Source organism: Oncorhynchus mykiss, chromosome 16, assembly GCF_013265735.2.
Source record: "Oncorhynchus mykiss isolate Arlee chromosome 16, USDA_OmykA_1.1, whole genome shotgun sequence".
NCBI lineage: Eukaryota > Metazoa > Chordata > Actinopteri > Salmoniformes > Salmonidae > Oncorhynchus > Oncorhynchus mykiss.
This window is the reverse complement of record NC_048580.1, coordinates 29629320-30782752: the sequence shown is the minus strand read 5'-3', so window position 1 is coordinate 30782752 and position 1153433 is coordinate 29629320. Positions and strand designations below refer to the sequence as shown.

The window sequence follows — 1153433 nt, the reverse complement described above, 5'->3', positions numbered from 1 at the left end:
ACAATGACATACTGTTAAAAATAATACACCTGGTCTGCGGAGGGCCTGTTTCCAAACCCCATGGTGAATAGGAGAACAAACATTAGTGGGATCACACACACAATACACACCTAATCAAAACATCCGTGACCTCCCAGGCATCCATTTCCACCCCATCCTTGCTGCCTGTCTGCTGACCTCACTGTCCCAACAACCCAATGTCCAAATGGAACAATTATTCCCAATTTATCACTCCGACCATATGACATCTAGCATTAAGAAAAGCAACAAGACGGAGGAGATAAGAGTGGTGAATAGTCTGCACCTTAGCGGAAAACGATCAATTATGCAGTATTCTTTTTGTATTATCAACAGTAACATACTGTGAAACGTTTTACTGCGGCATACTGTAAATTATGATGCATTGTGGGAAAAAGTGGGTGGGGACAGAATTGCTGTATTTTGAATGGTACTGTAATTCCACCCCACAGAATGCAGTACTGTACCGCCAAAAACCTTTTTCCCAATAGTTGGTGCATGGTATTGTTGATTCTGGCTCATTAACGTATTTTGAGGCGTGCCTTGTAAGAGGCCATATTTGTTGAGAGAGTGATGAACAAATGTAACTCTTATGTGGTTATAGTGACTACTCAGTTACATATGTGTGAAGTGGCAGCAATTCCTAAACCTTTTAAGGTTGAGCATTTTGCCATGTACTTTTGGCCTGTTTTTTGCCGTGTAGTTTCAGCCAATGTTGAAGCCTTTATTAAGTTCTCTAGAGACGCAAGTGATATGAAATGCCTAATATGAATTAATATGTTGCAGCACTTTACCTAACAGCTAACCTGCCTGCACCAAACCCTTGTAATCATAGTAAAATACTGTGAAATACAAACCCCTCCCCTCAATGAATTGAATTCATTCATTACGATAGCATTACCAATCTTTTTTACAGTACGATAGTACATTTACGGTATTGTACTGTGTGTCATTACACAGTACTTGCTTTAATACCATATTTACGGTACCAGTCAAAAGTTCGGACATGTACTCAATCCAGGGTTTTCATTTATTTTTAATATTTTCAATATTTTAGAATAATAGTGAAGACATAAACTATGAAATAACACTCATGTAGTAACCAAAAAAGTGTTATATTTGACATTCTTCAAAGTAACCACCCTTTGCCTTGATGGCAGCTTTGCGCACTTGGCATTCTCCCAAACAGCTTCTTGAGGTAGTCACCTGGAATGCATTTAAATTAACAGGTGTGCCTTGTTAAAAGTACATTTGTGGAATTTCTTTCCTTAATGTATTTGAGACCATCCGTTGTGTTGTGAAAAGGTAGGGGTGGTACACAGAAGATAGCCCTATTTGGTAAAAGACCAAGTCCATATTAATGGCAAGAACCGCTCAAATAAGCAAAGAGAAACGACAGTGAACTATTTTAAGACATGAAGGTCAGTCGATCCTGAAAATTGCAGTTGCAAAAACCAACAGGCACTATGATGAAACTCGCAATCATGAGGACCGCCAGAGGAAAGGAAGACCCAGAGTTACCTCTGCTGCAGAGGATAAGTTAATTAGAGTTAACTGCCCCTCGGATTGCAACCCAAATTCACAGAGTTCAAATAACAGACACGTAACATCAACTGTTCAGAGGAGACTGCGTGACTCAGGCCTTCATGGTCAAATTGCTGCAAATAAACAACTACTAAAGGACACCAATAAGAAGAAGAGACTTGATTGGGACAAGAAACACAAGCAATGGACATTAGACTGGTGGAAATCTCTCCTTTGGTCTGATGAGTACGAATTTGAGATTTTTGGTTCCAACCGTCGTGACTTTGTGAGACGCAGAGTAGGTGAACAGATGATCTCTGCATGTGTGGTTCCCACCATGAAGCATAGAGGTGTGATGGTGTGGGGGGGGTGCTTTGCTGGTGACACTGTCTGTAATTTATTTATAATTCAAGGAACACTTAACCAGCATGGCTACCACAATATTCTGCAGTGATACGCCATCCCATCTGGTTTGCGCTCATTTGTTTTTCAACGGGACAGTGACCCAAAACACACCTCCAGGCTGTGTAAGTGCTATTTGACTGAGAATGGAGTGCTGCATCAGATGACCTGGCCTGCACAATCACCCGATCTCAACCCAATTGAGATGGTTTGGGATGAGTTGGACATCAGAGTGAAGGAAAAGCAGCCAACAAGTGCTCAGCATATGTGGGATCTCATTCAAGACTGTTTGGAAGAGCATTAGAGCATTCCTCATGAAGTTGGTTGAGAGAATGCCAAGAGTGTGCAATGCTGTCATCTAGGTAAAGGGTGGCTACTTTGAAGAATCTCAAATAAACGCAGTTGACAGAGGACGTTTATTTGTTTTAATATATATAGAAAAAAGTAAAAATAAAGAAAAACCCTTGAATGAGTAGGTGTGTCCAAACATTTGACTGATACTATATATTACAGTAGGTAACTCTAATGTATAATACAGAATTTTACTTGCCACATTAACACCTTTACTTACCACACTAACACATTTACAGTGTGTCAGTAGAGCAGCCCTGGGTTCAAATACTCAAAATGTTTCAAATACTTAGTTTGCTGCAACCTGCCTGGAGTGACAGATGGGCGGGGGTTGTAGTTTTGGGACTATCCTATTGGTCCATTAAGCCAGACAAGCTCAATAAAGCACAGATTAAGTGTTTGAAATGATTTGCAATAATATTTGAACGCAGGTCTGTATTGGAGCGCACAGTGCATGCCTGGAGTGGGAGTCAGTTAGTCAATCTCTTGGTCCCAGACATATCCACCATACCAATGCATTGATGTGGCATTGTTATGATCGCTTGGGAAAACTTTTTGTTGCAAATTACTGTCACTATCTCCTTCTTTATTAGAATTCATTCACAGGGATCAGGTGGCTAGGATTTTTCAAATTTCTCCTCTTGTAAGAGCCCACAGTCCTCGGTAGCGGGCCGCGTCGGTGGCACTGTATTATCCTCAAAGCGGGGAAAGAAGGTGTTGAGTTTGTCTGGAAGCAAGACATCGGTGTCCGTGACATGGCTGATTTTATTTTTGTAGTTCGGAATTGCCTGTCGACCCTGGCACATACAGTACCTCTCATGTCTGAGACGTTGAATTGCGACTCCACTTTGTCCCTATACCGACATTTCGATTGTTTGAATAACTACACTGTTTATATTCGGGCATATTCCCACTCATCTTTCCATGGTTAAATGAGGTGGTTTGCGCTTTCAGTTTTGCGCGTATACCGCCATCTATCCACGGTTTCTGGTTAAGGTAGGTTTGAATAGTCACAGTGAGTACAACATCTACAATGCACTTCCTTATAAACTCACTCCCCCGAATCAGCGAATAAATCAATGTTATTCTCTGAGGCTGTCCGGAACATTTCCCAGTAGGATAAATGGTTTCCAGTAATCAAAACAATCTTGAAGAGTGGATTCCGATTGGTCAGAACAGCGTAGATTAGTTCTTGTCACGGGAATATCCTGTTTGAGTTTCTGCCTGTAGGACGGTAGGAGCAAAATGGAGTCGTGGTCAGATTTGCTGAAGGGATGGCCTTGTATGCATCGCGGAAGTTAGAGTAGCAGTGATCCAGTGCATTGCCCGCACGAGTGCTACAATCAATATTCTGAGAGAAAAAAGGTAGCTGTGTCCTCAAATTTGCTTTGATAAAATCCCCAGCTAAAATAAATTTGATTAGATTTTAAATAAATAGGATAAATAGGATAAATGGTTTCCAGTTTGCATTGAGTCCAGTGAAGTTCCTTGAGGACCGTCGTGGTATCGGCTTGTGGGGGGATATACAGTTGAAGTCGGAAGTTTACATTCACATACAGTGGGGCAAAAAAGTATTTAGTCAGCCACCAATTGTGCAAGTTCTCCCACTTAAAGATGAGAGAGGCCTGTAATTTTCATCATAGGTACACTTCAACTATGACAGACAAAATGAGAAAAAAAATCCAGAAAATCACATTGTAGGAGTTTTAATGAATTTATTTGCAAATTATGGTGGAAAATAAGTATTTGGTCACCTACAAACAAGCTAGATTTCTGTCATTTCCTGTAACTTTTTCTTTAAGAGGCTCCTCTGTCCTCCACTTGTTACCTGTATTAATGGCACCTGTTTGAACTTGATATAAGTATTAAAGACACCTGTCCGCAACCTCAAACAGTCACACTCCAAACTCCACTATGGCCAAGACCAAAGAGCTGTCAAAGGACACCAGAAACAAAATTGTAGACCTGCACCAGGCTGGGAAGACTGAAACTGCAATAGGTAAGCAGCTTGGTTTGAAGAAATCAACTGTGGGAGCAATTATTCGGAAATGGAAGACATACAAGACCACTGATAATCTCCCTCGATCTGGGGCTCCACGCAAGATCTCACTCCGTGGGGTCAAAATGATCACAAGAACGGTGAGCAAAAATCCCAGAACCACACGGGGGGTGAATGACCTGCAGAGAGCTGGGACCAAAGTAACAAAGCCTACCATCAGTAACACACTATGCCGCCAGGGACTCAAATCCTGCAGTACCAGACGTGTCCCCCTGCTTAAGCCAGTACATGTCCTGGCCCGTCTGAAGTTTGCTAGAGAGCATTTGGATGATCCAGAAGAAGATTTGGAGAATGTCATATGGTTAGATGAAACCAAAATATAACTTTTTGGTAAAAACTCAACTCGTTGTGTTTGGAGGACAAAGAATGCTGAGTTGCATCCAAAGGTCACCATACCTACTGTGAAGCATGGGGGTGGAAACTTCATGCTTTGGGGCTGTTTTCTGCAAAGGGACCAGGACGACTGATCCGTGTAAAGGAACGAATGAATGGGGCCATGTATCGTGAGATTTTGAGTGAAAACCTCCTTCCATCAGCAAGGGCATTAAAGATGAAACTCGGCTGGGTCTTCCAGCATGACAATGATCCCAAACACACCGCCCGGGCAAAGAAGGGGTGGCTTCGTAAGAAGCATTTCAAGGTCCTGGAGTGGCCTAGCCAGTCTCCAGATTTCAACCCCATAGAAAATCTTTGAAGGGAGTTGAAAGTCCATGTTGCCCAGCAACAGCCCCAAAACATCACTGCTCTAGAGGAGATCTGCATGGAGGAATGGGCCAAAATACCAGCAACAGTGTGTGAAAACCTTGTGAAGACTTACAGAAAACGTTTGACCTCTGTCATTGCCAACAAAGGGTATATAACAAAGTATTGAGATAAACTTTTGTTATTGACCAAATACTTATTTTCCACCATAATTTGCAAATAAATTCATTAAAAGTCCTACAATGTGATTTTCTGGAATTTTTCTCATTTTGTCTGTCATAGTTGAAGTGTACCTATGATGAAAATTACAGGCCTCTCTCATCTTTTTTAAGTGGTAGAACTTGCACAATTGGTGGCTGACTAAATACTTTTTTGCCCCACTGTAGGTTGTAGTCATTAAAACTCGTTTTTCAACCACTCCACAAATGTCTCGTTTACAAACTAAACTTCTTTGTCCATAACACAAGTTATTCCAAAGATTGTTTACAGACAGATTATTTCACTGTTTCACAATTCCAGTGGGTTAGAACTTTACATACACTAAATTGACTGTGCTTTTAAACAGCTTGGACATTTTCAGAAAATGATGTCATAGCTTTAGAAGCTTCTGGTAGGTTAATTGACATAATTTGAGTAAATTGGAGGTGTACCTGGGAATGTATTGCAAGGTCTACCTTCAAATTCAGTGCACTTTTGCTTGACATCATGGGAAAATCAAATGAAATCAGACAAGACCTCATAAAAAATTCTAGACCTCCACATATCTAGTTAATCCTTGCGAGCCATTTCCAAATGCCTGAAGGTACCACGTACAAACAATTGTACGTAAGTAGAAACACCATGGGACCATGCAGCTGTCAAACCGCTCAGGATGGAGACTCGTTCTGTCTTCTAGAGAGGAACATACTTTTTAGCAAAAAGTGCAAATCAAAGTTTTAAGGAAAAAGGGGGAGGCTTGCAAGCCGAAGAACACCATCCTAACTGTGAAGTACGGGGGTGGCAGCATCATGTTGTGGGGGTGCTTTGCTCCGGGAGGGACTGATGCACTTCACAAAATAGATGGCATCATGAGGGAGAAAAATTATGTGGATATATTGAAGCAATATCTCAAGACATCAGTCAGGAAGTTTAAGCTTGGTCGCAGATGGGTCTTCCAAATGGACAATGATCCCAAAGCATACTTCCAAAGTTGTGGCAAAATGGCTTAAGGACAACACAGACAAGGTATTGGATTGGCCATCACTAAGCCCTGACCTCAGTCCCATAGAAAATTTGTGTGCAGAACTGGAAAAGTGTTTGTGAGCAAGGAGGCCTACAAATCAGTTACACCAGCTCTGTCCAGAGTAATGGACCAAAATTCACCCAATTTATTGTGGGAAGCTTGTGGAAGGCTACCCGAAATGTTTGACCCAAGCTAAACAAATTAAAGACAATGCTACCAAATATTAATTGAGTGTATGTAAACTTCTGACCCACTGGGACTGTGATGTAAGAAAAAACAGCTGGAATAAATAATTCTGACATTTCACATTCTTAAAATAAAGTGGTAATCCTAACTGACATGGATTTTTTTACGAGGAATTACATGTCAGGAAATGTGAAACTGAGTTTAAATGTTTGTAAACTTCCGACTTCAACTGTACACGGCTGTGACGGTGACTGACAATAATTATCTTGGGAGCTAATATGTTTGGCATTTGATTGTAAGGAATGCTAGGTCAACAAAAGGACTTGAGTTCCTGTATGTTGTTTTCGATTACACCACGAGGCGTTAATCATGACGCATTTACCCCCGCCCTTCTTCTGCCCTTAAAGATGAGATGCTTATTTCTGTCGCATGAAGAATCCCAGGTGGCTGTACCGACTCCGACAACATATCCCGAGGGAGCCATGTTACCATGAAACAGAGAATGTTACAATCTCTGACGCCTCTCTGGAAAGCAACACTTGTCCTAATTGTGTCTACCTTGTTGTCTAGAGACTGGACATTGGCGGGTAATATACTCTGAAGCGGTGGGTGGTGTGCACACATTCGAAGTCTGACCAGGAGGCTGCTCCGTCTCTTCTGCAGCGACATTGGATCTAATTCCAGAAGCCGACACAAAAACAATGTCCTGGAGGTGGTGCGAACAAAGGATCCACTTCGGGAAAGTCGTATTCCTGGTCGCTCTGATGTTCAATAGTACTTCCCGGCTGAATGTAATAACATCTTGAGATTGTCTGGGCTAACAATGTAAGAAATAACACATACAAAAATCTAAATACTGCTTAGTTTCCTAGGGACTAGAAGAGAGGCGACCATCTCTATTGGCGCCATCTTGAGTTTTCCTTTGTAATCGTCTGCAAGCCCTGCCACATACGACGAGCTTTGGTGCTGGTGTAATAGGATTCAAACTTCCTCTTACATTGTCCTTCTGCATGTTTGATGTCTCGTCGGAGGTTGTAGCAGGCAGTGATTTGGATGGTACAATGATTCTCTACACTATACGGCTTGTTTTTCATATTAACAGAAATTAGGATTACTGTTAGAATTTTAGCAACCAGGAAATGACGGCGCAATTTCTGCATAGTGCAGCTTTAATCGTGTGGATTTACATTTGTCATTCTCTCTCTCTTTCACACACTCTTTGTAGACATACACAAGTATACGCATTAATTTCTTCATTCCAACAGACACTCACTGATGCACACAAAAAACACACTGTGACGCATGCACAGGCGCAAGCAAGCACACATGCACACACATACACAATATCTGTGCACGTGTCACTGTCCACACACTCTGAAGGTCACGTTTCTCTCAAAGACAGAATTAAAAAGTTTAATAAATGAATGGCATGTCCAGTTCTCATAGTTTATCTGTCATCACTGTTCATTAAGTTTCCTGGGTCTGCCAAGGGGAAGCAGCCCTCTCTGCTCTCGTTCTGTCTGGTCTGGAGACCCTTACAGAAAAACCATGTAATTTTCGACAAGTGACATCATGTGGTATTTCTGGAAGGGGAGACTGTGCATGGCCTCCACGCTATGTACACACTATTCATGTGTACACACACACACACACACACACACACAGACACACACACACACACACACGCACACACACACACACACACACACAGCCCCTGTAACTTCACAGGTGTCCCACAAGACCAGGTAAGGGAAGAATCTTTACTCAGGTCACAGGTGTCATCTCAAAACCTTTAATTAAACGGTGTTGAGATAAGGGCCCATTGACTGGGTTGATTCTGGGTCATGGGACATCTTACTTTCTGTGTGTGTGTGTGTTTGTTTGCATGCATCTGTGCATGCTTGTTAGTGTGCACGTGTATGCCCACATGCACAGTAACTGAGGTCGTCCACCCTGTGTAAACACAACATCCCTCCCTGACTGAGCAAAAGCCAGGACCAGAGAACCCAAGGCTACGTCTCACATGGCACCCTACTCCATATATAGTGCACTACTTCTGACCAGGGCCTATTGGACACAGCCAAAGACAAGAGCCAGACCCTCTAATGTCACCTCGGAGACAGGCGCCATGATACAGTGACAGACGGATTCCGCTCAGGAAAACCCCAGGAACACGGATGCTGGAAGTGTTTAGTTTAGACTTCTTCATTTCCCATCTATAACTCACCAAGATTCTTCCGTCCATCCCCTTCCTCTAATAATTCTTCACCTCCACCACCCCATGAGTGTGTGTGCCAGAGGAGGCTACTCAGGAGGAAGGGGAGGACCATCCTACTCAGTGAATTTCATAAAAATAGTGAATGTTATCCTTTTTTACATTAAAGTATACAAAATATATTCACATAACCAAATAACTAATTTAAAACACACTGTCTATAGTAACCTCAACAACACTCTGTATGGTTTCACTGTGTACATTGACTTCAATACAAAACCTAAGAGGCTTAGGGTTCTCACCCCCTTCCATCAACTTACACAGTATTATGATGACTTCCAGAGGACGTCCTCCAACCTATCACAGCTCTTGCAGAATGAACTGACATGTTGTCCATCCAATCAAAGGATCAGAGAATGAATCTAGCACTGAAAGCAAAACCTACAGCTAGCTAGCAATGCAGTGCATAACATGTAGCGAGTAATTGACTCAAAGAGAGAGAAAGACAATAGTTGAACAGTTATGAACAAATGTATTTCTTAAATTAAGAAGAAGCAGAGAGAGAGAGTTTTTTTCATCCAGTTTCACTTTCACTAGCTATTTCAGCAATGTTAGACTACTCAACAACCTGATTTCAACAGAGGAATTACAGTTGGAATTGGAAGTTTATATACATCTAGTTTGGAGTCATTAAAACTCATTTTCAACCATTCCACACATTTTTGTTAACAAACTACAGTTTTGGCAAGTCGGTTAGGACATCTACTTTGTGCATGACACAAGTAATTTTTCCAACAATTGTTTACTGACAGATTATTTCACTTATAATTCACTGTATCACATTTCCAGTGGATCAGAAGTTTACATACACTAAGTTGACTGTGCCTTTAACTTCTTATGGCTGGGGGGCAGTATTGAGTAGCTTGGATGAATAAGTTGCCCAAAGTAAACGGCCTGCTCCTCAGTCTTAGTTGCTAATATATGCATATTATTATTAGTATTGGATAGAAAACACTCTAAAATTTCGAAAACTGTTTGAACGATGTCTGTGAGTATAACAGAACTCATATGGCAGGCAAAATTCTGAGGAGAAATCAAAACAGGAAGTGAGAAATCCGAGCTTCGTATGTGTTCACCACAGTTCCCAATGAAATCCCCTTGAGATATTAATGATGTTGCACTTCCAGGGGTTCCACTAGATGTCAACCATCTATAGAAATGTGAATGAGACTTCTACTGTGTTGTGGGACTGAATGAGAGCAGAATCTATCAGGTGACTGGCAGTCAGCAATTTTCTGATCACGCTCATTCCGCAAGGTATCCACTTGCGTTCCATTGCTCATCAAGACACAAAGGAATACTCCGGTTGGAACTTTATTGAAGCTATATGTTAAAAACATCCTAATGATTGATTCTGTACTTAGTTTGAAATGTTTCTTTGACCTGTAATATAACATTTTGAAGATTTTGTCCGACGTAACGCTGACCAGAATGAGCGTTTGGACATGTATACCAAATGCGCTAACAAACGGAGGTATTTGGACATAAATAACGGACAATATTGAACAAAACAAACATTTATTGTGGACCTGGGATTCCTGGAGTCCTTTCTGATAAATGTCATAAAAGGTAAGGGAATATTTATCATGTCATTTGTTGTTTATGTTGACGCCAACACGGCGGCTATTGTGACTATTTCTTCTGAGCGCCGTCTCTTATTGCATGGTTTGCTTATTCCGTAAGTTGTTTTGAAATCAGACACAGCGGTTGCATTAAGGAGAGGTATATCTATAATTCCATGTGTATAACTTGTATTATCATCTACATTTGTGATGAGTATTTCTGTTGAATAATGTGGCTATGCAAAATCACTGGATGTTTTTGGAACTAGTGAATGTAATGCTCCAATGTAAACTCATATTTTGATAAATATGAACTTTATCAAACAAAACATACTTGTATTGTGTAACATGAAGTCCTATGAGTGTCATCTGATGAAGATCATCAGAGGTTAGGGATTCATTTTATCTTTATTTGTGCTTTTTGTGACTCCTCTTTGGCTGGGAAAATGGCTGTTTTTATTGTGGTTTGGTGGTCACCTAACATAAACGTTTGTGGTGCTTTCACTGTAAAGCCAATTTGAAATCAGACACTGTGGTGGGATTAACAACAAGACTACCTTTAAAACGGTATAAGTTACATGTATGTTTGAGGAGGTTTAAGTTTGAGATTTTTGATGTTTTTGAATTTGGCGCCCTGCACTTTCACTGGCAGTTGTCATATGATCCCGTTAACGGGATTTCAGCCATGAGAATTAAACAGCTTGAAAATTCCAGAAAATTATATAATGGCTTTAGAAGCTTCTGATAGGCTAACTGACTTCATTTGAGTCAATTGGAGGTGTACCTCTGGATGTAGTTCAAGGCCTACCTTCAAACTCAGTGCCTCTTTGCTTGACATCAAGGGAAAATCAAATGAAATCAGCCAAGACCTCAGAAAGAAATTGTAGACCTGCACAAGTCTGTTTTATCCTTGGGAGCAATCCCAAAAGCCTCTAGGTGCCACACTCATCTGTACAAACAATAGTATAAGTAAGTAATAAACACCATGGGACCACGCAGCCGCCATACCGCTCAGGAGGGAGACGTGTTCTGTCTCCTAGAGATGAACGTACTTTGGTGTGAAAAGTGCAAATCAATCCCAGAACAACAGCAAAGGACCTTGTGAAGATGCTCGAGGAAACAGGTACAAAAGTATCTATATCCACAGTAAAACAAGTCCTATATTGACATAACCTGAAAGACCGCTCAACAAGGAAGAAGCCACTCTTCCAAAACCTCCATAAAAAAGCCAGACTAAGGTTTGCAACTGCATATGGGGACTAAGATCATACTTTTTGGAGGAATGTCCTCTGGTCTGATGAAACAAAAATAGAACTGTTTGGCCATAATGACCATCGTTATGTTTGGAGGAATAAGGGGGAGGCTTGCAAGCCGAAGAACACCATCCCAACCGTGAAGCACGGGGGTGGCAGCATCATGTTGTGGTGGTGCTTTGCTGCAGAAGGGGCTGCGGGACTTCACAAAATAGATGGCTTCATGAGCGAGGAAAATTATGTGGATATGTTTAAGCAACGTCTCAAGACATCAGTCAGGAAATTAAGGCTTGGTTACAAATGCGTCTTCCAAATGGAAATGGACCCCAAGCATACTTCCAACGTTATGGCAAAATGGCTTAAGGACAACAAAGTCAAGGTATTGGAGTGGCCATCACAAATCCCTGAACTCAATACCATAGAAAATTTGTGGGCAGAACTGAAAAAGTGTGTGAGTGCAAGGAGGCCTACAAACCTGACTCAGTTACACCAGCTCTGTCAGGAGGAATGGGCCAAAATCCTCCCAACTTATTGTCGGAAGCTTTTGGAAGGCTACCCGAAAGTTTGACCCAAGTTAAACAATTTAAAGGCAATGCTACCAAATACTAATTGAGTGTATGTAAACTTCTGGCCCACTGGGAATGTGATGAAAAATAAAAGCTGAAATAAATCATTCTCTCTACATTATTCTGACATTTCACATTCTGAAAAAAAAGTGGTGATCCTAACTGACCTAAATCAGGGAATTTGTGATCAGGGTTTTATTCATTCTGCCAATTCTGTTGCGAAACATTTAACGGGATGATATGACAACAGCCAGTGAAAGTAAACATCCGGTGATATTGTAGAGAGCCACATCATTTTACAGAAGTACTCATTATAAATGTCGATAAATACAATTGTTAGACATGGAAATATACAGTGCCTTGCGAAAGTATTCGGCCCCCTTGAACTTTGCGACCTTTTGCCACATTTCAGGCTTCAAACATAAAAATATAAAACTGTATTTGTTTGTGAAGAATCAACAACAAGTGGGACACAATCATGAAGTGGAACGATAATTTTGGATATTTCAAACTTTTTTAACAAATCAAAAACTGAAAAATTGGGCGTGCAAAATTATTCAGCCCCCTTAAGTTAATACTTTGTAGCGCCACCTTTTGCTGCGATTACAGCTGTAAGTCGCTTGGGGTATGCCTCTATCAGTTTTGCACATCGAGAGACTGAAATGTTTTCCCATTCCTCCTTGCAAACAGCTCGAGCTCAGTGAGGTTGGATGGAGAGCATTTGTGAACAGCAGTTTTCAGTTCTTTCCACAGATTCTCGATTGGATTCAGGTCTGGACTTTGACTTGGCCATTCTAACACCTGGATATGTTTATTTTTGAACCATTCCATTGTAGATTTTACGTTATGTTTTGGATCATTGTCTTGTTGGAAGACAAATCTCCGTCCCAGTCTCAGGTCTTTTGCAGACTCCATCAGGTTTTCTTCCAGAATGGTCCTGTATTTGGCTCCATCCATCTTCCCATCAATTTTAACCATCTTCCCTGTCCCTGCTGAAGAAAAGCAGGCCCAAACCATGATGCTGCCACCACCATGTTTGACAGTGGGGATGGTGTGTTCAGGGTGATGAGCTGTGTTGCTTTTACGCCAAACATAACGTTTTGCATTGTTGCCAAAAAGTTCAATTTTGGTTTCATCTGACCAGAGCACCTTCTTCCACATGTTTGGTGTGTCTCCCAGGTGGCCTGTGGCAAACTTTTTATGGATATCTTTAAGAAATGGCTTTCTTCTTGCCACTCTTCCATAAAGGCCAGATTAGTGCAATATACGACTGATTGTTGTCCTATGGACAGAGTCTCCCACCTCAGCTGTAGATCTCTGCAGTTCATCCAGAGTGATCATGGGCCTCTTGGCTGCATCTCTGATCAGTCTTCTCCTTGTATGAGCTGAAAGTTTAGAGGGACGGCCAGGTCTTGGTAGATTTGCAGTGGTCTGATACTCCTTCCATTTCAATATTATCGCTTGCACAGTGCTCCTTGGGATGTTTAAAGCTTGGGAAATCTTTTTGTATCCAAATCCGGCTTTAAACTTCTTCACAACAGTATCTCGGACCTGCCTGGTGTGTTCCTTGTTCTTCATGATGCTCTCTACGCTTTTAACGGACCTCTGAGACTATCACAGTGCAGGTGCATTTATACTGAGACTTGATTACACACAGGTGGATTGTATTTATCATCATTAGTCATTTAGGTCAACATTGGATCATTCAGAGATCCTCACTGAACTTCTGGAGAGAGTTTGCTGCACTGAAAGTAAAGGGGCTGAATAATTTTGCACGCCCAATTTTTCAGTTTTTGATTTGTTAAAAAAGTTTGAAATATCCAATAAATGTCGTTCCACTTCATGATTGTGTCCCACTTGTTGTTGATTCTTCACAAAAAAATACAGTTTTATTTCTTTATGTTTGAAGCCTGAAATGTGGCAAAAGGTTGCAAAGTTCAAGGGGGCCGAATACTTTCGTAAGGCACTGTAGATATACCTCTCCTTAATGCAACCTCTGTGTCAGATTTCAAAAAAACTTTACGGAAAAAGCAAACCATGCAATAATCTGAGACGGTGCTCAGAAAATAAATAAAATTATCCGCCATGTTGGAGTCAACATAAACAAGAAATTGCATTATAAATATTCCCTTACCTTTGATGATCTTCATCAGAATGCACTCACAGGAATCCTAGTTCCACAATAAATGCATGATTTGTTCGATAATGTCCATTATTTATGTCCAAGTAGCTACTTTTGTAAGCGTGTTTAGTACACAAATCCAAACGGTCGTGCAGGTCCACCCAAATGTCGGACGAAAACTTAAAAAATTATATTACAGGTCAAAGAAACTTGTCAAACTAAGTATAGAATCAATCTTTAGGATGCTGTTATCGTAAATCTTCAATAAAGTTCCAACGGGAGAATTCCTATGTCTGCAGAGAAGCCATGGAACGCAGGTTACTATCATGTGTAATGCGCATGACCAGGACCTGGCTCTCTGCCAGACCACTGACTCAAAGAGCTCCCATCCGGCTCCACAAAACAGTAGAAGCCTCATTCAAGTTTCTAAAGACAGTTAGAAGCCCTAGGAAGTGCAACTTTATCCATATCCCACTGTGGATTCTATAGGGGCTGGGTTGAAAATCGACCAACCTCAGATTTTCCACTTCCTGTTTGGATTTCTTCTCAGGTTTTTGCCTGCCACATGAGTTCTGTTATACTCACAGACATCATTCAAACAGTTTTAGAAACTTCAGAGTGTTTTCTATCCAATTAATAATAATATGCATATATTAGCAACTGGGACTGAGGAGCATATGTGTAGGTATGTTCAGCAGGACCAAATCAGAAAGATAAGTAGGAGCAAGTCCATGTAATGCTTTGTAGGTTAGCAGTAAAACCTTGAAATCAGCCCTTGGCTTTAACAGGAAGCCAGTGTAATATGATCAAATGTTTTGGTTCTAGTCAGGATTTTAGCAGCCGTATTTAGCACTAACTGAAGTTTATTTAGTGCTTTATCCGGGTAGCCCGAAAGTAGAGCTTTGCAGTAGTCAAACCTAGAAGTTACAAAAGCATGGATTAATTTTTCTGCATCATTTATGAACACAACGTTTCTGATTTTTGCAATGTTACGTAGATAGAAAAAAGCTGTCCTTGAAACAGTCTTGATATGTTTGTCAAAAGAGAGATCAGGGTCCAGAGTAACGCTGAGGTCCTTCACAGTTTTATTTGAGAAGACTGTACATCCATAAAGATTAATTGTCGGATTCAACAGAAGATCTCTTTGTTTCTTGGGACCTAGAACAAGCATCTCTGTTTTGTCCGAGTTTAAAAGTAGAACGTTTGCAGCCATCCACTTCCTTATGTCTGAAACACAGGCTTCTAGCGAGGGCAATTCTGTGACTTCACCATGTTTCATTGAAATGTACAGCTTTGTGTCATCCGCATAGCAGTGAAAGTTAACATTATATTTTCGAATGACATCCCCAAGAGGTAAAATATATAGTGAAAACAATAGTGGTCCTAAAACAGAACCTCGAGGAACACCCAAATTTAGAGCTGATTTGTCAGAGGACAAACCATTCACAGAGACAAACTGATATATATTTTTTATATTCAAACACAAGCTTAGCCTTTTGTTAACAACACTGTCATCTCAGATTTTCAAAATATGCGCTACAGCCAACGCTAGACAAGTATTTGTGTAAGTTTATCATGGCATAATGCTATGCTAGGCTCTGCTGGCAGCAGGCAACATTTTCACGAAAATAAGAAAAGCAACCAAATTAAATCATTTACCTTCGAAGAACTTCAGATGCTTTCACTCAGGAGACTCCCAGTTAGATAGCAAATGTTCCTTTTTTCCCAAAATATTATTTTTGTAGGTGAAATAGCTCCCGTTTCTTCATCATGCTTGGCTGAGAAATCGACCGGAAAATGCTGCAACTATAACGCCAAACTTTTTTCAAAATTTGCTCCATAATATCGACAAAAACACGGCAAACGTTGTTTAGGATCCATCCTCAAGGTGTTTTTAACATATATATTCGATAATATATCGTTGAGGCAATTGGTTTCTCATAAGAAGCGATTGGAAAAATGGCTACCTCAGTATTTTACGCAAGATTTTCTGCGGTAGACACCATGTGACCACATGCTATATATGGTCCCTTATAGCCATTCTTCAACGGAAATGCCTAAAAAGACGTCACAATGCTGTGGACACCTTTGGGAATATGTGGAAAACGTAAGCTCATTCGTAGCTCATTCACAGCCATATAAGGAGACATTGGCATGAGGCGGTTTAAAAAATGCGGCACTTCCTGGTTGGATTTTTATCTGGGTTTCGCCTGTAACATCAGTTCTGTGGCACTCACAGACAATATCTTTGCAGTTTTGGAAACGTCAGAGAGTTTTCTTTCCAAAGCTTTCAATTATATGCATAGTCGAGCATCTTTTCGTGACAAAATATCTTGTTTAAAACGGGAACGTTTTTAATCCAAAATGTTTAATAGCGCCCCCTAATGCATAATTGGTTAAAGCTCAGGGAGTCTACTTATATTTAAGTACATTTTGATGTATTAAATATACACTGAACAAAAATATAAACTTAACATGCAACATTTACAGTTCATATAAGGAAATCAGTCAATTTAAATACATTCATTAGGTACTAATCTATGGATTTCACATTACTGGGAATACAGATATACATCTGTTGGTCACAGATACCCTAAACAAAAAGTAGGGGGGTGGATCAGAAAACCAGGCAGTTTCTGGTGTGACCACCATTTGCCTCATGCAGCACGACACATCTCCTTTGCAAAGAGTTGATCATGCTGTTGATTGTGGCCTGTGGAATGTTGTCCGACTTCTCTTCAATGGCTGTGCGAAGTTGCTGGATATTGGCGGGGACGGGAACATGTGTTATACAAGTCAATCCAATGCATCCCACACATGCTCTACAGATGACATGTTTGTTCACTGAGTATGCAGGCGATGGAAGAACTCCGACATTTTCAGCTTCCAGGAATTGAGTACAGAACCTTGTGACATCGAGCCGTGCATTATCATGCTGAAACATGAGGTGATGGAGGCGGATGAATGGCATGACAATGTGCCTCAGGATTTCGTCATGATATCTCTGTGCATTTAACTTTCCGTCAATAAAATGCAATTGTGTTTATTAGCTTATGCCTGCCCATACCATAACCCCACCACCACTATCAGCTTTTTGATATGCCACACCTGTCAGGTGGATGGATTATCTTGGCAAAGGAGAAATGCTCACTAACAAATTGAAAGAAGTTAGATTGTTGTGCATATGAAACATTTCTGGGATATTTTCTTTCAGCTCATGAAACATGGGACCAACACTTCACATGTTGCATTCATATTTTTGTTCGGCCTACATAACGAAAATATGAAACGGGTATAAGGGCATTTCTATCAGTTCTGAACAGAGATATTAATACTGCAGTGGGCTAAATCAGGTCACACAGAGTGATTCTAGGTGGTGTTAAACAAATCTACTTTGAAACAAAATAATACACCTCGCACACATGGTCATGGGCTTAAAAAAGAAAACACCTGTACCATGTCTAATATAGAGCTGAAATGTACAGTATTCAATTTTGAATTTTGCATCCCAATATTACACTTAATATACATCACAGACAACTGAAATAACTGTTTGGCATAGAAACACTGTATTTCTGTCCCCAAAGTTTTTTTATTAATTGTGAAATTATGATAAATATTGGTAACATTCCACCCATGAGGTCAAAGAGGACACTTATGGTCATTGACTAAAGGAAAGGGCTACTTAAACATTAATGCCTTGTGCAAACATTCAAAATAAATTACCTTGTTTATAGCAAACCAAAAAATATATTCCCTGATATCATCTGTCTTAAGTGAGTATAACCTTAAGTGTTTCATATGAGCAACACCCATCAAAATAGCTCAGCGTTAACCTGAGGAGGAAAAAAAGAACAAAAGACGAGAAATAACAAAGCTTGAGCTAATATGCTCCCAATTCCAAGAACATGCCTTTCATTGCACGGTAAGCAAGCCATATGAGCTACATTTCCTATGAGTGCTGTGACCATGCTGAATGAGAGCAGCAATAACAGTGGTTGCTCTCCAGTAGGGCCCCGGGATGTCTTTTTTCAGTGACGTTATGTTTGTGCTCTCAGGTCCTCGCAGCCACCTTGAACGCTCCCCTTATCTGAGGCCCAGGCCTGGGTTGGTCTGGGCCAACATAGCACAGACCTAATTCTGAACTCCAGCTATGCAGATACAGGCAAATAACGGAAACACATGAGTAAATGAGGGAATCAACGTTTATTGAAAGCAGGTGCTTCTACACAGGTGTGGTTCCTCAGTTAACTAAGCAATTTATATCCCATCATTCTTAGGGTCATGTATAAAAATGCTGGGCCAGTCATCAGTTTGGCTAACATTGCCATGTCCACATAGGATGACAACGCCCCTATCCACAGGGCACGAGTGGTCACTGAAGCTTTTGATGAGCATGACAACGATCTCACCAAATCTCAACCCAACTGAACACTTATGGGAGATTCTGGAGTGGAACCTGAGACAGAGTTTTACATCACCATCAACAAAACACCAAATTATGGAATTTCTCGTGGAAGAATGGTGTCACATCCATCCAATAGAGTTCCAGACACTTGTAGAATCTATGCCAAGGTGCACTGAAGCTGTTCTGACTGATGGTGGCCCAATGTTCTATTATGACACTTTATATTGGTGTTTTCTTTATTTTGGCAGTTACCTTACCTTAATGGGGGAGGATGGGCTCATAGTAATGGCTGAAACGGAATAAATGGAATGGTGTCAAACACATCCAACCATGGTTTCTATGTGTTTGAGAAAATTAAATTCACTCAATTCCAGACATTATTATGAGCCATTCTCCCCTCAGCAGGCTCCTGTGGTGTACACTACCACTGCAAATAAGCCTCACACAAAGGAACAAGACAGAGAGAGACAGTGGAGGTGAAAAAGAGGGAAGAAAACAGATAAGAGGCTAAAAAGGGCTGGGGTCTTGCTTTCCATTTGGGACCTCCATCTCTCTGTGAGAGGGAGTGGTGTGGAGAGGAAGGTGGGTGTGCATTCCTGTCTGTGTGCTCGGGAGGGGAGAGGACTATGGCTGCAGCCTGGGAATGGAGGCAGACCTAAGTCTCTAGGATGTTTAGCAGGTTCTGGGGCCACCTTATCTGCAGGCTGCAGAGCCTCCAGACTGACTCCTGCTGAGGTGGCTGGCTAGAGTCCATCTTCGCTGACTCCTGATCAATCTAAGTATACCAGAGCAGCAAGACAAAACCATAACACCAATCGGAAGCATGAGACAATTGCCATAATCTGACCATTTAAGGAGTAAAACGTGTAAGAGGGAGATCCGACTGGATACAGAGAAAAAAGTGTAAGAGGGAGATGGTGTCTCACCCTGATCTGGTTCACCTGTCTTGTGCATGTCTCCACCCCCACCAGGTGTCTCCCATTTGCCTGCCTTGCCCTAGCGATTGCCTGCCTTACTGCGAATTGCGACCCTTTGCCTGCCTTGCCCTGCCATCCTGTACCTGCCTGACTCTGATTTTGATTAGGACTCTTTGCCTGCCCTGACTTAGCTTTGGCCTGCCACTTGTACTGTAATCAACTCTCATACTATTCGCCTCCTGTGTCTGCATCAGGGTCTTAGCCTGAGCAGTGATAGTAAAAACTGACCATGACTGACCCAGCAGACTCGGACGGACTCCGCAACGCTGTCTCCTCCCAAGTAGCCACCATTGGAAGACACGAGGAGTTACTGAAAATCCGTATGGAGTGACTCCATACCCTGGCAGAACACCATGACCATGCAATCAATACATTACTGGAGGAATTCCGCAGATTCCCTACTTGGCAGCAAGCCACAACAGTAATCTCCCAGACTCTCAGCAATCCCGCCACCAGCGGCGCTTTTCCCCAACCTAACCCAGTGTCCCGAGAACCTTGCTTACTTCCTCCGGAGCGCTACGCTGGAGATTCTGGAACCTGCAGGGCTTTTCTCTCCTAGTGCTCCCTCATCTACGAGCTGCAGCCTTCTTCGTTCCCCTCGGACTGCTCGTAGATAGCGTACCTCATAAAGTTGATGTCCGAGATGGCGCCTGCCTGGGCTACAGCGGTGTGGGAGCAACAGTCCACCATTTGCCTCAGTGTGGAGGAGTTTGTGGCGGAGGTAAGAAAAGTGTATGATTTGCCGTTGTCCGGGAGAGAGTCAGCTCGTAAACTGCTCCAACTATGTCAAGACTCCCGAAGTGTGGCAGACTTACCGGTGGATTTCCGCACATGCCTGGAACCCAGAAGCCCTGTTCGACATGTTCCTTCATGGATTATTGGAGGTGATTAAAGACGACCTCGCAGCCTGGGAGCTGCCCATGAACCTCGACTCCCTCATAGCCCTGACCATTCGGATTGATGTGCGGCTACGGGAACATAGGAGGGAGTCTGTTTCCTGTTGCCTTTGCTCGTCCTCGATTTCCACCTTACCTCCGAGGAATTCCGGAAATCCCCGAAGTCTACATTTCCGAGTGAATCCGATGTCACCCAAGGTCTCTCGTAATTCACCGAGGGTTGTCGACTCGCCACCTCCGGAGCCCATGCATCTGGGCAGGGCTAGGTTGTCTCCAGCTGGGTGCTTACATTGGGTGCTTACTCAGATTAAACAACAAGAGCTGTCTGTATTGTGGAGCTACGGGACATTTCTTATCTACCTACACATTAAAAGACCAGGCTCATCAGTAGGTATGAGTACACTGGTGAGCCGTATGGGGAGTTTCCAATCTCTCACTTCTTGTAACACCCTCTATGCTAACTTGTTGTGGTGAGGCTAGTCCAAATCCATCCGGGTGCTCATTGACTCTGGGGCCGTCGAGAGTTGTATGGATGGAACTGGGTATCTCCACTCAACCCCTTTCCATCCCAATGAATGTCAGAGCGCCCATCCAGCGCTCTATCGGCAGAGTCACCCACAATACGGTTCCTATCAACCTGTTTGTGTCATGCAACCAGAGTGAGTCTATGCTCCTGGAGTTTAGGTACCCATGGTTTTGGGGTTTTCATGGCTCCAGAGGCACAATCCCCTAATTGACTGGGCTACGGATTCCATCATGGGTTGGAGTCAATTTTGCCATCCACATTGTCTGAAGTCGGCACAGCCTGCCCCTGGATTTCTCCCTACTGGCTTGGGTTAAGCCTTGGATCTCTCCTCTGTTCCCACAGAGACCAGGATTTACGGGAGGTTTTCAACTCTGCCTGTGCCACATCTCTTCCTCTTCATCAGCCCTACGACTGTGCTATCGACCTTCTCCCGGGCACCGCACCGCCTTGGAGGCTACTTTATACCCTGTCGGGTCCCGAGAACACAGCGATGAAAGGGTATATTGAGAACTCTCTTGCTGCAGGGATTATGCATCCATGTATCGACTACTGGGGTCTTAATGACATTACGGTTAAAAAACATTTCCCGCTACCAATCATCTAAGCTTTCAAGCCTCTCCAGCGGGCGGTCATCTTCTCCAATTTGGACCTTCAAAACGTCTCTTGGAGAGCCAGCTTATCTTGAAGGTGGAGAAATATGTGTTCCATCGCTCCACTATCTCTTTCCTAGGATACGTCATCGCTGCAGCTAATTTTCAGATTGACCCTGACAAGGTGAGAGTGGTGGTGGATTGGCCTCAACCCACATCCAGAGTGCAGCTGCAACGTTTCCTTCTACCGTCATTTAGTCCGGCGTTACAGAACCCTTTGGTGCTCACCTCTCCCAAAGTTCCGTTCATATGGTCTCCAGCAGCTGACCGGGCATTCTCAAACCTCAAACAGTGATTCACTAAAGCTCCCAGCTCCCATCCCACTACAGCTCCATCCGAAACTGTCCAGTCAGTTCGTGGTGGAGGTCGACGCCTCTGACGTCCAAGTGGGGGCTGTCCTGTCCCCTTGTTCTGCCAAGCACCTTCCTTTCCCATCGTGGAACTATCCATCCCAGATCCGGGAGAATTGTCATTAACTACACTAATTAGCATAGCGCAACGGTCAAAAAATGTTACTAGAAAATATTCATATTCATTAAATCACAAGTGAAATATAGTGGAAACACAGTTTAGCCTTTTGTTAATCACCCTGTCATCTCATATTTTGAAATTATGCTTTACAGCCAAAGCAAGACAAGCATTTGTGTAAGTTTATCGCTAGCCTAGCATAGCATTATGTCCAGTTAGCAGCAGGAAGCTTGGTCACAAATCAGAAAAGCAATCAAATTAACCGTTTACCTTTGATCTTCGGATGTTTTCACTGACGAGACTCCCAGTTAGACAGAAAAAGTTCCTTTTGTTCCATAAAGATTATTTTTATACCCAAAATACCTCCTTTTGACGGTCACCTTATGTTGAGAAATACACCGGAAATAGCGGTCATGACAAATTGTGTCAATAATATCGACAGAAACATGGCAAACGTTTTTTTAAATCAAGGTGTTTTTCAAATATCTATTCAATAATATATCAACCGGGACAATTGGCTTTTCAATAGGAGCGAGAGGAAAAATTACTACCTCTGTCTTTTACGCAAGAATCACTCTGAGAGCCCTCAGCTGGCCACTGACGCAATGTAGTCTTTTACACTCATTCTTCAAAGTAAAGGACTGAAACTAAGTCTAAAGGCTGTAGACACCTCAGGGAAGCCACAGAAAAAGGGATCTGGTTGATATCCCTTTCAATTGGTAATAGGGATGCATAGAAAGACGTTTCAAAATTAGAGTCACTTCCTGATTGGATTTTTCTCAGGATTTTGGCTACAATACCAGTTCTGTTATACTCACAGACAATATTTTTATTATATGCATGTTCTAGCATCTGGTCCTGAGAAATAGGCAGTTTACTTTGGGAACGTTATTTTTCCAACAATAAAAATAGTGCCTCCTAGCTTCGAGAGGTTAATTCCACCTCCAACACATTCAGTGACATCACCTGGTTTAAATTATATTCCTAGAGACAATTTATCTTTCATCGTCACTCTATGCACAGGTTTACCCCCACTGTATTCTGTACATTATGCATTGAATCTTTTCTACCCCGCCCAGAAATCTGTTTCTTTTACTCTCTGTTCTGAACGTACTAGGCGTACAGTTCTTTTAGCTTAGGAAAACCATTATCTTACTCCTCCTCTGTTCCTCTGGTGATGTGGAGGTTAATCCAGGACCTGTAGTGCCTAGCTCCACTCCTACTCCCAACGTGATCTCATTTGTTGACTTCTGTAACCATAAAAGCCTTGGTTTCATGCATGTTAGCATGAGACGCCCCCTCCCAAGTTTGTTTTATTCACTGACCTAGCACACTCTGCCAACCCGGATGTCCTAGCCGTATCTGAATCCTAGCTCAGGAAGACAACCAAAAACCCTGAAATTTCCATCCCTAACTATAAAATTTTCAGACAAAATAGAACTGCCAAAGGGGGAGGAGTTGCAATCTACTGTAGAGATAGCATGCAGAGATCTGTCTTACTATCCAGGTCTGTACCCAAACAATTCGAGCTTCTACTTTTAAAAATCCACCTTTCCAGAGACAAGTCTCTCACCGTTGTCGCTTTTTATAGGCCACCCTCTGCCCCCAGCTGTGCCCTGGACACCATATGTGACCTGATTTCCCCCCATTTATCTTCAGAGCTCGTGCTGCTAGGTGACCTAAACTGGGACATGCATAACCTCTCTGAATACGGAACCCACTAGCGGGATGAAATTCCACAACATACGGTGATCGCTACATAAATAGTCATATTAAGCATTCATGAAAATACAAGTGTCTCACATGTATCGAAAGCCTAAAATCTTGCTAATCCAACTGCGTTGTCAGATATAAAAAAGGATTTACTGCGAAATAATACGATACGATTATCTGAGCATAGAGCCCCATAAAAATCAACTATTTCAACCAGCACAGACGTAACATAATCACAAACTGCATTAAAATAAATCGTTTACCTATGACAATCTTCGTCTGTTTGCAATTCCAATGCTCATTGTTACACAATGAATGAACTTTTGTTTGATAAAATCCGTTTTTATAGCCTAACACGAAACATTTTGGGAACAGCTTGTGTCGTGAATTCCGTCTCATTCCATTTTTGACGACACATTCCAGGTATATAACCCACACAGAACGTGACTTTTCCAGTCATGTTTGGTTTCACTGCAATCAACTGGATTGTTTGTAACACAATCAAACCTGATGGGTCATTTTACGGGACGTATTGACTGAAAGAATCCGATTTGAAAACAACAAGTAATGACATCATTGTGCACCAATGATTTGCCCGCTGTTTCGTTGATTGACTGTCTTTTAACCCAATGACCACTGATCGTCTTGAAATCTAGCTGGGTAGATAGCCAATGAGCTGAGGTAAACGGCAATAGGTCATGTTTATGTGTTGCAAGACCAGCCCATGTAGTAAGCTCCAGCATAAAGAGAGTAATTCGCTATTGAAGTTTCATACCGGAAGGAGAAACACATATTACGCACTGCATTGTTTGGTAAACGAGCAGATTCAGCTGTTTATACAAGTATATCAATCATTATGGCGACGACGTCAGGGAAAGCTAAATCTAAGTCTAGATATACAGATGTACACACAATTTTAGAATAAATTGATTGGGAAGGTGAGACAGATTGTTGTAGGACGATTCATTTAGCGATTGAGGAGGAATATTTTTTGAACGGGAGAGGACATTGTTTTGGACTGGTAAGTTCTTATCATGCTAATGCCCTTGTTTGAAATTAATCATATAAAATATTATTTGTGATTTTATTTTAATTTTAGAAGCAATATATAAACATGTAATGTCATGAAATGTGAGATGCGTGTGTCTGCCGCCCCACCCCACCCCCAAATGAAATAGCCTATTTGAGACTGTTGAGGGGAGGGCAGGCCCACAACAATGGCCAAAGTGAAATGCAGACAGTAGATACAGCTGGTCTGTTGTAATATAATAAAGACAGTAGATCTAACTGGTCTGTCATAATATAAAAGAGACAGTAGATCTAGCAGGTCATAATAATACATTCAACCTTATGCTCCCTGTACTCTATATACAGTACATATCTGTTTATTATACCTGTTGATACAGGGCTCATATGTGAAACTATTCTAACTGAACATTTTCTTTGACAGTGACACTGACTCCGAATGGCAGCCCCCAGGGCCAAGGTTTCCATCCCCCACTGAAGCTGGTTCATCCAGCTCCTGCCACAAGTGGTGTTCATCTGCCCAAATGTATTTATGCAGAAATAGATGTGCCTCAGGGCCAAAAGGGCACAGCATGGAGGCGTCGCTGTGTTCTTTGCTAAATTAAGTCCCCAATCACCTGCGCCACTGTTCATATTTACTCTTGAGGTGCTGTCCTGTTGCATCCTCTACAACTGCTGTGATTATTATTATTTTACCCTGCTGGTCATCTATGAACGTTTGACAATCTCGGCCATGTTCTGTTATAATCTCCACCTGACACAGCCAGAAGAGGACTGGCCACCCCTCATAGCCTGGTTCCTCTCTAGGTTTCTTAGTAGGTTTTGGCCTTTCTAGGGAGTTTTTCCTAGCCACCGTGCTTCTACACACCTGCATTGCTTGCTGTTTGGGGTTTTAGGCTGGGTTTCTGTACAGCACTTTGAGATATTAGCTGATGTACGAAGGGTTATATAAATACATTTTATTTGATAGAGGACTTGAGGATCTTCCAAATATTGAAAATGTGTAAATGTATATATTTTTTTCATCATATGGAAAAAAAAAAAAAAAATTCTCCATTTTTTGGGGGGGGGGGGGGGTGTTAGAATACCATTTTGGTATTTTGTATATAGTTATTTGTTTCAAAATGTATACCCTCACCAATTTGGCCACTTGGGTACATTTGGGCTACTTGTGTGGGTCACTTGGGTGACTTCATGATAAATATCATGTAGCACACACATTTTGGAAGTTATCATTCTGAAACTTTGCACAAGTACTGTTGCCCTCTTATGTTTTTCACTGAAATGGTCCCCATCATCCTATCTGAATGTTTGTTTTATCTTGTTCATTTTAAAGATGATGATACAAAAATAAAAAACGTTTTTTTATTTTTTATTATCTAAACCAGATCTGTTGTGATATATTCTCCTACATTCAATTCACATTTACACAAACTTCAGAATGTTTTTGTTCAAATAAGAATATGCATATCCTTGGTTCTGTGCCTGAGCTACAGGCTGTTAGATTTGGGTATGTCTTCAGGCGGAAATTTTAAAAAGTAGGGGGTAGCTGTAAGAGGTTATTAATAAACATCACGGCCATCCCATAATCTAAGCTTGATGCCCTCAGTCTCACACAAATTATCAATGAATCTATCAGGCACAACCCCAAATCTATAAACACGGGCACCCTCATAGATATCATCCTAACCAACTTGCCCTCCAAATACACCTCTGCTGTTTTCAACCAAGATCTCAGCAATCACTGCCTCATTGCCTGCATCCGTAATCGGTCCACGGTCAAACGACCACCCCTCATCACTGTGAAATGCTCCTTTAAACACTTCAGTGAGCAGGCCTTTCTAAATCGACATGTCCTGGGTATCCTGGAAGAATATTGACCTCATCCCGTCAGTAGAGGATGCCTGGTCATTCTTTAAAAGTGCCTTCCTCACCATCTTAAATAAGCTTGCTCCTTTCAGAAAATGTTGAACCAGGAACAGATATAGCCCTCTCTCCAGACCTGACTGCCCTTGACCAGCACAAAAACATCCTGTGGCGTTCCGCATTAGCATCGAATAGCCCCCGTGATGTGCAACTTTTCAGTGAAGTTAGAAACCAATATACATAGGCAGTTGGGAAAGCTAAGGTTAGCTTTATCAAGCAGAAATTTGTATCCTGTAGCACGAACTCAAAAAAGTTCTATGACACTGTAAAGTCCATGGAGAATAAGAGCACCTCGTCCTAGCTGCCCACTGCACTGAGGCTAGGAAACACTGTCACCACCGATAAATCCACTATAATTGAGAATTTCAGTAAGCATTTTTCTATGGCTGGCCATGCTTTCCACCTGGCAACCTCTACCCCGGTCAACTGCCCTGCACTCCCCACAGCAACTCGCCCAAGCCTCCCCGATTTCTCCTTCACCCAAATCCAGATAGCTGATGTTTTGAAAGAGCTGTAAAATCTGTACCCCTACAAATCAGCCAAGCTAGACAATCTGGACCCTCTCTTTCAAAATTTTCTGCCGAAATTGTTGCAATCCCTATCACTAGCCTGTTCAACATCTCTTTCTTATCGTCTGAGATTCACAAAGATTGGAAAGCTGCCGTGGTCATCCCCCTCTTCAAAGGGGGATACACTCTAGACCCAGACTGCTACAGACCTATATCTAGCCTACCCTGCCTTTCTAAAGTCTTCCAAAGCCAAGTTCGAATCCCACCTTACCTTCTCCGCTATGCAATCTGGTTTTAATCTGGTCATGGGTGCACCTCAGCCAAGCTCAAGGTCCTAAATGATATCATAACCGCCATCGATAAGAGACATTACTGTGCAGCCTTCTTCATCGACCTGGCCAAGGCTTTCGACTCTGTCAGTCACCACATACTTATTGGCAGACTCAACAGCTTCTAAAGTTATTGCCTCGCCTGGTTCACCAACTACTTCTCTGATATAGTTTAGTGTGTCAAATCGGAGGGCCTGTTGTCCGGACCTCTAGCAGTCTCTATGGGGATGCCACAGGGTTCAAATCTCGGGCCGACTCTCTTCTCTGTATACATCAATGATGTCTCTGATCGACCTCTACGCAGACGACACTATTCTGTATTCTTCTGGCCCTTCGTTGGACACTGTGTTAACTAACCTCCAGACGAGCTTCAATGCCATACAACTCTTCTTCCGTGGCCTCCAACTGCTCTTAAATGCAAGTAAAACTAAATGCATGCTCTTCAACCAATCACTGGCGCACCTGCCCGCCCGTCCAGCATCACTACTCTGGACGGCTCTGACTTAGAATATGTGGATAACTACAAATACCTAGGTGTCTGGTTAGACTGTAAACTCTAAATAAAATAGGCTATGCTACACATCGAAACACAATGTATAGTCTTTTTGTAAATTGTTTTAGGCTGTTTTTAATTTTTATAGGCTGTTTATTGATGGCTGGCTGTGCCAGGTCGGATCTGAATGCATACGGATGTTTGGTAAATTTCTGGTAAATTAAAATCTTCCTTGTCATGTGGTCCTGTGCCAAACTTTCCTAAAGGAAACTCTGAATTGGTAAATTGTTTTCATGACAATTTTAGAATATTCTCATGAAAATCTGTTGCCAATTGGATGGAAACTTAGCTAGTGCAGTAGTCCAGTGCCACAAAGATTATGCCTGCACATCATGGTTCAACAGCATCCCCAAACATCTAAAGAATAAGCTACCAGCCAAAAAAGCCATGATCAGCCTGTTGCATGATGACAAGGAACATCATGGCCCGGTCCTAAAAGACTGTAGAGTGGTGTGAGGAATCACTCTTGGTCCTCAATACCAACAATATCAAAGAGATGTGCATAGACTTCAGGAAGTGTACAACACCTACCTCTGCAACATCTATCAGAGGTCAGAATATGGAGATTGTAGAGGAATACAAATACCTGGGTGTCCTCTTGGACAATAAGCTTCAGTGGAGTAAATGTTCAGACCTGATATACAAAACTGTATCTTTTAATGTAGACTGTACTATACTGACTCTGTTTTACAAATCTTTCATTGAGAGTATTTTAACCTTTTGTATTGTTTGTTGGTTTGGCAATGCTACTGTCAGCCAGAGAAATATGCTGAGAAGGATTATCACCACAGCAAGCAAGGTACTTGGAGTCAAACAGACAGGCCTGAATGAGATCTTTAAGGTCAAGGCCCTCCGTAAGGCTCACAAAATAATTTTAGACCCAAGCCACCCCCTGTACCCAGACTTTGAACTACTACCCTCTGGGCATAGGTATAGGGAACCCCCCAGCAGGAAAAACAGAACTAGACAATAATTTGTGCCAGGTGTGATATCCCTCCTAAATAGCTCAGGCTAATGTTCCTATCGACTCAGGAAGGCCAGCAGGCTAGTCTTTAAAAAAAAATGTTTTATTGGTATGTAACTGTTATGAAAGTTGTATTGTCAATTTTGTTTCGTATTTAAACGCCACTTTAAACGTGTACATGACACTGCAACAACATTTCCCCATGGGGACAATGAGTAAGTAAGCTTGTATGAATTGTACTTTTTTCATCTCTATCTCTGTAATGCATCTGTATCTATGTAATTGTAAGTGTATTTATGTAAGAAAATAGGAACCACAATGGAAATAAGTCCCTGAATTTATTGTGTAATCCCGGTCACTTCAAAAAATATTTGTGTATATGTTAGTTTTTTTACTGACAAATTAATTTCAATCAATCCAAACTGTGCACGGCCAATTGATGAATGGAAAGAGACATGTTTCAAAACACCAACAAGTTTAATGAAATTCAGAGATTGTCAAGCCAAGCCTTCTATACTGGGCAAGTGTAGAAGGTAGGGAGGGATGTATTTTCTGCTTGTTGAGATTGACAGTCTATTTATAGTGGTGTTTGAAAAGCTTTAAAAAACGTAACAATCACTCACTCCTACTGTGCATTGTGGACATAAATACAAGGTGCAGGCATGCATGGAGACACACAGGGGTATACAGGGTGTAAGGGTATTGTACATGCTCGTGCATAAATGCACCCCCCCCACCCCACACACACACACATTCTGTTTGACAGTCTATGTCCTCTTCAGTTTTACAGTTGTACTCAATGTATGCTTTTCTCACACTTTTATCAGCGAGAGTCACTCTGCCTCTGTAGAAACACAATCTCAAAATCAATCATTCATTCAGCATTTACATGGATGGGTACATGAGCTGTAGATTCATGGCAAAGACATTATGTGGTGGAACAAAAAGTTAAAATAAATTATACAAAGAGAGAATATAATTCATGTACCAATACTTTCATACTGTTTTTTTTTATCATTGTGCTTTTTAATTTCCTTTTCCCTACCTTTGTGTACAATGCTAGATGTGAATTTGTGAACATAATTTTATTGGTTCTCTGCCTTCTGGAAAGTATTAATGTAAGCCGCTGCTTGCCAAGAGGGTTGTAGGCATAAACATGTATGGCTCTTTATCAAAACAAATTAGGCCATCCGGAGCGAAACATTAACGGTATGTTGTTTGTGAAATAAAAATAATTGTCTCAGATACGGGGCAGGTTGCAGAGGGTGTGCAATTAGTGTCCAGCACAGTCTCAGGGGGTAGGCAAGGCAAAGTATTGCGATTTACCCAATTAGTAGAGTACAGTACAGTATTACCGATTATCTTGCCAACAACAAACTACCTCCATCCACCACAAGCCTCATATCACTAAAATCCATGCCTTGCTTGCTTTACTATGTACACTACTGTTCAAAAGTTTGGGGTCACTTAGACATTTTCTTGTTTTTGGTCCATTAAAATAACATCAAATTGATCAGAAATACAGTGTAGACATAGTAAATGTTGAAAATTACTATTGTAGCTGGAAACAACAGATTTTTTATGGAATATCTACATAAGCATTCAGAGGCCCATTATCAGCAACCATCACTCCTGTGTTCCAATGGCACATTGTGTAGGCTAATCCAAGTTTATAATTTTAAAAGGCTAATTGATCATTAGAAAACCCTTTTGCAAGTATGTTAACACAGCTGAAAGCTGTTGTCCTGATTATAGAAACAAAAAAAATGGCCTTTAGACTAGTTGAGTATCTGGAACATCAACATTTGTGGGTTCGATTACAGGCTCACAATGGCCAGAAACAAAGCACTTTCTTCTGAAACTTGTCAGTCTATTCTTGTTCTGAGAAATGAAGGCTAGAAATTGCCAAGAAACTGACGATCTCGTACAAAGCTGTGTACTACTCCCTTCACAGAACAGCGCAAACTGGCGCTAACCAGAATAGAAAGAAGAGTGGGAGGCCCCGGTGCACAACTGAGCAAGAGGACAAGTACATCAGAGTGTCTAGTTTGAGAAACAGATGCCTCACGTCCTCAAATGGCAGCTTCATTAAATAGTTACCACAAAACACCAGTCTCAACGTCAACAGTGAAGAGGCGACTCCTGGATGCTGGTCTTCTAGGCAGAGTTCCTCTGTCCTGTCTGTGTTCTTTTGCCAATCTTAATCTTTTATTTTTATTGGCCAGCCTGAGATATGGCTTTTTCTTTGCAACTCTGCCTAGAAGGCCAATATCCCAGAGTCGCCTCTTCACTGTTGACGTTGAGACTGGTGTTTTGCGGGAACTATTTAATGAAGCTGCCAGTTGAGGACGTGAGGCATCTGTTTCTCAAACTAGACACTCTCGCCGTAAAGCATTTTTGAAATCTGTCACTGTGGTTGGATTCACAAGAAGTTTATCTTTAAACCTATGTAAAATAGTTGTATCTTTTATGAATTTCTATAATTAGTATTTCTGTATTTGAATTTGGCGCTCTGCAATCTCGCTGGATGTTGGCCAGGCATACACTAGAGAGGTTAATCAACACAACAGTTTTCAGCTGTGCTAACATAATTGCAAATGGGTTTTCCCAATGATCAATTAGCCTTTTAAAATGATAAACTTGGATTTGCTAACACAACGTGCCATTGGAACACAGGAGTGATGGCCTCTGTACGCCTATGTAGATATTCCATAAAAAAATCAGCCGTTTCCAGCTACAATAGTAATTTACAACATTAAGGTCTACACTGTATTTCTGATCAATTTGATGTTATTTTAACGGACCAAAAAATGTGCTTTTCTTTCAAACCCAAGGACATTTCAAACTGACCCCAATGTTTTGAACGGTATTGTACGTTAAAACTTCTTATGGCTAGGGGTAGTATTGAGTAGCTTGGATGAATAAGGTGCCCAGAGTAAACTGCCTGCTACTCAGTCCCAGAAGCTAAGATATGCATAGTATTAGTAGATTTGGATAGAAAACACTCTGACGTTTCTAAAACTGTTTGAATGATGTATGTGAGTATAACAGAACTAATATGGCAGGCAAAAATCTGAGAAAAAATCCAACCAGGAAGTGGGAAATCTGAGGTTTGTCGGTTTGTCGGTTGCATCTAAAGTTCCATGTATAATACTTGTATTATCATCAACAATTATGATGAGTATTTCTGTAAATTGATGTGTCTCTCCGCAAAATCACCGGATGTTTTTGGAACTACTGAACATAACGCACCAATGTATACTGAGATTTTTGATATAAATATGAACTTTATCGAACAAAACTTACATGTATTGTGTAACATGAAGTCCTATGAGTGTCATCTGATGAAGATCATCGAAGGTTAGTGATTAATTCTATCTTTATTTCAGATTTTTGTGACTCTTCTCTTTGCCTGGAAAAATGGCTGTGTTTTTCTGTGACTTGGCTCTGACCTAACATAATCGTTTGTTGTGCTTTCGCCGTAAAGCCTATATAAAATCGGATACTGTGGTGGGATTAACAAGAAGTGTATCTTTAAAATTGTGTGAAATACTTGTATGTTTGAGGAATTTTAATTATGAGATTTCTGTTGTTTGAATTTAGCGCCCTGCACTTTCACTAGCTGTTGTCATATCGATCCCGTTAGCGGGATCTCAGCCCAAAGAGGTTTTAAGTGATCTGACGTGCCACATTTTTTTATTATTTATTTCACCTTTATGGATGGTAGGCTAGTTGAGAACAACCTGGCCAAGATAAAGCAAAGCAATTCGACACATACAACAACACAGAGTTTCATATGGAATAAACAAACACACAATCAAAAATACAGTCGAAAAATCTATAAACGTCATGTGCAAATGTGGTAGGATAAGAGAGGTAAGGCAATAAATAGGCCATGGGGGCGAAGTAATTACAATATAGCAATTAAACACTGGAATGTGTGCAGAAGATGAATGTGCAAGTAGAGATCCTGGGGTGAAATTGAGCAAGATAAATAAATAAATACAGTATGGGGATGAGGTAGATTGGATGGGCTATTTACAGTTGAGCTATGTACAGGTGCAGTGATCTGTGAGCTGCTCTGACATCTGGTGCTTAAAGCTAGTGAGGGGGGTAAGAGTCCAGCTTCAGAGATTTTTGCAGTTCGTTCCAGTCATTGGCAGCAGAGAACTGGAAGGAGAGGCGGCCAAAGAAGGAATTGGCTTTGGGGGTGACCAGTGAGATATACCTGCTGGAGCACGTGCTACGGGTGGGTGCTGCTATGGTGACCAGTGAGCTGAGATAAGGCGGGCTTTACCTAGCAGAGACTTGTAGATGACCTGGATCCAGTGGGTTTGGCGATGAATTTGAAGCGAGGGCCAGCCAACGAGAGCATACAGGTCGCAGTGGTGGGTAGTATATGGGGCTTTGGTGACAAAACCCATGGCACTGTGATAGACTGCATCCAATTTGTTGAGTAGAGTGTTGGAGGCTATTTTGTAAATGACATCGCTGAAGTTGAGGATCGGTAGGATAGTCAGTTTTACGAGGGTATGTTTGGCAGCATGATTGAAGGATGCTTTGTTGCGAAATAGGAAACCGATTCTAGATTTAATTTTGGATTGGAGATGTTTAATATGAGACTTGACCGAGAGTTTTCAGTCTAACCAGACACCTAGGTATTTGTAATTGTCCACATATTCTAAGTCAAAACCTTCCAGAGTAGTGATGCTGGACGGGCGGGCATGTGCGGGCAGCAAACGGTTGAAGAGCATGCATTTAGTTTTACTTGTATTTAAGAGCAGTTGGAGGCCACGGAAGGAGAGTTGTAATGGCATTGAAGCTCATCTGGTGGTTAGTTTACACAGTGTCCAATGAACGGACAGATGTTTTCAGAATGGTGTCGTCTACATAGAGGTGGATCAAAGAATCATCAGCAGCGAGAGCGACATAATTTATGTATACATCATACATTTACAATTTGTTTTAAATGTATACATTTAAAACATTCATTAAAGCAAACTGACTGCCCCGCAACTTATTTTGTATAAAATTTTGGGATGGGTTAGATTCCCATATCCCAGACTGTAGCTTTAATGTATTCCCCTATAGATACACTCCAACCAACCACAGAAAGACAAATTGTTTCCTCAGGTATATAAAAGCATAAGGAAGCACAAAGAGTACAGCCATCCAGGTCTGTGTTTGCTCAGATTGAGGCAAGGCCAGCCCTGAAGTGGAGAGGACTGTAGGTACATGTCATGAGAAGTACATACACCTGGGTAGAGGAGAATGATTCAGAGTCCTTGCACACCTGCTCTCTGTTTGGTCAATAGTGCCATGTTTCTCCTGGAAACCACAGGCACAATGCTATCGCTACCCTGGCAAAAAGTCCCAATCCTTATCTCTTATTGGCTCTGATTGCACCCATTCGGGTCAATTAGGAGTTATTTCCATCTTGGAGTGTGCGGTTCCTGCTCGGCAGAAGCAGACCACTGAATGGCTGCTCCGGTTCCTGTGATGTTCAGGCAGGGTTAAGAGTTCAGCAAATATCACGAGGCATGTTGTGCTGTGGGCTCACTCCCACACATGGCTGGTTGGATGGTGTGTGTGTGTGTGTTGGGAGGGGGGGGGGGGTATTGTTGGACATGGCATAATGTGACCTAAAAACTGAAATGTGGATAGATACTGTATTACAATACATAACTGTGATACGATGATAGTGAATATGTACATTCTCACTATGTCACGCCTGCTCCTGCTCTCTGTCGCTCGAGTTTGCCAGCCTGCCCTTCATTACCCACACCTGTTACCATCATTAAGCACAGCAGCACTTATTGGATGCACCTGGACTCCTTCCCGTTGTTGATTGCCCAGTCTAATTGTCTGCTCCCCTGGTTGTTCCCGCTGTCTGCATTGGTGCCGTTATTTTTCCCATCCAGACGTTATTCCTGTCCTGTTCATGAAATGTTCTCCCTGTACCTGCTTCCTGTCTCCAGCATCAATCCTCACACTATGACTGCAGTGCCACTTACAAAACAGTTATTTTCATACAGTATATTGTTATAGTTTTGTATGAGACCTGTGCACTGCCTACATCACCAATACCCATCCTGTGTAAGCACATTTTTCAGAGGAGAGGCAGCCTGGCCCTGTTTGCCACAGTGGACCCTGCCATGTATCAGCTCTAGCCCCACTGAGGCTTACTATTGTGGGTGAGAGAAGGCCCTGTATGTGCGCACACCTGCACGCACACACACGTACACACACCTCCAATGTGTTTTCCTTGGACGGGTTCACTGCGCACCAGGGCTTCACCATCGTGGCCGCTGGAAACACTGCCAAACCAGGACACGGCCCTGTCCTCGGTTACCTGAACACATATCATACACACACACATACATTCCATATGAAACCTCTTATTTTCAATTTCTCAAAAAGTTGTATTGATCTATTCATTGCTAGAATTTCGCTCAATGCCAGTTTGAGAGCATTCTACCCTACTCAACTTTGTATGACCTTTTCTTTATCCCATACCCACCTGAGAGGGAGTGAGAAAAATAAATAAAATTGAGACATTTTTAGTTTTAAAAAGTCACATGAATGATGCAGACTTTTGCTGGAAAAAGTACTTTTCACTATTTAAACAGGTGTGCCGTGCACTGTCTCAAGTTGACCTAACGAAGATCGTATGCAGTGGGATCAAAATATTGTCTGTTTTGTGCATATTGAATTAATCACTAGGGAGCTTTACGGACTTCATTCATCCAAGACAATATTCGATCTCATAAGGGATTTTAACAAAGGAGTTGAGAAATAACAGTCTTCCCTTGATGTAACATGTAAGCAAGAGAGGAGAGGGTGTGTCCGAGGTCTGGAGATTACTGTAGGTGCCATATAAATCAGAGAGGTGTTAATGAATAGGAAGCGAATTCATGTGCGTGTGTGTGTGTGTATGTGTATGTCATACTCCGCCTCATCTCCCCCAGCACTGTGGAGTGTCATTCCCTGACATGCCCGGGAACAAGGAGCGTTCCAGAAGAATCCTGGAAAACCAGGACACTAACCAGTGGCACTAGCCAGAGGGATGACTGGCCACAGAGGCCTCGGTAATAACATCTATTTTGTGAAAGACCTGGTCAAGATTGAAGTTCTTCTCTTTCCTGCAGCAGTAGTTGTGTGGTATGATGTGGATGTGTGTTAGCGTCTTGAGTTGTGTCTACACTTGACACTTTTGCTATCAGAATACGAAGATCGCATTGAAAAGATGAGTCTAGATGCACAAAAGTTGCTTTGTGGTCTGATTGTGTTCAGATCTGGCTGACCACTACAGGAGGTTGTCAGGGACTGTCTGGACTCAATCAGGCGACCGAAAGTACATACAGTGGGCGACATCATCAGCACTCTCCAGAAAACGTATGTTTTTTTCATTATAGCGTGTGAGGAACATGTTTGCTGGCCTCATAAATGCTAGGCAGTTAGCTAATATTTAGAATATTTTTTTGTTGGGCGTGCATATTTTTTGTTTGGATAGAGTTATGCAAACACGTAGCAGGGTAGTATCGTCTTGAGTTGTGTTACGTGTTTGATCTTACTATTCGTATCTCAGACCCATTTGCTTGGCTAACTAACATTGAACCAAGTTAGTTTGGTTACTTGACTGAGTTGGGATTATGGTTAATTGTTTAGCTAGCTACCTAGCTAAATATTTTAACAAAATACTCCACGATGCAAGTATCCATTTCAATAGAATATCACTGCGACAACTGTTGATAGACATTGGTTAGCTACCTGCAGAGTCATGTAGGGCAGTAATGTCATGAGTTGTGATTATGGTTTGTTGTTTAGCTAGCTATCTAGGTACATGTCTTAAAAAAAGACTCCACTATGCAAGTAACCATTCCGGGTGCGTCCATAAATTCAGTCTGGCAAACTACTCCGATTTCAGAGCACTCTGGTCTGAGTGTGCCCGAGCACAGAATATTTGACTAATTTACAATCACTCAGCACCAGTTGAATATGGATGGTCTCAGTAAATAAACGTCTGCAAAAAAACTGTCAATAAATTGTTGCCAGCAGCACAGTTTCACCAGCTCTGCTAGGGCGAGTAAAATGGTCAGAGTGGGGTGTTCTCTCATTATCCTGTTTTGGAGACTAGTTTTTGTTCGGAATAAAAAGATGACTGACGTGCCCAAAGTAAACAGGCCCAGAAGCTAGGATATGCATATACTTGGTAGCCTTGGATAGAAAACATGCTGAAGTTTCTAAAACTGTTAAAATAATGTCTGTGTATAACAGAACTGATATGGCAGGTGACATTTTTTTGAGGTCACATGCCATTTCTGTGCTAGCCTATGGGATATACAAATAGATAGGACCCAGATTGCAATTCCTATGGCTTCCACTAGATGTCAAGTCTTTAGAAAGGGTTTCAGACTTGTTTTTTGAAAAATGAGCAAGTAGTTGGAAGAACTACAAGGTGTCTCTCATTAGAAAAGTAGTCTTGTTGGCGCGTGAATGAGGTGCGCACTCTTCGTTATTTATCTTCCCTATTGAACGTAATATTCTCCGTCACAAATTTAATCATTTATTTAGATATTAGAGTACCTAAAGACTAATTAGAAACATTGTTTGACTTGTTTGGATTAACTTCACCAGTAACTCTTTAGATTTGTTTCTATGCATGTTAAACGCATGGATTACGGAGATCATTGGCGCCAACTAAACTTACTTTTTTGGATATAAAGAAGGAATTATCGAACAAAACGACCATTCATTGTATAGCTGGGACCCTTGGGATTGCAAACAGAGGAAGATCTTCAAAGGTAAGTGATTTATTTAATCGCTGTTTGTGATTTTGTGACGCCTGTGCTGGTTGAAAAAGTATTTTGGTGTGGGGCGCTGTCCTCAGATAATCGCATGGTATGATTTCGCCATAAAGCCTTTTTGAAATCTGACAACGTGGTTGGATTAACAAGAAATGTATCTTTAAATTATATATGTGTATTGTCATGAATGTTTAATTTTATGATTTTTGTATTTTGAATTTCACGCTCTGCAATTTCACAGGATGTTCTCGTAGGTGTCTCGCTAGCGGTTCACGCGTCAAAAGAGGTTGTGTCTGGAAGTAGCTAGCCAGTTAGCTTGGGTGCTTGTCTGCCGTTTTGAGGTCAGAATGTTCGGATCGATCCTACTCATCGGAAAGAGCATCCAGTGTGCACTCTGAATACATGGAGAGGGAAACGTCAGTCAAGCACCCAAGCTAACTGGCTAGCTTGCTAGCTACTTCCAGACTCAAAATGAGAGAACAATCTGACAGCACAGTTGGAGTCACCAATGCTCTGGATCAGTGGCAGATTTAGGTATAGGTGACATGGGCAGCTGCCCAGGACGGCATCTTAGTGGGGCGGCCCTGGGCACCCGCAGAATTTTTTGGGGGAATGGTAACATTTGCGCAATCAGTTTTCTATCGCTCATTTTGCACGTCACGTTAAAGATATCATGTCACTGTGTGGGACGGTGGGTCGATTAACCTTGTCAGAGTGGGCGCCCTGATTCTAGTTTGTGACCTAGGCAGACTACTGCCTGGGAAGGTCTCCCACTCAGAAGTACGAGATAGGGATGGGGGCGAGGGTTGTTTGACCTCAGGTTTCCCCACTGGAAGCCTGAGGTAGGGGGAGCAGGGGAATCTATCAAATAGCTTACCTCTAATTTCACTAATGCAATTTGTAAAATCAATCACACTACGAAATGCTACCAAATAAACCACAATTCATTCATAATACTGTGAATATATAGCTTCACAGACATTGTTGCATTTTTTTCTGGTTTGTGCCAAATTGTTTGGTTTTATATTATTCTTCACTCTTGGTTGACAGTGTTGGGGGATGCATTGATGCTTGAGTGCGAACACATACTTATTTTTGAAATGTATGAGTCTTATTTTTTATATATATATATATATATATATATATTTATATAGTTTTAAATGTTATGATTATTTATTTGTGTTGTTCTAAATGTCTGAATAAAAAATTACAGTTAGTGCAGAATGGTGCTTTTTTATTAGGGGGGGGAAGCGGGGGGCTGAAAGGGGGGTTCGCCCAGGGAGCCATTCAAGCTAGAACTGCCACTGCTCTGGACAACATAACAGCCTAACCAGCTCTGCTATGGCGAGTAATGTTCAGTGAGCTGTTCTCTCATTTGTGTCTGGAAGCTGCTAGCAAGTTAGCTTGGATACTTGACCGCTATATATTTTATATTTGTATTATTGTTATTATTATTATGAACAAAACAAATGCAAAAAACTGAAATATACAAACAAGAGTACAGTGGTTGCTCAACTAAAAGTTTTACGATTATGCTGCGGGATTTGGAGGTACAGTGCCTTGCGAAAGTATTCGGCCCCCTTGAACTTTGCGACCTTTTGCCACATTTCAGGCTTCAAAGATAAAGATATAAAACTGTATTTTTTTGTGAAGAATCAACAACAAGTGGGACACAATCATGAAGTGGAACGACATTTTAACAAATCAAAAACTGAAAAATTGGGCGTGCAAAATTATTCAGCCCCTTTACTTTCAGTGCAGCTAACTCTCTCCATAGCTAGCTACGGTAAAATGCAAATAATAACTCCAGTTTGTTATGGAAATAGTGGGGTTAGACTATTTTAATGCTCAGAGTCATCGGACGTTACTTTGATAACCTGTGTCAGTGTCAAAACACCAGTTTACTAACACGTTAGATAGCGTTCCTACACTGTAGATATTACAGTAGCCTAATACACTGATCTTACCTGCTAGATATTCTGATTGATGATGATTAATGAAAACAGCAGACAACAATAAATTGTAGCTAACGTTACTTCAGAAAAGAAAAATAACTCGCCAAAATTACCTGAGAGGAAATTTATTTTTCCATGGTCCTCTTCTAGTGTTTAAAGGTCCCGCCATAGCTATATCCTCATTGGTTAATTCTTGGTAACTTCTTGGTTGCACTGGCATCTCGGTTTGATTGGTGAGAACCATACTTGGTTACTTCTTGGTTGCAGAATTAAACATGCCTATTTATATAATGAATACGACTTTTGGGGGCTAAAATTATTAAAGCTTTAAACCTCTCACAAAGCTTCACTCATACATATATTATAATTAAATACAAAATGGTTCTCCAGTAGATTATTTAGAAAAGCTCATCCTTTGTTGAAAAATTGCTTTTTTTGCCTTCATATACTGTACCTCTACTCGTATACCATCAAGCCTTGGTGTATTTCCAGACTGAAAATATTTTATTATCTCAAAGTTTCTCTTCTGTAAGTTGGCCTTCACACTGGTCTTTCTGTAAATGTGTTCATTTTACATTATTATTATTGTGAGGAAAGAAATCCTGACAGTTAACATTCAGTCGAAATGTAGGAGACTGAAAAGAAAACATGCTTAAAATATTTTGCTTCCTCTTTCAAAATATAATTTGGTTGTATCATGGATAACTACATAATTTGTAACAAGTTTCTGTACATGATTTTTGGTAGAATTTCTGTTCTGAAGATTCAAAAAAAATGTAGAGCATTTTTCCCCATTTTCCATCCAATTCATTTTAATTTTGATCGTTCTTGAATAAGTACCTCCAGTTCTTTTTGTTTTTCCTCCAACCTATTTTGTGCCTCTATAGTACAGTTTCCATTACCATCTACCTGCGCTGTTACTTTCTCTATTTCCTTTATTAGTCTAATCTCTTTTGACCTAATGTAACGCTTGTCGTCTGTGGAAGGAGAGGAGGACCAATGCTCAGCGTGGTAAATGTTCATATTTTAAATATTTGAATGAACACTGAAAACAAAACAATAAACAACCACCGAACAGTCCTGTAAGGTGCAAACCAACACTAAACAGAAAATAACCACCCACAAAACACAATGGAAAACAGGCTACCTAAATATGGTTCTCAATCAGGGACAACGATTGACAGCTGCCTCTGATTGAGAACCATAGCAGGTCAAACACAGAAATAGAAAATCATAGACAAACTAACATAGACAACCCACCCAACTCACACTCTGACCGTACTAAAACAAAAGACAAAATAAAGGAACTAAGGTCAGAACGTGACACCTAAACTGCTTTTGTTTTAATAATGAGTATTGGATTGAATGGCCTCTAAAAGTACATTTGAAAGTATCCCATACAATAAGGGGATCTGTACAAAAAAAGTAAATTATGATTTATTAAGTTAAGACCATATTGTCATCCAATAGGCTTTGATTAAATGTTCAATATCCCCGTGGCAATTCTGTATGAGTTACAGTGCCTTGCAAAAGTATTCATCCCCCTTGGCGTTTTTCTTATTTTGTTGCTCCATTTCATGTAATGGAGACAAAATAGTCCAAATTGGTGAAGTGAAATAAAAAAATAACGGAAAAGTGGTGCGTGCATATGTATTCAACCCTTTTGCTATGAAGCCCCTAAATAAGATCTGGTGCAACCAATTATCTTCAAAAGTCACATAATTAGTTAGATTGCACACAGGTGGACTTTATTTAAGTGTCACATGATCTGTCACATGAGCTCAGTATATATACACCTGTTCTGAAAGGCCCCAGACTCTGCAACACCACAAAGCAAGGGGCACCACAAGGAAGTGGCACCATGAAGACCAAGGAGCTCACCAAACAGGTCAGGGACAAAGTTGCGGAGAAGTACAGATCAGGGTTGGGGTATAAAAAATATCCGAAACTTTAAACATCACACGGAGAACTGTTAACTCCGTCATTAAAAACGGAAAGAATATGGCACCTGCCAAACCAGTGTAAATTAAATGATACAAACCCCCCAAAAATCTATTTTAAATCCAGGTTGTAAGGCAACAATATAGGCAACAAAAAATGCCAAGGGGGTAAATAGTTTCGCAAGCCACTGTTTATGGAGGCCAATTAGATGGTGGTCCGATCGCATTTGGTCTCCTATTAATATTTTTTTTTAATTATTTTTTTTATTTTTGATGCCAGCAAAAACGAGACTAGGAATTCATCAAGACGGCTAGCTTGATTAAGCCTCTGTATATCTCACTAGGTCAGGGTTTTTCAACCTTCATATGTCCACTAGTTGTAATGTATCCATGATCTTTGTAATCTCCTTAAGTGTTTGAGGGTGATAGTTTGTAGAATGATTTTGTTTCCGATCCATTGAGGTACATAAAACCGTACTATAATCTCCCATCATAATAATAGATTATTTTGTTGCTAGGGAGCTCAATAGATTCATATATACATGTATACTACCATTCAAAAGGGGATGCTGCCGTCAGAGACGGGGTCAATCAACCCTTCATAAGTTTCGCTGTGCATACTTTGCAAACAGGCTTCCACATGATTTTAGGCTATAGTTCTGTTGAAAGAAAGGAGAAATCCACACACTGCTCTTGCTGGTATTGCTGCTTTTTAAAAATTTAAGCTCTCGTGTCTGCCTCTGGGACAGGCTCTGATGAAGGCCAATAAGCTTTAATAAAAAAAGTGATACTTTCAAGAGCAGTGTGCAGGTTTTTCTTTTATTTCTAGATCTCATTGTTACCTGGAACAAGATTGATCAGATGTGTGAGCCTTTTTGAATTTTGAGGCTACATGGCGACACTGAGCTTAACAATAATTGATCATTTGAAAAAACAATGTGTTCCTGAGTGCAGGTACATCAGCGTTTCTGCAGATATGTGACCAACACATTTGTACACTCATCATGGGTGGGTCTCCATGTTCCGCCACGCACTGTACTTCTATTTTATCCAGGTAATTCAGATGTCATCATACTCTTCAAAGGACAAAAGACCACCTGATTCCCTGCACATTGCAGCTCTTGCTAGACAGTGATCTCTATCTGATTGCTGGCTGGATGGGTACTCACTCCTTCATGGTGGTCCTGCTCTGGCAGGAATCGGTCCCGCATTCATATATTTGCTGTTGGGGGGCACCATTAAGACTACAACCATTGCGTTGGAGGATTGTCCTGATGTTGAGCAACGGAAAACAATTGAGCTTCTATGTATTACAATAAAAGATGTAGTTATGTCATCATTCTGGAATTATCTCTAAAAATTAAAGTTAATGGAAGTAATTCTTGGCATATGTTTATTTGCTGAAGCTGGAGGGTGATACAGCTGTCTGAAGACCAAAAGGCTGCAATCAGGTGTTTGGCTGACATTTGGGACCTCCCTGGTCTCACAGCTAAGAACAGAAAATGGCTGTAAAACCGTCTATTACAGCATGCGATAATCAACCTTTTCCAGAGATCATTATCTGAACGACTGTTTCCCTAGCTTATTTTTTTTATCTAGTTATGTACACTGTACCTTATTCCTGCTTTTGTTTAAGTTTTGTGAAGATAGATTGTGTTTGAAATGTCTAATTGTGTCACAGCCTACTAGGAGTGGTGGGTTGGAATTAGGCGCAGAGAGCAGGGTTCAGTAAATCGTGATTTATTCTCCGGCCAAAAAACGGTCACGCCAACATACAGCATAAAACAGACCAGCCCAAACACTGGACCAAACAGTCCGGAGAATACAAACATGAAAACCACAACCAACAGAGTAACAAAAAACAATCCCGCACAAAACAAGGGCGGGTCAAACTACTACATATAGGGAAGCTAATTCAACCAAAATACACACAGGTGTATCTAATAAGACAAAACCAACAGACAAACGAAAAAGGGATCGGTAGCGGCTAGTAGGACGGTGACGACGACCGCCGAGCACCGCCCAAACAGGCAGGGGAGCCAACTTGTGACAGTACCGCCACCGGCCTCGAGGACGACCCAGAGGACGAGGCGCCGGGCGATCCGGGTGGAGGCGGTGGAAATCTCTCAGGAGAAAAGGGTCCAAAATGTCCCCCAACGGAACCCAGCATCTCTCCTCCGGACCGTACCCCTCCTACGTCCACGAGTCCACGAGGTACTGTAGGCCCCCCACCCGGCATCTCGAATCCAGAATGCCACGAACCGTGTACACCGGGGACCCCTCGATGTCCAGAGGGGGCGGAGGGACCTCAGGCACCTTACCTTCTTGCAGGGGACCAGCCACCATCGGCCTGAGGAGAGACACATGAAACGAGGGGTTAATACGGTAATACCTAGGAAGTTGTAACCTGTAACACACCTCGTTTATTCTCCTCAGGACCTTGAACGGCCCCACACACTGCGGCCCCAGCTTCCGAAAGGGCAGGCGGAGGGGCAGGTTTCGGGTCGAGAGCCAGACCCTGTCCCCCGGTGCAAACACTGGGGCCTCACTGCGGTGCTGGTCAGCGCTCCTCTTCTGCCGTTCTCCCGCTAACCTTAGCGAGTCCTGGACGGCTTTCCAGGTGTCCTTGGAGTGCTGTACCCATTCCTCAACCGCAGGAGCCTCGGTCTGGCTCTGATGCCATGGGGCATGGACCGGCTGGTAACCTAACACACACTCAAAAGGGGACAAGTTAGTTGAGGAGTGGCGTAGGGAGTTCTGAGCGAGTTCAGCCCAAGGAACATACCGTGCTCACTCACCAGGCCGGTCCCGGCATTAGGACCACAGAAACCTGCACACATCCTGGTTTATGCGCTCCACCTGCCCATTACTCTCGGGGTGAAAACCTGAGGTTAAGCTGACCGAGACCCCCAGTCTCTCCATAAATGCCCTCCACACTCTGGACGTGAATTGGGGACCCCGATCAGAAACTATGTCCTCAGGCACCCCATAGTGCCAGAAGACATGGGTAAACAAGGCCTCCGCAGTCTGCAGGGCCGTAGGGAGACCGGGCAACGGGATTAGACGACAGGACTTAGAAAACCGATCCACAACGACCAGGATCGTAGTACTTCCCTGGGACGGGGGAAGGTCGGTAAGAAAGTCCATCGATAAGTGTGTCCACGGCCGTTGTGGAACGGGGAGGGGTTGTAACTTCCCTCTAGGCAGGTGCCGAGGAGCCTTGCTCTGAGCGCACACTGAGCAGGAGGAGACATAAAATCCCACGTCCTTAGCCTGCGTGGGCCACCAGTATCTCCCTCTAAGACTCCGCACTGTCCTCTCGATGCCAGGATGACCCGAGGAGGGGAGAGTATGAGCCCACCGGATCAGCTTATCCCGGACCCCCCTCGGCACGTACTGAGTCCCGGGTGGACAGTTAGGGGGGGCCGGCTCTAACCGTGAGGCCCTCTCTATCTCCGCGTCCACCTCCCATACCACCAGTGCCACGAGACATGAAGGTGGAATGATGGGAGTTGGCTCAACGGACCGCTCCTTGGTATCATAGAGGCGGGACAGCGCGTCGGCTTTGGTGTTTTGGGAGCCTGGCCGGTATGAGATGGAAAACCGAAACCTGGTGAAAAACATGGCCCATCTAGCCTGACGTGGATTTAGTCTCCTCGCTGCCCGGATATACTCGAGATTACGATGGTCAGTCCAGATGAGAAAACGGTGTTTCGCCCCCTCAAGCCAATGTCTCCACACCTCAGAGCCTTGACTACAGCTAACAACTCCCGGTCCCCCACGTCATAGTTTCGCTCCGCTGGACCGAGCTTTCTCGAAAAGAAGGCACAACTGCGGCGCTTGGGTGGTGCGCCCGAGCGCTGGGACAGCACGGCCCCGACCCCCGCCTCGGATGCGTCCACCTCCACTATGAACGCTAAAGAGAGATCCGGATGTGCCAACACGGGCGCATTGGTGAACAGCTCCTTCAAACGAATGAAAGCTCTGCCCACCTCTGCTGACCAACGCAAGCGCACCGGTCCTCCCTTCAGCAGTGAAGAAGCGCGCCCCGTGAAATGATTCCACCGCCGTAGCGATGAGAGGTAGTGGGTAACTAAACCCCACTGTGATGGAATTTAGACCTCTATAATCAATGCACGGACGCAGACCTCCATCCTTCTTCTTCACAAAAAAGAAGCTCGAGGAGACGGGTGATGCGGAGGGCCGAATGTACCCCTGTCCCAGCGATTTAGTAACATATGTTTCCATCGCCACTGTCTCCTTCTGGGACAATGGATACACGTGACTTCTAGGAAGTGCAGCGTTCTCCAGAAGGTTTATCGCGCAGTCCTCTCGACGATGGGGTGGTAATTGGGTCGCTTTTTACTGAAGGCGATAGCCAAATCGGCATATTCAGAGGGAATGCGCACGGTGGAAACCTGGTCTGGACTCTCCACCGTAGTCGCACCAACGGCAACTCCTATACACTTGCCTGAACACTCCTCTGACCACCCCTTAAGAGCCATTTGTCGCCAGGAAATCACCGGGTTGTGTTGAGCTAGCCAGGGAATTCCCAACACCACTGGAAACGCAGGTGAATCTATGAGGAACAGACTAATCTGCTCCTTATGACCCCCCTGCGTTACCATGTCCAGCGGCACCGTAGCCTCCCTAACTACTCCTGACCCTAATGGTCGGCTATCTAAGGAGTGCACGGGGAAAGGTAGGTCTAACGACACCAGGGGAATCCCTAGCCTTAACGCGAGCCCACGATCCATGAAATTCCCAGCTGCGCCTGAATCGACTAGCGCCTTATGCTGTAGAGAGGGAAGAAACCCAGGGAAAGAAGTTAACACATACATATGACCGACAGGAAGCTCTGGGTGAGTCTGGTGCTTACTCACCTGGGGTGATCGAGTAGTGCTCCGCCTGCCCTCCCGACTCCCAGAGACTCCCAGAGTTCCTCCAGCATCGGTCGGCCGTGTGCCCTCGCCAACCACAACTGGTGCAGGAGGACACTCCTCCTCCGGTCCCCCTCGAAGCCGCCCCTCCTAACTCCATAGGGAAAGGGGCAGGAGGGCTGGGAAGTGGAAACGACAGGACCTGATCCGAACGCCCGCGGGCAGCCAGCAGGTTGTCGAGACGGATAGCCAAGTCAATGAGTTCATCCAGTGTGAAGGTGGTGTCCCGACATGCTAGCTCCCTGCGGACGTCCTCCCTGAGACTGCATCGGAAATGATCTATCAGGGCCCTGTTGTTCCACCCTGCTCCCGCGGCCAAGGTCCTGAACTCCAGGGCAAAGTCCTGCACGCTCCTCGACTCCTGACACAGGTGGAACAGCCGTTCACCCGCCGCACGACCCTCTGGTGGATGGTCAAACACAGCTCGGAATCGGCAGGTGAACTCGGGGTAATGATCGCTTGCCGAGTCCAGACCATTCCACACTGCGTTGGCCCACTTGAGGGCTCGCCCAGTCAAAAAGGAGACGAGGGCGCTCACGCTCTCCTCTCCGGAGGGAGCAGGACGCACGGTAGCCAGGTACAGTTCCAGTTGTAGAAGGAAACCCTGGCACCCGGCCACCGTTCCATCATACTCCCGTGGGAGCGTCAGTCGAAGAGCCCCGGAGCCAGATGTGGTAGCAGGAACAGGAGGTGCTGGAGGAGGGGGTGCTGGAGATGAGGTGGGAAGGCCACTCCTCTCCCATCGATCCATCCTCTCCATCATTTGGTCCATGGCCAAATCAATCCTATGAAGAACGCTGGTATGATGGAGGACCCTTTCCTCCATCGATGGGAGAGGAGATGCGGCTGCTCCTGCTGATTCCATGTTTTTGGTGCGGGATTCTGTCACAGCCTACTAGGAGTTTGGGGTTGGAATCAGGCGCAGAGAGCAGGGTTCAGTAAATCGTGATTTATTCTCCGGCCAAAAAACGGTCTCGCCAACATACGCATAAAACAGACCAGCCCAAACACAGGACCAAACAGTCCGGAGAATACAAACATGAAAACCACAACCAACAGAGTAACAAAAAACAATCCCGCAAAAAACAAGGGTGGGTCAAAATACTACATATAGGGAAGCTAATTAAACCAAAATACACACAGGTGAAACTAATAAGACAAAACCAACAGACAAACGAAAAAGGGATCGGTAGCGGCTAGTAGGACGGTGACGACGACCGCCGAGCACCGCCCGAACAGGCAGGGGAGCCAACTTCGGCGGAAGTCATGACAAATAGTGTGTGTTTGTTTTGCAGGTCTTGGGAAGAACCATTCGACAAATAAAACAGTTGCGATGGGGCATCAAAGTGTGGCTCCTGCTGACCGAAAGAAAATATGTTGTTCCACTAATGTTCCCCTGTGAGGCAAACATTGTGTGCAGCCCTGCGCTAAACAACCTAATGCCACATGTTATCAAAAGGTCAATGTTCCTTTTGATATTTCAAAACGGTTATTCATGAAGCGTACTTGTTTAGTATAAAGCATTAACTGCCTCTACGTGCTTCTGCATTTCATACATTCAGTACATCTCAAATGTTGAACACAGCTCTTCATTCTCCAATGAATTAAACTGGAACTGTGGAGTATGTTTGAAAAAACGTATTTTAATTCAACCAGGCTAATGACTGTTTGTATTAATCATTTCTGTATTAAATGTTTGTCTCTGGACTATGTTTATCTATTCATTTGTTTAAACTAGATCATCTTTGATGACAGTATCTGGCCTGGGTTGACAGAAAATAAGGATGAAGAGAATGATGAAGCGTACCCTGTCCAAATGAGGTGTCGCATTGTGGGATACCTCTGGCTATTTGTTGAGACAGGTATTGTCACATCTGCCTATTATTGTCCTTTTTCTATCCCAAGGATTGTGCACCTGGGCTCCAAAAGGCTAGTTCGATAGTTATTGTGCTTGCGGAAAGCAAAATAACTGTTGTCATTCAATTTCTTATTTTACTTTGATTTCCACAATGTGGAATAGTGGAAAAGTAACAAGCTGTTTGAACTTTCAAAAATGTCTACACGTGACTATCTCACAACATACATCCTACTCCCTGTGGATCTCCAGCTTGTTAGCTTTCAGTTGATCTCGGATTTCTCTCACTCACAATAGAGAGAGACATGGTCCTCTTGCATAAGTATAATTTAGTTCTAAGGATGAACAAGGGTTTAGTTATTTATTAGAGGGAATATGTCTAAAACATGTTATGGGGACTAGGGTATAATTATTTCAATGAACAATTTAGAGCCTGTTAGTGTTCAATGAAAAACTTTGTGTCAAACAAGACTGCTTTGAGCAAGCCTACTATTTTTGTTTCATGTCCTCAGTAGGGGCCTTTCAGTAATTTACCTTTACTGCTCAGCATTATTGCAATACCCATACAGTACAGAAGTCATTTTTAAATTTTCTTCTCTTTTAGCATCAACGATACTCGTGCAACTCTTTAAGTTCTGGAAGGGATGGGAGATCCTCACAGGAGATTTGGAGATGGTGTGTGAAGATCTCCGGAGGTCGTCTACTTGTTTCCAGTCAATTCGTCAGCCAGGGCACTACACTGAATTTGGGGAGTCCTGCGTCGCACTTGAGGCATGCATAGCCACTAGTGACACAGGCTTTGGGCTAGTCTACTGTTGCCACATTCAAGCACTTCTACGTGCCTCTATCCTGACTGTGTAGTTTGGTTTTGTGTTCATAGATACTGAGAGAGAAATCATTGGGAGACATTTCCAACAATCTATATTCAAGTTCAACTTTGATATAATCACGAACATCATGGTTTATATTTTTTTCGTGGGCAAACTAATAATCCTGGAATGTGTCTTAGAGGGGCAGTCAACAGTTTAAACAGTGTTCTCCCTGTTTTGGTAAAAAGATGAGGGAGGGCTCAGGAGTAATATAACCGCTTGCCAGTACGTAGACCGAGCTATGTATGCAAGGACTGGCCATCAATGATATCCAAATTACAGTTTTAACAACGTTTTGAAGCTATATAGTGTCTTTACATTTACTTCGTTTATAAGGATTTGGGTAACACAACCTTTTTGGATTCAGATGGGGGTAAGATAGTAGTTGAATTAATGAAGCATTTACTGTTAGTCTTTAAGAATCCATTGGTACATAATGTATAAGCCCAAAAATGTATGTAGCAACTGCAGACTGGCCATTTAAGTCAGTAAAATTGCATTATGTACCCTCAGCTTTATGCTCCTGTTAATTATATTATTTTTGTTTTGTTTAAATGGGTAAATAATTTAACTGTGCACCAGGGGTACTTGTGACTGATTGCTGAAATAAAGAGCCTGTTGGAGTATTTCAATAATTAATATGATTGCAGCGGGTGTTGGACATATAGATCATGTCCGTGTGACTCTGAAGGGGATAGGGGGTCAACCACTGACAGAAGCGCTGTCATTTCTAGCTCAGAGTGGGCATTCATCTTGGGGACTATAAGTCCTCTTTCTGAGGCCTCATAGGTCATCACTTCACTCTCTCAGTCAATGTTTGGGTCTAGAAGGTCCTAGAAAGGAAAACATCTTAGATATACTGTAGATGTCTTTGGCAGCAATAGTATATTTTTGTAGGCACTAACTCCGCCACGGTTGTTGGACAAAGCCTGTAGGAAAATTAGGCTTTTTGGATAATGACCTAAAATAAGGTCTATGGTAAACAGGCTTAGGAGATCTTATATGTTTTGTTCTATGATAATCTTTATCAGCTAACATCAATTTTGAAGCATTTATGTAATAAGAACAATAATTTTAAAAAGCACAAACAAGGCTTCATAATGGTCATGTTAGCTGACTGATATCTCATAGAACAAAACGTATTAAGAGCGTGTTAACTTCAGACCTTATTTTTGGTGTTTATCCCAAAACTCTATTCTTTCCACATTCATTATGTACAATGACTGAACGAACCAGGTAACTCATTTCCACTTTTTAGGTCAAAAGTAGTGCGTCGACAGACATGGAAGCTCTGTTCCTAGCTCCTAAGCAACTATGCAGTAGTTTGTTTTATTTCCTGTACTGTTAATGTGCTCTCTCCCCCTTTTATTCTCTCCCTCCCTCCATTTGTCCTCTGGGTTGTATAAATCCTCTTAGCTAACGGATCCCGTTAACGGGATCAAAACATGCGATTATCTGAGGAGAGCGCCCCGCATACAAAAGCATTAAAATAATTTTCCAAACCAGCAGAGGCGTCACAAAAGTCAGAAATAGCGATAAAAGTATTACATACCTTTGAAGATCTTCCTCTGTTTGCAATCCGAAGTGTCCCAGCTACACAACAAATGGTCGTTTTGTTTGATGAAGTCCTTCTTTATATCCCAAAAAAGTCAGTTTAGTTGGCGCTTTTGATTAAGTTATCCAATAGTTCAACATGCATCCGAAGGAATCCCAAAAGTTACCAATAAACTTTGTCCAAACAAGTCAATGTTTCTAATCAATCCTCAGGTACCTTTTAATATGTTAATAAACTATAACATTTAAGATTTAAGAATGTAGTATGTTCAATACCAGAGATAAATAACGAGGTGCGGGCCCTCATTCACATGCGCCACAGAATATGAAAGCCACCTTGAAAAACTACAACTACTAATTCATTTTTACAAAAACAAGCCTGAAACCCTATCTAAAGACTGTTGACATCTAGTGGAAGCCATAGGAACTGGAATCTGTGAGTTATTTATTTGTATTTCCCATGGACAAGCGTTGAGATGGACAGTGATCCCAAAAACAAAAAATATTCTGGATGGATTTTTTTCTGGTTTTTGCCTGTAATATAAGTTCTATTATACTCAGACATTATCTTAACCGTTTTAGAAACGTCAGAGTGTTTTTTATCCAATGCTACCAATTATATGCATATCCTAGCTTCTGCCCCCTAGCCCTAAGAGGATCTTATAAGTTCTGTGGTTTTTGTAGAGACCCCAGTATTTTCTGTTGTGGTAAGCACTACTATTACATCCTCTCAATGCTGCATTTCACAGAACAATTATTACAATTATTATTTTTCACAAAATTGAGATGTACAGGAGGGTTTTAAATGGATGGTGTTTGATTTGGCTGATATGGTTTTACTTTGCTTTCTGTCTCTCCTTGTTTTTTGAACATGTGCGTTTAATAATAGGAAACACTGACAAGGTCCCCTAGAGTGGCTATGAATTTGTCAGTGGATGAGTGGATAACTACAGCAATAGGTTTATAATCAAGTGGCAATGGCCTCCAGTCTGTCGTTGGGCGAGGAACAGAGGGTCAGGGTTCTGGGCCATTATTCATAAAGCGTCTCAGAGTAGGAATGCTAATCTAAGATCAGGTTCACCCTGTTCATACATCATAGTCCAAAAGTCAAACCTAGATCAGCACTCCATCTCTGAGATCCTTTGCTAATACGGGGCCTGGTGCCCCATGTATTCTTCCGTCTAGCCGTCTCCTGAAAGTTGAGCCTGTGTTGAAGTTTTGCTCCCGAGTGGCGCAGCGGTATAAGGCACTGCATTGCACTGCTAGAGGCGTCACCACAGACCCTAGTTCGATCCCGGGCTGTTTCAACAAAAGATTTGCTGTGATATTTATTCTCATTAGCTAGGTTTCCATCCAATTGGCGACAGATTTTTATGTGAATATTCTAAAATCTGCATCGAACAATATGTGCATTTTTGCACCAGAGATTTGTTTACATCAAATTGACTTGTGAATAAAAGGTTGTGTGTGATGATGTAGTGCACATAAATTACTTTTGCTGTTAAATTCCCATTGGGTTTCCATCACATTTTTAACTCTACTGATGTTTTTGTCACCCAAAATGTTTTATATAGCGAATGCATAGCACGTGCACTCTACCCAACAGATGCCATATACAGTGCAGGTATAGCCTTCATGATGAGATTATTATGGACAAAAGAGCAAGATAATTTTTATTTGTCAAATAGCAGCAAATCATTCATCATCATGTCACCAGAATAAGACACTCAATATTTATTGGAAAGGAGTATCAAGTTTTTTGCACTTTAACCACCCCGTGAAGTTCATCAGTGTCACACCCTGACCTCAGAGAGCCGTTTTATTTCTCTATTTGGTTAGGTCAGGGTGTGCTGTGAGGTAGGCATTCTATGCTTTGTTTTCTGTTTCTTTATTTCTATGTTTTGGCCAGGTATGGTTCTCAATCAGGGACAGCTTTGTCTCTTTGTCTCTGATTGGGAATCATATATAGGTAGCCCTTTTTCCCTCCTTTCAGTTTGCATAGTTGACTTTTGTTAGTGGCACTATAGCCCTGTAGGCTTCACGGTTGTTTCTTTGTTATTATGTTGGGGACATTTTAAATAAAAGGAAAATGTACGCTCACCACACTGCACTTTTTGGACCACTTCTTTTGACGGCGTGACAATCAGATAATTTATTTCATCTGTAGCTTAATAAAGGCATGCTTTCCCTAGTTGTAGTTACATCAATATTTGTTCATAAAACCATTTCTTGCATCATTTATTTTTACAGACACAAAAATATCCAGCTTGTCTAGCATATTTTGTTTTGTAAATATGTGGAAAGTTTACTCACAAATTTGATGTTTCCATCAGGCATGTCGTGACATTTTTTATCCGATGTACAGTCCCAGTCAAAGGTTGGGACACACCTTATCTTTCAAGGATTTTTCTTTATTTAGCTATATTCTACATTGTAGAATAATGACGAAGTATCAAAACCATGACATAAAATATATGGAAACATGTAACCAAAAAAGCATTAAACAAATCTACATATATTTTAGAGAATCTTCAAAGAAGCCACCTTTTGCCATGATGACGGCTTGCACACTCTTGGCCTACTCTCAACCAGCTTCACCTGGAATGCTTTTCCAACAGTCTTGAAGGAGTTCCCACATACGCTGAGCACTTGTTAGCTGCTTTTCCTTCACTCCACGGTCCAACTCATACCAAACAATTGGGTTGAGGTTGGGTGATTGTGGAGGTCGGGTCATCTGATGCAGCACTCCATCAGTCTCCTTCTTGGTCAAATAGCCCTTACACAGCCTGGAAATGTGTTGGTTCATTGTCCTGTTGAAAGATAAATGATTGTCCCACTAAGCGCAAACCAGATGGGATGGCTTATCGCAGCAGAATGCTGGTTAACCTGTTGAGTGTAGGGGGCAGTATTTTGATGTTTGGATGAACATCATTTGACATGTTTCTGAAGGACTGTAACGGAACTTTTCAAGAGCGCCGTTCTCAGATTATGCTTTTTCCGTAAAGTTTTTTTTTAAAATCTGACACAGCGGTTGCAGTAAGGAGAAGTCTATCTTTAATTCTGTGAATAACACTAGTATCTTTTATCAATGTTTATTATTAGTACTTCTGCAAAATCATTGTTGGTTGGTTGCAAGCATGGATCCCCCGAGCTGACAAGGTGAAAATCTGTCGTTCTGCCCCTGAACAAGGCAGTTAACCCACCGTTCCTAGGCCATCATTGAAAATAAGAACGTGTTCTTACCTGACTTGCCTAGTTAAATAAAGGTATATAAAAAAAATTTACAAATCGGAGCCCAGAAATACAGATTCCTGGTTGTCATAAAAACTTGAAATCGGCCCTAATTAATCGGCCGACCTCTAGAACCAACTACTGTATTTAAGGACATCATTTTAGCAAACTTCTACTCAACCTTTCTCCCTTGCTAGATATTCAGTTGAGAATACTGATTTAGCATGCTTATTGTCCAGAATAAACTACATCCATCTTTATCTTGGACTGCAGAGCAAAAATCAGGACCATACATTATACTCAATACTAGGTATGGCCGATAATACCTAACTACTGGGTAGGTTTGGTCAGAAATAATAGGTTTGGTCGCAAATGGGTCTTGCAAAGGGACAATGACCCCAAGCATACTTCCAAAGTTGTGGCAAAATGACTTAAGGACAACAAAGTCAAGGTATTGGAGTGGCCATCACAAAGCGCTGATCTCAATCCTATAGAACATTTGTGGGCAGAAGTGAAAAAGCTTGTGTGAGCAAGGGAGGCCTACAAATCTGACCCAGTTACACCAGCTCTGTCAGGAGGAATGGAGCAAAGTAGATTGGTCACGAAAGCAATAAAATGAATCGCTTGCCTTTGATGATCTTCGGATGTTTGCACTCACGAGACTCTCAGTTACACAATAAATGTTCCTTTTGTTAGATTATTTCTATATCCAAAAACCTCCATTTGGTTGGCGAGTTTTGTTCAGAAATCCACAGGCTCGTGCAGGTCATGACGGGCAGACGAAAATTCAAAATAGTATCTATAAAGTTCGTAGAGACATGTCAAACGTTTTTGACGTTGATATCCCTTTAAATGGAGGAATGCAATGGAACAGAGGTTTCAGGAAAAACAGCACTTCCTGGTTGGATTTTCCTAGGGTTTTTGCCTGCAAAATCAGTTCTGTTATACTCACAGACAATATTTTGACAGTTTTAGAAACTTTAGAGTGTTTTCTATCATAATCTGACAAGTATATTCATATTCTAGATTCTTGGTCTGAGAAATAGGCAGTTTGATTTGGGTACGTTTTCATCCAAGCATCAAAATACTGCCCCCTACACGCAACAGGTTTTGTGTGCCTTGAATTCTATTGAAATCATCGACAGTGTCACCAGCAAAGCACCCCCACACCTCATCCATGCTTCACGGTGGGAACCAGAAATGCGGAGAACATCCTTTCACCTACTCTGCGGTAGCGGAGCGTCGCTAGCGTCCCACCTGGCCAAAAGCCAGGGAAAATGCAGAGCGACAAATTAAAATAAACTACTATAAAAGTCAAACTTTCATTAAATCACACATGTAAGATACCAAATTAAAGCTACACGTGTTGTGAATCCAGCCAAAATGTCAGATTTCAAAAAGGCTTTTCGGCGAAAGCAAACGATGCTATTATCTGAGGATATCACCTCCGTAAACTAAAGAGAGAAAGCATATTTCAACACAAAATGCGTGACACAAAATGCAGAAATAAAAACATAATTCACGTCTTACCTTTGACGAGCTTCTTTTGTTGTCACTCCAATATGTCCCATAAACATCACAAATGGTCATTTTGTTCGATTAATTCCATCAATATATATCCAAAATGTCTATTTATTTGGCGCATTTGATCGAGAAAAACACTGAGCAACGTGACTACAAAATATCTCAAAGGTTACCTGTAAACTTTGCCAAAACATTTCAAACTACGTTTGTAATACAACTTTAGGTAATTTTTTACGTAAATAATCGATAAAATTGAAGACAGGATGATCTGTGTTCAATACAGGGAGAAAACAAACTGAAGCTACCTTTCTGGTCACGCGCCTCTAACAAACAATACACTTCAAGATGGCCGTACTTCTTCATTACACAAAGGAATAACCTCAACCAATTTCTAAAGACTGTTGACATCCAGTAGAAGCGATAGGAACTACAAGAAGGTCCCTTAGCAATCTGGATTCCCAATGAAACCCCATTGAAAACAGAGTGACCCCAAAAAAACTACAATCTGAATGGTTTGTCCTTCGGGGTTTCGCCTGCTAAATAAGTTCTGTTTTACTCACAGACATGATTCAAACAGTTTTAGAAACGTCAGAGTGTTTTCTATCCAAATATATTAATACTATGCATATCTTATCTTCTGGGGAGGAATAGCAGGCAGTTGAATGTGGGCATGCATTTCATCTGGATGTGAAAATACTGCCCCCTGTCACCAGGAAGTTAAAGTAATGATGGACTGAAATGAGTAGGTGTGTCCAAACTTTTGACTGGTGGTACTTAATGAATATGATGTCAATTCAGTTGTCATCTGGGACATTCTCATCAATGACAAACTCTACAGTGGAACGTCTACACATCAGAGTTATCGGATTCACATGGAATTGTTGTTCAATTGAAATGTTTGAATATGAAATTATTCATGATAGGATAAAATGTGAGATTTTGGTTTTCATAAGGTTAGGGCTCCGCTCAATCAGAGGCCCGCCCCAGTGGCCCGGCCCCTGGGACATGGGTTATAAAACTTTTCAAACCTCTCCCTTCCTATATAAAGCCTTGACGACAATATAACCTCCTGTTCCGAGGATGTGAGGATGACAGTCTGATGTCAGAATGGTTCCAATAATCACTACAGAACGAAGCCAACATCAGCATGAGCTTTGGTTGCGAATGGTATGAACTCTGAACTCTTATTCACTACAGAAGTGATACCTCCTAGCCGTTGAATTAGCAACAGCAGCTGAAAACGAGGGTTAGGAAGGAACAGACAGAGTATTCCGTCTATCACACAACGACGTTACTACAACATATCCAATTGACCACCAGAGACATTCTTCAAAGGATAAAGGACTCGGTTTGGCAATACGGACTTCCAACCTACTGAAGCGCAGCTCAGAATAAATATTTATTGCATTTTCCTTTTCCAAATGGGCGGTAATTTAGAATGCATAACATTTTGTGACTAGGGGGCAGTATTTTCATTTTTGGAAAAATAACTGGCTATGCCAGATTAAGTGATATGACATGCTATTCTATAAAATAATTTCTCCATAATGAATATTACCTGATTGAGCTAATCATGTAAATGTAATTAACTAGAGAGTCAGGGCACCACAAAACAATATTTATAGAGCTGTTACCTTCTGATTAAACTCTTAAAGACATAGTAATATTTTACATCAATAGCAGTTAATCGTCACCTTAATTAAGTCTCATCTTCACGAACCCTGAGTAACAAGCTGAATCAGCAATACAAAATTGGGTTTAATTATTTATTTACTAAATACCTAACTAATCACACAGAACAACACATACACATAATTAATCATAACTTGATTACAAATTACGTCATAAAGGAAAATGTCCCTGGCGGGCAGAACAGATATGACAGCTTTTTACACAAAAGAAAAAGGGCTGGGTTTGAGTGAAAGACCGGGAAGACTGAGTAACAAATGAAGAAGCTGTGATATCGTAAATACAGTATTTCTTATCCTCTAGTGACTCTCCATCCCGGATCTGGGAGCGTAATCATCGACTGACACTAATTAGCATAACGCAACGGACATAAATATTCCTAGAAAATATTCCTATTCATGAAAATCATAAGTGAAATATATTGAGACACAGCTTAGCCTTTTGTTAATCACCCTGTCATCTCAGATTTTCAAAATATGCTTTACAGCCAAAGCTAGACAAGCATTTGTGTAAGTTTATCGATAGCCTAGCATAGCATTTTGTCCAGCTAGCAGCAGGTAACTTGGTCACGAAAATCAGAAAAGCAATCAAATTAAATCGTTTACCTTTGATGAGCTTTAGCAAATGTTCCTTTTTTCCAAAAATATTATTTTTGTAGGTGAAATAGCTCTGTTTGTTCTTCTCGTTTGGCTGAGAAATCGCCCGGAAATTGCGGTCACGAAAACGGCGAAAAATATTCCAAATGAACTCCATAATCTTGACAGAAACATGGCAAACGTTGTTTATAATCAAAGGTGTTTTTTAAATATCTATTCGATAATATATCAACTGGGACTGGTGGCTTCTTAGTAGGAGAGAGAGAAACAATGGCCGCATTTGTCCTTTACGCACCAAACACTATGAGAGACTTCAGCTGACCACTGACGCAACGTTGACGTTCAGGCTCATTTTTCTAAATAAAAGCCTGAAACTATGTATTGTGACACTAGACACACTAGGGAAGCCATAGAAAAAGTAATATGGTTGATAGCCCATTCACTGCTCAATAGGGACGCATAGGAACGCAGAGCCTTCAAAATAAGAGTCCCTTCCTGTTTGGATTTTTCTCAGGCTTTCACCTGCAACATCAGTTCTGTTAAACTCACAGATAATATTTTTACAGTTTTGGAAACTTTAGAGTGTTTTCTATCCTACGCTGTCAATTATATGCATATTCTAGCATCTTTTCCTGACAAAATATCCCGTTTACTACGGGAATGTTATTTTTCCAAAAATGAAAATACTGCCCCCTAGTCACAAAAGGTTAAAATTGAAAATCGGATAGCAAACTTATTCTTGGTATGACCTTCTTTAACTTCTTGGATATAGGGGGCACTATTTTAATTTTTGGATGAAAAACGTTCCCGTTTTAAACAAGATATTTTGTCATGAAAAGATGCTCGAATATGCATATAATTGACAGCTTTGGAAAGAAAACACTCTGACGTTTCCAAAACTGCAAAGATATTGTCTGTGAGTGCCACAGAACTGATGTTACTGAAAAAAAACAGATACAAATCCAATCAGGAAGTGCCGCATTTTTTAAACCGCCTCATGCCAATGACTCCTTATATGGCTGTGAATGGGCCACGAATGAGCTTAGGCTTTCTGTCGCTTCCCCAAGGTGTCGACAGCATTGTGACGTATTTGTAGGCATATCATTGGAAGATTGACCATAAGAGACTACATCTACCAGGTGGTCGCTTGGTGTCCTCCATCGCAATTAATGCGTAATCTCCAGCTGCAGTATTTTTCCCGTTTGCTTCTGATGAGAAGCCAACTGCCACCACTGATAGATTATCGAATAGATATGTGAAAAACACCTTGAGGATTGATTCTAAACAACGTTTGCCATGTTTCTGTCGATATTACGGAGCTAATTTGGAAAAAAGTTCGGCGTTGTAAGTGACTGCAATTTCCGGTCTTTTTCTTAGCCAAACATGATGAACAAAACGGAGCTATTTCGTCTACACATAATATTTTGGGAAAATGAACATTTGCTATCTAACTAAGAGTCTTGTCATTGAAAACATCCGAAGTTCTTCAAAGGTAAATTATTTTATTTGAATGCTTTTCTTGTTTTTGTGAAAATGTTGCCTGCTGAATGCTAGGCTTAATGCTAGGCTATCAATATTCTTACACAAATGCTTTGGTTGAAAAGCATATTTTGAAAATCTGAGATGACAGTGTTGTTAACAAAAGGCTGAGCTTGTGTTTGAATATTTATTTCATTTAATTTGCGATTTTCATGAATAGGAAACGTTGCGTTATGGTAATGAGCTTCAGGCTATGATTACGCTCCCGGATACGGGATTGCTCGTCGCTAGAGGTTAAACAATTCCATATAATTTAGCAGAACCCCACACCCATCTCCCTCAGTTTAGACAGGTCTTAGACTGTTAAGTGCCAAAAATAAAGGGGGTTTATTAAAATCCTTTAGTAACCATAGCAGCCGTTGACAGCCTTTCTTTAAATTCACTAATTTCTTTAGTGGCCACGAACTGCCTTGAAATTCTAACAATAATATATTTGTAAATATCGCAAAATGAACTAGCTAAAAACCTGTTGTCGTATTCGCTTGGCTGTTGTCCTCTACCAGAAACCGAAAACAGTGTATGCTGTCATCTGACTTTTCAACGTTTTTTTTAACTTCATTACTCAAAATGACAGCGCTGAAGCAAGTGAAATAAGGAAAGAGCAGATATATGTCTGGTGTTGCCGTCAAACTTGGAATAGCTCACAGATTAGCAAGTCCCGTCATGTCATGATTACTTGGTTGGTACAGGCCAGCACATCAGCGGTGGAGCTTGAATGATTGTGCTCCGTCTCATGGGAAAAGTTGCAGTGTTTAGTTTGATATAGTCAGCTAACTAGATGGTTATTTTGTCTTGTTTCTACCGATGTAATTCATATGGCAATGGCCATTGCTATAGCTAGCTAGCTAACTAGTTAGTCTGTCAGACAAGAACGTTGTGTGTAGCAGTAAACCCTGCCAGCTCCTATCAGTTCTATTGAGCACCGTGGCACCAAATTGTCTTTTGAATGTTCTATTCCAAAACCATTGCTCTGCATCACAATGTCAACTTCGCTATTGCTGGCAATGAGACCTGACCATATTAACCTTGTAGGCTTACCTCAGGTAACTTACTATTAACAAGGTAACAGCTACTTGGTGACTAATCTCCTGTGTACACATTGTGGTGATCCACAGTGCTAGAGATGGCTGGTGCCTAGCCATAAAACGGTAAACATTTTCTGGTCTTGGTTAACCACATTTATTTTCAGATCAATGTGTAAAACCGGTAAACATTTTCTGGTCTTGGTTAACCATATTTATTTTCAGAAAAATGTGTAAAACCTAAACAAAACCCATGTCCCTGTCCTCTTTTTCAAGATGTGGCCGATTTAAACGCCCAGAATATATTTATTTAATTAAGAAACAACCTTTTTTTGACCATTTGTTTCTAAATGCCTGCTGGGTAATTTGATATGTGTCGAAATCTGTTTGTTGTTGTAACGGTTGTCTTGTGGTGAAGGAGAGTCGGACCAAAATGCAGCGTGGTATTCTTGATACATGTTTAATAAAGATGAAACACAAACAGTACAAAAAACAACAAACGTAACGCGAAAACCTAAACAGCCTATCTGGTGCAAACTAACACAGAGACAGGAACAATCACCCACGAAACACTCAAAGAATATGGCTGCCTAAATATGGTTCCCAATCAGAGACAACAATAAACACCTGCCTCTGGTTGAGAACCACTCCAAACAGCCATAGACTTACCTAGAAAACCCCACTAAGCCACAATCCCAATATGTACGAAAAAACCCCAAGACAAAACACACCACATACAAAACCCATGTCACACCCTGGCCTGACCAAATTAATAAAGAAAACACAAAATACTAAGACCAGGGCGTGACAGTTGTTAGGCCTTGAAATGAGCAAATGCTGCACAGGTTCACTGAGTTGCAAACCAAATGGATAGGTCTATCTCATTGATATGAAGATCTGACGCAGTTGCTACCTCAGAATGTAGTATTCTCAGAAGGCCACAGGGAGAAGCATGAGAGCTATTAACCCATATGTTTTTTTCCCTTAAAAACCTTAACCCTAACCCTAGGTGAAGCTTATTTTAGCTCATTGTTTAAAAAAAAACATATATATATATATATAATGTGGTTTGAACTGTTTGTGACCTAGTAACCTCTATGTGAAAGTACATTAATTGGCGTAGGGCAGGTTTGAGACTGATCTCAAGAATTAATTATGAAAAATACACTTTCTCAGCTGCCTCACCAATGTCCTTATGTGAATTAATATCTTTCAATTGCTAATTATTTCCAATAGTTGGCAGCATAAGACCACGAAGCATCAGTTATAAGCTACAAGCAGCAGTGTGATTGATAGCAACCAAAGACTATATGTCCCATGATTTTCGAAAATGGTCACTCATTACTTTAGTAAGCTATAGCTAGACAGATTATCTCTATCTTGTATTAGGGCCGTGTTGCTTTTGGGAGAGCAAACCATTTACTGTAGCAGGTATTCAACCCTGGCCAAATTATTACCAGTCAGATGCACTGACCTCAACACTAGTATACACCCCTTACAAAATCTTCTTAATATCTTATATAGTGCGAGTGAACAGCCTTAGAATAGGAAAGACAAAGAGTGCATCTGCCATAGCCCAGCAAGAGATTTCATCATGCAAATTTACCCCAACATGCCCCTCCCTCGCTTGTGCAAGAAGATAGAGTGCTCGCTGCCACTGAGAGAATGAGCTTGTTGAGTTGGCTACTGTACAAGAAAGCAGAGCGGCTTGATGCTGGTTTATGAATTTGACAATGAATGAACCCATTAAAATACATTTTTGGTCAACCAGAGGTGACTGAATTAATGTTCAGTATTATTGATAATCATTATACTGCCCTCCCAAGCAAAAAGGCAGTAACTGCTCCTTTGGTCGAAAATTAGTTAATGTCATTTTCTTTACATTAAATGCATGCTTAATCATGTGGATAAGTATCCTGCCTCTATTGTATTGTGTTTTGGAGAAAATGGGGGTCGTATTAGCAGTAACTGCAAAAAGTTGCTGTGAAACTAAGGTAACCAGTAACCGAATTTACTGCCTTTTAGATTGGTTTCAACCTGCCCTTGGCTGCAGTTACTGCGTTCTACCTTTGTATCATATCATTTTATTCTGATAGTGATGCAATTGAACCTGTATGACACTGACTGACAGCTACACACACATATATTGCCAATCTAGGGATACAACACCATGGCACAGCATTCCCGGGGGAAATGATGGTTGAACTGGCTCTGAAATGCAGACATCCAGACACTGGTAAGAACTAGCTAGCTAAGTAGATCTAACATCAAAATTAATTAGCTAGCTAGCTTACTAGCAATGCTACCTGCTCTCATAGGAGATCTGCAATTGATACTAACGTCAATCTATTAGCCATATAATTAATTATATTCTGAAATTTCATCTGATGGTTTCTTTGCATCAGAACACCATGCACAGGATTTCTAGCCAGTGACAGCCACCCAGCTACTGACGCACCCCTACCAAAACCTACCTAGCTAGCATTAGCAATGAAGCAATAGATTTGTGCTACATGTTCCCATAAGAGACGCTCAGCAGTTTATACTAGCTTCAATCTATTATACCTAGAGTTAATATAATCCCTATAGTTGAATTCTGACATTCAATGGGTTATTTGAATCATTAATGTTACACCACACACACGATCTCTAGCCAACTGACGGTCAGTTGGACGTTCACCCCATACTGAATTGTCAAAAGCCACGCCCACTCGTTTTCCGGATGAGTGCACACACAGCATTAATTAATAATATATCTACTCACATGTTCAGGGTTTCTGGTTTTATTTTATATTCCAGTATTGCGAGACTGTCCTGTTCAGGAAAGTTAAAATCCCAAATTGTATCCATCACCTTTGTTGGTGGCATATGTAATTAGTACAACAAGCTTTGACATGCCAAACGTGTGCTCAATGTGTCTGCTTCAGTGCCATCATTACATGAATGCGGGAAAAAAATGTTTTGCATGACTTCCAACAATCCCTGTGGTCTAGATGATTAGTATCTATGCGGATCAAAGTTGCCATGTGAGGGTGTATTAGGACAGTACAACCACGTCAATACTAGGTTTTGTTCCTGTCAATGTTCATCAATGCATTTTTTTTGTATTTGTAAATAAAAATGAAAATGTAAGAGCCTTTTTGGGAGCAGGTATGAAATTAATAGATGAACTGAGTTATTACAGTGAAAATTATTATGATAATGTTTGAACACGATAAAATCAATATTAATTATATCCTATATTAAAAAATAACAAAAGGATTCTGATCATATGTTTGCACACCAGAAAATGTCAGTATTAAAAATTAAATGTAACTATTCAGCATTTTATCAATTGTAGCTAAATGTCATTTGGGTCTTCTTGTGAATATGAACATATAAATATGTTTAAAATGTATTCTTAAAGCTGTTATTTATTCATTCAAAAGTGTTATTTGAAAAAATAAAAATAAAATGTTCTTATTAGCAATCTCATGGTCATTTGTTATCATTTGTATTACCCTACATATTACTTCGATCATGTTCCATCATTACACGACTGTCACGTTCTGACCTTTATTTCCTTTGTTTTGTCTTTATTTAGTATGGTCAGGGCGTGAGTTGGGGTGGGCAGTCTATGTTTGTTTTTCTATGTTTGCTTTCTCCACCGTGTTATGCGGTGGAGCGCACAGTTTCCCCAGTGAGAGTGCATAGCCCGGTGTGGTACATTCCAGCTCCTCGGATCGGCCGGGCTAGAGTGGGCATCGAGCCAGGTGGGCATGAAGCCGGCTTACGCATCTGGTCTCCAGTGCGTCTCCTTGGGCCAGCGTACATGGCATCAGCCTTACGCATGGTGTCCCTGATTCGCCAGCAAAGCCCAGTGCGGGCTATTCAACCTCGCCGCACTGGCCTGGCTACGGGGAGCATTCAACCAGGTAAGGTTGAGCAGGCTCGGTACTCAAGAGCTCCAGTGTGCCTGCACGGTCTGGTCTACCCAGTGCCACCTCCACGCACCAGCCCTCCGGTGGCAGCCCCCCGCACCAGGCTGTCTCTCCGTCTCATCCCTACAGGTGCTCCCGCCTGTCCAGCGCTGCCAGAGCTTTCCTCCTGCCCAGCGCCGCCAGAGTCTCCCGTCTGTCCTGAGCCGCCAGAGTCTCCCGTCTGTCCTGAGCCGCCAGAGTCTCCCGTCTGTCCTGAGCCGCCAGAGTCTCCCGTCTGTCCTGAGCCGCCAGAGTCTCCCGTCTGTCCTGAGCCGCCAGAGTCTCCCGTCTGTCCTGAGCCGCCAGAGTCTCCCGTCTGTCCTGAGCCGCCGGAGTCTCCCGTCTGTCCTGAGCCGCCGGAGTCTCCCGTCTGTCCTGAGCCGCCGGAGTCTCCCGTCTGTCCTGAGCCGCCAGAGTCTCCCGTCTGTCCTGAGCCGCCAGAGTCTCCCGTCTGTCCTGAGCCGCCAGAGCCGTCAGAGCCGTCAGCCAGCCAGGAGCCGCCAGAGCCGTCAGCCAGCCAGGAGCCGCCAGAGCCCTCAGCCAGCAAGGAGCCGCCGTAGCCACCCTTCACTCCGGAGCTGCCTGAGTCTCCCGCCTGTAAGGCGCTGCCGGAGTCTCCCGTCCGTCCGGCGCTGCCGGAGTCTCCCGTCCATTTGGGACTCATGCCTAGAGTTCCAAGTCGGAGGTCGGCGGCGAGGTTCGCCGCTCATAGGAGGCCACGGGGGCGGTTGAGGAGGCGGACAAAAACTGTGGTGAAGTGGGGTCCACGTCCCGCGCCAGAGCCGCCACCGCGGACAGACGCCCACCCAGACCCTCCCCTATAGGTTCAGATTTTGCGGACCTTTGTATTACCCTACATCATACTTCGATCATGTTCCATCGTTATATATTACACGACTGTCACATTCTGACCTTTGTTTTGTCTTTATTTAGTATGGTCAGGGCGTGAGTTGGGGTGGGCAGTCTGTTTGTTTTTCTATGTTTGGTTTCTGTTTCGGCCTAGTATGGTTCTCAATCAGAGGCAGGTGTCGTTAGTTGTCTCTGATTGAGAATCATACTTAGGTAGCCTGAGTTTCACTGTTGGTTTGTGGGTGTTTGTTTCCGTGTGAGTGTTTGTCACCACACGGTACTGTTTCGGTTTCGTTCATGTTCACATTTATTGTTTTGTATTTTATAATGTTCAGTTTATTTATTAAAGTAATCATCACGAACACTTACCACACTGCATCTTGGTCCGATCCTTACTCCTCTTCAGACGAATAGGAGATCTGCCGTTACAACGACAGGTAATAATTTCATGTAATTCAAACAACTTCAGTGCTGTTTTTCACATTTATTCTTATAACAAGACATGGGCCACTTGTCAAACACAGTATGTAATGTGACTGATACAGAACCTACATCTCAATGTAAATGCAACTGGTATCTTAGTGGAAGACACACAAAGGATGCAGTTTCAACTCTGTTACACTGTCAGTAATTACACTGCTCTAGTATTAATAACATAAATGAGAAGTAGAGTAAACTAACAAATTAAAATGGCAGATACTGCTCTTTGCTTTGGTATTACCCTCCAATTTATAACAAATAAAGGAAGAAGGCAGTAACTGCCGTTTAAGGGTCAAAGGTCATGTCAGGGTCATCATGAATAAAAAATTTACTCATAGTAAGGCAACAGATCATTATATCTCCAATGATCACCCTATAATTAATTTGGCTGGACAATTAAAAAACTTTGAAGCCATTTTTCTCGGTTCCACTATGAGCAGTTACTGCCTTTTTGCTTGGGAGGGCAGTATAGTAATCAAGTATAATTTCAAAACATGAGCATAAAAAAGGTAATAAATAACATTAATCATTATATTACTTCACAGTAATCAGTTAAATGCTTTTTCAATCCTTCATCTTGTGTTAGCTGTGCGGAAAGGGACAGAAAAAAGCTCACACAGGGGTATTCCTGGGAGGAAAAGTGGTGTATCCAGGGAGAAAACTTAACTAATCCTCTGAAATTTAATTTGTGGTTTAATACTGCAATCTATTGGAATTATTTAGCAATTGCAGTGGTACTGAATGAAGTGTATATCATTACTAAGTGTATATCCTATCCCTAAAGTAGTATTTACTCTGAATTGCAAAATATAAAATGTTCTAGTTCTTCACTTCTTCACTTAAAATAACCATTAATAGCATAACAATAAACAATGAAACTGACATAAACCCAAATAGGTGTCCATTTTGTTAAATATAAAATATATAAAATATTTACATAAGCCAAATACATTTAAACTCTTTTCACAATTGCTGACATTTAATCCTTGTAAAAATTCCCTGTTTTAGGTCAGTTAGGATCACCACTTTATTTCAAGAATGTGAAATGTCAGAATAATAGTAGAGAGTGATTTATTTCAGCTTGTATTCCTTTCATCAAATTTCCCGTGGGTCAGAAGTTTACATGCACTCAATTAGTATTTGGTAGTATTGCTTTTAAATTGTTTAACTACACAGAACCCAAACCGGCTGAGCGTGTGCGCCATCGTGCATGATAAAAAAAAAGCATTAAACATTTATGGCAATTTAGCTAGATAGCTTGCTCTTGCTAGCTAATTTGTGCTATTTAGCTAGCTTGCTGTTGCTAGCTAATTTGTCCTGGGATATAAACATTGAGTTGTTATTTTACCTGAAATGCACAGGGTCCTACAATTTATCCACACATAAAACGGTCAACCGAATCGTTTCATCTCTCCTCCTTCCAGGCTGTTTAATCTTTGAACTTATATGGTGATTGGCATCTAAACTTTCATAGTATTACCATGACAACCAGCAACATAGTTAATCTTTCAATCACCCACGTGGGGATAACCAATGAGTAGATGGCACATGGGTACCTGCTAAACCAATGAGGAGATGGGAGATGGGAGACGGGAGAGGCAGGACTTGCCGCGCGATCTGCGTAAGAAATAGAAAGGACTTCTATTTTAGCCCTTGGCAACGCAGACGCTCATTGACACGCGCGAGCAGTGTGGGTGCAATAAATGAATAACAGATTTCTAAAATGTATTTGCAACGCTCGCGCACACGAGCGACGCAGTCAGGGTATTAGGTCAAAAACGTTTTGGGAAGCCTTCCACAAGCTTCCCACAATAAGTTGGGTGAATTTTGGCCTATTCCTCCTGACAGAGCTGGTGTAACTGAGTCAGGTTGGTAGGCCTCCTTGCTCCCACACACTTTTTCAGTTCTAACCACAAATTTTCTATGGAATTGAGGTCAGGGATTAGTGATGGCCACTCCAATACCTTGATTTTGTTGTCCTTAAGCCATTTTGCCACAACTTTGGAAGTATGCTTGGGGTCTTGTCCATTTGGAAAACCCATTTGCGACCAAGCTTTAACTTCCTAACCAATGTCTTGATGTTGCTTCAATATATTCACGTAATTTCCCTTTCTCATGAAGCCATCTATTTTGTGAAGTGCACCAGTCCCTCCTGCAGCAAAGCACCCCCACAACATGATGCTGCCACCCCCGTGCTTTGCAGTTAGGATGGTTTTCTTCGGCTTGCAAGCCTCTCCCTTTTTCACACCAAAGTACGTTCATCTCTAGGACACAGAATGCGTCTCCTTCCTGAGCGGTATGATGACTGCGTGGTACCTTCAGGCGTTTGGAAATTGCTCCCAAGGATGAACCAGACCTGTGGAGGTCTACAATTCAAACCAGAAATATTTCAGTTGCTACCCAACGCTCTTATCTGCTTGACTAAAAATCACAAAATGTTCAACACAAAAAGGAAAATGTTAGTAAGTTTGGGCAGCGTACATTGCTGTGACCAATTGCGTGTGATTAAAACATAAAAAATGTATAATGTACTCATGGAACTCTTAGGTTGTCCCATTGTTTCTTATAGGGGAAATATACAGTGCATACAGGAAATAATTGTTCAAATGTTCTTGCATTACAGCCTTATTCTAAATCTACAAACATTACCCCATAATGACAAAGAGAAAAAACAGTTTTTTTTCTGATTCCTCCAGCATCTTAACAAGGTCCTTTGCTGTTGTTCTGGGATTGATTTGCACTTTTCACCACCAAAGTACTTTCATCTCTAGGACACAGAATGGGTCTTCTTCCTGAGCGGTATGAAGGCTGCATGGTCCCATGGTGTTTATTCTTGCGTACTATTGTTTGTACAGATGAACGTGGTAATTGCTCACAAGCATGAACCAGACTTGTGGAGGTCTACAATGTTTTTTCTGAGGTCTTGGCTGATTTCTTTTGATTTTTCCCATGATGTCAAGCAAAGAGGCACTGAGTTTGAAGGCAGAATTTAAAATACATCCACAGGTACGCCTCCAATTGACTCAAATGATCAATTAGCCTATCAGAAGCTTCTAAAGCTGTGACATAATTGTCTGAGATTTTCCAAGCTGGAACTCTGGGATGCTCCCATGGGGATTTAATCAGACACTCAGAAAAAGACAACGTTTCGATCCAAGTTGGATCTTCGTCAGGTCAACATGTCTTTACAGCCAGTGAGGCTTCAGCCCTGTACTCTGTAGCGTAATTATGGAAGCATAGCTAACCATTTCTCCAAATGAAGTCAAACATATTACCTTTTTTGCTCCTTGTCATATTTTACAGCGCCACTGTATCTGTGGATCCTTGGCTTTGAAGGAGGCATGTATCAATGTAGGAAAGTGTTTTAACCCTGATTCCATCGCCATTTTCCTGGTTCCCACAAACTGGAAGCAATCACTTGGCAGTGGGTTGCACGGTCAACAGTTGCAGTGTACATTGAATCTACTGTAACATACCATATATAATAGATGATATATGCAAAACTCAGAAATACAGAATGTGATTCAGCCATGTAGGGTATATTTTCTATATTGCTGAATGTGTCTTTGTATGGGCATGCATGTACATTCTAGTACATAATGTACTTGTCTGATAATCATGTCACCCCAGTCTCACTCCTAGTTAGTCTGATTAAACCCCATTTGTAAAGAAAAAACAGGTTTGCTGGAGAATACTGCTTCTAACTTACTAGCAACCTTGGTTTGGTCACACCACTGTAACAGCCCACTCCTCCAAAATGTGTCTTTGAATGGGCATGTGCAGTATGGAATGTACATGCAGTACAGATTTGATTTGACTCCCAGGCTGGACTCCAGGAGGTGTCTGGCCTGATAACCCCACTCCATCAGTGAATGATAGAGGTTGAGGAGGAGGGAGGTGGAGTAATCTGTTTAGTTGAGGATGTTTGACAGTCACTCTCTCTCCCGCCCACTCTGCCACGTAATGTCAGTGGTCCTGTGGCGCCAAGATGTTATCAGGCCTGCAGGGGCCAGTCATTCTGAGTCTCTGTGCGTCTGTGTAAATTGGGTTGTCAGAGAAGAGCAGTACTGCATTATTTTAGGCTGGGCTGTGGTCAGAGAAGAGTGCAAGAGTATTATACCTCATACTGTATGGTCATTTTTCAGTTAGGGTTGCAACTACAATTACTAGGGGTGAAATGTCATTGTTTTTCATTACCTTGTGGTTGTTTAACTTCATTTTTTAAATTCAATTTGGGAAGGGTCTTTACGTAATTCTTATTTTATGCACAAAAATCAATATAATGATTTTTACTGAATAGCCCCTCCCTCCCCAGCACACCCATCCCTCTAATGGCACAGCACCCTGACCCGGCCTGGGACAATAGTTATGTAGCTAGTTACTTAAGCCTTCATCAACAATTGCCTGCCCAAACAACCATCCCACAGCCCTCCTACTTCCCCACACATCCAACCACACAGCACCCCCACATTGTACTTGCCGGCGAGGAATGACAGCCTCATGCTGGTCCCAGCCCTGCACAAATAAACAGAGGCCAAGGGCTGAGCATGGAGAAACATTATCTATCATTCCCCCAGATCCGCCCTGTCAGGGAGAAGGAGGGATGGAGGAGGTGTGAGCTGTGATGGAACCCAGGCTAGTCACATGATACATTTTACTGCAGGGAATGAGGAAATACCCTTAATGAGTAGCAGCCATGCCGGGGCCTCTGTGCTTGTACAGCTGTACTGACCGCCATAGCCTCAGCTTCAGCCTCAGCTTTACAAAGGCTGCCACCGTGGCCAGAGGCAGGGCTACTTCTTCCATATGCTGAGAGTTGGGGTGCGCTAGAGGGCCAGTAAATGATCAGTGCCTTGGATTCTGCTCTTATGTAGTGTTTGATATTTGGAACCCCAGTAAGAACTCAATGGGCACTTTGAAAGCTTAAACCAAATTTATTCATCCCAAATGATCGAACAGCTGAACCGACAAAGACATTCACACAAGCACTGATATTTAACCCTTTCTCCTATGCTGAGTCTCCTCCTACACATCTGAACAGCCAATGCATCTCTGTTGCAAGACATAACCTTAGTGATATCTGTTATTCCTCACTTCATCTGACCTCTGCCCCAAAGTGCTCACTCAAACTTGTGGCTGTCATGGTGACTGGTACCAGACTGTCTCTTCTACTTCCAGAGGATCCCTCCCATAGGATCCCTGATTGCTAACAAAAACATATACTGACATAATGTTAACGTCATACATTACCCTCTCTCCCTCCGTGACACGAATAAGTATATTTCATATTCTCCAAACCCAACAGTAGCTAAATGTTTGAGTGACGGACGTCACACTGCTTGCTTAATAGTATGTATTTCTTGCTCACAAGCCAACTATTGGGATTGGTCTCGCATCCTCTGCCTTTGAAAAACACGTGACCACTCTCTTGACAACAACATAGCCAGCGCCACCACCTAGAAACTAGCAATTCGATGGCATGGGTGGAGGCATTTTAAGCTTAGGAGTGGAGTCACCAATTGAACTCAGCAAAGAGACACACACTGTTTGAATCAACATTGTTTCCACATAATTTTTATTAAATGATGTTTGACCAATGTGGAATAGAAGTTGAATTGACATCTGTGCCCAGTGTTCAGTTACACTTGGAGCTGTACCATGTTGTAACATAAAGAATTAATAAGTATGATGTGGCATTATCTATCTATAAAGCATCTTCACATATGAATCTTTATTATTGAGTGCTTATTGGTGTACTGTAAACCTTTGGTACCACAATGTGCTGCTTTCTTTTTTATTGCAACCCAAGCAAAAGTAGAGTGCCACATCCTCATAATCAAATCCCAAGAGCAACTCTTCCAGCTGAGACTAGTAAACCCATCCATTATAGTGAAATGTGTTTGTCTTGTGTAGTACAACGTTTACACAAGGAGTTGAGCAAGGCTCTTGAAAATGAAAGGTCTTGAAATTATCTGGCTGCTTTAAGAGCTAACTGATTTCACACTTTGTTTTATAATGCATCTGTAATCCTCCCCCTATAGAGGCTTGGACCTATAAGGAGGAACTGTTCCATTCTGTGCATATTTTGTACAGCCTCCACTACGCAAGAGGAATGAACAATATACTTTTGACAATTGTGCGTACAGTAGAGAGTGTGTGTGTGCGACTTGTTTGTGTGCAATTGCATGTGAGTGTCTATTGTGTGTGAGTGTGTGTGTGCACACAAAGACGCGTGAATATGAAAAGACATAGGTCTGTCGATTTGACAAGCTGGTTGCGTTTGTTTGCAGATGTATACTGCATCGCATGCACTGCCATATCTCTCCCTGTCCATGTGGCGGGCTACGGAAAAGTCTCAAGACAAGATGAACGGGAACTGATTCAATGCGATTTTAGATTAAACAAGCATTTATTTCTCAGACTGAATGTGCTTCTCATTGCAAATACACAGCCTATTAATCACAAATAAAGTAAATAGGACATGACAGGTGCACTGTAATGGTCTCCTGGCATCGGACTCAGTCACTGAACACACACACAGAGATGCTTAAAGATTGTTTTGATCACGTTGACTGGGGTATGTTCCGGTTTGCATCTGAGAATAGTATTGATGTATACACTGACTTGGTGACTGAGTTAATCAGGAAGTGCATAGAGGATGTTGTTCCCACTGAGTATTAGAACTTATCCAATCCAAAAACCATAGATGGATGGAAAACTGAAAGCGCAAACCACTGCATAAAACCAATGCAAGGTGACTGGGAACATTGATGTGTACAAGCAGACCAGCTGTGCAAACAGGCAAAACGACAGTACAGGGACAAAGTGGAGTCGCAATTGAACGACTCAGACGTATGTGGCATGGACTCCAACATTGGTCATTAACATGAGGAAATATCTACCATCACAGTAAAGGACTGATAGGAGATATGATTTGGAGAATTTCAACCATGAGAGATCTTTTTAAATAATAGGAGACAAGAATTTGTCTCTTTTAATAACAGCAAACTATTTTTTTTAAATAGTTTTCAACTAACATGGTCTAAAATCTCGGTTGAGGCATTTTCCACCATTTGGCACATTCCAGACAGTCACGGAAGGGATTCGGAAAGCCAGCCACCGATATCTCAAATAAAATCCAATCAAATGTTGGATGTTATTGGTAACATACACGTATTTAGCAATGTTATTGCTCAGATGTTGCTCTGATTTTATTGATCTTGCTCCCAGGCAAGCTAAAATTCTTCTTCGCCACCGGAGTTTGATGGCACCTTAATTGAGGTGGATGGACCCGTGGTAATGGTGGAGCAGAATGGTATCAAACAAATCAAATCAAATCACATTTTATTTGTGACATACACATGGTTAGCAGATGTTAATGCGAGTGTAGCGAAATGCTTGTGCTTCTAGTTCCGACAAAGCAGTAATAACCAACAAGTAATCTAGCTAACAATTCCAAAACTACTACCTTATAGACACAAGTGTAAGGGGATAAAGAATATGTACATAAATATATATGAATGAGTGATGGTACAGAGCGGCATAGGCAAGATACAGTAGATGATATTGAGTGCAGTATATACATATGAGATGAGTATGTAAACAAAGTGGCATAGTTAAAGTGGCTAGTGATACATGTATTACATGAAGATGCAGTAGATGATAGAGTACAGTATATATGTATACATATGAGATGAATAATGTAGGGTATGTAAACATTATATTAGGTAGCATTGTTTAAAGTGGATAGTGATATATTTGACATAATTTCCCATCAATTCCCATTATTAAAGTGGCTGGAGTTGAGTCAGTGTGTTTCCATGTGTTTGATGTGATGCCATTCCATTCGCTCCGTTCCAGCCATTATTATGAGCCGTCCTCCGTTCAGCTGCCTCCACGGATATTTAAGTGTGTTAACCCTCCGACCAAGACGGCGTCCCAAGCTGCGTCCTCAGAGTATGTGCTGACCAACTGACTGGAGTGTTTACGAACATAATTAATCTCTGTCTGTTGTCCCCACTTGCTTCAAGATGTCCACCATTGTTCCTGTAACCAAGAAAGCGAAAGCAACTGAACTAAATTACTATTATTATTATTATTATTATTATTATTATTATTATTATGTAGCATTACTGTCATTCTGAAGTTAAGGATCATATTTACCGGCACCTTACCTGACACCCTAGACACACCACAATTTGCAGACCGCCCCAACAGATCCATGGATGCCACAATTGCCATCGCACTGAACACTGCATTATCCCATCTGGACAAGACAAATACCTATGTAAGAACGCTGTGCATTGACTACAGCTCGGCCTTCAACGCTATAGTGCCCTGCAAGCTCAACACTAAGCTCTGGGCCCTGAGACTGAACCCTTCCCTGTGCAACTGGGTCCTGGACTTCCTGACCGGCCGACCCCAGGTGGTGAAGGTAGGCAGCAACACCTATGCTCGCTGATCATTAACACGGGGGCCCCACAAGGGTGCATGCTCAGTCCCCTCCTGTACTCCCTGTTCACCCATGACTGCTTGGCCACGCACATCTCCAACTCAATCATCAAGTTTGCAGACGACACAACGCTGATTACCTCCAATGTCGATTAGGCCTACAGGGATGAGATGAGGGGACTGGCGGAGTGATGCCAGGAAAATAACCTCTCCCTCAAAGTCAACAAAGTGAAGGAGCTGACTCTGGACTTCAGGAGACAGCAGAGAGAACACGCCCCCATCCACATCGACAGGGCTGCATTGGAGAGGGTAAAAAGCTTCAAGTTCCTCGAAGTACACATCACTGACAACCTGAAATGGTCCATTCACACAGACAGTGTGGTGAAGTCACAACAGCACCTCTTCAATCTCAGGAAGCTGAATAAATTTTGCTTGGCCCTTAAGACCCTAACAAGCTGCTACATTGATTGATTGATTCTATACCATTGAGAGCATCCTGTTGGACTGGATCACCGACCTGGTACAGCAATTGCAGCATCCACAACCTCAGTGCTCTCCAGAGGGTGGTGAGGTCAGCCCAAAGTATCACCGGGGTCACACTGCCTGCCCTCCAGGACGTCTACTGCACCTGGTGCCACAGGAAGGCCAAAAATATCATCAAGGACTTCAGCCACCCGAGCCATGGCCTGTTCTCCCCGTTACAATCTAGAAGAAGGAGACAGTACAGGTGCATCAAAGCTGGGACCGAGAGACTGAAAAACAGCTTCTATCTCCAGGCCATCAGACTGTTAAATAGTCACCACAAGTACCCTGAACTTAGTCACTGTTACTAGCTGGCTACCACCTGGTACTCTACCCTGCACCTTAGAGACTGCTTCCAGATGTACAGTGCATTCGGGAAAGTATTCAGACGTCTTAACTTCTTCCAAATGTTCCACATTTTATTCTAAAATTGATAAATTGAAAAAAAGGATCCTCATCAATCCACACACAATAACCCATAATGACAATGCAAAAACAGTTTTTTAGACATTTTTGAAAATGTATTAAAAACAGAAATAACTTATATTATACTTGAATATTATCGAACATCTCTGGAGAAACCTGAAAATAGCTGTGCAGCGACGCCCCCCATCCAACCTGACAGAGCTTGAGAGGATCTGCAGAGAAGAATGGGAGAAACACCCCAAATATAGGCGTGCCAAGCTTGTAGCGTCAAACACAATAAGAATCGAGGCTGTAATTCCTGCAAAAATGCTTCAACAAAGTACTGAATAAAGGGTCTGAATACTTATATAAATGGGATATATATATGTTTTGATTTTTAATTAATTTGGGTTATTGTTTGTAAGATTGAGATTTTATTTATTATTTTAGAATAGGGCTGTAACGTAAGAAAATGTGGAAAAAGTCAAGGGGTCTGAATATTTTATGAATACACTGAATACAGTATGTTATCCCTTGGCAGCATTATCAGAAAACACACCATTGATTTTCTCTGCTTTGCATTTTTGTCTTACCAGAGGATTTTAGCTCCCTGGATAAATTATTAGACTGTATTAGTGATTTAAATACTTGGATGGCTCACAACTTCTTCCAGCTAATTCAAGACAAGACCGAGGTACTTATTGTTGGAGCCGAAGCACAGCGAGCGAATCTAGCTGCACATTTTAATTCACGGGCAATAAAGTTAAAACACAAGTTAAAAAACCTAGGTGTTATTTTAGATTCTGAACTCAATTTCGAATCACACATTAGGAATGTGACCAAAATAGCTTTTTACCACCTGAGGAACATTGCAGAGGTGTGGCAATTTCTCTCAGGCTGATACAGAGAGACTCATCCATGCTTTTATTACAAGCAGGCATGACTACTTTAATTCTCTCCTGTCTTTAAGATTATTTTGGTTTTTAATCAATCCACAATTGTGCACCCCAAGACATGTCAGACATGCTTTTAAGTTATGTACCCAGTAGGTCCCTCAGCTCCACTGGCACTGGACTTTTAACTATCCCAAAGCCTAGGACCAAGAGGCATGGAAGAGGCAGCTTTTAGTTATTATGTCTCTAGCCTCTGGAATAGCCTGCCAGATAAACTGATGGGGGCTGAAACTGTGGATATATTTAAAAGAGATCTTAAAACATCATTACTTTAAGACATGAAGGTGGGTCAATATGGACAATATTAAAAAAATGGAAAGTTTCTTAAAGTGCAGTCGCAAAACCATTAACCTCCCCTGCGACTTGGTCTCCCTCAAACAACGAACGTTACATGAACATAATATAATTCTCCTCAGAGGAGGAATGGGAGGACTATCCTACTAAGTGAATTATATAAAATAATAATAATTTGGTATGTTGATGAGTTAAACAGAAGGTGCTGTGAATGTTCTGCCTGCTCTGAAATATGTGATAGTTGGCTTCTAAATGAGTTGGAAAAAGTGGGTGCTGTGTCAGTTTGTATCTTTTTGGTGTCAGAATGATATCTAATTGACTGATGGATGCTGACTTGCTGGCTGACTTTTGTCCATTTGCAATATGTTTAAACAGTGATAGACCATCACCAAATTGACATTGTGAAATCAACACCAACGAGTGATGGAGAGGAACCAGAATCCCTGCCCGGCCATCCCGTGTTCATCGGGCCAGTCAATTTCGAATTCCTGCAGTATTTTTTAGCATGTCAAATTCGTAATGGTAAATGCCCATTGAAACATATGGACAGCCGTGCGCCTGGTGATTGGAATGGGTTACCAGGAGCACATTTTAAAACGTTTTTTAATGCCTTTAGGGGGGTGCAAGGGGTCCCACTTCTCCCTCATCATACTTGACAAATAGACCATCTAGGTTGATTCATGGCTTAACATAGTGCTATATATCATTTAGGCAGAATAAATACCATTTGGACATGGTTCACTGACTTTTGGGTTTGGAAACCGATTTCCTATGATCGTACATGGCAAATGGACAAAAACATCCTTATTGGCACTTTCAATACGTTTATATTGCATTTGGCAATGGTTCACTGACTTTTGATTTAGACTTTTGACTTCCTATGAAATCATATTGCAAATGGACACAACATCCTGATTTGGCACTTTCCATACTTTCATATTCCATTTGGACATTTCTTATGGCATTTGGCAATGGTTCACTGACTTTTGACTATTGACTTCCTATGAAATCATATTGCAAATGGACATAACATATTACTTATGGAGTTTAAAAAATATGACAAAAGTATGTTCATACAGTTCTTATACATGTATAATTGACAACAAAAAAAAACAAAAGAATTTCGAAAAACAGTCATGAAAGCACTTTTTTAAGGGGCAATATTTTTTTCACATTTTCTAAATTTGACCCATGTGTCTTGACTTGATTTGCATTTGTAATATGAAAATGTATTGTGGAGCGTGCTCGCCATCTATTGTATTTTTGCTGTGTGACACTTGGCAGTTGTCATATGACATTTGTCATAAGCTTTGAATGAAATGCCGTCCATTTGAGTGGATTGGACATCATGTACATGTATATGTTTCATATGGTGCCAATATGTTCCCATTCATTTTTGTCAATTTCTGGGGGCTCTTCCCTTACTTTCATAAATAGCAGAAAATCAATCCTTTAGTCAACATTCATTCCGGTTATTGACTATGGTAATATCGTCTATATGAATGCAGCTGCCACTGTATTGGAGCCATTAGACGCAGTTTATCATTACGCAGTGTGCTTTATTTTGGGTGATAGGTTCAGTGCACATCATATTTAAATACACAGTAGGAAAACCCCATTACTTGTTTTATCCAGGAATTTAAAATCAACTTATTTACACCATTACACATTCATTCATTTTTAGTTATGTGGCCTTAACCCTCCCGTTGTCCTGGTATTGTGTCTAGTCCCCGCGTCCTCCGGGTCACCCTGTCCCGTCCTGGCTAAAGGCCCAATGTGCGCAAGTGTGACAGTAGGCGTGTGAACAGCCTTTGTAGATGTATTTCTTACACCTGCAGCACACCTAGTGTGTCTTGGAGTCCTTCTTGGCTGGGCAGAGCTGACACCTCTTCCTCTTACTTGCCCCGGTGGCCGGGCGGGGCAGCGGCCGTGCCAGCGGCGGGGCCCTCGTGCTGTTGATCATGACGCCGCTTCGGTGCGGGGCAGATGCTGCCTTCTTTGGATCAGCGGCTTCACGAGTGCCTTTCCCAGCTGCTCGAGGAACACCCTGCGCTTGTTCCGCTTGCCAGGCATCCAGTCAGGCTTGATCTCTCGCCATATGACAAAGGCGTTGTAGGAGGACACGTCAAGGATGTTGTGGAAGACGACCAGGGGCCAGCGGGCAGTCATCCGTCTGCAGCTGTAGGTGCCCACCACCTTGTCTAGGTTGTCCACGCCGCCCTTGTTGCAGTTGTAGTCTAGGATGAGGGCCGGCTTCCTGTCGCGGCGATCGCTAATGTGGCCCTTTGTGTGCAGCGTGCTCAAAAGTAGCACGTTCTTGTTTCTCTTTGCCAGGTAGGACACCAGAGTGGCGGTGGGCGTGAAGGCGAACCTGGAGGACAGGACCTGTCTGCCCCTGGACTCGAGCAGCGCGGGCGGGAGCTCGGCCTTGTTCTTTCTCACCGTGCCCACCATGGTGAGGTTCCTCTCGAGGAGCCGCTGGCCCAGGTCGTAGGAGGTGAAGAAGTTGTCGCAGGTGATGTTGCGACCGCTCAGGCCCGTTGTCAGATCGAGGACGACGCGCATCCCCTGGTTCTTCTCGGGGCCTCCGCCGGCCGCCTTGCCGGTGTACACTTGCATCTTCCAAGCGTAGCTGGACTTGGCGTCGCAGGCCACCCACGACTTGATGCCGTATTTGGCCGGCTTGCTGGGGATGTACTGACGGAAAGGACAGCGGCCTTTCGGAAAGGGGACAAGACATTAGTGTGGTTACTGTGTCACGGGGGCCAAGGGCCAAATTTTGTGTTACACACGCTGCCAGCGCTGCTAGAGCCGCTGCTTGTACCACTGCTACGGCAGCACTGCCTCTCTGTATAGACATATAAGCACATGTGCGCACGCACGCGCACGCAGAGTACCTCTGAACGGGACCAGTTAATCGTCCACCGTCACGTCGGGCCCCGGGTTGTAGAGGGCCGGCAGCCGCGCCTCCCACAGGTCCCAGACCTCCCATATGGCTGCGAGTTTGTCCGTGGCGAGTCTGGCGGGTCTCGACTGGCGGTCGTCGAATCGCAGCAGCCTCAAGTACCTGTGAAAGACCTCTCGGTGTCCCACAGGCTTGCCGCGGCCTCGCCCCGGGACCTGTAGACGCCCGCTAGGATCAGCAGCCCTACATAGGCGCGCAGGTCCGTGGCGTCCATGGGTCACCAGCCGTCGCCGTATTTTCTGGCCCTGTGCAGGTTCGTCATTTCAACAATTATCCTTTCTATCGCCGGTGTGACAAACAGGTGGAAGGCGGACGCGATGTCGCAGGCCTGTGTCGCGGCATAGACCGTGGGGCCCGGAGTCTGGTCCGGCCCGGCGTGGCAGATCGTGAGGGGCCCGCGGCGGCGGCCGTAGGCCACGGGGGACCACTCGATTTTGCCGTTTTTCGACAACAACGGCTGCTCCCGTTGGTCCGGGGCCGAGGAGATCTCTTCCTCGCCGCGGTCCTCGCGCTCGTCCTCGTCCTCGGGCGGCTCTTCCTCGGGCTGCTCTTCCTCAGAAGAGGGAGAAGAGGCATCGTCGACCTTGCAGCGCTCGGGGTTGTATTCCTCCCCCCCCCCGCCTTCATCTTCCAAAACCTCTTCCTCCTCCTCCTCCTCCTGGCAATCCGAGTAGTCTTCTTGGTCCACACTGGACAAGATCTGGAGACTGAGACCCGAAAATGCACGAGGCTCGCTTGCGCGCTCGTGTGTAGCCGTGTGCAGTCGACCCACCCAGCCGTGCAACAATAACACTCGGCTGCTCTCTAGCTCACAACGGAGCACGTCTGGACCTGTGCAGCGGCTGGCTGGGTCGCTCTGAGCCACGAGCGCAACAAGAACACTCAGTTGCTCTCTAGCACACAGTGGCGCACGTCCGGAGCTGTGCAGCTGCTGGCTGGGTCGCTCTGACCCGCGAGCGCACAACCTCGCCACGCTCGCAGACACTCTAGTACGCTCCACGGCATACGCCTCGCTAGTGGCTGACAGGGTCGCTCTGATTCGCAGAGCACAGAGCGGAGAGCGCCAGCCCTGGAAACACAGGGCCTGGGTTGCACTGACCCACGAGCGCAGAGCGCAGATCGCAACAAGAACACTCGGCTGCTCTCTAGCACACAGCGGAGCACGTCCGGACCTGTGCAGCGGCTGGCTGGGTCGCTCTGACCCACGAGCGCAGAGCGGGGAGCCGGGGACAGCCTCGCCACACTCGCAGACACTCTACTACGCTCGACAGCATACGCCTCGCCAGTGGCTGGCAGGGTTGCTCTGAGCCACGAGCGCGACTCTAACACTTGGCTGCTCTCTAGCACACAGCGAGGCACGTCCGGACCTGTGTAGCGGCTTGCAGCGGTGAGGCCAGAGCACAGAGCGCAGAGCGGGGAGCCGGGCACAGCCTCGCCACACTCGCAGACTCTCTACTATGCTCGAAGGCACACGCCTCGACAGTGGCTGGCACGGTCGCTCTGACCCGCCAGCGCAAGAGCGCCAGCCCTCCACACACAGGGCCTGGGTTGCTCTGACCCGCGAGCGCAGAGCACAGAAAGGGGAGCCCTCCACACACAGGACCTGGGTCACCCTGACCCCAGGACCACGGGAGGGTTAAACAACTGAGATCGTAAGCGAATATGTTATCATTCAACTTAAATTCTTTAAGACAATACAATAAATATTTCATAGGGCTTTATTTCAAGTTTTACCCAAATACTGGCCTGAACTAATGGTGTCAGACCACATCAGGCCTGCAAGTCACATTATACTGGCTTGCAAAGCGATGTGTAATTTCTATTGGAACCAGCCAAAGTGGGGATATCCAAAGTTTGGAGAAAAATTCAAACGCAACCGGCATCCAAAATGAATGCCAGGGTTGGACAGATTAAGATATGAGACTACTTTTAAAGCATCTAAACTGGAACAAATCAAATTGTGTTTGTCACATGCGCCGAATACAACAGGTGCCTTACCGTGAAATGCTTACTTAAAATCCCTTAACCAACAACGAAGTTTTAAGGAAAATGAGTTTACTAAATAAACTAAAGTAAAAAAGTAATACAAATGTGTTTTACTGCTTAAAGAATATTGTTATATGTTAGTGTTTTTTCTAACCTGATACACACTTGTCTTGGTGTGACATAGTCATTTAACTCGGCTTACAGCTAAGAGACGTTAGGGTGAAACCGCAGCATGTGAAATCCTGTGGGTTTACTATCTACAGAAAGTATGGAACCTTGCAGAAAGGGGTACAATATAATGTTTGTTGTTGTGAATGCAGTTAGTCCGAGGGCTAAACCGTCTATCAACCTCGTGGTATCTTAAAGTCTGCACAGACAACCAGTTACCTTTTACACACTATCTGCTGACTGGCACATACACGGAAAGGAGTTGCATTTTCTCTCTAAAAGCAGAGACCTGGCTATGTTTGTTAACCTCTCTGGGAGCGGATCCCTGTTCCGCTAGCGGAACCCCTCGTCAACAGCCAGTGGAATTGCAGGGTGCCAAATTCAAACAACAGAAATCTCATGAATCAAATTTCTCAAACATACAACTATTAGGCACCATTTTAAAGATAACATTCTCGTTAATCCAGCCACAGTGTCTGATTTCAAAAAGGCTTTACAGCGAAAGCTCCACAAATGATTATGTTAGGTCACCACCAAGTCACAGAAATACACAGACATTTTTCCAGCCAAAGAGAGGAGTAACAAAAAGCAGAAACATAGATAAAATGAATCACTAACCTTTGATAATCTTCATCACATGACACTCATAGGACTTCATGTTACACAATACATGTACGTTTTGTTCATATGACACTCATGTTACACAATACATGTTTCATAATGTGCATATTTATATCCAAAAATCTCAGTTTACATTGGCGCCTTACGTGCAGTAATGTTTTGATTCCAAAACATCCGGTGATTTTGCAGAAATACTAATAATAAACATTGATAAAAGATACAAGTGTTATTCACAGAATTAAAGATAGACTTCTCCTTAATGCAACCGCTGTGTCAGATTTCGAAAAAACTTTATGGAAAAAGCATAATCTGAGAACGGCGCTCAGAACCCAAAACGGCCAGAGGAATATCCGCCATTTTGGAATCAACAAAGTTAGAACCAACACCATAAATATTCACTTACCTTTGATGTTCTTCATCAGAAGGCACTCCCAGGAATCCCAGTTTGACAATAAATGACAGATTTTTTCCATAAAGTTCCATCATTTATGTCCAAATAGCCACTTGTTGTTAGCATGTTCAGCCCAGTAATCCATCTTCATGAGGCGCAGGCACTTCATCCAGACAAAAACTCGAAAGGGTCCGTTACAGTCCTTTAGAAACATGCCAAACGATGTATGGAATCAATCGTTAGGATGTTTTTAACATAAAACATCAATAATGTTCCAACCGGAACATTTGTCTTCAGAAAAGCATTGGAACGAGAGGTAACTCTGTCGGGTGCGCGCGTCATGAGACCGAGGCTCTCTGCCATACCAGTGACTCAAAGAGGTCTCATGAGCCCCTCCTTTATACTATAATCCTCAAACCAGTTTCTAAAGATGGTTGAGATCTAGTGGAAGCCCTAGGAAGTGCAACTTCATCCATATCTCAATGTGTATTCGGTAGGCTAAGCTTTGGAAAACTACAAACCTCAGATGTCCCACTTCCTGTTTGGATTTTTCTGAGGTTTTCGCCTGCCATATGAGTTCTGTTTTAAACTCACAGACGTCATTCAAACAGTTTAGAAACGTCAGAGTGTTTTCTATCCAATACTACTAATAATATGCATATATTAGCATCTGGGACTGAGTAGCAGGCAGTTTACTCTGGGCACGCTTTTCATCCAAAAGTGAAAATTCTGCCCCCTATCCAAATGAAGTTATGCTTTCAACTCTGAACCATTCTTGGTGATGTTGATTGCTTCGTTATTGCAAATCTTATAATAAAGCTGTTGTTGGAAGAATTTACAGTCTCTCTCTTCCTCTAGAATTTCTCTGACACCCGTTTCCCGGAAACTAGGCATATGTTGCGGGTCACTACTTCACAGGAGAGCCGTTTTAACATCGTTTTTTGGGATGGCAGAAATGCCTACTGAAACGTGAACTTTCATATGCCTTAATAAAAAACTTGTATGCCTACTGTAAATACGAATAAAATTGTTAAATTACGAGCCGATTTGGTTTAGCAATAGAAAAGCTGGTCAGTATGTCTAGGTAATCATGTCTAGCGCAGATTGTTTTGAAAGGTATCATGTATTAAAACTGCATAAGTGTTGAGCTCCACTTTCTGGAGGACTGAGTTTTGAAATCAGGGAAATTTGAGTATGATAGCTAAGGAGATGGAGAAAACACCTGCCTCTGGATTACGACTTCAAACTAAGGCAAACATAGCATCCGACAGGAGACGCGTCCAACCATGAATTATGTAAATGGGTAAGATAGTCTAGCTAGCTACATTTTCAGATATTACATGTTAATAATTTTGACAGAAAGATACATTTTCTTGGCTAGCTATAATGATAGCTAGCAAATATTGAACCTGGTTGGTTACCTACCTGCAGATTCATGCAGGATAGTAACGTCATGAGTTGTGATTAGGGTTCATTGTTAACCTAGCTAAGTTAGCTGGATGGCTCGCTAGATAACGTTACGTGTAGACATTATTATTCGTATTTCAAATCCATTTGCTTAGCTAGCTATAGCCTAATATTAGCTAGCTAGATACATGTCGGGTTTGTTTGTAAATTCAGTCTGGCCATCTACTCCAATTTCAGAGTAATCTCGTCTATGTGACAAAGAGCGCTGAATAACCGATGAATTTACAAATGCTCAACACCCATTCAATATGGCTGGTGTCAGTAGATGTCAGCAAAAAAAGTGTAATTAAATTGTTGCCAGCAGCACAGTTACAGTCACCAAGTCAAATCAAATCAAATGTATTTATATAGCCCTTCGTACAGCTGATATCTCAAAGTGCTGTACAGAAACCCAGCCTAAAACCCCGAACAGCAAGCAATGCAGGTGTAGAAGCACGGTGGCTAGGAAAAACTCCCTAGAAAGGACAAAACCTAGGAAGAAACCTAGAGAGGAACCAGGCTATGTGGGGTGGCCAGTCCTCTACTGGCTGTGCCGGGTGGAGATTGTAACAGAACATGGCCAAGATGTTCAACTGTTCATAAATTACCAGCATGGTCAAATAATAATAATCACAGGCAGAACAGTTGAAACTGGAGCAGCTGCACGGCCAGGTGGACTGGGGACAGCAAGGAGTCATCATGTCAGGTAGTCTTGAGGCATGGTCCTAGGGCTCAGGTCCTCCGAGAGAGAGAGAGAATTAGAGAGAGCATAATTAAATTCACACAGGACACCGGATAGGACAGGAGAAGTACTCCAGATATAACAAACTGACCCTAGCCCCCCGACACATAAACTACTGCAGCATAAATACTGGAGGCAGAGACAGGAGGGGTCAGGAGACACTGTGGCTCCATCCGAGTACACCCCCGGACAGGGCCAAACAGGAAGGATATAACCCCACCCACTTTGCCAAAGCACAGCCCCCACACCACTAGAGGGATATCTTCAACCACCAATTTACCATCCTGAGACAAGGCCGAGTATAGCCCACAAAGATCTCCGCCACGCCAACCCAGACAGGAAGATCACATCAGTGACTCAACCCACTCAAGTGACGCACCCCTCCTAGGGACGGTATGAAAGAGCCCTAGTAAGCCAGTGACTCCCCTGTAATAGGGTTAGAGGCAGAGAATCCCAGTGGAAAGAGGGGAACCGGCCAGGCAGAGACAGCAAGGGCTGTTCGTTACTCCAGAGCCTTTCCGTTCACCTTCACACTCCTGGGCCAGACTACACTCAATCATATGACCCACTGAAGAGATAGGTCTTCAGTAAAGACTTAAAGGTTGAGACCGAGTTTGCGTCTCTCACATGAAAGCTCTGGATAACATGAAAACAGCCTAATCAGCTCTGCTAGGGCAAGTAAAATGGTCAGAGTGGGGTGTTCTCTCATTATGGCCTGGGTAAGCCGTCATTGTAAATAAGAATTTCTTCTTAACTGACTTGCCTAGTTAAATAAAAAACATATAATAATATGGAGATGGTACCCCTTTTGTTGCTATTACATCCTACACACTTATGGGAAGGCTTTCTACTAGATGTTGGAATATTGCTGCAGGGACTTGCTTACGTTCAGCCACAAGAGCATTAGTGAGGTTGGACACTAATGTTGGGCGATGGCTCGCAGTCAACGTTCCAATTCATCCCAGAGGTGTTTGATGGGGTTGAAGTCAGGGCTCTGTGCAGGCCAGTCAAGTTCTTCCACACCGATCTTGACAAACCATTTCTGTATGGACCTCGCTTTGTGCTCGAGGGCATTGTCATGCTGAAACAGAAAAGGGCCTTCCCCAAACTGTTGCCACAAAGTTGGAAATACAGAGTTGTGTAGAAATTCATTGTATACTGTAGCGTTAAGGTTTCCCTTCACTAGAACTAAGGGGCCTAGCCTGAACCAGCCCCAGACTATTATTCCTCCTCGACCAAACTTTACAGTTGGCACTATGCAGTGGGGTAGGTAGCGTTCTCCTGGCATCCGCTAAACCCAGATATGTCCGCGGGGCTGCCAGATGGTGAAGTGGGATTTATCACTCCAGAGAACGTGTTTCCACTGCTCCAGAGTCCAAATGCGGCGAGCTTTACACCATTCCAACCGATGCTTGACATTGTGCATGGTGATCTTAAGCTTGTGTGTGGCTGCTCGGCCATGGAAACCCATTTCATGGAGCTCGCGACTAACAGTTCTTGTGCTGATATGATTCACAATAACAGCACTTACAGTTGACCAGGGCAGCTCTAGCAGGGCAGAAATTTGAAGATCTGACTTGTTGGAAAGGTGTCATCTTACAACAGTGCCACGTTTAAAGTCACTGAGCTCTTCAGTAAGGCCATTCTACTGCCAATGTTTTTTATGGAGAATGCATGGGTCTGTGCTCAATGTTATACACCTGTCAGCAACAGGTGTGACTGAAGTAGCCTCATCCACTAATTTGAAAGGGGTGTCCACGTACATTTATATATATATTGTAGAAGGGGTAAGGATGCCAAAATGACACCTAAGCTGCAGAAGGAAATAAAATGAAAAATACAAGAAATACTTAAAAAACTCAGAGGAATAATTATTTTTCTGCAGGGGGAAGCAGGCTTAGACCTGTGTTACCTGGATAAAGCTGTCTGTCACCACCAGTAGTGAGATAATCTCCCCCTAGGAGAGGGTCCAACCATATTTTACTGCAGTACAGAGTACGCCTCAGTTGCAGAGAGCTACTTTTATATTCCTCAGCAAGTCACCACCTGAGGGCCTATTGGATCAGTCACCACTTGTATAGATGATTGAACATGCTTTAACACTAGGGTATCAATCATGGTTGTTGATTAATCATCTTTGTAACACTGCATTCACCATGGTAATGGTCATGGCAGACATTCAATTGCCTTGATTTGTCTGAGAAAGTATTGAAAAAATACTGTAAATACATGATATCTGGCACAATGACTGTATACAGCTGAGCAAATTACACTTGAATTATTGGATCTGCTAGTCTTTGTAGAAAGATAGAGGCATGGAAAGGTGAATTGGGAGAGGAGGAAAAGAAAAGGAGAGGGAGGAAGGGTGTAATATTCTTACTTTTGATTTCTGAAACTGAACAAGTCTTCCAGGAAACCAACTAAGAAAAACACAAAACCAATTCAAGGTGTTGTTTGGTGCAGGAGTGGGCTCTGTGCTTTACAGTTGTCCTCGGGTAAAGGGGGACAGCATAAAGGGAGAGAAAGAAGGAAAGAGCGAGAAAGAAAGAAAGTGAAAGAAGGACCACATCCAGGGTGGTAGAGGGATGCGAGATGGATCTAAGCAGTACTGAATAATGCTGTGGGATGGTGTACCGGGGATGTCGGGTCAATACAGGACCAGTCTGGTTGGCTGGGGGTACAGAGGAACAGAGGAGAGAATAGATTAGCTGTGGCTTAGGCCCATACTCGTTTGGCCCTACAGCATGATGTTCCAGGAGTGTATCCCAAATGGCACCCTATTCCCTACAAATTGTATTACTTTGTAGAGAATAGGGTGTCATTTATATAGTGCACTATATAGGGAATTTGGGACTAAGCCCAGGTGTAATGGATGGGACCATACCCAGCCACTCATTCATTAAAGCATTAAACAATAGCACACATTTAGGCAGTTTGTGTTGGCCAAAGACCTTCTGTTTTGGACTGTTTTTCTTTTTTGTTACATTTCACAAGAAAGAGGCAACAGAATGCGTGTGACAGAATACATTTAGGTAAGGAGAGGGAAATAGAAAAGGGGAGAGCGAGATAGAGAAGGAAACAGTACACACTTGACAGTGTTCAGCTCTGCACTTGTCAGGAAGAGGAACAATAATTATTTTGAAATGTGTATGTGGGGGGGGTCAATCAACTCAACTACAGCAAGATCATCTAATGAATGAATTAACATTTGTTTTGATGTACTTGGTCAATAATTAAGATTTAAAGGGCTTCCAAAAAGTATGCTATCCAGTATGTCCATGGCAGTTTGATACAATGCTTTTCCACTCAGTTTGCCTCTCTTATAGTGCAACAGTGCCCTCCTGTGTTCAGAAAGAGACAGAAACTCAAGACATACAGTGGGGCAAAAAAGTATTTAGTCAGCCACCAATTGTACAAGTTCTCCCACTTAAAAAGATGAGAGAGGCCTGTAATTTTCATCATAGGTACACTTCAATTGGCAAAATGAGAAAAAGAAATCCAGAAAATCACATTGTAGGATTTTTAATGAATTTATTTGCAAATTATGGTGGAAAATAAGTATTTGGTCACCTACAAACAAGCAAGATTTCTGGCTCTCACAGACCTGTAACTTCTTCTTTAGAGGCTACTCTGTCCTCCACTCGTTACCTGTATTAATGGCACCTGTTTGAACTTGTTATCAGTATAAAAGACACCTGTCCACAACCTCAAACAGTCACACTCCAAACTCCACTATGGCCAAGACCAAAGAGCTGTCAAAGGACACCAGAAACAAAATTGTAGACCTGCACCAGGCTGGGAAGACTGAATCTGTAATAGGTAAGCAGCTTGGTTTGAAGAAATCAACTGTGGGTGCAATTATTAGGAAATGGAAGACATACAAGACCACAGATAATCTCCCTCGATCTGGGGCTCCACGCAAGATATCACCCCGTGGTGTCAAAATGATCACAAGAACAGTGAGCAAAAATCCCAGAACCACACGGGGGGACCTAGTGAATGACCTGCAGAGAGCTGGGACCAAAGTAACAAAGCCTACCATCATTAACACACTACGCCGCCAGGGACTCAAATCCTGCAGTGCCAGACGTGTCCCCCTGCTTAAGCCAGTACACGTCCAGGCCCGTCTGAAGTTTGCTAGAGAGCATTTGGATGATCCAGAAGAAGATTGGGAGAATGTCATATTGTCAGATGAAACCAAAATATAACTTTTTGGTAAAAACTCAACTCGTCGTGTTTGGAGGACAAAGAATGCTGAGTTGCATCCTAAGAACACCATACCTACTGTGAAGCATGGGGGTGGAAACATCATGCTTTGGGTCTGTTTTTCTGCAAAGGGACCAGGGCGACTGATTCGTGTAAAGGAAAGAATGAATGGGGCCATGTATCATGAGATTTTGAGTGAAAACCTCCTTCCATCAGCAAGGGCATTGAAGATTAAACGTGGCTGGGTCTTTCAGCATGACAATGATCCCAAACACACTGCCCGGGCAAAGAAGGAGTGGCTTCGTAAGAAGCATTTCAAGGTCCTGGAGTGGCCTAGCCAGTCTCAAGATCTCAACCCCATAGAAAATCTTTGGAGGGAGTTGAAAGTCCGTGTTGCCCAGCAACAGCCCTAAAACATCACTGCTCTAGAGGAGATCTGCATGAATGGGCCAAAATACCAGCAACAAATACCAGTGTGTGAAAACCTTGTGGAGACTTGCAGAAAACGTTTTACCTCTGTCATTGCCAACAAAGGGTATATAACAAAGTATTGAGATAAACTTTTGTTATTGACCAAATACTTATTTTCCACCATAATCTGCAAATAAATTCAATAAAAATCCTACAATGTGATTTTCTGGAGAAAAAAAATCTAATTTTGTCTGTCATAGTTGAAGTGTACCTATGATGAACATTTTACTGGCCTCTCTCATCTTTTTAATTGGGAGAACTTGCACAATTGGTGGCTGACTAAATACTTTTTTGCCCCACTGTATCTAAATACTTTAAAGGTAGACTCAGCGATAAGACGTAGAGGCAGAAAATAAACAGCATAGTAGGTCAATTTACGCAATAACCAAGAGCGTTGAAGCGCGAGGCTCAACTAATCCATTGTTTTGGTCTTGTGGAGCATGAAGCCAACCCGTGCACATGCATCTCACTCATCTCAATATTTACATTTTTCTCATTTAGCAGACACTTAAGATAGCTAGGTGGGAGGACAACCACATATCACTGGCACAGCACGTAGACTTTTCCTCAATAAAGTAGCTATCAGTAAAATCCGAGCTGGTGGAGAGGGCGGGTCGGTGTGAGGAGGGGGATTATTTAACCAACATCTCCAATCTCATCTCATTGATTGGACTCCAGGTTAACTAACTCGCGACTCCAATTAGCTTTTGGAGAAGTCATTAGGGGTTCACATACTTTTTCCAACCTACACTGCGAATGTTTAAATGATGTATTCAATATAAACAAGAAAAATACAAAAATGTGTGTTATTAGTTTAAGCACATTATGTTTGTCTATTGTGACTTAGATGCAGATCAGGTCAAATTTGATGACCAATTTATGCAGAAATCCAGGTATTTCAAAAGGCTCACACACATTTTTCTTGCCACTGAATTTCCATATTAAGTATGAGTGAGAATTATGGAGTGGGTGTTTCTATTGGAGTTACAGTGTGTGTGTGTGTGTGTGTGTGTGTGTGTGTGTGTGTGTGTGTGTGTGTGTGTGTGTGTAGGGTCCAGTGAATACCTATAGATCCTGAAATAAAAGGCCAATAAAGATAGAAGGTAAACTCTGTCCATTTAGCTATTTGGTTAGACATTTATCAGTTGTGTTCCAGAGCCTATTGGTGTCAGACTTGATGGACCGGTACCTCTTAACGAGAAGCAGCAGAGAAAATATTCTATGGCTTGGGTGGTTGGGGTCATTGACAATTTTCCAGGCCTTCTTTTCATACTGCCTGATATAGAGGTCATTGTTGTCATGGAGCGAGGCCCCATGGAGCGAGGCCCCAGTGAGGTACTAGAATGGCGCTATTGGCATACCAAGCAAATCAAATTTGTCACATACACATGGTTAGCAGTTGTTAGTGGCACCCCATCCCGGATCTGGGAGCGTAATCATCGACTGACACTAATTAGCATAGCGCAACGGACATAAATATTACTAGAAAATATTCCTATTCATGAAAATCACAAGTGAAATATGTTGAGACATAGCTTAGCCTTTTGTTAATCACCTTGTCATCTCAGATTTTCTAAATATGCTTTACAGCCAAAGGAAGACAAGCATTTGTGTAAGTTTATCGATAGCCTAGCATAGCATTATGTCCAGCTAGCAGCAGGTAACTTGATCACGAAAATCAGAAAAGCAATCAAATTAAATCGTTTACCTTTGATGAGCTTCGGATGTTTTCACTCACGAGACTCCCAGTTAGATAGCCAATGTTCTTATTTTCCAAAAATATAATTTTTGTAGGCGAAATAGCGCCGTTTGTTCTTCACGTTTGGCTGAGAAATCGACCGGAAATTGCGGTCACGAAAACGCCGAAAAATATTCCAAATTAGCTCCATAATATTGACAGAAACATGGCAAACGTTGTTTAATCCTCAAGGTGTTTTTCAAACATCTATTCAATAACATATCCACCGGGACAATTGGTTTTTCAGTAGGACCGCATGGTCAAATAATAATAATCACAGGCAGAACAGTTGAAACTGGAGCAGCTGCACGGCCAGGTGGACTGGGGACAGCAAGGAGTCATCATGTCAGGTAGTCTTGAGGCATGGTCCTAGGGCTCAGGTCCTCCGAGAGAGAGAGAGAATTAGAGAGAGCATAATTAAATTCACACAGGACACCGGATAGGACAGGAGAAGTACTCCAGATATAACAAACTGACCCTAGCCCCCCGACACATAAACTACTGCAGCATAAATACTGGAGGCAGAGACAGGAGGGGTCAGGAGACACTGTGGCTCCATCCGAGTACACCCCCGGACAGGGCCAAACAGGAAGGATATAACCCCACCCACTTTGCCAAAGCACAGCCCCCACACCACTAGAGGGATATCTTCAACCACCAATTTACCATCCTGAGACAAGGCCGAGTATAGCCCACAAAGATCTCCGCCACGCCAACCCAGACAGGAAGATCACATCAGTGACTCAACCCACTCAAGTGACGCACCCCTCCTAGGGACGGTATGAAAGAGCCCTAGTAAGCCAGTGACTCCCCTGTAATAGGGTTAGAGGCAGAGAATCCCAGTGGAAAGAGGGGAACCGGCCAGGCAGAGACAGCAAGGGCTGTTCGTTACTCCAGAGCCTTTCCGTTCACCTTCACACTCCTGGGCCAGACTACACTCAATCATATGACCCACTGAAGAGATAGGTCTTCAGTAAAGACTTAAAGGTTGAGACCGAGTTTGCGTCTCTCACATGAAAGCTCTGGATAACATGAAAACAGCCTAATCAGCTCTGCTAGGGCAAGTAAAATGGTCAGAGTGGGGTGTTCTCTCATTATGGCCTGGGTAAGCCGTCATTGTAAATAAGAATTTCTTCTTAACTGACTTGCCTAGTTAAATAAAAAACATATAATAATATGGAGATGGTACCCCTTTTGTTGCTATTACATCCTACACACTTATGGGAAGGCTTTCTACTAGATGTTGGAATATTGCTGCAGGGACTTGCTTACGTTCAGCCACAAGAGCATTAGTGAGGTTGGACACTAATGTTGGGCGATGGCTCGCAGTCAACGTTCCAATTCATCCCAGAGGTGTTTGATGGGGTTGAAGTCAGGGCTCTGTGCAGGCCAGTCAAGTTCTTCCACACCGATCTTGACAAACCATTTCTGTATGGACCTCGCTTTGTGCTCGAGGGCATTGTCATGCTGAAACAGAAAAGGGCCTTCCCCAAACTGTTGCCACAAAGTTGGAAATACAGAGTTGTGTAGAAATTCATTGTATACTGTAGCGTTAAGGTTTCCCTTCACTAGAACTAAGGGGCCTAGCCTGAACCAGCCCCAGACTATTATTCCTCCTCGACCAAACTTTACAGTTGGCACTATGCAGTGGGGTAGGTAGCGTTCTCCTGGCATCCGCTAAACCCAGATATGTCCGCGGGGCTGCCAGATGGTGAAGTGGGATTTATCACTCCAGAGAACGTGTTTCCACTGCTCCAGAGTCCAAATGCGGCGAGCTTTACACCATTCCAACCGATGCTTGACATTGTGCATGGTGATCTTAAGCTTGTGTGTGGCTGCTCGGCCATGGAAACCCATTTCATGGAGCTCGCGACTAACAGTTCTTGTGCTGATATGATTCACAATAACAGCACTTACAGTTGACCAGGGCAGCTCTAGCAGGGCAGAAATTTGAAGATCTGACTTGTTGGAAAGGTGTCATCTTACAACAGTGCCACGTTTAAAGTCACTGAGCTCTTCAGTAAGGCCATTCTACTGCCAATGTTTTTTATGGAGAATGCATGGGTCTGTGCTCAATGTTATACACCTGTCAGCAACAGGTGTGACTGAAGTAGCCTCATCCACTAATTTGAAAGGGGTGTCCACGTACATTTATATATATATTGTAGAAGGGGTAAGGATGCCAAAATGACACCTAAGCTGCAGAAGGAAATAAAATGAAAAATACAAGAAATACTTAAAAAACTCAGAGGAATAATTATTTTTCTGCAGGGGGAAGCAGGCTTAGACCTGTGTTACCTGGATAAAGCTGTCTGTCACCACCAGTAGTGAGATAATCTCCCCCTAGGAGAGGGTCCAACCATATTTTACTGCAGTACAGAGTACGCCTCAGTTGCAGAGAGCTACTTTTATATTCCTCAGCAAGTCACCACCTGAGGGCCTATTGGATCAGTCACCACTTGTATAGATGATTGAACATGCTTTAACACTAGGGTATCAATCATGGTTGTTGATTAATCATCTTTGTAACACTGCATTCACCATGGTAATGGTCATGGCAGACATTCAATTGCCTTGATTTGTCTGAGAAAGTATTGAAAAAATACTGTAAATACATGATATCTGGCACAATGACTGTATACAGCTGAGCAAATTACACTTGAATTATTGGATCTGCTAGTCTTTGTAGAAAGATAGAGGCATGGAAAGGTGAATTGGGAGAGGAGGAAAAGAAAAGGAGAGGGAGGAAGGGTGTAATATTCTTACTTTTGATTTCTGAAACTGAACAAGTCTTCCAGGAAACCAACTAAGAAAAACACAAAACCAATTCAAGGTGTTGTTTGGTGCAGGAGTGGGCTCTGTGCTTTACAGTTGTCCTCGGGTAAAGGGGGACAGCATAAAGGGAGAGAAAGAAGGAAAGAGCGAGAAAGAAAGAAAGTGAAAGAAGGACCACATCCAGGGTGGTAGAGGGATGCGAGATGGATCTAAGCAGTACTGAATAATGCTGTGGGATGGTGTACCGGGGATGTCGGGTCAATACAGGACCAGTCTGGTTGGCTGGGGGTACAGAGGAACAGAGGAGAGAATAGATTAGCTGTGGCTTAGGCCCATACTCGTTTGGCCCTACAGCATGATGTTCCAGGAGTGTATCCCAAATGGCACCCTATTCCCTACAAATTGTATTACTTTGTAGAGAATAGGGTGTCATTTATATAGTGCACTATATAGGGAATTTGGGACTAAGCCCAGGTGTAATGGATGGGACCATACCCAGCCACTCATTCATTAAAGCATTAAACAATAGCACACATTTAGGCAGTTTGTGTTGGCCAAAGACCTTCTGTTTTGGACTGTTTTTCTTTTTTGTTACATTTCACAAGAAAGAGGCAACAGAATGCGTGTGACAGAATACATTTAGGTAAGGAGAGGGAAATAGAAAAGGGGAGAGCGAGATAGAGAAGGAAACAGTACACACTTGACAGTGTTCAGCTCTGCACTTGTCAGGAAGAGGAACAATAATTATTTTGAAATGTGTATGTGGGGGGGGTCAATCAACTCAACTACAGCAAGATCATCTAATGAATGAATTAACATTTGTTTTGATGTACTTGGTCAATAATTAAGATTTAAAGGGCTTCCAAAAAGTATGCTATCCAGTATGTCCATGGCAGTTTGATACAATGCTTTTCCACTCAGTTTGCCTCTCTTATAGTGCAACAGTGCCCTCCTGTGTTCAGAAAGAGACAGAAACTCAAGACATACAGTGGGGCAAAAAAGTATTTAGTCAGCCACCAATTGTACAAGTTCTCCCACTTAAAAAGATGAGAGAGGCCTGTAATTTTCATCATAGGTACACTTCAATTGGCAAAATGAGAAAAAGAAATCCAGAAAATCACATTGTAGGATTTTTAATGAATTTATTTGCAAATTATGGTGGAAAATAAGTATTTGGTCACCTACAAACAAGCAAGATTTCTGGCTCTCACAGACCTGTAACTTCTTCTTTAGAGGCTACTCTGTCCTCCACTCGTTACCTGTATTAATGGCACCTGTTTGAACTTGTTATCAGTATAAAAGACACCTGTCCACAACCTCAAACAGTCACACTCCAAACTCCACTATGGCCAAGACCAAAGAGCTGTCAAAGGACACCAGAAACAAAATTGTAGACCTGCACCAGGCTGGGAAGACTGAATCTGTAATAGGTAAGCAGCTTGGTTTGAAGAAATCAACTGTGGGTGCAATTATTAGGAAATGGAAGACATACAAGACCACAGATAATCTCCCTCGATCTGGGGCTCCACGCAAGATATCACCCCGTGGTGTCAAAATGATCACAAGAACAGTGAGCAAAAATCCCAGAACCACACGGGGGGACCTAGTGAATGACCTGCAGAGAGCTGGGACCAAAGTAACAAAGCCTACCATCATTAACACACTACGCCGCCAGGGACTCAAATCCTGCAGTGCCAGACGTGTCCCCCTGCTTAAGCCAGTACACGTCCAGGCCCGTCTGAAGTTTGCTAGAGAGCATTTGGATGATCCAGAAGAAGATTGGGAGAATGTCATATTGTCAGATGAAACCAAAATATAACTTTTTGGTAAAAACTCAACTCGTCGTGTTTGGAGGACAAAGAATGCTGAGTTGCATCCTAAGAACACCATACCTACTGTGAAGCATGGGGGTGGAAACATCATGCTTTGGGTCTGTTTTTCTGCAAAGGGACCAGGGCGACTGATTCGTGTAAAGGAAAGAATGAATGGGGCCATGTATCATGAGATTTTGAGTGAAAACCTCCTTCCATCAGCAAGGGCATTGAAGATTAAACGTGGCTGGGTCTTTCAGCATGACAATGATCCCAAACACACTGCCCGGGCAAAGAAGGAGTGGCTTCGTAAGAAGCATTTCAAGGTCCTGGAGTGGCCTAGCCAGTCTCAAGATCTCAACCCCATAGAAAATCTTTGGAGGGAGTTGAAAGTCCGTGTTGCCCAGCAACAGCCCTAAAACATCACTGCTCTAGAGGAGATCTGCATGAATGGGCCAAAATACCAGCAACAAATACCAGTGTGTGAAAACCTTGTGGAGACTTGCAGAAAACGTTTTACCTCTGTCATTGCCAACAAAGGGTATATAACAAAGTATTGAGATAAACTTTTGTTATTGACCAAATACTTATTTTCCACCATAATCTGCAAATAAATTCAATAAAAATCCTACAATGTGATTTTCTGGAGAAAAAAAATCTAATTTTGTCTGTCATAGTTGAAGTGTACCTATGATGAACATTTTACTGGCCTCTCTCATCTTTTTAATTGGGAGAACTTGCACAATTGGTGGCTGACTAAATACTTTTTTGCCCCACTGTATCTAAATACTTTAAAGGTAGACTCAGCGATAAGACGTAGAGGCAGAAAATAAACAGCATAGTAGGTCAATTTACGCAATAACCAAGAGCGTTGAAGCGCGAGGCTCAACTAATCCATTGTTTTGGTCTTGTGGAGCATGAAGCCAACCCGTGCACATGCATCTCACTCATCTCAATATTTACATTTTTCTCATTTAGCAGACACTTAAGATAGCTAGGTGGGAGGACAACCACATATCACTGGCACAGCACGTAGACTTTTCCTCAATAAAGTAGCTATCAGTAAAATCCGAGCTGGTGGAGAGGGCGGGTCGGTGTGAGGAGGGGGATTATTTAACCAACATCTCCAATCTCATCTCATTGATTGGACTCCAGGTTAACTAACTCGCGACTCCAATTAGCTTTTGGAGAAGTCATTAGGGGTTCACATACTTTTTCCAACCTACACTGCGAATGTTTAAATGATGTATTCAATATAAACAAGAAAAATACAAAAATGTGTGTTATTAGTTTAAGCACATTATGTTTGTCTATTGTGACTTAGATGCAGATCAGGTCAAATTTGATGACCAATTTATGCAGAAATCCAGGTATTTCAAAAGGCTCACACACATTTTTCTTGCCACTGAATTTCCATATTAAGTATGAGTGAGAATTATGGAGTGGGTGTTTCTATTGGAGTTACAGTGTGTGTGTGTGTGTGTGTGTGTGTGTGTGTGTGTGTGTGTGTGTGTGTGTGTGTGTGTAGGGTCCAGTGAATACCTATAGATCCTGAAATAAAAGGCCAATAAAGATAGAAGGTAAACTCTGTCCATTTAGCTATTTGGTTAGACATTTATCAGTTGTGTTCCAGAGCCTATTGGTGTCAGACTTGATGGACCGGTACCTCTTAACGAGAAGCAGCAGAGAAAATATTCTATGGCTTGGGTGGTTGGGGTCATTGACAATTTTCCAGGCCTTCTTTTCATACTGCCTGATATAGAGGTCATTGTTGTCATGGAGCGAGGCCCCATGGAGCGAGGCCCCAGTGAGGTACTAGAATGGCGCTATTGGCATACCAAGCAAATCAAATTTGTCACATACACATGGTTAGCAGTTGTTAGTGGCACCCCATCCCGGATCTGGGAGCGTAATCATCGACTGACACTAATTAGCATAGCGCAACGGACATAAATATTACTAGAAAATATTCCTATTCATGAAAATCACAAGTGAAATATGTTGAGACATAGCTTAGCCTTTTGTTAATCACCTTGTCATCTCAGATTTTCTAAATATGCTTTACAGCCAAAGGAAGACAAGCATTTGTGTAAGTTTATCGATAGCCTAGCATAGCATTATGTCCAGCTAGCAGCAGGTAACTTGATCACGAAAATCAGAAAAGCAATCAAATTAAATCGTTTACCTTTGATGAGCTTCGGATGTTTTCACTCACGAGACTCCCAGTTAGATAGCCAATGTTCTTATTTTCCAAAAATATAATTTTTGTAGGCGAAATAGCGCCGTTTGTTCTTCACGTTTGGCTGAGAAATCGACCGGAAATTGCGGTCACGAAAACGCCGAAAAATATTCCAAATTAGCTCCATAATATTGACAGAAACATGGCAAACGTTGTTTAATCCTCAAGGTGTTTTTCAAACATCTATTCAATAACATATCCACCGGGACAATTGGTTTTTCAGTAGGACCGATTGGAAAAATGGCTACCTCTGTATTTTACGCGAGAAACACTCTGAGAGCCATCAGGTGACCACTTACATAATGTAGCCGCTTAAGGGTATTCTTCAACATAAATGCGTAAAACTACGTCACAATATTGTAGACACCTTGGGGAATACGTTGACAAAGTAATATGGTTGATAGCCCATTCACTGCTCAATAGGGACGCATTGGAACGCAAAGCTTTGAAAACATGAGGCACTTCCGGATTGGATTTTTCTCAGGCTTTCGCCTGCAATATCAGTTCTGTTATACTCACAGACAATATTTTTAGTTTTGGAAAATTTTGAATGTTTTCTATCCTAAGCTGTCAATTATATGCATATTCTAGCATATTGTCCTGACAAAATATCCCGTTTACTTTGGGTATGTTATTTTTCCAAAAATGAAAATACTGCCCCCTAGTCACAATAGGTTAATGCGAGTGTAGCGAAATGCTTGTGCTTCTAGTTCTGACAATGCAGTAATAACCAACGAGTAATCTAACCTAACAATTACAAAACTACTACCTTATACACACAAGTGTAAAGGGGTAAAGAATATGTACATAAAGATATTTGAATGAGTGATGGTACAGAACGGCATAGGCAAGATGCAGTAGATGGTATCGAGTACAATATATACATATGAGATGAGTAATGTAGGGTATGTAAACATTATATTAAGTAGCATTGTTTAAAGGGGCTAGTGATATATTTTCCATCAATTCACATTATTAAAGTGGCTGGAGTTGAGTCAGTGTGTTGGCAGCAGCCAATCAATGTTAGTGGTGGCTGTTTAACAGTCTGATGGCCTTGAGATAGAAGCTGTTTCTCAGTCTCTCGGTCCCTGCTTTGATGCACCTGTACTGACCTCGCATTCTGGATGATAGCGGGGTGAACAGGCAGTGGCTCGGGTGGTTGTTGTCCTTGATGATCTTTATGGCCTTCCTGTGACATCGGGTGGCGTAGGTTTCCTGGAGGGCAGGTAGTTTGCCCCCGGTGATGCGTTGTGCAGACCTCAGTACACTCTGGAGAGCCTTATGGTTGTGGGCGGAGCAGTTGCCGTACCAGGCGGTGATACAGCCCGACAGGATGCTCTCGATTGTGCATCTGTAGAAGTTTGTGTGCTTTTGGTGACGAGCCAAATTTCTTCAGCCTACTGAGGTTGAAGAGGCGCTGCTGCGCCTTCTTCACGACACTGTCTGTGTGGGTAGAGCAATTCAGTTTGTCCGTGATGTGTAAGCCGAGGAATTTAAAACTTACTACCCTCTCCACTACTGTCCCATCGATGTGGATAGGGGTGTGCTCCTTCTGCTGTTTCCTGAAGTCCACAATCATCTCCTTTGTTTTGTTGACATTGAGTGTGAGATTATTTTCCTGACACCACACTCCGAGGGCCCTCACCTCCTCCCTGTAGGCCGCCACGTCGTTGTTGGTAATCAAGCCTACCACTGTAGTGTCGTCCGCAAACTTGATGATTGAGTTGGAGGGGTGCATGGCCACGCAGTCGTGGGTGAACAGGGAGTACAGGAGAGGGCTCAGAACGCATCCTTGTGGGGCCCCAGTGTTGAGGATCAGCGGGGTGGAGATGTTGTTACCTACCCTCACCACCTGGGGGCGGCCCGTCAGGATGTCCAATACCCAGTTGCACAAGGCGGCGTCGAGACCCAGGAGCTCAAGCTTGATGACGAGTTTGGAGGGTACTATGGTGTTAAATGCTGAGCTGTAGTCGATGAACAGCATTCTCACATAGGTAGTCCTCTTGTCCAGATGGGTTAGGGCAGTGTGGTTACGATTGCGTCGTCTGTGGACCTATTTGGGCGGTAAGCAAATTGAAGTGGGTCTAGGGTGTCAGGTAGGGTGGAGGTGATATTGTCCTTCACTAGTCTCTCAAAGCACCTCATGATGACGGGGCGGTAGTAATTTAGCTCAGTTACCTTGGCTTTCTTGGAAACAGGGACAATGGTGGCCCTCTTGAAGCATGTGGGAACAGCAGACTGGTATAAGGATTGATTGAATATGTCCGTAAAAATTCTCATTCATCGCAGCTCTAAATAAGAGGCATAAACATAGTCATCATTTATACCTTTCATCAGGTAAAGAATGGTGGCCATGCACTACAGACTAGTGAGGATGATCTCATAGAGGGACACATACAGTGGGGAGAACAAGTATTTGATACACGTTCGATTTTGCAGGTTTTCCTACTTACAAAGCATGTAGAGGTCTAATTTTTATCGATACACTTCAATGGTGAGAGACGGAATCTAAAACAAAAATCCAGAAAATCACATTGTATGATTTTTAAGTAATTCATTTGCATTTTATTGCATGGCATAAGTATTTGATCACCTACCAACCAGTTCGAATTCCGGCTCTTACAGACCTGTTCATTTTTCTTTAAGAATCCCCCGTTCTCCACTCATTACCTGTATTAACTGCACCTGTTTGAACTCGTTACCTGATTAAAAGACACCTGTCCACACACTCAATCAAACAGACTCCAACCTCTCCACAATGGCCAAGACCAGAGAGCTGTGTAAGGACATCAGGGGTAAAATTGTAGACCTGCACAAGGCTGGGATGGGGTACAGGACAATAGGCAAGCAGCTTGGTGAGAAGGCAACAACTGTTGGCGCAATTATTAGAAAATGGAAGAAGTTCAAGATGATGGACAACAACCCTCGGTCTGGGGCTCCATGCAAGATCTCACCTCGTGAGGAATCAACGATCATGAGGAAGGTGAGGGATCAGCCCAGAACTACAAGGCAGGACCTGGTCAATGACCTGAAGAGAGCTGGGACCACAGTCTCAAAGAAAACCATTAGTAACACACTACGCCGTCATGGATTAAAATCCTGCAGCGCATGCAAGGTCCCCCTGCTCAAGCCAGCGCATGTCCAGGCCCATCTGAAATACTTTGCCAATTACCATCTGGATGATCCAGAGGAGGAATGGGAGAAGGTCATGTGGTCTGATGAGACAAAAATAGAGCTTTTTGGTCTAAACTCCACTCGCCGTGTTTGGAGGAAGACGGATGAGTACAACCCCAAGAACACCATCCCAACCGCAAAGCATGGAGGTGGAAACATCATGCTTTGGGGATGCTTTTCTGCAAAGGGGACAGGATGACTGCACCGTATTGAGGGGAGGATGGATGGGGCCATGTATCGCGAGATCTTGGCCAACAACCTCCTTCCCTCATTAAGAGCATTGAAGATGGGTCGTGGCTGAGTCTTCCAGCATGACAACGACCCGAAACACACAGCCAGGGCAACTAAGGAGTCGCTCCGAAAGAAGCATCTCAAGGTCCTGGAGTGGCCTAGCCAGTCTCCAGACCTGAACCCAATAGAAAATCTTTGGAGGGAGCTGAAAGTCCGTATTGCCCAGCAACAGCCCCAAAACCTGAAGGATCTGGAGAAGGTCTGTATGGAGGAGTGGGCCAAAATCCCTGCTGCAGTGTGTGCAAACCAGGTCAAGAACTACAGGAAACATATTATCTCTGTAATTGCAAACACAGGTTTCTGTGCCAAATATTAAGTTCTGCTTTTCTGATGTATCAAATACTTATGTCATGCAATAAAATACAAATTAATTACTTAAAAATCATACAATGTAATTTTCTGGATTTTTGTTTTAGACTCCGTCTCTCACAGTTGAAGTGTACCTTTGATAAAAATTACAGACCTCTACATGGTTTGTAAGTAGGAAACACTGCCGATTTTGCAGGTTATCAAATACTTGTTCTCTCCACTGTATGCATACTGTCCTCTATATGGCTTGCTATTAGAGCTACAATTCACTGTATGGCCTGGTCTGCCTTAGAAATGGAGTGCTCGGAGTCAGGAGAGGAGAAAGGCTGCTGATTGCAGAGGATGATTGGAGAGGGAATAGTGTTGTTGTTGAGATGAGACTGATGGAGAGGGGGAAAAAGTGGGTATGGAGAGAGGGAGAAAGAGAGCGGCTGATTGGGGAGAAGTGCTCAGATTGGTGTAAAAATGGGACAGAGTGATGGTGAGAGGGAGAAATGGAGAGAGGGAAGGGAGAGGTGACATATCCATCCTCCATTGACAGGCAGAGTGGAGGCTGGGAGAGAGGGGGCTGGGAGAGAGGGATAGAGTGAACAAGGGAAGAGAAGAACAGTGTTTGTGTTGTAAATGTTGTGTATGAAAGACAGAATGCAGTATGTTTTGTGTGGCACGTGTGTGTGTTTTACTTTGTGTGTAAAAGACAGATTTAGTCTGAAAGAAGAATGCAGTATATTGTTTTTGTGAGTGTGTACTGTCGTGGAAATTCAGTGCTGAGAGAGACTTGGTCATTTCTTCAAACAATCTTTATTTAACCTCACTAGGGTACGGGGCACTATTTTCACTTCTGGATGAAAAGCGTTCCCAAAGTAAACTGCCTCTTACTCAGGCCCAGAAGCTAGGATATGCATATAATTGGTTTGGATAGACAACACTAAAGTTTCAAACTGTTAAAATAATGTTGGAGTATAACAGAACCGATATGGCAGGTGAAAACCTGAGTAAAATCCATCCACAAAGTGGGATATCTTTGTGGGTGCTTTTCTCTTGCCTGCCTATACAGTATGTCAATGGTTAGGACCTAGATTGTTGACATCTAGTGGAAGCCATAAGAACTGCAGTCTTTAGAAATTGTTTCAGGCTTGTAGTCTGAAAAATGAGGGAGTAAGACCACTCTAAGTCAGTGGATAGTGGGAAGTCCCCAGAGCTGTTTGCTACGCGCGACCGAGAGTGCACCTCTATTCTTTTATATTGACGAAGCTATTGTCCGGTTGAAATATTATGACTAAAAACAACCCGAGGAGTGATTATAAACATTGTTTGACATGTTTCTACGAACTTTACTGATAGTATTTTGATTTTTTTGTCTGCCTGTTGTGACTGCCTTTGAGCCATTATATTACTGAACAAAACGCGCCAACAAAACTGAGGTTTTTGGATATAAAGAGGGACTTTATCGAACAAAACCAACATTTATTGTGTAACTGGGAGTCTTGTGAGTGCAACCATACGAAGATCATCAAAGGTAAGGGATTAATTGTATGCTATTTCTGACTTTTGTGACTAATCTACTTGGCTGGTATGTAAGGTTTTTGCTGGGCTCTGTCCTCAGATAATCGCATGGTATGCCTTTGCCGTAAAGCCTTTTTGAAATCTGACACAACGGTTGGATTAACAAGAAGTTCATCAATTACAGGCACAGTTGACCAACCGCCTCCCATCTCCGGCACTCAATCTTCTGGCATTTCTTCATTAATCTTCTTCAGATAGCTTCACAGTTCAAAATGGATAGCCCACGATAATGTCCCAATGTCTCACCTGAAACCCACAACAACATTTGCCAACCTGTATACCAGCAAAATGAGAAGTATTGGAACGGATTTCTCTCCATGCTCACTCCACTTGGACTTCTGTTGCACTACAGAGAGAAAAGCCCAAATTTCACTAGCCCCTCTCCGAAGACCATAGCCTCAGGAAACATATGACTGAAGTATTTAGTCAGCCACCAATTGTGCAAGTTCTCCGACTTAATGGGTACACTTCACCTATGACAGAGAAGATGAGAAAAAAAAATACAGAAAATCACATTGTTGGATTTTTTATGAATTTATTTGCAAATTATGGTGGGAAATAAGTATTTGGTCACCTACAAACAAGCAAGATTTCTGGCTCTCACAGACCTGTAATTTCTTATTTAAGAGGCTACTCTGTCCTCCACTTGTTACATTCATTAATGGCACCTGTTTGAACTTGTTATCAGTGTAAAAGACACCTGTCCACAACCTCAAACAGTCACACTCCAAACTCCACTATGGCCAAGACCAAAGAGCTGTCAAAGAACACCAGAAACAAAATTGTAGACTTGTACCAGGCTGGGAAGACTGAATCTGCAATAGGTAAGCAGCTTGGTTTGAATAAATCAACTGTGGGAGCAATTATTAGGAAATGGAATACATACAAGACCACTGATAATCTCCCTCGATCTGGGGCTCCAACCCAAGATCCCACCCCGTGGGGTCAAAATGATCAGAAGAACGGTGAACAAAAATCCCAGAACCACATGGGGGGACCTAGTGAATGACCTGCAGAGAGCTGGGACCAAAGTAACAAAGCCTACCATCAGTAACACACTACGCCGCCAGGGACTCAAATCCTGCAGTGCCAGACGTGTCCCCCTGCTTAAGCCAGTACATGTCCAGGCCCGTCTGAAGTTTGCTAGAGAGCATTTGGATGATCCAGAAGGAGATTGGGAGAATGTAATATGGTCAGATAAAACCAAAATATTACTTTTTGGTAAAAACTCAACTCGTCGTGTTTGGAGGACAAAGAATGCTGAGTTGCATCCAAAGAACACCATACCTACTGTGAAGCATGACAATGATCCAAAAACACCCCGCGGGCAACGAAGGAGTGGCTTCGTAAAAAAGCATTTCAAGGTCCTGGAGTGGCCTAGCCAGTCTCCAGATTTCAACCCCATAGAAAATCTTTGAAGGGAGTTGAAAGTCCATGTTGCCCAGCAACAGCCCCAAAACATCACTGCTCTAGAGGAGATCTGCATGGAGGAATGGGCCAAAATACCAGCAACAGTGTGTGAAAACCTTGTGAAGACTTACAGAAAACGTTTGACCTCTGTCATTGCCAACAAAGGGTATATAACAAAGTATTGAGAAACCTTTGTTATTGACCAAATACTTATTTTCCACCATAATTTGCAAATAAATTCATAAAAAATCCTACCATGTGATTTTCTGGATTTTTTAAAATAATTTTGTCTGTCATAGTTGAAGTGTACCTATGATGAAAATTACAGGCCTCTCTCATCTTTTTAAGTAGGAGAACTTGCACAATTGGTGGCTGACTAAATACTTTTTTGCCCCACTCTACCCCGCCAATCTCCGACGACGCTGGGCCCATTGTGCGCCACCCTATGGGACTCTATCACTGCCAGATGTGATTTCGCCTGGATTCAAACCAGGGACTACAGTGATGGCTCTTACACTGAGATGCAGTGCCTTAGACCACTGTGCCACTTGGAAGCCCGAATACAGTGTTTCAATTAAGTGGAATCCACACTGTCTAAAATATACAAACCAATAACCCCTTTCCGGTAACCTAAGCATTGCAACCTGTTGCATTAATTTAGTAAAAATAAAAAAATGTTTAACCTTCAAAGTTAGTCCTGTTTTGTCAGCTTAGTATTCAATACTTATTTTATCTACTTTAATTACTGGTCACTGTTCCACGTAATGGTTATAATTTTTATAAAGATTATAATTTTAGAATACATTAACTTCCTACTTAAATTCAACGGTGTCTCCTAACTATAACCAAGCAACAATAATCAGAAACTGTCAAAATGTTTCTCATACCTTTACTTCAAATGTCCCACTGCCTGCTCACTTTCAACAGCAGCTTATCTTTTTTTATAATCTCAAGGCTCTACTCATCATTTAACCTTGTACCTTCTATTACAAAATTATTGCATCATTAGAGTGCTATCAAAAAACCCACTAATAACATACTACCATTCACATACTGTCAACACTCATTAAGTTTACATCAATCCTCCTTTTCAATGTCTTTATCACTGTCACACATCGTAAGGTTTAGAAAATAAAAGAAACCAAACATTGATAATTAAAATGTTTACATGTAGTCTATCCTAACAATATTACTCTATATTTTTATACCAACCTCTGCTTCACACTCATTGAACGTGTGTTTTAAGATTAACCTGTAATGTGCCAAATGTAGAAAATTCATCAAACAATTCAAAATTCTTACTTTCCAATTTACTTACTATCCTTTGTCTCCTTCACTAGACTACAACTCTTCCATTAAACTCAGAAAGCACTCTACAATCTCTACTTTGTCTCGTCGTCTAACATTATGTTACCAGGTGAACATAAAAAAAAAAAAAATAGTCAAAACAAACACCTGTTCACAGGGAGGCCACCTTTAATTGCTCTGTTATCTCTTCCTCCCTTTCGTCAATTCAATAAATATATTTTAAAATAAAACAAGTGTCAAGTTTAAAACCCCTAGGTTTTCCTGAGTCATGTTCTTTCTTGATTCGCCGGTTGTACTTTACTGTATAATACCTTGTGACCCTGCTCTACCACATAGAGTTGAAGTTTACAGTCCACATGCTGAAATGGTTAAGAAATCTACAAAACTAAAGACCAGAGAGAATGGATCTGTAGCTATGTTAAAATGGCTACCACTCTATAGGCCAGGGAGACAGACAGCGTGAGCTGAAATGTATGGAATGGCTAGACACTCTGAAACATTCTTGAGTGAAGAAGATGAAGACTACACAGGAACATTCAGTCTGCAGCTGTTTAAATACTTTAGTCTCGTAACCTCGACCGAGAACCACCGGGTGGTACTCTGAAAGATACATTCTAAAGAACATTTCCCTATCAAACAACCATTGGTATGTCTGACGTAAACCATTATAACACAGCTCCAACTACGAAAGACTTTGATCTCTGGTGGACAAACCAGAGACTTTCTGTTGAATTACTTCCCAGACGGATCGAGTGTATGCGCGTTAAAGTACATAGTATACAGTATGTTAGTATGGGTATTCAAATACGTCTCTATGCTTGCTTCGATTTTGACCATACGCTGACTAAGATAAGCAGAGTAAGCTGTTTGTATTACTAATTCCATACTCTGCTTTTTGCCATAATCAGTTTAATATCGAATTAGTTGTCAAAGTTAGCTAGCCAGCTAGTGCTATAGCTGGACTGCTCGGACGAGACGTGAACCCGGGGCTGTATTGCATTAGTGGGAACCAAGACTGTTCTCCGGGCTGGTTTGGCATTTTTTGTAGCAGTGTTTAGTGTTTAAGCAGCAGTTTAGAGGAATTAACGTAACAGCTTAGGAGAATTAGATTAAGGTTAGGAAAAGGGTTAGGGTTAGCTAAAATGCTTACAATTGCTTACAATTGTCCCGATGCGACTCCGAACATATCTAGCTAAATCCAGGCATGCCCTGAGAACAGTCGTGGTTACACTAGTGCGATGCTGCTAACCCGCGAGCCTTGCTAGATAGCTAGCTAGCTAGCTAGCTAGCAACTAACTTTACATGGTATACAAAATAGATACAATTTCAATATAGACTATCTGGCTTGAATTCAATTTTGAATATGGCTTAGATATGGCTGAAAACAAAAATATATTAAGCGTCAACGTTGTCAGGATATAACATTAGCTAGCTAGCTAAAAACTTGTGTAGGTAGCTAGCTATCCAACTATTGTTGCTAAGATATGAGAGTGGCTAGGTTTCAGCTCGGTACCTAGAACAGAACTCCAATGTGGACATGCTGCATTTCTCACTTTGAATGAGACGAATGGTCTGAATCGTAATTCTGTCAATGAAATGTAATTAAATACAATATGTAAAGTTTTAGGTTCCAAGAGCTCGGAAATGTTCTATATGCACAAAAAACGTATTTCTCTCAAATTTAGTTTCAATCCCTGTTAGTGAACAATTCTCCTTTGCCAAGATAATCCATCCACCTGATAGTTGTGGCATAGCAAGAAGCAGATTACACAGATGCACCTTGTGCTGGGGGCCATTAAAGGACACTCTAAAATGTGCAGTTTTGGGGAGTATTTCTGTCAATAATAAAGCCCTTTTGTGTGGAAACTTATTCTGATTGGCTGAGGCTGGCTTCCCAATGGGTGGGTCTGGCTGGCTGCGACCCCTGCCCAGTCATGTGAAATCCATAGATTGGGGCCTAATGAATTTATTTAAATTGACTGATTTCCATATGAACTGTAACTCAGCAAATTGTTGCCTGTTGTGTTTTTTCTGTGTTTTTGTTCAGTATAGTTATCTTTCCCTCTTTGTTTGCTGTAAAATATAGAACATATTAGTTTTATTTAAATCAGCAACACCTTTCTCGAAGATTCAAGCAGAAGGAAGTGGTCATAATGAAGCTTTTTCTGTGATCTGACTGTCACTGACAACTTTGGAGTTTGTAGAGGCAAATCTGGGATGCTGTCCTTCTAGGCAGTCTGTTTCTCAAACTAGACACTCCCATGTACTTGTCCTCTTGCTCAGTTGTGCACAGGGGCCTCCCACTCCGCTTTCTATTCTGTTTAGAGACAGTTTGTGCTGTTCTGTGAAGGGAGTAGTACACAGCGTTGTATGAGATTCAGTTTCTTGGCAATTTCTCGCTTGGAATAGCCTTGATTTCTCAGAACAAGAATAGACTGACGAGTTTCAAAAGGTCTTTGTTTCTGGCCATTTTGAGCCTGTAATCGAACCCACAAATGCTGATGCTCCAGATACTCAACTAGTCTAAAGAAGGTCAGTTTGAGCTGTGCTAACATAATTGCAAAATGGTTTCCACTTGATCAATTAGCCTTTTTAAAATGCTTTTCTTTCAAAAACAAGGACATTTCTAAGAGACCCCAAACTTCTGATTGGTAGTGTATTTTTTTAAATCACAAGAATACTGTTGAATCTATCGTGGCACCATCTGTTGATCATTTAGGGAATGGAGTTCTCAGCTGAGGTGGCAAATTTTGTTCAGGAATATGGAGTATTGACGGAAAAAAGAGTGGGAAAACTCACTAACATGCATTGGCTAATCAAAACTGTGTGAATATATATACACTGAGTGTACAAAACATTATTACAACACCTGCTTTTTCCATGACAGACTGACCAGGTGAATCCAGGTGAAAGCCATGATCCCCTATCGATGTCATCTGTTTAATCCACTTTAATCAGTGTAGATGAAGTGGAGAAAGGTTAAATAAGGAGGAATTTTAAGCCCTGGGACAATTGAGGCAAGGATTGTGTGTGTGCCATTCAGAGGGTGAATAGGCACAACAAAATATTTTAGTGCATTTGAAAGGGGTATGGCACCAGGCGCACCGGTTTGTGTCAAGAACTGTAACGCTGCTGGGTTTTTCACGCTCAACAGTTTCCCATGTGTATCAAGAATGGTCCACCACCCAAAAGACATCACCAGCCAAAGGACATCCAGTCAGCTTGACATAACTGTGGGAAGCATGGGCCAGCATCCCTGTGGAACGCTTTCAACACCCTGTAGAGTCCATGCTCCAATGAATTGGGGCTGTTCTGAGGGCAAAAGAAGGGAGAGAAACTCAATATTAGGAAGGAGTTCTTCATGTTTGGTATACTCAGTGTATTTTAATGGTTTGGCCATAAAACTTAAACATGCTAAAATAGGTTTTGAAGTTGCGGGTATCTTGTTGTATGCTGATGAAATAGTTATCCTTGCTGAGAGAGAAGATGACCTCCAGAATATTATGAATATTGTTCATTTATGGTGTACTAACGATAAATAAAGAGGGTATGGTGCCAGGCGCAACCCAGATGGTTACTGAGCTTATTCCCAGCTGTCTATTTCCTGTGTGTGTCCAGTCGTTGACTATGCTGCTGGGGTATGGGGATCTACAGTGCCTTCGGAAAGTATTCAGACCCCTTGAATTCTTTCAGCATTTTGTTACGTTACAGCCATATTCTAAAATTGATTAAATCATTTTTCCCCTCATCAATCTACACACAATGACAATCTAACATAATGACAAAGCAAAAACAGTTTTCGAAAAACTATTTGTTTTATTTAAAAAAAATGAATATATTACATTTACATAAGTATTCAGACTCTTTAATCAGTACAAACACAAGCACTCTTCATGCCATAGTCCTCTGCACTATTTTGTTGCATTACAACCCAATTTAATACACCTGTTCTGAAAGGCCCTAGAGTCTGCAACACCACTAAGCAAGGGGACCCATTAAGCAAGTGGCACCATGAAGACCAAGGAGCTCTCCAAACAGGTCAGGGACAAAGTTGTGGAGAAGTACAGATCAGGGATTGTTAATAAAAATATCTGAAACTTTTAACATCCCACGGAGCACCGTTAAATCCATTATTAAAAAATGGAAAGAATATGGCACCACAACAAACCTGCCAAGAGAGGGCCACCCACTAAAACTCACGGACCAGGCAAGGAGGGATTTAATCATAGAGGCAACAAACAGACAAAAGATAACCTTGAAGGAGCTACAAAGCTCCACAGCGGAGATTGGAGTATCTTTCCAAATAACCACTTTAAGCCGTACACTCCACAGAACTGGGCTTTATGGAAGAGTGTCCAGAAAAAAAGCCATTGCTTAAAGAAAAAAATAAGCAAACACATTTGGTGTTAGCCAAAAGGCATGTGAGAGACTCCCCAAACATATGGAAGATAGTACTCTTGTCAGATGAGACTAAAATTGAGCTTTTTGGCCATCAAGGAAAATGCTATGTCTGGCGCAAACCCAACACCTCTCACCACCCGAGAACAACATCTCCACAGTGAAGCATGGTGGTGGCAGCATAATTCTGTGGGGATGTTTTTCATCAGCAGGGACTGGGAAACTGGTCAGAATTGAATGAATGATGGAGGGCATTAAATACAGGGAAATTCTTGAGGGAACCTGTTTCAGTCTTCCATTTGAGACTGGGACTGAGGTTCACCTCCAGCTGGACAATGACCCTAAACATACTGTTAAAACAACACTTGAGTGGTTTAAGGGGAAACATTTAAATGTCTTGCCAACGGGTTTCTCCATGCATCGCGCCGACAGAAACAAACTTCTTTCTGGTAAGAAGAGGGGCGGGGGCGTATGCCTTATGGCTAACGTGACATGGTGTGATGAAAGAAACATACAGGAACTCAAATCCTTCTGTTCACCTGATTTAGAATTCCTCACACTCGAATGTAGACCGCATTATCTACCAAGAGAATTCTCTTCGATTATAATCACAGCCGTATATATCCCCCCCCAAGCAGACACATTGATGGCTCTGGACAAACTTTATATAACCCTTTGCAAACTGGAAACCATTTATCCGGAGGCTGCATTCATTGTAGCTGAGGATTTTAACAAGGCTAATCTGAAAACAAGACTCCCTTTTATCAGCATATCGATTGCGCAACCAGGGGTGGAAAGACCTTGGATCATTGTTACTCTAACTTCCGCGACGCATATAAGGCCCTGCCCTGCCCCCCTTTCAGAAAAGCTGACCACGACTCCATTTTGTTGATCCCTGCCTACAGACAGAAACTAAAACAAGAGGCTCCCACGCTGAGGTCTGTCCAACGCTGGTCCGACCAAGCTGACTCCACACTCCAAGACTGCTTCCATCACGTGGACTGCGTCAGATAACAATATTGACGAATACGCTGATTCGGTGTGTGAGTTCATTAGAACGTGCGTTGAAGATGTCGTTCCCATAGCAACGATTAAAACATTCCCTAACCAGAAACCGTGGATTGATGGCAGCATTCGCGTGAAACTGAAAGCGCGAACCACTGCTTTTAATCAGGGCAAGGTGTCTGGTAACATGACCGAATACAAACAGTGCAGCTATTCCCTCCGCAAGGCTATCAAACAAGCTAAGCGTCAGTACAGAGACAAAGTAGAATCTCAATTCAACGGCAACGGCTCAGACACAAGAGACATGTGGCAGGGTCTACAGACAATCACGGACTACAGGAAGAAATCCAGCCCAGTCACGGACCAGGATGTCTTGCTCCCAGGCAGACTAAATAACTTTTTTGCCTGCTTTGAGGACAATACAGTGCCACTGACACGGCCTGCAACGAAAACATGCGGTCTCTCCTTCACTGCAGCCGAGGTGAGTAAGACATTTAAACGTGTTAATCCTCGCAAGGCTGCAGGCCCAGACGGCATCCCCAGCCGCGCCCTCAGACCATGCGCAGACCAGCTGGCCGGTGTGTTTACGGACATATTCAATCAATCCCTATACCAGTCTGCTGTTCCCACATGCTTCAAGAGGGCCACATTGTTCCTGTTCCCAAGAAAGCTAAGGTAGCTGAGCTAAACGACTACCGCCCCGTAGCACTCACTTCCGTCATCATGAAGTGCTTTGAGAGACTAGTCAAGGACCATATCACCTCCACCCTACCTGACACCCTAGACCCACTCCAATTTGCTTACCGCCCAAATAGGTCCACAGACGATGCAATCTCAACCACACTGCACACTGCCCTAACCCATCTGGACAAGAGGAATACCTATGTGAGAATGCTGTTCATTGACTACAGCTCGGCATTCAACACCATAGTACCCTCCAAGCTCGTCATCAAGCTCGAGACCCTGGGTCTCGACCCCGCCCTGTGCAACTGGGTACTGGACTTCCTGACGGGTGGTTCCCCAGGTGGTGAGGGTAGGCAACAACATCTCCTCCCCGCTGATCCTCAACACTGGGGCCCCACAAGGGTGCGTTCTGAGCCCTCTCCTGTACTCCCTGTTCACCCACGACTGCGTGGCCCCGCACGCCTCCAACTCAATCATCAAGTTTGCGGACGACACAACAGTGGTAGGCTTGATTACCAACAACGACGAGACGGCCTACAGGGAGGAGGTGAGGGCCCTCGGAGTGTGGTGTCAGGAAAATAACCTCACACTCAACGTCAACAAAACTAAGGAGATGATTGTGGACTTCAGGAAACAGCAGAGGGAACACCCCCCTATCCACATCGATGGAACAGTAGTGGAGAGGGTAGCAAGTTTTAAGTTCCTCGGCATACACATCACAGACAAACTGAATTGGTCCACTCACACAGACAGCATTGTGAAGAAGGCGCAGCAGCGCCTCTTCAACCTCAGGAGGCTGAAGAAATTTGGCTTGTCACCAAAAGCACTCACAAACTTCTACAGATGCACAATCGAGAGCATCCTGGCGGGCTGTATCACCGCCTGGTACGGCAACTGCTCCGCCCTCAACCGTAAGGCTCTCCAGAGGGTAGTGAGGTCTGCACAACGCATCACTGGGGGCAAACTACCTGCCCTCCAGGACACCTACACCACCCGATGTTACAGGAAGGCCATAAAGATCATCAAGGACATCAACCACCCGAGCCACTGCCTGTTCACCCCGCTATCATCCAGAAGGCGAGGTCAGTACAGGTGCATCAAAGCTGGGACCGAGAGACTGAAAAACAGCTTCTATCTCAAGGCCATCAGACTGTTAAACAGCCACCACTAACATTGAGTGGCTGCTGCCAACACACTGACACTGACTCAACTCCAGTCACTTTAATAATGGGAATTGATGGGAAATGATGTAAATATATCACTAGCCACTTTAAACAATGCTACCTTATATAATGTTACTTACCCTACATTATTCATCTCATATGCATACGTTTATACTGTACTCTATATCATCGACTGTATCCTTATGTAATACATGTATCACTAGCCACTTTAACTATGCCACTTTGTTTACATACTCATCTCATATGTATATACTGTACTCGATACCATCTACTGTATCTTGCCTATGCTGCTCTGTACCATCACTCATTCATATATCCTTATGTACATATTCTTTATCGCCTTACACTGTGTACAAGACAGTAGTTTTGGAATTGTTAGTTAGATTACTTGTTGGTTATTACTGAATTGTCGGAACTAGAAGCACAAGCGTTTCGCTACACTCGCATTAACATCTGCTAACCATGTGTATGTGACAAATAAAATTTGATTTGATTTGAATGGCCAAGTCAAATCCCAGACCTCAATTCAGTTGAGAATCTGTGGTATGACCTAAAGATTGCTGTACACCAGCGGAACCCATCCAACTTGAAGGAACTGGTGCAGTTTTGCCTTGAAGAATGGGAAAAAATCCCAGTGACTGGATGTGCCAAGCTTATAGAGACATACTCCAAGAGACTTGCAGCTGTAATTTCTGCAAAAGGTAGCTCTACAAAGTAGGGGGGGGGTGAATAGTTATGCACGCTCAAAAGTTCTTTTTTTGTCTTATTTCTTGTTTGTTTCACAATAAAAATATCTTGCATCTTCAAAGTGTTGTGTAAATCAAATGATACAAACCCCCCCAAAATACATTTTAATTCTAGTTTGTAAGGCAACAAAATAGGAAAAATTCCAAGGGCAGTGAAAACTTTCGCAAGCCACTCTACCTGCCCTGCCTCACTCACTACTCATGCCACTTACACAAATACTTCTAACACAGTATACTCACACCCATTCCAAAACACACTGCAAAAATTCCTACATTTTACACTTGACATGTGAACACAAAATCGAAGAGACCACATTCATGAGCATGTTATCATGTTTATTGGAAACACCCCAAATAAGAGGGCAGCTGTACTGATGTAGAACAACACAACACACACACACACCTTCACTGAGAACAGAGATTAACACACACAAGTAACCTTCTCATCTGACAGTGAGTCCATTGAAAAATATTATAACATATCTAACCAGGTTAGAACTGACAAGAACACATTCTATTTCAAATGTGGACATGCAGTATACAATTGTTCAGTTGCAAATGATATAGTATAATATATTGTAATAATATTCAGTGCCTTTGAAAAGTATTCAGACCCCTTGACTTTTTCCACATTTTGTTAATCATAATCCTCCTTAATCTTCACACAATACCCCATAGTGACAAAGTGAAAACAGGTTTTAGATGTATTTTGTCACATTTATTATAAATAAAAAACAGAGATACCTTATTTACATAAGTATTCAGACCCTTTGCTATGAGCCTCAGATTTGAACTCAGGTGCATTCTCTTTCCATTGATCATCCTTGAGATGTTTCTACAACTTGATTGGAGTCCACCTGTGGCAAATTCAATTGATTGGACATGATTTCGAAAGGCACACACCTGTCTATCTAAGGTCCCTCAGTTGACAGTGCATGTCAGATTAAAAATCAAGCCATGAGGTTGAAGGAATTGTCTGTAGAGCGCAGAACAGGATTGTGTTGAGGCCAAGATCTGGGGAAGGATAACAAAACATTTCTGCAGCATTGAAGGTCCCCAAGAACACAGTGGCCTCCATCATTCTTAAATGGAAGAAGTTTCAAACCACCAAGACACTTCCTAGAGCTGGCCGGCCCGACCAAACTGAGCAATCGGGGGAAAATGGCCTTGGTCAGGGACAACGACCCTAAGCACACAGCCAAGACAAAGCAAGAGTGAGTGTCTTCGGTATAAGTCTCTGAATGTCGTTAAGTGGCCCAGCCAGAGCACGGACTTGAACCTGTTCGAACATCTCTGGAGAGACCTGAAAATAGCTGTGCAACAACGCTCCCCATCCAACCTGACAGAGCTTGAGAGGATCTGCAGAGAAGAATGGGAGAAACTCCCCAAATACAGGTGTGCCAAGCTTGTAGTGTCATACCAAAGAAGACTCGAGGCTGTAATTGCTGTAAGGGGTCTGAAGAGTTATGTAAACGTGATATTTCCGTTATGGGGTATTGTGTGTAGATTGATGAGGGAAAAAAAAGATTACATTTTTTTTTAGAATAAGGCTGTAACGTAACAAAATGTGTAAAAAGTCAAGGGCTTTGAATACTTTCCGAAGGCACTGTATATTATAAAATCTATATAGTCTAAGTATAGTTTCTATTAACATCCTAAAACATTGGGGTTTCTCTCTGTTTTCAAAATGGCTGCTTGTTGATGTTGTAACACTAAAAGCTTCCTTAGCCACAAATGGAAGGTCTGTAGAGTCCCACTTATAAACAAAAGAAGCGCACATGAGCATATTTTTCCGATCTCTGTTCATAGATGATTTTCACACAGCGGCAGATGGTCCATTGTTGCACATAAAGTATATAAACAGGAAAACACATTTTCAAAGTGCTCTCAAGGCCAGACATGCTTATCCATATACAATTTTATTTTCATGCCATGGTCAATAATGATACTTTTTTCCACATAGATGGCTATTCAACATCAGTTTGGTTACCTTTTCAAAATGAAAATGTTTTTTTTTTAAATACAAAATTCAGATTAGAAGTAATTTATAAATAAAATGTTGGTGAAACGAAGCAAACATAATTCTACTCTAATTAACAGCAATTTCACCCTTGAATATTTATCCACAATCACTACTTTCAGTTACCTACTTTTTTCCAACTTGATATATATATTTTCAAGCCACAGACTTTTTTGCTGCAAATAATAAATGTTACATTAAGAAAATAAGTTGCAGTACTTTGTGGCTCCAACAGGCAGTCCATAGTCCATACATCACTTTAACAATCCAAACACATTTCTGATATGTCATGACAATGCTCCCAGCAGCATCAACAAATTGTAACTTGACTAAATGCTTCAGGTCTCAAAAGTCCTCAATCAAGGATACTCATACCTGCAAAAACTTTCAATGCAATCAGTGGTGCAAAGACAAACTTGATGTTACAGAAAAGTTCTAGACTGTTGTGCATTAGCTGGGTCAACGTTTAGCATGGCTGATGACTAGCATCAAGACGTGCTCAGAACTCCACATGGATTGGCTGATGGTGTCCACTGTTTAGCACCTATACACAGTCCTATCCATCATGGGACGTAAGGATAGGCTCATGCCTAAATTGGTTAGCTTTGTGTTGTAATGTTATTGGACAAAAAGCAAAGTCCAAGTCCAACATGCTGGTGGACTCTTTCAACACACACAATTAGACACACATGCACACCGTGCCTTGCAAACAAATTCATCCCCCTTGGTGTTTTTCCTATTTTGTTGTATTACACCCTGTAATTTAAATTGATTTTTATTTGGATTTAATGTAATGGACATACACAAAATAGTCCAAATTGGTGATGTGAAATGAAAAAAAAATTACTTGTTTAAAAAGATAATAAAAAAATTAAAAGTGGTGCATGCATATATATTCACCCCCTTTGCTATGAAGCCCCTAAATAAGATCTGGTGCCATCAATTGCCTTCAGAAGACACATAATTAGTTGAATAAAGTTCACCTGTGTGCAATCTAAGTGTCACATGATCTGTCACATGATCTCAGTATATATACACTTGTTCTGAAAGGCCCCAGAGTCTGCAACACCACTAAGCAAAGGGCACCACCAAGACCAAGGAGCTGTCCAAACAGGTCAGGGACAAAGTTGTGGAGAAGTCCAGATCAGGGTTGGGTTAGAAAAACATATCCGAAACTTTGAACATCCCACAGAGCACCATTAAATCCTTTATTAAAAAATGGAAAGAAAATGGCACCACAACAAACCTGCCAAGGGCCGCCCACCAAAACTCACGGACCAGGCAAGGAGGGATTTAATCAGAGAGGCAACAAAGAGACAAAATATAACATTGAAGAAGCTACAAAGCTCCACAGCGGAGATTGGAGTAGCTGTCCATAGAACCACTTTAAGCCATACACTCCACAGAGCTGGGCTTCACAGAAGAGTGGCCAGAAAAAAAGTAATTGCTGACAGAAAAAATTAAGCAAACAAGTTTGGTGTTCACCAAAAGGCATATGGGAGACTCCCCAAACATACAGTGCCTTGCGAAAGTATTCGGCCCTCTTGAACTTTGCGACCTTTTTGCCACATTTCAGGCTTCAAACAAAGATATAAAACTGTATTTTTTGTGAAGAATCAACAACAAGTGGGACACAATCATGAAGTGGAACGACATTTATTGGATATTTCAAACTTTTTTAACAAATCAAAAACTAAAAAATTGGGCGTTAATACTTTGTAGCGCCACCTTTTGCTGCGATTACAGCTGTAAGAATACAGTTTTATATCTTTATGTTTGAAGCCTGAAATGTGGCAAAAGGTCGCAAAGTTCAAAGGGGCCGAATACTTTCGCAAGGCACTGTATGGAAGAAGGTACTCCGGCCAGATGAGACTAAAATTGAGGTTTTTAGCCAACAAGTCTGGCGCAAATCCAACACTTCTCATCACTCCGAGAATAACAGGGCAGGGCAGGGACTGGGAAACGGGTCAGAATTGAATGAATGATGGATGGCACTAAGTACAGGGAAATTCTTGAGGGAACCTGTTTCAGTCTTCCAGAGATTTGAGACTGGGATGGAGTTTCACCTCCAGCAGGACAATGAACCTAAGCATACTGCTAAAGCAACACTCGAGTGGTTTAAGGGGAAACATTTAAATGTCTTGGAATGGGCTAGTCAAATCCCAGACGTCAATCCAATTGAGAATCTGTGGTATGACTTAAACATTGCTGTACACCAGCGGAACCCATCCAACTTGAAGGAGCTGGAGCAGTTTTTCCTTGATGAATGGGTAAGAATCCCAGTGGCTAGATGTGCCAAGATTATAGAGACATACCCCAAGAGACTTGCAGCTGTAATTGCTGCAAAAGGTGACTTTGGTGGGGGAGTGAATAGAAAACTCAAGTTTTCCTTTTTTGTCTTATTTCTTGTTTGTTTCACAATAAAAAATATTATGCATCTTCAAAGTGGTAGGCATTTTGTGTACATCAATTGATACAAAAGGCAACAAAAGAGGAAAAATGGCAAGAGTGTGAATAGTTTCGCAAGCCACTGTACACAGTCATACACTTTAACCTGTTTGGGATAGGCGGCAGCATTTTCACGGATGAAAAGCATGCCCAGAGTAAATTGCCTGCTTTCTAAAGCCCAGAAGCCAAAATATCCATACTATTAGTAGATTTGGATAGAAAGCATTCTGAAGTTTCTAAAACTGTTTGAATGATGTCTGTGAGCATAACAGAACTCATATGGCAGGCAAAAGCCTCATTGCCTATCCAATACACAGGGACATATTGCACTTCCTAAGGCTTCCAATAGATGTCAACAGTCTTTAGAACCTTGAACCCTGTCTGGCAGAAGATCACGCGCGTGGCCGTGAGAGCGACCTGCATTCCATTGCATTTTGGTTGAAACATTATTGAAGATTTCTGATAAAAACATCCTAAAGATTGATTCTATACATCGTTTGAAATGTTTCTACGAACTGTAATATAACTTCTTGGACTTTTCGTCTGAACTTTCTCCTGGAAATGCCCGCGCATTGTGAGTTTGGATTTGTGAACCAAAAGCGCTAACAAAAGGAGGTATTTGGACATAAATGATGGACTTTATCGAACAAAACAAACATTTATTGTAGAACTGGGATTCCTGTGAGTTCAATCTGATGAAGATTCATCAGTGAATATTTATAAAGCTATTTCTGACTTTCACTGACTCCACAACATGGCAGGTATGGCTTGTTTTTGTGTCTCAGCACTTTTTTTTTTGTGTACCCAGATTATTGCATGGTGTGCTTTTTCCATAAAGCTTTTTTGAAATCTGACACCGCGGTTGCACTGTCGATAACACTTGTATCTTATTTCAAAGTTTATATGATAAGTAAATTGATGTGGCTCTCTGCAAATTCGCCAGATGTTTTTGAGGCACAACATTACTGAACATAACGTGCCAATTAAAACTTTTTTGATATAAATTTGAACTTTATCGAACAAAACATACATGTATTGTGTAACATGAAGTCCTATGAGTGCCATCTGATGAAGATCATCAAAGGTTAGTGATTAATTTTATCTCTATTTCTGCTTTTTGTGACTCCTCTCTTTGTCTGGAAAATGGCTGTATGTTTTTTTTGTCACTAGGCTCTGACCTAACATAATCATATGGTGTGCTTTCGCTGTAAAGTCTTTTTGAAATCGGACACGATGGGTAGATTAACAGGAAGTTAAGATTTAATTTGGTGTATTGTACTTGTGAAAGTTCAATATTTCTTTAAAATATTTTTGAATTTTGCGCACTGCCTTTTCAGCGGCTGTTGTTGAGGGGTTCCCGCTTCCAGCATGTGTCAGATTGTTCACCATGTATGTGATTCTTATCTTGCCCTCAAAGCCAAAATGGAAAATAACCCAGCTCTCTCTTACAGTATGTAGCTTCAGGACAAGAGATACACTTTCAGGACAATGCAAACCATTGACTAATCATTGCAGAACAGAGTCAGACTGGTTTGGGGCTGCAGAGACTAACACTCTTATAAAAGTATGTGCCACTTAGAACCATAGGATTCTTTAATTTTCACCATAGGAGGATCCTCTAAAACATTCTATAAAACATTTTGGTTCTAAGTGGAAACCTTTCACCATTAAAAGGTTCTAAGTAGAACCTTTTTCAACGACAAAGGGTTCTCCTATGGGGACAAACAAATAACCCTTTTTGTGTTTTGTTTTCCTATTTTGGTGGACTTGGGTGCACGATTGGTATCCCTCGCTCTGCGTTATGGTTAATAGGGCTGGATGGGGCATCAAGTAGGTTACATAAGATGCAGAAGTCCAGCTCAGCTCACCCTATAATGCCACAGCAATGGTACAGTATGCTTCAGCAGTAAAGCAGTAAAGGAAATATACCAATTATATACCAATTATTCTTAGTTTGACGATTAACAATGGGGAATAGTGTATGTTATCTCACTTAAAAAGATCGCAGAATAGGGCCTCCCGGGTGGCACAGTGGTTAAGGGCGCTGTACTGCAGCGCTGTACTGCAGCGCCAGCTGCCCAGGCTCTGTCGTAACCGGCCGAGACCCTCCCGGTGGGGCGACGCACAATTGGCCTAGAGTCACCCGGGTTAGGGAGGGCTTGGTCGGTAGGGGTGTCCATGTCTCATCGCGCACCAGCGACTCCTGTGGCGGGCTGGGCGCAGTGTGCGCTAACCAGGGTGGCCAGGTGCACGGTGTTTCCTCCGGCGCATTGGTGCGGCTGGCTTCCGGGTTGGATGCGCGCTGTGTTAAGAAGCAGTGCGGCTTGGTTAGGTTGTGTATCGGAGGACGCATGACTTTCAACCTTCTTCTCTCCCGAGCCCGTAAGGGAGTTGTAGCAATGAGACAAGATAGTAGCTACTACAACAATTGGATACCACGAAATTGGGGAGAAAAAGAGGTAAAAATTAAAAAAGATAAATATAAAAAAAGATCGCAGAATTCGTTTGTATAATTTGGCATGAAATCAGGCTTGGCACAATTCAAGACACAATAATGAGCAATGGCTGCTCCTTCTAAGGGCCCTACCATAATTCTAAATTACAATTCATTTTGTGAGGCAATAATCCATTTGCAATGCTTGGCTTGTCCTGAGGATTAATGCAGAATCAGATTGGTATACATGCCTGGTTCAATGCACGTCCACTATGCCTGTTATTGATTTCCCTCAATGAGCTTTAATTTGTATTCAAATCTAAGATCAACCTTAGTGCAGGAAATGTTAACCTCTACTGGATCGGTGGGTCGCACGCAGACAGTTGAGCTAACGTAGGCTAATGAGATTAGCATGAGGTCATAAGTAACAAGAACATTTCCCAGGACGTAGACATATCTGATATTGGCAGAAAGCTTAAATTGGTGTTAATCTAACTGCACTGTCCAATTTACAGTAGCTATTACAGTGAAACAATACCATGCTATTGTTTGAGGAGAGTGCACAATTATGAACTTGAACATGTATTAATAAACCAATTAGGCACATTTAGGTAGTCTTGATACAACATTTTCGACAGAAATGCAATGGTTCATTGGATCAGTCTAAAACTTTGCACGTAGACTGCTGCCATCTAGTGGCCAAAATCAACATTTTGTCTGGGCTGGAATTCTCTTGCATTTCAAAGGTGATGGTACAAAAAATAAAACAAAACGTTTGGTGTTTTCTTTGTATTATCTTTTACCAGATCTAATGTGTTATATTCTCCTACATTGATTTAACATTTTCACAAACTTCAAGGCGTTTATTTCCAGATTTTATCAAGAATATGCATATCCCTGCTTCAGGTCCTGAGCTACAGGCAGTTAGGGTATGTCATTTTAGGGGAAAAAAGGGTCTCATCCTTCAGAGGTTTAAAACACACAGTCAGCCAGGGCAAGGGGGAGATATTACTAAGTGAGAGAGCGTGCAGGAAAGGGAGCAGGTGGAGATGGAGGGAGAGAGAGAGATAAAGAAAAGTGAGAAGTGTCATGGAGGGATGAAATATGACATGAGAACAATGTGAAAAATAGAGCAACTGGATGTTAATTAAGAAACACAGACAGAATGGGAGGAGTTGAGAAAAGAGAAAGAAACGGAACTGGGAATAAGATTAGCTTTGTCATCAAAAAGCGCTTCTCGCCATGAATGTAAAGCTCGTTATCAATAAACATCACAATAAGGTGTTGAGTGTTCCATTTGCCTGCTGGGGAGCAAGGAGACCCACAGCTCCACTAAAACCATTGACAACTGCATGTTGTTTTCAAGGGATTGTGAAATAAATGTAATATCATCACCTCCTGAAGAGCAAATATCAAATTACTCCATTCAGAACAATTGTGCACATTTAGTTTATCATTAGAGTTATAAACCTACAGCAAGTACCTGCATGCTTTTCATGATCATTAAACATAAATTGATCATGTAATTTTAAATACACTACATGACCAAAAGTACTTGGACAACTGCTCGTCGAACATCTCATTCCAAAATCCTGGGCATTAAGTTGGGCTAGTCCCCCTTTTGCTGCTATTACATCCTTCACTCTTCTGGAAAAGCTTTCTACTTGATGTTGGAACATTGCTGTGGGAACTTGCTTCCATATTCAGCCACAAGAGTATTAGTGAGGTCGGGCTCTGAAGTTGTTAGGTCCAAGTCATCCCAAAGGTGTTCGATGAGGTTGAGATCTCGACAATCCATTTCTGTATGGACTTCGCTTTGTCCACAGGGGCATTTTCATCCTTCCCCAAACTGTTGCCACAAAGCTGGAAGCACAGAATCGTCTAGAATGTCATTGTATGCAGTAGTGTAAATATTTCCCTTCACTGGAACTCAGGTGCCTAGCCCGAACCATGAAAAACAGCCCCAGACCATTATTCCTCCTCCGCCAAACTTTACAGTTGGAACTATGCATTCGGGCAGGTAGCATCCTCCTGGCATCTGCCGAACCCACATTCGTCCGTCAAACTTCAGTTTGGAACTCAGTAGTGAGTGTTGCGACAGAGGACAGATGATTTTTACTCGCTTCAGCACTTGGTGGTCCCATTCTGTGAGCTTGTGTGGCCTACCACTTTGTGGCTGAGCCATTGTTGCTCCTAGACGTTTCCACTTCACATTAACAGCACTTACAGTTGATCGGGGCAGCTCTAGCAGGGCAGAAATTTGACGAACTGACTTGTTGGAGAGGTGGCAACCTATGACGGTACCACATTGAAAGTCTCTTCAGTAAAGGCCAATATTTGTCTATGGAGATTGCATGGCTGTGTGCTCAGTTTTATACACCTGTCAGCCACTTGTTTTTTCCTGAAATATCTGAATGCACTAATTTGAACGGGTGTCCACATACTTTTGTATATATAGTGTATGTAAGGGTAGACTCACGATATCTCTCAATATTGGTCACTATTAGTTGGATGTTTGAAGTGATATAAATTAAAAGTAAATTATACCTGACGAGTAATGAGGTTAGTTTCCCATGGTTTGTGGCGTCTGCCTGTCAAGCAGCAGATGGGTGCATATGCCGATGTAATGTTACTGTTAGCTGATAATGTTTATTTTGTAAGCTACAGATAGAAACTTTGTACATTTGGCTAAACATAGCGGTAAGTAGACCTAATGTACTTTTTCACCAACTAACGTAGGCCTACTTTGCAAAGTAGCTAACATTATCCCTTTTAAATAATGTTTAATCACGTTTGCTGCTGACAGACATGATAGGCTATATTGATTGATGGGACCACATTAAATTGGCTAGCTAACTAATAACAAATCACGTCAATATGGCTAGTTAACAAAATAACTTTCAGGGGATAAATTAGGTGGCTATTTCCAAATATTGTTTGATTTTGCTTTCCTTCTATAGTGGTGATGACAGTAGTCTGACTGACAACTTTACCAGTGTGATGTCAAGCTCTTTCCAAAAGCCTAATCTCCGATGAAGAAAGCTAAATGACACGTTGTTTGCTTTAGCTATTTAGCTAAATGCCAAATGGATCTGGCTACCCTCACGTGTCTGAAAATACATACATTTTATTTTATTTAACTTCACTGAATTGCCTAGTTAACCTTTATTTAAGAACAAATTCTTATTTACAATGACAACCTACCCCGGATAAACCCTAACCCGGACGACTCTGGGCCAATTGTGCGCAGTCCTATGGGACTCCCAATCACGGCCAGTTGTGATACAGCCTGGAATCAAACAGTGCCTTAGACCGCTGTGCCACTCGGGAGCCCTTGATGTTGTTGAAATTATGTCTACTGATTGCTGTAAACCTCTGATGATAGAGCTAAGTGTGATATTAAAACCAAATAGCAATAACATTTATTTAACAATTCCTTGAAAACGGCACATAGTTGTCAATGGTTTTAGCGGAACTGGGAGTCTCCTTTCCCCCCCAGCAGCCAAGTCGGTTGCTATTGTGACGTTTTATTGATAATGACCTATTGGTGTTATATTTATCATTCTGTTTCCATGGAAAACCAGCAGTAGGAGAGATGTGAACAATGCAAAAACAACGTCTGTGGGTGTAAGACCAAGGCTAATTGAATAATAATAGAATACAGTTTGGACAACATTAGTGACCATACATCTGGCCATTATAGTTGATGTGTTCTCTCAAAGTAAGAAATGTGTGAGCTATCAGATTTTGTAGTGTGAATTCCATCACTGACAAAGCGATTAGATATCTCATAAATCAAATTGGGGAGCTGTGTGACATCTAACACACCTCATTGCTGTGACATTTAATGGCATTTACCACCAGGCGCTCTGCTTTCCATCCAACTCTACATCAAATTGATACCAACCGCTATACCAGCTAACTCCATTCTCCTAAAGTGAGCAGTAAATAAAATGTCGAGCAACAACTTGTAATGAGCATCCTAGCCATTTAATGTTGGGTTAGGGCTTTGCCTTTTTGCTCCAGCAGTGTTGTCCTATATTCCCAGATGCCATACATACACAGCCTCTCTAAATAAAGACCACTGAAAGGGTGCTGATTCCGGCAGGCAAAACAAACAAAGGGTGAGGATGGAGGGAGGTGAGAGACAGGGAGAAAGACTGAGAGAGGGAGGGGGGGTACAGCACTGTCCACTGGTATATGTAAGTGCTAGCTAGTCATCTACAGTTAGTGAGAGGGGGAGCGGGTTGGGTGGTCCTGGGGTGAGGGTGGGGTTAGAGACTGTCTGGAGGTAGGGGTGGGCAGGAGTCATACAGGCCCCTCCGTCATTCCCTTCAGAGGCAGGCTGGTGGCGTTCTCAGTGGGCAGGACCCGAGGATCGCCCTGGGCAGAAATGAGGTGGGGGGCTTTGTCCAGACTGGCATAAGGCAGGTGGCAGTCCATGTGCAGGAACGGAGGGTAGTGCTGTCGGTAGCAGATGTAGGCAAAAAGCAGGCCGATCGCCCCTCCAACAAAGGCATCTAGGGAATAATAGTAATAATATATTAATACTGTAGATATAATATATGCCACTTGGCAGACATTGGTATTATTAGTTCCACACTCTTACTTTGGGTCTAACTTACCTACAGTATATCTCAGAAATCTACAATAGGAAATGAACTTGAGTACTTAGTTATTTATACAGGGCATTAATTATTGATATGTTACTTCATTATTGGTGATATTGGAAATGTCAGCTAATTTAGATTATAAATAGCTAAGAAAAATGGTGGTACACTCATGTTGAATTAGTTACAGCCCAACAACAGACTTCAGAGAGGTATTGCAGGTAGACAGATATGAAAAGAAGAGGAAAGGTCAGCCTTTGAGTTTGGTCTAGATAGGTGCTGGGAGCAGTTTGTTTCAAGGTCCAATGCAGCTGTTTTTTTCTCAATATCAAATAATTTCTCAGTAAGTACCTTATGTTGATTGTTTTTTAAATAAAATGGTCAAATATAAACAAAAACAGCTTCTTAGCAAAGAGCATTTTTCTCAAGCAGGAAAATCAAAACTCCATCCCACCAAAACAGGCAGAAAACAGGCAGTCTTTTCAAACAGCACTAAAAGGGCATTATCATAATTTTCACAATTTCACAGTATAATTCCAACCTCAAAGTATGGAAATATATATAAAACACGGGAAAATCATGTTTTTGACTGCACTAGGCCGTACAGCTTTCGTGAATGTTGGGCTGACGTCACTGCTGGGGCAGGCTATATTAGAAATGTCAGATAATTTAGTTTATCAGTAGCTAGGTAAAACGGTGGTGGCATGGTCATGGAGGTGAAACACATTTGCAAATGCTCAAAAACAGACTTCAGGGAGGTATTCCTAGAGTCTTGCTGGTAGACAGATAGGAAAAACAAGTGGAAGGGTTTGAGTTTTCTCTGTGAGAATAACATGTTGGATTGGTGCAGGGTAACAATTTGTTTCAGGTCTTGTGAACGTTGGGCTAATATTGGGCTGATGTTGGTCTGACATTGTGTTGACTTCATTACTGGTGCTGGCTGAGTCTCAACATGTCCCTGGTTTGGACAAACCATATCTGTCACTTTGTCACCATAGCTGAGAACATGTCACCTCACAGTGACCACAACCCTATAACATGCTAAATCATTGCCTTCTCATGATCAATGATCTGAAAAAAAAGGCAAAAGTGTTGTAGAGAGAATGACTAGCTTGTGCAGTAGTTGGACCGGCTGAACTAGACTCAAAGATTTTGGAAACATTCATCTGTCCTGCTGGAGGAAATGAATTAGCTTACCGCCCCAATAGGTCCACAGACTACGCAATCACACTGCCCTAACCCATCTGGACAAGAGGAATACCTATGTAAGAACGCTGTTCATCGACCACAGCATTTAACACCCTCCAAACTCGTCATTAAGCTCGAGACCCTGGGTCTCAACCCCGCCCTGTGCAACTGGGTCCTGGACTTTCTGACGGGATGCCCCCGGTGGTGAGGGTAGGAAACAACATCTCCACCCCGCTGATCCTCAACACTGGGGCCCCACTAGGGTGTGTTCTCAGCCCTTTCCTGTACTCCCTGTTCACCCATGACTGCGTGGCCATGCACGCCTCCAACTCAATCATCAAGTTTGCAGATGACACTACAGTGGTAGGCTTGATTACCAACAACGATGAGATGGCCTACAGGGAGGAGATGAGGGCCCTCGGAGTGTGGTGTCAGGAAAATAACCTCACACTCAACATCAACAAAACAAATGAGATGATCGTGGACTTCAGGAAACAGCAGAGGGAGCACCCCCCTGTCCACATCGACGGGACAGTAGTTGAGAAGGTGGAAAGTTTAAGTTCCTAGGCGTACACATCACCGACAAACTGAAATGGTCCACCCACACAGACAGCATGGTGAAGAAGGCACAACAATAAACACTCATAAACTTTTACAGGTGCACAATCGAGAGCATCCTGTCGAGCTGTATCACCACCTGGTACGGCAACTGCTCCGGCCCACAACCTTAAGGATCTCCAGAGGGTAGTGAGGTCTGCACAACTCATCACAGGGCGCAAACTACCTGCCCACCTTCACCACCCAATGTCACAGGAAGGCCAAAAATATCATCAAGGACAAAACCACCCGAGCCACTGCCTGTTCACCCCGCTATCATCCAGAAGGCGAGGTCAGTACAGGTGCATCAAAGCTGGGACCGAGAGACTGAAAAACAACTTCTATCTCAAGACCATCAGACTGTTTAAACAGCCATCACTAACATTGAGTGGCTGCTGCCAACATACTGATTCAATTCTGTAGCCACTTTAATAATAAAAAATTGGATGTAATAAATGTATCACTAGTTACTTTAAACAATGCCACTTTATATAATGTTTACACACCCTACATTATTCATATCATATGTATATACTGTACTCTATATACCATCTACTGCATCTTTGCCTATGCCGTTCGGCCATCGCTCATACATATTTGCATATTCTTATTCATTCGTTTAAACTTGTGTAACAGGCAGTTGTTGAAAAATTGTTAGATTACTTGTTAGATATTACTGCATGGTCGGAACTAGAAGCACAAGCTTGCTGCTACACTCGCATTAACATCTGCTAACCATGTGTATGTGACCAATAAAATGTATACACAGTGTACAAAACATTAGGAACACCTTAATATTGTGTTGCACCCCCTTTTGTCCTCAGAACTGCCTCCATTTGTCATGGCATGGACTCTTTAAGGTGTCGAAAGAGTTCCACAGGGATGCTGGCCCATGTTGACTTTAATGCTTCCCACAATTGTGTCACGTTGGCTGGATGTCCTTTGGATAGTGGACCATTCTTGATACATTCTTGTTGAGTGTGAAAAGCCCAGTAGCGTTGCTGTTCTTGACACACCTAAAATGGTGTGCCTAATACCATAGCCCTTTAAAAGGTACTTAACCTGTTAGATCTCTAGGGGCGCTATTTCATTTTTGGATAAAAAACGTTCCCGTTTTAAGCGCGATATTTTGTCACGAAAAGATGCTCGACTATGCATATTCTTGACAGTTTTGGAAAGAAAACACTCTGAAGTTTCAGAATCTGCAAAGATTTTGTCTGTAAGTGCCCCAGAACTCATTCTACAGGCGAAACCAAGATGATGCATCAACCAGGAATTAGCAGAATTTCTGAAGCTCTGTTTTCCATTGTCTCCTTATATGGCTGTGATTGCGCAAGGAATGAGCCTACACTTTCTGTCGTTCGCCCAAGGTCTTAGCAGCATTGTGACGTATTTGTAGGCATATCATTGGAAGATTGACCATAAGAGACTACATTTTCCAAGTGTCCGCCTGGTGTCCTGCGTGGAATTCGGTGCGCAATTGCCAGCTGCTCGTACTTTTCCATTTGATATAGGGGAGAAACCATGTGTCCAAGAACGATGTATCAATGAAGAGATATGTGAAAAACACCTTGATGATTGATTCTAAACAACGTTTGCCATGTTTTCAGTCGATATTATGGAGTTAATTTGGAAAAAAGTTCGCGTTTTGAGGACTGAATTTTCGGATTTTTTTTGGTAGCCAAATGTGATGTATAAAACGGAGCTATTTCTAATACACAAATAATCTTTTTGGAAAAACTGAGCATCTGCTATCTAACTGAGAGTATCCTCATTGAAAACATCAGAAGTTCTTCAAAGGTAAATGATTTTATTTGAAGGCTTTTATGTTTTTGTTGAAATGTTGCGTGCTGGATGCTAACGCTAATGCTAACGCTAAATGCTAACGCTAAATGCTAACGCTAAATGCTAACGCTAAATGCTAACGCTAAATGCTAACGCTAAATGCTAACGCTAAATGCTAACGCTAAATGCTAACGCTAAATGCTAACGCTAAATGCTAACGCTAAATGCTAACGCTAAATGCTAACGCTAGCTAGCTACTTTTACACAAATGATTGTTTTCCTATGGTTGAGAAGCATATTTTGAAAATCTGAGATGACAGTGTTGTTTACAAAAGGCTAAGCTTGAGAGATGGCATATTTATTTCATTTCATTTGCGATTTTCATGAATAGTTAACGTTGTGTTATGCTAATGAGCTTGCTGATAGATTTACACAATCCTGGATACAGGGTTTTTTTCATAGCTAAACGTGACGCAGAAAACGGAGCGATTTGTCCTAAACAAATAATCTTTCAGGAAAAACTGAACATTTGCTATCTGAGAGTCTCCTCATTGAAAACATCTGAAGTTCTTCAAAGGTAAATTATTTTATTTGAATGCTTTTCTGTTTTTTTGTGTAAATGTTGCCAGCTGAATGCTAATGCTAAATGCTACGTTAGCCATCAATACTGTTACACAAATGCTTGTTTTGCAATGGTTGAGAAGCATATTTTGAAAATCTGAGATGACAGTGTTGTTAACAAAAGGCTAAGCTTGAGAGCTAGCATATTTATTTCATTTCATTTGCGATTTTCATGAATAGTTAACGTTGCGTTATGGTAATGAGCTTGAGTCTGTATTCACGATCCCGGATCCGGGATGGGGAGATCAGAAAGGTTAAATATTTTTGTCTTGTCCATTCACCCTCTGAATGCCACAAATACATAGTGCCAACTGTAAAACTTGGTGGAGTTGGAATGATAGTCTGTGGCTGTTTTTCATGGTTCGGGCTAGGCCCCTTCGTTCCAGTGAAGGGAAGTCTTAACGCTACAGCATACAATGACATTCTAGACAATTCTGTGCTTCCAACTTGTTGGCAACAGTTTGGGGAAGGCCCTTTCCTGTTTCAGCATGACAATGCCCCTGCACAAAGCGAGGTCCATACAGAAATGGTTATACTTTTACTCACATACTTTTACTCATTTGATGACTTTCCTGGAATGACCACAACATTAGAAAAAGTGAAGCATCGCCTTTCTTCATATTTTCATGAAAGCTGTTACCCCACCAGGGTACAAAGATTGTCCTAGGATCATTTTTGACCCGGCAGTAGTATTAAAATCATTTACACACCACAAAAACCACAAAGAAACACACACACACACACACACACATTATTTGTGCTAGTGATTGAACTCAGACAAAACTAAAACTTTTTTGTGCATGTACAGCATCTCCTCTCCACGAAGCCACACGACTAAAGTTCACTGACAAAATAAACATGTCTTGAAAGCATTGTTTATATGGGGAATGCAGTCGGAGGCTATAAAGTTGCTGCAGATGACAGTCCCCCCAGTTCTCTCATTGCTGAATCCATGATTGCACGTTTCAGTGCCAAACAGGTCGTAGATCAGATTTTATCAGATGTCCAGGAGGAACAAGTTAACAATGATTTAGAAGAGGAGGAGGTATCTCAAGAAGATGGGGAAGAATTACAACCCAGAGCACGATGCATCATCTTCAGATGATGAAGAAGAAATCCCCCAAGCTGAAAGAGAGACATTTTTGTCAAAGAACAGTAAAATAACATGGTCCTTGTCACCATATGACAACCAGGGCAGGATGGCAGTAAAAAATGTCATAAGGATGACCCCAGGGCCCACAATACATGCAGTTGCCCATATCCAGGACATCGCCTTAACATTCATCACAACAGCCATCAAAAAAATAATCCTGGAGATAACAAATTTGGAGGGTTTCTGTAAATATGGAGACAACTGGAAAAGGATGGTTGAGATCGACCTGCGTGCCTACATAGGGCTAATAATCTTAGCAGGTGTGTATAAGGTCCCGCCCGAGGTGAGGATACCTGTAGTCTCTGTGATGCAGAGTGGAATGGCGATTTTCCATGCCACGATTTTCCATGCCACAGAATGTTAAGACTACACACAGGTTAAACATTTCAAAAGAAGTCTGAACTCCATCATATAGACCATAAACCTTTCCAGTCGCAGCCGCTGTTATCCCATATAAGGGTTGAAGTAGCATGTTGTCATTGAATAGGTGCCCAAATTGAAATGCAGTGGCTGGACAGTAACATGCTATACATGACATCAGAGATCTGGTTCTCCACTTCATAGAAGTGACTGACTGACAGACATTTTAAACTTGAGCACTACGGGCTACAAGAAGTTGCCCCCATCCCTTCCGCTAATTGCCTACTTTTGCACATTTGTTGCGGTCTGAGTGAGGAAAATCCCTAAAGTCGATGTGTTCTGAAAAGATGAAACATGGAGGATTATAATAAATACGACTTTGATGTCACACAATACACATTTTATATAGGCCTACATTCATGGGGATTGTTTTTTTAATGTTTTCTAGTTCAAAGATTCTTAGAATTAACAAAGAATATGCAGGAGGTCCACGGATCCTCCAACCAGGATTTCTGGAAAACCAGGGAATTTGGGGAAAATTACCAGAATGTTGCAACCCTGGTGAAGACCAAATTCATTTCTGCATGTATGATAATACAGGTAGCTGAATTGAACAGCCATTAAGTCATGTGGTCAGAAAAAACTCCTAGACCTAAATGGCATATCTGTTGATTTATTTTGATGTGGCCATAACTGACCTTGCCAGTGGTGTTTGTAGTCGCAGGTGCGGGACAGGGCGATCATCAAAGCGCTGTAGAGAGGCAGCAACATGGCACACAGACGCCAGCTGCACCCGCGGCCCCCGTCTGTGAAGCACTGCAGCTTCCCAGCCAGATAGAAGGAGGTGAAGCCCAAGCCAGAGAACGCAACTGAGGGATGGGGGAAAGAGGAAGAGACAAAAACGTATTCCTCTTTTAATTATATCATAACCTTGCAGGCCCCGCTTTATATGATGTGCAATGTATAAGTGTTTCATAAAACCTACTCATTTAAGGATTTTTCTTTATTTTTACTGTTTTCTACATTGTATAATAATAGTGAAGGCATCGAGGCATGAAATAACACATATTGCATGTAGCAATGAAAAAAAGTGTTTTTATATTTGATATTCTTCAAATTGCCACCCTTTGCCTTGATGACAACTTTGCAAACGCTTGGCATTCTCTCAAATAGCTTCATGAGGTAGTCACTTGGAATGCATTTCAATTAACAGGTGTGCTTTCTTAAAAGTTCAATTGTGGAATTTCTTTCCTTCTTTATGCATTTGAGCCAATCAGTTGTGTTGTGATAAGGTAGGGGAAGTGTACAGAAGATAGCCCTAATTTGGTGAAAGATCAAGTCCATATTATGGCAAGAACAGCTAAAATAAACAAAGAGAAATGACAGTCCATCATTACTTTATGACATGAAGGTCAGTCAATACGGAAAATTTCAAGAACTTTGAAAGTTTCTTCAAAGTACAGTTGAACCATCAACTGCTATGATAAAACTAGTTCTCATGAGGACCGCTAAAGGAATGGCAGACCCAAAATGTCCCCTGCTGCAGAGGATACGTTCATTACAGTTAACTGCACCTCAGAAATTGCAGCCCAATTAAAATGCTTCACATAGTTTAGTAACAGACACATCTCAACATCAACTGTTCAGAGGAAACTGCGTGAATCAGGCCTTCGAGGTTGAATTGCTGCAAAGAAACCACTACTAAAGGACATCCAATAATAAGAAGAGACGTGCTTGGGCCAAGAAACACAACCAATGGAGATATTTGGCTCCAACCGCCGTGGCTTTGTGAGACGCATTGTGGGTGAACGGATGATCTCCGCATGTGTATTACCCACCGTATAGCATGGAGGATGAGGTAGCGATACTCCATCCCATCTGGTTTGGGCTTAGTGGGACTATCATTTGTTTTTCAACAGGATGACCCAAAACACACCTCCAGGTTGTGTAAGGGCTATTTGACCAAGAAGGAGCGTGATGGAGAGCTGCATCAGATGACTTGGCCTCCACAATCACCCAACCTCAACCCAATTGAGATCATTTGGTATGAATTGGACCACAGAGTGAAGAAAAAACTGCCAACAATGCTCAGCATAATGTGGGAACTCCTTCAAGATTGTTGGAAAACCATTCCATGTGAAGCTGATTGAGAAGAATGCCAAGAGTGTGCAAAGCTGTCATCGGGGCAAGGGGTGGCGATTTGAAGAATCTCAAACATAAAATATATTTTTGGTTACTACATGATTCCATATGTGTAATTTCGGTGTTTTGATGACTTCACTATTATTATACAGTGTAGAAAATAGTACAAATAAAGAGATACCCTTGAATGAGCAGGTGTTCTAAAACTTTTGACCGGTAGTCTATACAATTTAAAAACATTACATTTATTCCAGAATTCACAACGCACTATATTCCACGACAACACAAAATCCATGTGTGTGTAGTGTGTATGTTATCATATGTGTGTATGCATGTGTCTGTGCCTATGTTTGTGTTTCTTCAAAGTCCCCGCTATTGAATAAGGTGTATCTTTATGTTTTTTAAATCATATTATACTGCTTGCATCAGTTACCTGATGTGGAATAGAGTTCCATGTAGTCATTGCTCTATTTAGTACTGTGCGCCTCCCATAGTCTGGTCTGGACTTGGGGACTGTTAAGAGACCTCTGGTGGCATGTCTTGTGGGGTATGCATGGATGTCTGTGCTGTGTGCTAGTCATTTAAATAGACAGCTCTGTGCTTTCAAGATGTCCTCTCACAAATACAAGATGTGATGAAGTCAATCTCCCCTCTATTTTGAGCTCTATATGTTTGCTCTAAGTGTACATCCAAGGGACAGCCGTGCTTGCCCTGTTCTGGGCCAATTCCAATTATCCTAAGTCCCTCTTTGTGGCACCTGACCACATGACTGAACAAATCAAATCAAATCAAATCCAATCAAATTTTATTTGTCACATACACATGGTTAGCAGATGTTAGTGCGAGTGTAGCGAAATGCGTGTGCTTCTAGTTCCGACAATGCAGTAATAACAAGTAATCTAACTAACAATTCCAAAACTACTGTCTTGTACACAGTGTAAGGGGATAAAGAATATGTACATAAGGATATATGAATGAGTGATGGTACAGAGCAGCATAGGCAAGATACAGTAGATGGTATCGAGTACAGTATGTACAAATGAGATGAGTATGTAAACAAAGTGGCATAGTATAGTATAAAGTGGCTAGTGATACATGTATTACATAAGGATACCGTCGATGATATAGAGTACAGTATATACGTATGCATATGAGATGAATAATGTAGGGTAAGTAACATTTATATAAGGTAGCATTGTTTAAAGTGGCTAGTGATATATTTACGTCATTTCCCATCAATTCCCATTATTAAAGTGGCTGGAGTTGAGTCAGTGTCAGTGTGTTGGCAGCAGCCACTCAGTGTTAGTGGTGGCTGTTTAACAGTCTGATGGCCTTGAGATAGAAGCTGTTTTTCAGTCTCTCGGTCCCAGCTTTGATGCACCTGTACTGACCTCGCCTTCTGGATGATAGCGGGGTGAACAGGCAGTGGCTCGGGTGGTTGATGTCCTTGATGATCTTTATGGCCTTCCTGTGACATCGGGTGGTGTAGGTGTCCTGGAGGGCAGGTAGTTTGCCCCCGGTGATGCGTTGTGCAGACCTCACTACCCTCTGGAGAGCCTTACGGTTGAGGGCGGTGTAGTTGCCATACCAGGCGGTGATACAGCCCGCCAGGATGCTCTCGATTGTGCATCTGTAGAAGTTTGTGAGTGCTTTTGGTGACAAGCCGAATTTCTTCAGCCTCCTGAGGTTGAAGAGGCGCTGCTGCGCCTTCTTCACGATGCTGTCTGTGTGAGTGGACCAATTCAGTTTGTCTGTGATGTGTATGCCGAGGAACTTAAAACTTGCTACCCTCTCCACTACTGTTCCATCGATGTGGATAGGGGGGTGTTCCCTCTGCTGTTTCCTGAAGTCCACAATCATCTCCTTAGTTTTGTTGACGTTGAGTGTGAGGTTATTTTCCTGACACCACACTCCGAGGGCCCTCACCTCCTCCCTGTAGGCCGTCTCATCGTTGTTGGTAATCAAGCCTACCACTGTTGTGTCGTCCGCAAACTTGATGATTGAGTTGGAGGCGTGCGTGGCCACGCAGTCGTGGGTGAACAGGGAGTACAGGAGAGGGCTCAGAACGCACCCTTGTGGGGCCCCAGTGTTGAGGATCAGCGGGGAGGAGATGTTGTTGCCTACCCTCACCACCTGGGGGCGGCCCGTCAGGAAGTTGAGTACCCAGTTGCACAGGGCGGGGTCGAGACCCAGGGTCTCGAGCTTGATGACGAGCTTGGAGGGTACTATGGTGTTGAATGCCGAGCTGTAGTCGATGAACAGCATTCTCACATAGGTATTCCTCTTGTCCAGATGGGTTAGGGCAGTGTGGTTGAGATTGCATCGTCTGTGGACCTATTTGGGCGGTAAGCAAATTGGAGTGGGTCTAGGGTGTCAGGTAGGGTGGAGGTGATATGGTCCTTGACTAGTCTCTCAAAGCACTTCATGATGACGGATGTGAGTGCTACGGGGCGGTAGTCGTTTAGCTCAGTTACCTTAGCTTTCTTGGGAACAGGAACAATGGTGGCCCTCTTGAAGCATGTGGGAACAGCAGACTGGTATAGGGATTGATTGAATATGTCCGTAAACACACCGGCCAGCTGGTCTGCGCATGCTCTGAGGGCGCGGCTGGGGATGCCGTCTGGGCCTGCAGCCTTGCGAGGGTTAACACGTTTAAATGTCTTACTCACCTCGGCTGCAGTGAAGGAGAGACCGCATGTTTTCGTTGCAGGCCGTGTCAGTTGCACTGTATTGTCCTCAAAGCGGGCAAAAAAGTTATTTAGTCTGCCTGGGAGCAAGACATCCTGGTCCGTGACTGGGCTGGATTTCTTCCTGTAGTCCGTGATTGACTGTAGACCCTGCCACATGCCTCTTGTGTCTGAGCCGTTGAATTGAGATTCTACTTTGTCTCTGTACTGGCGCTTAGCTTGTTTGATAGCCTTGCGGAGGGAATAGCTGCACTGTTTGTATTCGGTCATGTTACCAGACACCTTGCCCTGATTAAAAGCAGTGGTTCGCGCTTTCAGTTTCACACGAATGCTGCCATCAATCCACGGTTTCTGGTTAGGGAATGTTTTAATCGTTGCTATGGGAACGACATCTTCAACGCAAGTTCTAATGAACTCGCACACCGAATCAGCGTATTCGTCAATGTTGTTATCTGACGCAATACGAAACATCTCCCAGTCCACGTGATGGAAGCAGTCTTGGAGTGTGGAGTCAGCTTGGTCGGACCAGCGTTGGACAGACCTCAGCGTGGGAGCCTCTTGTTTTAGTTTCTGTCTGTAGGCAGGGATCAACAAAATGGAGTCGTGGTCAGCTTTTCCGAAAGGGGGGCGGGGCAGGGCCTTATATGCGTCGCGGAAGTTAGAGTAACAATGATCCAAGGTCTTTCCTCCCCTGGTTGCGCAATCGATATGCTGATAAAATTTGGGGAGTCTTTTTTTCAGATTAGCCTTGTTAAAATCCCCAGCTACAATGAATGCAGCCTCCGGATAAATTGTTTCCAGTCATCGATGTGTCTGCTTGGGGGGGGATATATACGGCTGTGATTATAATCGAAGAGAATTCTCTTGGTAGATAATGCGGTCTACATTTGATTGTGAGGAATTCTAAATCAGGTGAACAGAAGGATTTGAGTTCCTGTATGTTTCTTTCATCACACCATGTCACGTTGGCCATGAGGCATACGCCCCCGCCCCTCTTCTTCCCAGAAAGATGTTTGTTTCTGTCAGCGCGATGTGTGGAGAAACCCGTTGGCTGCACCGCTTCGGATAGCGTCTCTCCAGTGAGCCATGTTTCAGTGAAGCAAAGGACGTTACAGTCTCTGATGTCCCTCTGGAATGCTACCCTTGCTCGGATTTCATCAACCTTGTTGTCAAGAGACTGGACATTGGCAAGAAGAATGCTAGGGAGTGGTGCGCGCTGTGCCCGTCTCCGGAGTCTGACCAGAAGACCGCCTCGTTTCCCTCTCTTTCGGAGTCGTTTTTTTGGGTCGCTGCATAGGATCCACTCCGTTGTCCTGTTTGTAAGGCAGAACACAGGATCCGCGTCGCGAAAAACATATTCTTGGTCGTACTGATGGTGAGTTGATGCTGATCTTATATTCAGTAGTTCTTTTCGACTGTATGTAATGAAACCTAAGATGACCTGGGGTACTAATGTAAGAAATAACACGTAAAAAAACAAAAAACTGCATAGTTTCCTAGGAACGCGAAGCGAGGCGGCCATCTCTGTCGGCGAACAGTAGTCCAGGCGCGACAAAACTAGAGCCTGTAGAGGGCCTGCCTTGTTGATAGGTGCTGTTAAGAGAGTAGAACAGCTCTTTATTATGGACAGACTTGTCCCTATTTTAGCTACTGTTGTGTCAATATATTTTTACAATGACAGTTTACAATCCAGGGTTACTCCAAGCAGTTTAGTCATCTCAACATGCTCAATTTCCACATTATTTATTACAAGATTTAGTTGGGGTTTAGGGTTGAGTGAATGATATGTCCCAAATACAGCACTGTTAGATGTTTAAATATTTTATTCCTTTGCCACTCATTCTGAAACTAACTGCAGCAGTCATTTCAGTTGCTGTAATAGCTTACGTGTATAGTGGTGGGTCATCCCCATACATAGGCTTTACTCAATGCCAGAGACATGTTGCTTTTTTATTTCACCTTTATTTAACCAGGTAGGCTAGTTGAGAACAAGTTCTCATTTGCAACTGCGACCTGGCCAAGATAAAGCATAGCAGTGTGAATAGACAGCAACACAGAGTCACACATGGAGTAAACAATAAACAAGTCAATAACACAGTAGAAAAAAAAGGGGGAGTCTATATACAATGTGTGCAAAAGGCATGAGGAGGTAGGCGAATAATTACAATTTTGCAGATTAACACTGGAGTGATAAATGATCAGATGGTCATGTACAGGTAGAGATATTGGTGTGCAAAAGAGCAGAAAAGTAAATAAATAAAAACAGTATGGGAATGAGGTAGGTGAAAATGGGTGGGCTATTTACCAATAGACTATGTACAGCTGCAGCGATCGGTTAGCTGCTCAGATAGCTGATGTTTGAAGTTGGTGAGGGAGATAAAAGTCTCCAACTTCAGCGATTTTTGCAGTTCGTTCCAGTCACAGGCAACAGAGTACTGGAACGAAAGGCGGCCAAATGAGGTGTTGGCTTTAGGGATGATCAGTGAGATACACCTGCTGGAGCGAGTGCTACGGATGGGTGTTGCCATTGTGACCAGTGAACTGAGATAAGGCGGAGCTTTACCTAGCAAGGACTTGTAGATGACCTGGAGCCAGTGGGTCTGGCGACGAATATGTAGCGAAGGCCAGCCGACTAGAGCATACAAGTCGCAGTGGTGGGTGGTATAAGGTGCTTTAGTGACAAAACGGATGGCACTGTGATAGACTGCATCCAGTTTGCTGAGTAGAGTGTTCGAAGCTATTTTGTAGATGACATCGCCGAAGTCGAGGATCGGTAGGATAGTCAGTTTTACTAGGGTAAGCTTGGCGGCGTGAGTGAAGGAGGCTTTGTTGCGGAATAGAAAGCCGACTCTTGATTTGATTTTCGATTGGAGATGTTTGATATGAGTCTGGAAGGAGAGTTTGCAGTCTAGCCAGACACCTAGGTACTTAGAGATGTCCACATATTCAAGGTCGGAACCATCCAGGGTGGTGATGCTAGTTGGGCATGCGGGTGCAGGCAGCGATCGGTTGAAAAGCATGCATTTGGTTTTACTAGCGTTTAAGAGCAGTTGGAGGCCGCGGAAGGAGTGTTGTATGGCATTGAAGCTCGTTTGGAGGTTAGATAGCACAGTGTCCAATGACGGGCCGAAAGTATATAGAAAGTTGTCGTCTGCGTAGAGGTGGATCAGGGAATCGCCCGCAGCAAGAGCAACATCATTGATATATACAGAGAAAAGAGTCGGCCCGAGAATTTAACCCTGTGGCACCCCCATAGAGACTGCCAGAGGACCGGACAGCATGCCCTCCGATTTGACACACTGAACTCTGTCTGCAAAGTAATTGGTGATCCAGGCAAGGCAGTCATCCGAAAAACCGAGGCTACTGAGTCTGCCGATAAGAATATGGGGATTGACAGAGTCGAAAGCCTTGGCAAGGTCGATGAAGACGGCTGCACAGTACTGTCTTTTATCGATGGCGGTTATGATATCGTTTAGTACCTTGAGTGTGGCTGAGGTGCACCCGTGACCGGCTCGGTAACCAGATTGCACAGCGGAGAAGGTACGGTGGGATTCTAGATGGTCAGTGACCTGTTTGTTGACTTGGCTTTCGAAGACCTTAGATAGGCAGGGCAGGATGGATATAGGTCTGTAACAGTTTGGGTCCAGGGTGTCTCCCCCTTTGAAGAGGGGGATGACTGCGGCAGCTTTCCAATCCTTGGGGATCTCAGACGATATGAAAGAGAGGTTGAACAGGCTGGTAATAGGGGTTGCGACAATGGCGGCGGATAGTTTCAGAAATAGAGGGTCCAGATTGTCAAGCCCAGCTGATTTGTACGGGTCCAGGTTTTGCAGCTCTTTCAGAACATCTGCTATCTGGATTTGGGTAAAGGAGAACCTGGAGAGGCTTGGGCGAGGAGCTGCGGGGGGGGGGGGGGGCGGAGCTGTTGGCCGAGGTTGGAGTAGCCAGGCGGAAGGCATGTCCAGCCGTTGAGAAATGCTTATTGAAGTTTTCGATAATCATGGATTTATCGTGGTGACCGTGTTACCTAGCCTCAGTGCAGTGGGCAGCTGGGAGGAGGCGCTCTTGTTCTCCATGGACTTCACAGTGTCCCAGAACTTTTTGGAGTTGGAGCTACAGGATGCAAACTTCTGCCTGAAGAAGCTGGCCTTAGCTTTCCTGACTGACTGCGTGTATTGGTTCCTGACTTCCCTGAACAGTTGCATATCACGGGGACTATTCGATGCTATTGCAGTCCGCCACAGGATGTTTTTGTGCTGGTCGAGAGCAGTCAGGTCTGGAGTGAACCAAGGGCTGTATCTGTTCTTAGTTCTGCATTTTTTGAACGGAGCATGCTTATCTAAAATGGTGAGGAAGTTACTTTTAAAGAATGACCAGGCATCCTCAACTGACGGGATGAGGTCAATGTCCTTCCAGGATACCCGTGCCAGGTCGATTAGAAAGGCCTGCTCACAGAAGTGTTTTAGGGAGCGTTTGACAGTGATGAGGGGTGGTCGTTTGACTGCGGCTCCGTGGCGGATACAGGCAATGAGGCAGTGATCGCTGAAATTGAAGACAGCGGAGGTGTATTTGGAGGGCCAGTTGGTCAGGATGACGTCTATGAGGGTGCCCTTGTTTACAGAGTTAGGGTTGTACCTGGTGGGTTCCTTGATGATTTGTGTGAGATTGAGGGCATCTAGCTTAGATTGTAGGACTGCCGGGGTGTTAAGCATATCCCAGTTTAGGTCACCTAACAGTTAGTAATGATTTTAAAAAGTAAGGGGCCTGGATAGCTGCCCTGGGGAATTCCTGATTCTACCTGGATTATGTTGGAGAGGCCACTTAAGGTATGAATTATATTTTTATTTCTGCGTCCACAGGGTTGAAATATGGTTTATCTCTGTTTACTGTGGTGCTTTCCTCAGATAATAGCATCGTTTGCTTTAGCCGAAAAACCTTTTTCAAATCTGACATGTTGGCTGGATTCACAACAAGTATAGCTTTAATTTGCTATCTTGCATGTGTGATTTAATGAAAGTTTGATTTTTATAGTAATTTATTTTAATTTGGCGCTAGCGTCCCACATATCCCAGAGAGGTTAATGACTATACACCTGTGGAACGGTCGTTAAGACACTAACAGTTTACAGACGGTAGGCCACAGTTATGAAAATGTAAGACTCTAAAGAGGCCTTTCTACTGACTCTGGATAACACCAACATAAAGATCCCCAGGGTCCCTGCTCATCTGTGTGAACGTACCTTAGGCATGCTGCAAGGAGGCATGAGGACTGCAAATGTAGCCAGGGTAATAAATTGCAATATCTGTACTGTGAGACGCCTAAGACAGCGCTAAAAGGAGACAAGACGGACAGCTGATCGTTCTCGCAGTGGCAGACCATGTGTAATAACACCTATACAGGATTGTTACAGCCGAACATCACACCTGCGGGACAGGATGGCAACAACAACTGCCTGAGTTACACCAGGAATGCACAATCCATCAGTGCTCAGATTGTCTGCAATAGAAAGAGAGAAGCTGGACTGAGGGGTTGTAGGAATGAGCATTACACTGTACTCTGGAGGGGATCGATTTGGAGGTGGATGGTCCGTCATGGTCTGGGGCAGTGTGTCACAGCATCATCGGACTGAGCTTGTTGTCATTGCAGGCCATCTCAATGCTGTGCGTTACAGGGAAGACATCCTCCTCCCTCATGTGGTACCCTTCCTGCAGGCTCATCCAGACATGACCCTCCACAGCATGACAATGCCACCAGCCATACTGCTCGTTCTGTGAGTGGTTTCCTGCAAGACAGGAAGTCAGCGTTCTTCCATGGCCAGCGATGAGCCTGGATCTCAATTGAGCACATCTGGGACCTGTTGGATTGTCGGGTGAGGGCTAGGGCCATTCCCCCCTCCCTGTAAATATCCGGGAACTTGCAGGTGCCTTGGTGGAAGAGTGGGGTAACATCTCACAGCTTGAACTGGCAAATCTGGTGCAATCCAGAAGAGTGCACTGCAGTACTTAATGCAGCTGGTGGCAACACCAGATACTGACTGTTACTTTTGATTTTTACCCCCCCAACCCCCCTTTGTTCTGGGACACATTATTCAATTTCTGTTTGTCACGTCTGTGGAACTTGTTCAGTTTATGTCTCAGTTGTTGAATCTTGTTATGTTCATACAAATATTTACACGTGAAGTTTGCTGAAAATAAACACAGTTGACAGTGAGAAGACGTTTCTCTTTTCGCTAAGTTTATATTGTGTTCACTACATCCAATGGATTTCTGCAGCATTTTAGTACATATATGATCAATACATGTTGATGATTTAATTCCTGTGCTGTTTGCAACTACCCTGGTAGATTGACTGATAACCTGAACCAGGGTACAGGCACTGGTAACAGTCTGAAGCTTTTTCTTGAGTGGGCAGCTTGATGGAAGTCAATATTTAAATCCTCAGAAATTATACCTCTCTGTTGATATCACATAAATGTTCAAGCATTTTACACATTATACAGATACTGACTGTTAGCACTTGGGGATCTATAGCAGCTTCCCAGAATTATGGGCTTTAGGTGAGGCAGATGAACTTGTAGAGATATTACTTGAACAGTATTTAACACAAGATAATCTCTAATCTTTACAGGAATGTGGTTCTGAATATTGACAGCAACACCTCCACCACTGTCTTTTCTGTAGGGTGTAAAGTACTGAGGGAAATGTTTTCTGTTTGTGTTTCAAATCAATGCTTTGTGTCTCAAATCGATGCTACCTTTCTTAATAACCACTTAGATGGTTCATGCAGGTGACTGACTGATCGTGTATGGAGGAATTCTCAACATCACTGATAAGCAACTTGGCAGTACGCCCAGAATGTTGCTTTAGAACCGAGGTATCTCAGTTTTAAAGTCTCAACTTGGAGAGAGGAAGCCTTTGTGAGGTATTGGTCAGTCACATGCAGGATCCAACGTTAATGATGAGTAATATAAGTCATGCAAATATTTCTGTGTAAGCAGTATATAAGAGAACTGAAGGGAACACACAGAGAGAGCTGCTGACAGACGTTCACTATAGTGCATCACGCTTGTTGGAACCTTTCAGCTTGCTGACAAAATAGTGATTCATTTAATATTGACTTCAGGTGTCCTTGGTGTTGAATTTCCTCTAGAATCTTGGCGTCACGAAGGTATCAGGGATTCCACTTGTGGAGCATCCCAGTGAAGTTCTGTGAGGGAACACCGATGGTGCATTCCGTGTGAAGGCATGCAAAAGGGAAATTCCTGTCTGACCAAAGACGATGTGGAACCGCTCAGATTATTATTTTACTGTGAGCTGCCTGGGGGAAGATACCTGATCTGTAAACCTCTGAGTGAAACGGCTACTGAATATCAATAAGTAGCCTTAAGAGGTTAAATTAATTTGTATAATAATAAATTAAAAATTGTAAAACCAATAAAATTGAACAAAAAGATCTAGAAGAAGGCTAGAACTAGTCTTAGGAGAAGGCTAGAGTGAGGGAAGGAGAGACCCCACTGACAGTTGTCTGTAGGCATTTATATGAGACGTGTCTACGTGGTCTGGTAATAGCATGAGGTGCTATTTTTGACATTTATTTAGAAGAAGCAGCAAGACTATAGAGTGTATGGAGACCATAACTATATAAACTATTATACTATGGATTCAGAGGGACTGTAGATGCTGAGGGACTATAGATGCTGTAGGGACAATAGATGCTATAACTATAGGGACTAGGGATGCTATTGGGACTATTGATGCTCAGTGGAGACTATGGTGACTATGGAGACTATAGAGTTACCACAGAAGACACATATGTATGCATAGGAGGTAACAACAAGTAATACAGGGGATTACTGAGTGTGTTTGGGAATAGTACTAAGTGAATGAGAGTATTGTGTGTTTGACTAATTAACTGAACAGGGGTTTAGCCCCGGTGTGAGAGTTGTGTGAGTGTGGGATGACGTTTTAAGCAGGACGTTTTTGAGTATGGAAAAGGGAAATAGTAAGAGTAGGATGAGGGATCTTTGCTAGAAACCAAAAGGGTCGTGTAGTGTAATAGCGAAAAAAATGGTAGGTGAGTCTGTGAGAGGCCAACTTGAAAGAAAACACAAGAAAAGTGAAGTGGGACGATTTCAGAAAGTGGGAGAGAGAAAGCAGAAAATGCAAAAGATAAATCTGTAAGATGCTTAAGCAAGTGGAACCAGAGAAGAGAGAGGAGAAAGGAGAAGGAGAAAAAGAAGAGACAAGCTCTGAAGACAGCTGTAAAACAACAACTTGTATTTGCATGGGAAACAAAACCACTGTCTGATGTAAAGCCATATATCACTCATGCGGAAAGACAGTTGAAGGAAATGAAAGTAAGGATGGAAAGACACTAAAGAAGGTACAGCTGGACTTCTTTTCTGGAGGAGGAAAAGGACATCGAGAAAATGGTGACAGCTGCTGGAGCTGACAGAGTGAGAGACTGGAGTTGCTACAACTGTGGGAAGGTAGTGCATCTTTCAAGACACTGTCCTGGAGTGGACCCTGGAGCTGACTGAGGGAGAGACTGGAGCTATTACAACTGTGGGAAGGCAGGGCATCTTTCAAGGCACTGTCCTGGATCAGGAAAAGTCCAAGGAGAGTGGCCGTCCCCGCCTGTGGGTGTGCAGGCGAACAACCCATTTGGAAGAGGATGTGGACGAGTGTGCTACCAACCATAGAATGAGGCAGAAACAGAATAAGAACCTAATGAAGAAAACAATGAAGAACAGAAGGAACCTGTAATATGCTAAAATGGACCACCTTTGTCTACCCAAAACCCCCTTATTGACATTTTAGTAAATAAACATACAATTCAATTTTTGCTGGACACTGGGGCCGCGGTCTCAGTGTTGAAAATGTCTGCCCTGTCTGTCTCGACTTCAAAGAAGTTGGATATAAAGTTTGGAACGTAGGATAAGGTAACCAGTCCATCCAATACTCATAATAATACAGTCCACACTCAAAAGTGATTACTAGAATGTGTTTAATTTTGGAGTATAGAATAGACCAATTATGTACCAAAGACATCTTAAATCCTTTTATTTTTATTCTGCCATATGTAATAAAGCGGGAAGCTATGTATTGTATAACGGCACAATCCTTATTTTAATCAAGTTTTAATCTCCATTATGGGTGTTTTGAATCAATCATCACCTTAGAAAGTGCTATAAATTTTGTTGTATTAGGCTTATCCATATGCATCCACAATGACCATGGCTTCCAATCAATTTCAACCTGTTGTTGAACGTCTTTCTTCAAATTGATCAATCACAGTGACGTAAGTTTTAAAAGCAAGATACTGTTTTGATGATGTGTTTGATGTGATTTTCGATTGAATTTGTATTGATGTCAGAGTGGTTAGATGAACAATAGAGCCCTGAGGAGCAGGCCATTGGCAACTTGATGGTCATTAGCGAGTTGGGTATGTCTAATGAAAGCCTAATGAAATGGAAGGTTTTTTCCTCCCCAATTATCTAATAATCCTGTGAATGCTTCTAGTTAGGATCAATGCCAACAATGGCACCCTATTTCCTATAGTGCACTTCTTTTGACCAGAGCCCATAGGGGCCCAGCTAGCAAAGTGGACTCGGCCCAATCGCGGCCCTATTCCGGTTTGCCGGACCTGATTTAAATCAGCCAGAGACCGGATGCCGGGCTCAGCTCAATATATTTAATGACTGCCCAGATTTTTACAAAATAATTATGTAACTAGGCTAGTCAGTTAAGAACAAATTATTATTTACAATGACAGCCTACCAGGGAACAGTGGGTTAACTGCCTTATTCAGGGGACAGAACGTAATTTTACCATGTCAGCTTGGGATTCAATCCAGCAACCTTTTGGTTACTGGCCAAACACTCTAACCACTAGGTTACCTGTCATCCCAGTACAATCAGTACACTGCCGGTGTAGTGTCAGAATCCTACCAGAAGTGGCCTGATGCAAATTCGTATTAATATTACCTATAGTGTTCAATTCAGTTGCATTATACTATATCAAAATACAAACAATGAACAAGTAGACATTTAGTCATAGCTATGTTATTATTTTAACAGGAATTGTATTATATATATTTTTTTTTAATTCACATAGGGAAGAGTCCACATAAACAACATCAACTACAGTCTCCTGCTGCAGCATGGCCTGTGACTGGCTTGTCACTAAAATTTCACTACAACCAATACCATTTTGGCCAGTTTTATGGTAAAGAGATGAAGTGTATAATGTGTATGGCCTTTAAGTGATGACTGAATACTAGACTGAATACTATCTCAGGGATTCCTTTTGAAAACTTCTTAGGTACAATCATTTTTTGTTGTTATAAGACTGATGTCAGAGTTTGAACATGCAACCTCTGATGGTTGTAGTGAAGTACCATGTGAAAAAAGTATCACAGTGATTGTCTTATCCACAACATGTCCAGACAGTGAATATAAGGAAATATATCCAGCAAAATTCTGCATCAAGTTTTTCAGTGGGGAGAATTCATCAAAAGCAAAGACAGCATAGTCTTATAGCAACCAAATGAAGTTGCAGCTGTGTAAAAACATCATACCTCAACAATTGCGATGGTACCGTGTAAATAAGAATTGGTTCTTAATTGATTTGCCTAGTTAAATAGAAGGTTACATTTTTTTAAATAAAAAATCAATAAAAAATAGCCATATCTAAATGAACAAGCCTACAGCCTATGGCATGGCACATAGCCAGAAAACAGAATGTAGGCCACCTCATATTCTGTTATTTTTTTTAATAAATTTTCTTCATATTGTGTTTCTTTAGACCTGCCTAAAATACATAGTGGATTTATTGTGATGGTGTATTAAATTGATCTATTTAGACTTTTTAAAATGTATATGTTGCAAAGACCTGTATCAGCGGCATGTATATGCGTTGACAACTGGAGAAGATAAACGTGTATTCAATTACCGCGAGACCCTTAGTATTTTGCATGACAATAATCGTCTGACAAAATTAAATGACCACCACAGCCCTAATCAAGATTGTGCCTCGACTGGCTCAAGCTGATCCCTAAAACATACTGATTAACTTAAATGTAATGTCAAAATGTTGATTTCCAGCTAAAAATAAATACCTAAAAGTAATTGCTATTCATGTGTAGTTACATGATTCTGACATTCCGAAACGTGGTATATTTGGAAAGAAGACATCTGGGAAATTAGGAAGAAATGATCAGAAGATAGGAGGTACATAGTTCGGAACACACACGATCAAACACACACAAAATAACCATTTTTTTAGTTTTTTTATTTTGAAAGTAATCTTTCAATTGACAAGCTGTAAGTGAATTATTGTGAATTATTGATGCCTAGAGCTGGAAACACATCAGATGGCTTCCACAACATGTGAACAACATCAGAAATAATGGTATTGATAGACCTAACAACTAGAAATTGGCAGATGTTTTAGTAAGTGCTGTCAGGTGTGATCACGGGACGTTTTCATCATGTTATACATAATCAGATAACATTGCAATAGGAACATTGTGATTTGTTCCTACCAAGCTAAGGATTCATTTTCTTCCCCCATGTAGCTATAGCTCAAACATAGACTAAATCTAAGCTTACCTTGTAAGATGTTTGCCGTTTGGTGAAAACGTGTAAAATAAAAATTTTAACTTTCGGGGCTGGTGATCAATTATGGTAGGTTACAGGCAGGCAAATAAGACATCCTCATGATCTGTGGAGTCCCGGCTTTCGTTGTGAAATCAACCTATTCTGGGTTTATTTCATTTATGCTGTGCAATGCTAACCGGAATCTAGTTATACATTTTTATGCCCCATATGCTCGTAAGTCACACCAAAGAATTTAAGACACAGATTAATAGCCAAGATACTCAGCTTTCGGCAGATACTCTGATTTTGCAGGATGGGGCTACTGTTCTCATACCAGACTGAATTGAATTTAAAAATCAAATATGGGGCCCTTAATTTTAGAGGTTTCAGTGTTGTGGCTAGTGACTGACTGGTACTCACAGGAGGAGTGGCTGCTGGGGAAACTCTTGCGTCCCTCTGACACTAGGTCTGGTTCTCCGGTGCACAGCATCTTAATATTCACCTGTCCATCTGGGAAACAGCGCTGATAGTAGTCTGGCCTGGGCCTGTAGAGAATGGAAAAAATACACTTAAATCAATCGCTCTCTTAATTAATAACCTCTTCGGGATCGGTGCCCCCACCCCAACCACCCCACTCCACGGGCCGGTTGCGCTAATGTAGGCTAATGTGATTAACATGATGTTGTAAATAACAAGAACATTTCCCAGGACATAGACATACAGTATCTGATATGGGAAGAAAGCTTAAATTCTTGTTAATCTAACTGCACTGTCCAATTTACAGTAGCTTTTACTGTGAAAGAATATTAATAAACCAATTAGGCACATTTGGGCAGTATTGATACAACATTTTGAACAGAATTGCAATAGTTAATTGAATCAGTCTAAAACGTTGCACATACACTGCACCTAACCTTGATTAGTACATTGTGACCTTTCCCTTGCATTTCAAAGATAAAAAAAATGTGCATTTTTATATTTTACCGAGATTTAATGTGTGATATTCTCCTACATTAATTTCACATTTCCACAAACTGTTTCCTTTCAAATTGTATCAAGAATATGCATTATCCTTGCTTCAGGTCCTGAGCTTTAGGCAGTTAGATTCGGTTTTGTAATTTTAGGCAAAAATTGAAAATAAGGGTCGGATCCTGAAGAGAAAGTGGTTTGTTATTGCTTATGCCAACTGAAGTTAACTTTCAATACTGTAAGGGGTGCGTAAACTGGTGGCAGTGAAGTCAAACGCAGAGCAGAACTTGGTGAGTAGCTGGAGCCGTTTTAGCATACAAAACAACAAACACATGGGTACAAAACACGTAGCGCACCAGTAACACATAGCACGAGTACTTACAAATAAACAATTCCAGACAAGGACATGGGGGGAAATAGAGGGAAAATATACAACATGTAATTAGTTAATTGAAACCAGGTGTGTGCGAAAAACAAATGGAACATGAAAAATGGATCGGCGATGGCTAGAAGACCGGTGACACCGCCCCGAACAAGGACCTCTCCGCAGAAGTCGTGACAAATATACGAAAAAGGCATTTAGTTAGTTTAGTTAATGCTGACACCCAGCATAACTGAATGTTATGCAATCAATCAAGATAAGGTACAGTACTCTGCTTGACATATAATCAAACCTTTTCCCAAACAGTGTTTGAGTCTAGTTAGTGTATTGCATTATTTATTTACCTGCCAACTATCAACTTGATAGTGTTTGTGAAGACTCCATTCAAAGCCAGAGCAAGTGAGACAGCTGTAGGACAGAGAAAAACAATTGATTTATTAATGATTCATACGCACTGATTCTTAAAAGTTTTTTTATGAATATTATTTTTGTGAAATATTAGCGTATGTCTGAAGCCAAAAAAGACAGGAAATTCAAAAGCTAATTTGACTTATGCACTAATAAGGCTTTTGATGGAGAAGTAGGTTTACCCCATTACTGTCCTTAGACATTATATAGATGTTTTCATGTACAAAGATGAAGGCTAATCCTGGACAAAAAAGCAAGGTCAATGGAAAATCTCCAGCCACATTCCGTGAAACCACTCCTTAACCTTACATTTGACCTAGCCTAATACATAAACCTACTCAGATGGGACATGTAGAAGGTAAAGTTGAGAGTTTTTGAACATATTTTGAAGCTGTACATGTTTTATGTTCTTGTTATAAACAATGGCGTAATGCAGCCTTATATTTTGGGTTATGATAGGGTTTGGGTTAAAATAAGAATTTGTTCTTAACTGACTTTTCTAATTAAACAAAGGTTCAAATAAAAAACCCAGTTGCTCTTGAGGCATTTCTGGTTAGTTATTTTTGTCTTATTTCACTGTAGAGCTCCCAGCCCTGTCCAACATGCCTTAGATATCCCCTTTGTCCCACCCCCCACCGATGCGGTGACCTCACCTGGTTTAACTGGTGCCTCTAGAGACAAAACCTCTCTCATCGTCACTCGCCTAGGTTTACCTCCACTGTACTCACATCCCACCATACCCTTGTCTGTACATTATGCCTTGAATCTATTCTTCCACGCCCAGAAATCTGCTCCTTTTACTCTCTATCCCGAACGCACTAGAGGACCAGTTCTTATAGCCTTTAGCCATACCCTTATCCTAGACCTAGTCTGTTCCTCTGGTGATGTAGAGGTAATTCCAGGCCCTGCAGCCCCCAGCACCACTCCTATTCCCCAGGAGCTCTCATTTGTTGACTTCTGTAACCGTAAAAGCCTTGGCTTCATGCATGTTAACATCAGAAGCCTCCTTCCTGAGTTTGTTTTATTCACTGCTTTAGTACACTCCGCCAATCTGGATGTCCAAGCCGTATCTGAATACTGGTTTAGGAAGTCCACCAAAAATAGGAAGTCCACCAAAAATGTGAAAATGTCCATCCCCAACTACAACATTTTCCGACAAGATAGTCCTACCAAAGGTGGCAACCAAAAGAGTTGCAATCTACTGCAGAGATAGCCTGCAGAGTACTGTCATACTATCCAAGTCTGTGCCCAAACAATTTGAGCTTCTACTTTGAATAATCCACCTGTACAGAAAAGTCTCTCACCGTTGCCGCTTGATATAGACCCCCTTCAGCCCCCCGCTGTGCCCTGGACATCATATATGTGAATTGATCGCCCCCATCTAGCTTCAGAGTTCGTACTTTTAGGTGACCTAAACTGGGATTTGCTTAACACCCCGGCAGTCCTACAATCTAAGCTAGATGCCCTCAATCTCACACAAATGATTAAGGAACCTACCAGGTACAACCCTAAATCCGTAACCATGGGCACCCTCTTAGATATCATCCTAACCAACTTGCCCTCTACATACACCACTGTTGTCTTCAACCAGGATCTCAGAGATCACTGCCTCATTGTCTGCGTCCGTAATGGGTCACGGTCAAACGACCACCCCTCATCACTGTCAAAAGCTCTGGACAGTTCTGACTTATATGTGGACAACTACAAATATCTAGGATATGTGAATAGAATATGTGGACAACTACAAATACCTGGTGTCTGTAAACACTTATTCCAGACGCACACATCTCCAATCCAAAATTAAATCTATAATCGGCTGCCTATTTCGCAACAAGGCCTCCTTCACTCATGCTGCTGAACATACCTTCATAAAACTGACTGTCCTACTAATCCTTGTCTTTGGCGATGTCATTTACAAAATAGCTCCAACACTCTACTCAGCAAACTGGATGTAGTCTATCACAGTGCCATCCGTTTTGTCACCAATATACTACCTACCACTACGACCTGTATGCTCTCATTTTCTGGCCCTCAATACATTTTCATTCCCAAACCCACTGGCTCCAGGTCATCTAATAAGTCTTTGCTAGGTAAAGCCCCACCTTATCTCAGCTCACTGTTCACCATAGCAATGCCCGCTCCAAGCAGGTAAATTTCACTGGTCATCCCCAAAGCGAACACTTCCTTTGGCCGCCTTTCATTCCAGTTCTCTGCTGCCAATGACTGGAACAAATTGCAAAAATCATTGAAGCTGGAGACTTATATCTCCCTGTCTAACTTCAAGCATCAGCTGTCAGAGCAGCTTACCGATCACTGTACCTGTACACAGCAAATCTGTAAATAGCACACCAAACTAGCTCATCCACATATTGTTATTTATCTTTTAGCTCTTTTGCACCCCAGTATCTCTACTTGCACATCATCATCTGCACATCTATCACTCCAGTGTTATGCTAAATTGTAATTATTTCGCCTCTTGAATATTTATTTCCTTACCTGCCTAAATCTTCTACATTTGCACACACTGTACATAGATTGTTATATTGTGCTATTGACTGTACGTTTGTTTATGTGTAACTCTGTGTTGTTGTTTTTTCGCACTGCTTTACTTTATCTTGTCCAGCTCACAGTTGTAAATGAGAACTTGTTCTCAACTGGCCTAACTGGTTAAATAAAGGTGAAATAAAATACAAATAAATGTATAAGTTATAGTTATTTAATGTGTCAGTCTTTGATTACTTCATACATTTCTTTACTTTTACATTATTTACACACTCCCATTGATTCTTGAGACATATTTCTTATATAAGAAATGCCTCTTGAGCTTAGTCAATTGTCAAACCCAATCAGAACCCAAAATAGATGTTTGTTCTATGCTATTTTAAACACTGTTTAGACTTATGGTGGAAATTGTCAGTTTGTATCCATAGCTCTATCGATTAATTAGAGAGAGGTTACAGTTCTCCACGCCCCCCCATCATTTACCAAAATAGTGGCGAGGTACTGGCTTAGTTGCTGTTTGAACTGCAGAATGCCCCTCTAAGAACCAATGGTTGCCTTCGGAAAGTATTCAGACCCCTTGACTTTTTCCACATTTTGTTACGTTAGTCTTATTCTAAAAATGATTAAATATTTTTTTCTCTCAATCTACACACAATACCACATAATGCAAAGCAAAAACAGGTTACTAGACATTTTTGATAATTTATATTTAAAAAAAAACTTATCACATTTACATAAGTATTCAAACCCTTTACTCAGTACTTTGTTGATGCACCTCTGGCATTAATTACAGCCTCGAGTCTTCTTGGGAATGACGTTACAAGCATGGCACATCTGTATTTGGGGAGTTTCTCCCATTCTTCTCTGCAGATCCTCGCAATATCTGTCAGGTTGGATGGGAAGCATCGCTGCCCAGCTATTTTCAGGTCTCTACATACAGTGCCTTGCGAAAGTATTCGGCCCCCTTGAACTTTGCGACCTTTTGCCACATTTCAGGCTTCAAACATAAAGATATAAAACTGTATTTTTTTGTAAAGAATCAACAACAAGTGGGACACAATCATGAAGTGGAACGACATTTATTGGATATTTCAAACTTTTTTAACAAATCAAAAACTGAAAAATTGGGCGTGCAAAATTATTCAGCCCCCTTAAGTTAATACTTTGCAGCGCCACCTTTTGCTGCGATTACAGCTGTAAGTCGCTTCGGGTATGTCTCTATCAGTTTTGCACATCGAGAGACTGACATTTTTTCCCATTCCTCCTTGCAAAACAGCTCGAGCTCAGTGAGGTTGGATGGAGAGCATTTGTGAACAGCGGTTTTCAGTTCTTTCCACAGATTCTCGATTGGATTCAGGTCTGGACTTTGACTTGGCCATTCTAACACCTGGATATGTTTATTTTTGAACCATTCCATTGTAGATTTTGCTTTATGTTTTGGATCATTGTCTTGTTGGAAGACAAATCTCCGTCCCAGTCTCAGGTCTTTTGCAGACTCCATCAGGTTTTCTTCCAGAATGGTCCTGTATTTGGCTCCATCCATCTTCCCATCAATTTTAACCATCTTCCCTGTCCCTGCTGAAGAAAAGCAGGCCCAAACCATGATCCTGCCACCACCATGTTTGACAGTGGGGATGGTGTGTTCAGCTGTGTTGCTTTTACGCCAAACATAACGCTTTGGTTTCATCTGACCAGAGCACCTTCTTCCACATGTTTGGTGTGTCTCCCAGGTGGCTTGTGGCAAACTTTAAACGACACTTTTTATGGATATCTTTAAGAAATCTTCCATAAAGGCCAGATTTGTGCAATATACGACTGATTGTTGTCCTATGGACAGAGTCTCCCACCTCAGCTGTAGATCTCTGCAGTTCATCCAGAGTGATCATGGGCCTCTTGGCTGCATCTCTGATCAGTCTTCTCCTTGTATGAGCTGAAAGTTTAGAGGGACGGCCAGGTCTTGGTAGATTTGCAATGGTCTGATACTCCTTCCATTTCAATATTATCGCTTGCACAGTGCTCCTTGGGATGTTTAAAGCTTGGGAAATCTTTTTGTATCCAAATCCGGCTTTAAACTTCTTCACAACAGTATCTCGGACCTGCCTGGTGTGTTCCTTGTTCTTCATGATGCTCTCTGCGCTTTTAACGGACCTCTGAGACTATCACTGTGCAGATGCATTTATACGGAGACTTGATTACACACAGGTGGATTGTATTTATCATCATTAGTCATTTAGGTCAACATTGGATCATTCAGAGATCCTCACTGAACTTCTGGAGAGAGTTTGCTGCACTGAAAGTAAAGGGGCTGAATAATTTTGCACGCCCAATTTTTCAGTTTTTGATTTGTTAAAAAAGTTTTAAATATCCAATAAATGTTGTTCCACTTCATGATTGTGTCCCACTTGTTGTTGATTCTTAACAAAAAATTACAGTTTTATATCTTTATGTTTGAAGCCTGAAATGTGGCAAAAGGTCGCAAAGTTCAAGGGGGCCGAATACTTTCGCAAGGCACTGTAGATGTTCAAGTCCGGAATCTGGCTGGGCCACTCAAGGACATTCAGAAACTTGTCCCGAAGCCACTCCTGCGTTGTCTTCAAATCAAATGTTATTTGTCACATGTGCCGAATACATCAGCTGTAGACCTTATCGTGAAACGCTTACTTACAAGCCCTTAACCAACAATGCAGTTTAAAAAAAAACAAGTGTTTCGTAAAAATATTAAATAAAAGTAACAAATAATTAAAGAGCATCGGTAAAATAACAGTAGCGAGGGGATACAGGGGATACCGGAACAGAGTCAATGTATGGAGGCACCGTTTGGTGGAGGTAATATTTACATGTAGGTAGAGTTAAAGTGACTATGCATAGATAATAAACAGATAGTAGCAGCAGCATAAAAGAGGGGGTCAATGCAAATAGTCATTTGATTAGCTGTTCAGGAGTCTTAAGACTTGGAGATAGACCCAAACTTCCTCCATTTGGGAATGATGGAGGCCACTGTGTTCTTGGTACCCTTCCCTAGATCTGTGCCTTGACAGATCTGGGGACAGTTCCTTTGACCTCATTGCTTGGTTTTTGCTCTGACATGTACTGTCAAACTGTGGGGCCTCATATAGACAGGTGTGTGCCTTTTCAAATACTATCGAATCAATAGAAAGGGGGTCTCCAATCAAGTTGTAAAAAGATCTCATGGATGATCTCATGGATGATCAATGAAAAGAGTCTCATAGCAAAGGGTCTGAATAATTATGTAAATAGGGTATCTGTTTTTATTTTATATCAATGTGCAAAAATGTCATCTGTTTTTGCTTTGTCATGGGGTATTGTGTGTAGATTGATGAGGATTTATTTGTATTTAATCCATTTAATAATAAGGTTGTAATGTAACAAAATGTGGAAAAAGGAAGTGGTCTAAATACTTTCTGAGTGCACTGTATATCATTCAGGGCTCATTTGTAAAATAGACTTTAGTCTCAGTATGACTTCCTGGTAAAATAAAGGTAAAGTAAATTAAAATATTACATTCATGGGCAAACAGAGAGTAGCCCTACTAAAGCAAATGACCATTCCCCTTGCAGCAGAAGAACTTGCATTACGTGTTGATACAATGTTGAAATCAGTTTTAGATTCAACTGGAAAAAATCAGTCTTCTGGACTGAAAGCACATCTGTGTTGTGCTATATAGCCATCAAAACAAGAAAGTTCCACATATTTTTGGCAAAAAGTCTCAGTCATCAGAGGTTTGACTTCAGTGGCGGAATGAGAGCTCCAAAGTCAATCCAGTTGAATGCATCACGTTGCAAAACTGAATAATCTTTCCTAAAATCCAAGAGATGGATTGAAGGTCCAGACTTTCTGCTGAGGGCGGAGTCTCAGTAGAGACTAGAGCTGCCTGAGGACCTGAGCCGCAATTCCTTCTGATGACCCTGAGGTAAAGAAACTTAGACCAATTTGTAATGATATAGTCCTTTATGACCATATGTACCTCTGTGATTAATTATTATTGACTATGTGCAAAAGTTAATTTAATTGTTTCCACACCCAGCGTGCGTAATGGTCATGTGAGGTGAAACGTGTATATTTTGGGATGCGAGCACTCTGTTTCGGATCGAAATGTCAATGAAGCGGTGAATTGGGAGCATAAACAGTGTGAGGGTCTTCATGTTCTTCCTGACGTAAAGACATCACTGTTAATTGCATAGTGGTGAAATAAGAAAATAACCCTAAAAGTCAACTAATTGAACACTTTTCATAGTGGAGTAATTTGAAAAGGGCAGCAGCTTGGAAGCTGAAAGTCAAGACGACACTGCAGCAAGTGATAAAATAAAATAACCCAAGAACAGTAAGAACAAAGAAAAAGTTGAAGAACAGATGAAGACATTCAAGACATCACTGAGTGGCCAAATTCTCTCTGTGGACTAGATGATGCAGGCTGAGAAAGCAATCCTAAATTTCAGAGGAAATGGCTGATTTGGAAAGAGGCACAAATCTGAAGAGAAACAGCACGGTCTTCAGGCTTGATCCAGTTATGAAGAGTGGCTTGTTGAGAGTTGAAGGAAGGCTAGCCTTGTACGAACTTTCCTAATCTCGAGTGCTCACATTATGTTTTGCTACAGTCTGGCCACGTCCAGATTCAAACCATTTGAGCCCTCCCTCTCCTTCCATCAAATGAACGGACCAATCACCGTCCTCTGATAATCTGTGGAGAGGGTTAAATTGATGACGACAACGAGAATAAACTGTAGTGGGCGCTGTCTATGGCTGCTCTTGAGGAGGTTGGTGTTGATTCTGCTATAGCATCAGTTATATCAGAACAGGACGGCATAACCTAATTGAAAGCACAGCAAATAACTGCATTGAATGCTTTTAGAGAGAGAGCGAGAGAGAAGATTCTGTCTTAGTCCTGTAATGACGCTTTGCCTGTTTGATGGTTCGTTGGAGGACATAGCGGGATATCATATAAACTTCTCCCGCTCCTTGAAAGCGGCAGCTCTACTATATCTCAGTGCAGATGTTGCCTGTAATCCATGGCATCTGGTGGGGGTTAATACAGTTGAAGTCATAAATTGACATACAACTTAGCCAAATACATTTAAAAACTCAGTTTCTCACAATTCCTGACATTTTACTTCTTATGGCTGGGGGGCAGTATTGAGAAGCTTGGATGAAAAAGGTGCCCAGCGTAAACTGTCTGCTAGTTCAGTGTGTCAAATCGGAGGGCATGCTGTCCGGTCCTCTGGCAGTCTCTATGGGGGTGCCACAGGGTTCAATCCTCGGGCCGACTCTTTTCTCTGTATATATCAATGATGTTGCTCTTGCTGCGGGCGATTCCCTGATCCACCTCTACGCAGACGACACCATTCTACATACTTCCGGCCCGTCCTTGGACACTGTGCTATCTAACCTCCAAACGAGCTTCAATGCCATACAACACTCCTTCCGTGGCCTCCAACTGCTCTTAAACGCTAGTAAAACCAAATGCATGCTTTTCAACCGTTCGCTGCCTGCACCCGCACGCCTGACCAGCATCACCACCCTGGATGGTTCCGACCTTGAATATGTGGACATCTATAAGTACCTAGGTGTCTGGCTAGACTGCAAACTCTCCTTCCAGACTCATATCAAACATCTCCAATCGAAAATCAAATCAAGAGTAGGCTTTCTATTCCGCAACAAAGCCTCCTTCACTCACGCTGCCAAACTTACCCTAGTAAAACTGACCATCCTACCGATCCCCGACTTCGGCGATGTCATCTACAAAATTGCTTCCAACACTCTACTCAGCAAACTGGATGCAGTTTATCACAGTGCCATCCATTTTGTCACTAAAGCACCTTATACCACCCACCACTGCGACTTGTATGCTCTAGTCGGCTGGCACTCGCTACATATTCGTCGCCAGGCCCTCTGGCTCCAGGTCATCTACAAGTCCATGCTAGGTAAAGCTCCGCCTTATCTCAGTTCACTGGTCACGATGAACAGTTGAAACTGTAGCAGCACCACAACCAGGTAGTCCTGAGGCATGGTTCCAGGGCTCAGGTCCTCCGGGAGGGGAGGGAAAGGGAGAGAATTAGAGGGAGCATACTTCAATTTACACAGGACACCGGATAAGACAGGAGAAATACTCCAGACATAACAGACTGACCCTAGCCCCCGACACAAACTATTGCCGAATAAATACTGGAGGCTGAGACAGGAGGGGTCGGGAGACACTGTGGCCTCATCCGACAATAACCCCGGACAGGGCAAAACAGGCAGGATATAACCCCACCCACTTTGCCAAAGCACAGCCCCCACACCACTAGAGGGATATCTTCAAACCACCAATGTACTACACTGAGACATGGTTGAGTATAGCCCACGAAAATCTCCCCCACGGCACACACCCGAGGGGGGCGCCAAACCCGGACAGGAAGATCACGTCAGTGACTCAACCCACTCAAGTGACGCACCCTCCTAGGGACGGGATGGAAGAGCACAAATAAGCCAGTGACTCAGCCCCCGTAATAGGGTTAGAGGCAGAGAATCCCGGTTGAGAGAGGGGAGCTGGCTAGGCAGAGACAGCAAGGGCGGTTCGTTGGTCCAGTGCCTTTCCATTCAGCTTCACACCCCTGGGCCAGACTACACACAATCATAGGACCTCCTGAAGAGATGAGTCTTCAATAAATACTTAAAGTTGAGACCGAGTCTGCGTCTCATGTGGATAAGCAGACCATTCCATAAAAATGTTGCTCTATAGGAGACAGCCCTGCCTCCAGCTGTTTGCTCAGAAATTCTAGGGACAATACGGAGGCCTGTGTCTTGTTACCGTAGCGTACTATATAGGTATGCAGCACCAAATCAGAGATAGGTAGAAGCAAGCCCATGTAAGGCTTTGTAGGTTAGCAGTAAAACCTTGAAATCAGCCCTAGCCTTTACAAGAAGCCAGTGTAGAGAGGCTAGCACTGGAGTAATATGAATAAATGTTTGACTCTCAGTCAAGATTCTAGCAGCTGTGTTTAGCACTAACTAAAGTTTATTTAGACTTTATCTGGGTAGCCGGAAAGTAGAGCATTGCAGTAGTAGTAGTAGTAATCTAGAATGACAAAAGCATGGATTAACTTTTCTGGACAGAAGGTTTCATATTTTTGCAATGTTACGAAGATGTACACAAGCTGTCCTTGAAATAGAGAGTAATGCCGAGGACCTTCACATTTTTATTTGAGACGACTGTACAACCATCAAGATTAATTGTCAGATCCAACAGAAGATCTCTTTGTTTCTTGGGACCTAAGAACTAGCATCTCTGTTTTGTCGGATTTTAAAAGTAAAACATTTGCCGCCATCCACTGCCTTATGTCTGAAACTCAGGCTTCCAGGGAGGGCAATTTTCGGGCTTCACCATGTTTCATCTAAAAAGAACAGCTGTGTGTCATCCACACAGCAGTGAAAGTCAACATTGTGTTTCCGAATGATATCACCAAGAGGTAAAATATATAGTGAATACAATAGTGGTCCTAAAACTGAACATAGAGGAACACCGAAACTTACAGTTGAGGACAAACCGACAGTCTTTCCGACAGATAAGCCTAAATCAGGCCAGAACCTGTCCGTGTAGACCAATTCAGGTTTCCAATCTCTCCAAAAGAATGTCATGATCGATGGTGTCAAAAGCAGCATTAAGGTCTAGGAGTACGAGGACAGGTGCAGAGCCTTGGTCTGACGCCATTAAAAGATAATTTAGCAACATCACGAGTGCGGTCTCAGTGCTATGATGGGGTCTAAAACCAGACTGAAACGTTTTGTATACATTGTCTTCAGGAAGGCAGTGAGTTACTGCAACAGCTTTTTCAACAAAAAAATTGAGAAATTGAAGATCTTAGTTTTTAATATTTTCTGGGTCAAGATTTGGCTTTTTCAAGAGAGGCTTTATTACTGCCAGTTTTAGTGAGTTTGGTACACATCCGGTGGATAGGGATACGTGTATTACTGTCAACATAGGAGGGCCAAGCACAGGAAGCAGCTCTTTCAGTAGTTTAGTTGGAATTAGGATCCTTGAAGAGGCCATCACTAGTTTCATGAAAAAAGTTTCATAAAAAATCTCGAGTGTCTCCCTTGATCCTAGGTCCTGGCAGAGTTGTGCAGACTCAGGACAAACGTTTGACCTAACAAAGGGTATAATATTGCCTAAAATAGAATAAAGTATTGAGATAAACTTTTGTTATTGACCAAATACTTATTTTCCACCATAATTTGCAAATAAATTCATAAAAAATCCTACAATGTGATTTTCTGGATTTTTTTTCTCATTTTGTCTGTCATAGTTGAAGTGTACCTATGATGGAAATTACAGGCCTCTCTCATCTTTTTAAGTGGGAGAACTTGTACAATTGGTGGCTGACTAAATACTTTTTTTGCTCCACTGTAGGTTACAGAAGAATCGGCATGCATTCATTCAATGCATTCAGTGCAGTCAAGTTCACATTATTGTCACATATTTTAGAATTTAATCATTTCTATATTCTATTTTAGGCAATATTATACTATTGTTCAACATGTAGGTCCTTAAATGACAATTAAGTACTTAGAAAAAGTCCCTGAAACTCCTTGAATATGACGTGCCATTGTCTGTTTGAACCCTGCTTTCACTAAGTATAATCCGATGTTGTTGTATGGAGTTATTAGACAATTTGCATACACACACACACACACACACATACAATGAGGAGAACAAGTATTTGATACACTGCAGGTTTTGCAGGGTTTCCTACTTACAAAGCATGTAGCGGTCTGTAATTTTTTTTATCATAGGTACACTTCAACTGTAAGAGATGGAAACAACTGTAAGTAGGAAACAAAAATCCTGAAAATCACATTGTATGATTTTTAACTTCTTGAATCTACTTGAGACGCACATGTCCCAAGTAGGCACCTGGAAATGCAAATGCGCTACGCTAAATGCTAAATGTACTCGTTAAAACTCAAACCTTGATCAAAATTCACAAGCAGGGTATTAAATTAAAGCTACACTCGTTGTGAACCTAGCCAGCAAGTCAGATTTTTAAAATGCTTTTCGGCGAAAGCATCAGAAGCTATTATCTGATAGCATGCACCCCCCAAAATGCCAGCTCGACACGTAAACAACAGATTTTGCGATAGACGGCGCTACCCAAAACGCAGAAATAAAATATAAAACATTCATTACCTTAGACGAGCTTCTTTCTTGGCACTCCTATATGCCCCATAAACATCACTATTGGGTCTTTTTTTCGTTTAAATCGGTCCATATATACCCAAAATAGCTTTGTATTGAAGTAGTGTCATTCAGAAAAATTCATCGTTTTTAAACGCTGCGTAATTTTTTAAAATTAAAAAAGTCGACGATAAACTTTCACAAAACACTTCGAAATCCTTTTGTAATCCAACTTTAGGTATTAGTAAACGTTTATAATCTATCAAAACGATTACAGGGCGATGTCTCTTCAATAGGTCCTCACTTCAAAAACAATGCAATCTGATCTCTCCTTGAACTGCATCCGGGTGAAGACTTGAAAACTTGGGGTCAGACAGATGGATTTTCCAACAATTAATTCGATTGAAAATTAGTACAATGGCGCCATCGTGCGGAATTTGTATGAAGTGCAGGCAAATTTCCATTAAATTCTGTTGTCCTTTAACAACTGGTGGAAGTGACTTATGGAAATTATTTTTTGCTTTCAGAGAGCAGTTTTTCTTGCGTTTTTCAATGAAACACACGCTCTGTTATAGTCACAGCCGTGATTTAACCAGTTTTATAAACTTCAGAGTGTTTTCTATCCACACATACTAATCATATGCATATACTATATTCCTGGCATGAGTAGCAGGACGCTGAAAAGTTGCGCGATTTTTAACAGAATTTTCAAAAAAGGGGGGGGTAGATCTAACAGGTTTTAAGTAATTCATTTGCATTTTATTACATGACATAAGTATTTTTAATACATCAGAAAAGCAGAACTTAATATTTGGTACAGAAACCTTTTGCAATTACAGAGATCACAATGTTTCCTGTAGTTCTTGACCAGGTTTGCACACACTGCAGCAAGGATTTTGGCCCACTCCTCCATACAGTCCTTCTCCAGATCCTTCAGGTTTCGGGGCTGTCGCTGGGCAATACAGACTTTCAACTCCTTCCAAAGATTTTCTATTGGGTTCAGGTCTGAGGACTGGCTATGCCACTCCAGGACCTTGAGATGCTTCTTACGGAGCCACTTCTTAGTTGCCCTGGCTGTGTGTTTCGGGTTGTTGTCATGCTGGAAGTCCCAGCGACGACCCATCTTCAATGCTCTTACTGAGGGAAGGAGGTTGTTGGCCAAGATCTCGCGATATATGGCCCCATCCATCCTCCCCTCAATACGGTGCAGGCGTCATGTCCCCTTTACAGAAAAGCATCCACAAAGAATTATGTTTCCACCTCCATGCTTCACGGTTGGGATGGTTTTCTTGGGGTTGTACTCATCCTTCTTCTTCCTCCAAACACGGCGAGTGGAGTTTAGACCAAAAAGTTATATTTTTGTCTCATCAGACCACATGACCTTCTCACATTCCTCCCCTGGATCATCCAGATGGTCATTGGTAAACTTCAGACGGGCCTGGACATGCGTTGGCTTGAGCAGGGGGACCTTGTGTGCTTTGCAGGTTTTTAATCCATGATGGTGTAGTGTGTTACTAATGGTTTTCTTTGAGACTGTGGTCCCAGCTCTCTTCAGGTCATTGACCAGGTCCTGATGTGTAGTTCTGGGCTGATCCATCACCTTCCTCATGATCATTGATGCCCCACGAGTTGAGATCTTGCATGGAGCCCCAGCCGAGGGTGATTGACCATCATCTTGAACTTCTTCCATTTTCTAATAATTGCGCCAACAGTTGTTGCCTCCTCTAGTCTTGGCCATTGTGGAGAGGTTGGAGTCTGTTTGATTGAGTGTGTGGACAGGTGTCTTTTAAACAGGTAACAAGTTCAAACAGGTGCAGTTAATACAGGTAATGAGTGGAGAACGGGGGATTCTTAAAGAAAAACTAACAGGTCTGTGAGAGCCGGAATTCTTAATAGTAGGTAGGTGATGTACTTATGTCATGCAATAAAATGCAAATGAATGTGATTTTCTGGATTTTTGTTTTAGATTCCGTCTCTCACAGTTGAAGTTATGATAAAAATGACAGACCTCTGCATGCTTTGTAAGTAGGAAAACCTGCAAAATCGGCAGTGTATCAAATACTTGTTCTCCCCACTGTATCTGTGAAACTGCATACAAATATGTTTGATTTGTTTCAAACCATTTTAAAATGTTTAGCGCAATATCACACTTTTGCCCCATTATTTATAGAAAGAACCACTTGTATCTCTCAAATCAGCTGTGGATGTGAGTCAAGGAGATTGTCCAGTGATAGTTTAAGATTAGGAAAATTCTTCTCACTGTCAGTGGTGAAATCTGCTAAAGTGGCTGAGGGTGAAATATATTGAAGGCTGGACCCATCTGCTGAGCTACACCTCAGGAGGGGGATGGCTGCAGATACCCTTTATCAACTGGATGTTGAACTTGCTGTGGGTAAGCCTGGTAGAATAGCTCTGGAATTTGCTGCGAGTAAGATGTGCACTTTGACTGAAGAGCTGGGTATGGAATGTGTTGTGGGTACTCTGGAGCAGGGTGAGGAACTTGCTGCAGTTCCAAAGTACCCAAAAGTGCTATAAGTAGAAGTACTGAAATGGCAGTAAGAATTGAAATGGACAATATGGACATTCTAAAGGCTAAGTAGCAGTAGGCAAACAATAGGGCAGTAAAGCATAAAAAATAAGGTTCAAACATCTGATAAGAACCTATAGAACAATTCAAAGTACATTCAGTAGCAACAACATAAATCAGAAAAATAACTCCCTTCAATCACTGATGCATACTGGAGTGTCATAGGATGATGGCTGCCATACAACACATTTTTTGGTGTGGTGCCCATCTTAATATGGTCAGCTGCTGTCTCCCTAACTTGTCAGGTGACTTAGCAGCTATCTTGGATAAGCACTTTGCCACTTTGATAGTGAACTTGGTATTTACATGAGAAAATCCAAAACACCCATGATTACATGCTGACCAAACTGCAGCCGTGTGTGCGCATGTTGATTTTGTCTATCCCCACCAGACCCGTTCAAATACTAAAACCAACTGTGAACCAACTATATTATTTGTGTATAGGTCAAAACACGTATGAAACATTCGTTAACATTTAGCTAGCTTGCTGTTGCTAGATAATTTTTTTCTTGGAGATAAACATTGGGTTGTTATTTTACCTGAAATGCGTATGGTTCGTTCTTTTGTTGGATCTTTGTAGAATTGTGACCCATTTTGAGTTACACTAAAATGTGTTTTCTCTATTCCAACAATTAATACACAGACATAAGGGGAAACATTGTTTTTAGTTGGTCTTCTTTGATTAATCGTGTTTCATTCATTCTTCTTCTTCTGTGGATTTTATATGGCGTTTGGCAACCAATGTTGTGTATGCTAAGAAGTAGTTTGGAGGTAGATCACGATATTGTGATATACCTTACTGATATTTATATCAAACAATGTCATATCAAATGATAAATATTGGTTCTTAAATACAGTAATAGTAAGTTGCTGAAGCCAACACAGTAATAATAAAACATATATCAGTTTACAGTAGTGTCCACAAAGTTTTCCTTGATGATATCAGAAACTTGTTATGCAACCATCATACCTGGTCTAGACTGTGTTCTTGCCTGTGGCAATGGTTACAGTGCCTTGCAAAAGTATTCATCCCCCCTGGTGTTTTTTCTACTTGTTGCATTAAAACCTGTAATTTAAATGGATTTTAATTTGAATTTCATGTAATGGACATACACAAAATAGTCCAAATTGATGAAGTGAAATGAAAAAAATTAAAAAAATAATTTTAAACTGAAAAGTGTTGCATGCATATGTATTCACCCCCTTTGCTATGAAGACCCTAAATAAGATCTGGTGCAACCAATTACCTTCAGAAGTCACATAAATAGTGAAATAAAGTCCACCTGTGTGCAATCTAAGTGTCACATGATCTGTCACATGATCTCAGTATACAGTGCCTTGCGAAAGTATTCGGCCCCCTTGAACTTTGCGACCTTTTGCCACATTTCAGGCTTCAAACATAAAGATATAAAACTGTATTTTTTTGTGAAGAATCAACAACAAGTGGGACACAATCATGAAGTGGAACGACATTTATTGGATATTTCAAACTTTTTTAACAAATCAAAAACTGAAAAATTGGGCCTGCAAAATTATTCAGCCCCTTTACTTTCAGTGCAGCAAACTCTCCCCAGAAGTTCAGTGAGGATCTCTGAATGATCCAATGTTGACCTAAATGACTAATTATGATAAATACAATCCACCTGTGTGTAATCAAGTCTCAGTATAAATGCACCTGCACTGTGATAGTCTCAGAGGTCAGTTGAAAGCGCAGAGAGCATCATGAAGAACAAGGAACACACCAGGCAGGTCCGAGATACTGTTGTGAAGAAGTTTAAAGCCGGATTTGGATACAAAAAGATTTCCCAAGCTTTAAACATCCCAAGGAGCACTGTGCATGCGATAATATTGAAATGGAAGGAGTATCAGACCACTGCAAATCTACCAAGACCTGGCCGTCCCTCTAAACTTTCAGCTCATACAAGGAGAAGACTGATCAGAGATGCAGCCAAGAGGCCCATGATCACTCTGGATGAACTGCAGAGATCTACAGCTGAGGTGGGAGACTCTGTCCATAGGACAACAATCAGTCGTATATTGCACAAATCTGGCCTTTATGGAAGAGTGGCAAGAAGAAAGCCATTTCTTAAAGATATCCATAAAAAGTGTCGTTTAAAGTTTGCCACAAGCCACCTGGGAGACACACCAAACATGTGGAAGAAGGTGCTCTGGTCAGATGAAACCAAAATTGAACTTTTTGGCAACAATGCAAAATGTTATGTTTGGCGTAAAAGCAACACAGCTCATCACCCTGAACACACCATCCCCACTGTCAAACATGGTGGTGGCAGCATCATGGTTTGGGCCTGCTTTTCTTCAGCAGGGACAGGGAAGATGGTTAAAATTGATGGGAAGATGGATGGAGCCAAATACAGGACCATTCTGGAAGAAAACCTGATGGAGTCTGCAAAAGACCTGAGACTGGGACGGAGATTTGTCTTCCAACAAGACAATGATCCAAAACATAAAGCAAAATCTACAATGGAATGGTTCAAAAATAAACATATCCAGGTGTTAGAATGGCCAAGTCAAAGTCCAGACCTGAATCCAATCGAGAATCTGTGGAAAGAACTGAAAACTGCTGTTCACAAATGCTCACCATTCCACCTTACTGAGCTTGAGCTGTTTTGCAAGTAGGAATGGGAAAAAAATTCAGTCAGTACAGATCAGGGTTGGGTTCTAAAAAATATCATAATCTTTGAACGTCCCACGGAGCACCGTTAAATCCATTATAAAAAAATGGAAAGAATATGGCACCACAACAAACCTGCCAGGAGAGGGCCGTCCACCAAAACTCACGGACCAGGCAAGGAGGGCATTAATCAGAGAGGCAACAAAGAGACCAAAGATAACCCTGAAGGAGCTACAATGCTCCACAACGGAGATTGGAGTGTCCATCCATAGAACCACTTAAAGCAGTACACTCCACATAGCTTAGCTTTAAGGAAGAGTGGCCAGAGAAAAAGCCATTGCTTAAAGAAAAAAATAAGCAAACACGTTTGGTGTTCTCCAGAAGGCATGTGCGAAAGTACCCAAACATCTGGTCAGATGAGACAAAAATGTAGCTTTTTGGCCATCAATGAAAATGCTATGTCTGGCACAAACCCAACACCTCTCATCACCCGAGAACACCATCCCCACAGTGAAAGCATGGTGGTGGCAGCATCATGCTGTGGGGACTTTTTTCAGTGGCAAGGACTGGGAAATTGGTCAGAATTGAATGAATGTTGGATGGTGCTAAATACAGGAATATTCTTGAGGGAAACCTGTTTCAGTCTTCCAGAGATTTGAGACTGGGACGGAGGTTCACCTTCCAGCAGGACAATGACCCTAAGCATACTGCTAAAGCAACACCCGAGTGGTTTAAGGGGAAACATTTAAATGTCTTGGAATTGCCTTGTCAAAGCCCAGACCCCAATCCAATTGAGAATCTCTGGTATGACTTAAAGATTGCTGTACACCAGCCAACTTGAAGGAGCTGGAGCAGTTTTGCCTCGATGAATGGGCAAAAATCCCAGTGACTAGATGTGCCAAGCCAAGAGACTTGCTGCTGTAATTGCTGCAAAATGTGACTTTGGTGGGGGAGTGAATACACTCTCAAGTTTTCCGTTTTTTTGTTTTATTTCTTGTTTGTTTCACAATAAAAACATATTTTGCCTCTACAATGTAGTTGGCATGTTGTGGAAATCAAATGATACAAGCCCCCCAAAAATCAATTTTAATTCCAGGCTGTAAGGCTTGCGAATACTTTACCTGTTGTGTCATGAGCACAAATAAAGATAGCTGTAAACCGTATTACTTTGTTTATTCACCACTGTCTTAATTTAGCTGGTCAGTTTTTTAAGAGCTTGTGTTATTGTCTTAGCATAAAACATGCTGTATGCCTCACATGACAATTTCATCTGACCTGCTAATGTGGCTCCTTTCACCTAAAAGTGACCATGGCTCTTTATTAAAAAAATACCAAACTAATAACGTAAAGCCTAAAAAGTAGCATATCGTTACGTCAGAAGGTGGAATGTGATCAGGAATAAATGTTTACCCGACAAAAAGATTGCTTATATTTTGGTCGGTTAAAAAACATTATGCTATTAGTAATAACTTTATGTCACCAGATAATATAGCTTACATGAAAATGCCTGCAAAAATGCATATCTGCAGTAAATGCATTTTCAAATGCACAACTATGCATTTCAGACTTCAATTAAATAGTTGCACTGGCAAACTGAGAAAAAGTGAAAAAATAAATTAAACAGATGTGTGGTAAATGTGAGTGAGTCATATAGTTGGAGGCAAAAATGCTGACTTACTGCACTTGAGCCGATTTTAATGATTGTTTATTGAGGACTTTTTTCTTTGTTTAAAGCTTATTTTCTGTAACTCTACATAGTGTAACTTGACGCATGGCATATTTTGTTCAGGCTTTTTCATGATAATATTGATTGGGAAAATAAAGGAGAATATTTTCACAAATGTTTATCCGCTAAGAAATACTGTATGTTGTAATATTGTAATTTATTTGACCCATTATTTATCATTTACATATTTCTCAGAAAATTATTGACATTCAGCAGCTGAGCTACTTCCCAAGCAGTCTTTTTTTGACTCCTTAACTATAGAATGTTGTAGCTTAGCCACTGAATGTCATAAAGACGAACAATATCCTCATGTGCATCAGAATCACGTCTCTCTTGTGGAATTTGCATTTGTTTCTAGCCTAAATCATCGCAGAGTTAATCGCAGAGTCGTTATAGATTGCTTCATATGATCAAGATACATATTTGCCCCTTCAAAATCTGAAAGTAACAAGAGGTATGCTTTTGCCCTTTTCTTTAACAAGAGGTAGGGCATACCCTGACATAGCCCCTCAATTCAAGCACTGATGATAACAATAAAAGGATGAGTCAATGTAAGGGTCCATACAATACATACCTAGACACGCCTCCTTGATTTCTGTCTTATCTGTCCGCTGAATGATCTTCACCACAAATATCACAGCCAACGGAGTGAGAAATGAAATCGCCTGGGAAGAAAACAAGAAGAAAACACAATCTAGACACATACAACACACATTGCTGTTAATTACAGAAACTCTTAATCATTTCACAAAGAGGTCCCCTAAAGCATTATCTTTCCACTGGGAGTGTGCAGTGTGATATCTTCAATGGAAAGTTTTATTCCAAATATTGATAAATGAGCTGCCACCAACAAGGTTCTTTATTGTGCTCTGGAGTCTCCTGCACTAAAGGAATAGTTCTGTTTGGTGTTCAGTGACTTGGGCCATCGCAGCTCCCAAGTAATTATTTCTGCCTCAAAATGTGTTAATTACTTTCGGCCCCAAATCAATAATCCTTCAGGTTCTGCAGTGTTCAGTGTTCTGCAGGGTTATGTTTGTTTCTTAAGATGTGTAGCACATTGATGTGCACAGCGCATTTAATTTCCCTTGAGATAGAGATCCTTGGACTTTCGACTCTCATTCATCGTATCAGTTTAGCAATCTGTGTCAAAATGACTATCGCTCTCTGCCAATAATAACCTCACCAGGGAGATCATAGCAGGTCTATGAGAGGACAGACTGAGTAGGGCTCTTTAAATTCTGGGATGATGGATAACTATGTGCAGCACAAAAGTGATAGAGGGAGAAGCAGAGAGTGTGTATTGTTGCTTGGAAACAGCGCTTCCCAGCCATAAGAAGTTAAGGATAACAAAGTCAAGGTATTGGAGTGGCCATCACAAATTATTGTGGGACGCTTGTGGAAGGCTACCCGAAACGTTTGACCCAAGTTAAAGAATTTAAAGGCAATGCTACCAAATACTAATTGAGTGTATGTAAACTTCTGACCCACTGGGAATGTGATTGAAGAAATATAAAATGAAATATATCATTCTCTCTACTATTATTCTGACATTTCAGATTCTTAAAATAAAGTGGTGATCCTAACTGACCTTAAACAAGGAATTTTTATTTGGATTAAATGTCAGGAATTGTGATAAACTGATATTAAATGTATTTGGCTAAGGTGTATGTAAATGTCAGACTTCAACTGTATATAAAACATTTAAATCTTTAAAAAATATATAACTGTCCATTTAGCCCATCTGGGAATTTGGAAAAAAATGTCAAGGACACAATAGTTTGGGTAGCAAAATCCTAAAGGTTACAAAAGCAAACTAACTGCTCCTTGTCATCATTACGTTTCTCAATTTCTGTAAGAATTATAGTCACATTCAAATTCTCTGCAGCACAAACATTCCTCATTGACAGCATTGGAGCGCATTTTCCACAACTGCATCACCAGTCTGTGTTGATTCTGGGGATGGGTTGGAGCTGTGGTCCAGCTACTGCTGCGGCTTCAATGGCTAGTGAAGCAGTGGCCACCTGAGGCTCAATTTGCCTAAGTTCTTCATCTGAATACTTACATGCTGACCAGACCGGACACGTCGGGTGTGCGAGCGTTGCAAAGAAAATTTAGAAATCCATGTTATTCAATTATTGCACCCACACTGCTCGCGCGCGCCAACGATCTTCTGTGATGCCAGGGGCTAAAATAGATATCCTTTCTATTTCTGATATTACTGAAAGTCCTGCCTCTCCCATCTCCTCATTGTGTTTTAGAAGCAGGTACCCACGTGCCATCTCCTCATTGGTTATACCCACGTGGGGGATTGAGGCTTCTTGTTCATGGGTAAAATGGATGGAGTCCTGCATCCTTGCATCGATTACCCCTGATGTCCTCTGCATTGGAGTTGGCCCAAGTGGCCCAATTCTTCACCAATCTGGATCTCCGTAACGTTTACAATCTGGTGAGAATTAGGGAGGGAGATATTTGGGATACTGCCTTTAACACACCTACTCACTATGAGTATTTAGTCATGCCCTTCATATTATGGAACTCACCAGTAGTCTTTCATGCATTGGTCAATGACAGTCTTAGGGATATGTTGAATCGGTTCGTGTTTGTTATTTCAAAGATATCCGGATCTTCTTCAAATCGCTTCCAGAACACACATTGCACTTCCGCCAAGTACTGAGAAGCTTCCTGCAGTGCCAACTATATGTCCCGATAGAGAAGTGTGATTTCCAAGTATAACAATTGTCCTTCCTGGGTCACAATATCTCTACCGTAGGCATGCAAATAGACCCCGTAAAGGTTGAGGTGGTCGCCGACTGGCCCCGTCCCACCTCACTCAAGCAGGTCCAGCAGTTCCCATTTTTACAGGTGTTTTATACGCAAGTTTGGTGAAAGTGGCAGTGCCTCGCACGGTCCTAAACCGTAAGTCCCAGAGCTGTTTTTGCTGTACTCCCGAGGCTGACAGGGCCTTCATGGAGCTCAAGGGACATTTCATCTCTGGACCCATCCTCATTCATCCTGATCCTACTCGTCCCTTTGTGGTAGAGGTGGACACCTTGGACACTGGAGCAGGGGCGGTCCATTCACAGCGGAACGAGGACGACAAGAAACTGCACCCATGCTCCTTTCTCTCCAAACTGTTCTCGCTTGGAACCCAAATACGATGTAGGCAACCGGGAGCTCTTGGCTGTTAAGTGGGCCCTTGAGGGGTTGAGACACTGGTTGGAGAGGGTAACTCATCCGTTCGTGATCTGGACAGACCACAAGAACTTGGTCTCAATTCAAGAAGCCAATAGTTTTTTTTTAACAGTTTCGTTTTCATACTAGCCTATCGCCCGGGATCCAAGAATGAGAAAGCAGATGCCTTGTCCTGCCAACACGATGTCTCTAACGAGAAGATGGACTCTGAGCCCATCATCTCCAGCTCCCGCATTGTTGCCCCTGTGATATGGAGTATTGAGACCATGGTCCGACAAGCCCAGACCCAAGAACCTGACCCCTTCGGGGTACCCACTACCAGCCCGTTCCCGAGTTCTACAATGGGGACACTCCTCTAAATTAACTGGTCATCCAGGGGTTAATCGGACACTGGAGTTCCTGAGGCAGAAATTCTGGTGGCCCAAAATAATTGAGGATGTGAGATCCTTTATTGCGACCTGTTCCACCTCTGCCCAAAGGAAGTCTTCCCAATGCGGGGCCACAATGTGGGATTTGCTCCCACCTCTGCCCATCCCCAACTGGCCCTGGTCCCACCTGTCCTAAGACTTTATCACAGGGGTACCTCCATCCCAAGGGCTTACCACTATCCCGGTGGTCGTTGATAGGTTTTCCAAGGCAGCCCATTTCATTGCCTTACCCAAGTTTCTCTCAAGGAAGGAGACCGCTGATCTCATGATTACCCATGTATTTCGACTACATGGACTTCCCCAGGACATTGTCTCGGATCGTGGGTCCCAGTTCATCGTACTGTATTGGAAAGCCTTCTGCTCCATGTTCGGGGTCGGTGAGTCTCTCCTCGGGTGGGATTCCACCCACAGTCGAATGGGCAAACGGAGCGGGTCAACCAGGAGCTAATGAAGCTCCTCCGCTGTTTTGCTCCGCTTATCTGCCCAACACAAGGCAAACCGGCACTGAAGGCCTCTTCGGCTCCTCTGACCGGATCAACGGGTGTGGCTGTTCACCCGTGATCTTCTCAACTTTTTGGGGACTTGAGGGCAGTATCAAGTAGCTTGGATAAAAAGGTGCCCAGAGTAAACTGCCTGCTACTCAGTCTTAAAAGCTAGAATATGCATATAATTAGTAGATTTGGATAGAAAACACTCTGACATTTCAAAAACTGTTTGAATGATGTCTGTGAGTATAACAGAACTCATATGGCAGGTGAAAACCTGATAAATATCCAAACAGGAAGTGGGAAATCTGAGGTTCTAGCTTTTATGGCTGAGTAGCAGGCAGCTTATTTAGGGCACGTTTTTCATCCAAGCTACCCAATACTGCCCCCTACCCCAACCTGTTAAGGATATGGCAGACATATGCCCCCTTTGGAGAGATTGGGTACCCCTAGTAAACTGAAAAGAAAATCTGTCAAAAATTGCTAATATATGCATATACTAATTATTATTGGATTGAAAACACTCTAAAGCTTCTAAAACCGTTGGAATTATGTCTGTAAGTATAGCAGAACTCACAGGGCAGGCATTCTTCCAAACTAGTTTTTGTGGTCATGAAAGTTGGAGCAACTTTGACGTCATCGCCCCCACCCTTCCCAACCAGTTATGATTCTGGGGAGACTTTCTATGTCTTCCACTAGATGTCCTCATTCAGTAGAGCTTTAAATCGTTCAAATCCCGCGAGAATTGGCCCTATGGGAGTGAAATTAGTGCGTGCCACGAGAAAATAGGTTGTGCGTTGTGGCGCGAATTGGTCCCAGCCATTCCTTTGTTCCAGCACTCAAGAGAAGGACAGACGATGGCCGATTGAATTGAAGTTTGTTTTGTGTGTTTAAAACATCATAAAGCTTGCTTCTGCACTTAGTTTGACCTGTTTAGTCGACATATAATATGTAATTTTGAAGTTTTGATGAGCAACTTTTCTGGACCAGAGGACATTTTGGGTGCATTTCAGCTGATGTTATTAGCAGTAGCTAATACAAAGACGCAAGACTTGAAACCAAACGATGTATTGGGTAAGTATGAAGCCTTCCAGAACATTCTGAACGAAGACCATCGAAGGTAAGGGAATATTTATGTTGAAATCTGTGTTTCTGTTGACTCCAACATTACGGAGAAATGTAGCTTGTATCTGAGCGCCGTCTCAGCATATTGAATAGTGTGCGATTTCTGTAACGTTAAAAATAAATCTAACAAAGCGGTTGCATAAAGAAGCAGTGTATCTTTCTAACTATATGTAGAACATGTATATTTAGTCAAAGTTTATGATGTCTATTTACGTTATCTTGCCGCGCTACCTAGATTTCCTGCGGACATTTTTGAGTAATTTCTGAACGTGAACTCAATGTAAATGGACATTTATGGATATAAATGGCATATTATTGGAAAAAAAAAATGTACTGTGTAACATGTCCTATTACTGTCATCTGATGAAGATTTTCAAAAGGTTAGTGAACAATTTATTTTTTAATCCTGCGTTTGTTGATTGCATGTTTTGGCTATTCAAATGAGCTGTGTCTGGTGGTGGTTTGACATATATATGTGCTATGTTTTCGCCGTAAAACATTTTAGAAATCTGACTTGCTGGCTAGATGAACAAGGTGTTTATCTTTCATTTGAGCTATTGGACTTGTTAATGTGTGGAGGTTAAATATTTCTAAGAATATTTTTGCGTTCCATGCGCCACCGTTTCAGCTGAATGTGGGAGGGTTGATTCCCAAATGGGAACCAATATCTTTAACAAGTTTAAGCCATTTTGCCACAAATTTTGAATTATGCTTGGGGTCTTTGTCCATTTCGAAGACCAAGCTTTAACTTCCTGACTAATGTCTTGCGATGTTGCTTCGATATATCCACATCATTTTCCCACCTCATGAAGCCATCTATTTTGTGAAGTGCACCAGTCCCTCCTGCAGCAAAGCACCCGCACAACATGATGCTGCCACCCCCTTGCGTCACAGTTGGGATGGTGTTCTTCGGTTTGCAAGCCTCCACATTTTTCCTCCAAACATAACGATAGTCATTATGGCCAAACATTTCTAATTTTTTTTAATCAGACCAGAGGACATTTCTCCAAAAAGTACAATCTTTTTCCCCATATGCAGTTGCAAACCGTAGTCTGGCTTTTTTTATGGCAGTTTTGGAGCAGTGGCTTCTTCCTTGCTGAGCGGCCTTTCAGGGTATGTGGATATAGAACTAGTTTTACTGTGGATATATATACTTTTGTACCTGTTTTCTCCAGGTTCCTCCAGCACCTTTGATGTTGTTCTGGGATTGATTTTCACATTTTACACCAAAGTACGTTAATCTCTAGGAAACAGAACATGTTTCCTTCCTGAGTGGTATGATGGCTGTGTGGTCCCATGGTTTTTATACTTGCATACTATTGTTTGTACAGATGAACGTGGTACCTTCAGGCATTTGGAAAATGGTTCCAAGGATGAACCAGACTTGTGGGGGTTGGCTGATTTCTTTAGATCTTCCGATGATGTAAAGCAAAGAGACATTGGGTTTGAAGGTATGCCTTGAAATAAATCCACAGGTACACCTCTAATTGATTCAAATTATGTCAATTAGCCTATAAGAAGCTTCTAAAGCCATGACATTTTCTGGAATTTTCCAAGCTGTTTAAAGGCACAGTCAACTTAGTGTATGTAAACTTCTGACCCACTGGAATGTTTGATACAGTGAGTTATAAGTGAAATAATCGGTCTGTTAACAATTTTGGGAAAAATGACTTGTGTCTTGCACAATGTAGATGTCCTAACCGACTTACCAAAACTATAGTTTGTTAACAAGAAACTTGTGGAGTGGATGAAAAACAAATTTGAATGACTCCAACCTCAGTGTATGTAAGCTTCCAACTTCCACTGTATTTTATTTGAAATTATTTTATTTTGCAATTTTGTACAAAATAAAAGCACATAAGATCATTTCAAAAATTTGGCTAACAGACATATGAAATTAAGTATTGCTTTGGCAAGGCTTGGAACAAGAATAGAGCAACAATGACAGTTACAACAATAAGTTTTCCTAGTCAGTTTTCACAGTCAGTCTCTGTCCAGATGGTCCAGAAACGGACCTCAAACCTGTTGAGAAAGCTGCTGGAGGAGTTGGTCCTAAAAGGAAATTAATATTTTCCAAGTTAATGGTTTTTATGATTTCTGCTAGCCATCTACTGAAGCAAGGGGCAGAAAAAAATGATTGAGTAAGGGGCAGAGCCAAAAAAAGATGAGTTAAGGAACCCTCTGAGAATTTTACAACTGTCACACAGTGGGGAGACCTGGGTTAAATCTTATGTAATTTGGTTTTGGAGTCTACTAGTCATCCTTGAGATTTTCCGGGGGTGGAAGGGTAGTGTAGTGGTTAGAGCGTTGGACTAGTAACCAGAAGGTTGCAAGTTCAAACCCCCTGACAAGGTACAAATCTGTCATTTTGCCCCTGAACAGGCAGTCAACCCACTGTTCCTAGGCCGTCATTGAAAATAAGAATTTGTTCTTAACAAGTTTTAACTAGGCAAGTCAGTTAAGGCGAGGGGTACCCCACCCCACCACCCCCGTTCAGCTGAAAAGGTGGCGCAGGGAATGCAAAAATATTCTTTAGAAATATTTAACCTCCACACATTAACAAGTCCAATACCTCAAATGAAAGATAAACACCTTGTTCATCCACCAAGCGTGTCAGATTTTTTACATGTTTTACGGCGAAAACACAACATATATTTATGTTAGACCACCACCAAACCAAAGAAAAAACGTAGCCAATTTTTCCAGCAAAAGATAAAAATCACAAAAGCAGGATTAAAAAAAAAATCAATCACTAACCTCTTGAAAATCTTCATCAGATGACAGTCATATGACATGTTACACAGTACATTTATGTTTTGTTTGAGTAATTCTAGAAAGCTACACCAGATAACAGAAATACTCATCATAAACTTTGACTAAAGATACATGTTCTACATATAATTAAAGATACACTGGTTCTTAATGCAACCGCTGTGTCACATTTATTTTTTGAACGTTACGGAAAAAGCCTAACATTGCAATAATCTGAGACGGCGCTCAGACGTAACAATATTTCTCCGCCATGTTGGAGTCAACAGAAATACAAAATTACAACATAAATATTCCCTTACCTTTGAGGATCTTTCATCAGAATGTAGTGCAAGGAGTTCTAGTTCAACAATAAATTGTTTTGTTTCATAATGTTCAATTCTAGTGTCCAAGTAGCAGCATTTGCTATCACTTTCAGCTCACATGGCCAAAAAATGACTTCTGGTCCAGGATAACTTTGTATGAAAACTTCCAAAACTTCCAAAAGACATATTGCAGGTCGAAGAAACTGGTCAAACTAAGTGCAGAATCAATCTTCAGGATGTTATAATCATATATATCCAATAGCATTCCAACCGCATCATTCGTTTTCATCTGGGGCTGATTGGAACAGCCGTAGCAATCAAAGACAAACGCGCCACAACAAAATGGCATTCTTTTGCGACACCGAATACTTTCCTTCCCATTAGGTCAAAGTTCACAGCAAATGCTACTGAATGAAATTCTACTGAATGAGGACATCTAGTGGAAGACGTAGGAAGTGTTTCCAGATCCATAACTTATTGGGAAGGGAGGGGCGATGACGTCAAAGTTGTCCCAACCTTCAGGATTTCAAAACTTGTTTGGAAGATTGCCTGCCCTGTGAGTTCTGTTACACTCACAGACATAATTCAAACGGTTTTAGACACTTCATAGTGTTTTCTATCCAATATTAATAATAATATGCATTTTGAGAGATTTTGATGCAGTTCACGTCTTTGTATTTTAGCACTGCGCTAAATCCAGTCCATGGAAATACAGGTTTATTTACATCTTATTTACTATTCCGAATTGCTACTCACCATATTCTGCATCTCTTCTTATCATTTATCAGAAAACAGTGGAATTGTTGTGCCTTCTTCACTTGATTTAGTGTGTAACATTCAGGCAGGGGACGGACACCAGCACCAGCTCCTTCTCTCCCTAAAAAAACTTGAATATGTGTCATCATTCTCCATATTAGGGCATATGGTGACGTCTTTATGCGCAGTTGTGACCAATCTCCACTGCTGTGGCAGTCGGCTACATAAAATAATGATATAATCGCTAATGTTTGAGGTGAAAAAGTACATATTTCCTGACTTAAAACAAATAGTACATTTGACAAAAATAGCTAATTCGGCAGTACGCTTTCACTAAAACAACGAGTTTGTCCACAGTTTTCAGATTTCTGAATGATGAATTCACTGGCAACAGAGCAGAACGAGGCTTGCATCCAGCAACATCATGAGTCACATGTCCTGTTTTTGCAGCTGTTTCAGAACAGCACTACAGGAAGTGCGAGGAGGGAGGGCAAACTCCACGGAACTAGTTTCAATATATGGAATCACTTTGAAGTTCCCGGATTTTGGGTAAACGTCTCCTTTAAATAACTATCAAAACAGCATAATTTGGCATCTAATGAGATTTATTTATCAAAAATAACTGACAGCTTAAACTGTTTTTGGCAACAGCTTGGCATAAAACATTGCTTCAGATGGGAGTTACACCATATATACAAAAGTTTGTGGACACTCTTTCAAATGAGTGGATTCTGACATTACAGCAACACTCGTTGCTGACAGGTGTATAAAATCGAGCACACAACCATGCAATCTCCAATAGGCCACGATCAAAAAGAACAGATTTGAGATCTTACATCTAGACAAAAAGGAAATCTTCACTTGAGTATTCCACACAGAAACAAACCCTCTTCCCCTCCTTCTTGTGGCATTATGATATGTGATTAAGTTCTTCCGACTGGCTAGACTTCAGAGGTGTAATGATAATTAGGAGTCTGAAAATAGGGTATTTGGCACAGTGTTCGACGTGGACAAAACTGACAGGGAAACATAGGAATTATCAGAGCATTATCAGAGTATTCGACAATTCACATTTTATTGCAAAAGTAACACCATTCTCGTGACGAAGAAAACGTGGACAGGTTCTTTGCATAGTGACGCTAGTGTGAAGTGTTTTTGAAGAAGTTGCGGCTTGCAGTGCAGCTTTACTAACATCGGATCGGCTCTTTCCACTCCTGAGAACTGACAATGCGAATATGCTAACTCTAGGCTATAGCCAGAAGTAACTAATGGATTATTGTGGATTCTGTCGCCATGGGCCTTCAGACACATCTCTAGGTAAGGGTAATTTGACCCAAATATAAACTTTGAAATTGAAAGGAAATTCACAAGCACCACAATGCCTACTTCACCAATGATATACCAAGGTTTTCCAGCACACCGCTTTGGCCTGCAACAGTAACTATGTTGCCTATATAGTACTTCAAATAATGTATAGGCAGTTTTCTTAGGATTCAAACCCTCTCAAACAGCCTGATTCCTACTCTTAGAGGAGTTGCTCACACAATGTGAATTGTACTGCATACAAGTTAAAATAATGATTTCTTCACACACACAACACTAAGACATTATCCCATTCCACTACCTTAAGCTTTTTTTTATAATAAGAAAGCAGCTTTTATACTTACATGACAATCATCAGGCTTAAATTCACCTTTTACAATAAAGCATTACATGCATAATCGCATTTGCGGTCACTTTTGATAATCGTGTTTTTCCGCTAATGGAACATTTGTTCTAATGTGCGATGTGCACATTGCTGTGCTTATAATGTGAAGAAATAGCCTAATAGTTTATCAACATTTTAAGCTAAACATTTTGATCTGTTATGTAATCCACATTGCGTAATAAAAGGTGTTTTGATGCTACTGGTTGTATTAATTTGGGATCTATTGCATCCCACAACTGTCCCAGACAATGTTTTGAAATATTTATTTTGCGCACAGAACAGGTCAACTTTTATACTATGGGGGATAGTAGTTTGACATAGGCTGCTGTTTTTGGTGTACACCTAGCGGCAGGTAACTTGGTCACGAAAATCAGAAAAGCAATCAAATTAATTGTTTACCTTTGATGAGCTTCGGATGTTTTCACTCACGAGACTCCCAGTTAGACAGCAAATGTTCCTTTTGTCCCAAAAATATATTTTTTATATCCAAATACCTCCGTTAGTTTGATGCGTTATGCCTAGGAATCCACCGGAAATAGTGGTCACGACAACGCAGACAAAAATTCCAAATTTTATCCACAATATCGACAGAAACATGGCAAACGTTTTTTATAATCAATCCTCAAGGTGGTTTTCAAATATCTATTTGATAATATATCAACCGGGACAGTTGGCTTTTCACTAGGACCGGGAGGAAAAATGGCTACCTCTGTTTAGCGCAAAAATCACACTGAGAGCCAACAACTGACCAATTACGCAATGTGGACGTTTAAGCTCATTCTTCAAAATAAAGGCCTGAAACTACATCTAAAGGCTGTAGACACCTTAGGGAAGCCACAGAAAAAGGAATCTGGTTAATATCCCTTTCAATGGGCAATAGGGATGCATAGAAAGACTGGGCTTTCAAAATAAGAGTCACTTCCTGATTGGATTTTTCTCAGGATTTCGACTGCAATATCAGTTCTGTTATACTCACAGATAATATTTTTACAGTTTTGGAAACTTTAGAATGTTTTCTATCCTAAGCTGTCAATTATATGCATATTCTAGCATCTGGTCCTGAGAAATAGGCAATTTACTTTGGGAACGTTATTTTTCCAAAAATACAAATACAAATAGTGCTTATGTATGCCAGTTAGGCTCTATTACACCCCTTCTAAAGCGGATTAACGTGCTTAATTTGAACTTCTCTAGGGTAGGGGCAGCATTCGGAATTTTGGATGAAAAGCATGCCCAAATTAAACGGCCTGCTACTCGGGCCCAGAAGATATGCTATGCATGTAACTGGAAGATTTGGATAGAAAACACTATAAAGTTTCCAAAACGGTTAAAATAGTGTCTGTGAGTATAACAGAACTGATTTGGCAGGATAAAACTCCATTCAGGAAGTATTTCTTTTTTTGGTTTTGTAGTTTTCTATTCAATGCCATTACAGAATCCCTTGACTTAGGACTCAATTTGCAGTGGGTTAAAGATGTCACGTAGTAGAACTGTGCAAGTGTTGCTCTCCACTTGAAATCAATGGAATTAGAGTATGATAACTAAGGAGATGGAGAATATTCTGGTGTTTGTTTGCAAATATGCAGACCTAAACACCCGTCTCCGGATTACATCTCAAACTAAGGGCAACCATGGCATCTGTGACAGAGGGAGAAGCGTCAATCATTGTATATGGGTAAGAGTCTAGCTAGCTAGATATTACACATTTCAAATGTTGTCAGTCATTTTCATTTCAAGTTTCTGTACTCTTAGCTATCTGAAAATAATAATAAAATAATAAAAATCCAAATAATTGTTTCTACATGACCTTACATACCTGAAGGAAACATTTTGACATTTGCCGTATGGTTGATGAGAAACTCCATATTGCAAATGTACGGTCCCTTACTAGATGTCAAATTTCTAAGAAAAACTCTCACACACATACACAGCTAGGACAGAGGGACACAGTGTGGGGCTTAGAGACACACAGAGCCTGCAATAGTTACCTTTGTTCGAACTATTAAAGAACCATCACACCTAGAGCTCTGAAACTTTAGAAACCTGTTCTAGAGCTCAGGTTGATAGTGCATGGTGAGTTATGTGGCACTAGAAGGTCCTCGAACCGAGAAACAGCCTTGTACATTTGCAATAACTTCAATTCATTTTGACCATTACGAAAATGACATCATTTAGAAAAGTCCCATAGTCGCAAGACTAGAGGCATTGAAACCGGCTCGACCCATAGAGACAGACCCCAACGTTTCTTTCCGATAGCTCATTCAAGGACCCCGTAGCAAGGCATGGAAAACAAATGATTTTCAGCACCAATTAAGATCGTTGCTCGGGCACCGAATAACCTATCGAGCCGCACCTCGGGATTCAGGGTCGCCTCACATAGGTCTACACATAAAGTCAGAGCTGAAACCACAGCTAGAACATAACAAATTTTTTAATGGTTTTATTATGGTTTAAACTAAAGGCACAGTGAATTATGGGCCTGCTCTGAAATATGTGATAGCTTCTAAACGAGTTGAAAAAAGTGGGTTTGTTGTCAGATGGTATCAGTTTGGTGTCAGAATGATGTCTAATTGACTGATGGACACTGACTTGCTACTTGACTTTTGTACATTTGCAATACAGTAAGGAACCATCACCAAAATGACATTCTGAAATTAACACCAACAAGCGCTGGAGTGGAACCAGAATCACTGCCCGGCCATCCCGAGTTCACCGGGCTAGTCAATTTTGCATTCCTGCAGTTTTTTTGAGCATGTCAAATTCGTAATGGTAAATGCCCATTGAAACATATTGCAAATGGATAGCCGTGTGCCTGGTGATTGGAACGGGTTACCAGGATAACATTTTTATAATGGTTTTAAATGCCTTTAGGGGTGTGCAAGGGGTCCACAGTTGGGTAGGGAGCATCCCCATCCGTGCCCATCAAATAGGGGGCGCCCCTAGTCATTTTGGACATTTTTCAAAAAACGTTAAAAAAAACGAGTCCCACTTCTCTCATGGCACCATCGAGCGATGGAGAGGAACCACTAGCACTGCCAGGAGTTTTGATCATGGTAAATGCCCATTGAAACATATTGCAAATGCACAGTACATTTGCAATATGATTCAACAGTGAAAAAACATCACCAAATGGACATGATGAAATCAACACAACGAGCGATGGAGAGGAACCACTATCACTGCCCGGCCATCACGAGTTCATCAGGCCAGTCAATTTTGCATTTCTGCAGTATTTTTGAGCATGTCAAATTCGTTATGGTAATTGCCCATTGAAACATATTGCAAATGGACAGCCGTGCACCTGGTGATTGGAATGTGTTACCAGAAACACATTTTTAAAATGGTTTTAATGCTTAAAGGGGGGAGCAAGGGGTCCACGGTTGGGTAGGGAGCAACCCCCACCTGTGCCCATCCAACCTGTGCCCCTAGTCATTTTGGATGTTTTTCAAAAAATCGTTACAAACGAAGAGAGAGAGAGCCATATGGAGGTGTGGATGGCTCATATATTTCCTTCAATGATACACACACACATACATTTAGGACTGTACCAATCGGCAGTCTTCCAAACTTTTTTATGGGCCGTTTTTCTGGTTTGTCTCATCATACATGACAAATAGACCATCTAGGTTGATTCATGGTGTAACATATTGCTATACATAATTTGGCAGTATAAAGGCCTTTTGGACATGGTTCACTGACTTTTGGGTTTGTAAACCGACTTCCTATGATCGTACATGGCAAATGGACATAACATCCTGATTTGGCACTTTCAAATAATTCAAATTGGATTTGGACATTTCTTATGGGATTTGGCAAATATATTAAAAAGTGAATTTTAACTTCGACTTTTGACTTCCTATGAAATCAAATTGCAAATGGACAAAACATATGTCTTATGGACAAGTTAAAAAAAATGTTTGAAAGATAATAAAATTTGACAAAAGTATGTTCATACAGGTCATGTGTAATTGACAAAACAAAAAAAAAAACGTAAGATTTTCGAAAAATGGTCCAGAAAGCACTGTGGTAAATTTTCAAAATGTTACTCTTGGGTCTTCACTTGTGTTACATTTGCAATATGAAAAATGTCAATTTCAGAGGGGTGTTCCCTTACAGTATAACATCATTCTCATCAACTCAGTGGCCTTGTGGTTAGTGTGTGTCTGTGTCACTTACGAACATGACCCTCTTGGGGATGTGGTCCGACTCCACCAAGGGATTTTTGTAGAGCCACAGCTCCTCTGGCTGGATCACTCTCTCAAAGGGCTGAAGGAACTCTGTGAATCTGAGGAAGCGACACAAAAACCGCCGCATTAGCCCTGTCTTTCACAATACATTAATTTTCATATGGGTGGCCCCAGCTGGAATCAATCCCACAATCCTAGTGATGCAAGCCTCATGTTCTACAGGACCACAAGGATCTAGTTACAGTAATACTATGATTTAAGTTATTATTTTATGGTTTGGACAGCAAACTAGCACTCCAACACTATGTTTAGAACATTGAAGAGGATTTTTGCTACTGGACTTAACAGGCGATAACAGCCCAGGACTAAGCTTCTGCACGAAGCACAATGTTCCTATATTAAAAATGCTTTCAGATTTTTCCAGATTTCCTCATACAAATTCTTATGTATAATGCCAACACTAAAAATCACACATTACAACGACAATTAATAATCAGTCACCTGGAAAGGTAATTCTGAGGCCATATTGATAACTAAATCATCAGCACTTCTCAAACAAAAGCTGTACAAGAGAGACAGTCTGCAGCATGTGCTGACGTGAACATCAGGACAAGTGCTTGGTCTGACAGGCAGACCCCGAGGCTCTGACAACAATGTGGCCAGCTCTGCCTAGACCAGCCCAGCACTGTCTCACACACACGCTTGGACGCACACAAACATACACTCATGTAAACACACACACACACAAACAACCACCGCCACTTGAGTGGCTGTCACTCCGGGCTGGGGTCTTGGGGTTTCGAGTAACGGGACTGGGGATGGAGGGTCGCTTCTATTATTTCACCATGCAGCTCCTTTTCTCATTGATCTTGCCTTCACTCAGAGAAGGGAGCAATAGGGTGGCAACATGGCATAGTTGGAGTAAAGGAGAGAGAAAAAGAGCATGGAATGACAGTAAGGAAGCGTGAAAGATTGAGCAAGAGATTAACTATGAAGTGAGAAAGGGAGAGCGTAGACATAGACGAGAGAGTACATTTGGGTAGGTAAAGGATCTCCCTTTTAGCACCATCCTCTGCACTGACAGTTCCATTCCCCACACTCACAACACATCTCTAATCTCTACCTGACTGGAACAGTTCCAGAGCTCCAATTCCCTCTGAACGCAACACTCAACCGTTAGTAACACTCATAAAGCTGCCTGTGGATGTCCCTTCACATTATGAGAAATATACTTACACACCCAAAAATAAAAATAAATAAAAATGTATTAGCTGGTTTATTTTGGGGTGTGTAAGTATATTTCTCATAATGTGAAGGGATTATCTCAGCAATAATTTAAGTAATAATTTAATTTAATCTGGTGATAATATTAGTACCTGCACAATCACATCTTATCACTCATTTACGTAAAAATACAACAACAAAAAATATTGAGAACATGTTAACTGTATTTCTGGGATTACTTGAAAACATTTTGGACTTCAAGAATGCATCTTTGAATGTGGAGTCAACAAAAGTAACTGAATATCTATAATTCAAATATTTTTTTTAGAAAGCTGCATTCTTTATGATTCTGGAAACTCAGTCACTGTTTTGAGTAAATAGCTATATATTTACAGGTGAAGTCGGAAGTTTACATACACCTTAGCCAAATACATTTAAACTCTGTTTTTCACAATTCCTGACATTTAATCCTAATAAAAAGTCCCTTTTTTAGGTCAGTTAGGATCACCACTTAAATTTAAGAATGTGAAATGTCAGAATAATAGTAGAGAGAATGATTTATTTGAGTTATTATTTGTTTCTTTACATTCCCAGTCGGTCAGGAGTTTACATACTAATTGAGTGCATTTGGTAGCACTGCCTTTGAATTGTTTAACTTGGGTCAAAGGTTTCATGTAGCCTTCCACAAGCTTCCCACAATATGTTTGGTGAATTTTGTCCCATTCCTCCTGACAGAGCTGGTGTAACTGAGTAAGTTTTGTAGGCCTCCTTGCTTGCACAAGCTTTTTCAGTTCTGCCCAAAAATGTTCTATAGTATTGTGGTCAGAGCTTTGTAATGACCACTCCAATACCTTGACTTTGTCGTCCTTAAGCAATTTTTCCACAACGTTGGAAGTATGCTTGAGGTCATTGTCCATTTGGAAGAGCCATTTGCGACCTAGCTTTAACTGATGTCTTGAGATGTTGCTTCAAAATATCCACATAATTTTCCTCCCTCATGATGCCATCTATTTTGTGAAGTGCACCAGTCCCTCCTGCAGCAAAGCACCCCCACAACATGATGCTGCCACCCCCGTGTTTCACAGTTGAGATTGTGTTCTTCAAATTGCAAGCCTCCCCTTTTTCCTTCAAATATAACAATAGTCATTATGGCTAAACAGTTCCAGACCAGAAAGTATGATCTTTGTCCGCATGTGCAGTTGCAAACCGTAGTCTGGCTTTTTTACGGCAGTTTTGAGCAGTGGCTTCTTCCTTGCTGAGCGGCCTTTCAGGTTATATCAATATAGGACTCCTTTTACTGTGGATATTGATACTTTTGTACCTGTTTCCTCCAGAATCTTCACAATGTCCATTGTTGTTTTGGGATTGATTAGCACTTTCGCACCAAACTACGTTCATCTCTGAAAGACAGAACGTGTCTCCTTCCTGAGTGGTATGACAGCTGCGTGGTCCCATGGTGTTTATACTTGTGAACATTGTTTGTACAGATGAATGTGGTACCTTCAGGCATTTGGAAATTACTCCCAAGGATGAACCAAACTTGTGGAGGTCTACAATTTTTCTTCTGAGGTCTTGGCTGATTTCTTTTGATTTTCCCATGATGTCAAGCAAAGAGGCACTGAGTTTGAAGGTAGGCCTTGAAATACATCCACAGGTACACCTCCAATTGACTCAAATGATGTCAATTAGCCAATCAGAACCTTCTAAAGCCATGACATAATTTTCTGGAAGTTTCCAAGCTGTTTAAAAGTTACAGTCAACTTAGTGTATGTAAACTTCTGACCCACTGGAATTGTGATACAGTGAATTAATCTGTCTGTAAAACAATTTATCTAAAAATCACTTGTGTCATGCACAAAGTAGATGTCCTAACCGACTTGCCAAAGCTATAGTTTTATTGTTGACAATGTGTGGAATGGTTGAAAATGAGTTTTAAATGACTCCAACATAAGTGTATGTAAACTTCCGACTTCAACTGTATATAATTATGCATAGCTTACCTCATTGTTAAAAGTGTTATGTTTCGTGTTTTTCACTGCTTTCCAAGTCTTATGCTATCACTCTCTTAGGAACCAGAAGGAGAAAGTGGAGGTGTGATGAGAGATGTAATTAAGATTGGTGAATGATATGGTGTAATCATAGAACAGAGGCCATAAGTCTCTGAGTTTGAAAACCTCATGAAAAAAGGCAACAACCTGAACAAGGACCAGAGGTTCCAAGTGCGGTGATCCCAGGGGACCAGGTCTACATCCAAGTGTTTTCCAGAGGAAGTGGAATGAGCCAAGGCGAGAGGGTCCCTACAAAGTGTTCCTAGCAACACCAACAGCCGTCGAGGTGAAAGGAAGTTGCTAAGGATTAAGAGTGGCAGGTTGTCTCCTTGGAAACATAGGTGCTTCCCATCTCACTTATACAGGGACATACTTGAATGTTTGGGACTTAAGCTTTAGAGGAGGGTTATATTGCGAATTTTCCAGAACATGTGTGTTCATTTCTGAGGAGTTAGCGAGAATAGTGCTCTTTATATGTGTATCTGTGTCATTAGACACCATTAGACATGCAACTGTCTGGGGAGTGGACATGACTGTTTATTTCTGTACCAGTGCTATGGCCTAATATTTACTGTTGCTATGGTTGGTTATGCCTATTGCGAATTTTCTAGAACATGTGTGTTCATTTCAGAGGAGTCAGCAAGAATAATGCACTCTATATGTGCATCTGTGTCATTAGACACCATTACGTGCACCTGTCTGGGGAGTAGACATGACTGTTTATTTTTTAACCATTGCTATGGCTCTAAAGTTTCCATGCCCTAATGTGAAACTAAACTAAAATTAGTGCAAGGCAAGAAGATAACGGTGGTTAAATGCCAGAGGGGATGAGTCATTAAGAGTCATTGAGAGGAGTTACTAGTTACTAAACAAAATAGATGGCATCATGAGATAGGAAAATTACGTGGATATTTTGAAGCAACATCTCAAGACATCAGTCAGGGAAGTTAAAGCTTGGTCGCAAATGGGTCTTCCAAATGGACATGACCCCAATGACCCCAAGCATACTTCCAAAGTTGTGGCAAAATGGCTTAAGGACACAACGTCAAGCTATTGGAGTGGCTATCACAAAGCCCTGACCTCATTCCTATCAAAAATTTGTGGGCAGAACTGAAAAAGCGTGTGCGAGCAAGGAGGCCTACAAACCTGATTCAGTTACAACGTGACAAAATTCACCCAACTTGTGGACGGCTACCTGAAACATTTGACCCAATTTAAACAATTCAAAGGCAATGCTACCAAATACTAATTGTGTATGTAAACATCTGACCCACTGGGAATGTGATGAAAGAAATAAAAGCTGAAATAAATCACTCTATTAATATACTGACATTTTTACATTCTTAAAATAAAGTGGTGATCCTTACTTACCTAAGACATGGACTTTTTACTAGGATTAAATGTCAGGAATTGTGAAAATTGAGCTTAAATATATTTGGCTAAGGTGTATGTAAACTTCCGACTTCAACTGTAATTGAAAAACACATGAACAACGCACAGACATAAAACTGAAACAGAACAGTAACGCCTGTGGAAGGAACCAAAGGGAGTGACATATACTGTATATATAGAGTACAGGGAACATAAGGTTGAATATATCATTATAGACCTGCTAGATCTACTCTCTCATTTATATTATGACATTTCAGCAAGATCTACTGTCTCTATTATATTATGACAGACAAGCTAGATCTACTGTCTTTATTATATTGTAACAGACCAGCTGTATCTACTGTCTCCATTTCACTTTGGCCATTGTTGTGGGCCTGCCCTCCCCTTAACAGCCTCAAATAGGCTATTTCATTTCACAAATAATATTTTATATTATTAATTTCAAACAACGGCATTAGCATGAGAAGAACTTACTAGTCCAAAACGATGTCCTCTCCGTTCAAAAAATATTCTTCCATTTGGGAATCGCTAAATGAATCGTCCTCGATCAATTTCTTCTAAAATTGTGTGTACATCTGTATATCTAGACTTAGATTTAGCTTTCCCTGACTTAAGGAAAAGTATCAGCCATATATATATATATATATATATATATATATATATATATATATATATATCAGCCATACTGACTGATATATAAACAGCTGAATATGCGATTTACCAAAACAATACTGTGTGCAACATGCGTGGCTCCTTCCGGTATGCATGGTCAATGGTGAATGAACCTCTTACGCCGGAGTTTACTACATGGGTTGGTCTTCCAACACAAACATTACATATTGCCGTTTACCTCAGCTCGTTGGCTATCTACCCAGCTAGATCTTAAGACGATCAGTGGTCATTGGGTTAAAATACGGTCAATCAACAAAACAGCGGGCAAATCATTGGTGCACAATGATGTCAGTACTTGTTGTCTTCAAATCGGTTTCTTTCAGTCAATACGTCCCGCGAAATGACCCATCAGGTGTGGTTGTGTTACAAACAAATCTGTTGATTGCAATGAAACCAAACATGACTGGAAAAGTCACGTTTTGTGTGTGTATTTACCTCAAATGTGTAGTCGAAAATGGAATCAGACGGGATTCACGACACAAGCGGTTCGTGTTAGGCTATAAACATTTATTTTATCAAACAAAAGACCATTCATTGTGTAACAATGAGCATTGGGATTGCAAACAGAGGAAGATCGTCAAAGTTAAACTATTTATTTTATTGCAGTTTGATTTTGTTACGCCTGTGCTGGTTGAAAGTTGTTTTTTTATGGGGCTTTATCCTCAGATAATCGCATTGTGTTCTTTTGCAGTAAATCCTTTTTTAACTCTGACAACGCAGTTGGATTAGCAAGATTCTAGGCTTTCGAAACATGTGAGACACTTGTATTTTCATGAATGTTTAATATGACTATTTATGTAGCGATCACCGTATGTTGTCGAATTTCATCCCGCTACCGGGTTCTGTGCACAGAGAGGTTAATAAAGCTACAGCACTCTAGCAGTAGTCAGGCTGCTTATGAAGCCTTGTTAGTGTATAGGTGAAATTAGCTTTTGAATTTTGTGTCTTCTTCGGCTTCAGACAAAAGATAATATTTCAGTGAAATGTTTTGTTGTTGTATTAATATAGAGAGGCATTGAGTGATAAGAAGCATATGGAGGAATAGAGAGCAGAGGCCTACCAAGCGCTTCCTGGTGTCACTGTCAGATGGTGCTGGCAGGGGATCCCTGGCTGTCCTGGAGTCCTCAGGTGATAGGCAGACCACACGCTCTTATCAGGCACATATCTCTCACAGCCAGGACACCACTGTCTATCTATCATTCTACTACATCTATCTCTACATCATATCTATCTCTAAATCTCTTGCGACATTTATTTTTTCCATCTCTTCACCTCTTTATCCGCAACTGTCTCCAAATCTTATCTTTCCATCTCTCAGCCATGTTCAGACTCCATTCACACATCAGTCTCTCTCACTCCTCAGAGACAGTGAAATGACCATGCTGGTTAATCAAATCATGCTTCAGCCAGGCAACTACATTTTCTTTGAAGTGCATCAGACAAGCAGCAGAACGCCCTAATCCGGCACAATTTGTGTCCTTAATAAGATCCAAAGGCTCATTCTGTTTCAGTTGTGTGTCTGACTGTCTCTGTGTCTGGCTCACCATCAAATCTGCCATAATTCATATGTAAACATGCAAGCAGGTGGTGGCACGACAAAACCGATTCCCCCTCAGGAGACTGAAAATATTTGGCATGGGTCCTCAGATCCTCAAAAGGTTCTACAGCTGCACCACTGCCTGGTATGGCAACTGCTCGGCCTCCGACCGCAAAGCACTGCAGAGGGTAGTGTGAACGGCCCAGTACATCACTGGGGCCAAGCTTCTTGCCATCCAGGACCTCTATACCAGGCGGTGTCAGAGGAAGGCCCTAAAAATTGTCAAAGACTCCAGCCACCCTAGTCATAGACTGTTCTCCCTGCTACCACACGCAAGCGGTACCGGAGCACCAAGTCTAGGTCCAAAGAGGCTTCTAAACAGCTTCTACCCCAAGCCCTAAGACTCCTGAACATCTAGTCAAATGGCTACCCAGACTATTCTCATTGCCCCCCCCCCCTCCCACACCACTGCCACTCTCTGTCATCTATGCATAGTCATTTTAATTAACTCTACCTACAAGTACATACTACCTCAACTAACCTCAACTAACTAGCACATTGACTCTGAACCGGCAATCCCCTGTATATGTAATGTTTTTTTCCTGCTGCTCTTTAATTACTTGTTACTTTTATTCTTGTTTGTATTTTTTGAAACTGCACAGTCCGGTAGGGGCTCGTAAGGTCACCCGTTGTATTCGGAGCATGTGACTTATAAAATGTGATTTGATTTGAAAACAGGCCGTGCCGACGAACGGTTAAAAGCAGCAAGCAGGTGGCAGTCATATTGCTTCTGATCTCAAAACATTGGTTTTTATTTTCTATACATTTTCAGACGATTCTACATTTTGAATCGCAACCGTTCATTGACATTCAGCAGGTGATCTACTGCACACTGCTGATGTTTTATGTCCTTAAGACTTGTCATTCTTATGGGAATGGATCTTGCAGCTTAATGGAAATCCAAACCTTTTGTCAAATAGGATGAGATTACACCTGTCGGAGAGCTGTGACGTCTGCATGGCAGTCATATCCAATCTGTGACATCAACGGTAGTGGACAATGTGGAGTGGCCTCTCCTCTTGTCCGAGGCAGAACCATAACAGTATTTTCCTATATAAGAGGCTTCCTTGTTGCTTACATAACCTTTCTAGGAAAGCAAGAACAATGGACTTCGATGACTCAGCACTACAGACAGACCCCTGTAAATAGATTTCCCTGAACTGGAGTACAAGGAGATGCATAATTCAAAGTGCAAGCTAGACAAACATGAACAATGAAGGATAAACTCCAATGTAATTTGGGATTAGCCCTGAATTTGTTCACCTCTCTGTTAATCAACTTTAGGAAAATGTGCCTTACTTTAAAATGTAAGTTCTGGAAAAGGCTAAACAATTTTCTTTATTAACTAACCTGAAGGTATTTGTTACAGTAATCAATTTCGGGTTGAAAGAGTCGCTCATCAGAAATGCCAGTGTTCATTCCACAAAGATCCTTTTAAATTAGTTATAATTCTATAGTTCATCCATCCATCAGCCACCCACCCATCCATTCCTTCATTCAGACAATGTCCATTCATTCATTCATCCATCTATCCCTCCCTCCCTTTCTTCATCCCTCCATCTATCCAATTCAATCACAAATGTATTCATCTATTTACTTGTTGAGGATAGGGGGCAGTATTTTCACTTTGGATGAATTGCGTGCCCATAGTGAACTGCATCAAACTCTGTCCTAAATTGCTAAATAAGCATATTATTATTACTATTGGATAGGAAACACTCTGAAGTTTCTAAAACTGTTTGAATTATGTCTGTGAGTATAACAGAACTCATAGGGCAGGCAATCTTCCAAACAAGTTTTGAAATTCTGAAAGTTGGGGCAACTTTGACGTCATCGCCCCCTCCCTTCCCAACAAGTTATGGATCTGGAAACACTTCCTACGCCTTCCACTAGATGTCCTCATTCAGTAGAAAGTGTAATGGAGCATTTGCTGTGAACTTTGACCTAATGGGAGGGAAAATAGTCGGTGTCGCAAGAGAATGCCATTTTGTTGTGGCGCATTTCTCTGTGAGTGCTACGGCTGTTCCAATCAGCCCCAGATGAAAACTAATGATCCGGTTGGAACGTTATTGGATACATATGATTATAACATCCTGATGATTGATTCTGTAGTTAGTTTGACCAGTTTTTTCGACCTAGAATATATCTTTCGGAAGTTTTCATGCAAGTTATCCTGGACCAGAAGTCAGTTTTTTGGCACGTGAGCTGAAAGTGATAGCAAATGCTTCTACTTGGACACTGTATTGGAGATTATGGAACAAAACAAAATTATTGTGGAACTAGGACTCCTTGGACTACATTCTGATGAAAGATCATCAAAGGTAAGAGAATATTTATGTTGTAATTTTGTATTTCTGTTGACTCCAACATGGCGGAGAAATATTGTTACGGCTGAGCGCCGTCTCAGATTATTGCAATGTTAGGCTTTTTCCGTAACATAAAAACAAAATCGGACACAGCGGTTGCATTAAGAACCAGTGTATCTTTAATTATATGTAGAACATGTATCTTTAGTCAAAGTTTATGATGAGTATTTCTGTTATCTGGCGTAGCTTTCTATAATTCCTCCGGATATTTTGGAGGAATTTCTGAACATGGCGTCAATGTAAACCGAGATTTGTGGATATAAAATGCATATTATCGAACAAAACATAAGTGTACTGTGTAACATGTCATATGACTGTCATCTGATGAAGATTTTGAAGTTGTTAGTGATTGATTTTATTTCTAATCCTGCTTTTGTGATTTTATCTTTGGCTGGAAAAAATGGCTACTTTTTTTCTTTGGTTTGGTGGTGGTCTAACATAAATATATGTTGTGTTTTCGCTGTAAAACATTTTAGAAATCTGACATGATGGGTAGATGAACAAGGTGTTTATCTTTCATTTGAGGTATTGGACTTGTTAATGTGTGGAGGTTAAATATTTCGAAAGAATATTGCGCCACCTTTTCAGCTGAACGGGGGTTTGGTGGAGTTCCCTGGGGGGAACGCTTCGCCTCAACAGGTTTTAACAAGGTATACAGTGCATTTGGAAAGTATTCAGACCCCTTGACATTTGACTTTGTTCAAACAAGTCAAACTACATTTCTGTCTAATCCTTGGGTATCCTAAAATGTAAATAAACTTTAATATTTCAAAAGAAGAAAGCAGTATGTTCAATAGAAAAGTAAAATTAATAAGGGCACATCCTCTTCCTCGCGTGCCAACAGACTACTAATTGTACTGGAAAACTCTAAATTCTTGCTAGTTTTTGAAGAAACAAGCCTGAAACAATGAACAAAGACTGTTGACATCTAGTGGAAGCCATAGGAATTGCAAACTGGTAGCCGGAATTACATGGAACCCATAGCTTTCCATTATAAGAGCCTGGGAGCTAAAAAAAAAAATGGATATCAATTGTGTTATAGTCTCATACATTATTTGAACATTTCTAGAAACTTCAAAGTGTTTTCTATTCAATGCTACTAATTATATGCATGTCCTGGCTTCTGGGCCTGAGTAACAAGCAGATTACTTTAGGAACATCAGTAAGGCGGAAATGGAGAATAATAGATCCTATCCAAATACTAATCAGTGGTAATAGGGAACAGGTGTGCGTGATGAAAGTTCCCGGAGGGATCCGTGACACAGTTAAGCAAACTTGCAGTTTCTTCACAATTCTCACATTCCATCTAAAATAAATAAGTACTTGAGCAATACTTCCCAACTTGACGGAATTCCACTGTACACTATTGTGAATATGAATGACTCAAATATGATCCATGTGCTGAGTAACCAGTAGACTGAAAACACGACAACAGCACATGACTCTGGCTCAACACTGTGAATGTGTTGATTGATTGAGGCCTCAGAGAGCGTCTTCACAGTCACTCAAGTGAGAAATCTTTTCTAGTCTTTCACTTGTTTTCCTTTGTCATCAACACTGAAATGGCGGCAAACTCATTATTCCCTCCTCATATGAGCATGGGCAAACAACATCAATAATTCATAATCTTTCTATTTGTTTGTTGTTTTCCTTTGTTTTTTGGGAAATTTCTTAATTACCCCAAGTCCGAAAAACCCATGGATACCATTTTTATGTCTCTGCATGCAGTTTGAAGGAAGTTGAAGGTAGTATATTGTTATCTTAGCTCAATTGCTGGAAGTCTATTGGTATCTACTAGCCCGCTCCTTGCAATCAATAAATGGGGAGCTCTGGACGAGGGTTAATAAAGCAATTTTACAAAATAGGCTTTAATTACAAACTGACCAAGTATGCATGCAGCCACCAATTCAAAAGATCCATTCATATAATTCCAATAAAATAAATAAATTAAATAAATATTAATAATTGAGAGATGTTATCTACAGGTAAATAGAAAAAGATCAGTGCAGCCATGATCAAAGCTCGTGCGAGAAACTAACAATATATGGATCATAGCAAATTATTTATACCTAGTGTGCGCACACTGGCAAGGCTCAGAATTATTTGAACATTGGTTTGCCTGTTGACAGTAACGTAATCTAGTCGTTGAAGCTGAAGAGGATAATGTCAAATTAAGTAATTATCTATTATTATTACATCTAATTATCACTGAATTTAACTTTGTTAATTTCACCATTAACCAGATAGGCCAGTTGAGAACAAGTTCTCATTTACAACTGCGACCTGGCCAAGATAAAGCAAAGCAATGCGACACAAACAACACAATATTAAACATGGAATAAACAAACATACAGTCAATAACAAAATAGAAAATTATATATACAGTGTGTGCAAATGAGGTAAGATAAGGAAGGTAAGGCAATAAATAGGCCATAGTGGCGAAATAATTACAATTTAGCAATTAAACACTGGAGTGATAGATGTGCAGAAAATAAATGTGCAAGTAAAGATACTGGGGTGCAAAGGAACAAAAAAATAACAGTATAGGGATGAGGTAGTTGGATTTACAGATGGGCTATGTACAGGTGCAGTGATCTGTGAGCTGCTCTGACAGCTGGTGCTTAAAGTTAGTGAGGGAGATATGGGTCTCCAGCTTCAGTGATTTTTGCAATTCGTACCAGTCATTGGTAGCATAGAACTGGAAGGAAAGGCGGCCAAAGGAGGAATTGGTTTTGGGGGGGACCAGTGAAATATACCTGCTGGAGCACGTGCTACAGGTGGGTGCTGCTATGGTGACCAGTGAGCTGTGATAGGGTGGGCTTTACCTAGAAAATACTTATAGATGACCTGGAGCCAGTGGGTTTGGTGATGAATATGAATCGAGGGCCAGCCAACAAGAGCATGCAGGTCAATGGTGGGTAGTATATGGGGCTTTGGTGACAAAACGGATGGCATTGTGATAGACTCCATCCAATTTGCTGAGTAGAGTGTTGGAGGCTATTTTGTAAATGACATCGCCAAAGTCAAGGATTGGTAGGATAGTCAGTTTTACGAGGGTATGTTTGGCAACATGAGTGAAGGATGATTTGTTGCTAAATAGGAAGCCGATTCTAGATTTAATTTGGATTGGAGATGCTTAAAATTTCTTATGGATGGGGGCAGTATTGAGTAGCTTGGATGAATAAGGTGCCCAGAGTAAACTGCCTGCTACTCAGGCCCAGAAGCTAAGATATGCATATTATTAGTAGATATGGATAGAAAACACTCAGAAGTTTCTAAAACTGTTTGAATGATGTCCGGGAGTAAAACACAACTCATATAGCAGGCAAAAACCTGAGAAGAAATCCAACCAGGAAGTGGGAACTCTGAGGTTTGTAGTTTTTCAACTCTTTGCCTATCCAAGATACAGTGCAAATTTGGTCCGATTGCACTTCCTAAGGCTTTCACTAGATGTCAAGTCTTTAGAACCTTGTTTGACACTTCTACTGAGAAGGGGGAGAGAAAGAGAGCTGTTTCAACCAGAGGTCTGGCAGAGTGGCATGAGCTCAGTCTCGTGTGCACCCGTGAGAGTTAGCTTGAGTTCCATTGCATTTCTAAAGACAAAGGAATTCTCCAGTTGAAACATTATTGAAGATTTGTTAAACCTCTTAAAGAATAGGGGGCAGAATTTTCACTTTTGGATAAATAGCGTGCCCAATTTCAACTTCCTGCTACTCATGCCAAGAATATAAGATATGCATATTATTCATAGACTTGGATAGAAAACACTCTGAAGTTTCTAAAACTGTTTGAATCACGTCTGAGTATAACAGAATTTATGTAGCAGGCAAAACTCTGAGGACTAACTGTTCAGATTATTTTTTCCCATCTCTCTTCCCTATATTGTCTTTCCCATTGGATATTTAATAGGAACCTAATTTTCAGTTCCTACCGCTTCCACACGAAGTCACCAGTCTTTGGAATATGGCTGAGGTTATCCCTTTGTCTTATCAGGAAGTAGGCCAACTCGGAACAGGGGACACTTTTGTGAGTTGCGCAAGACGTGAAGAGCAGAGCTTTTTTCTTTTTGTTCATGTATTGAATACAGATTGCCCCGTCTACAATTTGATCGATTATTAACGTTTAAAAATACCTAACGTTGTATTACAAAAGTAGTTTGAAATATTTTGGCAAAGTTTATAGGCAACTTTTGAAATATTTTGTAGTGACGTTGCATTTTTCTAAGCTGTTTTTTTCTGGATCAAACGTGCTTTATAAATTGACATTTTCGATATATATGGACAGAATTAATCGTAAAATAGGACCAATTGTGATGTTTATGGGACATAGCGTCTCCCCTTTCCATAAGAGGTTTTAAAAACATCCTAAAGATTGATTCTATACTTCTTTGATATGTTTCTACGGACTGTAGCTGAACTTTATGACTTTGTCTGGACCTAGGACTCGCGCCTCATGAATTTGGATTTGTGAACTAAACGCGTGAACAAAAAGGAGGTATTTGGACATGAATGTTGGACTTTATCGAACAAAACAAACATTTGTGGAACTGGGATTCCTGGGAGTGCATTCTGATGAAGATCATCAAAGGTAAGTGAATATTTATAATGCTATTTCTGGCTTTGTTGACTCCACAACATGGCGGGTATCTGTATGGCTTGTTTTTGTGTCTGAGCGCTGCACTCAGATTATTGCATGGTGTGCTTTTTCCGTTAATTATTTTTGACTGACACAGCGGTTGCATTAAGGAGAAGTGGATTTGTTTTTCCATGGATAACACTTGCTTCTTTTATCAATGTTAATTTGGGGGATTTCTGTAAATTGATGTGGCTCTCTGCAAAAGCACTGGATGTTTTGGAAGCAAAGCATTACTGAACATAACGCGCCAATGTAAACAGATTTTTTGACATAAATATGAACTTTATCAAACAAAACATACATGTATTGTGTAACATGAAGTCCTATGAGTGTCATCTGACTAATTTTATCAATATTTCTGCTTTTTGTGACTCCTCTCTTTGGCTGGAAACATGGCTGTCTTTTTCTGCGACTAGGTGCTGACGTAACATAATCGTTTGGTATGCTTTCGTCGTAAAGCCTTATTCAAATCGGACACGGTGGTGGAATTAACAACAAGTTTTCTTTAAAATGGTGTAAAATACTTGTATGTTTGAGGAATTTTAATTATGAGATTTCTGTTGTTTGAATTTGGCGCCCTGCACTTTCACTGGCTGTTGTCATATCGATCCCGTTAGCGGGAGTCTGGAAGTAGAGTTTACAGTCTAACCAGACACCTAGGTATTTGTAGTTGTCCACATATTCTAAGTCAGAACGGTCCAGAGTTGTGATGCTGGACGGGCGGGCAGGGACAGCGATCAGTTGAAAAGCAAGTATTTAATTGTACTTGTATTGAAGAGCAGTTGGAGGCCACGGAAGGAGAGTTGTATGGCATTGAAGCTCGTCTGGAGGTCAGTTAACAGTATCCAAAGAAGGGCCAGAAGTATTCAGAATGGTGTCATCTGCGTAAAGGTGGATCAGAGAATCACCAGCAGCAAGAGCGACATTTATGTATCATTGATCATTGATGTATACTGAGAAAATATTCGGCCTGAGAATTGAACCCTGTGGCACCCCCATAGACTGCCAGAGGTCCGGACAACAGGCCCTCCAATTTGATACACTGAACTCTGTCTGAGAAGTAGTTGGTGAACCAGGCGAGGCAATCAATTGAGAAACCAAGGCTGTTGAGTCTGCCAATAAGAATGTGGTGATTGACAGAGTCGAAAGCCATGGCCAGGTCGATGAATGCAGCTGCACAGTAACGTCTCTTATCGATGGCGGCTATGATATCGTTTAGGACCTTGAGCGTGGCTGAGGTGCACCCATGACCAGCTTGGAAACCAGATTGGTTTTGGTGGGATTCGAAATGGTCAGTGATTTGTTTGTTAATCTGGCTTTCGAAGACCTTAGAAAGGCAGGGTAGTAACAGTTTGGGTCTAGAGTGTCTCCCCCTTTGAAGAGAGGGATGACCGCGGCAGCTTTCCAATCTTTGGGGATCTCCGGGCGATACGAAAGAGAGGTTGAACAGGTTAGTAATAGGGTTTGCAACAATTGCGGCATATCATTTTAGAAAGAGAGGGTCCAGATTGTCTAGCCCGGCTGATTTGTAGAGATCCAGATTTTTCAGCTCTTTCAGAACATCAGCTGTCTGGATTTGGGTGAAGGAGAAATGGGGGAGGCTTAGGAAAGCTCCTGTGGGGGATGCAGGGCTGTTGACAGGGGTAGGGGTAGCCAGGTGGAAAGCATGGCCAGCCGTAGAAAAATGCTTTTTGAAATTCTCAATTATCGTAGATTAAATCAGTGGAAACAGAGTTTCCTAGCCTCAGTGCAGTGGGCTGCTGGGAGGAGGTGCTCTTATTCTCCATGGACTTTACAGTGTGCTAGAACTTCTTGGAGTTTGTGCTACAGGATGCAAATTTATTTTTGAAAAAGCTAGCCTTTGCTTTCATAACTGCCTGTGTGTATTGATTGGTTCCTAACTTCCTGAAAAGTTGCATATCGTGGGGGCTATTCGATGCTAATGCAGAAAGCCACAGGATGTTTTTGTGCTGGTAAAGGGCATTGAGGTCTGGAGTGAACCAAGGGCTATATCTGTTCCTTGTTCAATTTAGATTTTTCTGGGGCATGCTTATTTAAATGCTGACTAACATTAACATTATATCCCCTATTGTAGCTAGCTAGATAATGTTACGGTGCCGTCGGTCGCCTATAGGTAACGGTAACGCGTTAGCTATCGCTATAGTTTAGCTATAGCTGCAAATTAATCTCACGCGGTAGCTAGCTAACAAACTATTTGATGGAGTTGTAATGGTAACATTAACGTTAAATTAAGGACGGTTGCTAGCTAACATTGGTAACGTCAGATATCTAACATTTTGGACTGGAGAGCAGTTATTGTTGCTAGTTATTGAATTTACTCACCACGCATGACAAGCTCATATTGTCATCGTTCATTCCATTGAATAACTAGCTAGCTATCCGTAGCTACAATTAGGTTCCGGAAGAGATTGATCGAAATGTCTCAGTTTGAGGGGTAAAACCCAAAGCAGATGAGACAACGAGTCTCCTGCTCACACAATGTTATCCATCACAGATTACTATCTTTCTGATTACGATGTTCTACCCTATTCTCCGTATAGTACATCTTTTTTGACCAGGGTCTATAGGTTGCTGGTCTAAAGTAGATTACTATGTAGGGAATATGTTACCATTTGGGATGTAACCTCTGTATTCATGTAGTCTTCTAATGTAAGTGGGTGTAGTGCACATGAAGGGTTATTCAAAACTAGCCCTGCCTGCCACTCCATATACTTTCACTTTGTCCTCTATATCATATCATATAATGATTTCCATTAAACTAAAATAATATCATCACTGGATATAGGCTTGCTTCCAGTAGGTATTCTATATGTATTCATGTGTTTTTCTCTCTCTTTCTTCTCTCCATTCCTTCAAGTAGCGACCATCATCCCTCTGATTCCAACCCTTGGTCATTCAAACCTGTTCCTGAAGGTTAATGGTATTGCGAGCACCCACCTCGCTTGGCCATCCATAGATCTGGAAAACATTTAACCAAAACTTGAGCTTTTTTGGTTCCATACCTAACATGTTGTAACAGCGTGAACCCCTAACACATCCACAAATACTTTCAATTTTCCTAATGGTTGTCAATTTCATCTTCAGGCACAGAGACAATGGATGTGTCGAATCCAAGAGGCCATCTTTACGTGTATGCCAAATGCAAGGCATGGGATATTCAAAGAAATACTCTGATTCTGATTAGACCAGATGTGCGTTGAGAGTTTATTTCAACAGTAACAGTACCGTACTGAACGACCACAGGGCGATTGTGTATGGTGTGCTGAACACCTTTTGCTATTTCTAATGACCACACCCATATTAAATCAGGCCACACCCACCAAACGGGATCAAGCATACTTCAAAATGTGCAAATGGGTCTCTTGTTACCTCATGCAAGTCTATTTCACAAGTTTAGACAATTAACATAATTTGAGTCAATTGGAGGTGTACCTGTGGATGTATTTCAAGGCCTACCTTCAAACTCAGTGCTTCTTTGCTTGACATTATGGGAAAATCTAAAGAAAATCAGCCAAGACCTCAGAAAAAAATAGAAGACCTCCACAAGTCTGGTTCATCCTTGGGAGCAATTTCCAAACGCCTGAAGGTACCACATTCATCTGTACAAACAGTACACTAGTATAAACACCATTAAACCCCGCAGGCGTCAAACCGCTGAGGAAGGAGACACGCTCTGTCTGCTGGTGATGAAAGTACTTTGATATGTAAATCCTTCAACCAGGGATACATTGACAGTTTAAGTTTCGTACCCAGGAATTGGCTCAAATGCCTGAGGCCTTGGGTTTTATAAACTGTGAAAGGTTAGTTTCCTAATTTCTTCAAATCTGAGGAGAATCTACATTATATTGGATCTTATTCCAGCCCCGAAATGTATGGGTGTGATCAAATGTCTCCCAAAGAGCGAGAGCTTCATGACATGGTACGAGACAGTATGTCACAGCACTTTTGATTTCCACAAAGAGATGGAGTCGTACTGTCACAACGATGTAGTTATACTTCGTGAAGGATGCCTCAGATTCAGAGAAGAGGTAATCAAAGATGCCGGCATTGACCCCTGGAGTTGTACAACTATTGCATCGGCATGCATGAAAACCTATTGTACATACTTTTTACCTCCAGCATCTATAGCTATTCCATCACCTGACAACTACCGACGCCAATTCAAGTCATACTCTAGCAGGTCCATTCAATGGTTGGAGGACTTGGCCCAGGATAAAAACATTTTTATTCAACATGCTTTGAATAGTGGGGAGAAGGCGTTTGGGGCGTATCACGTAGATGGATACACACAGATTGACGGTGGTGAGACAGTGTTTGAGTACAACTGTTGTTTCTTCCACGGTTGTAAATCTTGCTTGGTGCCCCAGGCCATGTGTGTCCTAACCCAAAATACATTTGGGGATATGTACCAGGAGTTCCAAGACAAATTGCAATCTTTACAGGCTATTTACGGATTGAAAGTGAATGTGATGCATGAGTGGACCGAACTCAAAAAGTCTGATCCTCATGTTCGAGCTTTCCTTTCCAGCTTTGACACACCAGAACCGCTGGAACCACAACAGGCCTCGTATGGAGGCCGTACCAATGCTTTGACATTGAGGTATGTAGCGCAACCCGACGAGACAATAGGATATGTAGATTTTACATCCCTTTATCGTCATGTAATGAGTTCCTCATGCTATCCTATGGGGCATCCTGAAATTATTCACCGTGACTTTGACTTACCTCAAAAATATTTTGGTCTGATTAACCTCTCTAGGGGGCACTATTTTCATTTTTGGAAAAATAATGTTCCCAAAGTAAACGGGCTATTTTGTCAGGACAAGATGCTAGAATATGCATAGAATTGACAGCTTAGGATAGAAAACCCTAACGTTTCCAAAACTGTAAAAATATTGTCTGTGAGTATAACAGAAGTAATATTGCAGGCGAAAGCCTGAGAAAAATCCAATCAGGAAGGGACTCTTATTTAGAAAGCTCTGCGTTCCTATGCATCCCTATTGAGCAGTGAATGGGATATCAACCAGATTCCTTTTTCATGGCTTCCCTAATGTGTCTAGTGTCACAAGACAGTTTCAGGCTTTTATTTTGAAAAATAAGCGTGAAGGACAACATTGCGTCAGTGGTCACCTGGTGGCTCAGAGTGATTTGTGCGTAATAGACAAAGGCGGCCATTGTGCCTCTCGCTCCTACTGGGAAGCCAACTGTCCCGGTTGATATATTATCGAATAGATATTTGAAAAACACCTTGAGGATTGATTATATAAAACGTTTGCCATGTTTCTGTCGATATTATGGATCTAATTTGGAATATTTTTCGGCATTGTCGTGACCACAGTTTCAGGTGGATTTCTCAACCAAACGTGAAGTACAAACTGAGGTATTTCGGCTATAAAAATAATCTTTATGGGACAAAATGAACGTTTGCTGTCTAACTGGAAGTCTCGTGAGTGAAAACATCCGAAGCTCATCAAAGGTAAACGATTTAATTTGATTGCTTTTCTGATTTGTGACCAAGTTGCCTAATGCTAGCTGGACATAATGCTATAATAGGCTATCAATAAACTTACACAAATGCTTGTCTTGCTTTGGCTGTAAAGCATAATTTCAAAATATGAGATGACTGGGTGATCAACAAAAGGCTAAGCTGTGTTTCACTATATTTCACTTGTGATTTCATGAATATGAATATTTTCTAGTTATATTTTTTATCTGTTGCGTTATGCTAATTAGTGTCAGTTGATGACAATTCTCCTGGATCCGGGAGGGGTAGATCTAAGAGGTTATTAAAGCAACTGTTTACCCTCCCCGGGGTTTGTTTCTGCCGGTGTTGCCCTACAAGGGACCTCAAGGAAAACTTCTCTCCCCTTTGTCGCACCTGCAGTAAAAACAACAACTAGGAAAAGCCTTGTGATCCTTCAGATCAAGAAAAAGCCCTGACAGGTGTATGGGTCACCTTTGAATTCTCTAAGGCTCTAGAGATGGGGTATCGTGTTGCCAAAATCTTTGAAGTGTGGAACTTTTCCAGGAAATCAGACACTCTTTTTAAACAGTACATTAAGACCTTCTTGAGATGCAAGCAAATGGCTCCGGGGTATTCTGCATCGGTCACAGATCAAGAGAGCAAAGACAAGTCCATTCAGGACTATCACGACAGAGAAGGCATACTTCTTGACCCTGACAGAAAAGAGGTCAACAAAACCAAAATAAAACTTTTTAAAACTAATTTTGGTGCAAACCTTCCCAGAGAAGCAATATGCTAACAACGTCAATCATTAAAGACTCCCAAGAATTTGGAGAATGTTTTTTCGGACCAATACGAAATTTCACATTTTTCATTTGAGTCAAGACATTGCCCTGGTGCAATGGAGATGTAACAAGAAGTGGGTTCTACCCCTGGGTAATGGAAATGTGTTTCTTGCAGCATTTACTTAGAATTGTACACGCTCATGGAACAGTTGCAGAGGCGTGTTCTTTATCATGACACAGACTCTGTGGTCCATATAATCAAACAGGGCGATTGGAACCCCCCTCCTAGCAACTATCTGGGTGGTTTAACCTGTCTAGGACACACATTCCGCTAGCGGAACTCCCCCCAACATTCCGCTGAAAAGAAAGCACGGGAAATTCAAAAATATATTTTTTGAAATATTTAACTTTTACACATTAACAAGTCCAATACAGCAAAATCTTGTTAATCTACCCATCGTGTCCGATTTTTTAAAATGTTTTCCAGTGAAAACACAACATATATTTATGTTAGGTCACCACCAAATCCCCCAAAAAACACAGCCATTTTTCACAGCCAAAGATAGTCACAAAAGCAGAAATAGAGATGAAATTAATCACTAACCTTTGATAATCTTTATCAGATGACACTAATAGGACATCATGTTACACAATACACTTATGTTTTGTTCAATAATGTGCATATTTATATTGACAAATCTCGGTTTACATTGGCGCCATGTTCAGAAATGCCTCCAAAATATCCAGAGTAATTACAGAGAGCCACGTCATATAACAGAAATACTCATCATAAACTTTGATGAAAGATACATGTTTTACATATGATTAAAGATACACTTGTTTTTAATGCAACCGCTGTCAGATTTAAATAAATAAAAAACTTTACAGAAAAAGCATACCATGCAATAATCTGAGATGGCACTCAGAGGTACACAACATTTCTCTGCCATGTTGGAGTCAACAGAAATACGAAATTACATCATAAATATTCCCTTACCTTTGATGATCTTTCATCAGAATGCAGTGCCAGGAATGCTAGATCCGCAATAAATCGTTGTTTTGTTCGATAATGTCCATTACTAGTGTCAGATTAGCTACTAGCACGTGCTAGCACGTTTAGTTCACGTCCAAACGCTGGCGCCGGTCCAGGTGAACTCGGACGAAAACTTCAAAAAGTTACATTCCAGGTCGAATAAACTGGTCAAACTAAGTAGAGAATCAATCTTCAGGATGTTATTATCATATATATCCAATAACGTTCCAACCGGAGCATTTGTTTTTGTCTACAGAGTAATGGAACGCATGGCGATATCATGAGAAATGCGCCTGACCAGGAACTGGCATTCTGCCAGACCACTGACTCAAATAGCTGCCATCCGCCCCACATCACAATAGAGGCTTCATTCCACGTTCTACTGACTGTTGACATCTAGTGGAAGGCGTAGGAAGTGCGAACAGATCCATATCTTACTGGGATGTGAATAGGCGATGAGTTGAAAATCATCCAGCCCCAGAATTTCCACTTCCTCTTTGGAAGTTTGCCTGCCATATGAGTAGTTCTGTTATACTCAGACATAATTCAAACAGTTTTAGAAACTTGTGTGTTTTCTATCCTATAGTAATAATATGCATATAATAGCATCTAGGACAGAGTAGGAGGCAGTTCACTATGGTCACGCAATTCATCCAAAGTGAAAATGCTGTCCCCTATCCCTAAAAAGTTAACGAGTGAACTCGAAGATGGTGACCATATCAAAGATTGGCCTTCTTGTTGGTCCCAAAAGCTATGCTTTTAGGACTAAAAGACAATCACGTGGTGTTGAAAGCCAAAGGCGTGACCCAAAACTATGAAAATTCCCTGCATGTAAACTTGGAATCAATCACACGCTTGGTCTAGGGGTTCATTAACGACCGGAATAGTGAATTTGACATTATGAACTACATAAAAAGGGTTTCCATCTAGGGAATGTCCCACTTACTAAAAGATTCCGGGTAGTCTATGACAAGAGATTGATTTTACCTGACGGGACCACCTTGACCTTTGGCTAGTGACTTATGTTACAAGCCCCATGTGTGCGGAACACCGACAACATTCCGCTGAAAAGGCAGCGTGCAAAATTCTAACATATTTTTTTGAAATATGTAATTTTCACACATTAACATGAAAGATTAACAAGATGTTTATCTACCCATCGTGTCTGATTTAAAAAATGCTTAACAGCTAAAGCACAACATATGATTATGTAGGTCATAGCCAAGTCGAAAAAACACAGCCATTTTTCCAGCCAAAGATAGGAGTCACAAAAAGCAGAAATATAGATAAAATTAATCACCAACCCTTGATGATCTTCATCAGATGACACTCATAGGACATCATGTTACACAATACATGTATATTTTGTTCGATAATGTGCATATTTACATCCAAAAATCTCAGTTTACATTGGCGCCTTACTTGCAGTAATGTTTTGATTCCAAAACATCTGCCGATTTTGCAGAAATTACTCATAATAAACATTGATAAAAGATAAATGTTATTCACAGAATTAAAGATAGACTTCTCCTTAATGCAACCTCTGTCACATTTCAAAAAAACTTTACCGAAAAAGCATAATCTGAGAACGGCGCTCAGAGCCCAAAACAGCCAGAGGAATATCCGCCATGTTGTGGAGTCAACAAAGTCAGAAATAGCATTAGAAATATTCCCTTACCTTTAATGATCTTCATCAGAATGCACTCCCAGGAATCCCAGTTCCACAATAAATGACTGATTTGTTCCATAAAGTTCCATCATTTATGTCCAAATACCTCCTTTTTGTTCACGCGTTTAGTACACAATCCAAACTCACGACGCACGGGCAAGTCCAGGTGAAAGTTTAGACAAAGTCATTACAGTTCGTAGAAACATGTCAAACGAAGTATAGAATCAATCTTTAGGATGTTTATATCATAAATCTTCAGTAATGTTCCAACCGGAGAATTCCTTTGTCTGTAGAAATGCAATGGAATGCAAGCTAACTCTCACATGAGCACGCGTGATCAGCTCATGCCACTCTGCCAGACACTTGGCTCAATCCCCTCTCATTCTCTCCCCTTCATAGTAGAAGCCTGAAACAAAGTTATAAAGACTGTTGACATCTAGTGGAAGCCTTGGGAAGTGCAATATGACCCCATTTACACTGTATATTGGAATGGCAAAGAGTTGAAAAACTACAAAACCTCAGATTTCCCACTTCCTGGTTGGGTTTTTCTCAGGTTTTCACCTGCCATATGAGTTCTGTTATGCTCACAGACATCATTCAAACAGCTTTAGAAACTTCAGAGTGTTTTCTATCCAATACTAATAATAAGCATATATTAGCATCTGGGACAGAGTAGCAGGCCGTTTACCCTGGGCACCCTATTCATCCAAGCTACTCAATACTGCCCCCCTGTCACCAAGAATGAACATAGCAGCTGCGTACTTAGTTTTCTTCGGGAGCTGACCCTAATGAGGATGACCCTTCTTGGGGTTCCTTTGAATCATAATCCTTAGGATTTGTACATATCATGCACTTCCTTAGCTCTGCCATTGATGGCTCTGTACAAAAAGAGCATCCACTAACTAACATTTTCAATTCCATTATATCCCAACTTTTAAAAGGAATAAGAATATGCAACCTAAAATCCCCAGTCAGGCCACCATCCCTGTTGTTGCCGTTGCGGATTTTCTCGTTGCTGATATAGAACTCCACGCACCCACATGGAAGTCCAATCTTTCTTTGTATTTTCACCCTATGAAATATTCTTCCTGAGGACTCCTACCCAATGGGTCTCGTAGCCCGTGAACAAGCTATACCCCTTTGTGATAACTCTGTTCGGAACACACCACCTTGCGAAACACCTGCCAGTCTTCAAGCTTGTAGTCCACTCCTAAAGTCTGGTCTGTATATTCTTCGGCTACGGTATAGAGTTTCACTCTACAGGCTGGGTAATCAAGCCCCATAGCTGTCCATTAGACATCGCTTGATCTTTCAGCGCAGTTGCGGGCAGTATTTGGGTTCCATACATATTTAGAAACTGCTTTTTTGGCGCACTGTATATTGATGCGCACTGTATATTGATGCTTTATACTCAGACCTTTCTCTGTTTCAACCGATCACAAAATCAATTTTTAATTTCTTTAGTGGTTTGTCGTGTTCGCTTGTGGTGTTCTGGGGTTTATTTATAATGAGTCTGCCCCCCAATACCCCTGGACATTCCTGTTTCATAGACAACAGCCCTGAGGTCACTACAACAGGGTGGGGGCCATAACATTTTAAATGTTCACACACATCCCCCAGTTCAACGAGGTCCCTACACATCAATCATCATGACAGCTTCAAAGGGACAGGTGCACTATATGCTTAAATAAACACTCACTCTAAAGCGTGAGAACCGAATGACAGGATGCCCATATATGGGCACTCCCTAGAGCACGTGAGAACATCCTGTCAGGAAGTTATGGGCATACACATGTGACCATTGACATAAGGTCATAAATCTCACGTTTGACGTGTGCCGTCTACTGTATTCTCTCGTTTACTTTTTTAATTGTCAAATTAATTAAATCAATCAATTCCTCCACCCACAACAATTCAATGCATTTAAAAATCATGAGAAGGAGTGTACAAATGAATACTTTTGGAAAAGTGTTGAGAGTTGGGATGCAGCCCAGCATCACTCTTGTTTAATAGAAATGTACTGACAGTTTTTTGCTTAATATTTTCCCTTCTAGTGTCAGTTCTTAGAAATGCAGCTCTTGTTAGAAATGACAGAGGCTGATGTAGAGAAACACATTCAAAATTGTCTCAGGCTGAGCCAAGACAGAGCAAAAGGGAGGTGAATAAGGCCCAGTAGACTAGTGGAAGAGAGAGCAGAACAAGAAAGTGGTTAAAGGTAGGCCTACTGATCAAGCAACAGCAGAGATGGAGCTTCTCATATACCCATCTACAATAAGTTATTGTTTGTCTCCCTCTCTCAAACAGGCTGTCATTTCAAGTCTGCCAGGAGAATCTTGTTGAATCCCAAACGAACACCTTGCCCCTACCAACTTGCTCGGAGGGCACTGTTAACCAACATTATCGTCTTGAATCTGTCGACATAGGCAAGGCAGGGTTGTTAAGATCAAATGGTCACAAGAACGGAGAGAAAGGGCAGTGCCAAATTTTTTAACTAGGCAAGTCAGTTAACAAATTCTCATTTACATTGATTTTGGCTAACCAAACGGCAAAAGGCCTCCTGCGGGGATGGGGGCTGGGATTAAATAGAAATATACGACAAACACACATCACAACAAGAGAGACAACACTACATAAAGAGCGACCTAAGATGACAACATAGCATGGCAGAAATGCATGGCAACATGGTAGCAGCACAAAACAGGGTACAAACATTGTTGGGCACAGACAACAGCACAAAGGGCAAGAAGGTAGAGACAACAATACATCACGCAAAGCAGCCACAACTGTCAGTAAGAGAGTCCATGATTGAGACTTTGAATGAAGAGATTGAGATAAAACTGTCCAGTTTTATGAGTGTTTGTTGCAGCTTGTTCCAGTCGCTAGCTGCAGCAAACTGAAAAGATGAGCGACCCAGGGATGTGTTTGCTTTGGGGACCTTTAACAAAACGTGACTGGCAGAACGGGAGTTGTATGTGGAGGATGAGGTCTGTAGCCATCTGCAGTGTGTGATTGCTGAGTTTGTAGTGTGAATAAATAATAAACATTTTGATCGTTTGTATCTGCCCTGTGGGCGTGGCTTTTTAATTACAGTGTTTGTATATATCATCTCAGAACTGGCCCAGTCTGTTTTGAACAGCCCATTACATATTTTTTTCTCTTACCCGGGATGGCGGGATGCCTATTATTTCGAGCCCTGAGTCACTGTAGAAATTGTTGTTAGGTTATCATGTTGAATCCTGTCTATTGTACTTTGTCTAAAACAATTATTGATGTGCCTGTTTAAAGTGCGCATTTAAGTTTACTAATTTGCCTGTGCCTCATCTCATTCTTAACCATAGGACTGCTTGGAGAATATAAGTTCAAAGTAATTCTTAATTGTGCGAGTTGTCTAGGCATCTTTACAGACGTTTTGCCAATATTATTTGGTATATTGCTATTTATTTGGACATAGACAAAAATAATTACATTTATTGTATGAGTTCTTGAACTCAAACGTTAGTTTTTTTTGTAATTATATTAACATATTCACTGCTCTTAGCCTATAATAAAACCTTACTTCCATCTTTATCGAACCAACTACACACCCTCTGCATAAGCAATATTTTTGTTAAATGTGATGCTTATGTTTCTCTGTTCCTTGTTTCTCTTCTCTGTGCTGGAGTTATTTTAAGAGCTTGATGGTATAGCAGTATCCTAATAAACCTGACATTAACTTGAATCTTCTTGTCACGCCCTGACCTTAGAGATCCTTATTATTCTCTATGTTTGGTTAGGTCAGTGTGTGGCTCGGATGGGAAAGTCTGTTTTCTATTTGTGGTTCCCAATCAGAGGCAGCTGTCTATCGTTGTCTCTGATTGGGGATCATATATAAAGTTGTCATTTTCTCTTTAGGATTTGTGGGATCTTGTTTTCTGTTTAGTGTCTGTATTCGTTTTCACTTTGGTTATTTTGTTTGACTGTTTAAAAAAAAATCTAAATATCATTAACACTTTCCACGCTGCGCTTTGGTCCCCTCCTTTCGACGAGAGCCATTACACTTCTCTCTTCATTTTACCCACAAACAAGTTCACCTATAGTCAAGTAAAGCATATTGTTTTTTTTATTTTTGCCAGTATAATTTAGCTAATAATCTACTAATTTGGTAAGGGTAATTCAAACCGTGTAGTGAAACATTATTTGCTGTTGGATTGAAACATTATTTGCTGTTGGATTGAAGTCAAATAAAGGTATTTTTTATGTTGTATGTAGAGCGGCCAGGCAGCATGCAGCTTTGACGTGCATCGTCCAAACAGCAGCTGAAAGGCGAATGCGATCTAATGCCAACATCTCGCCGACATCTTGCGCACTACATCTTCTTCATGTATCATGTATACATCGGGCCGACGTTGGAGAGATGTATGTGTGCTGTCTGGGATGTACATACCTACCAAGTGGTACAGTATTTGGAAATTCAGTACAGAAGAAAGAGCATTGGTATTGTGGTAAAAATTGGTCAGCTATAGAGCTAAGGGTAAAACAGAGTTAGTCTGAATGCTTTGGAAGGTTTCAGCCTGTATGACAGACTGTTTTTGTGTTCAGTATCACTACATGGCTGCTATCTATGTGGCTACATGACATCAATATATAATTCAGGAATGACCTGATGGAGCACTTCCTGCAGATACGCATGGACAAATACTGGGAGCCCAAATCCTGTGGAAGAGGCCTTAAGTTGGCTGCCAACATAGCCCCATCCCAAAACAGAGCAAGGAGGTCATTGCAACACACCCATCAAGATCAAGGACACTTGAGGGCTATTCTGACTCCCCTTGTATCCATGATATGGTCCTCCTTGCACTACTACAAATACACTCAAATGTAACAATTTGTTATCACTCTGCATCTGCAGCATTTTATGAAAATCCATTCACTGTATGATACTACTGAACACAGAAGCTCTCAGTATACAGAAGCTCTCAGCTACTTTGTGCTGTTTATTTGACCTTTTATTAATGTAGATCAAATAAAATTGTACCGTGAAATGCTTACTTACAAGCCCTTAAACAATGCAGTTCAAGAAATAGAATTAAGAAAATATTTTCTAAATAAACTAAAGGAAAAAATAAAAAGTAACACAAAAAAATAACAATAATGAGGCTTTATACAGGGGGTACCGGAACCAAGTCAATGTGCGAGGGTACAGGTTATCGAGGTCATTTGTACATGAAAGTAGGGGTAAAGTGACTGAATAGATAATAAACAACGAGTAGCAGCAGTGTAAAAACAAATCAATATAAATAGTCAGGTCCTACCAAGAACCCTTGATGGGTTCTTCCTAGAACCCTAGATGACTGGTCAACACCAGCCTTATTAGCCTTTAAAATGTAATTCTTTATGACAATACATTACATATATCACACAGCCTTTGAGGGCCTAGTTACACCCTAACAGTGGTGTTAGGAAACCCCTGGTTTACAGGCCACATCAGGCCTGTAGTTCACATTATGCTGGCTTCCAAAGTGATGTGAAAGTCCTATTGCCAGAGTGAGAATATCCAACAATTGGAACTTTTAAATCACCCACAATCTGCATTCAGAATGACCCGAGATTAGGAATATTGATTAATGGGACTACCTAAATTATCTAAACTAGGACAACTCAGTAAGAGCTACAATAACTACAACTACTAACAGATTGGATTAGTTTATAAATCTATGTAGCATAAGTTTAAGCAACCAATCAATATGCATGCAAAAAACAGACATTGAAAAAATTCTGAACATTAGCCTGCAATAGAGCATGCTGAGAAATATGATAATTACGCAATAGTTGAGTGTTTTACACCACACAAAGGAAAAATGACAGTCACACTCTGGTTATTGACACTAATGCAATGGTTATTTTACACCTCTGAGTGTTGAATTGAACTCCTAAATCAACACGAGATGTTAAACTGAAACATCAACACTAAGGAATACCAGATACATGCATAAATATTCCCATATATATTTCTCAAACTCCTGAAATGACAGTTTAAACACTGAGGTAAACATTCAAGCTCAGGCAAAATATACGATAAAGCTTATTCAGATTCTGAAGGTTTCTACCTAGAATCCAAAAACGGTTCTAAAGATGAAAAATGTTGAACTCTTTGCCTAAAAAAGAACCCTTGTCTTCCAAAAAGGGTTCTTCAGATGAAAACAGTTCTTGGTAGAACCTTATCCCTCCTCAAATAACAGTTTTTTTAAAGAGTGTATATGGAACTAACCGGGGCAGAGGCAAGGGCCAAGCTCGACTGCTAGTTAGACCTCATACACTCTCCACAAGGCTGACACACTCCCAGACCAAGGTCTCCCTAGGGAAAGAGGTACTCTGACCTTAATGGGACTTCCTGGTTAAATAAAATAAAGGAAAAGACCTCACTCTTCACAAGGCTCTGGTCAGGAATAACTCTGGAGGCTTGAACCAGAAGGAGAGCAGGACAGACAAGGTTTCCCAGAAACACAGGTATTCTTAAGGTATGTACGGATATGATTACTGCTGGCCATCACTGTTTGGCAGTAGCCAAGACAGAGTCCATCTACAAATTTTACTGGCAGTCAGACCTCACACTCACTCACAATGTGATACGGAATCGCTATTATTTTTAATTTTTAGAACACCCTCAAGAACCTCCAGAAGGTAACCAGCTAACTAGCTACAAGCTATTTAGTCATTGTTAGCCACTGCTAGCGGCTTTTACCTTATACCTTCTGCACAGCCAGCCAGTTTTTTAACCTGAATAATACTCGCCAGTCCAGCTTCCCTGCCCCATCCACCGCTGCCCCCTGGACACTGATCACTTGGCTACATAGCTGATGCATGCTGGACTGTCCATTAATCACGGTACTCCATTCTGCTTGTTTATGTTTTATCTGTCGGCCCCAGCCGCACTCAGGCTCTGTGTGTAGTTAATCCGACCCTCCCTGCCTAGTCAACGCCATTTTACCTGCTGTTGTTGTGCTAGCTGATTAGCTGTTGTTGTCTCACCTACTGTTTTAGCTACTGTTTTAGCTAGCTCTCCCAATTCAACACCTGTGATTACTGTATGCCTCGCTGTATGTCTCTCTTAAATGTCAATATGCCTTGTATACTGTTGTTCAGGTTAGTTATCATTGTTTTAGTTTACAATGGAGCCCCTAGTTTCACTCTTCATACCCCTGATACCTCCTTTGTCCCACCTCCCACACATGCGGTGACCTCACCCATTACAACCAGCAAGTCCAGTGATACAACCTCTCTCATCATCACCCAGTGCCTGGGCTTACCTCCGCTGTACCCGCACCCCACCATACCCCTGTCTGCGCATTATGCCCTGAATAAATTCTACCATGCCCAGAAACCTGCTCCTCTTATTCTCTGTCCCCAACGCTCTAGGCGACCAGTTTTGATAGCCTTTAGCCGCACCCTCATTCTACTCCTCCTCTGTTCCGCGGGTGATGTGGAGGTAAACCCAGGCCCTGCATGTCCCCAGGCACCCTCGCATGTCAACATCAGAAGCCTCCTCCCTAAGTTTGTTTTACTCACTGCTTTAGCACACTCTGCTAACCCTGATGTCCTTGCCGTGTCTGAATCTTGGCTCAGGAAGGTCACCAAAAATTCTGAGATTTCCATACCCAACTATAACATTTTCCGTCAAGATAGAACTGCCAAAGGGGGAGGAGTTGCAGTCTACTGCAGAGATAGCCTGCAAAGTAATGTCATACTTTCCAGGTCCATACCCAAACAGTTCAAACTACTAATTTTGAAAATGACTCTCTCCAGAAATAAGTCTCTCACTGTTGCCGCCTGCTACCGACCCCCCTCAGCTCCCAGCTGTGCCCTGGACACAATTTGTGAATTGATCGCCCCCCATCTAGCTTCAGACTTTGTTCTGTTAGGTGACCTAAACTGGGATATGCTTAACTCCTCGGCAGTCATACAATCTAAGCTAGATGCCCTCAATCTCACACAAATCATCAAGGAACCCACCAGGTACAACCCTAAATCTGTAAACAAGGGCACCCTCATAGACGTCCTCCTGACCAACTGGCCCTCCAAATACACCTCCGCTGTCTTCAACCAGGATCTCAGCGATCACTGCCTCATTGCCTGTATCCGCTACGGAGCCGCAGTCAAACGACCACCCCTCATCACTGTCAAACGCTCCCTAAAACACTTCTGTGAGCAGGCCTTTCTAATCGACCTGGCCCGGGTATCCTGGAAGGACATTGACCTCATCCCGTCAGTTGAGGATGCCTGGTCATTCTTTAAAAGTAACTTCCTCACCATTTTAGATAAGCATGCTCCGTTCAAAAAATGCAGAACTAAGAACAGATATAGCCCTTGGTTTACTCCAGACCTGACTGCCCTCGACCAGCACAAAAACATCCTGTGGCGGACTGCAATAGCATCGAATAGTCCCCGCGATATGCAACTGTTCAGGGAAGTCAGGAACCAATACACGCAGTCAGTCAGGAAAGCTAAGGCCAGCTTCTTCAGGCAGAAGTTTGCATCCTGTAGCTCCAACTCCAAAAAGTTCTGGGACACTGTGAAGTCCATGGAGAACAAGAGCACCTCCTCCCAGCTGCCCACTGCACTGAGGCTAGGTAACACGGTCACCACCGATAAATCCATGATTATCGAAAACTTCAACAAGCATTTCTCAACGGCTGGGCATGCCTTCCGCCTGGCTACTCCAACCTCGGCCAACAGCTCTGCCCCCCCCCGCAGCTACTCGCTCAAGCCTCTCCAGGTTCTCCTTTACCCAAATCCAGATAGCAGATGTCCTGAAAGAGCTGCAAAACCTGGACCCGTACAAATCAGCTGGGCTTGACAATATGGACCCTTTAGTTCTGAAACTATCCGCTGCCATTGTCGCAAACCCTATTACCAGCCTGTTCAACCTCTCTTTCATATCGTCTGAGATCCCCAAGGATTGGAAAGCTGCCGCAGTCATCCCCCTCTTCAAAGGGAGAGACACCCTGGACACAAACTGTTACAGACCTATATCCATCCTGCCCTGCCTATCTAAGGTCTTCGAAAGCCAAGTCAACAAACAGGTCACTGACCATCTCGAATCCCACCGTACCTTCTCCGCTGTGCAATCTGGTTTCCGAGCCGGTCACGGGTGCACCTCAGCCACGCTCAAGGTACTAAACGATATCATAACCGACATCGATAAAAGACAGTACTGTGCAGCCGTCTTCATCGACCTTGCCAAGTCTTTCGACTCAGTCAATCACCATATTCTTATCGGCAGACTCAGTAGCCTCGGTTTTTCGGATGACTGCCTTGCCTGGTTCACCAATTACTTTTCAGACAGAGTTCAGTGTGTCAAATCGGAGGGCCTGTTGTCCGGTCCTCTGGCAGTCTCTATGGGGGTGCCACAGGGTTCAATCCTCGGGCCGACTCTTTTCTCTGTATATATCAATGATGTTGCTCTTGCTGCGGGCGATTCCCTGATCCACCTCTACGCAGACGACACCATTCTATATACTTCCGGCCCGTCCTTGGACACTGTGCTATCTAACCTCCAAACGAGCTTCAATGCCATACAACACTCCTTCCGTGGCCTCCAACTGCTCTTAAACGGTAGTAAAACCAAATGCATGCTTTTCAACCGTTCGCTGCCTGCACCCGCACGCCTGACCAGCATCACCACCCTGGATGGTTCCAACCTTGAATATGTGGACATCTATAAGTACCTAGGTGTCTGGCTAGACTGTAAACTCTCCTTCCAGACTCATATCAAACATCTCCAATCGAAAATCAAATCAAGAGTCGGCTTTCTATTCCGAAACAAAGCCTACTTCACTCACGCCGCCAAACTTACCCTAGTAAAACAGACTATCCTACCGATCCTCGACTTCGGCGATGTCATCTACAAAATTGCTTCCAACACTCTACTCAGCAAACTGGATGCAGTTTATCACAGTGCATCCGTTTTGTCACTAAAGCACCTTATACCACCCACCACTGCGACTTGTATGCTCTAGTCGGCTGGCCCTCGCTACATATTCGTCGCCAGACCCACTGGCTCCAGGTCATCTACAAGTCCATGCTAGGTAAAGCTCCGCCTTATCTCAGTTCACTGGTCACGATGGCAACACCCATCCGTAGCACGCGCTCCAGCAGGTGTATCTCACTGATCATCCCTAAAGCCAACACCTCATTTGGCCGCCTTTCGTTCCAGTTCTCTGCTGCCTGTGACTGGAACGAATTGCAAAAATCGCTGAAGTTGGAGACTTTTATCTCCCTCACCAACTTCAAACATCTGCTATCTGAGCAGCTAACCGATCGCTGCAGCTGTACATAGTCTATCGGTAAACAGCCCACCCATTTTTACCTACCTCATCCCCATACTGTTTATATTTATTTACTTTTCTGCTCTTTTGCACACCAATATCTCTACCTGTACATGACCATCTGATAATTTATCACTCCAGTGTTAATCTGCAAAATTGTAATTGTTCGCCTACCTCCTCATGCCTTTTGCACACAATGTATATAGACTCCCCTTTTTTTTCTACTGTGTTACTGACTTGTTAATTGTTTACTCCATGTGTAACTCTGTGTTGTCTGTTCACACTGCTATGCTTTATCTTGGCCAGGTCGCAGTTGCAAATGAGAACTTGTTCTCAACTAGCCTACCTGGTTAAATAAAGGTGAAATAAAAAAATACAAAAATTTAAAAAACTCCACATGGCTCTTGTCATGGACACTGGAGGCTTGAGCCAGAAAGACAGACAAACAAGTCAGTACCAGAGAAAACAGGAAAATTATCCATGTTATGTCATCGTCCTTCTTACAAATGCTTTGCGTGGACAATAAATCCCTCTTCATGATGCATTTGGTGCAATCCATCACTTTCAAAAAACAAGAGGAACACAGCATGCATGCATTTCCTCTTAATCAATTTGTGATCACTGATCAAAGATTCATTGTACTGTACATGTTTTATTCTATCCATTTATTTAATTTGAATCCCTTGGTACATGTTCAAATATAAAAGTTCTAATTTGAGCTACAAAATTAGCAAAAATGCTACTATAGCGTTAAAAAAAATATCCCCAGGAGACCAAGAAAGTTTAAAACTATTTTTCCTATCTAATGTGAGCGATATGCATGTCCACTTTCCTTGTCCCTCGTACAGTAAATATACTATTAACTGAATAATGGACGTTTACTGCCCGCTGGCTTGTGTTGCTGAAGTGATTAATAATGGGGCCTGCGCCCCAAATGGCACTTTTCACTACTCTTAAAATAACAGGTTCTAGATGGAGGGACATTTACCTGAGATGCAGGCTGAGGGGCCACTAAATAATATATCCTGTGTGTGTGTGTGTGTGTGTGTGTGTGTGTGCGTGTGTGTGTGTGTGTATATACGCATGTTTGTGTGTGAATGTGATTTAACTGAATTCTCAAGATATACTCAGAAAAACAGAAAGCCTTTATTTTTTTCCAGCAGAAAATAGACATACAGAGCCCCATCTGTAGTAACAAAATAGTCTATTAGGCTTATCCATCTCATACTAAGAGGGAATAGCTTGTAAAATTGGATTCATTCGAAGTCTGGACTTTGGACCACAGGGGTTGCCCAAGTTAAATATATGAAGCCATGTGATAATGTCGACCGGGAAGAACAGTCAATTAATAATTGAATCAAAAAGTGGGTTAGATGGTTCAGTCTCTATGACACAATTTCACAAGGCACACACATGCACAGACACAAATACACAAACAGCACGTCAAGTAACAAGGAGTAACAGAAGTATGCCTCCAGGATGCTCTCTACCAAGACCCTTGAAAACTCAGCTAATACGCATCGACTTCTGCTGTCAAATTAAGCCTGCATAACCGCATTACCACATTATTTCATTATATACCGTTAGTCAAACCTCTTCAACCGAATGTTGCTAACATAGCCCCAATCACTGTAGAATCTGATAGTTGGAGATCTTATGAATGAACATGAGTCTTCAGGATGACAGCATACATGGGTTATTTCCCAAATGGCACCCTATTCCCTATATAGTGCACTACTTGTGACTAGGGCCCTATTCCCATTAAATAGGGAATAGGGTGCCTTTTGGGATGCAGAATTGAGGAAGGCTAGCTCCCCCAAGGAGAGAGATGTATAGACCCAGACAGACAGGCGTAGTTGCTTAGGCTAAAATCTCCAAACCTGAGATGTCATTTAATTTCCGCCTGAATGACAGATGGACACTGCTAGGTGAGTCATTAGAGACCAAACCTGAGGCAACAGGGATAATTTCAAGCAGAAAATTATCAAATAAGATTAAACAAGAGTAGATGTGGGCTGTTGCAATTCAGGTTAGAGTCCTGTAGACAAGTACAATGAAGTACTCATTACAATGTTGCATGTGGGTTTCCTCCCTTCTCTTGGGTTTTTTATATCCATGTACCCATTTATGCTAAACATGTTTAAAAATATTTACTCTAAAGCGCTAACATGCATGAAAATTCTCTCTCACAAACACACACCAGCCTCAAATGGGGTTGAATGTAGCCTAATTGCCTTTTGTCGTTGCAACATGATGAAATTCAATGAAACTAATTAATCAATTTGTTAAAGCAACATGTTAACAGTCAATGGAACCAGCTTTGGAAAGAGGCAGTATCCATGGTGCTAAAATATGAGGGAAGACGAGGAGCTGTCCTTTCAGCACTGTGGCATACACTCAAGCGACAAGTCGCCTTTGAATTGCAATCGCCCAGTCAACCACATAATTCATTATAGGACTAATAATGAAGTAACAGCTATGAGACTTTACATTCTACATCGAACCACACTTATGTGATGATAAATAACATTATTTCTATGTTTGAAGCATATCATGGTCCATCGTTTATCTCAATCTAAAATTATGGATGGGGACATAATCACTGAATAGAAATCGAAGCTCAGCACTGTTCATAGAGCATTAGATGTATGGTCCTGCCTAACTGACTTTGAGTCATAAATCTATAACACGATGGATAATACAAGTGGAACTGAAAGATCGCTACTGTATCCTCAGCCATTTCAAGAGCTCCGGAAGGAGAGCAGTGGTAAGACTACTCAATAGACTCATTTTTTTGAGGAGGAATACACATTTGTTTATCAAAATGAGAGTTGAAATGTGAATACACATTTTTTTACTATCACACTCCTTGCATATGAATGGTGTACTTACACAAAAACTCCGAAAAGAAGAACTCGTACGCCAATCTCTAATGCCAGCTCTCGTATATTTTTCCTCAGGTCGGGGGGTGACATATTCATGATTCTTGAGACAATCCGCCAGGTAGAATTGACAAGCAGGAGTGGTCAGTCTATAAAATAATCCCTCTTTTGACTGGGGCTTTTTCGGTGTCAGGCGCGTCGGCAACCAATCGTCGTGCCCATCTGTCGCGACTCAATTACCTGAAACAGAATCTTCCCTCCCCTCCTCGCTGCTGAGGCTCCACTGTCTGATGTCGCACCTCGTCTGATGAAAAATACTACTTCATTGCATGAAAGTCTCCTTTCTCCGTTCCACCCAGTTAGGTGAGAGACGGGAGAGAACGTTGGGCACAAAACTATAAGAGCATCGAGGGAGGGAGGCAGACTCTCCTGAAAGGCGGGAGATGGTGAGAGGAGGAGACAAGGGGAGTACAGGAGGAAGAAAGTGAACAGGGATATGATGCTGAGTGGCACAAAGTGCATGTGGGGAGTTGAGCGAACACGTGAACTCTCGCTCTCCCCCTTTTTCTCCCTCTGTTTCTCATACCCTCACTCTACCAGAAGGAGCAGGTGACTTTTTAAACTGGTTTATCGGATAACCAAGGCGGCTACACTGTAAAGGGGTTGCCTTGAATTTGACTAACTTACAGACGGCTCAGTGGCAAGTAAAATTATGTATTTCATATTACAGTATACATACTTTAATATAAATTCAGTATCAAAGCAAGTACTGCGTAATGACACTATACAATACCGTAAAATGTACTGTATTACACTGTAATTTGTTTTTAATGCTACCATAAATGGAATGAATGAATGAAATTCATTGAGGGGAGGGACTTGTATTTCCAAGTATTTTACTGTAATTTCAGGGGATTGGTACAAGCAGGTTGGCTGCTAGGTAAAGTGTTTATACATTACAGCATATTAATGAATATTTGGTGTTTAATATGACTTACACTTTTAGAGGCCATGTCAAAAGCTTCCAAACTGGCAGTGACTACAGGGCGAAACAGACCATAAGGACATGGCAAAATTCTCAACCATTTAAGGTTTTCCCTGACTAAATGTCCCAAAGCTTCTGCGCATGTTTTGGTTTCCACTGGATAACACACCCACAGTCAGATTCCACAGCCACACTCTCAAAATTGGCAAATATGATTTAATTTAAGGTTAGCAGAGTTAATAGACCATTTTTTTATGCTGCTGATACTCGCTGCGTTTTATCAATGCATAGTCACTTTACCCCTACCTACATGTACATGTTTCCTCAATCACCTAGCCTAACCTGTACCCCTAAACATTGGCTCGGTACCAGTACCCCCTGTATATAGCCTCATTGTTACTTTGTGTATTATTATTTTTTTTTACAAAGCCCATTCATAAACATCAACATCCTGCCAGGCAGGATCTAATCTACATTTGCCTTGCATTTTAGTTATCGATGTGATGTTTGGCAGAAACTATTCAGTCAGTTCTATACCTGCCTGGCTCAGTAGCAGTGTGGGTGGAATGAGCGACCTCGCCTTGCAACCAGAGTGTGAAACACGTGACGAAATAAAACGTGGGAATCTGTCTTGAAATGAATTGGCAAAAACAATACATTTTTCATATATATACTGTGTAACATTTTATGATTTTCTGTTCTCCTCATTTTATTTCAAGAGTGCCAAATTCAAGTACTGTTAAGCACCTCAAGCGAACCCTGGGTTAGGGATAGGCATAAGGTTAGCAGTTTGGTTAAGGTTTAAAATCCAATTTTAAGAAGAGCAATTGTAGAAATGGGCGGGATTTAGCAATAAGTATGACTTTGTGGTGATGTTAACTAGTATGTGACCTTGTGTTTACTACTTTACGCAGGGGCACAACTTTACTGGAGGGGACTGGGGATCATGTCCCCTCCAGTTTTATCATTGCAATGTGTGTCACGCCCTGACCTTAGAGATCCTTTTTATTCTCTATGTTTGGTTGGGTCAGGGTGGGAATGTTTTTGGCTGTGTGTGGTTCCCAATCAGAGTCTATCGTTGTCTCTGATTGGGGATCATATATAAGTTGTCATTATCCTTTTGGGTTTTGTGGAATCTTGTTTTCTGTTTAGTGTTTTTTCATGACAGAACTGTGCGCTTTCATTTTCACTTTTGTTATTTTGTTTAAGTGTTTTTTTAAAATAAAAATCATGAACACTTTCCACGCTGCGCTTTGGTCCACTCCTTCGATGAGAGGCGTTACAATGTGGCTGTGTGAAGACAAAGCTTCTAGAAGGCTGGAGAGTTGAGCATAGTTCAGCGTATACAGTGAGGGAAAAAAGTATTTGATCCCCTGCTGATTTTGTACGTTTGCCCACTGACAAAGAAAATATCAGTTTTATTTGAACAGTGAGAGACAGAATAACTAAAAAAATCCCGAAAAACGCATGTCAAAAATGTTATAAATTGAGTTGCATTTTAATGAGGGAAATAAGTATTTGACCCCCTGTAAATCAGAAAGATTTCTGGCTCCCAGGTGTCTTTTATACGGGTAACGAGCTGAGATTAGGAGCACACTCTTAAACGGAGTGCTCCTAATCTCAGTTTGTTACCTGTATAAAAAGACACCTGTCCACAGAAGCAATCAATCAGATTCCAAACTCTCCACCATGGCCAAGACCAAAGAGCTCTCCAAGGATGTGTAGCAAAAACCAAAAGAGATCGGACTCCTCCCCCAGTGGTCAATCCAGAATTAGAACCACATCAGTGGACGCTGGGACCACTCTTGGACTGGGAACTGCAGGAAGAGACTGCAGGGACAGAAGACAACCAGCAGGCGGAGCCAAAAGAACAAGATCCAATAGAACTGGAGATGAAACAAGAATCAACCTACGTAGGTGCTGAGAAGGAGTGGTATGAACACCTCCATAAAGCCAACATGTCAACGGAAGAAGATTTATGGGCATCCGTGCTGAGAGACCTAAAACTGGATTGAGTAATAATGACCTTTGCACTCACAGGCAAAGTGAGTTGCACTCACAGGCAAAGTGAATTGCACTCCCAGGCAAAGTGAATTGCACTCCCAGGCAAAGTGAATTGCACTCCCAAGCGGCTCTCCCCAAACTAAGTCTCTAAGGGAGTATAAAAGAAGGAGAAATCAGTACCTAAGGCACGATCCTCATACCATTATGATTTAAACATCAGAGAATCGTTTGGCAAGGTAAATTACTTTTTACTATACTCTACCTGGTTTGACTACTTAAACATTTCTGCACGAGCTAAAAGTTGACTGGTGTATTTTGAAACCTATTTAAACTACTGGAAGATCGCCCCACCTAGAAAGAGTAAGAGAACGCGAGCTAAAAGGGAGAGACTTTTTCACTCAAGGCTTATTTGCAAATAGATCCTTATTGGAGGTCTAAGAAGAAGCATTAAGAAACGTTGAAAACTCCTGAAAAAAGAATTAGTTCCATCTTTGGGGTGCCAGAGGTTTACATAGGTGGGAGATAACATAAGACTCATAGAAAGCAGAAGGATTAAGAATACATTGGTCGAACACTAGGTAGGAGGAAGTATTAAGTGTTACTATAAAGAATTTGGCAATATTAAGAGATACTCAGTTAAGCTGATTATATTTGCAATATTATCTGGCATAGCATAACGCATTAAGGATTGATTGAGCATTATTGATGTATTAGGACTGTATAACCATTTAACTGTAATAACGTGTATACGACAAAAAACAGTGACTTAATAAAACTTTGACAACTAGGCCAGAGTAACGATCTGGAGAGCAAACGCCTCTGACAATCTCACTGAACGGAATGTGACCCTGGTTATAGGTTAAAGTGATTGCACTAAATAATATTTCATTGTGTGGACAATAATATATCTTTGGAAAAGTCAAACATATAATACTAGTTTCCAAGTGACTACTAGCTGACGAGCATAATAACTAACGGAAGATTCGTTTTTAGGTATTGATATATAGAGAGGAAGGCACAAGGTAAGGGAGTATAGGAAGAATCTATAAACATAAAGTAATAAAGTACTCATCTATCCAAGGCCCCACAATAGACCGGGAAATAAGGGAGTGACAAAGTGAACAAAGGAACAAACCCAACTCACGCGAAGGGCCAGTACGAATAAATAGAAGGGTTGGTAGGACCGCACGGCTAGGCCCTTGTTACACCGAAGTAACTAAAATCCTAAAGTACTCTGCCTAGCCAGAGGACGGGATAGAGGCTTTTGCTGCAGGCGACGGGCAAAAGTCAGCACCGTGACAGATGTCAGGGACAAGATTGTAGACCTACACAAGGCTGGAATGGGCTACAAGACCATCGCCAAGCAGCTTGGTGAGAAGGTGACAACAGCTGGTGCAATTATTCGCAAATGGAAGAAACACAAAAGAACTGTCAATCTCCCCCGTCCTAGGGCTCCATGCAAGATCTCACCTTGTGGAGTTGCAATGATCATGAGAACAGTGAGGAATCAGTCCAGAACTACATGGGAGGATCTTGTCAATGATCTGAAGGCAGCTGGGACCATAGTCACCAAGAAAACAATTGGTAACACACTACGCTGTGAAGGACTGAAATCCTGCAGTTTCCGCAAGGTCCCCCTGCTCAAGAAAGCACATATACATGCCCGTCTGAAGTTTGCCAATGAACATCTGAATGATTCAGAGGACAACTGGGTGAAAGTGTTGTGGTCAGATGAGACAAAATGGAGTTCTTTGGCATCAACTCAACTCGCCGTGTTTGGAGGAGGAGGAATGCTGCCTATGACCCAAGAACACCATCCCCACCGTCAAACATGGAGGTGGAAACATTATGCTTTGGGGGTGGTTTTCTGCTAAGGGGACAGGCATCAAAGGGACGATGGACGGGGCCATGTACCGTCAAATCTTGGGTGAGAACCTCCTTCCCTCAGCCAGGGCATTGAAAATGAAAAGAGGAGTGGGAGGCCCCGGTGCACAACTGAGCAAGAGGACGAGTACATTAGAGTGTCTAGTTTGAGAAACAGACTCCTCACAAGTCCTCGACTGGCAGCTTCATTAAATAGTAATCGCAAAACACCAGTCTCAACAGTGAAGAGGTGACTCCGGGATGCTGGCCTTCTAGGTTGTGTTGCAAAGAAAAAAGCCATATCTCAGACTGGCCAATAAAAATAAAAGATTAAGATGGAAAAAGAACACGGACACAAAATACCCAAGAGGTGTAACCATATCACCAGTATATATTAGGCCAGAGACCTGTTACATAAATAACCAGTCATGTCCACTCGCATGTCTAATGACCCAGAGCACATACAGAGAGCACTAGTTTTGCTGACTATCCTGAAATGTATAATGGTCACACATGTTCTGGAAAATTCTCAATATATCCCTCTTCTGGGACTAAAAAGCCACACACACTTCCAAATTAAACCCAGTACAAGTGAGAAGGGAAGCACCTCAGCCCACCCCTTTCTCATTCGTACTGAGGCAGGACCAAAAATATCCCCTCACATAGCTAAAAATAATTAAAAGATCCCTCCTCATGCCAATCATCCTTCAACATAGTGTAAACGCATGTGCATGCATTTCTCAGCCTTGCCTGAGTGTCAGTTATGTAAAGGAAAAGAGAAACAAAAAAATACCCTTATAACGTCGTTCTCAATATGACACCTAAACAACTCTAACAACTATTTGGTCATAAGTGAAAAAACCTCTTAGAGGATTAAGGGCATGTTCCGTGGACTCTTGTAACTGGAAAACCCTTATATCTAAGCAAACAGAAAATAACTGAAGGTCCAACATTATTTATCATTCAGCCTATGTGTATACTCTAAACATATTCATAAGGGGCAGTCCCCCTTTTTGCACATGGCACAGAAAATTGAGTCAGCATATTCGATAGGCAATGACTTGAAAAACTACAAACCTCAGATTTCCCACTTCCTGGTGGATTTCTTCTCAGGTTTTCGCCTGCCGTATGGGTTCTGTTATACTCACAGACATCATTCAAACAGTTTTAGAAACTTCAGAGTGTTTGCTATCCAAATCTACTATTTATATGCATATTCTAGCTTTTCGGCCTGAGTAGCAGGAAGTTTACTCTGGGCACCTTATTATCCAAGCTACTCAATACTGCCCCCCAGTCCCAAAGAAGTTCAATTTGATTGTTTATTTGCGTATTGATTGACTTGTTTGGATAAGTTTATTGGTATTGTTTGGGATTCATTTTGTATGCATTGACCAATGGAAACCGAGTGGATTATTGACTGGAGCGCACCAGCTAAACTGAGTTATGGATATAAAGAAGAAATGTATTGAACAAAAGGACCATTTGTAATGTAACAGACCTTTGAGTGCCAACAGAAGAAGATCTTCAAATGTAAGGAATATATTATATCGCAATTTCTGACTTTCGTGTCGCAAATCCCTGGTTAAATGATTTGTCATGCATTTGTGTGCTGGACGCTGTTCTCAGATAATCACATGGTTTGCTTGTAAATCCTTTTTGAAATCTGACACCTTGGCTGGATTAACAACAAGTTGAGCTTTATTTTGATGTATTACACTTGTGATTTCATGAAGGTTTAATATTTATAGTAATTTAATTTGAATTTGGCACTGCCATTTCACCAGATGTTGGCCAGATGGGATGCTACCGTCCCACCTATCCCAAAGAAGTTTAGGGATAGGGGGCAGCATTTCCAGTTTTGGATAAATAGCGTGCACAATTTCAACTTCCTGCTACTCATGCCAGGAATATATTATATGCATATGATTAGTAGGTGTGGATAGAAAACACTTTGAAGTTTCTAAAACTGGTTCAATCATGTCTGTGACTATAACAGAACTTATGTAGCAGGCAAAACCCGGAGGAAAAACTGTTCCGAATTTATTATTTTTTGCCTCTGACCGTTCCCTCAGTTGTCTTTGCCAAGGGATATTTGATAGCGACCATTTTACAGTTCCTACGTTTTCCACAGGATGTCACCAGTCTTTGGAATTGGGTTGAAGTTAATCATTGGTGCAACGAAGAAGAAGCACATCCTGGAACAACATTACACTGTTGAGAGTTACACAAGAGGAAAAAAGGTGCATGTTTTGTTTACTTGCTCTATTGAATACAGATTGCCCCATCTACAATTTGATCGATTATTAACGTTTAAAAAAGTTGTATTACAAAAGTAGTTTGAAATATTTTGGCAAAGTTTATAGGCAACTTTTGAAATGTTTTGTAGTGACGTTGTGTTTTGGCAAGCTGTTTTTTTCCGGATCAAACCTGCTTTATAAATGGACATGTTGGGTATACATGGACAGAATTAATTTTAAAAAAAGGACCAATTGTGATGTTTATGGGACATATTGGAGTGCCAACAAAGAAGCTCGTCAAAGGTAATGCATGTTTTATATTTTATTTCAGCGTTTTGTGTAGCGCCTACGCTAGTTCTTTTGTTTACAACTGGTTCAGGTGGGTGCATGCTATCAGATAATAGCTTCTCATGCTTTCGCCGAAAAGCATTTTTAAAATCTGACATGTTGGTTGGATTCACAACGAGTGTAGCTTTATTTGAGTATCCTGCATGTGTGATTTAATGAAAGTTTGAGTTTTAAAGTGTTTTATTTGAATTTGGCGCTCTGCATTTCCCGGGGAAATTGACCACTTGAGACGCTAGCGTCTCACTATCCCCAAGAGGTTTTAACCATCATAGCTACCACAGCATTCTGCAGTAATACACCATCCCATCTGGTTTGCACTTAGTGGGACTATCATTTGTTTTTCAACAGGACATCCAGGCTGTGTAACGGCTATTTTATCGAAAAAGTCAGTGATGGAGTGCTGCATCAAATGACCTGGCCTCTACATTCACCCAAGCTCAATCCAATTGAGATGGTGTGGGATGTTTTGGACAGCAGAGTGAAGGAAAAGCAGCCAACAAGTGCTCAGTATATGCTAGAACTCCTTCAAGAATGTTGGAAAAGCATTCCAGATGAAGCTGGTTGAGAGATACCAAGAGTGTGCAAAGCTGTCATCAAGAAAAAGGGTGGCTACTTTCATTTGTTTAACACGTTTTTGGTTACAATATGATTCCATATGTGTTATTTCATAGTTTTTATGTCTTCACTATTATTCTACAATGTAGAAAATAGTAAAAATTAAGAAAACCCCTAAAATGAGTAGGTGTGTTCACACTTTTGAGTAGTACTGCATGCCTCATCACAGTTCTATGTCGGAGAGCTACGGACAGTTCATTGGATTTCGTGGTATAGTTTTTGCTCTGACATGCTCTGTCAACTGTGGGAGCATGTACAGTGGCTTGCAAAAGTATTCACCCCCCTTGGCATTTTTCCTATTTTGTTCCATCCACATCAACGGGACAGTAGTTGGTGGAAGAAGGTGGAAAGAAGGTGGAAAGTCTTATGTTCCTCAGCGTACACATCAAGGACAAACTGAAATGTTCCACCCCCACAGACAGCATGGTGAAGAAGGCACAACAGTTCCTCCTCAACCGCAGGAGGCTGAAGAAATGTGGCTTGTCACCTAAAACACTCACAATCGAGAGCATCCTGTTGGGCTGTATCACCGCCTGGTACTGCAACTTCACCGCCCTTAACCGCAAGGCGGAGGATGATGAGAAATTGGCTAAATTTGCCACAGGAAAACGTATTTTGGGTTGAAGAATCTAGGCGAAATGCCAGGGGAATGGATTCTAAAGGTAACAATATATATATTTTTTTATATATTTTTTATTTTTTTTAAACTTTTTTTTTAGTTTAAAATACATTTTTTAACCCTTTTTCTCCCCAATTTCGTGGTATCCAATTGTTGTAGTAGCTACTATCTTGTCTCATCGCTACAACTCCCGTACGGGCTTGGGAGAGACGAAGGTTGAAAGTCATGCGTCCTCCGATACACAACCCACCAAGCCGCACTGCTTCTTAACACAGCGCATCCAACCCGGAAGCCAGCCGCACCAATGTGTCAGAGGAAACACCGTGTACCTGGCCACCTTGGTTAGCGCGCACTATGCCCGGCCCGCCACAGGAGTCACTGGTGCGCGATGAGACAAGGACACCCCTACCGACCAAGCCCTCCCTAACCCGGACGACGCTAGGCCAATTGTGCGTCGCCCCACGGATATCCCGGTCGTGGCCGGTTACGACAGAGCCTGGGCGCAAACCCAGGGACTCTGATGGCACAGCTGGTGCTGCAGTACAGCGCCCTTAACCACTGCGCCACACGGGAAGCCCAAGGTAACAATTTTAAATGATCTGGCCAAACACTCCTTGCAAACGCAGAAAGCCTGTTTTTTTATCTCATGAGGAATGTTATGTGGTCTTATTCTGAAATAGGTTTCTAGTTAGTGGGTTAGTGAGGAATGTGAATGCTAGTGCATAGTGAATGCTAACAAAATGTACACTTTCTTTTCCAGAAGAGGGGGTTTCATTCTCTTGTTAGAATGTCCCTGGAGACTGTGGTATTGGGGAGAGCAGTTAGTGATTTTCGGCAGTTTTAAGTATAAAAGTATCTGGATTAGGTCATAAACGAAGTTCCAAATAAGTGAAGTCTGTTCATGTGTGTTTTAGACCTATGGTTCACCAGCACACACACACACAATTTAACGGTTACGAACATGCGTTAGTGGTGTTGATACTGTATGATCTATTTTGGAAGGGGTCTTTTCAATTCAGTTTTAAATTGGATATGCAAAAGGATGGACATGTTTGGAAGGATTTTAAATGGTTTCTGAAGGTCAGGGAAAGAAAAGGGAGAGGAAATATTTAATGGTGTCGAATGCCCTGTATCCTGACTTTCTGGTGAGACCTGATCAATCTCACTAGAAATGATAGAAACAGATGGGACCAGTTTCTCTTCTATTTTACCATTGCTTTATGAGATAAGTTGACTGGTTATTCGAATGTGTTTATTTTTTATTGAACATGTTGTTTTTGAATCATGGATTCGAAGGGGAAATTACCAGATCCCTGGGGTCCTAGTCTTTGGGTAAATATACAAATGTACTTTGTTCAGTTTTCATATAGAAGGAAAAATCCATGTTAAATAGGGAGGACAGTTACTCCAAATGGATTGTGATATGTGAATTGTTGATTTCATATTGTGTTCTTGTTTCGATACAAATTCCACCAGATAGCGATACTGGAGTGTGGGATTCTGTGAGTGGTTAGGGTGTTAACTTCCTGATCTGGTTAACTCTTCCGAGAGGTTGCCAGTAAAAAAAAGGAGCACAAACTCATTTTTAAAATGATTTTAGCAGTAACAGTATGTTGTTATGCTCTTTGACATTAGTCGTAAAGATAATGTTATGAAGAAAATACTAATTTAATAATTTGTCATACAGTGGGGCAAAAAAGTATTTAGTCAGCCACCAATTGTGCACGTTCTCCCACTTAAAAAGATGAGAGGCCTGTAATTTTCATCATAGGTACACTTCAACTATGATAGACAAAATGAGAAAAAAAATCCAGAAAATCACATTGTAGGATTTTTTATGAATTTATTTGCAAATTACGGTGGAAAATAAGTATTTGGTCACCTACAAACAAGCAAGATTTCTGGCTCTCACAGACCTGTAACTTCTTCTTGAAGAGGCTCCTCTGTCCTCCACTCGTTACCTGTATTAATGGCACCTGTTTGAACTTGTTATCAGTATAAAAGACACCTGTCCACAACCTCAAACAATCACACTCCAAACTCCACTATGGCCAAGATCAAAGAAACAAAATTGTAGACCTGCACCAGGCTGGAAATACTGAATCTGCAATAGGTAAGTAGCTTGGTTTGAAGAAATCAACTGTGGGAGCAATTATTAGGAAATGGAAGACATACAAGACCACTGATAATCTCCCTCGATCTGGGGCTCCACGCAAGATCTCACCCCGTGGGGTCAAAATGATCACAAGAACGGTAAGCAAAAATCCCAGAACCACACAGGGGGACCTAGTGAAGGACCTGCAGAGAGCTGGGACCAAAGTAACAAAGCCTACCATCAGTAACACACTACACACTACACGCCGTCGTGTTTGGAGGACAAAGAATGCTGAGTTGCATCCAAAGAACACCATCCCTACTGTGAAGCATGGTGGTGGAAACATCATGCTTTGGGGTTGTTTTTCTGCAAAGGGACCAGGACGACTGATCCGTGTAAAGGAAAGAATGAATGGGGCCATGTATCGTGAGATTTTGAGTGAAAATCAAGGGCATTGAAGATGAAACGTGGCTGGGTCTTTCAGCATGACAATGATCCCAAACACACCGCCCGGGCAATGAAGGAGTGGCTTCGTAAGAAGCATTTCAAGGTCCTGGAGTGGCCTAGCCAGTCTCCAGATCTCAACCCCATAGAAAATCTTTGGAGGGAGTTGAAAGTCCGTGTTGCCCAGCAACAGCCCCAAAACATAATTTCTCTAGAGGAGATCTGCATGGAGGAATGGGCCAAAATACCAGCAACAGTGTGTGAAAACCTTGTGAAGACTTACAGAAAATGTTTGACCTATGTCATTGCCAACAAAGGGTATATAACAAAGTATTGAGATTAAACTTTTAATAAATAAATTAAAAATCCTAGAATGTGATTTTCTGGAATTTTCTAATTTGGTCTGTCATAGTTTAAGTGTACCTATGATGAAAATTACAGGCCTCTCTCATCTTTTTAAGTAGGAGAACTTGCACAATTGGTGGCTGACTAAATACTTTTTTGCCCCACAGTAGAGTCAATGCTTGTTTGGATTTCCTGAAACAGAAAATAATTGAACTGTTGTTCTGATCTTTTTTTGTTGAGGTTATCATGGAAGGTGACGTCAGATCGTGTCTTAATGCATGGTAGGAATAATTTGACCACAAACAGTGTGTGTGAACCTCAAAACCGTCCCTAAACAGACTGAAGAGAGAGCGACAAAGGCGTGCAATGCGACAGTGACTTTTATCACTTCTATCTGGGTCCGAACCATAAACCAGGGTGCGGGTGGCAGGAGTGATGAGAGCATGTGTGGAGTGAGAGAACAGCTCAGGTGAGAGATATGTGTACGTGGGAGAAACAGAGGTATCTATTTGGATATTGAAATTGGGAAATTATCAAGGGCCATCAAATGGGACAGGCAAGAGTTACATGTGCCATTGGGACGATGAACTGTAAACGATATCTAAAAAAGACACGCTAGAATGATAAGTGCCGGGAGAAGGACGGGGGTGGTCTACACACTGCGAACAATTTAGACTAAGGATGCATGAGATACTGATCTTTCATTACCAGGCTACTCATGACAGGAACACAGGGACAAAGGGGGCTGTAACGAGAATAAGTTATTACCGGCAATTAAAGCTTCAGTTTTCAAATGTATATTCTAATCGGGATGTGTACTAAGTTGAGAAGCTGGAATTCGATTCATAGACTCAAAATAAGCACTAACGACTGTCTGTCGGAATTTGGGTTGGATAATTTATAAAATGTTTAAGTTATGATTCAGATACAGCGAGAGATGGTTGCTTTCAAACTTTGAGGAGTGGGGCACTGCTAAAATGTATTAGGTCTAGGAAGGCTCTAGAAACCTTATCTCTAAGTATCCTCCGAGACGGAGGTTGTTAGAGAACTCACTGGATGAAAGCTTGGGTCAACCATGAAGGTTTTATTGTTCTCTTTTGTTTTACCATGTCATCAGAATTGTAATGTTAAATTGCATCGATATATAGAGATGGCTGGATGACACGGTACAATGAATTGCATACAAGGCTCATAGTCTGTGTTTTGCGATAACACTCAAGGATGAAAATGAAGGAGAGGGCATGGAGACCAGCATAACATGGGCAGAAAACGTAATGGATGGACTGTTCTTTCCCCAGTTTAAATCGCATCAAGGGTGGCGTGAAGTTATTAAACATGTACTTTTTTTCTCTTTCTGTTTCAAGTCAATATGTTTCGTGGAACATAACAGTGATCATTGTTCCAGAGGGACTGATGTATATTGACTAATTGATTTGAGAATGTTTATAACTGTAGAAGTGCATTAGGCGTAGTGACTAGGATGGTATGGGTTAGATGGAATGATATACTGGTCCATACCCACTACTCCTTACAGCACCTGCAGTGGTAAAGATCGTCATGTCTCTCCTCGGTGGGTGCATAGTGCACGTGAAGTGAGGTCCAGATGCATAATGGGTGAGCTTGAAGACACCATGACAGAGGAAGCGGAGATAAAGCGAGAGAGAGAGAGAGAGAGAGAGAGAGAGAGAGAGAGACTAGAGTCCACTGTAGACATGCAGATGGGTTGGGTCTGGGAGATACTTTAAACATCATAGTTGGGTTGGGTTAGCTGCTTTATTGGTTAATGCATCATATAAAAGTGGATAGATGTTGGGGTAATTGTACTCTGAAAAACATTTTGAAGGCAATGATGTGAAAGAATATACAGTGCTGAGTTATCTCAAGAGGATGTAGCTTTGATTAGGGATACACACTTGCCTTTCAGGTGGCAATGGAGGAGATTGGGAACAAAGCGAAAATGACAACGCTTGGGAACACCTTTCGGAACCTGGGGCCAGAAAGGGGAAGACTGGGCAAAAGCATGAGGAGGCTTTATAGGGCTTTAATTTTTGTGGAATCCAGCAGAAAAGTATCCTGAAGGCATAGAGTCAGGTGAAGAGAGAGTGGGAATTGTCATGTTATCAGAATTTGGTTTTCTTGTATACTATGATTAACCCATGTGCATGTCCAGTAGCCTTCACAAGATCAGATGTGGCCCAGACCAGTCAAGTCTGTGTTGGTCTACCTTGCCTCATCCATATGGATTCTGCTTACGTTCTGTTTTTACATGTCTAGTGGTTAATTGAATGTTGATCCAGCTTTGTACATTGACATGGGCTCAGCCTTCATTCTGCTTACACATGTCTAATATTTAACGTCATATTGATTCTACTTTCTACTTCAAAGAAAACAGTATAGGTACTGGAAAATCTCCAACACTAGGCAGGAAGTTAAGTGGCGTGGGTAATAAACTTATAAGGGCACAAGGTGTGACCCACCTTCAATGCCATCCAACTCTCCTTCCGTGGCCTCCAACTGCTCTTAAATGCAAGTAAAACCAAATGCATGCTCTTCAAACGATCGCTGCCCGCACCTGCCCGCCCATTTACTCTGGAAGGTTCTGACTTAGAATATGTGGACAACTACAAATACCTAGGTGTCTGGTTAGACTGTAAAACTCTCCTTCCTGACTCACATTAAGAATCTCCAATCCCAAATTCAGCTTCCAATTTCGCAACAAAGCATCCTTCACTCATGCTGCCAAACATACCCTCGTAAAACTGACTATCCTACCGATCCTAGCGATGTAATTTACAAAATAGCCTCCAACACTCTACTCAGCAAATTGATGCAGTCTATCACAGTGCCACCCGTTTTGTCACCAAAGCCCCGTATACTACCCACCACTGCGACCTGTATGCTCTCGTTGGCTGGCCCTCGCTTCATATTCGTCGCCAAACCCACTGGCTCCAGTTCATCTATAAGTGTAATGAGTCCTGTGCGTTGCTGGTGAGAGAGTCAGGCGCAGGACAGCAGATATGAGTAAAAAAACATGCTTTACTCAAAAAAAGACAAATATACAAAGTAACATCTTGAGCACACACAGACGGACCAAAATTACAATAAACAATCACTCACAAAAGCCATGTGGGGAACAGAGGGTTAAATAATGAACAAGTGATTGTGGGATTGACAGCAGGTGTGTGAAACAAAGATAAAACAAATGGAAATGGAAAAGTGGATCGGCAGCAGCTAGAAAGCCGGTGATGTCGACGCTGAACGCCGCCCGAACAAGGAGAGGGACCGACCACTGCGGAAGTCATGACAATAAGTCTTTGCTAGGTAAAGCCCCACCATATCCCAGCTCACTGGTCACCATAGCAGCACCCACCCGTAGCACGCGCTCCAGCAGGTATATTTTACTGGTCCCCCCAAAACCAATTCCTCCAGTCCTTTCCTTCCAGTTCTCTGCTGCCAATGACTGGAACGAATTGCAAAAATCACTGAATATGGAGACTCATGTCTCCCTCACTAACTTTAAGCATCAGCTGTCACTGAAGCTCACAGATCATTGCACCTGTACATAGCCCATCCAACTCATCCTCATATTGTCATTTATTTTTTTTGCTCCTTTGCACACCAGTATCTCGACTTGCACATTCTTCTGCACATCTATCACACCAGTGTTAATTGCAAAATTGTAATTACTTCGCCACTACGGCCTATTTATTGCCTTACCTCCCTAATCTTGTGTGAACAATGCTAAATGGGTGTAGACAAAGGAGAGCTCTCCAGTAGATACCAAAATATTCAAAGGCCATTTTCTCAAGTTTATCAACTTTCAAAACAGAATTACTTTCCCATTGTTCCTCAAATGCAGTGTATGGCATACCATTTTGTAGCTCTGAGTAACTACTTTTATCCAATGTAAAAAACACCATTGCAAATTTTGCTACATAAGACCGATTTCAGCCAGTCGGTCACATACTTCATTGAGTACAGACATTTGTAGCTGCCTTAACTTACACTGTCCCATGGTTCAATTTACCCCATACCTGGGGCAAGTTGTGCCAAGAGACCACCTTTTTTGGACAAGCTATGTTTTCAATACTGTAATGTTCTCCTGGATTCTGATTATTTCCAGGGATACACAACATCCTGAAATATATGTATATACTTTTTTAAAGAATACTATATTTCTCTATAGCTCTTTTTTTCATCTCTGTGCTTTGGTCCCAACTACAGGAGACCATTATTTCACACTAGTATAACCTTTCACTTAGGCTATTGCTCTGACGAGGATGGTGAATATTGGTCACATTCTGCATTGGAGGTGAAGCCACAGTTTTAAGACACTTATCAGCAGTGTCAATTTAGCATTCTGTAAAGAAAGATAAAAACAAACCTAGCAGAGGCCGTTAGCATGGATTCAGAGAGCAACATTGATATACCTTTTTCCCACTTCCTTAAAACCAGTTAACTGTAACTAAATATAATTGAAAATGTGTAACGATGTACGCTGGGAGTTGGGAAGCAAGTTCAGGGAGTGAATACATTTAATAAATAAATGACCAAAACAAGAAACACAAACAGCAACAGAAACAATGACGACTGGGGAAGAAACCAAAGTGAGTGACATATAAAGGGCAGGTAATCAATGAGGTTATGGAGCCCATGTGAGTGTCATTATGCGCAAATGTGCATAATGCTGGTGACAGGTGTGCGCCATAAACGAGCAGCCTGCTGACCTCGAGGCCAGAGAGGGAGCACACGTGACAAAATGTAATCTATGTAATCCCCAAAAGTAATTATTTGTCATAAGAGTTCCTTAAATAATAACTAGTATGCATACCCCAAGAAACGTTAAAATCTCACCTTTCCGGTAAAAAAATCATAAAATGCTGAGGTGTAGTCATTTTTGAGGACACAAGCTCAAGTACAAGCTCAAGTGAAAAATGTTATCATGTATTTCCTTCAACAAAACAGTTTGAATAAGGCTTGAAATGACTTACAGTGAGTGGGGAGAACAAGTATTTGAAACACTGATGATTTTTCAGGTTTTCCTACTTACAAAGCATGTAGAGGTCTGTAATTTTTATCATAGGTACACTTCAACTGTGAGAGACGGAATCTAAAACAAAAATGCAGAAAATCAGATTGTATGATTTTTAAGTAATAAATTTGCATTTTATTGCATGACATAAGTATTTGATACATCAGAAAAACAGAACTTAATATTTGGTACAGAAACCTTTGTTTGCAATTACAGAGATCATACGTTTCCTGTAGTTCTTGACCAGGTTTGCACACACTGCAGCAGGGATTTTGGCCCACTCTTCCATACAGACCTTCTCCAGATCCTTCAGGTTTCGGGGCTGTCGCTGGGCAATACGGACTTTCAGCTCCCTCCAAAGATTTTCTATTGGGTTCAGGACTGGAGACTGGCTAGGCCACTCCAGGACCTTGAGACACACATATTTTTATGTTTAGTGTTAGAGAAAATGTGCATATTTTCTAAAGGTCTCTCTTGATCACTCACAAGGTCTCTCTGCCCACATCGCTGTAAATGTTTCACAGAGCTCTAGTTTGGATTCCTGAACTTATTATGAGCTCTTCTTTCATCTCATATTAATATTGTCTGTCTATGACAAAGTGTTTTTTGTGTTTAAAATCTATAAATTAATTTAGATTAATGGCTATAAATCGATCTCTGAATGTGCTACCGTGATGATGCAGGCATGTGCTTTGTCAGTGGCTGTGACATAGGGTTCAGCCAGGAGTTGATGGACAGTCGGAAGAGCAAATGCAATGGTAGGCGGGACATCCCAGTTTCAAGTGGTTTCAGATTTCACATCCTACTTCACACAGGCTCAAACAATATGCTACTGAATAAGAATTGTTGTAACCAATGTAGGAAGAGCGTTTATAAACTGAAAGTCTACTATAAACCAGTGCACTCTGGAGTAAGGCCGTACAGCTGCACTGACTATGGGAAGGCATTCAGTCATCCTGCGGTGGCAGGTAGCCTAGTGGTTAGAGCGTTGACTAGTACCCGAAAGATCGAATCCCCAAGCTGACAACATAAAAATCTGTAATTCTGCCCCTGAACAAGGCAGTTAACCCACTGTTCCTAGGCCATCATTGAAAATAAGGATTTGTTCTTAACTGACTTAGTTAAATAAAATAAAAAACTCTGAGCCTTTCAAACGACATGGTGGATTCAATCTGGAGAGAGGCCTTACAGCTGCTCAGTGTGCTACAGTGTGCTCAGTGGGCTACACAATGCTACAAGAGCTTCAAAACAGTATGATACTTCAGGACACACCAGTGCACACTCGGGAGAGAAACCCTATTGTTGCTCACACTGTGGCAGAGAATCCGGTCACTTGAATAAGCTCAGAATGCATGAGAAGCCTTTCAAGTGTAAGCATTGTGAAAATAGCTTCAGTTTGGCTGCTTACCTCAAGAAACATGAGAAGGTGACTGTAGCCAAAGTTTTGGTGACTATGGAATCCAGAGAATTCACAGGGGAGAGAAACCATACAGTTGCAAAACCTTCGGGCACTTGTCTTCATTAAAACAGCACACAATGTGTCACTAAGTACTAGGCCTATATTGATTAATAAGTTAAGACTTTACTTTGAGAGAGACTGCATGTGTTGTTTTGCTGTTAAAAAAACATGTTTTTACAATTTATAAAATATTATTTTAAAGCACTGTAGTTTGTTTATTTGAATTTGGCCATAGGGGATTATAAATAAGCATACAAGACAGGCATTTTGTTATCAAGTTTAAGGGCCCAATAATGATTGTTATTGGGCTCAAAAGTTTTGGTATGCCTATTTGTTTTTTGTGATCAGAAGAGTGACATTATGTGAGTCTAATTTCAGCTCTCTTAACCAAACATAAGCCTATGAATATTACTTTAATGTGTGGTGCTTTCATGTGATCAGAAATGTGCACTTATAAATGATAACATACTAAATTACACATCAAATTGTAGAACATAGTCTATATGCATCACTAGTTTTTCATGCATTGATTGTTAAATTAGGCCCATCAAATTGTTTCAAAGTCGCAATACTTGTTTTATACACTAGATGGAAATACTATACAGTCATTGAATAGACCAGGGTACTTCAACCTTTTCTTTTGCAAACTGGAGACCCAGGACCAATAGAAATAAATGGTAAATAATGTATTGTGTAATTTTGGAGTCACTTTTATTGTAAATAAGAATATAATATGTTTCTAGATACTTCAACATGAATGGGGATGCTACCATGATTACAGATAGCCCTGAATGAATTTTGAATAATGATGAGTGCAAAAAATACAGACACACAAATATCATACCCCCCAGACATGCTAACCTCTGACCATTACAATTACAGGGGAGGTTAGGGGGTTAGGATATGTATGCCTATGTAACGTTCTCACTCATCATTGTTCACGAATCATTCAGGATTATATGAAATCATGTTAGCACCCACATTAATGTAGAAGCCTTTAGAAAGATTATTCTTATTTACAATAAAAGTGACTCCAAAATGAAATAATACATTATTTACCATTCATTTCTATTGGGCACAAAATAACCTGAAACACAACCAAAACAAACAGCAAATCCACAAGCTTGGTGTAATTAATCATTGCAATTTCAGTTTTTCTCTTGTTATTTTGGTCACTGCCAGTCACTCAATTAGCCATGTCAGCTAACACATTTGTTTTTTAGTAAATTAGTCTAGCCAGCTTTCATTTTAGGAGCCTAATCATGGCCAAATTCCCCATTGATTTTGTTAGCCACTGTCAATCAGATATCATTAACATGGCATAAATCTTGGCAAAATGTGTAGAATTGTAGAACATTTGCTTTGAAATGGCAAAAAATGGTCTCCACCCCATGGAAAAATGGGTAGAACTGCAGGAATTTAGCAATACAACTGCAAAAAAGCCTCTAACCCAAACGACCATTCCCGGCACTGCATCCAGTTGTTATATTATGCTACAGCATGGATAAGCGACACCGGGAGTTGGAACCGGAAAATAGTCAAAGGCAAGTTCGCGCTGAACAGAGCATTTGCTCGTTTCCGTATCATAGACATTAAAACCAGGGTCCGATTTAGCTGTAATCTATGCTGAGGTGAAGTTGAAGTGAACAGCCAAAGTCAGGAGCCGACCTTTTCGACTGGAGATGGAAAAAGTGTTGTCGTGAGCGGGAGAGAAGAAGAGAAGAGAATTGAAGAGAGAGAGAAAGGGAGAAAAAAAAAGAAACTAACCTACCTATAGCCTTTACTTAGTGACGCCTCACAGCAGGACATTTGACAGAATCTAAAATCATTCAACCCAAGACGGACACGGACGAGGCAGGTAAGATTGGATGATTAATATATGATTTTCTACATTTGGTGGTGCAAAAGCAATAGCGGTAGAGCGATGAGCACATTGCATGGACGAAATTAGCCTTTTATGTTTTTTACTTTTCACTTAACCGATTGATGGAGGGTATAGTTTTTAGGCTACTAGCATACTAGGCTGTTTATAGCTGGATTTGCTCCGGCTACTATCTAGCAAACATGTAGTGTTCGATATCTAGCAGGGTCTTATTTATAAGTGCACATACAGCCAATGCCAAGTAGGACGAACACTTCAGTCGATATAGCCTACTATATGTTTCGCACAGACGGGAATTAGTTAAACTTATCACAAACGTAGCCTATTTGAAAAAAAAAACTCAGCCTAGCCTGTATGGCAGGTTTCACATAGGGCGTCTGGGAAAAGGTATATATGCACATCGTGATTCCAGAAAAAGGGAATATGTTTGTCGGGATGTATTGCAATTCTTTAGGCTATATCACATTCTAAACTGTAGCCAACGCAAGCAAGACTATTACACATTTACGGGCAATGACACTAACTAAATAGAAGCACATACTCATACTGTCTTGTGCATGCAGCTTCGGGGGTATCAGGTGCGTGGACTTGTCTCAGGTAGCTCCGAAGATTTAAAAGGTGCACCTGCTGGTAAGCGCCGTATCGCGCTCGCGCCGTTATTTATTTATGTGTTGCCTGAACCCACTGCTGTGCCATTGTCGCGCGAGGTTAAGCTTCGACTCTGTAATTTGTCCCTGGCCTTGGATCAGCTCCACTAATGCGGCACATTGTCGGATGAGCTGACTACACGGTTGCCGAGGGCCATGTGGTGCTGGTGCTATCTAGTGATATGATTATGGTAATAGTTTGTAAACTCCGGATAACCTCAATCACTCCCTGTAATTTGCAGGGTAGAAAATAAAAACAAGACTGTTTCTTTTTCAGTTTTTAAACCACTATCAAACTTTAGCCGTCCAAGAGGGATTTCATGCAACATGCTGAGCATGTAAAGTGCCTATAGAGCAGAGGTCTCCAACCTTTTCTAGCGTGAGAGCTACTTTTAAAAACGAAACATGTCGTGAGCTATTAATTATTTTCTAGCTTTCAAATAGGCAAATTAATAATCAACTCTAAGGGGGCCCCTATAAAATCTGTGATTTTTACCCCCTAAATGATGTTTTATATTTTCCCAAATTAAGTTCTCAGTTTTATTTATTTTTTCACTCTCAAAATTACAACTGTTCATAATGAAATTGGTTTTTCTGAGTTGATGTCAATGGTTAAATCACATCAGAAGACCATTTATTTTAGGCCTGGAAGAAAAACTTAATCATTTATTACGTCAACAATAGTTGTTGAGTTATCATAGCTAAAGCAACATTTAAATCCACTTCATCATGTCAGTATAACAAACCATTTGTACATTTTGTTAAGTCAACTTTCAATTAAGTTATTGTAACTAGTAGTATAGTTATCATAACTACATTTAAAGTTTACATAACATAATTGTCTAAGCCAGGATAACGTGACATGTTAAGTGCTCTGAGCTTCAAAAAGGCCACGCAACTAGTAACAGTTATGATAACTAATCTCAGCAAAAAAAAGAAATGTCCCCTTTTCAGGACCCTGTCTTTCAAAGACAATTCATAAAAATGCAAATAACTTCACAGAGCTTCATTGTAAAGGGTTTAAACACTGTTTTCCATGCTTGTTCAATGAACCATAAATAATTAATGAACATACACCTGTGGAACGGTCGTTAAGGCACTAACAGCTTACAGACAGTAGGCAATTAAGGTCACAGTTATGAAAACTTAGGACATAGATGATAGAAAATGAATGGTCTCTAACAAAAGATGGTTGTAGTTTGTAGACTGAATGTCACATGTAAAAATAGGGTAACTTAAGTCTTCCCAAAACTGAGATTTGTAAGATTTAGGCAGATAACAGCATCATTGTCTGAGGAATTAACTCAACTACTGCGAGTAAAACAAAAACACACCAATTAGTTGTTGTAACAAAGAAGATGGTTTTTCAGCCCATGCACTTTTGCTGTACCAATCTTCAAGAACATCCTTCAATACAATTTTTCTGTCAAACCCTCTGCAAATGAGGTGGCGCAGTGGTCTAGGGCACAGTGCAGTGCTAGTTGTGCCACCAGAGACTCTGGGTTTGAGCCCAGGCTCTGTCGCAGCCGGCCACGACCGGGAGGCCCATGGGGTGATGCACAATTGGCCTAGCGCCGTCTAGGTTACAGAGGGCTTGGCCGGTAGGGATATCCTTGTCTCATCGCGCACTAGCGACTCCTGTAGTGGGCCGGGCACAGAATACGCAAAACAGGTCGCCAGTGTTTCCTCCAACACATTGGTGCGGCTGGCTTCCAGGTTGGATGCGCGCTGTGTTAAGAAGCAGGCGGGTTGGTTGAGTTGTGTTTCGGAGGACGCATGGCTTTCGACCTTCGTCTCTCCCGAGCCCGTACGAGTGTTGTAGCGATGACACAAGATAGTAACTACTAATAATTGGACACTACGAAATTGGGGAGAAAAGGGGGTATATTCAAAAAAATAAAAAATAAATATGTCTGCAAATGTACTGGTGCATATTGATGCAGGCAAGTGGGGTGGCAGGTAGCCTAGTGGTCAAGAGTGTTGCACCAGTAAACAAGCATGGTCCTTAAGCACGTCATGATTGCTACTAGGTCTAGATAGAATCCGTTCTTCGTTGAGGTAAAACATGATCTGATCTTTTCCTATTTGCAAAAAGCTATTGATTGTCCGCTATAGTGCAGCAAAGGCCCATGGTCATCCAACACTAAAAATGAGGGGGAAAACCATGTAAAGCCTCATCTATCATTCAGTGGTGTCAGCTCTTTTTACAACATTCATTATATTAAATGTGCACTGTGTAGAATTCCGCCTCTTCTACTTTCTTTTTAAATGACCAGCTTACAAAAACTTTAAAACTATATTTCTATATATTTAAAAAATAGAAAAAGTTATTTAGATAGGACAATGATTCCCTATAATAAGCAATTCATTTGTTACCCAAAAGCACAGCCTAAAATGCAAAGTTCATATTGAAGGCGGACTGACAAACAATGTTGATGCAAAACTGATTGCAATTCCTGTTCAAATTGCAAAATCAGTATTGCATGGTGTGGGGATTAATTGTCATATCAATATCTTTTTATATTTTTTAAATAACAAGAAATATTGTTTTTACAGCATTTGTATAGAATTTAGAATTCCTCACAGTGCCACTTTAATTCTGTTAATTGTCTAACAATATGTAATTCTCACTATTCACTAAGGGCACTGCAGTATTGTGTGCTGCCATACACCGGGGATGTGCGATACGTTCACATATGCTAAAACTTGAGCATACAGTACTTACAGTTGAAGTCGGAAGTTTACATACAGTTTAGCCAAATATATTTAAAATCAGTTTTTCACAATTCCTGACATTTAATCCTAGTAAACATTCCCTGTTTTAGGTCAGTTAGGATCACCACTTTATTTTAAGAATGTGAAATGTAAGTAGAGAGAATTATTTATTTCAGCTTTTATTTCTTTCATCACATTCCCAGTGGGTCAGAAGTTTACATGCACTCAATTAGTATTTGGTAGTATTGCCTTTAAATAGTTTAACTTGGGTCAAATGTTTCAGGTATCCTTCCATAAATTTCCCACAATAAGTTGGGTGAATTTTGGCCCATTCCTCCTGACAGAGCTTGTGTAACTGAGTCAGGTTTGTAGGCCTCCCTTGCTCGCACAAGCTTTTTCAGTTCTGCCCACAAATGTTCTATAGGATTGAGTTCAGCGCTTTGTGATGGCCACTCTAATACCTTGACTTTGTTGTCCTTAAGCCATTTTGCCACAAATGTCTTGAGATGTTTCTTCAATATATCCACATGATTTACCTTCCTTGTGATGCCATCTATTTTATGAAGTGCACCAGTCCTTCTTGCAGCAAAGCAGCCCCACAACATGATGCTGCCAGCCCCGTGCTTCACGGTTGAAATGGTGTTCTTCGGCTTGCATGCCTCCCCCTTTTTCCTCCAAACATAACGATGGTCATAATGGAAAACAGTTATATTTTTGTTTCATCAGACCAGAGGACATTTCTCCAAAAAGTACGATCTTTGTCCCCATGTGCAGTTGCAAACCGTAGTCTGGCTTTTTAATGGTGGGTGTGGAGCAGTGGCTTCTTCCTTGCTGAGCGGCCTTTCAGGTTATGTCGATATAGGACTCGTTTTACTGTGGATATAGATACTTTTGTATCTGTTTCCACCAGCATCTTCACAAGGTTCTTTGCTGTTGTTCTGGGATAGATTTTCACTTTTCGCACTAAAGTACGTTCATCTCTAGGAGACAGAACGTGACTCCTTGCTGAGTGGTACGACGGCTGCGTGGTCCCATGGTGTTTATACTTGTGTAATAATCTGCAATAATCTGTCTGTAAACAATTGTTGGAAAAATTACTTGTGCCATGTGTAACAGTATAACTTTAGACCGTCCCCTCGCCCATACCCGGATGCAAACCAGGGACCCTCTGCACACATCAACAACAGTCACGTATCGTTACCCATCGCTCCACAAAAGCTGCCGCAGTCATCCCCCTCTTTAAAGGGGGAGACCCTGGACCCAAACTGTTACAGACCTATATCCATCCTGCCCTGCCTTTCTAAGGTATTTGAAAGCATAGTCAACAAACAGATCACTGACCATCTCGAATCCCACCGTACCTTCTCCGCTGTCCAATCTGGTTTCCGAACCGGTCACGGGTGCACCTCAGCCACGCTTAAGGTACTAAACAATATCATAACCGCCATCGATAAAAGACAGTACTGCACCATTCTGTATACTTCTGGCCCTTCCTTGGACACTGCTATCTAACCTCCAAACGAGCTTCAATGCCACACAACACTCCTTCCGTGGCCTCCAACTACTCTTAAACACTAGTAAAACCAAATGCTTGCTTTTCAACCGTTCGCTGCCTGCACCCGCACGCCCGACTAGCATCACCACCCTGGATGGTTCCGACCAAGAATATGTGGACATCTATAAGTACCTAGGTTTCTGGCTAGACTGTAAACTCTCCTTCCAGACTCATATCAAACATTGGCCTCATGGTGAAATCCCTGATTGGTTTACTTCCTCTCCAGCAACTGAGTTAGGAAGGACACCTGTATCTTTGTAGTGATTGGTATTGATACACCATCCAAAGTGTAATTAATAATTGGGGTACAGAGATGAGGTAGTCAAATTTTTACTCTTGAATTTATTTAGTCTTGTTGAAGTGTACCTATGATGAAAATTACAGGCCTCTCTCATCTTTTTAAGTGGGAGAACTTGCACAATTGGTGGCTGACTAAATACTTTTTTGCCCCACTGTATACATTTACTCTTCTGGCTGTGCCGGGTGGAGATCAGTGGTTGTAGAGGGTTCAACAGGACAGCACCTCAAGAGTAAAAATGAACAGTTTAGGGTTCCATAGCCGCAGGCAGAACAGTTGAAACTGGAACAGCGGCAAGGCCAGGTGGACTGGGGACAGCAAGGAGTCATCATGCCAGGTAGTCCTGACGCATGGTCCTAGGGCTCAGGTCCTCCTCAGAGAATTAGAGAATTCACACAGGACACCGGATAAGACTCCCATTCGGAGTCGGTGTCACTGTGAAAGAAAAATGTTCAGTTAGAATAGTTTCACATATGTGCCCTGGATCAACAGGTATAATAAACAGATATATAAAGAGAGTACAGGGAACATACACTGCTCAAAAAAATAAAAGGAACACTAAAATAACACATCCTAGATCTGAATGAATGAAATATTCTTATTAAATACTTTTTTCTTTACATAGTTGAATGTGCTGACAACAAAAATCACAAAAATATCAATGGAAATCAAATTTATCAACCCATGGAGGTCTGGATTTGGAGTCACACTCAAAATTAAAGTGGAAAACCACACTACAGGCTGATCCAACTTTGATGTAATGTCCTCCACGTGCCTGTATGACCTCCCTACAACGCCTGGGCATGCTCCTGATTAGGTGGCGGATGGTCTCCTGAGGGATCTCCTCCCAGACCTGGACTAAAGCATCCGCCAACTCCTGGATAGTCTGTGGTGTGACGTTGGTGGATGGAGTGAGACATGATGTCCCAGATGTGCTCAATTGGATTCAGGTCTGGGGAACGGGCGGGCCAGTCCATAGCATCAATGCATTCCTCTTGCAGGAACTACTGACACACTCCAGCCACATGAGGTCTAGCATTGTCTTGCATTAGGAGGAACCCAGGGCCAACCGCACCAGCATATGGTCTCACAAGGGGTCTGAGGATCTCATCTCGGTACCTAATGGCAGTCAGGCTACCTCTGCCGAGCACATGGAGGGCTGTGCGGCCTCCCAAATAAATGCCACCCCACACCATGACTGACCCACCGCCAAACCGGTCATGCTGGAGGATGTTGCAGGCAGCAGAACGTTCTCCACGGCGTCTCCAGACTGTCACGTCTGTCACATGTGCTCAGTGTGAACCTGCTTTCATCTGTGAAGAGCACAGGGCGCCAGTGGCGAATTTGCCAATCTTGGTGTTCTCTGGCAAATGCCAAACGTCCTGCACGGTGTTGGGCTGTAAAGCACAACCCCCACCTGTGGACGTCGGGCCCTCATACCACCCTCATGGAGTCTGTTTCTGACCATTTGAGCAGACATGCACATTTGTGGCCTGCTGGAGTTCATTTTGCAGGGCTCTGGCAGTGCTCCTCCTGCTCCTCCTTGCACAAAGGCGGAGGTAGCGGTCCTGCTGTTGGGTTGTTGCCCTCCTATGGCCTCCTCCACGTCTCCTGATGTACTGGCCTGCCTCCTGGTAGCGCCTCCATGCTCTGGACACAATGCTGACAGACACAGCAAACCTTCTTGCCACAGCTCGCATTGATGTGCCATCCTGGATGAGCTGCACTTACCTGAGCCACTTGTGTAGGTTGTAGACTCCGTCTCATGCTACCACTAGAGTGAAAGCACCGCCAGCATTCAAAAGTGACCAAAACATCAGCCAGGAAGCATAGGAACTGAGAAGTGGTCTGTGGTCCCCACCTGCAGAACCACTCCTTTATTGGGGTGTCTCGCTAATTGCCTATAATTTCCACCTGTTGTCTATTCCATTTGCACAACAGCATGTGAAATTTATTGTCAATCAGTGTTGCTTCCTAAGTGGACAGTTTGATTTCACAGAAGTGTGATTGACTTGGAGTTACATTGTGTTGTTTAAGTGTTCCCTTTATTTTTTTCAGCAGTGTCTTATTATGACCTGCTAGATCTATTGTCTCTTTTATATTATGACATTTCAGCTAGATCTACTGTCTCTATTATTTTATGACAGACCAGCTAGATCTACTGTCTTTATTATATTACAACAGACCAGCTGTATCTACTGTCTCCATTTCACTTTGGCCATTGATGTGGTCCTGCCCTCTCCTCAACAGCCTCAAATAGGCTATTTCATGTGGGTTGGGGGGGGCGGCAGACACACGCATCTCACATTTCATGACATTACATGTTTATATATTGCTTCTAAAATTAAAAAAAAATCACAAATAATATTTTATATTATTAATTTCAAACAAGGGCATTAGCATGATAAGAACTTACCAGTCCAAAACGATGTCCTCTCCCGTTCAAAAAATATTCCTCCACAATCGCTAAATGAAGCGTCCTCCTACCATCTCTGTCTCACCTTCCCAATCAATTTATTCTAAAATTGTGTGTACATCTGTATATCTAGACTTAGATTTAGCTTTCCCTGACTTAGTCGCCATAATGATTGATATATAAACAGCTGAATCTGCGCGTTCACCAAACAATGCAGTGCGTAATATGTGCTTCTCCTTCCGGTATGAAACTTCAATAGCGCATGACTATCGTTATGCTGGAGTTTACTACATGGGTTGGTCTTGCAACACATAAACATGGCCTATTGCCGTTTAGCTCAGCTCATTGGCTATCTACCCAGCTAGATTTCAAGACGATCAGTGGTCATTGGGTTAAAAGACAGTCAATCAATGAAACAGCGGGCAAATCATTGGTGCACAATGATGTCATGACTTGTTGTCTTCAAATCGGTTTCTTTCAGTCAATACGTCCCGCGAAATGGCCCATCAGGTTTGATTGTGTTACAAACAAACAAGTTGATTGCAGTGAAACCAAACATGACTGGAAAAGTCACGTCCTGTGTGGGTTATTTACCTGGAATGTGTCGTCAAATGGAATGAGACGGAATTCACGACACAAGCGGTTCACAAAATGTTTCGTGTTAGGCTATAAAAACTGATTTTATCGAACAAAATAATTTATTGTGTAACAATGAGCATTGGAATTGCAAACAGATGAAGATCTGTTTGTGATTATGTTACGCCTGTGCTGGTTACATTTTTTGTATCAGTTTGTGATTATGTTACGCCTGTGCTGGTTACATTTTTTGTATTTTTATGGGGCTCTGTACTCAGATAATCGCATCGTATTCTTTCGCAGTAAATCCTTTTTTAAATCTGACAACGCAGTTGGATTAGCAAGATTCTAGACTTTCGATACACTTGTATTTTCATGAATGTTTAATATGACTATTTATGTAGCGATCACTGTATGTTGTGGAATTTCAGCCCGCTAGCGGGCTCCGTGCGCAGAGAGGTTAACAAGTGACTATCTCCCGACTTAAACTCTAAAGATATATTAATATCTCTTACATCAATAACAGTCAATTATTACCTGTAACGGTCGTCGGTGGAAGAAAGTGAGGACCAATGCGCAGGGTGGTAAGTGTTCATATATTTTTAATAAAGTAATTGAACACTGACCAAAACAAATAAAACGACAAATACTGAAACAAATACATAACAAAAGAACTAAGGTCAGAACGTGACATTACTTCATCAGTCTCATTCTGATCGTCGCATAATTCTTGGATATCTGCAAGAACCTTAACCTAATTGATGATTTAGCAACACACAAATTGGCTTAATTATTAACAGGTCCCTAGTGGACTAACAAAAGCATGATTGTTTTGTTACACAATGGAAAGGGAGGGGTAGGTAAGGAGAGGGAGAGATTAAGAGAGTCAACTTATTGTACATACATTTGGAAGCTACACTCAAAGGAATATGAATACTTTGCACATGAATGACTGCTCATTCGGATAAGAAATGCAATGTATTTATTTTTGTGTAAGATGTCTTTGTCGTCTCTCTGAACTGCCCTTTGTAGTAGAGCTTCTCTGGTCTTGGAGTGTTCGTTTGAGTAGGTACTTCAGATGTACCACATGGTGGTGAGAGGGATATGTTCACCCTCGTGTCTTTTGGTACAAATGTCCTAGACCACTTTACATGCGCAGCTGCAGACTGAATGTTCTGGTCTTTACCTTCTTCACTTGTGTTGAGAGTTTCAGAGCTTCTGACCATTTCAACGTGTGGACCACATCCTCACGTCTTTTTGGTCTTGTAGTTATGCATTAGGGGGGACTATTAAAAATGTTGTATGAAAAAATTCCCTTTTTAAACAAGATATTTTGTCACGAAAAGATGCTCGACTATGCATATAATTGACAGCTTTGGAAAGAAAACACTCTGACGTTTCCAAAACTGCAAAGATATTGTCTGTGAGTGCCACAGAACTGGTGTTACAGGCGAAACCCAGATAAAAATCCAACCAGGAAGTGCCGCATTTTTTTAAACCGCCTCATGCCAATGACTCCTTATATGGCTTTGAATGAGCTACGAAGGAGCTTACGTTTTCCACGTATTCCCCAAGGTGTCTACAGCATTGTGACGTCTTTTTAGGCATTTCCATTGAAGAATGGCTGTAAGGGACCATATATAGCATGTGGTCACATGGTGTCTCATGCAGAAAATCTTGCGTAAAATACTGAGGTAGCCATTTTTCCAGTCGCTTCTTATGAGAAACCAATTGCCTTAACGGATATATTATCGAATATATATGTTAAAAACACCTTGAGGATGGATCCTAAACAACATTTGCCGTGTTTCTGTCGACATTATGGAGCAAATTTTGAAAAAATTTTGGCGTTATAGTTGTAGCATTTTCCGGTCGATTTCTCAGCCAAGCATGATGAAGAAACGGGAGCTATTTCGCTTACAAAAATAATATTTTTGGAAAAAAGGAACATTTGCTATCTAACTGGGAGTCTCCTGAGTGAAAGCATCCGAAGTTCTTCAAAGAAGAAATTAAATGATTTAATTTGGTTGCTTTTCTTATTTTCGTGAAAATGTTGCCTGCTGCCAGCAGAGCTAGCATAGCATTATGCCATGATAAACTTACACAAATGCTTGTCTAGCGTTGGCTGTAACGCATATTTTGAAAATCTGAGATGACAGTGTTGTTAACAAAAGGCTAAGCTTGTGTTTGAATATATTTATTTCATTTCATTTGCGATTTTCATGAATAGGAAAAGTTTCTAGGGGTATTTATGTCCGCTGCGTTATGCTAATGCATTTGAGGCTATGATTACGCTCCCGGATACGGGATTGCTCGTCGCAAGAGGTTTTAACCATTCTTGACATCCGGCTTACACCGTCCGTCTGCTTGGTCTTACCATTTTCCGCCGTGTAGCCACCGCTCCATGCTGTGTGGTCTGATATGTTAATTCTTAGCGTGTCCTTTTAAGCACTCTGGTCAGAAAGGCGGTTCCATCACACAGACACGCTCTTGTGACCTCATTAGGGCTATCTGTCAGCCATGTTCCAAGCCCATCTGGCACTTTGATCCTCACCAAGGAGAGAGCGTCATGACAAGGCCTACCACTGTTGTGTCATCGGCAAACTTGATGACGGTGTTGGCGTCGTGCCTGCCATGCAGTCATGAGTGAACAGGGATTACAGGAGGGTACTGAGCACGTACCCCTGAGGGGCACCCATGTTGAGGATCCGTGTGGCGGATGTGTTGTTACCTACCCCTACCACCTAGGGGCAGTCCGTTCAGGACCAGTTGCAGAGGGAGGTGTTTAGTCCCAGGCTCCTTAGCTTAGTGATTAGCTTTGAGAGCACTATAGAATTGAACGCTGAGCTGTAAGTCAATGAATAGCATTCTCACATTGGTGTTCCTTTTCTCCAGGTGTGAAAGGGCAGTGTTGAGTGCAGTAGAGATTGCATCATCTGTGGATCTGTGGGAGCGGTATGCAAATTGGAGTGGGTCTAGGGTTTCTGGGATGATGGTGTTGATGTGAGCCATAACCATCCTTTCATAGCACTTCATGGCTACAGACATTACATAAAAACAAGTAGCACAATCAACAGATGGTGCCGCAAACTATTGGTTGTGTCATTGCCATTGTTATCAACATTCCACAGACGCTGTAGCCACATTGATGTCCAAAAGTAGAGCAGGGGCTAATTACTTTTTAGCCTCGTTGATGTAGTCGAGTCACTAAACTAAACGAGTCAGAAGTCTCCTGTGCTCAATTCCGAGTGACCAACGGTCAAATCACGAGCCCCTATTTTTTTTTTAAACCTTTATTTAACTAGGCAAGTCAATTAAGAACAAATTCTTATTTACAATGACGGCCTACCCAGGCCAAACCCTAACGACACTGGGCCAATTGTGCGCTGCCCTATGGAACTTCCAATCATGGCCAGTTGTTATACAGCCTGGAATCGAACCAGGGTCTGTAGAGACACCTCTAGCACTGAGATACAGTGCCTTAGACCACTGCACCACTTGGGAGCCCTATGGCTGGAGTCCCAGAGCTCGAGTCCTGGTCCAAGTGCTCAAGTCTGAGTCACTGGGTCCACATTAATTCAAAGTAAGGTTATTTACCCAGTCAGATATAGTGTAGTGGCAAGAGCAATTTTCTCAATAAATTGTTTGCTATCATTTTTCCTTGCTTTCTGTGCCACCAAATGTTTGCATATAAGTCTGGTAATGTTACCAGAGCCACGTTCAGTTGCAAAATGTTGCAGATAGAAATTCCACGAATAGAGTCATCGTTATTCCTTATTCAAAATGTCAGAGAGGCATGCTTGTTCTACATAGCATATTTCTATCTGAACATTCCAAGACATTGCGTCCTGCTGAAGGTTTAGCTATGAGCTATGAGCTCTGAGCTCATGAGCTATGAGCTCATGAGGTAACAGGACTGTAACATGACTTATGAATGTAAAATGCGGCCCACAAATGCACAATAGAAAGAAAAAAACGTATTAGCTGGTATTATGTGTAGTTTCTGTTGAATTGTAATCTATATACTCTTTTATAAAATCTTTTTTATATTCTCAAGGGAGAGAAAAACATAGCTAGACTGTTGTTTTACTATTACATTCAATGCTGCTATCGTTTTTAATTTTGTAAAGCAGCTTGTGTTTCTTAACCAGGCAAAGGGTAGCTAATAGAAGGCTGGTGGTGACTGCTTAGCTACTGGGAAGCAAGACAGTCGCCTGCTCAATGTGTATAATTAAAGGCGGAGACGAAGTGGAGCCTGTCTGCCCACACTCACCCCTTCCTCACCCGGAGCTCACCAGCTGATGTAGGCTGTGTGTGCTGGGTATGATGTGTCCTTCCCACTAATGAACAGAACTGCTCTGCGTATCTGTGCTGCTAATATTAATTGTGCTCATCATTGAAAAGCATTCAATCTCTCCAAAAACTCTTGTCCAGTCCACTTAGTAGTCAGATTTTACTCACAGAGAATTGTCTCGTCTCGTTTTAGTCAACTGAAATGAAAAATAATTTTTGTTTGGTTATAGTTTTTTTCTATTTCGTCAGTTATAGTCTCATCAATTGCCACTGAAAAATAGGTGTTTGACGAATATTTTTGTTGAATAAATGAACACTGATTTCTGGGCCAATGTGCTGAACGATATTGCACTGAACTTATGGCCTGTATCAGCCCTCTGCTTTGGGGTCGCAACCTTCAATACGGTGGTTGGCCAGTGCATGGAGTTGGAATTCCAAGTCTTATTGTGTTACTGCCACCCTATACTGAGGGGGCATACAGTCACAGAAGACAACTATCTCCAACACTATTTGGGGTTATCATTTCCCTCTCTCCCTCGCTTTTGCTCCTGCAGTGTGGAAACGGCAAACCTCGGAGTGTCTGTCACTCTCCCTGAATCCACCCAGAATACGAGAGGGGGAGAAAAAATATAATTTGAAATGAAGGGGCCCATATCTGACAGGCTCTGTGAGTGACAGGCTCAAATGAAAAGCAATATGAGGGATATAGTAGCAATGAATTGCAGATACAGTGACTCCACAGTGCTGTTCTAAGAGTAATAGGGGAGGGAGCATGGTAGGGAATACTGTATAACGAGGAAAAAACATGGAATAACGGGAGAGTGTCGTAAAAGAGAGGGACAGAGAAAGATGATGCAAAACAGAAGAAGTAAGGACAGAAAGGAGGGAGGAAGGAAAGAGATTAGAGGTTCCTCTCACCCCACAAACTTGGTTGACAAACATTGTTACCTAGGCCTGATGTGTGACGACATTTGGTGTGAGCTCCGATGCTGGTGGTGCCAGGTATAGAGACATGAGGAATGCATTGGAAATTGCTCTTGGAACTGCCTTGGAACTGCCCCGGACCATGACTGTCCATTGTGTGGCCAAGTGTAAACCCATCCCATTCTCTCTCTCCCTCTATCTACCTCCCTCTCTCTGGCCCAGCTGTGTGAGGTCATTAAATCAAGCAGGGCAACCAGGCAGAACAGTGGGAAAGAGGTTGAGAAGGAGAGAGGAGGGCTCAGAAGATGGGTGTGCTCAGCCAATCGTATTACAGGTTGCCCATCTAAACCTGCAGGGCCACCTGTAATAACGATTTGCTGAGTAGACCCATCTTCCCGAGCCTTGCTCTCTCTTTCTCAACCCCTCTCCATCCCTCTCTTCCTCTGTTTTTCCTGGCTGCTCCGTCCTCTTGGAAGTCACCCTTTCTGAGAGAGAGGATGGTGGAGTATAGTGTTTCATCCCAAATGGCACCCTGTTCCCTTTATTGTGCTCTGTTCCCTTTTATAGTGTATAAAGGGAACAGAGTCCTGGTCAAAATAGGGATGCATCCAAATCCACGTGCCCTCAAATAGAAGCAGGTTAAAAGTAGGTTGAAAGCGTTCATGGCACACTCTCTAGAAGTAATTGTCTATGTCAAGTAGTCCACCTGGTCTATGATCCAAATAGATTGACCTTTTGTCTAGATATAGACTACAGATATACACTGAGTGTACAACACATTGAGAACACCTTCCTTATACTGAGTTGCAACCACCCCCCCATAAGTTGGCTATTTTTATCTGTTGATTGTGAGACTGATATAGACTGCACACTACACAGCTACATGCACTTGATCAAATAGACCGGGGAGGCCCTAATAGAAAGAGACAAAGGTTATGTCCACAAAGGCACCCTATTTCTTATTTAGTGCAGTACCTTTCTCCATGGGCCCTAGTCAAAAGTAGTGCACTACATAAGGAATTAGGGTGCCTTTGGGGATACGTACAAATATATTAATTAATCTGGTGCACTCTGACACAGTTGTGTTTATGTTGTCTGATATACACACACAGCCCTCTGGCAGGTATTTTAAGTGCTGTGTTTAGATGTACAGTATTGGTGTTGTGTTAATTGAAGTAAGGCAGAGGGTTATGGAGAACAGAGCAATTTAATAATGACATCAATAATGATGTTTGGTATACTTCGCACAACAAGCATGTCAAGGGGAACCTTGTTGAGTGGGTCTATATTTTCTTGTCTCTGCTTTGTGTAAATAATTGCTATCATGGGCCTTTAGGAATGAGAACAAGTTTGTTTTTTTGTGAAATGGTAGACAAACAAAAGTACTCCCCACTGAGCAGACGTCAGTTCAACGTTTTAGTTTTACATTTGATTGAGTTATCAGCAAATGTGAAATCAACAACAAATGTCATTTGATTTAGGTGCCTATAAATTCTGCATGCTTTTCCATGTTGTGGTGGTAGTACAAAGTACGTTGTGGTGGTAGTACAACGTAACATACAATATCATCGCATGACTTCAAGTATACTGCGACATGATGGGGCCATACTTGCGAACATCAAAAAAAGTTTAAGTTTAAGCATCAGCCAATTAACCATCTTGACGTGTTTCAGGTGATCAAAGGCTACATCTCCCTGGGCACAAACTGGTTAAATGAATCTGTCAATGTATTGTGACGTGGAATCTACGTGGAAAATGCATTTGACTTTGGAAAGTAATCAATGTAAACTATTGTTTTGAGTGTAAAATTTCAACCACAGAATTATGTCAACATGGTAACCAATTTTGAACATGTACAAATTCAACATATTTTATACAAGGTTTGTCTCTTTTGAAACAACGTCAGATTTTCAAACGTAAAATACACTATAAGAATACAATACAGGGATGCAATACAGGGATAGCATTTTGAATCCAAAAAAGGTGACTTATGTGATTTGTGTAGATCCGATGAGAAAAGTTTGGGCGAGAGGGGTTGGGGCTTTGGATGACTGCTGGCTGTATGCGAACGAGTGATGCGCGTTTGGACCAATACTGGCTGTATCCAAGGCTCAGCCAATCTTTCACATAACAACAGAATGCAGCACGCGACTGAAGAGAGAACAGACAACCAATTTGCTAGTTACATCATCAGCGCTCGCTCTGGAAAGACAACGGGAGAGTGGAAGAGCAGTTTGCCAGTTAACTTACAGCAGCGCCACCTCTGAACAATGACGAAGAGGTAGGTGAAAAGCCTGACCAGGGAGACAGGGGTGAAAAGGTGATGAAGTGTACTTCATGAGCTGTAACTTGAAAAACAACTGGCATTTGGAAAGTCTGAGGTGAGGGAGAAAGTGTGGTGGACCAAGCATTGTTAAGTAGCTCACTCAACAGTCCACTCTATTCAGTAAATTGGATGTAGTCTATCACAGTGCCATCGTTATGTCATCAAAGCCCCATATACTACCCACCACTGCGACCTGTATGCTCTCGTTGGCTGGCCCTCGCTTCATATTCGTCGCCAAACCCACCGGCTCCAGGTCATCTATCAATCTTTGCTAGGATAAGCCCCGCCCAATCTCAGCTCTCTGGTCACCATAGCAGCACTCCCTTATCTTACCTCATTTGCACACACTGTATATAGACTTTTTTTCTCTCTATTGTGTTATTGACTGTAGATTTGTTTACTCCACGTGTAACACTGTGTTGTTTGTGTCGCACTGCTTTGCTTTATCTTGGCCAGGTCACAGTTGTAAATCAGAACTTGTTCTCAACTAGTCTATCTGGTTAAATAAAGGTGAAAAATAAATTAAAAATGTAATCTTGCTAGCTGGATCAAATGATCTGTTATATAGCCAGAGAAATGTTGAGCATTAGCCAACTTAACTGATCAAATAATTGAGTTTATGGTGTGAAAATTAGCTGGCTAATAAAGTCAGACAGCTAACGTTACAACATCAGATGAGCTAACGTCAGTAACCTAACTAGTTCGCTATAGTATTAACTGGTAACGTTATACGACTCTTTGCCGTTCTTCAAGTTATTAACGCGTTATTTGCTTATGGGACCCTGGCAATCTGTGTGAAATTTTAGCTAACGAACTAACTACTATCTGTGAACTAATGTTTTCCCTCTACAGTATGTGGTTAATTTTCAAAATGAGAGAATTAGGTGAAAATGAGGCATTGCTTGTTAAACCAGTGTAGCTGGTGCTTGGACTGGCTTAAGCTGGATGCCACTATAGAGGTGAAACGAACTTTTCCTCGTTTTAACTTTTTTCAATACAGTGAATAAAAAGAGGTATGCCAGGGGTACTCTCTGCCTCAATTATGCCAACAAAGGGTATCATGCTCTGCTGGCACATTGTAGAACAGATGTCCACAGGCAGAACGTGTACAATTATCACGACTTCCGCCGAAGTCGGCTCCTCTCCTTGTTCGGGCGGCATTCAGCGGTCTTGTTCCCTGCACACCTGGTTTTCGTGGCAATGCTACATCTCAGTACCTTGATGGATTACGTTGTCCAGACCATGGACCGCTGGGAGAGACAGGAAGTCTCTCCAGCGCCTCGACCAGTGCAACCGGGGTTACCTCTACCCGTCCCGTCCGAATCCAGCTCCAGTGGGATGCGTCTCTCCCTTCCCTGGGAGACTGATGGGACGGCCGCACAGTGCCATGGGTTCCTTTTACACCTGGTCCTATACCTGGCTCACCCAGCTCCCACAGGAAGGGAGAGAGTATCTGCCCTCGTCTCATGCCTCTCGGGGAGAGTTCTGGAGAGGGCAAACGCCGTGTGGAGAGAGGAAGACGCGGCTTTGGACCATTTCGAGGAGTTCACCTGCCGCTTCCGGGCCATCTTTGACCATCCGCCCGAAGGTAGAGCAGCGGGAGCAGGATGGAACGATAGGGCCTTCATCGACCACTATCGATGCAGCCTGCGTGAGGACGTCCGACGGGAGTTGGCCTGCAGGGATGCCACTATCACCTTTGACCAACTGGTGGATCTGTCCATCCGGTTGGATAACCTGCTGGTCATCCGTGGACATCCTGAGGGGGCTCTCCATCCCCCAGCACTCCCGCTCCGGTGCCCATGGAGTTGAGAGGGGCTGCGCGTAGGGAGGCAGGAGGAGGGGCCTACACGTGCAAAATCTGTGGCTGCAGAGGGCACACTGCCGGTCGGTGCCGGGTTGGTCCCTCTGGGAGTCGAGGCAGCAGCAGGGCACTCTGGCGTCACCCCAGGTGAGTCTGTACCACTCTCATCCAGAGTCCTCTGTTGTCCACCTGTTTGTACTGGTTTGTTTCCCTGAGTTCTCCCCGCATTCCCAGCATAAGGCGCTCGTCGATTCAGGCGCAGCTGGGAATTTTATTGACCGAGTGTTAGCTCTTAGTTTAGGGGTCCCCATTATTCCTGTGGATAGACCTTTCCCGGTTCACGAACTTGATAGTCAACCATTAGGGTCCGGGCTAATCAGGGAAGCCACCATCTCCCTGGCCATGGAGACGCACGGGGGTCACGAGGAGAGAATCAGTCTCTTTCTCATTGACTCTCCTGCGTTTCCCGTGGTACTAGGCCTTCCCTGGTTGGCTTGTCATAACCCCACCATTTCCTGGCAACAGATGGCTCTCACGGGGTGGTCGCGAGAGTGCTCGGGGAGGTGTGTAGGGGTTTCCGTTGGTGCTACCATGGTGGAAAGTCCAGACCAGGTCTCCACCTTGCGCATTCCCCCCGACTATGCCGATTTGGCTCTCGCCTTCTGTAAAAAGAAGGCGACTCAATTACCACCCCATGATTGTGGTATTGTGCGATAAATCTCCTGGTAGACGCTGCACTTCCCAGGAGTCACGTGTATTCCCTGTGCTTCTTCATTAAACTGGATCTCAGGGGTGTGTACAATCTGGTGCGTATCCGGGAGAGAGACGAGTGGAAGACGCCGTTTAGTACCACCTCAGGGCATTATGAGTACCTCGTCATGCCGTACGTGTTGATGAATTCTCCATCAGTCTTCCAATCCTTCGTAGACGAGATTTTCAGGGACCTGCACGGGCAGGGTGTAGTGGTGTATATCGATGATATTCTGATATACTCCGCTACACTCACCGAGCATGTGTCCTTGGTGTGCAAAGTACTTGGACGATTGTTGGAGCGTGACCTGTACGTCAAGGCTGAGAAATGCCTGTTCTTTCAACAGGCTGTCTCCTTACTAGGGTATCGCATTTCCACATCAGGGGTGGAGCTGGAGAGTGACCGCATTGCAGCCATACGTAATTGGCCGACTCCCACCACGGTAAAGAAGGTGCAGCGATTTTATTGGTTTTGGCCAGGTGGCTGCTCCCATTACCCCACTGCTGAAGGGGGGTCCTGTATGTCTGCAGTGGTCGGATGAGGCGGACAGGGCTTTTGGGCACCGAAGAGCTCCGTTTACCTTGGCTCCCGACAGGGTCGGGCCCATCCTGATCCCTCTTTGGCATTCATAGTTGGTTGGACGTGTCCGAGGCTGGGATCGGAGCTGTGCTCTCTCAGCGCTCGGGCACGCCACCGAATCTCCGCCCCTGTGCTTTCTTCTCGAAGAGGCTCAGCAGAACAATGATGTGGGGGACTGGGAGCTGTTGGCTGTGGTTAAGGCTTTGAAGGCGTGGAGACATTGGCTTCAGGGGGTTAACACCCTTTCGTCATCTGGACTGACCACCGCAACCTGGAGTACATCCGGGCAGCTAGGAGACTGAATCCTCGTCAGGCAAGGCCATGTTCTTTACCCGTTTTGTGTTTACCCTGTCCTACAGACCAGGTTCCCAGAATGTGAAGGCAGACGCACTGTCCCGGCTGTATGACACAGAGGAGCGGCCTATGGATCAGACTCCCATTCTTCCGGCCTCCTGCCTGGTAGTGCCGGTCTTGTGGGAGCTGGACGCGGACATTGAGCAGGCATTGCATACAGAGCCCGCTCCCCTCCAGTGTCCCGTCGGGCGTCAGTACGTTCACCCTCCTCTGGTCATCCAGGATCGGTCAGACGGTGCGCTGTCTGACTGGGATGTACTGGTGGCCCACCTTGGCTCAGGACGTGAGGGTTTATGTTTCCTCCTGCTCGATGTGTGCTCAGTGTAAGGATCCTAGACACCTGCCCAGAGGTAAGCTACATCCCTTACCCGTTCCACAACGGCCTTGGTCACACCTGTCGGTTGATTTTCTAACGTATCTTCCTCCCTCACAGGGAAACACCACGATCGTTGTGGATCGTTTTTCTAATTCCTGTCATCTCCTCCCTCTGCTCGTTCTCCCTACGGCCCTATAAACTGCTGAGGCCCTGTTTACACACATCTTCCGGCACTACGGGGTGCCTGAGGATATAGTGTCTGAGGTCCTCAGTTCACTTCGAGAGTCTGGAGGGCGTTCATGGAACATTTGGGGGTCTCGATCTCGAATGGGCAGGTGGAGAATGAACCAGGATGTGGGCAGGTTTCTGCGGTCCTATTGCCAGGACCGGCCAGGGGAGTGGGCGGTGTTCGTGCCCTGGGCAGAGATGGAGCAGAACTCGCTCCACCACTCCGCCACTCCTCCACTAACCTCACCCCCTTTCAGTGTGTATTGGGGTACCATCAGAGTCAGACCGAGGCTCCTGCGGTGGACGATTGGTTCAGATGCGCGGAGGAGACCTGGGAAGCCGCCCATGGTCACCTCCAGCAGGGCGCGCTGCACCAGAAGACCAGTGCAGACCATCACCGCAGTGAGTCCCCGGTGGACAGGGGGACAGGGTCGGGCTCTCGACCTGAAACCCGCCCCTCCGCCTGCCCTGCTGGAAGCTGGGCCTGCGGTTTGTGGGGCCATTTCAAGTCCTGAGGAGAGTGAATGAGGTATGTTACAGGTGTTCTATTATAAAGGCTGTCAGGGCTAACTGCAATATTAGTATATTGTTCTTTCTCATTTGCAGTAAAGTCTAGGCAGCAAATAACATTGGATTGCTTTCTTTACATTTTTTAGATGTGCGTTTTTATTTTACACACAGAGACTGATCATGTAGATCATTATTTTTTGTTTAATTAGTTAAAATTTGTTTCCCCCTTACAGGGATTTTTTACATGTTTCAATGCAAACAAAAAAAAGTGTTACCTTTTTGGGCCCTCAGCAGTTTGCATCCCTGACAATAGGCTGGGCAGCACCTCCTACTGGAGAGTTGATCTATCTACAATTATTCTTTTTTTATTTTTAAATGAACCTATATTTAACATGGCGAGTCAGTTAACAACAAATTACAATGACATCCAACAAAACGTAAAAGGCCTCCTGCAGGGATGGGGGCTGGAATTAAAAATAAAAATATAGGACAAAACACAAATCACGAGATCGAGAGAGACACCAAAACACTACATAAAGAGAGAGCTAAGACAACAACATAGTATGGCAACAACACATGATAACACACCATGATAACAACACCACATGACAACAACATGGTAGCAGTACAAACATGGTACAAACATTATTGGGCACAGAAAGCAGCACAAAGGCAAGAAGGTAGAGACAACAATCCATCACGCAAAGCAGCCACAACTGTCAGTAAGAGTGTCCATGATTGAGTCTTTGAATGAAGAGATGGAGATAAAACTGAGTAGTTTGAGGCTTTTTGCAGCTCATTCCAGTCGCTAGCTGCAGCGAACTGAAAAGAGGAGTGACACAGAGTGTGTGCTTTGGAGATCTTGTGACTGGCAGAACGGGTGTTGTATGTGGAGGATGAAGGCTGCAGTAGGTATCAGATAGGGGGGATTGAGGCCTTTTATAAATAAGGGTTTTTATAAATAAGCATCAACCAGTGGGTCATGATGATGGGTATACAGAGATGACCAGTTTATAGAAGAGTGTAGAGTGCAGTGATGTCTTATAAGGAGTATTGGTGCCAAATCGGATGGCTTATGGTAAAGAACATCTAGCCACTCGAGAGCATCCTTACCTGACGATGTATAAGTTACGTCTCCGTAATCTAGCATGGACAGGATGGCCATCTTAATCAAGGTTAGTTTGGCAGATGGGGTGGAAGAGGCGCGATTATGATAGAGGAAACCAAGTCTAAATTTAACCTAAGCCTGCAGGATTGATATGTGCTGAGAGAAGGAAAGTGTACCGTCTAGCCATACTCCCAAGTACTTGTATGAGGTGACTGCTCTAAACCCTAAGATGTAGTAATCACACCGGTGGGGAAAGGGGCATTCTTCTTCCCAAACCAGATTACCTTTGTTTTGGAAGTGTTCAGAAAAAGGTTAAGGGCAAAGAAAGCTTTGTTGTTGAGCGTTTAACACAAAATCTGGGGAGGGGCCAACTGAGTATAAGACTGTATAATCTGCATATAAATGGATGAGAGAGCTTCCTACTGCCTGAGCTATGTTTTGATGTAAATTGAGAAGAGCGTGGGTCCTAGGATCGAGCCTTGGGGTACCTCCTTGATGACAGGCAGTGGCTGAGATAAATAAAATCAAATTGTATTTGTCACAATCGCTGAATATTACCATTAAATGCTTACTTACAAGCCCTTAACCAACAGTGCACTTCAAGAAATAGTTATATAAAAAAAAATATATATATAATATATATATAAAATATATATATAAAAAAAAAAGTAACACAGTAGAATTACATAGCAATAAGGAGGCTATATATAGGGGGCCCGGTACCTAGTGAATTTTGGGGGGGTACAGGTTAGTCGAGGTACATGTAGGTAGGGTTAAAGTGGCTATACATCGAGGATAAACGGCGAGCAGCAGTGTAAAAACAAAGTGTGTGTGTGGGGGGTGGGGGGGTCAATGTAAATGGTCCGGGTGAACATTGTTCAGCAGTCTTATAGCTTGGGGTAGAAGCTGTTAAGGAGCCTTTTGGAACTAGACTTGGCGCTACGGTACCGCTTGCCGTGCGGTAGCACAGAGAATGGTCTATGACTTGGGTGACTGGAGTCTTTGACCATTTTTTGGGCCTTCCTCTGACACCACCTGATATATAAAAAGAAACGTCCCTTTTTCAGGACCCTGTCTTTCAAAGATTATTTGTAAAAATCCAAATAACTTCATAGATCTTCATTGTAAAGGGTTTAACCACTGTTTCCCATGCTTGTTCAATGAACCATAAACAATTATTGAACATGCACCTGTGGAACGGACTTCAGCCACATTGCGTAAGTGGTCACATGGTGGCTCCAAGAGAGATTCTCGCGTAAAATACAGAGTTAGCCATTACTCCAATCGGTCCTAGTGAAAAACGAATTGTCCCGACGGATATATTATCGAATAGATATTAGAAAAACACCTTGAGGATGGATTCTAAACAACGTTTGCCATGTTTCTGTCAATATTATGGAGCTAATTTGGAATATTTTTCGGCGTTGTGGTGACCGCAATTTCCGGGTGATTTCTCAGCCAAACGTGAAGAACAAACGGAGCTATTTCGCCTACAAAAATAATATTTTGTGAAAAAATGAACTTTGGCTATCTACATGGGAGTCTCGTGAGTGAAAACATCCGAAGTTCATCAAAGGTAAACGATTTAATTTGATTGCTTTTCTGATTTCCGTGACAAGGTTGCCTGCTGCTAGCAAGGCATAATGCTATGCTATGATAAACTTACACAAATGCTTGTCTAGCGTTGGCTGTAAAGCATATTTTGAAAATCTGAGATGACAGGGTGATTAACAAAAGGCTGTGTTCCAATATATTTCACTTGTGATTTTCATGAATAGGAATATTTTCTAGGAAGATTTATGTCCGTTGCGTTATGCTAATTCGTGTCAGGCGGATCTGGGTTTGAGAGTCACAAGAAGTTTTAAGCGGGATAATTGTCATCAGCAACCGCTGAATAGCATAGCGCCACAGTCAAATACTATTACTAAAAATATTCATATTCATGAAATCACAAGTGCAATATTGCAAAACATAGTTTAGCCTTTTGTTAATCCGTTGTCGGTCACGACAACGCAGACAAATTCCAAATAATATCCGTAATGTCCACAGAAACATGTCAAACGTTTTTTATAATCAATCCTGAGGTTGTTTTTAAAATATATAATCGATAATATATCAATATATCAAAGATTCGCGTTTATCGTCGAAGAATGAGCGTTACACCGAGGCCTGTTCTCTGCAGCGGGATTGATTTGGAGGTGGAGGATCTGTCATGGTCTGGGGCAGTGTGTCACAGCATCATTGGACTGGGCTTGATGTCATTGCACGCAATCTCAATGCTGTGCGTTACAGGGAAGACATCCTCCTCCCTCATGTGGTACCCTTCCTGCAGGCTCATCCTGACATGACCCTCCAGCATGACAATGCCACCAACCATACTGCTCGTTGTGTGCGTGATTTCCTGCAAGACAGGAATGTCAGTGTTCTGCCAGGGCCAGCGAAGAGCCCGGATCTCAATCCCATTGAGCATGTCTGGTAGCTGTTGGATCGGAGGGTGAAGGATAGGGCTATTCCCCCCCAGAAATGTCCGGTAACTTGCAGGTGCCTTGGTGGAAGAGTGGTGTAACATCTCACAGCAAGAACTTGCACATCGGGTGCAGTCCATGAGGAGGAGATGCACTGCAGTTCTTAATGCAGCTGGTGGCCACACCAGATTCTGAGTGTTAGTTTTGATTTCCACTCCCAATTTGTTCAGGGACATTATTATTCAATTTATTTTAGTCACATGTCTGTGGAAAATGTTCAGTTTATGTCTCAGTTGTTGAATCGAGTTATGCTCATACAAATATTTACAAATGTTAAGTTTGCTGAAAATAAACGTAGTTGACAGTGACTTTTTTTGCTGAGTTTATGTCCTGGATGGTAGGAAGCTTGGCCCCAGTGATGTATTGGGCCATACTCACCACCCTCTGCAGCGGCTTACAGTCTGATACTGAGCAGTTGCCGTTCCAGGCAGGGATGCAACCGGTCAGGATGCTCTCGATGGTGCAGCTTTAGAACTTTTTGAGGACCTGGGGTCCTATGCCAAATGGTTTCAGTCTCTTGAGGGGGAAAAGGTGTTCTGGCTTTATACACTGCCTTCTTTGAGAGAGGTAATTAGCAAACCAGGCCAAAGACCCCTCAGAGACAACTATACTCCTTAGTCGGCCCACAAGAATGGCATGGTCTTCCATATCAAAGCTTTGGACAGGTCAATACAAATAGCAGCACACCATTGATTAGAATCAAGGGCAATGGTGACATCATTTCGGACCTTTAAGGTTGTAGTGACGCATGCATAACCTGAGTGGAAACCAGATTGCATGCCAGAGAGAATACTATGTAAAATGGTGCATATTTGTAAACAGCAGCTGGTGCATAAAGTAAGTCTCTAGATTTTGCTCGCCTGAAGTAGGCCACACTACTTGCCTAGAGGTTTCAGCTATACTTTTCGTGGCTGTTTATTTACCACCACAGACAGATGCTGGCACTAAGACCGCACTCAGTCAGCTGTATAAGGAAATAAGCAAACATTAAACCACACACCCAGAGGCGGCGCTCCTAGTGGCTGGAGACTTTAATGCAAGGAGACTTAAATAAGTTCTACCAAATTTTCATCAACATGTTAAATGTGCAACCAGAGGGAAAAAAATTCTAGATCACCTGTACTCCACACACAGAGACGCGCACTACACTCTCCCTCGCCCTCCATTTGGTAAATCCGACCACAACTCTGTCCTCCTGATTCCTCCTTACAAGCAAAAATTAAAGCAGGAAGAACCAGTGACCACATCAGTCACTGGCTTTATCAATAAGTGCATCGAGGACGTCATCCCCACAGTGACTGTATGTACATACCTCAACCAGAAGCCATGGATTACAGGCAACATTTGCACTGAGCTAAAGGGTAGAGCTGCCGCTTTCAAGGTGCGGGACTCTAACCCGGAAGCTTACAAGAAATCCTGCTATGCCCTGCGATGAACTATCAAACAGGCAAAGCTTCAATACAGCGCTAAGATTGAATCATACCACACCGGCTCCGACGCTTGTCTTATTTGGCAGGGCTTGCAAACTATTACAGACTACAAGGGGAAGCACAGCCGTGAGTTGCACAGTGACACGAGCCTCGAGGCAAGTAATACTGAGGCATGCATGAGAGCATCAGCTGGTCCGGACGACTGTGTGATCACGCTCTCCGTAGCCGACGTGAGTAAGACCTTTAAACAGGTCAACATTCACAAGGCTGCGGGGCCAGATGAATTAGTACGTGAACTGGCAGGTGTCTTCACTGACATTTTCAAAATGTCCCTGATTGAGTCTGTAATACCAACATGTTTCAAGCAGACCACCATAGTCCCTGTGCCCAAGGACACAAAGGCAACCTGCCTAAATGACTACAGATCCGTAGCACTCACATCTGTAGCCATGAAGTTCTTTGAAAGGTTGGTAATGGCTCACATCAACACCATTATCCCAGAAACCCTAGACCCACTCCAATTTGCACACGGCCCAAACAGATCCAAAGATGATGCAATCTCTTTTGCACTCCACACTGCCCTTTCCCAACTGGACAAAATAAACACTTATGTAAGAATGCTATTTAATTGACTACAGCTCAGCGTTCAACACCATAGTACCCTCAAAGCTCATCACTAAGCTAAGGATCCTGGGACTAAACACCTCCCTCTGCAACTGGATCCTGGACTTCCTGACGTGCCACCCACAGGTGGTAAGGGTAGGTAGCAGCACATCTGTCACGCTTATCCTGAACACTGGAGCTCCCCAGGGGTGCGTTGTCAGTCCCCTCCTGTACTCCCTGTTCACCCACGACTGCATCGCCAGGAATGACTCTTACACCATCATTAAGTTTGCAGACGTCACTGACAATGACGAGAGCTTGTAGGGAGGAGGTCAGAGACCTGGCCGGGTGGTGCCAGAATAACAACCTGTCCCTCAACGTAACCAAGACTAAGGAGATGATTGTGGACTACAGGAAAAAGGGGACCGAGCACACCCCCATTCTCTTCAACGGGGCTGAGGTGGAGCAGGTTCTGAGCTTCAAGTTCCTTGGTGTCCACATCAACAAGGAACTAGAATTGTCCAAACACACCAAGACAGTCGTGAAGAGGGCACGACAAAGCCTATTCCCCCTAAGAAACTAAAAATATTTGGCATGGGTCCTGAGATCATCACAAGGTTCTACAGCTGCAACACCGAGAGCATCCTGACTGGTTGCAATCACTGCCTGGTACGGGAATTACTCAACCTCTGACCGCAAGGCACTACAGAGGGTAGTGCGTATGGCCCAGTACATCATTGAGTCTAAGCTGCCTGCCATCCAGGACCTCTACACCAGGCGGTGTCAGAGGAAGGCCCTAAAAATTGTCCAAGACCCCAGCCACCCCAGTCATAGATTGTTCTCTCTACTACCGCATGGCAATTGGTACCGGAGTGCCAAGTCTAGGATAAAAAGGCTTCTCAACAGTTTTTACCCCCAAGCCATAAGACTCCTGAACAGGTAATCAAATGGCTACCCGGACTATTTGCATTGTGTGGCCCCTCCCAACCCCTCTTTTTTATGCTGCTTCTACTTTCTGTTTATCGCATAAGCATAGTCACTAACTAACTATACATTCATGTACATATTACCTCAATTGGGCCGACCAAGCAGTGCTCCCACACATTGGCTAACCGGGCTATCTGCATTGTGTCCCACCCACCACCCTCCAACCCCTCTATATGCTACTCCTACTCTCTATTCATCATATATGCATAATCACTAACCTCTTACAGCTCCCCCCCTTCTTTGTGCAATTTCCACCTGAAGACATACCCAAATCTAACAGCCTGTAGCTCAAGCACAGAACCAGGGATATGCATATTCTTGGTACCATTTGAAAGAAAACACTCTGAAGTTAGTGTACATGTGAATTGAATGTAGGAGAATATAACACAATAGATCTGGTTTAGATAAAACAATGAAAAAAAACATACTTTTTTATTTTTATTTTTGTATCATCATCTTTAAAATGAACAAGATAAAACAAACATTCAGGTAGGATGATGGGGACAATTTCTATTAGAGGGCAACAGTACTTGTGCAAAGTTTCAGAATGATAACTTCCAAAATGAGTGTGCTACATGACATTTATCATGAAGTCACCCAGGTGTCCCACACAAGTAGCCCAAATGTACCCAAGTGGCCAAATTGGTGAAGGTATACATTTTGAAACAAATAACTATTTACAAAATACCAAAATGGTATTCTAACACATCCCCCCCCAAAAAAATAAAAATTTTTGAGAAAAATAAATGAAAAAAAAGAAGGGCAAAAACATAATTATTGATTAAAAATAAATGAAACATTTACAAAATAACATGGAAAAAAAAATGGAAAAAAAGAATTATTGATTAAAAAATATATATATATATATATACATTTACAAAATAACATGGGTAACTATTTACACACTTTCAATATTTGGAAGACCCTCAGTCCTCTATCAAATCAAATCTATTTATATAGCCCCAGCCTAAAACCCCAAACAGCAAGCAATGCAGGTGTAGAAGCACGGTGGCTAGGAAAAACTCCCTAGAGAGGCAAAAACCTAGGAAGAAACCTAGGAAGAAACCTAGAGAGGAACCAGGCTATGAGGGGTTGCCAGTCCTCTTCTGGCTGTGCTGGGTGGAGATCACAGTGGTTGTAGAGGGTGCAACAGGACAGCACCTCAAGAGTAAAAATGAACAGTTTAGTGTTCCATAGCCGCAGGCAGAACAGTTGAAACTGGAACAGCGGCAAGGCCAGGTGGAATGGGGACAGCAAGGAGTCATCATGCCAGGTAGTCCTGACGCATGGTCCTAGGGCTCAGGTCCTCCTCCGAAAGAAAGAGAGAATTAGAGAGAGCATACTTAAATTCATACAGGACACCGGATAAGACTCCCATTCGGAGTCAGTGTCACTGTGAAAGAAAATGTTCAGTTCGAATAGTTTCACATATGAACCCTGTATCAACAGGTATAATAAGCATATATATATAGAGAGTTTAACCTTTCTGATCTCCCCATCCCGGATCCGGGATCGTGAATACAGACTCAAGCTCATTACCGTAACGCAACGTTAACTATTCATGAAAATCGCAAATGAAATGAAATAAATATGCTAGCTCTCAAGCTTAGCCTTTTGTTAACAACACTGTCATCTCAGATTTTCAAAATATGCTTCTCAACCATTGCAAAACAAGCATTTGTGTAACAGTATTGATGGCTAGCGTAGCATTTAGCATTAGCATTCAGCTGGCAACATTTACACAAAAAAACAGAAAAGCATTCAAATAAAATAATTTACCTTTGAAGAACTTCAGATGTTTTCAATGAGGAGACTCTCAGATAGCAAATGTTCAGTTTTTCCTGAAAGATTATTTGTTTAGGACAAATCGCTCCGTTTTCTGCGTCACGTTTAGCTATGAAAAAACCCCTGTATCCAGGATTGTGTAAATCTATCAGCAAGCTCATTAGCATAACACAACGTTAACTATTCATGAAAATGGCTAATGAAATTAAATTAATCTATTTGCTCTCAAGCTTAGCCTTTTGTTAACAACACTGTCATCTCAGATTTTCAAAATATGCTTTTGAACCATAGCTAAACAAGCATTTGTGTAAGAGTATTGATAGCCTAGCATTGCATTAAGCCTAGCATTCAGCATGCAACATTTTCCACAAAAAAACATAAAAGCATTCAAATAAAATAATTTACCTTTGAAGAACTTCAGATGTTTTCAATGAGGAGACTCTGTTAGATAGCAAATGTTCCGTTTTTACAAAAAATATTATTTGTGTCGACTAATCACTCCGTTTTGTTCATCACGTTTGGGTAAGGAAAAAATATAAATAAAAAAATAAAATAAAATAAAAAGTCATTAAAACTTTTTTCCAAATTAACTCCATAATATCGACAGAAACATGGCAAACAATGTTTAGAATCAATTCTCAAGGTGTTTTTCACATATCTATCGACGATAAAATCCATCGTGGCAGTTTACTTTCAATTCTGAAGAAATGGAACGCGCATGGACTTACTGATTACGCACACAGGACACCGGGCGGGACACCAGGTAAATGTAGTCTCTTATGGTCAATCTTCCAATGATATGCCTACAATACGTCACAATGCTGCAGACACCTCGGGGAATATACAGAAAGCGCAGGCTCATTCCTGGCGCATTCACAGCCATATAAGGAGACATTGGAACACAGCGCCTTCAGAATCCGGGGCATTTCCTGTATGACACATCATCTTGGTTTCGCCTGTTGCATTAGTTCTGGGGCACGCACAGATAATATCTTTGCAGTTTTGGAGACGTCAGAGTTGTCTTTCCAAGGCTGTCAATTCCATGCATAGTCGAGCATCTTTTCGTGACAAAATATTGCGCTTAAAACGGGCACGTCTTTTTATCCAATAATGACACAGCGCCCCTATAGGTTCAAGAGGTTAATATATTATTATATTATTATTACCTGCTAGATCTACTGTCTCATTTATATTATGACATTTCAGCTAGATCTACTGTCTCTTTTATATTATGACATTTTAGCTAGATCTACTGTCTTTATTATATTAGTATTTTATTATATTACTGTCTTTATTATATTACAACAGACCAGCTGTATCTACTGCCTCCATTTCACTTTGGCCATTGATGTGGTCCTGCCCTCCTCAACAGCCTCAAATAGGCTATTTCATGTGGGTTGGGGGGGGGGGGGGGGGGGCGGCAGACACACGCATCTCACATTTCATGACATTACATGTTTATATATTGCTTCTAAAATAAATAAAAAAAATCACAAATAATATTTTATATTATTAATTTCAAACAAGGGCATTAGCATGATAAAGAGTCCAAAACTGTAGTCCAAACGATGTCCTCTCCCGTTCAAAAAATATTCCTCCACAATCACTAAATGAAGCATCCTCCTACCATCTCTGTCTCACCTTCCCAATCAATTTATTCTAAAATTGTGTGTACATCTGTATATCTAGACTTAGATTTAGCTTTCCCTGACTTAGTCGCCATAATGATTGATATATAAACAGCTGAATCTGCGCGTTCACCAAACAATGCAGTGCGTAATATGTGCTTCTCCTTCCGGTATGAAACTTCAATAGCGCATGACTATCGTTATGCTGGAGTTTACTACATGGGTTGGTCTTGCTACACATAAACATGGCGTATTGCAGTTTAGCTCAGCTCATTGGCTATCCACCCAGCTAGATTTCAAGACGATCAGTGGTCATTGGGTTAAAAGACAGCCAAACAACGAAACAGCGGGCAAATCATTGGTGCACAATGATGTCATGACTTGTTGTCTTCAAATAAAGAAAATTCTGTCAATTCGTCCCGCGAAATGGCCCATCACGTTTGATTGTGTTACAAACAAACCAGTTCATTGCAGTGAAACCAAACATGACTGGAAAAGTCACGTTCTGTGTTGGTTATTTACCTGGAATGTGTCGTCGAAAATGGAATGAGACGGAATTCACGACACAAGCGGTTCACAAAATGTTTCGTGTTAGGCTATAAAAACTGATTTTATCAAACAAAAGATCATTCATTGTGTAACATTGAGTATTGGAATTGCAAACAGACGAAGATTGTCAAAAGTAAACCATTTATTTGAATGCAGTTTGACTATGTTACTCCTGTGCTGGTTAATTTTTTTATGGGGCTCTATGCTCAGATAATCGCATCGTATTCTTTCGCAGTAAATCCTTTTTTAAATCTGACAACGCAGTTGGATTAGCAAGATTCTAGGCTTTCGAAACATGTGAGACACTTCTATTTTCATTGTATTTTCACTTGTATTTTCATGAATGTTTAATATGACTATTTATGAAAATATGCTTTACAGCCAAAGCAAGACAAGCATTTGTGTAAGTGTATCGATAGCATGGCGTATTGCCGTTTAGCAATATGTAGCCTGCATTATGACTAGCTAGCAGCAGGCAACCTGGTCACGAAAATCAGAAAAGCAATCGAATGAAATCGTTTACCTTTGATGAACTTCGGATGTTTTCACTCACGAGACTCCCAGTTAGATAGCAAATGTTCCTTTTTTCCAAAAATATTATTTTTGTAGGCGAAATAGCTCCGTTTGTTCTTCACGTTTGGCTGAAGAATCGACTGGAAATTGCGGTCACTACAACGCCAATATTCCAAATTAGCTCCATAATATCGACAGAAACATGGCAAACGTTGTTTATAATCAATCCTCAAGGTGTTTTTCAAATATCTATTCGATAATATATCAACCGGGACAGATGGCTTCTTAGTAGGAAAGAGGGAAACAATGGCCGCATTTGTCTCTTACGCACAAAACACTATGAGAGACTTCAGCTGACCACTGACGCAATGTTGACGTTCAGGCTCATTTTTCAAAATAAAAGCCTGAAACTATGTATTTTGACACTAGACACATTAGGTAAGCCATAGAAAAAGGAATCTGGTTGATATCTCATTCACTGCTCAATAGGGACGCAGTGCTTTCTAAATAAGAGTCCCTTCCTGATTGGATTTTTCTCAGGCTTTCGCCTGCAATATCAGTTCTGTTATACTCACAGACAATATTTTTACAGTTTTGGAAACTTTAGTGTTGTCTATCCTAAGCTGTCAATTATATGCATATTCTAGCATCTTGTCCTGACAAAATAGCAGTTTACTTTTGGGGATGTTATTTTTCCAAAAATGAAAATAGTGCCCCCTAGATTCAAGAGGTTAACCCTAGCGTGAGTTGTTTATTGCACGTGATGTAAGAATGCACTCACTGTTCCAAAATGTTATTGTTACGCAACAGGACGATTAACCCGCGCTCTCTACTAATTATCTATGGGCTATGTTAAAACTTGACAACTTCAAATGATTTTTTAACAAGTTTTTAATTTTCTAAAACAGTTTGAATTGAGGTGTTTTCCGCCTCCTCATTAATTCACATAGATGTAGCCCATTTCACTGTTGTGGACAATTCATGTTTGAGGCTTTACTGAGCCGGACAAACTTCTCTCTTCAAGGAGAACCCAAGAACTTCCTCAGTGTTTCCGCAGATCAAGTATGCAGATATTTGTGCAGTGTTGCGCAAACGTTTTCCCCCTGGCACATTTTCTGGATGGCACGCTCATTGCCTTCATTGTTGTTTTCCTTACAAATAATAACTATGTGTTCCTTTGTAATAACTTTGCATTCCTATCAAAGTAAGTGCCTTATTTTCTGAATATCGTGTTGTCGTTTCTACTGTAGCATAATGTATTCACAGTTTTATTCACAGGTTCTAAAGCACTGGTGACAAATCATGCATTCTGATTATTGCATAGATTGTAATGGACACCTATGATGTGTGTAAAATACTTTTTTGAAGGTTGTACTGATTATGATGAGCTAATGCTAAGCTATTTTCCAGCTATATGTGGCGCCATGTTTGTTGACATTATACTATTCATTCTGGGTGTCACGTAAACGTCTGTTAGACCAAAGATGTTATGATGAGGTGAAGGAATGGTTCACTCATCTTTCAAGTAAACTTCCGGAAGTGAATGAAGGGAAGTGAATGATCGTAGACGACACACCCCCTTCACATGCATACTGGTTGACGTGAAAAAAAAACAACGTGGTGGCGTGCACAAACTATTCATCATCGGATTACTTTCGATTTTTATAAAGTATTTTACTCAATTATTTAGATCAATGGTGAGCTCACCCTTATGATGAATTGTACATAATAATTGCTACTAGCTAATTCAAATTGTGGTTTCTGTCTGCCAAGAGTTTGCTAAATACGTGTTATGTCAATCTTTCCTCAGTTAGCGCTAGGACTAATGTAGCCTACAATTTCCGGTTTGGATGATTGTGTTATGCTGTCGCTACTTTTGTGAATGTCTGAACATTGCATCCAAAAATAAATTGGTTCCATTCAGGACATAACTTTGTAAGGACTGTGTTTGTGCAAAATGTTTCCGTGAAAAAACAGTGTGGCCAGTTCAAATGCTGACTGTTGCGTCACTCGAAACTGGACATTCTAAATAAGCATTCTAATCACACCGGTTTGAGCTAATGCTGCAGGGGCCAATGATCACACCCATTTGTTGGTATGTGTCAAAGGGTTAAGATGGTTGAAAGCATAGTGATAACACATTGGGAACTCGGCAACCTTTTGGCTGTCTTTTTGAGCATGTGAAAATAGGTTGGAATCTCATTGACCAACGTATCTACAAAATATTACCCAATTTCCCACGTTGAAATGACGTGGTATGCCCAGTAGGTTGTTAGCTGTTCCCATCACATAACCTGGTACATTTAGCCCTATGCTAAAGTCACCAGGTGGCCGTGACTATTTATGGTTCAAATTCCGTATCTTCCAATTAAAAATGTTCACTTAATTGGACATGGTAGAACACTTTTCCATGAGTCAAATGGACGTGATAGAAAACAGTCAAAGGACACCATATGCTAATCAAAGTTATTAAAACACACACAATTTTCAGTTGGGCAATTAGCTCACAGTGTTGCGAGCTTGGCTTCTGGGGAATTTTGCCATTTGCGGCAGGTTCGAATCCCAGCTGAGTTATTGTTTTTTCATTTCAAATGTAAAATTACGTTTATTGTCCTAGCATGTTGTGAAAAGAAGGGAAGTGCAGCCAAAACCTTATAAATGAAAATTCCGAATACATTTAATGAGGAACTTCTTGTTGGAGTCCCTCTTGCAGGCCATCACATACCATTAGGTCACTGGCACTACTGCATAAATAATCATCGCTACTGTAGGCTTTATTACATAGAGGCGTAGGCCAACATTTTATTATGCATTATTATAATCATCCACTTCGTGGCCTTGTTGATCAATTTTAAGAAATGCCATTGGTTTGTGGAAAAAAAGTTTAAGATCTTTGATAGGCTGTTGTGGAATTTGTTACAGGAAATAATCCCGGCCTCGTAATGTTAACCTGGTACATTTAGCCTTATGCTGTATGATGGGAACAGTGAACATCTATCCTTCGATCAAATGCAATGCGTCTTCAATTTTAATTGGCTGATGCTTAAAACGTGATCTAAAACTTGAACTTTTTCTAATGTTTGCACATATGGCCCACGTTTTTATATCAATATTTGATAAAAGTGTTTCCACTGCAATTGACGTATAATCAATTTCACTGACCAAAAAATTGCCACCCTTGTCTAGAGTATTTGGTTTTATCGCTATTGGAAAATCTTACCAATAATTTTGCTGTTGCCTTCAGGCCTGTTTTAGTGTCTGGTAATTCATTTGCATGAAATGGTTGGATGGAAACCTGGTTATTCTCAGATAGTGTGAACTTGAGTGGATTCTCAGTCTGATCTTATTTTTATTTTTTTTACTATTTTTGAATTGGGTGTCTATTTCCCTGTATAGTGCACTACTTTTGACTATAGGGAATTGTGTTCCATTTGGGACTCAATCAATGTTATTTTCTTATGTTCAAGTTCTTTTTGGTATAACATTCATCTTTTTAAGCTATCAGCTGGTGTTGCTATGACATACACCTTTTTGTTGTGTCTGACTATTTGAACGGGTGTAGTAGCACAATCCCTCTTAGGAGGATTTGCAACTATTGCTCTTCCTATTGAGTGTGTCAGAGTATCAGAGTGAAACCTTGCACAGTGATAGGATGTGTTGTGGAGTAGTGAACTACATGTAGTTCAACTAGTAATTTAACTACGTTTTGCAGTAGCTAGGTGGTAGTTGCCATGTAGTGGTGTAACTATTGGAACTGCACACTACATTTTTTTGCTAAAATAAAATAAAATCTGGGTGAAGTAGGCAAGAATTTCCTTTCTTTTCCGGCATCATACCTGCCTATTTTGCATTTAAAACATTGTTTTTATGTTTGATAGGCTAAATTACACATTTTTACATCTGACTCCAGAGTGATCTGTTCTTGCAATTTTTACAGTTCATATAGTTACAGTTCAAAAAGAAACCAGTACATTTAAGGGTAGCCTAGTGGTTAGAGCGTTGGACTAATAACCAAAAGGTTGCAAGTTCAAATCCCTGAGCTGACAAGGTACAAATCTCACATTCTGCCCCTGAACAGGCAGTTAACCCTAGGCCATCATTGAAAATAAGATTTTGTTCTTTACTGACTTGCCTAGTAAAAAGAAAAAAAAAAATATATATATATGGATTTCACATGACTGGGCAGGGGTGCAGCCATGAGTGGGCCCAGGCCCACCCACTTGGGAGCCAGGCCCAGCCAATCGGATTGAGTTTTTTTTCCCCACAGGGCTTTAGCACAGACCGACCGGTTGGCTGGTCTCAGACGATTCCACAGGTGAAGAACTGGATGTGGAGGTTCTGGGCGAGTATTGTTACCAATGCTCAGTGGTTGTGAGGCCGGTTGGATGTACTGCTAAATTGGCTAAAATGATGTTGGAGGCGGCTTATGGTAGAGAAATTAACATAAAATTATCTGGCAACCGCTCTGGTGGACATTCATGCAGTCAGCGTGCTTATTGCATGCTCTCTCTACGTGAGACATCTGTGGCATTGTGTTGTGTGACAAAACTGCACCCACTGAGCCCCAACGCAGACGGTCATGTGTCGTCGCAATCTTAACTCTCTTTGTCTTCCATTACTCACTCGTTTTCTATCCTATCATCTATCCTTTCTGCTATATCCCTCTCTCTCCTTTCTCCTCACTCTGCCTCTTCGACCCTACTCTCCTCCCTTTCCGCATCCTTTGGTTGACGACAGCCACTCCTCATTCACACAGCTTATTGAGTCCACTGGTCCAACTCACACAGAACTCCTGCAACTAGTGATGCCCGGGCCGACCGACAACCTGCCTCCTCGACCCCATCAAGGGGACCATCTCTGGAGACGTTCTCCCATTTCTCACTTCCCTCATCAACTCATCCTTGACCACTGGTTGCGTCGCTTCTGACTTCAAGATGTCCAGAATCGCTCCCCACATCAAAAACGACAGACCATTATCCGTTCTTTCGGACCAACTCTCGCGTTCTCTCTCAGAACAATCACTCAACCGAGACCACTCCCCTCTGTGTCACAGAGGCTCTCCGTACTGCCAGAGCTCTCCTCGGTTTTCATCCTCCTAGATCAATCCACTGCCTCCGAGACTGTGAACCATCAGATCCTCCTGTCCACCCTCTCAGGGCCATGCATTTCAAGCTCCTGGATCTGTGTCTGCACCACATGCTCTCACTACTGGTGTCCCCCAGGGCTCGGTTCTAGGCCCTCTTCTCCTTTTCTCTCTAAACTAAGTCACTCAGCTCTGTCATATCCTCACATGGTCTCTCCTATCATTGCTATGCAGATGACGCTCAACTACTTTTCTCATTTCCCCTTCTGACACCCAGGTTGCGACATCTCTCTGTGTGCCTGGAAGACATCTCAGCTTGGATGTTTGCCCACCACATCCAGGGAAGGCCTGCCCATTCCAAAACCTCTCCATCACGGTGGACCCCACTTGTGCCATCAAATCCCTGCATCTTATCCAGAACGCCTCAGTCAGCATGGTGTTCAACCTTCCCAACCTTCCCCTGCTCCTCTGCACAGCCCTCTAGCTTCCAGTCAAAGCTCGCATCCACTATAAGACCATGGTGATTGCCTACTGAGCAGCAGGAGGAACTGCCCCTCCCTACCTTCAGGCTATGTTCACACCCTATATCCCAACCCAACCACTCCGGTCTGCCACCTCTGGTCTTTTTTCCATCCCACCCCTACGGGAGGTCAGCACCCGCTCAGTCCAGTCAAAGCTCTTCTCTGTCCTGGCACTCCAATGGTGGAACCAGTTTCCCCCTGATGCTAGGACAGCGGAGTCCCTGCCCATCTTCCAAAAACGTCTGAAACCTTACCTCTTCAAAGAGTATCTTAAATAAGACGTCTCAGTCAGTCTAATCCGTATCCTCCACAAAAATGTATAAAAATGTACTGTATTTTACTATTAGCTCTAACTTTGCTGATAATAACTTATTTTTTGAGAGAAAAATGTACTTATTACAACTGTGATATGTGGTTGTCTCACCTAGCTACCTTAAGTTGAATGCACTAACTGTAAGTAGCTCTGGATAAGTGTGTGATAAATGACTGAAATGTAAAATAAAATGTAAAAATTAAATAGGGTCTTCATTATTCGCTTGGAAATCGTGCGACAAATGGATGGAAACTTAGCTACTGTCTGCGTCCCATTTACAGATACAGCAAACACTCAAGTATTCACCTGACAAGTACTGTTGACTGGCTCAACCCACTGTGACTCACTGTTTCTCAATGGGAGCAGTCAGTAGTAGAAGAAGAAGGCATCTATTGGAGTATTTATTGTGGGAACTGTGTGTGGGTTCTGCAATCTGTGACAGAGCTAGAAGGCTAGAACACACAGGACGATGGGTGGCGGGGGAGGCGACTGCTGAGCGATACTGACAGGGCGAGGGGGACCAGGCGCAACCCCTTGCAGCGCTCCCATCCTGTCCCGTTAATTACCCTCTCCCCAGGTCCCGGTTTCTCCCCAACCCCTAAACCTCCAGCCCCCCTCTCGGCCTGTTTTGGAGCTGTCCGTCCCACGCCATCCCGCAGGATCAAATGGGCCTCAGGGAGTTACTGGAGCCGAGGAGAGGAGAGTTTATCTTGGACTCTATCCTGTGCCCACCCTCACCCCTCCATCTCCTCTGTGTACTCTGGCTGATGTGACTGATGAGTTTCAGAAGAAAGGTCTTTCTGACCATTTTGAGCCTGTAATCGAACCCACAAATGCTGTTGCACCAGATACCCAACTAGTCTAAAGACAATCAGTTTTATTGCTTCTTTAATCAGCACTACAGTTTTCAGCTGTGCTAACATAATTTCAAAAGAGTTTTCTAATGATCAATTAGCCTTTTAAAATTATAAACTTGGATTAGCTAACACAACGTGCCATTAGAACACAGGATTGATGGTTGCTGATAATGGGCCCCTGTACAACTATGTAGATATTCCATGAACAATCAGCTGTTTCCAGCTACAATAGTAATTTACAACATTAACAATGTCTACACTGTGTTTCTGATCAATTTGCTGTTATTTTAATGGGCAAAAAACATGCTATTCTTTTAAAAACAGGGACATTTCTATTTGACCCCAAACTTTTGAACGGTAGTGTATGTCATACACTGGACTGCAGTGTGCTATGAAATAGGGTTTCACGCCTTAAAAAGTATGATTTCAAACATGTCATTCTGAATTACATGAGTGAAGAAACATGAAGGGGAGTTTCTGTCTCAGAGCATGCAATGTGCATAGTTTCAACATAGCACTATAAAAACACACACACATACACACACAAACAAACATAGACCTTCATTATTCCTATGTGTGGACTATTGTACAGTGCCTTGCAAAAGTATTCATTCCCCTTGGCATTTTTCCTATTTTGTTGCATTACAACCTGTAATTTAGATGCATTTTTATTTGGATGTCATGTAATGAACATACACAACATAGTCGAAATTGGTGAAATGAAAGAAATAACTTGTTTCAAAAAATGCAAAAAAAACGGAAAAGTTGTGCATGCATATGTTTGCTATGAAGCCCCTAAATAAAATCTGGTGCAACCAATTACCTTCAGAAGTCACATAAATAGTTAAATAAAGTACACCTGTGTGCAATCTAAGTGTTACATGATCTGTCACATGAACTCAGTATACAGTGGGGCAAAAAAGTATTTAGTCAGCCACCAATTGTGCAAGTTCTCCCACTTAAAAAGATGAGAGAGGCCTGTAATTTTCATCATAGGTACACTTCAACTATGACAGACAAAATGAGAAAAAAATCAGAAAATCACATTGTAGGATTTATAATGAATTTATTTGCAAATTATGGTGGAAAATAAGTATTTGGTCACCTACAAACAAGCTAGATTTCTGGCACTCACAGACCTGTAACTTCTTCTTTAAGAGGCTCCTCTGTCCTCCACTCGTTACCTGTATTAATGGCACCTGTTTGAACTTGTTATCAGTATAAAAGACACATGTCCACAACCTCAAACAGTCACACTCCAAACTCCACTATGGCCAAGACCAAAGAGCTGTGAAAGGACACCAGAAACACAATTTTAGACCTGCACCAGGCTGGGAAGACTGAATCTGCAATAGGTAAGCAGCTTGGTTTGAAGAAATCAACTGTGGGAGCAGTTATTAGGAAATGGAAGACATACAAGACCACTGATAATCTCCCTCGATCTGGGGCTCCACGCAAGACCTCACCCCGTGGGGTCAAAATGATCACAAGAACGGTGAGCAAAAATCCCAGAACCACACGGGGGGGACCTAGTGAATGACCTGCAGAGAGCTGGGACCAAAGTAACAAAGCCTACCATTAGTAACACACTACGCCGCCAGGGACTCAAATCCTGCAGTGCCAGACGTGTCCCCCTGCTTAAGCCAGTAAATGTCCAGGCCCGTCTGAAGTTTGCTAGAGAGCATTTGGATGATCCAGAAGAAGTTTGGAAGAATGTCATATGGTCAGATGAAACAAAAATATAACTTTTTGTTAACTCAACTCATCTTCTTTGGAGGACAAAGAACACCATACCTACTGTGAAGCATGGGGGTGGAAACATCATGCTTTGGGGCTGTTTTGCAAAGGGACCAGGACGACTGATCCGTGTATAGAAAATAATGAATGGGGTCATGTATTGTGAGATTTTGAGTGAAATACTCCTTCCATCAGCAAAGGCATTGAAGATGAAACGTGGCTGGGTCTTTCAGCATGAGTGGAGTGGCTTCGTAAGAAGCATTTCAAGGTCCTGGAGTGGCCTAGCCAGTCTCCAGATCTCAACCCCATAGAAAATCTTTGGAGGGAGTTGAAAGTCCGTGTTGCCCAGCAACAGCCCCAAAACATCAATGCTCTAGAGGAGATCTGCATGGAGGAATGGGCCAAAATACCAGTAACAGTGTGTGAAAACCTTGTGACTTACAGAAAACGTTTGACCTCTGTTATATACCCTTTGTTAGCAATGACAAAGTATTGAGGTAAACTTTTGTTATTGACCAAATACTTATTTTCCACCATAATTTGCAAATAAATCCATAAAAAATACTACAATGTGATTTTCTGGATTATTTTTCTCATTTTGTCTGTCACAGTTGAAGTGTACCTATGATGAAAATTACAGGCCTCTCTCATCTTTTTAAGTGGGAGAACTTGCACAATTGGTGACTGACTAAATACTTTTTTGCTCCACTGTCCACCTGTTCTGAAAGGACCCAGAGTCTGCAACACCACAAAGGGGCACCATGACGACCAATGAGCTCCCCAAACAGGTCAGGGACTAAGTTGTGGAGAAGTACAGATCAGGGTTGGGTTATTAAAAAGATATCCGTAACTTTGAACATCCCACAGAGCACCGTTAAATCCATGATTAAAAAATTGAAATAATATGGCACCACAACAAACCTGCCATGAGAGGGCCGCCCACCAACACTCACGGACCAGGCAAGGAGGGCATTAATCAGAGAGGCAACAAAGAGAACAACGATAACCCTGAAGGAGCTGCAAAGTGATTTTTTGAAGGAATAATGGGTGGCCTTAAATACAGCGGAATTCTTGAGGGAAACATGTTTGTCTTCCAGAGATTTGAGGCTGGGACAGAGGTTCACCTTCCAGCAGGACAATGACCCTAAGCATACTGCTAAAGCAACACTCATGTGGTTTAAGGGGGAAAATGTATTGGAATGGCCTAGTCAAAGCCCAGACATCAATCCAATTGAGAATCTGTGGTATGACTCAAAGATTGTTGAATTGTTATGCACGCTCAAGTTTTCAGTGTTTTTGTCTAATTTGTTGTTTGTTTCATAATAAAACATATTTTGCATCTTCAAAGTGGTAGGCATGCTGTGTAAATGAAATGATACAACCCCCCCCAAAAATCAATTTCAATTCTAGGTTGTAATGCAACAAAATAGGAAAAATGCCAAGGGGGGAATATTTTCGCAAACCACTGTACCTACAGTACGATCCAGATGCCCTCGTATTATCCCACTGTTGTCATACAGTACTCAGGAATGCTGAGTCAAGGGACAGCCTTTCTATTCCCACTGGAGTGAGACTACACAGATTAAAATATAAGAGAGATGGCATTACTCAGCTCATCAGAGTAACAATGTCTCGCCATCCTTCCTCCCTCCATTCCTCCCTCCCTCTATCCCTGACACAGCCAAACGTCCCCTAATCACTTTTGGATCACTCGGCTAATGAGCAATTATTTTTTTCATGGCAAGCAGGGGAGAGACGTATGTATCTATCTATCATTGATTGATGTGATAATCCACAGATCTGCCCAGGAGGCTCCAGGCTACAGCCAGAGCCCTAGCTGGTGCTGGCTTCGAGAGGGGTTTTCACCATTGTTCCCTCAAATGTTGGGGTGTACTGAGCTAATCTTTGGTATTGTGAGCGGAAACATTATCATTTATACTGAACTCTGAGGCTGTACCCTCACAGTTTTAGACAGTAGCCAATAGGCTATTGTGGCTATTTGAGCATAATGTAAGCCTACCAAACAAAAACAATGTAGCAAATCCCATAACATTTTCACATGGAAATAGCTTTGATTTCTATGATATAGCCTACGGTAGCCTATATGTGGTGTTCAATGCAGGCCTACAGTGCATGAGACTTTTAAAAAGTTTTTACATTATGAAGAGCTTGACATTAATTAATGTTTTACATGGTCTGTAACACTATGGGCCAAATATGTGACTTTAAATTGCATTGTATTATGTTGTATGATGCAAGAAACCACTTTACAAAATAAAATTAATTATTATTACCATACAGAGAATTAGATAATGTAGACTATCCCTCTGTCTATTGGCTTATTTGCATATTCAAGCCTGTCTTAAATTACAACACTGCCCCTTTAATTAAGACATTAAGGCTTTTTACCTGACATGCTTTTCAAAGACAGCCTGAAATGTAGCCTTGTAGGAAGTAGTAACTCCTCATTGCTGACCTATACTTATCAATAACTGGGCTAATAACTTGCTAACTAGCAAAGAATATCAGCAAATGTTCACTCAGGGGTGATGTGATTGAAAGACCGCTTGTGGGCTACCCCTGCCAAGATATTTATACTCTGTTTCGCTTTGGCTTTGCCTACAACAAAATCACAGACTCAATCTTGCAAAGTTAGATTTGTTTTGGTTTGTTACATAGAAAAGGGGATGATATAATGTTGATTTGGTCATAGAAAAAAATATCTATATAGTGGAAACTAATGGGGCGAACTCAGTGAAGTTCAATCTCTTGCGTCTCTGCTCCGCATAGTATTTCTTCTGTGTGACAGTCCTGGAACAAGTGTGTGGCTGTGCTTGCACGCAGCTTAGAAGGGACATTGGTTGTCACCAAGGTTAAGTTAAGTCGGACACAATTGTCATGTAATCAATAGTATCTGGTGCTGTGGGCCGGGTGGGAGTCAGAGAGATACTGTTGGACAAGGGGGCCTCTCTGGAACCAACCCAGAGGGTCTAGATATTATTACGCTTCACTTTACAATCATTTTTTGGTCTTAATCACACATTACCAAGAGATAAACGAGAAAAGATCCCAAAACTTTCCCCCCAGTAATTAAACAGTAGTACATTTTTGTGGGCTGAAAGCAGGAGAAAACTATAAAGCAATTTTAATGGGCTCTGGTTATTAGCCAAATTACCAGGAGTGACTCGTTTCTGCGGTGTAGCCTATCCTGACTTTGATTGAAGACCTAATGTTACAGTGAAATAGTGTAGTAGATTTTATGTAGCTCATATAACATTTTTATGTATAGTACTACATGGGCTAAATCGGCTGAACTATTCTACTATTTCAATGTGAAGTAGTAGTGAATATGAACCATTTGGAAATGTGTTCTGTGTGTTACAGTGGACTTTAGAATGGCTTAACTTTACACTTCCACGGTAAAAATGATTTAGACTGAGTGTATGGGTAGTATGGAACTTGGTCTTGAACCATCAAGTGAGTTTGTGAGAAACTCTTAAATAGCACAGTGTTGGAAGTGGGGGAAATGCGTTGTAATGTGCCATGGGTTGCAATGAGGTTGTGGATTGCTTTCCACGGTAGTAGTGCTTTAATAGTACTCTTTTTTTACTCTCCAGTAACCCAGTGTATTAGTGTATTGAAGCGAAAGGGAACGAGATGAGACCCGACGCAGACAATACCAGGAACAGACAGAGCCAACGGATGGAAAGAGGGAAAGATTGTCCAAGAGAGGCGAAAAGTGAAGGGAAGCAAGAGAGGAAGAGACATGCCTGGAGATGGAGAGAGGAGCGGAGGAGAAGAGGAGAGCAAGTGAGGGGGTGGTGGTGAGAGACCAGGAGATGAGCAGTGACTTTGACAGAGGGAGTCAGGGAAAGAGAGAGAGACAGGGAGATTGAGATATGGATAGTGACAATGGGGATGAGGGGGGTGGGAAGCTGCGGTAGAGAGGACAGTGTGTAGCGTTGGGGCCCGCCTCACTGCTCTCTACGTCTTCTGCAGGACTTTATCTTTTGCCTTATTCGGTCTGTGCCTTGTAGAACCAAACCTGTACAGGGGTGAGTCTTATCCACTCATCCATCCGTCATCTCAGAGATGTCCTTAACGTTTGGCAGAGGGATTAGAGATGAGACTGTGGTAGCAGAGGTGTGTGTCATTTTGTGTGTTTTGTGGGTGCACCTTTCAGTATGTGAGTGATTGATTGGGTTAGGACAACGTTGTGTCAAAGCAATAGAGCACTCTTTTGTTTTGCCAAAAATAGAAATTAGATAATTGTTTGTGTCCACATATGAAACATATAACTATGCTTTTAAATGCTGCTTAATCCAGGTCCCATTGAACCACTAGGGCTATGTCCCGAATTCACCGTATTCCCTACATAGGGCACTACTTTTGACCAGAGCCTTATGGACCCTGGTCAAAAGTAGTGCACTACATAGGGAATAGCGTACCATTTAAACGCAATCAAACCCCTTTGTGTTTTTAAGTAATGATAAACACTGGTCTGGAAGTGTGTTGTTATTGACTATTCCTGCTCTACACCATGGCTACACCCTTTGGGCCCTGGTCAAATGTAGAGCACTAAATATGGAATAAGGTGCTATTTGGGACAAAGCTCTTCTCTTCCTGTAGCTTTTTAAATCTGCAATATGTAACTTCTTGGTCGACCTGACCAAATTCATTATAGAAATGTGAGCTATAGATCTGTCTTTCTCATTGAAAGCAAGACTTTGAAGCAGTGAAACGGTTCTTTGTGCGCTATTTCTATGCATCCCATTCTTTTTTTTTTGTAAATTATTTTACTCCCCAGTTACTCCCCTTTTCTCCCCAATTTCAGGGTATCCAATTAGTAGTTACAGTCTATGCGTTTATGCGCCCGGCCCGCCACAGGAGTCGCTAGAGCTCAATGGGACAAGGACATCCCTGCCGGACAAACCCTCCCCTACTGGACGACGCTGGGCCAATTGTGCGCCGCCCCATCGGTCTCCCTGTCGAGAGCCTAGACTCAAACCAGGATCTCTAGTGACACAGCTAGCACTGCGATGCAGTGCCTTAGACCACTGCGCCACTCAGGAGGCCCAAGTTTTTTATTTTGGGGTCTTTTACTTTTGGTTTTGTACACCATCTTCAAACAGCTGAAAATACAATATTTTGGTTTATTGAAAATATATTTCACTGCGGTTTAGATGGTACAATGATTCTCTACACTATACATTGCTTGTTTTGTCACAAACGATTAGAATTTTAGCAACCAGGAAATGGCGGATTTCTGCTTATTGCACCTTTAACACAGCTCTAATGACTCTATCATTATTTACTTCCACTGCTTTATAGCACTAATTTGTGTTTGGCTAGATTGGATCAGTTTAACATTGCTCCAGGATTTGCAGCTAATACTAGCTAATACTGCCTCAGGCATTTTATGCTTTACTGATAAGCACTGCTGAAGTAGAGGATTATATAACACATGAACTGCTCCCCGGGTCACTCAGGTTCTGTGTGGAGCATTCCTCGGCACACACAGACACACACACACAATCACACGCACTTGCCCGCACACACACTGAGGCGTGATGCTAAGGCCCTCTCTGTGCACCCACTGAGTGGACATAATCTCCCCTGCTACAGCACCACAGCCATGGGGGAGAGAGGGGGAGAAGAGGGACCCAGGGCCCAGCAGGGAATGGAGGGAAAGGGGGAAGTGAAAGAGGCTGGGATAGGGGAGGTAGAGGGTATGAGGGGAGAGAGATGGTGGAGAGCAGGGTCTCTAGGGTCTCCAGGGCACAGCAGGGAAAGGATGTAAAGAGGGTAAGAGAGAAGGAGAGAAAGGCTATAGAGGGCTACAGGAAACCGCAGTGGAGAGGAGACAAGGGTGTTGAACGCTATCTGCAATAATGCTGAGGAAACAGGAAACCAAATGAAAACAAATGTCCCCATTTGCACTGACACACATGCACTGACACACCACTACTATTATCTTCTCTACCTTTCCAGTCTCTTTCTGCCTCACCTGAACATTTCTCTTTATTTGGCTGAATTGAATCCACCGTGTGCCGTATCTCAAACAGCATACCAGAGACTGAATGGGAACTGCATGTTTATTTTACTGTATTTCACACAGGTTTTTAGGCTGTTTATTTTCCTTTGGATTATACCTTCCAGCTTTGCTGTTGGATTCCTGAGAGACAGGCTGGTTTCCCTCTCTGCCTCTCCTTTTCTACTGAAGGGAATAAATTAGGACTGGGCGGTATACCGTTTTTTGCGATATACCTGTATTGATGCACGGACCGGTTTGGGTTTTTACTTTACCTTTTATAACGGTATTTTAAAGTTTGGTTTGTTAAATGTGATACGGAGTGTGTAACAACCATTTTTATATGTAGTTTACTTCGCTACTTGAGTCGTCTCTCTCCTCTCTCTCTCCATGCCGCTTTCCACACAGACCTAGCCCCGGTTCCTGTCACTCAAGGAGCGCATTTGTTGTTCCTCGACCACGAGACACTTGCGTTCAGTCTGCATGGTCAATGCAGCATATGCAACAATGTTGATGACAACGATGCAGTTGTCACTTAGCCTTTTAATATACATCTATTAGCATTCTATAATTACACTATTAGCTTGTGTTTCTTACGTCTGCAAACAGCTAGTTTGTCTTTTCTTTTCTTTTAGCAAGTTGTTCCTAAATCTTGTTAGCCACTGATTGTTAGCCGCTAATGCTAATTGCTAGCTAGCTAATACATGTACTGAGTAAGAGCAAGCTTAACTAGCTATACAGCCTGATAATACCAATGATGGTATAGACCTAAATCAGCATGTTGTTTGTGCAACAGTATCTTCTAAATTAGAGGAATACGCAAACCAAGAATATGTTAGCTACATGAAGTAGCTAAGAGAAATCAGTCAATGTAGCCAAAGAGTATAGGGTCCCCTAGGAAACACCTATCAACACCTATCTTACCCTGTCAAAATAATTCCTCCCTGGCATTTTCATTCGTTGTCATGTCAAACAACACTATTAAAAGTGCCCACTATTATATTCTAACTATTTAATTAGAATAGACATTCTATTTCCATGATTCCAACAGTTATCCCAAGTGTTTTGCTCTAAATCACAAGTCAAATTGCAACATTTGGTTAAAAATAAGGCCCAAATTGCTTGCCCATATCGTGCAGTCCTACGTGGTAGCCCTACGTAATGATCTCAAATGCAGAAATTGATGAAGATTATTACTCTTTGTGGGTTGAAGTTGAATTGAACAGTATTAAAAAAACGTAAAATACGTAATTTAAAAAAAAATACCATGATATAATATTTTGGCCATTATCGCTCAGCCCTAGAGTAAATACAGTGTGAAGCAAAACAAAGTGGGTTAGAGGGGAATAATGCAAAAAAAGATACACGCTGGAAATGGAATTGTAAGCAAATTAATTTAACAGACAAGTGAGGCCTTGTTAGGGTAGGACAGAGAGAGAGAGAGAGAGAAGGGGGTGTGTGTAAGTGTAATCAATTATGAAAGGCCCGATCTCTGAGAAGTCAGGTAGGGTTTCGGCATTGTCTGAGCTGTCCACTGACGGGCCTCACTCGCTCACTGACTCACACACTTATCTCATTAGAAAATCAAAATCGTAATAATATCTTAACAAAAATACTTTCATCTGTCAAAACTTGACAGCTAAAGGGGGTTTCCTTCCTAAGTTACAGTATTTGCTTCTTACAGTTTTTAATAACATCACAAAATGACAAACAATATGACCTTATTATTCTTTAGGTCCCCAATGACCATTTCCCACATAATTTATGATAGAATTATTGTTCCATTATCCACTTTTTGGATGTTAGAGTTTAGAGCGGGCAAAAGTCTGTGAACAAAGATATTCCTTTGGCTGATACTAGAGAGCCAGAGAGTCCTCTGCTGCATAACATTTATGACCGGGTGTGAGGTGTCAAAAAGCGGCCCAGCACCCCCCTCCCCTCTTCTGTGGGTGAGAGAGGGCCTGGTTATTTGTCAACCATTGCCAAGCTGATCATTGGATCCTCACAGGAGAGTTATGACAAAAGTGTTAGTCTCATGTTTCATGAGCTGAAATAAAAGATCCCAGAAAAGTGTATTACGCACAAAATATTGTTTTTCTATTTTAGTGAGCATTGTTTCTCTTTTAATGAGCATTTCACTCTGCAAAGATATGCCATACCTGTCAGGTGGATGGGTTATCAAGAAGCTGATTAAATATGATCATTACACAGGTGCACCCTGTGCTGGGGACAATAAAAGGTTACTGTAAAATGTGTAGTTTTGTCACTCAACACAATGCCACAGATGTGTCAAATTTTGAGGGTGTGTGCAATTGGCATGCTGACTGCAGGAATGTCCACCAGAGCTGTTGCCAGATAATTTAATGTTTATTTCTCTACCATAAGCTGCCTCCAACATTGTTTTAGAGAATTTGGCAGTATGTCCAACCTATGTCCTCCCAGGTACACCCATGGCTGTTCCCCTGCCCAGTCATGTGAAATCCATAGATTAGGTCCTAATGCATACAGTGCCTTGCGAAAGTATTCGGCCCCCTTGAACTTTGCGACCTTTTGCCACATTTCAGGCTTCAAACATAAAGATATAAAACTGCCCAATGGAATGAGATGTTCGACGAGCAGGTGTCCACATACTTTTGGTCATGTAGTGTATCTATTTGAATATTCAATGTTTGGTAACTGAACATTGCCCAGGGGCAGCACAGGTTTATGCTGTCATGTTCATGTTGTTTTAACTTTTTTTGTGGTGACCATAATATAGAGAGGACCAGTTGAAAATAGTTTTTTTTACCCAGAATAACATCATTTGTTCTTCCTTGACCTTGCCTTCTGTTCATTATTAATTGACATTAAGCTATACATTTACACATGTTATTTGAAGGGTAAGAAGTAAAATCCAGATTTAGGGACTGTGACATCTCCCTAACGTACAGTGTATCAGCGGTGTATCCACTGGAAACCAAAAGGAAACAAACAGGCCGAAACAGGGAGGTATCTACTTGAAAAATAAACTCATTTTAGTTGCAAAATGTTTTGCAACAGTCCTCTACGATGTGCACAAATGAAATACACCCCAGTCCTTGAGATGAGATGTGGATAGAATGTAAGTGTCGAGTCATGTTCCCTTGTGGCACCCCACTAGACTCAACACTCAACTCGGTGACATTAACAGTAAATACCAGTAAACAAACACTGCAATTAGCAAGAAGCTTAATTATGCCCTCCTCATATTAAGTGTGATTATGCCTAATTAATATCAACCTTACAGTTGGCCTAATGACGCTGTGCTAACAGATATGCTCTCTCTCTCTAAATATAATTAACACTTCCCTCCTTTATTTAAATATTTTCCCAGACAGACAGTGAGTTTCACGAGGTCATTAACACCTAGATATCCTGATTATGAGGCATTAAAGAGTGTGTAAATGAGCAGTTCATGTTAAATTCCCCATCCATTAGTCTGTCTGTCCCCCAACTCTGTTCCCCGCTTCCGCATTAACATCCGTATGCCGTTTTGTCACCCATGTGCTGACACTGTTCCTGTCTTGTTCCTTGTCTGTTCCTCATTAAATGTTTGACTCCCCGTACCTGCTTCTCGACTTCAGCGGCGGTCCTTATGCGGAAGAATGCGGAAGCCATCAAACGGTGCATCAGGGAGTGCTGGCGTTTCGGTTGGTGGTGACATCGGGTCCAGGGGCCGCCGCCGATAGAACCAGGGGTGCCTAAGCCAGCTCATCGGAATTCCTAACTGGCTCGAGAGGTTTCCTTGCCCTGGATGGCTCGGCAGGCACCCATCCCACGTCAGCACCCACCTCAGCCAGATCGCCAGGGTTTTACACCTCAGCCGGCTCGCCAGGCTACCACGCCTCTGCCAGCTGGTCAAGATTTTACCCCCAGCCGGCTTGCCCAGCGCCCGTGCCTCGGCCAGCCCGTCAGGCCCACCCAGGTGGGACGCCGGGTGTTGCCCCCTAGGGGAGGGGGGAGTACTGTCACACCTGCTCCCCAGCATTACGCACTCTTGCCACCATCATTACGCACACCTGCTTCATTCGTCATGTGCATCAGCGATCATTTGGACTCACCTGGACTCAATCACCTGTTATTTCCTTCCCCTGTCCAGACAGATATGTCTGTCAAATAATGTTATATCAACTGTAGCTTTGATTGGACTGATCATGTCAACGTCATACTTTTAAAATCTTAGCTAGACAAGGAGTCATCATCATGACTCAACAATCTACTGGCAAATCCTTGTCATATTGTTGTAACTTTAATGTGTTACAGTTAATGTTTAAGTTAGTTCATGGAGCTGTTTCTAAAGATATTTCTTTACAGTTATTTACATATTTTTTTTTGAGTTCCCAGTTCTCTTGAAAACCCCATAAATCCAGAGAATGCCAGAATTTGACGACAAAGTTTGGCCTCAAGAAGGACCACCTTTCTGTTCAAGTGAGCACAGCACAGCGGTCCAAAAATATGTATTGTATGCTGCTGTATAAATTATGTAATATGGCAGGGAGATAAGTATAAAGTAATACTAATTGTACATTGTGTAGTAAGCTATTAGTTACCCAGTAGCTCACCCTAAGAATTTGGTCCCTCTTCCCATCAGAACTACTGTTCTGACTTGGTGGTGCACATGCAGCCTAAAGCCTGTTTAACCTCTAGTGACTCCCCATCCCGCGTGCGGGAGCGTAATCATCGACTGACACTAATTAGCATAATGCAACGGACATAAATATTCCTAGAAAATATTCCTATTCATGAAAATCACAAGTGAAATATATTGAGACACAGCTTAGCCTTTTGTTAATCACCCTGTCATCTCAGATTTTCAAAATAGGCTTTACAGCCAAAGCTAGACAAGCATTTGTGTAAGTTTATCGATAGCCTAGCATAGCATTTTGTCCAGCTAGCAGCAGGTAACTTGGTCACGGAAATCAGAAAAGCAATCAAATTAAATTGTTTACCTTTGATGAGCTTCGGATGTTTTCACTCACGAGACTCCCAGTTAGATAGCCAATCTTCCTTCCAAAAATATTATTTTTGTAGGCGAAATAGCTCCGTTTGTTCTTCACGTTTGGCAAAATAGCTCCGTTTGTTCTTCACGTTTGGCTGTGAAATCGCCCGGAAATTGCAGTCACGAAAACGCCTAAAAATATTCCAAATTTGCTCCATAATATCGACAGAAACATGGCAAACGTTGTTTATAATCAATCCTCAAGGTGTTTTTCAAATATCTATTCGATAATATATCCACCGGGACAATTGGTTTTTCAGTAGGACCGATTGGAATAATGGCTACCTCTGTATTTTACACGAGAATCACTCTGGGAGCCATCAGGTGACCAGTTGCGCAATGTAGCCTCTTACGGCTATTCTTCAACATAAATGCGTAAAACTACGTCACAATGCTGTAGACACCTTGGGGAATACGGAGAAAAAGTAATCTGGTTGATAGCCCATTCACTGCTCAATAGGGACGCATTGGAACGCAGAGCTTTCAAAAGATGAGTCACTTCCGGATTGGATTTTTCTCAGGCTTTCGCCTGCAATATCAGTTCTGTTATACTCACAGACAATATTTTTACAGTTTTGGAACATTTTGAGTGTTTTCTATCCTAAGCTGTCAATTATATGTATATTCTAGCATATTGTCCTGACAAAATATCATGTTTACTACGGGAACATTATTTTTCCAAAAATGAAAATACTGCCCCCTAGTCACAAATGAAGGGAAATGTCATCATCAAATATTGTAAAAGCTTTCATTGTCTGCTGTTATTTATCCTACGGTTCTAACTTGGTGTACAGGGAGAATACTGTATTCTGAATTTAAAGTGCTTACCAAGATTTATATGCTAAAACCGCCACTGTCTAGATGTGTTGTTTGGCAGTAACGATTGACAAGGGTTCGTAGCCATCAGATCGCAAGCATCATTGTGAAGGTCTTTCCTTAGATCTGGGTCGGAGCAATGACGGAAGTGGATGTTCTGTTTGAAACTGATTGCAAGAAAGGAAAGGTAAAGTTGTGGTGAAATCTAGTATAACCAAGCCTAGTTCAAACTCGTTTTTAGTCTGAGTGAGGGTTTTGGACTGATGGAGTTACCTGATAGATTCATTTGACTTCTCGATAAAAATCATGGATGTGTTGGATAATGATATTCCAACGTCCACAGGTGTCCGGAATTAAACTATACTATACTCTAGTGTACTGTATGTAGTCTATTCTATTAAATAAATTCTACTGTCCTGTACAGTAACATACCATATCGTACTCTACTGTACTAAACTATGCCTTACTGTACTGTGATGTTCAAACTTGTGAAACAGCCTAGACATCTATGATTCGTTCTAATCCAGAGTGATTTACAGTCAGTGCATTCAGGTAGAAAAAACATATCACATCCATAGAAACTAAAAAAATATTCTGTAACCGTTACTGAAAATGTTATTGGAGTGGTCTGTTGGTTTATTCTGTAGGTTGGACTACTTTGAACATAATATTTGCCAGTTTTAGAGCTTTTGAAAAAGTTAACATAGGTGCATGTGACAGATGGGAGCAATAATAAATATTCTGTTGGACTCTTCAGTTGGCTCCTCTTTCCTATATTAAGAGGCTTGAACAAGAGCAGTACTGAATTCAATGAATTAATCCATACCTCGGGTTTATCACCTTTGGAAGGCGGGGCTTGGTGTTCATTGGTCGTGTCAGGCGTGATTCTAATGTTCTTCAGTAGAGGGCCCTTACGTGCAAATTCCCCATAGCTGTGTTGTACCTCATTTCCCTCCTTCAGAGAACAGTACTTACAGTCATAAATGTGCATTTTCTTAAAACACACACACACTGAATGTGTCCTATGTGTGTGTATGTTGCAGTGTGGAGCAGGCAATGTTGTGGAGTGTGGGTTTCGGTGGCAGGATGACGGTGGCCAAGCTTCTCCTATCCTTCTTCATCCTAAACTCCTTTTGCGAAGGTGAGTCCCCACTATTTACTACTTACTCTCCATGTTATCCCTCTCTCATATCCTTCCATGAAATCACATTCCACTCCTACATTCCCTTTGTTCTCCTCCCTCTCCTCTTATACTTAAACTCTTCTCTGAACCCAAATTTTCCTCCCTTATAATTATTTTTGTTTTGTTTTACATATCTATCTATCAATCGCCAATCCCTCTTATCACTTCTTGTCTCTTTAGTCTAGCTTTCTTCATCTATACCTGGTGATCCATCTTGAACAATTTGTCTGCCTGAACTGTCAGGACCCGGTTACGAACTCAGGTCTCCGGTGTGAGAAACAGTCACTTAGTAAACTGAGCCACTAATAGTCGGCAGAACCCAGAAGATGAGCTAGACACAGCAGTACTAGAGACGGTGATTTAATAAAGAAAAAAGGAAAAGATCTTCAGGCAAAAATATAAATCCACAACATCATGTTGCCCAGCAACAGCCCCAAAACATCACTGCTCTAGAGGAGATCTGCATGGAGGAATGGGCCAAAATACCAGCAACAGTGTGTGAAAACCTTGTGAAGACTTACAGAAAACGTTTGACCTCTGTCATTGCCAACAAATGGTATATAACAAAGTATTGAGAAACTTTTGTTATTGACCAAATACTTATTTTCCACCTTAATTTGTAAATAAATTCATAAAAAATCCAGAATGTGATTTTCTGGATTTCTTTTTCTCATTTTGTCTGTCATAGTTGAAGTGTACCTATGATGAAAATTACAGACCTCTCATCTTTTTAAGTGGGAGAACTTGCACAATTGGTGGCTGACTAAATACTTTTTTGCCCCACTGTATATGGATGAGCGATGGCCGAGCAGCATAGGCAGATGTAATAGATGGTATAAGATAGAGTATATACATGATATGAGTAATGTAGGATATTTAATCATTGTTAAAGTGTCGTCATTTAACGTGACTAGTGATCCATTTATTAAAGTGTCAATGATTTGAGTCTATATCTAGTCAGCAGCCTCTCTGAGTTAGTGATTGCTATTTAACAGTCTGATAGCCTTTAGATAGAAGCTGTTTTTCAGTCTCTCGGTCCCAGCTTTGATGCACCTGTACTGACCTCGCCTTCTGGATGGCAGCAGGGTGAACAGGCACTTTTTGTCCTTCCTGTGACATCACTAGTTGTAAGTGTCCTGGAAGACAGGTAGTTTCCCCCCGGTGATGTATTGTGCAGACCACACCACCCTCTGGAGAGCCTTGCGGTTGAGGGTGGTGCAGTTGCCGTACCAGGCGGTGATATTGTGCATCTGTAAAAGTTTGTCAGGTTTTTAGGTGACAAAACAAATGTATTCAGCATCCTGAGGTTGAAGAGGAGCTGTTGCACCTTCTTCACCACACTGTCTGTGTGTGTGGCCCATTTACGTTTGTCTGTGATGTGCAAGGCGAGGAACTTAAAACTTTCCACCTTCTCCACTACTTTCCCGTCGATGTTGTGTAAATGCGGTGGTTCACGCTTTCAGTTTTGCACGAAAGCCGCCATCTATTCATGGTTTCTGCACTTCCTAATAAACTCATTCACAGAGTCAGCGTATACATTGATGTTATTCTCTGAAGCTGCCTGGAACATTTCCCAGTCCGCGTGATCAAAATAATCTTGAAGCGTGGATTGGTCAGACCAGCGTTGAATGGTTCTAGTCGCAGGTACATCCTGTTTGAGTTTCTGCCTATAGGACGGTAGGAGCAAAATGTCGTGGTCTGATTTGCCGAAGGGAAGGTGGGGGAGGGAGGGCCTTGTATGCATCGCAGAAGTTAAAGTAGCGGCCTGTGTATTGTCCGCATGAGTGCCGCAATCGACATGTTGACAGAATTTAGGTAGCCTTGTTCTCAAATTTGCTTTGTTAAAATCATAGATGTACGCAAGCACGCACACACACATATCCGTATTCCTGCAGTGTATGCCTATGCCTCCAGGTACTTAAACATTTATTATTTCACATTTCTCACATCTGTATAGGGATATCACAAGACCCTATAGTGCCTAATCTAATCCCACTCTTCTCTCTTTCTCTCCTCTTCCACAGCCTCCAACCAGCCTCCACGCTTCCAGAACTACTTTTTCCACTCCTATCTTCTCATCTACGAGAACACACCAGTCGGTGAGTCTTAGTGTGTGTGACCATATTTGATTTGTGTGTCAGCAGACGGTCCAGTTTTCATTTACAGAGATATGGAGGACCAGAGCAATATAGAACATTAACCTCTCTAGGGTAGGGGGGAGCATTCAGAATTTTGGATGAAAAGCATGCCCAAATTAAACGGCCTGCTACTCGGGCCCAGAAGATATGACATGCATATGACTGGTAGATTTGGATAGAAAACACTAACATTTCCAAAACTGTTAAAATAGTGTCTGTGAGTATAACAGAACTGATTTAGCAGGCGAAAACCTGCGAAAATCCATTCAGGAAGTACTTTTTTTGTTGGTTTTGTAGTTTTCTGTTCAATGCCATTACAGTATCCATTGACTTAGGACTCCATTTGCAGTTCCTATGCCTTCCACTAGATGTCAACAGTATTTAGAAATCGTTTCAGGCTTGTATTCTCATAAATGAGGGAGTAAGACTGAGGGAGTAAGACAGTCTGAACGAGTGGACCCTAACGTGTCGCAGAGCTTTTTCAGGCGCATGTGCATTTCTTGTTTACCTTTTATATTGACAAGGTTATTGTCCGGTTGAAATATTATAGATCATTTAGGCTAAAGAACAACCTGAGAATGGAATATAAACATCGTTTGACATGTTTCTATGAACTTTACGGATACAATTTGGATTTTTTGTCTGATTGTTTTGACTGAGTTTGAGCCTGTGGATTACTGAAGAAAACGCGCTAATAAAACTGAGATTTTTGGATATAAAGAGACTTCATCGAACAAAAGGAACATTTATTGAGTAATGTCTTCTGATTGCCACCATATGAAGATCATCAAAGATAAGGGAATCATTTTGTCTCTACTTCTGAGTTTTGTAACGCTTCTGCTTGGCTGGTTACTGTTTGTAATGATTTGTCAACTGGGCTATGTTCTGGGCTAGGTATGTTCTGGACTAGGTATGCTTTCGCCGAAAAGCATTTTATAAATATGACACTGTGGTTGGTTTAACAAGAAGTTCATCTTTAAACCTATGTAAAATATATTTTGTTTTATGAATTTTTATAATTAGCATTTCTGTAATTGAATTTGGCGCTCTACAACCTCACTGGATGTTGGCCAGATGGGACGCTAGCGTTCATTCATGTATACGGGTAAAAGTCTAGCTATATTTTCAGATATCATACATTCCTAATTTTGTCAAAGTAATTTTCATTGCAAGTTAAAGCGTACTGTTAGCTAGCTAGTGACCGTTAGATTGCTGCCTCGCTAGCAAACATTACATTTATGATCTGTGTGATAATATTATTCGAATCAGAAAATATTTGCATTGCTAGTTAAAACTTCTAATGGCTTGGGGGCAGTATTTTGACGTCTGGATGAGAACGTGTCCAATGTATACTGCCTGTTACTCAGGCCCAGAAGCTAGGATATGCATGCAATTGGTAGATTTGGATAGATTGGTAGATTTGGATAGAAACACAGTTTCCAGAATTGTTAAAATAATGTCTGGTGAGTATAATAGAACTGATATGGCATGTGAAAACCTGAGGAAAATCCAACCCGGAAAGTGGGATTTTTTTTGATGTGGGTATTTTCAATTGGATGCCTATAGAGTATCTAATGGGTTAGGACCCAGATTGCAGTTCCTATGGCTTCCACTAGATGTCAACAGTCTGTTGTCAACAGACATTGTTTCAAGCTTGTTTTCTGCTGGTTTTGCGCATGAACGAGTGCGCGGTCTTCGTTGTTTTTCCTTTCTATTCAATACGCTATTGTCAGAATGCCCGAATATTTAGATAATTGACAACCTGAGGATTAATTATAAACATCGTTTGACATGTTTCAATGAACTTTACCGGTACTATTAGGATGTATTCATCTGCATCTTTTGGCCGCCTTTGAGGCAGTGTATAACTGAACAACACACGCCAACAAAACTGAGTTTTTGGGATATAAACAGGGACTTTATAGAACAAAACAAACATTTATTGTGTAGCTGAGACTCTTGTGACTGCAACCATATGAAGATCTTCAAAGGTAAATGATTAATTTTCTCGCTATTCTCGCTATTTTGGTTGTAAAATGTTTGTATGCTTTTGTAAGCAGGGCGCTGTCCTCAGATAATCACATGGTATGCTTTCGCCGTAAAGCCTTTTTGAAATCTGACAAAGCGGCTGGATTAACAAGAAGTTCATCTTTAATCTGATGTACAGCGATTGTATTTTTTATGAATGTTTATTATGACTATTTCTGTATTTTGAATTTGGCGCTCTGCAATTTCACCGGATGCTGTCGAGGTGGGTCTCTAGCAGAATGCTTGCGCCAGAAATGTTAAAGCCTAATGTTAGCTAGCTAACATTGAACATAGTTGGTTAGCTCTTCAGCTACAATAGCTTGCGAAAGTATTCACACTCTTGGCATTTTTCCTATTTTATTGCCTTACAACCTGGAATTAAAATAGATTTTTTAGGGGGTGTTCATATCATTTGATTTACACAACATGCCTACCACTTTGAAGATACAAAATATTTTTTATTGTGAAACGAACAAGAAATATAACAAAAAACTGAATTTGAGCGTGCAGTAATTCACCCCTCCCCCCAAAGTCAATACTTTGTAGAGCCACCTTTTGCAGCAATTACAGGGGTATGTCTCTATCAGCGTGGCACATCTAGCCACTGGGATTTTTGCCCATTCTTCAAGGAAAAACTGCTCCAGCTCCTTCAAGTTGGATGGGTTCCGCTGGTGTATAGCAATCTTTAAGTAAAACCACAGATTCTCAATTGGATTGAGGTCTGGGCTTTGACGAGGCCATTCCAAGACATTTAAATGTTTCCTCTTATATCACTCAAGTGTTGCTTTAGCAGTATGTTTAGGGTCATTGTCCTGCTGGAAGGTGAACCTCCGTCCCAGTCTCAAATCTCTGGAAGACTGAAACAGGTTTCCCTCAATAATTCCCCTGTATTTAGCGCCATCCATCTTTCCTTCAATTCTGACCAGTTTTCCAGTTGCTGCCGATGAAAAACATCCCCACAGCATGATGCTTCCACCACCATGCTTCACTGTTGGGATGAGGTTCTCAGGGGTATGTGAAGTGTTGGGTTTTCCCCAGACATAGCCTTTTCCTTGATGGCCAAAAAGCTCAATTTTAGTCTCATCTGACCAAAGTACCTTCTTCCAAATGTTTGGGGAGTCTCCCACATGCCTTTGGCAAACATCAAATGTGTTAGCTTATTTTTTTCTTTAAGCAATGGCTTTTTTTCTTGCCACTCTCTGTGGAGTGTACGGATTAAAATGGTTCTAAAATGGTTAATGGTTCTATGGACATATACAATCTCCGCTGTGGAGCTTTGCAGCTCCTTCAGGCTTATCTTTGATCTCTTTGTTGCCTCTCTGATTAATGCCCTCCTTGCCTGGTCCATGAGTTTTGGTGGGCGGCCCTCTCTTGACAGGTTTGTTGAGGTGCCATATTCTTTCCATTTTTAATAATGAATTTAATGGTGCTCGGTGGGATGTTCAAAGTTTCTGCTTTTTTTTTAACCCAACCCTGATCTGTATTTCTCCACAACTTTGTCCCTGAGCAGTTTGGAGAGCTCCTTGGTGTATTGGTGCCACTTGCTTGGTGTCCTGGAAAAAAAACTTAGTCGAACCGAAAGTCGTCTGTTCTTTCAACCAATCGATTGGTCGAACTTTTAAAATGCATATTTTTCCATATATATATATATATATACACTTTGTTTCAATAAAATCAACTATATGTAGGCTACTGAGCTTGTCTGATGCTTTAAGCACTGTGATTAAAAATGAAGACATAGAAATGACTAAAGACGGAGCCTAACAAGAAGACAAAAACCTGTTCCCGACCCGACCCCTCCCGCTGTTGCTGGCCTTCGCTTATTCTGGCTTTATGCTCCTGAAGTTGCCGGTAATAGGCTAGACCAGCGGTCGGCAACCATTTCTACTGACCTGTGTGCCAGTTATGATTTTCATATGCATATTTTCATGGAACAGTTTCATTTAATTTATAATAAAAAGTCTTCATGTCTCAAAATCAATGCCATGTGGTTCATCAAAATTCTATATAAATGAAAATGATACAAATCTAAAAGTAGCTTCTATTGACATTGCCTATATGTAAAAATAGCCTACATAAAGCCAACAAATAAAAACATTGCAGCCCACAGGTAGAAAATATCCTGATGAAAATAAATATCCTATAAATCACATTGGCTGTGTGTGATACCTAGTCAGTTGTACAACTGAATGCATTCAAATGAAATATGTTTTCTGCATTTAACCAAACCCCTCTGAATCAGAGAGGTGCTGGGGGCTGCCTTAATCAACATCCATGTCATTGGTGCCGGTGGAACAGTGGTTTTACTGCTTTGCCCAGGTGCAGAACAACAGATTTTTTCCTTATCAGTTTGGGAATTCAACCCAGCTACCATTTGGTTACTGGCCCAACACTTTTACCCGCCAGGCTACCTGCCACATGGCCTGTCTGCAAGGAACTTGAAACATTGTATCAACTATTAACTTGGTCAGGCCCAGAAGCTGGTGTGGACAAAATTGCAACATTGTATAAAATATTATGTTGGTTATTTGCGCAAGGGATATGAAGTCATCAGGTAGGCCTATTTTATGACATTATAAACCTGATCAGAGCATGACATTTTTTCCCCTCTCATGCTGAGTTGTTATCGAAAGAGACAGCAGGAAATATTTTTTAAATAGGCTACGTTGAGGAACTTGTTGTTCCTCAACATTGTTATTCTCAATGGATGTAAAAACAGACTTTGTTTACTTACTGTTGGAGGCGAAGAAAACATTACTTTGAGAAGCTGGTGATGGTGAGTTAAGACAATCAGAAATAGTATCAGATCTCCTTTCATAAGCCTACATATGCGTGCAGGCCAGGTAGTCTAGGCCTACTTCTATGCGTAATCAGGTGCGTGTCCTTACTCAATATTGACTAGAGCGCTCCATCATTAACTGTCACCTTAAGTTCCTTTTTATGTCTCTATTTTGGTTTGGTCAGGGCGTGAGTTGGGGTGGGCATTCTATGTTTTTTCATTCTATGTTTTGTTCTGTGTGTTGTATTTCTATGTGTTTGGCCTGGCATGGTTCCCAATCAGAGGCAGCTGTCAATCGTTGTCTCTGATTGAGAACCATACTTAGGTAGCCTCGTTCCCACCTGTGTTTGTGGGTAGTTATTTTCTGTTTTGTGTATTGCACCTTGCAGAACTGTTTGTTTGTTGTTTTTGTTCAAGTGTTTGTATTTATTAAACGTATTATGAATACTTACCACACTGCACCTTGGTCCTCTTCTCCTTCTCCCGATGACATTCGTTACATTAAGCAAAACCCTTTTCCTCAAATGTAGACTATGGTTGTGCGCTCTGCAAACAATGTTTCCATTCCTACAATGACAACAATAAGACTGTAATACTAATATATTGAATGCATTAACAGAAATTAGCGTAACCAAATAAACATTGTAAATTAGAACTCATGTCGAGCTGAATGAGGCAAATGGTGGTCACACTAGATACTGACTGGTTTTCTGATCCACTCCCCTATTTTTTTTGACCAACAGATGCATTTCTGTATTCCCAGTCATCTGAAATCCATAGATTAGGGTCTAATTAATTCATTTCAATAAACTGATTTCCTGATATGAACTGTAACTCAGTGAAATTGTTGCATGATGCCTTCATATTTTTGTTCAGTATATATTGGATTCATTTGCTTTATATACTATATATATTTGTATTAGAGGTTGACCGGAATGGCCGATTTAATTAGGGCCGATTTCAAGTTTTCATAACAATCGGAAATTGGTATTTTTAGACACCGATTTGGCTGGTTTTTTTGACACCTTTATTTAATCTTTATTTAACTAGGCAAGTCAGTTAAGAACACATTCTTCTTTTCAATGATGGCCTAGGAACGGTGGGTTAACGTTTTATGGCTGCAGGGGCAGTATTGAGTAGCTTGGATGACAAGGTGCCCATATGAAACGGCCTGTTCCTCAGTCATAGTTGCTAATATTTGCATATTAGTATTGGACAGAAAACACTCTGAAGTTTCTAAAACTGTTTGAATGATGTCTGTGAGTATAACAGAACTCATATTGGCAGGCAAAATCCTGAGTTGAAATCAAAACACGATTTCAGAAATCTGAGCTTGTATGTATTCACCAGAGTCCCCAATGAAATCCCCTTGAGATATGAATGATGTTGCACTGCCTAGGAGTTCCACTAGATGTCAACCATCAATATAAATTATAATGAGGCTTCTATGTTGTTGTGGGAGTGAATGAGAGCCGAATATATCAGCTGTCCATCAAGCAGCCATTTTGTGATCCCACTTGCGTTCCATTGCTCACGAAGACAAGGAGGAATACTCCGGTTGGAACTTTATTGAAGCTATATGTTAAAAACATCCTAATGATTGAATCTGTATTTAGTTTGAAATGTTTCTTCGACCGGTAATATCACTTTTTGAAGTATTTGTCCAATATAACTCTGACCAGAATTAGCGTTTGTATACCAAACGCTCTAACAAAAGAAGGTATTTGGACATAAATAACGGACATTTTCGAACAAAACAAACATTTATTGTGGACCTGGGATTCCTGGAGTGCTTTCTGATGTAGATCATCAAAGGTAAGGGAATATTTATCATGTAATTAATTGTTTATGTTGACGCCATCTTTGCGGCTGTGGTGTTTTTAAAATAAGTGCCGTCTCAGATTATTGCATGCATTTCTTTTTCCGGAAAGTTTTTTTGAAATCTGACACAGCGGTTGCATTAAAAGGAGAGTTATATCTACAATTCCATGTGTATAACTAACTATATTATCATCTACATTTATGATGAGTATTTCTGTTGAATGATGTGGCTATGCAAAATCACTTGATGTTTTTGGAACTAGTGAATCTAAAGAGCCAATGTAAACTCTGATTTTTTTTATATAAATATGAACTTTATCAAACAACATGCATGTATTGTGTAACATGAAGTCCTATGAGTGTCATCTGATGAAGATAATTCAAGGTTAGTGATAACATTTATCTTTATTTCTGTTTTTTGTGAAGGCTATATTTTGAGAGAGAGAGAAGTAATTTACATGTCTTTATCTACCACATGATACAAACCAACATCACACTACCCACTCCTATAACTGTATATCCAAAACATCTTCCCCAGCTATACAGACAGCATCCCCAACACACCACATATCCTCAAACATCTCTACACATTTTATAGAACACAAACATTATGAACATCCCAACAGAAAAAAACACCCCCAACCTCTCACACAGACATTCCAACAGAGACATTAAAGGCATTAACCTGGTGCACACAGAAAACACATGTTTCTTTAATTTGACAGAAAAGACACCCCTGTCCGATTCCCGGTTCAACCCGTGCCAACCAGCTGTTAGTGGCCAGGGCTCCATGAAGGTCCCCTGACCTCTTTGGTACTGGGGGTTTGTAGAGCCACCTCCACCTAAAACCCACCATACTCTCCGCCCCACATACCCCCTGCCACTGATGTGCCTTCACTCCTGTTAGGCTCCTAATGTTCCTAACCTTAACGCAGAGGTTGTAGAGGGCTTTACCTCCCACATCCTCAAACTCCCCCAGGCTCAGAGTGTTAAAATCCTCCAGACCCCCTTGCCAGTCTCCAGTCTCTGCCGTCACCTGCAGTGGTGGTAACATTGGTGGCCCCTCTCCCTTTGGCCACTCAAACATCCCCCTTACCGGCTCAGACAGTGCCTCCTGGACCTCCTCCAGGAATCTCTCCAGCAGCCTAAGAGACGTTATTCCTGTTTGTTGTGCCAAGACTTCCCAGGGTTTTCCACCCCTCCTCTCCCAGCAGTCAGGTCACCCAGCCTTTGTAAACCCCCTGCCATCAGTTGCCTCTGCAGGGTGGCCGACTGAACCGATCTCAAAGGGATGGCTGGGTTGTGGAAGATAGGCTCCTCCCACACCCATAGCCCAGGCCCTCAGCATTGCAGAGTAAAAACCTGAGAGACCTGCTGTACTCAGCCTCTCCAATTTCATGAGGAACAGCTGCTGGTCCAACCCTAATCCGCCAGCTCTCCTCAGCAGCACGCATTCTGGCTCCCTCCAGCCAACATCAGCATGGTACAGCAGTCTCTGCACCGCCTTTAGCCATCCTGCTCTCCAGTTCCACCAGGCCCTGTCCTCCTTCGTGAACGGTCATGTACAACACTGCTGCCTTCAGCCAGTGATGGCCCGACCAGAAAAAGTCCACCAGCTTGCGTTGCAGGTCTGCGAACAAACCGTCGTCGGGATTGAGGACAACCAGTTTATGCCACAGGGAAGATGCTACCAGGTTGTTAATTATCAGCACCCTCCCTCTATATGACACTTGGGACAGGAGCCACCTCCACCTGGCCAGTCTTGTCACCACTGCCTGTGACAGCCCCTCCCAGTTCTTCCTTACCCACTTCTCCGAGCCCTGGTACACCCCCAACACTTTAAGCCCTTCACAACCCCATTGCAAACCCCCCGGAAGCATAGGAGGAGCCCTATCCCCCCCATGCCCCACATAACAGAGCTTTGCTCTTGCCCCAGTTTACTTTAGCTGATGAAGCTCCCTCGTACACCTTCAGACTGGTCTCTAGTACCTGCATATCCTGATCATCCCTGACCATCACAGAAACATCATCTGCATATGCTGACACTGCTATGCCTGTCACCACATCCATTCCTGTCCAGCACACTCCCTGCAGTCTCCTGCGTAGCAGTCCTAAAAAAGGCTCAATGGCTAATGTGTATAACTGCCCAGATCGAGGGCATCCTTGTCTAATTCCCCGTCTCACCCAGACTGGCCTACTGAGCCCACCTTGACCATACATGACGCCCCAGCATACAACAGCTTCACACATGTCAAAAAACTCTTTCCAAACCAAAGAAGAAGGAGCTGGGAGCATCCATCTCCTTGAGCATGGAGAACCTAGCTCTTACAAGTGCTCCCTTTGCTTTAACCTGGAAAAAACTGCCTAGGTCCCTACGTAATTCGGCTAAATTAGCCTGGAGGCCTACATTGCCTTGCCCCACCATCTCTACCTCTATCTCACTAATACAACGCTCTAGTTCCCCCAATACTCTCCTAGCCTCTGAGGATGAGAGAGCTGTGTACTGTTGACAGAAAAGCCGAATTTTGACTTTCCCCACATCCCACCATTGACTCAGACTCATACTCCTCTCTTCGCTGCCCCCACCTTTCCCAAAAGGTCTGGAAAACTTTATATTGAACTTCCAATAAGATGCCTACCGGGGCCCTGGTGAAATAGAAAACCCCACCGGGAGAATGGTAGCGCCCAGCAGCCTATTGCTCCGATTCCTAGACATGTAAAACCGATCAAGTCGGGCTGCACTCACCCAAGCCCCAAAAACCTTCACCCATGTATACTGTCTTGTGTTTGGATGTTTAGTTCTCCAAACATCCACTAGGTCAAACTGATTAATGATGTCCCTTAACACTCCCACTGACACTGAATGAGGCTCTTCCCCATTTCTGTTTTTTGTAAAAATCCATTGTACAGTTCCAGTCCCCTCCGACCACCAGCGTCTCCTCAGAGGCTACCTGTTTAAGACTCCAAAATAGAACCCCTCTTCCTATCCCTGTTTTAGGCGCATGCACATTTATAAAGACAAAACCCATGTTGTTAATTTCTGCTTTAACAACAAGCAGCCTACCTTTACACACCTCCTTTGAGGAGCAAAGTTTTACAGACAGCGCCGGTGCAAAAAGGACTGCCACCCCTGCACTAAGATTTGTCCCATGGCTCAACACACTTGCCCCTTTCCACCAGAGCCCCCAATCGACTTCATTCAACACATCACTATGCGTCTCCTGCAGAAACAACACCTGTACTTTTTTGTTGTTTTACATATTCACCCAACACACTCCTCTTTCCCGCATCTCTGGCGCCATTTATATTGAGCAAGCCTACCCGAAGAGTCTCCATAAGAAGTGGGAGAAAAGCCAGCAGAGAAAGAGACCAATAGCAAAGCTCAAAAAGCCCCAGTGTCAGAAAGGAAATATACATCTAAACAGTGTCTGAAGGTAAACCTTTACGCACTGTTGTGACCCACTTTCTCAACCTAAACCGTTTCCTGGGTGAGAGGACACCATGCCCCTCATTTTTCATAGCATGTTGTACTGATCTTACAAACTTTCTAGGATCAGAATAACTTTTTTCCCCTTAGTCTCATTCAGGAACCTTATCAATTCTCTCAACGTGTACTTAGACCCCTCTGCTTGACTGGCTGTCAGCTCTGGGCCCATTGAAGAGGAGTCTGAAAAAAATAACTCCTCATCCTCCTCCTCAGACTCACTTTCCTCCTCATCTCTATCTCCCACCCTGACCACCTGCCCTTCCTCTCTGGTCAGGGCATCACCCACAGCAACAGGCAAAATTTCCATGGTGCCTTTGTCCACATCCTTTTTCCTTTTCCGCTTGACACCCTCCTCCTCCCCCCAATCTCTTACACTTCCCCACTATACTCTCCTCATCCACTAGAATAACCTGACTAGACCCAGCATCATCTACACGACCCTCCATAATATGACTAGGCCCAGAATCATCTACACCGCCCAGCCTCAACTATCCCACCATCTCTAGCCTGACTAGACCTAGCCTCAGCTACCCCACCATCTCTAGCCTGACTAGACCCGGCCTCTACTACACCACCATTCATAGCCTGACTATACCCAGCCTCCGCTACCCCATCATCCATAGCCTGACTAGGCCCAGCCTCATCTACACCACCTTCCCTGGCATGACTAGGCCCAGCTTCTGTGGCAGAAGCATCTCCTTACCCCCTGCACTTTGACCTTGATTTCCCCCACCAACGCTTGTACCCTCACCTTGTCTACGGGCTTTATGTGGGCACGCAAAGTTCGTATGCCCCAAATCCCCACACTCAAAACACCATAGACTATCTGTGCTGGCAAGCCCTGCATAGAGCCCCTCTCCGTGCCTCACTTTAAAATGCGCATTTAGTTGTTGCTCATTGTTGTTCAGAAATATAAACACTTGCCTCAAGAACGAAACAACGTGCTTAACGGCATCTGCCTGAAAGCCTGCTGACGGTACACGAAAACCTCTAGCAAACTTACCAAAACGACTCAGCTCTTTCCTGATTTGGTCATCCGTAATAAACGGAGACAAATTTGCAACAACCAAATTTGCAACAACTTCTTCTTGGTAAGCAACTCCAGTGACCATTTGGCCCTGTGCTTTAGATTATTGTCCTGCTGAAAGGTAATATTTGTCTCCCAGTGTCTGGTGGAAAGCAGACTGAACTTTGTTTTTCTGTAAGATTTTGCCTGTTCTTAGCTCCATTCCATTTATTTTTTTATCCTGAAAAACTCCCCAGTCCTTAACGATTAGAAGCATACCCATTATCCATCTACCAATAGATCCATTCTTTGCGAAGCATTGGAAAACCTCCCTGGTCTTTGTGGTTGAATCTGTGTTTGAAATTCAATGCTCGAAACAGATAATTCAACATATTGGGTACAGAGATTTGGGAGTCATGTTAAACACTGGTATTGCAAACAAAGTGAGTCCATGCAACTTATTACGTGACGCGTTAAGCACATGTTTACTCCTGAACTTATATAGGCTTGCCATAACAAAGGGGTAAAATACTTGTTAACTAAAGACATTTCAGCTTTTCATTTTTTATTAATTTGTGAAAACGTAATTCCGCTTCGACATTATGAGGTTTTGTTTATAGGCCAGTGACAAGAAATACTTCCCGAAGGCACTGTAACTTTTATAAAACAACATAGGGATTTGTTCATTAGAATTTCATACAATTCATGGTCCACTTTAATAATAAAATTTGTATCAGGGTTTATTGATCCCCTCGCCTCTCTGGAAGTCACCCTCTGAGTTTCATCAGCAACATGTAACAACGGAGGACCCTCTGAGCGAGTTGGTAGGGGCGAGGGTGTGGTTTGGGAGTAATCGCCAGTTAGTTATGAGTTGAGGGCATGACAGGCTGAAGGGTAGGAGGACCTCACTACACTAGGGTCTGTGTTTTTACCACACACAAACAAGTAAATAAATTTGTCTCATTAGTTTTTGAAGAATTTGTCTAATTAATGTACTCGCTGAGCATACTAATCACTCCGAATGACAAAAATATGCATAAAGGGCATATTTTAAATAATTATAAATGTATTCCCTATAAGCCTTCTTGAGGTTTAGTTAGGCCTAAGTTTGTGCACAGAGAGTGAGAAATGTGCATGATTATAATATTGCACTTTACTGTACATTACCTTAATATCATGAAAGCTGCATGTTTATGGGTAGGCTACATTGTGTGCATCTTTTTATCTGTATCTAAAGAGCCATACTTTTTGAAATCCTTCTTTCTTTTGGGTGGCAGGTAGCCTAGGGTTAGAGCGTTGGGCCGGTAACCAAAAGGTTGCTGGATCGAATCCCCGAGCTGACAAGGTAAAAATCTGACGTTCTACCCACTGTTCCCCGGTAGGCCTTCATTGTAAATAAGATTTTCTTCTTAACTGACTTGCCTAGTTAAATAAAGGTTAAATACATTTAATGTGCAGTATACAGTCTGACAGACAAATTATATGATATTAAATTTAGCAGACACTTTTGTTCAAAGCAACTCATGTGCAAATATTTTTCTATGGGTGGCCCCAGCGGGATTCAAACCCACGACCCTAGCATTGCAAGTGCCATGCTCTACTTACTAAGCCGCACAGGACCAAAGTATTCAATAGATTTACCGACTTTGAGAAGGGACTCTGCATTACTTGATCCTTGACGATCAGGTATCCGCAATAGCTCGGATTGGTCTGTTTAAGGTACCATGCAGTTTGCTGTGTGTCCTGGTGATGATGCAACAGTGTGGGGCACACGTTGGGCCAGGTGAGGACGGGGTGTCACTGGGTGTCAGCCGATACCCTGTCCCGTGGCCCTTGTGATGGCCTGACACACACACACACACTGGCCACAACAGGCACGGGTAGATCATGTTCTTCAGACGTCTTCATGATCAGACGTGTGTGTGAGTGGCGTACAGGAGCATTGTTTTCCTTTGTGTATGGCCCCTACCTACTCCACCATCCCTACCCACCATTTCCTCACTGTCCTCTCCCCTCTCCTCCTGGGCAGAGGATCAGTAACTAGGCTGCATCCACCACCCTGCTGCTTCTAGTCCTGGCCCTAGCCAGCCTCAGCCAGATGGGGCCCATTTGTATTTATGAAGGAACATCCTTCACTACATGGATATTTGATCTGAGGCTGAAGCGTCTCTTCTTTGCTCCTTCACCGGCCGAGCACCCTCTGAGCGAGTTGGTACAGGCATGTGAAGAAGTTCCTTTGTCCCCATCGAAGACGTTTCACATGCACAGTGTAGTGGTAGTGTTCACAGGTTGTCATGGTGTTTGGGAATAAACTTTAGAGGCATGGTATCTGAAAACAAAAAGCTGAAGTCTAGGTTGTTTGTCAAACACCAGGTTGCTTTAGTATAAATGTTCTCCTGAAGAGTTTCTTATTTCAGGGACATTTTTCCCCAATGAATCAGTTCTCACAGAGTGACTTAAATCACAGCCTTGTGATTTTCATGACACAAACAGATGTTTTAAATGTATCTTCTCACACAGATGGTGTGTGTGTGTGCGTGTGTGGGGGGCACAAGTGCGGGGGGATAATGTGCTTACCTGGGGGTTACACCTCTATTTTAAGTAGTTGTTAATTGTGTTCATTGTGGCAGGAAATGCAATGTGTAATTAGGGAGAGTGCAGTCTTTGATTAAGCACTCATCTTTTAATCCACGTTGCCCTGATCTGGTAGATTAACCCCTCTGCCGGGTAATTACGTGTGCATGCACAAGCACGTGTGCGTGCACAGAGCAGATCACAACATTTGTTTAGAAAATGCTACTTTCTTACTCTGCTCTGGCGATTCTTGCTGTATGTCTCATGGTTTATGCCCAGTAAGTGGTATCAGCTTTTAGTTTAGTAGAAAACATGGATTTATACACCTAATAAAAGCCTAACTCTAACCCCATTTAAGAACACAATATCATTAACTATGGTACAGAATTAAGTGGTGTGGGGAAGCTAATCTCTCCCCATATCAAATTGGAGTCACTGTAGTGTACTGTTAGACTCAAACACAGACTTATTTACAACATGGTGCACATAATTTACACTGAACCACACAGTAACCTGCAAAATAAAAATACAAAAAAAAAAATCATGAAGTTACTCAATGTAGTAATTTGGACAATTAAGCTAAAGTTGAAGTCGGAAGTTTACATACACCTTAGCCAAATACATTTAAATTCTGTTTTTCACAATTTCTGACATTTAATCCTCGTAAAAATTCCCTGTTTTAGGTCATTGATGGCCACTCCAATTCTTTGACTTTGTTGTCCTTAAGCCATTTTGCCACAACTTTAGAAGTATGCTTGGGGTCATTGTCCATTTGGAAGACCCATTTGCGACTAAGCTTTAACTTACTGACTGATGTCTTGAGGTGTTGCTTCAATATATCCACATAATTTATCTGCCTCATGATGCCATCTATTTTGTGAAGTGCATCAGTCCCTCCTGCAGCAAAGGACCCCCACAACATGATGCTGCTACCCCCGTGCCTCACGGTTGGGATGGTGTTCTTCGGCTTGCAAGCTTCCCCCTTTTTCTTCCAAACATAACAATGGTCATTATGGCCAAACAGTTATATTTTTGTTTCATCAGACCAGAGGACATTTCTCCAAAAAGTATGATCTTTGTCCCCATGTGCAAACCATAGTCTGGATTTTTTACGGCGGGTCATGGAGCAGTGGCTTCTTCCTTGCTGAGCAGCCTTTCAGGTTATGTCGATATAGAACTCATTTTACTGTGGATATAGATACTTCTGTACCTGTTTCCTCCAGCATATTCAGAAGGTCCTTTGCTGTCCTGGAATTGATTTTCACTTTTCACACGAAAGTACGTTCATCTCTAGGAGACAGAATGCGTCTCCTTCCTCAACAGTATGACTGCTGCGTGGTCCCATGGTGTTTATACTTGCATACTATTGTTTGTACAGATGAACGTGATACCTTCAGGTGTTTGGAAATTGCTCCCAAGGATGACCCAAACTTGTGGAGGCCTACAATTGTTTTCTTCTGTGGTCTTGGCTGATATCTTTTGATTTTCCCAGGATGTCAAGCAAAGAGGCACTGAGTTTGAAGGTAGGCCTGGAAATACATCCACAGGTACACCTCCAATTGACACAAATTATGTCAATTAGCCTATCAGAAGCTTCTAAAGCCATGACATCATTTTCTTGAATTTTCCAAGCTGTTTAAAGGCACAGTCAACTTAGCGTATGTAAACTTCTGACCCACTGGAATTGTGATACATTGAATTATAAGTGAAATAATATTTCTGTAAACAATTGTTGGAAAAATTACTTGTGTCATGCACAAAGTAGATTTCCAAACCATCTTGCCAAAACTATAGTTTGTTAACAAGAAATTTGTGGAGTGGTTGAAAAACGAGTTTTAATGACTCCAACCTAAGTGTATGTAAACTTAACACTTCAACTGTATGTTCATGGATCATTTGCACAGTACTTATGATATTAAGACCAAAAATATCAAAACTCAATATCAATATCTTCCATATGAAAAGCTGAGAAAAGTAATGTATGTAATTAAAAATCAAATAGCAAATCCCAAAGAGAATATAAAGGAGGATAGGATGTACATGAACAAAAATGGTTACATAATCCTGTATACAGTAAAAGATTAATCAACATGTATAATGATCACTTCAAGGAAAGTAGTCAAATGGAAAACATCACAGCTAGGTCAGTACGATACACTTGTGCTGCAGATGCTTTTGTTGAGGTTATGTTTTTCTTGTACCAGGTGTACAGTGGTTCGTCCTTTAAAATGTCCAGCGTACTGCAGCACAGCTTTGCGTGGTGCCACAGAATTTTATGGCACGTGCCATCCACTGGTACCATTCATGCTAGTTAGTGCTAGTTTGACCACCAGAGGGCATCTTTGAGAAGCATTTGATAGCCTTCAATAGTGGCTGTACTAGAGCATTTAAAACTTTTTTGGTAAGAACATAGTATATGTGACTGATTTTAAGAAATTTTGCTTAAATAATGTAATTAATATTATAGTGTTTCTACTCCAAGAAAAACGAAAAACCCTCAGGGTTTCCGTTAGGATGGAACAGAAAATATGGCACTGTACAACGTGACGGTCGGGAGTAGGCTACAGTGATGGGCTATTTAGCTAAAGAATTCCTGTGTCGTGCGGGCACTTGGTAGACCCGGGTTCAGTTCACTGATGGGGAGGAAGGAGTTGGCTGTCCTTGTAAATAAGAATGTGTTCTTAACTGATTTCATATGTGGTATTTCATAGTTGTGATGTCTTCACTATTATTCTACAATGTAGAAAAATATTTTAAAAAATTAAGAAACTGTGGAATGAGTTGTGTCCAAACCTTTGAAGCCATCAAGATGTATTGACAATACTACAATGCAACAAATACATTGATCATCTTAGCAAGGTTTTTACCCGTGGAAGTGCAACTAAAATGTAGTTTAAATAACCATCTACATTTTGAATGTCTTCAAGTTATTTTATGAACAAAATCCTAAAGTTGTTGATGAAGAAACACTGTACCGCTGTTTTGAGTTTGAAATGTAACACTTCAGAGTAATTAAGCATTGAATACATTGCAGGTAGGGGGTTGTTCACACATACAGTAACACGGCTATAACAAGTCTATTGTCCTGATAATCTGGCTACAAGTGTTTGAAAGCCTGTTTTCAAAATGCCACCAGCTTTCCATCACTAATGTAAATAAAATCACAGCATCTTGGTCACATTCTTTATTGTAACCTACCTTTCCAACTACTTTCAGAGTTTGGGATTAATTTGATTAATATTATGGTGTTTATATTCCAAGAAAAATGAGAACCTGGGTTTAATGAGAACCTGGAAATTATGGAGCTGTACACTGTGATGGTCGGGAGTAGGCTACAGTACTGGGCTATTTAGCTAAATAATCCCCATGTCATGCGCGGGCACGCGGGAGACCGTGGTTCATTTCCCCAATGGGGAGGAAGGAGTAGGCTGTCCTTGTGAATAAGAATTTGTTCTTAACTGACTTGCCTAGGTAACTTCTCTAGGATAGGGGGCAGCATTCGGAATTTTGGATGAAAAGCATGCCCATATTCAACTGCCTGCTACTCATCACCAGAAGATAAGATATGCATATTATTAGTAGATTTGGATAGAAAACTCTGAATTTTCTAAAACCTGTTTTGAATCATGTCTGTGAGTATAACGGAACTTATTTAGCAGGCGAAACCCCGAGGACAAACCATTCAGATTTTTTGAGGTCACCCTCTTTTCAATGGTATTTCATTGGGAATACATATTTCTAAGGGACCTTCTTGCAGTTCCTACCACTTCCACTGGATGTCAACAGTCTTTAGAAATTGGTTGAGGTTTTTCCTTTGTGTGATGAAGATGTACGGCCATCCAGAACGAGGGTAACTTGAAGTGTACTCTTAGAGGCGCGTGACCAGAAAGCTGGCTACAGTTTGTTTTCCTCCTGTATTGAACACAGATCAGCCCGTCTTCAATTGTATCAATTATTTACATTAACAATACCTAAAGTTGTATAACAAAAGTAGGTTGAAATGTTTTGGCAAAGTTTACAGGTAACTTTTGTGATATTTTGTGGTCACGAAAGTTGGAAGAGGGGTTGGAACCAGTTTTTTTTTTTGGATCAAACGCGCCAAATAAATTGACATTTTGGATATATATCGACGGAATTAGTCGGAACAAAATGACCATTTGTGATGTTTATGGGACATATTGGAGTGTCAAAAGAAGCTCGTCAAAGGTAAGGCATGAATTATATTTGTATTTCTGCGTTTTGTGTCACACCTGCAGGGTTGAAATATGCCTCTCTCTTTTTGTTTACTATGGTGCTATCCTCAGATAATAGCATCGTTTGCTTTTGCCGAAAAGCCTTTTTGAAATCTGACATGTTGGATGCATTCACAACAAGTGTAGCTTTAATTTGCTCTCTTGCAACTGTGATTTCATGAAAGTTTGATTTTTATAGTAATTTTTTTGAATTTGACGCTCTGCATTTTCACTTGCTTTTGGCCAGGTGGGATGCTAGCGTCCCACATATCCCAGATAGGTTACACTAAGAGCATAACATTTCTACACCATAATTTTAGTCTACCCAAACGGCTAATGCTTCAAATCCTATTGTTTCTAACTTCAATATGCTCTTTAAATAAATAAGACCTACACCACAAAAAATATGATGTGACTCTCTGCCAATAATTACATATAGAAGATTGGAGGATTCTAAATTAAAACCAAAAGCCGCCTCATAGGTCTCCCGGTGGTGGCCGTCATGGGCATCTGTAGTAGCAACACATTTCGCATTGCAATGCGGTGATTTAGACAGCTACGCCACTCAGGAGGCCCCATCCTCAAAGTTATAAAATACAGAGAGGTGTTGGTAAAGATATATTGTCCTGCTAATAGCCCATAATGTACCCATGTCCAGGTCAGGATAACCAAAACATTTATTGATTTAGTATGTAGCACGCTACTATGGGTATTTGGGCACAACCATTGTCCTTTCTGTACCAGATGAAGGTAGGATTGTCACTCAGAGTGCAGGTGGTGCTGTATGCCAATGTCACACTCTGTTCCTCTGTCACTGTGGCTGGAGTGGCCATGTTCACCTACAGGTCTGTGACAGACAGAGTTGATCCATGGAGGCTATAACCCCATTCTAAACTGGATCTTGTACTCCGCTTAGTCCTCCTTTCCCAGGTCAGTGATTCTCAGGGTGGAATTTTTGTTGTGGTCCCATAGTACTCCACATGACCCTCATACTGTGGCTTCAAAGTCAGATTTTGAGTCACACCAGACTCCCATTGATTAACCTGTTAAACTCTGAGCAAGTTTGGGGGGGTACCCCCTTCAAGAAAATAGAAAGTGACATTTAATGGTTCCTCCTTTAAAAGTTGTGTCATACTGCGGCACACCTTGCGGGCTGCTGCAGCATTCTGTGGCACATTATCTATTTGTCAGCCATTTTGGCTGTTAATGCAAGTTATTGCTAGTTTGACCACCAGAGGGCATCTTTGAGAAGCATTTGACAGTCTTCCATTTTGCAGGCAAGCAATAGACCAGGGTTCAATTCCCTGATGGGGAAGGAGGAGTTCAGTGGTCCCTCCTTTAAAAGTTGTCATACAGCGGCACACCCTGAGTGCTGCTGCAGCATTCTGCGGCATGTCTTTTAATTCTCAGCCATTTCTTCTGTTACTGCAAGTTATTGCTAATTTGACCACCAGAGGGCATCTTTGAGATGCATTTGATAGTATTCTGTATTGGCATTACCTGAGAATTTAAAACCTTTTTTTGTAATAACATAGTATAAGGGATTTATTTTAAGACATTTTGCTTAATTAATTTGATTAATATTATGGTGTTTCCATTCAGAGAAACAAAAAACGAAACCCTAAGGGTTTCCGTTAGGATGGGATGGAAAATATGGCGCTGTACAACGTGATTCTCGGGAGTAGGCCTCAGGATTGGAGGATTCTAAATTGTTTGCCTTCATTAGACATCTTTGTTCCAATATTTCTGTAAATCAGTTATATTCCCATGATAATTTGTTATGGATCCATAACTAAATCAACATCTGCATTTTTCACCCTGCCAGCTCCTTTTAGTTCTATTAAGCTGTCACGACTTCTACCGAAGTCGTTGCCTCTCCTTGTTCGGGCGGTGCTCGGCGTTCGACGTCACCGGTCTTCTAGCCATCATTGATCTATTTTTCATTTTCCATTGGTTTTGTCTTGTCTTCCCACACACCTGTTTTCAATCCCATTCATTAACTGTTGTGTACTTAACCCTCTGTTTCCCCTCATGTCTTTGTCAGAGATGGTTTTAATGTCAGTGTTGTTTATTTGTTGTATTGGTGCGCGACGGGTCCTCGTACCCATGTTTTTTCATGTCTGTACTATTTAGTGTTATGGAGCATGTTCTGTGGACAGTTATTAAAAGACTCCATTTACACTCGATTTCGACTCTCCTGCGCCTCACTTCCTTGCCACCTATACACACGGCGCTGACATAAGCACCATGGCACCAACTCACTTTCGAATGTTCTATTCCCAGCTTATTGTTCAATGTCACAATTCCTGCTTCGCTATTGTTGGCAATGAGACCTGCTCACGTTGTTTTATAGTTAAAATGTAAACAACAAAAATAATATTGGAACTCTGTGGTCTTCCCATTTTTGCCTATGGGAGAAATATAGGCATGTCTGTCTATTTCACCAAATATCTCGCAATGTGTATATTTAGATTTTTTTTCAATTTGGACGCCATTTTAATCATGAGAATCTCTTCTTTCTAATTATGTAAGAGTGGGCAGCTAGCTCCGTTGTTGTAAGATGATGTTCAGCTCTGTTTTTGTTGTATTCCCAAACTCACAATGTATCCCTTTTTCTGCACACCAGTCAGTGAAGCAGGTAAGTACACACTTAGATTGTTTCACAATGTTATTTTCGTTTCAGTATCTCTCAAATTCATCTTAACGCTTCTTTTCTACATTGGCATGTCAAACTATTGTTGATGTATCTATTTTATCGAGGTGAAAAGGCTCAATGATATCAAGGTGAAAAGCCAGAGTCAGAGTCATGGTATACGGTCTCACATACACATGGCTAAATTATGTCTTAGCGATTCATCATCCAGTATCGTACGCACACACACACGCAAGCACAGTAGCGCACACACACTCCGAGTCAGTAGAGGCTGCTGATGGGAGGTCAGCTCATAATAATGTCTGGAACGGAGCAAAAGGAATGGCACCAACCATGTGTTTGATGTATTTCATACCATTCCACTTATTCCAATCCAGCCATTACCACTAACCCGTCCTCCCCAATTAAGGTGCCACCAACCTCCTGTGTGACATGTGCACATGGTTTTGAATGGGAGTATGAGTGTATTACATGTTATTTGATGTATTATTTAAAGATGCAAAACGAAAATTAAGAACAGAAACAACTCAAAAGGTTAAGTTTAAATGTTAATTCAGAGTGGTTAAGGTTAGGGCAATGGTTTGGAGAAGGCTTAAAACAAAAATGACGCACTGCGCTATTACCATCAAGTATCATTAGCGCGCTCTGGCTCCGAGCATCATGAGTTAGCGTCCAGTGCTGGGCAATTGTGTATCTTTCTTATTTGTGAGCGCAGAGGAAGGCATATATCAACGTTCTGGGAACATTTTTAAACGTCCGAAATCAGTCTATTTGTAGGAATCAGGCTGGTGGCACAGGGTGACAAATTTAGTTTCCAGCTCAGCTGGCTTTTCATCCTCTCCAACAGGATGGTAAGTTAATGTAAATCAGGGATCTGTCTAAAGTTTGGTATATATTTTTCTAAATGTCTGTAGTTTTTCCCTTATGTTGTAATATTTTGGTCAGGAACACAGGAAGTACCTCTCAGTTTCTACCTCCTATAAATGTCAATTTCTACGTAGTCTCTGATCTTTTGGCAGCCATGATTTAAGGTGTCTTCCTCTTTCAATTTCCAGACTGGTATCTCAGGGTTTTTCTTCCTTTTACATCATGGAGGCTTAGATATTCTGCAAAATCCAGAATTTAAAATGCTTGTCTGCATTTATATTGGTCTGCATTGTATTTAAGTGTTGTTTGCATCCCTCTCCTTGCCCCAACCTGGGCTTAAACCGGGACACTCTGAACACGTTGTCAACTGCCACCCAAGGAAGCATCGTTACCTATCGCTCCACAAAAGCCCTTGGTGTCAGAGCAAGTGACGTCACTGATTGAACGCTACTAGTGTGTGCGCGCACACACACACACACACACCTCCCGAACGTAGCCTCACTCTAGCTTGTCTGCATTGCGGGTATCAGCTGGTCAACTGTTGAGCAAATCTTCTGGCGGCATCAGCTCTTCTCCTCAGAGAGTAACCACTAGACCCAGCCTGCTCTTCTTCATCCATATCTATCTGTCATTCTCTTGCACTCTCTCTATTTCTCTCTCTGTATCCATCTCCTCTCTCTCTTCCTCTCTCTCTTTCTCTCTGGGGACAGTGGGTCACTACTATCCTGTCTGCCTGTGTAAGTGTGGTTAGTGATAACATCACCTCAAAGAGACACGTGTGTGTGTGTGTGTGTGTGAAAGTGTGCAGAATGAGTTGAACTGTAGAGAAAGAGAGAACAGGAGAATGATAGAGTAAAATTGGAAACGTAACCGATGGACATACAGAGAGGTGAAGGGAGAGATTGGCAGAAAGGAGGAGAGAAGGGAGAGAGGGTGGGATGGCAACAGATGGATGGGATGCTTCAGGAAGCAGCAATGTTTGAAAAAAGGAAATAGACAGGAAAGAGAGCGAGAGAGGTGGGAAAGACAGAGATGTGATGGTCAGTCTGTCTACAGAGATAATGACCAGCTGTCCGACCGACCTAGGGTCGTTGTCCTTTTGGAAGGTGAACATTCGCCCCAGTCTGAGCTCCTGAGCGCTCTGCAGAAGGTTTTCATCAAGAGTCTCTCTGTACTTTGCTCAGTTCATCTTTCCCTCAATCTTGTCTAGTCTCACAGTCCTTGTTGCTGAAAACATCCCCACAGCATGATGCTGCCACCACCATGCTTCACCGTAGGGATGGTGACGGTTTATTCCAGACGTGACGCTTGGCACTCAGGGCAAAGAGTTCAATCTTGGTTTCATCAGACCAGAGAATCTTGTTTCTCATGGTCTGAGTCCCAGCTGGGCCTTTTTTACTGAGGAGTTGCTTCCGTCTGGCCACTCTACCATAAAGGCCTGATTGGTGGAGTGTTGCAGAGATGGTTGTCCTTCTGGAAGGTTCTCTCATCTCCACAGAGGAACTCTGGAGCTCTGTCAGAGTGGCCATTGGGTTCTTGGTTACCTCCCTAATCAAGGCCCTCCTCCCCCGATTGCTCAGTTTGGCCGGGAATCTAGGAAGAGTCTTGGTGGTTCCAGACTTCTTTCATTTAAGACTGATGGAGGCCACTGTGTTCTTGGGGACCTTCAATGCTACAGACATTTTTTGGTTCTCTGCCTCGACACAATCCTGTTTCAGAGCTCTACAGACAATTTCTTCGACCTCATGGCTTGGTTTTTGCCCTGACATGCACTGTCAACCGTTGGACCATTTTATAGACAGGTGTGTCTTTACAAATCTTGTCCAATCACTTGAATTTACCATAGGTGGACTCCATCTCAAGGATGATCAATGGAAACAGGATGTATCTGTTAGGGAATGATCAGAATTAGTTGGGTAACATAGATAAGATGTTTTATTTCCATGATATGCTTAAGAGTTATTTCTCATAAGAATGTATTTTGTTGTACTATAGTGGTGGCCATTGGCAGTTATCTGTTCTATGTCAGGACTAAGTTGCATGGGCCGCATAGAGGGGAGAGGTCAAGGGGTCATCATGTGTAAACATATATTTTCTGTGTGCCAGTGACTCCCTAATTTTCTCATCGGGAAAAGGAGGGTGACAGTGTCTGGAATCATTCTATGCTCCCTCTTTGTTGACCTATAGGGTCACTCTCCTCTCTGTGAGTTTGTCCTCTGATTGGTCGTATTTAGAATTGGTTCTATCTAAATGACAATTTGATATATATCATAGGGTGGGGGTAATGTCTTGGTACCATTTTGTACCAAGGAGGAGATAAGAGCTTTGTTTAGGAGACCAAACTGAACGATAATTTATAGCCCACTCTGTCTGACTAGGGGATATTCTCTCTGAAGTAAGGTTTTTTCTTTGTGTAAGTTCCTAAGACCTGTGTTTTGTCATGTCTCTTGAGAGGGGGTGGATCTTTGCTATAAAGGAACCCATTTGCCATTATGTTGGGACTCTCAACTTTTCATTTAGAGATAATGAACTGTTGAAAGTCAAAATGCTATTGCAAAAGCTTAATTATTATTAAAGGTGAAAATTAAGCATAACTCTGACTCGTGTGTGATTTGCTCTCTCATCATTTGGTAATTAAGGAAATTTCCACGACAGTATCTGAGCTCAATTTCGAGTCTCACAGCAAAGGGTCTGAATACTTAAGTAAATAAAGTATTTGTTTTTATTTGTAATACATTTGCAAAAAATATCTACTAACCTGTTTTTGATTTGTCATTATGGGTTAGTGTGTAGATTGATGAGCATTTAAAAAAAATCAATTTTAGAATAAGGCTATAATGGAACAAACTGTGAAGGGTCTGAATACTTTCTGAATGCACTGTATGTGTTCCAACAAGTTACCACAACCACAAAGTCGAAATTGGTATTGATTTAAGTTTAGGGTTAGGCATAAGGTTAACAGTGTTAGGGTTAGGTTTAAAATCAGATTTTTAAGAAGCAAAATTGTAGAAACAAGCAGTGTTTATGATTTTGTGGCTGTGGTAACAATTGTTAGTGACGACCCTAGTTTGCGAACAGCTAGTGGCATTTAGAATTGTTTACCCCCCTTAACATAGACAGGTTCCACACTGAAAATATGCTAAAACATTTGTATTCGTATTTATTATGGATCCCCATTAGCCGCTGCCAAGGGGTTCAGCATAATTAAGGCCGTTATACATTTTTCTCACAACAGATTTCACAATACATATCTATAACACAAAATCCATATGTATGTGGGTATAGTAAGTATGTAATCGTGTGTGTATACATGTGTCTGCGCCTGTGTTTGTTGTTTCAAAGTCCCCTCTGTTGCATAAGGTGTATTTTTTTTATGTTTTTTTTTTTAAATCTAAATTTACTGCTTGCATGAGTTACTTGATGTGGAATACAGTTCCATGTAGTCATGGCTCTATGTTGTACTGTGTGCATCCCATAGTTTGTTCTGGGGACTATGAAGAGACCTCTGGTGTAATGTCTAATTGGGTATGCTTGGGTGTCCGAGCTGTTTGCCTGTAGTTCAAGCAGACAGCTCGGTGCATTCAACATGTTAATACCTCTCACAAACACAAGTACTGATGAAGTCAATCTCTCATCCACTTTGAGCCAGCAGAGATTGATATATTAATGTTAGCTCTCTGTGTACATCCAAGGGCCAACCGTGCTGCCTTGTTCTAAGTCCCTCTTTGTCGCACCTGACAACAAACTAGGGACTTTAGGACCTGCCTGGTTGATAGTGCTGTTAAAAAGCCAGAGTAGTGATTTATTATGGACATACTTCTACCCATCTTAGCTACTGCTGTATCAATATGTTTTGACTATGACAGTTTACAATCCAGGGTTACACCAAGCAGTTCAGTCACCTCAATTTGCTAAATTTCCACATTATTAATTCCAAGATTTAGTTAGGGTTTTGTGAATGATTTGTCCCAAATTTGATTTGTCTGAAACTACCTGAAGCTCTTTGTTAAGTGTTGCGGTCATTTCAGTTGCTGTATTAGCTGACTGATATAGAGTTGAGTCATCTGCATACATAGACACACTGGCTTTACTTTTTTTTTGTTAATCTCTCCTGGCTCAAAGTTAAGGAGAGATCGACTGTATCACTATTGGTCTTTGCAAGGTGTTGATGTGATGAAGGTACTGAACTTTGTTCAAGCAGTTGGCACACAGAACATTCACCGGTATCACACAACACGTGCAACCAGAGGTCTCTTAACAGTCCCCAGGTCCAGAACAGAGGCTGGGAAACACACATTATTAAATAGAGTCATGACTAAATGGAACTCTCTACCACCCCCGGTAACCTAAGCTATCAATAAAACCAGACATCAACAAAATGAAGGAGCTGATCGTGAACTACAGGAGACGGCATCGACGGGCCGCAGTGGAGAGGGTCAAAAGTTCCTTGCGTGCACATCACTGACGACCTGAAATGGTCCCTTCACACAGTGTGGTGAAGAAGGAGCAACAGTGCCCTCAGGAGGCTGAATCAATTTGACCCTCACAAACTTCTACAGATGCACCATTAAGAGCATCCTGTTGGGCTGTATCACCGCTGTATCACCGCTATCTAGACGGTGGTGCTGTCAGCCCAACGCATCATCGGGGGCACATTGCCTGCCCTCCAGGACATCTAGAGCACCTGGTGTCACAGGAAGGCCAAGATCATACACAGCATCAGCCACCCGAGCCAAGGCCTGTTCACACCGCTATCACCTACAAGGGGACAGTACAGCTGCATTAAAGCTGGGGCTATAGAGACTGATAAACAGCTTCTATCTCAGGCCATCAGACTGTTAAACACTTACCACTAGCCATCCTCCGCCCAGTACCTTGCCCTGAATCTAAGTCACTGTTACTAGCCGGCTACCACTCTGTACTCTACTCTGCACCTTAGAGACTGCTTTGCCCTATATACATAGAGTCATTGAACACTGGTCACTTTAATAATGTTTACATTCTAGCTATGTTCGTACATACTGTATACTACATACTTAATGAGTATATACTACATACTATACAGTGCATTCAGAAAGTATTCAGTTACAGCCTTATTCTAAAATTGATCAAATAAATGTTTATCCTACACACAATACCACATAATGACAAAGCCAAAACAAAGTGATGTTTGAATATGTTTAAAAAAAAAAAAAACGTACCTTATTTACATAAGTATTCATACTCTTTGCTATGAGACTCGAAATTGATCTCAGATGCATCCTGTTTCCATTCATCATCCTTGAGATGTTTCTACAACTTGATTGGAGTCCAACTGTGGTAAATTCAATTGATTGGACGATTTGGAAAGTCACACACCTGTCTATACAAGGTCCCACAGTTGACAGTGCATGTCAGAGCAAAAACCAAGCTATGAGGTCGAAAGAATTGTCCGTAGAGCTCCGAAACAGGATCTGGGGAAGGGTACCAAAACATTGAACACAGTGGCCTTCATCATTCTTAAATGGAAGAAGTTTGGAACCACCAAGACTCTACCTAGAGCTGGCCGCCCGGCCAAACTGATTAGGCCTTTATGGTAGAGTGGCCAGACGGAAGCCACTCCTCAGTACATGACACCCTGCTTGGAGGCATCTAAAGGACTTTCAGACCATTTGGCCTGAATGCCAAGCGTCACATCTGGAGGAAATCAGGCACAGCTAATCACCTGGCCAATACCATCCCCACGGTAAAGCATGGTGGTGGCAGAATCATGCTGTGGGGATGTTTTTCAGTGGTAGGGACTAATGGCGCAAAGTACAGAAATATCCTTGATGAAAACCTGCTCCAGAGTGCTCAGGACCTCAGCCTGGAACGAAGGTTCACCTTCCAACAGGAGAACGACCGTAAGCACACATCATACCCAAGAAGACTTGAGGCTGTAATTGCTGCCAAAGGTGCTTCAACAAAGGACTGAGTAAAGGGTCTGCATACTTAAAACCTCTTACAGCTCCCCCCTCTTTGTGCAATTTCCGCCTGAAGATATATACCCAAATCTAACAGCCTGTAGCTCAGGCACAGGACCAAGGATATGCATATTCTTGGTACCATTTGAAAGAAAACACTCTGAAGTTTGTGCAAATGTGAATTGAATGTTGGAGAATATAACACAATAGATCTGGTTTAGATAAAACAATTTTAAAAAACATACAAAAATAAAAAACGTATCATCTTCAAAATGAACAAGATAAAACAAACATTCAGATAGGATGATGGGGACAATTTCAGTGAAAAATATAAGAGGGCAACAGTACCTGTGCAAAGTTTCAGAATGATAACTTCTAAAATGATTGTGCTACATGACATTTATCATGAAGTCACCCAGGTGTCCCACACAAGTAGCCCAAATGTACCCAAGTGGCCAAATTGGTGAAGGTATACATTTTGAAACAAATAACTATATACAAAATACCAAAATGGTATTCTAACAACCCCCCCCCAAAAAAAAATTGAGAAAAGAAAAAAGAATGTGTGTGTGTATATATATATATATATATGTGTGTGTATATATATATATATATAATATATATATATATATATATATATATATATGTATGTGTATACAGTGCCTTGCGAAAGTATTTGGCCCCCTTGAACTTTGCGACCTTTTGCCACATTTCAGGCTTCAAACATAAAGATATAAAACTGTATTTTTTTGTGAAGAATCAACAACAAGTGGGACACAATCATGAAGTGGTACGACATTTATTGGATATTTCAAACTTTTTTAACAAATCAAAAACTGAAAAATTGGGCGTGCAAAATTATTCAGCCCCCTTAAGTTAATACTTTGTAGCGCCACCTTTTGCTGCGATTACAGCTGTAAGTTGCTTGGGGTATGTCTCTATCAGTTTTGCACATCGAGAGACTGAAATTCTTTCCCATTCCTCCTTGCAAAACAGCTCGAGCTCAGTGAGGTTGGATGGAGAGCATTTGTGAACAGCAGTTTTCAGTTCTTTCCACAGATTCTCGATTGGATTCAGGTCTGGACTTTGACTTGGCCATTCTAACACCTGGATATGTTTATTTTTGAACCATTCCATTGTAGATTTTGCTTTATGTTTTGGATCATTGTCTTGTTGGAAGACAAATCTCCGTCCCAGTCTCAGGTCTTTTGCAGACTCCATCAGGTTTTCTTCCAGAATGGTCCTGTATTTGGCTCCATCCATCTTCCCATCAATTTTAACCATCTTCCCTGTCCCTGCTGAAGAAAAGCAGGCCCAAACCATGATGCTGCCACCACCATGTTTGACAGTGGGGATGGTGTGTTCAGGGTGATGAGCTGTGTTTTTACGCCAAACATAACGTTTTGCATTGTTGCCAAAAAGTTCAATTTTGGTTTCATCTGACCAGAGCACCTTCTTCCACATGTTTGGTGTGTCTCCCAGGTGGCTTGTGGCAAACTTTAAACAACACTGTTTATGGATATCTTTAAGAAATGGCTTTCTTCTTGCCACTCTTCCATAAAGGCCAGATTTTTGCAATATACGACTGATTGTTGTCCTATGGACAGAGTCTCCCACCTCAGCTGTATATCTCTGCAGTTCATCCAGAGTGATCATGGGCCTCTTGGCTGCATCTCTGATCAGTCTTCTCCTTGTATGAGCTGAAAGTTTAGAGGGACGGCCAGGTCTTGGTAGATTTGCAGTGGTCTGATACTCCTTCCATTTCAATATTATCGCTTGCACAGTGCTCCTTGGGATGTTTAAAGCTTGGGAAATCTTTTTGTATCCAAATCCGGCTTTAAACTTCTTCACAACAGTATCTCGGACCTGCCTGGTGTGTTCCTTGTTCTTCATGATGCTCTCTGCGCTTTTAACGGACCTCTGAGACTATCACAGTGCAGGTGCATTTATACGGAGACTTGATTACACACAGGTGGATTGTATTTATAATCATTAGTCATTTAGGTCAACATTGGATCATTCAGAGATCCTCACTGAACTTCTGGAGAGAGTTTGCTGCACTGAAAGTAAAGGGGCTGAATAATTTTGCACGCCCAATTTTTCAGTTTTTGATTTGTTAAAAAAGTTTGAAATATCCAATAAATGTCGTTCCACTTCATGATTGTGTCCCACTTGTTGATTCTTCACAAAAAAATACAGTTTTATATCTTTATGTTTGAAGCCTGAAATGTGGCAAAAGGTCGCAAAGTTCAAGGGGGCCGAATACTTTCGCAAGGCACTATATATATATATATATATATATATATATATATATATATATATATATATATATATATATATACACACACACACACAAAATAACATGGGTAACTATTTACACTATCCTTGAAGTGTATTTGGACAACCTGGACCTCAAGCCCCACTTCCGAATGATCCAACCCTCTTTTGACAGCCTGGTAGAGGCCTTGCAGTAAGAAGACCAGGACTATGGCTGGGGCAAGCACCCTGCAGTGGACCAGCAGGATTACCTGAACAGAACATAACACTTCTACATTAATCATGGTAGTATCCACATTAATGTAGAAGTGTTTAAAAACTTATTCTATTCTTATTTACAATAAAAGTGACTCCGAAATTACACCATACATTATTTAACATAGAATAGAACTAAGCAGCATTTTTACGAAACAACCAAAATAAACAGCAAACGCATCCAACAAAGAGTCACAAGCTTGATGTAACATTTTTATATTTTAATACATTTATAAGTGAATTTGTCCCAATACCTTTTCTGTCATTTCTAAACGGGTCACCCGATATAGATGAAGATGAAATTTAAGCTGACAGTCATTTTAACCTCATTGTCAATGTATAATTTCATATCCAATGTGCTAGAGTACAGAGCCCCCCAAAAATTTACTTTTTGAGATCACTGTGTGTGTGTATGCTTGCTTCTGTGCGTGCTTGTGTGTGTGAGTCTGTGTGTTTACACAGTACCTAAATGCCACCCAACACAATTATTTGTGCCATAGGTCCTTTTGTAAAGCTGGCTGCATTATGTCCTTCTTTTCTAATTGACTTCCCTGGGGACTGGCTTTACTGTCTGTCTCGATGTGCCTCTGTCGCTCCCATAATAAATAAAGTGTCTGCTACCTCCCTCCATGCCACCCTATTAAGCCGAAAGCACACAGATATACATCATCGACTGTATTAAAATTTACGTGCGAGAATAGAGAGCGTCAATTCACATATGCTGCATAGCACATGCTAACATAATTTTCAGGAGAATCCATATAAACAATATTATTGTTGTGTGCTCCTTTTGACTCACCTTATGTCCTACGGGAGCCACCTGCCTGCACTAAACAGTTATGTTAGAAAAGGAGGACTCACACACAAACACTAACAAGCCACTCTTTGTATGTAAATTGGCAACAAGGCGGCAGGTAACTGGCCACCACAGTGGATTGTTTGTCATGCCAGGTAAATGTTTAGCCAGGTTAATTTCTATGTCTGATTGGTTCCCCTGATGTGATGCAGGGTTGTAGATAGGTATGGTATAAACACATAACCCCGGGTTGGAGAGTGATAGAAAATAACTATTTTCAACAAAAAAAATCATCTCATTTCTATAGAAGGAGCAGACAAACAGTGTTATTTATTGCACAGGGGATGAGGTTGGGGGTTGGAGGAGATAGCTAATGTTTGGTCCTCAGGGGTCCGTTAAAAATGAAACCTGAAATTGTGACTTCAGTCTCCCTCCGGAATCGTACTCATAAATTACATTAAAAAGGCAATTTAGATGACTGGGTCTAAATGAAGCAGCTGGGGCAGTGGGTCTGTATAGTACTATTTGGATTCAGGGATGACCCCAAATTATTTTGACTGACCCATAGCCTTTGACCTATTAAATAAAAATGTAGCACGCTGTATAAACTGGGTGGTTGGAGCACTGAATTCTGATTGGCTGACAGCTGTATACCACGGGTATGACACAACATTTATTTTTACTGCTCTAATTATGTTGGTAACCAGTTTATAATAGCAATAAGGCTCCTTGGGGGTTTGTGGTATATGGCCAATATACCATGGCTAAGGGCTGTATCAAGGCATTCGCGTCGTGCATAAGAACAGCCCTTAGCCGTGGTATATTCGCCATGTACCACACCCCCTCTGGCCTTATTGCTTAATTATACTACACTATTATATTTTTACTGTAGTATACTATACGGGGCGGCAGGTAGCCTAGTGGTTAGAGCGTTGGGCCAGTAACCGAAAGGTTGCTCGATTTGAATCCTTGAGCTGACAAGGTAAAAATCTGTCATTATACCCCTGAACAAGGCAGTTAAGTTAACCCACTATTCCTAGGCTGTCATTGTAAATAAGAATTTGTTCTTAACGGACTTGCCTACTTAAAAAAAATAAAAATAGTGTATACAATACAGTCGGTACATTATCTGGAAATAATACACTACGTGGTAGGTACGACTCCCTCCGTGGAGTTCATTACTTCCAGATAATGTACAGAGCGGATGCCTTTATCCTGAGAAGCACACTGGTTGTTCATTCTATTTGTTTCATTGCTATGCAGGCTGGCAATATTCTTATCCCTTGATTGCCAGCTAGCCAACTAGCCAATTACGGCTAACACAGTCACATCAAATTCTGCAGCTAGAATTAACAGCAAATTAGCTGCATTTGCGTTCATTTAAGATGTTTTCTAGTGACATTAATTTGGATACATGCACCTATAACAATGTTGAAGATGATTTCACCTGGCAAAGAAAAGTTGTTGTCTCATCATGATACTGTTCATGAAAGAGATTGCGTTGATAATCAAACACTATGGTAGAACCTAGCTACTAAATATATTGTTGCTAGCCAATCTGCCAATATGACAGACGCTGAAAACAGCTGGTTAAACGAGAAACATGTGGGATTATTTGACAACACTAGCACCACTACTGCAACATAGATGCATCACACCTGCTGATGCTGCAAAAAAAGACATCTGCACAAACATGAATGATAGCTATCTAGTTATGTTTTTCCTCGTCGGACCTGCATTTACAATGTAACCAATTTTAGTTTGTGTGGTTGTTGGTTTAGCTTTCTGTAACGTTGTAGCAAGTAAGGTCTGCATGGTGCATTGATTTAAAACGGTAGTAAGGCGCCTATTGTTGGAACTACATCAAGCATCAAGAGATTTCCAATATCTTTTCCTACTCTCCGTATATCTAGTATTAATACCCACTTTAGAATGCCCTTTTAGCCAATCAGAATAGAGTATTCAACAATCATGTGGTATGATATACTGTATCTTTCTGACATGGACATTGTCCGAGGAGTGTCCATATGTTTAGTGAATGAGTGAATCAGCGTTAGTAGCTGAATTGGTGGTGCATGCATTAACACAGAGAGGAAACACACATTATGTCCTTGTGTTGAGCAACAGCCATGTCCCCTGATTGACACAGCCAATTATCCATATGTGTGATTTACTGTAGCATGCATTTGCTTTAACAAGCCATGTTGTGTGCGCTCATACACAAGCACACACATGCACACGCACGCACAAACACACTTACACACACACACAACCCCCTCACACACACACACACTCACCAACTAGATTGATCACTAGCTCCTTAGTTTGTTGTCCTTGGTGTTAGAGATAATGCAAGGACAATCGTCAGTGGAGAAGGTGTAGTAACATGATCGACAGTGACACACACACAGAATCATCAACTCATGGATTACATGACAGATCAGCACTGACACTACCTCTGCTCAAGACAGCCCATCAAGTATTTATAAAGGCCAGGTGTAGCTCATGGTGTTCAGTGCTCAGCTGTCCTCTCTATTACCTGGTAGTAGCTAGCCTCCTCCAGTTTAGCCTCTAGAGAATTCCCCCTGTCTTGTTTACAGACTACTTTGAAATAACCCTGAAATAAACAGACATACTGTACACACACAAAAGCAGGCACACATACAGGTGCATACGCGCGCGCGCACACACACACACACACACACATATATATACACATATACACACACACACACAAATACACAGACCTCAGATACCCGCTCCCCTTCCTAGCATGGGCACTGTGAGAGTTGTTTGAGATACTTCTCAAAGAGGTAGGGTTTCAAAATGCTTTCAGAAGATGGGTAGGAACTCGGCTGTCCTGACTTCCGGGGGAAGCTTGTTCCACTATTGGGGTGCCAGGACAGCGAAGAGCTTTAACTGAGTGACTTAGTGTTAAGGGAAAAGAGGGGAGAGCCTAGAACTGAGCCCTGGGGGACACCAGGTGGTTCACGGTGTCAAAGGCAGTGGATATATCTAGGAGGATGAGAACAGAGGAAAGAGTCAGCTTTGGCAGAGCGGCAAGCCTCTGTCTCAGTGGAATGAGCCTCATTGAAGCCTGACTGGTTAGGGTCAAGAAGAATATTCTGAGAGAGAAAATTAGAGAATTGGTCAGAAAGCATGCTCAAATGTTTTGGATAGAAAAGAAAAAAGGCATATCGGCCTGTAGTTTTTAATGTCAGAGGGGTCGATTGTTGTTTTTTTTGAAGAGGGGAGCGACTCTGGCCATCTAGATGTCAGAGGGGAGGCAGCCAGTGGTCCCTGCGCACTCTGTTCATGGTGGCTCTGGGTCTGTGAGTATCCATAGCAATGGTTCCGCTTGGGCTGCTATGCTCAATGATGAGACATGAGGGAGCAGTTAGCTACTTTTTGTCACTCTAAACTCTGACAAAACTCCAGGAACATTATTATTTTCTGTGAAATAATCTCTCCTGTGTTATATTTGACGAGGTTCAAGCACTTCTGACAGAGATATGACTGTACTGCGCAGCAGAGCACAAGTAAATGGCTCAGCTTCAAAATGTTAGAGATCAATTTAGTGATGCCCGAGCCCTGCCCGTACCCTAGTGTAACAGTAGTCTGCTTGCGTTGTGTACAATCAGTCATCGACACGGAACTCCAACGTGTAGCACCAGTCATGGAGATTTATTCTGATAGGAACAGCACAAAATTGCACGTCGTGCAATGCACGGCTCACCATCCTTCTCCCGTCCAGTGGAGCTGTTCTGAATCTTAAAAGTGTGACTGTCAGCATTCAATCCAGTGACAAGGCAGACAGTATCCTCCCAACGGTCAGCGATCTTCCGCTTTCCCCGCTCCCCCTTGTTAGCCAGTAATACTCAATCCCCACTGGTGCTCCTCTGACTCTTCTATCCATAAAGGTCAGCATGCCTCTTCAACTGCTTCGCTGCAGATGCCTGTGCTGCATTCATGGCTTCTTTCAGATCTCTCCTCAAAGCTTTTCCACAATCCAACTTGTGCCTGGAAAAAATGGACTGGTACTCAGCTATGAGCTGGATGAGTTTCTTCTTACCAGCAGGAGAAGCTTGACAGGAGGAGACATCAATATCAGTCAAACCTAAGTCACATAAGACCTCAGGATCTCTTGAACTGTCAGGTCTGTCAGTATCGTGAAGTTGGCTGTAACCGTCATCAGTCAGTGTCAAGTCATCTTGGCATTCAGTGAGTATATCAGCCGTTCTCTGCACTTGCTGCTCTAAAGCTGCTGATGAATCATCATTCACACGTGAACAGTCAAAGTCCTCTAGAGCCATGCAAGGAAAGACATCGGCTAGTGTGGCGTTTCGTCTCAATGTCACTGTCTTCTGAAAAGGGTTTATCACTCTAACAGGGAGCCACCCATCCCCCCGCAATAGAGCTACTGTCCTCCCTACCAGTATTGACCTTGGTGTTGACCTTGAACTGCTGGGCTCTGACAACAGCACTGCCAGCTGATAGATTCTGAGTGTTTCGAAGTCTGCCCCAGACTAAGTGCTCCTGCATAGGCTCTAGAGTCACAGCCCCTTTTAGTCTCACAGTTCCAACTTTGTCAGGTACTTCACTGTCTCTCCATCTCTCCACATTAGCCATCATACTGATTAGCTTGCTCTCCTCACCCCCGTCAGACACAGGAGTATAAACCCTCTTCCAGAGATCTCCATCCGTCTTCAGGTGGTGAATCAAGTGCTTTAGGAGATTGCTGCCCAAGATGAGCTCATCACTCTGGCCTTCAACCACCAGTGTAGGCACGGCAACTCTACATCCGTACACCTCCATCTCCAGCTCACATACTCACAAAGGTCTCGTCTTCAACCCACCACAACCAACCAAGACTACCTCTGTAGGACTCAATGATGGACTTTTCAACACTCCTGCATGCAACAGTTCAGGTAAGAGCCTAGAGCTCAAGGTGCAAGCCATGGATCCACTGTCAAGCATAGCTCTCACTTCTACTTCTCCTCCTATTAACACCTTGGCATAGAATAAATCATCATATGGGGAAAGTCTCTGTGTTCTGCATTATGATACTCTTCTCAGTCTCCATTTCGTCACAAACACTTTTATATACAGACTCCAAATCAACAGCTCTCACTGATGGGGACTCTACAAAAGTTCCAACACTTTCCCCTTCTACATGCAGGCCTACTAGTTTTCCGGGAGCTGAGCAGTGATTACTGTAGGGACTCCACCAGCTGTGCTCAGCCTTGGGGCCCTGAGGGGCCCTGCTCGGCCTTGGGGCCCTGAGAGCGTGCGTGGCCAGCTACATGACAAAGAAAGCAGAGGTGATTGGCCCTGCAGTGAAAGTAAGTATCATGTCCAGCATCCCCGCACACGTTACATGGCCCATTAGACTTCACTTTGCTCCTATTCCCTTTTTGGAACTTATGGTCAGACTGTTGTGGCCTCTGCTCCAGCACACGCTCCAGCATTGCAAGGATACGTTCCATCGGCTCAGCTGAGCCCTGAATAGTCTGGGCTGGGTAAGGCAACGTATTGGGTACTTCCATGTGGGGCCTCACAGCAGGCATGGTGATCGGCATGACAGCACCAACTTCCTGCTTCATTGTTGCTATGGCTGGGGTCAACTTAAATAAGTGAGAGTACCTCCGCTCCCTCCTGTATTTATCCAACCTCTCATGAACATCTGCAGCGGTCCACTGCTGTAATGGCGTGCACTTAAAGATAAAGGGCAGTTCAGCGTTAGGGCAATATCTGAACATGACTGTGAGCTCACGAGATGGGTCTTCAACACTTTTTTTCTGTCTCTTCAGCAACCTCCATAGCCCTGTTCAGTCAGAGCCAATATTCAAATGGTTGTTCATCAATCAGGTAATGTGGCATAAAAGTCAGCAAGGGGCATGCTTGAAAAAAGTGTCACTAAAATGTTGTTTCAGTATGTCAAAGATGGGACTCGGGCCTTTAGATAAATCAATGGAGAGATTGCTGCATATGCTAACTTTAACAACATCGCGGGCCCTTCCCATAAGCCTGCCCATAACCTTAACTGCTTGGTCCATCACAGATACGCCCCTCTTACGCATGTAAACCATGACCATATCCTCCCACTCATGCACTGTGCACTTTTCAGAGCCACCCCCCGGAAAGTACACCGGTTCCCTCATATCAGACTTCAATACCAGGTTCAGGCCTGACACATCCATACCCTCGAGCTGCATACACTCCCCATAACATTGTCCCCAACTTGTCCAACATTTGCCTTTGACTCCAAACAGGAGGCAATGTTCTCCCCAATGGAATGACCAATCTGCTGTACTATGTCTGCTATCAAATCCATGGAGACCTCCCCACTCCCTGTATTTGGCTAAACTCTTTCATACACATCCCTGGGCGTGTCCATGGGTAAACTATCATCAAAACCCTCCAGTTTAGGCATAGGTGTAGAAGTAACTGGAATTTTGGCAGAACCCCTACCAACAGATGTTGACAGATTAAATGACAGGAAACCCCTACCTCTCCCAACACCTTCCATTTTAACAATGGGAAATCAACACACTAATAAAAATGTAGTAAAAAATGTGTGTGTGTGTGTATATATATATATATATAACCCCGGATGATTACTCCTGGCTAGCGTTTCCACCCACTTAGCTTGAAGCTAGCCCGGCCAGCGCACCTGTGCTACCACCGTAGCATACTCCTGGGCTACAATACCCGGGCCCACGACCGGTCTATCGATGTCACCGCATGAAGAGGAATAAACAGACTCACCCCATCGCGACGTCCCCCAAAGGCTAACTCTCTAGCCCTCGCTATCTCCCTGCTTGCTAATTCGGCCTGCTAACTGCTAGCTTGTCCAGCTCCGGTCCGCTAACTGCTACCTTGTTTAGCCCGGGCCTACAAACTGTTAGCTTGTTAGCACAGGCCTGCTAACCGTCTGAATCGCCGCGTCCCAAACACTCACTGGATCCATATTTAAATCTCTTTTTGATTTTTAACTTGTTTATACCTTCCGGAAACCTGCCTCACCCAATGTGATACGGAATCGCTATTATTTTTAATTTTTAGAACACACTCAAGAACCCCCAGAAGCTAACCAGCTAACTAGCTACAAGCTATTTAGTCATTGTTAGTTTTTTTAACCTGGATAACACTCGCCAGTCCAGCTTCCCTGCCCCATCCACCGCTGCCCCCTGGACACTGATCTCTTGGCTACATAGCTGATGCACGCTGGACTGTCCATTAATCACGGTACTCCATTCTGCTTGTTTGTTTTATCTGTTGGCCCCGTTGCCTAGTCAACACCATTTTACCTGCTGTTGTTGTGCTAGCTGATTAGCTGTTGTCTCACCTACTGTTTTAGCTAGCTTTCCCAACTCAACACCTGTGATTACTGTATGCCTCGCTGTATGTCTCTCTCAAATGTCAATATGCCTTGTATACTGTTGTTCAGGTTAGTTATCATTGTTTTAGTTCACAATGGAGCCCCTAGTTCCACTCTTCATACCTCTGATAACTCCTTTGTCCCACCTCCCACACGTGGTGACATCACCCATTACAACCAGCATGTCCAGAGATACAACCTCTCATCATCACCCAGTGCCTGGGCTTACCTCCGCTGTACCCGCACCCCACCATACCCCTGTCTGCGCATTATGCCCTGAATAAATTCTACCATGCCCAGAAACCTGCTCCTCTTATTCTCTGTCCCCAACGCTCTAGGCGACCAGTTTTGATAGCCTTTAGCCGCACCCTCATACTACTCCTTCTCTGTTCCGCGGGTGATGTGGAGGTAAACCCAGGCCCTGCATGTCCCCAGGCACCCTCATTTGTTGACTTCTGTGATTGAAAAAGCCTTGGTTTCATGCATGTCAAGATCAGAAGCCTCCTCCCTAAGTTTGTTTTACTCACTGCTTTAGCACACTCTGCTAACCCTGATGTCCTTGCTGTGTCTGAATCCTGGCTCAGGAAGGCCACCAAAAATTCAGAGATTTCCATACCCAACTATAACATTTTCCGTCAAGATAGAACTGCCAAAGGGGGAGGAGTTGCAGTCTACTGCAGAGATAGCCTGCAAAGTAATGTCATACTTTCCAGGTCCATACCCAAGCAGTTCGAACTACTAATTTTGAAAATGATTCTCTCCAGAAATAAGTCTCTCACTGTTGCCGCCTGCTACCGACCCCCCCTCAGCTCCCAGCTGTGCCCTGGACACCATTTGTGAATTGATCGCCCCCCATCTAGCTTCAGACTTTGTTCTGTTAGGTGACCTAAACTGGGATATGCTTAACACCCCGCCAGTCCTACAATCTAAGCTAGATGCCCTCAATCTCACACAAATCATCAAGGAACCCACCAGGGACAACCCTAACTCTGTAAACAAGGGCACCCTTATAGACGTCATCCTGACCAACTGGCCCTCCAAATACACCTCCGCTGTCTTCAACCAGGATCTCAGCGATCACTGCCTCATTGCCTGTATCCGCTACGGAGCCGCAGTCAAACGACCACCCCTCATCACTGTCAAACGCTCCCTAAAACACTTCTGTGAGCAGGCCTTTCTAATCGACCTGGCCCGGGTATCCTGGAAGGACATTGACCTCATCCCGTCAGTTGAGGATGCCTGGTCATTCTTTAAAAGTAACTTCCTCACCATTTTAGATAAGCATGCTCCGTTCAAAAAATGCAGAACTAAGAACAGATACAGCCCTTGGTTCACTCCAGACCTGACTGCTCTCGACCAGCACAAAAACATCCTGTGGCGGACTGCAATAGCATCGAATAGTCCCCGTGATATGCAACTGTTCAGGGAAGTCCGGAACCAATACACGCAGTCAGTCAGGAAAGCTAAGGCCAGCTTCTTCAGGCAGAAGTTTGCATCCTGTAGCTCCAACTCCAAAAAGTTCTGGGACACTGTGAAGTCCATGGAGAACGAGCACCTCCTCCCAGCTGCCCACTGCACTGAGGCTAGGTAACACGGTCACCACCGATAAATCCATGATTATCGAAAACTTCAATAAGCATTTCTCAACGGCTTGCCATGCCTTCCGCCTGGCTACTTCAACCTCGGCCAACAGTCCCGCCCCCCCCGCTGCTCCTCGCCCAAGCCTCTCCAGGTTCTCCTTTACCCAAATCCAGATAGCAGATGTTCTGAAAGAGCTGCAAAACCTTGGACCCGTACAAATCAGCTGGGCTTGACAATCTGGACCCTCTATTTCTGAAACTATCCGCCACCATTGTCGCAACCCCTATTACCAGCCTGTTCAACCTCTCTTTCATATCGTCTGAGATCCCCAAGGATTGGAAAGCTGCCGCAGTCATCCCCCTCTTCAAAGGGGGAGACACCCTGGACCCAAACTGTTACAGACCTATATCCATCCTGCCCTGCCTATCTAAGGTCTTCGAAAGCCAAGTCAACAAACAGGTCACTGACCATCTCGAATCCCACTGTACCTTCTCCGCTGTGCAATCTGGTTTCCGAGCCGGTCACGGGTGCACCTCAGCCACACTCAAGGTACTAAACAATATCATAACCGCCATCGATAAAAGACAGTACTGTGCAGCCGTCTTCATCGACCTTGCCAAGGCTTTCGACTCTGTCAATCACCATATTCTTATCGGCAGACTCAGTAGCCTCGGTTTTTCGGATGACTGCCTTGCCTGGTTCACCAATTACTTTTCAGACAGAGTTCAGTGTGTCAAATCGGAGGGCATGCTGTCCGGTCCTCTGGCAGTCTCTATGGGGGTGCCACAGGGTTCAATTCTCGGGCCGATTCTTTTCTCTGTATACATCAATGATGTTGCTCTTGCTGCGGGCGATTCCCTGATCCACCTCTACGCAGACGACACCATTCTATATACTTTCGGCCCGTCATTGGACACTGTGCTATCTAACCTCCAAACAAGCTTCAATGCCATACAACACTCCTTCCGTGGCCTCCAAATGCTCTTAAACGCTAGTAAAACCAAATGCATGCTTTTCAACCGATCGCTGCCTGCACCCGCATGCCCGACTAGCATCACCACCCTGGATGGTTCCGACCTAGAATATGTGGACATCTATAATTACCTAGGTGTCTGGCTAGACTGCAAACTCTCCTTCCAGACTCATATCAAACATCTCCAATCTAAAATCAAATCAAGAGTCGGCTTTCTATTCCGCAACAAAGCCTCCTTCACTCACGCCGCCAAGCTTACCCTAGTAAAACTGACTATCCTACCGATCCTCGACTTCGGCGATGTCATCTACAAAATGGCTTCCAACACTCTACTCAGCAAACTGGATGCAGTCTATCACAGTGCCATCCGTTTTGTCACTAAAGCACCTTATACCACCCACCACTGCGACTTGTATGCTCTAGTCGGCTGGCCCTCGCTACATATTCGTCGCCAGACCCACTGGCTCCAGGTCATCTACAAGTCCATGCTAGGTAAAGCTCCGCCTTATCTCAGCTCACTGGTCACGATGGCAACACCCATCCGTAGCACGCGCTCCAGCAGGTGTATCTCACTGATCATCCCTAAAGCCAACACCTCATTTGGCCGCCTTTCGTTCCAGTACTCTGCTGCCTGTGACTGGAACGAATTGCAAAAATCGCTGAAGTTGGAGACTTTTATCTCCCTCACCAACTTCAAACATCAGTTATCTGAGCAGCTAACCGATCGCTGCAGCTGTACATAGTCTATTGGTAAATAGCCCACCCATTTTCACCTACCTCATCCCCATACTGTTTATATTTATTTACTTTTCTGCTCTTTTGCACACCAATATCTCTACCTGTACATGACCATCTGATCATTTATCACTCCAGTGTTAATCTGCAAAATTGTAATTATTCGCCTACCTCCTCATGCCTTTTGCACACATTGTATATAGACTCCCCCTTTGTTTTCTACTGTGTTATTGACTTGTTAATTGTTTACTCCATGTGTAACTCTGTGTTGTCTGCTCACACTGCTATGCTTTATCTTGGCCAGGTCGCAGTTGCAAATGAGAACTTGTTCTCAACTAGCCTACCTGTTTAAATAAAGGTGAAATAAAATTTAAAAAATAAATATATATATATATATATATATTTTTTTTTTATAACATCACGTCAAAATCTAACCTATATCTAGTACACTGGTAACTCACATCAGATATACATTAGAATTGCAAATAAACAAGTAACACAAAAGTTATTGTTTCTGTGAAGAGCCTCAGCCAGAGAAATCATCAATTCCGGGCGCCAGTGGCGAATCATCAATTTCGCCCTCTTGTGGCGAAATGCGATATTGCCATAAACTGCACCTGCAACGTCTTATCTGATTCTTCAACGGCAACCACGGCGAAGTTCTGAGATGGAAATCCAGCGGAGGATGATCCGATCCAGAAGAACGGTAACGACACCACTGTAACAGTACTCTGCTTGCGTTGTGTACAATCAGTCATCGACACGGAACTCCAACGTGTAGCAGCAGTCATGGAGATTTATTTTGATAGGAACAGCACAAAATTGCACGTCGTGCAATGCACGGCTCACCATCCAACTCTGCACTCACGCACTGTACAAAATATATGAACCCCCCCCCACCAGACACAGTAAATTGCTAGCTAGTACTGGCGGGAATTCTTTACAACAAAATGCACAACAAATATTATCCAAAAACCGCTGCATCTTATGCGTGATGTTTGAATAACATTTACAAACAAATTGATATAAATTGTACATTTAAATCATCACTTGGGATTATAAAAATCACTTTTGACGTACAGTGCTTTGCAACCAACAACTTACCGCTGGTTTGGTGCTTGTTCACTGGGACGATTCTAACTGGAACATCCCCCCTCATAAGCAAGCTATGCAACTCAGCCAATAAGATGTCATGTTGAGTAGGTGAAGGCAAGACAAAACTCAAACCAAAAACCCATTGGTAAGGGGAATCACCAATATAACCCTGTTACACTAGTTATTGATGAAAACCCATGCCCTAACCCGATTTGTATAATGTCGAGGCCCATCGGACTCGGTTCGGGTAGCAGAGCTCTAACTCATATTGCATATTTTTTTGTCATAAAGTTAATTCACGGAAATCGCTATTTTTTTTTTTTTCTGTCATATCCAATACCAGGTATATCAAACTCCATTGTGTGAATGGTGCTGTGTCTGCATGTACAGTGGGGCAAAAAAAGTATTTAGTCAGCCACCAATTGTGCAAGTTCTCCCAATTAAAAAGATGAGAGGCCTGTAATTTTCATTATAGGTACTCTTCAACTATGACAGACAAAATGAGAAAAAACATGCAGAAAATCACATTGTAGGACTTTTTATGAATTTATTTGCAAATTATGGTGGACAATAACAACAGTTTCTCAATACTTTGTTATATACCCTTTGTTGGTAATGACAGAGGTCAAACATTTTCTGCAAGTCTTCACAAGATTTTCACACACTTTTGCTGGTAATTTGGCCCATTCCTCCATGCAGATCTCCTCTAGAGCAGTAATGTTTTGGGGCTGTTGCTGGGCAACACAGACTTTCAACTCCCTCCAAAGATTTTCTATGGGGTTGAGATCTGGAGACTGGCTAGGCCACTCCAGGTCCTTGAAATGCTTCTTACGAAGCCACTCTTTTGTTGCCCGGGCGGTGTGTTTGGGATCATTGTCATGCTGAAAGACTCAGCCACGTTTCATCTTCAATGCCCTTGCTGTTGGAAGGAGGTTTTCACCACATTATTTTAAGAATGTGAAATGTCAGAATAATAGTAGAGAAAATTATTTTATTTGAGCTTTTATTTCTTTCATCACTTTCCCAGTGGGTCAGAAGATTATATGCACTCAATTAGTATTTGGTAGCATTGCCTTTAAATTGTTTAACTTGGATCAAACATGTTGGGTAGCCTTCCATAAGCTTCCCACACTAAGTTGGGTGAATTTTGGCCCATTCCTCCTGACCGAGCTGGTGTAACTGAGTCAGGTTTGTAGTTACCCTTGCTCGCACATGATTTTTCAGTTCTTCCCACAATTGTCTATGTGATTGAGGTCAGGGCTTTGTGATGGCCACTTCAAGACCTTGACTCTGTTGTCCTTAAGCCATTTTGCCACAACTTTAGAAGTATGCTTGGGGTCATTGTCCATTTGGAAGACCCATTTGCGACCAAGCTTTAACTTTCTGACTGATATCTTGAGATGTTGCTTCAATATATCCACATAATTTATCTGCCTCATGATGTCATCTATTTTGTGAAGTGGACCAGTCCCTCCTGCAGCAAAGCACCCCCACAACATGATTCTTCCACCCCCGTGCTTCACTGTTGGGATAGTGTTCTTCGGCTTGCAATCCTCCCCCTTTTTCCTCCAAAAATAACGATGGTCATTATGGCCAAACAGTTATAACTCTGCTCAAAAAAATAAAGAGAACACTTAAAAAACACAATGTAACTCCAAGTCAATCACACTTCTGTGAAATCAAACTGTCCACTTAGGAAGCAACACTGATTGACAATAAATGTCACATGCTGTTGTGCAAATGGAATAGCCAATAGGTGGAAATTATAGGCATTTAGCAAGACACCCCCAATAAAGGAGTGGTTCTGCAGGTGGGGACCACAGACCACTTCTCAGTTCCTATGCTTCCTGGCTGATGTTTTGGTCACTTTTGAATGCTGGCGGTGCTTTCACTCTAGTGGTAGCATTAGACGGAGTCTACAACCCACACAAGTGGCTCAAGTAGTGCAGCTCATCCAGGATGGCACATCAATGCGAGATGTGGCATGAAGGTTTGCTGTGTCTGTCAGTGTAGTGTCCAGAGCATGGAGGCGCTACCAGGAGACAGGCCAGTACATCAGGAGACGTGGAGGGCAACAACCCAGCAGCAGGACCGCTACCTTCGCCTTTGTGCAAGGAGGAGCACTGCCAGAGCCCTGCAAAATGACCTCCAGCAGGCCACAAATGTGCATGTGTCTGCTCAAACGGTCAGAAACAGACTCCATGAGGGTGGTATGAGGGTCCGACGTCCACAGGTGGGGGTTGTGCTTACAGCCCAACATCGTGCAGGACGTTTGGCATTTGCCAGAGAACACCAAGATTGGCAAATTCGCCACTGGCGCCCTGTGCTCTTCACAGATGAAAGCAGGTTCACACTGAGCACATGTGACAGACGTGACAGTCTGGAGACGCCGTGGAGAACGTTCTGCTGCCTGCAACATCCTCCAGCATGACCGGTTTGGCAGTGGGTCAGTCATGGTGTGGGGTGGCATTTCTTTGGGGGGCCGCACAGCCCTCCATGTGCCCGCCAGAGGTAGCCTGACTGCCATTAGGTACCGAGATGAGATCCTCAGACCCCTTGTGAGACCATATGCATGTGTGGTTGACACTGGGTTCCTCCTACTGCAAGACAATGCTAGACCTCATGTGGCTGGAGTGTGTCAGCAGTTCCTGCAAGAGGAAGGCATTGATGCTATGGACTGGCCCGCCCGTTCCCCAGACCTGAATCCAATTGGGACATCATGTCTCGCTCCATCCACCAACGCCACGTTGCACCACAGACTGTCCAGGAGTTGGCGGATGCTTTAGTCCAGGTCTGGGAGGAGATCCCTCAGGAGACCATCCGCCACCTCATCAGGAGCATGCCCAGGCGTTGTAGGGAGGTCATACAGGCACGTGGAGGCCACACACACTACTGAGCCTCATTTTGACTTGTTTTAAGGACATTACATCAAAGTTGGATCAGCCTGTAGTGTGGTTTTCCACTTTGATTTTGAGTGTGACTCCAAATCCAGACCTCCATGGGTTGATAAATTTGATTTCCATTGTAATTTTTGTATGATTTTCTTGTCAGCACATTCAACTATGTAAAGAAGAAAAATTATTTAATAAGCATATTTCATTCATTCAGATCTAGGATGTGTTATTTTAGTGTTCCCTTTATTTTTTTGAGCAGTGTATTTTTATTTCATCAGACCAGAGGACATTTCTCCAAAAAGTACGATCTTTGACCCCATGTGCAGTTGCAAACCGTAGTCTGGCATTTTTATGACGGTTGTGGAGCAGTGGCTTCTTCCTTGCTGAGCAGACTTTCAGGTTATGTCGATATTGGACTCGTTTTACTGTGAATATAGATACCTTTTTACCTGTTTACCTGTGAACCAGCATCTTCACAAGGTCCTTTGCTGTTGTTTTGGAATTGATTTGCACTTTTCGCACCAAAGTACGTTCATCTCTAGGATACAGAACGCGTCTCCTTCCTGAGCGGTATGACGGCTACATAGTCCCATGGTGTTTATACTTGCATACTATTGTTCGTTCAGATGAACGTGGTACCTCCAGGCGTTTTGAAATTGCTCCCAAGGATGAACCGGACGTGTGGAGGTCTACAATTTTTTTATTTTTATTTTCCCATGATGTCAAGCAAAGAGGCACTGAGTATGAAGGTAGGCCTTGAAATACATCCACAGGTGCACTTCTAATTGACTCAAGTTATGTCAATTAGCCCATCAGAAGCTTCTAAAGCCATGAAATAATTTTCTTGTTTAAAGGCACAGTCAACTTAGTGTATGTAAACTTCTGACCCACTGGAATTGTGATACAGTGAATTAATCTGTCTGTAAACAATTACTTGTGTCATGCACAAAGTAGATGTCCTAACCGACTTGCCAAAACCATACTTTCATAACAAGACATTTGTGGAGTGGTTGAAAAATGAGTTTTAATGACGCCAACCTAAGTTTACGTAAACTTTTCAAAATCAGGCTGTATCACATCCGACCGTGACTGGGAGTGCCATATGACGGTGCACAATTGTCCCACCGGATTTTGCCGGGGTTAGGCCTTCATTGGCCGGGGTTGAATGTTGCTGAAAATATAGCAGGCTTGTTATGCAAATGTTGCACACCAGATGGAGTGAACCTTCACCAGTCGAGCAATTCATTTAAACAATAATCTTCTCTTTAATTTGACTTTACAAACAACAAGAGATCTTAATTGGAGTCTATTTCTTCGGAGCCTAGACCTATATAAAATTACTTAACTTGCTGAGGTAGGTTATGAGGCTTTATTAGGTCTACTTACTATTGCAACTGGTCAAAAATGTAGTATCCTACATAAAACATTAATTGAAAGAAAAGAAAAGTCTGCACGTTCGATCTAAACAGTGTAACTAATAATTAAAGCACAATTGTAAATCCAAAACTCTAAAAGTAATTGGAAAGGTACAAATTGTGTGACACAATACATTTTCTGTAGTGATGGACAACTGGAGGCATTTTGAAAACAGGTTCACACAACTGTAGCAGGTGTAGCCCATCATGCAAATGTTTCCTATTAGCAGGACAATAGACTTTTTGTTTCCCAATCAGAGGCAGCTGTTTATCGTTGTCTCTGATTGGGAATCATATTTAGGCAGCCATTTCCTACTGTGTTTTGTGGGATCTTGTTTTTGTGTAGCTGCCTGTGAGCACGCCAATGCTTCATGAGTCGTGTATGCTTTATTGCTTTTTGTTCGGTTCTCTTATAATAAAAAGATGTCGAACCGATTCCACGCTGCGCTTTGGTCTGAGTATGATTACAACGACGATCGTGACAAGTCCAGCATATCTCTTGAAGATTTCTTCCTCAAAGAAATCTCAAGCCATGATACCTGAAAAAGGAGGCAAGAGTGAATTATTGTTGAACACGTAACAGTCTGTGAGTTGTAGGCTACAATTTTGTATGTACCTTTTGCTTTGTAAATAGCCATACTTACCATCAAATATCAAATATGGGCCTGGTCCCTGGCGAGAAAATGTGCAGCATACAGTAAAGACCAGCAGTCAATTTATTTAAGAATTATTTCTAGCATTATTAGGCCTACATTAAAGTATGGTAGCCTACTGTACCTGTTCATTTTGCTGGGCTCAAAACAGGTATCTGATGATAGTGTTTGCGAATAGCACTGTCTGTGACCAAAATCCTCAAGTCGACCAGTATTTTTGAAATGTCTCCAGTAGATTTTCCGTTCCTCCTGAAAGCCCTAATCTGCTCCCTTAAATGTATAGAGATCCTGGTCATGGTGCTACAATTTAATCAAAGTGAGGACAATCCGCATTCTGCTGTATACTTATAGCCTATTGTAACCTGAAAGTCACGCCTTTCCTCACCCCCCCCCCAACATTCCGCTGAAAAGGCAGCGCGGGAAATTCAAAAATAGTTTTTAGAAATATCTAACTTTCACACATTAACAAGTCCAATACAGAAAATTAAAGATAAACATCTTGTTAATCTACCCATCATGTCCGATTCTTAAAATGTTTTATTGCGAAAACAAATCAAATCAAATCAAATTTTATTTGTCACATACACATGGTTAGCAGATGTTAATGGGAGTGTAGCGAAATGCTTGTGCTTCTAGTTCCGTCAATGCAGTAATAACAAGTAATCTAACTAACAATTCCAAAACTACTGTCTTGTACACAGTGTAAGGGGATAAAGAATATGTACATAAGGATATATGAATGAGTGATGGTACAGAGCAGCATAGGCAAGATACAGTAGATGGTATCGAGTACAGTATGTACAAATGAGATGAGTATGTAAACAAAGTGGCATAGTTTAAAGTGGCTAGTGATACATGTATTACATAAGGATACAGTCGATGATATAGAGTACAGTATATACGTATGCATATGAGATGAATAATGTAGGGTAAGTGACATTATATAAGGTAGCATTGTTTAAAGTGGCTAGTGATATATTTACATCATTTCCCATCAATTCCCATTATTAAAGTGGCTGGAGTTGAGTCAGTGTCAGTGTGTTGGCAGCAGCCACTCAGTGTTAGTGGTGGCTGTTTAACAGTCTGATGGCCTTGAGATAGAAGCTGTTTTTCAGTCTCTCGGTCCCAGCTTTGATGCACCTGTACTGACCTCGCCTTCTGGATGATAGCGGGGTGAACAGGCAGTGGCTCGGGTGGTTGATGTCCTTGATGATCTTTATGGCCTTCCTGTGACATCGGGTGGTGTAGGTGTCCTGGAGGGCAGGTAGTTTGCCCCCGGTGATGCGTTGTGCAGACCTCACTACCCTCTGGAGAGCCTTACGGTTGAGGGCGGTGCAGTTGCCATACCAGGCGGTGATACAGCCCGCCAGGATGCTCTCGATTGTGCGTCTGTAGAAGTTTGTGAGTGCTTTTGGTGACAAGCCTAATTTCTTCAGCCTCCTGAGGTTGAAGAGGCGCTGCTGCGCCTTCTTCACGATGCTGTCTGTGTGAGTGGACCAATTCAGTTTGTCTGTGATGTGTATGCCGAGGAACTTAAAACTTGCTACCCTCTCCACTACTGTTCCATCGATGTGGATAGGGGGGTGTTCCCTCTGCTGTTTCCTGAAGTCCACAATCATCTCCTTAGTTTTGTTGACGTTGAGTGTGAGGTTATTTTCCTGACACCACACTCCGAGGGCCCTCACCTCCTCCCTGTAGGCCATCTCGTCGTTGTTGGTAATCAAGCCTACCACTGTTGTGTCGTCCGCAAACTTGATGATTGAGTTGGAGGCGTGCGTGGCCACGCAGTCGTGGGTGAACAGGGAGTACAGGAGAGGGCTCAGAATGCACCCTTGTGGGGCCCCAGTGTTGAGGATCAGCGGGGAGAAGATGTTGTTGCCTACCCTCACCACCTGGGGTCAGAAAGTCCAGTACCCAGTTGCACAGGGCGGGGTCGAGAGACCCAGGGTCTCGAGCTTGATGACGAGCTTGGAGGGTACTATGGTGTTGAATGCCGAGCTGTAGTCGATGAACAGCATTCTCACATAGGTATTCCTCTTGTCCAGATGGGTTAGGGCAGTGTGCAGTGTGGTTGAGATTGCATCGTCTGTGGACCTATTTGGGCGGTAAGCAAATTGGAGTGGGTCTAGGGTGTCAGGTAGGGTGGAGGTGATATGGTCCTTGACTAGTCTCTCAAAGCACTTCATGATGACGGATGTGAGTGCTACGGGGCGGTAGTCGTTTAGCTCAGTTACCTTAGCTTTCTTGGGAACAGGAACAATGGTGGCCCTCTTGAAGCATGTGGGAACAGCAGACTGGTATAGGGATTGATTGAATATGTCCGTAAACACACCGGCCAGCTGGTCTGCGCATGCTCTGAGGGCGCGGCTGGGGATGCCGTCTGGGCCTGCAGCCTTGCGAGGGTTAACACGTTTAAATGTCTTACTCACCTCGGCTGCAGTGAAGGAGAGACCGCATGTTTTCGGTGCAGGCCGTGTCAGTGGCACTGTATTGTCCTCAAAGCGGGCAAAAAAGTTATTTCGTCTGCCTGGGAGCAAGACATCCTGGTCCGTGACTGGGCTGGATTTCTTCCTGTAGTCCGTGATTGACTGTAGACCCTGCCACATGCCTCTTGTGTCTGAGCCGTTGAATTGAGATTCTACTTTGTCTCTGTACTGGCGCTTAGCTTGTTTGATAGCCTTGCGGAGGGAATAGCTGCACTGTTTGTATTCGGTCATGTTACCAGACACCTTGCCCTGATTAAAAGCAGTGGTTCGCGCTTTCAGTTTCACACGAATGCTGCCATCAATCCACGGTTTCTGGTTAGGGAATGTTTTAATCGTTGCTATGGGAACGACATCTTCAACGCACGTTCTAATGAACTCGCACACCGAATCAGCGTATTCGTCAATGTTGTTATCTGAGGCAATACGAAACATCTCCCAGTCCACGTGATGGAAGCAGTCTTGGAGTGTGGAGTCAGCTTGGTCGGACCAGCGTTGGACAGACCTCAGCGTGGGAGCCTCTTGTTTTAGTTTCTGTCTGTAGGCAGGGATCAACAAAATGGAGTCGTGGTCAGCTTTTCCGAAAGGGGGGCGGGGCAGGGCCTTATATGCGTCGCGGAAGTTAGAGTAACAATGATCCAAGGTCTTTCCACCCCTGGTTGCGCAATCGATATGCTGATAAAATTTAGGGAGTCTTGTTTTCAGATTAGCCTTGTTAAAATCCCCAGCTACAATGAATGCAGCCTCCGGATAAATCGTTTCCAGTTTGCAGAGAGTTAAATGAAGTTCGTTCAGAGCCATCGATGTGTCTGCTTGGGGGGGGGGATATATACGGCTGTGATTATAATCGAAGAGAATTATCTTGGTAGATAATGCGGTCTACATTTGATTGTGAGGAATTCTAAATCAGGTGAACAGAAGGATTTGAGTTCCTGTATGTTTCTTTCATCACACCATGTCACGTTGGCCATGAGGCATACGCCCCCGCCCCTCTTCTTACCAGAAAGATGTTTGTTTCTGTCAGCGCGATGCATGGAGAAACCCGTTGGCTGCACCGCTTCGGATAGAGTCTCTCCAGTGAGCCATGTTTCAGTGAAGCAAAGGACGTTACAGTCTCTGATGTCCCTCTGGAATGCTACCCTTGCTCGGATTTCATCAACCTTGTTGTCAAGAGACTGGACATTGGCAAGAAGAATGCTAGGGAGTGGTGCACGGTGCGCCCGTCTCCGGAGTCTGACCAGAAGACCGCCTCGTTTCCCTCTCTTTCGGAGTCGTTTTTTTGGGTCGCTGCATAGGATCCACTCCGTTGTCCTGTTTGTAAGGCAGAACACAGGATCCGCGTCGCGAAAAACATATTCTTGGCCGTACTGATGGTGAGTAGACGCTGATCTTATAAACACAACACATATTTATGTTAGATAACCACCAAATCCCCAAAAACACACAGCCATTTTTCCCAGACAAAGAGAGGAGTCGCAAAAAGCAGAAATAGAGATGAAATGAATCACTAACCTTTGATAATTTTCATCAGATGGCACTCATAAGACATCGTGTTACACATTACATTCATGTTTTGTTCGATAATATGCATATTTATATCCACAAATCTCGTTTTAAATTGGCGCCATGTTCAGAAATGCCTCCAAAATATCCGGAGTAATTACAGAGAGCCACGTCATAACAGAAATACTCATCATAAACTTTGATGAAAGATACATGTTTTACATATAATTAAAGATACACTTGTTCTTAATGCAACCGCTGTGTCAGATTTAAGAAAAACTTTACGAAAAAAGCATACCATGCAATAATCTGAGACGCACTCAGAAATACACAACATTTCTCCACCATGTTGGAGTCAACAGAAATAAATTGCATCATAAATATTCCCTTACCTTTGATGATCTTTCATCAGAATGCAGTGCCAGGAATCCTAGTTCCGCAATAAATTATTGTTTTGTTCGATAATGTCCATTACTAGTGTCCAATTAGCTACTTTTGCTAGCACGTTTAGTTCACATGTCCAAAAGCTGGCACCAGTCCAGGTGAACTCGGACGAAAACTTCAAAAAGTTTTATTCCAGGTCGAATAAACTGGTCAAACTAAGTAGAGAATCAATCTTCAGGATGTTATTATCATATATATCCAATAACATTCCAACCGGAGCATTCGTTTTTGTCTACAGAGTAATGGAACGCATGGCGATATCATGAGAGATACGCCTGACCAGGAACTGGCATTCTGCCAGACCACTGACTCAAATAGCTGCCACCCGGTCCCACATCACACTAGAGGCTTCATTCTACGTTCTACTGACTGTGGACATGGAGATGAACTCAGCCTTATTGAGCGCAGATCGGCAATTCCAAACGCTGCCGGAGACTAGGAATTCCTAATGGGTGGGCAGGGCTGGTACAATAAATTAGAAGAGTTGCGGCCACGGGGTTCTGTAAAACTTACAGGGAGAGAAGTGAATTTGGAAATAAAACACACATACTTGCCAAAGCCACAAAAGAGCAAAATGAGATCAGAAAATAACTAGGTAAGATACTCAAGTGAATGAGTGGTGTGGTGGCTTCCTCTCTTTCCTTCCTTGAACAACTCCACAGAAGTCCGGTATGCCTTCTTTCTACAACATCATCGCTTGATAATAATGCCGCTTGCAGCTGCTGCTCTCCTTGCTGGTTCATGATATGGCATTCTCAACAACTCCACTCATCCTGTGTGCTTTTCTAAAATAAAATTGTCTTCTGGTTTTAGAGATGCATGTATTTGTTTTTTATCAATGTGTTTATTGAGTACATTGTTTTTTAAGTCTATGTTCATGCTTATTGTAGTGAAGCATATTTGTCACATTCTTCAGTGACCCCCCCGGGGGGTCTGACAATCTGGGTGGAAAATTACTGAGGATGATAGCGGACGATATTGCCACTCCTATTTTCCACATCTTCAATTTAAGCCTACTAGAAAGTGTGTGCCCTCAGGCCTGGAGGGAAGCTAAAGTCATTCCGCTACTCAAGAATAGTAAAGCCCCCCTTACTGGCTCAAATAGCCGACCAATTAGTCTGTTGCCAACCCTTAGTAAACTTCTGGAAAAAATTGTGTTTGACCAGATACAAAGCTATTAAACAGTAACCAAATTGACAACATACTTTCAGCACGCATATAGGGAAAGATACTCAACAAAAATGGCACTTACACAAATCACTGATGAAATTGATGATACAATGATTGTGGGGACTGTCTTGTAAGAACTCAGTGAAGCTTTTGACATTATCAATCATAATCTGCTGCTAGAAAAACGTATATGTTATGGCTTTACACCCCCTACTTTCATGTGGATGAAGACTTACTTGTCTAACATAACACAGAGGGTGTTCTTTAATGGAAGCCTCTCACACATAATCCAGGTAGAAGCAGGAAATCCCCAGGGTAGCTGTTTAGGCCCCTTTACTTTGAGTAAGGCCAGTGTGTCTATTTATGCGGATGACTCAACAAAGAGCTGCAGTTAGTTTCGGAATGGGTAGCAAGGAATAAGTTAGTCCTAAATATTTCCAAAATTGTATTTGGGACTACATCTCGTAATGAATAATGTGGAAATTGAGGAAGTTGAGGTGACTAAACTGCTTGGAGTAACCCTGGATTGTAAACTGTCATGGTAAAAACAGTGATACAACAGTAGCTAAGATGGGTAGAAGTCTGTCCATAATAAAGCGCTGCTCTGCCTTCTTAACAACACTATCAACAAGGCAGGTCCTACAGGCCCTGGTTTTGTCACACCTGGACTACTGTTCAGTGGACCAATTCTCATTGCGTTTAGCCGTACCCTTATCCTACTCCGCCTCTCTTCCTCTGGTGATGTAGAGGTGAATCCAGGCCCTGCAGTGCCTAGCTCCACTCCTATTCCCCAGGCGCTCTCATTTGATGACTTCTGTAACCGTAAAAGCCTTGGTTTCATGCATGTTAACATTAGAAGCCTCCTCCCTAAGTTTGTTTTATTCACTGCTTTAGCACACTCTGCCAACCCGGATGTTCTAGCTGTGTCTGAATCCTGGCTTAAAAAATTATGACATTTTCATCCCTAACTACAACATTTTCAGACAAGATAGAACTGTCAAAGGGGGCGGTGTTGCAATCTACTGCAAAGATAGCCTGCAGAGTTCTGTCCTACTATCCAGGTCTGTACCCAAACTATTTGAACTTCTACTTTTAAAAATCCACCTCTCTAAAAACAAGTCTCTCACTGTTGCCGCCTGCTATAGACCACCCTCTGCCCCCAGCTGTGCTCTGGTCACCATATGTGAACTGATTGCCCCCCATCTATCTTCGGAGCTCGTGCTGCTAGGCGACCTAAACTGGAACATGCTTAACACCCCAGCCATCCTACAATCTAAGCTTGATGCCCTCAATCTCACATAAATTATCAATGAACCTACCATGTACCTCACCAAAGCGGTAAACACGGGCACCCTTATAGATATCATCCTAACCAACTTGCCCTCTAAATACACCTCTGCTGTCTTCAACCAAGATCTCAGCAATCACTGCGTCATTGCCTGCGTCCGTAATGGGTCAGAGGTCAAACGACCTCCACTCATCAGTGTCAAACGCTCCCTGAAACACTTCAGCGAGCAGGCCTTTCTAATCGACCTGGCCGGGGTATCCTGGAAGGATATTGATCTCATCCCGTCAGTAGAGGATGCCTGGTTATTTTTTTTAAATGCTTTCCTAACCATCTTAAATACGCATGCCCCATTCAAGAAATTTAGAACCAGGAACAGATATAGCCCTTGGTTCTCCCCAGACCTGACTGCCCTTAACCAACACAAAAACATCCTATGGCGTTCTGCATTAGCATCGAACAGCCCCCGTGATATGCAGCTTTTCAGGGAAGCTAGAAACCATTATACACATGCAGTTAGAAAAGCCAAGGCTAGCTTTTTCAAGCAGAAATTTGCTTCCTGCAACACTAACTCAAAAAAGTTCTGGGACACTGTAAAGTCCATGGAGAATATGAATACCTCCTCCCAGCTGCCCACAAGATAGGAAACACTGTAACCACTGATAAATCCACTATAATTGAGAATTTCAACAAGCATTTTTCTACGGCTGGCCATGCTTTCCAACTGGCTACCCCTACCCCGGGCCAACAGCAATGCACCCCCACAGCAACTCGCCCAAGCCTTCCCCATTTCTCCTTCTCCCAAATCCAGTCAGATGATGTTCTGAACGAGCTGCAAAATCTGGACCCCTACAAATCAGCCAGGCTAGACAATCTGGACCGTTTCTTTCTAAAATGATCTGCTGAAATTGTTGCCACCCCTATTACTAGCCTGTTCAACCTCTCTTTCGTGTCATCTGAGATTCCCAAAAATTGGAAAGCAGCTGCGGTCATCCCCCTCTTCAAAGGGGGGGACACTCTTGACCCAAACTGCTACAGACCTATATCTATCCTACCCTGCCTTTCTAAGGTCTTCAAAATCCAAGTCAACAAACAGATTACCGACCATTTAGAATCTCACCATACCCTCTCTGCTATGCAATCTGGTTTCAGAGCTGGTCATGGGTGCACCTCAGCCACGCTCAAGGTCCTAAACGATATCTTAACCGTCATCGATAAGAAACATTACTGTGCAGCCATATTCATTGATCTGGCCAAGGCTTTCGACTCTGTCAATCACCACATCCTCATCGGCAGACTCGACAGCCTTGGTTTCTCAAATGATTGCCTCGGCTGGTTCACCAACTACTTCTCTGATAGATTTCAGTGTGTCAAATCGGAGGGTCTGTTGTCCAGACCTCTGGCAGTCTCTTTGGGGGTGCCACAGGGTTCAATTCTTGGACCGACTCTCTTCTCTGTATACATCAATGATGTCGCTCTTGCTGCTCTGATCCACCTCTACGCAGACGACACCATTCTGTATACTTCTGGCCCTTCTTTGGACACTTAACAACCCTCCAGACGAGCTTCAGTGCCATACAACTCTCCTTCCGGGTCCTCCAATTGCTCTTAAATACAAGTAAAACTAAATGCATGCTCTTCAACTGATCGCTGCCTGCACCTGCCCGCCTGTAAACATCACTACTCTGGATGGCTCTGACTTAGAATACGTGGACAACTACAAATACCTAGGTTTCTGGTTAGACTGTAAACTCTCCTTCTAGACCCACATCAAACATCTCCAATACAAAGTTAAATCTAGAATTGGCTTCCTATTTCCCAACAAAGCATCCTTCACTCATGCTGCCAAACATACCATTGTAAAACTGACCATCCCACCAATCCTCGACTTCGGCGATGTCATTTACAAAATAGCCTCCAATACCCTACTCAACAAATTGGATGCACTCTATCACAGAGCCATCCGTTTTGTCGCCATTGCCCCATATACTACCCACCATTGCGACCTATACGCTCTCGTTGGCTGGCCCTCGCTTCATACTCGTCGCCAAACCCACTGGCTCCATGTCATCTACAAGACCCTGCTAGGTAAAGTCCCCCCTTATCTGAGCTCGCTGGTCACCATAGCATCACCCACCTGTAGCACGCGCTCCAGCAGGTATATCTCTCTGGTCACCCCCAAAACCAATTCTTTCTTTGGCCGCCTCTCCTTCCAGTTCTCTGCTGCCAATGACTGGAACGAACTACAAAAATCTCTGAAACTGGAAACACTTATCTCCCTCACTAGCTTTAAGCACCAGCTGTCAGAGCAGCTCACAGATTACTGGACCTGTACATAGCCCATCTATAATTTAGCCCAAACAACTACCTCTTTCCCTACTGTATTTGTTTTATTTATTTATTTTGCTCCTTTGCACCCCATTATTTTTATTTCTACGTTGCACATTCTTCCACTGAAAATCTACCATTCAAGTGTTTTACTTTTTTTGCCTTTACCTCCCTTATCTCACCTCATTTGCTCACATCGTATATAGACTTGTTTCTACTGTATTATTGACTGTATGTTTGTTTTACTCCATGTGTAACTCTGTGTTGTTGTATGTGTCGATAAATGATTCGCTTTATCTTGGCCAGGTCGCAATTGTAAATGAGAACTTGTTCTCAGCTTGCCTACCTGGTTAAATAAAGGTGAAATAAAAACAATTAAAAAGTGTGGACAGGTGTCACGAAGAGTGACTCGGGAAAATTGCAGTTGGCTCAGAACAGGGCAGCACGGCTGGCACTTAAAAGTACACGGAGAGCTAACATTAATGACATGCATGGCTCAAAGTGGAAGAGATATTGACTTTAAAATTGTATAACTGCCTTAATTTATCCTTGGCAGCAGCTAATGGGGAGCCATAGTAAATACAAACAGTAGAAACGTAAACAAACTATCAGTGACGACAAATCATCAGTATCATAACACCAGCATAGGCCACTTTTATCAATGAATCACTATCAGAAAATGGTTTGAATGGAAATAATTGATTTATTAACTGTTTTATTCATGTTTTTAAGTACTACTGATAAATTATGCATTCCGATTCCTACATAGATTGTAATTGACACATGATGTGTGTAAAATACTTTTTTGAAGGTTGTACTGATTATGATGAGCTAATGCTAAGCTATTTGCTGGCTGTGTGGAGCCATGTTTGTTGACATCATTCAATTCATTCTGAGTGTCATGTAAATGTCTGTCAGACCAAAGATGTTACAGTAAAACAAGGTGAAGGGATGGTTCCACACTGCATACAGTACAGACCCAACGCGTCTTGTCACCTATCCTTATCTTTGGTTGACGCAGAAAATAATGGCATCGCGCACAAACTCTACCCTCTAGCAAAAATTGTTTTACTAAATTATTTTGATCACTGGTGAGCTCACACATGATGTGATGAATTGTTAATAGTAATTCATATTAGCTAATTCATATTATGGTTTCTATCAGATAAAAGTTGGCTAAATATGACTGCTTTGTGTTAGCGCACTCTTTACTTAGCCCTAGGACTAATGTAGAATACATTTTTGGATGAGAATTGTGTTATGCTTTTGCTCCTTCTGTGAATGTCTGAACATTACATCTAAAAAATAAACTGCTCACATTGACAACATAAAGTTGGCTATGAAGACTATTTATGCTAAATGTTTATGTAAAAAAACAGTGTGGGCAGTTTAAACACAAGTGTTCTAATCACACCGGTTTGAGCGCATGCTGCAGGGACCACAGTAGAATGGCCACTGTAGAATGCATCAAAGGATTATTTCAATGTATTCTGTTTTTTTGTCACACTGGTTTGCTTTATCTTGGCCAGGTCGCAGTTGTAAATAAGAACTTGTTCTCAACTGGCGTATCTGGTTAAATAAAGGTTAAATAAAAACTTTTTTTTTTTTTAATCTAGCAAAGGGCTCCTGGAGGGCATATTTTGCTATTGGATTTATTTTGCTATTGGATTTGTTGCCCTACTAGATTCCGAAGAAGATGAAAAAATTTGGTTTTAGGCGATGGCTTTAAGTGATAGCTAGCAACTTGTAAACAATTACCCATTCCTAAGTATTATTGAAATAGCAATGTTAAATAATATCTTCAACCTAGTATCTTCAACCTAGCCTACACTCTTAAAAATGATTGGTTGTTTGGATGTCACAACTGCTGGGTTGCAGGCATTGGGTCACTTAGTTGGGCTGTTTTCTTTAAAAAGAGTCAGGTTGGGTTGTTGATGCTGTGTTATTAAGATATGACCAGAAGACTGGAGGTGTGGCTTAGTAGGGGCATTGCTTTCAGATAATGTTAAGTGCCTCCTTGAAGGAGGGAGGTGCAGGAATCAGGAGCAGGAGAGCAAGTGGCACAATAGTTTATTCCGAAAGTCCCAACTCAACAACATGGGGGGATACACCCAAACGAGGTCGCCACACACAGGGAAAAATAAACGATACACACGGGGGAGAATCCTCTACTCCTGCACGCATAACAAACCAGCACACAGTAACCACAGCAAAACATTCCCGCACAAAGACTAACAGGCAGCGGAAGAAAATAAACCCACCAAAATCAACTAATAGGACACAGGTGTAAACAATACAGACAGACAGACACAAACTAAAAGGAAAAATGGATCGGTAGCAGCTAGTAGGCTGGCAACGATGACCGCTGAGCACCGCCCAAACATGGAGAGGAGCCACCTTCGGTGGAAGTTATTGTTGGCCACTTGAGAGAGAGAGTAAATGTCATTCCCATTCATCTGTTGTGTTGTCATAACATGTTAAGGTTTAACACTGACAGTTTTGTAGCTTCAATTAGTTTTTACATAGAATTCCTCAAGAGCCTATGCAAATCCCAATGTTGGAATAGTTACCTCTTTATTACAATATGTAATAAGCAATGTTTTTTTATTTCACCTTTATTTAACCAGGTAGGCTAGTTGAGAAGTTCTCATTTACAACTGTGACCTGGCCAAGAGAAAGCAAAGCAGTTGGACACATACAACAACACAGAGTTACACATGGAATAAACAAACAGAGTCAATAATACAGTACAAAAAAAAGTATAGATAGTGTGTGCAAATGAGGTAAGATAAGGCAATATAATAGGCCATAGTGGCGAGGTAATTATGATATAGCAATTAAACACTGGAGTGGTAGATGTGCAGAAGATTAATGTGCAAGTAGAGATACTGTCTATTTAAATAAATAAATAAATGCAGTATGGGGATGAGGGAGTTGGATGAGCTATTTACAGATGGGCTATGTACAGGTGCAATGATCTGTGAGCTGCTCTGACAGCTGGTGCTTGAAGTTAGTGAGTGAGAAGAGTCTTCAGCTTCAGCCATTTTTGCAGTTCGTTCCAGTCATTGGCAGCAGATAACTGAAAGGAAAGGCAGCCAGAGGAGGAATTAGCTTTGGGGGTGACCTGTGAAATATACCTGCTGGAGTGCGTGCTGCGGGTGGGTGCTGCTATGGTGACCAGTGAACTGAGATAAGGTGGGGCTTTACCTAGCAAAGACTTGTAGATGACCTGGAGCCAGTGGGTTTGGCGACGAGTATGAAGCGAGGGCAAGCCAAAGAGTGTTTGCAGGTCGCAGTGGTGGGTAGTATATGGGGCTTTGGTGACGAAATGGATGGCACTGTGATAGACTGCATCCAATTTGTTGAGTAGAGTGTTGGAGGCTATTTTGTAAATGACATCGCCGATGTCGAGGATCGGTAGGATAGTCAGTTTTACGAGGGTATGTTTGGCAACATGAGTGAAGGTTGCTTTGTTGCGAAATAGGAAGCCGATTCCCTATTTAATTTTGGATCGGAGATGCTTAATGTGGGTCTGGAAGGAGAGTTTACAGTCTAACCAGACACCTAGGTATTTGTAGTTGTCCACATATTCTAGGTCAGAACCGTCCAGAGTAGTGATGCTGGACGGGCGGGCGGGCAGATGCGGGCGGGCAGATGTGGGCAGCGATCGGTTGAAGAGCATGCATTTAGTTTTACTTGCATTTAACAGCAGTTGGAGGCCCCGGAAGGAGAGTTGTATGACACTGAAGTTCATCTGGAGGTTAGTTAGCACAGTGTCCAAAGAAGTGCCAGAAGTATAGAGAATGGTGTCGTCTTTATAGAGGTGGATCAGAGAATCACCAGCAGCAAGAGCGACATCATTGATGTATAGAGAGAAGAGTCGGGCCTAGAATTGAACCCTGTGGCACCACCATAGAGACTGCCAGAAGTCCGGACAACAGGCCCTCCAATTTGACACACTGATCTCTATCAGAGAAGTAGTTGGTGAACCAGGCGAGGCAGACATTTGAGAAACCAAGGCTGTTGAGTCTGCCGATAAGAATGTGGTAATTGACAGAGTCAAAATCCCTGGCCAGGTCGATGAAAACGGCTGCACAGTATTGTCTCTAATCGATGGCAGTTATGATATTGTTTAGGACCTTGAGCTTAGCTGATGTGTACCCATGACCAGCTCGGAAGCCAGATTGCATAGCGGAGAAGGTACGGTGGGATTCGAAATGGTCGGGGATTTGTTTGTTAACTTGTTTTTCTAAGACCTTAGAAAGGCAGGGTAGGATAGATATAGGTCTGTAGCAGTTTGGGTCTAGAGTGTCTCCACTTCTGACAAGGGGGATGACCGCTGCAGCTTTCCAATTTTTGGGGATCGAAAGAGGGGTTGCAACAATTCTCAATTATCATGTATTTATCAGTGGTGACAGTGTTTCCTAGCCTCAGTGCAGTGGGCAGTTGGGAGGAAGTGCTCTTATTCTCCATGGACTTTACAGTGTCCCAGAACTTTTGAGTTTGTGCTACAGAATGCACATTTCTGTTAGGAAAGCTAAGGCTAACTTTTTCAAACTGCTTGTGTATGTTGGTTCCTAACTTCCCTGAAAAGTTGCATATTGCGGGGGCTATTTGATGCTAATGCAGTACGCCACATTTGTGCTGGTCAAGGGCAGTCAGGTCTGGAGTGAACCAAGGGCTTTATCTGTTATTGGTTCTACATTTTTTTGAATGGGGCATGCTTATTTAAGATGGTGAGGAAGGCACTTTTAAAGAATAACCAGGCATCCTCTACTGACGGGATGAGTTCAATATCCTTCTAGGATACCCGGGCCAGGTCAATTTGAAAGGCCTGCTCGCTGAAGTGTTTTAGGGAGCGTTTGACAGTGTTGAGGGGTGGTCGTTTGACCGCAGACCCATTACGGACGCAGGCAATGAGGCAGTGATTGCTGAGATCTTGGTTGAAGACAGCAGAGGTGTTTTTGGAGGGCAAGTTGGTTAGGATGATATCGGTGAGGGAGCCCATGTTTACGGATTTGGGGTTGTACCCGGTAGGTTCATTAATAATTTGTGTGAGATTGAGGGCATCAAGCTTGTAGGATGGATGGGGTGTTAAGCATGTCCCAGTTTTGGTCAGCTATCAGCACTAGCTCTGAAGATAGATGGGGGGCAATCAATTCACATATGGTGTCCAGGGCACACCTGGGGCAGAGGGTGGTCTATAAACAAGCAGCAACGTTGAGAGACTTGTATCTGGAAAGGTGGATTTTTAGAAGTAGAAACTCAAATTTTTGGGGCACAGACCTGGATAGTATGACAGAAATCTGCAGGCTCTCTCTGCAGTAGATTTCCTTTCCGACCCCTTTGGCAGTTCTCTTGTTGGAAAATGTTATAGATAGGGATGGAAATGTAAGAGTTTTGATGGTCTTCCTAAGCCAGGATTCAGACATGGCTAGGACATCCGGGTTGGCAGAGTGTGCTGAGGCAGTGAATAAAACAAACTTGGGGTAGAGGCTTCTGATGTTAACATGCATGGCTTTTACGGTTACAGAAGTCAACAAATGAGAGCCCCTGTGGAATGGGAGTGGAGCTAGGCACTGCTGGGCCTGGATTAACCTCTACATCACCAGAGGAACAAAGAAAGAGTAGGATAAGGGTATGGCTAAAGGCTTTAAGAACTGGTCGTCTATTACGTTCGGAACAGAGTGTAAAGGGATCAGGTTTCTGGGCACGATAGAATAGATTCAAGGCATAATATACAGACAAAGGTATGGTAGGATGAGAATACAGTGGTGATATGTGGGAGGTGGAACTGAAGGGTTAGCTAAGGCATATTGAGCAGGGCTAGAGGCTCTACAGTGAAATTAGACAATAATCACTAAACAGAACAGCAATGGACAAGGCAATTTGACATTAGGGAGAGGCATGCATTGCCGAGTGACCATAGGGTTCCAGTTAGTAGTTAAGCTGGCTGGAAATACGGCGATTCAGACAGCTAGCAGGCTGGGAGTAGCAAGCTAGCAGAAGGGCCTTAGAGGTACGTCGTGACGGAAGAAGTCTGTTCTCATGCGGAGCCTCGTCGTGATCAATTAGTAGGGTTCCGTGTAGTAAAGGTGCCCAGTCCAATTGGCAAAATAGGTATAGTGACTCAAGAAAATTGCAGATGGACCTATTCAGCTAACAGTCTGATATGCTCTAGACAGCTAGTGGGCCGCGGTTAGCAGGCTAGCAGATGGGCATTCAGTTGACGTCACGACAGAGGGACCTGTTGCAAAAATAACTTTCAGGCAGATTACGTCGGTAGTCCAGTCGCAATGGATTAGCAGGACTTTGTGAAGTGAAAGGGTTCCAGGCCAATTGGCAAAATAGGTATTGTAGCCCAATGAGTGGCTGATTGACCTCTTCAGCTAGCCGGGAGATGGGCCTAGCATGGGCTAGCTTCAAGCTAATTGGTGCTTGCTTCGGGACAGAGACGTTAGCCAGGAGTAGCAACTCGGATTGCAGTTACCTAGCTGCGGTGATCCAGGTTAAAAGGTTCAGAGCTTGGGAATCCGGGGATATGGGGAGAAAATAAGTCCAGTATGCTCTGGTTTGAATTGCGTTGTGCAAACTGGCGAGCGATTTCCGAGCTAGAGGTTCACTGATGACCGCTAGCAGTGGTTAGCTGACTACTAGCTCGTAGCTGGCTAGCTTCTGTTGGGGAATCTGATTCGAAAGTAAAGACAAATAGTAAATCCATACCACATTGGGTGAGGCGGGTTGCAGGAGAGTATATTGAAGCTGAGGTTTAGGAAAAATATAAAAAATATATAAACACGGGACACGACGAGGACAAAGACGTCTGACTGCTACGCCATCTTGGATGTTAATATTATACAGTGTCTTCTGAAAGTATTCACACCCGTTGACTTTTACACTTTTACACATTACACATCACAGCCTTATACTAAAATGTATTAAAATCCTCAGCAATCTACACACAATGCCCCAGTGCGAAAACGGGTTTGTAGAAATTTTTGCAAATGTATTAATAATTAAAAGCAAAACTACCTTATTTACATAAGTATTCAGGCCCTTTGCTATGAGAATTGAAATTGAGCTCAGGTGCATCCTGTTTCCATGGATCATCCTTGAGTTTCTATAACTTGACTGGAGTCCACTTGGGGTAAATTTAATTGATTGGACATGATTTTAAAGTCACACACCTGTCTATATAAGGTCCCACAGTTGACAGTGCAAAAACCAAGCAATGAGGTCGAAAGAATTGACCATAGAAATCCAAGACAGAATTGTGTGGAGGCAAAGATCTGGGGAAGGGTATCAAGAAATATCTGCAGCATTGAAGGTCCCCCAGAACACAGTGTCTTCCATCGTTCTTAAATGGAAGAAGTTTGGAACCACCAAAATTCTTCCTACCTTTGGCCGCCGGGCCAAACTGAGAAATCGGGAGAGAATGGCCGTGATCAGGGGAGGTAACCAAGAACCGATGGTCACTCTAACAGAGCTCTGGAGTTCCTCTGTGGAGATGGGAGAACAGTCCAGGATAACCATCACTCCACCAATCAGGCCTTTATGGTAGAGTGGCCAGATGGAAGTCACTCCTCAGTAAAAGGAACATGACAGCCCGCTTGGAGTTTGCCAAAAGGATCCTAAAGACTCTCAGAAAATGAGAAACAAGATTCTCTGGTCTGATGAAACCAAGATTGAGCTCTTTGGCCTTGCTAAGCTTGAAGTCGGGAGGAAACTTGGCACCATCACTAGAGTGAAGCATGGTTGTGGCAGTATCAATCTGTGGGGATGTTTTTCAGTGGCAGCGACGGTGAGACTAGTCAGGATTGAGGGATAGCATTTACATTTTAGAATAAGGTTGTAACCTAACAAAATGTAGAAGAAGTCAATACTTTACAAAAGCATTGTATATACAATTATTCAAGGACATTTTTTATTTGTATTGTACAAACTTAATATGATGAACAGGAATTACATTTTCTCTCAGCGGTGGCAAAAAAATAACTTCCTGAAAGCCACGCCTCCAATCTTCTGATACGGTGCTACCGCACAATATATTATTAAAAAGGTAAACAATCGAAGCCCTTCCTTTACATAGGCAGCCCAGTATCAGCATATAAGCATCAATCTATAAAGCATTTACAAAGAAAAGATATGCATAATGTAAATGTGTTGAACCCCAAAAGGTTCTTCCAGTCTCCTGAGAGTGTAGTTGCTAGAACTGTGCAGGAAAGGACAATGAGAAAATAAAATATCAGAGCCAGCTCAGTTTGTCTTGTGTTTGCTCTATAGTGTGAATTAGGCATTTGTATTACAGATTCTCTCTCTATGGCCCAATCATGTCTTCTCTAACCCTCTGTTTCTGCCCTGGTTTGGCCTCTCCATACAGTGTCAGAAAGTTGCAGACGGCAGAAAGATAAAAAAAAGGGAAAGAGAGAGAAATGGATGATTCCACCAGCCCATCGCTCTTGTCAGAGTAGCAGGACTGGGGAGTGGAGGAGAGAGGGAGAAGGCGAACTGTTAACATGCACTGTATAATTCATAATGGTAATACTGTCACACACAAGAATGTGCAAACACACGCACATGCATGCAAAAAGTGTGCGTGCACACACATATAGACATACACACAACCAGCGTCATGACACCCAGCGTCATAACCATGTCATAATATGGTCATAGCATTGTCATGACACATATATTTAAACCTGTTGTGAAATATTGTGTTATTTTATGGCTGGTTATGAAACCTACAAAAGAGTGTCAAAACCTACCACGGTAGTTATTTTATGGCTGGTTATGACACCTACATAAGAGTGTCAAAACCCACAAAACCTATCACATAAGCAAACCATTCCATTACACCATAGCCTACTTGTCAACAGTATGTTTATGTTATTTACATTTTCTGAAATGTACCATATTAAATTGTCATTGTAATTGCACACATATTGATGTGAGACATGCACCCACCCCAATGCTCTGTTTCTGATGACTGGGATGAATGCAGCTGCAGATTTCAGGAACAGGACAAGACACCCTCTTTTTGATTGATCACTGACTTAAGGGCATGTAAACCCCATAAAAAAAGAAACGTCCGCTCACTGTCAACTGCTTTTATTTTCAGCAAACTTAACATGTGTAAATATTTGTATGAACATAAGATTCAACCACTGAGACATAAACTGAACAAGTTCCACAACATGTGACTAACATAAATTGAATAATGTGTCCCAGAACAAAGGGGGGGGGGGGGTCAAAATGAAAAGTAACAGTCAGTATCTGGTGTGGCCACCAGCTGCATTAACTTCTTGACGCTATCCATCCCTTAAGCTGGATAATTTTCATCAGCATCCGCTGAATAGCATAGCGCCCCAGTCAAATAATATTACTAAAAATATTCATATTCCTGAAATCACAAGTACAATATTGCAAAACACAGCTTAGCCTTTTGTTAATCCACCTGTCATCTCAGATTTTGAAATGACGCTTTACAGCGAAAGCAATCCAAGCGTTTGTGTAAGTTTATCAATCGCATGACAAAACCTTAATTACACTTATTATCAGGAAGCTTGGTCAAGAATCAGAAAAACAATCAAATGAATTGTTTACCTTTGATGATCCTCAGATGTTTTCACTCACAAGACACACAGTTACACTCACAGTGAGACTCACAGTTACACAACAAATGTTCCTTTTGTTCCATAAAGATTATTTTTATATCCAAAATACCTCCGTTTGTTTGTTGCGTTATGTTCAGAAATCCACAGGAAAGAGCGGTCACAACAACGCAGACGAAAATTCCAAATAATATCCATCATGTCCACAGAAACATGTCTAACGTTTTTTATAATCAATCCTCAGGCTGTTTTTAAAATATATATTTGATAATATATCAATTGGGAGTGTAGGTTTTTCAATAGGACAGGGAGAAAAAATGGCCGCTTTACTCTGTTGCGCAAAACTCACTCTGAGAGCCCCCACCTATCCACTTACGCAATGTGATCTTTCTCGCTAATTTTTCAAAATAAAAGCCTGAAACTGTCTAAAGACTGACATCTTAAGGAAGCCATATAAAAAGGAATCTGGTTGATATCCCTTTAAATGGAGGATAGGCATGCATAGGAACAGAGGTTTCAAAATAAGAGGCACTACCTGATTGGATTTTCTTCAGGTTTCGCCTGCAATATCAGTTCTGTTATACTCACAGACAATATTTTGACAGTTTTGGAAACTTTAGAGTGTTTTCTATCCTAATCTGACAATTATATGCATATTCTAGTTTCTGGGGCTGAGAAATAGGCAGTTTCAAATGTGTACGTTTTTTTTAGCCAAAAATGAATATACTGCCCCCTACACGCAAAAGGTTATGTACTGCAGTGCATCTCCTCCTCATGGACTGCACCAGATGTGCCAGTTCTTGCTGTGAGATGTTAACCCACTCTTCCACCAAGGCACCTGCAAGTTCCTGGATATTTCCGGGGGAAATGGTCCTCACCCTCCGATCCAACAGACGTGCTCAATGGGATTGAGATCCGGGCTCTTCGCTGGCCATGGCAGAACTGGCATTCCTGTCTTGCAGGAAATCATGCACAGAACGAGCAGTATGGCTGGTGGCATCGTCATGCTGGAGGGTCATGTCAGGATGAGCCTGCAGGAAGGTTACTACATGATGGAGGAGGATGTCTTTATCTGTAACGCACAGCTTTGAGATTGCCTGCAATGACAACAAGCTCAGTCCGATGATGCTGTGACACACTGCCCCAGACCATGACGGACCCTCCACCTGCACATCGATCCCGCTCCAGAGTACAGGCCTTGGTGTAACACTCATTCCTTCGACGATAAACGCAAATCCGACCATCACCCCTGGTAAGACAAAACCATGACTCGTCAGTGAAGAGCACTTTTGCCAGTCCTGTCTGGTCCAGTTTTTTTTTTTATTTTTTTTATTTCACCTTTATTTAACCAGGTAGGCTAGTTGAGAACAAGTTCTCATTTGCAACTGCGACCTGGCCAAGATAAGGCATAGCAGTGTGAACAGACAACACAGAGTTACACATGGAGTAAACAATTAACAAGTCAATAACACAGTAGAAAAAAGGGGAGTCTATATATACATTGTGTGCAAAAGGCATGAGAAGGTAGGCAAATAATTACAATTATGCAGATTAACACTGGAGTGATAAATGATCAGATGGTTATGTACAGGTAGAGATTGGTGTGCAAAAGAGCAGAAAAATAAAAATAAATAAATAAAAACAGTATGGGGATGAGGTAGGTGAAAATGGGTGGGCTATTTACCAATAGACTATGTACAGCTGCAGCGATCGGTTAGCTGCTCGGATAGCAGATGTTTGAAGTTGGTGAGGGAGATAAAAGTCTCCAACTTCAGCGATTTTTGCAATTCGTTCCAGTCACAGGCAGCAGAGAACTGGAACGAAAGGCGGCCAAATGAGGTGTTGGCTTTAGGGATGATCAGTGAGATACACCTGCTGGAGCGCGTGCTACGGATGGGTGTTGCCATCATAACCAGTGAACTGAGATAAGGCGGAGCTTTACCTAGCATGGACTTGTAGATGACCTGGAGCCAGTGGGTCTGGCGACGAATATGTAGCGAGGGCCAGCCGACTAGAGCATACAAGTCGCAGTGGTGGGTGGTATAAGGTGCTTTAGTGACAAAACGGATGGCACTGTGATAAACTGCATCCAGTTTGCTGAGTAGAGTGTTGGAAGCAATTTTGTAGATGACGTCGCCGAAGTCGAGGATCGGTAGGATAGTCAGTTTTACTAGGGTAAGTTTGGCGGCGTGAATGAAGGAGGCTTTGTTGCGGAATAGAAAGCCGACTCTTGATTTGATTTTCGATTGGAGATGTTTGATATGGGTCTGGAAGGAGAGTTTAGAGTCTAGCCAGACACCTAGGTACTTATAGATGTCCACATATTCAAGGTCGGAACCATCCAGGGTGGTGATGCTGGTCAGGCGTGCGGGTGCAGGCAGCGAACGGTTGAAAAGCATGCATTTGGTTTTACTAGCGTTTAAGAGCAGTTGGAGGCCACGGAAGGAGTGCTGTATGGCATTGAAGCTCGTTTGGAGGTTAGATAGCACAGTGTCCAAGGACGGGCCGGAAGTATATAGAATGGTGTCGTCTGCGTAGAGGTGGATCAGGGAATCGCCCGCAGCATGAGAAACATCATTGATATATACAGAGAAAAGAGTCGGCCCGAGAATTGAACCCTGTGGCACCCCCATAGAGACTGCCAGAGGACCGGACAGCATGCCCTCCGATTTGACACACTGAACTCTGTCTGCAAAGTAATTGGTGAACCAGGCAAGGCAGTCATCCGAAAAACCGAGGCTACTGAGTCTGCCGATAAGAATACGGTGATTGACAGAGTCGAAAGCCTTGGCAAGGTCTATGAAGACGGCTGCACAGTACTGTCTTTTATCGATGGCGGTTATGATATCGTTTAGTACCTTGAGCGTGGCTGAGGTACACCCGTGACCGGCTCGGAAACCAGATTGCACAGCGGAGAAGGTACGGTGGGATTCAAGATGGTCAGTGACCTGTTTGTTGACTTGGCTTTCGAAGACCTTAGATAGGCAGGGCAGGATGGATATAGGTCTGTAACAGTTTGGGTCCAGGGTGTCGCCCCCTTTGAAGAGGGGGATGACTGCGGCAGCTTTCCAATCCTTGGGGATCTCAGACGATATGAAAGAGAGGTTGAACAGGCTGGTAATAGGGGTTGCGACAATGGCGGCGGATAGTTTCAGGAATAGAGGGTCCAGATTGTCCAGCCCAGCTGATTTGTACGGGTCCAGGTTTTGCAGCTCTTTCAGGACATCTGCTATCTGGATTTGGGTAAAGGAGAACCTGGAGAGGCTTGGGCGAGTAGCTGCGGGGGGGGGGGAGCTGTTGTCCGAGGTTGGAGTAGCCAGGCGGAAGGCATGGCCAGCCGTTGAGAAATGCTTGTTGAAGTTTTCGATAATCATGGATTTATCGGTGGTGACCATGTTACCTAGTCTCAGTGCAGTGGGCAGCTGGGAGGAGGTGCTCTTGTTCTCCATGGACTTCACAGTGTCCCAGAACTTTTTGGAGTTGGAGCTACAGGATGCAAACTTCTGCCTGAAGAAGTTGGCTTTAGCTTTCCTGACTGACTGTGTGTATTGGTTCCTGACTTCCCTGAACAGTTGCATATCGCGGGGACTATTCGATGTTAGCGCAGTCCGCCACAGGATGTTTTTGTGCTGGTCGAGGGCAGTCAGGTCTGGAGTGAACCAGGGGCTATATCTGTTCTTAGTTCTGCATTTTTTGAACGGAGCATGCTTATCTAAAATGGTGAGGAAGTTACTTTTAAAGAAAGACGGTGGGTTTGTGCCAATAGGCGAAGTTGTTGCCGGTGATGTCTGGTGCGGACCTGTCTTACAACAGGCCTACAAGCCCTCAGTCCAGCCTCTCTCAGCCTATTGCGGAGCACTGATGGAGGGATTGTGCGTTCCTGGTACATCTTGTACCTGTCCCGCAGGTGTGATGTTTGGATGTACCGATCCTGTGCAGGTGTTGTTACACGTGGTCTGCCACTGCGAGGACGATCAGCTTTCTGTCCGGTCTCCCTGTGGCGCTGTCTTAGGCATCACAGTATGGACATTGCAATTTATTGCCCTGGCCACATCTGCAGTCCTCATGCCTCTTTGCAGCATGCCTAAGACACGTTGACGCAGATGAGCAGGGTTTTCATAACTGTGACCTTAATTGCCTACCGTCTGTATGCTGTAAGTGTCTTAAATTAACGACTGTTCCACAGGTGCTGTCACGCCCTGACCATAGAGAGCCCTTGGGGTTCTCAATGGTGTAATAGGTCAGAGCGTGACTAGCGGGGGGTTTCTAGTTATTATAGTTCTATGTTGGTGTGTGAGTATGGTTCCCAATTGGAGGCAGCTGACATTCGTTGCCTCAAATTGGGGTGTTCCTTTTCCCTCCTGTGTTGTGGGATATTGGTCCACTTATTTATGTAACGATCGTTACAGGTGCATGTTCATTAATTGTTTATGGTTTATTGAACAAGCATGCAAAACAGTGTTTAAACCCTTTACAATGAAGATCTGTGAAGATATTTGAATTCATAAAAATAATCTTTGAAAGAAATAGGGACGTTTCTTTTTTGCTGAGTTTACATGATAGGCCTATCTAGCTTAAATGATTATGATGGTCATAATGCTTCTTGACAGTGTCATAAAGTGTATTTTCTACACGTTTTTAAAGATATGATAAAGAATTCATTACAGCAACAACAAAGGACTTAAGAAACAAACTTTTAATTGAAAGGAAACTTCTTGGCAGAGAAAACATTTGAATAAATGTGGGTTTTGACACTTATGTATGTCACAACAGCAGCAAATATGGGTAATGACAGTATTATGACCATATTATGAAAAGATTATGACCGTGTTATGGAACTGAGTTTCAAGTTGAGTATTATGGAACCAGCAAACACACACACACACACACACACACACACAAACACACACACCACTCGAGTGAATGTCAACAAACATATGTACATCCCTGTGCAGTCATACATGCACATAACACTCAAATCAATGAATACATCCTTTAGCCCAGACGAGCACACATGAGACCTCCCACTCATACACAATGTCACTTCTACTCGCAGCAAAAAGCCCTCTACACTTAATGTTCTACACTCAATCACACTCTCTTTCCCTATGTAGGAGTTGGGGATAGGCGTTCCGCCAGGATAGGCGTTCCGCCAACGGGACTTCAACAAGCATTTCTCAACGGCTGGCCATGCCTTCCTCCTGGCTACTCCAACCTCGGCCAACAGCTCCAACCTAGAATATGTGGACATCTATAAGTACCTAGGTGTCTGGCTAGACTGTAATCTCTACTTCCAGACTCATATCAAACATCTCCAATCTAAAATCAAATCTAGAGTCGGCTTTCTATTCCGCAACAAAGTCTCTTTCACTCACGCCACCAAACTTACCCTAGTAAAACTGACTATCCTACCGATCCTCGACTTCGTCGATGTCATCTACAAAATAGCTTCCAATACTCTACTCAGCAAACTGGATGCAGTTTATCATAGTGCCATCTGTTTTGTTATTAAAGCACCTTATACCACCCACCACTGCCGGCTGGTCCTCGCTACATATTTGTCGCCAGACCCATTGGCTCCAGGTTATCTACAAGTCCATGCTAGGTGAAGCTCCACCTTATCTCAGTTCACTGGTCACGATGGCAACACCCACCCGTAGCACCCGCTCCAGCAGATGTATCTCACTGATCATCCCTAAAGCCAACACCTCATTTGGCCGCCTTTCCTTCCAGTTCTCTGCTGCTTGTGACTGGAATGATTTGCAAAAAATGTTGAAGTTGGAGACTTTTATCTCCCTCACCAACTTTAATCATCTGCTATCTGAGCAGCTAACCGATCGCTGCAGCTGTACATAGTCCATCGGTAAATAGCCCACCCAATTTACCTACCTCATCCCCATACTGTTTTTATTTATTTACTTTTCTGCTCTTTTGCACACCAGTATCTCTACCTGTACATGACCATCTGATCATTTATCACTCCAGTGTTATTCTGCTAAATTGTGATTATTTGCCTACCTCCTCATGCCTTTTGCACACAATGTATATAGACTAATTTTTTTCTACTGTGTTATTGACTTGTTTATTGTTTACTCCATGTGTAACTCTGTGTTGTTGTCTGTTCACACTGATATGCTTTATCTTGGCCAGGTCGCAGTTGTAAATGAGAACTTGTTCTCAACTTGCCCACCTGGTTAAATAAAGGTGAAATAAAAAAAAAATACAATCAATCATGTTGCGCTGTATGTCATGATCGCAGATTTTAGAGAAACAACAAATGTCATATACAGTTGAAGTCAGAAGTTTACATACAAGTTCACAACCACTCCACACATTTATTGTTAACAAACTATAGTTTTGGCAAGCCATTTAGGACATCTACTTTGTGCATGACGCAAGTCATTTTTCCAACAATTGTTTACTGACAGATTATTTCACTTATAATTCACTGTATCACAATTTCAGTGGGTCAGAACTTTGCTTACACTAAGTTGACTGTGCCTTTAAATAGCTTGGGAAATTCCAGAAAATGATGTCATGGCTTTAGAAGCTTCTGATAGGCTAATTGACATCATTCGAGTCAATTGGAGGTGTATCTCTGGATGTATTTGAAGGCCAACCTTCAAACTCTTTGCCTCTTATCTTGACATCATGGGAAAATCTAAATAAATCAACCAAGACCTCAGAAATAAAATTGTAGACCACCAGAAGTTTGGTTAATCCTTAGGAGCAATTTCCAAACACCTTAAGGTACGGCGTTCATCTGTACAAACAATAGTACGCAAGTATAAACACCATGGGACCATACATCCGTCATACCACTCAGGAAGGAAACGCGTTCTGTCTCCTAGAAATGAATGTACTTTGGTGCGAAAAGTGAAAATCAGTCCTAGAATGACAGCAAAGGATCTTGTGAAGATGCTGGAGGAAACAGATACAAAAGTATCTATATCCACAGTAAAACTAGTCCTATATCGACATAACCTGAAAGGTTCAGCAAGGAAGATGCCACTGCTCCAAAACCTCCATAAAAAAGCCAGACTACTGTTTGCAACTGCACATGGGGACAAAGATCATACTTTTTGGAGAAATGTCCTCTGGTCTGATGAAACAAAAATATAACTGTTTGGCCATAAGGACCATCGGAGGTCTTGCAAGCCGAAGAACACCATCCCAACACTGAAGCAAGGGGGTGGCAGCAACATGTTGTAGGGGTGCTTTGCTGCAGGAGGGACTGGTGCAATTCACAAAATAGATGGCATCCCGAGGAAGGAAAATTATGTGGATATATTGAAGCAACATCTCAAGACATCAGTCAGGAAGTTAATGCACAAATCGGTTTTCCAAATGGACAATGACCCCATGCATACATGCATACAGCTTGTGGAAAGCTGGAAACATTTGACCCAAGTTAAACAATTTAAAGGCAATGCTACCAAATAATAAGTGAGTGTATGCAAACCTGTGACCCACGGGGAATGTGATGAAATAAATAAAAGCTGAAATAAATCATTCTCTCTTCTATTATTCTGAAATTTCGCATTCTTAAAATAAAGTGGTGATCCTAACTGACCTAAAACATGGCATTTTTACTTGGATTAAATGCCAGGAATTGTGAAAAACTGAGTTTAAATGTATTTGGCTAAGGTGTATGTAAACTTCCGACTTCAACTGTAAGTGTCATATATCGGCTGAAAGCTTAAATTGTTGTTAATATAACTGCACTGTCCAATTTACAGTAGCTATTACTGCGAAAAAATGCCATGCTATTGTTTGAGGAGAGCTCAAAACAACAAAACACTTTTTTCACCGTGACAGGTTTGATAAATTCACCTCTGAAGGTGAAATGTGTACTTACATTCTGATATCTTGCTCTGATTCATCATCCCAAGGTTCCCAGAGATAACATGACATAACAAAACACGACAAGTGTCGTTTTGTTAGATTAAATCATTTTTCACGTCCTAAAAAGTTCCATATAGCATGCACGATCGATTTTGTATTTCCACTCATTCAATTTGCAAAAAAAGGAATCTATGAAAATCTATCCCTAAACATTGTTTCAACCAGTCAAATTACATTAGTATTTATTCCTCAGCGATCCTAGAACGTAACCAGATTTCACTATATCATTAGGAGTGTAGTATATCCTATAGGACACCAAATTTGGTCAGAGAGCGCCTTCATGGCGCGCCGATGACACAGGCGGTCTTCACTTGATTGACTGTAACTTTGTCAAACAAGCACCAATTGGGGTCAAACAAAGCTAGCTCGATTGCCAATGAGCTGGGCTTTACGTTATCTGTCTCACAAATTTGCTGCTAACCTTGTGCGACAGCAAGCCTTTTCCTTTTGGACAAAAATGGCAAGAATATGGAGAGTTATGAAAACTGGGTGTTTTGCTAATGTTGAACTTACAATATGGCTACTAATACTGGAAAAGCTAAATCAAAGTCCAAGTATACATATGACGATATTCTTGCAGAAAAAAATGTAATGTAAATGTACATTTGGGCAAGTCGTGAAGGACACCTGGGTGACTTCACACTAAATGTCATGTAGCTTGCTAATACTTCAAGTTATCAGTCTGAAACTTTGCACATACACTGCTGCCCTCTTGTGGGCACCATCGGAATTACAACCATAGTGATCGCTAGATTTGGGACATTTCTGTTGGATTTCAAAGATGGTGGTAGAAAAAAAATGCAAAAAAAAACAGTTTTTTCTTTGTATTTTGTTCTACCAGATCTATTGTGTTATATTTTCCTACATTCAATCCACATTTCCACACTTCAAAGTGTTTCCTTTCAAATGGTACCAAGAATATGCATATCCTTGCTACAGGCAGTGTAGTGTGTGTGTATGTCATTTTTTTTTAAAGGAGGCTATCCCTAATTAATCTTCCACATTACTGTGGCTTGTAGAGACAGAATCCTGGCATGAACGTACAATTTCTTACACTCATAACTGTATCTCAAATGACACCCTGTTCCCTATGTAGTGCACTACTTTTGAAGTTGTTCACGATATAGTGAATAGGGTGCCATTTGAACCATGTATTTCCACATGCAGTGGACATTTCCTTTTCAATGGAGGAGAGCAAGAGGGAGAGTGTGCGAGATAGGGTGACTTACGCAGTTATTATTGATGAGTGTGAGAAAGTGCTTAATTTGCACGGTCTTCAACCAAATTCATATTGAAAGCAGCATAATTTGCATAAATCTCATTAGATGCAATGAGAAGGGTTCATAAATTGTAATATTAATTAGTCATTTTTGCCTCCCTTTCATGGTGAAAATGGGTTATATTAATAAAAAGAGGGGGGGGAGAGCCTAATTGGTCTTTGTGTTATCAGCCGGGGCCTGGAAGTGACAGGCTTGATTTAGTTTGGCTTCAACTCTACAGTAGTCTAATGGAGAGAGAGCGAGGCGATGGAGAGGATACTAAATGTTAGTGTGCCTGTGCTTGTGTGTGCTTGCCTATGTGTGTGTTTGCCTGCCTGTGTTTGCATGTGTGTTAGTGCGTGTGTGTGAATGTGTGTGTGTGTGCCATGCTGGTAAATACACTACACAGCAACACTTTAATGGCCCTCCATATTCTTTGTGTGGGTGACTTATCACTCTACCAGAACCTCAATTTAAATCTACCATAAAGAACCTCTAGCCCCCATCCTCCATTTTCACGAATTATGGCATAGCAAGGAGTAATACAGCTGGCTGCCTTTTTTGTTTCTTGATATATTAACGTTGCAGCCGAAATGGAACCCTATTCCCTATTTATAGTGCAGCCGGCCAAAAAAGTAGTGCACTAAATGGAGATTAGAGAGCCAAATGTGGAATAGGGTGCCATTTCACCCAAAGCAATACACGGAATAGAGAATAGGGTGCCATTTTGGACACAACCAATGTTTCCTGGGATTGACCTATTACCCCTGTCTTCTCCTATGCATGTCAGGCACATCTGTAACCCAGCTGCAGGCGGAAGACCCAGACCAGGAGCCCCTCATTTTCGGGGTAGTGGGAGAGGAGGCCATGAGGTACTTTGCAGTGGAGAGAGACACTGGAGTAGTGTGGCTACGACAGCCCCTGGACCGCGAGGTTAGAAGACACAGGCACACACACAACCACCCACACGTGCATGCGCACACCCACACAAACGCACACACCCTGTCTCCATTCCCTCCCCACACTTCCTCCCTCCCTTATGAAGGGTTTTGCTGACATCTCTCTCCATCTCTTCCAGACCAAGTCGGAGATGCAGGTGGAGTTCTTTGTGAGTGACAGCCAAGGGGTAAGAGCCAAGAGTCAACACTGTTACACATCCTGGATGTCAAGCAGCTCACACACTGTAGATACAACTCCACCTGACCAACTATTATTCACTCTGACACCTGTCCCACACGCAACGTTCAAATGCTAAAACACACTGACATTTCAACCTACACAACCCTATGGGTAATGGTTAAGACACTAAATTCATACACTCATTCTATGCATAGAGTGTGTGTAATATTTGTATGTGTCAGGGAGTTGATTGATTGTGTATGTTACTCACTCTGACACCTGTCTAACATGTACTGTTCTGATTTTGTACATTACCTTCATTTAATTAGGCAAGTCAGTTAAGAACAAATTCTTATTTTCAAAGACGGCCTAGGAACAGTGGGTTAACTGCCTTGTTCAGGGGCAGAACGACAGATTTTTACCTTGTCAGCTCAGGGATTTGATCTTGCAACCTCTCGGTTACTAGTCCAACACTCTAACCACTGCCTGATGCACTAAAACACAATGACATTTCAACCAACACATTCCTATGGGTTAAGACACCACCCTCATTCTGTACATAGAGTAAGTGTATTGTGTGTCTGTGTTTCTCTCGGTCTGTGTGTTTGTGTATTAAACATTAGGACCTCTTGTGCTTTCGCAGGTGGTCAAAGACACAGTGAATATTCAGATAGGAGATGTGAATGACAACTCCCCTACTTTCCATGGCCAGCCATACACAGTACACATTGCAGAGGTAGGCTACAGTCATGTATATGGAATGTGTAATAGCTACTGTATATAACTGTCCTCCCTAACTTGTCCCACTGTCCTTCTGGGGAACACTATCATTGTCCTCTGCAGTCACTGCGGGATGAAGTCTCCCCTTGGTATAGATCTAGGATCAGTTTCCCTCTTACAATCCTAACCTTAACCATTGCTGGGGGGAATGTAAAACTGAAACAAGAAGTCTTGTGTTGTGTGTGTGTGACAGTTTTCTACTGATTTATGAGAAAAAGCATAGTTTCTCTTGCTCGATATAATACACAGACAGTGAGAATCTTTGAGTCAATGTCTCTCTATAATTGGTTGACTTATCAGACATGGAACTTTACAACAAGTTGGCAGTGCAAATGGCTGTAGACCTGCATGATAACCAACCACTGGTTTGGGAGTCCTCTTCTTTCTCATATTTGGAGAGAGTAATCCAAATGGCCATACAAATATAACACAACTCTCCCTCTGCAGTGGTCCTCAATCACTCCCACTACAGCTTTTCTTTCTCTCTCTCAGGCTACTACCTCCACTAAGTCTCTCCCTCCTATTTCAGTCTCTCTCTCCCACCTCTCATTCTCTCCCTCCCTCCCTCTCCCTCTGTTAGTCTATCTCCCTCTTACAGTTTCCCTCACTCTCTGGTCTGAAGGAGGAGAGGAAGGGGGGCAGGCTCACTCCCCTTCTCGCTCTCTCAAAATCCCCCTCTCCCTCCCTCTCTCCCCCCTCCCTTCTTTTTGCCCTCTCCCCCATCTGATTGTTGATATGAAGTAATTGCCAGAGTAGAGTAGAATGTTGAAGTCTGGAACTTCAAACAGAGGCTGAAATCTATCTCAGCCACGCACACACATATATTGTGTTGTGTTTATATTGAGTGCATAGCCTATCTCCAGTCTTCTTCAAATCTTCAAAGCCACTGGGATTTTTCCCCTCTTCAATCCATAAAGTCAAGCAAATAAATTCAGAGAAAGAGGGGGCTGTTTAGCCTGCCCCCTTTACCTTCTCCTATGAGTGGAGTGAAGAGTTGTCTCAGGTCTCTCTCTGTGTTTTTTCAGGGTTCTCTCAGGATTGTCTGAGGGTTCTATCAGGGTTTTCTCTGCATTATTTGAGGTTCTCTGGGTTCTAGTTACAAAGAGCTGCTAAGCTTACATTTTTTATTTGAACCTTTATTTAATTAGGCAAATCAGTTAAGAACAAATTATTATTTACAATGATGGCCTACCCCGGACAACGCTGGGCCAATTGTGTGCCTCCCTATGGGACTCCCAATCACAGCCAGATGTGATACAGCCTGGATATGAATCAGGGATTGTAGTGACGCCGCTTGCGCTGAGATACAGTGCCTTAGACCACTGCGTCACTCGGGAGCCCACAAATTGCTGCAATTATACCTTTGAATAGATAGAGGCCTTTAGGGCAGGCAAGGCAGGTTGTCCTTGCTGTAGGTACAGCATAACAACATTTTCATAGACTGTTCCGGTCTTGGATGCTGATTGCCTAAAATCCAAGCCATGATTTATTTAATGATAAACCATGGCAAATGCCTGTTTACTGAAGTGTCACTATTGCATCCATAAGAGTGTTTCCACTGTTCTTTTCACATTTCTACTGTCCCAGCCAGGCAATTCATGAACATTATCTGAGGCCATGTTTGTGTATGATACATGTACTCCGGGCACCAGCTGTAGCTCACCGAATACTCAGTACTAAGCCATGGGGAAGCTGAGGACGAGATGATGCAGTGAGGGTGTTGTGACTTCGTTCCCTGTTCTATCTTGTTTCCTCCATCCCCTCCCTCCCTCCCTCTCATCCTCTTCCTACAACAACTTTCTGTCCTCTGCATTTTTATGGCCTCATTACCTCTGTGACTTCCGGTGACCTCCGTTGGGCAAAGCAAATACGCTGCGACATCACTCCATCAACCTGTCACTCACCGTATGTGCCACAGTAGCCGGCCAATCACAGATTATGACTTCCATCAGCAACTCTGAGACGATAAGCTAGTTCCTGAAGTTGAATGCAGAGAAAAACAGACAGGCAGAGAAGGAGGGGGATGGACAGAGACGGAACCAGTTTGACGGAGAGGAAAAATAACAGAAAGGAGTGGAAAGAGATGTGAGTGAGAAAGAGAGAGATGTGGTATGTAGAGAGATACATATACAGAGACAGAGGAGGACATTGAGGAAAAAAGTAACAATGGAAGGAATGGGAAAGAGCTGGAAGAGGGAGTGGGAAAGTGAGAAAACAGGAATACAGAAAACAGCTCAACGTGACCTGTGGATGGGTAGCTGTAGAGTAGTAAAGACGAGAGGAATGTGTGTAATTGAGGAGTTGTAAAAGAGGAGTGTGTGCGCACGTGCGCTGGCATGCGTACCGTAATTGTGGGTTTAATTTGTGGTGCTATAAAGAGTGTGAAGGGGAGCAGGTGGGCAGCTAGCATTCCCTGTGTCAGCGCTAATGAGCTGGACAGATTTACAGCAAGCAGCCATGGCACAGTGTGTGGAGACCGAGATAACTGTACGTTGCTCTGGATAAGAGTGTCTGCTAAATGACTCAAATATAAATGAGACCTAATGCATCTCAAATGGCACCCTATTCCCTATTTAGTACACTACTTTTGATTATGGCCCATCAGATCCTCCCATAGGGCTCTGGTCAAAAGTAGTGTACTATATAGGACATAAGGTGCCGTTTGGGACACATTCAGAGAATATTACCCAAACACAATGTTCGACTAAAACAACAGATGGGCTTCAGCCAAATTCCCCATTTAATGTAATGGTGGTAATAGTGCAGGAGTGCTACATACTGTGTTTTTTTGTTTTTCACATTTTAGAGTAAATTGTATCCCTATTAGTTTACTATTTGGTATGAGCCCAAGAAAGGTGGTAATACTGTCTTTCAGCCCTATGATTCTTGCTCTAAATTTAGCATAACACCTTAAAGTACAATGTACATTAGAAATGTAGTCTGTGTGTGTCTGTGTCTGTCCGTTTGTGTGTGCATGCTTTATTGTGTGCTTTTGTGCATGTTTGTGTCTGTATGTATAACTCACTAGTTGAACAGTTTTTAATAACACCAGTCGCCCCAGGGAGTCCCAATCCATTCCCCAGCCTTTACTCCCATGCTTCCTGGCCCTAAACCCTCTCCCACTGCGAGCTAGTCTCTGTGTCATTGACACGCCGCCACCATCAAATGCCACTACTAATGACTTTTCTGAGACTCACCCAGTGTTTTCTGTGTCCTGCTGCTCACCCCAGACCCACCCCGATCCCACAAACACACTATTTCTCTTGCTCTGTCTGTCTTTTATTTTTTATTTATCTGACTTCCCCTCTTTCTTTCTTTGAATTCCACTCTCTCCCATTCATGACTTATACTGTATAGTCAGACAGACAGATGGAGTAATGGACATGGAATGCATGGACAGACAGACAGGCACGCGCTCACACACAAACCCCCAAAAACGTCTACATTTTATGTACTATATCTCGCTCTGCTTATTTTACCAACGCCATAACTCATCAATTATTTATTTATCGTGTTGTAGAATATTGAACACAGATAAGGCAATAGTGATGCAGAGGGAGATAGTACAGCCATGCCAAGTCTGGCCCTGAAAGGCACTATACAGATGGATTGAATATATTAGCAGACAGACAAGCAGACATCCACTGCACTGCTGGATAGCTAACATTGAGCTTATCTGTTTACTCCCCCCCCCCCCCCCCCCCCCCCACACACACACACACACACACACACACACTCTGTCAGGCAGCAGGTGAAGGAAAATCCGTCCTCAGCCTATTTCTGTATTTTCTATCAGCCCTATCTCAGTGTCCCTCGCGGTGCTGATAGCTCTTACATTGGCTGCTATTTTAAACCGGTCTTCATTTTAGCTGGGGGTGGACAGGCCACACCCTAGAAATATAATTACTAGAATCTGGGTGCACTCAATATGGCCACCAGAATTTACAGTAAATGTAATCAAGGAATATTGACTTGAATGGGAATGTCCGTTTTAATCAATCTATTCAATGGAGGACACAAGTTACTTAAACAATGATAGACCATAGAAAGTCAAACAGGATCAAAGCTTGAGAGTGGTCAGGTCATCATACCTGTGCAGTATCCATCTAGCTACACTGTACTGACTGCCACAGCATCCATGTGAGCTGATATTTCATTAATGTTACATTGATGTCACAATGATGTTGAAATCACAAGAGGTTCGAAGGATGGCTGGAGGGTTTGGCTGGGGCAGGGAGCATGGTTGGCAGACAGACAGACAGGCACGCAGACAGGCAGGCAGACAGACACATGTACGCACACACTGATCTCTCAGATTGGTTTGGCAAAGTGTATCAGAGAGTGTTCATTATGCCTGTGAATGAGATGTTTAGAGCTTGATGTTGGATTGGGCAGAACAACAGAGGACTTCCACTATTTGATGTGCCCTGTGTCACTATAAAGTAGAAATCAGATTCATGTGATCTAGTCCCTTTTTCTCTTTCTCTTTGTACAATTCCAATTATTATGAAAGCATAACTTAAGCCCTAATAATTTACACCTCTGTGTATCACATTATCCTGCCTGAAGTTATTATACACATATTACATTAATTGTATTAAAACCATTATTTTACATATGACCTATAAGCAATGACATTCTGAAACAATCCTATTAATTTAAGAATCTGTTAAACTAAGTAATTAATGTTGGCATAAAGAAATGGTTTGTACTGTTGTTATCATAACTGCCCTAACAATCAAACACTCCCACCACATATACCATAGCACGCACACACACACACACACACATTACTGTGATTTGCTCTATGCGTAATGGTTTCTGTATCGTCTCCGAAAGATGAAATTGAATGGGGTGGTTAGTGAGAAGTGACTGGGTGACACTAATACCAAGAGCCATGGAGAGAAGGGTGGAAGGAAGGAAGGATAGATTGAGAGAGGGAGATGGGAGGGAGAGAGAGAAAGGATGGACAGAGAGAGAGTGTAAATGAGGAATAGACGGAGAGATAAGGGAGGAGGAAGGTTGAATGGAAAGTAGTCAATATGAGATCCACCCTATAGTTGAGATTAGTTTTGGTACAACTTTTATTTTCAAGGCTTACGGTATATTAATGTCTAGAGGTCTCCATCTGTCCCTATGCATATATCTGAGAGCATTGATTAATGCTCAATATCTTGATGTCTACCATGTGTAATACCTATTTCATCTTATACATTTGGTATTTTTATGTCTATGAACTATAAAAAAGACAACTTAACCAATTGCTTACACAGTGTTATTATGTGAGTTGAGTGGACTTTAAAAGGACAATAATTTGAGCTTGTGTGCTAAAGTCTTCAAAAACACAAATGAATACTGTATTATTTACAGTTAACTATAGTATAACTACTGTAGTATGTATGTATATGTATGTGTATATATATATATATATATATATATATATATATGTGTATATATATGTATATGTGTGTGTATATATATATATATATATGTGTGTGTATATATATATATATATATATATATATATATATGTGTGTGTGTATATATATATATATATATATATATGTGTGTGTATATATATATATATATATATATATATATATATATATATATATATATATGTATATGTGTATATATATATATATATATATATATGTGTATATGTATATATGTATATATATGTTTTTATAAATGAAAATGTGTTGTTTTATTAGGTCAGCCATAGTAGTGTGACACACCTGGAAGAAATTAGTGATAAAACTAGTAATTGATGTAGTGTTTTTGCAGATTGTAGTATTTATTGTAGTGTTTTGCGGAAATTACTGTCGTATTTACTATTCTGTTTTTGTTTTATTATCTTTGACATAGAAGTGGAGGCTTTTTCCTTGAGGAAACCTACTGGAGAAATACTAAAATAGCAAATTGTCTGTAACCTGTAGGTAGGTAGGACTGGGGTCTGAATGGACAGTTCAACGCTTGTGCTCTTTTCTATAACCTGGTCTATACTTGGAATGTAGGTTTCTCACTTATGAGTGGCACAGATTGGGATATGGGGCAGGGGAATGGGCATGGTATGTGCAAATGAAATATAGTATTTACTATGGTTAAAAAAAAAAATGCTTGTGTTTTTGAAGACATTACTGTAGTATTTACTATAGTATTCTATAGTAAGTACTGGGGTATTTTATAGTAAACTGAAATATTTTTTAATGTGGGAACCAATTGCTTAATAAGTGTTATGTGAGTTGAGTGGACTTAAAAAGGACATGAATTTGAGCTAATGTGTTAAAAGACTAGGCATAATACTGCCCCCCCCCCATGAATTGCGTGCCCATAGTAAACAGAAAAAAACTCTGTCCAAAATTGCTAATATATGCATATAATAATTATTATTGGATAGAAAACACTCTAAAGCTTCTAAAACCGTTTGAATTATGTCTGTAAGTATAGCAGAACTCACAGGGCAGGCAATCTCCCCAACTAGTTTTGGAATACTGAAAGTTGGGGCAACTTTGACGTCATCGCCCCCACCCTTCCCAACCAGCTATGGATCTAGAGACACTTTCTATGTCTTCCACTAGATGGCCTCATTCAGTAGAGCGTTTAATTGTGCAAGTCCTGCGAGTTTTGACCCTTTGGGAGGTGAAAGAGTGGGTGTCGCGAGAAAATACATGTGCGTTAGGGTGCGCTTTGGGCACAGAGCTTCCTTTGTTCCAGCTCGCCTGAGAAGAAGTGTGATTGTCCGGTTGAATTGAGAATTGTTTTGTACGTTTATAACATCCTAAAGCTTGATTCTGCACTTAGTTTGACCAGTTTAGTCGACATATAATATGTAATTTTGAAGTTTTGATGCGCAACTGTTCGGGACCAGAAGTCATTTTGGATGCATTTCAGCTGAAAGTGGTAGCATATGCTAATACAAAGACACACGACTTGAAACCAAACGATGTATTGGGTAAGTATGACTCCTTCCACTACATTCTGATCGAAGACATCAAAGGTAAGAGAATATTTATGTTGTAATTTTGTATTTCTGTTGACTCCAACATAGCGGAGAAATATTGCTTACGTCTGAGCGCCGCCTCAGATTATTGCCTAGTGAGCGATTTCTGTAACGTTAAAAATAAATGTAACACAGCGGTTGCATTAAGAAGCAGTGATTTAAAGTTTGTTTACTCAACAAACTCTGCTTGAAGTGAGCTGAATTTGAACAAGCTTGTTGAGTAAAATTAGAAATCCACTTTTACTTAAAACCACACCCATCATTATCACATATGCTCTACTGCAGGTTGATTAAACATTTTTTTTATTTCAATACCTGTGTTTTTGTATGTACATTGTTTGGTTAATGAATGTTATGATACATAAACATAAAACATAATTTTCTAAACTAATGCAATCTGTTAATAGTTGGACTTATTCACTCAATGTTGAGCGAACATAGCATTCAACTTGAGAATGTAGATTGCTTCAGCTATACAATGCATTCGGAAAGTAATCAGACCCCCTCACCTTTTCCACATTTTGTTACGTTGTAGCCTTATTCTTAAATGTATTACATTATTTTTTTTCCTCATCAATTTACACACTATACCCCATAATGACAAAGCAAAAACACGTTTGTAAAAATGTTTGCTAATTTATAAAATAAAAAAATGGAAATATCACATTTACATAAGTATTCAGACCCTTTAATCAGTACTTTGTTGAGGCAGCGATTACAGCCTCAAGTCTTCTTGGGTACGACGCTACAAGCTTGGCACACCTGTATTTGGGGATTTTCTCCCATTCCTCTCTGCAGATCCTCTCAAGCGCTGTCAGGTTGGATGGGGAGCGTCGCTGCACAGCTATTTTCAGGTCTCTCCAGAGATATTCGATCGAGTTCAAGTCCGGGCTCTGGCTGAGACACTCAAGGACATTCAGAGATTTGTCTTGTCTTGATTGACTTGGCTGTGTGCTTAGGGTCTTTGTCCTGTTGGAAGGTCAGAATGATGATGCCACCACCATGCTTCACCATAGGGATGGTGGCAAGTTTCCTCCAGACGTGACGCTTGGCATTCAGGCCAAAGAGTTCAATCTTGGTTTCATCAGACCAGAGAATCTTGTTTCTCATGGTCTGAGGGTCTTTAGGTGCCTTTTGGCAAACTCCAAGCGGGCTCTCATGTGCCTTTTACAGAGGAGTTCCTTCCGTCTGGCCAATACCATAAAGGCCTGATTGGTGGAGTGCTGCAGAAATTGTTGTGCTTCTGGAAGGTTCTCCCATCTCCACAGAGGTGCTCTGGAGCTCTGTTAGAGTTACCATCAGGTTCTTGGTCACCTCCTTGACGAAGGCCCTTCTCACCCAATTGCTCATCTGTAGGAAGAGTCTTGGTGGTTCCAAACTTCTTCCATTTAGGAATGATAGAGGCCACTGTGTTCTTAGGGACCTTCAATGCTGCAAACATTTTTTTGTACCCTTCCCCAGATATGTGCTTCGACACAATCCTGTCTCGGAGCTCTGCAGACAATTCCTTTCGACGTCATGGCTTGGTTTTTGCTCTGACATGCACAGTCAACTGTGGGATGTTATATAGACCTGTGTGTGCCTTTCCAAATCATGTCTAATTAATTGAATGTACCACAGGTACAAGTTGTAGAAACAAGTTGTAGAAACAACTCAAGGATGATCAATGGAAACAGGATGCCCCTGAGCTCAATTTTGAGTTTGAATGCACTTTATCTGATTGCCTTACATTTTTTTTTCAGTGTGGCTGAACTTTGGAACACACACAAAAATAGAATAAGCTCCAAACAACCATTTTGTCTGTCAATGTATTTAGGTGATTGTTTCTGATTTAAGTGTTGTGCGGAGACCTAATTTTTCCATTGTTCAATCTATTACCGTAACTTGACACTAAAATATAGACTTGGACGTGTGTGTATGTACTTGCGTCATGTGTGCATGGGCATGTGTGTCTATTGTCGTTTGTTTCCATCCGTGTTGATTTCTGGGTCATTCCACGCAAAGAGTGCCTTTTGCGTTGTTTGTTATTTTATTTAGAAATTGTGCACCAATATTGAATATTAAAAGCATGTTATATTAATAAGTGAAGTGATCGTAATATAGACCATATGGAGAATTTAAAAAAATCTGATTGTTAATATGAATAAAGGCTTGCTAAAGTGCAAAAATTTGGTATTTTGACATGTCCCTCCGTCAACCCTGTTGGACTTCTAGGAAGATTTTAACCCACTTAATCCCTATTTTTCTGAAAGTTTCACCATCATTGTGAATACTTATTTTTATTTATTAACCCATCCACCACTCTCCCTCTTCTGAGGACACACAGCTTTTCTGCTACATACAGTTGAAGTCGGAAGTTTACATACACTTTAGCCAAATACATTTATACTCAGTTTTTCACAATTCCTGACATTTAATCCTAGTAAAAATTAGGATTAACACTTTATTTTAAGAATGTGAAATGTCAGAATAATAGTAGAGAGAGTGATTAATTTCAGCTTTTATTTCTTTCATCACATTCCCAGTGGGTCAGAAGTTTACATACACTCAATTAGTATTTGGTAGCATTGCCTTTAAATCGTTTAACTTTGGTCAAATGTTTCGGGTAGCCTTCCACAAGCTTCACACAACAAATTGGGTGGATTTTGGCCCATTCCTCCTGACAGAGCGGGCGGTGTTCGGCGGTCGACGTCACCAGCCTTCTACCCATCACTGATCAATTTTTAATTTTCCATTGGTTTTGTCTTGTCTTCCTTCACACCTGGTTCCAATCCCATCAATTACATGTTGTGTATTTAACTCTCTTTTTTTCCTTCATGTCCTTGACGGAGATTGTTTGATTGTATGTTATGTGCATGTGTTATGTTGGTGTGCGACATTTTTTTTTATCCACTTTTGTTATTTTGTACATTTTGGTTTTTGGAGTTTTATCAGCATTTATTAAACAACTCTGTTTTTACAAAGTTTGTTCTCCTGCGCCTGACTTCCCTGTCACCAACACGCACCCCTTTCACCATGCTTCACGGTTGGGATGGTGTTCTTCGGCTTGTAAGCCTCCCCTTTTTTCCTCCAAACATAACGATGGTCATTATGGCCAAACGGTTCTATTTTTGCTCAGGCCAGAGGACATTTCTCCAAAAAGTACCATCTTTGTCCCCATGTGCAGTGGCAAATCGGAGTATGGCTTTTTCATGGAGGTTTTGGACCAGTGGCTTCTTCCTTGCTGAGCTGCCTTTCAGGTTATGTCGATATAAGATGAGTTTTACAGTGGCTATAAATACTTTTGTACCCGTTTCCTCCAGCATCTTCACAAGGTCCTTTGCTGTTGTTCTGGGATTGATTTGCACTTTTTGCACCAAAGTATGTTCATCTCTAGGAGACAGAACGTGACTCCTTCCTGAGCGGTATGACGACTGCATAGTCCTATGGTGTTTATACTTGCGTACAATTGTTTGTACAGATGAACGTGGTACCTTTAGGTTTTTGGATATTGCTCCCAAGGTTGAACCAAACTTGTTGTAGGTCTACAACTTTTTTCTGAGGTCTTGGCTGATTTCTTTTGATTTTCCTATGAGGTCAAGCAAAGAAGCACTGAATTTGAAGGTAGGCCTTTAAATACATCTACAGGTACACCTCCAATTGACTCAAATGATGTCCATTAGCCTATCAGAAGCTTCTAAAGCCATGACATCATTTTCTGGAAAACTGAACAATCAAATAATGGGTACATAACCCGACTCACACCAGGACAGGCGTGCACAAGCACTTACAATAAACAATCACCGACAAGAACATGAGGGGGAACAGAGCGTTAAATACACATGTAATTGATGGGATTGGAACCAGGTGTGATGGAAGACAAGACAAAACCAATGGAGGATGAAAAGAGGGTCAGCGATGGCTAGAACGTCGCCCAACAAGAAGGGGGACCAACTTCGGAGGAAGTCGTGACATGAAAACTGTTGTTTTTTTATTAAAGAAGCAATAAAATGGGCCATCTTTAGACTAGTCAAATATCTAGAAAATCAGCATTTGTGGGTTTGATTACAGGCTCAAAATGGCCAGAAACAAAGACCTTTCTTCTGAAACTCGTCAGTCTATTCTTGTTCTGGGAAATGAATGCTATTCCATGCGAGAAATTTCCAAGAAACTGCAGATCTAGTCATATTTTATCAAATGCATTTTCAATCTGCTATGAATACCAGGCTTGGTATATTGGAGGTCTCATAATTTTCAATTGTTCCAAGTAATTGTGAAATATTATCCGCAATATGTCTTTGTTGTATTTTTTTTGTATTTTATTAGGATCTCCATTAGCTGTGCAAAAACAGCAGCTAATCTTCCTGGTGTCCACACAAAACATGTCATAATACAGAATATTAATAGACAAGAACAGCTCAAGGACAGAACTACATCAATAAAAAAAAAATTAAAAAATGCACATGTAGCCTACATATTGTAAGGCTCTGCTTTTCTTTTCTTAGTCAACCTTCTGTTCTTTTTCTTTGTGTTCTGGAACGTAGCCCTGTCTTTTATTTTTGTTTGTTTCTCACCTGGTCTCATCAATTCTCTATTTTTTTTAAGATCTTTCTGTTTGTATGGTTGTGAGGTATTGCTTGTTTTTGACTGTTTACCTGTGTTTGACCATTGCTAGCCTGTGACAACGATTCCTGCCTTCTGCGAAGATAAACGTGTGCCACGCTCTGCACGTGAATCTACACTTTTTTTCTCCATGAGCATTCATTACACATATCAGTACATACACACAAACTATCTAGGTCAAGTAGGGGAGAGGGGTTGTGCCGTGAGGTGTTGCATTATCTGTTTTTTAAAACAAGGTTTGCTGTTCATTTCAGCAATATGAGATGGAACGAAGTTCCATGAAATAATGGCTCTATATAATACTGTACGCTTTCTTGAATTTGTTCTGCATTTCGGGACTGTGAACACACCCCTGGTTGCATGTTTGGTGGGGTAAAATTGTGTGTCTCAGGAGCTGTGTGTAAGTTGATTATGCAAACAATTTGGGATTTTCAACGCAAATGTTTCTTAAAAAAAATTATTGTGACAGAGACTGGCATGTAGTAGTAGATTTGGATAGAAAACACTCTGAAGTTTCTAAAACTGTTTGAATGATGTCTGTGAGTATAACAGAACTCATATGGCAGGCGAAACCCTGAGAAAAATCCAACCAGGAAGTGGGAAATCTGAGGTTTGTAGTTTTTCAACTCTTTGCCATTCCAATATACAGTTTAAATGGGGTCATATTGCTTCCACTAGATGCCAACAGTCTTTAGAACTTTGAGGCTTCTACTGTGAAGTGAGGGCGAATGAGAGGGGATTGAGTCAGGTGTCTGGCAGAGTGCCACAGCTCATGATTATTGAAGATTTATGATACAACATCCTAAAGATTGATTCTATACTTAGTTTGACAAGTTTCTACGACCTGTAATATAACTTTTTGAACTTTTCGTCCGACGTTCGGCTGGACCTGAACACGCGTTTGGATTTCTTTAGCAGTAGTACAGTACAATCAGACCTTCTTGTTGAGTATACCATTTTTATAGGAGTAATTAAAACATGCTTATAATGAATCTTTGAGTACATCAAATAAGGTCTGAAATACCTCTACTGGTATACCATAAAGCCCTGGTGTTTTTCCAGACTGAAAAGATTTAATTCCCTCAAAAATGTCATTTTCTCTAAGTTGGCCTTCACATAGGTCTTGCTGTACATGTGTTAATTTTACATTATTATTATTAAGAAAGAAATCCTTACAGTTTACATCATTCAGCTGAAATGAAGGAGACTGAAAATAAAACATATGATTAAAATATTTTGTTCCTCTTTCAAAATATAATTTGGTGAATCATGGATAACTGTCATTTGTTACAAGTTTATGTAAATTATTTTTGGTAGCATTTCTATGTTGAAGATTCACAGATTTTTGTTTTTGCACAATTTTACATCCAATTTGCTTTATTTTTGTAATACATTACACTTGATCGTTCTTGAATAATCATTCTTGAATATCTCCAATTATTTTTGTTTTTCCTCTGACCTATTTTGTGCCGCTATGTACAGTTTCCATTACCAACTACATGTGCTGTTATCTATTTCCTTTATTGGTCTAATCTCTTTTAAGCACCATGATTATTACAGTGGTTCGTCCTTTAAAAGTTGCATGATGCCGCAGAATTCTATGGTACATTATTTAATTGTCAGCCATTTCTACCATTAAAGCTAGATAGTGCTAGTTTGAACACCAGAGGGCATCTTTGAGAAGCATTTGAAAGTCTTAAAAAACTTTTTTGTTAGAACATAGTATATGGGACTGATTTTAAGAAATGTTGCTTAATTCATTGGATTAATATTATGGTGTTTCTAGTCCAAGAAAAACAAAAACCTTCATGGTTTCCGTTAAGATGGAACGGAAAATGTGGTGCTGTACAACGTCAGGAGTAGGCTACAGTACTAACCACATAACATTTCTACACCCTAATTGTATTATTGTAGTCTAACCAATACCCAAATGGAGATTCAGTGAAAATAAAAATCTCAAGACCAGTCCCCATGCTTGTCTTAGAACAGCACGAAACAATGCTAAAATAGTTGACCACAGCTATTGCTTCAAATCCTATTGTTTCTAACTTTAATATACTCTTTAAATAAACAAGTCCTACACCACTTTTAACAGCGCATTACTCAACGCTAGTGAGACTCGTGTTGCCTACAGTATATCGTGACAGGGTTAATAATATATCTGTGAGAATATCCAAGGGGCTTTTATACAATTCTAAATGAATAATTATTGTTTGTTTAAAAAAATAACAATATTTTGGAGATTATTTCATTTTCTAATTAAGTAAAATAAGCGAGAAAAATGCCATTCTTGAACAAGGGGTGAGACATTGTTACTTATTGTAAATAAAGGCTGTTTGTTATTTAGAATTTTTTTTTCTGTTTTTAGTGAGAGAGAAACCTTAAACCTAGTCATCTCATGGGTCTCCCAGTTGAGGATGGCATGGGTATTGAACCATCATCTGCAGTGTTTTAGGCACTGTACAACGTGACCGGTCAGGAGTAGGCTAAAGTACTAAAGTAAGAGCAAAATAATCCTAACATTTCCACACCCTAATTGTAGTCTAGGTTTCTCTTAGAATAAAAACCTTAGTGTATCACCAGTTTTTGTAAGTAATACTGAAGTCGTGCACAATTATCAGTTTCTATTTTGGTTCATGTCGTCAGTAAGTCACAGTAGCGCCTTGGGACCCAAAAGCATAATCATTGCTCTAACTCCCCCTTGTGCTGGTCTGGAGCAATGAAGTAGTGACGCAGGGTACCGTACTAAACCACAAATTACTCTTAAGTCCCGCAGCATGATCACAAAACTTTTAGTTGAGCAACGTCTGTAAGTGTCCATATAGCTGTACCATAATATTTGCATAGTTAAGCACACTGTAGCTGCAACTTTGTAAACCTCCAGTTGTCCTAATGTTCCACCCACTAAAACCTCCCCCCATGTCTAGGTCTGTTGTCACTAAGACTATCAGACCATCTCCTTGACTCATGACGCACCTTTGCGTCCTAAGGCAAACCCTTGGCCGCCAAATGACGTAGGCCAGAGGGAAATTTGCGCAGTCCCATGATGATAACATAATTAAATACTGCCACCCTTCACTAACACATTCAAAGCCCCATAGGTCTATTGCATATCTATGAGGATGCTTTTTAAGAAAACAAATCAAATAACATGGAAAACAGTCAGAAAAAAATCTATAATAACAATAATAGATCATGTTAATAGAAATAATAATAGCACAATATTATAAATTCATGCTCATATTTAGAAAGTCATAGCAAGGCTATTAGCATGTCAGTCCAGCCTGCTCAGTTCATTGGATCCAATTATTTTATTTCTTTTTTTAAATTAAGAGATAATTACCTATATCGCAAGACCAGTTCTTTATGTCCATTACATGCCAAACATATTTAATGTAGTCCTCATTATATCCTTTTTTATTCCAAGAAAAACAAAGAAGGAAAAAGGAACAGATTCTGGCGGTCTTAAGCATCACACTACCCATAAAGGAATGCCTAAATTTAACTTACAATCAACCCTGACACAGTCATGGCAAGATAGCCAAGAATACATGCAGTACTGACAATCCAGAGCGAGTAAACCTGACTTGCCTACTGACTAAATACTTTTTTGCCCCAATGTACCTATCACTCGACTCCTTGAACATTTGGTTGTTTACATACAATTTTTCGACAAACATTCTGCTTCTCTGCTCGGAGCCTTTTGACAGTGGGGTACAAGGCACGTTGTCTCTCCACTATTTCATGGGGAAATTGTTCATTCATAGAGAATGGGGTGTTCTTCAGTTCCCTACCCTAATGTAACAAGACAATTTTCATTTTGTAGTGAGTTATCATAGCTACAATCGAACGGGGCCTTCCCTTCAGTCTGCCACCTGAAACGGTGAGCCCTTTGAAAATCAATTGTATCCACCTCTTCGTCCGTCATCTTGAGATTGTGTTTCATGAATACCTTGAATTTTTCCCCCATTGACTGATAGTGTTAATATTCATGCTCCTTTATTTCCATTATAACAATATTATTCTTCATACTTCTGCACTTTAGACCAAGTAGTTCGGCTTTCATTGTTTTATTAACATATCTTAGCCTCTAGTGTATTTTAGGGAGAACACGGTAGTTGTCATATTTTTTACATTTTATTACTGTAATCCATTCCTGTTTTTAAGGCCTGAACCGCCCTTGTTTGCCCAGACAATAGATCCATCTGTTTTAATTGCTCGCTCATGCTTGTAAGCAGTGCTTTATCTTCTGGAGACATACAGTGTCTTGTAAAAGTATTGACCCCTTGGCATTTTTCCTATTTTGTTGCCTTACAACCTGTACACAACATGCCTACCACTTTGAAGATGTAAAATATGTTTTCTTGTGAAACCAATTAGACAAACTATTCACACCCAAAGTCAGTACTTTGTAGAGCCACCTTTTGCAGCAATTACAGCTGCAAGTCTCTTGGTGTATATATCTATAAGCTTGGCACATCTAGCAACTGGGATTTTTGCCCATTCTTCAAGACAAAACTGCTCCAGCTCCTTCCAGCTGGATGGGTTCCGCTGGTGTACCACAATCTTTATGTCGTACCACAGATTCTCAACTGGATTGATGTCTGGGCTTTGACTAGGCCATTCCCAAGGCATTTCAATGTTTCCCCATAAACCACTCAAGTGTTGCTTTAGCAGTATGCTTAGGGTCATTGTCCTGCTGGACGGTGAATCTCCATCCCAGACTCAAATCTCAGAAAGACTGAAACAGTTTTCCCTCCAGATTTTCCCTGTATTTAGCGCTATCCATCTTTCCTTCAATTCTGACCAGTTTCTCAGTCCCTGCCAATGAAAAACATCCCCACAGCATGATGCTGCTTCAATCTCCGCTGTGGAGCTTTGCAGCTCCTTCAGGGTTTTCTTTGGCCTCTTTTGTTGCCTCTCTGATTAATGCCCTCCTTGCCTGGTCCGTGAGTTTTGGTGGGTGGCCTCTCTTGGCAGGTTTGTTGTAGTGCCATATTGTTTCAATTTTTTGACCTGTTTGGAGAGCTTCTTGGTCTTCATGGTGCCACTAGCTTGGTGGTGCCCCCTGCTTAGTTGTGTTGCAGACTCTGGGGCCTTTCAGAACAGATGTGTATATACTGATATCATGTGACAGATCATGTGACACTTAGATTGCACATAATGGACTTTATTTAACTAATTATCTGAAGGTAATTGGTTGCACCAGATCTTATTTAGGGACTTCATAGCAAAGGGGGTGAATACATATGCACTCACCACCTTTACGTTTAATTTTTTTTTATTTATTTAAGTTATTTTTTAAATTTCACTTCACCAATTTGGACTATTTTGTGTATGTCCATTACATGATATCCAAATACAAATCTATTTAAATTACAGATTGAAATGCAAGACAATAGGAAAAACGGCAAGAGGGATGAATACTTTTACAAGGCACTGTAGTTATAAAAACGTCCCCCTTCAATGTTACGTTTGAAATTTTAGATGGTGGCTTCCCTTCAGTTTCGTTCGCAGAGTTCGAGGAAAGGTATTTTCTTTCTTTGCTTCAATGTGTCTGATTCTTTTTCGAGCATATCAAAATGCTGATAAATCAGTAGTTAAGGTTCTCTATATTTTCCATAATGTTTGTTTCGCAGTTACCCATTAATTTATGGGACAAGCTGTGCCTACCACGCTGCCACCTCAACCCAACCTCCGGAAGCCAAGTTAAAATATTTCAAATTGTGAAGACTTAGTTATTTTGTTGTTTTGACAAAGTCATTTCTGAAGATTATTTCTTTTAAGTGATTATTGATACATTTTCCTCTGTCCCTCATTTTAAGGTCAACCCTATTACGTGATCTGAACTGTTGTTTTAATATGGTGAAACTATTCTATTTTTTAAATATATATTAAAAAAAACATTTAACATCTAATAGTCAAATCATAGAGTAATTGCAGGGGAGCTGGTTCTACTCTTTTTTTTGGGACTAAGTTACACACAACCCTGCTGTGTTTGTTCCAGTCAGTCCCTAATTAATCGTTTCAGACCAAAATGGCTATTTGAGTGAGTGACATGTCAAAGACTACCATCATTGCACAATGGTTTACTGCTCGTACATCGTTTCCAATCCAGGGGTTGTCCAAACTGTGTATGTTTCTGCTGACATTCAATAATGTTAAGTATAGACTCGGAGGTGTGTGGGTGCGCATGCGCGTGTGTATGCTGCCGATTGTAAAGGTAAATCACCCTTTCCCTCTCTTTAGCTCCCCATTGTTTACTTTATCCCACTGAGCATGAAGAGCACCTTGTTTGCGTGTGTGAAAATGTCTTTGTCAGAGAGGCAGGCTGGCATCTGAGTGACCATCAATGAGAGGGGGAAGGCAGAGAGAGAATTTCAGCGAGGAATGAGCTCTCTCTCTCTCTCTCGCTCTCCTCCCCCCCATGGGTGGTCGTGAGTTCCAAATTGAAATGAAGAGGAAATTCAGCAACTCTTGGAGGGCAGTGGAGGACTGGAAGTTGATAAAAAAAAAATGTTTTAAACAGCTTATTCATCGATTAAAAACGAACACGTTTCGGGCCTTAGCCTTCATCATGATTTTTCAGTGTGCTCCCAATTTCCATAGCCTCTCTCTCTGTCTCTCTGGTCTTGATCACAGTGAATGCTGAATCTCAACCCACTGTACTCTGAGCTCTCTGGAGGTATGACGGTACGCCCTACAGTGCATGACTCATTTACGTTAGGAACAGTGGAAATTAAGAGAACTGGAAAAAATCATTAAGTGGACTAAGGTGGTTCCCAAACTGTTGGGGTGCACCATATATATGTACTGTATAAAGGAAAGTCCGGCTTTAAACTTCATCTTGAAAGTTGTAATAGTAGAAAGCACAAGGTGCAATTTTGAAATTGGGTAGTGCATTATCAGTTCCTCTTGTCATTTTAATCATTGCATACCGTAGAAAGCTATTTATAACTTGCCAAAAATGTCCAGATCAACACGCCCATGTCAGCTAAAAAAATATATTTAGGTTTCTTAAACTTTAGTTATTGTTGTAATTTTTCTGTCCCTCAATTATCACATGAAAACACATTAGACATGGCAAAATTGATAGAATTGCAAGAAAATGTGCTTTAAAACTGCAAAATGTTAGTTGCACATCATAACAAAATGTGTAGAATTGCAGGAAATAAGCCCTGCAAAATGCTCTACCAACAAGAGGGGTGTGAACATTTTGTGTCATGATCAGTGCTTGTGCCCATAGAAATAGATGTTGCAGGTGCACAGATGGGGCACAGGATGTTCCCCAATCTGGAAGGGGGGCCACAAGTTAAAAAGTTTGGGAATCCCTGGACTAACGAACATTCCATAATTATTGCAGGTGTTGGTTAATGTAACCAGGGCTGTGTAACTACCTCTGTTGTCACTACTACTGTTTAGTTTTAGCTAACCTTGTCATAACAAACTCACACACACACCACCAGCATCATAATCACCTCCATCCTCATCAGACATGACAAACATAAAAAAACAGATGGAACAGATGTTTAACCACTCAATTATAAACCCAAATGTTGACAAATGTTTGCCGCAAATGTTCCCAGCCATTGTCATTTCAATCAATCAGCTGTTTAGTGGCTGTGTCTTTTCTGCGTCATCCCATTTGGTGGGAAAAACATATTGTCCGTACATCAACATGGTTCATGCGTGTGTCTGTGTGTGTGTGTGTGCACGTGATCGCGTGTGTATTTAGCAGTTGTGTTATGGAGTCAGGTGTGGTTGACATGCAAGCAAAATCTCTTACATTTTTGGCACTTTTCCTACAGTATCCGAACCCTCTTTTCAAGCTGCGATGTCCCCTTCAATGGTCACTAGGCCCTTTGGTTAGTCTTAATACTACATTTACCGTCCTCCCTAACTCCAACTTAGCCCCTCTACCCTCGTCCCCTTCCCTCCCTAGTGTCCCTTCCTGACTATAAGTGCTTTGATGTATAATTGAGTTGTGCTCTCAGCCTCCCCTCTCCCCTTTCCCTCGCTTGCCTTCTTTCCCCCCAGGAGTTGGCTTAGAGAAAAGGTAGGTTAAAGGAGTGATGGAGAAGAGGGAACATTGGAGAGAAGGAGTAAAACAGAGACATGGTCAGAGGTGGAGGGGTTTCAAACCATATGCTTGAGATGGGATTTAATTGATGTTGGGAAAGTCACACTGACATCAGAAACAGTTGTATTAGTAACTGTCTTTTTTCAGGAGAGTCCAACTAATGAATATTCAGTGGTGGATAAAGTACTCAATTGTCATACTTGAGTAAAAGTTAAGATACCTTAATAGAAAATGACTCAATTAAAAGCAAAAGCCACCCAGTAATGTTCTACTTGAGTAAAAGTAAAAAAGTATTTTGTTTTAACCTTTCTAGCGTAACCCCACGACAACATTCCTCTGAAAAGGAAAAGCAATGCAGTATTTTTTAGAAATATGTAACTTTCACACATTAACAAGGCCAATACAGCAAATGAAAGATAAACGTGTTGTATATCTACCCATTGTGTCCGATTTCAAACATGCTTTACAGCGAAAGCACCACATATGATTATGTTAGGTCAAAGCCAAGTCAAAATAACAGCCATTTATCCAGCCAAATATAGGAGTCACAAAAAGCTGAAATATAGATACAATTAATCACTAACCTTTGATGATCTTCATCAGATGACACTCATAGGACATCATGTTACACAATACATGTATATTTTGTTCGATAATGTGCATATTTATATCCAAAAATCTCAGTTTACATTGGCGCCTTACGTGCAGTAATATTTTGCTGAAATACTCATAATAAACATTGATAAAAGATACAAGTGTTATTCACAGAATTAAAGATAGACTTCTCCTTAATGCAACCGCTGTGTCAGATTTCAAAAAAAGCATAATCTGAGAATGGCGCTCAGAACCCAAAACAGCCAGAGGAATATCCACCATTTTGGAATCAAGAAAGTTAGAAACAACACCATAAATTTTCACTTACCTTTGATGATCTTCATCAGAAGGTACTCCCAGGAATCCCAGGTCGACAATAAATGACTGATTTGTTCCATAAAGTCCATAATTTATGTCCAAATAGCCACTTGTTGTTAGCGTGTTCAGCCCAGTAATCCATCTTCATGAGGCGCAGGCACTTCATCCAGACAAAAACTCGAAAAGTTCCGTTACAGTCCTTTAGAAACATGTCAAACGATGTATGGAATCAATCGTTAGGATTTTTAACATAAAACATCAATAATGTTCCAACCGGAGAATTCCTTTGTCTTCAGAAAAGCACTGGAACGAGAGGTAACTCTGTCGGGTGCGCGCGTCATGAGACCAATGCTCTCTGCCAGACCACTGACGCAAAGAGGTCTCACGAGCCCCTCCTTTATAGTAGAATCCTCAAACCAGTTTCTAAAGACGGTTGACATCTAGTGGAAGCCCTAGGAAGTGCAAGCTCATCCATATCTCAATGTGTATTAAGTAGGCCAAGCTTTGAAATACTACAAACCTCAGATGTCCCACTTCCTGGTTGGATTTCTTAGGTTTTCACCTGCCATATGAGTTCTGTTATACTCGGACATCATTCAAACAGTTTTAGAAACTTCAGAGTGTTTTCTGTCCTATACTATTAATAATATGCATATATTAGCATCTGGGACAGAGTAGGAGGCAGTTCACTCTGGGAACGCTATTCATCCAAAAGTGAAAATGCTGCCCCCTATCCCAAAAAGGTTAATCAAATCAGAACAGATTTTATTTGTCACATGCGCTGAATACATGTGTAGACCTTACCGTGAAATGCAGTTTAAAAAATCGAGTTAAGAAAATATTTACAAAATAAACTAAGAAACTAAACTAAGAAAAATAACAATAGCAGTAATGACTATGTACAGGGGGTACCGGTACCTAGTCAACGCGAAGGGTACAAGTTAGTCAAGGTAATTTGTGACCGACCGGCTCGATCCTATGTAGCAAAATTTGAAATTGTGCTTTTTACATTGGACTCAGAGCTAGAAAATGGTATATCATACACTACAGTTGAGGAACAATGAGAAAGTAATTATCCTTTGAGTGTTGGTAAACTCACTTTTGAAAAAATGGCCTTTGAATGTTTTGGTACAGCTACTGGAGAGCTCTTCTTTGTCTACACCCATTCAGCATCATTCACACCCTCTTAAGTTTAGCACCGCCCATCTCTTTAAGGAGTGTTCAGAGTGCACAATGGACACTCTGGCCGAGGAGTAGGGTTGATCCGAGCGTTCTGTTGTAACAACAGCAGTCCAGCACAAAAGCTAACTGGCAAATGTTGACAAGCTTGCTAACTACTTCCAGACACAAATGAGAGAACAGCTCACTCTGACCATTTTACTCCCCCTATCCCCCTGGATAGGCTGTTTTTATGTTTTTCAGATCGTTGGTTACTAAAACTGTGCTGCTGGCAACAATTTAGTCACGCTTTTTTGCCAGAGTTTTCTGACACCTGACATATTCACCGGTGTCAACAATGGTGGCCATTTTAATAATTGTTCAGCAGTATTATGGCTTGGGGGTAGAAGCTGTTTTGGACCTAGACTTGGCACTCCGGTACTGCTTGCCATGTGGTAGCAGAGAGAACAGTCTATGCCTTGGGTGACTTTGACAATTTTTTGGGCCTTCCTCTGACACCGCCTAGTGCAGTTGAAGTCCGAAGTTTACATACACTTAGGTTGGAGTCATTAAAACTAATTTTTCAACCACTCCACACATTTCTTGTTAACTTGTTTGGGCTAGGGGGCAGCATTTTTACTTTTGGATGAAATGCGTGCTCAGAGTAAACTGCCTCCTACTCAGTTCTAGATGATAATATATGCATAGTATTAGTGATATTGGATAGAAAACACTTGGAAGTTTCTAAAACTGTCTGAATGATGTCTGTGAGTATAACAGAACTCATATGGCAGGCAAAAACCTGAGAAGAAATCTAACCAGGAAGTGGGAAATCTGAGGTTTGTAGTCTTTCAACTCAGCCCCTAATGAAGATACAGTGGGATATTGGTTATGTTGCACTTCTGAAGGCTTCCACTAGATGTCAACCATCTTTAGAATGCTGATTTGATGATTCTACTATGGAGGCTGAATGAGAGGGGAATGAGTCCGAGGTCTGCCAGCAGTCACGAGCTCAGTCACGCACATTCACATGAGGTAGCTCCCATTCCATTGCTTTTCTACAGACAATGGAATTCTCCAGTTGGAACATTATTGAACATTTATGATAAAAACATCCTAAAGATTGATTCTATACATCTGCACATGGGGACAAATATCATACTTTTTGGAGAAATGTCCTCTGGTCTGATTAAACAAAAATAGAGCTGTTTGGCCACAATGACCATTGTTATGTTTGGAGGAAAAAGGGGGAGGCTTGCAAGCCAAATAACACTATCCCAACCGTGACGCATGGGGCTGGCAGCCTCATGTTGTGTGGGTGCTTTGCTGCAGGAGGGACTAGTGCACTTCTCAAAATAAATGGCATCATGAGGGAGAAAAATGATGTGGATATATTGAAGAAACATCTCAAGATATCAGTTAAAGCTTGTTTGCAAAGGGGTCTTCCAAATGGACAATGACCCCAAGCATACTTCCAAAGTTGTGGCAAAATGGCTTAAGGACAACAAAGTCAAGGTATTGGAGTAGCCATCAGAATGTCCTGACCTCAATCACATAGACAATTTGTGTGCAGAACTGAAAAAGCATGTGCGATCAAGGAAGCCTACAAACCGGACCCAGTTACATCTGCTCTGTCAGGAAGAATGAGCCAATATTCACCCAACTTATTGTGGGAAGCTTGTGGAAGGCTGCCCGAAACATTTGACCCAAGTTAAACAATTTAAAGGCAATGCTACCAAATAATAAGTAAGTGTATGTAAACTTCTGACCCACTGGGAATGATGTTGAAATATTTAAAAGATGAATTAAATCATTATCTCTACTATTATTCTGACATGTCACATTCTTAAAATAAAGTGATGATCCTAACTGACCTAAGACATGGCATTTTTATTAGGATTAAATGTCAGGAATTGTGAAAAACTGAGTTTAAATGAATTTGGCTGAGGTGTATGTAAACTTCCGACTTCAACTTTAGGTCCTGGACGAGGCGGTGATGCAACTGGTCAGGATGCTCTCGATAGTGCAGCTGGTGAACTTTTTGAGGATCTGTGGACCCATACCACATTTTTTAAGTCTCCTGAGGGGGAAAAGGTTTTGTCGTACCCTCTTCATGACTGTCTTGGTGTGTTTGGACCATTATATTCATTGATGATGTGGACACCAAGGAACTTGAAAAACTCTCATCCCGCTCTACTACAACCCTGTCGATGTTAACTGGGGCCTGTTTGGCCCTCCTTTTCCTTTAGTCAACAATCAGCTCCTTTGTCTTGCTCACATTGAGGGAGAGGTTGTTGTCCTGGCATCACACTGCCAGGTCTCTAACAGTGCCAAACCAATTGTTAGTGCTCCAACTCAAACTCTGTTACTTTCCTCTTTACAGGTGATCAACAATCACACAATGGGATACCATCGATACCCACACATATGCAATAAATCAATGTGCTTTTAGTAAATGGTCAGATTAATCAATGTCTGGTTTATTCATCAATTAATTATTTAGATTAAAGCCAGATATTATGAAATATCAAAAATGTCAGGGCAACAAAACAAACCCAGGCAAGATGTAATGTAATAACAATAACGTGCTCTATCTGAGAGTTCTCAAGCGGCTGCTGTGCCAGCCGTGTTCTCTAGTGTTCTCGGTTGCTTGTAGCCTACAACAAGCATGTAGGTTACTCTACTGTATAAAAATTGTAATTTGCAAGTGGAGTCAGCTATACAAGTCCTTGGTTGCAACACTCACTACCAACTTCAAAACTGCCTCTAGAAGCAACGTCAACACAAGAACTGTTCGTCAGGAGCTTCATGAAATGGGTTGCCGTGGCCGAGCAGCCGCAAACAAGCCTAAGATCACCATGCGCAATGCCAAGCGTTGGCTGGAACGGTGTAAAGCTCGCCTCCTTTGGACTCTGGAGCAGTGGAAATGCGTTCTCTGTAGTGATGAATCACGCTTTACCATCTGACAATCCGATGGACAAATCTTGTTTTGGCGGATACCAGGAGAACGCTGCCTGCACCAATGCATAGTGCCAACTTTAAAGTTTGTTGGAGGAGGAATAATGGTCTGGGGCTGTTTTTCATGGTTCAGGCATGGTCCCCTAGTTCCAGTGAAGGGAAATCTTAACGCTACAGCATACAATTACATTCTAGACGATTCTGTGCTTCCAACTTTGTGACAACAGTTTGGGGAAGGCCCTTTCCTGTTTCAGCATGGCAATACCCCTGTGCACAAAGCAAGGTGCATACAGAAATGGTTTGTCGAGATTGGTGCGGAATAATTTGACTGGCCTGCACAGAGCCCTGACCTCAAAACCCATGCTCGTGGCTGAATGGAAGCAAGTCCCCTCAACAATGTTCCAACATCTAGTGGAAAGCCTTCCCAGAAAAGTGGAGGCTGTTATAGCAGCAAAGGGGGGACCAACTCATGATTTTTGAATGCCCATGATTTTTGAATGAAATGTTTGTAGAACAGGTGTCCACATACTGTTGGTGTTGTTATGAATTACAATTTGTATTATGTTACAAATTTGCAAAACATACAATATGTTACAAATTTGCTACATTTATGATATGTTACAAAGGGGGTGGGTTAGCTAAAAGGGTTAAGGTTAGGGGAATGGTTAGCTAAAAGGGTTAAGGTTATGGGAATGGTTAGCTAAAAGGGTTAAGGTTAGGGGAATGATTAGCTAATGTGCTAAGTAGTTGAAAAGTTGCTAATTAGCTAAAATGTTGTCTGTCATGAGATTCGAACTCGCAACCTTTGGGTTGGTAAACGTTTGCGTTATATGCCTGCCTACCCATCCACTCCGACCAACCACCACCATACTTAAGTAACCATACTAATTTTGAGTACCGGATCTACATTTACCAGGTTAGGTCTAGTCTATGAGACCAAGCTGCAACAGCAACTCCAGCAAAGTTTGCAAGTGCACAAACGTTTATTTGGCTGTAGGCTAATCACCCACCGGTAGGCTATACACATTTGCAAGCAATGTGTGGGTGGATCTGTTTTCTAGCCAGCTAAATTAGCTAGCTAGCTTGCTTCACTTACCAGAAGACAGAGCTGGCTTTTGTGATTATCATCCATAGTGTCCAGCATGCTGCTGGCACTGATCGTGCTGAGAAGTCTGAAATATGGTCCAACTAGCAAGTGTTGCACTAGGAAGATATTCTCAATCCCTTGCTGAATTAAAAAAATCTAAATTGCCCACAATTCCAGTTTTTTTATTCAGAAACTCAAACTAGCAACATCAAAGCAACTTTGTAAAGACAGACCCACCAGTGTTTTCAAATCTGCGCTCCTGTGTATTGTCAGCTGTCACACAGACAGACTGACAGCCAGGAGCTAATATTATTAACCATTAGGTCATGCATTTGTCAGCTAAATGACATGTTTATTCTGTATCACTCAACTCTCATTTATTAGTCTTGTTTGTATTGAGAGGGATATATTGCTACATATGTATTGTTGATGTGTTGCTATTGTCGTGAATTGATCAGAGGGACAGATAGAATGCACGCAAGAAACATTATCAATAGGCCTATGCGTCATAATTACCTGGAGAATTCTGACATGCAATATGTAAACAAAGCTGCTGTACTTATAACTCGTGAAACCTTCATTTGTATAACTTTGAATTGATCCAAATGGCAAATTCATCTTTCACACTTTCATACACAACCGGGCAAAAGAACACCTACTCATTCAAGGGTTTTTCTTTATTTGTACTATTTCCTACATTGTAGATTAATAGCGAAGACATCAAAACTATGAAATAACAAATATGGCATCATGTAGTAACCAAAAAAAGTCTAAATATATTTCAAATTTGAGATTCTTCAAAAAGTCACCTGTTGCCTTGATGACAGCTTTGCACACTCTTGGCATTCTCTCAACCAGCTTCACCTAGAATGCTTTTCCAACAGTCTTCAAGGAGTTCCCACATATGCTGAGCACTTGTTGGCTGCATTTCCTTCATTCTGCGGTCCAACTAATCTCAAACCATCTCAATTGGGTTGAGGTCGGGGGATTGAGGAAGACAGGTCATCTGATCAGCACTCCATCACTCTCCTTCTTGGTAAAATAGCCCTTACACAGCCTGGAGATATGATGGGTCATTGTCCTGTTGAAAAACAAATAATAGTCCCTTTAAGCCCAAACCAGATGGGATGGCATATCGCTGCAGTATGCTGTGCTAGCCATGCTGGTTAAACGTGCCTTGACATCTAAATAAATCACAGACAGTGTCACCAGCAAAGCACCCCCACACCATAACACCACCTCCTCCATGCTTTATGGTGGGAACCACACATGCAGAGATCATCCATTTACCCACATCGCATCTCACAAAGAAGCCGAGGTTGGAACAAAAAATCTCAAATTTGGGCTCCAGAACAAAGGACACATTTCCACCGGTCTAATGTCCATTGCATGTGTTTCTTGGCCCAAGCAAGTCTCTTCTTCTTACTGGTTGTTTCTTTGCAGCAATTCGACCATGAAGGCCTGATTCACACAGTCTACTCTGAACAGCTGATGTTGAGATGTGTCTGTTACTTGAACTCTGTGAAACATTTATTTGGGCTGCAATTTCTGAGGCTGGTAACGCTAATGAACTTATCCTCTGCAGCAGAGGGAACTCTGGGTATTCCTTTCCTGTGGTGGTCCTCCTGAGAGCCAGTTTCATCATAGCGCTAGATAGTTTTGCAAATGCACTTGAAGAAACTATCAAAGTTCATGAAATTTTCCGTAAAGTAATGATGGACTGTCATTTCTCTTAGCTTATTTGAGCTGTTCTTTCCATAATATTGACTTAGTCTTTTACCAAATAGTGATATCTTCTGTGTACCCCCCTACCTTATCACAACACATCTGATTGGCTGAAACGCATTAAGAAGGAAAGAAATTCCACAAATTAACTTATAAGAAGGCACACCTGTTAATTGAAATGCATTTCCGGTGAAGCTGGTTGAGAGAATGCCAACAGTGTGCAAAGTTGTCATCAATTGTGGTTATTTGAAGAATCTCAAATATATTTTGATATGTTTAGCACTTTTTTTGGTTATTCCATGTGTGTTATTTCACAGTTTTGATGTCTTCACTAGTATTCTACAATGTAGAAAATAGTAAAAATAAAGAAAACCTTTGAATGAGTTGGTGTTCTTAAACCTTTGACCGGTAGTGTACATTTCGAGATATATTAAACTACTAAAAAATAAAAGGTGACAGGCATGGTGAACACATGCTCCTCTGGGGGACTACTTGTGCCCCTCTCCAGGTGCTGGAATAATGCTTGGAAATCACAGGCTCTGAGGGTCACCACACACACCATCACACAGGAGACAGGCGTCAGGTGTGTGTGTTTGTGTGACTTTGTGTGTAAGCATTTGCGTGTATGTATGTGTATTGGCATGTATTCATGCCCGTATCCATGTGTGTTTGATGTCCATGTACCTGTCAGCTGGTTGAAGCCTTAGTATGTACATTCGTGGCCAAAAGTTTAGAGAATGACACAACTATTAATTACCACTAGGTTTGCTGCTTCAGTGTCTTTAGACATTTTTGTCAGACGTTACTATGGAATACTGAAGTATAATTACAAGCATTTCATAAGTGTCAAAGGCTTTTATTGACAATTACATGAAGTTGATGCAAATAGTCAATATTTGCAGTGTTGACCCGTCTTTTTCAAGGCCTTTGCAACCCGCCCTGGCATGCTGTCAATTAACTTTTGGGCCACATCCTGACTGATGGCAGCCCATTCTTGCATAATCAAAGCTTGGAGTTTGTCAGAATTTGTGGGGATCTGTGTATTTGTACATGTGAGTGTCTGTGTGTGCGTACCTGCTTGGTGTACCTGCGTGTCTCTTGTGTGTGTGTGTGTGTGTGCGTACAGGCTTGTGTGTGGTCCCTAAGGACATGTGATGAACACACACACGCTCCTCTGAGGAATTACCTGTGACCCTCTCCAATTTGGAATAACGGAAATCATAGGCAATAGGAGAGGGTTATATATGACAGGGTTACTTAGAGGATTTTCAAGAACAACACCTGTGAATGGACTGAATCCCCTTTGAAACTGTTGAGATTGCCTTAGTATGGTCTTAGATACACAATCCGGCACCTTGCGACAGAGCTCTTTATTCAGTACAGAGGTCTTGCTGAGAAGTATCTCAGCCTTAGACACCATACTGAGACACTGCATTGCCACTACAGCTCTGTGGGAGAGGGCCAATGGCTGGGTCTATAGGCTGTATGTATCAAACTTCTCAGATGATGAGTCCCACCCCCTGTAATCTTATTCATTGTGTTCTAAAAGGCAAAACAGCTCCTAAATCAACACCCCTACTCCTACTCGAGGCACTTGATGCTTTCAGCCCTAAATCCACTAGACTGGACATCTTGGCCACACTTCGCAATAACCATCAAATCAAATTTTATTTGTCACATACACATGGTTAGCAGATGTTAATGCGAGTGTAGTGAAATGTTTGTGCTTCTAGTTCCGACAATGCAGTAATAACCAACGAGTAATCTAACCTAACAATTCCACAACTACTACCTTATACACACAAGAGTAAAGGGATAAAGAATATGTACATACATATATATGAATGAGTGATGGTACAGAACGGCATAGGCAAGATCGGCAAGAACCATTTATTCTTGAAGCATAAAACGTATAAATGCCTCATGGCTTAGTTTAACAGTGGTAACTGGTTTATTTATATTGTTTGATAAAACAAATATTTGTGATCTAATGGATGGTCCTTCCTTGCATCAATAGCTTTGTTTATGAATTGGAGAGTGGTTACATTTCTCCGGTTCCCATCCCTCAGCTCTTTACCAAAACTTGACTGAGTTGACTCCTTCTGAATTCAAATTGAAAAACAAACACAGAAATCAGGCTGCATCAGAATGGCATGTCAAATGGAGCTGATAGAATAGTCTTGAGAACTCTAGTTTTTAAAAAGCTGATCAAGGATCAGGTCCCCGTCTAGGGATCGTTCAAGTATCAAGTTTTGCAACCAGTCCAAGTAATCTTATTTATTATGATCTAAAATGCAAAGCAAATCCTAAATCAGCACTCCTACTCTGAGACTTAGGGCTTTTTCACATATGAAACTTGGTACCCTGGTTTCGGTTTTCAAGAGCATTTGAGAATTCTACAGAATACATTTTGTCTTCACAAGACCTGAAAATAACCGTTTCAGGGTGTGATTAGCAAGACAGACATTCTACATGAAGTTAGCAAGCTAGATTGTACAAAACAGGCAAAAGAGTTCTATGTGACTCGTGCTGCCACGTCACAGTACCTGGTACTCTGGTCCTGGGTCTTGGACCCACTACTCATGCATGTCCAGGATTCAATACAGCCAGGGTTAGTTTGCGTTTCACGCATGCTTTACAGTGCAGCTCAGGGTACCAAACGCTCCAAAATCCAGATCATTAGGTGTATGAAAGCGCCCTTAGAGATTACGAGCCCAAATCTAAAGACACTTCTTTTGTAGGTGATTGTACTATATGCATCGTAACAGATTAACGACATGAGCTCATTTACGTACAGCCTGCACCTTCAGCTAATTGAACAATGCACAGCAGCCGTTAACATGACACTAATGAGGGTAAATTGGTTGACGAAGCTCATTATTGAGAACATCTCTCTTTCTCCACTGCGTACCTACACCTGTCTCTTGCTGCCTCTCCCGAACATCTGTTTCACACGTACGCACACACACACATGCACCCATTTCCCTTCCCTTCGTACACACATACTCACTCTCTCTCACATACACAAACTGTCCCTGATTCCCTGATGTCTTTATAAGACCAAAGTGCTGGACTGATTAAAGTCTCTGTTTTTATAGAGAACGGAGGAAAATATGATGAAATAAATAAAGTGTGTAGCCCCCTAGGCAACATCCGTTTATATAATAATCGGCTCGGCTCTCATTTGCATTTTATCCTGAAGAAAAAGAAGTTGAGTGGAATTTGAAAAAGAGAGACATACACTATATATACAAAAGTATGTGGACACCCCTTCAAATTAGTAGATTTGGCTATTTCAGCCACACCTTTTGCTGACAGGTGTATATTTTACATTTATTTCACCTTTATTTAACCAGGTTGGCAAGTTGGGAACAAGTTCTCATTTGCAATCGCGACCTGGCCAAGATAAAGCAAAGCAGTTCGACACAAACAACAACACAGAGTTACACATGGAGTAAAACAAACATACAGTCAATAATACAGTAGAAAAATAAGTCTATATACAATGTGAGCAAATGAGGTGAGTTAAGGGAGGTAAAGGCAAAATAAGGCCATGGTGGTGAAGTAAATACAATATAGCAAGTAAAACACCGGAATGGTAGATTTGCAGTGGAAGAATGTGCAAAGTAGAGATATAAATAATGGGGTGCAAAGGAGTAAAAATAAATAAATAAATACAGTAGGGAGAGAGGTAGTTGTTTAGGCTAAATTATAGATGGGCTATGTACATGTGCAGTAATCTGTGAGCTGCTCAGACAGCTTGTGATTAAAGCTAGTGAGGGAGATAAGTCTTTCCAGTTTCAGAGATTTTTGTAGTTCGTTCCAGTCATTGGCAGCAGAGAACTGGAAGGAGAGGCGGCCAAAGGAAAAATTGGTTTTGGGGGTGACCAGAGAGAGAATACCTGCTGGAGCGCGTGCTACAGGTTGGTGCTGCTATGGTGACCAGTGAGCTGGGATAAGGGGGGACTTTACCTAGCAGGGTCTTGTAGATGACCTGGAGCCAGTGGGTTTGGCGACGAGAGCGTACAGGTCGCAGTGGTGGGTAGTATATGGTGCTTTGGTAACAAAACGGATGGCACTGTGATAGACTGCATCCAATTTGTTGAGTAGGGTATTGGAGGTGACATCGCCAAAGTTTTACAAGGGTATGTTTGGCAGCATGAGTGAAGGATGCTTTGTTGCAAAATAGGAAGCTAATTCTAGATTTAACTTTGGATTGGAGATGTTTGATGTGAGTCTGGAAGGAGAGTTTACAGTCTAACCAGACACCTAGGTATTTGTAGTTGTCCACATATTCTAAGTCAGAACCGTCCAGAGTAGTGATGTTTACAGGCGGGCAGGTGCAGGCAGCGATCGGTGGAAGAGCATGCATTTAGTTTTACTTGTATTTAAGAGCAATTGGAGGCCACGGAAGGAGAGTTTTATGGCATTGAAGCTCGTCTGGAGGGTTGTTAAGTGTCCAGAGAAGGGCCAGAAGTATACAGAATGGTGTTGACTGTGTAGAGATGGATCAGAGACTCACCAGCAGCAAGATCGACATCATTGATGTATACAGAGAAGAGAGTCGGTCCAAGAATTGAACCCTGTGGCACCCCCAAAGAGACTGACAGAGGCCCGGACAACAGGCCCTCCGATTTGACACACTGAACTCTATCAGAGAAGTAGTTGGTGAACCAGGCGAGGCAAACATTTGAGAAACCAAGGCTATCGAGTCTGCCGATGAGGATGTGGTGATTGACAGAGTCGAAAGCCTTGGCCAGGTCAATGAATAGAGCTGCACAGTATTGTTTTTTATCAATGGCGGTTAAGATATTGTTTAGGACCTTGAGCATGGCTGAGGTGCACCCATGACCAGCTCGGTAACCAGATTGCATAGCGGTAATGACCATAGTATAATGACCTTACTGAAGAGCTCTGTGACTTTCAATGTGGCTATGTCATAGGATGCCACCTTTCCAACAAGTCAGTTGGTCAAATTTCTGCCCTGCTAGACCTTCCCCGGTCAAATGTAAGCGTTATTATGAAGTGGTATGCCACACAAGCTCACAGAACTGGACCGCCGAGTGCTGAAGCGCATAGCGCATAAAATCATCTGTCCTGAGTTGCAACACTTACTACTACACTACTACCAACTACCTTTGCAACGTCAACAACGTCAGCACTGTTCGTCAGGAGCTTTATGAAATGGGAGAGAGAGAAAGAGCGAGAGAAGGAACAACTTCCATCTCCACTCTCTAGCCCCGTCTCCTCAGTGTCTGCCACAAAATAAGAGTTTTATACAGCAGCACAGGTGCTCAGGAGTTTCTGGAGAAAATAAAATGTTGTGGAATTATCGTAATCAAAAGGAGAGACTTTTACATTTCTTCCAAACAAGTAAACTTTATTATTTAATAACTGCAGTAATGGAGCTTGTCAACGATCCCCCCCCCCCCCCCCCCTTGTAGGTGATTCGTTGAGAGCCCAACGAGCGGATTTGAGCCAAAGCATTTTATATCAAAGTCCATCCTCCTGGATGTTCATGACAAACAACATACAGTGCCTTGCGAAAGTATTCGGCCCCCTTGAACTTTGCGACCTTTTGCCACATTTCAGGCTTCAAACATAAAGATATAAAACTGTATTTTTTTGTGAAGAATCAACAACAAGTGGGACACAATCATGAAGTGGAACGACATTTATTGGATATTTCAAACTTTTTTAACAAATCAAAAACTGAAAAATTGGGCGTGCAAAATTATTCAGCCCCCTTAAGTTAATACTTTGTAGCGCCACCTTTTGCTGCGATTACAGCTGTAAGTTGCTTGGGGTATGTCTCTATCAGTTTTACACATCGAGAGACTGAATTTTTTTCCCATTCCTCCTTGCAAAACAGCTCGAGCTCAGTGAGGTTGGATGGAGAGCATTTGTGAACAGCAGTTTTCAGTTCTTTCCACAGATTCTCGATTGGATTTAGGTCTGGACTTTGACTTGGCCATTCTAACACCTGGATATGTTTATTTTTGAACCATTCCATTGTAGATTTTGCTTTATGTTTTGGATCATTGTCTTGTTGGAAGACAAATCTCCGTCCCAGTCTCAGGTCTTTTGCAGACTCCATCAGGTTTTCTTCCAGAATGGTCCTGTATTTGTCTCCATCCATCTTCCAATCAATTTTAACCATCTTCCCTGTCCCTGCTGAAGAAAAGCAGGCCCAAACCATGATGCTGCCACCACCATGTTTGACAGTGGGGATGGTGTGTTCAGCTGTGTTGCTTTTACGCCAAACATAACGTTTTGCATTGTTGCCAAAAAGTTCAATTTTGGTTTCATCTGACCAGAGCACCTTCCACATGTTTGGTGTGTCTCCCAGGTGGCTTGTGGCAAACTTTAAACTGCACTTTTTATGGATATCTTTAAGAAATGGCCTTCTTCTTGCCACTCTTCCATAAAGGCCAGATTTGTGCAATATACGACTGATTGCTGTCCTATGGACAGAGTCTCCCACCTCAGCTGTAGATCTCTGCAGTTCATCCAGAGTGATCATGGGCCTCTTGGCTGCATCTCTGATCAGTCTTCTCCTTGTATGAGCTGAAAGTTTAGAGGGACGGCCAGGTCTTGGTAGATTTGCAGTGGTCTGATACTCCTTCCATTTCAATATTATCGCTTGCACAGTGCTCCTTGGGATGTTTAAAGCTTGGGAAATCTCTTTGTATCCAAATCCGGCTTTAAACTTCTACACAACAGTATCTTGGACCTGCCTGGTGTGTTCCTTGTTCTTCATGATGCTCTCTGCGCTTTTAACGGACCTCTGAGACTATCACAGTGAAGGTGCATTTATACGGAGACTTGATTACACACAGGTGGATTGTATTTATCATCATTAGTCATTTAGGTCAACATTGGATCATTCAGAGATCCTCACTGAACTTCTGGAGAGAGTTTGCTGCACTGAAAGTAAAGGGGCTGAATAATTTTGCACGCCCAATTTTTCAGTTTTTGATTTGTTAAAAAAGTTTGAAATATCCAATAAATGTCGTTCCACTTCATGATTGTGTCCCACTTGTTGTTGATTCTTCACAAAAAAATACAGTTTTATATCTTTATGTTTGAAGCCTGAAATGTGGCAAAAGGTCGCAAAGTTCAAGGGGGCCGAATACTTTCGCAAGGCACTATGTATGGAATGGGTCACAAGGTTACTAATAATTCACATCAGACACTATCTGCTGTAAAGACTGTTCTAATTGTGTAGAAACCAGGGTCTGGCCCCAAGCCATCTCTCCCTGGTACCTTGTAGAACAGAAACACCTCATGCTATGGAATGCGGTCTTGTTAGGTTTATCACCCAAAGCAGCATTAAATCTTCCAGAGGCCTACTTTCAGTCCACACACACAGATGAGTGTTCTAAAAACCCTTATTTCTGTTGCATAAAACAACCATTTGATACAATAACAGTATAATAACAATCTTGTAATTTATATTCTGACACCATTCAGCTGGCCCGTCCTTGTCCTCTTCCAGTGGGATCAACCCTGAGTCATAGGCCTGTCTGTTTCTCTCTTTCCCATTCCCTATAGAGCGACTGGACTTGATTTCCTTTACACTTAAATAAACAGGAAAGGCTCTTGGGAGGCAGCCAGCAATGAAGAGGATGATACAGGCAGGAGGTGGGAGGAGGCTAATGAAGAGATAAAGATGCTATTTCTTTCTCTCTCGCGGCTGATAGAAACCCATCTCACAAATAGGCCGATGTACGTCGTAAATACACACACAGTCTAGCATACACGCACAGGAGCATGTGCATACACACACCAATTAGCATGAGCATACGTGCACACATGCACACACAGTGGCTCCCCTTGCTGTCAGTTAGTGTGGAATCATTTTGCTTGGCTGAGTGTCTCCAGAAAATCACCCATCGCTCAGCCTGGCCGGAGAGCATGGACAAGGGGAGATGAAGAGAGTAGAGGGGGATAAAAAAGAGAGACAAAATTGAGCACGATAGAGAGTGTCGTTGGAGGTGGAATACATACAGTGGGGAGAACAAGTATTTGATACACCGCCGTTTTTGCAGGTTTTCCTACTTACAAAGCATGTAGAGGTCTGTAATTTTTATCATAGGTACACTTCAACTTTGAGAGATGGAATCTAAAACAAAAATCCAGAAAATCACATTGTATGATTTTTAAGTAATTCATTTGCATTTCTCTGAGATCTCTGAGATGACTTAAATATTGCCTTACACCAGCTGAACCCTTCCAACTTGAAGGAGCTGGAGAATTGAAGAATGGGCAAAAAAAATCCCAGTGGCTAGATGTGCCAAACTTACAGAGGCATACCCCAAGAGACTTTTGCAGCTGTAATTGCTGCAAAAGGTGGCTCTACAGAGTATTTACTTTTGGGGGGTGAATAGTTATGCATGCTCATGTTTTCAGTTTGTTTGTCTTTTTTTATGTTTGTTTCACAATAAAATATTTTTATTATACAAACCCCCTCACAAAAATCTATTTTAATTCCAGTTGTAAGGCAACAAAATAGGAAAAATGCCAAGGGGGTGAATACTTTCGCAAGCCACTGCATCAAGAATGATGCTTACGGTGACCAAAGATTACCAGAGGGATTTTCAGGCTAAACGGATGGAGAATCCATTTCGACGACAGCTGAGAAGTAATGCGATACCATCATTTGCTCCCTTCATAACAAAACTGAAGATTCTCTATTAGAGGTAACGTAACTTTAGCTGGACTAGGTAAATTAGCTAGATAATGTAGCTACATCCTGCAGAGTAAACATGTTTGTTCATTCAATATTTGACTGACATTAGAAAGTAAGAGTAATTCAATCTGGCAGCATTCTATTCCACCCTTGTCTGGAAAACACTACGTTGCTAAATTAGAATTGTCGATATAGCTAACTCACTCTAGGTGTGCTGGTTGTACTGATGAATAGTGTATAAATTGTTTATGGTTTGTTAGTTGGTTCTTAGCTGGCTAGCAGTCTTGCTGCCAATTTAACAGCATTCTGACAATATTGAAATGGCTATGTTAGGTGTGCTAAGCTAGCCAGTCTAAAAGATATCAATACAATTAGTGGGGTTGTTAAATTGTGTATTTCTGTGTGTTTTGTTGTAGGTGATACATAATCTGATTTCACCAGCATGTGTTTCCAAACCCCTAGCTCTGCACAAGTTGTGAAGGTAAGTTGGCAAAAATATTTACAAGCTGACGGCTAAAATAGTTATATTTTCAGTAAGCATGAATTGTGTAGTGTTTTTATGGGTTTGTGTAATAGTGTTTAGATGTAGCCTGCGGACCACAGATTACCTTCCAGACCATGTAGTCAATTTAGTCTACCCGTTTTGTTTTTACTGTGTAAATCCTGCCTTCCTATGACTTTTTACACTTTCTGCTGCCCATTCACTTTGTTGACTGATCTGTTCTCTTAAAAGCAGTTCTAATGCCCCTCATTGTCCCTAAACAATACACTAGTCTGTCTCTAAACATTTAGGACCCTTTACTACATTTAGGTCCTTTACCAACAAAGGTGTGTTGCCCTCGGTCCCTTCCACATAAAGTGTAAAATGGTAACACCAGAATCATGTATTTCCAGGAGATGTGCAGTAACAGCAAATCTTCTGCAAGAGGTCCAAACTTTGGTGATTAAGGTCTACAAGCCCTACACCACTTCCGGCAGTCTTATCCAGCTGGCCGTACACCACAGACGGGACAAGACCATTCGTCACAAACACTCTGCTTCCACAGCCTACCATGCCAAACACCATTGCCAATGTACCAAAGCCGGATAACGGACCATCAAATAATATGAATATTTTTTGTATCCTCTAAATTTGTTTTATTTTATGGATTCACAGAAGATATAAGCTGTACAGTGCTCTATAGCATCAAACAGATTTTAGACATTCAGATATATCCAAAGAATGTTTATTTGTCAAAATCTAAAATACAGGGCAGTGTACAATGTCGAATGCTAAGACAAAAAGAGAACTCTGTATTTAACAAGAATGTTTTATGGTAAAAGTATGTTGTGACTTTACTTTCATTAATCTGATGACTTTTATTTATTTAATCCACAAACTTTGTTTAATTGTTACCCGATTAAATTAATCAGGTAACAATTAACTAATTAGGATTTGGGGCACCACGGAAGAGGTTGTAGAGCTCTAGGGGCGCTATTTCATTTTTGGATAAAAAACGTTCCCGTTTTAAGCGCGATATTTTGTCACGAAAAGATGCTCGACTATGCATATTCTTGACAGTTTTGGAAAGAAAACACTCTGAAGTTTCAGAATCTGCAAAGATTTTGTCTGTAAGTGCCCCAGAACTCATTCTACAGGCGAAACCAAGATGATGCATCACCCAGGAATTAGCAGAATTTCTGAAGCTCTGTTTTCCATTCTCTCCTTATATGGCTGTGATTGCGCAAGGAATGAGCCTACACTTTCTGTCGTTCGCCCAAGGTCTTAGCAGCATTGTGACGTATTTGTAGGCATATCATTGGAAGATTGGCCATAAGAGACTACATTTTCCAGAGGTCCGCCCGGTGTCCTTTGTCTAAATTTGTGCGTAATCTTCAGGTGCAGGCATTTTCTCCTGGGATTCAGGAGAGAAAGCATGTTTCCAAGAACGATGTATCAATGAAGAGATATGTGAAAAACACCTTGAGGATTGATTCTAAACAACGTTTGCCATGTTTTCAGTCGATATTATGGAGTTAATTTGGAAAAAAGTTTGCGTTTTGAGGACTGAATTTATGGATTTTTTTTGGTAGCCAAATGTGATGTATAAAACGGAGCTATTTCTAATACACAAGGAATCTTTTTGGAAAAACTGAGCATCTGCTATCTAACTGAGAGTATCCTCATTGAAAACATCAGAAGTTCTTCAAAGGTAAATTATTTTATTTGAAGGCTTTTATGTTTTTGTTAATGTTGCGTGCTGGATGCTAACGCTAATGCTAACGCTAAATGCTAACGCGAAATGCTAACTCTAGCTAGCTACTTTTACACAAATGATTGTTTTCCTATGGTTGAGAAGCATATTTTGAAAATCTGAGATGACAGTGTTGTTTACAAAAGGCTAAGCTTGAGAGATGGCATATTTATTTCATTTCATTTGCGATTTTCATAAATAGTTAACGTTGTGTTATGCTAATGAGCTTGCTGATAGATTTACACAATCCTGGATACAGGGGTTTTTTCATAGCTAAACGTGACGCAGAAAACGGAGCGATTTGTCCTAAACAAATAATCTTTCAGGAAAAACTGAACATTTGCTATCTGAGAGTCTCCTCAATGAAAACATCTGAAGTTCTTCAAAGGTAAATGATTTTTTTGAATGCTTTTCTGTTTTTTTGTGTAAATGTTGCCAGCTGAATGCTAATGCTAAATGCTACGTTAGCCATCAATACTGTTACACAAATGATTGTTTTGCAATGGTTGAGAAGCATATTTTGAAAATCTGAGATGACAGTGTTGTTAACAAAAGGCTAAGCTTGAGAGCTAGCATATTTATTTCATTTCATTTGCGATTTTCATGAATAGTTAACGTTGCGTTATGGTAATGAGCTTGAGTCTGTATTCACGAACCCGGATCCGGGATGGGGAGATCAGAAAGGTTAACATCTCCAAAATTAAACTCTAAGGTATATGTATACCATTATGCAGTTCTCTTATCATGTCATCGTTCTGAAAAGTCGTAACCTCATGCATCTGCAGGAACCTCAGCCTTGCCCATGATTCAGTACTACACCAGTTGGTTTAATTATTTATTTACTAGCTAACTAAAATGAGAAAGCAGGATAACATACACACTTAATATATGACAAGAAAGTCCCTAGCGGACTGACAATATGACAGCTTATTACACAGAGATGGAGAGGGGGGAAAAGAGGGAGAGAAACATATTGTGGACACATTCTATAACTATTCTCCAATTAATCGTATACTTTGCACACGAACCACCGCCCCTATGGAATAAGAAATCATGAATGTATTTACTTTTGAGTGGCCTTGTTTGCCATCTATCTCTGTCGGAACCAGGCCTTCTTAGGAAGGAGTTGGGTTGGCCTTTCAGCGGCATGTTCCAGACCTCCCTCTTCTACTGTTGTTCACTTTGGAGGACAGCCAGATGTGTTGACGATTCTCATTGGAAGATGGTAGTCGGAGAATACGGTGATTTGAGACTCGTAGTAGGATGGGATGGTTTGAAGCATAGTAGGATGGTCCCTCGCTGATTCACTTTCCTCTATATCTGACTTAGGACAGCTAATCAGTCATACCAGTGAATGTCTGAGAGGGGTGTTTGTGGCCTCTTCCTCCTTGTGTTGATAGGTTGATTAAAACCACTTTAGACGTGAGCTGCAGTTGAAACATGCATGTAGCTACTGCTCCACGAGTTTCTGGTCTAATGTTAATTTCGTTACCAAAGCTTTTTATGCACTCTCATCAAAAGGGGATTGTTCCATCAGTCTGACATGCTCTCTGACCTGATTCGGGGCATGGCAAATCACTATGAACAGTTGATTGGAGATAGATTATCTTATCCCTCCTAAAATCACATTCCTATCTTAACAAACATACTTTTATCATTTTTCATATCGTATGTTTGAGAGGGATGATGCAAAAGCTATTGAAAATAAGTCCGGCAGCCCAACTGATTGGCAAATGAATCATGTGACTAAGCTAAATAAAAATAAACTATGAAACAAAGAAATTATATAAAGACGGATAGTAACAAGCTTTGAGGCACCTTAAATAACATAGGGAAAAAAGCCAACTCGGCTCCATCATTCATTGAATCGGATGGCTCATTTATGGCTCAAAACCCTACTTTAACTACTTTAATTACTTTTTAATTGACAAGATAAGAAAACTTAGGGATGACATGCCAGCAACAAACGCTGACACTACACATCCAAGTATATCTAACCAAATTATGAAAGACAATAATTATACTTTTGAATTCCATAAAGTCAGTGTCGAAGTGGTGAAAAATGTATTGTTGTCTATCAACAATGACAAGTCACCGGGGTCTGACTATGGATGGAAAATTACTGAGTCATTCCGCTACCCAAGAGTAGTAAAGCCCCCTTTACTGGCTCAAATAGCCGACCAATCAGCCTGTTACCAACTCTTAGTAAACTTCTGAAAAAAATAGTGTTTGACCAGATACAACACAATTTCACAGTAAACAAATTGACAAAATAATTTCAGCATGCTTATAGGGAAGGACACTCAACAAGAACAGCACTTACACATTTGACTAATGATTGGCTGAGAGAAATTTATGATACAATGATTGTGGGGTTGTCTTGTTAGAATTCAGTGCAGCTTTTGACATTATCGATCATAGTCTGCTGCTGGAAAAACAATGTGTTGTGACTTTACACCCCCTGCTATAATGTGGATGATGAGTTACTTGTCTAACATAACACAGAGGGTGTTATTTTAATGGAAGCCTTTCCAACATAATCCAGGTAGAAGCAGGAATCCCACAAGATGGCGCCGACAGAGATGGTCGCTTCAATTTGAGTCCTTAGGAGACTTAGCAGTATTTGTTTTTTTGGGGTATTATTTCTTAAGTCTTTTTACATACAGCCGGGAAGAACTATTAGATATAGGAGTGACGTCAACTTACCAACATTACAACCAGGAATACGACTTTCACGAAGCGGATCCTCTGTTAGGACCACCACCCAGGATAATGGCTCTAATCCCAGAAGCCGACCCAAGACAACGGCGCCGCAGAAGAGGCAGACAAAGCAGCCTCCTGTTCACGCTCCATAGACGTGCACATCGCCCACCGCTCCCGAGTATACTACTCGCCAATGTCCAGTCTCGACAACAAGGTAGACAATATTCCAGCAAGTTAGTAGAGATTGTAACATTCTCTGTTTCATGGAAACCTAGCTCTCTCGGGATATGTTGTCCGAATCGGTTCAGCCACCGGGCTTCTCCATGCATCGCACCGACAGAGATAAACACCTCTCTGGGAAGAGGAAGGGTGGGGTTGTATGCTTCATGATTAACGACTCATGGTATAATAATAACAACATACAGGAACTCAAGTCCTTCTGCTCACCCCGACCTAGAATTCCTCACAATCAAATGCCGGCCATATTACCTTCCAAGTGAATTCTCATCAGTTGTCGTCACAGTAGTGTACATTCCCTCTCAAGCAGACATCAAGATGACCCTCAATACACATCACTGGACTCTGTGTAAACTGGAAACCATATATCCTGAGGCTGAATTTATTTTAGCTGGGGATATAGAAAATGCAAATTTGAGTACAAGGCTATCTAAATTCTATCAGCATATTGATTGCACTATGCAAGGGGGTAATACAGTGGCTTGCGAAAGTATTTACCCTCTTGGCATTTTTCCTATTTTGTTGCCTTACAACCTGGAACACATTTTGTTTGGGGGGGGGGGGGGGGGGGGGGGTTGTATCAATTGATTTACACAACATTTAAAGGCTTTTAGAAATGTTTGCAAATGTATCATTAAATAAAACACTTTATTATATTTACATACGTGTTCAGACCCAATTTTCAGTACTTTGTTGAAGCACCTTTGGCAGCGATTACAGCCTCAAGTCTTCTTGGGTATGACGCTACATGCTTGGCACACCTGTATTTGGGCAGTTTCTCCCAATCATCTCTGCAGATCCTTTCAAGGTATGTCAGGTTTGATGGAGAGCGTCGCTGCACAGCTTTTTAAGTATTTTTGCATCGCAACGCTGAAGTTTAAAGGGACCCGTTTCTTTAGATAGATTGGGTTCTGTTTCAGTAATAGTGAAATCAGACCTTGCTGAGTACCTGAAAGTTTACATTTTTTAGGAGTGGTTAAAACGTGCTAATAGTGGATCTTTGAGTAGATCAAAAAAGGTTTCAGCCCTGGCCTAAAGGCTTTAATTGCAATTTGGCATTCACACAAGTCATTCTGTACAGCTGTTACTTTTACACTAGTATTAGGGGAAAACATCCTTACAGTTAACTTCAGTTAGTGGAAATGGAAGAGACTGAAAATAGAGCTTATTAAAGTACATTGCTTCCTATTTCAAAATATAATTTGGTGAATCGTGGATGACTGTCATTTGTAACAAGGTCCTGTAAATCATTTTTGGTAACATTTCTATGTTGAATATTCAAATTGGCACATTTTTCACAATTTTCAATCCAATTCAATTTATTTGTATAATACACTGAACAAAAATATAAACACAACATGTAAAGTGTTGGTCCCATGTTTCATGAACTGAAATAAAATATCCCAGAAATGTTCCATACGCACAAAAATTGTATTTCTCAAAAATGTTGTGTAAAAATGTGTTTACATCCCTGTTAATGAGCATTTATCATTTATCAAGATAATCCATCCACCTAACAGATGTGGCATATCGGCACCTTGTGCTGGGGAACAATAAAAAGCAGCTCTAAAATGTGCAGTTTTGTCAAACAACACAATGCCATAGATGTATCAAGTTTTGAGGGAGCGTGTAATTGGCATGACGACTGCAGGAACGTCTACCAGAGCTATTACCTGAGAATTGAATGTTCATTTATCTATCATAACCCACCTCCAGTGCCATTTTAGAGCATTTGGCAGTATGTCCAACCGTCCTCACAACTCAGACCACATGTAAGGCGGCGTGTGGGCGAGCATTTCTGATGTCAAGGTAGTGAGAAGAGTCTGCCCCAAGGTGGTGGCAGGCATAAACTACGGACAACGAACACCATTGCATTTAATCAATGGCAATTTGAATGCACAGAGATACTGTGGCAAGATCCTGAGGCCCATTGTCGTGCCATTCATCCGCCGCCATAACCTCATGTTTCAGCATTATAATGCATGGCCCCATGTTGCAAGGATCTGTACACAATTCCTGGAAGCTGAAAATGTCTATGGCCTGCATACTCACTAGACGTCACCCATTGAGCATGTTTGGAATGCTCTGGATCAACGTGTATGACAGCGTGTTCCAGTTCCCGTCAATATCCAGCAACTTTGCACAGCCATTGAAAAGTAGTAGGCCAACATTCCACAGGCTACAATCAACAGCCGTATCAACTCCATGCGAAGGAGATTTGCCTCATGCAGCACGACACATGGTGTTCACACCAGATATTGATTGGTGGATATTTTTTTTTAGGTATCTGTAATCAACAGATGATACCAATCTGTATTCCCAGTCAGCTGATATTTATAGATTAGGGCCTAATTTATTTATTTCAAATGACTGATTTCCTTATATGAACTGTAACTTAGTAAAATCTTTATTGTTCCATGTTGCATTTACATATTTTTTCAGTACATATTATACTTGGAGTTGTTAATGTTACACATTTATAAGGAGTTATAAACAGGAGGCCTGGCACATAGTAATAAGTTAGCAGGTGCCAGGATAAGTAACTAGCCAATTCCAGTCATGTGCTAATGTTTTATGGTAAGCCTATGTTTAGGTGGCTGGAAGTATCATGATCACTTTCTGTTTAGTAGCCATATCTATGATAAAAAGAGAATATATTTTACAATTGAGATACAATAGATCTCCGATTCTATAACATTTTAGCTAACTTTAGCTAGGTAGACTAACTAGCTACCTAAGTTAGCAAACATAACTATTTTTAACACAATAGTATGCTAGCCTGCAATATGCAGTATGGGTTTCAGTTGATAAGATAAAGTTAGCTAGCCTCCATACTTGTCATCTGCCCTATTGCTGTTAGCATCGACTGTAGCTGAGCTTCAAGATAAATACCACTCTTTGTTTCAAATCCTTTTCATTATGTTCTGTTTGAAACATGTCAAATCAAAATCTAATTAAATTTTATTGGTCACATACACATGGATAGCAGGTGTTAATGCGAGGGTAGCGAAATGCTTGTGCTTCTAGTTCCGACAGTGCAGTAATATCTAACAAGTAATCTTACAATTCCCCAACAACTACCTAATACACACAAATCTAAATGTGTGGTTGAATGTAACCACTCTCAAATTCATAGATAGAGCGATGGATACAAAATTACAATGTTAACCATATTCAGAGGCCTAAACTGTGTTTTTTATTTTTATTTTTACCTTTATTTAACTAGGCAAGTCAGTTAAGAACAAATTCTTATTTTCAATGGCCTAGGAACAGTGGGTTAACTGCCTGTTCAGGGGCAGAACGACAGATTTGTACCTTGTCAGGTAAAAGGCTACCCTGCCGCCCCCAATAAAATTGTTTACCAACAATTGAGTTGAACAAGTAAATGTTTTGGGTTCTGGGGATGACAATTGGTCTAATGAGGCTTTTACTATATAGAATCAATAGGTGTGTGTAAATAATTTAAAAGTAAAAATTGTTTTTAAATATGAAGCAATCACAGATTGACCATTTAAATCAGGGCCACCGGAAAACATGTGGGGAGGCCACATTTGCCGAGTACTGTAATTCTCTCCACTTTCAAAGAAAGCAGCAACAACGACCGGGTCAGTTCTTAGTTTAACATTTACCTGCACTGTCGCAGTCTACAATTTGAAAACCATTGAAGACTACATGCAAAAAAGTTATGCTATTTGTATTTGAGAAATATGACTGGCTGTTCATTCAAGCACCACCTATGCTCCCGCAAATTACATATTTCCGAGCACTCGAGCAGTATAGAAGTTGATACTTACACACAGCACACACAAGCTGTCTTGAGCAAAAAGAAGCACCCATCCAATGGTGGAAAAAGTACTACATTGTCATACTTAGGTAAAATTAAAGATGGTGAAACTGATTTTCAAAAGTAAACTAGAAAATGACTCAAGTAAAAGCCACCCAGTAAAATACTACTTGAGTAAAAATCTAGAAGTTTTTGGTTGTAAAAATACTTAAGTAGCAAAAGTAAAAGTAGAAATCATTGTACATTTCTTATATTAAGCAAACCAGATGGCACAATTTTTTTGTTGATGGATAGCCAAGGGCACACTCCAACACTCAGACATAATTTAAAAACAAAGCATTTGTGTTTAGTGAGTGCCAGATCAGATGCAGTAGGGATGACCAGGGATGTTGTCTTGATAAGTGTGCGAATATGACATTTTTACTGTCCAAATGTAACAAGTACCTTTGGGTGTCAGGGAAAATGTATGGAGTAAAAAGTACATTATTTTATTTCAGAATGTAGTGAAGTAAAAGTTGCCAAAAATATAAATAGTCAAGTAAAGAACAGATACCCCCAAAGTTGAATCCGCAAGCCAACAAGGTGAAGAATCGAACGATGTGCCCTTGAGCAAAGCAATTAACACTAATCGCCTCACTTAACCCCAATAAGCACCCATCAAGCCCTCAACTGGCAGCTTCATTAAATAGTACCTGCAAAACACCAGTCTCAGTGTCAACAGTGAAGCGGCGACTCAGGGATGCTGGCCTTCTAGGCAGATGTCCTCTGTCCAATGTCTGTGTTCTTTTTCCCATCTTAATATTTTATTCTTATTGGCCAGTCTGAGATATGGCTTTTTCTTTGCAACTCTGCCTAGAAGGCCAGCATTCCTGAGTTACCTCTTCACTGTTGACGTTGGGTCTGGTGTTTTGCGGTTGCTATTTAATGAAGCTGCCAGTTGAGGACTTATGAGGCGTCTGTTTCTCAAACTAAACACTCTAATGTTCTTGTCCTTTTTGTCAGTTGTGCACCGAGGCCTCCCACTCTTTACATTGGGGCAAAAAAGTATTTAGTCAGCCACCAATTGTGCAAGTTCTTCCACTTAAGAAGATGAGAGAGGCCTGTAATTTTCATCATAGGTACACTTCAACTATGACAGTCAAATGAGAATTTTTTTTTTCTCCAGAAAATCACATTGTAGGATTTTTAATGAATTTATTTGCAAATTATGGTGGAAAATAAGTATTTGGTCAATAACAAAAGTTTATCTCAATACTTTGTTATATACCCTTTGTTGGCAATGACAGAGGTCAAACGTTTTCTGTAAGTCTTCACAAGGATTTCACACACTGTTGCTGGTATTTTGGCCCATTCGTCCATGCAGATCTCCTCTAGAGCAGTGATGGTTTGGGGCTGTTGCTGGGCGACACAGACTTTCAACTCCCTCCAAAGATTTTCTATGGGGTTGAGATCTTGAGACTGGCTAGACCACTCCAGGACCTTGAAATGCTTCTTACGAAGCCACTCCTTTGTTGCCCGGGCAGTGTGTTTGGGATCATTGTCATGCTGAAAGACCCAGCCATGTTTCATCTTCAATGCCTTTGCTGATGGAAGGAGGTTTTCACTCAAAATCTCACGATACATGACCCCATTCATTATTTCCTTTACACAGATCAGTTGTCCTGGTCCCTATGCAGACAAACAGCCTCAAAGCATGATGTTTCCACCCCCATGCTTCACAGTAGGTATGGTATTCTTCTGATGCAACTCAGCATTCTTTGTCCTCCAAACACGACGAGTTGAGTTTTTACCAAAAAGTTATATTTTGGTTTCATCTGACCATATGACATTCTCCCAATCTTCTTCTGGATCATCCAAATTCTCTCTAGAAAACTTCAGACGGGCCTGGACATGTACTGGCTTAAGCAGGAGGACCTTGCCTGGCACTGCAGGATTTGAGTCCCTGGCGGCGTAGTGTATTACTGATGCTAGGCTTTGTTACTTTGGTCCCAGCTCTCTGCAGGTCATTCACTATGTCCCCCCGTGTGGTTCTGGGATTTTTGTTCACCGGTCTTGTGATAATTTTGACCCCACGGGGTGAGATCTTGCGTGGAGCCCCAGATCGAGGGAGATTATCAGTGGTCTTGTATGTCTTCCATTTCCTAATAATTGCTCCCACAGTTGATTTCATCAAAACAAGCTGCTTACCTATTGCAGATTCAGTCTTCCCAGCCTGGTGCAGGTCTACAATTTTGTTTCTGGTGTCCTTTGACAGCTCCTTGGTCTTGGCCATAGTGGAGTTTGGAGTGTGACTGTTTGAGGTTGTGGACAGGTGTCTTTTATACTGATAACACGTTCAAACAGGTGCCATTAATACAGGTAACGAGTGGAGGACAGAGGAGCCTCTTAAAGAAGAAGTTACAGGTCTGTGAGAGCCAGAAATCTTGCTTGTTTGTAGGTGACCAAATACTTATTTTCCACCATAATTTGCAAATAAATTCATTAAAAATCCTACAATGTGATTTTCTGAATTGTTTTTCTCATTTTGTCTGTCATAGTTGAAGTGTACCTATGATGAAAATTACAGGCGCCTCTCGTATTTTTAAGTGGGAGAACTTGCACAATTGGTGGCTGACTAAATACTTTTTTGCCCCACTGTATATTCTGGTTAGAGCCAGTTTGCACTGTTCTGTGAAGGGAGTAGTACAAAGCATTGTACGAGATCTGCAGTTTCTTGGCAATTTCTCACATGGAATAGCCTTCAATTCTTAGAACAAGAATAGAGTAAGTTATTTGTTTCTGTCCATTTTGAGCCTTTAATCGAACCCACAAATGCTGATGCTCTAGATACTCAACTAGTCTAAAGAAGGCCAGTTTTATTGCTTCTTTAATCAGAAAAACAGTTTTCAGCTGTGTTAACATAATAGCAAAAGGTTTTTCTAATTATCAATTAGCCTTTTAAAATTATAAACTTGGATTAGCTAACACAACATGCAAATGGAACACAGGAGTGATGGGTGCTGATAATGGGCCTCTGTACGCCTATGTAGATATTCCATATTTTTTTCTTCAATCTACTGTTTACAGCTACAATAGTCATTTACAACCTTAACAATGTCTACACTGTATTTCTGAACAATTTGATGTTATTTTGATTGACCAAAAATTTGCTTTTCTTTCAAAAACAAGGACATTTCTAAGCTAAGTGACCCGAAACTTTTGAACGGTAGTGTACGTTATGTAGGTATGCACGTCAGCTTTCACATCGGGTTGTTAAACTAGACATCAGCCGATACCGATGTCGGCATATTTAGCTAATATTGTCCGATTCCGATATGTTCACCAATATATCGTGCATCTCTAATGCCAATTTATAGGCCCTGAATGACCCTAATCCATAAAAAACTACACCATATCTGGGCCAGTGAGAAAAATAGTTAGCTGGACTTTGGCATAGCTTACGAATAGGACCCAGAGCTTTATCTGTCCAGGTCATAAGGTCCGGAATAACTCCAGGCCCCAAAAAGACAAGTACACATTTTGCCACAACACTTTTGAACCTGTGGTGCCACCACTGCTTTAAATACTATAACGTATGGGCCTCCCGAGTGGCACAGTGGTTAAGGGCGCTGTACTGCAGCGCCAGCTGTGCCATCAGAGACTCTGGTTTCGCGCCCAGGCTCTGTCGTAACCGGCCGCGACCGGGAGGTCCGTGGGGCGACGCACAATTGGCCTAGCGTCGTCCGGGTTAGGGAGGGCTTGGCCGGTAGGGATGTCCTTGTCTCATCGCGCACCAGCGACTCCTGTGGCGGGCCGGGAGTAGTGCGCGCTAACCAAGGTTGCCAGGTGCACGGTGTTTCCTCCGACACATTGGTGCGGCTGGCTTCCGGGTTGGATGCGCACTGTATTAAGAAGCAGTGCGGCTTGGTTGGGTTGTGTATCGGAGGACGCATGACTGTCAACCTTCGTCTCTCCCGAGCCCGTACGGGAGTTGTAGCGATGAGACAAGATAGTAGCTACTAAAACAATTGGATACCACGAAATTGGGGAGAAAAATGGGTGAAAAAAATAAAATAATAAAATACTATAACGTATAAATGTCTCAAGAGCATAGCGTAACTGTCTTACCTTATCATAACCCAAAAGATAAGGTTGCATTGCTCCATTGTTTATAACAGGAGCATAAACCTTCAAAATATGTTCAATAGCTGTCAACTACCTTGTCCATTTCCCATCCGAATAGGTTTATGTATTAGGTTAGGCCAAATGTAGGGTTAAGGAGCGGTTTCGCGGACAGAGATGACACCTAGTCCTGGACAATAAATTATTTGACTGGATATTGTCCATTTATCTTGCTTTTTAGTCCAGGACTAGGCTTAATCTGTGTCTGTAAAATCTCACCATAATGTTTAAATGAGTGGAATGGGATGATGTTTACATTATCAACCTCATTAATGGGATCAACCTACTGTAAAAGTACTGTAGTTAAACATGTCCACACACACATACACGAAGGCGCACACACACACACACATGCATACTGTACATACACACACTCCAACCAATCTTCTTACAGTGGGTAAGTAATTTCTTATTAATTTTGACAATTTATAGTGACGGCCCTCCGGATGAAGGACATTTAGACACAATTTAATAACATGCTGAATTATTGATCAGCTCATTTCAGAGGTGAAATATAGCTAATTGTCTCGCTTCAGTGATTAATCGAAGGGTACCTGGGGTAGCTCCATCTGTTTCAGGATCTCAGGCAGAAACTAGAGGGTGAGACTCTTACAGTAATTATTCCTAATCAGTACTGTACCTGTATCTCGTCTGCCAGTACAGTACATCATCTCTTATTAGCTCTTGTAACCTTGTATAACCTACTATAACTAGTACCTCAGCAGCGACCATTTAGCTCTAACAGCCTAACCAGTGTCTTTTTTGTATTACTATGCTATTGGCACACTGTTAGGGATTGCCATGAATCTGACAGTAATTTACAGGCAGCTAAAAGGCAAGTAAGTTACTGTAGTTCATATTGGAGTACACCTACAGTTATCTAAATACAATTTCACAACAAGTACTGTGTAATGACAGTACACTACCATATAATTGACTGTATTATACTATAAAAAAGTTATTAAAATGAATTGAGGGGATTGAGGTTTGTATTTCACTGTAATTAAATTAATGTTATGGAATTGGTTCAAGCAGGTTGACTGCTAGGTAACACATTACAGCATATCAATGAATAGTTGGTATTTTATATCACTACCACTTCTAGAGGACTTAAAAGTATTCCAAACTGGCAGCGACTTCAGTGCAACACAGACCAAAAGGACATAGCAAAATGCTCAACCATAGTTTTAAGACTTTCCGCTACTCCAATCTGTCCCCTACATTTTAAATTGATAGGGCACTATTACCACAAGTTAAATTGTTACAACACTCTCAGTAATGGGTGCAACAAATATAGCCTCTAACAAGGCACCCCTAAAAATATGTTACTGACCCAGAAACAACAATTCCATGCACTCACTAACGGTCAAAATATTTTTGGAGCTCACAAATACGGTATGATACTGTATTCCGTGGAATGGAATTACAGTATCGTTCGAAAAAACTATGGATTCCCCCAACCACAATGCACAACAACCTCCATTATGCTGCAGTAAAACATTTCACAGTATTTTACTGTTGAAAATATCCAAAATTGCCATGTTAATTCCAGTTATTTGTTAGTGTATTTCTAAGCCAAATTCATCAAGAAACAAAGCATACAGCTTAACCTTTGTTGCATACAGCATTTGACCTTAGTTAACAATAAAGGCTCCATCCAATAAGGGAGTGCATAACTGGCGGCAGGGAAGTCAGGCGCAGGAGAGCAAAACCCATCGCGCACCAGAGTAAACGTGCACATGCACTTACAATAAACAATCCCACACAAAGACAAGGGGGGAACAAAGGGTTAAATATACAGCAAGCAATTGAGGGAATTGAAACCAGGTGTGAGGGAAAACAAGACAAAACACATGGAAAATGAAAAGTGGATTGATGATGGCTAGTAGACCGGCGATGCAGAGCGCCGCCCAAACAAGGAGAGGACCGGACTTCGGTGGAAGTCGTGACAGTACCCCACCCCCCAGACACGCACCGACGCCGGCCTCGGGGACGACCCGGAGGACGAGGCGCAGGGCGATCCGGATGGAGACGGTGGAACACCCGCAGCATTGAAGGGTCCAACACGTCCTCCACTGGAACCCAGCACCTCTCATCCGACCCGTACCCCTCCCACTCCACAAGGTACTGAAGGACCCTCGCCCGACACCGCAAAACCAGTATAGAGCGAACGGAGTGCGCCGGGGCCCCCTCAATGTCCAGAGGGGGCAGAGGAACGTCCTGCACCTCAGACTCCTGGAGCGGGCCAACCACCACCGGCCTAAGGAGAGACACATGGAACGAGGGTTTAATACGGTAATCAGGGGGGAGCTGTAACCTATGACAAACCCCGTTCACTCTCCTTAGGATTTTAAATTGTCCCAAAAAAATGGACCCAGCTTCCGGCAGGACAGGCGGAGGGGCAGGTTCCGGGTCGAGAGCCAGACCCGGCACCGGGGCCTCACTGCGGTGACGGTCTGCGCTGGTTTTCTGGCGGCGAGCACGGCTCGCTGGAGTTGAACATGGGTGGCGTCACATGTCTCCTCTGCGTGCCTGAACCAGTCATCCACCACAGGAGCCTCGGTCTGACTCTGATGCCAAGGCGCCAGAACCGGCTGGTACCCCAGTAAGCACTGGAAGGGGGAGAGGTTAGTGGAGGAGTGGCGAAGCGAGTTCTGAGCCATCTCGGCGCAGGGCACAAACACTGCCCACTCCCCCAGCCGATCCTGGCAATATGACCGCAGAAACCTGCCCACATCCTGGTTCACTCTCTCCACCTGCCCATTACTCTCGGGATGAAACCCCGAGGTAAGGCTGACCGAGACCCCCAGATGTTCCATAAACGCCTTCCAGAACCTCCAAGTAAACTGGGGACCTCGATCAGACACTATATCCTCAGGCACCCCGTAGTGCCAGAAGAAGTGCCTTATCAAAGCCTCCGCAGTCTGTAGGGCCGTAGGGAGACCGGGCAGAGGGAGGAGACGGCAGGACTTAGATCGTAGTGTTTCCCTCTGAGGGGGGGAGGACGATAAGAAAATCCACCGACAGATGCGACCAAGGCCGCTGTGGAACGGGTAAGGAGTGTAGTTTCCCTCTGGGCAGGTGCCTAGGAGCCTTACACTGGGCGCCCACCGAGCAGGAGGAAACATGAACCCTCACGTCCTTGGCCAAGGTAGGCCACTAGTGCTTCCCAACCAAACAGCACACCGTCCAACCGATCCCAGGATGCCCAGAGGAGGGTGACGTGGGCTCAATAGATCAACCGGTCACGGACAGCAGACGGCGCGTACAGACGCCCAGCGGGACACTGGAGGGGAGCGGGCTCTGCACGTAATGCCTGCTTAATGTCATCCAGCTCCCACACTTCCGGCGCCACCAGGCAGAAGGCTGGAGCTGGATGACATTAAGCAGGCATTACGTGTATGGGAGTGGGATCCATGGGCCGCTCCTCTGTGTCATACAGTCGGAACAATGCGTCTGCCTTCACGTTTTGGGAACCTGGTCTGTAGGAAAGGGAAAAGACAAAACGGGTGAAAATGTCAGTCTCCTCGCTGCCCGGATGTACTCCAGATTGAGGTTGTCAGTCCAGATGACAAAGGGTGTTTAGCTCCCTCAAGCCAATGTTTCCACGCCTTCAGAGCCTTGACCACAGCCAACAGCCCCCGTTCCCCCACGTCATAGTTACGCTCTGCCGGGCTGAGAAGGCACAGGGGCGGAGCTTCGGTGGCTTACATGAGCACTGAGAGAGCACGGCTCCTATCCCAGCCTCAGACGCGTCCACCTCCACTATGAACGCCAAAGAGGAATCCGAATGGGCCAGCCTGGGAGCCGAGGTAAACAGAGCCCTCAGGTGACCAAAAGCCCTGTCCACCTCAGCCGACCACTGCAAATAAACCGGGCCCCCCCCTTCAGCAGTGAGGTAATGGGAGCCGCTACCTGACCAAAACCCAAGATTAACCTCCGGTAGTAATTGGAAAACCCGAGGAACCGCTGCACTTCTTTTACCGTGGTGGGGGTCGGCCAATTACGCACGGCTGAAATGTGGTCACTCTCCATCTCCACCCCCGAGATGGAAATGCGGTACCCTTGGAAGGAGACGGACTGTTGGAAGAACAGGCATTTCTCAGCCTTGATGTACAGGTCATGCTCCAACAGTCGACCAAGTACCCTGCACACCAGCAACACATGCTCGGCGCGTGTAGCGGAGTATATCAGAATGTCATCAATATACACCATTACACCCTGCCCATGCAGGTCCTTGAAAATCTTGTCTACAAAGGCTTGGAAGACTGATGGAGCATTCATCAACCCATACGGCATGACGAGGTACATAATGCCCTGAGGTCGTAATGAGCTCCGTCTTCCACTCGTCTCCCTCCCGGATATGCACCAGTTTGTAAGCACTCCTGAGATCTAGTTTGGTAGATGTGCTCCCCATGCATTGACTCAATCTCCGTGGCAATAAGGGGTAGCGGGTAACTGTACCTCACCGTGATCTGATTCAGGCCTCGGTAGTCAATACACGGGCGCAGACCTCCCTCCTTCTTCTTTACAAAAAATAAACTCGAGGAGGCGGGGGAAGTGGAGGACCGAATGTACCCCTGAAGCAGGGATTCGGAGACATATGTTTCTATAGCCGCCGTCTCCGCCTGTGAGAGGGGATACACGTGACTCCTGGGAATTGCAGCGTCTACCAGGAGATTTATCTCATCGCCCCGTCGATGGGGTGGTAATTGAGTCGCCTTCTTTTTGGAGAAGGCGAGAGCCAAATTGGCATATTCAGGGGGAATGCGCACGGTGGAGACCTGGTCTGGACTTTCCACCGTAGTGGCACCAACGGAAACCCTTAAACACCACCACGAGCACTCTCGCGACCACCCCGTGAGAGCCCTCCGTTGCCAAGAAACAGTGGGGTCATGACAAGCTAACCAGGTTAGGCCTAGCACCACGGGAAACGCAGGAGAGTCAATGAGGAAGAGACTAATTCTCTCCCTGCGTCACCATGCCCAGAGGAGTGGTGGCCTCCCTAATCAACACTGACCCCAATGGTCGACTATCTAAGGCGTGAATGGGAAAGGGCACAGTCACGGGAACAATGGGGATCCCTAAACTATGGGCGAACGATCTATCTAGAAAATTCCCAGCCGCGCCTGAATCGACGAGTGCCTTATGCTGGGAATCCAGAGAAAGCTCACAAAACGTAACATACAAATACCCGGCAGTGTGACCTCTGCGGCCAGGGAACCAGCAGATCCCGATCTGAACGTCTGCAGGTAGCCAGCAGGTTATTCAGCCGGATGGACTGGTGGACCTTCTCTGGTCGAAGGTGAGGGTGCTGTCTCTGCAGGCCAACTCCCAATGGACGTCCTCGCGCAAACTGCAACGATAATGTTCGATCAGGGCCCCTTCGTTCCATGCCGCACCGGTGGCCAGGGTCCGAGACTCCAGGGCGAACTCCTGGGTGCTCCTCATCTCCTGTCTCAGATGGAAGAGGCGCTCACCCGCCGCTCTACCCTCGGGCGGGCGGTCGAAACTCCTCGAAATGGTCCAACGCCGCATCTCCCTCTCCCCACACGGCGTTAGCCCACTCCAGGGCTTTCCCAGAGAGCCACGAGACGATGGCAGACACCCTCTCATGGCCCGAAGGAGCCGGATGGACGGTTGCCAGGTATAGGTTGAGCTGCAACAGGAACCCCTGGCAGCGTGCAGCCGTCCTTTTGTATTCCCCGGGAAGCGCAAGACGAATCTCACTGGGACCAGGGGAAGGGGGGGCGAGTAGTGGAGACCCCGGTTGTGCTGGTAGAGGCGCCATAGTACTCCCTGTCTCTCCCAGTGGTCCATTGTTTGGACAACGCGGTCCATGGCGGTGCCAAGATGGTGGAGCATCGCCGCGTGCTCCCGGATGCACTCCTCCACCCCTATACCAGGGGCACCTGCTCCTGCTGAGTCCATTAGTGGTTGTGGGATTCTGTAAGTGAGTGCGTAACTGGCGGCAGGGAAGTCAGGCGCATGAGAGCAAACCTGGGTAATCAACGGAGCAGTTTTATTCATAAAACCACAGGAAACCAGAACAACAAACAAATGGGTACAAAACCTGTCGTGCACCAGAGAAAACGTGCACATGGACTTACTATAAACAATCCCACACAAAGACACGGGGGGAACAGAGGGTTAAATATACAACAAGTAATTGAGGGAAGTGAAACCAGGTGTAAGGAAAAACAAGACAAAACACATGGAAAATGAAAAGTGGATCGATGATGGCTAGAAGACCGTCAACGCCGAGCGCCGCCCGAAAGAGGAGAGGACCCGACTTCAGCGGAAGTCGTGACAGCTCCAACCATTTCCATTTAGCCTGACCCTTACTTTACTCTCACCTTCACAATCCCTTCTTTTATCTCAGTTCCTTCCTTCAAACCCAATAATACCTTCAGCAGTGAGACAAATTGTAGCTCTGGAAGAAAGTGAGAGAAGGAGTGAGAAAATGAAAGAAGAGAGTGAAGGAGTATGAGAGAACTGGCACAATCACAGCCCCGCTGGCTGAAAAGCAGAGGGCAGTTGATAGCAGGAGAACAGGAGGCAGCGAGATGGGGGGAGAGGCGAGGCCCCTTAGTCAACATAGGTGTAATCATGGCTCCATTGTGGCCAGCAGTTGGACCTCAGTACCTCTGTACAGGCGCCCAGCGGGACACCCATGTCCACAGCCCCTTCAGTCCCGTTGTAAACCTCACGTCCAGACACCGCCTGCACAAATTACACATTTTTAACATTCTGCACATGCATAAAATAACAGCACATCAAATGAGAGGGTGACTGCAACTTAACATGTGTTCAGTGTTCTGTATTCTTTCAATATAAGAAATAACAGACATTGTGCTTTTCGTAAGTGGAATGGACTGCTGTGTCTAATTGTCAGTGAGTGCACTCTGAGAATAGCTGGCTAACTATGTAGGTGGTGATAATTACTTTATTTATTTAGATTTGTTTATAAAGCACTTTTTGTACAGTGTATATACTATTATAATATATGCCATTTAGCAGACACTTATCCAATGAGTCTTACAGTCATGCGTGCATACATTTTCAAATGGGTGGTCCCAGTAGGAATCAAACTCACAGTCCTGGCGTTGTAAGCGCTGTGCTCTACCAAGTGCGTCACAGAGGACCACAAAGGAGTGCATTATTCTGCTTAGCAAATAAAGGAAGTCCCAGTATTATCCTGATCACAACAACTCCCACTCACATCTGCACTGCTCTATCCATGTGTGCTGAAATCCTTAACATAATTAAAGAGGAGATGAGCTAATTCATGTGGTACTCAGTTCACCCAAATTCCAAAATGAACCATTGGTTTCCTTATACTGTAAGCAGTCTATGGAATAGGTATGACAGCAGGCCTTCATTGTAAATAAGAATTTGTTCTTAATTAACTGACTTGCCTAGTTAAAATGTATTACATTTATTCAATTACATTTGATTTTATTTACCTGCCAGTTTCCAAATGCAAAAATGTTAACATTTGTGGCACAAATCCCAATCAAGTCATGGAACCGATAATCGCATTTTTCGGGCATCATGTCCAAATCTTCTGAAAGTATCTAAAATTGATTCTGAAGCTCAAGAAAAGATTCCGGTACCAGTGGCATGCATTGAAACACGTGGCCATTCCGTGGCATTCTTTTGCAAATGACTATGAATTAACAGACTTGTTTCCTAAATCCTGTCAATACTAAACATCATATAAAGGTGTGGGACATTCTTTGTGTGACAAGAAATAACTAGCAGGTCTATTACATTCCAGCAGCTAAAATTGTTCCGTCTACAATTCAACTGTGGGAACATGGCGTCTCTCAACACCAGACAACAGAAAGAGCAGGCCGCTACTATACGAGAGATTGTTTGTGAGGAGATTACAGGACCTCTGCCCTTGACTTACAATTAAAACCGGTAAATGTATTATTGTCAGTGCTCACTGCTAAAGTGAATCCCTATTCAACCAAGGTGGAAAGTCTGGGGAAGACAGCCAATGCGACAGAGGTGCGACTCCATGACCTGGAAAGGAAAATCAAACTCCAAAAGAAAATAACAGAACCCTTTGAAAATCTTTCCCATAAATTCAATGTGCTGGTCACAAGACTTCTTTCATGAGAAATCTTTTCTATTAACTATTTGAACAGGAGAAGCTGGTTCCCATGCCACTGATTAACATTGCGCACCATCCGGAACGGCTCTCGCTGTATGATTGTACTGATCTGTAGCTTTTTGAAGTCAAACTGCTGAATTGTTCACCTTGCAGTGGAATCTATGGGTCTGCCATATACAGGTAAGAGGATCAGCATCTACCCAGACGTGAGTGCCGAACTACTAAAACAGAAAGAGACCTACAATGAGGTGAGATCCCAGCTAAGCAAGTTAATCTGAGATGCCAGTTCATCCACCCGGCACAACTCATCTTGACCTTCCAGAACACAACACACACATTTTCAACTACCAAGGAAGCTCAAGACTTATTCGAGAAGCATATCAAACCCAACACACACGGAGGCAAGCGACAGATGGAACCCCATGACTGGCTCATTATTCAGGTATGCTATCCATGCACAATCATATATCCTAGCCTATGGCTATGATGCTGCCCTCAGCATAAGACAATATTGTGTGGGTACAAGGAACACTATTACTACTTTATTATTTATTTTTGAAGACCAAGAATATGCTGCTTAAAAGAGATTTCATTTACATTTTTGTCATTTAGCAGACGCTTTTATCCAGAGCGACTTACAGTAGTCAGTACATACATTTTCATACTTTTTCGTACTGGTCCCCCGTGGGAATAAAACCCACAACCCTGGTGTTGCAAGTGCCATGTTCTACCAACTGAGACACACATTTCATATGTAAGGCTGCCACTCGCTATTATGCTACAACCCTGTTATGAAAGTATAGGGAGGGGGGAACAGGGGGGCTGGGGAAGAGGGGGAAGGGGGCAGGGAAGGGGGAATGATTTATAGAGGTCTTCTGGGTGGGGAGTGACCAATGGTTTTGTTTCACTATGGATCCTGCTTTTAATTTTACATCCATGGGCTTTTCAACTGTGAAGATGACAATTACATTTTAGAAAAACAAGTGCAACACTAGCTATTCACTTGTGAAATTTGAAAGGCCTTAATATTCCCATTTACCTTTCCAGCTGGCTTGACATTCTAGCAATAACCATGTTGATATGTATGATTTTATGTAATATCATATATTAATATGATTTGATATAGCAATACTCCAAGAAACACACCTGCTCCAAAATGGAAAACATACAGCACTAGTCAAATGTTTGGACACACCTACTCATTCCAGGATTTTTCTATATTTGTACTATTTTCTACATTGTAGAATAATAGTGAAGACATCAAAACTATGTAGTAACCAAAAAAGTGTTAAACAAATATTGTATATTTGAGATTCTTCAAAGTAGCCACCCTTTGCACACTCTTAGCATTCTCTCAAACAGCTTTATGAGGTGGTCACCTGGAATGCATTTCAATTAACAGGTGTGCCTTGTGTTTCAGCCAATCTGTTGTGTTGTCACAAATTAGGGTTGATATACAGAAGATAGCCCTATTTGGTAAAAAAAAAACAAGTCCATATTATGGCAAGAACAGCTCAAATAGTCAAAGAGAAATGACAGTCCATCATTACTTTAAGACATGAAGGTCAGTCAATCCGGAAAATTTCAAGAACTGCAGTCGCAAAAACCAACAGGCGAAATTGGCTATCAATGAGGACCGCCACCGGAAAGGAAGACCCAGAGTTACCTCTGCTGCAGAGGATAAGTTCATTAGAGTTACCAGCCTCAGAAACTGCAGCCCAAATAAATGTGTCACAGAGTTCAAGTAACAGACACATCTCAATATCAACTGTTCAGAGACTGCATGAATCAGGCCTTCATGGTCGAATTGCTGCAAAGAAACCACTATTAAAGGACACCAATAATAATAAGAAACTTGTTTGGGCAAAGAAACACGAGCAAAGTACATAAACCGGTGGAAATCTGTCCTTTGGTCTAATAAATCCAAATTTTAGATTTTTGGTTCCAACTGAGGTGTCTTTGTGAGACCCAGAGTAGGTGAACGGATGATCTCTGCATGTGTGGTTCCCACCATGAAGCATAGAGTAGGAGTTGTGATGGTGTGGGGGTGCTTTGCTGATGACACTGTCTGATTTATTTCGAAATGAAGGCACACTTAACCAGCATGGCTACCACAGCATTCTGCAGCGATATGCCATCCCATCTAGTTTGCGCTTAGTAGGACTATAATTTGTTTTTCAACAGGACAATGACCCATCACACCTCCAGGCTGTGTAAGGTCTATTTGACCAAAAAGGAGAGTGATGGAGTGCTCCATCAGATGACCTTGCCTCCACAATCCCGTGACCTCAACCGAATTGAGATGGTTTGAGATGTGTCTGACCACAGAGTGAAGGACAAGCAGCCAAAAAGTGCTCAGCATACGTGGGAACTCCTTCAAGACTGTTGGAAAATAATTCCATGTGAAGCTGGTTGAGAGAATGCCAAAAGTGTGCAAAGCTGTCATCAAGGCAAAGGGTGACTACTTTTAAGAATCTTAAACGTAAAATATATTTTGATTTGTTTCACACTTTTTTGGTTACTACGTGATTCCATATGTGTTATTTCATAGTTTTGATGTCTTCACTATTATTCTACAATGTAGAAAACAGTAAAAATAAAGAAAAACCCTTGAATGAGTAGGTGTGTCCAAACTTTTGACTGGCACTGTAAATTAGAGAACAATTTGTACAAACTGGCTGTTTTTTCCTTCAGCCCCAAACAAAACTAAAGGTGTAACCATGATGATACATAGGAAACTCAAAATCACCATCCTTGGTAAAGGCAAAGACCAAGGCTGAATCACATTCCTTAAATGTATCCATTATGGAAAGAAAACTGCCTTTATTCATGTGTATGCTCCAAATTCCTACGGTTTTTATTTTTTGAACAGGATATTGTTAGAATTAACTTTATTCCATCTGCTTATTTGGACAGACATAAATGCCATTCTGGACATGTGGGACAAATCTAAAAAGACCAACTACAATCCACAGGTGAGCTCATGACCCTAAGGCAAAAAGTAGGGCAATTTATATTCAAACAGGCACAAAGCATTGTCCCGAATCAATTTCGTACTATTATGTACTCTATTTTCTTTAATCAAGAAAATTTACATATGAGCCTATCATCATGCTTATTACTGCCATATTCACATTTCAGAATCTCCTAAATGAACCACAAGATGGTGCTTTAATGTTTCCTTACTAATCAAATCAAATCAAATCTATTTATATAGCCCTTCGTACATCAGCTGATATCTCAAAGTGCTGTACAGAAACCCAGCCTAAAACCCCAAACAGCAAGCAATGCAGATATAGAAGCACGGTGGCTAGGAAAAACTCCCTAGAAAGGCCAAAACCTAGTAAGAAACCTAGAGAGGAACCAGGCTATGTGGGGTGGCCAGTCCTCTTCTGGCTGGCCAAGATGTTCAAATGTTCATAAATGACCAGCATGGTCGAATAATAATAAGGCAGAACAGTTGAAACTGGAGCAGCAGCACGGTCAGGTGGACTGGGGACAGCAAGGAGTCATCATGTCAGGTAGTCCTGGGGCATGGTCCTAGGGCTCAGGTCCTCCGAGAGAGAGAAATAAAGAGAGAAGGAGAGAATTAGAGAGAGCATACTTAAAATTCACACAGGACACCGATTAGGACAGGAGAAGTACTCCAGATATAACAAACTGACCCTAGCCCCCCGACACGTAAACTACTGCAGCATAAATACTGGAGGCTGAGACAGGAGGGGTCAGGAGACACTGGCCCCATCCGAGGACACCCCCGGACAGGGCCAAACAGGAAGGATATAACCCCACCCACTTTGCCAAAGCACAGCCCCCACACCACTAGAGGGATATCTTCAACCACCAACTTACCATCCTGAGACAAGGCTGAGTATAGCCCACAAAGATCTCCGCCACGGCACAACCCAAGGGGGGGCGCCAACCCAACCATTATTAAAGTTCCCCAAGAACACAGTGGCCTCCATCATTCCTAAATAGAATACGTTTGGAACCACCAAGATTATGTACAGTATGTGTGCCATTCAGAGCGTGAATGGGCAACACAAAATATTTAAATGAATGGGGTAAAGTAGTAAGTGCCAGGTGCACTGGTTTGACTGCGACAAGAACTGCAACGCTGCTGGGTTTTTAACTCTCAACAGTTTCCAGTGTGTATCAAGAATGGTCCACCACCCAAAGGACATCCAGCCAACTTGACACAACTGTGGGAAGCATTGCAGTCAACATGGGCCAGCATCCCAATGGAACACTTTTGAAACCTTTTAGAGTCAATGCCCCGACGAATTGAGTCAGTTCTAATGTTTTGTACACTCAGTGTGTGTGCGTGCAAATATATAAATATACAGTTGAAGTCAGATATTTACATACACTTAGAGTTATTAAAACTCCAACTTGATTTGCACTTTTCGCACCAAAGTACGTTAATCTCTAGGAGACAGAACGCGTCTCCTTCCAAAGGGATATGACAGCTGCGTAGTTCCATGGTGTTGATACTTGCATACTATTGTTTGTACAGATGAATGTGGTACCTTCAGGCGTTTGGAAATAGCTCTCATGAATGAACCAGACTTGTGGAGGTCTTGGCTGATTTCTTTTGATTTTTGCATGATGTCAAGCAAAGATGCACTGAGTTTGAAGGTAGGCCTTGAAATACATCCACAGGTAGACCTCCAATTGACTCAAATGATGTCCATTAGCCTATCAGAAGCTTCTAAAGCTTTGACACCATTTTCTGGAATTGTACAAGCTGTTTAAAGGCACAGTCAACTTTGTGTATGTTAACTTATGACCCACTGGAATAGTGATATAGTGAATTATAAGTGAAATAATCTGTCTGTAAACAATTGTTCTAAAAATGACTTGTTTCATTCACAAAGTAGATGTCCTAACCGACTTGCCAAAACTATAGTTTTTGGGAGTGGTTGAAATACTAGTTTTAATGACTCCAAGCTAAGTGTATGTCAACTTCCAACATCAACTGTGTATGTTTAAATATATATATATATATTACGCTGAGCATACACCCCTTCCTTTTGCCATCAGAACAGTCTCATTTCATTGTAGCATGGACTCTACAAGGTGTTGTAAGTGTTCCACAGGGATGCTGGCCCATGTTGACTCCAATGCTTCCCACAGTTGTGTCAAGTTGGCTGGATTTCCTAAAGTTATTCAGCCAGACAGCTCCCACTCCCAATGGACTCTCCACCATCCTCCCTAGACTAGAATGGAGACATGGAGTCTCCAGAATTCCCCACCTCTCTATAAGTGGGTGGGGAGAAAGTAGTCTTTTGCTGCTACATCTAGAGCGGCTGAGGTCGAGTAGAGGGGGAGGCTGGTGGAAAAGAAGGGGGCTTTACTGCCCTATTACACATTATAGAGCAGCCAGGCCAGTTGAAAGATAAATGGAGGCCCCTTTTGTATTACAGATTTCTCATGGTTATTAGAGGCATTAATTTTTTCTCTCTCTTACATAAGTACTTCCACACAACTTAGCTGGACAATTGTGCTCAGCTCTGAACTACTGAACTATTCACTGTGCCACTCCCAGCTCTGAAACTACATGTTGACTGATGTGTGTGTTGTGGTTATTTACTGAGCCGCAGCGGCAGTTGTGTTAATGAGACATTGTTTACAGGCTGCTGTGTGGAGAGAGATAGAGACAGACTGTCAGGCTTTAGGAAGGGAAAAGGATATCAACCATATCTCGTACACACTCCACGCTCCCTTAACAGTCACTTGCACTCCACAAATATGAATGATCACACTCTCTCAAATATATCTAAACACTCCATGCAAGTACTCTGCACACATTTGGGACACTCACAGTGGCCATGTCGAAATGTGGCTTGCCTGCTACTTACTTCAGCTGCATAATGTGTAATGACAAAGCAAAAATATGTTGATGTGTTAGGGGATCTGTAAGATATGGCATTTGTTGTTGTATTTGCATTGTGAAGGTGTTTTATGGGATCACTGTTGATGGATTGATTCTCCCTGTGTGGAAGGTGGATTTACTAAATCATGATTGATTGATCCAGCGGATTCGATGCCCGATGACATCCAAAAAAGTCCTCCTTTACTTTCAGAGTAGGAGTTTATCCCCCCACTACCACCATTCATATTTTTTCCCCCTTATTTATTTCTCTCTACCTCTTCCTCTCTCTCTTACACATCTCTGTCTTATATATATATATACACACACAGTGGGGCAAAAATGTATTTAGTCAGCCACCAATTGTGCAAGTTCTCCCACTTAAAAATATGAGAGAGGCCTGTAATTTCCATCATAGGTACACTTCGACTATGACAGACAAAATGAAAGAAAAAAAAAATATTTGCAAATTATGGTGGAAATAAGTCAATAACAAAAGTTTATCTCAATACTTTGTTATATACCCTTTGTTGTCAATGACAGAGGTCAAAAGTTTTCTACAAGTCTTCACAAGGTTGTCACACACTGCTGCTGGTATTTTGGCCCATTCCTCCATGCAGATCTCCTCTAGAGCAGTGATGTTTTGGGGCTGTTGCTGGGCAACACGGACTTTCAACTCCCTCCAAAGATTTTCTATGGGGTAGAGATCTGGAGACTGGCTAGACCACTCCAGGACCTTGAAATGCTTCTTACGAAGCCACTCCTTCTTTGCCCGGGCAGTGTGTTTGGGATCATTGTCATGCTGAAAGACCCAGCCACGTTTCATCTTCAATGCCCTTGCTGATGGAAGGAGGTTTTCACTCAAAATCTCACGATACATGGCCCCATTCATTATTTCCTTTACACGGATCAGTCGTCCTGGTCCTTATGCAGAAAAACAGCCTCAAAGCATGATGTTTCCACCCCCATGCTTCACAGTAGGTATGGTATTCTTCGGATGCAACTCAGCATTCTTTGTCCTCCAAACACGACGATTAGAGTTTTTACCAAAAAGTTATATTTTGGTTTCATCTGACCAATCTTCTTCTGGATCATCCAAATGCTCTCTAGCAAACTTCAGACGGGCCTGGACATGTACTGGCTTAAAGCAGGGGGACCTTGCCTGGCACTGCAAGATTTGAGTCCCTGGCGGCGTGGTGTGTTACTGATGGTAGGCTTTGTTACTTTGGTCCCAGCTCTCTGCAGGTCATTCACTAGGTCCCCCCATGTGGTTCTGGGATTTTTGCTCACCGTTCTTGTGATCATTTTGACCCCACGGGGTGAGATCTTGCGTGGAGCCCCAGATCGTCGACATTGTCTTGTTTGTCTTCCATTTCCTAATAATTGCTCCCACAGTTGATTTCTTCAAAACAAGCTGCTTACCTATTGCAGATTCAGTCTTCCCAGCCTGGTGCAGGTCTACAATTTTGTTTCTGGTGTCCTTTGACAGCTCCTTGGTCTTGGCCATAGTGGAGTTTGGAGTGTGACTGTTTGAGGTTGTGGACAGGTGTCTTTTATACTGATAACACGTTCAAACAGGTGCCATTAATACAGGTAACGAGTGGAGGACAGAGGAGCCTCTTAAAGAAGAAGTTACAGGTCTGTGAGAGCCAGAAATCTTGCTTGTTTGTAGGTGACCAAATATTTATTTTCCACCATAATTTGCAAATAAATTCATTAAAAATCCTACAATGTGATTTTCTGGATTTTTTTTTCTCATTTTGTCTGTCATAGTTGAAGTGTACCTATGATGAAAATTACAGGCATCTCTCATATTTTTAAGTGGGAGAACTTGCACAATTGGTGGCTGACTAAATACTTTTTTGCCCCACTGTTTGTATATATATATATATATATATCTTTCCAACCCTCTCTCAATAGGACACAGGCACCTTAATCCAGTGAGACAGATGTGTCATCAGCACTACTGATGCATGTCTGCCTTCCTGCAAGAGGACAGGAGGGAGGGATGTAGGACTTAAAGAGAGAGGGAGTACGCACATCTGTGTGTGTGTGTGTGTGTGTGTGTGTGTGTGTGTGTGTGTGTGTGTGTGTAACTGAGAGAAAGAGAGAGAGTTTAGGAGTAGGAGAGAGAGACAGAGAGATATATAGTGAGATGCTGGCCGGGTAAGGTGGAGTGATAGGCAGTGATGTTAGAGGATGTAGACAAAGGCAGCCAGTCAGCTTCTTTTACCTGTGTTATGCTGTTGTGTTCACTGGGCAATGAACCTTGGCCTCACAGCACACCCAAACGACCACTGATAGTGTGTGTGCGTGCATGTGTGTTGTTGGGTTTCCTGGACAATGGTCCTTGGCCTCCCGCATACCCCTGTAGTACAACTGATATGGGCTGAGTAGCATACACAGAATCACACACCCTCTGGTGGGAGGTGCAACACAGCAGACAGACAAAGAAAGCCGCATATATATGGAGGGGTGTTCACATATACCCTTCTCCCCTATGTGGTCACTATCTACTGCTCCTTACCAGGAACCTATGCGTGTGTGTGTGGATGTGGCTGTGCGTGCTTGTGTGGGTTTCTTTGTTTCTATTGTATTTGGGAGTTTGGAGATATTTGCCTATGTTTCAGTGTAAGATATAATTCCAATGAATGAACATGTTTTACAAGTTTGCTGACAAACTCCTTTGCATCGACAGGGGAGTGTTTGTGTTTATTCCTACAGTGGCTAGGAATGCAGGTGGGATGGGTGTGGCTTAGTGAATGACCATACAAGCAGCGCTCCCCAATTTGAAAGTTCCATCAAAGTTATACATCCAACATATCATGTAAATAACCAACACCTGCATAGCAGATCATTGTTCTTATCACGGGTTATATATTCCTTATATTCAGCACCACCCCGACTTCAACATATGTGAAAATCGAGTGTTTCTACAGTACCAGTCAAAAGTTTGGACACACTTGCTCAATCAAGGGTTTTTATTTATTTTTTTACTATTTTCTACATTGTAGAATAGTAGAGAAGACATCAAAACCATATAGTAACCAAAAGTGTTCAACAAATCTAAATATATTTTAGATTTGAAATTCTTCAAACTAGCCACCCTTTGCCTTGATGACAACTTCGCACACTCTTGGCATTTTCTCAACCAGCTTCAGGAGGTTGTCACCTGGAATGCATTTCAATTAACAGGTGTGCCTTGTTAGAAGTTAATTTGTGGAATTTATTTTCTTCTTAATACATTTGAGCCAATCAGTTGTGTTGTGACAAGGTAGGGGTGGTATACAGAGAAGCCCTATTTGGTAAAAGACAAGGTTTATATTAATGCAAGAACAGCTCAACTAAGCAAATAGAAATGACAGTCCATCATTACTTTAAGACATGAAGGTCAGTCAATGTGGAAAATTTCAAGAACTTTGAACATTTCTTCAAGTGCAGTAGCAAAAACCATCAAGCGCTATAATGATCCTACAGAATGGCACTGAGATGTCATGTCCTTCATGTCCTTAGGAAACCCTTAGTAATTTGTTTTATTATGTATTATTTATTGCATTGTTAGCCCAGAAAACCTCAAGTGTTATTACATACAGATGGGAAGAAGTATTGGATATAAAAGTGACGTCAAATTAACAACATTACGACCAGGAATATGACTTTCCCGAAGTGGATACTTTGTTTGGACCTCCACCTTGGACATGGGATCTTATCCCAGAGGCCGACCCAAAACAACGCGGTCACCGCAGGAGCGGCCTACTGGTCAGACTTAGAAGGCGAGCACACCATCCACCGCTTCCGAGCATATTACTCGCCAATGTCCAATCTCTAGACAACAAGGTGGACGAAATTAGGTCATGAGTTGCCTTCCAGAGAGACATCAGAGATTGTAGCATTCTCTGTTTCACAGAAACATGGCTCACTCGGGATATGTTGTCAGAGTCAGTACAGCCACCCGGTTTCTTCATGCATCGGGATGACAGAAACAAACATCTCTCAGGTAAGAAGAAGGGCGGGGGTGTATGCCTGATGATTAACGACTCATGGTGTAAACATAACAACATACAGGAACTCAAGTCCTTTTGTTCACCTACACCTAGAATTCTTTACAATCAAATGCCCACCGCATTATCTACCAAGAGAGTTCTCTTCAATTATAGTCACAGCTGTGTAAATCCCCCCCCAAGCAGATACCTAGACGACCCTGAAAGAACTTCACTGGACTCAATGTAAACTGGAAACCTTATATCCTGAGGCTGCATTTATTGTAGCTGGGTATTTTAACAAAGCTAATCTGAGAACAAGCCTTCCTAAATTCTATCAGCATATCGAATGCGCGACACGAGCTGGTAGCATTCTGGACCATTGCTACTCTAAGTTCCGCGATGCATACAAAGCTCTCCCCCGCCCTCCCTTTGGCAAATCTAACCATGACTCCATTTTGTTGCTACCAGCCTATAGACAGAAACTAAAACAGGAAACGCCCTTGCTCAGGTCTATCCATTGCTGGTCTGACAATCTTCAAGATTGCTTCAATCACATGGACTGGGCTATATTCCGGGTAGCCTCCGACAAGAACATTGACGTATACGCTGACACGTTGAGCGAGTTTATTAGCAAGTGCATCGGTGATGTTGAACCCACTCTGACTATTAAAACCATCCCTAACCAGAAACCATGGATTGATGGCAGCATTCGCTCAAATCTGAAAGCGCGAACCATCGCTTTTAATCATGACAAGGCAACTGGAAACATGACCGAATACAAATGCCAACTCATAATTGGTTAAAATCAAACAATGCACACCAATGATGTAATTGGAAACATTTTCTTCCTCTTATCTTTTTTACTACAAAACCTAAATGTGCAATTTTCACATACATTGAGTAAACAACACATTAAGAACACCTGTTCTTTCCATGACACACTGATGTCATGACTTTCCCTCCTGGGTGAGGATCAAAGAGAGTCCCCCCCTCTCCCACCAGAGAGGAGGGGGGGGGGGGCAGTTCTAGGACTTTAATGATAAACTTCCTCTCTCATTCACTGCAGTATGGAGAAGTCCAAAATCCTTTGTGTGTAGAGAAAAACTCTGCCTCAAAACTTTAACATCAGAAAGTTGGATATTGAAACAATATGTCTAACGTAAATAATGTGGGAAATGGTTGGTGGGGCTCCAAACAATAATAATGTCAAATCAGTTGTTTTGTGATATCATTAAGGATTGTATAACAGTAATTCTGCAAATGTATACATCCCAGTTATCAGATTTACATCTAAATGTTGTGGAACCTATGTGATTAAATACGAAACTATTTGTGAGAAGCTGAAATGTGATTTTAGCCTTCTAAATGAGATAATTGTTTTTCATATAGACTTTTGCCAAGTCAGTAACCCCTCCCACGTGAGCACAGACATTGTGGCAACATGATGGAACCGCCCTCCAAGGTGAGGGCATTAAAGGACTCCTAACAAAATGTACATTTGGCCTGATAGCATGGTGCGGTGGCTACATGGCTGACAAATGGTTTAAAACTATAAGACCAGTACATTGCCGGGTTGTTACTGGCGTGTAAAATTGTTTAAAATGACTAAACCTGTATACGTGCAGCGTGAGCTGAATACGTGACAAATGGTCTAAAACTACAAGGCCCTCTTAAACTAGACAAGGACACCGAAGATGAGAAAAAAATAACATTCTAGAAGAAAAAGAAAAGCACACCTATTTAGGCGAGGTGCTGGCTAGCGGAGTAGAAAGCTTGAAAATAAAAGAGAGCCGCACACTCTAGGAGCTCAGATACAAAAATGTAATTACCAACGTTTCGACAGCCAAGCTGTCTTCATCAGGGTATAAAAAAGATAACATTACCCTATCAAACGACCATTGGAACGTCTGATGTATCCAGGTAAACGGACACATCCAGAACAAAGAAAGCTACTACTACAACTACTAAGGACATGGTGACCTCTGGTGGACAACCAGAGACTTACACAACCAGAGAATTTCTGTCAAACTATTCGTCACAGACTGATCGGGCAATTTCCATAGGCAGAGATGACAAAAACATACAAGCGTAAATATGCACATTGATTTTCTAAATCCGAATGAGCGGTTGTTAGGGTGCTAAATATCCATATTTACGATGAGCGTATTATTGAATTGTATACACGATCCTTTGTCTTTCCTTCTCCCACTCTTTCTTTCCCCACCCCATTCATTGTGTAATAAGCTGTCATATCGGGTTCGTCCATTGGGGACTTTTCATTACATTATGTTGGGAATCAATTCAACCTATACTGTGTGTGTGTATGTATTTCTGTGTGATTATTTCGTTAGTTAGTAAATAAATAATTAAGTCAATTTGTGTAAGCTGAGTCATCATGTAGACTGGGGTTTGTGCAGATTTATAGAATATTACGATGTTCAGAATGAGACTGATATGAGGTTAGTTGTTTAGTTGATAAGAAACAGGAACTAGTTGGGATACTGTTCATCATTAAAGAGAAACTGCCCCTAAAAACTATACTGTGTGTGTATGTATTTCTGTGTGATTATTTCGTTAGTTAGTAAATAAATAATTAAGCCAATTTGTGTAAGCTGAGTCATCATGTAGACTGGGGTTTGTGCAGATTTATAGAATATTACGATGTTCAGAATGAGACTGATATGAGGTCAGTTGTTGAGTTGATAAGAAAGAGGAACTAGTTGGGATACTGTTCATCATTAAAGAGAAACTGCCCCTAAAAACACATTTTCCTTTTGAAAAAGGCCTATGTGGCATCGATATGAGTCAGAAACATTTATTATATTGTCAAAATTGACTACAACGTGTAAATAGGATAATTTGTTCATGAAGTCAGTTTCGTCTAAAACGTAATGTTAAACGAGGGATAACATACTATGGGGAGTCGCACTCTCGCGACTTCGGTTGAAGGATCTACAATGGTACCTGACAAGGCCAATAAAATCCATGCCTCATACGAAGCCCTGCCTTCCACTGCTGATACGCGTGAGGCATGGACTCATTCCTTCAATTTAATAACACCCTTCACCAAGCCCAGGAACGGGCAGTGCGGGGCCAAACAGGTGTTGGACCTTGTTTCCCTGGTTCCAGGGAACAGTAGTTATAGTCATAATGACCCACAACAGACCACCCAGACCAAACCCTGCCTGATGCGGTGATCTGGGTATTGCGGATACGGCACGCTGCCAAGTTACTTTCCCCTGTCCCAGCTGTAAGCACACTTAGAGAAGTGACATCCAAGCGATAAAACCACACAAAAGTGTGTGGTGATGCCCAACTCGCCCCAGCACATATCTCCTATAGTCAACCCTTTAAACAACGCCCAAGATGCTGCCAGACCTCTGGTGGAGTGAGCACATACACAGCTAGGTAAACCTTGCTCCTGGTTGCTAAATGCCAGAGAGAGAGCACCCTGCTTAGAGAGCGCCCTGCCGCTACTTGGATTAGCAGAACAGACAAATAGCTGGTTACACAACTGGATATCCCGGGTTCGTTCAATGTACGTGTGCAAAGCTCGTACCGGAAACAGGGCAAAAACCTCTGTTGCTTTTCAGAAGCAAAGGAAGAGGTTGAAAGGGAAATAGCTCAAACGCTAAGGACCTGTAGATATAGCCATGACTCTTGGAGCGAAGGCTACATTTGGACTCAATGTCACCTTACGGGTGTATGGGTAACGCGTGGAGGTCCCCAACATGTTTAGCCGAGGCCAAAGTAATGAGCAGGGATATTTTGTAGGAGAGGATCTTCAGATCCACTGACATCAGAGGCTCAAAGGGGGCCACACCCAGCGTCTCCAAAAACATTGCCATGTCCCGTGTTGGTGCAATAGGTTTAGATACCAGTCTGAGACCACATACACCTTTCAAGAACTGCACCACTAGGGGATGGCCTCAGGTGTGGTTCTGTCAATTCCCACATGACATGCTAAGATAATGGCCATGTACACTTTTAATGTGCAGAATGCGCATCCCTGCTCGAAAAGCACCTGTAAGAACATAAGGATGTCCCTCACAAACCACTGAAAATGATCAAGCCCCTTCTCTTGGCACCAGAGCTCAAACGCTTATACGTATACAGCCATCTCGTGGAGGGCGCCCTTGCAGACTGATTGGTATCATTAACATTCGAAGGTAAACCCCTAGTCATCAGATTGGCCCTCTCAGTGGCCAGGTCCATAGGAATCAAATCTCCGGCCTCTCGTGCCAAATCTTTCCATGTGCTTGGGACAACAGGTCCCTGCGCAACTGGAGTTGCCATGGGTCTCCATCTAAAAGGCGAACCAAGGCTGCCTGGGTCAACGGGGAGCCACAATAATTAATGATAAGCCCTCCCGGCACACCCTATCCAACATCGGCTGAATCAGAACCACTGGCGGAAACACATAAAGGAGGGTCCGAGGCCACTGGTGCACCAGAGCGTCTGTTACCAGAGCCAACTGTCCCAACAGTTGATGCGTAAAGACCTACGTTGGCTCTGCCAAACCTCTCCTATATCTGGGAAACCACCCAGGAGTGTATTCCCCACTCCTGAGGAAGGGGATCCCCTGCATATCAGATCTGCACCCGAGTTGAGGCAACCGGGAACATGCACCGCCCGAAGTCAGAGCAAATGTGCAAAGCAACAGGGAGTGAGCCAAATCTTTAGAATAGACAATAGAATATTCTAAATAGACAATAGACATAGAATGTCTACAGCTGAAGTTGTACTCCATACACAACTTATTTTAATTTGCTAGGTGAAGTGTTAGCATGCTGTCTTTATAAGCACATCAATATGATATTTACATCAGAACATGTTTTGTCTTTGTAACTTGAAGACACCCATTGGATTTTTGATGATAAATGTATCTATACTCAAGCTGGATGGCATTTGTACAATGTCCATATGTGCAGGTTGGCATTTATTGTATTGAGTCTTGCCATGGATTCAGAACTTAGAAAACAAAAATGTAAGGTTAGGGTTAGTGTGTGGTTAAGTGCAGTGTGGTTAAGGTTAGAGTTTAGGGTTACTGTTATGTTTAAAATGTCATATTTCATGACTTTGTGGCTGTTCCAGCTAGTGACCTCTCTGTAGAACTGCCTCCAGCACATGAGTTATCTCAATGAATGCCAGCCTGCTCCACATGTAGCCTACCCCTGTTTGGATATTAGTAGTTCTGGGATGTGTGCCCTGGGAAAGTTCTTACAGTGGACATAAGGAGAGATGAGAAAAACTAGCCAGTTAGATAATGTGTTGTAGGACCACTGAGCTGACTGAAAACCGGGCATTCAACTAGCAGTTGATATATTTTCCACGGTAACGCATCTTTACATGGCGTGATGAAACTTCAAGTTGCAAGCTATTTTTTGGTAGCAAGGTGTGAAGGAGGAGTGTCTCATGAAACACATTCCAGACAGTGGTTCTTGCTATCATGGTATAACTGTGCTTTGACAGATAAGTATCAGCTGGCTAGATAGGCTAGCCAGCTGCAGCTATACCCAAGTTATGCTAGCTAGCTGCTGTCAGGTTGGCTAAACACAAGGTCAGCGCAGGCTTTAGCCTACACATGGAACTGAATTAACAGATCATCTGAGATGGTAAGTCAGTCAGGGGAGAAGTCCTCATCTTCTAAACTTCTCTACATATCAAAGCTAGCTTAGCTTACCTCACTGTCACTACTCACAACTGCACTTGTTTGTTGTGATTAAATGGCAAAGACACACCCAAGAAACATCCACATCAAACTACACCCCCAAGACAACTCTTGTTTGCCTTCAGTCATGGCCACTAGCATTTCTTAATGAGCAAGCTGATAACCGAGGCCAAATCAGGAAGTTCAGCCCCCCTTTAAATGTGCAGAACAGTAATCTGTCTCCATCCATTATTTCTACATAGCCATCCACCTTTTAAATAACCCCTCAAACTATAGAAATATGACTTCATGCCAACCTGTGTGCCTGTCTTTCTCTGTGTTCCAGAACACTCCAGTGGGCACCTCAGTGTACCAGGTGAATGCCACAGACCCAGACCAAGGCACGGGGGGCAGTGTGCTCTTCTCTTTCCAGCCCCCCTCTTCCTTTTTCTCCATCGATGGAGCCCGTGGTACAGTCACTGTCACCAGGGCTCTGGATTATGAAACCACATCGGCCTACCAGCTCACTGTCAATGCCACGGTGAGGGGATACACAAAATACAAACAAACTTAAACATAGATTTTATGAAGTAACAAGCATAACCATCTTGTCTAATGTCTATTTTACTTTGTTGTGGTTAGTGTAAATAAACAAAATTCAACTGAGAATGGCATGGAAATGTTGGTATATTGTTGAGAAGTCAGGATTTTGTTCAGTAGGGCTAAGGTTTAAAAACTTTAAAAGAAAAGGAGCAAGTCCATGTTTATGTCTGTTTTTTTTCCTAATGAACATGACCCAGGGGTGACCATGCTTGTGTGTGTCTGTTCTCTCCCTCAGGACCAGGATAAGAAGCGCCCTCTGTCCAGTCTATCTAATTTAGCCATCACCATCACTGATGTTCAGGACATGGACCCCATCTTTACCAACCTACCCTACAGCACCAACATAGGGGAGGACGTCCCACCGGTCAGTAATGCTAAGTCTCACCCCCCTTTACATTACTTCTCCATCTCCTCCTCCGCTTCCCCGTATGGAAAATACATTTCAATATGCAGTATTTAACTTCACCTAAAAATGTGTTTCAAATACATGTAGATACATTTGCATATTTGCTCAAATGCATGTAATGTCTGACAATATTTCAGAAATGCATGGCCAATACATCTAGTTTACAGGGTTGCAAAAGCAGTTCCTAATTCTGCTTCTTAAATTACTCTTTACGTATTGATGAATAGAGAGCATCTTTTTGTGCCACCAAGCCAACACTTTTGCAGTGATATAATTTAAATTGTGATGGTGTGTAAAATAATGACCTACGATTTCAAATGTTGTTCAAATGTTAATATTCTGTCATAAGAGCACATGTTCAATATAATACAAATCAAGTTTTCCTATCTAAAGAGGTAAAAAAAATAAGACTATTAGTAAGTGCTCTCTTCAGCTTAATTAAATAATGAAAAGGATTGAGTGTCAAAGTGTCGGTCTATGTCTTGTGCTTGTACGGCTTTACAGTGGATGGTTAGCGGTGTTATGGTGCGTTCGTAATCAAGTGGTTAAATCAGCCATGAATTACCTTATGGCGGGTGGAATGGAAGCTTGTGTGCAACAGGCAGGGTAAATGCAAGATTCACACATTTTTTTAAATTGTTAAAACATTTATAGCCTGTCTATCGATGAGTAACAGGGTTGACGTGTTAGGCTCGACCCATTCAGTTTTTCATTCCGTTTTCTACTCTTTTTTTTTTACATTTTCAAAAAGAGTAGAACCTGCTTTTACAGATTTTATCAGATTTTCAATGTTTCTTTGGAAATAAATATTTAAAAAGGAATAGTTTCATCATATTAAAACGAGAGTTCAATTCAAGTAACAGGATGGAGCTTAAAATTAGGGAAATACGTAAATTAATCGCTAATCACATGAAATAAATAATAATCTTCAAAAATAACTTTGGCAAAGCAACACAATAACTAGGGCTTTACAATGATGGTGCAAACTTTGAGTATTTTAGGGGGTTAGTGGGTTAAAATATCCCTTGAACACACAGAGGTCCATGTACGTGTGATAATTTTTTTGTGTTAAAAATGAGGAATCAGCAATGTGAAAAAAAGATAAATTGCTCGTTTTTTTGCATATAAAACCAAATAACTTGATATTTCGATTTTCACGTGCGTGAGGTTAAATGTGGAATGCCTGCGCTGATCCTTAGCACAGGGGCCCCTCAGGGGTGCGTGCTCAGTCCCCTCCTGTAATCCCTGTTCACTCATGACTGCACGGCCAGACACGACTCCAAAACCATCATTAAGTTTGCCGATGACACAACAGTGGTAGGCCTTATCACCAACAACGATGAGACAGCATATAGGGAAGTGGTCAGAGACCTGGCCATGTGATGCCAGGACAACAACCTCTCCCTCAACATGACCAAGACTAAGGAGATGATTGTGAAATACAGGAATAGGAGGACTGAGCACACCCCCATTCTTATCGATGGGGCTGTAGTGGAGCAGGTTGAGAGCTTCAGGTTACTTGGTGTCCACATCACCAACAAACTAACATGGTCCAAGCACACCAAGACAGTTGTGAAAAGGGCACGACAAAACCTATCCCCCCTCAGGAGACTGAAAATATTTGTCATGGGTTCTCAGATCCTCAAAAGGTTCTACAGCTGCATCATCGAGAGCACTGGTTGCATCACTGTCTGGTGTGGCAACTGCTCGGCCTCCGACAGCAAGGCACTAGAGAGGGTAGTGCGTACGGCCCAATACATCACTGGGGCCATGCTTCCTGCCACTAAGCTAAGGACCCTGGGTCTAAACACCTCCCTCTGCAACTGGATCCTGGACTTCCTGACGGACCGCCCCAGGTGGTAAGGATAGGTAACAACACATCCACCACGCTGATCCTTAACACGGGGGCCACTCAGGGGTGCATCCTGACCTCTATACCAGGCGGTGTCAGAGGAAGGCCCTGAAAATTGTCAAAGACTCCAGTCACCCTAGTCATAGACTGTTTTCTCTGCTACCGCATGGAAAGCAGTACCGGACCACCAAGTCTAGGTCCAAGAGGCTTCTAAACAGCTTCTACCCCCAAGCCATAAGACTTTTGAACACCTAATCAAATGGCTACCCAAACTACTTGCCCCCATCGTTATTTGTTTTCATATACAAAATCGACATCATTATTTGTTTTCATATACAAAACAATATTATTTATTTATTTTTATTAAATCGTCTGTTTTGCTCCATTTTAACACAAAAAATAATTAACCACACGACATGGACCCACAGAGGTTGCACGGAGGGACATGTCAAAATGTTGGCACTTTGGCAAGTGTTTATTCATATTGAAAATTATATTTATTGAATTCTCCATTTGGTCTATATTAAAGTGCACTTCATTTCATATAACAGGCTTTAAAATGCAATATTGGTGCATAATGTCTACGTAACATATTAAAGGGATATCATTTTGCAAATGGCACTCATTTTGCGAAACGACCCGGTACACGTTAAGTTCTGCCCGTTGTTGATCTCGTCAAGCATGGAGTCACTACATAGACTCACTACGTGTCCGATAGTATATCATGTGTGTTGTGATTTTTGTATTCATTTAAACGCATTTAAATGTGTGTTAGTGCTTTTGGTATGTGTCAAGAACAATATACAAAATATATTGTAGCACGGTAGCATATTTTTGACTGTGATTGGAGAAAACTGAGGACGGATCAACAACATTGTAGTTACTCCACAATAGTAACCTAATTGACAGAGTGAAAAAAAGGACGCCTGTACATAATACAATTATTTTGAAATGTGCATCCAGTTTGCAACAAGGCATTAGTAATATTGCAAAAATGAAGCAAAGCAATTGACTTTTTGTCATGAATACAACATATTATGTTGGGGCAAATCCAATACAACACATTACTAAGTACTACTCTCCATATTTCCAAGCAGAGTGGTGGCTGCATCATGTTATTGGTATGCTTGTTATCATTATGTACTGGGGAGTTTTTCAGGATAAAAAAAAGTAAAATCTGGTTCAGTCTGCTTTCCACCAGACACTGGGAGATTCATTCACATTTGAGCAGGACAATACTCTAAAACACAGGACAAATCTACACTGGAGTTGCTTACCAAGAAGACAGTGTATGTTCCTGAGTGGTTGAGTAAAATGTTTGACTTAAATCTACTTGAAAATCTATGTCAAGACCTGTAAATAGTTGTCTAGCAATGATCAACAACCAATTTGAACAACCACTTGAATAATTTTGAAAAGAATAATGGGCAAATGTTGCAGAATCCAGGTGTGGAAAGCTATTAGAGACTTAGGTGCTTCTACAAAGTATTGACTCAGAGGTGTGACTCAGAGGTGTGAATACTTAAGTAAATTTGCAATTTCTGTATTTCATGTTCAATACATTTGCAAAAAAATTTTTTTTTTAAATGTCCTAACTATGGGGTGTTGTGTGTAGAGAATTGTTTTTATATATAATTTGAATTCTGGCTGTAACACAGCAAAATGTGCAATCATTTAATGTATTTTAGAATGTATTTGGAAATACATTTTTCTACTATCAACAAACTATTGATAAGCTACCGATTACATAGTTATGTTTGGTTTTGGTATTCTGGGGGGAAGGCTGTGAATTTCTGCCTAAATTAACTTTCACAAGTTAAAAGTACATATTTGACCTTTAAATCGGACTGGGGATAGAGTAAGGATAAGTATTCAAGAGAAACACAGCATCAAACAGAATATATTTTCACCGTGGTTAAGCCGTTCACCGACCCCCAACTCCTCAAGATGGTAAAGATTGCCATTACAGCTGAAACAGAGACCGAGATGGTGGAGGTTCATCTCATTTTTGTGGTCAAAACCAATGCAGAAAGGGGGCAGAACATGTCTACATTTATGGACAAGATGCTGAGCGAGGTCTTGGAAATCGAGGCTGCTACACCTCTGGTCATTGAGAAGGCCCACAGAGTCACGCCTGCACCTTAGAGGAAACACAGAGGTCAAGCACTATCATCAGGCGCTTTTAAATGAAACGAGATAATGCAGCTGTCGATAAACCAAGGGAGAACATTCTACAAGGACAAACGCACATCTATCTTCAATGGCTATTATTTGAAACTTTAAACATGAAACTATACTGCTGAGCTGTTGCAGAAAATAAAAGATTATAATGTGATCAATTGAGAATTGGCAGCCAAAACATCACATACTCTCCGATGTTCCCTGCGAAGCTGCGTGTCACCCATGAGAGCAAGACCCACATCTTCTGTGCCTGATGCCGAGTACTTCCTGCGCTCCGTTGGGATTACACCACCTTCCAGATTTGACGAAAGGGTCCAAAAAATATACAGACTACAGTACAGTATGTGGCAAACTGTTGGGCTAGTCAGAAGGACTCAAGGCCCAAGCAGTAGCCTAAATCTACCGCGGAACATTTTCCAATCCACATTGACTACTAAAGCGACCCCTTGTTCATAAGGACTAGAAACTATTTGGGTTTATGCTAATATTTGGGACCTTATTGCTGGACTTATTCAGCAATCGGTAACCTACAGCTTGTCTGGATGGTATTTTATTTAAACTAGAAAAACGGTACAGCCTACTTTCATCATTCCCCTTTTATCTGTGCTATAGATTAAAGAGACATATTTTTACGTTGTTTCATGTCAATTCCATATAGGCTACCCAAGTGTAGGTTACTGTAAATATTATCCTAAAATTGCTGACCCTTTATTGATTATTGATTATTATTTACTGATTTAGGCAATGCTTTTGGATTACATTTCATTTCCAACATTTAAAATGTACTGTTTAGGACAACCTGCTTTGGAATGAGTGTCACTTTACCTGCCTGCATATTATTATACATTTTCTTATAATATTATTTGAGTTAGAACAACATTTAATATGCTATTGGCTATATATGAGTGTATTGAATGTTTCATCCATGCTGGTCCATTTACGGGCTCCTCTCTTTTTTTTTTTGCATCCTGGCTAACCTGAAACGATAGGTCGCTGAAGTGGAATTTGAAGTCAGATATGCTATAATATAGCCTGAAATGTCACTTTGTTTCCACATTTGCCCCTCTACTGAGTGTTGTGAGGATCCCCCTTTGTTTAAAGAACACAACACCACCCTGTGTTCTTCTTTTAATTTCACTGTTCAGTCTCCTTTAGTGTTGATTTTCTTGTTGTTCCTCTGTGTGTTTGTTGCTCTGTTTTGTTTGTTGAGAAACAAAATAGCATTTCTTTCTGCAGTTATGGGTACAAGGAAAAGGTGCATTCAAATCAAGGACTGTAGTGAGTGATATTTACACTTTATACTGACAATGACGTCACTTAATAACATTCAGATTTATAATGTGAAGTGCTTATACATGTGGTCAAATGGAAAACAATATTGACACAGCTAAAACAAATGGATTGTGACCTCACTCTCCTCCAAGAGACTCCCTTATCAGATAACGAGCACAAAAAGCTTAAATGGGAATGGGTAGGTCCAACTTTTTTCTCTCCTGACGTCTTTTACATTGAAAAATAAGGTAACTCATTCAGAGGGTCAGTTTGTTATTATTCAGTGCCCATTATTTGGCATTAATTTAACTTTAGCTAATATACAGTATATGCACCAAATTATGATTCCCCACAATTTATTAATAGATGTTTCTTAGAGATCGCAAAGCAGTCAAATACACATTGTGTAGTTGGAAGTGACTTTAATTGCATTTTATATCCACACATGGATATAAAATGGTCCCTTATTCAAAATGTCTAGAGCAGTTACATTTCTCTGTGAAGAACAGGGGTTTATTAAAATTTGCAGAAAGTTACACCCAACATTAAAAATGACACCCAACATCTAATCCCTATGGCACTTACTCTAGGATTTACTTTTTTCTTATCCCTCAGATCTTAGCTCATCAGGTAGAAAACTGTATTATTAATAACATTACCATCTCGTATCATAGTCCTGTATCCCTAAAACTAAAGTTAAACGATTGACTTCCTGGTACATACAGGTGGAGGCTAAATGCTTCTCTTCTTGGAGAAACTTGCCACTTTTTTTCTGTTAGCAACATTAAATTAGTTTGGTTTTGGGGAGCGCTTCATGAAATAGAGTTGATATATGAAAGTCCAAAATCATGTTAGAACAAATGGGGATATGTTGCATTCTTTTTTGCTACAACGTGGAAATCGTCAAGGAGATTTATTTGCCCTTAGTATAGAAACTCTGACGAAAGCTATTCAAAGTGCGATAAACATTTATGGTCTGCAGGTGGGGCCAAAAGAATACAATATATCTCTATATGCAGATGATGCCACAGAGGCTGAGACAACAATTCAAAATATATTTAAATTAATGGGTGAATATGGTGCTACATCAGGCTGTAACATTTACGTTACTGAAACTATTGCAATGATGGCATTTGTGCTGAAAACTCAAGCATCAAAGGCAACTACGCATTTAAGTGGACTGATACAAGCATACACTACTTGGCTGTTAATGTTACGTCAGACTATGGGAAACTATATGCTTTGAACTACCCCCCCCCCCCCCCCCCCTTCCCCCTGTGATTAGGAAAATCACTGAAGATCTAGATGCAGGTCGGGTCTCTCCAGTGAAAATGAATATCTTACCAAGACTGCTTTATCTGTTTCCAATGCTTCCTCTAAAAGCTTGCCTAAATACAGCAATAGGCACATTTTTAGGGCAAAATAGGAAGGCGAGTTATAAAAACTGCAGCTGTCCAAATGATTGGGTAGGCTTGGCCTTCCTAACCTTAAATTGTATTTCTGGGCAGCGCAACTTAACCACATGGCGTCATGGATTCAACAACCAAAGGATTTGTCATGGCTTAAAATTGAGAATCGATATTGTGCTACAATGCCTTTACGTTGTCTACACTTTACAGCAGACCCTATTTCTGTTGTGAGCATTAAACCAAATCAAATTATCACTCATACATTGACGTTCAACACCAATATAAACTGATTAATGACATTCCTAGACACTCACCTACATTCCACAACCCTGCCCTCCTTCCTGCTTCCTAGAGTCTCAACTGTTGAAAGGCTCAATTCTTAAATAATTTCAAGAAGTCTAGGAGAAATTAATTTTATCCCAAATAAATGTTTATAGGTACATTCAAGTAAGGCAATTCTAATCAAAAATGAAATACAATTTTGGTCACTTGCGCCGAATACAAGAAGTGTAGACTTTGTCAGGAAACGCTTACTCCCGAGCCAATTCCCAGCAATGCAGAGTAAAAAATGGATTGTTAAAAAAGGATTGTTACAAAAAATTACTGAGCCAAATTACTTTATCAAGAGGAAAACATTGGGACTGTTTCAAACTTTTATCACAATATCATTAACATTCTATTATTATCTTTAGATAATCTTAAGAACTCATGGTAGGGTGAATTACAGGTGCATATATCAGAGAAGAGTTGGGGTAATGTATGCAAAACACAATATAAAGCTACTACATGTAATCAAACAATGGAGTTCCAACTCAAAGTACTACATCGTCTTTGTATGAGCCCTGATAAACTTGATACAATTAACGAAGAAATATCCTCTACATGTTGGAGGCAGTGTGGACAAAATAGTTACTTTATGACATATATTTTGGCAATGTCTGAAAATCCAGAGTCAATTTGGGAGACCTCTCTCCTCTCTAACTGCACTACCCCATCCCTCTCTCTTGCCTTCTCTTACTCCCCCTATTTCCGTCCCCTCCCTCACTCCCCCTTCATCTTGGCTTCCTCAGTCCCCCTCTCTGTCCCCTTTCTAATTGCGCTGCTCTCCTTACTCTCCTAGTACCATCTATGCGGTGCGGTAGTGAAATGTCAAGTGCTAAATTTCAATGCATATTAACTGGGTATGACTGAGGCGACGCCTGGTGTCTCCCCGACTCTCCGATAAATCAGCTGTCACAATGAAGGTCAGGGGGAGCGGTAGTGGGAAGAGACGAAGGAGAGAGAGAAGAGGAAGAAATAAGGTATGTGGGAGAAAGAGAGAGTAAGTGAAAGAGGGTTGAGGAAGAAGGGAGGGAGAGAGAGAGAGAAAGGAGGGGGGGCAGAGAGAAAGTGTGGCTAACAGAGTTTTCTGTCTTCATGAAGAGCTACTGGGTGGGTTTGGCTTTTTCTACACCCCACACTAACACACCTGATTCAGCTGATCAAAGTCCGGAGTAGTAGCCGATTAGTCAAATTAGACATGTTTAGAATAGAGTTGGAACTAAATCCTGCACAACCAGTAGCTCTTACAGCCCCCCCCCCCCCCCCCCCCCCCAAAAAAAAAAAAGATAATGACATTGAGACTTTTCCTAAAAATGTTATATGAGATTGGAGAACATATTGGGAGGACCATTCCTCCTTACAGAATCTTTCCATATTTGATATCCTTCAATTCTAACCACAGGGTTTCAATGGGGTTCAAATCCAGAGTCAGTGATGGCCATTGCAATATTTAGATTTTGTGGTCAATTAACCATTTATTTCTGTATTTTAATGTGTGCTTGGGGTTATTGTCTTGCTGGAAGATCCACTCGTGGCAAAAATGTATAAGCAAAATAGCCTCATATCATCCAAGATCCACCACTAGGGCTGTTGCGGTGACTATTAACTCCACACTGGTGGTTATGAGTCATGAAGGCAGTCAAATTCCATGTGTCCGTTTAGTCACGGTAAATAGGCTTCTCCAATCTTTGATGCTGCTGATGGTCATTTGTGAAATGAACACGAGGGGAGACAGAGCTGGTTCCAAGCGCAGGGCGCAGCAGGTGTTCATTGCAAAGGACCACATGAGGAGGCATGTAGCTGGGTCCAGGGGTATGCAGAAGGTCATACACAGGGGTCCAAAAGGGTAACAGTACAGGCAGGGAAAGACCAATAACGTAGTCCGGGATATCAGGCAATAGGTAGATAACAGGAAATCCGATAGGCTAAAGTACAGAAAGGGAATAGGCAAAAGGCATCGCTTGTGAAGCAGGCAAAAACTATCATAAACGGGAGGAGTAAATCACAGGGAAAAACAGAGCTCTGTAAGACGTGTGTCACAAAACAAACAATACCTCACAGTGATGGGGTGCAAAGAACTGAACTAAATAGTGTGTGAACAGGTGATTAGAATTCAGGTGATTGGGATCTGGAGAGTGAGCTGCGCTCAGGGGATCTAGGTGTTTGAGGGTGTGAGTTGGAAGCAGCCATTACAATTAGTAGCCTACCAAACTTGCTAACAGCCTGGTACTCACCACTCTGTTGTCCCAATCACTCTGACATCAATGTCATGTATTGTCATGTTGTGTCTTGTTTCTGTCCTTTCCCTTCACCCTGTCTCCCTCTGCTGGTCGTTATTAGGTTACCTTTTCTCCCCCTCTTTCCCCCAGCTGTTCCTTGTCTCCTCCTAACTACCTCGTCACCCCTTTTCCCACCTGTTCCCTTTTTCCCTCTGATTAGTCCTCTATATCTCTCTCTGTTTTTGCTCCTGTCTTTGTCGGATTCTTGTTTGTGTTATTCATGCCTGAACCAGACTATCGTCATGTTTGCTGCAACCTTGTCCTGTCCTGTCGGAATCTGCCGGTCCATCTGAGCCTACGTTTGTTTTGTTATTAAAGAAGCTCTGTTTACGTTAATTCGCTTTTGGGTCCTCATTCACGCACCGTAACAGAAGAATCCGACCAAGAATGGACCCAGCGACTTCGGATCCTCTCCACTCAGCCGTCGAGATCCAGGGAGCGATGCTAGGCAGACACGAGCAGGAATTGTCTGCTGCTCGACATGCCGTTGAGACCCTGGCCACCCAAGTCTCCAACCTCACAGAACAGGTTCACCATCTCCGCCTCGATCCACCGGCCACTTCCAGGGCTTTCGAATCTCCGGAGCCCAGAATCAATAACCCGCCGTGTTACTCTGGGGAGCCCACTGAATGCCGCTCGTTCCTCACCCAGTGTGATATTGTGTTTTCTCTCCAGCCCAACACTTACTCCAGGAGCACTGCTCGTGTCGCCTACGTCATATCTCTCCTTACTGGACGGGCTCGTGAGTGGGGCACGGCAATCTGGGAGGCAAGGGCTGAGTGTACTAACCAGTATCAGGACTTTAAGGAGGAGATGATACGGGTTTTTGATCGATCTGTTTTTGGGGAGGAGGCTTCCAGGGCCCTGTCTTCCCTATGTCAAGGTAATCGATCCATAACAGACTACTCTATTGAGTTTCGCACTCTTGCTGCCTCCAGTGGCTGGAACGAGCCGGCTTTGCTCGCTCGTTTTCTGGAGGGTCTCCGCGCAGAGGTAAAGGATGAGATTCTCTCCCGGGAGGTTCCTTCCAGCGTGGATTCCTTGATTGAACTCGCTATTCGCATTGAGCGACGGGTTGATCTTCGTCACCGAGCTCGTGGAAAGGAGCTCGCGTTCTCCGTTGCCCCCCTCTCCGCATCACTACCATCTTCCTCTGCCGGCTCGGGTGCTGAGCCTATGCAGCTGGGAGGTATCCGCATCTCGACTAAGGAGAGGGAACGGAGAATCACCAACCGCCTCTGTCTCTATTGCGGTTCTGCTGGTCATTTTGTCACTTCATGTCCAGTAAAAGCCAGAGCTCATCAGTAAGCGGAGGGCTACTGGTGAGCGCTACTACTCCTGTCTCTCCTTCAAGATCCTGCACTACCTTGTCGGTCCATCTACGCTGGACCGGTTCGTCAGCTTCCTGCAGTGCCTTAATAGACTCTGGGGCGGAGGGCTGTTTTATGGACGAGACCTGGGCTCGGGAACATGACATTCCTCTCAGACAGTTAAGGGAGTCCACGGCCTTGTTCGCCCTGGATGGTAGTCCTCTCCCCAGGATTCAGCGTGAGACGCGACCTTTAACCCTCACTGTTTCTGGTAATCATAGCGAAACCATTTCTTTTTTAATTTTTCGTTCACCTTTTACACCTGTTGTTTTGGGCCATCCCTGGCTAGTTTGTCATAATCCTTCCATTAATTGGTCTAGTAATTCTATCCTCTCCTGGAACGTCTCTTGTCATGTGAAATGTTTAATGTCTGCTATCCCTCCTGTTTCCTCTGTCTCTTCTTCACAGGAGGAGCCTGGTGATTTGACAGGGGTGCCGGAGGAATATCACGATCTGCGCACGGTGTTCAGTCGGTCCAGGGCCACCTCTCTTCCTCCACACCGGTCGTATGATTGTAGTATTGATCTCCTTCCGGGAACCACTCCCCCCCGGGGTAGACTATACTCTCTGTCGGCTCCCGAACGTAAGGCTCTCGAAGATTATTTGTCTGTAGCTCTTGCCGCCGGTACCATAGTCCCCTCCTCCTCTCCCGCCGGAGCGGGGTTTTTTTTTTGTTAAGAAGAAGGACGGGTCCCTGCGCCCCTGCATAGATTATCGAGGGCTGAATGACATAACAGTGAAGAATCGTTATCCGCTTCCTCTTATGTCTTCAGCCTTCGAGATCCTGCAGGGAGCCAGGTTTTTCACTAAGTTGGACCTTCGTAACGCTTACCATCTCGTGCGCATCAGGGAGGGGGACGAGTGGAAGACGGCGTTTAACACTCCGTTAGGGCACTTTGAATACCGGGTTCTTCCTTTCGGCCTCGCTAACGCTCCAGCTGTCTTTCAGGCATTAGTCAATGATGTCCTGAGGGACATGCTGAACATCTTTGTTTTCGTTTACCTTGACGATATCCTGATTTTTTTCACCGTCACTCCAGATTCATGTTCAGCACGTTCGACGTGTCCTCCAGCGCCTTTTAGAGAATTGTCTTTTTGTGAAGGCTGAGAAGTGCTCTTTTCATGCCTCCTCCGTCACATTTCTCGGTTCTGTTATTTCCGCTGAAGGCATTAAGATGGATCCCGCTAAGGTCCAAGCTGTCATTGATTGGCCCGTCCCTAAGTCACGCGTCGAGCTGCAGCGCTTTCTCGGCTTCGCGAACTTCTATCGTCGTTTCATCCGTAATTTCGGTCAGGTGGCAGCTCCTCTCACAGCCCTTACTTCTGTCAAGACGTGCTTTAAGTGGTCCGTTTCCGCCCAGGGAGCTTTTGATCTCCTCAAGAATCGTTTTACATCCGCACCTATCCTTGTTACACCTGACGTCACTAGACAGTTCGTTGTCGAGGTTGACGCGTCAGAGGTGGGCGTGGGAGCCATTCTTTCTCAGCGCTCCCTCTCTGACGACAAGGTCCACCCTTGCGCGTATTTTTCTCATCGCCTGTCGCCGTCGGAACGTAACTATGATGTGGGAAACCGCGAACTGCTCGCCATCCGCTTAGCCCTAGGCGAATGGCGACAGTGGTTGGAGGGGGCGACCGTTCCTTTTGTCGTTTGGACTGACCATAGGAACCTTGAGTACATCCGTTCTGCCAAACGACTTAATGCGCGCCAGGCGCGCTGGGCGCTGTTTTTCGCTCGTTTCGAGTTTGTGATTTCTTATCGTCCGGGCTCTAAGAACACCAAGCCTGATGCTTTATCTCGTCTCTTCAGTTCTTCAGTAGCCTCCACTGACCCCGAGGGGATTCTCCCTGAGGGGCGTGTTGTCGGGTTGACTGTCTGGGGAATTGAGAGGCAGGTAAAGCAAGCACTCACTCAAACTCCGTCGCCGCGCGCTTGTCCTAGGAACCTTCTTTTCGTTCCCGTTCCTACTCGTCTGGCCGTTCTTCAGTGGGCTCACTCTGCCAAGTTAGCCGGCCATCCTGGCGTTCGGGGTACGCTTGCTTCCATTCGCCAGCGTTTTTGGTGGCCCACCCGGGAGCATGACACGCGTCGCTTCGTGGCTGCTTGTTCGGTCTGCGCGCAGACTAAGTCCGGTAACTCCCCTCCTGCCGGCCGTCTCAGGCCGCTTCCCATTCCCTCTCGACCGTGGTCTCACATCGCCTTAGATTTTGTCACCGGACTGCCTTCGTCAGCGGGGAAGACTGTTATTCTTACGGTTGTCGACAGGTTCTCTAAGGCGGCTCATTTTATTCCCCTTGCTAAGCTTCCTTCTGCTAAAGAGACGGCACAAATCATCATCGAGAATGTTTTCAGAATTCATGGCCTTCCGTCAGACGTCGTTTCGGACAGAGGTCCGCAATTCACGTCTCAATTTTGGAGGGAGTTTTGCCGTTTGATTGGGGCTTCCGTCAGTCTCTCTTCCGGCTTTCACCCCCAGTCTAACGGTCAAGCAGAACGGGCCAATCAGACTATTGGTCGCATCTTACGCAGTCTTTCTTTTCGCAACCCTGCGTCTTGGTCAGAACAGCTCCCCTGGGCAGAATACACCCACAACTCGCTTCCTTCGTCTGCGACCGGGCTATCTCCTTTTCAGAGTAGCCTCGGGTACCAGCCTCCGCTGTTCTCATCTCAGTTCGCCGAGTCCAGCGTCCCCTCCGCTCAGGCTTTTGTCCAACGTTGCGAGCGCACCTGGAAGAGGGTCAGGTCTGCACTTTGCCGTTATAGGGCGCAGACTGTGAGGGCTGCTAATAAGCGCAGAACTAAGAGTCCTAGATATTGTCGCGGTCAGAGAGTTTGGCTCTCCACTCAGAACCTTCCCCTTAAGACCGCTTCTCGCAAGTTGACCCCGCGGTTCATTGGTCCGTTCCGTATTGCTCAGATCATTAATCCTGTCGCAGTTCGACTTCTTCTTCCGCGATATCTTCGTCGCGTCCACCCGGTCTTCCATGTCTCCTGTGTCAAGCCCGTTCTTCGCGCCCCCGCTCGTCTCCCCCCCCCCCCCCCATCCTTGTCGAGGGCGCACCCATCTACAGGGTCCGTAGGATTTTGGACATGCGTCCTCGGGGCCGTGGTCATCAGTACCTAGTAGATTGGGAGGGGTACGGTCCTGAGGAGAGGAGTTGGGTTCCCTCTCGGGACGTGCTGGACCGTGCGCTGATCGATGATTTCCTCCGTTGCCGCCAGGTTTCCTCCTCGAGTGCGCCAGGAGGCGCTCGGTGAGTGGGGGGGTACTGTCATGTATTGTCATGTTGTGTCTTGTTTCTGTCCTTTCCCTTCACCCTGTCTCCCTCTGCTGGTCGTTATTAGGTTACCTTTTCTCCCTCTCTTTCCCCAGCTGTTCCTTGTCTCCTCCTAACTACCTCGTCACCCCTTTTCCCACCTGTTCCCTTTTTCCCTCTGATTAGTCCTCTATATCTCTCTCTGTTTTTGTTTCTGTCTTTGTCGGATTCTTGTTTGTGTTATTCATGCCTGAACCAGACTATCGTCATGTTTGCTGCAACCTTGTCCTGTCCTGTCGGAATCTGCCGGTCCATCTGAGCCTACGTATGTTTTGTTATTAAAGAAGCCCTGTTTACGTTAGTTCGCTTTTGGGTCCTCATTCACGCACCATAACAATCAATGCAAATGTATTCGAAAATCTAATCCAGCACTTCTTTAGAGCCCATGAGCTCATGTTGCGCAACATTTCTATAGGTTATGCAATTGCGCTAGAAAACAGAGTGATGGCCAATAATAAAAAGAGGAGGATCCCATCAGCTTTCTATAGGCTAGGCCATCTATATTTATTTCTCAACTTTCCTAATATTAAGCACATTGTTTATCTTTACAACATGGCTGGCATGAAACTCAACCACGGGAAAAGTGTCCTCCATTCGCTATTTAAATGCATCAAGATTATGTATTTTTTCCCGCTGCCCCTGTTTCGAGACAGGTGCATGATAATGGTCCATTCTAAATCAAAACCAATTTCACACATATTTTATTTAGTATATGTAAAGACAAGATTAAATCAAGAATAATCTGATGGGTGACAATATTAGCCTTTCACTTGTGAATTATATATTTTCACTTGTGAATGATACCAGTATAAGAAACTTCATTTTTTTTTCCCATGGGCAAAGAAATTCTAAAGGAGTGATGAAATTAATTAACAGTAATTTTGATCCAAATGTGCAAATTGTCCAAACAGATCCTCAAGGTAGATGGATTATTTTAAATATGTTATGTTAAACAGATATGCCTTCCAGCTTCAGTCATTTTTGCAGTTCGTTCCAGTCATTGGCTGCAGAGAACTGGAAGGAAAGGCAGCCAAAGGAGGAATTGGCTTTGGGGTTGACCAGTGAGATATACCTGTTGGAGCGTGTGCTACGGGTGGGTGCTGCTATGGTGACCAGTGAGCTGAGTTAAGGCGGAGCTTTACCTAGCAGAGACTTGTACAGTTGTGGCCAAAAGGTTTGAGAATGACAAATATTAATTTTCACAAAGTCTGCTGCCTCAGTTTGTATGATGGCAATTTGCAAATAATCCAGAATGTTATGAAGAGTGATCAGATGAATTGCAAATAATTGCAAAGTCCCTCTTTGCCATGCAAATGAACTGAATCCCCCAAAAATATTTCCACTGCCTGAAGATAGATGGGGCAATCAGTTCCCATATGGTGTCCAGGGCACAGCTGAGGGCAGAGGGTGGTCTATAGCAAGTGGCAACGTTGAGAGACTTGTTTCTGGAAAGGTGGATTTTTAAAAGTAGAAGCTCAAATTGTTGGGTACAGACCTGGATAGTAAGACAGAACTCTGCAGGTTATCTCTGCAGTAGATTGCATCACCGCCCCCTTAAATTTCAGGGTTTTTGGTGGTCTTCCTGACACGACTAGGACATCCGGGTTGACAGAGTGTGCTAGAGCAGTGAATAAAACAATTTCAGGGAGGAGGCTTCTTATGTTAACCTGCATGAAACCACAGCTTTTTTGGTTACAGAAGTCAACAAATGAGAGTGCCTGGGGACACGCGGGGCCTGGGTTAATCTCCACATCACCCGAGGAACAGAGGAGGAGTAGGATGAGCGTACGGCTAAAGGCTATCAAAACTGGTCGTCTAGTGCATTGGGGACAGAGATTAAAAGGAGCAGATTTCTGGGTGTAGAATAGATTCAGGTCATAATGTACAGACAGGGGTATGGTGGGGTGCGAGTACAGTGGAGCTAAACCCAGGCATCGGTTGATGATAAGAGAGATTGGCACTAGTTATGCTGGGTGAGGTCACGTCATGTGTGGGAGGTGGGACAAAGGAGGTATCTGAGGCATGTTGAGTGGGACTAGGGGCTCCGGAGTAAACTAAAACAATGATAAATATCCTAAACAGTATACAAGGCATATTGACATTTGAGAGAGACAAAAAGTGAGGTATAAAGCAATCACAGGTGTTGATTGGGAGAGCTATCTAAGACAACAACGTGTAAGACAACAACAGCTAATCAGCTAAGACAACAACAACAGGTTAAATGGCGATGAGTGGTAAAGAGGGTCGGTTAACTACACACAGGGCCTGAGTTCGCGGCAGGGACCGACAGATAAACAAATGTAAACAAAATGGAGTACCGTGTGAACAGGGTCCAGTGAACAGCAATAGATGGAGATGGGAAGCCGAAGAGTAGTTGTTACTACGCTAGAATGGGGGAGACACAGCGTTTAAAGTTAGCAGGCCGGGGTAAGTAGAAGCTTCTGCTCCGACGTCCGGCAAAGGCCAGGTTGAAAGCACAGCGGATGGAGTTTCGTCGGCAGACCAGTTGTGGTAGTATGGCGGGGCACCGTGTCGTCAAAGGGTCCAAGCCAGATGGTGAAAGAGGTATTGTAGTTGTAGTAATTTTGTTTGCTAGCCGGGAGATGCGCGTGGCTTGCAGTTAACTGGTGCTAGCGCCGGGGCAAGGGCATTAGATGCTATAGCCACTCAGTAGCAGCTAGCTAGCAGCAATGATCCGATGCAAAGGTCCAGAGCTTACGGCAGGGAACCGGTGGAGCAGTGGATTCTAGCTGTGTTTGGGGAGAGTCCGGGTGACCACTGAGTATGCCGGGAGGTGGGCCTGGCTCAGGGCTAGCTTCGGGGCTGGGTCACTCGATGGCAGCTAGCTAGCTGTGATGATCAGGAGTAATGGTCCAGGGTTTACAGTGGGAGTTCGGCGTTGTAGTGGAGAAAAGAGTCAGATACTGGTAGGCTGGCAAGTATTATCCAGGCTAAAAAAAAGAGCTGGTGTCTGTGCGGAAGGTAAAGGTTGCTAGCAGTGGCTAACAATGACTAAATAGCTGGTAGATAATTATCTGGTTAACTGCTGATGGGCTAGCCTCTGATGGAGGTTCTGGCTATAAGGTTAAAAAAAATAGCAGTTCCGTATCACATTGGGTGAGGCAGGTTACCGGAAGGTATATTTAATTTAAAAAAGGAAAAGAGATTGAAAATAAAATTGAAATATATACAAAAAAAGATGAAAAATACAAAGTACACGAGAGGACGACAAAACACGTCTGCATTGCTTTGCCATCTTATTTATTTATTTTTTATAAAAATTAAGATAAAAATGAAGATCTATTAGGATTTTTAAGAATTATCTTTGAATGACAGGGTCCTGAAAAAGGGACATTTCTTCTTTTTTTTTGCTGAGTTTATATACAGAGATCATGTGACACAGATTGCACACAGGTGGACTTTATTTAACTAATAATGTGACTTCTGAAGGTAATTGGTTGCACCAGATCTTATTTTGGGGCTTCATAGCAAAGGAGATGAATACATATGCATGCTCCACTTCTCCGTGAATTTCTTGAGACAAGTAATTTTTTAAAATTTCACTTTGGACTATTTTGTGTATGTCACATGAAATCCAAATAAAAATCTATTTACATTACAAGTTGTAATGCAACAACATAGGAAAAACGTGAAGGGAGATTAATACTTTTGCAAGGCATGGTTAGTGCCACGATACTGTAAATGTGCTATTCTGACACACTCCTGCACTCAGATCATATTCTAACAGGCATCTGTTATTTTCAGTTTGCTAGTGTTTGCCTGTGATAAGCCACCGGGCTTGACTGACTGAGTGGGTGTCAACTATCCACAAGGCTGGTAACATTTTCACGTAAACCGATATCAAACACGTAGCCCTGTCATAGGTCATTTTTAAAATGCCATCCCTCCCTCTCCTTGTCTTTCTTTTTCCCTCTCTCCAGCTCTCTTGTTTTCTCTCTCTCTTTCTTTCTTTCTTTCTTTCTTTCTTTCTTTCTATCTCTCACTCCTTCCATCTCTCCCTGTCCCCCTCTCTCCCTCTATCCCTTTCTGTCTCTCTCGTTCCGCAAAACATCCATACAAAACTTTGATGGCAGGTTGAGATTGAAACGTATTTGTCAAAGAACAGCATAGGGACAGATTTTTTGGCTGTTATGGATTTGTGTTGTCAGAGATGCCATTTAAACCCTTTCTGGGACAAAGACAATTTGGCTGTCAAAAAACTGGTGAGCTGAAAGGAAAGAGAGAGGGAGAGGGAGAGGGGGAGTATTTTGGGGTGGTGGGGGTGGGGAGGGTGTAAGGTAGCATTGTACAAGGATAAGGGAAACAGAAACAGAGAGGAGAGGAGGTGAGAGCTGAGAGGGTGGGAGGAATGGTGAGAGAGGGTGAAGGGTAGGGGGTTTAAATGCCGGTTGATTGAACATGTTTCACTTGTGTGGACAGCAGGAGAATATTGCTCATATTACTTCAGCTCTCTCCATCTCTCTCTCGCTCACTTTCTCTCTGTCTCTACCTACCCTCTCCCATCTCCATCTCTCTTCCCTCTGTCTCTGGTAGTGATCGCTCCAATCTAAAATACCTTTAATTGATTCTGCTGTAATTAGTCAATGACAAAAGATGCTTTGGCAGAATTGGAGCATAAACATGCCTCAGACACAATTTGCTGGATCAATGGGAGGCAGAGAGGGAGAGAGGGATGGAGAGAGAAGAGGGGGGGGGGGGTGTTTTCTGGTCGGCTTAGCAAAGGTAGCGAGAGAGAATGTGAGAGAGAAGGAAAGGGAGAAAGAGAGAGAGGGATGGAGAGATGTTTTTAAGCACCGCCACCTTGTCGGATTGAGGCGCGGAGGCCGAGAACACTGCGGATCAAAGACTTCAAATAGCTTATTTTTCTTCACCCCTCTCTCTCTCTTTCTCATTCTCTACTTTTTTTTCATGAGTTGCAACCTCATCTGCTCAGCTGGAGAGTTTTGAAATGATAGGTAGGTAGGTAGGTAGGTAGGTGTGTGTGTGTGTGTGTGTGTGTGTGTGTGTGTGTGTGTGTGTGTCTGAGGAGTGTCTTGGTGTGGCAGAGTCTAAGGGGATGAGAAGTTGTGCTTATTATAGTGTCTACAAGATAATAAGTGCTCTAAACCTCTTTTTTCCTATGTGTGTATGTCCACAGGGCTATGAGGTGCGCAAGATAAGAGCCATTGACCAGGATCTGGGGAGACCGAGAGGCATCGGCTACACCATCATCTCAGGTCTGTCACAATCAATTAGTTAATCAATCCCCATCACACTCACACACTCACTCACTGCTTATTATTGGGTGTTAGGGTTGTTAACTAAACATTGCTTTTAGAGTTGAACTGACCATACCAGATCATACAACATACAATACTATCAGAAGCACAGTGTTCTTTGTTTCATGTCTGCAGGCCTTACATTACAATTTTTGTGTCAGTATTCTGGGTCAAAGTGTTGCAGAACATAATGCACAGGTGAAAGGCAAAGACTTTTCCAAAAATGCCACCACAATGACACAGGTGGACTAAGATTAACAAATATCAACTCAAATATCTCAAGATAGGAATGTCCTATCAACAGGACTTTTTCAGGGGTTATACAATAATATGAACGTGTTAAATTAAATCTTTCCGCTGACCAGGTGAATACAAGGTGTGTGTATGATCCCTTACTGATGCCACCTGTTAAATCCACTTCAATCAGTGTAGATGAAGGGGTGGATTTTTGCCTTTATGCCTCGCTTTTTGTCTCTCTCAACTTGATACAACTGCGAGAAGCATTGAGGTCAACATGGGCCAGCATCCCTGTGGAATAATTTGGACATTTTGTAGAGTCCATGCCCCGACAAATTGAGGCTGTTCTGAGGGCAAAACGGGGCTGCAACTTAATATTAGGAAGTGTTCCAAATGTTTTGTACACTCAGTGCATATGTACTGAACAAAAATATAAACACAACATACAGTTCAGGAAAGGAAATCAGTAAATTAAAATAAATTAATTAGGCCCTAATCTATGCATTTCACATTCCTGGGAATACAGACATGCATCTCTTGATCACAGATATCTTAACGAAAAAGGTAGGGGTGTAGACCCTGGTGAGAACGAGGAGCTTCCCTGAGACGGTTTCTGACAGTTTCTGCAGAAATTCTTCGGTTGTGCAAAACCACAGTTTCATCCGCTGTCTGGGTGGCTGGTCTCAGACGATCCCGCAGGTGAAGAAGCCGGATGTGGAGGTCCTGGGCTGGCGTGGTTACACGTGGTCTGCGGTTGTGAGGCCAGTTATACGTACTGCCAAATTCTCTAAAGCGACGTTGGAGGCGGTTTATGGTAGAGAAATTAACATTAAATTCTCTGGCAACAGCTCTTGTGGACATTGCTGCAGTCAGCATGCAAATGTATCACTCGCTCAAAGCTTTTAACATCTGTGGTATTGTGTTGTGTAACAAAACTGCACTGTATTTTAGAGTGGCATTTTATTTTCCCCTGCACAAGGTGCACCTGTGTAATGATCAAACTGTTTAATCAGCTTATTGATATGCCACACCTGTCACGTGGATGGATTATTTTTGGCAAAGGAGAAATGCCCACTAACAGGGATGTAACAAATGTGTGCACAACATTTGAGAGCAATACGCTTTTTGTGTGTGTGGAACATTTTTGGGATCTTTTATTTCAGCTCATGAAACACAGAACCAACACTTTACATGTTGCGTTTATATTTTTGTTCAGTGCATTCTCTGATCCTTTGAGTGGGTGGAAAACATGCCAGTTCATGCTGCAAAAGCTCTGATACATTTGGAGGATATCCTCTGGAAGTTTTCATACAGTAATTAATGCGTAAGTCTATGGATGGAGATGAGAACCATGAGCCTCCTAGGTTTTGTATTGAAGTCAATGTACCCAGAGAATTACAGAACATCTCCACCTTCAGAGTGCTGTTTATTTATTTATTTTATTTAACCTTTATTTATCCAGGCAAGTCAGTTAAGAACAAATTCTTATTTACAATGACGGCCTACCGGGGAACAGTGGGTTAACTAACTGCCTTGTTCAATGACAGATTTTTTTACCTTGTCAGCTTGGGGATTCGATCCAGCAACCTTTCAGTTACTGACCTAACGCTCTAACGCTCTAACCACTAGGCTACCTGCCGCCCCAGAGGTAACTGTAGACCTTCATTGCAAAACAGTGTGTTGTCATCAATTATTTGGTTACATGTGAATATATTTAGTATTGTTTTGTCAAAAAATAACAACTTTTTTTCGAAGGTAGCACTATATTTATTTGAATTAAATTTAATGAGGAGGATGGTCTTCCCCTTCCTCCTCTGAGGAATCTCCACTGCTAAAGGCACAGTATCATGTGAGGTCACTTGTCAAGTCAGTCAGTCAGTAATTGCTACAGATGTGCTCAATAGTGCTTGAGCACAATGTATAATGTTGGAGCTCAATGGTCAACACTGTGTTGACTTTAATGTTCTGGACAAATCCTGTCTTCATGTCGCACACATCGCTTTGGCTATCTCTTCTCCTGTAGCTCCAAGCAATCGGTCTCCTTCACTATGTCTCCCATTAGCTCCTCTGTCAGAAACAGCTTGAATCACTCTGCTGCAGAAGGAGATGGCAAGGGGCTTTGCAGGAGGGGTGAAATGGCTAGCGGCCTTCCAGCTACCGCAGACCCACTGTTGGCCTGCCTCCATCACCACCAGCATCTTCAGGGGGACCTGGAACATCATCGGTGGGCAGGGGGGCCTCTGATTCAGGGTTCTCAATGGCTACAAGGTTGGGGGGACGCACTGTCACTGTCAGAACCTGATTCCTCACTTTCATACTCAGACTCATTGTCAGAATTTACTCATTTGTAAATTGTCTCCTTTTGAAAGACATTGCTAATGCTATAGCTTAGCCCACTAGCTACATACATAAACACACTGAGTGGCTCTGAGTGAGTGTCAGAGGTTACGTAATTGACTGCCGGCACCCGCCACTTGTATCAATGAATCATTATAGTTTGTGAGGTAATAATTGATTTATTTACTGTTTTATGTGCATGTTTTCAAGGTCTGGTGACAAATCATGCATTCCGATTCCTGCATAGATTGTAAAGGACACATATAATGTGTGTAAAATAATTTTGTGAATGATGTACTGATTATGATGAAGACAGCTTGTTGACATGTTTGTTGACATCATACAATGCATTCTGGGTTTCACGTAAACGTCTGTCAGATCAAAGATGTTATAACAAAATGAAGTGAAGGGATAAACTCATATTTCGAGTAAACTTCTGGAGGTGAATGATGGGAAGTGAATGATGGTAGGTCTTTGTGTGTGTTGTGTATACTTACAATATACAGACTAATTGGTCAGAAGAGGGGTAAAAGATACTTCATTCTAAATGCAATTGTTCCTGAGGACCTGAGGTTTAAATGTATGCAATGTTTATTTTACTTTCACCAAAACAAAAAAGCGAGAGAGGGAGACCGAGATCACGGTAAGAGAGAACATCTCTGCCCTACGCTCAGTTAGCTAACGGTGGCTTATTAACCACATTCTGGTGGTGAATCTACGATCACTTCAACAATTTAACTTGAAATCTTGATAGCAGCATAGCAAGACGTGCAGTGATATACATTTTTTTGTGTGTATTTCGTCAAATGTATATGGTCAAGCACTGAGTGTAGATGAACTCTTGCTTACAATTTACCAAGGCAATTTTTTTGTAGCTTTCTGCTAAAATATGTCCATTTAATTCATAGTTGATCAAAATATCATAATTTATAAAGTGAGCACCAGAGTCAAAGTAGAATTCTAACTCCGCGTACAGATTTTGTCACATTACCTATTTTCTGGTGATAATCATAGAGAGTAATACACAAGGCTGATTCAAACACACACCATTCAATACGTTCATATAATCAATAAAGATCAGGGAGTTTGGCTGCTATACCACCTCTGCCTGGGTTGTATTAGGACACTGTAGCAAAACATGTTGTAAAGGAAACCACAAATTAGCATTTACTATATTATTGGATAAGTTCGTAGTATCTCTCTATAATTTTTTGGACTGGGCATGTTTACCGATGATAGGAAAGGACCAGTGTCAGTTCAGAAAGCTTATTAACAGTCTAAAGTGGACAACCAATCCATTTGTCTGGTTTCTTCCACCCATAAATGGGGTGAGTTATCGTGTTACGACACTTTTCACAGGAAATGGGGAGTGATAGAGAACAGAGGACACTGGTGGGAGGAGCTATAGGAGGACGGACTCATTGTAATGGCTGGAATGTAATAAATTGAACGGTATCAAACACATCACACATGGAAACCATTCCAGCCATTACGATGAGCCCATCCTTCTATAGCTCCTTTCACCAGCTTCCTCTGATAGAGAGATGCATTACAAACATGCAAAGGCATAGTATCATGTAACGTGTGTATGTGTGAGTCTGTGCCTGTCTGCCTGCGCACATGATGTGATGTGTGTCAGAGACATTACATTTTACCAACCCACGACTAAGTTGTGTTACAATACCTTTAGGGGCCCACCAAAGTTAGACAGACAGAGACAAAATACCCTGTAAACCAACATACAGGCTGTGAGTGAGTGAGTGAGTGAGTGATTGAGTGAGCAAGCGTGCAAGTGTGCAAGCGTGCGTGCATCCTTGGTGATGTGCTTCATGTCTTTGTATCCCACAAAGTACAGCAACTTCAAACAGAACTATCTTCCACATACTGTACAGTATGTACTGCAGCTGAAAATGACTATTTCCAGCCAGTCTGTATTGTGCTGTAATGCTAGGAGACCTACTTTATGTTTTTTTGTTGTGTGACTCAAACCGAGTTGTGTGGGTTAGGGTGGCTGGGAACGGTTCTTTAGCCTCTTAGACCACAGTGGACAGAGAAATAGAAGACAGTTTCATCAACTATACTGTATATTACAAAAGTAACTGCAAATCAGTATAGCTCATTTTCCCCCAACATCGGACACCCCCTACCTTCGGACACTTTCTAGCGGTTGGAGGACTAAATCACCTTGAGCTAAAGATTTAAATGGACTGGAAAATAACGGTAAGTTTTGCGACTAAAGACACCCTTCTAGCTAGCTGACCACCGATTTTTATTGCAATTTATGTAAGTTAAGTTAGGTTTTGAGAGTTTTCTAAAAAGTAATATGAATACACATTTTGTGGGACACGCTGTATATTGTACAATTTGACTGCGCCACAGACCACACATCATTTAACTTTTTACCTCTGAAATATAGCTAACACATTTGCTAATGTTGCTAGCTTGGTTGCTAAATGTTGATATAACTGCTAAATAAGCAAAAAGGAAAATCATTTTAAGTGTTAGATAATACATATCATGAAAACAAGCTTTACCGTAGTCTTCTGACGGGGGTGTTTTGCACAATCTTTTTTTCATCTTACAACAGCTGCGTAGAGGCAGTATTTAGTAAAATGTTACAATGTATGCATCAATATTAAACTAATTGGGACAGTATTTGTTTCAGATAACATCAAACAAAAAACATAGTTACACTTTCAATTATTGTGAAATCGTTCATCACCTTTCAATGCCTTAACTTTGAAATGTAAATGCTTATACATATTCAGATTGAGCTATCTTTCTAGAATGTGTATAATATGCCACGTTATTTAGCTACATGTATTTACCACCACAGCATGGAGAAAGCCAAGAGGAAGCAGTGGAGTGAGATGGACATGTTCCACGCCATGGAGGACTGCGGGGCAGGGATGGCTATCCGCCAGGCTGCCAAGGTTAGGCATCTTTTGTTTTTAGGAGATTACCACGTCTATATGAATTTTATCTGCTAGTAACAGTTTTATTTTATTATCTACCAAGGTGCATGGCGTACCTCGGCAGACCCTGGCGGACATGCTGGGAGGCCGGGTAATCCATGGTTGTCGCGATGGACCACCCACATTGCTTGCACCAGAGGATGAAAGTTCACTGGTGCAGTACTGTATCTACAACGCCAGCCATGGGTTCCCCTTCACCAGACAGAGGCTGATGAAATACGCAGGTATTTGGGGTTCTATTTGTTTATGCATGTAGAATGCTGGACTGACTGTTCTCAATGTGTGTGATGTAAATTTGGATGTGTATGGTGTTGCCAAAACAATAATTTTCATCCTGGATGGATACGTTTATATTCTATTCTATTGTAAGTTTCGGGCACCCAGGGGAAACAATCCCACCACTTGAGAAGAGGTGGTGGGAAATATTTAGGAGGACTCACAAGAACCTGAGCATGAGGAGGCTGGACACCCTGGACAGGGGGAGAGCTGAGTGTGCCACACGTTCGACAATAGACATCTTCTTCACTTCTTATGAAAAGCACTTAGAGGAGAGTGGGTTGAGGGAGAAACCCAGACAAATCTATAACTGCGATGAGTCTGGATTTTGTAACAACGACCAGAGCAGGCACAAAGTGCTTTCTCACCAGGGCGCAAACCACATGTACCAGCAGGCTCTGGGGACCAAGGAGCACATCACAGCGCTGGCCTGCTTCAAAGCAGCTGGGGAGGACATCTCCCCATTTATCATCTACCCCAAGTGTTTCCCCGGTGGCCACTACACACTGGGAAGCCCCCCCAGGCATGTATGGACGGTCAAACAGTGATTACATTGACGGGGACCTGTTCAGGAAGTGGTTTCAGCACTTAATTAAGCATGCAGTGAAGGAGCACCCTCTCCTTGTCCTCTTTGATGGGCACAAGAGCCACATGGACACGGATGTGCTCGCGGCGGCACTAAGGGAAGGGGCTATACTTCTTTGTCTTCCACCACACTGCACCCATGTCCTGCATACTTTGGCCCTTTACAGGATGAGTTCTCCAAGGTAGCTGGAGACCATTTTGACCACTCCTACGTGGTAAAGAAATCAGAATTTGCCATAGTATTCCGCTACCCGTACCAGCACTGCAAGGACATGCGTTATGTGGTGGACTGGTTTTGACCCTTTTGACCTTTCGGCCATTGAAGGGTCCCGTTTAATGCCGCCTCTGTTTCTACCGGGTCCCACCACCACACCTCCTAGAACCGGCAGCACTGTGCCATCCATCAGCACCTCCACTACTCCTGGAACCAGCAGCACTGCGCCGTCCATCAGCACCTCCTCCCCAGCGACCACAGGAGGACCCTCAGCCCCTGCTCCAGTCTGAGCTTCATCCCTAGCTCTAGAAGAGCTGATGGCGAAGGACCTGGGACATATCCTTAATGTCCTGAAGAATCGGCTAGACTGATACAGAAGACTCCCTATGGATGCCACATGCCTTACCGGGGAGGAATACACGCGCCAGTGGCAGGAGAGAGGTTAGAAGGAGAGGGCTAGCATAAAGCATAGAGGTCTTAGCATAGCATAGAGCGTCGGGCAGCCCTCAGAACATAGAGGGCACAGGAGAGGGCTGCCATGGATGAGACCATCGCCAAATGCTGGATCCCCAACTGGAACCACTCCTGACAGCTGCATCACCGCTGCTAATGCCTCCCAGTGTACAACACCTGTAGGAGCCGCCGGAGTCCACAGCTACAGAAGAAGGCCACGTGCCTACTCTGCCAGCCACACCATCATCTGCCCCTCAACCTCACCATTACAAACACCAGCTCCTCCAAGCCATCGTCGGCGGTTTCGTCCACCACCACCACGACACATGTTAAATTCCAGAGAAATGACTGTTTGTTATGTGTTTTATACAAATGCAATGTTTAAACTTTTTTTCTCTCTTTACTTTTTTAAAAACGTTTTATCTACTGTCCATAGCACTAGCCTCATGGCATGTCCACCTCCTCCAAAACTTCTGCAGCTTCCTCCAGAGGTATTGATGTAAAACAGTTGAAATGGCTTTTCATGAAACGTCCTCTGTCTAACACTACTTTTTCTCTCAACTGCAGCACAGAAAAGGAAGAGAAAAGCTCACCCGGCCACCTCTTTTTGTTTTTCTCTCTCTCAGTTTTATCAATTATTGTTGCTGTAGTACTTCTACATTTTGCAAAACCATGTTAATACATTTGATGTGTTCTTGGGTGTGCTGTGACTTCTGCCAGCACTGGTTTCACTGCAGGTGTGTGCAGTGCGAACCAGAGGTGGCGGTGGAGGTCGAGATTGAATTGTTTGTTTTGTTTGTTTTCATATTAAATTATTTATTTGTAAAAACAAAATACATGTCTAAAATATTATATATATTTATTCAACCCATCCAACCCATCAGTATTTTAATTGTTTATGTCAATGCACATGACTGAAATTAAAGTTTTATTTGATGTAAATTACTCATACTCATTTATATTTTAGTATTAAACTGTTATCTATTTTCTCAAAACATAAAATTAATCTGTAAAACAAATGATGATAAATTATTTGGTTACAACACTGAATATGTTGGTGAAGAACCATTTTTTAAGAGTCCACAGGAGGGTGCACCGGGCTACGCAATGAAAAGTTGATAGGCAAGTAATTTTTTCTTACCAGAAGACTAGCCAACCAGTCAACTATCTAGTAAACACTTCGGATACGAGATTGGTGTCTCATTTATTTAACTAAATTAAAATAATATACATTGTTATTGAACAAAATAGTAAGGTGGCCAATAACTATGCGGCTATGCCGATAATACAGAACATATTGTTTTACTTAGCGGCTTATCAAAAAGCTGATAGTAGTAGTATTTCCACTGAAATGTAAAAAATGGTAATTGCTAACCCGTTAGCTAACATTTTTACCACACCAATAATAACAAAACATTGTGTTACGGTGCGTGAATGAGGACCCAAAAGCGAATTAACGTAAACAGAGCTTCTTTAATGACAAAACATAGGTAGGCTCAGATGGACCGGCAGATTCCGACAGGACAGGACAAGGTTGCAGCAAACATGACGATAGTCTGGTTCAGGCATGAATAACACAAACAAGAATCCGACAAAGACAGGAGCAAAAACAGAGAGAGATATAGAGGACTAATCAGAGGGAAAAAGGGAACAGGTGGGAAAAGGGGTGACGAGGTAGTTAGGAGGAGACAAGGAACAGCTGGGGGAAAGAGGGGGAGAAAAGGTAACCTAATAACGACCAGCAGAGGGAGACAGGGTGAAGGGAAAGGACAGAAACAAGACACAACATGACAATACATGACACATTGATGGCTTGATCACAAGATAACACACTTCTGATGGTAATATATTTCTTAAACACCATTGAATATGCCAATAGTACAGGTTGCTAGCTAGGTTACAGCAGGACGGACACATACTGCAACTAGTTTCAACCAATGAGAAAATAGAGGATGCATATCGTACAGTAAATTAATAGAAATGAAGAGTGGGATAGATAGAAAGTCATGCAGAGAATTGGTCTTTCTTGTATGCAAACCACATTACCCAACAGCCACCCCCTGTGCCCTGGTATGCCCTGGCTAAACTCTGAGTGTCCCCTAAGAGGGTCACCAGCCATGATGGTAGCACATTATATGGGTGCCCAATGCTGCCCATGGCAGTGCCAGCTGGTTAATAATGTGTACTGGCACTGGTTGAGTCAGGGTGGCATGCAGGGTGGCAGTGTGGCACACTTCTTAGGGATAGAGATGCCCATCCCTTGAAAATTTGCTGAGTCACTGGCTGACCTTAACCAGTCACTCTGCCCCTTTCACTTACAGAGACAAGGCACTGACCAAACACACACACACTCACACACAAACACATACAGGCACACGGTCACACACAGAATGGACAGAAAGCCTAAATCCCATTCCAGTCCACTTCTTACAAAGCCACCATGAAAACAAACACAGTGGCCTCTGCTTTTATAACCAACCACTCACTGTTACAGCTAAGCAATTCGCTTTTGTTTTGCAGAGTTGAAGAAGAGCAGAGCATTAAAAATGCATTAATTAGATAGTGTGTCTAGTCCTTTTGGCAGAGGGAAATCATGAGTTATGACGCTGTACTAAGCCCTTATGGAGATGGATCCTGTAGGGTTGATCAAATCATTATCATTTTCATAGATAATGGATAGTGAAGGATAATGATGCAGTTCTCAGAGTTTAAGGTGGGAGGATGATGCAATTTGGTGTGTGTGTGTGTGTTTTTCGTGTGCTTGCGTGCACACGCATGCAGGTGTGTATGCCTGTGTAAGACACCTACTTCTCATCTCCTCGACTGTCGTCAGAGGGTGTGACTTAGTCCTTTGGGACTCGTCTCATTAGTACAGTAATTAAGATAAAAGGTTTTAACTGCAGAGTTGATTTATGCTAATGAACTGGGGACCTGGGATCAGGATATCCTCCCTCTCTCTCACCATCGGAGGGCTAAGCTGGGACGTGATGCTTACAGTAGATAGTGACACCCTGTGAGCTCTGGATCTGTTATTGTGTGTGTGTGTGTGTGTGTGTGTGTGTGTGTGTGTGCGCGCGTGCGTGTGTTTGTGCGCGTGCATGCGTGCGTGCATGAGTGGGGCTAAGAAAGAGTTTGTATTAATAGTGACTACCCAGTGCCCACTCCCTGACCCCATGACCCTTTGACTAGACCTTAGATCTGAGGCTCACTCATGTTCCTGCTGTTGATTTGTCTTTAGCCAGAAAATACAGTATGTCCCAATAATATTTTTTTTTCTCCTGAAGATTGCAATTGTTGGCTTCCCTTCATGATTTTGAAAGTAAATGACTGGTATATGAAAACTTCCTGTAGCCCATGCCTACACAAGTACAATGTTTTTACATTTTAATTGAGAATGAGTGCACACTTCAGGAGAAAGGAGATATTATTGGGACGTTGCACCATACACTGTAAAAATTAGGTAGTTCTGCTAACTACATTTTTTTTGTGGAAACCCGTTGCCTAGAATCATTTGAGTTACCCAACTCAAATTATGTCAGTGTTCAATACTTAAAGTAATACAGTGACATCGTTATTTTTTAAAGTTCTAAACTGTTTTGTTTTTTACTAAATTTTTGGCACTACATTGCAATATGTATTCTGAACTATAACGATTGAAGTTATTTGAACATGAATATTTATTGTAGTGCCGCTTCTACTTCAATTATTAACCTTCATTACACATTTTTGTCAAGTGTAAGTAGTGTCAAGTGTAAGTGTAAGTAGATATTGGAAGGACTGTCACTTACTTTGTCAGCTAACAAGATGAGTATAGGACTAACAAACAGCAAAAGCACTAGCCTATGTCAATCTACTATCCCCATAGTACAAAAGGGGACCTATTATATTCTGCTGGAAATAAACATTTCAGACATAGTTTGGGACAGTTGTGGGATGCGATAGATCCCAAATTAATATAACCACTTGCATCTTAAAACCTGTTTTAAGGCCAGGCACCACAGGCACAAATTGTGATTTCGCTTGCGTCTATCAATTTTCCGATTTTGGGAAATTTTGCAAATATAATTTCCATACTTTCATACATGTACAAATAATTTGGCAAATATGTACAGTGCCTTGCGAAAGTATTCGGCCCCCTTGAATTATGCAACCTTTTCCCACATTTCAGGCTTCAAACATAAACGATATAAAACTGTATTTTTTTGTGAAGAATCAACAACAAGTGGGACACAATCATGAAGTGGAACGACATTTATTGGATTATTCAAACTTTTTTAACAAATCAAAAACTGAAAAATTGGGCGTGCAAAATTATTCAGCCCCTTTACTTTCAGTGCAGCAAACTCTCTCCAGAAGTTCAGTGAGGATCTCTGAATGATCCAATGTTGACCTAAATGACTAATGATGATAAATACAATCCACCTGTGTGTAATCAAGTCTCCGTATAAATGCACCTGCACTGTGATAGTCTCAGAGGTCCGTTAAAAGCGCAGAGAGCATCATGAAGAACAAGGAACACACCAGGCAGGTCCGAGATACTGTTGTGAAGAAGTTTAAAGCCGGATTTGGATACAAAAAGATTTCCCAAGCTTTAAACATCCCAAGGAGCACTGTGCAAGCGATAATATTGAAATGGAAGGAGTATCAGACCACTGCAAATCTACCAAGACCTGGCCGTCCCTCTAAACTTTCAGCTCATACAAGGAGAAGACTGATCAGACATGCAGCCAAGAGGCCCATGATCACTCTGGATGAACTGCAGAGATCTACAGCTGAGGTGGGAGACTCTGTCCATAGGACAACAATCAGTCGTATATTGCACAAATCTGGCCTTTATGGAAGAGTGGCAAGAAGAAAGCCATTTCTTAAAGATATCCATAAAAAGTGTCGTTTAAAGTTTGCCACAAGCCACCTGGGAGACACACCAAACATGTGGAAGAAGGTGCTCTGGTCAGATGAAACCAAAATTGAACTTTTTGGCAACAATGCAAAACGTTATGTTTGGCGTAAAAGCAACACAGCTCATCACTCTGAACACACCATCCCCACTGTCAAACATGGTGGTGGCAGCATCATGGTTTGGGCCTGCTTTTCTTCAGCAGGGACAGGGAAGATGGTTAAAATTGATGGGAAGATGGATGGAGCCAAATACAGGACCATTCTGGAAGAAAACCTGATTGTATCTGCAAAAGACCTGAGACTGGGACGGAGATTTGTCTTCCAACAAGACAATGATCCAAAACATTAAGCAAAATCTACAATGGAATGGTTCAAAAATAAACATATCCAGGTGTTAGAATGGCCAAGTCAAAGTCCAGACCTGAATCCAATCGAGAATCTGTGGAAAGAACTGAAAACTGCTGTTCACAAATGCTCTCCATCCAACCTCACTGAGCTCGAGCTGTTTTGCAAGGAGGAATGGGAAAAAATGTCAGTCTCTCGATGTGCAAAACTGATAGAGACATACCCCAAGCGACTTACAGCTGTAATCGCAGCAAAAGGTGGCGCTACAAAGTATTAACTTAAGGGGGCTGAATAATTTTGCACGCCCAATTTTTCAGTTTTTGATTTGTTAAAAAAGTTTGAAATATCCAATAAATGTCGTTCCACTTCATGATTGTGTCCCACTTGTTGTTGATTCTTCACAAAAAAATACAGTTTTATATCTTTGTTTGAAGCCTGAAATGTGTCAAAAGGTCGCAAAGTTCAAGGGGGCCGAATACTTTCGCAAGGCACTGTAATGTTGACAGACATCACAATAAGTACCCCCCCCCCCCCCACACACACACACACACTTTAGTTGCAGAGATTCAGAGAACGCAACAGTCAATTGAGAGTGCTGGAAAGCTAATCAGAATAGCATACGCAGATATATACCCAGACATAGCAGAGTTGCTGAAGGAGGATGAGGATGCCATCATAGACATTCATGTATCCTTTGATGGCACTTGGCGCAAGAGAGGATTCACTTATAACTACGGATAGGTGTGTGCATAGACATTGTAACAGGTCTAGTGATAGACTATGAGTTGTTGTCTTCATACTGCCGTGCATGTGTGATGAAAAGGAAAAGTGGAATCACCGAGGAGTAGTTCAGGGAAAGGAAGGATTCACATGCAGATGACTGCTCAAAACTTCTCAGGTTTGAGCAAAGCAATGGAGCAGGACGCAGTTAAACGCATGTGGGCCAGATCAGTCAGTCACCACCACCTTCGTTACACCGAGATGCTCTCAGATGGTGACAGTACTGCATACAAGCAGTTGTCAAACTAGATCCCTACCCAGGCCTTGAGGTATGGAAACTAGAATGCATCAATCATGCCCACAAGAACAGCACTTCGTAAACTTAGTTCAGAGAAACCACTTGGGGGGAGAGGTTTAGGGAAACTCACTACACAAAAATGTAAGAGTCTGCAAAACTACATGGGGTGCAATTCTTGATAATCAGGGTGATGTAGAGGGCATGAATAATGTTATCTGGGCTGGTCTTGTCCATTCCATATCAACAGACGAAATTCCTAATCACGGTAGATCTTGGTGCTGGTACCAGCGAGCCCTAGAAAATGGTGAAGATCCACCCAGACACAAAAACCATGGAGGCCATACCTTTTTTAATAGAGAGGTTGAACAGAAAATGGTACCTCTATGTCATAGGATGTCAAGTGATAACCTCCTCAATAGAATGCAGCACGTAGGAACCCAGAATGCAAATGAATGTCTGAACTGATTGTGTAATATGGTGCCCCAAAACTGTCTTCATGGGCAAAAGCCGTATTGACGGAGCAGCCAGTTTGGCAGTAGCCACTTTCTATGAGGGAGCCACTGCTATATCATATGTGATGGAAAAATTGTGGCTTGACAGCACTTTGGTGATGCTGGAAGCAATCAGAGAGGAGGACACGAGGCGTGTTATGAGAGCTGATGCTGCTTCAATGGAGTGTGCCAAGCGTAGGCGCAGGTCCCATGTCAAGAAAGTAAAGCGGCACCAGCAACAACTCAAAGAGGGCCTTACAAATGGCGTAAGCATAGCTGATTAACGTTCTGCACATTTTACCAGCCACCAGCCTTGTATGTGACAAATTGAGCAAAGTGATATGAGAATTTGTCCAAAACTGAAGATTTGCCCAACAGACCAGTATTCAAAGCATATCCTCTATTGCTTGAAACAAATGTTTTCAATATGCTAATGCATTTGTAAAAGGTATTTTTTTATGTTTATTTGTCAGTTTAGAAGTGATATATGAATGAGATTAATTCATGTGACATAAATGGTCATATTTATGGAAAGTACATTTTAATTGCATTAGTTTATCTTTATTGGCCATTTTCTCAAGATTACATGTTTCCTGTGCTCCAATTAATTTCAAAGCACTTACATTTACATTATTCCACACAGAGTTTCTAGGTCTTATAGTCAGACTTATAAAGAGGCTTTTTTTACAGTGCCTTGCGAAAGTATTCGGCCCCCTTGAACTTTGCGACCTTTTGCCACATTTCAGGCTTCAAACATAAAGATATAAAACTATTTTCTTGTGAAGAATCAACAACAAGTGGGACACAATCATGAAGTGGAACGACATTTATTGGATATTTCAAACTTTTTTAACAAATCAAAAACTGAAAAATTGGGCGTGCAAAATTATTCAGCCCCTTTACTTTCAGTGCAGCAAACTCTCTCCAGAAGTTCAGTGAGGATCTCTGAATGATCCAATGTTGACCTAAATGACTAATGATGATAAATACAATCCACCTGTGTGTAATCAAGTCTCCGTATAAATGCACCTGCACTGTGATAGTCTCAGAGGTCCGTTAAAAGCGCAGAGAGCATCATGAAGAACAAGGAACACACCAGGCAGGTCCGAGATACTGTTGTGAAGAAGTTTAAAGCCGGATTTGGATACAAAAAGATTTCCCAAGCTTTAAACATCCCAAGGAGCACTGTGCAAGCGATAATATTGAAATGGAAGGAGTATCAGACCACTGCAAATCTACCAAGACCTGGCCGTCCCTCTAAACTTTCAGCTCATACAAGGAGAAGACTGATCAGACATGCAGCCAAGAGGCCCATGATCACTCTGGATGAACTGCAGAGATCTACAGCTGAGGTGGGAGACTCTGCCCATAGGACAACAATCAGTCGTATATTGCACAAATCTGGCCTTTATGGAAGAGTGGCAAGAAGAAAGCCATTTCTTAAAGATATCCATAAAAAGTGTCGTTTAAAGTTTGCCACAAGCCACCTGGGAGACACACCAAACATGTGGAAGAAGGTGCTCTGGTCAGATGAAACCAAAATTGAACTTTTTGGCAACAATGCAAAACGTTATGTTTGGCGTAAAAGCAACACAGCTCATCACTCTGAACACACCATCCCCACTGTCAAACATGGTGGTGGCAGCATCATGGTTTGGGCCTGCTTTTCTTCAGCAGGGACAGGGAAGATGGTTAAAATTGATGGGAAGATGGATGGAGCCAAATACAGGACCATTCTGGAAGAAAACCTGATTGTATCTGCAAAAGACCTGAGACTGGGACGGAGATTTGTCTTCCAACAAGACAATGATCCAAAACATAAAGCAAAATCTACAATGGAATGGTTCAAAAATAAACATATCCAGGTGTTAGAATGGCCAAGTCAAAGTCCAGACTTGAATCCAATCGAGAATCTGTGGAAAGAACTGAAAACTGCTGTTCACAAATGCTCTCCATCCAACCTCACTGAGCTCGAGCTGTTTTGCAAGGAGGAATGGGAAAAAATGTCAGTCTCTCGATGTGCAAAACTGATAGAGACATACCCCAAGCGACTTACAGCTGTAATCGCAGCAAAAGGTGGCGCTACAAAGTATTAACTTAAGGGGGCTGAATAATTTTGCACGCCCAATTTTTGTTAAAAAAGTTTGAAATATCCAATAAATGTCGTTCCACTTCATGATTGTGTCCCACTTGTTGTTGATTCTTCACAAAAAAATACAGTTTTATATCTTTATGTTTGAAGCCTGTGGCAAAAGGTCGCAAAGTTCAAGGGGGCCGAATACTTTCGCAAGGCACTGTAACTTCACCCATCAGTCCTTAGCTTGTGTCATAACTGACATTATGCCAGTTCCCATGGATTTACTAATCCTCCACCATTTCAAGGCGTGACTAACCACTGGCCAACTGACCTATCACAAAATAATGATATGCACTTGTTCCTATCTTTCAGTACAGTCGTAGAAGTATGGGGCCAACGTGGAGAAGACAGGGTAGGGTGTTTGGATGATGGAAGTCAAACACAACCAGTTCTTAAAATGGTGGAAAACCGTTCACAGGCAACCTTAATACCTATCATCATGCGACATGTGCGAAGAGTTCCAACATTCTGAATGACTGCTGGAGGGCATATGTCAGGTCTCTGAATAGGATGGGTTACAATCACCAGAGAGCCAACCACACTAACAACTTTGTGGATCCTCACACATGAAGTCACACACAACACATTGAAAGAGCGTGGCAGACAATAAAGGGGCAGGTCTGGAGGCTAAAGGCCAGTTTGAAGCATCTCCATTTTATTGAGTGGATGTACTGGTTGGGTAGAGAAATTAAGAAAGGAGAACTCTCTCAACTCTTCAAAGACATCCGATTAGTGTATCCGCTGTAATATTTTCACTCCTAGCATGCACCCCTAAGAGGAAATGTTTTGTCAAGACCATTCCAATCTGTAAGGTCAGACATCTCGCTAAATATGTAATTGCATTGAAAGTACATTGTAATTACACTTACAGGTGCTGTAACAAAATTTATTCTACGTTGACGTGTATTTTCCCAATGATTGTAATAAAAATGATTACACTTTCGTGTTTCACTATACTTGAAGCTGCTTGCTCCTGGGTAGGTACATTATAGTTACATGCATATCCATTGTAAATACAATTGCTCTTAAATTTACATGTACATCCTTCAAGCCAAATAATATGGACATAAGATAACTGAAGCTGTCGTTAATGATAGGGTGTGCATTGTTACAACAGCCGAGGGACTCCTAGCCTAGTTTATTTTGATGGTAGTGACTTATATAGTTTACATGTAACAAGGTTAAATATTAGGATGCATTGTTATCATGGTGCTACACAGTAGACGGCTAAAGTGTAATTACAGAACATGTTACATTTGGAACAATACATCTTGTAATTACATATAAATAAATAATGAGTACACATATGTCATGAGTACACATTACACATATCGAATAACCTCTGAAAAGCTGATGTGTAATTACATGTCCTTGTTCCACTTGTGTAATAACCTATACTGCTAAACCCTTATTACAGTGTAAATACATTGTAATTACATGTAACTACTGTGTTATAAATACATGTATTACTATTTAGTTACATATTTATTAATGTACACTTAAGGTAAAGTGTTACCTTACCGATAAATTTGGTATGAACACAACCAGTCATGATGTTTTCATCTTATTGTCAAACAAATCACTTAAAAAAGTAGTCTATCTGCACATGTTTGTCATCATCCAAACAATGCACTTGCACCATTTGATGAATGGAAAGAGACAATTGTTACAAAACAACAAAAAAGTGTAATGATATTCAGCGATTGTCATTGGGTCTACACGCCCGTATCCTCAATTAATGTATGCGTCTTGCTGATAAAATGACCTTTTTTGTAGAAAGCAAAATTTGGGACACCGGAAAAGGGGCTGAGATATGGGACTGTCTAGGATGACATAGGAAAACATTGTGTAGCCCTTTCATGTAGTCAAATGTGGCATCATTGATTGAATGGTATTAATATTTTTCATAATTAACCAACCTTTTTTTTATTACCTGAAAATCCGGTCTTTCAATGTCAAACAGTTTTGTTATATTTCTGTCTTCTGTGATGAATATAAAGTGTAAAATGGGGGTGCAAACTCAAAATTGAATACACTTCAACTCTATAACTGATATGGTACAGGTATTTTCTTTAAGCCCATAACCATGTGTGTGAGGCATATACATATGTTTCAAAGTATATTTGTTTAATAAGACCCTGATTTAGCCCACAGCAGTAATTAAACACACAGAGGTAGGGGTGTTCGTTTAATTTGGAATAAGCTTGTATTTTAGTATTTACCACTGTAGCAGTACAAATAGAATTTGAAACAACCATAGGAGAATGGTTGAATTACCATTATTTAGAAACACCGCCCAAATATTGACTTCATTGCCTTTTGGGGGGACTCATGTCTCATTCAGGGGATAATCATTATGATATGCCCGTAAGCCTACACCTCAAAGTAATACTAATTTAACACTGTATGCTGTCCTCCAAAGCTCATTGCTGTGAGAGTCATTGATGTGCATCCTAAATCGCACTATTCCGTAGTGCACTACTTTTGTGTAGTGCACTATATACGGAACAGGGTGCCATTTGGGACACAATTAGAGAGTCATTGTCATCCACTTGTCACACACTTGATTGAACTCACCAGATTTTGGGGTTTTCTTTCTCGAACAATCCCCTCCATAATGACTACACATGTAGATTTTCCACTTTCACGATTCAATGCACTTAGTCTTTCTCTCACTCATAGCGAACACATGTTGAGAATTTCAATAGCTCTTCTCTCAACAAAGCATGTTTCCTTGCTTGTCTACAGAACATATCAAGTCAATGAGGCTTGATTTGTGATACAGTAACATAGCCTACTATATTGATATGTTGTGGTATTTCAATCATACCTATTTACCCCTATGCCAGTTCCATCCTCATATGGATTAAGCATTTTTTTATTGCTTTGTTTATATTTTCACAACTCTTAGTACAAAACTCAAAGCCAGTCTGATTCAAAACCTGTCATTGTGCATTAATTTGGATTGTAAACATCTCTCACCAACAACCATTGATTCAACATATACTTTTATTGTGAAATGTAATGAGAACATTGGTTTACCAAAACAACATAAAGACATCTTTTCAATTTTGTCGTTTGAACTACCATGTAACTAATGTCGTCGGGAGAAGGAGAAGAGGACCAAAGTGCAGCGTGGTACTGATTCATAATAATTTTAATAAAGATGAATATTGAACAAAAACAACAAACCGGCACATGGACAGTTCTGTAAGGTGCAACAAAAACACTATAAACAGAAAATAACTACCCGCAACCCATAGTGGGAAGTCAGGCAGCCTAAGTATGGTTCTCAATCAGAGACAACGATTGCCAGCTGCCTCTGATTGGGAACCATACCAGGCCAAACACATAGAAATAGAAAACATAGAACACAAAACATAGAATGCCCACCCCAACTCACGCCCTGACCAAACTAAAATAGAGACATAACCAAGGAACTAAGGTCAGGACGTGCCACAAAACCTACACCCATAGGGGAGGGTCTGGGTGGGCATCTGTCCGCGGTGGCGACTCTGGCGTGGGACGTGGACCCCACCTTAGTCTTGGCCCACTTAGGTGGCGCCTTAGGTGCGGCGACCCTCGCCTCCGACCTCGGTCTGGGGACCCTTGCAGCGGGCCCCGAATAGGCGGGAGTCTCCGTCAGCGCCGGACAGGCGGGAGGCTCCGGCGGCGCCGGAGTGAAGGGCGACTCCTGACTGACGGGCGGCTCCGGCGGCTCCTGACTGACGGGCGGCTCTGGCGGCTCCGGACAGGAGGGAGACTCTGGAAGCACGGACAGGCGGGAGAACCTGGAGGGAGGAGACGGAGAGACAGCCTTGTGCGTGGGGCTGCCACAGGACCCACCAGGCTGGGGAGACCTACAGGAGGCCTGGTGCGTGGAGGCGGCACTGGATGGACCGGGCTGTGGTGGAGCACTGGAGCTCTGGTGCGCAATCTTGGCACCACTCCTCCAGGCTGGATGACCCTTAGGCTCAATGCCCACATTCGCCCGGCATGGGCGGAGCGCAGGCATAGGGCAAACTGCACCCTCCCATCACCCCGGAGACACAGTACGCAGCGCCGGATACCCTGGGCCGAAAAGGGCTATGAGCGCGTACTGGCGACACCGTGCGCTTGACCGCATAACACAGTGCCTGACCAGTACTGCGCTTCTTCCGGTAAGCTCAGATCTATCGCCTGACTCCGTCAATCTCCCCGTGTGCCACCCCCCCAGGGCTGCCTCTCGTGCCTGTTGCGCTGCCTTACCTCATATCGCCGCCGCTCAGCTCTCGCTGCCTCCAGATCTTCCTTGGGGCGCCGATATTCCCCAGCCTGGCCCAGGGTCCCTTTCCTTCCAGTATCTCCTCCCAAGTTCAGAACCCTCTGCTCCTGGTTGTTGATAGGCTGATGGATGCCACATTAGCAAAGGTGTCATCGTTCCTCTCAATGACTTGCTTTATTTCAGACAGCCGTATGTCATTCCTGGCCCTCACCATTTCCACCACTACCCACTCCTGCTGGTCAATCAGCACACAGCAACAGCCAGGACCATGGGGTCTTCTGTCAATTCTGAGGGTAGAACAGAATATACAGTGCCTTGCAAAAGTATTCACCAAGCTTTCTGACATACAGGACCTACTGTATATACTAGGCTGTGTCAGAGGAAGGCACCAAAAATGGTCAAAGACCTCAGTCACCCAAGTCATAGACTGTTCTCTCTGCTACCACACGGCAATCGCTACCAGAGCTCCAAGTCTAGGATCAAAAGGCTCCTTAACAGCTTCTACCCCCAAGGCATAAGACTGCTGAACAATTAATAAAATGGCCACCCAGACTATTTACATTGACCACCCCCCATCTTTGTTTTCACACTGCTGCTACTCACTGTTTATTATCTATGCATAGTCACTTTATAAATTACCTCGACTAACCTGTACCCCCACACTTTGACTCTGTACCGGTACCCCCTGTATTTAACCTCGTTAATGTTATGTCATTTTTGTTATGTAAGTTTATTCAGTAAATACTATATTAACTCTATTACATGAACTGCATTGTTAGATCATTTTATTGATTTTATTTAACCTTTATTTAATTAGGCAAGTCATTTAAGAACAAATTCATATTTACAATGACAGCCTACCAAAAGGCAAAAGGCCTCCAGCGGGGACAGGGGCCTGGGATTAAAATAAATAAATAAATACAATATAGGACAAAACACACATCACAACAAGAGAGACAACACTACATGAAGAGAGACCTAAGAAAACCACATAGCAAGTTAGCAACACATGACAACACAGCATGGTAGCAGCACAACATAGCAACATGGTAGCAGCACAAATCATGGGACAAACATTATTGGGCATAGTCAACAGCACAAAGGTCAAGAAGATAGAGACAACAATACATCACACAAAGCAGCCACAACTGTCAGTAAGAGTGTCCATGATTGAGTCTTTGAATGAAGAGATTGAGATAAAACTGTCCAGTTTGAGTGTTTGTTGCAGCTTGTTCAAGTCGCTAGCTGCAGCAAAATGAAAAGAGGAGTGACCCAGGGATATGTGTGCTTTGGGGACATTTAACAGAATGTGACTGGCAGAACGGGTGTTGTATGTGGAGGATGAGGCCTAAGATGGTTTTACAAATATGCATTAACTGGTGGGTCTTGCGACGGGTGTACAGAGATTACCAGTTTACAGAGGAGTATAGAGTGCAGTGATGTGTCTTATAAGGAGCATTGGTGGCAAATCTGATGGCTGAATGGTAAAGAACATCTAGCCGCTCGAGAGCACCCTTACCTGCCGATCTATAAATTATGTCTCCATAATCTAGCATGTGTAGGATGGTCATCTGAATCAGAGTCAGTTTGGCAGCTGTGGTGAAAGAGAAGCGATTACGATAGAGGAAACCAAGTCTAGATTTAACTTTAGCCTGCATCTTTGATATGTGCTGAGAGAAGTACAGTGCACCGTCTAGCCATACTCCCAAGTACTTGTATAAGGTGCCTACCTCAAGCTCTAAACCATCAGAGGTAGTAAATAACACCTGTGGGAAGAGGGGCATTCTTCTTAACAAACCACATTACCTTTGTTTTGGAGCTGTTCAGAACAAGGTTAAGGGTGGAGAAAGCTTTTAGGAAAGCTTTTTAGGACACTGAAACAGCTTTGTTGTAGAGCATTTAACACAAAATCCGTGGAGAAGTCAGCTGAGTATAAGACTGTATCATCTGCATATACATGGATGAGAGAGCTTCCTACTGCATGAGCTATGCTGTTGATGTAAATTGAGAAGAGTGTGGGGCCTAGGATTGAGCCTTGGGGTACTCCCTTGGTGACATGCAGTGGCTGAGACAGCAGATTTTATGACTTTATACACTGCTAGTGTATATCGCGATGATAGTGGCAGTAACCTTACAGAAGAAAGGGTCTACACCATCTGACCTCTGACCCAGATGTTTTTTTGAGGTCAAGTTTAAGGAACTCCTTTAGCACCTCAGACTCAGAGAAAGTTTGTAGCGGAGCAGGGGAAAAATAGGGAGAAGCATCGCGATAGTCGCATTAGAAGGGGTGGGAGATGAGGAAATGTTGAACGGGCAAGGAGGCATGGCTGAGTCAGATAGGAATCCTGATTTAATGAAATGGTAATTGAAAAGCTCAGCCTTGTGCTTCTTGTCAGTAACAACCACATCATCAACATTAAGGGACATGGGCAGCTGAAGGTAGGAGGGTTTATTCTCCAGGTCTTTAACCGTTTTCCAGAACGTATTGGGGTTAGACCCACAGAGAGAGAACTGCTCCTTAAAGTAACTAACTTTGGCCTTCCGGATAGCCTGAGTGCACTTATTTCTCATTTGCCTGAATGATAGCCAGTCAACTTGAGTATGCGTGTGCCGAGCATTTCGCCAAACAATTCTTGAGGTGGAGCAACTCTGCAAGATCACGGTCGAACCAGGGGCTGAACCTGTTTTTAATTCTCATTTTCTTTATGGGTGCATGTTTTTTTAACAATACCGCTGAAAATATCAAAAAATAAGGTCCAAACGTCTTCGACAGAGGGGATCAAGCTGATGCTATACCATTTTACAGAGGCCAGTTCATGAAGGGAGGCTTGCTCATTAAAGTTTTTTAGCAAGCGTCTATGACAAATCAGGACAGGTCGTTTCACTAAGCAGCCATTACGAACACAGGCTGTAAAACAGTGATTACTAAGGTTATTACAGAAAACACCATACTGATACCTATCAGGATTATTTGTGAGGATAACATCGAGGAGAGTAGCCTTTTCTGGGTGTTTGGAGTCATACCTTGTGGGATAGGTGATAATCTGAGAAAGATTTAGGGAGTCCCATTGCTTTAGGACTTGGTCGGGTGGTTTAAGCATGTCCCAGTTTAGGTTACCAAGCAGGACAAATTCAGACTTTGTGTAAGGGTCCAGGAGAGAGCTTAGGGCAGGTAGGGTACAAGCCGGTGCTGATGGAGGACGATAGCACCCAGCAACAGTCAACAAAGAGCTATTTGAAAGTTTAATGCTTAAAACCAGCAAATTAAATTGTTTGGGGACAGACATGGTGGAAACATCCGAGCTCTGAAGGTGATCCTTGGTAAAGATTGCCACTCTCCCACCTTTGGAAGATCTGTCTTTGCGAAAAAAGGTTATAACCAAAAAAGTTAACATCAGTATTCAAAACACTCTTTCTTAACCATGTCTCAGTAATGACCAACACATCTGGATTGGAGCTGTGAACCAACACTTTCAATTGATCAATTTTTTTAATACACTTCTAGTTTTAACGTGCAGAAAACCCAGGCTTTTACGACAGCAGAATTGGGGCTAGCAACTGTAGATGGGCCAGGGTGTACATGCACATTTCCAGATATCATCGACAGTAATACAATCAAGGCACGGCATAGTACAGGGAGAGCTCTGCAGTGCTGATTTATGACAAATTGGTGGATGTACCATTACCAGACAGGGGGAGACAGGCCAGGGCAGACGGTGAACAGATCGCCAGGTGGTATCCAAGCAGAAGGGCAGCAGGCAATTGGAGTAGGTGTCACACCCACTTGGGAGAAGCTTTTATTTCTGGAGGCTGATTTCTTGTAGAAAATGCCAGTGAATGGTCTTGGAACAGCAGGAGGGGGCTTCAGAGGACGCTTCAAAGACTCCTGACACTTGTTTTACTTCACACCTTAGTGCTAATTGAATTTGTATCTGGTTCAGTTCAAGGTTGGAATGGTGTCCTCAGGTCTCTGCTGTTTGTTGGCTGAAGCACTCTCATAGCTTGGAAAAATAACACCTTGGAAGCAGTAATCTCTCCGGTTAATTTTGGTCAAAATGAAGTTGTAGGTTTGGAGTTTTGATCTGGAGCAAAGGCCGTGCTGTGGAGGGTAGCATCCTGCATATGTACTGTAGCTTCTGAAAAATCCAAGTTTATCTAACTCCAAATCTATCCTTTTGTAAAAAACATGTTGAAAATGTGAGAGCTCACATTAAGCTGCGTCTCTCTCTTTGAGGGGGGCGTGTTAAAACCTCTCGCGATGAGCAAACCCGTATCCGGGAGCGTAATCATAGCCTCAAGAGCATTAGCATAACGCAACTTTGCCTATTCATGAAAATCGCAAATGAAATTAAATAAATATATTCAAACACAAGCGTAGCCTTTTGTTAACAACACTGTCATCTCAGATTTTCTAAATATGCGTTACAGCCAACGCTAGACAAGCATTTGTGTAAGTTTATCATTTCATAATGCTATGCTAGGCTCTGCTGGCAGCAGGCAACATTTTCACGAAAATAAGAAAAGCAACCAAATTAAATAATTTACCTTTGAAGAACTTCAGATGCTTTCACTCAGGAGACTCCCAGTTAGATAGCAAATGTTCCTTTTTTCCAAAAATAATATTTTTGTAGGCGAAAAAAGCTCCCGTTTGTTCATCATGCTTGGCTGGGAAATCGACCGAAAAATACTTAAACTATAACGCCAAACTTTTTTCAAAATTTGCTCCATAGTATCGACAGAAACACGGCAAACGTTGTTTAGGATCCATCCTCAAGGTGTTTTTAACATATATATTTGATAATATATCCGTTAAGGCAATTGGTTTCTCAGCAATTGGAAAAATGGCTACCTCAGTATTTTACGCAAGATTTTCTCTGGGAGACACCATGTGACCACTCGCTAAATATGGTCCCTTACAGCTATTGTCCAATGGAAATGCCTAAAAAGACGTCACAATGCTGTAGACACCTTGGGGAATGCGTGGAAAACGTAAGCTCATTCGTAGCTCATTCACAGCCATATAAGGAGTCATTGGCATGAGGCGGTTTCAAAAAATGCGGCACTTCCTGATTGGATTTTTATCTGGGTTTCGCCTGTAACATCAGTTCTGTGGCACTCACAGACAATATCTTTGCAGTTTTGGAAATGTCAGTCTTCTTTCCAAAGCTGTCAATTATATGCATAGTCGAGCATCTTTTCGTGACAAAATATCTTGTTTAAAACGGGAACTTCTTTCATCCAAAAATGAAATACTGCCCCCAGAGTTTCAAGAGGACTTGGTTCACTCCAGACCTGACTGCCCTTGACCAGCACAAAAATATCCTTTGGCGTACTGCATTAGCACCGAATAGCCCCCTAATATGCAACTTTTCAGGGAAGTTAGGAACCAATTTACACAGGCAGTTAGAAAAGCTAAGGCTAGCTTTTTCAAACAGATATTTGCATCCTGTAGCACAAACTCAAAAAAGTTCTGGGACACTGTAAAGTCCATGGAGAATAAGAGCACCTCTTCCATGCTGCCCACTGCATTGAGGCTATGAAACATTGTCACCACTATAATTGAGAATTTCAAGAAGCATTTTTCTATGGCTGGCCATGCTTTCCACCTGGCTACCCCAACCCCGGTCAACTGCCCTGCACCCCCCACAGAAACTCGCCCAAGCCTCCCCTTTTCTCCTTCACCCAAATCCAGATACCTGATGTTCTGCAAGAGCTGCAAAATCTGGACCCCAACGAATCAGCCGGGCTAGACAATCTGGACCCTCTCTTTCTAAAATAATCTGCCGCAATTGTTGCAACCCCTATTACTAGCCTGTTCAACCTCTCTTTCGTATCGTCTGAGATTCCCAAAGATTGGAAAGCTGCCACGATCATCCCCCGTTTTAAAGGGGGAGACACTCTAGACCCAAACTGCTACAGACCTATATCTATCCTACCCTGCCTTTCTAAAGTCTTCGAAAGCCAAGTCAACAAACAGATCACCGACCATTTCAAATCCCACCGTACCTTCTCCGCTATGCAATCTGGTTTCCGAGCTGGTCATGGGTGCACCTCAGCCACGCTCGAGGTCCTAAACGATATCATAACCGTCATCGATAAGAGACATTACTGAGCAGCCATATTCATCGACCTGGCCGAGGCTTTCGACTCTGTCAATCACCACATTCTTATCGGCAGACTCAACAGCCTTGGTTTCTCAAATGACTGCCTCGCATGGTTCACCAACTACTTCTCTGATAGAGTTCAGTGTGTCAAATCGGAAGGCTTGTTGTCCAGACCTCTGGCAGTCTATGGGGGTGCCACAGGATTCAATTATCAGGCCGACTCTCTTCTCTGTATACATAAATAATGTCGCTCTTGCTGCTGGTGATTCTCTGATCCACCTCTATGCAGACGACACCATTCTATATACTTCTGGCCCTTCTTTGAACACTGTGCTAACTAACCTCCAGACGAGCGTCAATGCCATACAACTCTCCTTCCGTGGCCTCCACCTGCTCTTAAATACAAGTAAAACTAAATGCCCGCACCTGCCCGCCCGTCCAGCATCACTACTTTGGACGTTCTGACTTAGAATATTTGGACAACTACAAATATCTAGGTGTCTGTCTAGACTGTAAACCCTCCTTCCAGACTCACAGTAAGCATTTCCAATCCAAAATTAAATCTACAATTGGCTTACTATTTCCCAACAAAGCATCCTTCACTCATGCTGCCAAACATACCCTCGTAAAACTGACCATCCTATCAATCCTCGACTTCGGCAATGTTATCTACAAAATAGCCTCCAACACTCTACTCAACAAACTGGACTCAATCCAATTTGTTGAGGAGAGTGTTGGAGGCTATTTTGTAGATGACAGTGCCGAAGTGCCATCCGTTTTGTCACCAAAGTCCCATATACTACCCACCACTGCAACTTGTACGCTCTCGTTGGCTGGCCCTTGCTTCATACTCGTCGCCAAACCCACTGGCTCCAGGTCATCTACAAGTCTTTGCTAGGTAAAGCCCCACCTTATCTCAGCTCACTGGTCACCATAGCAGCACCCACCTGTAGCATGTGCTCCAGCAGGCATTGGAAAGCAGGCATATCTCACTGGTCACCCCCAAAGTTAATTCCTCCTTTGGCCGCCTTTCCTTCCAGTCCTCTGCTGCCAATGACTGGAACGAACTGCAAAAATCACTGAAGCTGGAGACTCTTATCTCCCTCACTAGCTTTAAGCACCAGATGTCAGAGCAGCTCACAGATCACTGCACCTGTACATAGCCCATCTGTAAATAGCCCATTCAGCTACCTCATCCCAATACTGTATTTAATTTATTCATCTTGCTCATTTGCACACCAGTATCTCTACTTGCACATTCATCTTCTGCACATCTATCACTCCAGTGTTTAATTGGTATATTGTAAATAATTTGCCACCATGGCCTATCTATTGCCTTACCTCCCTTATCTTACCTCATTTGCACACACTGTATATGTACTTTTTTTTACTGTATTATTGACTGTATGTTTGCTTATTCCATGTGTAACTCTGTGCTGTTGTATGTGTCGAACTGCTTTGCTTTATCTTGGCCTAGCCTACCTGGTTAAATAAACCTCTGGGATAGGCGGGACGCTTGCGTCCCACTTGGCCAAGAGCCAGGGAAAATGCAGAGCGCCAAATTAAAATAAAATACTATAAAATTCAAACTTTCATTACATCAAACATATAAGATACCAATTAAAGCTACACTTGTTGTGAATCCAGAAGACATGTCAGATTTCGAAAATAATTTTCTGCAAAAGCATAATCTGATGATAGCAAAACAGTAAACAAAGAGAGAAACCATATTTCAAACCTGCAGGCGCAACACAAAACACAGAAATAAAATATAAATCATGCCTTACCTTTGACGAGCTTCTTTTTTTGGCACTCCAATATGTCCCGTAAACATCACAAATGGTATTTTTGTTCGATTCATTCTGTCAATATATATCCAAAATGTCAATTTATTTGGCGCGTTTGATCCAGAAAAGCACAGCTTCCAATTTGCGCAACGTCACTACAACATATCTCAAATGTTACCTGTAAACTTTGCCAAAACATTTCAAACTACTTTTGTAATACAACTTTAGGTATTTTTAAACGTTAATAATCAATCAAATTGAAGATGGGACTATCTGTGTTCAATACAGGAAGACAACAAACTGATGCTACTTTTTGAGTCAAGAGCCTCTCTCAAAAAGTATACTTCAAATGACACTCATTCAAGATGGCCATACTTTTTCATTACACAAAGGAATAACCTCAACCAATTTTTAAAGACTGGTGACATCCAGTGGAAGCGGTAGGAACTGCAAACAAGTCCCTTAGAAATCTAGTTTCCCAGAATTAGTCATTGAATAGACAGTGAACATAAAATACATATCTGAATGGTTTGTCCTCTGGGTTTTGCCTGCAGCATAAGTTATGTTATATTCACAGACATGATTCAAACTGTTTTAGAAGTTTCTGAGTGTTTTCTATCCAAATCTACTAATAATATGCATATCTTCTATTCTGGGGATGAGTAGCAGGAAGTTGAATTTGGGCATGCTATTTATCCAAAAGTGAAAATGCTGCCCCCTATCCCGATTAAGTTAAATAAAGGTGAAATAAATAAAATAAATAAACTTGTAAGTAAGCATTTCACGGTATGGTCTATACCTGTTGTATTCGGTGCATGTGACAAATAACATCTCATTTGATTTTATAACATTCACAGAATGTTTTTGATAACAATTAATTGTTTCTTAAAAAAGTTTAAAATGAAATATCATTGCAATGTTGTCCTAACATTTACTAAATTGTTGTGCACAATATCTGCAACAACCACCACGTAACATTCCCCCAAAGTTTTCATTAAGTTTCCAGGTAACGGAATAACACAATGTACCATTCATGTTTTCCCAGCAAACCAAAATTGGTTCTGTGCAGGTTCACAGAACATTATTTAGGTTGTGGCAAATGGTCTCATAAGACAAAAACTGTCCAGTCGTGCTGATGAGTATGCAATGTTTGTATAAAATATTTGTATGATGTTGCTAGAATGTTACCAGAACACATTTTGTCTGTTCCTTAAAGGTTCCCAGAATGTTTCATTAGGTTATGGCAACAGTCGAGTTGGAACATTGTGGGGACATCACAAAATATGTTTCCCAAAAAACAAAAAAAACTGTCAAGTTGTGTGGATGATTATACAACATTCATGATCTGAAAAACAAAAGTGATCCTAGATCAGCACTCATAGTCTTGGATACCTTGTAAATATGGGCCCAGAAGTATGTAGCATATAAAGAGGATGGGTGAAGTGATAGTGAAGAACCATGTTAACATTATTTCCCTGTCTAAGCTTCCCTGGTGGTGCAGAGGATAAAAGCCCTGGGGTGGGAACCAAACATTGCAGGTTCAAACTCCACATATGAAGTGTTAAAAGTATGGTTGCGTTTGTATGATTAGGTGATGGGGAGGTCTTGGGCTGGCATGGTTACACGTGGTCTGCGATTGTGAGGCCGGTTGGACATACTGCCAAATTAAACAATGTTGGAGGCAGCTTATGGTAGATAAATTAACATTCCTGCAGTCAGCATGCCAATCGCATGCACCCTCAAAACATCTGTGGCGTTGTGTTGTGTGAAAAAACTGCACATTTTTATTGTCCCCAGGTATACCAGTGTAATGATCATGCTGTTTAATCAGCTTCTTGATATGCCACACGTGTCAGGTTGGATGGGTTACCATGGCAAAGGAGAAATGCTATCTAACAGGGATGTGAAGAAATTTGTGCATTTTAGAGAAATACGCTTTTTGTGCATATGGAAAACAGGGATATTTTATTTTAGCTCATGAAACATGGGACCAACACTACATGTTGTGTTTATAGTTTTGTTCAGTATACAACATTTTCTAAATGTTATTGAAATGTTCTGAATAACTCCAAGATATCGTCAAGTGCATATTGCGTGAACATCAATGGGATATTATGTTAAACCAAAAACTAATGTGCTATGAACATCATAAAAACAGACATTTTGAACTTGTTGAACATTATGGGGATGTTCTGTGCAACCTTAGTGAATGTCACAATAATATTTTTGAAACATTAAAGCGCCAATAACAAAGTGTTCTCCCCACCATTAATTCTAGCAAAAAGCTGAAGGGTGGGTCTGAAAAAATTGAACAACTCAAATTCATAGACAGAGCCATGGATGCAAAGACTGACCATCCAAGATATTAACATTATAGTTTAAGTCATGTTTTTAGACGATATAGGGTTTGTTTACATTTACTTTGTTTTCAAACATTGGCATAAAACAAGCTTATATTTGGGGTTCTGATGTGGTACAACAATATGTACTAAGCTCATGAGGCTTTACATTTACACTTCCCTTTTTCCAAATTTTGTTACATCATTTTTCTAAAATGGATTACATTTTTTTTAATCCTCAATCTACACACAATACCCCATAATGACAATGTGAAAACACGTTTTTAGAATGTTTTGCTAAAGTATAAAAAAACATGAATTTACATAAGTATTCAGACTCTTTGCTTAAGTACATCCTTTTTCCATTGATCATTCTTGAGATGGACTCCAATCAAGTTGTAGCAACACCTGTGGTAAATTCATTTGATTGGACATGATTTGGAAAGGCACACACCTGTCTATTGTGGCAGACCAGGGGGTTTGGTATAGACGTTTACACACATCAGACACGGACATAGTATAATTAGCTAGATTTCAAGGGTGTTTATGAAATAATAAATCAAAAAGAAAAGGATAGGTCTCCCCCATGAGACCCTCTCCGGGATACTGTCTCTTCGGGGCTATGGGTCTTGCTGTATCCTATCGGGCACACAAACTCAACTCCCTAGTCTTAACTCGGGTAACCGTCTCTAACTACATGGAAGTCACCTCACTTCCCCCAGTCCTCCCTGTGTGCTCTTCTGGCAGCGTTATGGGCCTTGTACAGCTGGTGAGCAATCCGCCCTTAATTACTCACCAGCTCCCAATCAGCAACAATTAGTCCTGGCTGGAGAGCACGTCGAGACCTGGCAAGGTCCAGCAGATGGAGCCATCGCCTCGTGATGTATACTCCATCTGTTACCAGGCCTCGACGAGTCTCCCCGTGGTGGCTGACCTGCTGTACGCCACACTATAACAGTCCCACAGTTTATTTGATTTGATGTCAGAGCAACAACCAAGCCATGAGGTCAAAGGAATTGTTCGTATAGTTTCGAGACAGGATTGTGTTGAGACCAAGAACACAGTGGCCTCCAACAGAAGGACAACCATCTCTGCAGCACTTCACCAGTCAGGCCTTTGTTAGAGTGGCCAGACAGAAGCCACTGCTCAGTAAAAAGGCACATAAACAGCCCGCCTCGAGTTTGCCAAAAGTCATATAAAGGACTTTGAGACCATGAGAAACAGGATTTTCTGGTCTGATGAAACCAAGATTGAACTCTTTGACCTGAATGCCAAGTGTCACATCTGGAGGAAACCTGGCACCATCCCTACAGTGAAGCATGATGGCATGGTGGCAGCATTATGCTATGTGGATGTTTTAAGCGGTATGGACTGGGAGACTAGTCAGGATAGAGGCAAAGATGAACAGAGCAAAGTAGAGAGATCCTTGATTTAAACCTACTCCAGAACACTCAGGACCTCAGACTTGTGCCTTGGTTCACCTTCCAACAGAATAACGACCCTAAGCACACAACCAAGACAACACTGGAGTGGCTTAGGGACAAGTCTCTGAATGTCCTTAAGTGGTCCAGCCAGAGCCCAGACTTAAACACGATCGAACATCTCTGGAGAGACGGTGAAAATAACTCTGCAGTAACGCTCCCCATCCAACCTGACAGAGCTTGAGAGGATCTGCAGAGAAGAATGGGAGAAACTCCCGAAATACAGGTGTGCCAAGCTTGTAGCTTCCTACCCAAGAAGACTCAAGGCTCTAATCGATGCCAAAGGTGCTTCAACAAAGTACTGAGTAAAGGGTCTGAATACTTATGTAAATGTGATATTTCAGTTATTTATTTTTAATGAATTTGCCAACATTTCTAAAAAACAGTTTTTATTTTGTCATTATAGGTTATTGTGTGTAGATTGAAGAGGGGAAAAAACAATGTAAAGGGGTCAGAATGTAAAGCGGTCATTTCCAAATGCAGAAGTTATATTCTTGAAGAATTATTGGGTATTATTAATTCTAAAAATGTAAGTAGCAACTACAGATTCTTTCCACTTTAACGGAATGTCCTGAGCAACTCCAGTCCTCAGTAAGTCCTCAGTAAGCACAGACTTTTTGGACTTATTTTTTTGGTGCAGTCCAGACCAGCCTGTATTTCCACGGACATAGTTTTTTGGTCCGGACCAAATCTAAACAAATCATAGACGTCTATAAATTACATATTTTCAACTTTCATTCAGAACCGAAAATGAACCTAACTTTTCAACGTCTGGAAGAATACGTATTTTAGACGTCATTTCAATGTCATTTTGCTTACCGGGACTATTCTTGTAGGGGCGGTAATTTCTTGTCTCACCTAGGGTGACAGAAATTCCAGGACCGGCCCTGTCTGGGAACATTGTTGAATGTTGTTGAAGCTGAATGCTTTTTAGAATCATAGAATCATCCACACAACTGGGTAGTTTTTGTATTTTGGGAATATATATTTTGTCATGTCCCCACAATGTTCTCACCAAACTGTTCCTACAAGCTAATGAAACAATCTGGGAACCTTTAAAGACAGATTAAATGTTATTTCCAGGAACATTCTTGCAACATCAGGCAAATGTTTTATACAAATATTCTATAATCATCAGCACGACAGGAGAGTTTTTGTGTCATGAAAACTTTCACATAACCAATTTTGGTTTGCTAATTAGTATATAAAGGGGGAGATTGGATAGTATGGAAGGAGGATGGGCAGAGAAGGCAGGCGGATAAGTGCAATAATTAATTTCCAGTGTGAACGAGGGAGCTAGAGAGAAAGAGAGATACAGTTTGTGGAAGATACACACACTGAAATTGTTCTAGTGGATTGAAAGCAGTCAACACACAATGCTATGAGTCCCAAGTAAGCACCATATTCCCTACATAGTGCACTACTTTTGAACATTTAGCAGATACTTTTAGCCAAAGCGACTTACAGTAGTGCATGCATACATTTCCATATGGAATCAAACCCACAGCCATAGTGTTGCAAGCGCCATGCTTTACCAACTGACCCACACAGGACCATGGAAGAAATTAAGAGGCTGATGGAGGAAGTAGAGGTGAAGAGCAGAGAGCAGACTGACAAATTAGATAAAAAGATGCAGGTGGACAGAGGTCAGAGGGGAGCCCTGGACTGGTAGAGAGATAGTGCTTTGGCATGGACCAGCCACTGTATTATATAAGACACTCTGTCACACACACATATCACACACACACACGCACACAAACACTTCATAGAGCACCTCCACCTGTCCTACTAATCCTATGGATACCTCTACCCAATAGGCATGTTTAATAATTTACCTGATGAGGATCACTGACTCTCTCTCTCCCTCTCCTCTCTCTCCCATCAATTCCCTCCTCTCTCACCCTCTACATTAATATTCTTCTCTCTCTCCTCCCTTTCCTAACTTCTCACCTCTCTCCCTCACTCTCCCCCTCTCCTTTACCTCTTTCCGCCTCTCCTCTCATTCCTCCAGGCAACACCAACAGCATATTTGCTCTGGCCTACATCAGTGGCTCTTTGACTGTGAATGGACAGCTGGACAGAGAGAACCCCCTCTACTCATCCGGATTCACTCTAACCGTCAAGGTCTGTCCATCTGTGTCTGTGTTTGTGTTTAGGCCTGGGAGTAATGAGAGACCCAAACTAAGCATATATAGCTACACTACCAACTCTACATTTTATTTAGTTGTAAACCCTCACAGTTACACACAGTACATATATTATGAATACTGTATGCTGGTACAGTATAGAATACATCATCAATACTTAATTAAATGCATTGGGAGGTGAGGTATAATCTTCCAGTTGTGCATTTCATCACCCCAACCTGAGGCATGTTATGACAGAGAACAGCTAGTCTTCCTTGGGAACAACCTGGGATGATGAAGGAATAGATGTTCTTATCAATTTCAGAGTGGGGAGCAGGTGGAGGGACTTCTGGTGAAAGGCCAGTTTTGTCAGAGTGAATGTTGATGACTAGCCTCGTACTACCACACTGATCTCGCGAGCTTACAAATATATGTTTCACAAAACATATGTATCTAAGCTCGCGAGATCAGTGTGGTAGTACGAGGCTAGTCTATGACTGCTTTCCTCCAGAACCTGTAGTCTGCTTTAGACTCACAAATAGATAGATGACCTGTACAAAAATATTCAGGATTAGACAAACTGAAATATGTTTTTGTTTGTTTCAAACATGTGTGTGTTAGAGATTACTTATTTGAAATTATTTCACAATAAAATAATCTAATATTTTCGGGGTACTCTAATACTCTATTCGCTTTACAAATCAGAATGATGCGAAATGCCACAACATCAGACAGAGAGAGTGCAGTTGTTTTCAGTGTGCTATAGGGGTAGCGTTTGGCTAACAGTAGCCTAGGCTATCAGCAACAGTAAAACAGAAGTCTAATGTTCGTCATAGAACTGATTCTGTTTCAAAAAAGATTTTCTGGGTAGTGTTTTGCATTGATCTCTGTCAGGTCTTGTGGACCCTCTGTTGGTGCATGCTTGTAGGGTAATCACTATTTGCAGTGGGGAAAATCGAATACTGTTGTCAGGGCTGACCGGAGGGCTAAATGTGCTAGCAATGATAGTAAAATGCCTTTTCATGTGAAACGCAACCCATATCCCATGAAATAAAAAGAAAATAAAGCAATCACTTTGTTCATCCTCAGAACTGTAGGCTATGGTGAACAATGTACTCGGGAGCAGCAGTCTAAGGCGTTACTACAGTCCCTGCTTTGAATCCATAGGCTGGTACACAATTGGCACAGCTTTGTCTGGGTTTGGCCGGGGTAGGCCGTCATTGTAAATAAGAATTTGTTCTTAACTGACTTGCCTAATTAAATAAAAGTTAAATATATATATATATATATATATATATATATTTTAAAGCAGCAGTATCTCAATGCGCCGTACATAAACACAACATTCTAAATTTGTTTTATTAATTTAAGGATTTCAAATGTCATGGTATAGGTGACTCCTGTAACATAAAGTGTCTTAATATGGTGTTGAGCCAGAACAGCTTCAATGCACTTTGGCATGGATTCTGCAAGTGTCTAGAACTCTATTGAAGGGGTGTGACACCATTCTTCCATGAGAAATTCCATAATTTGGTGTTTTGTTGATAGTTGTGGAAAACACTGTCTCAGGCACAGCTCCAGAATCTCCCATTAGTGTTCGATTGGGTTGCGATCTGGTGACTGAGATGGCAATAGTATATCATTTACATCGTTTTCATGCTCATCAAACCATTCAGTGACCACTTGTGTCCTGTGGATGGGGGCATTTTCATCTTATGGGGGCATAGCCATGGTAGGTAACACAATGGCCTGCCCAGCATTTTTATTCATGACCCTAAGCATGATGGGATGTTAATTGCTTAATTAACTCAGGAACCACACCTGTGTGGAAGCACTTGCTTTTAATATACTTTGTATCCCTCATTTACTTATGTATCCATTATTTTGGCGTGTGTGCGTGTGTGTGTGTGTGTGTGTGTGTGTGCGTGTGCGTGTGCGTGTGCGTGAGCGACCATAAAGGGTTCTTCAGCTTATCCCTTTAGAAGAACACTATATGGTTCCGGATATAACCTTTTCATCCAACAACGAACCCTTTAGAAGCCTTTTTCTAAGAACGTTGGTAATATGATGAGAGCAGGGAATTCCATCAAATCTTTTTGGATAATATATTCCAACCTTGATCTTTATTCGTAATTGAAATCAACCATTACAGCAAACTAGGAGAAAATTCATAGACCAAAATAAAGAAAATATTCCCCCCAAAAATCGAATAAGATATGAATTTCCCCTTTCCCTTTCCCTACCACATACTATCTCTATCTTTCTCTCTAGGTCTCTCGTTCACACTGGAAATTAATGATTGTACTTCTACTTATCTGCCTGCCTTCTCTGCCCGTCCTCCTTCCATACTCCCCTCTTCCTTCCTTCCTTCCCTACCTCCCTCCCTCTCCCCCTTTCTCCTCCTCCATTCGTCCCTCAGGGCACAGAGTTGAATGATGACCGTACCCCGACGGATGCCTCGGTGATGACCACCTTCACCATACTGCTGATTGACAAGAACGACAACGCGCCCAAGTTCAACAGCTCTGAGTACCGAGTGCGTATCACTGAGCTGGCCCAGGTGGGTTTCGCCCTACCCCTCTTCATCCAGGCTGAGGACAAGGATGAGGTGGGTCACCATCACCAATCATACATTCCTTAAAATAAAGGGTATCACTATATTTGACAGTGTCAGTTTGACATGGAAGTGACAGTGATAAGACCTGTCAATAGACCTGACATGACCGCATTCACTCTACACAAAAGTCAAGGTGCAAGATGCTACCAAATAAGGATCTTGAGAGCAATGCTAGGGGAACCCATTTTAGGGTCTCTGAAGAAACATAGACGGGTTGGCTAACAACATCCCAAAAATGATGCGCACATCACGATGTGGACGGAAGGTGTGATTTGTTATGATTTTGAACCGTCAGATAGCTAGCAACAATGACTAGAAGCTGCCTTGCATGGAATCGTAGGTGGCTTGTTTCAGCTCGTTGTATCTTCTTAAAATTTTCACAATTTAAACTTCTTAAAAATATTCACATTTTAATGTCACATGCACAGTGAAATGCCTTTCTTGCAAGCTCTGAACCCAACAATGCAGTAATCAATAACAATATAATACTAAAAATAACATGCTTTTGGGTCCTACTGTGTCTCTGACAATGAATGGCCGACAAACCTAAATAGAAACAGATAATTGTGCACGACTTCAGAATTACTTACTAAAACTGTTGTTTCACCAAGGTTTGTATTATTATATTTTGTTAGGCTCTTACTGTAGTACTGTAGGCCACTCCCAACCAATCACATTGTACAGCGCCTGAGTGGCCAGCTGTGTTGCTACAGATGCTGGTTCAATACCTGTGTTGTCCTCTAAAAACATAAATGAATAATTACACTGGGGCAAAAAAGTATTTAGTCAGCCAACAATTGTGCAAGTTCTCCCACTTAAAAAGATGAGAGAGGCCTGTAATTTTCATCATAGGTACACTTCAACTATGACAGACAAAATGAGAAAAAAAATCCAGAAAATCACATTGTAGGATTTTTAATGAACTTATTTGCAAAATATGGTGGAAAATAAGTATTTGGTCAATAACAAAAATGTATCTTAATACTTTGTTATATACCCTTGGTTGGCAATGACAGAGGTCAAACGTTTTCTGTAAGTCTTCACAAGGTTTTCACACACTGTTGCTGGTATTTTGGCCCATTCCTCCATGCAGATCTCCTCTAGAGCAGTGATGTTTTGGGGCTGTTGCTGGGCAACACGGACTTTCAACTCCCTCCAAAGATTTTCTATGGGGTTGAGATCTGGAGACTGGCTAGGCCACTCCAGGACCTTGAAATGCTTCTTACGAAGCCACTCCTTCGTTGCCCGGGCGGTGTGTTTGGGATCATTGTCATGCTGAAAGACCCAGCCACGTTTCATCTTCAATGCCCTTGCTGATGGAAGGAGGTTTTCACTCAAAATCTCACGATACATGGCCCCATTCATTCTTTCTTTTACACGGATCAGTCGTCCTGGTCCCTTTGCAGAAAAACAGCCCCAAAGCATGATGTTTCCACCCCCATGCTTCACAGTAGGTATGGTGTTCTTTGGATGCAACTCAGAATTCGTTGTCCTCCAAACACGACGAGTTGAGTTTTTACCAAAAAGTTATATTTTGGTTTAATCTGACCATATGACATTCTCCCAATCTTCTTCTGGATCATCCAAATGCTCTCTAGCAAACTTCAGACGGGCCTGGACATGTACTGGCTTAAGCAGGGGGACACGTCTGGCACTGCAGGATTTGAGTCCCTGGCGGCGTAGTGTGTTACTGATGGTAGGCTTTGTTACTTTGGTCCCAGCTCTCTACAGGTCATTGACTAGGTCCCCCCGTGTGGTTCTGGGATTTTTGCTCACCGTTCTTGTGATCATTTGACCCCACGGGGTGAGATCTTGCGTGGAGCCCCAGAGGGAGATTATCAGTGGTCGTATATGTCTTCCATTTCCTAATAATTGCTGCCACAGTTGATTTCTTCAAACCAAGCTGCTTACCTATTGCAGATTCAGTCTTCCCAGCCTGGTGCAGGTCTACAATTTTGTTTCTGGTGTCCTTGGCCAAGACCAAAGAGCTGTCAATGATGGAGTTTGGAGTGTGACTGTTTAAGGTTTGTGGACAGGTGTTTTTTATACTGATAACAAGTTCAAACAGGTGCCATTAATACAAGTAACGAGTGGAGGACAGAGGAGCCTCTTAAAGAAGAAGTTACAGGTCTGTGAGAGCCAGAAATCTTCCTTGTTTGTAGGTGAGCAAATACTTATTTTCCACCATAATTTGCAAATAAATTCATGAAAAATCCTACAATGTGATTTTCTGGATTTTTTTTCTCATTTTGTCTGTCGTAGTTGAAGTGTACCTATGATGAAAATTACAGGCCTCTCTCATCTTTTTAAGTGGGAGAACTTGCACAATTGGTGGCTGACTAAATACTTTTTTGCTCCACTGTATATATAGCAAACTGGCTTTATTTACAAATTAGTAACAATATCTCACCACATGTTCAAGAACGGCCTTTTTCTCGCTAATTTTACGTGATTTGAAAGCGAAATCATTTCCAAAATATTTAAGGGGCATTGCACTAAATACACTGCCTTGCGAAAGTATTCGGCCCCCTTGAACTTCGCGACCTTTTGCCACATTTCAGTCTTCAAACATAAAGATATAAAACTGTATTTTTTTGTGAAGAATCAATCACAAGTGGGACACAATCATGAAGTGGAACGACATTTATTGGATATTTCAAACTTTTTTAACAAATCAAAAACTGAAAAATTGGGAGTGCAAAATTATTCAGCCCCCTTAAGTTAATACTTTGTAGTGCCACCTTTTGCTGCGATTACAGCTGTAAGTCGCTTGGGGTATGTCTCTATCAGTTTTGCACATCGAGAGACTGAAATGTTTTCCCATTCCTCCTTGCAAAACAGCTCGAGCTCAGTGAGGTTGGATGGAGAGCATTTGTGAACAGCAGTTTTCAGTTCTTTCCACAGATTCTCGATTGGATTCTCGATTGGCCATTCTAACACCTGGATATGTTTATTTTTGAACCATTCCATTGTAGATTTTGCTTTATGTTTTGGATCATTGTCTTGTTGGAAGACAAATCTCTGTCCCAGTCTCAGGTCTTTTGCAGACTTCATCAGGTTCTCTTCCAGAATGGTCCTGTATTTGGCTCCATCCATCTTCCCATCAATTTTAACCATCTTCCCTGTCCCTGCTGAAGAAAAGCAGGCCCAAACCATGATGCTGCCACCACCATGTTTGACAGTGGGGATGGTGTGTTCAGCTGTGTTGCTTTTACGCCAAACATAACATTTTGCATTGTTGCCAAAAAGTTCAATTTTGGTTTCATCTGACCAGAGCACCTTCTTCCACATGTTTGGTGTGTCTCCCAGGTGGCTTGTGGCAAACTTTAAACAACACTTTTTATGGATATCTTTAAGAAATGGCTTTCTTCTTGCCACTCTTCCATAAAGGCCAGATTTGTGCAATATACGACTGATTGTTGTCCTATGGACAGAGTCTCCCACCTCAGCTGTAGATCTCTGCAGTTCATCCAGAGTGATCATGGGCCTCTTGGCTGCATCTCTGATCAGTCTTCTCCTTGTATGAGCTGAAAGTTTAGAGGGACGGCCAGGTCTTGGTAGATTTGCAGTGGTCTGATACTCCTTCCATTTCAATATTATCGCTTGCACAGTGCTCCTTGGGATGTTTAAAGCTTGGGAAATCTTTTTGTATCCAAATCCGGCTTTAAACTTCTTCACAACAGTATCTCGGACCTGCCTGGTGTGTTCCTTGTTCTTCATGATGCTCTCTGCGCTTTTAACGGACCTCTGAGACTATCACAGTGCAGGTGCATTTATACGGAGGCTTGATTACACACAGGTGGATTGTATTTATCATCATTAGTCATTTAGGTCAACATTGGATCATTCAGAGATCCTCACTGAACTTCTGGAGAGAGTTTGCTGCACTGAAAGTAAAGGGGCTGAATAATTTTGCACGCCCAATTTTTCAGTTTTTGATTTGTTAAAAAAGTTTGAAATATCCAATAAATGTCGTTCCACTTCATGATTGTGTCCCACTTGTTGTTGATTCTTCACAAAAAAATACAGTTTTATATATTTATGTTTGAAGCCTGAAATGTGGCAAAAGGTCGCAAAGTTCAAGGGGGCCGAATACTTTCGCAAGGCACTGTATGTCGCTGACTTGGGAAATGTTCCCGTTGTTCTGTTCTTCGTGCCAGTCTGCCCATTCAAGCTAAAGCAATTTAGCTAATAATGGCATCTTTGTGCTTTCATTAATAAAATAATGATAAAAATACTCTTTCAAAATGCCGATGTTTATTTAGTTATGGATCGATAGCAAAGTACTATGGGAATAAATTTCACTGAATTACAGAAATATCATCCAATCCGCCATATGTAATTATTGGTGTACTCACGTCATATTTTTCGCCTACCGTAGGCGACATGAGTCTCACTAGTATTGAGTAATGTGTTGTTAAAAGTGGTGTAGTTCTTATTTATTTAAAGAGCTTATAAGCAATAGCCTACAAATATTTAGCACTGTTTCACACTGCTCTGAGACACGCACAGGGACTGGTCTTAATGAATCAATGAGATTTTTATTTTCACTGAATCTCCGTTTGGGTATTGGTTAGACTAGGAGTAGAAAATTAGTTTCCCGCAGGACACTGGATTATTTTTGCTAAATAGCCCAGTACTGCACTCCTAACCATCAGGTTGTACAGCTCCATATTTTCTGCTCCATCCTAATGGGAACCCAGAGGGTTTTTAGTTTTCCTTGGAATAGAAAGACTATAATATTAATAAAATTAATCCCAAACACTAAAAGTAATTGGAAAGGTAGATACAAATTATTTGTGACATTGTGGTTACAATAAAGAATGTAAACAAGATGTAAACAAGATGCTGTGCTTTTATTTACGGTAGTGATGGACAGCTGGTGGCATTTTGAAAACAGGTTTTCAAACACTTGTAGCCCAGTTAGCAGGACAATAGACCCTTTATAGCCTGGCTACTGTAGGTGTGAACATCCCCCTACCTGCAATGCATTCTATGCTTAAGTACTGTGAAGTGTTACATTTCTAACTCAAAACTACAGTACAGCATTTCTTCATCAAGTTCTTTATGCTTTCATTAATAAAATAATGATAAAAATACTCTTTCAAAATGCTGATGTTTATTTAGTTATGGATCCATAACGAATTACTATGGAAATAAATATCAGTGAATTGCATACATTTTGGAAAACAGTTGTCTATTGAAGGTAAACAAATTGTTGCTTACTGGAAAATACACTTTCAAAGACACGGTCACGTTGTATAGCGCCATTATGGCTATTAGCAGGGCTACATTTAGGCCTTTATGGGTGGCACTCACTCTTCTTCTAAAAACATAAATAAATGTTTTGGCCTTTACAATTTATTTTGACGTTTATTCAGATTATAATCGCTCTCTTTCATTTAAAAAAACCCGAAATAACCTCCAAAATATTGCTATATATTATCAAGTTGATTACACAGTCATATAGCCGGCACCTACATAAAGCTGAGTGAATCACTTTGGATCAAAATAAATAAGTACCAACATTATTTCCTATATTATTTAATAAATAAATGTTTTGGTTATCCTGACCTGGACACCATGTACAATATTATAATAGCCCATTATGGGCTATTAGCAGGACAGTATTCATTTACCAACTCCTCTCTGTATTTTGATACTTTGTGGATGGGGGCTCTGGATTGGAAATGCGCTGCTACAGATGCAGGTTCGATTCCCGTGCCGGCCGCCACCAGGAGTCCCATGAGATGGCTTTGGTTTTAATTTAGAATCCTCCAACCCTCTATATGTAATTATTGGCAGAGAGTCATGTCACATTTTTCCATACACTGTAGGCCTACCGTTAGGCGACATGAGTCTCACTAGTGTTGAGTAATGTGCTGTTAAAAGTGGTGTCGGTCTTCTTTATTTAAAGAGAATATTGAAGTATTGAAAAAGCCTACAACTATTTTAGCACCGTTTCATGCTGCTCTGAGACTAGCATGGGAGCTGGTCTTGATAAATCAAAGAGATTTTTATTTTCACTTATTCTTCGTTTGGGTATAGGTTAGACTAGAATTTTAAAAAATGAGGGTGCAGAAATGTTATACTCTTAGTGTAACCTTTATTTAACTAGGAAAGTCAGTTTAGAACAAAATCTTATTTACAAGGACAGCCTCCTCCTTCCTCCCCATTGTGGAATTGAACCCCGGTCTCCCGCGTTCCCTGCCCGCACGATATGGGGTTTGTTTAGCTATATAGCCCAGTACTGTACTGCCGACCGTCATGTTGTACAGCGCCATATTTTCCGTTCCGTCCTTACGGAAACCCAGAGGGTTTTTGTTTTTCTTTGAATATAAACATCATAATATTTATCAAATTAATTAAGCAAGAACCAATCAAAAGTTTGGACACACCTACTCATCCCAGGATTTTCCCCAGAAATAAAACTATTTTCTACTTTTTTAGAATAACAGTGAAGACATCACAACTATGAAATAACACATATGGAATCAGTTAAGAACAAATTGTTATTTAAAAGGATAACCTACTCCTTCCTCCCCATTGACGAATTGAACCCCGGTCTACCTCGTTCCCACATTCTCTAGTACAGCCATTATTGAAGGTACTTGAGGTCAAGTCTAGACATGGCCTGCTCTCCCTTATGTCAGGAATTAGGCACTTTCCCATGTTTACTACAGTATGTATTGTAGGCTATGTTTACTTGTCAGACTGCACAGTAGCCTAATAAACAAATGCAGGTGGCTTATATATTCAAAAACCTTTAAATGCTGTATTATCCAAATGTGAAAGCATATACCCTATAGTACTGTATCTCTTCATCAGCATATTTATGCTTTTGTTAATAAAATATTGATAAAAATACTCTTTCAAAATGCAGATGTTGTTTTAGTTATGGATCCTTAACGAATTACTATGGGAATAAATATCACTGAATTACAGAAATACTGGAACAAAGTTGTCTAAAGGCAAACAAATTGCTGCTTACTGGAAAATACTCTTTCAAACAAACATGGTCACGTTGTACAGTGTCACTGTTAGCAGGGCTACATTTTGGCCTTCATAAATATTATTTTGGCCTTTATTCAGATTACGTCTATTTCAGCACCGTTTCGCGCTGCTCTGAGACAAGCATGGAGAAACTAAATGTTCAATTATTGCTGGAGTGTCATGTCATTGGAATTTTTATTTATTTATATACTGTAGGCCTACCGTAGGCAAAATGAGTATTGCTTACACTACAATTAGGGTGTGGAAATGTTATGCCCCTTAGATATTCCTCTGTTATGCTTTAGACTACTACCGATCGTCACATTGTACAGCACAGTATTTTCCATTCCATCCTAACGGAGACCCTGAGGTTTTCGTTTTTGTTTTTCCTCGGAATAGAAACACCATAATATTAATAAATTAATTAAGCCACATTTCTTAAAATCAATCCAATGAATTACAAAAAAAGGTTTTAAATGATATAATAATGCCAATATGGGAGACTATCAAATGCTTCTTAAAGTTGCCCCCTGGAGGTCAAACTTGCATTAACGTAAAAAATGGCTGACAATTATATAGCGTGCCATAGAATGCTGCCCACAAGGTGTGCTGCAGTATGACTCAAGTTTTAAAGGAGGAACCTTTGTAGAGACAAAATTCAACTGAGATAGTCCGTGAAGTTGTTTTCTGAGCTATTTAGTTAGCTATTTAGCAGTCTTATAGCTTGGAGATAGAAGCTGTTCCTGTTGGTGTCAGACATGATGCATCGGTACCGCTTGCCGTGCAGAAGCAGAGAGAACAGTCTATGGCTTGGGTGGATGGAGTCTTTAATGATTTGGGGCTTTCCTTTCACACCGCCTGATATAGAGCTCGGCCTCAGTGATGTACTGGTCTGTCCACACCACCATCAGTAGCTCCATGTGATCGAGGGTGGTGTTATTTTCATACTAAGCAGGGATATAACCAGCCAATATGCTCTCAATGGTATAGCTATAGAGTTTTTGAAGATTTGAGGGCCAATGCCAAACCTTTTCAATCTCCTGAGGATGAAGAGGCTCTATCGCGCCTTCTTCATGACTGTGAACGTGTGTGTGTGGACCATTTTAAGTCCTTAGTGATTTGGACACAGATGACCGTGAAGCTATCGACCCACTCCACTGCAGCCCCGTCGATGTGGATAGGGGTGTGCTCGCCCCCCCCCCCCCCCCATTTCCTGTAGTCCAAGATCAGCTCCTTGGTCTTATTGACGTCGAGGATGAGGTTGTTATTCCAGCACCACACTGTAAGGTCACTGACCTCCTTCCTATAGGCTGTCTCATTGTCGCCGGTGATCAGACCTACCACCGTTGTGTCGTCAGCAAACTTGATGATGTTGGAGTCATGAGTGGCCACACAGTCATAGGTGAACAGGGAGTACAGGAGGGGACTAAGCACACACGCCTGAGGGGCCCCCGTGTTTAGGGTCAGCGTGGCGGAGATACTGTTGCCAATCCTCACCCCCTGGCATCGGCCCGTAAGGAAATTCAGGATCCAGATGCAGAGAGAGGTGTTCAGTCCCAGGGTCCTAGCTTCGAGGGGACTATGGTGTTGAAAGCTGAGCTGTAGTTGAAGGACAGCATCCCCACATACGTAGGTGTTCTTTTTGTCCAGGTGGGAAAGGGCAGTGTGGAGTGCGTTTGAGATTGCATCATCTGTGAATCTGTTGAGGCTGTATGCAAATTGGAGTGGGTCTAGGATTTCTGGGATAATGGTGTTGATGTGAGCTATAATCAGCCTTTCAAAGCATTTCACGGCTACAGACATGTGTGCTACAGCTCGGTAGTTATTTAGGGAGGTTAACTTAGTGTCCGTGGGCACAGGGACTATGGTGGTCTGCTTGAAACATGCTGGTATTACAGACTCAGACAGGGAGAGGTTGAAAATGTCAGTGAAGACACTGGTCATCCGTCTGGCCAGCAGCCTTGTGAATATTGATCTGTTTAAAGGTCTTACTCACTGGCTGCGGAGAGCATGATCACACAGTCGTCCAGAACAGCTGATGCTCTCATGCATGTTTCTGTGTTACATGCCTCGAAGCGAGCATAGAAGTTATTTAGCTCCTCTGGTAGGCTCATGTCACTGGGCAGCTCTCGGCTGTGCTTCCCTTTGCAGTCTGTAATAGGTTGCAAGCCCTGCCACATCCAACGAGCGTCGAAGCCATTGTAGTATGATTCGATCTTAGTCCTATATTGATGCTTTAACTGTTTGATGGTTTGTCAGAGGGCATAGCTTCATTTCCTATAAGCTTCTGGGTTAGAGTCCCGCTCCTTGAAAGCAGCAGCTCTACCCTTTAGCTCAGTGCAAATGTTGCTTGTAATCCATGTCTCTCTGACATTTACAATATTGTTTCAATATTAAACATTTAATCTCCAGCTGTCCCATGGTAATGAATGTGTAGGGGTCGGGGGTCAGGATGAGACAGACCGGCAGGCAGCGTTTCTCAGCTAGTCGAAATCATGAATCTGATGTCATGTCTGTGCTAATATGGCAAACATTTGCTATAGTCGCTAACCAACAACTGTAGCAATGTATTTGAGAGACAAGTGCTCATTGTGCAAATGTATTTATGTTTTCAATAAACATTTGAAGACTAGATACAGTTTACATGTTGTTACCAGTCAATGGTGTCTGTTTTGCTCCATAGTTGTGCACACATAGGTTTTGTTTCTGAACAACCAACCCGTCTATACATGGAATGGTTCTTTGACGAACCATACAAAAATCCCAAACCAAAAATGTTTGGGCCCTCCAGGACCAGATTTGAATAGCCCTGCTGTAGGGTGTTGAACCTTATTTGCATATTTTGCAGGGTGCCTTTTGAGTGAATTTTAAAGTTACCAGTACCACCCATGACTGTGTTTGCTAGTGACAGAGAGATGGTTGTAGAATTCATTCAATATTCAGTCCAGTGGCCTTCACCAAGTGAGTTCCCAACTGAATATAGTTTAGGAGGTCTTCTTTTAATGACCTAGTTTTACCCTAATAAAGTGGCCTGAAAATCCTTGTTTACAGAATACATCAGGTCTGCAGGTCACATTATGATGGCTTGCAAAGTGATGTGTAATTCCTATTGGAATCCAGCAAGAGTGGGGATAACCAACATTTAGAATTGTTATTCACCGGCAACCTACATTCAGAAAGACTGCCAGAGTTGAGAAGACTAAGGTATGAGAGTGCCTTAAACATTTAAAATAGAACAACCATTTCAGTAACGGGTGCAATAAGTAAAAATGTAAGTTATTTCTATTTGAGTAGCATACGATCAATTAATAAATCATTAGACAACGGGTGGGTCTAATCCTGATGCTGATTGGTTTAAAGCACATTCCAGCCGGTGTCTGCTCCACAAGTTACCACCGGCTAAATCTATGATGTTAAAAAGCCTATTTACTCTATTCCATCTGCCTGCGCAATCCACTGTCTCATCAGCACAGCCAGGCAAATTATAAACTCCACTATAAAAAGCATCTAGACATTATCTCACATTTCATTTAGACTAACATTTTGTTTTCAACAGTGGAGATTTGTATAAACCTTGCCATCCGTCTCGGACATTGCAACAGTGTTTCAATATTCAAATTCGATCTCCAGCTGTCCCATAGTAATGAATGTGTACAGTGGCTTGCGAAAGTATTCACCCCCTTTGCATTTTTCCTATTTTTTTGCCTTACAACCTGGAATTAAAATATATATGGTTCTATGGACAGATACTCCAATTTCTGCTGTGGAGTTTTGCAGCTCCTTCAAGGTTATCTTTAGTCTCTTTGTTGCCTCTCTGATTAATGCCCTCCTTGCCTTGTCTGTGAGTTTTTGTGGGAGGCCCTCTCTTGGCAGGTTTGTTGTGGTGCCATATTCTTTCCATTTTTTAATAATGGATTTAATGGTGCTCCGTAGGATATTCAAAGTAAAGAAAAAAAAGAAAAAAAGAGTCTATATACATGGTGTGCAAAAGGCATGAGGAGGTAGGCGAATAATTACAATTTTGCAGATTAACACTGGAGTGATACATGATCAGATGGTCATGTACAGGTAGAGATACTGGTGTGCAAAAGAGCAGAAAAGTAAATAAATATAAACAGTATGGGGATGAGGTAGGTCAATTGGGTGGGCTATTTACCGATGGACTATGTACAGCTGCAGCGATCGGTTAGCTGCTCAGATAGCAGATGTTTGAAGTTAGTGAGGGAGATAAAAGTCTCCAACTTCAGCGATTTTTCGTTTTTTTCGTTCCAGTCACAGTCAGCAGAGAACTGGAACGAAAGGCGGCCAAATGAGGTGTTGGCTTTACGGATGATCAGTGAGATATACCTGCTGGAGCGCGTGCTACGGGTGGGTGTTGCCATCGTGACGAGTGAACTGAGATAAGGCGGAGCTTTACCTAGCATGGACTTGTAGATGACCTGGAGCCAGTGGGTCTGGCGACGAATATGTAGCGAGGGTCAGCCGACTAAAGCATACAGGTCGCAGTGGTGGGTGGTATAAGGTGCTTTAGTAACAAAACGGATGGCACTGTGATAAACTGTATCCAGTTTGGAAGCTATTTTGTAGATGAAATCGCCGAAGTCGAGGATCGGTAGGATAGCCAGTTTTACTAAGGTAAGTTTGGCGGCGTGAGTGAAGGAGGCTTTGTTGCGGAATAGAAAGTCGACTCTAGATTTGATTTTAGATTGGAGATGTTTGATATGAGTCTGGAAGGAGAGTTTACAGTCTAGCCAGATACCTAGGTACTTATAGATGTCCACATATTCTAGGTCGGAACCATCCAGGGTTGTGATGCTAGTCTGGCATGCGGGTGCAGGCAGCGAACGGTTGAAAAGCATGCATTTGGTTTTACTAGCGTTTAAGAGCAGTTGGAAGGAGTGTTGTATGGCATTGAAGCTCGTTTGGAGGTTAGATAGCACAGTGTCCAAGAAAGGGCCAGAAGTATACAGAATGGTGTCGTCTGCGTAGAGGTGGATCAGGGAATCGCCCGCAGCAAGAGCAACATCATTGATATATACAGAGAAAAGAGTAGGCCCGAGAATTGAACCCTGTGGGACCCCCATAGAGACTGCCAGAGGACCGGACAACATGCCCTCCGATTTGACACACTGAACTCTGTCTGCAAAGTAGTTGGTGAACCAGGCAAGGCAGTCATTAGAAAAACCGAGGCTAGTGAGTCTGCCGATAAGAATATGGTGATTGACAGAGTCGAAAGCTTTGTCCAGGCCGATGAAGACAGCTGCACAGCACTGTCTTTTGTCGATGGCGGTTATGATATCGTTTAGTACCTTGAGCGTGGCTGAGGTGCACCCGTGACCGGCTCGGAAACCAGATTGCACAGCGGAGAAGGTATGGTGGGATTCGAGATGGTCGATTGTTGTTGACTTGGTTTTCGAAGACATTAGATAGGCAGGGCAGGATGGATATAGGTCTGTAACAGTTTGGGTCCAGGGTTTCTCCCCCTTTGAAGAGGGGGATGACTGCGGCAGCTTTCCAATCCTTGGGGATCTCAGACGATATGAAAGAGAGGTTGAACAGGCTGGTAATAGGGGTTGCGACATTGGCGGCGGATAGTTTCAGAAATAGAGGGTCCAGATTGTCAAGCCCAGCTGATTTTTACGGGTCCAGGTTTAGCAGCTCTATTAGAACATCTGCTATCTGGATTTGGGTAAAGGAGAAGCTGGAGAGGCTTGGGCGAGTAGCTGCGGGGGGGGGGGGGGGGGGGGGGGCTGTTGGAGTAGCCAGGAGGAAGGCATGGCCAGCCGTTGAGAAATGCTTGTTGAAGTTTTCGATAATCATGGATTTATCGGTGGTGACCGTGTTACCTAGCCTCAGTGCAGTGGGCAGCTGGGAGGAGGTGCTCTTGTTCTCCATGGACTTTACAGTGTCCCAGAACTTTTTGGAGCTAGAGCTACAGGATGCAAATTTCTGCTTGAAGAAGCTGGCCTTTGCTTTCCTGACTGACTGTGTGTATTGGTTCCTGACTTCCCTGAACAGTTGCATATCGCGGGGACTATTCGATGCTATTGCAGTCCGCCACAGGATGTTTTTGTGCTGGTCGAGGGCAGTCAGGTCTGGAGTGAACCAAGGGCTATATCTGTTCTTAGTTCTGCATTTTTTGAACGGAGCATGCTTATCTAAAATGGTGAGGAAGTTACTTTTAAAGAATGACCAGGCATCCTCAACTGACGGGATGAGGTCAATATCCTTCCAGGATACCCGGGCCAGGTCGATTAGAAAGGCCTGCTCGCAGAAGTGTTTTAGGGAGCGTTTGACAGTGATGAGGGGTGGTCGTTTGACTGCGGACCCATAGCGGATACAGGCAATGAGGCAGTGATCGCTGAGATCCTGGTTGAAGACAGCGGAGGTGTATTTGGAGGGCCAGTTGGTCAGGATAACGTCTATGAGGGTGCCCTTGTTTACAGATTTAGGGTTGTACCTGGTGGGTTCCTGTGTGTGAGATTGAGGGCATCTAACTTAGATTGTAGGACTGCCGGGGTGTTAAGCGTATCCCAGTTTAGGTCACCTAATAGAACAAACTCTGAAGCTAGATGGGGGGCGATCAATTCACAAATGGTGTCAGGGCACAGCTGGGAGCTGAGGGGGGTCGGTGGCAGGCGGCAACAGTGAGAGACTTATTTCTGGAGAGAGCAATTTTTAAAATTAGTAGTTCGAACTGTTTGGGTATGGACCTGGAAAGTATGACATTACTTTGCAGGCTATCTCTGCAGTAGACTGCAACTCCTCCCCCTTTGGCAGTTCTATCTTGACTGAAAATGTTATAGTTGGGTATGGAAATCTCAGAATTTTTGGTGGCCTTCCTAAGCCAGGATTCAGACACGGCAAGGACATCAGGGTTAGCAGAGTGTTCTAAAGCAGTGAGTAAAACAAACTTAGGGAGGAGGCTTCTGATGACATGCATGAAACCAAGGCTATCAAAACTGGTCGCCTAGAGCGTTGGGGACAAAGAATAAAAGGAGCATATTTCTGGGCATGGTAGAATATATTCAGGGCATAATGCGCAGACAGGGGTATGGTGGGGTGCGGGTACAGCAGAGGTAAGCCCAGGCACTGGGTGATGATAAGAGAGGTTGTATCTCTGGACATGCTGGTTGTAATGGGTGATGTCACCACGTGTGGGAGGTGGGACAAAGGAGGTATCAGAGGTATGAAGAGTGGAACTAGGGGCTCCATTGTAAACTAAAACAATGCTAACTAACCTGAACAACAGTATACAAGGCATATTGACATTTGAGAGAGACATACAGCGAGGCATACAGTAATCGCAGGTGTTGATTGGGAGAGCTAGCTAAAACAACAGGTGAGACAACAACAGCTAATCAGCTAGCACAACAGCAGGTAAAATGGCGTTGACTAGGCAAAGAGGGTCGGATTAACTACACACAGAGCCTGAGTTCGCGGCTTGGGCCGACAGATAAAAACATAAACAAACAGAATGGAGTACCGTGTTTAATGGACAGTCCAGCAGGCATCAGCTATGTAGCCAAGTGATCACAGTATCCAGGGGGCAGCAGTAGATGGGACAGGGAAGCCGCCACTACGCTAGCGACACAGCGTTTAAAGTTAGTAGCCCGGGGGTGGTAGGGGGGGTTGGCAGGGAGATGTGCCTGCTAGCAGGGAGATGTGCCTGGCTCACGGCTAACTGGTACTAGCTTCGTGGCAGTGGCGTTAGCCAAGGTCCAGAGTTTACAGCATGGATCCGGTGGATTAATGGGCTCTAGCAGTGTATGAGTGTGGTTCGGGTGAACAGCTGAGTAGGCCGGGTAGTGGGCCTCAGGAATAGCTTCGGTACTGGGTGCAAGCTAGTTGTGAAAATCAGAAGTAGTGGTCCAGGGATTACGGCAGGAATCCGGCGTTGTTGTGGAGAGACAGTTTTATACTGGTAGACTGGCGAGTATTATCCAGGCAAAAAAAACTGGCTGGCTGTGCAGAAGGTAAAAGCCGCTAGCAGTGGCTAACAATGACTAAATAGCTTGTAGCTAGTGAGCTGGTTAGCTTCTGGAGGTTCTTGAATGTGTTCTAAATTAAAAAATAATAGCGATTCCGTATCACATTGAATTAAAAATAATAGCGATTCCATATCACATTGGGTGCTGCAAGCAAGCAGATAGCAAGGGCTAGAAAGTTAGCCTTTGGGGGACGTCGCGATGGGTTTAAGTCTGTTTATGCCTCTTCATGCGGTTACATCGATAGACCGGTCGTGGAATTAGTAGGGTTCCAAGTAGCTCTAGGTAGCTAAGCAGGCCTAGCTGGTTAGCATAATGGGCCTTCAGCGGGCGTCGCGCCGTAGTCCTCGGGCAGATTTGCCGGTATTCCAGTCGTAGGGGATCTGCGGGGTTCCATGCCTCGTACTGGCTGTAGAAGTGGTCCGGATATTGTAGCCCAGGAGTATGCTTCGGTGGTAACACAGGAGCTCTGGCCGGGCTAGCTTCAAGCTAAGTGGATGGAAACGCTACCCAGGAGTAGTCATGTGTGTTGCGGTTAGCTAGTTGTGAAGATCCAGATGAAAATGTTACGTTTGCGGTGGGAATCCGGGAATAAAAATAATAGGTCCGTTATGCTCTGGTTAGAGTCGCGTTGTTCGAACTGGCGAGAGCTTTCCGAGCTAAAGGTTAGCTGATGACCGCTAGCAATGGTTTGCTGACTGATAGCTGGTAGTTAGCTGGCTAGCTTCAATTGAGGGGTTCCAGATCCGAAAAAAAGCAGATCCACGGTACATTGGGTGAGGTGGGTTGCAGGAGAGTATTTAGATGTTGAGGTTTAGCAAAATATTTTAAAAGATATGCGAAGAAAAATATGTAAAAACGATATATACAAGGGACACGACAGGACAAGACGTCTGACTGCTACGCCATCGGTGGTGAAGTGTTGCAGACTCTGGGGCCTTTCAGAACAGGTGTATATATACTGGAGTATATATACTGAGATCATGTGACACTTAGATTGCACACAGGTGGACTTTATTTAACTAATTATGTGACATTTATGTTTTAGAATTTTTTAAACAAGTATTTTATTTTAATTCACTTCACCAATTTGGACTATTTTGTGTATATTCATTACATGAAATCCAAATAAAAATAAATTTAAATGACAGGTTGTAGTGCAACAAAATAGGAAAAATGCCAAGAGGGATTAATACTTTTTCAAGGCACTGCATAGAATAATGTAGTAATCAAGTGGCCACCATCTGCCTTGATGACATAAACACATCATACAGTGCCTTGCGAAAGTATTCGGCCCCCTTGAACTTTGCGACCTTTTGCCACATTTCAGGCTTCAAACATAAAGATATAAAACTGCATTTTTTTGTGAAGAATCAACAACAAGTGGGACACAATCATGAAGTGGAACGACATTTATTGGATATTTCAAAGTTTTTTAACAAATCAAAAACTGAAAAATTGGGCGTGCAAAATTATTCAGCGTCTTTACTTTCAGTGCAGCAAACTCTCTCCAGAAGTTCAGTGAGGATCTCTGAATGATCCAATGTTGACCTAAATGACTAATGATGATAAATACAATCCACCTGTGTGTAATCAAGTCTCCGTATAAATGCACCTGCACTGTGATAGCCTCAGAGGTCCGTTAAAAGCGCAGAGAGCATCATGAAGAACAAGGAACACACCAGGCAGGTCCGAGATACTGTTGTGAAGAAGTTTAAAGCCGGATTTGGATACAAAAAGATTTCCCAAGCTTTAAACATCCCAAGGAGCACTGTGCAAGCGATAATATTGAAATGGAAGGAGTATCAGACCACTGCAAATCTACCAAGACCTGGCCGTCTCTCTAAACTTTCAGCTCATACAAGGAGAAGACTGATCAGAGATGCAGCCAAGAGGCCCATGATCACTCTGGATGAACTGCAGAGATCTACAGCTGAGGTGGGAGACTCTGTCCATAGGACAACAATCAGTCGTATATTGCCATTTCTTAAAGATATCCATAAAAAGTTTTGTTTAAAGTTTGCCACAAGCCACCTGGGAGACACACCAAACATGTGGAAGAAGGTGCTCTGGTCAGATGAAACCAAAATTGAACTTTTTGGCAACAATGCAAAACGTTATGTTTGGCGTAAAAGCAACACAGCTCATCACCCTGAACACACCATGCCCACTCTCAAACATGGTGGTGGCAGCATCATGGTTTGGGCCTGCTTTTCTTCAGCAGGGACAGGGAAGATGGTTAAAATTGATGGGAAGATGGATGGAGCCAAATACAGGACCATTCTGGAAGAAAACCTGATGGAGTCTGCAAAAGACATGAGACTGGGACGGAGATTTGTCTTCCAACAAGACAATGATCCAAAACATAAAGCAAAATCTACAATGGAATGGTTCAAAAATAAACATATCCAGGTGTTAGAATGGCCAAGTCAAAGTCCATACCTGAATCCAATTGAGAATCTGTGGAAAGAACTGAAAACTGCTGTTCACAAATGCTCTCCATCCAACTTCACTGAGCTCGAGCTGTTTTGCAAGGAGGAATGGGAAAAAATGTCACTCTCGATGTGCAAAACTGATAGAGACATACCCCAAGCGACTTACAGCTGTAATCGCAGCAAAAGGTGGCGCTACAAAGTATTAACTTAAGGGGGCTGAATAATTTTGCACGCACAATTTTTCAGTTTTTGATTTGTTAAAAAAGTTTGAAATATCCAATAAATGTCGTTCCACTTCATGATTGTGTCCCACTTGTTGTTGATTCTTCACAAAAAAATACAGTTTTATATCTTTATGTTTGAAGCCTGAAATGTGGCAAAAGGTCGCAAAGTTCAAGGGGGCCGAATACTTTCGCAAGGCACTGTATGCTGATGCTACTCTGCTCTTTATTTTACTCTCTTTATCTATCCTGATGCCTAATCACTTTACCCTGCCTTCATATTCATACAGTATCTACCTCAAATACCTCATACCCCAGCACATTGATTTAGTACTGGTACAACCTGTATAAAGCTCCATTCTTGTGTATTTTATTCCTCTTGTGATACTAGTTTTATTTGTATGATCATTTTTTAACTCTGCATCAATGGGAAGGGCTCGTTAGCAACCATTTCATGGTAAAGTCTACACCCGTTTTATTCGGCGCATGTGACAAATAAGCTTTGATTGGATTTGACACACTCTTTCTAACTCCCAAACACACAGTCTTCTTACATACACACACACTTCCTCACTCACTCACGGCAGCCTGAAACTAGGAGCTCCATTCGACTCAACTACAATTTAATTTGCTTTGGAAGAGATGGGATAGAGCATCAAATTATAGCTAACAAGGAAAATCTATCACCTTGGGTTGAGATAAGCTGAAAGCTAGTCAACTCTGATTGATTCCAGCACCACAGCCGCCAGGATGGAATTTGACAGATAACTGCAAGTGAAGTGGAGAGAGAATGAGAAGGAGGGAGAGAAGGAGGAGGAGAGGGGGTATATGGGGTGGTAAAGAGGGAAGAAGGTAGGGGAAAAGTAGCATAACTAATGGAGTACAGGCAGGCGGTGAAGTGAATGATAAGGCAGACATACAGAACGAGAGGGGGAGGCTAAGAGAGATGCAAAGTGAGGTTGAGGGAAACAAATGAGGGATGAGGATAGTGGGAGAGAGGCTGAGGGAGAGAGAAAGAGAGAGGGTTAGACAGAGGGTTAGACAGTGAGAGGCAGAGGGAGACAGAGAGAAAGAGAGACAACGTGTCTGAGGGAGCGATAGTGGCATATTCAGCTGCAGGTTTGTTTATTCTTGCCGTGGAGTGTGTTTGCTCCTGTCGGCATGGCGATGGCTAGGGGCGGCAAAGAAAATCTCCGCTATTCCATGGGAGCTCCTCATTAGTTGATGGGTAAATCTGGCAGATAAGAGGAGTGCCGCTATCAGCAGTCTCAAAACAGATGTGTGTGTGTGTTTGCAGAGGTTGGCAGTGTCACATAAATGCTGCATACCTCAATCTATACAAGCAGTGCCCATGTGAAATCTCCACAATAGATGCTTTAAGGTCACAGGAGGTTGCTGAGGGGAGAACGGCTTATAATAATGGCCGGAACTAAGCAAATGGAATGGCATCAAACACTTGAAAACCAAGTTTGATGTATTTGATACCATTCCACTGATTCCGCTCCAGCCATTACCACGAGTCCGTTCTCCCCAACTAAGGTGCCACCAACCTCATGTTGTTTAGGTTTATTGGATAAGCTATTGTGGGCTCAGGGCAAACAGCCACATAGCTACAGTACATCAGTGAGATGGATTTAAACCTGATCTACAGTAGAGTGCATCAGAATGCAGCCCCCACTGGGCCATCTCATCAGCAACCCTTGCTCTCTGCTTAATATGGCAAGGTGATCCCCGAGGGGAACTCCACCCCCCCACTCAGCTGAAAAGGTGCCGCAGGGAATTCAAAATATTATTTAGAAATATTTAACTTTCACACATTAACAAGTACAATACAGCAAATGAAAGATAAACATCTTGTTCATCTACCCATCATGTCCGATTTTCTAAATGTTTTACAGCTAAAACACAACATATATCACCACCAAATCAAAGGAAAAACACAACCATTTTTTCCAGCCAAAGATAGAGTCACAAAAGCAGGATTAGAGATAAAATGAATCACTAACCTTTTGAAAATCTTGAGATGACACTCATATGACATGTTACACAATACATTTATGTTTTGTTCGATAATATGCATATTTATATCCACAGATCTCGGTTTACATTGACGCCATGTTCAGAAATGCCTCCAAAATATCCGGAGGAATTATAGAAAGCTACGCCAGATAACAAAAATACTCATCATAACCTTTGACTAAAGATACATGTTCTACATATAATTAAAGATACACTTGTTCTTAATGCAACCGCTGTGTCAGATTTTCTAAAAACGTTATGAAAAAAGCCTACCATGCAATAATCTGAGACAGCGCTCAGACGTAAAACTATTTCTCTGCCATGTTGGAGTCAACAGAAATATGAAATTACATCATACATATTCCCTTACATTTGATGATCTTTCATCAGAATGTCATGTATTGTCATGTTGTGTCTTTCTGTCCTTTCCCTTCACCCTGTCTCCCTCTGCTGGTCGTTATTAGGTTACCTTTTCTCCCCCTCTTTCCCCCAGCTGTTCCTTGTCTCCTCCTAACTACCTCGTCACCCCTTTTCCCACCTGTTCCCTTTTTCCCTCTGATTAGTCCTCTATATCTCTCTCTGTTTTTGCTCCTGTCTTTGTCGGATTCTTGTTTGTGTTATTCATGCCTGAACCAGACTATCGTCATGTTTGCTGCAACCTTGTCCTGTCCTGTCGGAATCTGCCGGTCCATCTGAGCCTACGTTTGTTTTGTTATTAAAGAAGCTCTGTTTACGTTAATTCGCTTTTGGGTCCTCATTCACGCACCGTAACAGAAGAATCCGACCAAGAATGGACCCAGCGACTTCGGATCCTCTCCACTCAGCCGTCGAGATCCAGGGAGCGATGCTAGGCAGACACGAGCAGGAATTGTCTGCTGCTCGACATGCCGTTGAGACCCTGGCCACCCAAGTCTCCAACCTCACAGAACAGGTTCACCATCTCCGCCTCGATCCACCGGCCACTTCCAGGGCTTTCGAATCTCCGGAGCCCAGAATCAATAACCCGCCGTGTTACTCTGGGGAGCCCACTGAATGCCGCTCGTTCCTCACCCAGTGTGATATTGTGTTTTCTCTCCAGCCCAACACTTACTCCAGGAGCACTGCTCGTGTCGCCTACGTCATATCTCTCCTTACTGGACGGGCTCGTGAGTGGGGCACGGCAATCTGGGAGGCAAGGGCTGAGTGTACTAACCAGTATCAGGACTTTAAGGAGGAGATGATACGGGTTTTTGATCGATCTGTTTTTGGGGAGGAGGCTTCCAGGGCCCTGTCTTCCCTATGTCAAGGTAATCGATCCATAACAGACTACTCTATTGAGTTTCGCACTCTTGCTGCCTCCAGTGGCTGGAACGAGCCGGCTTTGCTCGCTCGTTTTCTGGAGGGTCTCCGCGCAGAGGTAAAGGATGAGATTCTCTCCCGGGAGGTTCCTTCCAGCGTGGATTCCTTGATTGAACTCGCTATTCGCATTGAGCGACGGGTTGATCTTCGTCACCGAGCTCGTGGAAAGGAGCTCGCGTTCTCCGTTGCCCCCCTCTCCGCATCACTACCATCTTCCTCTGCCGGCTCGGGTGCTGAGCCTATGCAGCTGGGAGGTATCCGCATCTCGACTAAGGAGAGGGAACGGAGAATCACCAACCGCCTCTGTCTCTATTGCGGTTCTGCTGGTCATTTTGTCACTTCATGTCCAGTAAAAGCCAGAGCTCATCAGTAAGCGGAGGGCTACTGGTGAGCGCTACTACTCCTGTCTCTCCTTCAAGATCCTGCACTACCTTGTCGGTCCATCTACGCTGGACCGGTTCGTCAGCTTCCTGCAGTGCCTTAATAGACTCTGGGGCGGAGGGCTGTTTTATGGACGAGACCTGGGCTCGGGAACATGACATTCCTCTCAGACAGTTAAGGGAGTCCACGGCCTTGTTCGCCCTGGATGGTAGTCCTCTCCCCAGGATTCAGCGTGAGACGCTACCTTTAACCCTCACTGTTTCTGGTAATCATAGCGAAACCATTTCTTTTTTTATTTTTCGTTCACCTTTTACACCTGTTGTTTTGGGCCATCCCTGGCTAGTTTGTCATAATCCTTCCATTAATTGGTCTAGTAATTCTATCCTCTCCTGGAACGTCTCTTGTCATGTGAAATGTTTAATGTCTGCTATCCCTCCTGTTTCCTCTGTCTCTTCTTCACAGGAGGAGCCTGGTGATTTGACAGGGGTGCCGGAGGAATATCACGATCTGCGCACGGTGTTCAGTCGGTCCAGGGCCACCTCTCTTCCTCCACACCGGTCGTATGATTGTAGTATTGATCTCCTTCCGGGAACCACTCCCCCCCGGGGTAGACTATACTCTCTGTCGGCTCCCGAACGTAAGGCTCTCGAAGATTATTTGTCTGTAGCTCTTGCCGCTGGTACCATAGTCCCCTCCTCCTCTCCCGCCGGAGCGGGGGTTTTTTTTTGTTAAGAAGAAGGACGGGTCCCTGCGCCCCTGCATAGATTATCGAGGGCTGAATGACATAACAGTGAAGAATCGTTATCCGCTTCCTCTTATGTCTTCAGCCTTCGAGATCCTGCAGGGAGCCAGGTTTTTCACTAAGTTGGACCTTCGTAACGCTTACCATCTCGTGCGCATCAGGGAGGGGGACGAGTGGAAGACGGCGTTTAACACTCCGTTAGGGCACTTTGAATACCGGGTTCTTCCTTTCGGCCTCGCTAACGCTCCAGCTGTCTTTCAGGCATTAGTCAATGATGTCCTGAGGGACATGCTGAACATCTTTGTTTTCGTTTACCTTGACGATATCCTGATTTTTTTCACCGTCACTCCAGATTCATGTTCAGCACGTTCGACGTGTCCTCCAGCGCCTTTTAGAGAATTGTCTTTTTGTGAAGGCTGAGAAGTGCTCTTTTCATGCCTCCTCCGTCACATTTCTCGGTTCTGTTATTTCCGCTGAAGGCATTAAGATGGATCCCGCTAAGGTCCAAGCTGTCATTGATTGGCCCGTCCCTAAGTCACGCGTCGAGCTGCAGCGCTTTCTCGGCTTCGCGAACTTCTATCGTCGTTTCATCCGTAATTTCGGTCAGGTGGCAGCTCCTCTCACAGCCCTTACTTCTGTCAAGACGTGCTTTAAGTGGTCCGTTTCCGCCCAGGGAGCTTTTGATCTCCTCAAGAATCGTTTTATATCCTTGTTACACCTGACGTCACTAGACAGTTCGTTGTCGAGGTTGACGTGTCAGAGGTGGGCGTGGGAGCCATTCTTTCTCAGCGCTCCCTCTCTGACGACAAGGTCCACCCTTGCGCGTATTTTTCTCATCGCCTGTCGCCGTCGGAACGTAACTATGATGTGGGAAACCGCGAACTGCTCGCCATCCGCTTAGCCCTAGGCGAATGGCGACAGTGGTTGGAGGGGGCGACCGTTCCTTTTGTCGTTTGGACTGACCATAGGAACCTTGAGTACATCCGTTCTGCCAAACGACTTAATGCGCGTCAGGCGCGCTGGGCGCTGTTTTTCGCTCGTTTCGAGTTTGTGATTTCTTATCGTCCGGGCTCTAAGAACACCAAGCCTGATGCTTTATCTCGTCTCTTCAGTTCTTCAGTAGCCTCCACTGACCCCGAGGGGATTCTCCCTGAGGGGCGTGTTGTCGGGTTGACTGTCTGGGGAATTGAGAGGCAGGTAAAGCAAGCACTCACTCAAACTCCGTCGCCGCGCGCTTGTCCTAGGAACCTTCTTTTCGTTCCCGTTCCTACTCGTCTGGCCGTTCTTCAGTGGGCTCACTCTGCCAAGTTAGCCGGCCACCCTGGCGTTCGGGGTACGCTTGCTTCCATTCGCCAGCGTTTTTGGTGGCCCACCCGGGAGCATGACACGCGTCGCTTCGTGGCTGCTTGTTCGGTCTGCGCGCAGACTAAGTCCGGTAACTCCCCTCCTGCCGGCCGTCTCAGGCCGCTTCCCATTCCCTCTCGACCGTGGTCTCACATCGCCTTAGATTTTGTCACCGGACTGCCTTCGTCAGCGGGGAAGACTGTTATTCTTACTGTTGTCGACAGGTTCTCTAAGGCGGCTCATTTTATTCCCCTTGCTAAGCTTCCTTCTGCTAAAGAGACGGCACAAATCATCATCGAGAATGTTTTCAGAATTCATGGCCTTCCGTCAGACGTCGTTTCGGACAGAGGTCCGCAATTCACGTCTCAATTTTGGAGGGAGTTTTGCCGTTTGATTGGGGCTTCCGTCAGTCTCTCTTCCGGCTTTCACCCCCAGTCTAACGGTCAAGCAGAACGGGCCAATCAGACTATTGGTCGCATCTTACGCAGTCTTTCTTTTCGCAACCCTGCGTCTTGGTCAGAACAGCTCCCCTGGGCAGAATACGCCCACAACTCGCTTCCTTCGTCTGCGACCGGGCTATCTCCTTTTCAGAGTAGCCTCGGGTACCAGCCTCCGCTGTTCTCATCTCAGTTCGCCGAGTCCAGCGTCCCCTCCGCTCAGGCTTTTGTCCAACGTTGCGAGCGCACCTGGAAGAGGGTCAGGTCTGCACTTTGCCGTTATAGGGCGCAGACTGTGAGAGCTGCTAATAAGCGTAGAACTAAGAGTCCTAGATATTGTCGCGGTCAGAGAGTTTGGCTCTCCACTCAGAACCTTCCCCTTAAGACCGCTTCTCGCAAGTTGACCCCGCGGTTCATTGGTCCGTTCCGTATTTCTCAGATCATTAATCCTGTCGCAGTTCGACTTCTTCTTCCGCGACGAAGATCCACCCGGTCTTCCATGTCTCCTGTATCAAGCCCGTTCTTCGCGCCCCCGCTCGTCTTCCCCCCTCCCCCCCCCCATCCTTGTCGAGGGCGCACCCATCTACAGGGTCCGTAGGATTTTGGACATGCGTCCTCGGGGCCGTGGTCATCAGTACCTAGTAGATTGGGAGGGGTACGGTCCTGAGGAGAGGAGTTGGGTTCCCTCTCGGGACGTGCTGGACCGTGCGCTGATCGAGGATTTCCTCCGTTGCCGCCAGGTTTCCTCCTCGAGTGCGCCAGGAGGCGCTCGGTGAGTGGGGGGGTACTGTCATGTATTGTCATGTTGTGTCTTTCTGTCCTTTCCCTTCACCCTGTCTCCCTCTGCTGGTCGTTATTAGGTTACCTTTTCTCCCCCTCTTTCCCCCAGCTGTTCCTTGTCTCCTCCTAACTACCTCGTCACCCCTTTTCCCACCTGTTCCCTTTTTCCCTCTGATTAGTCCTCTATATCTCTCTCTGTTTTTGCTCCTGTCTTTGTCGGATTCTTGTTTGTGTTATTCATGCCTGAACCAGACTATCGTCATGTTTGCTGCAACCTTGTCCTGTCCTGTCGGAATCTGCCGGTCCATCTGAGCCTACGTTTGTTTTGTTATTAAAGAAGCTCTGTTTACGTTAATTCGCTTTTGGGTCCTCATTCACGCACCGTAACACAGAATGCAGTGCAAGGAGTCCTAGTTCCACAATAAATCGTTGTTTTGTTCCATAATGTCCAATACTAGTGTCCAATTAGCTGCATTTGCTAACACTTTCAGCTCACATGTCCAAAAGCTGACGCTGGTCCAGGACAACTCGCACGAAAACTTTAAAAATATATATTCCAGGTCGAATAAACTGGTCAATCTAAGATGAGAATCAATCTTCAGGATGTTATTTTCATATATATCCAATAACGTTCCAACCGGATCATACGTTTTCATCTGCAGCCAAATGGAACGACGGTGCCACCCACAGAGAAATGTGACACAGGGAAATTGCATTCTGCCAAGACCGTGACTATTTCCCCTCCCATTCGGTCAAAGTTCACACCAGAAGCTCCATTCCACGTTATACTGAATGAGGACATCTAGTGGAATGCGTAGGAAGTGCTACCAGATCCATATCTTGTTTGGAAAGGAAGGGCGATGACGTCAAATTTGACCCACATTCAGAATTTCACTTCTTGTTTGGAAGATTGCCTGCCCTATGAGGTCTGTTATACTCACAGACATAATTCAAACAGTTTTAGAAACTTCAGAGTGTTTTCTATCCAATAGTAATAACAATATGCATATATTAGCAATCTAGGACAGAGTAGGATGCAGTTCACTATGGGCACACAATTCATCCAAAGTGAAAATACTGCCCCCTATCCCCAACAAGTTAACCCCAGCTCAGCTCAACTTCAAATCAAATTATACTGGTCACATGCGCCGAATACAACAGGGGTAGACTTTACAGTGAAATGCTTACTTACGAGCCCATTCCAGACAGTGCAGAGTTAAAAAGTAAGACAAATAAAATAAAAAAATAAATAGTAACCCAGGATCCTTAGTGATGAGCTTTGAGGGTACTATGGTGTTGAACGCTGAGCTGTAGTCAATTAAATAGCATTCTTACATAAGCGTTCCTTTTGTCCAGGTGGGAAAGGGCAGTGTGGAGTGCGATAGAGATTACATCACCTGTGGATCTGTTTGGGCGGTATGCAAATTGGAGTGGGTCTAGGGTTTCTGGGATAATGGTGTTGATGTGAGCCATTACCAACCTTTCAAAGCACTTCATGGCTACAGACGTGAGTGCTACGGGTCTGTAGTCATTTAGGCAGGTTGCCTTTGTGTTCTTGGGCACAGGGATTATGGTGGTCTGCTTGAAACATGTTGGTATTACAGACTCAATCAGGGGCATGTTGAAAATGTCAGTGAAGACACCTGCCAGTTGGTCAGCACATGCCCGGAGCACACGTCCTGGTAATCTGTCTGTTCCCACAGCCTTGTGAATGTTGACCTGTTTAAAGGTCTTACTCACGTCGGCTACGGAGAGCGTGATCACACAGTCATCCGGAACAGCTGATGCTCTCATGCATGCCTCAGTGTTGCTTGCTTTGAAGTGAGCATATAAGTGATTTAGATCGTCTGGTAGGCTCGTGTCACTGGGCAGCTCGCGGCTGTGCTTCCCTTTGTAGTCTGTAATAGTTTGCAAGCCCTGCAAAGATGAGCTTCGGAGCCGGTGCAGTATGATTCATTCTTAGCCCTGTATTGATGCTTTGCCTGTTTGATGGTTCGTCGCAGGGCATAGCAGCAGTTCTTGTAAGCTTCCGGGTTAGAGTCCCGCACCTTGAAAGCGGCAGCTCTACCCTTTAGCTCAGTGCGAATGTTGCCTGTAATCCATGGCTTCTGGTTGGGGTATGTACGTACAGTCACTGTGGTGACGACTTCCTCAATGCACTTATTGATAAAGCCAGTGACTGATGTGGTGTACTCCTCAATGCCTTCGGAAGAATATCGGAACATGTTCCAGTATGTGATAGTAAAATAGTCCTGTAGTTTAGCATCTGCTTCATCTGACCACTTTTTTATAGACCGAGTCACCGGTGCTTCCTGCTTTAATTTTTGCTTGTAAGCAGGAATCAGGAGGATAGAGTTGTGGTCGGATTTACCAAATGGAGGGCGAGGGAGAGCTTTGTACGCGTCTCTGTGTATGAAGTACAGGTGATCTAGAAATGTTTCCCTCTGGTTGCACATTTAACATGTTGATAGAAATTTGGTAGAACTTATTTCAGTTTCCCTGCATTAAAGGTTTAATATTTGAAGGGGTACGGCACTATAAAAAGTTTGGGAACCACTGCTGTAGGGAATAGGGTGCTATTTTGGGAAGTAGCCAGTGGCTCTCCTTCAGTCTGATGTTCAGGTCCAATTAATGGGGTCCAATCTTCACTTATTCATCTTTCCATGGGTTTATTTTTTCTGTCCCTTGTTCATTTTATTTTCTTATTGTCTTTTTCCACAAAAAAAGAGAACACTCCAGGTTAAATGATTATAGAACTCTTATTTTCTCTCTGTGGATCAATCGTTCTCTCCGCTGTCATCACGAGCAAATGGATTCCTGAAGAAATAGAAAAAGGGGCCTTTATAATTGGCTGTGGGTGACGAGACACAGTTCATTACCGTGCCATGCGTTCACAGTGGTGTGTGGGGGTCTGTGCATGTTTTTGTGTGTGTGTGTGCTTGCATGCATGCGTGTGTGTGTGTTTGGAGACCACCAGTCTGGGGAAGTTAGAGCTGCTACTCTGAGATACTATCTCATCTCTGACCCTGCATCTCAAAGACACAGAGAAGAGAGAGAATATGATATATATTACAGGTAGAGGTAGTGAGATATTGAGAGATGATAGAGGAGCAAAGTGACATGTAGAGATAATAAATAAAAAAATAAATGTGCTTGGATGGAACCAATAAGAGGTGAATACATGCGTGTGACTGGCATCGAATGAGCGCTTCCAGAATAATTCAGAATAGAGTCAAATACATTTTCTCACTCACACACAATTACGTTTTTTTCTTGTACATGCTAGTAGTATGTCCACTAGAGGTGGGCAAAATAAGTCATATGTCGATTAACAGCGCCCACGGTGGATTTAGCAACAACAACAAGAATTGTCACTGAATGTGCTGCTTAGTTCATAGAACCGCGGTTACGTGAGTAACCTCCGATGTACACCATATCAGCGGTTTCTGGATCTAGCTTTTGATTGCTTGGAGTTATTAGCTCTTATTACCCCATTCCTGAAAGCTAAGACTCTCAGGAACACGCACGTGTCTTCTGTTTCGTCACGGTGCTACGAAACACAATTGATACTTAGTGATCTTCCCTGATGTTTTCCTGAACTTTCTAATACAGTGCCTTGCGAAAGTATTCGGCCCCTTGAACTTTGCGACCTTTTGCCACATTTCAGGCTTCAAACATAAAGATATAAAACTGTATTTTTTTGTGAAGAATCAACAACAAGTGGGACACAATCATGAAGTGGAACGACATTTATTGGATAGTTCAAACTTTGTTAACAAATCAAAAACTGAAAAATTGGGCGTGCAAAATTATTGGGGATGGTGTGTTGCTTTTACGCCAAACATAACGTTTTGCATTGTTGCCAAAAAGTTATATTTTGGTTTCATCTGACAAGAGCACCTTCTTCCACGTTTGGTGTCTCCCCCAGGTGGCTTGTGGCAAACTTTAACCGACACTTTTTATGGATATCTTTAAGAAATGGCTTTCTTCTTGCCACTCTTCCATAAAGGCCAGATTTGTGCAATATACGACTTATCGTTGTCCTATGGACAGAGTCTCCCACCTCAGCTGTAGATCTCTGCAGATCATCCAGAGTGATCATGGGCCTCTTGGCTGCATCTCTGATCAGTCTTCTCCTTGTATGAGCTGAAAGTTTAGAGGGACGGCCAGATCTTGGTAGATTTGCAGTGGTCTGATACTCCTTCCATTTCAATATTATCGCTTGCACAGTGCTCCTTGGGATGTTTAAAGCTTGGGAAATCTTTTTGTATCCAAATCCGGCTTTAAACTTCTTCACAACAGTATCTCGGATCTGCCTGGTGTGTTCCTTGTTCTTCATGATGCTCTCTGCGCTTTTAACGGACCTCTGAGACTGTCACAGTGCAGGTGCATTTATACGGAGACTTGATTACAGCCATGTGGATTGTATTTATCATCATTAGTCATTTAGGTCAACATTGGATCATTCAGAGATCCTCACTGAACTTCTGGAGAGAGTTTGCTGCACTGAAAGTAAAGGGGCTGAATAATTTTGCATGCCCAATTTTTCAGTTTTTGATTTGTTAAAACAGTTTGAAATATCCAATAAATGTCGTTCCACTTCATGATTGTGTCCCACTTGTTGTTGATTCTTCACAAAAAAATACAGTTTTATATCTTTATGTTTGAAGCCTGAAATGTGGCAAAAGGTCGCAAAGTTCAAGGGGGCCGAATACTTTCGCAAGGCACTGTATATTTATGATGCATTTATTCCCTTTGTGATACAAAAATAACAATAATACACCTTTACAATATTTAAGTAATTTGACATATTTTGTTATTAGCCTCTTGAACATAAACTTGTTTGTAGTTTGTATCTAGAATTGTTAGAAAAGCCATAAAATGAAGACAATTAGAATTGGTCGATATTGCTATTATTGCCCACCCCTGGTGTACATGCTAGTAATGTGTACATGCTAGTCTGTAGGAGGACATATGCTGAATGTATGATACTGCACAGCATCTGCAATTTGACTGATTAAGGAGGATAGTCATTACTTTTTGTCACAGATGTTGTTGCCATAGTACTGTATTAATAATTTTATGATAGATTAATTCAGATGTTTAATTACATGATCTGTGCTTTTGCACCAGGACTGCATACCTCTTTTCTTTTAACAGGAACAGTTACCCTTGATCAACAATTCTGTTTTCACATTAGTGTAAATATACGGGATTTAACTAAAGATAGTTTGTAATTCAGCCCCACATCTCATACCGCAGCTTTTCTTCTCATCCCTTTGAATCTTTAACCAATATCTAATTATCTTTTCCTTGTGACTCCATCCCTCCATCCTCTCCTCTAGGGAGTGAACAGTATGTTTCAGGTGTTCCTAACGGGGAACAACTCGGATCACTTCACCATTTCACCCACAGCGGTGCAGGGCCGTGCTGACATCAGGATGAGGGTGGACGTGCCTCTGGACTACGAGAACATCCAAAGATACAGCTTCTCTGTAAGTTCACTCTGAACACACAAGCGTGCTCGCACACAGACACGAATGCACACACGCACACAAACTTGCTTACAGCATGTTTTTATCTCTGTTACAAACAAACTATCAGTAACATGTACTGTAACAAGCATGGCATCTACTGTATGGAGCACAGTAAGCAAAGACACTATGGGCGGGTGTCCCTGGAATCAGATTAAAGGGGTGTTTGCTACATACATTTTTTTACTTTTACATTTATGACTCAAATAACCATTTCAAATAACCATTTGAGTTGAGATTCTTTGCAGTTCACAAAAGGATTCTTTGCTCTTTTAGTGATAATTAAAATGTAGCTATTTTTGTGCAACCATGAGAGTGGCCAGTTTATCGAATGTGTTGTGTTATGCCATTACATATTATACATTACCAGTGATAGTGTCTTGTGAAATGATCACTTAAGAGCCTTGTGCCAATTGAGAGTGGTTGACTTAATCAGTCAATAATTCTCAATTCTCTTTATAGCTGTAGCTTACTTCAACTTGTCAATTAACACAATAATATCTCTGGATGTATTTTATATATGTTTTTTACCCCTTTTTCGCCCAAATTTTGTGATAGCCAATTGGTAGTTGCAGTCTTGTCCCATCGCTGCAACTCCTGTACAGACTCGGGAGAGGCGAAGGTCGATAGCCATGCGTCCTCCATAACACGGCCCTGACACACTGCTCGCTTAACCAAGAAGCCAGCCGCAAAAATGTGTCGGAGGAAACACCGTACAACTGCCAACTGTGTCAGCGTGCATGCGCCCGCCACAGGAGTCGCAAGAGCGACAAGGACATCCTGGCCGGCCAAACCCGCACCTAGCCCGGATGACGCTGGGCCAATTGTGCGAAGCCTCATGGGTCTCCCGGTCTCAGCCAACGGGGACACAGCCCGGGATCGAACCCGGGGCTGTAGTGAAGACTTAGTGCCTTAGACCGCTGGATTTTTAACTATATAATATGGCTGACCAGAACAAAAAACCCTGTATGGTTCTTCAATAGGCTCTACAAAGAACCTTTCAATGGTTCTTTATGAACCAACCATAAAGAACCATAAAAAAGGTTCATATAAAGAACCATAACAAGGGTTCTATAAATATATATTTTTAAAGTTCTATCTTGTCCCAAAAAGGGTTGCAACCATAGTGGAATCCTTTTTTTGGTGCAATATAGCAACTTTTTTTAAATGGTTCTTTACCTTCAAAAATGGTTCACTATAGCACAAAAATATTATGCTATGGTTACAAGCCTAAGATCCCCTATCTGGTACTTGTTAGAACCATAATTTTTTACACTCCCCTCCTCTAAGGTGCAGGGTTGAGTAACCGGGTGGTAGCCGGCTAGTGATGGCTATTAAACAGTCTGATAGCTTTGAGATAAAAATAGCTTCTAAGTCTCTCTGTACCAGCTTTGATGCATCTGTACTGACCTCACCTTCTGGATGGTAGCGGGGTGAACAGGCCGTAGCTCGGGTGGTTGATGTCCTTGATTATCTTTTTGAATTTCCTGTGACATCGGGTGCTGGAGGGCAGTGTGCCCCTGGTGATGCATTGGGCAGACCGCACCACCCTCTGGAGAGCCCTGCGGTTGCAGGCGGTGCAGTTGCCATACCAGGCGGTGATGCAGCCCGACAGGATGCTCTCAATTGTGCATCTGTAAAGGTTTGTGAGGGTTTTAGGGGCCAAGCCGAATTTCTTCAGCCTCATGAGGTTGAAGAGGTGCTGTTCCGCCTTCTTCACCAGACTGTCTGTGTGGGTGGACCATTTCAGATTGTCAGTGATGTGTATGCCAAGGAACTTGAAGCTTTTCACCTTCTCCACTGCGGTCCTGTCAATGTGGATAAGGGCGTGCTCCCTCTGCTGTTTCCTGAAGTCCACGATCAGCGCCTTAATTTTGTTGACGTTGAGGGAGAGGTTATTTACCTGGCATCACTCTGCCAGGGCCCTAACTTCCTCCCTGTAGACTGTTTCGTCATTGTTGGTAATCAGGCCTACTACTGTTGTGTTGTCTGCAAACTTGATGATTGAATTGGAGGCATGCGTTGCCACGCTGTCATGGGTGAACAGGGAGTACAGGAGGGGGCTGAGCACACACCCTTGTGGCCCCCTGTGTTGAGGATCAGCGAAGTGGAGGTATTGTTTCCTAACACCTGGGGGCAGCCTGTCAGGAAGTCCAGGACCCAGTTGCACGGGGCGGGATCCAGACTCAGGGCCCCGAGCTTAATGATGAGCTTGGAGGGTACTATGGTGTTGTAGGCTGAGCTATAGTCAATGAACAGCATTCTTACATAGATATTCCTCTTGTCCAGATGGGATAAGGCAATGTGCAGTGCGATGGCGATTGCATCATCTGTGGATCTATTGGGGAGGTATGCAAATTGAAGTGGGTCTATGACAGGAGTACTAGGGGATGATGGTAATTTAGTTCAGTTACCTTTGCTTTCTTTGGTACAGGAACAATGGTGGACATCTTGAAGCAAGTGGGGACAGCAGATTGGGATAGGGAGAGATTGAATATGTTCGTAAAACACTCCAGCCAGCTGGTATGCACATGCTCTGAGGACGCGGCTAGGGATGCCGTATGGGCCGGCAGTCTTGCGAGGGTTAACACACTTTAACGTCTTACTCAAGCAAGCCACGGAGATGGCTTACATCTAATGTCTGAGCCGTTGAATTGCAACTCCACTTTGTCTCTGTACTAACGTTTTGCCTGTTTGATTGCCTTACGGAGGGAATAACTACTACACTGTTTGAATTCAAACATATCCTCAGTAACCTTGCCATGGTTAAATGGGGTGGTTTGCACTTTCAGTTTTGCGCGAATACTGCCATCTATCCACAGTTTCTGGTTTGGGTAGGTTTTAATCGGTAAAGTGGGAACAACATCCCCTATACACTTCCTGGTGAACTCAGTCACCATGTCTGTGTATATGTCAATGTTATTCTCAGAGGCTACCCGGAACATATCGCAGTCTGCGTGATCAAAACAATCTTGAATAATGGATTTCCGATTGGTCAGACCAGCGGTGAATAGACCTTAGCATGGGTACTTCCTGTTTGAGATTATTTCTATAGGAAGGGAGGAGCAAAATGGAGTCATGATCTGAATTGCAGAAGGGAGGGTGGGGGAGGGCCTTGTAGGCATCCTGGAAGGGGGAGTAACAGGGGTTGAGCGTTTTTTCAAAGTGAGTACTACAGTCAATGTGTTGATAGAACTTCTGTAGCGTTTTCCTCAAATTTGCTTTGTTAAAATGTTGCTCTTTATTCCAACATTTTGGATTTGAGATCAAATATTTCATGTGAAGCGACAGTACAGAATGTCACTTTATATTTGATGGTATTTTCATACATATCTGTTTAACTGTTTAGAAATTAAAGCACTTTGTGTATCTAGGCCCCCCTGTTCAAGTCATACTATAAGTACAGTATTGTGAGAAATTCACTTAAAGTGTATAAAAATTGTCAAAAGTTTAGTATTTGGTCCCATATTCATAGCACGCAATGACTACATCAGGCTTGTGTCTCTACAAAGTTGTTGGATGCATTTGCAGTATCCTCTCTGCAAAAGGTTATACCTACAGTAGCACCAAAAAGTATTCCTCTATGGCATCTCCAAGGCATTCTTAGTCAATCACCAAACATTTCCGAGCAATAAACCTTTCATTACTATTTTTTAAATTAGTCTCGATTCCGCTGGCCTGCGCGTGTTCCCAACCAGCACTGCAGCTGCAATGAGTGAGTAGGGAAGTGGATAGATAGGCTTTCAATTTTTCTGGTCATAGGAGTAACAACATTAATTTGTGCACTGGGCAGAAAAAATGTGGTGGTACTCGAGTTTCGCTATCAGCTGAAAAACGGTGTTCCTTTTTGGTCAGTGTCAGTGGAGGAAAGGGAGAGCAGAGGGATGAGAGGCAGACCCTCAGTCTGCTGCCCTCCCCCTCCACTGAGACTGACCATCAGATGTAGGCTCTATAAGCCCAGCAAAAAATTTAAAAAGTGATTTATTAAAATGTATGCTCACTCAGTAATACACAAGTAATACAACAACTGATCTATTACCAGTGTGATAGTATAGCCTACCTCAAATATTGGTCTGACATCAATGTATTGCCAGGACAATTCAAGCAAAAATAATTATGGTATAATGTTTTGGGCCTACGGCCTACTGCACACAACTCATAACTACAGTACTGTTTTTAAATAGGTTAATGTTGCATAGGCTTGTGTTGTTAAGTCATATAAAAAAATAAAACATTTAGATTTCGGCTTGTATTTTGACTCTAGTGATCTCGACTCAAAAACGGTTGGTGATCATGCCCTATGGGGACAAGCCGAAAAACTCTCTATGGTTCTAGTAAGCACCTTTTTTTCTGAGATTGCACTGAAGAATTAAAAGAAAGAAATGCAACCCTACTTGCATGCCTGATTTGGCCTGTATACCATGAGTTTCAGGCCACTGTATTAGGGTAAAGCTAAACATAAGGTCTTATGAGATATGTATTTATTGTACTGTCATAAAGAGTAACTATAATGATAACATTTGCCTAAAACCTCACTTGGTGAAGGCCACATGACTGAAAATGAATGAATTCAACAACAACATCTATGTCCCGAACAAATACAGTCGTGGATGGTAACTCTACAATTCACTCAAAGTCGAAAAGCAAGGAGCACTGGGAAATTATATTGGAAGCATGTCGTAGTTACACAAAATGTTCAAGCTGATTCAACTCAAATCTGGACCCCCTACAGGGTGACAGTGACTCTATTAGTTTGAGTTATGATAACAAAATCACTTTAAGTAACTGTTCTCATATATATTAAGTGCAATGGGCTTCCTCAAATGTTTTCAGTAATGACAGCATAATGGGGTTTACAGTGTATAGCTATAAATACAGTATAGGATCATCTGACTAATGCCACCTCAGGTGGAACACGTTGTCATGTGTGCTCCCTCTCCGGCCTCTAGGTCACCAGGCTGCTCGTTATGGCGCACACCTGTCACCATCGTTACGCACGTCTCCAGACTCACCTGGACTCCATCACCTCCCTGATTACCTTCACTATATGTCACTACTTTCGGTTCCTTCCCCAGGCATTATTGTTTCTGTTCCAGTGTCATGTCTGTGCGTTGTTTATGTTTCTTATTTTGTGTTTAGTTGCGTTTATTTATTAAAACACTCACTCCCTGAACTTGTTTTCCCCGACTCTCAGACCGCTTGTTACACACGTACTGTACATACAGTACATTTAACAATTCACGTATTTACCATTAATAAGCCACCGCAGATCTATTTGCTGGCAAATGCAACACTGTACTAAAATTGCCCAGGTGTCTCCAGTAATGTTTACTTTTTGATGTTCTATGACGTCTCCACTTCCTTCCTACCCTATGTCTAGAACATTGATGTGTTCAAGTGATCAGAGACTCTACTCTATCTTTTTCAGCTATATGCCAATGAGTCCATGTCAGAACATGTGGGTTTTGCCCGTATCTACATTGACCTGATCAATGAGAATGACAACCGGCCCATCTTCCTTAAATCCCTGTATAACATCAGTCTGCCTGAGAACACACCCAGAGGAACCTCCCTCCTACGCATCCAGGTAAGGTTATCACTGCAACACGCTAGCTACAACACACTGTAACAAACACTCCCTGAAGCACACTGTCTCATGCTGTTGTATGGTGTCTGTTGTGCTGTAACACACATTGCCTAGCAGTGGAGACTCCTCAGAGGAGCAAGGAGAGGACCATCTTTCTCAGTAATTTTTTTTTATTTTTTTATGTTAAACTTCAAAAAGTTTTCCTTTTTAAATAAAACTATACTAAATATAATCACGTCACCAAATACTTTATTAAAACACTATTTTGCAATGAAGGTCTACAGTAGCCTCAACAGCACTCTATTGGGTAGCACAATGGTGTAACCAGAGGACAGCTAGCTTCCGTCCTTCTCTGGGAACATTGACTTCAATACAAAACCTAGGAGGCTCAGGGTTCTCACCCCTTTCCATAGACTTACACAGTAACTATGAAAACTTCTGGGGGACGTCCTCCAACCTATCAGAGCTCTTGAACTGACATGCTGTCCACCCAATCAAAGGATCAGAGCATGAATCTAGTACTGAAAGCATAAGGTACAGCTAGCTAGCACTGCAGTGCATTACATGTGGTGAGTAGTTGACTCAAAGAGAGAGAAAGACAATAGTTGAACAGTTTTTAACAAATTAATTTCTTCATAAATGAAGGAGAAGCAAGAAAGGGAGAGATTGTGTTTTTTATCTCCACAATCAGTTTCACTTACTTAGCTAGCAAATGCAGCCAGCTAGTTTAGCCTACTCAAACACACTGCTCAAACAGAGGGATGGTATGTTAGGTAGCTGGTTATGACTATCCAACACAACACTTCCAAGTCAAGGTAAGTAAGCTTAATGACAAAGCAAAAACAGGTTTTAATAAATTTTAGCAAATTTATAAAAATAAAAAAGTGAAATAACTTTTTACATAAGCACTCAGAAGAAGTGCTATAAGACTTGAAATTGAACTCAGGTGCATCCTGCTTCCATTGAGCATCATTGAGATGTTTCTACAACTTGATTGGAGTCCACCTGTGGTAAATCCAATTGATTGGATATGATTTGGAAAGGCACACACTTGTCTATATAAGGTCCCACAGTTGACAGTGCAAGTCAGAGCAAAAACCAAGCCATGAGATCAAAGGAATTGTCCGTAGAGCTCAGAGACAGGATTGTGTTGAGGCACAGATCTGGGGAAATGGTACCAAAACATTTCTGGGGCATTGAAGGTCCCTAAGAACACAGTGGCCTCCATCGTTCTTAAATGAAGGAAGTTTGTAACCACCAAGACACTTCCTAAAGCTGTCCGCCTGGCCAAACTGAGCAATCGGGAGAGAAGGGCCTTGGTCAGGGAGGTGAGCACTCCACCAATCAGGCCTTTATGGTAGAGTGGCCAGAGAGTGGCCAGACGTAAGCAACTCCTCTGAATGCTAAGCGTCACATATGTAGGAAACCTGGCACCATTCCTACAGTGAAGCATGGTGGTGGCAGCATCATGCTGTGAGGATGTCTTTCAGCAGCAGGGACTGGGAGACTAGTTGGGATCAAGGGAAAGAGGAACGAAGCAAAGTACAGAGAGATCCTTGATGAAAAGCTGCTCCAGAGTGCTCAGGGCCTTAGACTGGGGTGAAGGTTCACCTTCCAACCAACAGGACAACAACCCTAAGCACACAGACAAGACAATGCAGGAGTGGCTTCGGGACAAGTCTCTGAATGTCCTTGAGTGGCCCAGGCAGGGCCCGGACTTGAACATATGTGGGAATTCCTTAAAGACTGTTGGAAAAGCATTCCTCATGGAACTGGTTGAGAGAATGCCAAAAGTGTGCAAAGCTGTCCTCAAGGCAATGGGTGACTTTGAAGAACCTCAAATATAAAATATATTTGACTTTGTTTAACACTTTTGTGCTCACTACATAATTGCATATGTGTTATTTCATAGTTTTGATGTCTTCACTTTTTTATAATGTAGAAAATAGTAAAAATAAGGAAAAACCCTTGAATGAGTATGTGTGTTCAAAGTTTTGACTGGTACTGTAGCTCTAGTCGATGCTGTTGGTTCCTTGATTGTGCGGGGACGGCTCACAGTTCACCTACAATTATAGTGAATTTGTATTTGATTTTGAATAGGGAATTTTTTATATTTTCACAATTACTTGGGTGGCACTAACTTAAGCTATACAGAATATCTCACCACCATGCATTTCCATCTCCTACTCTATCTCCTTTATTCCTTTTTCAAGTGTGCTGAGGATCTGTCAACAGTTCAGTGAAATATAGTAGAAAGAGGAGGAAGGGAAGCGCTACTAAGGTACATAATAGTAAATGTTGGTAGATAGAAGGTGCTCTTTGGTAAAAGGGGTAAATTGGTCATCAAAAAAAAGGAGGACCAAGGTACTCTTTAGTATGGCATGTTCAATAGAAACAAAGTTTTTTTTAAACCGACACGTTTCGGCTGCATGGCCTTCGTCAGAGAGTACTAAAAAATAATAATACAATGTCCTCTCTTGAACAGCTTTTCCAATTAGCCCTAATCGAAGAGGGAGTGGTTACAAAACTGATTAGACACACCTAGTAAACAATACTATAGACATTAAAAGGTGAAATACTGTAGCTAGGCTATCATAAAAATACAACTCCAAGCTAGAAGTATCAGAACACTTAGAAAGGTAGTTCTAACCTTAAATATGACTGGGAGAAGTGTCAAGAATAAGAAAGCAATACATTCCATAGTACACTAGAACACAGCAAAACATGAACAACAACAGTCTAAACATAGTTGAGGGCAATTGAGCAAAATGTCCACTAGATGACAGCAAATTAACCTATCACGAACCTACAGGAAGGGTGAGAAATCCATATCTTCATTTAAACCAGGGTATTTTGTGGCCTGTAGTTTGTAAATCCCAAAACTTTCCCTTTGGTTTAACTGTTTAAGACCTTTTCACCTTTTCTAATTAAGGCCGGAATATGATCAATACCCATAGCTTGTAGGGAGGCAGGGTTGCCATGGTGTAAGGACTTGTAGAGCCTTGCCATGGGGTAGTCTTCATTGCCTACCCGTATGGCGTACTTGTGTTCTGCTATGCGGTCTTGAAGGCGTCTCTTTGTCCATCCAATGTAGAACACGTTGCATTGTGGACATTCCAATCTATAGATGACATGGGTAGGTTTGTTGTTAATGAAATGATTGACGTAATACTCCATTTTGGAAGCTGTGTCAACAAAATACTTATTCTGTGCAATATTGCTGCAATGGTTGCAATGGTTACAATTAAAAGAGCCCTTGGGTTTGTGGTCAAGCCAAGTTTTTTGAGAGTCACCCGGGAGATAACTGTGGACTAATTTGTCATTTAGGGTAGGACATCGCTTAAAGCTCATGCTCATGCTCATGCTTTGGCTCAGGAAAGACTTGGAGTAGTAGCGTATCACTTTGGATGATGCCCCAATTATTTTGTATTATTATTTTGATGTTCTCTGCTTCAGTGCTGTATTTTGTAACAAAATACACTCTCTCTGATGTATCACGAGGCACTCCCCTTCGCAACAAGTTCTCTCTGTCAAGTAATCGTGCCCTTATACCTGCATCTTTCAGGACCTGAACGCTGTAGGCCCGATTCAAGAAGTGATTCTCCAATTCAGCAGATTTGACACTGTAGTCTGTTTCCTGATCGCAAATTCTTTGGAATTTTTGGACATATGGAATATTATCTTTTAGCCTTTTGGGGTGAAAGCTGTCTGCCCCCAGAATGGTATTCCCATATGTAGGCTTCCTAAAGATTGATGTGTGCAAACAACCTTTGTCATTTTTCTAATGTCGAGGTCCAAAAAATGAATGTTATCCTTGCTGTACCCCATAGTTAGTTTGATGTTAGGGTTAATGCTGTTAAGGTATTGGTGGAAGGAAATAAGTTAATCTTCTGAGCCGGACCAAAACAGGCAAACATCATCAATATAGCGTCCCCACCATATAATCCGGTCAAAGAAATGGATATTAGAAGGATTCAAAATGAAGTCATTTCCCCATTTACCCAAGTACAAACCAGTGTAGGAAGGGCTGTAGCAAGCTCCCATGGCACACCCTTTGACCTGTTTAAATATATGGTCCTGAAAGGTAGAGATGTTATGATTAAGAGTCCATTCGGTCAGTGAGACAATGAAATCTGTAGGAGGCATCTCAGTTTCAGGTAGGGTACTCAAGAAATGGTGCATAGCTGCAAAACCTTGTTCATGCTCAATGGTGGTGTATAGAGACTCCACATCCATGGTGACTAAAAAGGAAGCTGTACCTATATTGTTCAATTCCTTAATTTTGTTCAACACATCTGTTGTATCTTGAAGATAGGCTGGGAGTGACGTCAGAAAAGGCTTAATAAAGTAATCAATGTACTTAGAGATGGGTTCTGTCAGACTTTCATTACCACTAATGACTTGTCTGCCTGGGGGTTTTCAAGATTTTTGGAAGAAGGTAAAAAGAAGCCATACGCGGACTGCCATTGAAAATAGATGTGAACTCATTGTCTCAAATGTAGCCATTCTCCTTAGCTTCTGTGAGGATCCCTTTCAATTAAGTTTTTAGGTCCTCTGTAGGGTTGAAGGTAAGATTGGTAGAATTCATCATTGTCTAATTGACGGTAGGCTTCTGTCACAAAGACATTTGTCTTTACTCCACACTACTGTAGCACCACCTTTGTCTGCTTTTTTAACCACACTCCGTTCATTTTTGGACAATGATTCAACTGCATACCTCTCTGTCTTAGAAAGATTACGTTGTGTTTGGTTGGGGTCAATTTTACCCTTAAACAGATTATCCACATCAAAATTCACTTTCCTGGCAAATGTATTTAGTGTGGCATTCTGGACGATGGGACAAAAAGTGGACTTGGGCTTAAAAGGTGTTTTTGAGGGAACAGAAACTGCCTGATCTGAGACACTGGCGTCTGTAGTTGGAGAGATTGTTTTGCTTGTACCAGGCCTTCATATTTAGATTCCTGTAGAAACTAAATAGGTCAATCTTTGTATTAAATTCATCAGTTGAATATGTGGGGGCAAAGGACAGTCCTTTAGACAATACCCTTATGCAATCATCAGAAAGGGGTTTTCCAGAAATGTTGATCACAGCCTTGTTCCGGCCCTGCTCCGTGTGGTTGGATAGTCTTGATTTCTTCCTCCCCCTCCGTGTTGGCCTATTCTGCCTCCTCTCCCTCTCTTGTTGAGGAACATGCGTGACTCCTCTTCCTGATCTAATAATATAGGGAGGAGTTGGCCTCTGAGCGTCTGGGGTGATCCTCATCGTCACTGCTTGTAAAGTTGAAAGAAACAGATCTAGGCTTCCTTCTCTGCAGATGTGATTCTGAATTATTGCGTGTTGGTGTTCTCCAGGCAAAGACCTTGCCATCTCTATAGTCTACTTAATTTCTTCTGAATTTTCTTAGCTTGTCTTGCTTCAATGTCAGAGTGAATGTGTCTACTTTCTCTTTCAAGATATCATCACATTGTGCTTTGTTAGAATTGTCACTGTGTTCTGTGATTTTCCTTTTTACTTCTTCAATTTATGTTTGGACTACTTGTCTGTCCTTTTTAAATTATTCTATTAGAAGTAGCATTAGGTCAAATCAAATCAAATGTTATTTGTCACATACACATGGTTAGCAGATGTTAATGCGAGTGTAGCGAAATGCTTGTGCTTCTAGTTCCGACAATGCTGTAACATCGGGTGGTGTAGGTGTCCTGGAGGGCAGGTAGTTTGCCCCCGGTGATGCGTTGTGCAGACCTCACTACCCTCTGGAGAGCCTTACGGTTGTGGGCGGAGCAGTTGCCGTACCAGGCGGTGATATAGCCCGACAGGGTGCTCTCGATTGTGTCAATCGAACACTTGTTGAGAATAGCCTCCCATTTATCTCTAAATGCAGTTTTACCTTGTGCTCCATTAGCTGGAAACTTCATAATACGGAGGCCTCTGGGGATTAGGCCTTTCCTCCAATAGTCAGGCAAGGTGATAGAATTGAGGTAAAGTTTGGTATCTTTCTCCATAAGGTGTTGCAAGTCACTGTAAGCCTTGTTAAAGTCCTTTCCAGGATTCTCTGTGGCTGTCATCTCATCTAGCAATGAGGTAGTGGTAATAATCCTTTGGCCCTCTTCATGGGAATAGGAAAATATTGTAGCCTCTTGGGTAAAATCCATAGTTTGAGTTGCAAAATGTCCTAAAAAAACACAGAAAGAAATGACTGTGGAGCTGCTTCCTCTAAGTACCACCGAAGTGCTATGCTTAACTAGTAGAAAGAGGAGGAAGAGAAGCGCTACATTTTGGTAGATAGAAGGTGCTCTTTGGTAAAAGGGGTAAATTGGTCATCAAAAAGAAAGGAGGACCAAGGCACTCTTCATATAATTAATTAAAATGCCTTTAATAGAAACAAAGTTTTTTTTAAACCGACGCGTTTCGGCTGCATGGCCTTCGTCAAGGAGTACAAAAAAAAAAGAATACAATGAGTTTAGTGAAATAAGTTTAGTTGCGAAAATAAGTTACTATCTATGTATCCGAAACAGCCTTCACTTGGTTTCCCAAATTAAACACTGGGTAGCTGCAGAAACAGGCTTGGAGAGCCCATGGGCGGAATTTCACCTGTCGCGCAGTAAGAGCATGCTCTTCAAACAGTGGTTGATGCATGAAGTGAAATAGGGGCTCTTATTTTTATAGTGTAGCATATAAAACCGAGGTAAGCGGAAAGCGTGCAGCCTCCATTCACTATTCAAGTGCATACAGATGACATTCCTTTTTCCCCCTGTTCCTGCCCATTTGATAAAGGGCCATTCTAAATTGAATATATTTTACATATTAGTAGAGACAAGATTAAATTGAAAATAGTCTGATGGGTGAAAATATGATCACTTGATGAGAGAAAAGCTGTGCAGCCTGAGGCAAGAAACAGAGCAAACACTTTCTCAAATCATTGATAGCTTATAGTCGCATCATGCAGACCATATATGTTTTGATTTCTAAGACATTCTAATGTTTGTATCAGTCACAACTAAAGTTGACAAATAACTCTAAATCTAGCATATAGGACCTGTTTCAAATGATGACTTTGAAGCTACATAGCAACTTCATATGCGTACTTGCTTAGGAATGGGAAAAATATCCTTTCTATTTATTTCAGCTAAGTTCAATTATATTCTTCTTACTATAAAATCATATCATATAATGGAATGGAACTTATAAAAATATATTTTCAGATAAGGAAACAAGCCTACAGCCTATGGCATGGAGCTTAGCCAGATAACATACAGTAGGCCAACTTGTATTCGGTACTTTTGAAATACGTTTTCTTCATATCATAATGTTTCTTTAGACATGATCAAAATAAATAATGGATTTTTTGTGATGGTGTATATTCAATTGATTTATTGTACTTTTTTAAATGTACACTGAACGAAAATATAAACGCACCATGCAACCATTTTAAGGATTTTACTGAGTTACAGTTCATATAAGGAAATCAGTCAAATGAAATAAATGTGTTAGGCCCTAATCTATGGATTTCACATGACTGTGAATAAAGATATGCATCTGTTGGTTGCAGAGAACTTTTTTTAAAAGTAGGGGCGTGAATCAGAAAACCAGTCAGTATCTGTTTGTGACCACCATTTGCCTTATGCAGGGCGAAACAAATCGTTCCCTTAGAGTTGATCAGGCTGTTGATTGTGGCCTGTGGAATGTTGTCCCACTCCTCTTCAATGGCTATTCAAAGTTTCTGGATATTTGCAGAACCCGGAACATGCTGTCGTACACGTAGATCGATAGCATCCCAAACATATTCAATAGGTGACATGTCTGGTGAGTATGCTGGCCATGGAAGAACTGGGACCTTTTCAGCTTTCAGGAATTGTGTACAGATTCTTGCGACATGGGGTCGTGCATTATCATGCTGAAACATGAGGTGATGGCGGCGGATGAATGGCACGACAATGGGTCTCGTCACAGTATCTCTGTGCATTCAAATTGTCATAGATGAAATGCAATTGTGTTCTTTGTCCATAGCTTATGCCTGCCCATACCATAACCCCGCCACCACCGTGGGGAACTATGTTCACAACGTTGACATCAGCAAACCGCTCGCCTACTTGCTCTCTGCCATCTGCCCGGTACAGTTGAAAATGGGATTCATCCTTCAAGAGCACACTTCTCCGGCGTGCCAGTGGACATCGAAGGTGAGCATTTGCCCACTGAAGTTGGTTACAATGCCAAACTGCAGTCAGGTCAAGTTTCTGTGCAAATCCACAGTTTCATCAGCTGGTCTCAGACGATCTCACAGGTGAAGAAGTAAGATGTGGACACCCTGGGCTGGGGCGGTTAAACTTGGTCAGCGGTAGTGAGGCCAGCTGGACGTACTGACAAATTCTCTAAAATTACGTTGGTGGCAGCTTATGATAGAGAAATTAACATTACATTTTCTGGCACAGCTCTGGTAGATATTCCTGCAGTCAGCATGCCAATTGCACACTCCCTCAAAACTTGAGACTGTGGCTTTGTGTTCTGTGACAAAACTGCACATTTAGAGTGGCCTTTTTTTGTCCCCAGCACAAGGTGCATCTGTCAAATGATCAGGCTTGGAACCCCTTACAAAATACTTTTAAACTGGAACAACTTGTCCAATTGGTGTTTTTAAATCATTGATGAAGGATTTTGAGGCTGATTCCCTGACCTGTCAATGTTTTTAATTTGCTGTTTTATGATTTTGTTATACTCTTGTGAATTCTGTTTTTTTTTTACTATATTACCTGTAGTTTTTCATGTTGGCTGCCTGTTATTGTGTAATGACTTGGTACTGCCTATCTTGGCCAGGATGCTCTTGAAACAGAGATTTCAAATCTCTATGAGCCCTTCCTGGTTAAATAAAAGTTAAATATATATATTTTTAAATGCTGTTTAAAGCATCTTGATATGTCACACCTTTCAGGTGGATGGATTATCTTGGCAAAGGATACATGCTCACTAACAGGGATGTAAACAAATTTGTACACCAAATTTTAGAAAAGTACATTTTTTGTACGTATGGAACATTTCTGGAATATTTTATTTCAGCTCATGAAACATGGAACCAACACTTTACTACTAGCTACTGTAGCTAGCTAAAAACATACGTGGGTGTGCATCATCTGCATCCTAGTACCTCCTTGCCTTTACCCTCTACGTTTAATCCATACCAAGGACAGAGGTCACCATCATCTATATCCTGACCTAGCAGTGAGAAGGTTACTTAGAACGGGTCCCAAATGACACCCTATTCCCTACATAATGCATTATTTTTGACCAGGGCTCATTTGGGATGCATACCCAGTTATCAGCACAGAGTCCACATAATAACTCTGGATTATTATTCATTACCATTCATTTCAATGACAGTAACTCACACACACACACACACACACACACACACACACACACACACACACACACACACACACACACACACACACACAAGAAGTGCAAAAATAATACTGTGGAAAATCTATACTGTTTATAGACTGTGCTCATGAAATTGAGTTTGTGACACGTACGCCCCGGTAATCTACTACATGATAAGTTTTCTTGGCGATGTTTGCAGTGTGTAGGGTCACACACAGAAAGAAAGACAGACAGAGACACACACACTCTCACTATCTCCCACCCCCCCACCACACACACACACACACACACACACACACACAGAGTGGCTGGCCATCTCCTCTGACTAAACAGATGTTTCTCCCAATCCTCCAGGCTCTGTCCATAAATACCTGTTCGAGCTCGGACAGCTTTATGGCTGACATACACACACAGTCCTGTGTCACCCTGCCTTATCATTCACTGCCTTCCCTCAAGGTCAGCACATGGCCAGAGCAGAGAATCATCACGCTAAAGCCCAACAGACAGCATCACACAGTCATCACATGTGTGTGCAAGTGCATGTGTGCATGTGAACGTACATGTAAAGCCCTGTACAAGATTCACGTGCGTACATACACTACTGTTCAAAAGTTTGGAGTCACTTAGAAATGTCCCTGTTTTTGAAAGAAAAGCACATTTTTGGTACATTAAAATAACATCAAATTGATCAGAAATACAGTGTAGACATTGATAATGTTGTAAATGACTTTTGTAGCTGGAAACAGATGATTTTTAATGGAATATCTACATAGTTGTACAGAGGCCCATTATCAGCAACCATCACTCCTGTCTTCCAATGACACGTTATGTTAGCTAATTCAAGTTTATCATTTTCTAAGGCTAATTGATCATTAGAAAACCCTTTTGCAATTATGTTAGCACAGCTGTAAACTGGCGTGCTGGTAAAAGAAGCAATACAACTGGCCTTCTTTCAACTAGTTGAGTCTCTGGACCATCAGAATTTGTGGGTTCGATTACAGGCTCAAAATGACTAAAAACAAAGACCTTTCTTCTGAAACTCGTTAGTCTAGTGAAGACGCGACTCTGGGATGCTGGTCTTCTAGGCAGAGTTGCAAAGAAAAATCCATATCTCAGACATATCTCAGAAAAACAATCAATCATAATCACTAGTTAACTATATTACTAGTTTATCTATCCTGTCCTGCGTTGCATATAATCGATGCGGTGCACATTCGTGAAAAAGGACTGTTGTTGCTCCAACGTGTACCTAAACATAAACATCAATGCCTTTCTTAAAATCAATACACAAGTATATATTTTTAAACCTGCATATTTAGTTAATATTGCCTGCTAACATGAATGTATTTTAACTAGGGAAAATGTGTCACTTCTCTTACAACGGAGTCAGGGTATATGCAGCAGTTTGGGCAACATGGCTCGTTGCGAACTGTGTGAAGACTATTTCTTCCTAACAAAGACAGCCAACGGGGGATGATATAACAAAAGCGTATTTGCGGAAAAAAGCACAATCGTTGCACGACTGTACCTAACCATAAACATCAATGCCTTTCTTAAAATCAATACACAGAAGTATATATTTTTAAACCTGCATATTTAGCTAAAATAAATCCAGATTAGCAGGCAATATTTAACTAGGTGAACTTGTGTCACTTCTCTTGCGTTCATTGCACGCAGAGTCAGGGTATATGCAACAGTTTGGGCCACCTGGCTCGTTGCGAACTAATTTGCCAGAATTTTACATAATTATGACATAACATTAAAGGTTGTGCAATGTAACAGGAATATTTAGACTTATGGCTGCCACCCGTTAGATAAAATACGGAACGGTTCCGTATTTCACTGAAATAATAAACGTTTTGTTTTCGAGATGATAGTTTCCGGATTCGACCATATTAATGACCTAAGGCTCGTATTTCTGTGTGTTTATTATATTATAATTAAGTCTATGATTTGATATTTGATAGAGCAGTCTGACTGAGCGGTGGTAGGCACCAGCAGGCTCATAAACATTCATTCAAACAGCACTTTTGTGCGTTTTGCCAGCAGCTCTTTATGACTTCAAGCCTATTAGCTCCCGAGATTAGGCTGGTGTAACCGATGTGAAATGGCTAGCTAGTTAGCGGGGTGAGCGCTAATAGCGTTTCAAACGTCACTCGCTCTGAAACCTGGAGTGGTTGTTCCCCTTGCTCTGCATGGGTAACGCTGCTTCGAGGGTGGCTGTTGTCGATGTGTTCCCAGGTAGAAGCGAGGAGAGGGACGGAAGCTATACTGTGACACTGTCAATACTAAAGTGCCTACAAGAACATCCAATAGTCAAAGGTATATGAAATACAAATGTATAGAGAGAAATAGTCCTATAATTCTTATAATAACTACAACCTAAAACTTCTTACCTGGGAATATTGAAGACTCATGTTAAAAGGAACCACCAGCTTTCATATGTTCTCATGTTCTGAGCAAGGAGCTTAAAAGTTAGCTTTCTTACATGGCACATATTGCACTTTTACTTTCTTCTTCAACACTTTGTTTTTGCATTATTTAAACCAAATTGAACATATTTCATTCTATATGTGAGGCTAAATTGATTTTATTGATGTATTAAGTTAAGATAAGTGTTCATTCAGTATTGTTGGAATTGTCATTATTACAAATAAAATAAAAGTTTAAAATCGGCCGATTAATCGTTATCAGCTTTTTTTTGGTCCTCCAATAAATCGGTATCGGCGTTGACAAATCATAATCGGTCGACCTCTAGTCTGTTTCTCAAACTATACACTCTAATGTACTTGTCCTCTTGCTCAGTTGTGCACGAGGCCTACCACTCCTCTTTCTATTCTGGTTAGCAATGATCACCAACATCTTAATAGACCTTGAAGAATTATGAAAATATTAGAGACTCACCCAAGAAGACTTACAGTTAGAATAGCTGCCAAAGGTGTTTCTAACATGTATTGACTGTATTGAATACTTATGTAACGAGTATATTTTATTTATTTAATTTCTATCAAACAAAACAAAATATTTCTACCACTTTGACATTAGAGTATTTTGTGTAGATTGTTGACAAAAAATGATAATTAAATCAATTTTAATCCCAGTTTGTAACACAATAAAATGAGTGGTGGTCAGGCTGAATAGATACAGTGCCTTGCGAAAGTATTCGGCCCCTTTGAACTTTGCGACCTTTTGCCACATTTCATGCTTCAAACATAAAGATATAAAACTGTATTTTTTTGTGAAGAATCAACAACAAGTGGGACACAATCATGAAGTGGAACGACATTTATTGGATATTTCAAACTTTTTTAACAAATCAAAAACTGAAAAATTGGGCGTGCAAAATTATTCAGCCCCCTTAAGTTAATACTTTGTAGCGCCACCTTTTGCTGCGATTACAGCTGTATGTCGCTTGGGGTATGTCTCTATCAGTTTTGCACATCGAGAGACTGACATTTTTTCCCATTCCTCCTTGCAAAACAGCTCGAGCTCAGTGAGGTTGGATGGAGAGCATTTGTGAACAGCAGTTTTCAGTTCTTTCCACAGATTCTCGATTGGATTCAGGTCTGGACTTTGACTTGGCCATTCTAACACCTGGATATGTTTATTTTTGAACCATTCCATTGTAGATTTTGCTTTATGTTTTGGATCAGTGTCTTGTTGGAAGACAAATCTCCGTCCCAGTCTCAGGTCTTTTGCAGACTCCATCAGGTTTTCTTCCAGAATGATCCTGTATTTGGCTCCATCCATCTTCCCATCAATTTTAACCATCTTCCCTGACCCTGCTGAAGAAAAGCAGGCCCAAACCATGATGCTGCCACCACCATGTTTGACAGTGGGGATGGTGTGTTCAGCTGTGTTGCTTTTACGCCGAACATAAAGTTTTGCATTGTTGCCAAAAAGTTCAATTTTGGTTTCATCTGACCAGAGCACCTTCTTCCACATGTTTGGTGTGTCTCCCAGGTGGCTTGTGGCAAACTTTAAACAACACTTTTTATGGATATCTTTAAGAAATGGCTTTCTTCTTGCCACTCTTCCATAAAGGCCAGATTTGTGCAATATACGACTGATTGTTGTCCTATGGACAGAGTCTCCCACCTCAGCTGTAGATCTCTGCAGTTCATCCAGAGTGATCATGGGCCTCTTGGCTGCATCTCTGATCAGTCTTCTCCTTGTATGAGCTGAAAGTTTAGCGGGAAGGCCAGGTCTTGGTAGATTTGCGGTGGTCTGATACTCCTTCCATTTCAATATTATCGCTTGCACAGTGCTCCTTGGGATGTTTAAAGCTTGGGAAATATTTTTGTATCCAAATCCGGTTTTAAACTTCTTCACAACAGTATCTCGGACCTGCCTTGTGTGTTCCTTGTTCTTCATGATGCTCTCTGCGCTTTTAACGGACCTCTGAGACTATCACAGTGCAGGTGCATTTATATGGAGACTTGATTACACACAGGTGGATTGTATGTATCATCATTAGTCATTTAGGTCAACATTGGATCATTCAGAGATCCTCACTGAACTTCTGGAGAGAGTTTGCTGCACTGAAAGTAAAGGGGCTGAATAATTTTGCAGGCCCAATTTTTCAGTTTTTGATTTGTTAAAAAAGTTTGAAATATCCAATAAATGTCGTTCCACTTCATGATTGTGTCCCACTTGTTGTTGATTCTTCACAAAAAAATACAGTTTTATATCTTTATGTTTGGAGCCTGAAATGTGGCAAAAGGTCGCAAAGTTCAAGGGGGCCGAATACTTTCGCAAGGCACTGTATAATCATTTATACAACGCAAATTGAAAGCCACTTTTCACAGTGATTTTAAAAATCGCCAGAAATTTTATTGAAATGCCTTGTTTAGGCAATTATTTATGATTCAACTGATTATGGTTTATGTATGTACAGCCCTTACCCAATGCATTACGCCATTGCCCCCCCTCCACACCCACGCACACACAAACACATTCATGCATGCACACACACACACACAGAAATACACACAGACTGTTTAATATTTATCTGCTGCTGTGTTACTTATCATTATCAATATTTATTGTGATTAAGTCTCTGTCCGGTTCTATCTTTCTCTCCATCTGTCTCTTTCTCTCCCTGGAGAATTTAGACTGGCATCTCCTATCAGTAAAATTGCTCATTGTTTTTTCTCTTCCATGGGTTTGAGTGTGTTTGTATTCTTTCATTTCTTATTTATTGCTTCCAATCACATTTTCAGTTCCTCTCTTTCCTTTAGCCATTGTAGCACTAATGGATTTCAGGGCCTGTCAATGTGTTTGAGAGAAACAGTGGGTGTTTGGAAAATATTTATTCACAATGGCCATTTTCTTCTCAATCTTTGTCCTATTATCCTGTGCTCCTCTCCAGTCCTTCAGTATTTTACCCTTCCTTCTCTAGAAATAGGAAAATCACTCATACATCTGAAGATACCTGTTGCAGGTGAATGGGAAATATTGCACTGTAAAATGTACTTTCCGCTGTAAATTTCCAGCATTATACTGGCATCAGAGTTGCTAGGTTAATACTGTAATTAGGCTTAACTGCATGGATGCTATAAAATGTTTTACATTAATACATATTATACAATTACTTGTAATGAATGAATGCATTTAATTAATTTAAGAGAAGCAGGATTTGTATTTTATAGTATTTTACTGTAATTACATGAGATTGGTGCAAGCAGGTACTGTGTGTGTGTATATACAGTGCCTTGCGAAAGTATTCGGGCCCCTTGAACTTTGCGACCTTTTGCCACATTTCAGGCTTCAAACATAAAGAAATAAAACTGTATTTTTTTGTAAAGAATCAACAACAAGTGGGACACAATCATGAAGTGGAACGACATTTATTGGATATTTCAAACTTTTTTAACAAATCAAAAACTGAAAAATTGGGCGTGCAAAATTATTCAGTTAAGTTAATACTTTGTAGCGCCACCTTTTGCTGCGATTACAGCTGTAAGTCGCTTGGGGTATGTCTCTATCAGTTTTTCACATCGAGAGAGTATCTCGGACCTGCCTGTTGTGTTCCTTGTTCTTCATGATGCTCTTTGCGCTTTTAACGGACCTCTGAGACTATCACAGTGCAGGTGCATTTATACGGAGACTTGATTACACACAGGTGGATTGCATTTATCATCATTAGTCATTTAGATCAACATTGGATCATTCAGAGATCCTCACTGAACTTCTGGAGAGAGTTTGCTGCACTGAAAGTAAAGGGGCTGAATACTTTTGCACGCCCAATTTTTCAGTTTTTGATTTGTTAAAAAAGTTTGAAATATCCAATAAATGTCGTTCCACTTCATCATTGTGTCCCACTTGTTGTTGATTCTTCACAAAAAAATACAGTTTTATATCTTTATGTTTGAAGCCTGAAATGTGGCAACAGGTCGCAAAGTTCAAGGGGGCCGAATACTTTCGCAAGGCACTGTATATAACACACACACACAGTACCAGTCAAAAGTTTGGACACACCTACTCATTCAAGACTTTTTCTTTATTATGAAGACATCAAAACTATGAAATAACACATATGGAATCATGTAGTAACCAAAAAAGTGTAAAACAAATATATTTTATATTCTTCAAAGTAGCCACCCTTTGCCTTTTAGACAGTTTAGCATTCTCTCAACCAGCTTCATGAGATAGTCACCTGGAATGCTTTTTCAACAGTTTTGAAGGAGTTCTCACATGTGCTGAGCACTTGTTGGCTGCTTTTCCTTCACTCTGCGGTCCAACTTATCCCAAATCATCTCAATTGGATTGAGGTCAGGTGATTGTGGAGGCCAGGTCATCTGATGCAGCACTCCATCACTCTCCTTCTTGGTCAAATAGCCCTTACTCGGCCTGGAGGTGTGGTTTGGGTTATTGTCGTCTTGAAAAACAAATGATAGTCCCACTAAGCTGAAACCAGATGGGATGGCGTGCAAAATGCTGTGGTAGCCATGCTGGTTAAGTGTGCCTTGAATTCTAAATAAATCAATGACAGTGTCACCAGCAAAGCACCCCACATCATCACACCTCCTCCTCCATGCTTCACCGTGGGAACCACACATGCAGAGATCATCCGTTCACCTAATCTGAGTCTCCCAAAGACATGGAGGTTGGAACCAAAAATCACAAATTAGGACTCATCAGACCAAAGGACAGATTTCCACCAGTTTAATGTCCATTGCTTGTGTTTATTGGCCCAAGCAAGTCTCTTCTGATAATTGGTGTCCTTTAGTAGTGGTTTCTTTGCAGTAATTTTACCATGAAATCCTGATTCACACAGTCTCCCCTGAACAGTTGATGTTGAGATGTGTCTGTTACTTGAAATCTGTGAGGTGCAATCTGAAGTGCAGTTAATTGATTATTTCTGAGGCTGGTAACTCTAATGAATTATCCTTTGCAGCAGAGGTAATTATTGATTTTCCTTTCCTGTGGCAGTCCTCATCAGAGCCAGTTTCATCATAGCGCTTTATGGTTTTTGCAACTGCACGTGAAGAAACCTTCAATGTTCTTGACATTTCTGGATTGACTGATATCCATGGCTTAAATTAATGATGGACTGTTGTTTCTCTTTGTTTAATTGAGCTGTTCTTGCCATAATATGGACTTGGTCTTTTACCAAATAGGGCTATCTTTTGTATACCACCCCTACCTAGTAACAACACAACTGATTGGCTCAAACGCATTAAGAAGGAAATACATTTCCACAAATTAACTTTTAACAAGGCACACCTGTTAATTGAAGTACCAGTGACTGACTCAATAGGAAGTGGTCTGAGGATGCAGATGCAGATGCTAAGCTACAGCACTGTTTTGCTTGCACAGACTAGAATATGTTCCGGCATTCTTCCAATGGCATTATGGAGTACACCGCATTAGTCACTGCCTTCATCAATAAGTGTATCGATGACTTTGTCCCCACAGTGACTGTAACCCAACCAGAAGCCATGGAATACAGGCAATATCCACACTGAGCTTAAGGGTAGATCTGCCGCTTTCATTGAGCGGGACTCCAACCCGGATGCTTATAATAAATCCAGCTAAACCCTTCTACGAACCATCAAACAGGCAAAGCGTCAATACAGAACTAAGATTGAATCGTACTACACCGGCTCTGACACTCGTCGAATGTGGCAGGGCTTGCAAACTATAATGGACTGCAAAGGGAAGCACAGAAGCAAGCTGCTCAGTGACACAAGCCTACCAGACGAGCTAAATAACTTCTATGCTCGCTTTGAGGCAAGCAACACTGAAGCATGCATGAGACCATCAGCTGTTCTGTACGACTGTGTGATCAAGCTCTCCGTAGCTGATGTGAGTAAGACCTTTAGACAGGTCAACATTCACAAGATCGCAAGGCAGACGGATTACCTGGACGTGTATTCCGAGCATGTGCTGATCAACTGGCAAGTGTCTTCATTGACATTTTCAACCTCTCACTGATCGAGTCTGTAATACCAACATGCTTCAAGCAGACCACCATAGTCCCTTTGCCCAAGAACACCATGGTAACCTTCCTAAATGACTACTAACCTGTGGCACTCATGTCTGTAGTCATGAAAGGCTGGTCATGGCTCACATAAACACCATCATCCCAGAAACCCTAGATCCACTACAATTTGCATACCGCCCAACAGATCCACAGATAATGCAATCTCTATTGCACTCCACACTGTCCTTTCCCACCTGGCCAAAAGGAACACCTATGTGAGAATGCTATTCATTGACTAGAGCTCAGTGTTCAACACCCAATTGCCCTCAAAGTTCATCACTAAGCTAAGGACCCTGGGACTAAACACCTCCTTTGCAACTGGATCCTGGACTTCCAGACGGGCCACGCTGCCATGATGATCCTCAACACAGGGGCCCCTCAGGGGTGCGTGCTCAGTCCCCTCCTGTACTCCCTGTTCACCCATGACTGCATGGCCAAGCACGACTCCAACACCATCATTAAGTTTGCAGACGACACAACAGTGATCACTGATAACGATGAGACAGCCTATAGGGAGGAGGTCAAAGACCTGGCAGTGTGGTGCCAGGATAACAACCTCTCTCTCAACGTGATCAAAAAGGAGATGGTTGTGGACTACAGAAAACGGAGGACCGAGCATGCCCCCATTCTCATCTATGGGGCTGTAGTAGAACAGGTTGGGAACTTCAAGTTCCTTGGTGTCCACATCACCAACAAACTAACCTAGTCCAAACACACCAAGACAGTCGTAAAGAGGGCACGACAACTCCTATTCACTGAGAAGATTTGGCACAGGTCCTCAGATCTTCAAAAAGTTATACATCTGCACCATCGAGAGCACTGGTTGCATCACCGCCTGGTATCGCAACTGCTCCGCCTCTGACCGCAAGGCACTACAGAACGTAGTGCGTACGGCCCAGTACATCACTGGGGCCAAGCTTCCTGCCATCCAGGACCTCTATACCAAGAGGAAGGCCCAAAAAATTGCCAAGGACCCCAGCCACCCTAGTCATAGATTGTTCTCTCTGCTACCACATGGCAAGCGGTAGCAGAGCGCCAAGTCTAGGTCCAAAAGACAGCTTTTACCCCCAAGCCATAAGACTCCTGAACAGCTAATCAAATGGCTACCCAGACTATTTGCATTGTACCCACCCCACCCCCCATTTCTACACTGCTGCTACGCTCTATTTATTATCCATGCATAGTCACTTTACCTCTACCTACATGTACATATTACCTCAATTAACCGGTGCCCCCGCACATTGACTCTGTACCGAAACCTCCTGTATATAGCCTAGCTTCTGTTATTTTATTGTTGCTCCTTAATTATTTGAAATATGTATTATTCTTTTATCTTAAAACTGCATTGTTAGTTCAGGGCTTGTAAGTAAGAATTTCTCTGTAACACCTGTTGTATTCTGTGCATGTGACATAACATTTGATTTGATTAAGGCTACTATCTCAAATATAAAATATATTTGGATTTGTTTAGCACTTTTTTGGTTAATACATGATTCATATGTTATTTTATAGTGTTGATGTCTTCACTATAATTGTACAATGTAGAAAATACTAAAAATAAATAAAAACCCTGGAATGAGAAGGTGTGTTCAAACTTTTGACCGGAACTGTGTGTGTGTGTATATATACACTGCTCAAAAAAATAAAGGGAACACTTAAACAACACAATGTAACTCCAAGTCAATCACACTTCTGTGAAATCAAACTGTCCACTTAGGAAGCAACACTGATTGACAATACATTTCACATGCTGTTGTGCAAATTGAATAGACAACAGGTGGACATTATAGGCAATTAGCAAGACACCCCCAATAAAGGAGTGGTTCTGCAGGTGATAACCACAGACCACTTCTCAGTTCCTATGCTTCCTGGCTGATGTTTTGGTCACTTTTGAATGCTGGCGGTGCTTTCACTCTAGTGGTAGCATGAGACGGAGTCTACAACACACACAAGTGGTTCAGGTAGTGCAGCTCATCCAGGATGGCACATCAATGCGAGCTGTGGCAAGATGGTTTGCTGTGTCTGTCAGCGTAGTGTCCAGAGAATGGAGGCGCTACCAGGAGACAGGCCAGTACATCAGGAGACGTGGAGGAGGCCGTAGGAGGGCAACAACCCAGCAGCAGGACCGCTACCTCCGCCTTTGTGCAAGGAGGAGCAGGAGGACCACTGCCACAGCCCTGCAAAATGACCTCCAGCAGGCCACAAATGTGCATGTGTCTGCTCAAACGGTCAGAAACAGACTCCATGCGGGTGGTATGAGGGCCCGACGTCCACAGGTGGGGGTTGTGCTTACAGCCCAACACCGTGCAGGACGTTTGGCATTTGCCAGAGAACACCAAGATTGGCAAATTCGCCACTGGCGCCCTGTGCTCTTCACAGATGAAAGCAGGTTCACACTGAGCACATGTGACAGATGTGACAGTCTGGAGACGCCGTGGAGAACGTTCTGCTGCCTGCAACATCCTCCAGCATGACCGGTTTGGCGGTGGGTCAGTCATGGTGTGGGATGGCATTTCTTTGGGGGGCCGCACAGCCCTCCATGTGCTCGCCAGAGGTAGCCTGACTGCCATTAGATACCGAGATGAGATCCTCAGACCCCTTGTGAGACCATATGCTGGTGTGGTTGGCCCTGGGTTCCTCCTACTGCAAGACAATGCTAGACTGCATGTGGCTGGAGTGTGTCAGCAGTTCCTGCAAGAGGAAGATATTGATGCTATGGACTGGCCCACCCGTTCCCAAGACCTGAATCCAATTGAGCACATCTGGGACATCATGTCTCACTCCATCCACCAACGCCATGTTGCACCACAGACTGTCCAGGAGATGGCGGATGCTTTAGTCCAGGTCTGGGAGGAGATCCCTCAGGAGACCATCTGCCACCTCATCAGGAGCATGCCCAGGCGTTGTAGGGAGGTCATACAGGCACGTGGAGGCCACACACACTACTGAGCCTCATTTTGACTTGTTTTAAGGACATTACATCAAAGTTGGATCAGCTTGGTTTTCACTTTAATTTTGAGTGTGACTCCAAATCCAGACCTTTCCATTGATCATTTTTGTGTGATTTTGTTGTCAGCACATTCAACTATGTAAAGAAAAAATTATTTAATAAGAATATTTCATTCAGATCTAGGATGTGTTACTTTAGTGTTCCCTTTATTTTTTGAGCAGTGTACAGTATATACACACAAAGATGACAAATTGAATATGCTTTAATGGCATGAATAACAAGTTCAATGTTGACAAAGCAAAAAAAATATATATATATACAGTGCCTTGCGAAAGTATTCGGCCCCCTTGAACTTTGCGACCTATTGCCACATTTCAGGCTTCAAACATAAAGATATAAAACTGTATTTTTTTGTGAAGAATCAACAGCAAGTGGGACACAGTCATGAAGTGGAACAACATTTATTGGATATTTCAAACTGTTTTAACAAATCAAAAACTGAAAAATTGGGCGTGCAAAATTATTCAGCCCCCTTAAGTTAATACTTTGTAGCGCCACCTTTTGCTGCGATTACAGCTGTAAGTCGCTTGGGGTATGTCTCTATCAGTTTTGCACATCGAGAGACTGACATTTTTTCCCATTCCTCCTTGCAAAACAGCTCGAGCTCAGTGAGGTTGGATGGAGAGCATTTGTGAACAGCAGTTTTCAGTTCTTTCCACAGATTCTCGATTGGACTTTGACTTGGCCATTCTAACACCTGGATATGTTTATTTTTGAACCATTCCATTGTAGATTTTGCTTTATGTTTTGGATCAGTGTCTTGTTGGAAGACAAATCTCCGTCCCAGTCTCAGGTCTTTTGCAGACTCCATCAGGTTTTCTTCCAGAATGGTCCTGTATTTGGCTCCATCCATCTTCCCATCAATTTTAACCATCTTCCCTGTCCCTGCTGAAGAAAAGCAGGCCCAAACCATGATGCTGCCACCACCATGTTTGACAGTGGGGATGGTGTGTTCAGCTGTGTTGCTTTTACGCCAAACATAACATTTTGCATTGTTGCCAAAAAGTTCAATTTTGGTTTCATCTGACCAGAGCACCTTCTTCCACATGTTTGGTGTGTATCCCAGGTGGCTTGAGGCAAACTTTAAACGACACTTTTTATGGATATCTTTAAGAAATGGCTTTCTTCTTGCCACTCTTCCATAAAGGCCAGATTTGTGCAATATACGACTGATTGTTGTCCTATGGACAGAGTCTCCCACCTCAGCTGTAGATCTCTGCAGTTCATCCAGAGTGATCATGGGCCTCTTGGCTGCATCTCTGATCAGTCTTCTCCTTGTATGAGCTGAACGTTTAGAGGGAAGGCCAGGTCTTGGTAGATTTGCAGTGGTCTGATACTCCTTCCATTTCAATATTATCGCTTGCACAGTGCTCCTTGGGATGTTTAAAGCTTGGGAAATCTTTTTGAATCCAAATCCGACTTTAAACTTCTTCACAACAGTATCTCGGACCTGCCTGGTGTGTTCCTTGTTCTTCATGATGCTCTCTGCGCTTTTGACGGACCTCTGAGACTATCACAGTGCAGGTGCATTTATACGGAGACTTGATTACATACAGGTGGATTGTATTTATCATCATTAGTCATTTAGGTCAACATTGGATCATTCAGAGATCCTCACTGAACTTCTGGAGAGAGTTTGCTTCACTGAAAGTAAAGGGGCTGAATAATTTTGCAGGCCCAATTTTGATTTGTTCAAAAAGTTTGAAATATCCAATAAATGTCGTTCCACTTCATGATTGTGTCCCACTTGTTGTTGATTCTTCACAAAAAAATACAGTTTTATATCTTTATGTTTGAAGCCTGAAATGTGGCAAAAGGTCGCAAAGTTCAAGGGGGCCGAATACTTTCGCAAAGGCACTGTATATATATTTTTTCAATTCTAAACGTTGACCATTATTTTTTGTTTTTAAATATATCTACTATTTTTATTGCTGTCAATGTTACTGTCATCTTTGTGTGTATCACTTTGCTTTGTCAACATTGACCTTGTTATTCATGCCATTAAAGCATATTCAATTTGGATATGAATTTCAATTTGAGAGAGAAAGATGGACTGCTCTGTTGGCTGCATCTTCGTCACAGCTGTGTGCTCTCCACCACACTACTTGACAGATACTGGACATCTTTACTGGTGTGTATGCGTGTGCTCCCACGCGTGCGTATGTTGGTATTGGTGCATTTTACGTAGTTGCGAAGCTATTGACTCTATATTACGGACATGATGGTGTGTGCATGTGCGTGTGAATTGCTGTTTGTGTGGAGGTGTTTAGGTGTGTAGGGCCGGGAGGAGAGGGGATTGTCTGTGTTTGGAGGGTAGTGTCTGCTTGACAGCAGGCCTGGTAGACCATAATTGGTTTCCCTTTCCACACCCCCCATTCCTCAGAGCCCAGCAGAAAAGTAATTTTAGGAGCTCTGTAATTCAAATTCCAGGTCATATAAGCCATAAAAGCAACGCTCCTCGACCTGAGATGGTATGGCCTGATTATCTGTGTTCCTCTCTAACTCTCTGTCATCAAGCTTTCACCTCCAAATATTTTAAAACCGACCTACACAAACGGAGGACGAAGAACTAGGAAGTGTGAATGTGGGATTTTATGCGTGAAAGACATTAGCGTTAGAGGAATGGTTCAATCATGACTGGAGATTATGTTGGAGGGTCTCGCTTGAGATGTTTGATTCTTTGAGGGGTAGATCAACTAAGCAAATAGCAGGTGGATTTGTGTGGAGGAACCGCAAACACAATCACTTAGATGTATATATCTCACACACACACACACACATACACACACTTCTCTCTCTATCAATTCAATGGGGCTTTATTGGCATGGAAAAAAAGTGTTTACATTGCCAAAGCAAGTGAAATGAACAATAAACAAAAGTGAGAAGTCGCAAAACAACATAAACAAAAATATATTAGAAATGAACAGTAAACAACGCACTCAAAAGTCTCAAAATGGTAAAGACATTATTTTTATTTCTTTTAACCTTTATTTAACTAGGCAAGTCAGTTAAGAACAAATTCTTATTTTCAATGACGGCCTAGGAACAGTGGGTTACCTGCCTTTTTAACCTTTCTGATCTCCCCATCCCGGATCCGGGTTCGTGAATACAGACTCAAGCTCATTACCATAACGCAACGTTAACTATTCATGAAAATCGCAAATGAAATGAAATAAATATGCTAGCTCTCAAGCTTAGCCTTTTGTTAACAACACTGTCATCTCAGATTTTCAAAATATGCTTCTCAACCATTGCAAAACAAGCATTTGTGTAACAGTATTGATGGCTAACGTAGCATTTAGCATTAACATTCAGCTGGCAACATTTACACAAAAAAACAGAAAAGCATTCAAAAAAATCATTTACCTTTGAAGAACTTCAGATGTTTTCAATGAGGAGACTCTCAGATAGCAAATGTTCAGTTTTTCCTGAAAGATTATTTGTTTAGGACAAATCGCTCCGTTTTCTGCGTCACGTTTAGCTATGAAAAAAACCCTGTATCCAGGATTGTGTAAATCTATCAGCAAGCTCATTAGCATAACACAACGTTAACTATTTATGAAAATCGCAAATGAAATGAAATAAATATGCCATCTCTCAAGCTTAGCCTTTTGTAAACAACACTGTCATCTCAGATTTTCAAAATATGCTTCTCAACCATAGGAAAACAATAATTTGTGTAAAAGTAGCTAGCTAGAGTTAGCATTTCGCGTTAGCATTTAGCGTTAGCATTAGCGTTAGCATCCAGCACGCAACATTAACAAAAACATAAAAGCCTTCAAATAAAATAATTTACCTTTGAAGAACTTCTGATGTTTTCAATGAGGATACTCTCAGTTAGATAGCAGATGCTCAGTTTTTCCAAAAAGATTCCTTGTGTATTAGAAATAGCTCCGTTTTATACATCACATTTGGCCACCAAAAAAAATCCATAAATTCAGTCCTCAAAACGCAAACTTTTTTCCAAATTAACTCCATAATATCGACTGAAAACATGGCAAACGTTGTTTAGAATCAATCATCAAGGTGTTTTTCACATATCTCTTCATTGATACATCGTTCTTGGACACATGCTTTCTCCCCTGAATCAAATGGTAAAGTGGAAGCAGCTGGCAATTGCGCACCGAATTCGACGCAGGACACCAGGCGGACACTTGGGAAATGTAGTCTCTTATGGTCAATCTTCCAATGATATGCCTACAAATACGTCACAATGCTGCTAAGACCTTGGGCGAACGACAGAAAGTGTAGGCTCATTCGTTGCGCAATCACAGCCATATAAGGAGAGAATGGAAAACAGAGCTTCAGAAATTCTGCTAATTCCTGGGTGATGCATCATCTTGGTTTCGCCTGTAGAATGAGTTCTGGGGCACTTACAGACAAAATCTTTGCAGATTCTGAAACTTCAGAGTGTTTTCTTTCCAAAACTGTCAAGAATATGCATAGTCGAGCATCTTTTCGTGACAAAATATCGCGCTTAAAACGGGAACGTTTTTTATCCAAAAATGAAATAGCGCCCCTAGAGCTCTAACAGGTTAAGGGCAGAACGACATATTTTTACCTTGTCAGATCGGGGAATCTATCTTGCAACCTTCCAGTTACTAGTCAAACGCTCTAACCACTAGGCTACCTGCCTCCACACATTTCAAGAGTCATGGCAGTGGGCCACACATCTGCTGCTGTGGTTGTATCTGCGGTATTCGCCTAAACAACGGATATGGGAGTTTATCAATGTTAGATTTTTTTTTCAAATTCTTTGTGGGAAATACAGTGCCTTGCGAAAGTATTCGGACCCCTTGAACTTTGCGACCTTTTGCCACATTTCAGGCTTCAAACATAAAGATATTTGTGAAGAATCAACAACAAGTGGGACACAATCATGAAGTGGAACGACATTTATTGGATATTTCAAACTTTTTTAACAAATCAAAAACTGAAAAATTGGGCGTGCAAAATTATTCAGCCCCTTTACTTTCAGTGCAGCAAACTCTCTCCAGAAGTTCAGTGAGGATCTCTGAATGATCCAATGTTGACCTAAATGACTAATGATGATAAATACAATCCACCTGTGTGTAATCAAGTCTCCGTGTAAATGCACCTGCAGTGTGATAGTCTCAGAGGTCCGTTAAAAGCGCAGAGAGCATCATGAAGAACAAGGAGCACACCAGGCAGGTCCGAGATACTGTTGTGAAGAAGTTTAAAGCCGGATTTGGATACAAAAAGATTTCCCAAGCTTTAAACATCTCAAGGAGCACTGTGCAAGCGATAATATTGAAATGGAAGGAGTATCAGAACCACTGCAAATCTACCAAGACCTGGCCGTCCCTCTAAACTTTCAGCTCATACAAGGAGAAGACTGATCAGAGATGCAGCCAAGAGGCCCATGATCACTCTGGATGAACTGCAGAGATCTACAGCTGAGGTGGGAGACTCTGTCCATAGGACAACAATCAGTCGTATATTGCACAAATCTGGCCTTTATGGAAGAGTGGCAAGAAGAAAGCCATTTCTTAAAGATATCCATAAAAAGTGTCGTTTAAAGTTTGCCACAAGCCACCTTGGAGACACACCAAACATGTGGAAGAAGGTGCTCTGGTCAGATGAAACCAAAATTGAACTTTTTGGCAACAATGCAAAACGTTATGTTTGGCGTAAAAGCAACACAGCTGAACACACCATCCCCACTGTCAAACATGGTGGTGGCAGCATCATGGTTTGGGCCTGCTTTTCTTCAGCAGGGACAGGGAAGATGGTTAAAATTGATGGGAAGATGGATGGAGCCAAATACAGGACCATTCTGGAAGAAAACCTGATGGAGTCTGCAAAAGACCTGAGACTGGGACGGAGATTTGTCTTCCAACAAGACAATGATCCAAAACATAAAGCAAAATCTACAATGGAATGGTTAAAAAATAAACATATCCAGGTGTTAGAATGGCCAAGTCAAAGTCCAGACCAATCCAATCGAGAATCTGTGGAAAGAACTGAAAACTGCTGTTCACAAATGCTCTCCATCCAACCTCACTGAGCTCGAGCTGTTTTGCAAGGAGGAATGGGAAAAAAATTGCCCAAAACTGATAGAGACATACCCCAAGCGACTTACAGCTTTAATCGCAGCAAAAGGTGGCGCTACAAAGTATTAACTTAAGGGGGCTGAATAATTTTGCACGCCCAATTTTTCAGTTTTTGATTTGTTAAAAAAGTTAGAAATATCCAATAAATGTCGTTCCACTTCATGATTGTGTCCCACTTGTTGTTGATTCTTCACAAAAAAATACAGTTTTATATCTTCATGTTTGAAGCCTGAAATGTGGCAAAAGGTCGCAAAGTTCAAGGGGGCCGAATACTTTCGCAAGGCACTGTATGTATCTCTACTGTGGTCAGACATTTGGCTGGAGGTTAGGAAGCTCAGATTCCATCTCATTTTGTGGGCAGTGTGCACATTCTCTCGATGGCCAGGTCTACCTATGACGACTTCTCTACATAGCAAGACTAGGCCACTAAGTCTGTACATAGTTAGTCACACTGGTCAGGTATTCTGCCACTGTGTAATCTCTGTTTTGGGCCATATAGCATTCCAATTTGCTCTGTTTTGTGGTTGATTCATTCCAGTGTGTCAAATAGTTATCTTTTTGCTTCATCATAATTTGGTTGGGTCTAATTGTGTTGCTGTCCTGGGGCTCTTAAATTCTCTCTGTCACTCTCCCACCTTTCTAGACATCTATGTTGAGGTTTGATATGCTCTTAGCATGCTTGCCAACAAATAAAGGGTCAGAGAGAGAGCGAGCGAGAGAGAACTGAGAAAAGCACAATGTACAGACTCAGTGAACACGTTGGACATAGAGACCGGCCGTCACAGGCTGATCAGGCTACCCAGAGAGGACAGGCTGTGCACTCTGCCCCCAGAGAAAGTTTGAGATAGATCTGCATTTCCTCTTACACTGTGAGAAATATGCAGACATATGGGCAATTTTATTCCCCAAAACGTAAAACAGATACATACCACACCCGTAGGGACAGCCTGTGGACCTGCCAACCAGAGCAATAACATTGCTACCTGTGTCTTTATCAATACTTAATTATTGTCCTCATTCGTTGTTACTGTGTTGTCCTGTTAATCATTAAGGATAGTTTTTTTCAATTATGTGCACACATAATCATAGAGCATGAGGGGCAATCTGCAATTCAAACAATAACAAAGCGGCTACCCCGCCTCTGTTGTAGTAAATAGATGGGGACGGAGAAATGTAACCACTCATCTTCATAGAAAGAGCTATGGATGCAAGGACTGACAAACAATGATTTCAAAATTATAGTTTTAATAATGTTTTGAGGCTATACAGTGTTTGTTTACGATTGCATTGTTACAAACAATTGAGTAAAACAAGCTTATTTGGGGTTCTGGTGGGGTATGACAGTTGAACTAGGCTCACGAGGCATTTATAGTTATTAAAGTTATATATTCTACAAGAATCAATCGGTATAAGTCATTATTTTAAAAGCTCACAAATTGAAATAGCAATCACAGATGGCCCCTTTTAATAAAATCTAACAATGAAATAAATTGGGATTTTTTTTCTCCTTACTTTTGAATTGAAGGTAGGAGTGGAGACTTAAATTAGAACTGACAGCATTTTAGCAACATCAAATCTGTTCATATACACCCCCAGGAAGAATATGAGATTTGTTTTTATTCTGACAAGTGAGCACTTAGATATGGTCATTTTCACATTTTCATAAATTCATAGAATGTTTGGGAATGACATATAGTATGGCATTTGTGAAAATTCTATAGCATTATAGTGGGAAAGCGGCCATGCGTTTGAGCAATTAATAGACAGTGCAGTAAATAAAACCTAATAAAAACATCTGTCTAGTCCAGGACCGGAGTCTTCACAGATGGGTGAGCCATAGTCAGTCAGAGCTACAGTAGGCCTTTATGCAAATAAGCCATTTGCCTCATGGGCCTTCCATAATTCACTTCGAACTGGACTGTGTTTTCAGGCAGTAGCAACAGCACAACGTTGCCAATAGAACGCATTAGCCAAAAGCCACAAAATACACCTGAATGGATTTCTGCAAATATGTAAATACCAGGGGAGGCTCTTACATTTGGGAACTTTACAGTCCTGTCTATTGATCAAACAACCATGAAAAGGTAGGCTCACTCCCTCAGTTAGGCACATCAACAACAACAAGATCAACAACTAAAGCTATCCAGAGCGAGATGAGCCAAAATCTAAATAGGGAACATTAGATAAACTCTCTCAAACTTTTTCAGCGAGTTAGCCCTCAAAATTGCACTGATAAACAATGGAGGAATAGTAGCCTGCTCTTCCTACAGTTTACCTGCCAGTGCATGCTTGTCCCAACCCTCGTTTTGGCAACTGAATGGGAACTTGCCTGCCCGTCCATTTGATCGCTGCCAAATACATTTGATTGACAACTAAGGGTGCGTTCGTAAATGGCCTTCAGTGTGTCAGAGTGCGCTCTGCGTCGTTCGTAAATTCAGAGCGTTGTCAGATTGTCTGTTCGTAAGCGCACACTGCACCATTGACACTGGATGCGCTGCTCTGGCAGAGGAGTAGGGTTGATCAACTAGCTAACCAAATGACACCTGCATCTCTAGCTGTAGCCACCGATAAACAATATGAGGGGGGAAAAAGTGTCACTCACCTACTTCTCCAATGACTTGACTGCGGTCAAATAATGACATGACATCCTCCCAACAGCGTAAGCTCTGTTTTTAGCTTGCTAAATAAATGTATATATACATAGATAGGCTAGACTATTAGCCACATTATGACTGACTTGTGATCATTAACTTTGCTAGTATGATTGTATTGTAGCGACCCGCACAGACAGCTGTGTGTTATGTGTTAGGCTAGTAGGTGGTTTTGTTGTACTTACCAGTACCCAGTGTTCACAGGGTCCGACATGCCAATCAACCTGCTATCTTCCAATCACGGGAATGCCTGGAATGTTCTGATGCCGGGCAGTTGGCGGAGTGGTGTGGAAGTTAAGACCAGGTTTAGCCTTTGTTCTCTCTCTTTCGTCTGGGCTTCACAAGAGAAGGTCACGATTGGCTTGTGGGTTATCTTTCATTTATTTGGCGTGGGCTACGGCCAAACAGTAGCCTGTGTAAAGTTGGTTTAATAATCCGTCGATTCGTAAACTCAAACCTCTGTCTGGACAGTTGTTCCTTTATGATCTAGTCAGGCCATTACATTGGTGTCAGAAGTAAAAACGTTGATAAAAGTTAGTCAGCTAGCTAGCTAGCTGAATTATGTGGCTAGCTACCGCAGGTGAGAACGGGGGTTGAAAATGCTTCGAGGGAATACAAAAGGGAAGGTAGGGAACGATTATGGCCAAGGAGGTGCACGTGCATGGATGTCGGAGGATCTGGCTGAGGAGCCCAGAGGCCGCTTGAGGGAGGACGTTAGAGTGATGGCGGCTGAAGCGGGCATGAGTCCTTCGTCGACTGTGTTTCGCGCGGATTCTAGTGGGTGGACCGAAGGGGTGACATCGACCCGGCGGGACGAGGAATCTGGGGCTCAGGATGTAAACAAACATGGCTTCGCCCAGTTACCGGCTGCGTCCGTATCTGTTAAGATTCCGGTAAGGCGGATTGGGAAGCTTTTCATGCTCAGTTTGAACTGTTAGCTCATTTTTGGGGGTGGTCGGGTGAAGAAAGGGCACTGCAGTTGGCTTTATGCCTCACGGATGAAGCGCTGGCCTGTTTGATAATGATTAGCCCCGAGGACAGACATGATTATGGTGCTTTATAGCGGGAGCACTGAGGAGGCGCTATGGACAGTTGTGTACAGCCCGGGCTACTGCGCTCCGAACTGAGTAATAGACGCAGGCAGCCTGGAGAGCCTCTACAGGTGCTAGCTAATGACACTGAGAGCCTCTCTAGCACGGGACCAGTTCATACAGGCGCTCTCTCCTACGGAGCTGCGCATACAGACCCAGCTGGCTCATCCTGAGTCATTGCTGATAGCCTTGGATATGGCTTTGGATGGGGAGTTGGTGTGGGCTGGGGCTTCAGCTGGGGCTTTGGTGGGGGTGACAGACCCTCTGTGCGAGCTAGAGGGCAGAGCAGCCCGGAGACTGAAAAGCCTGCATGGGTGGCTGAAATGACAGAACTCATGGTGCTGTGTCGCTACAGGCGGCACAAAACACACGCCCTGGTCCCAGGGTCTGCTGGAGTTGTGGCCAGCCAGGCCATCTGCGCTGATATTGCCCCATGTCCCCCAGAGCTCAGGGAAACGGCTCGGGGTCCGCATAGACCGGGTAGTTTAGATCCCTTGCTTTCCATCCCAACCACCATCTTCTTCAGGAGGAGCCCACCGGCACAGACGGGGAAGCAAGGCTCTACTTCCCCCAGAAGCAGATGAGGGCAAGCGGATGGAGCCTGTTGTTGTGGTGGGCCGGACCTGTGTTGGGGACTTTTGTTGGGGACTTTTGTCATTTCACTGTGGAGGGGGGCCCTACTCTGCCCTGGCGGACACTGGGTCCACAGTAACCCTGGTGAGGCCAGATATTGTGCCAGGTTGCCCACAACTGTGCAGTTCCGCACAGTCACAGGTGAGCTGGCACCCATGAAAGGGAAGGGATTAATGACTCTGACAGTAGGGGGCAGGTCTGTGCGTCATCCTGTGTGGGTGGCGGCTGTGCAGGACCCTTGTATACTGCGGTTGGACTTTCTTAGGAGCACAGGCTGCCAGTTAGACCTAAATGGGGGCACACTGAGCTTCCAGGGAGGGCCGGCAGTCACCATGGCCCCCCCTAATGTCACATTCACACAACCCAACAAACCCTTTACTCCAACAGTTAAAGCAGCAGAGACTCATGGCTCCCCCCACATCTGTGTGTGACTTTTCCCCAGCCCCCCTGTCACCTACGGCTGTGTGTTACATTCCCCCAGCTACATCCATGACACAGCCCTCTGTGAGCCCGGGCCGCACCCCCCCAGCCCAGCTACCCCAGATGGGAGAGGAGAGGACACTGTCTGCAGTGAGGGAGATATGGGGGAGGAACTGTGTTGGTCTTGACCCCGAGCAGCAGGAACGGTTGTGGCAGTTGCTGTTTGAATTCAGAGACAGCTTTGCGCTGAATGAGGAAGAGGTGGTTCAGACTCATCTGGTGCAGCATGAGATTGACACAGGTGATGTTCGACCCATCAAGATGCGTCCCTGCCGTATCCCGCTGGCACGCCAGGAGGCGGCAGACAAGGCTGTGTTGGAGATGCAGAGGGCAGACTTCATCGAGCCCTCAGACAGCCCCTGGGCGGCGCCAGTCGTCATGGTTCCGAAGAAGGGTGGCAAGCTGAGGTTCTGTGCGGACTACAGGTGGCTGAATGAGGTAACCAGGAAGGACTCATACCCCATACCACGTATCGATGAGTCGCTGGACCTGGTTTAGGTGGTCCTCCTGGTTTTCCTCACTAGACCTCCGCAGTGGCTACTGACAGGTACCCCTCTCCCCAGTGGCCAGTGCCAAAGCTGCATTCTCCACTAACAGAGGACATGGCATCCCCCGACAGCAGTGTCTGGTATACCTCGACGACATCCTGGCCCATGGCAGCTCCTTCCAGTCAGCCCTGGAGGCGCTACGGCGTGCGCTGAAGAGGGTGGCTGCCGCAGGTCTGAAGCTCCACTCCGAGAAGTGCCACTTCATGAGGAGAGAGGTGTTCTTTTTGGGTCACCGAGTGGAGAAGGAGGGGATCAGCACCATGGAGGACAAGGTGGGGGCTGTCAGAGACTGGCCCACACCCACCGACCAGCGTCAGCTAAAGAGCTTCCTGGGCCTTGCCTCGTACTACAGGAGGTTTGTACGTGGCTTCTCAAGCGTCGCTGCTCCCCTGAACCGCCTGCTGCCGAAGGACAAGGCCTTCACTTGGACAGTGGAGTGTGAGGAGGCGTTCAACACCCTGAAACGTGCACTGATCGAGGCCCCCGTGCTCGCCCCCCCTGACCTCACCTTGCCGTTTATCCTGGACACAGACGCGAGCAATGTGGGCATGGGTGGGGTGCTGGCCTAGGTGGGGCCAGAGGGGGAGAGAGTGGTGGCGTACTTCAGAAAAACATTTGACAAACATGAGCGCCGCTACTGTGTCACCCGGCGGGAGCTCTTGGCTGTTGTGGCTTCCATCAAACACTTCAAGTACTACCTGGGTGGCCTGCCCTTTACTGTAAGGACTGACCACTCTGCTCTCCAGTGGCTCATGTCGTTCAGAGAGCCAGAGGGGCAGGTGGCACGCTGGTTGGAGGAGCTTCAGCCGTATGACTTCGCATTGGTGTACAGGACAGGGGCACGCCACTCCAACGCCACGTCCCGTCGGCCCTGTACTGCAGACGGCTGCCGCCACTGTGAGTGGAGAGAGTGACGGGAGAGAGAGCTGTGTGCAGAGGGGGTCTGTGCCACAGTGTGTCGGGCGAGCGGGCCTGTCTGCTGTGAGCTGCAGACTGTCGACGTGGCTGAATGGGAGCAGCAGCAGCAGGGACGGGACACAGACCTACAGCCAGTGCTACAGTGGGTAGAGGCGCAGATGAGGCCACCATGGGAAGAGGTGACAGCGCTCTCACTCGCGACCAAAGGGTTGTGGTCAAAGTTTGAGAGACTGCAGCTGGCTGGTGGCGTGCTACAGTGGGCATGGAAGGAGTCAGCTATGGGAGAGGAGAGGTGGCAGGTGGTGTTCCCAAAAGCATTGTGGGAGGCTGTGCTTCAGAGTACTCATGGGGGGGTGGAGACTGGACACTTTGGGGTCACAAAAACACTCTGCCGCTCAGCCCACTCAGGGCTTTTACTGGGGGCAGCACAAGAGGGATGTGGAGGACTTTTGTCGCCGCTGTGACACCTGCACAGTGAGAAAGGTCCCCCCCAGGCCGCTCTCATGCTCAGCTCCAACAGTTCCCAGTGGGGGCACCCATGGAGAGGGTGGGAGTGGATGTAGTTGGGCCGTTCCCCACCACAGACAGTGGAAACTGCTGGGTGCTGACGGCCATGGACTATTTCACAAAATGGCCTATTGCCCAAAAATATATTTTATTACTAAATTGTTTACAAACAAAAATAATGTAAAGAAACTATGTATAGCTTCCAAATATTTTTAAACTAGCATGTGGATGTCATGGACTGTCAGTGAATCTGAATTGGAGAGAGGTAACATTTCTTGGTCACATCCCTCAGCTATATACCAAAACATGCTGTTTTTTATGTATATTTTTTTGCATTCACAGCTGCTTCACCAGAAAGTGTAAACACCCTACTTGCATAGTGGTGGTTTGATTTGCACCTTCTTGTTCTTCTACTTGTTTTGAGGGAATCCAATGCCACAGTCAAATGGCACCCTATTCACACAGCACTATGTAGGAAATTGGGTGTCATTTGGGATTCAGCCTTAGCGTTTTTAGGGGGTGTACTGTAGGACCATCCATTGAATATCCAGTGGGGTGTTATGCTTAAATGTGTTCCTTGGTCTGTCATGTGTCCCTGTGTGTGTCATTGTCACCCAAAGACTGCTGGTGCCTTTCCCTTCTCCTCTCTCTTCAATCTGCATACATGCATACAAACATTGAATAATATCACTTTCTTCCCTCTCCTCAGGCTATAGACGGTGACTTTGGCACGTTTGGGACAGTGCGGTATTACTTCAGTGATGAGCCTGACCAGTAAGACACACCTAAATACACAGACTGAGAAACCATATAAATGAACTCTCCTACCTTTTATCAAAGGGCATGATAGTATTTTTATTTAAATAAGTCTAATTTTTTGAATGCTGTGTATTGTTATTGTCCTGTCACATGCCTCTCCCCCAGGTTTTCATTGGACCCTGAGACAGGCTGGGTGCATCTGTGGGGCAATCTGGACTATGAGCTGATGCGTCGATTCACTCTGACCGTGCTGGCCCGGGACGGGGGTGGAGAGGAGACCACGGGCAGGCTGTGGGTCAACGTTCTGGATATCAATGACAACACACCCCTTTTCCAGAAGGAGGCCTACATGGGCTCACTGAGAGAGAACGAACAGGCCGCGCAACAGGTGGCCCGAGTCAGGGTAGGTGAAGACACACACATAAAACCACACAGACACACATAGATGGACACAAGCACACACGGACACACACACATAGATAGACAGATAGACATAAAACACACACACACACCAGGGCAGGAGGAGGAGGGGGAGGTCTAAGTTGTGACACAAAGGATACACCCTGAGACCCATATCAAGTTGACTTTTGCTTTGGTGTAATTTTTCTCTTCATTTTTACCCAAGCCGATTGCCCTCTTCGATTTCAGATACACAGTTTAAGTGGAGCTTGTCTATGTGTGTGTGCATGCGCGTGTGTGTGTGTGTGTGCATGTGTCCATGCACACATACTGTGCCTTCGGAAAATATTCAGAACCCTTAACTTTATCTACATTTTGTTATGTTACAGCCTTATTCTAAAATTGATCACATAGTTGTTTTCCCTCATCAATCTACATACAATTCCCCATAATGACAAAGCAAAAACAGGTTTTCAGACATTTTTTCTAATTTATTACAAATAAAACCCGGAAATATCACAGTTTGTCCTTTAAAAGTTGCAGCTTGCGGCACCAGAGCTTGCGTGGTGCCGCGGAATCCTATGGCACATTATTTAAGTGCTAACCACTGGTACCATTAATGCTATTTAGTGCTAGTTTGACCACCAGAGAGCTTCTATGAGAAGCATTTGATAGCCTTCAATATTGTCTGTACTAGAGAATTGAAAAAATAAATCATTTTTGTAAGAACATAGTAGATGGGACAATTTTAATAAATTTTGCTAATTAATTGTATTAATATTATGGTGTTTCTATTCCAATTGTATAATTGTAGTCTAACCAATACAAAACGGAGATTCGGTCAAAATAAAAATGTCCAGTCACCATGCTTGTCTCAGAGCTGTGCAAAACGGAGCTAAATAGTTGTAGGCTATTGCTTCAAATCTTATTGCTTCTGACTTCAATATACTCTTTAAATAATTAAGACCTACAGCACTTTTAACAGCATATTACTCAACACTAGTGAGATTCAAGTTGCCTACAGTATATCGAAAAATCTGACATGACTCTCCGTCAATAATTACATATAGAGGATTGGAGGATATTTCTGTAATTCAGTGATTTGTGGCGGCAGGTAGCCAAGTGGTTAGAAATTTGGGCCAATAACCGAAAGGTTGCTAAGATCGAATCCCCGAGCTGACAAGGTAAAAAACTGTTGTTCTGCCCCTGAACAAGGCAGTTAACCCACTGTTCCTAGGCCATCATTGTAAATAAGAATTTGTTCTTAACTGACTTGCCTAATTAAATAAAAAAATTGAATCAAAATTATTCCATAGTAATTTGTTATGGCTCTCTTAGTTACATTGTTTTAGTTTGAATGTGCAGACTGGCACTAAGAACAGTGGGAACGTTTCCCTCGTCAGCGCTTTATTAGTGCAATTCCCCTTAAAGTGTTAAAGTGCTTCCCAGTGTGGCGGGGGACCCCCCCCCCCCTTTCCCTTCCTCCTCCTCCCTTCCCCATGGGCTAGGTCTTGTCTTCTGTGCGTGGCTCTGCAGCCCATCCCATGCCCCCTGCTCTCGTGCCTTGAACCTCACGCGCTTTCAGTGGATACAGCTAGAGATCTGCAAGGCAATCCCATTGTGCGCCACTCGGGAGCCATGACCAATATGACCAATATATAATCTCCTGCTAATAACAGGGTTAATAACATATCTGTGAGAATATCCAAGGGGCTTTTATATCATTCTAAATTAACAATAAAAATAATAATAATCGCTTTGTGTAAAAAATAGTATTTTGGAGATGTTTTTGTTTTCAAATCACGTAAAATGAGCGAGAAAAGGGCCATTCTTGAACATGGGGTAAGACATTGTTACTAATTTGTAAATAAAGCCAGTTTGTTATTTCAAATGCTTTATTTATATTTTTAGAGGGGGAGAAACCAAAACCTACAGTCATCTCAGGGGTCTCCCAGTTGAGGCCAGCACAGGTATTGAACCAGCATCTGTAGCAACACAGCTTGTACGGCTATGCAGTGTCTTAGACCGTTGCACCATTCAGGCGCTGTACAATGTGATGGGTCAGGAGTGGGCTACACTAGAGCAAAATAATCCTAACACAATTAAATAATAAAAACTAGTGTAACAACAGTGTAACAACAGTTTTAGTACGTAATACTGAAATTGTGCACAACTATCAGTTTCTATTTAGGTTTATGTCGCCCATTCATTGTCAGTTAGAGACACAAAAGCATAATCAGTGCTCTATCTCCCCCTTGCCCTGGTCTGTAGCAATGAAGTGGTGACGCAGGGTACAGTACTAAACCACAAATGACCTCTAAATACCGCAGCATAATCGCAAAACTTTTATAGGAGCAACCACTGGAAGTATTCAGACACTTTACTCAGTACTTTGTTGAAGCACCTTTGGCAGCGATTACTGCATTGAGTATTCTTGGGTATGACGCTGCAAGTTTGGCACATCTGTATGGGAGTTTTTCCCATTATTTTCTGCAGATCCTTAAGCTCTGTCAGGTTGGATGGGGAGCGATGCTGCACAGCAATTTTCAGTTCTCTCCAGAGATGTTCGATTGGGTTCAATTCCGGGCTCTGGCTGGGCCACTCAAGGACATTCAGAGACTTCTGTGTTGTCTTGGCTGTGTGCTTAGGGTCGTGGTCCTGTTGGAAGGTCAACCTTCGCCCCAGTCCAAGGTCCTGAGCACTCTGGAGTATCCCACATCCCACAGCATGATGCTGCCACCACCATGCTGCACCGTAGGGATTGTTCCCGGTTTCCTCCAGATGTGGCTCTTGGCATTCAGGCCAAAGAGTTCGATTGTGGTTTCATATGACCAGAGAATCTTGTTTCTCGTGGTCTGAGAGTCCTTTAGGTGCCTTTTGGCAAACTCTAAGCATGCTGTCATGCACCTTTTACAAAGGAGTGGCTTCCGTCTGGCCACACTACCATAAAGGCCTGATTGTTGGAGTGCTGCAGAGATGGTTGTCCTTCTGGAAGGTTCTCCCATCTCCACAGAGGAACTCTAGAGCTCTGTCAGAGTGGCCATCAAATTTTTGGTCAACTCCCTGACCAAGGCCCTTCTCCCCCGATTGCTCAGTTTGGCCGGGCAGCCAGCTTGGTGGTGCCAAACTTCTTTCATTTAAGAAGGATGGAGGCCACTGTGTTCTTAGGGACCTTCAATGCTGCAGACATATTTTGTAACATTCCCTAGATTTGTGCCCCGACACAATCCTGTTTCGGAGCTCTACGGACAATTCCTTAGACCTCATGGCTTGGTTTTTGCTCTGACATGCACTCTTAATTGAACTGTGGGACCTAATATAGACTGGTGTGTGCCTTTTCAAATCATGTCCAATCATTTGAATTTACCCAAGGTGGACTCTAATCGAGTTGTAGAAACATCTCATGGATGATCAATGGAAACAGGATGTACCTGAGCCCAAATTCGAGTGTACATTTTCAGCCTATTCCCCATTTAGTGCTTTACCTTTGGGTCATCCTATTCCCTATTTAGTGCACTACTTTTGACCTTGGTTAAAAGTAGTGCACTAAATAGGGAGTAGGATAGCATTTGGGACTTGGCACAGCTCAGCATGTTTCAGGGTCTCCCGCCGTGCTTTATTTGCCGTGTGTGTGTGTGTGTGTGTGTGTGTGTGTGTGTGTGTGTGTGTGTGTGTGTGTGTGTGTGTGTGTGCACGTGCGGGAATGTGTATGTGAGCTGGGACTGAACGGTCTATTTGCTGTATTTGATTAGACGGAGCTAACCTTAAACACTGGCTATTAATATGATGCCTGAGAGAAATAAGAAAGCCAGCAAGTGGAAATTGTGCGTGTCAGTGATTATGGATTTGCCAATGACCAGACACCTAAGCCTCTGAAAACCCTGGATCTAAGAGAGAGAGAGAGCAAGGGGTACTGTGAACCCAAAAGGAAAGGAGTGAGAGATGATGGGGAAGGGGATACTCTGACACAAAGCACACAAAAGATTTTCTCCCTTTCAGCCCCACACACATAATCCCTTTCTCAGTACAAATAATGCCTTTTCTTTGCCTCCCAGAGTCTCTGTTTCCCTGCTTCCATCTCTCCTTTCCTCTCCCTATCTTTTCCTCCTCCTCCTCTCTTTGTTTATCTTTCACCCCTCTCAGTTGGTTGGAGGGTTATGCCTTATCATAAAGTATTTGAAGAGAGAGTGAGCAAGAGAGCGAGAGAGAGGTGCGAAGGTGAGCAAGATAGATTAAGAGATATAGAGATGGGGCCCTAGGAAGCTCCAATGACTGTTAATGCCTCAGGATTAATATTATATCCATTCCAGCTGTAGTTCTGAGTGTTATTGTTGTTTGGATTCATTTAGAATGGGACAGAGAGAGAGAGAGAGAGAGAGAGAGATAGACACACACACACATTGGCATGGGACATTCACACTTCTGGCTGTTCTCTGTTTGCTCTGCTGCTTCGCTGGTGTTCATTAAATATGCAGTCCAGGATCTTAAGAACAACGTAACGTATAGTTCAGATTGGATTCCTAACATATCATGCGAATTGCACCCCAAAAAGTTGATGACGTAGTATACAATTTGATGGCATAGTACACATAAAACAGGGACCACTTTTGGCTTGTGAGCACCACTCTCAAAACTACTGGCTGAAATTATACAAAGTTTGAGAGTTCATCTTTAACACTGGTATGCTAATAATGGGCCTAAATTCTAATCTACCCAATAACACACTGACTGACAGCCTGCTGTCTTATCCACAGGCTTTAACACTGTAACACTGATACTGTACCATCTGTGCATCCAAACTCCTACAAACATTGTCTGTCTCATTCAAGTGTAATAATTGTATCGCTGACTCACTCACTCACTCGTTCTCTACCTCCCTCTCCAAACCCCCTCGCCCTCTCCTCTCCACCGCTCCTCTTCCTCTATCCCCCCTCTCTTTTCCCCCTGTCAAATTGAAATAGAAACGGCTTTATTGGCATGACAAACATTGAGTAAATATTGCCAACACATCAATGTTACAACTGCACTTGAGTTAAATACATTGTAATAACAAAATTCTAAAAATAATAACTTGTAATCACTATCTTTCTCTCTCAGGCAACAGATGAGGACTCTCCCCCTAACAACTTCCTGACCTACACCATCACATCAGTGTCTGCGTTCCGTGGTTACTTCAGAATCACCATGGTGGAGGGCTACGCTGGTCAGCATACACACACAGGCACACGCATACACGCAAATAAACACACAGACACATGCACACATTGAATTTATATTTGTTTTGAATAATCTCAATACCTTCAACAAAACCTTTACAAATTTATATTTTTGTCTGGCCATAATGCACATTTACATTTTACATTTTAGTCATTGTCCAAAGCGACATACACTTAGTGCATTCATCCTAAGATGTCTAGGTGGGACAACCACATATCTAGGCTTCCATCCAATTGGGACAGATTTTAATGTGAATACTCTAGATTCCTCATAAAGAAAATATGAAAATTTTCCCACTCGTGATGTATTTCCACCAAATTGATTTTCTTGTGGATAAAAATCAGTGCGTGATGATGTAGTGCACACAAAATGCAGTTTTTCACTTACAGTGGGGCAAAAAAGTATTTAGTCAGCCACCAATTGAGCAAGTTCTCCCACTTAAAAAGACGAGAGAGGCCTGTAATTTTCATCATAGGTACACTTCAACTATGACAGACAAAATGAGAAAAATTCCAGAAAATCACATTGTAGGTCTGTTAATGAATTTATTTGCAAATTATGGTGGAAAATAAGTATTTTGCACAATTGGTGGCTGACTAAATACTTTTTTGCCCCACTGTAAGTTTTCATGTACAAACTATAAATCTAAATTTCAATAGTTTTCCATCTCATTTTTAACTCTAACAATAGTTTTGTCACAACAACTTTTGCCTTAAATTTGTATTTACCTTTAGTTAACTAGGCAAGTCAGTTAGAACAAATTCTTATTTTCAATGACGGTCTAGGAACAGCGAGTTAACTACCTGTTCAGGGGCAGAATGACCTTGTTAGCTCGGGGATTCGAACTTGTAACCTTTCGGTTACTAGTCCAATGCTCTAACCACTAGGCACAAATGTGCCTACTCTGTCTGGTCTTGGCATATGCGCTCTAGCCAACAGCTTGTAAATACAGCGTAGCTAGGCTGTGCGGGTATGATGAAATTATTGTCGATTAGAGTGAGAATATTTTTATTTTTCAAAATTTGTCAAGAATCTATCATTATGTCAGCAGAATAAGACCCTCAATATTTATTGGAAAGGAGCATCAAGATCAAAGCGCACTTTCACCATCCTGTGAAGTTCATCTTATTTCATCTGTAGCCTAATAAACTGCTTGCTTTCCAAGTCATAGTGGGAGGACCACACACCATATCATTGCGTGACTCCAAGTGTAAGGGGTGCGTAATCAGTGGCAGGGAAGTCATGCATGAGAGCAGAACTTGGTTATAGCCAGAGCAGTTTAATAGCAAAACCCACAGCATAAAAATAACAAGAATAATTGGGTACAAAAACCTGTCACGCACCGAACAACACGTGCACAAGCACTTACAATAAACAATCCCACACAAAGACATGGGGGGAGCAGAGGGTTAAATACACAACAAATGATTGAGGGAATTAAAACCAGGTGTCAGGAAAAACAAGACAAAACACATGGAAAATGAAAAGTGGATGGAAACGTGGTTAGTGTAAGTACATTTTTCTTAAATAAAACAGCTCTCAGCTTTGGGTTTATTTAAAATACTATTTGAAGATGTTGGTTTTCGGAAGATGGGCTGGGACTCTGCTGTCCTTGCTTCAGGGGGAAGCTGGTTCCATCATTGGGGTGCACGGACAGAAAATAGTTTTCCCTTTTCCCTGTTTTCCCTTAGTATGGTTGGGAGAGCCAAGAGACCAGAAGTGGCAGAACGGAGTACTCAGGTTGGGGTGTACGGTTTGAGCATAGCATGAAGGTAGGGTGGGGCAGTTCCTCTTGCTGCTCTGTAGGCAAGTACAGTGGTCTTGTAGTGGATGCAAGATTTGATTGGAAGCTAGTAGATTGTTCAGAGGAGAGGAGTGACATGGAAGAACTTGGGAATGATGAACACCAGGTGGCTTGTGACGTTCTGGATAAGTTTTGGGTATCTCAGACGATACGAAAGAGAGGTTAAACAGGCTAGTAATAGGGGTTGCAACAATTTCGGCAGATAATTTTAAAAAGAGAGGGTCCAGATTGTCTAGCCCGGCTGATTTGTATGGTTCCAGGTTTTGCAGTTCTTTAAGAACATCACCTATCTGGATTTGGGTGAAAGGGAAATGGGGCCGCTTGGGCGAGTTGCTGTGGGGAGTGCAGGGCTGTTGACCGGGGTAAGGGTAGCCAGGTGGAAAGCATGGTCAGCCTTACAAAAATGCCTTTTGAAATTATAGTGGATTTATCGTTGGTGACAGTGTTTCCTAGCCTCAGTGCAGTGGGCAGCTGGGAGGAGGTGCTCATATTCTCCATGGACTTTACAGTGTCCCAGAACTTTGAGTTTGTGCTACAGGATGCACATTTCTGCTTGAAAAAGCTAGCCTTAGCTTTCCTAAGTGCCTGTGTATATTTGTTCCTGACTTCCCTTAAAAGTTGCATATCATGCTAATTCGATGCTATCATTCGATGCTATCAGGCTATTCAATGCTAATGCACAATGCCACAGGATGTGTTTGTGCTGGTCAAGGGCATTCAGGTCTGGAGAGAACCAAGGGCTATACTTGTTCCTGTTCTACACTTTTTGAAAGGAGCATGCTTTATTTATGATGGTGAGGAAGGCACTTTTAAAGAATGACCAGGCATCCTCTACTGACGGGATGAGGTCAATATCCTTCCAGGATACCTGGGCCAGGTCGATTAGGAAGGCCTGCATGCTGAAGTGTTTTAGGGAGCGTTTGACAGTGATGAGGGGTGGTCGTTTGACTGGAGACCCATTACGGATGCAGTCAATGAGGCAGTGATCGCTGAGATCTTGTTTGAAAATAGGTGTATTTGGAGGGCAAGTTGGTTATGATGATATCTATGAGTGTGCCCATGTTTACCAATTTGGTGTTGTACCTGGTGGGTTCATTGATCATTTGTGAGAGATTGAGGGCATCAAGCTTAGATTGTAGGATGGCCGGGGTGTTAAGCATGTCCCAGTTTAGGTCACCTAGCAGCACTAGCTCTGAAGATAGATGGGGGGCAATCAGTTCACATATGGTGTCCAGGCCACAGCTGGAGCAGAGGGTGGTCTATAGCAAGTGGCAACGGTGAAAGACTTGAAAGGCTCAAATTGTTTGGGTACAGACCTGGATAGTAAGACAGAACTCTGCAGGGTATCTCTGCAGTAGATTGCATCACCGTCCCCTCTGGCAGTTCTCTCTTGTCGGAAAATGTTATAGTAAGGGATGTAAATTTCATGGTTTTTGGTGGTTTTCCTTAGCCAGGGTTCAGACACGGCTAGGACATCCGGGTTGGCAGAGTGTGCTAGGGCAGTGAATAAAACAAACTTAGGGAGGAGGCTTCTAATGTTAATATGCATGAAACCAAGGCTTTTATGGTTACAGAAGTCAGCAAATGATTGCACCTGGGGAATGGGAGTGGAGCTAGGCACTGCAGGGCCTGGATTAACCTCCACATCACCAGAGGAACAGAGGAGGAGTATGATAAGGGTACGGCTAAAGGCTAAAATGACTGGTCATCTAGTATGTTCAGATCAGAGAGTAAAAGTAGCAGATTTCTGGGCACTGTAGAATAGATTCAAGACATAATGTACAGACAAAGGTATGGTAGGATGTGGATACAGTGAGGGTAAACCTGTGCATAGAGTGACGATGAAAGAGATATTGTCCCTAGAAATATCATTTAAACCAGGTGATGTCACTGCATGTGTGGTAGGTGGAACTAAGGTGTTAAATGAGGTGTACTGAGCAGTGCTAGAGGCTCTACAGTGAAATACGACAATAAATACTAACCAAAACAGCAATGGACAAGGCATATTGACATTAGCGAGAGGCATGCGTAGCCGAGTAATCATAGGAGTCCAGTGAGTGGCTTCAGGCAGCTTGCGGGCCGGGGCTAGCAAGCTAACAGAAGGGCCTTGGAAGGATGTCGTGACGGAAGAAAGTCTGTTGTGGCCCCCTCGTGCTATGACATCGGCAGACAGATCTGCAGGGCTCTGTGTGGTAAACAAGTCCAATTGGCAGAATAGGTATAGTTGCCAAAGAATTTGTCTGGTGGACCTCTGAAGCTAACAGTCCGATGTGCTCTGGACAGCTAGCAGGCCGTGGCTAGCATGCTCGCGGGTGGGATTTCAGGGGCGATGGCGGAGCCAGTTGAGAAAAACCCCATTGGGTGAATCATGTCGGTGTTCCAGTCGTGATGAGTCGGCGGGGGTCCAAGCCAGTTGGCAAAAAGAGGTGTTGTAGCCCAAGTAGTGGCTGATGGACCTCTTTGGCTAGCCGGGAGATGGGGCTTGCAATGATAGCTCCAGGCTAATTGGTTATTGCTTCGGGATAGTGACGTTATCCAGGAGTGGCCACTAGCTAGCTGCGATGATCCAGGTGAAGAAAAAAAGGTTCAGAGCTTGTGGTAGGAATCCGGAGATATGGAGAAAAATAAGTCTGATTTGCTCTGGTTTGAGTCGCGCTGTTAGAGGTGGCTGATGACCACTAGCAGTGGCTAGCTGACTACTAGCTAGTTAGCTGGCTAGCATCTGTTGGGGTTTCCATTCAGGCGATGGTTCAGACGACGGATCAGCAGGGCTCCTCCGTATGGTGGGTATAGTAGCCAAAGTATGGTGCTGTACAACATGAGCGGTCGGGAGTAGGCCTAGGCTACTAAGTGATTGCGAGTGAAGAGCAAACATGATGTGGAGTTCCAGAGCTCACAGGTGTGCCTGGCATGGATCTCATTCCGCTCCCTCTTCAACGCTTCATTCTCGCCCTGACTCGCTCCGACAATGACGAGTGACTCGCTGGACCAATACATCAGCTGTTGCACGTATCTCTGCCCTCAGAGAATGTTTCTCTTTCTGGTGGTCTGCCTTCAGTGACTTGAATCTCGGTCTTCAAAGTTTGAATCTGATCCATGTGCATCAGAACAAAATATTCCTAACATTTCCAAATAAAAATCTGATTGATTTATCAAGACTCGTCCCCATGCTCTGTCATTCAGTGATATTCCCATAGTAATTTGTTATGGATCCATCCAGATGTGGTTAGAAAACAGTGCATTTGGTGGGCTATGCAAAAGAGATGAGAGAAGTGACATGCCTCACAAACATCCATTAATACATTTCAAGTCCCTAAACTCAGCAAGAGTCTATTTTCCTGCTGATAGTTGAAATAAACAACTGCATTTTGAAAGTGTTTTTATCATTATTTTATTAACGAAAGCATGTTGAAGCATGTTGATGAACAAATACTGTATGCTTTATCTGACATTGTGCAGGTTGCATAAGGTTTGGAGTTAGAAATGTAAAACTTTATAGTACTTAATACATTTTAAGTCGGGATGATTTGTTTCACACATCTAGCCGAGCTATTAGACTATCCTTTCGTAAAGGTCTATTGTCCTGCTAATAGCCCATCATGGAAACGTTGTTTGCAGAATTCACAGCCTGCTGAACTTGTGAAAAACAAAATGCCTCCAGCTGTCTATCACTACTGTACATACAAACACACTGATTCAGACTCTCTAGTTCAACTGTAAATCGTGGTGAACCCTGCTCGCAGCGCCAACTGTTAGGTTCTAAATAAACGGAGTAAAAACTGACGGACGACTAATAAAGCTGAAACCAAGTTTATTCACCCACTGTGTCACACAGCTGCATAAGACAAATACATGTTCCCACCAGCACAAGGATTTATACCCCCTTTAGGTGGAGTCGTCTCCTTTTCTCTAAACATTACATATTTGTTGCTAGGCAGGAAGTTATGTGATGTGGGTAATAAACTGTTTCTTCTCCTTTCATGAGACCTGACCTGACCTCGGCCCCCATTCTTCTCTAATCCACAGCTGTCCATCCTTATCAGTGACCGCAACCATGTGATTGCCTTTTCCCTTACTTAGTAACTCTCCAAGCCCATGGCTTCTGGTGTAGCATGTATTTCAAATTACAACCCAACACATTGTATAGAGAGAATAGGAGAGGTCCTAGTACCGAGTTCTGGGGGACACCTGTAGTGAGATAATGTTGTGCAGACACAGATCGTCTCCACGAGCAGACAGCAGTTCACACACCAAGTAGGCTACTGGGAAGACAGCCACTTAAAGTAGATGGCCCTAGCTAGCAAAAAGACAGTACCAGACAACAACAGATAAGACAGAAATTATACTTATCACTCCAGGAGTCCTCTAGCTATAGATTGAAGCACATTCATTTTGATATTTGGCAATTAACATTATTAGCAGTTCTACATTAGGAGTTGTACATTGTTTTAATGTAACCAAAATATAAAGTTGCTATATTATCTCTCTCTCTCTCGTCCTGTCCTCAGTGATCAGTGTGAACAGCCCTCTGGACTACGAGATGGTCCCTGAAGGAATGATCTACCTGACTGTGATGGCTAAAGACGGCGGGAACCCATCCCTTAACAGCAGTGTCTCTGTCACCGTCGAGCTGTTTGTCAGTACATCACCCAACTTTATGCTTTCTAATGGTTTCAACCAACACTCATGCATGCAACAATCATGTAGGTTTCATCCAACACTCACTGACTTCACTTTGAATTGATCTCAATCCTGTCATGTACTACTGTTGCAAACAGGTTAAGGATTAGCTATTGTTTTTCAATTTTCACCTAAAATGACATACCCAAATCTAACTGCCTGTAGCTCAGGCCCTGAAGCAAGGATATGCATATTCTTGGTACCATTTGAAGTTTATGGAAATATGAAAGGAATGTAGTAGTGTATATAACACAATAGAGCTGGTAAAAGATAATACAAAGAAAAAAACATATATATATATTTTTTTTTGTACCATCATCTTTAAAATGCAAGAGAAAGGCCATAATATATAATTCCAGCCAGGTGAAATTTTGATTTTGCCCACTAGATGGCTGACCCAATGAACCATTGCATTTCTGTTAAAAATGTTGTGTCAAGGCTGCCCAAATTAGCCTAATTTGTTTATTAATAACTTTTCCATGTTAAAAATGGTGCACTCTCCTCAAACAATAGCATGGTGTTATTTCACTGTAATATCTACTGTAAATTGGACAGTGCAGTTAGATTAACAAGATTTTAAGCTTTCTGCCAATATCAGATGTCCTGGGAAATTGTATTGTTACTTACAACCTCATGCTAATCTCATTAGCCTACCTTAGCTCAACCGATCCGTGGAAGGGACACCAATCCCGAAAAAGTTTTAATTAAAGATTTGCCACTTTTATAATACATTTTGGTAATACATTTTTTTTAGTTTACACACTCCAGGTTATGTCATACATGATGGATCATTAGCTTCCCTACAGAAAATACACTAACTTCATATGTATTCCTTATAGATCCTAGACTGTAACTAGACTTTACTATATCATTAAGGGTGTAGTATATCCTACAGGACACAACATTTTGTCAGAGATCGGCGCCTTCATGTCACCCCGATGACACGGCGGTCTTCACTTGAACGACTCTATCTTTGTCAAATAAGCACCAATCGGGGTAAAACGGAGCTAGCTAGATAGCCGATGAGCTGGGTTTTCACAGGAAACCCTGTGTCTGTTCGAAAATGTAGGTGCCTGCCTTTTGCGACAAGCATGCCTTTTCCTTTTGGACAAAAATGATATGAATATTCACAGTTATTAAGTTATGAAAACTGGTTGTTTTGCAAATGTTGAACTTATAATATGGCTACTAATACTGGAAAAGCTAAATCACAGTCCAAGTATACAGATTTTACAATATTCTTGCAGAAAAATGTAACATGAATGCAAATGTCTCTTTCACGATTTGCCCATATGTACATAGGTTACTTCACACTAAATGTCCTGTAGCTCGCTCATACTTCAAGTTAACCATCTGAAATGGACATACCGATGATGTCCCATCTTGTGGACATCATCGGAATTACAAGCAGAGTGATGGCTGGGAGAAAAAAAGGTTGTTTTTTTCTTTGTATTTTCTTCTACCAGATCTATTGTGTTATATTATCCTACATTCAATTCACATTTCCACAAACTTAAGTGTTTCCTTTCAAATGGTATCAAGAATATGCATATCCTTGCTTCAGGGCCTGAGCTATAGGCAGTTAGATTTGGGTATGTCATTGAGGCGAAAATTGAAAAAAAGGGAGCTATCCCTAAGAAGATAATTTCAACCAGGACATTTGTCGTATTATACACTTCTGAGAAAAGGGTGGTCCAGGAAGCCGATGTAATGTCTATGCTCACGTGGGCATGGCCACTGATTTAGTTAACTTTATATGAAAACCCATATTTTCTCATTTAGAAGGTTAACATCACATTACATCTTTTCACAAATAGTTTCATGTTTAACTTCTCTGCGCACGGAACCCGCTAGCTAGCGGGCTGAAATTCCACAACATACGGTGATCGCTACATAAATAGTCATATTAAACATTTATGAAAATACAAATGTCTCACATGTATCGAAAGCCTAGAATCTTGTTAATCCAACTGCGTTGTCAGATTTAAAAAAGATTTACTGCAAAAGAATACAATGTGATTATCTGAGCACAGAGCCCTATAAAAAAAACAATTTTAACCAGAACAGTCATAACATAATCACAAACTGCATTAAAATAAATTGTTTACCTTTGACGATCTTCGTCTGTTTGCAATTCCAATGCTCATTGTTCCACAATGAATGACATTTTGTTTGATAAAATCCATTTTTATAGCCTAACACGAAACATTTTGTGAACCGCTTGTGTCGTGAATTCCGTCTCATTCCATTTTCGACGACACATTCCAGGTAAATAACCCACACAGAACGTGACTTTTCCAGTCATGTTTGGTTTCACTGCAATCAACTGGTTTGTTTGTAACACAATCACGGGACGTATTGACTGAAAGAAACTGATTTGAAGAACAAGTCATGACATCATTGTGCACCAATGATTTGCCCGCTGTTTCGTTGATTGACTGTATTTTAACCCAATGACCACTGATCGTCTTGAAATCTAGCTGGGTAGATAGCCAATGAGCTGAGGTAAACGGCAATAGGTCATGTTTATGGTTTGCAAGACCAACCTATGTAGTAAGCTCCAGTTTAAAGAGAGTCATTCGCTATTGAAGTTTCATACCAGAAGGAGAAACACATGTTACGCACTGCATTGTTTGGTAAACACGCAGATTCAGCTGTTTATATATCAATCAGTATGGCGATTAAGTCAGGGAAAGCTAAATCTAAGTCTAGATATACAGATGTACACACAATTTTAGAATACATTGATTGGGAAAGATTGCTGTGGGACGATTCATTTAGCGATTGTGGAGGAATATTTTTTGAACGGGAGAGGACATCGTTTTGGACTGGTAAGTTCTTATCATGCTAATGCCCTTGTTTGAAATTAATAATATAAAATATTTGTGATTTTTTTATTTTTATTTTAGAAGCAATATATGAACATGTAATGTCATGAAATGTGAGATGCGTGTGTCTGCCGCCCCACCCCAACCCACATGAAATAGCCTATTTGAGGCTGTTGAGGGGAGGGCAGGCCCACAACAATGGCCAAAGTGAAATGGAGACAGTAGATACATCTGGTCTGTTGTAATATAATAAAGACAGTAGATTTAGCTGGTCTGTCATAATATAATAGAGACAGTAGATCTAGCTGAAATGTCATAATATAAAAGAGACAGTAGATCTAGCAGGTCATAATAATATATTCAACCTTATGTCCCCTGTACTCTATATATATATATATCTGTTTATTATACCTGTTGATACAGGGCTCATATGTGAAACTATTCTAACTGAACATTTTCTTTCACAGTGACACTGTCAGCCCCCAGGGCCAAGGTTTCCATCCCCCACTGAAGCTGGTTCATCCAGCTCCTGCCACAAGTCGTGTTCATCTGCCCAAATGTATTTCTGCAGGCATGGATGTGCCTCAGGGCCAAAAGGTCACAGCATGGAGGCGTCGCTGTGTTCTTTGCAAAATTAAGTCCCCCATCCCCTGCGACACATGCTTGGTGACCCTCTGCTTTACAGCAGAAGTGGGTGGGGTTATATCCTTTCTGTTTGGCCCTGTCCGGGTGTCTCATCGGATGGGGTCACAGTGTTCCCTGACCCCTCCTGTCTCAGCCTCCAGTACTTATGCTGCAGTAGTTTGTGTCGGGGGGCTAGGGTCAGTTTGTTATATCTGGAGTACTTCTTCTGTCTTATCCGGTGTCCTGTGTCCTTTTTTTTCTTTTGTAATGTGTGTTAGAATACCACTTTGGTATTTTGTATATAGTTATTTGTTTCAAAATGTATACCTTCACCAATTTGGCCACTTGGGTACATTTGGGCTACTTGTGCGGGACACCTGGGTGACTTCATGATAAATGTCATGTAAGCACACTCATTTTGGAAGTTATCATTCTGAAACTTTGCACAAGTACTGTTGCCCTCTTATATGTTTCACTGAAATTGTCTCCATCATCCTATCTGAATGTTTGTTTTATCTTGTTCATTTTAAAGATGATGATACAAAAATATAAATAAAAAACATGTTTTTTTTTTCATTGTTTTATCTAAACCATATCTATTGTGTTTTATTCTCCTACATTCAATTCACATTTACACAAACGTCAGAGTGTTTTCTTTCAAATGGTACCAATAATATGCATAACCTTGGTTCTGTGCCTGAGCTACAGGCTGTTAGATTTGGTTATGTCTTCAGGCAGAAATTGCACAAAGTAGGGGGGTAGCTGTAAGAGGTTTTAATCACATACGTTTCACAATATTTAGATGTAAACCCCATAATTAACAAGTGTACACAACCACCTCTCCCCATTTTAGCTACTGCATCAATTGGTTTTTAACATGACAATTTACAACCCAGGGTTACTCCAAGCAGTTTAGTCTCCTCAACTTGCTCAATTTCAACATTATCCATTACATGATTTAGTTGAGGTTCAGGGTTTAGGGAATGATTTGTCCCAAATACAATGCTTTTCGTGTTTAACCTATTTCTTGCCACCTGTTCTGAAACAGACTGCAGATCTTTTGTTACGTTTTGCTGCGGTAGCTCACGTGTATAGTGTTCAGTCATTAGCATACATAGACACACAGGCTTTACTCAGAGCCAGTAAAGGTCCCGGTCTTTTGTAAATATTGAAAAAAGTAAGGGGCCTAGACACCTGCTTTGAGGAATGCCTGACTCTACGTAGATTATGTTGGAGAGGCTTCCATTACAGAACACCCTTTTGTTTAAGTGTCATTCTTGTTGAATGCCCTTCCCTATAAGCATGTTGAAAATCCGTTGTTCATTTTTTACTGTGATATAGAATTATAGAATGATATACAATTTCATATTTTGTTGCATTACAACCTGTAAATTAAATGTACATTTATTTGGATTTCATGTAATGGACATACACAAAATAGTCAAAATTGGTGTAGTAAAATGAAAAAAATAACTGGAAATGGAAAAGTGTTGTGTGCATATGTATTCACCCCCTTTGCTATGAAGCACCTAAATAAGATCTGGGGCAAACAATTAGCTTCAGAAGTCACATAATTGGTTAGATTGCACACAGGTGGACTTTATTTACGTGTCACAGGATCTGAGTATATATACAGTACACCTGTTCTGAAAGGCCCCAGAGTCTGCAACACCACTAAGCAAGCGGCACCACCAAGCCAGTGGCACTATGAAGACCAAGAAGCTCTCCAAACAGGTCAGGGACAAAGCTGTGGAGAAGTACAGATCAGGGTTGGGTTATAAAAAAATATATGAAACGTTGAACATCCCAAGGAGCAGCATTAAATCCATTATAATTTTTTTTTAAAGAATTTGGCACCACAATAAACTTGCCAAGAGAAGGACGCCCAACAAAACTCATGGACCAGGCAAGGACGGTATTAATCAGAGGCAACAAAGATACCAAAGATAGCACTGAAAGAGCTGCTGTGCTCCACAGCAGAGATTGGAGTATATGTCCATAGATCCACTTCAAGCCGTACGCTCTACAGAGCTGGGCTTTACGGAAGAGTGTCCAGAAAAAAGCCATTGCTTGAAGAAAAAAATGAGCAAACACGTTTGGTGTTCGCCAAAGGCATGTGGGAGACTCCCCAAATATGGAAGAATATACTCTGGTCAGATGAGACTAAGATTTACCTTTTTGGACATCAAGGAAAATGCTATGTCTGGCGCAAACACCTCTCATCACTCCGAGAACACCATCCCCCATTTTTTTCATTTGCAGGGACTGGGAAACTGGTCAGAATTGAAGGAATGATGGATTGTTCTAAATACAGAGAAATTCTTGAGGGAAACCTGTTTCAGTCTTCCAGAGATGTGAGACTGGGAAAGAGGTTCACCTTGCAGCAGGACAATGACCCTAAGCAAACTGCTAAAGCAGCACCTGCGTGGTTTAAGGGGAAACATTTAAATGTCTTGGAATGGCCTAGTCAAAGCCCAGACCTCAATCCAATTGAGAATCTGTGGTTTGACTTAGAGATTGCTGTACACCAGCGGAACCCATCCAACTTGAAGGAGCTGGAGCAGTTTTGCCTTGAAGAATGGGCAAAAATCTCAGTGACTAGATGTGCCAAGAGAGACATACCACAATAGACTAGCAGGTGTAATTGCTGCAAAACGTGACTCTACCAAGTATTGATTTTGGAGGGGTGAATAGTTATGCACGCTCAAGTTCTGTTTTTTGTATTTGTTCTTGTTTGTTTCACAATAAAAAATATTTTGTATCTTCAGAGTGGTAGGCATGTTGTATAAATCAAATGATACAATCCCCCCAAAAATATATTTTAATTCCAGGTTGTAAGGCAACAAAATAGGAAAAATGCCAAGGGGGTGAATACTTTCACAAGCCACTGTATCTGTTCAAACACAATTTTTGTCCAAAAGTTTAGGCTTGTGGGTTGGTAACAGGCTGATTGGCCAGCTGTTTGAGCCAGTTAAGCGTGCTTTGCTATTCTTGAGTAGCGGAATTACCACTTGCCCGCCTGTAGGCTTCGATTGAAACAATGGCAAATGGGACTGACAATATAATCCGCTATCATTCTCAGGAATTTCCCATCCAAGTTGTCAGACCCAGGTGGCTTTTCATTGTCGATAGAACATTATTTGGTTCACCTCTTCCACACACACTTTAAATAATTCAAAATGACAATGCTTGTATTTCATCATTTGGTCAGTTATGTATGGATGTGTAGGTTCAGAATTTGTTGTTGGCATTTCATGCTTACATTTTCTAATCTTTGTTTCATAGTGCAGTTTCTTCTTCTTTTTGTTAAGTTTAGACACTTGATTTCTCAATTTACAAAATGTTTGCCAATCAGCTGTGCAGCCAGACTTATTTGCCATTCCTTTTGCCTCATCTCTCTCAACCATAATATTTTTCAATTCCTCATCAATCCATGGGGATTTACATTTTTTTTGTTATTTTCTTAATGGATGCATGTGGAACTGGAATCAGCAATTTCAGAAATGTTTCAGGTGCAGCGTCTGGTTGCTCCTGTAACGGCTTTCTTCGGTAGAAGGAGAGTCGGACCAAAATGCAGCGTGTAGATTTCGATCCATGTTTAATAACACAACGTAAACACGAATCAATACAAAAACTACAAAACAATAAACGTAACGAAAACAGCCTAATTCTCGTGCTCATAAACACGGAACACGGACATAAGGACACTAAGGACAATCACCCACGACAAACTCAAAGAATATGGCTGCCTAAATATGGTTCCCAATCAGAGACAACGATAAACACCTGCCTCTGATTGAGAACCACTCCAGACAGCCATAGACTTTGCTAGATCACCCCACTAGCTACAATCCCAATACACACACACCAAAACCCCAAGACAAAACACACCACAATACAAAAACCCCATGCCACACCCTGGCCTGACCCAATACATGAAGATAAACACAAAATACTTCGACCAGGGCGTGACAGCTCCTCATTACACACCACAGAACAGCAACTATTGTCTAAATACTCAATATAGGAATCACTACAAAACTTATTGTTTGACCTCTTATATTAGGCCCAGCCTTTGGAACTTTGGTTTTCATTGATATGGCTACTATATTATGATCACTACATCTGCTGGATTTGGATACTGCTTTTGAGCAGATTTCTGCAGCATTAGTAAATATGTGATCAATACATGTGGATAATTTCATTCCTGTGCTATTTGTAAATAACCTGGTAGGTTGACTGATAAGCTGATAAGCACTGGTTACATTTTGAAGCTTTTTCTTGAGTGGGCAGCTTGATGAAGGCCAGTATATATTTAGCTTATCCAGAAAATATACCTCTGATGATATCACATACATTATCAAGCATTTCACACATATTATCCAGATACTGACCGTTAGCACTTGGTCTATAGCAGCTTTCCACAAGAATGGGCTTTAGGTAAGGCAGGTGAAAATCTGTAGCCATATTTATTCAATAGCATTTGATATGAGATTGTATCTAAGCTTTACAGGAATATGACTCTGAACATAAATGGCAACACCTCCACCATTGGCATTCCTGTATTTTCTGAAGATTTTGAAACCATGTATTACTGCCACTGAATCATCAGTTATTATCTAAGTGAGTTTCAGAGAGTCAGTATATGAATGTTATCTGTTACTAGCAAGTTATTAATTCCATGAACCTTGTTTTTTAGGCTACATATGTTAATGTGGGCTATATTTTTTACCTTTCTGAGAGATTTTCATGTTTTTTATTGCTTTACTAGGAGGCTTATCAGAGGTATTAGACATGACAATAATATTTATGTTTGAGCTGAGCTGCACACAGTGATCTTCCTACTAGGGCAAACATATTCCTACTCTGGTGAACTAGCATCAGTGCTAACATTTAACTCAGGTTCATAGGTGCATGAGTACTGCATACAATAGCTGTAGGATTGGCAGAGGCTTTCGGGGGAGTTAGAGGGACATAAATTATGTTACTTCATTATGACAGCCAATGCCCCTGGGAAAATGTACATTTTCATGAGCACAGCAACACAATGGTAGGGATTATCTGGGTTGGGTCACTGACAAGTAACTTTTTCAACGCAACCTTGAAATGCGTGGACATGGTCCAGAAGCCAAGATGATTTGGATGGACTGTCAAAGGTGTCAAAGTTATCTATAAAAGTAATTCCGACAGAGCAACAGTAATCTTTTAGCCAGGTGTGTAATGCCAGTAGCTTGCTGAGTCTTTCACAGCCACAGCCCAGCAATGGTAACAGGCCTGAAATAATTGACCGCTTTTTGGAATCTTTCAGAGCTCAAATCAGTTCTTTATAATTCATTTTTAGCAGTTCCGAGCTAGCCCCTATAATGTAGTTTGACCCCACATGGACTATGACAGCGTCAGTCCCCCGGCAGTTGTTGTAGAATGGTAGGAAGCAGCCTTGTAATGTCCTGTATTTGTGCTCCAGGATTGCACATAGTTTCTCACCATAGAGCTGGTGATGACGACAGCAGGTGAAATGGCTGAGGAGGTCCGGCCGTTCTTTCGCCTCGAGTGGTTTAGAAGACCGATGGGAGGTGTGTCCCGGATTCTACGGCTGGACCCGAGCCAGCCGTAGAATCCATCGTGGCTAATGAAGGGGCCAGAGTCTTATACACCCTCACGATCTGATGAGGGGGAGCTCTGAAGATCTGAACCTGAGGTAGAAGCCACCGGAGATGGAGACAGAACAAAGGATGCAGGTACCTCAGGATCCGATGTCGAAGTGGAAGCCCCCAAGGATGAAGGTGCCGGAATCTCTGGATCCAGGGCGGAAAGATTTTTGAAGTCTGTATCCGGTCCGGCCTTCTCATCGCAAAGGATTGCCCCTATTGCCAAAGACCGCTGCTTTTGAATTCCACTGCGAGTGACGTGCCTCCACGGCTGGTTGGTAGGGTCAAGAATAGGATCATCTACTAAGTCATCCAGAAGCAACCTACTAACTCCATTCTCCAGGGAAGAGGGAGACATCTTCTGGGAAGGATCCCTGCAGAGCAGTGGCCAGTCGGCTGTGGAGAGACAAGACGGCGGCGACACTCCCACCAGACCAGAGCAGCATCCAGCTACTGGAGTGAAAGAGAAAGTAGGCAGGCATAGATTCCCCAGTAGCTTGTGTAAGTTTGACAGTTATTTAAATTCCCAAGATTAGTCCTCTGCAAGCAAACAGTTGTTACATTGAAAGCCCAGACGGTCGACATTGTCCTAGAATACAACAAAATAAACACAGCGCCTGCAGCGTTGAAAACGTTTGTTAGTTACCTCCATTTAAACTACAGGCTAGCTAGGCTGGCTGGGCTTCGGTGTCTCTGTTCTTGACAGGAAGTGTTGTAGAAACAAGCAGTACATTGCAGTGAGCCAAAACACCGGTCAAGAAGTTAGGGGGCATACATCCTTACATAGAGAAACACATTAGAGAAAAACATAGAAGTGTTTAACCCCGTACATAAACAGTTAATAAACCATAGCTACATAGACAATTAACCACAAACACTTTCATGTCTGTCACTACAAAGCCCTGTGTGTGATGCTTCCACACAGTGATAACCCCACGTGGTCGTCGGGTTGTGTGTGTGTGTGTGACTCCCTCTCTTCCACTGAATGACAGACAGACAGACAGACAGACAGAGCGAAGGGGGATACTTAGTCAGTTGTACAACTGAATGCATTCAACTGAAATGTGTCTTCTGCATTTAACCCAACCCCTCTGAATCAGAGAGGTGCGGGTGGCTGCCTTAATCGACATCCACGTCATCGGTGTCCGGGGATAGCCGAACAGCTCTGGACTTCACTCTCTCTGTGCATCTCATCACATGGATTCTCCCATTATGTCACATGCAGATGCTACTGCTGGGATTCATACCTCATCTTGTATCAGAGACTTTTCAAATAGATTAATACATAGTATACCTACACACTAACAAATACACACACAAACACTGTAAGCTAGGTGTCTAAATCTCTGCTGGTACAATATGTTGGTAATCAGAACCATAATAAAGAAACAGAGAAGTGTCACAGCAAAATATTAATGGCTGGATAAAGACACTATCCCTCTAGAATCTATACAGACCCCAGAGAGAACTACAATAAATCAACAACATCCTACTACTACTACTGAGCAAGAGACTCAGAATGCTAAAACAAATAGACTTCCACACAATACATATACACACAAAGAAACAGACTATATATCGTAATGCGTTTGTGTATTGTGTTTAAGTGTTATACTTTTTGTTGTATGTCTTTGCTCGCCTTCTCCCATAGGATGAGAATGACAACCCGCCAAAGTTCAGCAAGCCGTCCTACCTCGTCAAGATCCCTGAGAACATAATTGCCGGTGAGTTGGAGTCATATAAATATAATAACTTTATTAGGTAACAATTTATTATGACTACATATCCATAGTGCTTTTATTACACATATATAAGCATTTCATGAATGTATTTTAACAGATCCCAACCGCATTATTAAAGGTTAATGTATATCCATTGCATATCTATAGAGCAGTCATGCTATGCAATAGCTCATATTTAGGTATCTTAATTGTTGCATCATTACAATGACAGCGTAGTGTCATCATTATGGCTGTTCTCAAAATGTGTGCTTCTGCCATACCAGTGTTGGTGAATATGTGAAAAGATGGTAACATGTTACAATAAGTTGTGGCTACACAGTAGTACTTACAATCTTTAACAATCAACTCTGTAATTACAATGTTGTTAAAGGGACAATCATTTATTTACAATGTACTTACCCAGGAGCAAGCAACTTAATGTGAAGTGGAGTGACATTTTTAATTACTTTGTAGTTACAATGCAACAACCTTTGCAGAGACAATAGGCTAACCAGGAGAAATAAGGAAACAGGAGAAAACAATTCAGCGTGAATTTTCTTTAATTGATTTGACTCATATTCAAACCATTAAAATTAAATTCCCAATTTTGTCATGGTCTATGGACCCCCTGAAGTAGCCTTGGACACCCCCTGGCGTCCCCATGTATAAAACTCCAGTACCGCCTTTGCCTGCTGCATGACCCAGCTGCGCTTCAGCTTCAGCTCACAGTAAGATGGCCTGACATTTTCCTGTAGAAATTCTCTGATACAGAGCAGAATTTCTGGTTCCTTCTATTAAGGAAAGTCGTCCAGGTCCTGAGGCACCAAAGCATCCACACACCATCACACTACCACCACCATGCTTTGCTGTTGGTATAAGGTTCTTAGTATGGAATACAGTGTTTGGTTTTCACCAGGCATAATGGGACGCATGTCATCCAAAAATATATATACGGTTGATTTGTGCATGATTTTTTTATTATGTTACTTGGATTGACGCACCGGTGCATGAATCAACTCTAGGGGGTTAAAGTCGTGTATAGTAACCCCAGGTGTAAAATAGTAAATAATGGCTATTTCTCAGAAAGTATTAAACTGTCAAGAGGAGTAAAACAAGGTTGTCCACTATCAGCATATCTATTTATTATGGCCATCGCAATGTTCGCTATTAAAATCAGATCCAACAATAATATCAATGGGCCAGAAATCCAGGGCTTAAAAATAAAGGTGTCATTGTACGCTGATGATTCATTTTTTATTTAAAATTGACAATTTAATCCCTGCACATTCTCATAGAGGATCTAGATCATTTTTCTAACCTATCTGGATTATGCTCAATGCACAAAGTCCTAACCGTGCACAAAGTAGATGTCCTAACCTACTTGCCAAAACTATAGTTTGTTAACAAGATATTGGTGGAGTGGTTGAACAAGTAGTATTAAGGACTCCAACCTAAGTGTATGTAAACTTGCGACTTCAACTGAATGTTATGTCAGAAAAAGTATGTTTTAAATTATTCTGTCTTTGTTAAAAACAAGTTGTCATTCAATAGGCTCTGATTGGTATAAGGTTCTTGTCATTCAATAGGCTCTGATTAAATTTCCAATATCCTCACCATGGTGGAAATTCTGTAATTCTGTATTCTAAAATGTATTAAATAGTTGTGTTCCCCTCATCAATCTACACACAATACCCAATAATAACAAAGAAAAACATTTTTGGGAAGTTTTTGCAAATTAAATTCCAAAACTGAAATATCACATTTACATGCATGATGCTGCCACCTCCATGGTTCACCATAGTGATGGTGCCAAGATACTCTTGTTTCTCATGGTCTGAGAGTATTTAGGTGCCTTTTTGCAAACTCCAAGCGGGCTGACATGTGCCTTTTACTGAGATGTGGCTTCCGTCTGGCCACTCTACCATAAAGGCCTGCTTGGTGGAGTGCTGCAGATCCAGTTCCGGTTGTCTTTCTGGAAGGTTATCCCATCTTCACACAGGAGCTCTGGAACCTTGTCAGAGTGACCACTGGGTTCTTGGTCAACTCCCTGACCAAGGCCCTTCTCCCCCGATTGCTCAGTTTGGCTGGGTGGCCAGGTGTAGGAATAGTCTTGGTGGTTCCAAACTTCTTCCATTTAAGAATGATGGATGGCACTGTGTTCTTGGGGACCTTCAATGTTTGGTGTCATGTTTGGTACCCTTCCCCAGATCTGTGCCTCGACACAATCCTGTCTCAGATCTCTACGGACAATTCCTTCGACCTCGTGGCTTGGTTTTTGCTCTGACATGCACTGTCAACTGTGGGACCTTATATAGACAGGTGTATGCCTTTCCAAAGCATGTGCAATCACTTGAATTTACCACAGATGGACTCCAATCAAGTTGTAGAAGCGTATCAAGGATAAATATTTGTGTAAAAGTATTTTTTTATTTAGTATTCAAAAAAATGAAAGTCCATTTTAGAATAAGGCTGTAATCTAACAAAATGTGGAAGAATACAAGGGGTCTGAATGTCTTTCAAAGTCACTGTATATGCCATTTATTTGACGGTCCTACTGCATTCTGTCCACTATCAAGTATTTGTTTTACTTTTGGTGCCAACAAGAATGACAACAAGATAGTACCCAATAAAACTAGCTTGATTGAGCCTCCGCCATGTATATCTCTATAAGTCAGGATAATGAAGCCTCCATATTTGTACTAGTTCCAAAATATCCATATCCATCAATATTCGTGATTTCCTTAACCCTCCTGCTGTGTTCTGGTCAAATTGGACCGATTTACAAGTTCTCTCTCTGAAAAATGTAGTTCATTTAATCTGATTGTCATAAAATGTGATGACTTTGTCCACACAGGGCATCTGAACACACAAAATACAGTTTGATGATTTTTATTACATTTTGGGTGTTTTATTTAACTTTTATACACCTGTAGTGTTCCCGGTCAATAATGACCAGTCATTAGAAATAAATGGGTGTGACTACAATTTGTGTATAAAATTGAGTTCAGGCACATGCCCATTCATCAGATGAATACACTTGCTCTCCCAGACCCCCACATGCATGTGTGTTCGAGCACAATAACACACACACACAAACACACACATACACACACACACACACACACACACACACACACACACACACACACACACACACACACACACACACACACACACACCTCACCCCCCTTATTGGCTTCCATGGCAACCCCCATGGGAACCTTTAGAATGGAATAGAATCTTTCCACCACGGGAACCACACCTGTTGGCATTCTCACAATCAATCGCAAAATTGTTTCAATAATATATAGAACTTGTCTTGTAGCTCTGTTATATAAAGATTTTTTGAGGCCTTGCTCACAATTCATTCTGTGGCAGCACAATGACCAAACGATATACTGTATGTGAGGCTCTTTATCAAATATTTGATCATGACACTGGTGAGGAGGAGAGAGTACTTGTTAACCTCTAGCGTCGAGCAATCCCGTATCCGGGTCGTAATCATAGCCTCAAGCTCATTACCATAACGCAATGTTTCCTATTCATGAAAATCGCAAATTAAATGAAATAAATATATTCAAACACAAGCTTAGCCTTTTGTTAACAACACTGTCATCTCAGATTTTCAAAATATGCTTTAACCAAAGCTACACAAGCATTTGTGTAAGAGTATTGATAGCCTAGCATAGCATTAAGCCTAGCATTCAGCAGGCAACATTTTCACGAAAACAAGAAAAGCATTCAAATAAAATAATTTACCTTTGAATAACTTTGGATGTTTTCAATGACGAGACTCAGTTAGATAGCAAATGTTCATTTTTTCCAAAAAGATTATTTGTGTAAGAGAAATAGCTCCGTTTTGTTCATCACGTTTGGCTAAGAAAAAAAAAGAAAATGCAGTCACTTACAACGCCAAATTTTTTTCCAAATTAGCTCCATAATATCGACAGAAACAGAAAACGTGGTTTAGAATCAATCCTCAAGGTGTTTTTCACAATTCTATTCGATGAAAAATCATTCCTGGCAGTAGGTTTCTCATCAGAGCCAAACGGAAAAATACTGCAGCTGGAGATGACGCAATAATTGCGACGGAGGACACCAAGCGACCACCTGGTAAATGTAGTCTCTTATGGTCAATCTTCCAATGATATGCCTACAAATACGTCACAATGCTGCAGACACCTTGGGTAAAACGTGGAAAAGGTAAGCTGACTCCTAGCTCCATTGATTTCAGTAATCCACTCGCTCAACATGCAGACAAAGGAGTCCAAAAACCTACCACTAAACTTTGTTCAAACAAGTCAAACTACGTTTCTATTTAATCCTCAGGTATCCTAAAATGTAAATAAACTATAACATTTCATAAAGAAATAAGTATGTTCATTAGAAAAGTCAAATTAGTAAGCACGCGTCGTCTTCCTTGCTCGCCAACAAACTGATATTGTACCTGGAGTCTTTGTACAAACACTCAAAATTCTTGCTCGTTTTTGAAGAAACAAGCCTGAAACCTTAAACAGACTGTTGACATCTAGTGGAAGTCATAAGAATTGCCATCTCGGAGCTGGAATTGCATAGGATTATAAGAGCCTGGGACCTCAAAAACAAAATATTTCTGGTTGGTTTTTCTTTGGAATTTCACCTACCATATCAATTGTGTTATAGTCTAGCTCTAAGAAGTTAAACTTTGACATAAAGTAGTCTGTGATAAATAGCACAATATGTTCCATCTGAGTATTTGTTATTGTCAAAGTAATCCATACATTATGCTTTTTTTAAACTCATAAACGAGTTGTCAATGAGCTCAGGTCAATGAGGCCTACTGGCCATAAATAGCAATTAGAAGTTCAAAACTTGTAATGTTAACAAGAACTTAAGTTGATAAAAAGATCTAACACAACATTAAGTGATAATATATGTATTATTATGGATTTATAATCAGCTATAATGGGGCAGTCATTTTGGACTGGGAACACATCATTAATTAACATGAAAGTAACACAAAGGGAAGTGCATGAGGATGATAGTTCTTGTGTGGTTTCCTTTACGGTCCATTGAGTTATTTAAAACCGTATTATAATTTCCCATCATAATAATTGAGTCGATTATTGTTTGTAGGCTTGATAAATTGTTATATATATTTTTAAGGAAGCGTGGATCCTAATTATTTGCACTGTATAGATTAATGAGCCAAATCTGTTTATGGTCCAATAACATAATTTAAAGGATCAATGTTCATTGCGGATCTGTTGTGACAAATTTCAGGTTTGGATCAAAATTGTTGTTAATTAATATCATCACCCCTTTTGAGTTGTTTTGTCCATGGGAGAAGTATCTCCAAAGTTGTTGAATGAGTTTCCTGTAGTAAACAGTATATATTTATATTCCTTCTCTTTTAGCCAGGTAAATACTGATCCTCTTTTCTTATTATCTGCTAAGCCAGTACAATTATAACTGGCTATACTTATTTTACCACTTACCATAAAGATATATACGTTTCAATTCTATTTATCCTAATATATAGTACCAGTCAAAAGTTTGGACACACCTACTCATTCAAGGGTTTTACTTTATTTCTACTATTTTCTACATTGTGGGAAAATAATGCAGACATCAAAACTATGAAATAACACATGAAATCATAAAGTAACCAAAAAAGTGTTAAAAAAATAAATTATATTTGAGATTCTTCAAAGTAACCATCCTTTGCCTTGAGGACAGCTTTGCACACTCTTGTTATTCTCTCAACCTGCTTCACCTGGAATGCTTTTACAACATTCTTGAAGGAGTTATAATATAAATCACTGTCAGTGTCACCAGCAAAGCACCCCCATACCATCACACTTCCTCCTCCATGCTTCACGATGGGAACCACACATACAGAGATCCTCCATTCCCAAATGTGGGTTCATCAGACCAAAGGACAGATTTCCACCAATCTAATGTCCATTGCTCGTGTTTCTTTGCCCAAGCAAGTCTCTTCTTATTGATGTACTTTACTAGTGGTTTATATTCATAAATTCAACCATGAAGGCCTGATTCACACAGTCTCCTCTGAACGGTTGATGTTGAGATGTGTCTGTTACTTGAACTCTGTGAAGCATTTATTTTGGGTGCAATCTGAGCTGCTGGTAACTCCAATGAACTTATCATCTGCAGCAGAGGTAACTCTGGGTCATCCTTTCCTGTGGCGATCCTCATGAGAGCCAGTTTCATCATAGCGCTTGATGGTTTTTCGACTGCACTTTCAACTTTAAAAGTTCTTGAAATGTTATGTATTGACTGACCTTCATGTCTTAAAATAAAGATGGACTGTCATTTATCTTTGCTTATTTGAGCCGTTCTTGCCATAACATGGACTTGGTCTTTTAACAAATAAGGCTATCCTCTGTATACCACCCCTACCTTGTCTGGTTGAGAGAAAGCCAAGAGTGTGCAAAGTTGTCATCAAGGCAAAGGGTGGCTACTTTGAAAAATGAGGCAAATAGGGCAACTGGTGGTCACATCGGATACATACTGTATCTGTATTCCCAGTCATGTGAAATCCATAGATTAGGGTGTAATGCATTTATTTCAATTGACTGATTTCCGCATATGAACTGTAACACACTAAAATCTTTGAAGTTGTTGCCTTTTGCGTTCATATTTTTGCTCAGTCTCTTATACAGTGAAAAGCTATTGCCGCTTCGGTGACATCATTTTGACTATTTTGACTAAAAAAAGTTTAAAATGTCAGATTTGATTAAACCCTGTTTCTGGTTGATGACAACAGCCACGTACATACGACAACAGGTTGTTAGAAAGTTATTGACACAGGTTATTATTATTAGGAATACAAGGCTGTTTGCGGATGCTATAGAAAGGCAGTCGACAACCGCTAAGGTTTCTAAAGGGTTTTTAATAATGTTATTTCATTATTTTAAGACATACGTTGCACCTTTGCACATTACAAACCTTTATAAACACAACAAGTCTTAACACAATGGCGCTAGAGCAAATAACATACATTTTACGGGTTCAAATCAAATCTCATTTGTCACATGCACCGAATACAACAGGTGTAGACCTACAGTGAAATATTTACTTACAAGCCCTTAACCAACAATGCAGTTTTAAGAAAAATAAGTGTTAAGTAAAAACCTGAGAAGTAAAAAAAATGGTACAAATAAAATGGTACAAATAATTAACGAGCAGCAGAAAAAAAACAATTGTGACGCTATATACGGGGGGTACCGGAACAGAGTCAATGTGCTGGGGCATTGGTTAGCTGAGGTAATTGAGGTAATATGTAAATGTAGGTATAGTTAAAGTGACTATGCATAGATGATAAACAGAGAGTAGCAGCAGTGTAAAAGGGGGGGGGGGGGGGGGCAAATAAGTCTGGGTAGCCATTTGATTAGATGTTCAGGAGTCTTATGGCTTGGGGGTAGAAGCTGTTAAGAAGTCTTTTGGACCTAGACTTGGCGCTCCGATAATGCTTGCCATGTGGTAGCAGAGAGAACAGTCTATGATTAGGGAGTCTGGAGTCTTTGACAATTTTTATGGCCTTCCTCTGACACTGCCTGGTTTACGGTCCTGGATGGCAGGAAGCTTGGCCCCACTGATGTACTGGGCCATACACACTACCCTCTGTTATGCCTTGCAGACGGAGGCCGAGCAGGTGCCATACCAGGCAGTGATGCAACCAGTCAGGATGCTCTCGATAGTGCAGCTGTATAACTTTTTGAGGATCTGAGGACTCATGCAAAATATTTTCAGTCTCCTGAGGGGGAATAGGTTTTGTCGTGCCCTCTTAACGACTGTCTTGGTGTGTTTGGAGCATTATAGTTTGTTGTTTATGTGGACACCAAGGAACTTGAAGCTCTCAACCTGCTCCACTACAGCCCTGTCGATGAGAATGGGGGCATGCTCAGTCCTCCTTTTCCTGTAGTGCACAATCATCTCATTTGTGTTGATCACGTTGAGGGAGAGGTTGTTGTTCTTGCACCACACGGCCAGGTCTCTGACCTCCTCCCTATAGGCTGTCTCATCATTGTTGGTGATCAGGCCTACCACTGTTGTGTCATCGGCAAACTTAACGATGGTGTTGGAGTCGTGCCTGGCCATGCGTTCATCAGTGAATAGGGAGTACAGGAGCGGACTGAGCACACACCCCTGAGGGTCCCCTGTTTTGAGGATCAACGTGGCAGATGAGTTGTTACCTACCCTTACCACCTTGGGGCGGCCCATCAGGAAGTCTAGGTTTCAGTTGCAGATGGAGGTGTTTAGGCCCATGTTCCTTAACTTAGTGATGCGTTTTGAGGGCACTATGGTGTTGAACTGTAGTCAATGAACAGTATTCTCACATAGGTGTTTGTTTTGTCCAGGTGGGAAAGGGCAGTGTGGAGTGCAATTGAGATTGTGTCATCTGTGGATCTTTTGGGACGGTATGCAAATTGGAGTGGGTCTTGAGTTTCTGGGAGTAGATGTAGATGTGAGCCATGACCAGCTTTTCAGCGTGAGTGTTACGGGGCAGTAGTCATTTAGGCAGGTTACCTTCACTTTCTTGGGCACAGGTGTGTCTTATAATGTATCTTTAAGTTACCAATAACCTCCATCACATCACGAGGATCAAATTAAAACATAGAAGGGAAATGTATCTTAATGTAATTCAAGGGATTTCCATACATTTTCTCAAATTCCTTTGACAGAGAGGAACCCACATTCATCAGAAAAATATTTAAATTCACATTAAATAACATCAGGATCACTCTAGGTCTTATTTCCAACAATACATTGAGATGAGATAGTTGAATATGCCTTTTTCTTACTCAACAGTTGATTGATGATTGTCCAAGTTGGCGTTGTATTATTTAAGGATTCTTGGAATATGTTAGTAAAATATATTTTTATGGATATCCGAAGTAGGTGAGTAAATTTGTGAGAAACTTTTTATACAACTAGTTTTTTTTACTGAGGATTATTTAGACCGGTGGTAAACCAAGGTTTCCAGAACCCTTCCGCTGTTCTCATACATGGTTTAATTAAGGGTAAGCAGTGGTGAAATACAGATTTGAAAGATGTGAGAAAAGTTTGGTAAGCAGACTCCACATCGGCATGATTAGCAACATTTTCCGATGAAATATAATCAATCAACATCTTAAAGTGCTCACAATATTAAATATTCTACATGTAATGCTACTAATCATTCCCGTCTGTTCATTTCCAGCTGCTAAAAATAAGTGGAAAATTAGAAAGAGAACAAAAATGTCAGTATAAAGTAGACCTGTATTAGCCACATTATTCAAAGATTTTGTAAAAATATTGCCAGTAAGGGTGGCAGATGAACTGGTCACTGTTGTGGGCTTACAAATGAGGGGATACAGATGCCAGTGAGTGGTTCACACTTTGCCAGTGAGTGGTTCTCACCTCTGTCCAGTATCTGTGTTCTTTTACACGTCATAATATTTTCATTTTATTGGCCAGTCTGAGACATGGCTTTTTCTTTGCAACTCTGCCTAGAAGGCCAGAATCCTGAAGTCACCTCTTCACTGTTGACGTTGAGACTGGTGTTTTGTGATTACTATTTAATGAAGCTGCCAGTTCATGCCAGCTGTTTAATGAAGCTGCCAGCTGTTTTCAGCAGTTTTCAGTTTTCAGCTTGCAAAATATTTTTCTAGTGATCAATTAGCCTTTTAAAATGATTAACTTGGATAAGCTAACACAACGTGCCATTGGAACACAGGCGTGATAGTTGCTGATAATGGGCCTCTGTACGTCTATGTAGATATTCCATTAAAAATCAGCCGTTTCCAGCTACAATAGTAATTTACAACATTGCAGTTCTGATCAATTTGATGTTATTTTAATGGACCAAAAATGTGCTTTTCTTTCAATAACAAGCACATTTCTAAGTGACCCGAAATACAATTAAACTCAGATTTTCACAATTCCTGACATTTAATCCTAATAAACATTCCCTGCATTAGGTCAATTAGGATCACCACTTTCTTTTAAGAGTGTGAAATGTAAGAATAACAGTAGAGAGAATGATTTATTTCAGCTTGTATTTATTTCATCACATTCCCAGTGGGTCAGAAGTTTACACACACTCAAATAGTATTTGGTAGCATTAAATTATTTAAATGTTTCAGGTAGCCTTCCACAAGCTTCCCACAATAAGTTGGCTGAATTTTGGCCCATTCCTCCTGACAGAGCTGGTGTAACTGAGTCAGGTTTGTAGGCCTCCTTGCTCTCACACGCTTTTTCAGTTCTGCCCACACATTTTCTATGGGATTGAGGTCAGGGCTTTGTGATGGCCACCAGTACGTACAAAAATGATATGGTAATACAAGATTGAACCTTTCTGGCACAGGCGTTCCGCTAGCAACCTCGACCATATCCGGTGAAATTGCAGAGTGCGGAATTAAAATGACAGAAATATAAATATTTAACATTCATGAAAATACAAGTGTCATACATCAAAATAAAGCTTAACTTCTTGTTTATCCAGCTGCTGTGTCAGATTTCAAAAAGGCTTTACGGCGAAATCAAACCATGCGATTATCTGAGGACAGCGCCCGCACACAAAACCATGAAAAACATTTGTCAACCAGGCAGGTGAAAGTCAGAAATAGCGCTATAATAAAAGCCTTATCTTCTTCTGTTGGCACTCCAAAAGGTCCCAGCTACATCACAAATTGTCCTTTTGTTTGATAAAGTCCTTCTTTATCCTTCTTTATCTCTAAAACTCAGTTTAGCTGACACGCTTCATTCAATAATCCAACAGTTTCCCTAATTCAAAATGTATACAAAATGAATCCCAAACGTTACCAATAAAATTCTCCAAACAAGTCAAACAATGTTCATAATCAAGCCGGAGAATTGGTATTGTCTTCATCGGAGATAAACAACAAAGAACATTCTCTCATCCACGCGCATGAAAACACTACAGCCAAAATGGGTGCCACTTAGAAAAACTAAAATTCTAGCTCATTTTTCCAAAAACAAGCCTGAACTCAGTGTATGTAAACGTCTGACCCACTGGAAGTGATACAGTGAATTATAAGTGAAATAATCTGTCTGTAAACTATTGTTGGAAAAATTACTTGTGTCATGCACAAAGTAGATGTCCTAACCATCTTGCCAAAACTATAGTTTGTTAAAAATATATTTGTGGAGTGGTTGAAAAACTAGTTTTAATGACTCCAACCTAAGTATATGTAAACTTCCGACTTCAACTCTATGTATCCTGTAGGTTCTAAACATGCCTTTTAATGACAGAAAAATGTGGAAGAAATGTTCCAGTATGCTTCAGTTTGATACATTTTTCAGAAACGTGTTTAAATGTCACTGGGCTATTGGCGCCTATTTTCTTTGTTACAATGGGTATCATGGCCAGACTCCCCTTCTCCTGAACTTCACATTCCTGGCTGTTAAAGATGGTTGTAAGAGTTGTAAAAGATGGTCAGCTGATCGCCAGAGCATCTGTCTTTTGTCTCCTGACCTACCTCAGGGCCACTCAGAGTCCTAAAAGGAGAAAGGGAGAGCAGTTTATTTGTTAGAACACAAAGAACAAATAAACTCTCATGGACAGGGCTGTAGTGGAGCAGGTTGAGAGCTTCAAGTTCCTTGGCGTCCACAACACCAACAAACTAACATGGTTCAAGCTCACCAAGACAGTCGTGAAAATGGCACGACAAAACCTATTCCCCCTCAGGAGACTGAAAAGATTTGTCATGGGTCGTCAGATCCTCAAAAGGTTTTACAGCTGCACCATCGAAGGCATCCTGACGGGTTGTATCACTGCCTGGTATGGCAACAAGCTTCCTGCTATCCAGGACCTCTTGAGCAGGCGATGACAGAGGAAGGCCCTAAAAGTGGTCAAAGACTCCAGCCACCCTAGTCATAGACTGTTTTCCCTGCTACCGCACCGCAAGAGCGCCAAGTCTAGGTCCAAGAGGCTTCTAAAACAGATTCTAACCCCAAGCCATAAGATTCCTGAACATCTAATCAAATGGCTACCCAGACTATTTGCATTGCCCATTCTCCTCTTCTACGCTGCTGCTACTCTCTGTTATTATCTATGCATAGTCACTTTAATAACTCTACCTAAATGTACATATTACCTCAATTACCTCGACACCGGTGCCCACACACATTGACTCTGTACCGGTACCCCCTGTATATAGCCCAGCTATTGTTTTTTTTTTACTGCTGCTCTTTAATTATTTGTTATATTCACCTCTTAATTTTTTTGGTATGGGCTTGTAAGTTAGCATTTCACTGTTAGGGCTACACCTGTTGTATTCGGCGCATGTGACAAATATAATTTGATTTGGTTTTGATAGTCTCTAACAATGGGTGTCATTGTCCCAAAGGCAGGAAGGCAGGTGGTCTGCTTATCAGTATGCTTATCGTGGACAGATTTTGAACGGGGGAGGTTATACAGACACACCTGGTTCCCAATTTGATGATGTATGTCTTGCAGTGAGACTCGATTGGATACAAACGGATTTACTTCAATCAGTTCAGTCAGTAGTCCTGATGATCTCTTCCAAATCTAGCTAGTTTATGCTTGTAGCTAGAAACTTCAGGGAGAATTTGAAACTTGTCTGCCCAAGTTGGGACTTGGGAGAGTGTTCAGAATAATTTGTTGGTTATTTTTAAAATCTAAACAGTAATGGCGTAGTTGCACATTTTCAGTGAAAATCACTACAATAAATGTGCTTTAGCTGTCACCCTGGCCTGATATTGGCTACACTATCTAGCTATTTCTCTCTACCAATATTGTATACACTATCTAGCTACTTCCCTCTCCTTAGCGAGAGTGAAGGACACTGTGCCCTGTGTTGTTGTGTTGCCGCAAGCTGGTTTCAAGATGGTTTCTACCAATATTACAAGTTATTTGTTGTGTAGGCTGCTAGCCTACTCAAAATGAAGTCAAGTGGGAAAGAACAAGTTGAACACGTTAGCTCCTGCTAACGACATGTGCCAGCCTACAGCTGCCCGGTGGGAAGCAATTGCTGACCAGTGGGAAGAAACTCACGTTGGTAACCACCTCGATACAATACTGTTGCATGGATCATTTGCATTTATTTTGCAATGGATTGTCGTTACGTTAGCTAATTGACATGTTACGGTGACATCCAGATGGTGTCCAATACTACAAGTTATTTCACCCTCGCCCACCGAAATAATCATAATTTTATGTCATGAATGCATTACGTAGTCAAATTAAATCCCTTTATTACATAAACAATTATATATCTACGGTTGGAGTCACTCACAGAAGACAGCTGGGTTGTGTCTAAAAACTACCCTTCAAAAAACCTGCTTCCTCCGTCCTCCAATGCGCTTTGGGATTGAGGCCAGGAGTGGTGGAAACAAAGACAATAAGTCACATTTTCAGACTGTGTTACACTTAGGTCAATGGCCATTCATTCCTTCCGTTCATTTCACACAGCTTTGACATACTGTAGATCATTACAATGGCCTTGTACAATAGACTAGTTTAATGGCCAAACCTCACCCTATCACTTCTTATCCTTTACCTTGAGTTTCAATGATATTCCTTTCTTTGCTTTGGGTCGTTTTTTATGTCACAACTTGTATCCCCTCTTGTCTCATATTTTCTTATGTAGTTTTATATATTATTTTTAAGTGCTTAGCAGGCCAGTGCAGTTAAATTACTATCACTCTTCATTCTCATGCATGTATTCAGAGTATACAATAGTTTTGTTTCCAATCACTGGATGAATTGAGATAAGGGACTATTCCCTCGTCCGCCAGAGCTGCTGCAGAGCTTGGCAAATGTGTCAGACACACACACACACACACACACACACACACACACACACACACACACACACACACACACACACACACACACACACACACACACACACATTGAAGTGCCAATTTGAAAGCAAAGTGGACTGTGGGGGTGGACCGTGGAGCTAACTTAACTAGCTAACCATGGGGCTCTGGACCTAGCCTCTCATCACCTTCCCTGGATATTTATCAGGGCTCTTCCATGCATGGATCATAATACCAAACAAGCTGCTGATAATCCACTAATCCATAAACCGACTCAGTGCCAGCTGAGTGTGAGAGAGTGGAGGTTGAAAGATGCCTCTCTCACTGATCCCCCCCTCTTGCTCCCCCTCTCTTTAACTCCTCATATACATTTTTACACCTGACTCTTGATATCCCTTCCTCTTTCTTCCCCTCTTTCTCACTCACTCCTTCACTCTCTCTCTTCCTCAGGGGCGACGGTTGTGTTTGTGAATGCCACTGATCTGGACGCCTCCCGGGAGTTTGGACAGGCCTCACTCATCTACTCCCTACAGGGCTCCTCCCAGTTCCGCCTCAACACACGCTCAGGTGAGTGTAACTTTGTGTTGGATATTGTGGTGGTAAGGGTCAATGGGTTCCGGTGTCAACACCCCTCTCAGATGTTTTGGTAACAGCTGTGAAATTGTTATTTCTGGTGAATTCTGAGGGGAAAATGTATCAAAAAATGTCCTGATAAATTGGTCAGTATACCCCAATCACAACTGAAACCCCATATTTTTTCTATATTACTTAAAACCGTGTTCTTAATGTTAACTGTTCAGAAAGTCACCACCACACTCCATCTTTAATTACATTTAAATAGATGGGTTGGCTGACAACGTCACAAAAACATTGTGAGCGTTTCCATGGGGCAGTAGTCTGTGTGTTGTTGTGATTCTGGATGGCCAGATTGATAGCAAGAATGACAAGAAACTGCCATGTGGGGAATTGTACGTGGCTCGTTTCAGCTTGTTTCATCTTGTTATTGATACCATGTCTTGTTTTGAGGTGTTTTTTTTATGTCAATGCTAATATGGCTAAGCTAGCTAACCAACAACTGTAACAATGTATTTGAGAGACAACAAGTGCTCATTGTGCAAATATATTAATGTCTGCAATAAACCTTGGAGACGAAATATGGCTTACAGTGGTCAAACATCTAAGCCAACCCCGTCTGTTTTGCCCCATAGTTGCGTACATCTCAGTTTTGTTGATAAACAATCAACCAGTATATGCCAAAACCCATTATTCTATTGGTGTACCCTTCACCACGCTTGGCTAGTAACTTGTATGGTCTTGAATAACTAATTTCTTATACCAAATTAACTTAAAAGGAGTCAAGGCAATCTGACTCCAGAAATGTCTTACTTGGTTACACAATTTAATTGCAGTATTAATTAATAAAATAATGAGTGACAGTCAAAATATAACTCTTCAATATGGATCAAGCAATATACTTTAAAATAAACCAATCAGTATGGCATCATACAAAAAATACGTAGCAAAAAAATTTGTCATTCACCATCAACCTTATACAAAGATAGTGGAACAGAAAGGGGTCAGATCTACAGTCTCAATTCACTTAAATGCACCAAATACATTTTGGGCATATTGTTTTCCTATCTTTGGTATCCAGCTTCACCTGGTGGATATGATATGATATATCATAATTCAATCTGCTTTGCGCCATTGTTAAGCACAGCCATGTCTTCTACCTCCATGACAACCAAATTAAATCCAAATTCAGGCAACAACATTTGCTATAGCAAATAGGCTACACTCAGCAAAGATGAGAAGTTGAACCGATAGTTCCAATCTGTGTGCGATATAAATTGCTGTGCAAAGTGCTTTACCAGACAGCCTTATAACTACAATTCCAAATTGTCACATGATGATCTGTTCGTCCTCTCCCTGTGCCTCAACATGGTTGTGCTCTCCCTCTCTCTACTGACTGTCTCTGACCCCTGCCATGACAACCAAATTAAATCAGAAGGCAGGCAACAACTGTTTTGTTATAGCACTTGGGCTACAGTCAGCAAAGATGAGGAGTTGAACAGATAGTGCCTTATTACATGTTAGTCCTCTGCCTGCCTCAACATGGGTGGTGCTCTCTCTATCACTCTTTCTATTGCCTATCTTTGAATCCTGCAATTTGACCAAATACCATTATCATATGACAAAGATGGCTGGCCATAATAATGATGGGGTTAGCTTATTAACATTAATTAAATTCTGTTTTTATTAGCTGAACTATTTATTTACTTTCTGGCAATAGGTATAGCTAGCTATCTGACTGCATAGTGCCAGTCTATTATGAATTGTAGAGTGTAGTGAGCTAGCTAGCTATGTAGCCATTCATTCATTTACTTAAAATCCTCTGCACTCCCCACAAAAATTGTATGTCCTGCACTTCCATCCTCATTTTATGAGGCATGTCTTACCTTGTTTCAAAGTAGCCTTGCCAAAATCAGGTCATAGAAATGTTAAGGGGATTTATTTTATAAACACTTCCTTACGCAATTGAAACCAGCATTTCTTTCATATTGTATTGGTTTTCAAATCAACATAATTTCATTGTCCAGCAGCTAAAGATGCAATCCTAGTCATATTAGCAACCCATGCTAATGTTTGCGTCTTTTAGATATCCCCTCTTTCTACATTTGTAACAGATGTTTTAATTTCTGTCACATAAAATCGCTCACATGTGCAGTGCGCTTTTTAGAACAGTGTGTTCCCGCTAATTGCATTATGGAATATCCGTGCATATCCTACTGCCGTGTGTGCATTTCTGCGCTTATAATATGAAGAAGTTAATTAACAATTTAAGCTAAAGGGTCTGATCTGTTACATCAGCCTCATTGCTTTAAAAAAAAATAATGTAGTGGTTCTATGAATTTTGGATCCAGAGTCTGTTTTGAATCATCTCAGACAGGCGATTAATTTCGAGCCCTGTAGCTACATCTCCTCAGCGAACACTACAAAGAGAAAGAGAGAGAGAGCGTAGTGTGTGCTGCAGAACTGTTACTTCAGACCAAAGCAATGCATTGGCTGGCTGCCTCTGGGAACCGGGCGCAACCAAAAGTGGCAGGGGATCCGATCGTAAAATGAGGAACTGAGTCACTGTGGTGCAAAGCAATTAAGAACGTGCCGTAAGCTCACTCCACAGCTAGCTTGAAATGTTGCGGATGGAGCCATCCAATCAGTACCTTTGGGTGGCTCAAACCGTTGGTCCGTTTGAGGAAGCAAAGCTGTTAGCAGAACACTTAACCCCGTTACACTAGAGAGCGAGTGTGCATGTTTGTATGTGACTAGTCATGCGCGTCTGTGTGTTTCTGTACATGCTGTGGTGTGTCTGATGTGTGTTTGACCTATGCATTACCTGTGCATTTCAGGAGAGATAACCACTACAGCCTTACTGGACAGAGAGCTGAAGTCAGAGTACATCCTGATTGTCAGAGCTGTGGATGGAGGGGTGGGGCCACTGCAAAAGACTGGCATTGCCACGGTAACCACCTCCATTCTCACACATCTTCATGCTTCTTATTGCTCTCAGATCCTTTAGATGCTTCTCTCTCTCTTTCTCTCTCTTTTTCTCTCTCTCTCTTTCTCTCCCTTTCTGTCTCTCTCCATTTCTCTCTCTCTCCCCCTCTTCTCTATCTCGAAGACTTTAACTGAACTCAGAACAGTCATTAACCCTTTCTACTCCTCCCTCCAGGTGAACATCACCATCCTGGACATAAATGACAATTCCCCCATGTGGCGAGACGAGCCCTACCACGCCAACGTGGTGGAGATGAGCCCCATCGACACTGACGTCATCTCTGTGAGTTCAGCTTGCCTTGATCTTTGACATTTGATGCCCTGACCCCCAGAAATGAACTATGGCTTGTACAGTAGATATGAAGAAATTAGCAAGTTTTTTTTGTGGTGAGCAGATTCCATGAGACAGACAGACCGCTGCCTTGTCAATAGCAATTCAATTGAAAGTAAGATTTTTCAACCACTTTACACTTTTTTTGTGGATAGGATTTATTCCTGTTCTCTTTCATCTGTGGTTTGGCAGGTAGCCTAGTGGTTAGAGCATTGGACTAGTAACCGCAAAGTTGCAAGATCGAATCCCTGAGCTGACAAAGTAAAAATATGTTGTTCTGCCCCTGAACAAGGCAGTTCCTAGGCTGTCATTGAAAATAAGAATTTGTTCGTAACTGACTTGCCTAGTTAAGTGAAAGTAAATTGGAACCTTAAACAAATTTAAATTATTATACCTTTGATTGGATATGACTGCAGGGTATTTTGGAGGAAATAAATTGACTGTGCTGTACAATGTGTAACCAGAGGAAACATACTAAATGGATAAGGGATAAAGAGACACTTCTACAGGTAGTGCAGAGTCTGCTGACAGACAAATAAATACTTGATACAGCCTAACCTACTGTGCTCGAACAGAAAGACGACAACTCAACTGTGAGACATACAATACATGAGGTTTAGAATTTGGGGGCGAGTGACATTTCTACATGTAGTACATTTGGGTAACGGAAAGACTTGATTGCAGTGAGCATATGTTTACCTAACCCGCTATGTTCTGACATTAAGTGGAAAAATACAACAAGTGTCCAACAGTGCAAATTAACTCCTGGACATACAGTACCAGTCAAACATTTGGACACACCTACTCATTCAAGGGTCTTTCTTTATTTTAATATTTTCTACATTGTAGAATAATAGTGAAACCATCAAAACTATGTAACCATAAAAGTGTTAAACAAATCAAAATATATTTCAGATTTTAGATTCTTCAAAGTAGCCACCCTTTGCCTTGATGACAGCTTTGCACACACTTGGCATTCTCTCAACCAGCTTCACCTGGAATGCTCTTCCAACAGTCTTGAATGAGTTCCCACATATGATGAGCACCTGTTGGCTGCTTTTCCATAACTCTGTTGTCCAACTCATCTCAAACCATCTCAATTGGGTGATTGTGGAGGCCAGGTCATCTGATGCATCACTCTTCTTCTTGGTCAAATAGCCCTTACACAGCCTGGAAGTGTGTTGGGTCATTGTCCTGTTGAAAAACTGAGGAAGCAAACCAGCATATCGCTGCAGAATCCTGTGGTAGCCATGTTGAATTCTAAATAAATCACTGGCAGTGTCACCAGCAAAGCACCCCCACACCATCACACCTCAACCTCCATGCTTCACGGTGGGAACCACACATGTGGAGATCATCCTACTCCTTGTCTCACAAAGACACAGTGGTTGGAACCAAAAATCTCAAATTTGGACTCATCAGACCAAAGGACAGATTTCCACTGGTCTAATGTCCATTGATGGTGTTTCTTGGCCAAAGCAAGTGTTTTCTTCTTATTGATGTCCTTTAGTAGTGGTTTCTTTGCAGCAAAAAGGCCGGATTCACGCAGTCTCCTCTGAAAAGTTGAGATGTGTCTGTTACTTGACCTCCATGAAGCATTTATTTGGGCAGCAATCGGAGGTGTATTTAACTCTAATGAACTTATCCTCTGCAGCAGATGTAACTCTGGGTCCTCCTTTCCTGTGGCGTTCCTCATGAGAGCCAGTTTCATTATAGGGCTTGTATCACGCCCTGACCTTAGAGAGCCTTTTTTATGTCTCTTTTTGGTTTGGTCAGGGTGTGATTTGGGTGGGCATTCTATGTCCTTTATTTCTATGATTTGTGTTTCTATGTGTTGGCCGGGTATGGTCCTCAATCGGGGACAGCTGTCTATCGTTGTCTCTGATTGGGAATCATACTTAGGTAGCCCTTTTTCCCTCCTTTCAGTGTGGGTAGTTATCTTTGTTAGTGGCACTTAGCCCTGTAAGAGAACTTCCCCCCTGAAATTGACAAAAATGAATGGGAACATATTTGCACTGTAACAACAATATACAACAAACAACAATACAAACAACAAACAACAATATACACAGAGTATGCACGGTGTCCAATGCCATATGGCAAATGCCAAGTGTAACACTGCAAAATGAACATACTTTTGTAATATTTGATTATCATAATTAGTTTTTTGCTTGTCCATAAGGCATATGTTTTGTCCATTTGCAATATGATTTCATAGGTAGTCAAAAGTCACTTTTTGGGGGGCCAAATGACATAAGAAATGTCCAAATGCATTATGAAAGATTTGAAAGTGCCAAATCAGGATGTTATGCCCATTTGCCATGTTCCATCACAAATTTGACAAGCTCAAAAATACTGCAGAAATGCTAAATTGACTGGCCTGATGAATTCGGGATGGCCGGGCAGTGATAGTGGTTCCTCTCCATTGCTCGTTGTGTTGATTTCATCATGTCCATTTGGTGATGTTTTTCACTGTTGATGCATTTGCACTGTGCAACCAAGGGTTCTGGTCCAGAAAGTGTGGTTCGGCCTCCAGTTACATCTGGGTCGAAGAGGAAAAGAGGGGAACAGACAACTAAAGCCCAACTCATTCCTTGTAAAAACAGATGAGAACAGTCTATGGTATATTGTTTGTTGTGTTATTTCTAAGTTGCACACGTAATTCGGTTACTGGAAAACAACATTATAACAATGCATTCTTGCTCTCAGATACGCCACTCTCGCATATAACAAGGCCACAAAGAATAATCTGGACCCAAGGGAGAGGGACATGGAGTCCAAGAGGGGATGTATGTTCGAGCAGCCAGGGAACCCACTATGCCCGGTGGCATCACTGGAGAAATATCTATTGAAATGCCCGGAGAATGCCCTTACATTTTATCTCCACCCACTTCTACCCAAGATCTGCACTGCAGCGGGAACAGCTACATACACAAATCACAGCATCAGGACCACGACAGTCCAGAAACTAGCCAATTCTGGTTTGTAAGCAAGGGAGAATATGTCAGTGAGTGGGCATTGTTTGCGAAAGTTCGCTCCATAGCTTCTGGCGTCCGTCACTGACAGACAGAAAACGCTGGAGCAACATCCTGGCTGAAAACAAAGACAACACTGCAGCACCATCAACACCTAAAAGGATGAAGCAAGGCAGCAGAAGTAGTAGCACAGACTCCAACAGATATTTCAACCAATGCACAATCCAGGGGAATGTACAGATAAATGTGACATACAATAAGTCGCTATAGCTATGTCAGCTGTGATGGATAACAAAGAGAGTGTATGGATTGATTTATCAATATCAGCTCAAATGAATGTCATGGATTGTCTTGACAAGAGAGCACATTTTCTCTGCCAGGCAAAGTCACGCATCATAAGCTCATTGTTATGGATATATTGAAATAAATCTAACTAGAAAACAGCTTAAACAAGTGCAAATGCAGCTATTTTGCTGATATTCTGGCTGCACTTTTTGACGTGAATGTAAATTAGATGTAGTTGGCTAGCTAGCAAGGAAGGGATAAGAAAGTTGCCAGTCAGTATGGCAATGGAACATTTAGACCGAACGACTGGGTCGCGTTTATAGATGCAGGACAAAAAGACTGAACAACTGGGTCGCGTCCAAAGATAAAGAACAAAAAGAACAAAAGATTGGATTTGGTCGTGTCTCCAGCAACCCTAGATTTGTGTTGGGACTATATCATGTGGAAGGATGAAATAGTATTTTTTTTTTTAATTAAAATATGTTGATCATTATTTTATTATGTTGGTAACCCATTGTATAAAAGTGATAATGATCGAGAAGCCGGTGTTTGTTGGATATATTGGCACATTATTATCCCTCCCTGTCACGTTCTGACCTCTATTTCCTTTGTGTTGTATTTATTTAGTATGGTCAGGGCGTGAGTTGGGTGGGCAGTCTATGTTTGTTTTTCTATGTTGTGGGGCAGTTCTATGTTTTCGGCCTAGTATGGTTCTCAATCAGAGGCAGGTGTCATTAGTTGTCTCTGATTGAGAATCATACTTAGGTAGCCTGGGTTTCACTGTGTGTTTGTGGGTGATTGTTCCTGTCTTTGTGTAGTGTTCACCAGATAAGCTGTATTAGGTTTCACGTTCCGTTTGTTGTTTTCGTATTCATTTAGTTATTTCATGTATCGTCATTCATTCATTAAAGAACATGAGTAACCACCACGCTGCATTTCGGTCCTCTCTTTCAACAAACGAAGAACGCCGTTACAGAATCACCCACCACACTCGGACCGAGCAGCGTGTTAACAGGCAGCAGCGAAAGGAGGACGTTATGGACAGCAATGGCATGGAGTATACTACTTGGGAGGAGATCGACAGGTGGGCGGCCGACCCAGGGAGAGTGCCGGAGCCCGCCTGGGATTCGATGGAGCAGTGCGCGGCAGGTTATCAGAGAATGGAGTTGGCGAAGCAGGCACGGCGGCGCGGAAGGAAGCCCGAGAGGCAGCCCCAAAAATTTATTGGGGGGGGGCTAACAGGGAGTATGGCTACGCCAGGTAGGAGACCTGGGCAGACTCCCTGTGCTTACCGGGGGGCTAGAGAGACCGGACAGGCACCGTGTTATGCAGTGGTGCGCACGGTGTCTCCAGTGCGGGTGCATAGCCCGGTGCGGTATATTCCAGCTCCGCGTGTCGGCCGGGCTAGATTGAGCGTCGAGCCTAATGCCATGAAGCCGGCTCTACGCAGCTGGTCCCCAGTGCGTCTCCTTGGGCCGGCTTACATGGCACCAGCCTTGCGCTCGGTGTCTCCGGTTCGCCTGCATAGCCCAGTGCGGGCTATTCCACCACGCCGCACTGGCAGGGCGACCGTGAGCATTCAACCAGGTAAGGTTGGGCAGGCTCGGTGCTCAAGAGCTCCAGTGCGCCTGCACGGTCCGGTCTATCCGTCACCACCTCCACGCACCAGCCCTCCGGTGGCAGCTCCCCGTACCAGGCTGTCTCTCCGGCCCACCCTTGCAGGGGCTCTCTCCTCTCCAGCGCTACCAGAGCCTTCCTCCTCTCCAGTGCTGCCGGAGTCTCCCGCCTGTTCGGCGCTAGGAGAGCTACTCAGCCCAGCGTTGCCGGAGCTTCCCGTCTGCCCAGCGCCGCCAGCGCCGCCCGTCTGCCCAACGCCGCCAGCGCCGCCCATCTGCCCAGCGCCGCCAGTGCCGCCCGTCTGCCCAGCGCCGCCAGTGCCGCCCGTCTGCCCAGCGCCGCCAGTGCCGCCCGTCTGCCCAGCGCCGCCAGTGCCGCCCGTCTGCCCAGCGCCGCCAGTGCCGCCCGTCTGCCCAGCGCCGCCAGTGCCGCCCGTCTGCCAGGAGCCGCCAGTGCCGCCCGTCAGCCAGGGGCCGCCAGTGCCGCCCGTCAGCCAGGGGCCGCCAGTGCCGCCAGTCAGCCAGGGGCCGCCAGTGCCGCCAGTCAGCCAGGGGCCGCCAGTGCCGCCAGTCAACCAGGGGCCGCCAGTGCCGCCAGTCAGCCCAGCGCCAGCGCTGCCAGTCAACCAGGGGCCGCCAGTGCCGCCAGTCAGCCAGGGGCCGCCAGTCAGCCAGGGGCCGCCAGTGCCGCCAGTCAGCCAGGGGCCGCCAGTGCCGCCAGTCAGCCAGGGGCCGCTAGAGCCCCTCCGCCCGGAGCAGCTGCCCCTCTGTCCCGAGCAGCTGTCCCTCTGTCCCGAGCAGCTGTCCCTCTGTCCCGAGCAGCTGTCCCTCTGTCCCGAGCAGCTGTCCCTCTGTCCCGAGAAGCTGCCCCTCTGTCCGAAGCAGCCCCTCTGTCCAGTGGGGTCATTGAGAGGGGTGGGCATGGTGAGTAAGCCACGGAGGCGAACAATAAGGCGGACTAAGACAATGGCGAAGTGGGGTCCGCGTCCCGCGCCAGAGCCGCCACCGCGGACAGACGCCCACCCAGACCCTCCCCTATAGGTCAAGGTTTTGCGGCCGGAGTCCGCACCTTTGGGGGGGGGGGTACTGTCACGTTCTGACCTCTATTTCCTTTGTGTTGTATTTATTTAGTATGGTCAGGGCGTGAGTTGGGTGGGCAGTCTATGTTTGTTTTTCTATGTTGTGGGGCAGTTCTATGTTTTCGGCCTAGTATGGTTCTCAATCAGAGGCAGGTGTCATTAGTTGTCTCTGATTGAGAATCATACTTAGGTAGCCTGGGTTTCACTGTGTGTTTGTGGGTGATTGTTCCTGTCTTTGTGTAGTGTTCACCAGATAGGCTGTATTAGGTTTCACGTTCCGTTTGTTGTTTTCGTATTCATTTAGTTATTTCATGTATCGTCATTCATTCATTAAAGAACATGAGTAACCACCACGCTGCATTTCGGTCCTCTCTTTCAACAAACGAAGAACGCCGTTACACTCCCTCATTGTCCTGCTGGTGTCTTTGGCAACGTGTTGTCACTGCTGAACACCTGATTGTCCATTATTATCAAGGTGCCGGTCAGTGTAATTAAGGGAGTCCGATTGCTAATTAAAATGTAGCCTGCAGTCAAATGCATTGCAAATTACCCTGCTGCTGGGCTGGTAGGGAAGAGAGAAAAGTAATCACAGTGGAACGAGAGATGAAGAGAAAAAGAGACTGGTGGTTGGCAATGAAATGTTTATCTTTCTGCTTTTCCCTCTCTCTTCACCCCCTCCATTATGGTGGAACTGGAGAAAATGGAGAGATGGAGAGGAAGAGAAAGAGAACAAGTGGTAGTACAGTGGTTTTCTCTGTAAAAGTTGTCATACTGCAACACACCTTGAGGGCTGCAGCAGAATTCTATAAGACGTTATTTAATTGTCAGCCATTGTTGCTATTAATGCTACTTAGTGCTAGTTTGACCACCAGAGGCCATCTTTGAGAAACGTTTGACTTTTTGTAGTGTTGGCTGTACTAGAGCAGTGGTTTCCAAAAAAGTCCTGTACCCCTTCAAATATTCAACCTCCAGCTACATACCCACTCTAGCGCCAGGTCAGCGCACTCTCAAATGTTGTTTTTTGCCATCATCGTAAGTCTACCACACACACACGTATTAAACATGAGAATGAGTGAGGTTTTGTCACAACTCGGCTCGTGGGAAGTGACAAAGCGCTCTTACAGGACCAGGGGACAAATAACAACATAATAATAATCAATAATTTTGCTCTTTATTTAGCCATCTTACATATAACACCTTATGTGTTAATAAAAACATATTGAATAACTCACCACAGGTTAATGAGAAGGGTGTGCTTGAAAGGATGCACATAAATCTGCAATGTTGTGTTGTATTGGAGAGAGTCTCAGTCTTAAATAATTTTCCACATATTGTCTGTGTCTGTATTTAGTTTTCATGCTAGTGAGGGCCGAGAATCCACTCTCACATACACTACCGTTCAAAAGGTTTGGGCAACTTAGAAATGTCCTTGATTTAGAAAGAAAAGCACATTCTTTTGTCCATTAAATTAACATCAGATTGATCAGAAATACAGTGTTGTAGTGAGGTGCGTACTGGCGGCAGAGAAGTCAGGCGCAGGAGAGCGAAAACTGATTGACAACGGTGTCGTTTTAATATCCATAAACCACCGTCAACAGAACAATACATAAATGGGTCAAACAAAACCTGGTAAATACCAGCATACCGTGCATAAGCACTACAAGAAACAATTACCGACAAGGACATGAGGGGGAACAGTCATACACAACATGTAATTGATGGAATTGCAACCAGGTGTGATGGAAGACAAGACAAAATCAATAGAAAATGAAAAGTGGGTCAACAGTGGCTAGAAGGTCGGTGACTTCGACCGCCGAACGCCATCCGAACAAGGAGAGGGACCAACTTCATCAGAAGTCGTGACAAGTGTAGACATTGTTAAGCTTGTAAATGACTATTGTAGCTGAAACGGCAGATTTTTAATAGAATATCTACAGTACATACAGAGGCCCATTATCAGCAACCATCACTCCTGTGTTCCAATGGCACGTTTTGTTAGCTAATCCAAGTTTATAATTTTAAAAGGCTAATTTATCATTAGAAAACCCTTTTGCAATTATGTTAGCATAGCTGAAAACGGTTGTGCTGATTAAAGATGCAATACAACTGGCCTTCTTTAGACTAGTTGAGTATCTGGATCATCTGCATTTGTGGGTTCGATTACAGGCTCAAAATGTCCAGAAACAAAAACCTTTCTTCTGAAACTCGTCAGTCTATTTTTGTTCTTAGAAATATTCCATGCAAGAAATTACCAAGAAACTTAAGATCTCCTACAACGCTGTGGACTACTCCTTTCACAGAACAGCGCAAACTGGCCCTAACCGGAATAGAAAGAATGGGAGGTCTGGTGCACAACTGAGCAAGAGGACAAGTGCATTAGAGGGTCTAGTTTGAGAAACAGACACCTCGCAAGTCCTCAACTGACAGCTTCATTAAATAGTACCCACAAAACATCAGTCTCAACGTCAACAGTGAAGAGGCGACTCTGGGATGCTGGCCTTCTAGGCAGAATTCCTCTTATCCAGTGTCTGTGTTTTTTGCCCATCTTAATATTTTATTTTTATTGGCCAGTCTGAGATACGTCTTTTTCTTTGCAACTCTGCTTAGAAGGCCAGCAACACGGAGTCGCCGCTTCACTGTTGACGCTGTGACTGATGTTTTGCGTGAGCAACTGCTTTGCCACTCCACTCTATCTCCCTGTCATGTCTTTTGCACCATCAGTACAGATACCAAAACATCTTGACCACCAAAATTCATTTGATGTCGCAAAGCTGTCCAGTACTTTAAAAATATCCTCTCATGTTGTCCTGGTTTCCAGAAGAGGATGTCTTCCTTATTTGACCCCCCCCCCCCCCCCCCCCCCCCATAAATGTAACGGACATATACCAGAAGCCGTGTCAGGCCCGCCACGTCTGTTGACTCATCCAGCTATAACGCATATAATTCACTGGCCTGTGTGTGAAGTAGTAAATGTTTCAAATTGTTTCTCAGCCATGTTTTGAAACAATTACTGCTTCTCATACAAACCAGTGAATTATATGTGTTACAGCCATGTCACTGATGCTATGTGAAACAGTGTTGTTTGATGAAGGAATGTCTGTATAGTCTTGGGGGCCTTCTCCCCCAGCATTGTCCCAGCCATATCCATGGCAGCAGGAAGAATTAAGTCCTCCACGATAGTATGGGGCTTGCCTGTCCTAGCCACTCTAATTGTAGGCTAACCAATACCCAAATGGAGATTCAGTGAAAATAAGATAAAAGACCAGTCCCCATGCTTATCTCAAATCAGCGCAAAACTGTATAGTTGACCACACACGGGGGCTATTGCTTCAAATCCTATTATAACAATTGGATGATGGCGGGCCAGAACATAATACGTATATAATATTAGCACAATTAATTGGCCTACACTACAAATGTAACATGTTTAACACATATGATTAGTTCATAATACATTCTAAGCATAGAACTTTCAGTGGCCTTCTCGCCCCATATAGGGGCCCGATGCAGAAACATTGAATCGTTAACTGCAAGCTGAACACACAGCTTTTTTATGGACAAATTCTGTTACTTGAACGGGTTCAATCTGCAGTTACAAGGAACATGGAAACAGTCGTGGACAAGGTGGAGGAATTTGAGGCCTTTACTAGGAAGCTTGAGTTGTTCTATTTGGACTGTCACGCCCTGGTCTTAGTTATCTTTGTTTTCTTTATTATTTTGGTTAGGTCAGGGTGTGACATGGGGGATTTATGTGTTTTTTCTGGTCTAGGAGTTTTGTATGTTTATGGGGCTGGCCCCTTTCTAGGTAGTTTTGTATGTCTATGGTTGCCTAGATTGGTTCTCAATTAGAGGCAGCTGTCTGTCATTGTCTCTGATTGGGAACCGTATTTAGGCAGCCATGTTCTTTGGTATTTGGTACTTCTGTCTTTGTGTCATTGCACCAGATAGGACTGTTTCACATTTGTTGTTTTGTATTTTGTAGTGTTCTTGGTTATCGTCTATATTAAACATGTTGAACACTAACCACGCTGCATTTTCGTCCTCCTCTCCTTCAACGGAAGAAAACCGGTACAGAACCACCCACCAAAACAGGACCAAGCAGCATTGTGACAGGCAGCGGCAGGAGGAGCAGTGCAATCAGGACTATTGGACTTGGGAGGAGATCCTAGACGGGAAAGGACCCTGGGCACAGCCAGGAGAATATCGCCGCCCCAAAGAAGAGCTGGAGGCAGCGAAGGCGGAGAGGCGCTGGTATGAGGAGGCAGCACGGCGGAGCGGATGGAAGCCCGAGAGTCAGACCCAAAAATTTGCCACCTACATGCACCAGCCCTCCGGTGGCAGCCCCCTGCACCAGGCTTCCTGTGCGTGTCCAGAGCCCAGTACTCCCAGTTCTTCCTCCCAGCACTCGCCCTGAGGTGCGTGTCCTTGGCCCAGTGCCGGCAGTCTCCCGCCTGTCCAGAGCTGCCAGAGTCTCCCGCCTGTCCAGAGCTGCCAGAGTCTCCCGCCTGTCCAGAGCTGCCAGAGTCTCCCGCCTGTCCAGAGCTGCCCGAATCCGCCAGAGCCGCCATTCAGCCAGGATCCTCTAGAGCAGCCATTCAGCCTACGATGTGGCCCAGAAGTTAATTGACAGCATGTCAGGGCAGATTGCACAGGTCTTGAAAAAGAAGGATCAACACTGCAAATATTCACTCTTTGCATCAACTTCATGTAATTGTCAATAAAAGCCTTAGACACTTATGAAATGCTTGTAATTATACTTCAGTATTCCATAGTAACATCTGACAAAAATATCTAAAGACACTGAAGCAGCAGACTTTGTGAAAACGTTTGGCCACGACTGTATGTACATAGGGAGGAAGTGAAGAGAAGGAGAAAGACAAACAAAATTCTCATTTCCAACACCACCACTCGTTCTTTCCTCGCCTCTTTATCGCTCCATTCCTCTGTCGTTCCACGATGATGGATAAAGTGCTCAAATTAAAGACAGATACACATGGAGGGAGTGAAGAGAGGGAGAGCATCCAAGAAAGACTACTACAGTGGTTGCTCAACTAAAAGTTTTGAGATTTATGCTGCGGGACATATTATTATTTTGTGGTTTAGTACAGTGCTCTGTCACTGATTCACTGCTCCAGACCAGTGCAAGGGGGAGTTAGAACACTGATTATGCTTACTGGAAAATACAATACAAGAGGCAAGTGGAAGGGAGAAAACACAGCATTCAGAGGTCAAGACAGAGCTTGATAAATCAATGAGATTTTTATTTTCACTGAATCCCCATTTGTGTTTTGGTTAGACTACAATTACGGTGTGGAAATGTTAGGATTATTTTGCTCTTACTGTATCTGGTACTGTAGCCTACTCCCGGCCGGTCACGTTGAACAGAGCCATTATGGGCTATTAGCAGGACAATAGATACTTTGTGCAAGGAAATTGATCAGCATTAAAAACATTGTAGATGGGGCCTCCCAAGTGGAGTAGTGGTCCAGTGCATCAGAGTGCAAACTGCATTACTACAGATGCTGGTTCAAAACCCGTGCCGGCTGCGACCCATCAGGCGACGGCAGGCTATTGGTTTCTCTCCCTCTAAAAACAGAAATAAATTAACAAACTGACTTTATTTGCGAATTGGTAAGAATATCTCACCCCATGTTCAAGAATGGCCTTTTTTCCCTCACTTTTGGTTATTTGAAAACATCTCCAAAATATAGTTGTTTTTTAACCAGTTGGATTTAGGGGGAGCTATTTTAATTTTTGGATGAAAAACGTTCCCGTTTTAACCTCTAGCGATGAGCAATCCCGTATCCGGGAGCGTAATCATAGCCTCAAGTGCATTACCATAACGCAACGTTTCCTATTCATGAAAATCGCAAATGAAATGAAATAAATATATTCAAACACAAGCTTAGCCTTTTGTTAACAACACTGTCATCTCAGATTTTCAAAATATGCGTTACAGCCAACGCTAGACAAGCATTTGTGTAAGTTTAGCATGGCATAGTGCTATGCTAGGCTGTGCTGGCAGCAGGCAACATTTTCACAAAAATAAGAAAAGCAACCAAATTAAATCATTTACCTTTGAAGAACTTCAGATGCTTTCACTCAGGAGACTCCAAGTTAGATAGCAAATGTTCCTTTTTTCCCAAAATAATATTTTTGTAGGCGAAAAACGTAATGTTTGTTCATCCTGCTTGGCTGAGAAATCGACAGAAAAATACTTCAACTATAATGCATTAGCATAACGCAACTTTTTCTATTCATGAAAATCGCAAATGAAATTAAATAAATATATTGAAACACAAGCTTAGCCTTTTGTTAGCAACACTGTTGAATGAAAAAAGTTATGTTTTAAACAAGATATTTGTCACGAAAAGATGCTCGACTATGCATATAATTGACAGCATTGGAAAGAAGACACTCTGACGTTTCCAAAACTGCAAAGATATTGTCTGTGAGTGCCACATAATTGATGTTACAGGCGAAACCCAGATGAAAATCCAACCAGGAAGTGCCGCATTTTTTGAATCCGCCTCATGCCAATGACTCCTTATATGGCTGTGAATGAGCTACGAATGAGCTTACGTTTTCCACGTTTTCCCCAAGGTGTCTACAGCATTGTGACGTATTTTTAGGCATTTCCCTTGAAGAATGGCTGTAAGGGACCATATATAGCATGTGGTCACATGGTGTCTCCCGCAGAAAACCTTGCATTAAATACTGAGGTAGCCATTTTTCCAATCGTTTCTTATGAGAAACCAACTGGCTCGACGGATATATTATCGAATATATTTGTTAAAAACACCTTGAGGATGGATCCTAAACAACGTTTGCCGTGTTTCTGTCAATATTATATAGCTAATTTTGAAGAAAGTTTGGCTTTATAGTTGTAGCATTTTTCGGTCGATTTCTCAGCCAAGCATGGTGAAGAAACGGGAGCTTTTTCGCCTACAAAAATAATATTTTTAGAAAAAAGGAACATTTGCTATCTACAGTGCCTTGCGAAAGTATTCGGCCCCCTTGAACTTTGCGACCTTTTGACACATTTCAGGCTTCAAACATAAAGATATAAAACTATATTTACTTTCAGTGCAGCAAACTCTCTCCAGAAGTTCAGTGAGGATCTCTGAATGATCCAATGTTGACCTAAATGACTAATGATGATAAATACAATCCACCTGTGTGTAATCAAGTCTCTGTATAAATGCACCTGCACTGTGATAGTCTCAGAGGTCCGTTAAAAGCGCAGAGAGCATCATGAAGAACAAGGAACACACCAGGCAGGTCCGAGATACTGTTGTGAAGAAGTTTAAAGCCGGATTTGGATACAAAAATATTTCCTAAGCTTTAAACATCCAAAGTAGCACTGTGCAAGCGATAATATTGAAATGGAAGGAGTATCAGACCACTGCAAATCTACCAAGACCTGGCCGTCCCTCTAAACTTTCAGCTCATACAAGGAGAAGACTGATCAGAGATGCAGCAAAGAGGCCCATGATCACTCTGGATGAACTGCAGAGATCTACAGCTGAGGTGGGAGACTCTGTCCATAGGACAACAATCAGTCGTATATTGCACAAATCTGGCCTTTATGGAAGAGTGGCAAGATGAAAGCCATTTCTTAAAGATATCCATAAAAAGTGTTGTTTAAAGTTTGCCACAAGCCACCTGGGAGACACACCAAACATGTGGAAGAAGGTGCTCTGGTCAGATGAAACCAAAATTGAACTTTTTGGCAACAATGCAAAACGTTATGTTTGGCGTAAAAGGTGCTCTGGTCAGATGAAACCAACATTGAACTTTTTGGCAACAATGCAAAACGTTATGTTTGGCCCTGAACACACCATACCCACTGTCAAACATGGTGGTGGCAGCGTCATGGTTTGGGCCTGCTTTTCTTCAGCAGGGACAGGGAAGATGGTTAAAATTGATGGGAAGATGGATGGAGCCAAATACAGGACCATTCTGGAAGAAAACCTGATGGAGTCTGCAAAAGACCTGAGACTGGGATGGAGATTTGTCTTCCAACAAGACAATGATCCAAAACATAAAGCAAAATATACAATGGAATGGTTCAAAACTAAACATATCCAGGTGTTAGAATGGCCGAGTCAAAGTCCAGACCTGAATCCAATCGAGAATCTGTGGAAAGAACTGAAAACTGCTGTTCACAAATGCTCTCCATCCAACCTCACTGAGCTCGAGCTGTTTTGCAAGGAGGAATGGGAAAAAATTTCAGTCTCTCGATGTGCAAAACTGATAGAGACATACCCCAAGCGACTTACAGCTGTAATCGCAGCAAAAGGTGGCGCTACAAAGTACACTACAAAGTACGCTACAAAGTATTAACTTAAGGGGGCTGAATAATTTTGCACGCCCAATTTTTCAGTTTTTGATTTGTTAAAAAAGTTTGAAATATCCAATAAATGTCGTTCCACTTGATGATTGTGTCCCACTTGTTGTTGATTCTTCACAAAAAAATACAGTTTTATATCTTTATGTTTGAAGCCTGAAATGTGGCAAAAGGTCGCAAAGTTCAAGGGGGCCGAATACTTTCGCAAGGCACTGTAACTGGGAGTCTCCTGAGTGAAAGCATCTGAAGTTCTTCAAAGGTAAAGATTTAATTTGTTTGCTTTTTTTATTTTCGTGAAAATGTTGCCTGCTGCCAGCAGAGCCTAGCATAGCATTATGCCATGATAAACTTACACAAATGCATATTTTGAAAATCTGAGATGACAGTGTTGTTAACAAAAGGCTAAGCTTGTGTTTGAATATATTTATTTCATTTCATTTGCGATTTTCATAAATAGGAAAAGTTTCTAGGGGTATTTATGTCCGTTGCGTTATGCTAATGCATTTGAGGCTATGATTACGCTCCCGGATACGGGTTTGCTCGTCGCAACTTTAAACAAGCCATAGAAAGTTGGTTGTAATTTCAGTTAAGTCCATCAGACAAGACAGAACAAAAAATACAACAAATATTGTGGTTAAACTCAAATATACTATATATTGATATTTCATATATTGATTAAAAAAAATACCTTATCAATTGGAACCTTTAACAAGTGGAAAGGGGGGAAAGTATTATTATTATTAACCCTGTTTTTCACAAGCGTAGCAGGCTATGAATTCTGCAAAGTTTCTGGGATGGGCTATCAGCAGGACATTATATATTGGTCATATTGGTCATGGCTCCCGAGTGGTGCAGTGGTCTAAGGCACTGCATCACAGTGCAAGATGCATCACTATAGTCCCTGGATCGGATCTAGGCTGTATCTCATCCGACGGTGATTGAAAGTCCCATAGGGTGGTGCACAATTGGCCCAGCGTCATCTGGGGGTAGGCTGTCATTGTCAACAATAATTTGTTCTTAATTAACTGACTTGCCAAGTTAAATAAAGGTTAAATCATATTTGGGGATGCAATTTTGTAATGTGTTTTGTTTGGTAAATTATTTTGTAAATATTAACTCACATTTGTGGTGCCACTAAATAGACAATGAAAAAATACACTTATTTTTTTGTTTCTACTTCATCAGAACAAGCTGTAACTGGACTGTAGCATATTACTAACTAAACCTGTTTTTATAAAGGTTTAGTAAGTTAGTAAGTTTAGTAAGTTTAGTAAGAGAAATGAAAATGACCTGGATGCCATGTACTGTATCATAGTCTCTAAAAGGAAAAATATTACCACAGTCCCTTGCGCATGTCATTTTCCTTTCATAATGCATCCTTATTTACAAAGCGATTATTATTATTATTGGATATTCTCACAGCGCACATTTGCAAATCCCAAACTCTAAAAGTAATTGGAAAGGTAGATACAAATGATTTGTGACATTGTGGTTACAATAAAGAATGTAAACAAGTTGTAAACAAGATGCTGTGTTTTTATTTACAGTAATGATGGACAGCTGGAGGCAATTTGAAAACAGGTTTTCACAAGTGTCCTGCAGCACTGTAGCAGCTGTAGCCCATCATGCGAACAATGTTTCCTATTGTAAGGACTTTAGACTCTTCATAGCCCAGCTACTGTATGTGTGAAAATCCCCTAATTTGCATGCTTAAGTGTTACATTTCTAACTCAAGACCTCATGCAACAAATAATATAACAAATCAAATAATACAAGAAATATTGTGGTTAAACTTAAATATACTAATTGGTTTAAAAAACTTTATCAAAAACTTTATCAATCACGTACAAACACAATGATATCCTTGGGCATGCTGTAGTCTTCAAATAAGGTGGATATATTGTCCCTCAGCAGCTTGATGAAATCTTCCATCACCTCTGTGACAATGCTGCGGCCTGGTCCCTCTGCCTGTTGTTTCTTCAGTATGCTGAAGTGCAGTAGCCTTCCAGATGACAAGTCCATGTAACGGTTTTCTTCCGTTGAAGGAGAGGAGGACCAAAATGCAGCGTGGTTAGTGTTCAACATGTTTAATATAGACGATAACCGAGAACACTACAAAATACAAAACAACAAATGTGAAAACCGAAACAGTCCTATCTGGTGCAATGACACAAAGACAGAAGACAATCACCCACAAAATACCCAAAGAACATGGCTGCCTAAATATGGTTCCCAATCAGAGACAACGACAGACAGCTGCCTCTAATTGAGAACCAATCTAGGCAGCCATAGACATACAAAACTACCTAGGAAGGGGCCAGCCCCATAAACATACAAAAACACATAAATCCCCCATGTCACACCCTGACCTAACCAAAATAACAAAGAAAACAAAGATAACTAAGGCCAGGGCGTGACAGTACCCCCCCCCCCCCCCCCCCCCCCCAAAGGTGCGGACTCCCGGCCACACACCTAAATCCATAAGGGATGGTCTGGGTGGGTGTCTGTCCACGGTGGCGGCTCTGGCGCGGGACGTGGACCCCACTCCACCAGTCTTTGTCCGCTTTAGTCTCTTCCTAGGAACGGCCACCGACCTAGGATTGGCAACCCTACTAAAGGGCCCCACTCCACTAAACAAACTCCTCCAGACTGAGGGGCAGCTCCGGACTGAGGGGTAGCTCAGGACTGAGGGGCAGCTCAGGACTGAGGGGTAGCCCAGGACTGAGGGGTAGCCCAGGACTGAGGGGAAGGCCAGGACTGAGGGGTAGCTCAGGACTGAGAGGTAGCTCAGGACTGAGAGGTAGCTCAGGACTGAGAGATAGCTCAGGCTGGTTGATGGCTCTGGCAGCTCCTGGCTGACTTAGATATTTTTGTCAGATGTTACTATGGAATAATGAAGTATAATTACAAGCATTTCATAAGTGTCAAAGGCATTTATTGACAATTACATGAAGTTGTTGCAAAGAGTGAATATTTGCAGTGTTGATCCTTCTTTTTCAAGACCTGTGCAATCTGCCCTGGCATGCTGTCAATTAACTTCTGGGCCACATCCTGACTGATGGCAGGCCATTCTTGCATAATCAATGCTTGGAGTTGTCAGAATTTGTGGGGTCTTGAGGATTGACCACAAGTTCCCATTGGGATTAAGGTCTGGGGAGCTTCCTGGCCATGGACCCAAAATATAGATGTTTTGTTCCCTGGGCCACTTAGTTATCACTTTTTCCTTATGGCAAGGTGCTCCATCATGCTAGAAAAGGCATTGTTCATCACCAAACTGTTCCTGGATGGTTGGGAGAAGTTGCTCTCGGAGGATGTGTTGGTACCATTCTTTATTCATGGCTGTATTCTTAGGCAAATTGTGAGTGAGCCCACTCCCTTGGCTGAGAAGCAACTCCACACATGAATGGTCTCAGGATGCTTTACTGTTGGCATGACACAGGACTGATGGTAGCACTCACCTTGTCTTCTCCAGTCAAGCTTTTTTCCGGATGCCCTAAACAATCGAAAAGGGGATTCACCAGAGAAAATTACTTTACCCCAGTCCTCAGCAGTCCAATCCCTGTACCCTTTGCAGAATATCAGTCTGTCTCTGATGTTTTTCCTGGAGAGAAGTAGCTTCTTTGCTGCCCTTCTTGACATCAGGCCATTCTCCAAAAGGTTTCGCCTCATTGTGCGTGCAGATGCACTCACACCTGCCTGCTGCCATTCCTGAGCAATCTCTGTACTGGTGGTGCCCCGATCCTGCAGCTGAATCAACTTTAGGAGACGGTCCAGGCGCTTGCTGGACTTTATTGGGCGCCCTGAAGCCTTCTTCACAACAGTTGAACCACTCTCCTTGAAGTTCTTGATGATCCGATACATGGTTGATTTAGGTGCAATCTTACTGGCAGCAATATCCTTGCCGGTGAAGCCTTTTTTTGTGCAAAGCAATGATGACAGCATGTGTTTCCATGCAGGTAACCATGTTTGACAGAACAATGATTCCAAGCACCACCCTCCTTTTGAAGCTTCCAGTCTGTTATTCAAACTCAGTCAGCATGACAGAGTGATCTCCAGCCTTGTTCTCATCAACACTCACACCTGTGTTAATGAGAGAATCACTGACATGATGTCAGCTGGTCCTTTTGTGGCAAGGCTGAAATGCAGTGGAAATGTTTTTGGGGGATTCATTTCATTTGCATGGCAAAGAGGGACTTTGCAATTAATTGCAATTCATCTAATCACTCTTTATAACATTCTGGACTATATGCAAATTGCCATCATACAAACAGAGGCAGCAGACTTTTCCCTTTTGTTGGATGCACTTTTTCATAGTGTTGGATTTCCCTTACGTTGGTGCTCTGGCGGTACTCACCCTTGTCCCCCTTGCCCCCCTCTGACCAAAGGGTTGATGTGTGCCACCTGCTGAGCGCAGTGAGCAGAAGAATGTAGTCGCAGTGCCCTGGGAAAAGGCTAGAGCCCTACAACACACACACACATACACACACACACACACACACACACACACACACACACACACACACACACACACAGTCTGACGGTTTTCACCCCCCCCTCCCACACACATGCACACACATACTCACACACACAATTGGTCATCTAATCTCTAATGAGGTTACTTAACCTAATTAAAAAACAAAATTATATTTCCTGCTGATATCTATGTAAGTGGAGGCCACAGTTCAATAGACAAGGCTAATGTTATAATTGTATGTTCTCTCCTAAGACTTAGGTTGATTAATTTAAATGGACTTTGGGGCTACCTATGAATAAGTTTCCCCTCACCCTTAAATCTCCTTCCACTACTGTCCACTATTTTTTTCTTTCTCTTTTTCTCTCTCTCCCTCTCTCGCTCCTCTCTTTCTAATTTTTTTCATAATTCTTATGACGTGAATGATGTGCCCAAAGTAAACTGCCTGTTGCTCAGGCCCTGATGCCAGGATATGCATATAATTGGTAGCATTGGAAATAAAACACTTTGAAGTTTGTTGAAATGTTAAAATAATGTAGGAGAATGTAACACAATACATATGGTGGGAGAAAATCCAAAGAAAAACCAACCGGAAATGTTTTTTCTTTGAGAGACCATCCTCTTAGGGCATACTGGAAATAGCTCCCTGGATGCAATTCCTATGGCTTCCACAGGGTGGCAGAAGTCTATGTTCAAGGTTTCAGGCTTGTAACTACCAAAACTAGTAAGAAATATCAGTTTTTGTACAGAGACAAAGTCTTGGAAATGTGTGTTTGTGCGCGCCATGAAGACAAGATGCACCTGCTAAAATTGGTTCCCTATTGAACATACTTATTTCCGTAAGAAATATTATAGTGTGATTACATGTTAGGGTATCTGAGGAGTGAGTAGAAACATATTTTGACTTGTTGAAACAAAGTTTAGGGGTAGATTTTCGGATTCCTTTCTCTGCATGTTGAACGAGTGGATTACTCAAATCGATGGCGCCAACTAAACTGACTTTTTGGGATATAAAGAAGGATATCTAACAAAACGACACTACATGTTATAGCTGGGACCTTTTGGATGACAAATCATAGGAAGATTTTCAAAAAGTAAGTGAATATTTAATCGTTATTTGTGAATTTATGAAACCTGTGCAGGTGGAAATATATTTTGAAGTGGGGCGCCGTCTTCAAACAATCGCATGACATGTTTTTGTTGTAATAGCTACTGTAAATCGGACAGTGCAGTTAGATTAACAGGAATGTAAGCCTTCAACCGATAATAGACACTTATATGTACCTAAATGTTTAATATCCATCATTGTTATGATTATTTATTTGAATTGCACGCCCTCCAGTTTCACTGGAAGTTGTCCTGCTAGCGGCTCAGAGATGTCTATCTACCTAGTCCTTTAATAATTCAAGACCAGCAAAACCTTTGTTATTTGTTAACCTATTGACCAATTTTTTTTTTTTTTCTATTTTTTTTTACCTTTATTTAACTAGGCAAGTCAGTTAAGAACAAATTCTTATTTTCAATGACGGCCTAGGAACAGTGGGTTAACTGCCTGTTCAGGGGCAGAACGACAGATTTGTACCTTGTCAGCTCGGGGGTTTGAACTTGCAACCTTCCGGTTACTAGTCCAACGCTCTAACCACTAGTTTCCAGCGTTTTCTTCGTCAGTGCGGTGAATAATTTATCAGCTCTTTAAAAAAATCATGGCCCAATCTCGGCCCAGCATACACATTACCTATCACGTTAGATATTAGGTTGTTGTGCGGTGCTGGTGGTGATTGTCAGATTTTCCCCCACTAAGACTCATTCCTTCTTTCTTTCATCATTCCTCCTCTCTCCCCTCCCTCCTCCTTTCTATCATCTCCCTCCTCTCCCCACTTTCCCTTCCCCCCTCACCCCCCCCCCCCCCCCACAAACATCCCTCCAGGTGCTAGCGATAGACCCAGATGTTGGGGACAATGGGACAGTGGTGTACAGCATCAGCCCAGAGAACCCCTTCTACACCATCAACAGCAGCACAGGCAAGATCAGGACCAGCGGGGCCGTGCTGGACAGAGAGAGGTCCAACCCAAAAGACAGCCTGCTCATGAGGACCATCATCGTGTCTGCTGTCGATCGTGAGTCCCACACCAGGCCAGAACTCTGCCTGTTGGTTGGTCGGTTGGTTTGTTGTTCTGTGTGTCTGGCTGGCTAGCTGTTTATCTGGGACTGAGACCGTGTGTGTGTGTGTGTGTGTGTGTGTGTGTGTGTGTGTGTGTGTGTGTGTGTGTGTGTGTGTGTGTGTGTGTGTGTGTGTGTGTGTGTGTGTGTGTGTGTGTGTGTGTGTGTGTGTGTGTGTGTGTGTGTGTGCGTGCGCGTGACTGTCTGGGGCTGAAGAGTCTGTCAGTCTCTCAGCCTGTACTATCTAAATTGCAATGTGCGTTCATATATGAGTCTCTACTTTAAAGAGTAACTGCCCCAAAAAGCCACTTCTCATTTAGAAAAAGGCTTATGTGGCATCGATATGAGTCAGAAACATGTATTCTAATTTCAAAATTGACTACAAAGTTTAAATAGGATAATTTTGGTTATAAAGTCATTCTCGTCCAAAACTGAGATTTACGAAATGATAGGCAAAAATGCTATGTCAAGGAATGAAGGGCACCGTTTATTTCAATCAGGCCCAAATGCCCACAGCTGGCAGCACCAAAGTAATCATCAATTCGGAGCGCAGCTGCATGTGACCCGATCGTAATGACCATGGTCAATTTGGTTGGCATTCGATATCCCCATGGGGCTATTAGGGACCATCAGTAAATTACACAATATTTTGAATGTCAATGGCTCCAAATTTATGTGACTTAAAAAACTCAAACCAACTATAAATTGTAGAAATTAAAATATTAAACGCATGTAATGTAGCCCCAAAAAAGTTAAATATGAACTTTGTCCCGTTTACATTGTGTAATTTAATGATAGTCCCTAACTAGCCCCAGGCTATCCAATGTCAAACCAATTTTGCCACGGTTGCACACCAGCCGGCTGAAGCTAAGTTGGCTATCACTAGCTAGTCTAGGCCACCTCTGGTAAAACTTTTATTGGAGTTTTGTGCTCCTGTAAATGCTGTGTTTGTACCTCTGGCGCCCACTCCAGTTGGCAGACCTCCACTGCGTTCCTCAGTCAGCACCACAGTGTACGTCAACTTGCTGGACCTTAATGACAATGACCCCATCTTCCTTAACCTGCCCTTTGTGGCCGAGGTGCCAGAGGGCCTGCCTAGTGGATCCTCTGTGTTCAAGGTCAGTACACCATTACAATATGTCATTAGAGTTAGATGCTTGTGTAATTGTATCAGATGAATCAGATGGAAGTGTGTGAGGGCTAATTAAATTGTTTCTTTGTTTCTGTTTTCCCCTGTCTGTCATGTCCTCCTCTCACTTCTATTCTCCCCACCACTTCCATATCTTTGTCCCGCTCTGTCCCCTCTATCTCTTATCCCCACATCTCATCTTACTCTTCCCCTCTCCCTTCTCCCATTTCCTCTCCTTTCCTTTACTCTCCTATCCTTCCCTTCCATCCTTTCATCTGCTCCTCCTCCTCTCCTCTCTCCCTCTCCTCTCCCTTCCTCTCACTCTTCTCTCTCTCTCTCTCTCCCTCTCCACTCCCTTCCTCCTCTCTCTCTCTCTCAATTCCTATCTCCTCTCCTTCATCAGATCCAGGTGGAGGACCCTGATCAGGAGGAGAATGGTATGGTTACCATGGGGCTACTGGTGGGCATCCCACGCGTTGATTTTTATCTCAACACCACCACGGGTGTGCTGTACTCAACGGCAACTCTGGACCGCGAGCAGATTAGCCTGTACCACCTGAGGATCGTGGCGTACGACCAAGGGCAGAACCCACGCACCTCCACCAGCACCCTTACCATCACAGGTTTGCAAGCATCAGGGCCTGTAATCACTTACTGTCTCAGAGTATGTGTGCTGATCTAGGATCAGTTTTGCCTTTCAGATCATAATGACTAAGACAGGGGGGACCTGATCCTAAATCACCACTCCTACTTTGAGACGCTTTGTGAATACAGGTCATGGCTGGTCCAACATTCACATTTTATACCATATTAAAAATTTATTAAAGACAGTATTTTGCTTAGTATAGCACTACCTGCTGGTCAGAAGCATATATTTTAGAAGCGCTGGGAGAAGAATGACCATCTGTTAAATGTGTTGCTTGTCGTGTCTGCCTATTGAGCATGATAAAAGTTATTTTACAAGAGACAATGTGTCTCTCTGTCTCTCTTTGTCTGTCTGTCTGCTTGCCTGTCACTCTGTGTCCCTCAGTCCTAGATGCCAACGACGAGACCCCCACCTTCTTCCCCAAGGTGTACAACGTGTCCCTGCAGGAGAGCGTCGCCAGGGACCATGTGGTGGCTCGCCTCAACTGCTCCGACAATGACGCTGGCCTTAACGCCGAGCTCAGCTACTTCATCACAGGTCAGAGGTCAAACTAAGGCCATGGCAGACTGTGTGTGCGTGTGTGTATGAGTGGTTGGGCAAGACGTAGAGTTGTATTATGTGAATGTGCTACTACTTGGTTATGTGTATGTGTGTGTGCATGCATTCATTCATGTGTATAAGTGAATAGCCGAGATATAGGTACATGTAATACTCCACCATCTGTGTGTTGTGTTCTGCAGGTGGTAACCAGGATGGTAAATTCAGTGTTGGCTTCAGAGATGGTGTGGTTCGGACTGTGGTTGGCTTGGACAGAGAGACACAGGCTACATACTCACTGGTCATAGAGGCTATCGGTAAGTCCTAGCCCGATAAGAGCATTTTTCATCTTTCTTTCTACTCTGTGTATTTAGACCTTTTGTACATCTGTGAGATTGAGAAGTGAGAAGTGATGCATGCAAGTCTTGTTGTGCAACGGTCTCTGTTCCTTTTTATAATCGTTAAACTATTGAAGTAAAGAAAGTCACACACTCCATGTGTAATCTCCCAGCAATTTGCAATTTCTCCCAGCAATGTACTTAGTGAAAAAGACAGTTGCTTTTCATGGTCTTATCAAAGAGAGACCAAGAAGGCTTGCATCCCACATGCCAACCTATTCCCTATTTAGTGCACTACTTTTGACCAGGGTACATAAAGCTCTAGTTAAAAGTAGTGGACTTTTCTAAGGAATAGGATGTCATTTAGGATGCTGCCAACGTCTGAGGTTTCGTGTTGTTGCTGAAACTGTTGAGTTTATCTGAGTTGTTCTGGGATGACCATGTGTGTGCTGATAGACCCCTCACTGTGAGTATGTATTTAGAGGGGGGGGGGGGGATTCAGAGAAGAGACTACTCATGTATACTTTGAGTATCCCACTGGTATGTTCTAAAAAATAGCGTTTACAAAGACTCAGACTTTGTCCATTTTTGGTTTCTATTGTATGTTTTTTATGATTAAGGTTTCATTTATTTACACCAAATAAAATAGGTGATAAACAACAATTCACATTTTTTTTTAATGGGGTTTACAAAGACTGAGACTGTGTCCATTTTTGGTTTCTATTGTATGGTTTTAATGATTAAGGTTTCATTTATTTACACCAAATAAAATAGGTGATAAACAACAATACAGATAAAAACAACAATAAAACACGGTGTCCAGATGTGTTTGGAAGCCAAAGGGCTTGTATAAAAACTACACCACAAAAAAACAATAAACAATACATAAGTACAACAAAAGAAAGGTTTGTTTAAACGGATAACAAAATTCACTAATCATAAATGTACAAATGAACCGATCAGTGTTCACAAAAAATTACAAACAGTATATGTTTTGTTTAAATGTGTGTGTGCATGTGTTAATGTGTGGATGTGAGTGTGTGAGAGTTGGGCTATATGGAGGAGATTACTGAGTAGTTTGGTTCATGAGGCTAACCCAGAGTATTCGCTTGAAGTTATTGAGGGATGAGGAGGTTTTGGCAATGTGAATATAATAATTCTAGAGTATGGTACCTCTACATCTGATAGAGAATTGACTACATAATGTGAGGTGAGGCAGTGGAGAGGATGAAGGTTATCACAATGTTTTGTGTTTATATTAATGGATTTCAGAATTAACCCTGAAGAATCCATTGAAAGGTAAACTGTCAGGGAAGTACAGTATTTGTAGATGAAAATGATAATTGGCATACATAAATGTCGTAAATAGACAAGATATTGAGTTTCTTAAACAAAGGTGCAGATGGAGCTATGTAATTAGAGGAGTTGGCTAGCCTTGCACATTTACTTTGTATGATGAGTAATTTGTGTAGGTAGGAGGCATATGTACTGGCCTAGACAATTTTACAGTAAATGAGATATGTGTAAATTAAGCTATAGTAAAGTGTTACGAAGCAAGCCTGATTAACCAAACCACTAATCTTTCTGATAATACCAACATATTTCATCACTTTGCTACAGACAAATTGAATATGATCTTTCCATGACAACTTTTCATCAATTGGAACTCAGAGGAATCTAGAGGATGTGACTTGCTCCATTTCATTCGCACCAATTGATTGGATTATAGTTAGTTTTACTTGCAAAGATTGCAAAGATCTTGACTTACTTACTTAATTAGTCCACTGTTGATACACATATTCAAAGTATGTTCACGACCAAGTTTCTCTCAAACTGACTGACATATACACACAGTGTTAGTTTTGTAATGTGTAAATGTGTGTATCCCTCAGACAATGGTCCAGCAGGCAGCAGGAGGACAGGCACAGCCACAGTGTTTGTAGAAGTACTGGACGTGAACGACAACAGACCCATCTTCCTCCAGAACAGCTACGAGACCAGCATACTGGAGAATGTCCCCATAGGATCCAGCATCCTGCAGGTACACAGCCAGGCTGGCACACACGCGGCTCATATATACACGTGCACATGATTGCAGGTACGCACGCACACACACTCATGCATACATGCACACAGACACACACAAACACGTGCACACATAGACATACATATACACACAAGCATACACATGGTTACACACATGGATATAACTACACACACACACAATATTATGCACTTCAGGAAATCAAACTTGAGAAAGCTTTTAATTTTCTTAAACAAACTACATTTTAATACAATAAAATAATAACACAAACTGTTCTACACTCTTAGAAAAAAAAGGTGCTATCTAGAACCTTAAAAGGTTCTTTGGGTGTCCCCATAGGATAACCCTTTGAATAACCCTTTTTGGTTCAAGGTAGAACCCTTTTGGTTCCATGTAAAACCCTATTTTGTTCCAGGTAGAACCCTTTCCACAGAGCGTTCTACTTGGAACCCAAAAAGTTTCTACTTGGGAACAATCGAATAACACTTTTTGAACCCTTTTTTTGTAAGATTGTAGCTAATACAACAATCAAAATGTACGAAACAATTCACATCATCCACGTAGGCTGTTATCCCTTTTGGAAGAACCTTGGGCTTGCACCTGCTTCTCTTGTCATTAACAACATGGCCCAAACAACCTTTACTCCACCAGTCCATGTGGTTATCTTGAAGTGGGGGTTTGATCAGAAGTTAGTGTCATTGTTTAGTTAGCAGTACATCCATGGACATGCAGGACTGTGGTCAAGTCTAAGTGCTTTGGTCAAGTTACAGTCAAAGCGGTCATCTCCATGACCGGGCCTGCATTCATCTCACGGTCAGAGCGTAGTCATATCTCTGTAACATAGTCAAACAGGCAGGGCATGGTAAGGTGGGTAAGCTGCTGTGGTCCGGTTGCTGTCTGGTTGGGGAGCAGTGGGTGCTGCACTCGGGCCTGCACTGGGGCGGTTGTCTGAATGAGGAGGTGAACGACCGCTGTACAGAGCCCAGTCGCTTCCACAGCTTGAGCTGGGGCTCCGATGACAGAGAAGGCCCACAGACCAGGGACTCGCCTGAACTACAACCCCCAACTGAGTCCTCCTCTGTCTGGGCTGACGACCCACAACACACGGCCAGGAAGATAGCACAGACAGCCAGGAGCAGGGAGAGGCCTAACACCACCATGATGGTCAGCAATGGGTTGTGAGGCTCTGATGGCAGGGGGGAGGAAGAGAGGGAGGTGGGCAGGCTGGATAGGTTGAAAAGTAGTGGTGATTTTGTAAAAGAAAGGGTGGAAGAGATGTTGACCGCTAGATCACTGGTGGTGTTCATAGTCGCCATGTTCTGGAATGGAGAGAAGTCATGACAAAGGAGGTTAGATGAGAAGTGTGTGGACATCTGTGTGTGTGGGTGCGGTCTGTGTGTGAGTGTGTGCGTGCATGCGTGTACACCAGTCTCTTTCAGAGTGCCACAGCAGCTTTCTTAATATGGGAAGTCTTGCCTTATTGTCCAAGCTAAACCAAGCTGACTTAGGCTTTTTTAGGAGGGGTTATTACCATCATACCCTGAAGGATATGCAACACACACACACACAAATGTCATAGTCTTTAATTCGGTAGAGACAACGCGTGCCTTGTCGGTTTAGGGGAAAACACATCGGGACGTGAAATTAGTTTGATGCCAGCAAATCTGTGTGGAAAGGCCACTGGAGCAGCCATCATCTCATTAGTCACCAACACCCAATACAGACTCGCTCACACATTCACACTCACACACACACTCTCAGACGCAAAATATTGAATACAAAATATATTACAGTATACGCACGTCCACAAACAAACCACAAACTCCAGAGAGTTCAGACATCTCTCACTGTCCAACATCCACTTACTCTCTCACACTGACTGTGACTCCATACTTAGATGCATGCACTGATACTGACCCAAACACACATTGTGGGCATAACACATATAAGCATATGTCAGCAAACACACATACATTTTACACACACACACACACACACACACACACACACACACACACACACACTTTACCTTTTTCAGTCACATCCAGCATCTGTGAGTAAAACCTTTTCCTTGCTTCCACGTTCCTTTTCTCCCTCACACTGCTTTTTCAAGAGAGCGTTAGGGAATGCACAGAGAAGAAGAGGGGACAGATAGGACAAGGGGGTAACAGGACAGTGGTCAAAACATAGTCTCTTTGTTTTCCACTGGGAGAGCCTAAAACAATGGTCCATTTCCAACACCGTCTAAGAGCTTAGAAAATTATCTCCCAATACTAACACTGCAAATGTTTAAATTTACAACATCTGGGCTTAGTAACACAAACTGGGAAGCTCTGCACCCCTTTTATAGCCAAAGTGGTGCAGTCCACTGTGTAATACCCTACTCATCAATCTGACCCTCTACTCTCTTTTCCCCCGTCTCACCCCTTCTCCCCCCCTTTCTCTTCTCCTCTAAATCTCTTTATAAAGCTAATGAAACTGAAACAGGGCCCCTCTTTTCACACAGGGAGCAAGAGAGAGAGGAAGGGTGGGTGGGTGGTTAGTTAGTGTGCGTGTGTGTGTGTGTGTGTTTGTGAACATGTTTTGTGTATGGGTGTGGGTGTGCATGCATGCTTGTGCATGCATCTGTCAAGGAATATCCACAGGTCCTACAAGCAGGGTAAGATCAGGGTCTGCTCAGTCTCATCTTGCTTCAACATCTCTGTGCCTATTTTAGTTCAGAACTCCAGTCAGAAGTCATGGTTGGATTCAGTATATTCTACTCAGCTCAGCATGCCTCACTAGTTATCTCTGTTGAGCCATGCTGTCTCTGATGTGTTTTTGTCTTTGGCTGCTCTGGCTCCATGCCTGCCTTTCAGAGAGAGAGAGAACAAGAGAGAGTATGTAGACTGGTAGAGGGAGAGAGAGAGATGGGGTAGGGAGGGTGTGAGAGGGAGAAAGAGACAAGAAAGAGACGAAGAGAGTGAGTTAGGGAGATTGAGAGTGAGGGAGAGAGAAGTGAAAGAGAGAGAGAGAAAGGGAGAAAGAGGGAGAGAGAAGGGGGGAGAAAGAGAGAGACATCTCCATTGTGGACTCGTTGCCAGGGCCATGGTGCAGTTGTTGTGTCAACCATGGGACTACACAACATTTGGAGGGGGTGGGGTGGGTCACTTACATATTAATATGTGTGTGTGTATATGAATGTCAGCATCTGTGTGTGTCTGTGTGCATGCCTGTGTTCGCGCACATGTATGTGTGTGTACATATGTGTAAATGTTTATGTACTGTAGCTATGTAGGCCTATTGGTGTGTGGTTTCAAGTCACTGTGGTTGTAAATGAGTATAATGGCTGCATATGTCTGTGCTATTAACACATGTGTTTGTGTCTGCAGGTGCAGGCCACAGATTCAGACCAGGGGGAGAACGGCAGGGTTCTGTACAGGATCCTCTCTGGTGAGTACAACTTCTTCCATCCTTTTCCCAGTTGCCAGTTCACACCTACTCTCAGGCCTCACTGCACACAAACAACTAAACACAAAAGACTGTCAACACTGCAAGCTAATTATAACCTTCATGCATAATCATAACTTTATTTGTATAAGTTATACGGTATTAGATATTTAACTGCTCAATGACTCATTTGAAAGATGCAGTGTCAAGTGGGTAACACTTGATTTGGATAGATTCATTTTAAAATGTTGGTGATTCATTTTACAATGTTGGTGATATTCTAGTATTAATATTTGAATGTACTTTATATCAATGCCCTCATGACCATCCTGCATGCAATCACTCTCAACCCCCAGCTAACCTCTCCATTTCTCCCTCTCTCACACCCCCTCCCTCTCTGTCTCTCTCTTCCCCTCTCTCTATCTCTCTCCCCCATCTCCCTCTCTCTCTCTGCCTCTCTCTCCACCCCCCACCCCCCCCCCCCCCCCCCGCTCTCCCCCCACCCCAATCTCTCTCTCTCTGTTTCTATCTGTGTGTGTCTCCCTATCTCTCTCTGCATGTGTAGGCAACAGTAAGGGTCTGTTCAGAATTAATGAGCTGTCGGGGCTTGTGATGCGGGGCCAGAGGGCTCTTGACAGAGAGAGCAGCAGCTCCCACGTGCTGGAGGTGGAGGCCTACAACAGTGACCAGGGCGGGATGAGGAGCTCCGTACGGGTAAGGAGAGTAGGAGGGATGATGAGGGAGGAGATGGAGAGGGTGGACAGGGATCGATGAGAGACAACAATCAAGGGAGGGAGGGAGAGGGGACAGGGCTGGACATGGAGGTCTACAACAGTGACCAGGGCAGGATAATGAGCTGCGTGTAAGTGAGGAAGGGACAGGGAGGGTAATGGGAGACTGGGGAGAGAACATAGGATGGGACAGGGCTGGAGGTGAGGAGCTCTATACTGTTGAGAAGGGAGAGGGACAAGGCAGGGGAAGGGAGAGGGGATAGGGCTGGAGGAGTCTTGGATCGTTCTACCAATTTGGTACCTTTTGAGAAGTGTAACTTGGTAAAAAAAAATGCCTCTGGAACTGGATCCTGGACTTCCTGACGGGCCGACCCCATGTGGTGAGAGTAGGTAACAACACCTCCGCCACACTGATCTTGAATATAGTGCCTTGCAAAAAAAATATTTGGATTTCATGTAATGTAACACAAAATAGTCTCAATCGGTAAAGTGAAATTAGATTATTATTATTTTTTTAAGGATGGAAAAGTGGTGCATTCATATGTATTCACCCCTTTGCTATGAAGCCCCTAAATAAGATCTGGTGCAACCAATTACCTTCAGAACTCACATAATTAGTTAAATAAAGTCCACCTGTGTGCAATCTAAGTGTCACATGATCTGTCACATGATCTCAGTATATATATACCTGTTCTGAAAGGCCGCAGAGTCAGCAACACCACTAAGCAAGGGGCACCACCAAGCAAGGGGCACCATGAAGACCAAGGAGCTCTCCAAACAGGTCAGGGAAAAAGTTGTGGAAATGTACAGATCTGGGATGGGTTATAAAAAAATATCTGAAACTTTGAACATCCCACGGAGCACCATTTAAATAATTGATTAAAACAATGGAAAGAATATGGCACCACAACAAACCTGCTAAGAGAAGGCCACCCACCAAAACTCACAGACCAGGCAAGGAGGGCATTAATCGGAGAGGCAACAAAGAGACCAAAGATAAGCGGAGATTGGAGTATCTGTCCATAGGAGCACTTTAAGCTGTACACTCCACAGAGCTGGGCTTTACGGAAGCGTGACCAGAGAAATGCCATTGCTTAAAGAAAAAAATAAGCAAACATGTTTGGTGTTTGCCAAAAGAGGGAGACTCCCCATACATATGGAAGAAGGTACACTGGTCAGATGAGACTAAAATTGAGCTTCATGGCCATCAAGAAAGACGCTATGTCTGGCGCAACCCCAACACCTCTCATCACCCCAAGACACCATCCCCACAATGAAGCATGGTGCGGGCAGCATCGTGCTGTGGGGATGTTTTTCATCGGCAGGGACTGGGAAACGGGTCAGAACTGAAGGAAACATGGATGGCACTAAATAAAGGAATATTTTTGAGGGGTACCTGTTTCAGTCTTCCAGAGATTTGAGACTGGGACTGAGGTTCACCTTCCAACAGGACAATGACCCTAAGCATACTGCTAAAGCAACTCTCATGTGGTTTAAGGGGAAACATTAAAATGTTTTGGAATGGCCTAGTCAAAGCCCAGACCTCAATCCAATTGAGAATCTGTGGTAGGACTTAAAGATTGCTGTACACCAGCGGAACCCATCCAACTTGAAGAAGCTGGAGCAGTTGTGCCTTTAAGAATGGGAAAAATGTCCCAGGGGCTAGATGTGCCAAGCTTATAGAGACATACCCCAAGAGACTTGTAGCTGTAATTGCTGCAAAAGGTGGTCTACAAAGTATTGACTTTTGGGGGGGGGGGGGGAATGCCCGCTAAAGTTTTCTGTTTTTTTTGTCTTATTTCTTGATTGTTTCACAATAAAAAATATTTTGCATCTTCAAAGTGGTAGGCATATTGTGTAAATCAAATGCTACAAACCCACCCAAAATATATTTTCATTCCAGATTGTAAGGCAACAAAATAGGAAAAATGCCAAGTGGGGTGAATACTTTTGCAAGCCACTGTTTGGGGGACCCCCAGGGGTATGTGCTTAGCCCCCTCTTGTACTCCCTGTTTACCCCACAGCTGTGTGGCCACTCACGACTCTAACTCCATCATAAAGTTTGCTGATGACATAACGGTGTTAGGCCTGATCACTAACGGGAATAAGACAGCCTGTAGCCAATGTGTCAAACTCATTCCGTGGAGGGCCGAGTGTCTGCAGGTTTCACTCTCCTCTTGGCTTGATTGATAAAAAGGTCACTGATTAGTAAGGAACTCCCCCTCGTTTTCTAGGTCTTAATTGAAAGGAAAAAAACAGCAGAAACTTGGCCCTCCATGGAATGAGTTTGACATTCCTTGCCAACAGAGAGGAGGTCAGAGACCTGGCAGTGTGGTGCCAGGACAACAACCTCTAACTCAACGTCAGCAAGACCAAGGAGCAGATCGTGGACTACAGGAAACATGGGGGTGCACACCCCCATCCACATCGACAGGGACACAGTAGAGAGGGTGATGAGTTTCAAGTTCTTCTGTGTCCACATCACTGAGGACTTAACATGCACTCTCACACCAGCACAGTTATGAAGAAGGCACAGCAGTGCCTCTGCTCCCTCAAGAAGCTGAAACGATTTGGCATGGCCCTACAGATCTTCAGGAACTTTTACAACTGCACAATCGAGAGCATCCTGACTGGTTGTATCAGAATCTGGAATGGCAACTGCACCACCCAGTGCATCACTGGGGGCGAGTTCCCAGCCATCCAGGATGTACATGCCAGGCGGTGTCTGAGAAAGGCCCGGAAAATTGCTAAAGAGTCTTCTCCATGCTCCCAGAGTGGTCTTGTTAAGTGGAGTGTGCCAAAATATTTTTGCCTGATTCTTCCTTGACTAGACTACTGATGTTACACAAAATTCAAAAGGCAGGAAGGCAGATTTCCACGTGACCAAATTCAATGTTTATTTACTGTTTTATAAACATCCATGTGCTTTTACAAAGAAAGAAAACATGTAGGGAATGAGTTTTATATGTATATATCCATAGCTACATCTATCGTAACTAGAATTGGATGATAATGGTGATCATATCAACTAGTTATCTTTTCCAACTGATTGATTGGTGGCGCAGTCCACTAAGACATTTGGTTCATAGTTCAATGGTTGTGAATTCTAATCCCACATGGGGTAAATCCTTTATTTACAATATTCATCCCGTGAACACACACTTCTAATTCTGAAAGTGAAAGCATATCTGTGAGAGGGGTCTCCCTGGTAGTAGTTGTAGGTTTTTATACAGTACCCAAGACTAATTTTACCTATTGGAAAAATACCTACTGTGTAAATACTGCAATGTGGTTTGGATTGAATTGAGCCTCTAATTTTCCTTTTCACGGTGATTAATGCCGTTTTTTGCACCCCATGGGGGATTCAAATTTACACCGCAAGTGGCAATCGATGTCAGGAATTCAGCGCCTTATCACTGTGAACTAACTGTCTAGAGCTGTATTTGCTCGTGATCCATGTAAGTGTATTATTAGAGCATGCCTGCAAACTTCTGGTAAGTATAATTTAGTGATAAAGTTTTGGGATCAGGTGCAACAATGTTTTCCACCCCCATAATTAATATTTATTAATAAAAATGTACTGGGTGGGAGGGGCAGTTAAATCTCAAAACAAAATGCACCCCTCTCCCCAAAGTAGAAAATATTTTCACATGACCCTTCTCTTGCACTGTAAAATAAATGTAACCTCCCCCCCCTCATAGAATTAACTCAAAATTAACTCAAAATGTTTAAGACCACAAATAACAATAACTGTAGCGACCTTGTGTTTATAAACTTGGATATTGACTTTGCCACTACAGCATGCTATTGTGGCACATTCAATGCCACGCAGGGCTGCGGGTCAGAACGTTGAGGGTTTGCCGACCACCAAAGACGAGTTCGCTCTCCCTGCCTGTTTTATTACTTTGTGATCAGAGCCGGCTGGAGACAATGATCAGCTTGGGGGAAATCAGATATTCTACAGCCAGCGTCATCAATACATAAAGGGATGTCGGCCAAATGAGACACAATGTATTTGGTACAAATCATTCCCTAAGTTCTCGACCTCAGCTGAATCAGCTGTTGAACAAGTTGAGGAGACTAAATTACTTGGTGTTACCTTAGATTGTAAACTGTCATGGTCAAAACATTTTGATTCAATGGTTGTAATGACAAGGAGAGATCAGTCTGTAATAAAGAGATGCCCTTCTTTTTTGACACCGCTGTCCACAAAGCAAGTCGTGCTGGCTCTAGTTTTATCTTAAGGTATCTTGATTATATATATCATATATGGTCAAGTGCTGCATATGAAGACCTAGTTAAGCTGAAGCTGGCCCAGAACAGAGCCGCACATCTTGCTCTTCATTGTAATCAGAGGCCTAATATTAATACTATGCATGCCAGTCTCTCTTGGCTAAGAGTTGACCCTCTTAAAACAATTCCATATGTTAGCTTAGTAGAAACCCAGCCCCCGGCCCTTAGGTCTTTTTAAGGGCACTTGATTTAATATAACAGGCTTTTAAAATTCAATATTGGTGCTCAATTTCGTCTTAAAATATCAACGGGATGCAAAAGGCACTCATTTTGTGTAACAATAAAAGTGACCAAGGCAAGATGAGGAGCTCTGTACGGGTGAGGCGGGGAGAGGGAGGATATAAATATAGGGAATAGCGATAGAGGGCAGGGGAGTGGGGACATGGCAGAACATAGAAGATGAGACTGTAAGGGTCATACATAGGGCATGAAAAAGGAGAGAATGTGAGGCAGGATTTAGAAAATAACAGAGGAGAAGGTAGTGTATTGGGAGAGAAGAGGGTGTGGGACAGGACATACAGTATAGTGCTAGGGTAGAGTCTTTTGCAAAAGGGAAAGGGCTGTAGTGGGCAGTAAGGAGGACACCTGTGAGCATCTTGTGAGCAGTTGTCCAGCTACCTCTCTGACTCCCAGTGTCTCTGTCTCCCACTACAGGTGATAGTGTATGTGGAGGATGCCAATGACGAGGCACCAGTGTTCACCCAGCAGCAGTACAACCGCCTGGGTCTGAGGGAGACCGCTGGTATTGGCACCTCTGTCATCGTAGTACGAGCTACAGACCCCGACACTGGTGAGTGTTGTAGTGTAACACGATGTACTATAGTACCCATAACCCTCTGTACAAGCTGGTTTTATTGATAATATATGCATTATAATGTACACTGTATATTGATAAGGAAACGGAACAACAATATGTTAGCTTTATTTACTAAAATAAAACAGAATATTCTGTACAGAGCATTATGGGTACTGTAGTACATAGATCGGTATGTGTAGCAATGCATGACTACATACTTAAAAAAATGTTTTTACATGTATCTTTTTTTGTCTTCTCTCTCTTGTTTTGCCTCCCTTTGCCCAACCTCCTTCCCTCTATGATTTTCCCTGTCTCTCCCACTCCTCCCCTCTATCCTGCCATTCCTTCATCCAGGTGACGGCGGGGCGGTGGCCTACGCTCTGGACTCCGGCTCCGACCGTAAGTTTGATGTGGATGTGAGCACGGGCCTGGTGACCACTGTAGACTATCTAGACTACGAGACCAAGACCAGCTACCTGATGAACGTGTCGGCTACCGACCAGGCGCCACCGTTCCACCGTGGCTTCTGCATGGTCTATGTGACCTTACTTAATGAGCTGGACGAGGCGGTGGCGTTCTTCTCTGCGGGCTACGAGGTGTCACTCCTGGAGAACATTGCCACAGGAACGGAGGTGGTGCAGGTGCAGGCACAGTCGGCGGACAACCTCAACCAGCTGTCGTATCGCTTTGACCCGGACACATCGCCAGCCGCCCTTGCCCTCTTCAAGATCGACAGTATCACGGTGAGTCGGTGGACAGCCTGGGGTGTAACACCGTATTAGCATGTCTCACTCTTATTGGACAGTTGGGTTAAGGTCAATTCCATCCAGGAAGTAAAAAGCAAATCCAATTAGGATTTTCCCTTGAAAATATTCTTCTTGAATTGACATGGAATTTAAACCCAACCCTGTTGGATAATATACACTGCTCAGCATATATATTTAAAACTAGGATAAATCAGGTTGTTTGTTAATTTGTTTTACTCCTTTCTCCCTCTCTTGCTCTCTCCTTCTCCCTGTCCATCCCCAGGGCCGTATCACAGTCACAGGGCTGCTGGACAGGGAGAAGGGGGACCTCTACACCCTGACTGTAGTGGCTGACGATGGGGGACCCAAAAAAGACTCCACTGTGGTATGGCAGTCGCTTCTTTTTTTCTTAATTTCTTTTTCTTATTATTTGGACAGTAGTTGCTTTCAATTCCCGGTTGTCAGGTCTCATCTGTTTTCAATAATAAACCGCGACACGATGTTGTTATCTGTTTTGTTGTAGAAATGGTCAGTTAATGACAATCTGTATTTTCACCTCGTTACTGCTATCTCATGGGGAAATTGCAGAAGGTAGGTGTTGCTTAGGATTACTGTTTTAATTCAAAGTTTGAAATCAAAGCTTAATGAAGTGTATGTATATGTCACAAAAGTATTTTTCTATTATTTTTCAAAAGCATACCATGTAAATCAAATTCAATTCAAAGTTTTGTAGCATCTTGGCCCTCTTGTCAATGCCAATCCCTCATTGGCTTTGTCTATACATGTGACAGGTGTCAATCACCATACAGGATGAGAATGACAACAGTCCAGAGTTTGATATCACATCTGATTCATTGGTGGAGATTCCAGAGAACACACCCATCGGGAAGAGAGTGGCTGTGGTGCTTGGGCGTGACAAAGATGCCGGAAAAAATGGACTGGTGAGGAGAGAGAGAGAGAAGAGAAGAGAGAGAGAGAGGGAGAAGCTCTTCACCTGCTCTCCCTGCTGTCTTTCAACTCACTCCATCCCCTCCTCTTTGTCTCGCTCTCTAAGGTGTACTTCAGGCTGGTGGCAGGGAACATGCAGGATGTGTTTGAGATCCGGACAGTGAATCACACCTATGGAGAGATCTACGTCAACTCCCCTCTGGACCGAGAGTCTGTTGACCGCTACCTGCTCAAGGTTAGACACCTGGGTCAGATTCTATAACCATGTTTCCAAAGTCATACCATTTTTAAAAAAATCATGACAGCTCTGATGGAAACAGGCATTTCGGTACAATTTTGTAAATGCCGACAGATCATTTGTTCATTTGACGTGATCTTTTTGTGTTGGTAAAATTAATTATGCGAGAAATGCCGATGGAAATGCCTTTATGAGCAAATATTGATATGTTAGTCATCATATCACAAGAACCTTGGAGTCACGTGATGATATGGTGTGTGGTCCTCCCACTACGACTCTGGAAACCATGCAGTTTATTAGGCTACAGATTAAACCAATTACGATGACCTTCACAGGGTGGTGAAAGTGCATGGTGATCTTGATCATCTTTTCCGATAAATATTGAGGGTCTTATTCTGGTGACATGATGATCGATGCTTGATTACCATTTGACAAATACAAATATTCTTGCTCTTATCCATAATAATCTCATGTAGACTAGCCTACCCGCACAACCAGCACAGGCACTCCAGATTGAATTTAACTAGGCAAATTGGTTAAGAACAAATTCTTATTTACAAGGACAGCCCACTCCTTCCTCCCCATCAGGGTTTTGAAACCCGGTCTCCAATGAGCCCTGCCCACATGACACAGGGATTCTTTCGCTAAATAGCCCAGTACTGTACTGCCGACCGTCACATTGTACAGCGCCATATTTTCCGTTCCATCGTAACAGAAACCCAGAGAGTTTTTCTTGGAAGAGAAACACCATAATATTAATCAAATTAATTAAGCAAGTACCAGTCAAAAGTTCGGACACAACTACTCATTCCAGGGTTTCTCTTTGTTTTTACTATTTTATATATTGTAGAATAATAGTGAAGACATCATAACTATGAAATAACACATATGGAATCAGTTCTTATTTAGAAGGACAGCCTACTCCTTCCTCTCCATCTGGGAATTGAACCCCAGTCTCCCACGTGCCCGAATTCTGTAGTACAGACATGGCCTGCTCTCCCTCATGTAAGGAATTAGGCACTTTCGCATGTTTACTACAGTATGTATTGTAGGCTATGTTTACTTGTTGGACTACACAATAGCCTAAAAACAAACGCAGGTGGCTTATAGTACTGTATTTTGTCATCAGCATCTTTATGCTTTCGTAATGACAAATAATATTTAAAAATGCAGATGTTGATTTAGTTATGGATCGATAACGAATTACTATGGGAATAAATATAACTGATTTACAGAAATATTGGAACAAAGTTGTCTAATGAAGTCAAACAATTTACAATCCTTTTATGCTGTAGCCTATGACCGTCACGTTGTACAGAGCCATACTTTCCGTTCCATCCTAATGGAAACCCTGAGTATTTCGCTTTTCATGGAATAGAAACACCAGAATATTTATCAAATGAATTAAGCCAAATTTCTTAAAATCAATCCCATATACTGTGTTATTTCAAAAAATGTTTGAAATTCTCTGGTAATGCCAATATGGAAGACTATCAAATAGGCTTCTCAAAGATGCCCTCTGGTGGTCAAACTAGCACTAACTCCCATTAACAGAAAAAATGTCTGACAATTAGATAATGTGACACAGAATGCTGCATCAGCCTCAAGGTGTGCTGCAGTATGATGCAACTTTTAAAGGAGCATCCACTGTACCTGTACTGTAACTGCTAGCTGTTGACTAGAGCACACGTGTCAAGACCAGAGAAGGCATATTTGCTATTCAGCGCAACACTTTTTATGACAAAACTATCGGTAGAGTTGAAAATACAATGGAAACACATTGAAATACATGTATTCAGTGCATGATAACTTAAGCGGAAAAAGTACATTTTGTGTGCACTACGCATTTATCCACCAGTGGTGTTTCCAAAAAATGTAGTTTCACTTAAGTTTTCATGTCTTTATGCAGATTCTACAAAATTTGCATGACAATCTGTCGCCAATTAGATGGAAACCTAGCTATGAAGGCACAAGGTAGCAAAACATTATGTAGTGGAAAATGAAATGATAGCTTCTTATTAGACAACTTGAGATTGTCCCTTCCTGTTTGAGTCTATTTTCTTCCATTTCGTGCCTAATAAACGCTACCCCTTACTGTTAAAATGCCACATTCTGGCTTCTCATATCACAATTAAATGTGCTCAAGCTACATAGGATGAATATCAAATATTATTATACAGCATGTCAGCACATGAGCATGTTTTCATTTTGAAATGAATGTTTTGCCGGTGGGTGTGCATCCATACGTTGTGTACACATAACATACAGTAATCCCATTGCAGTGTACTGTATATCCATATGTTTATTAATACAAACATTGTTTTAAGCTGAAAAATATAGGAAATTCAAAGCTAATTTGACCTACGCAATAACATTGTTTTTCAGCATACGCAGCTTAGATACCTTCTAGAGGACAGTATGTTTATTGATCTACTGTACTTCAACAACAGATGTACTCACATTGGATTGGTTGATTAGGATTCCAAACTTCTCTCAAACCGCTTTATGCTCTTAGAGTAGATTTATCCCATTAACCTGTTATGGCTGCAATCCTGATATCGGGATCGATATGACAACTACCAGTGAAAATAGAGGGCGCCAAATTCAAACCACAGAAATCTCATAATTACAATTCCTAAAACATACATGTCTTATATCATTTTAAAGCTATTCTCGTTGTTAATCCCACCAAAGTGTACAATTTCCAATAGGCTTTTCAGCGAAAGCACTACAAAAGATTATGTTAGGTCTCCACCAAACCACAATAAGCACAGCCATTTTCCAGCAAAATATAGCATTCACAAAAAGCATAAATAAAGATAAAATGAATCACTAACCTTGAATTATCTTCATCAGATGACACTCATAGGACTTCATGTTACACAATACATGCATGTTTTGTTTGATAAAGTTCATATTTACATTTAAATCTGAGTTTACATTGGCTATTTAGATTCACTAGTTCCAAAAACATCAAGTGATTTTGCATAGCCACATCGTTTCAACAGAAATACCCATCATAAATGTAGATGATAATACAAGTTATACACATGGAATTATGCATATACCTCTCCTCAATGCAACCGCTGTGTCAGATTTTTTTTTAAGTTCACAGAAAAAGCAACCCATGCAATAATCTGAGACGGCACTCAGAACAGTAGCCAAATTAGCCTCCATGTTGGAGTCAACAGAAACCAGAAATTACATAAATGTTTCCTTACCTTTGATGAACTTCATCAGAATGCAGTCCTATAAATCCCAGGTCCACAATAAATGCTTGATTTGTTTGAAATGTCCAAAAGTTCCATAACAGTCAGTATAAACATGTAAAACAATATACTGAATCAATCTTTAGAATGTTGTTTACACATATCTTGAATAACGTTCCAACCGGAGAATTAGAATGACTTCAGATGAGCGATGGAACGCAGGTCCTTCATCTGTGAACGCGCCTGGTGAAAACATAGTCCACTCATGGCTGTGGTGACTATTTCCTGTGTCAATCGACCTCCCTTCACATTAGTCATCAGACAAAGTTTTATTGACTGCTGACATCTAGTGGAAGGCGTAGGAAATGAAAACTTATCCATATCTCACTGTAATTTCAATGAGACAGGAAGTGGAATTTCTCAGGTTTTTGCCTGCTATATGAGTTCTGTTATACTCACATACATAATTCAAACAGTTTTAGAAACTTCAGAGTATGTTCTATCCAATACTAATGATAATATGCTAATATTAGCAACTATGACTGAGGAGCAGGCCGTTTGATATGGGACCTTTCATCCAAGCTACTTTTCATCCAAGCTACTTTTTATGGCTAATGTACTTGGTAATGTAAACTTATTTTTGATGTAAGACACACATGCAATCTGGGAATCTTGACATATACCCATTGGTTCTTGAAGGGGCAATCTAGACTTCAAAACAATAACAAACCCAACACTGTGCCACTCTTTCAGTAAAAAGCTGAGGAACATGGGTAATGAAATGTAACCACCTCAAATTCACCAATAGAGCTACGGATACAAAAAATTCAATTTTAACCATATTCAGAGGCTAAACAGTGTTTGTTTGTTTAAAATTAATGAATTGTACAAACAATTGAGTAGAACAAGCATACAGTGCCTTTGGAAAGTAAAGTGGATTGCGAAAGTATTCACCCCCTTGGCATTTTTCCTATTTTGTTGCCTTACAACCTGGAATTAAAATAAATATTTTTGGGGGTTTGAATCATTTGATTTACACAACATGCCTACCACTTTGAAGATGCAAAATCGTTTTCTTGTGAAACAAACAAGAACTAAGACAAAAAAACAGAAACCTTGAGAGTGCAAAACTATAGGCCCCACCCCAAAGTCAATACTTTGTAGACCCACCCTTTGCAGCAATTACAGCTGCAAGTATCTTGGGGTATGTCTCTTTAAGCTTGGCACATCTAGTCACTGGGATTTTTGCCCATCCTTCAAGACAAAACTGCTCCAACTCCTTCAAGTTGGATGGGTTCAGCTGGTGTACAGCACTCTTTAAGTCATACCAGAGATTCTCAATTTGATTGAGGAATGGGCTTTGACTAGGCCATTCAAAGACATTTAAATGTTTCCCCTTAAAACATGCGAGTGTTGCTTTAGCAGTATGCTTAGGGTCATTGTCCTGCTGGAAGGTGAACCTCCGTCCCAGTCTCAAATCTCTGGAAGACTGAAACAGGTATCCCTCAAGAATTTCCCTGTATTTAACGCCATCCATCATTTCTTCAATTCTGACCAGTTTCCCAGTGCCTGCAAATGAAAAATATTCCCACAGGATGATGCTGCCACCACCATACTTCACTGTGGGGATGGTGTTCTAGGGAGATGTGAGACGTTGGGTTTGCGCCAGACATAGCATTTTCCTTGATGGCCAAAAAGCTCAATTTTAGTCTCATCTCACCAGAGTACCTTCTTCCATATGTTTGGGGAGTCTCCCGCATGCCTTTTGTCGAACACCAATCGTGTTTGCTTGTTTATTTCTTTAAGCAATGGCTTTTTTCTGGCCACTCTTCAGTAAAGCCCAGCTCTGTGGAGTGTAGTACGGCTTAGAATGGTTCTGTGGACAGATACTCCAATCCCCACTGTGGCGCTTTGCAGCTCCTTCGGGGTTATCTTTGGTCTCTTTGTTGCCTCTCTGATTAATGCTCTCCTTGCCTGGTCCGTGAGATTTGGTGGGCGGCCCTCTCTTGGCAGGTCTGTTGTGGTGCCATATTCTTTCCATATTTTAATCATGGATTTAATGGTGCTCAGTAGGATGTTCAAAGTTTCTGATATTTTTTTATAACCCAACCCTGATCTGTACTTTTCCACAACTTTGTCCCTGACCTGTTTGGAGCACTCCTTGGTCTTCATGGTGCCGCTTGCTTGGTGGTTCCCCTTGCTTGGTGGTGCCCCTTGCTTAGTGGTGTTGCTGACTCTTCAGCCTTTCAGAACAGGTGTATATATACTGAGATCATGTGACAGATCATGTGACACTTAGATTGCACACAGGTGGACTTTATTTTACATATGCATATGCACCCACCACTTTTCTGTTTTTTTAGGGGGGGGATTTTTTGAAACAGGTATTTTTTTAAATTTCACTTCACCAATTTTTACTATTTTGTGTATGTCCATTAAATTATATCCAAATAAAAATCAATTTAAATTACAGGTTGTAATTCAACAAAATAGGAAAAACTCCAAGGAGGATTAATTATTTTGCGAGACACCAATCAGACCCCTTTACTTTTTTTCACATTTTGTTAGGTGACAGCCTTATTCTAAAATTGATAACATGTTTTTTCCCCTCATCAATCTACACAGAATACCTTATAATGACAAAGCAAAAACAGGTTGTTAGAAATGTTTGCTAATTTATATAAGATATAAATGAAATATCACATTCGTATTACTTTTCAGGCCCTTTACTCAGTACTTTCTTGAAGCACCTTTGGCAGCAATTACATTCTCAAGTCTTCTTGGGTATGACGCTACAAGCTTGGCACTCTCTATATTTGGGGAGTTTCTCCCATTCTTCTCTGCATATCCTCTCAAGCTCTGTTTGGTTTGGTGGCGAGCGTTGCTTCACAGCTATTTTCAGGTCTCTCCAGAGATGTTCAATCAGGATAAAGTCCAGGCTCTGGCTGGGCCACTCAATGACATTCAGAGACTTGTCCCGATGCCACTGTTGCGTTGTCTTGGCAGTGTGCTTAGGGTCATTGTCCTTTTGGAAGGTGAACCTTCGCCCCAGTCTGAGTTCCCGAGAACTCTGGAACAGGTTTCATCAAGGATCTCTCTGTACTTCGCTCCGTTCATCTTTGGCTTGATCCTGACTAATCTCCCAGTCCCTTACACTTAAAAACACCCCCACAGGATGATGCTAGCACCACTGTGCTTCACCGTACGAATGGTGCCATGTTTACTCCAGATGTGACGCTTGGCAATCTTGGTTTCATCAGACCAGAGAATCTTGTTTCTCATGGTCTGAGAGTCTTTAGCTGCCTTTTGGCAAACTCCATGCAGGCTGTTTTACTGAGGAGTGGCTTCCATCTAGCCACTCTACCATAAAGGCCTGATTTGTGGAGTGCTGCAGAGATGGTTGTCCTTCTGGAAGGTTCTCCCATCTCCACAGAGAAACTCTAGAGCTCTGTCAGAGTGACCATCGGGTTCTTGGTCACCTCCCTGACCAAGGCCCTTCTCCCCCAATTGCTCAGTTTGGCCGTGCAGCCAGCACGTAGGAATAGTCTTGGTGGTGCCAAACTTCTTGCATTTAAGAATGATGGAGGCTGCTGTGTTCTTTGGGACCTTCAAATGCTGCAAAACATTTTTGGTATACCTTCGCCAGATCTGTGCCTCAACACAATTCTGTCTCCGAGCTCAACGGAAAATTCCTTCGACTTCATGGCTTGGTTCTTTCTCTGACATGCACTGTCAATTGTTGGACCTTATCTTGACAGGTGTGTGCCTACCCAAATCATGTCCAATCAATTGGATTTACCACAGGTGGACTCTAATCAAGTTGTAGAAACATCTCAATGATGATCAATGGAAACAGGATGCACATGAGCCCAAATTCGAGTCTCATAACAAAGGGTCTGAATACTTATGTAAAAGATTTATGTTTTTTTATTTGTAATACATTTGAAAAATATTCTAAAAACCTGTTTTCACTTCGTGATTATGGGGTATTGTGTGTAGACTTCTGAGGATTGAAAATTATTTAATACATTTTAGATTAAGGCTGTAACGTAACAAAATGTGGAAAAATTCAAGGGGTCTGAATACTCACTGTATATTTTGGATTTATTTTGCATTTATTATATACAGTGCCTTACGAAAGTATTCGGCCCCCTTGAACTTTGCGACCTTTTGCCACATTTCAGGCTTCAAACATAAAGATATAAAACTGTATTTTTTTGTGAAGAATCAACAACAAGTGGGACACAATCATGAAGTGGAACGACATTTATTGGATATTTCAAACGTTTTTAACAAATCAAAAACTGAAAAATTGGGCGTGCAAAATTATTCAGCCCCTTTACTTTCAGTGTAGCAAACTCTCTCCAAAGGTTCAGTGAGGATCTCTGAATGATCCAATGTTGACCTAAATGACTAATGATGATAAATACAATCCACCTGTGTGTAATCAAGTCTCCGTATAAATGCACCTGCACTGTGATAGTCTCAGAGGTCCGTCAAAAGCGCAGATAGCATCATGAAGAACAAGGAACACACCAGGCAGGTCCGAGATACTGTTGTGAAGAAGTTTAAAGCCGGATTTGGATACAAAAATATTTCCCAAGCTTTAAACATCCCAAGGAGCACTGTGCAAGCGATAATATTGAAATGGAAGGAGTATCAGACCACTGCAAATCTACCAAGACCTGGCCGTCCCTCTAAACTTTCAGCTCATACAAGGAGAAGACTGATCAGAGATGCAGCCAAGAGGCCCATGATCACTATGGATGAACTGCAGAGATCTACAGCTGAGGTGGGAGACTCTGTCCATAGGATAACAATCAGTCGTATATTGCACAAATCTGGCCTTTATGGAAGAGTGGCAAGAAGAAAGCCATTTCTTAAAGATATCCATAAAAAGTGTTGTTTAAAGTTTGCCACAAGCCACCTGGGAAACACACCAAACATGTGGAAGAAGGTGCTCTGGTCAGATGAAACCAAAATTGAACTTTCTGGCAACAATGCAAAACGTTATGTTTGGCGTAAAAGCAACACAGCTGAACACACCATCCCCACTGTCAAACATGGTGGTGGCAGCATCATGGTTTGGGCCTGCTTTTCTTCAGCAGGGACAGGGAAGATGGTTAAAATTGATGGGAAGATGGATGGAGCCAAATACAGGACCATTCTGGAAGAAAACCTGATGGAGTCTGCAAAAGACCTGAGACTGGGACGGAGATTTGTCTTCCAACAAGACAATGATCCAAAACATAAAGCAAAATCTACAATGGAATGGTTCAAAAATAAACATATCCAGGTGTTAGAATGGCCAAGTCAAAGTCCAGACCTGAATCCAATCGAGAATCTGTGGAAAGAACTGAAAACTGCTGTTCACAAATGCTCTCCATCCAACCTCACTGAGCTCGAGCTGTTTTGCAAGGAGGAATGGGAAAAAATGTCAGTCTCTCGATGTGCAAAACTGATAGAGACATACCCCAAGCGACTTACAGCTGTAATCGCAGCAAAAGGTGGCGCTACAAAGTATTAACTTAAGGGGGCTGAATAATTTTGCACGCCCAATTTTTCAGTTTTTGATTTGTTAAAAAAGTTTGAAATATCCAATAAATGTCGTTCCACTTCATGATTGTGTCCCACTTGTTGTTGATTCTTCACAAAAAAAATACAGTTTTATATCTTTATGTTTGAAGCCTGAAATGTGGCAAAAGGTCGCAAAGTTCAAGGGGGCCGAATACTTTCGCAAGGCACTGTATACACATACAAAAGTTTTATAACACCCACTCAAAGGTTTTTTCGATATTTTTACTATTTTCTACATTGTAGCTGGTTGAGAGAATGCCACAAGAGTGTGCAAAGCTGTCATCAAGGCAAAGGGTGGCTATTTGAAGAATCTCAAATATAACATATATTAGGGTTTGTTACTACCTGATTCCATACAGTATGTGTTATTTAATTGTTTTGATGTCTTCACTATTATTCTACAATGTAGAAAATAGTCAAATTATAAGAAAAGCCCTTGAATGAGAATAGTTTTTTCACGCTTTTTATGGAAACGGAGGGGGCACAAGTTTGAACTGTGGGACCCCATTTAGCCCTCTCGTGGAGCCGGGTACGCATCCAGATTGTTACTACCAATATTACAATCAATGTTTTGTGTAGTCTGCTGTTTTTCTCCAAATAAAATAGAGATGGGTGAAATCTATTGCCGGCGGCATGTGATAGGCTACAGCTGCGGGAAGCAACTGACTTTGGCATTCACACCTATGTGAAGATAGCCACAATAATGGAATTTGCAGTTCTCCTTCAAAATAAAGGTTCCCCATTGAAAGTGAAGCAAACAAATACAAATAGTGGAATCATGCCATATTTGGACTAGATAATGCTAAACAAGGTTGGAATGTTGTTGTATAAATTAAACAAAAGACAAAAATTGGTTCAATTTACACAAAAAAAGAAAATAGCTGTTCAAATTTTAGCAGCATAGCTCATATTAGGGAGCTTAGTTCCCTCCTGTACCTCTCCATTAATGTGATCAAGGAGGGTTGAGCATGCCCCCATTCTCATTGATGGGGATGTAGGGGAGCAGGTTGAAAGCTTTAAGTTCCTCAGTGTCCACATCACCAACAAACTATCATGGTCCAAACATACCAAGGCAGTCGTGAAGAAGGCACAACAATGCTTATTCCCCCTCAGGAGTGAAAGGATTTGACATGGGTCCCCAGATCCTCAAAAAGTACTACAGCTGCAGCATCGAGAGTATCCTGTCCATGTTGCATCACCGCCTTGTATGGCAACTGCTCGGGCCTCCGCCCACAAGGCGCTACAGAGGGTAGTGCGTACAGCCCAGTACATCACTGGGACCAAGCTTCCTGCCATCCAGGACCTCGATACCAGGCGGTGTCAGAGGAAGACCTTCAAATTTCCAAAGACTCCAGCCACCCTAGTCATAGATTTTTCTCTCTGCTACCACACTGCAAGCAGCACCGGAGTGACAAGTCTAGGTCCAAAAGGCTTCTTAACAGCTTCTATCCCCAGGCCATAAGATTGCTGAACAGCTAATCAAATGGCTACCCTGACTATTTGCGCTGCTTCTGCTCCTCGCTGTTTATTATCTATACATAGTCACTTTACCCCTACCTACATGTACATATTACCTCAATTACCTTGACTAACCTGTACCCCCCTCACATTGACTCGGTACCGGTACCCCCTGTATAGAGCCTCATTATAGTTTCTCTTTTATTTTTTACTTTAGTTTATTTAGTAAATATTCTCTTATTTTCCTTAAAACTGCATTGTTGGTTAAGGGCTTGTAAGTAAGCATTTTACGGGATGCAATCAGAACAACAGCTTTCAGTTGTGATAGCATAATGCAAAAGGGTTTTCTAATGATCAATTCACCTTTTAAAATGATAAACTTGGATTAGCAAACACAACGTGCCATTGGAACACAGGAGTGATGGTTGCTGATTATAGCCCTCTACGCCTATGTAGACATTCCATTAAGAAATTTGCCATTTCCAGCTACAATAGTCATGACCCCAAACTTTTGAACAGTAGTGTACATACAGCGGAGAACTATGCTCATGGAAATGTGAATTCTTTGCACATAGATGGCCGCTCATTTGAAATAATTGCAGTGTACATATTTATGTTTGTATGTCTTTGCTGTCTTTCCATTGAAAACACTTGATCCGTCTGGGGAGTAGTCGATAGAAAGTCTTTGGTTTGTGTCGTGCAAATTTCCTCTATTTACCAACTCATGAGAGCAAACCACACACAAGTCGGAGTTAGTTATCACAAAGTCCATTTTTAATTATATGAGCTCTATCACAACCCTGTGACTCTCAGATCAATTCAGTGTCTATCAATGAATTCTCTGCGAGTCCCTTACACATTGCAGCTGAGATCCTTTAATAGCAAAAAACACACATAGTCAGACAGCATACACATAATAAATGGTTCAGCTTTGTCTCCTAAACTATGTTATTTTCTCAAACTCAGAACCATAAACCAATCCTCCATATCAACAGGCATATATCAAATCCATCCTATCTTGACAAGATCACAGAGACACACTGACTGGCACACAGACAGTGTGTAGCCAAGAGATACACGCTTGACCTCTCCCCTCTCTCCGGCCCAAGCAACTTAGTCTTGACATAGAACAGATACTGCAACCCCGCCACAGTATTATACAAACATAACATTCTGATGAGAAGTAACTTACAAACATATGATGAATATAACACATCTTACCTATGTTACCAATAAATTATGATTATTCCCCAACATTTGTCCCCCAGAGAACAAAGTATTTTTTAGTTGTAGCTCTGTTACATGGATATGTCAGATGTACCAATGGTCGTTTGATATGGAAAAGTCCTTTAGATTGGATCTTTCAGAGTGCCACCCGGTGGTTCTCGGTAATAACTTCAACAGCTACAGACAGAATATTTCTGTGTAGTCTTTATCTTCTTAACTCAAGAACATTTCAGTGTTTCAATGTGTATTAACCATTCATGACGTCCGGGTCACACCATTTGACTGCTTGGTCTCTAGTTTTAAATAATTTCTCAGCCATGTAGCCACCGCTTCACGCTGTATGGGTCTAATGTAAATTCTGTCACGATTCATTTTTATGCATTCTGGGAAAAAGTGGCGTTCCCTCCTTTTTGTCGTAATGTCTGTGTTCACGTGGAAGTGGCCACTGACTTGGTTAAGACAGTTAGAAGGCTAACATCACATTACATCTTCTCAAAAATAGTTTAATATTTAATCATACAAGTTTCACAACATCTAGATGTGAATCTGATTACTAGGAAATATACAGTGGGGCAAAAAAGTATTTAGTCAGCCACCAATTGTGCAAGTTCTCCCACTTAAAAAGATGAGAGAGGCATGTAATTTTCAAACAGAAGGATGAAAAAAAATCCGGAAAATCACATTGTAGGATTTTTTATGAATTTATTTGCAAATTATGGTGGAAAATAAGTATTTGGTCACCTTCAAACAAACAAGATTTCTGGCTTTAAGAGGCTCCTCTGTCCTCCACTCGTTACCTGTATTAATGGCACCTGTTTGAACTTGTTATCAGTATAAAAGACACCTGTCCACAACCTCAAACAGTCACACTCCAAACTCCACTATGGCCAAGACCAAAGAGCTGTCAAAGGACACCAGAAACAAAATTGTAGACCTGAATCTGCAATAGGTAAGCAGCTTGGTTTGAAGAAATCAACTTTGGGAGCAATTATTAGGAAATGGAAGACATAAAAGACCACTGATAATCTCGCCTGATCTGGGGCTCCATGCAAAATCTCACCCCGTGGGGTCAAAATGATCACAAGAACGGTGAGCAAAAATCCCAGAACCACACGGGAGGACCTAGTGAATGACCTGCAGAGAGCTGGGACCAAAGTAACGAAGCCTACCATCAGTAAAACACTACGCTGCCAGGGACTCAAATCCTGCAGTGCCAGACGTGTCCCCCTGCTTAAGCCAATTCAAGTTTGAGTTTGTATTGTCTTTTTGCGTCCCTAATGGATTTACGGAGCTCGTACCTGCTTGCCTTGAACGGGTCACACGCCGCCGAGTCATCGGGGTTCCAGGGTTTTGGTTGGGGTATGTCCAAATCAAATCAAATCAAATCAAATCAAATCAAATTTTATTTGTCACATACACATGGTTAGCAGATGTTAATGCGAGTGTAGCGAAATGCTTGTGCTTCTAGTTCCGACAATGCAGTAATAACAAGTAATCTAACTAACAATTCCAAAACTACTGTCTTGTACACAGTGTAAGGGGATAAAGAATATGTACATAAGGATATATGAATGAGTGATGGTACAGAGCAGCATAGGCAAGATACAGTAGATGGTATCGGGTACAGTATGTACAAATGAGATGAGTATGTAAACAAAGTGGCATAGTATAGTATAAAGTGGCTAGTGATACATGTATTACATAAGGATACCGTCGATGATATAGAGTACAGTATATACGTATGCATATGAGATGAATAATGTAGGGTAAGTAACATTTATATAAGGTAGCATTGTTTAAAGTGGCTAGTGATATATTTACATCATTTCCCATCAATTCCCATTATTAAAGTGGCTGGAGTTGAGTCAGTGTCAGTGTGTTGGCAGCAGCCACTCAGTGTTAGTGGTGGCTGTTTAACAGTCTGATGGCCTTGAGATAGAAGCTGTTTTTCAGTCTCTCGGTCCCAGCTTTGATGCACCTGTACTGACCTCGCCTTCTGGATGATAGCGGGGTGAACAGGCAGTGGCTCGGGTGGTTGATGTCCTTGATGATCTTTATGGCCTTCCTGTGACATCGGGTGGTGTAGGTGTCCTGGAGGGCAGGTAGTTTGCCCCCGGTGATGCGTTGTGCAGACCTCACTACCCTCTGGAGAGCCTTACGGTTGAGGGCGGTGCAGTTGCCATACCAGGCGGTGATACAGCCCGCCAGGATGCTCTCGATTGTGCATCTGTAGAAGTTTGTGAGTGCTTTTGGTGACAAGCCGAATTTCTTCAGCCTCCTGAGGTTGAAGAGGCGCTGCTGCGCCTTCTTCACGATGCTGTCTGTGTGAGTGGACCAATTCAGTTTGTCTGTGATGTGTATGCCGAGGAACTTAAAACTTGCTACCCTCTCCACTACTGTTCCATCGATGTGGATAGGGGGGTGTTCCCTCTGCTGTTTCCTGAAGTCCACAATCATCTCCTTAGTTTTGTTGACGTTGAGTGTGAGGTTGTTTTCCTGACACCACACTCCGAGGGCCCTCACCTCCTCCCTGTAGGCCGTCTCATCGTTGTTGGTAATCAAGCCTACCACTGTTGTGTCGTCCGCAAACTTGATGATTAAGTTGGAGGCGTGCGTGGCCACGCAGTCGTGGGTGAACAGGGAGTACAGGAGAGGGCTCAGAACGCAACCTTGTGGGGCCCCAGTGTTGAGGATCAGCGGGGAGGAGATGTTGTTGCCTACCCTCACCACCTGGGGGCGGCCCGTCAGGAAGTCCAGTACCCAGTTGCACAGGGCGGGGTCGAGACCCAGGGTCTCGAGCTTGATGACGAGCTTGGAGGGTACTATGGTGTTGAATGCCGAGCTGTAGTCGATGAACAGCATTCTCACATAGGTATTCCTCTTGTCCAGATGGGTTAGGGCAGTGTGCAGTGTGGTTGAGATTGCATCGTCTGTGGACCTATTTGGGCGGTAAGCAAATTGGAGTGGGTCTAGGGTGTCAGGTAGGGTGGAGGTGATATGGTCCTTGACTAGTCTCTCAAAGCACTTCATGATGACGGATGTGAGTGCTACGGGGCGGTAGTCATTTAGCTCAGTTACCTTAGCTTTCTTGGGAACAGGAACAATGGTGGCCCTCTTGAAGCATGTGGGAACAGCAGACTGGTATAGGGATTGATTGAATATGTCCATAAACACACCGGCCAGCTGGTCTGCGCATGCTCTGAGGGCGCGGCTGGGGATGCCATCTGGGCCTGCAGCCTTGCGAGGGTTAACACGTTTAAATGTCTTACTCACCTCGGCTGCAGTGAAGGAGAGACCGCATGTTTTCGTTGCAGGCCGTGTCAGTGGCACTGTATTGTCCTCAAAGCGGGCAAAAAAGTTATTTAGTCTGCCTGGGAGCAAGACATCCTGGTCCGTGACTGGGCTGGGTTTCTTCCTGTAGTCCGTGATTGACTGTAGACCCTGCCACATGCCTCTTGTGTCTGAGCCGTTGAATTGAGATTCTACTTTGTCTCTGTACTGGCGCTTAGCTTGTTTGATAGCCTTGCGGAGGGAATAGCTGCACTGTTTGTATTCGGTCATGTTACCAGACACCTTGCCCTGATTAAAAGCAGTGGTTCGCGCTTTCAGTTTCACACGAATGCTGCCATCAATCCACGGTTTCTGGTTAGGGAATGTTTTAATCGTTGCTATGGGAACGACATCTTCAACGCACGTTCTAATGAACTCGCACACCGAATCAGCGTATTCGTCAATGTTGTTATCTGACGCAATACGAAACATCTCCCAGTCCACGTGATGGAAGCAGTCTTGGAGTGTGGAGTCAGCTTGGTCGGACCAGCGTTGGACAGACCTCAGCGTGGGAGCCTCTCGTTTTAGTTTCTGTCTGTAGGCAGGGATCAACAAAATGGAGTCGTGGTCAGCTTTTCCGAAAGGGGGGCGGGGCAGGGCCTTATATGCGTCGCGGAAGTTAGAGTAACAATGGTCCAAGGTCTTTCCTCCCCTGGTTGCGCAATCGATATGCTGATAAAATTTGGGGAGTCTTGTTTTCAGATTAGCCTTGTTAAAATCCCCAGCTACAATGAATGCAGCCTCCGGATAAATTGTTTCCAGTTTGCAGAGAGTTAAATAAAGTTTGTTCAGAGCCATCGATGTGTCTGCTTGGGGGGGGATATATACGGCTGTGATTATAATCAAAGAGAATTCTCTTGGTAGATAATGCGGTCTACATTTGATTGTGAGGAATTCTAAATCAGGTGAACAGAAGGATTTGAGTTCCTGTATGTTTCTTTCATCGCACCATGTCACGTTAGTCATAAGGCATACGCCCCCGCCCCTCTTTTTACCAGAAAGATATTTTTTCCTGTCTGCGCGATGCGTGGAGAAACCTGTTGGCTGCACCGCTTCGGATAGCGTCTCTCCAGTAAGCCACGTTTCCGTGAAGCAAAGAACGTTACAGTCTCTGATGTCCCTCTGGAATGCTACCCTTGCTCGAATTTCATCAACCTTGTTGTCAAGAGACTGGACATTGGCAAGAAGAATGCTAGGGAGTGGTGCGCGCTGTGCCCGTCTCCGGAGTCTGACCAGAAGACCGCCTCGTTTCCCTCTCTTTCGGAGTCGTTTTTTTGGGTCGCTGCATAGGATCCACTCCGTTGTCCTGTTTGTAAGGCAGAACACAGGATCCGCGTCGCGAAAAACATATTCTTGGTCGTACTGATGGTGAGTTGATGCTGATCTTATATTCAGTAGTTCTTCTCGACTGTATGTAATGAAACCTAAGATGACCTGGGGTACTAATGTAAGAAATAACACGTAAAAAAACAAAAAACTGCATAGTTTCCTAGGAACGCGAAGCGAGGCGGCCATCTCTGTCGGCGCCGGAAGTCCAGATTGTCATTGAGGGTAAAACGTCACCAACACATTTCTTAATGAAGCCTGTGACTGACAATGTATAGTCCTCAATGTTGCTAGATGAGTGCTGGTTGGGTGGATTTAAAAAAATATTCCAATCAGTATTCCTAAACAGTCATACAGCATTGAGTCTGCCTCCTCTGTCCAGCGCCTTACTAATCTTCTTTGTTGGTAACTTGCTGATTGTAGGCGGGGAGTAGGAACAAAAAGATGTGATCTGATTGGCCGAAGTGTGAGAGGGGAATGGCTTTGTGTATACATAGTCGATCATCTTTGTGGGGAAAGATTCATGTTGGTGATTACTTGGAGAAAATGTGTTTTAGACGGGCTTGGTTAACCTTTCTAGGGCAGGCGTTCTGCACGCGGAACCCCTCGACAACATTCCGCTGAAAAGGCAGCGCATGAAATTCAAAAATATTTTTTAGAAATATGTAACTTTCACACATTAAGTCCAATACAGCAAATGAAAGATAAACATCTTGTTAATCTACTCATGTCCGATTTCAAAAATGCTTTACAGCGAAAGCACAACATATGATTATGTTAGGTCATAGACAAGTCAAAATAACACACAGCCATTTTTCCAGCCAAAGATAGGAGTCTCAAAAAGCAGAAATATAGATAAAATGAATCCCTAACCTTTGATGATCTTCATCAGATGACACTCATAGGACATCATGTTACACAATACATGTATGTTTTGTTAGATAATGTGCATATTGATATCCAACAATCTCAGTTTACATTGGCGCCTTTTGGCCGGCAATGTTTTGATTCCAAAACATCCAGTGATTTTGCAGAAATACTCATAATAAATATTGATAAAAGATAAAACTGTTATTCACAGAATTAAAGATAGATGTCTCCTTAACTTTTTATGGCTGCAGGAGCAGTATTGAGTAGTTTGGATGAAAAGGTGCCCATTGTAAACGGCCAGCTCCTTAGTCTCAGTTGCTAATATATGCATATTATTATTAGTATTGGATAGAAAACACTCTAACGTTTCCAAAACTGTCAAAATATTGTCTGTGAGTATAACAGAACTGATATTGCAGGCGAAACCCTGAGGAAAATCAAAACAGAAAGTGGCTTCTATTTTGAATGTTCCATGTTCCATAGCCTCCCTTTGCTCCATTTAAAGGGACTAGATTATTTTTCCTATCGCTTCCTGAAGGTGTCAAAAGTTTTCAGACATAGTTTCATGCTTTTATTTTGAAAAATGAGCCAGAACGATAACATCGCGTCAAGTGGTCACATGGGTTTTGCCCGCGCAACAGAGTATGGATAGGTATTGCTTTTCCCTCTCCTACTGTGAAAGACATTTGCGGTTGATATATTAGCGATTATATATTTTAAAAACAACCTGAGGATTGATTATAAAAAACGTTTGACATGTTTCTGTAGACTTTATGGAAACTATTTGGAATTTGTCTGCGTTGTCGTGATCACTCTTTCCTGTGGATTTCTGAACATAACGCGACAAACAAACGGAGGTATTTTGGATCTAAAAATAATCTTTATGGAACAAAAGGAACATTTGTTGTGTAACTGGGAGTCTCGTGAGTGAAAACATCCGAAGATCATCAAAGGTAAACAAATAATTTGATTGCTTTTCTGATTTTCGTGACCGAGCTACCTGATGCTAAGTGTACTTAATGTTTTATCGTGCAATTGATAAACTTTCGCTGTAAAGCATCATTTCAAAAACTGACACGACAGGTGGATTAACAAAAGGCTAAACTGTGTTTTCCTACATTGCACTTGTCATTTCATGAATATAAATATTTATAGTAATATTGTATGTGCAGCCATAACAAGTTAATGCAACCGCTGTGTCAGATTTAAAAAAACTGTACGGAAAAAGCATAATCTGAGAACGGCGCTCAGAGCCCAATCCAGCCAGAGAAATATCCGCCATTTTGGAGTCAACAGAAGTTAGAAATAACACTATAAATTTTCACTTATCTTTGATGATCTTCATCAGAAGGCACTCCCAGGATTTCCAGTTCGACAATAAATTACTGATTTGTTCCATAAAGTTCCATAAAGTCCATCATTTATGTCCAAATAGCCACTTGTTGTTAGCGTGTTCAGCCCAGTAATCCATCTTCATGAGGTGCAGGCACTTCATCCAGACAAAAACTCAAAAAGTTCCATTACAGTCCTTTAGAAACATGTCAAACGATGTATGGAATCAATCTTTAGGATGTTTTTAACATAAAACATTAATAACGTTCCAACCGGAGAATTCCTATATCTGAAGAGAAGCACTGGAACGAGAGGTAACTCTGTCGGGAGCGCACGTCATGAGACCAAGGCACTATGCCAGACCACTGACTCAGGTCAGGAGCCCCTCCTTTATAGTAGAATCCTCATTCAAGTTTCTAAAGACGGTTGACATCTAGTGGAAGCCGTAGGAAGTGCAACTTGACGCCATAGACACTGTATATTTGGTAGGCCAAGCTTTGAGAAACTACAAACCTCAGATGTCCCACTTCCTGGTTGGATTTTTGTCAGGTTTTCGCCTGCCATATGAGTTCATAGACATCATTCAAACAGTTTTAGAAACTTCAGCGTGTTTTCTATCCAATACTACTAATAATATGCATATATTAGCATCTGGGACAGAGTAGGAGGCAGTTCACTCTGGGCACGCTATTTATCCAAAAGTGAAAATGCTGCCTCCTATCCCAAAAGAGTTAAAGTCACCCGGGACAATAAAAACTGCTTCCGGGCAAGAAGATTCTTGTACAAATCCTTGAGTGCCCCTTGGTGTTTGCTTGTGGCGGTATGTACACAGCTGTGATAATAACACACATGAATTATATCGGCATATAGTGGGGAGGCTCATGGTACTCACCTCCTTCCATAGACTTACACAGTAATTATAACAACTTCTGGAGGACATCCTCCAGCCTATCAGAGCTCTTGCAGCATAACAGATGCTTGGCAAAGACACAACATTCCCTACATAAGGGACTCTTGTGGCAGCAAATGGACGGTCACTTACTAGACATCTGCGGGTGCTATTTAAATAGGCCGATGGCCTCAGGCCACCCCCCAAGGCCTGGTCTTCTGGGAAGTCAAAAAATAATGTTTCCAGGACACTCAGTTTTTGAGATATATATATGTAAACTTTTTTCTGCTGTACCGGAAATTCCACCAGATGGCAACTGACTGTATATGGCAAATAAACATTTCATAACCAAATGGACATGGCCGTTTTTAGTAAACGGAACAGACTTCAAAGACGAATCATACATTTCATGATGCTAAAACATATTTTTTTGCTAAAACAAGTTTTATTTTGTTATAGATCCAGTTGAGGCGCGTTAAGGCGGGTTTTTGTGATTTTCTGTACTCACACACACACAACCAAGATGGAGTGACACAGTGTGGGGCTTACAGACACACAGAGTCTGCAATAGTTACCGCCGTTCGAACCATCAAAGAACCATCAGACCTAGAACTCTGAAACTTTATATACCTGTTCTAAAGCTTATGTCGGGAGTGCACAATGAGTTATGTGGCTCTAAAAGGTTGAGAAACAGGCCGAGAAACAGCCTCGTCCATTTGCAATATCTTCAATTCATTTTTAACTTCTCAAAAATGATAACATTTAGAAAAGTCCAAGAATCACAAGACTAGGTGTGAAACCGCCTCAGCCCATAGAGACGGAACCTACAAGTTTCTGTCCGAAAGCTCTTTCAGGGACCCCATAGCAACGCTGGAAATAGTGCATTTTCAGCACTAATTAACATCGCTGCTCGGGCCAAAACTCGGGTTTCGGGGTCGCCTCAGCTAGGCCTACACATAATGTAAGAACTGGACCCACAGCTAGAACGTAACTGCGTGTTTTAACAGAAGGCGCTGTGAATTTAGGGCCGGCTCTGAAATCTATGATTGTTGGCTTCTAAACGAGTTGGACAAAGTGGATTTGGTATCAGTATGTACAAGTATCTGTTTGGTGTCAGTATGATATATTATTGACTGATGGATGGCTGACTTAATGGCTGACTATCCATTTCCAATAAGTTTAAATAGTGACTTACCATCACCAAGTGGACAGGCTGAAATCAACACTCAAAGTGTTGGCAAATGGCATCACCGTAGACCCTAGGTCGTGCCGAGTTTAACGAGTAGCCCCACTTGACCGTAGCTTGCTAGGTCTGACCGCAGCGACCGTGCAAATAGTATCAATCTGTCATCAATGACAATCCATCAGGCCACTATTATGATTACCTGTGTTCATTTTAAGCTTCCTGGTAACACCGGAAGTTGTTAAATTGACCCTAAAAGAAAAAATGTTTCACTCAGTGAAAAACAGTTAGTGAAAAACACTGCATTAAAAGTGTGCCTTAACTTTAGTTCATAGGGGCAGTATCTATTTCCAATAAGTTTAAAACAGTGATTTACCATCACCAAATGGACAGGCTGAAATCAACACCAACAAGAGATGGAGAGGAACCACTATCACTACTCGGCCATCCCAAGTTCAACGAGCCAGACAATTTGACATTTCAGCAATATATTAGGGAATGTCCAATTCGTGATGGTAAATGCCCATTGTAAAGTATTGCTAATGGACAGTATACATTTCCAATACATTTAATTGGGGATTTACCATCACGAATTGAACAGGCCCTAATGACATGCTGAAATCGACACCAACGAGCGATGGAGAGGAACCACTCTCACTGCTAGGCCATCTCGAGTTCAATGAGCCAGACAATTGGGCATTTCAGCACTATATTAGAGCATGTGCAATTCATGACGGTAAATGCCCATTGTAACAGATTGCTAATGGACTGTGTCCAATACACATAATACATTGCCAGTCTTAACACGTTATAGTGCAGTTGGACAGTGTCCATAGCCAATATATAGCTATTTTACAGTGTCCATTACGTATATGCTATATTGTCAGTGTGAACATGCTCTTCTGAAAGTTGACAGTGTCCATTGCCAAGGACTTCCCATTATGAAATGAACATGCTGAATCAACACCAATGACACATTCTGACTTCCTATGATCAAACATGACAAATAGACCGTCTAGGCCTTATGGACAAACTCGCATAAAATAAGACAAATGCATGTTCATACGGTTCCTACATATGGAAGATTTTGAATATTTCACCCTTGAGACCTGACTTTCTGACCATTTCGCATATGAAATCCTACGGTGGAGCGCGCTCGACACCTTTTGGATTTTTGGTTTATTACACCCAGCATTTGACATGTTCCGCTTCCAATATGTTTTTAACCAACTGCCACCCAATTGAGTAGTATTTGCGATTGTGTATATAGTTGGCCCAATGCCAATAAGATGCCATTCATTTTTGTCCATTTCATGGGGGTCGTCCATTACCTGAAGTCTTTTGTGCAATTGAAGCCTTGCTCTGAGTTCACCAAGTTTATTTTCCAGCGATTGTCCAACGAAAGCCATCAGAACAAATCCGTTAGGCAGGCATTTGATTTTTCAATTTCCTGTTTTTTCACAGGACCTCCTATTTATTTTTTATTTATTTTTTATTTCACCTTTATTTAACCAGGTAGGCAAGGTGAGAACAAGTTCTCATTTACAATTGCGACCTGGCCAAGATAAAGCAAAGCAGTTCGACACATACAACGACACAGAGTTACACATGGAGTAAAACAAACATACAGTCAATAATACAGTATAAACAAGTCTATATACGATGTGAGCAAATGAGTTGAGATAAGGGAGGTAAAGGCAAAAAGGCCATGGTGGCAAAGTAGATACAATATAGCAAGTAAAACACTGGAATGGTAGATTTGCAATGGGAGAATGTGCAAAGTAGAAATAAAAATAATGGGGGTGCAAAGGAGCAAAATAAATAAATAAATTAAATACAGTAGGGAAAGAGGTAGTTGTTTGGGCTAAATTATAGGTGGGCTATGTACAAGTGCAGTAATCTGTGAGCTGCTCTGACAGTTGGTGCTTAAAGCTAGTGAGGGAGATAAGTGTTTCCAGTTTCAGAGATTTTTGTAGTTTGTTCCAGTCATTGGCAGCAGAGAACTGGAAGGAGAGGCGGCCAAAGAAAGAATTGGTTTTGGGGGTGACTAGAGAGATATACCTGCTGGAGCGTGTGCTACAGGTGGGAGATGCAATGGTGACCAGCGAGCTGAGATAAGGGGGGACTTTACCTAGCAGGGTCATGTAGATGACATGGAGCCAGTGGGTTTGGCGACGAGTATGAAGCGAGGGCCAGCCAACGAGAGCGTACAGGTCGCAATGGTGGGTAGTATATGGGGCTTTGGTGACAAAACGGATTGCACTGTGATAGACTGCATCCAATTTGTTGAGTAGGGTATTGGAGGCTATTTTGTAAATGACATCGCCAAAGTCGAGGATTGGTGGGATGGTCAGTTTTACAAGGGTATGTTTGGCAGCATGAGTGAAGGATGCTTTGTTGCGAAATAGGAAGCCAATTCTAGATTTAACTTTGGATTGGAGATGTTTGATATGGGTCTGGAAGGAGAGTTTACAGTCTAACCAGACACCTAAGTATTTGTAGTTGTCCACGTATTCTAAGTCAGAGCCGTCCAGAGTAGTAATGTTGGACAGGTGGGTAGGTACAGGTAGCGATCGGTTGAAGAGCATGCATTTAGTTTTACTTGTATTTAAGAGCAATTGGAGGCCACGGAAGGAGAGTTGTATGGCATTGAAGCTTGCCTGGAGGGTTGTTAACACAGTGTCCAAAGAAGGGCCAGAAGTATACAGAATGGTGTCGTCTGCGTAGAGGTGGATCAGAGACTCACCAGCAGCAAGAGCGACCTCATTGATGTATACAGAGAAGAGAGTCGGTCCAAGAATTGAACCCTGTGGCACCCCCATAGAGACTGCCAGAGGTCCGGACAGCAGACCCTCCTATGTGTGCACGCGCTTTGTCGTGGAACAGTTTCATTTAAATAATAATGTTTTTGTTTCTCAAATTCATTGTCACGTGATTAAATCATAAAAATCGGAATAAAACTTATACAAATCTAAAAGTTAAAATGCAGCTACAGAGTGCATGGAACTCAGGAATGTTCTCCCACTCTTCTTCAATGGCTGTGCGAAGTTGCTGGATATTTGTGGGAATTGGAACACGCTGTTATACTCATCGATCCAGAGCATCCCAAATGTGCTCAATGGGTGGCATGTCTGGTGAGTATGTAGGCCATGGAAGAACTGGGATATTTTCAGCTTCCAGGAATTGTGTACAGATCCTTGTGACGTGGGGCTGTGCATTATCATACTGAATAGTGGCGGTCAGTGCCGTTTAAGATGAGGACCATTTTTTTCATGAGCATGGTCTTATTTCTATTACAGCATATTAGATGACTCTCATTCATATTCCATTCACCCAGTTCAATGTAACAGCGATAGGTTTAGGCTACTACATGACACTACTATATTTGAGTACTGCATGATATTCGAATAAACCCTTTTTCCCTAGCCTATGAATGAAAGTTTACAACGTAGGTGCACAAAGGTCGAGAGACAAATTTGAAGTGACAGAAAGTGACACATGGACAGACAATACCGCCTTGCACACTCTTGCCTGCATCTAGCTGATATAGGCAGAATAAATACACCCCTGATTACATGTAAACCCAGTTCACTTTCATAGTAGCAACATTGTATTCCTTCTCGCATCTATGTGCTCTCCTCCTCCCTTCGCTTGTGGACTTCAATGCACAACACATCAGCTGTATGTGACCATGCAAAAAAACATTTCCAAGCCAAACCGCTAGACACAGCCTACATTGTTGTCACCATATTGGCTAAAGTAACATCATAGTCAGCATAGCTAATAGAACTGATGCGTTAGTAAACCCACTAAAATCATGCAGTAACGTCACAGTGTACAGTCAGTAAGCAGTTACACCGGCGGGCCCTGGTGGAAATAATACCAAAAGCTTACCTTGACTTGAAGAGAAGAGTTCCAGTGTTGTGTTGGAAAGTCATAGCCAGCTAGCTAACATAGCATCCATCTGTTTTAGCAGAGTGTTTCAGGAGGCTAAACTAGCTAGCTGCATTTGCTAGCTAAGTAAAACTGAAAAAATGACACTTTCTCTATTTCTCTCTTGCTTCACCTTCATTTTGGAAGAAATTAATTTCTTCCAAATTGTTCAACTATTTGTCTTTCTCTCTCTTTGAGTCAACCACTCACCACATTTTTTTACACTGCAGTGCGATCTAGCAGTAACTTATGCTTTCAGAACTATATTAATTATCTGATCCTTTGATTGGGTGGACAATACCCAAGCATCTGTTATGCTGCAAGAGCTCTGATAGGCTGGAGGATGTCCTCCAGAAGTTGTTATAATTACTGTGTAAGTCTATGGAAGGAGGTGAGAACCATGAGCCTCCTAAGTTTTGTATTGAAGTCAATGTACCCAGAGGAGGACAGAAGCTAGCTGAGGCTACCTTCTTTGCAAAATAGTGTGTTTTAATAAATTATTTAGTGGTGTGGTTATATTTAGTATAGTTTTGTCTAAAAAGGACAACTTTAATGTTTTACCATTTATTTATTTATTTTGTTTATGAAATTCACTGAGGATGGTCCTCCCCTTCCTCCTTTGGGGAGCCTCCGCTGATGCTGAAACATGAGGTGATGGCAGCGGATGAATGGCACTCAAATGGGCCTCAGAATCTCATCACGGTATATCTGTGCATTCAAATTGCCATCGATAAAATGCTGTTGTGTTAGTTGTCTGTAGCTTATGCCTGCCCATACCATAACCCCACCACCACTACCACAGGGCACTCTGTTCACTCTGTTCACAACGTTGACATCAGCAAACAGCTCACCCACATGACACCATACACTCTGTCTGTCATCTGCCCGGTACAGTTGAAACCGGGATTAAGCCGTGAAGAGCTCAATTATCCAGCGTGCCAGTGATTATCTTAGGTGAGAATTAGCCCACTAACATCTGTTACGACGCCAAATTGCAGTCAGGTCAAAACCCTGGTTAGGGCGACAAGCACACAGATGAGCTTTCCTGAGAGGGTTTCTGACAGCTTGTGCAGAACGTCTTCGGTTGTGCAGACCCACAGTTTCATCAGATGTCCGGATGGCTGGTCTCAGACGAAGCTGGATCAAGAAGCCTGATGTGGAGGTCCTGGGTTGGCGTAATTACACACGGTCTGCGGTTGTGAGGGCAGCTGGACGTACTGTAAAATTTTCTAAAACAACATAGGTGGCTTATGGTAGAGAAATTAACATTCAATTATCTGGCAACAGCTCTGCTGGACATGCCTGCAGTCAGCATGTCAATTGCACGCTCCTTCAAAACTTGAGACATCTGTCGCATTGTGTTGTGTGACAAATCTGCATATTTTAGAGTGGTCTTTTATTGCCCCCAGAATAGGGTGCACCTGTGACATGATCATGCTTTTAAATCAGCTTTTTCATATGCCACATGTCATGTTCTGACCTTAGTTCCTTTGTTATGTCTTTGTTTTATTATGGTCAGGGCGTGAGTTGGGTGGGTTGTCTATGTTCCGTTTACTATGTTGTGTTTTGCGTTTGGCCTGGTCTGGTTCTCAATCAGAGGCAGGTGTCGTTAGTTGTCTCTGATTGAGAATCATACTTAGGTTATCCTTTTCCCACTTGTGTTTCGTGGGTGTTTAATTTCCGTGTCAGTGTTTGTTCCACACGGAACTATTTCGGTTTGGTTATTTCACGTGTCGTTTCTTGTTTTGTTTCAGTGTTCGATTGTTTTAATAAAGAGCATGAACACGTACCATGCTGCACATTGGTCCTACGATCCTTACTACTCCTCCTCGTCAGAGGAAGACAACCGTTACAGAAACACCCACCACCAAAGACCAAGCAGCGTGGTAACGGGCAGCAGCAGCGATCTCAGGACTCCTGGACATGGGAGGAGTTTATGGACGTTAAGGGACCCTGTGCACAGGCTAGTGAATATCGCCGCCGCAAGGCAGAGCTGAAAGCAGCGAAAGCGGAGAGGCGGCGGTATGAGGAGGCAGCACTGGAAGCCTGAGAGGTAGCTCCAAAAATGTCTTGGGGGGAAGCTCACGGGGAGTGTGGGGAAGTCAGGTAGGACACCTGTGCCAACTCCCCGTGCTTACCGTGGAGAGAGAGAGACCGGGCAGGCACTGTGTTATGCCGTGAGGCGCACGGTGTCCCCGGTACACAGGCATAGCCTGGTGCGGTACATAGCAGCGCCTCGTATTGGCCGGGCTAGGTTGGGCATCGAGCCAGGTGCCATGAAGCCGGCTCAGTGCATCTGTTCTGCAGTGCGTCTCCTCGGGCCGGGGAACATGGCACCAGCCCTACGCATGGTGACCCCGGTTCGCCAGCACAGCCCAGTGCGGGCTATTCCACCTTGCCGCACTGGCCTGGCTACGGGGAGCATTCAGCCAGGTAGGGTTGGGCAGGCTCGGTGCTCGAGACCTCCAGTGCGCCTTCACGGTCCGGTCTATCCGGTGCCACCTCCACGCACCAGCCCTCTGGTGGCAGCCCCCCACCAGGCTGTCTCTCCGTATCCTCCCTACAGGTGCCTGTCCAGTGCTGCCAGATTCTTCCTCCTGCCCAGCGCTGCCAGAGTCTCCCGTCTATCCTGAGCTGCCAGAGTCGCCCGTCTGTCCTGAGCTGCCAGAGTCGCCCGTCTGTCCTGAGCTGCCAGAGTCGCCCGTCTGTCCTGAGCTGCCAGAGTCGCCCGTCTGTCCTGAGCTGCCAGAGTCGCCCGTCTGTCCTGAGCTGCCAGAGTTGCCCGTCTGTCATAAGCTGCCAGAGTCTCCCGTCTATCCTGAGCTGCCAGAGCCGGCCGTCAGTCAGGAGTTGCCAGAGCCGCCGGTCAGTCAGGAGCTGCCAGAGCCGCCGGTCAGTCAGGAGCTGCCTGAATCGCCCGTCACTCCGGCGCTGTCGGAATCGTACTTCACTCCGGAGCTGCCAGTGTCTCCCGAATCTCCTGTCCATTCGGGACACATTGCTAGGGTCCCCAGTCCGAGGTCGGCGGCGAGGGTCGCTGCTCGAAAGAGGCCACGGAGGCGGTTGAGGAAGCGGACAAAGACTATGGTGGAGTGGGTTCCACGTCCCGCGCCAGAACCGTGAACAGACACCCACCCAGACCCTCCCCTATAAGTTCAGGTTTTGCGTCCGGAGTCCGCACCTTTGGGGGGTGGGGGTGCTGTCACGTACTGACCTTAGTTCCTTTGTTATGTCTTTGTTTTAGTATGGTCAGGGCGTGAGTTGGGTTGTGTTGTGTTTTGCGTTTGGCCTGATATGGTTCTCAATCAGAGGCAGGTGTCGTTACTTGTCTCTGATTGAGAATCATACTTAGGTAGCCTTTTCCCACTTGTGTTTCGTGGGTGTTCAATTTCACGTGTCATTTATTGTTTTGTTTCAGTGTTCGATTGTTTTAATCAAGAGCATGAACACGTACCACGCTGCGCATTGGTCCTCCGATCCTTACTACTCCTCTTCGTCAGAAGATGACTTATCTGTTAAGTGTATGGCTTATCTTGATAATTTCAACTGATTTCTTATGTGTTTGTGTCAAATTAACCAATTGTCTTTTGTTTAATTTTTTTAACAACATTCTGACCTTTTTTTTTAGCATTATTTAGTCCAAATATGGCATGATTGCAATGTTTTATCCGTTTGCATGACTTTCAATTGGGGACTTGTATTTTGAAGCACTTTCCACTATTGTGGCTAATCCTTATTGTGGCTCGCTTCTCATAGTTGTGAATGCCGAAGTCAGTTACTTCCCTGATTTTAATGGACAAGTTCGCTTTGCATGGCCCGGTGCCTTGGTTAGGCGGAGTTTGTAGATTTTAGACAATTAAATTGGTCCATAAGTTGCTGTAATTCAATGTGTGCTTGTTATTTGTAACTCGACACAGCCCATTATACATTTTATTTCGATAGTTCAATTTTGAATAAAAAATTACATACCTGAAGAACCAAACGATAATGTTACCTCAAAGTAGCTAACGTAAACTCTCCCCATTCCGTACAAATGTGAGCAACAGTGACATTCAAGCGAGGCTACAAAGAAAACTAATGAGACTGTAGCGACTGTGTTGACTTCAATATCTTGGGTGTGAAATATGTTTCTATTCAAGTGTTGATCGACATGGTAATGGCTCTATCGTATTGGAGAAAAGTTGAAAAACGGACCTTCCATTACATCGTGACATGTCATGCCATAACGTACAGCACACATAAAGCACACATACAATCTCTCTTCACCAGGTGTAGAACTTATCTCATCGTTTAAACACAATAAATGGACATTGATGGGGTAAGGAGGGATACCAAGTCATTTTTTTGCGTCATCACTGTAAGCGATCGAGACTATCAAAAGACAGTGTTTACTTCTGAAGATCACTTTAGCGCCGCCCTAAAAACTCAATTCGACACAAACCTTCAAATAGGTATTTAATGACACATTATATAAACTCTTTATAGTGTTTTATTAACATTTTAGAGGCAATAAGGTGATAAGTTGGACAGATCGAGTGAAAAAAAAAAGTTTTTCCATAAATCTCCTCTCCTTCTCACCATCACGCATTAGTTTCGCTTTCCCACCCGCAATTTTTAAAAAGACCCAATGGAGCTCATTGCCTTCTTGAATCATGCAGAAACGGGCACGTGAAGGTCTCAGCGTGAATTCTGTTGGAAAGGGGAGAAATTGTGCTTTACAATGGTATTGAAATTACAGTTGATCTGGAAGTATTATGTTTTTGGGGTGCTAAAATAAGGTAAATTGTACGGACCAAGGCGATGTACAAAAGTGAGTGAGGTTACGTTAGATGATTCATCCTGTGGCTCAAACTTAAACCCCCACCACGACAAGAAACCTAGCTACAGAGGAGCACCTCAATTTCCAAAAATTGGCTTGGATAAAGATTTGCCCCGAAGAAGATGTCAGGAGTTTAAAAAAAAGGTAACTTTAATGCTGTTGTCTAACTTAATGTGCTAGCTAGCTGCAAAGTTTTAGCTACCGAGTTAGCTAGTTGCCGAGTTAGCTACCTAAATGGGAGAGACATTATGCTCAACAGTGGCAGTGAATTTGTGGATTTGAGTCAAGAGTAGCTAACGTTAGCTAGCTAGCCAGCCAGTCAGACCTTTCTGATTACATTATACCGTACTGTATTATACATCAAAGGGCTGGAGAGGTCGTGTTATTTTTTTATAAGCAAAAATGAGCTATTTTCTTCCCTAGTGCACTACCTACAGGTAGTAAACAAGAAATTGCAGGTGCAATAAGTAATGTTATGGTCTTCTGATCTAATAATAGCAAGCTAGCTTGGTGAGATTAAGTCAGCTTTATTTTTTACCTTTATTTAACTAGGCAAGTTAGTTAAGAACAAATTCTTATTTTCAATGGCAGCCTAGGAACACTGGGTTAACTGCCGTGTTCAGGGACAAATCAAAGGTAATGTACCAACATTAACATTGTCTACACTGTATTTCTGATCAATTGTATGTTATTTCAATGAACAAAAAATGTGCTTTTCTTTTAAAAACAAGGACATTTCTAAGTGACCCCAAACTTTTGAACGGTAGTGTACATGCATGTGATAGGTGTCTCTCTCTCTCCGGTCAGGTTTTGTAGAGAAACAGGGATGTGGTGGTTGACGTCAGTGTGTCGCTGCGGCTCTGTGACTCGTTTGGGGACAGTCACAAGGACCGACACTTTGCATATGACAGGTGAGATCAGTTGACCTTTTTCCCTCATGCGATTCATGGAATTAGTGCAGTGTAAAGAATTTATTGCCACCTGACTCTTCTCTCTGTTTGTATTTTCTTCCCTGTAGGTACCCCTGTTCTTCACAGTAGGATTAGGGTTACCTCACGGTTAACCTGCCCTCCATGAATAGTGGCTACCTGTAGTTCACTGCACAACTCTGCAGTTGGAGACAACCATGTATCTGAATAAAGCATGCATTTAACTTTTGTGGCCTCTGATATATTAACCCTCCTCTAAACCTGTTCAACTGCAAGTGATGTAGAAAACCCCTGAATGAAGTTATGCATATAATAATGACAAGGATGTGCAGTAAGCCTGTTTTTAATGTTTTAAATGAAACATTTAATATATTATACCTTGCGACTCCTCAACCTCCAGGAACCCCTCGTAGTGCCAATCAGGAGAGAGGAATTTCCTCCTGGTGGAGCTGACAACACACACCGGCAGCACTACTTGGTTCCCTTCCCAGGGCCCACTCCAGGCACAATCTGTAGGCAGCAAGGTGTAATTGTCCACAAATAACAAAACTAATATCTGTCAAGCACCATTAATAGCATGTAACCCAGCTGTACCATCATTGCCATCTCCAGTTGTAATATCTGGGGCTGGGGGATTGCTAAAATGAATGGGTAGGATTATATGGGTAAAAATAAAAAGTGACATTCCTTCCAGGTAGACTACATCCTCCACACAAAAATGGAATGAACATGCCTCTATATACAACGCCATGGGTTTTTCAGACTGGTATTTGAGTAACGTTACATCAGTATGGGAATGTTTGTTTGGTAGCTGGCTATATTGTTTCATTACCTTTTTCACAATGTAGCTTTCTATTCGTATGGAAATTAATTAATGTAACATTAACTTGAGCTGGTGATATAAGTCAGCTACCTAGGTAGAACAAGTCTAGTTAGCTACTGTGGCTAGTTAGCTGGCTACTGCCATTCTAGTTGCCAACACTAGTTAGCTAGACTGGTTCTAGCTAAAGTTAGCTAACTTAGAAGCAGCAAATGAGTTTGTGAAAAAAGTAATGAGTTCAATGAAATAACTAACCTGATGGACATCTGTCCTCCCATTCCCTCTGGTCTGGGCTACCTACTACAGTTCTTATTTGGCACGTTGAAGAAGGTGGAAAGTATCCCTCTGTCCTTGTGGGGGCCAATGCTGGGGTGGGCCTCACAATTTCTGCTAGCAGTCCCTGCCTCTGTGCACACTCCTCATAGCAGAGGCATTCCTCTGTGGCCATCACCGGTTGGAAAGGTAGCTATGGCTATACTACCTAGTTGTTGGTCGCTGGGAAAGAACGTTTAACTCTGGAACCTAGGTGCTAGCTAGAGACCTATCTACAACTAAAGCTAACAGAAACATAAAATTAAAGCGTTCTGGCCTTGAATTAAATTGTGAAAATCGCTGAGAATTTAACTAAATATATTGAGCGTCAATATTGTCAGGATTTTATCACTATGTAGTTAACTAATATCTTGTGCTGCTTCCTACTGGTTGCTAATGGTGCCAAGTAGTCAAGACAGGAGAACGAAGTCACAGCCCTGAACATAGATCAGATATATAACCAATCAAGGAATGCTGCATTCTCACTTTGACTTAGACTGTAAGATCTATAATCCTTATCATGTTTATCTTTCTCCTTATTAGCAATTGCCTTTCCCCTTGTAATTAGTTGGTTTTCCTTAATTTTTGAATGGGAAAGATATCAGATAAAATATTGGTTTTAATTACATCAACTACACCTTTCTTGAATATTGAAATGCAAGTGGTCGTAATTCATCTTTCTCTGTGATTAAAGTGTCATTGTTGACAGATTTGTGGAGGTCATTAAAAAAAGTGCCTATGGGATAGTGCACATTTTTCAACCCACCTTTTGCAAAAAAAACACTAGCGAACGGATCACAGCACCATCTGATGACCATTTAGGGTATAGAGTTCTCAGCTGATGTGCCAAATTTTGTTCAGGAATATGGACTATTGAGAGGAAAAGGTAAATTTAACATGCATTGGCCAATCAAAGCCTAATAGTTCAAGTTCAAGTTTTATTTGTCACATGCACAAGTATGGAGAAATGCGTAACTTGCAAGCCCTACCCAACAGTGCAGTAATCAATCTCAAATAGTATAACTAATAAATGGGTTAAAACAACTTTAACAAGATAGGAAGCCACAGTATATACAGGGTCAGGATAAAATTCAGGAGTAGCAGGATTAATAATAATAATAATAATATATATTAAACAGTATGGCAGAAGTATAAGTGGTGGGTGGGTGGGTGGGTGTGTGTGTGGGTTGAGTGTAAGTGAAAGTGTGTGGGTGTTAGTGTGAGTGTGTGCAAGAGTGTCAGTGTAGGGGTGATAGGTGACTGGTAGCAGGAATATATAAATACTTATGGTAATATACCAATGGTAATATATGCAGTGCATTCAGAAAGTATTCAGACCCCTTTGACTTTTTCCACAGTTGCATTACACATTTATTCCAAAATGGATTAAATAAAAAAAAAAAAGAAATCTACACACAATACCCCATAATGAAAGAGCAAAAAGTTGATTTGAAGTTGATTTGAAGTTGATTTGAAGCCAGAGCCTGGACTTGAAACCGATTGAACATCTCTGGGGAGACCTGAAAACAGCTGACGCGACGCTCCCCATCCAACCTGACAGTGCTTGAGGTGTGCCAAGCCTGTAGTGTCAAACCCAAGAAGACTCGAGGCTGTAATTGCTGCCAAAGGAGCTTGAACAGAGTCCTGAATAAACGGTCTGAATACTTAGGTAAATGTGAAATTTCTGTTTTTATTTTTATAAACCTGTTTTTGCTTTGTCATTATGGGGTATTGTGTGTAGATTGATAAAGGGAAAAAACAATTGAATCATTTTTAGAATAAGGTTGTAACGTAACAAAATGTTGAGAAACGTTAAGGGATCTGAATACTTTCCGAATGCACTGTACATCTAAACAGAAGTAATAGTTACCAGTAACAGGATAAATAGATAGATACTTATGGTAATGGAAATCAATGATCAATGAACAGCAGCTTAGTGGTAGGAATAAATCTAAAACTATGGTTGCGTCTTACGCATGTGTACGTCTGTCTGTCTGTCCGTCCGTCCGTCTGTCTGTCTGTCTTTGTGTGTGATTGACTGACTGACTGATGTGTGTGCATGTGTGTGTGTGTTATGACAGGTGCGTGCTATGGACAGCGGTGTGCCTCCCCGCTACAGAGACCTTCCTCTAATCATCAACATCCTGGACGTCAATGATAACACACCCGTCATTGAGAGACAGGTGGGCTACAATGTCAGTATCAGCGAGGTGAGTCACCCAATCACACACACATCAGTCAGTCAGCCAGTCAATCACATATACAGTCAGACACACATATGGAGATTAATTTGGGCCAAGAAAGAGCCTATGGTAGATACTGATACTGATCACCAAGTTACCTAAGCAGCTAAGATACTGTCATATAATAACATGGATTGTCAATGGAGACACATTTTTTCTTAGGCGTCAAACTGCTGACATGTTCACATCATGTACTTGACACATGACATGTACACGTCATGTAGACATTGTGTTCACGTGACACTTACACATCATGTGTCATATATAAATGTATTATCTGATAATTAATGTCTTCTGAATGTCTACATGTAAATGCTATCTTATACGCCCAGTCTTATGACTAAGTCCGACAAAGACAAGTTTGTATCAGGTTAGAAAAAGCATTAGCATATAATAAGAGAAACATTTTTAAACAGTAAAACACGGGATAGTATGACTAATGATGTAATTTTCCAAGACAACATCAAATTGGAAAAAATGAAGCACCCACCTAATTACCTAATTATCTTACCTTAAAAGATCTTATAAGACAACCCTATGCTTAGCATGACTAATGGACCGAGACATTTAATTAAACTTAGCTAAATTAGGTATATCACAAATAACTGTAACAACTTATAGTTGAAATACTGTATAAGAAAAAAGATCAGACTAGTTGAGATGCAGCCACCACTCCTGTGTGGATCTCGGTCTATTTCTAAAATCAATATGGACAGTGCCCCATATTGAAAGTTGAGTCTGCTAATTTACTAACAACAAGAGGGCTTTGTTGGAGCCCTATTTAAGAAATAAGGGGTAGACTTACCTGTTTGACGGATGCAATTATGCTATATTTAAGCAATAAGGCCAGAGGGGGTGTGGTATATGGCCAATATACCACAGCTAAGGGCTGTTTTTATGCGCGACCCAATGCAGAGTGCCTGGATACAACCCTTAGCCATGGTACAGTGGTTGCTCAACTAAAAGTGTTGCGATTATGCTGCGGGACTTAGAGGTAATTTGTGGTTTAGTACGGTACCCTGCGTCACTACTTCATTGCCCCATACCAGCACAAGGGGGAGATAGAGCAGTGATTATGCTTTTGGGTCCCAAGGCACTACTGTATCTCTAACTGACAATGAATGGGCAACATAAACCAAATATAAACTGATAATTTGTATGACTTCAAAATTGAATTTCAAATAACTGAATGATGTGGATGAAGAAGATGATTGAATTTTGAACAATAGTGTAAGAATTGCTATTCCTCTGTCCTGCACTCACACACCCATCAGTATTACTTACTAAAACTTACAAAAATGACTTACTAAGGTTTTTATTCTAAGAGAAACTTAGACTACAATTAGGGTGTGGAAATGTAAGGATTGTTTTGCTCTTACTGTAGTACTGTAGCATACTCCCGACCGGTCACGTTGTACAGTGCCATTATGGGCTATTAGCAGGACAATATATACTTTGTGCAAGGAAATTGATCAGCATTAAAAACTTTGTGGATGGGGCCTCCCGAATGGCGCAGCAGTCTAAGACACTGCATCGCAGTGCAAACGGCGTTGCTACAGATGCTGGGTCGATACCTGTGCTGTCCGCGAATGGAAGACCCATAAGGCAATGGTGGGCTTTTGGTTTCTCTCCCTCTAAAAACATTAATATGTAATTCTAAATAACAAACTGGCTTTATTTACAAATTAGTAAGAATGTCGCACCCCATGTTCAAGAATAGCCTTTTTCTCGCTGACTTTAGGTTATTTGAAAACGAAATAATCTCCAATATATCATTATTTTTAAAACAACTATTATTGTTATTATTATTAATTAATTTGGAATTATATAAAAGCCCCTTAGATATTCTCACAGATCAGATTTTCACTAACGAAAAATGCCCCTTAGATATTAATTTAGAATCCTCCAATCCTCTAAATCTAATTATTGGCTGTGTGTCACGTCATCGATTTAAAAAAAAATTTACTGTAGGCCTACCGTAGGCGGCATGAGTCTCACTAGTGTTGAGTAATGTGCTGTTAAAAGTGGTGTAGGTCTTATTGATTTAAAAAGTTAGAAGCAATAGGATTTGAATGATTAAAAAAACGGAATCTCTACCATTAGGGTGTGGAAATGTTATGCTCTTAGTACTGTAGCCTACTCCCTACCGTCACATTGTGCAGCGCCATATTTTCAAATCCATCCACACGGAAACCCTGAGGGTGTAATTTTTTTCATTCTCATGGAATAGAAACACGATAATATTAATCAAATTAACTAAGCTACATTTCTTAAAATCCCATATACTATGTTCTTACAAAAGAGAGTTACAAATTCTCTAGTACAGCCAATATTGAAGGCGATCGAATGTTCCTCAAAGATGCCCTCTGGTGGTCAAACTAGCACTAACTAGCATTAATGGTAACAATGGCTGACAATTAAATAACATGCCATAGAATTATGTGGCAGCCCGCAAGGTGTGCTGCAGTATGGGAACTTGTTAGGGCTAGGGTCCTTTTTCCTCAATATCAGCCTGGCTGACATGCCCAAATTAAACTGCCTCGCTCATGCCCTGTTTCCAGGATATGCATATAATTGGTACCATTGGAAGGAAAAAACTTTGAAGTTTGTAGAAATGTTAAAATAATGTAGGAGACTATAATACAGTAGATATGGTAGGAGAAAATCCAAAGAAATACAGGGAAATAAGTACAGGGAAATAGTGAAATCCAGCTTGCAGTATGCAATTCCTTTGGCTTCCACAGGGTGTCAGCAGTCTATGTTCAAGGTTTCAGCCTTGTTTCTTCCAAAATGAGTAATAAATATACGTTTTAGTACTGGGACACACTCTTGGAAAATCGTGTTTGGGCTCGCGATGAAGACAAGACGCACCTGCTAATAATGGTTTCCTATTGAACATACTTCTTTCCGTAACAAATATTATAGTTTGATTACATTTTAGGGTATCTGAGGAGTCAATAGAAACATATTTTGACTTGTTTTAACAAAGTTTAGAGGTAGATTTTCAGATTCCTGTCTCTGAATCTTGAACGAATGGATTACTCAAATCAATGGTGCCAACTAAACTGACTTTTTGGGATATAAAGAAGGATTTTATATAACAAAACGACACTACATCTTATAGCTGGTACCCTTTGGATGACAAATCAGAGGAAGATTATCAAAAAGTAAGCAAATATTTATTCGCTATTTGTGAATTTATGAAACCTGTGCTGGTGGAAAAATATTTTAATGTGGGGCGCCGCATGGCATGCTTTCGCTGTAATGGCTACTGTAAATCGAACAGCGCAGTTAGATTAACAAGAATAAGCTTTCAACCGATAATAGACACTTGTATGTACAGACATGTTTAATATCCATAATTTGTATGATTATTTGAATTGCGCGCCCTCCAGTTTCACCGGAAGTTGCTAGCGGAACACCTAGCCCTAAGAGAACCACTGTACAGTCGTGGCCAAAAGTTTTGAGAATGACACAAATATACATTTTCACCAAGTCTGCTGCCTCAGTTTGAATGATGGCAATTTATATATACTCCAGAATGCTATGAAGAGTGATCAGATGAATTGCAATTAATTGCAAAGTACCTCTTTGCCATGCAAATGAACTGAATCCCCCAAAAACATTTCCACTTCATTTCAGCCCTGCCACTAAAGGACGAGCTGACATCATGTCAGTGATTCTCTCATTAACACAGGTGTGAGTGTTGACGAGGACACGGCTGGACATCACTATGTCATGCTGATTGAGTTTGAATAACAGACTGGAAGATTCAAAAGGGTGGTGCTTGGAATCATTGTTCTTCAAGTCAAATCAAATGTATTTATATAGCCCTTCATACATCAGCTGATATCTCAAAGTGCTGTACAGAAACCCAGCCTAAAATCCCAAACAGCAAGCAATGCAGGTGTAGAAGAACGGTGTCTAGGAAACACTCCCTAGAAAGGCCAAAACTTGAAAGAAACCTAGAGAGGAACCAGGCTATGAGGGGTGGCCAGTCCTCTTCTGGCTGTGCCGGGTGGAGATTATAACAGAACATGGCCAAGATGTTCAAATGTTCATAAATGACCAGCATGGTCAAATAATAATAATCACAGTAGTTGTCGAGGGTGCAGCAAGTCAGCACCTCAGGAGTAAATGTCAGTTGGCTTTTCATAGCCGATCATTAAGAGTACCTCTACCACTCCTGCTGTCTCTAGAGAGTTGAAAACAGCATGTTTGGGACAGGTAGCACGTCCGGTGAACAGGTCAGAATTCCATAGCCGCAGGCAGAACAGTTGAAACTGGAGCAGCAGCACGGTCAGGTGGACTGGGGACAGCAAGGAGTCCTCATGCCAGGTAGTCCTGAGGCATGGTCCTAGGGCTCAGGTCCTCCTCTGAGAGAGAGAAAGAGAGAATTAGAGAGAGCATTCTTAAAATTCACACAGGACACCGGATAAGACAGGAGAAGTACTCCAGATATAACATACTGACCCTAGCCACCCGACACATAAACTACTGCGGCATAAATACTGGAGGCTGAGACAGGAGGGGTCAGGAGACACTGTGGCCCCATCTGATGATACCCCCGGACAGGGCCAAACAGGAAGGATATAACCCTACCCACTTTGCCAAAGCACAGCCCCCACACCAGGGATATCTTCAACCACCAACTTACCATCCTGAGACAAGGCCGAGTATAGCCCACAAAGATCTCCGCCACGGCACAACCCAAGGGGGGGCGCCAACCCAGACAGGAAGATCACATCAGTGACTCAACCCACTCAAGTGACGCACCCCTTCTAGGGACGGCATGAAAGAGCACCAGTAAGCCAGTGACTCAACCCCTGTAATATGGTTAGAGGCAGAGAATCCCAGTGGAAAGAGGGGAACCGGCCAGACAGAGACAGCAAGGGCGGTTCGTTGCTCCAGAGCCTTTCCGTTCACCTTCACTCCTGGGCCAGACTACACTCAATCATATGACCCACTGAAGAGATGAGTCTTCAGTAAAAACTTAAAGGTTGAGACCATGTCTGCGTCTCTCACATGGGTAGGCAGACCATTCCATAAAAATTGAGCTCTATAGGAGAAAGCCCGGCCTCCAGCTGTTTGCTTAGAAATTCTAGGGACAATTAGGAGGCCTGCGTCTTGTGACCGTAGCATACGTGTAGGTGTGTACGGCAGGACCAAATCAGAGAGATAGGTAGGAGCAAGCCCATGTAATGCTTTGTAGGTTAGCAGTAAAACCTTGAAATGTTCCCTTGCCTTAACAGGAAGCCAGTGTAGAGAGGCTAGCACTGGTGTAATATGATCGAAAATTTTGGTTCTAGTCAGGATTCTAGCAGCGGTATTTAGCACTAACTGGAGGTTTTTTAGTGCTTTAGGGTAGCCGGAAAGTAGAGCATTGCAGTAGTCTAACCTAGCAGTAACAAAAGCATGGATTAATATTTCTGCATCATTTTTGGACAGAAAGTTTCAGATTTTTGCAATGTTACGTAGATGGAAAAAAGCTGTCCTGAAACAGTCTTGATATGTTTGTCAAAAGAGAGATCAGGGTCCAGAGTAACACAGAGGTCCTTCACAGTTTTATTTGAGATGACTGTACAACCATTAAGATTAATTGTCAGATTCAACAGAAGATCTCTTTGTTTCTTGCGACCTAGAACAAACATCTCTGTTTTGTCCGAGTTTAAGAGTAGAAAGTTTGCAGCCATCCACTTCCTTATGTCTGAAACACAGACTTCTAGCGAGGGCAATTGTGGGGCTTCACCATGTTTCATTGAAATGTACAGCTAGCTGTGTGTCATCCGCATGGCAGTAAAAGTTAACGATATGTTTTCGAATGACATCCCCAAAGGTAAACATTTATAGTGAAAACAATAGTGTTCCTAAAACGGAACCTTGAGGAACACCGACATTTACAGTTGATTTGTCAGAGGACAAACCATTCACAGAGACAAACTGATATCTTTCTGACAGATAATATCTAAACCAGGCCAGAACTTGTCCGTGTAGAACAATTTGGGTTTCCAATCTCTCCAAAAGAATGTGGTGATCGATGGTATCAAAAGCAGCACTAAGGTCTAGGAGCACGAAGACAAATGCAGAGCCTCGGTCTGATGCCATTACAAGGTAATTTACCACCTCCACAAGTGCAGTCTCAGTGCTATGATGGGGTCTAAAACCAGACTGAAGCAGTTCGTATACATTGTTTGTCTTCAGGAAGGCAGCGAGTTGCTGCGCAACAGCCTTTTCTAAAAATGTTGAGAGGAATGGAAGATTCGATATAGGCCGATTGTTTTTTATATTTTCTGGGTCAAGGTTTGGATTTTTCAAGAGAGGCTTTATTACTGCCACTTTTAGTGAGTTTGGTACACATCTGGTGGATAGAGAGCCGTTTATTATGTTCAACATAGGAGGGCCAAGCACAGGAAGCAGCTCTTTAAGTAGTTTAGTTGGAATAGGGTCCAGTATGCAACTTGAAGGTTTTAGAGGCCATGTTTATTTTCATCATTGTGTCAAGACATATAGTACTAAAACACTTGAGTGTCTCTCTTGATTCTAGGTCCTGGCATAGTTGTGCAGACTCAGGACAACTGAGCTTTGAAGGAATACGCAGATTTAAAGAGGAGTCTGTAATTTGCTTTCTAATAATCATGATCTTTTCCATGAATGTATTACTGCTGAAGTGAATGCAATCCTCACTTGGGGAATGCTGCTTTTTAGTTAGCTTTGCAACCGTATCAAAAATAAATTTTGGATTGTTCTTATTTTCCTCAATTTAGTTGGAAAAATAGGATGATCGAGCAGCAGTGAGGGCTCTTCGATACTGCACGGTACTGTCTTTCCAAGCTAGTCGGAAGGCTTCCAGTTTGGTGTGGCGCCATTTCCGTTCCAATTTTCTGGAAGCTTGCTTCAGAGCTCAGGTATTTTCTGTATACCAAGGAGCTAGTTTGTTATGAGAAATGTTTTTAGTTTTTAGGGGTGCAACTGCATCTAGGGTATTGCGCAACGTTAAATTGAGTTCCTCAGTTAGGTGGTTAACTGATTTTTGTCCTCTGACGTCCTTCGGTAGGCAGAGGGAGTCTGGAAGGGCATCAAGGAATCTTTGTGTTGTCTGAGAATTTGTAGCACGGCTTTTGATGTTCCTTGGTTGGGGTCTGAGCAGATTATTTGTTGCAATTGCAAACGTAATAAAGTGGTGGTCCGATAGTCCAGGATTATGAGGAAAAACATTAAGATCCACAACATTTATTCCATGGGATAAAACTCCAAAAGTCCAGAGTATGACTGTGACAGTGAGTAGGTCCAGAGACATGTTGGACAAAACCCACTGAGTCGATGATGGCTCCGAAAGCCTTTTGGAGTGGGTCTGTGGACTTTTCCATGTGAATATTAAAGTCACCAAAAATTAGAATATTATCTGCTATGACTACAAGGTCCGATAGGAATTCAGGGAACTCAATGAGGAACGCTGTATATGGCCCAGGAGGCCTGTATACAGTAGCTATAAAAAGTGATTGAGTAGGCTGCATAGATTTCATGACTAGAAGCTCAAAAGACGAAAACATCATTTTTTTTGCTAATTTTAATTTGCTATCGTAAATTTTAGCAACATCTCCGCCTTTGCGGGATGCACTGGGGATATGGTCACTAGTGTAACCAGGTGGTGAGGCCTCATTTAACACAGTAAATTCATCAGGCTTAAGCCATGTTTCAGTCAGGCCAATCACATTGAGATTATGATCAGTGATAAGTTAATTGACTATAACTGCCTTTGAACTTAGGGATCTAACATTAAGTAGCCCTATTTTGAGATGTGAGGTATCACGATCTCTTTCAATAATGGCAAGAATGGAGGAGGTCTTTACCCTAGTGAGATTGCTAAGGCGAACACCGCCATGTTTCGTTTTGCCCAACATAGGTCAAGGCACAGACACGGCCTCAATGGGGATAGCTGAGCTGACTACACTGACTGTGCTAGTGGCAGACTCCACTAGGGTGGAGCTAGAGGAGTTAGATCCATGTCTATGTTGGTAGATAAGATGAGAGCACCCCTCCAAATAGGATGGAGTCCGTCACTCCTCAGCAGGCCAGGCTTGGTTCTGTTTGTGGGTGAGTCCCAGAAAGAGGGCCAATTATCAACAAATTCAATCTTTTGTGAGGGGCAGAAAACGGTTTTCAACGAGTGATTGAGTTGTGAGACTCTGCTGTAGAGCTCATCACTCCCCCTAACTGGGAGGGGACCAGAGACCCCTGTCAACCATGGTAACCATGCAAGGAAACACATGCCGTCATCATTGCTTTGCAAAAAAAGGGCATCACAGGCACAGATATTGCTGCCAGTAAGATTGCACCTAAATCAGTAAGATTGCACCTAAATCAACCATTTATCGGATCATCAAGAACTTCAAGGAGAGCGGTTCAACTGTTGTGAAGAAGGCTTCAGGGCGCCCAATAAAGTCCAGCAAGCGCCAGGACCGTCTCCTAAAGTTGATTCAGCTGCGGGATCGGGGCACCACCAGTACAGAGCTTGCTCAGGAATGGCAGCAGGCAGGTGTGAGTGCTTCTGCACGCACAGTGAGGCAAAGACTTTTGGAGGATGGCTTGGTGTCAAGAAGGGCAGCAAAGAAGCCACTTCTCTCCAGGAAAAACATCAGGGACAGACTGATATTCTGCCAAAAGTCATTTTCTCTGATGAATCCCCTTTCCGATTGTTTGGGGCATCCGGAAAAAAGCTTGTCCGGAGAAGACAAGGTGAGCGCTACCATCAGTCCTCTGTCATGCCAACAGTAAATCATCCTGAGACAATTCATGTGTGGGGTTGCTTCTCAGCCAAGGGAGTGGGCTCACTCACAATTGTGCCTAAGAACACAGCCATGAATAAAGAATGGTACCAAAACATCCTCCGAGAGCAACTTCTGCCAACCATCCAGAAACAGTTTGGTGACGAACAATGCCTTTTCCAGCATGATGGAGCACCTTGCCATAAGGAGAAAGTGATAACTAAGTGGCACGGGGAACAAAACATCGATATTTTTGGTCCATGGCCAGGAAACTCCCCAGACATTAATCCCATTGAGAACTTGTGGTCAATCCTCAAGAGGCGGGTGGACAAACAAAAACCCACAAATTATGACAAACTCCAAGCATTGATTATGCAAGAATGGGATGCCTTCAGTCAGGATGTGGCCCAGAAGTTATTTGACAGCATGCCAGGGCGGATTGCAGAGGTCTTGAAAAATAAGGGTCAACACTGCAAATATTAACTTATTGGTGACAGGGGGCAGTATTTTCACGTCCGGATGAAATGCATGCCCAGATTCAACTGCCTGCTACTCATCCCCAGAAGATAAGATATTCTTATTAGACATATTATTAGTATATTTGGATAGAAAACACTCTGACGTTTCTAAAACTGTTTGAATCATGTCTGTGAGTTTAACATAACTTATGTAGCAGGTGAAACCCAGAGGAAAAAACATTCAGATTTTTTACATTTTTTAGGTCACTCTCTTTTCAATTGTTTTCATTGGGAATCCAGATTTCTAAGGGACCTTCTTGCAGTTCCTACCGCTTCCACTGGATGTCACCAGTCTTTAGAAATTGGTTGAGGTTTTTCCTTTGTGTAATGAAGAAGTAGCCCTGTTCAAAACGAGGGTCACTTCAAGTGTACTGTTAGATGTTAGCATGACCAGAAAGGTAGTGTCAGTTTGTTTTCTTCCTGTTTTGAACAAAGATTATCCCGTCTTCAATTTTATTGATTATTTACTTTAAAAAATACCTAAAGTTGTATAAGAAAAGTAGTTTGAATGTTTTGGCAAAGTTAACAGGTAACTTTTGAGATATTTTGTAGTCACGTTGCGCAAGTTGGAACCGGTGTTTTTCTGGATCAAAAGCGCCAAATAAATTGACATTTTGGATATATATCGATGCAATTAATCGAACAAAAGGACCATTTGTGATGTTTATGGGACATATTGGAGTGCCAACAAAAGAAGCTCGTCAAAGGTAAGGCATGATTTATATTTTTATCTTTGTGTTTTGTGTCACGCCTGTAGGGTTGAAATATGTTTTCTCTCTTTGTTTACGGAGGTGCTACTCTCAGATAATAGCATCGTTTGCTTTCACCGAAAATCCATTTTGAAATCTGACATGTTGGCTGGATTCACAACACGTGTAGCTTTAATTTGGTATCTTACATGTGTGATTTCATCAAGTTTGATTTTTATAGTAATTTATTTGAATTTGGCGCTCTGCATTTTCACTGGCTTTTGGCCAGGTGTGGCGCTCGTGTCCCACATATCCCAGAGTTAATGGGGTTTTATAGTTAAGACATGTAGGCCTAATTTAACCTCTTGAACCTATAGGGGCGCTGTGTCATTATTGGATAAAAAGACGTGCCCGTTTTAAGCGCAATATTTTGTCACGAAAAGATGCTCGACTATGCATGGAATTGACAGCCTTGGAAAGACACAACTCTGACGTCTCCAAAACTGCAAAGATATTATCTGTGCGTGCCCCAGAACTAATGCAACAGGCGAAACCAAGATGATGTTTCATACAGGAAATGCCCCGGATTCTGAAGGCGCTGTGTTCCAATGTCTCCTTATATGGCTGTGAATGCGCCAGGAATGAGCCTGCGCTTTCTGTATATTCCCCGAGGTGTGTGCAGCATTGTGACGTGTTTGTAGGCATATCATTGGAAGATTGACCATAAGAGACTACATTTACCTGGTGTCCCGCCCGGTGTCCTGTGTGCGTAATCAGTAAGTCCATGCGCGTTCCATTTCTTCAGAATAGAAAGTAAACTGCCACGATGGATTTTATCGTCGATAGATATGTGAAAAACACCTTGAGGATTGATTCTAAACATGGTTTGCCATGTTTCTGTCGATATTATGGAGTTAATTTGGAAAAAAGTTTGCGTTTTAATGATTTTTTTTTATTTTTTTTTTTAATTTTCTTACCCAAACGTGATGAACAAAACGGAGTGATTAGTCGACACAAATGATATTTTTTGTAAAAACTGAACATTTGCTATCTAACAGAGTCTCCTCATTGAAAACATCTGAAGTTCTTCAAAGGTAAATTATTTTATTTGAATGCTTTTATGTTTTTTTGTGGAAAATGTTGCATGCTGAATGCTAGGCTTAATGCAATGCTAGGCTATCAATACTCTTACACAAATGCTTGTTTAGCTATGGTTCAAAAGCATATTTTGAAAATCTGAGATGACAGTGTTGTTAACAAAAGGCTAAGCTTGAGAGCAAATAGATTAATTTCATTTCATTAGCCATTTTCATGAATAGTTAACGTTGTGTTATGCTAATGAGCTTGCTGATAGATTTACACAATCCTGGATACAGGGGTTTTTTCATAGCTAAACGTGACGCAGAAAACGGAGCGATTTGTCCTAAACAAATAATCTTTCAGGAAAAACTGAACATTTGCTATCTGAGAGTCTCCTCATTGAAAACATCTGAAGTTCTTCAAAGGTAAATGATTTTATTGGAATGCTTTTCTGTTTTTTTGTGTAAATGTTGCCAGCTGAATGCTAATGCTAAATGCTACGCTAAATGCTACGTTAGCCATCAATACTGTTACACAAATGCTTGTTTTGCAATGGTTGAGAAGCATATTTTGAAAATCTGAGATGACAGTGTTGTTTACAAAAGGCTAAGCTTGAGAGCTAGCATATTTATTTCATTTCATTTGCGATTTTCATGAATAGTTAACGTTGCGTTATGGTAATGAGCTTGAGTCTGTATTCACGATCCCGGATCCGGGATGGGGAGATCAGAAAGGTTAACATAGAAAGTGCTTTACCGTTAACCTCTCTGAACCACCCATACCGGATCCGATATAATTGTCATCAGCAACGCTGAATAGCATAGCGCCACAGTCAAATAATATTACTAGAAAATGTGCAATATTGCAAAACACAGTTTAGCCTTTTGTTAATCCAACTGTCATCTCAGATTTTGAAATTATGCTTTGCAGCGAAAGCAATACAAGCGTGTGTAAGTTTATCGATCGCTCGACAAAACAATAAGTACACTTAGCATCAGGTAACTTGGTCTCGAAAATAAGAAAAGCAATCAAATTAATCGTTTACCTTTCATGATATTCGGATGTTTTCACTCACGAGACTCCCAGTTAGACAACAAATGTTCCTTTTGTTCCATAAAGATATTTTTTATATCAAAATACCTCCGTTAGTTTGGTGCGTTATGCCCAGCAATCCACCGGAAAGAGCGGTCACGACAACGCAGACAAGAATTCCAAATTATATCCATAATGTCCACAGAAACATGTCAGACGTTTTTTATAATCAATCCTCAGGGTGTTTTTCAAATATCTATTCGATAATATATCAACCGGGACAGTTGGCTTTTCACTAGGACCGGGAGTAACAATAGCCGCCTTTCTCTTTTGTGCACAATTCACTCTGAGAGCCCCCACCTATCCACTTACGCAATGTGGTCGTTCACGCTCATTCTTCAAGATAAAAGTCTGAAACTATGTCTGAAGACTGTTGACACCTTGAGTAAGCGATAGGAAAAGGAATCTGGTTGATATCCCTTTAAATGGAGCAATGGGAGGCTATGGAACATGGAGTTTTCAAAATAGAAGCCACTTCCTGGTTTGATTTTTCTCAGGGTTTCGCCTGCAATATCAGTTCTGTTATACTCACAGACAATATTTTGACAGTTTTGGAAACTTTAGAGTGTTTTCTATCCTATATGCATATTCTAGCATCTGGTCCTGAGAAATAGGCCGTTTACTTTGGGAAAGTTATTTTTCCAAACATAAAAATAGTACCCCCTAGCTTCAAGATGTTAAATGTGTCATGAACACAAACAGTCATGAGGTTTCATCTGGTTGTCAAACAAATCCCTTCAAAAAGTAGGTTAACTTGGTTCCATGAGCATTTTTGTCTAATCCAAAATAAGTCCAGCATCCGGACAGTGCTCTGTGCACACACCATTTGATTGGAAAGGAACATCTATTAAACACCATAAGTGAAATGACCTTCAGCCCAGAAAGTTACATGTATTCATGGATGTAAAGGTAAGTCAGGCTTCCCAAAAAATGTTAACAATAAAAAAGAAACAAGCGTAAACAATTATTTCTCATTAGTGTCTATCCGTATTTCATCATTTTCATTCAATTCGCAAAGAGGGGTTAACTGTCAGTTAAAACTGGGGTTACGGGGGACCTTTGATGTGATCAGGGGAGACAGTCCCTATTGGAGGAAATAACAACAATTATAAACTGCGTGGTTCGATCCTTGAATGCTGATTGGCTGACAGCCATTGTATATCAGATTGTATACCATGGGTATGACAAAACATGTATTATTACCTCTCTAATTACGTCAGTAACCAGTTTATAATAGCAATAAGGCACCTCAGGGGTTTGTGGTATATGGCCAATATACAGTCGTGTCTAAAAGTTTTGAGAATGACACAAATATTAATTTCCACAAAGTTTGCTGCTTCAGTGTCTTTAGATATTTTTGTCAGATGTTACTATGGAATACTGAAGTATAATTACAAGTATTTCATAAGTGTCAAAGGCTTTTATTGACAATTACATGAAGTTGATGCAAAGAGTTAACCTTTCTGATCTCCCCATCCCGGATCCGGGATCGTGAATACAGACTCAAGCTCATTACCATAACGCAACGTTAACTATTCATGAAAATCGCAAATGAAATGAAATAAATATGCTAGCTCTCAAGCTTAGCCTTTTGTTAACAACACTGTCATCTCAGATTTTCAAAATATGCTTCTCAACCATTGCAAAACAAGCATTTGTGTAACAGCATTGATGGCTAACGTAGCATTCAGCGTAGCATTTAGCGTTAGCATTCAGCTGGCAACATTTACACAAAAAAACAGAAAAGCATTCAAATAAAATCATTTACCTTTGAAGAACTTCAGATGTTTTCAATGAGGAGACTCTCAGATAGCAAATGTTCAGTTTTTCCTGAAAGATTATTTGTTTAGGACAAATCGCTCCGTTTTCTGCGTCACGTTTAGCTACAAAAAAACCCCTGTATCCAGGATTGTGTAAATCTATCAGCAAGCTCATTAGCATAACACAACGTTAACTATTCATGAAAATGGCTAATGAAATGAAATTAATCTATTTGCTCTCAAGCTTAGCCTTTTGTTAACAACACTGTCATCTCAGATTTTCAAAATATGCTTTTGAACCATAGCTAAACAAGCATTTGTGTAAGAGTATTGATAGCCTAGCATTGCATTAAGCCTAGCATTCAGCATGCAACATTTTCCACAAAAAAACATAAAAGCATTCAAATAAAATAATTTACCTTTGAAGAACTTCAGATGTTTTCAATGAGGAGACTCTGTTAGATAGCAAATGTTCAGTTTTTACAAAAAATATAATTTGTGTCGACTAATCACTCCGTTTTGTTCATCACGTTTGGGTAAGAAAAAAAATAAAAAATAAAATAAAAAAATCATTAAAACGCAAACTTTTTTCCAAATTAACTCCATAATATCGACAGAAACATGGCAAACCATGTTTAGAATCAATCCTCAAGGTGTTTTTCACATATCTATCGACGATAAAATCCATCGTGGCAGTTTACTTTCTATTCTGAAGAAATGGAACGCGCATGGACTTACTGATTACGCACACAGGACACCGGGCGGGACACCAGGTAAATGTAGTCTCTTATGGTCAATCTTCCAATGATATGCCTACAAACACGTCACAATGCTGCACACACCTCGGGGAATATACAGAAAGCGCAGGCTCATTCCTGGCGCATTCACAGCCATATAAGGAGACATTGGAACACAGCGCCTTCAGAATCCGGGGCATTTCCTGTATGAAACATCATCTTGGTTTCGCCTGTTGCATTAGTTCTGGGGCACGCACAGTTAATATCTTTGCAGTTTTGGAGACGTCAGAGTTGTGTCTTTCCAAGGCTGTCAATTCCATGCATAGTCGAGCATCTTTTCGTGACAAAATATTGCGCTTAAAACGGGCACGTCTTTTTATCCAATAATGACACAGCGCCCCTATAGGTTCAAGAGGTTAACTTCTCTGGGATATGTGGGACAATAGCGTCCCACCTCGCCAACAGCCAGTGAAATTGCAGGACACCAAATAAATAAAAAAAAGAAATCCCATAATTAAAATTCCTCAAAGATAGAAGTGTTATACACCATTTTAAAGATGAACTTCTTGTAAATCCAGCCACAGTGTCCGATTTCAGAAAAGCTTTACGGTGAAAGCACACCAAACGATTATGTTAGGTCAGCATCTAGTCACAGAAAACCATACAGCCATTTTCCAGCCAAGGAGAGGGCTCACAGAAGTCAGAAATATCGATTAACTTAATCACTAACCTTTGATGATCTTCATCATATGGCACTCACAGGACTTCATGTTACACAATAAATGTGTGTTTTATTCAATAAAGTTAATCTTTATGTCAAAAAACCTCATTTGAAATTGGTGTGTTATGTTCAGAAATGCATTGTCTCAAACAAACATCCGGTGAAAGTGCAGGGAACCACATCAAATTACAGAAATACTCATAATTAACATTGATAAAAGATACAGGTGTTAAGCATGGAATTATAGATAAACTTCTCCTTAATGCAACCCCTGTGTCAGATTTCAAAAAGGCTTTATGGCGAAAGCACACCTTGCGATTATGTTAGGCCAGCACCTAGCCACAAAAACATACAGCCATTTTCCAAAGAAGGAGAGGTGTCAGAAAAGTCAGAAATAGCGTTAGAAGTATTCACTTACCTTTGATTATCTAGATCGGAATGCACTCCCAGGAATCCTAGTTCCACAATAAATGTTTGTTTTGTTAGATAAAGTCCATAATTTATGTTCAAATACCTCCTATTTGTTTGCGCGTTTAGCCCAGTAATCCAAATGCTCAATGCGCGATCGCTTAGTTCCGGCGAAAAATTTAAAAAGTTATATTACAGTTTGTAAAAACATGTCAAACGATGTATAGACTCGATCTTTATGATGTTTTTATCATAAATCTTCACTAATGTTTCAACCTGACAATTCCTTTGTCTTTAGAAATTAAAAGGAACGAAGCTACCTCTCGTGGCCATGCGCATGATTTAGCTCATGGCATACTGCCAGACACCTGACTCAAACAGCACTCATTTGTTCCCCCTTTACAGTAGAAACAAGGTTCTAAAGACTGTTAACATCTAGTGGAAGCCTTAGGAAGTGCAATATGACCACAAAGACACTGATAGGCAAAGACTTGAAAACTTACAAACCTCAGATTTCCCACTTCCTGGTTGGATTTTGTCTCTGTTTTTTACATGCCATATGAGTTATGTTATACTCACAGACATCATTCAAACAGTTTTAGAAACTTCCGAGTGTTTTCTATCCAAGTTTACTAAATATATGCATATTCTAGCTTTTAGGCCTGAGTAGCAGGCAGTTTACTCTGGGCCCCTTATTATCCAAGCTACACAATACTGCCCCCCAGTCCAAAATATGTTTAATTTATGGTTTATTTGAACAGGGAAATGTACCAAACCTAAGCTTAAGCATTTAATGCGTGGAACTATCATAATTATATTTATTAAATCCACCTTGCATCGATTAACTTCTTATGGGCAGGTAGGACGGTAGTGTCCCACCTGGCCAAATTGCAGATCGCGAAATTCAAAAGACAGTACTATAAATATTTAACTTTCATAAAATCACAAGTGTAATACATCAAAATAAAGCTTAACTTCTTGTTAATCCAGACGCTGTGTCATATTTCAAAAAGGCTTTACGGCGAAAGCAAACCATGCAATTACCTGAGGACAGCGCCCCACATACAAACACATGAAAAACATATTTCAACCAGGCAGGTGCGACACAAAAGTCAGAAATAGCGATATAAAAAATGCCTTACCTTTGAAGATCTTCTTCTGTTGACACTTCTTAAGCTCTCAGTTACATCACAAATGGTCCTTTTGTTTGATAATGTCATTCTTTATATCCGTAAAAACTCAGTTTAGCTGACGCGCTTCAGTCAATAATCCACCCAGTTTCCCTCCATCAAAATGCATACAAAATTAATCCCAAACGTTACTAATAAACTTTTCCAAACAAGTCAAACAACATTTCTAATCAAACCTTAGGTACCCTAATACGTAAATAAACGATACAATTTAAGACGGAGAATTGTTATTGTCTTTATCGGAGAAAAATGACAAAGAACGAGCTCTCTTCCACGTGCTTGGAAACACTACAGCCAAAATGGGAGCCGCCTAAGAAACAATACAATTTCTGGGTAATTTTTTTAAAAACAAGCGTGAAACTCTTTCTAAAGATTGTTGACATCTAGTGGAAGCCCTAGGAACTAAAATCTGGGCCTTAAAATAAAAGTGAAAGCCATTGAAAATAATGGTAGGCTGAAATTTGTTTTTTTGGCGATGGTTTGTACTCGGGGTTTCGCCTGCCATATCAGTTATGTTATATTCACAGACATAATTTTAACAGTTTTAGAAACGTTAGAGTGGTTTCTATCCAAATCTACCAATTATATGCATATTCTAGCTTCTGGCCCTGAGTAACAGGCAGGTCACTTTGGGCACGCTTTTCATCCGGACGTCAAAATACTGCCCCCTACCCAAGAGAGGTTAAAATTCAAAATTCTAATCTGGGTCTGTGCCCCACATTGGCCACCTCATTTAAAATGTTCTGGTCAAATGTTTGCCACTGATGTGAAAGTTAAATTACACAAAATAATATAAGTTTAAATATATCCATGACATATAAACAGTAAAAAAAAGAAACGTCCCTTTTTCAGAACCTTGCCTTTCAAAGATAATGCGGAAAATCCAAATAACTTCACAGATCTTCATCGAAAAGGGTTTAAACACTGTTTCCCATGCTTGTTCAATGAACCACAAACAATTAATGAACATGCACCTGTGCAACGGTCGTTAAGACATAAACAGCTTACAGACGGTAGGCAATTAAGGTCACAGTTATGAAAACTAAGGACACTAAAGAGGCCTTTCTAAACACCAAAAGAACGATGCCCAGGGTCCCTGCTCATCTATGTGAACATGCCTTAGGCATGCTGCAAGGAGGCATGAGGACTGCAGATGTGGCCAGGCCAATAAATTGCAATGTCCGTACTGTGAGACGCCTAAGACAGCGCTACAGGGAGACAGGACGGACAGCTGATCATCCTCACAGTGGCAGACCATGTGTAACAACACCTGCACAGGATCGGTACAGCCGAACATCACCCCTACAGGGTGAGAGCTAAGGCCATTCTCTCCAGAAATGTCTGGGAACTTGCAGGTGTCTTGGTAGAAGAGTTGGGTAACATCCCACATCAAGAACTGGCAAATCTGGTGCAGTCCATGAGGAGGAGATGCACTGCAGTACTTAATGCAGCTGGTGGCTACACCAGATCCTGGCTGTTACTTTTGATTTTTGACCCGCCCTTTGTTCAGGGACACATTATTCCATTTATGTTAGTCACATGTCTGTGGAACTTGTTCAGTTTATGTCTCAGTTGTTGAATCTTGTTATGTTCATACAATTATTTACACGTGTTAAGTTTGCTGGAAAATAAACGCAGTTGACAGTGAGGGGACGTTTCAATTTTTGCTGAGTTTACAGGAGAATTGACAATTGAATAAAATATAAAAAATTATAATATTATGTTGAGATGGAGCCGCCACTCGTGCATGTATCGCTAAAATCAATCGGAGGTAAAATATTCCAACCTAGGTATAAAGTGATCTATAAAAATGTTCAACTCCATGATGCTTTATGTTAAAAACTACCTGAAAAATACACAAGAAATACACGACTCCGATGCACATTTGTTTTGTTGGACATTCTTCTGGCCCGGCGAATATAAGCTCTGGAAAAAATACCCACAGGGGGAAAAAACAAGGTTTTACTTGGTTTTGTTACAGAGAAAACAATCAAGCATTTTATCTGGCCAGTTTACTTTCAAATGCAGAGATAGGCTTAGTTAATTAGTCTATATGTCTAGCTACATACAGGTATAGATTTACATTGAACTACCTCTATATTTCAACATAGCATACTGTATATAGGCTATATAAAAACCATGCAAATAAGTGTATGAACTTACATTTATTCTCTCTGGTAGCCTAGGCTACTGTGTACTATCCCTGCATCATATTGCATAGGCTATTGAGCCTATGTGGAACAAGAAATACACAACTCCGTGGATTGGACAATTCAAAGAATTCAATCCCTTTTGTTTCAATATGAACCCTTTTCTTTTACAGGTTAATATGTTTTATGTTAATATGTTTTCCACTAGTTTTAGGCTGGGTTTCTGTACAGCACCTTGAGATATCAGCTGATGTAAGAAGGGCTATATAAATACATTTGAATTGATGTGATTTATTGATACATGCATGGATGGAGAACATGCATCTATTTGCTTAAGCCCTACTTGTCCTTGGCAAACATGATCAAAAAATGATAATCAAATCATGGCAAAACCATCTGTGTGCTAATGAATTCAGTGCATCATTGTCTATCAATATCGTAAATAGGCCTATGCTTTCCATAAGACCACAGTAAATGCACAATCAGCTTATACTCCCATGGGTAGGCCTATATGGTACAACATTTTGTTAAAAAGTGGGGTTAGAATGGTTTTAATTGTCATTTTTGGATAAAATACATTGTAATGTCAAAGTAGATTTTTTTATTTATTTTTATTTTTAAAAACTAATGGAAAATATAACATGCTTGTATGTTAGCCTACTAAAAGTTTCCTTACATGAAAATACACAGCGATTTCTATGAAATTCAATCTGAAAGAGAGCAACTCTCATTTGGGCTTTTCTGATCCGCGGATCTGACCCATTAGTATCTCCCCTGGAGTTGGTAGTGGTTCTCTAAATGGCAGAGAACATGTGGTAAAACCCCTTGCATCTTTGAAGTTTAGACAGTAACAGGAGCCTAATATTTGGGACAGTAACTGAAGTCTGGACACTGACAGTAAGGCCTCACATGAAGCCTATTATAATATTAACTTCTTTAGAATGAACTGTTTCTTGCAGTAAAATGACAGACCAAATGTTAATTTGTCACACACACAAGTCAGTCAATCAATCACACACTCAATTACACACTCACACACACACACACACACACACACACACACACACACACACACACACACACACACACACACACACACACACACACACACACACACACACACACACACACACACACACACACACACACACACACAGAGCTCTCAATTATTCACATGTTCACCCACAGACAACTAATGTAAGTAAGAGTTAAACTTAAAAAAAAACGTCTGTGTTTGCTTCAATTTAATCTTATCTGAACGGGATGTCCAACTGTGTTTTTAAAAGGTAATTAATGAACTGTTGCTGAAAACACTAATTAGTTAAAATACCACCAATCTACTGGAAATGTAGATAAAGTACTACACTGAACAAAAATCTAAATGCAACAATTTACAGTTCATATAAGGAAATCAGCCAATTGAAATAAATTCCTTAATCTATGGATTTCACATAACTGGGAATACAGATATGCACCTGTTGGTCACAGATACCTTAAAAAAAATGTGGGGGTTGATCAGAAAATCAGTCAGTACCTGGTGTGACCACCATTTGCCCGACACTTCTCCTTCGCATAGACTGTTGATTGTGGCCTGTGGAATGTTATCCCACTCCTCTTCAATGGCTGTGTGATGTTGCTGGATATTGGCGGGAACAGGAACATGCTGTCGTGCACGTCACAGCTTCCCGGAATTGCGACCTGAGGCCTTGCATTATCATGCTGAAACATGAGGTGGTGGCGGCGGATGAATGGCATGACAGTGGGCCTCAGGATCTCTGTGCATTCAAATTGCCATCGATAAAATGCAATTGTGTTCCTTTTCTGTAGCTTATGCCTGCCCATACCACAACCCCACCGCCTTCATGGGACACTCTTTTCATAACGTTGACATCAGCAAACCGCTCGCCCACACGACTCCACACACGCTGTCTGCCATCTGCCCTGTACAGTTGAAACCGGGATTAATCCGTGAGGAACACACATCTCCAGTCTGCCAGTGGCCATCGAAGGTGAGCATTTACCCACTGAAGTCAGTCACGATGCCACGATGCCAGCTGAACTGTTGTCAAGTCAAGAACCTGGTGAGGGTGACGAGCACACAGATGAGCTTCACTGAGACGATTTCTGACAGTTTTTGCAGAAATTCTTCGGTTGTGCATACCCACAGTTTCATCAGCTGTCTGAATGGCTGGTCTCAGTCGATCCCGCAGGTGAAGAAGCTGGATGTGGAGATCCTGGGCTGGTGGGGTTGTGATACATGGTCAGAGGTTGTGAGGCCGGTTGGACGTACTGCCAAATTCTCTAAAACGACATTGAAGGCTTCTTGTGGTAGAGAAACTGACATTACATTCTCTGGCAACAGCTCTGGTGTACATTCCTGCAGTCAGCATGTCAATTGCACGCTCCCTCATCACTTGAGAAATCTGTGGCATTGTATTGTGTGTCAAAACTGCACCTTTTAGAGTGGTCTTTTATTGTCCCCAGGACAAGGTGCACCTGTGTAATGATCATGCTGTTTCATGCTTCTTGATATGCCACACCTGTCAGGTGCATGGATTATCTTGGCAAAGAAGAAATGCTTACTAACAGGGATGTAAACAACATTTGAGAACAACATTTTAAAGAAATAAGGAAATAATATTTTTGTGCATATGGAAGATTTCTGGGATATTTTATTTCAGTTCATGAAACACTTTACACCAACACTTTACATGTTGCATTTATATTTTTATTCAGTGTAGTTGAACTACATGTAGTGGAGCTACTCCCCAACACTTGTAGGTTCGATCCCTTCAACCAACTTTTGCCCATTCTGTTCCCCTACCCTTTCTAACCTCTCATGCTGTACTGCCTGAATACAAGCCCCCAATGAATGGAGAGTGGAATTACACTCTGTTTTAAAAACAAATATTTGCTGTACATAGAAAAGATAGTGTATTACTCACAGGATGTTGATAAGTTATTGTCTGTCTGTCTGTCTGTCTGTCTGTCTGTCTGTCTGTCTGTCTGTCTGTCTGTCTGTCTGTCTGTCTGTCTGTCTGTCTGTCTGTCTGTCTGTCTGTCTGTCTGTTAGAATGTGGGAGGCGGTACGTCCGTCCTGCGCGTGGTGGCCACAGACCGTGACATCGGGCCCAACGCCATGCTCTTCTACTACATCACCTCAGGTAACAAGGATCTCACCTTCCGGATGGACCGCATGACCGGTGAGATGGTGACACGACCATCCCCACCTGACCGCGAGCGCCAGCAGGAGTACCGGCTGATCATGATGGTGGAGGACGACGGCACGCCGTCACTATCGGTGAGTCGGAGAGCAGGGTTATTTCGGGATCAAAAAGAAGCTTAGGTGGTGAGCACGGCAGGAGGCGTGGTAATGAGCGCGGTCGGCCGTTGGTGTGGCTACATTTTAGAGATTTTTTGGGGAGCCCTTATCTTGGCACTGTCGATGTTGTTTTGAATTTTGACCCTAATTCCCTGCAATTCTACGAATTTCTCCATGTAACAAAAACATTTTGGGGGCAGTTTAAAAGCTAATTTCACGCCACAAATTTCTTGTTACCAAACTATAGTTTTGACATCTACTTTGTGCATGACACAAGTAATTTTTCCAAAAATTATTTACAGACAGATTGTTTCACTTATAATTTACTGTATCACAATTCCCGTTTGTCAGAAGTTTACATGCACTAAGTTGACTGTGGCTTTAAACAGCTTGGAAAATTCCAGAAAATGATGTGATGGCTTTAGAAGCTTCTGATAGGCTAATTGACATCATTTTTGTCAATTGGAGGTGTACCTGTGGATGTATTTCAAGGCATACCATCAAACTCAGTGCCTCTTTGCTTGACATCATGGGGAAATCAATAGAAATCATCCAAGACCTCAGAAAAAAAATTGTAGACATCCACAATTCTGGTTGATCCTTGGGAGCAATTTCCAAACGCCTGAAGGTCCCGCGTTCATCTATACAAACAATAGAACGCAAGTATAAACACCATGGGACCACGCAGCCGTCATACCGCTCAGGAAGGAGACGTACATTTTGGAGAAATATCCTCTGGTCTGATGAAACAGAAATTGAACTGTTTGGCCATAATGACCATCATTATTTTTGGAGGAAAAAGTGGGAGGCTTGCAAGCCGAAGAACACCATCCCAACCGTAAAGCACGGGGGTGGCAGCATGTTGAGATGTGTCTGTTACTTGAACTCTGTGAAGCATTTATTTCAGCTGAAATTTCTGAGGCTGGTATCTCTTATGAACTCATCCTCTGCAGCAGACGTAACTTTGGGTCTTCCTTTCCTGTGGCGGTCCAGTTTCATCATAGTGCTTGGTAGTTTTTGCGACTGCACTTGAAGAAACTTTAAAAGTTCTTGAAATTTTCCAAATTGACTTACCTTCATGTCTTAAAGTACTGATGGACTGCCATTTGTCTTTGCTTATTTGAGCTGTTCTTGCCATAATATGGACTTGGTCTTTTACCAAATAGGGCTATATTCTGTGCACCATCCTTACCTTGTCACAACACAACTGATTGGGTCAAACACATTAAGAAGGAAATACTTTCCACAAATTAACTTTTAACAAGGCACACCTTTTAATTGAAATGCATTCCAGGTGATTACCTCATGAAGCTAGTTGAGAGAATGCCAAGAGTGTGCAACGCTATCATCAAGGCAAAGGGTGGCTACTTTGAAGAACCTCAAATATAAAATACTTTTTTCGTTACTACATGATTCCATATGTGTTATTCTATTGTTTTGATGTCTTCACTATTATTCTACAATGTAGAAAATAGTTAAAATAAAGAAAAACCATTGAATGAGTAGGTTTGTCCAACTTTTTGACTGGTACTCTAGATCTTTTAAAAATTGAGTATCAAAATTATTAGTGTGCTGGAGTTGATTTTTTAATCAATAATGTACAGTTTGTGCCCTCAGCATGCTTTTTCTACACCCTTTTCTGTCTCATCACCAGTCATCGACTACCATCTACGTGCGTATAGTGGATGAGAACGACAACGCGCCAGAGTTTCCAGAGGAAGAGTATGTGACGGTGCTGAGCGAGGGCCCCAACACCGTGGGTGCCATTATTGCCACGGTAACCGCCATCGACCCAGACGAGGGCCTCAATGGCACCCTGCGATATGCCATCGACCACGGAAACCTGGACATCACCTTCCACATCAATCACACTACCGTAAGAATATGGACAGATATTTTACTCTGATACCTAACCTATTTTGTTCTGTGCAGACCTTGGTTTTTCTACTATTTGAAAACCCTTCAGATAGTTTAGCTGTGATTGATTGCGCTTTCCTTGCGCATTCAAAGAAATAGAAAAATCAAATTAAATGTTAGTCATCGCATGTTCCGAATACAACAGATCTAGACTTAACCATGAAAAGCTTGTCTATGAGTTTAAAAATAATAAAAATAAAAAGAAAAGTTGTAACACAAGGAATAAAATACACAAGAATGGAGCTATATACAGGGAGTGCTATATACCAGATCAATGTGCAGGAGTAATTGGTTGTAATCCTGAATGCTTATTGGTTAAAACAGCATTCCAGCTGATTTCTCTTCCACATTTACCACCAGCTAAATCTATGACGTTAAAATACCTATTTACTCTATTCCATGTGACTACGCAATCCACTGTCACATCAGCCCAGCCAGGTAATTTATAAATTTGATCTCCACTATAAAAAGCATCTAGACATAATCTCACATTTCTTTTAGACTAAAGTTTAGTTTTCAATAACAGAGATTTGTATAAACCTTGCTGTCTGTCTCTCCGGCATTTGCAACATTGTTTCGATATTGAAATTCAATCCCCAGCTTTCCCATAGTAATGAACGTGTTGGGAGTCGGGATGAGACAGACAGGTAGGCATCTTTTCTCAGTTAGCTGAAATCATGAATCAGCATAATTTTTATGGATATATACAAATAACTATCAATAGAAAACAGGTCAAATGAAGTGCAGCTAGTTTGAAGTCTTTTCGGCTTCAGTTTGAAGTGATTGTGTTAGCTGTGTTACTGGATAGATCTTCTGAACAACAATGTCCTGAAGAGAGAGCACGTTTTCTACACCAGGCAAAATCACGCCTCAATTAGCTCATTGTTATGGGTTTATCCAATTAAATGTCACTAGAAAACAGCTGCACTGTTTGACGTTACTGTAAGTTAGCCGTAGTTTGCTAGCTAGCAAGCAAGAGATAAAAACGTTGCCAGCCAGTTTGGCAATGGAACATTTAGAATGAACGACTGGGTTGTTCCAAAGATACAGAACAAAAAGACTGAATGACTGGGTTGAGTCTCTGGCAACCAAACCAATAAAATGAATGACCAGCCGGCTTGGGTAGCAACTCTATATTTGTGTCTGGACTGTATCTTGTGGAAGGATGAAATAGTATGAATAAATTCATCAAAATAAAATTAATGAAAATATGTAAATAACTATTTGAATATGTTGGTAACCCGTTGTATAAAAGTGATAACATCGTGTCAATATGTCCCCCAAACACTGGCTTCTCGGGCATTGTCCCTTTTTTAAAAATTTTGCCTAAATGACATACCCAAATCTAACTGCCTGTAGCTGAGGCCCTGAGGCAAGGATATGCATATTCTTGGTAGCATTTGAAAGGAAACACTTTGAGGATTTTGGAAATGTGAATTGAATGTAATATTGAATTGAATACAACACATTTGATTTGGTAGAAGAAAATACAAAGAAAAAACCAACCGGTCTTTTTCTACCATCATCTTTGAAATGCAAGAGAAAGGTTCTAGCCAGTTCTAGCCATCACTCTGGTTGTAATTCCGATAGTGTCCACAAGATGGCAGCAGTGTATGTGTAAAGTTGATGGATGGATAACTTGAAGTATGAGTGAACTACAAGACTTTTAGTGTGAAGTCCCCAGGTACATTTGGGCAAATCGTGAAGGAGCCATTCGCATTCATATTACATTTTTCTTCAAGAATATCGTCAAATCTGTATACTTTGATTTAGCTTTCCAAGTGTTAGTAGCCATATTATAAGTTCAACATTTGCTAAATAACCAGTTCATTACCAGTTCATAACTTCATAAATCTGAATATTGTTATAATTTTTGTCCAAAATGAAAAGGCCTGCTGTCGTACAAGGTTAGTAGCTACATTTTATGACATATGCATGGTTTCCGGATACTCCCGTAAATCCCAGCTCATTGGCTATCTAGCTAGCTTTGTTTGACCCCGATTAGCGCTTATTTGACAAAGATACAATCATTCAAGTGATGACCGCCCGCTTCATCGGCGTGCCATGAAGGCGTCGCTCTCTGACCATAGGATATACTACACCCCTAATGATATAGTGAAGTCTTGTTACCTTCTAAGATCTCCTAGGAATACATACAAACGTGATTTGACTCATTGAAACAATATTTAGGGTGATATTTTCACAGTTTCCTTTCTTTGCAAATTGAACGAGTGTAATGGTTGTCCTCTGGAGATAGAGAGGACCAAAGTGAGGCGTGGTTAGCGTTCATCTTTTTAATGGAAAACTGAACACTTCAAAAACACAAAACAACAAAGTGACAAACGAAACAGTTCTATCTGGTGCAGACACACAAAGACTGAAAATAACCACTCACAAACTCCAATAGAAAATAGGCTAAAATAGGCAGAACGTGACGAGTGTCTTTGCAAATTGAATAAGTGGAAATTCAAAAACGATCGTGCATGCTATATGGACCTTTTTAGGACATGAAAAAGGATTTTATCGAACAAAACAACACCATGTTATTTCTGGGACCCTATCTCTCAGCCCCCTCTTGTACTCCCTGTTCACCAATAACTGTGTAGCGACACACGTCCCCATCTTAATCATCAAGCTTGCTGACGACACAACAACGACGACCAACAAATTGGAAGCCAACTCTAGATTTAATTTTGGATTGGAGATGCTTAGTGTGAGTCTGGAAGGAGAGTTTACAGTCTAGCCAGAAACCTAGGTATTTGTAGTTGTCCACATATTCTAAGTCAGAACCGTCCAGAGTAGTGATGCTAGTCAGGCGGGGGGTTGCGGGCAGCAATCGGTTGAAGAGCATGCACTTAGTTTTACGAGAATTTAAAAGCAGTTGGAGGCCTCGGAAGGAGTGTTGTATGGCATTGAAGCTCGTTTGGAGGGTTGTTGACAGTGTCCAAAGAAGGGCCAGATGTATACAGAATGGTGTCATCTGCGTAGAGGTGGATCAGAGAGTCACCAGCAGCGAGAGCGACATCATTGATGTATACAGAGAAATGAGTCGGCCCGGGAATTGAACCCTGTGGCACGCCATAGAGACTGCCGGAGGTCCGGACAATTTGTCACACTGAACTCGATCTGAGAAGTAGTTGGTGAACCAGGCGAGGCAGTCATTTGAGAAGCCAAGGCTATTGAGTCTGCCGATAAGAGCACAGTGTTTGACAGAGTCGAAAACCTTGGCCAGGCCGATGAAGACGGTTGCACAGTACTGTCTTTTGTCGATTGCAGTTATGATATCGTTTAGGACCTTGAGCGTGGCTGAGGTGCACCCATGACCAGCTTGGTAACCAGATTGCATAGTGGAGTAGGTACGGTGGGATTTGAAATGGTCGGTGATCTGTTTGTTTATTGGGATCGGTGTCCCGCTTGCGTGCAGCTATGACAACATCCGGTGAAATTGCCGAAATTCAAAATACAAAAATCGTAATATTAAAAATTCATGAAAATACAAGTTGTCAGATTTCAAAAAGGCTTTACGGCGAAATGATACCATGAGATTATCTGAGGACAGCGCCCCACATCAAAATACTTTTTCAAAACAGCACAGGAGTCACAAAATCTCAAATAGCGATAAAATAAATCACTTACCACTTAGATCTTCCTCCTTTTGCAAGGGTCCCTTGCTTGTTCGATAAAGTCCCTCTTAATTTCCAAAAAACAACTTTGTAAAGACTGTTGACATCTATTTGTTTTTCCTATAGGCTAGCATTGAAATGACATGTGACCTCAAAAACACATTTTCTGGATGGATTTTCCCGAGTAGGGGTAGCCAGGTGGAAAGCATGGCCAATGATCAATTATCCTAGATTTATCGGTGGTGACAATGTTTCCTATCAGTGCAGTGGGCAGCTGGGAGGAGGTGCTCTTATTCTTCATGGACTTTACAGTGTCCCAAAACTTTTTGGAAATTGTGCTACAGGATGCAACTTTCTGTTTGAAAAAGATAGCCGTATCTTTCCTAACTGCCTGTGTATATTGGTTCCTGACTTCCCTGAAAAGTTACATATCGAGGGGGCTATTCGATGCTAATGCAGAATGCAACAGGATATTTTTTGTGCTGGTCAAGGGCAGTCAAGTCTGGGATGAACCAAGAGCTATATTTGTTCTTAGTTCTACATTTTGTTGAATGGGGCATGCTTATTTAAGATGGAAGGGAAAGCACTTTTAAAGAGCAATCAGCTATCCTTTACTGACGGGATGAGGTCAATAATCTTCCTGGATACCCGGGCCAGGTCGATTAGAAAGGCCTGCTCGCTGAAGTGTTTTAGGGAGCGTTTGACAGTGATGAGGGGTGGTCATTTCACTGTGGATTACGCATGCGGTGCCACCCATTACGCACACAGGCAATGCGGCAATGATTGCTGAGATCCTGGTTGAAGACAGCAGAGGTGTATTAAGAGGGCAAGTTGATCAGGATGATATCTAAGAGGGTGCCCATGGTTACAGATTTGTGGTTGTACCTGGTAATTTGTGTGAGATTGAGGGCATCTAGCTTAGATTGTAGGACAGCCGGGGTGTTAAGCATGTCCCAGTTTAGGTCACATAACAGTAGGAGCTCTGAAGATAGATGGGGGCAATCAATTCACATATGGTGCCCAGGGCACAGCTGGGGGCTGAGGGTGGTCTATAACAAGCGGCAGTGGTGAGACACTTGTTTCTGGAAAGGTGCATTTCTTTAAGTAGAAGCTTGAACTGTTTGGGCACAGACCTGGACAGCATGACAGAACTCTGCAGGCTGTCTATGCAGTAGATTGAACTCCACCCCCTTTGGCAGTTCTATCTTGGCAGAAAATGTTATAGTTAGGGATGGAAATTTCTGGATTTTTGGTGGACTTTCTAAGCCAGGATTCAGACACGGCTAGGACATCCAGGTTGGCAGAGTGTGCTAAAGCATTGTATAAAACAAGCTTAGGGAAGAGGCTTCTAATGTTAACATGCATGAAACCAAGGCTTTTGCGGTTACAGAAGTCAACAACTGAGAGTGCCTGGGGAATGGGAGTGGAGCTAGGCGCAGCAGGTCCTGGATTAACCTCTACATCACCAGAGAAACAGAGGAGGAGTAGGATAAGTGTACGTCTAAAGGCTATAAGAACTGGTCGTCTAGTGCGTTCGGAAAACAGAGAGTAAAAGGAGCAGGTTTCTGGGCACGGAAGAATAGATTCAAGGCATGATGTACAGACAAGGCTAGGACTTGAATACAGTGGAGGTAAACCTAGACATTGAGTGACGATGAGAGAGGTTTTGTCTCTAGAGACACCATTTAAACCAGGTAAGGTCACCGCATGTGTGGGAGGTGGAACAAAAGGGCTAGCTAAGGTATATTGAGCATGTCTGGAGGCTCTACAGTGAAATAAGACAATAATCACTAACCAAAACAGCAATGGACAAGGCATAATGACATAAGGGAGAGGCATGCGTAGCCGAGTGATCATAGAGTCCAGTGAGTAGCTAGGCGAGCTGGAGACACGGCGATTCAGACAGCTAGCGGGCCGGGGCTAGCAGAAGGACCTTAGGGGTACGTCGCGATGGAAGCGTCTGTTGAAACCCCCTCGGACGGTTACGTCATCAGACCAGTCGTGATGGATCGTCGGGGCTCCATGTAAAGGGGTCCAGTCCATTTGGCAAAATAGGTATTTGCTGATGGACCGCTTCAGCTAGCCGGGAGATGGGCCTAGCTCGGGGATAACTGTTGCTTGCTTCGGGACAGAGACGTTAGCCAGGAGTAGCCACTCGGATAGCAGCTAGCTAGCTGCGATGATCAAGGTGAAAAGGTTCAGGCTTGCGATAGGAATCCGGAGATATGGTAGAGAAAAAGCAGTCCGATATGCTCTGGGTTGAATCACGCTGTGCAGACTGGCAGGGGTTGACCCGGCTGAGGCTAGCTGATGACCACTAGCAGTGGCTAACTGACAACTAACTAGTAGCTAGGCTAGTTAGCTGGCTAGCTTCTGTTGGGGGTTCTGGTTCTAAAGTATAAAAAATAGCAGATCCATACCATATTGGTTGAGGTGGGTTGCAGAAGAGTATTTTGAAATTGAGGTTAAAAATATAAAAAATATATACGAAGATAAAAATATGTATACGACAAAACAAGACTTTTTCCTGTAGTCCACAATCATCTCCTTTGTCTTGATCAGAAAAAATAAGAAAATGAAAAAATAAGCAAACACATTTGGTGTTCGCCAAAAGGCAATGTGGGAGACTCCCCAAACATATGGAAGATGGTTTTCTGGTCAGATGGGACTAAAATTGAGCTTTTTGGCCATCAAGAAAAACACTATGTCTGGCGCAAACCCATAACCTTTCATCACTCCGAGAACAACATCCCCAATAGTGAAGCATTGTCGTGGCAGCATCATGCTGTGGGGATGTTTTTCAACGGCAGGGACTGGGAAACTGGTCAGAATTGAAGGAATGATGGATGGCGCTAAATACAGGGAAATTCTTGAGGGAAACCTGTTTCAGTCTTCCAGAGATTTGAGACTGGGACGGAGGTTCACCTTCCAGCAGGACAATGACCCTAATCATACTAATAAAGCAAAACTCGAGTGGTTTAAGGGGACACATTAAATGTCTTGGAATGGCCTAGTCAAAGCCCAGACCTCAATCCAGTGTAGAATCTGTGGTAGGACTTAAAGATTGCTGTACACCAGCAGGAACCCATCCAACTTGAAGGAGATGGAGCAGTTCTCCTTTGAAGAATGGTCAAAAATTTCAGTAGCTATATTTGCCAAGCTTATAGAGACAAAGTATTGACTTTCGGGGGGGTGAATAGTTATGGACGCTCAAGTTCAGTTTTTTTCCTTATTTCTTGTTTGTTTCACAATAAAACATATTTAGCATCTTCAAAGTGGTAGGAATATTGTGTAAAACAAATGATACAATCCCCCCAAAAATCTATTTTAATTCCAGGTTGTAAGACTAGAAAATAGGAAAAATGCCAAGGGTGGGAGAAAACTTCCGCTAGCCATTATAGCTGCAAAATGTCTTGATAAACTTGGGAATATATTTTTCTGTTGATTATAGCACGGTTTCCAGACCCTGAACAAGCAAAGCAGCCCCAAACCATGATGCTCTCTCCACCATACTTTACAGTTGGGATGAGATTTTGATGTTGGTGTGCTGTGCCTTTTTTTCTCCACACATAGGGTTGTTGTGTTCCTTCCAAACAACTCAACTTTAGTTTTATCTGTCCACAGAACATTTTGCCTTAAGCGCTGTGGAATATCCAGGTGCTTTTTTGGACAGCAGTGGCTTCTTCTGTGGTGTCCTCCCATTAACACCATTCTTGTTTAGTGTTTTACGTATCGTAGACTCTTCAACAGAGATGTTAGCATATTCCAGAGATTTCTGTAAGTCTTTAGCTGACACTCTAGGATTCTTCTGAAACTCATTGAGCATTCTGCACTGTGGTCTTGCAGTCGTCTTTGCAGAACGGCCATTCCTAGGGAGAATAGCAACAGTGCTGAACGTTATAGACAATTTGTCCTACTGTGGACTGATGAACATCAAGGTTTTTAGAGATACTTTTCTAACCCTTTCCAGCATTGTGCAAATCAACAATTCTTAATCTTAGGTCTTCTAAGATCTCTTTTGTTCGAAGCATTGTTCACATTCTTGTGAATAGCAAACTCTAATTTTGTGAGTGTTTTTGTTTGGCAGGGCAGCTCTAACCAACACCTCCAATTTCTTCTCATTGATTGGACTCCAATGTTAGCTGACTCCTGACTCAAATTAGCTTTTGGAGAAGTCATTAGCTTAGGGGTTCACACACTTTTTCCTATCTACACTGTGAATGTTTAAATTATGTTTTCAAAATAGACAAGAAAAACACAATTTGTGTGTTTTTAGTTTAAGCACACTATGTTTGTCTATTGTTGTGACCAAGATGAAGATCAGATCAAATGTTATGACTAACTCATGCAGAAATGCAGGTCATTCCAAAGGGTTCACATACTTTTTCTTGCCACTGTATGTGATAATAGTATGAACTTTCTGTAAAAATTGTTTTAGATAAACCAAACAAAAACTCACTTTCCCATCGGCCCATCTTTTAGTATCAGAATTGTTGCAGAAGTGCTAACTCTGCCCATCAGGGACACTAGCCAGGTTAAAACCTGTTAAGGTATAGGGGGCAGCATTTTCACTTTTGGATAAATAGCATGCCCAATTTCAACTTCCTGCTACTCATGCCAGGAATGTATGATATGCATATGATTAGTAGGTGTGGATAGGAAACACTCTGAAGTTTCTAAAACTGTTTCAATCATGTCTGTGACTATAACAGAACTTATGTAGCAGGCAAAACCCAGAGGACTAATTATTTTTTTGCCTCTGACCGTTCCTTCTGTTGTCTTTGCCAAGGGATATTTGATAGGGACCATTTTACAGTTCCTAAGACTTCCACTGGATGTCACCAGTCTTTTGAATTTGGTTGAGGTTAATCATTTGTGCAACGAAGAAGAAGCACATCCTGGAACAAGGTTACACTGTTGAGTGTTGCGCAAGACGAAAAAAGGAGCATGGTTTGTTTACTTGCTTTATTGAATACAGATTGATCGATTATTAACGTTTAAAAAATACCTAAAGTTGTATTACAAAAGTAGTCTGAAATATTTTGGCAAAGTTTATAGGCAACTTTTGAAATGTTTTGTAGTGACGTTGTGTTTTGGTAAGCTGTTTTTTTCTGGATCAAACGTGCTTTATAAATGGACATTTTGGGTATACATGGACGGAATTAATCGAAAAAAAAGGACCAATTGTGATGTTTATGGGACATATTGGAGTACCAACAAAAGAAGCTCGTCAAAGGTAATGCATATTTTATATTTTATTTCAGCGTTTTGTGTAGCGCCTGCTACGCTAGCTCTTTTGCTTACTACTGGTTCAGATGGGTGCATACTATCAGATAATAGCTTCTTATGCTTTCGCCGAAAAGCATTTTTTAAATCTGAGATGTTGGCTGGATTCACAATGAGTGTAGCTTTAATTGAGTATCTTACATGTGTGATTTAATGAAATGTTGAATTGTATAACATTTTATTTGAATCTGGCTGGCGCTCTGCATTTCCCCAGGGAATTGGCCAGTTGAGACGCTAGCGTCTCCCTATCCTCAAGAGCAGCCGCTCAAAGTATTTGAAAGATTTCAAGTAGTATTTGAACCCAGGTCTGGTACTATGTGTAGGATGTGAGTGTACAGTATTTAGAATAGCATTGAGTGTTAAAGTATTTGTCTTTTTGTGCATGTGTATGTGTCCAGGGACGGATTGTTGCAGTGAAGGAGCTGGACTTTGAGATCAGCAATGGACACTACACACTTATCGTCACAGCAACGGACCAGTGTCCTATCCATGCCCTCCGCCTGACTTCCAGCACCACGGTGATGACAATGACACACACATACACACACTACATGACATTAACTCTTTTTACACTGCATGTTCATCATAACATGCAGTTATAATTTAATTGTTTTATCAAGGTAATTTACTTATAAATCAGCCTCTTTAAAGCCATTCGCATTGCAACAGTTGGCTGATAGCCACGCTTCCCAGTTTGACTTGAGTTTGCCTTTGAAGACTCTGGGGTATTGGGTTTCATATCCACAGCTGGGAAGTCCTACCTGCACTTTCCTTCACTGGTTGGACTGTCCGTCAATTCAGTTTTACTATATCTAGTTTAATTTAAAAAAACGTGAACATTATTTGTCGATGTGAAACAAAACCACATTGTGTTCATCACAGACAGACAACTTTTATAGGAGATGAAAGCTAAGATCGTAACGAATTCATAGAATGGCTAACCAACTCTGAGTTTCAGTAGGGGAGGGAAACAAGAATGAATGAAAGCCGTGAAACATAAATAATGTACATTTGTGCTAACCATGTTATATGATAATTTATTACAGTAATTAGGCAGCTGAAATCTTTTAGGATGTAATTTGTAAAGTTGATTGTAAATGGTATGTATATTATCATAAAAAATATTCAGGCCCTATTCACTTATTTTTCAGGAATAGGGTCTATCATATTTTCATAAGATTTACTATTTTTCATACTATTTACTGGATCTTTTGATTTGAAAAAGCTAACCATCTGAGATTTCTAGCAGTGTGCAGCATTACTAGGTACTGTTCATGGCCCTCTCATGATAATTGTTTTATTCTGGCATTGGAATCGTCCTATTATTCCTAACAGGTTAATGTAGTTTATACACACATCATATTGTACTTGCAATCTGTGGCATATGCAGGCGTTTTTGTTTAGTCAAATTAATGACCACAAAAATGTTTTCCAAAAAGTTAACTATCCCTTTAATCACATCATAAACATCAAATCAAATGTTATTTGTCACATGCGCCAAATACAACCTTACAGTGAAATGCTTACAAGCCCTTAACTAACAATGCTTTAAGAAGTTAAGAAAAAAATGATCAATAGAAAATAAAAGTAACAAATAATTTAACAGCAGCAGTAAAATAACAAGCAAGGCTGTATACAGGGGGTACCGGTACAAAGTCAATGTGCGGGGACATCGGTTAGTCGAGGTAATTGAGGTAATATGTACATGTAGGTAGAGATAAAGTGACTATGCATGGATTATAAACAGAGAGTGGCAGCAGCGTAAAAGAGGGGTCTGTGTAGCCCTTTGATTAGCTGTTCAGGAGTCTTATGGCTTGGGGGTAGAAGCCTTTTGGACCCAGACTTGGCGCTCCGGTACCACTTGCCGTGCAGTAGCAAAGAGAACAGTCTAAGACTAGGGTGGCTGGAGTCTTTGACTATTTTTAGGGCCTTCCTCTGACACAGCCTGGTATAGAGGTCCTGGATGGCAGGAAGCTTGGCTCCAGTGATGTACTGGGCCATTCTCACAACCCTCTTTAGAGCCTTGCGTTCAGAGGACGAGCAGTTGCCATACCAGGCAGTGATGCAGTGATGCTCTCGATGTTGCAGCTGTAGAACCTTTTGAGGATCTGGTGACCCATGCCAAATGTTTTCAGTCTCCTGAGGGGGAAGAGGCTTTGTCTTCACGGCTGTCCTAGTGTGTTTGGACCATGATAGTTTGTTGGTGATGTGGACACCAAGGAACTTGACACTCTCAACCTGTTCTACTTCAGCCCCGTCGATGAGAATGGGGGCGTGCTCGGTCCTCCTTTTCCTGTAGTCCACAATCATCTCACAATTGTCTTGATCACGTTGAGGGAGAAAATGTTGTCCTGGCACCACACGGAAAGGTCTATGACCTTCTCCCTATAGGCTGTCTCATCGTTGTTGCTGATCAGGCCTACCACTGTTGTGTCATCAGCAAACTTGATGGTAGTGTTGGAGTCGTGCGTGGCCAGTCATGAGTGAACAGGGAGTACAGGAGGGAACTGAGCACGCATCCCTGAAGGGCCCACGTGTGAGGATCAGCATGGCGGATGTGTTGTTCCCTACCCTTACCACCTGGGGGCGGCCCATCAAGAAGTCAAATCAAATCAAATCAAATTTATTTATATAGCCCTTCGTACATCAGCTGATATCTCAAAGTGCTGTACAGAAACCCAGCCTAAAACCCCAAACAGCAAGCAATGCAGGTGTAGAAGCACGGTGGCTTGGAAAAACTCCCTAGAAAGGCCAAAACCTAGGAAGAAACCTAGAGAGGAACCAGGCTATGTGGGGTGGCCAGTCCTCTTCTGGCTGTGCCGGGTGGAGATTATAACAGAACATGGTCAAGATGTTCAAATGTTCATAAATGACCAGCATGGTCGAATAATAATGAGGCAGAACAGTTGAAACTGGAGCAGCAGCACAGTCAGGTGGACTGGGGACAGCAAGGAGTAATCATGTCAGGTATTCCTGGGGCATGGTCCTAGGGCTCAGGTCCTCCGAGAGAGAGAAAGAAAGAGAGAATTAGAGAGAGCATATGTGGGATGGCTAGTCCTCTTTTGGCTGTGCCGGGTGGAGATTATAACAGAACATGGCCAAGATGTTCAAATGTTCATAAATGACCAGCATGGTCGAATAATAATAAGGCAGAACAGTTGAAACTGGAGCAGCAGCACGGCCAGGTGGACTGGGGACAGCAAGGAGTCATCATGTCAGGTAGTCCTGGGGCATGGTCCTAGGGCTCAGGTCCTCCGAGAGAGAGAAAGAGAGAAGGAGAGAAGTCCAGGTTCCAATTGCAGAGGTAGGGTCCTTAGCTTCACAATGATCTTTGAGGGCACTCAGCTGTAACTCAATGAATAGCCTTCTCACATAGGTGTTATTTTTGTCCAGGTGGGGAAGGGCAGTGTTGACTTCAATAGAGTTGCATCATCTGTGGATCTATTAGGGCAATATGCAAATTGGAGAGGGTCTAGTGTTTCTGGGATAATGGTGTTGATGTGAGCCATGATCAGCCTTTCAAAGCACTTCATGGCTACAGATGTGAGTGCTACAGGTCAGCAGTCATAAAGGCAGGCTACCTTAGTTTTCTTGGGCACAGGGATTATGTTGGTCTGCTTGAAACATGTTGGTGTTACAGACTCAGTCAGGGACTGGTTGAAAATGTCAGTGAAGACACTTGCCAGTTGGTCAGCGCATGCTCGCAGTACACATAGTGGTAATCTGTCTGACCCTTCGGCCTTGTGAATGTTGACCTGTTTAAACTTCTTACTCACATTGGCTTACGGAGAGCGTGATCACACAGTCATCCGGAACAGCTGGTGCTCCCATGCATGTTTAAGTGTTAGTTACCTCGAAGCGAGCATAGAAGTAATTTAGCTCGTCTGGTAGGTTCGTGTCACTTGGCAGCTTGCGGCTGTGCTTCCCTTTGTAGTCTGTAATGGTTTGCAGTCCCATGCCACAACAACGTCATCGATCCACTTATTTATGAAGCCAGTGACTGATGTGGTGTACACCTCAATGCCATCGGAAGAATCCCGGAACATATTCCAGTCTGTGCTAGCAAAACAGTCCTGTAACTTAGCATCTGCTTCATCTGACCACTTTCTTATTTACCGAGTCACTGGTGTTTCTTGCTATAGTTTTTGCTTGTAAGCAGAAATCAGGAGGATATAATTCTGGTCAGATTTGCCAAATGGAGGATCGAAGGAGAGTTTTGTACGTGTCTCTGTGTGTGGATTAAAGGTGTTCTAGTCTTTGTTTTAACATGCTGGTAGAGATTGGTAGGTAGATTAGGTTTTTCTGCATTACAGTCCCCGGCCAATTGGAGCGCCACCTCTGGATGAGCGTTTTGCTGTTTGCTTATGTCCGTATACAGCTCATTGAGTGCGGTCTTACGTGCCAGCATCGGTCTGCGGCGGTATATAGACAGCTACTAAAAATACAGATTAAATCTCTCTTGGTATATAGTGTGGTCTATAGTTTATCATGAGATATTCTACCTCAGGCGAGTAAAACCTTGAGACTTCCTTAGATTTTGTGCACCGGCTGTTGTTTACAAATATACACAGGGCGCGTTTCCATTCTGCCGAAAAAGCTTAAAACCCACCAGCTGTATGTTAAACATGGTGTCGTTCAGCCACGACTCGGTGAAACATAAGATATTACAGTTTTTAATGTTCAGTTGGTATGATATACGTGCTGTAGTTTGTCTATTTTATTATTGATTGATTGTACGTTGGCTAATAGGACCGATGATAAAGGTAGATTACCTTCTCGGCGACTGATCCTTACAAGGCACCCGGACCGTCGTGCGAATGACATACGTATAGACCAGGGGTTCCCAAACTTTCTCCCGCCTTCCAGCATTGGGGAACACCCCTCTCCCCTCTGCCCATGCCATGTCGATTTCTATGGGCTCAAGCATTGTTCATGACACAAACGGTTCTTGCTGGTGAAGCGAAAATGTTATAGGTTCAAAGCATATTTCCTGCAATTCTACACATTTTATCATAGGGTGCAGAGAACATTTTGCAGTTTTAAACTAATTTTCATGGACAAGTTGATCTGGGCATTTCTGACAAGTTATAAATAACTCTCTAAGGTATGACTGGCATGACAAAAGGAAAACAATTTCAGCTATTTCTACTATCACAATTTTAGAGCAAGTTGAAAGCCGAACTGAGTCCCAACCCCCCCAAAATAATAATAATAATACTATACAGTCGAAGTCGGAAGTTTCCATACACTTAGGTTGGAGTCATTAAAACTTGTTTTTCAACCACTACAATTGGACGTGTACCTGTGGATGTATTTCAAGGCCTACCTTCAAACTCAGTGCCTCTTTGCTTGACATCATGGGAAACTCAAAGGAAAGCAGCAAAGATCTCAGAAAAACCATTGGAGACCTCCACATGTCTGGTTTATCCTTGGGAGAAATTTCCAAACACCTGAAAGTACCACGTTCATCTGTACTAACAATAGTACGCAAGTATAAACACCATGGGACCATGCAGCCGTCATACCTGTCACAGATTTTCTCCTCTTCGTCTGAAGAGGTGTATCAAGGATCGGACCAATACGCAGCGTGGTAAGCGTTCGTCATTTTAATGGAAAAACCAAACACTACAAAACAACAAAAGTGACAACCGTGAAGCTAATGAACAATCGTGCTGACACAAACACTACACATAGACAATCACCCACAACCCACAATGACAAAACAGGCTACCTAATTGGTTCCCAATCAGAGACAACAACTAACACCTGCCTCTGATTGAGAACCATATCAGGCCAAACACAGAAACAGACAAACTAGACATACAACATAGAATGCCAAAACCTGAACCTAGGAAGCCTCCTAGGAACGGCGACCCTCGCTGCCAACCTAGGACTGGCAACCCTACTAAAGGGCCCCACTGGACTGAGGGGCAGCTCCGGACTGAGGGGCAGCAACGGACTGAGGGGCAGCTCCGGACTGGCCGACGGCTCTGGCGGCTCCTGGCTGGCTGACGGCTCTGGCGGCTCCTGGCTGACTGACGGCTCTGGCGGCTCCTGGCTGACTGGCGGCTCTGGCGGCTCCTGGCTGACTGACGGCTCTGGCGGCTCCTGGCTGACTGGTGGCTCCTGGCTGACTGGCCGCTCCTGGCGGCTCTGGCGGCCCAGGACAGACTGGCAGCTCAGGACAGACTGGTGGCTCTGGACAGACGGGAGACTCTGGCGGCTCTGGACAGATGGGAGACTCTATCGGCTCAGGACAGAATGGCGGCTCTGACAGCTCAGGACAGACTGGCGGCTCTGACGGCGCTGGACAGACGGGCGGCTCAGGCGGAGCTGGACAGACGGGAGCACCTGTAGGGAGGAGACAGAGAGACAGCCTGGGGAGACCTCCAGGAGGCTTGGTGTTAGGAGGAGCCACCTGAAGGACCGGGCTGTGGGGAGCACTGGAGCTATGGTGCGTAGCCTTGGCACCACTCCCCCAGGCTGGATAACTACTCTAGCCCGGATCCTCCAGAGTGCAGGCACAGGTTGAACCGGGCTGTGGGTAAGCACTGGAGATCTAGTGCCTACTACTCCACTGCCACATTTGGGAGTGGAGTAGTAGGCTCCACTACAATAATAAAAGCAATTGGTATTTGTTTATATTGTGACAAACAGCCTTGGCTGTATAGTTGCCAAGGGAACAGTGTCACTGCAGTGGCGATGGACGGTGTCCAGTCACTATGACCCATTGACCATCGGGATTTGCCCGGCACGAGCAGAGACACAGCACGCAGAGCCAGCGCAGGATACCCTGGACCGAAACGGCGTACTGGCTGGATGCCCACACTCGCATGACACTTTCGGGTGGCTGCCCTATAGCGCACCGGGCTATGGGCACGTACTGGCGACACCGTGCGCTTAACCGCATAACACAGTGCCTGACCAGTAACGCGCTGCTTATAATAAGCACGAGGAGTGAGCTCAGGTCTGCTACCTGGCTTAGCCACACTCTCCGTGTGCCCCCCCAAAAAAATATTTTTGGGGCTGCCTCTCGTACCTGTCGCGCTGCCGTGCTGTCTCCTCATATCGCCCCTGCTCAGCTTTCGCTGCCTCCAGTTCTGCTTTGGGGCGGCGATATTCCCCAGCCTGTGCCCAGGGTCCTTCTCCTTTTAAAATCTCCTCCCATGTCCAGTAGTCCTGAAATTCCGGCCGCTGCTGCTGTCCGTTACCATGCCGCTTGGTCCTTTTGTGGTGGGTGATTCTGTCACGATCGTCGTATGGAGTAGACCAAAGCGCAGCGTGGTTAGAATACATTGTTCTTTATTTAATGAAGAACACGAAGAACACTTAAACAAAACACGAATAAGACGAACGTGACCGCTATATAAAAAATGTGCTAACGTGCAACATAACATAGACAATCACCCACAACCCACAATGACAAAACAGGCTACCTAAATATGGTTCCCAATCAGAGACAACGACTAACACCTGCCTCTAATTGACAACCATATCAGGCCAAACACAGAAACAGACAAACTAGACATACAACATAGAATGCCCACTCAGATCACACCCTGACCAAACAAAACCTATAAACATACAAAGCAAACTATGGTCAGGGCGTGACAATACCGCCCTGGAAGGACACCCGTTCTGTCTCCTAGAGATGAACGTACTTTCGTGCGAAAAGTGCAAATCAATCCCAGAACAACAGCAACGAACTTTGTGAAGATGCTGGAGGAAACAGGTACAAAAGTATCTATATCCACAGTAAAACAAGTCTTATATCGACGTAACCTGAAAGGCCGCTCAGCAAGGAAGAAGCCACTGCTCCAAAACCACCATAAAAAAAGCCAGACTATGGTTTGCAACTGCACATAGGGACAAAGATCGTACTTTTTGGAGAAATGTCCTCTGGTCTGATGAAATAAAATAGAACTGTTTGACCATAATGACCATCGTTATGTTTGGAGGAAAAAGTGGGAAGCTTGCAAGCCGAAGAACACCATCCCAACCGTGAAGCACGGGGGTGGCAGCATCATGTTGTGGGGGCGCTTTGCTGCAGGAGGTACTGGTGCACTTCACAAAATAGATGTTATCATGAGGGAGGGAAATCATTTGGGTATATTAAAGCAACATCTCAAGACATCAGTCAGGAAGTTAAAGCTTGTTCGCAAATTGGTCTTCCAAATAGACAATGACCTCAAGCATACGTCCAAAGTGGTGTCAAAATGGCTTAAGGACAACAAAGTCAAGCTATTGGAGTGGCCATCACAAAATCCTGACCTCAATCCTATAGAAAATGTGTGGGCAGAACTGAAAAATCATGTGTGAGCAAGGAGTCCTGCAAACCTGACTCAGTTACACCAGCTCGGTCAGGAGGAATGGCCAATACTAATTGAGTGTATGTAAACTTCTGACCCACTGGGAGTGTGATGAAATAAATAAAAGCTGAATTAAATAATTCTCTATACTATTATTCTGATATTTCACAATCTTAAAATCAAGGGGCTATCCTAACAGACATGGATTTTTTACTAGGATTAAATGTCAGGAATTGTGAAAAACTGAGTTTAAATGTATTTGGCTAAGGTGTATGTAATCTTCCGACTTCAACTGTATATGGACCCCCGATCCCACCCTGCCGACCCCCACAGTTCAGGAACCACTGTTATAGACCATAAAGATCTCTATTCAGGTTGTTTCCACCTGTCTTTTCCAGGTGTTGGTGAATGTCCTGGATGTGAACGATGTGACCCCCACCTTCACCAAGCCCTATGAGGGGCCCTTTGAGATAACAGAGGGCCAGCCGGGGCCTCGGGTCTGGACCCTCAAGGCCATCGACCAGGACTCTGGGCTCAACGGCAAAGTGGAGTACAGCATCACTGCCGGAGACCCCCAGAGTGAGTAGGGTGTTTGTGTGTGTGTGTGTGTGTGTGTCTTTGTGGGGGAGGGGGTGGGGTATATATGCAGGTGAGCTACTATCCATGTGTGTGTGTGTGTGTGTGTGTGTGTGTGTGTGTGTGTGTGCGTGTGTGCGTGTGTGCGTGTGCATGTGTGCGTGTGTGTGTGTGTTTGCAGTATAAGGCTAGTAACAAACTAATCATGCTTCCCCTCTCTTGCTCTCTCTTTCTCTGTTAGATGAGTTTGTGGTATCTCCAGTGGAGGGAGAGCTGCGTGTGAGGAGAGATGTGGAGCTGGACAGAGAGACCACACCCTTCTACAACATCACTGTTATGGCCAAAGACCTGGGCAACCCACCACGCTTCAGCATGGTATGTTCATACACATGTTCACAGAAACACAAACACGTGCAGACATGCACTGATCCTGTGGTGCTTCCTGCTGACATGCTCAGACACTTATATGAACACAACACATGTGTGCGTCTACACACAAACACACACACACACACACACACTAAGACCAAGTGTGACACTATCCTGTGTCCTCTCCATCTCCCAGGTGGTGGTGGGTGTCCATGTGCTGGACATCAATGACAACGACCCCATGCTGTTGAACCTGCCCCACAACACCAGTGTGAGAGAGGGGGCGTCCATCCACACCTTGGTGACCACGGTCCAAGCACGGGACATGGACAGTGGACGCAATGCCCTGCTCACCTACAACATCACTGCCGGAAACCACGATGGAGCTTTCTACATCAATGACACTGTGAGAGAGAGAGAGACAGAGAGAGAGAGAGAGAGAGGGACAGGAAGGGAGGGGGAGAAATGGAGGGAGTAAAAGGGGCAGAAAGGATAGAGAAGTGAGAAGAAGGGCTTGTCCTGAAAATGTAGACAAAATAAATTGATAAAAAGTCAGAAGCTAGGTATCCATCCAATTGGTGACAGATTTTCATGCAAATATTCTAAAATCCCCCAAAAAATAAGAAAATATGCTAATTTTCTCTCCAGTGGTTTCCACCAAGTGGAAATGTTGCGGATGAAAATCATCGTGTGATAACATAGTGCATACAAAATTTAATTTTTCACTTAATTTTTCATGTACCAAATAAAAATTGAGAGTTTGGTGTGTTTCCATCACATTTAGGGGCAGCAGGTAGCCTAGTGGTTAGAGTGTTGGGTTAGTAACCGAAACCCCGAGCTGACAAGGTAAAAAAAAGTCTGTCTTCAGGCCCTGAACAAGGCAGTTAACCCACTGTTCCTAGGACGTCATTGTAAATAATAGTTTTTAACTGATTTGCCTAGTTAAATAAAGGATAAAAAAATAACAATCATTTTTTCACAAAAACTGTTGAATTAAATAGCAAATGTGCCTACTCTGGTCTTGGCATGTGCGCTCTAGCCAACAGCTCGCAGATACAGTGCTGGTAGGCTGTGTGGGTTGACTAGTCTACATAATTAGATTATTATGGATGAGAGCGAGAACTTTACAGACACAAAAAGATGCCACCATGTAGAACAAACAAATGATCTGTCGCCATTTATTAAATTGTACCAAACTTCCCTTTTCCATCTCTGCTGTCGTGATTATTTTAAATATATACGGTATGACTTAAAAACTCACATAAAAACTGTGGATGGAAACGTGGTTATAGAGAGACATTGAAAAGAGAAGGATATGGTATAATTGATAAGTCAGGTCTATCCTCCATCTTGTGCGTAATCACTCCCCCATGATCTCTCTATCCCCCTCTCAGACAGGGATGGTGCAGGTGAACAGGCCTCTGGACAGAGAAAGGGTGGGGGAGTACAGACTGACCATCACTGTTAAAGACAACCCTGAGAATCCCCGCATCGCTCGCCGGGTACTGCTCCACACAAACAAGCACACACACACACTCTCACACTCACTCACTCTCAAATAAGTCAGGACTGATACTGGACCACTCAGGAACCACTCAACACCTCTTGGAAAGCCATTCTGGTGTGTTTTTTGCATTAACATTAACGTCCTGCTGAAAAATAAAGGGTGAGGTTGAGGTTCTCAGAAGACTGAGGCGGGTTTTCCTCCAACCTTTTACCTGGGCTTTGCTCTTTTCATTTTTAGTTTGATCCTGACAAACTTCCCAGGCCCTGTCGTTGACAAGCATACCCCTAACATGATGCTGCCGCCACAATACTTACATTCAGACAGTTTCACTCATGGCTGTATTGTATTGGATTTGACCCAAACCTGTCGTTTTTAATTTAGGTCAAAAAGTGTGTTTCTTTGCCGTGTTGTTTTGCAGTGTCACTAAACGGCCTTGCTGCAAACAATGGATGACTTGGAGTGGATTTTTAACACAGGCTTCCTTCTTTACACTTTATCATACAGGCCAGTAATGTGGAGTGAATGCAATGTTGTTGATCCTCTGTATTTTCCAGTATTGTGATATGGATTTTTGTCCATATTGCCCAGCTCTACATAGATGGCATTATTCAATGGCACACAAGTGCCTCTCAAATATTGCATGGAATGACAGCTATTTGCTTTTTGATTGAGAACATTTCTCACCTTGTTCCCTGCCCCTTCGTCCTATCCTACCCAATTCACCCCTCCCTCCCCAATCTATCACTCTCTCCCTCCGTCCATCCCTTTCTCTAGGACTCAGACATGCTGGTGATCACAGTTCTGGATGATAATGACAACAGGCCCATATTCACACAGACCAGCTACCGGGCTGAGATCACTGAGAACTCCCCCTCAGGTACCAACCTCACTGGTGTGTTTTTCTGACTTTCTCTCTGTATCTGTCACTCGGTGCGTTTGGTTGGCTGGCGGGGGAACTGTCTTGACTGTCTGGCTAGCTTGCTGGAGGACTACAGGGCTGGCTGAGATTTTGTGTCATTGATCTATACACATTACCCCATAACGTCAAAGTGGAATTTTGTTTTTAGATTTTTTTTACAGGAGAGACTTCATCATGAGTCTAGCATACGGGGTATGGGGTACGTGAGAGACATACAAGGGTCAAGGCAGCAGCAAAGATTCCACATGAGCCTTTGCCCGAGTCAAATTGTGCACAGCTCCCGAGGAGGAGACAGTGCCAGGTGTCCAGGTGCATAAAGAACAACCCAAGACACCTATGTCACCTACAAGCAATGTTTTTGTGGGAAGTGTGTCAAGCAAAGGAAAGTGGCAAAGATGTGTCAACTGCTAGGACAAGGGCTAACCGATAAATGAAATCCAACGGATGACATTGCGTGAAAACGCAGACCGTGTAAGCATGAGCAGACAATAATTGACTATTTTTGACTGCTGTAATAATCGACGCATGTAATGCATGTTATTGCTTTGTGCTGATTTTCACAATTTATCAAGCACTCTTGACGCATAAAATGATTTTAGGTTACTGTTTCCCTCATTTCATTGTATTTGCTGACTGTATGTCTTCGTGGTTGGGGAATTTAAAAAAAACATATATATATATATATATATATATATATATATATTACCGGTCAAAAGTTTGGACACTCCTACTCATTCAAGGGTTTTTCTTTATTTTTTACTATTTCCTACATTGCGGAATAATGGTGAAGACATCGAAACTACTAATTAACATATATGAAATCAAGTAGGTCTCCTGAGTGGCACAGCTGTCTAAGGGACTGCATCTCAGTGCTAGATGTGTCACTACAGACCATGGTTCGATTCCAGGCTATATCACAACTGGCCGTGGTAGGGAGTCCCATACGGCGGCACACAATTGGCCCAGTGTCGTCTAGATTAAGATTTGGCCAGGGTAGGCTGTCATTGTTAAATAAGAATTTGTTGCCTAGTTAAAGAAAGGTTCAGTTTTTAAAAATGTAGTAACCAGAAAAGTGTTAAATATATTTTAGATTCTTCAAAGTAGCCACCCTTTGCCTTGATGATAGCTGTGCACACTCTTTACATGCGCTCTTTGCATTCTCTCAACCAGCTTCACCTGGAATGCTTTTTCAACAGTCTTGAAGGGGTACCCACATATGCTGAGCACTTGTTGGCTGCTTTTCCTTTGATCTGCGGTCCAACTCATCCCATACCATCTCAATTGGTTTGAGGTCGGGTGATTGTGGAGGCCAGGTCATCTGATGCAGCACTCCATCACTCTCCTTCTTGGTCAAATAGCCCTTACACAGCCTGGAGGTCTGTTGGATTATTGTCCTCTTGAAAAACAAATCACAGTCCAACTAAGAGCAAACCTGATGGGATACCGTATAGCTGCAGAATGCTGTGGTAGCCATCCATGCTGGTTAAGTGTGCCTTAAATTCTAAATAAATCAGACAGTGTCACCAGCAAGCACCCCCACACCATCACACCACCTCCTCCATGCTTTATGGTGGGATCCACCCACACATGCAAAGGTCATCCGTTCACCTACTCTACGTCTCACAAAGACAAAGCGGTTGGAACCAAAAATCTCAAATTTGGACCAAAGTACATTTCCACCGGTCTAATGCCCATTGCTCCTGTTTCTTGTCCCAAGCAAGTCTCTTCTTCTTATTGTTGTCCTTTAGTAGTGCTTTCTTTGCAGCAATTCGACCATGGAGGCCTGATTCACTCAGTCTCTGATTAGTTGATGTTCAGATGTGTTTGTCACTTGAACTCTGAAGCATTTATTTGGGGCTGCAATTACTGAGGCTGGAAACTCAACGTATCCTCTGCAGCAGAGGTAACTCTGGGTCTTCGTTTCCTGTGGCGGACCTCGTGAGAGACAGTTTCATCATTGGGCTTGATGGTTTTTGCGACTGCAATTTTCTGTGTTGACTGACCTTCATGTCTTATGGACTCTTGTTGCTCTTTGTTTATTTGAGCTGCTCTCGCCATAATAAGAACTTGGTATTTTACCAAATAGGGCTATCTTCTGTCTACCACCCCTACTTTGTCACAACACAACTGACTGGCTCAAACGCATTAAGAAGGAAATTTGTTTTTAACAAGGCACACCTGTTAATTGAAATGCATTCCATGAAGCTGGTTGAGAGAATGCCAAGAGTGTTCAAAACTGTCATCAAGGCAACGGGTGGTTACTTTGAAGAATCTCAAATATAAAGTATATTTTGATTTGTTTAATACTTTTTTGGTTACGACATGATTCCATATGTGTTATTTCATAGTTTATTCTACAATGTAGAAAACAGTAAAACAAATAAAAACCCTTGAAAGAGTTGGTGTGTCCAAACTTTTGACTGGTACTGTATATATATCAGTGCCTTGCGAAAGTATTCGGCCCCCTTGAACTTTGCGACCTTTTGCCACATTTCAGGCTTCAAACATAAAGATATAAAACTGTATTTATTTTGTGAAGAATCAACAACAAGTGGGACACAATCATGAAGTGGAACGACATTTATTGGATATTTCAAACTTTTTTAACAAATCAAAAACTGAAAAATTGGGCGTGCAAAATTATTCAGCCCCTTAAGTTAACACTTTGTAGCGCCACCTTTTGCTGCGATTACAGCTGTAAGTCGCTTGGGGTATGTCTCTATCAGTTTTGCACATCGAGAGACTGACATTTTTTCCCATTCCTCCTTGCAAAACAGCTCGAGCTCAGTGAGGTTGGATTGAGAGCATTTGTGAACAGCAGTTTTCAGTTCTTTCCACAGATTCTCGATTGGATTCAGGTCTGGACTTTGACTTGGCCATTCTAACACCTGGATATGTTTATTTTTGAACCATTCCATTGTAGACTTTGCTTTATGTTTTGGATCATTGTCTTGTTGGAAGACAAATCTCCGTCCCAGTCTCAGGTCTTTTGCAGACTCCATCAGGTTTTCTTCCAGAATGGTCCTGTATTTGGCTCCATCCATCTTCCCATCAATTTTAACCATCTTCCCTGTCCCTGCTGAAGAAAAGCAGGCCCAAACCATGATGCTGCCACCACCATGTTTGACAGTGGGGATGGTGTGTTCAGCTGTGTTGCTTTTACCCCAAACATAACGTTTTGCATTGTTGCCAAAAAGTTCAATTTTGGTTTCATCTGACCAGAGCACCTTCTTCCACATGTTTGGTGTGTCTCCCAGGTGGCTTGTGGTAAACTTTAAACGACACTTTTTATGGATATCTTTAAGAAATGGCTTTCTTCTTGCCACTCTTCCATAAAGGCCAGATTTGTGCAATATACGACTGATTGTTGTCCTATGGACAGAGTCTCCCACCTCAGCTGTAGATCTCTGCAGTTCATCCAGTGTGATCATGGGCCTCTTGGCTGCATCTCTGATCAGTCTTCTCCTTGTATGAGCTGAAAGTTTAGAGGGACTGCCAGGTCTTGGTAGATTTGCAGTGGTCTGATACTCCTTCCATTTCAATATTATCGCTTGCACAGTGCTCCTTGGGATGTTTGAAGCTTGGGAAATCTTTTTGTATCCAAATCCGGCTTTAAACTTCTTCACAACAGTATCTCGGACCTGCCTCGTGTGTTCCTTGTTCTTCGTGATGCTCTCTGCGCTTTTAACGGACCTCTGAGACTATCACAGTGCAGGTGCATTTATACGGAGACTTGATTACACACAGGTGGATTGTATTTATCATCATTAGTCATTTAGGTCAACATTGGATCATTCAGAGATCCTCACTGAACTTCTGGAGAGAGTTTGCTGCACTGAAAGTAAAGGGGCTAAATAATTTTGCACGCCCAATTTTTCAGTTTTTGATTTGTTAAAAAAGTTTGAAATATCCAATAAATGTCGTTCCACTTCATGATTGTGTCCCACTTGTTGTTGATTCTTCACAAAAAAATACAGTTTTATATCTTTATGTTTGAAGCCTGAAATGTGGCAAAAGGTCGCAAAGTTCAAGGGGGCCGAATACTTTCGCAAGGCACTGTATAATTCCACAAATTAAATTTATTGAACAGTTGAATTGGTGTTTATTTTTTTTACATAGCCTACAGTAACAAACTAATGAAAATGCTATGTTATAATTTCTCTACCATAAGCCACCTCCAACGTAGTTTTAGAGAATTTGGCAGTACGTCCAACTGGCTTCACAACAGCAAACCACATGCAACCATGTCAGCACAGGACCTCCACATCCGGCTTCTTCACCTGCAGAATTGTCTGAGACCAGCCATCCAGACAGCTGATGAAACCGTGGGTTTGCACAACCAGATAATTTTTTACAAACTGTCAGATAGCATCTCAAGGAAACTCATCTGTGTGCTCGTCATCCTCACCACGGTCTTGACCTGACTGCAGTTTGGCATCATAACCAACTTCAGCTGGCAAATGCTCACCTTCAATGGCCACTGGCATGAGGGGAAAAGTTTAATCTTCACAGATGAATCCCGGTTTCAACTGTACCGGACAGATGGCAGACAACTTTTATGGTGTTGTGTGGGCAAGAAGGTCTGCTGATGTCAATTTTGTGAACAGAGTGCCCCATGGTGTAGGTGGGGTTATGGTATGGGCATTACTGGAAGCTGAAAATGTCCCAGTTCTTCCATGGCCTGCACACTAACCAGATATGTCACCCATTGAGCATGTTCGGGATGCTCAGGATTGCTGTGCACGACTGCTTTTTGCAGTTCCCACCCATATCCAGCAACTTCGCACTGCCATTGAAGATGAGTGGGACAACATTCTACAGGCCACAATTAGCCTGATTAACTCTATGCAAAGGAGATGTGTCGCGCTGCATGTCACAAATGGTAGTCACACCAGATACAGACTGGTTTTCTGATCCATGCCCCTACCTTTTTTAAGGTACTGTATCTGTGACCAACATATGCATATCTGTATTCCCAGTCATGTGAAATGCATAGAGTAGGGCCTAACAAATCAATTTAAATTGACCCTTTTCCTTATATGAACTGTAACTCAGTAAAATCTTCGAAATAGTTGCATGTTGCATTTATTTTTTTGTTCAATGTATTTAGCAGTCTGGCTATTTAGCAGTCTTATGCCTTCGGGTAGAAGCTGTCTCGGAGCCTATTGGTCCGAGAGCGGATGCTCCGGTACTGTTTGCCGGATCGTAGCATAGTGAACATGGGTGGCTTGAGTGTTTGGACATTTTTCGGACCTTCCTCTGACACCACCTGGTATAGAGGTCCTGGATGGCAGGGAGCTCAACCCCAGTGATGTACTTGGCTGTCCGCACCACACTCTGTAGTGCTTTGCGCTCAAGGGCGGTGTCTTTGCCATATCAAGCAGTGATGAAGCCTGTGAAGATGCTCTCAATGGTGCAGCTGTAGAACGTTTTAAATATCAGAGGGCCCATGCCAAATCTTTTCAGCCTCCTGAGTGGGAAGAGGCGCAGCGGTGTCTTCTTCACAACTGTGTGGGTGTGTGGGTAGCATGTTAGGCCCTTAGTGACATGGATGCCAAGGAACATAAAGCTCTCGACCCACTCTGTAACAGCAACTCTCCCCTCTTTCTCCTATAGTCCATGATTAGCTCCTTGGTCTTACTGACGTTGAGGGAGAGGTTTTTCCTCTGGTACCACACTGCTAAGTATCTTTCCTCCTCACTGTAAGCTGACTCATCACCATTGGTGATCAGGCCTACCACCGTTGTGTCGTCAGCAAACATGATAGTTTTGTAGTCGTGGATGAACGCAGCCATGTGTAAACAGGGAGTACAGGAGGGAACTATGAACACAACCCTGAGGGTCCCCTGTGTTGAGGGTCAGCATGGAGGAGGTGTTGTTGCCCACCCTCATCACCTGGGGTTGGCCCATCAGGAAGTCCAGGATCCCGTTGCAGGGTCCCTAACTTGGTGATGATTTTACAGGGGATTATTTTGTTGAACGCTGAGCTGTAGTCTATGATCAGCATTCTAAGCAGTTATTTCCCCTCTTGTCCAGTTCTGAGAGGGCAGTGTGAAGTGCAATTGATATTGTGTCATCTTTGGATCTGTTCTGGTGGTATACAAATTGGAGTGGGTCTAGGGTGTCTGAGATGATGGTGTTGATGTGTGTCATGACCAGCCTTTCAAAGTACTTCATAATTACAGATGTGAGTGCTACAGGGCGATAGACATTTAGGCAGGTTACTTTGGAGCTCTTGGGAACAGTGACAATGGTGGGCAGCTTGAAACATGTTGGGATTACAGACTGGAACAAGGATAGATTGATTGAATATGTCCATGAAGACTCTTACCAGGTAGCCTGCACATGCTATGATAACACGCTCTAGTATTCCAGTGGCCTTGGCCCAGTGGCCTTGTGATTGTTAACCTGTTGCATGGACTCACTCCTTGTGCAATAATAGTGGTGAACCTGACTACCCCATCTCTGTACACAGGGCTGTTACAGTGACCATATTTCCGCCACACCAGCGGTCATGAGTCATGACGGCAATCAAATTCCACGTGACCATTTAGTCATGGTAATTAGGCTTCTCCAAGGTCTGATGCTGCTGATGGTCATTAGCCTACAATGTGAAGAAATAGCCTAATAGTTTAAACATTCTTTTTTTATGCTAGTGGTTGTATTAATTTGGGATCTAACACATCCCACAACTGTCCCAGACTATATTTTGAATATTTATTTCTCACACAGAATAGAATAGGTCAACTTTTGTACTATGTGGGATAGTAGCTTTACATAGGCTAGTGCTTTTTTCTGTTAATTAGGACTACTCATCTTGTTGGCTGACAAAAGTAAATGTGGACAGTTCTTCCAATATCTTCAAAATGTGTCTCTGAATTGGATAAGGACTCACATATAGTTGCGTCCCCGATGTGTCCGGCTTCACTTGTAGCCTGTGAGAAAGACCCGATCAAGTGATGGAGAGCCATGTGAGTGAGAGGTGTTTCGAGCATGCAGCCGAGAGAAGGGAATTCAAGTTATTATATTCAGGCTAAGGGCACAACAGCCGCTGGCCACAAAAGGCATGGATTTTTTTTTATCACAACTTCAGTTATATGAATAACTCTAAATTAAGCATATAGGAAGGAGTACATGATTCTTTGTGAACCACTCAACATTTGCACAATCTCTCAAATAATTTATATATTTTGTTCAATTGTATTCTTCATACTATAAAATAATATAAAATATAATGCCAGAGAATTCTAAGCAAATCTTGTCAGCTAAATTAACTAGTGTAGGCCACAGCCATATGGCATAGCCAGATCAGGGCCTAATATAACTCAGAGTATGCTATTCTGTTCTTCTGAAATATACATTTTTTTCATTTCATGTTTCTTTACACCGTCTAAAATAAATAATGGATTTATTGTGAAAGTGTAGGCTATATTACATGGATTTATTAGATTTTTTAAAAAGTAGATGTTCCAAAGGTCTGCATCAGTGGATGGTAGGCTGCCAGGAGATGCTAAATGTGTTTATGTTAATTAACAGTCAATTACTGTGAGACCGGCAGTTATTTGCATGACAGTCACTGGCTGACTAAATTTCATGACCGCAACAGCCCTATCTATACCACACACATACAATTATCTGTAAGATCCCTCAATCGAGAAGTGAATTTCAAGCACAGATTCAACCACAAAGACCGGGACGGTTGCACTAACGTGCACTAATGTTTTTTTTTAAAAGTTTTTTTTACCTCCAATGTGATTAGCATGACTTTGTAAGTAACAAGAAAATTTCCCAGGCCATAGACATGTCTTATATGGGCGGAAAGCTTAAATTCTTGTTACTCTAACTGCACTGTACATTTTACAGTAGCTATTACAGTGAAAAAATACCGTGCTATTGTTTGAGGAGAGAGCACAACAATAAAAAAACTTTTATCACGGCAACTGGTTTGATACATTCACCTCTGAAGTTAAATAATGTACTTACATTGAGTAATCTTGATCCGATTTGTCATCCTGAGGGTCCCAGAGATAAAATGTAGCATAGTTTTGTTCAATTACAAAACTATGTGATCATAGTTCGTCTATTTATTTTCCATTGATTGTACGTTGGCTAATAGGACCGATGGTAAAGGGAGATTACCTGCTGACCGCAGAATCCTTACAAGGCTCCCAGACCTTCGTCGCCCATTTGTCCGTCTCTTCCTCCTACGAATGACGGGGATGAGGGCCTTTTTGGGCGTCTGAAGTAAATCCTTCCCGTCGGACTCGTTAACCTCTAGTGACACCCCATCCCGTGAACGAGATCATTGTCATCATCTGACACTAATTAGCATAACGCAACGGACATAAATATTACTAGAAAATATTCCTATTCATGAAAATCACAAGTGAAATATATTGAGAGACAGCTTAGCCTTTGGTTAATCACCCTGTCATCTCAGATTTTCAAAATATGCTTTACAGCCAAAGCTAGACAAGCATTTGTGTAAGTTTATTGATAGCCTAGCATAGCATTTTGTCCAGCTAGCAGCAGGTAACTTGGTCACGGAAATCAGAAAAGCAATCAAATTAAATTGTTTACCTTTGATGAGCTTCGGATGTTTTCACTCACGAGACTCCCAGTTAGAGAGCGAATGTTCCTTTTTTCCAAAAATATTATTTTTGTAGGCGAAATAGCTCCGTTTGTTCTTCACGTTTGGCTGAGAAATCGCTTCGGAAATTGCAGTCACGAAAACGTCAAAGAATATTCCAAATTAGCTCCATAATATCGACAGAAACATAGCAAACGTTGTTTAAAATCAATCCTCAAAGTGTTTTTCAAATATCTATTCGATAATATATCCATCGGGACAATTGGTTTTTCAGTAGGACCGATTGGAGTAATGGCTACCTCTGTATTTTACGCGATAATCTCTCTGGGAGCATCAGGTGACCACTTGCGCAATGTAGCCGCCTACGGGTATTCTTCACCATAAATGCGTAAAACTATGTCACAATGCTGTAGACACCTTCGGGAATACGGAGAAAGAGTAATCTGGTTGATAGCCCATTCACTGCTCAATAGGGACGCATTGGAACGCAGCGCTTTCAAAACATGAGGCACTTCCGGATTGGATTTCTCTCAGGCTTTCGCCTGCAACATCAGTTCTGTTATACTCACAGACAATATTTCTACAGTTTTGGAAACTTTAGAGTGTTTTCTATCCTAAGCTGTCAATTATATGCATATTCTAGCATCTTGTCCTGACAAAATATCCTGTTTACTACAGGAACGTTTTTTTTCCAAAAATGAAAATACTGCCTCCTGGTCACAAAAGGTCAAAGAAAAAGTATTTCTCCAGTACGGGGTGAGTAATCAATGTCCTGATATCTAGAAGCTCTTATCGGTCATAAGACACAGTGGCAGAAACATTATGTACTAAATAAGTTATAAATAATGCGAAATAACACACACAATAGTACAATTGGTTAGTGGATTGTAAAACAGCAGCCATCTCCTCCGGCGCCATTCTACAAGCTTCCTTCTATTCACTGTCATTTTCACTGAGCAGCTCTAGCCCCTGGTTCACCTGGAGAAGATTGACCCGAAGAGACACATGTAAGAAGGCGCCAATAGAAGCTCATTCCTGATGAGCTTCTATTGGCTGTCAATGTTGTTGATCCATCATCAGTTCTCTCGTAACACAGCCATTAATAAATAAAAAGATCATAGACAGAGTATTGTATGTGGAACATTGACAAAAAATGACAATTAAATAAATTTGAATCCCACTTTGTAAAATAACAAAATGTGTCCAAATTCAAGGGGTGTGAATACTTTCTGAAGGTACTGTATGTCTGTCTGGATGTCTGTCTGTCTCCCTGTCGCTCTGGCTGGCTGGCTAACTGGCTCTGTCTCTCTTACTGTTTCAATTGACAATGTTTAATTCCTCTGCTACCTCTATCCCTTGCGTGGCCCTCAATACCTCTTACGCTTTTCTTGTCTTTATATCTGCTTTCGTCTATGCTTCGATGACTCATGCTTCTCTCTCTTCCCACTCTCTTCCAATCTCGATCTTTTCCTCTTTCATTTATCAACCATTCTTGCCCTTCCCAACTCAACTTTCCTCTCCCAATCTGCCATCCTACACATCACCCTTTCTCCCCCTAACCATTCCTCCATCCTCTCTCAGGCAGTGCTGTGTCAGTGTTGAATGGACCAGTGTTGGCTGAGGACAAAGACATTGGGCCCAACGCTGTGGTCAGATACCGTCTGCTGGGAACAAGACTGGACCTCTTCACTGTGGACTCTGATACAGGTCTGACACGCACGCACACACATACACACATACTCACATAATGGTCACTTAATCACACACCAATAATATATACACACTCAAACACATTCACACACTCTCACTCACAACCCCACACACATATCATTAATCATAATTTTCAAGTCAAATCACATTTTATTTGTCACATTCTTCGTAGACAACAGGTGCAGACTAACAGTGACATGCTTACTTCATCACCAATTATCCTACTGCCTGTACCTCTCCCCTGTTCCCCCCTGCAGGTGTAGTTCGTGTGCGACAGAAGGCTCTGTTGGACCGCGAGGCGTTTGTGGAGCCGCGGGTGGAGCTGCTCCTGGTGGGGGAGGATGTGGGAGGACTCAACAGCAGCGTGCCCCTCACTGTGACAATCATGGACCAGAACGACAACCCTCCTGTCTTTAACCCCCCCAGCCTCACTGTGCACCTCCCTGAGAACAGCCCCACTGGTGAGTGTGTTGATGGGTGGGTGGATGGATGGTGGTGTGTGTGGGTTGGTTATTCAATCCTTATGGGGACCTAAAGTCCTCCAAAGTCCCAACAAAGATAGTAAAAGAAGAAAATGTCTCTCTCATGGGGACATTTCCTGCTTCCCCTTGAGGACAAAGGCTATTTTAAATTTAGGGGTTAGGATTATGGGTTTTGGTTACAGGTTAAGGTTAGGGTTATGTTGTCGTTCTGGGTTAGGTTCAGAGTTAGGGGTTAGGGAAAATATGATTTTGAATGGCAATACATTTTAGGTCCCCACAAGGATAGAAGAACACAACATGTGTATGTGTGTATGTGTGTCTGTGTGACTATGCATGCATTCATGCATGTGTATGTACGTGCATGCATGCATGTAAATAAACTCAGCAAAAAAACTGTCAACTGCGTTTTTTCCCCCAGCAAACTTAACATGCATTAAGTACTGCAGTGCATTTCATCCTCATGGACTGCACCAGATTTGCCAGTTCTTGATGTGGGATGTTACCCAACTCTTCCACCAAGACACCTGCAAGGTCCCAGGCATTTCTGGGGGGAATGGCCCTAGCTCTCACCCTCCAATTCAACAGGTCCCAGACGTGCTTAATGGGATTGAGATCGTGCTCTTCGCTGGCCATTGCAGATCACTGACATTCCTGTCTTGCAGGAAATCACACACAGAACAAGCAGTATGGCTAGTGGCATTGTCATGCTGAGGATCATGTCAGGACGAGCCTGCAGGAAGGGTACCACATGAGGGAGGAGGATGTCTTCCCTGTAACGCACAGCATTGAGATTGCCTGCAATGACAAGCTCAGTCCGATGATGCTGTGACACACCGTCCCAGACCATGACGGATCAACCACCTCCAAATCGATCCCGCTCTAGAGTACAGGCCTCGGTGTAACACTCATTCCTTCGACAACAAACGTGAATCCGACCATCACCCCTGGTGAGACAAAACAATGACTCGTCAGTGAAGAGCTCTTTTTGCCAGTCCTGTTTGGTCCAGTGACGGTGGGTTTGTACCCATAGGCGACGTTGTTGCCGGTGATGTATGGTGAGGACCTGCCTTACAACAGGCCTACAAGCCCTCTGTCCAGCCTCTCTCAGCCTATTGCGGACAGTCTGAACACTGATGGAGGGATTGTGCGTTGCTGGTGTAACTCGGAAAGTTGTTGTTGCCATCCTGTACCTGTAGGGGTGATGTTCGGATTTACTGATCCTGTACAGGTGTTGTTACACATGGTCTGCCACTGCGAGGAAGATCGGCTGTCTGTCCTGTCTCCCTGTAGCACTGTCTTAGGAATCTCACTGTACGGACATTGCAATTTATTGCCCTGGCCACATCTGCAGTCCTCATGCTTCCTTGCAGCATGCTCACATAGATGACCAGGGACCCTGGGCCTCTTTCTTTTGGTGTTTTTCAGAGTCAGTAGAAAGGCCTCTCTAGTGTCCTAAGTTTTCATAACTGTGACTTTAATTGCCTACCGTCTGTAAGCTGTTTATGTCTTAAAGACCATTCCACAGGTGGATGTACATGAATTGTTTATGGTTCATTGAACAAACATGGGAAACAGAGTTTAAACCCGGTTACAATGAAGATCTGTGAAGTTATTTGGATTTTTATGAATTATCTTTGAAAGACAGGGTCCTGAAAAAGGGCATTTTTTTGTTGTTGTTGCTGAGTTTACAAATTACACTAATCATCCCAAGTCACAGATACATAGAGATACTCTACCGTACTCTACCAGGATTTTTTTCTAAGGTACCGGGATGTTCCATGCACCGGCAGAACAGAGACGCTACCTTGGGTAAGATGAGGGTTGGTGGTGTGTGTCTTTTTGTCAATAACAGCTGGTGTACGATGTCTAATATTAAAGAAGTCTCGAGGTATTGCTCACCTGAGGTAGAGTACCTTATGATAAGCTGTAGACCACACTATCTACCAAGACAGTTCTCATCTGTATTATTAGTATCCTTCTATTTACCACCACAAAACGAAGCTGGCACTAAGACCGCTCTCAACCAATTCTATAAGGCCATAAGCAAAGAAGAAAATGCTCACCCAGAAGTGGCGCTCCTAGGGGCCGGGGATTTTAATGCAGGCAAACTTACATCAGTTTGACCAAATTTTTACCAGCATGTCACATATGCAACCAGGGAAAAAAATCCTAGACCACCTTTACTCCACACACAGAGATGCATACAAAGCTCTCTTTCGCCCTCCATTTGGCAGATCTGACCAAAATTCTATCCTCCTGATTCCTGCTTACAAGCAAAAACTGAAGCAGGAAGTAGCAGTGACTCTCTCAATACGGAAGTGGTCAGATGAAGCAGATGCTACACTACAGGACAGTTTTGCTAGCACAGACTGGAATACAGTTGGAAGTCGGAAGTTTACATACATTTAAACTCAGTTTTTCACAATTCCTGACATTTAATTTGAGTAGATATTCCCTGATTTAGGTCAGTTAGGATCACCACTTTATTTTAAGAATGTGAAATGTCAGAATAATAACTTCTGACTCACATTCCCAGTGAGTCAGAAGTTTACATATGACACAGTTACAGATGACACAATCTCAATCACACTCCACACTGCCCTTTCTCACCTGGACAAAATTAACATTTCCATGTTGTCTGTAGCTTGTGAGGTGTGGAAACACTTTGTTGCTTTTATGAATTGTGTCTTATGTTGCTCTGCGTGTGCTCACTGCTCAATGATTGTCTATATTGTAATTGTTTTTAATAACCTGCCCAGGGAATGCAGTTGAAAATTAGCCGGCTGGCTAAAACCGTCACTTTTACTGAAACGTTGATTAATGTGCACTGTCCCTATAAAAATAAAATAAACTCAAATTCATGTGAGAATGCTGTTCATTGACTACAGCTCAGCGTTCAACACCATAGTGTCCACGAAGCTTATCACTAAGCTAAGGACTCTTGGACTAAACACCTCCCTCTGCAACTGGATCCTGGACTTTCTGACGGGCCACCCCCAGGTGGTAAGAGTAGGCAACAACACATCTGCCACGCTGATTCTCAGTCCCCTCCTGTATTTCCTGTTCACCCACGACTGTGTGGCCAAACACGACGCCAACACCATCATTAAGTTTGCTGTTGACAACAGTGGTAGGCCTGATCACCGACAATGATGAGATGTCCTATAGGGAGGAGGTCAGAGAACTGGCCGTGTGGTGCCAGGACAACAACCTCTTCTTCAATGTGATCAAGACAAAGGCGCTGATCGTGGACTACAGGAAAAGGCAGGCCGAACAGGCCCCCATTAACTTCGACGGGGCTGTAGTGGAGCGGGTAGAGAGTTTCAAGTTCCTTGGTGTCCACATCACCAACAAACTCTCATGGTCCAAACATACCAAGACAGTCGTGAAGAGGGCATGACAAAACCTTTTCCCCCTCAGGAGCCTGAAAATATTTTGCATGGGTCCCCAGATCCTCAAAAGGTTCTACAGCTGCACCATCGAGAGCATCGTGACCGGTTGCATCACCGCCTGGTATGGCAAATGCTCGGCATCTGATCGTAAGGTGCTATAGAGGGTAATGCGAATGGCCCAGTACATTCCTGGGGCCAAGCGTCCTATATAGTAGGCTGTGTCAGAGGAAAGCCCATAAAATTGTCAGAGACTCCAGTCACCCAAATTATAGACTGTTTTCTCTGCTACCGCACGGCAAGCGGTACCGGAGCACCAAGTCTAGGACCAAAAGGCTCCTCAACAGCTTCTACCTTCAAGTCATAAGACTGCTGAACAATTCATAAAATCGGCACCGGTTAATTTACATTGACCCCCTCCCTTTTGTACACTGCTGCTACTCGCTGTTTGTTTGTTACCTAGTCACTTCGCCCCCACCTACATGTACAGATTACCTCAACTAGCCTGTACCCCCGTACACTGACTCTGTACCGGTGCCCCATGTAATAGCCTTGTTATGTTATTCTTATTATGTTACTTTTTATTATTACTTTTTATTTTAGTCTGCTTGGTAAATATTTTCTTCTTCTTGAACTGCACTGTTGGTTAAGAGCTTGTAAGTAAGCATTTCACGGTAAAGTCTACATTTGTTCTATTCGGCGCATGTGACAAATAAAGTTTGATTTGATACATCCACAAATACATTCATTGCTACATTGATTTTTTGACTTTTTAATGAATGATATATACCCATTGATTCTTGAGAATATAACTTAGAAATGCCTCAGGCTTAGTTCAACTGTCGTACTCCATCAGAACGCAAAATATAAGCTTGTTTTACTCCATTTTTTGTAAACAATGTAATTGTAAATAAATACTGTATAGCCTCAAATTATACTTTCTATATCATGGATGGTAAATCCTTGCATCCATAGCTCTGTCTATTTGAGAGTGGTTACATTTCTCCAGTCCCAACTGTGTATTGAAACTGTGGCGGGGTGCCGCTTTGTTATTTTTTGAGCTGCAGATTTCCCTTTTAAGCCTAGTCCTACACAAAAAAATCTATTTAAATGGAGATTCTCCACTGAACATTATTTTTAGTTCAGGACTAGGCTTAATCTATGTCTGGGAAACATGCCCTTGTGTTCAATCCTAACCTCTGTGTCCTCTATTCTTTCGTTTCTCTCTGCTCTAGGTGTGGTGGTGACCCAGCTGTCTGCCAGTGACGCTGATTCAGGCTCTAATGCCTGGCTCCTTTACCGGCTGGAGAGCGGTGCCCAGGACCGCTTCGTAGTTGACTCCCTCTCTGGTGCCGTCCTGGTGGGAAACTCCACCCTTGACCGTGAGGAGCGTGGCTCCTACCGCCTGGTTGTCGTGGCTACTGACCGGGGCACACCCTCATTGTCGGGCACGGCCACCCTGTCGGTCATCCTGGATGATGTCAACGACTCACGACCACGTTTCCTGGAACCCGTGACAACTATTAACATAAACGAGTCTACACCACCGGGTGTGGTGGTGGCAACGCTCGCCGCGAAGGACCCTGACCTACGACCCCGGCTGGAATATTACATAATCTCTGTGGAGGCGAAGGATGATGGAAATAACCCTGTTGTTGGGCTGCAAGAGTCATTCGGCATCGATTTCCACACGGGTTAGTAGTCAACAGACACAGTCGATCATGTTTAGTATTGTATCTTTACTGAGTTGCCTGTCAGATTGTGTGGATGTTTTGTAAATAGGTGTATATGTGGCGCCTGAACAATGTCGCAAACGGAGCAGCTGCACTTTCAAAATAGTATGTTTTTGCACCCCCACTTTTTTTTCCCCAGAAAAGTATCGTGATCTATTGGGTAATTTGTCATTTTCAATGATAAGTAATGTTTTGAGCTAGTCTGTATTGAAATAGATCATTCAATTTTATATAATTTTATATAATTAACAGATTCTAGTTGAGCTTACACACAAAAAAACTAAGTAATTGGAATTTGTGGCAAAGAGGTCTAAGGCACTGTATCTGAGTGCTAGTGGTGTCACTACAGACCCTGGTTCGATTGCAGGCTGTATCACAACCAGCCGTGATTGGGAGTCCCATAGGGCGGCGCACAATTGGCCCAGTGTCATCTGGGTAGGCCTTAATTGTAAATAAGAATTTGTTGTTAACTGACATGTCCTGCGCGCACAAGCTTTTTAATTGCATCTGGTCGATTTTCTTGCGAACACCTAGTGCCATTTAGAATTGGTTAGCCTAGTGCTATGCTATAACCCCCCTAAACATAGATAGGTTCCACATTAAGCAAACATTTGTTTGATAAAGACAAAGAGCATATTTTCAACAAAATCATTAAGCCTCCTCACCAAACAGATGTTGTGGCCATAATTCATCACCATACAGTGTTCAATATGGAATTGTCCATTTAGAACATTCCAAAGAACAGGCAGAATAAACTAAATCGAATGACTGTATATCGAAAAGAAGACAGATATTAGTTTGTAACCCTGAAATATTTTTTTTAACTCACAAAATTGAGCCGCGTTTCAAATGATCAGTCTTTGAGAATTACTGTTCCAGACGCGAGACGCACTGCAAACTTTTTTCATTTGGAAAAATATTCTGTTCTATTTTATTATATTTTGTACTATAAAATAGGTGTGTCTTGACTGTGATAAGGGTTTGGGCAATAAGAGCGTCTTGCTTGCTAAATTACCAAAACAAGTCTATGCCATTGTACAGCCATAGGCTTCCACAAGCAAGCAACACTGCTAAGGTTACTGACTTTTTGAAGATTGTAATTCCAGCAATTCATGCTGAAGTGAGATTTTCCCCGTAAATGAAATTTGGCACACCGGTTGAGAACTCAATACCCTAAATGGTCAGCAGATGGCGCCGTGATCCACTAATTAGATGACAGATGATAACAACAGAGAGTAGCAGCGGTGTAAAAGAGGGGGGAACAATGCAAATATTCTGGGTAGCCATTTGATTAGATGTTCAGGAGTCTTATGGTTAGAAGCTGTTTAGAAGCCTCTTGGACCTAGACTTGGCACTCCAGTACCGCTTGCCATGCGGTAGCAGAAAGAACAGTCTATGACTAGGGTGGCTGGAGTCTTTGAACATTTTTAGAGCCTTCCTCTGACATCGCCTGGTACAGAAGTCCTGGATGGCAGGAAGCTTGGCCCCAGTGATGTACTGATCTGTACACACTACCCTCTGTAGTGCCTTGCCGTCGGAGGCTGAGCAGTTGCCATACCAGGCAGTAATGCAACCAGTCAAGATGCTCTCGATGGTACAGCTTTAGAACCTTTTGAGGATCCATGCCAAATCTTTTCTCCTCCTTAGGGGGAATAGGTTTTGTTGTGCCCTCTTCACGACAGAACAGATTATATGGGATTGATTATAATTTGTTTGTAAACTATTAGAAATGTAGCTTAAAACCTCTTTGGGATAAGGGGCAGCATTTTCACTTTTGGATAAATAGCGTGCCCAATTTCAACTTCCTGCTACTCATGCCAAGAATATAAGATATGCATATTATTAGTAGATTTGGATATAAAACACTCTGACGTTTCTAAAACTGTTTCAATAATGTCTGTGAGTATAACAGAACTTATGTAGCAGGCAAAACCCCGAGGACAAACCATTCAGAATTATTTATTTTTGAGGTCACTGTCTGTTCAATGAGTTCTCATCGGGAAACAATATTTCTTAGGCACTTGTTTGCAGTTCCTACCGCTTCCACTGGATGTCACCAGTCTTCGGAATTTGGTTGAGGTTATTCCTTTGTGCAATGAAGAAGTACGGCCATCTTAGAAAAGGGTAACGCTGTTGAGAGTTGGGCAAGACTTGAAAAGTAGCGTTAGTTTCCTCTCGTCCTCTATTGAAAACAGATAGACCCGTCTTCAATTTGATCGATTAATAATGTTTAAAAATAACTCAAGTTGTATTACAAAAGTATTTTGAAATGTTTTGCAAAGTTTACAGGTAACTTTTGAGATATTTTGTAGTGACTTTGCGCAAATTGGAAGCTGTTTTTTTCTGGATCAAACGCTCCAAATAAATGGACATTTTGGATATATATGGATGGAATTAATCGAACAAAAGGACCATTTGTGATGTTTATGGGACATATTGGAGTGCCAACAAAAGAAGCTCGTCAAAGGTAAGGCATGATTTGTATTTTATTTCTGCGTTTTGTGTAGCGCCTGCAGTGTTGAAATATGCTACTCTCTTTGTTTACTGTTGTGCTATCATCAGATAGTAGCATCTTATGCTTTTGCCGAAAATACATTTATATACAGTGCCTTACAAAAGTATTCGGCTCCCTTGAACTTTGCAACCTTTTGCCACATTTCAGGCTTCAAACATAAAGATATAAAACTGTATTTTTTTGTGAAGAATCAACAACAAGTGGGACACAATCATGAAGTCGAACGACATTTATTGGATATTTCAAACTTTTTTAACAAATCAAAAACTGAAAAATTGGGCGTGCAAAATTATTCAGCCCCTTTACTTTCAGTGCAGCAAACTCTCTCCAGAAGTTCAGTGAGGATCTCTGAATGATCCAATGTTGACCTAAATGACTAATGATGATAAATACAATCCACCTGTGTGTAATCAAGTCTCTGTATAAATGCACCTGCACTGTGATAGTCTCAGAGGTCCGTTAAAAGCGCAGAGAGCATCATGAAGAACAAGGAACACACCAGGCAGGTCCGAGATACTGTTGTGAAGAAGTTTAAAGCCGGATTTGGATACAAAAAGATTTCCCAAGCTTTAAACATCCCAAGGAGCACTGTGCAAGCGATAATATTGAAATGGAAGGAGTATCAGACCACTGCAAATCTACCAAGACCTGGCCGTCCCTCTAAACTTTCAGCTCATACAAGGAGAAGACTGATCAGAGATGCAGCCAAGAGGCCCATGATCACTCTGGATGAACTGCAGAGATCTACAGCTGAGGTGGGAGACTCTGTCCATAGGACAACAATCAGTCGTAAATTGCACAAATCTGGCCTTTATGGAAGAGTGGCAAGAAGAAAGCCATTTCTTAAAGATATCCATAAAAAGTGTTGTTTAAAGTTTGCCACAAGCCACCTGGGAGACACACCAAACATGTGGAAGAAGGTGCTCTGGTCAGATGAAACCAAAATTTAACTTTTTGGCAACAATGCAAAACGTTATGTTTGGCGTAAAAGCAACACAGCTGAACACACCATCCCCACTGTCAAACATGGTGGTGGCAGCATCATGGTTTGGGCCTGCTTTTCTTCAGCAGGGACAGGGAAGATGGTTAAAATTGATGGGAAGATGGATGGAGCCAAATACAGGACCATTCTGGAAGAAAACCTGATGGAGTCTGCAAAAGACCTGAGACTGGGACGGAGATTTGTCTTCCAACAAGACAATGATCCAAAACATAAAGCAAAATCTACAATGGAATGGTTCAAAAATAAACATATCCAGGTGTTAGAATGGCCAAGTCAAAGTCCAGACCTGAATCCAATCGAGATTGAACTGAAAAGAACTGAAAACTGCTGTTCACAAATGCTCTCCATCCAACCTCACTGAGCTCGAGCTGTTTTGCAAGGAGGAATGGGAAAAAATGTCAGTCTCTTGATGTGCAAAACTGATAGAGACATACCCCAAGTGACTTACAGCTGTAATCGCAGCAAAAGGTGGCGCTACAAAGTATTAACTTAAGGGGGCTGAATAATTTTGCACGCCCAATTTTTCAGTTTTTGATTTGTTAAAAAAGTTTGAAATATCCAATAAATGTCGTTCCACTTCATGATTGTGTCCCACTTGTTGTTGATTCTTCACAAAAAAATACAGTTTTATATCTTTATGTTTGAAGCCTGAAATGTGGCAAAAGGTCGCAAAGTTCAAGGGGGCGAATACTTTCGCAAGGCACTGTATTTATTTGAATTTGCCGCTCAGCATTTTCCCTGGCTTGTGGCCAAGTGAGATGCGACTGTCCCCCTATCCTAGAGAGTTTAATTAAATTCATCAATATTATTGTGTTTCTCTTCCAAGAAAAACTAGAATGCATTTTACAGTAGCCTATGTAGGCCTCAGGGTTTCCATTCGGAAAATATGGCATTGTATAACGTGACCGGTCTGGATTAGGCCTAGACTACTAAGCGACTGCGAGTGAAGAGCAAACTAATCCTAACATTTCCACACCGTAATTGTAGGCTAACCAATACCCAAACGGAGATTCAGTGAAAATAAAATGTGATTAATCAATCAAGACCTGTCCCCATGCTTGTCTAAAGCAGCACAAAATGGTCCTTAATAAGTTGACCAAATGCCGGTAGACTATTTCTTCAAATCCTATTATAACAATTGGATGACTTTGGGTGTTTCAGTAAGCAACAATTTGTTGCATTCAATTGCATTAGCCTACTTTATTCCAATATTTCTGTCATTCAATTATATTTATTCCCATAATAATTCGTTATGGATCCATCGCGATGTGGTTAGAAAACAGTGCATTTGATGGGCTATGCAAAAGAGATGGGAGAAGTGACATGCCTCACAAACATCCATTAATACATTTAAAGTCCTTAAACTCAGCAAGAGTCTATTGTCCTGCTGATAGCCCATCAAGGGTGGATGGCTTCTTTTGTTTTCCAATTTATTGGAAAGGCTGCTAAACCATTTACACTTGGCCCACAAAATTGTTGCATACTTACAGTACAGTGCACTTTCACTCCATTCTCTGCCCGACTCTCTACCAATGCCACCAGATTGTTCTGTAATAGGGGGCCTGTGATCTGTGGTCTGTGATATTGAGTTAGAAATGTAAATCTTTAGAGTACATTGAAAGTTTGCTCTTTTTTGCCTATTAGGCTACACTTTACAATAGAGCTCAACACAGACTGGCCGCAGCATCTTTCAGCAGTCTAAACTGTGGCAGAAATTGTTGGAGTTTTCAGTCCAAGCCGAGCTATTAGACTATCCTTTTGTAAATTTATGGAGGTGTGAATGTTTCATTCAGTATCTGTCCTATTGCGCTAGAGTCCTGCATCAGGCAAAAAAAAATCAGCTGGAGGGTGGTCCCGGGGTTGAGAGAGAACTTGGGTAAATACAATGGCGCAATTACGCTTGACATGTGGACTGACAATTTTGGAAAAATAGGATTCTTGTGCCTGACAGCACATTACATAATGAAGAGTGGCTGTTATCCACCACTGAGTGGGACAGTGCAGCACAAAACTGCAAATAAAATAAGGCCAGCTATTATGAAAGAATACTTGTGGATCTTGTTGATTTCCTCTATCACTTCAAGAGGCCTACTGTCCACCTGGTAATTGTGTGGTTCCAAAGGATAAAGCGTCACCTTCAGATGGATGTGTGGTTTCAGAGAGAAGCCAGCTGCGAGCCTGCGACCAGGCATGGTGGAAGACATTGTTTTCCTGCACAGCAATTTGAAGAAATCCAGTGATGAATGGACTGATTTTGAAGTTATTGTTTTAGTATATTTATTTGTTCTCTAATATTAGAAGGCTACTTAAAACCTCTTAAGGATACGCCCCTTTAAAAAAATATATCTTCCTGAAATGACATACTAAAATCTAACTGCCTGTAGCTCAGGCCCTGAAGCAAGGATATGCATATTCTTGGTACCATTTGATGAGAAACACTTTGAAGTTTGTGGAAATGTGAAAAGAATGTAGGAGAATATAAAACAATTGATCTGGTACAAGATAACACAAAAAAACAACCAACCGTTCTTTTGTATTCTTATTTGTACCATAATCTTTGAAATGCAAGAGAAAGGCCATAATGTATTATTCCCGCCCCTCGTGCAATACACATTCTGGCCACTAGACGACAGCAGTGTATGTGCAAAGTTTTAGACTGATCCAAAGAACCATTACATTCTGTTAAAAATGTATCAAGACTGCCCAAATATGTCTAATTTGTTAATTAATAACACTTTATGTTCAGAATTGTGCACTCTCCTCAAACAATAGAATGGTATTATTTCTCTGTAATAGCTACTGTAAATTGGACAGTTCAGTTAGATCAAATCAAATCAAATCAAATCAAATTTTATTTGTCACATACACATGGTTAGCAGATGTTAATGCGAGTGTAGCGAAATGCTTGTGCTTCTAGTTCCGACAATGCAGTAATAACAAGTAATCTAACTAACAATTCCAAAACTACTGTCTTGTACACAGTGTAAGGGGATAAAGAATATGTACATAAGGATATATGAATGAGTGATGGTACAGAGCAGCATAGGCAAGATACAGTAGATGGTATCGGGTACAGTATGTACAAATGAGATGAGTATGTAAACAAAGTGGCATAGTATAGTATAAAGTGGCTAGTGATACATGTATTACATAAGGATACCGTCGATGATATAGAGTACAGTATATACGTATGCATATGAGATGAATAATGTAGGGTAAGTAACATTTATATAAGGTAGCATTGTTTAAAGTGGCTAGTGATATATTTACATCATTTCCCATCAATTCCCATTATTAAAGTGGCTGGAGTTGAGTCAGTGTCAGTGTGTTGGCAGCAGCCACTCAGTGTTAGTGGTGGCTGTTTAACAGTCTGATGGCCTTGAGATAGAAGCTGTTTTTCAGTCTCTCGGTCCCAGCTTTGATGCACCTGTACTGACCTCGCCTTCTGGATGATAGCGGGGTGAACAGGCAGTGGCTCGGGTGGTTGATGTCCTTGATGATCTTTATGGCCTTCCTGTGACATCGGGTGGTGTAGGTGTCCTGGAGGGCAGGTAGTTTGCCCCCGGTGATGCGTTGTGCAGACCTCACTACCCTCTGGAGAGCCTTACGGTTGAGGGCGGTGCAGTTGCCATACCAGGCGGTGATACAGCCCGCCAGGATGCTCTCGATTGTGCATCTGTAGAAGTTTGTGAGTGCTTTTGGTGACAAGCCGAATTTCTTCAGCCTCCTGAGGTTGAAGAGGCGCTGCTGCGCCTTCTTCACGATGCTGTCTGTGTGAGTGGACCAATTCAGTTTGTCTGTGATGTGTATGCCGAGGAACTTAAAACTTGCTACCCTCTCCACTACTGTTCCATCGATGTGGATAGGGGGGTGTTCCCTCTGCTGTTTCCTGAAGTCCACAATCATCTCCTTAGTTTTGTTGACGTTGAGTGTGAGGTTGTTTTCCTGACACCACACTCCGAGGGCCCTCACCTCCTCCCTGTAGGCCGTCTCATCGTTGTTGGTAATCAAGCCTACCACTGTTGTGTCGTCCGCAAACTTGATGATTGAGTTGGAGGCGTGCGTGGCCACGCAGTCGTGGGTGAACAGGGAGTACAGGAGAGGGCTCAGAACGCAACCTTGTGGGGCCCCAGTGTTGAGGATCAGCGGGGAGGAGATGTTGTTGCCTACCCTCACCACCTGGGGGCGGCCCGTCAGGAAGTCCAGTACCCAGTTGCACAGGGCGGGGTCGAGACCCAGGGTCTCGAGCTTGATGACGAGCTTGGAGGGTACTATGGTGTTGAATGCCGAGCTGTAGTCGATGAACAGCATTCTCACATAGGTATTCCTCTTGTCCAGATGGGTTAGGGCAGTGTGCAGTGTGGTTGAGATTGCATCGTCTGTGGACCTATTTGGGCGGTAAGCAAATTGGAGTGGGTCTAGGGTGTCAGGTAGGGTGGAGGTGATATGGTCCTTGACTAGTCTCTCAAAGCACTTCATGATGACGGATGTGAGTGCTACGGGGCGGTAGTCATTTAGCTCAGTTACCTTAGCTTTCTTGGGAACAGGAACAATGGTGGCCCTCTTGAAGCATGTGGGAACAGCAGACTGGTATAGGGATTGATTGAATATGTCCGTAAACACACCGGCCAGCTGGTCTGCGCATGCTCTGAGGGCGCGGCTGGGGATGCCATCTGGGCCTGCAGCCTTGCGAGGGTTAACACGTTTAAATGTCTTACTCACCTCGGCTGCAGTGAAGGAGAGACCGCATGTTTTCGTTGCAGGCCGTGTCAGTGGCACTGTATTGTCCTCAAAGCGGGCAAAAAAGTTATTTAGTCTGCCTGGGAGCAAGACATCCTGGTCCGTGACTGGGCTGGGTTTCTTCCTGTAGTCCGTGATTGACTGTAGACCCTGCCACATGCCTCTTGTGTCTGAGCCGTTGAATTGAGATTCTACTTTGTCTCTGTACTGGCGCTTAGCTTGTTTGATAGCCTTGCGGAGGGAATAGCTGCACTGTTTGTATTCGGTCATGTTACCAGACACCTTGCCCTGATTAAAAGCAGTGGTTCGCGCTTTCAGTTTCACACGAATGCTGCCATCAATCCACGGTTTCTGGTTAGGGAATGTTTTAATCGTTGCTATGGGAACGACATCTTCAACGCACGTTCTAATGAACTCGCACACCGAATCAGCGTATTCGTCAATGTTGTTATCTGACGCAATACGAAACATCTCCCAGTCCACGTGATGGAAGCAGTCTTGGAGTGTGGAGTCAGCTTGGTCGGACCAGCGTTGGACAGACCTCAGCGTGGGAGCCTCTTGTTTTAGTTTCTGTCTGTAGGCAGGGATCAACAAAATGGAGTCGTGGTCAGCTTTTCCGAAAGGGGGGCGGGGCAGGGCCTTATATGTGTCGCGGAAGTTAGAGTAACAATGGTCCAAGGTCTTTCCTCCCCTGGTTGCGCAATCGATATGCTGATAAAATTTGGGGAGTCTTGTTTTCAGATTAGCCTTGTTAAAATCCCCAGCTACAATGAATGCAGCCTCCGGATAAATTGTTTCCAGTTTGCAGAGAGTTAAATAAAGTTCGTTCAGAGCCATCGATGTGTCTGCTTGGGGGGGGATATATACGGCTGTGATTATAATCGAAGAGAATTCTCTTGGTAGATAATGCGGTCTACATTTGATTGTGAGGAATTCTAAATCAGGTGAACAGAAGGATTTGAGTTCCTGTATGTTTCTTTCATCGCACCATGTCACGTTAGTCATAAGGCATACGCCCCCGCCCCTCTTTTTACCAGAAAGATGTTTTTTCCTGTCTGCGCGATGCGTGGAGAAACCTGTTGGCTGCACCGCTTCGGATAGCGTCTCTCCAGTAAGCCACGTTTCCGTGAAGCAAAGAACGTTACAGTCTCTGATGTCCCTCTGGAATGCTACCCTTACCCTAGATTAACAAGAATTTAATCTTTCTGCCAATATCAGATATGTCTATGTCCTGGGAAATGTTCTTGTTACTTACAACCTCATGCTAATCGCATTAGCCTACGTTAGCTCGACCGTCCCATGGAAGGGACACTGATTCCGAATAAGTTTTTAAAGCAATTTGACTTGTCAATGTGCCACATTGCATTGTGAAAACATACAGTGGGGACATACACTGCCGATTTTGCAGGTTTTCCTACTTACAAAGCATGTAGAGGTCTGTAATTATTATCATAGGTACACTTCATCTGTGAGAGACGGAATCTAAAACAAAAATCCAGAAAATCACATTGTATGATTTTTTGCATTTTATTGCATGACATAAGTATTTGATCACCTACCAACCAGTAAGAATTCCGGCTCTCACAGACCTGTTCGTTTTTCTTTAAGAAGCCCTCCTGTTCTCCACTCATTACCTGTATTAACTGCACCTGTTTGAACTCGTAACCTGTATAAAAGACACCTGTCCACACACTCAAACAGACTCCAACCTCTCCACAATGGCAAAGACAAGAAAGCTGTGTAAGGACACCAGGGATAAAATTGTAGACCTGCACAAGACTGGGATGGGCTACAGGACAATAAGGCAAGCAGCTTGGTGAGAAGGCAACAACTGTTGGCGCAATTATTAGAAAATGGAAGAAGTTCAAGATGACGGACATTCACCCTCGGTCTGGGGCTCCATGCAATATCTCACCTCTTGGGGCATCAATGATCATGAGGAAGGTGAGGGATCAGCCCAGAACTACACGGCAGGACCTGGTCAATGACCTGAAGAGAGCTGGGACCACAGTCTCAAAGAAAACCATTAGTAACACACTACGCCGTAATGGATTACAATCCCCCTGCTCAAGCCAGCGCATGTCCAAGCCCGTCTGAAGTTTGCCAATGACCATCTGGATGATCGAGAGGAGGAATGGGAGAAGGTCATGTGGTCTGATGAGTCAAAAATATAGCTTTTTGGCCGTGTTTGGAGGAAGAAGAAGGATGAGTACAACCCCAAGAACACCATCCCACCATGGACATGGAAACATCATTCTTTGGGGATGCTTTTCTGCAAAGGGGACAGGACGACTGCACCGTATTGAGGGGAGGATGGATGGGGCCATGTATCGCGAGATCTTGGCCAACAACCTCCTTCCCTCAGTAAGAGCATTGAAGATGGGTCGGGGCATGAAAACGACCCAAAACACACAGCCAGGGCAACTAAGGAGTGGCTCCGTAAGAAGCATCTCAAGGTCCTGGAGTGGCCTAGCCAGTCTCCAGACCTGAACCCAATAGAAAATCTTTGGAGGGAGCTGAAAGTCCTATTGTACAGCGACAGCCCCGAAACATGAAGGATCTTGAGAAGGTCTGTATGGAGGATTGGGCCAAAATCCCCAAATCCCTGAAAATCCCTACGTATGATCTCTGTAATTGCAAACAAAGGGTTCTGTACCAAATATTAAGTTCTGCTTTTCTGATGTATCAAATACTTATGTCATGCAATAAAATTCTAATTAATTACTTAAAAATCATACAATGTGATTTTCTGGATTTTTGTTTTAGATTCCGTCTCTCACAGTTGAAGTGAACCTATGATAAAAATTACAGGCATCTACGTGCTTTGTAAGTAGGAAAACCTGCAAATCGGCAGTGTATCAAATACATGTTCTCCTGGCTAAAAATAAACCATTCCATTAATTAAGAACAGATCTGTTTTTAATTCATGGAATGGTTTATTTTTAGCCAAATGTTGAATAGACATGCAGACTAATAAATACAGGAAACAGGATCCGGGTCTGGGAAGGTGTGATGTCGTTGATGTTTGTATGTGTATGCTTTGTATTGCCTCAAAATATAAAATGACAAGCAACACACATCTGGTTATCATTATGAATAGGATTTATTTGATTTATTTTGTTTACATTCTTCATTGTAACCACAATGTCACAAATAAATGAACACACACAAGATGAGCAGATTACCTTGGTCAAAACAGTTATATTTTAAAGACTATCAGAAAGAATTTTGGTACTTATTTATTTTTATCCAAAGTCACGAATGAGTGAGTCACTTTACGCTGACAAATATAGCTTTATGCTGCGAAATTGCCTACTACATAGGCCAAGCCTGAACAAATATATTAAATTGCCTAAATACACTAGTAAAATTCACAAATAAATATAGTAGATCAGGTCTTGAAAATATGGGCAACCTTTTTCCCCTCCCTATCCTTGCTGGACTCTTTCATTCAGTTTCTTCTTCACATCAACAAATAAGGACTCAATGTTTCAGAAACTCACTTCATATAGAGGAGCTATCACTCTTTCACACTGTGGTAAATAAAGCCAGTTTGTTATTTAGAATTATTTCTTTCTGTTTTGAGAGGGAGAGAAACCAAAAGCCTACCGTGCCTAATTGTCAGTATACCTTAGCCCCACCCATCTCTTTAAGGGTCACATGGGAGGCCATGTACTTAACAACCAAAGATTTCAAGATGAATGGCTGGTTTATACTACAGGTGTGTTTGTAAATTCAATCTGGAGTGTGCTCAGAGTGGGCTCTGGTCATTCATAAACTCAGAGCGTTGTAGACGCTCTGGTGGAAGACTAGGTTTGATCTGAGCATTCTGACCTAACAACAGCAGTCAAGCACCAAAACTAACTGGCTAATGTTGACTAACTTGCTAGCTACTTCCAGACACGAAGAAGAAAACAGCTCACACTGACCATTTGACTCATCCTAGCAGAGCTGGTTTGTCTGTGTTGATGTTATCAAGTAGCATTGGTGACTGTAACTGTGCTACTGGCAACAATTTAAATACTCTTTTTTTGCCAACTTTTACTGACACCGGTCATATTCAATGGTGTTGAGAATTCGTAAATTTGTCAGTTATTTTGCGCTCTGGCACCCACAGACACGAGTGCTCTGAAATCAGAGAATTTATCCAGAGCTAATTTACCAGCTATGTCTATCGACAGTTGTCACAGTGACATCATGAACATTCTATTGAAATGGTTAATTGCGTAGTGGAGTTTTTTGTTTAGACATGTAGCTAGCTAGCTAAACAATGAGCCATAATAATGGCTCTGAGATACGAGTCATTTTACTACACAGATAATACACATAATGTTAGCTAGCGAGCCAGCCAGCTAACGTTAGCTAGATTGCTAACAGTACACTTTAACTTGAAATGAAAATTACTTTCTGACAAAATCAGAAATGTGTAATATCAGAAAATGTAGCTAGCTAGACTATCTTACCCATATTCATGAATGGACGCTTCTCCCTGTCACGGATGCCATCATTTCCCTTAGATTGAAGACGTAATCCAGAGACAGGTGTTTTATATAATAGCCTTCTGTGTGTTCTCTTTTCGACTCCCTATGCATATTTGTAATCAAACGCCAGAATTTTCTCCATCTCCTTAACTATCATATTCTAATTCCACTGGGCATTCCACAGATTTCAAAACTTGGTCCTCCATAAAGTGGAGAGCAACCCTTTTGCAGTTCCACTATGGGATATTGTTCAATAAAGCTACTTTAGAAAGGATTACCTACACATAATGACCGGCTCATGTTATACACAGAAGCATGGCAGACCAATCTGAACTCATCTCTCGGCATGTCCAGCCCACCCATTATCTCAGTCAATCATGGCTAGCGGGAAGGTTCCTGACTTTTTCCTTGGCTAAACCAACTAGGCTCGTAATTTAATAATTGTATTTGTATTTGCAGATGGCATGCACGTTTGTTATTAAGGTATAATCTGTGTCCGGGATAACCTCCCCATAATGTTTAAATTAGTGCAATGGCATGATGTCTTACATGAAAAAACAAGTTTACATGACCAAGTACATTAATGGGGTAAATCTACTCTGAGGTTGTTTTTAGGCTGTTTCAGAGGTTTAATTCTTAATCAACAATGTTCAACAAACATCTTTTGTTGAAGTTCAGTAGATCAATAAAGCTACAGTACACTAGCAGTAGTCAAGCTGCTTATACTGAAGAAACTTGTTAGTGCATGGGTCAAATTAGCTTTAGAATTTCTAATATTTCACTTAAAATGTACTTTTTTGTATAGATTTTTTTATTGACTGAATATATATTCAATTGGGATGTGTTATCTGTAATGGTTATAATAAATTAGTTGCGCACTGTTGGCACATAGGCCTAGATGAAGAAAAAGTTCTCGACTTCAGTATAATTTATTGTGGCAGAACCTAAACATTTTTTGTTTGTTCTGTTCATAAATATGGATTCCCTTGTGAAGAAACAGCGCGGATTTGCAGGATTATATGTATTTCTTGCACCCCCACTTTCAGACAGGCACCCATGGTATACAGTTTAAGTCAACTGTATGTAAACTGTGTGTGTGTGTGTGTGTCTGTGCATGCATGTGTCTGTGCATGCGTGTGTCTGTCTGTGCGTGTGTGTGTGTGTGTCTGTGTTATATGCTTGTATATGTGAACTGTGAATGTGTGCCTGTGCATGTGTGTTCCCACAGGTGCTGTGTTTGTGCGTAACCCACTCAACAGAGAGCTGGTGGCCACCTTTGAGATTCTTGTGTCGGTGCATGACAACGCCAGTGATGTCATCGACATGTCAGTCAGCGTACCTAATGGTGAGTCTTCATCTAAAATCACCCTAATTCTATTTTTTTTAAGAATTATTTGGTATTTCATCACCTTTTTGTGGCCCTATATGTCTCTCAAGATTCAACACTTTGTCAAACTAACAGAAGTAGATAGGAATTGACTTACTGCAGCTCATGATAAAACCAAGCATACTTACCTTACAAACAAACCTCAATCAGTACAATAGACTCAAAATAGGTTGAACGACAATGCTCTTAATCTCTCCTGTCTCATTACAATAATAACCCTCTCAATTACCGCTCAACCATTAACAGCGAGACTGATAGTGAACGTGCTGGATGTGAATGACAACGCCCCGCGGTTCCGACCCTTTGGAGTGGCCAACTTCTCAGAGAAGATTCTGGAAGGCGCTCAGCCAGGCACCACTCTGCTGTCCGTGTCAGCTGTGGACCCAGACAAAGGCCCTAACGGACAGGTCATCTACCAGCTGCTACACCTGCCCAGAGGGGACTACCTCAGACTGGAGGACCCATCAACTGGTATAACACACACACACACACACACACACACACACACACACACACACACACACACACACACACACACACACACACACACACACACAAATCTCAATCAAAAAGGGCACATCATAACTTTTTAAGACACACACATTTGATTTACTATGTAACCGGAACAACAGAAATTGTACCCCTTGTAAAATTGTACCCCCTTTCTCTAACACCCTACTCAACAAATTCAATGCAGTCTATCACAGTGCCATCCATACATTTTGTCACCAAAGCCCCATATACTACCCACCACTGCAACCTGTACGCTCTCGTTGGCTGGCCCTCGCTTCATACTCGTCGCCAAAACCACTGGCTCCAGGTCATCTGCAAAACCCTGCTAGGTAAAGTCTCCCCTTATCTCAGCTCGCTGGTCACCATAGCATCACCCACCTGCAGCACGCGCTCCAGCAGGTATATCTCTCTGGTCACCCCCAAAACCAATTCTTTCTTTGGCTGCCTCTCCTTCCAGTTCTCTGCTGCCAATGACTGGAACGAACTACAGAAATCTCTGAAACTGGAAACACTTATCTTCCTCACTAGCTTTAAGCACCAGCTGTCAGAGCAACTCACAGATCACTGCACCTGGACATAGCCCGTCTATAAATAGCCGACACAACTCTCTCTTCCCCTACTGTATTTATTTATTTTGCACCCCAGTATTTTTACTTTGCACACTCAAATCTACCATTCCAGTGTTTTAATTGCTATATTGTAATTACTTCGCCACCATGGCCTATTTATCTCACCTCATTTGCTCACTTGGTTTAATATACTTATTTTTCTACTGTATTATTGACTGTATGCTTGTTTTGCTCCATGTGTAACTCTGTGATGTTATATGTGTCGAACTGCTTTGCTTTATCTTAGCCAGGTCGCAGTTGTAAATGAGAACTTGTTCTCAACTTGCCTACCTGGTTAAATAAAGGTGAAATATTTAAAAAAAAAATATATATAACCACCTGGTACGGCAACTGCACCGCCCACAACCGCAGGGCTCTCCAGAGGGTGGTGCGGTCTGCACAACGCCTCAATGGGGCAAACTACATGCCCTCCAGGACACCTACAGCACCCGATGTCACAGGAAGGCCAAAAAAGATCATCAAGGACAACAATCACCTGAGTCACTGCCTGTTCACCCCGCTACCATCCAGAAGGCGGGGCCAGTACAGGTGCATGAACGCTGGGCCCGAGAGACTGAAAAACAGCTTCTATCTCAAGGCCATCAGACTGTTAAACAGCCATCACTAGCAGAAAGAGGCTGCTGTCTACATGCAGACATGAAATAATCGGCCACTTTAATAAATGGAACACTAGTCACCTAAATAATGTCACTTTAACCATTTTTACATATTTTGCATTACTCATCTCATGTGACTATACTGTATTCTATACTATATATTGCATCTTAGACTATGCTGCTCTGTCATTGCTCATCCATATATGTATATATTTTTTTATTCTTATTCCATTCCTTATTCCATTAGCTATTTGTTGTGGAATTGTTAGATATTGCTGCACTGTTGGAACTAAATGCACAAGCTTTTCGCTACACTCGCAATAACATCTGCTAACCCTGTGTATGTGACCAATAAAATGTGATTAGATTTGTTTCTTCTTCAATCCAATACGTATTATGGTACAATTCGGCTCAGTTGTAATCCAGAGAGGTTAGAGGAATTATCTAGATCCTCTATGAGGCTGTGCAGGGATCCAAAGTATGGATGTAAAAGAAAACATGAGTCGTCAGCGTACAATGACACCTTTGTTTTTAAGCACTGGATTTCTATCCCCTTGATATTATATCTAATTTCAATAGCTAACATTTCAATGGCCATTGTAGTGGCTTCCTTTCGTCTTTACCATAGCCACTGCCCAAGCCTGAAGCGGGGTTGTTTGGTACGCATACAGTCCACACTCAAGGTTTCCCGACGGCCAAACATTCAATGACATCCAAGGATATGGTGCAACAAAAATGTTTATTCTTCTTATATCTAACAAATAAATGATTCTCCAATCAACTTAAAGCATAGAATACTTGATATGGAAAATACATATTATGACCTGTCTGTATGTCTGTATGTCTGTATGGTCAAAAAACTATACCGCATCTAGCAAGGACTCCCTCCCCCGAAGGCCCAACTTCCAGCCTTTATCCTAACACACTTACCACAATACAATGAATGGGCAAGAGGGGGGGGCAAAAACTGAGTTACACTAACAAATGAATATATCTCAATCAGGAAAATATAAATGATAAAGGTACGTACCTAATATTTCATCATGTACATTCATATTTCATATATTTACACAAATATACATTGAGCTCAGTATGTTCAGTCTTTTATACAAATATGTCCAAATCGGCTCCTAACATACCGGCCCCTAATTGTTGACTGCACTGAATGCACAACAATGACTTAATATTCAAACGTAGAGCCAACACACAAAACATTCTATACCAGAGCACTATTACAGTTCATAGCTATATACAAATATACAAGGTGCCATATAGGAAAATAGTCCATAGATCTCAGTCTGAGTTGAAGTGGAAAGGTGTTCAACTTCCAAAAATGTCAAGAGTTTGACGTCCAAAAATGTATGACTATGACATCAAAGAATGTAAGAGTACGACATCAACGAATCAGAGGTGCACGTGATTCTAAGATGGACCACTGTGTGTGTGTGTGTGTCACTCCGTCACCTCAAGGAGCAGACAGAGTTTATTGATAGGTCTCTGTAAAATATTGGTCTTAGTCTTAACCATGACGCTCCGTACAAGACCTTTGGCCCCTGGCAAAGCCTCCACCACACGCCCCATTGGCCAAGATTTCCTTGCGGCGGTGTCATCGACGATGACCACAAGATCAACAGGACTGAAGTTTCTCTTAGTTTTGTTCCACTTGTTCCACTCCTGCATAAGTGGAAGATACTCCCTGATCCATCTCTTCCAGAAGAGGTCAGTGATATATTGTACTTGCTTCCATCTCCTTCGTGAGTATAGGTCGCTTCTCTGGAATAGCTTTCAGATGAAGCAGATGGTTCGGAGTCAGGGGTTCTAGATCATTAGGGTCATTTGTTACAGTAGTGATTGGTCTGTCGTTCATAATCGCCTCAACTTCACACAAGGCTGTCTGCAAAGCCTCATCATCCAGTACTTGCTCTTTAAGGACTGAATAGAGGATCTTTTTCACCAGTCGGATCAACCTCTCCCATACCCCCCCATGGTGGGCTCCAGAGGAAGGGTTGAATGACCATGTCACTCCTTCCTTCAGTAATTCATTTTGAATCTTGTTGTGATCCAGCTCTTTCAGAGCTTCTCCTAGCTCTCTGTGTGTTCCAACAAAGTTGGTGCCATTGTCTGTTCTGATACTTGTTACTGGGCCCCTTCGACAGATGAACCTGCGCAGGGCATTGATGCAGGAATCAGTATCCAGATAACTAGCAACTTCTAGATGGACAGCTCGACTCACAAGGCAAGTAAAGATCACACCATACCGATTCACATGAACGCGGCCTCGCTTCACCTCTATGGGGCCGAAGTAATCTATGCCCACATGGGTGAAAGGCGGCAGATCAGGTGACACTCGATCTTGTGGAAGGTCGGCCATCTTCTGTTCTCCAGCTCTAGCTTGCATCCGCCTGCAGAAGACACAGCTCTTAAGGATCTTCCTTGCTAAGGAGTTGGCACAGGGTATCCAATATCGCTGGCGAAGTCTAGAAAGCATGTGACCTCTCCCAGAGTGGCCAACCTGCTCATGGATGTGGTGTAAGATCAGTCTGGAGATGTAGGAGTCTTTGGGGAGGATCATAGGATTCTTTAGTTCCGTAGGCATAGCAGCTTTGCTTAACCTTCCTCCTACTCTCAGAATGCCATTGTCAACAATTGGATCAAGTTTACAGATTGAGCCGCTTCTCTTGGCACATTGTTTTCCTTTCACAACTAGTGCAATCTCTTGTTTAAAGTGGTGTTGTTGCTCAAATCGAATGATGACCTTTTCTGCTTCATCTAGGTCATCCACAGACAGACTTTCTTTTCCAAACGTCAGTTTGAACTTGTCGATTTGTTCCTTCAGTGAGTTTGTCAGACTCTGATCTGATCTTGGATCAGTTTGAGAGAGAATTTTCCTTTTCTGGCTTAACTGTAGAAGACGTTTCTTCAGTTTCAGCATCCAGGCAACTGCTTTCTTCAAGCTGTTCCATGTTGAATAGTACTCAATCAGTTTGCTGGTTGGACTCTTTTCTTCCACACTTGTATTGTTTACGATTACGTCTTTTCTCACCTCTGGATCATCAGCTAAGCTCCTCGGGAACTTTCGGCCATTGAGTTTCTGGTTACTCCAGGAATTCTGGTCCTTTGCGCCATCTCTTTGAGTTCAGGAACATTTCAACATGTAATCCTCTTGAGGCATCATCGGCTGGGTTGTGTTTTGGAGTTCAAATACCTCCACTGTTTTGCTTTCGATAGGTCCCGGATCATAGCAACCCTATTAGCCACAAAGGTATGGAATCTCTTGGTATCATTGCGGATGTATTTTAGCGCAGACTGGCTGTCCGTCCAAAAAGTTGACTCCTCAAGTTCAATCTGGAGCTCCAACCTTAACATCCTGTCCACTCGCCAATGTTGCTGCAGCAAGTTCCAGTCTGGGGATTGTCATCTGCTTGTCATCTGCTTGAGTGGAGTCACCCTTGATTTCCCCAGTATGAATGCAATGTGAACCTTTTCCATACCTTTTGTGAACCTAAGGTAGCTTGCCGTGCCATAACCTTGTTCACCTACATCACCGAAGTGATGCAGCTGTGCAGTCTTGACTTGACCAAAGTTCTCAGGCATCATACACCTGTCTATCTGGAATCTGGAGAGCTGGTCCAGCTCTGAGAGCCATCTCTGCCATGAAATAGAGTGTTCTTCAGGGATGACTTCGTCCCATCCACACTTTAGCTTGCAGAGCACATGAAGAATTTACTTTGCCTTTAATACAAATGGGCGAGGAAACCTAATGGATCATAAATAAAGCTGACAGTTGAGAGAATACCTCTTCTTTTAAGGGGTCTGTTCTTGACAGTGACTCGGAAGGTAAACACATCACTTTCAATGTTCCATCGGATTCCAAGTGCTCTTTCAACAGGCAACTTTTCTCTGTCCAGGTCTAGTACTTTTATCTGCTTGGCTTTGTGTTCATCAGGGATAGAAACCAGCACAGTGCGGCTGTTGCTGACCCACTTGGTCAATTTGAACCCACCCTGAGAGCACACATCCCTGAGGTTTTTTGTGAGAGCTATGGCTTGTTCTTCTGTGGCCACTGACTTGAGGCAGTCATCAACATAGAAGTTGGACTTGACTGTTTGAATCACCTCTTCATCGTACCTCTCACAGTTGTCTTCTGCAGTCTTTCGCAGTGCAAAGTTTGCACAACTTGGAGAGGATATAGCACCGAAAAGATGAACCGTCATTCTGTACTCCTCCAATCTTTTGTTAGTTTCTCCGTCCGGCCACCATAGGAATCGCAGGAAGTCTAAGTAATCTTCATGGACACGTACTTGATGGAACATTCCTTCGATGTCTGCCATCATGGCAATGTGCTCTTGCCGAAATCTTAGCAAAACTCCTATAAGCGTGTTTGCCAGGTCAGGGCCTTGAAGGAGTTCACTGTTAAGAGATGTACCTTTATAGGATGATGAACAGTCAAACACCACTCGTATCGTTCCTTTGCGCTGATGGTGAACGCCATGGTGTGGTATGTACCATACCTTGCTTTTCTCTCTGAGGAGCTGCTCTTGTGGTACCTTCTCGGCGTAACCTTTTGTTATCATCTCTTCCATGAAGCCTTTGTACTCTGCAGCGTAACCTTTGTCCTTGAACTTCCTGATAATATTTAGAGCCCGCTGCTTTGCCATGTCACGAATGTTTGGCAGGACTACATCTTTTTTGCGAAAGGGCAACGGTAAGTAGTAGTGATGGTCTTTGAGGGTTATGGAGCTTGATACGATCTCCATAAACATACGATCCTCAGTTGACATCTCACTTTTCTCTTCATACCCTCTCTCAGGGAAGTCATGGTTGTACTGATTTACAAGAAGAACCCCCAGGTCGGCCATTGAGATACGATTGGCCATCACCGTAGGATGCCCAGATTCTTCTGCCATGGTACAAATGTTAACCTCTAGCGTCGAGCAATCCCGTATCCGGGAGCGTAATCATAGCCTCAAGCTCATTACCATAACGCAACGTTAACTATTCATGAAAATCGCAAATGAAATGAAAGAAATATATTCACTCACAAGCTTAGCCTTTCGTTAACAACACTGTCATCTCAGATTTTCAAAATATGCTTTTCAACCATAGCTACACAAGCATTTGTGTAAGAGTATTGATAGCTAGCATAGCATTAAGCCTAGCATTCAGCAGGCAACATTTTCACAAAAACAAGGAAAGCATTCAAATTAAATAATTTACCTTTGAAGAACTTCGGATGTTTTCAATGAGGAGACTCTCAGTTAGATAGCAAATGTTAATTTTTTCCAAAAATATTATTTGTGTAGGAGAAATCGCTCCGTTTGGTTCATCACATTTGGCCAAGAAAAATAAACGAAAATTCAGTCATTACAACGGCAAACTTTTTTCCAAATTAACTCCATAATATCGATAGAAACATGGCAAACGTTGTTTAGAATCAATCCTCAAGGTGTTTTTCACATATCTATTCGATGATAAATCATTCGTGGCAGTTGGGTTTCTCCTCAGTAGCATATAGAAAAGTACTGCAGCTGGAGATTACGCAATAATTGTGACGGAGGACACCAACGACCACCTGGTAAATGTAGTGTCTATGGTCAATCTTCCAATGATATGCCTACAAATACGTCACAATGCTGCAGACACCTTGGGGAAACAACAGAAAGTGTAAGCTCATTCGTGGCCCATTCACAGCCATATAAGGAGTCATTGGAACACAGCGCTTTCAAAATCTGGGGCACATCCTGTTTGAAATTTCATCTTGGTTTCGCCTGTAGCATCAGTTCTGTGTCACTCACAGACAATATCTTTGCAGTTTTGGAAACGTCAGAGTGTTTTCTTTCCAAAGCTGTCAATTATATGCATAGTCAAGCATCTTTTCGTGACAAAATATTTTGTTTAAAACGGGAACGTTTTTCATCCAAAAATTAAAATAGCGCCCCCTATATCCAATAAGTTAAGAGGACCGTTCATCACCCATCCAAAGAGGGTTTTCACTGCATACCTTGCCTTGACTATTTATGATTTTCCAGGGTTCCATTGCCTTTGGAGCATTTACGCCAATCAGGAGTTCGACATCGGCGTCAATTTCCTTCAACTGAACCTCTTTCAGGTATGGCCACCTTTTGAGATCTTTCTGAGTGGGAATATTCTATCTTGCCACTGGGATCTTATTTTGGGTGTAGACCTTTGGTAATGCAAGAAATGTGTCACCTTCCACATTGCCAATCTCTAATCCAGATATCTCAAAGCTCTTGGTAGGACTCTCCTGCCCCATTGTGCGTAGCAGAATTTCAGTCTCACTGCCTTTAGCTTGCAACTGCCTCATGAGTCTCTCCGTACAAAATGTTGCTGAGCTACCAGAATCGAGAAATGCATAGGAAGCAGACTTGCTTCCATTTGCAATCTTTACTTGAACTGGCACCATCGCAAGTGCACAATCTGTATCGGCCCCGGTATCTTCACCAGCTTCCAGTGAAACAAGAGCACTGCTGACAGTCTCTTCCCGCTTTACTGCTACACCCCTTGTGTCTGCCTTCAGAGATCTAAATCTCTCTCTTCCTTCAATGTGCAGGATAGTGGGGTGCTTTCTTTGACATTTCTGACAGGTCATCCTTCTTTTACATTATTTGCTTAAGTGTCCTCTCATCAAACAGCCAAAACAAAGGCCTTTTGATCTCAGAAACTCAACCTTGGCTTCGTGTGGCTGTGCCTTCACCTGTTGGCAGTCGACCAGGAAATGCTCACCAGCGCAAAATACACGAGATACTGGGAGCATCAGAAGGGTAGGTGCCTGGTTTCTTGACTTTGAATGTTTGTGACACTGAAAAAACTCTAAAAGAACAATCTGCCACTACATCTACTGCAGTGGCAAAGCTGCTTCCCCTACTCTTGGATTTGAACTGCTGTTTAAAGTCAGCTTCTTTTTTAGTTTAAAAAAAACGTTTTGTTGGTCAGGGGATCTTGGATATCTCTGTACAACGGATCCTGCAGTATTTTGGCCTGTTTTTCCATGGATGTCACAAGGTCACTGAACTGGGCCCTCAGGTGGCTTCTCTCTAAAATATCACATGCCATAGACCTCCATTTTCCCCTTAATTTGTAGGGAAGTTTTGACATTATCAACTTTATGTTGGAGGGAAGATTAAGCTCTTCCATGTTCTGTAGGTCTTGCATAGTGTTAGAGTGCATAGCCACCCAGTCCCTTTCCATGTATGTTTATCCAGTTCCAAGCATTTTCCATGTAAGCAGTGGTGACTGATTTCATTGCCAAAGTGTTCCTTTAACAACCTCTTAGCCTCTGCATAGCCTCTTCTGGCTTCCATATGCAGACAACTACGGACCAGATCCTTGGGCTGACCAGAGGTGTACTGCTCCAGGTAATAGAGCCTATCCTGGTGACTGCTTGTCTTATCTTCTATACCATGCTCAAATGCATGCATAAATGGCCTAAAGTTTAGAGGATCACCGTCAAACATAGGTATCTCCCTAACAGGGAGTGTGGCCTGTTTGTGCTGTAGTACAAGGAGGTCAGCAATTTCATTCTGCCTTTGCATGACAGTAGAGAGGTTATCATGGCTGGTATTGTGGCTGATACCCGCAGTGTTGATTCTGTGTTGATTGCTAGACCTTGCTGTTGGCTGCTGAAGTGTGTGGTTTATGACCGTTTTCTGAATATGTTTTGATGGCTTTGTGGTCGGTTGTTGTAAAACTCTTTGTAGTGGGGTCTTTGGAACTGCACCTAATGCAGCAAACTCAACAGGTTATGGTTCAGGTTCCTTATAGACCTCGGGTTCCTGGTTCTCAAAATAAGAGTTCATTCCATCTTCTTGGCTTAGAAAATGGGCTGCCACAGCATGGGATTGAGAAGTTGACTCAACACTCTCCAGAACCTTCAGTTTGGCATTATATGCTGCTATGACCGTTTCCAGTGCCATTTTTTCCATCCTAACATTCAGTTGAGCTTTCTATTGTTCCAGTTGAGCTTTCTGTTGTTCCAGTTGAGCTTTCTGTTGTTCCAGTTGATCTTTCTCCAGTTCCAATTCATGCTTGTCCTGTAATGATGCTTGGCGAGCTAGTAAAGCTACTGCAGAGGACACTGAGGAAGCAGTCTTAGAATACTTTGTTTTACTTGATGTTTTTGACACATTGGAAATGCTGTCGTGTGGTTCAATGAGCATTTGTGGCTCGATTTCAGCTTTTTTCCATATTTCCACCTCTTTCAGGAAATGTTCATAAGTTCTCATTCTTGGTTGATAATAGTTAATGCTCTCCTGTTCGTGTTCCTCCTCTGTGACCAGCTCTAGCACAGAATCATGAGCATTCTTAAAGTTATTGAGAACAGCATGAAATGCATCAAGACTCTCATCCATAGTTTCAATGTTTCCTCCATCAAACATTCCAATTAAAAGCACATTTGCGCTTCCATAATATGCATGATCAAACGATCGCATTGAACAGGGCAGCTCATTCATTCGCAGTGGTTACTCACGGCTGGCGAATTCTAGGAGTACAAATCCTTCCAAGCGAGCTGTCCTTACGATCAGATGTCCAGCGTGTGTCCGAACCGGAGATTTCCTTCAGATAGTAATCCTTCACAGAGTTTTTTTACTTGAGTGTAGTGGTTTCCTTTCTTCTTTACCATAGCCACTGCCCAAGCCTGAAGTGGGGTTGTTTGGTACGCATACAGTCCACACTCAAGGTTTCCAAACGGCCAAACATTCAATGACATCCAAGGATATGGTGCAACAAAAATTTTTATTCTTCTTATATCTAACAAATAAATGATTCTCCAATCAACTTAAAGCATAGAATACTCTATATGGAAAATACATATTATGACCTGTCTGTATGGTCAAAAAACTATACCGCTCCCGCATCTAGCAAGGACTCCCTCCCCCGAAGGCCCAACATCCTGCCTTTATCCTAACACACTTACCACAATACAATGAATGGGCAAGAGGGGGGTGGACAAAAACTGAGTTACACTAACAAATGAATATATCTCATTCAGGAAAATATAAATCATAAAGGTACATACCTAATATTTCATCATGTACATTAATATCTCATATATTTACCCAAATATACATTGAGCTCAGTATGTTCAGTCTTTTATACAAATATGTCCAAATCGGCTCTAACAGCCCTTATAAATAGATATGCTGATAGAGGAAAACCTTGTTTCACTCCTCTTGATAGTTTTATACTTTCTGAGAAGTAGCCATTAATAACTATTGTACAACTGGGGTTACTATACATAGATTTATTCCAAGTCAGAATCAGGCAGGTACAGGACAATCGCTAGGTCAAGGCAGGCAAGAAAACCAAAAACTAGAGCACAGGAAACACAGGCACACGCTGGTAGAACTTGATGGGACAAGACGAACTGGCAACAGACAAACAGAAAATGCAGGTATAAATACACAGGAAATAATGGGGACAAATGGCTGTGAGACAGGGGTTATTTGTAGATACATGGAAAGTGGGATGTATACGGAGAGTGCGGGGCAACAGACGGCGAACAGCAGAGGGCCTAAGGATCTTAGCGATAGGGAAAGGTCCGATAATACGGGGGAACATTTTTCTGGACTCCACCCGGAGGGGAAGATCCCAAAATGGCAACAGGGAGCTGGGGTCTGGTGGAAGTCTGCCTGTTGTCGATACCTGGAGGTGGTCTTGAGAAGAGCGACCCGGGCTCTCTTCCAGATACGGCAACAGCAATGGATTATTATCTGGGCAGAGGCTATGCTGACCTCTTTCTCTTGGAAAAGCGGGGGCTGATATCCCAGGGAACTCTCAAAGGGTGAGAGACCTGTAGCAGTACAGGGAAGGATGTTGCGGGCATAATCCACCCAAACAAGTTGCTGGTTCCAGGTGGTGGGATTGGTGGAGACGAGGCAAAGAAGAGTCGTCTCCGGGTCCTGATTGGCTTGCTCCGACTGGCCGTTAGACTGGAGATGAACCAGAGGACAAGCTGGCCGACGACCCAAGGAAGGTGACCTTCCAGAAGACCTTCCAAAACCGGGACAAGAACTGAGGACTTGCCATCTAAGATCATGTAAACCGGAAGTCCATGGATCTGGAAGACGTTCTGCACCATGAGCTGGGCCGTCTCCTTAGCTGAGGGCAACTTAGGAAGGGGAATAATATAGACAGCTTTGGAAAACCTGTCCACCACCGTACAGATGGTAGTGTTGCCAGAGGAGGTCAGCCGGAGCTTTCTGCGGAGTCTTGTTCTGTGCACACACAGTACAGTTGGCAACGAACACAGAGACGTCAGGAACCATGGTGGGCCACCAAAAACGTTGTTGGACGAAAGCCAAGGTCTGACAGGAGCCAGTATGACGGGTGAGTTTCAAGGAATGTGCCCATTCCAGAACAGGAGCATAGGCAGAGTCCGGGATAAACATCTGGTTAGCCGAGAGTCTGTGCCTTGCGGACCAGACTCTCGATTCCCCAGATGATAGCAGTCGCTAGACAAGAAGTGTAGGGAGGATGGTCTCTGGATCCGATGGTGTAGTAGTGGGGCTGTACAGGCTTCACATTCATGGACCCCGGGCGGTAGGAGATTAAATGAAATGGAAATTAGTAAATAACAGGGCCCATCTCGCCTGTCTGGAGTTGAGGCGCTTGGCAGTGCGGAGATATTCCAGGTTCTTATGTCCATCCACACCAAGAATGGTTGTTCCACCCCTTCTAACCAGTCCCTCCACTCCAACGCCATCTTGACATCGAGTAAGACCATATGAACGGAACCTTGGGAGAGGTGAGTGCAGACAAGGGTGAATCAAGGGTGCTGTAACCCCAAACGAAACGACGGTGGAAATCGACAAACCCCAGGAAACGTTGCAATTGCACTCGATGTGGGTTGAGGCCATTCCACCACCACTCTCACCTTGTCAGGGTCCATCTGAATATTCCCTGCAGTGAGCGATGGAACTCACATTTCTACACGTTCACGAAAGTCTGGTTCTCCAGGAGACGCTGGAGGACCTGGCGAACATGAAGGACGTGCTCTTGAGCTGACCTGGAATAAATGAGGTTGTTGTCGAGGTAAACACAAATCGATTAAACATGTCTCAGAGCACACCATTGACCAGGGCATGGAACACTGCAGGAGTGTTGATCAGTCCGAACAGAATCACCAGGTACTCATAGTGCCTGGTAATCGTGTTAAAATAAGTCTTCCACTCATCTCCTTCCCGTATCTGAACCAGATGGTAGGCGTTCCAAAGGTCCAACTTGTTGAAGATGATTTCCCCCTGGAGAGGCTCGAAAGCTGAGGAGATGAGTGGCAGCGGGAAACGGTTTTTAACCGAGACCACGGAAGTTGATACACGGATGCAGGGTCTAGTCCTTCTTTTCCACAAAGAATAACCCTGTCAATCAATAATATAATAATTATTTTAGCAAAAATGTTTATTTTTAAATAAAAAGGTTCAATACTTTTGTGAAGCATCACTGCAAAGTTGAAAAATATATGGCAAATAGAAATCCAAAACGGATGATGTTGAGAGATAGTTGGGAGGAGCTGAAGGGTTAGACAAATAACAAAATAACCAATGTAAAACATACGGGGTCTGTAAAATGTATATAGGTTCAGAAATTTTGTGCAATAGCAATAGAAATAGAGGAAGGACTAAAAACAAACAAGATATAACTATCAGAAAATAGATTGTCTGTAAAATGTGTATAATATATATAAACTGAAGTTAGAAGCCTAAGTGTTATTGTTTATCATTTATATGTCTATATAGGTATGTGTGTGTATGTATGTCTATATAGGTATGTATACAGTGGGGCAAAAAAGTATTTAGTCAGCCACCAATTGTGCAAGTTCTCCCACTTAAAAAGATGAGAGAGGCCTGTAATTTTCATCATAGGTACACTTCAACTATGACAGACAAAATGAGAAAAAAAATCCAGAAAATCACATTGTAGGATTTTTTATGACTTTATTTGCAAATTATGGTGGAAAATAAGTAAAGCAAGCAAGATTTCTGGCTCTCACAGACCTGTAACTTCTTCTTTAAGAGGCTCCTCTGTCCTCCACTCATTACCTGTATTAATGGCACCTGTTTGAACATGTTATCAATATAAAAGACACCTATCCACAACCTCAAACAGTCACACTCCAAACTCCACTATGGCCAAGACCAAAGAGCTGTCAAAGTACACCAGAAACGAAATTGTAGACCTGCACCAGGCTGGGAAGACTGAATCTGCAATAAGTAAGCAGCTTGGTTTGAAGAAATCAACTGTGGGAGCAATTATTAGGAAATGGAAGACATACAAGACCACTGATAATATCACTCGATCTGCTCCACGCAAGACCTCACCCCATGGGGTCAAAATGATCACAAGCAAAAATCCCAGAACCACATGGGGGGACCTAGTGAATGACCTGCAGAGAGCTGGGACCAAAATAACAAAGCCTACCATCAGTAACACACTATGCCGCCAGGGTCTCAAATCCTGCAGTGCCAGACGTGTCCCCCTGCTTAAGACAGTACATGTCCAGGCCCGTCTGAAGTTTGCTAGCGAGCATTTGGATGATCCAGAAGAAGATTGGGAGAATGTCATATGATCAGATGAAACCAAAATATAACTTTTTGGTAAAAACTCAACTCGTCGTGTTTGGAGGACAAAGAATGCTGAGTTGCAGCCAAAGAACACCATACCTACTGTGAATCATGGGGGTGGAAACATCATGCTTTGGGGCTGTTTTTCTGCAAAGGGACCAGGACGACTGATCCGTGTAATGGAAAGAATGAATGAGGCCATGTATCGTGAGATTTTGAGTGAAAACCTCCTTCCATCAGCAAGGGCATTGAAGATTAAATGTGGCTGGGTCTTTCAGCATGACAATGATCCCAAACACACCGCCCGGGCAACGAAGGAATGGCTTCGTAAGAGGCATTTCAAGGTCCTGAAGTGGCCTAGCCAGTCTCCAGATCTCAACCCCATAGAAAATCTTTGGAGGGAGTTGAAAGTCCGTGTTGCCCAGCAACAGCCCCAAAACATCACTCTTCTAGAGGAGATCTGCATGGAGGAATGGGCCAAAATGCCAGCAACAGTGTGTGAAAACCTTGTGAAGACTTAGAGAAAACGTTTGACCTCTGTCATTGCCAACAAAGGGTATATAACAAAGTATTGAGATAAACTTTTGTTATTGACCAAATATTTATTTTCCACCATAATTTGCTAATAAATTCATTAAAAATCCTACAATGTGATTTTCTGGATTTTTTTCTCATTTTGTCTGTCATAGTTGAAGTGTACCTATGATGAAAATTACAGGCCTCTCTCATCTTTTTAAGTGGAAGAACTTGCACAATTGGTTGCTGACTAAATACTTTTTTGCCCCACTGTATGTGTATATGTATGCATGCGTGTATGTATATGGATAGATATATTTACCAAAAAATATATATGGGGGATTGGAAATGATGCAATGAAGCAACATTCTTTCCGCAATATTAAGCTGATCCTCCTCTAAAAAAAAGAAAAAAAGAAAGAAGAACTCTGCGCTGGGGGGCTGGGTGGGAGATTGATGCATAATCCCTGCAGCGAGAGAGTACTCCATCACTTTTGTCTCCCGATCCGACAGGCAATAAAGTCGCCCCCAAGGCAGTGCGGGGCACCGGAGAAGGTCAATAGCACAGTCGTAGGGCAGATGCGGCTTGGGGGGGCGGATGTGGTTTGAGATGTGGCTCGAGGCAGAGTTGAAAACCTCCTGTAAATCCTGGTATCTGCGGGAACGGCGGTGATATCCATGGTTTTCCCCAAGCCAGCAGGGAGACGTCCCGGAGAAGGTTGCGCCGTCTTCATACAATGTGCATGGAAAAACTGTCTCCAACCCATGATGGACCCCGTAGCCCAGTCGATAAGGGGATTTTGCCACTGGAGCCATGAAACCCCAAAACCATGGATACGTGAAGGAATTCGAGGAGCAGACACTACATGGATTCACTGTGGTTGCACCAGGGTAGTATCCATAAAGCTTTCATCGGCCCCGGAGTCAATGAGCACTCGGATGGATTTGGACTGGCCTCACCACAACAGGGTAGCACAGAGGGGTTTACAAGTAGTAAGGGATTGGAAACTCCCAGTACAGCTCACCAGTGTGCTCGTACCTACTAATGAGCCTGATCTTTTAACGGGCAGGTAGATAAGAAAAGTCCCGTAGCTCCACAATACAGGCAGCTCTTGGTGTTTGGTCTGCGTAAGTGCTCAGCAGGAGATCATATATCCTTGACCAGTTGCATGGGCTCCAGAGGAAGCGAGTCGGCTGCCCTCTGTGATTCCCGAGAGAACTCGAGTGACATCGGATTGACTCGGAAATGTAGACTTCAGGGATTTCTGGGATTCCTCGTGGGCGAGGTGGAAATTGAGGGCGACAGGGAACAGACTCCTTTCCCTCCTACATTCCCGTAGCCGCCAATTGATCCGGATGGTCAAGTCTATGAGGGAGTCAAGGTCCATGGGCAGCTCCCGGGCTGTGAGCTCATCTTTAATCACCTCTGATAATCAGTGAAGGAACATGTCGAACAGGGCTTCCGGGTTCCAGGCACTCTCAGCCACCAACATGCAAAAATCCACTGCGTAGTCTTCCACACTACGGGAGTCTTGACATAGCTGGGGCAGCTTACGAGCAGCCTCTCTCTCAGACAACAGAGAATCAAAGACTTTTACGTACCCCCGCCACAAACTCCTCCAGACTGACGCAAACGGAGGACTGTTGCTCACACACCGACATAGCCCTCCCGGACATCAGCGTTATATCGTCGAGCAGTCCGAGGGGAACGAAGAAGGCTGCAGCTCGAAAGATGAGGGAGCACTGGGAGAGAAAGGCCCGGAAGGTTCCAGAATCTCTAACGGAGTTCTCCGGAGGTGGTAAGCGAGGTTCTTGGGACACCGGGGTAGGCTTGGAAGAAGCGCTGCTGGTGGCGGGGTTGCTGAGAGTCTGGGGTTTACTGTTGAGGCTTACTGCCTAGTAGGTAATAGTCAGAATTGCTCCAGTAATGTATTGAATGCATGGTCATGGCATTCTGCCAGGGTATGGAGTCCCTCCATAAGGCATTGCAGTATCTCCTTGTTGTATTCCAATAGTGGCTCCTTGGAAGGAGACAGCATTGTGGAGCGGGTCTGAGTCTGCTGGGCCAGCCGTGGTCAGTTCATACTATCAGGACTCATGCTAAGACCCAGATGCAGACACAGTAGGCAGATAGTATGAGTCTCAGAGTTTATTATAGTTAAAGGGGCAGGCAAAAGGTAAATCAAGGCAGGCAAAGGGTCCAAATCCAAATCAGAGTCAGGCACGTACTGGACCACAGGCGGTAGGTCAAGTCAGGCAAGGGTCAGAACTGGAAGACTAAGAAAAACCAAAACTAGAGCACAGAAAACAGGGGAACACGCTAGTAGGACTTGACGGGATAAGATGAACTGGCAACTGAAAACGCAGGTATAAATACACAGGACATAATAGGGACAAATGGGAGACATCTGGTGGGGAGTGGAGACAAGCAGAAAGACAGGTGAAACAGATCAGGGTGTGACACTAGGCCCGGTTTCCCACAATTTTCATAGGGGTCTATTGTTTCCAGTACTTCTCTTATATTATCTTCAATGTATCATCCCATGTGAAAACACTTGTCTGATAAGGATGAATAACATCCGACAACACTTTTGTAATTCTATGCGGTATGCATTTTACTATAATTTTTACATCACATTTTTGCATCTGATGTGTAAGGGGCCTCCAGTCCTTTAGGCGGACTGGAGCTTTATATTTTCCACCTGGGTCCTGTTTTAATAATAGTGAAATCAGACCTTCTTGCTGAGTATCTGATAGTGTAACATTTTTATAGTAGTGGTATAAATATGCTAATAACGGAACTCTGGGTACATGGACAAATATTTGATATACCTCAACTGGTATGCCATCCAGCCCTGGAATTTTCCCGAACTTAAAGTCTTTAATTGCATCAAGAAGTTCCTCTGTAATTTGGCCTTCACATGAGTCTTTCTGTACAGCTGTCAATTATACACTATTAATAAAAACATCCTTACAATTAACTTCAGTTAGTGGAGATGGAGGAGACTAAAATGAAAACATGTGCTTAAAGTCATTTTCTTTCTCTTTCAAAATATAATTTGGTGAATCATGGAGGACTCTGTCATTTCTAACACATTTTTTGGAGTTATTTATGGTAGCAAATCTATGTTAATGATAAGAAAATAATTTGGTGGATTTTCACCCATATTCCATCCAGTTTCTTTATTTTTATAATAACTTACACAAAATATTTCTTGAATAAGTTCCATCATGTTACGATCAACTAGGAGTGGTGGGTGGAATCAGGCGCAGAGAGCAGAGTTCTGTCGTTTGTCAAATTTATTCACCAGCGCAACAAAACAATCACGCCAACACACATAACACACATAAGTTGCCAGTCCAAACAACAGGACAAAAATAGTCAGGAGAATAAAGACTCGAATAAATCACACCATCAAACACAGCGTAACACAAAACAAGCCCGCACAAATACCCAGCGGGCCTAGTGTCCTTAAATACCCTACAAACAAACCCTAATACAAAACAGGTGTACCCAATTACCCAATAACCAAAACAAACAGAAAGGGAATCGATGGCAGCTAATAGGCCGGCGACGACGACCGCCGAGCACCGCCCGAACAGGAAGAGGCACCATCTTCGACGAGGTTCATGACACATCAGTTCTTTTTGTTTATCCTCTAACTTATTCTGTGCCTCTATGGTACAGTTTTTATTGGTATCTACCTGTCTCTAAATGCACATTTGAAAGTGTCCCATACAATAAGGGGATCTGCTCTACCTACACTACCGTTCAAAAGTTTGGGGTAATTTAGAAATGTCCTTGTTTTTGAAAGAAAAGCACATTTTTTGTCCATTAAAATAACATCAAATTGATCAGAAATACAGTGTAGACATTGTTAATGTTGTAAATGACTATTGTAGCTGGAAATGACTGATTTTATATCTACATAGGCGAATATCTACATAGGCGTACAGATGCCCATTATCAGCAACCATCACTCCTGTGTTCCAATGGCACGCTGTGTTAGCTAATCCAAGTTTATCATTTTAAAAGGCTAATTGATCATTTTAAAACCCTTTTGCAATTATGTTAGCACAGCTGAAAAGTGTTGTCCTGATTAGAGAAGCAGCGCTGTGTACTACTCCCTTCAGAGAACAGCGCATACTGTCTCTAACCAGAATTGAAAGAGGAGTGGGGAGGCCTTGGTGCACAACTGAGCAAGAGGACATGTACATTAGAGTGTCTAGTTTGAGAAGCAGACACCTCACAAGTCCTCAACTGGCAGCTTCAATAAATAGTATCCTCAAAACACCAGTCTCAACATCAACATCTTGTTGATGTCTAAAGACGGACAGTTTTATTGCTTCTTTAATCAGCACAACAATTTTCAGCTGTGCTAACATAGTTGCAAAAGGGTTTTCTAATAATAGCTAACTGCAAAAATGGAGCAGTTAGCTATGCACTTCAACAGTTGCGCAGTTAATGCCCAACAAACTGTCGCTTTTCAGCTTTTATAGAGAAGCACATCCTTTTTGTATTTACGGCAGTCAACAGATAGTGTGTAAAAATCAATTAGTTGTCTGTGCAGATTTTTGATAGAACTTGGTTGACAGGCTGAGTGCTCAACCGTTTAACTGCATTCACAATAGCAAAACACTATAATGTGCTCCTTTCTGCAAGTTTCCATACATTCATACTTTCTGTAGATAGCAAACCCATGGGATGTCACATGAATGACCTTAGCTATACGCCCAGTCTTATGATTAAGTCCCACAAAGACAAGTTTGTATCAGTTTAGAAAAAACACTAGCATATAACAAGAGACAATTCTTTAAAAAGTAAAACACTGAATAGCATGACTAATTCTGTAATTTTCCACGATATCTGGCTTCACCATCATCAACTCATCTTACTCTAGTGAGTTGCCAGAAGCACCAGTCTCCGACATGTTGTGAAGGAACTCTCCGAAGCTGGCTTTATCACCATCAAAATCAATGTCTTTGTTTTGTCTATCTAATTGTTATGTCTAAATGTTTTCTCATTATCTGCAGGCCTATGCAACTCAGCTTTTATCTTTGAATGTATAGCCTACAAGATGAAATTAACAAATTAAAAAATAAACCCTTCATATACTATAGTATTGGTAGTACTATAGTATTCATATACCCCGACATGTACTGTTAATATGGCTGCCATATCATTTTGTAGTGTCATATAAAGAAAATATAGCGCAGAATCCTCAATCTCTAATTAATGGCTTTGAATGTAGCCAATACACTACAGAAAAAGAAACACTTATCTATGGTCTATGTATTTACAGTAGCTACTGTTTATCAGGTAAAATCAATTTCATTTGGAACCCACTAACAGTGGCAGAGTTGAAATTCACAGAAATGCACCCAGATGTGTTGTGATATTCAATTTGCCACACGCTTTGTAAACAACAATCGTGAAATGCTTAATTACGGACACTAACCAGCAATGCAGAGAAAGAAAATAGAGAATTAATAGAAAAGTAAAACACTTCATAATAAAAGTAATAATAGATACACAATGTGTAAGGGGTATCAGTATGAGGTGATGTGCAAGATTACGAGGTAATTGAGGTAGATATGTACATATAACTAGGAATAAAAAGATAGATAGTAAACAGTACCAGCAGCATACTGTATGTGATGAGTCAAAAATGTTGGTACAAAAAGGGTCAATGCAGGTAGTCCGGGTAGCTATTTGGTTAACTATTTAACTAACTATTTAGCAGTCTTATGGCTGTTCAGGGTCCTGTTGGTTCCAGGCATGGTGTATTGGTACCGCTTGGTAGAGGTTGTTGTCCTGGCACCACACTGCCATGTCTCTGACCACCTCCCTTTAGGCTGTCTCATCGTTGACAGTGATCAGGCCTACCACTGTCGTGTTATTGGCAATCTTAATGACGATATTGGAGTAGTATGCGGCGATGCATTCACGGGTAAACAGGGAGTACAGGAGGGGGGCATGCACCCCTGAGGTGCCCCTGTGTTGAGGGTCAGCATGACGGATATGTTGTTGACGATCCAGTTGCAGAGGGAGGTGTTCATCCCAGGGTTAGTAATGAGCTTGGACGGCACTATGGTGTTGAATGCTGAGCTGTAATCAATTAATATAATTTTAATTTATGTGTTCCTTTTGTCCAAGTGGGAAAGGAAAGTGTGGAGTGCAATATAATTTGCGTGATCTGTGGGTCTTTTGGGGTGGTATGCGAATTGGAGTGGGTCCAGGGTGTCTGGGATGATGGTGTTGATGTGAGCCATGACCAGCCTTTCAAAGCATTTCATGGCTACAGATGTGAGTGCTACGGGGTGATAGTAATTTAGACAGGTTACCTTGGCGTTCTTGGGCACATGGATTAGAGTAGTCTGTTTGAAACATGTACAGTAGATATTACAGACTGGGTCAGGGATAGGGTTAGGGTTAGCTGGTCTGTTAGACTCATTTCACTGGGCAGCTCACGGCTGAGTTGCCCTCTGTAATCCGTGATAGTTTGTAAACCCTGTCATGTCCCGACGAGTGTCACAGCCGTTGTGGTAGGATTCGATCTTAGTCCTGTATTGATGCTTTGCCTGTTTGATGGTTCATCAGAGGGCATAGCGGAATTTCTTATAAGCGTTCGGGTTAGTGTCCCGCTCCTTGAAAGTGGCAGCTCGAGCCTTTAGCTCAATGTGGATGTTGCCTGTAGTTGAACAGGTGACATGCTGGTAGAAATGAGGTAAAATGGATTTCAGTTTTCCTGAATTAAAATAATCAGCCACTAGGAGTGCCACCTCTTAAGAGGTTAACAAAGAGACACACACCACGCCCTTGAGTTTCCCCGACGCTGCTGTTCTGTCCTGCCGATGCATAGAAAAACTAGTTAGTTGTATATTATCCATGTCCTTGTTCAGCCAAGTTTCTGAGAAACATAGGATATTGCAGTTCTTCAGGTCCCGCTAATAGTAATGTCTCGAACACACCCACACCCACACACACACATAATGGAGCCCAAGCCTGTAATGAGCCTTTATAAGCAAACATCATTCATTCTATTAGTATATTTATGATGAGAAATGTTGTGGTAACCATTGTGTTGTTGTGCAGGTAAGATCATAGCCTACCGGACGGTGGACTTTGAGCAGGTGCAGTGGCTGAACTTCACAGTGAGAGCCCAGGACCACGGCAGTCCACCCAAAGTGGCTGAGCTTCCTGTCTACCTGCGTATAGTAGATGTCAATGATAACAACCCTATCTTTACACAACCCTCTTACCAGGTACCAAAAATACTGGTTCATAACATACACTGCAAAATGCTTCACCATTAGTAGTACTCTCTTGATATAATTTCTATTGTGATGGTCTGAGTTTCAGCACTCGTCTTGTTTTTGTTGTTGCCACTGTTTACTGTGACTGCCCCATCCCCTTTTTTGTCCTCTTTTTGTTTTCTGTAAAATATATTGTAACATGTATTTGTGAAATGAATGTTGATTTAATTTGATTAGTCAAGACATCAAAGTGACATTTGTATTTGTATTTATTATGGATCCCATTAGATACTGCCAAGGCAGCAGCTAATCTTCCTGGGGTCCAGCAAAATTAAGACAATTTTTTAAAAACATTTACAACAGATTTTACAACATATTAAGTGTGTGCCCGCAGGCTCCTACTCTACTAACACATGTCTGTGTTGCTTCCCAGTCCCTGCTTTTCCATAAGGTGTATTTTTATCTGTTTTTTTTCCATCAAATTTTACTGCTTGCATGAGTTACTTGATGTGGAATAGAGTTCCATGTAGTCATGGCTCTATGTAGCACTGTGCGCCTCCCATAGTCTGTTCTGGACTTGGGGACTGTGAAGAGACCTCTGTTGGCATGTCTTGTGGAGTTTGCGTGGGTGTCCGAGCTGTGTGCCAGTAATTCAAACATGTCAATACTTCTCACAAATACAAGTAGTGATGAAGTCAATCTCTCTTCCACTTTGAGGCAGGAGAGATTGACAAGCATAATATTAATTTAACTCTCTGTGTACATCCAAAGGCCAGCCTTGCTGCCCTGTTCTGAGCCAATTACATCAAGGTGTTCAGTTTGTGTGTGTGTCTGTGTGTATGCTGATGTCCCTTTGCAGAAGCCAGTGTTTGAGGATGTTGACTTGGGCACGGTCATAGTGAGAGTCAGAGCCACAGATGCAGACTCTGGCCTCTTCTCTGTCATCGAGTACAGCCTAGTAGATGGAGAGGGCAAGTTTGGCATCACTCCCTCCACTGTGAGTTCTAAAACACACACACACTCTGTAGTGCATGAAGTGGACTTCACTTTTTTTCTTCACGTATCAATGCACTTCACAAATTGTTGCTGACACTCATTTTTCAGTGATAGTACTGTTTATATTTAGGAGCCTGAACTTTTAAGCCAATATTCTATAAGAAGTACCAGTACTCAAACAGTAGAGTGCTGTTACTCAGTACCGGTGTGCACCTGTCCAATCCAAGCACTGCACTTACGTACAAACACACATACATACACACACACAAACACAGACACACATACACACACACAAAACACTCTCCTCTCTTTCATTTTCACTCTCTCTTGTACTCTTTCTCTTTCAAAGAAAATGAACTAACTCATCTAAGTTGACGTATTACACAACTAATGAAGGAGGAGTTCAGAAGGCTAAAAATAACTGTTTGTCTGTACACACTGAAGATATCATTGGGAGGCGATAAATAATAATAACGGAGTGGCTATACATACCAATGGAGGTTTGTGACTTGAACATTTAGGAGGATGGGAGATCCACGATATAGGCATGGAATGCACAGAGATGACAAAGCGTGTTTCAAAAATCGTCAAAACGAATAACTTTAAACTAAAGCATTTAATAAAGACTCCCGAGTGGCGCAGCGGTCTGAGGCATAGCATTTCAGTGCTAGTGGCACTATAGACCCTGGTTCGATTCCAGGCTGTATCACAACAGGCCGTGATTTGGCGTCCCATAGGGTCGTCCGGGTTAGGGTGTGGCCGGGGTAGGCCGTCATTGTAAATAATAATTTGTTCTTAACTGACTTGCCTAGTTAAATAAAAAAATACATGTATAGTACAATATTATGGGGAATGAGAGGGCTACTTACAGAGTGTTGGGAATGGATCAGTGATTGAATGAGGGTATGACGCATGAGTTGAGGTGTTCGGAGGCTTGACTTCAGTGCAGGACAGGGGTTGAGATGTTCATATTAAATATAATTTATTTTGGGATATCACTTGAAAGTATTCATTAAAACGCTGGTCTGAGCTGGTGGAACCTTGATGGTAAAAACAATAACACATATAGTTAGGCTTCAGTGCAGGACAGGCTCATCATGGATGAATGGTGTTGGAGAAGAGCTCAACTCTTCCACTGAGGGCAAGACAGGATTTGACTGAGAAGACAAAAAACAATGACACAATACACTACACAGTTAGAAAAAGGAGCTAATAATGAGTTAGTCCAAGCAAGGAGTAAAAACATTGATGTGTAATAATATGATTGTGTTTGTGTGTGTGATTGACTCTACAGTACAATATCAACAAAATCAATATCAACAATATAAAAAATAAAACAATTAGAAACTCCTCTTTCTCTTTCTCTCTCTTCAGACTAGTAATGAGATAAAATTGATAGGGGTACTCACAGTGCTTGGAGAGGAAACATTCAACGTGCCAGTGGATGAGTGGGCACATGAGACGTGGCTATAGTTCATATCAGGAGAGAGTTAACAATGGTAGCGGAGTGGAGTGGTGATCACCATTCCATTACAGGTGCAGTAGGTTTGGGCAATGAGTTTCTCCATGAAGTTAAATTAAATCTCATAATTCACAAAGTCAAACAGACTGTGCATCTCGCCCACTTGACACATCAAAGTAGCCCAAGAAACGTTCCTGAATAAAATCATCCACATACCTGACGATAACTGACAACTGCAAGCAGACTGGTGGCACCATACAATATGTGGCATAACTATGGCACCCGGCGATGCAAAACGATCTCTCCCATTGTCAGACTCTTTTTACCAGTCCGGAAACACGCTCAGCTCACTAGAACGTTCGGCTGCCCATAGGTGGCATGTGTCAAAACAACAACTGAATGTCTGACAGTCTGACAATGCATGATGGTCGTTAGAATGGTATTGGTTTGAGGATATTGTACGTGTGTGTGACATCTGTTTGAACGAGTGTATTAGACCCACCCCCCCACACACACACCTGCATACACACACAACCGACCTGTCTATACCTATGTACTGCATGTAACCACACAGACTTGGATGAAATATCTTATCTGAGTCCGTGTGGTTCCTCCTTCTCAACCAAATATGTGGCACAACCTCTTCCAGGTCCTAATAGGCCTACTTATAATCATATGGTTATTATGTGCTAAAAGAGAAAGGATGTCCTTGTTATTAGGCCAATTATAAGGTATAGATTCACAACGTCACCTATCTGCAGGCAATACAATGGTGGTGAGCACAGCAACAGGGAGCCAGGGAAACATGCAGTTTACCAAATCCACTGCTTTAATCTTGAAATATAACTGTGACTTAATTTTTAAAAAATCAACTTTATTCTCAATATAAAATGTCACGTTTATTCTCTAAATATTGCCACTTTATTCTCTAAATATTGCCACTTTATTCTCTAAATATTGCCACTTTATTCTAAAAATGTAATTCAGACTTTATTTTCAAAATATTCCCACTATTCTCAGTGTTGACAATTTAAAATAAACTTTTCCAAATACCACCACCATCACTGTTTATTTAATTTTTTAACTTCACTTGCCCCTAATACTCTTCCGTAGTTTACTACACCTCCTGGCCCGTTCACTGTACTTTATTTTAATAATAACATTTCTCCTCCTCCTTCTCTTCTCAGGGTGACATCTACATTCTGTCTCCACTGGACAGAGAGACTAAAGACCACTTCACCCTGACAGCCATCGCTAGGGACAACCCTGGCGGCAGCCCCAACAACCGACGAGAGAACTCTGTTCAGGTGGGATTCATACTGTAGTAGAACATAAGTAAACTTATCTGAATGCACTGACAGTAAGTCACTCTGGATAAGAGTGTCTGTTAAATGACTAAAATGTGAATGTAAATGTACACTACCATTCAAAAGTTTGGGGTCACTTAGAAATGTCCTTGTTTTTGAAAGAAAAGCATTTTTTTTTGTCCATTAAAATAAGATCAAATTGATCAGAAATGCAGTGTAGACATTGTTAATGTTGTAAATGACTATTGTAGCTGGAAACGGCAGGTCTTTTATGAAATATCTACATAGACGTACAGAGGCCGATTATCAGCAACCATCACTCCTGTGTTCCAATGGCACGTTGTGTTAGCTAATCCAAGATTATAATTTTAAAAGGCTAATTTATCATTAGAAACCCCCTTTCCAATTATGTTAGCACAGCTGAAAATTGTTGTGCTGATTAAAGAAGCAATACAACTGGCCTTCTTTACGCTAGTTGAGTATCTGGAGCATCAGCATTTGTGGGTTCGATTACAGGCTCAAAATGGCCAGAAACAAATAACTTTCTTCTGAAACTCGTCAGTCTATTCTTGTTCTGAGAAATATTCCATGCGAGAAATTGCCAAGAAACTGAAGATCTCATACAACGCTGTGTACTCTCCCTTCACAGAATAGTGCAAACTGTCTCTAACCAGAATAGAAAGAGGAGTGGGAGGCCCCGGAGTACAACTGAGCAAGAGGACAAGTATATTAGAGTGTCTAGTTTGAGAAACAGACACCTCACAAGTCCTCAACTGGCAGCTTCATTAAATAGTACCCGCAAAACACCAGTCTCAACGTCAACAGTGAAGAGGCGACTCCGGGATGCTGGCCTTCTAGGCAGAGTTCCTATGTCCAGTGTCTGTGTTCTTTTTCCCATCTTAATCTTTTCTTTTTATTGGCCAGTCTGAGATATGGCTTTTTCTTTGCAACTCTGCCTAGAAGGCCAGCATCCATCCAACATTTCTAAGTGACCCCAAACTTTTGAACGGTAGTGTACATTCAAAATATATCACAGCATTGGTAGTATGTTTATTATGATCCCTGTGGGGCCTGACACCACAACATTGGTATTGCTTGTGCCAGCCACACTCTTACTAACTGATCTACACAGGACCACATCATATTTTTTTCGTCTCTCTCAGGTCTTGGTGACCGTTCTGGATGTGAATGACTTCCGTCCGCGTTTCTCAGAGCGGGCCTTTGAGACCAGTGTATTTGAGAATGAGCCCAGTGGGACGTCTGTGATCACACTGACTGCCACTGACTTGGACGAGGGGCAGAACGGCCTGCTCTCTTACAGCATGCAGGGCCCGGGGGCAGGTTGGAGCCCTACACACACACTCGCACAAACCACACACACACACACACACACACACACACACACACACACACACACACACACACACACACACACACACACACACACACACACACACACACACACACACACACACACACACACACACACACACACACACACACACACACACACACACACACACACACACACACTGAGAGGCTTTTGTTCCAGCCCAGCATTAACACCTCTAATTCAACATATTATGATCTTCATGAACAATTGATTAGTTGAATCAAGTGTGTTAGTGCTGGGCTGGAACAAAATCCTGTATGCCCACTGTTTAACATTTACATGTTTGGTCTCAATTTCTCCCTGCCTCTGATTAACTGTTGGTTACATTCTCTCACTATTTTCTCTCTCTCCCTCTCTATGGTGTTGTCAGATGCCTTCTCTCTGGATGCTGACACAGGTCTGGTGCGTTCTCTCCGTCTGCTGCAGTCCTTTGAGCACTTTAACTTGACGGTGGTGGCTACAGACCAGGGAAGACCACCCCTCTGGGGCACCGCCACCTTACACATCATCATCATAGACGTCAACGACAACAGGCCCATGTTCGTCAGGCCCACCAACGGCACCATCATGCACATCATGGAGGTGTGTGTGTGTGTGTGTGTGTGTGTGTGTGTGTGTGTGTGTGTGTGTGTGTGTGTGTGTGTGTGTGTGTGTGTGTGTGTGTGTGTGTGTGTTGGTGGCACTACAGTATGGTGTTTGTTAGTGGTCCCTAGCAGTGTGTTGCTCCACTACACACACACATTGCTACTGTAAAATTCTCTGCAGTTGCATACAAACAGAATATCTAAAATCTCAATAATGTGTCTGTCCTCCCCCTTGTAGGAGCAGCCCCCAGGCCTGCTGGTGTATGAGGTGTTTGCGACAGATGGGGATGAAGGGGTGAATGGAGAGGTGCGCTATGCCTTCCTCCAGACAGGAGCTGGGAACAGAGACTGGGATAACTTCCACATTGATGCTATTACAGGAGTCATCACCACCGCCATCAAACTGGACCGAGAGAAGCAAGCCCTGCACAGTGTGAGTGGAGTGACTAGGCCCAATTCTAACTTGAGATATGCACTTGTAGCTAGCGACAACTTGAATCATACGTGTACCTTCATGTCAATGGGAGATATGCATTCAAGTTTAATGTAGGCCTGCCGGATTTCATGTCAGGATTCAGCCCAGACAGGAATGTGTGTATGTGTATTGTTTATGTCTGACTTAAGGACTGTGTTCTGTCCCTCAGCTGATTGTTGTGGCCTATGACCTGGGTCAGCCCGTGCCTTATGAGACCACCCAGCCCTTACAGGTTGCGCTGTTGGACATTGATGACAACGAGCCTGTCTTCTTTAAGCCCCCGGTGAGTGGAGGAGAGTTAGGGAGCTGGGCGGTGTCTCATGCAAGGAAGATGTCAGTCTGGGCGGTGTCTCATGCATGGAAGATTCCCGCCAGTCTGCCCTAATTCAGACTCATCTTATTGCAATGAAACATATCCCTGGACTCCTCAGCTATAAGTATAACTCTGGGTTTATACCTTACCATTTGATACCTTACCATAATATTTTTTCTATACCAAGTATTTTTATGTTTCTTTTGTGTGATCAAACCACCTTTTTAAATCTCTAGATATTTGATGTTTGTCTGTGATTAGGGTTGTGTTTTATTTGGTAGTTTTTTGTACTGTGTTTGTATATTAGTCAATAGCTTTCTTTATACCTAGCGCTAACATACGTCCTTTGTCCTGATCTTGTCCACATTCTGATTGTGCCCACAATTTCAGAAAAATGCCAACAGATGGTATTACAATGTGTCTCATATCTGTCCATTGTGTCCGCGTTCTGGCCACATGTTACTGATCCCTCCCTGTATGCAAATTCTTTGACAGCTGTTATTTCAAAATAGTATTTATTTATTCTAAGACCCAAATTGATGCCATATGTAAATGGTGCCACCTGTCAATGATTTTAGAAGGCAGGATTATGATGTTTTAAATGGTTTCACTGTCCAGGACACTTCTAAGACATCCAGATACAAAGCGTGCCTGACTACCTCCGGAGGTGGTCTGGAAGATATGATCACAATCGGATCACAATGCGTCTTTTAATCTTCTACACCTGTCTGAAAATGTGGGCATAATCTGAAAATGGAAATGATCAGGACAGAAGATGCATGTTAGAACCAAGTATAAACAAGGCTAATGTCTCTGTTTCATATGTGTGACGATTTTGTCTTACATCTGGGCCATGTATCTCTGTGTGTGTGTGTGTGCTCATCTATCTGTCTGTGTGTCTGTGTGTCTGTCTGTCTGTCTGACTCTCAGCGAGGCAGCCTGCCGTACCAGACTCTGTCTGTGGCAGAGCACTCTACTCCAGGGACAGTAGTGGGTAACGTGACAGGAGCTGTGGACGCAGATGAAGGCTCAAACGCTGTAGTCTACTTCTTCATAGCAGGTCTGTGGAGAGGACAACACAACACTACGCTACACACACAGACACAAATAAACACACTGATTCATCCATACCGGACAATCCAGAAATATCAGTCCATTAGTACTAATACGGAATAATTAAATATATTTTTGGTTGCTGCATGTTGGTGCTGCTGTCTATTGAATATGAACATAACACTGATTTCCAATCGTGCCCTTATAGGGGGAGATACTGAAGATAACTTTGGCCTGAGCCCAGGGGGCGTACTGAAGGTGAAGAAGGATCTGGATCGTGAGGACATCTCAGTGTACTCCATCATCATCAAGGCCTCCAGCCACAGAAACTGGGCTCCTGCTAGGGGTCAAAGGTCAGCCTGGGGAAGAGAACTTGACCCCAGCCGTGACCCAACCCTGCAGGAGATCAGAATCTACCTGGAGGACATCAACGACCAGCCACCACGCTTCACCAAGCTAGAGTACACTACAGGTACAGTACATAAACTGTGGGAGGGGTAAATGTGTGTGTGTGTGTGTTGAGGTTGTGTGTCTATGTGCATTCTCTGACTTTTATTCCCCCTCTCTCTTCTCTCTCTTTCTCTCTCTCAGGTGTGGCTGCTGATGCCAAGGTAGGCTCAGATCTGATTCGGGTACAGGCCATAGACAACGATGTAGGGAACAACAGTCTGGTGCTGTACCATGTCCTGTCCATCCGCTACATTAAGCTCCAGTCCAATGACACTGAGGACATAGGAAACAGCTTCATCATAGGTCAGTCACTGCCTACTGCCAAGCATGACTATTATCTCCTCTGTGTTTGTATAGTATCCCTTGTTAATCCTTGATAACCAATGTTGGAATCAATTCAATTTCATTTCAGAATTGAGGAGATTAATTTAATTGAAAAGGAATTGGCCCCTGGCATGTTGTTAACCTTCGCTGCCTATTGTTCCTTGATAACCAAGGTTGGGATCAATTCTATTTCAATCAAGGTGATGAATTGACTAAATCATTTAAATGGAATTGGGCTCCAACAATGTTGATAACCTATAGGGGATATATGTTTCAATTCTAAATATTGATTTGAATCACAGTGAAATTGACCCTGAACCTGTTGATAACCCTTAGGAGAGACAGATGGGATCATCCGTACCTATGACCTGTTCACGGCTTACGACCCAGGCTACTTCGTGGTGGAGGTGTTGGCACGGGACCTGGCGGGCCACAGTGACATCGCCATGGTGGGCATCTACATCCTTCGGGACGACCAGCGGGTGAAGATCGTCATCAACGAGATACCAGAGCGGGTACGACAGTTCCAGGAGGAGTTTATCAACCTGCTGTCCAACATCACCGGAGCCATAGTCAACACGGACGATGTGCAGGTAGGTAAGGGTGTGAGGGATGTGTGAGTGTGTGTGCATGTGTGTGCAGGTGTGTGCGTGTGTGCATGCATGTGTATAAAATTACGTATGAAATGTGTATCTCCCATAACACTCTTTGTCATTCTCTTCTTCTGTTTCTGCTCAGTTCCACGTGGACAAGAAGGGCAGAGTGAACTTTGCCCAGACAGATGTGCTCATACACGTGGTCAACAAGCACACCAACCGCATCCTGGATGTGGAAAAGTCAGTTGCTGCCTGGCAGTATAGTTTATTATCATGTTATTACCTATAGAAATATAATTACTAGAACGGACAGTCCCCATTCCCATATTTAGTGTAGGTTCTAAATGAACCAAGTAAAAACTCACAGACGATTAGTAATGCTCAAACCAAGTCTATTCACCCACTGGGTCATATAGCTGCATAAGACAAAAACATGTTTCCAAACAAAGACAAAACACCCTGATTTAGTCATATCACAGTTTACCTATTTGCTTATGGTTTTGCCTACACCCAGTGACATGCTTTTTAAATTATATGAACAAAAAATAATAAATTTCATTAGGAATGGCAAGCAAGACAAAATTAAAAGGGCCTAGTTATATAACCAATATGAATTTGGAGGGCAGAAATGATTACATATTAAAGCATTAGACCTCTCACTAAAGGTATCAGTCATACAAAGTTGTACTTAAATCCAAACTGGTTCTCTAGTAGATTGTTGGGAATGTGTCACCCCATGTTCAAGAATGGCCTTTTTCACTTTATTCAGATTACAACTGCTCACTTTCGGTTGTTTGAAAAGGAAATATTCTCCAAAATATAGTTATTTTTCAAACAAGCCTTAGAAAGTTGGTTGCAATTTCAGTTTAATCCATCTGAAAAGACAAAACAAATAATACAACAAATATTGTGGTTAAACTCAAATATACTAATTGATAAAAAAAAAAACATTTTTCGATGAAATGTTTAAAAAAATTACAATTTTGTGAACTATATCATAAATAGGACTGGTGGAGTTATGTCACACATTCAGCTAACACAGACATATGGAAATGTCTGCTCTACCCAAAATACAACCAACTAATTGCATCATTGTCTGTCGGCCCTACATAAATGGTTAAAGAAAAGTGTGATCAATAAAAACATATACCAATTTCATTTTAAGGACCAAAAAATTGACAGCTGTGCCATATAAATTGCAAAATAGTTGGGAAAAATTGCAAAATAGTTGGGAAGAGATTTTCGATGTACCCATTCCATGGCACATGGTTTATGAATTGACACGCAAAACAACGCCAGATTCAAAACTTCACATTTTTCAATTTAAATTACTACACAAAATTCTTGCAAACAATAGAATGTTATATATATATGGGGGATACAATCTTCCCAGCTCTGCCGATATTGCTGTGAGGAAGCAGAGTCATTAGATAATGTATTTTGGTACTGTCTATATGTAGCTCGTTTTTGGTCACAGGTCCAGGAATGGCTGAAGAATTGCGACATTTGCCTAGAACTAACGCTGCAGATAGCAATATTGTGTGATTTGAAAAGCCATAGTCAATCAATCAATAATATAATAATTATTTTAGCAAACATTTTTCTCTTTAATTTACAATCTGTAGAAGCTTTGAAATAGGAAGGTTCATTACTTTTGTGAAGCATCACAGCACATTTGAAAAATATATGGCAAATCCAAAATGGATGGTGTTAAGAGATAGATGGGAGGGGTTGAATGGAGCTGAAGAGTGGGGCAAATAACAAGATAACCAATGTAAAACATACGGGGTTTGTAAAATGTATATAGGTTGGAAGGAAGGACTAAAAACAAACTAAATCTAACTATGGTAAAATAGATTGTGTCTGTAAAATGTGTATAATATGTATAAACTGAAGGTAGAAGCCTACGTGTCATTGTATATTAGTTTACTCCAATTGGGGAAGGGTGGTAAGGTTTGCGGGGAATGATACAGGTATATTAAAAATAAAAAATAAATTAAAAAGTATGTACAGTGGGGTAAAAAAGTATTTAGTCAGCCACCAATTGTGCAAGTTCTCCCACTTAAAAAGATGAGAGAGGCCTGTAATATTCATCATAGGTACACTTCCGCTATGAGAGACAAAATGAGAAAAGAAAATAAAGAAAATGAATTTATTTGCAAATTATGGTGGAAAATAAGCATTTGGTCAATAACAAAAGTTTATCTCAATACTTTGTTATATACCCTTTGTTGGCAATGACAGAGGTTAAATGTTTTCTGTGAGTCTTCACAAGGTTTTCACACACTGTTGCTGGTATTTTGGCCCATTCCTCCATGCATATTTCCTCTAGAGCAGTGATGTTTTGGGGCTGTTGCTGGGCAACACGGACTATCAACTCCCTCCAAAGATTTTCTATGGGGTTGAGATCTGGAGACTGGCTAGGCCACACCAGGACCTTGAAATGCTTCTTACGAAGCCACTCCTTCGTTGCCCGGGCGGTGTGTTTGGGATCATTGTCATGCTGAAAGACCCAGCCACGTTTAATCTTCAATGCCCTTGCTGATGGAAGGGGATTTTCACTCAAAATCTCACGATACATGGCCTCATTCATTCTTTCCTTTACACGGATCAGTCGTCCTGGTCCCTTTGCAGAAAAAGAGCCCCAAAGCATGATGTTTCCACCCCCATGCTTCACAGTAGGTATGGTGTTCTTTGGATGCAACTCAGCATTCTTTGTCCTCCAAACACGACGAGTTGAGTTTTTACCAAAACGTTCTATTTTGGTTTCATCTGACCATATGACTTTCTCCCAATCTTCTTTTGGATCATCCAAATGCTCTCTAGCAAACTTCAGACGGGCCTGGACATGTACTGGCTTAAGCAGGGGGACACGTCTGGCACTGCAGGATTTGAGTCCCTGGCGGCGTAGTGTGTTACTGATGGTAGGCTTTGTTACTTTGGTCCCAGCTGTCTGCAGGTCATTCACTAGGTCCCCCCGTGTGGTTCTGGGATTTTTGCTCACCGTTCTTGTGATCATTTTGACCCCACGGGGTGAGATCTTGTGTGGAGTCCCAGATTGAGGGAGATTATCAGTGGTCTTGTATGTCTTCCATTTCCTAACAATTGCTCCCACAGTTGATTTCTTCAAACCAAGCTGCTTACCTATTGCAGATTCAGTCTTCCCAGCCTGGTGCAGGTCTACAATTTTGTTTCTGGTGTACTTTGACAGCTCTTTGGTCTTGGCCATAGTGGAGTTTGGAGTGTGACTGTTTGAGGTTGTGGACAGGTGTCTTTTATACTGATAACAAGTTCAAACAGGTGCCATTAATACAGGTAACAAGTGGAGGACAGAGGAGCCTCTTAAAGAAGAAGTTACAGGTCTGTGAGAGCCAGAAATCTTGCTTGTTTGTAGATGACCAAATACTTATTTTCCACCATAATTTGCAAATTAATTAATTAAAAATCCTACAATGTGATTTTCTGGATTTTTACTTCTAATTTTTTCTGTCATAGTTGAAGTGTACCTATGTTGAAAATGACAGGCCTCTCTCATCTTTTTAAGTGTGAGAACTTGCACAATTGGTGGCTGACTAAATACTTTTTTGCCCCACTGTATGTGTATATATTTTTACCAAAAAAAGACATGGGGGATTGGAAATGTTGCAGACAATTACATTGATGGAAGAAACAATCTTTTCGCAATATTAAGCTGATCCACCCTTAATAAAAATACAAATAAATATGTACAATAAAAATAAATAAAATATATGTTTCCACCAGCCCCAGTATATATATTCCATTTGGGTGTGTTGTCCTCCTTCCCTCTATACATTACATCTTTATTCCTAGGCAGGAAGTCAAGTGATGCGGCCAGTAAACTGTTCCTTAATGTGACCTGACCTCGACCCCATTCCTCACTAAACCACCTCTCTCCAACCATATCAGTGACTGCAACAATGTGATTGCCTTTCCTTTACACAGTACATTCCAAGCTTAATTGCCACACCATAAACATTCCTCCTACAGATAACCATTAACTTCTGGTGTAGAAACCAGACTATGGCACTCATTATTTCAAGTTTAGGAGTCAGAACCCATCATAGTAATTATATTTCTATGTCATTACATTGTTACTACACAAAAAACATGTTGTATAAGTATACTCCTCTTTGTGCTGAGCCCATTGTCTCCCCTTCCCTGGTCTTGTGATGGACAGGGTGATTCAGATGATTGATGAGAACAAGGAACAGCTGAAGAACCTTTTCAGGAATTACAACATCCTGGATGTCCAGCCTGCCGTCAGCGGGAGAGCACCTGATGACCTCACTACGCTACAGATGGCCATCATTATCTTAGCTGTGTTGCTCTTCTTGGCAGCCATGTCATTCATCTTCATGAACTGGTACTATCGCACAGTGTAAGAGCCTCCCACTGTAATTCAAATCAAATTCTATTTGTCACATGTCACAATTAATGTAGAATTTACAGTGAAATGCTAGCTAACAAGCCCTTCCCAACAATGCAGAGTTAAAGAAAAAAATTACAATTGTAACGCAAGAGGAATCAAATAAAATACACAAGATTGGCGCTACAGTTGAAGTCTAAAGTTTACTTACCCTTAGGTTGGAGTCATTAAAACTCGTTTTTCAACCACTCAACAAATTTCTTGTTAACAATAGTTTAGGCATGTCGGTTAGGACATCTACTTTGTGGATGACACCAGTAATTGTTCCAATAACAGACAGATTATTTCATTTATAATTCACTGTGTCACAATTCCAGTGGGTCAGAAATTGACACCAAATAAAATTTTATTGGTCATGCACACATGGTTAGCAGATGTTAATGCGAGTGTAGTGAAATGCTTGTGCTTCTAGTTCCGACCGTGGAGTAATATCTAACAAATAATCTAACAATTTCACAACGACTACCTTATACACACACAAGTGTAAAGGAATGAATAAGAATATGTACATTAAATATATGGATGAGCGATGGCCGAACGGCATAGGCAAGATGCAGTAGATGGTATAGAGTACAGTATATAAATATGAGATGAGTCATGTAGGATATGTAAACATTATGTAAAGTGGCATTGATTAAAGTGACTTGTGATATATTTTTTACATCCAATTTTTAAAGTAGTTAGAGATTTGGGTCAGTATGTTATTAGCAGCTTCTCAATGTTAGTGATAGCTGTCTAACAGTCTGATGGCCTTGAGATAGAAGCTGTTTTTCAGTCTCTCTGTCCCAGCTTTGATGCACCTGTACTGACCTCGCATTCTGGATGATAGCGGGGTGAACAGGCAGTTGCTCGGGTGGTTGTTGTCCTTGATGATCGGTTTGGCCTTCTTGTGACATCGGGTGGTGTAGGTGTCCTGGAGGGCAGGTAGTTTGCCCCGGTGATGCGTTGTGCAGACCTCACTACCCTCTGGAGAGCCTTACGGTTGTGGGCTATAAACAGCTTGGAAAATTCCATAAAATGATGTCATGGCTTTAGAAGAATCTGATAGGCTAATTGACATCAATTGAGTCAATTGGAGGTGTACCTGTGGATGTATTTCAATGCCTACCATCAAACTCTTTGCTTAACATCATGAGAACATCTAAAGAAATCAGCCAAGATGTAGACCTCCACAATTTCCAAACACCTGAAGGTACCACGTTCATCTGTACAAACAATAGTATGCAAGTATAAACACCATGGGACCACGCAGCCATCATACTGCATGTGCAAATCAATCCCAGAACAACAGCAAAGGATCTTGTAAAGATGCTGGAGGAGACAGGTACATAAGTACCTATATCCACAGTAAAACGAGTCCTACTCGTTTGGCCATAATGACCATCGTTATGTTTGGAGAAAAAAGGGGGACGTTTGCAAGCCCGAAGAACACCATCCCAACTGTGAAGTACGGGGGTGGCAGAATCATGTTGTCAGGGTGCTTTGCTGCAGGAGGGACTGGTGCACCTCACAAAATAGATTGCATCATGAGAAGGGGAAATTATGTGGATAGATTGAAGCAACATCTCAAGACATCACCAAGTTAAAGCTTGGTCGCAAATGGGTCTTCCAAATGGACAATGACCCCAAGCATACGTCCAAAGTTGTGGCAAAATGGCTTAAGGACAACAAAGTCAAGCTATTGGAGTGGCCATCACAAAGGCCTGACCTCAATCCCATAGAAAATTTGTGGGCAGAACTGAAAAGGCGTGTGTGAGCAAGGAGGCCTTACAAACTTGACTCCGTTACACCAGCTCGGTCAGGAGGAACGGGCCAAAATTCAACCAATTTATTGTGGGAAGCTTATGGAAGGCTACCCAAAATGTTTGACCCAAGTTAAACAATTTAAAGGCAATGCTACCAAATACTAATTGGGCATATGTAAACTTCTGACCCACTGGGAATGTGATGAAAGAAATAAAAGCTGAAATAAATCATTCTCTCTACTATTATTCTGACATTTCACATTCTTGAAATAAAGTGGTGATCCTAACTGACCCAAGACAGTGAATTTTTACCCGGATTAAATGTCAGAAATTGTGAAAAACTGAGTTTAAATGTATTTGGCTAAAATGTATGTAAACTTCCGACTTCAACTGTATATACAGGGATTACCAGTACAAATCAATGTGCAGAGGTATGAAGTATTTGATGTAGATACTGTATGTACATGACTGCAGGGTTAAGTGTCTAGTCATCAGGATAAATAATAAGGGTAAAATAAATAACAAAGAAGCAGCAGCAATTGTTGAGTGTAAAAGTGTGTGTGTGTGTGTAATATGTATGTATGTGTGTTTGTGTTGTGTTGGTCTGCGTGTGTGTGTGTGTAATGTGTGTGTGGGCGTATGTAGTGTGCATGAATGTGTGTGGCTTTTGTGTGGGAGTGTCAATGTATATGGTTTGTATAGTCTAGTGAGTGTACGTAGGGTCAGCGCAAGATAGTCAATTAATGGTACCCAAACTATCTAGGAGTCTGGTAGTCTTATCGCTTGGAGGTAGAAGGTGTCTTGGAGCCCGTTGTTCCGAGAGCCGATGCTCCGGTACAGTTTTCCAGACGGTAGCAGAATGAACAGTCTATGGCTTGGGTGGCTGGAGTTTTTAGCAATTTTTGGGGACTTCTTCTGACACCGCCTGATATAGAGGTCCTGGATTGCATTGAGCTCGGCCCCAGTGATATACTGGGCTGTTCACACCACCCTCTGTCACCCTTTCACCCTCATTGTCAAACATAGCATACTGATCCACTTTAACTTATACAATCCAATAAGCTTACTCATACTTAACCACTTCGTTTTACAATATGTTCTTGTGTATCAAAGTATAGATTGCTCTTTCAGTTCATCTCTATGGTCCTGGTCAGTTCCTGGATGGGAGACCAGATGCTGCTGGAAGTGGTGTTGGAGGGCCAGTAGGAGGCACTCTTTCCTCTGTTCTAAAAAAAATATATCCCAATGCCCCAGGGCAGTGATTGGGGACACTGCCCTGTGTAGGGTGCAGTCTTTCGGATGGGATGTTAAATGGGTGTCCTGACTCTCTGATCCCATGGCACTTATCGTAAGAGTAGGTGTGTTAACCCCGGTATCCTGGCTAAATTTCCAATCTGGCCCTCAAACCATCACGGTCACCTAATAATCCCCAGTTTACAATTGGCTCATTCATCCCCTCCTCTCCCCTGTAACTATTCCCCAGGTCGTTGCTGCAAATGAGAAGGTGTTCTCAGTCAACTTACCTGGTACAATAGCGGATAAATAAAATAAATAAATATATAAACATGTTTTTCATGTCAATGGAATTTGTAATGGTGTTACTTCAAACTGTCTATGATAGATACTTTGACATGGCTATGTCAGCATGTTGAACGTCTCACCACCTGTCTGTGTGTTTTTCAATGCTACAGACACAAGAGGAAGCTGAAAGCCATTGTAGCAGGATCCACAGGTGAGAGACAGCACTGAGGGGAAAGTCCCTGCAAGCCTAACAGCAGGATGTGGCGAACTATGGACGAGTTTGACTAGCTGTGTGTGTGTGTGTGTGTGTGTGCGTGATTGTAATTCATAATTCACCTGTTTATCTTCTGTCTTCCAGGGAAGCAAGGTCTCATGGACATCCTGGATTTGCCCAACACCAATAAATACTCATTTGAGGGGTGAGACAATAGATTACAGTGTTTATGCATTTTAAAACCTACACTACTTTATTGCACTTGACTCATGTCATTGATATGATGTATGTGTGGGCATATTCCTTTTGCAGGATCACAGATACATGCAGTGCTGATCTTAAATATCTGACAGTTGTGTATACAATATTTAATAAGACTGATGAAGTGTTAGCTGGGTAAGGTTATAGCTAAGACTGTTGTTGACTCTCAGGGCCAACCCTGTGTGGCTAGACCCGTTCTGTCGGAACCTGGAGCTAGCTGCCCAGGCAGAGCATGAAGACGACCTGCCGGAAAACCTCAGTGAGATCACTGACCTGTGGAACAGCCCCGTGCCTACTCACGTGAGTACAGCTATTAAACAGCGGCGGTCGGTGCCGTTTAAGATTTCATTCATATTCCATTTTAACATTGATAGGTTTAGGCTACTACATGATACTGAACTTGTCCCTACAACCTAGCCTATGAATGAAAGTTTACAACCTGGTGCACACATGTTGAGAGAAAATGTTGAGGTGACAAATGGACAGACAGTGACACATTTAATACCTCCTTCACACTTGCCTGTATCTAGCTGATCTAGGGGGCAATCATAAGTCCAACAGTTGCAAACAATAATTTTTATTAGACATATTCAGGTATGTTTATCGCCATTTCGTTCCATTTGCTTCCATTTGAGAAATGTCTTTCAACAGAATTGGCGGAATGAATACACCCCGATCACGTGGAAAGACAGTACACTTTCATAGCAGCCATATTGTATTCCTTCTCGCATCTATGCACTCTCCTCCTCTTACCTTTTCCATTCGCTTGTGGACTTCAATGCACAACACATCAGCTGTATGAGACCAGGTGAAAAAACCTTTCCAAGCAAAACCATATTATGACCGCTAAACACAGCCTACATCGTTGTCACCATACTTGCTATTTGTAACGTCATAGTTAACATAGCTAATAGACCTAATGCTTTAGTAAACCCGCTACAATCATGCAGTCATGATAGAGTCAGTAAGCAGTTTAGCAGTTACACCGGCGGGCCTTACTGGCAAAAAATGTGTTTAAAACTGTTCAACTATTGTCTCTTTCTCTCTTTGAGTCAACTACCCACCACATTATATGCACTCCAGTGCTAGCTAGCTGTAGCTTATGCTTTAAGTACTATATTTATTATCTGATCCTTTGATTGGGTGGACAACATGTCAGTTCATGCTGCAAGAGCTCTGATAGGTTGGAGGACATCCTCTGGAAGTTGTCATAGTTACTGTATAAGTCTATGTAGCGGAGGAGAACCATGAGCCTCCCAGGTTTTGTACTTGAAGTCAACATACCCAGAGGACAGATAGCTGTTCTCCGGTTACACCAGTTACACTATGGTGCTACCTTACCAAGTGCTTTGAGGCTGTAGACCTTCATTGCAAAATAGTGTGTTTTAATCAATTATTTGGTGACCTGTGAATACTGTAGATTCAGTATAGTTTTAGGATAACTTTTATAATGTTTTACCATTTTTATTTATATGAAATTCACTGAAGAGGATGGTCCTCCCCTTCCTCCATTGAGGAGGCTCCACTGCTATCTATGTATGTTCATGCATTTCTATGAGTACACCCAGCAAACCACAATTGGTTCTGTGAAAGCTCCCAGAACATTTATTAGGTTGTGAAATATGTTCTCCTAACACAAAAACTGTCCAGCCGTGCTGATGATTACGCAATGTTTGTATAAAACTTTTGCCATGTTGCTAGAACGTTCCCAGAACACATTTAGTCTGTTCTTTAAAGGTTCCCAGAATGTTTCTTTAGGTTGTGGGAACAGTCTGGTGGAAACACTGCGGGGACATCACAAAATAATCTGTCAACTTGTACGAATGATTGTGCAATGTTTGCATAAGGGTGCAAAAACATTTCCCTTATGTTACAAGAACATTCCCAGAGCACATTTGATATGTTCTTTAAAAGTTCCTAAAACATGTATTTAGGTTGTGGGAACCTTGTGTGGATATGACAAGATTTTGGTTCCAAAAACACTAAAACTGTCCAGTTGTGCTAACATTCAGACAATGTTTGTATCAGGGTGCACAAAACATTCCTTCGATGTTGCAAGAATGTTGACAGAACAGCCTTTCTAAGTTATTTAAAGGTTCCCAGAACATTTCATTTGGTTGTGGGAGAAGTGTGGGTACATTACAAGATATAGGTTCCCAAAGCACAAAATATGCTCAGTTGTGATGACATTCATAAAATGTTTAAGTTACTTTGCACAGGGCATTCCCTTAATATTTTCACATCCAAATATCTCTAGCGGTCCCCACAGCGTGAGTTTTTTTTACGAGCGTGATGTCAGAATGCGCTCACTGTTCCAACATTTGATTGTCACGCAACAGGACAGTTTACCCATGCTGCCCTCAAACCAATTAGCTTCCTGCTAATTATCTATGTTTCAACTTGTCAATTTCAAATTATTTTCAACCAACCGTATTAATTTCAAACAACGGTTTGAAATGAGGTGCGTTCCACCTACTCATTAATTCACAAAGAAGTAGGCATGCTATTTTAATTTAAGATGAATATTAGCTAGCTGAGCCGGACAAAGTTCTCTCCTTGATGAGAGCCCAAGCACTCCCCCAGTGTTTCCCCAGGTCAAGTATGCAAGCATTTACGCATCTCCAGTCAGAACCTTCCCGAATGATTTACCCCTGGTGCATTTTCCGGCTGGCGCCCCCATTGCCTTCATTGCTGTTTTCCTTACTAATACAGTGCCTTGCGAAAGTATTCGGCCCCCTTGAACTTTGCAACCTTTTGCCACATTTCAGGCTTCAAACATAAAGATATAAAACTGTATTTTTTTGTGAAGAATCAACAACAAGTGGGACACAATCATGAAGTGGAACGACATTTATTGGATATTTCAAACTTTTTTAACAAATCAAAAACTGAAAAATTGGGCGTGCAAAATTATTCAGCCCCTTTACTTTCAGTGCAGCAAACTCTCTCCAGAAGTTCAGTGAGGATCTCTGAATGATCCAATGTTGACCTAAATGACTAATGATGATAAATACAATCCACCTGTGTGTAATCAAGTCTCCGTATAAATGCACCTGCACTGTGATAGTCTCAGAGGTCCGTTAAAAGCGCAGAGAGCATCATGAAGAACAAGGAACACACCAGGCAGGTCCGAGATACTGTTGTGAAGAAGTTTAAAGCCGGATTTGGATACAAAAAGATTTCCCAAGCTTTAAACATCCCAAGGAGCACTGTGCAAGCGATAATATTGAAATCGAAGGAGTATCAGACCACTGCAAATCTACCAAGACCTGGCCGTCCCTCTAAACTTTCAGCTCATACAAGGAGAAGACTGATCAGAGATGCAGACAAGAGGCCCATGATCACTCTGGATGAACTGCAGAGATCTACAGCTGAGGTGGGAGACTCTGTCCATAGGACAACAATCAGTTGTATATTGCACAAATCTGGCCTTTATGGAAGAGTGGCAAGAAGAAAGCCATTTCTTAAAGATATCCATAAAAAGTGTTGTTTAAAGTTTGCCACAAGCCACCTGGGAGACACACCAAACATGTGGAAGAATGTGCTCTGGTCAGATGAAACCAAAATTGAACTTTTTGTTAACAATGCAAAACGTTATGTTTGGCGTAAAAGCAACACAGCTGAACACACCATCCCCACTGTCAAACATGGTGGTGGCAGCATCATGGTTTGGGCCTGCTTTTCTTCAGCAGGGACAGGGAAGATGGTTAAAATTGATGGGAAGATGGATGGAGCCAAATACAGGACCATTCTGGAAGAAAACCTGATGGAGTATGCAAAAGACCTGAGACTGGGACGGAGATTTGTCTTCCAACAAGACAATGATCCAAAACATAAAGCAAAATCTACAATGGAATGGTTAAAAAATAAACATATCCAGGTGTTAGAATGGCCAAGTCAAAGTCCAGACCTGAATCCAATCGAGAATCTGTGGAAAGAACTGAAAACTGCTGTTCACAAATGCTCTCCATCCAACCTCACTGAGCTCGAGCTGTTTTGCAAGGAGGAATGGGAAAAAAATTCAGTCTCTCGATGTGCAAAACTGATAGAGACATACCCCAAGCGACTTACAGCTGTAATCGCAGCAAAAGGTGGCGCTACAAAGTATTAACTTAAGAGGGCTGAATAATTTTGCACGCCCAATTTTTCAGTTTTTGATTTGTTAAAAAAGTTTGAAATATACAATAAATGTCGTTCCACTGCATGATTGTGTCCCGCTTGTTGTTGATTCTTCACAAAAAAATACAGTTTCATATCTTTATGTTTGAAGCCTGAAATGTGGCAAAAGGTCGCAAAGTTCAAGGGGGCCGAATACTTTCGCAAGGCACTGTAACTATTTTGGACATTTGTGTGTCCCTATCAAAGTAAGTGGCGTGCTTTATTATGTTAGCATAATAGTTTCTGTATATCGTGTTATGTTGTTTCTTCTGTAGCACACCTTATGTAGCTATATATGGAACATAAAGTATTCTGTGTGTATTCCTATATAACCATGGACACGCAAGGTACTAATTCCATAACCTTTATGGTTTTATACTCAATTGTGCTTATGTAGCTAGCAACATTCTTGTATTAGCTTCTGTTGTATCCTTTGAATCTGCCCAGGCTTCATCATGACCATGGCCTGTGTATTAATTTGGCTTGTTTAGCATAGCCCTTCTCTGCACTGCCCTGCCCCCTTTTGGAGCTCTTCAGTTACTGTTTCTTACTGTGTCTTATATCATTCATATTTATGATTTTGTGAATTCAAATGATTACTTCATTTTAATATTGTTTTATTTCTATATCCTGATATTGCATTGTAATTACTAATAATTCCACTTTATTCTGTACTTTCAGAAACCGCACACACAAACTGTATTGAATATTATTTGCCAACATCATAACTCGAATTGGACTTCTTTCTTGCCAAAGAAAGAGGCCAGCTTTTGTATGCTGGCAACATACTCTTTGAACAGCACAACATTTTACTGGGAGAGAAAACAACAAGAAAAGACATTGGCCTATATTTAATGGTTGTCTATTTTATTGAAGTATTGGTAGTGCTGAACAGCAAACTAGAGGGAAAAAAAGAACAAGAAAAGACTGACAACTCATTCATATGCATAACCCATATTTCAATATTCAGTGATTGAACAATAAAAACTGCATTCCCACCCCCCACCCCTTGAGCAGCAGTTTGGGGGACTTGCCGTGCATTGAGGCGTAGGGGATTGTCTGCAGCCCCAAGTTGATGAACGCCGAAGGGTGTGATGCTCCTCCAGCAACTTTCTCATGAGGTTCTCTCTGTGCTATTGGTAGGTAATCACCTTACCTATGGGGGAGAGGGAGTGGGGAGGAAGAGGGAGTGGTGAGGATGATGAGGGGGTAGGTGGATGAGATATTGTAAATTTAATTGCATTTTGGAACTGTATGTGATTTGTATGTCAAATTACAAAAACATAGTTCCGTAATCGTCTCACCTGTTAGTTGGTGGTGAACTATGTGGTCATTGAGGACAGCATTGTCGATTAGGTGGAAAAAATATGTTTTCAGAGCACATTCCACAAAGCTGTTTATCATGTCCGCCTTATCCAATGCCCCCATTTTTAGGTTATAGTCAAGCACGCAGTCTGGTTTGATCTTTCTCTCTCCCGTCTGGTGGTCCAACTTCCCAGTGGCCAACATGATTGCTGTATGGACAGTGGAGAGGACACGGATGTCTCGGATGTCTCGTTTGTCATGCCACTTTAGTGCCAGCTGTTGACTGTTCTCCTTGAACTCCACCTCTGCATCTTCCTGCTTCCGAATGCCGGCATCCCCTTCCTGTTCAACTGGATTGTGCCACAGGCCCATGTGCTGTTGGAGAGCAGATGCTGGAAGAGTGTGGGACTGCTGTACCAACTGTCCACATACCAAGTGTGGCCCTTCTCGAGATGAGGAGCCAGCATTGTTATCACCTCATAATGTAGGATGTCAGTGTTGGACCCTGTGTAGTCTTAATGTCCTGGACAAATCCTGTCTTCATGTCGCATATAATAAAGAACTTGACCCCAAAGTTGTGCCTTTGTAGTTTATTTATTTTATTTTTTATTTTTACAGGGACAGTGCACATTAATCAACGTTTCAGTAAAAGTGCCGGTTTTAGCCAGTCGGCTAATTTTCAATCGCAGTCCCTGGGCAGGTTATTAAAAACAATTACAATATAGACAATAGCAGCATAAAACAAGCAAGACATAGCAACATAGGACAAGCAAGACATAGCATACAGACAGAGCAACATAAAACAAAAAGCAGCAAGACAAAATTAATAAAAGCAACAAAGTGTTTCCACACCTCACAAGCTACAGACAACAGACAACATGGAAGGCGGCAACACACAGCTAGGGACCATGTTCACAAATCTGATTGACCTTTAGCCATGGCTTCAAGCATTTTGTGAAAGTGTGATATGTGGTGCAGTTATATGTGTCTGATGGCAGTGTATTCCAGACATGGGAAGCTCTCACAGAGAATGCAGATTTACTAAAGGTGCTTTTCCTTAGGGGAACTATACAGTCACCTCTCATGGCAGACCTTGTGGATCTGCTGCCATATGTCTGGGTTTTCTGTTTAACAAAAATATTGAGTGGAGGGGGAGCCAGGCCATTAAGGATCTTGAATACAAGACATGCGTCGGTGTATTGCACAAGATTTTCCCAACTCAAGAGCTCATGCTTTCTAAGGATGTGACAATGATGATGGCTATTGGGCTTCCTATCAAGCACTTTGAGAGCCTGTTTGTAGACAGACTGAATAGGTTTTAATGTTGTACAGCAAGCTTGGGCCCAACTAGTCAAGCAGTATGTTAAGTGGGGGAGTATCATAGATTTGAAGTACAGTTTTGCTACCTCTGTAGTCAAACAATTTCATATAAATCGGAAATTAGCTAGGTTGAATTTGGTTATTTGAATTACCTTTTTCACATGCTTTTTAAAAGAGAGGTTGGAATCAAGTATGATGCCAAGGTACTTAAAATCGGATACCACATGGAACTTCTCCCCTGACACATAGACATCTGGCTCAGTAGCATCTGTTGCCCTCTTTGTGAAGAACATGCAAACAGTTTTTTTCACATTGAGATGCAAACACGAGTCAATGAGCCACTTTGTAACCTGGACCATTACAGTAGTGAGTTCTTGTGCAGCTTGTTGTTTGCTCTTTGCATGCACATATATCACTGTATCATCTGCATACATTTGAACTTCAGACCCAGTACAGACAGAAGGCAGATCATTAATGTACAGGCTGAACAGGAGGGGCCCCAGTATTGACCCTTGGGGCACGCCCACATCATAGCTACGAGTGGGCGACAGCTCATTGCTCACTCTGACACACTGAGTTCTGCCTTCAAGGTATGATTTCATCCATCTCAAGGCATCAGGGGAAAAGTTGAACTTGGACAATTTTGTGATGAGAATCTCATGGTTAACAGTATCAAAAGCCTTCCTTAGGTCCAGAAACACAGCCCCAACAGCACCCCCTTTGTCCATCTTGGACTTCACATTTTCCAGAAGAAAGCAGTTGGCCGTTTCTGTGGAGTGTTTCGCTCTGAAGCCAAACTGCATGGAGTGTAATGTGAAGGGGCTGTTGTTGAGGTGGGCAATCAGTTGTTCTGCTACACACTTTTCAACAACCTTTGACACCACAGGTAGTATACTAATGGACCTGTAGTTACTCACGTCAGCAGGGTCGCCTGATTTAAAGATGGCCGTTATTATGGCCGACTTCCATACCCTTGGAAACACACCGAGACCAATAGATGTGTTGGTGACCTTAGTAATGGGGTCAATGAGTGACTCTTTGTAGTTTTTAAGAAAGGTAGAGTCCATCCCAAACACATATTTGGCTTTAGAGTTCTTTAGTGAGCTAATCATCTTGTTCACCTTTGACTCAGAAACCTCCCTTATGATGAAGACAGGTTGAGTGTCATTCACTAGCACTGAGCCCAAGAAACAAGTGGAGGGGTTCTGTGTCAGTACCCTGACAGAGTCAATAAAGTAGGAATTGAAGGCTATTGCTATTTCGACTGCATCCTGTGTTAGATTGTTATTCACCGTGATTTCTAGTCTTTTTGCAGTGTTACTATGGTCTTTCCCTGTTAACTTTTTTAGATTCTCCCATATCAATTTAGAATTTCTCTTTGCTTCACCAATTATGTTAATAAAAAAGTTTGCCTTGGCCTGTCTGATTTCTTTCATCACCTTATTTCTCAACATGGTAAACCTACGTCTGTCATGCTCTAATTTAGATTTTAGGGCTATTTTTAGAGCATAATCTCGTTCTTTCATCAATTTCCAGATTTCTCCATTTAGCCAAGGAAGAGTGCTCTTTTGGCCTGGTTTGGATTTGATTTTCTTTGGGAAGCCATTTATTGTAGTCTGGATTGTGGATAGAAAAACCTGACTATCAGCTTCCACGTCTGTATAGGACAAGAGATCATTCCAGTTTATTCCCTTAATTGCTTTTTCAAAATAGTTTAATTCACTCTTACGTATTCTGAGTTGATCCGGCTTTCTAACAGTAGAGAGGTTAAACCTGCTCTTAGACAGCTTTCTGGCTATAAGTGTCAGATTATGATCAGACAGCCCAGTAACCATATTGAATGATTTAGTCACTCTCTCTGGTTTATTACTGAACACCAAATCAATCTGTGTTTTAGAGCAACAAGTCACCCTGGTTGGCCCTTTACCTAGCTGTGTAAGGTCAAAGGTATTAGTGATCCGTTTGAGGGTTTTCCTACAACACCTGTATTCATAATTAATGTTAAAATCTCCCATTAAGATGACCTCTTTCCCAAAATCACATTCCCTAAGCATGGTATTAAACTGATCAAAAAACACACTGTTGGTGGAAGGTGGCCTATACATTCCAATGAGGGTAAAAGACATTTGGGGAGACAGTGTAACGTTCAGGCCGATACATTCTAGTTAATTATCACATGACCACTCAATTTGTTTACATCGGATATGTTCTTTAATGTAAATCATCACACCCCCTCCTCTTCCTTCAATCCTGTCTCTCCTGAAAACATTGTAGCCAGGCACAATCAAAGCAGCATATGGAGAGTGTTTATGGAGCCATGTCTCTGAGAGGCAGAGAAAGTCAAGGTTGGAGTCCGTGAGTAGATGTTGAATTTGATCACTTTTTGGAATGACACTACGAATGTTCAAGTGCCCCCCTAGTAGTCCCTTGGGCTTAGCTCGTGGGTCCCAGATGACTCGAGAGTGATTGACACATTGAAAAAAGTTAAATTTTCTGTCTTTTCTGACGGCTGGGTTTAGGCCGTTTTGTTTCGTTTTGATTAGGGGCAGTTCGGTAGCGCAATTAACAATCCCTCCCGCCTCCACTGGATGCGGGGAACTAATTAAAATAGCTTGCGTACCAGAAACAGAGTCAGGGATCGCATATAGCACCTCTGGTATGTTTGAAGAGTCAAAATACCAGAGTACCAAAATACCAATACCAAAATGTAGGGAATATATTTACGGAATACCAGCCTACCCTTCCATAACATCAGGGTTGTGTCACTGCATAGGTCCTTGTATGGCACAAAGACCCTACAAAATGCTAATGTAAGCTGGTAAGAACATTTATTATTTTGTGTAATTTAGGTTGGCAACAGCATTGTTGATGAAATGCAGGCATCGCAGCAGAACTAGGAAGCAGTCTTGGGGAAAGAGTTTGGCAAAGAAGGGAGTTGCAAACATAGGATCCGTGCGGCAGTATTCCCTTAAGGAGTTCATCAGGAAGGTGTACATTTAACTAATTGTGGTTGTCACACATTTAGCGAGTTTCCCCTGATTCTCTCTTCTCCTGTAGTTCCAAGGCATAGCAATTGGTCTCCTCCACTATGTTTCCCACAAGCTCCTCTGTCAGAAACAGCTTGAAGCACTAAGCCTCAGAGGGAGATGGCAAGGGGCTCACTCCAGACTGGGACTGGGACTCAACAGCAGGGCCAGGAAGGGTGAAATGGCTGGCGGCCTTGCAACTATCTCAGACCCTCTGTACTTCACCCACTGTTTGTCTGCCTCCATCACCACCAGCATCTTCAGAGGGACTTTGTCGGTGGGAAAGGGGTCCTCAGATTAAGGGTTCTCAATGGCCAATAGGTTGCGAGCAGCTCTCTACTGTCAGAACCTGATACTTCACTTTCATACTCGGACTCATTTCAAAATGTACAAAATCTCCAGAATTTTTATCTACCTTTCCAATTACTTTTAGAGTTTGGGATTCATTTGATTAATATTACAGTGTTTCTATTCCAAGGAAAACAAAAAAAACTCTTATTTTCCATTGGGATTGAACAGAACATATGGCGCTGTACAATGTGACGGTCGGGAGTACAGTACTGGGCTATTTAGCGAAAGAATCCAGTGTCCTGCAGGCACGTGGGACACTGGGGTTCAATTCCCCAACAGGGAGGAAGGAGTAGGCTGTCCTTATAAATAAGTATTTGTTCTTAACCGACTTGCCTAGTTAAATAAAAGTAACACTAAAAGCATAACATTTCTACACCCTCATTTTCCAATTCTAGTCTAACCTATACCCAAATGGAGATTCAGTTAAAATATACATCTCATTTATTTATCAAGACCTGTCCCCATGCTTGCCTCAGAGTAGCGCAAAACAGTGCTAAAATAGTTGTAGGCTATTGCTCCAAATCATATATCTTCTAATTTCAATATGCTCTTTAAATAAATACCACTTTTAACAGCACATTACTCAACACTAGTGAGACTCATGTCACCTAGGTAGGCCTACAGTATATCGGAAAAATATGACTTGACTCTCCGCCAAGTATTTTTATCATTATTTTATTAATGAAAGCACAAAGATGCCATTATTAGTTATATTGTTTTAGTTTGAACATGCAGACTGGCACTAACAACAGAACATCTGGAACGTTTCCCTAGTCAGTGCCATTATTAGTGCAATGCCGCTTAAAGTGTTGCCAGTGTGGCAGGGTGGGGGTCCACCCCCTCCCCTTCCTCCTCCTCGCGTACCCATGAGCTAGGTCTGTCTTCTGTGCGCGGCTCTGCGGCCCATCCCCTGCCCTCGTGCGCTTTCAGCGGATATTGGAACTACAAGGCAGTCCCTTTGTGTGCCACTCGGGAGCCACGACCAATCTGACTAAAATATATATTGTTACTAATTTGTAAATAAAGCCAGTTTGTTATTTACAGTTATTTATTTCTGTTTTTAGAGAGAGAAAAAACCTACAGTCATCTCATGGGTCTCCCAGTCGAGGCAGGCGTACATCTATGCAGTGACTTAGATCGTTGCGCCACTCGGGCACTGTACATGACTGGTCGGGAGTGGTGTACAGTACTACAGTAAGAGCAAAATAATCCTTTCAAAATAAAATAATAAAAACAGTGTAACAACAGTTTTAGTAAGTAATGCTGAAGTCGTGCACATTTATCCATTTATATTTTGGTTTATGTCACCCATTCATTGTCAGTTAGAAACACAGCAGGACCCAAAAGCACAATCAGTGCTCTAACTCCCCCTTGCCCTGGTCTGGAGCAATAAAGTGGTGATGCAGGGTACCATACTGAACCACAAATGACCTCTAAGTCCCGCAGTGTAAGCTCGCAACTTACCAGCTATGTGTGGAGCCATGTTTGTTGACATCATACAATGCATTGTGTGTGTCACGTAAACGTCTGTCAAACCAAAGATGTTATAACAAAATGAGGTGAAAGGATGGTTCAATCGTCTTTTGATTAAACTTCCGGAAGTGAATGATGGGATTTGAATGATGGTAGGCGACACACCTTCAACATGTATACTGCAAACAGACCCAACTCATCTTGTCACCCTTTCCCATCTTTGGTTTACATGGAAAAACAAAGATTGCAGCTCACACAAACTTTACCACTGTAGGATTACGTTTGACTTTCATAAAGTATTTTACTTAATTACAGTGCGTTCGGAAAGTATTCAGACCTCTTGACTTATCTACATTTTGTTACGTTACAGCCTTATTCTAAAATTGATTAAATAGTTTCCCCCCCTTATCAATCGACACACAATACGCCATAATGACAAAGCAAAAACAGGTTTTTAGAAATGTATAAAAAAACTACTGAAATATCAGTTTTCAGATCCTTTACTCAGTACGGCAGTGTAGCCTAGTGGTTAGAGCGTTGGACTAGTAACCGGAAGGTTGCAAGTTCAAAGCCCCGAGCTGACAAGGTACAAATCTGTCGTTCTGCCCCTGAACAGGCAGTTAACCCACTAGGCTGTCTTTGAAAATAAGAATTTGTTCTTAACTGACTTGCCTAGTTAAATAAAGATAAATAAAAAACTTTGTTGAAGTACCTTCTTGGGTATTAAAAACCTACAATCTGGACACACCTGTATTTGGTGAGTTTCTCCCATTCTTCTCTGCAGATTGGATGGGGATCTGCACATCAATTTTGCGGTCTCTCCAGAGATATTTGATGGGGTTCAAGTCTCAAGGATATTCAGAAATTTGGCCCAAAGCCACTCCTGCGTTGTCTTGGCTGTGTGCTTAGGGTCATTATCCTGTTGGAAGGTGAATCTTCACCCCAGTCTGAGGTCCTGAGCGCTCTGGAGCAGGTTTTCATCACGGATCTCTCTGTACTTTGCGCCGTTCATCTTTCCTTCGATCCTGACTAATCCCCGTCCCTGCCTCTTAAAGACATCCCCACCGCATGGTGCTGCCATCACCATGCTTCACCGTAGGGATGGTGCCAGGTTTCCTCCAGACATGACGCTTGACATTCAGGCCAAAGAGTTCGATCTTGGTTTCATCCGATTAGATGAACTCTGGAGCTCTGTCAGAGTTACCATTGGGCTCTTCGTCGCCTCCCTGACCAAGGCCCTTCTCCCCAACAGACGGACAGCTCTAGGAAGAGTCTTGGTACTTCTTCCATTTTAGAATGATGGAGGCCACTGTGTTCCTGGGGACCTTCAATGCTGAAGAAATGTTTTGGTACCCTTCCCTAGGGGAGTTCTACAGACAATTCCTTCAACCTCATGGCTTGGTGTTTGCTCTGACATGCACATTCAACTGTGGGACCTTATATAAGCAGGTGTGTGCCTTGCCAAATCATGTCCAATCAATTTAATTTACCACAGGTGGACTCTAATCAAATTGTAGAAAGGATGATCAATGGAAACAGGAGCTGAATTTCAAGTGTCATAGCAACATTTTTTAAAATGAACTGTTTTCTCTTTGTCATTATGGAGTATTGTGTGTAGATTTATAAGGAAAACATTTAATTTCATCCATTTTAGAACAAGGCTGTAAAGTAACAAAATGTGCAAAAAATCAAGGGGTCTGAGTACTTTGAGTGCACTGCATTTCGATCACTGGTGATGTAATGAATTGTAAATAGTAATGCTATTAGCTAATTCACATTATGGTTTCTATCAGCCAAGAGGTAGTTAAATATGATGGCTTGTGTTAGCTCACTCTTTCATCACTTAGCATTAGAACTAATATAGCCTACGTTATTTGATTTGGATGGGAATTGTGTCATGCTGTTACTACTTCTGTGAATGTCTGAACATTGCATCTAACAATGAACTGCTCACATTGAGGATAATGTTGTAAAAGCTGTGTTTGCGCAAAATGTCTCTGTGAAAAAACAGTGTGGCTAGCTCAAATGCTGACTTTTGCGTCAATTATAACTAAATGTTCTAATGAATTGTTCACACCAGTTCACACCAATCACACCAGTTTGAGCGTACGCTGCAGGGACCACTGTAGAATTATCACACCTGTGTGTTCATACGCGTCAAAGAGTTAATGTTGACAGAACACCTGGTCTAAGTTCTTTAAAGGTAACCAGAAAATGTAATTAAGTTACGGAAGCTGTCTGGAATGTTGCAAGAATAGTATTACATATTGTACTTAAGAGGTTGCACAGAACATTCCCACAAGTCAGTTTTATGACGTTCATAGCATATTTGTTTTAGTTTAACATAATATTCCATTGATGTTCACACGTCATTAATTTTACCTTAAAATCAGTCTTACGGATGGATGCAACAGTCTTACGGATGGATGCAAGAGGTGCTCAGATAAAAACAAAGAAAAGTGTGAATTCTCAAATAAGCAACACTTGAAAATACAATAGAATTATACCAAAATGAAGGAATATAGCCAGTAAACGTAAGCAGTTACAATCAGTCACTCTTATTTAGAAAAATGCATCCTATAGAAATGTATAGAACCCTATACATAATTTATTTTCAGATTAGCTCATCAAAAGTACATGTACAGAACTGAACACAACCTCACTGTAGGAATATGTGGACATCACTACTGATGGAACTATATTTTAAATGACTGTGTCAGGTCAGGTCTTCGTAACAACCTATAACTTTTAAACATAAATTAACAAAATGCATAAGGCATCCCTGTCCTTTGGCTTGCTGGGTTTAAACTGTCATTACTTGAAGTTGAAGAATTTGCAGGCCATCTTCAGTTAAAGCTAGTTCTCAGAGTTTCTGAAATCTAGCCTTACTCTCCCGGGGCTGAAAACAAGTCCTGCAATACTGAACAGCCTTATAGAGGCAGCTGTTCAGCACCACCGAAAGTTTTGAGCAACTGTTATGACAGTGTTAATCAGTTGCATTTAGAGTAACACCATGCAGATATGGTATGGAACATACACAGTCTAATTTCTGAGCAGTTAATCAACTAACTACTATAGACCAAGAAAGTCACTGATGATGTGCATAATTTGTCTTGCATGTTGTGTAATCTGAATACTGGAAGGTTGTTGACAATGTAGGCGCTGTACTCACCAAAACAGGTGTATGTGAAAGACAAATACATGCACTAATGAATCAGTAATAAGAGCCATTATAATAGCCTAAAGTTTGGGAAAGTTCTCAAAGGAAAACCTGTGTCATATCTAATGTTTTTGAAAATATTAGAAACACTGCTGTACGGTGTTTTTGAAAGCATACACTAAATTGTTAATCCAACATAGTCTAGATTAGAAATTATAACGATAACATCCATAGTTATGTAGGGCGACCAACCGCGACACTCGATTTGTTCCATTTTCTTGACTACCAGCGGAGCTATCTGGTAAATCAAGCTCTTGGCAAAACCCAGTCCGGAAAATAACGAAAACATATTTTTCCTGAGAAAAGCCTTCAATGCAGTTATTTGCTATTCTTTCAGTTAAATTATGCCCTCCAGTTCTGATATAACTGCTTCAACATAGACCTCCCCAAAAGCAGCCATTGTTGTTATGATTTTCGACTTTGACTACAGGCGCTTCTCATTGTTGTCATCAATTAAACCACCCCCACAGATTATCAGAGGACCCTGATTGGTCTGGCCGTATGGTGGAAGGAGGGGAGGGGCTCAAACGGTTTCAATCTGGTCGTGGCCAGACTGTATCCGTGTAGTGAAACAGAATGTAAGCTCGCAAGATCAGGGGGCTAGGATATTCTATCAACGCCCCACCATCAGTTCTCAGGACATCAGCTGATGGTCCTAAAGAAACGTTCTCCCCCTAAAAAAATTGCATCATTACAACATCACGCCATGTTACTGTTGCCAGGCCTATCAAGGCCATGATTGGTGAACCACTGGGACAGACACAGTGCTTTTAACAGAGTGTTTTGAATGTACATATTTGACATACAATATTACATTGTACGTCCAGTCTCTGTTTTGGACTGTTTCGTTCCATAACCTCTTTGGCCGGATCTGGTACCTCTTGTGGCTTGAAAAATTATTTTCACTTTTTGCAGTGTAAAAGTTATAATATTTGAGACCAACGCGTAGCCTTATCTCTCACAGAGCTACAATGAGATTCACTTTCTCTCTGTGATCTCTCTCTGCTCTGATAGACATGAGCCTGCAACTCTCATCTCTCCAGCGTTGCACTTCATTTATTTCCTTATAGAATCATAGCCGTGCGTAGGGTTCTGGAGGAGCTGCAGTATACCCTGATAAATTGAAATACATTTGCCAAAGTTATAGCATCTGTTACTGCTGATAAATTGGCGCTGCAGTGGATAGCAGCCATTTGACGGGCTCCTGACCAATTCTGCTATTGTGTGTGTTTTTTTTACGCTGATCTTAACTTCTTTTGTACATAATGTCTCCGCCATAATTTACTATGACCGAAAACAGCTTCTGGAGATGAGAACAGCGATCACTAACCTTGATTTGGATGGCAATTTATACTTCAAGGAGTCGGCAGCTCTGGACGTTCTGCTTACTCTGGACCAGGCCCTAATCCCCGGGACTCAAAAGAGGAAGTGACGGCGCAAAAGAAGCAGACGAGCCGGCCTCCTGACGAGTTGGCATGCAAATAAACCTCCTCTACCCTCCGTTCTGTTGGAGAACTTAGTCACTAGAGAAAAAAAACTGGACGATCTCCATTCGAGACTATGCTATGAATGGGACCTGAAGAACTGTAATATTCTAATGGCTCAACGAGGACATGGATAATATACGTCTCGCTAGCTTTTCCATGCATCGTCAAGACAGGTTGGCAGCCTCGGGTAAGATGAGGGGGGAGGGGCGTGTCTCTGTTAACAACACCTGGTGAGCGATCTCTAATGTAAAGGAAGTCTCAACTTTTTGCTCGCCTGAGTTAGAATACCTCATGATAAGCTCCAGGCCATACTATTTATGAAGAGAGTTTTCATCTATATTTTTCGTAGCTGTCTATTTACCACCACAAACCGATGCTGGCACTAACACCGCACTCAACGAGCTGTATAGGACCATAAGCAAACAAGAAAAGGCGCTTCTTGTGGCCGGTGATTTTAATGCAGGGTAACTGAAATTAGTTTTACCTCATTTTTACCAGCATGTCACTTGTACAACTAGAGGCGATGCAATTAGAGATTACTTTTACTCTACACACAGAAACGCATACAAGGCTCTCCCTCACAATCCCTTTCGCAAATTTGACCATAACTCTATCTTCCTGATCCCTGCTTACAAGCAAAAACTCAAACAGGAAGCACCAGTGACACGCTTAATACGGAAGTGGTCCGATGAAGCGGATGCTAAGCTACAGGACTGTTTCACTTGCACAGACTGGAATATGTTCCAGGATCCATCTGATTACATTGCGGAGTTTACCACATCTGGGTCATTCTATCAAAATGGTAGCTTTTTTGAACAGCCAACTTTTACAATTGTTTATTATTTTTTAAATCAAAACTTAGTCAGATAATAGTTAACCGCTTAACATTATAAATCAAAATAAGACAGTTTAACATATTTGTACTACATTACATAAAGAATGTTTGTGCTGCCTTTTTGTCACTGGTGTTACCGATATTTTAGATGACAATTCAGGCTTTCTAGAAGGTAATTTCAGTCTTTAATTTGCATATATAATCAAAGAGAGAAAAGGTTAATGATAATGCTAAGAAATTGTTTGGATTAATAATAATTCATTTTAAACATGCAGTTCTTTTCTGACATTTTCCCATTTATACTATTGTTTTTTATTGTAACATTAGAAATAATTGAGGTTGAGTCATCAAAATGGAATGATCATATCCTTGAAATGTTTACTAATGAATTTAGCAACAGTTGGATAGATACAACAAACATATTCAATTAAATTGGGAGACTGATGCCAGAACACCAATATGCCATACAGTAATACCAGTGACGCAATGTAACACCAGTGACACAATGTGAAACCAATGACAAACATAAGATTATTTCAAACAAATTTTATCAATTTATTAGTAATACTTTAATTTACAAATCATTTCAGATTTCATAAGATGGGTTGATTTAATATGAACAATAAAATGAGGGTTATTGGTCAAAGATTAAGACAAAAGATGAAGCCTATTGACTAAAATGTGTCTTTCATAACACACCATTGTCATACAAACATATAAAACATGTCCACTAAAACACTAACATTGAACATGAACTAAAATTGTTTTCCTAACCACACTGATACGAACATTTTGTATGCAGTAAAACATGTTCATGGAATTTGTATTGTTCTTCACTTTTACTTCAGATATGTTTGCCATGTTATTGTGTCGCGTCCATCTCTTATCATCTCTGAGCCAATCTCCATTGCTTTCTAGCTACTGACGTCTTCTTCACTAGTAGCCAGTTCACATCTGCCATTTTCAGAGTCAGGTGCTCCTCCAACTACTTCCAGATACTGTGGCAAATTTGAACTGATCTTTTGTTCACTGTCAGCAACTCTGGCATCAGACAAACAATCTGGTCAACCCCATACCAGTTGATATCATCTCTTGGTCTTGGCCAGTAGAACTTGTTGACACCATTACTGTGCGTGCACTTTACTTTTACATTATGTTCTTCAACCTCAAGTATAATGCCAGGGTATGGTTGTTCGTCGTAGTTCACGATACACCACTGTCCACTGTGATGAGACTCGATGACATCTGGACAAAGTGGAACTGAGGTATCCAGATCGATGACATCTGATTGATGTTTAGGTGAGAGATCACGGCCATTAGCCGGCATTATCGGGAGGGTGACTTCTTGGAGTCCATAACATGGGCAATCCCACATGCCTTCCGCTGCTTGGCAGAGACAACTTATGTCTCTATATTTTAGGATGCCAGGTGTGATACTTACAACCTGGTGCATTCGCATGGTTCCTTTCAAACATCTTCTGTGCCTTTCTTTCCACATCTTCCTCGCTGACATAAAGGAACTGTATTTCACTGCCGGAGTCCCTCAACTCCTGGTAGAAAGACATTGCATCCGTTATGTCTCTCACGTGGCGGAACAAGAGGTCGGCCGACCTCTTTAATGAACCCCCCACTTCATCCGGAGTGGATGGGTGAGTCAACACTGTTGTTCCTGCTCTCAATCTCTCTCTGTGTTTTGCCTGTCTGACCCGCCATTTTCTTCGATCCTGTGTTTTTTCCCTTTCTATGAGATCCTTCACTCTTTTTCGAATCTCTAAATCCTTTAAGTAAATCTGGTATTTTTGTTTAAGGTAGGCTGCTCTGAGGTGTGGGTCAGCATCCCTTCTTAAATTGTAAATAAATCACTTAATCATGCAATTCATCCAATTTTCTTTCTTACTATAAACTGTATAACACCAGTGACAGATCTTAAGTTCTCGCATGGAATTACCAAGTTAATCATCAAATTGTTAACATATGAAGAGAGAATGTATACTCACCATGTGCTTTTCAAAACAGTCCCATCTCCAATGAACCTTTTACCCAGGAAGAATTTGTCAAGGATGTTGCATATTTTCAAAGTGATGGTTTTTATACATTTTAACACCAGTGACATGAAATTGAGGGACAGCTATTACTTGTAAATTATTTGTAATATTTATTTGATATTTTAGTTTTTTAAGTAGTCCAAACTATAATACTTTCCTTTGTATTATGAAATTTAAACTCAAATATGTCACTAAACCATGACTCCTGACCCGAGAGACAAGACAATTTTATGGTACTGACCGTGCACAACAATATATTTAAAAAATAGTTTGCAATATAACGGTCTTACATATGTTTTATTAATGATAAAACACTTATATTAAAACCAAAAAAACATATTTTCTGTCATTATCTCACACTTTTAAGTGTTTTTCCTGGTGATTAAGGCCGGGACAGGAAAGCCACCCTTTTCGTAGAATGATCTGGCTTTCTTAACAAGTGCGTCAACGACGTTGTACCCACAGGGACTGTACTTACATATCCCAACCAAAAGACATTGATTACAGGCTAAATCCACACTGAGCTAAAGGCTAGAGCTGCTGCTTTCAAGGAATCCCGCTATGACCTCTAACAAGCCATCAAAGAGGCATCAAAGCATCAATACAGGACTAAGATCAAATCATACTACGCTGGCTCTGAATCTCGTCAGATGTGGCAGGGCTTGCAAACTATCACGGATTACAAAGGGAAACCCAGCCTCGAGATGCCCAGTGACGTGAGCCTACCAGACGAGCTAAAAGCCTTCTATTCTCACTTCGAGTTAAGCAACACTGAACCATGCATGATAGCCCCAGATGTTCCAGACAATTGTGTGATCTCGCTCTCCATAGCCGATGTGAGAAGACATTTAAACAGGTTAACATTTACAAGCTCACAGGGCCAGACAAATTACCAGAGCATGCGTTGACCAGCTGTCATGTGTGTTCACTGACATTTACAACCTCTACCTGACCAAGACTGTAATATCTACATGTTTCAAGCAGACCACAATAGTCCCTGTGCCTAAGAATGCCAAGGTAACCTGTCTAAATGACTATCGCTCAATAGCACTCACAATTGTAGCCATGAAATTATTTAAAAGGCCATCATCCCAGACACCCTGGACCCACTCCAATTCGCATACCGCCCCATCAGATCCACACGCAATCTCTACTGCACTATCCCACCTGGACAAGAGGAACACCTATGTGAGAATGCTTTTCATCGACTATAGCTCAGCATTCAACACAATAGTGTCGAAGCTCATCAGTAAGCTCAGGACCCTGGGACTGAACATAAGTATACTAACAACATAACAATGGTAGGCCTGATCCTGATTGGGGCGGCAGGGTAGCCTAGTGGTTAGAGCGTTGGACTAGTAACCGGAAGGTTGCGAGTTCAAACCCCCGAGCTGACAAGGTACAAATCTGTCGTTCTGCCCCTGAACAGGCAGTTAACCCACTGTTCCCAGGCCGTCATTGAAAATAAGAATTTGTTCTTAACTGACTTGCCTGGTTAAATAAAGGTTAAAAAAAAAAAAAAAAAAAAAAAAAATCCCCGAAGACAATGCAACAGCCTATAGGGAGGAGGTCAGTGAGGTCATCATCGTCAACTAGACAAAGGAGCTGATCGTGGACTACAGGAAATGGAGGGCAGAGCACGCCCCCATCCACATCAACAGGGCTCTAGTGGAGCAGGTTGAAAGCTTCAAATTTCTCGGGGGCCACATCACCAAGGAATTAACATGGTCCACACACACCAACACAGTTGTGAAGAAGGCAAGACAACACCTCTTCCTCCTCAGGATGCTGAAAAGTTATATAGCTGCACCATTCAGAGCATCGTGACTGGCTGCATCACCATTTGGTATGGCAACTTGTTGGCATCCGACTGCAAACTCTACAGAAGGTAGTGCGTACGGCCCAGTACACATCATTGGGGCCGAGCTCCCTGCCATCCAGGACCTCTATTCCAGCTGGTGTCAGAGGAAGGCCCTAAAAATTGTCAAAGACTCCAGCCACCCCAGTCATAGACTGTTCTCTCTGCTACCTCATGGCAAGTTTACCGATAAACCAAGTCTGAAACCAACAGGGCTCTGAACAGCTTCTACCCCCAAGCCATAAGACTGCCAAATAGTTATCCAAATAGCTACCCGGACTATCTGCATTGACCATTTTTGCACTCTTTTGGCTCATCACGCTGCTTGCTACTGTTTATTATCTATCCTGTTGACTAGACACTTTACCCCTATCTACTGTATATGTACATATCTACCTCAATTACCTCGTACCCCTGCTCATCAACTCGGTACTGGTACCCTGTGTATGTAGTCGTTAATTATTGTGTATTTATTCCTTGTTTTATTATTTTTCTCTCTGCATTGCTGGGAAGGGCCAGTAAGTAAGCATTGCATTGTTGTTTACGAAGCATAACATTTAATAACATTTGATTTGATAATCAGATAAGAGGATGGGCTGCATCAAAATAAATGAATAGCGGGAAAGAACACAATTGCGCATTAGATGACCTTGTCTTTTCCAACTAGCACTGACTTTGCTGATATTTATTGAGGAAAAATGTACTTACAATGACTATGATATGTGGTTGTCTGACCTCGCTATTTTAAGATGAATGCACTAACTGTAAATCACTCTGGATTAAAGCTAAATGACTAAAATGTAAATGTATGTCATTGTGGCATTGATTCTGATAGAAACACACAGTAACATGGTTGCCATATTCTCAGAATATTAGAAATGTGTATATTAACAGTAGCATACTTTCTCTCATTTGCCATTTAAGCAATGATGTTGCCAGTGTTTGGTTCTAATTTTCAAATCCAAAACAATACACAACACAGAGATCCATCTCCATGTTTTAATGTGGAAACAAATATAAAAATCACGTGGGACAAATCACGAAACACAATATATTAAAGGGGAAATCTGCAGTTGCTACATCCTTTTTGAGTTTGTTATATCTGGAGTACTTCTCCTGTCTTATCCGGTGTCCTGTGTGAATTTAAGTATGCTCTCTCTAATTCTCTCTTTCTCTCGGAGGACCTGAGCCCTAGGACCATGCCTCAGGACTACCTAGCATGATGACTCCTTGCTGTCCCCCGTCCACCTGGCCGTGCTGCTGCTCCAGTTTCAACTGTTCTGCCTGCGGCTATGGAATCCTGACCTGTTCACCGGACGTGCTACCTGTCCCAGACCTGCTGTTTTCAACTCTCTAGAGACAGCAGGAGTGGTAGAGATACTCTTAATGATCGGCTATGAAAAGCCAACTGACATTTTCTCCTGAGGTGCTGACTTGCTGCACCCTCGACAACTACTTTGATTATTATTATTTGACCATGTTGGTCATTTATGAACATTTGAACATCTTGCCATGTTCTGTTATAATCTCCACCCGGCACAGCCAGAAGAGGACTGGCCACCCCTCATATAGCCTGGTTCCTCTCTAGGTTTCTTCCTAGGTTTTGGCCTTTCTAGGGAGTTTTTCCTAGCCACCGTGCTTCTACACCTGCATTGCTTGCTGTTTGGGGTTTTAGGCAGGGTTTCTGTACAGCACTTTGAGATATCAGCTGATGTACGAAGGGCTATGTAAATAAATGTCATTTGATTTGTGACATTTTTAAATGAACAATGTAATGACGGTATGTGGTGTGGATTTCAAGAAGACGATGGAGAGATGCTCAACTATATCAAATTAATTAACTACTGACAGTTTATGAGATAGTGGAAATGTGGTAATAATTTCAATATAAGTGGCAATCCTACAGGTGAGCATATTTCAATGAGAAACTGTTTTTTTATTTGATCAGTTAGGGGTGTTGTATCTATTGCCAAATAATGACAACGACTTATAGTACTTAGAACGTGAGAGTAGTGTGACTCCCCTAGCAGGTCTCAAACCCATTGACGAATGCCATATGCACTATCCCAATATGGGATATCCCTAGGGCATATGCTTATTGGGCAAGTATAGTTAGACACTGTTGAGAAGAAAACCCTAAACGCTTCTTGCTAGGCAGATCTGAAACTACTGGATACTGTAGGTATAAGGTGAATGCACTTTGTACTTTTAACAGAGCTGAGATTTACTTCAGTCAATAAAAACTATTTTATTGACCATAGTGATTCAGGGGTAACATTAAAACAGGGTGTTAATGCCCCACCAACATCAGAGAAGTATACAAAAAGCCCTAAAATTGCTTTAAATAAGTCAATCAAATCAATAATCTGACACTAACATGGTGACATAACAGAAAGCTCAGAATGCTGTGAACCAAGAGGTTCTGAGTTCAAATCCCAGGGGAGTACATGCTGAATAATAATTATATAAATGAACATGCACAATGTAATCATGTATGTCAAATATGTACGTTGAAAACACTGTTTAAAACATTGTTTGTGTGTGAATGTCCCTAAAATTGCCAACAAACAAAGAGCTGTGAATGGATCAGTGGTTCACCAATCAGAGCCTAAAATGGGCATGGCCACAGTAACAAGGGGAGATGTGCAATGGTAAACAATTAGGTGTTTTCTTCTAGACTGTTTCTTTGGGACCATCAGGTGATGTCTGATACCCAGGAATGTTCTTGCAAAGTTCCCATGAAGCGTGTCTAGAACATCAATATCATATATTCGTAGAAAATGGCAACCATGTATGTTTGGTGGGACGTTGATAGAATATTATCCCAACCCACATAAAACTGGACACAGGAATGTTCTTACAACGTTCCCATGAAACATGCCTAGAACATTAATATTGAATATTCTGAGAAAATTTGAATCATGTTCTGGGTAAGTCCTGTTTTACTTTAAAGGAATGGTCTCTTGGAAACAGTCCTTATATGTAACTGTAACGTTCCTATGAAAACCTAATGAGACTCTTAAGGGAACATTCTCTAAAGTTGTGGAAGCGTTTGTTGTTAGCTGGGACTACACAGGAAAAATGATACACAAGTGAATCTCTCCTCTGGCCTAGCCAGGTATTATGCTACTAACACTGTATACTTGTATTTATGGTAGCGTCCCACCTGGCCAACATCCGGAGTGCCAAATTCAAATTAAATTACTATAAATATTAAACTTTCATGAAATCACAAGTACAATACTTCACAATAAAGCTTAACTTGTTAATCCAGCCAAGGTCTCAGATTTTTAAAATGCTTTACGGCAAAAGCAAACCATGCGATTATCTGAGGACAGCATCCAGCACACAAATGCATGACAAATAATTTTCAACCGGGGAGCTGCGACACGAAAGTCAGAAATAGTGATATAATATATGCCTGACCTTTGAAGATCTTCTTCTGTTGGCACTCCAAAAGGTCTCAGTTACATTACAAATGGTTATTTTGTTCGATAAATTTCTTCTTTATATCCATAAAAACTCAGTTTAGCTTGCGCGCTTCAGTCAATAATCCACTCGGTTTCCATCGGTCAAAATGCATACAAAATGAATCCCAAACGTTACCAATAAATTTATCCAAACAAGTCAATCAACATTTATAATCAATCCTTAGGTACCCTAATACGCAAATAAACAATACAATATAAGACAGAGAATTGTTATTGTCTTTACCGGAGATAAACAAAAAAGAACGCGCTCTCTCGGCCATGCGCATGGAAACACTACAGACAAAATGCGAGCCCTTAGAAAAACGACTTCTTCTCCCTCATTTACCCCCCAAAACAGCCCGAAACTCTTTCTAAAGACTGTTGACATCCAGTGGAAGCCCTAGGAACTGCAATCGGGCACGACTGTAAAAGTGCCAGCCTTTTCCTACTTACAAAGCATGTAGAGTCTGTCATTTTTATCATAGGTGCACTTCAACTGTGAGAGACGGAATCTCAAACAAAAATCCAGAAAATCACATTGTATGATTTTTAAATAATTAATTTGCATTTTATTGCATGACATAAGTATTTGATCACCAACCAACCAGTAAGAATTCCAGCTCTCACAGACCTGTTCGTTTTTCTTTAACATCTTAAGGTATCGGGGGCAGCGTTTTCACTTTTGGATAAATAGCGTGCCCAATTTCAACTTCCTGCTACTCATGCCAAGAATTTAAGATATACATAGTATTAGTAGATTTGGATAGAAAACACTCTGAAGTTTCTAAAACGGTTTGAATCATGTCTGTGAGTATAACAGAACTTATGTAGCAGGCAAAACCCCGAGGACGAACCGTTCCGAATTGTATTTTTTTTGAGGTTCAGTGAGTTAGGTTTTGTTCAGTGAGATCTCATTGGAAAACGATATTTCTTAGGCACTGGTTTTCAGTTCCGCTTCCACTGGATGTCACCAGTCTTTGGAATTTGGTTGAGGTTATTCCTTTGTGCAATGAAGAAGTACGGCCATCTAGGAAATGGGTAACACTGTTGAGAGTTGCGCAAGACTTGAAAAGTAGCGTTAGTTTCCTCTTGTCCTCTATTGAAAACAGATTGACCCGTCTTCAATTTGATCGATTATTAACGTTTAAAAATAACTCAAGTTGTATTACAAAAGTAGGTTGAAATGGAAGCTGTTTTTTCTGGATCAAACGTGCCAAATAAATTTACATTTTGGATATATATGGACAGAATGAATCGAACAAAAGGACCAATTGTGATGTTTATGGGACATATTGGAGTGCCAACAAAAGAAGCTTGTCAAAGGTAAGGCATGTTTTATATTTTATTTCTGCGTTTTGTGTAGTGCCTGGAGGGGTGAAATATGCTACTCTCTTAGTTTACTATTGTGCTATCATCAGATAGCTTATTATGCTTTCGCCGAAAAGCCTTTTTAAAAACTGACATGTTGGCTGGATTCACAACGAGTGTAGCTTTAATTTAGTATCTTGCATGTGTGATTTAATGAAAGTTTGATTTTCATATGATTTTATTTGAATTTGCCGCACTGCATTTTCCCTGGCTTTTGGCCAAGTGGGACGCAAAGCGTCCCCTATACCATAAGAAGTTAAGAAGCCCTCCTGTTCTCCACTCATTACCTGTATTAACTGCACCTGTTTGAACTCGTTACCTGTATAAAAGACACCTGTCCACACACTCAATCAAACATACTCCAACCTCTCCACAATGGCCAAGACCAGAGAGCAGTGTAAGGACATCAGGGATAACATTGTAGACCTGCACAAGGCTGGGATGGGCTACAGGACAAAAGGCAAGCAGCTTGGTGAGAAGGCAACAACTGTGCTTCTACACCTGCATTGCTTGTTTGGGGTTTTAGGCTGGGTTTCTGTACAGCACTTTGAGATATCAGCTGATGTACGAAGGGCTATATAAATACATTTGATTTGATTTGTTGGCGCAATTATTAGAAAATGGAAGAAGTTCAAGATGACGGTCAATCACCCTCGGTCTAGGGCTCCATGCAAGATCTCACCTCGTGGGGTATCAATGATCATGAGGAAGGTGAGGGATCAGCCCAGAACTACACGGCAGGACTTGGCCAATGACCTGAAGAGAGCTGGGACCACAGTCTCAAAGAAAACCATTAGTAACACACTACACCATCATGGATTAAAATCCTGCCACGCACGCAACGTCCCCCTGCTCAAGCCAGCGCATTTCCAGGCCCGTCTGAAGTTTGCCAATGACCATCTGGATGATCCAGAGGAGGAATGGGAGAAGGTCAGGTGGTCTGATGAGACAAAAATAGAGCTTTTTGGTCTAAACTCCACTCGCCGTGTTTGGAGGAAGAAGAAGGATGAGTACAACCCCAAGAACACCATCCCAACCGTGAAGCATGGAGGTGGAAACATAATTCGTTGGGGATGCTTTTCTGCAAAGGGGACAGGACGACTGCACCGTATTGAGGGGAGGATGGATGGGGCCATGTATCACAAGATCTTGGCCAACAACCTCCTTCCCTCATTAAGAGCATTGAAGATGGGTCGTGGCTGGGTCTTCCAGCATGACAACGACCCGAAACACACAGCCAGGGCAACTAAGGAGTGGCTCCGTAAGAAGCATCTCAAGGTTGTGGAGTGGCCTAGCCAGTCTCCAGACCTGAACCCAATAGAAAATCTTTGGAGGGAGCTGAAAGTCTGTATTGCCCAGCGACAGCCCCGAAACCGGAAGGATCTGGAGAAGGTCTGTATGGAGGAGTGGGCCAAAATCCCTGCTGCAGTGTGTGCAAAGCTGGTCAAGAACTACAGGAAACGTATGATCTCTGTAATTGCAAACAAAGGTTTCTGTACCAAATATTAATTTCTGATTTTCTGATGTATCAAATACTTATGTCATGCAATAAAATGCAAATTAACTACTTAAAAATCATAAAATGTGATTTTCTGGATTTTTGTTTTAGATTCCGTCTCACAGTTGAAGTGTGCCTATGATAAAAATTACAGACATGCTTTGTAAATTGGAAAACCTGCAAAATCGGCAGTGTATCAAATACTTGTTCTCCCCACTGTATCTACAATACAAAATCCATGTGTACGTGTGTGTATAATGCGTATGTTTTCGTATGTGTGTATGCATGTGTCTGTACCTATGTTTGTGTTGCTTCACAGTCCCCGCTGTATATAGTCCTAGGGAAGATGACACCACATTTTGTCTCAGGTTTACATGAGCTCCAATTAGTCATCATTGCTCCGCCCTCCGAGTGACCCTCAGGCAGTGATTCAGTCAAATCACTATCAACACACGTACTGCACTTGACTTTAAAGGTAACTTACACTTGAGTTGACATCCACAGCGTTTACCGTGTATGCAATCTCAGCGAACATCATGGAAATCGCCTGCATGTCGACAGTACAGTACACATTTGATTGAATCCCAGCCAAAGTCAGCTCTGGATCTCTGTGTCTCTCGTATCCCCAGTGCTGCCCTCCTAGGCCAGGCATTTGTCTTTCACTGATCTGTGTGTCTGTGTCTGTGTCTGTGTCTGTGTGTGTGTGTGTGTGTGTGTGTGTGTGTGTATTACACCTTGCAGGGAACATTTGGCCGCAAGCCTCAGGCCAAGCCTGAGGATGACCGTTACCTGAGAGCAGCCATCCAGGAGTATGACAACATCGCCAAGCTGGGCCAGATCATGAGGGAGGGGCCCGTTAAGGTAAGGAACACACAATATGTCCTCTCAGGTGGCAGTGACCACACATTCCTGTTGGGAACTAATATTTCTGCTTGTAAAACAACCATTGGTTTTGAGGTGCTGTGCAGTAATCTAAACATATTGGGACGGTGAATGTGATTTTGATTGACTGTGATTGTGACCATAACTGCTGTCCTATTAGGGCACATTGCTCAATGTGGTTCTGGACGACTACCTGAGGCTCAAAAAGCTCTTTGCAGCCAGACTGGTCACCAAGTCGACTAGCCAAGGCGACCAATCGTCAGTCACAGAGGTGGGACGTGAGAAGAAGCAGGTCCAATCCTGTTGCTGTGTGCTGTCCTGCTCCCTGCCACCGCCATTGGAGGGCGCTATATCACTCCTCTGTTTTCCCCACTGGCGCTTCTCCGTCTCACTGCCTCTGCTTGCATGACTCCTGTAGGCCACTGCCACCCCACTCTACTGCTCTATAGGATGTTGCCACCGACTGCTAGTGCTAACTGCTGTTTTTCCCCTCAGAATTCCTTTCAGGCTCATTTCTGACTGCTGCACCTTTTCAACATTATTGCATCTGACTTTCAATGTTACTTAATTTCAATGAGACAATTGGTGCTGCTTTTTTGCTTATTCCCCAACTTCCTTCAACCCTCTACCCTTTAATATAATCTGCCTATTCCTCTCTTCCATGTCTCTACCTTCTTTCCTCTCCCAGCTGATCCAGAGTGACCTGGATGATGATGAGGATGAGCGAGTGGGCATGGGTGGCAGCTGGGGTACGCTGCGCTTCAAACACAAGCTCCCCGTGGAGATGAGGGGACCCGACGGCGTGCACGTTGTTCACGGCAGCATGGGCACGCTCCTGACCTCTGACCTCAACAGTCTGCCTGAGGACAACCAGCTGGCCCTGGCGCGCTCCATGGAGGCGCTTAACGCCACCGACAGGGGGCTGTACACCGAGCGCAATGCCCGTACTGAGTCGGCCAAGTCCACGCCGCTGCACCACAACGACAAGGTCGATAACACACTGTCCGAGAGCCCGCTGGAGATCACAGAGTTATGACTAGCCTCGCTGGTCTGAGCAGATCCACCACTGAGTGGAGTGTCCTCCTGTCCCCCTGACTCTTCCTCTATCCTCTCCTCATAGACTGAGTGTCAGACACTGACCACTGTGACCAGTATACAGCCAGGAGAGATTTGGGAAAGCGGGCAGAGGGCCAGGGGTTGGAGGAGGTAGAGTGTGTATAGTCTGGGAACTTCAAATGCCAGTGAAGATCTTTGTGAGCCATGGAAGGTATGTGTAAGGGATTTTAATTTAATTTAATGCCTGATGGTGGATCAAATGCATAGGCCTGTGTGTCAATTGAATACCTGGAACATAAAATAGCAAAGCAAACTGAAAGACTAAGATAAAACATTTTGATAAATAGGACATTATGGCCAGCTTGTCTCTTGCAGGATATTATTTGGTCTCTTACACATTCAGCTAAGATCCAGGTGCCCAGCTAACAACATTCCCACACTTTTAGAGAACATTCCCTTAAATGTCTCATTAGATCATTACCCAGTGGTGTAAAGTACTTAAGTAAAAATACTTGAAAGTACTACTTAAGTCATTTTTGGGGGATATCTGTACTTTACTTTTAATTTTCTTTAGGAATGTAGTGACGTTAAAGTATGTATTTTTTGCTCCATACATTCTCCCTGACTTCCAAAAGTACATTACATTTTGAATGCTTATCAGGACAGGAAAATGGTCTAATTCACACAATTATATCAAGAGAACATCCCTGGTCATTCCTACTGCCTCTGATCTGACTAAACACATGCTTTATTTGTAAATGTCTGATGTCTGAGTGTTGGAGCGTGCCCCTGGCTATCCGCATATTTAAAAAAAAATAAAAAAAGGTGCCGTCTGGTTTGCTTAATGTAAGGAATTTGAAATGATTTAGTATTTACTTTTGGCACTTAAATATATTTTAGCAATTACATTTACTTTTGATACTTAACTATATTTAAAACCTAATTATTTTAGACTTTTACTCAAGTAGGATGTTGCTGGGTGATTTTCACTTTTACTTGAGTCATGTTCTATTAAGGTATCTTTACTTTAACTCAAGTATGACATTTGGGTACTTTTTCCACCACTGCCATTACCTAATGTTTTCATAGGACTGTTCCAGTGAAGACTGTTTCATTCCCTTAATGTCAAACATAACTTTCCCAGAACGTAGTTAGCATGTTCTCAGAATATTCAATATGAATGTTCAAGACACATTCATTGGGAATGTAGCAAGGACATTCCTGTGTCCAGTTTTCTGAGGGTTAGAATATTCAATCAACGTCCCACCAAACATACACAGAGCATGGTTGCCATGTTTTCAGAATATCTAATATTATAATACGCTAATTATTCTAAACTGCAGAAGGGACTACTCCTACAATTTTTTATTTTTTTTTCTTCATTTTCAGGCTCTAAAGAAGCATGCCGTCCTTTTACATCCGGTAGACCACTTTATATTAAGCTGGGTTTTGGTTTTTCAGTTTTTGTGTTTGGAATGGCACGGATACTATTGTGTCATGTTAATGACATTACGGCATAATTTCGCTCCTCCTCCAGCCCAATAAAAGGGACCCCTGACCCATCTAAAAGTAATTCGTAGTCAATGACAGAAAGCATCCACAGGCCTCTACAGGATGTCCTGGCATTGCAGGAGAGGAGGCTGCATGAGGCGTTAGATAAGCCAGGTAATTTACAGAAAGTATTCATACCCCTTGATTTATTCCACATTTTGTTTTGTTACAGCCTGAATTCAAAATGGATTCATTGGATTTTTTTTATCTCTCACCAACTACACACAAGTCCTGATAATGACAAAGTGCAAACATTTTTTTTAAATTGTTTGCAAATTTGTTGAAATTGAAATACAGAAATACAGTACCAGTCAATTACTCATTCATGAGTTTTTATTTTTACTATTTTCTACATTGTAGAATAATAGTGAAGACATCAAAACTAGGAAATAACACATATTGAATCATGTAGTATCCAAAAAAGTGTTAAACAAATATTTTATATTTGAGATTCTTCAACGTAGCCACCCTTTCCCTTGATGACAGCTTTGCACACTCTTGGAATTATTTTAACCAGCTCCATGAGGTGGAATGCATTTCAATTAACAGGTGTGCCTTGTTAAAGTTAATTTGTCCGTCTTAATGCATTTGAGCCAATTAGTTGTGTTGTGACAAGGTAGGGGTGGTATACAGAAGATAGCCCTATTTGGTAAAAGACCAAGTCCATATTATGGCAATAGCAGCTCAAATAAGCAAAGAGAAACAACAATCCATCATTACTTCAAGACATGAATGTCAGTCATTGCCGAAAATTTCAAGAACTTTCTTCAAGTGCAGTTGCAAATACCATCAAATGCTATGATGAAACTGGCTCTCCTGAGGACCGCCACAGAAAGGAAGACCCAGAGTTACTTCTGCTGCAGAGTTAACTGCACCTCAGATTTTAGCCCAAATAAATGCTTCACAGAGTTCAAGTAAAAGACACATCTCAACATCAATTGTTCAGAGAAGACTGCGTGAATCAGGCCTTCATGGTCGAATTGCTGCAAAAGGACACCAATAATAAGAAGAGACTTGCTTGGGCCAAGAAATACGAACAATGGACATTAGACCGATGGAAATCTGACATTAGACTGGTGGAAATCTGTCCTTTCATCTGATGAATCCAAATTTGAGATTTGTGGTTAAACCGCCGTGTCTTTATGAGACACAGAGTAGGTGAACGGATCATCTCTGCATGTGTGGTTCCCACCGTGAAGCATGGAGGAAGTGTGATGGTGCTTTGCTGGTGACACTGTCAGTGATTTATGTAGAATTCAAGGCACACTGAACCAGCATGGCTACCATAGCATTCTGCAGCGATACGCCAACCCATTTGGTTTGAGCTTAGTGGGACTATACTTTTTTTTTCTCAACAGGATAATAACCCAAAACACACATCCAGGCTGTGTAAGGGCTATTTGACCTAGAAGGAAAGTGATGAAGGGCCACATCAGATGACCTGGCCTCCACAATTACCCCAACTCAATTGAGATGGTTTGGGATGAGTTGGACCGCAGCCAACAAGTGCTCAGCATATGTAGGAACTCCTTCAAGACTGTTGGAAAAGCATTCCTCATGAAGCTGTTTGAGAGAATGCCAAGAGTGTGCAGAGCTGTCATCAAGGCAGTGTGGCTACTTTGAAGTGTTTTTTACATTGGATAAAAGCAGACACAGAACTATTAAATGGTATATCATACACTGCATTTGAGGAACAACGGGAAAGTAAATCTGCTTTGAAAGCGAATACATTTGTATTCTCACTTATGAGAAACATCCTAACAGCAGCAGTCAAGCACCCAAGCTAAGTTGTCACAATGGCATTCTATAAAATGGACACTTGCAAAATGGAGTATTTTGTTAAGACATGTAGCTAAACAATGAACCATAATCCCAACGCATGGTGTTACTACCCTAACAGCTAACATTAGGCTATAACTAGCCAAGCAAATGTCTCTGAGATACGAATAATAAGATCATACTGTAAATGTAAAGTTAGCTAGCGAGTCAGCCAGCTAACGTTAACTAGCTAGATAACCATACATTTTAACTTGAAATGAAAAAGAAATGAATATCCTCAAATGTAGCTAGCTAGACTATCTTACCTGTATACATCATGGTTGAACGCTTCTCCCTGTCACGGATGCCCTGGTTGCCCTTAGTTTGAAAATATAATCCGGAGACAGGTATTTTCTCCATCTCCTTAGCTATCATACTCTAATTCCACTCATTTCAAAACTCAGTCCTCCAGAAAGTGGAGAACAACACTTATGCAGTTCTACTAAGCATTATATATATTTTTAAAGATGCGTCAGACAGGATTACCAACACATACTGACCAGCTCAAATAGACAGAAGCGTGCTATGTGGCAGACCAATCCTAACTCATCTCTCGGCATGTCCATCCCACTCATTATCTCAGCCAATCATGGCTAGCAGGAAGGTTGTCATTTTCTGTGCTAAACCAACAATACTTGAAATGTAACAATTGTATTAGTATTTAAAGATTCCATACACGTTTGTTGGTAAGGCACATGAAAGTTCACATGTTCCAGAAGGCATTTCTGCCCCAAAAAAAACATTTTGATAAAAAAAATATTACATTCAAATGGCTCGTGTGAAGTAGTGACCCACGACGTACGCCTAGTTTCCTGAAACGGTTCACATTTAACACTTTTTGGGTTACTACATTATTCAATGTGTGTTATTTCATAGTTTTGATGCCTTCACTATTACTCTACAATGTAGAAAATATTTTTAAAATGAAGAAAAACCCTGGAATGAGTAGATGTGTCCAAACTTTTGACTGGTTCTGCATCTCATTTACATAAGTATTGACACCCCTTTCCAATACATGTTAGGATCACCTTTGTCAGCAATTACAGCTGTGAGTCTTTCTGGGTAAGTCTAAGAGCTTTGCACACCTGGATTGAACAATATTTGACCATCATTCTTCAAGCTCTGTCAAATTAGTTGTTTATCATTGCTAGATAACCATTTTCAAGTGTTGCCATTGATTTTCAATCAGATAAGGTAAAAATTGTAACTCGGCCACTCAGGATTATTCATTGACTTCTTGGTAAACAACTCCAGTGTAGATTTAAAACACAATTCCACTTCCACAATATGAGGAATTGTGGGTAGGCCAATGACAAAAACATCTCCATTTAATCTATTTTAAATTCAATCAAGGGGTGTGAATACTTTCTGAAGGCACTGTACCTGACCTAACACCCCCTCCCGGTTCTCCCTCCTGACCCCTGAGATGTTAAAGTCTTCATAAATAAAAGATGGGCTTTTAACTAAAACTGTTATGACTTTGTCTTTTTATTATTAGATTTTGTTAAAAGTTTATTTTAGGCAGTAGATAATGGCCTAATAATATTGTAGCCTTGTAGATGGGTGGGTGATTCACCAGGAATTTATGGACTATACGTGGGGTGTGTGGGGACCACATTGAGTGTGACACAAGATGTATGAAATGCAGAGGGTAAAGTTAACATTGGATATTTGTACATCGACAGTAACATTGTCAGACTCACTCAGTGGGATTATTGGGATTGCGCCGTATCAACCAGCTGGTTTTCAATGAAAACGTTGCAGACAACTGGAAAAAATTTGAGAAGGAATGGTGGATTTACTGCGATGCGGGTCTATCGGACAAAACAAAGAAGGTTCAAGTGTGCACTCTACTAAACCTGGCTGGACCGGACACCATGGAAAATCATTTGTCTTTGCAGAGGAAGAGAATCATGAGGAGGTATTGTTGACAAAGTTTGAACAGATACTGTATGTCTCCAAGTGAAAAATGTAATAATGGACAGACTCGTTAAATTCTACAAACCGAAAACCTGATGAATCTATTCAGTTCTATACATCTATGCTGAAAATACTGGTGATACAGTGTGAATTTGGTCCACTAACTGATGAACTGGTTAGAGAACAAAGTGACAAACTGCTATGGAAAAAAAATCACACTGGAATCAGCTGTTAATCTGTGCATGCTAAATGAGCAGTCCGAAAGGAGTAAAAAGGAACTGAGGAGGGAGGAGAGGTTTTTGCCGTTCAAGGTCAATGCTGTACAAACTGTAATGGTGCACACCCCCCTGATAGAAACATATGTTTTGCATTTAACAAACGGTGCAATAACTCGAGTAGGATTAATATTTTTTCCAAGTGCTGCAGGTCAAGTCAACAATGAGCACAACAGCAACAATCAAGCAGCTATGCTAACAGTAACAGATACCATACTAATGCAAATCAGCCTGGCTCATATCAGCCCAGAGCACAGAACTTCAGCAGAATGAATGAACTGGAATGTAAACCTGAAAATGAAGTTGAGGATACATTCTACTGTGAAAGTGTTGATCTGATTACTAACAAGGGGGAGATATTCACTACTCTAATAGTAATCTACACTGCAGCCAAGCTCAAAGTGAAAATGGATACTGGTGCAAAGTGCAATGTGTTATTGAAACAAATGCTGGAGAACATTGAACCTACTGTGTCTGTTAATACTGCTGAAAAAGTTAACCTGGCTGCCTATGGGGGGCAGATGATCCGTACACAGCCACCCTTCATTGCACTCAAGGGAACTTTAACTTTAATGTAGTTGAACAGGAAGTGAAACCACTACTTGGGTTGTCAGACAGCATAGCATTGGGGCTCATACAACTACCTCCTGATGTGCACATGTTGAAGCAATAGGCTCCAGGAGTATAGCTCACTGAACATTACTCGCCCTATCAGAGCTGGTTAGGCTGTTATGATATTCAGAGCGTTGGTGACGGCAACTGTGCTGTCAGATTGCCCATTCGTAAATTCAGAGCGTTTCCCTCTGAGGGTTCAGAGCCCACACTGGACGATGAGTAGGGTTGATCTGAACATTCTGACCTCACAACGGTAGTCAAGCACCCAAGCTAACTGGCTATAATTGCCTAGTTTGCTAGCTACTTCCAGACACATAATGAGAGAACACCCCACTCTGACCATTTTACTCACCCTTGCAGAGCTGGTTATGCTGTTTTCATGTTATCCAGAGCAATGGTGACTAACTGTGCTAGTCAATGGTGACTAACATAGTATACTTCCGGCGCCGACAGAGATGGCCGCCTCGCTTCGCGTTCCTAGGAAACAATTTTTTTTTTTTTACGTGTTATTTCTTACATTAGTACCCCAGGTAATCTTAGGTTTCATTACATACAGTCGGGAAGAACTACTGAATATAAGAGCAACGTCAACTCACCATCAGTACGACCAGGAATATGACTTTCCCGAAGCGGATCCTGTGTCCTGCCTTCCACCCAGGACAACGGAATGGATCCCAGCCAGCGACCCAAAACAAAGATGTCGAAAAAGAGGAAAACGTAGCGGTCTTCTGGTCAGGCTCCGGAGACGGGCACATCGCGCACCACTCCCTAGCATACTACTCGCCAATGTCCAGTCTCTTGACAACAAGGTTGATGAAATCCGAGCAAGGGTAGCATTCCAGAGGGACATCAGAGACTGTAACGTTCTTTGCTTCACGGAAACATGGCTCACTCGAGAGACGCTAACGGAATCGCTGCAGCCAGCTGGTTTCTTCACGCATCGCGCCGACAGAAACAAACATCTTTCTGGTAAGAAGAGGGGCGGGGGCGTATGCCTTATGATTAACAAGACGTGGTGTGACCACAACAACATACAGGAACTCAAGTCCTTCTGTTCACCTGACTTAGAATTCCTCACAATCAAATGTCATCCGAATTATCTACCAAGGGAATTCTCTTCGATTATAATCACAGCCGTATATATTCCCCCCAAAGCAGACACATCGATGGCTCTGAAAGAACTTTATTTGACTCTTTGCAAACTGGAAACCACATATCCTGAGGCTGCATTCATTGTAGCTGGGGATTTTAACAAGGCTAATCTGAAAACAAGACTCCCTAAATTGTATCAGAATATCAATTGCGCTACCAGGGCTGGTAAAACCTTGGATCATTGCTATTCTAACTTCCGCGACGCATATATGTCCCCGCCCTCCTTTCGGAAAAGCTGACCAAGACTCCATTTTGTTGCTTCCTGCCTACAGACAGAAACTAAAACAAGAAGCTCTCGCGCTCAGGTCTGTTCAACGCTGGTCCGACCAATCTGATTCCATGCTTCAAGACTGCTTCAATCACGTGGATTGGGATATGTTCCGCATTGCGTCCAACAATAACATTGACGAATACGCTGATTCGGTGAGCGAGTTCATTAGAAAGTGCATTGATGATGTCGTTCCCATAGCAACGATTAAAACATTCCCAAACCAGAAACCGTGGATTGATGGCAGCATTCGCATGAAACTGAAAGCTCGAACCACTGCTTTTTAACTAGGTAAAGGTGACCGGAAACATGACCGAATACAAACAGTGTAGCTATTCCCTCCGCAAGGCAATCAAACAAGCTAAGCGTCAGTATAGTAGAGTCACAATTCAACGGCTCAGACACAAGAGGTATGTGGCAGGGTCTACAACTCAATCACGGATTACAAAAAGAAAACCAGCCCCGTCACGGACCAGGAAGTCTTGCTCCCAGGCAGACTAAATAACTGTTTTGCCCGCTTTGAGGACAATACAGTGCCACTGACACGGCCTGCTACCAAAATCTGCGGGACTCTCCTTCACTGCAGCTGACGTAAGGAAAACATTTAAACGTGTTAACCCTCGCAAGGCTGCAGGCCCAGACGGCATCCCCAGCCGCGTCCTCAGAGCATGCGCAGACCAGCTGGCTGGTGTGTTTACGGACATATTCAATCAATCCTTATCCCAGTCTGCTGTTCCCACATGCTTCAAGAGGGCCACCATTGTCCCTGTTCCCAAGAAAGCTAAGGTAACTGAGCTGAACGACTACCGCCCCGTAGCACTCACTTCCGTCATCATGAAGTGCTTTGAGAGACTAGTCAAGGACCATATCACCTCCACCCTACCTGACACCCTAGACCCACTCCAATTTGCTTACCGCCCAAATAGGTCCACAGACGATGCAATCTCAACCACACTGCCCTAACCCATCTGGACAAGAGGAATACCAATGTGAGAATGCTGTTCATCGACTACAGCTCAGCATTTAACACCATAGTACCCTCCAAACTCGTCATTAAGCTCGAGCTCCTGGGTCTCGACCCCTCCCTGTGCAACTGGTCCTGGACTTTCTGACGGGACGCCCCCGGGTGGTGAGGGTAGGAAACAACATCTCCACCCTCGCTGATCCTCAACACTGGGGCCCCACAAGGGTGCGTTCTGAGCCCTCTCCTGTACTCCCTGTTCACCCATGACTGCGTAGCATTGCACGCCTCTAACTCAAATCATCAAGTTTGCGGACGACACTACAGTGGTAGGCTTGATTACCAACAACGACGAGACGGCCTACAGGGAGGAGGTGAGGGCCCTCGGAGTGTGGTCTCAGGAAAATAACCTCACACTCAACGTCAACAAAACAAAGGAGATGATTGTGGACTTCAGGAAACAGCAGAGGGAGCACCCCCCTATCCACATCGATGGGACAGTAGTGGAGAGGGTAGTAAGTTTTAAGTTCCTCGGCGTACACATTACGGACAAACTGAATTGGTCCACCCACACAGATATCGTCGTGAAGAAGGCGCAGCAGCGCCTCTTCAACCTCAGGAGGCTGAAGAAATTTGGCTTGTCACCAAAAGCATTCACAAACTTCTACAGATGCACAATCGAGAGCATCCTGTCGGGCTGTATGACCGCCTGGTATGGCAACTACTCCGCCCACAACCGTAAGGCTCTCCAGAGGGTAAGTGAGGTCTGCACAACGCATCACCGGGGGCAAACTACCTGCCCTCCAGGACACCTACACCACCCAATGTCACAGGAAGGCCATAAAGATCATCAAGGACAACAACCACCCAAGCCACTGCCTGTTCACCCCGCTATCGTCCAGAAGGCGATGTCAGTACAGGTGCATCAAAGCAGGGACAGAGAGACTGAAAAACAGCTTCTATCTCAAGGCCATCAGACTGTTAAACAGCCACCACTAACATTGAGTGGCTGCTGCCAACACACTGACAACTCCAGCCACTTTAATAATGGGAATTGATGTAAATTGATGTAAAATATATCACTAGCCACTTTAAACAACGCAACTTAATATAATGTTTACATACCCTACATTACTCATCTCATATCTATATACTGTACTCGAAACCATCTACTGCATCTTGCCTATGCCGTTCTGTACCATCACTCATTCATATATCTTTATGTACATATTGTACATAATGAAAACAATTTATTTTATTTTATTTCACTTTATTTAACCAGGTAGGCTAGTTGAGAACAAGTTCTCATTTGCAACTGCGACCTGGATTTTGTCAAAATTAGAAACATGTAATATCTGAAAATGTAGCTAACTAGACTATCTTACCCACATACATCATGAATGGACGTGTCTCCTGTCGGATGCCATGGTTGCCCTTAGTTTGAAGATGTAATCCAGAGACAGATGTCTTCTCCATCTCCTTAGCCATCGTACTTGAATTCCACTGATTTCGAAGCTCGGCCCTCCAGAAAGTGGAGAGACACAGCTGTATCTCTCTAGCTAACAGTATACTTTAACTTGACATTAGGCTTATGCATTTTTACTACGCAATACATTTTTTTAAGCCGCGTTAGACAGGATTACCTAGACATACTGACCAATCCAAACTCATCTCTCGGCACGTACATCCCACTCATTATCTCAGCCAATCATGGCCAGCGGGAAGATATGTGTTTTTCTGTGGCTAAACCAACAAGGCTTGTAATTTAACAATTTTATTTGTATTTACAGATGGCATACAAGTTTGATATTAAGGCACATGAAAGTTCACATGTTCCAGAAGACATTTTTGCCCAAAACACATGTTGATAAAAATTAGAAAAGTTTACTTTCAAACGGCTCTCCTGTGAAGTAGTGACGCAAGGCATACTCCTAGTTTCCTGAAACGGGTCACATATAGGCCTACAATTAAAACATTGTATCTGTCCCTGAAGTTAGATCTTAACACTTTTTGTACTTAATGTTTATGCCATAATTTCCTTTCACCGTAAAAGAGCTTTTATTTTTATTTTTTTATTTCACCTTTATTTAACCAGGTAGGCAAGTTGAGAACAAGTTCTCATTTACAATTGCGACCTGGCCAAGATAAAGCAAAGCAGTTTGACACATACAACGACACAGAGTTACACATGGAGTAAAACAAACATACAGTCAATAATACAGTATAAACAAGTCTATATACGATGTGAGCAAATGAGGTGAGATAAGGGAGGTAAAGGCAAAAAGGCCATGGTGGCAAAGTAGATACAATATAGCAAGTAAAACACTGGAATGGTAGATTTGCAATGGGAGAATGTGCAAAGTAGAAATAAAAATAATGGGGGTGCAAAGGAGCAAAATAAATAAATAAATTAAATACAGTAGGGAAAGAGGTAGTTGTTTGGGCTAAATTATAGGTGGGCTATGTACAGGTGCAGTAATCTGTGAGCTGCTCTGACAGTTGGTGCTTAAAGCTAGTGAGGGAGATAAGTGTTTCCAGTTTCAGAGATTTTTGTAGTTTGTTCCAGTCATTGGCAGCAGAGAACTGGAAGGAGAGGCGGCCAAAGAAAGAATTGGTTTTGGGGGTGACTAGAGAGATATACCTGCTGGAGCGTGTGCTACAGGTGGGAGATGCAATGGTGACCAGCGAGCTGAGATAAGGCCCTAGCAGGGTCTTGTAGATGACATGGAGCCAGTGGGTTTGGCGACGAGTATGAAGCGAGGGCCAGCCAACGAGAGCGTACAGGTCGCAATGGTGGGTAGTATATGGGGCTTTGGTGACAAAACGGATTGCACTGTGATAGACTGCATCCAATTTGTTGAGTAGGGTATTGGAGGCTATTTTGTAAATGACATCGCCAAAGTCGAGGATTGGTAGGATGGTCAGTTTTACAAGGGTATGTTTGGCAGCATGAGTGAAGGATGCTTTGTTGCGAAATAGGAAGCCAATTCTAGATTTAACTTTGGATTGGAGATGTTTGATATGGGTCTGGAAGGAGAGTTTACAGTCTAACCAGACACCTAAGTATTTGTAGTTGTCCACGTATTCTAAGTCAGAGCCGTCCAGAGTAGTAATGTTGGACAGGCGGGTAGGTACAGGTAGCGATCGGTTGAAGAGCATGCATTTAGTTTTACTTGTATTTAATAGCAATTGGAGGCCACGGAAGGAGAGTTGTATGGCATTGAATCTTGCCTGGAGGGTTGTTAACACAGTCTCCAAAGAAGGGCCAGAAGTATACAGAATGGTGTCGTCTGCGTAGAGGTGGATCAGAGACTCACCAGCAGCAAGAGCGACCTCATTGATGTATACAGAGAAGAGAGTCGGTCCAAGAATTGAACCCTGTGGCACCCCCATAGAGACTGCCAGAGGTCCGGACAGCAGACCCTCCGATTTGACACACTGAACTCTATCAGAGAAGTAGTTGGTGAACCAGGCGAGGCAATCATTTGAGAAACCAAGGCTGTCGAGTCTGCCGATGAGGATGTGGTGATTGACAGAGTCGAAAGCCTTGGCCAGATCAATGAATACGTCTGCACAGTAATGTTTCTTATCGATGGCGGTTAAGATAGCATTTAGGACCTTGAGCGTGGCTGAGGTGCACCCATGACCAGCTCTGAAACCAGATTGCATAGCAGAGAAGGTATGGTGAGATTCGAAATGGTCGGTAATCTGTTTGTTGACTTGGCTTTCGAAGACCTTAGAAAGGCATGGTAGGATAGATATAGGTCTGTAGCAGTTTGGGTCAAGAGTGTCACCCCCTTTGAAGAGGGGGATGACCGCAGCTGCTTTCCAATCTTTGGGAATCTCAGACGACACGAAAGAGAGGTTGAACAGGCTAGTAATAGGGGTGGCAACAATTTTGGCAGATAATTTTAGAAAGAAAGGGTCCAGATTGTCTAGCCCGGCTGATTTGTAGGGGTCCAGATTTTGCAGCTCATTCAGAACATCAGCTGAGCAGATTTGGGAGAAGGAGAAATGGGGAAGGCTTGGGCGAGTTGTTGTGGGGGGTGCAGTGCTGTTGACCGGGGTAGGAGTAGCCAGGTGGAAAGCATGGCCAGCCGTAGAAAAATGCTTATTTAAATTCTCAATTATGGTGGATTTATCAGTGGTGACAGTGTTTCCTATCTTCAGTGCAGTGGGCAGCTGGGAGGAGGGGTTCTTATTCTCCATGGACTTTACAGTGTCCCAGAACTTTTTTGAGTTAGTGTTGCAGGAAGCAAATTTCTGCATGAAAAAGCTAGCCTTGGCTTTTCTAACTGCCTGTGTATAATGGTTTCTAGCTTCCCTGAACAGCTGCATATCACGGGGGCTGTTCGATGCTAATGCAGAACGCCATAGGATGTTTTTTTGTTGGTTAAGGGCAGTCAGGTCTGGGGAGAACCAAGGACTATATCTATTCCTGGTTCTAAATTTCTTGAATGGGGCATGTTTATTTAAGATGGTTAGGAAGGCATTTAAAAAAAAAATATCCAGGCATCCTCTACTGACGGGATGAGATCAATATCCTTCCAGGATACCCCGGCCAGGTCGATTAGAAAGGCCTGCTCGCTGAAGTGTTTCAGGGAGCGTTTTACAGTGATGAGTGGAGGTCGTTTGACCGCTGACCCATTACGGATGCAGGCAATGAGGCAGTGATCGCTGAGATCTTGGTTGAAAACAGCAGAGGTGTATTTAGAGGGCAAGTTGGTTAGGATGATATCTATGAGGGTGCCCGTGTTTAAGGCTTTGGGGAGGTACCTGGTAGGTTCATTGATAATTTGTGTGAGGTTGAGGGCATCAAGTTTAGATTGTAGGATGGCTGGGGTGTTAAGCATGTTCCAGTTTAGGTCGCCTAGCAGCACAAGCTCTGAAGATAGATGGGGGGCAATCAGTTCACATATGGTGTCCAGAGCACAGCTGGGGGCAGAGGGTGGTCTATAGCAGGCGGCAACGGTGAGAGACTTGTTTTTAGAGAGGTGGATTTTTAAAAGTAGAAGTTCAAATTGTTTGGGTACAGACCTGGATAGTAGGACAGAACTCTGCAGGCTATCTTTGCAGTAGATTGCAACACCGCCCCCTTTGGCAGTTCTATCTTGTCTGAAAATGTTGTAATTTTTGGTGGTCTTCCTAAGCCAGGATTCAGACACAGCTAGAACATCCGGGTTGGCAGAGTGTGCTAAAGCAGTGAATAGAACAAACTTAGGGAGGAGGCTTCTAATGTTAACATGCATGAAACCAAGGCTATTACGGTTACAGAAGTCGTCAAAAGAGAGCGCCTGGGGAATAGGAGTGGAGCTAGGCACTGCAGGGCCTGGATTCACCTCTACATCGCCAGATGAACAGAGTAGGAGTAGAATAAGGGTGCGGCTAAAAGCATTAAGAATTGGTCGTTTAGAACATCTGGAACAGAGAGTTAAGGAGGTTTCTGGGGGCGATAAAATAGCATCAAGGTATAATGTACAGACAAAGGTAAGGTAGGATGTGAATACAGTGGAGGTAAACCTAGGTATTGAGTGATGAAGAGAGAGATATTGTCTCTAGAAACATCATTGAAACCAGGAGATGTCATTGCATGTGTGGGTGGTGGAACTAATAGGTTGGATAAGGTATAATGAGCAGGTCTAGAGGCTCTACAGTGAAATAAGCCAATAAACACTAACCAGAACAGCAATGGACAAGGCGTATTGACATGAAGGAGAGGCATGCTCAGTCGAGTGATCAAAAGGGTCCAGTGAGTGGAGAGGTTGGTTGGGGGTCACGGCGATTTAGACAGCTAAATCGGTAGCAAGCTAGCATAGGAGCAAGCTAGCATAAGATGGAGGTCTGTTATTAGCCAACTCTTGCGTTCCGTCAGCAGATTAGTGGGTTTCCGTGTGGTAGAGGGGATGAATCCAAATCACACAACAACAACAAAAATAAAAACAATAGATATGGTTATAGAGGCCCAACAAGAAAAATAAATAAATAAATACAAATAAAATAAAAATTGTCCGATTGTCTATTCAGATAGCAGCCGATAAGATAGCCAACGGCTAGCAGGCCGCAGATGGGCGCCCAGGCACTGTTGCGCCGGAGGAGCCAGCCGGACAGTTCCCTCGAGTAGACAACGTCGGCAGTCTAGCCGTGAAGGCCCGGTGGGGCTCCGCGTAGGCAGCAAAACGGGTCCGGATAGGTGACTGCAGCCCAGGAGTGATTGATGGAACTCTTCAGCTGGCTAGCTCCGGAACAATTGATGTTAGCTCCGGAATCAACGAAAGCCGATAGTCACACGGATAGCAGCTAGCTAGCTGCGAGATCCAGGCATGGACGTCCAGAGCCAGCGGCCGAAATCCAGGGACATGGAGAGAAAAATTGGTCCGATATGTTCCGCTCCGAGCCGCGCTGCGCTGCACCGCGCCGTACAAAACTGGCGATAGATTCTCGAGCCAAAGGACAGCCGATGACCACAGCCGATGACCACAAACCGTGGTCAGCTGAGTACCAACGATTAGCCAGTAAATAAGCTAACTAGCTTCTGAACTAGCCCCTGAACCAGCTTCAGAGTAGCTTCTGGACCAGCTTCTGGCTAGCTCCCGGCTAGCTTCTGGCTAATTTCTGGCTAGCCTCTCGGAGGATCACAGATCTGAGGTAAATAATGCTTTTTTATATAAATATAAATTGGTGAAGCGGATTGCAGGAGAGTGTTCTGAAGATGAGTTTTTGGAAAATTAAAAATGTATGTGAAAAAAAAAGTTGTAAATATATATATATATATATATATATATATATATATATATATATATATATATATATATATATATATATATATACGGGACATGACAGGACGAGGACAAAAATACGTCTGAAATGCTATGCCATCTTGGGAGACTAACCTCGATTTGGATGATGCTTTATACTTAAATGAGTTGGAGGCGAATGACATAAAGTGGTGATATCCTATGTTTCTCCGAGTCGTGGCTGAAGAAGGACATGGAAAATATAAATCTAGCTGGTTTTTCTGTACATTGGCAGGACAGAACGGTAACATCGGGTGAACTCGATGGGGTGGTGTGTCTCTTCTGTTAACAGCTGGTGCGCGATCTCTAATATTAAGGCAGTCTCGAAGTTCTGCTCACCTGAGTTAGAATACCTCATGATAAGCTGTATACCAGGGGTAGGCAACACTGTTCCTGAAGTGCCACAGGTACCGCAGGATTTTGTTCTAACTAGGTATCACGACCGACCAACTGCGCTAAATGATCAGTTCAGTGATTGAAAAAATTCAGGTTGGTTAAATGAAGTGCCTGCGGTACTCCAGGACCACGGTTGCCTACGCCTGCTGTAGACCATACTATTTACCTTTCATAGCTGTCTACTTATCACCACAAACCAATGCTAGCACTAAGACCACACTCAATGAGCCATATAGGGCCATAAGCAAACAAGAAAATGCTCACCCAGAGGTGGCTCACATAGTGGCCTGTGATTTTAATTCAGAGAAACTGAAGTCCGTCTTACCTCATTTCTACCAACATGTCATCTGTACAACTAAAGGGGAAAAACTCAAGATCACCTTGTCATCCATTTGGCAAATCTGACCATAACTCTATCCTCCTGATTTCTGCTTCAAACCGGGAGTACCAATACAGTGGTTCAATGAAGCAGAAGCTAAGCTACAGGACTGTTTCTTTATCACAGAGTGGAATATGTTCCGGGATTCAACCAATGGCATTGAGGAGTTTACCACATCAGTCAGCAGCTTCATTAATAAGTGCATTGATGATGTCTCCCCCACAGCGTCCATATGTACATATCCCAACCAGAAGCCATGGATTACAGGCAACATCTGCACCATGCATGAGAGCGCCAACTGTTCTGGACAACTGTATGATCCTGCTCTCCATAGCCAATGTGAGTAAGACCTTTAAAGGTTGGCATTCGTAGGGCCAGACGGATTACCAGGATGCTTATTCAGAGCATGCTTATTCAGAGCAGGCACTGAACAGCTGGCAAGTTTCTTCACTGACATTTTCAGCCTCGTCCAGACCCAGTCTGTTTCAAGCAGACCATCATGGTCCCTGGGCCCATGAACGCCAAGGTAACCTGTCTAAATGACTATCGACCCGCAGCACTCACATCGGTAGCCATGAAATGCTTTGAATGGCTGGTCTGAAACTGAAACTATTCACAACTATTCATCCCCCCCAAAGTCAATACTTTGTAGAGCCACCTTTTGCCGCAATTACAGCTGCAAGTCTCTTAGGGTATGTATCTATAAGCTTAGCACATCTAGCCACTGGGATTTTTGCCCATTCCTCAAGGCAAAACTGCTCCAGCTCCTTCAAGTTGGATGGGTTGCGCTGGTGTACAGCAATATTTAAGTCATACCACAGATTCTCAATTGGATTGAGGTCTGGGCTTTGACTAGGCCATTCCAAGACATTTAAATGTTTCCCCTTAAACCACTCGAGTGTTCTTTAGCAGTATGCTTAGGGTCATCCTGCTGGAAGGTGAACCTTAGTTCCAGTCTCAAATCTCTTGAAGAACAGGTTTCCCTCAAGAATTTCCCTGTATTTAGCGCCATCCACCATTCCTTTAGTTCTGACAGGTTTCCCAGTCCCTGCCAATGAAAAACATCCCCACAACATGATGCTGCCACCATCATGCTTCGCTGTGGGGATGAGGGGTGATGTTCTCGGGGTGATGAGAGATGTTGGGTTTGCGCCAGACATAGCGTTTTTCTTAATGGCCAAAAAGCTCAACTTCAGTCTCATCTGACCAGAGTACCTTCTTCCAAATGTTTGGGGAGTCTCCCACATGCCTTTTGGCGAACACCTAACGTGTTTGCTTATTTTTTTCTTTAACTTTTCTGGCGCAGGCGTTCCGCTAGCGACCCACCTTGACAACATCTGGTGAAATTGCAGAGCGCGAAATTCAAATGACAGCAATAGTCATATTTAACATTCATGAAAATACAAGTGTCATACATCAAAATAAAGCTTAAAGTCTTGTTAATCCAGCCAAGTTGTCAGATTTCAAAAAGGCTTTACGGGAAAGCACACCATGCGATTATCTGAGGACAGCGCCCCACACACAAAAGCATTAAAAACATTTTTCAACCAGGCAGAAATAGCGATAAAATAAATGCCTTAACTTTGAAGATATTCTTCTGTTGGCACTCCAAAAGGTCCCAGCTACATCACAAATGGTCCATTTGTTCGATAAATTCCTTCTTTATATCCCCAAAAACTCAGTTTAGATGGCGCGCTTCATTCAATAATCCACCGGTTTCCCTCCTTCAAAATGCATACAAAATATATGAATCCCAAACGTTACCAATAAACCTCTCCAGACAAGTCAAACAATGTATATAATCACACCTCAGGTACCCTAATACATAAATAAATGATACAATTTAAGACGGAGAATCGTTATAGTCTTTACCGGAGATAAACAACAAAGAATGCGTTCTCATCCACGCGCATGAAAACACTACAGCCAAAATGGGAGCCACTTAGAAACACTACAAATTCTAGCTCATTTTTCCAAAAACAAGCCTGAAACTCTTTCTAAAGACTGTTGACATCCAGTGGAAGCTCTAGGACCTGCAATCTGTGAGGATTTCACCTCATAAACTTGACAGCCATTTGAAACAGTGGTAGGCTGAACATTTATTTTTTGGGATGGTTTGTCTTCACGGTTTCACCTGCAATATCAGTTTTGTTGTACTCACAGACAACAGTGTTTTCTATCCAAATCTACCAATTATATGGATATCCTGGGCCTGAGTAACAGGAAGTTTACTTTGGGCACGCTTTCATCCAGACGTCAAAATACTGCCCCCTAGCCCAAAGAGGTTTTAAGCAATGGCTTTTTTCTGCCCACTCTTACATAAAGCCCAGGTCTGTAGAGTGTACGGCTTGAAGTGGTCCCAAGGACAGATACTCCAATCTCCGCTGTGGAGCTCCGTCTGGCTTATCTTTGGTCTCTTTGTTGCCCCTCTGATTAAAATGCCCTCCTTGCCTGGTCCGTGAGTTTTGGTGAGCGGCGCTCTCTTGGCAGGTATGTTGTGGTGCAATATTCTTTCAATTTTTTTTAATGGTGTTCCGTGGGATGTTCAAAGTTTCAGATATTTTTTTATAACCCAACCCTGATCTGTACTTCTCCACAACTTTGTCCCTGAGTTGTTTGGAGAGCTCCTTGGTATTCATGGTGCCGCTTGCTTTGTGGTGCCCCTTGCTTCCTTAGTGGTGTTACAGGCTGAGATCATGTGACAGATCATGTGACACTTAGATTGCACAAAGGTGGACTTTATTTAACTAATTATGTGACTTCTGAAGGTAATTGGTTGCACCAGATCTTATTTAGGGGCTTCATAGCAAAGGGGGTGAATACATATGCATGCACCAATTTTACGTTTTTAATTTTTTTTAAATTTTTTGAAACAAGTTATTTTTTAAATTTCACTTCACCAATTTGGACTATTTTGTGTATGTCCATTAATTGAAATCCAAATAAAAATCAATTTAAATTACATGTTGTAATGGACCAAAATAGGAAAAACGCCAAGGGGGATGAATACTTTTGCAAGGCACTGTTCATGGTCGTACAGAGGCCTATTATCAACAACCATCACTCCGGTGTTCCAATGGCATGTTGTGTTAGCTAGTCCAAGGTCATAATTTTAAAGGCATTATTACACATCAATGATTTTACTCCTTACTTGAACTAATTCATTCTTAGCTCTTTTGTCTCTGTAGTGTGTTGTTTTGACGTCATTTCCGATCACATATTGTGGACTTGTTTACGTGCTGCTGTGCGGTTTGTTGCTAACATTACTTTGCTACCTGTCAACTTCACGGTTTTTAATTAGCGATATATATCTTTTTTCCCCTCGCTCAACCTTTTCATTAAACTTTTTCACCACGGACGCTTTATCTGGACATGGTTCTACACAGCCTCCATCAGCAGAAGCTAAGTAGTAACATTAACATTATGCCTTCCAATTGCAGTCGCTGCAAGAAACTAGCTCCCTGGTATACAAAAAATACCCGAGCCCTGAAGCAAGCTTCCAGAAAATTGGAAGGGAAATGGCACAACAACAAACTGGAAGTCTTCCGATTAGCTTGGAAAGACAGTACAGTATCGAAGAGCCCTCACTGCTGCTCGATCATCCTATTTTTCCAACTTGATTGAGAATAAGAACAATCCAACATTTATTTCTGATACCGTCGCAAAGCTAACTAAAACGAAACATTCCCCAAGAGAGGATGACCCTCACTTCAGCAGCAATAAATTCATGAACTTCTTTGACGAAAAGATCATGATCATTAGAAAGAAAACTACAGATTCCTCTTTAAATCTGTGTATTTCTCCAAAGCTGTTGTCCTGAATCTGCACAACACCGCCATTACCTAGGATTAAGGGAGACACTCAAGTTTTTTAATACTATATCTCTTGACATATTTGATGAAAATAGTAATGGCCTCTAAACCTTCAAGCTGCACACTGGACCCTATTCCAACTAAACTACTGAAAGAGCTGCTTCCTGTGCTTGGCCCTCCTATGTTGAACATAATAAATGCCTCTCTATCCACCGGATGTGTACCAAACTCACTAAAAGTGGCAGTAATAAAGCCTCTCTTGAAAAAGCCAAACCTTGACCCAGAAAATATAAAAAACAAATTGCCCTATATCGAATCTCCCATTCCTCTCAAAAAATTTAGAAAAAGCTGTTGTGCAGCAACTCACTGACTTCCTGAAAACAAACAATGTATAGGAAAAGCTTCAGTCTTGTTTTAGACCTCATCATAGCACTGAGACTGCATTCGTGAAGGTGGTAAATTATATTTTAATGGCATCAGACCAAGGCTCTGCATCTGTCCTCATGCTCCTAGACCTTAGTGCTGCTTTTGATACCATCGATCACCACATTCTTTTGGAGAGATTGGAAACCCAAATTGGTCTACACAGACAAGATCTGGCCTGGTTTAGAGCTTATCTGTCGGAAAGATATCAGTTTGTCTCTGGATGGTTTGTCCTCTTGACAAATCAACTGTAAATTAAGGTGTTCCTCAGGGTTCCGTTTTAGGACCACTATTGTCTTCACTATATAGTTAACCTCTTGGTGATGTCATTTGGAAACATATACTGCCTTTCAAAAGTATTCATCCCCCTTGGTGTTTTTCCTATTTTGTTTGGATTTCATGTAATGGACATACACAAAACAGTCCAAATTGGTGAAATTAAAAAAATAACTTGTTTCAAAAAAATCTAAAAACTGAAAAGTGGTGCGTGCATATGTATTCACCCCCTTTGCTATGAAGCCCCTAAATAAGATCTGGTGCAACCAATTACCTTCAGAAGTCACATAATTAGTTAAATAAAGTCCACCTGTGTGCAATCTAAGTGTCACATGATCTGTCACATGAACTCTGTGTATATATACACACCTGTTTTGAAAGGCCCCAGAGTCTGCAACACGACTAAGCAAGGGACACCACCAACCACCAAGCAAGCGGCACCATGAAGACCAAGGAGCTCTCCAAACAGGTCAGAGACAAAGTTGTGGAGAAGTACAGATTAGGGTTGGGTTATAAAAAAATATCCAAAACTTTGAACATCCAAGGGAGGACCATTAAATCCATAATTAAAAAATGGAAAGAATATTGCACCAAAACATACCTGCCAAGAGAGGGCTGCCCACCAAAACTCATGGACCAGGCAAGGAGGGCATTCATCAGAGAAGCAACAAAAATACCAAAGATAAGCCAGAAGGAGCTGCAAAGCTCAACAGCGGAGACCACTTTAAGCCGTACACTCCACAGAGCTGAGCTTTAGAGAAGAGTTGCCAGAAAAAAAGCCATTGCTTAAAGAAAAAAATGTGCAAGCACATTTGGTGTTCGCCAAAAGGCATGTGGGAGACTCCCCAAACATATGGAAGAAGTTACTCTGGTCAGATGAGACTAAAGTTGAGCTTTTTGGCAATCAAGGAAAATGCTACATCTGGCACAACCCCAACACCTCTCATCACCCCGAGAACACAATCCCCACAGTGAAGCATGGTGGTGGCAGCATCATGCTGTGGGGATGTTTTTCATCGGCAGGGATTGGGTAACATTTCAGAATTGAAGGATGGCGCTAAATACAGGGAAATTCCTGAGGGAAACCTGTTTCAAGCTTCCAGAGATTTGAAAATGGGACGGAGGTTCACCTTCCAGCAGGACAATGACCCTAAGCATACTGCTAAAGCAACACTCAAGTGGTTTAAGGGGAAACATTTAAATGTCTTGGAATGGCCTAGTCAATGCTTAGACCTCAATCCAATTGAGAATCTGTGGTATGACTTAAATATTGCTGTACACCAGCAGAACCCATCCACCTTGAAGGAGCTGGAGCAGTTTTGCATTAAAATATGACAAAAATCCCAGTGGCAAGACGTGCTAAGCTTATAGAGACATACCCCAAGAGACTTGCAACTGTAATTGCTATAAAAGGTGGCTCTACAAAGTACTGACTTTGGGGGGGATGAATAGTCATGCACACTCAAGGTTTAATTTTTTTTGTCTTATTTCTTGTTTGTTTCACGATATAAAATATTTTGCATCTTCAAAGTGGTAGGCATGTTGTGTAAATCAAATGATACAAACCCCCCAAAAATCCATTTTAATTCCAGGTTGTAAGGCAACAAAATAGGAAAAAAGCCAAGGGGGGTGAATACTTTCGCAAGTGACTGTAATGTTAACTTTCATTGCTATGCGGACGATACACAGCTGTACAGTCGTGGCCAAAAGTTTTGAGAATGACACAAATATACATTTTCACAAAGTCTGCTGCCTCAGTTTGTATGATTTCAATTTGCATATAGTACAGAATGTTATGAAGAGTGATCAGATGAATTGCAATTAATTGCGAAGTCCCTCTTTGCCATGCAAATTAACTGAATCCCCAAAAAACATTTCCACTGCATTTCTGCCCTGCCACAAAAGGCCCAGCTGACATCATGTCAGTGATTCTCTCGTTAACACAGGTGTGAGTGTTGATGAGGACAAGGCTGGAGATCACTCTGTCATGCTGATTGAGTTCGAATAACAGACTGGAATTTTCAAAAGGAGGGTGGTGCTTGGAATCATTGTTCTTCCTCTGTCAGCAATGGTTACCTGCTCGGAAACATGTGCCGTTATCATTGCTTTGCACAAAAAGGGCTTCAAAGGCAAGGATATTGCTGCCAGTAAGATTGCACCCAAATCAACCATTTATCGGATCATCAAGAACTTCAAGGAGAGCGGTTCATTTGTTGTGAAGAAGGCTTCAGGGCGCCCAAGAAAGTCCAGTAAGCGCCAGGACCCTCCTAAAGTTGATTCAGCTGCAGGATTGGGGCATCACAATTTTGCATAAGAACATAGCCATGAACAAAGAATGGTACCAACACATACTCTGAGAGCAACTTATCCCAATCACCCAGGAACAGTTTGGTGACAAACTATGTATTTTCCAGCATGAGCACCTTGCCGTAAGGCAAAAGTGATAACTAAGTGGCTCGGGGAACAAAACATAAATATGTTGGGTCCATGGACAGGAAACTCCCCAGACCTTAATCCCATTGAGAATTTGTGGTCAATCCTCAAGAGGTGGGTGGACAAACAAAAACCCACAAATTCTGACAAACTCCAAACATTGATTATGCAAGAATGGGCTGCCATCAGTCAGCATGTGGCCCAGAAGTTAATTGACAGCATGCCAGGGCGGATTGCAGAGGTCTTGAAAAAAAAGGGTCAACACTGCAAATATTGACTCTTTGCATCAACTTCACGTAATTGTCAATTAAAGCCTTTGACACTTGTGAAATGCTTGTAATTATACTTCAGTATTCCATAGTAAGATCTAACAAAAATATCTAAAGACACTGAAGCAGCAAACGTTGTGAAAATTTATATTTGTGTCATTCTCAAAACTTTTGACAACAACTATGTTATGTATTTTTTAAAAATTACAGATTTTTTTATTTAACTAGGCAAGTCAGTTAAGAATAAATTCTTATTTTACAATGACGGCCAACCATGGCCAAACGCTCCCTTAACCCGGACAATGCTAGGGCAATTGTGCGCCGCCCTATACGACTCCCGGTCACGGCCGGTTGTGATACAGCCCGGGATCGAACTAGGGTCTGAGATGCAGTGCCTTAGACCGCTGCGCCACTCAGGAGCCATATGTATTGTTGGAATTGGCTAAATTTGAACATTGAGATATTAAATAAAAGATAGAGACAAAGCCTTAAATAGAAAGAGTTTGTAAAAAGCCAGAAGGCGTTGGAATGTGTTTGATGGAGGAGAGCGATGTGTTGATATAGGGAAGACAGATGGACATCTGTGGATTAGGTGAAGGAGGGGTTGAGGTCAGGAGGTAAGGGGTGAGGTTACTCCCTTAAGGGAGTAATCAGGGTTGGTATCTGGTTACCTTCTTTCCTGTGGAGAGCCATAAAATGTAACGATTGGGGAGAAAGAGGAGTGTCTTAAGTAGGATGCATATAAACTGTGATGTCTGAAATCTTTTGCCGTATGATTTCAGCTGAACAGAACCTTTGGGAAAGATTAAACTTGGTTAAAGCTTCTCTAGTGTCCGTGAGTTATTTACTCTGAAAAATAAGAACCTAACAATATATCTTGCTAATTTGAAAATAATATACGTTACAAATTCTAGCTAGGTGGCTAATGTTAGCTAGGCTAGGGGTTAAGTTTGGGGAAGTAAAGGGTTAGGGGAAGAGTTAACGTTAGCTAACATGCTAAGTATTTGCAAAGTAGTCGAAATGTTGCTAATTATCGAAAATGCTAAAGTTGTTTGTGTTGAGATTCAAACTCACAATCTTTAGGTTACTAGACATTCACTTTCATTTTTGCCTTAAGTAACCAATCGGTCTTATGTAACCATACCAAAAGTAACATATTATTAATTAATTAATTTGAGTGGTCCTGATTTAGTATAAAGTATAAAAGATCGGTGAAGAATCCAGCTACAAACTGGTCTGTTTGTCACAACTTGGGGAAGCTCATGGGAGACGGTGTGGCCACATTACCATAATGCTGTTTATATAATAGCCTCAGATGAGGTAATTACAGTTACATGATTAATCAGTCTAATTGCGTAATACTAATTACAGAGAATCTTTGATAAAACTAAGTCTTCCATTTAATGATAGTAAAGACACGACACCAGGCAGTGATGCAATCAGTCAGATGCTCTCGATGGTGCAGCTGTAGAACATTTTGAGGATCTGAGGACCCATGCCAAATGTTTTCAGTCTCCTGAAGGGGAATAGGTTTTGTCGTCCCCTCTTCACGACTGTCTTGGTGTGCTTGGACCATATTCGTTTGTTGGTGATGTGGACACCAAGGAACTTGAAGCTCTCAACCTGCTCCACTGCAGCCCCGTCTATGAGAATGGGGGCGTGCATGGTCCTCTTTTTCCTGTAGTCCACAATCATCTCCTTTATCTTGATCATGTTGAGGGGGAGGTTGTTGTCCTGGCACCACACGGCCAGGTCTCTGACCTCCTCCCTATAGGCTGTCTCGTCGTTGTCGGTGATCAGGCCTACCACTGTTGTGTCAACGGCAAACTTAATGATGGTGCTGGTGTCGTGCCTGGCCGTGCAGTCATGAGTGAAAAGGGAGTACAGGAGTAGACTGAGCCCGCACCCCTGAGGGGCCCTTGTGTTGAGGATCAGCGTGGTGGATGTGTTGTTGCCTACCCTTACCATCTGGGGGCAGGAGGTAAGGAAGTCCAGGATTCAGTTACAGAGAGAGGTGTTTAGTACCAGGGTCCTTAGCTTATTGATGAGCTTTGAGGGCACTATGGTGTTGAACGCTGAGCTGTAGTCAATGAACAGCATTCTCACATAGGTGTTCCTTTTGTGGGAAAGGGCAATGTGGAGTGCAATAGAGATTGCATCATCTGTGGGTCTGGAGTGGGTCTAGGGTTTCTGGGATAATGGTGTTGATGTGAGCCATGACAGCCTTTCAAAGCGCTTCATGGCTACAGATGTGAGTGCTACGGGTCGGTAGTCATTTAGGCAGGTTACCTTAGTGATCTTCGGCACAGGCACTATAGTGGTCTGCTTAAAACATGTTGGTATTACAGACTCAGACAGGAAGGGGTTGAAAATATCAGTGAAGACACTTGCCAGTTGGTCAGCGCATGCTCGCAGTACACGTCCTGGTAATCCGTCTGGCCCTGCGGCCTTGTGAATGTTCACCTGTTTAAAGGTTTTACTCAAATCAGCTGCGGAGAGCGTGATCACACAGTCTTCCAGAACAGCTGTTGCTCTCATGCATGTTTCAGTGTTATTTGCCTCGAAGCGAGCATAGAAGTAGTTTAGCTCGTCTGGTAGGCTTGTGTCACTGGGCAGCTCCCGGCTGTGCTTCTCTTTGTAGTCTGTAATGGTTTGCAAGCCATGCCATATCCGACGAGCGTCAGAGCCGGTGTTGTACAATTAGATTTTAGTCCTGTATTGATGCTTTGCCTGTTTGATGGTTCGTTGGAACGTATAGCGGGATTTCTTATAAGCTGAAGGGTTAGATTCCCGCTCCTTGAAAGCGGCAGTTCTAGCCTTTAGCTCAGTGAGGATGTTGCCTGTAATCCATGGCTTCTGGTTGAGGTATGTACGTACGGTCACTGTGGGAACAACGTCATCGATGCACTTATTATGAAGCCAATGACTGATGTGGTGAACTCTTCAATGCCGGAACATATTTCAGTCTGAGCTAGTAAAACAGTCCTGCAGCTTAGCATCAGCTTCATCTGACCACTTTTTTATTGATCTAGTCGCTGGTGATTCCTGCTTTAATTTTTGCTTGTAAACAGGAATTAGGAGGATAGAATTATGGTCAGATTTGCCAAATGGAGGGCGAGGGAGAGCTTTGTACAGATCTGTGTGTGGAGTAAAGGGGGTCCAGTTTTTTGGTTGCACATTTAACATGCTGAAAGGAATTTGGTAAAACAGATTTAAGTCCCCCTGAATTAAAGTCCCCGGCTACTAGGAGCACCACCTCTGGGGTGAGCATTTTTTTGTTTGCTTATGGCGGAGAACAGCTCATTCAATGCTGTCTTAGTGCCAGCCTCTGACTGTGGTGGTATGTAAACAGCTATGAAAAATACAGATAACTCTCTAGGTAGAGTATTTCATAAGCTGTAGACCACACTACCTCAGTCCAGCAATACTTCAAGACTTCCTTAGATATCGTGCACCAGCTGTTATTTACAAAAATACAGTCCGCCACCCCGTCTTACCAGACGCCGCTGTTCTATCCTGCCGGTGCAACGTATAACCAGCCAGCTGTATGTTGATAGTTTGTCGTTCAGGCACGACTCTGTGAAGCATAAGATACTACAGTGTTGAATGTCCCGTTGGTAGTTTAATCTTCTGCGTATGTCATCTATTTTATTCACCAAAGACTGCACGTTTGCTAGTAGAATGGAAGGAAGTTGGGGTTTATTCGATCGGTTACGAATACTCAGAAGGCAGCCTCCTCTTCACGCAAATCACAGGGACCTGGGCCTGTTCCTGAGAAAGCAGTATATTGTTCGCGTCGGGCTCGTCAGACTCCTTAACGAAAAAAAGGGATTCTGCCAGTCCGTGGTGAGTAATCGCAGTCCTGATGTCCAGAAGTTATTTTCGGTCATAAGAGACAGTAGCGGCTCTATTATGTACAAAATACGTTTTAAAATTCTTATTTTTTAAATCAAAAAGTTAAATGCAAATAAATTAACAAAAAAACACAATTGGTTGGGGGCACTTAAAACGTCTGCCTTCTCCGACGCCATTTTAACAGGACAGCAGCCTAAGCACACTGCCAAGGCAGGAGTTGCTTCGGGACAAGGTTCTAAATGTCCTTGAGTGGCCCAGCCAGAGCCCAGACTTGAACACAATTGAACATATCTGCAGCAACGCTCCCAATCAAACCTGAGAGAGCTTGAGAGGATCTGCAGAGAAGAATGGGAGAAACTCCCCAAATACAGGTGTGCCAAGCTTGTAGCGTCATACCCAAGACTCAAGGCTGTAATTGCTGACAAAGATGCTTCGACAAAGTACTGAGTAAAGGGTCTGAATACTTACGTAAATGTGATTGTATTTATATTTTTTTGCTTACTAATTATGTGGTATTGTGGGTAGATTGATGAGGAATATATTTTAGAATAAGTCTAATGTAATAAAGTCTGTAATGTAACAAAATGTGGAAAAAGTTTACAATCTAATGTAACACCAAGTAATTTAGTCTCAACTTGTTCAACAGCCACACCATTCATTACCAGATTCAGCTGAGGTCTAGAACTTAGGGAATGATTTGTACTAAATATAATAATGCTCTTAGTTTTAGAGATGTTCAGGACCAGTTTATTACTGGCCACCCATTCCATAACAGGCTGCAACTTTTTGTTCAGGTTTTCAGTGACTTCATTAGCTGTGGTTGCTGATGTATATATGGTTAGATCATCAGCAGACATGGAAACACATGCTTTGTTTAATGCCAGTGGCAGGTCATTGGTAAAAGGGTTATAATAGGAAATAGGAAAAAAAGTATAGGGCCTAGAAAGCTGCCCTGGGGTAGACCACACTTTACGTGTTTGACATTAAAAGCTTCCATAAAATAAACCCTCAGTTCTATTTGATAGATAACTCTGAATCAATGATAGGGCAGAGGTTGAAAAGCCATAACACAAGTTCTCAACAGGTTATGGTCAACAATATCAAATGCTGCACTGAAATAACAGTACAGCTCCCACAATCGTCTTAAACATTTTTCAAACAATCATCGGATTGGATCTAGCCCTCCTTGCCAAGAGGCTACGGGTGGGAGTATATTTAAAAAATAAAGAAAACCCAATTGTGGGCAACATAAGATGGCATGCTGACCCACAAAGAAACTTGACACTGCCACCAGAAAGAGAGCGAGTTAGTTCATGGTCAAAATGAGTAGCATTTGCTTAATTTGTTTATAAAAATATTAAAAGATTAAGATTAAATTCAAAGATTAAGCCTAAAACCAATTAAATGTAATTGAAAATGTGATCCCCAAAAGTTATATCATGAGAGGCCCATAAACAATAACTAGTAATGCTGCATACATAAGAAAATATAGAAATTTCACCTTTCTGGTAAAAATAGTTAAATTGCTGAGGTGTAGTCACTTTAGAGGACACAAGCTCACGTCTGCCTTCTCCGTCGCCATTTTAACAGGACAACAGCCTAAGCACACAGCCAAATATGATACAAATGAAATATTCTGTAGTACCTATTCAACAAAACTATGAATAAGGGTTGAAATGACATGCTTTCTAAATATAGTACAATCAATTTATTAAAACGACCAACTATAAGAATTCACCTTAACTGTAAAATACATCTTTGCATGTTTATAGTGTTGTGCATATTTTCTAAAGGTCTCTTGATCAAAACGTCTGCCCCATCGCCGTGAAAGTCTCAGCACTCTAGCTTGGCTTCCTGAACTCGCTTATCATATTAATATTGTCCATCTATGACAAACAATGTTTTTTCCCCTTCAAAATCGTTTAATTATTTCAGATGAATGGCTATAAATAGATTTCTGAATGTGCTAGTGATGAAGCCACTCTCCGCTCCGCTGCAAGGATTGCGGACATGTGCTTTGTCAGTGGCTGTGATGTAGGGTTCAGTCAGGAGTTGGACAGTCAGAAAAGAGCGAATGAAGTGCTAGGAGGGACATCCCAGCTTCAAGTGGTTTCAGGGTTCACATCCTGTGTCACACAGGCTCAAAAAATATACTACTGTCTGTAGGAACCAGGACTAACGCTCAACGCAAGCCATTTCAATCGACAGTGTCCATAGATCAATTAATAAATGTCGGTCGGAACAGATACCAGAACTATGCAGGTCCCCTAAAGTGGACTTGACTTTAAAGAAAATGGTAAGGAGAAAAAAAAGTTTAAAAAAAATGCTGCTTTACCAAAATGGGAAGAGTAGGGATGTCTGGAATAGGTGTACATTGTACTTGAGACATTTGTCGGTTTTCCTTTTGTATAGCAACCGTTTCCGAATCTAAGTGTCGTTTTTTAGGCATTTATTTATTTTTCTATTCTAATTTTGTACATTTTCTATGGTAATCATTATCACCAGTCCTGCGCTACGTTTTCGGAATGTTTCTTTATTTAACGAGGCAAGTCCGTTAAATTCTTATTTACAATGACAGCCTACCAGGGAACAATGGGTTAAGTGCCTTGTTCAGGGGCAGAATGACAGATTTACCTTGGCAGCTCGGGGACTCAATCCAGAAACCTTTCGGTTACTTGCCCAACGCTCTAACCACTAGACTAATGTTGGATGATCTGTGATAAAATAAATATACAACTTCCTCAGCCCCAGGGCCAGTGGGTTGATAGGAATTTGATACGTTGGCTCAACTCTCACCATTGGAGCACAATGGCTGGGTATTAAAGACACTGGCAGACACTAAGGAGGTTGAGCTGGTAACTACTTCTACTGATTGAGCTGTCAACGACTATCTTCATGACGTTGACCCTTTGACAGATTGGGGGGCACACAAAATGCTGTAAATCGTGAATGCTGACAATCTCTCAATACACAGCTCAAGATATTTTGGTTGACAATTTATAGTTGAAATGTGTTATATACACTGAACAAAAATAAACGCAACATGTGACAATTGCAACGATTTCACTGTGTTAGTTCATATAAGGAAATCGGTCAATTGAAATGAATGAGGCCCTAATCTATGGACTTCACATAACTGGGCAGGGGCACAGCCATTGGTAGGCCTGAGATTGTTGGAGGACCACCCACTGGGGAGCCAGGCCCAAACAATCAGAAATAGTTTTTTCCCCCAAAAAAGGGCTTTATTAGGGACATAACTACTCGGTTTCATCAAACGTCCAGGTGGCTGGTCGCAGACGATCCCGCAGGTGAAGAAGCCAGATGTGGAGGTCCTGGGCTGGCGTGGTTGTAAGGCTGGGTGGACGTACTGTCAAATTCCCTAAAATGGAGGCGGCTTATGGTAGAAAAATTAACATTAAATTCTCTGCCAACATCTCTTGATGTATATTGCTGCAGTCAAAATGCCAAATGCACACTCCCTCAACTTGACATCTGTGGCATTGTGTTGTGTGACAAAGCACATTTTAGTGTCCCCAGCACAAGGTGCACCTGCGTAATGATCATGGGGTTTAATCAGCTCCTTAATATGCCACACCTGTCAGGTGGCTGGATTATCTTGGGAAATAAGAATAGCTCACTAACAGGGATGTAAACAAATGTGCGCAACATTTGAGAGAAATAAGCTTTTTGTGCGTATGGAACATTTCTGGGATTTTTTACATTTCAGGTCATGAAACATGGGACCAACATTGTACATGTTGTGTTTATATTTTTGTTCAGTGTAAATTAATATCTAATCTCATAGCAGTTGAAATAAAATATAATACAAAACTCTGAGGTCCTATAAATAACTGGTGGCACTTGAGAGTAAAGATATTGATAGCTAAATGTTGCCATCTAGTGGTTCTGATTTAGTTCATTAACTACTGTACTGTTTGAGGGTACTAAAATCACAGTACACCCATTTGATATATAAATTATCACAATGACTCCATGTGCAACCCAACAAAATATGGCTTTTAGCTCACCACTTCATCCTTTATTGTTAAATAAAAAAAGCATTATCAATCGTTCTGTTGGAGGATCAACAGAGCCAAGAAATAGAGAGCCAGGTAGGCCAGATTTAGTGGCTGTAAATCAGAGGTCAGACTCATGTGGCCCGGGTGGTTGTGGTGGCGGCTGTGGCATTGGTGCTGGCTCCACTCATGGCCATCTTCTTCAGCGTTCTGTTCAACTGCATGGCGAATAACACAAGTACAAACTGACTAAACATTTATTTTACATTTTTACTGGAATAAACCAAATTCAATTGCAGATAGGAGCCTTTAACGTTCCTATTCTGTGACCTAAAAATATATAATTAAATACAGAAGCAAACGTCTGCAATATAACAGAAATACTATGATAAAGGTAAACAGACTGTTGCTACCTGGAAATTCTGCTGTAAAGTAATTTGAAAATGTATAATTTCTCACCTCCTCAAACTTGTGGATCTGTCTGATGAAGAAGTCTCCATAGCGACGGGCCACCTTGGTGTCTGCGATGTGGATCATGTCCTACAGGCACATAAGACAATGAATACAAGTTACTTCACTACATTATGTCCAAAGAGTTAATTCCATATTGACGGAGTTAATACATTAAACAGAATCTAAAACGAGGTGAGTGGGCTCTGTGTAACGACATCTCACACACACACCTTGTCGATGTAGAAGTCGACCTCGGAGGCGGACTGGAATTCTCCGTCCAAGGCAGAGATGCCGCTGGTCCACACCAGGTTCTTCATCTTGTGTTTGAAGACCAGAAGCTGGATGCGAAACTCCTGCTCAGTCATGTCCAGGAACCCTGCCAGCTTGGCCACAGGCATGGTGGTGTAGAGCTTCAGGAAACTGTACAGCAGAGAAATGGAGCAGTGTGAGGTTAGAGGGGGAAACCAAGGAACCATGTTAGAGAGCAATGCTAGAGAGCTGGGTCATGATCAGTAGGGAGAAATATTTTGAAACGAAGTGAAACAGGGAGGTGCTGAACTTGACTGACTGTAGCAGCTCACCAGACTCTCAGAGATAACTCGTTACCTGCGGATGGTAGAGAGCTGCGCCTGTTGCTGCACCTCCTCAGCGAACACCTTGAGCTGCTGCTGGAAGGGCTCCTTGTGGTAGTTGGGGAGCACATTATCGTAGTTGGGCACCACCGGGGACAGGAACTTGGGACAGGCAAAGCTGAAGAGCTCCTCAAACACCTGCAGGTCTCTGAGGTCACAAAGTCATGTCAGTCAAGTCTCAAACACCAACTATGGCCCAATTCAAAATCGAACTGTAGACCCTTACACACTGTGCACCTGTGGCAATCTGAGTGGATTTGACAGGTGCAAGTAAGCAATATGGTAATAGCTCCACCTTGCCCTCTGATAATCCAGGTGGAAGTTTCACTATATTGCTTAGACCAAACAAATCCTGTCTGTCAGATCTCCACATAGGTCTTGGGCCTATAAATTCCTCTAGCCCTTAGAGTTCCCAAAGTGTGGTAGTAAGTGTAGACTTTCTCTCGCTCACCCCTTCTGCATGCGAAGCATCTTGTCTCCATACTTCTCCCTGAGCTGAGTGTGGATGCTTTCGTCGATGCGCATGGGGTACATGGTCAGGGCTATTGCCAACAGCCCGTGCATCTGCTCGTTCTGCTTGCTGATCTGGAGGAGCAGGAAGAAGGGACTCAACCAATTACCAGGGTCGTCTTCATTTTAAAAAGTTTTCCATTATGTGCACTAATGAACATCACCCAGTTCTGAGAGGGAGATGTTAATCATAATCAGTAATGTAGTTAGGCCCACTGACCAATATTCCCCTAAGAAAAATATATTACTGAGAACATTGTAAGTCTTGTGAGCAGAAACTTTAACATTGTGAGCATTCTGTGCAACTTCCTGTGTGCATTTACTTACACGGACGATGTACCCGCTTCCAGTTAATTTTAGACATTTGCCAAGTAAACTACTGAGGCTATTTGAGCCTATTAGGCCTATCAGTGGCCTACTAACAAAAACAAGGCATCCATTTTCATATGGAAATAGCTATTGATTTCAGCCTATAGTGGCCTTTATGGTGTTCAATGTTGGCTTATTCTATTAGATGTAAAAAACATTACGAAGGGTTTGACATGAACCTTTTTCTGTTTAGTTGTCTGAAAGCTCAAGTCACATGTCTAAAAATAGAAAATGGTGTGTTAACACCATGGGCCTAATACGTGACTGGAAATTGAATTGTATGATGCAAGAAAGCACTTTTCAAATTCAAGCGTGTCTCAAAATACCCCTTTAAGACAAAAACAAAGCTCTTGCCAAACTTACTTTTCAAAGAAAGTAATTGATGGAAGCAATCACTCGCCCATGGCTGAACAAAGAAATAGCTATAACATGGCAATAATTTGCTAACAATATCAACATCTGCGCGGGCTGGCATTTCTTCTGTGCGGCAGTCCGGAAGGTGCATGCGCACAAACATTGTCACTGACCATCTCATATTTATAGGTGGACCTCTGAAACATGTTCCTGGTCCTCTGGATGTAGAGTAGGATGTTGGCAAAGACACGGATGGCATCCTGGTACCTCCTCATCATCAGGTAGGCAAAGCCCACGTAGTAGTAGGTGGTGATCTGGCACTCAGGCACACGAGAGTACATACTCTAAGAGAGATTAAATATAAAGTAGAGGGCAGTGAGTGGGTTAGAGCAAACAGGGAATCAATTGAAGAGAGAAATATGGAGTAGAAATATGGATAGAGGTGTCTCAACAGTTAAGGCCCACCCCTTCATTCGTAGGTCTGTCAATATCAGAGAGTGGGCATTTGGGGATAGATACGGAGACAGTACAGGTGCATCAAAGCTGGGACCCGAGACTGAAAAGCAGCTTCTATCTCCAGGGCATCAGACTGTTAAATAGTAACTACTAGCCGGCCTCAGACCAGTACCCTGCCCTGAACTTCAGTAACTTAGTAGCCGGCTACCACCCGGTACTCAACCCTGCACGCTAGAGACTGCTGCCCTATGTACATAGTCATTGAATACAAGTCAAATAATGTTTACAGCTCGGGGATATGATCCAGAAACCTTTTGGTTACTGGCCCAACGCTCTAACCACTTGGCCAAATTTTTTTTATATGAAAAGTCGATTGATTAAACTGTTGCCGACCAAAATCCCCAGGAGGGGGAAAAAACTGTTTAAGAATGCTTTTTATTAATTGATGAAATACCAGTTGATGGAAAACACATTTGACAGTCATGCTTATCAGTCTATAGATTAATTAGCATATTTATTTTTGGGGGGAATTACATTGTTCCGTGTGTATCTTTGTTAGCTTTTTGATAAATAAGATGCATGATGACTATCAGACACGCACAGCATACAGAGCCTATTTTGACTTCTCAACTGGTAATTGAAGTGTGCCTCACACCACTTTACAATGTGAGCTGGAGGCCGTATGCATTTTAAAAAACATACTTTATTTGAAACGTGAATGTCTTATTTCATATTATGAGGCATGTCTTACTTACCTCACCTCAAAGTAGCCTATAGGCAAAATCCGACTATGGAAATGTGGAGGCAAATATTTTATAAAGACTTAATCGGCAGCATGTGAGTTTCAAGTTAAGGGAAGATTACAATTTATCCTACCATTTCTACCGTTCTGCATTCCAGTTATGATTTTTATATGCACGTTTTCATGGAACAATAACAACAACATGTTCATTTCTCAAAATCATTGCCAGGTGGTTAATCATAAAAATCTCAATTAGAATTACAAATATCTAAAAGTTAAGTCAACTATTTCAAGATTACCAGCCTCTGCCATTTAGACACATTGATATACTGTGATCCATTGGTGCTAAATAAATGAGCGCATGGACCTCATAGCCTATAGGCCAATGCAGTAGTACACCTATAACTTACATAGCTCTTTCACAGAGTGGTGGCTATCGAGGGGGAGCTTGTTGGAACGATTTTTTAAATAGTGTACTGTGAGGAACTAGAGTTTTAATATCATTCGCAATAGATGTTTAAAAAACCCTTTCCTACATTTCCCTGCAATTGGCCAGGTACTTATGCGTGCTCAGAGAAACAAGCCATCTCATTGCTCATATGGAGCACACCAAACAAGACTAAATTTAAAAAAGTACACAAATCTTTATGGTTATGAAATAAACCAAAACTTATTTCCCACAACTGCAGCAGGTTGTGAACTCTGAAAACAACATTTCCCCTCGAGAATGAGAATGGTAAATTACTTGTAATTAATACATAAATTAAGAACAGTTTATGTAAGCAAATTATGTGGATTAACAGTACATTTACTACTGGTGACATACAAATCTATTCCCCATTACATACTGTATGTATTTATCAAAGGGCAAACACAATTCACACAATGAATGCGCAAGAAATGGCGGGACACAGCTGAGCCATTCTGGAAAGAGACTCACCGATAGTCAAGAACCATAGCCCTTCGTCTTGTCTAAACATTTTAAATTATACCCAAGACATTATCTTCACACATATTTTAGATGCTTTTCACTGACACCCACAACTCAATAATTCAGGCTTTTCAAATAAGCGTAGGCTTACGAGCTTGTGATTTTAAACAATCCACAGAAATGTTATTTAATTAGATAATGAACCTCTATTCCTCTGTGGCTAAGTCATGCTTTCTTTCTGGTGAAGTATTTTGAATAATTTTATTTATTTCTGTGTAAACAGGAGTAGTTATATAATTTTGGCAAATGTATTTCCATGTACTTCTCTATTGGACCCACAGCCATGCCATTTATGTCCTGTTATATTTGTTTTCATATCAACTTTCTTTCTTTGTCCAGAATCCAAAGGCACAATCCTAGTCTTATTAGCAACCCATCCTAGTTGTTGCATCTTTAGATTCCCCCTCTAAGATTTTAACTGAGATTTTCACCACAGTCACATACGGAACTGCTATCAGGTGCACTGTTTAGAATGGCGTTTTCTCAGGTGTTCATCCGCGAATTGTATTTTGACAAATGTTAGAACATGTTTTATTGGCTGTTTCATTACATGAGCTGCCTGTTCTGTTAAAATGCACTACCATATTTTAAATGTGATTTGTGTCATTCTGAGCACCGAGGGTGGACACCCTAATGGGTGCATATGGGTCCGGAAAATTAAAACCTTCCCGGTCACGTTATCCAGCGCCACATTTTCCAAACAGAAACCCTAGATATGTATATATCTGTATTCTAGTTAACGCTCATCCTATATAATTACTGCTGTGCACACCTTTTCGATTCATATGCTGTCCATGACACACACCATCATATACATATATTCCGAACCCTGACATTGCTCGTTCTAATATTCCTATATTCCTTTCCTATTGTTAGATATTACTGCACTGTTGGAGCTAGGAACGTAAGCATTTCACTACACCCATTATAACATCTGTATAATATGTGTACCTGACTAATACATTTGCTTCAATTTGGAGATGCATCTCCAGCTGTACTGTATGAACATTGACAGTATTACTATACAGTGGCCAGTGTACCTTCTTGTTGAGCTCGATGTTCTCCAGGACTTTGATGGCCTGGTAGTAGTCCCCGAGCAGAGAATGTAGCCTCAGCAGCCCCACCAGGCTGAAGTACCCCAGCATCTTATATAGGGAATGACGGCCATACTCGCCAGCCACACTCTCTGGATCGCCTGCGACACAAAACACAACCTGTTAGAGCTGTCGTTAGAGCTGTCGCACAGGAACCATGGACTGCATCAACCATTCAGTATTGATCATGTGGTGTAAGAAAATGTCAAAATATTTTGCTACAAATTATATATCGTTATGTCATAATATATCACTACAAACAATATATTGTTACAACAATAAGCAACAATATATCAATGCATATACAACGCATCTACAGCTGTAACTTCTTTACCTCCACTGGTATAGACCTCCAGCTGGCGGTTGATGTTGCTCTTGTCCACCAGCGAGTGGAGCACGTTTAGAACGCTGTGGACATTCCAGATCTTGGGGTTGTTCCTCAGGAACTCAATCTCCTCCTCAGACTTCTTGGCTGTCTTGCAGCGATACTGGCTGAACGACTGGAACTGGTTGGGGAAGAAGAGTGAACTTGTTATTCAAATGCAGTCACAATTCCATGCGTCATAGCAGCTTCAAGACAGAGGGGTACCAAATGAATGTCACTTCGAAATGTCCTTGTTTTTGAAAGAAAAGCTAAAATGTTGGTCCATTAAAATAACATCAAATTGATCAGAAATACAGTGTAGAAATGTTTAATGTTGTAAGGGACTATTGTAGCTGGAAACAGCAGATTTTTTATGGAATATCTACATAGGTGTACAGAGGCCCATTATCAGCAACCATCACTCCTGTGTCCACATTGTGTTAGCTAATCAAAATTTGATTTTAAAAGGCTAATTGATCATTAGAAAACCATTTTCCAGTTATATTAGCACAGCTGGAAACTTGTGCTGATTAAATAAGCAATACAACTGACTTTCTTTAGACTAGTTGAGAATCTGGAGCATCAGCAATTGTGGGTTCGATAACAGGCTCAAAATGTGTTGTGCGGGAACTGTTTTATGAAACTGCCAGTTGAGGACTTGCGATGCGTTTGTTTCTCAAACTAGACACTCTAATGTACTTGTCCTCTTGCTCAGTTGTGCACCAGGGCCTCCCACTTCTCTTTCTATTCTGGTTAGGGCCAGTTTGTGCTGTTCTGTGAAGGGAGTAGTACACAGCATTGTACGAGATCTTCAGTTTCTTGGCAATTTCTCGCATGGAATAGCCTTCATTTCTCAGAACAAGAATAGACTGATGAGTTTCCGAAGAAAGTGCTTTGTTTATGGCCATTTTGAGCCTGTAATCGAACCTACAAATGCTCCAGATACTCAACTAGTCTGAAGGCCTGTTTTATTGCTTCTATAATCAGAACAGTACTAGCTGTGCTAACACAATTGCAAAAGGGCTTTCTAATGATCAATTAGCCTTTTAAAATGATAAACTTGGAGTAGCTAACACAATGTGCCATTGGAACAGGCGTGATGGTTACTAATAACGGGACACTGTACACCTATGTAGATTTACCGTAAAAATCTGCCATTTCCAGCTACAGTAGTCATTTACAACATTAACATCTACACTGTATTTCCGATCAATTTAATGTTATTTTAATGGACAAAAAATAGCCTTTTCTCAAAAAAATGACATTTCTAAGTGACCCTAAACTTTTGAACGGTAGTGTACATTTTGAAGCTGAAAAACTAATACACATGCAACATACCAAACTATGTTAACTTACCTGATAAATGAATTCATCAATAATGTCCCAGAGCCACTGGTTGGGTAGCTCCAAGGGGGCGGGTCCATCTGCATCTATATAGAACAATATATACCTTCTTATTGAGGCATTGAAAACGTCCAATGTAACACAGTGTATTATGAAAATATATTAAGACAACAAATATTTAGTACTCAAACTTACTTAGAATGTAGTTGAAGAGGTTGCAGTAATTGTAGTAAGACTCAAATCTCTGGTCGAGAGTGGGTCCTCCCTAATGGTCAAAGAACACAAAAGCATTATTTAAGTAAAGTCTTCCAAGTAGTGACATTATTATAGTTCTGTGCACTGTAAATCCATTGGATTAAATCCATCCAGGACAGGAGATGTAAGATGTATAATTTAAAGCTGATAGGTGTTAAACAATGGTTCTGTGGCAGGATAGATACTCACACTGACTTTAGCATAGATGTGTCTGTAGTACAACTCCTTATACAGGATCAAGAACACAGCATCTGAATGGGCCAACAGCAAAAGTGAGCAAGCGCAACAAGATAGACTGGCACAACATTCTTTGCCTTCTTTGCTTGTTGGCATTTATTGTAATGAATCTTGGCCTGGAGGCAGCTCTGCAGTGGTCAACAGCTGGCACAAAGTCATAAAATCTGATTTTAACCCTAACCACACTTTAAACCCTAATGCATAACCCTAAATTAAAACCAAATAACACATTTTTACAATATAGACCATTTTGAGTGCAGCTGGCCCATTGAGCAGAAATTGCTTTTTCCGCTTCCAAGGCAAGACTCATGACAAACATTAACCTATGCATTCTTCCCACTTCATTGTCAATGGAAAACAGCAACAACATGAATACTCTACAGAGGCGGCAATCTAGTTTGTGAACCACATAGTCTCCACTTTAAAAGCAAACAGCTCTAAAGAAAGCAGAGAACACCCTAATGGACACTAGACATCCTGTTTAAAGTTTAAACTCCTACCATCAGGTCCACATTTCTCTGTCCACCGTTGCCAAAACAACAAATAAAGACATTCAATCATGCTGCTATAGCATTTTTTTTTTAAAAGACGCATGTTACTACTGCACGCCACACTACAATAACTTGAAATTTTGTTAATTCCAGCAACTTTGTCCAATAAATGTGTGGTCCACGTAATTTTGTGTCACACTTCTTGTGTGATGTCTTTTTGGATATGATTCTGCTGCAAAACCAATTAACCCCGGAGAGATAATAATGTCTTCTACTTAGTACTACTAACTACCACCACTCGTGTCCACGATCATCTGAACGGCTTGTGCCCAAACTGGAAGGAGAAACAGCAGTAGACTGGCGCACTCACCGTTTCCAACGAGGGAAGCGATGGCCTCAGCCTCTGGCCAGGGAGATGTTTTGAAGAAGCGGTCAGTCAGCTTGTTCCAGCTAAGGAGAGAGGGAAAAATGTGTAAAATTACAACTTTAAACTTAAGTGTTTTAAAATGACAGACCCCAATTAGTTGACTGAGAACTTTTTTGGGCCGAGCAATAGCATATATATACACAACACACGAGATGGAACGAATTGCAAAAATCGCTGAAGTTGGAGACTTTCATCTCCCTCACCAACTTCAAACATCTGCTATCTGAGCAGTTAACCGATCGCTGCAGCTGTACATAGTCTATCGGTAAATAGTCCACCCATTTTTACCTACCTCATCCCCATACTGTTTTTATTTATTTACTTTTCTGCTCTTTTGCACACCAATATCTCTACCTGTACATGACCATCTGATCATTTATCACTCCAGTGTTAATCTGCAAAATTTAAATTATTCACCTACCTCCTCATGCCTTTTGCACACAATGTATATAGACTCCCCCTTTTTTTCTACTGTGTTATTGACTTGTTAATTGTTTACTCCATGTGTAACTATGTTGTCTGTTCACACTGCTATGCTTTATCTTGGCCAGGTCGCAGTTGCAAATGAGAACTTGTTCTCAACTAGCCTACCTGGTTAAATAAAGGTGAAATAAATAAATAAAATAAAAAATGGCCACAGGGTGGGCACAGCACAAGGGGAGTGTGGCTAAAAAATAAACATCTCTCTCCAGAATGCACTCTCCTGGAAGTTGGAAATCTGAGGTTTGTAGTTATTCCAAGTCTTTGCCTATCCAATATACAGTGGAATATTTGGTCTGATTGCACTTCCTAAGGCTTCCACTAGATGTCAACAGTCTTTAGGACATTGTTTCAGGCTTCTACTGTGAAGGGGGAGAGAATGAGCGCTGTTTGAGTCAGGTGTCTGGAAGAAAAGCCATGAGCTCAGTCTCGCGCTCGCCCGTGAGAGTTAGCTGCGTTCCTTTTCCTTTCTAAAGACAAAGGAATTGTCCGGTTGGAATATTATCGAAGATTTATGATAAAAAGAGACTTAAGATTGATTCTATACATCGTTTGACATAGTTCCATTACAGTTCGTAGAAACGTCGTCTGAACTAAGTGCGTGCCCCCTGTGAATTTGGATTTGTGAACTAAACGCGAACAAAAAGGATGTATTTGGACATAAATGGACTGTATCGAACAAAACAAACATTTGTGCAACTGGGATTCCTTGGGAGTGCATTCTGATGAAGATCAAAGGTAAGTGAATAGTTATGCTATTTCTGACTTCTGTTGACTCCACAACATGGTGGGTATCTGTATGGCTTGTTTTGGTCTCTGAGCGCTATACTCAGATTATTGCATGGTGTGCTTTTTCTGTAAAGCTTTTTTGAAATCTGACACAGCGGTTGCATTAATTAAGGAGAAATGTATCTATAAATCCATGCATAACACTTGTCTTTTACCAATGTTAATTATGAGTATTTCTGTAAATTGACGTGGCTCTCTGCAAAATCACCGGATGTTTTGGAAACAAAACATAACTGAACATAACGCGCCAATGTAAACTGAGATTTTGGGATATAAATATGAACTTTATCGAACATACATGTATTGTGTAACATGAAGTCCTAGGAGTGTCATCTGATGAAGATCAAAGGTTAGTGATTACGGAAGAGTGGCCAGAAAAAAAGCCATTGCTTAACCTCTCTGAGCACGGAACCCGGTAGCGGGCTGAAATTCCACAACATACAGTGATCGCTACATTAATAGTCATATTAAACATTCATGAAAATACAAGTGTCTCACATGTATAGAAAGCCTAGAATCTTGCTAATCCAACTGCGTTGTTAGATTTAAAAAAGGATTTACTGCGATGCGATTATCTGAGGATAGAGCCCCATAAAAAAAACAATTTCAACCAGCACAGGCGTAACAAAATCACATACTGCATAAATAATTTACCTTTGACGATCTTCGTCCGTTTGCAATCCCAATGCTCATTGGTACACAATGAATGATCTTTTGTTTGATAAAATCCATTTTTATAACCTAACAAAACATTTTGTGAACCGCTTGAGTTGTGAATTCCGTCTCATTCCATTTTCGACGACACATTCCAGGTAAATAACCCACACAGAACGTGACTTTTCCAGTCATGTTTGGTTTCATTGCAATCAACTGGTTTGTTTGTAACACAACCAAACCTGATGGGCCATTTCACAGGATGTATTGACTGAAAGAAACCGATTTGAAGACAACAAGTAATGACATCACTGTGCACCAATGATTTGCCCGCTGTTTCGTTGATTGACTGTATTTTAACCCAATGACCACTGATCGTCTTGAAATCTAGCTGGGTAGATAGCCAATGAGCTGAGCTAACGGCAGTATGTGGTTGTGTGTTGGAAGACCAACCCATGTCGTAAACTCCAGCGTAAAGAGAGTCATTTGCTATTGAAGTTTTATTCCGGAAGGAGCTACGCATTTTACGCATAGCGTTGTTTTGGTAAACGTGCAGATTCAGCTGTTTATATATCAATCAGTATGGCGACTAAGTCAGGGAAAGCTAAATCTAAGTCTAGATATACAGATGTACACACAATTTTAGAATAAATTAATCGGAAAAGTGAGACAGATTGTTGTAGGAGGATTAATTTAGCGATTCCCAAGTGGAGGAATATTTTTGGAACGGAGAGGACACCGTTGTAGCCACTGTGTATAATCTGTAACGTGCCTGCAAAAGAGGAACAATGTCACAGTTTTGGACTGGTAATTTCTTCTCATGCTAATGCCCTTGTTTGAAATTAATAATATAAAATATTATTTGTGATTTTTACATTTTAGTAGCAATATATAAACATGTCATGTCATGAAATGTGAGATGCGTGTGTCTGCCGCCCCACCCCACCCCCAAATGAAATAGCCTATTTGAGGCTGTTGAGGGGAGGGCCGACCCACAACAATTGCCAAAGTGAAATGGAAACAGTAGATACAGCTGGTCTGTTGTAATATAATAGAGACCGTAGATCTAGCTGAAATGTCATAATATAAAAAAGAGACAGTAGGTGTAGTATGTCTAAAATAATATATTCAACCTTATTTTCCCTGTACTCTATATATACCGTAATTTCTGGACTATTAAGCGCACCTGAATATAAGCCGCACGCACTGAATTAAAAAAATATATGTATTTTGTACATAAATAAGCCACACATGTCTATAAGCCGCAGGTGTTTACACAGCCTTTAAACGAAACACGGCTTTTTACAAAAATTTAAATTAATAGGCTTTTAAACTAAACACGGCTTGTAACAAAAATAAATAGGCGTTAACAAAACACGGCTTGTAATAAAAATAAATAGGCTTTTAAACAAAACACGGCTTGTAACAAAAATAAAGAGGCTTTTAACCTTGTGACTAGGGGGCAGTATTTTCATTTTGGGAAAAATAACGTTCCAGTAGGAAACGGGATATTTTGTCAGGACAAGATGCTAGAATATGCATATAATTGACAGCTTAGGATAGAAAACACTAAAGTTTCCAAAACTGTAAAAATATTGTCTGTGAGTATAACAGAACTGATATTGCAGGCGAAAGCCTGAGAAAAATCCAATCCGGAAGTGCCTCATGTTTTGAAAGCACTGCGTTCCAATGCGTCCCTATTGAGCAGTGAATGGGCTATCAACCAGATTACTTTTTCTCTGTATTCCCCAAGGTGTCTACAGCATTGTGACGTAGTTTGTTGAAGAACACCCGTAAGCGGCTACATTGCGCAAGTGGTCACCTGATGCTCTCAGAGTGATTCTCACTCTGTATGCCATTCATGCATTAGACCTTCCGTCATCCATCCTTTGACGGATGAGTCGCCTTTCCTGTTGACAGTCAGAGTGAAAGGCAGGGCAAACATCAGAGGAACCTCATCCATATTTATGATATCGTGGAATGCTCCTCTATCTTTGCATCAGTGAATTTGCGGAAGTTTGAAACTTTTTCCTCGTAGTCGGGAGGGAGCTGCTGACACAGACTCGTCCGTAACCCTGATGGACAGGCCTTTACGTATCATAAATCTTAGACACCACGATGGTCCACCTCTAAAATCCTCAAACTTCATTGCGGCGGCGATTGTTTGGGCTTTGTCGGATCTGCACAGTTGAAACACCTCGGCCGTCTGCTCTCTGTGTGTTGAACCAGTTTTCAAGCTCATTTTCTAGTTCGGGCCATCTGCTTTTCTTCCCTCAAAGCTTTTGTTGTCTTTTTGCACCGAGTCAGTTCCTCACGCTGCTGTTTCCAACGTCTTATCATCGACTCATTAAGGCCAAGCTCCCGTGCAGCAGCTCCATTTCCTTTTCCAACAGCCAGATCGCTCGCCTTCAACTTGAAAGCTGCATCATATGCATTTCTCCGTGTCTGCCATGATGTGGGTGACAAAATGACTACCGTAATCAGAATGATGGGAAGTTTGAGCGCGCTCGATTTACGTCACATCATGTGACAGTGCTCAGTTTTTTGGCGGCATGAATCTTGTGAAAGCGGGAAAAATCTATAAATTAGCCGCGTCATTGTATAAGCCGTGGGGTTCAAAGCGTGGGAAAAAAGTAGTGGCTTATAGTCCGGAAATTACGGTATATCTGTTTATTATACCTCAGCAGCACAATATTGTCTAGAGCTTTGGCAAAGTGGGTGATGTTATTATCCTTCCTGTTTGGCCCTGTCTGGGGGTCTCATCGGATGGGGCCACAATGTCTCCTGACCCCTCCTGTCTCAGCGTCCAGTATTTATGCTGCAGTAGTTTGTGTGTCGGGGGGCTAGGGTCAGTTTGTTAATGAATTTATTTGCAAATTATGGTGGAAAATAAGTATTTGGTCAATAACAAAAGTTTCTCAATACTTTGTTATATACCTATTGTTGGCAATGACAGAGGTCAAACGCTTTCTGTAAGTCTTCACAAGGTTTTCACACACTGTTGCTGGTATTTTGGCCGATTCCTCCATGCAGATCTCCTCTAGAGCAGTGATGTTTTGGGGCTGTTGCTGGGCAACACGGACTTTCAACTCTCTCCAAAGATTTTCTATGGGGTTGAGTTCTGGAGACTGGCTAGGCCACTCCAGGACCTTGAAATGCTTCTTACGAAGCGGAAGACAGAGGAGCCCCTTAAAGAAGAAGTTACAGGTCTGTGAGAGCCAGAAATCTTGCTTGTTTGTAGGCTTTTGTTTTAAATGAGAATTGCATTGAATTGCCTACAAATGTACATTTACATATCCCATACATTCATAAGAGAATATGTGGTACCCATGATGTGTAGAAAGTGAATTCTGAATTATTTTGTCTTAGTTAAAAACAAATTGTCAACCAGCAGGCTTTGATTAATTTTAAAATATCCCCGTCCAAGTGGAAATTCTTTAAGAGTTATATGGAGGCCAATTAGATGGTGGGCCGATCATATTCGATCCCATCATACTTTAACTTGATGGATGCAAGAATGAGACCTGGAAGTAATCGCGATGGCTAGCTTGATTAAGCCTCCTCCATGTATATGTTACTAGGTCAGGGTTTTTCAGGCTCCATATAACCACTAGTTCTAAAGTATTTATGATATTCATAATCTCCTTAAGTGCATGAGGTTGATAGTTTGTAGTGTGATTTCCTTTACGATCCATTGTGGCACTTAAAACCGTATTATAATCTCCCATCATAATAACAGATTAATTTGCTGCTTGTGAGCCCAATAGATTAATTAGATACATTTTCAAAGCAGTGTGGATTAATTAGCCAGATCTGTTTTTTATCCAACAGCATATTTTAAAGGATCCATTTTTTGGATAAATTTTTTTTTTAAATTCACCCATTTTGAGTTTCTTTGCCCACGAGAAAGAAAAAAAAATTCCTGTAAACGATAGATATTATATTACTTTAGCCAGGTAAAAATGCATTTTTTTTTAATGATATGCTAAGCAATTACAATTTTAACTGGTTACACGCTTATTTCCCCGCTTACAATAATGATACCACAACCAATGTTGGTAAACTTAACATTAAAAAGCCCCATGATGATTAAGTGTCCATATTGCTGTACTATAATATTTGCACTGTTAAGCATACTGTAGCTGCAACTGTGTAAACCTCAGATTGTCCTAATCTTCCACCCACTAAAACCTCCCCCCATATATACAGTGCATTCGTGGAGTATTCAGACCCGTTGACTTTTTCCACATTTTGTTACGTTACAGCCTTATTCTAAAATGGATGTAAAAAAAATAAAAAAACATAACGACAAAGCAAAAAAACGACAAAGGTTTTTAGAAATTTAAGCAAGTATTCAGGCCCTTTGCTATGACTCAAAATTGAGCTCAGGTGCATCCTGTTTCCATTGATCATCTTTGAGATGTTTCTACAACTTGATTGGAGTCCAATCAAGTGGTAAATTCAATTGATTGGACATGACTTGGAAAGGCACACACCTCTCTATATAAAGGTCCTACAGTTGACAGTGCATGTCAGAGCAAAAACCAAGCCATGAGGTCGAAGGAATTGTCTGTAGATCTCTAAGACAGGATTGTGTCGAGGCACAGATCTGGGGAAGGGTACCAAAACTTCTCTGCAGCATTTAAGGTTCCAAAGACAAGTGTGTTTCCATCATTCTTAAATGGAAGATCAAGTTGTAGAAACATCTGAAGGATAATCAATAGAAGCAGGATGCACCTGAGCTCAATTTCAAGTCTCATAGCAAAGGGCCTGAATACTTATGTAAATAAGGTATGTTAAATTCACTAACGTTTCTAAACCTGTTTTTGCTTTAAATATGGAGTATTGTGTGTAGAATGAGGCAATTTTTACGTAACAGAATGATAAGTTAAGGGCTCTGACATTTCAGAATGCACTGCATATCACTAGTACATTTACCGTTAATTCCAATAATATCAAATCTACAATGTTTTTGGTTACGGTCACTTCTGTTAATGCATTCAACATATTATTCCAGTCTTTTACCGTTCTCATTGTCGGAGTGGACACTGTTTGCTGAGTCCACAACCTATGCTACAATTGAGAAACAAGTTTTGGTTTATTTCCTTCCATTTACAACTTGTCAATTTAGTCAGTCTTTTGTTTGGAGCTCTCCTGTCAATGTTGAGTAAGGATGCGCACCCGATTATGCAAAGTAGGCCTGCACGCCAATGTAGGCATAGAAATGTGCCCATTTGGGGAACTGATAGCATTTCTGACTGGCTTAACACCACCACCAATGAGCTGTGGAGCTTCTCAAAGTAATGTTTTCACCTTAAACAGCAAGCCAACAAAGTGTGTTTTATATCCATTGAGAATGACAATAGTTCCTCAATGTATTTTAAAAATCTCCCTTTCGTTAACCACTCGGCATGAAAGGGAAAAATTTAACACCTACCTGATTACTTCTTATCCCTTGCACAAATAACCAACAGCTGTGTCTGTCCCAAGCTCATTGGTGTGGGAAACTGAAGGCCCACAATATGCTATACAATGTTGCAAGTTTGCTAGCGCGAGCTTCGACAGGATTCAAGTTAGTCGATATGTTTCAAGTTTGTTGCAGACAGACCATTTGTAGCCATAGTGATTTTTTTATAAGAAATTTATTTTTTTAATCAGGATATTTTCTACCTGCAGGCTGCAATGTTTGTATTCGTTAGCTTCATAGGCTATTTTTACATAGTTGGCAAGCATAAGAAGTTACTTTTTAGGATTGTATCATTCATTTAAACCTGGATGGAATTTTGATTACGGTAAGGTTTCTTTCTTCTGGTTATCCTGATCTCTGGCTCCCTCGAGTCATTTGTGTCTTATTTCAACATAAGTGCTCTTAAAAGCATCAGAATGCATATATAGTTGATTTTATTAAAACAGAATGTGTCTATTTGGAAAATAATACAAAATTTAGACCCATCAGATTTATTTTGTCAAGGGACAGCACTGTATTAATGTTACGATAACTACAGAAAAGACAGTACCTGTTCTCGTAGACATCTTGGATTTCGTAGATCTTCTGCTCAATGCTCTCGCTCGACACACGGTTGGCCTGCAGCTCGTACACCTTCTGGTCAATGAGGTCTGAGATGGTCTTGTGGAAGTACTGCAGGAAGTTCTTGATCACCTCTGGGATGACGTGGTAGGTCTGCTGCTCGTACTGGCGCTCGTAGGCCAGGTCAGCTTTAGGGTCACCTGCAAGAAGATTGAGGAATGGTGAGGTTCTTAAGGAATAGTGTTGCACCGAAACGATAATCATTGATGTGATTTTTTTTGGTGTCTACTTTGCGGTACAATTAACTGATGGAGCGAGGCGTATGTAGTGACTACACACGAAACACATGCCTGACATTTGAGTGTTGTTTATGCACTCATATCTAGACAAAACTACACTCACCAGTATGGAGATAATCATCATTTGTGTAGGAATAAGGGTCATACTGTGGAGAGATGGAAAAGTATGTCAATTCAAATCAACATGACATATGTTGAGACTTTCCTCTTTAACTAACAAGCAGTCAAAGTCCAAATCCTAGTTGGTGAAACCAGAGTAATTAAAATGTCAACATATTTAGCTAGTTAAATAACTAATTACGGCCCAACGTTTCCGGGTATTTTTCTTCTGAAAGCTATTCAATGTGATAACAGCAAATATTTGTATCTGATATTTTTTTTTTAAATCACTCAGAAGCCAGACAGACATTACTCCCCCATGAGTTAACGTTAGCTACGCGTTGCGTAGGCAAGGTAAAATAGGTGGTTTTCGCCAACTGGATGACTGGCTAACTAGCTAATTCATAACAAACACTAGTAAGCACATGTAAAGCAACAATTTATGATTATGTGAAAAAAATATAATCAAATCAACCGCCTAGCTAACTTGGGTAGCTATGCCGCTAATGTTAGCAACTATGGTTAGCTAGTTAATGTGGCGTCCTCTACTTCGTAATGAGCCGGTGAGGATAGCCAACATTAGGTTACCGCGCTATAACCTAAAATAAACTGTAGAACATAAAATTGGTATGTACTTCTTCGGTTTCTTCGGTTTGGTACGACATGTTAGGATATTTCCAATCTCGTACAGAAGTGTGTGCTTAACAAAACCACGCAGCTAGCGGGGAAAGGAACCGGAAATGGATTTGCAACTAGAACAAATAGTAGACAGCAGCATGCTGGGATTGTGGCGGAATGAAATTAGGATCAGATGAGCTACTGGCGTGGAATCGATTGACCGTATTTAAGTGATAATGCCGGAGAAGCCAGTGTTTTGTTTTGTTGGATATATTGGCACGGGGGTTGTTATGCCCGAAAATAAGTTAAAATCAAATTGTATTGGTCACATACACATGGTTAGCATATGTTATTGCGAGTGTAGCGAAATGCTTGTGCTTCTATTTCCGACAGTGCAGCAACATCTAACATGTAATCTAACAATTCCACAACTGCCTAAAAACGACAAATCTAAGTAAAGGAATGGAATAAGAATATATAAATATATGGATGAGCAATGACAGAGCAGCATTGGCAAGATGCAATAGATGGTATAAAATATACATATGAGATGAGTAATGCAAGGTGTGTAAACATTATTAAAGTGACTAGTGATCCATTTATTAAAGTGACCAATGAGAGGCAGCAGCTTCTCTGTGTTAGTGATGGCTGTTTAACAGTCTGATGGCCTTGAGATAGAAGCTGTTTTTCTGTCTCATTCCCAGCTTTGATGCACCCGTTATGTTATGCATAGAGTGACTCATTCCTTTGGAACTTTTGTGAGTATAATTTTTACAGTTAATTTGTATTATTTATTTAACTTGTTTTTATTATCTATGTCACACACTGTGGCACAGATATAAAGAAGAGTCCTCTATCAAAGTAGTAAGATGATTGTAATAACTTTCCACGCTAACAACTGAATATAACAACTGAATAATTTGATAATATTAAATAGTGTCTGATGTAAATATTTTCAAATGCAATAGTCCAGTGTTTTTATATGCATACTGAATGCACTACATTTTTATAGGCATTTACAGTATAACTTTTTATTGTTAGATACTAGTTTAAAATATATTTTGAAATGTTGCAATGGAGCTCGGCATTTATCCCAAAACTCCATTCATTTCCCCATAGGCTTTGTCCAACAAATCATGGCGTAGTTGGTGCCTAAAAATAGACTTAGTGTCTACAAATATTACATTTGAGGCTGCTGAAAGGAGAATGGCTCATAAATGGCTGGAACGGAGTGAATGGAATGGTATCAAATACATGAACACCATGTTTGATGTATTTGATACCATCCCACTATTCTGCTCCAGCCATTACCATGAGCCCGTCCTCCCCAATTAAGGTGCCACCGACCTCCTGTGTTGTATTACTATTGCTATCTATGGTCAGGTAAGCACCCTACAAATCAGGTTGCTTAACTTGACACCTGGTGGCATGAATTTGCATTGACAGGATAACATTCTGACTTGTGTTGCACGGTAACTAGTAGCCTTATGCAGACACATTTACCCTTGGCTGTAACCTTGCATTTCTTATTGTGAGTTGTCGATGTGTCAGATGGAATTTAAATGTACATGACTCTTTCCTCTACTCTATGACATAGACATCCAGACCATTTAGGCATTTTTCTTAAATAAAAACAAACCCACATTTTAACACTTTATGGACAGTATTTTGTTTTTCTTTGTATTACGCTATTATATTAAGTACAACCTATTTGTTTATGCTTATTTAACAAAGTTTGTCTCAATCTGTTTCATTTATATCCATTAGTCCTTTCTTTCGACATGATCGGTGTGCACTGAGTGATAAAACTTCACACATTTTTCATGTACCAAATGCCTGCATGGTAGGCACAGGCACGTGTGTGTCATGAACAACTTTTTCTTGAGCAACAATAGTGCAATCGGCGGATCGCCTTAATGCCTTCATTGAAACTGACACAAAACACAACTATGTAGAGTTTACACAAATATTAGCACCTTAGCTCTTATTGCAGGACTTAACTATGAAATCACCATCTCAGTCAGTCTATTGTGTGTATTGAACATTTATATTGCAGTGTACAGCAGAACTATGGATGGTAAACCCAAGAAATGGAGTATCAGCCTACGCAGTGACACCCAGAGAACACAACTGTGTAGAGTTTACACAAATATTACTGTCTAGTGCTTATTGAAGGATTTTGGCTGTTTGAAATCATCTTTCCAGTCAGTCTATTGTGTGTATTGAACATACATATTGCACTGTTTAGCCTGACCTATGAAATGGGGTATCAGCCTACTCAGTGACAGCCACAGGGGACAATTCTCAAGAGTTTACCCAAATATTAGGATCTTAGCGCTTATTGCAGGACTTTGACTGTGGGAAATCACCATCCAAGTCAGTATTGTTTGTATTGAACATTCATATTTCACTTTACAGCCTAAACTATGGATGGTGCACCCATGAAATGGGGTTACAGCCTACTCAGTGACACTCAGAACACAACTGTGCCTAGTTTACACAAATATGACTGTCTTAGCTATAATTGCAGGACTTTGACCGTGAGCTCTTTCTATTCTAGTAAGCCTATTCTAGTAAGTCTAATTGCAGGACTTTGACCGTGAACTCTTTCTATTCTAGTAAGTCTATTGTCTGTATTGAACATTCATATTGCAGTGTAAAGTTGAACTATGGATTGTACACCCATAGAATGGGGTATCAGCCTACTCGGTGACATCCACAGAACACAACTATGTAGAGTTTTTGTTGTGGTAGCTGTTAATGGCCACTCGACGACAAGCATTTTGTGGTGCATTTCTTAACAGGGGTTTTCTCCGAGCTTCACATTAAATTTACCTTAAATGGAAGAATGCATTTTTGGCTGGAAAAAGTACTTCTCTTTGGGGTAGCCATAACTGTATTTTGCCACTAGGCTCTGCTCTTGAGTACCAAGAAAGACCACATAAACTGCTTTCATGTGTTGTGTGCTTTTTTTAACTAAACACACACTCCTTTTTCATGTCAACAATCAGCTGACAAGGTGGAAGACGACTCCTCAAGCTCAAGCACCTCAGTCGTAAGCTGCATACTCACATTAGCATGAAGACCAATACTTATTTCACAATCGATTGTGGAAAAGGCTTGGCCGCGAACGGCACAGCTATGAATTGGTGTACCCGACTATTTAAAATGAACACGTCCCAGGTTAGAAAATCACTAGTCGGACTCCTTGGAGAACTACCAACTAAATGAATGGGCTCCAGTAAAGATAGGCATCATGGAGTAAGCAGTAAGTAGCCTTTACCAGAGGTCTCCAACTGTGGCCTTTTCCCTACCAAACCGGTCACAATTGGTACCCTAATACTAGCTTTGACTTTCCTACACAATGCAGTAAGTGCTACTTGTTTATGGAACATAAAATCACCTGAAAATATTGACTGCCCTTTTTCTGCTGATTTTAAAACACTTTCAGATGATTTCAAACAGAAGCTTTGATTCCATAGCTCATAAGTGCTTCTATTTGGGGTAGACTTTTTTGTTGTTGAATATCAAATCACATTTTATTTGTCACATGTGCCGAATACAACCTTACAGTGAAATGCTTACTTTACAAGCCCTTAACCAACAATGCAGTTTTAAGAAAATACCTAAAAAAAAATATGAGAAGAATAACAAATAATTAAAGAGCAGCCGTAAATAACAATAGTGAGGCTATATACAGGGGGTACAGGTACAGAGTCATTGTGTCAATGTGCGGGGGCACCTGTGTCGAAGGTAATTATGGACTGTACATGTACAGTTGAAGTCTAAAGTTTACATACACTTAGGTTGGAGTCATTATTAAAACTCGTTTTTCAACCACTCAACAAATGTATTGTTAACAAACTATAGTTTTGGCAAGTTGGTTAGGACATTTGCATTACTTAAGATATTTTTCCAACAATTGTTAACAGAGATTATTTCACTTATAATTCACTATCACATTTCCAATGGGTCAGAAGTTTACAGAAGTTTTGACTGTGCCTTTAAACAGCTTGTAAAATTACAGAAAATTATGTCATTGCTTTAGAAGCTTCTGATAGGCTAATTGACATCTGAGTCAATTGGAGGTGTACCTGTGGATGGTTCATCCTTGGGAGCAATTTCCAAATGCCTGAAGGTACCACGTTCATCTGTACAAACAATAGTACACAAATATAAACACCATGGGACCACGCAGCCGTCATACCACTCAGTAAGGAGACGCGTTCTGTCTCCTAGAGATTAATGCACTTTGGTGCGAAAAGTGCAAATCAATCCCAGAACAACAGCAAAGGACCTTGTGAAGATGCTGGAGGAAACAGGTACAAAAGTATCTATATCCACAGTAAAATGAGTCCTTTATCGACATAACCTGAAAGGCCGCTCAGCAAGGAAGAAGCCACTGCTCCACACCGCCATAAAAAAGCCAGACTACGGTTTGCAACTGCACATGGGGACAAAGATCGTACTTTTTGGAGAAATGTCCTCTGGTCTGATGAAACAAAAATATAACTGTTTGGCCATAATGACCATAGTTATGTTTGGAGGAAAAAGGGGGACGTTTGCAAGCCGAAGAACACCATCCCAACCGCGAAGCACGGGGGTGGCAGCATCATGTTGTGGGGGTGCTTTGCTGCAGGAGGGACTGGTGCACTTCACTAAATAGATGGCATCATGAGGTAGGAAAATTATGTGAATATATTGAAGCAACATCTCAAGACATGTTAAAGCTTGGTCGCAAATGTGTCTTCCAAATGGACAATGACCCCAAGCATACTTCCATAGAAAATCCCATAGAAAATTTGTGGGCAGAACTGAAAAAGCGTGTGCGAGCAAGGAGGTCTACAAACCTGACTCCGTTACACCAGCTCTGTCAAGAGGAATGGGCCAAAATTCACCCAACTTATTGTGGGAAGGCTACCAAAAACTTTAACTTGGGTCAAATGTTTAAGACTCAATTAGTATTTGGTAGCATTGCCCTATGTAAACTTCTGACCCACTGGGAATGTGATAAAATAAATAAAAGCTGAACTAATTTTCTCCACTATTATTCTGACATTTCACATTCTTAAAATAAAGTGGTGATCCTAACTGACATAAGACAGGGAATGTTTACTAGGATTAAATGTCAGCAATTGTGAAACTGAGTTTAAACTGTATTAACTTCCGACTTCAACTGTAGGTAGAGTTATTAAAGTGGCTATGCATACATAATAACAGAGTAGTAGCAGCAGCGTGGTTTGTGTGTGGTAAGGCACATAGTCTGGGTAGCCATTTCATTCTTATGGCTTGGGGGTAGAAGCTGTTTAGAAGCCTCTTGGACCTAGGCTTGGTGCTCCGGTACCGCTTGCTGTGCGGTAGCAGAGAGAAGAGTCTATGACTAGGGTGGCTGGAGTCTTTGACAATTTTTAGGGCCTTCCTCTGACACCGCTTAGTATAGAGGTCCTGGATAGCAGGAAGCTTGGCCCCGGTGATGTACTGTACGCACTTCCCTCTGTAGTGCCATGTGGTTGTAGACCGAGCAGTTGCCATACCAGGCAGTGATGCAACCCTTCAGGACCAAAACGCAGCGTGGTTATAGTTCATGGTTCTTTAATAAGAGACACTAAACATGAACACAACTACAAAACAAGAAACGTGTAAACCAAAAACAGTCCCCGTGTGGCACAAACACTGACAAAGGAAAAAATCACCCACAAAATACCCAAAGAATATGGCTGCCTAAATATGGTTCCCAATCAGAGACAACGATAGACTGCTGCCTCTAATTGAGAACCAATCTAGGCAACCATAGACATACAATTTACCTAGACCGGTAACAGCCCCATAAACATACAAAACCCCTAAACAAGTCAAGCACAAATCCCCCATGTCACACCCTGACCTAACCAAAATAATAAAGAAAACAAAGATTACTAAGGCCAGGGCATGACAGTCTTGTTGTGCTTTGACCATGTTAGTTTGTTGGTGATGTGGACACCAAGGAACTTGAAGCAACTCTGTTTATTCAGTTTTACACACATAATAAGACCACACAATAAACTATTTAAATAATATACTCAACTAGAGGAAGGAAAAAAAAGGAACAATATAATGAAACCGTTAGACAAGTTAAACACACTGGGCAGAAGGGTACAGAGATTAAAGGGCAATCTGTAGTTGGAGAAATGCAAGTGTAAACAAATAAAACAACTGGTCAAAACAAGCTCACATTTTAGGCACTTACAGGACAAGAGAAATAAGGCATCCACAAGTCTGATTCAATAAGCACATCACCAACCACAATGTCCTCCCAAAAGACCCACAAATAAATGCTCCTCCAGCCAATAAGTCACAGGAGTGTCAATTCACTTAGTTTTGTTTTAATAAGAATGCCATCAGAGGTTGGAATGTTCAAAGACTGGAATGGAGCCCAAGTATCATAAAACAGTTGTGTTCCCACGTGTATTGAATACAATTTTTTATTTTCTAATTTCAGAGAGCACAACACATCTCCCACCCAATACGATAGGGGAACTACCATCTTCCAGTTATGGAGTATTAGCTGTCTAGCTAAAATAGTTGTTTGTATAAGCAACAGTGTCTGACTGAATTCTTAACAGGGGGGTACCAATGGGCAGTACTCCAAAAACGGCTGTAAGGGGAGACGGATCTATAACAGTGCCATATATATATATATATATATATATATATATATATATATATATATATATATATATATATATATATATATATCTATATCAGAGAAACATTTAAATATTAATTCCCAGAAACCCGACAGTTTATGACAGTTCCAAAACATATGAAACAGTGTGGCTGGTTCCGTTTTACGTCGAACACAAGTAGGATAAAAATCAGAGAATATTTTTCCCAGTTTAGCCCCGGAACAGTGAATCAAACAGCGAACCACACTATAAAGGAAAATCCTGTTAGTTCACGGTAAAGGTCTGGCAGCACGGGTGCTAGAAATAGACTGTAAAACTACAGACAAAAAAATGTAAATAAACTGTGATTTACCTTACATCAAAAAGTATATTACTGCAATTTTACAACATTAACCCCTATTTTTTTTCCCTAGAATCTTTTTTATTTATTTTAACCTTTTTATTTAACTAGGCAAGTCAGTTAAGAACAAATTATTATCTTCTAAGACCGCCTAGGAACAGGGGGTAAACTGCCTTGTTTAAGGGTAGAACAGATTTATTTACCTTGTCAGCTCGGGGATTCAATCTTGCAACCTTTCAGTTATAGTCCAACGCTATAACCACTAGGCTACCTATAGCTAGAAAACAGATAATTGTCATCATATTACAAAAACCTACTCTGAATATACACTACCGTTCAAAAGTTTGGGGTCCCTTAGAAATGTCCTTGTTTTTTAAAGAGGAGCACATTTTTTGTCCATTGAAATAATATCAGATTGATCAGAAATACAATGTAGACATTGTCATGTCTTTACTATCATTAAATAAAGACTTTTAGTATTTATCAAAGATTCTCTAATTAGTATTACGCGATTAAACTGATTTAATCATGTAACTGTAACTAGGAAGTCGGGGCACCAAGGAAAATATTCAGATTACAAAGTTATAATTTCCGAAACTTTTCAGATATTTTATATCTGATCAATTATTCTTCGAATTAATGAATTATTTACTTTACCTCATGCTTGTTCCAAACATGGTAAATTGTTGGATATCTGCACGAACCCAGTCTTCACTATGAGTCATCCATACATCAATTGTCTTAAATCATTTATTTATTAACGAACTAAACAATCACAGAAGTGCACACACAAACAAAGTAAATATGGTTACAAGAAATGATGGGAGAATGTGACCTAGTGGGCTAAACCGGCATCGCGGCTTGGTGGACAAAAGGGGAGTGGGGGTCAGCTGAGAAGTCACTACAGAGTTGATAATTATAACAATTGAAATGCTAATCCTTTGCACATGAACGCTCACTCATTCGGGAACATATGCAATCAATATATATTTTTACGCTCAGTGTGTCGTCTTGAAAAGTTAGTTTCTGTTGGAGCGTTTCCGTCCCCCGTCTCTCCTGTCTCTCTGTCTCTGTCTCTCTGTGTGTGTGTCATGGTTAGGATGGATTGTTCAGAGTGACATTCATTCGCTATAGAATGAATGTTTCGGTGGTTGTCGTTCTTCGCGTTCAATGATACCGAATTCCTGGCTGCAGACTAGTAATTAATATCAAAGACTTGTTTTTATTCTGTCGGTATCGATAGTCTAAGAGTTGATCCACGTGGTATGGTTAAAAGATTCAGCAATGGTCTGCAACCTTTGTCCCCTAGTAATGGAGAAAAACATGGTCTACTGATTGTTTCTCAAAGTTGGGGTTTCATTCAGGACTTGCAGAAAAGGGGCTGTACCAGGATGCCTGACCCTAACTGGGCTCATGGGCGGTCCTCTGATTTAGTTAAACTCAAAAGGGAATTGGAGTTTCCTTCATTAAACAGTCCAAAATCACATTACCCAATTTTACAAACCGTATCATCCTCACTCATTCATCTTATACAACAATTAGATGTAAACCTTATATCTGAGGCTATTATATAAACAGCGTTATGGTAATGTGGCCGCACCGTCTCCCATGAGCTTCCCCAAATTGTACAAATGGACCAGTTTGTTGCTGGATTCTTCACCGATCTTTAATACCTTCTCTGGAACGTAAATGTTGTTCGGACCTCAAGTTCTGTGAGGTGGAAGAAATTCCTTTGTTCTCTATGAAAACTCACTCTCTCTATACTGTGTGGCCATGAGGAGATCCTCTCCTCAGGAATTTACGACCGCTCTCTGACCACAGCAGTCTGGTTTTAGGAGCAGAGAGCGGGGGATGGTGCTCGCTGTGCCAAAATGAGGGCAACTTCATGACAACATTGTTGATGTTGTAAATGACTATTGTAAAAGGCTAATTGATCATTAGAAAACCCTTTTGCAATTATGTTAGCACAGCTGAAAACTGTTGTCCTGACTAAAGAAGCAATAAAACTGACCTTCTTTAGACTAGTTGGGTATCTGGAGCATCAACATTTGTGGGTTCGATTTACAGGCTCAAAATGACCAGAAACAAAACTTTCTTCTGAAACTTCTCAGTCTATTCTTGCTCTGAGAAATGAAGGCTATTCCATGCTATAAATTGTAAAAAATTAAATAAAAAAATAACTGAAGATCTCGTACAACTGTGTACTACTCCCTTCACAGAACGCAAACTGGCTCAAACCAGAATAGAAAGAGGAGTGGGAGGCCCCGGTGCACAACTGAGCAAGAGGACAAGCACGTTTATTTTTTTTGTACAAAAAAATATCAGTATTTTGACATTTTGGTTATAACATTTTGGTCCAGTTTATTATTCTGTCATCCTAACCCACAACTATATGGGGGGTGGATGGGAGATGTGTGTAGGACAAGGTATATTGATCCTAGTGAAAAAACATTTATTGATCTCAAACTTTACAGATACTGTGTCAAACATTCACTTAAAAGCAACTTACAACATGCTAATGTAAAAACATTCAGTTCTAACATTTTGTCAAGTGTTTTTTTATCATCTGCCTGTTTCTTGAATGTGTGCTGCAGTCGGTGGATTTAAGTGCCTGTATGTGTGCGTGCGCAAGGCTACTCCCTCCATTCATTGTCTGCAATGTTTGAGATCAGAGAAATACATTTTGCATTGATTGCATGCTGCTTTCTTAAATTCTTCTCCACGTTGGACCCCTTATCCGGGTTGATCTTGAATAGGCACCTATGTTGGATGAAAGAACATAAATAATGTAATTCTATTCTTTTGTGTCCGCCATTCTTAATCACTAGCAGTGGTCCTCTACCCCTTCAGATACAATAATTTGATTTGTGGACAAACAAATGTACCTGCAAAAATCTATTTATCTAATTTAGAATGCTTACAATGTAGTATTAGAAAATGTCCATGATACAATTCAAATAACATTGGAACGACAATGTTTCACAATGTTTTTTCACAAGAAAGTATATTGGGTGCATAGAAAGTTTATCCTGAAATGCTACATGTCTTTTGGCCAATAAGGGACTGGTGTGGTTCTGTTTTGAAATTGAAAGTTGTAGTTAACAATAAGGCATTCTAGATGACAACACCAGACTAGAGTTAGTTATAACGTGTGCAAAGAAAGTAATGTCTATTGCAATAGGTGCGCAATATAACATTAAACGCCACTTTCCCAAGTGCAACAAATACATTCTGGAAGAAATATACAGTCAGTCACTTCAAATGAAATTGTAGTGGGTAATAAAGGGATGAATTCATACTTCTGCAGGAACTCCAATGTTGCTGCCAGGTCAGAGGGGTAACTTATGCTAAAGAAATAATATGCCACAAACATCATTACCAGGGCATAGTTGAAGGTAAGAATGCCATTCAGGATGATCTGGTCCACAGAAACCATGAAGTGTTCAGCAGTCAGAGGAGAACTCCCTATGGTAATAACAGACAAAGGGTGAAATGTTTTACCACTGTTTGTCTTCCATTCAAACTCTTCCTCTCTTTACCCATCTCTCTCATTACCTCCTGCAACCTCGCCAACTTCATCTCCCTCTTTTGATCCTGCTCTATCCCTCTCCCTCACACACACCCACACAGGTCTGACACATTGTTACCCAAGTGAAAAAAAGCTGTACACTTGTATTATTTTGGAACCCCTTAAGTTGTACATTAGAATGCTATTTAAATAGTAATACGTAGTGATGGGAAGAATATAAAAAACAAGCTCTGATGCCCAGTTCAGTTTTCAAAGAGCTACCAATTCAATGCAGTAAACCAGAAGCTTGATATCAAAGTTACAACACCACATGCCTAATGACGTTTGAAGCTTCGGGCCTCACACAACAACCTGACTGGAGTCGAACTCCTCTCCTCCTATTCATCAGTATAGCTTTTGTTTAGTCTCCTTTTTGTCTCCTTTTTGTTCGTTAGAGTGCATGTTGGTTTACTGTTTATTTTATTTCCCTTAATGGTTAGAGAGAAGTCTACTTGCTTATTTGGAAATTCAACGCCTTGTTTATTTAATTTAAACCACTTTAAATTGCCCTTGGTTCTTTTTGTCTCGATCCTTTTCCACTTGTCCTGCTTTATTGTTATGCAAGACCGGTCACAATACTTTTAATAGAAGATTACAAATAGTATTTCGGTACACTTAAAATAAGCTATTAGTTTAAATTAAGAATATATTTAAAGTGAATTAAAATGCTATTTCAATCCTGTATTATAAGTATACTGAAGTATTAAATAATTAGGTTTATTTTGAACACACTTACACATACAGTGGGGCAAAAAAGTGTTTAGTCAGCCACCAATTGTGCAAGTTCTCCCACTTAAAGATGAGAGAGGCCTGTAATTTTCATCATAGGTACACTTCAACTATGACAGACAAAATGAGAAAAAAAAATCCAGGAAATCACATTGTAGGATTTGTAATGAATTTATTTGCAAATTCTGGTGGAAAATAAGTATTTGGTCACCTACAAACAAGCAAGATTTCTGGCTCTCACAGACCTGTAACTTTAAAACCTCTTATGGCTGCGATCCCTGTACAGGGATCAACATCAGGTGAAATTTCAGTGACAACTAAAAATACAACGTCGTAACATTAAACATTTTTGAAAATGCAAATGTCTTACACCCTTCAAAAGATTAGAATCTTGGTAATCAAACTACGTTTTCCAATTTAAAATAGCTTTTAATGCTATTCAGTGTACCAAAGTAAAACTTACGTGGTTCCAAAATAATACACTTTAGGAAAACTGCTGATTTCGCTTGGGTATGTAAAGTGGAAATGCTAAATATGTCTTACCACAAACAATGATGCATGGTGTGCTTGGCAGCTTTGTACTGTCAATTTCCGATGGAAGGCAAATTTCATCAACGTTGAGAAACATCTTGTTCTCTTCTTCATTGAAGAAGTTAAGTAGCAGCAAAACAGACCCAGGTAGGTTGGCTTCTGGCTTCTCTTTGCCAAGAAACTATCAGATATAGAAACTGTCAATCTTGCTCCTCCACTCACGAGAGAGATTTGAAGTAAGACACAATTCTTACACATTTGCTCGCTATGGCTTTCTCTTGCTCTTCATTGAGATCAACACCAGTAAGTTCTCTAAAATGAGTCTTGATGCCTCGTGTAGATATGGCCATTCTTGGGCAATGTCAGAGGACTCCATACCAAAATTGTCTTTCCTCTGGAAGTAGAATGTTGCTGCCATTTTCTTTTCAATACTATTGTTGTCCTTGCTTCTGTTTTTGTACATCTTCTTTAGTTCTTCTTGTGTACGTTTCTGTAGTTTCATTGGCTGGTAGCTGTCCTGGTCGCCAGTTGATACAGCCATAAACATCCAGGCATATTCTCTTGGATGGTGGATCCTCAGACTCACTTGACTGTCTTCTTAGGGATAGGGGGGTGTTCCCTCGCTTAAAGTTATCAACTCGGCTCTGCACCTGCTTAGTGAAGGAGTCGTGTCCACTACCAACAATTTCACCTTCGATAACATCTTGGAATGCCTTAGGATAAGTCAGCACCATCTTTCTACCTCACTCAAATGCTTATTTGCTGGCATTGGACCAACAGTAAGAATTTCACCTACAATCAGGCAAATAACTTCACATCACTCCCTTCCATTTGGGCGCTCCTTGTTCTCCAGCTTTCCTGTAACCTCAGATGGCATTAGATTTCATGGAATTACAAAACTGAAGTGCCAGTCCACTGCTGTCCGTCTACTGGGGCTAGAGAATGCGCACAAGAAACACATTTGGTGCTCTCTTAACTCCACATTTTACTCCCTGACACCACACACATTATCATCACTGAGTTTCTAATCCAAACAACTCCCATTGTAACATCTACATCTTGCTACAAAATGTCTGCTTGCTTAAATAATGATTAGTATGACATAAAACATTTGATAAAAGCCATAACTACATTTTTGACACCATGAATAGGAGGGCTAAACTAGGCTTAATCAGAGTCTGAGAAACTGAGCCGAGATGAGACCTTTCTAATGTCTGTGTAGATTGAAATCATCGGTAGTATAGCTCGAAAAGATTTCCAAAAGCTATGATTTGAACTATTTGAATTCGACAAGTATTACCTGACTTGACACCCACCTTGAAAATATTTTCTTGTCAATCCTATCGTCGTAATCATAGAGCCCATTTAAGTTTTGGGTGTATATGCACTTTTTACACAGTAAATGTGTAGCCCGTTTAGCATTTTCTTATGTACTTACGTATAACAAAGTAGCAATCCTTGCTGCGGGGTGTTTGGGGACAACCAGACACACTTCTGGGTGTTGGATCATTCCTCTCAGTACTATCCTTTTCACCTTGGATAAAAAGAGGCTGGGAATCAAGCTGTGTACCATGTTCTAATTTTCTCACCATGCTTAACACATTTTAAATTTTGACAATACCATGTTTTAATGACAGTTATCACAAGTTCTTTACGTTAAACTGATACACTCATATTTAGCGTTCACTTGGGCTATAAGCTTTCTTGCTTCTACTGGCCTCAGGACATGAAGAAGATCTGCCTCCTGGACATACTCATTTCTTCCAACTCTTCCACACCCAATGTCTTAAGAGAATTCAGCACTGACTGATGTCCACATGAGTTTGGCAGCACCTAATATAAAAATGATGCAAGAGCACTATCTTGATCATCCATGTCTACTAAAGATAAAAAAGACTACTGTTTTAATACACATTTTTCACATGCTCTCGATATAACTGTATTTTTGTACAAACTTGTATTATTTGAATTGTCTACTTCTACCACTTCTGTTTCCTATTCAGCATCTACTATGCTATATTTCATTGAAATTACTCTTGTTCTATAGAAAGCATAGGCAGAAAGTGGGTGGTAATCCAGACATAGTTCTGCATTAAGACACATCATGCTCTCAATAGCATTTTGAACTTCATACAGTCCAAAATCTGGTGAATAAGATGAGCTATGACGTGTAACAAGAAAGTAGACGTGTCGTGACTTTGTATTAGTTAATGTGACGACTGTTCATCGAATGATTGAAAGTTTCTAATTACATGTACGTGATTAACTGTTAATAAGTTAATTAATTATTAACTCATTAACCTGGGGCAGGGAAAACTAGTTTTTATTGAGTTTCTATTTCCCAAATTTACTCAAAGAATATCAATTTTACAACAGCCTCTAATTCACCAGTTACCTCTACAATCTCGTTCTGAATGTCGTATAGTCCGTGAATCTGCACGGACCCGGGTCTCACCAATGAGTTCGTACCACACCAATCTTAGTTGAATATTTATTTACTAGAAAGATAAAATGATAAGATACACATAGACAAAACACATTATAGGCTATTGATTAGAACTTAGTATAACGGGCCAACACACTATGGCGCGTGTTACCCAAAATGGGGATTTCAAAGAGAGAGGGAGAAAAGAAAGTACACGAGAGAAATATACATTTGGGTGAATTTGTCAGCTATGCTATTCTAACCCCAGCCTTGCCCCAAACTGCCGCTCTTATGGGTCAGAATATAATGATGTAATTACGTGGGGAAGTTCTCTGTGGATTCTCAGCGTGGACCGTTCAGGCTGCTCAATGACTCACTTCTCCAGTGCACCTCTCTGGTCGTCCTCCCGATGTCAGGGTCCTTTTGGCTTAGGAGTCTGTTCCCCCACCCTTGTTCTGGAAGGGCTCTTCTGAGGACAGACAGCTCTGTAGCTCAGAGCTCACAACTTAGGAATGAGACATTGTAGATACCACGAATCGATGGGAGATGGAGGCTAGGTGGTTCGACTTGAATTCACCAGCTTAGACACAGCTACTTATCCGTAGTTTGGGTAGAAAAATATTTCTTTGTCTTCAAACTTGCGTTTTAGGTTCGTTGACTTTCTAGATCTTGGCTGCAGCTGGGGTCACTTAGTCTTATCTGTAAATTCTTTACTCACAGGTATCATCCCCCCGTGTCAGAAGTGGGCGTAACCGCCTTTAGGGCAATTCTCTGGGCGTACCAAGTTAAGAGCAAGGTCTAGGTTTTACTCAATCCAATTTTAGACAACTAACTTCACGTCATCTTTATCAAAGCATTTCCTTTGTACGTTGTGTGGAAAATGTCCAAATCAATGTATATACATCAAACAAATACTAGGAAAACTCTTCAAGTTACAATGTTTTCGTAATAACGTCATCTATTAACCTCTAATAACAAAACAAAAATGACATATTTTCATATTCCATCTATCGTCATGACCACCATTGTATAAAGGCTGACGGAAACCATTGTTCCAAAGTCCCTTTATTTCATGTTTAATGTTCTGAGGCTGGTTCTCCATAGTAACAGGACAAAGGAATTTGTCTGTGGCCTGAGATTTACCAGGGGCGTGAGGGGTCATAAAACCCCCACATCTTCAGACCCCTAGATCTCTCCTCTGTTGGGTTTGAGAGAATCTGTAGGGTTGTGGTCTCCTGTAACCTGACCTGATCAGGACTCATGACACATGCTAGTACCCGCAAAACACGAGTCTCAACGTCAACAGTGAAGAGGCGACTCTGGGATGCTGACCTTCTAGGCAGAGTTTCTCTGTCCAGTGTCTGTTCTTTTGCTCATCTTAATCTTTTCTTTTTATTGGCCAGTCTGAAATATGGCATTTTCTTTGCAACTCTGCATAGGTCAGCATCCCAGAGTTGCCTCTTCACTGTTGACATTGAGACTTGTGTTTTGCGGGTACTATTTAATGGAGCTGCCAGTTGAGGACTTGTGAGGTGTCTGTTTCTCAAACTAGACACTCTAATATACTTGTCCTCTTGCTCAAATGTGCACCGGGGCCTCCCACTCCTCTTTTCATACTGGTTTGAGCCAGTTTGTGCTGTTCTGTAAAGGGAGTAGTATACAGCATTGTACGAGATCTTCAATTTCTTGGCAATCTCTCGCATGTTATAGCATTCATTTCTCAGAACAAGAATAGACTGACGAGTTTCAGAAGAAAAACATATTTGTTTCTGGCCATTTTGAGCCTGTAATCAAACCCACAAATACTGATGCTCCAGATACTAGTAGTCTAAAGAAGGCCAGTTTTATTGCTTCTTTAATCAGAACAACAGTTTTCAGCTGTGCTAACATAATTGCAAAAGGGTTTTCTAATGATCAATTAGCCTTTTAGAATGATAAACTTGGATTAGCTCACACAATGTGCCATTGGATCACAGGAGTGATGGTTACTGATAATGGGCCTCTATACACACCATCGTTGACGTCCCCCAAAGGCTAACTTTCTAGCCCTTGCTATCTGCTTGCTTGCTAATTCGGCCTGCTAACTGCTATCCTGCCCCGGTCTACTAACTGCAAGCTTGTTTAGCCCCGGTCTACTAACTGCAAGCTTGTTTAGCCCCGGTCTACTAACTGCAAGCTTGTTTAGCCCCGGTCTACTAACTGCTAGCTTGTTTAGCCCCGGCCTGCTAACTATTAGCTTGTTAACACTGGCCTGCTAACTGTCTGAATCGTCGCATTCCCAGCCAGCCCAACCACTCACTGGACCCATATTTATTTTCAATCTCTTTTTGATTTTTAATTCGATTATACCTTCCGGTAACTTGCCTCACCCAATGTGATACGGAATCGCTATTTTTAATTTTTAGAACACATTCAAGAACCTCCAGAAGCTAACCAGCTAACTAGCTACAAGCTATTTAGTCATTGTTAGCCACTGCTAGCGACTTTTACCTTCTTTTTTTTAGCCTGGATAATACTCGCCAGTCTAGCTTCCCTGTCCCATCTACCGCTGCCCCCTGGACACTGATCACTTGGCTACATAGCTGATGCCTGCTGGACTGTCCATTAAACAAACAGAATGGAGTACCGTGATTATGTTTTTATCTGTCGGCCCCAGCCGCACTCAGGCTCTGTGTGTAGTTAATCCGACCCTCTCTGCCTAGTCAACGCCATTTTACCTGCTGTTGTTGTGCTAGCTGATTAGCTGTTGTCTCACCTACTGTTTTAGCTAGCTCTCCCAATCAACACCTGTGATTACTGTATGCCTCGCTGTATGTCTCTCTCAAATGTCAAGATGCCTTGTATACTGTTCAGGTTAGTTAGCATTGTTTTTGTTTACAATGGAGCCCCTAGTTCCACTCTTCATACCCCTGATACCTCATTTGTCCCACCTCCCACACATGCGGTGACCTCACCCATTACAACCAGCATGTCCAGAGATACAACTTCTCTTATCATCACCCAGTGCCTGGGCTTACCTCTGCTGTACCCGCACCCCACCATACCCCTGTCTGCGCATTATGCCCTGAATATATTCTACCATGCCCAGAAATCTGCTGCTTTTATTCTTTGTCCCCAACGCTCTAGGCGACCAGTTTTGATAGCCTTTAGCTGCACCCTCATACTACTCCTCTGTTCCGCGGGTGATGTGGAGGTAAACCCAGGCCCTGCATGTCCCCAGGCACCCTCATTTGTTGACTTCTGTGATCGAAAAAGCCTTGGTTTCATGCATGTCAACATCAGAAGCCTCCTCCCTAAGTTTGTTTTACTCACTGCTTTAGCACACTCTGCTAACCCTGATGTCCTTGCCGTGTCTGAATCCTGGCTCAGGAAGGCCACCAAAAATTCTGATATTTCCATACCCAACTATAACATTTTCTGTCAAGATAGAACTGCCAAAGGGGGAGGAGTTGCAGTCTACTGCAGAGAGCCTGCAAAGTAATGTCATACTTTCCAGGTCCAAACCCAAACAGTTCGAACTACTAATTTTAAAAATGACTCTCTCCAGAAATAAGTCTCTCACTGTTGCCGCCTGCTAACGACCCCCCCCCCCCCCCCCCCCCCCCCCCCCCTCAGCTCCCAGCTGTGCCCTGGACACCATCTGTGAATTGATCTATCCATCTAGCTTCAGAGTTTGTTCTGTTAGGTGACCTAAACTGGGATATGCTTAACACCCCGGCAGTCCTACAATCTAAGCTAGATGCCCTCAATCTCACACAAATCAAGGAACCCACCAGGTATGACCCTAAATCTGTAAACAAGGGCACCCTCATAGACGTCATCCTGACCAACTGGCCCTCCAAATACACCTCCGCTGTCTTCAACCAGGATCTCAGCGATCACTGCCTCAATGCCTGTATCCGCTACGGATCCGCAGTCAAACGACCACCCCTCATCACTGTCAAACGCTCCCTAAAACACTTCTGTGAGCAGGCCTTTCTAATCGACCTGGCCCGGGTATCCTGGAAGGTTATTGACCTCATCCCGTCAGTTGAGGATGCCTGGTCATTTTTTAAAAGTAACTTCCTCACCATTTTAGATAAGCATGCTCCGTTCAAAAAATGCAGAACTAAGAACAGATATAGATAGCCCTTGGTTCACTCCAGACCTGACTGCCCTCGACCAGCACAAAAACATCCTGTGGCGGACTGCAATAGCATCGAATAGTCCCCGCGATATGCAACTGTTCAGGGAAGTCAGGAACCAATACATGCAGTCAGTCAGGAAAGCAAAGGCCAGCTTCTTCAAGCAGAAATTTGCATCCTGTAGCTCTAACTCCCAAAAGTTCTGGGACACTTTAAAGTCCATGGAGAACAAAAGCACCTCCTCCCAGTTGCCCACTGCACTGAGGCTAGGTAAGACGGTCACCACCGATAAATCCATGATTATCGAAAACTTCAACAAGCATTTCTCAATGGCTGGCCATTCCTTCCTCCTGGCTACTCCAACCTCAGCCAACAGCTCCCCCCCCCCGCAGCTACTCGCCCAAGCCTCTCCAGGTTCTCCTTTACCCAAATCCAGATAGCAGATGTTCTGAAAGAGCTGCAAAACCTGGACCCGTACAAATCAGCTGGGCTTGACAATCTGGACCCTCTATTTCTGAAACTATCCGCCGCCATTGTCGCAACCACTATTACCAGCCTGTTCAACCTCTCTTTCATATCGTCTGAGATCCCCAAGGATTGGATAGGGGGAGACACCCTGGACCCAAACTGGTACAGACCTATATCCATCCTGCCCTGCCTATCTAATGTCTTCGAAAGCCAAGTCAACAAACAGGTCACTGACCATCTCGAATCCCACTGTACCTTCTCCGCTGTGCAATCTGGTTTCCGAGCCGGTCACGGGTGCACCTCAGCCACGCTCAAGGTACTAAACAATATCATAACTGCCATCGATAAAAGACAGTACTGTGCAGCCGTCTTCATCAACCTGGCCAAGGCTTTCGACTGTCAATCACCATATTCTTATCGGCAGACTCAGTAGCCTCGGCTTTTCTAATGACTGCCTTGCCTGGTTCACCAACTACTTTGCAGACAGAGTTCAGTGGGTCAAATCAGAGGTTATGCTGTCCGGTCCTCTGGCAGTCTCTATGGGTGTGCCACAGGGTTCAATTCTCGGGCAGACTCTTTTCTCTGTAAATATCAATGATGTTGCTCTTGCTGCGGGCGATTCCCTGATCCACCTCTACGCAGACGACACCATTCTGTATACTTCCGGCCCGTCCTTGGACACTGTGCTATCTAACCTCCAAACGAGCTTCAATGCCATACAACACTCCTTCCGTGGCCTCCAACTGCTCTTAATCGCTAGTAAAACCAAATGCATGCTTTTCAACCGTTTGCTGCCTGCATCCGCACGCCCGACCAGCATCACCACCCAGGATGGTTCCCGACCTAGAATATGTGGACATCTATAAGTACCTAGGTGTCTGGCTAGACTGTAAACTCTCCTTCCAGACTCATATCAAACATCTCCAATCTAAAATCAAATCTAGAGTCGGCTTTCTATTTCGCAGCAAAGCCTCCTTCACTCACGTCGCCAAACTTACCCTAGTAAAACTGACTATCCTACCGATCCTCGACTTTGGCGACGTCATCTTCAAATTAGCTTCCAATACTCACTCAGCAAACTGGATGCAGTTTATCACAGTGCCATCATTTTTGTTACTAAAGCACCTTATACCACCCACCACTGCGACCTGTATGCTCTAGTCGGCTGGCCCTCGCTACATATTCATCGCCAGACCCACTGGCTCCAGGTCATCTACAAGTCCATGCTAGGTAAAGCTCCGCCTTGTCTCACTTCACTGGTCACGATGGCAACACCCACCCGTAGCACGCGCTCCAGCAGGAGTATCTCACTGATCATCCCTAAAGCCAACACCTCATTTGGCCGCCTTTCGTTCCAGTTCTCTGCTGCCTGTGACTGGAACGAATTGCAAAAATCGCTGAAGTTGGAGACTCATCTCCCTCACCAACTTCAAACCTCTGCTATCTGAGCAGCTAACCGATCGCTGCAGCTGTACATAGTCCATCGGTAAATAGCCCACCCAATTCTACCTACCTCATCCCCATACTTTTTAAATTTATTTACTTTTCTGCTCTTTTGCACACCAATATCTCTACCTGTACATGACCATCTGATCATTTATCACTCCAGTGTTAATCTGCAAAATTGTAATTATTCACCTACCTCCTCATGCCTTTTGCACACAATGTATATAGATGTTTTTTTCTACTGTGTTATTGACTAATTGTTTACTCCATGTGTAACTCTGTTGTTGTCTGGTCACACTGCTATGCTTTATCTTGGCAAGGTCGCAGTTGCAAATGAGAACTTGTTCTCAACTAGCCTACCTGGTTAAATAAAGGTCAAATAAAATAATAAAAACACCTATGTAGATATTCCATTAATAATCAGCTGTTTCCAGCAACAAAAGTCATTTACAACATTAACAATGTCTACACGGTATTTCTGATCAATTTGATGTTATTTCAATGGACTTTCTTTCAAAAATAATAACATTTTTAAGTGACCACAAACTTTTGAATGGTAGTGTGTGTGTATGTAAAATATGTGTATGTAAAATATATATATATATATATATATATATATATATATATATATATATATATATATATATAACGTTGATTTATCAGAGACAGACTCATCTCTGATCGTCTTATGTTGTCACACTTGAGGACAATCACTGGGGGAATAAAACTAACTAAAACTGACCATAAGTATTTGCACATTAGAATTTACCTACAGTTGTAGTCATTCTTTTTGAAAATGTCCCTAAAATAATGAAATACATTTCTGAAATATGCCTCTGATGTTGGCAGTGCAGTTCCATCCACTTTGAAACAAAAGTTTTCCCCTACTCTGCAGTTAAACTTTTAAATATGCATTAGCATTGGATCCATAATGGACATTCTATGCACCTTCTACAGCAGAGAAGTTCAGTCAAGCATTGCCTATGTTTTATATAGCCTACCTTTTTTTCAATAGATCCATTGTCATTGAAGAAGTTAATACATTTTTCTCTTTGAGATAGACAATCATGAATGAGAGGGAAAGATAGGTAGAGGAATATAGACAAAGGCACAGGGAGGGTTTGAACGCATGTCGTACAGAGCAATGTGGTCTGGTAGCACTACCACTACACCAGATTCCGGCACATATTCATTTGGTTTGACACCAACTATAAACAATTGCGTACAGCAACATAAACAGCCCATGTCCTGATGAAGCAGCAGCAAGCAGTGTGTGTCCTGGTGGTGACAGTAGTGTCCCCCAGAGCTCTCTTGCTGAGAGGTTCAGTCAGCCTGCCCGCCTCACCGTCACGTCCCCTAATGAGCTAGTGTGCTAATGTTAATGAACAGCGCTCACTGCGTCGTTGTGCACATTCATGCACACCACACATACACCATTCCTGGTTGTTTGGTATGCTTCTGGTGCCCATGGGTCTCGGAGGACCTCACTGCGAAGACGTGTAACGTGCCATCCAATTATGACAGACGTGCACAGAGCATGGCATCAGCAGCTGCTGCAGACAGACCAGGGGGATGTGAAAAGGGGACAGAGGGTGTGTGTAAATCAGAAATACCTGGTTCTCAGGCCTCATGTTTCTCTCATCCTTCTCTCTCTCTCTGTTTTTCCCTCACTCTTGACTTGTAGTTCTTAGTCTTTTTTTCCTTTCCAACAGAGAGATCATTTGGATAGGCAGGTAGCCTAGTGGTTAGACTGTTGGGCCAGTTATCAGAAGGTTGTTGAATCAAATCCCTGAGCTGACAAGGTAAATATACTGTATGTAATTCTGCCCCTGAACAAGGCAGTTAGCCTACTGGGGAACAGTGGGTTGTCATTGTAAGTAAGAATTTGTTCTTAACTGACTTGTCTAGTTAAATAAAGGTTAAAAGCATTAATTAGAAAAAGTACTTGCAGTTTACCAATATTGTAAAATAATCTGCATGGTGAGTAGATGTGTTTGGGGTTAACACAATTTGACGTTTCAGCAGGGGGCCCGGTTTCACAAAAGCATCTCAAGGCTAAGTTAATTTGAGCATCGGAGCTGTTTCCTAAAACCATCATTATTAGAGCTGCGCTTGAAAACCATGATTACTAGAGCAGCACTTGAAAACCATGATTACTCAAGCTGCACTTGAAAACACTATTTACCGACTGCCTCAGACCACTCGTGTAACAGATAAGTGTGTCGTTAGATGACTATTTGCCCTTCCACAACTTTTTACACAAAATAACTCAATTTTAACTCCATAACTCACATTTCCAAAATGTGGAAAAAGTCAAGGGGTCTGAATACTTTCAGTATGCGCTTGATATATTTCAATCATATTGAAATGAATGTCATGTTCAATCAATTGATTTCTATTTTGCTAATTGTAGGTTACATGGTCTGTAATTTTGGCCTCAATCAGTGGTGACCCGTCATTCAGGTCATTAACGGAATACATTATTCTAGGCATAAATCTTGAGAGTTAGAAGATAAAGAATAAAACAGATGGCTACTAAGCCAGAGGCTAGAAAAGTTTGACCCCGTCTGAAATGGACCTTTCCAACTCAAACCCAATATGCATAAATACATTTTTTTGAATCATTTTTTTTCATGCAGATCATACATCTAAGGGTGGTGGTGTTGCTGTATACGTAAAATAAGTTCTCGTCGGTCGTTCTGACTTCAATTACTATCTTTAAATATTGAATCTCCATCTGCTACTCTCTGGATTGCATTTTAGAATTGTTATCACAGCATGCCAACTCTTGAGTTTGTCACACCCTGATCTGTTTAACCTGTCTTTGTGCTGGTCTCCACCCCCTCCAGGTGTCACCCATCTTCCCCAGTGTATTTATACCCGTGTTCTTTGTTTGTCTGTTGCCAGTTCGTTTTGTTCGTCAAGGATACCAGCGTTTTCCCCCTTGCTCCTGTCTGTTTTCTAGTTTACCTGATTTTGACCATTCTGCCTGCCTTGACCCTGAGCCTGCCTGCCGTTCTGTACCTTTTGGACTCTGATCTGGATTACTGACCTCTGCCTGCCCTTGACCTGTTGTCTTTCTTGCCCTCTGTTCTAAACTTGTAAACTGTAATAAACTTAATAAACACGGTCTTCCCTAAAATGGGATAGTACGAACTGGCCATGACTGACACAGCAGACTAATACCAGCTCCACAATGTTGTCTCCCTGCAAGGAGCCACCATTGGAAGACATGAGGAGTCTGATCTGGATTACTGACCTCTGCCTGCCCTTGACCTTGACTTCAATGTCTTAGCCTGGCAGAACACCATGACCAGGCTTTCGATACATTGCTGGAGCAATCCTGTGGATTCCACACTGGGCAGCGGGTCACACCAGTAATCTCTCAGCCTACCCTAGTGTCCCGAGAACCTTGCTTACCTCCTCCGGAGCGCTATGCTTGAGATTCTGGAACCTGACAGAATTTCCCTTGGACCGCTCGAGGATAGTGTACACCATAACGCTGATATCCGGTAGGGCACTCGCCTGGGCCACGGCGGTGTGGGAGCAACAATCTGCCGTCTGCCTCAGTCTGGAGGAGTTGGTGATGGAAGTTCGAAAGGTGTTTTTATTATTTTTATTTTACCTTTATTTAACTAGGCAAGTCAGTTAAGAACAAATTCTTATTTTCAATGACGGCCTAGGAACAGTGGGTTAACTGCCTGTTCAGGGGCAGAACGACAGATTTGTACCTTGTCAGCTCGGGGGTTTGAACTTGCAACCTTTTGGTTACTAGTCCAACACTCTAACCACTAGGCTACCCTGCCGTGTTTGATTCTCTGTTGTCTGGGAGAGAGGCTGCTTGTTAGCTACTCCAGCTACGTCAAGACTCCTGTAGGGTGGCGGACTACGCGGTGGATTTTTGCACGTTGACGGCTGAGAGTGCCTTAACCCAGAAGCATTGTTCGACATGTTCCTGCACGGTGTAACAGAGAAAATAAAGGACGAGCTTACGGCCCAGGAACAGCAGAGGGAGCACCCCCATATCCACATCGACGGGACAGCAGTGGAGGACGAAAGTTTAAAGTTCCTCAGGGTACGTATCACAAAATGAAACAGTCCACCCACACAGACAGTGTGGTGAAGAAGGTGCAACAGGAGGTTGAAGAAATTTGTCTTGTCACCTAAAACCCACAAACGTTTACAGATTGAGAGCATCCTGTCGGGCTGTATCACCGCCTGGTACTGCAACTGCACCACCCACAACCGGAGGGCTCTCCAGAGGGGGTTAGGTCTGCACAACTCATCACCTGGGGCAAACTACCTGCACTCCAGGAGAACTACAGGACCCGATATCACAGGAAGGCCAAAAAGATAATCAAGGACAACAACCACCCGAGCCACTGCCTATTCACCCCGCTACCTTCCAGAATTACAAGGTCAGTACAGGTGCATCAAAGCTGGGACCGAGAGTACCTCCTCCCAGCTGCCCACTGCACTGAGGATAGGAAACACTGTCACTACCGATAAATTTCAGATAATCGATTATTTCAATAAGTGTTTTTCCACGGCTGGCTATGCTTTCCACCTGGCTACCCCTACCCTGGCCAACATCTCAGCACCCCCTGCAGCAACTTTTTGTTCTGTGTAATATCATATATAATATACAGTGATGAATGATCTATTTCTGTACTGTCGTTGGCACCATGTGCTCTTTTTAAAGGATGGGCCACTATCTCTTAAAGCCCCTAGGATCTATGTGTACAGGGACGGTCAGCCAGTAACAGGGATGAGGGGAGGTTTTAGCGGGTGGAATATTGGAGGACAATTATACTGTACATATGAGATGAGTAATGTAAGATATGTTAACATTATCGAAGTGGCATTGTTAAAAGTGACTAGTGATCCATTTATTAAAGTGGCCAGTGATTTTAGTCTCTAAGTTAGTGATTACTGCTTATATGTTGATGATGTAAAGACATTTTGTGGTGTGTAATGAGGAGCAACAAGACGCTGCGCTTGACACATTTATGAAATTGCTTATTCCAGTTACTAATAAGCACGCACCCATTAAGAAAATGACTGTAAAAACTGTTGAATCCCCTTGGATGATGAGGAATTCAAAAATTGTATGGTTATGAGGCAAAAGGTATGGCAAATAAGTCTGGAAGCCCAACTGATTAGCAAATGTACTGCAAATAAAAAATCATGTGACTAAACCAAATAAAAATAAACTATACCATGAAACAAAGATAAATAATGATAATAAGCTTTGGGGCACCTTAAATTAAATGTTGGGAAAAAAGCCAACTAGACATTCATTGAAACAGATGGCTCATTCACCACAAAGCCCACTGATATTGCCAACTACTTTAATGACTTTTTCATTGGCAAGATTAGTAGACTTAGGGATGACATGTCAGCAACAAATGCTGCCTCTACACATCCAAGTATATCGGATCAAATTACGAAAGACAATTGTACTGTTGCATTCCGTAAAGTCAGTGTGGAAGAGGTGAGACAATTATTGTCTATCAACAATGACAAGCCACCGGGGCCTGGTAATCTGGATGGAAAATTATTGAGGATAATAGCAGACTAAATTGCCACTCCTATTTGCAACATCTTCAATTTAAGCCTGCAATAAAGTGTGTGCCCTCTGGCCTGGAGGGAAGCTAAAGTCATTCCACTACCCAAGAATAGTAAAGCCCCCTTTACTGACTCAAATAGCTGACCAATCAGCCTGTTACCAACCCTTAGTATACTTTTGGAAAAAATAGTGTTTGACCAAATACAATGCTATTTCACAGTAAACAAATTGACAACAGACATCCAACACGCTTATAGCGAAGGAAACTCAACAAGCATAGCACTTACACAAATAACTAATGATTGGCTGAGAGAAATTGATGATAAAATGATTGTGGGGGAAGTCTTGTTAGACTTCAGTACTTTTGACACTATCGATCATAGTCTGCTGCTGGAAAAACGTATGTGTTATGGCTTTACATCTGTCATAGTTGAAATGTACCTATGATGAAAATTACAGGCCTCATCTTTTTAAGTGGGAGAACTTGCACAATTGGTGGCTGACTTCATACTTTTTTTGCCCCATTGTATGTATTCACTTGTATGTATTCACCCCTAAATAAGATCTGGTGCAAACAATTACTTTCAAAAGTCACATAGTTAGTTAGATTGCACACATGTGAACTTTATTTAAGTGTCACATGATCTGTCACATGATCTCAGTATATATACACCTGTTCTGAAAGGCCCCAGAGTCTACAACACCACTAAGCAAGGGGCACCACCAAGCAAGCAGCACCATAAAGACCAAAGAGCTCTCCAAACAGGTCAGGGATGGGTTATAAAATAAGATCAGAAACTTTGAACATCCAAAGGAGCACAATTAAATCCATTATTAAAAAATGGAATGAATTTAGCACCATAACAAACCTGCCAAGAGAGGGCCACCCACCAAACTCACTGACCAGGCAAGGAGGGCATTGATCAGAGAAGCAACAAATAGATCAATAATAACTCAGAAAGAGCTGCAAAGCTCCACAGCGGAGATTGGAGTATCTGTCCATAGAAGCACTTTAAGCCGTACACTCCACAAAGCTGGGCTTTACGGAAGAGTGGCAAGAAAAAAAGGCATTGTAAAAATAAATTAAATCAAAAGTCATGCGGGACACTCCCCAAACAATAGGAAGAAGGTACTCTAGTCAGATGAGACTAAAATTGAGCTTTTTGGCCATCAAGGAAAATGCTATGTCCGGCGCAAACCTAACACTTCTTATTCCCCAGAGAATACCATCCCTATCTCCACCCTTCATCACTGTCAAACGCTCCCTAAAACAATTCAGCGATCAGGCCTGTCTAATGGACCTGGCCTATTTATCCTGGAAGGATATTGACCTCATCCCGTCAGTAGAGGATGCGTGGTTGCTCTTTAAAAGTGCTTTCCTCACCATCTTAAATAAGCATGCCCCAGAAAAAATAGAGAACGAAGAACAGATATAACCCTTGGTTTACCCCAGACTTGACTGCCCTTGACCAGCACAGAAACATCCCATGGTGTACTGCACTAGCATTGAATAGTCCCTGCGATTTGCACATTTTCAGGGAAGTCAGGAACCAATACCCACAGACAGTTAGGAAAGCAAAAGCTAGCTTTTTCAAGCAGAAATGTGCATCCTGTAGCTCTAACTACAAAAAGTCTTTGGACAATGTAAAGTCCATGGAGAATAAGAGCACCTCCTTCCAGCCGCCCACTGCACTGAGGTTAGGAAAAACTGTCACCACGATAATCGAGAATTTACGGCTGGCAATGCTTTCCTCCTGGCTACCCCAACCATGGCCAACAGCTCCGCACCCCCCGCAGCTACTTGCCCTATCCTCCCCAGCTTCTCCTTCACCCAAATCCAGATAGCAGATGTTCTGAAAGAACTGCAAAACCTGGACCTGTATAAATCAGCAGGGCTAGACAATCTGGACCCTCTCTTTCTAAAATTATCCGCCGCCATTGTTGCAACCCCTATTACTAGCCTGTTCAACCTCTCTTTCGTATCGTCCGAGAGTCTTAAAGATTGGAAAGCTGCCGCGGTCATCCACCTCTTCAAAGTGGGTGACACTCTAGACCCAAACTGTTACAGACAGTGCTATATCCATCCTGCCCTGCCTTCGAAAGTCAAGTTAACAAACAGATCACTGATAATTTCGAATCCCACCGTACCCTCTCCGCTGTGCAATTCAGTTTCCGACCTGGTCATGGGTGCACCTCAGCCACGCTCAAGGTACTAAACGATATCATAACCACCATCGATAAAAGATAGTACTGTGTAGCCGTCTTCATCGACCTGGCCTAGGCTTTTGACTGTCAATCACCGTATTCTTATCGGCAGACTCATCAGCCTTGGTTTCTCAAATGACTGGCTCGCCTGGTTCACCAACCACTTCTCAGAGTTCAGTGTGTCAAATCGGAGGGCCTGTTGTCCGGACCTCTGGCAGTCTCTATGGGGGTACCACAGGGTTCAATCCCCGGGCCGACTCTTTTCTCTGTATATATCAACAATGTCGCTCTTGCTGCAGGTGATTCCTTGATCCACCTCTACGCAGACGACACCATTCCCCATACATCTGGCCCTTTGGACACTGTTAACAAACCTTTTGTCACTTCTAGGTTAGACTACTGCAATGCTCTACTTTCTGGCTACCTGGATAAAGCACTAAATAAACTTCAAATAGTGATAAACACAGCTGCTAGAATCTTGGCTAGAACCAAAAGATTTGATCATATTACTCCAGTGCTAGCCTCTCTACACTGGCTTGCTGTTAAGGTAAGGACTGATTTCAAGGTTTTACTGCTAACCTACAAAGCATTACATGGGCTTGCTCCTACCTATCTTTCCGATTTGGTCCTGCCGTACATACCTACATGTACGCTACTACCTACATGTACGCTACGGTCACAAGATGCAGGCCTCCTTACTGTCCCTAGAATTTCTAAACAAACAGCTGGAGGCAGGGATTTATCCTATAGAGCTCCATTTTCATGGAATGGTCTGCCTACCCATATGAGAGACGCAGACTTGGTCTCAACCTTTAAGTCTTTATTGAAGACTCATTTCTTCAGCAGGTCCTATGATTGAGTGTAGTCTGGCCCAGGAGTGTGAAGGTGAACGGAAAGTCACTGGAGCAACGAACCGCCCTTGCTGTCTCTGCCTGGCCGGTTCCCCTCTCTCCACTGGGATTCTCTGCCTCTAACCCTGTTGCAGTGGCTGAGTTACTGGCTTACTGGTGCTCTTCCATGCCGTACCTGGGAGGGGTGCGTCACTTGAGTGGGTTGAGTCATTGACGTGATCTTCCTGTCTAGGTTGTCGCCACCCCTTGGGTTGTGTCGTGGTGGAGATCTTTGTGGGCTATACTCGGCCTTGTCTCAGGATGGTAAGTTGGTGGTTGCAGATATCCCTCTAGTGGTGTGGGGGCTGTGCTTTGGCAAAGTGGGTGGGGTTATATCCTGCCTGCTTGGCCCTATCCCAGGGTATTGTCGGATAGGGCCACAGTGTCTCCCGACCCACCTCCAGTATTTATGCTGCAGTAGTTCATGTGTCGGGGGGGCTAGGGCCAGTCTGTTATATCTGGAGTATTTCTCCTGTCTCCTTGCTGTCCCCAGTCCACGTGGCAATGCTGCTCCTCCAGTTTCAACTGTTCTGCCTGCGGCTATGGAATCCTGACCTGTTCACCGGATGTGCAACCTGTCCCAGACCTGCTGTTTGCAACTCTCTAGAGACAGCAGGAGCGGTAGAGAAACTCTGAATAATCGGCTATGAAAAGCCAACTGACATTTACTCCTGAGGTGCAGACCTATTGCACCCTCGACATCCACTGTGATTATTATTATTTCACCCTGGTGGTCACCTATGAACATCTTGGCCATGTTCTGTTATCTCCACCCGGCACAGCCAGAAGAGGACTGGCCACCCCTCATATAGCCTGGTTTCTTCCTAGGTTATGGCCTTTCTAGGGAGTTTTTCCTAGCCACCGTGTTTCTACACCTGCATTGCTTGCTGTTTGGGGTTTTAGGCTGGGTTTCTGTACAGCACTTTGAGATATCAGCTGATGTAAGAAGGCTCTATAAATACATTTGATTTGATACCACCAAATGAGCTTCAATGCCATACAACACTCTTTCCGTGGCCTCCAACTGCTCTTAAACACTAGTAAAACTAAATGAATGCTCTTCAACCGATCGCTGCCCGCACCTTCCCGCCCGACTTGCATCACTACTCTGGACGATTCTGACTTAGAATATGTGGACAACTACAAACACCTAGGTGTCTGGCTAGACTGTAAACTCTCCTTCCAGACTCACATTAAGCATCTCCAATCTAAAATGTAATCTAGAATCGGCTTCCTATTTCGCAACAAAGCCTCCTTCACCCACGCTGCCAAACATACCCTCGTAAAATGGACTATTCTACCAATCCTCAACAGTGATGTCATTTACAAAATAGCCTCCCAACACTACTCAGCAAACTGGATGCAGTCTATCACAGTGCCATCCGTTTTGTCACCAAAGCCCCATATACCATCCACCACTGCGACCTGTATGCTCTCGTCGGCTGGCCCTCGCTACATATTCGTCTCCAGACCCACTGGCTCCAGGTCATCTAAGTCATTGCTTGGTAAAGCGACGCCTTATCTCAGCTCACTGGTCACCATAACAACACCCACCCGTTGCACGTGCTCCAGAAGGTATGTCTCACTGGTCATCCCCAAAGCCAACACCTCATTTGGTCGCCGCCTTTCCAGTTCACTGCTGCCAATGAATGATTTGTAAAAATTGCTGAATTTGGAGACATCTCCCTCACTAACTTTAAGCATCAGCTATCTGAGCAGCTAACCGATCGCTTCAGCTGTACACAGGCCATCTGTAAATAGCCCATCCAACCACCTACCTCATTCCCATATTGTTTTTATTTACTTTTTTTGCTCTTTTGCACACCAGTATTTCTACTTGCACATCATCATCTGCACAGCTATCACTCCAGTGTTAATTTGCTAAATTGTAATTACTTCGCTACTATGGCCTATTTATTACCTTACCTCCTTACTTCATTTGCACACACTGTATATAGATTTTTCTATTGTGTTATTGCTGGACTTTTGTTTATCCCACATATAACTCTGTAGTTTTGTGTCGCACTGCTTTGCTTTGTCTTGGCCAGGTCACAGTTGTAAATGAGAACTTGTTCTCAACTGGCCTACCTGGTTAAATAAAGGTGAATTTAAAAAATACCCCACAAGACATGCCACAAGAGGTCTCTTCATAGTCCCCAAGTCCAGAACAGATCATGGGAGGTGCACAGTGTAACGTAGAACCATGACTACATGGAACTCTATTCCACCCACATCAAGCAACTGATGCAAGCAGTAAAATCAGATTTATAAAACCGATTGGGAAAAAAACCTTATGGAACAGCGGGTACTGTGAAGCAACAAACATAGGTACAGACACATGCATACACACATGATAACATACGTCCTATACACACGTTCACATGGATTTAGTACTGTAGATATGTGGTAGTTGTAGAGTAGGGGCCTGAGTGCACACAGTGTGTTGTGAAATCTTTGAAAGTATTGTCATGTTTTTAAAATTGGAAAAACTGCCTTACTGCCTTGGCAGCAGCTAATGGAGATCCATAATAAATACAAATGTAAAAAATATTTTGATTTGGTTAACACTTTTTCGGTTACTACATCAGGTGTTATTTCATAGTTTTTGATTAGTTTCCTAGTTTCTTCACTGTTATTCTACAATGTAGAAAATAGTAAAAATAAATGTTAGTTTCATATTTTTAATACATTTACATGTCATTATGGGGTATTGTGTGTAGATTGAGGAAAACAATTTATTTAATACATTTTAGAATAAGGTTGTAATGTAACAAAATGTGGAAAAGTCTGAATACTTTCCCGAATGCACTTTATGTTATTTATATTTACCCAAAAAATATATGGGGGATTGGAAACGATGCAGACAATTACACTAATAGTAGCCACAATCTATCTGCAATATTAAAGCTAATCTCGATCCCAGGCTGTCTCACAGATGGCCATGACATGGAGACTCATGAGGCGATGCACAATTGGCCTAGCGTTGTCCGCGTTAGGAGAGGGTCTGGCCGACCAATATGTCCTCGTCCCATCGCGCTCTAGCGACTACTTGTGGGGGGCCAGGCACATACACGCTGACTTCGGTCGACAGTTGTACGGTGTTTCCTCCGACACATTGGTGCGGCTGACTTGCGGGTTAAGTGGGCAGTGTGTCAAGGCAAGGTCGTGTTTCAGAGGAAATATGTCTCTCTCAATGTTCGCCTCTCCTGAGTCCGTACGGGAGTTGCAGTGATGGGACAAGACTGTAACTACCAATTGGGGAGAAAATGTTTATCCCCCCCAAAAATAAATAAAAATAGTTTCAATTAGACTGTCAGCTTTTAATTTTTGGATATTTTCTATCTTGGGTAAACTGTTCAGAAATTACAGCACTTCATGTACGTAGTGCGCCCATTTTAGGGGAGAAAAAGTATTGGGACTTATTCACTTATGTGTGTTAAAGTAGTAAAAAGTTACCATACAAATAGCACGCAATGACTTTGTCAAGCTTGTGACTCCACGGACTTGTTGGTGTCACGGCCGTTGAAAGAACTGGACAAAGGTGCAGCGTCGTGATCGTACATATTTTATTTAGAAAAGACGACGAACAAAACAATAAACACTACACTACAAAACAAACCGTGGCGCTAAACGCTATGTGCCATAAACAAAGTCAACTTCCCACAAAGACATGTGGGAAAAGGGCTACCTAAGTATGGTTCTCAATCAGAGACAACGATAGACAGCTGTCCCTGATTGAGAACCTTACCCGGCCAAAACATAGAAATACAAATAATGGAACATAGAATACCCACCCCAAATCAAACCCTGACCAAACCAAATGGAGACATAAAAATGATCTCTAAGGTCAGGATGTGACAGTTGGATGCATTTGCTGTTTGTTTTGGTTGTGTTTCAGATGATTTTGTGCCCATGGTAAATAATGTATTGTGTAATTTTGTATTAACTTTTATTGTAAATAAGAATAGAATAGACGCATCATTTTCATACGCCCAAGATATGCTAACCTCTTACCATTACAATAACAGGGGAGATTAGCATTTTTGCGGGGTATGATATTTGTGAATCTGTACCTTTCTCACTCGTTATTCAATACTAATTCAGGACTATCTGTAATCATGGTAGCATCCACATTCATGTAGTTGTGTTTTGAAAACAAGACCGTGTTCATAGACCATGACTATCAATGATGTCAAGATATCTCTTTTGGCATGTTTCTTCTGTTGCAGTTTGCAGCAGCACTGACACATGACAACTGCGTCTGAGACACATCCTTTGAGTGTTTGAATATGGGTGGAATCAATTCAAATCCAGAAATTACTGGTTTAGTGACTTGGCATTTGATTCCAGGCATTTTGAAGTGATCATAGAAATAGAATGAATGGAACAGACATTCCCATTCCCATCCCGAGTCTTTCTGGATGTTCTATTTCTGTGGTTGTAATTACATCAGGGGCAAAGTTTAGGGGCAGGTTTCAGCCATGGTGGTGGTACGATGGAGTTACAGTACCGAAGAAAGTGGCTGAAGTTGATTTAGCTCCTACTCCCAGATGGATGGTCCACCCCCCCCTCCCGTTCTCCCTCCCTTCTTTATTAATCACCCAGACAAATGCCCGGTCCCATCTAAGTGCTTTTCTTTCTCGGCTCATTCCCAAAATAATTTCTTGGAATAAGGAAGAGAGAGAGCTCTCTGGGGGCGATCAATAGCTGTCGCAGCTGTTTTACGGCTTAGTCCAATTTAATTAATTAAAAAAGGGCCCATTAAATCTGAGGACGCTAAGTAAGGCCATCTGCAAAGTGCAGCCCCCTCTGTTGCTCTGTTGCGTCAGCCACTCCAACTGACTCCAACTGTCCACTTAAAGCCATGAGCGATGTGTTTTTTCTTCCCTCGTTCCTTTTCCCTCCTTCACTGCTCACTCATCCCTCTTCCTTCCTCCTATCCTACTCTCTCCTCCCTCTCTCTTCCCTCTTCTCTCCCTCCCTTACTGCTCAGGCGTTTAACCATGGAGGACTTATGCCGTATTCATGACATGTTGGAAACTTGTAAAAATACAACCTTCAATCTCGTAATTACAAGTGGGAAACTCTGGAATCATCCCTGCGCTCCGACATTTGGGAAGAGGTTTGTGGAAACTACACCAATAATCTCTCCTATCTGAAGTTTGCACTTGTTCACTAATTCCAGCAAATGTAAAAGCATTGGATTGGTGTAGGCATGGGTATCCTAGAGGAAGTTTTCATATAACAGTCCATTCCTTTCAAATCCAAGAGCACACTTCAGGAGAAATTAGAGTTTGTTGGCATGCAACCACTTCTCTGCAGTATGACCTTCATTATGCTGTAATTCTGTTTCCAATCAGCAGGGAGAACCAAAGGCAAAGTGACGAGGGATTACTTTACAAGTTACTCATAAATAACCAGCAGTGGTATAATGCTATTGTTTTACAGTGCATTCGGAAAGTATTTCAGACACCTTGACTTTTTCCACCTTTTGTTACGTTACAGCCTTATTCTAAAATGGATTAAATGCCCCCCCTCATCAATCTACACATAATATCCCATAATTACAAAGCAAAAACAAGTTTAGTAATTAAATTTTATTAATTAACAGAAATAATACATTTACATAAGAATTTAGACCCTTTGCTATGAGACTCGAAATTGAATTCAGGTGCATCTTGTATCCATTGATCAGGCATTCGATTTAACTTTAACCCTTAGTTTTTTAAAGCGAGCATGGTCATCCACAATAGTATTGAAGACTGCAAAAAGGCTGCAATCTAAATCCGGCTCAGAAGTAGTTGAAGTACAATCAAGGTCACTAAAATAAAGATTGTGTAAAAAATATGTATTTTAGATTGTCTGAATCCTAATTTAGGTCACCTAGGATAATACGTTCTGATTTAGTAAAATAAGACAACAAACTAGTTCTTCTACACCTGTTGTTTACGAAGCATGTGACAAATAAATATATATATTTTTTATTTTTATTTGCCGGTGTAGGACACACTCGAACACCAGGGTTTCTGTTGGGAAAATGTGCCCCCAGACTTTGACTGGCAGCATTCTTATATATATATTATTTATTTATTTATTAATTTTTATTTCACCTTTATTTAACCAGGTAGGTCAGTTCAGAACAAGTTCTCATTTACAACTGCGACCTGGCTAAGATAAGCCAAGCAGTGCGACACAAACAACATCACATCACAGAGTTACACATGGAATAAAGAAAAGTACAGTCAAAACACAATAGAAAAAAGTATATATACAGTGTGTGCAAATAGCGTGAGGAGGTAAGCCATGTGCAAGATTTGTTCTGGTGTGCGACGTGTTTGTACCCTTTTGTAATGTTTTGTAGATTTAGATTTTCGGAGTTTTGAGCACTCATTAAACTGCTCCGTTTTATACCAAGTTCGATCTCCTGCGGCTGACTTCCCTGCCACCAGCACACACCCTTACAGTAGATTGGATGGGCTATTTACAGATTACCTGTGTACAGCTGCAGCGATCGGTTAGCTGCTAAAATAGCTGATGTTTAAAGTTAGTGAGGGAGATATGTGTCCAATTTCAGCTATTTTTGCAATTCGTTCCAGTCATTGGCAGCAGAGAACTGGAAGGAAAGGTGGCCAAATGAGGTTTTGGCTTTCGGGATGACCAGTGAGATAGTGGGGCAAAAAAGTAATTATTCAGCCACCAATTGTGCAAGTTCTCCCACTTAAAAAGATGAGAGGCCTGTAATTTTCATCATAGGTTCACTTCAACTATGACAGACAAAATGAGAAAAAAAATCCAGAAAATCAAATTTTAATGATTTTTTTTTGCAAATTATGGTGGAAAACAAGCATTGGTCAATAACAAAAGTTTATCGCAATACTTTGTTATATATCCTTTGTTGGCAATGACAGAGGTCAAATGTTTTCTGTAAGTCTTCACAAGGTTTTCTCACACTGTTGCTGGTATTTTGGCCCATTCCTCCATGCAGATCTCCTCTAGAGCAGTGATGTTTTGGGGCTGTTGCTGGGCAACAGACTTTCAACTCCCTCAAGATTTTCTATGGGGTTGAGATCTGGAGACTGGCTAGGCCACACCAGGACATGGAAATGCTTCTTACGAAGCCACTCCTTCTTTGCCCGGGCGGTGTGTTTGGGATCATTGTCATGCTGAAATACCCAGCCATGTTTCATCTTCAATGCCCTTGCTGATGGAAGGAGGTTTTCACTCAAAATCTCACGATACATGGGCCCATTCATTATTTCCTGGTCCTGGTCCCGTTGCAGAAAAACAGCCCCCAAGAATGATGTTTCCACCCCCATGCTTCACAGTAGGTATGGTGTTTTTTGGATGCAACTCAGCATTCTTTGTTCTCCAAAGACGACGAGTTGCGTTTTTACCAAAAAGTTATATTTTGGTTTCATCTGACCATATGACATTCTCCCAATCTTCTGGATCATCCAAATGCTCTCTAGCAAACTTCAAACGGGCCTGGACATGTTCTGGCTTTAAGCAGGGGGACACGTCTGGCACTGCAGGATTTGAGTCCCTGGCGGCGTAGTGTGTTACTGATGGTAGACTTTGTTACTTTGGTCCCAGCTCTCTGCAGGTCATTCACTAGGTCCCCCCGTGTGGTTCTGGGATTTTTGCTCACCGTTCTTGTGATCATTTTGACCCCACGGGGTGAGATCTTGCGTGGAGCCCCAGATTGAGGGAGATTTTCAGTGGTCTTGTATGTCTTCCATTTCCTAATAATTGCTCCCACAGTTGATTTCTTCAAACCAAGCTGCTTACCTATTGCAGATTCAGTCTTCCCAGCCTGGTGCAGTTCTACAATTTTGTTCCTGGTGTCCTTTGACAGCTGTTTGGTCTTGTCCATAGTGGAGATTGGAGTGTGAGTGAGGTTGTGGACAGGTGTCTTTTATACTGATAACAAGTTCAAACAGGTGCCATTAATACAGGTAACGAGTGGAGGACAGAGGAGCCTCTTAAAGAAGTTACAGGTCTGTGAGAGCCAGAAATCTTGCTTGTTTGTAGGTGACCAAATACTTTCCCCACCATAATTTGCAAATAAATTCATAAAAAATCCTACAATGTGATTTTCAGGATTTTTTTTCTCATTTTGTCTGTCATAGAAAAAAAAATCCCAGAACCATACCTATGATGAAAATTACAGGCCTCTCATCTTTTTAAGTGGGAGAACTTGCACAATTAGTGGCTGACTAAATACTTTTTTGCCCCACTGTACCTGCTGGAGCGTGTGCTATGGGTGGGTTTTGTTATCGTGACCAGTGAGCTGAGATAAGGTGGAGCTCTACCTTACATAGAGTTATCGATGACCTGGAGCCAGTGGGTCTGGCGACGAATATGTAGCGAGGGCCAGCCGACGAGAGCATACAGGTCGCAGTGGTGGATGGTATATGGGGCTTTGGTGACAAAACGGATGGCACTGTGATAGACTGCATCCAGTTTGCTGAGTAGTGTTGGAGGATATTTTGTAAATGACATCACTGATGTCGAGTATCGGTAGGATAGTCAGTTTTACGAGGGTATGTTTGGCAGCGTGGGTGAAGGAGGCTTTGTTGTGAAATAGGAAGCCAATTTAGTTTTACTAGTGTTTAATAGCAGTTGGAGGCCACGGAAGAGGTGTTGTACATATATACATACATATATACATATATACATATATACATATATATATATATATATATACACACACACACATATACACACACACACATTATCGAACAAAACACACAATACATGTATAACATGATGTCCTATGAGTGTCATCTAATGGAGATAATCAAAGGTTAGTGATTCATTTTATCTATATTTATGCTTTTGTGACTGTGAAAAATCACTGTGTGTTTTTGAATTTGGTAGTCATCTAACATAAATATGTTGTGTTTTCGCTGTAAAACATTTTAAAAATCGTACACGATGGGTAGATTAACAAGATGTTTATCTTTCATTTGCTGTATTGGACTTGTTAATGTGTGAAAGTTAAATATTTCTAAATAATATTTTTTTCAGCTGAATGGGAGGGGGTGTTCCCTTTAGGAAACTCCCTTTAGTTTCCCTTTAGGAAACTCCTTTTGCCCCCTAGCCCCAACAGGTTAAAACAAAATGGAGCCTAAGTCTACCTGTTTCGTGAATATATATATATATTTACAATTACATTACATTGGCGCGTTAGGTGCAGTAATGTTTTGATTCCAAAACATCCGGTGATTTTGCAGATATAATAAACATTGATAAAAGATGCAAGTGTTATTCACAGAATTAAAGATAAACGTATCCTCTATGCAACCGCTGTGTCAGATTTAAAAAATAAAAAAAAACTTTACGGAAAAAGAATAATCTGAGAACGGCGCTCAGAACCCAAAGAAATAGCCGCCATTTTGGCGTCAACAGACGCTACAAAAAACACTATATATTCACTTACCTTTGAATATCTTCATCAGAAGGCAGTTCCAGGAATCCCAGTTCGACAATAAATGACTGATTTGTTCCAAAAAGCCCATTTAGCCACTTGTTGTTAGCTTGTTCAGCCCAGCATTCAATCCTCAAAAAGCACGAGCAAATACTCCAGACAAAAACTCAAAGTTCCGTTACAGGTCGTAGAAACAAGTCAAATGACGTATGTAATCCATATTTAGGATGTTTTAAACATTAATCAGCAATAAGGTTCCAACCGGAGAATTTCATTGTCTGAAGAAACTCATTGGAAAGCAAGAACACTCTTGTGACCGCGCGCAATGAGACTGAGGCTTTCTGCCAGACCACCCACTCAAAGAGCTATAATGAGCCCCTCCTTTATAGTAGAATCATAAAACCAGAATCTAAAGACTGTGACATCTTGTGGAAGCCCTAGGAAGTGCATGCTCATCCATATCTAAGATGGACATCAAATGGCACTGTTTTCAAAATTGAGTTCTCACTTCCTGTTTGGATTTCTTCTCAGGTTTTTGTCTGCCATATGAGGTCTGTTATACTCAGAGACATAATTCAAACAGTTTTAGAAACTTCAGTGTTTTCTATCCACCAGTAATAATATGCATATATTCCCATCTGGGAAAGAGTAGGAGGCAGTTTACTCTGTGCACGCCTTTCATCCAAAAGTGAAAATGCTGCCCCCTAGCCCCAACAGGTTTTTAAGCAATGAGGATGATGCAACAGTTCAGAATGTTTAGCTTAAAATGTTGATAAACTATTCTTTCTTCACATTATAAGTGCAGCAATGCGCACAAGGCAATCGCCTACGTGAGTACAATAATGCAATTATTGGGGAAACATCTTTGTCAAAAGCACACCTTAAATATGAGTGTTTCCATGAGACATTTTGAAAGAGGGGAGCCTGAAGATCCAACAACTAGCATGGGTTGCTAAATTGACTAGAATTGTGCCTTTTGGCTACTGGACAATGAAAGAAAGTTGATTTGAAAACCAATAGAACATGAGAGAAATGGGTACTGGCTTCAATGGCATATGGAAGTCTATAGACTAATCGTCTCCACGTTTGGTCGTATTTTGGCGAGGCTACTTTGGAGCAAGTTTAATCATGCCTCATGATATACAGTATATAGCAAAATGTTCAGGTTTCAAAAATTTAAGTACAGTCGTGGCCAAAAATATTGGCACCCTTGCACCTTTTTCAAATAATGCACAATTTATTATGTGCTGTCAGCCACTGACTTGTCATTCCCACACGCAATCACTTACCGCTGTCATGAAATGGACTCAAGCTAGCCACAAGTTCTGACCTAGCTCAATCGTCATGAAACGCAAATCCAGTGATGAGAAATAACGAGTATGGCCTGCAATGTGTGTTCAGAGAGCCAATCGCTTATCCAATAATTTTTATTACTAGCCCTGCATAATAATTATATAAAAGCCCCTTAGATATTAGATAACAACATGTTTTCACATACTTGTTTTTCACAAGGGCTATTAGCAGGACAATAGACACGATGTGGTCCCAAAAACACCTCTCTGACATGGGGTCCAGCAGATTTCTTGTCATTGAATGTCTCGCCAGCTTTGAACCATGCCTGGGCCTGCAGGACGCAAAGTGCTTTGTTTGTCAGACGAATCATTGAGTCGAAACTACAGAACAGTACAAAACGAGAACAAACACGGTTAATGTTCTGGAAGAAATATATATATATTTCCATTAGTCCCCTCAAGTTTCTTCAACTGTCTTCTGACCGTGATTAGAACAATGTTGATGTTGTGCCGTAATGCTAGCAGATTACAAATTTCCTTTGCTGATCGCTCATCTTCAACCATCAGTGAGTCAATGGCTTGAATAGCCTTGCTGGAAATGGAATACAAAGTAAAAATGTGCAGCACACAGTAAAGACCAGCAGTTGATTTATTTCAGCATTATTTCTAGCATTATTATTGTAGCCTACTGTACCTGTTCATTTTCCTGGGCTTTCATGTTCTGCATAACACAGGCAAATTGCACTGTCCGTGACCATAATCCCCAAGTCTAACAGTATTTTACCAAGATCTTTAATTATTCAAGGATCATTTCTCTTCTCTGTGCTGGAGTTCTTTTAAGAATAGAAAATAATTACTCTGGGAATAAATATAACTGAATGACAAAAATATTGTAATAAAGTAGGCTAATGAAGGCAACACATTTTTGCTTACTGGAACACCCAAAGTCATCCAATTGTTATAATAGGATTTGAAGCAATAGCCTTACCCACGTGTGGTCAACTATGGTCTTGATAAATCAATTTGATTTTTATTTTCACTGAATCTCCGTTTGGGTATTGGTAAGCCTACAATTAGGGTGTGGAAATTTTACGATTATTTTCACTCGCAGTCACTTAGTAGCCTACTCCCGATCGGTCACATTGTACAGTGCCATATTTACCTGAGGGTTTCGTTTTTCAGTTTTCCTGGAATCGAAACACCATAATATTAATTACATTTATTGAGCAAAATTTCTCAAAATCAAATGTTTTTAATTTCTCTATTACAGCCAAAATTAAAAACGTTCTAATGCTTCTAATAGATGCCCTCTGTTGGTCAAACTAGCACTAACAAGCATAAATGGCAACAATGGCTGACACTTAACAAACGTATTCTGAAGAAGCTCGCAAGCTGTGCTGCAGTACCACACAACTTTTAAAGGAAGAACCCATTGAAAACTTGTAGAGATCTGAAAACAGCAGTTCAAATATCGGAGAACTGGAGCAGTTTGCACCAGCTCATCGATGGCTATAGGAAGTGCTTGATTGTAGTTATTTTGACCAAAAGCTGTGCTGCCAAATATTAAGTCTAGGGTGTCAATAAATTTGTCAATGCCATTTCTATTCATTTTCTGATTAAAATGGATATATTAAGTTTGGAATCAAAAACAAAGGTTCTGTAATTATTAATAGTGAAATAAAGCATTTTGGAGACCAAACACTGGTCAATTTCCACTTATGTTTTGGGAAAATTGTAAGGGATTTGAAAAATGTGGAAGAGTGCCAATATTTTTGGCCACAACTGTATATGTTTTCAAAATAAATACTGCCTTCAGCTAATTGCAAAGTGGTGTTTGATGCACTGAAGCCTGCCTACCATCATATGCACATGAATGGCAAATGAGAAGTGCGCTTCAATTACAAGTTATAACACACACAATTTAATTTACAATTGTTTACCAAAGCATGTTTCACTCCAGCAGCAGCAGGAGCTATAGCAGTAAACCCTGCGCTGTCTGACAGATTTTCAGCTTAAGGCTCTGTATCTGTATGTTGTGTGCATGTGATAAATAAGAATCATAACGACAAACGAAAATACACAGGCACCAATTTAATTATAATAATCATGCGAATTAACCCATAGACTGGTAAGCATGGTCAAATGTATTTACATCTACTGGTATTTTCATCCAGGCAGTATCACATCCGGCCGTGATTGGGACACACAATTGGCCCAGCGTCGTCCAGCATTGGCCGGGGTAGGCCGTCATTGTAAATAAGAATTTATTCTTAACTGACTTTCCTAGTTAAATAAAATAAAGGATATAACCTACATTGATGAAAGCGAAATACAAGAATCTGAAAACATTTGTCTGTGTCCCAATTGGCACTCTATTCACTATTTAGTGCAGTGGTTCCCAAACTTTTTATAGTCCCGTACCCCTTCAAACATTCAACCTCCAGCTGAGTACCCCTTCTACCACCAGAGTCAACACACAATCAAATGTTGTTTTTTTGCCATTATTGTAAGCCTGCCACACACACTATACGATACATTTATTAAACATAAGAATGAGTGAGTTTTTGTCACAACCGGGATCGTGGGAAGTGACAAAGAGCTCTTACAGGACCAGGACACTAATGAATAATTTTGCTCTTTATATGCCAACTTACATATAAAACCTTTTGTTCATCAAATTGTGAATAACACCCCAAATGTTAATGAGAAGGGTGTGCTTGAAAGGATGCACATAACTCTGCAATGAGGTATTGGAAAAAGTCTGTCTTAAATCCTTTTCCACACACAGTCTATGCCTGCATGAAAACTAAATACAGGCGAGTGCTGAGAATCCACTCTCTCATACAGTGGCTTGCGGAAGTGTTCAACCCCCTTGGCATTTTCCTTTTTAGTTGCCTTACAACCTGGAATTAAAATGTATTTTTGGTGTGGTTTGTATCAATTGATTTACACAACACTTTGAAGATGCAAAATCCTTTTTTATTGTGAAACAAACAAGAAATAAGACAACTAAACTTAAGCATGCATAACTATTCACCTCCACCCAAAGTCAATACTTTGTAGAGCCTCCTTTTGCAGCAATTACAGCTCCAAGTCTCTTGGGGTATGTCTCTATACACTTGGCACATCTAGTCACTGGGATTGTTGCCCATTCTTCAAGCAAAACTGCTCCAGCTCCTTCAAGTTGGATGGGTTCTGCTGGTGTATAGCAATCTTTAAGTCATACCACAAATTCTCAATTGGATTGAGGTCTGGTCTTTGACTAGGCCATTCCAAGACATTTAAATGTTTCCCCTTAAACCACTCGAGTGTTGCTTTAGCAGTATGCTTAGGGTCATTGTCCTGCTGAATGGTGAACCTCCGTCCCAGGCTCAAATCTCTGGAAGACTGAAACAGGTTTCCCTCAAGAATTTCCCTGTATTTAGCGCCATCCATCATTCCTTCAATTCTGACCAGTTTCCCAGTCCTTGCCAATGGAAAAATATCCCCATGGATATTGGGGGTGGTGTTCCCGGGGGTATGAGGTGTTGGGTTTGCACCAGACACAGCATTTTCCTTGATGGCCCATAAGCAACATTTTAGTCTCATCTGACCAGAGTACCTTCATCCATATGTTTGGGGAGTGTCCCACATGACTTTTTTCAAACACTAAATGTGTTTGCTTATTTGTTTCTTAAAGCAATGGCTTTTTTCTGCCCACTCTTCCGTAAAGCCCAGCTCTGTGGAGTGTATGGCTTAAAATGGTCCTATGGACAGATACTACAATCTCCGCTACTCCAAGCTTTGCAGCTCCTTCAGGGTTATCTTTGGTCTCTTTGTTGCCTCTCTGATTTAATGCCCTCCTTGCCTGGTCCATGAGATTTGGTGGGCGGCCCTATCTTGGCAGGTTTGTTGTGGTGCCAAATTCTTTCATTTTTTAAATAATGGATTTAATGGTGCTCCATGGGATGCTCAAAGTTTTGGATATTGTTTTATACCCAACCCTGATCTGTACTTCTCCCTGACTTGTTTGGAGAGCTCCTTGGTGTCCGTGGTGCCGCTTGCTTGATGGTGCCCCTTGCTTAGTGGTGTTGCAGACTCTGGGCCCTTTCAGAACAGGTGTGTGTGTATATATAGTGAGATCATGTGACAGATCATGTGACACTTAAATAAAGTCCACCTGTGTGCAAACTAACTAATTATGTGACTTCTGAAGGTAATTGGTTGCACCAGATCTTATTTAGGGGCTTCATAGCAAAGGGGGTGAATACACATGCACCCACCACTTTTCCGTATGTTGTTTTTTTGGGGAAACGGGCATCAGTTGCAAGGGGCATCAGTGTTTTAACAGCGCGATTTGCTGAGGCAAGAAAATCTGAGTTCAGCCCAATCCAGAAATCTGTCAGTGGTTTCTGATACATTTACATTTTTCACAGAACCGCTTGTTGCAATTTCAACGAGGCTCTCTTGTTCAGATATAGGTCAGTGGACTTGAGGCAGGGCATGAAAGGGATAACGAATCCAGTTGTTTGTGTTGTCCGTTTCGGGAAAGTACTTACGTAATTGTGCACCCAGCTCACTCAGGTGCTTCTCTATATCACATTTGACATTGTCCGTGAGCTTGAGTTCATTTGTACACAAAAATCATACAATTATGGAAAGACCTGTGTGTTGTCCTTGCTAATGCAGACAGAAAAGAGCTCAAACTTCTTAATCATAGCCTCAATTTTGTCTCGCATCCTAGATAAAAAAAAACATCACCCAGGTAGGCCAGTCATGTGAGAAACTCGTCGTCAGACAAGGGAAAATTGTGGTCAGTAAAGATAACGTTTAGCTCGCCTCTCTATTAAAAAAAATTAAATAAATGTCAATGCTTTGCCCCTTGATAACCAGCGCACTTCTGTATGGGGACTTGCTTAAACAAAGTTAACCATTTTCACTGCAGTGTCCAAAACGGCTTTCAAGCTGTCAGTCATTCCCTTAGCAGCAAGAGCTTCTCGTGGATGCTGCGGTGTACCCAAGTGGCGTCGGGAGCAACTGCTTGCATGCGCTGTTGGGGAATAATCAGAATTGGTTGGTAACATAGGTAAGATGTTTTAGTGTTCATCATATGTTTGTAAGTTACTTCTCATCAGAATGTTATTTTTGTATAATACTGTGGCGGGGTTGCAGTATCTGTTCTATGTCAAGACTAAGTTGCTTGGGCCGGAGAGAGGGGAGAGGTCAAGCGTGTATCTCTTGGCTCCAGTAATTGTTTCAAAACATCTCCTGCTATGTCACTGATGCGTCATGAAACAGTGTTGTTTGATGAAGCCATTGCCTGTATAGTTTTTTTGGCCTTTTCCCCCAGCATTGTCCTATCCATATCCATGGCAGCAGGAATAATTAAGTCCTCCACGATAGTATGATGCTTGCCTGTCCTAGCCACTCGGTAGCTTACCATATAAGACACTTCTAGACCCTTCTTATTAATGGTATCTACTGCTTTTATACATGTCTTACTAATCGAAAGTAGTCTTAATTCTCGCTCAAAAAACTCCCGTGGCTTATTTTTCAAATTGTCATGTTTGTTTCTAAATCCCTGCGAGAGAGTAACGGTTAATGTGATTAGATGTTAATTATTTGACTAGTCTACCTGTATTTGACATTGTGGTGTTATTTCGCTGGACACTAGATGGTTTAATTAGATTTTTGACGAGGCTACTCAGGCGAGTTTGGGAATACCTGATTTAGTGCATTACTTTTGACCAGGGCCCATAACGAATAGGATGCCAATTGGGACACAGAATGGAGATCCTGATAAAAAGGTTCCCTGTATGGCCAAGCTCCAAAGTGAAAATGTGCTACATCATGAAACCTTTTTTTAAGGACAGGGTTAGGCATAAGATTAGGGGTGGGGTTAAGCACAGGGTTGGTTTACATATTGTCTGGATGGTTCAGGAATATTTGGCAGTGAAGTTGTCTTTCAGGTTTCTAAACCTCTTCTGACTCTCATTGCCATTAGATTCACCATTGTCTGCTTGATGGAGATTCTAGAAGTCAACATGTGTTCTATCAAATTAAAGATTTTTCCATCATAGTAGATTTGATTTTCCCTCATTACCCCTGCTGTACGGTGTTCGTAAGATACTGTTTAACAGATTGGTTAATCATATTGGCTACCAGAATATTTGGACAAAACACAATTTGAACAGGGATGATTATAGCAAGTAACTGAATTTCCAGAATTAATTCGGCATTTGTTACTAGCTCTGCAGACACATGGGCTGTTAGCTCCGCTGCAAAATATGGTGGGCATTCTCCAGTTGTCCTCTTAATTTAGTTTTGCCTACAATTTCTTAGACTCCCTCCATCGTATTAGTTGTAATGATGCTGTCAATTGACACAGCATGAGTTAATGGTTTGCTTGTAGTTTACAACATTTTGTCTCCTATTCTCCCCTCTACATCTGGTTGAATGTCAAAAAACCCCCAATCAAGTTGTTTAACTATCTCACGCAACTGTTGCCCTTAGCAAAACCCAGCTCTAATGGGTTATAAAGCCTCTTAGCTATACCGACAAACTCCGCATTTATTAACAGGGTTTAGAAGCCCAGGATTTTTCTCATATACTTGCTCCAAATACACCAAACTGTCACGTTCTGACCTTAGTTCCTTTTTTATGTCTTTGTGTTAGACTACCCACCCCAACCAACCTATGTTCTTTCGTGTTTGGCCTAGTATGGTTCTCAATCAGTGGCAGCTGTCGTTCGTTGTCTCTGATTGAGAATCATACTTAGGTAGCCTATTTTCCCCATTTTGGTTGTGGGTGTTTAATTTCTGTTTAGTGACTGTTCACCTGGCAGAACTGTTTTGTTTTCTCTTCGTTGTTATTTTGTGTAGTGTTCAATTTGTTCAATTAAAATTTGACGAACACTTACCACGCTGCATTTTGGTCTTCCTCTCCTTCCACCAATGAGAAGCGTTACAGAAACACCCACCAACCAAGGACCAAGCAGCGTGGTATCGAGCAGCAATGTTCTCTGGACTCATGGACATGGGAGGAGATTTTAGACGGTATGGGACCCTGGGCACAGGGTCCCAAGGAAGAACTGGAGGCAGCGAGAGTTGAGTGGCAGCGATATGAGGAGGTAGCACGGCAGCGCGACAGGCACGAGAGGCAGCCCCAAAACATTTTTGGGGGGGGAGGCAGGTTGGAGACCTAAGCCAACTCCTTGTGCTTACCTGAGGAAGCACAGTACTGGTCAGGCACCGTGTTATGAGGTCAAGCGCACGGTGTCGCCAGTATGGTTTCAAAGCCTGGTGTGCTATAGGCCAGCCCTCTGCAAGTGCCATGGGAGTGTGGGGCGGCAGGGTAGCCTAGTGGTTACCTTGGGCTAGTGGGAGCGCTGGGCTAGTAACCGGAAGGATTGCAAGTTGAAATCCCTGAGCTGACAAGGTACAAATCTGTTGTTCTGCCCCTGAACAGGCAGTTAACCCACTGTTCCTAGGCCGTCATTGAAAATAAGAATTTGTTCTTAACTGACTTGCCTAGTTAAATAAAGGTTAAATAAATAAATAAAAATCCAGCCAGGGCGTGTTGTGCCGGCTCAGCGTGTCTGGTCTCCGGTACGCCGTTTCGGCCCAGGGTATCCTGCGCCGGCTCTGCATGCTGTGTCTCCGGGGCGCTGGGAGGGTACAGTGCGTCCTATGCCTGCTCTCCACCCGTGCCGGGCGAATGTGGGCATTGAGCCTAAGGGAGAGGTGCGAGTGGTATGCAACAGATCTACAGTGCTCACCCACAGCCCGGTTCAACCTGTGCCTGCACTCTGGAGTCCGGGCTAAAGTGGTCATCCAGCCTGGAGGAGTGGTGCCAAGGCTGCGCACCAGCGCTCCAGTGCTCCCCCACAGCCCAGTCCATCCGGTGCCTCCTCCGGTGCCGTCTCCCCAGCCTGGTGGGTCCTGTGGCACGCACCAGGCTGTCTCTCCGTCTCCTCCCTCCAGATTCGTCCGTCTGTCCTGAGCTGCCGGAGCCGCCCGTCTGTCACGTGCTGCCAGAGTCGCCCTTCACTACGGCGCTGCCGGAGTCTCCCGCCTGTCCAGCGCCGCCGGAGTCTCCCATCTATTCGGGGCCCGCTGCAATGGTCCCCAGTCTGAGGTCGGCGGCGAGGGTCGCCGCTCCAAAGGCACCACTTAAGCGGGCAAAGACTATGGTGGAGTGGGGTCCATGTCCCGCGCCAGAGCCGCCACTGGGGACAGACGCCCACCCAGACCCTCCCCTATAGGTTCAGGTTTTGCGGCCGGAGTCCACACCTTGGGGGGTACTGTCACGTTCTGATCTTAGTTCATTTTTTATTTCTTTGTTAGGTTGGTCAGGGCGTGAGTCTGTTATATTTCTATGAGTTTGACCTAGTATGGTTCTCAATCAGAGGCAGGTGTCGTTTGTTGTCTCTGGTTGAGAATCATACTTAGGTAGCCTGTTTTCCCCATTTTGGTTGTGGGTGTTTAATTTATGTTTAGTTTCTGTTCACCTCGTTTTCTCTTCATTGTTATTTTGTGTAGTGTTCAGTCTGTTCAATTAAAATATGACGAACACTTACCACGCTGCATTTTGGTCTTCCTCTCCTTCCACCAACAAGAATCGTTACACGAACTATGGACTCAGCTGTGTCTAGACTCTCTGCAACTACCTCTACACAAGAGATCTCCTAAAAGACTAAAATGTAAGTTGACATATAGATTTCGGAAAGGGCAGAACCTGTTCTATAGTTCTGTCTGTACCCTCTGATCTGGTCAAAATGTTATGCTTTATCTTGACCGTAAGTCCACTTTGCCAAACATCTTTTCGGTCATCTTATTCTTCTGTCTGGCAGTAGCAGTGTATAGCTAGCATCTCCTCCAGTGTCTCCCTCCACATCAGCTAGCGATCAGACAGTCTAAGTGGGGAGGTCTGTGTAATAATGTTAGCATCAATTCAGATGGAGCTGGCTCTACCCTTCCGCTCCATCCCCCTCTTCTTCTCCTCTAATTGAGTGAGTGTTTGTCACTTTGCTTATTGGCTACAGTAGCATTGTCTTGGGCACGGGTTGGGCGTGGAGAGGCAGCGCAGTAAGGCAATCTGCTGATTGCTGTTTTGGCACAACTGTCAAGATTTGTCCTCTAAAGTGAAGGATGGTTGGATGGATGTGTTTTTACTCCCTTTTAGGAGCGAGAGAGTGCACAGGGAAACAGTCTCCCTCCCAACCCAATCACCTAATGAAGCAGTCGGCCAATCAGTGGGGTTTAATGAACCAGGAATGAGTAAGCAGTCAAAGGGTATATTTGCTGTAACAAATTAAATGGGACTGCAGACAATTTCTTACCCCAGCAACACATGCTTTTTATTGATAACTGTCATGATAGTTACTCAGTGTTCTGATTACCCAACACTCTAGCCATTGTTGTATTACTGTGGAAGTAGGCCTGATCAATTGCAAGTTAAGCTGTATTTATTATTGGCCAAATCAGAACAGACAGAAATATACGGCAGGTCGAAGCCAGAAATCCAGATTAGCAAAAATAGCCAGAATTCAGAGAGAGAGATCCTACATGCAGGGTTGGACTTTAATAAATTAGTGAGCTTTCTCTTTCAGTGCAACACATTTCCTTTTGGAATTTAATTTATTCCCAGTTTTTTCTCGCCCCTTCATGGTGTAAGATGGAGGAAGGGCGAATGCAGGTCTGTGATAGCTATGACCTGGACTGGTATTAATGGAAGTAAAGGGCCCCCACTGCCTGTGGTCTTTGTGTGGCTTTACTGGAGTTGAGACAGGGGGGCCATGGGGCATTGTTCAGACTAGGGCTTTTCATGAAAAATAAAGAGTAGAGAGGTGGAGGGAGGGGAAAAAAGGAAAGCGAGAAATCATCTTAGATTGAAAGCTTGACTTCACTCACGCACATGTTAACTTGGGGGAGCCAGTGTGCCTTCCATGTTTTTTTAAAGGCCTAATTTGTTTACCTGGTCACAAATAAGTAGAAAAAAAGTTTTAGGAAATACTTTGTAATTGTTGTATAACGCAGAGCTTCTGGTTGTTTCAGATTATTCGAAAGTGTCTTCGTCGAGGACAACTGAAGACTGCTGTGCTACTTCCGAAGAGTGATACAGTCCAGTAAGCATCATATCTTATCAAAATTAAACTTGGGTCTGGTTTTATACTTTGTATTCCAAGTTATAGCTTCTCGGGAACACAGAACACTTCATTTCACGAGGATAGGATTTATCATTGCTGAGATTGCTTTGCTATCATTGCTAAGATAAAAAGGCCACAGACAAGTCAAAGATAATTCATTTTAATAATGGAACCAATTCACCTGTCTGATTTCTTTTAATTCAACACATTTTGTCCAATATCCAGATAGATTGGTCATATTTTTATGACATTTCCAGGGCTGATGTAGAACACCGAAATGATTAAAATAAAAGTAAAATGTATGAAATGAAAATTTGGTATTATGCAAATTAGGTACATAATATGCAAATTAGGCATTACAGAATACAACATGACAGTAATTTAAGCCCAATAATTTAAGGTAGGGTGGTAGTTCTAAGCCCTCAGATCACAATATCTACTAAGCTCACATATGGCATTGTTTTAAGATGGTGAATTCTTTTTATAAATACTGATATTTTTATGGAACATTGATTTTGTCCTTTACTGCTATAGCCTATAGAAATGCATTGAATAACACATTTGTACATGGCAAAGCAGACAGTCAAACATTTCATCATAAGGAATAAGGGTTTTGAAGTATACTGAACAAAAATAAAAAAACGCAACATGCAACAAATTTCCAAGATGTTACTGAGTTACAGTTCAGATAAGGAATCCAGTCAATTGAAATAAATGCATTAGGCCCTAATCTATGGATTTCACATGACTGGAAATACAGATATACATTGGTTGGTCACAGTTACAAAAAAAAGGTAGGGGCGGGTATTAGAAAATCAGTCAGTATCTGGTGTGACCACCATTTGCCTCATGCAGTGCAACACATCTCCTTCACATAGAGTTAACCAGCCTGTTGATTGTGGCCTGTGGAATGTTGTCCCACTCCTCTTCAATGGCGAAGTTCTTGGGAACTGGAACACACTGTCGTACACGACGATCAAAAGTATCCCAAACATGATCAATTGGTGACATGTCTGGTGAGCATGCAGGCCATGGAAGAACTGGGACATTTTCAGCTTCCAGAAATTGTGTACAGAGCCTTGTGACATGGGGCTGTCTATTATAATGCTGAAACATGAGGTGATGGCGGTGGATGAATGGCACGACAATGGGCATCATGATCTCGTCACGGTTTCTCTGTGCTTTACAATTGCCATCGATAAAATGGAATTGTGTTCATTGTCCATAGCTTATGCCTACCCATACCATAACCCCACCAGCACCATGGGCCACCTTTCACAACGTTGACATCAGCAAACCGCTCGCTCACATGATGCCATACACGTGGTCTGTGGTTTTGAGGCCGGTTGGACGTACTGCCAAATTCTCTAAACCAACGTTGGTAGAGCAATTAAAATTACACTTTCTGGCAACCGCTTTGGTGGACATTCCTGCAGTGAGTATGACAATTGCCATGTGTTGTGTGACAAAACTGCACATTTTAGAGTGGCCCTTTATTGTCCCCAGCACAAAGTGCACCGGTGTAATGATCATGCTGTTTAATCAGTCTCTTGATATGCCACACCTGTCAGGTGGATGGATTAACTTGGCAAAGGAGAAATGCACACTAACAGGGATGTAAACAAATTTGTGAACAACATTTGAGAGAAATCAGCTTTTTGTGAGGATGGAACATTTCTGGGATATTTTTTTTCAGCTAATGAAACATGGGACCAGCACTTTACATGTTGCATTTATATTTTTGTTCAGTGTATAAGAAATCTCAGGGATTTTGAATACTTTTTAGACCCATGTTTGGTCATGATATCCCAATGCATGTTGTGCCATTTTTACAGCCCGGTCCTGGGTTACCTCCAGACAAGTCCCCTGAAGCCTGTGTGTGTCGTAGAGCAAAACAACCGACACCTTCGTGTTCATGAGAATCTCTCCTTTCAAGTCTATCCAGTGTGCAAAGCTGCCATCAAGACAAATTGCTACTTTGAAGAATCTCAAATGTAAAATATACTTTGATTTGTTTGATATGTTCATGCCAGTAAATTTCAGCAAGTAGCAATGTGAACGTGTTTGTGTGCATTTGTGTGTTGCAGGGGATTTGGAATAAGACAGTGGAGACAGGAGACAGAGTAGGCTACGATTATATATTAAATATTTTTTTCTTACATTTAGTTATGTTTAGGGCTGTTGGTAGGCCTCAGTCTGGAATGGCTCTTTGATGTTGTTGACACAATGCGTCAATAATGAAGGGGCCTGTGCTTTTACTGGTTGGCTCTCATGTCTTTCTCACTCAAACACCCACATGCAGAGCCACACTCAGAAGGGGTAGGCGCTCGGGAGCTATTACATTGGGGCTCCCAAGAGGCGCAGTGGACTAAGACACTGCATCTCACTTTAAGAGGCACCACTGTAGTACCTGGTTTGAATCCAGACTGTATCACATCCAGCCATGATTGGGAGTCCCATAGAGTGGCACACAATTGGCCCAGCGTTGGCTGAGGTACGCTGTCATTGTAAATAAGAATTTGTTCTTAACTGTATAAAAAGGTGGTGTTTATATAATACTCACTGCATGTATGTATGTCTCATGTTCTTCTTTAACTTCAGGCTATAGGTGAGTCGTACAAAAGCAAGAGTGTTTCCTTGTCTATCTCCTCCACTGCAAAAGAGAAAGGGGGTCTGTTGCACAACTGAATGCATTCAACCAAAATGTGTCTTCCTCATTTAACCCAACCCCTCTGAATCAGAGAGGGGGGGGGGGGGGGGCTGCCTTAAATCGACATCCACGCCTTCGGCGCCAAGGGAGCAGTTGTTGTTGGAGGTTAACATGCCTTGCTCAAGGGCAGAACGGACAATTTTTCCACTTTGCTGGCTCTGGGAATTCGTAACAGAAACTTTAATAGGGATGGTAGTAGCAGGGCTGGCTCCAGGCAGAAGTGACGTAAGGGACCCAGGAACTCAGTCGAGTGCTGTTGAGAGTTATAATAGTAGAATACACACCATGCAAGTTCGAAATTGGATTGTGCATCAGCGGTTTCTCTTTTATGTCAGTCACTGACAGTCAATCAATTAGCCATGTCAGCTAACAATTTTGTAATTGGTAAATTTAGTCTAGCCAGCTATCTAAACTTATATCAATCATGGCCGAATACCGGTCACGCAGGGCACCTACCCAGGGGCCCGGACCTCCAGGAGGTCCCCATTAATTGTATTACTCACTCAGATATCATGGCATAAGTCATGGCAACATTTGTGAAATTACAGGACATTTGTCATGAGGTCAAAACCAGTTCAGAGTTCCAGAAGTACTGAATGGCAGGCAGGCTTGAGGTCAGGGCAGGCAGAATGATCAGGCTGGTGGGAATGGAGTCCAGAAAAACAGGCAAAGGTCAAAACCGGGAGGACTAGTAAAAGAGAATAGAACTGCAGGAGCACGGGAAAACCCCGCTGGTTGACTTGAACATACAAGATGAACTGACAAAGAAAGACAGGAAACAGGGATAAATACACCAGGGAAAATAAGTGACACCTGGAGGGGGTGGAGACAATCACAAGGACAGGTGAAACAGATCAGGGTTGTGACAGTATCCCCCCTCTAGGGACACCACCTGGCTTCCTACCTGGGCGCATACTTGGCTGGCCGGGGTGTCGACAGTGAAAATTGGCGATGAGGGCCGGGTCCAGGATGTCTTTAGCCGGGAAACCAGCACCTCTCCTCCGGGCCATAACCCTCCCAGTCAACCAATATACTGGAAACCCCTGCCCCATGGTCGAACCCCCAGGAGGCGTCTCGCCGTATACACTGGCTGGCCATCGATGACACGGGGGAGGCATGGGCCTAGAAGCAGAAGACAGAGGAAAGTGAGGCAAGGGTATAATCCTGGAAACTTGAAAAGTAGGGTGTACGCTGAGGGTACGGGGCAACAGCAGATGGACAGCAGTGGGACTAATGTCTCTAGAGATGGGGAAAGGACCAATGAAACGGTGGGAAAGTTTGCGGGATTCTACCTGAAGGGGTAGGACCCAAGTGGAAAGCCATACCCTCTGCCCGATCCGATAGCGAGGAGTCAGAGTTTGGTAGTGGTCCGCTTGTTGACGATACCTGGAGGTGGTCTTGAGAAGAGCCGCCCTAGCCCTTTTCCAGGTACGTCGACTGCGGCGGATGAACATCTGGGCTGAAGATACATTGACCTCAACTTCTTGCTCTGGGAACTGAGGGGGCTGATACCCCATGGAGCATTCTAAAGGGGATGGTCCAGTAGCCGAGCAAGGGAGAGTGTTCCTGACATATTCCACACAGACCAGTTGCTGACTCCAGGTGTTGGGGTTACTGGCAACCAGACACCGGAGTGCTGTCTCCATATCTTAATTGGGGATGAAACCCAGAGGACAGGTTGGCTGACGACCCAATAAGATTGCAGAATGCCTTCCAGAATTGGGATGAGAACTGAGGACCCCGGTCTGAGACAACATCAACCGTGAGTCCATGGATACGGAAGACGTTCTGCACCATAAGCTGGGTCGTCTCCTTGGCTGAAGGTAACTTAGGAAGAGGGATAAAATGGGCGGCCCTGGAGAATCTGAATGGTGGTGTTGCCATATGACGGAGGAAGCCCAATGACGAAATCCAGAGAAATATGGGACCAGGGGCGATGAGGGACATTAAGTTGCTGCAGGTGGCTAGACGGAGCTTGCCTCGGAGTCTTGCTTTGCACGCATACCATGCATGTGGCCAGGGTCTGACGAGTACCAGGAAAACAGGTAAGCCTGGAGGAGGTAGTCCATTCCAGGACCTTAGACCGGACCGCATCAGGCACAAACAGACTGTTAGCACCCAGGGACCGACTGTGAATGCCGAGCCTTGCGGACCAGAGCCTCAATTCCCCAAACAGAAGCCTTCAAACAAGAGGCAGGGAGGATGGTCTCAGATTCAGAGAGAATGGCAGAGGAACTGTATAGACGGGAGAGAGCGGCCGGCTTCACATTTTTGGACCCTGCGTGATGGAGATGGTGAAACCTAGTAAATAACAGAGCCCTCCGGGCCTGCCTGGAATTAAGGCGTTTGGCTGTGCGGAGATATTCCAGATTCTTTTGGTCGGTCCAGACCAAAAACAGATGTTCAGCTCCCTCCAGCCAGTGTCTCCACTCCTCCAGTGCAATCTTGACCGCCAGAAGTTCTCGGTTACCCACATCGTAGTTTCTTCCTGCAGAGTTGAGTCGATGGGACAGGAAGGCACAGGGATGAAGCTTTTGGTCCTGGGCAGATCGCTGGGACAGGATGGCCCCCAATCCAACATCAGAAGCATCAACCTCAACCACAAATTGACGGGATGGGTCCAGATGGATGAGACTGGGTGCTGTTGTGAACCGATGCTTCAGGTCCACAAAGGCTTTGTTGACACCTGGAGACCATGTAAACAAATGGTACTTTGGTAGAGGTGAGTGCTGTAACCCCGAATGAAACGGTGGTAGAAGTTAGCAAAACCTAGGAAACTTTGCAACTGCACCCTGGACGTGAGTTGAAGCCAATCCACCACTGTATTCACCTTTCCAGGACCCGTCAGGACATTTCCCTCAGCAATCACATATCCCAGAAAGGAGATGGTAGAGCGGTGGAACTTAAACTTCTCTGCTTTTATGAACAATTGGTTCTCCAGGAGGTGCTGAAGGACCTGTCTGACATGCAGAACATGTTCTTGGGTAGACCGGGGGGAAAAAAAACAGATGTTGTCAAGGTATACAAACACAAACTGGTTTAGCATGTCCCGGAGCCCATCGTTTACCTGGGCCTGGAAGACAGTGTTTGTGAGTCCAAAACGGCATGACCTGCTACTCATAATGTCCGCTGGCTGTGTTGAATGCGGTCTTCCACTCTTGTCCTTTGCGTATCCGTACCAGGTGGTAGGCATTCCTAAGGTCCAGCTTGGAAATAATGGTGGCTCCCTAGAGGGGTTCAAAAGCGGGAAGATGAGTGGTAGGGGGTAATGGTTCTTAATATCACGAAGACCCCGGTAGTCAAGGCACAGATGCAGGGTCTTGTCCTTCTCCACAAAGAAAAACCCTGCGCCGGCAGGAGAAGCAGACGGACTGACAACCCCAGTAGCCAGAGGCTCCTCTATTTACTCCTCCATGGCCTTGGTCTCCGGCCCTAATAGAGAATTTAACCTACCACGATGTGGTGTAGTGCCTGGGAGGAAATCAATGGCACAATCATAAGGACAATGCGGGGGAAGAGAAGTAGCCCGTGCCTTGCTGAAAACCTCCAGGAGTTCGTGGTACTCTGTGGTGACGGTAGAGAAATCCGAGACTTGACTTAAACCCTGAAGAGGCTGTCTCAGGGAAGGCTGCTCTGCTTTGAGGCAATGGGAATGGCAAAACGGACACCAACCCTGGAATTAACTTGTGATCCAATCAATAAAGGGGTTGTGTTTCTTAAACCAAGAAAATCCCAAAACAACTGGAACATGGGGAGACTCAATTAAAAGCCGCTGTATTGCCTTACTGTGTTTTCCTGAACCCCGTGTATTAATAGGAACAACCCAACTATTGACCCAATGCCTGCAACCCAGCAATTGGGTCATCCAAACAACCAAACCTTTGTAACTTACATCTCAAGGCCATGCATGCAAGAAGCCTTGACCTGTCTGGAGCACACATATTTATCTGTCCTTAGTTTGATTAACCTTTCTAGCTAGCGGAACCCCTCGACAACATTCCGCTGAAAAGGCAGCGAGCGAAATTCCAAAATATTTTTTAGAAATATTTAACTTTCACACATTAACAAGTCCAATACAGCAAATGAAAGATAAACATCTTGTTAATCTACCCATCGTGTCCGATTTAAAAAAAAATGCTTTACAGTGAAAGCACCACAAATGATTGTTAGGTCATAGCCAGGTCGAAAAAACACACACCATTTTTCCAGCCAAAGATAGGAGTCACAAAAAGCAGAAATATAGATAAAATGTATCACCTACCTTTGATCTTCATCAGATGACACTCATAGGACATCATGTTACACAATACATGTATGTTTTGTTCGATAATATGCATATTTATATCCAAAAATCTCAGTTTACATTGGCACCTTACGTGCAGTAACGTTTTTATTCCAAAACATCCGGTGATTTTGCAGAAATACTCATAATAAACATTGATAAAAGATACAACTGTTATTCACAGAATTAAAGAGACTTCTCCTTAAGGCGACCGCTGTGTCAGATTTCAAAAAAACTTTACGGAAAAAGCATAATCTGAGAACGGTGCTCAGAACCCAAGACAGACAGAGGGATATCCGCCATTTTGGAATCAACAAAGTTAGAAATGACACCATAAATATTCACTTAGCTTTGATGATCTTCATCAGAAGGCACTCCCAGGAATCCCAGGTCAACAATAAATGACTGATTTGTTCCATAAAGTCTGTAATTTATGTCCAAATAGCCACTTGTTGTTAGCGTGTTCAGCCCAGTAATCCATCTTCATGAGGCGCAGGCACTTGCTAGGGCTTCTAGTGGAAGCCCTAGGAAGTGCAACCTCATCCTTATCTCAATGTGTATTTGGTAGGCCAAGCTTTGAAAAACTACATACCTCAGATGTCCCACTTCCTGGTTGGATCTTTCTCAGGTTTTCGCCTGCCATATGAGTTCTGTTATTCTCACAGACATCATTCAAACAGTTTTAGAAACTTCAGAGTGTTTTCTATCCAATACTAATAATAATATGCATATATTAGCATTTGGGACAGAGTAGGAGGCAGTTCACTCTGGGCACGCTATTCATCCAAAAGTGAAAATGCTGCCCCCTATCCCAAAAAGGTTAAGGCCTCAATCTGTATTTTTGCCATGCAACTGATTGCTTCTAGAAAGGGAGAATGAACAACAGCTCATCTTGATGATGTGTTGTTCAAAGGTAGATACTAGTTTAAAGCAATAAAATACATACTTGTTACAAAAAATAAATGTAATGGCAACATATATGAGAATAATTCAGGCATTTGCTTACCTTATCAATCTTGAAGATTTAAATCACACAAATAATTATCACTCCAGGGTGTTGATCTATCCTTCTCCCAATACAACCTATTCCAATACCACAGGTAGGAAAGGGTATTACGGTGGAAATTACAAGCTTATGTTATAATACTTTTATTGCATCAAATGGTTGTTTTATGCAACAGAATAGAGGGTTAGTATTGTTATTTTGTGACTGGGTGAACTGAAAGTGGGCCTCTGGGAGATAACACGGACATGAGATTTACGATGTCTTTGGGAATACCGTATTCCAGAGCATGAGTTAATGTTTCTGTTCTATACGGTACCAGGGAAACATGGCTCCAGTAGGGAGTTGGGGGGCCATACACTGGTCTCTACACAATGAAAAGTCTTGTTACAGCGGATACTTATAATTCACAGCAGATAGTATCTTCAATACAAATCTTAACCTTGTGACCCATTCCATATATCTGTTGTGTGTTATGTAGACTGAAGGCGAATGGACTTTGCTATAAAATGCTGTGGCTCAAACCAGCTCGTTGAGTTCTCAGTGATCACCTGCAGGGGTAGTTACCGACTACCCCCATTACTGCAGTAATGAAATAATAAATGTTGATTTGTTTTAAAAAAATCTTGGTCTCTCCTTTTGATTACAATAATTCCACCACAGTATCCATTGTTGCTACCTTAGCTGTTGTGATAGCTAACATGTTACTAAACCGTGATACTAGCATATTGACATACATGTATATATTGTTTTTAAAAGACAGCAACTTATTCACCTAAAAATAAGTGTTAGGCAAATCATTAGATAGCCAGCTACCCATCACATTAATTGTGCAAAATTATGATTCCTAACATTAGCTAGCTAAACGCTAGCCAGTCAGTGTCACTGAAGGGTTGAAACTGGTATCACCAAAATGTATTTCACTCTATCTCATATAACATGATGTTGCTAACTAGGCTTAATTTGCTAATAAAATGTTAAAGTTTATCAGGAAATAATTAATAAGTTAGGCACTCACTGGACTACTATGGTATGTAAATGGCTAGATAACTTGGTTTCCATTTGCCAACAGATTTTTCTAATCCCCTTGATTGGTCAACAGTTACTAGTCTTGGAACTCATGTGTTCACCAGAAACAGTTCCTGGTAAACCATTTGCCACTAGTGTCAATAAAATGTTGTTGCCACAGGTTTGCCACAGATTCAAATTGAATCTTGAGAGAATTTTCTGCCAGAAAAAAAAACTACACAAAAAAATAAATAAACTACACTATGCCACAAGTGGCATACATATTGTTGCCAAAGTTTTGCCATAGATTTAGCACTAGTGGCAAACATTTGCAAACTTCTGGCAAAAAATTTTGGGACACTATTTAGTTTACAGCAAAATTGCCATAAACTTACAGGAAGTTTGTCGTAACAAATTCATTTTTGTAAAGGCACGGACAATTTTGGCATTTTTGCTAATTATCGACTTTCAACTACTTACTTACTCATTCACCTAACCTTAGTCGTTTTAGCTAACCTTAACACTAACCTTAAACCTAACCCCTAGCCTAGCTAACTAATGTTAGCCACCTAGCTAGAATTCGTAACACGTATATATTTTGCCAATTTGTTACATATAATACAAATGATAATTCGTGACATATGTGAAATGAGTGCTGGTCATCCAAAGTAATACAAACAATGTGAAATGTAAAAAAAAATGTTTTTATTTTTTTATTTCACCTTTCACCACAGACAACAACACAGTGTTACACATGGAATAAACAAGCCAATAACACAATAAACAAGTCAATGAATCAGTAGGGAAAAAAGAAAGTCTATATACAGTGTGTGCAAAGGCATGAGGAGGTAGGCAATAAATAGGCCATAGGAGTGAAAATTTGGACAATTTAGCAGATTAACACTGGAGTGATAAATGAGCAGATGATGATGAGCAAGTAGAGATACTGGTGTGCAAAAGAGCAGAAAAGTAAATAAAAACAATATGGGGATGAGGTAGGTAGATTGGGTGGGCTATTTACAGATGGCCTGTGTACAGCTGCAGCGATCGGTTAGCTGCTCAGATAGCTGATATTTAAAGTTGGTGAGGGGTATAAAATTCTCCAACTTCAGCGATTTTTGTAATTCGTTCCTATCACTGGCAGCAGAGAACTGGAAGGAAAGGGCGGCCAAATGAGGTGTTGGCTTTGGGGATGATCGGTGAGATATACCTGCTGGAAAGTGTGCTACGGGTGGGTGTTATCATACTAAATGTAGTCTCATGGATTTACGTACAGAATAATACAAAGTGCTCTCAGACCAGGTTGATTAATCATAGAAATATATAAAGATTTATGTGCAACAGCAGTTGAACTAAAGGCAAACAACCACATACCATACAGTAGGCAAAAAGCAGGGACAAATTTAATAAAACAAACTATAAATCAATTTAACCGAGCTATAAACATTGGCTTAAGAGAATATTAGCAATAGAATATGAGACTCATCCATATGGCTCATCCATCTATTTATCTATTAATTCACAGGAAGACATCAGCCGGAGGGCTGTGCTTCCTCTGGTCACTTCTCACACTACATACAAGAGCAGATACTTATCCACTATTGTTCAGTGGAAAAAACACATGCTAGCAACAATCTTGCTGGTGGGAATTATTTTCCTGGTGGCTGATACACTATGGTCTGTAGGAATTCTCATGCTGGGGCACACAGTCTGGGAAAAGCACACATACAGTGCCCCAAGCAGTGTACCTTACTCCAATGCTTTTCCATTAATGACTGTAAACAACTTTGAGCAAACACAAATGGGTAGGGTCTGGTCACCATCACCTGGTGCAGGTACTCAACCATGTTGGTCTTAACCTGTTAGAGAAAAATCCATTGATTTTAGAATATCAAATCAAATTTATTTATATAGCCCTTCGTACATCAGCTGATATCTAAAAGTGCTGTACAGAAACACAGCCTAAAATATATATGAGGACTTGTGCAAAGTTGGAGGCACACTGACAATGCCATTACACATATTGCATTTTATATACTAGGTATATAGTATTTTACATCAATATAAACATCCAATCCCAGTTTGATGCCCACATCTTCCATTTATTTGGGGCTTGAGGGTCATAGGTTAATTTACACAACAATGTCTTGGAGTGTGCACTCATGCATAACAGATTTTGGAATACTGATCCAAACTCAAAAACCAAGCATGCAAGCATGAGATGAGCCTGCCAAATAGCTTGGTTAAATTAACCCAGACGGAGCCAGCTAACAAGGGAAACAGTGACTGACACAGTCCAGAAGAAGTGTCAGATTTAGCTAGCTATCGTTGCAGACACTGACATAGTTAGCTGGCTAGCTAGCCAAACGTTGACAAAAACCTTACATTTAGCTATATTCCATGACAACACTCAAGTAAGTTATAGCCGTGATGCTAACATTAGCTAGCTAACGTTACCACAGGCAGAGCTATTAGCACATAAACTGGCTAGATAGCAAAGGTCATTAGCTAACACTCAAGCTAGCTAACTAATTATGATAGGACAACCTATTTAACCTAAATGACTATCAAAATTAATAGTTCCTAACGTTTGTTACTTAGCGTTTTCCCAGTTTTCAGTCAGCCAAAAGACCCTTTGTCTGCCGAAATAACATTAGCCATTTTACACTCAGTGAGACACTTGTAGGTATGTAAGACTTGTAAGTTGCCACGTCTCAACACTTGCTCACATTCTGGTGGATTTCATGCGCTGGTGTATGCAGAATTAACCCACTGGCTGGGTCAAAAATCCATAGCTCAACCTTAATAACCCAGCACCAACAACCCAACCTTGCTGTTTTCACAGAAAACAACCCAACTATTGATCCAATGCCTGCAACCCAGCAATTGGGTCACCCAAACAACCCAACGTTGTTGAGAGTGTAACTTACATCTCAAAGCTGAGATTGCACCTATCTCCGGATTACATCTTCAAACTAAGGGCAACCATGGAATCCGTGACCGGGAGAAGCATCCATTCCATGTATTGGTCAATTGGTCCTTTTGTTCGATTAATTCCGTCCATATATATCTAAATGTCAATTTATAAAGCGCGTTTTATCCAGAAAAAAACAGCTTGCAAAAAACGTAACGTCACTACAAAATATTTCAAAAGTTGCCTATGAACTTTGCCAAAGTATTTCAAAGTACTTTTGGTATACAACTTTAGGTATTTTTAAATGTTAATAATCGATCAAATTGTAGACGGGTCTTTCTGTGTTCAATACAGGAATGAAAACAAACCAGCTATACTTTTCACGTCTTGCGCAACTCTCGACAGTTTACCCAGTTCCTAGTTGGCCTACTTCTTCATTGCACAAAGGAATAACCTCAACCAAATTCCAAAGACTGGTGACATCCAGTGGAAGCGGTTGGATCTGAAAACCAGTTCCTAAGAAATATCGTTTTCCAACGAGAACTCACTGAACAAAACCTAAAAAAATAATAATTCTGAACGGTTAGTCCTCTGGGTTTTGCCTGCTACATAAGTTATGTTATATTCACAGACATGATTCAAACAGTTTTAGAAACTTCAGAGTGTTTTCTATCCAAATCTATGAATAATATGCATATCTTATATTCTTGGCATGAGTAGCAGGAAGTTGAAATTGGGCACGCTATTTATCTAAAAGTGAAAATTCTGCCCCCTAGCCCCAAGAGATTAATTCATGTGTACATGTGGTATGGTATCTTTTGTGTGTGTGCATGTGTCTGTGCCTATGTTTGTGTTGCTTCACAGACCCCGCTGTTGAATAAAGTTATTTTTTTTATCAGGTTTTTTTATCATATGTTACTGCTCTGCATTAGTTACTTGATGTGAAATAGAGTTCCATGTAGTCATGGCTCTATTTAGTGCTGTGCACCTTTCATAGTCTGTTCTGGACTTGGGGACTGTGAAGAGACCTCTTGTGGCAAGTCTTGTGGGGTATGCATGGGTGTGCGAGCTGTGCGTCAGTAGTTCAAACAGACAGCTCGGTGCATTCAACATGTCAATACTTCTCATTAGCAGAAATGAAGTCAATTTCTCCTCCACTTTGAGCCAGGAGAGATTGACCTGCATATTATTAATATTAACCCTCTGTGTATATCCAAGGGTCAGCCGTGCTGCTCTGTTCTGAGCCAATTGCAATTTTCCTAAGTCCTTTTTTGTGGCACCTGACCACACGACTGAATAGTAGTCCAGGTGCGACAAAACTAGTGCCTGTGGGACCTGCCTTGTTGACAGTGCTGTCAAGAAGGTAGAACAGCGCTTTATCATAGACATACTTCTCCCCATCTTAGCTACTGTTGTATGAATATGTTTTGATCATGACAGTTTAAAATCCAGGGTTATTCCAAGCAGTTTAGTCATCTCAACTTGCTCAATTTCCATATGATTTATTACAAAATTTAGTTGAGGTTTCGGGTTTAGTGAATGATTTGTCCCAAATACAATGCTTTTAGTTTTAGAAATATGTAGGACTAACTTATTCCTTGCCAGCCACTCTGCAACTAACTGTAACTCTGTGTTAAGTGTTGCAGTCATTTCAGTTGCTGTAGTAGCTGACATGTATAGTGTTGAGTCATCCGCATATGTAGACACTCTGGCTTTCCTCAAAGACAGAGGCAAATCATTAGTAAAGATCGAAAAAAGTAATGGGCCTAGACAACTGCCTTGGGGAATTCCTGATTCTACCGGGATTATGTGTTGGAGAGGCTTCCATTAAGGAACACCCTCTGTGTTCTGTTAGACAGGTAACTCTTTATCCACAATATAGCAGGGGGTATAAAGCCATAACACCTAAGTTTACCAGCAGCAGACTATGATCAATAATGTCAAAAGCCACACCTTATTCTAACAAAACAGCCACCACAATCTCTTTATGATTGGTTTCTCTGTGTCTGGAAGTTGCAAGCAAGTTAGCTAGTTAGCTTAGGTGCTTGACTGCTGTTGTTTGGGCAGAACACCCGGATCAACCCTTAAAGAGATGGGTGGGGCTAAAGCTTAAGAGGGTGTGAATGATGCTGAATGGGTGTAAACAAAGTAGAGTTCTCCAGTAGGTACAAAAACATTCAAAGGCCATTTTCTCAAAAGTGAGGTTACAAGTTTATCAACTTTCAAAGCAGAATTATTTTCCCATTGTTCCTCAAATGCAGTGTATGATATTCCATTTTGTAGCTCTGTGTCTCTACTTTTATCCAATGTAAAAAACACAATTTTTCTAATCCCCCTGATTGGTCATCAACGGTTACTGGTCTTACCACTAGTGACAAACATTTTCAAACTACTGGCACACTATTTAGTTTTCAGCAAATTTGCCACAAACTTGTGGAAAGTTTGCTTCAAAAAAATATGTTTTGGTAAGGGTAGGGACTGCTGCTACATAGTTATTGAACACACACACTTTAATACATGTTTAGTATTGATTTACCTATAACTGTACTAACGTTGTTATTATTATTTATTTTGGATTATTGTGTGCTTGTTGACAGTTTTTTTCATTAATTGATAAGAACTAGGAACATAAGCATTTTACTGCACCCGCCATAACATCGGCTAAACTGTGTATTTAACATTTATTGAATTTATATGAGTATGTATTGTGATTTTTTTTCTTCTTCACAATGCTGGATGCTCTTCTTACTCGTTCCATAAACAACACAAAAACAAGTGGAGCTAACATGTCACTCAGGAACCGTGGTTCGTGATATAACATCAAAAATTATGTTTGTAACAAGTGTTGAATTTCATGTTGTATAATTACACAAAATCTGAGTAGTTCCCATGCCTGATACAATATGGTATGTGTACATTCCTTTTGTTGTTGTAAGTGCCCTTTTTAAAGTCGCACACTTCCTTCTCCTTCAGTATTCTCCCTCATAAACATCCCCTTCCCCCTTACCTTTTCCCTGTCTACTGTATCTGGAAGAGGTAGGCTACTGAAAAATTGTCCCATGAAAATATAAATCAATACTATATGTTAAAACACAGATATTGAGTTTATATTGTCACTGACATTTTAATATGATGGTCTTCTACCAGTATATTGTGATATTTATGCATTTCATGTATTTATTTACTTAGTATCTGTTGATTTGTGAATGTTGTACATGCTAGCTTGGTGTTCATTTGTACTTTACAGAGGAGTTGGTGCATAAGGGGAGCACAACATTTCATTCATAGATGTTGTTTGTTTCTTTATCGGGTATGTCATGTGTTTTTGTTTATGATATTTTGACAATATTTTACTGTTAGTTTGCAAGTGCATGTCATGTACTAATTGTACGTAATGCCTGGCTGTTATTTATGAAAGTTGGGTAGCCCAGGCCCATAGGCTATCCTGTACATTATCTACACTGTACATTGCATTGTATTGTATCGTTGTCCAACAATATTGTTATTCTTAGCACTGTCTACTGTACCTATGTGGAAGAGAGGAGTTGGTGCATAACGGCAACACAACATTTAATTTATGGATGTTGTTTGTTTCTTTAACTGAGAATAAAATATCAAAACCAACCCTGATCCTTTGGTCATATGTAAGCTGATCAAAACACAATGCAGAGGCAATCTACACCAGTCACACTTGGTGCCGTGTCCATTATGATCTACAAGATCATCGCTCGCAGGATTACAGGGTTGCTCCATCACCACCAGACTCCCCTCCTCTCTCCTCTACTGAGGCATCTGCGCTCCGCTGGGAATGCAAGTCTATGCATGAGAGGTACAGTGAATTTGGCACAAGACAGACATTCAATACTTTATTTGGTGTTTACTGCCGCATAAAAAAAATATATATACGTATTGATCTACAGTGTCCAAGTTATTTTATTATTGCATATATTTATTTTTCATGTTTTCAACACTATTTCAGTTCCATTTATGAATGTTTTTGCATGTGCATATTGAGTATTTAATTTCTGATCTACAAACAGTACTGGGTATTTTGCTTTATTCCATTTAGCCTATTGATAGCCCAAACATTTTTATTTCTCTATTACAATTATTGTTTTTTTGCATATGAAAAGACATTGTTTGCATCATGTACTATTCCAGTGACTCTTACGAGCTGAGCCCTGATAGTCAGAACGTGTCAGTTGGGTTCGGGAGAGGTTGTCCAGTTGTTACATATGATTATAGGAGGTCATTACTACAGAGGCACTCAGCAGTATGATTTCTGAACAAGACAAACATAATGGTGAGTCTAACACTGGCAGTATCCACACCATGCATCAGCCTAGTGATAGTCAGCCCCTGCATTCCAGTCCGAGCCACCAGTCACAGTGTGCTGATGTATTGAAGCTGAATGTGATTGTCCCATCAGACATAAAACCACCACCGTTCTTCAGAAGTGACTTCACGGAACAGTTCTCCATCCATGAGTGGGAAGAGAAGTTGACGGGCTACCTGCGCAGAGTAAATTATGCTGACGGTGAGATGTTTATTGTCATACAGAGTAGAATCACTACGTAGTAACCCTGGGTTGAGCTCTGACAAGAAACCCACTGCTTTGTTTGACATCCTGAAGATACATGCCTATGGGAGACTTTTACAGCACCAAACCGTAAACTGGTGCGATGGATTACTGGATCTATCTGAATAAGGCCATTGATGTTGCTTATGAGTGTCTGTGCAGGTGGGGTAAGAATATTGATTACTCCAGTGCTGACTTTGTTATGATGTTCATCTCCCACTGTAAACCCCAAGCTCGCCCTGTCTTTCCAGTTTATGCCTGCTGAGGAGTGGACCGCATCAGAGGTCCAAGGACAGTTGGATGCTCATCAGAGGGATCGAGTAGAGGCAAAGCTCCAGCTCAATATGAAGTGCCACTGTCAGCATGCAGTTAGAGCCCAGCAGCAGTCAGCCAGCCCATTCTCCATCACAGTGAGCCACTTCAGCCCTCTGAGGTATTCGGCCAGTCTCAGTGCTCCTTCAATACTCCAGCTCCAACACCGGCCCCTCCAACCAGTCTCACAACAGAGGAACCAGGCATCTGCCATGTGGTTGGTATGTTGGACAGATTCCTCTGTGTGCACCGCTTCAATGTCACACGAAGCCCAGCCTGAACAGCCCCTTGGCTCACTCAAAGTTCAGTTCAGTCAAGTGACAGTGGCAACAGAGCCTGTGTAGCCTGCAGTGTGCATAGGTTGTTTGCTCAGTGGTGTCACAGACTTTGCATGGGAACTTGGCTGGACTTAGAGTGAGCCAAGGGGCTCAGGCTGGTTCAGGCTGGGTTCAGGTTCAGGCTGGGCTTCGTGTCCCTGACCATTTCAAGAGACTGCTCAAAAGCATCTCAGCCTTCCGTGACATCAGCGCTCCACTCCAGCATCAACCCGTTTTTTAACTAGCCAGCCCATGCGGTGCAAGGGAAAGCACGGGCAAAGATAAAGTGACCCTCACAGGTGAGCCAGACCTGTAGTCCACCTATGTAGATAGATGTAGGCTACTGACAGATGACCATAAAGCCATTCTTGGCAGATCAGAGACTGGAAGGGGCTAGTGCGTTGTTTTATGCCCCAGTAGTAGTTAGTGGCCAGTTAACGTTGAGTGGAGTGTTGGACTCAGGCTCTATGTCATGCAGTGAAGAGGGAACGTTGAGACTGAAAGCTGCCGGTGTTCAACTAGCTCCCAGCAATGTTGTTCTCATCAGTTGTGGTGGTCTGACTACAACTTGATCAAGTCTGTTCTTCAGAGGATGAAGTCTAACAAGAATCGCTGGGAAGCCACCTCCTCCAGTTACATTGACCCCAAGTGTGATCAGTTCCTTGAACTCCTGAGCGATGTCTCGGGTAGAACAGGCCCCCGAGTCGACAAGCAAGATTGGCACGGTAAGGCTTAGGCAAACTGTTACTCTTCTTCCACAGCAGGAGTACCTAATATGGGGGAAGTTGCCAAGCAGTGCTCATGTGTCACTGTCATTGTTGAGCCCACATACGCCAGCTCAGCTCCAAAGAACATTCTGGTAAGGAGAGTCATAACACCCATATGGGGAGATCGCAGGGTCTCATACCACCCTGCATCCCACTGCTGGCTTACCTCTGAAGCTAAGCAGGGTTGGTCCTGGATAGGAGACCAGATAGTGCTGGAAGTGGTGTTGGAGGGACAGGAGGAGGCGTTCTTTTCACCAATCTAAAAAAAATATCCCAATGCCCAAGGCAGTGATTGGGAACATTACTCTGTGTAGGGTGCTGGCTTTCATCCCCCTTTCTCTCCCATGTAACGATTCAGGTCGTTGCTGTAAATTCAGGTCGTTGCTGTAAATGAGAATATGTTCTCAGTCAATTTACCTGGTAAAATAAAGGCTAAATAAATACAAATGAAAGTCCTGAATGCATCACTGAACCCAGTCACACTTTGCCGCCAAGCTAGCGGATGTCTCTCCTTGCCTAGCAGTGGAAGATCTGCCCGTTGCTCAGGGGCTCCAAGAGTCAGCTGAACCCACACAGCCGCTGAAAGACTGTAGTTTGAACGATGTGGATGTTGAGGTGTGTGAAGTATCTACTAAATGGAAAGCTAAGGTGTGTGTGTGTGTGTATATATATTTGTTTGTGTTCCCACAACGCATCTACAGTACCGGACATGTGGCCCTACAAGTCTTGTTTACAAGTGTGTGTGTGTGTGCGCGCATCAAGGGATAACCAGGGTGCAGCAGTATAGTGTTGCACACCACCATTCATCGATACATTGTTCCTGTAATTAGTGTTATCACTGTACTTAGTTATTACACAGTACAGTACTGTATCCTTACAATTTTAATTGCACAGTAATAAGCAACCTGCACAGGAAAGTAATACCAGATCAACTTTCCCACAGTGATATTTCCTTTCTGCTCTTTCTATGAAACAAACATTCACTGTACCCAAATTGTATCATGTTTATTCACTCGCCTAAAGATAGGAGCAACTCTTGTACTGTCAGTCTCCTTGAGAAGTTTCAGAAGATTAAAATGCATCAGAAAAAGTTTGCTGGAGTCACACACACACACACACACACACACACACACACACACACACTATAGCCTCCCCTTCCACTCCCTCTTTTACAGTTATTGCTTAAGTGATCCCTCGTTGCAGATACAAATGGGATGCTTTGTGGAGCATGAGAAAATGGCTTCCTGAGCAAATTAGTGTAGGAGTCGATGGGGAATAGTATTTTTTGTTTTCTATGAAACTAGTCTGGAATTATAGACTTGCTTGGTTGAACAGCAGCAGGTCTTACATGTATTTGTTTTGTTATGAATATGTATTTTTTTCAGTTTTCCCGATTTTTAAGCTGTATGCTGTCATAGTGACTAATTGGATCTGAGCACAAAATGAATATATATGAAAGAATACATGTATTCACAACTGGTCATTAGAACTTACTTTCAGCCTTTTTCTTCTTCAATTGATTATTTTCACTCATAAATCATTGCTGAGACACACTGATGCCTGGTCCAGCTTTGATGACCTCGCTCCAAGCTTGACCCAGCTTTGATGAGCTAATTACTGCTGAGATTCGACCTCTAAGGTACACTTTAAAAAAAAATGTGAAAGTTGGACCCAAATAACGTTATTGAGAGTGATACCATAGGGGAACCATTTTAGGGTCTCTGAAGAACGATACAAAAATAAAAATCAGAAATGTTTTGGCCAGGACTGAAATTGCATAGCCCTGCTGAAGGGTTTTGTGCATTATTTGCATATTTCCCAGGGTGCCTTCCGAGTGAATTTTAGAGTTACCAGTACCACTCATATGCTTGCAAGTGACAGAGACATAGTTGTTGCATTCATTCATTTACAGTTGTATGGCCATATCCAAGGGAATATAAATCCATTCAAATTGAATTGTTTAAACTTGTTATGGCTGTAATCCTGATATTGGGATAAGTGTCATCAACAACCCCTGAATAGCATAGCTCGACATAAAATATATTACTATAAATATTTATATTCATGAAATCACAAGTGCAATATAGGAAAACACAGTTTAGCCTTTTGTTAATCCACCTGTCGTGTCAGATTTTGAAATTATGCTTTACAGCGAAAGCAATCCAAGCGTTTGTGTAAATTTATCGATCGCACAATAAAACATTAAGTACACTTAGCATCTGGTAGCTCGGTCACGAAGATCAGAAAAGCAATCAAATTAATTGTTTACCTTTGATGATCTTCGGATGATTTCATTCACGATACTTCCAGTTACACAACAAAAGTTTATTTTGTTCCATAAAGATTATTTTTAGATCCAAAAGACCTCTGTTTGTTTATCGCGTTATGTTCAGAAATCCACAGGAAAGAGCGGTCATGACAACGCAGACAAATTCCAAATAGTTTCCATAATGTCCACAGAAACATGTAAAAAAAAATGTATAATCAATCCTCAGGCTGTTTTTAAAATAGATAATCGATAATATATCAACCGCAAATGTCTTTCACAGTAGGAGAGGGAAAAGCAATACCTATCCAAACTCTGTTGCGCGAGCAAAACTCTTGTGTCCACTTGACTCAATGTTATCGTTCTGGCTCATTTTTTCCAAATAAAAGCCTGAAACTATGTCTGAAGACTGTTCACACCTTGGGGAAGCGATAGGAAGAGGAATATGGTTCATATCCCTTTAAATGGAACAAAGGGAGGCTATGGAACATGGAACATTCAAAATATAAGCTACTTCCTGCTTTGATTCCTGCTTATCAGTTATGTTATACTCACAGACAATATTTTTACAGTTTTGGAAACTTTAGAGTGTTTTCTATTCAATACTAATAATAATATGCATATATTAGCAACTGAGACTGAGAAGCTGGCCGTTTACAATGGGCACCTTTTCATCCAAGCTACTCATTCTGCCCCTGCAGCCATAAAAAGTTAAGACAATAAAATACATATTTCTTAAGGCATTCTTTTGATGCCTTTGTTTTACCCTAATACAGTGGCATTAAACTCAGTTTACAGACCACATCAGGCCTGCAAGTCACATTATGCTGGTTTGCAAAGTGATGTGTAATTCCTATTGGAATCAAGGCTTAGCAGAGAATTCCTCAAACATACAAGTATTATACACCATTTTAAAGAGATACTTCTTGTTAATCCAGCCACAGTCTGATTTCAAAAAGACTTTACGGCGAAAGCATACCATGCGATTATGTTAGGTCAGCACCTAGTCACAGCAAAACATACAGCCATTTTCCAGCCAAAGAGAGATGTCACAAAAAGCAGAAATAGAGAGAAAATTATTCACTAACCTTTGATGGTCTTCATCAGATGACACTCATGGGACTTCATGTTAGACAATACATGTATGTTTTGTTTGATAAAGTTCATATTTATATCAAAAAATCTCAGTTTACATTGGCATGTTATGTTCAGTAATGTTTTGCCTACAAAACATCCGGTGAATTTGCAGAGAGCCACATCAATTTACAGAAATACTGATCATAAACTTGAAATAAATATACAAGTGTTAAACATAGGATTAAAGATAAACTTCTCCTTTATGCAAATGCTGTGTCAGATTTCAAAAAACCATGCGATAATCTGAGTATAGCGCTCAGCCACAAAAACAAGCCATACAGATACCAGCCAAGTTGTTGAGTCAAACAAAAGTCAGAAATAGCGTTATAAATATTCACTTACCTTTGATGATCTTTATCGGAATGCTCTCCCAGGAATCCCAGTTCCACAATAAATGTTCGGTTTGTTCGATAAAGTCCATCTTTATGTCCAAATACCTCCTTTTTGTTTGCATGTTTAGTTCACTAATCCAAGTCCAGACGAAAAGGAAAAAAAGTTCCATAAACCTGTTAAGTCTACCCTCTCCTTTTTCGAACATTCTGTTAAAAATCGCGCAACATTTCAGCGTCCTGCTACTCATGCCAGGAATATAGTATATGCATATGATTAGTATGTGTGGATAGAAAACACTCTGAAGTTTCTAAAACTGGTTAAATCACGGCTGTGACTATAAGAGAGCGTGTGTTTCATCGAAAAGCGCAAGAAAAACTGGTCACTGAAAACTGAAAAAAAAATCCATGCGCCACTTGCATGTATTGTTTAAGGGACACCAAATTAAATAGGGCCAAGGATGCAATTCCTACAGCTTCCACACGATGTCGCCAAAAACGTAATTTTCATTGACAAAAATCCTTTGTGTCATGACAAATAGATCCTTCATTCCATCCAGCCTACAGCAATCGATTTTGGAAGAGAGAAAAATGGACATTGTTTTCTTGAGTAGCTGCTATTGAATACAGATCGCCCAGTGATCAATTTGATCGCTAATTAACGTTTACAAATACCTAAAGTTGGGTTACAAAAGTAGGTTGAAGTGTTTTGTCAAAGAATATAGGCAACTTATATAATTTTAAAAAATGACGTTGCGTGTTGGAAGAGAGCTTTTTTCCTGAACCAGACAGGCTATACAAATGGATATTTTGGGCATACATGGACGGATTTAATCGGGAAAAAGACCCAATTGTGATGTTTATGGAACATATAGGAGTGCCAACAAAGAATATCATCAAAGGTAATGAATGTTTTATATTTTATTTCTGCGTTTTGTGTAGCGCCGGCTACGCTAATTATTTTGTTTACGTCCCCTTCAGGTATATTGGGGTGTTGCATGCTATCAGATAATAGCTTCTCATGCTTTCGCCGAAAAGCATTTTAAAAATCTGACTTGTTGGCTAGATTCACAACGAGTGTAGCTTTAATTCAATACCCTGCATGTGTATTTTAATGAACGTTTGAGTTTTAACGAGTACATTTAGCATTTAGCGTAGCGCGTTTGCATTTCCAGGTGCCTAGTTGAGACGTGTGCGTCTCAAGTAGGATCAAGAGGTTAAAGTTCGTAGAAACATGTTAAACGATGTATATAATCAATCTTTAGGATGTTTTTATCATAAATCTTCAATAATATTCCAGCCGGACAATTCTGTCAATAGAAAGGAAAGAGAATGACTGTCGCGTTCACGCGCGAGATACAACTAATGGCTTTCAGGCTTTCCCACTTCCTGGTTGGATTTTTCTCAGGTTTTCACCTGCCATGTGAGTTCTGTTACACTTACAGACATCATTCAAACAGTTTTAGAAACTTCAGAGTTTTCTATCCAAATCTATAATATGCATATCCTAGCTTCTGGAACTGAGTAGCGGGCTGTTTACTCTGGTCACGCTTTTCATCCGGACGTGAAAATACTGCCCCCTATCCCAAAGAAGTTCTTAAGAACCCACGCTTAACTCAAAGGTTCTTTATCGGGCAAGAGATCTCCAAGTAACCTTAAGAGCTGAGGATGAACCATTTAAGAACCTTACATTTTTTCAGTATACAAGCAGACTCAGACAACTCAATTGCTGGTAGAAAACTGTTTTCAACCCTTTCGAACTGATACAATTTGTACATAACTGTCCCTCTTTCTGGGACACACCAAGAAACAGGACCAAGCATGAACTGCTGAAGAGTGACAGACACCATCCAAGGTAGAGGGGTGTTCTCCTCTTATCTAGCAAAATAGACAGGAGTCTAACTACTCTAGCTCAACCATGACATAAGATGCCGGTCAGTGCCTGGCCGGTTCCAACTTTTTCCACTGGGATTCTCTGCCTCTAACCCTATTACAGGGGCTCAGTCACTGGCTTACTGGGGCTCTTTCATACCGTCCCTAGGAGGGGTGCGTCACCTGAGTGGGTTGAGTCACTGATGTGATCTTCCTGTCACTGATGTGATCCATTCCTCTCTCTAAGTTTCTTCCTAGGTTTTGGCCTTTCTAGGGAGTTTTTCCTAGCCACCGTGCTTCTACACCTGCATTGGTTGCTGTTTGGGGTTTTAGGCTGAGTTTCTGTACAGCACTTTGAGATATCAGCTGATGTACGAAGGGCTATATAAATAAATTTGATTTGAAGTTAACAGAAAGTCCAAAGCCTCCAAAATATTTGAATCAAAGTTATTTTGATGCTTTTGGAGTGACGCTTTAAAACCCATTTGACAAGAGTGTAGATGAGAGACGAGAGGTTTGTAATGTTGAAAACTTCTTAATGACAGTGATAGAAATGCTCCATGGATGTCTGGGTTTCCGGTTAAGTGAGATCCCCAGGATCCCCAGGATGGACAATTACAGCACAAAAAAACACATTTGCTTTGTAAACAACAGGTGTAGACTTAAAGTGAAATGCTTACTTACAGTACCTTCACCAACAATGCAGCGAGAAAATAATAATAGTAATAATAGAAAAATAATAACAAAAGGAATAAATACACAATGAGTAACGATAACTTGGCTACATACACAGTCTATCAATACCGAGTCGATGTGCAGGGGTGCGAAGTAATTGAGGTACAAATGTACATATACAGTAGGTAGGGATAAAGTGACTAGGCAACAGGATAAATAATAAACAGTAACAGCAGAGTACGTGATGAGTCAAAAGAGTTAGTGCAAAAGGGGTTGTGGGAAGCTCAATGTGAATGTATAAGAAATACCAGTAAGAAATACTGAGTAAAGACACCTATTTACTAATAGCTTTTTCGGCCAGCTCCACGTAAAAAGGGATTTGCATTGCCAATACATGCTGAATGTATATCGGACAACCTCTACTCTTAGGTGTCATTAAATAGGTATGGTTAACAACACGAAGTAGATGTAGAGACTTAAGGCTTTGATGCACTTTCACTTGAATAGAAAACATGTCTATGTTTATTATACAGAATTAACAAAGCAATAATGGAAATATGCTTTTGTTTTATTGTACAATGCTGGATGAGATGAATATACAGTATTTCTGATAGCATAATCAATCACCATACAATAAAAGCCATAAGAAACAACAATTACATTTCTTGTTGTTGTACTTTTATCCCTTTCTCTCTTCAACTTCATGATACCCAATTGGTAGTTCGAGTCTTGTCCCATCGCTGCAACTTCCCTATGGACTCGGGTAAGGCGAAAGTTGAGAGCCATGCGCCCTCCGAAACACGACCCTGCCAAGTCGCACTGCTTCTTCAAGTCGCCCCGCTGATCTTCAACACAGGGTCCCCACAAGGGCGCGTTCTCAGCCCTCTCCTGTGCTCCCTGTGTACCCACGACTGCGTGGCCATGCACGCCTCCAACTCAATCATCAAGTTTGCAGACGACACTACAGTGGTAGGCTTGATTACCAACTATGACGAGACGACCTACAGGGAGGAGGTGAGGGCCCCCGGAGTGTGGTGTCAGGAAAATAACCTCACACTCAATGTCAACAAACCAAAGGAGATGATCGTGGACTTCAGGAAACAGTCCCATATCTACATTGATGGGACAGTAGTGGAGAGGGTGGAGAGTTTTAAGTTTGTCGGCGTACACATCACGGACAAACTGAATTGGTCCACCCACACAGACAGCGTGGTGAAGAAGGCTGAAGGAGGCTTCAGGAGGCTGAAGAAATTTGGCTTGTCACCAAAAACACTCACAAATTTTACAGATGCACAATCGAGAGCATCCTGTCGGGCTGTATCACCGCCTGGTACGGCAGCTACTCCACCCATAACCGGAAGGATCTCCAGAGGGTAGTGAGGTCTGCACAACACATCACCGAGTGCAAACTACCTGCCCTCCAGGACACCTACACCACCCGATGTCACAGGAAGGCCAAAAAGATCATCAAGGACAACAACCACCCGAGCCACTGAAAAACCCAGCAGCACTGCAGTTCTTGACACAAACCTGTGTTCCTGGCACCTACTACCGTAACCTGTTCAAAGGCACTTACATTGTTTGTCTTACCCATTCACCCTCTGAATGGCACACATACACAATCCATATCTCAATTGGACATTTGGACAATGTGCAGTTTTGTCATACAACACATTGCCACAGATGTCTCACATTTTGAGGGATTGTGTAGTTGGCATGCTGACTGCAGGAATGTCCACCAGAGCTGTTGCCAGATAATTTAATGTTAATTTCTCTACCATAAGTCACCTCCAACATCGTTATAATATATATATATATATATATATATATATGTATATATATATGTATGTATATATATATATATATATATATATATATATATATATATATATATATATATATATATATATATATATATATATATATATGTGTATATATATATATATGTATATACAGTTTTTGCAGAATTACTTTAGTGCCTTGTTGCAAACAGGATACATGTTTTGGATATTTTTATTCTGTACAGGCATCCTTTTTTTCACTATGTCAATGTATCTAGTGTTGTGAAGCAACTAAAATGTTGTTGATCCATACTCAGTTTTCTCCTATCACAGCCATTAAACTCTGTAACTGTTTTAAAGTCTCCGTTGGCCTCATGGTGAAATCCATGAGCGGTTTCCTTCTTCTCCGGCAACTGAGTTCGGAAGGACGCCTGTATCTTTGTAGTGACTGGGTGAATTGATACACTATTCAAAGTGTAATTAATAACTTCACCATGCTCAAAGGGATAATTCATGTCCAATAGGTGGACATATTAAACATTCATGACAGTACAAGTGTCTCACATGTTTCGAAAGCCTAGAATCTTGCTAATCCAACTGCATTGTCAGATTTAAAAAAGGATTTACTGCGAAACAATACGATGCGTTTATCTGAGGATAGAGCCCCATAAAAATCAACTATTTCAACCAGCACAGGCGTAACAAAATGACAAACTGCAATAAAATAAATAATTTACTTTGGACGATCTTCCTCTGTTTGCAATCCCAATGCTCATTGTTACACAATGAATGGTCTTTTGTTTGATCAAATCAATTTTTATAGCCAAACACAAAACATTTTGTGAACCGCTTGTGTCGTGACGTCCGTCTCATTCCATTTTTGACGACACATTCGAGGTAAATACACACACAAAACGTGACTTTTCCAGTCATGTTTGGTTTCATTGTAATCAACTGGTTTGTTTGTAACACAACCAAACCTGATGGGTCATTTCGCGGGACGTATCGACTGAAAGAAACCGATTTGAAGACAACAAGTAATGACATCATTGTGCACCAATGATATGACCGCTGTTTCGTTGATTGACTGTATTTTAACCCAATTACCACTGATCGTCTTGAAATCTAGCTGGTAGGTAGCCAATGAGCTGAGGTAAATGGCAATATGTAATGTTTATGTGTTGGAAGACTAACCCATGTAGTAAACTCCGGCGTAAAGAGGGTCATTCGCCATTGAAGTTTCATACCGGAAGGAACAACGCATGTTACGCACAGCGTTGTTTTGGTAAAGTGCATCTTCAGCTGTTTGATATATAATCAGTATGGCGACTAAGTCAGGGAAAGCTAAATCTACGTCTAGATATACAGATGTACACACAATTTTAGAAGAAATTGATCGGGAAAATTAGAGAGATTGTTGGAGGACGATTCATTTAGCGATTCCCAAATGGAGGAATATTTTTTGAACGGAGAGGACATCATTTTGGACTGGTAAGTTTTTCTCATGCCAATGCGTTGTTTGAAATTAATAATAGAAAATATTATTTAGAAATTAAATAGCCTATTTGAGGCTGTTGAGAAGAGGGCAGGCCCACAACAATGTCCAAAGTGAAATGGAGAGAGTAGATACAGCTGGTCTGTTGTAAAATAATAGAGACAGTAGGTCTAGCTGAAATGTCATAATATAAAATAGACAGTAGATCTAGCTGGTCTGTCATAATATAAAATAGACAGTAGATCTAGCAGGTCTATAATAATATATTCAACCTTATGTTCCCTGTACTCTATATATATATCTGTTTATTATACCTGTTGATACAGGGCTCATATGTGAAACTATTCTAACTGAACATTTTCTTTCACAGTGACACTGACTCCGAATGGGAGCCCCCAGTGCCAAGGTGTCCACCACCCACTGAAGCTGGTTCATCCAGCTCCTGCACAAGTGGTGTTCATCTGCCCAAATGTATTTCTGCATGCATGGATGTGCCTCAGGGCCAAAATGGCACAGCATGGAGGCGTCGCTGTGTTCTTTGCAAAATGAAGTCCCCCATCACCTGCACCACGTGCATGGTGACCCTCTGCTTTACAGTAGAAAGAGACTGCTATGGCACCTGGCATCAGCTGCACAATATTGTGTAGAGGACTGAGGGTCTTCCAAATATTTAAAGTGTTATTTTGTAAATGTATATTTTTTTCTTCATGTTTTTTCTCCATTTTTGGGGGGTGTGTTAGAATACCATTTTGGTATTTTGTATATAGTCATTCCATTCAAAATGTATAACAATATTGCCAATTGGGTACATTTGGGCTACTTGTGTGGGACACCTGGGTGAGTTCATGATACATGACATGTAGCACACTCATTTTGGAAGTTATCATTCTGAAACTTTGCGCAAGTACTGTTGCCCTCTTATGTTTTTCACTGAAATTGTCTCCATCATCCTATCTGAATGTTTTTTTTGTCTTGTTCATTTTAAAGATGATGATATAAAAATGAAAAAAACATATGTTTTTTTCATTGTATTATTTAAACCAGATCTATTGTTTTATATTGTCCTACATTCAATTCACATGTACACAAAATTCAGAGTGTTTTCTTTCAAATGAAATCAAGAATATGCATATCCTTGGTTCTGAGCCTGAGCTACAGGCAGTTAGATTTGGGTATGTCTTCAGTCGGAAATTTAAAAAAGTAGGGGGGTAGCTGTAAGAGGTCTTAAACACTATTATTGCACACAGAGTGAGTCCATGCAACTTTTTATGACTTGTTAAAAACCTGTTGTGACTCCCCATCCCGGGTCCGGGAGCGTAATCATCAACTGACCCTAATTAGCATAACGCAACGCACATAAATATTATTAGAAATTATTCCTATTCATGAAATCACAAGTGAAATATATTGAAACACAGCTTAGCCTTTTGTTAATCACCCTGTCATCTCAGATTTTCAAAATATGCTTTACAGCCAAAGCAAGACAAGTATTTGTGTAAGTTTATCGATAGCCTAGCATAGCATTATGCCCAGCTAGCAGCAGGTAACTTGGTCACGAAAATCAGAAAAGCAATCAAATTAAATCGTTTACCTTTGATAAGCTTTGGATGTTTTCACTCACGAGACTCCCAGTTAAAGAGCAAATGTTCCTTTTTTCCAAAAAGATAATTTTTCTAGGCGAAATAGCTCGGTTTGTTCTTAACGTTTGGCTGAGAAATCAACCGGAAATTGCGGTCACGACAACGCCGAAAAATATTCCAAATTAACTCCATAATATCGACAGAAACATGGCAAACATTGTTTATAATCAATCCTCAAGGTGTTTTTCAAATATCTATTCAATAAAATATCCACCGGGACAATTGGTTTTTCAGGAGGACCGAGAGGAAAAATGGCTACCTCTGTATTTTACGCAAGAATCACTCTAAGAGACTTCAGCTGACCACTGACGCAATGTTGACGTTCAGGCTAATTTTTTTAAATAAAAGCCTGAAACTATGTATTGTGACACTAGACACATTAGGGAAGCCATAGAAAAAGGAATCTGGGTGATATCTCATTCACTGCTCAATAGGGACGCATAGGAACGCAGAGCCTCTAAATAAGAATCCCTTCAGGATTGGATTTTTTTCTATCCTAAGCTGTCAATTATATGCATATTCTAGCATCTTGTCCTGACAAAATAGCCCGTTTACTTTGGGAACGTTATTTTTCCAAAAATGAAAATACTGCCCCCTTGTTGCAAGAGCTTAAGCAAATATTTACTTCTTACGTTATCGGGTATTGTGTGTAGGCCAGTGACAAAACAATCTCAATTTAATCAATTTTAAATTAACTACACAACCGCTAACAGTCAGTATCTGGATAACGTGTGAAATATAAACTTCAATGAATGCCTCGGTCAGTTTGTTGTTCTATAAGACAGGTGGTATGACTATGGGCCATATTTAAACAGTACCATCAACAATAACAAGCCTTTTTCATCTCCAGTTAAATGTATCTTTATAGCTTACATACATACTTTCATATACACTCAAAACCAGTGGAGGCTGCTGAGGGGAGGGCGGTTCATAATAATGGCTGGAACGGAATGGCATCAAAGACATGGAAACCATGTGTTTTATGTATTTGATACCATTCCACCTATTCCGCTCCAGCCATTACCACTAGCCTGTTCTACCCAATTAAGGTGCCACCAATCTCCTGTGCTCAAAACACACAAATTACCAACACAATTACCACACCTAACATAATTTTACACAAATCACACCATAAAGCATAGCACATTTCACAGTTTGGACATATCTGCATTTCAACTAGCTATTCTGAAAGATATACTATGGAGAGAAAGAACAACTTGGCAATAGGATCTAAATGGACAATTAAACCGTGAAACAAGCCAAAATTGGAACTGTGTATACCTTCAGGAAAAAAGGTTTAGAATTGCACTTAAAATGGTAAAACTTATTTTCACTGTAGTACCCTGTAAGGTATGCCCATTGTACCTTTATTTATACTGTAGATGCATAATTGTACCCTTGCAGTTCGTACCTTATTACGAGAGCCAATAGTGTACCTCAGTGGACGAGTACCTTTCTTATATATATAGACCACAGGTTAAAACATTTTTTTTAAAAAGGCTAACACCACAGTGGCAAAACTGTACCTCTAAACAGGTTTTGGGGTGTTGTTTTAACACTGTAGGTTGTAAAGCCTTATTTTCATACTTCTCACAGTGCCGTTCAAGTGTATTTTAGAGTTACCAGTACCACCCATGAATGTGTTTACTAGTGACAACCATGATTGTTGCATTCAATTACTTTAAATCCTGTAGCCTTTACCAAGTGAGTGCCCTAAGCAAATATTTTATAATTTAAATTAAACTCTTTGACAATACATTACATATACAGTATCATAAGACCATTCTTTGACAGCCTAGTTTCCCCCCCACACAGTGGTCTGAAACTCCTGGTTTGCAGGCCACATCAGGCAAGTTACATTATGCTGGCTTGCAAAGTGATGTAATTCCTATTGGAATCGAGCCAATGTTAGGATATCCAAACGTTAAACTTTTAATCACCCGCAATCTGCATTTAAGGGAGTTGTAGCGTTGAGACAAGATAGTAGCTACTAGAACAATTGGATACTACGAAATTGGCGAGAAAAAGGGGTAAAAAAAATAAATTAAATTAAATTAAATCCTACAATGTGATTTCCTGGATTTTTTTTTGCATTTTGTCTGTCAAGGTTGAAATGTACCTATGATGAAAATTACAGGCCTCTCTCATCTTTTTAAGTGGGAGAACTTGCACAATTGGTGGCTGACTAAATACATTTTTGCCCCACTGTATATACTGTACTCGATACCATCTACTACATCTTGCCTATGCCGTTCTGTACCATCACTCATTCATTTAACTTTATGTACATATTCTTCATCCCTTTACACTTGTGTGTATAAGGTAGTTGTTGTGAAATTGTTAGGTTAGATTACTTGTTGGTTATTACCTTATTGTCAGAACTAGAAGCACAAGCATTTCTCTACACTTGCATTAACATCTGCTAACCATGTGTATGTGACAAATACAATTTGATTATGATTCGATTTTTAGATACATTAATTTCAAGGATGCTAGTGAACAGCTAGCTAACGGCTCGGACCGTTTAAGTGATCTATTTTTTAAACATTGTAAAAATTAATGAAAATTGATAAATAACTACAGTAAGCTTTCATAAAACGTAAGGTTACTTGCATAACCCCGGTTCTCTGATAATAGTGTGTTATTCAACTATGGGAAAATAGAGTGTGTTATTCAACTATGGGAAACGCCTTGGCCGTGACGACTTCTGAAGCACCAATTACACCATGTCTGTCGAATAGCGAAATGTAGGAACCTTTCCTCTTTATAACCCCTTCTGTTCATTCTCAAGCTTATCAATCTTCCCTGTGCTCTTGCAAGCAGGGAAGCAAGGTGAGATACCACACTCTATTAACAGAGAACCAGGGTTACGCAAAAAGTTTATTCACCCGCTGGGTCATACAGCTGCATAAGACAAAAATATATTCACACAAGCACTAGTATTTAATCCTTCCTCCTATACTGAGCCTCCTCCTTACACCTCTGAACAGCCAATACATCTACATTGCTAGACAGAACTTTAGTGATATCTGTTCTTCCTCACTTCATCTGACCTGATATCTGCCCAAATTCCTCACGTCTCCGCAACTCACAGCTGTCATGTTGACTGGTACCAGACTGTGGCCATTCTTTTTCTACATTTACCGTCTCTCCCTCAGTGACATGAATAAGAATGATTCATTTTTTCAAATTTAGAACACAAAACCCATCAAAATAATCATTCGGTATCTCACTATGGGATAGACAACTCCCGTAGCAACAGGGAGAAACCCTCCCCCACTATTGGATATAGACAACTCCCGTATTGCAGATATGCTCTCTTAAGCTGAATAAGTCTTGACGGTAGTGTAACCGTTTATGCACCAGCGATTGTGCAATGACGTCCAGTGGTAAAATCTCATAAATGTGTGAGGAGTTGCCCAACTTGCTGCAGCGCAAATCTCTTGGACAGAGATGCCCTTGAATAGTGCCCATGAAGTAGCCATACCTCTGGTGTAGTGAGCTCTCAAGCCCACCAGAAGCTGCAATCCCATTCTATTATAAGCCAATGTATTAGCCTCCACTATCCAATGGGATAGCTGTTGACGAGAGAGGGGTCTGCCCATGTGAGGGGGAGCCCAGGAGACAAAGAGCTGGTTGCTCCTCCTTAAAACTGTTACCCTGTCCATGTAGATGCGTAAAGCACTTATTGGACCCAACGATGGAGACTCTCTTCCTCCAGAGAGGAGGAAGGTGGTGTGTGAAAAGCCAATAGCACTAAAGAAGGACAATTGTAGGAGGAATTGCTGACTTCGGGCACAAAGGCAGGGTTAGACTGTAGGGTAGCCTTAGAGAATCCTAGGTCAAAGTGCAATCAAGAAGGATGAACCGATAGTACATGCAGCTCACTTACTCACTTTGTGGATGTGAAAGCTAATAGCAAAGTGGTTTTGGAAGAGAAAAATATAATCTCACGCTTTCCAGAGGCTCTAAAAGCTGCTGTGACATCGCTTCAAGCACAATAGAAAGATCCCATTACAGGACTAAAGGCTTAGAAACTCGGCATATGCGATGTGCGCCCTGTTGTCGAAGCCTTCATGGTAGTTAGAGATGACAGTCAAAAACACTTTGATAGTGGAAAAAGCCTTGCCTATGTCCAGCATATCCTGTAAGTAGCATAACACTTTGGACACAGAGTATTGAAAAGGAATGATCTGGGTCTGATCACACCATCTGTCAAACATGCCCCACTTGTTTCCATTTAATGAACAAGAGGATGGGGCCCAGGAGCCTCATTTAAAACCTTTGCGTAAATTTCTGCGTGCACCATTTGTGAATAGTCTGCTCACATACAAAAATATTGAGATTTATTAACTTGGCGCACGCCATACATATGGATGTTTAGAGTTATAAATCAGACCTGTTGTAAAATTGTGCACGCCTGAACACACACTACAACCCTTCATTCACCTTTTATGGTGACAATAACAAACTTTTTTTGCTGTATAATTTGGAAATATTGGCATTAGGCCATGGCATGCAAAATAATAATTGTTGTTCAATATTTAATTTAGCAATAGATTATTGGGTTTCTATGTCCTGACTTGGTATAGGCCCTGAGGTTAAATAGGCAATGTCATCTTGCTACTATCCCACACCAATACTATAGCCTACAAATATTTTAAATATTGAAATATATTGAAATATTTTACATAAATTACTGGTCTATTTACTGTGTTGGAAAAATATTTTAATCTTCAGCAGTATTTTTTATTAACCTTTATTTAACTAGGCAAGTCATTTAAGAACAAATTGTTATTTATGCTGTAACTGGCAAGGACTGAAACAGAAAACAATGGCAAATTGATGTGGACCTGTCAGCAGAACGTTTGAATTCAACAATGTTTTGCATCGACTTTCCCCCGAACCTAAATATGATGGACTGCCCGTGAATTCTGAAACATAAGGGGAAAAAAGTAAAATACAATTACAATACTTACAGTAGCATACACAGGCCTACTTCAATGTAGATACAAATTGTTCACCTGTTCAGTTCGATTGTACATTGTAAACATCACTGCATATGGGATTGCAAAACTTGAAATACACACATGCACAATCCATGCCACAATTGTCTCAATTGTTATTTAACCTGCCTCCTCCCCTTCATCTACACTGATTGAAAGGACCACAATAATGTATCATAGCTTTCACCTGGATACACCTGGTCAGTCTGTCATAGAAAGAGCAGGTGTTCCTCAGTGTACAGTCGTGGCCAAAAGTTTTGAGAATGACACAAATATTCATTTTCACAAAGTTTGCTGCTTCAGTGTCTTTAGATATTTTTGTCAGATGTTACTATGGAATAGTGAAGTATAATTACAAGCATTTCATAAGTGTTAAAGGCTTTAATTGACAATTACATGAAGTTGATGAAAAGAGTCAATATTTGCAGTGTTGACCCTTCTTTTTCAAGACCTCTGCAATCCGCCCTGGCATGCTGTCAATTAACTTCTGGGCCTCGTCCTGACTGATGGCAGCTCATTCTTGCATAATCAATGCTTGAAGTTTGTCAGAATTTGTGGGTTTTTGTTTGTCCATTCAGGACGCCCTGAGGATTGACCACAAGTTCTCAATGGGATTAAGGTTTGGGGATTAAGGTCTTGTTCCCCGATCCACTAAGTTATCACTTTTGCCTTATCGCAAGGTGCTCCATCATGCTGGAAAAGGTATTGTTCGTCACCAAACTTTTCCTGGATGGTTGGGAGAAGTTGCTCCAAGATCAGGGATAAGCCTCACTCTGTTTCCTCACTCTGGCCAGAGTGGGGGGTATCAGGCTGAAGGGAGGAAATTCGTAAAGCAACACTTTGTTGTCACATCTGCTCCTGCAAGGCCCTCTACTGCTCATCCTGTGTCTCCTTGACCTGCCGCCACTCCCCCAGTACTCTCTCCCTCTCCCTCTGTGTGTGTGTGATTGTGTGGGCGGAGACAGGTGTGCTGGAGTCAGAACAGATCCCCACCAGCTGCAACCTGTTATCCATTTGTTCCCGACACCATTTTCCTCTCTGCTACAGTTCTGCCCACTCTGACTCTGGTCCCTGTCTCCAGTACCACGTCTCATCATCCTGCTACTCTGTCCCTACTCTACTACTCCCTTGGATTCCCCTCCGGACCTGGATACCCTGTCTCAACCTCTCTTGCTCCAGCCTGAGCCTCCGCACCTGGTTTCCAGCAACACGCCGAGCTTCCCTGCACTCCATCTCCCCCTATGTTTCAATAAATACCTTGGTTACTTCATCCCAGTCTCCTCGTCTGAGTCTGCTCTTGGGTTCCCCTGTTCCACTCCGAATAACACTTTTGGCCATCGGTGGGCCAGAGCATCCACTCACAGTGGTGCGTTGCCACTTGCTAGTGCAAAAAAACAGGGGGTAATGTGTGTTTTTTGTGCGACTCGAAGAGATCTAAGGCAACTTCCCCGGACAAAAGGTCCACTCCTGTATATATTATGCCCGGGACATGAGTCGTAATGATAGGAGATTCATCCTGCTCCACATAATCAGTCTGTTAATCAATCGGTGTACATAGAGTAGCTTATGTACTGTATGCCACTACGGTAGCATTGTCTGTCCTGACAAGGATGTGACAAATCCAAAGAAAAGGCAAAAAATGTTTCAGGCCTAGAAACACCGTCAACAATAAAAGGTCATTTATTTGAGCATGATGGAGCCGCAGAGGCCATAATGTGTTCACTACTCTCCCCTCGTGGATTCCATCCCACCCTGTGAGTGATGCGTCTGTCGTCACCACTTTTCCCGCAAACACTACCACCAGGGGTGTGCCTGTGTCGAGAAGTGACGGAGAGCTGTGAGACTGTGGATACCTTTTCCGTTCAATTTTGGTGACAGGGGACACAGACATAGGGCTGACACCCAGCGCTGAAAGTCCCTCATCCTCATTAGCATCAAACCTAGCATATGAAGACAGGTTCTGAGTGTCACCAAATGCCCCCTGTGAAATAGGGAAAGGCACTGACAGAACGATGTGACTTGCCTGTCTGATAGAGTAGCCCGAAAATAAATTAAATGTATTCTGAGACCCAGATGTTCTGTTCTTTGCGTGGGCACTAGACCGCTTTTTGTGTAGTTCATCTTGAACCCCAAATCTGTGAGATGGGTTACAAGTGTTACTGTGTCTCTTGCTGCTTGCGCCTGTGACGGGGAGAATAGCAGGTCATCGTCTACATAAGCAGATATTCTGAGACCCGAATCCCTTAGAGGGTTCAGAGCTGCTTCCACACATTTGCAAAAAGTTTGGGGTGCTAATGCAAGTCCAAAGGGTACAGCGAGATACTGGACGAATTAAGCGAGACATGTTGTGTGTGAGTATTCTGAACGTGCATTTACTTGTGCTCACCAGAGGTGTTGCGGTGACCCCTCTGGTGGCGTTATAGAGAATCACCTTTTGGCAGCAGCTAATGGGGATCCATAATAAAAACAAATACAAATACCTCAACGCGGTGAAGAACTGCTACTTCCAGGGCCTGCCCTGGGTCTTGAAACATTTTTTTAACCTTCATTTAACCAGGAAAAGCCCATTGAAAGATGAGACTCTTTTGCAAGGCAGACTTGGGCAAGAAGGCAGCAGCAATCAATACAACATTAAAACATTTAAACCCAACAATACAATCAGCACAACAGTATAATCTTGCCTACTTGAAACATTTACACTCCTCCCGAACAGAGTTTTGTACCAGAGTTTTAAACTCACTGAGGAGCACTAGTACATCTAGTTTAAACATACTTTGTAGAAAAACAAGAGCTCTTCCATGCCTTGCATAACAAGGCTAGAGTAGCCTTTGACAGGGAATCTGCTGGAAAAAGGCTTGTCCCACTGGCGTTTAGTGACTTTGCCGAGGGGGGCATGCTGGGACTGCCATAATTAGCTATTTGCTAGGGTACATGCAGGACAGGGGTCTCTTCCCGTCATACAGGTCCCTCTCAGCAACCTGGTTTCCAAAGGGGAGCTGGCCACTCTGTTGAGTTTGGCTGTGGACAATTTGCAGACATCGAGGAGAGCGTACTCCACAAAGGGGAGGGGTTCTCTCCGCTCTGGGTGCTAGCAGGCCTTGAGAATTAAGCAGGGGGAAGAATGGCATCTTCCTCATACTCCTCATTCTCAACTTTGAAGAGATACTGTCCTCGTCGTCCTCGCCCATCTCTCCTTCCCCTGCTGCTTCAAGCTTGTTGAATAGTGGGGGAAAGTTAGGGCAGACACTATCCATCAACTCACCCCAGTTGGTCTCAGGCTGGGGCTGTTACGTTGTGTCCTCGCCCGAGGGCTTGGATGTAGAAGGGCCTGAAGCAACGCATTGCAAAGCTGGCAAGACTTGGGATTATCAAGCAAAGCATGGGCATGCTCAACCCCCAGACCGTAGCGCCATGAAGTTTTTTAAATTGTATTTATTTCACCTTTATTTAACCAGGTAGGCTAGTTTAGAACAAGTTCTCATTTGCAACTGCGACCTGGCCAAGATAAAGCATAGCAGTGTGAACAGACAACACAGAGTTATACATGGAGTAAACAATTAACAAGTCAGTAACACAGTAGAAAAAAAGGGGAGTCTATATACATTGTGTGCAAAAGGCATGAGGAGGTAGGTGAATAATTACAATTTTGCAGATTAACAACACTGGAGTGATAAATGATCAGATGGTCATGTACAGGTAGAGATATTGGTGTGCAAAAGAGCAGAAAAGTAAATAAATAAAAACAGTATGGGGATGAGGTAGGTAAAAATGGGTGGGCTGTTTACCGATAGACTATGTACAGCTGCAGCGCTTGGTTAGCTGCTCAGATAGCAGATGTTTGAAGTTGGTGAGGGAGATAAAAGTCTCCAACTTCAGCGATTTTTGCAATTCGTTCCAGTCACAGGCAGCAGAGAACTGGAACGAAAGGCGGACAAATGAGGTGTTGGCTTTAGGGATGATCAGTGAGATACACCTGCTGGAGCGCGTGCTACGGATGGGTGTTGCCATCGTGACCAGTGAACTGAGATAAGGCGTAGCTTTACCTAGCATGGACTTGTAGATGACCTGGAGCCAGTGGGTCTGGCGACGAGTATGTAGCGAGGGCCAGCCGACTAGAGCATACAAGTCACAGTGGTGGGTGGTATAAGGTGCTTTAGTGACAAAACGGATGGCACTGTGATAAACTGCATCCAGTTTGCTGAGTAGAGTGTTGGAAGCAATTTTGTAGATGACATCGCCGAAGTCGAGGATCGGTAGGATAGTCAGTTTTACTAGGGTAAGTTTGGCGGCGTGAGTGAAGGAGGCTTTGTTGCGGAATAGAAAGCCGACTCTTGATTTGATTTTCGATTGGAGATGTTTGATATGAGTCTGGAAGGAGAGTTTGCAGTCTAGCCAGACACCTAGGTACTTATAGATGTCCACATATTCAAGGTCGGAACCATCCAGGGTGGTGATGCTGGTCAGGCGTGCGGGTGCAGGCAGCGAACGGTTGAAAAGCATGCATTTGGTTTTACTAGCGTTTAAGAGCAGTTGGAGGCCACAGAAGGAGTGTTTTATGGCATTGAAGCTCGTTTGGAGGTTAGATAGCACAGTGTCCAAGGACGGGCCGGAAGTATATAGAATGGTGTCGTCTGCGTAGAGGTGGATCAGGGAATCGCCCGCAGCAAGAGCAACATCATTGATACATACAGAGAAAAGAGTCGGTCCGAGGATTGAACCCTGTGGCACCCCCATAGAGACTGCCAGAGGACCGGACAGCATGCCCTCCGATTTGACACACTGAACTCTGTCTGCAAAGTAATTGGTGAACCAGGCAAGGCAGTCATTAGAAAAACCGAGGCTACTGAGTCTGCTGATAAGAATATGGTGATTGACAGAGTCGAAAGCCTTGGCAATGTCGATGAAGATGGCTGCACAGTACTGTCTTTTATCGATGGCGGTTATGATATCGTTTAGTACCTTGAGCGTGGCTGAGGTGCACCCGTGACTGGCTCGGAAACCAGATTGCACAGCGGAGAAGGTACGGTGGGATTCGAGATGGTCAGTGTGTCATGTATTGTCATGTTGTGTGTTTCTGTCCTTTCCCTTCACCCTGTCTCCCTCTGCTGGTCGTTGTTAGGTTACCTTTTCTCCCCCTCTTTCCCCCAGCTGTGCCTTGTCTCCTCCTAACTACCCATTCACCCCGTTTCCCACCTGTTCCCTTTTTCCCTCTGATTAGGTCCCTATATCTCTCTCTGTTTTTGTTCCTGTCCTTGTCGGATTCTTGTTTGTTGTGTTTCATGCCTGAACCAGACTATCGTCATGTTTGCTGTAACCTTGTCCTGTCCTGTCGGAATCTGCCGGTCTATCTGAGCCTACCTATGTTTGGTTATTAAAGAAGCTCTGTTTAAGTTAGTTCGCTTTTGGGTCCTCATTCACTCACCGTAACAGAAGAATCCGACCAAGAATGGACCCAGCGACTTCGGATCCTCTCCACTCAGCCGTCGAGATCCAGGGAGCGATGCTAGGCAGACACGAGCAGGAATTGTCTGCTGCTCGACATGCCGTTGAGACCCTGGCCACCCAAGTCTCCAACCTCACAGAACAGGTTCACCATCTCCGCCTCGATCCACCGGCCACTTCCAGGGCTTTCGAATCTCCGGAGCCCAGAATCAATAACCCGCCGTGTTACTCTGGGGAGCCCACTGAATGCCGCTCGTTCCTCACCCAGTGTGATATTGTGTTTTCTCTCCAGCCCAACACTTACGCCAGGAGCACTGCTCGTGTCGCCTACGTCATATCTCTCCTTACTGGACGGGCTCGTGAGTGGGGCACGGCAATCTGGGAGGCAAGGGCTGAGTGTACTAACCAGTATCAGGACTTTAAGGAGGAGATGATACGGGTTTTTGATCGATCTGTTTTTGGGGAGGAGGCTTCCAGGGCCCTGTCTTCCCTATGTCAAGGCAATCGATCCATAACAGACTACTCTATTGAGTTTCGCACTCTTGCTGCCTCCAGTGGCTGGAACGAGCCGGCTTTGCTCGCTCGTCTTCTGGAGGGTCTCCGCACAGAGGTAAAGGATGAGATTCTCTCCCGGGAGGTTCCTTCCAGCGTGGATTCCTTGATTGAACTCGCTATTCGCATTGAGCGACGGGTTGATCTTCGTCACCGAGCTCGTGGAAAGGAGCTCGCGTTCTCCGTTGCCCCCCTCTCCGCATCACTACCATCTTCCTCTGCCGGCTCGGGAGCTGAGCCTATGCAGCTGGGAGGTATCTGCGTCTCGACTAAGGAGAGGGAACGGAGAATCACCAACCGCCTCTGTCTCTATTGCGGTTCTGCTGGTCATTTTGTCACTTCATGTCCAGTAAAAGCCAGAGCTCATCAGTAAGCGGAGGGCTACTGGTGAGCGCTACTACTCCTGTCTCTCCTTCAAGATCCTGCACTACCTTGTCGGTCCATCTACGCTGGACCGGTTCGTCAGCTTCCTGCAGTGCCTTAATAGACTCTGGGGCGGAGGGCTGTTTTATGGACGAGACCTGGGCTCGGGAACATGACATTCCTCTCAGACAGTTAAGGGAGTCCACGGCCTTGTTCGCCCTGGATGGTAGTCCTCTCCCCAGGATTCAGCGTGAGACGCTACCTTTAACCCTCACTGTTTCTGGTAATCATAGCGAAACCATTTCTTTTTTGATTTTTCGTTCACCTTTTACACCTGTTGTTTTGGGCCATCCCTGGCTAGTTTGTCATAATCCTTCCATTAATTGGTCTAGTAATTCTATCCTCTCCTGGAACGTCTCTTGTCATGTGAAATGTTTAATGTCTGCTATCCCTCCTGTTTCCTCTGTCTCTTCTTCACAGGAGGAGCCTGGTGATTTGACAGGGGTGCCGGAGGAATATCACGATCTGCGCACGGTGTTCAGTCGGTCCAGGGCCACCTCTCTTCCTCCACACCGGTCGTATGATTGTAGTATTGATCTCCTTCCGGGAACCACTCCCCCCGGGGTAGACTATACTCTCTGTCGGCTCCCGAACGTAAGGCTCTCGAGGATTATTTGTCTGTAGCTCTTGACGCCGGTACCATAGTCCCCTCCTCCTCTCCCGCCGGAGCGGGGTTTTTTTTTGTCAAGAAGAAGGACGGGTCTCTGCGCCCCTGCATAGATTATCGAGGGCTGAATGACATAACAGTTAAGAATCGTTATCCGCTTCCTCTTATGTCTTCAGCCTTCGAGATCCTGCAGGGAGCCAGGTTTTTCACTAAGTTGGACCTTCGTAACGCTTACCATCTCGTGCGCATCAGGGAGGGGGACGAGTGGAAGACGGCGTTTAACACTCCGTTAGGGCACTTTGAATACCGGGTTCTTCCTTTCGGCCTCGCTAACGCTCCAGCTGTCTTTCAGGCATTAGTCAATGATGTCCTGAGAGACATGCTGAACATCTTTGTTTTCGTTTACCTTGACGATATCCTGATTTTTTCACCGTCACTCCAGATTCATCTTCAGCACGTTCGACGTGTCCTCCAGCGCCTTTTAGAGAATTGTCTTTTTGTGAAGGCTGAGAAGTGCACTTTTCATGCCTCCTCCGTCACATTTCTCGGTTCTGTTATTTCCGCTGAAGGCATTAAGATGGATCCCACTAAGGTCCAAGCTGTCATTGATTGGCCCGCCCCTAAGTCACGCGTCGAGCTGCAGCGCTTTCTCGGCTTCGCAAACTTCTATCGTCGTTTCATCCGTAATTTCGGTCAGGTGGCAGCTCCTCTCACAGCCCTTACTTCTGTCAAGACGTGCTTTAAGTGGTCCGTTTCCGCCCAGGGAGCTTTTGATCTCCTCAAGAATCGTTTTACATCCGCTCCTATCCTTGTTACACCTGACGTCTCTAGACAGTTCGTTGTCGAGGTTGACGCGTCAGAGGTGGGCGTGGGAGCCATTCTTTCTCAGCGCTCCCTCTCTGACGACAAGGTCCACCCATGCGCGTATTTTTCTCATCGCCTGTCGCCGTCGGAACGTAACTATGATGTGGGAAACCGCGAACTGCTCGCCATCCGGTTAGCCCTAGGCGAATGGCGACAGTGGTTGGAGGGGGCGACCGTTCCTTTTGTCGTTTGGACTGACCATAGGAACCTTGAGTACATCCGTTCTGCCAAACGACTTAATGCGCGTCAGGCGCGTTGGGCGCTGTTTTTCGCTCGTTTCGAGTTCGTGATTTCTTATCGTCCGGGCTCTAAGAACACCAAGCCTGATGCTTTATCTCGTCTCTTCAGTTCTTCAGTAGCCTCCACTGACCCCGAGGGGATTCTCCCTGAGGGGCGTGTTGTCGGGTTGACTGTCTGGGGAATTGAGAGGCAGGTAAAGCAAGCGCTCACTCACACTCCGTCGCCGCGCGCTTGTCCTAGGAACCTTCTTTTCGTTCCCGTTCCTACTCGTCTGGCCGTTCTTCAGTGGGCTCACTCTGCCAAGTTAGCCGGCCACCCTGGCGTTCGGGGTACGCTTGCTTCCATTCGCCAGCGTTTTTGGTGGCCCACCCGGGAGCATGACACGCGTCGTTTCGTGGCTGCTTGTTCGGTCTGCGCGCAGACTAAGTCCGGTAACTCCCCTCCTGCCGGCCGTCTCAGGCCGCTTCCCATTCCCTCTCGACCGTGGTCTCACATCGCCTTAGATTTTGTCACCGGACTGCCTTCGTCAGCGGGGAAGACTGTTATTCTTACGGTTGTCGATAGGTTCTCTAAGGCGGCTCATTTCATTCCCCTTGCTAAGCTTCCTTCTGCTAAAGAGACGGCACAAATCATCATCGAGAATGTTTTCAGAATTCATGGCCTTCCGTCAGACGTCGTTTCGGACAGAGGTCCGCAATTCACGTCTCAATTTTGGAGGGAGTTTTGCCGTTTGATTGGGGCTTCCGTCAGTCTCTCTTCCGGCTTTCACCCCCAGTCTAACGGTCAAGCAGAACGGGCCAATCAGACTATTGGTCGCATCTTACGCAGTCTTTCTTTTCGCAACCCTGCGTCTTGGTCAGAACAGCTCCCCTGGGCAGAATACGCCCACAACTCGCTTCCTTCGTCTGCGACCGGGCTATCTCCTTTTCAGAGTAGCCTCGGGTACCAGCCTCCGCTGTTCTCATCTCAGTTCGCCGAGTCCAGCGTCCCCTCCGCTCAGGCTTTTGTCCAACGTTGCGAGCGCACCTGGAAGAGGGTCAGGTCTGCACTTTGCCGTTATAGGACGCAGACTGTGAGGGCTGCTAATAAGCGTAGAACTAAGAGTCCTAGATATTGTCGCGGTCAGAGAGTTTGGCTCTCCACTCAGAACCTTCCCCTTAAGACGGCTTCTCGCAAGTTGACCCCGCGGTTCATTGGTCCGTTCCGTATTTCTCGGGTCATTAATCCTGTCGCAGTTCGACTTCTTCTTCCGCGATACCTTCGTCGCGTCCACCCGGTCTTCCATGTCTCCTGTATTAAGCCCGTTCTTCGCGCCCCCGCTCGTCTTCCCCCCCCCCCCCCCCATCCTTGTCGAGGGCGCACCCATCTACAGGGTCCGCAGGATTTTGGACATGCGTCCTCGGGGCCGTGGTCACCAGTACCTCGTTGATTGGGAGGGGTACGGTCCTGAGGAGAGGAGTTGGGTTCCCTCTCGGGACGTGCTGGACCGTGCGCTGATCGAGGATTTCCTCCGTTGCCGCCAGGTTTCCTCCTCGAGTGCGCCAGGAGGCGCTCGGTGAGTGGGGGGGTACTGTCATGTATTGTCATGTTGTGTGTTTCTGTCCTTTCCCTTCACCCTGTCTCCCTCTGCTGGTCGTTGTTAGGTTACCTTTTCTCCCCCTCTTTCCCCCAGCTGTGCCTTGTCTCCTCCTAACTACCCATTCACCCCGTTTCCCACCTGTTCCCTTTTTCCCTCTGATTAGGTCCCTATATCTCTCTCTGTTTTTGTTCCTGTCCTTGTCGGATTCTTGTTTGTTGTGTTTCATGCCTGAACCAGACTATCGTCATGTTTGCTGTAACCTTGTCCTGTCCTGTCGGAATCTGCCGGTCTATCTGAGCCTACCTATGTTTGGTTATTAAAGAAGCTCTGTTTAAGTTAGTTCGCTTTTGGGTCCTCATTCACTCACCGTAACACAGTGACCTGTTTGTTGACTTGGCTTTCGAAGACCTTAGATAGGCAGGGCAGGATGGATATAGGTCTGTAACAGTTTGGGTCCAGGGTGTCTCCCCCTTTGAAGAGGGGGATGACTGCGGCAGCTTTCCAATCCTTGGGTATCTCAGACGATATGAAAGTGAGGTTGAACAGGCTGGTAATAGGGGTTGCGACAATGGCGTCGGATAGTTTCAGAAATAGAGGGTCCAGATTGTCAAGCCCAGCTGATTTGTACGGGTCCAGGTTTTGCAGCTCTTTCAGAACATCAACTATCTGGATTTGGGTAAAGGAGAACCTGAAGAGGCTTGGGCGAGTAGCTGCGGGGGGGGGGGGCGGAGCTGTTGGCCGAGGTTGGAGTAGCCAGGCGGAAGGCATGGCCAGCCGTTGAGAAATGCTTGTTGAAGTTTTCGATAATCATGGATTTATCGGTGGTGACCGTGTTACCTAGCCTCAGTGCAGTGGGCAGCTGGGAGGAGGTGCTCTTGTTCTCCATGGACTTCACAGTGTCCCAGAACTTTTTGGAGTTGGAGCTACAGGATGCAAACTTCTGCCTGAAGAAGCTGGCCTTATCTTAGCTCTGACTGCGTGTATTGGTTCCTGACTTCCCTGAACAGTTGCATATCGCGGGGACTATTCGATGCTATTGCAGTCCGCCACAGGATGTTTTTGTGCTGGTCGAGGGCAGTCAGGTCTGGAGTGAACCAAGGGCTATATCTGTTCTTAGTTCTGCATTTTTTGAACGGAGCATGCTTATCTAAAATGGTGAGGAAGTTACTTTTAAAGAATGACCAGGCATCCTCAACTGACGGGATGAGGTCAATGTCCTTCCAGGATAGCCGGGCCAGGTCGATTAGAAAGGCCTGCTCACAGAAGTGTTTTAGGGAGCGTTTGACAGTGATGAGGGGTGGTCGTTTGACTGCGGCTCCGTAGCGGATACAGGCAATGAGGCAGTGATCGCTGAGATCCTGGTTGAAGACAGCGGAGGTGTAATTGGAGGGCCAGTTGGTCAGGATGACGTCTATGAGGGTGCCCTTGTTTACAGATTTAGGGTTGTACCTGGTGGGTTCCTTGATGATTTGTGTGAGATTGAGGGCATCTAGCTTAGATTGTAGGACTGCCGGGGTGTTAAGCATATCCCAGTTTAGGTCACCTAACAGAACAAACTCTGAAGCTAGATGGGGGGCGATCAATTCACAAATGGTGTCCAGGGCACAGCTGGGAGCTGAGGGGGGTCGGTAGCAGGCGGCAACAGTGAGAGACTTATTTCTGGAGAGAGTAATTTTCAACATTAGTAGTTCGAACTGTTTGGGTTTGGACCTGAAAAGTATGACATTACTTTGCAGGCTATCTCTGCAGTAGACTGCAACTCCTCCCCCTTTGGCAGTTCTATCTTGACGGAAAATGTTATAGTTGGGTATGGAAATCTCTGAATTTTTGGTGGCCTTCCTGAGCCAGGATTCAGCCACGGCAAGGACATCAGGGTTAGCAGAGTGTGCTAAAGCAGTGAGTAAAACAAACTTAGGGAGGAGGCTTCTGATGTTGACATGCATGAAACCAAGGCTTTTTCGATCACAGAAGTCAACAAATGAGGGTGCCTGGGGACATGCAGGGCCTGGGTTTACCTCCACATCACCCGCGGAACAGAGGAGGAGTAGAATGAGGGTGCGGCTAAAGGCTATCAAAACTGGTCGCCTAGAGCGTTGGGGACAGAGAATAAAAGGAGCAGATTTCTGGGCATGGTAGAATATATTCAGGGCATAATGCGCAGACAGGGGTATGGTGGGGTGCGGGTACAGCGGAGGTAAGCCCAGGCACTGGGTGATGATGAGAGAGGTTGTATCACTGGACATGCTGGTTGTAATGGGTGAGGTCACCGCATGTGTGGGAGGTGGGACAAAGGAGGTATCAGGGGTATGAAGAGTGGAACTAGGGGCTCCATTGTAAACTAAAACAATGATAACTAACCTGAACAACAGTATACAAGGCATGTTGACATTTGAGAGAGACATACAGCGAGGCATACAGTAATCACAGGTGTTGAATTGGGAGAGCTAGCTAAAACAGTAGCTAAAACAGTAGGTGAGACAACAACAGCTAATCAGCTAGCACAACAACAGCAGGTAAAATGGCGTTGACTAGGCAAGGAGGGTCGGATTAACTACAAATAGCAAAGCGACTGAATACTAGGTACACTGAGCTAGCGATTCCACTGGGGGTGGGGGGGGGAGCAGGAGGATCTTGTATCATTAGCTAGCTTGCCTTGATGAGTTAGCTAGCCTGGTCTCTAAAGTCTCGTCCCACTGTGGTGGGACCAGTGAAAGTAGAAGCACAAAGCAACCAAATGCTAGGTGAACTCAATACGAGAGCTAGCCGTGTGTGGGTGGCGACGGGTTAGGTTATGGTAGTTAGAAAAGTAATGTGGTGTGTCCGCGAAATCTACTAAGACCTAAACATGTAGGTGAGGGAGAAAGTACTCAACACTTGTGTAACAAGAGACTATAATCCTACAGGCAAGGAGACGGTCCCGCCCATCAGAGGGCACATGGATGCGCCCCTCAGGACAGTGGGCAGGTGAGGGCTCCTGCCACAGGGCTCGACGGATGTTCCTCGTCCACATTCGACACGACAGGAGCCACAATACGGGACAGGGGAATAATTGGTGTCACTTTTTCATTCCGATCCTCTGAAGAATAGGGCCCACCTGGCGTGATGCAGGTTCAGCTTCTTCACTGTTCGAATGTACTCCAAGTTCCTGTGGTCCGTCCAGACAAGGAATGGGTGTTTAGCACCCTCCAGTTAGTGCTGCCTTGCTTTCAGCGCCTTCTTAATTAATGGCCAACAACTCACGATCCTCCACGTCATAATGTCGCTCCACGGGAGACAGCCTCCTTGAGTAGATGGCGCATGGATGGAGTTTATGCGGCAATCCAGTGTGTTAGCCCCTAATCCAACTTCGGAGGCATCCAGTTTCACAATGAAGGGCAGAGACAGGTCAGGGTGAACCAGAACAGGTGCGTTAGTAAAATGTTCCTTGAGCACACGGAAGGCTTCGGTGGCCTTTCCAGTCCAGCGCAGCTCTCGAGGACCTCCCTTTAGGAGGGAGCTGAGAGGGGCCACCACTGTGCTGAAACCCCAAATGAAGCACCTGAAATAGTTGGAAAAACCAAGGAAGCGCTGCATCACCTTGATGTTGGATGGAACAGGCCATGACCGTACTGCACTGACCCTCTCTTCTTCCATGTCCACTACCTAGGGAGATATCTGATAGCCCAGGAAGGAGACCGCCTGCTGAAAGAAAAGACAGGTGATGCCCTATCAGCCTCTCCAACACGGACCAGACATGAGAGATATGTTGCTCGCAAGTAGTGAAGTACACCAAGATGTTGTCTATGTACCCCACTACACGGTGACCCAACATGTTTCTAAACAGCTCGTTAATTAATGATTGAAACACAGAGGGTGCATTTGTCAGGCCGTAGGGCATTACCCTGTATTCATAGTGCCCGGTGCTGGTGCTGAAGGCGTTCTGCCATTCATCCTCCTCTCTGATACGCACCAGGTTGTAGGCACTGCGTAAATTCAATTTAGTAAAGTACTTAGCACCATGCATCTGTTTGATAACAGTGGGTATGAGAGGCAGTGGATAACTAAATTTAACAGTAGCCTTATTCAGTGTCCGGCAATCGATACAGGGGTGGAGACCTCCCTCCTTCACGAAAAATAAGCAGCCGGAGATGAGGACAGATGGATGAATCCTTGGGCCAGCGCCTCCTGGATGTAGGCCTCCATGGCTTCGGTCTCTGCATGTGACAGAGGGTAGATGTGCCCCCATGGGAGGGTAGAACCAGAGAGTAGAACAATAGTGCAGTCCCATGGGCAATGAGGGGGCAAGCACGTGGCACGAGTCTTCGAAAAGACCCGGTACTCCTCCGGGATAGGGACCTGGTCCGGACCTTCCACGGAGGTGGCACAGATTGACACACAGAAACACCTCCCCTGACACTCCTGCGACCAACCCAACAACCTCCTCTCTCTCCACGATATACTTGGGTTATGCAACTGTAGCCAGGGGAAACCTAAAACTACAGTTGTCTAGGGCAAGGACTGGGATAGGGGGTTGTAAAAGGGACAGGAGAAATGCGTGATGATAAGGCCACTAACCGGTCTAGGAAATTACCTGCAGCATCTGAGTCCACTAGGGCAGGACTCAGTGGTTGGTCAGGATAGTCAGGGAAGGTGAAAGGGAGGATGGACTGGGTGGACAAAGAGGAGCAAGGCACATCCACATTTATCTGGGAAGATGCAGGAGCGCTCCTCGACCTGTCGCTTCCTCGCCTGGTTCTCCTTCTGGGACAGGTGTTCCAGGGGGTTCCGACTCCCTGCGGTAGGAGCAGAGACCCTGTTGATGGCGGCATTGACGTTTCTCAAGGGGAAGGTACGTCGTTCCCACCTCCATGGGCTCAGTCTCGCTGGAGGTTCCTGGGAGAGACCCAAACCCCCGGGATGGGCAACGACGGGCACACAGGAGATTAACCAGGCAGATGGCCATGGCGATGAGCTGGTCCAGTGTGAGGTCCTCATCACGTCAGGCCAGCTCGGTCTGGATGTCTGCTTGTAGCCCGCTGAGGATAACCGTCAACAGGGACTGGTCGTTCCAACCAGTGGACGTAGCCACCGTCCGGAAATCCAGAGGATATTCCGACACTGTCTTGGACCCCTGGCGTAGACAGAGGAGACGCTCACAATGGCACGGAAGAGTTGGGTGAAGCGCTCATAGGACTGCACTTCTGGTCAGTCCCTCTCCCAGATGGCGTGTGCGCGCACTCCAGAGCCTGGCCTGTTAGCATCGTGATCACCAAGACCACCTTATCCCTCTCGGAGGCCATCCCGGCATGACGGGCCAGGTGGAGGTCACACTGCAGGAGAAATCCCCTATAATGAGCTGGGGTGCCATCAAACCGCTCCGGGAGAGGCAGGTGGACGTTGCTGATTGGACCGAGTGATGTAGATGGTGGTGGGGTGGCTGGAACAACTGCGGGAGCTTGGAAGGTGGTGGTGTAGCTTGCAGTTTGCGTATAGCCCAGAGTACCTCATCCATGGCAGTCCCGTGGCGCTCCAGGCACAAGACGTGGTAGCAGAGTTTCGTTCCTGCAGCGGAGAGGTCGGGATGTCCTGCTGTTTCCTGTTTTCTTGGGTCAGTCATTCTGTCACTGGTGTAGAGAGGAGTAGGCAGGATGCAGTCGCAGGTTTAGAACTACTGAGTTTATTTAAGCACCATAGATCAAAGCTGAAGGAATCCCAAACGCTGTTGTGCTCAAAATATATATTCCTAAACAAAAAGGCACAGTGCAAACACAAAGGGCAAAATATGAAGTACTCAGGAAATAGTAGGAGAGATTCATCTCAGGAAAACAAGTAACATTTGCAATGAGAGACAAAGACAAATGGCAGAGGAGTATATATAGTAGAGTGATAGAGTGGGGATTGGAACCAGGTGTGTGTAATGATGATGAGACCAAGTCCAGGCTTGATGAGTGAAGGGCGTTTGCCAGCAGTAGGTTCGGCAGCAGCACTTCGCTACACTCGCATTAACAACTGCTAACCATGTATATGTGACCAATAACATTTTATTTGATATCAATACTACGAATATATATAAATTGTGAATATTTTGATCAAGGTATTTCACATGGCCTTCATACTGTACATGTCCTGCCTGGTACTCATGGCTTGTATCATCACGCTACTTGCAGTTAAACTGTTGAGTCTTTATTATTTTGAAGATCTTCAAGCAGTGGAGATCAGGATAATGGTGGAACTGGAGATGATCCGTACAGAGTTCAAGACTGCTCTGAACCAAGTTATGGAGGCCATAGAAGCCCGGCAGCCAAATTAGTCAGAGTCCCTGAGGAAACTTGAAATGCTGAAAAACCCTGCAGAAACAAAACCAGGAACTGAAGGATATCTGTGAAAATGGTAGGGATGCCCATTTAAAATGTATCTGTTTGTAAAAAATGTGAAATCTACATTACGTATTTGAACAGCAATTGACAAAAATAAGTTAGCTGTTTTTCAAGAGCCATTTGAATGAGACCAGATTTGAGAGAAGATTGCAACCTGAAATATTATTGAATCCAAATGAGTGGGAATTATATATTTTTTAAAGATCTGATCCAATACCTGACCCTCTACTGTAGCCAGGACCTTTGCTTAGGAATCAGGCGAATTATGAAAAAAATTGGAGCTGTGGACAGGCTACTCCTTCAAATGACAGGAAGGGGAAAATGGACTTAATGAGCTATCAATCTATGCTGCTGTCACAAGTAAGTAAATGCACAGGTTTAGATCGTTATTTATTATTATTTAGTCGATAGTATTATTGGTCAAGTGATGGTAAGTAAAATGTGTATTCAACAATGTTGGAATACATCAGGCGCAGACCCAAGCGCCACCAAAGCAATACGATACCATACATGACTAGGCTGCTCAACCAGTAAGCTATGGACTGCCACTCCTGTTTTACCCTTAGCACTGCCGGTTTTCCAAAATATATCTATTTTAAGTTGCTGTTTTTATTGTGTTGATGATTTTCTTGTGCATAGTGTATTTATATGAATAGTGTCAAGAAATTCAGTACCGGCTGCCATTGATACTTGTAATGTTGAATTTGAAATAAACCATTTTATACATGGACATAAGATAGTTGAAATATTTGCAGGCCATCAAGCTTGATATTCTGACAGTAGTCAAGATAACATATTTACAAAGAATGTTTATGTTGCCTTCAGCCTCTGTAGCAGATGTATCGCTAGCTGGTTAGCCAAGCGCCAAAGTGAGCATCATGCGGTGACATCACCCTGCCTGAGACTTGAAGTAGTGTCATCCTTGCTCAACCTAGATCATGGATTTTTGAACGATTGGTTAGAGTGCTGCTTCTTTAGTGTGAATTGATGTTGGGAAGAAAGTCCTAGGTTCATGCCCAGGTTGGAAAAGGGAAATACCTACTCTGTTACACCTACTCAGTTGTTCATAATCAGCTAACATTAAGTGAGAAGAACCCAGCAATTGACCAAAACGTTTAACTTGTGAAAGGAAGTATTGAGGGAAATGTTCTAAATAAAGTAGATTACATACATTAAGGGATGATTTACCATCAGTCATTGCTTTTGCCAAGGCCAGGGCTTCAGGAGTGGCTGATCGAATGTTGTCCTCTCTGCCTTCCTGGAACCTACTTATGGAAGCAATCTCATAGGTGGACATGGGTCTGCGATGACACCTGTAGCAACACATAGTGTCAACTGATGCTTGATGACGATGATGTGAGGTGTTTGTGAACTGATCATTATTGTCCCAGGATCTAGTCTCATGGTGCTTTCAAAATTAGGTCAAATCATGATGTCAGTGACCGTAGGGTCGAAAAGTTGGAGCTCTAGAAAGAGGCGTGAGTTCCCGACTTGTAATTCAGAGTTGGATGATGGTTCTAAAAAAAAATCTCAATTGTTCCCAGTTGTCTTGAATGCACTGAAGTTAGAAGTCATAGATTTCCAAGTCCCGAGGTCCCAGACCAGTGATTCTATGTTTATGTACATAGGGCAGCAGTCTTAAGGTGCAGGGTTGAGTAACCGGGTGGTAGCTGGCTAGTGACAGTGACTAAGTTCAGGGCAGGGTACTGGGTGGAGGCCGGCTAGTAATAGCATTAGTTCCGTAAGAAAATAGACATCAGCTGTTTCGCAGGCTGCTTTGAGTGTCCTGCCTGAAACACAATCTGGGGAAAACTGTAGGGGTAAAAGCAATTATTTAAGCGGAGGCTTTTTGAAGATCAGAGTAAGCCATACCTGTAATAGGCCGGCTGTAAAGCCACCTGGATGTAAGCCACCTGTCGTGTCTTTGGCATCATGAAGTGAAGACTTATTTTATCAAATCAATTCTCTGTAATTATTATTACGTGATTAAACTAATCATGTAAGATGTAACTAACTAGAAAGTCAGGGCACCAAGGAAAATCTTCAGATTACACAGTTATAATTTTCCTAATATAACACTTCAGATATTTTAATATCTGATCAATTAGTCTTGACCTCATATTAGTCTCATTCCAAACATCGTAAATTGTTGGTTATCTGCACGAACCAGCCTTTACTATGAATCATCCATACACCAATTGATGTCCCCATACACTATGTGACATTTTGCATGACTCTTGTAAGATGTCCTTTTTTAACACCTGATATGATGTTAAGTACTTTCAAGTACATATGCCCTTCATGTAAATAACAAATGCAATATGCAGTTAATTCATTTGTATGGAGGTTAATTTAAAGGTGGTCTATCAACTTTAGCAATGATGACTTTTCTTAAAAGTTGAGTCATGAAATCTTAGTCTCATTTAAAATGAAGCCCTCAATGTGAACATACCATAGAACTACCAAAATAGAATACAATTAAATTAATTCAATCAAAACAAGCACAACTTGTAAATATCAAATAGGGATAAATGTGATGTGCCAATATGCATGTCCATTATGCAGGTCCCGAAGGTCAATATTACAAAACGTTCAGAAAACCATTCTCTTTGTGTTTAACACTATGATCAGCAATTAAGTTGTGAATTGCGTTAAACCCATGCTAAAGGCAAGAAATGTCCTTCTGCACTGAGTTAATGCTAAATGTGGTGACAGAGAGACAGTGTATATTGTAATGAATAAAAAAAGGGAATCAAGATCAAATGAATACTCACATACTGTATGTGATGACTTATTTGTTTTTAATTCATTCAGATTAAAAAAGGTTCAAATGATCACACAAAATAATTATCAACAGAACACATTGTACATAACATTTTCTACACTAGGAACAACATCTTAAAAATTAAATTAATTCAATATATTGTGCTGGTTCAAATCATACACAAATTGATTCACATAGAAAACACTTACGATACATTTAATTTCCTACAATAGGGGTGACATGTCTTCTGAAATGTATACAGATTCAACATACTACAGTATACAGGTTCAGGGGATCATAAACTCACAGAAAAAACGTAACAACGTAGCAACAAATTCAGATCAGGGCTGAGGTATTCTCTGTGTACATCCCCCTTCATCCGTGAGTAGTGGTTCTGGGTTCTTGGGAAAGATAGAATGTGCTCCTTGATGCCCTCTTTCACTGTAGCATGTATCCGATGTGGCCTGTAAGGAGACAATAAGGTGTTGTTAAACTTGTATTCTGTCAATGGTCTAGGGACCTGCCTTAGAGTGCAACTGTGTCGCTATAACCGGGGTACAAATCCTGGTCACGCCATTGCCGTTTGTGGCCGGGGGTCCTGTAGGGCAGCAAGAATTAGGCCAGTGCTGTCCGGTGGGAGGGGGAAGGTAATCGGCACTCAGTCCTCAATGCTCAGGTGGTAGTTGGACAGCTTAGTTACCATCATTTTGTTTAAAAGTAATAAACATTTTTATATTTTTGTTTCAGAATTCGCTATTCATCCATTCGATACTCGATGTTAATGTTTAGAAGATTGTTTAGAGCACTGCCATAGTGAAATAATCCAGGCTGGAATCCATAGCGCATTACCTATTGCTATGCTTCCCTCTTCCATCTTCTAAAGGAGACCTAGCCTCAGTATCCTGATCTGGAGACCCTGCAACCTTACCTGCCTCAGCTAACTTTTCCTGAATAACCTGACCAAAACAATTACATTTCAATTAGCAGGTTATTAAAAACTAGTACAGAGAATACAATATGTTTGTAATTGATATTCATATAGACATTAATTCATATTTTCACTTGCCTGAAGACGGCTGTTGGTTAGCTGGAACACAGACATGAAAGTAACCTTGCACACATTCAATCTCTGGCCTGCTTGCTGTACATGGTATTTGAAGGTTTGTTTCCGTCGTTTGTTCTCCTTTGTTTCCTCAGGTTTACGTCTCCGTTTCACCTCATGCTGCAATAAAAATTGACAATGATGAATTCAGAATTTAATATACTGTAGCACATTCAGGATATTGCTTGATCAGGACCTCCATCTTTCACACACTCCCAATCTATACACAGTATGAGTTTGTATTGCACCATTGTGTAACACAGCACTTTTAGAGTTAACGTTAATGTACGTATCATTACTGTCAAAGGTAAACTATGCAAGTGTTCAATATAGCTATTATAATAATAGGCGTTTTGTCTTATTTCTAACCTGTTCTAAGCCGGAGAGAATCAACGCTTGTTGTTTCTCGTATGGTACAGTATAGAACCTGTTGAACAGATGCAGCTTGCGTTCATCAGTCAACTTTCCACAATCCTTTCTGCACGTCGTGGAACACGCTCTTCCCTGCAGGATACAGTGTAACTAGCTAGCTACTGTAGCCATGTCGAATCATCCGGTGGACGGAGAAAAAGTAGCTAGCTATGTTTCTTCTATAATCTAGCAATAACATTTGTAACGATAATGTATGAGTTAGTAGCCAACGAACTTTAGCTAATATGTTTTCTCTATAGTTATAAATTAGACAACCCAGAACATACATGTTAGTTACTGTACTCTATAGCTAGCTAGCTTGATTGTTTGATATACGGTTCTTCCACAAACCTCTTTTGGAGAGCTTTTCCCAGTTTTTTTCTTGACCCTTACGATTTGTATAGGGTTTTCCCGCATCCCGTAAGATCTTCCTTTGCCTGTCTTTCCATTCTTTTAGTTTTGTTTTACGTTTCTTTCCCACATTTCTGCGATTTTCATCAGCAACAGAAAGGTTGTGCACTTGTCGGTCTATTCTGAGTGGTGCACATAAACGGTTATTCCACGAGAGCCTATCTTTAAATTTAAAATGATTGTTAATTAGCGCGTGGAAAGCTTGTGAAACCGGTTCACTATAGAAAAATGGTGTCCAATAATGATTTTTCATGTATATCTCTTTTTTTTTAAATGTCACATATATGGTTCTTCGTCTGTAGGATTCAATTGTATTAATCAATTATTTACTAACTAACTAAATAATCACAGAAATGCATACACACACAACAGTAGATATGGTTACAAGGAAATGATAGGGGAGGTTCCCTAGTGGGCTAAGCCGATATGATGGCTTGGTGGACAGAGGGAAGGGGGTGTGGACTGAGAACAGGCGGGAAAGACAAAAGGAATCACTACACAGTTGATAATTATACAGTGCCTTGCGAAAGTATTCTGCCCCCTTGAACTTTGCGACCTTTTGCCACATGTCAGGCTTCAAACATAAAGATATAAAACTGTATTTTTTTGTGAAGAATCAACAACAAGTGGGACACAATCATGAAGTGGAACGACATTTATTTGATATTTCAAACTTTTTTAACGAATAAAAAAATTGAAAAATTGGGCGTGCAAAATTATTCAGCCCCCTTAAGTTAATACTTTGTAGCGCCACCTTTTGCTGCGATTACAGCTGTAAGTCGCTTGGGGTATGTCTCTATCAGTTTTGCACATCGAGAGACTGAAATTTTTTCCCATTCCTCCTTGCGAAACAGCTCGAGCTCAGTGAGGTTGGATGGAGAGCATTTGTGAACAGCAGTTTTCAGTTCTTTCCACAGATTCTCGATTGGATTCAGGTCTGGACTTTGACTTGGCCATTCTAACACCTGGATATGTTTATTTTTGAACCATTCCATTGTAGATTTTGCTTTATATTTTGGATCATTGTCTTGTTGGAAGACAAATCTCCGTCCCAGTCTCAGGTCTTTTGCAGACTCCATCAGGTTTTCTTCCAGAATGGTCCTGTATTTGGCTCCATCCATCTTCCCATCAATTTTAACCATCTTCCCTGTCCCTGCTGAAGAAAAGCAGGCCCAAACCATGATGCTGCCACCACCATGTTTGACAGTGGGGATGGTGTGTTTAGCTGTGTTGCTTTTACGCCAAACATAACGTTTTGCATTGTTGCCAAAAAGTTCAATTTTGGTTTCATCTGACCAGAGCACCTTCTTCCACATGTTTGGTGTGTCTCCCAGGTGGCTTGTGGCAAACTTTAAACAACACTTTTTATGGATATCTTTAAGAAATGGCTTTCTTCTTGCCACTCTTCCATAAAGGCCAGATTTGTGCAATATACGACTGATTGTTGTCCTATGGACAGAGTCTCCCACCTCAGCTGTAGAACTCTGCAGTTCATCCAGAGTGATCATGGGTCTCTTGGCTGCATCTCTGATCAGTCTTCTCCTTGTATGAGCTGAAAGTTTAGAGGGACGGCCAGGTCTTGGTAGATTTGCAGTGGTCTGATACTCCTTCCATTTCAATATTATCGCTTGCACAGTGCTCCTTGGGATGTTTAAAGCTTGGGAAATCTTTTTGTATCCAAATCCGGCTTTAAACTTCTTCACAACAGCATCTCGGACCTGCCTGGTGTGTTCCTTGTTCTTCATGATGCTCTCTGCGCTTTTAACGGACCTCTGAGACTATCACAGTGCAGGTGCATTTATACGGAGACTTGATTACACACAGGTGGATTGTATTTATCATCATTAGTCATTTAGGTCAACATTGGATCATTCAGAGATCCTCACTGAACTTCTGGAGAGAGTTTGCTGCACTGAAAGTAAAGGGGCTGAATAATTTTGCACGCCCAATTTTTCAGTTTTTGATTTGTTAAAAGAGTTTGAAATATCCAATAAATGTCGTTCCACTTCATGGTTGTGTCCCACTTGTTGTTGATTCTTCACAAAAAAATACAGTTTTATATCTTTATGTTTGAAGCCTGAAATGTGGCAAAAGGTCGCAAAGTTCAAGGGGTCCGAATACTTTCGCAAGGCACTGTAGTAATTGAAATGCTAATCCTTTGCACATGAACGCTCACTCATTCGGGAATAATTGCAATCAATATATATTTACGCCCAGTGTGTTGTCGTGATCTCTGTTGGAATCGTCAGTCTGCGAAGAGTCTGTTAATCAGCGTCTCTCTCTCTCTGCTTCCCTGAAGATCAAAGTATTTTGTGGTTAGAATGGAAACTTCAGAGTACCATTCAGAAAATTTCTCATAGAGTAGATGTTTCGGTGTTTGTCGGTCGTCGCATTCCAGGTTGACATAATTTCTAGCCACAGACTAGTAATTAGTATAAAAGATTTGCTCTTATTCTGTTGGGATCGATAGTCTCAATGTTTAACCATTTCCGGCCATGTAGCCAATTTTCCACGTGGTATGGTTAGGAATTCCACAACCGTTAGCTTATACTGAGGTTATTGTGGTCTGAAGAGGATTTCCTCAGGAGGGGATTTTATTCGTAACAATAGAAAAGGAGTTCTATGACGCCAGATCATGTCTGTGCTCACAGGGTCGGGCTAATGACTTAGTTAAACTTTGAAGGGAATACAATTCTCTCACATTAAAGATTTAACATCACAATACATCATTTCACAAATAATTTCATCTTTACTCATTTATTTTATAAAATATTTAGATGCAAACCCCATAATTGAGAAATCTACACATTCAGAGATATAGTTATGTGTGTTTCCTGTCCTCTCTAAGGTCACCAAATGAAACACACTTGCAATAGCTGTCCTTTTAGTGTCCACGGACCATTCCCACCTTCTCACAAGTGGACATTTTGTATCGAATTGCAATTTTGCGGATATAGGAGTTTGCCATGTGAAATACTTTCTCTCCATGTGTCTCTCTTTCTGCATGGCCAGGAATTTACGACCTGAGATGACAGAACCTGGGTGTAGGAGAGAGAGAGAGGGGGAAGCCACGATCTATACCCAGAAAGGGCAACGTCATGACAACTCAAATCCCGTTTCTTGATGAACTCTTTCCCATAAGTGTAGAACTTGCGCACATTCATGTCCAGATTTCACACGGCTTAACGAAACACAATATTAGATATTACAGTGAAGATATATTAGATTTCAGCTTCCATCAGATATCAAAACATATTTTGGTCATAAACAGTTACTTTATGACAATGGACAATCGACAGGCTGTCTGTGAGGCTTAGTAAGACAGAAGCCAAGATCCATGTACTTGATAATCCGTTTGGGAGTACTGAACTACATGTACGCAGTTCAACTAGTAATTGAACTAGATTTTGCAGTAGCTTGGTGGTACTGTTTTCAGTAGTTAATTACAAGTAGTGACACAGCTAACATCTGGAACTACACACTACTCTTTTTGCAAAAATAAAATAAAATATGGGAAAAATAAGCAATAATTTCCTTTGTTTTTATGCATCAGACCCTCCTAATTTTCACTAGGTCTGGTGAACATTGTTTTTGTGTTTAATAGGCTATTACACATTCTGTTAACATTTGACCCCAAAGTGATCTGTCTTGCAATACGTCGTCTATTCGTCTATGACATTTTAGATTTACATATGATACTTTTATGAAGTAGTTTTCACGTGGTGAACTTTTTCAAAGTAACTTTTAGTTAAGTAAACTATATATTTTTAAGGGTAGCTTTAGTGTAGTTTAACTTCTTCCAGTGTGAAGTAATTGGTAGCTTGGTAAACTATATTTTCAGAGTAGCTTCCCTAACGTTGTTGACAATGTTCTTGTGGTCAGAGATATGTGTTTAACTACATCTAGCATAGACACAGTAGACAGAGAGGAGAAAGAGAGTCCTGGAACCACACATACTGTACTTATGGAGTTTCTCAGCAGACTGTGCAAGGAGTCCGTGAATGTCCGAAGAGCATTTCCAGCACAGTCTGCATGGGGCAGTGAGTGAGCTAACTGCCCCATGCAGACTGCTCTGGAAATGCTAGTCGGGGCATGGACTCTAGAAGGTGTCAAAAGCATTCCACAGGGATGCTGGCCCATATTGACTCCATTGCTTCCCACAGTGGAATCAAGTTGGTTGGATGTCCTTTGGGTGGTTGACTGCTCTTGATACACACGGGAAACTGTTGGGAGTGAAAAATGCAGCAGTGTTGCAGTTCTTGAAACAAAACTGTGTGCCTGGGACCTACTACCATACCCCATTCAAAGACACTTCAATATTTTGTGTTTCCCATTTACCCTCTGAATGGCACAAAATCCATGTCTCAATTGTCTCAAGGCTTATAAATCCACCTTTAACCTGCCTTCACCCCTTCATCTACACTGAGTGAAGTGGATTAAACAAGTGACATCAATAAGGGATCATAGCTTTCACCTGGATTCACATGGTCATTCTATGTCGTGGAAAGATTAGGTGTTCCTAATGTTTTCTACACTCAGTGTAGTTTGATAAGTATGAAAGTAAAACCTTGGTTGTCTTTCTGATACATGTTCCCTAATACACGAATACCTGAAAACGGATGAAAATGATTCAATTCATGCATTGAGTTAAATTGCAATAAATCAGTTATAAATTATTATACTCCTATTAAATAATATAAAAAACTGATAAATTGGCATAGAGTGGGAAAAACACATGGCGCCAACTCCAGCCAAATGGGGCCAATAATGGCAGCCGATCCAAATGGTGGGATTATTTCAGGCAAAGTGAGGGCTGCCCTTAGGGCCACCTGACTTGGGGCCAATGTGGAGCTGATGATGAAATGCGCATCGGTCCAATGTGGGCAGTCTACTTGGGGCCATTATTTTTAGCTCACGGGACAGTATCCGATAACACTTTACATTAGATGGCCCATATGCTATTAATTGTTACGTGGAACATTTAAGGCAGTAACCATTAATAAATCAATAGATGATTTTAAGGTTTCTGAATAATGAAAGGCTGTCAAAACCTATATTCCAGCATTACTATTGACAGGTAGATGACGCTAAACCTTCTTGGAAGGATTTTCATTAAATTATTCAAAATTCTCAACAAAGTTTAATTGGAGTCATTTGGATTACAATAGGAATTGACAGGGCTCATGGCATTCCCAAAAGTCCTCATTGGCCTCTTTTCTCAGTCCTTGACCTTGCCTTGATCAATGATCTCTAACATGATTGGGTAGGGGAAAGCAAAGGTTCCACTATGTCCAGTCATGTTAGATCAGTGATATATTAAAGAAAGGAAGTTTGGCATTTAATGCAAAATATGACTAGAGACATTTGCATTGTCAGAAAAATAAGATCACTTGTCCTTCACCTTTACCTGCATGGGTTTGTTCTACCAGCATTTGCCCCCGCAGCATTAGCAGGGCATGGTTCGTGTCGATGAGCTCTGCTCCACTGGAGTTGTTCGACACACCAGACACAAGCACCACTCGGTCATGTCGAGAGAGTCCCTATTGGTTGAATCAAAAACCCAAACGGCACCACTGTCATACCTTCTGGTTTTCTGTTTGGGCGAGTATGTTTTGCGTAGCTCGTTGACCCAGGGAGGGTGGAGATTTCTCTCTGCCCACACGGTGCACCCGGTGAACTCGCCAATTGTTTATGCCCTGCTTCATAAAGGCTTCTTCTGGGCCACCCTATGTCTCCCCCTTGAGCCCTTGTAGGCAGTAAGAACCTATACAGATGTATGATCTTAATTTGAGCCAGTTTGATACAGCAGGGAAATAATCCTGCAGCAATAGGAAATGTGAATTATTATGAGGATTATAATTAATAGACATTTTTGTGAGAGAAAATAAAGTCAGACATTTTTAGGTGTAAATTACAAACTTCAGAATCCTTTTTAAAACCTCAAATACACTACAAGTTTAAAATGTCCTGGTATGGTTCTGATATGTCCTGATATGGTTCTCAATCAGAGGCAGGTGTTAGTCATTGTCTCTGATTGGGAACCATATTTAGGTAGCCTATTTTGTGTTGGGTTTTGTGGGTGATTGTTCCTGTCTTTGTGTTTGTAGCACCAGATAAGACTGTTTCGTTTTTTTCACGTTTCTTGTTTTGTCGATTGTTGTATTTTCAAAAAGATGTACAGAACTAACCACGCTGCATTTTGGTCCGCCTCGCTTTCACCAGAAGAAAACCGTAACACAAACTAAGTACAGAATCAATCATTAGGATGTTTTTAACATATAGCTTCAATAAAGTTCCAACCGGAGTATTCCTTCTAGTCTTTGTGAGCTATGGAACCATGAGGAAAAAGCGCAATCACAAAATGTCTGCTTGATGGACAGCTGATATATTCTGCTCTCATTCACTCCCACAACAACATAGAAGCCTCATTATAATTTATATTGATGGTTGACATCTAGTGGAACCCATAGGCAGTGCAACATTATTCATATCTCAAGGGGATTTCATTGGGGACTCTGGTGAATACATACAAAGCCCAGATATCTCACTTCCTGTTTTGATTTGTCCTCAGGATTTTGCTTGTCATATGAGTTCTGTTGTACTCACAGACATCATTCAAAAAGTTTTAGAAACTTTAGAGTGTTTTCTATACAACACTAATAATAATATACATATATTAGCAACTGAGACTGAGGAGTAGGCCGTTTACATTGGGAACCTTATTCATCCAAGCTACTCAATACTGCCCCCCAGCCATAAAAAGTGAAACAAATCAAAATATATTTGAGATTTGAGATTCTTCAAAGTAGGCACCCTTTGCCTTGGTGACAGCTTTGCACACTCTTGGCATTTTCTCAACCAACTTCATGAGAAATGCTTTTCCAACAGTCTTGAAGGAGTTCCCACATATGCTGAGCACTTGCTGGATGCTTTTCCTTCACTCTTCGGTCCAACTCATCCAAACCCTCTCAATTGGGATGAGGTCGGATGATTGTGGAGGCCAGGTCATCTGATGCAGCACTCCATCACTCTCCTTCTTGGTCAGATAGCCCTTACACAGCCTGGAGGTGTGTTGGGTAATTGTCCTGTTGAAAAACAAATGATAGCCCCACTAAGCGCAAACCTGATGGGATGTCGTATCACTGCATAATGCTGTGGTAGCCATGCTGGTTAATTGTGCCTTGAATTCCAAATAAATCACAGACAGGGCCACCACCCCCACACCATCACACCTCCTCTTCCATGCTTCACGGTGGGAACCACACATGCGGTGATCATCCGTTCACCTACTCTGCGTCTCACAAAGACGTCGGTTGGAACGAGAAATGTATCATTTGGACTCATCTGACCAAAGAACAGATGTCCACCAGTCTAATATCCATTGCTCATGTTTCTTGGCCCAACAAGTCTCTTCTTATTATTGGTGTCCTTTAGTTGTGGTTTCTTTGCAGCAATTCGACCATGAAGGCCTGATTCACACAGTCTCATCTGAACAGTTGATGTTGAGATGTTACTTGAACTCTGTGAAGCAAGTATTTGGGCTGCAATTTATGAGGCTGGTAACTCTAATGAACTTATCCTCTACAGCAGAGGTAACTCTGGGTCTTCCTTTCCTGTGGCGGTTCTCATGAAAGCCAGTTTCATCATAACTCTTGTTTTTTGCGACTGCATTTGAAGAAACTTTCTTAAAGTAATGATGGACTGTCGTTTGTCTTTACTTATTTGAACTGTTATTGCCATAATATGGCCTTGGTCTTTTACCAAATAGGGCTATCTTCTGTATACCACCCCTACCTTGTCACAACACAACTGATTGGCTCAAACACATTATGAAGAAAATATATTGGACAATTTCACTTTTGACAAGGCACAGCTATTAATTTAAATAAATTCCAGGTGACTACCTCATGAAGCTGGTTGAGAGAATGCCAAGAGTGTGCAAAGCTGTCATTCAAGGCAACGGTCGGCTACTTTGAAGAATCTCAAATACAAAATATGTTTTGATTTGTTTAACACTTTTTTGGTTAGTAACTGATTCCTTGTGTTATTTCATAGTTTTGATGTCTTCACTATTACTCTACAATGGAGAACACTTAAAAAAATTAAGAACATTTCTTACTCACATCGACCACAGAGAACGAGAGCTCACAGTCCTCGTAAGCGGTGGTGGCCAGCGTTGGCGGCACAGTGTTTTCCTCGAAAGCAGCAAAGAAGGTGTTTAGCTTGTCTGGGAGCTAGGCATCTGTGTCCGTGACTTGACTTGTTTTCCCTTTCTAATACATAATTGTCTGTACTCCCTGCCGCATACATCTCATGTCTGATCCATTGAATTGTAACTCCACTTTGTCTCTGTACTAATGTTTTGCCTGTTTGAGTACCTTATGGCCATAGCTGGACTGTTTGTAATCATCCGTGTTCCCAGTCACCTTCCCATGGTTAAATGCATTGGTTCTGATAGATTAGTCAGACCAACCTTGAACTGTCCTTACCACGGGCACTTCCTGTTTAAGTGTCTGCCTATAGGAAGAGAGGAGCAGCATGGAGGTGAGATCTGATTTGCCGAAGGGAGGGCGGGGGAAGGCCTTGTCGCTGTCCCTGAAGGGGGAGTAGCAATGGTGAAAAATTATTGATGAATGAGTAGCGCAGGCGATGTGTTGGTAAAACTTTGGTAGTGTTTTCCTCATATTTGCTTTATTAAAGTCCCCAGCTACACTAAATGAGGCTTCAGGACATGCGGTTTTAAGTTTGCAAGTGAAGTGGTTCTCCAAATGAGAATGTTTTGGTGGGGTTCGCAAGTATGAAACTGAATGAGAAAAATACATATTTTTCATACATATTTTAATGGGCTACATATACATTAGCCTACCATTTGTATTTTATACATATACAGTGCTTTCAGAAAGTATTCATACTCCTTGATTTAATACACATTTTGTGTTACAACCTGAATTCAAAATGAATTAAATATATTGTTTTTCTCACACACACAATACCCCATAATGACAAATTGAAAACATGTTTTTGGAAATGTTTGCTAATATATTGAAAATTAAAAACAGAAATATACAATTTACATACACTACCGTTCAAAAGTGTGGGGTCACATGGAAATGTCCTTGTTTTTTAAAGAAAAGCACATTTTTTGTACATTAAAACAATATCAAATTGATCCGAAATACAGTGTAGACACTGTTAATAATTTTTTATGGAATATCTACATAGGTGTACAGAGGTCCATCATCAGCAACCATCACTCCTGTGTTCCAATTGTTGTGTTAGCTAATCCAAGTTTATAATTTTAAAAGGCAGAGTTCCTCTGTCCAGTGTCTGTGTTCTTTTGCCCATCTTATAATCTTTTCTTTCTATTGGCCATTCGGAGATATGGCTTTTTCTTTGCAACTCTGCCTAGAAGGCCAGTATCCCGGAGTTGACTCTTCACTGTTGACGTTGAGACTGTTGTTTTGCGGGTACTATTAAATGAAGCTGCCTGTTGAGGACTTGTGAGGCGTCTGTTTTTCAAACTAGACACGCCAATGTACTTGTCCTCTTGCTCAGTTGTGCACCGGGGCCTCCCACTCCTATTTCTATTCTGGTTAGTGCCAGTTTGTGCTCTTCTGTGAAGGGAGTAGTACACAGCGTTGAACGAGATCTTCAGTTTCTTGGCAATTTCTCACATGGAATAGCCTTCATTTCTCAGAACAAAAATAGACTGACGAGTTTCAGAAGAGTTCTTTGTTTCTGGCCATTTTGAGCCTGTAATCGAACCCACAAATGCTGACGCTCCAGATACTCAACTAGCCTAAAGAGGGACAGTTTTATTGCTTCTTTAATTAATCAAGACAACAGTTTTCAGCTGTGCTAACAAAATTGCTAATGATCAATTAGCCTTTTACATTGATAATCTTGGATTAGCTAACACAACATGCCATTGGAACACAAGAGTGATGGTGCTGATAATGGGCCTCTGTACGCCTATTTAGATGTTCCATAAAAAATCTGCCGTTTCCAGCTACAATAGTCATTTACAACATTAACAATGTCTACACTGTATTTCTGATCAATTTGATGTTATTTTAAATTTCTTTCAAAAACAAGGACATTTCTAAATGACCTCAAACTTTTGAACTGTAGTGTATATTGCACTAAAAAATGTGCATTTATCATTGTTATTATTACACTCTTTTCATTTTGTCTCAACAGATGTCCCAGACGGTTTCATTCCCAACCCCGTCAGTAGCGGTTTAGCTGATGTGAAGAGGAGCCGGCTGCATGCCTCTGTGTCACAAATCGTGAACAGATTTGTCATATTTGGTGACATCATTGACATTGCAACTGGCATCAGAAGTACCTCCAGGGACCAACCTGGCTTGGCTTCTTCCTGTCCAACATGCAGGATGCACATGAAGAAGGGAGATGGGGAAAGGCTGTTGAGGTAATATACTGTAGCTCTGTTGTTCTACAAGGCCTATGGTCATAGCCAATATGCTTACAATACCCTTCTACTGACTTTGCAAGTCAATGCAACTCTTTCCCCACGGTTGGCATACAGTCTTACCTGGAACAGGTTCTGGAATGGGAAGGGAAATAATATCCCCTTTTACTTCCACCTAGTACACCTCAACAATTTCTTGAAGACCTTTCTGGGTCGAAACATGACTGAGTAAGCAGCTGACAGGATTAGCAAGTCCATTGGTGTCTTCAAAGACTTGATGGACACCACAGACGCTGAGTTAGAGGCATGAAGGTTGAGTGGGATTCATCATGCTGCTCACCAGACCGAGGACATTCTAGCCCAGGGGTACTCAAATACTAGTTGAGATGGTCCGAAATTTTCTATGTGGCAAATTTCTGGATGGATGGATGTAATTTATCGGCATAATAGCAAACCCCCACCTCGCAACCCATGTGACCCCAAACTGTTCAAATCAAATCAATCAAATCAAATTTTATTTGTCACATACACATGGTTAGCAGATGTTAATGCGAGTGTAGCGAAATGCTTGTGCTTCTAGTTCCGACAATGCAATAATAACCAACAAGTAATCTAACTAACAATTCCAAAACTACTGTCTTGTACACAGTGTAAGGGGATAAAGAATATGTACATAAGGATATATGAATGAGTGATGGTACAGAGCAGCATAGGCAAGATACAGTAGATGGTATCGAGTACAGTATGTACAAATGAGATGAGTATGTAAACAAAGTGGCATAGTTTAAAGTGGCTAGTGATACATGTATTACATAAGGATACAGTCGATGATATAGAGTACAGTATATACGTATGCATATGAGATGAATAATGTAGGGTAAGTAACATTATATAAGGTAGCATTGTTTAAAGTGGCTAGTGATATATTTACATCATTTCCCATCAATTCCCATTATTAAAGTGGCTGGAGTTGAGTCAGTGTCAGTGTGTTGGCAGCAGCCACTCAATGTTAGTGGTGGCTGTTTAACAGTCTGATGGCCTTGAGATAGAAGCTGTTTTTCAGTCTCTCGGTCCCAGCTTTGATGCACCTGTACTGACCTCGCCTTCTGGATGATAGCGGGGTGAACAGGCAGTGGCTCGGGTGGTTGATGTCCTTGATGATCTTTATGGCCTTCCTGTGACATCGGGTGGTGTAGGTGTCCTGGAGGGCAGGTAGTTTGCCCCCGGTGATGCGTTGTACAGACCTCACCACCCTCTGGAGAGCCTTACGGTTGAGGGCGGAGCAGTTGCCGTACCAGGCGGTGATACAGCCCGCCAGGATGCTCTCGATTGTGCATCTGTAGAAGTTTGTGAGTGCTTTTGGTGACAAGCCAAATTTCTTCAGCCTCCTGAGGTTGAAGAGGCGCTGCTGCGCCTTCTTCACAATGCTGTCTGTGTGAGTGGACCAATTCAGTTTGTCTGTGATGTGTATGCCGAGGAACTTAAAACTTGCTACCCTCTCCACTACTGTTCCATCGATGTGGATAGGGGGGTGTTCCCTCTGCTGTTTCCTGAAGTCCACAATCATCTCCTTAGTTTTGTTGACGTTGAGTGTGAGGTTATTTTCCTGACACCACACTCCGAGGGCCCTCACCTCCTCCCTGTAGGCCGTCTCGTCGTTGTTGGTAATCAAGCCTACCACTGTTGTGTCGTCCGCAAACTTGATGATTGAGTTGGAGGCGTGCGTGGCCACGCAGTCGTGGGTGAACAGGGAGTACAGGAGAGGGCTCAGAACGCACCCTTGTGGGGCCCCAGTGTTGAGGATCAGCGGGGAGGAGATGTTGTTGCCTACCCTCACCACCTGGGGGCGGCCCGTCAGGAAGTCCAGTACCCAGTTGCACAGGGCGGGGTCGAGACCCAGGGTCTCGAGCTTGATGACGAGCTTGGAGGGTACTATGGTGTTGAATGCCGAGCTGTAGTCAATGAACAGCATTCTCACATAGGTATTCCTCTTGTCCAGATGGGTTAGGGCGGTGTGCAGTGTGGTTGAGATTGCATCGTCTGTGGACCTATTTGGGCGGTAAGCAAATTGGAGTGGGTCTAGGGTGTCAGGTAGGGTGGAGGTGATATGGTCCTTGACTAGTCTCTCAAAGCACTTCATGATGACGGAAGTGAGTGCTACGGGGCGGTAGTCGTTTAGCTCAGTTACCTTAGCTTTCTTGGGAACAGGAACAATGGTGGCCCTCTTGAAGCATGTGGGAACAGCAGACTGGTATAGGGATTGATTGAATATGTCCGTAAACACACCGGCCAGCTGGTCTGCGCATGCTCTGAGGGCGCGGCTGGGGATGCCGTCTGGGCCTGCAGCCTTGCGAGGGTTAACACGTTTAAATGTCTTACTCACCTCGGCTGCAGTGAAGGAGAGACCGCATGTTTTCGTTGCCGGCCGTGTCAGTGGCACTGTATTGTCCTCAAAGCGGGCAAAAAAGTTGTTTAGTCTGCCTGGGAGCTGGACATCCTGGTCCGTGACTGGGCTGGATTTCTTCCTGTAGTCCGTTATTGACTGTAGACCCTGCCACATGCCTCTTGTGTCTGAGCCGTTGAATTGAGATTCTACTTTGTCTCTGTACTGACGCTTAGCTTGTTTGATAGCCTTGCGGAGGGAATAGCTGCACTGTTTGTATTCGGTCATGTTACCAGACACCTTCCCCTGATTAAAAGCAGTGGTTCGCGCTTTCAGTTTCACGCGAATGCTGCCATCAATCCACGGTTTCTGGTTAGGGAATGTTTTAATCGTTGCTATGGGAACGACATCTTCAACGCACGTTCTAATGAACTCACACACCGAATCAGCGTATTCGTCAATGTTGTTGTCTGACGCAATACGAAACATGTCCCAGTCCACGTGGTGGAAGCAGTCTTGGAGTGTGGAGTCAGCTTGGTCGGACCAGCGTTGGACAGACCTCAGCGTGGGAGCCTCTTGTTTTAGTTTCTGTCTGTAGGCAGGGATCAACAAAATGGAGTCGTGGTCAGCTTTTCCGAAAGGGGGGCGGGGCAGGGCCTTATATGCGTCGCGGAAGTTAGAGTAACAATGATCCAAGGTCTTTCCACCCCTGGTTGCGCAATCGATATGCTGATAAAATTTAGGGAGTCTTGTTTTCAGATTAGCCTTGTTAAAATCCCCAGCTACAATGAATGCAGCCTCCGGATGAATGGTTTCCAGTTTGCAAAGAGTTAAATAAAGTTTGTTCAGAGCCATCGATGTGTCTGCTTGGGGGGGGATGTATACGGCTGTGATTATAATCGAAGAGAATTCTCTTGGTAGATAATGCGGTCTACATTTGATTGTGAGGAATTCTAAATCAGGTGAACAGAAGGATTTGAGTTCCTGTATGTTTCTTTCATCACACCATGTCACGTTAGTCATAAGGCATACGCCCCCGCCCCTCTTCTTACCAGAAAGTTGTTTGTTTCTGTCTGCGCGATGTGTGGAGAAACCCGTTGGCTGCACCGCTTCGGATAGAGTCTCTCCAGTGAGCCACGTTTCCGTGAAGCAAAGAACGTTACAGTCTCTGATGTCCCTCTGGAATGCTACCCTTGCTCGGATTTCATCAACCTTGTTGTCAAGAGACTGGACATTGGCAAGAAGAATGCTAGGGAGTGGTGCACGATGTGCCCGTCTCCGGAGTCTGACCAGAAGACCGCCTCGTTTCCCTCTTTTTCGGAGTTGTTTTTATTTTGGGTCGCTGCATGGAATCCACTCAGTTGTCCTGTTTGTAAGGCAGAACACAGGATCCGCGTCGCGAAAAACATATTCTTGGTAGTACTGATGGTGAGTTGATGCTGATCTTATATTCAGTAGTTCTTCTCGACTGTATGTAATGAAACCTAAGATGAGCTGGGGTACTAATGTAAGAAATAACACGTAAAAAAACAAAAAACTGCATAGTTTCCTAGGAACGCGAAGCGAGGCGGCCATCTCTGTCGACACCTCTCTTGTTGGCGGAGAGGAAATGTTGCAGTTTTAAATCTGATTTCCCGCAATTCTACACATTTTGCATGGGGCAGAGATTTTTTTTGCTGTTTTAAACCAAATTTCCTACAATTCTATGCATTCTTCCATTTCTTATGTTACCAGGGGTCGAAGCCCAGACAGTGTAAAAAAAATTAAAAAAAACCTTGCGGTCCGTATTGACCCCGTTCTGGGTCCGCCAGTTGAGTATAGAGGTTCTATCCCCTGTGGAGGTCATCGGGGAGGCAGAGCTGTTCAAACCCAACCAGGCAAAGTTCACAGCATTCCCTGGTTTTAAAAGAAACCAAAAGTGAAGTACAGTGAGATGTGGGGATGGATGAGCTCCAAATTGATTTGAAACAACTTGTGTGTCAGGCTAGCTGGGGTTGTGTTTGGCTTAGTCTGACCATCAAACCCTGTCTGAGGTAGACAGTGATTGGGAGTTAAGGAGCAGGAGTAGACTAAATCTACTAATGTCACTGTAAATATTTTGTATTGATTTGTATTTGTATTTATTATGTTTTCTATTGAATTGTATTTATCAGTACAACTTGTATCTGTATAAATGTCCATGTACCATTGCTCTGTCTACTGTAACAAATCAAATCAAATTGTATTTGTCACATACACATGGTTAGCAGATGTTAATGCGAGTGTAGCGAAATGCTTGTGCTTCTAGTTCCGACAATGCAGTAATAACCAACAAGTAATCTAGCTAACAATTTCAAGACTACTACCTTATAGACACAAGTGTAAGGGGAGAAAGAATATGTATATAAAGATATATGAATGAGTGATGGTACAGAGCGGCATAGGCAAGATGCAGTAGATGGTATTGAGTGCAGTATATACATATGAGATGAGTATGTAAACAAAGTGGCATAGTTAAAGTGGCTAGTGATACATGTATTACATAAAGATGCAGTAGATGATATAGAGTACAGTATATACATATACATATGAGATGAATAATGTAGGGTATGTAAACATTATATTAGGTAGCATTGTTTAAAGTGGCTAGTGATATATTTTACATCATTTCCCATCAATTCCCATTATTAAAGTGGCTGGAGTTGAGTCAGTGTGTTGGCAGCAGCCACTCAATGTTAGTAGTGGCTTTTTAACAGTCTGATGGCCTTGAGATAGAAGCTGTTTTTCAGTCTCTCTGTCCCAGCTTTGATGCACCTGTACTGACCTCGCCTTCTGGATGATAACGGGGTGAACAGGCAGTGGCTCGGGTGGTTGTTGTCCTTGATGATCTTTATGGCCTTCCTGTGACATCGGGTGGTGTAGGTGTCCTGGAGGGCAGGTAGTTTGCCCCCGGTGATGTGTTGTGCAGACCTCACTACCCTCTGGAGAGCCTTACGGTTGTGGGCGGAGCAGTTGCCGTACCAGGCGGTAATACAGCCCGCCAGGATGCTCTCGATTGTGCATCTGTAGAAGTTTGTGAGTGCTTTTGGTGACAAGCCGAATTTCTTCAGCCTCCTGAGGTTGAAGAGGCGCTGCTGCGCCTTCTTCACGATGCTGTCTGTGTGGGTGGACCAATTCAGCTTGTCTGTGATGTGTACGCCGAGGAACTTAAAACTTACTACCCTCTCCGCTACTGTTCCATCGATGTGGATAGGGGGGTGTTCCCTCTGCTCTTTCCTGAAGTCCACAATCATCTCCTTAGTTTTGTTGACGTTGAGTGTGAGGTTATTTTCCTGACACCACACTGAGGGCCCTGACCTCCTCCCTGTAGGCCGTCTCGTCGTTGTTGGTAATCAAGCCTACCACTGTTGTGTCGTCCGCAAACTTGATGATTGAGTTGGAGGCGTGCGTGGCCACGCAGTCGTGGGTGAACAGGGAGTACAGGAGAGGGCTGAGAATGCAGTATCAGCGGGGTGGAAATGTTGTTGCCTACCCTCACCACCTGGGGGCGGCCCGTCAGGAAGTCCAGTACCCAGTTGCACAGGGCGGGCTTGGAGGGCACTATGGTGTTAAATGTCGAGCTGTAGTCGATGAACAGCATTCTCACATAGGTATTCCTCTTGTCCAGATGGGTTAGGGCAGTGTGCAGTGTGGTTGAGATTGCATCGTCTGTGGACCTATTTGGGCGGTAAGCAAATTGGAGTGGGTCTAGGGTGTCAGGTAGGGTGGAGGTGATATGGTCCTTGACTAGTCTCTCAAAGCACTTCATGATGACGGAAGTGAGTGCTACGGGGCGGTAGTCATTTAGCTCAGTTACCTTAGCTTTCTTGGGAACAGGAACAATGGTGGCCCTCTTGAAGCATGTGAGAACAACAGACTGGGATAGGGATTGATTGAATATGTCCGTAAACACACCAGCCAGCTGGTCTGCGCATGCTCTGAGGACGCGGCTGGGGATGCCGTCTGGGCCTGCAGCCCTGTGAGGGTTAACACGTTAAAATGTTTTACTCACGTCGGCTGCAGTGAAGGAGAGTCCTCAGGTTTTGGTTGCGGGTCGTGTCAGTGGCACTGTATTGTCCTCAAAGCGGGAAACAAGTTATTTAGTCTGCCTGGGAGCTAGACATCCTGTTCCGTGACGGGGCTGGTTTTCTTTTTGTAATCTGTGATTGACTGTAGACCCTGCCACATACCTCTTGTGTCTGAGCCGTTGAATTGTGACTCTACTTTGTCTCTATACTGACGCTTAGCTTGTTTGATTGCCTTGCGGAGGGAATAGCTACACTGTTTGTATTCGGTCATGTTTCCGGTCAACTTGCCCTGGTTAAAAGCACTGGTTCGTGCTTTCAGTTTCACGCGAATGCTGCCATCAATCCACGGTACCTGGTTCAGCAGTGTATGAGCAAAGTTTCAGACGGATATCTTGAAGTATGAGCAAACTACATGACATTTAGTGTGAAGTCACCCAGGTACATTTGGGCAAATCGTGAAGGAGACATTTACATTCACCTTACATTTTTCTGAAATAATATCGTCAAATCTGTATACTTGGACTTTGATTTAGCTTTTTCAGTATTAGTAGCCATATTACAAGTTCAACATTTGCAAAACACCCAGCTTTCATAACTTCATAACTCTCCATATTCTTATAATTTCTGTCCAAAAGGAAAAGGCTTGACATCGCACAAGGTTAGCAGCAACATTTTGCGACAGATACTGGGTTGCCGCATACTCCCATAAAGCCTAGTTCATTGGCTATCTAGCTAGCTTTTTTTGACCCCGATTGGTACTTATTTGACAACGTCAAATCAAGTGAAAGCCGCCTGCGTCATCGGCGTGCCATGAAATACAAAATCGATCGTGCATGTTACATGGACCTTTTTAGGATATGAAAAATGATTTTATCTAACAAAACGACACTTCATGTTATCTCTGGGGCCCTTTGGATGATAAATCAGAGAAAGATTTCATAATGTAAGAATGTAAGTACACATTTCGCAAGAGGACAAGCACATTAGAGTGTCTAGTTTGAGAAATAGGTGCCTCATAAGTTCTCAACTGGCAGCTTCATTAAATAGTACTCACAAAACATCAGTCTTAACTTCAACAGGTAAGAGGCAACTCCGGGATGCTGGCCTTCTAGGCACAGTTCCTCTGTCCAGTGTCTGTGTTCTTTTGCCCATCTTTATATTTTATTTTTATTGACCAGTCTGAGACATGGCTTTTTCTTTGCAACTCTGCCCAGAAGGCCAGCATCCCGGACTTGCCTCTTCACTGTTGACGGTGAGACTGGTGTTTTGGTACTATTTAATAAAGCTGCCAGTTGAGGACTTGTGAGGGGTCTGTTTCTCAAACTAGACACTAATGTACTTGTCCTCTTGCTCAGTTGTGCACTGGGGCCTCCCACTCCTCTTTCTATTCTGGTTTGAACCAGTTTGTGCTGTTCTGTGAAGGGAGTAGTACACAGCATTGTACGAGATCTTCAGTTTCTTGGCAATTCCTAGCATGGAATAGCCTTCATTTCTCAGAACAAGAATAGACTGATGAGTTTCAGAAGAAAATTATTTGTTTCTGGCCATGTTGAGCCTGTAATCAAACCCACAAATGCTGATGCTGCAGTTACTCAACTTGTCTAAAGAATGACAGTTTTATTGCTTCTTTAATCAGAACAACAGTTTTCAGCTGTGCTAACATAATTACAAAAGGGTTTTCTAATGATCAATTAGCCTTTTAAAATGCTAAACTTGGATTAGCTAACACAATGTGTCATTGAAACACAGGAGTGATAGTTGCTGATAATGGCCTATGTAAATATTTCATGAAAAACTGCCGTTTCCAGCTACAATAGTCATTTATAACATTAACGATGTCTACACTGTATTTCTGATCAATTTTATGTTATTTTAATGGACCAAAAAAATGGCCTTTCTTTAATTAATATTTTGATACATTTGCCTAGATTTTAACTTTTGAGATATGTCCCTAATAGGCTACAGACCATGATTGATTGAGGTTCATGGAACATTTACGAATGTTTAAGTGTGAAAACTTTGTTCCATCATTATCTTCCTTTATGTTTTGACACCACTGCCATATTGTACTAGATCCTGCTCAAAATAGAAGCCATCTGATATTTCAGATGCCAAAAATGCTTTTTTACACATTGACATGGAGTTTTGAAGGGGATTACACTCATATTTTAAAAGAGTTGCATATATTTACATTGCTGTCCAAGAGGTCCTTCGATGGGTCTCGTTCCAGAACTGGCATTCTGGAACTTTGGAAGTCCAGTCAAGCATGTAAAATTGGACATGGCTCTCTGCATGTGTGAATGAAATTGACAAGACAATGTCAGACTATGGCTCCCTTATTTGTTGATTCCTTTTAACAATATCAAAATAAACTGACAATCAAATGAGATGGTAAAAGTATATTGTTTTTTTTGGGGGGGGGGGTGTAGCTCAGCTTTAATATTGCAGATAGATTGTGCCTTCCATCAATATAATTGTCTGCATCATTTCCAATCACCCATGTTTTTGGGAAAATAAATTCCCCTAACATCTCTCCCCTCACTGGAGTAAACTAATAGACAACAACACTTATGCTTCTACTTCCAGCTTATACATAGTACAGTGCCTTGCGAAAGTATTCGGCCCCCTTGAACTTTGCGACCTTTTGCCACATTTCAGGCTTCAAACATAAAGATATAAAACTGTATTTTTTTGCGAAGAATCAACAACAAGTGGGACACAATCATGAAGTGGAACGACATTTATTGGATATTTCTAACTTTTTTAACAAATCAAAAACTGAAAAATTGGGCGTGCAAAATTATTCAGCCCCCTTAAGTTAATACTTTGTAGCGCCACCTTCGATTACAGCTGTAAGTCGCTTGGGGTATGTCTCTATCAGTTTTGCACATCGAGAGACTGAAATGTTTTCCCATTCCTCCTTGCAAAACAGCTCGAGCTCAGTGAGGTTGGATGGAGAGCATTTGTGAACATCAGTTTTCAGTTCTTTCCACAGATTCTCGATTGGATTCAGGTCTGGACTTTGACTTGGCCATTCTAACACCTGGATATGTTTATTTTTGAACCATTCCATTGTAGATTTTGCTTTATGTTTTGGATCATTGTCTTGTTGGAAGACAAATCTCCGTCCCAGTCTCTGGTCTTTTGCAGACTCCATCAGGTTTTCTTCCAGAATGGTCCTGTATTTGGCTCCATCCATCTTCCCATCAATTTTAACCATCTTCCCTGTCCCTGCTGAAGAAAAGCAGGCCCAAACCATGATGCTGCCACCACCATGTTTGACAGTGGGGATGGTGTGTTCAGCTGTGTTGCTTTTATGCCAAACATAACGTTTTGCATTGTTGCCAAAAAGTTCAATTTTGGTTTCATCTGACCAGAGCACCTTCTTCCACATGTTTGGTGTGTCTCCCAGGTGGCTTGTGACAACACTTTTTATGGATATCTTTAAGAAATGGCTTTCTTCTTGCCACTCTTCCATAAAGGCCAGATTTGTGCAATATACGACTGATTGTTGTCCTATGGACAGTCTCCCACCTCAGCTGTAGATCTCTGCAGTTCATCCAGAGTGATCATGGGCCTCTTGGCTGCATCTCTGATCAGTCTTCTCCTTGTATGAGCTGAAAGTTTAGAGGGACGGCCAGGTCTTGGTAGATTTGCAGTGGTCTGATACTCCTTCCATTTCAATATTATCGCTTGCACAGTGCTCCTTGGGATGTTTAAAGCTTGGGAAATCTTTTTGTATCCAAATCCGGCTTTAAACTTCTTCACAACAGTATATCGGACCTGCCTGGTGTGTTCCTTGTTCTTCATGATGCTCTCTGCGCTTTTAACGGACCTCTGAGACTATCACAGTGCAGGTGCATTTATACGGAGACTTGATTACACACAGGTGGATTGTATTTATCATCATTAGTCATTTAGGTCAACATTGGATCATTCAGATATCCTCACTGAACTTCTGGAGAGAGTTTGCTGCACTGAAAGTAAAGGGGCTGAATAACTTTGCACGGCCAATTTTTCAGTTTTTGATTTGTTAAAAAAGTTTGAAATATCCAATAAATGTCGTTCCACTTCATGATTGTGTCCCACTTGTTGTTGATTCTTCACAAAAAAATACAGTTTTATATCTTTATGTTTGAAGCCTGAAATGTGGCAAAAGGTCGCAAAGTTCAAGGGGGCCGAATACTTTCGCAAGGCACTGTATATACAATTTACAGACACAGTATATTTTACAATCAATATCTTTTGTTTGTTTTTAGTCCCATCCTTCAGCTCCACTCAACCCCTCTGAACACCATCCTGTTTGGATTTCTATTTGCCATATATTTTTCAACTGTGCTGTGATGTTTCACAAAAGTTCTGAACTTTTCTATTCTCAGATTCAACATATTGCAAAATAAAGATAATAGTTTTTGCTAAGAGTATTATTATATTATTGTCGGGTTGACTATGACTTAAATTAAATTACCCAGCAGTGCTATTTACAGAGTTAGCAACAGTTCATGTTGCAATGATTCAGTCATTCCTGAACCTGCGACCAAAATCAGGCTACATATGGACAGTACCAAAACAAATTATCTAATGATTCTGTCTCTTATCAGCAAAATCTGAAAGCATGTTGTTGATATTGCTGAAATATTTATATTATTTTCACATCGCAAATTCATTAAAACTTTAGCAAAACAATGTATCATATAGAAATGTGATCATTCAAGCAGGATTATTGAGTAGGATTATTTCTTATTCATTTATAAAACGAGATGCCTTTTGGGCTTAGTAAGGTTATATTACTCCATTTGTTGTTTAAGTTGTCATTGAGTCTTTGGAAACAAACAATGTCCTTGCTTCCTCAAGTCTATTAAGTCTTCCAAAACAAAGTAGCAGTATCAGCCTATTTATTTGTAAAAAAAGTAATATATATATACTATATTTTATTAGGGAGTCCCATTGTTGAAATAACAGATTGTCCCTTTAATAAGTTTAACTCAAGAAGTATAATATTTCAAATGGAATTCAGGGCAGCCGTTTTTCATTGGCACGATACTATTAGAAATACTAAGGTTTTTCTCTTACCTCGGCAGCTTCAAAAAGTTCAGGTGTGATCTAGCCTATTATCAATGGCTCCGGTAGATAGACAGTCTAACCTTAATGTGTCTCCTCAAAACCAATCCGTTATCGTCCAGTCTCAGTTTCAGCATCCCTGTATTCCGTCCACAGCACCTCCGTTAGCTTAGGAGGGACGCTGAAGGTACCTAGTCCTGTTGGCAACAAGGCTCCTCCCTTTGCGAGCCATTCGCGGATACGTTTATTTGGCAGTTTGCGTGTTAAACCCACCTGTTTAGGAAAGGGTTAGACACCGTGTCCAGTATGCTATACGCATAGTCCAGTATGCAGGTAGACCTATTGTTAGCTCACGCCGAGGTGTATGGAAGCGTTTTATTCCTTCTTTGGCTTTCTGATTTTTCTCCGACAGTGTGCCATAATGTCTCTCTTTTGTTGTTGTTCTTTAAAATGTAGCCGACATTAGGCCCACAAGCTTACATTTATGCACGTGTAGCCAAGATTGCAGTGTGTTTGGACTGATCATGGTTTTATATGATAAAGCAGCCTATGTTTGGGATTGTTTGTATATTGCAATAGCCCATTGTTCTACTAGGCTACATAAATCATTTTCCAATCCTGTCACATTAAATATTAAATATGGAATAAAAGAAACAACTGCTCTGAATTTGAGGGTCAGGAAAATTAAAGAATGGGATAAACAAATACCAAAAAGTTTAACCAAAGCGTCTGATTCAATTCGTTTTGGCATTTTTAGTTTTTAACTTAAATGGTGATTAACGTGATTTGAAAACTAACTTTCTCCATTTCAAACGTTCTCTAGTTCAGTTGATTAAAACTTGTAGAATCGCTTATATTTTTCATAAGCTCTCAAATCAGACATTAATTGTTGATATTTAATTGTGCATAAAATATTTCGATGTAAAAAGAAAACGAATTAAACCTTCCGTATGTTTATAGCCTATTGGTCTTGACTGAGATTTATGTTCATATTACATTTTAATTTTATGCGAATAATGTGTTGTGATTTTAGTGACTTTGACTTGTGAATTTCTTACAACCATTTCAACTATAACGTTATGTAAATATTTTATTTTCATTATAGGAGAGCGACACAGACTGGTAGCTAAAGGGAGTTAGCCAATCATTGCATGCATATTGTACTTTTGACAATAACACACATGAAGCACTTGTACATTCACATACTCTTGATTTAATATGTACATTAATATACACATATAAACAATTGTTGAAATGTCCTATCATACATTTAGGATATGCATTCCAGATAGTTTATACATCATCCACATTAAGTTAAATACAGAATACACAATGTAAGACGGGGGATTCAAACCCACCTATTCCCCCCTAAAAGTGTATTGTGAAATATTGCATATTTATTTTAGCAGCACAACTCTTGCAAAATACATATAAGGTATATTATTTTGAATGACGAATACATTTAATTTGTTCTTTTTTATGATAAAAGTTATGTTCCGTTTACACAGGTCCACGAATATGATATGGAATCAATGTTTTGTCACAATGCGCACACTTTCAGCTTTAACAAATATCACCCTAGCGCAATCTACTGTGAATGCTTCTTCAGATGACATTGTCCGATTGAATTGGAAGACAGGATATTCTTCTGGAGTTATCTTCTTTCCTAATTAAATTATGTAAATGGTTGCGTCAAATTAGTATGACACATAGTATAGCTTCATCGCTTTATGGGCACTTACATTATTATTATTTTTTTTTTTTTTACAGTTTACGCATACTCAAATGACTCCTCTTCAGAATACTTGGCTATGCCATTCTCATCAACAACATTACTTAACCCCTTCCTCTTCCTCTCGCGTTCCTGAGTTTTTATTGTGTCGTAGAGACCCGTGGGGCCTTCCTCCAGTAGCATGCCTCTCTCCGAGTTTGAAGGTTTCATTTGGCACACGTTCTTTAGTAAGAGGAGCGCTGGTGCGTAAAGCACATTGGCGAGACCCATGCCCAGGTTGAGCTGAATGAAGCCCAGGTCGTGGACTATCTGTCCGGCCACCACAGGGCCCAGGGCGTATGCCACGCAGTAGGAGATGTCCGCGATGGCGTACACACTGCCGTACACCGACACATGCCGCACGTCCACCAGGAAAGCGAGTGTAGGCAGTAGCGCCGTGTCCACCAGGGCGATGCCAAAGCAGATGCCACACAGTGGACCCATCAGCTGGCCAAAGGTCTTACAGGCTGGCACGGTGCACGAACTGGCGCCGATTATCACCATGCCCAGTGCCCCGTAGAACCACTGCAGGTGTGGGTACTTAGCCGCGAGTTTGACGGTGATGTACACACCCAGGACATGCGGGAAGAACGCGGGAAGCCAGGCAAGGCCGATCTCCCATTGGGAAGAGTGCATGGTTTCTTCCATCCAGTTTGCGATGGTGGGCTCCAGGAAGGCCAGCGGGATGTTACAGGTGGTCAGGGCACCCGCCACCACAGCTATGTAGGGGTCGATCATCAGTTTGTAGATGGGGGTGCCCACGGGCATGTTCTCTCTCTCCCCTCTGGAGAAGGGCTTTAACACGGTCAGGCACAGCATGCCGTCCGTGAAACAGATGCAGGCCAGCACAATGAAGGGCACCCGTTTCCCACAGAATTCGTACAGGATGCCCCCGAAGGGAGGCGCCACTAAGCTGCCGAAAGAGATGAATGCCAGGGCGATACCCAGGGCTCTGCTCCTCTCCGCCTCCTCCGTGTACTTATCCGCTATCATGGCGATGCCTGATGTATCTGCGAACGCTGAGCCTAAGCCCTGCAAGCTCCTCGCCGCGAACAGAGACACGTAATTATCGGCGAAGGCGAATAGACATGTGGAAAAAAACATGATGATGAGTCCGATGAACAGAGGAAGGTCATAACCGACCCGGTCAATGAACGTCCCGGTCAACGGGTTGACCAAAAGCTGCAATATGGCTTTGGACGCAAAAAGTACACCAATCTGCAGGTCGAAGTTGCCTTTGGTGGCTTTAAAGATAGTATGATTCGAGGAATTCCCGGCGTTTTTTACTCGTGCATTAAACGAAGCGTGATCTGCCTCACTTTGTAATTCTGCCAAATAGTCTGGTATGATCGGCACAATTACCATGTAAAGCATGTTATCTAATAGAAGTGCTACACAGACAATCACTAGAATAATCCGTCTCTGTCGCTCAGGGTCTTTGAATTTAGTACCTAGTTGTTTAGTTCTTTCGCCTATCTCAGACAGTTTCATAGCAGCAGATTGCGCTAGATCCCCGGCTCCGTGGGCGGCTCCGTGGTCCTCTGTGATTCCCTTTGTATCCATGATTCTTTACGTTTTCTGCTGGCTTCTCTCTTCCAAAACGAAAAATAAACTCTTTCCACCGACTGAAATGTGCGCGTCTCAGTTCAGGAGCTCTTTGTTCATGTGTTTTGGTCTTGTCAGGTTCACTCATTCAATTTACTTATTCAGCAGCAGTCTGAACATATGTCCAGCTTTCCGGTCTTTACCTTTCCCTGGTGGCACAGTCCGTAATTGCGCTCGTATTTCCTCTCTCGTGACCTGGACGAGTTTTATCCTGTCTTCCATTGTGGTTTCATTGTCTCATACCCCGTCATTCAGGTGACGCGCTGGCGACAGACAAACTCTCACAGGTTAGAGATTCACCTGCAGCTCACTCGCAAACTGTTACTAGTGTTACTAGTAACACTACTTCGTGAGAACCATCTGCTCTCACATCTGCAGCCACCTGTATGTCATCATCTCACATCACCTAGACCCCTTCAGTGTCCCCCTACCCCGTCATTTCCAAAATATATGCAATCCTTGTTTGCCTTTCAGTGTTTCCACAGATGGGACATTATTTTATGATAATTTAACACATGGCAAGCCCGTGCCCAATAACACTCTGCAACCAGTTACTTCACGGAAAAATAATATTGGTTTGATATAGGCCCACCCTTCAATCAAAGGACAGTGTGTGCTTGTATAATTTGAATTGTATGGACGGTTTCAAAAAGTCAGGAGAGCTAATCAATGGACAACATTTGAACAATGTGTTTGGAAACATTTGAACAAGGAGTTATCTTTTTAGATGTGGGCTATATTCGTTTCCAAGTGACCTTTGATGTACTGTATGTATTTTATGCAATGTATGTTCAATACAATATCCACTGTTAGGTTAACATTTCGAACTTTCATATGACAAAAAATAATCGATTAATTGAAAAGTACCCTAATGTTTTAAAAGTGAAACGTTTGCCATTTTAAGCACATGACGTCTTTACCCAATAATTGGAATTCCAATAAGGAAGTGAACGTTATTTATAATATGGGTTACATAGAGAAAATCGGACCTCTCTGAAATGAAAATGGACGGCCCTCCCTTCAGAAAAAAATATATTTTACCGGAACGCTTGAAAAAAGTAACCCTCCCCTATACCCAAAATAATAATTAAAACAAAGTGGATAGAAGAGAACATGTTTATCAAATACCCTCACTTCTTGGACAGACAAGAGCCTTTGATATGCAGTTTTAGAAACGGGTCTTTGTCCTGTAAGCATTACATGGCAACGCAAAAATACTAATAGTGCACAGGGCTGCGGGCTTTCGCAGGACACAGGACACCGTGGAAGGGAGTAGAGGTGGAAAGATATCCTTCATAGTAAAAGTATTGCATGCATTTATCACTTATACAGGTCCGAGAAAAAAATACTTGAATTAAAAAAAAAATCAATTTTAAGTAATTTTACATATTAGCAGAATATTTTGTAAATAGCACACAAATTACCGAAATGACAGGCTCTTCGTAGCCTATAGGCTATGAATCGTTTGATCGAGACCACACTAGATAGCCCATAAGCGCACTTGATATTGCGCTCCCAGCGGAGAATCAGAGATGAGGCTATTTAGGCTATAGGCTATTTGGTGTAGTCTCAATCAAATTATCCATAGCCTATAGGCATGCTCGGAGAAGCACAGAGCAAAGTTATACTTCTAAGATAGCTGCTGGAATGGTGTAAACAAAACTAGGCTGCACTACACACCACAATGAATATTCCAACGCTGAGCCCCAGGCTGCTCTGCTCATCAAAAACGTTTTTTTTTTTTTTTTTGCTGCCTAACCTAATTAACCTGATTAAACTATCGTAATTAATATAGTATTTTATTTACAATGCAATAATAAAACGAACCGTTTCTTTTCTTGTTTTTGGTAAAAAGTAAACATCCAGAGAGCCTCTGTATTGCCCTCCCTCCAATTACATATTTACATGAAATGTTTTGGACCTGCCCCCAAACCAGGCGCAGTGAATTGCGAGTGAGGAGTGCCGTGAAGCATCATGTTGTAGCTTCCTAAAGAACAATCTGGCTTCCAAAAATGAAAAGATAGACAGGAGAGAGAAAAGATAGAGCGACAATATGTCACCCATTTTTTTTTTACAAAGGAAGGTGAGTGTAGTCCGTGAGTGGTGGAAATTAACCTGTTAGCTTAGTCCATAGTGAAATAGGCTACTTTTGCTCCCCTAACAGGCTGACTACACCACTTGCGTCGCTTGCCCCACGCAAGTGGTGCCCGACGCTTGCCCGACGCATTTTCTCCATTGGTTTCTAAATAAATGTAGAAAACTATATTATTAAGTTATTGCACCGACACTGCTTGCGCGGCCAATGAGCGTCTGCATTGCCAAGGGCTAAAATAGAAGTCAGTTCTATTTGTGACACAGATCGCGCTGCAAGTCCTGTCTCTCCCATCTACTCATTGGATTATAGAGGCAGGTACCCACGTGTCATCTCCTCATTGGTAATACCCATGTGGGTGACTGAAAGACAGAACGAGGTCATTGGCAGTAATGCACCTAATTTATGAAAGTTGCCAATCGCAATATAAAGTCAAGAGAAGAAAAAGCCTAGAAGAAGGAGAGATGACTAGAAACGATTTGGTTGACCCTTATATGTGTGGATTAATTGTCGAAGTAGAGGATCTTGTGCATTTCAGGTTAAATAACAACTCAATGTTTATATCCCAGGACAAATTAGCTAGCAACAGCAAGCTAGCTAAATAGGACAAATTAGCTAGCAAGTGCAAGGTAGCTAGCTAATTGCTATAAATCTTTCATGCTTTTCGACCTGTCCCCAAATTAATGTAATTGGTTCAGAGTTTGTTTTGATATTTTAACTTGCGTGTCATGATCACATTTGGTGTGGGGGACAAAATACATTTATGCACGATAGCGCACGCGTGCAGCTGTTTTGGGTTCCGTGTTTAACATTAGTTACTTAATATCTTCACAGAAGATTCTGAGTATTTACATTTCACTCCTTTTTTAGCTGACATTTATTAATCAATGCAGGCAAACTTTTTGCAAGCTATTCATACTAAATCAGTTGTCCCTTCCCCTGCCTGCTGCCAGGCCCAACAGATGCAACTTCAGGCTCAGCAGCCCTGTCTCCCCATCCCCATACCCCTGAAACCAGCCCTACTCCCAACTGAAGAAGGAGGTGAGCAGTATTGTGTTGAATGACATGCCAATTGGCATAATTGCAGGTACTGCAATGCATTGAGGACAGGAATGTGATTCTCCAGTCAGGAAAAATCTCACTTGACACAGAGGCAGCCAATATCAGAGCCTTAAAGGAAAAGATGCAAGCTCTTAGAGATGGATGGGAGACTCTCCTGTCTGGGGCAACACTGATTGCGACACAAATGGATGTTGCACCTCAATTTAGCAAGGATCACAGCCACCAGAGGAAAAGGAAGAGAATCCATGATGAGACCTCACAAGAAAAGACAGCTCAGGACAGTGCAGCAACGGTGTTTCAGAACAGTGTTTTTTACTGCTTTGGACAACATCTTAAGTGACTTAGACACTAGGTTCCACACCACTGCAAAAATTGTAAAAGGCAGATTAGTGAGGATAAAGTCCCTTCTGTGTGCCAACCACTGGTAATGAACTATTCCAGAGATCTTACACCTGAGTTTCAAAGTGAAGTAAGACACCAGAACACTGTATATGCTTCCACTTTCCCCCCTAACTTGTTCCCTCTTGGTCTCCTGAATGCAATTTGTAAGATGCAGCTGAAAAGCATTTTTGGAGAAGTGTGCATTGTTTTACGTATATTTTGCACACTGCCTGTGACTGTTGCTGGTGGTCGAGAGAGCTTTCAGTAAGCTACAACTGATAAAAAACTATTTGAGGTCCACTATGTCCCAGGACAGGCTTTGCAGTATTGCCCTGCTGTCCATTGAAAGTCAGTGTGCTAGAAAGCTTGACTTCAAAGACTTGATTGTTAGCTTTGCTAGCAAGAACGCTTGGCACTGGGCTCTTGGTTAGTAAGGCTGAGCAAGGGCCAGTGATAACTGTTAAATGGCATGGCTATGGATATTGGATCACTACACACATTATGCCCACAGGTTGAGAACAAGACTGAGAACAGACTGTGAACAAGATATATCTCAAAGTAATGGCTGGATTGCCATAAAATGTGTTGTCCACAATCAAGACCCCAAGTGGAAGAAACCTATTGATTTGGTGGCCACTTTACCGGAAGTTTACATACACTTAGGTTGGAGTCATTAAAACAAATTTTTCAACCACTCCACAAATTTCTTGTTAACAAACTATAGTTTTGGCAAGTCAGTTAGGACATCTACTTTGTGCATGACACAAGTAATTTTTCTAACAATTATTTACAGGCAGATTATGTCACATATAATTCACTGTGTCACAATTCCAATGGGTCAGAAGTTTACATACACTAAGTTGACTATGCCTTTAAACAGCTTGGAAAATTCCAGAAAATTATGCCATGGCTGTAGAAGATTCTGAAAAGCTAATTGACATCATTTGAGTCAATTGGAGGTGTACCTGTGCATGTATGTCAAGACCTACATTCAAACCCAGTGCCTCTTTGCTTGACATCATGGGAAAATCAAAAGATATCAGCCAAGACCTCAGAGAAAAACAATTGTAGACCTCCACAAGTCTGGTTCATCCTTGGGAACAATTTCCAAACACCTGAAGGTACCATTCTCATCTGTACAAACAATAGTATGCAATAATAAACACCATGGGACCACGCAGCCATCATACCGCTCAGGAAGGAGGCGTGTTCTGTCTCCTAGAGATGAACCTACTTTGGTGTGAAAAGTGAAAATTCATCCCAGAACAACAGCAAAGGACCTTGTGAAGATGCTGGAGGAAACAGGTACAAAAGTATCTACTGTATATCCACAGTAAAACGAGTCCTACATGTATATCGACATGACCTGAAAGGCCGCACAGTAAGGAAGAAGCCACTGCTCCAAAACCGCCATAAAAAAAGCCAGACTACGGTTTGCAACTGCACATGGGGACAAAGATCGTACTTTTTGGAGAAATGTCCTCTGGTCTGATGAAATTGTTTGGCCATAATGACCATCGTTACGTTTGGAGGAAAAAGAGGGAGGTATGCAAGCCGAAGAACACCATCCCAACCGTGAAGCACGGGGGTGGCAGCATCATGTTGTGGGGGTGCTTTACTGCAGGAAGTACTGGTGCACTTCACAAAATAGATGGCATCATGAGCGAGGAAAATTATGTGGATATATTGAAGCAACATCTCAAGACATCAGTCACAAAGTTAAGGCTTGGTCTCAAATGGGTCTTCCAAATGGACAATGACCCCGAGCATACTTCCAAAGTTGTGGCAAAATGGCTTAACTGCAACAAAGTCAAGGTATTGAAATGGCCATCACCATTCCCTGACCTCAGTCCTATAGAAAATGTGTCGGCAGAACTGAATAGACGTGTGTGAGCAAGGAGGCCTACAAACCTGACTCAGTTTCACCAGCTGTCAGGAGGAATGGGACAAAATTCCCCCAACTTATTGTGGTAAGCTTATGGAAGGCTTCCCAAAATGCTTGACCCAAGTTAAACAATTTAAAGGCAATGCTACCAAATACTAATTGCATGTGTGTAAACTTCTGACCCACTGGGAATGTGATGAAAGAAATAAAAGCTGAAATAAATCATTCCCTCTACTATTATTCTGACATTTCACATTCTTAAAATAAATTGGTGATCCTAACCGACCTAAGACAGGGAATTTTTACTGGGATTAAATGTTAGGAATTGTGAAAACTGAGTTCAAAAGTATTTGGCTAAGGTGTATTTAAACTTCCGACTTCAACTGTATGTATACTTAGTTCAAACATCTTGTCAGCGATTGGGTGCAGAGTGAAAGCGGAGTCAGGCGCAGGACACAGGTATGGAGTAATCCAACTGAGTTTACTCAAAGAATAAAGCAAAATTCCAAAAATGGAACATACAACAAAACTCTAACACAACACAACCACTAACGACATAAACAATCACGGACAGAACAGAAATGTATGTCAGATGGCTAAATAGGGAATGTAATGAGGGAAAGTAAAACAGGTGTGTGTGTGTAATGAGACAAAACAAAACGAAACAGAAAAATGGATCGGTAGTGACTAGAAAGCCGGTGACGTCGACCGCCGAACACCACCTGAACAAGGAGAAGGGCCGACTTCGGCGGAAGTCGTGACACATCTGCTGCTGATTTTATTATTTTGTTTGTTATATAATTCTGTAGATGATAATGTTTATTTATTTTAATTGAAAAGGTTAATGTATGTTTAAGAGAATTTTCCATTCAAGAATTGTACCATTAAAATTACATTTAGACATTAAAAGATGGCATTTAGCACATTTCTTAAAGAGTGCATCAGTCTTGCATCAAATAGTGAATTCCACTGTTTGCAGAATGTTGCATGCATATCTGCACAGTGTTATATTTTCACAACTCACTGTCAGTAAATATCGTACAGTAAATATTGGACTACAAGATAGTTGTAAGCCTCCAAAGATAGAGTTATTTAAAGCTTTGAATAGGTCAATTGGGTTCTGGAGGTGTGTGGTTACAGCAATTATGCAGGTTTGGTGGGGCCCAATGTGATATCTTTTCATGGGTCCCAAAATCCCTGGGCTGGGTTAATTTAGGCTTAATGTGACATCACATACAGCCACTAATTTTAACCTTTTCACATGTGAGTTGCGAATATCTCTTAACAATCCCCCCAGCATGAGTGTTTTTATGTGAGTGATGTCCGAATACACTCACTAAGCGTTCTTATGCAAGTGAAGTACATTTCCGATACAAAATGTCACAACAGGCCTTATGGAAACGGAACATTTGTGGGTAAACTTTCCAAATGTAGACAAAACAAAAAACATTAGAAAAGCTGGGATCTTTTTGTTTCTGTAAAATGAATTCTGCGAGAAATGTCGGTGGAAAAGCATATTGATATAATAACCATCATATCGAAGTAAACTCGGAGTCACACGATGACATGTTGTGTGGTCCTCCCACTACGATTCGCCAGGAAAGCGTGCAGTTTATTAGGCTACAGCTGAAATAAGTTATGAACTTCACAAGGTGGTGAAAGTGCAAGGTGATGAGCTTGATGCATCTTTCCAATAAATATTGAGGGTCTTATTCTAGTGACACAATCATCGATGCTTGGCTGAAGACAAATAAAAATAATCTGGCTCTTTTGTCCATAATAATCTCATCATGTAGGGTATAACCACACTGTATCTGCAAGCTGTTGGCTAGAGCACGTGGCAATACCAGAGAGGGCGCACTTGCTTTATAAAGCAACATTTTGTAGAGTTTTTTGTTATATACACTTCATGCTCGTAAATAAATGGTAAGCCAGTCATCTAACCTCAGCTAACGTTAGCTAGCTAACAGAAAGCTTTAACTTGGGGTCTTTTGTTTAGACATGTACCGTTAACGTTTGCTAGCTAGCTAAAAAATTTAATATAATCCCAATCCATAAAGTAACGTTACTTGCAATAAACACTGAGTGTCATAGCCAGCTAAAGTTAACCAAATAGGTTCAATTTTAGCAAGCCAGCCATCAAAATTCTGCTGGCTAGCTAACTGCAAGCTTTAACTACAATATTCATCCCCCTTGGCGTTTTTCCTATTTTGTTGCATTACAACCTGTAATTTAAATTGATATTATTTGGATTTCATATAATGGACATACACAAAATAGTCCAAATTGGTGAAGTGAAATGAAAAAAAATTATAAATGGAAAAGCGGTGCGTGCATTCACCCCCTTTGTTATGAAGCCCCTAAATAAGATCTGGTGCAACCAATTACCTTCAGAAGTCACATAATTAGTTAAATAAAGTCAACCTGTATGCAATCTAAGTGTCACATGATCTGTCACATGATCTCAGTATACAGTGGGGCAAAAAAGTATTTAGTCAGCCACCAATTGTGCAAGTTCTCCCACTTAAAAAGATGAGAGAGGCCTGTAATTTTCATCATAGGTACACTTCAACTATGACAGACAAAAGGTATCGAATTTGGCACCACAACAAAGCTGCCAAGAAAGGGCCGCCCACCAAAACTCACGGACCAGGCAAGGAGGGCATTATTTAGAGAGGCAACAAAGAGACCAAAGATAACCCTGAAGGAGCTGCAAAGCACAGCGGAGATTGGAGTATCTGTCCATAGAACCACTTTAAGCCATACATTCCACAGAGCTGGTCCTTACGGAAGACTGGCCAGAAAAAAAGGCATTGCTTAAAGAAAAAAATAAGCAAACGTGTTTGGTGTTCGCCAAAAGGATTTTGGGAGACTCCCCAAACATATGGAAGCAGGTACTCTGGTCAGATGAGATTAAAATTGAGCTTTTTGGCCATCAAGGAAAATGCTATGTCTGGCGCAAACCCACCACCTCTCATCACTCCGAGAAGACCATCACACAGGGAAGCATGGTGTTGGCAGCATCATGCTGTGGGGATGTCTTTCCATCGGCAGGTACTGGGAAACTGGTCAGAATTGAAGGAATGGATGGTGCTAAATAGAGGTAAATTATTGAGGGAAACCTGTTTCAGTCTTCCAGAGATTTGAGACGGTGACGGAGGTTCACCTTCCAGCAGGACAATGACCCTAAGCATACTGCTGAAGTAACACTCACGTGGTTTAAGGGGATACATTTACATGTCTTGGAATGGCCTAGTCAAAGCATAGACCTCAATCCAATTGACAATCTGTGACTTAAAGATTGCTGTACACCAGCGGAACCCATCCAACTTGAAGGAGCTGGAGCAGTTTTGCCTTGAAGAATGGGCAAAAATCCCAGTGACTAGATGTGCCAAGTGTAGAGAGACATACCCCAAGAGACTTGCAGCTGCAATTGCTGCAAAAGGTGGCTCTACAGAGTATTGATTTATTTTTTATTATTTTTTTTTGGGGGGGGGGGGGGGGGGGTGATTATTTGTGCACGCTCAAGTTCAGTTTTTTGTCTTTTTGTCTTGTTTGTTTCACACAAAAAAGATTTTGTTTCTTCAAAGTGGTGGGCATGTTGTGTAAACCAAATTATACAAACCCCCCAAACATCTATTTTAATTTCAGGTTGTAAGGCAACAAAATAGGAAAAATACACATGGGGGGTAAATACTTTTGCAAGCCACTGTAGCAATACAAACTGATTGTCATAGCAAGCTCAAGTTTACCAAGTATGTTCATTGTTAGCAAGCCAGCCATAGACCTTCGGCAGGCTAGCTAACAGCAATCATGGCTAGCGGGAAGGTCCCTGACTTTTTCTTTGGCTAAACCAACTAGGCTCGTAATTTAACAACTTTATTCGTATTTACAGATAGCATAAAAGTTTTATTAAGGCACATGAAAGTTCACAGGCATTTCAGCAAAAAAAACACACTTTGTTAAAAATAATATATTTTACATTCAAACGGCTCTACTGTGAAGTCGTGACTGGCGACATACACCTAGTTTCCTGAATCGGGCAACATATCATTCATAATTGTGATTTTGTCAATGAAACTTATATTTATAGCAGTGGTATCTTACTTCGTTGTAATATTGTTTTATTGCTACTGTATATCCTGGTATTGTTATTACTAACAATTACTCTTCATTCTGTACTTTCAGAAACCACACACACAAACAGTATTGAACATTATTTGCCAAAATCATAACTGGAACTGGACATCATACTTGTCAAAGATTGAAGCCAGCATACTCTTTGAACATTCTCTCCTTTACAGTTTTACTGTTTGAAAAATCATCAAGAAAAGACTGTGGTTATGGTTCTCTATTCTATTGAAGTATTGGTAGTGCTTGAACTACAAAAACAAGTTTTACTACAATAAAAAAATTGCAAGAAAGACTGACAACTTATTAATATGCATAATCCATATTTCAATATTCATGTAGTGATTGAAAACACAACTGCATTCCCAACCCCCACCCCTAAAGGCATACACTCTTAGAAAAACAGGTGCTTTCTAAAACCAATAAGGGATCTTCGGCTGTCCCCATCGGAGAACCGTTTGAAGAACCCTTTTTGGTTCCAGGTATAACCCATTTAGGTTCCAGATAGAACCCTTTTCACAGAGGGTTCTACCTGGAACCAAAAAGGGTTCTCCTATGGGGACAGCTGTTCAAAACTCGAATGCATTTGTCATGTTGACATGTCTATCAACACTGCTGCAAACTGCAAAAGAAGAAACATGTGAAATGGGAGATGTATATCAATTTCTTGATAGTCATGGTTAATTAACATGGTCTGAAAAAAGTTTGTCCATTTAAAATAACATCAAAATGATTAGAAATACAGTATAGACATTGTTATTGTTGTAAGTGACTATTGGAGATGGAAACGGCTGATTTTTTAAAGGAATATCTACATAGGCCCATTATCAGCAACCATCACTCCTGTGTCCCAATGGCACGTTGTGTTAGCTAATCCAAGTGTAGCATTTTAAAAGGCTAATTGATCATTAGAAAACCCTTTTGCAAGTATCGCAATAAAACTGTCCTTCTTTAGACTAGTTGAGTATCTGGAGCATCAGCATTTGTGGGTTCGATTACAGGCTCAAAATGGCCAGAAACAAAGAACTAAAACCTGTTTTCTCTTTGGCATTATGGGGTGTTGTGGGTAGATTGATGAGGGGAAAAAATATTTAATACATTTTAGAATAAGACTGTATCGTAACAAAATGTGTAAAAAGTCAAGGGGTCTGAATACTTTCCGAATGCACAGTACACAGCACCAAATTTAGTGGAAGGGTGATGCTGCCATCCTTTGGCGAAGTTGTGTAGGCTGCTATGTCCACTGCTGTTTGTGGTACACTCAGAGGAAGAGTGTTGGAGACATCTAGTGGCAAAATGATTAACTGCATAATGATGCTGAGTCACCTCATACATGGGTATTGTGTGAATATTTGTTTTGTTTTTAACAAATGGCAGATTTTTAAATCTTTGAGATACATTATAACAGACTTAAATGCATAATAATCATCTCATAATCTTGACTAAATACCAGCCATTATTAGTGTGTTGATGTTTATACACATAACATTTTATTAATGCAAATGCTGTTTTCTATGCTTGATTTCGCTTAATACTTTGGGATATTGGTGTACTTGTAATCAGAAAGGCCCTTTTTTTGTTTAGGCAACAGTACAAATTTTCTTCATAACTTATTTCATATTTCGTGGATTCATAATGCATTTATTACATATTAAACAGGTGAATGTAAAATAATGAATTATGTAGGCTTACACTTATGGCGCTTCCAAGGCCTTTCCATGGCGAATATTACGGTCATGTCAATCATGTTATATACTTAGGCTACTGTAACGCGTTCAACCAGTTAGCAAGTCAGAAATGTCAGTTTCCTAGTACCGATTAGCAATTGAATGCTGTATTATGCTGGCTTCACATTTTCTTGGGAAATGGGAAGTTGTAACTCCGACATGATTGTGTTCAAGTGCTTTTGAAGTCGCAACAATTCTTAAACCATTAAGATTGTCAACATAATTTTCTAGTTTCCCACTTGAATGACACTCCAAATAGGATTTACAAGTGAAACTTCCCAGTCGGGAACTAGGAATTTCTGAGAACTCTGATAGCACCTGAACGAGGCATTAGTATGTGTAATAGACAACAGTAGGGTCTGGGTCGTGGCGTGTCCAGCCCACATACCCATTCACGACCACCACGGAGTGAGTGTCAGAAGCCTACTGTGTGTCTGTGCAGTCAACTAGTCTAATTATTGTTTGTGAAGTAAGTATGGTGATTATTATTAAGGTTCTGGTCATCTGAGATACCAACAAATGTTTGGTTTAATAATAATATTATGGGCAGAACGACAGATTTGTACCTTGTCAGCTCGGGGATTTGAACTTCCAACCTTCCGGTTATTAGTCCAACACTCTAACCACTAGGCTACCCTGCCTACATACATAGCCTACATCTGTCTTCAGATTTATTTTATGGGTGATTTTTCCATAAAATACATTTCTTTCAATCTACCAATACACTCTTATAGTATGAATGTCCTCATTTAACCAATGCTCTTTAAAACATATATTTGCTGCAGACAAGAGGATATTCAACAGGTAGGCATTTTGAAGCCGTTCAGAGATTACTCCAAGTAATGGCACTCTTTAGGTTCTTTGCCAGGGAACATTTAAACACATTATCAATGGCAAATACTTTTTTCTATGCTTGATTTAACTTAATATGTTTGGGTGTTGTTGCGCTCATTGCAGTCAGAAAACATATGTTGGCTGATCAAAACCCTTGCGGGTGATGTTGCTTTCTCTCCCAAGTCCTATGAGAAAATAACGGAAAACAGACCCAAGATCATTACTGTACAAAGGCAACTTCAACCCGATGTAATGCAGAGCGTGTTCCAGCTCGTCAACACAATCCGTAACGTGCAGCGCGCATAAAGCAACTATTTCTGTTTTACAATCTCTCTCCACCAGGTGTAGCACTTCTCTCATCGTTTAAAAACAAGAAATGGACAGTGACGGGGGTAAGGGGGGATACCTAGTCATTTTTTGCATCATCACTGCATGCGATCATGACTCTGAAAGCCGCTGTTTACTTCTGAAGATCACTTTAGCACCGCCCTAAAAACCTGATTCAAATTTGACACAAACCTTCAAATAGGTATGTAAATGACACATTATATAAACTCTTTATAATGTTTTACATTTTAGAGGTGATAAATTGGACAGATCGAGTGAAAAAAAGCAGTTCCCACACGACATCTGTCCTTCTCACTATCACGCATTAGTTTCGCTTGACGGGGCTCATTGCCTTCTTGAATTATGCAGAAAAGGACAGCGTGGAGCTCAAGTCATTGATTTTGTTGGAAAGGGAAGAAATTGTGCTTTACAATGGTATTGACATTACAGTTGATCTGGAAGTATTACGTTTTTGGGGTGCTTAAAATAAGGTCAATTGTACAGACCAAGGCGATGTACAAAAGTGAGTGAGTTTAGGTTAGGTATAAGTTGAAATGAAAAACCAAAAACCCGCAGACACTCGGCCATCTGTGCAATGAGTTAGATACCCCTGCCTAATAGAGCTAGTTCAACTTGTCTTTGCAAAGCCTTTCTAAAGACAGTTTTATATCTTGTGGAGCAAACAAATAATGGATGGATTGGGTCAACAAGACAGCAATGCTCCCATCCACAGTGAATGTGTATCTATCCAATGGTCATCTTATTATCCATCATTCACATTCTTTACATTTTTGTACATAACCTGTAGTTGTTGTGATGTAATCCACTTATAAATTAAGTACATCTTAATGCTCAGTTAATTTATATCCTACATATACAGCGGTGAAATACTATTCTAAACTTGTTCTGTTTAATTTACAGCTCCAAATAAAGACCCTTCACACCTACCACCCTTCTATTCAGGCCACTCAGACCTACGGCTGACACCTTTAGTCTCTCTCTCTTTCTATCTATCCTCTTGATACAGATCTCTTGATCTACCCTCTGGCTGCATTTTAAGTAAGTGGAGAATTTTCTCTTTTAATTCAGCTTTCTTCCCATTTCTTGTGTTTTCAAAAACCAAGCCAGGTTGTAGTTTAAAAATGCAAACCATCTGGAGGAGATTACTCAAACATTGTATCTTAATAAAATAAGTAACCAAATCCCACAAATCCCCATGTACTGTTTCATCTGTCAACTAACGACACTCATTGCACTATGCACCTGAGGCTATGGCAGGTAATTTTGCACGCCTAATTTTTTTTTGTGTCCCACTTGTTGTTGATTCTTCACAAAAAAATATAGTTTTATATCTTTATGTTTGAAGCCTGAAATGTGGCAAAAGGTCGCAAAGTTCAAGGGGGCCGAATAATTTCGCAAGGCACTGTATCTAGGTTACAATAGTAGTCAACAGTTAGTATGACACATTTTTACATTACAGTGTGGCATGTGGGGTAATGTCAAAGCATCAGGATTAGTTTTAGTCAAGGCGAGTTCCATTATCAGATCTGACCCAGATCTGACCCATATGATTGAGTCATTGAAACACACACTTATCACTTCTTTAATGGGATTGAGAAGGGTCCGGGCTTGACGTATATGGTGAACTCAACGTCAGCTCCTTAATTGGCCAAACTCTCTTTATTAATTGCTATTGTTAGTATAGTTTTTATCTCACAATCTCTAGTTCTCCTTGTCAATTCAAGCCCTATGCCATAGCGGACCTACCTGGTGTATTCCATCAGTCAAAGTTACTGTATGTGTATAGGGCTATTCTTTCTGACACTTTCGTATCCACCTTCATGCACAAGTTGTAAAACATCAATAGGAGTAGTATCAAAGAAGTGCAAGTTCTGTAGTGCAAAAATACAGCTGAAGGTGTATTTGAAAGTTAGAGGCCCATAAAATTAAGGCAACAGTTGAATGGGCAAATAAGACAATGAAACATGGAAGATATGCAACCTTGATTAATGCAGCAAACAAGCTGGTAAGCTTTATCATGTTTTCCTCTAAAAATATTTCTAGCTTAGGGAAATTATAGGCTCTATGCACTTATTTGCTGTTGTCTCATTGTGTCATTTAAAATGTCATTATTTGACTGATATTTGTTGTGTTTCTGGAAGTTATTTTGTCATTAGTGATTCCAGGTACAGTGGCTTGCGAAAGTATTCAACTCCTTGGCATTTTTCCTATTTTGTTGCCTTACAACCTGGAATTAAAATTGATTTTTGGGGGGTTTGTATCACTTGATTTACGCAACATGCCTACCACTTTGAAGATGCTAAATATCTCCACCGTGGAGCTTTGCAGCTCCTTCCGGATTATCTTTGGTCTCTTTGTTGCATCTCTGATTAATACCCTCCTTGCCTGGTCCGTGAGTTCCGTGATTTAATGCCCTCTCTTGGTAGGTTTGTTGTGGTGCCATATTCTTTATATTTTTTAGTAATGGATTCAATGGTGCTCTGTGGGATGTTCAAGGTTTCTGATATTTTTTTAGAACCCAACACTGATCTGTACTTCTCCACAACTGTGTCCCTGACCTGTTTGGAGAGCTCCTTGGTCTTCATGGTGCCGCTTGCTTGTTGGTGCACCTTGCTTAATGGTGTTGCAGACACTGGGGCCTTTCGGAACAGGTGTATATATACTGAGATCATGTGACACTTAGATTGCACACATGCATAATGAGAATAACTCATTATGTGAATTCTGAAGGTAATTAGTTGCACCAGATCCTATTTAATGGTTTCATTGCAAAGGGGGTGTTTTTTATTTTTTTGAATATTTTTGAAAGAAGTTCCTCTTTTTCATTTCACTTCACCAATATGGCATTTCTTTGTGTATGTCCATTACATTAAATCCAAATAAAAATCAATTTAAATTACAGGTTGTAATGCAACAAGAAAGGAAAAATGCCAAGGGGATGAATCATTTTAGGAGTGTACCCCCTTCTACTCCTCAGCAAGAGGAAGAAGGATAACATTTTGTCCTCAGTGGTATGATGAATCAGACCTCACAATGGCAGCAATCAAAAGGTTGTATGAGGCAATTGTGAAAGGTCTTTGGACAGAAATATGTATGTTTGTCTACCTTAATACCCTATCCCTCAACCACCACATCTGTCAGACTGTATTTATTTTTTAATCCACTTACGCTAATTCGCTAAAGTCAGCCCCTCCCTCTCCTGTCCTGCCGGGCCGAAACTCTCATCCATGCTTTCATCTTCTCTCGAATAGTCTATTGCAACTCACTACTCCCCGGCACTAACAGAAACTCCCTCGATGCTCAAAATGGTTCTAAACTCAGCAGCCCATCTTCTAACCCACACTAAATACTGGCAGCATATCACCCCCATCCTCTGTGAACTCCACTGGCTCCCTGTCTCCCACCGCATTAATTACAAGATCCTCCTGACCTAAAAAGCTCTCCCCCATCTTGCTATACCCACCTCTCTGACTTTCCTCTCTCTTATGTACCTTTTCACCCCCAGGTCCAAGGTCCAGAGTTTCAGTGACAGAGCCTTCTCCAGGGTTGCTCCTAGGCTCTAGAACTCCCTCCCTCCAGCCCATCATCATCCTTCAGTCCCGCCTAAAAACCCACCTCTTCACCATGGCCAACCCTTACCTCCCGCTCCACTATTCTCACACACACCTCTTCACACGCCAACCCAGACAGGAAGATCACATCAGTGACTCAATCCACTCAAGTGACGCACCCCTCCTAGGGACGGCATGAAAAAGCACCAGTAAGCCAGTGATTCAGCCCCTGTAATAGGGTTAGAGGCAGAGAATCCCAGTGGAAAGAGGGGAACCGGCCAGGCAGAGACAGCAAGGGCGGTTCGTTGCTCCAGAGCCTTTCCGTTCACCTTCACACTCCTGGGCAAGACTACACTCAATCATATGATCCACTGAAGAGATGAGTCTTCAGTAAAGACTTGAAGTTTGAGACAGAGTCTGCGTCTCTCACATGGGTAGGCAGACCATTCCATAAAAAATGGAGCTCTATAGGAGAAAGCACTGCCTCCAGCTGTTTGCTTAGAAATTATAGGGACAATTAGGCCTGCGTCTTGTGACCGTAGCGTACTTGTAGGTATGTACGGCAGGACCAAATCAGAGAGATAGGTAGGAGAAAGCCCATGTAATGCTTTGTAGGTTAGCAGTAAAACCTTGCAATCAGCCCTTGCCTTAACAGGAAGCCAGTGTAGGGAGGCTAGCACTGGAGTAATATGATAATTTTTGGGGGTTCTAGTCAGGAATCTAGCAGCCGTATTTAGCACTAACTGAAGTTTATTTAGTGCTTTATACGGGTAGCCGGAAAGTAGAGCATTGCAGTAGTCTAACCTAGAAGTAACAAAAGCATGGATTAATTTTTCTGCATAATTTTTGGACAGAAAGTTTCTGATTATTGCAATGTTACGTAGATGGAAAAAAGCTGTCCTTGAAACAGTCTTGATATGTTCGTCAAAAGAGAGATCAGGGTCCAGAGTAATGCCGAGGTCCTTCACAGTTTTATTTGAGACGACTGTACAACCATTAAGATACATTGTCAGATTCAACAGAAGATCTCTTTGTTTCTTGGGACCTTTAACAAGCATCTCTGTTTTGTCCGAAAAAGTAGAAAGTTTGCAGCCATCCACTTCCTTATGTCTGAAACACAGACTTCTAGCGATGGCAATTTTGGGGCTTCACCATGTTTCATTGAAATGTACAGCTGTGTGTCATCCGCATAGCAGTGAAAGTTAACATTATGTTTTCGAATGACATCCCCAAGAGGTAAAATATATAGTGAAAACAATGTGAGGACAAACCATTCACAGAGACAAACTGATATCTTTCCGACAGATAAGTTCTAAACCAGGCCAGAACTTGTCCGTGTAGACCAATTTGGGTTTCCAATCTCTCCAAAAGAATGTGGTGATCGATGGTATCAAAAGCAGCGCTAAGATTTAGGAGCACGAGGACAGATGCAGAGCCTTGGTCTGATGCCATTAAAAGGTAATTTACCACCTTCACAAGTGCAGTCTCAGTGCTATGATGGGGTCTAAAACCAGACTGAAGCATTTTCTATACATTGTTGGTCTTCAGGAAGGCAGTGAGTTGCTGCGCAACAGCCTTTTCTAAACATTTTTGAGAGGAATGGAAGATTCGATATAGGCCGATAGTTTTTTATATTTTCTCGGTCAAGGTTTGGCTTTTTCAAGAAAGGCTTTATTACTGCCACTTTTAGTGTGTTTGGTACACATCCGGATGGATAGAGATCCGTTTATTATGTTCAACATAGGAGGGCCAAGCACAGGAAGCAGCTCTTTCAGTAGTTTAGTTGGAATAGGGTCCAGTATGCAGCTTGAAGGTTTAGAGGCCATGCTTATTTTCAACATTGTGTCAAGAGATATAGTACTAAAACACTTGAGTGTCTCTCTTGATCCTAGGTGCTGGCATAGTTGTCCAGACTCAGAACAACTGAGTTTGAAGTTTAAAGAGGAGTCCGTAATTTGCTTTCTAATAATCATGATCTTTTCCTCAAAGAAGTTCATGAATTTATTACTGCTGAAGTGAAAGCCATCCTCACTTGGGGACTGCTGCTTTTTAGTTAGCTTTGCGACAGTATCAAAAAGATTTCGGGTTGTTCTTATTTTCCTCAATTAAGATGGAAAAATAGGATGATCGAGCAGCAGTGAGGGCTCTTCGATACTGCACGGTACTGTCTTTCCAAGCTAGTCGGAAGACTTCCAGTTTGGTGTGGCGCCATTTCCGTTCCAATTTTCTGGAAGCTTGCTTCAGAGCTCTGGTATTTTCTGTATACCAGGGAGCTAGTTTCTTATGAGAAATGTTTTTAGTTTTTAGGGGTGCAACTGCATCTAGGGTATTGCAAGTTTAAATTGAGTTCCTCAGTTAGGTGGTTATGTAACGGTTGTCTTCGGTGGAAGGAGAGGAGGACCAAAGCGCAGAGTGGTATGTGTTCATGATATATTTTAATGAAATATCACTGGACACAGAAAACAAAAGGAACAAGAGAAAAAAAATGAAAACCGACACAGTCCTGTGTGGAACAATCACTGACACGGAAAAATAATCACCCACAAAACACAGGTGGGAAAAGGCTACCTAAGTATGATGCTCAATCAGAGACAACAAACGACACCTGCCTCTGATTGAGAACCATACCAGGCCAAACACATAAACACAACATAGAAAAAAGAACATAGACCACCCACCCCAACTCATGCCCTGACCAAACAAAAATAAAGACATAACAAAGGAACTAAGATCAGAACGTGACAGGTTAACTGATTTTTTTCCTCTGGTGTCCTTGGGTGGGCAGAGGGAGTCTGGAAGGGCATCAAGGAATCTTTGTGTTGTCTGTGAATTTGTAGCACGGCTTTTGATGTTCCTTGGTTGGGGTCTGAGCAGATTATTTGTTGCAATTGCAAACGTAATAAAATGGTGGTCCGATAGTCCAGGATTATGAAAAACATTAAAACCACTTGGTCTACCCATCCCGGATCCGGGAGAATTGTCATCAACTACACTAATTAGCATAGCGCAACGGTCAAAAAATATTACTAGAAAATATTAATATTCATGAAATCACAAGTGAAATATAGCGAAACACAGATTAGCCTTTTGTTAATCACCTTGTCTTCTCAGATTTTGAAATGATGCTTTACAGCCAAGACAAGCGTTTGTGTAAGTTTATCGATAGCCTAGCAAAGCATTATGTCCAGCTAGCAGCAGGAAGCTTGGTCACGAAAATCAGAAAAGCAATCAAATTAACCATTTACCTTTGATGATCTTTGGATGTTTTCACTGACGACACTCCCAGTTAGACAGCAAATGTTCCTTTTGTTCCATAAAGATTATTTTTATACCCAAAATACCTCAGTTTGTTGGTCATGTTATGTGGAGAAATCCACATACGCCGAAAAAAACGCAGACAACGCTGAAAAAAAAATAAAAATTATATCCATAATATCAACAGAAACTTGGCAAACGTTTTTTATAATCAATCCTCAAGGTGTTTTTCAAATATCTATTCGATACTATATTAACCGGGACAATTGAGGGTTTCGCCTGCAATATCAGTTCTGTTATACTCACAGAGAATATTTTGACAGTTTTGGAAACTTTAGAGTGTTTTCTATCCTAAGTTGTCAATTATATGCATATTCTAGCATCTGGTCCTGAGAAATAGGCAGTTTACTTTGGGAACGTTATTTTTCCAAAAATAGAAATAGTGCCCCTAGTTTCCAGAGGTTAAGATCCACAACATTTATTCTGTGACAGTGAGTAGGAGACATGTTGGACAAAACCCACTGAGTCGATGATGGCTCCGAAAGCCTTTTGGAGTGGGTCTGTGGACTTTTCCATGTGAATATTAAAGTCACCAAAAATTTGAATATTATCTGCTATGACTACAAGGTCCGATAGAAATTCAGGGAACTCAATAAGGAACGCTGCATATGGCCCAGGAGCCTGAAAACATTAGCTATAAAAAGTGATTTAGTAGGCTGCATGGATTTCATGACTCGAAGCTCAAAAGACGAAAACTTCATTTTTTTTTTGTAAATTGAAATTTGCTATCGTAAATGTTAGCAACACCTCCGCCTTTGCGGGATGCACGGGGGATATGGTCACTAGTGTAACCAGGAGGTGAGGCCTCATTTAACACAGTAAATTCATCAGGCTTAATCTCATGAAACATGGGACCAACACTTTGCATGTTGCATTAGTTATTTAAAAACATGTAATACCCCTTTTTCGTGATATCCAATTGGTAGCTACAGTCTTGTCCCATCGCTGCAACTCCCGTGCGGACTCAGGAGAGGCAAAGGTCGAGAGCCATGCGTCCTCCGAAACAGGACCCCGCCAAACCGTATTGCTTCTTGACACACTGCCCGCTTAACCCGGAAGCCAGCAGCACAAATGTGTCGGAGGCAACACCGTACAGCTGGTGACCGATGCCAGCGTGCATGCGCCTGGCCTCCACAAGTAGTCGCTACAGCGCGATGAGACAAAGACATCCCAGCCGGCCAAACCCTCCCCTAACCCGGACACCGCTGGGCCAATTGTGCGCCGCCTCAATGATCAGATGGTCATGTACAGGTAGAGATACTGGTGTGCAAAAGAGCAGAAAAGTAAATAAATATAAACAGTATGGGGATGAGGTAGGTACAATTGAGTGGGCTATTTACCGATAGACTATGTACAGCTGCAGCGATCGGTTAGCTGCTCAGATAGCAGATGTTTGAAGTTGGTGAGGGAGATAAAAGTCTCCAACTTCAGCGATTTTTGCAATTCGTTTCAGTCACAGGCAGCAGAGAACTGGAAGGAAAGGCGGCCAAATGGGGTGTTGGCTTTAGGGATGATCAGTGAGATACACCTGCTGGAGCGCGTGCTACGGGTGGGTGTTGCCATCATGACCAGTGAACTGAGATAAGGCGGAGCTTAACCTAGCATGGACGTGTAGATGACCTGGAGCCAGTGGGTATGTAGCGAATATGTAGCGAGGGCCAGCCGACTAGAGCATACAGGTTGCAGTGGTGGGTGGTATAAGGTGTTTTAGTAACAAAAATGATGGCACTGTGATAAACTGCATCCAGTTTGCTGAGTAGAGTATTGGAAGCTATTTTGTAGATGACATCGCCGAAGTCGAGGATCGGTAGGATAGTCAATTTTACTAGGGTAAGTTTGGCGGCGTGAGTGAAGGAGGCTTTGTTGCGGTATAGAAAGCCGACTCTAGATTTGATTTTAGATTGGAGATGTTTGATATGAGTCTGGAAGGAGAGTTTACAGTCTAGCCAGACACCTAGGTACTTATAGATGTCCACATATTCTAGGTCAGAATCATCCAGGGTGGTGATGCTAGTCGGGCGTGCGGGTGCAGGCAGCGAACGGTTGAAAAGCATGCATTTGGTTTCACTAGCGTTTAAGAGCAGTTGGAGGCCACGGAAGGAGTGTTGTATGGCATTGAAGCTCGTTTGGAGGTTAGATAGCACAGTGTCCAAGGAAGGGCCAGAAGTATACAGAATGGTGTCGTCTGCGTAGAGGTGGATCAGGGAATCGCCCGCAGCAAGAGCAACATTATTGATATATACAGAGAAAAGAGTCTGCCCGAGGATTGAACCCTGTGGCACCGCCAGAGACTGCCAGAGGAACGATTTGACACACTGAACTCTGTCTGCAAAGTAGTTGGTGAACCAGGCAAGGCAGTCATTAGAAAAACCGAGGCTACTGAGTCTGCCGGTAAGAATATGGTGATTGACAGAGTCGAAAGCCTTGGCCAGGTCGATGAAGACGGCTGCACAGTACTGTCTTTTATCGATGGCGGTTATGATATCGTTTAGTACCTTGAGCGTGGCTGAGGTGCACCCGTGACCGGCTCTGAAACCAGATTGCACAGTGGAGAAGGTCCGGTGGGATTCGAGATGGTCAGTGATCTGTTTGTTGACTTGGCTTTCGAAGACCTTAGATAGGCAGGGCAGGATGGATATAGGTCTGTAACAGTTTGGGTCCAGGGTGTCTCCCCCTTTGAAGAGGGGGATGACAGTGGCAGCTTTCCAATCCTTGGGGATCTCAGATGATATGAAAGAGAGGTTGAACAGGCTGGTAATGGGGGCGGATAACGGAGGCGGATAGTTTCAGAAATAGAGGGTCCAGATTGTCAAGACCAGCTGATTTGTACGGGTCCAGGTTTTGCAGCTCTGTCAGAACATCTGCTATCTGGATTTGGGTAATGGAGAAGCTGGGGAGGCTTGGGCGAGTAGCTGCGGGGGGGGGGGGGGGGGGGGGGGGGCTGTTGGCCGAGGTTGGAGTAGCCAGGAGGAAGGCATGGCCAGCCGTTGAGAAATGCTTGGTTGAAGTTTTCGATAATCATGGATTTATCGGTGGTGACCCTGTTACCTAGCCTCAGTGCAGTGGGTAGCTGGGAGGAGGTGCTCTTGTTCTCCATGGACTTTACAGTGTCCCAGAACGTTTTGGAGTTAGAGCTACCTGGATTTCTGCTTGAAGAAGCTGGCCTTTGCATTTGGTTCCTGACTTCGCTGAACAGTTGTATATCGCGGGGACTATTCGACGCTATTGCAGTCCGCCACAGGATGTTTTTGTGCTGGTCGAGAGCAGTCAGGTCTGGAGTGAACAGAGGGCTATATCTGTTCTTAGTTCTGCATGTTTTGAACGGAGCATGCTTATCTAAAATGGTGAGGAAGTTACTTTTAAAGAATGACCAGGCATCCTTAAATGACGGGATGAGGTCAATATCCTTCCAGGATACCTGGGCCAGGTCGATTAGAAAGGCCTGCTCGCAGAAGTGTTTTAGGGAGCGTTTGAACGTGATGAGGGATGGTCGTTTGACTGCGGACCCGTAGAGGATACAGGCAATGAGGCAGTGATCGCTGAGATCCTGTTAGAAGACAGCGGAGGTGTATTTGGAGGACCAGTTGGTCAGGATAACATCTATGAGGGTGCCCTTGTTTACAGATTTAGGGTTGTACCTGGTGGGTTCCTTGATGATTTGTGTGAGATTGAGGGCATCTAGCTTAGATTGTAGGACTGCCGGGGTGTTAAGCATATCCAAGTTTAGGTCACCTAACAGAACAAACTCTGAAGCTGGATGGGGGGCAATCAATTCACAAATGGTGTCCAGGGCACAGCTGGGAGCTGAGGGGGGTCGGTAGCAGGCGGCAACAGTGAGGGACTTATTTCTGGAGAGGGTGATTTTTAAAATTAGTAGTTCGAACTGTTTGGGTTTGGACCTGGAAAGTATGACATTACTTTGCAGGCTATCTCTGCAGTAGACTGCAACTCCTCCCCCTTTGGCAGTTCTATCTTGACGGAAAATGTTATAGTTGGGTATGGAAATCTCAGAAATGTTGGTGGCCAGGATTCAGACACGGCAAGGACATCAGGGTTAGCAGAGTGTGCTAAAGCAGTGAGTAAAACAAACTTAGGAAGGAGGCTTCTGATGTTGACATGCATGAAACCAAGGCTTTTTTGATCACAGAAGTCAACAAATGAGGGTGCCTGGGGACATGCAGGGCCTGGGTTTACCTCCATATCACCCGCGGAACAGAGGAGGAGTAGTATGAGGGTGCCGCTAAAGCCTATCAAAACTGGTCGCCTAGAGCGTTGGGGACAAAGAATAAAAGGAGCAGAATTCTGGGTATGGTAGAATATATTCAGGGCATAATGCGCAGACAGGGGTATGGTGGGGTGCGGGTACAGCGGAGGTAAGCCCAGACACTGGGTGATGATAAGAGAGGTTGTATCTCTGGACATACTGGTTGTAATGGGTGAGGTCACCGCATGTGTGGGAGGTGGGACAAAGGAGGTATCAGAGGTATGAAGAGTGGAACTAGGGACTCCATTGTAAACTAAAACAATGATAACTAACCTGAACAACAGTATACAAGGTAGTTTGACATTTGAGAGAGACATACAGCGAGGCATACAGTAATCGCAGGTGTTGATTGGGAGAGCTAGCTAAAACAACAGGTAAGACAACAACAGCTAATCAGCTAGCACAACAACAGCAGGTAAAATGGCGTTGACTAGGCAGAAGAGAGGGTCGGATTAACTACACACAGAGCCTGAGTTCGCGGCTGGGGCCGACAGATAAAAACATAAACAAACAGAATGGAGTACCGTGATTAATGGACAGTCCAGCAGACATCAGCTATGTAGCCAAGTGATCACAGTGTCCAGCAGGCATCAGCTATGTAGCCAAGAGATCACAGTGTCCAGGGGGCAGCAGTAGATGGGACAGGGAAGCCGGCACTACGCTTGCGACACAGCGTTTAAAGTTAGTAGCCCGGGGGTGGTAGGTGGGGTCTGCTCAGGGTTGGCAGGGAGATGTGCCTGGTCCAGAGTTTACAGCAAGGATCTGGTGGAGTATTGGGCTCTAGCCGTGTATGAGTGGGGTTCGGGTGAACAGCTGAGTAGGCTGGGAGGGACGCCTCAGGGATAGCTTCAGTACTGGGTGCAAGCTAGCTGTGAAGATCAGAAGTAGTGGTCCAGGGATTACGGCAGGAATCCGGCGTTGTTGTGGAGAGACAGTTCGATACTGGTAGACTGGCGAGTATTATCCAGGCTAAAAAAACAGGGCTGGCTGTGCAGAAGGTAAAAGCCGCTAGCAGTGGCTAACAATGACTAAATAGCTTGTAGCTGGTTAGCTTCTGGAGGTTCTTGAATGTGTTCTAAAATTAAAAATAGCAGCGATTCCGTATCACATTGGGTGAGGCAGGTTACCAGAAGGTATAATCGAATTAAAAATCGAAAAGAGATTGAAAATAAATATGGGTCCAGTGACTGGTTAGGCTGGCTGGGGACACGGTGATTCAAACAGTTAGCAGGCCTGTGCTAACAAGCTAACAGTTAGTAGGCCGGGGCTAGACAAGGTAGCAGTTAGCAGACCGGGGCTAAACAATCTAGCAGTTAGTAGACCGGGGCAGGCTAGCAGTTAGCAGGCCGGGTTAGCAAGCAAGCAGATAACAAGGGCTAGAAAGTTAGCCTTTGGGGGACGTCACGATGGCGTTAAGTCTGTTTATGCTTCTTCATGTGGTGACGTCGATAGACCGGTCGTGGAATTAGTAGGGTTCCAAGTAGCTCTAGGTAGCTAAGCAGGCCTAGCTGGTTAGCATAATGGGCCTTCAGCGGGCGTCGCGCCTGAGTCCTCGGGCAGATTATGTCGGTATTCCAGTCTTAGGGGATCCCATCTTCAAAATGATTTTTCACCACGCACACAACCTTTTCAAACTGTTTGCTAACGTTGGCAAACGTTCACGGCCAACAGCAAACTTAGAGTTTTTTGTTGAACGCACCTCAGTTATTCTTAATGTTTGTACACTCAGTGTAAGTTGTGTTGTTTAACACCACATGTTTTCTAAGAGTGTTGTAGTAGTACTTTATTCAGTGTGACAATTTTTCTACAAATATTAATTCACATTAAAACATAGCCCATATTCTATAGTAATTGAAAGGCCATCCAGGCATTAATTGTAATGGGTGCGTGTTGAAGTCAGGCGCAGGAGAACGAACTTGGTATAAATGGAGTCGTTTAATAAAAGTTAAACAAAACTCCAAAAACCAAAATAATTAAAGTGGGTACAAAACTGTATGCGCACCAACACATAACTTTCACAAACATACAATCACCGACAAGGACAAGAGGGAAAGCAGAGGGTTAAATACACAACATTGATGGGAGTGGAACCAGGTGTGATGGAAGATGAGACAAAACCAATGGAAAATGAAAAATGAATCAGTGATGGCTAGAAGATCGTTGACATCGACCGCCGAACATCGCTCGAACAAGGAGAGGGGCCGACTTCGGCGGAAGTCGTGACATTAATTCTGCTGTTTTGGATGTGAGGTTTGGGCTGCACTGGCAAGGGAATACTTTGGCAAGTGTACAAGATTACATGGTGATATTGCATCTCCGGAGCTTGGTTCAAATCAGGTCATAGCCGAGTCGCAAGGAAAACAGCAACTGTTGATCCTCTGATGCAGCCAATCCAGTTATAGAGACAGGACTGAGCTCCACCCTTCCTTATACAGCCAGGGCAGAGAATTACAGAGGGGATCCAGGGATTATAATGAAGCCTTGGCTGACTTGGCTATTCCTCACAGACTACTGAATTGTACTCACTATTTTGTCACATATTTTATGTCTTGTGGGATTTTAAATTTTTTGTAAAGAAATTGGAATGTCAGCCAACAAGTAAAGCTGTTGCGTAATTATTACACCATGAGGCGTTTTTTGGATGTCAATGACTACATTTCCCGGTATTATACAAATGTGTGAAGATATGGATAATATTTGATGCACATAATGTACAAAGTCATGGTTATATTTAGAATCATTTTAGAATATTTTTATTTATTTGGGTACTATGCATGGACAATATATCTCAAGATTAAATGCCCTACATAGTGATGGTATCATTGATTATAATCCGTATTGGATTGTTCAACACTACATTATGAACACATGACACTGAATTAGAAAAAAGTAAAGCTATAATTGGCCAATAAATCCTCTTGGTGAGGATGTCATAAAAGTCACAAGTATTTTCCACAACTATAACTCAGTATTTTGAATATTCACATTATGTTTATTAATAAATAAAAAAAGAACACTAAACAAACAACCGTGAAGCTAAATGGCTAGTGCAGAACATGCAACTAAACATAGAATAACAACCCACAAACTATCCAAAGAATATGGCTACCTAAATATGGTCCCCAGTCAGAGACAACGATAAACAGCTGCCTCTGATTGAGAACCAATCTAGGCAACCATAGACATAGAAACACCTAGACCTAGAAAAACCCCATGACATACAAAACCCCCTAGCCAGTACAAAAACTAAACAGACCACCCTTGTCACACCCTGACCTAACCAACATAATAAAGAAAACAAAGATAGGGCATGACAGGACCGTTCGACATAACATATTTTAAAGCTATACATTTTTTGTTTACACAGACAAAACCATAGTAATACAACCTAAGATCTGTGGTTAAGATAGGGCAAGAACCTTAAACTCATAATATTTTTTTATCAACATCAAAAGACAATGACTATATTTTAAAACTAAATTACTATTGAACAGCAGGAATTCCTACATATTGTGTTGTAGAGGTTTGCTTCATGAAGGTTATTATTCATAAAAAAATGTGTATGTCTATGGGGACTCCTAGTTGCCATATTGTGGGAAATATTGAACCCAAAAGCAGGGGGCTGTATTGTAGCAAACTCCTCAGAGTCAGAGTGATGATTTAGGATTAGTTTAGCCTTTTCGATCACATTAAATAAGTTTACACAGGCAGATGGGACCTGATACTAGATCAGCACGGCCCCAGATTAGGGAAATTGTAACATTTAGGGATAATTTTCAGTCAATAGATGTGGAAAGTAGCAACTAACAAACTGTCTTCACTGGTTTCACTATAAGGCCAACCTCAAGGGAGGGAGTGCTTAGTGTGAAAACAGAAGGCACAGTGAAATCTTCCAGGAGCGTCCAGAGATATGAAGCCTATAAATTCCCTTAACCATAAGTAGGGAAAATGCTAAACTGACACAAGATCAGCGTCAAGAGGCAACTTCACCCTGCACCAGTGTTTGCCCTCCTTCCTGTATAGGAGGGACAAGTAGTACAGTAGGTCAATGCAGCTTCTATACATAAATACATTGGAGGTCTCTATGGAGGTATGCTTTTTCAGCCAAACCTCAGATTCAATTTGTGCATATATGTACATAACGTATTTCAGCAGATTTTGTGAATTTTTGTGTGGTTTAATTCATGAGAAAATACACTAATTTATGTTTTACTTAATTTGTGCAAAAATATACAATTTTAACCATTAGGCTACACACAAGCCTTTGCTACTACCACAGACATGATAGCCCATATTTATTTTAACGTTGGGAATATATAGACATTTTTGTCTTTAATCCTTATTAAACAGGCAGAGTGGTCAGGCAGGCGGATACTGTGTCACAGGACAAGAAAGGGTCAAAACCAGGAGGGCTAGGAAAAAACAGAGACTAGTAAAAATAGGAGCTGGGCGGAATGCTGGTTGCCTTGGCAAAAAAGTATTTAGTCAGCCACCAATTGTGCAAGTTCTCCCACTTAAAAAGATGAGGGAGGCCTGTAATGTTCATCATAGGTACACTTCAACTATGACAGACTAAATGAAAAAAAAATCCAGAAAATCACATTGTAGGATTTTTTATGAATTTATTTGCAAATTATGGTGGAAAATAAGTATTTGGTCACCATCAAACAAGCAAGAATTCTGGCTCTCACAGATCTGTAACTTCTTCTTTAAGAGGCTCCTCTGTCCTCCACTCATTACCTGTATTAATGGCACCTGTTTGAACTTGTTATCAGTATAAAAGACACCTGTCCACAACCTAAAACAGTCACACTCCAAACTTCACTATGGCCAAGACCAAAGAGCTGTCAAAGGACACCAGAAACAAAATTGTAGACCTGCACCAGGCTGGGAAGACTGAATCTGCAATAGGTAAGCAGCTTTGTTTGAAGAAATCAACTGTGGGAGCAATTATTAGGAAATGGAAGACATACAAGACCACTGATAATCCCCCTCGATCTGGGGCAACACGCAAGATCTCACCCCATGGTGGCAAAATTATCACAAGAACGGTGAGCAAAAATCCCAGAACCACACGGGGGGACCTAGTGAATGACCTGCAGAGAGCTGGGACCAAAGTAACAAAGCCTACCATCAGTAACACACTACGCCGCCAGGGACTCATATCCTGCAGTGCCAGACGTGTGCCCCTGCTTAAGCCAGTACATGTCCAGGCCCGTCTGAGTTTGCTAGAGAGCATTTGGATGTTCCAGAAGAAGATTGAGAGAATGTCATATGGTCAGATGAAACCAAAATATAACTTTTTGGTAAAAACTCAACTTGTCGTGTTTGGAGGACAAAGAATGCTGAGTTGCATCCAAAGAACCCCATACCTACTGTGAAGCATGGGGGTGAAACATCATGCTTTGGGCTGTTTTTCTGCAATGGGACCAGGACGACTGATCCGTATAAAGGAAAGAATGAATGGGGCCATGTATCGTGAGATTTTGAGTGAAAACCTCCTTCCATCAGCAAGGGCATTGAAGATGAAACGTGGCTGGGTCTTTCAGCATGACAATGATCCCAAACACACCGCCCGGGCAACGTAAGAAGCATTTCGAGGTCCTGGAGTGACCTAGCCAGTCTCCAGATCTCAACCCCATAGAAAATCTTTGGAGGGAGTTGAAAGTCCGTGTTGCCCCGCAACAGCCCCAAAACATCACTGCTCTAGAGGAGATCTGCATGTAGGAATGGGCCAAAATACCAGCAACAGTGTGTGAAACCTTGTTAAGACTTACAGAAAACGTTTGACCTCTGTCATTGCCAACAGAGGGTATATAACAAAGTATTGAGATAAACTTTTGTTATTGACCAAATACTTATTTTCGACCATAATTTGCAAATAAATTCATTAAAAATCCTACAATGTGATTTTCTGGATATTTTTTTCTCATTTTGTCTGTCATAGTTGAAGTGTACCTATGATGAAAATTACAGGCCTCTCTCATCTTTTTAAGTTGGAGAACTTGCACAATTGGTGGCTGACTAAATACTTTTTTGCCCCACTGTATTACTTACTGGGTTAAAGTTGTCACAAGTTTAGTATTTGGTCCCATATTCCTTGCACACAATGACTACATCAAGATATTCTATTCTTACTTACAATAAAAGTGACTACAAAATGACGTAAATTATTCACCATTAATTTCCTATTGGGCACAATATAATCTGAAACACAACCAAAACCAGCTGTAAATGCATCCAACAAGTTTGTAGATTCACAAGCTTGATGTAGTCATTGTGTTTTTGGAATATGGGCCCAAATACTAAACTTTTAACAACTTTAATACGTACATGAAATGTGTCTAAATACAGTGCCTTGCGAAAGTATTCGGCTCCCTTGAACTTTGCGACCTTTTGCCACATTTCAGGCTTCAAACATAAAGATATAAAACTGTATTTTTTTGTGAAGAATCAACAACAAGTGGGACACAATCATGAAGTGGAACGACATTTATTGGATATTTCAAACTTTTTTAACAAATCAAAAACTGAAAAATTGGGCGTGTAAAATTATTCAGCCCCTTTACATTCAGTGCAGCAAACTCTCTCCAGAAGTTCAGTGAGGATCTCTGAATGATCCAATGTTGACATAAATGACTAATGATGATAAATACAATCCACCTGTGTGTAATCAAGTCTCCGTATAAATGCACCTGCACTGTGATAGTCTCAGAGGTCCGTTAAAAGCGCAGAGAGCATCATGAAGAACAAGGAACACACCAGGCAGGTCCAAGATACTGTTGTAAAGAAGTTTAAAGCCGGATTTGGATACAAAAAGATTTCCCAAGCTTTAAACATCCCAAGGAGCACTGTGCAAGCGATAATATTGAAATGGAAGGAGTATCAGACCACTGCAAATCTACCAAGATCTGGCCGTCCCTCTAAACTTTCAGCTCATACAAGGAGAAGACTGATCAGAGATGCAGCCAAGAGGCCCATGATCACTCTGGATGAACTGCAGAGATCTACAGCTGAGGTGGGAGACTCTGTCCATAGGACAATAATCAGTCGTATATTGCACAAATCTGGCCTTTATGGAAGAGTGGCAAGAAGAAAGCCATTTCTTAAAGATATCCATAAAAAGTGTCGTTTAAACAAAACAAACTAACCAGACGACCGTGACCGCTACAGAAACTCTGTGCTAACATGCAACATAACATAGACAATAATCCACAAACCCAAACTGGAAAATGGCAACCTAAATAGGATCCCCAATCAGAGACAACGATAAACAGCTGCCTCTGATTGGGAACCAATCCAGGCCACCATAGACCTACAATATACCTAGACTAGACACACAGCTAGACATACAAAAAACCCTAGATGAGACAAAAACACACATACCAGCCTCATCACACCCTGACCAAACCAAAATATATAAAGAAAACAAAGAATACTCAGGTCAGGGCATGACAGTACCCCCCCCCCCCCCCCCCCCCCCATTTTTCATGGCGGCGGCTCAGGTGCGGGACGTGGACACTCGCAGCGGGCCCCGGACTGAAGATCATCGTAGAGGGCGCCACTGGACGGAAAGGCGCCTCTGGACTGAGGAGTGGCTCTGGCAGCTCTGGACAGGAGGGAGATTCCAGCATCGCCGGCGGCTCAGGACAGACGGGAGACTAGCAGCAGAGGACAGACGGGAGACTCTAGCAGCTCAGGGCAGACGGGAGACTCTGGCGGCTCAGGACAGACGGGAGACTCTGGCGGCTCAGGACAGATGGGAGACTCTGGCGGCCCAGGACAGACGGGAGACACTGGCGGTGCTGCGCAGGAGGAAGGCTCTGACTCCGCAGGACAGGCGGGAGCACCTGTAGGGATGAGACGGAGAGACAGCCTGGTGCGGGGGGCTGCCACCGGAGGGCTGGTGCGTGGAGATGGTACCGGATAGACCGGACCGTGAAAGCGCACTGGAGATCTTGAGAGCAGGGCTGGCACCATCCGTCCTGGCTGGATCCTCACCCTAGCCCGGCAGATGCGAGGAGCTGGAATGTACCGCCCCGGGCTATGCACATGCACTGGGGACACCGTGCGCTCCACCGCATAACACGGTGTCTGCCCGGTCCCTCTCGCTCTCTGGTAAGCACGGGGAGTTGGCGCAGGTCTCCTACCTGCCTTATCCACACTCCCCGTGTGACTCCCCCAATACATTTTTGGGGCTGCCTCTCAGGCTTCCTTGCCAGCCGTGTTCCCTCGTATCGCTGTCTCCTCTCTTTAGCTGCTGCCTCCGCTCTCCTTTGGGGCTGCGATATTCCCCTGGCTGTGTCCAGGGTCCTTTGCCGTCCAGAATCTCCTCCCAAGTCCATGAGTCCTGCGATTGCTGCTGCTGCAACATAACATAGACAATAACCCATGAACCCAAACTGGAAAATTGCAACCTAAATAGGTATTGAAGGATTTGTATTCCTTTGTTTTAATTCCCAATTAAAATTAAACACTCTGTCAATTCATAAGAATTTGTAAGACCCTTATTTTATAGGAATGGACAGAGCCCGGTCTTAAAGACAAATAGCAGCCTTTATTCAAGAGAGTACTGAGTACGTACACATTTTACCACAGGTTATAAACTGAGAATGACGTCAGCGTTTTCTAAATGTTCCGTCTCTTCTTGACACTGGTAGAAAGGCTCTATAGCTCTCAAGCCTTCCCTCCTCGCCTAGAGCCAAGGTCAGCCAGTGTAGATAAGCATTCTAGTCAGTCTGGAGATATAGTTCATTCATTTGTACCAAGGAACAGACCGTCATTGTTCTAAACTCTTGACCACATTCACACACACATTATTTTCAGTACTGGGATCAAGAAAGAAAACTCATACATATACAGAATAGTATTCTGATTAGTACATATACAGTAACATAATAGTATTCGGATTAGTACATATACAGTAACACACGATTAGTCAGTCCTGATTGAAATGTATACATAATTAGTCATCATTGATAAAAATTCCCTTAACAATAGGATCCCCAATCAGAGACAACGATAAACAGCTGCCTCTAAATGGGAACCAATCCAGGCCACCATAGACCTACAATATGCCTAGACTAGACAAACACACACCTAGACATACAGAAAACCCAAGATGAGACAAAAACACATACCACCCTCATCACACCCTGACCTAACCAAAATATATAAAGAAAACAAAGAATACTCAGGTCAAGGCGTGACAATTTCACTGTAAGGTGTTCGGCATATATGACAAATACATTTTGATTTGAGTTACTGGCAACAGCTCTAAAAGGTCATTTTACGTTCCAATTTTCTGTATACCAGGGAAAAAATGTTTTGTGGCAAACGTTTTGGGGTTTTTAGGGGTGCGACTGCATCTAAGGTTAAATTTAGAGGCTCAGTTAGGTGGTTAACCGGTTTCTGTGTCCTCGGGTAGGTGGAATGAGTCTGGAAGGGCATCTAGGAGTCTTTGGGTTGTCAGAGAATTTATAGCACGGCTTTTGATGATCCTTGGTTGGGGTCTAAGCAGATTATTTGTTGCGATTGCAAACGTAATAAGATGGTGGTCCGATAGTCTAGCATTATGAGGAAAAAAATTCAGATCCACAATATTTTTTCCAACGTTTATTTCCACGGGACAAAACTAGATTCAGGGTAGGACTGTGGAATGGCAATGAGTAGGTCCAGAGACTTATTGGACAAGACTCACTGAGTGGCCCTGAAAGCCTTTTGGAGTGGGAGTGGGTCTTTCGACTTTTCCATGTGAATATTGAAGTCACCAAAATGTCCGATAGGAATTCAGGTAACTCAGTGGGTAACGCTGTATACCGCCCAGGAGGCATGTCAACATTAGCTATAACAAGTGATTGAGAAGGCTGCATGGATTTCACGAGATGAAAACGCAGTCATTATTTTAATTGTATTTAAATGTCGGGAAAGGTATTTAAATGTTATTAACACATCTGACTTTGCAGGATGTGTGGAGGATAATGGTCACTAGTGTAACCAGGAGGAGAGGCCTCATTTAACACTGTAAATTCATCAGGCTTAACCTCTAGTGACAGGGTGATTAACAAAAGGCTAAGCTGTGTCTCAATATATTTCACTTGTGATTTTCATGAATAGGAATATTTTCTAGGAATATTTATGTCCGTTGCGTTATGCTAATTAGTGTCAGTCGATGATTACGCTCCCAGATCCGGGATGGGGTGTCACTAGAGGTTAATCACGGTACTCCATTTTGTTAATTTTGTTTATCTGTCAGGCCCTGTGTGTAGTTAACTGACCCTCTCTGCCCATTCATCGCCCTTTTACCTGTTGTTGTTGTCTAATATCTGCTGCTGTTGTCTCACCCGTTGTTGTCTTAGCTAGCTCTCCCAATCAACACCTGTGATTGCTTTATGTCTCTCTTTAATGTCAATATGCCTTGTATAATGTTGTTTTGGGTAGTTATCATTATTTTATTTTACTGCGGAGCCCTTAGTCTCAATAACATGCCTCAGAGAGCTCTTTATTGCCACCTCCCACACATGCGGTGACCTCACCTAGCATAACTAGTGCATCCAGAGATGAAACCTCTCTTATCGTCACTCAATGCCTAGGTTTATATCCACCCTACCATACCTGTCTGTACATTATGCCCTGAATCTATCCTACCATGCCCAGAAATCTGCTACTTTTATTCTCTGTCCCCAACCCACTAGATGACCAGTTTTGATAGCCTTTAGCCGTACCCTCATCCTACTCCTCCTCTGTTTCTCAGGTGATGTAGAGGTTAACCCAGGATCTGTGTCCCCAGGCACTCTCATTTGTTGACTTCTGTAACAGTAAAAGCCTTGGTTTCATGCATGTTAACATCAGAAGCCTCAAATCAAGTCCTCAACTGGCAGCTTCATTAAATAGTAAGCGCAAAACACCAGTCTCGAATGAAATGAGTGAAAATGCGACCCTTAGATGCTGGCCTTCTAGGCAGAGTTCCTCTGTCCAGTGTCTTTTGCCCATCTTAATATTTTCTTTTTATTAGCCAGTCAGAGATATGGCTTTTCCTTTGCAAATCTGCCCAGAATGCCAGCATCCCGGAGTTGTCTCTTCACTGTTGATGGTGAGACTGGTGCTTTGCAGGTACTATTTAATTAATCTGCCAGTTGAGGACTTGTGAGGCATCTGTTTCTCAAACTAGACACTAATGTACTTGTCCTCTTGCTCAGTTGTGCACCGGGGCCTCCTACTCCTCCTTCTATTCTGGTTAGGGCCAGTTTATGCAGTTCTGTGAAAGGAGTAGTACACAGCGTTGTATGAGATCATCAGTTTCTTGGAAATTTCTTGCATGGAATAGCCTTCATTTCTCAGAACAAGAATAGTTTCAGAAGAAAGTTCTTTGTTTCTGGCCATTTTGAGCCTGTAATCAAACCCACAAATGCTGATGCTCGAGATACTCAACAGTTGTACTGCTTCTTTAATCAGGACAACGGTTTTCAGCGGTGCTAACATAATTGCAAAAGGTTTTAAGGATCAATTAGCCTTTTAAAATGATACACTTTGATTAGCTAACACATCGTGCCATTGGAACACAGGAGTGATGGTTGCTGATAATGGACCTCTGTACGCCTATGTAGATATTCCATAAAAAATCTGCCGTTTCCAGCTAGTCATTTACAACATTAACAATGTCTACACTGTATTTCGGATCAATTTGATGCTATTAAAATGGACAAAAAATGTGCTTTTCTTTCAAAAACAGGACATTTCTAAGTGACCCCAACTTTTGAAAGGTAGTGTACTTGTTCCTTTTTATTTTTCATTTGTAAAATGTTTCCAGTTGGAAGGGTGTAAAACAGACCCTGTATAATATACACCTTACCGCTCTGGCGTGGGACGTGGGCCCCACTGGACTGAGGAACAGCTCGGGACTGAGGGGTAGCCCGAGACTGATGGGTAGCCCGAGACTGATGGGTAGCCCGAGACTGATGGGTAGCCCGAGACTGATGGGTAGCCCGAGACTGATGGGTAGCCCGAGAATGATGGGTAGCCCGAGACTGATAGGCTCTGGACAGACGGGAGACTCTGGCGGCTCTGGACAGACGGGAGACTCTGGACAGACGGGAGACTCTGGACAGACGGGAGACTCTGGACAGACGGGAGACTCTGGACAGACGGGAGACTCTGGACAGACGGGAGACTCTGGACAGACGGGAGACTCTGGACAGACGGGAGACTCTGGACAGACGGGAGACTCTGGACAGACGGGAGACTCTGGCGGCTCTGGACAGACGGGAGACTCTGGCGGCTCTGGACAGACGGGAGACTCTGGCGGCTCTGGACAGACGGGAGACTCTGGCGGCTCTGGACAGACGGGAGACTCTGGCGGCTCTGGACAGACGGGAGACTCTGGCGGCTCTGGACAGACGGGAGACTCTACTAGCGCTGGAGAGGCGAAGCGCACTGTAGGCCTGGTGCGTGGTGCTGGCACTGGAGGGCTAATGCGTGGAGGTGGTACTGGATAGACCGGACCGTGCAGGCGCACTGCAGCTCTTGAGCACCGAGCCTGCCCAACCTTACCTGGTTGAATGCTCCCGGTCGCCCTGCCAGTGCGGCGAGGTGAAATAGCCCACACTGGGCTGTGCAGGCGAACCGGGGACACCATGCGTAAGGCTGGTGCCATGTACTCCGGCCAAAGGAGACACGCTGGAGACCAGATACTTAGAGCCGGCTTCATGGCACTTGGCTCGATGCCCACTCTAGCCCGGCCGATACGAGGAGCTGGTATGTACCGCACCGGGCTATGCACCCGCACTGGGGACACTGTGTGCTCCACAGCAATTACACGGTGCCTGCCCGGTGTCTCTCGCCCCCCGGTAAGCACAGGAAGTTGGCGCAGGTCTCCTACCTGGCTTCGTCATACTCCCTGTGTGCCACCCCCCAATACATTTTTGGGGCTGACTCTCGGGCTTCCATCCACGCCGCCGTGCTGCCTCCTCATACCAGCACCTCTCCGCCTTCGCTGCCTCCAGCTCTTCTTTGGGGCGGCGATATTCTCCTGGCTGTGCCCAGGGTCCTTTACCGTCCAATTCGTCCTCCCATGTCCATTCCTCTTTGCGCTGCTCCTGCTGCCACTTTTCCTGCTGCACCTTGGGGCAGCTACACTCCCCTGGCTTTGCCTAGGGTCCTCTCCCGTCGAGGATTTCCTCCCATGTCCATGAGTCTTGATTCTTCGGCCGCTGTTGCTGCTGCCCGTTACCACGCTGCTTGGTCCTAAGTTGGTGGGTGGTTCTGTAACGGTTTTCTTCCTGGGAAGGAGAGGAGGACCAAAATGCAGCGTGGTTATTTATAAACATCTTTAATGAAAGATGAAAACGTGAACACTATACAAAATATGAAACCGTGGAAAAACTGAAACAGTCCTAACTGGTGCAAAACACAGAGACATTAACAACCACCCACCAAATACCCAAAGAATATTGCTGCCTAAATATGGTCCCCAATCAGAGACAACGATAAACACCTGCCTCTGATTGAGAACCACTCTAGGCAACCATAGACTTACCTAGACAACTACACTGAACACAACCCCATAATAAATCTAATAAACCCCTAGACAAGACAAAACACAATAAATCACCCCTGGCCTAACAAAAATAATTAAGAAAACTCAGATAACTAAGGCCAGGGCGTGACATACGTGGGCAAATTAGGGTAAAACGTGGGTAGACCATTATTATTGGTCACAGTTCAAAAGGCTGCCATCCTCCCAATGAAATGGCTATGGATTCATCATTGAAAAGCTTCCAATGTAAATTATTTACATTGCAAGCTGCAACATTGGATGTGGCTTCGATGTGAACCTAGTTTGAAGAAATGCAATTTACTAATGACATTTTCTTGTAGGCTACGATTAATGGCTTAATAGGCTAGTATTGGTTTCATGGCCATAGACAATTTCACCCTTAATGGCAATTACACTTTTCTTCAAGTGGCTGAAGCGGTTTAGGGAGTGACATCTTTTAAGAAAAAAAATCAATTTATTGCTAGAAAAGAACAGTTTGTATTGCCTCAAATATTGTAGCCTATATCAAATAAATTACAAATATTTTTGGGCATAATCAATATATCATTAATCTACCTAAACTGTAATTTATGAAGTATATAACTTTTTTTGTGTCATCCTCTATGATTTTAAATGCATTATGTCCACGTATTGTGTTTTTAAATTGAAAAGAAATATCATCAAATTAAAATCACAACAAATGTAAGGTATTTATAAAAACAAAAACAGCTTGCACCCTCTGGCTGGCCATGATTAGCTGAAAGGTGGCAGGCCGAACTTGAGATGAGAGAAATTACTTGCTATTGTTTTTCAAATGAACTCAAGGCTAGATTACTTGCTGAGAGTTTATAGCAGTTCTCTGAGTTGAGGCAACTTGCCAGAGATGCAAAAGCGGCATGCAGAGGTCTTTTTAATTGGGGCTACCTGCCAGAGTTGCAAATGATTGGCGGTAGGAATTTAGAGTCTAGGGTAAAACGTAGGGAAAGTGCAAAATAGAAAGCAGGAGGACATTTTGGGCGTACTAAGTATTTACTGCTGCTATCTACAGTATATCAGTCAACAACTGATAACTAGGTTTCCGCTCTCTTCCTCAAACCACAGGATTTGAAATAGAAGTGACTGGCGAGATAGTTGTTGTATAGATTGTCCTTTTAGATAATATCACCTGTGGATTGATTGGCTTGCTAGTAAGCTTGTGCCCTCCTGAGCCTTTGTCTCCACCAGTCTACAAAAAGGAAAAAGCTGCTGGACCAAGCACAATACAGGCCTGTCTCAGCCAAAGAGGATGATTTCATATTCCAAGCAAATTTTAAGCATGTTTTGAAACGGTTTAAAAAACAAGTTTAAGATAAGGTTTTGCTGATGAGTTTTTCTCTAATTTAGGCTTTGGCCACAACTACAAGTAAAGGACCAGTCAGCAACATTATCTGGGTATGAGTTAACGGAATATTACCATTTTAAAATAGGATTTTCAATGGACAGTTACTTTAAACCACTCACACTGATTTCAAACTGTGCTTTTAATATACAATTACAGTACTTGTCAAAAGTTCGGACACACCTACTCATTCCAGGGTTTTTCTTTATTTTTACTATTTTCTACATTGTAGAATAATAGTGAAGACATCCCAACTATGAAATAACACATATGGAATCATGTAGTAACCAAAAAAGTGTCAAACAAATCAAAATACATTTTATATTTGAGATACTTCAAAGTATTGCCTTGATGACAGCTTTGCACACGCTTGGCATTCTCTCAACCAGTTTCATGAGGCAATCACCTAGAATGCATTTCAATTAACAGGTGTGTCTTGTTAAAAATTAATTTGTTGAATTTCTTTCCTTCATAAGGCGTTTGAGCCAATCAGTTGTGTTGTGACAAGGTAGGGGTGGTAAACAGAAGGTAGCCCTATTTGGTAAAAGACCAAGTCCATATTATGACAAGAACAGCTCAAATAAGCAAAGAGAAATGACAGTCCATCATTACTTTAATACTTGAAGGTCGGTCAATGCGGAACATTTCAAGTACTTTGAAAGTATCTTCAAGTGCAGTCGCAAAAACCATCAAGCGGTATGATGAAACTGGTTCTCGTGACGGCCGCCACAGGAAAGGAAGACCCAGAGTTATCTCTGCTGCAGAGGATAAGTTCATTAGAGTTACCAGCCTCAGAAAATGCAGCCAAAATAAATATTTCACAGAGATTAAGAAACAGACTCAACTCAACATCAACTGCTCAGAGACTGCGTGAATCAGGCCTTCGTGATCGATTTGCTGCAAAGAAACCACTACCAATAAGAAGAAGAGACATGTTTGGGCCAAGAAACACAAGCAATGGAAATTAGACCATTGGAAATCAATGCTTTGGTCTAATGGGTTGAAATTTTAGATTTTTGGTTCCAACCGCTGTGTCATTGTTAAATGCAGAATAGGGGAACAGATAATCTCTGCATGTGTGGTTCCCACCGTGAAGCATCGAGGAGGAGGTGTGATGTTGTGGGGGTGTGAAATTGTTGGTGATTTATTTAGAATTCAAATCACACTTAACCAGTATGACTACCACAGCATTCTGAAGTGATACTCCATCCCATCTGGTTTGCGGTAATTGGGACTATCATTCGTTTTTCAACAGGACAATGACCCAACACACCTCCAGGCTGTGTAAGGGCTATTTGACCAAGAATGGGGAGTGATAGAGTGCTGCATCAGATGACCTGGCCTCGACAATCACCCGACCTCAACCCAATTGAGATTGTTTGGGATGAGTTGGACTGCAGAGTGAAGGAAAAGCAGCCAACAAGTGCTCAGTATATGTGGGAACTCCTTCAAGACTGTTGGAACAGCACTCCAGGTGAAGCTGGTTGAGAGAATGCCAAGAGAGTGAAAAGTTGTCATCAAGGCAAAGGGTGGCTGCATTGAAGAATCTAAAATCTAAAATACATTTTGATTTGTTTAACCTCTCTGCGCACGGAACCTGCTAGTGGGCTGAAATTCCACAACCATACGGTTATCGCTACATAAATAGTCATATTAAACATTCATGAAAATACAAGTGTCTCACATGTATCGAAAGCCTAGAATCTTGCTAATCCAACTGCGTTGTCAGATTTAAAAAAGGATTTACTGCGAAAGAATACGATGCGATTATCTGAGCATAGAGCCCCATAAATAAAATAAAAAAATAACCAGCACAGGCGTAACATAATCACAAACTGCATTAAAATAAATCGTTTACCTTTGACGATCTTTGTCTGTTTGGAATTCCAATGCTCATTGTTACACAATTAATTATCTTTTGTTTGATCAAATCCGTTTTTATAACCTAACACGAAACATTTTGTGAACCGCGTGTGTCGTGAATTCCATCTCATTCTATTTTTGATGACACATTGCAGGTAAATAACCCACACAGAACGTGAATTTTCCAGTCATGTTTGGTTTCACTGCAATCAACTGTGTTTGTAACACAACCAAACCTGATGGGCCATTTCGAAGGACGTATTGACTGAAAGAAACTGATTTGAAGACAACAAGGAATGACATCATTGTGCACCAATGATTTGCCCGCTGTTTCGTTGATTGACTGTCTTTTAACCCAATGACCACTGATCGTCTTGAAATCTAGCTGGGTAGATAGCCAATGAGCTGAGCTAAACGGCAATACGGCCATGTTTATGTGTTGTAGTAAGCTCCAGCGTAAAGTGAGTCATTCGCTATTGAAGTTTCATACTGGAAGGAGATTCAGCTGTTTATACACTGCTCAAAATATAAAGGGAACACTTAAACAACACAATGTAACTCATAGTCAGTCACACTTCTGTGAAATCAAACTGTCCACTTAGGAAGCAACACTGATTGACAATACATTTCACATGCTGTTGTGCAAATGGAATAGACAACAGGTGGAAATTATAGGCAATTAGCAACACACCCCCAATTAAGGAGTGGTTCTGCAGGTGGTGACCACAGACCACTTCTCAGTTCCTATGCTTCCTGGCTGATGTTTTGGTCACTTTTGAATGCTGGTGGTGCTTTCACTCTAGTGGTAGCATGAGACGGAGTCTACAACCCACACAAGTGGCTCAGGTAGTGCAGCTCATCCAGGATGGGACATCAATGCGAGCTGTGGCAAGAAGGTTTGCTATGTCTGTCAGCGTAGTGTCCAGAGCATGGAGGCGCTACCCGGAGACAGGCCAGTACATCAGGAGACGTGGAGGAGGATGAAGGAGGGCAACAACCCAGCAGCAGGACCGCTACCTCCGCCTTTGTGCAAGGAGGAGCAGGAGGAGCACTGCCAGAGCCCTGTAAAATGACCTCCAGCAGGCCACAAATGTGCATTGTGTCTGCTCAAACGGTCAGAAAAAGACTCCATGAGGGTGGTATGAGGGCCCGACGTCCACAGGTGGGGGTTGTGCTTACAGCCCAACACCGTGCAGGACGTTTGGCATTTGCCAGAGAACACCAAGATTGGCAAATTCGCCTCTGGTGCCCTGTGCTCTTCACAGATGAAAGCAGGTTCACACTGAGCACATGTGACAGACGTGACAGGGTCTGGAGACGCCGTGGAGCAACATCCTGCAACATCCAACATCCTGCCTGCAACATCCTCCAGCATTACCGGTTTGGCGGTGGGTCAGTCATGGTGTGGGGTGGCATTTCTATGGGGGGCCGCACAGCCCTCCATGTGCTCGCCAGAGATAGTCTGACTACCATTAGGTACCGAGATGAGATTCTCAGACCCCTTGTGAGACCATATGCTGGTGGCCCGTTCCCCAGACTTGAATCCAATTGAGCACATCTGGGATATCATGTCTCGCTCCATCCACCACAGACTGTCCAGGAGTTGGCGGATGCTTTAGTCTAGGTCTGGGAGGAGATCCCTCAGGAGACCATCCACCACCTCATCAGGAGCATGCCCAGGCGTTGTAGGGAGGTCATACAGGCACGTGGAGGCCACACACACTATTGAGCCTCATTTTGATTTGTTTTAAGGACATTACATCAAAGTTGGATCAGCCTGTAATGTGGTTTTCCACTTAAATTTTGAGTGTGACCCCAAATCCAGACCTCCATGGGTTGATACATTTGATTTCCATTGATCATTTTTGTGTGATTTTGTTGTCAGCACATTCAACTATGTAAAGAAAAAAGTATTTAATAAGAATATTTCATTCATTCAGATCTAGGATGTGTTATTTTAGTGTTCCCTTTATTTTTTGGAGTTGTGTATATCAATCATTATGGTGACTAAGTCAGGGAAAGCTAAATCTAAGTCTAGATATACAGATGTACACACAACTTTAAAATAAATTGATTGAGAAGGTGAGACAGAGATTGTTGTAGGACGATTCATTTAGCGATTGTGGAGGAATATTTTTTGAAAGGGAGAGGACATCGTTTTGGACTAGTAAGTTCTTATCATGCTAATGCCCTTGTTTGAAATGAATCATATTTTATATTATTTGTGATTTCTTTTTAATTTTAGAAGCAATATATAAACATGTAATGTCATGAAATGTGAGATGCGTGTGTCTGCGGCCCCACCCCAACCCACATCAAATAGACTATTTGAGGCTGTTGAGGAGAGGGCAGGACCACATCAATGGCGAAAGTGAAATGGAGACAGTAGATACAGCTGGTCTGTTGTAATATAATAAAGACATTAGATCAAGCTGAAATGTCATAATATAAAAGAGACAGTAGATCGAGCAGGTGATAATAATATATCCAACCTTATGTTCCCTGTACTCTCTATATACAGTATATCTGTTTATTATACCTGTTGATACAGGGCTCATATGTGAAACTATTCTAACTGAACATTTTCTTTCAAGGTGACACTGACTCCGAAAGGGAGTCTTATCCGGTGTCCTGTGTGAATTTAAGTATGCTCTCTCTAATTCTCTCTTTCTCTCTCTCGGAGGACCTGAGCCCTAGGACCATGCGTCAGGACTACCAGGCATGATGACTCCTTGTTGTCCCCAGTCCACCTGGCCTTGCCGCTGTTCCAGTTTCAACTGTTCTGCCTGCGGCTATGGAACCCTAAACTGTTCATTTTTACTCTTGAGGTGCTGTCCTGTTGCACCCTCTACAACCACTGTGATCTCCACCCGGCACAGTCAGAAGAGGACTGGCCACCCCTCATAGCCTGGTTCCTCTCTAGGTTTCTTCCTAGGTTTTTGCCTTTCTAGGGAGTTTTTCCTAGCCACGTGCTTCTACACCTGCATTGCTTGCTGTTTGGGGTTTTAGGCTGGGGCTATATAAATAGATTTGATTTGATAGAGGACTGAGGGTCTTTCAAATATTGAAAGTGTGTAAATAGTTACCCATGTTATTTTGTAAATGTATATATTCATTTTTTTCATAGTTTTTTTAATCAATAATTATCTTTTTCCATTATTATTTTTTTTCCATTTATTTTTTTTTTATTTTTTTTTGGGGGGGGGGGGGGGTAGTGTTAGAATACCATTTTGGTATTTTGTATATAGTTATTTGTTTCAAAATGTATACCTTCACCAATTTGGCCACTTGGGTACATTTGGCCTACTTGTGTGGGACACCTGGGTGACTTCATGATAAATGTCATGTAGCACACTCATTTTGGAAGTTATCGTTCTGAAACTTTGCACAAGTACTGTTGCCCTCTTATATTTTTTCACTGAAATTGTCCCCATCATCCTATCTGAATGTTTGTTTTATCTTGTTCATTTTAAAGATGATGATACAAAAATAAAAATGTATGTTTTTTTCATTGTTTTACCTAAACCAGATCTATTGTGTTATATTCTCCTACATTCACATGTACACAAACTTCAGAGTGTTTTCTTTCAAATGGTACCAAGAATATGCATATCCTTGGTTCTGTGCCTGAGCTACAGGCTGTTAGATTTGGGTATGTCTTCAGGCAGAAATTGCACAAAGTAGGGGGGAGCTGTCAGAGGTTAACACTTTTTTTGTTACTACATGATTCCATATGGGTTATTTCATAGTTTCAACGTCTTCACTATCATTCTACAATGTAGAAAATAGCAAAAAAAAAAAAGAAAAACCCTTGAATGAGTAGGTGTGTCCAAACATTTGACTGGTAATGCACTGTCAGCATGCAGTCAAAAGCTACTAACCACGTTCAGTGCTAACTAGAGCTCTCTAATCATATTCTGATATTGACAGCAGATTCGTTTTAGTTTAGGCCTCCAACGGTTCAAATTGAATTAATTCCCCTTTAATTGTAGGACTCGGACATTTCACATTTTAATCATTCCTCTTTAATTGTAATTTCACATTATTAAATTGGAAGTTAGGGCCACTGATTGAGATAGAAAATGTTTGCGGAAAATATGTGGGGTATAAAAACACAACAGATGCTGAATAAATAAATATAAAAGTGTATTTTAATATATTTAAATTAAATTTGGAATACATACAATGGATAATTATGCATTGAAATGTAGGTGACAAAACAGGTAAAGTAGAAATACATCGTTTTGATAGTTCTATGTTTTTTTCAATCCTAAACAACTCTCATCATGCATAATTTTCACCTTATTTATTTACATATTTCAGTCTGTTGTGTTCTTCACTCCAGCTCCAGCCAGCATTCTTCCATTCCTCATTGTGATGAACCATGCCTTTGTTTATCTTCTTCAAGAACATACACTTGAAAAATACAGATGCATATGTTTATAAATGTAAGTTTAAATCGTACAGACAATGATTTACAAATCATACACATACATATCATATACAGTATACAAAGAAAAAAACAATGATGTCAATAAGTTCCCTTTTAAGCATGTCAGTTGGGAGACGGTTATCCTAAGGGGTTGTAGTTGGAGTTGAAATTGCCATTTACATTGGAAGTCAGAAGTTTACAAACACTTTGGAGTCATTAAAACAATTTTTTCAACCACTCAATTAATTTCTTGTTAACAAACTATAGTTTTGGCAAGTCGGTTAGGATATCTACTTTGTGCATGACACAATCCATTTTTCCAACAATTGTTTACAGACAGATCCTTTCACTGTATCACAATTCCAGTGGGTCAGAAGTTTACATACATTATGTTGACTGTGCCTTTAAACAGCTTGGAAAAATCCAGACAATTATGCCACGACTTTAGAAGCTTTTCAAAGAATAATTGACATCATTTGAGTCAATTGGAGGTGTACCTGTGGATGTATTTCAAGGCCTACCGTCAAACGCAGTGCCTCTTTGCTTAAAATCAAGGGAAAAATCAAAATAAATCAGCCAAAACCTCACAAAAAATTGTAGACCACCACAAGTCTGATTCATCCTTGGTAGCAATTTTCAAACGCCTGAAGGTACCACTTTCATCTGTACGAACAATAGTACGTAAGTATAAACACCATGGGACCACACAGCCGTCATACCGCTCAGGAAGGAGACTCATTCTGTCTCCTAGAGATGAACGTACTTTGGTGTGAAAAGTGAAAATCAATCCCAAAACAACAGCAATGGACCTTGTGAAGATGCTGGAGGAAACAGGTACAAAAGTATCTATATCCACAGTAAAGCGAGTCCTATATCGACATAAGCTGAAAGAAAGAAGCCACTGCTCCAGAACCGCCATAAAAAAAGCCAGACTAAGGTTTGCAACTGCACATGGGGACAAAGATCGTACTTTTTGTAGAAATGTCCTCTGGTCTGATGAAACAAAAATATAACTGTTTGGCCATAATGACCATTGTTATGTTTGGAGGAAAAAGGGGGAGGTTTGCAAGCTGAAGAACACCATCCCAACCGTGAAGCACGGGGGTGGCAGCATCATGTTGTGGGGGTGCTTTGCTGCAGGAGGGACTGGTGAACTTCACAAAATAGATGGCTTCATGAGGGAGGAAAATGATGTGGATATATTGAAGCAACATCTCAAGACAGTCAGGAAGTTAAAGCTTGTCGCAAATGGGTTTTCCAAATGTACAATGATGGCAAGCATACTTCCAAAGGCAATCCCAACAAAGTGAATCCCATTTTTGGGCAGAACTGAAAAAGCGTGTGCGAGCAAGGAGGCCTACAACCTGACTCCGTTACACCAGCTCTGGTCAGGAGGAATGGGCCAAAATTCACTCAACTTATTGTGGAAAGCTTGTGGAAGGCTACCCAAAATATTTGACCCAAGTTAAAGAATTTAGAGGCAATCCTACCAAATACTAATTGAGTGTATGTAAACTTCTGACCCACTCGGAACGTGATGAAAGAAATAAAAGCTTTATCTCTACTATTATTCTGACATTTCACATTCTTAAAATAAAGTGGTGATCCTAACTGACCTAAGACAATGATTTTTTAAAAGGATTAAATGTCAGGAATTGTGAAAAACTGAGTTTAAATAACACATGGAATCATGTAGCAACAAAAAAAGTGTTAAGCAAATCTAACAAATCAAACAAATCAAAATACATTTTATATTTGAGATTCTTCAAAGTAGCCAACCTTTGCCTTGATGATGGCTTTGCACACTCTTTGCATTCTCTCAATCTGCTTTATGAGGAATGCTTTTCCAAAAGCTTTGAAGGAGTTCCCACATATGCTGAGAACTTGTTGGCTGCTTTTCCTTCACTTTGCGGTCCAACCCAAACCATCTCGATTGGGTTGAGGTCAGATGATTGTGGAGGCCAGGTCATCTAATGCAGCACTTCATCACTCTCCTTCTTGGTCAAATAGCCCTTATACAGCCTGGAGGTGTGTTGGGTCATTGTCCTGTTGAAAAACAAATTATAGTCCCACAAAGCGCAAACCAGATGGGATGACGTATCTAAATAAATCACTGGCAGTGTCACCAGCAAAGCACCCCCCACACCATCACACCTCCTCCTTCATGCTTCACGGTGTGAACGACACATGCAGAGATCATCCATTCACCTACGCTGCATCTCACAAAGACACAGCGGTTGGAACAAAAAATCTCAAATTTGGACTCTGGACTATCAGACCAAAGGACAGATTTCCACCAGTTGAATGTCCATTGCTCGTGTTTCTTGGCCCAAGCAAGTCTCTTCTTATTATTGGTGTCCTTTGGTAGTGGTTTCTTCGCAGCAATCGACCACAAAGGCCTGATTCACGCAGTCTCCTCTGAGCAGTTGATGTTGAGATGAGTCTGCTACTTGAACTCTGTGAAGCATTTATTTGGGCTGCAATCTGAGGTGCAGTTAACTCTAATGAACTTATCCCCTGCAGCAGAGGACACTCTGGGTCTTCCTTTCCTGTGGCTGTCATCATGAGAGCCAGTTTCATCACAGCGCTGGATGTTTTTTGCGACTGCACTTGAATAAACTTTTAAAGTTCTTAACATTTTCTGTATTGACTGACCTTCATGTCTTAAAGTAATGATGGACTGCCATTTCTCTTTGCTTATTTGAGCTGTTCTGTCTTTTACCAAATAGGGATACCTTCTATATACCATCCCTACCTTGTCACAACACAACTGACAGGCTAAAATGCATTAACAAGGAAAGAAATTCCACAAATTTACTTTTACAAGGCACAACTACTTTAATTACGTTTTCATTGGCATGATAAACAAACTTAGGGATGACATGCCAGCAACAAATGCTGACACTACACATCCAAGTATATCTGACCAAATTTTGAAAGACAAGAATTGTACTTTTGAATTCTGTAAAGTCAGTGTGGAAGAGGTGAAAAAATTGTTGTCTATCAACAATGACAACCCACTGGGGTCTGACAATCTGGATGGAAAATGACTGAGGATAATAACAGACGATATTACCACATCTTCAATTTAAGCCTACTAGAAATTGTGTGCCCTCAGTTCTGGAGGGAAGCTAAAGTAATTATGCTACCCAAGAATAGTAAAGCCACCTTTACTGGCTCAGCACACATATAGGGAACATTCAACAAGCATGGCACTTACACAAATGACAGATGATTGGCTGAGAGAAATTGATTATATATATTTTTTAAATTACATTTTAAAATTGTACCTTTATTTAACTAGGCAAGTCAGTAAAGAAAAAATCTTATTTACAATGACGGCCTACTCTGGCCAAGCCTGGACAACGCTAGGCCAAGGAAGAACACCATTTATTATGGGGATCCATAATAAATACAAATACCTGTTAATTGAAATGCATTCCAGGTGAATGCATCAAGAAACTGGTTGAGAGAATGCCAAGATTGTGCAAAGCTGTCATCAAGGCAAAGGGTGGCTACTTTGAAGAATCTCAGATATAAAATGTATTTTGATTTGTTTTAAAGAAAATTGGTTACTACATGATGCCATATGTGTTTTTTCATAGTGATGATATCTTCACTATTATTCTACAATGTGGAAAATAGTAAAAAATAAAAGAAAACCCCTGGAATGAGTAGGTGTGTCCAAACTTTTGACTGATACTGTATAGTTTTGGTATAATGTGTATATTTATGTTGCATACAGGGCACATTTGTAAAAGAGACCTAGGACTCAATATGTCTTGCATGTTAAAATAAAGGTTAAATAAAATAACAGGATTCCTATTAACTTTTCGGAGATGCTTTTTGGATTCGGGCCCAGGGCCAGGATTCATAAAGCCCTTCAGAGTAGGAGTTCTAATCTAGAATCAGGGGCTGTATCCACAAATCATGCATGAAGCCATTTTAGTCATAACCCACTGGGCAAAAACTGGTTGAATCAATGTTGTTTCCACATCATTTCAACAAAGAAATGAGATGAAGTGGTCAACGTAAGGGAATTTTGTATTTTTTTTCACCCAACTCTTTTTCACCTAACCTAAATCCAATGACATGGTGCCATTTTTTGTTAAATTCAAGTTAGGTGACAACTCAACCAAAATTAAATCAAAACTAGATGTTGAATTGACGCCTGTGCCCAGTGGGAAGAGTCCTACCTAGTCGACAGATATTTAGGAGATCATATGTGCGGTCCTAACTAGCTATACAGAAAATTGCTTTGGAGTTGATGAAAGAATGTTTTGATATTTTTATATAAGCAACCCATGAATTATCTAGAAGTACCTGCACCAGTATCTCTTGCATTTTTGAAAATAATTTCTAATTCATATTACTTGATGTACAGTGACATACACTGTGGGGGTCTGAAGTGTGCTATAGATTTCACAGACGGTGACACGTGATTGGTTATTCCCCCAATTCGCAATAATGTCAATGAGTGTCATGACTATATTTTCTTTGTGTAATTACCAGTTGAGATAAACTTTTCTGAGTTGATTTTCGTAGTTTAAACCTACTCTGAGCTGGGATTTTTTTAATTATTGTCTTAAAACGTGTTTTAACAGGATTCCTAGGCCCTTTTCTGGAACACTTTGTGGATATGGCCCCAGGTCCCCCTGTCCATGTTATCTCATTTATTATGATCCAAAAGGCTAAAGTGTTCCTAGAGCAGCACTCCTTTGAGACTAATGAATATTGGCCCAGATGTCCTTCTTTCAGACTTTTACTTGATAACTTAACTATGATAAATCTGTAGGGCTCATTTGAGGGCTCATTTACAACTGATAGTCCCCCAGAAGTGTAAAAACAAATTACATCATTAGCATTCTCTCTGTTGAAATAGTATACATTTCAGATGTGAAAAAATTAAGGATAAAAATGTCAAAACTCCTTTAAACGGATATTTCCATGATGGTGCATCGTCCAAGCGTCCTCTCATAGAACCCCCGATATGGTGGCACCCAACATGGTGGGAGAGGTGGGGGAGAGTCCTGTGCCCTGTGTGTGTGGGGGGGAACATGGTGAGAGAAAGGGAGACAACCAGATATGTGTGTTGGACTGTGATGAGCATTTCGACAAGGTGTGTGTGTGGGGCTGTGGTGAAACTTAGTGAGAGGGTGAGGTTTGTGTATGGGGCTGTGGTTGGGGTGAGATGTGTGTGTAGGACTGTGCTGAGAGTGAGGGAGAGTATAGGATATGTGTGGGTGGCTTTGGTGAGGCTGAGAGAAAGGATTAGGTGTGTGGGGACGAGGTTTGTGTGTGGGGCTATGGTGAGGGTGAGGAGTGTGTGTGGAGCTATGGTGAGGGAGAGGAGTGTGTGTGGAGCAATGGTGAGGATGAGATGTGTGTGTGGGGCTATGATGGGGATGATGTGTGTGTGTGGGGCTATGATGGGGATTATGTGTGTGTCTGGGGCTATGATGGGGATGATGTGTGTGTCTGGGGCTATGCTGTAGAGGAGTTGTGTGTGTGGAGATGTGTTGAGCCAGAGGGTGCAAGTGTGGGAGATGGCATGGGGAAGGAGCTGGAGCATGAAGTCAGCAGAAGTACTCGTTGGGCTGACCCTCTATCTTTGCCGTGGCCTCAGAGTCCAAACTGGATCGGGCCGACAGCAGCCGGTTGGACTCCTCAGGGTTGAGTCTGGTCAGGTACTCACCCTCCAACCCTTTAGCCTTGGTTCCGGGGGACAGCGTCTCAAAAGTCACATACGAGTCCTGGATGTCCTTGGACTTCTTGCCCCAAATCTTCTGGATGCGCCTCTTGAGCGCACCACAGCAGACAATTACGGTGAGTGGCACAGCAATGACACAAGCCACGGTAATCACGATGACGTTGATGAGCTTCTGGGTCCCAGCGGCACTGGCCGCCTCGTCGGTGGAGAAGATGACACACTGCTCCTTCTTGGGGATCAGGCCCCGGACACACACGCAGGCAATGTACTTAGTCTTGGGCACCAGGCCCTCGATGAAGACCCGATTCTGACCCGCTGCCACGTTGATCTTGCGCATGTCTCTTTCGCCGAAGACGGCATAGAGCACACTGAAGGCTGTGGTGTTCTTGGCCTTGGGCGCCCGCCAGTTCAGGGTGATGGTGTTCTCCGTATCGCCCAACACCTTGACCGAGCGAACTATCCGGTCCGGGTCATACTGGGCCTGGGCCAGGTTGCTCAGGTTGGTCTTCTCCAGCTCCAGGAGTCCGTCTGGACTGGGCAACTTGGCTGGTCCAGGGGTGGCTCTATCTGCCACACTTCCCACTACCACACCTTCAGGCTCAGGGCTGGAGTCCACAACAGCAGGTGGGGGTTGAGGGTTGGGGGTGGGAACCACTAACCTATCCACCAGTTTCTCCTGGTATGCTGCCTTCCCCATCCCGTTGGGTTTGTTGACTTTGTTTTTTTTTACAGTAGCAGCAACCACGCTGGTTTGGTTGTTGTTATTGTCGGGTTTTGGGGGAGCGTCAGAGACAACCAGGGAGATGATGGTCTCTGCATTTCCGGCGTAGTTAGTGGCCTTGCAGACATACTTCCCTGAGTCACGGTAGGACACGGCTGGGACACTGAGGATGGACCAGATAATGCCTTCCTTGGAGTTCTCCTGCTGGACTGTAGAGCAAGAGAAGAGACATGGACACATTATTAGTCAGAGTAAAAAAATCTAAATACTAAAAAGTAATACAAAGACAGGGGAGATTCCCATTTAAAGTGTTTTTTAATGCAGGGGCCATATCCACAAAGCGTCTCAGAAAAGGTCCTAGGAATCCTGTTAAAACCTTTTAAGACAAACTCTGAATAATATCAATTCGTTAAAGTTTATCTCAGCTGGTAATCATGACAGTTTAAGGTACTACAAAGGAAAGATAGTGATGATGCTCATTGACATTGTTGCAATTTTGTTATTGTTTTTATTTAACCTTTATTTAACTAGACAAGTCAGTTGAAAACAAATTCTTCTTTTATAATGACGGCCTACCCCAGTCAAACCCGCCCCTAACCCACCAACGCTAGGCAGATTGTGTGCCGCCCTATGGGACTCCCAATCATGATACAGTCTGGGATCAAATCAGGGTCTTTAGTGACAGCACTGAGATCTTGCGCTGAGATCAAATCAAATTGTATTGGTCACATACACATGGTTAGCAGATGTTATTGCAAGTGTAGCAAAATGCTTGTGCTTCTAGTTCCGACAGTGGAGCAATATCTAACAAGTAATATCTAACAATTCCACAACAAATACCTAATACACACACATCTAAGTAAAGGAATGGAATAAGAATATATAAATATATGGATGAGCAATGTCAGAGCGGCATAGGCTAAGATGCAATAGATAGTGAATAATACAGTATATATATATATATATATATATATATATATATATATATATATATATATATATTGTATTATTTACTATATGAGGTGAGTAATGCAAGATACGTAAACATTATTAAAGTGGCACTATTAAAGTGACTACTGTTCCATTTATTAAAGTGGCCAATTATTTCAAGTCTGTATGTAGGCAGCAGCCTCTCTGTGCAGTGCCTTAGATGCAGTGCCTTAGACCACTGTGCCACTCGGGAGCCCCAAATAAAGGGGAATAACTAATTGCGACGAGGCATTGTGTCACGCCCTGACCTTAGAAATCATTTTTATGTCTCTATTTTGTTTTGGTCAGGGCGTGAGTTGGGGTGGGCATTCTATGTTTTCTATTTCTTTGTGTTTGGCTGGGTATGGTTCTCAATCAGGGACAGCTGTCTATCGTTGTCTTTGATTGGTAACCATACTTAGGTAACCTTTTCCCACCTGTGTGTGTGTGGGAGGTTGACATTCTTTATGGCACTTAGCCTTAAGCTTCACGGTTTTGTTATGTAGTGTGTATTGTTTTGTTCGGCGGCTTTTCTTAATTAAAGAACATGTACGCTCACCACTCCGCACGGTGGTCCACTCCTTCCAACAGCTGTGACAGAACCTCCCACCACCAAAGGAACAAGCAGCGTGGTGAAAGGGACTCCTGGACAGATGAGCAGCGCTATCTGGAGTATGAGACAACCTAGGAGGAGATAGAGAGGTGGTCGATTGACCCAGGGAGAGTGCCGGAGCCCGCCTGGGATTCTCTAGAACAGTGCGAGTAGGGATACCGGAGAATGGTGTTGGCGACACGAAAATGGCCGGCAAGGAAGCCCGAGAGGCAGCCCCAAAAATGTTTTTTTGGGGGGGGCACACGGGGAGTGTGGCAGAGTCAGGTATTAGACCTGAGCCAAGTCCCCGTGCTTACCGTGGCTATGGGGTGATGCTCACGGTGTCAAGGCGGAGCATTCACAGGCCGGTGTGCTCGGTGCCAGCGTCCCGCATTTGCCGGGTGGAAGCTGGCATCCAGCCAGAATGGTTGGGGCCAGCTCTGCGCTCGAGACCGCCAGTGCGCCTCCACGGCCCAGTGAATCCGGTGCCTTGGCCAAGCAAGAGGCCTCATGGATGTCTCCCCAGCCTGGTGAGTCCTGTGCCTGCTCCCAGAGCCAGGGTCGCACTCCTGTCCGGAGCTGCCAGAGTCGCCCTCCTGTCCGGAGCTGCCAGAGTCGCCCTCCTGTCCGGAGCTGCCAGAGTCGCCCTCCTGTCCGGAGCTGCCAGAGTCGCCCTCCTGTCCGGAGCTGCCAGAGTCGCCCTCCTGTCCGGAGCTGCCAGAGTCGCCCTCCTGTCCGGAGCTGCCAGAGTCGCCCTCCTGTCCGGAGCTGCCAGAGTCGCCCTCCTGTCCGGAGCTGCCAGAGTCGCCCTCCTGTCCGGAGCTGCCAGAGTCGCCCTCCTGTCCGGTGCTGCCAGAGTCGCCCTCCTGTCCGGTGCTGCCAGAGTCGCCCTCCTGTCCGGTGCTGCCAGAGTCGCCCTCCTGTCCGGTGCTGCCAGAGTCGCCCTCCTGTCCGGTGCTGCCAGAGTCGCCCTCCTGTCCGGTGCTGCCAGAGTCGCCCTCCTGTCCGGTGCTGCCAGAGTCGCTCTCCTGTCCGGTGCTGCCAGAGTCGCCCTCCTGTCCGGTGCTGCCAGAGTCGCCCTCCTGTCCGGTGCTGCCAGAGTCGCCCTCCTGTCCGGAGCTGCCAGAGTCAACCTCCTGTCCGGGGCCCGCTGCAAGGGTCCCCAGTCCGGGGTCAGCGGCGAGGGTCCACGTCCCGTACCAGAGCCGCCACCGTGGATAGATGCCCATCCAGACCCTCCCCTATAGGTTCAGGTTTTGCGGCCGGAGTCCGCACCTTTGGTGTCACGAACTGACCCTGTCTACACTACCTGTGGTTGTATTTCAAGGCCTACCTTCAGACTCTTTGCTTGACATCATGGGAAAATCAAAAGAAATCAGCCAAGACCTCAGAAAAAATTGTACACCTCCACAAGAAGAAATGTCCTCTGGTCTGATTAAACAAAAATAGAACTGTTTGGCCATAATGACCATCATTATGTTTGGAGGAAAAAGGGGTGGATTGCAAGCAGAAGAACACCATCCCAACCGTGAAGCACGGGGGTGGCAGCATCATGTTGTGGGGTGCTTTACTGTGGGAGGGACTGGTGCAATTCACAAAATAGATGGCATGATGAGGGAGGAAAATTATGTGGATATATTGAAGCAACATCTCAAGACATCAGTGAGGAAGTTAAAGCTTGGTCGCAAATGGATCTTTTAATGAAAAATGACCCCAAGCATACTTCCAAAGTTGTGGCAAAATGACTTAACTTCTTATGGTATAGGGGACGCTTGCGTCCCACTTGGCCAAAAAATAGGGAAAATGCAGCGCGGCAAATTCAAATAAATTGATATAAAAATCAAACTTTCATTAAATCACACATGTAAGATACTCAATTAAAGCTACACTCGTTGTGAATCCAGCCAGCATGTCAGATTTTTAAAAGGCTTTTTGGCGAAAGCATAAAAAGCTATTATCTGATGATAGCACAACAGTAAAAAAAGAGGGTAGCATATTTCAACCCTGCAGGTGCTACACAAAACGCAGAAATAAAATATAAAACATTCCTTACCTTTGACGAGCTTCTTTTGTTGGCACTCCAATATGTGCCATAAACATCACAATTGGTCCTTTTGTTCGATTAATTCCGTCCATATATATTCAAAATGTCAATTTATTTGACGCGTTTGATCCAGAAAAACACAGCTTCCAAAATGCGCAAAGTCACTACAAAATATTTCAAAAATTGCCTATAGACTTTGCCAAAATATTTCGAACTACTTTTGTAATACAACTTTAGGTATTTTTAAACGTTAATAATCGATCAAATTGAAGACGGGTCTATCTGTTTTCATTAGAGGACGAGAGGAAACTAACGCTAATTTTCAAGTCCCTTTTCCAGGATGGCCGTACTTCTTCATTGCACAAATGAAAAAACCTCAACCAAATTGCAAAGACTGGTGACATCCAGTGGAAGTGGTAGGAACTGAAAACAAGTTCCTAAGAAATATCGTTTGCCAATGAGAAATCAGTGAACAGACAGAGACCTCAAAAAAGAAAATTCTGTTAGTCCTCAGGGTTTTGCCTGCTACATAAGTTCTGTTATACTCACAGACATGATTCAAACAGTTTTAGAAACTTCAGAGTGTTTTATATCCAAAAATATACATATCTTATATTCTTGGCATGAGTAGCAGGAAGTTGAAATTGGGCACGCTATTTATCCAAAAGTGAAAATGCTGCCCCCTATACCTTAATAAGAAGTTAAGGACAACAAAGTCAAGGTATTGGAGTGGCCATTACAAAGCCCTGACCTCAATCCCAAAGAAAATGTGTGGGCAGAACTGAAAAAGCATGTGCGAGCAAGGAGGCCTAAAACCTGACTGCATGCGTTACACCAGCTCTGTCAGGAGGAATGGGCCAAAATTCACCCAACTTTTTGTGGGAAGCTTATGGAAGACTATACGAAACGTTTGACCCAAGTTAAACAATTTAATGGCAATGCTACCAAATACTAATTGAGTGTATGTAAACTTCTGACCCACTGGGAATGTGATGAAAGAAATAAAAGCTGAAATAAATCATTCTCTACTCTTATTCTTATTCTATACATTTCACATTCTTAAAACAAAGTGGTGATCCTAACTGACCTAAGACAGGGAATTTTTACTAGGATTAAAATGTCAGGAATTGTGAAAAACGGAGTTTAAATGTATTTGGCTAAGGTGTATTTAAACTTCCGACTTCAACTGTGCGTGTATCGCCAGCTGAATACATTACAAATGGTTAAGAAATCTACCACTCTATAGACCAAGCAGACTAAGAAGTGAACGGGATGTTGCAAAATGGTTTAAAACTACAACTCTACCAAAGGACAAGACTAGAGAACGTGAGGACCCTGGTCCCCACATTGAAATGGTTACCACTTTATAGACCAAACAGACTGAGGTATAAGCCGAATGTTGCAAAATGGTTATAAACTCTGAAACTATCGATCACTACAGAAGAAGCAAATCCTAGACATCACGTTATCAGTCTGCAGATGAAAACGTACGTAGCCTAGGATGAGAACACCAACAACCTCTGAAGCATTCTAACGGGATGAACTCAAAAGAACTACTGTACAGGTTATGTCGAAGTATCTATTCTTACCACCACCATGAGCAGGAGCTCTACCTAAGGATACAGTGCATTGCGAAAGTATTCGGCCCCTTTGAACTTTGCGACCTTTTGCCACATTTCAGGCTTCAAACATAAAGATATAAAACTGTATTTTTTTGTGAAGAATCAACAACAAGTGGGACACAATCATGAAGTGGAACGACATTTATTGGATATTTCAAACTTTTTTAACAAATCAAAAACTGAAAAATTGGGCGTGCAAAATTATTCAGCCCCTTTACATTCAGTGCAGCAAACTCTCTCCAGAAGTTCAGTGAGGATCTCTGAATGATCCAATGTTGACCTAAATGACTAATGATGATAAATACAATCCACCTGTGTGTAATCAAGTCTCCGTATAAATGCACCTGCACTGTGATAGTCTCAGAGGTCCGTTAAAAGCGCAGAGAGCATCATGAAGAACAAGGAACACACCAGGCAGGTCCGAGATACTGTTGTGAAGAAGTTTAAAGCCGGATTTGGATACAAAAAAAATTCCCAAGCTTTAAACATCCCAAGGAGCACTATGCAAGCGATAATATTGAAATGGAAGGAGTATCAGAACACTGCAAATCTACCAAGACCTGGCCGTCCCTCTAAACTTTCAGCTCATACAAGGAGAAGACTGATCAGAGATGCAGCCAAGAGGCCCATGATCACTCTGGATGAACTGCAGAGATCTACAGATGAGGTGGGAGACTCTGTCCATAGGACAACAATCAGTCGTATATTGCACAAATCTGGCCTTTATGGAAGAGTGGCAAGAAGAAAGCCATTTCTTAAAGATATCCATAAAAAGTGTCGTTTAAAGTTTGCCACAAGACACCTGGGAGACACACCAAACATGTGGAAGAAGGTGCTCTGGTCAGATGAAACCAAAATTGAACTTTTTGGCAACAATGCAAAACGTTATGTTTGGCGTAAAAGCAACACACCATCCCCACTGTCAAACATGGTGGTGGCAGCATCATGGTTTGGGCCTGCTTTTCTTCAGCAGGGACAGGGAAAATGGTTAAAATTTATGGGAAGATGGATGGAGCCAAATACAGGACCATTCTGGAAGAAAACCTGATGGAGTCTGCAAAAGACCTGAGACTGGGATGGAGATTTGTCTTCCAACAAGACAATGATCCAAAACATAAAGCAAAATCTACAATGGAATGGTTCAAAAATAAACATATCCAGGTGTTAGAATGGCCAAGTCAAAGTCCAGACCTGAATCCAATCGAGAATCTGTGGAAAGAACTGAAAACTGCTGTTCACAAATGCTCTCCATCCAACCTCACTGAGCTCGAGCTGTTTTGCAAGGAGGAATGGGAAAAAATGTCAGTCTCTCGATGTGCAAAACTGATAGAGACATACCCCAAGCGACTTACAGCTGTAATCGCAGCAAAAGGTGGCGCTACAAAGTATTAACTTAAGGGGGCTGAATAATTTTGCACGCAATTTTCCAGTTTTTGATTTGTTAAAAAAGTTTGAAATATCCAATAAATGTCGTTCCACTTCATGATTGCGTCCCACTTGTTGTTGATTCTTCACAAAAAAATACAGTTTTATATCTTTATGTTTGAAGCCTGAAATATGGCAAAAGGTCGCAAAGTTCAAGGGGGCCGAATACTTTCGCAAGGCACTGTATATTGATCTCTGGTGGCCGAACCAGAGTTGTACACCCAACAACTCTGTGACCAAAGGATTTGGACGATCAAGGACAGCTCAATCGTGAATGTATAAATTGCATTCCTTTTTCCGAATGAGCGGTTATTAGAGTGCTTAAGATGTTTTATTTTCATGAGCGTAGCCTCCCATAGTCCGATAGAGTTTCTCCTTTGTCTCCCTTTTCCTCCCCCTCCTCTCTCTAAAATCTCCACCGTGTATAACCAAACTGTTCTGTTAATCTTCGAGATACTATTTACTGTATTATGTTAGTGTGTATTTTGTAATTGTTTAATTAGTTAGTAAATAAATAATTGAGCCAATTTGTGTATCGCTGATTCATCAATAAAGTGCAGACTACAGGAAATTACGAGGTTCAGAATGACTGATGAGGTAATAATACATTAATACACTGTAATCGATAAGATATGAAAATATCTGAAGAGAGTTCAATTCGGGAAATAATAACTCTTTAAACAACATTTTCCCATGGTGCCCCGACTTCCTAGTTAATTAATGTGTACATGATTAAGTTAATCACATAATAATTACACATGGAGAATTGATTTGATAATATAACAGTCTTCACTTTAATGATAGTCACGTCACGACAATGATATATGATAAACAGAGTAGCAGCAGTGTATATGATGATTGTATGTGAGTCAGTATAAATGTATGTGAATATTATGTGTGTGTTAGATAATGATGGAGTGAGTGTTTGTCTGTGTGTTTTGTTGTGTCAGTTTGTGTGAGTGTGTAGGGCCCTATGAGTGTGTATAGAGACAGAGCAAAAAAATAAAATAAATACAAGGGTCAACTCAGATCGTCCGTGTAGCCAGTTGTTCGCTATTTAGTTAGCCATTTAGTAGTCTTATGGCTTGTGGATAGAAGCTCTTCAGGAGCCTTTTGGTGTCAGACTTGATGCACCGGTACCGGTTGCCATACGGAAGCAGACTTCCCTGGATGGCAGGGAGTTTAAGCCCAGTGATGTACTGGGCTGTCTGCACCACCCTCTGTAGCACCATGTGATCGAGGGCGGTGCTATTGCCATACCAAGCATGGGTGCAGCAGGAAAAAAATGCTCTAAATGGTACAGACGCAAAACTTTTTTAACCTCCTGAGGGGTAAAAGGTGCTGTCTTGCCTTCTTCACAACCGTGCACTTGTGTGTGGATCATTTTAAGTTGATATGCATAAAAATGACTTCATAATGAGATGATACATGAGTGCATTATCACTTAACTACCTACAACATATTTAGCTGGCTAGCAAAAAAAGCTTAAAAAAAGGCTTTTACTGCATTTTGCCTTTGTAGGGCAGTATGCATCACTGCTTATTTTAGTAAGATTTATGAAGTCAAGAAGCTAGGACTACTAGCTAGCTAGCTACATTGATTAGCTAGGTTCACAATGTAAACAAAAGCAACTTGTGTAATTAGAGGATAATTTAGTACAAACACTAGCAACAATTGAATGAGTATTTGAAAAACACTGGACAAAATATATTGTAGTTATGCATAATCGATGGATATGGTACAGTAGATAATATAATAAATCTGCTCTTCCCCTGTGCTCCTCTCCGCTCTCAAAACATCGTGCTCTGTGCAGCAGGTAGAACAGCACATTGATACGACGCTGATGGCAAAGAAATGCAACGTGTGTGTAGTGGAGCTAAAGCGTTATAGTGGAGCTGAAGTGTTACAGTCACACAGACAGAGAGAGAAAGGAAGAGAAGCAAACATACACAAATCCCTTGCTGACTCACCTGTCCCGTTCAGGGCTTTCCCTTCCGCCCTGCGCCAGGCCAGATCCGGGCTGGGAACGCCAATGGTCCCGCAGCGCAGCAGCACGTTGTTTCCTACCGCGCTGCGGACGTGTGCCACCGCTGTGTGGACGCGTGGCGCCTGGCACCTCCGCAGCTCGGCATCGCTGAACAGAACACCTGACAGGCTCTCGGGAGCTGCACAGCGGAGGCGTGTGTCGATTAATGCCACAGAGAACGTTGGCAACTTCTGGAACTGGACCAGGTCATACAGGCGGCAGTCACACAGCCAGGGGTTGTCATGGAGACCTGGATGGTTCAAGGTCAACTCATTAAATCACATGGCAAAATAAAATTGAACTCTGAATTCTGTGATTAATAAAATAAAAAAGGATACTAATGGGGATTGGTGGGGTCAGAGGAGAACGTAAGAGTTACAGTATGAAGTGGGGTACACGATATAAGAAGGGCCCAGAGTTTTCCCTGGTTAGGTCATGAAAAACTCCTTGGCCTGGTCTGTTTACAAACACATCGTGAATGAAAGGAATGACAGTGTCTCTCTGGTTACACATATGGCTACAGATGACTGCTGTGGATGTCTGTGTGAGGATTACTTACATTCTAGAATAAACTACAATGACGGGTGTGGTGATGACAACGATAATGACGACGGCGACAATGGTGGTTAAAATTGGGATTTAGGCAGTTATTGAACAATATTCAGATCGTGTTGGCTATTTCAGAAGATTTAGGAACTTTAGCACACACATTGGTCTTTATATCTCTTTTTTTCTCAATTTCGAGGGATTTTTCAATCAACAACTCTGAGTGACTAAAATAGATGTAGTTTACTTAAGCCATTTTTTTTAACTCAAGTGTTTTTAGGATCGGTAAGTTGACTGAGAACACATTCTCATTTACAGCAACAACATGGGGAATAGTTACAGGGGAGATGAATGAGCCAAATGGAAGCTGGGGATGATTAGTTGGCCAGTTTGGAAATTTAGCCAGGACACCAGAGCTAACACCCCTACTCTTACAGTGAGTGCCATGGGATCTTTAGAGACAACAAAAAGTCAGGACACCAGTTTAATTAACATCCCATTCAAAAGAAGACACCCTACACAGGGAAATGCTCCCAATCACTGCCCTGGGGTATTAGACTTTTTTTTGACCAGTGGAAAGAGTACCTTCTACTGGCCCTCCAACACCACTTACCAGCAGCATCTGGTCTCCCATCCAGGGACCAACTAGGTCCAACCATGCTTAGCTTTAGAGGCAAGCCAGCAGTGGTATGCAGGTTAGTATGCTGCTGGCCAACGATGATGACAATGATGATGACGACGGCAATGATGATGGTTAAATTGAGATTTATGGAGTGATTTCACAATACTCAGATCATGTTGACTTTTTCAGAGGATTTGGAAACATATCACACATTCGTTTGTATACAGTATCTCCTTTTTTCTCCATTTCGAGGGATTTTTCAACCAACAACTCTGAGTGACTGAAAAAGATGTGGCTTACTTTACTTAAGCAATTATTTATGATGGAAAACATGCCTGATCTGAATGTATGATTGTCTTGTGGTTTTATATTAGGGATGACTTCTAGCCACATCTCCCTTGTAAATGAGAGTGCATCTCAACGGTACATGCGATCACCTGGTAAATTGTGAGGAAAAAAAGGAAAAGGGAAAAAAAATGTTAACAAATCTCTCTCCCTTACCAAGTATCATTTTGGAGTTCTCTGGGCCCTGCACAGGTTTAACTGTTAGCCAGGTGGCGAGCACCTCAGCCGGAACAGTCAGAAGGTTGTTGCTGGACAGATCCAGGTAGGTCAGGTTTTTTAAATAAATTGTGGCGTCTGCGGGAACTGAGGTCAACTGGTTGTTGTGCAAGTCGAGCAGCGTGAGGCTGGACATATCCATAAGAGACTCCCAGGGGAACGCGGTGAGGGCATTCCCATCCAGTCGCAGCTCCTCCAGATTTAACATCCCACGGAAACTGTCCGGCTTGAGAGAGGACAGCACATTGAAGGACATCCAGAGGAACTCCAGATTGGGGAGGTAACTGAAGGCTTCGCTCGGGATACGATGGATGGCTGTTTTCTCGATTCGCAGCTTGGACGTGTCCACGGGGAAACTGGCAGGCACAATGGAGATCTCGGGGTCATTGCAAATTACACTCCTGAGGAAACAAGAGGATGTGTTATACCTAGGCTTATGTTGTTTAAATAAAAAATGTGGGAGGAAAGGAACACAAATATTATTATTATTTGAACTTTTTGTAAAAAGAAACAGACATTTTTGGTGTGAATTATTTATGTGAAATGTCAAATTGGGTTTTCATACAGGCTATGTGCCAATTATAGTAAATTAATTCAAAAGCCTACATGTAGGACCTAACACTCTCACTATAAACTCAACTCAGAGAAATTGTCAGAGATAGAGAGTTGGTCAACGTGCCTTTGCAAGATAATCCTGCATTAAATAAAATTGGACATCATGCACTCCCAATAATTTACTTTGTCCGCATGCTGATTTCGCAGTGAAGGTCCAACATCTGTAATCGTGCGAGAAAAGTCTCTTAAATTAAACGGAATGCGTCTGCACAAACAAATAAAAACATGCACATTAAGCGATACATTGGTTGATTTTGTCATTAGTTTCTTCTACTCACCTGGCCATAGATCCATCACTTAGGTTGTGAAAAAAACAGCTACACTGTGACGGGCACGCGCTCACCGAGGGGGGTAGCGCACCTGTCGCCAGGTAGAGTCCCAAGACGAATGCGAGGAACATTTTGGCCCACTTTTATGCGTGCACTGAACAGCTAGCCTGCATGCACCCAGTCAGCACCCACTGAAGCCAAACAGACCTGCGTTTGTCATTTACTGAAATATCATTTGCACGGTTTTGTCCCACGGCTTCGCTGTCCCATAGCGATCAGACTGCTATGAGTCCCGAGATAAGAAGGATAGACAAGGATTAGCGAAAGGACTGCAGTCTTTTCATCTGGATGCATATTTCATCCTGGAATCCGATAGGCTGCGCAGAGACGTCCCTATTTATTATCACACAAAATACATCCGAAATTGTCATAATCCACTGTGATATTGTTTGTTTTTTTTCTGCGCTGCGCTGGTTTTGCCAAGGTGTGGCACCGTGGTAAAATTGGTTTGAGATTCGATGTTGGCCAGACATTCGGACGTTTAAACTTCAACAGCTCGCAAACGACTTGACCTACATAACTCAGGTTAGGCTCTTTATGAAAGAAAAAAGGTGTACAGCATTGCACAGGTTTTATTTGACCGATTCCGTTGGATTATGAAACTGGGTTCGGATTTGACGTGAAAGCTAATATTTAGGGACCATCAACAAAGTGCATGATCACAATATACAAATTGCAATATCTCCTCAACCGCGTCATTTAGCAACCTCATTTCAACTGTCAATTATTCCTCACATAGAGCAGCATGTTGCACACTCTTTGTTTTTCTCATAAAATGATTAAATTAAATATATATATATATATATATATATATATATATATATTTATAAAAAACACTTACAATTAAATATCCGGTTGATCACATGACCTAGACACCTCAAAACAATGTTGTATTGTTCAAAGAGACACACAAAGTATGTCCTTTGGTCTCATTAAGTGCTTACACGGTTTTATGAAACTTTAGAAGTCCAATGGCTCACGTGACTTAGCAACCTAATTTTAACTGCCCATTATTCCTTGAATAGCGAGACATTTTGCACTCTCTTTAGTTCTCATAAAATTATACATTTTATTTATATATACATACAGTTGAAGTCGGAAGTTTACAAACACTTAGGTTGGAGTCATTAAAACTTGTTTTGCAACTACCCCACAAATTTCTTGATAACAAACTAGTTTTGGCAAGTCGATTAGGACATCTACTAATTGTTGTAATTTTTACAACAATTGTTTACAGACAGATAATTTCAGATATAATTAATTGCATCACAATTCCAGTGGGTCAGAAGTTTACATACACTAAGTTGACAGTGCCTTTAAACAGCTTGAAATTTTTTTGAAAATGATGTCATGGCTTTAGAGGCTTCTGATAGGCTAATTGACATCATTTGAGTTAATTGGAGGTGTACCTGTGGATGTATTTCAAAGCCTACTTTCAAACTCAGTGCCTCTTTGCTTGACATCAAAGGCAAATCAAAAGAAATCAGCCAAAAAATTGTAGACCTCCACAAGTCTGGTTCATCCTTGGGAGCACTTTCCAAACACCTGAAGGTATTATGTTCATCTGTACAAACAATAGTACGCAAGTATAAACACCATGGGATCATGCAGTCGTCATACCGTTCAGGAAGTAGACACGTCCTGTCTCCTAGAGATGAAGGTACTTTGGTGCGAAAAGTGCAAATCAATCCTAGAACAACAGAAACGGGTCTTATGAAGATGCTGGAGGAAACAGGTACAAAGGTATCTATATCCACAGTAAAACGAGTCCTATATCGACATAACCTGAAAGGCCGCTCAGCAAGGAAGAAGCCACTGCTCCAAAACCGCCATAAAAAGCCAGACTAAGGTTTGCAACTGTACATGGGGACAAAGATTGTACTTTTAGGATAAATGACCTCTGGTCTGATGAAACAAAAATAGAACTGTTTGGCCATAACGACCATCGTTATGTTTGGAGGAAAAAGGGGGAGGCTTGCAAGCCGAAGAACACCGTCCCAACCTTGAAGTTCCGGGGTTGGCAGCCATTTGTTGTGGGGGTGCTTTGCTGCAGGAGAGGCTGGTGCACTTCACAAAATAGATGGCATCATGAGGGAGGAAAATTATGTGGATATATTAAAGCAACATCTCAAGACATCAGTTAAAGCTTGGTTGCAAATACTGTAGATCTTCCAAATTAACAATGACCCCAAGCATACTTCCAAAGTTGTGACAAAATGGCTTAAGGACAATAAAGTCAAGGTATTGGAGTGGCCACCACAAAGCCGTGACCTCAATCCCATAGAAAATTTGTGGGCAGAACTGAAAAAGTGTGTGCGATCAAGGAGGCCTACAAATCTGATTCAGTTACATCTGCTCTGTCACGAGGAATGGCCCAAAATTCACCCAAATTAATATGGGAAGCTTGTGGAAGGCTAACCGAATCGTTTTACCCAAGTTGAACAATTTAGAGGCAACGCCACCAAATACTAATTGAGTGTATGTGATGAAAGAAATAAAGATGAAATAAATCACTCTACTATTATTCTGACCTTTCACAGGGAATTTTTACTAGGATTAAATGTCAGGAATTGTGAAAAACTTAATTTAAATGTATTTGGCTAAGGTGTATGTAAACTTCCAACTTCAACTGTTCTCATTCCATGGTTTTTCTTTATTTGTACTATTTTCTAGTAGTGAAGACATAGAAATGACACATATGGAAACAAGTAGTAACCAAAACAAAGTAGCCACCTTTTGCCTCGATGACAGCTTTGCACACTCTAGGCATTCTCTCAACCAGCTTCATTAGGACGTCAATGACCCAACACATGTCCAGGCTGTTTAAGGGCTATTTCATCAAGAAGGAGAGTGATGGAGTGCTGCATCAGATGACCTGGCCTCCACAATCACCCGACCTCAACCTAATTGAGATGGTTTGTGATTAGTTGGACTGCAGAGGGAAAGAAAAGCAGCCAACAGGTGCTCAGCATATGTGGGAACTCCCTCAAGACTGTTGGAAAAGCATTCCAGGTGAAGCTGGTTGAAGAATGCCAAGAGTGTGCAAAGCTGTCATCATGGCAAAGGGTGGCTACTTTGAAGAATCCAAAATAACATATTTTGACAAGTTTAACACTTTTTTGGTCACTAAATGTTATTTCATAGTTTTGATGTCTTCACTATTGTTCTATCATGTAGGAAATAGTAAAAATAAAGAAAAATTCTTGAATGAGTAGGTGTGTCCAAATTTTTGACTTGTACTGTACAGTGCATTCAGAAACTATTCAGACCCCTTGACTTTTTCCACATTTTGTTATATTATAGCCTTATTCTAAAATGGATTAAATTCATTTTTTCTAATTAATCTACACATAATACCCCATACTGACAAAGCAAAAATATCACATTTACATAGTGGTAAGAAAAAGTGTGAACCATTTGGAATTACCTACATTTCTGCATAAATTGGTCACACAATTTGGTCTGATCTTCATCTAAGTCATAACAATAGACAAACACAGTGTGCTTAAACTAATAACACACAAATTGTTGTATTTTTCTTGTCTATATTGAATACATAATTTAAACATTCACAGTGTAGGTTGGAAAAAGTATCTGTGAACATCTCGGCTAATGACTTCTCCAAAAGCTAACCTGGACAGAATGGTTTCAACAGAAGACAGAAGAAAATGTGCCTTCTGGAGTGGCCCAGTCAGAGTCCTAACCACAACCCAATTGAGATGCTGTGGCATGACCTCAAGAGAGCGGTTCACACCAGACATCCCAAGAATATTGCTGAACTGAAAAAGTTTTGGAAACAGGAATGGTCCAAAATTCTTCCTGACCTTTGTGCAGGTCTGATTCGCAACTACAGAAAACGTTTGGTTGAGGTTATTGCTGCAAAAGGAGGATCAACCTGTTATTAAATCCAGGAGTTCACATACTTTTTCTACCCTGCACTGTGAATGCTTACACGGTGTGTTCAATAAAAACATGACAACAGATAATTGTTTGTGTGTTATTAGTTTAACCTCTTATGGCTGCATCACTTGTTCTCAATTTCTGCCTGAAGACATACCTTAATCTAACTGCCTGTAGCTCAGCCCCAGAGGCAAGGATATGCATATTCTTGGTATCATTTGAATGGAAACATTCTGAAGTTTGTGGAAATGTTAATATTATGACATTTCAGCTTGATCTACTGTCTCTATTATATTATGACAGACCAGCTAGATCTACTGTCTTTATTATATTACAACAGACCAGCTGTATCTTCTGTCTCCACTTCACTTTGGCCATTGTTGTGGGCCTGCCCTCCCCTCAACAGCCTCAAATAGGCTATTTGATGTGGGTTGGGGTTGGGCGGCAGACACACGCATCTCACATTTTATGACATTACATGTTTATATATTGCTTCTAAAATAAAATAAAAAACACAAATAATATTTTATATTATTAATTTCAAACAAGGGCATTAGCATGATAAGAACTTACCAGTCCAAAACGATGTCCTCTCCCGTTCAAAAAATATTCCTCCACAATCGCTAAATGATTCGTCCTACAACAATCTCGGTCTCACTTTTCCAATCAATTTATTCTAAAATTGTGTGTACATCTGTATATCTAGACTTAGATTTAGCTTTCCCTGACTTAGTCGCCATAATGATTGATATATAAACAGCTGAATCTGCGCAATTACCAAACAATGCAGTGCGTAATATGTGTTTCTCCTTCCGGTATGAAACTTCACTAGCGAATGACTCTCGTTAAGCTGGAGCTTACTACATGGGTTGGTCTTGCAACACATAAATATTACCTATATTCGTTTAGCTCAGCTCATTGGCTATCTACCCAGCTAGATTTCAAGACGATCAGTGGTCATTGGGTTAAAAGACAGTCAATCAACGAAACAGCGGGCAAATCATTGGTGCACAATGATGTCATGACTTGTTGTCATCAAATCGGTTTCTTTCAGTCAATATGTCCCTCAAAATGGCCCATCAGGTTTGATTGCGTTACAAACAAACCAGTTGATTGCAGTGAAACCAAACACGACTGGAAAAGTCACGTTCTTTGTGGGTTATTTACCTGGAATGTGTCGTCAAAAATGGAATGAGACGGAATTCACGCCACAAGCAGTTCACAAAATGTTTCGTGTTAGGCTATAAAAACGGATTTTATCAAACAAAAGATCATTCATTGTGTAACAATGAGCATTGGAATTGCAAACAGACGAAGATTGTCAAAGGTAAACAATTTATTTTAATGCAGTTTGTGATTATGTTACGCCTGTGCTGGTTAAAATTGTTTTTTTTTTATGGGGCTCTATGCTCAGATAATCGCATCGTATTCTTTCGCAGTAAATCCTTTTTTAAATCTGACAACGCAGTTGGATTAGCAATATTCTAGGCTTTCGATACATGTGAGACACTTGTATTTTCATGAATGTTTAATATGACTATTTATGTAGCGATAACCGTATGCTGTGGAGTTTCAGCCTGCTAGCAGGTTCCGTACGCAGAGAGATTAACACTATTTTTGGTTACTACATGATTCCATATGTGTTATTTCATAGTTTTGATGTCATCACTATTATTCTACATGTAGAATATAGTAGAATATAGTAAAAAATTATGAAAAACCCTTGAATGAGTTTTTAAACTTTTAACCGGTAGTGTAAATCAAATAAATACTAATCATAATGAATAATCAGATGCATGTTGCAACTTTGTCATTTTTCCTTATTTAATTTTATAGTAAGATTTTATTTGATATTTTTAGACAATACAAAACATACACATACAAATGAAAACTATATCACACATTGTCATGTTCTGACCTTTATTTCCTTTGTTTTGTCGTTATTTAGTATGGTCAGGGCGTGAGTTGGGGTGGGCAGTCTATGCTTGTTTTTCTATGATTTTGGGATTTCTATGTTTCGGCCTAGTATGGTTCTCAATCAGAGGCAAGTGTCGTTAGTTGTCTCTGATTGAGAATCATACTTAGGTAGCCTGGGTTTCACTGTTTGTTTGTGGGTGTTTGTTTCCGTGTCTGTGTTTTTCACCACACGGTACTGTTTCGGTTTTCGTTCGTTTCACGTTTATTGTTTTTGTATTCATAGTGTTCAGTTTATGTTTTTTTAAATAAACAACCATGGACACTTACCACGCTGCGCATTAGTCCTCCGATCCTTCTCGCTTCTCTTACAGAAACACCCACCAACCAAGGACCAAGGACCAAGGACCAAGGACCAAGGACCATGGACCAAGGACCAAGGACCAAGCAGCAGCAGCAGCAGCAGCAGCAGCAGCAGCTCCTTCTCGCCTCTCTTACAGAAACACCCACCAACCAAGGACCAAGCAGCAGCAGCAGCAGCAGCCAGCAGCCAGCAGCCAGCAGCAGCAGCGCCAGCAGCCAGCATCACAAGACTCCTGGACATGGGAGGAGATTTTGAACGGAGAAGGACCCTGGGCACAGGCTGGGGAATATCGCCGCCCCAAAGCAGAGCTGGAGGCAGCGAAAGCTGAGCGGCGGCGATATGAGGAGGCAGCACGGAAGCGCAACAGGTACTTGGGAGGCACGCGAGGAGTGTGGCTAAGCCAGGTAGCAGACCTGAGCTCACTCTTCGTGCTTATTATAAGCAGCTTGTTACTGGTCAGGCACCGTGTTATGCGGTTAAGCGCACGGTGTCGCCAGTACGTGCCCATAGCCTGGTGCGCTATAGGGCAGCCCCCCGAAAGTGTCATGCGAGTGTGGGCATCCAGCCAGGGTGTATGGTGCCTGCTCAGCGTGTCTGGTCGCCGGTACGCCAGTCCAGGGTATCCTGCGCCGGCTCTGCGTGCTGTGTCTCCAGGGCGCTGGAAGGGTGCAGTGCGTCCTATGCCTGCGCCCCGCTCGTGCAGGGCAAATGTGGGAGTGGAGCCTAAGGGATAGGTGCGCGTAGCAGGCACTAGATCTCCAGTGCCTACCCACAGCCCGGTTCAACCTGTGCCTGCACTCTGGAGGGTCTGGGAGTAGTTAAAAAGCCTGGGGGAGTGGTGCCAAGGCTGCGCACCAGAGTTCCAGTGCTCCCCCACAGCCCGGTCCTTCAGGTGCCTCCTAACACCAAGCCTCCTGGAGGTCTCCCCAGCCTGGTGGGTCCTGTGGCAGCCCCACGCACCAGGCTGTCTCTCTGCTCCCGTCTGTCCGGAGCTGCTAGAGTCTCCCGTCTGTCCAGAGCTACAAGAGTCTCCCGTCTGTCCAGAGCTGTTAGAGTCTCCTGTCTGTCCAGAGCTGCTAGAGTCTCCCATATGTCCGGAGCTGCTAGAGTCTCCCGTCTGTCCTGAGCTGCTAGAGTCTCCCATCTGTCCTGAGCTGCTAAAGTCTCCCGTCTGTCCTGAGCTGTCAGAGCCGCCACTCTGTCCTGAGCTGTCAGTCAGCCAGGAGCTGCCAGAGCCGTCAGTCAGCCAGGAGCTGCCAGAGCCGTCAGTCAGCCAGGACCTGCCAGAGCCGTCAGTCAGCCAGGAGCTGCCAGAGCCGTCAGTCAGCCAGGACCTGCCAGAGCCGCCAGTCAGCCAGGAGCTGCCAGAGCTGCCTGTCACGCCGGCGATGCCAGAATCGCCCTTCACTCCGGAGCTGCCGGAGTCGTCCTTCACCCTGGCGCTGCCAGAGTCTCCTGCCTGTCCACGCTCCGCTCGTGCCGGGCAAATGTGGGAGGGGAGCCTAAGTGAGAGGTGCACGTAGCAGGCACTAGATCTCCAGTGCTTACCCACAGCCCGGGTTTCAACCTGTGTCGTACTGTTTCAGTTTTCGTTCGTTTCACGTTGATTGTTTTTATATTCATAGTGTTCAGTTTATGTTTTTTTAAATAAACAACCATGGACACTTACGACGCTGCACATTGGTCCTCCGATCCTTCTCGCTTCTCCTCCTCAGACGAAGAGGAGGAGGAAAACCCTTACCCACCTGCTCACACCCCCATTTCCAGCGCCTGCATCCCGCCACGTGGCCTCAAACTGCACCATTTTGTTTCTCTCTGTCATCCACACACACACATGCAACATTTGGATAATAAAGCATTTAAAGGCTGACTTTGGTGGATTTTCAGTTTTTCAGTATACTGTTTGTATTTTTAGGATGTTTGATGAGAAATGAAAACGTTCTGTTGTATTCCATTATTTATTTAACTCAGCAAGTCAGTTGAGAACACATTCTTATTTACAATGACGGTCTACACCGGCCAAACATGGGCCAATTGTGCGCCGCCCTATGGGACTCCCAATCACGGTCAGTTGTGATACAGCCTGGATTCAAACCAGGGTGTCTGTAGTGACGCCTCTAGCACTGAGATGCAGTGCCTTAGACCGCTGCGCCACCGGGAGCCCGGAAATGTTACCTGATAGATAACAATAATAGAAAGAATAACCTGGTGGCATGGCCAGAGAGTTAGGCGGAGAACTGAGTGAAAGTGCACTGTACAATAAGTCTGCAACAATAGTGTGGGCCCGGTTTAAATGGTTTAGCAGCCTGATAGGCTTTCAGCAGGACATTAGACTATTGCCTTGTTGAAGGACTTTAAATGTAGTCATGGATGTTTGTGAGACATCTCTTTGCACAGCCCACCACATGCACTGTTTTGTAACCACATCTGGATAGATCCATATTGAATTACTATGGGAATAAATATATCTGAATGACAGAAACATTGGAATAAATTAGACTCAAGCAATTGAATGCAACAAAGTGTTGCTTACTGAAACACCCAAAGTCATCCAATTGTTATAATAGCATTGGAAGCATTAGCCTAACCATGTGTGATCAACTATTTCAGCACTGTTTCGCTCTGCTTTGAGACAAGCATGGGGACTGATCTTGAAAAATCAATCAGATTTTTATTTCCACTGAATCTTCATTTGGGAATTGGTTAGCTTACAATTAGTTTGTGGAAATGTTAGGATTATTTTGCCCTTCACTCACAGTTGCTTAGTAGCCTAGGCCTACTCCCGACCGGTCATATTTTCCAGACGGAAACCCTAAGGCCTACATAGGCTACTGCAAAATGCATTTTCATTTTTCTTGGAATAGAAACACCATAATACTAATCAATTTCATTAAGCTACATTTCTAACAGTATAAACAGTACAACAAATACTATAAGTATTTACAAACAAATTATAATCAATCCTATATAATCTGTTCTAACAAAAAAAGGTTTTACAGTCTCTAGTACAGTCAATATTAAAACACTGAGAAATGCATTCCTGAATTCAATCACTTTAGCCGACATGTTGCGGTTTATTCATTATTGAATTATTCAAGGCTCCCTTTGTTATTTCATTTTATAACTAAAATACTTGACTTTATTTAAAGACATGGATGACTTGTATGCTGTGTGATGATTGATAGATATACTGCATATTGAAGTAGGCCTTTCCAATCAAATCAAATGTTGTTGTTCACATACACATGTTTAGCAGATGCGATTGCGGGTGTAGCGAAATGCTTGTGTTTCTAGCTCCAACAGTGCAGTAATATCTAAAAAGTAATATCTAACAATTTCACAACAATACACACACATTTAAATTAAAGGGATGGAACATATAAATATAAATATTTGGACTAGCAATGGTGGAGCTGCATAGACTAAAATACAGTAGAATATAATAGAATACAGTATATGAGTAATGCAAAATATGTAAACATTATTAAAGTGACTAGTGTTCCGATTATTAAAGTGCCCAGTGATTTCAAGTCTTTATGCTAATAAGTAAGTTTCATTAAAACAGCTACAGTTAAATGGACTCTAGGGGCACACATGTCATTTCAATAACTTTGCTTCCAAAGATGCCCTCTAGTGGTCAAACTAGCATTAATGGCAACAATGGCTGACAGTAAAATATTATTACTTCATGCACTACTACTAAGGACATCTAGCCAACTTGACACAACTGTGGGCTCAGCATCCCTGTGGAATGCATTCAAGACCTTGTAAAGTCCATGGCCTGACAAATTGAGACTTTTCTATCAAGTGTGCCTTAAAATTGTACCTTATTCAAGCTCAATGAGGAAAATATGAAATCTAAATTAGCCAGATACAATTTGACATATTTTGGGCAGAGACATTTGACATATTTTTTTTATACATATATACATGGAAAATATCAAAATGTTAAGTGCCAAACAAAATTGCATAGGTTAAAAATGATGGAAATACATTTTATTTGTGGGTCAGATATAATTAGAGGAAAATATTGTTGGAAAATATTGTTGTTTTTTCATGAAAAATTTGTTTTTCCGTGACAGCCAAAAACCCATGTGCAGATGGCAATTTCTCTGTACACCTAAAGCCAGCCATTCTGAGGTCAGCAATGGACAGATGGATTTGTGAGCTTGGCTTTAATATTAGAGACAACTAAGAGCTATGCTATAAACAGATCAGTTCATAATAACACAAATCTGTGTCAGACAAGTCATATTAGAGACTCATACATAGCCTAGTTTTTATCACAAATTCCATAGCCTCAGATCTGAACAAACATGCATTAAAACATGTAGTGTATTTATTTTGGTCACAGACCAAAACAGAAACCGAAAGCACACATCTAAATCAGTTTATTAAAATACACAATACGTGAAACATTACAGAATCCTAAATGACCTCATTTAGTAATGATGATTTGTGTGATCATATGCAGCCATTTTATCTCAATATCAAATCCATTCTGGGTAAAAATGAAGTATCTATTAAAATGGTAAAATTTAAAAAAAATCTCTTCTTAGCAAAAGAGCAATTTCTCAAGCAAGAATTTTGCTAGGATTGGTCTAACTGGGGATGGGAAAACTTAAAATTAGCTTTTATTGGCAGAAAGGTTTGAAACTCTCTTTCTAATTTATCGCCTGGCGGTGTCACCGGGCAGGCAAAAACTCCATACCAGCAAAACAGGCTTAAATTTCAGGCAGTCTTTTCAAACAGCTCTTACACTAAAAAGGGAATTATCATAATTTTCACAATTTCACAGTATTATTCCAACCTCATAGTGTGGAAATAAATATATATAAAATATATATAAAACACAGGAAAATAATGTTTTTGACTGCACTGGGCTTCAGGTTTTTAATGACATTTCCCAAGGTTTCCCAATCTGATAATCCAGTTTTGTAGGCAAACAATATGACCATTGTTCTCCCCTCTAACCCTATGGTATGAAAAGCTGCCAATTAGGATGTCGCAATTATAGCATGTTCCACTAAAGAATAGATGGTATAATTTATGTCAAGTTGTGGCTTTTGTATCTCTCACACCTTTGTCAGAAAGCATCTCGTCATCTTGCTCAACTAAGCCTCCTTTTGTATTACGGAACTATAGCAAAGTTTACAGAGTTGACTTTCCCATTAGATTTGTTTATTCATGAAGTTATGAACATAGATTTCATACCTTTAAAACATCCTGCAGTCATTATTTGATTCTCCTGCTTTGTTCCAGTCAAATCTAAGAATAGTTAATTGTCTCAGTTTCGCAGTGAGGTCAGTGTCTCACTGAGATGAGCGTCTGAAATGTGTATGTATATGTATATATGTGTGTGTGTGTGTGTGTGTGTGTGTGTGTGTGTGTGTGTGTGTGTGTGTGTGCATGTCAGTTACCATTTTTAAATGTAAGGGAAACAATTAATTACTTAATGATGCACAAAATAATGCACAAAACCCCTTAAATAATTAATACAACTTGCCTATTGTGTGAACAAATCTTGCAGTCAGTTTTCCTAAACATGAATCCAATGATATGTAAATCACTATATGTATCCACTATATGTAAATCATCACATCCTTTGTGGAGTGCTCCAGTCTTACTCACTCACTTCATCTCCTGAAGTTGATTTATTTTGAGTGATTCTCTCCTTTGGTTGTGCTATCAGACCCAAAGAAGGGGACACATATACTTAGCATAGTGCAGAACTTTAACATGACAAATAACTAAATCACTAACTAATTCTATATTTTTTAAACATGTGGCCTATTTTTGTCTGCTAGCTAGCCTTCTAGCTACGGCTAACACATTCACGGCCACATTTCCACTGCCATAATACATTTTACAGACGCAAAAATATCCCACCATATGGAACAAATAAATTATGATTTTTATACAGTATGACTTTACAAACATAACTGGATGGAAACTTGAGTGAGTCTGACCACCAGTCAGAGACCACTATGATGACACACCAAATGTGTTTGACGGATCCTTTTTGTCTTCTTCCAATGCCTCCTAAGGGGGATCCAATAGTAACTGAAAGTAATCCGATTATGTTTGGCTAATCCAAAAGTTACGTTATTTTGGACAGGTAACTAGTAACAGAACATCCTTTCAACAGAGTTGTATAGACTACATCAAACATGTGCATTTGACATTAAGGTCATCCTTCTCCAGACGGTGGTCTCACACAGACAGAAAGGCTTGTTGTGTAACTAATAGAGAGCTTTAGAGTAGCGGTGTGTAAATACATATTAGGGGACAGTGGGTTGTGTTGTTATGTTCATTAATACATTCTTGTGCGGATTGGGGCAAGAGAGTGAGAGAGCTTTACATAATTGCATGCATGCTTTTTCACGTGAAATGCCCCTTTAAAAGTGGGATCAGTTAGGTTAGAGGCACATTGTAAAGCAAGCGGACAGTGAAGAGTAAGTAGATCTGTGATTTGCGCTTTACTGGTGTGAAAAATCGCACTGAAGATGGTGTCTTCCTACCCTTTACCGGATGGCTTCTCAGACTTTGATGTATTCTCTTTGGGATCTTGTCTGCTAGTGGAGGGTGAGTGATGGAATTCATCCATAAATGCGGTAGCTATGCTTCTACATGCAATGTTAGACCTGATGCTCCGTGTTCAGGGTTGGTGGCCTGTTTACGCACTCTTTAACAAGGAGTGGTAGCAGCGCAGTTATGTGACCTGATGCAATATGAATGAAATGCTGATTTTGTCCAGAAAATTGCGTGATTACATTCAATAGTCTGGAATAACACATTAGTATTGTTTAAACAGCCTTTCAAAAGAAAACTTTTCATTTTTACTTCTCATCATGGAATATGCGCTCTGCTATGCACACTGCCACTGTGTTTATAACCTATTCTGTGTTGTGTCCCTTAAAGGTCTTCTGGGATTCTTCCTGAATGCTGTGACAGTCGCTGCTTTCCTCAAAATAAGAGAACTGAGAACCCCCAGCAATTTCCTAGTCTTGAGTTTGGCATTGGCCGATATGGGCATCTCTACGAACGCAACCATTGCTGCTTTCTCCAGTTTTCTGAGGTGAGTGACATAGCATACTAATCCTCTCCATCGCCTTATTCAGTTTTTACTCACACTGACTCATTGTTGCAACGTTTTGCCACTGCAAAATACCATGAATTGAATATGGAATATTATATACTGGGGGTTCTCAATACCATAGCGGACCAACTCAAAGGAGAATATGTTTCTCTCTCTGACATATTCCAATCAATTGGCTAATCAATATCTCTGCATAGTTTTAGAGTAGTACACCAACGAGGTAGAGTCATAACAGACCTTCCGGGGACTGTGCTGTGATGCATAAAGGCGGAGGATTTAGAACTCTTTAATCGGGGGGGATGAACGATGATGCTCTGGGTTGGCGTCTAGGTGGTTTAGGATTAAAACAGGCACCAGATTCACTTCAAATGTGTATTAATAGATGGCCATGGCCAATGCAAAATATCATAAACAGACACTGGCCTTCCCTGCAGTCTAGTTCTATGCACTGTAAAGTGTTTGCCATTAATTTGACAGTATCTTACACAATCTCGGTGGTGAGTAAAATTCTGTATTTCATATTGCTGTACACCTACTGTAATATAAATACAGTATCAAAGCAAGTACTGTGCAATGACACACAGTACACTACCACAAATTGACTGTACACTTGCCTATATTATACTATAAAAATGCAACTGCTACCGTAATCGGAATGAATTAATTCATTAATTAATGGCCAAATGAAGGAAATTCATTAAGGGGAAGAGTTTGTATTTCACTGTAATAACAAGTGATTACAGTATATTATTTCATATTTTGCCTTTTAAATCACTTGCACTTCTAGAGGCTTTCTCAAAGACTTCCAAACCAACAGAGACTACAGGGTGGAACAGACCAAAAAGACATGACATAATGCTCAACACTTTAAGCTTTGAGACTTGCTGCCATTTCAATCTGATGACTACACATTTTAAATTGACAGAATACTATAACTACATATGAGTTAAATTGGTACAGCATTCTCACTCATGGGTGCAACAAATATAGCTTCTTAGAAGGTACACCTCAAAATATGTTAATGGACCAGAAACAAACATACCATGCATCTCCTAATGGTCATAAAGATTTTTAGGGCTCAAACGAAACAATACGGTACTGCATTCTGTGGGGTGGAACTACAGTACCATTTGAAATATGCCAATTTTCCCACAATGCACCATCATTTACAGTATGCTGCAGTAAAATGTTTTAAAGTTTATTTTTACTGTTGATAACACTAAAAATGACCAATAAATTACAGTTTTCTGTTACATTGTGCTCTACCAGTCTATCAATTCATTGTTGAACACAATAAAAATAATACCATAATGTTAAGGCCTAATGTATTGTCTTTCCCCCTCTTCACTACTGTATGCCCTTCTCCAGGTACTGGCCCTATGGCTCTGATGGCTGCCAGACTCATGGCTTCCAGGGTTTCGTGACAGCTCTCGCCAGCATCCACTTTATTGCTGCCATTGCATGGGACAGATACCACCAGTACTGCACAAGTAAGTGACATGAGTCTCATAGGTTTCTTAGGTCTCATACATCTCCATAGACACACACACACACACACACACACACACACACACACACACACCTATCCTCAACAACAAATGCACAAACATACTAAACAGGACTAATCTTTGTGTGCAGCTGTTCTTGGGGCCTCACAGCATCCTAAAAGGCCATCTGGCCTAAGAGTCTATTGGTCTGTTATGAGGTCACTCATCTATATGGTTTTAATGACCTCTCACAAAGACATAATCTGCAGGCTATACCCACACTGACACACTTTCTATTGTGTTATGACCTTGTCAAACTATACATTGAGTGTACAAAACATTAAGGACATCTGCTCTTTCCATGACATAGACTGACCAGGTGAATCCAGGTGAAAGCTATGATCCCTTATTAATGTCACTTGTTAAATCCACTTCAATTAGTGTAGATGAAGGGAATGAGACGGGATAAAGAATGATTTTTAAGCCTTAAGAATATTGAAACATGGATTGTGTGTGTGTGCCATTCAGAGGGTGAATGGGCACGACAACATATTTAAGTGGATTCGAACGGGGTATGGTAATAGGTGCCAGGTGCACCAGTTTGTATCAAGAACTGCACTGCTGCTGGGTTTTTCACGCTCAACAGATTCCTGTGTGTATCAAGAATGATCCACCACCCAAAGGACATCAGCCAACTTGACACAACTGTAGGAAGCATTGGAGTCAACATGGGCCAGCATCCCTGTGGAACGTTTTTGATATATACAGTTGAAGTCGGAAGTTTACATAAACTTAGGTTGGAGTCATTAAAACTCGTTTTTCAACCACTCCACAAACTTCTTGTCAACAAACTATAGTTTTGACAAGTTGGTAAGGACATCTACTTTGTGCATAATTTGTACAACAATTGTTTACAGACAGATTATTTCACTGTGTCACAATTCCAGTGGGTCAGAAGTTTACACACACTAAATTGACTGTGCCTTTAAACAGCTTGGAAAATTCCAGAAAATGATGTCATGGCTTTAGAAGCTTTGGCTTTTTTTCAAGGCCTACCTTTAAACTCAGTGCCTCTTTTCTTGACATCATGGGAAAATCAAAAGACATCAGCCAAGACCTCATAAAAAAAAATTGTAGACCTCCACAAGTCTGGTTCATTCTTGGGAGAAATTTCCAAACGCCTGAAGGTACCACGTTTCTCTGTACAAACAATAGTACGCAAGTATAAACACCATGGGACAACGCAGCCGTCAAACCGCTCAGGAAGGAGACGCATTCTGTCTCCTAGAGATGAAGGTACTTTGGTGCGAAATGTGCAAATCAATCCCAGAACAACAGCAGGACCTTGTGAAGATGCTGGAGGAAACAGGTACAAATGTATCTATATCCACAGTAAAACAAGTCCTGTATTGACACAACCTGAAAGGCCGCTCAGCAAGGAAGAAGCCACTGCTCCAAAACCGCCATTAAAAAGCCAGACTGGTTTTTGGAGGAATGTCCTCTGGTCTGATGAAACAAAAATAGAACTGTTTGGCCATTTTGACCATTGTTATGTTTGGAGGAAAAAGGGGGAGGCTTGCAAGCCGAAGAACACGATCACAACCGTGAAGCACGGCGGTGCAGCATCATGTTTTGGGGTTGCTTTGCTGCAGGCGGGACTGGTGCACTTCACAAAATAGATGGCATCATGAGGGAGGAGAATTCTGTTGATATATTGAAGCAAGATATCAGTCAGGAAGTTAAAGCTTGGTCGCAAATGGGTCTTCCAAATGTACAAATACCCCAAGCATACTTCCAAAGTTGTGGCAAAATGGCTTAATAAGGACAACAAAGTCAAGGTAGTGGAGTGGCTTTCAAAAAGCCCTGACCTCAATCCCACAGAAAATGTGTGGGCAGAACTGGAAAAGCGTGTGCGCACAAGGAGGCATACACACCTGACCCAGTTACACCAGCACTGTCAAGAGGGATGGGCCAAAATTCACCCAACTTATTGTGGGAAGCTTGTGGAAGGCTAACCGAAATGTTTGACCAAAATTAAACAATTTAAAGGCAATGCTACCAAATACTAATAGAGTGTATGTAAATTTCTGACCCGCTTGCAATGTGATGAAAGACATAAAAGCAGAAATAAATCCCTCTACTATTATTCTGACATTTCACATTCTTAAAATAAAGTGGTGATCCTAACTGACGTAAGACAGGGAATTTTTACTTGGATTAAATGTCAAGAATTGTAAAAAAGAAAAAGAAAAAAAGGAGCTAATTTTGGCTAATTTGTTAAGTTTATTAGAGTTCATTCGAGTTCATTAGAGTTAGCAGTCTCAGAAATTGCAGCCCAAATCAATTATTTACAGAGCTCAAGTAACAGACATGTCTCAACATCAATTGTTCAGAGGAAACTGTGTGAATCAGGTGTTCATGATTGAATTGCTGCAAAGAAACCACTACCAAAGGACACCAATAGGAAGAAGAGACTTGCTTGGGCCAAGAAACATGAGCAATGGACATTAGACCGGTGGAAATTTGTCCTTTGGTCTGGAGTCCAAATTTTTGTTTCCAACCGCCCTGTCTTTGTGAGACGCGGTGTGGGTGAACGGATGTATTTCCCACCGTAGAGCATGGAGGAGGAGGTATTACGGTGTGGGGGTGCTTTGCTGGTGACACTGTCAGTGATTTATTTAGAATTCACCCTTAACCAGCATGGGAACCACAGCACTCTGCAGCAATACGCCATCCCATCTGGTTTGGGCTTAGTGGGACTATCATTTGATTTTCAACAGGACAATGACCTAACACACCTCCAGGCTGTGTAAGGGCTATTTTAGTTTGGGATGAGGCGGACCGCAGAGTGAAGCAAAAACAGCCAACAAGTGCTCAGCATATTATGGGAACTCCTTCAAGACCATTGGAAATGCATTCCAGGTGAAGTTGGTTGAGAGAATGCCAAAGTTGTCATTAAGGCAAAGCGTGGCAATTTGAAGAATCTCACATGTAGAATATATTTAGATTTGTTTTACACTTTTTTGGTTACTACATGATTCCATATGTGTTATTTCATAGTTTTGAATGCACTATATATACATACACACACACTACCGTTGAAAGGTTTGGGGTCACTTAGACATTTCCTTGTTTCTGAAAGAAAAGCAAATTTCATGTCCATTAGAATAAGATCAAATTGATCAGAAATGCAGTGTAGACATTGTTAATGTTGTAAATGACTATTGTAGCTGGAAACGGCAGATTTTTTTTATGGAATATCAACATAGGTGTACAGAGGCCCATTATCAGCAACCATCACTCCTGTGTTCCAATGGCACATTTTGTTAGCTAATCCAAGTATATACTTTTAAAAGGGTAATTGATCATTAGAAATCCATTTTCAAATGTTTTTGCACAGCTGAAAACTGTTGTTCTGATTAAAGAAGCAATAAACTGGCCTTCTTTAGACTAGTTACTGTAAGTATCTGGAGCGTCAGCATTTGTGGGTTTGATTACAGGTTCAAAATGGCCAGAAACAAAGAACGTTCTTCTGAAACTCGTCAGTCTAGTCTTGTTCTTAGAAATGGCTAATCCATGCGAGGAATTGCCAAGAAACTGAAGATCTCGTACAATGCTGTGTACTACTCCCTTCACAGAACAACGCAAACTGGCCCTAACCAGAATAGAAAAAGGAGTGTGAGGCCCTGGTGCACAACTGAGTAAGAGGACAAGTACATTAAAGTGTCTAGTTTGAGAAACAGATGCCTCACAAGTCCTCAACTGGCAGCGTCATTAAATAGTACCTGCAAAACACCAGTCTCAAAGTCAACATTGAAGAGGCAACTCCGGGATGCTGGCCAGTGTCTGTGTTCTTTTGCCCATCGTAATCTTTTCTTTTTATTGGCCTGTCTGAGATATGTTTTTTTCTTTGCAACTCTGCGTGGGGCCTCCCACTCCTCTTTCTATTCTGGGAAGTCAGGTGCAGGAGAGTCAAACGGAGTGTAATGGAGACTATTTAACCTCACTAGGGTAGGGGGCAGCATTCAGAATTTTGGATGAAAAGCATGCCCAAATTAAACGGCCTGCTACTCGGGCCCAGAAGATATGATATGCATATAACTGTTAGATTTGGATAGAAAACTGTTAAAATAGTGTCTGTGAGTATAACAGAACGGATTTAGCATGGGAAAACCTAAGAAAGATCCATTCAGGAAGTAGTTTTTTTATGCCATTACAGTATCCATTGACTTAGGACTCCCTTTGCAGTTCCTATGCCTTCCACTAGATGTCAACAGTCTTTATACATCTTGTAGGCTTGTATTCTTATAAATGAGGGAGTAAGACCAGTCTAAACGAATGGAACCTAACAAGTTTTTCAGGCGCATGTGCATTTCTTGTTTATCTTTTATATTGACGACGTTATTGTCCAGTTGAAATATGATAGATCATTTAGGCTAAAAAAACAACCTGAGGATTGAATATAAACATCGTTTGACATGTTTCTATGAACTTTACGGATACAATTTGGATTTTTTGTCTGATTGTTTTGACTGAGTTTGAGCCTGTGGATTACGGAAGAAAATGCGCTAACAAAACGGAGGTTTTTGGATATAAAGAGACTTCTTCGAACAAAAGGAACATTTATTGAGTAAATGAATTTCTTCTGATTGCCACCATATGAAGATCATCAAAGGAAAGGGATATATTTTATCTCTATTTCTGAGTTTTGTAACACTTCTGCTCGGCTGGTTACTGTTTGAAAACCGATCCACAACGACCGGGATCGTGGTGTTACCCTGTGAAGGTGGAAGATCAGTAAAAGGTGCGACCACGGCCGTTGTGGAACGGTAAAGGTTGTAGCTTACCTCTGGGCAGGTGTCTAGGAGCCTTGCACTGGGCGCACACCGAGCAGGAGGAAACATAAATCCTCAAGTCCTTAGCTAAAGTGGGCCTCCAGTACCTCCCATCAAGACAGCGCATCGTCCGACGTATCCCAGGATGACCAGAGGAGGGTGACATGTAGGCCCAATAGATCAATCGGTCGCGGACAGCAGACGGAACGTACAGACGCCCAGCTGGACACTGAGGGGGAGAGTGCTCTGCACGTGACGCCAGCTCAATGTCCGCGTCCAGCTCCCACACTACTGGCGCCACCAAACACGAAGCTGGGAATATGGGAGTGGGATCCATGGACCGCTCCTCTGTGTCATATAGCCGGGACAATGCGTCTGCCTTAACGTTCTGGGAGCCTGATCTGTAAGAAAGAGTAAACACAAAACGAGTGAAAAGCATGGCCCACCTTGCCTGACGAGGATTCAGTCTCCTCGCCTCCCGGATGTACTCCAGATTGCGATGGTCAGTCCAGATGAGAAAAGGGGGGTTTAGCCCCCTCAAGCCAATGTCTCCACACCTTCAAGGTTTTTACGACAGCTAACAGCTCCTGGTCCCCCACATCATAGTTTCGATCCGCCGGGCTGAGCTTCTTCTTCAAAAAAAGCACAGGGGCGGAGCTTCAGTAGCGTACCCAAATACTGAGAGAGCACTGCTCCTATACCAGCTTCAGATGCGTCCACCTTCACTATGATTGGCAAAGAGGGACCCGGATGAGCCAACACAGGAACCGAGGTAAACAGAGTCTTCAGGTGCCTAAAAGCCCTGTTCGCCTCAGCCGACCACTGCAAGCGCACCGACCCCCCTTTTAGCAGTGAGGTAATGGGAGCAGCAACCTGACCAAAACCCCAGATAAACCTCCGGTAGTAATTGGCAAACCCTAAAAAACGCTGCACCTCCTTTACCGTGGTTGGAGCAATGCGGTCGCTCTCCATCTCCACCCCTGATGTGGAAATCCTATGCCCTAGGAAGGAGATGGATTGTTGGAAGAACAAGCATTTCTCACCCTTGACATATGGATCATGCTCCAACAGGCAACCAAACACTTTGCGCACCAGGGACACATGTGTGTGTAGCGGAGTATATCAGGATATCATCGATATACACCACTACACCCTGCCCGTGCAGGTCTCTGAAAATCTCATCTACAAATGATTGGAAGACTGATGGAGCATTCATCAACCCATATGGCATGACGAGGTACTCATAATGACCTAAGGTGGTGCTAAATGCCGTCTTCCGCTCAACATCCTTCCGAATACACACCAGATTGTACGCACTCCTGAGATCCAATTTAGTGAAGAAGCGTGCCCCGTGCATTGACTCAATAACTGTAGTAATAAGAGGTAACTATATTTCACCGCGATTTTACTGAGACTTCGATAATCAATCCATCTTTCTTCTTCACAAAAAGGAAACTCGAGGAGACTGGTGAAATGGAGGGCTGAATGTACCCCTGACGCAGGGATTCTGAGACTTATGTCTCCATAGCCACCGTCTCCGTCAGGGGATACACGTGACTTCTGGGATATGCAGCATCTACCAGGAGATCTATCGCACAATCCCCCCGTCGATGGGGTGGTAATAGAGTCGCCCTCTTTTTACAGAATATTCTGGGGGAATGCGCACAGTGGAGACCTGGTCTGGACTTTCCACCATAGCAGCACCAAAGGAAACTCCGAAACACCTACCTGAGGCCTCTCGCGACCACCCCGTGAGAGCCCTCTGTGGCCAAGAAACAGTGAAGTAATGACAAGCTAATCAGGGTAGGCCTAGCACCACAGAATATGCAGGAGAATCAATAAGGAAAATACTGATCTTCTCCTTGTGACCCCCCTGCGTTATCATACTCAAAGGAGCGGTGGCCTCCCTGATAAACCCTGACCCTAATGGTCGACTATCTAAGGCATGAACAGGGAAAGGCATATCCACAGGAACAATAGGGATCCCTAAACTATGAGCTAAACTTTTATTAATGAAATTCCCAGCCGCGCCTGAATCTACTAGCGCCTTATACTGGGAATGCAGGGAAAACTCAGGAAAAGTGACAGACAAACATTAGTGCAACAGTGGGCTCTGGATGAGAATGGTGCCTATTCACCTGTGGTGATGCCAGAGTGCCCTGACTGCTGTCTTTATTCCCAGAGGAACCAACCCGGCACTGACCAGCAGTGTGCCTTCTGCGACCACACTTGGTGCTCCAGCGGGAACCTCCTCCGGTCTCCCTGCGCACCATCCCTCCCTAGGTTCGGGAGAGAGGGTGCGGGAGGATGGAACAGCCAGACCCGATCTAGCCGTCCACGAGTAGCCTTAATGTTGTCCAGCCTGATGGACATGTCCACCAGCTGGTCGAAGGTGAGGGTGGTGTCTCTACAGGCCAGCTCACCGACGGAAGTCCTCGCGTAGACTACAGTGGTAATGGTCAATCAGGGCCCTGTCGCTCCATCCAGCGCCGGCAGCCAGGGTCCTAAATTCCAGAGCAAACTCCTGTGTACTCCTCGTCTCCTGCCTCAGATGATAGAGGCACTCACCTGCCGCTTTGCCTTTGGGTGGGTGGTCGAATACTGTCCTGAAATGGCGGGTGAATTCCTCAAAATGGTCCTACGCCGCATCCTCCTCTCCACCCACAGCGCTGGCCCACTACAGGGCATTCCTGGTGAAGCATGACACGAAGGCGCAAGTCTTCTCACGGTCTGATGGAGCTGGGTGGACCGTGGTCAGATACAAGTTTAGTTTAAGGAGAAAACCCTGGCAACTGGCAGTATCTCCGTTGTATCCCTTAGGTAGGGATAAATGGATCCTATTAAGTTCAGTAGGGGAAAAGGCGTTCAACGGAGACCCCGGTTGTGCTGGTGGAGGCGCTGGAAAAACTGTCTCTCCCAGCGGTCCATATTCTGGACAAAGCGATCCATGGCGGCGCTCAGATTGTCAATCATCTCCGCTTGTTCAATGACGGGTTCCTCCACCTCCATGAAAGAAGTACCTTCTCCTGTTGACTTCATGATGGTCAGAGATTCTGTCATAGTCGTGTGGATAGGTGGCAGGGAAGTCAGGCGCAGGAGAGTCAAATGGAGTCTTTTTAATAGTAGTCCACTAAACATACTCCAAAAACGAAATGTACTTAAATAACAAAAATGACTACGATGACCCATCGCACACCTATACAAATACATATACCACACTGACATAAAAACAATCTTTGACAAAGACATGAGGGGAAACAGAGGGTTAAATACACAACAGGTAATGAATTGGATTGAAACCAGGTGTGTAGGACGACAAGACAAAACAAATGGAAAATGAAAAATGGATCAATGATGGCTAGAAGAACTGTGACGTCGACGGCCGAACACCGCCCGAACAAGGAGAGGCACCGATTTTGGCAGATGTCGTGACAGGGCCTCTGTACGCCTATGTAGATATTCCATTAAAAAAAATCTGCCGTTTACAGCTACAATAGTCATTTACAATCTAATTAATTTGATGTTATTTTAATGGACAAAAAAATGTGCTTTTCTTTCAAAAACAAGGACATTTCTAAGTGACCCCAAACTTTTTAACGGTAGTGTATTTTTAATCCGTTTTAGAGTAAGGCTGTAAAGTATGCTTTCCGAATGCACTGTACATATGTCTAGTCCTGGAAAATCATATGCCTGATGGGATATTTCATTTTTCCATTGGAATGATGGAGAGTAACTGTGTGTGTTTCTAATAGCATAGCACACACTTTTACTCTCCCTCTCCATTTCAATTGGAAATAGAATCTAGTCTAATCGTTCCACTTCCATGGCTTCTATAGATTATTGTAATAGATTCTATCATAATTATTGTATTTCTATGGTTGTGCTTTTCATTAGGGACAAAGCTACAGTGGAGCAGTGCCATCACTCTGGCTATTTTCATCTGGCTGTTCACCGCCTTCTGGTCAGCCATGCCCCTCATCGGCTGGGGAGAGTATGACTACGAACCCCTCAGGACATGCTGTACCCTGGACTACAGCAAAGGAGACAGGTGACAAAGACACCCATGTTTCAAGTTTCAGGTGTCAAGTTTTTAATGTCACATGCACAAGTACAGTTAAATGCCTTTCTTGCAATCTCTAAACCCAACTTTGCAGTAATCAATAACAATATAATACTACAAATAACAAGGTAGAACAAAAACACACAATATAAAAATTATTACATAACACAATTATGTAAGTAAGCATATTATATACACGGTCAGTTCCAGAACCATATTTACAATGTGCAGGGATACTGGAGTGATAGAGGTAGATATGTATAGGGGTAAGGTGACTTGGCATCAGGATATATGTAGAGTAGTAGCAGTGTATATGATGATTGTATGTGAGTGGGTGTGTGTAGAGTCAGTACAAATGTATGTGCGTATGAGCAAATGATGTAGTGAGTGTTGAAGTATCAGTGTGCGAAGTGTATAGGGCCCTGTGAGTGTGCATAGAGACCGTGCAAAAATAAGAATAAAATACAAAGGTAGACTCAGATAAATCAAATCAAATTGTATTTGTCACATACACATGGTTGGCAGATGTTAATACGAGAGTAGCGAAATGCTTGTGCTTCTAGTTCCGACAATGCAGTAATAACCAACAAGTAATCTAGCTAACAATTCCAAAACTACTACCTTATAGACACAAGTGTAAGGGGAGAAAGAATATGTATATAAAGATATATGAATGAGTGATGGTACAGAGCGGCATAGGCAAGATGCAGTAGATGGTATTGAGTGCAGTATATACATATGAGATGAGTATGTAAACAAAGTGGCATAGTTAAAGTGGCTAGTGATACATGTATTACATAAAGATGCAGTAGATGATATAGAGTACAGTATATACGTATACATATGAGATTAATAATGTAGGGTATGTAAACATTATATAAACATTAAATTAGGTAGCATTGTTTAAAGTGGCTAGTGATATATATCTTTTAGTCTGTGTAGCCATTTTGTTAGCTACTTCGTTAGCTACTTAGCTGTCTTATGGCATGGGAATAGAAGCTCTTCGGGAGCCTGTTGGTGTTATCTGGATAACATGTGTGAAATGGTTGATAGTGTGTGTGAAATCAATAGAGTTATATTTTCTGGGTGATTTTCTGGCTACTCACTCCAGAGAAAGCTTCAAACTGTAACTAGTGCCTGCAACCTGGTTCAGGTTATCATTCAACCAACCAAGGTAGTTACAAACAACACAGGAATTAAATCATCAACATGTATTGATCACATCTTTACTAATGCTGCAGAAATTTGTTTGAAAGCAGTATTCAAATCCATCGGATGTATCTAGGAAAACCAAAGTTCCAAAGACTGGGCCTAATCTAGTGTATAAGAGATTGTATATTGTTGTCTATCAACACTGACAAGCCACCTGGGTCTGACATCCTGGATGGAAAATTACTGACAATAATAGCAGATGATATTGCCACTCCTATTTGCCATATCTTAAATTTAAGCCTACTAGAAAGTGTGTGCCCTCAGGCCTGGAGGAAAGAAAAAGTTATTCACCTACCTAAAGATAGTAAAGCCACATTTACTAGCTCAAATAGCCGACCAGTCAGCCTGTTACCAACCCTTCGTAAATTTTTTGAAAAAATGGTGTTTGACCAGATACAATGCCATTTTACAGTAACAGACTTTAAGCACGAAGGACATTCAACAAGCACAGCACTTACACAAATGACGGCTGAGAGAAATTGATGATAAAAAGATTGTCGGGCTGTTTTGTTCAGTGCGGCTTTTGACATTATCGATCATAGTCTACTACTGAAAAACCAAATGTGTTATGGCTGTACACCAACTGCTATATTGTGGATAAAGAGTTATCTGTCTAACAGAACAGAGTATAGGGTGTTATTTAATGGAAGCATCTCCAACAAAATCCAGGTAGATTCAGGAATTCCCAGGGTAGCTGTCTAGGCCCCTTACTTTTCTCAGTCTTTACTAATGACATGAGACTGGCTTTCAGAATGGGTGGCAAGGAATAAGTTTGTCCTAACTATTTCATAAACTAAAAGCATTGTATTTGGGACAAATCATTCACAAAACCATATATCTCAACTAAATATTGTAATGAACAGTCCCTCCAGGATCTATGAACATTTTGGTATTTCTACATTTTGGGATTTCTGCGGCCAAAAATGCCTGATTTTGCGGCAGCTTTTCTGAAATTTTGCATACATTTTGCAATGTTTTTTGACATAAAGCAATAAAAGTCAAATGTGCTCAATTTTAGGTTGATTTTAAGCAGAATACATAATATAAAAAGTGCAAAAAGGCAAGTGTTTATGCTTCTGAATAACAATGAGCAACAGCTCATTAAAGTGATGCATAGGAAGGGGCTCTACACAGGGTTTGCCAGCACAGATAGTCTACGATGTTTTAAGTGTGAGGAATTTGGGCATAAGAGCTTTGCGTGCCATCATAAAGGCCGTAGACAAGGTGAGGCCACCTTGTGGGGGAAATCAACATGCAGGGGGTAATGAGATGCAGACAGCAGAGGCTGGGCCTAGTCATGCCAGGGATGGTGGTGTTAATGAGGCTGGGCCTAGTCATGCAAGAGATGGTGGTGTAAATGAGGCTGGGCCTAGTTAGGCTAGAGATGGTGGGGTAGCTGAGGCTGGGTGTAGTCATGCTATGGAGGGTGGTGTAGATTAGGCTGGGTCTAGTCAGGTTATGCTAGTTGATGAGGAGAGTATAGTGGGGAAGTGTAAGAGACTAGGGGGGAGGAGGAGGGTGTCAAGCGGAAAAGGAAAAAGGATGTGGTCAAAGGCACCATGGAACCTTTGCCTGGTGCTGGCGGGAAGGCCCTGACCAGAGAGGATGGGCAGGTGGTCAGGATGGGAGATGGAGATGAGGAGGAAAGTGAGTCTGAGGAAGAGGATACGGAGTTATTTTTTTCAAACTCCTCTTCAATGGGTCCGCCAGTCAAGCAGAAGGATCAAAGTACATGTTGAGAGAACTGACAAGGTTCCTGAATAAGACCAAGGGGTACAATTTAATCTTTAGGCTTATTATCTTATCTGGGAAAGTTTGTAAGATCAGTACAAATGCTATAAAAAACGAGGGGCATGGTGTCCTCGCATCCAGGAAACGGTTTAGGCTGAGGAAATGGGTCACAACAGTGCGTAAGGGTCTACCTTCAGACACTGTTTAGATGTATAGTTTCTTTCTGACACTGGGGCTTTTTGAGCTTTGCTATTGGTCTCTTTCTTTGCTGGCTTTTCTCCCACCTCTTATGGAGACTCTTCGGGTAGGCTCGCTTAATATAAATGGTGCCAGGGATGTGGGAAAGAGTGTGTTGGGTGAATATGTAAAACCAAAAAAGTACTGGTGTTGTTTCTGCGGGAGACGCATAGTGATGTGTTGAACAAGTCGTTTGGGGGCTCTGGTGGAAAGGGGCAAATGTGTCTAGCCATGGGACACATTTTAATGCAGGGGTGGCAGTCCTGTTTGTACCAGTTCTGTCTGTAAAAATGTGCTCCTCAAAGGAGGTATGTAGGGGTAGGCTGCTTGTTGTAAAAGTAGAAATCAACAATACACATTTACACATTTATAAATGTGTATGCCTCTAACACAGGGAGAGAGAGGAGGGTTCTATTTGGGTGTCTTAGACAGGAACTCTCACAGGTAGCACCTGGTGATTGACGGGGACTGGAACTGTACAATGGATTTTTATGAAAGACAGAAATGGGGAAGTGCCTCATTCAGTGTCAGTGGGAGTGTTAAGGGACATCAGTCATCAGTTTGATCTAGTGGATGTTTGGAGAACTAAACATCCCAACACAAGACAGGATACATGGATGAAGGTTTTACATGTCCAGGAATCTGAGCAATAGGCTGTTGGGCGCAACCATTCTACTGGTTGGGTTTTCGGATCACCACATAACCATGGCTTGACTGTCTATTTCACCAGGGCCCCGGCATGCATCCTATTGGAAGTTTAATGTAAAGCTCTTACAGGTTTCCAGACATTTTGGGAACGGTGGGGGCAGCGAAGAGAGGAGTATGAGTCTGTCAATGGTGGGATGTGGGAAAAGTCCAAATTCTGCTTTTCTGTCAACAGTACACAGCTCTCTCATTCTCAGAGGGTAGGATACTATTGGGGGAACTAGATCATTGTATTAGTGAGATGGAGGTAGAGATGGTGGGGGAAGGCAATGAAGGCCTCCAGACTAATTTTATCTGAACTACGTAGTGGCCTGGGTAGTTTTTTCCAGGTTAAAGCAAAGGGAGCACTTGTAAGAGCTAGGTTCTCCATTCTCAATGAGATGGATGCTTCCAGCTCCTTCTTCTTTCGTTTGGAAAGACAGAGAGGTGAAGCCAAGGGTATGCATTGTCTACGGCTGTCTAATGGACGGGTGACTTCTGTGGTGGGAGAGATGCTGGAGCGAACTGTGGAGTGTTATCCTCTAGTTACCCATCCCGCATGAGGGAGCGAACTGTGGAGTGTTATCCTCTAGTTACCCATCCCGCATGAGGGAGCGTAATCATCGACTGACACTAATTAGCATAACGCAACGGACATAAATATTCCAAGAAAATATTCCTATTCATGAAAATAATAAGTGAAATATATTGAGACACAGCTTAGCCTTTTGTTAATCACCCTGTCATCTCAGATTTTCAAAATATGCTTTACAGCCAAAGCTAGACAAGCATTTGTGTAAGTTTATCGATAGCCTAGCAGAGCATTTTGTCCAGCTAGCAGCAGGTAACTTGGTCACGGAAATCAGAAAAGCAATCAAATTAAATTGTTTACCTTTGAAGAAATTTGGATGTTTTCAATGAGGAGACTCTCAGTTAGATAGCAAATGTTCAGCTTTTCCAAAAATATTATTTGTGTAGGAGAAATCGCTCCATTTTGTTCATCAAGTTTGGCTAAGAAAAAAAACAGAAAATTCAGTCATTACAACGCCAAACTTTTTTCCAAATTAACTCCATAATATCGTCAGAAACATGGCAAACGTTGTTTAGAATCAATCCTCAAGGTGTTTTTCACATATCTATTTGATGATAAATCATTCGTGGCAGTTTGGTTTCTCCTCTGAACCAAATGGAAAAATTTACGCAGCTGGAGATTCGCAATAATTGCGACGGAGGACACCAAGCTGGTAGATGTAGTCTCTTATGGTCAATCTTCCAATGATATGCCTACAAATACGTCACAATACTGCAGACACCTTGGGGAAAACGTGGAAAAGGTAAGCTGACTCCTAGCTCCTCCACAGCCATATAAGGAGTCATTGCCATGAGGCGGTTTAAAAAAATGCGTCACTTCCTGATTGTATTTTTATCTGTTTTTTTTCTGTAACATCAGTCTGTGGCACTCACAGACAATATCTTTGCAGTTTTGGAAACGTCAGAGTTTTTTCTTTCCAAAGCTGTCAATTATATGCATAGTCGAGCATCTTTTTGTGACAAAATATCTTCATCCAAAAATTAAAATAGCGCCCCCTAGTTATAAAAGGTTAAGGGAAAACATTTAAATGTCTTGGAATGGCCTAGTCAAAGCCCAGATTGCCTTACACCAGCGGAACCCATCCAACTTGAAGGAGCTGGAGCAGTTTTGCCTTGAAGAATGAGAAAAAATCCCAGTGGTTAGATGTCAAGTTTATAGAGACATACCCCGACATACCCCAATAATTGCTGCAAAAGGTGGCTCTACAAAGTATTGACTCTGGGGGTAAATAGTTTCGCACTCAAGTTCAGTTTTTTGTCTTATTTCTTGTTTGTTTCACAATAGAAAATATTTTGCATCTTCAAAGTGTTAGGCAGGTTGTGTAAATCAAATGATACAAACCCCACCAAAATCTATTTTAGTTCCAGGTTGTAAACCACAAAATAGGAAAAATGCGAAGGGGGGTTAATACTTTTGCCAGCCACTGTAGAGTATTGTCTATTTCTGTATTGTAAAACATTTGTCTTTGCTCCCCAGGTGCACTTGTTTCATAACATCCCGTGTTCTTTCCTCTTCTAAACAGCAACTATACATCCTACCTGATCCCCATGGCCATTTTCAACATGGCCATCCAGACCATTGTTGTCATGTCCTCCTACCAGTCCATCGGCCAGAAATTCAAGAAGACTGGAAACCCCAGGGTAAGAAGCATGTCTGCAATTATTTTCATTCGTGGCTAAGCCCTATTCCAATACTTTATTTTTATTTGTATTTATTATGGATCCCCATGCCAAGGCAGCAGCTACTCTTTTTATTTCACCTTTATTTTACTAGGCAATTCAGTTAAGAACAAATTCTTATTTACAATGACGGCCTACCAAAAGGGGAGTTTTATACCCTAACCCTAAGAGGGTTTTATAGATAAGCACCAACCAGTGGGTCTTGCGACGGGTATACAGAGATGACCAGTTTACAGAGGAGTATAGGAGCATTGGTGGCACATTTGATGGCCGAATGGTAAAGCACATCTAGCCGCTCGAGAGCACCCTTACCTGTCGATCTATAAATTATGTCTCTGTAATCTAGCATGGGTAGAATGGTCATCTGAATCATGGTTAGTTTGGCAGGCGGGGTGGAAGAGGAGCGATTCCGATAGAGGAAACCAAGTCTAGATTTAACTTTAGCTTGCAGCTTTGATATGTGCTGAGAGAAGGACAGTGTTCCGTCTAGCCATACTCTCAATTACTTGTAGGAGGTGACTACCTCAAGCTCTAAACTCTCAGAGGTAATAATCACACCTGTGGGGAGAGAGGCATTCTTCTTTCCCAACCACATTACCTTTGTTTTGGAGGTGTTCAGAACAAAGTTAAGGGCAGAGAAACCTTGTTGGACAGTAAGAAAGCTTTGTTGTAGAGCCTTTAACACAAAATCCGGGGAGGGGCCAGCTGAGTATAAGACAATACATGGATGAGAGAGCTTCCTACTGCCTGAGCTATGTTGTTGATGTAAATTGAGAACAGAGTGGGGCCTAGGATCGAACCTTGGGGTACTCCCTTGGTGACAGGCAGTGGCTGAGGCAACAGATGTTCTGACTTTATACACTGTTTGAGAGAGGTAGTCAGCAAACCAGCCCCATGACCCCTCAGAGACACCAATACTCCTTAGCCGGCCAACAAGACTGGAATGGTTTACAGTATCAAAAACTTTGACCAAGTCAATATAAATATCAGCACAACATTCCTTATAATCAAGGGCAATTGTGACATCATTGAGGACCTTTTAAGGTTGCAGTGACAAATCCATGACCTGAGTGGAAACCAGATTGCATACCAGAGAGAATACTATAGACATCATGAAAGCCAGTCAGTTGATTATTGACAAGTTTTTCGAACACTTTTGATGAACAGGGTAAATTAGAGATAGGCCTTTAACAGTCATGATCAGCTTGATCTCCCTCTTTAAATAAAGGACGAACCGTGGCTGCCTTCCAAGCAATAGAAAGAGGAGTGGGAGGCCCAGGTGCACAACTGAGCAAGAGGACGAGTACATTAGTGTCTAGTTTGAGAAACAAGTCCTCAACTGGCAGCTTCATTAAATGATACCCGCAAAACACCAGTCTCAATGTCAACAGTGAAGAGGCGACACCGGGATGCTGGCCTTCTAGGCAGAGTTGCAAAGAAAAAGACATATCTCAGATAGGCCAATAAAAAGAAAAGATTAAGATGGGCAAAAGACCCTGGACAGAGGAACTCTGCTTAGAAGGCCAGCATCTGGTTAGAGCCAGTTTGCGTTCTGTGAAGGGAGTTGTACGAGATCTTCAGTTTCTTGGCAATTTCTCGCATGGAATAGCCTTCATTTCCCAGAACAAGAATACTGACGAGTTTCAGAAGAAAGAACCCACAAATGCTGACGCAAATGCTGAAGCTCCAGATACTCAACTAGTCCAAAGAAGGCCAGTTTTAATTGCTTCTTTAATCGCTACACCAGTTTATCTGTGCTACCATAATTGCCAAAGGGTTTTCTAATGATCAATTAGCGTTTTAAAATGATCAACTTGGATTAGCTAACACAACATGCCATTGGAACACAGGAGTGATGGTTGATGATAATGGTTCTCTGTACGCCTATGTAGATATTCCATAAAAACTCTGCCGTATCCAGCTACAATAGTCATTTACAACATTAACAATGTCTACATTGTATTTCTGATCAATTTTATGTTATTTTAATGGACAAAAAAAAGCTTTTCTTTGAAAAGCAAGGCCATTTTTAAGTGATCCCAAACTTTTGAACGGTAGTGGACATCCATGCTGCCCTGTTCTGAGCTGATTGCAATTTTCCTAAGTCCCTCTTTGTGCCACCTGACCACACGACAGAACAGTGGTTCAGGTGCAACAAAACTAGGGCCTGTAGGACCTGCCTTGTTGAAAGTGCTGTAAAGAGAAGCGTTTCATTATGGACAGACTTCTCCCCATCTTAGCTACTGTTATATCAATATGTTTTGACAATGACAGTTTACAATCCAGGGTTACTCCAAGCAGTTTACTCACCTCAACTTGCTCAATTTCCATGTTACAAGATTTAGTTGAGGTTTAGGGTTTAGTTAATGATTTTTCTCAAATGCAATGCTTTTAGTTTTTGATACATGTTACTCACCACCTGGATTTGGTCTTTTGGAGCAACGTTGGAATTTCCTTTTTTTTTTTTTACATTGGATAAAAGTAGAGACTCAGAGCTACAAAGTGACATATCATACACTGCATCTGAGGGAAAAATGGGAAAGTAATTCTGATTTGAAAGTTGATCAACATGTAAACTAACTTTTGATAACTGTCTTTTAATGTTTTGGTACTGCTATTGGAGAGCCCTTTGTGTACACCCATTCAGCATTGTTCACACCCTCTTAAGCTTTAGCCCCACCCATCTCTTTAAGGGTTGATCCGAGCGTTCTGTACTAACTTGCCAGTTAATTCCAGACATTTAAGAGAGAGAGAGAGAACAGCACGCTGAACATTACTTGCCCTAGCAGAGCTGGTTAGGCTGTTATGTTATGCAGAGCTTTGGTGACTTCAACTGTGCAGTCAGATTGTCCGTTGGTAAATGCAGAGCATTTCGCATTCAAGGAGCACACTGTACACTCAGGCCAATAAGTAGGGTTGAGCCGAAAGCACCCAAGCTAACTGGCTAACATTAGCTAGCTACTTCCAGACACATAATGAGAGAACACCGCACTCTGACCATTTTACTCACCCTAGCAGAGCTGGTTAGGCTGTTTTCATGTTATTCAGAACATTGGTGACTCTAACAGTGCTGCTGGCAACAATTGAATTACGATTTGAATTACGTTTACTAACACCGGACATATTCAATGGGTGTTCAGCATTAAAAAATGTATCAGTTATTCTGCTCTCTGGCACACTAAGATGAGTTTTTTGTTAAGAAATGTGGGCTAGATACCTAGGTAGGTAAACAATGAATCCCAACGCATGACATAATGTTAGTTAGCAAGCCAACCAGCTAATGTTAGCTAACTAACAGTACACTGTAACTTGAAAAAAATATTTTGTCAAAATTAGAAACGAGTAAAATCTGAAAATGTAGCAAGCTACAATATCTTAGCCATGGTCTGAAATTGGAGTAGATAGCCAGAGCGAATTTACCAGCTAGTACGTCTAACAACAGTTGCAGTGACATTGTACTGAAATGGAGACTTGCATAATGGAGTCTTGACATGTAGCTAGCTAGCTAAACAATGGACCATAATCACAACTCATGACGTTACTACCCTGCATGAATTTGCAGGTAGCAAACTAACCAGTTCTATGGCTATAACTAGCCAAGCAACTGTGTCTGAGATACAAAGAATAAGATCATACACATAACATTATATAGCGACCCAGCCGGCTAATGTTAACTAGCTAACAGTACACTTGAAATTAAACCATACTGTCAAAATTAGAAATGTGTAATATCTGAATGTAGCTAGCTAGACTATCGCATTAGCTGTCATACTCGAATTCCATTGATTTCAAAACTCAGTCTTCCAGAAAGCGGAGAGCATACACATAACATTAGCTAGTGAGCATGCCAGCTAATGTTGGCTAGCGAATAATACACTTTAACTTGACATTAGGTTTATGCAGTTTTACTACGTAATACTTTAAAAAAAAAAACTTGTTCGACACGATTACCTAGAAATACTGACCAGCTCCAATAGACAAGTGCTTGCTACATGGCAGACCAATCCAATCTCATCTCTCAGCATGTCCAGCCCACTTATCTCAGCCAATCATGACTAGCGGGAAGGTTGCTGTCTTTTTCTGTGGCTAAACCAACTAGGCTCATAATATAACCAGGTTACTGAAAAAATAATTCCCCCCTTACACTCAATAACTTATTCCTTGCCACCCATTCTGAAACTAACTTCATCGCTTTAAGTGTAGCAGTCATTTCAATCACTGTAGTACCTCCCGAGTGGTGCAGCGTTCTAAGGCACTGCTTCTCAGTGCTAGAGGTGTCTTAACAGATCCTGGTTTGATTCCAGGCTGTATCACAACCGGCCGTGATTAGGAGTTCCATAGGGCGGCACACAATTGGGCCAACGTCATTACGGTTTGGCTGGTGTCGTGTCTTTGGCTATGCCGGAATAAGTGATATAACATGCTATTCTATAAAATAATTGATCTGTAATTAATATCACCAGATTGAGCTAATCATGTAAATGTAATTAACTAGAGTCGGGCACCACAAAATAATATTTATAGAGCTGTTATCTTCCGAATAAACTCTTAAAGACCTCGTAATATTTTACATCAATAGCCGTCCATATCAATCGTCACCTTAATTCAGTCTCATCTGAAAGTTGTAAATCCTTTTATCTGCAAAAACCCTGGCTAACAAGTTGAATCAGCAATACAAAATTGGGTTTCATTATTTATTTACTATATACTTAACTAATTACACATACACACAATTAATCATAACTTGATTACAAATTACGTCATAAAGGAAAACGTCCCTAGCGGGCGGAACAGATATGACAGCTTGTTACACAAAGGAAAAGGGACTGGGTTGAGTGAAAGGCGGGAGACTGAGGAACAAAGGGAAAAAGCTGTGCTATCGTAAATACAGTATCTTATGCATTCTAAATTACCGCCCTTTGGAAAATGGGCAATAAACATTTACTCTGAGCTGCGCTTCAGTAGGTTGGTGGTAGATGGAAGTCCGTGTTGTCAAACCGAGTCCTTTGTCCTTTGAAGAATGTCTCTGGTGGTCAATTGGATAAGTTGTAGTAACGTCATTGTGTGGTAGACGGTTTACAACCTCTGTCTCTTCACGTGGGCGGGCCACTGAGTGAGCAGCAATATCTCATGAAAACCCACACATGAAAACTCACATTTTAAAAGCTAAAATCACATTTCATCCCATCACAAATAATTTCATATTCAAACATTTAAATTGAACAACAAATCCATGTGAATCCGATAACTCTGATGTGTAGACTTTCCACTGTAGAGTTTATGTCATCTTATCATTGATGAGAATGTCTCAGATGACAACCGAACTGACATCATATTCATTAAGTACCACCGCATATGTTCAATTGTTCGGATTACCAGAATATAGTTCATTTCCCCTCACATTCTGACGTTCTCAGAATCTCTATGTTAACCAAGGGTAACCTCAGTAGGGTAGAGAGAGGAAAAAGGGGGGAAGAGGTATTTATGACTGTCATAAACCTACCCCCCAGGCCAACGTCAATACACCGGGGTAGGCCGTCATTGTAAATAATAATTTATTTAGTTAATTAAAAAAGTTGTATAGTGTTGAGTCGTCTGCATACATAGACACACTGGCTTTACTCAAAGGTAGTGGTATGTTGTTAGTAAAGACTTTAAAAAGTAAGTGGCCTAGACAGCTTCCCTGGGGAATTCCTGATTCTACCTGGATTATGTTGGAGAGGCTTCCATTAAAGAACACCCTCTGTCAACATGCACAATCCCTATAGTGCCAATGTTAATCTATTTAGTTTTTTGCCCATGTAAGGTGTAGAGCATCAAGGCCCCCGGGAGAAGGGATTAGGTGAGTTGGTTTGAAAAGCAACCACTGTGCCGTAAAGGAAGCCACTATACATACGTCCCGCGGGACTGGAGGGACTGAATCAGGTTGCCTCTATATGTTGCATAAGACATTTACTCATGGTGCTGTAGCTAGGTCTAAGACCGCGCTAGTCGGAGCACAAATGTGACTATTCTGCAGGAAAGCGTGAGCTCTTCTCACTAAGGCAGCACTGTTACTGTTATGTAACCTTCAAATAGCATCACTCACACACAGACATGCTCTCTCTGTGTCTCTCTCACACACACACAGACACACACACATCCAAGACCTGAAATCCACACATCACCTTATCACTATTTTGGAAAAACAAAGCCCCCTCTCCTCTCAGACTCCCCTGACAAACAGAGTGTTGGGTTTCTACTAGAAATGTCTACAAAACTGTAAACTATGTAATTAACATTCCTTTATGGATACAAAAGTTGTACACATGGCAATCCAATCTTTTTGTCATGTGTACTCAAAAAGAACACATACACAAACGAACCTGTTACCCCCAAGTATATTGCAGTATGAATATGAAACATGGGATTACTCAATGGTCAGTGAACAACGTTTCTCTGTGTACCTTTTTTGGTGCATGATGTCTTTGTTTACGAGCTGAACTCGGAATGTAGTTCATTATGAAATTATGGTAAGCTACATATTGTGTTTCTATCCCAGCCGTTATCCCATGCTTGTGACCAGACCGTCACATGCATGTAAGCCCCATGATCCGAGATGTTTTTCTTTCTTTTTTTGTTCTCTTCATGGCTGAACAGTAACATTTCCTTCTCTCTCTCCCTCTCTCTCTCCATCTCCCTGCTCTCTCTTTCTCCCTTTGCATGTTTTGGAATGTTTTTATTCTGTACATGTAACGGTTTTCTTGTGTCGAAGGAGAGGAGGACCAAAATGCAGCGTGGTTACTATTCATGTTTTTTTAATAAAGCAACTAAACATGAACATAATACAAAACAACAAACGTGGAAAACCGAAACAGCCTATTCTGGTGCAAACCTACAGAGACAGGAACAATCACCCACAAAACCCAACACCAAACAGGCTACCTAAATATGGTTCCCAATCAGAGACAATGACTAACACCTGCCTCTGATTGAGAACCATATCAGGCCAAACACAGAAACAGACAAACTAGACACACAACATAGAATGCCCACTCAGATCACACCCTGACCAAACAAAACATAGAAACATACAAAGCAAACTATGGTCAGGGTGTGACAGTACAGGCTTTCTTCTTTTCATTCTGTCTATTAGGTTAGTATTGTGGAGTAACTACAATGTTGTTTATCCAACCTGTATCTTTAATTAATAACTTCACCATGCTCAAAGGTATATTCAATGTCTGCTTTTTTTTAACCCAACCATTCTTTGCGAGACATTGAAAAACCTTGCAGGTTTTTGTAGTTTAATCTGTGTTTGAAATTCACTGCTCCACTGAGGGACCTTACAGATAAATCTGTGTGTGCTACAGAGATGAAGTAGTCATAAAACATTATTTTAACACTATTGCACACAGAGAGTCCATGCAATTTATTATGTGACTTGCACATTTTTACTCATGAACTTATTTAGGCTTGTTATAACAAAGTGGTTGAATACGTATTGATTAAAGACATTTCAGCTTTTCATTTTAAATACATTTGTAAACATTTTCACTTTGAAATTATTGGGTATTGTGTGTAGGCCAGTGACAAAAAAAACATATTTAATCCATTTTAAAACTCAGGCTGTAACACAACAACATTTTGCAAAAGTAAAGTGGTGTGAATACTTTCTGAAGGCATTGTAAGTAATATACTGTCAATCTCTCTACAGTTTAACACTTCCACTCCCCTGAAGACATTTTTGTTCTGCTGGGGACCCTATGGAGTCCTTGCCTTCTACGCTGCTGTTGAGAATGCCAACTTGGTCTCTCCCAAAATTAGGATGGTAAGGACAACACACACGCACACAGCGCATCTAATCTGACAGAAAACTTCATATAGACTTCTCAAGGTCATATGAGTTTGTGTATGCCAACGGTCTTTTACTCCATTTACCAAATGCAATACTCAGGGTTTCTGTGTAATATAGTAGTCATTAATCGCACTGCTTGATTATATACAGTGCATTCAGAAATGATTCAGACCCCTTGACTTTTTCCACATTTTGTCACGTTAGTCTTATTCTGAAATGTATTAACTTGTTTCCCCTCTCATCAATTTACACACAATACCCCATAATGACAAAGCAAAACAAGGTTTTTAGAAATGTTTGCAAATTTATAAAAAAATAAATAAACTGAAATATTACATTAACATAAGTATTCAGACTCTTTACTCAGTACTTAGTTGAAGCACCTACAAGCTTGGCAAACCTTTATTTGGGGAGTTTCTCCCATTCTTCTCTGCAGGTCCTCTCAAGCTCTGTCAGGTTGGATGGGAGCGTCACTGCACAGCTATTTTCAAGTCTCTCCAGAGATTTTTCGATCGGGTTCAAGTTAGGGCTCTGGCTGTGACGCTTAGGTATCAGGCCAAAGGGTTCAATCTTGGTTTCATCAGAATAGAGTATCTTGTTTCTCATTATCTGAGCATTTTTAGGTGCCTTTTGGCAAACTCCAAGTGGGCTGTCATGTGCCTTTTACTGAGGAATGGCTTCCATCCATAAAATGATGCAGAGATGGTTGTCCTTCTGGAAGGTTCTCCCATCTACACAGAATAACTCTGGATCTCTGTCAGTGACCATTGGGTTCTTGGTCACCTCCCTGACCAAGGCCCCTTTCCTCTGATTGCTCAGTTTGGCAGGGCTGCCAGCTCTAGGAAGAGTATTGGTGGTTCCAAACTTCTTCAATTTAAGAATGATGGAGGCCACTGTGTTCTTGGGGACCTTCCCTGCTGTAGAAATGTTTTGGTACCGTTCCTTAGATTTGTGCTTCGACACAATCCTGTCTTGGTGATCTACAGACAATTCCTTCGACGTTGCTCTGACATGCACTGTCAACTGTGGGACCTTATATAGAAAGGTGTGTGTCTTTCCAAATCATGTCCAATCAATTGAATTTACCACAGGTAGACTCCAATCGAGTTGTAGAAGGATAATCAGTGGAAACAGGATGCACCTGAGCTGAATTTCAAGTCTCATAGCAAAGGGTCTAAGTACTTATGTAAATAAGGTATTTCTCTTTTTGATTTGTAATAAATGTTCAAACATTTAAAAAAAACTATTTTCGCATTGTGATTATGAGGTATTGTGTGTAAATTAAAGAAGATTTTTTATATGTTTCATTCATTTTAGAATAAAGCTGTAACGTAAACAAAATGTGGAAAAATTCAAGGGTTCTGAATACTTTCCAAATGCACTGTAACTCATGGTCCTTTGGTTCCAAAAGCAATGTGCATTTAACACATACTTGTATAGTGTATTGCCCATTCAGGAATCAAACTCACAACTCTGATGTGCCAGATGTCATTTTCCAACCAACAGAGTCATTCAACCCTTTATGTATCTGTATTTGAACAAACTTGTTGTACAGTTTGACACAAATTTACCATTTGTTTCTTCTTGAGCTTGTACTGAGACATTGACATTGCTCTGTTTGGTCTTCTGTTTGAAGTTGGCTCCTATTCTGGCAAAGACCTCTCCCACCTTCAACGTTTTCGTGTACGCCCTGGGCAATGAGAACTACAGAGGAGGCATCTGGCAGTTCCTCACTGGGGAAAAGACTGAAGTGCCTCAAATTGAGAACAAGTTCAAATAAACTAAGCATGTGAAAATCACACACAAACTGTCTTCTTGGTTTTCCAAAAGGTACGAATGTTGTTGTAGATTCATTAAAGTCACTGGACCTGGCCTTCAGTGTGTGTGTGTGTGTGTGTGTGTGTGTGTGTGTGTGTGTGTGTGTGTGTGTGTGTGTGTGTGTGTGTGTGTGTGTGTGTGTGTGTGTGTGTGTGTGTGTGTGTGTGTGTGTGTGTGTGTGTGTGTGTGTGTGTGTGTGTGTGTGTGTGTGTGTGTGTGTGTGTGTGTGTGTGTGTGTGTGAGGCATTTTAGTCTGGGGTTAACATGGAGTGTTGTGTTTGTTCTGGCATTGGGATATATTTATGTTCAGTCTCTAGTTTAGGATGAGCAGTAGACACACGCCATGCCAGACTGGTGAAAAACTATATTATTAGGTATTGATATTATAAATTATGACATATAATGATGAATTCCTGTCCAGCTCAAATAGCCAAGAACATAATTTCTCTAAATGGACTAAAATACATATATATTTTTAACACTTCTTTAGTCGACAGGTATAATGAATGCTTCATCACTTTATGATGTCTTGTTATCATCTACAGACAATTCCTTCGACCTCATGGCTTGCTTTTTGCTCTGACATGCACTGTCAACTGTGGGACCTTATATAGACAGGTGTGTGCCTTTCCAAATCATGTCCAATCAATTGAATTTACCACATGTGGACTCCAATCGAGTTGTAGAAGGATAATCAGTGGAAACAGGATGCACCTGAGCTCAATTTCGAGTCTCATAGCAAAGAGTCTAAATACTTATGTAAATAAGGTATTTCTGTTTTTGATTTGTAATAAATGTTCAAACATTTTTAAAAACCTGTTTTCGCATTGTGATTATGAGGTATTGTGTGTAGATTAATGATGTTTTATTCATTTTAGAATAAAGCTGTAACGTAACAAAATGTGGAAAAAATTCAAGGGGTCTGAATACTTTCCAAATGCACTGTAACTCATGGTCCTTTGGTTCCCAAAGCAATGTGCATTTAATATTATGAGATGCTAATATAATGGGTCATACATGTGTATACCAACTGTTGCTCTAACAATACATTATAACCACATCAAAATGCATCATACTTGCAGGCTTCGCTCATCAAACATGATACTACTTTGCATTCCTTTGAATCTGGATAAGTTCATGTAAAGAGTAGAGCTCCCCTGATAGAAATCCTTTAGAGCTCTAGTCCCAGTAGAAGCCATATGGTCATCCAGAGATTGGGCATTCCAATCTTGCTTTGTAGGTTATTACAGGCAAAGGTCCTGGTTCAGCTACAAAGCAGAATTAGTAGAGCAGCTACACTCTGCAATCCTACCAAAAAGGGTGCTTTTCATGAAAACACATCCCTCTGGCCACCCTGAGATTATAAGAAAGAAAGAAATGTATTTTGCATGCTCTTCTCTCCTCCAGGCTTAGTTTCAAAGGCAGTAATGTAAAATGTTGTCCTATTTCACATAGAAGTATTTTTTTGTTAACACATCATTCCTGTTAGAAAGTAAACTACTAAAATAGATGTTCATTGTTGACAGGTGATAAATGGTCAGAGAGGTTATAACTGGTCAGTAAAAGTAAACAATCGCCTTCATTATGATGCACCAAATGTGACATTAAACCTTGTATGTCATTGATTAAGGTGATGTTACTAAGGTAAAGTCCCTTGACATTAATTGATTCTAACGAAAGAGCACAAGGTAGTGTTTGAGACCCGTTCATTCCATCCAACTCTTCGAGTTTTATGTATGATTCAGTTTACGTGGAGAGAACAGTTTAGCAGCCAGCATCAGTTAACATCTGTTTCCTTTTCAACATTATTACCACAACACTTCGTACGTACCTTGTCTGATGGTTGATGCTCAGAAAATAAAGAATGGATACAATACTTTCATAGGAGAGTATGGGAGATAAGATAAATACAATAAAGACTAACAAGGTAGTAAGATATAAGGTGACCTCATTGATACAGTGGTAACACTTTACTTAAAGCCTGCTTTATAACATGTATGAGGCTTTCTAATGTCTTATAATATGTTATATCTCTACATCAACCTTTCAACTGAATAAAAATGGGTGTTATCTAGTCAAGATTATTATCATACATGTTTTATGAAAAGTCTTACAGTGTATTATAACTCCATTATGATGCACCATACCTCCAGGCTGATAGGGTAACATAGGTCTGACTGAGAGAGAGAGCCAGTTACCATAGCAGATGATAATCAATGACAATGATGATAATCAAACATAAAATCCTTTTGTTATTATAGGAGAAACTCAGAAGATCTGCTTTGCAATTGTAAAAACTCCTAATGCAGAGTGTAGGCCTAAAATTATGGTATCTATGAGTCTCATTCAGGTATCTAGGGTGAGAGATGTAAGCAATGTGTAAGCATCAATACATAGAAACCACATGAGCTGGTCAACTATCTAAAATGCAGAGTGAAAATGGTCCTTCTTTCCTGTCCCGTCCTTGATTGACATCTATACAATGTCACGTGTGTTATCAGTGACATCATCAGAATAGCACAGTAAATTTGGCAATTCACAAACTCTGACCTTTCCAAATCAACCATGTAATCTTAATACGATTTAAGTGCTGTTAAGTGCTGTTTTCTAATAAGATTGCAACTTCTTAGAATTCCAAAACATAAACAGCAACATTTATAGTAGCTGTATTTTTGTGTTTTGTGGGGAGGTAAAACTCCCTGTTACGTACAATTCAATCAAATATTTGCATCAGGATGTTTATAGCCTAGTGGTTAGAGCGTTGGGCCAGTAAACGAAAGATTGCTGGAAGGTAAAAATCTTTAAATCTACCCCTGAACAAGGCAGTTTACCCACTGTTCCCCAGTAGGCCATCATTGTAAATATGAATTTGTTCTTAACTGACTTGCCTAGTTAAATAAAGGTTAAATATCAATATATAGAATCACATTTGTATAAAGAAAGAGTAATTTCCATCAAACATAGTCCATTTAAATTATTGAATTGAATCAACTGTAAAAATCATAGTTCTAAGAAATATTTTAGACATATTAGGTATTTGTGCATTGAAATTTTAAACCCCACAGTCTAATCAGTGAAAGGTGCAAGTGACTTGTGAACACCCGTGAGATTTGTGGCTGTCTCTGATCTATAGTTGTTCGTATTTTGAAACAGCTTCATATAAATTATTATTGATGTATTATTGATACTTTTCAGTGGACTTCCCCAAGTGCTTCCCCAAGTGCTTTTTGTGACAAATCACTATTCTGTCAAAACTGTAAAACATATTGTGCGAGTTCTATTAAAAAAAAATAGGTTACTATTTGCATCAGCTTTTTGAATAATATATACTTAACTTTTGTTGTTTCACAAACAATAATATACTAATTCCAGAATCAAAATATGGCTTATATCAAACTTGTTTTTTATCAATTACAAAACTGTTATTACTCATTAGATCAAATTACAGTTTTTGACCAGTTACTTATCATGAATTACTGAAATTACTTGCCATTTGAACCCACATTATAATGTGCAGGCTTAATTCATCACAGAAAGGGAAACAAATGGTATGATGCTAGTTTCTAGGCCTTGCCGAGGTCAAGGAGATGCCCCACTTGACCTTAGCTCGCATGGTCTGACTGCAGAGACCCTGCAAATAATATGCCCGGAATGAAGCCTGACAAGTAGAGATTTAATGATACTTTGGACATATTGCGGCCACTAGGTCACACAGAGACACACCGTTTCGATGGGTTCATCGGGGGGAGGTTGGGGTGGATAAGCCACAAAGATATTCTAGCTGCGGTTCATGTAGTCTGACACATCCAAGTTTCTCCCTAAGGATAACATGGGTTTACAGGTTATGCTCTAACTCTGCTTTTGTGCAGGCAATTTTAAAAACATTTTTTAGCACATGTTCAGGGTCACCTGTACCTTTACAGATATCAACATGAAAAAATGTAATGGTCCAGGTCATATCCTAAAAGGGAAGTATTAACTTTACCATCAAATTGGGATGAGGTCCAGAAATGTGCAGGCTTAAATCATCACATATAGGGAAACAAATGGCATCAACCTAGTCTCAAGGCAGTGCCTAGTTCAATGAGATGCCCCACTGGACCGTAACTCGCTCTGTCTGACTGCAGCGACCAAGCTAATAGTAGGCCTGGAATGAAGCCTGACTAATAGTGGTTTCATGATGCTTTGGACATATTAAGGCCTCTAAGTCACACAGAGATACGCAATTTTCGATGGGCTCATCGGTGGAAGGATGGTGTAGATTAGCCACAGAGGTATTCTAGCTGTGTGCTCTTGTCAAGTTGTCTGACATATATGAGTTTCTCCATAAGGATAACATGGGTTTACAGGTTATGCTCGAACTCTGCTTCTGAGCAGGCAATTTTCCCATTCCTTATAGCAAACGTTCAGGGTGTTGGGGAATAATCAGAATTAGTTTGTAACATAGGTAAGATGTTTTATATTCATCATATGTTTGTAAGTTACTTCTCATCAGAATGTTATTTTTGTATAATACTGTCGCGGGCTTGCAGTATCTGTTCTATGTCAAGACTAAGTTGCTTGGGCCGGAGAGAGGGGAGAGGTCAAGCGTGTATCTTTTGGCTCCACAATGTCTGTGTGCCAGTCAGTGTGTCTCTGTGATCTTGTCAAGATAGGATGGATTTGATATATGGCTGTTGATATGGAGGATTTGTTTATGGTTCTGAGTTTGAGAAAATAACATAGTTTAGGAGACAAAGCTGAACGATAAATCATGCCTATGCTGTCTGGATATGTGTGTCTCTGCTATTAAAGGATCTCAGTTGCAATGTGTAAGGGGCTCTCAGAGAATTCATTGATAGACACTGAATTGATCTGAGAGTCACAGGGTTGTGATAGAGCGGATATAATTAAAGATGGACTTTGTGATAACTAACTCTGACTTGTGTGTGGTTTTCTCTCATGATTTGGTAAATAGAGGACATTTCCACGACATTGGTCACCTGTACCTCTACAGATATCAACATGAGAAGATTGAATTGTCCCCTTCATATCCTGAAGGGTAAGTATGAATTTTACCATCAAATTGGGCCGAAATCCAGAAATGTGCAGGTTTAAATCATCACAGAAAGGGAAACAAATGTCATCAACCTAGTCTCTAGGTTGTGTCGAGTTCAACGAGGTCTGACTGCTATGAGCGTGCAAATAATAGGCCCGGAATGAAGCCTGACTAGTAGTGATTTAGTGATGCTTTGGATATATTGCTGCCTCTGGGTCACACAGAGATATGCCGTTTTTGATGAGCTCATCAAGGGGAGGTTGTGGTGGATAAACCACAGAGTTATTCTAGCTGCACATGCTGGTTCAAGTAGTCTGACACATCCGAGTTTCTCCATAAGGATAAAATGGGTTTACAGGTTATGTTCGAACTCTGCTTCTGTGCATGCATTTTTCAAAATTCCTGTTAACACATTTTCAGGGTCACCTGTTCCTCTAAAGATATCAACATGAAAATATTTAATGGTCCCCTTCATATCGAAAAAGGGGAAGTATGAATTCACCATCCAATAAGGCTTAATTCCAGAAATGTGCAGGCTTAAATCATCACAGAAAGGGAAACAAATGGCATCAAGCTAGTCTCTAGGCCGTGTCGAGATCAAGGAGATGCCCAATCTGACTGTTGCTTGCTCGGTCTGACTGCAGAGACTGTGCAAATAGTAGGCCCGGAATGAAGCCTGACTAGTATTGATTTAATGATGCAATGGCCATAGTGCGGCCTCTGGGTCACACAGAAACACACCAATTCCGATGGGCTCATCGGGGGGAGGTTGAGGTGGATAAGCCACAGAGGTATTCTTGCTGCGCATGCCAGTTCATGTAGTCTGACACATCTGAATGTCTCCCTAAGAGTAACACGGGTTCACAGGTTATGCAATAACTCTGCTTCTGTGCAGGCAATACTCAAAATTCCTTTAAGCACATGTTCAGGGTCACCTGTACCTCTACAAATATCAACAATAAAAGACTGAATGGTCCCATTCATATCCTAAAGGGGAAGTATGAACTTTGCCATCAAATATGGCTGAAATACAGAAATGTGCAGGCTTAAATCATCACAGGATGGGAAACATGGCATCATGCTAGTTTCCAGGCCGTACCGAGTTCAAGGAGATGAACCACTTGGCCATAGCTCACTCGGTCTGACCGCAGCGACCGTCCAAATAGTAGGCCCGGAATGAAGCCTTATACTAGTAGTAATTTAATGATATGTTGGACATATTGCGGCCTCTGGGTCACACAGAGACACACCGTTTTCAATATGCTATTCAGGGGGAGGTTGGGGTGGATAAGCCACAGAGTTATTCTAGCTAAGCGCGCCGGTCAAGTTCTCTGACACATACGAGTTTCTCCCTAAGAATAAGATGGCTTTACAGGTCATGCTCTAACTATGCTTCTGTGCAGTGTCGTGTCTTTGGCTAGGCCGGATTAAGTGATATGACATGCTATTCTATAAAATAATTTCTCCGTAATTAATATCACCTGATTGAGCTAATCATGTAAAAGTAATTAACTAGAGAGTCGGGCACCACTAAATAATATTTATAGAGCTGTTATCTTCTGAATAAACTCGTAAAGACCTCGTAATATTTTACATCAATAGCAGTCAACATTAACATTAATTTTACTTCAGTCTCATAATCTGAAAGTTGTAAATTCTTGGTTATCTGCCCTGACTAACAATTTGAATCAGCAATACAAAATTGGGTTTGATTATTTATTTACTAAATACCTAACTAATCACACAGAATTCACATACACACAATTAATCATAAATTGATTACAAATGACGTCATAAAGAAAAACGCCCCAAGCGGGTGGAACAGATGTGCCAGCTTGTTACACAAAAGAAAAGGGGCTGGGTTTGAGTGAAGGAGCGGGAAGACTGAGGAACAAAGGGAAGAAGCTGGGCTATCGTAAATACAGTATCTTATGCATTCTAAATTACCCTCCATTTGGAAAAGGAAAATGCAATAAATATTTACTCTGAGCTGCTCTTCAGTAGGTTGGTGGTAGATGGAAAACCGTGTTGCCAAACCGAGTCGTCTGTCATTTGAAGAATGTCTCTGGTGGTCACTTGGATAAGTTGTAGTAACGTCATTGTGTGGTAGATGGGATACTATGTCTGTTCCTTCCTAACCTTGCGTTTGCAGCTGTGGTCACTAACTCAACAGCTAGGAGGTATCACTTCTGTTGTGAATAAGAGTTCAAAGTTCATACCATTTGCAACCAAAGCTCATGCTGATGTTGGCTTCGTTCTGTAGTTATTATCTGAACCATTCTGACATAGGACCGTCATCTTACCTCATCGGAACAGGAAGTTATGTTGTCGTCAAGGCTTTATATAGAAAGGGAGAAAAGGGGTGTGTGTCATAGTTTACAACCTCTGTGTCTTCAAGTGGGCAGGCCACTGAGTGAGCAGCAATATCTTATTAAAATCCACATCTCACATTTTAGAAGCTAAAATCACATTTCATCCCATCACAAATAATTTCATATTCAAACATTTAAATTGAACAACAATTCCATGTGAATCCGATAACTCTGATGTGTAGACTTTCCACTGTAGAGTTTATGTCATCTAATCATTGATGAGAATGTCTCAGATGACAACCGAACTGACATCATATTCATTAACTTCTTGAAACTAGGGGGCACTATTTTCATTTTTGGAAAAATAACGTTCCCAAAGTAAACGGGCTATTTTGTCAGGACAAGATGCTAGAATATGCATATAATTGACAGATTAGGATAGAAAACACTCTAAAGTTTCCAAACTGTAAAAATATTGTCTGTGAGTATGACAGAACTGATATTGCAGGCGAAAGCCTGAGAAAAATCCAATCAGGAAGGGACTCTTATTTAGAAAGCTCTGCGTTCCTATGCGTCCCAGAACTGGGCAGGCTTACATCATCACAGAAAAGAAATCAAATGTCATCAACCTATCAGCCATGCAGTGATCAAGGAGATGCCCCACTTGACAGTAGCTCGCTCGGTCTGACCTCAGCGACTGTGCAAATAGTATGATTGGAACGAAGCCTGACTAGTGGTGATTTAGTGATGCTTTGGACATATTGCGGCCATTGTGTCACACAGAGACACACCGTTTCGATGGGCTCATTGGGGGGTGGTTGTTGTGGATAAGCCACAGAGTTATCTTCTTATGGCTGATATCCCGCTACCGGGATCGATATGACAACAGCCAGTGAAAGTGCATCTCATAATTTAAAATCCTCAAAAATACAAGTATTGTACACCATTTTAAACATAAACTTGTTGTAAATCCCACCACAGTGTCCGATTTCAAAAAGGCTTTACAGCAAACGCACACCACACTATTATGTTAGGTCACCGCCTAGTCACAGAAAAACACAGCCATTTTTCCAGCCAAAGAGAGGAGTCACAAAAAGCAGAAATAGCGATAAAGTTAATCACTAACCTTTGATGATCTTCATCAGATGACCCTCATAGGACTTCACGTTACAAAATACACAATACATTGGCATGTCATTTCCAAAACATCCTGTGATTTTGCAGAGAGCCACATCAATTTACAGAAATACTCATAATGAACATGAATAAAAGATACAACTGTTATGCGTCGAATTATAGATATAATTCTCCTTAATGCAACCGCTGTGTCAGATTTCAAAAAAACTTTACGGAAAAAGCACACCATGCAATAATCTGAGTACAGCGCTCAGACAACAAAACAAGCCATACAGTTACCCGCCATGTTGTAGAGTCAACAAAAGTCAGAAATAGCATTATTAATATTCACCTACCTTTGCTGATCTTCATCAGAATGCACTCCCAGGAATACCAGTTCCACAAGAACATTTTTTTTGTTCGATAAAGTCCATTATTTATGTCCAAATACCTCCGTTTTGTTTGTGCGTTTAGTTCATAATTCCAAATTCATGAGGCGCGAGCATTACGTCCAGACAAAAGTAAAAACGTTCTGTTACAGTTCATAGAAACTTGTCAAACTATGCATAGAATCAATCTTTAGGATGTTTTTAACACTAAATCTTCAATAAATGTTCCAACCTGTAGAATGCCTTTGTCTTTAGAAATGCAATGGAACGCAGCTAACTCTCACGGGAGCGAGCGTGATCAGCTCATGCCAGACACCTGATTGAAACAGCTCTCTTTCTCTCCCCCTTCATAGTAGAAACCTCAAACAAGGTTCTAAAGACTGTTTACATCTAGTGGAAGGCTTAGGAAGTGCAATATGACCCCATAGATCCTCTATATTCGATAGGCTATGAGTTCAAAACTACAAACCTCAGATTTCCCACTTCCTGGTTGGATTTTATCTCAGGTTTTTGCCTGCCATATGAGTTCTGTTATACCCACAGACATCATTCAAACAGTTTTAGAAACGTCAGAGTGTTTTCTATCCAAATATACTAATGATATGCATATCTTAGCTTCTGGGTAGCAGGCAGTTTACTCTGGGCACCTTATTCATCCAAGCTACTCAATACTTCCGCCCAGCCATAAGAAGATTTATACTAGCTGAGCGTGTCAGTTCACACATCCAAGTTTCTCCCTAAGGATAACATGGAATTACAGGTTATGCTTTATCCTCTCTGGTACAAGTATATATACTGAGAACATGGGACACTTAGATTGCACACAGGTGAACTTTATTTAACTCTGCTTCTGTCTAGGACATTTTCAAAATTCCTGTTGCCACATATTCAGGGTCACCTGTACCTCTACAGATATCACTATTAAAATATTGAATGGTCCCCTTCATACCCTAAAGGGGATGTATGAATTCACCATCAAATTGGGCTGAAACCCAGAAATGTGCAGGTTTAAATCATCACAGAAAGGGAAACAAATTCCATGAACCTAGTCACTAGGCCGTGCCGAGTTCAAGGAGATGCCACACTTGACCATAGCTAGCTCGGTCTGATGGCAGCGGCCGGTTCAAATAATAGTTATTTAATGATGCTTTGGACATAGTGTGGCCTCTGTGTAACACACAGACACTCCGTTTTCGATGGGCTCATCTGTGGAGGTTGGGGTTGTTGGGGTTCGTTCCTTGTTTCTTGTCAATCATTGGCTCATTGGTGAAATTAGCATTCAGATAATATCTTTGATGAAATCATTCAAAAACCTTTATTGGTGCAATTGCAGACAGAAGTTGACAACAGGAACATAGCAGTCATGTTTCCGAGAAAGTTCTGCAAAATTGAAAAAGTCCAGTCTTGGTGATGTCACTGCTTACCTTCTACTCATCAAACCAAGCCCATGCATACACAGCTCTACAAACTTGCAAGATAGGATTGATTAACTTTTAGCTGATTCCTCGACAACCTATTTTATTTGCATGGATTTTAACAGAATTGTTACAAAATGGCATCTACCCCTTTCCAAAGTACGGTTAAACTGACTTTTTCCAGATTGGCAGCAACCACCTTCAGAGACTACGGTGAATGTTTAATCGCATGTAAGAGCTGAACCTACTTTTCACAGTTCAGGGATACTGAACTGTGAAAAGGCCAAATTTCCAATGTGGAAACTGTCAGATTATTGAGGAACATATGTCTGCGCTGGACATACTTACTCTGGACATCCAGAGTAAGCAAATTGAGACATTGCAGAGTATCCTGGATAGATCTCACTCTAAGAACTTTTCCTTTGCTATTCCTCACCCTGGTGGTCGTGCCACTGCCTCACCACCGTGTTGCCACTTTCTGACTGACTGGCCAGAGCTGCCCGACAGAGACCCCTACCTAGTGAAGTCACATTTCTCCTCCCATCTCACCTGCCCTCTCCATCCTGCCCCGACCTCCCGTCCCGTTCCCCCCGCTCCACCCCCCTTAGAGAATAGAGAAGCAAGGATGCTTTATGAGGAGCTGTAGGGTGCCACGGTTATCGATCCTGCATCCCAGTGGAGGCACGTCACACACTATAAGCCCAGCACAAGTCTTTGGTGAATGGGGCTGAAATGGCTTTGGGTATCCCATCCTGCTGACCAACAGTTTCGTCCACCTGCTCCTTCATCCTCTAACCTGTCTCCTCTCCAGCCCAGGGGGTCTCTACCACATATACTACAGCCGGGTCTGGTCAATCGGTCCCCACCGCCCTTCGGTCCTCAAGGAGTCTTTTAAACCACTTGTGGCGAAAGAACCCCCCCCCCCAGCTGTTTCCCCAGGTGTCATCATCGGCAGCTCTATGGCGAGAAACATCTAGGATCACAGTGCTAAAACCCTGTGCTACACAGGAGCACAAGTACAGGACATTACAAGGCTGCTTCCGACCATTCTACACCCAACGGGAACTGCCGCTGTCGTAGTCTATGTGGGGTCAAACGACATCAGTGCTAGCTCAGAACTTCTGAAAATTTATTTTAAAGAACTGATTCTAGCATTGAAATATTCAAAAAATCAGCCAATAATTTCAGGTCTGGTACCATCGTTGGGCCGCAAGTGTGGAGGATTCAGCAGGCTAGTGGCATTACACATCTGGCTAAAATATTACTGTAGCTCTTTTCAAATCACTTTTATAGGTAACTTTGACACCTTCTGGAAACAGAAGATACTCTACAGGAATGATGGAGTCCATGCAATTAATCTTGGCTCCTGGACTCCACGCATTTCAAGACTGCGTTAAAACCTCTTGAGACTAGGGGGCAGTATTTTGATGTTTGGATGAAAAATGTGCCCAAAGTAAACCCCCAGATTTGTGCGTGTGCGAGCGCCTGGAGCGAGACCTTTTCTCTCTCTCTCATATTGAAAAGGCTACCGTCCGTCCATATTATCGATTATGTATTGTAAAAACAATCTGAGGATTGATCATAAACAACGTTTGACATGTTTCTACGAACTTTACGGATACTATTTGTAATTTTTGTCTACCCGTCGTGACCTGTCATGGATTACTAAACAAAACGCGCAAACCAAAGGTTTTTAGATATAAAAAATAATCTTTATCGAACAAAACAAATATTTATTGTGTAACTGGGAGTCTCGTGAGTGCAAACATACGAAGATCATCAAAGGTAAGCGATTAATTTCATGGCTTTTCTGACTTTTGTGACCAATCTACTTTGCTGCTAGCTGTTTGTAATGTTTTTTGTCTGCTGAGAGTTGTCCTCACATAATCGCATGGTTTGCTTTCACCGTAAAGCTTTCTTAAATCTGAAACAGGTGGATTAACAACAAGCTAAGCTGTGTTTTGGTGATTTCATGAAAATTAAATATTTTTTGTAATTTAATTTTAATTTGGCACTCTTCAATTAACCGGATGTTGAAGAAAAAGATCCCGCTAAAGGGATCAGTGCTCCAAGAGGTTTTAAGACTTCTCAATTACCCAAGACCACCTCTGTTAAGTGATTTCCCTGCTGGTTATGTGTGGCTATTCCTTTTCCCTTGCAGTTTAACCTCTTGACACTAGGGGGAACTATTTTTTATTTTTGGAAAAATAACGTTCCCAAAGTAAAATGCCTATTTCTCAGGACCAGATGCTAGAATATGCAGCTTAGGATAGAAAACACTCTAAAGTTTCCAAAACTGTAAAAATATTGTCTGTCAGTATAACAGAACTGATAATACAGGTGAAATCCTGAGAAAAATCCAATCCGGAAGTGACTCTTATTTTGAAACCCCTGTCTTTCTATGCATCCCTATTGCCCATTGAAAGGGATATCAACCAGATTCCTTTTTCTGTGGCTTCCCGAAGGTGTCTACAGCCTTTAGACTTAGTTTCAGGCCTTTATTTTGAAGAATGAGTGTAAACGTCCACATTGCGTAGGTGGTCAGTTGTTGGCTCTCAGTGTGATTTTTGCGCTAAACAGAGAGGTAGCCATTTATCCTCCCGGTCCTAGTGAAAAGCCAACTGTCCCGGTTGATATATTATCCAATAGATATTTGAAAAACACCTTGAGGATTGATTATAAAAAACGTTTGCCATGTTTCTGTCGATATTATGGATATAATTTGGAATTTTTGTCTGCGTTGTCGTGACCGCTATTTCTGGTGGATTCTTAGGCATAACTAACGGAGGTTTTTGGATATAGAAAATATCTTCATGGAACAAAAGGAACATTTGCTGTCTAACTGGGAGTCTCGTGAGTGAAAACATCCGAAGCTCATCAAAGGTAAATGATTCATTTTATTGCTTTTCTGATTTTCGTGACCAAGTTACCTGCCGCTAGGTGTACATAATGTTTTGCTAGTATATCGATAAACTTACACAAACGCACGCTTATATTGTTTTCGCTGTAAAGCATAATTTCAAAATCTGAGACGACAGGGTGATTAACAAAGGCTAAGCTGTGTTTCGCTATATTTCACTTGTGATATCATGAATATGAATATTTTCGAGTAAGATTATTTGACCGTTGCACTATGCTATTTAGCGTAGTTGGTGACAATTTTCCCGGATCCAGGATGGGTTGTTCCAAGAGGTTAAGGTCAGACCATTTTTTTTTTTCAAATCAGCCACAGTTCTGTCTTGCTACCCCACCTCGCTCACTGCAGTGGTGACACACTCCCAAGCTACCTTTGTGGCTTTGTTTGTCAACCCACTACTTTGGCAACTGAATAATACGTGTTGCCAGTCTTCAATCTCCTCTACCATCAATCTCCTCTACCATTCAATCTCCTCTACCAGTGATCTTGTCATCCAAAAAGTTTATTTTCTCTTTTGGTCCATGGCTATTCCTGACTAAACCCTAATTTGTGATACATTCTATGAAGGGGAAATCACTTGATTTTAAGTTAATTTGAGATTTATAGATCACAGGTTCCTGTTTTTGCTTTGTCATAATGGGGTAGTGTGTAAATTGATTATGGCAACAAAAAAACTATTTAAGCAATTTTAGAATAAGGCTGTAATTAAACAACATGTGAAAAGTCAAGGGGTCTGAATACGTTGCGAATGCACTCTATTTATGTTGTATTATTCAAGGCGCATTTGAAAAAGAGACCTGTCTTCCCTGTTAAAATAGGTTAAATACAAAAAATATCAGACAAGGACCATTTTGTGTGGTGAGCCTGGGCCTTTTTATTTCCCTATTGATAAATTGTCGGCTCTTTATTGACATAATCACTCCACATAAACCAATGGATGTGTCACGATCATGGTAAGAAGTGGACCAAAGCGCAGCGTGGTGTGAATACATCATTTTAATGGATGACGAAAACACGAAGTAAACTGAACAAAACAATAAATGAACAACGACCGTGACGCTATATACCAACTGTGCTGACACAAGCAACTAACATAGACAATCACCCACAACCCACAATGACAAAACAGGCTACCTAAATATGGTTCCCAATCAGAGACAACAACTAACACCCGCCTCTGATTGAGAACCATATCAGGCCAAACACAGAAACAGACAAACTAGACATACAACATAGAATGCCCACTCAGATCACACCCTGACCAAACAAAACCTATAAACATACAAAGCAAACTATGGTCAGGGCATGACAGGATGACAGAGAATAAGTGATTAGACACCAATGTTTCTTGACACATATTAGGGATCCCAATTTGCTGCTGCCAAGCTATTCTTCCTGGAGTCCGTAAGGCACTCACATCACACATAAAATAAAAGATAAAACAGTACATCATATAACATTATTACTACACTACTAAATATCTACAATACAAAATGTATAATACCACCATACAAAAATATTACAATGTACGAGTGTGTGTGCGTATTAGTGATTGTACCTGTGTGTGTCTCTTCACAGTAAGGTGCTGTCTAACTGGGAGTCTCATGAGTGAAAACATCCGAAGCTCATTAAAGGTAAACAATTTAATTTGATTGCTTTTCTGATTTTCGTGACCAAGTTGCCTGCTGCTAGCTGAACATTATGCTATGTAAGGGAACACCCCCCTGAAAACGTATCACCCCCTTACAAAAGTGCTTTCTGGACCGTTTTTCGAAATTCTTTTGATTTTTTGTCAATTACACATGTGTAAGAACTGTATGAATATACTTTTGTCCAATTTTATTATTATTATTATTATTTTATTATTTTATTTATTTTTTTACTTGTGCATGAGGCATATGCTTTGTCAATTTGCAATATGATTTCATAGGAAGTCAAAAGTCTAATGTCAAAAATAGCAAAAACTTTGGAAAAACTTATCACACCCCTAAAAAAGTGCTTTCTGGATCGTTTTTCGAAACACTTTCGAATGTTCTGTCAATTACACATGTATAAGAACTGTATCAACATACTTTAGTCCTATTTTAGTCACCCAAAAGCAAATGACATTTAGGGCCAGGCTTCATTTTGGGCCTAATTTTTTCACGGTCGCTGCACTCAGAGTGAGCTACGGTCAAGCGGGGCATCTCGTTGAACTCGGCACGGCCTTGAGAATATGGAAATGCCATTGCAGGCTCTGTGTGTCTTTAAGCACCGCACTTTGTCACTCCATCCTTGCTGTTTGTGTGTGTGTGTGTGTGAGCTTTTCTTTGACATCTGTTTGGAGAAATGACTGACTTACAATTCATGAGGGTTGCCTAATCACACATGATGACTCCTTACTGTCCCAGTCCACCTGGCCGTGCTGCTGCTCCAGTTTCAACTGTTCTGCCTTATTATTATTGGACCATGCTGGTAATTTATGAACATTTGAACATCTTGTCCATGTTCTGTTATAATCTCCACCTGGCACAGCCAGAAGAGGACTGGCCACCCCACATAGCCTGGTTCCTCTCTAGGTTTCTTCCTAGGTTTTGGCCTTTCTAGGGAGTTTTTCCTAGCCTCCGTGTTTCTACACCTGCATTGCTTGCTGTTTGGGGTTTTAGACTGGGTTTCTGTACAGCACTTTGAGATATCAGCTGATGTACGAAGGGCTATATAAATACATTTGATTTGATTTGATTTGATGCCGTTTTGAAAAGATCTGACCTTTTTAACCCTTCGAAACAGCACCTATGATACCATTTTAAGGCACTTCCGGTTTACACAGGAAGCTGAAAGTGAACACATATCCTCCTTGGGGTAGGCAATTATAGAATTTTGAGTTTTAAGTTGTTACGTTAAGAACTGACTTATTTACGGAGGGTTTAGTGAGTGTGTGTTATTTCAGAAAATCACAGAAATCGTATTCGTATGAAGATTCGTATGAACACGCTGCAATTGGATCTGTAACTGTTTTAAAAAAAAAAACTATTTTTGAACATCACCAATTTGACATTGTACGATTTCTCTTAAATGACGATAGATAAATGGCTGGTTCTTTTTTTATTGACACCATAGGTTCCTTTACTTTGACGTGAAAAGGAAAAATGATTGCACTATTTTCATTTTGGACCTTTAATCCCAGAAAAATGGCCATAACTCAAAAACCGTTGAGGCCTAGACACCATCTTGTTCGGGACCAACTGCCCATTATGCCAAACCTATGCTCACCAAGTTTCGGCTTCAAAATATTATCCATTTAGGAGATAAGGCCACGTCGTGATTCGTGATGTTTTTTACATTTGCAATATGATTCCATTCGCCCTCTTGTGGGATTTACCGGCACAGCGGAAAAATGACCAACATTTGATTAGTTTATAAAACGGAAACCGAATGTCGGAGGGAGTTCGTTTGATGACTTCCTGGAAGATCCGCCCCTGCCGCACGGCCTGACGCCATCCACCAATTTTATAAACGCTTTCGGACGTCTAGTAAGGGACAGTACATTTGCAATGTGGACTTTCTCACTAACCATATGGCAAATGTCAAAATGTTCCCTTAAGGTATGCTAGGCCTTCGATAAACTTACACAAATGCTTGTCTTGCTTTGGCTGTAAAGCATAATTTCAAAATCTGAGATGACACGGTGATTAACAAAAGGCTAAGCTGTGTTTCAATATATTTCACTTGTGATTTCATGAATATGAATAGTTTCTAGTAATATTTTTGGTGAGTTACGTTATGCTAATTAGTGTCAGTTGATGACAATTCTCCCGGATCCGGGAGGGGTAGTTCTAAGAGTTAATTCCATTATTTTACTTTTAGATTTGTGTGTATTGTTATGAATTATTAGATACTACTGCACTGTTGAGGCTATGAACACAAGCATTTCGCTACACCCGCAATGACATCTGCTAAATATGTGTATGTGACCAATTCCATTTGTCAATCTCTCCTCCACTTTGAGCCATGAGAGATTGACATACATATTATTATTGTTAGCTCTCCATGTACACTTAAGAGCCAGCTGTGCTGCCCTGTTCTGAGCCAATTATACTTTTCCTAAGTCCCTCTTTGTGGCACCTGACCACACAACTGAACAGCAGTCCAAGTGCAACCAACATAGGTCCTGTAGAACCTGCCTTGTTGATAGTGTTATTAAGAAAGAAGAGCAGAATTGTATTATGGACAGACTTTTCCCCATCTTAGCTACTGTTGTATCAACATGTTTTAACCATGACAGTTTACAATCCAGGGTTACTCCAAGCAGTTTTGTCATCTCAACTTGATCAATTCTCACATGATTCAATACAATATTTAGTTGAGATTTAGGGTTTTAGTGAATGATTTGTCCCAAATACAGTGGTTTCAGTTTTGGAAATATTTAGGACTAACTTATTCCTTGCCGCACATTCTGAAATTAACTCCAGCTCTTGGTTATGTGTTGCAGTCATTTCAGTCTCTGTAGTAGTAGTAGCTGAAGTGTAGTAGCTGTAGTAGCTGAAGTGTATAGGGTTGAGTTATCCGCATAAATAGACACTCTGGCTTTACTCAAAGCCAGTGGCATGTCATTAGTAAAGATTTAAAAAGTAATGGGCCTAGACAGCTACCTTGGGGTATTCCTGATTCTACCTGGACTATGTTGGAGAGGCTTCCATCTCAGATTTTGAAATTGTGCTTTACAGCCAAAGCAAGACAAGCATTTGTTATACAGGTAACTCTTTATCCACAATATATCAGGGGGTGTAAAGCCTTAACACATTAGTTTTTCCAGCAGTAGACTATGATCGTTAATTTCAAAAGCGGCACTGAAGTCTAACAAAACAGACCCCACCACCTTTTTATCATCAATTTCTGTCAGACATTCACCAGTCATTTGTGTTCAATGTCCTTCCCTATAAGCATGCTGAAAATCTGTTGTCAATTTGGTCAAACACAATTTTTCCCAAAAGTTTTCTTAGGGTTGGTAACAGGCTGACAGGTTGGTTATTTGAGCCAGTAAAGGGGGCTTTACTATTCTTGAGTAGAGGAATCTATTTTGCTTCTTTCCAGGCCTGAGGGCACGCACTTTCAAATAGTCTTAGATTGAAGATATACCAAATAGGAGTGGCAATATTGCCCGTTATTATACATAGTAATTTTCCATCCAACTTGTCAGACCCTGGTGGTTTGTCATTGTTGATAGACAACAATCATTTTTTCAAATCTTCCACACTCCCTTTACAAAATTCTAAATTACAATGCTTGTCTTTCATAGTTTGGTCAGTTATACTTGGATGTGCAGTGTCGGCGTTTGTTGCTGGCATGTCGTGCCTAAGCTTGCTAATCTTGCCAATTAAAAAATCATTAAAGCAGTTGGCAATATCAGTGGGTTTTGTGATGAATGAGCCATCTGTTTCAATGAATTATGGCGCTAAGTTTGCTTTCTTGCTCAACATTTTATTTAGGGTGCTCCAAAGCTTTTTACTATCATTCTTTATTTTTTTTTGTTTTTTTAATTTTACCTTTATTTAACCAGGTAGGCAAGTTGAGAACAAGTTCTCATTTACAATTGCGACCTGGCCAAGATAAAGCAAAGCAGTTCGACAGATACAACGACACAGAGTTACACATGGAGTAAAACAAACATACAGTCAATAATACAGTATAAACAAGTCTATATACAATGTGAGCAAATGCGGTGAGAAGGGAGGTAAAGGCAAAAAAGGCCATGGTGGCAAGGTAAATACAATATAGCAAGTAAAACACTGGAATGCTAGTTTTGCAATGGAAGAATGTGCAAAGTAGAAATAAAAATAATGGGGTGCTAAGGAGCAAAATAAATAAATAAATTAAATACAGTTGGGAAAGAGGTAGTTGTTTGGGCAAAATTATAGGTGGGCTATGTACAGGTGCAGTAATCTGTGAGCTGCTCTGACAGTTGGTGCTTAAAGCTAGTGAGGGAGATAAGTGTTTCCAGTTTCAGAGATTTTTGTAGTTCGTTCCAGTCATTGGCAGCAGAGAACTGGAAAGAGAGGCGGCCAAAGAAAGAATTGGTTTTGGGGGTGACTAGAGAGATATACCTGCTGGAGCGTGTGCTACAGGTGGGAGATGCTATGGTGACCAGCGAGCTGAGATAAGGGGGGACTTTACCTAGCAGGGTCTTGTAGATGACATGGAGCCAGTGGGTTTGGCGACGAGTATGAAGCGAGGGCCAGCCAACGAGAGCGTACAGGTCGCAATGGTGGGTAGTATATGGGGCTTTGGTGACAAAACGGATTGCACTGTGATAGACTGCATCCAATTTGTTGAGTAGGGTATTGGAGGCTATTTTGTAAATGACATCGCCAAAGTCGAGGATTGGTAGGATGGTCAGTTTTACAAGGGTATGTTTGGCAGCATGAGTGAAGGATGCTTTGTTGCAAAATAGGAAGCCAATTCTAGATTTAACTTTGGATTGGAGATGTTTGATATGGGTCTGGAAGGAGAGTTTACAGTCTAACCAGACACCTAAGTATTTGTAGTTGTCCATGTATTCTAAGTCAGAGCCGTCCAGAGTAGTGATGTTGGACAGGCGGGTAGGTGCAGGTAGCGATCGGTTGAAGAGCATGCATTTAGTTTTACTTGTATTTAAGAGCAATTGGAGGCCACGGAAGGAGAGTTGTATGGCATTGAAGCTTGCCTGGAGGGTTGTTAACACAGTGTCCAAAGAAGGGCCGGAAGTATACAGAATGGTGTCGTCTGCGTAGAGGTGGATCAGAGACTCACCATCAGCAAGAGCGACCTCATTGATGTATACAGAGAAGAGAGTCGGTCCAAGAATTGAACCCTGTGGCACCCCCATAGAGACTGCCAGAGGTCCGGACAACAGACCCTCCGATTTGACACACTGAACTCTACCAGAGAAGTAGTTGGTGAACCAGGCGAGGCAATCATTTGAGAAACCAAGGCTGTTGAGTCTGCCGATGAGGATGTGGTGATTGACAGAGTCGAAAGCCTTGGCCAGATCAATGAATACGGCTGCACAGTAATGTTTCTTATCGATGGCGGTTAAGATATCTTTTAGGACCTTGAGCGTGGCTGAGGTGCACCCATGACCAGCTCTGAAACCAGATTGCATAGCAGAGAAGGAATGGTGAGATTCGAAATGGTCGGTAATCTGTTTGTTGACTTGGCTTTCGAAGACCTTAGAAAGGCATGGTAGGATAGATATAGGTCTGTAGCAGTTTGGGTCAAGAGTGTCCCCCCCTTTGAAGAGGGGGATGACCGCAGCTGCTTTCCAATCTTTGGGAATCTCAGACGACACGAAAGAGAGGTTGAACATGCTAGTAATAGGGGTGGCAACAATTTCGGCAGATAATTTTAGAAAGAAAGGGTCCAGATTGTCTAGCCCGGCTGATTTGTAGGGGTCCAGATTTTGCAGCTCTTTCAGAACATCAGCTGAATGGCTTTGGGAGAAGGAGAAATGGGGAAGGCTTGGGCGAGTTGCTGTTGGGGGTGCAGTGCTGTTGACAGGGGTAGGAGTAGCCAGGTGGAAAGCTTGGCAGCAGTAGAAAAATGCTTATTGAAATTTTCAATTATGGTGGATTTATCAGTGGTGACAGTGTTTCCTATATATATAATTTTATAGAATAGTTTCTTCTTATTATTCAGTTGAGTCACGTGATTTCTAAATTTGCAAGTACATTTGCCAATCGGTTGTGCAGCCAGACTTGCTTATCCATATACATGTATTTATATATTCTTATTCCATGAATTTACTTTGATTTGTGTGTATTAGGTATTTGTTGTCTAATTGTTAGATACTACTTGTTAGATATTGCTGCACTGTCGGAACTGTTGCTACACTTGCAATAACATATGCTAACCCCGTGTATGTGACCAATAAATTTGATTTGATTTTACTTATTTGCCATTCCTTTTGCCTCATCCCTCTCAACCACATTTTTTTCAATCCAATGGGATTTAACAACATTTTTGGTAATTTTCTTAATAGGTGCATGCTTATTAGTAACTGGAATAAGCAATTTCATAACTACAGCATCTGGTTGCTTCTCATTACACACCACAGAGTAGCAAATATTATTTACATCATCAACATAGGAATCACTACAAAAGTTATTGTATGACATCTTATACTAGGCCCAGCATTTGGAACTACTACTGGAACTACTACTATTACAATTCCACTCAAAGAAATATACCATATGAGTTTCTAGAATGATTTCTCAATTAATTTCTTTCAATTCCTCTCCTGTAAGGAGTCAGTTGAAACGGTATTGACCCCCAAATCACCAAATAAAGGTAGACCATAATGTGCATGGGGTCACCTATAAAGAATATCTCTAAATAGAACATTTTTATTGGAACTTATAGTAGCCTATGTGGCTAGTCTGTTTCTATCTCATTGCAGGAGTGCCTGCTCTGTTCACGGCCTGTCTCCATGTGGCCAAGGTTACTGGCTAGCTGCTTGTTTAGCTGTTTGAAATTGCCTGTGATCACAGTGGTGCGCCTTTGTCTCGTTCACACAAAGGCAGGATTTACCAGTGAAGCCCCACCACCCAGTGCTCTCGATCTCAGTGTACAGATGAACCACAAACAAGGACAAGGATTTCAGGTGGCCACTACCCTCAAATATTACTACCCTCCACACGCAAAAACACCCTTGAGCTCTCTTGCACTGTCTATTATGCAAGGCACATGTATTTAAGGATATTGGAAAATGATATAAACTAAAACAGTATTAGTTCAAAAATCTATAATGCTGACGTTCACAATGGAAATAGGAAACCAATGGAAATGTTGGTTTGTTCCTTGGAATCGGAGGATGGATAGATAGAAGACTAAAAGAGTGAACGTGTATAGTCACACATTAATAATGCCATATCCTAAAGCACTAGTTCCCATACTGTAACCCCCCCCCCCCCCCCCCAACAAAATCTGTATTTTTTTTAAGGAACTCAGTTGGACTGTAAACTTACTCTTGAAAGTTACAATAGTAAAATTCACAGGGTGCAATTTCGTCATCAGTACATCATCAGTTCCTCTTGTCATGTTGGTCATTGCATACCTTAGAGAGCTATTTATAAAAAAAAGTTTGGCAACCCCTGTCCTAAAGCAATGCAGTCATGCTTTGTTATAAAAAGCAAATTATTCTGGACTGTAGCAGCAGCATGTGCTGCTGAGCATGAGAAACAAATCTGGGACTTAAGTGTTACACAACAAAATAAAAGTGATAGCCATCTGGCAGCTTACCTCCCCTAGCTTTTATCTACATGTCGAGTGAATGACGTGCATGGGCTTTGGGATGTATTTTTAGACGGGATAGAGTGGGACTGGGACGAGACGTCACAGAATCAACATTGGAGCCGCCAGAGAGTTTTCGGGAATTCTGGAAATGTAGTAATCGGAGAAGAACTTGGGAGCGTTGTCGTTGATGTTGAGGAGATTAATGATGATGTCCGCCGTGGCTCTGAATCTTTCTGGTGTGTCAATCTCCACGGCAAGAAGCTGAGAGATTAAAATTATGCAAAAAAAGCATTGAACAAAGAGTGGTTAGTCACATAAGTATGGCATTCCCTTATTAATTTATACTATAAAACAGTGGTAACACTTTATATAAAGGGGTATTACGTAAGGCATTGATAACACTTTTATTAAACCAGTCATGACACTTTAATGAATGTTGCAGGATCATTCATACCACATTCATTACACATTTATTCAACATCATGTTTGATGCAAAATTGTAATTAAAAGTTAGTACTGTACTGGTAAGTAGAGATGATAGGAACACTATGAGACAATTTTCAGCAGTTTGCAACTGTGAAATATAGTTATGAACCGTTTTCAAAAAACAAGGTCTAAAGCATGTTTGATGGCATTTGTAAGTAAAAACTGTTGCAGTACTGGTAGTAGAGATGATAAAAACACTACGTTACAATTTTCAGCAGTTTTCAACTGTGAAAAATAGTTAAACAATGTTCAATAAAATAGGTATAAAACATGTTTGATTCAATTTATAAGTAAAACTGCTGCACTACTGGTAGAAGAGATGATAGCAACACTATGTGACAATTTTCAGCAGTTTGCGACTGTGAAATTTGGTTATAAACAGGTTTCAAAAAACAAGGTCTAAAACATGTTTGATAAAATTTGTAAGTAAAATCTCATTCAGCACTGGTAGTAGCGATGATAAAAACACTATGAGACAATTTTTAGCGTTTTGCAATTATGAAATATAGTTATACACAGTTTTCCAAAAACAAGGTCCAAAAAATGTTTGATGTAATTTGTAAGTAAAAACTGGTGCAGTACTGGTGGTGGAGATGATAGGAACACTATGAGACAATTTGCAGCAGTTTGCAACTGTGAAATGTAGTTATAAACTGTTTTCCATAAACAAGGTCTAAAACATGTCTGATGCAATTTATAAGTAAAAACTGGTTCAGAACAGGTAGTAGAGATTATAAAAACACTATGGGACCATTTTCAGCACATAAAAAATGCTCTGAAAGTGGTCAAAACGACAGTTGTTTGTGATAGTTTGAAAAACATGTGGTAATGCAGATACAAAAACAGCTGTACCATAAGTTCCGTATGGAATATTTTGATTCTGTACACAGCTATGAATAGCAGAGAAGTAGATGAATATCCCACATATTTCTAACCTTTTGTCTAACTTGTTGCAGTATTGGTCAAAATGGACACTGTTTGCCAAAATGTTACAGTAAATGATGTGGGTGCAGTTACTTAAACTGCTGTAACTTTTGATGCGAATCTCCTTTTTTTTCTCCAAACTCCAGATTTGAGTAGCAGAGAAGTAGACGAATCTGGAAAACTTGACATATTTTGTCTAAGTGGCTACAAAGTGGAGTTATTAGCTGATTTGTGTCAAAAGTTGCTTGATTTCACTTACAGAGAATGTCAGTTGGAAGTGATGATGTCACAACGGGGCACTTTAGTATCTTGAGAAATCCAATGAAAGTGGAAGGAGGATGAAAAGAGGACAAGAAAGTGAATGGTGGACTTTTTCCCTCAAAAATGCTCCGAAAGTGGCCAAATGACCGTTTTCAGCAAATTTCAACATTGAAATATAGAAATAAACACTTTTCCAAAAACAAGGTCTAAATCATGTTTGATGTACTTTGGATATATTGTTTTAATGTACTGTTTATTCAGGATGATATGAACACTGTGGGCAATTTTCAGCAAATTTCAACATTGAAATACAGCAATAAACACTTTTCCAAAAACAAGGTCTAAATCATGTTTGATGCACTTTGGATATATTGTTTTAATGTACTGTTTATTCAGGATGATATGAACACTGTGGGCAATTTTCAGCAAATTTCAACATTGAAATACAGCAATAAACACTTTTCCAAAAACAAGGTCTAAATCATATTTTAAGCACTCTGGATATTTTTTTTCCTGTACTATTTATTCACGATGATATGAACACTGTGGTCAATTTTCAGCAAATTTCAACATTGAAATACAGAAATTAAGAATTTTCCAAAAACATGGTCTAAATCATGTTTGATGCACTCTTATGTATTTTTTTGCAGTAGTTTATTCAGGATGCTATGAACACTGTGGACAATTTTCAGCAACACCTTTCCAAAAACAAGGTCTCAATCATGTTTGATGCACTCTGGATGTAATTGTTTCGCTGTACTGTTTATTCAGGATGATGTGAACACTGTGGACAATTTTCAGCAAATGTCAACATTGAAATACAGAAGAAAAAAAAATTATCCAAAAACATGGTCTAAATCATGTTTGATGCACTCTGGATATTTTTTTTGCTGTACTGTTTATTCAGGATGATATGAACACTGTGGACAATTTTCAGCAAATTTCAACATTGAAATAGAGAAATAAACAATTTTCCAAAAACATGGTCTAAATCATGTTTGATGCACTCTGGATATTTTTTTTGCTGTACTGTTTATTCAGGATGATATGAACACTATGGACAATTTTCAGCAAATTTCAACATTGAAATACAGAAATTTACACTTTTCCAAAAACAAGGTCTAAATCATGTTTGATGCACTCTGGATATTTTTTTGGGGGTGTACTGTTTATTCAGGATGATAGACAGCACAGAAAAAAATGGACATCCACAGTGCATCAAACATGATTTAGAGCTTGTTTATGGAAAAATAGTGTTTTCTGTATTTCAATGTTGCAACTTGCTGAAAACTGTCCACAATGTTCATTTCATCTCAAATAGACAGCACAGCAAAAATTGGACATCCAGAGTGCATCAAACATGATTTAGAGCTTATTTATGGAAAAATAGTGTTTTCTGAATTTCAATGTTGCAACTTGCTGAAAACTGTCCACAATGTTAATTTCATCTCAAATAGACAGCACAGAAATAAATTGGACATCCAGAGTGCATCAAACATGATTTAGAGCTTGTTTATGGAAAAATAGTTTTTTCTGTATTTCAATGTTGCAACTTGCTGAAAACTGTCCACAATGTTAATTTCATCTCAAATAGACAGCACAGCAAAAAGTGGACATCCAGAGTGCCTCAAACATGATTTAGAGCTTGTTTATGGAAAAATAGTGTTTTCTGTATTTCAATGTTGCAACTTGCTGAAAACTGTCCACAATGTTCATTTCATCTCAAATAGACAGCACAGCAAAAATTGGACATCCAGAGTGCATCAAACATGATTTAGAGCTTGTTTATGGAAAAATAGTGTTTTCTGAATTTCAATGTTGCAACTTGCTGAAAACTGTCCACAATGCTCATTTAATCTCAAATAGACAGTACAGCAAAAATTGGACATCCAGAGTGCATCAAACACGATTTAGAGCTTGTTTATGAAAAAAAACAACGTTTTTTCTATATTTCAATGTTGCAACTTACTGAAAACTGTCCACAATGTTAATTTCATCTCAAATAGACAGCACAGCAAAAATTAGACATCCAGAGTGCATCAAACATGATTTAGAGCTTGTTTATGGAAAACAACGTTTTTTCTGTATTTCAATGTTGCAACTTGCAACTTGACATCATTTGAGTCAATTACAGGTGTACCTGAGGATGTATTTCAAGGCCTACGTTCAAACGTTGCCTCTTTGCTTGACATCATGGGAAAATCAAAAGAAATCAGCCTAGACCTAAGAGAAAAAATTGTAGTCCCTCCACAAGTCTGGTTCATCCTTGGGAGCAATTTCCAAATGCCTAAAGGTACCACGTTCATCTGCACAAACAATAGTACGCAAATTTAAACACCATGGGAACACGCAGCCATCATACCGCTCAGGAAGGAGACACACTCTGTCTCCTAGAGATGCGCGTACTTTGGTGCGAAAAGTGCAAATCAATCCCAGAACAACAGCAAAGGACCCTGTGACGATGCTGGAGGAAACAGATACAACAGTTTCTATATCCACAGTTAAACTAGTCCTATATCGACATAACCTGAAAGGCCGCTCACCAAGGAAGAAGCCACTGCTCCAAAACCAAAAGACTTTTTCCCTCAAAAATGCTCCGAAAGTGGCCAAATGACCGTTTTCAGCAAATTTCAACATTGAAATATAGAAATAAACACTTTTCCAAAAACAAGGTCTAAATCATGTTTGATGCACTCTGGATATATTTTTTTTGCTGTACTGTTTATTCAGGATGATATGAACACTGTGGACAATGTTCATTTCATCTCAAATAGACAGCACAGAAATAAATTGGACATCCAGAGTGCATCAAACATGATTTAGAGCTTGTTTATGGAAAAAGAGTGTTTTCTGTATTTCAATGTTGCAACTTGCTGAAAACTGTCCACAATGTTAATTTCATCTCAAATAGACAGCACAGCAAAAATTGGACATCCAGAGTGCATCAAACATGATTTAGAGCTTGTTTATGGAAAAAGAGTGTTTTCTGAATTTCAATGTTGCAACTTGCTGAAAACTGTCCACAATGTTCATTTCATCTCAAATAGACAGCACAGCAAAAATTGGACATCCAGAGTGCATCAAACATGATTTAGAGCTTGTTTATGGAAAAGAAAAAATCTGTATTTCAATGTTGCAACTTGCTGAAAACTGTCCACAATGTTCATTTCATCTCAAATAGACAGCATAGAAATAAATTGGACATCCAGAGTGCATCAAACATGATTTAGAGCTTGTTTATGGAAAAAAAGTTTTTTCTGTATTTCAATGTTGCAACTTGCTGAAAACTGTCCACAATGTTCATTTCATCTCAAATAGACAGCACAGCAAAAATTGGACATCCAGAGTGCATCAAACATGATTTAGAGCTTGTTTATGGAAAAAGAGTGTTGTCTGAATTTCAATGTTGCAACTTGCTGAAAACTGTCCACAATGCTCATTTCATCTCAAATAGACAGTACAGCAAAAATTGGACATCCAGAGTGCATCAAACACGATTTAGAGCTTGTTTATGAAAAAAAACAACGTTTTTTCTATATTTCAATGTTGCAACTTACTGAAAACTGTCCACAATGTTAATTTCATCTCAAATAGACAGCACAGCAAAAATTGGACATCCAGAGTGCATCAAACATGATTTAGAGCTTGTTTATGGAAAACAACGTTTTTTCTGTATTTCAATGTTGCAACTTGCAACTTGACATCATTTGAGTCAATTACAGGTGTACCTGAGGATGTATTTCAAGGCCTACGTTCAAACGTTGCCTCTTTGCTTGACATCATGGGAAAATCAAAAGAAATCAGCCTAGACCTAAGAGAAAAAATTGTAGTCCCTCCACAAGTCTGGTTCATCCTTGGGAGCAATTTCCAAATGCCTAAAGGTACCACGTTCATCTGCACAAACAATAGTACGCAAATTTAAACACCATGGGAACACGCAGCCATCATACCGCTCAGGAAGGAGACACACTCTGTCTCCTAGAGATGCGCGTACTTTGGTGCGAAAAGTGCAAATCAATCCCAGAACAACAGCAAAGGACCCTGTGACGATGCTGGAGGAAACAGATACAACAGTTTCTATATCCACAGTTAAACTAGTCCTATATCGACATAACCTGAAAGGCCGCTCACCAAGGAAGAAGCCACTGCTCCAAAACCGCCCAAAACAGCCAGACTACGGTTTGCAACTGTACATGAGGAAAAATATCATACTTTTTGGAGAAATGTCCTCTGGTCTGATTAAACAAAAATATAATTGTTTGGCCATAATAACCAAATCAAATCAAATTATCAAATCAAATTTTATTTGTCACATACACATGGTTAGCAGGTGTTAATGCGAGTGTAGCGAAATGCTTGTGCTTCTAGTTCCGACAATGCAGTAATAACCAACAAGTAATCTAGCTAACAATTCCAAAACTACTACCTTATGTAAGGGGATAAAGAATATGTACATAAAGATATATGAATGAGTGATGGTACAGAGCGGCATAGGCAAGATACAGTAGATGGTATTGAGTACAGTATATACATGTGAGATGAGTATGTAAACAAAGTGGCATAGTTAAAGTGGCTAGTGATACATGTATTACATAAAGATGCAGTAGATGATATAGAGTACAGTATATACGTATACATATGAGATGAATAAGGTAGGGTATGTAAACATTATATTAGGTAGCATTGTTTAAAGTGGCTAGTGATCATTTCCCATCAATTCCCATTATTAAAGTGGCTGGATTTGAGTCAGTGTGTTGGCAGCAGTCACTCAATGTTAGTGGTGGCTGTTTAACAGTCTGATGGCCTTAAGATATAAGTTGTTTTTCAGTCTCTCTGTCCCAGCTTTGATGCACCTGTACTGACCTCGCCTTCTGGATGATAGCGGGGTGAACAGGCAGTGGCTCGGGTGGTTGTTGTCCTTGATGACCTTTATGGCCTTCCTGTGACATCAGGTGGTGTAGGTGTCCTGGAGGGCAGGTAGTTTGCCCCCGGTGATGCGTTGTGCAGACCTCACAACCCTCTGGAGAGCCTTACGGTTGTGGGCGGAGCAGTTGCCGTACCAGGCGGTGATACAGCCCGACAGGATGCTCTCGATTGTGCATCTGTAGAAGTTTCTGAGTGCTTTTGGTGACAAGCCAAATTTCTTCAGCCTCCTGAGGTTGAAGAGGCGCTGCTGCTCCTTCTTCACGATGCTGTCTGTGTGGGTGGACCAATTCAGTTTGTCTGTGATGTGTACGCCGAGGATCTTAAAACTTACTACCCTCTCCACTACTGTTACATCGGTGTGGATAGGGGGGTGTTCCCTCTGCTGTTTCCTGAAGTCCACAATCATCTCCTTAGTTTTGTTGACGTTGAGTGTGAGGTTATTTTCTTGACACCACACTCCGAGGGCCCTCACCTACCTGTAGGCCGTCTCGTCGTTGTTGGTAATCAAGCCTACCACTGTTGTGTCGTCCGCAAACTTGATGATTGAGTTGGAGGCGTGCGTGGCCACACAGTCGTGGGTGAACAGGGAGTACAGGAGAGGGCTCAGAACGCACCCTTGTGGGGCCCCAGTGTTGAGGATCAGCGGGGTGGAGATGTTGTTGCCTACCCTCACCACCTGGGGGCGGCCCGTCAGGAAGTCCAGTACCCAGTTGCACAGGGCGGGGTCGAGACCCAGGGTCTCGAGCTTGATGCCGAGCTTGGAGGGCACTATGGTGTTAAATGCCAAGCTGTAGTCGATGAACAGCATTCTCACATAGGTATTCCTCTTGTCCAGATGGGTTAGGGCAGTGTGCAGTGTGGTTGAGATTGCATCGTCTGTGGACCTATTTGGACGGTAAGCAAATTGGAGTGGGTCTAGGGTGTCAGGTAGGGTGGAGGTGATATGGTCCTTGACTAGTCTCTCAAAGCACTTCATGATGACGGAAGTGAGTGCTACGGGGCGGTAGTCGTTTAGCTCAGTTACCTTAGCTTTCTTGGGAACAGGAACAATGGTGGCCCTCTTGAATTGAGATTCTACTTTGTCTCTATACTGACGCTTAGCTTGTTTGATTGCCTTGCGGAGGGAATAGCTTCAAAGTTTGTATTCGGTCATGTTTCCGGTCACCTTGCCCTGATTAAAAGCAGTGGTTCACGCTTTCAGTTTCACGCGAATGCTGCCATCAATCCACGGTTTCTGGTTTGGGAATGTTTTAATCGTTGCTATGGGAACGACATCTTCAACGCACGTTCTAATGAACTCGCTCACCGAATCAGCGTATTCGTCAATGTTGTTGTTTGATGCAATACGAAACATATCCCAGTCCACGTGATGGAAGCAGTCTTGGAGTGTGGAATCAGATTGGTCGGACCAGCGTTGAACAGACCTCAGCGCGGGAGCTTCTTGTTTTAGTTTCTGTCTGTAGGCAGGGATCAACAAAATGGAGTCGTGGTCAGCTTTTCCGAAAGGAGAGCGGGGCAGGGCCTTATATGCGTCGCGGAAGTTAGAATAGCAATGATCCAAGGTTTTTCCAGCCAGAAAGATGTTTGTTTCTGTCGGCGCGATGTATGGAGAAACCAGCTGGCTGCACCGACTCCGATAGCGTCTCTCCAGTGAGCCATGTTTCCGTGAAGCAAAGAATGTTACAGTCTCTGATGTCCCTCTGGAATTCTACCCGTGCTCGGATTTGATCAACCTTGTTGTCAAGAGACTGGACATTGGGGAGTAGAATGCTAGGGAGTGGCGTGCGATGTGCCCGTCTCCGGAGCCTGACCAGAAGACCGCTTCGTTTCCCCCTTTTACGAAGTCATTTTTTTGGGTCGCCGGCTGGGATCCATTCCGTTGTCCAGGGTGAAAGGCAGAACACAGGATCCGCTTCGCGAAAGTCATATTCTTGGTCGTACTGATGGTGAGTTGACACTGCTCTTATATTCAGTAGTTCTTCTCGACTGTATGTAATGAAACCTAAGATGACCTGGGGTACCAATGTAAGAAATAACACGTAAAAAAACTAAAAACTGCATAGTTTCCTAGGAACGCGAAGCGAGGTGGCCATCTCTGTCGGCGCCGGACACCATCGTAATGTTTGGTGGAAAAAGGGGATGCTTGCAAGCCGAAGAACACCATCCCAACCGTGAAGCACGGGGCTGGCAGCATCATGTTGTGGGGGTGCTTTGCTGCAGGAAGGACTGGTGCACTTCACAAAATAGATTGCAACATGAGAAAAGGAAAATCATGTGGATATATTGAAGCAACATCTCTAGACATCAGTCAGGAAGTTAAAGCTTGGTCGCAAATGGGTCTTCCAAATGGACAATGACCCCAAGCACACTTCCAAAGTTGTGGCAAAATGGCTTAAGGACAACAAAATCAAGGTATTGGAGTGGCCATCACAAACCCCTGACCTCAATCATATAGAAAATTTGTGGACAGAACTGAAAAAGCTTGTGCGAACAAGGAGGCCTACAAACCTGACTCAGTTTCTCCAGCTCTGTCAGGAGGAATGGGCCAAAATTCACCCAAATTATTGTGAGAAGCTTGTGGAAGGCTAACCATTTGACCCAAGTTAAACAATTTAAAGGCAATGCTACCAAATACTAATTGAGTTTAACTTCTGACCCACTGGCAATGTGATGAAAGAAATAAAAGCTGAAATAAATAATTCTCTCTACTACTAGTCTGACATTTCGTATTCTTAAAATAAAGTGGTGATCCTAACTTAACTAAGACAGGGAAATTTTACTAGGAATTGTGAAATACTGAGTTTAAATATATTTGGCTTAGTTGTATTTAAACTTCCGTCTTCAACTGTATGTGTCACAACACTGCATACATTTTAAATAATGATTTCATTGAAATCACCAAACATTAGACACTTTTAAATGTTTTGAAGGCAATCTAGCACAGTCAAGCTGTCATTTGGCATGTATATTCATTGTACACTAACAAAAAGCCAGCAGCATACCACTTTGCATCTCATTGCTGACTTTCTTCTGAAGCTAAGCAGGGATGGTCCTGGTCAGTCCCTGGATTGGAGACCAGATGATGCTGAACGTGGTGTTGGACGGCCAATAGGAAGCACCCTTTCCTTTGGGCTAAAAAAATATCCCAATGCCCCAGGGCAGTGATAGGGGACTTTGGCCTGTGTATGGTGCCGTCTTTCAGATGGGACGTTCAACGCGTGTCCTGACTTTCTGTGGTCACTAAAGATCCCATGGCCCTTATCGTAAGAGTAGGGGTGTTAATCCTGGTGTCGTGGCTAAATTTGCCAACCTGGCCTTCATACCATCATGGCCACCTAATCATACCCAGTTTACATTTGGCTCATTTATCTCCTCCTCCTGTAACTATTCCCCAGGTTGTTGCTGTAAATGAGAATGTGTTCTCAGTCAACTTCCCTGGTAAATAAATGTACATTTAAAGTTCTCTCAGTAGAGTAGAAATTCAACCATATTTGCCCACACCCAAGGAAAATACCAGGGTCACATCGGAAAGGACCGATGATTGTAAGGGGAACAAAAGCGACCTACAAAAAGAAGGGAAGCATGTCCACTGCTTTCCACAGCATGGGTGTGGATCACAACACTGTGGCGAGGAGTGCCCACATGGCAGAGGTCATGCTAGTGGCACCTGAGTTCCTTCGTTCACAGCCAGCGTTTGACAGCTCTAAAGAAACGCCCAACCAATGTGGAAGAAGGATCACCAAAAATGCAACAGCAGAGGTGAGCGACGCTATAAAAGAGATGAGGCGTATTGAACTTCCCCCTATCACTTATAAATTCAAATAAACACTGATAATGCACACTCATTCACACACACACACACACACACACACACACACACACACACACACACACACACACACACACACACACACACACACACACACACACACACACGGTAGAGATAATGTAAGAGAAAGTAAAAGCAAGATACAATGTGTTCCCGCATTACATTTTATAATTAAAAAAAAATGTGTTAAGTCTTTTTTCTGGGTTGAGGAGCAAGGAACTGCTCCGTATCCCCTAGAAACATGATTTTGCACCAATGTATGTTTAACTGTTAAGGATACAGCAGGTTCTGGCTCAAGATGTGCAGTGGAGAGTACACATTCCACAAAACATTTCCATAGAAATAAATACAATTCTAAAATCCGACAGGAGCTTATGCATATAGTGGAAACACTGCAAAAACCATCTACAACCACTAACTAAAGGATTCCCAAGTACTGCCATCGTTGTAACATAGTAGCTACATAGTAATTGTATGAATAATTCACAGTACATTTCATTGTACATTAAGTTGCTTGTTCCTGCGTAGAAACATTGTAATTAAAATGGTTTCTTTATAATGATTTTGTAATAACTAAAATGTTGATATACCCTGCAAAATATTTAATAATATTGAAAGTACATAGTGTCGTGACTTTACTTTCATTAATCTGATGACTGTTATTTATCTAATCAACTAACTATGTTTAATTGTTACCCGATTAAATTAATCATATAACTATTAACTCATTAGGAATTGGGGCACCACAAGAGCGTTTCTTTAAAAGTTACAATCTCCCAAATTACACTCTAAAGGTCTTGACCTATCACATCTATAAACAGTCAACTTATTAATCATAACCTTGTATCATATCCTCATTCAGAACAGTTGTAATCTGCTGCATACCACATACCCTGGTTCCTCTCTAGGTTTCTTCCTAGGTTTTGGCCTTTCTAGGGAGTTTTTCCAAGCCACCGTGCTTCTACACCTGCATTGCTTGATGTTTGGGGTTTTAATCTGGGTTTCTGTACAGCACTTTGAGATATCAGCTGATGTACGAAGGGCTATATAAATCAATTTGATTTGATACCACCCAGGTTGGTCCTGGTCAGTTCCTGGATGGGAGACCAGATGCTGCTGGAAGTGGTGTTGGAGGGCCAGTAGGAGGCACTCTTTCCTCTGGTCTAAAACAATATCCCAATGCCCCAGGGCAGTGATTGGGGACACTGCCCTGTGTAGGGTGCCGTCTTTCGGATGGGACGTTAAACGGGTGTCCTGACTCTCTGAGGTCATTAAAGATCCCAAGGCACTTATCGTAAGAGTAGGGGTGTTAACCCCGGTGTCCTGGCTAAATTCCCAATCTGGCCCTCAAACCATCACGGTCACCTAATAATCCCCAGTTTACAATTGGCTCATTCATCCCCCTCCTCTTCCCTGTAACTATTCCCCAGGTCGTTGCTGCAAATGAAAATGTGTTCTCAGTCAACTTACCTGGTAAAATAACGGATAAATAAAATAAATAAAAATAAAATAAATAAATAAATCTGCAAAAAAAAAAAACACTTATGATTCAGTACTACACAAATTGGTTTAATAATTTTTTACTAGCTAACTAAATGGTAAAATACGACAAACACTTAATAAATTAGAAACAGGTCTCTAGAGGACTGACACAATATGGCGGCTTGTTACAAAAGACATGGAGAGGGCAAAAGAGAGAGGGACAGAGAATAATACTTTGGTACATTTACAAACTACTCTCACAGTAATCAGATACTTTGCACACAAACTGCTGCCCGTTTGGAGTACGAAATCATTAATGTTTTTGTGTAAATGTCTTGGTTCTTCGTGTATTTCTGTCAGAACCAGTCCTTCTTGGAAAGGGTGTTGGGCTTTTTTGCTCTCCTCTGCCGTTGCCCGGCATCCGGCTACCCGTTCTGTAGTCCTGAACAGAACTACGGAGCTCATCAGTGATTGTCCGGGAGGTGACTATCGTCTCTACCTCGTTGAGATTTCAGAATTCAAACCACTTTGGACATGAGCTGCAGGTCGACACATTTCTTGTCTGATATGTTAATTCTTAAACCATTTTATGCAGTTCTTCAAAAGGGCCGGTTCGTGAGGCTGACACACTCTCTAACCTCACTCAAAGAGGCGGTGACTACTTACTTGTACAAAGTTATGGAAACAATTTCCTATTATAGTTTCTAAGATCACATCCCTCTCAACAAAAAACAGTTTAATAATTTTTCATATTTCATACACAACATTGAGGATGGAAACTTTGTACATATAGTTGGTATACTTTCCAAGTTACAGTATTTCATAATGACATCACAAAATAACAACCAAATTACATTAGTGGTCATTGGGTCACCTCAGACCGTTCCCCACATTCTATGTTAGAAATATTGTTCCAGTATTTGCTTTACACAGAACCCAAACTGGCTGCGCGCGTGCGCTATCGTGCGCTATCATGCATAAATTAATTAAATTAATCACAACACGCAGGTTAAAATATCAAAACAAACTCTGAACCAATGACATTAATTTGGGGACAGGTCGAAAAGCATTAAACATGTATGGCATTTTAGCTTGCACTTGCTAGCTAACGTTAATTTGTCCTATTTAGCTAGCTTGCTGTTGCTAGCTAATTTGTCTGGGATATAAACATTGAGTTGTTATTTTACCTGAAATGCACAAGGTCTTCTACTCCGACAATTAGTCCACACATAAAACGGCCACCCGAAACGTTTCTAGTCATCTCTCCTCCTTCCAGGCTTTTTCATCGTTTAATTTATATGGTGATCGTATCTAAACTTTCATTGTATTACCACGACTACCGGCAAAACAGTTCATCTTTCAATCACCCACGTGGGTATAACCAATGAGGAGATGCGAGAGGCAGGACTTGCAGCGCGATCTGAGTCAGAAATAGGAATGAGTTCTATTTTAGCCCTTGGCGTCGCAGACGCTCGTTGGCGCGCGCGAGCAGTGTGGGTGCAATAATTGAATAACATAGACTTCTAAATGTATTTTGCGATGCTCGCGCACGCGACGTGTCCGGTGGGAAAATGTCTGTGAAACAAAGACACATTCCTGTGTGAATTTGGAGAGGGAGATAGCTGAATGATCTTGATTTACAACAGGGTTGTAAACAACTCAATCCCCCAGCAGCTCCCTTCTCCTCCCTTCTGTGGTTGAGAGGGGGTCTGGCCGAAATCATCCACTGCAAAGCTGATTCGACCCATCTGGATCCTCACAGGACAGTCATGACAATAGTAATTACACTTAAAGGGAAAAGGTGAGCGGAAGAGAGCGAGTAGATGCAGAAAGGAATTATACAACGATCTGGCTGCTATGAAAGTGAACTGTGTTTGTGCTTGATCAGGTGTGTAGTCATTATGCCGATTCTCTTGAAAAAACGTTTCTTAAACAGAACGAAAGGGGGATAAGCATACCTGAATTTGTCCAATAGAAACTCTCGTTTGCGAGTGTTTGACTCATGATTACACCCTAGATCAGCTAGACGCAGGAAAGATTGTGCAAGGTGGCATTGAATGTGTCAATGTCTGTCACCTTGATTACTCGAGTTTCTCTCGACCTGTGCACCTACGTCATACATTTTTATTCATAGGCTAGGTGGTAGAAAACCTCAATATGGGTATATGGAAAAATTTTAGTAAAAATTTGTATTAAGTAGCCTAAACCTATTCATCTTAAACTTCACTGTGTGAATAGAATATGAATGACACTGTAGCTAGCTAGCTACTTGTCTAAACAAAAGACTCCACGATGCAAGTAACCATTTCACCGTACAATTTACAATTTCTAGATCCTGTGCATGTGACAAATAAATTTGATTATATTGATTGATTATATTATATTGATAATAATAATATATATTATATATATTATATGATAATTATATTATATTATATTGATTTTATTTGATATAGTGTGTTTACCAGAGACGGTAATTTGAAGAACAACATGACCTGCATCAAATTCAAATTAGGATAGGCCCCCCAAAAATGTTTAACTGATGGGTTTATTGGTTTAAAAACACAGCACTCATGCTATTTTGGACCACCAGGCTGCTGATGTCATGCACCCTGTCATTTTTGTGTTTATACTTTTTCATAACGTCAATAGAATGTGCATGATGTCACTGCGACAACTGCAATTACAGTACTCAATGCAAATCTTCTGGGTAGCCATTTTATTAAATGTTCAGGAGTCTTACAGATTGGGTGTTTAGAAGCCTCTTGGACCTAGACTTGGCACTCTGTTACCGCTTGCCATGCGGTAGCAGAGAGGACAATCTATGACTAGGGTGGCTGGAGTCTTTGACAATTTTTAGAGCCTTCTTCTGACACCGCCTGGTATAGAGGTCCTGGATGGCAGGAAGCTTGGTCCAGTGATGTACTGGGCCGTTCACACTACTCTCTGTAGTGCCTTGCGGTCAGAGGCTGAGCAGTTGCCATACCAGGCAGTGATGCAACAAGTCAGGATGCTCTCGATGGTGCAGCTGTAGAACCTGTTGAGGATCTGAGGACCCTTGTCAAATCCTTTCAGTCTCCTGAGGGGGAATAGGTTTTGTTGTGCCCTCTTCACGAATGTCTTGGTGTGCTTGGACCATGTTAGTTTGTTGGTGATGTGGACACCAAGGAACTTGAAGCTCTCAACCTGCTCCACTGCAGCCCCATTGATGAGAATGGGGGCGTGCTCTGTCCTCTTTTTCCTGTAATCCACAATCATCTCTTTTGTTTTGATCACGTTGAGGGAGATGTTGTTGCCCTTGCACCACACGGTCAGGTCTCTGACCTGCTCCCTATAGACTGTCTCATCATTGTCAGTGATCAGGCCTACCACTGTTGTGTCATTGGCAAACTTGGTGTTGGAGTCATGTCTGGCCGTGCAGTCATGAGTGAACAGGGAGTACAGGTGTGAGCACTGAGCACGCACCCCTGAGTGGCACCAGTGTAGATGATCAGCGTGGCGAATGTGTTGTTACCTACCCTTACCACCTGTAGTCAATGAATAGCATTCACAGCCAGCCATATAACCTCTTCTAACGTTAGCTAGCTAACTTGGGGTCTTTTGTTTAGACATGTAACGTTAAGGGTTAGCTAGCTAGCTAAAGAATGAACTAAAATCCTAATCCACAGGATAACATTAGCAATCCAGCCTATGAACTCCAACTGGCTAGCTAACAGCAAGCTTTAACTAGCAATCCAAAACCAATTGTCATAGCTAGCTAAAGTTAACCAAATAGGTTCAATGTTAGATTCTTACCCGTATACATGGATGAAAGCTTCACGGCAGACTGATTCATTTTCAGAGTCAGAGAGATTCAGCATGGCACGATCGTCCTCCAGAAAGTGGTCCATCACAACAAACTTATCTCTTGGGATGTCCAGCCCACTCATTACCTCAGCCAATCATAGCTAGAGGGAAGGTTGCTGGCTTTTTCTGTGGCTAAACCAACTAGGCTTGTCAATGAACAATTTTATTCATATTTACAGATGGCATACAAGTTTGATATTAAGGCACATGAAAGTTCACATGTTCGAGAAGGCATCTCTGCAAAAAAAAAACGCATTTTGATAAAAATATATTTTTACGTTCAAACGGCTCTCTTGTGAAGTCGTGATTTGCGACATACGCCTGGTTTCCTGAATCGGGTCACATATGCTGTAATAGAAACCATATATAAAATAAAACCATCCTCATAAAAATTATTGTCCTCCCTCATCTTAAATGGCACTGACTGCCACTGACTGGAAGTAGATAAGATCAAACTTAAAGCCTTTATGCCATGGCATGAGTTATGACATTACGAGCCAAGGAGTAAACAGACATTAATCCAGGAATAATTTCAGCTTTTTCTCAGCACTAGGACAAGCAGTAGTTCAATCCTGGGTAATGCTTGTTCTTTTGAGTAAGGCATAGCCGTTCTTGCTTGTTTGGTTTTTATGTGAGCTGCAGCTGGGCTGGCCGATCTCCCTCTCGGTCTCTTAAAATGGATGGAAAGCCTTTGCTGACTCTTTCACAGCCAGCCATAAAACATTTGAAGGTTTCTCCCTCTCCGTGTTGACATACTCTGCTGCTATTTTTGGTGGTCCAACAATCAAAATTAAATTACGATGTCGCTTCTTTGTCAGGCATCAATGTAACAGGTGGAAATGGCCTTGCTAGCAAATTATTATGGTCTTGTTTGTCCTCTTCTACAACTTTTAGATATTGTTTTAGCTCCAAAAGCAACCATTCCGAATTTTGTTTTACTTCATTACTTACACAGTATTTGTTTTCATGTGAAAGCATTATGGTCTGAAAAGATACATACACAGTAAGTCTTTAAAAAGCCTCTCAATATCCACCTTGTTCTCTGATTTACATGATTTGCCTGGTTATATCTGTTTTCAGCTGAGAGTTGGATGTCTGGTTCTCTGACTCATTTTCCTTGGATGACTGGATCTTTGACTTATTTGATGCTTTGAAGAACCTCACACATAAAGTGCTGAGTCCCGAGCTAACTGAAATTCAAATGACAATAATTAAAATCGGAATGAATCACATAAAATCCCACATAGTGTATGCCAAAATTAGTTACACAGATTTGACTATTGAGCTAGAATCATGAACAATATTTAATTCATTCAGACCTAGGATGTGTTATTTTAGTGTTCCCTTTATTTTTTTGAGCAGTGTATATATATATATATACAGTGCCTTGCGAAAGTATTCGGCCCCCTTGAACTTTGCGACCTTTTGCCACATTTCAGGCTTCAAACATAAAGATATAAAACTGTATTTTTTTTTGTGAAGAATCAACAACAAGTGGGACACAATCATGAAGTGGAATGACATTTATTAGATACTTCAAACTTTTTGAACAAATCAAAAACGGAAAAATTGGGCGTGCAAAATTATTCAGCCCCCTTAAGTTAATACTTTGTAGCACCACCTTTTGCTGCGATTACAGCTGTAAGTCGCTTGGGGTATGTCTCTATCAGTTTTGCACATCGAGAGACTGAAATTTTTTCCCATTCCTCCTTGCAAAACAGCTCGAGCTCAGTGAGGTTGGATGGAGAGCATTTGTGAAGAGCAGTTTTCAGTTCTTTCCACAGATTCTCAATTGGATTCAGGTCTGGACTTTGACTTGGCCATTCTAACACCTGGATATGTTTATTTTTGAACCATTCCATTGTAGATTTTGCTTTATGTTTTGGATCATTGTCTTGTTGGAAGACAAATCTCCGTCCCAGTCTCAGGTCTTTTGCAGACTCCATCAGGTTTTCTTCCAGAATGGTCCTGTATTTGGCTCCATCCATCTTCCCATCAATTTGATCCATCTTCCCTGTCCCTGCTGAAGAAAAGCAGGCCCAAACCATGATGCTGCCACAACCATGTTTGACAGTGGGGATGGTGTGTTCAGAGTGATGAGCTGTGTTGCTTTTACGCCAAACATAACGTTTTGCATTGTTGCCAAAAAGTTCAATTTTGGTTTCATCTGACCAGAGCACCTTCTTCCACATGTTTGGTGTGTCTCCCAGGTGGCTTGTGGCAAACTTTAAACAACACTTTTTATGGATATCTTTAAGAAATGGCTTTCTTCTTGCCACTCTTCCATAAAGACCAGATTTGTGCAATATACGACTGATTGTTGTCCTACGGACAGAGTCTCCCACCTCAGCTGTAGATCTCTGCAGTTCATCCAGAGTGATCATGGGCCTCTTGGCTGCATCTCTGATCAGTCTTCTCCTTGTATGAGCTGAAAGTTTAGAGGGACGGCCAGGTCTTGGTTGATTTGCAGTGGTCTGATACTCCTTCCATTTCAATATTATCGCTTGCACAGTGCTCCTTGGGATGTTTAAAGCTTGGGAAATATTTTTGTATCCAAATCCGACTTTAAACTTCTTCACAACAGTATCTCGGACCTGCCTGGTGTGTTCCTTGTTCTTCATGATGCTCTCTGCGCTTTTAACGGACCTCTGAGACTATCACAGTGCAGGTGCATTTATATGGAGACTTGATTACACACAGGTGGATTGTATTTATCATCATTAGTCATTTAGGTCAACATTGGATCATTCAGAGATCCTCACTGAACTTCTGGAGAGAGTTTGCTGCACTGAAAGTAAAGGGGCTGAATAATTTTGCACCCCAATTTTTCAGTTTTTGATTTGTTAAAAAACTTTGAAATATCCAATAAATGTTGTTCCACTTCATGATTGTGTCCCACTTGTTGTTGATTCTTCACAAAAAAATACAGTTTTATATCTTTATGTTTGAAGCCTGAAATGTGGCAAAAGTTCGCAAAGTTCAAAGGGGCCGAATACTTTCGCAAGGCACTGTATATATACACTGCTCAGTGGGGCAAAAAAGTATTTAGTCATCCACCAATTGTGCAAGTTCTCCCACTTAAAAAGATGAGAGGTCTGTATTATTTTCATCATAGGTACACTTCAACTATGACAGACAAAATGAGAGAAAAAAAATCCAGAAAATCACATTGTAGGATTTTTAATGAATTTATTTGCAAATTATGGTGGAAAATAAGTACAGTATTTGGTCAATAACAAAAGTTTGGGCCTGGAAGCAGGGGAACACGTCTGGCACTGCAGGATTTGAGTCCCTGGCGACGTAGTGTGTTACTGATGGTAGGCTTTGTTACTTTGGTCCCAGCTCTCTGCAGGTCATTCACTAGGTTCCCCCGTGTGGTTCTGGGATTTTTGCTCACCGTTCTTGTGATCATTTTGACCCCACGGGGTGAGGTCTTGTGTGGAGCCCCAGATCGAGGGAGATTATCAGTGGTCTTGTATGTCATCCATTTCCTAATAATTGCTCCCACAGTTGATTTCTTCAAACCAAGCTGCTTACCTATTGCATATTCAGTCTTCCCAGTCTGGTGCAGGTCTACAATTTTGTTTCTGGTGTCCTTCGACAGCTCTTTGGTCTTGGCCATAGTGGAGTTTGGAGTGTGACTGTTTGAGGTTGTGGACAGGTGTGTTTTATACTGATAACAAGTTCAAACAGGTGCCATTAATACAGGTAACGAGTGGAGGACAGAGGAGCCTCTTAAAGAAGTTACAGGTCTGTGAGAGCCAGAAATCTTGCTTGTTTGTAGGTGACCAAATACTTATTTTTTATTGAATATTCGAAACATACAATATACTTACAGGGAAGCCGCTCAACAACTACATCATACCAGTCATCCAACAGACTCCCATTCAGAGCGACACATAGAAGCATCCAGGGTCAATGCCCTGCTCAAGGGCATGTTGACCAATCTACCACCAGGCCAAAAAACATGAACCCAAGATCCCCCCACAGATCCCCAATAGTTGTCCCTCAACCATTCGAGACCCCTCCCACAGTCCCCCCAGGAAGATGTTTTTTTATTTTTATTCATTCCATTCCCCACCACCAAGAACACCCCAATGCACCAACAACCAAAATAATGAACTAAAGAGAAAAAAGGAAAAGACAGAAGAAAACAGCAAACAACAATGTAAGTAAAAAAATAATAATATGAATACATTTAAAACAAAGGACATCAAGGACAACTAAAATCATTACGGCAATGCCAGACATGCACACAACTGTATATGTTTGTGTGCATGTCTGGCACTATTACATGTATGTGTGTGTTATTGTATGTGTTTATTTGAATGAGAGTGTGTGTATATGCATGTGTACAAACACATACACGGCATCAGCCTCAGGCAAACCGGCATTAGTTGTAAAAACACTGCCACTTAGTGTCATTCAAATGTACTTTTTATTATGTTTTATTTATACTTTTTTTAATTATTTTTTTTACTTTACAACAACTCGTAACCTGACACCTACCATGCAGCCTCGACACACACACACACAGAAACATAGGGCCAGAGGAAGAGCTGTCATTCATTGAAGGTAAGCATAGGTGGCGAGCTACCCGATGATATATGGCAACAAAGTATTGAGCATATCCACACATTATAATTTTGCACCGACTCCATTACTCAAATGACGGATTGGTAAAAATATACCTAAATGTTGATGCCAAGTGTTTGAGATGCCACCAAGGTTCAATGACTGTGGGACACATGTTTTGGTCATGCCAATCTTTGAGTGGCCTCTGGGACCCCATTTTTGAGGCACTCTCACATATGTGTAATACAACTGTTAGCCCCAACCCGGTCACTGCCATTTTTGGGGTACATCCCCTAGACCAGAATGCTACCTCGCTGCTTGCTCGCCACCTTGTCCTCTTTCACCGGAAGTCTGCAAAGCAACCCTCCTTTATGCAGTGGGTTAAGGAGGTGATGTCATCTCTGCCTCTGGAGAAGGTTAGGTACACTGTGCATGGGTCCCGACAAAGGTTTAACTTAACCTGGTCTCCCATTAATACAATAAGTGGAGAGCCTGTCTTTTACTTAGTGTAACTTGCATAGTTTGGTAAGCAGTGATGTCTGTTCTAGTGGCCATTTATTCTGATAAGAATTTTTATATAAAACTTTTTTTAACCATTGTTTTTGTTTCTAATACTGTTTGTTTACGTTTTTCTTTCCTTTTTAACTTACTTTTATAGATGCCTTGGAGGGAGTGAAGGGAGGGAGGGGAGAATGAGAGGTTTGGGTTGTGTTATTTTTGTTGTTATATCTGAAAATCTGTAAATAAAGTTTTAAAAAAAATGTAAATGATGAATTGACAAAAAGAGCGAAGTAAAAATACATGTCCTGTATAGTTGGCTAGTATAGCACAGTCTGTAACCCTGTAGCACATTTATATGTTTTGGTCACATCACTGCAGATAGGGGTTATACTAATACTAAATGGTACTTCCTTACGGATCAACCTTACAGTATCATCACAATTCTACAACTGAGTATGGCTATTATTTAATTGAAGTACAAGATCAGAAGCTGCATAACATGATACACACATATGAGTCAGAGTATGCAAGATGGAAAGACAGCGAGGCAACTTAATGCTTAGGAAATGTGACTACGTGTTATACAGTATGTGTTGATCACGCCATTCCGCATGACCCATTTCAGCTGAGAAGTTAAAAAGCCTTCTATCCTTTTAATGCAGAACATGGTTAAAATTACATGAATGGCCAATAGTGTAACAACGGCCCTGTACACACTTGGGTTACACAACCCATTTGATGCAACTGTTGTTATACAACAAAGTTTTTCTGTAGTGGTGGTTGTGTCAAATTCTTTATCCAGACAAACTCAGATGTATGAATTTTAAGCCCAAATCCTACCCTTGCCTGTGACATTTAGGCCCTAACCTACCAAGACCCGATTGCTTCTGCCACATTTAAAACTCTAAATGAAACCCGAAATCAGAAATAACTTCCCCTGTTAGTAAAAACATTAGCTGCTCTTCTGTCTGTCACTCGCTCCCTGTGCACACGGCTCTGAGTCGGTGAATATCCATAACAATGGCTCCGCTTGGACTGCTCTGCTCAAAACTCGGACAAAACTCAAGGTACATTATTATTTTCTGTTAAATAATCTCTCCTGATTTATATTTGACGAGGTTGAAGCAATTCTGACACCATGTTATCATATCGGTCAGAAATGACTCTACTGCCTAGCAGAGCATGAGCAAATGGCTCAGCTTCAAAAAGATGGTGATCAATTTTGTGATACCCGAGCCATACCCTAGTTGTTGATAAAAAAAACAGACCGTACCCGAATGTATAATGTCGGGCCCCGTCGGGCTCGTGTAGCAGAGCTCTAGTGGTCGGAAACAAAAGTAATACAGACGTGACTAATACTGGACCTGACTGCAAGCAGAATTAATTAAGAATGAATACAGCAATCTACGGTTGTCGTCAGAAGTTTACATACAATTAGGTTGGAGTCATAACTCATTTTTCAACCACTACACAAATTTCTTGTTAACAAACTATAGTTTTAACAAGTCGGTTAGGACATCTATTTTGTGCATGACACAAGTAATTCTTCCAACAATTGTTTACTGACAGATTATTTCACTGTATCACAATTCCAGTGGGTCAGAAGTTTACATACACTAAGTTGACTGTGCCTTTAAACAGCTTGGAAAATTCCAGAAAATTATGTCATGGCTTTAGAAGCTTCTGATAGGCTAATTGACATCATTTGAGTCAATTGGAGGTGTATCTGTGGATGTATTTCAAGGACTACCTTCAAATTCAGTGCCTCTTTGCTCGACATCATAGGAAAATCAAAAGAAATCAGCCAAAACCTCAGAAAAAAAATGTAGACCTCCACAAGTCTGGTTCATCCTTGGGAGCAATTTCCAAACACCTGAAGGTACCACGTTCATCTGTACAAACAATAGTACGCACGTATAAACACCATGGGACCATGCAGCCGTCATACCGCTCAGGAAGGAGACGCACTCTGTCTCCTAGAGATGAACGTACTTTGGTGCGAAAAGTGCAAATCAATCCCAGAACAACAGCAAAGGATCTTGTGAAGATGCTGGAGGAAACAGGTACAAAAGTATCTATATCCACAGCAAAACGAGTCCTATACTGACCATAACCTGAAAGACCGCTCAGCTAGGAAGAAGCCGCTGCTCCAAAACCGCCATAAAAATCCAGACTACGGTTTGGAACTGCACATGGGGACAAAGATCTTACTTTTTGGAGAAATGTCCTAAGGTCTGACAAAACAAAAATATAACATTTTGGCCATAATGACCATTGTTATGTTTGGAGGAAAAAGGGGGAGGCTTGCAAGCCGAAGAACACCACCCCAACCGTGAAGCACGGGGGTGGCAGACTCATGTTGTGGGGGTGCTTTGCTGCAGGAGGGACTGGTGCACTTCACAAAATAGATGGCATCATGGAGGAAAATTATGTGGATATATTGAAGCAAAATCTCAAGACATGAATCAGGAAGTTAAAGCCTGGTCGCAAATGGGTCTTCCAAATGGACAATGACCCCAAACATACTTCCAAAGTTGTGGCAAAATGGCTTAAGGACAACAAAGTCAAGGTATTGGAGTGGCCATCACAAAGCTCTGACCTCAATCCTATAGAAAATTTGTGGGCAGAACTGAAAAAGCGTGTGCGAGCAAGGAGGCCTACAAACCTGACTCAGTTACACCAGCTCTGTCAGGAGGAATGAGCCAAAATTCACCCAACTTATTGTGGGAAGGTTGTGGAACGCTACCCGAAACTTTTGACCCAAGTTAAACAATTTAAAGGCAATGCTACCAAATACTAATTCAGTGTATGTAAACTTCTGACCCATTGGGAATGTGATGAAATAAATAAATAAATCATTCTCTCTACTATTATTCTGACATTTCACATTCTTAA

General features: G+C 42.1%; 7 protein-coding genes, 2 long non-coding RNA genes and 1 pseudogene across 11 annotated transcripts; 3 read left to right on the top strand and 7 right to left on the bottom strand.

Annotated features, from left to right (window-relative positions):
* Window positions 1-73816: 73816 nt before the first annotated feature.
* On the bottom strand, window positions 73817-74730 carry LOC110492895. The gene is made up of 3 exons (XR_002469090.2): window positions 74588-74730; window positions 74171-74262; window positions 73817-74042 (listed from the first exon to the last, which is right to left on the bottom strand). It is a non-coding gene; the product is annotated as an uncharacterized LOC110492895 (long non-coding RNA).
* A 3850-nt stretch (window positions 74731-78580) lies between these two features.
* Window positions 78581-81754, bottom strand: LOC110492869 (annotated as a pseudogene).
* Window positions 81755-124427: 42673 nt separating this feature from the next.
* On the bottom strand, window positions 124428-183359 carry LOC110491805 (phospholipid phosphatase 4). Its single transcript, XM_036945881.1, has 6 exons — window positions 183222-183359; window positions 168852-168942; window positions 149595-149658; window positions 148320-148444; window positions 132170-132340; window positions 124428-125677 (listed from the first exon to the last, which is right to left on the bottom strand). The coding sequence occupies exons 1-6, from the start codon at window positions 183357-183359 to the stop codon at window positions 125466-125468; spliced, it is 801 nt and encodes a 266-aa protein (XP_036801776.1). The 3' UTR covers window positions 124428-125465.
* Window positions 183360-238880: 55521 nt separating this feature from the next.
* On the top strand, window positions 238881-827147 carry LOC110492868 (cadherin-23). Of its 2 annotated transcripts, XM_036946709.1 has the most exons (67): window positions 238881-239228; window positions 292091-292188; window positions 294255-294329; window positions 370591-370733; window positions 370879-370926; window positions 371563-371655; window positions 445009-445203; window positions 445501-445629; window positions 464832-464910; window positions 498906-499018; window positions 501440-501628; window positions 531661-531810; window positions 537278-537436; window positions 571922-571986; window positions 572137-572374; window positions 577468-577573; window positions 583900-584027; window positions 594823-594895; window positions 609137-609253; window positions 612097-612209; window positions 612420-612527; window positions 633279-633468; window positions 634484-634629; window positions 635044-635263; window positions 635671-635823; window positions 636027-636140; window positions 638054-638202; window positions 641577-641637; window positions 642200-642348; window positions 647313-647448; window positions 647809-648197; window positions 648484-648585; window positions 648992-649141; window positions 649255-649383; window positions 682682-682810; window positions 705027-705254; window positions 706930-707151; window positions 716500-716619; window positions 724809-724989; window positions 725228-725361; window positions 725552-725761; window positions 726750-726857; window positions 727637-727739; window positions 737953-738078; window positions 738339-738542; window positions 743188-743646; window positions 757653-757769; window positions 758058-758282; window positions 779742-779911; window positions 780762-780899; window positions 783548-783667; window positions 784831-785008; window positions 785431-785642; window positions 785883-786077; window positions 786289-786402; window positions 787363-787492; window positions 787694-787957; window positions 788077-788238; window positions 788596-788852; window positions 788998-789095; window positions 793054-793254; window positions 796739-796779; window positions 796927-796987; window positions 797214-797343; window positions 825199-825318; window positions 825500-825610; window positions 826028-827147. In XM_036946709.1, the coding sequence occupies exons 2-67, from the start codon at window positions 292104-292106 to the stop codon at window positions 826373-826375; spliced, it is 10110 nt and encodes a 3369-aa protein (XP_036802604.1). In that variant the 5' UTR covers window positions 238881-239228; window positions 292091-292103; the 3' UTR covers window positions 826376-827147. The 2 variants fall into 2 exon arrangements, with proteins under 2 accessions (XP_036802604.1, XP_021423016.2); XM_021567341.2 differs by lacking the exons at window positions 238881-239228; window positions 292091-292188; window positions 294255-294329; ... (27 more) ...; window positions 647809-648197; window positions 648484-648585 and adding an exon at window positions 648752-648791.
* LOC110491802 (uncharacterized protein C10orf105) lies at window positions 638412-640324 on the bottom strand. Its single transcript, XM_021565567.2, has 2 exons — window positions 640235-640324; window positions 638412-639524 (listed from the first exon to the last, which is right to left on the bottom strand). The coding sequence occupies exon 2, from the start codon at window positions 639519-639521 to the stop codon at window positions 639009-639011; it is 513 nt and encodes a 170-aa protein (XP_021421242.2). The 5' UTR covers window positions 639522-639524; window positions 640235-640324; the 3' UTR covers window positions 638412-639008.
* Window positions 827148-857588: 30441 nt separating the features above from the next.
* Window positions 857589-875461, bottom strand: LOC110491801 (eukaryotic translation initiation factor 3 subunit L). The gene is made up of 15 exons (XM_021565566.2): window positions 875312-875461; window positions 874681-874723; window positions 874268-874478; window positions 866271-866350; window positions 865362-865423; window positions 865113-865182; window positions 864930-865003; window positions 863544-863715; window positions 863156-863310; window positions 860100-860270; window positions 859145-859278; window positions 858668-858841; window positions 858292-858481; window positions 858068-858148; window positions 857589-857826 (listed from the first exon to the last, which is right to left on the bottom strand). Exons 1-15 carry the CDS (start codon window positions 875339-875341, stop codon window positions 857743-857745), a joined length of 1731 nt encoding a protein of 576 aa, XP_021421241.1. The 5' UTR covers window positions 875342-875461; the 3' UTR covers window positions 857589-857742.
* A 33709-nt stretch (window positions 875462-909170) lies between these two features.
* Window positions 909171-927576, top strand: LOC110492894. Of its 2 annotated transcripts, XR_002469089.2 has the most exons (5): window positions 919680-919768; window positions 919901-920041; window positions 923573-923656; window positions 925011-925081; window positions 926938-927576. It is a non-coding gene; the product is annotated as an uncharacterized LOC110492894 (long non-coding RNA). The 2 variants fall into 2 exon arrangements; XR_005036503.1 differs by lacking the exons at window positions 919680-919768; window positions 919901-920041 and adding an exon at window positions 909171-909376.
* A 76035-nt stretch (window positions 927577-1003611) lies between these two features.
* On the bottom strand, window positions 1003612-1006313 carry LOC110491800 (probable vesicular acetylcholine transporter-A). Its single transcript, XM_021565565.2, has one exon. It carries the CDS (start codon window positions 1005200-1005202, stop codon window positions 1003640-1003642), a length of 1563 nt encoding a protein of 520 aa, XP_021421240.1. The 5' UTR covers window positions 1005203-1006313; the 3' UTR covers window positions 1003612-1003639.
* A 49120-nt stretch (window positions 1006314-1055433) lies between these two features.
* LOC110491799 (leucine-rich repeat, immunoglobulin-like domain and transmembrane domain-containing protein 1) lies at window positions 1055434-1068475 on the bottom strand. Its single transcript, XM_021565564.2, has 4 exons — window positions 1067773-1068475; window positions 1066820-1067280; window positions 1065095-1065400; window positions 1055434-1056681 (listed from the first exon to the last, which is right to left on the bottom strand). Exons 1-4 carry the CDS (start codon window positions 1067892-1067894, stop codon window positions 1055618-1055620), a joined length of 1953 nt encoding a protein of 650 aa, XP_021421239.2. The 5' UTR covers window positions 1067895-1068475; the 3' UTR covers window positions 1055434-1055617.
* An 11684-nt stretch (window positions 1068476-1080159) lies between these two features.
* LOC110491798 (RPE-retinal G protein-coupled receptor) lies at window positions 1080160-1107936 on the top strand. The gene is made up of 7 exons (XM_021565563.2): window positions 1080160-1080586; window positions 1080923-1081079; window positions 1082469-1082590; window positions 1091317-1091470; window positions 1097461-1097578; window positions 1105314-1105427; window positions 1107091-1107936. Exons 1-7 carry the CDS (start codon window positions 1080508-1080510, stop codon window positions 1107232-1107234), a joined length of 888 nt encoding a protein of 295 aa, XP_021421238.1. The 5' UTR covers window positions 1080160-1080507; the 3' UTR covers window positions 1107235-1107936.
* The last annotated feature ends 45497 nt before the right edge of the window (window positions 1107937-1153433 follow it).

Coding starts and splice junctions, on each gene's coding strand:
- LOC110491800 (XM_021565565.2), bottom strand. CDS start 1,005,202: ATGGATACAAAGGGAATCACAGAGGACCACGGAGCCGCCCACGGAGCC.
- LOC110491798 (XM_021565563.2), top strand. CDS start 1,080,508: ATGGTGTCTTCCTACCCTTTACCGGATGGCTTCTCAGACTTTGATGTA. Junction 1,091,471..1,097,460: donor GACTACAGCAAAGGAGACAG/GTGACAAAGACA, acceptor TCTTCTAAACAG/CAACTATACATCCTACCTGA. Junction 1,097,579..1,105,313: donor AGAAGACTGGAAACCCCAGG/GTAAGAAGCATG, acceptor ATCTCTCTACAG/TTTAACACTTCCACTCCCCT.
- LOC110491805 (XM_036945881.1), bottom strand. CDS start 183,359: ATGCGGCGGTTTTTGTGTCGCTTCCTCAGATTCACAGAGTTCCTTCAG. Junction 168,943..183,221: donor TCCCCAAGAGGGTCATGTTC/GTAAGTGACACA, acceptor TTTTCTTCCCAG/GCGATTTCATTTCTCACTCC. Junction 132,341..148,319: donor CCCCAGCAGCCACTCCTCCT/GTGAGTACCAGT, acceptor CCCATCCCTCAG/TTGCGTTCTCTGGCTTGGGC.
- LOC110491802 (XM_021565567.2), bottom strand. CDS start 639,521: ATGGCGACTATGAACACCACCAGTGATCTAGCGGTCAACATCTCTTCC.
- LOC110492868 (XM_036946709.1), top strand. CDS start 292,104: ATGTTGTGGAGTGTGGGTTTCGGTGGCAGGATGACGGTGGCCAAGCTT. Junction 292,189..294,254: donor CCTAAACTCCTTTTGCGAAG/GTGAGTCCCCAC, acceptor CCTCTTCCACAG/CCTCCAACCAGCCTCCACGC. Junction 634,630..635,043: donor GTGGATCCTCTGTGTTCAAG/GTCAGTACACCA, acceptor CTCCTTCATCAG/ATCCAGGTGGAGGACCCTGA.
- LOC110491801 (XM_021565566.2), bottom strand. CDS start 875,341: ATGTCGTACCAAACCGAAGAAACCGAAGAA. Junction 858,842..859,144: donor ATGCTTCGCATGCAGAAGGG/GTGAGCGAGAGA, acceptor TTGTGACCTCAG/AGACCTGCAGGTGTTTGAGG. Junction 858,482..858,667: donor CAGCTCTCTACCATCCGCAG/GTAACGAGTTAT, acceptor TCTGCTGTACAG/TTTCCTGAAGCTCTACACCA.
- LOC110491799 (XM_021565564.2), bottom strand. CDS start 1,067,894: ATGTTCCTCGCATTCGTCTTGGGACTCTACCTGGCGACAGGTGCGCTA. Junction 1,067,281..1,067,772: donor AGTGATGGATCTATGGCCAG/GTGAGTAGAAGA, acceptor TTGTTTCCTCAG/GAGTGTAATTTGCAATGACC. Junction 1,056,682..1,065,094: donor GAAAGCCCTGAACGGGACAG/GTGAGTCAGCAA, acceptor CTTGCTCTACAG/TCCAGCAGGAGAACTCCAAG.